The sequence below is a fragment of the Canis aureus genome, chromosome 14, assembly GCF_053574225.1.
Source record: "Canis aureus isolate CA01 chromosome 14, VMU_Caureus_v.1.0, whole genome shotgun sequence".
In the NCBI taxonomy this organism is placed as follows: domain Eukaryota; kingdom Metazoa; phylum Chordata; class Mammalia; order Carnivora; family Canidae; genus Canis; species Canis aureus.
In genome coordinates this window covers 4077293-5222775 of record NC_135624.1, presented here as the reverse complement: position 1 = coordinate 5222775, position 1145483 = coordinate 4077293, and the positions used below count along the sequence as shown (strand labels likewise).

The 1145483-nt window shown below is 36.6% G+C and overlaps 7 protein-coding genes, 8 long non-coding RNA genes, 1 other non-coding gene and 5 pseudogenes across 61 annotated transcripts; 11 read left to right on the top strand and 10 right to left on the bottom strand.

Moving 5' to 3' along the window:
* Window positions 1–8153: 8153 nt before the first annotated feature.
* RNF19A (ring finger protein 19A, RBR E3 ubiquitin protein ligase) lies at window positions 8154–60771 on the top strand. 2 transcript variants are annotated; one of them, XM_077846776.1, is made up of 11 exons: window positions 8154–8405; window positions 32462–32631; window positions 33039–33806; window positions 44085–44293; window positions 48777–48921; window positions 49878–50040; window positions 52668–52782; window positions 53269–53430; window positions 55878–56091; window positions 57320–57463; window positions 58588–60771. In XM_077846776.1, exons 3-11 carry the CDS (start codon window positions 33133–33135, stop codon window positions 59276–59278), a joined length of 2517 nt encoding a protein of 838 aa, XP_077702902.1. In that variant the 5' UTR covers window positions 8154–8405; window positions 32462–32631; window positions 33039–33132; the 3' UTR covers window positions 59279–60771. The 2 variants fall into 2 exon arrangements, with proteins under 2 accessions (XP_077702902.1, XP_077702901.1); XM_077846775.1 differs by lacking the exon at window positions 32462–32631.
* LOC144283098 (uncharacterized) lies at window positions 33084–42769 on the bottom strand. Its single transcript, XR_013351431.1, has 3 exons — window positions 42680–42769; window positions 39556–39609; window positions 33084–33845 (listed from the first exon to the last, which is right to left on the bottom strand). It is a non-coding gene; the product is annotated as an uncharacterized LOC144283098 (long non-coding RNA).
* LOC144283863 (U4 spliceosomal RNA) lies at window positions 57941–58071 on the bottom strand (annotated as a pseudogene).
* A 4048-nt stretch (window positions 60772–64819) lies between the features above and the next one.
* Window positions 64820–74023, bottom strand: LOC144283089 (small ribosomal subunit protein uS5 pseudogene; annotated as a pseudogene).
* Window positions 74024–75431: 1408 nt separating this feature from the next.
* SPAG1 (sperm associated antigen 1) lies at window positions 75432–137226 on the bottom strand. Of its 2 annotated transcripts, none has more exons than XM_077846772.1 (19): window positions 137143–137226; window positions 133972–134113; window positions 133013–133172; window positions 126815–126937; window positions 123700–123764; window positions 123068–123177; window positions 122401–122506; window positions 118755–118885; window positions 115395–115501; window positions 110260–110419; window positions 99086–99493; window positions 98767–98866; window positions 93532–93684; window positions 89283–89449; window positions 86597–86729; window positions 84596–84722; window positions 78345–78509; window positions 76659–77030; window positions 75432–76550 (listed from the first exon to the last, which is right to left on the bottom strand). In XM_077846772.1, the coding sequence occupies exons 2-19, from the start codon at window positions 134109–134111 to the stop codon at window positions 76419–76421; spliced, it is 2859 nt and encodes a 952-aa protein (XP_077702898.1). In that variant the 5' UTR covers window positions 134112–134113; window positions 137143–137226; the 3' UTR covers window positions 75432–76418. The 2 variants fall into 2 exon arrangements, with proteins under 2 accessions (XP_077702898.1, XP_077702899.1); XM_077846773.1 differs by lacking the exon at window positions 137143–137226 and adding an exon at window positions 137030–137116.
* Window positions 104217–119308, top strand: LOC144283097 (uncharacterized). Its single transcript, XR_013351430.1, has 3 exons — window positions 104217–104575; window positions 118770–118930; window positions 119147–119308. It is a non-coding gene; the product is annotated as an uncharacterized LOC144283097 (long non-coding RNA).
* A 701-nt stretch (window positions 137227–137927) lies between the features above and the next one.
* POLR2K (RNA polymerase II, I and III subunit K) lies at window positions 137928–145419 on the bottom strand. Of its 3 annotated transcripts, none has more exons than XM_077846789.1 (4): window positions 145267–145419; window positions 144592–144661; window positions 143767–143859; window positions 137928–143129 (listed from the first exon to the last, which is right to left on the bottom strand). In XM_077846789.1, the coding sequence occupies exons 2-4, from the start codon at window positions 144650–144652 to the stop codon at window positions 143107–143109; spliced, it is 177 nt and encodes a 58-aa protein (XP_077702915.1). In that variant the 5' UTR covers window positions 144653–144661; window positions 145267–145419; the 3' UTR covers window positions 137928–143106. The 3 variants fall into 3 exon arrangements, with proteins under 3 accessions (XP_077702915.1, XP_077702917.1, XP_077702918.1); XM_077846791.1 differs by lacking the exon at window positions 145267–145419 and adding an exon at window positions 144923–145164; XM_077846792.1 differs by lacking the exon at window positions 145267–145419 and adding an exon at window positions 144771–144897.
* A 79-nt stretch (window positions 145420–145498) lies between these two features.
* On the top strand, window positions 145499–165756 carry FBXO43 (F-box protein 43). 4 transcript variants are annotated; one of them, XM_077846778.1, is made up of 5 exons: window positions 145499–146026; window positions 153186–154639; window positions 159619–159721; window positions 164064–164267; window positions 164371–164839. In XM_077846778.1, exons 2-5 carry the CDS (start codon window positions 153195–153197, stop codon window positions 164617–164619), a joined length of 2001 nt encoding a protein of 666 aa, XP_077702904.1. In that variant the 5' UTR covers window positions 145499–146026; window positions 153186–153194; the 3' UTR covers window positions 164620–164839. The 4 variants fall into 4 exon arrangements, with proteins under 4 accessions (XP_077702904.1, XP_077702903.1, XP_077702905.1 ...); XM_077846777.1 differs by lacking the exon at window positions 145499–146026 and adding an exon at window positions 150023–150675 and having other exon boundaries at window positions 164371–164838; XM_077846779.1 differs by lacking the exon at window positions 145499–146026 and adding an exon at window positions 150023–150675 and having other exon boundaries at window positions 164351–164537.
* Window positions 165757–172693: 6937 nt separating this feature from the next.
* Window positions 172694–304604, top strand: RGS22 (regulator of G protein signaling 22). Of its 20 annotated transcripts, XM_077846763.1 has the most exons (28): window positions 176196–176246; window positions 176752–176780; window positions 191997–192059; window positions 192511–192600; window positions 204438–204659; window positions 211167–211252; window positions 212096–212264; window positions 215277–215406; window positions 217582–218194; window positions 219961–220122; window positions 227742–227916; window positions 230504–230637; window positions 234656–234770; window positions 236209–236331; window positions 237291–237392; window positions 266187–266381; window positions 269173–269265; window positions 271693–271865; window positions 272919–273081; window positions 275255–275413; window positions 278139–278207; window positions 280922–281083; window positions 284967–285146; window positions 289159–289317; window positions 292800–292898; window positions 294391–294484; window positions 294605–294685; window positions 303836–304588. In XM_077846763.1, exons 5-28 carry the CDS (start codon window positions 204609–204611, stop codon window positions 303895–303897), a joined length of 3549 nt encoding a protein of 1182 aa, XP_077702889.1. In that variant the 5' UTR covers window positions 176196–176246; window positions 176752–176780; window positions 191997–192059; window positions 192511–192600; window positions 204438–204608; the 3' UTR covers window positions 303898–304588. The 20 variants fall into 20 exon arrangements, with proteins under 20 accessions (XP_077702894.1, XP_077702896.1, XP_077702893.1 ...); XM_077846750.1 differs by lacking the exons at window positions 176196–176246; window positions 192511–192600 and adding an exon at window positions 172700–173189 and having other exon boundaries at window positions 303836–304594; XM_077846751.1 differs by lacking the exons at window positions 176196–176246; window positions 192511–192600; window positions 303836–304588 and adding exons at window positions 172701–173189; window positions 295836–295971.
* LOC144283088 (mRNA turnover protein 4 homolog pseudogene) lies at window positions 259568–260872 on the top strand (annotated as a pseudogene).
* A 41617-nt stretch (window positions 304605–346221) lies between the features above and the next one.
* Window positions 346222–347188, bottom strand: LOC144283074 (proline-rich protein 3-like; annotated as a pseudogene).
* Window positions 347189–350039: 2851 nt separating this feature from the next.
* COX6C (cytochrome c oxidase subunit 6C) lies at window positions 350040–366423 on the top strand. 3 transcript variants are annotated; one of them, XM_077846740.1, is made up of 4 exons: window positions 350040–350194; window positions 351161–351287; window positions 359657–359785; window positions 366307–366423. In XM_077846740.1, the coding sequence occupies exons 2-3, from the start codon at window positions 351174–351176 to the stop codon at window positions 359768–359770; spliced, it is 228 nt and encodes a 75-aa protein (XP_077702866.1). In that variant the 5' UTR covers window positions 350040–350194; window positions 351161–351173; the 3' UTR covers window positions 359771–359785; window positions 366307–366423. The 3 variants fall into 3 exon arrangements, with proteins under 3 accessions (XP_077702866.1, XP_077702864.1, XP_077702865.1); XM_077846738.1 differs by having other exon boundaries at window positions 350050–350206; XM_077846739.1 differs by lacking the exon at window positions 366307–366423 and adding an exon at window positions 363267–365863 and having other exon boundaries at window positions 350050–350206.
* Window positions 366424–367362: 939 nt separating this feature from the next.
* On the bottom strand, window positions 367363–1085763 carry VPS13B (vacuolar protein sorting 13 homolog B). Of its 18 annotated transcripts, none has more exons than XM_077846711.1 (63): window positions 1085360–1085750; window positions 1084815–1084990; window positions 1073243–1073386; window positions 1044225–1044345; window positions 1034627–1034794; window positions 1031347–1031528; window positions 1027297–1027471; window positions 1017382–1017650; window positions 1010191–1010286; window positions 1009597–1009719; window positions 1008988–1009125; window positions 1007864–1007951; window positions 1002427–1002618; window positions 997164–997333; window positions 993586–993780; window positions 985270–985394; window positions 954216–954397; window positions 874956–875090; window positions 874031–874204; window positions 784035–784144; window positions 777740–777887; window positions 751715–751873; window positions 741988–742115; window positions 734436–734670; window positions 721668–721888; window positions 708043–708246; window positions 693984–694155; window positions 693359–693473; window positions 690292–690433; window positions 688281–688689; window positions 678676–678787; window positions 638696–638899; window positions 628662–628788; window positions 624983–625126; window positions 565541–566228; window positions 546986–547123; window positions 525201–525596; window positions 507014–507216; window positions 503994–504201; window positions 503526–503710; window positions 464000–464196; window positions 459136–459317; window positions 457527–457876; window positions 452231–452392; window positions 428397–428552; window positions 419027–419290; window positions 418258–418341; window positions 417905–418080; window positions 417262–417432; window positions 416493–416694; window positions 415186–415374; window positions 412421–412567; window positions 410090–410373; window positions 407328–407455; window positions 406896–407095; window positions 392150–392268; window positions 388112–388920; window positions 384146–384322; window positions 381922–382092; window positions 375573–375749; window positions 373317–373419; window positions 372506–372755; window positions 367363–368778 (listed from the first exon to the last, which is right to left on the bottom strand). In XM_077846711.1, exons 2-63 carry the CDS (start codon window positions 1084959–1084961, stop codon window positions 368530–368532), a joined length of 12219 nt encoding a protein of 4072 aa, XP_077702837.1. In that variant the 5' UTR covers window positions 1084962–1084990; window positions 1085360–1085750; the 3' UTR covers window positions 367363–368529. The 18 variants fall into 18 exon arrangements, 16 of the variants coding, with proteins under 16 accessions (XP_077702837.1, XP_077702839.1, XP_077702838.1 ...); XM_077846713.1 differs by having other exon boundaries at window positions 525201–525593; window positions 1085435–1085750; XM_077846712.1 differs by having other exon boundaries at window positions 777740–777884; window positions 1085435–1085750.
* On the top strand, window positions 491260–505131 carry LOC144283079 (uncharacterized). Its single transcript, XR_013351410.1, has 2 exons — window positions 491260–491364; window positions 504672–505131. It is a non-coding gene; the product is annotated as an uncharacterized LOC144283079 (long non-coding RNA).
* LOC144283080 (uncharacterized) lies at window positions 661904–723730 on the top strand. Its single transcript, XR_013351411.1, has 6 exons — window positions 661904–662165; window positions 666122–666283; window positions 694002–694105; window positions 694476–694514; window positions 695404–695485; window positions 723616–723730. It is a non-coding gene; the product is annotated as an uncharacterized LOC144283080 (long non-coding RNA).
* LOC144283888 (U6 spliceosomal RNA) lies at window positions 782922–783027 on the top strand. The gene has a single exon (XR_013352393.1). It is a non-coding gene; the product is annotated as a U6 spliceosomal RNA (small nuclear RNA).
* Window positions 1085764–1085989: 226 nt separating the features above from the next.
* On the top strand, window positions 1085990–1107090 carry LOC144283076 (uncharacterized). Its single transcript, XR_013351408.1, has 3 exons — window positions 1085990–1086809; window positions 1103382–1103598; window positions 1106100–1107090. It is a non-coding gene; the product is annotated as an uncharacterized LOC144283076 (long non-coding RNA).
* LOC144283081 (uncharacterized) lies at window positions 1099590–1108701 on the bottom strand. The gene is made up of 3 exons (XR_013351412.1): window positions 1108568–1108701; window positions 1106847–1106938; window positions 1099590–1100273 (listed from the first exon to the last, which is right to left on the bottom strand). It is a non-coding gene; the product is annotated as an uncharacterized LOC144283081 (long non-coding RNA).
* Window positions 1108702–1109548: 847 nt separating this feature from the next.
* On the bottom strand, window positions 1109549–1121073 carry LOC144283077 (uncharacterized). Its single transcript, XR_013351409.1, has 4 exons — window positions 1119675–1121073; window positions 1118840–1118906; window positions 1112812–1112888; window positions 1109549–1110065 (listed from the first exon to the last, which is right to left on the bottom strand). It is a non-coding gene; the product is annotated as an uncharacterized LOC144283077 (long non-coding RNA).
* Window positions 1114393–1115672, bottom strand: LOC144282818 (spliceosome-associated protein CWC15 homolog pseudogene; annotated as a pseudogene).
* A 13525-nt stretch (window positions 1121074–1134598) lies between the features above and the next one.
* On the top strand, window positions 1134599–1141163 carry LOC144283075 (uncharacterized). The gene is made up of 3 exons (XR_013351407.1): window positions 1134599–1134756; window positions 1139775–1139860; window positions 1141046–1141163. It is a non-coding gene; the product is annotated as an uncharacterized LOC144283075 (long non-coding RNA).
* The last annotated feature ends 4320 nt before the right edge of the window (window positions 1141164–1145483 follow it).

The window sequence follows — 1145483 nt, the reverse complement described above, 5'->3', positions numbered from 1 at the left end:
CATCTCTTGTCCACCTTTTTACATCACACAGACTTCTATTTAGTCATTTTGGATTCTGACCACATTTGCCAGGAAATGACTGTTTAAATATGTCTTCTCACACATTTCTGATGGGATTCCCCTGGCAAAGGTAGATGAGATGTTTAAAATCAGAACCATACTATGAACAGATTTTGGTAATTGCTGATGAGTTTCCTGACTAGCATACATGGAGCTAAAGTGACAATACTATTGAACAGAATGGACAGCAAAAAAAGGGGAGGGAGTAGGATGGCACCTGCAAAAATAGGCTGTCCACTGCCAGCAGGGGTTAATTTGTGCCTACTTGCCTTTCCCACTGTTTTCTCCCTCCTTAAATGTTTTGTATCTTCTAACTTTTCAGTGAGAGGCTCTGCCAAAAATATTAAACACAACTTGACACACTTAAAGCCGCTGGATCCAATATCCACTCATCTTAAAATAACACTATTGATAATAGCTCATTTTACTGAGCTATTACTAAGTGCCAGGTGCTTATTTACTTTGTCTAAATCTCACAGAAACTCTAAGAAGGTGGCACTTTTATGACCCTCATTATGAAGATGAGGAGACAGGCATACAGGGACCTTGATTTATGGAAGTTCATCTCTTTCTATTAGTAATTTTAGATCTTTTACTGGAATAGCTCTAAGAATCCAAATACACATGTGTATTTTTTTTTCACCCACTGAATACTAACACCTACAGGTATAATTAAAGGACAGCCACAAGACAAGTTCCAGTATTTCTCAAGTTTTAAACAAGTATCATCAGCAATTCTGCTTCTAGGTGTTTACTCTAGAGAAACTCTCCCATGTGTGCAAAAAGAGATATATATAAGAAAGCTCATTTATATGGCAGTTAAAATGAATAAACTAGATTTCCATGTATCAACATGGGTAGATCTTGACAACAACGCTGAGTAAAAAAGGAGGTTGCAGTAGAATGATACATTGGTACAGTATCATTTATGTAAAAATGTTGTTTAGTAAAAACTATGTTTAGAACACGAAACAACAAAATATGTTATTTGCAAATATGTACTTATATCATAAAAGGCTAAATATATGAACCAGAAGAGTAAAACTTTCAGTATAACAGTTACCTCGGGAGGAGAGAAATGGGACTGGGGAGTGGGAGGTACAAAGGAGGTTTCAACTCTATAATGCTTCATTTCTTTTGCTTTTAAAAATAATACAAATATGAAAAAATTGTTAACATTTGTTCTTTCAGGAGCTACAAGGGTTTGTTCCCTTATTTTCTGAAAGTTTTGTGTTTTAAGAAAGATAGATGGGTATATTCATGGTGATAAGGGGCAGAAACTGTTCATTCAGCATGATCTCCGTAAATTTAGGGTGACATTTTTTTGAAGCAGATTTAACTAGATGCCCAATTTATCCATAAAATAACTCAGTATACTTTCCATAGAATATCTAGTTTTGAGTCTCATAAGTCTCAGTGCAACCCCACAAATAAACTAGTTGTACAATGTATTTCTCAGTAATTTCATTAAGGTGAATTTCTTCATGTGACTTTATGTTATCTGAAAACCACAGGGAGCTGGCCTTCCCCTCCCTTGACTCCTGCAATATCATTGAGGCCAACAGTAAGAATAATTGTCTGGAGACTGTTACAGGCCACATCTGGCCAAAGATGACTTCTCATGGGTCATCATTATTAACTAGACTGCACATTCTCAAATCTGATTCCCTGACCTGCCCCCTTCCTCTCCCTTTCATCATGTCCAACAGCATAGGATTTCATTACGAAGATAACGACCCCTGCATGCTATCTAATTAGGTTTCTGCAGTGAGTGTTCCTCATTCCATTATTTGGTATAAGGTTCTAGGTCATATTTAAAAATATTACAGCTTGAAAAATAATCTATGTTTGTTTGCTTGCTTTTGTTTGAATCTTTTCACTTTCTAGATAATGAGGTAGTTGAAGAATGCTAAATCCAGCATTACTTAAATGCTATTCATTTTGTTAGTACTATATTTTGAAGTGAGGAAATTATTCATTGTATACATTTTAAAATAATCCCTTTCAGTTACATAACTAGCAGTCAGTACCAGTTTGTTTGTGGGTATGTGTTCATACACATTTTTTTATACCTGCCTTGTTTCAAAAAGGTTAAGAGGCAAGTTACAGATAGATACACATAACATAGCACCAGAGAAATTAACTCTGAAGTTAGTGAAGAAATGGCAACAGTCACTCTTCACTTAAGTAGGTAAAGTGTATCCTGTTCAATCTTATATATAGGCCAGAAGGAGGCCACATATACAGCTCTAAACTTCCTCATAGCCAAGAGAAATACTGTCGGTTCCACAATTAGGTATCCAGAAGACAAAACAATTGAGGTTAATAAACAAGGGAAACAAGGAGAAAACAACTATACCAGGTGCTAAAACCAAAGAAAAACATTTTCCAGATACTGTCAGAGAGAGTAAATACAGCAACAATTTTCATGGTGCTTTCTTATAAAGCCCTTGATGTAAGTCCTAAGTATTACATCAAAATAAATTCATTAAGGAAATCTGAAAGGAAGGAGCTGTGGCATGGGATTGGAGACTGGGAGGGTAGGAAGGGGGTGGGCTGACACAGTCCAAGGGCTAAAGGGTTGAACTGTTGGTATTGATGTGAGGCTCATTACCAGGTTGATGATATACTGTGTCTAACCCAGGACCTTTTGAGAGTGAAAGGGGCGCTATTAATAAAGTCCCACAACACGTATAATCCAGGACTCCCCAAATTAGGACATATGGTCATTCTAAGTCCTTGCTTATCACCCACTGACATCCTGCTTCCAGTGCTACCCACAACTGTGGACCCTGTCAACCAAACCACCCTGTCCAATATGGAATGAGTCTAATCATCTCTAGTTTTAGGGGGCTTTGGGGATTTCTAGCCCAGGTAATCAACTCAGGGTAGGCTAACTCATGAATCAAATAGTGAAGGTAATTAAGAAAGACTAGAATAAGCAATGAGTAATGGTGATCTAAGATCCAGTCTCCATCAAGAGAAGGTTAAAGGAGATATCACTTCTGATAATGGGTGGGAGGGAGAATGAACAAGACTGTAGGTAATTGAATGGGTCTCATGAAGAGGAATGAGATGCCCTTCCTTCCTAAAGAGACTGATGAGAGATCCTGTGGAAGAAAACTGCTTAAAGTTGGGATATTATCATAATGGCTGAAGCACTTAAGCTGTAGGTCTCAAATGTGTGGTATGAATTACCTGGAGAGTTTGTTAAAAACTAGATTCCTGGACCCCAACCTCACAGATGATGATTCTGTAAGTCTGAGATGGAACCCAGGAATCTGTTTTAACAAGTGCTCCAGGTGATGCTGGCAATGATGGTTCCAGCCTACACTTTGAGAAATACCACCCTAAAGGCTGATTAATAGCTCTTTGAGGAGTCTAATCTTCCCACAAGAAAGAATACGTTGGGCTGGCTTTGGGGAGGATATGGTGCCATTTCACCCTGGTGGCAGGTGGTGAGTGAGAGAGCAGGAGAATAGGTGGATCAGAGCAACTCAGCTGTCAGCCACCTGAAGGATTTTTCTATTGAGGGGCCTAGGTTCTCAATTTGGAAGAGAAAAGTCTCCATATTCCTTATATGGTCCTAACAATGAAGAGAACCAGCAGGGACGTGGATGACCCCATTTTAAAAATCCTAGATGGATTAACTCACACTCTAGCCAGCTTCCCTTTACCTAGTAATAGCAGCTGATGTTTATTGATAGTTTACTATATGCCAAGCCTAAGAGCTGTATCTGCTTTTACTCATTTAGTCCTGAGAACAGCCCAGTGGAGTAGGTACTATTTCCCCCCCTATTTTATGAGGGGTTCTGTGGAGGAGAGCATATCAATGGGACACCGTGCATAGTGTGGTCTATGTCGGTGGCACCCCTTGTGGTAATGCAGGGCAAAACCCTCAAGCCTTGCACACTGGGCCCAACACTGGGTGTCGTGGGAGTTCCGTAATTTTCCTAAGGTCCCACAGCTAGAACCCAAGCTCTGAAACCTCATACATAAGATAAAGGAGAGACGTGTATAAGAAGAAATGTCTATGACCCTGCCAGGTAGGGAACTGAAGCAACTTGAGATCAATACACTTATCCACAGGTAGAAATACAGGTAAAAGTGAGAAGTCAGGAAGTAGCATATTCCAGTGAATCAATTGTGGCAACTGAGAATCTCCTAAGTCTTCCTGGATGAGGTCCCAAGATTGCCTCACCAAGCCATAGTAAATGATGGTGAAGAATATAGCCCCCAAGCTCCCATTTTTGCTTTCATTTTTTTTCCAGTGAAACAACATTTAGGTCAAGTTTCTTGCCTCCAATGTCCTATTTTATAACATGTTGTTTCTATGACACCTTTGGCCTTTGTATTAGAATGATTTTTTATGTGTCTGTTTCCCTGTTAAATTTACAAGCTTCTTGCTAAGACAATGCTTTACCACATTTGTGTCTCTTAACGCCCAGAGAAGACCGCCAATCCCCCTTGCTCTCTCCCTTATGTGTTAGGCATTAAGCTACCTGCCTTCAAAATTTAGGAGGGGAAGACCTACAAATAATAATGAAGGGCTTTACATAAAAAAATTTGGAGGTAAGCACAGAGAAGATAAATTTGACATAGCCTGCAAGGGTCAGCATGTACAAAGAAAAGTAAATTCTCATGCTGTCTACTCTGCCTAGAATGCCCTCTTCCTTTCTCTGCCTGGATCAATCTAGCAACCTTCACTGATTCTTGCAAGGGGAGGGGGGTAGAAAAAGGAGAGAAAGGGAGAAAGGAGAAAGGAGAAAGGATTTTCGGTATTGTAGTTTAATGTGGCTGAAAGTTTCACTTTGTGACACCAATGGAGGGGGCTATGTTTGGGGTGTAAAAAAGCTATGAGCTGTATGGCCAGACTACTTTGCCTGATGGTCCAAATCCCAGCTCTGCCATTTACCAGCTATGTAACTTTGGGCAAATTACCCTCTCAAGCCTCAGATCCTAATTTGTTAATGGGGTAAAAACAGTACCTATCTTTTGGGACTCTTATAATAATTAAACGGCTTAATATCTATAAAGCATTTAGAGCAGTGCCTGTCAGGTAACATGTATTCCGTAAAGAGTAGCTGTTCTTGTAACCCCATTGTTCTCTTTCTCTCATTCCCTGTTTTTACTCCATTCCAAGCAAGTCTTACCAATTCTTCCTCTAAAGCAAATACCAAAACCATCCTCCTCTGTCTTCACCATAATGCAAAGAACTGATTCCTTTCCTAACTGATCTCCCTGCTTCCACTCTTACTCTGCCACAATCTGATCCCCAGAGCAACCAGAGTGATCCTTTCCAGAAGTTGTGTCACTCCACTTAAAATACTATTGTGTCTAACCGTATATTATACCAACCATTTAGAATTCTCCTTTTCATGACCTCAAAATGTCTTAAATAATCTGGCTTCCTTCCATCTCTCTACTCTCATGTGGTACTCTTACTATGCTTCAGCCTCTAGCTATCTTGAACGTGGCACGTTTGTCTTGTGAGGACCTTTGCATCTGCTGTTCCCTCTGCCTTGCCCACCTCTTGTTCGCCTCCTTCTTGTCCTGTAGAAACCAGCTCAAATGTCAGAGGAGTAGACTTTAGTTTGAGATACCAAACTAAAGTCACAGCCTCCTGGTTTCTGTATGTTACACAGGTAAATTTATTTCCTTTATTTCTTCATTGTTTTTTCTGCTTCCCCCAACTGTGCCACTTCACCCCTTTACTTGCTGTAAGCTCTATGAGATCAGATATAAGGGCTGTCTTTTTCATTGTTGTAGTCGCAGTTTTTGGGAAACCCTCCCCCCCTACACACGCATACTAGCCCTCAATAAATTTTTATTGAATTAATTCTGAATGAATTAGAAGAGAATAGGGAAAGATGGGAGAATGCTGCCAAAAATCAAGGCACCTGGGGCCAATTATTATGCTTTTGCCGTAACCTGTGAGAAATGACGAGGCCCCAGTAGTGGTTTTCAACCATGGCTATGCATTGGAATCACCTGGAGAGTTCCTTTTTTTTTTTTTTTTTTTTATGATAGGCACACAGTGAGAGAGAGAGGCAGAGACACAGGCAGAGGGAGAAGCAGGCTCCATGCACCGGGAGCCCGAAGTGGGACTCGATCCCGGGTCTCCAGGATGGCGCTCTGGGCCAAAGGCAGGCGCTAAACCGCTGCACCACCCAGGGATCCCCCAGAGTTTCTTTTTTAAATCCTGATGCCAGAGTGCCATCCTCAGAGATTCTGACTTAATTGGTGGAGGCAGCCTGGACATCAGGATTTTTTTTTTAAAGCTCCTCAGGGAATTGTGATGCAAAGTGGAAATCACTGCCCCAAAGGCAGAAGGGGGATACAGAAGAGAATAAGGTTAATTATGAATTGGAAGTGACTGAACAAGGGGGTGGCTGGGAAGAATCCTACATATCTGGCTTGGGCCTGGGTGAATGAGAGACACAAGTTTTGAGGAAAAGAGAAGTTCAGTTTTGGAGAGGCTGAGTTGGAGGTACCCGTGGGGATCCAAGTGGAGCTGTTCAACAGATATTTGGCTTTTTTTTTTTTTTTTTTTTTTTTATAGATCAATATTGCCTTAGTGAAGAGTAGGAAATCCTTCCAGTTTTCAAGAAGACAAGCATCTCTGGAAAATATGACAATTATACAGAGTATAAGACCATTTCCACTTTGCAGAGCCTCTTTCCTCAAAACTTCTTTCCACACCAATACCCCATCTGTTCTGAAATGTTCAACATGTTGATATATTCTTAAGGATTATATTATGTATGAGTACTGTTCCATAAATCCATTTATACTATTCTTATACTACTTGTGCAAAGTATCCCATTGATTAAATTGTAGGCAGCCTTCAAATAGTACTTAAAGGAGTATATAACAGCTTTAAACTTCCAATAAATGAAAATGAACATACTCATCATTATTTCCTTTAAGATTTGTGGTAAAAAAAAACAAAAAACAAAAACAAACAAACAAAAAACCTTGGACCTAAACTGCTTAGCTTGTTTAGTTTTCTAATTGGTAAACATTTACTGGGTCACCAAAGATAGCAAGTACCGTCTGATAGGCCATGGCTCCTTGGTTTGTTTCTAATTTAAATTAGACACACTAAAACAAGGATTGATAGAGTGATATAGTCAAGTAACAGATGGTGAATGGACATTCTGTCCAGCGTCCACCACGTTGTTTCTCAATATTCCAAAGAATACTCTAAAGACTCTAAATTTTGAAATCAACTATGAGGGAAAGGACCAGGTCTGTAGTGAATGGTCTATTCAACTAAAAAGAACTGATACTAAGCCATATGCAGGTTTAAAAGAAAAAGAAAAATTCGAAGTGGGGTGTGTGCGCTGTGACTGGCATAAAGGCTAAGAGGAGATGGAACAGAAAAGGCCGGATGAAAATCATTCCGAATGTATCAGTAAGTACTGAAGTATGGATCCCGAATGGTCGAGTGACTGTGAAATTAAGAGATGTGGGAGCAGGCGAGGGGCGAGGGCAGGTGTCCTGGGCACCCGCACACGGGGTGTTTCGCGGTGGCTGTGGCCAAGCGCCGCCGCTCGCAGCCCCCGCGGAGGAGCCAAGGCGAGGGGGCGCCGCCCCGGCGGGGAGGACGTTTCCACGCGCAGGGCCGCAGAAACTCGCAGCAACGTCCCGGCCTTGCTCTCTGCTGGGGCTGCCCATCTAACAGGTGAACCGTGAGAGCACAGAGGAACGAATGCTGAGCTGCGTGCGGAACACCGGGGCCACGGTGCTCAAGCCCAGCATCCAGCAGCACGAGGGAACTCCAGCCACGCCATCCACCCCCAGAGGCGACGCCTGCGCCACAGCCCCGCCCGCTCGGGGCGAAGTGCCACGGCCGAGCGGCAGAGAGGGCGGCCGACCGGCCCTCGCCGGGGACTAGCGGGAAGGCCGCCCTCCCAGCCACCCGGCCGCAGGCGGAACGCGTTGAGCCGGGCCCGGGCGAAAGCGCGCGAGCGGACCGCTGGGTCCTAGCGCCGCCTGCGGCTGGCCGGGTGGGCGTGACGCCATGACGCACGGCACGCGGGCGGGCGGCGGGGCGGGGCGGGCCGGGGCCGGAGGAAGCAGTGGGAGGAGGAGGCGGGGACAGCGGGGGCTGAAGGAGGGGGAGAATGGCAGTTGGGGCGCTGGTTCCCGGGAACAGCCGTCAAGACAGAACTGCGGAGGAGGAGTTCGGGAAAGCGGCCGTCGGGACCCCTCTTCTGCGTTCCCCCCGCCCCAGCTGAGAGGCGCCTCCTCGGTGCCTCCTCCGGCCTCTGCCGCCGCCGCCGAGGGATGGGCCTGCTCACCCGCACTCCGGCGCCCGCCGCCGCCCCGAGGCGTTGAAGGTACTGGCGGCTCGGGAGGAGGTTGCGCCTGGGTGCGGGAGGGCCGGGGCGGCTCCCGTTTCCGACTCCAGGCGCTCCGGCACGACCGCTGCCCTCGCGCCCCTCCCCGGGACGGAAATGGATTCAGAAATCCCCCGGGAAGGCGCCCCCTCTCGGGCTCAGCCCCGGGAGTCGGGCCAGTCCTGGGGTCAGGCCGCGGGCTGGTTCCGCGTCCCCCGCGCGGCCGCGGCGCCGGCGCCCCCCTGGCGGCGCAGGCTGAGGCCGAGCGTGGGATCCGCCCCGCGCTCTGCGCGCCCGGCCCGGGCAGTCGGTCTGTGGAGTCGGCGCCGGACCGAGCCGTGCCGTGACGGGCGGAGGGCGCTCCCTGCGGTACCGCCCGGGCCGCCGCCGCCGCCGGGGCAGGCCGCGGGGGAGGCCGCGGGGGAGGAGCGCATTCCTGACGGGTGAAATCGGCTGTAACGGGACCGATTTCCGGGCCTCGCTGCGAAGTCAGAGCTGGGGCGAGAGCCCCCGACCCCTGCTGCAGGAGGCTCCAGGGAGGGGTGCTTGTACCGGGAAGGTTCACCCCGCCGAACTGCCAACCCTTCCAAAGGCAGAAATTAAACTTGTGGAAAAATGGTGTTTCCTTGGGGTTAAAGTATGTGTTAATAAGGGGTCTTCCGGGATTGTCGCCCGCTTACTAAACCTTCAGGGAGTACCCGGCGAGGGACGCCACTGTTTTTAATTTCTAGTTTTCTGTGTCATCTGGGTTTCCCTCTCGTTGCTCTTTCCCCCCATTTCCGTTAATGGGAAGAAGAAAAAGAAATTTAGGGTTCATTAACCCCGCGACAAGGGCAGTAAATAAAAGAGGAGAGAAAGGGGCTAAGGCTGTATATGGGAGAAAGAGAGGTCGTAAGTTTTCCCATTGGTCGTTAAAGGTGGAAATACGCGAACGATGCTTTATTCAGGTTAATATTTACTCAAAACGTTGCAGAATGTTCTGTCGGAAAGGACAGTGTTTCCGTGCTGCTGCGATTTTCAAACCCGGGTGTTGACTAGAAATGCTAGTTTTGAATGCTAGTAAATAAATAGTAGAGGCATAAAGCAGCCTTTCACCATGGTTGCCTTAGAATGTTTGCGATCTCTTCTTTCCGTTCCACCTTTTTTTTTTCTTTCTTTTTATAAGAACATGGCTGTCTTACTCATTTTTTTAAAAAAATATTTTAACCTAGATTCCTTGACTCTTGGCTATATGAAGGATGACGGTATGCTTTATTTTCATTTTCAGTTTGCCAATTAACCATCTTAACAGGCAGCTTTCCACTTCTGTTTATAATTCAAGCTATTACCGTATTTGCCTTTTTGTGCTTCTTTAACACCCAACTGACTGAAATGAATTAAAACGTAAACACTTCTCTCTCTGTGGAAAATGGTGAGGATCTATTGTTAATTCTTACTTTCAAATGTTCTTCCCTCACTACTTGGAATTCCATGATAAAGATTTGGAATTAAGGCTTGGGACTTCATCAAATTATGTAATAACAGCAACAAACCTTTTTTCTTTAATATTCTTTCTTATTATTGTATACAATATAACTGAAGTTTAAATTTCATGCCTCCATGGAAACTATTTTGATGTCATCACAAGGTGTCTTAGGGGGAAAAAATTACACTTGGCAACTAATGGTAAAGTGTTTTTTTCCAATATTGTTGACTTCCAGGAGGATTCCAGTAAGACTTTTAAAACTGCAGCATGTTTTAGGAGTTGAAACACAACCCAAGTCTCCAGACAGTAGCTACTTAAAATTTTGTTTCATTTGGGGAAGGCCTGGATTGATCATTAATTAGTTTATATAAAGAAGAGTCCCTTTTACATATCATCTAACCAGTGTTAAATTTTCTTTTTAAAATTTTCATGGTGATTTGTAGAATTTGGGGTGCCTCTTTACTTGACTAAAAGAAACCATATATATGGTTTTTTCTATGTAATGTACGAGACTAAGATTAGTATCTTTTTAAAGACACTTTAGCATCTTAGTGGAAAAGAAATGCATTTCATAAATTTGAAGTAGGAAAAGTAATATTTTTGCAGTTGTGAATGTAAGACACTGGGGCCATTCTCTTTAATGGGATCAGATTGAAAGATACTATTTGTTCTTCGTGGGGTTGGTAGATAGAATTAAATATAGGTGATTTGAAGCAAACTTTTTAAACATTTGAATCTCATGTATTTTGGCAGATTCCTATTTTATCTTAGACAATTTAGATTCATCACAGAAATTCTTTGGTTTGTAATCATCTCCCACCCTCCCAGCTTTGCATTGCTTTGCTTTTTTTATCTGAAGGGCACTGAGGATTGAAAAATGCAGCTCTCTGAGTTTATCAAGGGGGAGGAGGGAGAACAAATAATTGTGATAACGCGTTAAAGTTCCTAGTCTAGTGCTGGGCACAGAGTAAGCTGGGAATAAATTTTGTTATATTTACATCTGAATTGCCTCTTTATATTCTCTCTTTAGGTTATAAAGGAGATTTTAGGAAATTGTTTTCCTGATGCTACTAACAAGTGACGATTGTAAAATGCAGACTGACTTTGCACTAAGCATTATGCTCTTTAATTGCTTGAGGCCCATATGAAAAATAGGCCATTTTGGGTTGAAGACCAAAGAAAAGTTGAATTATAAACTTAATACTTGATTTCATTGTATTGGGCTTGTTAGCACTAGTAGTTTAATGATTGAAAGGACTCATGATCATATAAGGAGTACTTTAGCTTGAAGATTTTGGTTTGACTCCTTTTTAGCAAAATGCTGATCTGATTACTTACAGAGAATAGCTATATTTTTGTTAGGCAAAAATGTTTTTTCCAGTCAGGAGTAGTTATTTTTTTCTGCTTTTTTTTTTTTTTTTATAACAATTTTTTGTTTGCTGGTAGATGTATAACATTGAAACAACTATGTTTATAACCACACCTGCACAGTTAAAGACTGAGGAATAATATTACTTTGCTAAACACATCTGTATTTCAGATGGTGGTAGACTTCAAAAAAGGCAATGAAATCATTTTGGGTGTTTAAAACTTGGGTACTTCATTTGTTTCTCAATAGCTATCGTATGTCAGTAATACTTGCTCTATGGGGTGGGGGGAAATTACCACCTTTCGATAAAGTAGTTTTGTTGGTATCACTTTCTTTGTAGCTGTCCATAAAACCGGAACATTTAGTTTATTGGTAAGTTTTTTTTTTTTTTAAGATTTTATTTATTTATTCATAAGAGAGACAGAGAGTGAGGCAGAGACACAGGCAGAGGGAGAAGAAGCAGGCTCCATGCAGGGAGCCTGATGTGGGACTCTAACCCAGGACCCCAGGATCACGCCCTGGGCCGAAGGCAGGTGCCCAACTGCTGAGCCACCCAGGGATCCCCTATTGGTAAGTTTCTTGAAAGCAATCCCGTTAGCCTTAAAAACATATATTCTTGACCTATTGATGTTACCTAGTATTTTATTTTAAAAATCATTTGCTAAAGAAATACTACTAGTTAATTTGTTTTAGAAGTCCTATTTGGAATAGTTTTCTTATGTGAAAGCTTCAGTAGGACAAAACTGAGGCTTTTAGTTCTTAAGTTTGTACATTGAAGTATGAAGCAAAATCCTACAGAAATCACCAAGTTTAAGCCCAAAAGAAACTTCAAAACCTCAGTCTTGGGTCCAAAAATTGGAATTGGCTGCCTAATATTATATATACTTTACATTTTCAACCTCTTTCCTTCTTTGGAGACCCCTGAAAGTCTAAATAGCCATGTTGTAATGTGAATAGCAGGCAAGTTGCCAGTTGAAGAGACAGTGTGGGAGAGGTGAGCCATAAAGAGGGAGCAAACTGGGATGCCTGGGGTAGCTCAGCGGTTGAGCATCTGCCTTTGGCTTAGGGCGTGATCCCAAAGTCCTGGGATCAAGTCCTGCAGCCGGCTTCCTGCATGGAGCCTATTTCTCCCTCTGCCTATGTCTCTGCCTTTCTCTGTCTCTCATGAATAAATAAATGAAATCTTAAAAAAAAGGGGGGGGGGAGCAAACTAGTTAGAAGGAGGGAATCAAAAAACCAGGAAAAGCTATTGGGAATGTGATTAGGCTTCCAGATAAACACTATGTAGCATAATAATGTATCACAAAAATAGATACCAATTAATATTAGTTCTTTATATTTTATGATTTCTAAGTCAAGTATTGGCATTTGCTCCCCCAAACGATAAAGTATTCTAAAATTATCCTTATGCGTTACCATAAATGCGATAATATATGTGAAATGTGCATTAGAAGTGTAGGAGATAATTTAAATTACGACGATAGAGACCAATGTGTTCACTGTTAAGGTCTCAGCACTTAGTATAAAGCTTGACAGTAATAAGTCCTAACTGAATAAAGTATGTATACTGTAAGGTATCTATTTCATCACTTTCTCTACAACAATGCTGTCTGATAGAGTCTAATGTGAGTCATAAAAGTAGTTTGAGATTTTTTATTGGCTAAATTAAAGTGAAAAGAAACAGGTGAAACTAATTTCATAATACAACCCAGTGTATCCAAAATACTACCATTTTAACATGGGTTTTAATGAATGACTTTATATTCTTTTATTGATACTAAGTCTTTGATCCAGTGTGTGTTTACACTGGACAGTGTGACTCTAGGGGCATTTTGCATGAAATATATATTTCTTTAAACAGAAATTCTGTTAAATTAGATGCTTTAGATATTTAACTATAGATTCCTGGGAAACATCAACCTAAAGACCAGTTTGAAAAATCACTAATCAAGAGACAGATTGGGTCTCTTAAATTAATCACAGAGATAAAGAGTGAAATGACAAGGCTACAGATCTGGAACTGTTCGAGTCATGCTCAGGTACACCTGCTTGAATACCCATTTACTTTTCTCAGAATGTTGCAGTAACTTTATTTGGCTGTGGAACTTATCCTAGAGACACTAGTGTTCTAATTTAACCTCTGCATTTTATAAATGAGAAAACTATAGTCTGGAGCTACTCAGTCCAATGTATCATCACTAGCCATGTGAGGCTATTTAAGTTTAAATTAGTTAACATTTAAAAACATTCAAGTTTCAGTTCCTCAGTTGCACCAGTCACATTTCAGATGCTCTATAGCCATATGTGGCTACTGGCTACCGTACTGGACAGTGCAGGTCTAGAATATTTCCATCATTTCAGAAAGTGCTGTTGGATAGTGCTGGTCTAAAGACACAGCTAATGTGGTACAAAGTTTCAGACCACTTTCTCTTGTCTTCTCGGGCTGAAATTTCATTAATGACCTGGTTTCTGAATGATCATGTTATTCTTTTTGTTTACAAATCTCCATTTGCTTCCCACAGATAAATTTCAAATTTTCATGGCATTGAAAGCCTTCCACAATCTAACCTTTAGTGTCTCACCATTGTCCATACTAAGTCAGTTGATCTATTTAGTAAATACATTAAAAAAAACATCGATAGTTTTGCCCCCATGACTTTTCCTATGCCTTTGTCTCTGCCTGGAATACTCTTTTCCACTTTCTCTCCTTATCTAAGGTCCTCTATTCTTTCAAGACCTGACTCCTGTCTTATCTCCACAAATCATTCCAGGTTGGCGATTATAAATAAACTGCTAAAAATTTTTCTAAGTGAGATATTAACAAGTTCCAGACATTAGGATGGGAACGTATATTTTGAGGGCCACTATTCAACCTACAACATGATTCCAGAAAGTTTTGATAAGGACATTGGTAAAGTGTATTATGTTTATGTAAAAAGCCAAAGGATATTATTCATCCATAATAAGGTTCTTAAATTTTTTTTTTTTTTTTTAATTAAAGGGTGTTCCTTGCTATAGGGAGACGTCTTTTTGATTTGGCTATATTTGACTATGTTTAACCATTTATCAGGTAACCACTACCATGCTTGATTTGGATGAAAGAATTAGTCATTGTAGTATACATAATGTATCTTGTGATGATAGGCTTTTCTAAATGGTTGTTTTATTTTCTGCCTTTACACCCACTTATCAGTCCACAATTTTACAAATGCCTATTTAAGAAGTGTTGGTTGCTCATAAATTGAAGGGTAGATTAGTTCACACACTGTTTACGTAGGTCAGAGATTTAAAATCTGGTGCTGCAATGGAACTAGTCACTTTTCCAGACATTTTATATTACAAGAGCCTTTTGTATTGATTTCTTTTCATTGTAACTGATTCCAATGTGTGAGGTAACAGGACTTCCCTATGCAGTAGTCTCATGGGAAATTTTTTTTTTTTTTTTTTTTTATGATAGTCCCAGAGAGAGAGAGGCAGAGACATAGGCAGAGGCAGAAGCAGGCTCCATGCACCGGGAGCCCGATGTGGGATTCGATCCTGGGTGTCCAGGATCGCGCCCTGGGCCAAAGGCAGGCGCCAAACCGCTGCGCCACCCAGGGATCCCCAACTTTTGTTTTTATACTTAGACTTGCTATGACAAGTTACTAATAATGAAAAAAATTTCTTCTGTAACAATCTTGTCTGAGTTGTTCAGAGTGTTTCAAGACATACTTTAGTACTAATCCAATGAAACATTTATTTTATGGGCAGAGAAAAAGAGTGAAGCACAGTCATTCTGGGAGAATTGTAAAGCCAAGAGGTCTTATATCCTGACTTTCAGTTCAGCTTAGCAATTCCGGTTCAGTGACATATGTCTTCTGTATTTGGTCTCAAAAGACATGTCAATCAGTTAGGAGAAGACTATCCACTCATTCCACTGGATTTACTAAAACAAAAGAGTATACTAACATTTTAGAGAATTTGGAGCTATTTTTAAAACAAAAATTATTTATCTCAGAAAAATCTTAATTATCCACTTTTAACCCTAGAGTATGCTGTATATTAAAACTATGCAGTATATTTAAATTGTCGTCTTTTAGAACTAATGGACTTTTGACATTACCTGGTCCAGTCACTTCAACTTTCAGATGAGGAAATTGAAATTCAAAAAAGTAGGCAGACCTGGCTAAGATTTCAGACAAGGTTAGAATTTCCCTTCTATTACTCTGTAGCAATGAGTATTTTAACCAGTTCAAAAATCTTTTGACAACTAGATATCTTTTTTTTTTAATAACCTATTTTAAAACTTTTTTTTTTTTTTTTTTAACTTTTTAATGCCTCTAAGCATTCCATCATGCCTGGCATTTTTAGTGTTTCTGGGCACTTCGTCCGGCCCAGGATATCCTAACTATTTCCTATTGGTTTGCCCTTCTGAACAAAGAGGGTCTGAAATAAGCCAGCTAAAATGTTTTAATTTTTTTTTATTGGAAAAATAGAATGAATAGTACTTTTTCCTTGTGCAGCAGCTTGCTTTTTTTAATTGATTAATTAATATTATTTGTAATGAGTATTATTAAAACCACAAAGTACCTTTCCATTCTACCTCCTAAACAAGAATAGGCTTCAAAATAGGTAAATGTGGCAGGTGTATGTTTGTGAAGCTGTTTAAGAACTCTCTTTGGAGAGGCTTTGTGGAATGTGGGAACAGTTTACTCTGAACTTTCAGTTTCTTTTTCTGTGAAATTGTAGAAACTAATTAAAGGACAGAGCTTAGAGTAGCATAGTTGAGTCTTTCTAAAAAACTTGCTGAAAACTGAAACTTGCCTGTGCTAATAATCTGTTTGAATTACCCCCATTTATAAGTAGTTGAATCAAAATTATCTAATTTTTAATATTAGAACACTGAGGTAGGTTTTGTAGCTGTATAAACATGAGACTAAAAACATTATTTATATTTACCTTAAAGAAATTAATGTACTATAATGATGTATTCCAAACTTCCAAATGGCTAACTTTTCTGATTATATTAGATGAGTCCTTTCTGAGCCAGCAGTTTATTTTTAACCTTAAAGTGTGACATTACAAATTTTATTCTGTAGGTGGTTTAGTTACATTTGTGCCATCTAGATATTTATAATAGTTTGGCTAATATTTGTTAAGTGGTTAATATGTACCATAGCCTATGCTGCATTTTTTTGTATATGTTATTTCACTTAATCCTAATAATCTTGTGGACTGTAGATGTTATTACTCCTATTTTATAGTTGAAGAAACTGTCTTAGTAATTTAACCCAATTATCACACAGCTAGACAATAAGTGTTAGAGGCTGAACTTGAACTCGGACTGTGATTCCAAAGTCCATACTTTACTCTCTGGATAAAAAGTTGCTGTTATTACCCCACATTTGTGTAGTATTTAAAAATCCCTGCCACCTCCACCCCAGGTATTCTAAATTTTTATTTCATTTCCCCCCACTAAGGTAGCTTAAAATAGTTGTTTCTGAAACAACCCCAAAATCTCAAGAGCACAATAAAAGTTTATTGCCCACTCACACAAAGAACCATGTGGATGACTCAACTCCGGTATGCACATTTCTTCTGTCTTGTAACTCAGCTGCCCCTATGGCCTACTTGGAGTTACCACTAGGATTACTACATTCATTACGCCAGTGACGGATGATTTAGGGACCAGTTCTGGAAGGGGCATACATCATTGCATTGGTCAGGACAAGACACATGACTACTGTAACAGCAAGTGGAATGGAAAATGTGGTCCTCCTATGTGCTTGGGAGGAAAATGAAAATGAAACAGGTAAGTATATATTATCATCTCTGCTACAGTTATGTTTTTCCCTGTTTTACAGATGATACAAACGGGTTGTTACTGAACCAAAGCCACAAAACCACTTGGTAGCAATAAATAGAACCCAGATTTCCGTAGAGCTGCATATAATATGCTCATGTTTCTGAGGAGACATTCAAATAATTTAAAGGCATTTAGATTGTATTTCTAGCATCATTGCTGATTCTTTCTCAGTGGACATCAAATATTTTACCTCTTTGCCCATTACATTTTAAATAGAGATAGTCATTGACTTTTTGAAGAATGATAAAAACATTTTCCAGTGGTAATTGCCATTTTAGGTGAAGATGACATAATAGCATTAAAAATATCTTCAATATACATCTTTATAATCAGTTCTGTGCATATATAATATTGATTACCTTTATTTGTATTATTTTATTTTTTAAATGTGATTATTTTAGGCCATATACATACCTCATGTTTATTCTTGCATTATGAACCTGAGACATTTGTTTTAGGGATGAAAGTGATTTTTTAACCTTCCCCCCAACTTAACTCTTTGGGAAAGAACTGTAACTTCAGATCTTAATGGGGGATATAAGTGTGTTTTAACTGAGCTACCAATTAACACAGATACAAATAAAATACTAATATAAATTACTGAGGGCAGAAAATTTACAGAAACTGATGTTAACTTTTACTGGCAAATTATATTCCAATATCTCAGCAGTAGCTGTTAACCTTGTGTTATACTTTAGACTCCTTGGAGAATCTCTTGAAAGCTATGGTTTCTGTCCCTAGAACACTTATTCATGATTTAGGATACCATTTTAGAGATTTTTGTGGATTTCTGTGAAGTCTATCCATGTATTAGCTGTTATTTTTAAGCATTTTTATGCTACTCCAAAAATTTATTACTGTGGCTATTATATTTTTAACAGATTGTGTGGGGGATCCCTGGGTGGCTCAGCGGTTTGGCGCCTGCCTTTGGCCCAGGGCACAATCCTGGAGTTCTGGGATTGGGTCCCACGTTGGGCTCCTGGTATGGAGCCTGCTTCTCCCTACTCCTGTGTCTCTGCCTCTCTCTCTCTCTCTCTGTATGTGTCTATCACAAATAAATAAATAAATAAATAAATCTTTAAAAAAAAAATTTACTAGTTCAGAGTTTTTATGAGTCTGTCTTACTATCATTTGGACAGTAAGAATTATGCCCAGAGCTTGCACTGCTATGATGGCTAAATTTGGCAGCTATATTGGGGGATAGATTTATTGAAGAAAATATAGTAATTTCAGATTTGAGGTTGGCAAAATGAATTATATAACTTAAAAACTTTAAACATTTAAATAATCTTTTCAATAACACCAAACCTTATTATAATAAACTTCAGTGATTTATCTCTGTTTAGAGAAAGCCATATATGAAAATCCAAAAAAATTAAATGCCTCAGAGTTCTCTTAATGAGATAATTCATGTTTACAAAAGCTCTATTTACTTTAGGCCAAAATTAGCTTATGTATGGACACATCATTTTTACTACATCACTTCTAGTTGTGGCCTGATGAAAAGATGGTTTATGATAATTCTAGTTTTTAGTAGTCAGTTACTACATTAAATTGTATCTAGCCATACTTAAATTTGATAAGCTATTGTTTGCAACTCTCTATATAGGAGATAGTATGGAAAGATAGATATTTCTTTTCTCACTGCCTTGGGAACCTTTTTTTTTTTTTTTAAGATATTTATTTATTTGTTTATTTATTTATTTATCAGAGAGCGCACACACGCACAAGCAGGGAGAGGGAGAAGCAGGCTCCCTGCTGAGCAAGGAGCCTAACGTGGGGTTTGATCCCAGGACCCTGGGATCATGACCTGAGCGGAGGACAACGCTTAACCACTTGAGCCACCCACGTGTCCCGGAAACCTTTATTTAATATTGGAGGAAGTGCAGAGCTAAATTTACCCCATTGTTTATTTACCAGTATTGATTCCTAAAGTTATGCACAGTGACCCAAATGAATGTTCTCTATACGAGATTGTTTGGTCAGATAACCAGCGATTCCTTTTTGTATAACTTAAATTGTCAGCTATTCATGGTGTCAGAAAACCATTCTTACAATGAAAAACAGAGTTGCCATCAAGGGTATATATAGTCTTTTAAAAAGAAAGCTTTATTTTGGGGCAGCCCAGGTGGCTCAGTGGTTTAGCACCGCCTTCAGCCCCGGGCATGATCCTGGAGACCTGGATTGAGTCCCACATTGATAAAAATAAAGCTTTATTTTTTTTTAAGATTTTATTTTATTTATTCATGAGAGTCACAGAGAGAGAGGCAGAGACGTAGGCAGAGAGAGAAGCAGGCTCCATGCAGGGAGCCTGATGTGGGACTTGATCCTGGGACTCCAGGATCAAGCCCTGGGCCGGAGGCAGGCGCTAAACTCTGAGCCACCCAGGGATCCCCCTTTATTTTATTTTTAAAGATTTTATTTATTTATTCAAGAGACACAGAGAGAGGCAGAGACATAGGCAGAGAGAGAAGCAGGCTCAATGTAGGGAGCCTAATATGGGACTTGATCCTGGAACCCCAGGATCATGCCTGAGGCCAAAGGCAGGCACTCAGCCGCTGAGGCACCCAGGTGTGCCTAAAAAGAAAGCTTTAAAATGGATTTTGATTAGTATTCGTTTAGATTATGGAACTACCATATATACCCAAATATGAAATTAATTTTTCTTTAAAAATTATGCTTATGAAGAAAAGGGCATCACGTTATTATAATTTAGGTCCTTGCAAAGTCACCCATATCATTCTTTGGAAAGACATGGTCTAAAATGTCTTTGTTCAGTTTTTTAGATGTACTAGAATGAAGATTCCACAGAATAGGAGCCTTGCCTATTTCTTTTTTGGTACTATATATCTACCACCTAGTAGAATATCTGGCACCTGATACACAATGGTTATATTTATTGAAAGACTAAATGAATTAATACTTATACAAGTTACTTATAGTAAAAGACAAAATGTTTAGCATATTTAGTTATTCCTAGAAGCCATTACAGTTCCAAGTATTGGATAATGCAAGAATACCTTTTAAAGATCAGTTTTTAAAAGCAGTACAGTAGCTCTATTTTAGAGATAATGTATACTTTATGTTAGGCTAAGCTTTCCTATGACAACATCACATGCAGATTCAAGGATACTATATCTCAGAACTTAGTTGAAGATATCCTTTTGAAAACTGCCAGATGTTTAAAAAAATTTTTTTATACAGCTTTCCTCTTGAGGAAAAGTCGATGCAGCACAAGGCAACTGGAAAGCAAGCAGAAAACCAGGGTCTTAATGGTTTGAGTTGTCAAGGAGTAGAGTTTGGGAGTGAGAATGGCTGGAAATTGATAAATTCCAGAAAGGAGGGAGTTACAGGATGATAGCCTTAAAATCTATGAAAAAACTCCCCATCCTCTCCCAAAATACCTAGATGACCCTTGAATTGTTGATGGAAGATACCGTAATAGCTGTAAGACTGAAGATGCTAACTACAAATGTTACAGGTATCTTTAGCAGGGGAGACTGAATTTGGTTTTTGATTCCTGCCAAATTAAAGGGGCTTAGTAAACAATTGGTTCTTCAAGACTCATTCTAAAAAAGTGTAACCAGGCCTCCAGAAGTCCAACTTAATTAGCCATTGATTTAACTGCCTGATATAATGCAAATCCTCACTCTTCTGGAGATAAGAGACTCTGAAAGTCTCTACAACATATATATCATCCACGATATCCAGTTTATAATAAGCAGTTACTAGAATCAGGAAAATATGACCTACTGTCAACACCATCTCCCTCAAATGGTAGCAGGCCTTAATATTAGCAGAATTCACAGACTTTAAAGCAACTATAATATTTTCAATGACTTAAAGGAAGAAGCATGATAATGACTCAACAAATGGATAATCTGTGGAGAAGTGGAAACTATAAAAAGGGATAGACATTCTAGAACTAAAAAGTCCAATATCTGAAGTGAAAATTTCACTGACTGGATTTAACAGATTGGGGATGATAGAGGTAGAAGTTGGTGAACTTGAAGACCAGTAAAAATTTGTCAGTCTAAAGAATGGAGAAGAAGCTTTACAAAAAATGAACAGAGCCAATGGGAACAGTATTGAACTAACATATGAATGGAGAGATGAAACGGTAAAAATTATTTGACGGAGTAATTGCTAGAAAATTTACTTATATAATTTAAATAAATTTCAAATCCAAGAAGTTAAGTGAATCCCAAGCAGGATAAATATAAGGAAAACCACATCTAGGCACATCTTAAACTGCTGAACATCAAAGGTAGAAAGCAAAAATGGAATGCAGCCAAAGGGGAAAAAAAAGACTCACAATGCAGAGGAATTAAAATATCAATGAAGGATGACTTATCAGAAATGATGGAGGTTAGGAAACAATAGAATGACCTATTTAAAGTTCCAAAAGGATAAAGCTGTCAACCTGGAATTTTAAATTCAGAAATATCCATAAAACATGAAGGTAATAAAAATGTTTTATCTGAACATTTTTCAGATAAAAATTAGAGAATTCATTGCAAGGAGACCTGCATACCAAGAAATGCTGTAGGATACTCTTCAGACTGAAGAGACCTCAGGTGAAATTTGGATCCTGAATTAAGAAGGAATGAATACCAAAATGGTAGATGTATTGATAAATAGATTTCGTCCTCTGAAAAGATTTTGTAAGCATTAAGAGAAGAATTTACAGAAGGCTTGGTAGATGGGACTAAATACAAATTTTCACCCTCTTCAAAATATTACAAAATTAGAGGGCAAATGTTAGTAAATATTGAATGTTTAAAATCAAAGAGGAACATTAGTGTTCTAGTGTGAAAATGGACCGAAAATATGAACAGATAAATAATTGAAGAAATAAAGAACAGTGTGAACAAATGTTTGATTTATTTACTAATCAAATAAATGGAAATTGAACTACTTACTGTTTTTTGCCACTCTGAAAAAGCTATTGAAATAATGTAGAATGTTGGTAAAGAATTCAGGGAAATAAGCACCTTTCTGACTGGTGGGAGTACAAATTGAAACAAAACGGTTTGGTAGTTTATTTCAAGAGCTTATTTTAGAAGTCCATACCATCTAGATAGTAAGAATTCATACACCAAAATGTAGCTTATTTAAATAGAGATTGTGGGTGAAAAAGAGATCATGATTCAACAACTGGTGTTGAGGTAACTGACTAGCTATTTAGATAACATCAAATTTTGATCTCACCTATTCCTAACATTAAAATGAATTGAAATGGATGAAAGATTTAAGCAAAAAGATAAACTATAGAAGTAACAGAAAGAAACATAAGAGAATTTTTAAAATATACTCTTGGAGTAAGCAAGATTCTCCCAAGACAGGTATAGAGCCCAAGACTCATAAAGAGAAAGATAAGTGATTTTGAGCTCATTAAGAAAATTTGAAATACCTGTATTGGAAAATTGCCATACAATCAAGAACAATTTTTTAAAGTTTTGACACATAAAAGCAAGTGTTCTTTATATATAAGTAAGTTTACACATCAGTAAGGAAAATACCAACAGTGGGATATGAGCATGTGGTTAGGCCACAGAAAGTGAAATACAAATGACTTGTAAACATGTGAGAAATACTAAAAATATCATTGCCACCAAAGCAAATATCCCTCTTTGTCTCCTGGTCTCACATATAATACCAAATATATAGCTATTTAAATTAAAAAGCTTTTTATTCCTTATTTTCTCCCAACTTTACAACCTAAATATATATTGCTACGAAGCAGCTTAATAGCCTGTTATGCTTTTTAATACAGAATACAATATTTAAAATAGAAAGTTTTGTTTATCTTCTTTGTTGACTCTTTCCCTTGAATGTAAGATAGCGCAGGCTTCGCTAGCAACCAAAATTAGTGACCACTAGATGGGGCTCTGTTTATTTCCTCCTCACTTAAAAACAAACAAAAAATGACTTTGTATTTGACTGTTCTTTTCAACAATGCTAGTCATGTTGTTCCGTGCTACTTTTATTACATGCAAGTTTTTAGAGATGCTGAACATCTGGGTGTCAGACATTGAAAAGAAAAAAATTGAAATTAGAAGTTGTAGATACTTTTTGCTCTTATACTTAATCTTTAGACCATCAACACAAAATCGTTGGATTTTCTCTATATTTTAACCTTCTGAGAAGTAACAGAAGAAACCTAATTTTAGCTGAATAACAGAGGCAAAAACAGATCAAGAGTATAATGCAATTTTCTCTTGGGAAGTGATTGTCTGTAAACTTTTTTTGCCCAGCCTTCTGCATTTCCAGAATACTCTCTCATTCATTTTAAATCATTTAGCATGTGGGTGACAGTTGGGTGCTATCGAAGTGTTTGCGGTTAGGAGATGTTTACAATTGGGAGAAATCTTAAATCTATAGTTCTTGAGGTGACATGGTGTCAAGATACTTAACATGTTTTTTTTTTCTCCTATAGCACTCCTGGGATAAAGGTTCTTATCTTTTCACAGTGTAAAAAGCTGAATATAGTAAGATTGTATTCCTTAATAAGGATTGCACAGTGATAGCAAACCAAAAGTAAAAATATAAACAGAATCATCTCAGTTCCTCATTTCCACTTATGTGTGTTCTACATCATAATTTAACCAGAGTTTATTGGGAATCTGCTATAAATTACACATTGTTAGGCACCAGGATACAAAGTTTGTCTTATATTTCATCTCAGCTAACATTTAATATAGTGCTGTTTTGTTAGGTATTTAGCACATATCAGCTTCACTTTGTTCCCCTAATATCTGTCTGTATGGTATCATCCATATTTTGTAGTTAGAGATAAAGACTCAGTGATATTCTTTATACAGGGATTTTGTAACTTAATGTAGCTAAACCAGGTCTTGACTCCCAAATTCTCCTCTTTTTTTTTTTTTTTTTTTTTTTTTACATCCAGTATTGGATTTCTTTTTTTATTTGCCCCTCCAGATCCTCTCTTACCCCTTCTCTGCCTTGCTCTGAGCCCCAGAGGTAGTTGACTTGAACTGCCTCATTTGGTCTCCTTTGTTGGACTTAAGCAGTGTGAGGCATTGGCAGGGTATTGGAGAGCGACAGAGAGAAGCTGGATGTTATTCTTCCAGTTGCTATTGCACAACTTCTCTTCAGTAATTGCTCCCTCCTGCCCCTTCATTCCAAAGGGTGGCAGTGGGTTCCTGAGTACTTTGCCATCCCTGTTTGGTTCCTTTAACCCTGCCCACACTTTTTAAAATGTGCCCCTCAGTTACCTCTTTGAGAATACTTTGGTTTTTGCCAGGACCCTGACTGACACATACCACTTTTCTTAAACAATAGATATAGTACTATTTGTATGGATTTGAGCCTTCTGACTGTTCTTGTCTATCCTGTGTTTATAAATTGAGTGTTTAAAATCTGGTACATATTTTCATTTAAAACAGTATTGTAATTGTTGATCAGATGCTTCAACTAGAATGCTCAATTTCTGTAATTTTTACAAAGTATTAAAAATAGTGTGTCAAATTAGATGTATTTAATGAGTCAGCACAAAGTTACCAGCACTTTTACTAAATTTTTAGTCTACAAAGTTTTGACACATGTTAGTAGAAATACCTTTGTTTTTGGCCATTCCTATTTCATAATTCCTTAAATATTCTCAAGAGGTAGAAAAAAGTAGGGGCACCTCAGTTAAGCAAGCATCCAACTCTTGATCTCGGCTCATGTCATGATGTCAAGGTTGTGAGATTGAGCCCCGTGGCTGGTACTGCACTGGGTGTGAAGGCTGCTTTAAGATTCTCTTTCTCTCTCTCTTCCCCCCTTCCTCCCCCTCCTCCCCCCAAAAAAGGTAGAAAAAGGTAAGAACCAAGAGATCTTGATGTTAAGGGATATGAACACTGAACTGAAGGTTAACACTGAAGGTTAGATGAGCAGATGTGAGTCTGTCCTTCTCAATACTAGACTTAAGTGCTGTTCTTCAGTTGAAGTCCATTGAAGGTCAGGAATTGGGCTCCTTTGCCAGCAATAAAACTAATTTCCCTAACCATTTTCTTTAGGGGCATGAGTGTGTAGCAGCAATTTGCAGTCTTGGTTACTTGTTGGAGTTATGCTAGACTGAGAAAGAGGGAAAGGAGAGACCTTTCTCATAGCTTAATTAACAAGTGACTAGAATACGTTGTGACATTGGTGTGACAATGATTATGATTGTAGATACTTAGTTGAAAATACATACTTTAGGATCTACTTGTGTTTTATTCTTTTCTATTTCAGTAACTAAACTCTTCTAGTATCTCTAATTACATCCCTGCTTTTATTTTGGGCATTCCCACTAAACCAATGACCATAACATTATGGAGCCCAACTGTCTTTTCAACCCTCATTACTTTATATTATCAATGCATTACAGACTGACAAATCCTTGTGCTAGGACATCAGTTTATTTTTTATTTTTTTAATAATAAATTTATTTTTTTATTGGTGTTCAATTTGCCAACATACAGAATAACACCCAGCGCTCATCCCGTCAAGTGCCCCCCTCAGTGCCCATCACCCATTCACCCCCACCCCCTGCCCTCCTCCCCTTCCACCACCCCTAGTTCGTTTCCCAGAGTTAGGAGTCTTTATGTTCTGTCTCCCTTTCTGATATTTCCCACACATTTCTTCTCCCTTCCCTTCTATTCTTATATTCCCCAAATGAATGAGAACATATAATGTTTGTCCTTCTCCAATTGACTTACTTCACTCAGCATAATACCCTTCAGTTCCATCCACGTTGAAGCAAATGGTGGGTATTTGTCATTTCTAATGGCTGAGTAATATTCCATTGTATACATAAACCACATCTTCTTTATCCATTCATCTTTCGATGGACACCGAGGCTCCTTCCACAGTTTGGCTATTGTGGACATTGCTGCTCTAAACATCGGGGTGCAAGTGTCCCGGCGTTTCATTGCATCTGTATCTTTGGGGTAAATCCCCAACAGTGCAATTGCTGGGTCGTAGGGCAGGTCTATTTTTAACTGTTTGAGGAACCTCCACACAGTTTTCCAGAGTGGCTGCACCAGTTCACATTCCCACCAACAGTGTAAGAGGGTTCCCTTTTCTCCGCATCCTCTCCAACATTTGTGGTTTCCTGCCTTGTTAATTTTCCCCAATCTCACTGGTGTGAGGTGGTATCTCATTGTGGTTTTGATTTGTATTTCCCTGATGGCAAGTGATGCAGAGCATTTTCTCATGTGCGTGTTGGCCATGTCTATGTCTTCCTCTGTGAGATTTCTCTTCATGTCTTTTGCCCATTTCATGATTGGATTGTTTGTTTCTATGGTGTTGAGTTTAATAAGTTCTTTATAGATCTTGGAAACTAGCCCTTTATCTGATAGGTCATTTGCAAATATCTTCTCCCATTCTGTAGGTTGTCTTTTAGTTTTGTTGACTGTATCCTTTGCTGTGCAAAAGCTTCTTATCTTGATGAATTCCCAATAGTTAATTTTTGCTTTTGTTTCTTTTGCCTTCATGGATGTATCTTGCAAGAAGTTACTGTGGCCGAGTTCAAAAAGGGTGTTGCCTATGTTCTCCTCTAGGATTTTGATGGAATCTTGTAGGACATCAGTTTAAAGAGCTTCCAAGATTGGGGATTATTAGAAATTGGAGATAATTCAAATTATGTCACTAGTACATTTACTGCCTTTTATCATCTCTTCCTTCTCTGAAATGGTGTGTACTATTCTATCATATAAATATCTAAGCTTTTGTGTATAATATCTTAATACAGTGGACTGATACTTCTCTTTGTTAACCTATTATGAACTAATTGGGCCTTTAAAAAAATTGAAGGCAGCCCCGGTGGCGCAGCAGTTTGGTGGCGCAGCAGTTTGACGCCGCTTGCAGCCTGGGATGTGATCCTGGAGACCCGGGATCGAGTCCCACATCGGGCTCCCTGCATGGAGCCTGCTTCTCCCTCTGCCTGTGTCTCTGCCTCTCTCTGTGTCTATGAATAAATAAATAAAATCTTTAAAAAATAAAAAAATAAAATAAAAATTGAGTACATATGTTCCTAGGAGGTATGACAGTGGAATAACAAGACTGATACTTTCTTGTGGCTAAGGAATAGTATCACTTCAGTAACAGTGTGTCATTTTAAGAAATACTCATTTGGCGTTTGTTCATTATGTTTTATGTTCATGACACCATCTTGGCTCTATTGTATTAAATCACAAATATTCAAGTTCTACCTTAAAAACCTTATTTAAAAATTAAAGATAAATGGGAAAAAAGTGAACAAAATGAAGTTTCATCTGAGTTATAAAAGTTGAGTATAGTTTGGTTAGGAGGAGAGAAAAGGAGTGGCATTTCAGACAGGAGGAATGGCTGGAGTGAGATAATGGAGTTGAAGGATAGTTAAGACCAGCCCTAGATGATGTGCAAGATGTGATTGTCTTATTTTCTGAGATAATTTTTGAAATGTTGATAGTGACTAGAGAAGTTGTTTCATGAAGATAACTGTAGGCAGATGATGGTACTGAGGCTGAGGTATCAGAACACCTGAATTTGACTCCCATTTACTAACCTCGCAATATTTACTCTCTCTGAACTTCAGTTTTCCTATCAAATAAGATTAATAATACCTATTTTAGAGTAGTGAGGTTTGAATTAAGGCACAGATAAAAAGGACTTCTAAACTCTAATATATAGTGGTATTATTATATGCAATATATTTTCCATTCTTTTTCCAACCTGTAGCCCAGACATTTATTTATTTTTATTTTTTTTTTTTCAGACATTTGTTTTAAAACTCAAATAGTAGGGGCAGCCCAGGTGGCTCAGCAGTTTAGTGCAGCCTTCAGCCCAGGGCCTGATCCTGGAGACCGGGAATCGAGTCCCCACATCAGGCTCCCTGTATGGAGCCTGCTTCTTCCTCTGCCTGTGTCTCTGCCTCTCTCTCTCTGTGTCTCTCATGAATAAATAAATAAAATCTTAAAAAAAAAAAACCCTCAAATAATATTTTTATCTTAATGGTGTGAACATTTCTGAGGCAGAACATAATACAAATTCATATAGTTGATAATTGATAGTTTACTTCAAAAAAGTTGAGTTCAGAAAGAATAGTACTATATTAAATCATGCAAATAATAGATTTTTATTTTTCACTGGAGAATGAAGTCAACTTTTTCTAAAAATAAGTTCCTGAATCATTGAAAGTTTTTTTTTTTTAATTTCACACGTTTTGTCATCTGTTCAAATTGGCAGAATTTCTGTAGTACTTTTTTTTTAAGCAGTTTAGGATGTAGTCTTAGAAATCCTAAGTTAGCCAAAGTTCCCTTGATTGAGACATTCCTTTTTTTTTTTTTTTTTAATTTTTATTTATTTATGATAGTCACAGAGAGAGAGAGAGAGAGAGGCAGAGACACAGGCAGAGGGAGAAGCAGGCTCCATGCACCGGGAGCCTGACGTGGGATTCGATCCCGGGTCTCCAGGATCGCGCCCTGGGCCAAAGGCAGGCGCTAAACCACTGCGCCACCCAGGGATCCCTGATTGAGACATTCCTAATACTCTTCAGTTACATGCCTTATAGATAGTTCCATGGATTATTTCTGCAGAAGGATAGTCATTAAATTATGTGGATTTTTAAGTCTTTCATCAAACCTATGCCATAGGTTATGAGATACCTCACCGTAATCCTTTTAGGTTGACAATGACTAATAAGCTGAGTTGTTTTTGTTGGAACTTTTATTTTTTGTACCTAGAGTAATGAAAAACAAGGAGCCTTGTTTCAGAGGCAAAGCCCATGTAGTTTTTTTAAGTGAGAGTGTTTTAAGTCTCCTTAGTATTAGTGGTTCTTAATCAGAGTCTGCCACTAAATGACTGACCTAAATATAAAGCACACAAACTCTGGAACCCATCCTTATTTTGATTGGTTAGCTTTAGGGCAAAATATGTTTCTTGTTAATTGTGGGGTTCAATTAGTTTTTGTTTTTTTAACTCTAGTAGATGCTTATGATACAGTTTTAAACTCTGCAGAAGGCAGAAAGTCAATACTAGATTGTATTCCTCAAGGTAGCCATTGTCAATGATTTAACATTTTTCCTGAAATTGCATATGTATATGTAATCCTGAGTAGATATGTTTTTTTCCATAAATGCCTTCATACACACTATTTTGCAGTTATTTTCTCAGCATTATGTAGAGAGTGCTTTCCATATCATTACACATACATTGTGGTTGGTTTAATTATTTTTACCAGTCCCCTGTTAGACACTTAGTTATTTTTCAGGTTGTGTGTGGGTTTTTTGGTCTTGTTTGTTTCCATCAACTAAGCTGTAGTGAATTTCCTTGCACATTGTCTTTGCACACCTGTGTCCTTATATTTTCTGAAGGATAAGTTTTACACGTAGAATTGCTGGCTAAAGAATATTTCCATTTTGGGGTACCTGGGTGGCTCAGTGGTTGACTGTCTGCCTTGGGCTTAGGTCGTGATCCTGGGGTCCTGGGATTGAGTCCTACATCAGGCTCCCCTCATGGAGCCTGCTTTTCTCTTAGCCTATGTGTCTGCCTCTCAGTGTTTCTCATGAATGAATAAATAAAATCATTAAAAAAATTTCCATTTTATATTTAATAGATAATGCCAAATTGGTTTCCCCAAATAATGCTGATTTATACTCCCAACAGTATATAAGATGTATATTTCGGTACACTCTCACCAACCCTTCACAATCTTTGCAATCTAATGTGCACAAAGAGGGTGTATAATGTTTGAATTTTCATTTCTTTAGTTGTGATTGTTGTTAAAAACTGTATCCCTGTTAAAAACTGTATCCTATCTTTCTCATTTTTGTAATTCTTTTCTCCAAACATTGTCCTTGTATCTTATGTGTGAAAGCTGTTTGTATAGTAGGGAAATCTGTTCATTGTTATACATGTTTTTATAATTTATCATTGTCTTTCTGTGTTATAGGTTTGGTGGGTTTTTTTTTTTTTTTTTTTAAGATTTTATTTATTCATGAGAAACAGAGAGAGAGAGGCAGAGAGAGAAGCAGGCTTCTTGCAGGGATCCCGATGCAGGACTTGATCCCCTGAGATCATGTCCTGAACCAAAGGCAGACACTCAACCACTGATCCACCCAGGTGCCCCAGTGTGTTATTTTTTACAGTATAGAAATATTAAAGTTTTAGTTTTCAGATTTATCTTTACTTTGAGGCATATTTGTATATATGCACAATGTTTTAGGAGTATTTCCTAAATAGGATGTCACAGTTTGCCCATGTTATCCTACTTTAAGTATTAAGAGTACTTCTAGGGATCCCTGGGTGGCGCAGTGGTTTAGCGCCTGCCTTTGGCCCAGGGCACGATCCTGGAGACCCGGGATCAAATCCCATGTCGGGCTCCCGGTGCATGGAGCCTGCTTATGTCTCTGCCTCTCTCTCTCTCTCTCTCTGTGACTATCATAAATAAATAAAAATTAAAAAAAAAAAAAAAAAAAGAGTACTTCTAGAGGAGCCTGGGTGGCTCAGTTGGTGGAGCATCTGACTCTTGATTTTGGCTCAGGTCATGGGAATCAAGCCCCATGTCAGGCGCTGTGCTCAGCTGGGAGTCTGCTTGAGATTCTTTCTCCCTTTCCTTCTGCCCCTCACCCCCACCTCTGGGCATGTGTGCATGATCTCTCTCTCTCTCTTTAATCCTTTTTTTTTTTTTTTTTTTTTAACGTACTTCACTCTCACAGGGTTCTCCTTTGGAGGAAAAAAAAATATATGGCGATCTTAAAGTGTGTAGTTTGAAAAATTTCCCAGGTGATACTGTTAAAGTACCATTGGTTTACTACTTTAAGTGACAAATTCTTTTTTTTTTTTAAAGATTTTATTTATTTATTTATGAGAGACACAGAAAGAGGCAGAGACATAGGCAGAGGGAGGAGAAGCAGGCTCCATGCAGGAGCCCGATGTGGGACTCGATACTGAGACTCTGGATCACGGCCTGAGCTGAAGGCAGACGCTCAACTGCTGAGCCACCCAGGTGTCCCGACAAATTCTTATGATAAGTTCCCCAAAATAGATTCCCTCTGTAGTTCCCGTCTATGATAAATATATTGCACTGTGGAGTAAAGAAGCTATTTTAAGTTGCAAGATAAAATAAAAACATGGAAGAAAATATGCAGAAAATTTTAGTAAAACCTACTGTTACACCCTATATTTTCCTCAGACTTAACAGACTGTTGCAAATAATGGGAAAATATAAACTGATGTTTACCTGAGTGAAATGTTTTTCTAGATTTTGTTTGGGAAATCAATATGACTTTCTCAAGGATATGTGTAGATACCAGCTCAAGAAGCTTTTTGTGTGTGTGTGTGTGTGATATAACAATCATTCAGTGAAGTGTATTAAACATGAGTTTGTAGGTCAGCGATTTATCACAAAATGAACATACCTTTGTAACTACTACATATGTCCAAGTGCCCTTTGTGCATCCCCACAAAAGGTAGCTATACTTCTTACTTCTATCATCATAGATTAGTTCTGCCTGGTTTTAACTTTATTTAAATAGAGTTATACATACAGTGTGCCGTCTTCTGTGTGAGATTCATTCTTGTTTTGTGTGAAGCAGTATTTTGTTTATTTTCATTGATTTCTAGTATACTAGAATGTGAATTTATACAATTCTATTGTTGGAAGAGTGTGGGTTGCATCTAGTATTTTGGTTTGTTAGGCCTAATGCTGCTATTAATATTGTTATGTATCTCTTTTGGTGCATGTATGCATTCATTTCTCTTAGCAGTTACTTCTAGTAGTGTAATTGGGTGATGGAGTATCTATGTGTTCAAATTTGGTAAATACTGTTAAACAGTTTTCCAAAGTAGTCGTGTCATTTTATGCTCTGACCAGCAATCCATATCTTTGTTAATATCTAGAAATATCGGTCTGAATTTTAGGCATCCTGCTGGGTGTGTGTCTCAACAAGGCTTTGAGAGGGCTACCCCTCTGATGACAAATATTATTGAGCACTTTTTCATATCCTTTGTTAAGTGCCTGTTAAATCCTTTGCCCATTTTTCTTTTTGATTGTTTTGTCTTACTGATTTGTTAGTGTTCTTTCCGTATTCTGGGTACTTGGTCCTTTATTAGTTAGTAATATGTGGCAAATGTATTGTTCCACTCCCTTAATACTGTCTGGTGAGTTTATTATACTCCAATTTGTCAGTCTTTTCTTTTATGGTTAGTACTTTTGTATATTTAAGAAATCTTTCACAGAAATATTCTCTTCTTTTGACTTCTGGAAGCTTCATGATTTTATTTTTCATACATAAATCTGTGAACCAGTTGGAATTGATTTTTATGCATGAGGTGAGCTTTAGGTTAAGTTCCTTTTCTCAGATGGTAACCAGTTAAATAATATTATGTTGTTTGTTTTGTTTTTGAAAAAGCCATTCTTCATGCTCAGTAATATCACCTTTGACCTAACTCAAGTATCTGCATATATGTGGGACTTTTTTCTGGACTGTATCCTGCTCCACTGGTCTTTGTATCCAGCCTTGTGATATATCATTATGTTGTATGAATTCCTGTAACTTGACAAGTCATCACATCTGTCAAAGTAAGAGCTCACACACACTTTGCTCTTACGATTGTATAAGCTATACTTAATAATCCTTCATATTTGCATGTATATTTTATTGTCAGTTAAAAAGAACTCTTAAAAGCAGCAGGGAATCATTGAGATCTCAGTGAAAATGATCAAAATTTTTTATGAGATTTTAATAAGGTCAGCTCAAATCTAGAGTTTTTTTAAATTAAGATTAAGGAATATCCTTGTTTTAGTGCTCACTGTATATATACTCTTACATTCTCATATAGACTAAGTAAATTGGTCTTATTAAAAAAAAACCACCTAATTAAAGAACATACTGGTTTGAAGTTGCATAGTAAGGTTTAAGTTTATTTTAAAAACATGCAGACTAAGAATACAATAAAATGATCTTGGTGTTGTGTTTTGTTTTTCAGACCATCTATGATAATAGTCTTCTGTGAGTCAAGCTTTTTCAAGAATTCTCTGAAAGAACCAAGTAGGATTCTCTTACATCATGGCTTAATCTGAATGCAAGAGCAAGAAATAGGTTTTATCTCTAAATATAATGAAGGGCTGTGTATAAACACGGATCCTGACTCCATTCTAATGAGCATTTTAGACATGAGTTTACATCGGCAAATGGGTTCAGATCGTGATCTTCAGTCTTCTGCTTCATCTGTAAGCTTGCCTTCAGTGAAAAAGGCACCCAAAAAAAGAAGAATTTCAATAGGCTCTCTGTTTCGGAGGAAAAAGGATAACAAACGTAAATCCAGGGAGCTAAATGGCGGGGTGGATGGAATTGCAAGCATTGAAAGTATACATTCTGAAATGTGTACTGATAAGAACTCCATTTTCTCTACAAATACCTCTTCTGACAATGGATTAACTTCTATCAGCAAACAAATTGGAGACTTTATAGAGTGCCCTTTGTGCCTTTTGCGGCATTCTAAAGACAGATTTCCTGAGATAATGACTTGTCATCATAGATCTTGTGTGGATTGCTTACGACAATATCTAAGGATAGAAATTTCTGAAAGTAGAGTTAATATCAGTTGCCCAGAATGTACTGAACGGTTTAATCCCCATGATATTCGCTTGATATTAAGTGATGATGTCTTGATGGAAAAATATGAAGAATTTATGCTTAGACGGTGGCTTGTTGCAGATCCTGATTGTAGGTGGTGTCCAGCTCCAGACTGTGGGTAAGATTTTGTTTGGTTTTTCTTGAGTTAATATTTTTTCTGTGGATAGAAAAAGAACTAGCTATTAGAAGAAAAATCTTAACGTGTCAGGTGATTCAGTCATCATTCATTCGGTAGACAAACATACATTGAGTGCATACTACATGCCAGGCACAGTGTTAGATACTAATGGCAAGAATATTATCTTATTCATTTCTATATTGTGTCTCATCACATACTCACTTAAGGACATTTTCGCAAGAAAAAGTAAGATGGTAGAGAACAGGATCTAGTTGTGGGCAAAACTGATTTTCCCTATTCATTTGGAAAATTGTTATTTTGGTGTAGCAGATGAAATGATTAGGGGTTTGTTTGATTTTGGTTTTGAAGGGTTTTGGTTGTATAAACTCAGATGACCTTTTCAAAAGACCCCTTAATGTGTACCACACAGTATCATGTGTACATGTTGGTATGACCTAAGTATTGCTAAGTCTCCAGATTTAAAATAATTTTGCTTATGTATTTGATTATTATGTTAACAGCATCTTTTGTTTGTAGAGCATTTGCTGTGTAGGGTTGTCATAACTAGGAATAAACAGTCCTATGCTTTTCAAGAATAAGAAAAGCTGAATGTTATTTAGCATACTATTAGAGGCTATGTATAAATAAGACTTGGGGAAAACCCACAACTTCCAAGATTAACTGGATATAATCAGAAACAAGGATGGAATATGACGTTAATTTCTCAGATGAAGTTTCAGGATTCATTGTCTGAATCAAATCTATTATTAAAAGCTTGTTGAGTAGCAAATTTTCAGATTGTATCTGGTTTATGTTCTTTAATTTTATGTGAGAAAATTAACAATATGTTTCCAGCCCTTGCAAATCCCAGTTTTCCCAGGTATAACTAGCACTTACCTATCCACCAAAGATTTCAGTGTAAATAAAGCATTTAAAAATATTAACTGATTATTTAACATTTTTATGAATTCATTAGTTGTGTGAAGGACTCAGAAATACTATTCATTATCACGTTTGAACTGTGTTCTCAATGCATGGAGCTTGTACTAGAACATAAATAATAAAAAACTCTCAAGATGATGAGAAGAAAATGGGGATAATGAGCAATACCTTTAAATAACTTGAATAGGAGACAGTATTCTGTAAGAACAGCTTGGGTACAGTTGTATCACTCTTTGTCCCATGGACCCTTGTACATTTTCACTGGTGCAAGCGTACACACAGGAAATTTTATATTAACACTTCTTGCAAATCATTATAGCAAATATTCCTTTAGTGGGAATTCAGATAGTGAGGAATATGCCTATATATTGTGTTTTGTCTGGAGAAAGAGTGTGGTTTTTTATCTTTATGGAACCCCAGGATAAAAAGTGCTTCACAAGTTCCTTCAAGCATTTAATAGTTTTGAAAAAAAGTTTGAAAATGATGGAATGAATTAAAAGGCTTAAGTGTCGTAACCTATGGCCCTGAAAATAAATAATGAGAAAATAAATCCTGGGCACAAATATTCTGGTCACTAAATATTTTCTTGAACTGTGTTGATTGCTCATGTGGTCCTAATGGGTATCAACTGTATCAGCCTAATAGAACACAGTAGCTGACACGGACTCTTGTTTGTATAAGAACTTGATTTTAGGGGAAATCTAATAAGCCAACTGGGAAAGGATTGATTTTTCAATGTACAGAATTGTGAACAGTAGTTATTGGAAGGGAAAAAAATTAGGTTTTCCTTACGCATAACACACCAAAACAAAACAGATTATAAAGGAAAGTTTTATAAATGGAAAAAACTAAACGAAAATAGATGTGTAAGATTAGCTCACCTACTGCCATATTCTTAAAATTGAATACACACTGCCCTGTAACTTAGAAGATCCACTCCTTGTGAAATACCTTGAAGAAACAAACTCTTGTGTGCCAGGAGACATCTAGTTAGGAGACATGTTTAAGAATATTCATAATAGGGGCACCTAAGTGGCACATCCAACTCTTGGTTTCAGCTCATGTAGTGATCTCAGTGTCCTGAGATCAAGCCCTGGCTCTTCTCTGCTCTTAATGGGAAGTGTGCTTGAGATTGTCTCTCCCTCTCATGCTGCCCTTCCCGCTCATGCAGTCTCTCTCTCTAAAATAAATAAATGTTTTTTTTTTTAAAAAGTTCATAATAGCAAACAAGGAAAAAATATTCATTAATAGTAAGATGGATGAATATATTTAGTTTCATGGTTACTTATTGAAAGGAGGATGTGAACTTGAAGGAGCAATCAAGGGGCTTCTAAAGCCACTGATAAATGAGGTAAAACCATAGGTTCTGACTTGCTGGAGATAGTTTCAGTTTATGCTTATGGTGCTGCTGTAATTTTTAATAGCTTTACCCTTCTCACGTGTTCCAGTTTAGGTTGTTAATTATATGATCACCTTACTGATACTTTTCTTAGTTTGTGTGGTAGATACAGGGGTATTTGTTCATAAATCTTTTTTGTATATGTGACATTTTTCAGTAAAATTTAAAAATGTTTCAGAAAGTCATACTTTGGGTTATTTTTGCCTATTTTCTTCTTATTGAGACTTTATTGTTAAAAAGTAAAATGGTTTAGGGCACCTGGGTGGCTTGATGGGTTAAGCATCTGACTTGATTTCTGCTAAGGTCATAATCTGAGGATCATGGGATTGAGCCCTGCACTGGGCTCTGTACTTGTATGGAGTCTGCTTGTCCCTCTCCCTCTGCTCCTCCCCTGGCGCGCGTGCTCGCTCGCTCTCTCTCTCTCAAAAAATAAAATCTTTAAAAAGAAAAAAGTGAAATGGCTTAATACTCTAAATATTTTGGAGACTATAACTTAAAGGTTAACTCAAGTATAAAATGTTATAATAGAAACACCTACAGATCCTGTTATTATTGAAAATAACCACTTGATTGTTTAACAAAGAATTAGCCTTGATTAATTTGACTATAAATTAACTGTTGGTTTGGTTTGCGGTTGTCAGTAGTCTTACCCACAAAGGACAAAACATGTTAACATACTTTTATTTACGTATTTGATTTATATTGTCTCTCTAGATTAAGAGCATCTTTTATATACTTGATTACATTGTAGGCTTTATGGTTGGATTATGTAGAAACCGTCATCCAGTAACGTAATTTTTTTTTTTTTTTTAAGATTTTCTTTATTTATTTGACAGAGCGAGAGAGCTCTAGCACAAGCCTGGGGAGCGGCAGGCAGAGGGAGAGGGAGAAGCAGGATCCCCGCTGAGCAGAGAGCTTGACATGGGGCTAAATTCCAGGACCCTGGGATCATGACCTGAGCCAAAGGCAGTCGCTTAACCAATTGAGCCACCAGGCAACCCAGTAATATAAAATTTATATGTGTATATGTGTACTTTGAAAATATGGAATACTACATATGCCTTCATTAAAGGTTTAAATTTTACTTAGCATGAGCATATACAGACCTGATTTTGAAACTCTGTCCTATCATTGTTATAAGGATTGGGATAGATCTAGTAATTTTATTACTAGCATAATTCCTAGCACACAGCAAATTTTTTACAACTCTCATTTATCATTCCTTGTGTCCATTTCTTAAGTTTCAATCAAATATTTAATGCACCTGTATGCCAGGTACTGGAAATTTAATGAGGAACAGAAGACAAAACTCTCTGCCCTCTTGGAACTTATTAAAATCTTTGGATCCATAGAAAGACATTTTTCATTTAGAATTCATTTATTATTTAAATCTGACATAAGTAATATTGGTAAATATCTGATTGTTTGGCAGTGGGTAATAGAAATACTTAGCCAGTTAGAATCATTGGCATGTATGTAGTATTTAAGCCGTTTTGTTGTACAACACACTTGGAAGGCTTTTTTCTAGAAATGCTGTATGTGAAATGAATTTTTTCTTTTGTATTTGATACTTATCAATATGACCATTTTCTCTGTCTGACACTAATTTTACTTAAACATGTAGTTTAATACACTTTGAGAAATGTTGCTCTTAGCTTAGAGTAGAAAGAAAAGGATTTCTGACTTAATATTCTTTCCACTCTCTTGAGGGCCACGACAAATTAAGCTTTTTTAAAAGGCAGTATGTTGAAAAAAAAAAAAAAAAAGGCAGTATGTTGGAAAAGTCCTCTTGAGAAGGAGCCCAACCTGTGTGCTATGATTTAACCAGGGTGAAGTTAACTAGACTGCTTCTAAAACATGCAGTTTACACAGGTTCAGAGAAGAATCTGGCTGTGGCTAGGGAGAAGTGTTGGAGTGAGAGACACATAGGAAGGAAAGTATAGAACCTGTCTTGAGTAAAAATACCTGATTACCTTCTACCCAGGAAGCCCACTTTATACATTGTAGGCAGATAGCAAAAAAGTGGGCATTTAGTTTTTATCATCACTTGTTTCAATTGGCCAGGCCACCATTCTACCAGCACACATTATCCTTGTTATCTCATGTGAGTGTTTCTGACTTTGCTGGGGAGCTTTGAATATATAAAAACATTTATTATACAAGAATAATGTCTGTGAGCCTCTCAAGGGCAAAAAAGAAAAAAGTATTTGATTTTTCTTTGTAACTGCTGGTTAACCTCATGTTCAATAGAGTTGTTGAATGAATCAATCTGATTGTATGCCACTAACATAAGTCATATATCTTAGAAACTGTCAAGCCATTTTATTTTACTTTTTTTTCTCAGTACGCCATTTTAAAGTAATGTGATCTTTTTAAAGCAGTGTAATCAGGTTTGTATAGTGTCAAACTGGCTGACATTTAAGTGACTCTAATAATTTATTAAGGTGGAGGACACTATTCATAATGGATTTTTTAAAAAATGGGTCCATAGGCTTACAAACTAAATAATATATATTTTAAAAATATAGTTAATCTCTGTATAACTCTTATTTCCATCCTACAAAGAAGGGTTTTAGCCATAACTTGACCATCTATTGACATGCTGGAAATGTTTTGTGTAGGCTGACCTTTTAGAAATTTTATATAGAAAACAGATCCAACCTTTGGTTTTCTCCAGAGGAAACAAATACATGTGACTTAGAAAACAGCAGGTTTTGTGTATAGGGAGCCATAAAGAGTAAACTGTGGGGCAGCCCAGGTGGCTCAGCGGTTTAGCGCCGCCTTCAGCCCAGGGCCTGATCCTGGAGTCCCGGGATCAAGTCCCACATCAGGCTCCCCTGTGTGGAGCCTGCTTCTCCCTCTGTCTGTGTCTCTGTCTCTCTCTCTCTCTTCTCTCTCTCTCTGTCTCTCATGAATAAATAAAATCTTTAAAAATAAGTATTTTTTAAAAAAGAGTAAACTGTGTTTCAGGGAATTTGCAATTCGTAACTAGTGATAAATTGTATTTGTTAGATATTCCTAAAAGTATTCTGAGAGTTTGAGTTTAGGGTTTGAAGATAGCTTGAGCTGAGAGTTTGTTCTTTGTAGTTTATTCTTCCTAACCATAAAATTGATCTAGATATATTTTAATGCTGTGTAATTTAGTATATACTGCTGTTACACCAGGCATTGTTAATTGATACTAAAATTTTTGGTGGTTTTAAGGGAATCAATAAAAATAACATTCCCTAAAACCCTCATTCAGAACCAGGTTGATATGACAAGAGACATGTCCGCTTTCTCTTACTGATTAGTTTACTAAAGAATGTGGCTTTAGATATGCAGGCAGAATGGCTTGCTGACACTGTCCCTAAATGAGACTGACTTCTCCAAATAGTCTAGGCAATTCTCGATAACTGTAGGCCTCACCTGTAGCATGTAGTGGAAAGCACTGAAGAAGGCATCCTCTGTAGGAAGCAGCTCCTGAAAGAGGGAACAGGAGGTGAGCCTCACATATCTAGACCTCCCAAACATTTTAAGCGAGTGAATCCTTTTCCATCAAATAATAGTAACTTCTAGCAAGTAGAAACATAAGCCTATTGATTTTGATACAAAATTTGACTTTCCTCCGTAACTGGATCAAATAGTTTGGGTATTTGTGATTATATTTTCTTTGTTCTCTAAAAGTTGTGTTAAAGCTTTACTTTTTGGGGGGAAAAAAGTACCTTTGACTCCTGGGTAATCTTTCTTCATTCTTTTTTCTCATTTTTTAATTAAAATTTTTATTGGGGAGTGGTATGTCTTTCTTAGGATTGGATTTCATGTTAGATATAGTTTGACCTTTTTACTTGTTCCTTCATAAGGAATTTGCTGTAGACCCTAGCTGGTATCTCTCCTTCCTCTGTTACCAGTAGTGTAATTTGTAGAACTTTACTACTATGAAACTCTCCCAGGAAATAGACGTCATGGTGAAATGAATTCTGAAAATAATGCATACTATAAAATGATCATTGGTATGTTAAAAATTCTTTTAGAAAATCCTATAATTAAAAAAAAATGAAAAAGTACTTTAGTTTTGCTTAGCATTCTTGTAACTTGACCATTGAGTACTTTCTTAGTATAGACATCCTTTTGGCAATCCAGTGAACAGAAAATATTTCTGGAAGGACTGCCTATTTCAGTCCTTATGTCTTATAAATCTTAACCACTTTCTTCCTGTCCCTCCACTCCACTAAATAGGTAGGTTTAAACAGTTTTAAGTAGATAGAAATGGAAAAATAGAGATGGAAAGTAAGACTTGAGTTAAATAATGGATCTTAAAAGGACGTGGAGCCATCTCTTAAACCAAGATTTTGTTACTGTTCAAGCCAAAAATGTTAGGTTAGCTAGTATTACTCAGTTATCTCTGACCTGCTGAGTGTTCTTTTCCCATATAACACTTAATGCACCAGCACAGAGAGACTCCTGAAATTTTTCTTTAGAGGGAGCATTTTATATTTAATTTAGTTTTACCATTTGCTTTCTATTTGACAGCTGTTTTCCAATGGAAAATGTTTGGCCCACACACAATGAAAATCATCTTCAAAAGGCCTAACATTCTGTTTTCAAAATACATGAATGCAAGTTAGTTATATTATAGAATAGAATATGCCTAGCAAAGTTATTAGGATTGAATGTTTATGAACATAAACATTTACATAGCACTCAATAACTGTTAGCATAAGGAAAAACTGATAGACAAACCCTCTTTCCCCTGCCTTTTTCTCTCTCCACAACATACACACACAGTTTTATTTAAATATCACAACTCTTTTTGTTGTTATATCCTAATTTCTGTGATGCATCAAACCTACATTTATTTTCAACAAATGCTAAATGACCAGATGTTAAATTAATATTCCTCTGAGGCCAAAGTCAAATATCACTAATTAAGTTGTGAGGAACTTATAGGATACAAAAGTAATTGTAAAATATTATTCTAAGAAGTATTTTAAAAATAATTTAAAAAAAAATCAAATGTTAAATACTTGGTGTTGTCATGCAGGAATGCTAGTCTATATGTCAGCTTTTTAGTTTACTCCAAATAATTATACTGCATATTTTTAAAATTCCAAGTAAGTATTCCCTATTTATAAGTTATTCTCTACAAGCTTAAGTCCCTAGACTCAAAACTGTAAGGAATTTTTATCTTAAAGCAATAAGTGAAGCTCTTTTGAAGTTTGATTATTGAGAATAAAATATGTTTTGAGACCTCAGGTTTTTCTCCATACCCTTTCATCTTTTCATGGATATTGTACCAGGTTGTGGAAATTCTTTTGTCATGAGATTTTAAAATGGCAAAGTTGACATTTTGCTTTTCATTCTTGTCAAAATGTGAAGAATTTCCTAATAGGACTTTTTCTTAAAAGACTCACAGCTTAAAATCATTAATTAAAAATTAAGTCAATTCTAAGATGAAATCAGAGAGGGAGACAAACCATAAGAGACTTTTAATCATAGGAAACAACCCGAGGGTCGCTGGAAGGGCGGTGGATGGGGGTAACTGGGTGATGGCCTTAAGGAGGGCACGTGATGTAATGAGCACTGGTATTGTATAAGACTGATGAAGCACTGAGCTCTACCTCTGAAATTAATAATACATTATATGCTAATTGGCTGACTTTAAAAATTTTTTAAAAGGAAAAAATTAAGTCCTTTTTTAAGTTTTGTTTAGTGATATGGTAATATACTAAACAACCTTCTATAAAGGTTAGAATCATGACATAATGTAATTTTTAAGGTTATTTCTACCTTGTATATTTTTATTAAATATGTATTCAGAAAATCTGTATTATTCTTAAATTTAGTTATAGCTCTCTCAATGTTCATAGTAAGTGTAAATCTATGTCCCTGTTGAATGTTTTGAAAGTTTGTATCTAAATTTGGCTTTCACAGTTCTCACTAATAATTGCTGCATTTTATTCTTCCAACACAGTGCACATTTATACTTCAGTTTTCCAGTAAAGTTTCACCATATAAAGCAGTAAGATATTTATTCTGTATCTAGAATGCCTACCAATGTTTATTTATTTTTTTAAGATTTATTTCAGAGAGAGAGAGAGTGTGTCAAACAGACTCCACAGTGAGCCCAGAGCCCAGCAAACCCAATGCAGGGCTCTATCTCATGTCCCTGAAATGACCTGAGCCAAAACTGACAATCGGACACTTGACTGCTCCACTCAGGCACCCTTCATATGTTATTTATGTTGATATAGAAAGGATAGTAACTTTATGTCATATGGTCATATGACAGGTACAGGTACAGAGGTACTAGCACTGTTATTGAAATGATGAATTGCTTGTTTGGCATTCTAAAGATTAAGGCTAAAGCTGAAGCTGATTTTGGCTGAACACTAAGCCAAACTTTGTTGAATGCCTGTTTTATGTTTTGGGAAGACTTACTTGTAGGGAGATTATGCAATTTACATGAAACTATACAGAGAATAAGTGGTAGAAGTGGAATTTTGACCAGGTTGCCTAAACTTTTCTTCTGCCTTAATAAATTGTGACTGACCTTAAAAAATAGTTGATCTTAGCATCATTGTCCCCTGCACACAAACAGATTTCCCCTCTTCTTCCCTCCTTCCTTCCTTCAAGAAAAGCTAGGATAGAAAAGAGTTTTAGAAGATAGTATCATTTCCTTTTCAGTGAAATTACTATTTTAAAGACTGTTTAGGATTATAATTTGATAGAAAATGGAAATGTAGAGTTTTTGAGGACTTTTTTTTTTTTATTGATAACTGTAGTAAATAAGCCCTCAGGGAAAGTAAACGTTCCTAAATAACCCTTTGTTGATATATAATTTGCCTTTAATTTAATCATGCTTGAACATATTTGTGATAGCGGTGGTAATTGGAGAATTGGTCTATGAAAAATAAAATGGAATTAAAGATGTAAAATTTAAGTTTAAAAGATACTAAGGGAGCAACAGGGCTAAAAGTGGAGGAACTTCCTGACTTAAAATTTTATAATTTTACAGATTATCTTAAAATTTAATAAAAATATCAGTTTACAGTTACTATTTAAATTTTATTGCCAATAACAAGAGGAACCCTGAAAGCTCACCTAAATTTCCAGGCAAAAGGAAATGTTTGATACTTATAAAAGCTTCTTGTACATAGATAAGACTTATTTGTGTCTCTTTTAAAGAAGATCAGGGCAGCCTGGGTGGCTCAGTGGTTTAGTGCTGCCTTCAGCCCAGGGCATTATCCTGGGGATAACGTGGGGAGCCCCACGTCGGGTTTCCTGCATGGAGCCTGCTTCTCCCTCTTCCTATGCCTCTACCACCCCCCCCCCCCCGCATGAATAAATAAATAAAATATTTTTTTTAAAAAAGGATCATAGTCCCCTAGACCTTTATTAATTATAAGTTTTATTTATCACAAAATTTTATTAATTTATCACAAAAGTTATGAATTTTTTGCCGTTAACTAATAGGGGTAGTTGATTCACAGTGATATTTTTAAGTAGGTAATGTTTTAATCTTTGTGATTTTAAAAGTAATAGGTAATTATAAAAATCAGAAATGTATAAATATATAAAGAAGAGAATTAGAACTCTAGTACCAGCAAAAGTACTATTAAGATTTTTGGTGTAAATCCTTTCTAGTTTTTTCTGGCTGCACATAATACTAATTTAGTATATAAAATTGGGATTAGGTTATCTATACAGTTCGGCATCTTAGTTAAAAATTGAAAGTTAAAAGTTGAACATTGAACCTTGTTTAGCCATTTATGTGTCTTCATTTGTGAATTACTCATTTTTTCCCCATTTTTATATTGATGAGATAGTATTAGGGTTTATGACCATTTGCTCATGCATAAATAGAAAACTTTTTCAGGAATGCATTTAAGTTGGATAATTGTTTTACTTAATATCTTTTATGTACCATTTTAAATCATTTTTCTTATTCTTCGAAGATATGCTGTGATAGCATTTGGATGTGCTAGCTGTCCAAAATTAACTTGTGGGCGAGAAGGCTGTGGAACAGAGTTTTGCTACCATTGTAAACAGATTTGGCACCCCAATCAGACCTGTGATGCTGCTCGACAAGAGAGAGCCCAGAGTTTACGTCTGAGAACTATACGTTCTTCATCCATTAGTTATAGTCAGGAATCTGGAGCAGCAGGTATTTATGTCTAACTTTTTCTAATAAAATATTTGACATATACAGAGCACTATAGTTATCTTAATAAAAAAATGCAGTATTCACTTCCTGTTACTACCTTTTCTCCCTTTAGCTTTCAGAAGTGCTTAATGTGTTATTATTATTTCTGTCCCAAAAGTACTCGTCATTTACTATGGAAGAGAAAATGGTATTGAGGTTGGAAAGATTTTATTGTTTAAAAAAAAAAAAGAAAAGAAAAGGGAAGTGCCATGGTGATTTATATAATTGATAGCTGAGGATAGTCTGAACTATTGTTCATAAAGGTATGTTATGCAAAGCGTAGCAAAGATTTTTAATAAAATCATCTTTTATTTACAGATGTCTCATCTAATTCCAGGATCAAGGATTTACAATCATATCTTAGAGGGACACTAAGAATTTTGTGTCTTTGGCTAGGAATTTTTAAATTACCTGAGGATCTATATGTGAACAATATATGCATCTCCTAAATGTCAAAAATTAAAAAGTTCTGAATCTCTTAATATTCTTTGAATAAAAATTGAAAAATGTTTCCTATTTATAGAATTTCATTGTTTATTGGGATTTCAGTCATTTTTAGAAAAATGCTTTTCTCACTGATTATAAAATGGAAAAACTTGAAAAATACAGAAATTTGTCAAGAAAATAATTTACATTCCTACACAGTATATTGAAATAGTCATGTACTTTATGCTATTAAGGTCTTATTCAATAGAATCAAATTTAAAATTAAATAAACTTCAACATTTAATACTTTATACAATGTACACAGATTTTCTTGCTTATTTGCTCATTGACTTGTTTCTGTTGCTTTTTCTGAAGAGTTGAGGTGGAACTGAAAAGTATTAATAATAATTTGTAAGTATGGGTCCAGAAGCAATTCAGAGGAGACCTGATATACCTAAACCCTGTAGAGTCAACTGTAGCCATGGAGTGGTCCACTTGGAAATGATATCCCTCTTCTCTGTGTGGGCATGGATATTTATTACCAGACATACGTAATGAGTAGGAGCCTGGACTCTGGAATCAGTCTGTCTGGATTTGAATCCTAGCTTTTCCACTAATTCTGTGTGAGCGAGTTGTCTTATCTGTTAAATGAAGATACTAATATGTTTCTGTAAGATTGAAACTTTTCTTGACACATAGTAGGTGTTCTGACTATTTGAGGTAAAGAAACTAGAAAAAAGTCACCTGCTAGAGATTTGCATTTATTAATTTTAAAATAAGCATCATAATGTAGTCATCAAATGAATGTTGATCTTTCTCACAATATTCACTGTGGGAGATGTTATGTTTATTTCAGCACTGCTAACTTGGAATGCTTTATTGGTCATAACCTTTAGATCCCAATACAGCTGCTTAGATTATCTTAATGTCAATTTGATTTCTGGAAATGACCAAAAGTTCTTTTGGAGCTAAGTCTAACAGGTAGAATATCATACCAAGTTGAATCACTGGTTTAGGGTGGATCCAAAGTAAGATGTCACTATATGATCGAGAGTGATTTTTTTTTTTTTTTTATAATAAGTAGCTTTGAAAGCAGTTCTGAAAGAAGAACTTCTCAAATGATTTGAGCCAAATAGTAGAATTGTTGGAATAAATATAGCCTTCCAAGGTGATTATTTTAAAAACTTCATTTGGAATTTTTCCATGTTCAAAAATCTTTTAATTCTGAAAACTTAAAGTACATGCATTTTTACCTCCAATGCTCTAAAAATCAAAGCTCTCAGAACAAATGCTTGTATTAGAGTATTTTTTGATGTAATCTCTAAAAAACTTGAACTTGGCTACTCATTGACTTGTGGGGAAAAAAAAAAACAAAAGGGAACTACCATCTAAAATGATTTTGTTTATTCCCCTTGTTCCAGATATCTTGGTATTTTTTGTCTCCTGCTATCACGATACAGTGAAAAATTGGCTGCACTTGTAATAATTGCTTGGCATGATAATAATTAATTGGCTCTTTCTTTCTGGTCAATCAGCTGAAGATAAAGAAATATGCTTAATCATCTGGTACATTAAATAATTTGTATTATGATATAATTATCTTTAAACTGTGACAGTATTATATCTACATGAGACATTTTCTTATAGCTAGGAAGTTTATGCACTTGGAGTTAACATTTTAAATAAACTACATGTTTTTTATTTTTGTTACTATATTTTCCCCTTTATTAAAAATATGTGTAATTGGCTTTCCATCTTCATCTCTGACTCCTACTTCTAACAGCCCAAAAGATAACCAAACCACTGTTAACATTTTGTTATAAGTCCTTACAGGTAATATGGTTGGAGTGGGAAAGTTTTTAAACAGATTTTGAGAACTGTATGTTTTGTAATTTGTTGGGTTCCCCCCCCCCAACATGACAATAGCCCATACTTTAACAGTAAGTAAAAATATAATGATTTAAAAACAAAACAAAACAAAACAAAACCTTTGTCAAGCACACCCTAAATAGAAATGGGAAGCTTTTTCTTAATATGAGGTTGCTGTGGATTGATGCTCAGAGAAGGGGGCATCAATTGACCATGTAATCAGTAAAACAGCTCCTATTTTGGATTTTTGTATTTGAGAATATCTTGAGAGAAATATATAATTTCTAATTTGTTTTAAGAGGCAGACAAAACAGCCTTTTATAGATAAATAAGTACACAGTGGAAACATGCAGGTACGGATCTATAAAGAGACATCAAAAATACATTGCTTATGGTGTTCTTTATTTTTTTTTTTTAAAGATTTTATTTATTTATTCATGATAGTCACACAAAGAGAGAGAGGCAGAGACACAGGCAGAGGGAGAAGCAGGCTCCATGCAGGGAGCCTGACGTGGGATTCGATCCCGGGTCTCCAGGATCACGCCCTGGGCCAAAGGCAGGCGCCAAACCACTGCGCCACCCAGGGATCCCGGTGTTAGTTCTTTATATGTAATCTTAGCATATTAAAAGGCTGTTTTGTGGTTTAGAACCATAGAATGAATGGGGATGTTATCTTTCATTTTATTCTGAAGATTGCATGTATCAGAGCCAAAGTGGGGTCTCTTTACTCCCACCTCTAATTCAGATATTTACTACTTGAGGTATACTCTGGAATGAGGAAGTTTATTGATTAATATGCCACTTAAGCAGATAGTATTAGCATTTCTTAAATTTGAAGTACTAGACATTGTATCTGCTGTGAAAGCCAGCTTTTTTAAATTCATGCTTTAATTTATGCTGCGTTAAAAATGTTAAAAAATTTGTAATGCAGGGGATCCCTGGGTGGCTCAGCGGTTTAGTGCCTGCCTTCCGTCCAGGGCATGATCCTGGAGTCCTGGGATCGAGTCCCACCCACATCAGGCTCCTTGCATGGAGCCTGCTTCTCCCTCTGTGTCTCTGCCTCTCTCTCTCTCATGAATAAATAAATAAAATATTTTTTAAAAATTTTAATGCAGATTTTATGTTCTTTGGGTCATTTAAATCATGACTTATAAATATTTTTAATTTTTATATTCTAGTATTTATCATTTGTCTTGGTCTGGCTGCGTAGAGTTATCAGTTTGCTCAAAATTGTTTGAAATTGTTAAAATACTAATTGTGAGCTTTGACCAGTTCTTAAGTTAAAAAACAGCTTTGGCCCTAAAAGAAGCTCTAAAGAAACCCGAATTCACGGATAAAGCACAGGTGAAATTTGACTGTAAAACTTTTAGAAAGGAAAATATAGTTTAATGCTTATCATGTAAGAAAATGGAACAAATACTTGAATTCAGCAGCTAATTGGAAAATATAACTGGCTACCAATAATAGTAAAATAATTTACTGTTTGCTATTAAATAGATGGCAAGGTTCAAAATAGTTGTAGAATTTGAGATAACTCTTATTCTATGTCAGTGATTTTGAAACGTGCCATTTGATTTTAACGTGGCACCTGTGTGCATTGTAACCATATTATTATATACAAAAAGAGTACAGCAACAGCATTTGAATTAATTATTTTTTAAAAGACAAAGATAACTATTCTGCAGTATAAAGAATATCTAGATTTTAATAAAGTAGAGATGATTTGAAAAGTTGTAGAATACAAAGTGCCACTCAGAGAAGATAGCAATGGGATAGGAACAAAGAAACTTCACGTAGTTTGGAGTTCGCCTAGGGGCTGTCCTTGGTTCTCCTGTCTCTTTTTATTATTTTGTTACTGTTTGTTCTCATTGTTCCACTATTTTTGAAAATGTTTACAATTTGAAAATTTAATGTAAAACATGTTCCTTTTTCTGAGAAAAGAAGAAAAATACTTTTTTTAAAAAAAGTTATATAGATGTTCTTTGTAGCATTTCTTTTGGAAAAATATATGCTAAAAATAGTTGGCTTAAAGTTATCAGTTAACAAACTATGTAAAGATTTTTTGGCATTGCTACAATTGATTATCTACTAGACATTGTTATTTTTAGACCAGTTTTATGTAATAAACATCTCTTTATTTTCCTAATAGCTGATGATATAAAGCCATGTCCACGATGTGCGGCTTATATAATAAAGATGAACGATGGGAGCTGTAATCACATGACATGTGCTGTCTGTGGTTGTGAGTTTTGTTGGTTATGTATGAAAGAAATCTCAGATTTACATTATCTAAGGTAAGTATATAAAAGGAGCTATTTAGTCTGTGGTCATACCACCCTGAATGTGCCCTGTCTTGTCTGATACTGGAAGCTAAGCAGGGTTGGGCCTAGTTAGTACTTGGGGGGAAGGGAGAAAGAGCTCTTTATATCTAAATCTTTTATATATTTATTTTAGATAATTGGAAAGAATATTAAAGATTTTTAAACATGCTTATAAGATACTGAGAAGAATGTGTTTTATTCTAGTTACATAAATTTAAAAGGAACCAAATTATTGTGTTAGTCACTTGGGATTAATTAGTCAAAAATAGCAAACATAGATTTCTTCTTTTTTTGTTTGTTTTGTTAAACTTAGAAGCTAGTATTTTATACTCCTATGTAGCTTATACTAGGTCATAAATATTTCCATTTGATTGTCTTATATATAAATTCCCTCATTTAGTCCACAAAGAGAATTGTGTGCCTAAAAATAAGCATGTTTTGCATTAATTTATTCTTCAAAAGCTAACCTAACATTTTTAGGATAATAGAGGACTCAGGATAAATATTTAACTTGAATACTAGTTATCACTTTCTTTTTAAAATAACTGATGGCGGACAGCCTGGGTGTCTCAGCGGTTTAGCACTGCGCCTTCAGCCCAGGGCCTGATCCTGGAGACCTGGGATCAAGTCCCACATCAGGCTCCGTGCATAGAGCCTGCTTCTCCCTCTGCTTGTGTCTCTGCTTCTCTGTCTGTCTGTCATAAATAAATAAAAAATCTTTAAAAAATAAAATAACTGGTGGTAGTTCTTACATTGATATTGGGGGGGGGGGGTGTTGTGGAGGGCTTTAATGAATTCAGAATTCAAGGAAAGGAAAAAATAAAACCTCACTCCTGAGTATGAGAATTCTTCTTTAGAATCATTGCTTTAATGTAATATAGTCATCGGTTATGTTTTAGAGCAGTTACAGTTATAATTTTTTCAATTAGTCCATCAGGATGTACTTTTTGGGGGAAGAAACCCTGGAGCAGAAAGAAGAAGATACTGTGGCAGCTGGGAACACTTGTTGGTGCTCCCGTAGGAATTGCTTTAATAGCTGGCATTGCTATCCCTGCAATGATTATTGGCATTCCTGTATATGTGGGCCGTAAGGTAAAATGCTTATTAATTCTTTATTAGTTTAAAATCTTCAGGTTTAAGATTGATATTGATGATTTTTGTTTTTTGTTTTGAAAGATCATTTTTATGATCATTTTTATACTGAAATATCTTCAGTATAAAACTATTTTTTCATAAGGTAATAAATTGTCAGTGTTTGGCAAACTTGTATGTATCCATAAAAAGTAGACTTGCTTTAAAATTACCTGAATCTGAAAACTTTAGTACATTTCCTTTCTAACTTTAAGTATTGAAGGACACACCTGCTATTTTTCTCATGGGTATATCCTTGTAAAGTTAGGTCTATAAAATGTTAATAGCTAAGTTACATATGCCCTCAAGGCAAAGAATAATTAGCCAGTTACTGAATTATTTTGAACTTTAGTTCAAAGGTTTTATTTTCTTAGATTACTGCTATTAATATGCTGTTCTGTAGATTATAACAGTCTTGTGAAAGTCCAGATACCAATAATTGCCACTGGCCTATGAGTGATGAATTCTACTTCATTAGCTAAGCAATCTTTTTTGAAAGGTTAAAGGACCATTTATGAAGTGGCTAAGAATTCTGCTGTCTATGTTAATGGAATCTCAGAATTGAGAAGTAACTTTAGAAATTATCTGAGGGGATCCTGGATGGCTCAGTGGTTGAGCATTTGCCTTCAGCTCAGGTCGTGATCCTGGGGTCCTGGGATTGAGTCCCACATCAAGCTCCCTGCAAGGAGCCTGCTTCTCCCTCTGTCTGTGTCTCTGCCCCCCCCCCCCCCCCGTGAATAAATAAATAAAATCTTTTAAAAAACAAAACAAACTCCCTAAACTTATTTAAGGTCCCAAACATAGTAGCTGATTATAATAATCCTTCATGTAGTTACCCAAAACAAGGCTTTGCTAAAAGCAAGACTATTCAGATACTTGGAAATAGAAGTAGAAGGGAAGGAGAGACTGTTATACTGCACACATCTACAAATAATTCATAGAGGAGAGATCTCATTGTTCATGTCTTAGGTGCAGTTTTAAGTCCTCCTTTTTTCAAACGTATACTGAAAGGGCTGAAAGTTGTTGAATTAGTTTCCCATTGAAACAATGCTCTCTGTGCTATTTAGGGATATAAGTCAGCCCAGGAAAACTTGTTAGGTTGATAAAGTAGCTAAAAGCTTAGTCTTTATTTACAATAACAAATAGAAAATGTGGCACAAGAAAGTAAAACAAAAAATTAAGTTGAACCAGAGATAGAATAAAATATGATGACTGTGATTGAACATTGGTGCTTAAGGATGCAAAATTTTCTGGAAGATTCCTATCTACTCTGTCAGTTTTTAGCTTTGGCTTTTCTCTGCTTCATTGCTAAGTTTTTCAGGAATGGTAGTGGGGAGAGGAACAAGAATTAACTGCAGTACTGAAGGTTGATGAAAGATGCCTTGGGAGGGTCTGCCATTTCTGCGTGCATGGACTATTTAGGGAAGTATAGAGGCTCGTTTCCTAGGAACTTAGTTAATGCTGGCAGGATTCTCACTAGGAAATGTGAATGCTTCTCGTCTCATGCATGCTTCATCCACCTTCCTGCCCCAGCTTTCTCACTGTTTCCTATCTCCTACAAGGCTCATTGTACTTTATAGCCTTCAAGACAACCACGTAATAGATTATTTTATTAAATCTCACCTGTAACATTGTGCATAAGTCAAGTATTTTAGAGACTACCCATACATTTTTGGGGGCTATTTTGAATCTCTTGAAACAGAGGAGAAATATACTTTATTAGCTTTAGCCCTTGCAAACCATGAAACCAAAGAGACTGAGCTGTTCTTGAAGTTCAAATATCTTACAGACCACTTTCAATGTGATACTAAATTCTATTTATTAATTCTATTTAAAATTGTTTATTATCTCACAAGCCACTTTCAATGTGATATTAAATTCTATTTATTTTAATACAGTACCTATACTGTACAAAGATGCGAAGAGATCTAACTCCTGTCCTCTGGAAGCATTATTTATTCTTTTTTTCCTCTTTCTGCCTTTTACTTTGAACTATAAATGAGATCCCGGGATTCTGAGTCATTTGACATTTTTCTTTATAAAAAGGGATTCAAGAAAAAAATTGACTAATTTAGTGATATTTGCTTCTTAGTACTGCTTGTTAAGGTCCATTTAAAAAAAAGTGTGGCAGTCTCCCCTAGAAACCAACTTTTATCATTTAGGGATGCCTATTTAGAAAGAAACCCCATGGAATGCTAAATTTATTAGAAGTAATCTATTAGTCAAGCATCCAATTCATGACTATATTGAAGATAATATTCTTAATGCCTTTTTCTTTGCTCAAAACATGATTTTACCCTTCTTGAATAAGATTATACATTTACTCAAGACTGTTTAAAAGTAAACACAAAGTAAAATCTATTAAATCACTGTCTTATTTAAGCAAATTATTAATAAGGACTAAATTATACATAAGAATATGGTTTAAGAAAAATAGAACAATTTATCTTGAATTAAGACGCTTAAGTGAATGAAATTATGAAAGAAGTCACTTTAATTACTAGCAAATGTAGATCTATTTCATTTAAATTAAATATATAATGTGTTTTCTCTTTAAACCCCCACCCCATTTTTATTTTTAATTCAAGATTCACAATCGATATGAAGGCAAAGACGTTTCAAAGCACAAACGGAATTTGGCCATAACAGGTGGTGTAACATTGTCTGTAATAGTATCTCCAGTTGTAGCTGCAGTAACTGTAGGTAAGAAAATGCTTAAAAATACTGATTACCTCAAATTTTATAAAATTTAAGTTTTACAGAAGGATTTTTTCAAAGCAAAGCATTATATTGCAGAAGATTAAGAGAGTTTTTTTTTTATTAAGGACAATATAAGCTGAGCCTGCAGAAAGCCTCTCATTGAGTGTATTGGTTAAAAGTATTATAGACTCAGAAACCTAGAATTAGGATAATTGGCAAATTCTTATTGGCTCATACCCACCCTTACCACTTTCTCAAGCCTTGGCTCTGAAAAACAAAAAGGTTTACATCTTTTTTTCTCATGCGTGTCACCTAAGAGGTTAGAAGCTTTGAATTTGTCTCTTCACAGCTAGATAAATCCATTTTGGGCAAGGATTGGAAAACAGCAGCACTTTTCTCCTATACACTTTCTCTTGAAAAGGCTTTCTGAGAACTCATGTTTCTGTGATTATTTTTTAACTTACAATTACTAATTTAATTCCTCTCTAGGTATTGGTGTTCCTATTATGTTAGCCTATGTCTATGGTGTTGTTCCAATTTCTCTCTGTCGAAGTGGAGGTTGTGGAGTCTCTGCAGGCAATGGAAAAGGAGTCAGGATTGAATTTGATGATGAAAATGATATAAATGTTGGTGGAACTAACACAGCTGTAGGTAAGTCTTTTTAAGCAAAGGAAGAGGATGTACTTATTAATAGTTTTAGTTGGGAGAATAGGTAACATGCAAATTAGAATTTCCATTGCCCTCCTTTCACTAGGCCTAATAGCGTTCATCCTGAAGTACATCAGTGAAATGAACTGCCTGGGAAAGGTGAATGGATGAAAGAGGTTGGAAGAGTCCTGGGTACCTAACCTATACTAGAAATGTAATGTTGTAGACATTCTAGACTTTTAATCTTAAACTTTGCCTGAAATAATACAAATCGGTAAAACAGGATATGAAGAAAAAGGTAGTTCATAAAAGAAGTATAGATAGCTAGTGAAGAGAGAATATCTTTAACCCAATGTTATTCAAAGAAATATTAATTAGAACAATAACTGGAGAGTGAAAAGGCCCTCATAGACTGCTAGTAGGAGTAAATCTTAAGAAATGTGTGTGTTCTATCTTCTGGTAATTCTTATTATAGAAATTTGTCTTCAGGGAATAATCAGGCAGATGTGCAAAGATAATGTCCACTTTCTTACCTCCCATTCTCTATTGAACCCACTCCAATCAGATTTGGCCCCTACCACTCCATAGTTTTATCTCGACCACTCCACCAAAGCAGAGTCACGAATGACCTCTGTGTTACCAGATAAAATGGTCAACTCTTGGTTTTCATCTTAATATAACAATACACCTGACATGGTAGACCATGCCCTCCTTCTTGAAACATTTTCTTATCTTCAGAGAAACCATTTCTCATTTCATCATATCTCCTAATCATTCCTTCTTAGTCTTCATCTACACTCATTCCCTGAGTCATCTCACCTATGAAATAACATGTAGCCTGACCACTCATACATTTGTATCTAGGCTAGAACTCGCCTCTGAACTTCATGTTTGTATATCTAACTCTCCTCGTTAATCTAAATATCTAACAAGAATTTCAAGGTTAACTTGTCTGTAACCAAACTCTTCACTCTAAAACCTGTTCTCTCTAGTCATCATCCACTCCTCATTTGGTAGCCTCTCCATTCTTGCTGTTTGGACCAAAACCCCTCACTTAGAGTGATTCCTCCTGTTCCCTTCTTACCTTACATGTGATCTGACAGCAAAATCTGGTGCTCCCTTCAATATTTAGCCATAATCCAACCATTTCTCATCCTCTCCACTTTAGTCCAAGCTACTATCCTTTTTTTGGATTTTTCAGTCCAAGCTACCATCTCTATCCTTTTAATAGCCTATTATAATATAGCCTCTTTAGCTGATCCATCAGTTTCTCATCTTTCTGCTCACTATTTCACAGTGTGTCTTTCTTATGCTCAGAACTCTCCTAGTGCTTCCAACTGTCATGGAGAAAAAATCCCCAATCCTTATCTTGGACTATATGGCCCCACATGATCTGTCCTGGGTTGCATCTCTGAACTCCTCTCTTGTCACTCTTCTATTTAATACCACCCCTTCCTTGATGTTTTTGAGGATGCCAAGTACACCGCCACTTGCAGGCTTTTAAATTGGCCCTTCTCTCTGCCTGGTATAGTCTTACCCCAGATAATTTTATGGAATATAGTGGTATCAGGTCTTGTAATAGCTTGTATACAATTCAATCTGTAGAACATACCAAGAAATCAGCTTGTGGTGCACTTTATTGACCTGGAGAATAATAAGCTCTTTAAATGAAACCCTTATTGAAAACACATATTTTCCTCCAACAGTCAGCTAAATTTTTCAACAGATTTTTTATAGAATTCCTAAATCTTCTGGATTTTTTAAAAGAAGTGGTGAGCTTTTTTTTTTTTTTTTTTTTTAGGATTTCAAGCCAGTTTATTTTAGATTCAAGGTAAAAGTTTGATTCCTTAAAAGCACTTATTCACAGTCTGTAATAAGTTGTTTTTTGTTTACTTGGCTTCTTAGGGATGGGGGCTATACCTGTCTTCTTTGATATTGTATTTTTAGAACCTGGTGCTTGATTTCACCATCTTTATTTATTTCCATTATCATACAAAAATCCTAATATCTTTAATATTAACAAAAGGAGAAAGCCAGTTTTCTCCTCACATTTCTTCTCCATCCTCATTTCCTTTTTCTTCTTTCTTAATATGAGTGTAGTTGACACAAACGTTACATTAATTTCAAGTGTACAACATAACGATTTAACAAGTTTCTACATAATGCTGTGCTCGCCACAAGTGTAGCTACCACCTATCATCATAGAAAGCTATTACAGTAAAAAAAGTGGTAACCATGTAATACTGAGAGTCAGTCCCTAATCCAGTTTTACACTCTGAGATAGCTCCCTGTCCTTTTACCCCATAGTTATGTGTTCCTGACTCCAGATGTTTTTCCTATTCCTGTGCATGTTGTATAATGAAAGGTCCTTTCTGAAATCATGGAGGAATTTAAGAAGAGGGAAATGAATAATCACACTTACGTAATTTCTTTAAAATATTTACATTTAGACACAACTTCAGTAGCAGAAGCAAGACACAACCCTAGCATAGGGGAGGGAAGTGTTGGTGGTCTGACTGGCAGTTTGAGTGCAAGTGGAAGCCACATGGATCGAATAGGAGCCATTCGAGACAACCTGAGTGAAACAGCTAGTACCATGGCCCTAGCTGGAGCCAGTATAACAGGGAGTCTGTCAGGAAGTGCCATGGTGAACTGTTTCAACAGGTAAGAAAAATGTCCTTTTTTTGTTTTTTGCTTTTGTTTTTACTTCTGTTATCTCAGGTGTGAATTAGATGAGAATTTTGAATGATTATGTAATTATGTAATCATTATGATTATTTGTAATCCTATGTCAGGGCTGAAAACAGCAATATTAAGAATGAAATTTAGTGGTAAACAGTAAAATTTTTACTTGTTTGAATTTTCTGTCTATATACCCGTGCTGTGATAAAAACCAAGTCTAAGGCATTTGTCAGATTAACTTTTAACTTTTTAACTTTTTCCCTGCATTATTAACTTTTTCCCTGCATTTGTCAGATTTGATATGAATCTGTGTTGGATCTGCTTTGGTGGACACAATAAAGGCAGTGCATAAGCCTGGACCTTACCTCTGGTGGTGGCAGCAGCTAGATGTTAGAAAAGGAAACACTGGCTGAGGCCTGGGGGGAGCAGGTGGAGTCAGGATGTGTGAGAATGTGTCAGCTGAGGCCAGGGTAGTCTAGTCCCCCGGAATCATTTTGTGTGTTAGTGCTTATTTTGTTCTCATCAAGTCTTTTAAAACAGCCATACATATAAGTAGGAAAAATTAAAGCATTTTTATCTTCCTTTGTTTTTCTCTAAGTCACTATTCTTGACTTCTGTTTATTAGCTTTGTTGTTTTTCTCTTAATGTAGGATAGTATACATGAATTAAAAAATAAATGGTCATATTTATCTTATTTTTGGGTAGCTTTTATTTTTTTTAGGTAGCTTGCTTTTATACTTTTAAACACAAACTTAAAAGTTATAGTAGTGTTTATTATGACTTTTTTTTAAAAGAATTGGGTATTAAATTTATAGGATCGTTTTTAATATATAGATGCTCCAGATGTTTTGATCCACTAATCTGTCATGTAGACTAGTTTTTAATGTATTCAGATATTGTTTCACACTCAAACATGGCAAATAGAGATTTAATTAAAATCCTTTATGTCCTTTCTATGTCACTCTGTTACTACCTTACTTGGCAGACAGCTAATTTTTCCTATTTTATTTCAATGGCTGGTACTGTTTATTTGCTGCAGTAGAATTTGAATAATCAAATAAAAGGAAACTAATAAAAAGTGTTGATAGTTGTTTCAAAAATAGTTTTTGTTACTAGGGTTCTTATCTGAATGATTTGAAGATACGATACATATTATAGTAGTCTGATATTATATGTTATTTCAGTTTTTATCTTCTCCCTGCTCTTTAAGGTTGGAAGTACAAGCAGATGTCCAGAAGGAACGGTACAGTCTAAGTGGAGAATCTGGCACAGTCAGCTTGGGGACAGTTAGTGATAATGCCAGCACCAAAGCAATGGCAGGATCTATTCTGAATTCCTACATCCCATTGGACAAGTAAGGAAAGAACTATTAAAGAGTTAAAGTAGTTTTCAGATTGTTTTTTGTTTCTTTATTAAAGATTTTATTTATTTTAGAGAGAACACGAGTAGGGAGAGGGGTGGAGGGAAGAGGGAGAGATCCCAAGCTGACTCTGCACTGAGCACAGAGGACAACTCCAGGCTCGATCCCACGACCCTGAGACCAGAGTCCAAATCCAGAGTTGGACACTAAACTGACTGAGCCACCCAGCCACCCCTTAAAATTAATCTTAAAAGAATTATTCCTATCAGACAAGATTATCATAAATAATGGTTACCAGCTATTAGGTTCTCCAGGAAGAGAAAATGATGAGATGTCCAGAGTAGGCAAATCCAGAAAGTAGATTAGTGGTTACCAGAGGCTGGGGGCAGGGAGGCATGGCAGCAGACTGCTAGTGGATAGAGGGTTTCTTTTGGGAATGATGAAAATGTTCTGAAGTTAGTTGGTGGTGATAGTTGCACAACTATGAATATACTAAATAAAAACCATTGAATTGTGCACCTTTAAACAGGTGAACTTTCAATTAGCAATAATCATGCCTCGGATAAATTTCATTGGCTATGATACTGCCACTGCGCAAAGCTAGGTGAGTTTTGTGACATGTAAATTATATCTCAGTAAAATTCTGGAAAAAATTGGAGAAGGTAACATAGTACCTGGAATAGCATAAGCAGTAAATGTAGCTACTTCTATTTTTTTTTAAATTAAAATATTATTATAAATACAGTCCTTTGGGTACCTGGGTGGCTCAGTCAGTTAAGCATCTGCCTTCAGATCAGGTCATGATCCCAGAGTCCTGGGATCAAGCCCCACGTTGGGCTCCCTGCTCAGTGGGGAGTCTGCTGCTCCCTCTCCCTCTGCTCCCCCCACCCCCGCTTGTGCAATGTCAAATAAAATCTTAAATAAATCAATGAATAAATACAATTCTCTTATTTCAAGTAACGTTTTAATAGAACATATCCTGCATTAATTTGTTCTGATAGTTTTATGAAGTCTTTGAATTTTTCACACAGAAACCTCTCTCCCTTTGCTATTTATTACCTGAAGAAAAATAAAAGGAAATTAGAAATTTATTTACATGTGTTACTCTTATGTTCCAGAGAAGGCAACAGTATGGAGGTACAAGTAGATATTGAATCAAAGCCATCCAAATTCAGGCACAACAGTGGAAGCAGTAGTGTGGAGGATGGCAGTGCCACCCGAAGTCATCCTGGTGGTTCATCCAGTGGCTTTCCTGAAGGTAAAGTCGGTGCCACCAAGTGGTCCAAAGAAGCAACAGCAGGGAAGAAAGCAAAAAGTGGTAAATTGAGGAAAAAGAGTAACATGAAGATAAATGAGACCAGAGAGGACATGGATGCACAGTTGTTAGAACAACAAAGCACGAACTCAAGTGAATTTGAGGCTCCATCCCTCAGTGACAGTATGCCATCTGTAGCAGATTCTCACTCTAGTCATTTTTCTGAATTTAGTTGTTCTGACCTAGAAAGCATGAAAACTTCTTGCAGTCATGGTTCCAATGATTATCATGCCCGCTTTGCTACTGTTAACATTCTTCCTGAGGTAGAAAACGATCGTCTGGAAAATTCCCCACATCAGTGTAGCATTTCTGTGCTTACCAAAACCGCTTCATGTTCAGAAGTTCCACAATTGAATCATATCGCTGAAGAACATGGTAACAATGGAATAAAACCCAATGTTGATTTATATTTTGGTGATGTACTAAAAGAAACAAATAACAACCACTCACATCAGACAATGGAATTAAAAGTTGCAATTCAGACTGAAATTTAGGCCTGTGAATGCTGCAAATTAATTACCATTGAACAACCTTATTTGGAGCTGGTTGAACTACATGTGACTACTTTAAGTTTCAAGTTACTAGCAAATGCCGGGTTATATAATCTAATGCAGATACATTTTCTGTGTTCAGCAAAGCATTGTGTTTCATGTGGATCTTAATTACCAAACTTTGAAATGAAGGCTTTAAAAGTGCATTATTGTAAGGACAATAATTAAGTATGTTTTGTGTGTTTGCCACAAAACATTACTTGAAGCACATACTTGTGTATTTAGATAGAAATTTGGCTTAATTTATAATCAATATAAAATACTAATACAGTTAGAAACATTCTTACAAAGAAAACTTGAGGTTGGGAGATAAGTGGTTAGTGACATTTTATTGAAACCACTAAGGGATACTGTTTAAAGAACCTTGCAGGTTACTCTCAGTATATGATACTCTTTGTAACATTTCTATTCATAACTGGGCATAAATTTCTTTTTTTTTTCATATGCAATGTGGATATATAAAGCTTAATGCAGCCCATTTGCTACCATTTGGATACTTAGACACTTTGAGCAAGATTGTGGCAGTATTTCTTTGAAATAGAAATATCTGGTACTCTATATATTTTGTGTATTGTTGATGCCATCTTAGAAGTAAAATGTAAAGGTAGGTTATTATGTATACTGATAGCACCAAATAAGATGTATAAAACTACAAAATAAAATTCCATTAGTTTGTAAGTATTACAAAAAAAGTCACATGACCTTCTACCAAGAGGAAGTTTGCACCCCATTGATTCTTGGTGCCTTTGAAATAGGCTGGATCTTAAGGACCTAGTTGTTTGAGGAGTTTGCTCTGTTGTTTTCCATAATGCCCTCTCTAGACACCTTGGATTATGTACACAAATACAAGATAAATAAACATAAATATGATTAATAATAACAATGCTGAAAAAGTATTGGCCTACCAAAGACACACTCAGGCTTTAGTGAATACATAACCTCAGTTTTAAGACATGCGTATCTTCTCCAATCATGAAATCAAAGCACAGTGCAGAGTTTGTACCAAGTACTAAGGAGGGGTCTACGTATGGCTGGCTTTATTTTCTTTTGCTTTTGTTTATGGAAGGTGTTCAGCTGACATAAACAGAAGTTGGCCAAAATACTGCCTGTAATGTTAATTTCCTATATAATTTACTTAAATAAAACAGGTTAACCTCAATGATAGTAGTTGAAATGTTCCATCTTATGTGTTTCTGTTAAGTATTACCATTATGGTGCTACTGAGCGTTTTCTTTTATAAAAAGAAAAATGCCATGGGCTGCAGTCTTCTTCCACCATTTTTTCTCACAAGGTCCATTAATATGCTTATAACACTAGTGCCAGTTATTTTAGTTGATAATGCTTATTATGATATTTGTATATTTGTTTGCATTCCAATTTTGTTCAATAGTGAGTGTGTAAACTGCATATATTAAATAAATGTAAATACTAATGTATTGTTGCCTTATGGTTTGTGTGCAGGTATTTTTATAAGAATAAGAATAGTCATTTGGCACATGACAATTATAAATATTTCAAGCTATTGAGATGATTCTATATATTGATCTCAGCCCAAAAGGAAGCATTTACTGAACTTCTCAACAAAGTGTTGACACACAAGGAATCCTTTCTTCATGTCTAATACCTGTCTTTCTTCTAGAAATAAGCTGTTTTATTATCAGCATATTTCATTTTTTAAAGTGAATTGGTTGGAAAATAAATAGATCTATCCTTAAATTGTGAAGAGAAGTATTGTAAGTCAGAAAAATAAAAAATCTTAGAAGACTGTTCTAAGAAATTCTACTCTGGCAACATTAGATCATGAAACCAGAGCCATTTGAATTGAAGGTAGTAATTGTAATCAAATGCTTTCTATCCTCATGGCCTTTATATAATACATCAGTGATTTTTCTGATTTCCTGTTACATAGTTAATACTTAATGAAAATAATATGTATGAATTTGTTGATTACCTTGACATTTCTGTAAAAGGCTAAAGATTAAATGGAAAGCTAAACGACTCTTGGAGGAATACAACAAAAAGGGTGCCATATAGGAGGTCAGTTCCTCTTCTGTTTGTACCCTCAACCTGTACCACCCTGGTCTCACTTGAAAATAATTATATAAACCTTTCAGCTGGCTTCAGAAGTTCCTTCATCTCTCAGGAGTCATTCAAACTTGAATTTATTTAGTACCGAACCAAATTCCCCTGGAGCTCAACTCTAGGACTAGCCTAGATAGAACAAGAGAAGACTCCAGGGTTCAAGGCCTTATTAACTCACCAAAATCTTTGAAAGACCCTTTGTACATTGCTTTCTTTAAGGTCTGGGGGGTGGGGGGGACATCACATAGTAGTGGGAGATAATACAAAAATTATAATGGTATACCCTACTGTTAATTATATAGACTACATCTTAACTGGATTCTCTTAAATGTACAAATTCATAGCTTCAGAGCACTGAATTAGCTTTCTTTTTTTTTTTTTTTTTTTTTTTAATTTATGATAGTCACAGAGAGAGAGAGAGGCAGAGACACAGGCAGAGGGAGAAGCAGGCTCCATGCACCGGGAGCCCGACGTGGGATTCGATCCCGGGTCTCCAGGATCACGCCCTGGGCCCAAGGCAGGTGCTAAACCGCTGCGCCACCCAGGGATCCCTGAATTAGCTTTTATGTTAAATTCACACAATCCTCGGTCTTATTTTCGGCAAAAATTGGGTTAATTGTAAATATGTAATACTTTCTATAGCATATTATCTAGTTAAGTATAATTTTGATCACCAAAGGACTAAGTATATGTTAAAAACCATCATAGCTATTAATTCCTACATGAGCAAAATCCCTAAAATCCTGTTCCTCTGACCGTTTTGCCTTTCTAATCAGAGTCATCAGGATTTTAGGATTGTGTTTTATATGGTTCCTTTTTATGGGCTTATTTCATTTATTTACCTTAGAGTATGAGATATTGCTAAAAGCCAATGTTTACACACTGGTCAATATTTATTTGTTTATTTTTAAAGATTTTATTTATTTATTCATGAGAGACACAGAGAGAGAGAGGCAGAGACATAGGCAGAGAGAGAAGCTGGCTTCTTGCAAGGAGCCCGATGTAGAATTTGATCTTCGGACCTGGGATCACGCCTTGAGCTGAACACAGTTGCTCAACTGCTGAGCCACCCACACATCCCCCACACTGGTCAGGTTTTTTTTGTTTGTTTTTTTTTTTTTTCTCCACACTGGTCAGTTTTAAATGCTCAGAGTAGTATTCTAAATTTGAGAGAGTTACAGTGTTTTGGTAGCCAATACTTAATAGATGAATAGTGAAGAAGTTTGCAGTTTTTAAATTTAGTTCAGGGATCCCTGGGTGGCGCAGCGGTTTGGCGCCTGCCTTTGGCCCAGGGCACGATCCTGGAGACCCAGGATCGAGTCCCACGTCGGGCTCCCGGTGCATGGAGCCTGCTTCTCCCTCTGCCTGTGTCTCTGCCTCTCTCTCTCTCTCTCTGTGACTATCATAAATAAATAAAAATTAAAAAAAAATAAAAAATAAATTTAGTTCAAATTTAATCACTATACTTCATATGCCAGTTAGAATTTTTGTGATTTCTGCCAATTTATTCATTCAACAAGATAAACTATCTGGAGATAGAGCATTGTATCAAATAAACAGACACGGTGCCTTCAATTAGCTTATATTATACTTGGGAGAGAGTCATAAAAAATATATATATATACACATAGTCTGGTGATGGGTGCTTTAAAAAAATACAGAATGTGGAATAAAGTGATTAGAGTATTGGATAGTGCTGTTTTATATAGAGCAAACCAGAAAGATCTCTTTTTAGATAACATTAGTTCAAAGATCTAAAAGAAGTGGAGGAGAAACGGGTAGATACACCAAATGGATGAGCATTACAGAAAGAGATCTCTCAGGTGAGTTAACATACTTGGGAGTTTGATATCTATCTGCCTCCTTGTTTTTCTTGGAGAGTGTCTTGACTGTTCTTGACCCTTTACATTTCATAACCATTTCGGAATAACCTTATTGAATTTACCAGCTTTAGTTGGAATTTTTTATTGAGTCTATAATTATCCCTGTAGAGATCTTTTGTGTCTTTTGTTAATTTTATTCACAAGTACTTGATACTTTTTGGATGCCATTTTCTGTTTGTTACTAACAGTATATAGAAATATAACTGATTTTCATGTAATGATTTTGTATCTGGGAAATATTACTCTCAATTCCAGTAGTTTAGCTTCTTTGAAATTTCTATATGCACAATCATCTTGGAATAATGTATTTTTTATTTAACACTTGTACAGTCCTTTGACAAGTCAAACACTTTCTGTGTACTTCTAAAATATTTTCAGAACAACTCTGTGAAGGAGGTATTCATTATCCCCATTTTATAGATGAAGAAAGAGAGACACAGAGTTAAGTACTTTGTCCAGGTTGCATGGCTGGTAAGTGGCAAAGCCAGGATTCAAACTGTTTTGTTTCTTCCTCTTTGATCTTTTCATCATGTATTTCTTTTTCTAGCCCATTTGCACTGGTTGGGACTTCAGTGTAAAGTGCTAAATAGCAGTGGCTGTGGGGGCATTGTTTACTTCTTAATCTCAAAGGAAAACCTTTCAGTGATATTAAGGTTTCAGTTAAGGGAAACCTTAATATCTGATATTTGTGCAGATATATTTGTAGGTGCCCTTTATAAAATTTATTGTCTTCTGACTCTTAGTTTGCCAAGACTTTTTACCCTGGGGAATATGTTGAATTTCATTGGCTACTTTTGGTGAGGGACATCTGTCTTATAATTGTGATTTATCCCTTTAATGTAATTATGTGTGATATAAATGTGATTTATCCCTTTAACCAGGATTAATATGGTTATGGTTAATGGTTATGGTTAATATGGTTAAAATATGAATTTGACTTTTCAAATATTAAACCAACCTCCTGGGATAAACTTCAGTATCAGAGCTCATAAGGTTAGAATTATGTCTTATATGAATGCTTTGGTAGAAATTGATGTTAAGGCTGTGTGGGCTTTGTGAATTGTCTTTTAATATTATGGTAAGCCAGGTTTTCAGGATTGAGAAGCAATTCTTCTTCATTGACTTAATACGACCTTACTGGAATAGCAGCCCCTCGCCTTTGTAAGAGTTTACTAATCCCATAGAATGTGTCAAAATCCCTGGCTTTATGGTGACACCATACATAGTTTTGCTTTTATTGTTTTTCTGTCCAGCATTTTGCCTAGTTATTGGAACACCTATTTCTGCTACCTTTTATCCAGCATGGAGAAGGCAAAACTTAGATATTTCATACCATGTGCACCAGGTGCCTCCGAAATCTGTATTCTGGGAAATTCAGGGGGATACTGGGAAAACAAATCTTAAAAAGAAAGAAACTATAGGTTCTTAAGGGCAAGGACCTTGTCTTTTCTTTTTTCTACACGTACTAATAAGTATATATGAAGAAGAGATTGAGTTCACCCTTGCTATGATGGGACAGAGTAACTGAACAACAGGAATGGGAATGTTTGTGGACTTAGGCCTCAGAGTTGTGACCAGTCTCTTCATTGTACTATACACGAGAGCTGTTTGAAACAAGACAGTGCCTGAAAAAGCAGTAACTTTTAATAAGGTTTTATACCACGTGTGTTAGGTCATAAATATTGTAGGATGTGTGACAGCCACTGGAACATCATTTTTTCAGGGTTGATTTAGCCAAGGCATTTTAATTTTGGTTTTGGGAGGCTTTTTGTTGTATGTTCATTTTAAGGAATTGGATACTTTCAGCTAGTAAAGAAATCTGTTGCTTTAGAGAGGTAACGTGTTTTGGAGACAATTACTTTTGGGAGTTTATAAATAAAATAGAATATATACAGAAGAATTTACTTTTCCTTTCCCCCTTTTTTCCTTTCTTTCCCTTTTTTCTTTGCCCCACCTTTTCTCAGCCCCTCCTTCCAACATTACCTTCCCCCCAAACCAATGCAGATAAGCACATATGTATGTATGTATGTAAACATAGTTTTCTCCTTGTTATATAGTGAAGCACAGTACATATATACCTTGATCATTTCCTCAACATCTTAGAGAAATTAGTTCAAATCAAGTGGTATAGCTCCAACTTATTCTTAATTCCTGCATATGATGGGCATTCTCTTGGTGTCTCTTTTGTTTTTTTTTTTCTCCTACTACAACACTGCAGGAAATCTCATATGTAAGTCCTTATTTTCTAGTAGTGTTAATTATAGGAGATAGTTTCATGGTAACAGATGGCTAGGTTGCAAAGTATATGTAGTTTTAAATTTAATAAGGTTATCAGATTGCCTTTTTTAAAAATATATTTTATTTAAATTCACTTTGCCAACATATAGTATAACACCCAGTGTTTATCTCATCATGTGCCCTCCTTAATGTCCGTCACTCAGATCAGGTTTCCTTTTAAAAGGGCTGTCAAGAAGCACCTGGGTGGCTCAGTGATTGAGCGTCTGCCTTTGGCTCAGGTTGTGATCCTAGGGTCTTGGGCTTGAGTCCCGCATCAGGCTCCCCACAGGGAGCCTGCTTCTCCCTCTGCCTGTCTCTGCCTCTCTCTCTCTGTGTCTCTCATGAATAAATAAATCTTTAAAAAAATATTAAATACCTTAGAAATCACTTTAACACTCTGCTGTAACTCATGATTAATTAATCTCTTTGCATACAACATAGCATCAGCCCATAGTACTTCTTCCTGAGAAGTCCTCTGGTGAAGAGTACATCCTTTCTAACAGGTCACAAATTGGTCACATGAAGGGAGTTTTCAACAAAATGCATTTCAGAAGTGGAAATGAAAACTTTCTTGACAAACATCAAATTTTCAATATATCCATCATCATGTTGCAGTGTCAACTTACAGAGCCCTTTGCATTCTGAGACCTTGCAGGAGGTACTCTCTGAAATTGCCTAGATACATCATTGAACGTTCTGAGCAATTCAGAACTAAAACAGCCAGTTTAGGTCCAGTCTTGGAGCTGTCCTCAAGGTTTTGCTGCTTTACCTTTCTTTTTTTTTTTCTAGCTTTACCTTTCAAACTTCATTTCCTTTGCTCACAATCTCAGCAAATGGGCAAAACCAGTATAGTCACAGTTTATTGGCATTTCTTACTGGGCAGTATTCTATTGTGTTCTCATTTGGGCTTCAATATGAATAAAAGTAGTAGATTGAGTTAGATGATCTCTAAACAAATTTCTTCAGGCTACAGCATAACTCAATTCTATGACCAAGAAAAGGCTTCTGGCTTTGACCAAGGTTGTTGAGAGTAGTTTGAATACTGATAGGAACTAGAGGCCAAATTTCTTTTTCTTTTTTTTTTTTAAGATTTTATTTATTCATGAGAGACACAGAGAGGCAGAGACACAGGCAGAGGGAGAAGCAGGCTCCATGCAGGGAGCCCGATGCGGGATGTGGGATTCGATCCCAAGACTCCAGGATCACGCCCTGAGCCCAAGGCAGGCGCCAAACCACTGAGCCACCCAGGGATCCCTGAGGCCAAATTTCTTAAAAAGAGAATGAGAGGTGGGAAAAATAGAAAAAGTTATCTATTTTTGAAAATATGGTATAGGAAAAGATGGAAACTTGGAGATTGAAAGAGACTTTAAATGAGGAAGAGTTGAATGGGTTTGTAGGTGGAGAGGAAGGCGGTAATTGAAAGGGACATATGCAGAAGATGGTATTATCGTTGGAGGAAAACCCTTGAAGAGGGTACGGGATGAGGGATCAACACTGAAGAGGAGGAAGAGGAAGAAATTACTTTTTTTAAAGATTTTATTTATTCATGAGAGATACAAAGAGAGGCAGAGACACAGGCAGAGGGAGACGCAGGCTCCCTGCAGGGAGCCTGACATGGGACTCAATCCTGGGTCTCCAGGATCAGGCCCTAGGCTGAAGGTGGCACTAAACCACTGGGCCCACCAGGGTTGCCCGGAAATTACTTTCTAAAAGAGAAGAGGAGCAGGGAGAATGGTGATAAGTCAGAAGGAAGGGGGGGCTGTTTGGAGCAGTTGTTAGGAGATAGCCAGTTGTCTCAGTTAAGGTCAGGAGCTGAGGGTGATCGCAGCTAGTGGGCCGACCACGGTCGTGGACCACAGGACAACATGGTAACAGCTGCAGAGACTAGACATTAACTGATGGGCCAGAGTTAATGTTCTATACACAGGGAGTTTTCATATTGTCCCCCAAAGAATCAGACTGATGCTGTTGTAGTTCTGGAACTCACTAACTGGAACATGACTGCCTCTGCAGTCCCTGGAGCAAGGGAAAGGACCGTGGAGCACCTGCACTGGCTCTTGTACCCCAGGGCACAGAAGGGACACACCACTTCCACCTCTACCCTATCAGCAGGATTAGTCACATGACCCTAATCCATCACAGAAAGTTTGAAAGTTCCCATCTTGTGTATGACGAAGAGGGGAAGGAAACCAGGTGTTGGTTAAGAGTGGCAATGCCTGACTCACAAAGGAACTACTTGTATAGCTAAAATTCTGGTATTTTGCACCACACAGCTTTCTCTCTGATCCAACTATCATTCCTTGAGGCTTAGCACACAGAAGTTATGCTCCTCTAATACTAAGAGTACATGTAGTTCCTTAAACATTCCCAGTTACTTCACACTTTGATTCAGCAGGCACCTTCAGTATGCATCGTGCTGCCTGCCTCTGTGTCTCCCATTTCCTCTGCCTGGCACATCCTTTTCTCATCCAGATGACAAACTCAAACTGCAATGTTACCTCCTTAACACCTATCTTAACCTCATAGGCAGTACTGCGCATTTCTCTTGCTCTGCATAATCACTATTACACCTCTATTAGTGTAAAAAGATTGGAATTTACATATTCATTGCCTCTACTAAACTGTGATGCTCAAAGGCCGGGGACTTTACTGATTAATTCCATTATTTTTAATATTTTCCATTGCACAGCAGGTGTTCAAAGACAGATTGCCCAGGTTTGAATATTGGATCAACCACTTGGAATATTTGTAATCCTTGTTAATATACAAGAATTTAAGTTTTCTCTATACTTTTTCTGTGCCATGGTTTCCTCACCTATAACAGAATTGTTGTAAGGATTAGACAGTGTGATAAACTGCACAGCGCCTAGCACAAAGTGAAGCTCAGAACCACCCATAACTTTTTTTTTATTGGAACATATTTGACATATGTAAATTTAAGGTGTACATACTGGTTTTGTACATATATGGCAATATGATTGTTAATATCGTGTATCTTCATCACCTCACATAATTATTTTTTTTGTGGCAGGACTAATTAGGATCGATCTCTTAGCAAGTTTGATGTTTATAATACAATATTATCTATAATCATGCTGTGCATTAGAGCTCTAGGATGTAGCTTATTTACTAGTTGCTAGTTTTTACACTTAAACATCTCTCCTATTCTCCCAACCTCCAGCCCCCTGGTAACCATTTTACTATTTTTAGGAGTTTGGCTTTAAGATTCCACATATAATTGATAACTATATATAGTATTTGTCTCTAACTTATGTCACTTAGCTGCCCTCAAGGTCCATCCATGTTACAAATGGCAGATAGACTTCTTATGACTGAATATTGTATCGTGTGTGTGTATAATCTTTATCCATTCATCAGTTGATGGGAATACTTGTTTCCATGTCTTGGCTATTGTGAATAATGCTGCAATAAACATGGGATTGTATATATCTCTTTAATATCCTGTTTTCATTTCCTTTGGGGATATACCCGTAAGTGGAATTGCTGGATCATAGAGTAGTTCTCTTTTTATTTTGAGGAGCCTCCATACTGTTTTCCATAGTGGCTGTACCAATTTACACTCCCTCCTGTGTACAAGGGTTCCCTTTTCTCCACATCCTCACTAATGCTTATTTCTTGTCCTCTTGATGATAGTCATTCTAATAGGTGTGAGATGGTCTCATTGTGGGGGTTTTTGTTGTTTGCATTTCCCTGATGATTAGTGATGTTGAGCATCTTTTCATGTACCCATTGGCCATTTTGAGGTCTGCTTTGACAAAATGTCTAGTTCCTCTACCCATTTTTTAATTGGATTGGTTTTGTTGTTGAATAGTGTGAATTGGGTGTGGGGGGTGTGTGTATTCAATAGATTTTAATTCACTTTATTTTTCTTGTATAAAGCTATATACTGGCTGGGGCCTGGGTCCTCTGCATGGAGACTCTGATGTGAGTCTTTACAAGATAGTTGAATTCCTGATAGGCAGACTTGAACACAATCTCTTTCCAGAGGTCAGCACTAGGTCTTGGAAATGGCATCACAAGTGGCCTTGGCAAAGCTGCCTTGGGTGGCCGTGCAGCCCCTGGCTGAGGCCATCATCAGTAGCTTCTTGGGCATAGGGGCTGAGACAAAGCCAGTGATGCTGGGAGCAGTGATGAGGCACACCAGCACAGAGCCACAGCAGCCAGTCACCTTGCATGGCATGATGTGGGGCTTGCTGATTTTATTCTACAGTAGCCTCTCCACACAGGGATGGAAAGCTTGGCCAGGAGATGGCCCCATGGATGACTGTTGCTACCTTGGAGCACTTAACCCAGAACAATGTGTATGTTGTCATCTCTGATGGCAACAAATATCTCGAGCCTGGTCTGCTGGCCAGCATGGGTTTGTTTTTGAACAGGCATAATGTTCAAAACCTCATCCTTGACAGATACCTCCAGGAAAGTCGATCTGAGATTCAGTGATGGGCAGGGACAAGAGATACTTTTACTCCAGGGACTTGATTTTCATGTCTTAACCAGGCAGCTCAGCTTGATCACAAGGACCTAGTTAGTTCTTGGCCTTGGCCCCAGCCTCATCAGGGCTGCAACCCCAGTCCTGCATGCCACTGCCAAACCTAAAGAAGCCACCACTGCCTCCCATCCCAAGTCCCCCCAAGCCCTCCAGACCTTCCTGCTGCACAAGTGCCATCTGCCATTTGGTGTTTACTTGGAGAACTGTTTATATATTTTGGATATTAACTTCTTATCTAGTATTTGCTTTGCAAATATTTCCTCCCATTCTGTACATTACCTTTCCATTATGTTGTTGCTTTTGCATTTTTTTTATTTTTATTTTTTATTTATTCATGACAGACACAGAGAGAGAGAGAGAGAGAGAGAGAGAGAGAGAGAGAGAGAGAGGCAGAGACAGAGGGAGAGGCAGGCTCCATGCAGGGAGCCCGACGCGATCCCGGGCCTCCACTGAGCCACCGGGGCTGCCCAATGTGCAAAAGCTTTTTGCTTTGCTCTAGTCCCACTTGTTAATTTTTGCTTTTGTTGCTTTTGCTTTTGGTGTCATACCCGTAAAATGTCATTGCCAACACCACCACGAAGGAACTTCTTTCCTGTTTTTTTTCTAGGAGTTTTTTGGTGTCAAGGCTTATATTTAAGTCAATCTGCTTCAAGTTAATTTTTGTGAGTGGTATAGGATTAGGGGCCCAGTTTCACTTTTCTGTGTTTATCCAGCTTTCCCAGCACAATTTGTTGAAATACTATCTTTTCTCCACTGGGTGTTCTTGGCTGCCTTGTTGAATATTAGTTGACCATATATGTAGAGGTTTAATTTGGGGCTCTGTTCTGTTCTACTGGTCTGTGTGTCTTGTTTTTCTGCCAGTGCCATGTGGTTTTAATTACTAAAGCTTTATAGTTTAGTTTGAAATCAGGAAGTGTGATGCCTATAAGCTTTGTTCTTTGTTCTCATAACTGCTTTGGCTATATGGGATCTTTTCTGGTTCCATACAAATTTTAGGATTTTTTTTTTCTATGTGAAAAATGCCATTGGAACTTTGATAGGGATTGCAGTCAATCTATAGATGGCTTAGAGTAATAGGGACATTTTAACAATATTAACTCTTCCAATCCATAGGCATGGAACTCCTTTCCATTTGCCTAATTCATCTTTGGTTTCATTCAGTGAAGTCGTGTAGTTTTGGCTGTACAGATCTATTACTTCCTTGGTTAAATTTAGCTTGGGCATTTTGTTTTTGATGCTGCTATGAATGGGATAGTTTTTCAGATGTTTCATTGTTCTAGAAATGCAACTGATTTCTCTATCGATTTTATATACTGTGACTTTATTGATTTGATTAGTTCCAACAATTTTTTAATCAAATCTTTGGGATCTTCTCTATATAAAATATCAAATGCAAAAAAAATTTACTTCTTCGTATCTGATTTTTATGCCTTTTATTTATCTTGCCTATTTTAGATAGGCTCTCCAACACTTGTATTAGGAGTGGGCATCCTTGTCTTGTTCATAATCTTACAGGAAAAGCTTTTGTTTTTTCACTGTTGAGTATGTTCATTTTCACCAGAGATATGGGTATTTAGTTTTCTTGTAGGCTCTTGTCTGGCTTAATATCAGGGTTAATGTTGGCCTCATAGAATCATCCTAGAAGTGATCCCTCCTCAATTTTTTGGAAGAGTTTGAGGATTAACTCTTCTTCAAATGTTTGGTACAATCTGCTAGTGAAGCCATCTGGTCCTGGAGTTTTCTGTTTGGAGGTTTTTTGATTATGATTCAGTCTCTTACTGGTCTTCTCAGATTTTGTTTCTTCCTGATTCAGTCTTGTGAGTTCTGTGTTACTAAGCAATTCATCTATTCAAAGGAATCTAATTTGCTGGCGTGTAACTGTTCATGCCAAGCTCTTATGATCCTATGCATTTCTGTAATGTCTCCTCTTTCATTTCTGATTTTGAGTCTGTCTGGTGAAGCCTTGTCAATTTCATTTTTGAAAAAAGTTTAGTTTTGTTGATCTGTTGTTTGTTTCTGGTCTCTATTTCTGCTCTGATCCCTATTTCCTTCCGTTTTTTTTGTTTTGTTTTGTTTTTTTAAGATTTTATTTATTATTCCTGAGAGACACAGAGAGAGAAAGAGGCAGAGACACAGGCAGAGGGAGAAGCAGGCTCCATGCAGGGAGCCCGACGTGGGACTTGATCCCAGGACTCCAGGATCACACCCTGGGCCAAAGGCAGGTGCTAAACCGCTGAGCCACCTGGGGATCCCCCCTTCCTTCTGTTAACTTTATTTTCATTTGATAAATTTTATTTCCCCTATTGATTTCTTCTTTGACCCATTGGTTATTCAGAAGTGTGTTGTTGAATTTCCAGCTTTCCTCTTGTAGTTTCATACCATTGTGGTCAGAACATATGGTTGGTATTTCTGTCTTCTTAAATTTGCTAAGCTTGTCTTGTGTTCTATCATATAATCTATCCTCGAGAATGTTCCTTGTGTACTTGGGAATAATAGATTGTTGGTAATGGATGGAATGTTCTGTCAGTTGGGTCCATTTGGTCCAAAGTATGGTTCAAACCCAATATTTCCTTGTTGATTTTGTCTGGATGATTTATTCATTGCTATTAAGGGTTAAAGCCCTCGACTGTTATTCTATGGTCTACTTCTCCATTCAGGTTTGTTAGTATTTGCTTCATCTGTTTAGGTGCTCCAATGTTGCGTGCATACACATTGTTCTGACTTCTTGCCGTATTGACCCCCTTTATCATTATTTAATGACCTTGTCTTGTTACCATTTTTGGCTTAAAGCTTTGTTTTGTCTCATGTTAAGTACAGCTATCTTTGCTCTTCTGATTTTCATCTGCATATAATTTCTTTTTCCTTCCCTTTACATTGAGCCTGTGTTCTTAAAGCTGAAGTGAGTCTCTTGTACACAGCATAGAATTGGGTCTTATTTATTTTTTCTCCAGCCACTTGATTGGTGAATTCAATTCATATTGAGTAATTATTGATATATTGGGTTTTACAACTGCCATCTTACTGATTTCCATTGTTCCTTTTTCCCCAGTTTTTCCCCCCTGTTCCTTTTTCCTTCTTGTTTCACCTTTGTAAATTGGTGATTTTCCATGGTGGGTATACTGTACCACGCGTATGTTTCCCTTTTTAAATCTTTCGTGAATCTAGATTTTTTGCTTTGTGGTTAACATGAGGCTTACAGAAAACATTTCATTCATGTAACAGTCCATTTTATGCTGATAGCAACTGATCTTCATTTGCCTAGGAAGGCTCTACTCTCCTATTTTTATCACCTTTTAACTCTTTATATATCTCTAACAGCATTTCTTGTAAAGCAGATCTAATGGTGATAAATTCCCACAGTTTGTTGGGCAAGTCTTTATTTCTCCATTGCTGAAGGAAACTCTGGCTGGCAATGTTTATCTTTGGACACTTTCGATATGTCATCCTACTCTCCTGGCCTATCAGGGTTTTTTGCCTAGAAATCAGATAGTCTAATGAGGGTTCCTTTGTAAGTTACACTTTTTACCCTTGGCTGCCTTTAGGATTCTCTGGTTTTTGATAGTTTCCTTGTAATGTGTCCGGGAGAAGGTATTCCCATTGAGATAATAGGGTAAACTTGAACCTTGAATTTGGATGTTCAAGTCTCTCCGCAGGTTTAGGGGAGCTATCGATTTCTAAAAAAATAAACTTTCTGCCCTCTTCTCCCTCTTATCTTCTAGAGTGTGGATTATTTCAAAATTCCTATCCTCTAAGTCATTTATTCTTGCTTGCATCTGCTCTATTCTACTAGAGGCTGTTATAGTCTTCATCTCATTTACTAAATTCAACTCCAGAATTTGGTTTTTATGATTTTTATCTTTTTGATAAAGAGTTCTTTGTTCGATTGAGCATCTGACTCTTGGTTTTGACTCAAGCCATGATCTCAGGATCCTGCGATCAGTGGTTGGCTTCCCCTTGCCCTCTGCCCACACTCTCACTCATGCATGGTCTCTAAAATAATTATTTTAAAACGTTATTTTGTTCATATATTTTCCTTCCTAATATCATTGTATTGTTTTCTTACAACTAGTTGTGTTCTTCAAAACAGTTCTGAATTTATCAGCTAGATCACAATATTGTCTTTGAGCACAATTGTTGGAATTATCTTTTGGGGGTGAAATATTTTTTATTTTCATGTTTGTGTTTTTGCATTGCTGTTTTCACATTTGAAGTAGACTCATCCTGAGTCTTTACTGGCTGCCTTCCCATGGAGGGCAGATCACTGGTGTTGCTAGTTGTCAGTTTTCCTAGGCTTTTGAATGGGTCAAGCTGCTCCGCTCTTCTTGCTCCCTCTAGAGGCAGAATTCTTAAAATTTTCCCATCTTTTTTTTTTTTTTTAATGATAGAGAGAGAGAGAGAGAGAGACAGAGACACAGGCAGAGGGAGAAGCAGGCTCCATGCAGGGAGCCCGACGTGGGATTCGATCCCGGGTCTCCAGGATCGCGCCCTGGGCCAAAGGCAGGCGCCAAACCACTGCGCCACCCAGGGATCCCCAAATTTTCCCATCTTTTCTTGTAACTCGCTAGACTGGCTGCTGGAAACCTTGCTTTTGTTTTCCAGAAGGTGGGGCTATTAGCTCCACAGCTCCAGTTTGTGATTTCTCCCTTGCCCAGACATCATTTTTCTGAGACCACTCTTCACTGAATCTGTTCTCACTGCACAGGGATCTAGCCACATAGTGGGAGCTGATGTGAGTTCAGCACTTGGGGCTTTGAGGGTGCCACTGGACCCAGTGGGGGCAATCCAGTGGAAAGATTCTTGAGTGGGATACTCCCGAAGGTATGTGGGCAGGCATCCTGCTTAAGTTTTAAAGCAGTTACCAGGAACTCTATTCTTTTAATGGCCTTTGGTATTCATTCTTATTTGCCTCCTTCACCTCTCTTCATCCCCCTCAGTCATGGAGGTCCCACTAAAGTACCCTGGCTGCTGCTGGAGACAAACAGGTTTCAGCCATGACCCACACAACTGACATAGCTGGACACTCACTATATGTACAGCTTTCCCCTTCCTCTGAAGGAGAGGTCATTACTGCCAGATGGCTTAGCCCTCTTGCAGCTAGGTGCTGGGTATGTAACTGCCAACAAAAGAGAACGTTTCCTTTTTAAGTCTCTACTGTAAAGTTTACTGACATTCAGAAGGAGAAGACTGGTTTGCTTGAAGATTACAGAGCCATAGATTTCCACTAATGAACGAAGGAAAAGAGAACAGTTAAAAAGAGATCTTCTAAAGAATAAAAGAATGTGCCAGAAAAAGAGAACTGACTCTAACAACTACAGGAATAAATGACAGTACATTGATACAGAGATACAGACCTGAATGTTTTATTTTAAGAAATACCTTGACTCTGACACAGTTAACATAGGAGCCTTCATTATAAGATTTCTTCACTTTCTCATTTCCATTAAGGAAATAAATATAGTCACGGTTAAAGGAGGGGGGAAAGGGACATTTAAACATTGGGGACAATGTGGAGGTGAAAAAAAGTAGGCTTAGTTTTTTATATGGTGGTAGTTTTATCATTTACATAAGCAATATATATGGGATGGGAACTTTAAGATTTTATTTATTTATTCATGAGAGACACACGCAGAGAGAGGCAGAGGGAGAAGTAGGTTCCATGCAGGGAGCCCGATACGGGACTCCAGGCCAAAGGCAGATGCTCAACTGCTGAGCCACCCAGGCGTCCCAAGGATGGGAACTTTAAGTAATAGAAATTTTTGCCAATTTTTGTTCTTAATTGTTAAGCAACGTTTCCATGTAAGAAAAAGTAAGTTCCTCTTATGGCTCTTAAATTAATCACAATTTATTTAATAATCACTTCATGTTGTAAGACTTAAGTGTTGCATTTCACCCTAGCAGACTGTAATCTACAAGTATAAAATGGGATTTATAGCAGGAAATAAAGGTGATATAATAATCAGTTAATGATTTTTCACTTTTAAAGAACTACATTTCTATCAAACTTTAGAGGAATCTTTCATAGCCCAAAAAATGTAATTTAACTCAAATTTTTAACAAGTTATTAAAACATAAATTAAAATGTACTTTAAACAAGTTCCAAATATTAAATATAAAGATGTTAGCTCTTGGTATGTAAGAAAATATTTACAACTAATAAAAAGTATATTGTAGAATATAATGTTCTATGTATAAAAATAAGTAAAATATTTTATAGCCCAGACCACAGGATCTTTTCTAAACCAGGTTTTATCCATGCAACTCTATTACAATACCATCCCATTAGCATTACTGGAACATGTGCATGCACGGAAGAAATCTAACAAGTCTTGACTTAAAGCTCATACTTCCTTTTTAGGGCATGTACATCTTCCAAAGTAAAATGTTTATTTGGTGTGTCTGAGAGATCATCAAAGAGCTGTTCAATTTGTTCCTTTTGGCTCTTGCTAATTAGGGTCAACATCATCTGGAAGAAAGAGAAAAACTGTATTAGCTTAATTTTTTTTAAAAAATGAACATTTTAAAGTTACAGAAACTCTAGGAGAAAATCCATCTCTATTATTTTTCCACTTACCATGAACCTTTCTGCTTTACTCAGATATAAAAGATGCTGATACACCAGTGAGGGATCTTTTCCAATAAGATTATTTTTCAGAGACTGAATGAGGAGGAAGAACGTATCCCCTTCAAGTTTGTTACTCAACAACACTGGCAAATCTTTTGGTTCAGTGATGGCTAAAAGGTGTGCACAGGCTTCTTTATCATTCCTCATACTGATAGCATTTATAATCTGACCAAATTCATAGGCATTGTTAGGCTTGGTAATCGGTAGTTCTTCATCGCATTCTGGTGGCCCATTAGTTGTGTCCCCATTCTCAGAGGCCATGCAGTGAGTGAAGAGCTCCTCCGAGGTCCTTTCAGGTTCTTCTTCCTGGCCTTCACTCACCTTCATGAGGCAAAAAACGATACTGTGATGGAACTGCCATTGCACACATCCCAAGCTACATTTATTAAAAATGGGAAGGAACTAGAAAACACTAGTAGGCTACATTTTAGTCAAATTCTAAGGAAGAGTAACAAATAGTAAAATCTACTTTTTTTTAGGAAGAAATTTTAAATATCCATTCATGAAAATATTTTTAAATTTTTTTTATAGTTTTCCATGAAAGACCTACAGGGGCGCCTGGGTGGCTCAGCGGTTGAGCGTCTGCCTTCAGCTCAGGTTGTGAACTCGGGGTCCTAGGTTTGAGTCCCTCATCACACTCCCTGTAGGGAGCCTGCTCCCTCTGCCTTTGTATCTCTCTCTGTCTCTCATGAATAAATAAAATCCTAAAAAAACAAAACCTGTAACAACTTTCTCTTTTTCATGATAAATTTTACACTTATTTCCTTATATTTAACAGAGACATGGCCTTAAGACACTTATTTTCTTCCCTCAGAGGAAAGATACTCCTGGTTTCTCTCACTTTTTGGCTTTTTACTCTATAATGGAAGTATAAGGTGATAAATGGGATGACATTAGCATTCATGAATACAGAAGAATTCAGCTTTTTTTTTGAGTGTGAGCAAGTGCACGCGTGTGTGTGCGCGCGCGCGCGCTCACGCTCACGAGCAGGGACTGGAGGGGGAGGGGCACAGAGAATCCTAAGGAGCCTCCACACTCAGCAGAGAGCCTTGACAGGAGGCTTGATCTCATAACCCTGAGATCATGGCCTGGGCTGAAATCAAGTCAGATGCTTAACCCACTAAGTCACCCAGGCACCCTATGAGTTGACATTCTTCACTGGAGGCGAAGGAAGAGCTAGAGCACAAGACACTGAATTTGATTCTGGGGGTAGTCCAAGAACTCTATTAGGGCAGTCTTGCTTCAAAGTGGTAAAAAGGCCTTAATCAATCTAAAAAATCCCATGGAGCATGGCAGGGCCACTGAAACTTGAATAAGTCCTATCAGGATTCTCCAGGTCTACCCTGAAACAAAGTTCGATGGCCACAGGCCCTCAGAGCACTATGGGGTGGAAACAAAGCAAACTGTAGGCCAGACTGAGGGCGGAGGCAGAGAAAGGAAGATCCACAGTAATGCAGAATCCCAATGCCCTCCAAGGACCCAAGCTGGGGAATACAATGCCTAATTATGGCAAAGGAAAAGTTTTGTTGTTATAACTGGTTAAAAATCTTTGTAGAACTCCTAGGAATCTGACTTTAGAATCCAATATAAAATCCCCCAAAGAGTATTTTCAAAGATAATCAAATACAAATTTACCTCTTGAATCTCAATTTTCCTTCTCTCTTTTTCTTTGTTGAATGATGCTATATTATCCTTCATGTTAAGGAATCTGGTTACCTCTTCCAGTTCCACCTTTGCCTCAACAATACTTGAATCTAGTAGGAGAACTTTATTGAGATCGTTTAAACTTTTCTGATAATCCTGAAAGTAGAAAGGCAGAAAAAAATAATCTTCATAAGCAAAAGAAGGGGCACAGATTAGCCCAAGTGGAAGTGAGAATGACGAGCTGAGTAGCACAGAACGTGTGCAGGGGTCCCCTTTTAGTACCCTGATGATAAAGGCAGACCCATAAAGTAGTCTTTAAACATAAAACATCCGCCAGGGGAAAAAAAAAAAAGAGCACAGAATCTGGAGTTGGAAGACTCAAGTTCAATTCTGGATCACCACAACCTTCATAAGTCTAGTGTGGTAGGCATAGGTTGTCTGCTGAGTAGTAAGTGGAAGAAAGAACATCCTCATGTTGGCATCTGCTAATTAGGAAAGGAACAAAATATTAATCTTTGAGTTTTGGTTTTCTCATCTTTAAGGTTAACAAAAGCTTCTCTACTCTGGTTCTTACACGGCATACCAAGTATAAATGAATTAATAATACTTTTTTTTTTTAATTTTTATTTATTTATGGTAGTCACACAGAGAAAGAGAGAGAGAGAGAGAGGCAGAGACACAGGCAGAGGGAGAAGCAGGCTCCATGCACCGGGAGCCCGACGTGGGATTCGATCCCGGGTCTCCAGGATCGCGCCCTGGGCCAAAGGCAGGCGCCAAACCGCTGCGCCACCCAGGGATCCCTAATAATACTTTTTTAAAAAAGATTTTATTTATTCATGATAGACACAGAAATAGGCAGAGACACAGGCAGAGGGAGAAGCAGGCCTCCCACAAGGAGCCCGATACGGGACTTGATCCTGGATCCCGAAATCACGCTCCGAGCTGAAGGTAGATGCTCAACTGCTGAGCCACCCAGGCGTCCCGAAGAAATAATACTTTAACCTATATAAAGGGCTATCCAAATGTCAGCTGTCACAGATTATCCTGCACCATAAAACCCTTCAAAGTTGTATGCTGTTCAAATAGGCTAGCATCAGCATTTATTCTTCCACAGAGTCAAGATAATACATTGGGAGGGTTAGAGGGGAAAGAAAAGGAATCTGAGCTTAACAAAACAGCATAGAATGTGGTAGTAGAGTCAGATACCACAGAATCAGTCTGATGTGACAGGCCATTCTAGAACTACAGACCAGACCAATGTTTGGATTAAACAAAAATTCTGTGAGGAAGAAAAGAATTCCAATGATGTGTAACCTCCCTAAGTATTCACGACCTACCAATGACAGCATGCACTGAAGGCTGAGGCACAGGTAGACAGGCTAGTGGCTATGTGACGTTCCTGGGGGGCTAGCTGGGAAGCCATATCCCTTCCCCCTCCACCCAGGACAGTAGAGCAAAAGTGACTTGTTTAAACAGATAAATCTGCTCTAATTCATTAAAAGGTAAATTACTTACAATACACTATGTGTTAGTAACAAATCACATAGCACTGTGTCAGGACAGTGCAGCTGGAACCTGCTACAAAAACACAAGTGACACTATATTTCCATCCAAAGTGTTCATGCTGGGAACCATACTGAAAGGCAAGGAAGCAGGGGCAGCAGAGCAAGCTGAGGCAGTAATAACTGCTAACTCTTACCATTCTCAGCATTTTTAAAGCATTAGTTTACTCACAATAGCTTACTAAACTTCTTTCCCCATTTTAAAGATAAGAAAACAGGCACAGAGATATAATCTTTGGGATGATCAAGGCAGCAATGCCCACAAGACAGAAGAATACAGTTGTGGACTCCCAGGGAGAAGCCTGAAAACGGATCTGTGAGCTACAGCCTTGAAAATGGAAGAAGTCCCACACAAGAAACAATACGTTTTTGTTTTATTTGTTTTTAAGAAAAATATGTACTTAAAGAGCAATCTGTCTGCCTGGAGAAGACCTAAGAAAACATGGAATAACACTTTGATAAGAGAAAACAAGAAAGCAGGAAGAGTGGACACGTGGAGGAGGAGCCAGTCAGCCAGCTCCTGAGCCCTGGCCCTCATGGGAGCTTCTGGTTTAGGAAGGGAAACACTAAAAAAAGTAAGGGAAACACCTTTTAAAAACTAAATAAGTGAGTAAGTATAAAGTATCACTAAGCAATGAGGAAAACCAAGGCTTTCTATGGATACTAACGGGGGGAAGGAGTCTCCTTTTGATAAATTTGTCAGAGAATACAAGACCTGAAGAGAAACAGCCATGCAGTGAAGGGAAGAGCAGAGCCTACACAGAGAGAAGTGTGGCTCCTGAGGAGGGCATTAGAAGGTGCTAATTACTTCAATAAGCCTCAAAAAAAAAAAGTATAATCACATGTATTATGATAACCTATACTAATCGATGCACTTAACCTGTGAAAACAATTCTATTACTTTTTGAAATTTTTGGCTTTATAGCATACCCAATTAATTGGCTACAAATTCCTTAAGGCCATCACCATGTCTCTTCACCATGGCATTCCACAGTCTAGCATGTAAATGGCATTTAGTAAAAGAAATAAATTCTAACACAAATACATGATTTCACTCACATGTGAAACTCAAGAAACAAAACAAGTGAACGTAAGGGGGAAAAGAAGAGAGGCAAACCAAGAAACAGACTCTTGGGAGGGTCCAGGTGGCTCAGCGGTTTAGCGCCACCTTCAGCCCAGGGCGTGATCTTGGAGACCCGGGATCGAGTCCCACATTGGGCTCCCTGCATGGAGCCTGCTTCTCCCTCTGCCTGTGCGCCTCAATCTCTCTCTCTCTCTCTCATGAATAAATAAATAAATAAATAAAATCTTAAAAAAAAAAAAAAAAAGAAGCAGACTCTTAGAACTGATGGCAGGTGGGCGGTTAAACAGGTGATAGGGATTGAGGCGAGCACTTGTGATGAGCACAGGGTGTTGTACTGAAGCACTGAATCACTAAATTCTATACCCAAAACTAGTACTGCACTGTATGTTAACTGGAATTTAAATAAAAATGTGGGGGGGGGAATTCTAAATGAAAGCCCTGTAATTTTCAAAATGGCGAGCGTGCACACACACAAAATTAAAATCCACTAGAAAAGCAAAAGATCTAAGAAAGCAGAGGGCTCAACTGAGGAGTACAGGCAGGGCACCTGCTACCCCCCGAGTCGGTGCCAATGCCTTATCAGACACCTAACGAAGTGGGTCCCTGCCTAAGTTCTGGTGCATTTTATAAGAAGTGTCCCCTCTGAAGATCTGGAAATTAAATTCGCTTGGCACATGACTCAAACTACAGAATAAATAAATGTAGCTACAAGAACTCAAACTAGAAATACAAACCGCCAGCCTCGTGATCCAATGGGGTGGGATTACTCAAATTTCGAATTATCTTCCGGCATAATACAATTTCTAGAATTCATTCTAAAGACGTATAAAAAGTCATTATTTTTTTACTTTGTCAGGAAATCAAGTTTAAAGAATCAGGCAGCCAAGGATGCTTGGGTGGCTCAGTGGTTGAGCATCTCCCTTCAGCTCAGGAAGGAATGAAGGGAGGGAGGGAGGGAGGGGAGAAAGGGAAAAGAAAAGAAAAAAGAAAAGAAAAGAAAAAAGAAAGGAAAGAAAGAGAAAAAGAAAGAAAACGAACGAACACAGAATAGAGAGGCCAGAAATAAACCCATGCATCTATGGTCAACTCATTTATGACAAAAGAGCCAAGAGTTCTCCCTGGGGAAAGGACAGTCTCCAATAGTGTTGGGAAAACTGGAACACTATCTTATACTATACACAAATATCAACACAAAATGGATTAAATTTGAACATAAGGCTGGAAACCATAAAATTCCTAGAAGAAAACATAGGCAGTAAAGCTCCTTGACACTGGTCTTGGGTTTTGGATTTGACACCAAAAGCAAAGGTAACAAAAGCAACAACAAGTGGAACTACGGCAAACTAAAAAGTTTATGCACAGTAAAGGAAAACAACAAAATGAAGAATCACCAAGGAGGAGAAAATATTTGCAAAGCCTATACAGGTAAGTGGTTAATATCCAAAATATATAAACAACACATACAACTCAGTATCAAAAAACAAAATCTGATTAAAAAATGAGCAGAGGAGGGATGCCTGGATGGCTTAGGGGTTGAGCATCTGCCTTTGGCTCAGGGCATGACCCCAGGATCAAGTCCCGTATCGAACTCCCTATATGGAGCCTGCTTCTCCCTCTGCCTGTGTCTCTGCCTCTCTCTCTGGGTGTCTCTCATGAATAAATAAATAAAATCTTTAAAAAAAAATGAGCAGAGAACTGAACATTCTTCCAAAGAAGACATACCGATGGGCAACAGGTACATGAAAAAATGCTCAACATTACTCACCATCAGGAAAATACAAATCAAAGCTACAATGAGGTATCACCTCACACCAGTTAGAATGACAATCATCAAAAAGATGAGATTAAAAAAAAAAAGATGAGATAACAAGTGTTGGTGAAAATGTGAAGAAAGGGGAACCCTTGTTTACTAAAGGTGGGAATGTACATTGGTGCAGCTATTGCAGAAAACAGCATGGAGGTTCCTCAAAAAACTAAAAATACAACTACCGTATGATCCAGCAACTCCACCTCTGGAAGGAAATGAAAACACTAAATCTAAAAGACGTCTGAGCTCCCATGTTCACTGCAGCAATTTACCACAGCCAAGACAGGGAAACAACCTAAGTGTCTTTCAGTGACTAAAAGGATAAAGAAAATGTGGTATTTTTACCCAATGGAGTATTACTTAGTCAAGCCAAAGGAAATCCTGCCATTTACAACAACATGAATGGATCCTGAGGGCACAAGCTGAGGGAATTAAGACAGAGAAAGGCAATTACCAGAGGACTTCACTTGTACGTGAAATCTAGAACAAAACGGAATTTCACAGATTCAGAGACCAAACTGTTGGCTGTCAGAGGCAGGGGGTAGGGGGAGTGAAAGGGGCAAAAGGTACAAACCTCCAATTAAAAAATATAAATAAATAAAGTCCTGGGGGCATATATAATGTACAGCATGGTGACCACAGGTAGTAACACTATACTGTATATTTCAAAGGTGCTACAAGAGTACATTTTTAAAAGTTCTCATTATAAGAAAAAAACTGTAATGTATGCTGATGGGCTAACTAGACTTACTGTGGGGATCATTTGGCAAATCAAATCATTATGCTGTATACCCAAAACCAATAATGTTTTATATACATCAATTACACCTCAATTCAAAAAATCTCTAAAGAGAAAAAAGCCAATGACCTGTAGGCTTACAATGTGTGAATTTCATTGTATTAGACCCTAAAACAAATTGGTTTTTAAGAAATATAATTTCAAGAAATGCCATTGCCCAGAATGTTATAATTTGTCCTTGTGATGTTACTTTCTACAAACATGAGCATTCATTCAAGTATTTCTACGCAGAAGAATCAGCATAAAGGAAAGTGTAATTACACAAAACTTTTAATAGTGTGATTTTCTGGGGATCCCTGGGTGGCGCAGCTGTTTAGCGCCTGCCTTTGGCCCAGGGCACGATCCTGGAGACCCAGGATCGAGTCCCACATCGGGCTCTCGGTGCATGGAGCCTGCTTCTCCCTCTGCCTGTGTCTCTGCCTCTCTCTCTCTCTGTGTGTGTGTGACTATCATAAATAAATAAAAATTGAAAAAAAAAATAGTGTGATTTTCTAAGAGAAGAACACCACTCTACAGTTTCACACTGATGACCAGCCCATTTAAGGCCCAAATCACCATGAGCTTCCCAATCTGTGATGTCTCTACCAACTTCCTTTGGGTGACTCAATCTTCCATTCTGAAGCCTTCCTCCCACCCCAGACAACCCCAATCCTTTGGTGGAGGAATCCAGTGGCACCGCCGGTTGCCTTCAGTGATTCAATAAGAAACCTTCCTGGCCTTTAAGTGGGCCTACTGCAATTCATAAAATTCCTTAGAAAATCAGGAAATAAATCATTTTTGAGCTGGAAGGAATCTTACAAATTATCTAGCTCCATGTTCAAGGCAGTGGAAATCTGAGGCCTATTCCAAGTTTCGGGATTAGTTAGCACAGAACCAGGATCAAATCCCAGGATAATCTCACTCCTTTCCCATGATCCCAGGCTTTGTTTGTAAAAAAACCAGTTTGTTTTCAGAGCTGTAATTTACATATTAAAATGCAGATTTCCTCACCTTAAGTCCTTTGTGAGCAAGGGCTCGTCGATAGCATGCTTTCACATTCCCGTTGTCTATCTGAAGGGCCCGATCGCAGTCCTGCTTTGCCTCTTCAAACTGGCACAGCTTCAAGTAACAGAGAGCTCTGATGTAAGTAAGTAGGAAGGTAATTACGTATCATGAAAAGCAAAGACAACATATCTGTGATTTCAGACAACTAATGAAAATCACAACATAGCTTGTCTGTTTCTATAGCCGGGTATCTAACATTTTACTCCAATTACGGCATTTTCTTGCAATACATATAATTACAGCACTGATGATAGAACTGCACACAAAATACAGCCCAGGCCCCTCAAGGAGGCTATAATCTAGTAGAAAAGAGAGACAATTAAAATAAGCAAAAACAATAAACTCTGAACAGGATGCTCCGGGAACACCCTGCTGAGAAGTTCACTGATCTGGCGGGGCTGAGGCAAGGGCTGGAGTAGCCAGGGGAGGCTTCCCAGAAGTTACATTTAAGTTGAAGCCCAGAGTATGAGGTGAGAATTATCCAGTGCAAAGGCACTGGGACGCGGGCAGCCCCAGTGGCGCAGCGGTTTAGCGCCACCTGCAGCCCAGGGTGTGATCCTGGAGACCTGGGATCGAGTCCCACGTCAGGCTCCCTGCATGGAGCCTGCGTCTCCCTCTGCCTGTGTCTCTGCCTCTCTCTCTCTAGCTGTGTCTCTATGAATAACTAAATAAAATCTTAAAAAAAAAATTATATATAAAAAAAAAAAGGCACTGGGACAAGACTTAAGATGTAGGAGAGGAGAGTGGTGACCAGGGGCCCAGCCAACAACAGTCTCACGGTGACAGTGAGTGAGAGAGAGAAAGAGAGAGAGAGAGAGAGATCGCTCCGGAGAGAGCACGGTGCTCTTGGGGGTTAAGGAAAGGGCCACATGGCTGGGTGCAGGGACAAGGTAGACAGGAGGCCAGGCCAGGTGTTGCAGGGTTCTGTGAAGCATGGCAAGGAGGCTGAGCTTTCTCCCAGGTGCCCTGATGTCCATGATGGGTCTCTGACAGGCACTAACCTGTCTCCCGGGTCTGAGAGGGTGGCCCGAGCTGCAGTGTGCAGGGTGCCATGGAGGGTGCCCAAGCACCTAGGGGATGGTGGTGACCCAGGCCTGGGGTGCTGGCGAGGGCAGAGGGGAAGGCTCCCACCACCGAGAAGCCCAGCCCAGATGGTGGGTGTCAGGAATGCAGGAGAGTGGGGTGCTCGGGTGTGAGGCCTGAGGCGCACAACTGGAAGGCAGTGGGGGCCCCCCAAGGAGAGAAGATAGATCAGCTCAGTGATCTATTTGATCACTGAAGATAGGGAGCGTGCTCAGTGAAAACAGGGCAAGGGCCTCGAGCACTGAGAGCGGCAGGGGCAGGCAGCAGCTGTAGAGCCCTGTGGGCCTGCGGACAACAGATGCAGCGGGACAGTGGCCAGCTGAGGGAGACATGCACAAGAACACCGCAGTGAGAGGGGACAGTAAACAGAATTCATCTGAAATAGCTGGGGAAGCGGGTACAGAGCCCCTGCTCTGTAGGAACTGGACGCTCCCCTCCTCGCAGCGGTCTAGGACCACTGTGTGGTGAAGACCACCTCTCAGCAGCTTTCCAGAACAATCTGCCCATTCTTGCTACACACTGAAGGGTGCTGGTCCCTTCCTTTAGGATTCCAAGACAAAAAAGCCACTCAGGGAGTTCGAAAGGCAGCTGAGTCCTGCTCCTCCGGGGGGAGGGGGGGCGGGGGGGGGCAGTGTCGGGGCTGCCTGGGGGACTGACAACCCCCCTACACACATACACAGCATGCCCTTGATCTCTCTGCAATGCCTCTGGCTCCATCTCCTTGAAAAATACTCACTGAGGACAATATGCTATATAAATTTTCAAAACAACAGGGGGAAAAAAAACAACCTTGGCAATTAATTTATCTATAATTTTTAATAGTAAAATTAACATAAGAAACACGTAAAGTTACAAAGAACTTGCCTGTTTGTATAAATGGCACATTCCTTGTTGTTAATCGTTAAGCATTCACTGTATTTACTAAGGGCATCTTTATAGTTTTTGTCCTTTACACATTGATTTCCTTCTTCTTTAAGGTTTTTAAACATTTTTTCATCTATGGGACACCCCCCAAGGGGGGCAGGGAAAAAGAGGAAGGATTCATATAAGCACCTCTACAAAATCTTTAGTACATCTGTAAGCAGATACTCTATTGCAAATTAACCTGGCCACACACCACGCAGAGCTGAAGTCTAACTGAACAAAACTTTGGAAATGAATTAAAAGGACAAACTGGCTCTAAGTAAAAAGATACATCTACAGTGTTTGGTTTAATGACTATTTCACGTAAAATGCACAAGCAAACCTGTTCAAGCCTGAGGTGGACATCCATCTACCACCCACTTCCTTGGAACACGCCGCCTCCCCTGCTCCGTCCTGTGGTTTAGGTAAAACCAACCCCACCCTGGCCTGACCTCCCAGAGTCATCTTCGTTGTACCGTCAGCACACTGGACATCTTGGCCACAATAATCAAAGCAGTCTGGGATGGGACTAGGAGAGCCACTAAGCTACAGTAAGATTTTTGTGGCGGCTTCTGGTAATTCCTGCTCTTTCTCCTGGAACACGAGGAGGAAAAGAGAAGCTATTCTGCCATCCGGTGACAGAACGGGAGAGTCTGCAGGTCTCAGAACAGGGTGAAAGGAGCAAGAAAGAGGCCAGAGAGCTAAAGAATCTCTGAGCTCTGAATCCAGCCATCCCTGCAGCTACTCTACCTGGGGACTCTTCCAGGAGAGGAGCCAATAAACAACCTTTTTCACTTAAGCCGTAAAAGGCTGGGTTTTCTGTTACCTGCAATGAGAGAGTCCCAACTCTTAACCATTACCTGTGTTACCTTGCAGTGATCATGGCCAACTCTGCTTAGGACCCGTTTCCCCTTCCTAAAGGGGCTTGACATTCACTCAGCTATCACCCCCTCCTATTGAACCCAGGTGTTCAGGGGAAGCTGACCCCACTGGATCAGGCCTAAGCCACCTGGGCCGTGGCATTTCTTCATAACAGGGACTGGCTCTAGAATGAGCACATGACCCAAGAGAATAAGGACCACATGAGTCAAGAATGTGACAGGATAAAAAAGCTAGAGCTTTAGGTGTTAATATAGTTTCTCATTTTTTAATTAATGCCACCCAAAGCAATAGTGTCTCTCTCCCTTTGGACATTGGTATACATACCCATGAAGCCTTAAACCACCAGGCTTCTATTATTTTTAGTCAGGACCTGAGCCCTGATGAGCTGATGAGCTTACAGTTACATGACCCAAAATATTCCTTACAATTTAAGTCAGTAGATTTTCTGTTACTTACAACCAAAGTTTTCTACACATAAAGTATGAAAACCTGAAGTTTTAAATCTATGTAATAAATCTACCTCATGGAGTAACTAGATATAAAAACAATCCATAAATTAAAATTTAAAATATACCTTCCAATTTTGCAATCTAAAAATCATGATATGATAAACTTATAGTATAAACTTGGAATGTAAATAGTAATCTTATTTGTCCCCTGCACAATGGCATGAAAAAGTAACTTTCCACCTCTTATTTCAAATCACAGAATATTTCTAATGTTTCACATTTCAAAAGATCTCACACGATGGGGCCAAATGACATTCCCCATACATCCTGCCACATATGAGCCCTAAAACAGAGTATCACAGAGATTCCTCTCTGCCAATTTGCTGAAAAGCTTTCCTTAAGCTTTTCCTTCCCTGGTGTTTTTAAACCTTTGGTATCTATTCTAATAATCACATAAATATGAGCAGAAAGAGCCGATTATACTTGTACTTACAACTAGCTAACACAAATCTACAGTATAGTTAGTATGTGCTCTTTGTTAATAAACAGCTACCCTTTACTGAGCGAATGAATGCTTTGTGCAAGACTCCAATAGTAGCAAACTCTAGAAAACCAGATATTTCCAAGATTTTCCAAGGAATGCTAAATAATCTTAAAGCCTTAGCAGATGTTCCCTGCATCTTCTTTCTAGTCAGTGAGGAGCCTGACTCCGGAATCACAGGGTGTCTACAAGATGAGACTCAGCCAGAAACACACATGGAATTCCTAAGCAGGCAGGGGAAATGAGGCCTCAGCCTGCTTTTAGCAGAAAGCAAGAGTAAGTCCCATTTATTAAACACTCTGCACAAAGTAATGAGGTAGGTTCTATGGAGAAGCAGGTATGTTAACTATGATAGAAGGCAGAAAGAAATACCCGCTGGATACTTATGTTGTAGGGTTTTACTTTGTTCTATTATTTCAAACACACCAATCTTACTGCTTTAGCCCTGCCACATTACAGGTGTAGTACAGAACTACGCGCTACTTCTTTTTTTTATGAATGATAATGCTAACTACACCTCTATTATTTTGTTTGCATCTCTCCATTATCACTGAGAACAACTCCATGAGACAGTTAGTTATTCATCTTCCCCCTTTCATACATGCTAGGACACTGGGTGTGTGAAGCAACTTCTTAAAACTGGTTAGAAAGAGGGAAAACAGGGTCCTTAACTTAAACCCGGGCCTGATGCTTGAGTTCATGCCCTGCCTTCCTATGAAAATATACACACAGCTCAAGATAACCTTCAAAAGAAAACAGTGTAGGCTTCCCCCACCTGTGATGCCAGGCTGTGGACGGCTGCAGGAATCTCCCACTTGGTTGGGTGGCGGCTCTACTGCCAGCTGCCAAGCTCGCAAATGCGCAGAGGTGGGCACGGCAGGAATGGGTGATAGCTTCTCCCGCCAGCTTGGTCCATCGAGATTCATCAAAATCCTTGTTATTCTAAAAAGAAAATGAGTTTTCTCTGTTAATCATGCCATTTGTTTTTTGTATCACTGAAGCTCAAATTAAGAGTAAGATTTACAACACCACATTTGTGTACTTCCCTATAGAAACACCGTCTTGAGCTATCTGCTGGCCACATAAATGGTCTTTTTTTTTTTTTTTTTTTTTTACATAAATGGTCTTTAAAAGGACTTTTAAAAGTTGCTAATAACCATGTTAATTTTAGATCCATTTTGTATCAAAAGAGAAAAATGAAGGCATTTGTAATAGGTTTTTAAAAAATGTCTTTAATGTATATGCAATAAAAAGTGAAATATAAAGGTAAAATTCAGGAGGCCTAGAAGAAATGCATCACATAACATTTGATATAATTACTAAACTGATAATGCATTACTCTTGAGAAGAATCAAAAACATTGTAGAGTTTCTATGCTCAAACAATATGCGGAAGACAGGGGTACAAGACTGGCCACTCAAATAGATAAGGGCAAGCTGTTATGTGGAAAATGTTTCTCCTTAAAACATTTACATATGGCTAAGATACTCTTACCTTGAATTGGTTTTTTTGTCTTTAACATTGTCCACTTATTGTGTTTGCATAAGCATAAAGATGAAAGGACAGGATGCTGGAGTCTACTAGAAGGACCTTTGTACTACTGACATTTACTAATGGCCATCATAAAGTTCCAATTAATAGCTGATTACTACTCTGTCATCATTTTAAACATACAAAATATCGTATTTACATTTAATAACAAAACTGAAGTATGTCTTAGAAATGAAACTGGTTTTAAAAAGGGTGTCCCAAGACTGAGAAGGTTTACAAGAAATTAGTAGACTGCACTCAAGTCAGTTAACTCAGTAGTACTTTTTGTGTGAATAGTCTTTATATTTATATGGAGACAAATGCAATGCACATACTTTCCCCACAGTTTCTTAAACTGACATTTCAATAATGACCTTTGGTTATACTAACCAAACCTCATGTATTTTATTGTTAAAAAAAAGAAAGCTTTTTAAATTATGAAAACCACCCACAACTGCAGAAAAAAAATATTTAGAAAAGAGAATTTTCAAGCAAAACTTGTATTACCAGCAGAGAGGAAGGAAGAAGCAGCTGAAAAGAGATGATGTGTTGCCAGGGAGTTAATAAGTGTATGCAGGGAAATTTAACATATAAGATTCCTGGAGAGGAAGAGAGGAATATGGTTAATGGAAGACAGAAACAAAATAAACACAGATGTTTAAATTAAAAAAAAAAAAAAAAAAAAAAACAACTGCTGTTGCTCACATGGAAAAGCAAGTATAAATATGAGATTCATGAAAAGGAACAGTGAAATTTTTCAAATGGATATTTTATAAATATACATAGCCAAATCAGACAAAGCCTCATCTTCTTATAAAGTATCCGTAAGACACGTTCAATTAAAAAAATGAATGAATCTTAAAAGTCAATCTGTATAATAGACCTTTCATGAGTACATGTAAAAAGTGTAACACAATCCTCAAAAAGCTAAACACAGAATTCCCATATGACCCAGCAATTCCACTACTAGGTGTACTCCAAGAGGAACTGAGAACAGGTGTGCAAACAGAAACTTGTACACGAATGTTCACAGCAGAAAATTCCCAATAGCCCAAAGATGGAAACAACCCAAGTGTCCACCAACTGACGAATGGATAAACAAAATGTGTCGTGTCTATACGATGGAATGTGATTCAGCTTATAAAAAGAAACGAAGCACTCACATATCCTACAACATGGATGAAACCCTGAAAACCTCACGCTAGGTGAAAGAAGCCAAACACACAAGGTACATATTCTAGGATTCCATTTACAGGGACCATCCAGAACAGGTAAATCCACAGATGGAAAGCAGATGAGTGGCTGCTTAATGGGGACAGGGTTTCCTTTCGGGATGACGAATGTTTTGGAACCGGAGAGAGGTGGTGGTGGGCTGTACAAGTGCGGATGTACTAAAGGCCACTCACTCACACTTTAAAGTAATTTTATGTTCCGTGAATTTTACTTCAACTTTTAAAAAATATATAGTGCAGAAGGTTCAGAAATAGGAGTAATCACAGCTCCTCAGATAAATATTTCTCCCTTCAGACCTTCCAACCTACCACTATGAACTGGCCTTCCTAAAATACCTTCCAACAGGCTGCCCCTGTCAGCTACTTCAGCTGTCTTTCCACTTTGTTTCACTGTGAGAAGACCCTACTTTCCCAACTACCTTGGAGATGACCAGGCAGAGGAACACAGGAGTGAATTTTGCTTTCTGTTGGAGAATGAATTCGTTCAACATATTCTACCGAGGAGATCTGTACCAGGTACTTCAACTACACAGGGAGATAAAACACAATTCCTGACCTCAAAGAACTTCCAGTAGAATGAGAGAAAAATAATTTTACAAAAAAGAGAAGGATAGAGAATTTACAAATAATATGGAAGCTGCATAATAATAGAAGGCACAGTGTTCCAGGGGCACTGGAAGGGAGCCTCGAGTACATACATAGATGGTGTACCGTGGGGTAGAGGTGAGTGTTGTCAGGGAAAGTGGAAGCTGGTCCTCTCCTAAAAGACAGGATGGAATTAACCAAAGAAGGGGAGTGTGGCTTCAGGCACATATGAGGTAGCCCCAGATGACATTTCAGCAAGGCAGCCGTGCCACAGGGCAAATGGCTTAGAGACCTCCTAGGTGACTGATTTTACAAGCTCAAGATCAGGGAGGCAGTGAATGCTCAAGGTTCCATCTAGCCTCACTCCAGGTCCAATTACCAATAAATTCCCTTTCTTCCAGCCAGGCCAGGATCAGACAGGTCCCACATTACCACAGAGTGGGCGTTCCAGGAAATGGCTGTTGGCTCTACCTACAGATCTTTCCAGCAGCCTTCTCCTAAGTGTGGTGGGACCACGTGGGGAGGTAAGGCATGATTTTATAAAATGAATCCAAAACATGCCGTTCTCATTTTGTACACTTTTGCTCATGATCTCCTCCTGTCCAATCAGTGCTCTTCAAAGACCACCCCAAGTACTTGCTCTTCAGTAACTGAAGTCTACGCAACAAAGGAGGCCTAGCCTCTCCGTGACCCTCCCCACCCCCGCACCTTACTAACATATTTTCATAATCAGGGATAATCTGTCTTATGTTTCTTCCCCCCAGCTATATTCCAGTTTGCTTCAATACAGAGATTATGTTATTTTTCCCCTTTTTGCCTTTTTGCTGGGGGAGTGAGGCATGGTACACTAGACCAACAGAGGGCACAGTGTAACACACATAAGCAGTTATTCTCCGGACAAATGGGATAAAAAATAGTACACATAACCAGAAATATTATCCAACTAGTAATTTTTTAATTTCACCTGAAAGCAATTTATGAAGTCTGGAAATTCTTACCTTCCCATCCTCACTCAGGGGGTAAATGGGTCATAATACAAATTAGCTCCAAATTCTTTGCTATTTCACCATGATAAATTAATACTCATCCTAGATGAGTGTCTAATTTAAAGGGCATACAACACAAAAACTAGCAGGCTCATGAAGACATCCATTCTCCTGAGGAGAAAAAACAGCTATGTTTCCACTGACAGATGTGGTGCCAATGAACATGTGTAAACCCTGTAGGAGGAGAAGATTCAACATGACAGTTTTCACTACATTTTCAGATCTTGTCCTATAATTAGTACTCATTTACAATATCACTGAAAACACCTCCCTAGTTCCACAGATATTTACAAAGATTAAATTTAAATTCTGTGCATTTTGAACAGCAAAGGTCTAGGCCCTGCACTTAAAAAAAAAAAAAAAAAAGTTTTACTGAACAGAAATTAATGAACCAGGAAACAAATATAAAGGTGATAGAGGACAACTCAAAATGGATTACAGGACAGTTAGAAATTAAGTGTGAGAGAGAGAACTGTTTCATTCTGATGGGAGTAAAAGATGGTTATCATTCATGCAAAGTAAGTAATGGAGAACATGTCTATACTCTGATACTGTTCTTGAAGAGGAGGAGGAGAAATGTAATTCTGGCACAGAACAACTAGACATGAGCCACCACCTCGGTCTGGCTTACCTGTTAATACTGTCATTTGCCAGCTGGATTTTGCAGTCTATCTGCAACACTGTTTTGTAATCCACATAGGCCTTCTGATATTGCTCTAGAGTTTCATAGGCCATCGCTCGACGAAGAAGAGGTTTGACTGAGAATGGGTGAAGTTCTAGAGCCCTGAAAACAAAAACACTACATGTCATTTGTTTTGAAAATTACTTGTTTAACTTCAACTAACTGAATATACACTATAGTACTGGACTTTCAAATACAGACGTATCTGGTATTTCATACTGGGGACCTACGAGCACACTAGCAAGGCAAACTCAGAGTAGAAGAGCAATCAAACTTAGGGTTACTTCATTTTATTTGCGGTGGGGGGTGGTGGGGGGAGGATGGGGTGGTGGGCAGAGGGAGGAGATAAAGAATCTTAAGCAGACCCTACACCCAGCCTGCGGCTCAATCTCAGGCCCTCAGGTCATGACCTGACCCGAAATCAAGAGTCAGAACTTTAATAACTGACTGAGCCACCCAGGCACTCCTACTTCCTTTAACTGAAACCAGTAGCAAAGTGTGTTAGCATTTACTCTGTCCCTCACTGAGACTGAGCTCCCTGGCAGCAGACAATGTGCCCCACCCTCTCCAAAGCCCCTAGACTCCTCTTTGCCCTAACAGAGCCCACCATGGCATGAGGTACAAAAGTAGGCTTTCAACAGATTCTTGTTATTTACTGATGGACTAAGAGGAAAATTTTTATTTGTACCTAGGAGTTTAACTGTTTAAATCTACTTTACTATATAATGGACTTCATTATATTCTGAAATAAGGCATGCAACAAGAGATAGTATTTATGAATCAAGACTATCCTACTCTCAGTTTTAACAAACTTAATAAAACTGTCAATTAGTATGGTGAGCAGAAACCCTAGGAAGGGCCTACATTCTACATTTCCCAGCAGGGAGTATCTGCTGCCCCTGACCATCCACACTGGGGATGGTAGGTCTGCTCTTCTGGTTAATTCTTCTGCTACATGCAGTTTACAGAGCGGATGCTTAACGTGCTTCAGGGAATGCATAAATGAGGGCTGCTTTACTTTTTCTCCAACAGTCTTGGGGATCCACTGTCTCTTCCCGTCTACAGTGATCTGGCAAGAAGAAAGCTCTGACGGACATATGCCATGTGCCAGTCACCATAGACATTCTTACTGAACTGCACAAGCCTGCAAGATAAACAGTCATACGTTCATTCTGCAGGTGAGGAAATGGAGAGGAACTGAGCAATCTGCCCACAGGTCAGTTCTTTTGCATTTCAGCTTCAGGAAAGCAAAGGTACTGCCTGTCCTAAGTGCCACTATATTCCCAGTGCTGACATCAATACCTGGCCTGCGGGAGGCACTCAGCAAGCACCTCCTGAGTGAACCTACCCTCTGTGTACCACAAACATACAAGAACACTATAACTAAGGATCTTTGCTGGAGTCATTGCTATTGAGACTCCCCGACGATTCTCCACATTGTACAGATACTCAACTGCACATGCGGGTGTGCTCCAGGGCTCTGCACCATACAGGCTGTCATTAATGAGCTTCAGTTCTCTAAAAAAAAAATTACCAATTTTGTTCTCCTTTGTACTGTACTGTTTTTTTGTTTGTTTGTTTGTTTGTTTGTTTTTTATGATAGTCACACAGAGAGAGAGAGAGAGAGAGAGGCAGAGATACACAGGCAGAGGGAGACGCAGGCTCCCTACACCGGGAGCCCGACGTGGGATTCGATCCCGGGTCTCCAGGATCACGCCCTGGGCCAAAGGCAGGCGCCAAACCGCTGCGCCACCCAGGGAACCCATGTACTGGGCTTTAAACTTTTTTCTGTAACATGTATGTACTGCTTTTATAACCAATAAAAGTTATTTTAAAAATAAAACTAAGATCAAGTAAAAACTCTTAAATGATAGAAAACAGATTTCTGAGCACCAGGATCTATCACTCTGATCATGGCCTTAAATTCAGCTTAGTTTTATGCTGAGGAGTTATTAGCAACATGAACTGAGATTATAAACACGTATGATACTTACACAACTACCCCATTTCACCACCACTACCCCATTTCACCACTGACTTCCAACACCCAAGGTGCTACTCAGCCACTAAAGCTGGATCCCAGGTAGGCATTTAATCAACACTGAGTGAGATGATGCATCTAATATTTAGCACTCCCAACCCAATAAGTGCAAAGTTTTTTCTCTTTAACCACAATCCTGAAAATGAGTATGAGCATATAAATGGAAATTCCACTAAGAAAAAAAAAAAAAAAAGAAGGGCATTCATTCTAAAAACAGAGAGAACTTTTAAACCATTCTAAAAACAGAGAGAACTTTTAAACCAGAGCTCCCAAAGGCTTAACTATTCAAGTTAACATAGTTAAGACCCTAGAGTCTTCTGAAACCTGGCAGAGAGCAGCAAAGAGGAGCAAAAGCAGAGAATTATCAGGTAACCTTTAATTTTAGTGAGTGTCAAAATATCCTCAATGGAAAATCACCGAAAGATTTTTTGATGTAGTTTAAATAACCCAAAAGGTTCTCTGGCACATGGGAAAACAGAGGATTTTTTTTTTTTTTTTTTTTTTTTTAGCTGATAATTCTGAGAACATAAAGCAATTTCTAGGATAATGGTTTTAAACTTTGGCTTAGGCATCATAATAACCCTGTTTCATGGTTCACCTCAAAGCCTAACAGAAACATGGAGATAGGTAAGGCCCATAGCCCCTTGAGCTCCTCAACACCCTTTACAGCGACCCTCACAGCATACTTCTGGGACACACCTCAGGGGAAATGCTTCAGAGCCAGCCCCAGAAGTTCAGACAAGTAAAATCAAACACTTTTCCCAAATACTTCATAAAAAGTTATTTTCAAAGGTCAATCTATGAAAGCTATTTCATAGGTTCCCTTAAAGTTTCCCCCATGGAAAAAAAAAAGTTTCTTTAGTATTTGACTCCTGCTACCACTTACCCTTATAATAAAGGCTCACAAAACAATTCTCCAAAGACCAGAGACAATTAAGTGAAAAAATAAAACATAGGCTTCCATTAAAAAGGGATCCCTGGGTGGCGCAGCAGTTTAGCGCCTGCCTTTGGCCCAGGGCGCGATCCTGGAGACCCGGGATCGAATCCCACGTCGGGCTCCCGGTGCATGGAGCCTGCTTCTCCCCCTGCCTGTGTCTCTGCCTCTCTCTCTCAATCTGCATCTCTATGAATAAATAAATAAAATCTTTAAAAATAAATAAATAAATAAATGTATGTATGTATGTAGTTTTGAGATTCACTGTTTTGGAGTAAAACCACCCCATGCCCCTTATGTTGGGACTCATATGCCAAGTATCAAGAAAACACATAAGTAGGTCAGTCTCCAAAGAGGTCAGTACTGACCAGCAAAGCAGGATTCCCCGGCCTAGAACAAGCTCTTATCTGAGGACTCTTAACTAAACCACCGCCCACCTCCTACTTGGAAGGCCATTGAAAATCTCCTAGAATCTACATTCTAGCCTCCTTAGACACCCATGGCTGGAATCCCGTCTTTGACTTCCTCCCAGATCTACACTGGAACACAACAAATTTTAGCCAGAAAATATCTGCTATCTTAAACTATCTCACTTAAGGATAAAGTGAGTCTACTGTTTTGCAGTAGCCCCAACTGTAGGGTTCCCAAGTTTTAACTGATGTCCTCAACTCGCTCACTGGAGGAAGACCTCAGCTAAATCTGAAGGTTAACACAGACATTTGAGCTCTAAGGTTCTTGGCTGCAAATCACAATGTGCTTGATATTTCATAGATTCACATCGTCTTATTAGGTTAAGTACAGTGGTAAATGTTTAACAACTGGCCCCCCTGAGGAGAAAAACTCAGACTTGTGGTGTTTGCTAATTTTCACGGTGGTATTACTCCAACCAGGCAGATTTCAAACTACCAATATGACTTTAGGCAGCTCCTAAAAATGTAACAATTAGTGTGAGCTAGCACAACAGTGGATGGGGTCTACAGTCAGGCTCAAGTGAATATAAATAGTATTTATCTTAAATTTGAATATGTAAAATTGGCAAAAACAAAACAAGCCCCTCCACACCTTCTTTTTAAACTGTAGGCACAGGGATGCCTGGGTGGCTCAGGGGTTGGGTGCCTGCCTTTGGCTCATGTTGTGATCCTGGGATTGAGTCCCGCATCAGGCTTCCTGAGAGGAGCTTCCTTCTCCCTCTGCCTATGTCTCTCCCTCCCTCTCAGTCTGTGTCTCTCATGAATAAATAAATACTTAAAAATATACAAACTGCAGGCACAGATATTACCTGGTTTTTACCCATATCAATACACCGATACTACCACTGAAAAAAGAACTAAATTGTTCACCTTCTAATGAGGTTGTCCACAGAAGTTATTATTCAAACTAAGGCTGCTGAGTGAAAAAGGGTGATATAAATAATTTTACCAGACAAGAGGAGTAAACTAGGATTGTACCGGTCAAACCAGGACAGACAACTTATTTTTTAGATGCACTAAGAGTAGCTTCTTTCCAAAGGGCTTCTGAAGCAGGCTCACTACTTAGTGGTGGAAGAAAAAAGTACTTTTTATTCATGTAAATACATTCACCAATGTCAGTATGTAACTTGTTGAGTACCAGGCTGACTATAGTATTTGAGGGATGCAAACCTGTATAAAACCTGGTTCCTGACCTCACCCAGCTTAAAATCCAACGCAGTGGGTGACACAGGTACCCATGGGGGTGGGAGCGCCAGTTGCAAGGGTTAGAGCCATGCAGGAGGCAAAGAGGAGGGGCGAGCTGAGCAGGGATGTCGGAAGCAAAGATGTGCAGACAGCATTACAGGCGAGAGCAGAAAGCTTGTTTGGGGGCCAAGTGATAAAGCTTATAATGACTGGGACCACCACACTGAGCCACCGAATGCCCGTGTAAAACACGAAAGAAAAAGTTGCTTCAGGAAAAGTTGCTTTGATGCTACAGTGGAGGAGCTGAAGGGCTGACAAGAAAAGAGCATGAATGAGCTGGTGGCTGTGAAAGTGAACAAAGTCTGCGGTCTTCTATTAACCGTCTTCGTGTACGTGGAGAAGAATTTATGATTTTTATGCATGATTCAATTAACACGTCCTTAAAGCGTCTAAAGAATTAGATTCATGGAGAAAATGTAGTAAGAAATCAAATACTGCATTCACCACAGTGAAATGTAACAATCTCTTGACAAACCTGAAAACGCACAGTTTACCTGTTACAATCTTGAATGCAGCCGCCGCAGTTTCCTTCCTTCAGGTAACACGCGGCTCTATTTGCATATAAGACACTTAGATCGTCTGCACTTCCACTCCCTAAAATCACATTTAAGCGCACACGGTTAAAATCCCTTAGCGCGACCCCGGGCCCCACCGGCCGGCCCCGCCCCGCCCCGCCCCCCGCCGGCCGGCGACGAAGGTCGCGCGGACGCGAGCGCCCGTCACCCCGGCGGCGGCCCCGGGCCCGAGAGCCCCGAGAGCCCCGAGAGCCCCGAGAGCCCCGAGAGCCCCGAGAGCCCCGCTCGCCTCGCCCACCTGCAGGCTCCAGCCGCGCGATCGCCGCCGAGTACTCGAGGGCCGCCTCGGCGAACTGGCCGCTTTTGAACAGCTCGTTGCCCCGGCTCTTCAAGGCCGCGGGGCCGAGCGCGGCGGGGGCGGGGGCGGGGGCGGGGGGCGCGGCGGGGGCGGCGGGGGCGGGGGGCGCAGGGTCCCCGGCGCCCCGCCCGCCGCCCGGGTGCCGGTAGGCACTGCCCGCCGCCTCGGCCTCCGCCGCCCGCGCTCGGCCCCGCTTGTCCGCGCCGGCCCCCGGCCCCCGGCCCCGCCGCGGCGCGCCCCTCTCCGGCCGCTTGCCGCCGCCCTCGCCCTCGCCCGTCAGCTTCTTCTGGATGTTGCCCATGGCGCTTGGCGCGGCGGGGCTCCCGGCTGCAGCCGGCTCGGCGGCCTCTGTGGGAAGTGGATGCGGGAAGCGAGTGTTTGCATCACCGGGAGGAACTACCTACCGCGGCGGCCGGGGGCGGAGTAACTCGCTGAACGCCGAGCGGCTCGGGCCGCAGCACCGCTCCTCCAAGTCGCCGCGGGTCAAGGCGTCCGTGGCGAGGTGCCCCTCACAGAATACGTGCCCTCCTGGCACCGACCATTCACGAACGCACCGAGTTTCCAACCCTTGAATACAGTGATTGCACCCAAGGTACCCTGCTCTTACGTTCAAGAACCGGGAGAAAAAAGTTAATCTGAAGGTGAAATAGAACCCAACTAAGTCATTTTAAAATGAATTTAGCAAAGAAGTTACATAAAATACACGCTAGGTTTTTAAAGTGAGCCTTAATAAACAGTACATTTGCCATTACAATGCCTTGTTAAGCTTAAATTCCTTTCATCTTGATCGGAAGACTTCAGGCATTAATCATTGACTACTGAATCTATTTTTAACTATGAAAATGATGTATAAATATTTCTTTGATGGGTGTCTTATCAATATTTAGAGCTAAGCAATTAACTATTTCACGGCATTGTTTAAAAAAAAAAAAACAAACAAAAAAAAAAAACACCTACTTCCCAGGCTTCTGTTTTAACAAATTCTGGTTTGTTTGTTTTTTTTTAGGTAGGCCTCTATGCCCAACTAGGTAGGGCTTGAACTCAGAACCTGGAGATCAAGAGTCATGTACTGCACCACTGAACCGGCCTGAGCCAGCGAGGCACCCTTCCAATCTGATTTTTAATGGATATATTTTCATGAACAGTAAAGCCAGGATTTGAACCACATGGACAGGGAGAATTAGAAAACCACAAGTATTTAAATGAAAATCAGTGGATGGTCACCTTAAGGCAAGCAGAGTATAAAAACACACTAATTAGTAAATATGGGTTTCTATACAGTGTAATAACCAAAAGAAGCTTCATTATAAAAACAATAAAAAGATCTTGTTATAGCAAGATCCCCAGATTGGACCCAGTAAGATTATTAGAGCAAGACTACAGTTGTCTTCATCTGATAGCTGTTGCTCAAGTCCCCAAGCCACATAAAAACAGATGAAAGCACAGATCAGTGTCAGCAGAAACAACAGACAATTTAGTATTATTCTCTATTCTCTCATAGGTTATCCCTTCATGTCTGACCAATACTATTCCTAAACAGCTGCAGCTTATTTAAAACTTAATATGGGTCAAGCTCTTTACATATATCATTTTCCATTATCATTAATCCTCATACCTAGGATTATCATCTACACATTACAAACAAGGCAACAAAGACACAAGGAAAAGCTAGACTGTCCTAGAGCAAAGAGAGCTAGAAACCAGCATAACTGGTTTACGGAATTCAAATGAAATGAAACGAAATGAAATGAAATGAAAGCCATACCTCTCTCTCCTTAAGACTGCAATGTCCTTGAACAACTTTGATAGTCTCTACAAAGGTAAGCCTAGGCCTGATCCTGAAAGACCTGTGAGTCTTGGTGTGTACTGCACTACCTGTGGGACATTCCAGAGGAGTTATTTAGGAGGTGGCTCCAAATGTAGCTCAGAGGTGTGGCCTTATCTTGAGTCTTCAGATAAATCCCAATTGATTTGGATCATCGGAGTCTGGGTGTGAATGGCATTACTCAGATCTTCCAAAGGATCCCTAGGAAATACTAATACTTAAAGGATGATAGTAAGAAAAATCTCCAGTGGAGATGGAGGAGTATATAGGAATGATAGAAGACTCAGGAGGGAGTACAGCCTCTGAAACCAAGGAGAAATTTAAGGGAGAAAGGAGCAACAGTAACAAATAACAAAGGAAGGGATGGCCAGTAGCATCAGCTGCTAAGACCTACAGAGAACCATTAGATCTAATGCCATGAGGACTTACTTCAGCAGCCTTCAGTAGTGGGGGTAGTTGGTAGATGCAAAAATCCTCAACAAAATACTAACAAACCGAATTCAACAGTGTGATACAAGGATTATATACCATGACCAAGTGGGATTTATCTCAGAAAGTAGTTCAACAGTATAAGATTAATATACAATGTGACACATTAGTGAATAAGGAGGAAAAAAAAACGCATGATCACAACTAATACTGAATAGGCATCTGGTAAAAGCCAACACCCTTTCATGATAAAAAATAGAAAACTAGGAACAGAAGTGAAATTTCTCAACATGATAAAGTATACTTATGAAAAACTCAGTCAACATCATACTCAATAGTGAAACCCTGAAAACTTTCCCCTGAAGATCAGGAACAAGATAAGGATGCTGTCTTCACCACAGCTACTCAACACTGTACTGGAAGTTGTAGCCTGATCCATTAGGCAAGAAAAAAATAACAATAATAAGCATCCATATTGGAAAGGAAAAGTAAAACTATTTATTAACTGACATAATAATTTATATATTATGTATATATAATATATATATGTATATATTTGGAGGGTTTATACCTAAAGAATACATACACACACATTACTACTGCCAGGGCTAAAAAGCAAATTCAGCAGTTTCAGGGTGCAAGATACACTAGTAATGAACAATCTGAAAATTACAAAAACAATTCCATATAAGATAGCATCCAAGCAAGTAAAATATTTAGGAATACATTTAACCAAGGAGGTGAGAGACTCGTATACCAAAAACTACAAATCATTACTGGGAGAAAACCAAGGAAAGATCTCTTGATCATAGGTAGGAAGACTTAAAATACCCAAAGTGATCTACTGATCTGACATAATCGCTATCTGAATTCTACAGCCTGTTTTGCAGAAATGGAAAAGCCGATCCTCAAATCCATACGGAATTTCAAGGGGTCCAGGATAGTCAAAACAATCTCAGAAAAGAACAAAATCAAAGGACTTACACTTCTGATTTCAAGACTTACTAAAAGCTTTAGTAATCAAAACGGTGTGGTATGACAGAAGAGTAATTTAGGCCAATAGAATAGAACCAAGAGTCTATAAACCCATATATCCATGGCCAATTGATTCTTTACAAGGATGTCCAGTCAATTCAATGGGGAAAGAATAGTCTAACAAATAGGTGTTGGATTTTTACATGCTGAAAAAAAAAAAAAAAGCTATGAAATTGTGTAGCCACTTTGGAAAATAGTCTGGCAGTTCCTCAAGAAGTTAAACACACACACACACACACACACACACAGTTGAACACAGAGTTATCATATAATCCAGCATTCTTCTCCTAGTTATATACCCAATAAAGTTAAAAACATATGTACACACACAGAGCTTGTACATGAATTTCATAGCCACGCCATTCATAAGAGCCAAAAAAGTGGAAATAAGCCAAATGTCCATCAACAGATGGATAGAGAGTATGCGCGGTATGATCCATGCAATGGAATATTATTTGTCCATACAAAGGAATAAAGTGCTGATACGTGCTGCAACATGGATAAACCTTGAAAATATTACACTAAGTGAAAGGAGCCAGACACAAAAGGCCACATACTGTATGACTGCATTTATAGGAGATACTCAGCACAGGCAAATCTATAGACATAGAAAGCAGATTAACGGTTGCCACGAGAGGGAGATAGAAGTGACTTTTAATGGGCATGAGGTTTCTTTTTGTGATGATAGAAATGTTCCAGGATTAGACAGTGGTGATGGTTGTACAACCTTGTGAATATATTAAAATCCCCTGAATTTGAAAAGGATGAATTTTATGATATATGGATATCTCAAAAAAAATGCTTATTTCATTTTACCCTTGACAACAAAGAATACTTTTTTCCCCCTTTTTATCCACATCTTGGCCAATTTGATGGGAGAGAAAAAGAATCTATCTTTAATTTTCTTTTTTTGTTAGCCATACAAAATCTGTTGATCATCTGATTTCTTCATTAGTGATTTATTGTTCATATGGTACTGGGCTCTTTCAACATTTTCTTACTGTTTTGTAAAAGCTCTTCATATTAAGACGTTATCAACCCCTTGCCATTTTTCCTAGTTTGTCATTTACCTTTTAATTTTTTGATAGCATCTAACTGGTACAGGTTTTTCACTTTTACACAGTCAACATCATTCAGTCTTCTTTTCATGATTTTATCTATTGTTTTAACTCCTTGAAATCCCTACTGTTCCACCTTCCTGATCCCACCAATTCTAGGACAAGAGAAATAAGTGCATTTTATTCTTGTTTTGAGTTACTATTTAATTTTCTTACTTTTTTTTTTTTGAGATTTTATTTATTTATTCATGAGAGACACAGAGAGACTGAGAGTGAGAGGAAGAGACACAGGCAGAGGGAGAAGCAGGCTCCATGCAGGGAGCCCGAGGTAGGACTCTATCCTGGGACTGCAGGATCACGCACTGGGCTGAAGGCGGCGCTAAACCGCTGGGCCACGGGGGCTGCCCATTATATTTCATTTTTAAGTGGGGAATAAGCAACAGCACAAGTGAGGCTAGATACTTACTTTCCTCCGATTACTTCTTACAGACTCTGTAAGAAGATAAAATTAATACCAAAGTCTCTGACAGCTAGTTTTATGATGATGGTCACATCTAAATGCTCTCAGTGAAGAGAAGAAAAACAAATAGATGGGTGTTCCCAAGAAAGCTCAGGAACTCAAGTCCTCAGATCTAATCAGCCTGGCAAATAGGTATTTCTTCATACTAGTCCTTAGAAGGGCAACTGTCAATTGTCTTGTCTCAGTACCTGATATAGAATAGGTGATCAATAATTGTCAGCTACTAAATTAAATCCACTGGCTAATGTTATACCTCAGTCAGGATGAAGTGTGCCTGGCCAACCCGAATGGCACTTACTGGAGAGCAGCATTATCAGCTGAGGTTACACAACATTAAAAGCTGCATTTTCCCATAGTCTTCAGGGCTCCCTGCATCATACCCCATAATGACTAAGAATTCTTTCTTAGAATGTGGTGGGGTGGGGAAACACACGCAAGGATTCCATCCTGATAATCTTCCTCTGGACATTGTTATTTCCTAAAAGTAACTTGGATTTCTCCTGCCTTGCCAAGGCTCCAGGACCTCTTTTTTACATGTCCTCTAACAGTGGAACTTAGTAGAGGTGAGCATAAGATAGTCCTATTGACTTTATTTCATCTTAAAAGGACTACTTCTGGGCTTCAGGCCTTGATTCCACCTAATCTTGATTTGCTTTCCTGATAAAAGGGAATTAACTGGTCTTAAGATTTATATTCCTATCAAGACATTTTTGCTTTCTGAATCTCACATATTTTTATGTATTCCCTAATCTACAAAATAATTATCAAGGGGCACAAATGACAAGATCAGAAATGGTTCTCTTAGGGGCGCCTGGGTGGCTCAATTCTTTGAGCATCGACTCTTGATTTAGCTCAGGCCATGATCTCAGGGTTTGGAAATGGAGCCCTGTGTCAGGCTCTGCAATGGGGGTGGAGCTTGCTTAAAATTCTCTCTCTCTCTTCCTCTGCCCCTCCCCCATCCTACGCCCCCCCACACAAGCCCCACCCTCCATAAAAAAGAAATTAAGAAAAAAAAGAGAAATGGTTCTCTTAAAGCTCTGGCTGCTTGGCGATCTGAATCAGAATATTGTTTCTCCGTGGTTCTGATGTTAGGGATAGCTACCTAACTTGGAGAGAAACATCAATCTACTAAATGACATTATACAACAATCCTGACTCACATTTCTAGCCCTTTCCTGTTTATCTCTATGTGAGAGGAGGGCCTTTTTAGTATCTTTCCCCCTCCAGCTTTATTGAGATATAATTGACATATAGTATTCTGTACATTTAAAGTGTACAATATGATTTTATATATTGCAAAATGATTACCACAGTAAGATTAACACATCGATCACCTCGCTAACCTTTTTTTTATAACATTTAAGATCTTTTTTTTTAGCAACTTTCAAGTATTATCATATATTAACTGTAGCCACCATTATCATATATTATCATTATCATATATTAACTGTAGCTCCCACATTACCTCCCCAAAACTTATTCATAAGTGGAAGATTGTACTCTTTGACCAACTAATCCCCAAAACCTCTACTCTGGCAACCGCTGTTCTACTCTCTATTTCTACAGGTTAGGGTTTTTCCTAGATTCTACTCATAAGTGAGATCATACAGTATTTGTCTTTCTCTGACTCATTTCACTTAGGATAATGTCCTATAGGTCCACCTATGTTTTTGCAAATGGCAGATCTTCTTCTTCTTGTAGCCTAATGTTCTAGTGTATGCGAGTGTGTCTCACATTTTCTTTATCCATTTATCTGCTGAAGGACATTGTTACTGATGAAGGATAGGTGGAAGAAAGCCAGGTAGGGACAAGGGGCCCTGCCCTAAGAGGAAACCACCCTTAACAGGATTTTACACCACCCTGGAGGAGGCCCTCTACCCTTTCCTACCATGATAGATGACAAAAACCTAATTGGATGACAGACTTAGGGAGGGTTAATGATTAAAACAACAAGCCCATAAAAGCCTCTAGACTTAGAAACTCCTTCTCAGGTCCTCTTCTTCTTTGGGAACCTTTGTACTAGCACTCAATAAACCTTGCTTCACTGCCCACCACTGTCTGGTCTACCCTTCATTCTTTGAGTAGTATGACCATGGACACCAAAGGAAAAATCCTGTGACATTACCATGCCTTGGCTATTGAGAATGCTGCAATGAACATGGGGTGCCAATATCTCAAGATAGTGGTTTCATTTCTTTTGGACATACAAGAAATGGGATGACTGGACCATATGGTAGTTCTACTTTAATCTCTTGAGAAACCTCTATACTATTGTTTATAGTGACTGCATCAGTTTCCATTCCCACCAATTGTGCACAGGGTTCCCTTTTCTCTACATCTTCGCCAACACTTGTTAGCTCTTGTCTCTTTGGTGGCCATTCAAACACATTTGAGGCAATATCTTAGTGGTTTTTTTTGATTTGCATTTTCTTGATGATTAGTGATGTTGATTGAGCACCTTTTTCCTATGCCCAATGGCCATGTGAATGTGTTCAGAAGAATGTCTATTCAGTTCCTATGCTCTTTTTTAATAAAAAATTATCACATTAGTCTTTAACTCACTTGCTCCTCAACATATGTTCAGCTCCAGGTAAGAGTTGGTACAATATCCACGAGCACAAAGAAGATAAATACCAAATTATGTCTGTTTCTTTGACAATGTAGCCTAGGGATGATCAGTTTGGATTTTATAGAAACTGTACTTCCCTAGTTGGCATCCAGTAACCACTTTGATGAGACAGAATTTGGAGTCACACAGGTTTAGGGCCACATCCTAGCCATGTGATTTACAGCCCATACAAATATAACAACCTTTCTAGGCTTCCACTGCCTAATCTATAAAAGTGTGGGTTATAGTTTCCTTGAGGGTTAAATAATCTATGTAAAGCGATTTTCATAGTTCTTCGAATGTGCTAATCCTTCAAAAAATAGTACTGAGGAGGGCAGCTCTGTCAAGATGGAATAAACACATTCCACTCATCTCTCCCACTAAATATAACTAAAAACCTGAAACAGAATTGATGGAGCAGCCAAATGAGGACACCAAAAAGGAAATGGCAGTAGGCCAGCTGCAAAAAGGATCGAGAACCTGAAATACCACCAGACCAGCAGTGAGTTCCTCATTTTTCTTTCCTCTGTCATCTCTTAACCTGGTTCAAAGGCTGTCCAAAACCCAGAGCTGGTGTGCTGGGTATGGACAGAAACAGCTTCAGGAGAAGCCATCTATTATTTATCTAAAGCAACAAGACAGCAGATACCTATTGGAGAGAGATCCTGGTTTCTTTTTTGTTTTGTTTTTCCTTTCTGTCCAATGCCAGCCCCAAGCTATCCTACAACAGCTACAGTGGCGGCAGCAGCCAAGTAAGTACATAAAATTCAGAGGGAAAGGAATTCTTTTTCTCTCTCCTGAGAAACTGTGGAGTCCCCACAGTGTCCCCATTGCTGTTCTCTGTCCTCTTGCTGCTCAGTCCTGGAGGCACAGGATCATGGGAAGTGTGCAACAGAAAGGGGAAATTAAAAGCCTGGCTTTCTAGGTAGACGAATAGGAAGTAAAACCTTGGGGTGCTACAAAGAGTAGGGAAGAATCACAGAAAACAATTGTACATGAACTGGGCTAAGCTTCCAGGTGATCCATATCCATAAAGTGACCTTAAGCATCATACTTCAAGTTTTGAGAAGTGAATTACAGAGGAAGACCACTGCCCAGACCCTGGGTAGTAACAGAGTGGTATACAGGTAGGACAGATGCAAGTGGCATTGCAAAGGTTTTGAAACTGAACTGACTTTAGAACCATAGTGCACAGAAGTCATGTAGGAAAACTGCTACCCAAACCTAACCAAGTGATGAACTGCTGAAAAAATATTCTCCAGAAGATTTAAATAGGACTGAAAATCGCATACCATAATATTTGAAGTTGCTAGTATACAGTACAAAACAAGGAAGAAAGAAAACCTTAACATCTGGCAAGGGAAAAGATAATCAATACCAAACCTCAGGTAACACAGAGGTGAATTCTCAAAGACTTTAAGTGACTGTTATAACCATGCTCCAAGAAAGAAAGGCAAACACTACTGAAATGGATAGAAAGATTTAAAAACTTTGCATAGAAGTTGAAGATTTAAAAAAAACAAAAAGAAAAAAGAAAAAGAAAGGTACCAAATAGAAATTTTAAAATGGAAAAACAGTAGATTTGGCATCAGAGAATGAAAAAAATCAGTGAACTTGAATACAGATCAATAGAAATTTTTCAACCTTCTGTTATTTCAGAAAGAATGAGAAAAAAAGAAGAAAGCCTCAAGGACTTGTGGGACAATACTAAGTGATCTAACAATTGTCAACAATTCCTGTGGGAGAGGAAAAACTGCGTTGCCACCCCAAACCCCCAAAATTTGAAGAATTTGTGACAGACAAATGGTTACCAAGGTTTGAAGTGAGAGAATCATTTGGCCAAAAGAAGAGCAAGGAGTCTTTGGTGTAATGAAATTGCTCTGTATCCTGTCACATGATTTTACACATGCTTGATAGAACCGCATACCAAAAAAGTCCACTTTTACTATGTAAATTTTTAAATAATAATTTACAAACAGGATCAACTGATCTAGTTTATACCGTATTTTGTTCAGTTAAGATTTTCAATTATTTTTTTTTGAAGATTTTATTCATTTATTAATGAGAGATACAGAAAGCAAGAGACAGAGACACAGGCAGAGGGAAAAGCAGGCTCCATGCAGGGAGCCCGAGGTGGGACTTGATTCCGGGACTGCGGGACCACACACTGGGTTGAAGGCAGCGCTAAACCGCTGAGACACCCGGGCTGCGCCAATGATTTCCTTTAATTTTAAGACACTTGGCTTGATACCTTAAGATAAACATAAGCCCTTAGAATAACATTTGCTGCCAGAATTTATGTAAAATCTGGCTGAAAGGTGAGTCTCAATCCTTGAAAAACTAATCACTTTAACTTCTTTTTTGTTCTTTTGATGCCCTGTCTTCCTTTACCATCTCTTTAGTGCTCTTACTCTCTTTTTCTCTCTTCCTCCCTTCTTTTCTGTCCTTTTGTCTTTACCCCGATTTTACTGATATTTTGTCAAGATGTGGATTTTATGTTATATTTGGCACTAAAAAAAACCTTCATTTTTTTTAAGTTGAATGAACTGAACACTTTCTATTCTTCTCTCAAAATTAAACTATTCTGTTTTATTACTTACAAGTTGATTTTTGCCTATGAATGATTTTCAAAACTGTTACTTTCCCTTTGGTTGTTCAGGGGCTCTCAGGAAAGAGGTAAATTCATCCCTCCACTTCTTCAGGGAGTAGCGCATCTTTCCCCCTTAAAGGTGACGTAACTGTCATTGTCTTATAAAGATGAAGCTTTATCTAGTCTAGATTCTTTTAAAAAAATTATACCAGAAGTAAAATTATACCTATTTCTTTTGCATATTTAAAAATATTTTTTGAGGGGCTCATACAGCAATTTCCCAGTAATGCATTCATTCATTTTTGTACTGTACCCCCAGTGAAGGCAACATGTTTGGTTTACAACCAAGCAGATATATACAGAACAATCATCTAGGAGAGGGATTTAAGGTTAACTTGCAAATTATCAATTATGTCAATATACCACGATAATCAGGAATTGAACGTGAGAGAAAGGTGCCAAGTTAGAAAAGAAAAATGGGTTTGGAAGACTCTATTAAGAAAAACACGAAGTGGGATGCCTGGGTGGCTCAGCAGTTGGGCATCTGCCTTTGGCTCAGGGCGTGATCCCAGTCCCTGGATGGAGTCCCACATCAGGTTCCCTGCAAGGAGCCTGCTTCTCCCTCTGTTTGTGTCTCTGCCTCTCTCTCTCTGTGTGTGTCTCTCATGAATAAATAAATAAAATCTTAAAAAAAAAAAAAAAAAAAGAAAAGAAAAAACTCGGAGCACCTGGGTGGCTCAGTGGGTTAAGCATCTGACTCTTGATTCCAGCTGATCTCATGACCCTGAGGTCATAACCCCATGACCCAATGATATCAAGCCCCATGTAGGGCTCCAGGATGGTCCTGATTCTCCTTCCCTCTCCCTTTGCCCCTCCCCCTGCCTCTTCCCCTCTCTAAACAAACAAACAAAAACTTGCTTGTGACTTCATATGGTGAAGCTAGAAAAAGTTTGATAGACTAAGAATTCTGGTAGTACTAGAAAATTTGAGCCAGCTCATCATATAAAAAGGGATGTTTTTGAAGAACCAAAAGAGAAGAGATGATTTACTCTTAACTCCACTGCCGTCTTTGTGTGTTCTTCCACTGTCCTTTCCACCTTCATCCTCTGAATTTTCTACTTCCTGGATAACCATCCTCGTCCCTTTGGTTTGAGTCTTAGATGCAGGTTCAGAATTTTTCATATCTCTCTCAACCTCCAACAAGGTCTTCTGCAACATAAACACCATGTTAAAGAAAACGTTTTCCTTTAATTAAAAATATAACCATTCTATCAGGTAGGAGTATGAAGATATTAAAAAGTGAATAAAGATACATAGGACAACACTTTTTATGGTGACTTTTTTTTTGTTTTTTCAAACAACTTCATTGCTTTGTCTGATTATAATCATATATGTCTGTCATCAAAAACTGAAAGCATTAATGAGCATGAAAAAAAAATCATCTGAAATCCTGCCACTCTGATAATGACATTCTGACATTCTTAGATGTTTTTACACATATGTACAGATAGTTTTATACAAATAAAATCATGACACGTTTTTAATGTTGAAAATTCTATGTTTTATGCCAACCAGAATGAAAAAAAAAAAATATATATATATAGAAACATTTCCCTTTGCCCCATGCCCATTTTTAACAGCTTAGGAGGCATAGCTGACAAAAATCACATGCTTAAAATGCACATATTGATAGGTTTTGACATAATAGTCATCATTCCCAGAAGTTTCTTCCCATTTCTTTGTAATATCTCCCATTTGCCTCTCCCTGCAACTGCTGTTCTTTCCCTCATGATAGGTTAGTTTGCATTTTCTAGGATTTTATATAAATAGAATCATCCTATGTACTCTTGTTTTGTCTGTCTTATTTCTCAGCATAATTATTTTGAAATTTATCCACATTGTGCATTTCTATCAGTTTATTTCTTTTTACTGCTGAGCAGTATTGTATAGTATAGACATAATACAATTTGTTTATCCATTCACTTACTGAAGGACATTTTAGGTTGTTTTTAATTTTGGTGATAACAAAGCCATTATGAATATTTGTGAATAAATCTTTGTATTGATATATACTTGCATTTTTCTTGGGTAAATAAGTATGATTGGAATGGTTAGATCATATGGTAGGTGCATGATTTTATGTTTAACTTCTTAAGCAACTGCTAACCTGTTTTCCAAAGTGGTAGTATCGTTTTATATTCCTAATACTGTCAGATCCTCCATATCCCCACCAACACTTGCTTGGTATGGTCACTCTTTGTAATTTGGGTTATTTTAACAAGTTTGCAATGGTATCTCTTGTGATTTTAATTTACATTTCTCTAGTGACTAATGATCTTGAGCATCTCTTCATATGCTTATTTTCCATTCACATATCTCTTTTGGTGAAGAGTCTGGCAGTCAAATATTTTGCTTATCTTTTTATTTGCCTGTTTGTTTTCTTATTATTGAGTTTTGAGAATTCTTTGCAGTTCCTACAGATCTTCCTCAACTTACAATGGGGTTATGTGTTGATAACTCCATAACCCCGTTCTAAGTTGAAAATGCATTTACAAGACTCAAAATGGATGAAAGACCTCCTAAATATGAGACAGGAATCCATCAAAATCCTAGAGGAGAACACAGGCAGAAACCTCTCTGACCTCAGGCACAGCAACTTCTTGCTAGTCATGTCTCCAAAGGCAAGGAAAACAAAGGCAAGGATGAACTATTGGGACTTCATCAAGATAAAAAGCTTTTGCACAGCAAAGGAAACAGTCGACAAAAGCAAAAGGCAACCTACAGGAATGGGAGAAAATATTTGCAAATGATACATCAGATAAAGGGCTGGTATCCAAAATCTATAAAGAATTTATCAAACTGAACACCCAAAGAACACATAGTCCAATCAAGAAATGGGCAGAAGATATGAACAGACATTTCTCCAAAGAAGACATACAAATGGGCAATAGACACATGAAAAAATGCTCAACATTACTCGCCATCAGGGAAATACAAATCAAAACCACAATGAGATACTACCTCACACCAGTCAGAATGGCTAAAATTAACAAGACAGGAAACAACAAATGTTGGCAAGGATGTGGAGAAAGAGGAACTCTCTTACACTGTTGGTGGGAATGCGAACTGGTGCAGCCGCTCTGGAAGACAGTGTGGAGGTTCCTCAAAAAGTTGAAAATAGAGCTACTGTACAACCCACTGCACTACTGGTTATTTACCCTAAAGATACAAATGTAGTGATCTGAAGGGGCATCTGCACCCCAATGTTTATAACAGCAATGTCCATATTAGCCAAGTTATGGAAAGAGCCCAGATGTCCATCAACAGATGAATGAATAAAGAAAGAAGTGGTATATATGTACAATGGAACACTATTCAGCCATCCAAAAAAAAAGAAAGAAAGAAATCTTGCCATTTGCAATGATGTGGAAGGAACTACAGGATGTTATGCTATGTGAAATAATTCAGAGAAAGACAATTATCATATGATCTCACTCATATGTGGAATTTAAGAAACAAAACAGGATCATGGGGAAAAGAAAAAAATAAAACGTGACGAAATCAGAAAGGTAGACAAACTGTAAGAGACTCAATTATAGGAAACAAACTGAGGATGGCTGGAGGGGAGGTGGGTAGGGGATAGGGATAAGTAGGTGATGAACATTAAGGAGGGCATATGATGTACTGAGCACTGGGAATTAAATAAGACTGATGAATCACTGACCTCTACTGACCTCTACTTCTGAAACCAATATACATTATATGATAATTAATTGAATTTAAATAAAATTTAAAGTTCCTTAATACAAAAATATTAAAAATTTTTAAAAAAGAAAATCCATTTATAACACCTAACCTACCAAACATCATAGCTTAGCCTAGCCTACCTTAATTGTGCTCAGAACACTTATATTAGCCTATGGTTGGGCAAAATCTTCTAATACAAAGCCGATTTTATAATATAGTGTTAAGTATCTCATGTAATTTATTGAATACTATACTGAAAGTAAAAAACACAATGGTTGCATGGACACAGAATGGTTTTGAGTGTATTGGTTTCCTCCTGTGATTACATGGCTGACTGGGATCTGTGGCTTACTACCCCTGCCCAGCATATTGCTAGCCTGGAAAAAAATGAAAATTCAAAGTGCAGTTTCTACTGAATATGTACCACTTTTGCACCATCATAAAGTCAAAAAATCATAAGTAAAGCTATTATAAGTTGAATATATGTATATATTCATGATGTCACAGTTCTTTGTTGGATACACAATTTGCAAATATTTCTTTCCAGTCTGTCTTTTTTTCTTCTTATAGTGTCTTTCAAAGAGCAAAACTTTTAAATTTCGATGAAGTCCAATTTACCAACTTTTTCTTTTGTGGATTGTGCCATTATATCATATCATACCTAATGAATATTTGTCTAATCCAAGGCCTTAATATTTTATCTTATATTTTCTCTAGAACTTTTATAGTCCAGGTTTTACACTGAGATACTCATTTTGAGTTAATCTTTGCATGTGGTTAAGATATATATGGTTAAGTCCTGAAAGTTAATATGTAAACATGAAATCGCATTGGGTAGTGACATTGTTTTAAATATTTTTTAGAACATTGTCATGCTAACTTTTCAATAAATATACCACTACAAAATGAAAGTACTATGGGAAAAAGATGTGTTCTTCAGGGGGGCCCTAAACCTAATTCACTGAAATGCTAAATTGACAAATACACTAGGGACACCGGCTGCCACTGTGAGAGAGTGAGACAGATAACCTGACAGATGCATGTGGAAATAGTGACAACTTACTGCTGGACGATGGTTCTTCATGGGTTTCTCACATTTCTATGTTGTGAGCAGAGACAAAAATAACATTTGTTCTGGACTATCTCTTTCAGGATGTCTGTTACTGAGAAGTCTTGGAAAACAGAGTATTTCTCTTCAGAGAAGAGAGTACGTTTGTTTGCTCTCTAGTAAAATAAAGATGGTTCCCTCCTGAACAGAATTTTGGACAGGTTTACTTGTATCAAGTTATAAAAGACGGCACTTTCCTAAATTGTGATACAAACCCGATGAGTGTGCAGCTCTATGTGGGCTCTATGTGGGCCACTCTGCACCATCCCCATGGGACTTGGGGGCTCAGGGAGCTGACGCGAACTTGAAGTTCATAGTTTGCTGTTGTGTGAATAACAGAGTCCTCTGTGTCTGACCCAGGAGCCTCATCTCTTCTGCTAGGCCACCTCGTTAATCTGCAAGTAGGGTAAAACCTCAGACTCTTGACAGTTCTCAACATTTACCTCTATTCTTTAGGCCTCAAAACAGCCCCCAGAGTGCATATGTGAGCCAGTCTGCTCAGTCAGGCAGTGAACACTGTCAGTGGTGCTAATGCTTACAATGTACTCTTCTAAGGCCACGGAATGCCTTAATCCTACCTAGGAATGTGCTTAATCCTACCTAGGAAACTTCTATAACACTCTACATAATAAATTGAGATCGGCTCAGCGAAAAGCATTGCCTACAACACTACAGGAAAGAGAAAAATCAAACATCCTTGTTGTGTGATATATCACTTGTATGTGAAATCCAAAAAAGCCAAACTCATAAAAACAGAAGGAATGGTTATTACCAAGAGCTAGGGAGGTATGGGCACTGGGGAGATGTTGCTTAAAGGCACAAACTTGCAATTAGTAGATAAATAAGTCCTGGAGAGCTAAGGCACAGAGTAGAGATTATAGTCAGCAATACTGTATTCTAAACTTCAAAGTTGCTAAGAAACTAAATCTTAATTGCTCTTACCCATAGAAAAAGAAATAATTATGTGATGTGACTGACAGGTGTTAGATAAAGCTAAGGTGCTGATCATATTACAATATATAAATGTACTAGATCAACACATGGACACCTTATAAACAACGTTCTGTGTCTAAATAAAATGCCCTTCAGAAGTAGGCTTACAGTTTTATATAGTTTAAGAGCCTACTTTCTTCCACTTTGAATAGATATTAATAATTTAGGGCATGAGGATATACCTAGTTGTGTTTTTTTTTTCTTTTGTGATATATCTAGTTTTAAAGCTGGGAACTAATTCTCAATATCGATCATCCAGCAAGACCGAAGTCATTTTAACATAAATACAGAAATAATAACTAATAGAATCAGGTGAGGAATCCTTTCTGTACTTACTTTGGCCAATTCATTATCAGGTTCAACATTCAGTACTTTATTCAAATCTTCGAGAGCCTCCTGAAGCTTGTTTTGATGTTTATAGGTAGTGGCACGGCGAAGAAGAGCTGAAAATTCACCTCCAAAGGTTAATTTTTTAACATTTGGTTATCATGGTTAGAACTTATTTTTCAAGGGGAAGAATACAAATAGAATCATTTCGCCTGCAATCGTGCAAAGCTTACACCCATTTTCATATTGTTGTGCGTACATGTCCAGAAGATGGTGGTGGGATAAACAGAAGAGGCTGCCTTAGGCACCAGGCCCGGCGCAGCCCCAGGCCCTGCCCGCTCCAAGCGCTTGCCGACTCCAGACCTGCCGATGCCAGGCTGCACTGCAGTTCCGGGAAGCTTTTCATGGAATGTGAACACTTTCCTCCTAATAATCATCGTTAGCAGTACTTTGCCACTTGATAAAAATTGAGAAAATCCTTTCCTCAAATTTAGTATATTGCTGATCAGCAGATAGCTCAGAATACAAGCCGTTAATGAAGCCTTTATAGCAATCTCTAAAATGATTAGACGAAGGTATTTCACACAGGGAATGGACAGAACCCTGATGAGGAGGAGGTCAGCTCAGTTCGGAAACTGAGTACTTTGGTCATTTGCATCAGATCTGTATACTTCAAATAATTCGGCAGTTCTTTAATACTGATAATGAATGTCTTTAGAGTCCCATAATTTTCCATGTATAATGAGAGACCTTTGTATGGTAAGTCATTATTTTAAAAAGAATGAGGCTTGGAAATTGTGAAAAATGAGAAATTTATATCCAATATATTTTAATATGCTATTTTAAAACATACATTTGGCCAATTTGATTTTAGTGTTAGAGTGAGCCATGAAAATCTACAGGATAAATCATTTTGTCATAAACTTAATCAAAATCATTGCATTATACTTTAAATACATGGTTAGCTATTACCATTATTACTCAGAAGGGAACACCATAAAGAACATGATATGGCAGTTATAATTTTTTTTAACTTTTTAGTTTTGAAATAATTTTAGATATATGAGAAAGTTGCAAAGATAATAGTTTTCATATATCTCCTTCCAGATTTCCCTGATGCTAACATCTTACATAAAAATGGAATATTTGCCAAAACTAAGAAATTAACATTGGCCTAATACTATAAACTACAGGCTTTACTTGGATTTCATCAATTTTCCCATAATGCCTTTTCCTGTTGCAGGATGAATCAAAATACCACACTGCACTTAGAACACTTATATTTTGAGTAAAACATAAAGTTTTGGAAAGGAAGTTATTCACTTAAGTAAAAAATAAGACTTCTTAATGTTTTATAGCCCTACTCATACTAGATTTGGCTCTACCCATTTTTTTTAAAAGATTTTATTTATTTACTCATGAGAGAGACAGAGAGAGGAAGAGACACAGGCAGAGGGAGAAGCCCGCTCCCTAAGGGCAGCCTGATGCAAAACACGATCCCAGGACCCAGGGATCATGACCTGAGCCAAAAGCAGACACTCAACCACCAAGCCAGCAAGGTGCCCCTATCCAGTTCGTTTCTTAAATAGTGAAGATTCTAGTGCTTTTGAAATTACTCAAACAAGGAAAAATGGAAACGTAAAGTCACTCTGGTAGCAGAAGATGAACCTTATGGTTGAATGTGGGTTCTAGAGTCTGCTGCCCAGCGTTGAGTCCTGTCTCTGCCATTTGCTAGCTGTGTGACCATAGGTGAATTGCTTTATTTTTCCATGCCTCAGTTTCCACTTTCTGTAATGAGTGTACTAACAATAGCACCTGCACCTCTATCAGCTATTGTGAAATCAGTGAAGTTAATACACGTCAAGTAACTGGCCCAGGGCCTGGCACAGTTGGTATGGGCCCATCAGGAGATCACAAAACTTTTTGCCACCTCCTAAAACTGGGAGCCTTCCCATTCTCTGTGATAGAGACAAAATAAAGGCACAAGAGATTTTGCTGGTGAAAGAAGGGCAATCCGCGGCAATGACAGTAAGAGCTGATGCTCTAGGGTTTCCCCTCAGCATACCCACAGCTTCTGCACACACATTTTCACAGGCACACAAGGGTACATTCCAAGTAGAAAAAATGAAGTGTTTATATCCATGACATTTAAAAAAATAGAGTTTAATATAAATTATGCTGCTGCCTTGTGGAGTGATTCTTTCTCAATAACAGAAATGGAGAGTGGAGTCTAATGTGTATAGTCAGACTCAGACAACAGCAAGGCTATACAGCCACTGAGACAGGAAATCCAAACACAGAGTAGGTTTGGGTAAAAAAATTATAGTTAGTTCTAGGCACATTTCTAGGAGTCTAATGTGTATAGTCAGACTCAGACAACAGCAAGGCTATACAGCCACTGAGACAGGAAATCCAAACACAGAGTAGGTTTTGGTAAAAAACTATAGTTAGTTCTAGGCACATATCTATGGACATGTAGGCAGAAACGCCCACAAAGCCACTGGCAGAAGGTTCTAGAGCTTTGGCATGGGCTTATTATATTAACAAATGTCAGAAATTCTGTATTAAATTATACTCAGATTTTTTTTTTATAAAAAGGTAGCTCAATAAACCAGTAACAAAAAGATAAATACTATATAATTCCACTTAGAGGAGATTCCTAGAATAGTAAAATCATATAGACAGAAGGTAGAGTAGTGGTTGCCAGAGGCTGAGGGGAGGGGAAAGAAGAGAGTTACCGTTTAGGGACAAAGAGTTTCAGTTATGTAGGACAAAAAACGTTCTGGAAATAGAGGATAGTGATGACCACACAACAATATGAATATATTAATACTACTGAATTGTACACTGAAAAATGATGAAGATGGTTTTATGTTATGTGTATTTTACCACAATAAAAAATTAAAAAAAAAAAAAACACTATAGTACAAATGCAAGCTTGAGATATTTCTTTTAAAAGATACATATTTTATTCAATGTCCTGGGCTCATTAACCACTTCAATGCAAATAACCAGGAATTTCAATCCCAAGTTATGGGGCACCTGGGTGGCTCAGTGGTTGAGTGTCTGCCTTCAGCTCAGGTCATGATGTGGGGGTCCTGGGATCAAATCCCGTATCAGGCTCCCCATAGGGAGCCTGCTTCTCCCTCTGCCTATGTGTCTGCCCCTCTCTCTATGTCTCTCATGAATAAATAAATAAAATCTTAAAAAATAAATAAATTCCAAGTTGAAGTTAAAAAATAATTTTGGGACAGTGATAATAGAAATTAGAGCATATTTGAAATATTCTTAGTATAATTGCAGTGAATGTCTACAAATGGTCTAACAAAGTCTGATGTAAATTCAAAGCATTCTGTGAATATTTTTTACCTTTTATGTTTCCAGGTTCTAATTCCAAGACCTTTTCACAATCCCAAAAAGCACTGTTCCAGTTCTGTAGTTTGAGTTCTGCTTGAGCCCGATTGTTGTAGGCCACCACGGTGGGAAGCACTGATATACTCCTACAAAAGAGACATTTACTGGTTACACGTAGACCAGAGGAAAACGTAAGAAGATAGAGAAACTCAGCTAAAGTTATAAACAAAATAAGTATAGCCTGCGTTGTGGGCAGAATTGTGTCCCCCCCGTATTCACATGCTGAGGTCCTCACCTCCAGCAGCTCAGAATATAACTATATTTGGAGATAGTCTTTAAAGAAATGATTAGGTTAACATGAGGTCATGAGGCTGTACCCTCATCCAATATGACTGGTGTCCTTATAGGAAGAGGACATTAGGGCACAGACACATGCTGAGGAAAGACCACTTGCAGTCACAGAAGATGGCCACCTACAAGCCAAGAAGAGGGGCCTCAGAAGATGCCAGCCCTGTGGACACCTTGATCTCAGATTTGCAAACTCCACAATGGTGAGAAAATAAATTTCTGTTGTGTAAGCCCCTCAGCCTGTGTCACTTTGTTATGGCAGCTCCAGCAAACTAATATAGCCTGCATTGTCAAGAATAAAAAAATGCAGTTCTACAGACATACTGAGTCAGTATTTAGGCAGATACTGAAATATCCAGTTAAGCAGTTTGAAGTTGACTCTGGCTTTAGAAGTGACACAGTAACCTACATATCCACAGACCTCCTAAAAAAAAACAACAGTGTAGTTAACATCAAATATCAAATACATTTTTTTGACTCCTTGGGGACAATTTCCTAGTACCAAAAAAAAAAAAAAAAAAAAAAAAAAAATGAAGCAATCAACCACACCTAATATCCTTTATTAAGTTGTTATGGTGAGTTTACTTTATAATCTAAAAACAAGAGTTTTTTAAAAATAAAATAAAAACAAGAGTTTAGTTTGTAATCTAAAAGTAGATTTAACTCTAAGGAAATGATCATCATTTTTTTTTTCTTGGTGCAAAAAGGTGGTTTCATTAAAGCACAGGGACAGGACCTGTGAGCAGAATGAGCTCAATAATGATCATAATCAGAAAAAGCCAATTGAAGGAAACAGAACAGTAACAGTAACTGAGGAATACAGACTTTAAGAGAGCAAATTTTACTACATTAGGGATATGAAAGCAAAATAACTAGCTGAAAGAAGGACTTAAAACCTACCCAGTTTTTGCTTAATAAGTTGATTTGGAGTGCTGTGAAATAATATATTCCTAGGTGTAGGGAAGACAAGGGTATTGGTGCACTGAATTTTCTGAAGAATAGAAGATAAAAGGGAAAAGATACAAAAAGTGGCAATTTCCTAAGATCACTAAAGATGAATATAAAGAAATCACATGGTTGGGTAGAGACCAAACATAGACAATACATGTAAGAATAACTAATATAAGAACCTGACAACTGAGCACCTCTCACACAAACACCAGCTCATTTAATCCTCACTATGATCCTGGAGGGAGCATTACTGCTCTTCCCATCTTATAGATGAGAAAAACCAGATGTAACAGAAAGGCTAAGTAACATGCCAGAGGCCACCAGTTAGTAAATGAGTCAGGACTCAAACCCAGTCTGTTTAATTTAATCCTCAAGGCAGCTCTGAAGTAGGCACTCTAACAATCTCATCACATGGAGGAAACTGAGGCAAGAGAGGTGAAGAATCTGCCCAATGTCAGAAAGTGGCAGTCTGAGTTCCCTTAACCATTATGCTATGCTGCTTTAATTTTTCCAGCTCTGTGATTTCTTAAAAGAAGAAAAAAGTTTTTTTTCCCTGTAACATACAAAGAGATTCTCCACTGGTGGAAATCCCTAGGAAGATAGAGAACAACATCACAGCTGACTTCTACCTGCCTGAAAGGGGAAGACTATACTGAACGAGAGATAGATCAAGGGCCTCTTTACCTTGGATGTTCACTTAAACAGTGGAGACAAACTTCTCTAGAGACACAACACTGAAAAAACAAAAAACAAAAAAACAAACAAACAAAAAAAAACTTCCATCCAAAGATGGAAAAGGATTATAGAGAATTTATTTCTAAGAGGGAGTAAGGGATTCTATAAGCACAATTAGTTTATGACGCTATTTTAGGAAGTTAGTCTACTTTTGATCAACTACAAGAGCTTCAAAAGTTCATACAAGTATTTATTGAACATCTCCTATGAACCAGGTACTTTGTTGGGCATTGGGGATACGATGGTATAAAAAACTGACAAGGGCACTCTGCTCTGACAGAGCTGACAGTCTAGTTACTATCAAAACACACAAACTTAAATTGTACTCCAACAAGTACCATAAAGGAGAGGCAAGACTGCTATAAGACCCTATAAACTGGGGAGTCAGGGATGGGGAGGAGTGGAGTAGGGTGCAGATTTAACCCTGTATGGGAGGTAAAGGAAAACTTCCCTAAAGAGGTGATGCATGGGATGAAATTTGAAGGTAAGTCTGAATTAACTAGATAATGAGAAGAGGAAAGAATATTCTACACCGAGGACCCAGCATATACAAAGGCCCTGCGGTAGGAAGTAGCATCATAAATACTAGGATTAGATCCAGGCAGTCTGACTACAGAACCTGAATTCTTAACCTCTAAGCTATGCGGACTTCCTGTCAAGTTCCATTCAGATGGCTTAATTTTCTCTCTAAAATAGGAAAGTTAGGATCTCTGTCAAACTAGGGGTGAAGAGCTTAAGGGGCTGAGAAAAGTATTGAAAAACAAGGGAAACAAGTGAATTTATGATAAATCTTAAGTACAGTATCTTGAGTGATTCCAACATAAGCTTTTTAGCTTATCAATATCATTTCAACAATTAATTGTAAACATTATCCTTGTTTTTTTAAAAAGATTTTATTTATTTATTCATGAGAGAGACAGAGAGAGGCAGAGACATAGGCAGAAGGAGAAGCAAGCTTTTCACAGGGAGCCTGATGTGGGACTTGATCTCAGGACCTCGGGATCACAACCTAAGCCAAAAGACACTCAACCACTGAGCCACTCAGGCATCCCTATCATTTTTTTTTTAATTTTTAATTTATTTATGATAGGCACACAGCGAGAGAGAGAGGCAGAGACACAGGCAGAGGGAGAAGCAGGCTCCATGCACCGGGAGCCCGACGTGGGATTCGATCCTGGGTCTCCAGGATCGCGCCCTGGGCCAAAGGCAGGCGCCAAACTGCTGCACCACCCAGGGATCCCCATTTTTTTTTTTTTTTAATGGCAAGTTTAAACTACAACAAGGAGCACCTGGCTGGCACAGTTGGTAGAACATGCAACCTTTTTTTTTTTTTAAGATTTTATTTATTTGAGAGAGAACATAAGCAGTGGAGAGGGATAGAGGGAGAAGCAGACTCCCCACTGAAAGGAGAGCCCAATGTGGGACTCCAAGCCATGACCCTGGGATCATGACCTGGCTGAAGGCAGGCACTTAACAACTGAACCACCCAGGCACACCTGAGCATCTAAATCTTGATCTCAGGGTCATGAGTTCAGGTTCCGTGTTGGGCATGGATGGAGCCTACTTAAAAAAAAAAAAAAAAAGAAAAAAAAAAAGGCAACATAAACCACAACAAAAATCTGCTTACCTAGTATAATACATCACAGCCTCTTCATAGTCTCCTGAGTTGAAAGCTTCATTTCCTTTTTCCTTTTCACGAGTAGCAAGGCAAGTCTTTTCCTTCTCAGTTAGACCTAGAAATAAGTGTTATCTACTGTAAATAAAAATATAATTGAATACAATTTTTAATGCTTATTTTAACAGAAGCAGAACATTGTGAAGTAAATAAAAGAAAGTAAAGGATCGCCTATGTCTAGGAAATGTTTCTTTAAACGATTCACAATTTTTCAGGGTTTAGATTTAGTATTGATTTTCTTTCACTTTAAAGGTGCTATACACCAATGGACTTCAAGTAAAAACAAACTACTATATTTTCTGTTTTCAGAAAAAAACAAAAAAATTGAGGGATTGGAGAAAAAAGAGGATTTGAAAAAAGAATGGAAAACAAATTATAGAAAAATAGGTTTATATTTTTGAGTCTTACTAAATTTAAGTAGTATAACTATGACTCATATAAAATTAGGTAGTTAAGGGATGAAACTGAATTTGTTAGAGGTGGTCAAGTCTAGGAGAAAATCCATAAATTTTTCATGGAAATCTGTAGCACTTAAAGAGAAGGTCTTCTAGTTCGATAGCTTTTATTATAATTTTGAAAATGCAAAGATGACAAAATATCCTTATTTTTCCCCAATTACCTGCTGTGCCTATTCTTGTCTCAATTTTAGACAAATATGACTTGTTGTTTACTACAGTTTTTTCTTTGTAATCTTCATCAATTTTTGAACATTCCTTTTCCACGTCAAATCTTAAATGAAAGGAAAAAAACTGAAAAAAATGTATAATTCAGGCAAGAAAATAAAATTTATTATTGATATTCTTATACTTGTACCACTGTGCCTTTAGAGACAATTCCAAAAACATATAATAGGTTTATATTACAAGTCATCTGTATTTGCTCTTGGAGACCAGGCAATTCAAGTGAGGACTTACATATTAATCAGACCTAAACTGTTCAGAATTGTGTAATTAAAATTGTGACTAATTTATCTCAATTTAAAGCTTTTGTCCTTTTTTTATTTTTGACGGGTATAGGAATTACCTGAATTATTTTTGGTTTCTTTTATAAAAAAAGGATGCTATAGATATTTTTACTTAATGAAAAAATAAGATCAAAAGTGCTTAGACCATACTCTTAGTACTCTACTAAAGTCACTTGGTAGTTCTTGATATGTTCAGATTTATAATAATTAAGAAGTTATTATATTTTATGGTATTTTATGGAGAATTTTTCAGTGACAAATTTTGTATTATGAAATATAAAACATACTTATCCCATTCTGCATAATCCCTCGGAATTTTCTTTTTAGTTGGTCTACTATTAGAATATTTTTCCTGAAAGAATAAAATTGTATTTCATGAGACATATTTAATATAAGATTAGCAGGTTTTATGATAAATGTAACGTGAAGTATTGGATTAAGATATACTAATTGAATAGATAAGAAAAATAGGTATTCTTGAAGTTATAATTCAAGTATTGTAACTATTAATGTACAGCATGTTATAAAAGGATCTTATTTTATTTTATTTTTTTAAGATTTTATTTATTTATTCATGAGAGACACAGGGAGAGGGAGAAGCAGGCCCCACGCAAGGAGCCCGATGTGGGACTCGATGCGGGGACTTGATCCCAGACTCCAGGATCATGCCCTGAGCTAAAGGCAGACGCTCAACTGCTGAGTCACCCATGCCGTCTCAAAAAGGATTTTAAATTGGTAGTTAATTTTGGGAGCAATCTATAGGAATTTAAGTACATATCTAAGATTTTAAAACTTGCATACATGAAATGTGATTTTTAGCTATTATAATAATGACAGACAGATACCCAACTTGGACTAATCCTATTAAAATAAACTATTGGCTTAGGTAACCACAGTGATGAAAGGGCAGGGGTAATGCTAGATGAAGGATACATACACTCTTTCCCTCTTGCTCTCCTCCCAAGCCCCCAACTCCCATCCCTAGTCTCTGCTTCTTTCTGTCCACTGATTTCATTTTCCCCAGCTGGCTACTTGCTTTTTGTGTAGAAGACACAGTGGCCACAAGCAGTGTGGGATTATAACCTAACAGGCCTCCCAATCAGAAAGGAGAGGGTCTCTTCTCTCCACTTTTAGTTAAGAGAAATCCCAGGGAAGGACTCAGCATTTGCTAGCTTGGGTCATGAGCCCATTCCCCACCAAGCACTAGCTTGGGGCTATTCCTTGGCCCAACCTGGGTGGTACCCCACTACAAGCACTAGAAGGAATGGGAGGAAAGCAAACAATAGCCGCTTTGCTCGCCAACAGTTTCCTACATGGTTTCTTAAAATTTTGTCACAATCTGAAACCAGTTTGAATGGGTCATTTACCCATGTACAATTTTGTAACATTGGACATCAGTCACTTGAGGCTACACAGATCTTGCAAATATTCCTACATTTCATTAAACACTTTAAAAATCCTATCTGTTAATTATCTTTATTGAGCTCATCAGAAAAGTCTTTAAGTATCCCCTTAAGGGAATTTTCTTTTTTTTGTCACAAGCAGGTATTTAAGAGCCATGTAAGAATATGAAATACTCTCAACTGCTCAGATTTTATCACTTGCAAAGTTGTTTTCCTTAAAGTGACAGACCCACTTCATTCATTTTCAATGTCAAAAACTCAAGCCTAAATAACAATAACAATAATTTGTCTGTCAATCACTCTTTCAAGTAAAACGTGTTCCAGGACAGAGTAGTGATGTAAGCTGGCAATTCAATCATATTAGTCTCGAAATAACCACAAGTCCTTTTTGAATACTACTTTTTTTGTCACAGAATATTAAAAAGATGTGATCTCAAGATTTAAGACTTATAATAAATAAATGTTATTGTTTCATCTAAGACATTTTTAAGTCAAACTGGATTTTTTTTTTTTTTTTTTTTTTACTGTAAATGGGTAACTGTGGCAGAAACAGTGTGTACTAGCATAGTTTGGTGCCACTTATTCATTGCCTTGATTCATGCTACAGCACAGGCAGCTTTATTTTCAATACAAATGTCAACACAGTGAAAAAGACAAAGCAGTAGCATTATTTTTAAAAATAGCAATGACTCTCTGGACCCTCTGGAGGGATCTCTAGGAGAACCAGGGTCCATGGATAATACTTTGAGAATCACTGTACTACTTACTAGTCTATCTACCTCACAGAACTGTACCGTCCTGTTATATTTTCAGGGCACAGAGTTAGAAAAAAAAATGGGTGCTCAATAAATACAAATTTATTTATTACAGATAGTGGCATCCTTACCATATTACGATGTAGTTGAGTTACATAAGTAGTTCTTAATAGGGAGTAAAAAGATACAGGAAGGTAAATTATTAGAGAGTAGTGTGATGAAGAGCTATGGATGTTTTTTTTAAATAAAATTGAGCATTCAAGGAAGAAATGAGAATAAGAAGAATTAATTAACCCAGAATGAAGAGACAGGAGTAGCCAATCTTTCAGAAATGATAGGAATAAAAGAAAAGTGTATGGCAGAGGGAATGGAACGTGTGATCCGAGTGAAAGCCTAGAGACTCCGGATGCCCAGAAGACAATGGCTAGATTTTGTAGTATCTGGGTCAGGGGGATGCCCAGAGGCTCAGTTTTAACTTTGAAGTATAAATGGATCTGGAACTCCAATAGGCCCTTCTCTATGGAACCCATGAGTTAAAAAGATGTCTACATGACAAAATAGGGATCAACCACAGAGAAATCATTCTAAGGAGCTGTAAGAATAAGAAAAAAAAATACAGTAAACAAGAGCAATAACATCTATAACTGCTTGAAAGTTTCTATTTAATACTTTAAATCCAGAGTTAATCATGTAATAAACTATTTTCTCTGTCTCCACTCCACAGATAAAGTTGTTCCCTGAAATTCTCCCACACTGAATTGGATCTTCTGTGCTCATCAAAACTGGTCAGAGTAGGGGCAACCCCGGTGGCGGAGCGGTTTAGCGCCGCCTACAGCCCAGGGCGTGATGCTGGAGACCTGGGATTGAGTCCTGTGTCGGGCTCCTTGCATGGAGCCTGCTTCTCTCTCTGCCTGTTTCTCTCTCTCTCTCTGAATGAAAAAAATAAACCTTAAAAAAAAAAAGAAAAACCTGGTCAGAGTAAAGCAGACAGTACAACAAAAGAAAAAATGAGAAAAGGCAGTAAGCCCAAGAAGCAAACCTTCAAAGGGATATGCTATTTCATTTTGATCGCCAAGTGATGAAACAGCCTTCTCAAGAAGGCATGACATGTGGCCGGCTGAAAGATAATCCCCAACTCTCAGAGGCCATCACACTGCGGTTATTCTGATTAAATGCTGGCTCCCTTAATAAACAACAACAACCTTCTCCCCCCATCACCCACACCTCAAACCAAATCGGCCTACCTTACTAACATGAAGACGGCTGTTTGAACCACGAACTGGAGGCAAATTATCTTCCATTGCTGGAAATGTTTCAGTCTCATGGAAGTATACTTCATCTTCTTTTTTAATTTCTGATACCCAACTCTGAGAGGTGGGAGAAGAAAAGAAGATACACATACAGTTTGAAGTAATTAACCAGGTGTTAGAAAGGATTATATATCATCATAGTTTCTGCCGGGTCCATTTTTTGGGTGACTATTTGGTCATGCCATTCTATCTATAATGCCCTTCTACTATTCTTTTAAAACATGGTAAAATACAAAAAACTTATCATCTCAACCACTTTCGAGTGTACAGTCCGGTATTGTTATGCACATTCACATGGTGTTGCTATTCCTACTTTTCATATCTAACAAGCTTACTGACATCCATCCCTTCCATCAAGCTTTCCCTGAACTACCTAACTGGGCTAATGCTCCTTCCCCTGTTTTAACGCAGAGATTTAAAGTAATGCAGTTACTGCTCATCTCTCTCACCTTCTGTAAGTTCCTTGAGGGCAGAACCTGTCTTAAGTCTCATCTTTGTGATTCAGGAAACTAGCATGGCATCTGGCACATAATAGGTTCCTAATAATGTTTATTAAACTGAATTGTCACAGGTTCTAGGAAGAATTGAGTTAGATTATAGAATGAAAAATAGAATACAATTCTATTATTAATATTATTCAGCAGCTATATAGGGAGGATCTAGTATTTGTCAGACGCTATATTAAATTAGGCACCATGATACAGCAATAAACTATATCGTCTGTCCTAACCGTGTAGGAGGCAGGAAAATAAAAAGGAGGCAGAGAGGTGAAACAGGAGAAGAAACAAAAAGACCGTAAAGGGAGAAAGGTAAAAGGGGGAGGCATTACAGAGGAGGTCAAAGAGTAAGAGAGAATAGGGGGAGAGGGAAAAGTGGCAGGGAAAAGCATGAAAGAAAAGGAGATAAGACGAATCAAGAGGTGACTGAAAAAGAACACGCAATTGGAAAAAAAAAATAAGTTTTGCAACTAAAACTAAGCTGTTATTCCCCGGACAATAGAGCCAAAGAACTCTGGATGTAAGCTGCTATTTTATTTTATTATTTTTTTAATGCATTCTCTGATTGGTTTGCAGAAGCTTTCTTTTTTTTTTTTTTTAAAGATTTTATTTATTTATTCATGAGAATACACAGAGAGGAGAGAGAGAGAGAGACAGAGACACAGGCAGAAGGAGAAGCAGGCTCCATGCAGGGAGCCCGACATGGGACTCGATTCCGGGTCTCCAGGATCATGCCCCAGGCTGTAGGCAGCGCTAAACCGCTGAGCCACCGGGGCTGCCCTAAACTGCTATTTTAATGTGTAGATTAATTACCAGGTTTTTTATTTCAAGCCAATAAAATGACAAAATGAGAAACCTCAAAGTTTAAAAAACGTAGTATTCTGAGTTAGAGAATACATATTCCTTAAAATTGCCTTCCAGTGTATTATTCAACCCATAAAATATGCTGAAGAAAATCAAGTTTAAAAAAAAAAAAGTTTAAAAAAAAAAAAAAAAGGTTTCTCTGGAATCTGCTTTAAGAAGTTATTTCCTAAGCAAAATGAAACCACAAAGGAACTCTGAGAAAATGCAGGCATACATGATTCTGGTGGAGAGGAAGTTTGCTCAAGTATAAAATCAATTAAAGATCATAAGGAATAAAACTAAAAGAAGTGATTACATAAATTTTTTTAATGAATAAACATGAAAAACATCATATACAAATATAAAAGCTTAATGATAAATTGAAGGAAAATTCATTAGAATATGTATGACAGAACTCTTACAAATAAGAAAACATCATCAGAAAAATCAATAAAGTGTTATCTCCTTCTGGCCGATGGAGTAACAGGGACTGGATCTGCCCTCCTGCTTACACTCTAGAATACTGGATAAGATATATGAAGCAGCAGTTTTCAGACCACTGGACAACAGATAGCAGAGAACAATGATCCTTGGAAGAAAGGAGCAAATGAGGGAAGCTGTGCATTTTACCCTAATCTACTCTTAGTTTCCAAGCTATAGCATAGGGAAAGGAAACCCTAACAGCCCTGTGGTCTCAATGAATTCAGTAGAACACAGTTCAGGCTTCAGAGAGGTAAAGATGGCAAAGATCCAGGGGTACAAAATACCCAAGATGAGGGAGCTAGACAGAGAGAGAACTCTAAGGATAACCTGATAGCACTGTTTCTGTTAAAGAAATGTAATTCATAGTCAAAATTGTTCTTACAATGAAAACTTGAGACCTAGTAGGCATCAGTGGTGAATTCTGGAAAACATTAAAGGAAGAAATAATACCAATTACACACAAACCTTCCTAGAATATTCAGGAGAGAGAATACTTCCCAACTCATTCTATGAGGCCAGCATTACCCTGTTACCCAAACCAGACAACATTACAAGAAAACTACAGGCTAATATCTCTCATGACAGTAGGCCCAAAAATCCTTCATAAAATTTTAGCAAATTAAGTCCAGCAATATATAAAAAAGACACATCATGGGGATCCCTGGGTGGCTCAGCGGTTTGGTGCCTGCCTTCCGCCCAGGGTGTGATCCTGGAGTCTGGGGATCGAGTCCCACATTGGGCTCCTTGCATGGAGCCTGCTTCTCCCTCTGCCTGTGTCTCTGCCTCTCTCCCTCTGTGTGTGTGTCTCTCATGAATAAATAAAATCTTTAAAAAAATAGTGAATGGCTGAAGGATTTCCCCCTAGTATTAGGAACAAGACAAGGATATCTCCTCTTACCACTTCTATTCAACATTGTACCAGAGGTCCAAGCCTGTGCAATAAGGCAAGTAAGAAATGAAAGGCACCTATACTGGAAAAGAGGAAGTAAATCTTTCATTATTTGTGGGGATGACATGATCCTGCATATAAGAAAACCCAATGAATCTAAAAAAAAGCTACCAGAACTAATTTGTAAATTTAAGAAGACTGCAAGATACAAAGTCAATATAAAAAGATCAGTTAGATAACCATAAACTTGCAATGTACAAATAAAAATTGAAATTAAAATTCCACTAATATGAGGTATCAAGATTAGTCAAACTTATGAAACAGAAAATAGAATGGTGGTTGCCAGGAACTAAGGGAGGGGGAAATGGAGAACTGTTGTTTAATGGGTATAGAGTTTCAGTTCTATAAGACAAAATAGTTCTGGAGATTGGCTGCACAACAATATCAATATAACACTAATGAACTGCACACTTAAAAAATCTGTGAATATGAGACAGCCGGGTGGCTCAGTGGTTGAGTGCCTCCCTTAGGCCCAGGGCGTGATCCTGGAGTTCCAGGATTGAGTCCCACATTGGGCTCCCTGCATGGAGCCTGCTTCTCCCTCTGCCTGTGTCTCTGCCTCACTCTGTGTGTCTCTCATGAATAATAAAATCTTTAACAACAACAAAAAAAATCTCTGAACATAACAATGTAAATATAACACTAATGAACTGTATACTTAAAAATGGCTAAGATGGTCAATTTTGTGATATGTATTTTACCACACCAAAAATAAATACATACATAAAATTTCATACTAGGGTGACTTAGAATGAGCAAGATTGAGATTAAAAAATATTAACTTTTAAAATTGTAGAAAATAAATCTTAGGAATAAATTTAACAAAATATGCAAGAACTACACACTGAAAATTATAAGACTCTGGCACAAAAAATTAAAGATTTAAATGAACAGAAAACATATGATGCTCAAGATCAGAAATTTCACTATTGTCAATTATTACAAAATTGATCCATAAATTCAACATAATCCCAACCCAAAGACAAGCAAGTTATTTTGTAGCTAGCACCTGGCTAGCAAAGGACCTAGAATAGCCAAAACAACTATGAAAAAGGAGAACCAAGGGGAAGGACTTAGACTATCCGATTTTAAGACTTAATCATAATCAAGAGAATGAGATATTAAAGAGAGGAATTTTTTAAAAGATTTTATTTATTTATTCATGATAGACACAGAGAGAGAAAGGCAGAGACACAGACAGAGGGAGAAGCAGGCTCCCTGCAGGGAGCCCGATGGAGGACTCGATCCCAGAACCCCAAGGATCATGCCCTGAGCTGAAGGCAGACACTCAACTGCTGAGCCACCCAGGTGTCCCTAAAGAGAGACATTTAGATTAATGAAAGAGAATAGAGTCCAGAGATAGACCCACACATACATGATCAATTAACTTTTGATGGTACCAAGAAGTTCCATGGGGAAAGGGTAATCTTTCATTAAGCAGCGCTTAAAGGAACCCTGGGTGGCGCCTGCGGTTTAGCGCCTGCGGTTTAGCGCCTGCCTTTGGCCCAGGGTGCGATCCTGGAGACCCGGGATTGAGTCCCACGTCGGGCATGGAGCCTGCTTCTCCCTCTGCCTGTGTCTCTGCCTCTTTCTCTCTCTATCATAAATAAATTTTAAATTTTTTTTTAAAAATAAAAAAAAGCAGTGCTTAAAATCTTGGATATCTGTATTACGTGTGTGTATATTTATGATTTCTCCAAAATTAAAACAGATCTCAGACCTAAAATTAAAACTAGAAACTGGGACCCTGGGTGGCTCAGTAGTTGGGCAGCTGCCTTCGCTCAGGTTGTGATCCCAGGATCTGGGATGGAGTCCCGCATCCCGGTTCCCTGCAGGATATATAAACATATTTGCAGAAAATGTATCTGATGAAAGACGTGTATTTTACAACTCAATAAGAACACAAATAATCCAATTTTTTTTAATGGACAAAGTATTTAAAAGCTCTTCACAGAAGACACATGGATGTCAAATAAGCACAGGAAAAACCACTCAATAGGGCTAGTCATTAGAGAAACAAATTAAAACCACAGTGAGATATCACTGCATACCTAACAGAAAAGCTGAAATGGACAAAACTGGCAATACTAACTGCTAACCAGGATTCAGAGCAACAGGAGTTTTTATCCATCACCAGCAGGAATGTCACTTTGGAAAACATTTTGTTCATCAACTGATGAGTGGATAAACAAACTGTGAGATATCCACACAATACTATGCAGCAATTAAAACAAACTATGGACATGCAACAACATAGATGCATCTCAAAAGCATGATGCTAAGTGAATGAAGACACAAAAAAACACACACTGTATGATTATATTTAGAAAATACAAATTCAAAAAAATAAAAAAGACAAATCCATAATGATAGAAAGCAGTTCAGTGGTTAGCAGGGACCAGGATGCAGGGTCAGTACTGACTGCACGGGGGCACAAGGAAACTTTTCAAAGTAATAGAAATGTTTTATAGCATAGACAGGTGTCAGAACTCAGTGAAATACAGACAATTAAATTTTTATTTAAATGTAAGTTATACCTCAATAGAGCTGATTAAAAGAAATCACTAAAGATATAGGCCATTAACAAAAGGAGAAATTCAACTGATGGACAAAAAAATTTACTGTTGCTAGTAATCAAACAAATACACGAATCTTTCAATTCCTTTTTTTTTTTTTTTTAAAGATTTTATTTATTTATTCATGAGAGACACAGAGAGAGAGAGAGAGAGAGAGAGGCAGAGGCACAGGCAGGGGGAGAAGCAGGCTCCATAGGGAGCCCGATGTGGGACTGGATCCCAGGACCCCAGGATCACGCCTTGGGCTGAAGGTGGTGCTAAACCACTGAGCCACCAGGGCTACCCGAATTTTTCAATTCTTTAATTGATTAAAAATGATTATAGGGGCACCTGGGTGGTTCGGCTCTTAGGGTCCTGGGATCCAGACCCACAGCCCAGCATTGGCTCCCTGCTCAGCAGGGCGCTGGCTTCTCCCTCTCACTCTGCCACTTCCCCCTGCTCCTGTGCACTCAGTCTCCCAAATAAATAAAATCTTCACAAAACAAACCAAAAAACCCAAAAGATATTACAAGCCAACATGTTTGTACAGCACTATTTATAGAAGCTGGTGAATTGTTTCTTTGATAGGACAGAATATTAATCACATAAAACACATGGGTGGGTGTACGAACACAACATACACGTTCACAATATTCTCCTGGGTTTGAGAAGCAACCAATACTACCTAAGTGATTACCACTAAAAGCCCTTCACTGACAAAAAGAAAGAAACCTAGGATTTTAGAAAAGTGAAGTAGACACATATACAATGTGGCAATGTCACAAAAAACTTTATCACTGTATACCTTTATATCACTGTCAATATGTCTCCATTCTTCTGCTGTAAAACTGGATGCTGTTGCTGGAGGTTTATCTTTCCTCAAAGCTCTACTTTCAGGAGCCAAGCCTTTAAGGCGCTTTTCACAAAATTCCTTAAGTTCCGGATAATATCCTTCCTCACCAGACCTTTAAAAAAATTCAGAACTTTGGAGTTACCACTCTATTTAAGGATCATGTAGATTTGTAAACCAGGGTCCATGGAGCAGAGGGGTTCTGCGGAGAACTCCAGAGCCACCCCTGCACAGGGATGAAGGCTGGGCTGTGTGGGGGCTTCCCACTCACCTTACTCCATTTTTAGCTGTTAATCTGTGGAGTGATGCAGTGAAGGAAAAAAAAAAAAATGGAAGATATCAGCTTCCAAAACACAGTTTGCAAGTTAAATAAACAACGCTAATACATAAGGTAATTTTAACTTATAAATGGTAATTCAGTATTAAGAGACAAGTGGAAAGTGAGACTGGATTTCCTTCTCAAGGAGGAGTTTGTAACTCCTTTTTCCCCCTGCCAAAGAGGAAGAAAATGGCAGAGGAACAAGTTCAGAGTAACATGCCTCTAAATTCAAGCACTCAAGGAACAGAATTCATTCCCAGAGAGTGGTATGGAGAACTCTTGTTTTTGAAGGAAAACCAATCTTTTCCCCTTCTAAGTGATGGAAGAAAAATGTTCTCTTGAATGCTGATGAGGCTTATGTTCCTTGCTGGAAGTAGACCTAGCCAGAACCCTCTAAACTAACCACAAGATCAAAACAACTATTTTGGAACCTAAGGGACAGGGGCGGGGGGTGCTATCAACAATCTCAATATGTGAAAATTTCCTGCAACGTTTCTAAGAGTCTCAGCTTTCAGGCAACAATATAATTGGTATACTGAAACATAGAAGATTTTTTATTTTTATCTTTTTTATAAAAGAATTTTTAAATGCTTACCTGAGCACACAAAAAATTTTTTCCAAGTGTTTAACATCTGAACATTTTTCAATATACTTGAAATCCAAATGTTCAACAGGAATTTTAAACATTTTTGTTGTTCCAAAGCCCCAAAATGACGGATAATCTTTGGCAGTCATGGCTGAAATGTAGTATAGGAAAATAGTTATGAAGCAAATATATATAATAATACCATCTAGGTCTTTTTATAACATTTATTTTTCATTTCTATGGTAAAAGAAAGTGTTTTCTCTAAAGAGAAAGTAGACTTAAAATTCTCTCTGCTAACAGTCAACAGTCATGGAGCTAAATTAAATTCCTAAATACATGGATTATCTCAATCCTCACTTAAGATAAAACACAAAGCACGTTTTAGTGCTATGGAGAAGAAAAAATCTTTTCCTCTACTCATTTAGGCTCAGTGCCTGAGACTCCAAAACCGATAAAAGATACATTAGCAGGAGAAAAGGTTTATTTTATACACACAAGGGGCAGGGCAGTGGCAAGGGCAGGGGGGTATTCATAGAAAAATGAAAACCCAAAGAAGTTGTTAGGCCTGGGAGGCTACATATCATTTTAACAAAGGGTGATAAGTTGTGGAGAAATAATTAGACAAAGAGAAAAGGAAGTTGGCTTCTAGGAAAAGGTAAATACATGGGAGAAACTAAAGAAGGATAATGGCTTCCTTAATAAGGTTTGTTTATGCAGACTCATCCTGGTGCTGCCCATCTACTATGAGGTTTGTTCTCCTTTACAAAGAGAAATTAATGCCCCGCTATTAGGCAGAAAGGGGGAGGGTGAGAGTTCTTTCTGTCGTTTGTTAACTGTTTTCAGTTTAAAATAATCTTTATGCCTAAGTGGCTTATTTGAGGATGGCATATTCTGGTCCCCTTAGGTGCTCAAACTGCTTTATAAGATAGCTTTTAATGGTGATTTCAATGACGACTTCTACTTCAGCTGTTTGTTCACGTTCGAACCATGCTTTGTGATTCAACACAAACATAATATTCTTAACCTCACCTTCTTTCCCATTCTCTGCCTCCTTACATTCCCTGCTGCCCACTCCCGTCAACGACCAGCTCCCACATCTGTGTTCTGACAGCATGGTGCCCAAAGCTTTCTCATAGCATATATTCTAATTATGTATTTTTGTCTTCCCTCTTAGATTGTGAGATCTCACTTTATTCATCATCATATATTCAGGACTAACCTAAGTAGTACCTCTACCCTTAAGAAACACTTGAACGAAACTGGGAATAATGGGGCCTTGGATGGTTTCACTTTAACGATACTGCTAATGATGACGATAATTAACACCAACAAATACTTACACAGTTCTTAACATGTGCTGTGCATCATCCTGAGAATTTTACATGTATTACCTCATTTAATCTTTCAACTACTATTATCAGGTAGGTTTTATTTCAAGTAGACAGTAATAGTAACAGTTACGGCTATGGAGCTAAATTACTGTGTGCCATGGATTATTATCTAACATAATCTTCAAAACCACTTTCATGAAGGGTAGTAATAATTACTCCCATTTTACAGAAACGTTTGTGTTAAGTAACCGGCTCAAGATCATATATTAAGTAGCAACTGAGGATTTGAATCTCAGTAGGCAAATGCAGAACCCACATACCTAGCCTTCATACCCAGGCTTTTCAAATTGTAGGTGGCAACCCCTGAAATCAATTTAGTGAGCTGCAATTACCATTGTTTAATAAGATATTCAGAACAGCAACAAAAAAGTCTGGCTACTTGACATACATACCGCTAAAGTGGAACACTGATTCGTAAAGATTTTTATTTCATGTCTATACAAATGACAACTGTGTGAATATAAATGCATGTGTTGTAAAATATATTTCCCATTGTGAGTCACTGACAAAGTGTTTTAAAAACTGGTACTGTAAAACATACTGAGTTGTAAATTTTAAAACAAGAAGTAGCAATGGGTCTGATTAACCCAAAGTATTTCCCTGAGCATGGCTGCCCTCCAGGATTGTCATACATCAGAGCTCTGCAGAGAGAGAAGGCTCTGTCAGCTTCTGCTGGCTTTGACTGGAGCACAGAACACACATCACCACCTCTGGGGTGAGATCCTGCTGAGAAATGAGACCGTGATTTTCGCACTATGCCGGCAGAACCTGGGATGATGAATGTATCCCATCACAAGGATAGCCTTAAGAGTAGAAGTTACTGTAAAGTAACATGAAGAACTTTTAAATTATCAATGCTGCCCAGAACAAAATGGTTTGCATTAGGAGAATTTTTCTAAAGAGTCGACAGGTCTTTGATGGGAGAAACTTAAGCATCCAAAAGGATTAAAATCTTAAATTTGTCTTGCAACCCCTGAGATTTTAGGATTTGAATAGTGAAGAAAATTTTAAGTGACAGAGCCATCTCTTATCAAATCAATTTCATTCTGCACACTGTCTTAACAGTTCTCTGAAAATCCTTTTTGAAAACTTGTTTTTTTTTGGGGGGGGGGGATTCCCCCGCCCCAGGATGCACATCTCAAGACCACTCAAGTTCCAAAACACAAGTCATACAAAGCTGTATTTGCTCTCGTTAGAACCCTCGCACATCCGCTTGTAATTTCTGTCATTAGTAAAATCCTTAGTTCTAGTTGCATTTAACCTCTTCTCCGCCATCTGACCCACATCCGTTTCCCAGATTCCCGAATCAGCTGACAGGTGAGGAAGTAACACGCAACTCTTCCTCCCAGGCACGCTCTTTCCCGCGCCGACGGGGCCGAGCGCCCTCTGCAGGCGGAGGCCGGGAGGAAATGGCTTCCGTAGCCGTAGCAACGGCTTCTGTGTACGGCGCGGCCCGGGAGCCCGGAGCCGCGGGGGTCGGGCACGGCCCGGGAGCCCGGAGCCGCGGGGGTCGGGCACGGCCCGGGAGCCCGGAGCGCTACAGCCAACCCAACGGGCAGGGGCACTTCAGGCGCCTCTGAACCTGTTCTCCACTCCCCGGCTTTGGCCTCCAGGCCTGCCGCCGCCGGCCGACCCCGGCAACCCCGCCGTTGCGACTCTGCCCCCATATCCGCTACCGTCCGCCGCAGGAAACGAAGGCCCGTGTCTTCATCCCGTCACCCGCTCCCTCAGTAGAGTCCGCCTCTCCCACCAGCTCCCCGAGGGAACCGCGACGCCGAGACGCACTCACCTGGCTCCCAGACGCCGCGCCGCGAGGGCCCCGATGGGGGCGGGGCGCCCCGGGCCCAGGCCGAGGGCCGCCCCCCCCGCGCCGCACGCGCCGCCCCGCCCCGCCCCGCCCCGCCCCGCCCCGCCCCGCCCGCAGAGGCCCTCGCGGGGAGGAAGGAGTCCTAGCCCCAGAGCTCCCTGTATCGTTTGCGTTTGTTTTCCATGGAGTAAAAATGCCTTTTGGTTCTGGATTGTTATACTACCCTCCAGATAAATTGATGACCTTCCTACGGAAATATAATTAAATTCCTACAGAATATAAATATATAAATTGCTACAGAGAACTATTCCTACAGAAATATAATTAAACCAGAGGATCTACAACGTAACCCAGACTTAGATCCTTCCCTTTACACAAAAGAGTAAATGAAAGATAAAGATTCTCTCTTCCTCTGTATGCATTCAACATCTTCTGGGCGCTGCTAAGGAGACGCTGTAATGGGCACTGGAACGTAAAGACAAGTAAGACATAATACAATTCAAATGAATAAAATAGTAGAGATAGTTGGATTCAGGAAATGGATTTAGGAAATGAATTTACTTTTATAATTTAAGGTTAGTGTCTGGCACGTAATAGGAATTCAATAATGCATTTCTCTCTCCCCTTGGCACCCAAATTAGATCTACAGTACTGTATCAGGAAAGGATAGTGGCAAAAATTCTGCTGAAAATATGACTATTTTTATTATTTCCATTGCCAGTGCTAGATAATGTTGACTTTGCACATTGATAGACACAGATTCGAACTTCAGAGTAATCCTTAAGTTTGCTTTATTAAATTGTCATGGCAAACAGCATCACATACGCAGTCCAGGTAAAGGCACTTCACACCTCATGGAATGAGCAAGCAAACTTCACTCAGAACTAGGTCTTAGGTTTAAAACACAGACTACTAGGATGCCTGTTAGTTACTGTCTGCCTTCAGCTCAGGTCATGATCCCAGAGTCCTAAGATACAGCCCCACATCAGGCTCCCTGCTCAGTGGAGCGAGACCCTGCTTCTCCCCCTGCTTGTGCTCTCTCTGGCAAATAAAATCTAAAAAAAAAAAAAAAAAAAAAAAATACCGACTACTGTAACTTGACAACATTTTACTTTCAGAATAGGAGGAAATTCTTTAAGTATATGGGGAAATGGTTGCAATTCCACATGGTCTGTAATTTTTTCATTTGCACTTAATACTTTATTCTGGTTATAATTATGTATATACATATACTTTATGCTGACTTAAAAAGGATAAAAAGCAGTATGAAGGGAATAGACCATGTAGGCAAATGAAAATTATCACTATCATCTTCACAGAGGTTAAAACATTGTACCCTAGAAACAAGGATATTTTAGTTTTTCTTTGAATGTGCACATTCCAATATACATTCAAATATACAAAGAAAAATTAGCCTGTAGAAATTAAAATTACACCAGAAATGAAAATCCCAATAGATGGATTACAAAGTAAAATTAAAGGAATTTTTCAAAGAACAGGAAAAAAGGAAAGACAAGAAAGGTCAATAAACTCTAATATTTTATAAAAGATCTAAAGAAAAGAGAATATTGAGGGTAGGGAGTTATTAAACTGAAGAAGGGTCTCCTGCCTGGCTCAGTCGGTGAGTGTCCCCAACTCTTGGTTTCAGCACAGGTGGTGTCTCAAGGCTTGTGAGATCCTGCCCTGCATAGGGGCTCCATGCTCAGCCAGGAGTCTGCTTGAAGATTCTTTTTGCCCCTTCCCCCGAATGTGTACACGTGTACTCTTTCTCTCTCATATAAATAAATCTTAGAACAAAAAAACAATTCAAGAAAATTTCCCAGAACTGAAGAGCTTGACTTTCCAGACTGAAAATACCCACCAAGTGACCAAAATAGTGGAAAATAGCCTCATACCAAGGCACATACTTTACAATTTCAGTACAGTGGCAAAGAAAATTCTATGTTTCCAGGAAAAAAATGAAAAAGAATTAGGAATAAGAAGGATTCTGGACTTCTCAACAATAATACTGAGGGGCACCTGGGTGGCTCAGTCAGTTAAACATTTGCCTTTGGCTCAGGTCATTATCTCATGGTCCCTGCTCACCTGCACACTGGATGGAGTAGTCTGCTTCTCTCTCTCCCTCTGCCCTTCCCCCAACTCATGCACTCAAGTGCTCGCTCTCTCTCTCTCTCAAATAAATAAAATCTTAAAAGAAAATACTGGAAGCTAGAAAACTATACAACAATCCTTCCAAATTCCGGTGTTGGTTAAAAACAACACAAATGGTCATTTCAGGCAAAGAGAAAAGCATGAGAAAGGCACAGGTAAGAAAGAAATAAGGCATGTTACCTGCTTAAGGAACTGCAAACATCTTAGAATCAAGAGGGAGAGGTGGGTTGAAGTGAAGTGGTGACAGAGATAGAAAAGGAGTCAGAGGGATCCCTGGGTGGCGCAGTGGTTCCGCGCCTGCCTTTGGCCCAGGGCGCGATCCTGGAGACCCGGGATCGAGTCCCACGTTGGGCTCCCGGTGCATGGAGCTTCTCCCTCTGCCTGTGTCTCTGCCTCTCTCTCTCTCTCTCTCTCTCTGTGTGACTATCATAAATTTTAAAAAAATTAAATTAAATTAAAAAAAAGGAGTCAGAGACTCCTGGGTGGCTCAGCAGTTGAGCCCTTGGCTCAGGGCAGGATCTCGGAGTCCCGGGACTGAGTCTCGCATTGGGCCTCCTGCATGGAGTCTGCTTCTCCCTCTGCCTGTGTCTCTGCCGCTCTCTCTCTCTCTCTCATGAATAAATAAATAAATAATCTTTTTTAAAAAAATACAGTAATGGTGATAATAATAAATATCTATTAGGCTAAGAGTCTTTATGGATTCATTTTATTTTCCAACTAACCTGTGAGATAGGCACTATTATTTCATGCCTACCTTACAAATGAGGAAAGTGAACTCTGGTGAAATCACATTGCCTGTTAACAAAGGACACAGGATATTTGAACCCAAAGCCTTTCACCAAAGTCCACACTGTTTACTGAGCTCTTAAGTACTAACCAATTCACCAATAAGTCCTATTAGCTCAACTCCAAAATGCTATCTTACAACCAGCCACTTCTTAGTTCCCCCAACTGCTACCACTCTGGCCTAGCCATCATTGTTACCCTGAACTACTACAGGTGGCCCTTAACCAGCTTCCCCATCCATCACCCATCCCTACATTGTCTATTCTCACTGAACAGCCCAAGTTATCTTGTAAGTCTTAAATCATGTTACTGTTTACTCCCATCATGAGACCATAAACAAGCAGGCCTCTGCCTACCTCAAAGTTTGAGTCACATGGGCTTCATTCTAAAGTGGGAACAAGGCAAACTACTTTCCACCCCTAAGACATTACACTGGCTGTTTCCTCAATTTCAGGAATGCTCCTTCCCCTGTCTTACAATGTTAGGTTCTTTCTCATCCTTCAGCCCTCTGGCTCAAATAACCACTCTTTCTTGATAATTTTCTACACAGAACTTACTCTAGGAGGGGTGGAGATGTCCATGTATTTGTATTATGTGAGGAGGAAACTTGTTTTTACATCTTCTCAGTTTACACTTTCTCACCTTATATAATTCAGTCTTCCTTAAGACTGGCCAACTTTTTAAAAAAGATTTTTATGTAGTCTCTACACCCAATGTGCAGCTTGAACTCACAACACCAAGATCAAGAGTTGCATGCTCTATGGACTGAGTCAGCCAGACCCCTTTAAGATTGGCTTTTTCTTTTTGAAAGAGACAGGCAGACAGAAACAGCAGGAGGTGAAGTGTGTACAGGGAGAGGGAGGAAGGGGAAGAGAGAGAATCGTAATCTCACAACTCTGAGATCATGACCTGAGCCAAAATCAAGGATCTGGCACTTAACCAACTGAGCCACGCAGGAGCCCCAAGACTGGCTATTTCTGATTTCACCTACTTAAGTTTCCACAACTTTAATCTCTGCTCTGAACATATCTTCAGAGTCTCAAAGCACTGTACTGACCATCATAAATTCCTCCACTTTGAAAATGAAGCTGAGATTAAAAGAAATGAGCTAGTCACTGAGCAGCAGGGGCTGAATCTGAACCAATTTCCATGCTTTTCTCATGGATATGCATGTCGTAGTTATTGGCAAGCAGTTTAAGCAGAGGACATGTTATATGTTAACTTTAAGCTCAGATTTGCTGATATTTATAGAGCACTATTTGAAACTGTCTTTAAGATTTATTTTTTAGAGAGTGAGTGTATGGAGGGGAGGAAGGGGGCAGAGGGAGAGAGTGAAAGAGTCCCAAGCGGACTCGAGACTGGGTGCAGAGCCTGACTCGGCCTCAATCCCACCACCCTGAGAGTATGACCTGAGCTGAAACCAAGAGTCAGATGCTTAACCAACTGTGCCACCAAGGCACCCCCAAAGCAATCTTTTAAAGCAATTTATTTCTATTTTACCTTTTTTAAAAAAACTGTCCCAGTGGGCAAGAGGTAAAGTTACTTCCATTTTATAGATGAAAGGGACACAAAGAGGTAACTGTTTGAAATGCTGCTCTTGAGTTCCAGTGGTAATACTATTTCCATTAAACCATGGTCTAGTTAACCAAATAATATTCAATTAAACCAAAGATAAGTAAAAAAACCTATGATAAAATCAAAACAGTTAAAGAGCAACATTATCTGAAGTGTTAGGGTTTGTTTAGGGGACGTCATAGCATATTTATTGGGACTCTCCTGCCTAAAAAAGACAAGGTCAAGGAGGAATATAGCTGAATTACAAAATTATGAAAGGTACGGCTAAAGGAGAACCTGGACTTAGGAAGCACTCTTTAAAAATCTGAGCATGGTAGCATTTTGTATAGCACATAAAAAAAATATAGAATTTGGTATTCAAGGATGCAGTAGAAATTCAGGTGTTTTAAAAAATGGCACAATTTTTTGAATATTCAGAGACACACATAGCTATTAGTGAAGGTAGAATATATCTAATCTTCGAAATGAATGTCAGATGGCATCCCAGAATGATGGAATCCTGGAGCAAATGGGAGTATCTTAGTTTCCATATCCCTAAGATTAATGTGAAAGTTTTAAACATTTATCCACAGGTCAATGTAAACCAGTCCCAATTTTTTTTTAATATCCTGAAAGCAGAATTTTTTACCTTAATGATTACATCCCAGAAACTACACCTGCCTTAATAATCTGCTTCATGTACTTTACTTAGGGCTGATTTTGTTTTACAGATGCAACCATTAAAGTTTCTTTTCCGTCATCCAAAATTTACTTAAGATTTTATTTATTTATTCATGAGAGACACAAAAAGAGAGGCAAAGACATAGGCAGAGGGAGAAGCAGGTCCCATGCAGGGATCCTGATTTGGGACTCAATCCCAGGACTCCGGGATCACACCCTGAGCCAAAGACAGACGCTCACTTGGTGAGCCACCTGGGCGTCCCACCCTCAGCCAATATTTAAAAACATAGTCAAGCATTGTATACAAATACAGAAGGCCTATATCAAGGAAAAATGAAAAATTTAACTCAAAATAATGCATTCATGCTAAGTACATTAGTATACACAGAACAAAATGATGCTGGAGAGTTTACAGACTTGGTGATGTAAAACAGTAGTTTCCAAGGAACTTACTTAATCAGATCTTCAAAGAGCCCTAGAAAACTTCATTTTTAACAAGGCCCCCACAAGATTCTAAGCCTTGATTAAAAGTGTGGTTTAAGGAAGCACTTTTTCACCCTGTGTCAGATTATATATACAATAAAAGTAAATTATTATCAATTATTGAACAAAAAGCTTTTCTTTATAGAAACTATTGATACCTAAATACAAGATGGATTTTAAAATGAAATCATGTGTATTTGTATTCATAAAGATATATACACTAATCAAAGGCTATACAACATTAACAGCAAATCCAGGTACAAACGAAGATAATCCTCTGAACTCCATGTTTCATCGAGCATCAAAAACCACCACTGTATTAAAATGAAATTAAGGACAAAAAGCATATTTAAAAATTGTACGAAGGATTTAACACTTCCAAGTCACTTTCTCTTTGCAATAGCTATTTAATCTAAAATGCAAAAAAGAATGAACTATTTACTATGGCAGTTGGAAATGAACTTAAAAAAAATGTTTTTCAATTTTTACTAGTCCCCTTTCCATGATATGAAAGACCAATGCACCAAAAACCCCTAAAGTAATGTTAGCAAGATAACTTACTGGTTTAAAAAATATTGTAATTGTATATTAATAACCACATAACAATGTACTTTCAGTCTTTTAGCTAATTTGTAAGCCTCACTTTTTCCATTAGGTAGCATTCATTCACAATATTTGTATTTCTCCTTGTATAATTTAGTTTGTCCTTAAGCTCAAGAAGGAGTATAAGTAAAATAAGTTAAATACAGATCCTGAAAAATGGACTTATGAGAACTAGTATTTAGATACTTAGCAGATGCCTCTACACAGGATTAATTTTTATTATGAAAATAAAAATAAAAGGATTATGAAAAATCCTAATCATGCCCCCCTTTTTGGTAAGTAGTTCAAAGCACTGGAGCATTATTCTTCACTTCCACCCCCTTCATATGTAACAAGGTAAAAGGATACATCTTTTAGTCCTTTTCTTGTACATTATTCTATATCCACATTCTCTGCATCTGATTGGATCCCTGGATTTTATTTCGTTTTCTGTGTGACATTCTAAAAAAGAAAGCATGTTTATTCAATGTCTAAAGGGAAAATATGACAGACAAGCAAATTATCCTAACCATATTTTTTTTATTTAATTTTTTTTTCTAACCATATTTTCACCCAAAGCACTAAAATGTACTCAATCCCAAGAGTATGGTGCTATGACCACGTTAAGAAGAAAACCACAGGCTCCAAATGGCCTTACTTAGGTTAAGGTGCCACGTCGGTAGACCAAGACTTAACACATAACCTAACCGCAGTTTCAACCCTGCAGAAATGTAACCTCTGACCAGTTAACATGGTCCTTGTCCGCATTAGAAAATTTACTGCTTTTCCTTTCCTCTTAGAACAGCGACCTTACCTGAAACAACGAATCCTTTGCTAATAATTTTTTTTCCACTCCTCTCTACCTTTAATTTTCTGTAGCCCTTTGGAGCTCCCATCTACTTCCTAGACAGGATGCTGCCTGATTCATGAATCCATTAGTAAAGCCTATCACATCTTTAAAATTTACTCAGTTGAACTTTTATTATTTAACAACCAATATACTAAGGAGCAAAGGAAAAAAGTTGTGGGCAGTGCATTTTTTCTTGGAGAGAAAATGAACTCTTAGTGATAGAATTTTTTTTTTTTTACAGTCGCTAGTATTCTGCTTTATAACTTTAAAGATTACTCACTGAAGTCAAAGTTAAGCGTAATTATTTCAAAACTCTTCCTACTTTACGTTAGTTCTACTCTTACCTCCGCAGATATATATCATTGGCTGCTGCTTTGGGGGTTGAACGTCCTTCTGGGTGTCCATGGATAGTCCCTGAAATCAGACTCAAATACTGAATAACTCAAAGGGACTCCTCACAAATCCAACTTTCCCAAAATTCCCATTTTTCCGAGGGAAACCTAAAAAGGTCCCAATTCCTAACCTGTGCTTTTTCAAACCCAATGGGTAGAGCTAAAGGACGAAACAAAAACGCAACGTTTTGTGCACTTAGCCTCAAACTGGACACAGTAACAACGTTTCACACATATTGTTTCATTATCACCTTTACGACAATCCTAGAAGTACTGCCCTTACTTTACAGATGAAGAAACCCAGCCTTGTAGAAGTCAATCTGCGCAGGATTCTTCCGCTATGACGAGGCAGGGGGCACTGGAATCTGACGGCAAAGCTTGCGTCCCCATTGTAACACAAGTCCTACATTTCCAAAACTTAGCAGAAGGCCAATTACATCCCTCAACAAAGGGCTATGCGAACCGAAAATAAAGGGAGAAAAACTCTCAAAAGCCGAACAGCTCAACTGAACGAAACAGAACAAAGGATTAACACCACCGACTCGATCCCCAGCTCCTCCCAATTCTAACCTCATACTGAACCTTTCTAACCTTGAGGGTCTCACCAGTTTAAATCCAAATACCCACCTCCAAATCCTAACCAACCACTTCCCCGACCACGCAGCCCGGAGAAACCTCCTACTCTGAGCTTCGAAGCGGATTCCGGCTCGTCCCCGCGTCGCAGCCAACTTCCGGCGCCGGCAACTGTCGCGTGGAGTCCCCGCCCCTTCCGCCCCTCCCGCTCCTCCTTCCGCCTCCGGGCGTGGCCGAGGGCCCGGGTGGTGCTCAGGCGGCGAGCCGGGAGCGTTCGTTTTGTTAGGCCGCGTGGAGAAGTGTTCGAGTTTTGTCCCAACTTAGTTCACTTTTCAGAAAAGCAAAGCATTTCAGTAGTTCCTCAGATGGAAGGAAGTCCGATATTCTGGCTAATGAAGTCAGTAGAAAGTAACACTTCTCCGGGAGGGCTGAGGGTTAGAAGAGAAAGCGAAGCGGCCGGTGCTCCCGGAGTCCTAGGCCAACCGTCTCTCTGAGGAACACAGAAGCAGCGACTCCATCGCACTTTTCAGATGGTTTTTGCAGTTGTTTGATACCTGTGCTGGGCGGGCCACTGGAGCAGCCACCCCCTATCCTTCACATGACTTCAGTTTTGCTTTGCGAAACTTTGGTCGGCTCCTGTCGTCCCTCTGTCCCATGCTTTTTACTCGTTTTAAAGCAAAGGCCGTGTGAAGGCAGCTACATCAATTAATTCCACCTAACACGGAGGGATATTGGTAGGAGTAACTATGCACTGACCTTCCTGCCGTCGCACGTATTCCTCCCTGGATGAAACAAAACCATCTGCGCAGCGGAGGTGTGTTTTCTGAAACATCAAAATCAGTGAGACTAATAGCTATTGGGGTCACAATATGTACATTTGTTTGCTGCTTTCACAGCAGGCTTTTACTTAGGAGGAAGAAGTAAATGAAGTAATCAAAATTTAGAAAGTCATCAGTTGTTAATAGCGATTATAGTTCAGCAGAGAAACAGGTTTCCTTCTCCCCGGCATCGGCAACGTCTTTGATTTCTTATTAAGCAGAATATATTGTTTGCCAGTCTCCCGTCCAGCCACCTGAGAACTTTGAGCTTCTTTTACTTCCAGAAGGAGTTCCAACTGATCTCACCTCTACAGATGGGGCTGGGAGATTTAACTTGATCTTTGCTTTCCAGTCTTCCTGGCTGTCAGTTATTTAATTTCCAGGGAAACATAATGGATTTTCTAGCTTCTTTCACAGAATGATGTACAGCATAAAAATTTTGACCATTACCTCTCTTACAAAGTACCTCACCTCTCAACCAAAGGGGGTAAATGCAATAGAACAGTCAAAATAGGCTTTCCTACAAGAGTTATTAGATAAAACTATTGTTAACATAAGAGAAAGATGATGGAGTGATCCAGAAAGTAATCATTGCAAAATTTACCAGATTCTAACTCTCCAGTTGTGGTATCAAGATGATTCTGGTACATAATTAGATGTCTATGGGGATCAGATTGGATCAGCACATGTAGAATGTAAATGGGTCTTGGCACCCTATGGAAGGGTAGGGTAATTACAAGTGTTATCAAGGAGATCCAGAATTTCAACAAGAGCCCATGTTGATGCTAGTTCTCAATCCAGCACCCTCTTTTCCTATCAGGAGGAACCAACAGTCTTAGGATCACAATGAAGCATAGCCAATGTAAACTATTATCATTGCTAACAGCTTTTTAAAAAGATTTTATTTATTATACTCTGGCTTCTCTTCAGATTGAATAAATCTTGCACCTTTTACTAAAAAAAAAAAAAAAAAAAATTTATTTATTCATAAGAGACACACACAGAGAGGGAGAAACAACCAGAGGGAGAAGCAGGCTGCACGCAGGGAACCGGATGTGGGACTCCAGGATCATGCCCTGGGCATCCCTGACAGCTAGCTCTCTTGAGAACTTACCCTCTGCCAGATATCACTGCATTTCCCTCTCCTAATGAGGGCAGATGTCTTGTTATCTTGGATACTAGTGCTTTTAACTCCTTAAAATATGGTAATGAAGATGCAAGTTGCTATTTTCCTCTCTGAATCTCTGTTTTTCATTTTCCTTGATCTTATTCTGCATAGTCTGAATGTCATGGTGATTGGAAAAGTCTTTATGTTTTGCTGGATGGTCCCTGTAAGAAGAATTAGATCTTGTGGAAAACAGGTTTTAGAATTTTGAGGTTTAAGTAATGGGGTGACATCCAAACTAGAAAAGGAAGCAAAAAGGCCGAAGACCATGGTAGGTAAAGAATAGGAAAATATAGCTCAGTGACTTATATTTGGGGAATATGAGTAAAGCCAGGACAAGCTACATGTAACTAGGTTCCCTTTCGCCCTTTTAGTTGGGGGGGGGGGGCAGTAAAAAATTATTCTTTAAATGATAGGGAGTTATGATACACTTTTTTGTTCTTCAGTCATAATAAAATACCTAAAGAAAAATTAACTAGAGAAAGAGAAAAGAGCAATGTTTAAATGGTATTTGGGATTGTGTGGATTTTAAACCATAGACAAGGGCAGCCCCCGTGGCGCAGTGGTATAGCGCCGCCTGCAGCCCGGGGTTTGATCCTGGGGACCCTGGATCGAGTCCCATGTTGGGCTCCCTGCATGGAGCCTGCTTCTCCCTCTGCCTGTTCCTCTGCCTCTCTCTCTCTCTCTCTCTCTCTCTCTCTCTGTGTCTCTATGGATAAATAAATAAAATCTTTAAAAAAAAAAACCATAGGCAAAATTCCCTGCCCTATTTACATTATAGTGAGAGGGAGGATCAGACATTAAACAGGTAATACAACATTTTTAGGAGGTGATAAACTACACAGAGAAAATTCAGCAGAGAGGGAGGATTGCAAATGCTGTAGGGGAAAGGGCAAAATGGCCATAATAGAGATTTGTCTGAAGAGCTAGAGAGGGCATTACTCTACCTGGGTATGTGTGGGTGTCTTCAGAGAGGTGCTATCTTGAAGCATGTGTAATTCACCAATTCCTTACCTTAAGTCTTACAGGTGCCTGAAACTTAACGACCTCATACTAAGTTCATCTTATTTTCTTCCAAACCTGTCTTCTGTGCTTCCTCAATCCCTGCCCCATGCACCTGGTTCTGCTGAGTGTTGAGTCTAGCTTCTTCCCCACTGGCTTCCAGAGTCATGCAGTAGCTTCCTAAGTGGTCTCTTTGCAACCACCCTCAGCTCTTTTTCTTCTGTTCTCCATTCTGCCAGAGTGATCTTTCTAAAATTAAAATGCTCTACGATACCTAGAGGATCAACTTCAGACTCTTAGATGCATCCCAAATTCTTCATGATTCAGCTGCTTCCCCTTCTCAGAAATTTTCTTTGCCCTTTCCTCAAATCTGAGCTTCTAGCCATAACAAACTATTTAAAATCTGCCCAACTGTTTGAGGTTTCCTGCTCGTGCACATTTTGTTTTGAGATTGAAGTCACCTGTTGTCTGACTTTTACATTGCCATTTGTCCCTCGAAATCCACCACCTCAGGGCAGCCCGGGTGGCTCAGCGGTTTAGTGCCACCTTCAGCTCAGGGCGTGATCCTGGAGACCCCAAATCGAGTCTCATGTCAGGCTCCCTGCATGGAGCCTGCTATTCCCTCTGCCTGTGTCTCTGCATCTGTCATGAATTAATAAATAAAATCTTAAAAAAAAAAAAAATCCACCACCTCAAGTCATGGTCTTTATAAAGTTAGTTCCATCCGTCTTCTGTAGGGTTAGTTGATCCTCCTTCCTTTGTACTACTACTGTTCCTGTATTACAGCACTTATGAGCCCCTTGACATCATAACTGTGCTGTACTTATCTTTTATTCCCAGTACCTAGCCCAGTGATTGGCACATAGAGCAGAACTTCATAAGTGTTAGTGTGTTTGATTTTAGATATATTCCATTTTGGATGACCAAAGGGCATTCAGATGAGAAATAAATGTCCAGTTGGAGGAGACTGGTGGTAGCTGCTATTATTGGCTTAGAAGTAATGAGTGAAGTTCTGCACAAGAATTATGTAAATACATAAAGTTAAAAAAAATGCTGAGATGGGACGTCTCATTTAGGGAAAAGGCAGAGAAGAAAGTCAGAAAAAGGAGACTAGGAGGAAGCTGCCAAGAGCAGGAGGATGGAGCCTGGCATAGAATAACCTATCCAGTGAATAGCAGAAAATATCTCATCCAGCATAATCAAGCACAATCCCGTGTAGAGATACTGTAACCAAGTTAGTCGTTCCTTTCAGAATTCATCCTGTGTACATCTGTATTACTCAAAGGCATTATTCGGTTTGTAACCTGCTTTTTATACCTGGCAATCTCAGGAAACATTTTCAAGTGAATATTCACGGGCATTATTTTTAATAGTATCTCACTGTAGGACCAAGTGGCCCTTAAAATGCTCCCCAAGGTGAGAATGGGGAGAGGCAGAGCCCATGAAATTAGGAAGCCTGGCTGAGCCTTGAGCGGAAGGCTGGGAAAGGGCGGGCTGAGCTTTGGTGGGGTTGGGAAGGTGGGAAAGGAGGGCTGAGTTTGGGTAGGGGTGGAAGGGTAGGAAAGGCAGGACCAGACCTCCGGGAAGCCGGGCCGGGGCCTGCGCGTCGCAGGAGGGCCGGCGGGGGCGCGGCGGGGGCGCGGCGGGGGCGCGGCGGAGCCAGAGGAAGGGGCGGGGCGGGGCGGGGCGGGGCGGGGCGGCGCGTAGCGGTTACGCGAGGCGGGCGGTTCAAACGGAAGGAGGGAAACGCGGCGGCCCCACGCGAACCTGCGCGGGGGTTGCCACGGCGCGGCATCCCTGGGGGCGAGGCGGTGGCTCCTGCCTGGGGCACCCAGCGGCTGCCAGTGTGCCGCACCCCCCACCCCCGCCCGGCCGTGGCCCGGTGTCCAGGTGGGCCCGAGTGTGCGGGCCTTTGCTTTCCAGGTGCAGGGACAGAGGCGCCCCGAAGGCGGGCTCTCTTGCCGGCTCGCTCCTCTCCGGGGGACGCCCCCGCCCCCGCCCCCGCCCCCCGCCTCTCGGTGGCGTTCTGGGCCCTGGGCCTTGGGAAGGTCCGAGAGGGACGCACGGGGCCAAAAGACGCCCTGCTGAGACCGTTAACCACCTGCCGGCTGGGAGCACCTCCGGGAGTAAATGACAGCGCTCCGGCTTACGCTGCATTTTCAGAAACCCGAATTTGGGAAGGTTCCTCAGTTCCAAGACTAGCTGGAGGGAACAAGGATATTGAAATTACTATTATCTGGAAAGCAGAAGGAAATTCAGAATGATTTAGGCCTTGTCATATGTTAGGAATAATCCCTGGAGTGTGTATTTTATGTACCTTTCTAATCTTAGCAGCCATCATGCTGTCGCACGTTTCAATGGTCCAAACTAAAGTCTTAAATTGGTAATACTTTGGCATGAGTTTTAAAAGCAAAGTGAACGATTTTCTTGTTTGGAAGCTCACATAACTGACATCTAAGAGCTCAAGATTTACTGATGGTAAGATTTTCCCCTTAAATAAAAATTTGGTTTTAATATAGTTAAATAGTATTTCATTCTCTAAAAAGTGTTTTTTTAAATTGAAATATAATTGACATACAATATTATATTCGTTTCAAGTGTACAACATAGCATGCTATATTTTTATACATTTCGAAATGATCGAAAACTTGATAGACCTACCAAGGTCTGTTATCTGTTATTATCTGTCACTATAAAAAGTTACTACAATGTTATTCACTGTATTCCCTAAGATGTATATTACAAACTCATGACTTAGTTCTTTTATAACTGGAGGTTTGTACCTCTTAATCCCTTTCACTTATTTTGACCACCCTTTTCCCCCATCCCCTCTGAAAACTTCAGATTGTTCTCTGTATCTGAGTCTGTTTTGTTTGTTTCTAAGATACCACAGTAAGTGAAATCATAAGGTATTTGGTTTTGTCTGACTTATTTCACTGAACATAATACCTTATGAATCCATGCTTGTAGTCACAAATGGCAAGATTTCATTCTTTTTTATGGCAGAGTAATATTTCATTGCATATATGTACCACATTTTTATCAGTTGTCTATCAATGGACACTTAGGTTGCTTCCTATCTTGACTATTATGAATAATGCTTCAGTGAACATGGAGGTGCATATATCTTTTAAAATTAGTATTTTTATTTTCTTTGGATAAATACCCAGAAGTGGAATTGCTGTATCGTAGTTCTATTTTTAATTCTTTTTAATTTTATTTATTTATTCATGAGACAGAGACAGAGAGAGAGAGAGGCAGAGACACAGGCAGAGGGAGAAGGAGGCTCCATGCAGGGAGCCCGACGTCGCACTCAATCCTGGGTCTCCAGGATCATGCCCTGGGCTAAAGGCGGCGCTAAACCGCTGAGCCAACCTGGCTGCCCTCTATTTTTAATTTTTAAGGAATTTCCATACTGCTTTCCACAATTGCTGCACCAATTCGCATTCCCACCAATGGTCCGTGAAATTTCCCTTTTCTCCACATCCTTGCCAATTTTTTCTTTTTTGAGAGCACATAGAGATAAGTATTCTCAACACCCAGGAGTCTGGTTTTAAAAAATGAGTATCAAGGAGTTTGATTAATCAGTGAACTGTTGAATCGGTAAAATTTATAAGCCAATGGGCATTTCATAATTTTGCATTAGTCTTTTTTAAATGATTTGAAAATTAAGTTTTGAAAAACCATGTTTTGTTTGAGACCAACATCTTGGAATAGTAGAAAAATGGACATGATGACAGCAGAGAAAATACGTTGGAGGCAACTTCAGTTGTGTAGATGAACAGAAAATAAGTAGACAGGTTTTTGTTTATGTATTTATATCAAGTGGCCTATGGGTGGTAGGGGAAGAGGATGATACTGCATCCCCATTTTGGTTTAACAGTTTGCCTCTGTTTCCCAAATTCTAGTACAATGAGACACCTAGTGGTGAGGTAGAACAGTTACATTTGCTCTAAGATTATGGAAGGGTTTCTTGACCTAATTTTAATTTACGTTACAGAATGATTCTCAGAGAGGGGGAAATATTCATGGGTGTAGGGGTAATTTGAAAGCTCATTATATGTCATTAACTTAATATTTTGAAAACAAAATTATTTCTAATTATAATACAAATTATAGAAAACAAAGTTCGATTATCTTGCCTGGTAAGCATGTACAGAAGAACAACCGAGATCTTAATGTATGAGATTTACCAAAATTGAATATAGATTCAAAAGGTTGAAAAACACTTAGATACTTTTCCCAGTGGTAATATTCCCATGATCATTTTACTGTAAAGAAACTTGTTTTGTGGTTGGAGTAGCAATTTGTTGTTTTTAAAATTCATTCACTTAGGTGAATGAGCCAAGGGGTCTTTGCAAAGTTATGAGTCTAAGAACTCAGACCTTGAGAATGGTCATGGGGGCTGTGACAGGCCTACAAGTACGAATTACATTATCCTGGTGCTGCTTAGCCAAGTTGCAGTTGAATCTAGTGGCAGCACTCATTTGACACATTTCCAAAGACATGTTTAAAAATTGATATATAGTTTTTTAAGCAGCTTTACTAATATACCAGAACTTTGAAGGGAAATATCCAGCTGACTAGATATAGACCAGTACAAATAGGCTAGAATATTAATACTCTAATTATGTACTTTAGTGCTATTAAAATCTAAAGTAATAAAATCTAAAAAAGATGCTGCCAGATTTTTTTCCTCAGGTGTAGTTCAAGAAAATATTTGTGCATGGTGCTTAGACTATGCTTAGTCAAATAATCTGTAAATATGTATAACCCAAAAGTTTTGGGTTTTGTGATATTAAAAATTAGGTTAAGTAATATACACATAAGTATATATGAGTATATTTATTTTTTAAAGTAACTGTTTTTATTGCCATAACATTTTCTATTATTATCCATATTCATAGCAAGTAATGTGTTTTGGTGTAAGCTGCAAGGCTACTCATTTCAATGGAAGAATAAAATTTATTTTAATTTTGTGGAAACAGATTTTGAAGATGTCAGAGAGACATTCAAATCAAGCTTGCACTGGCGCAGAAAATGAGGTGGACTCTCCTACTGTCAATTTCAAATACTCCAGCTTCAGAGATTTTTGTTCCACATCTTCATTTCAAGATAGTGGCTATAATGAGTTGTTACAACCCTGCAACTTTGATAATACAGATAAAGAATTTTTTGGAAAGAAAGAAAAAGGCTTAACATTAACCCATGAACATCCTGAAACTCCAAATCTGGGTTTAACTCATCCTTTAGAATCACCAACTCAAAAAAAGAGACTTGTCTTTTCTAGGAAGGAACATGATAAAACCCCAGAACTCTGTGAAACCCCTAAAGTCAGTGGAAAAAAATTTTTGCTGCGCAGAAGGTTGGACATATCTTTCTCTCTTCTAAATGGGGACTTTGATTCACAAAACAGTTCTCTAGAAAGTAGTATAAACCAAGTTCTCAACTTAGAAAAAAATATTCCAAGTAGTGCTTCAAGTTTTCCAAGGCAAACGAGTTTTAGTCCTTTAGTTACTAGTACATTGAAAACAGAAGAAGCCACTTCCAGCAGTCAAATATTGAGACTAAATTTTTCTCAACAGAAGACTTCCACAGTTGATGATTCTAAAGATAATTGTAGCCTGTTTGAAGTCGAATGTTTATCTCCGATTCGGGGCAATAGTTTTACTGGAGACTCTATCACATGTGACCTTAGTGGTAGCAGTCTATTTATTAACAATGAGAATACATATCCCAAACTTCTGGGCTCCTCTGCTAGAGGCACACGTTGTGGAACAGATGAGAACATATGTGTGACTCCAGTAAGTAATCTTGTAGCAAACATTAAATTTAATGCAAGTCAAAGGCTCTCTCCTTCAACTGAAGTAAGGGGCAATATTTCAACACCTGAAGACAGTGGTTTTAACTCACTTTGTTTGGATAAATCAGAAGATTCCCTCTCTGACCAGGAAAGTTCTTTTCGAGAATTTCAGAAACATAGGGGAACTGTCAAAGTGGGGGACACCGTAAAAAAGTCGGGGCATCTTCGAAGGCTGAGAAGACTGTCCACCCTTCAAGAACAAAGCTCACAATCGGAGACAGAAAAGGACTCAGACTCTGAAGCAACACCAGAAGCTGCTTCAGATACCTTGGAGGATCAGCTGAGCAGTGACAATAAGATCTTAAGCTTTAAGAATTTATCAAAGACCCCAGCCTTGCAGCTAGTGCATGAGCTCTTCATGAGAAGCAAAAGAAAAAGATTCCAGCAAAATGTTGCACATGAATTCTTAGAAGACACGGATGGGGGCCAGATAGCTGTACTACAGTGTGTACTTGCAGGACTGATTGGCAAGAAAATGGGTATAGAAAAGGTGGACATCTTAACAGAATTAAAATACAGAAATTTAAAGCATATTCTTGCTATGGTTTTAGATTCATTGACTGCAGAAAGCCTATGCAGGTAAGAAATATATCGTCTTTTTTTTTTTTTTTTCTGAAATAAAACTTCCTTCCTAACACTTTTCTTTTTAACACTTTTTTTTTTAAGTTGGAAAGTTTTTCTGTGAGTTGAGTTGTCGTCCTGTTTTTTAATTTGTTTTGTTTTATTATCTCTATCTTTGATTGTTTTATACTTTATCAAAGGTGGTTTAGTGAACTTCCCAATAGAGCTTACTAATACAGTTCCTTCTGTTTAAAACCCTGTTTTAGGAGCGCCTGGGTGGCTCAGGTCGGTTGGGGGTCCAACTCTTGGTTTCTGCTGGGGTCCTGATCTCAGGGCTCATGGGGTCAAGTCCTGCCTCTGGCTAGGCTCCAGGCTCAGCCTGGAGTCTGCTTGGGAGTTCTCGCCCTGTGCCCCTTCCCCCTACTTGTGTGCATGTGCATTCTCGCAAATAAAAGAGACAGAGTAAGAGAGAGAGAGAGAGAGAGAGAGAGAACGTACAAGCTAGGGGAGAGGTACGAGAGGGGGAAGCAGGTTCCCTGCTGAGCAGGGAGCCCCACATGGGGCTTGGTCCAGGACCCTGCAATCATGACCTGAGCCGAAGGCAGATGCTTAACTGACTGAGCCACCCAGGTGCCCCCCAAAAAAAAATCTTAAAAAAAAAATCCTGTTTTAGAAGCATCAATATAGTCTTCTGGATAAAGTTCATGTTACTGCCATTTGAGAAGAGAGTTTCTAAATGTTGAACTTTAAATATTCAAGATAGCAAGCTATATTCCACAAGAGTTATTTAATGATTTAATAGTTCACATCCCACTGTCAGATTGCAAATTGTATTAAAGTTATGATACTTGGCCAGAAATAATGTAAAGTATTATGGTGACTAAGAAATGACAGCATACAAAGGATACCATTTAGTTATTTCATCTAAATTCTACAAAATGATGGTTAGCTTTCATTTTAGGGCTTAGTTTTTCCAGAGACCAAGGGAAGATGGATTAATTCATTTTTATTGCTAATAGGCAGTGGAATGTAATTACTTTTGGGAATTTCAAGAAAGTAGAAACTGAAGAATTTGTATTAATGGAGATTTCAGTGTATTGAATGCTGCTACATAATTAAAGAGAACCAGATATTTAGGAGTATTGACAGTGGGAGCTAGGGTTATAAATACTGTGTTCATACTAGCACTTTGGGGGAGTTGCAGAACTATCAGAAGACAAGACCCTTGGGAATGCCATACCAGGAAGGAGGGAACCCTTGTGAACAGGACTTCTGCAAGGTGACGGTTGGAGGAGGACATGCAGGAAAGTTTGTGAATTTGATTTTGATAGGGATATGTCAAGAGTTTGGTTCATAGAATCTTGCTGTTTTTATGGCTACTACTTCTGCTAAAGCCCTTCTTCACCTTTCTTCCACAAATTAATTGTAGGCTATTGTAGAGAATTGTAGGATTTCATAGCTGGAACTCTTTTGAGACATCTAGTCTAATCACATATTTTACAGATGAGAAAACTGTGCTCCAGAGAAGTTAAGTGAGCCAACAGCCTTTCAAAGAGATAGGAATATATCTAGGTCTATAATTGAGGCTCTGATGATGATGATAATGATGATGATGATGATGATTTTTGGAGAGGGAGAACTGGGGGGAGGGGCAGAGGGAGGGCAAGAATCTTAAGCAGTCTCCCATGGAGCCCAGTGCCAGGCTTGATTCCCACAACCCTGAGATCATGACCCGAGCTGAAATCAAGAGTCAGATGTTCAACTGACTGAGTCACCCAGGAGCCCTGAGCCCTCTGATTTCCAATCCAATGCTTTCCCACAAACTCATATTAAGATTTAAGGCCTTTCTAAATAAACGTGATTGGGAATGTACTTGGTGCAACCCATGTAGTATAATAAATAGTGTACCTGTATGTATGTGTCTTAAAAAAATGTTCAATGAGATAAATTGTTTTAAAAAAATCCTGGAGATATGGCTGAAATACAGAATTTTATTTTTATATGCTGTAGTGTTTGGATAGAGACCAAGTGAAAAACTTGGGTGATACTTTTGGATGCTCACTTGTGGGAGCAGGTGATATTCAGTCATATTTTTGTAATTACCTCTTCTCCGCAGCCCTCCAAATGTATAGTATTTGTACTGCAGGATGTAAGTATAATGTTAGCAGTGTTTATTTTTGGTAATGTGAGAGACTATGGTCGGTTGAAATAACTGTGGCAAATACCCAGTTACATAGTTCATTTCTTCCCGATTAATGGGTGACTTTCTGCCTTTTCCTCTCCATCACTGATATAAGACACATGTATTGGTTTAGGGAGAGGCAAGGCAACTGAAGTGGCCATGGTAACTGGAAGAACAGTAGTGTTAACAACTCAAGTATTATCTCCATAACAACAAGTGACCTTTTTTTAATTGTCTGACCTTTTATTCCCTTGGAGTGATTTAAGTAATAAAAAAGACCAGAGAGGGATCCCTGGATGGCTCAGTGGTTTAGTGCCTGCCTTTGGCCTGGGGCATGATCCTGGAGTCCCAGGATCAAGTCCCACATCAGGTACCCTGCATGGAGCCTGCTTCTCCCTCTGCCTGTGTCTCTGCCTCTCTCTCTCTCTCATGCTCTCTCTGTGTCTCTCATGAATAAATAAATAAATAATCTTTAAAAAATACCAGAGAGATTATCTATTTTTAATAATCAGTAAAGCCAAAGTTACTGATAAATAGGCAATCACTGGATATAAATTGTATTTTTTCCTTTTGTTTAATTGGAGATAAATAGTTTTATTTTCAAAAACAAAAGTATAGTGATTCCAGGTAAGAGTGACTATTCTTTGAAATTTTTATTTTTTTAATATATATATTTTTTTATTGAAGTTTGATTTGCCAACATATAGTATAACACCCAATGCTCATCTCGTCAAGTGCCCTCTTCAGTGCCTGTCACCCAGTCATTCCATCCCCCCACCTGCCTCCCCTCCCACTACCCCTTGTTCATTTCCCAGATTAGGAGTCTCTCATGTTTTGTCACCCTCTCTAATTTTTCCCACTCATTTTCCCTCCTTTCCCCTATAATCCCTTTCACTCTTTCTTGTATTCCCCCACATGAGTGAAACCATATAATGATTGTCTTTCTCCAATTGACTTACTTCACTCAGCATAGTATGCTCCAGTTCAATCCACATTGAAGCAAATTCGTCCTTTCTAATGGCTGAGTAGTATTCCATTTTATATATAGAGCACATCTTCTTTATCCATTCATCTGTTGATGGACATCGAGGCTCCTTCCACAGTTTTGCTATTGTGGACACTGCTGCTATGAACATTGGGGTGCAGATGTCCTGGCATTTCACAGCATCTGTATCTTTGGGGTAAATCCCCAGTAGTGCACTTGCTGGATTGTAGGGTAGCTCTATTTTTAACTCTTTGAGAAACCTCCACACAGTTTTCCAGAGTGGCTGTACCAGTTTGCATTCCTACCAACAGTGCAAGAAGGTTCCCCTTTCTCCACATCCTCTCCAACATTTGTTGTTTCCTGTCTTGTTAATTTTCACCATTCTCACCGGTGTTGAGGTGGTATCTCATTGTGGTTTTGATTTGTATTTCCCTGATGGCAAGTGATGTGAAGCATTTTCATGTGCTTGTTGGCCATGTGTATATCTTCTTTGGTGAAATTTCTGTTCTTGTCTTTTGCCCATTTCATGATTGGATTGTTTGTTTCTTGGGTGTTGAGTTTAATAAGTTCTTTTTGGATCTTGGATACTAGCCTTTTATCTGATAGTCATTTGCAAATATCTTCTCCCATTTTGTGGGTTGTCTTTTAGTTTTGTTGACTGTTTCTTTTGCTGTGCAGAAGCTTCCTATCTTGATTAAGTCCCAATAGTTCATTTTTGCTTTTGTTTCCCTTACCTTTATAGATGTATCTTGAAAGAAGTTATTGTGCCCAAGTTCAAAAAGAGTGTCGCCTGTGTTCTTCTCTAGGATTTTGATTGATTCTTATCTCACATTTAGATCTTTCATCCATTTTGAGTGTATTTTTGTGTATGGTGTAAGAGAATGGTCTAGGTTCATTCTTCTGCACGTGGCTGTCCAATTTTCCCAGAACCATTTATTGAAGAGAGCGTCCTTTTTCCCATGGATATTCTTTCCTGCTTTGTTGAATATTAGTTGACCATACAGTTGAGGGCCCATTTTTGGGTTCTCTATTCTGTTCCATTGATCATTGTGTCTGTTTTTGTGCCAGTACCACACTGTCTTGATGATTTTTTTAAAAAAATATTTTATTTATTCATGAGAGACACAGAGAGATAGAGAGGCAGAGACATAGGCAGAGGGAGAAGCAGACTCCATGCAGGGAGCGCAATGTGGGACTTGACCCTGGAACTCTAGGATCATGCCCTGAGCTGAAGGCAGACGTTTAACCACTGAGTCATTCAGGCGTCCCTAAATTGGACTCTTTTTCTTTAACTTCATTCTCATCAACTTTGGTTTATAAAATAGGAACTTTGTAGTGCTACCAATTAATGATTGTATTTAGCACTTAGTACATCCAATGAATTATTGATAGTTCTTATGTTTGTTTAATCAAAATGATAGACTTGTTAAGTACCTTAAATAGGAGGAATAGATAGAAACCTCTTGTGCTGTATAAATGATAATCGTTTTCTACATGTTGTGTTCCAGGTTTTTAATTTTAGTCTCACATTTGAAGTTAAAAATCCTCTTAGTCTCCCAGTGGACTCATATTACCTTAATAGGAAACTATGTTTTCCCCTTAATCATTTATAAGATAATCTATTGATATAATGCTGACATATATTTAGTATTTTAATGGGATAAAACAATATGAAATGATGTACATCAAGTCATACTTTTAATGTAAATTTTTAGGTTTAAATTTACTGTCCAAAATCTTTAAAGCAAGTTTTTCTTATTAATTGCCAAATGCAAAAAATGTTAATTTTGTGGAATGTATATAAAATGAAGACCAATCTTTTTATTATAGTGTTTGGAAAGTGAGCAGAAATTGGCGTGAAATTATTGTTCAAGATAAAAAAGCAAATCGGAGGAGGAAATTTTATATCTCACAACTGAAAACAGATTCTGAGGTAATGTATATAATACTTTCCTCAAATGGATTTATAAAAATAATAATCAAAAAAAATTTTTTAAAATAAAATAAAAATGATAAAAATAATAATCTAATATTGTTGGACAACCTAATATGGTTTTCCTGCTATCTTTTGGCCCTTTTCACTTAGCAAACATTCACTCATGAATGTTTTACTTTTCCCAAACTCCATTTCCTTCCAGTCCATAAATGTAGACTACCTAGCATCAAGAGCGTCTTGAGGGGTTTTGTTGTTTAGGTGTGTGTGTTGTTAGCAGGGTTTTAATACCAGTGCTATGCTGGATCCTATTCGTAAGTAGATATCCTCATAACACTTTGTATCCAGTCTTTTGAGTGGATATTATGTGCCACTTGCTCAGATTGCAATGGTGAGTCTTTCTGAAATGGTCCCTGTTCATGTCCTGGGGATGATATGAATAAACAGGTGATTACAATACAGATGTGTTGGGAAGCCCAGAGTTAGTTCTTTTGGAACATTTAAAAGGAGTATTTGATACTTGGGTATCAAGAGAAGGCTTTTCAGAAAAGTACAACTCAGCTGAGACTTGAAGGATGAGGGAGTGAGTGAGTGGCTAGCCAGGTGAAGACAGGGAGGAGTGTTTCAGCAGAGAGAATAGCATAGAGGAAGGCCTGGAAATGAGTGACTGTGGCAGATTAGTACTGGTAAAGCACCATTAGCTTGTATTTTCTTGAAGATTTGAGAACCAGATTTGAAGTTACAGGAAAAGTCCTGCAGAAGCTGATTAAGTCTTCCTAGGGATACTACTTTGTGTAATAGTCATCTGATGACTCTGGCATCCATATGTATGGTATATGCAATTTTTAGACCTTTCTTAGCGATCAATACCAAAAGAAATTCCATGAGAATTCTTGTTCTTGTTCTAGAGAAAAGCATTCAATAACAAGTAAATCTCTAATTTGACAATATAATAATTGAGATGAAACACGGTATAAATAAATATAAATACCTAGATAGATTGGTGGATTTCTCATTACAGTGAAATATTAGGGACTGTACTTAACTTAATGTTGACTTTCTGTTTTACTTTGAAGAAAAGTTTTACCTTCTCACCTATGATATTGCCTTACAACTTACTCACAGCTCCTGGCTACTTATTGCTGTTGCTTATAAGAGAGAAAATATTAATTGCCTTCTTAAGTTCTTATGTTTTTAGAGTGCTGCTCTATATGCTAAGGACTTACTTAAAAAACAATTTTTAAGTAAGTATCTATTAATATTAAACCGTTAGCTCCATGTACATTGTACATCCTACAAGGAAAGAAACGTGGTTGTGTTTGGCAACACTTCAGGTAATTCTAGATAAAATATTCTGTCTTTGTATCCTGGCCACTGCTTTTTTTTTTTTTTTCCAACTTTATTTCTTGAAGGACTATACATTCTCCCTTACTTGGATTTTTTTTCTTATTTTGGTTTCTTTTTTAGATTTTTTTTTTCAGAGTAAAACAAATACATGGTTTTAAAAAGTTGGCTGGGATCCCTGGGTGGCGCAGCGGTTTAGCGCCTGCCTTTGGCCCAGGGCGTGATCCTGGGGACCCAGGATCAAATCCCACGTCAGGCTCCCGGTGCATGGAGCCTGCTTCTCCCTCTGCCTCTCTCTCTCTCTCTCTCTCTGTGTGTGACTATCATAAATAAATTTAAAAAAATTTTTTTTTAAATAAATAAAAAGTCAAGTTGGACTATGAGGCGTATAACAAAACACATTCTCTTGCCTGTCCCTTTGTACTTTTGATTCTTGCTCCAAGTTAGTCACTTTCAACTCTTCAGTTCCTTCTGAGATTTACCTCCACATTTCTAACTAGCATGGCTTTACTGCTCTTTCTTGGCTTTTTTCTTTAGAGAGTTTGTTCTCTAAACTCTCACCACTACTACTTACTACCCCACCCTCCTGTCTCTCTGAACTCCTTTCTCCTTTTCTACTGCCTCACTGATGTAATCACACTACCATTTAGGCACAAATCAAAACTAGGAGCTGACATTATTAAGACCATATTGAGATTATGAGTTTTTGACAGCTGAAACATGCAGTTCTTTATGATTACACCTTTTTTCCTATATAACTTTTTTCCCCCCAGAGTTAATAATTGCCCAGTTTCTTTTGTTTTGCTTAGTGTTTCTCTGTACAGATCCCTGATTCATCTCCTATTATCCACCAGAACTGGAAATCTCCTCTGTGTAAGTGCAGACAAATCAGGTATTCTTCCTGTTTCTTCTTTTCCCCAGAGATACCCTTCCTGGTGCACTTTGCTGTCCCATTATGATATGGACTGGTTGCTTTCCACTTGAACTTTCCTAATGTCTATCATTAACTCAATGGAAACATCATAAGACAAAGTTGTTTGAGGGTTTTCCTCACACTTATGTAATTTCTCTGAAAACTCCTTACGTGTGAGAGTTAGAAGGCACACACCAGTTACATGTAATAGGATCTCAATTTTATCTGTTTGCTTTGCAGCCATGAGAAGCATTAGAATTGGGATATGCTTTTTCCATCAAATTTCTTAATTTACTGTATTCTTCGCTGTTCTTTTATAATCGTGGAAATGAACAATCACATGGCGACTCCACTCTCACATTTACATATTTTCTGGTAACACGATGTGACTATGTTTGAAAAATTTTGGCCTTCACAAACATGTGCCTTGGTTGACTGCTTTGTCTCCTATCGTTCAGAGATGATAGCACACATTTTAAAGTCTAGGAGGACTGGGATTAGACTGTTTTATTCACTTGGCACCTTTATGAGTTCTGTAAATATTTGTTAAATAAATGAATGTTTATTCTGTGGCTGAAATCTATTTCAACAATGTATCTCTATTCATTTTTTTGATTTATACACAATCACTGTGTTTACCAACTGCATTGAAATCCATCAAAATTTTGGTATGCTCTTGTGTCCTGTACTTGTGTCCTAGGCTGCAAATTATTTATACAGATGTACTATAAAGAAAATATTGAGTCCTTGAAAAAACTCAGTTGTATTCATTCTAATTTTGGAAAACCGATATCCATTACACATATGCATATGTTGTTAAACTGTTAATCATGGAATTTTTCATGACCAGCTAATCTTACTTCGTATACTCATCCTTCTACAATTTCTTATATTTTCTCTCTCCTCACTGTTAGGAGCCAATTGTGCCAAAGGGAGACTATCAAGGGAGAGGAAGCACAGTTTTAGTTAAACACATGAGAAAATTCACTCAGTAGATTTTATTTTGATAATTGATTAAGAACACCAATTTGTTAAAAAAAAAAACAAAAAAAAAAACAACTATTTTTTCCCGTTATCAACTCCAACAAAATAGAAGGCTTATTGAAAATATTCACGGGGATGCCTAGGTTGGCTCAGCTGTTGAGCGTCTGCCTTTGGCTCAGGGCATGATCCCAGAGTCCCGGTATTGAGTCTCGCATCAGGCTCCCTCCAGGGAGCCTACTTCTCCCTTTGCCTATGTCTCTGACTTCTCTCTACTTCTCCCTTTGCCTATGTCTCTCTGTGTTTCTCATGAATAAATAAGTAAAATCTTAAAAAAAAAAACGAAAAAAAATTTCTTGGCTAAATATTTAAGTAATATGGAAATCCAGTTCAGATAAGAGATACCTTTTTTTCTGCTTTTCAAACATCAAATCTTGTTTGTTAAAATGTAAGTGTAAAAATGATTCCAGTATTTGCGTGTATTGTAGAAACTAGCCAAACCAATTGGATTTCACGGTCTAGCCAGGCCCATTGTTCTTCTGACATGTGGCTAAGGTAAGAAACCTTCAAGGAATTCCATGATACCCCATAGCAAATTTTACAAAGATTCACTTCTTCTTAAACCTTGACTTAAAAAGGGGTTGGCAAACTCTAGCCTGTGGACCAAATCCTGTTCATTCCTTCTGTTTTGAAAGTAAGTCGTATTGGAACATAGTCTTGCTCTTTCATTTACATATCTCTACAGCTACTTTTGCTAAAATGGCATTTGAGTAGCTGTGACTATCTGGCCTGCAAAATGTAAAATATATGCTATCTGGCCATTTTCAGGAAAAGTTTGCTAACCCATGCCTTAAATGGAAAAAATAACAAATCATGCAAACTTAAAGCTAATATTTATTGTTTTAATTTTGTTCATTTATATTTCTTTGACATTTAAATGTTAGATGAGAGAAAAACATTTTTTTCTAAAAAGGAAAGCTTAGGGAGAAAATTCTAGTGAAATTCAGTGTGAAATCACTTTCAATATTTAAATACAAGTGTATCAGAAAACTGTTCCGGAACTTTTAATATTACAGTATTGACCCCTCTTATCTTTTACCGCAGGGGGCTATATTAAATGTTGAGGATGCTGCCACTCGGCTCCATCTTATAAATCGATCAGCTTTAAAATCTGTACAAGCTCAGGCTAGGATACCAGGTTTTCAGAAAGGAGAAGTTTCAACATTTTCTCCTTGGGGAGAAGTTTTGACACCTATAGCAAGCTCTTCTGTTACTCACTTAACTAGTAAACAGGAAGAATATGTTAAGGTAAGTATTTATCATAAGTTATTAGAATTAAATATTTAGAGTTTGAAATAAAATGATTCTCTGTATGAAACTGGAAGATTTAGTGTGTATGCTTTCACTGCAGGTTGCCAAAACACTATTTATTGATGAAGCATTAAAACCTTGCCCCAGGTGCCAATGCCCTGCTAAGTACCAGCCATTTAAGAAAAGGGGACTGTGTAGCCGCACAGCCTGTGGTTTTGACTTTTGTGTGTTATGTTTATGTGCTTATCATGGGTCTGAAGAATGTAATAGAGGAGCAGCAAAGCCAAGAAATAGAAAAGATGCTCTTCCAGGAAGTGCCCAGAGTAAGCAGAATTTAAGACGCCTTTAAAGAGACTTTGAATATAAAAGAAGCATTCCCCCTAAACAATATTTTGTCTGACTTAAAATTATGATTATTTTGAAAGCATGGAAAATTTCCCATTAATGACAGATGATGATTTATTTCCTATTTTGTATATATCATAATCTATGTCTGTATTCTTTAGTGATGAGTTTGAAAAAATTTTATTTTACTGTGTCACATTTTCCCATTTTAATAAGTGTTTTTAAATAAAGAATTTTTAATGTTACCATATATATGTATTTAAGTGTTTCATGTAACCTTTGAAAATTGTGCATTTCATCACTCTGTGTTGAAATGTCCTTCAAACACTTTTTAAAAATAGTTTTCCAAATAATATTACAAATTTTGAACTTGAGACAGATGGCCTTATAGCCTTAGAAGATGAATATTTGACTGAAATGAAATATAAATAAAATGTTTTCAGAAGTTCTATTGAATTTTCTTCTATAATTTCAATAGTTAAATATAGTGAGTGTCATATGTACACAAACTTCTGGTTAAATAAAATTTACTTAATATTGATTACTAAGAAGATATAGAAAGTAAATTATTAGACATATGTTGCTATTCACCATGAGAATCTTAGTTAATAAACCCTTATAAATCATGCATTTCATTTAAGCACTTTTTAAAATTCCAGAACCATAATCACAGATTCCATTTGTTTAATCTAGCCTGGGTATTAGTATTGTGACAAATTTGGACTAGTTAGAAAAGATTTTTTAAAAACAAGTAGTTTTAGACTTATTTTTAAATAAGAAAATGTACTAAATTGTTTATAATGTACCTCTTTCCAAAAATGGTTTAAGGTAGCATGGTCCATTTATAGAATAGCAGCAAGAAAGAGGTAAGTTATATTATTGAACAAATTGCTAAGACCAGGGGAACATTTGAAGATGGTTTCATGTTTTTTTTTTGTCTTTAGGTAACTGATGTGTGTATGTATCTATGTACATCATGACCTGAGCCAAAATCAAGAGTCAGGCACTTAACCAACTGAGCCACCTAAGTGCCCCTAGATAAAGATATATTTGGAAAAAGCTGCCCTAAATTTAAAATTGTTGTTTAACTCATTAAACATTTTAACTACTACATATTAAATTTTATCTATATCCATTCTAATTCCACGAAGAATTTTTGGAGGCTAAATATAAATATAAATAAAATTGTCAGTTGTTTTTAATAAGTTACACAGTCTATAAATTTTAAATCAAATTTTCTGATTTAGTTGATTCTAATCAAGTTTAGTTCTTAGTGTCTATTTAGTTTCCTGAGGTATCCTCTACATCAGGGTCAATATACTTAACATTGTTCCATTAACCTCTACCATTGATTTAATCTGACTACCTGTCCTTGACTTCTCTTTCTGTGGCTTAGATCAAATCATATCTTCTGTCATATGAACATTTTCACTATTTTATGTTCTTAGTTTCTGCCTGGCCTAAATGCCATTCCAGAAGTGACTTCATATATTGTAAAAATTGCAGATCCAGTTTCATGGTATGTTTTTGAAAAATGAAAGGCAAAATACTCTATTTTATAGAATTTAAAATCTTTATTTTCCAATATCCTATGGATTCTTATTATTCTATTACACAGAAAGTGAAAAAGGAAGAATAAGCATTTCTTTTGCTTCTTTATACTTGAAATTGTCAGCATTGCAATGTAAGAATCTGGAATCCTATTTCCTGTCCATTAGGAAGAACTTTGCAGCTGTCTTATGTGTTGCAATCACATTGCCCTCTCCCTGTGACCACCTTTGTGGTCTTGTGGCTACCCAGTCTATTAGAATGAGAGAAATTAAAAGAATTGGGGGATCCCTGGGTGGCACCGCGGTTTGGCTCCTGCCTTTGGCTCAGGACGCGATCCTGGAGACCCGGGATCGAATCCCACGTCGGGCTCCCGGTGCATGGAGCCTGCTTCTCCCTCTGCCCATGTCTCTGTCTCTGTCTCTCTCTCTCTCTCTCTCTCTCTGTGACTATCGTAAATAAAAAAAAAATAAACAAATAAAAAAATAAAAGAATTGATCACTGTTGAAACTCTGTTACACTAATCTGTACTGCTGCTCATTTGGCTAAATATGAATAGGATGAAACAAAATACCATTTGTGGGGATAATATATGATCTTAATGTCCTTAGCATTATGCTGAATGACACTATAAAGCCAACCTCCAATTTTCTTGTAAAAAGTGTCTGCTTGAAAAAAATTCAACCAATCATAAGTTGAATGTTTACTCTGTGTTGGCAGTGTTCTAAATCCCTTATATGTGTTAACTCATTTATTCCTCACATTAATTCTGTAAGGCAGTTATTACCCTATTCCTTTTATTTATCAGGAAGCCAAGAATCAGGTTAAATAATCTAAGACCACACAGATAGCAAGTGGGGGATCCAAGATTTCACCAGAGGTAGTCTGCCATTTGTACATGACAAAACTCTGCAGAATCTCCCTTGATAAATTCAATATGCATATAATTACCATGTCTTAAATGGAAGATTGTTTTACCATTAAAGAAAAATCTATTGGTATGCTAGGGAAAAAATTCTAACTTAAAACAGTTCTTCCCTAAAGTAGTTCCTTAGCTTGTAGTTCCTCACAAATTTATAATTTGAAAAATAGTGGATTGCATGAATATACTATTATCTGAGAACTCAGTTCCAGAGAAAGGCTCCTGCTTCAGTGCCAAGGTCTTTGTAACTTAAAGACACAAGGCATGAAAACAAGAATAAGTATTAACACATTCTAGTAATCACTACATTCTTACAGATTTTGATTATTGAGTGACATAAAAAATCCACCAGTTATTGATAGATCTCCATGTTCCCAAGAAGATTCCAATACAATAGGGATGATTAAATTTGACACTTTATTTTTATATTTTTTCCCATTGTTTAATAAAGACATAAGAGAAAAAAAATACATAAGAGAAAGAATGAGTGTTAAATACGGGGAAAACCAACAGTTTACCTTCTACTGATCTAGGATAAGAACCTTTCTATTTTTGATAGCCTTGCTAGTTAATGGATAGAAATATTCTTTCTTTTGACTTCTACTTGCCTCTAGGAAAGACAGGAATTTCTTATTTCTTATCCCCTAGTTTGGAAGATAAATGGTCAGAAATTTGTGATAAGTGATATAAAGAGAAACAATACTTTAAAAATTACCTGATCATTTTATACTAGCATTTTTCCAGACACAAATATAGACGTTTACAATTATTCCAGGTATTTAAATACTTAATGAAGTCTTAAGGATTTGTTAGCAATAATTTTAGGGTAGAAGTGCTATTGAGAAGATAGTTTTCATACTACTTAGCACTGTGTAAAGCTAAGTTTTTCCATTACCTTTGCTTAATTTATGATTCACGAAACAAAACTCATAAATTTATGACAAAAATTTGCCGAGGATTTTCAACATTTAGTCTCTGTTTCCTGTTTGAATTATTTATGTGGCCTTGTTTTAAATTATGTCTCTTAGAAGTAGTATAACATATACAAATAGTAGTTTAAACATCTTAAAAGATGGAAATAACCCATTACTGCTTCCGTGTGGAAGGTAAATATTTCAAAGCTCACACTAAACCTTCCACAAGGGGGCACTAAAGGCTCATTTATGGTGATTTTAGCTTTCCTTCAAAAAAGTTCTATTGTGCTGCAGAAGCGAGCACTCCTTCAAAAAAGTTAATTTAACTTTTATAAATTTGACATTGATGCACTGTGACATTGCCAGATAGGGGAAATGTTCCTTGACTTAATTTTAAAAATGCATACAGAATAAATTTAGGTAATAGTTATTACTAAGAGTTGCTAATTAAAGTATTTTAGCTGGCTTGCAAGATTGCTCTGTTTTCTGAGATGACTTTTAACTGAACACCTTGTTGGCGGCTGTCTGTGCCTTGGCCATCTGTATTTACTTGCCCAACAGCTCTGCCCTCCTGGCTCCCTCATCATGGACAGTGGAGCCAGAGTGGAAGGAGCAGTAGAACCATGGAGGTGAGTTCTGGTTTTGAACAGTGGTGGTGTGCTACCAATTATTTCCTTCTGGCATTCTCATTTCTGCAGAAAGGTGGTGCTTGCTTGGTTCAGGTCCTAATCACAGCTTGCCTAGATTCTGTAAATGCTTCCTAACAGGTCTCTTTGCTTTTACTTTCTCCCCATCTAAATCTGTCCTAAATAGCCACTGCCAGGTTATTTGTACTAAAATGTGGCTTCAATTATGTTGCTTCCTATTAAAAATGTAGCTGAATTTAGGATCTCCTAATGGTCTTAACTTTCTAGCAATCTCTCTCACCATTCCATGCTGTATACTTTGTTCCAGCCAAACTAGACTCCTGTTTCCTAAATTTCCCTTCTGCTTTTTCCCACTTCCCCTCTCTCTTTTGCTGTACTAAATCCCATCAAACCAAGCTAATCCTTAGTTTCTTTCCATGAATCGTTTTTGACTATCTCAGCAAAAGATGAAATTTTTACCTTCTTTGAATCTAGTGTTTATACTTTTCTTGTGCTGACTCTGGCATGTCTTATATTAAATTCTTGTAATCTTAAAAATAAATAAATAAATAAATTCTTGAAGTCTTTCACCATTAGCAAGTTCCTTAAGAGCAGAACTGTTTTACTTACCTCTCTAGCTCCTTTAGCAGAATGGCTTATCCATGACAGGTGATAGAGCAAATATTAATTGAATTGCTTAATTAATGACTGTCACATGATATGATAATGAACCATATGGTAATAATATGCTGAATGATAAGATATATAAGTATGTATATGTGTATATACACATTAGGTGTTTAGGGGCAGAGGATATTGGCCTTTAGACATGAAATATACATCACTTTAGAATTAAGTGGTAAAAAACTACATGCAGAAAGTAAACAAGATGACATTTAAATTTTTATGTGCAAGGACAGCAAAGATATTTTTGTGTTGGTATTCAAAAGAGGGAAATATATATTCAAGTCATTGCCCATATATTAAATTGAAGCCTTTTTTCCGGCTTGAGATATAATTGACAAAGAGCATTGTATACATTTAAGTTGTATACCATTGATTTGATACACTTCTATATTGCACAGTGATCATCACCACAGTATTAGCTAAAACCTCCACCCCATCACATAATTACCAGTTTTTCTGTGATTAGAACATTTAAGATTTACTTTCTTAGCAATTTTCAAATACAGTTGACCCTTTAACAATGGGTTTGAACTGGGTGGGTTCACTTATATGTGGATTTTTTTTTTGATGCAGTATTGTCAGTGTATTTCTTTATGATTTTTTCAATATTTTCTTTTCCCTAGCTTAGGTCATTGTAAGAATATAGTATGTAATGCATATAACCTACAAAATATGTGTCATTTGACTGTTAATATTATTGGTAACGTTCTGGTCAACAATAGGCTATTAGTAGTTAAGTTTTGGGGGAGTCAAAAGTTATCTGTGGATTTTCAACTGTGCAGGGGGTTGGTGCTCCAACCCCCATGTTGTTCAAGGGTCAATTGTATTCTCTGTTTGTAAAAACTGCAACATCCTAGAGCTAGCTATATCAGAGTTTTAAAACTTTAAGTAGGGAAGGGTTAAAAATTGAATTATCTCATCAGTTTGTGCAAGAAGAAAAGTAATGTAATGGAATATATTGACAATTATAATAAATCTAAACCAGCAGGTCCAGATGGTAGTTATCTTGGATAAATTAAGAAATTGCCTAATGAATGTATTAAACTAATTATATTCCTTCTTCAAAAAATCATGAACTGTTAAGAAATAGAAAAAAATGTTTTCTAGTTAAATGTGATATGAATGTGTGTAGTTGTTATCTGATTTAGATATATAATTTCATAAAAAGGAAAGATAATTATTATCAAAAAGAGAATGGAGGTAAACAACATATAAATTTTATAACTTGTGTTTCTTATCTCCTTGCCACAATGGCACTTACTGTAGGGACTGGAGTGGCAGTTGGTATACTACATTATTAGATGTTGAATTGCCATCCAGCTCCTAGGAAAAACATTGCACTGCATTGTTCTGTCATTCTGGTTCATTTGTGTGTAAAAATTAAAACTGCTTTAGCTATGTGGAAATAAAAGAACTCAAAGAGGAACAAGCAAAAGGTATTTATTCAGAGCTTGTTTAGCAAGGGAGTCAGCCACTATCATCTGCATTTGGTAGAGATTCAAAGGTAGGCAAGAGGGGAGGGGAGGCTGTATAGTGAATAAAGGAGAAGACTTCAGGTATGCTTCGATTGGAGGTTGTTGGTATGGGGGAGCAGGAAGCAGGCTAACTAGAATCTAGAGGGCATGCTATGTGATTGGTTTGGGAAGCATATTTGACTTTCTCTAGTTGGTCCTTAATTGGAAATAGGGGGAAAAAAATAAGAAAACTGGCAGTTACTGACCAATTCTTGACCATTCTGGGGCTATGGCTGCAGAGATGGTGGTTCTGTTTCCAAGATGGGTTGCTGCAGAGAATTGAGTCAGAATTCTGTTGGCACATATGGTCTGGCCATTGTCCACTTGTATATTCAGACTCATGGCCATATGAAAAGTCTCATTACCATTAAAAATTAAAATCACAATGATATAAATTTCAGCTTTTCGTGCTATTCCTACTCATATTCAGAAAAGTTTAGAACTAGGCTTACATGGGACCCTACCACACCAAACTCAAGTAACGACTAGTACTTTTAAATCATTAAACAGGTAGGATGCCTGACATTTGCTTTTGAATGTTGACACACACACACACACACACACACACACACACTCTCTAACACATCTCTCCAGCAATATTTGGGAGAATCATTGAATAAATTCTTGCAGCTTCACCTTCTGAACAGGCTACAGAGTAGCCCTAATACAAATTAATCTTTGTGGTTTAGGTCAGCCCTTGAAACATTTGGCTTAGGGTTCATATCTGAAACCTGATCATTTTTCTTTGTCCACAGCAGCTTAACATGATATCATTTCTATCCCATGGTTATGTTGGCTTCTCATTACAATTTTAGCTGTTTTGCAGGGAGCCTGAGATACTTTCCAGAGTTCCCCAAATTGAACCACAGTTATACTACAAAGTCTATTTTTAAGTAAGGTCATCTCAAACATATCTTTCAAATTTGCTAACAATATGTCCTGAACAGAGTAAACAAAGAAACTTAATTCCATTTATGCAGATATAACTCCCCTTATAAACTTTTGGTTCTGGACAGCATTAGTTTTCAACAATGATGCAGAGTAGTTGTAGAAAAAAAAGGCATTTCTGGAAAAACTAGCTAGTTTGGGGGTAAGAGACAGAATATTTTAAAAATAAATAAAATCTAGTCATCAGGGAAATGTGAATCAATCCCACCAGGAGATAATTATTTCATACCCAGTGGGATGGCTATAATAAAAAAGTTAGATAGTAACAAATGTTAGTAAGAATGTGGTGAAACCAGAACTCTTAACCCACTGCTGGTAGTAATGTAAAATGGTTCAGCCAATATAGAAAACACTGTGACAGTTCCTCAAAAAGCTACAGAGAGTTGCCAAATGAACATAGGATTACCTTTTGATCCAGCAATTCCACTCCTAGGTATATATTCAAGAGAAATGAAGACATATATCCACACAAAAACTTGTACATGGATGTTCATAGAAGCCTTATTCATAATAGCCAAAAAGTCAAACAACCCAATGATGAACAAACTGTGATATATCCACACAATGGAATATTATTCAGCAATAAGAAGGAATGCAGTACTGATTCATGCCACAATATGGATGAAACTTAGAAACGTTATGCTGAGTGAAGGAAACCAGTCATGAAAGCCCAATGTATGATTTCAGTTATGTGAAATGTCCAGAATAGGAAAATTCATAGAGGCAAAATGTAGGTTAGCAGGCAAGAGATGAATAGGGGAGAACAAAGGGTATGGGGTTTTCTGAGGTAATAAAAATGTTCTAAAATTGATTTTGGTGATAGTTGCACAACTTTGAATATATTAAAAATCATGGAAGTTATACTTTAGGTAGGTGATTCTTTTTTTTTTTTTTTTTTTTAAGAAAAGCACTTGTTAGCATTTAATGAACCTCACCCTATGTGGCTTCAAGCTACTAGAAGGCAGGCGCCCCCCACACCCTTTATCTTCTCCTTAGCTCTTTTACTGAAGAATTTGGCCTTCACGATGACAGGCTGTTTGGGGGGCTTTCCCTTTCCCAAAACTTTGTAGTAGCCTGATCGCACCACATCGATAATAGGAGCAGCTCCAGTCTTGTTTTTGGCAGCATTTACCCGTGTCTGCTCACTGACTAAGGTCCACAGTTTATCAAGGTTGACAGTTGGGCAGAAGCTCTGGTTCCTCTTTAAGTGGTAATGTCTCATACCGACTTTTCCAAAGTAACCTGGGTGATATTTGTCGAAGTTGATCCTGTGATGATGCATGCCACCAGCATTACCCCGGCCTCCTGGGTGCTTCCGGTGTTTGCCGATGCTGCTGTGGCCATGGCTCACGTGGCCCCGAAGTTTCCGGGTCTTCCTCAGTCTGGATGGCATGTTGGCGGCCCAGAGGAAAAAGGTAGGTATGATATATGAATTGCATTTCAATAAAGCTATTACAAAAAATAAAATTGCCAAAACATTTGAATAACTTATAACCTACAAATTTGGGTTCAAGTTACAGTCTTTGTGATTTTAGGGTTGTTTTTTAAATCTCATGAGATTATTTTTAGAGGGAAAGCTTACATAGCATGGTTGTTAAAGCACAAAAGGCTTTGGAATCAGACCTGGATCAACTTGTGGCTTCAACTCTTTGAAGCTGTTTGTCTTTGAGCAAATTATCTCACCTCTGGAAGTCTCAGTTTCCTAGATTGTTGGGAATAATAATAACAATCTCTTAGGGGTATTGTTAGAGGCCCATAGTTAAGTACTCAATAAGTGTTAGCCACACTTGATGACAAAACAATTGACCTCTTATTGATGTGGTTATCTGAAACAAGGATAAACGAATCTTTTCTGTGAACAGGGCACAGTGGGGAATGATTGCAATGCAGAGAAGATATTTAAAAAAACATGCAAACGAACTAGGGGTGGTAGAAGGGGAGGAGGGCGGAGGGCGGGGGCGGGGGGGGGGTGAATGGGTGACGGGCACTGGGGGTTATTCTGTATGTTGGTAAATTGAACACCAATAAAAAATAAATTTAAAAAAATAAAATAAAAAATATCTTTCGGAAAAAAAAATTCACTGAGTGGCATGCACTCAGTAGGGGGTAGGAGGTAAATAAGACGGATCTCTTTCAATCCCCAGGAATTTACTATCTGCTAGGTAGCATTGAAGGTAGTGGGCATACCTCTCTGTACAGGTTATTTTTAATATTAATATGGTTTTAAGATAAGAATTTTTACCAAGTATACAGGAACAATAGGAGAGGCCAGTGAAAGGAATTAATAGGAAGGTACACTAGAGAAGATGACACTCAAGCTGAGTATTGACGAATGAGAAAATTTTGCTTGAAAAAGGGCAGAAGGGCTTCCCTGGCAACAGAAACCATGCAAGCAAATGAATGCCTAAAAAGCCCATTTATATGTCAGCTCTCAAATTTACATTTCCTAAATTCCAGGATTCTATATCAATTGCAAATTCAGAATCTTCACTTATAAGGCTCATAAACTTCTTAAACTCTCCCCACAACGTGGTCCACTCACAGCTTTCCCCATCTCCAATGATGGCAACTCCATCCTTCTGGTTGCTCATGCTCAGCTACTTTTTGTTTCATTCCCACAACCAACTTATCAGGAAAATACACTTGGTCCTACCCTTAAAATATATGCAGAATCTGAGTTCTTCTCAAACCTGTTACTGCTACCACCCTGGTCTGAGCCACTATCAGCTCTTGTCGGCTTCTACTTGCGCCATCTACGTCCTGTAGATAGCACCCAGAGTGATCTTTTTCAAATAACAATATGATCATAATACTTCTCTGCTCAAAACGTCTATGGTTTGCATTTCACTCAAAATGAAAGCTGGGTCTTTGCAAGGGCCAACAAAATCCGTGATTTTTTGCCTCCCACCTCCCTTTCTTGCCTTTCTATTTGCTTCCACTACTCACCCTTGACTTCATTTGGCCCTCTGATTTTGTTTGGTCAAACAGTGGCTTACAGTTTCATTTTTGCTCTTTGCCTAGGTACTATTGAAAAGGCAATAGCTATAACTAGGCAGGTATTATGGTTCCTTGCTCTAGAAGCACCCATTGTCTGACTCCTTGCTTGCTTAAATTCACATACCTGCAGGACCCTGACAGGCCTCGGATGTCCCTCACAGTGTAGAAAGCAAATGTGGAGACACCAAAGGTTTTAAGGAGGTCATATTGGTATTTAGAGAGTTTTGCTTTCAGCATGGGACGTGTATTTAAGGGAAACTCCAGTGGAAGCAAAGAGTGGAAAAGGGAGAAGTCAGGAAACTTTTACAACATTCCACACGGGAGACAGTGCTAAGGCAATGGTATGGTAGTTCATGGGAGTGGGGAGAAGATTCCAGATTCCAGAAATACCTTCCTGTAGAATTGGCAAGAACTATTGCTTGTCTCAATACAGCCTTTTTGGCTTGAGTCACCTAATGGATGAAGGTACCACTTAACATGGGATTTATGTAGATAGATGAAATTTGGAGATAAGGAATGGGGAAAATGTAGATTTCCTTTTGGATATTTTTATTTGGAAGCATCCAAGGAAGAGCCACCAGAGTGTAGGTACAGCAAGCAATTGGATTTAGGGTTCTTAGACTCAGGGGGAGCCTGAGGTGGAAATGTGGTTGGGCTGGAGATTTGGGGTGACTATGACATTTCTAAAAATCACCTTCCCCCATCCCTTCCCCCTCCTAATTGGAAGTACCATTTTTCTTTTTCTTTTTTTTTCTAATTTCACTTTTTACTTCAATCCTAACTTTTCCTGGAACACACCCTATGGACATCCTCCATGTATTCATTCTCTTCGTCAACAGCCTCCTCCTCGGGTAATTTCTATGGCTTAGATAGACGTTGAAAACGCAGCGGTCGTAGCCGACCGAAGCAAAACCGTGGGGGCAGGTCTGGCTCCTAAGGCACGCGAATGTTTTAAGTTTTGATGCGGGCATTTCCTAGGGCCGAGGACGAGCTCCGGCTGCGGTCGGCATCGGCGAGACTCGCGAGGCCGGGGATTCCGTGCTCCCGCCCCGCCCGCCAGCCCGTCGGGCCCACTCCCCGCCCCCGCTCGCAGGCCGCGCTTTCCCGGTGCCCTGGACCGTGCGGCCCGGGTCTGGAGCGGCGGGAACAGGCCCGGAGCCGCGGGCAGCCGCGGGCACGAGGCCCCCTCGAGGCGAGGCGGGGCCTGTCTCCGGAGCGGCCCCAGCGCCGGGCGGGCGGGAGGGAGGGAGGGAGGAGCACCGGCGGCGGCGACCCAGCGCCCGCGCCCCGCCCCCGCCCCCGCCCCCGCCCCCCGCGCGGCAGCCCCGGGCCTCCGGCGCGCGCGGGGCCCGCATTGTCTCGGCTCCATAGCAACGCGGCGGCGGCGGGGGCCGCGGGGCTGCGAGCGCTCGGGCTCCGGCTCCCGGGCGAGGGCGGCGGCGGCGGCGGCATGGCCGGGAAGCTGCTGGCGGCGGGTAGGTGCGGCGGCGGGGCCCGCGAGGCCGCCCGGGACCCGACCTCCCCCCCGCCCCCGCCCCCGCCCTCCACGACCGGCCTCCCCTGCGCTTGCGCAGCTCTGTGCTGCGAATTTCACCGCCTCGGTCCCCGGCCCCCGCCCCGGCCCCCGCCCCGGCCCCGGCCCCCGCCCCCGACCCGCGTTTGCATTGCCTCGTTGGCACCGTCTTACTTTGTCTTGCTTAATTCTCCGTTTTGCAGCTGGAATAATGGAAGCCTACAAGGTTAACTCCAGGGTCACAGTGAATTAGTGACCAAGCTGGATTCCAGAGGCCTTTCCTCCCCACTTCCACCTTGAATTCCAACTTAAAATTCAATCCATGTGCAGAGAATGAACAGAGGGCCAAAATTTTAGCGAGCTTGCCCATGTGTAAAGCAGGGCTAGGTGCTGTCTCAAATTATTTCATTTACTTTAAAAGGAAATCAGATTTGAGTGAGATAATGTCATATTTTATCTTGTTTCAGAGCCACCAGATATTACAGAAGAAGGATTTGTAAGTACAATTTAGAGGGCTGTTTTTTAAAATCATAGATTGTAGAAAAAAGCTATCTATCTTGTTTTCTCCTTTTTGCCAAATGAATACGATGGGAGCTTTGGCTTGGTAACAGTGGTGTTGAGTACAAGGCATTTTTACAATCTTTAACAGGTCCAGTTTTAAGAAGAGGCCAATTGATTTTTATGGTGGATGCTATTTACTGTGAAAGCTCTTTTACATAAATGTCCTCATTTAATTTCTCTAAACTCTTTAATGACTCCATGTGAGAGGTAGGTTTTATCTCCCTGGTTTTACTGTGATATGGCTGTGCAGTTCCGGGGTGTGTATATACTGATGGCGTTGGTTGATAACCAGTGGTCAATTTATAGTTATAATTACTTTCAAAATGTCTTAAATGTTTTCAGGTCACACATCTGGTGGGTTGAGTAGTAATAAGTACTTTGCCAAATACAGTATGTACTTCATCATTTAGGTGAGTGCTATCTTTAGGATGGATTCTATTTTGATTCCTGTTGTATATTTAAGGAACTTGCTCAAAGTTAAACAGCCAGTTAGGAGGTAGCAGAGCCTATTTCCTACTAAGGTCGGAGTTTGATTCAAAGAGCTCTAACCATACTAGGGTCCAAGGGCAGGCTGCCCCATGATGGGCTCTTTGGCATAAAGATTATTTTGAGTTAAAAAGCAGTTGAAACCCAGCAGATTCAGGAACAGCTCTTCACCTCTCCCATGACTGCCTAAAAAGAATTTAGGGAGAGGCCCTGCTCCAGGTAGAGAGCCGTCACCACAGGGAACTACATCATATGAACTAGGTATGATAGACGGGGAGGGACCTGGCAAGACCTGTTTGATCACAATCCTCCATGTCCCATTGTTTCCAATAGTTTACCAAACATTGACTCTTTCTTTTTCATGTTCTTGTGAATTGCACTCTTTCCCTTTGAAGTCCTAGATCCCTACTCCTTCTCCTCAGTACAGAATGACATGTATTCCTCATTTTGCCTTTTTATGGAATTTCCATGTTCTTGTGAATTCCCCATATGTACACTATTAAATCTGATCTCCAGTTAATCTGCCCCATGCCAATGTAATTCTTAGTCTAGCTGGAAGACTTGGGGGCCAGAGAAGAGTTTTACCTTCCCTTTACCATGTCTTTATGTTATTTGCCTCTGTCTTCCAGCACTTATTTCTCTTGTTGGCCAATTATCCTATGTGCTTTTGGTTTTTTTAGTCAACAAACACGAGTGCCTCTCTATCCACAGGCAGTACGAGATGCGATGTAGAAGATAAGACTCAAAAAGTTTACAGTCTAGCAGGGAGGGGCTGTGATAGGAGAGGGCTAGAGGCTGCATCTGCAAGCACCTTCCATTTTCACCCTTTTAGACCTTTGGTCCACTCCTGAGAGAGAAGGAGACAGACAGATAAACATCAAGATAGAGGCATAAATAGCTTGTCAGAAACTCCACCCATCTTCCTGTTGCCTTGGTGTAACCCTGGGTAGTGGCAGATTTCTTTAAATTGCTTCTGGAACTGTTCTTCATTCCCGAGGGAGGTGAGCATTTTCTGTACTTCTGTACTTTCTGTTTATGCTGGAATTGTACAGGTGAGCCGACCTTTCCTGTACAATTCCAGCATAAACTCTCTGAGGAGCACTTGGCAGCATTGCACTTAGCCTTGTGAGTAGCCTGCTAACCCCTTCAGGTCTTTGTGACTGGGAACCTGTAACAGCTCCAAGACTGTTAGCCACTCCTCTTTCTCTTGGTGCCTCCGGTATCAGGATCTCCCGGTTCTCCCATCTCTCCTGTTTATGTCCCCATGTTCCAACTTCTCTTTACCTCGGATAGTGTTGACCTTCTTCAGGACTCTGATCCGCAGGCTCTCTCTGGGGGAGCTCATTCTTCCATAGTTTAAGCTATGCTTATTTTGTAGGGCTTCCGGATATATCTGTATGTCTCCAGTCCAGAACTCTGTATTCGTTGGGTTATCGGGCACCTTCATCATCTGGATGCCCCTGCATCACCTCCACAATCACATTCCACCCTCTGTTTTTTCAAGAGTGTGATCAGTGAGCATATCTCTCTGCTCCTCTCAGTCCTGTGCTGTTTTTCTACCTCTTCTTCTTGCTTTGGTGAATGGTGCCACTGGCTATTCAGGTATGCAAGCCAGAACGTTCCTTCCCCTTTCTTTAACTCCTGTCTGCAATCCTTTACCAAGTTCCTTTCATAGCTGGGTCGTTTTTTTCTCCATCCTCACAGCTGTTGTTTTATTTTAGGCCCTCATCCCTGGGCTTGGACATTGGCGGTAGTCTTAACCAATATTACTGCCTCCAGTATTACAACTCTGTCAACTCCAATTTTTCTTGGCTTAATGCTTCAAGTGCAAACTCCTGTGCATTGACTGCACTGGGTGATATTGCTTTGCTCTACTTTTAGAATTTCCTCCTCCTGTCACTCCTACCCGGGCTGTCAGATCGCTATGGAGTCTTTAAAAAAAACTTACCACATTACTTGATTGCTCAACTCTTCTAATCAATCCTGCTACTTATTGAATGCTGACTTCATGCTAGTATTTAATCTCCAAACAACTCCATTAGGTGGTTATTATCACCCATGGTTCACAGATGAGGAAGTTGAAGTCCACAGTGTTAACCAGCTTGGCCCGAGGCTACACATGGAAGAACTGGCAGCGCCAGAATGTCAGACTCCTCCCTTCGGCATTCAAAATCCTTTCTAGAACTTTTTTTTTTTTTTTTTTTTTTAGCATTTTTTAACCTTACCTCCCAATACTTTCCATGTGATAGACAATGTTCCTACTGTTTTGGGATTATAGAGTACTTCCACATGCCTTCTGCTCCAGCCAAACTGCTCCTCTTGCCTTCTTGCCTTTGCTCTGGAGTCTTGTCTCAGTTGCGTCCCTGGCCCCCAGCTGTGTCTCTTCCAAGTCTTGCACACCCTTCCAGGCCCAACTCCCCTCCTCAATGAGAGCTGATCAACCTCATGTCATCTGGGCTGCCTCTGGACTCTGTGCAGCTTGCAGTAGAGACCAGCTTGTGACCGGCTCCTCAAATTCCTGTGCTCACCATGGATTGATTATCAGTAGATGAAATAATTCATGCCTCACACATATATTTACCTCTGTTTGTCAAAAGTATGAAAATTACTCTTTTTCTCATTAAGATTCCCAGAAAAACAATGTGGCAGAGCTCTCTGGTTCCCTCAGATCAATTCTCCCGTTTTCTGTAATAGGTGCTAGACACATTGCTTTGCAGAGGATACTACATTTTCTAGCCTTCCTTGCAGCTAGATGTGGTCATGTAACCAAATTGTGGTCAATGGGATATAAGCAGAAGTGTCTTGTCTTCTGGAAAGCTGATGTTTACAGAGATTATTAAAAAAAAAAAAAGATTTTATTTTATTTATTCATGAGAGACACACAGAGGCAGAGACATCGGCAGAGGGAGAAGCAGGCTCCATGCAGGGAGCCCGATGTGGGACTCGATCCCAGGACTCGGGGATCATGCCCTGAGCTGAAGACAGAGGCTCAACCACTGAGCCACCCAGACATCCCTACAGAGATTAAATAACCGACCCACTCCTATGTACACAGCCAGTACGTGGTCCAGCCACAATAAGAACCTGGGTCTAACTGACTAACACACAAAGGGAGAGAAAATGCCGTTTTCTCCTTCCTGCTGGCTGGAATGAGGATGTGATGCTGGAGCTGAAGCAGTCAATGGGATCGTGAGGTAGAAGTGGCATCTGGAGGATGGCAGACTCACAGGGTCAAAGGGGCCTGAGCTCCTGATGTTTGGGAAGCCACAAGGCTAGTCCTGAACTGCTTTTGATTATATAAGGGAAATAAACTTCTCTTATAAATAGTGCTATTTTGGTTTCCCATTATTCCCAGCAGAGTCATATACTGCTATAAAGTGCTCCTATATTCACAGGAAGTTTTTAAGATTGTATTTTCTCTATCAGTGATCTAAAAAGTACAGTGCTAAAAATAAATAAATAAATAAATAAATAAATACAAATAAATAAATAATACATTGCGGTTGTGGATATCCGTAAAATATTTTAACTTTTACGTGAGATCATCTTCTTCAAAGGGGAGAATAAGTCTTTTAGAATAAATCATTTGTTTTCAGGGACACATGGCCTTGTATATATTTTAACTTTTTATGTGTAAAATTTGCAATTTCTTTACAAAATTGTGAATTCCTATAGGGATTACTGTGGATCCCCTATAGGGATACTGTGTCTCAATACATCTTAATATTTGCTGTCGTGTGTAGCACAACATCCAGAATGTGCTATTAGATGATTAATAAATTTTGGCTGATGGATATTGTCATATATAATAATTAGTGTGATTTGCTTCATTTGTCTTTTGTTTTATTTTTAACAAATTTAGAATTGACACACAATGTTACATTAATTTCAGGTATACAACATAGTGAATCAACTTCTCTATATGTTATGCTGTTTCACTTATCTTTTTTTGCAAAGTTTCATTTGATACATATTCTTTGTTTCTTAAGCACCTCTCTCCTGGCATTCTTCTTTAGTGTCTTCATTAACTTTGTATTTGACTGGTTTTTGATAATTCTCTCTGAGGAAAAATGTACACAAAAATGTGTATGCATTCAATTTTCTCATTAGTTCCTCTGGGGGTATATTTTTAATTATAAAAGCCATGTATGAGTATTCTTATAAATAATTCAAATAATATAAGTAATAAAGTGAATGCTTCTTTTCATCACTTCTTTCTATCGAAGCCCCTTTCATTTTTGTATTCCATAAAAACCAAAATACAAATCTGTCACAGCAAGAAAAGTAGAGTTTAGACTGCTTTATGTTACATTGGGATTTGATTATATATTAGGTACACACTGAGAAAAGTTTACAGTGAGAGTGATTGTTGAATTATTTTTAACTTTAAAATGGAAAATCATAATGAAGATTTAATTACTTGACTTTTAAATCTAAATCATATTTTTTTGTGTGCCTTAAAATTTTTTTCTAAGATTTTACTTATTTATTCATAAGAGACACACACACACACACACAGAGAGAGAGAGAGGCAGAGACACAACACAGGCAGAGGGAGAAGCAGGCTCCATGCAGGGAGCCCGACGTGGGACTCGAACCCGGGTGTCCAGGATCAGGCCCTGGGCTGAAGGTGGTGCTAAACCACTGAGCCACCTGGGCTGCCCTAAAATGTTTTTTAAAAGATTTATTTATTTATTTACTTTTGGGGGGGAGAGGGAGAGGAAGAGAATCTTTCAAGCAGACTGCCCACTGATCAAGGAGCCCAGTGTGAGACTCAGTACCACAAGCCATAAGATCATGACCTGAGCCAAAACCAAGAGTCAACATTTAACCAACTGAGTCACCCAGGTGCCCCTAAAAAATGTTTGAAACTATGCAGAAAGGTGTGTCAAGCCTCAGAAATAATCTTTGTAGAATAAAAATTTAGTAGTACAATTATTTCTTTTTTGGAAGATTGTCTGATATATGAAGACCTTGGGTTTATTAACTTTAAAAGTAGATGCCATCTAAAACAGAAAAAAGTAAAAAAACAAAAAACAAAAAACAACCAAAAAACCCAGATCCCTTTATTTTTACCATTAAAACAGAGACTGTAGCTTCATGCCATATTTACTGTATTTTACTTGTTAAAAATGATACTCATTTTTAGCTAATCCTTAGCTTGTTCCAATTCATACTCTGAATGGAAGTATAATAAACACAGAGGTAGCATTATATGGAAATGGTGGCGGGCAGGAGCCTGTAGTAGGCACCATTCCTTCTTTTCCCCCAATTCCCTTTCTTGGGAAGGTGTGCCAGAAGTGTTTCCAGCAAGTCATTTGGAAACTGCGACAGGTCCTAGAGGTCTTTTTTTTTTTTTTTTTTTTAAAGGATATTGTCTGATAATCAGTTACGGTTTTTCAAGTTCTTTTTTTTTTAATTTTTATTTATTTATGATAGAGAGAGAGAGAGAGAGGCAGAGACATAGGCAGAGGGAGAAGCAGGCTCCATGCACTGGGAGCCTGACGTGGGATTTGATCCTGGGTCTCCAGGATCGCGCCCCGGGCCAAAGGCAGGCGCCAAACCGCTGCGCCACCCAGGGATCCCAGGTCCTAGAGGTCTTTTGGAAAGTGTTAGGTGGTTCCATCTCTGTGGAGTCCATTTCTCCGGTTGGAATCAAATTCCCAGATGCTTTCTGGAACTGCAGAAACAGCATTAGAAGTTCCATCAATAAGTTAGTAAACAACTATATTGTTAAACAACTACTTGGATGTATCGCTTTATCAGGCACTATTGGGGACACACATTGTTGGTCACTGTTCGTCAAAGTGATATAGTTTCTGATTGGAGAGATGACCTTTCATGTGAAACAAGAAGAGGATATGCAGTTTATATTTAAAGTGTGGATTTTAGGGCAGCCCCGGTGGCTCAGTGGTTTAGCACCATCTTCAGCCCAGGGCCTGATCCTGGACACCCGGGATCGAGTCCCACGTCGGGCTCCCTGCGTCGAGCCTGCTTCTCCCTCTGCCTGTGTCTCTGCCTCTCTCTCTGTGTCCCTTATGAATAAATAAATAAAATCTTAAAAAAAAAAGTGTGGATTTTGAGATTTGAATCAAAAGTGCATTAGGATTTAGGGAAGCTGTTTACCTGTGTGCAGGGTATAAGATGGAAGAATAGGTGGTAAAGAGTGTGAGATACACTCTTTCTTTTAAATTAGAATATCAGGTTGTAAAGACCTTTGTTCAGGGAGAAAACCTTAGGGTATTTGGCCGAATGAACTGACTAAAGCCAAGTAGGTATGATTAGAGATAAAATTGAGTGAAAGGGAATTGAGAGTTTCCTTAACCTTCCCCAGGTCTTTGAGAATTTCTTCTAGTAGAAGGAGTGAGACTAGTAATCAAATAGAAGAGTATTGCTGAATAGGTGCTGATTGTAATTTGTGATGATAACTCTTGGGAATGAAAAGAGTCTATACTTCTGGTCTTCCTTGCATGAACGACCCTTCCTGTCTCCCTCGTTCATAGATGATGTTCATTAATACAGTACAATTTTGTGAACCACTATTCACTATGAGCTCTTAAAATTCCCCAAATCTTTTTTTTTTTTTCCCAAATCTTTTGATGTAATCAAGGCACACTTTCAACAAGCCACTTTGTTTCCTCTTGTGTTCTCCTATTCTGACCTTTTTCGTCTTTTAGCAGTATTTTTTATTTTATTAATATTGTTTTATTAGAGTCATTATTAGGTTGTCAGTCTTTTCAGCTTTCATGTCCTTGGTGTAATCATTCAAGCATTCATTCAACAAAAATGTTGTAATTATTTATTATCTAAAAGATAGATTTATTTATTTATTTTGAGACAGCGAGCAGAGAGAGGGGCAGAGTGAGAGAGAATCTCAAGAAGACTCCTTGTTGAGCATGGAGCCCAATGTGAGGCTCAATCCTAGGATTAGGGGCTCGATCCTAGAACCTCAAGACCATAACCAAAATTAAGAGTCAGCTGCTCAAAAAAAAAAAAAAAGAGTCAGCTGCTCAAGCAGCTGAGCCACCCACCATTTAGGTGTCCCTAAATGCATTGGGAATTTCTTTTTTATTTTTATTTGTTTTAAAGATTGTATTTATTTATTCATGAAAGACACACACACAGAGAGAGAGAGAGAGAGAGAGAGAGAGGCAGAGACACAGGCAGAGGGAAAAACAGGCTCCATGCAGGGAACCCGATGCAGGACTTGATCTCTGGCCTCCAGGATCATGCCCTGGGCCGAAGGCAGGTGCTAAACCGCTGTGCCACCCAGGAATTCCCTGCATTGGAAATTTAAAAAGTGAGTAAAAAAGTCTTTTTCTTCTAGAAGTTCACAATCCAGTGCTTGAGATGTGTAAACAGATAGTTTCAGTATAGAGTGTTAAAGATTGTGATGGGGGAACAGAGATGACTACTACTCTAGACTTTGGGGGGAAGAAAAAGGATAGGAGAATAAGGCAAGAAAAAAATCTTTCTAGGTAGAGTGACTAGCATGTGCAAAGGTGCAGAACTGTAAAAAAATTGCTGAGTTGGGGCTGGACAGCTGGGCAGTAGCCAAATTACATTCATCATAAACTCTTTTTGTGATAGAAAGGATTGGGGGACAGGCGGATCTCTTTGTATTAATTGAGATGTGGTTAGAAAGACTGATTCATAATGTTGTGTGGTTAAGGAGGGGAAGGGAAGATGAATTTTGGCATATTATGACCCAGGAGGGTGAAACAGAGGTGCTTAGTGGATGAGATCCCAAGGTAGTGGTCAGAAGATGATTAGCTGTCCAGAGGCTTATTCTAGAGGTGATAATAGTGATTTGGGTTCTGTCACTTAGTACACAGGAGACTAAGAAGGCTGTCCATAAGACTTGGATATTGTTTTCTTGTACATAAATCTACCCTCCATTATATGACGAAGAAATTTAAACATACAAGAAAGTGGAAAGAATTGTATAGTGAACACCTATATACCCACTGCCAAGATTTAACAATTATTAACATTATGCTGCATTTGTTTTTATGTGTTTCTATCTTGTCCACCATGCCATCTATCCATCAATCCACTTTTAAAATATGTTCCAAGATAGGTTGCAGGCATCCATAAGATACATCAACCCTAAACATTTCTCCCTTTCTCTCTCTCTCAGTGTCTTTTTTTTTTTTTTAGAGAGGGAGAGAGAGTGCGTGCACGTGCACACACAGGGGTGTGGTGGTGGGGTAAGGCAGAAGAGAAGGAGAGAGAATAATTTCAAGCAGGCTCCATGATGCAGGGCTCAGTCTCACAACCCTGAGATCATGACCTGAGCCGAAATCAAGAGTCAGACACTAGCCCCACTGAGCCACCAAGGTGCCCCTCTGTATTCATTAGACAATAACTTCCCATTACTCCACCCAGGCTTCTGGTTACCATTATTCTTCTTGCTGTCTTTATAGGTTGTTTGACTATTCCATGGTACCTCATATAAGTGGAATCCTATAATATTTGTCTTTTTGTGTCTGGCTTATTTTATTTAGCATAAAATTTTCGAGGATCATCCATGTTGTTGCACAAATCAGAATTACATTCCTTTTAAGGCTGAATAATATTCCATGTATGCATGTACTATATCTTGTTTATCCTTTCATATGTCAACGGATGTTTGAGTTGTTTCTACCTTTTGGCTGTTATGAATAACACTGCTATGAACATGGATGCATAAAATTTTGTTTGAGTCTCTGCTTTCATTCTTTTGGGCAAATACTCAGAACTGGAATTGCTGAGTCACATGGTAATTATATATTTAGTTTTTTGAGGAATGCCATTCTGTGTTCCACAGCAGCTACACTACCTCACATTCCCACCAGCAGTGTACAAGGGTTCCAATTTCTCCACATCCTCACCAATACTTATTTTCCTTTAAAAAAAAATTGTAAAAAAAGATTGTAGCCAATGTAGTAGGCGTGAAGTAATATCTCGTTTTGGTTTTGATTTTCATTTCTCTTATTGCACGTGATGTTGAGCATTTTTTCTTGGATTTGTTGACTATCTTTTTTGGAGAAATGTCTATTCAGGACCTTAGCCCATTTAAAAAATTTGGATTGTCTTTTTCTTGTTTATCAGATATATAATTTGCAAATTTTTCTCATATTCTGTAGGTTGTCTTTTCACTTTCTTAATAGAGGTCTTTGATGAACAAAATTTTAAAATTTTCATAAAATCAATTTATTTTTTCTTTTGTTGCTCATGCTTTGGTGTTATATCTAAGAATCCATTGGCGGGTAACAGGGTCATGAAGATTCATCTTATGTTTTTTTGTAAGTATTTTATAATTTTAGCTCTTATGTTTAGGTCTTTTATTCATTTTGAGTTCATTGTTGTGTATGGTATAAGGTAAGGGTCCAACTTCATTCTTTTGCATGTGGATATTAAGTTTTTATAGCACTGTTTGTTGAAAAGTAGTGTCCTTTCCTCATTGAATGGTCTTAGAAACCTTGTTGAAAATCATTTGACCATGTATGAAGGGGTTTACTTTTGGATTCTATTCCAGTGGTCTGTAGGTCTGTTTTTTATGCCATAGTATTTTGATTACTATAGTTTTGTAGTAAGTTTTGAAATCAGGATATGTGAGTCCTTTCAAGATGATTTTGGCTATATGGGGTTCCTTGAAATTCCAAATGAGTTTTACGATGAGTTTTTCCATTTCTGAAAAAATAATGTTATTGAGATTTTGGTGGAGATTATATTAAATCTGTAGATTGTTTTGGGTGGTGTTATCATCTTAACAATATTGTCTTCCAGTTCATAAACATGGTATGTCTTTCCATGTATGTATGTCTTCTCTAACTTTTTTTGCAGCAAATATCTTTGTAAATGGAATAATTTTCTTAATTTCCTTTTTGGATATAGGTAACTTTTTAATTTCAAGTTTTATGGTTGAAATGTCTGTATGCAGTTACTAATCAAGACTTTTTAATGATGATCTCTTAAAATTCTTGAATAGTCTCTGTTGGTAAGAACCCGTATCACCTAATAAGAGTTAAAAAAATTTTTAGACTATTTTTTGGTAACCATTCAAAATTGCAAGAGTTGATATTTAAAATTTAATTGTTCTTTTTCTCATGACAAATACAATGTCAAAATTTCTTAGGACAAACAAATTGATTTAGAAATCAATAAAATGTTTTATTTCAAATATTTCAAAATAATGCTGAAACTATGTTGCAGTATATGCATACAGTTTTTGAGTGATCATCTTGTATCTAGCTTGGGTAACACTACAGGCATACATGAATTACCAATAGAAAGAAATATCTGATATATGTGAAGGCAGAGATTTGGGGCCATCATCTGTAGCCTTCCAGGATCTCCCTTCCCCCCTTCCTCGAAGCTGTCAGCACTTTTGGCGGTGCACTGTTTTCTTGGACATCTCAAACAAACTCTTCTGGCAGTTTCATGGAACAGTGATATGCTCTGCAGATAGCTAATAAATCTATGTCCAGGGGCTTGAGCAACTCCTTGGCTATGCTCAGTGTCTTACAGAGGAGCAGTGGGTGTGGGATATAACTCATCAATCACCTTCTCCAGGGGAGGAAGATGGACATGAGTCCTAAACAAGTTGCTCACAACCAGAGGTCACGATCCTGGGTGCTCCAGCCATCCCTGGCTGCGCCTGGTTGCCTTAAAGGCTGAAGAGGTCCACTTTGACTTGACCCACTAAATTCCGTTGTCTGTATAGCACAGTGTCATCACATCCTACAGGGAAGCTATGGTCTAGTTACTGGCTTATTTAGAAAAGAGGAAAAAAAAAAAAAAAGACTATGTGTACTTTAGGAAGAAGCAGCAAAAAATAAGTGCATCCTGGTAGGTGTGATTTTGGAAATCTGGTCTATTTTATCCACCAATTGATAAGAGTATTCCTAATCTAAAGTGTATCAGTATAGGATTCCACATTGGAAATTAGATGAATGGCTTTGGTTTAATGTCTAAATGGCTTGCAAGGAAGTTTGAAACTTGGATTATTTTTCTACTTCTCCCATTAGCTAACCTTTACTATGTTTTGCTTTCCACCTTCCTTGCTCATGCATATTTCTCTGTACTCTGCATTATTGCCTCTCATATATGTATTTCTGATTATAGAATTTGACTTTATTTCAAATGCCATTTTCTCTCTTTTGATTCCTTCTACCAGATAATATGTCTCCTTCCTTTGAGAGGAAACATTTAATATTGTAATTTTCTTTTGGTATGTATCATGTTCTTTTGTGGACTGTGGTTTATGTCTGTGTTTATCTTATTTCATCCTCCTTGTTTATAAGGTCTTCTTTGTATATCTTCCTCTTTTAGAGGGGTGAACTAATTGTAGTTCTTCTGATTTGAGGGTGCAGCAAAATAAATTTTTAAGCAAAAAAAAGCTTTTTGCCCACCATAATTAGCTAGCATATATAAACTATTTTGCTTAACCCTCTTTCAGGAAGAAACTTGAGAAGTTTGGACTAAAAACGGAAAAGCTGACTTCACTTTCACAGATGGCACACCTGTAGTACATGAAAAAAACAGGTTTCAAGTGTGTATTCAGTTCTGAAAAAATGTTCCTGCCTTCCATTGCATCATTCTGCAGAGAATCTGTGTTGCTAATTTTGCAGTCAGGTTCATGGAATGATGTAATGGAGGAATTGATTGTAATTCAGTGTTCTTCTTGATTGTACCATTAATAACGGTTACCAGTTTATTGGTTATTCAGAACATATTAATCTCAAATATGGTGACTTTGTTCATTTTAATACAGCCATGTGACTAGATTGTGGAGGCTTTACTGAGAGTAACTAGGCTGCTGCTTCAGATCAAGGCCTTAAATTTTTTTTTAAATAAAGAGTTTTGAGAATAAAGGGTTTATTAAGATCCTTAATAAATAAGGATAAATAAGTAATAAGTGAAGCATTGAATAAAGATTCTCATTATGACAAAATATCTGAACTCATTGGACTAGAAACTTTAGTAGGAAGATGTGCTCATTTATTTAGAGAAATGCAGGTCTTCCTGTGAAAGTGCAACAACAGGAGGATGGAGCACATTGCACTCAGAGACCATGCTTGCCTCTCTTGTAGAACTCCCCCTAATAGTAGCACAAGTGCTGATATTTCATATGGGGAGAAAGTACGACTCAACTTCAGAAAAGAAATACAGATTTTGATGTTTTTGAACACTTTGAGTTTCTGTGCTTGTGAATGTAAACCAAGGAAATGCCCTACAGTGTGGCTGGGTTTCGGGGGGACCTGAGGTTGCTGAGAGCAAACCACTCAACCAAGGTGTTGAGGCAGTGCTCCTTAATATGAAGGTTTGGGGACCAGACCTCATATTAAGGAGCACTGCCCCAACACCCTCCTTGTTGAGATGAGTTCAGAAATGGAAAGAAAACATTCAGAAACTATATGATATGGTGACAGTATGTTTGTATCTATTGAATTTAATAATAAGCAATTGGTCTTTTGTCTTATGTATATATCTTTTGTTTCCTAGTTCATTTGTCTTGCATTTTATAAGTTATTCGTTTGAAACTTAAGGATTAGGGAAAAAAACAAAAGACTTACTTCATCACATAGTTTAGAAATCATTGAGTTAGAGTCTCTGAGAAGGGTGAGGCATCAGGAAATGAAAATATGAATCCAAGGATTATCTAGAAGTTTCTGGCTATGTGTGGCTGGCCATATTCTAGGCAATATTTAGGTTCACTTGATTCTGTGAAGTATACCTTGTGCTTTATAGGTGAAATTTAAAAGTACAATGCTATTTTAGAAAAATTAACAAGGGACTGTACTCCACTACTGTTATTAATTAAAAATACTCATGCTTCCCATCTGAGGATTTTTGATCATGAGCCCAGAAGTGCAGTTTGGCCACCCTTCTTGTAGCACAGTGCCTTCCATCTGGGAGATCCTAAAAATATTTATTAAGTTCAGTTGATTTCTTTTTTTTTTTTTTTTTTTTTAATTGTTTTTTAAATTTATTTATGATAGTCACAGAGAGAGAGAGGCACAGAGACACAGGCAGAGGGAGAAGCAGGCTCCATGCACCAGGAGCCCGATGTGGGATTCGATCCCGGGTCTCCAGGATCGCGCCCTGGGCCAAAGGCAGGCGTCAAACCGCTGCGCCACCCAGGGATCCCCCAGTTGATTTCTTTTAAGAGTTAGCAGAAAATAGGTAGTTCACCAAATAAAGTCCAGAAAAGTAAAGTAATTTTGAAAGGTAAAATTTGGAAGCCTTTTAGTTGTATACAGCCTCCACCAAATGTTATCTGCCTTGTTCTGCTTTACTGGATCTTTGTGAGTCAGAACTTTGAGAATATATTATTGAGGCACTGCTTTGAATGTAGAAGATTTATGAGATCCTAAGTTGTTTGTTGTTGTTTTAATCAGTTGAGATTTTTTTAGTAAACTGAATCCTTAATTTATTTTTTGAAAGCTCACAGATTTTTAGTAAATTCCTTGATATAAATCCTATGTGGGTGGCTATTTATTTATTTAGAAAGATTTTATTTATTTATTCATGAGAGAGGCAGAGACACAGGCAGAGAGAGAAGCAGGCTTCATGCAGGGAGCCTAATGTGGGACTCGATCCTGGAACTCGGGATCACACCCTGAGCCACAGACAGATACTCAGCCACTGAGCCACCCAGCTGCCCCCTATGTGGTTATTTATAGCTCTATTCCAGTTGTACTACAAATACTTAAATTACTCTGGGAAAAAAATCTATTTTCCAAGTTAATATGCTACAGTATTTTCCTTATACTGCAACATTCTACTTCAACAAATTTTTTAAATTGGCCATATAAGAAGAAAATAATCAGCCATATGGAAATAATAGCATTGTGACATATTGTCAACTTTCATGTTAGGTTTGCAAAGTGGAAGTATAATTATGAATAACAAAATAAACACATGTTCTATATAACAGTATGCCATGATGTTCTTTTGACACAATGGAAACAATTGCTAATAAAATAAGGTGTTTTATTTGGAAGAGAGAATTTGTTCCTGGCAGTGGCTTTCCAATTTTGCCAATTTTAAAAGCGACTATGTTGGTGGGTGAGATAGTTACAGAAAAAATATATACAATCTTTGTGCTTAGAATAAATACATTATCAAAGTTTCTTCATGCAAAAGTGAAGCAACTCAAATTCCTAAAGCTATCTCATTCTGGGAGGAAACAGTAGAATATTTTCTTTCCTCAGTTTATCACTTCCACTAGCAATTGAAGAAATTTACATTCTGAATTTCATTTTAACTTCAAACTTCTGTCTTTATTGATTCTGGCATTATTTTTATGAAATATATATAATATAAATGTGAATAATATATATACACAAATGTATAAAGATAAGTCTGTGGGAAATTTCCCTTGTGCAGTGTTTTGTGTACTTCATTCCATTTAAGTGTCGTGCTATATTTTCTCTGTGTTTTGTTTTCGGCATATTAGCAAAATCTTTTATGAGTATACTCCATTCTATTTTCTTATTTCTTCCTTCCAGAGAGTGTAGCACTGTATTCTGTTTATAGTGAGGATTTGCTGTTGATAGACTGAAAAAGATCTGAAAATCTACCTTATAATCTCTTGATATAAAGAATTAGAGAATAATATTGGCATGTTATAAAACATTTTAGTATAAGCATGATATCGTGTTTTATATTTTTGCAGGAAGATTCTTTGGCAACAGATGATTTCCTTGTGGACTACTTTAATGAATTCCTAAGCCTTCCAGTAAGTGTATTGTTATGTTCTATGGACTTTATTATCAAAGCAAAATGTTATAATCAGTGGGTTATCTTGTAGTACAAATATATCAGGAATAATATTTTTTAAAACTATGAATTAAAGCATTTAGGTAAAGTTTATGTCTTTTTATGGAGTTAATCATTTGGGTTTGCATCATATTTAGGAATTATTGAAGAAAACTGAGTCAGTTGTACCACAATAAAAATGAATGAGTGAATGAATGAAAGAGAAAGCTGGAATTTCTCTAACCATTAAAAGTCTTCTGTACAAAAATTAAATAAATAATAATAAAAAATGAATGTGGATAAACTAGGAAAAAAAGTGTTCCATACAAAATCTGATGCTGTTGTATTTGGCATCATTTCAGGCTTTGAACAGAGGTGATAAGGACAAAATATCAAAAGAAAAATTAAGAAACTGTATTTCTTGCTTCCAGGCAATTATTGGCGTCCCCTTGGAGAGATATTAATGTGGAATTTGTGTTTAAGTCAACTAGAATTTTATATCAACAGTAAAGAAGACATAGGTGGGTGCCAGATAATAGATTTTTAGTCTTAGAGAGTGGTGCCTGATAGACTAGTATTGGGGGATGGTGGGAAAAGTGAAATGGGAGTGCATAAAAACACACTGCTTAGTAAATCAAGTTAATCAGGAATGTCAGATAAAAGATAAGAAAAGGTTTTCAGGGATCCCTGGGTGGTGCAGCGGTTTGGCGCCTACCTTTGGCCCAGGGCGCGATCCTGGAGACCCAGGATCGAATCCCACGTCGGGCTCCCAGTGCATGGAACCTGCTTCTCCCTCTGCCTGTGTCTCTGCCTCTCTCTCTCTGTGTGACATTCATAAATAAATAAAAATTTAAAAAAAATTTTTTTAAAAGAAAAGGTTTTCATTATTGGTTATGAAAATGCAAAAAACTTTTTTTAAAATTTTATTTATTTATTCGAGAGAGAGTATATGGGGGTGGGCAGAGAGTGAGGGAGAAGACTCCCCACTGAGTGGGGAGCCTGACAGGGCTCAAACCCAGGACCCTGAGGTCATGACCTGAGCTGAAGATGCTTGACCAAGTGAGCCACTAGGCAACCCCCTCCACCCCCGCAAAAACACTTTTCGTTAACATATTTACCAGGGAAATTTTGGAATATAAATAAGTCACAAGTTATTTTGTTTTGTTTTGTTTTTATTTTTACTTTGTTTTTAAAGATTTATTCATTTATTTGAGAAAGAGAGAGAGCATGGGAGCAGGGGGAAGGGCAGAGAGAGAGAGAGAGAGAGAGAGAGACAAGTGTACTCCTGGCTGAGCAGAGAGCCTGGGCTTGATCCCAGGACCCAGAGACTATACCTGAGCTGAAATCAGGAGTTGGATGTTCAACCGACTAAGCCAGTTAGGCACCCTACAAGTAATTTTAAAGGGAGTGGGCCATGATAGCCTCTAAAGCCTAGCCACTCAAAATGTCTTTTGAAGGGAAAGTACTAGAGGCCTTTCCTTGCCTGGATTAGTTTTTGTATATATGTACGTATCTATGTACACGTGTTTGTTGTTTCATCTTATTTTCCTTTTTCTTTTCTTTTGTTTTTAAGATTTTTTTTATTTATTTATTCATGAGAGAGGCAGAGACACAGGCAGAGGGAGAAGCAGGCTCCATGCAGGGACCCTGATGTGGGACTTAATCCTGGGACTCCAGGATCACACCCTGAGCCAAAGGGAGGCTCTCAGCCACTGAGCCACCCGGGCGTCCCTTGTTTTCTTTTTTCCAAGAGAATTTGTTTTCTCTCTTCCTTTTGGCCCACCTAGGCCTCTGGAGCCATTATGGGGGTTAGGTTGAGACATGAAACACACCTCTTCTTTTCCAGCAACAGTCCTGGGTGATATTATAGGATACCTGATGGGTTCTTGTTTGTCTGATTTTTCAACTTTCACCATCCAGTTGTATATTGGGAAAACCCCGGCAGCATCATGAAACTGTCAGAATTTTGCTCTTCCAGATTGTGCAGTCTTTCCTCTCGGCTCTGCATTCTCCATTCTTCCTCCAATTTTTGTGACATTTTAAAGGGAAAAATCTTTGCATTGGATCTGATTTCAGCTTCTTAAGATTTATATTTCATTAACTCAAGATTTGTGATTACCCTTTTACTTGTTCCAAGACATAAATTCCCCTACCTAACTTTCTTTTTAAAAAAAATCTATTTTAAATTAGGGAAGTGACATAACAATACTAGATAAAATTTACCTTAAATGTAAGAAAAATTCAGCAACAGTCCAGCCATCCAGTGAGGATCAACATTATCGTTTTTGTGTGATTCCTTTCAGTGTTTAGGTGAAATGGCAGAGTGCCTCTGCAGTCATGTGTTCATCCCACCCAGCAGACCTCTGTAGTTTCACCCTTTCAGTATGTCCCATGCAGCCCACCTGGGTCGCTCTTGCCCTATTTTCTGTTTCTCCAAATCCTTCCACTTTTACATTTTCTCTCTCTCTCCTCATTCTCTCTCTTTCATTCCATTGCATCTGCATATGGTACCATGCAATCTACCTATTAATTACCCATGCTTCATGCCACAAGATAGGAGAAGGGGAAATATGGTTATAGGTTTCCAATAAAGAATTTGGGGACAGAGAGAAGAAAGAATGATGGATTCTCAAACCAAGTTCTGGGCAAGATTCTAGAACAGATTAGTAATGTTTGGTTTATGGGCACTTAACTAAGAAGTAGAAGTCAGCATGAGTTTGCTGAGAATAAGTGTGATCTCTCTTTTTTGGAGTGCTTTCGACAGGCATTTTAGGGGAATTGCATAAATTTAACATATTTTGGTTTCAGGAAAGCATAATGATAATAATAACAGCCACAATAATAATACAAATAAATGGAACCCTGTTACTTCCTATTCAAAACACTCAAAAGTGGCTTCTCACTACACTACAAATAAAGTAGTATATGTGATCTGGTTCTTGCCACCTCTTGGTCTTTATTTCCTATGCCTCTTCCCCTCATTAGTTCTTTCCCAGCCTAACTGTCCCTGTTCGTATTTCTCAACCATGAAATATGCCAAGCATACTCAGAGGCCCCTCCAGGCTGGGGTGTTCTTCCCTGAGATACTCGTTATCACCTTTTCCCTGATTTAAGTCACTTCTGTCCAGGAAATCTTCCCTCCCATCTCTAGCTAAAATAATACATGCTCCACTTAGGCTCATTTATTTGTCTCCAAACCCCTTATCGTTATCTGTGAAATGCGTTTTCAAATATTTGAACGGATTCTCTAACTATAGCCAGTAGGGGTTGACTCTTAATAGCCTAACGAATCAAATCCACATTCCTGGCATGGAGTTTAAGATTTTTGCAATTTGACCTCTATCTAACCTTCCTGGTTTTACCTGTAGCTCCATACTGCTTATGTCACCGTGTGGGATCTTTCCTGTCTTGGGCCACCCCTCCCCCCCCACACCTGTTCTTCCTGTGCTCATCCTGCAGTGTAATGGTTAGGAATGGGAGTGAGGCAGAACTGTTTGAGTCTAGCTTCTCAGCTTACTACCCATGTGATCTTAGACACATTATTTAATTACTTAATTCCTTGCTTTCCTTCCCTGTGAAAACAATGTGCCTATCTTATAAGGTTGTAGTGAAACAAGGTAATGTATATTAAGTGCCTGGCACAGAAGTAGTGTTCTTTCTCTTTCTTTTTTCCCTTGACTAGCTAGACCATCTCATCTTCCATTCCTGAAACATGAGAGGCATTCACTCCATAATGAGACTGATGGATCATCATCAGTCTAGAGAATAATCTTCTGCACCACACAAATTTGTCATTGGTGTTGACTTTTCAGATTATTTTTATCAGGGTCTTGGATGAAATGTTGCAAGTGAACTAGTGTTTTTCCAGCTTAAAGTCACTCAGCTAATAGATGACAGGGTCCACCCAGGTCCATATGGCTTAAAAACTTCTACTACATTGTACTGACTATAGAACTGACAGCAGTGGGATGAACTGAGAGTTTCAATAACAGAATCTGGTCTTGTTTTTCTTGTGGTAATCTGAAATGGTCTAAAACAAACCTAATGTGTCTTTAAGGTGCATTAACAGAAGTATAGTTAAAATCAAGAAAAATATTAGTCTGGAGCATAAAAGGCACCCAATAAATGTTTTTTTGAATCATATTGAGTTGTCAGACCACATTTGGAATATTGTGTTCCATTCTTGGTGCCATGGGTTAAGAGTTGCTCTGCCAAACCAGGCTTGGGGAGACTGAACCAATGAACACTCTTGAAACCACGTCAGATGAGGAAGGGTTGAAAGAAGTGTGGATGTTGAACCTGGGTTGGGGAATGGGTAGAAGTGTTGAAATGGATCAGCTTTTTCCAATTTTTTTTTCTTTTTCCAAATATTTCAAGGTCTGTTTGAGGAAGAGGAGTTAACTTGTTCCATGAAGCTAAAGGCAGAACCAGGGCCAGCGTTTATGAGGATATTTTTTCCTAGAAGAAAGATGGTTTGAAGTTTGCTTCCTAGCAGTAGAACAGAACAATAGGGCTAGCATTGGTCACAGGAGTCAACTTTCTGTCATTGAAGGTATTCAGATAGATTGTTTTATGGGGATATATGTATCAGGTAGGAAATTAGATTTTTCCAGTGAAAGAAAATTTGATTTGTAATCTCTATTTATTTTTATCTCAGGAGCTTCATTGTAAATTTCCTGGGGCCAAGGATAGGTCCCTTTCTCCTGTATCTCCCAAAGCTTCTTGAGGATGATTCTGTTTTTTATTTGCAAACCTTCAAAAAAAATCTTAAAGATTTTTTTTTGAAATAAATAAACCTTCTAATCTTCTGCCTCCCCTCCTCTACCATCTCCACCTCCATCCCAAAGCCCCAATAATATAGGCCTGAGATAGAAAGATGTCAATACAGATGATAATATTCTCAATCTAAAAGTCCTTCAGTTATCTAGATTTTTGAGACTTGTCCATCTTCTTACACATCTGTAGTGACATGGTGGCAGACCTGGATTGTGGCAGCAGTGGTTCTAGGAATCAGGCTTTCTGGCTCCCCCCACCTCCTTCTTTCCATTACCCCATTATACCCGTGGGTTACACTGTAAGATCCAGAAATTGATGGCTGGTAGCCAGCCTCCATGTTATTTTGATGAGGGGAATCCAGGACAGTTGCTGCTTTTATAAATGATTATGGCACTTTCCAAATCCTAGCTTTCATAACTTCATTCTGTTTATTCTGGTGCCAGGTTCATATTCAGATATTGTTTTCATTTGGTGTCTGAGAGAGTTTTTTTGTTTTGTTTTGTTTTGCTGTCAACTCTTTATGGGTGTTTGCTTATTAAGTTTTCTTCTGTGCTATAGTGTGAAACCTTTTTTTTTTTTTCCTTTTGGTTTTGTTTTGTGTGTTTTATGCTCAGTGACTGTTGTGGGATTGGGTAGATGAGCCCACATACAGATTTAGGTTGGTCCTCTGTGGGTGGTTTAGAATGTTTGTGACATTTATGGTTTGCAGAAGCTGAAGGGTGGCCTGTTCTATACCCTCCTTGCAAGGATAGGTATGTCATGTGTTTGCCAGACCATGCTTAGCTATGTGCTTTTGGAATTTTACCATAACTTCTTTTTTGGGACTGATTCTCCACACTTTTTTCTTTAATCTGTAAACTATTATAATTTCTTGCAGCTTTATGAAAGATTTATATGTTGGATGGATTGTTGGGTAAAGGGAAAGAGAGAGAAAGAAAGAGAGTAGAGATTTAGGGAATCTGTGGCATGAAGGGGGATGAAGGGCTTGGGGCTTCCACTGCCAAAATTTAAATACTCGGAGATTAATATTTAAGGGTGTTGATGGAGTCTAGGTAGTACTGCTTAGTACAGTGTTTATGCCTTTGGGTGTTTTTTTTTTTTTTTTAAGATTTTATTCATCCATTCAGGAGAGACAGAGAGAGAGAGAGAGAGAGACAGAGACACAGGCAGAGGGAGAAGCAGGCTCCATGCAGGGAGCCCAATGTGGGACTCAATCCCAGGTTTCCAGGATCACGCCCTGGGCCGAAGGCGGCACCAAACCGCTGAGCCACCGGGGCTGCCCTCCTTTGGATGTTTTGACAAGCCTTGTAGCTCTAACGTAAAGCACTCAGATTATCTAGTTAACTCATTTTATTAACTTAGGATATTTTCTATGCATTTTATGTAGCACACTATTCCTTTCATACCATTGGTAAATATGTCCAGTAAATAGTTTATAGTTAAACATCTAAAATGACAATAAAGGGTGGCCCAGGTGGCTCAGCGGTTTAGCGCCACCTTTGGTCCGGCGCCTGACCCTGGAGACCTGGGATCGAGTCCCACGTTGGGCTCCTTGCATGGATCCTGCTTCTTCCTTTGCCTATGTCTCTGCCTCTGTGTGTGTGTGTGTGTGTGTCTCTCATGAATAAATAAATAAAATCTTTAAAAAAAAATAAAATGACAATAAAGCTTAGATCGACAGAAGACATTGGTAACTGACTTGTTATAGTCAAGTAGTCACATGTTTTTCATTCGCCGACTAGGATGCATGTTTAAAATACAGCTTTGGAGCTCAATTAGTAGAGACAGAGTTGGAGCAGAGATGAACATGTATTAAATTAACCTAGTCATTAGTTTTTAATTTAAATAGTGTTCAGCTAAATAATTTGGCACCCGGTAAGTTTCAGTGGTGCTCTGCTGGCAGTTTAAGCACATCACTAATTATTCACAGGTTTTTTTTTCCCCCTCTTCTTCTCAGAGAAATGTGGAACCAGCAATTTATTGTGGTAAAAATACTTTCATGCACTTGCTTTTTCTGTGAAAATATTTTTCACACATGGATGACTGGTACTACATAGTTAGCTTTCATCACCTTCAGGTCAATTCATTTTAGAACATTGGGAAAATGATACCTTTGAAATAAGAAAATTAAGTAAGGGAAAGAGCAGTCTGCAACAGCTTGTGGAGAATTGGGTTTGAGGCTCAAACTGAAGATTTTTCCTGTCATATGATTTAAAAGCTGAGCATTCTCTAAATCAGCTGAGTCAGCTTTTTGGGGAGAACGACTGACTTTCTACATCATTCATTTCTGTCTCCCCCACCTTACATGTGTTTTATTGTCACATGCTAAACTAACTGTAGGAGTTTTGTGGATAGGCTGAGAAATAGTGAAAACAAAGAGCTTGTTGCATGAGAGAAAAAAAATTTTTAAGCAGACAACAGGACTTTGCATAATAAAGACCAGGGTTCGTTCTTCTGTGTACAGAACATAGATGGCCAGCCCCTCCACTTACATGAATACACAGGTAAGTCTACATGAAGTAGTGGACAGAGGTGGGCCTTGAAATTTGTCTTAACCTGGCTCCCCATCATCCTAAGGCAATGATTCTCAAACTTGAACATGCATTAGAATCACCTGAGGGTTAAAAAAAAAAAAATCACCTGAGGGCTTGTTAACACAGAATGCTGGGCCCCACTCTCAGAGTTTTTGATTAGATAGAGGGATGGGCCTGAGAATCTGCATTTCTAGCAGGGTCCCAGAGGATGCTGATGTTCCTGGTCCAGGCATCACACTCAGAGAACCAGAATTCAAGAGAATAAGTTGAGAGTTATGCATATAATAGAAAATCCTAGATGAACTCATCCTTTGCCTTTCTCTCCAGGCTTATATCCTATTATTCCCCTCTTAAATAGTAAGTTTTAGCAATGTCAGACCACTTGCAGTTGATCAATAATACGTGTGTTATTACTCAAAATGAATGATTTGTGTTCAGTAGAGAGAGTGATGGTGATTTCAAGAGTGAGGATGATTTTGTCTGTTGTACTAATCCATAAACACACATATACCAGTCCATGAGCATCCTGACAGGGTGTGAGGTGGGGATGAGGATCTGCTGTTCCTTCAGGGGTCTCTTCCTGCTGCCTCTCCCAGTGTAGTCAGCTGATCATGCTGAGGGAGATTACATGCATCTCTCTGTATAACATGAGCTTTAAATACAAGCCCTCCATTTCATATGATTCCTAACTGAAGAATCCATGACCAATTTCAATACCAGAGGAAAAACTCTGAACAGCTTCTTGAGAGGTAGGACAACATTGTAACTTATGGGTATTTTCAAGGATTTCAAGGGATAATTTTGACTAAACATGATTTCACTTTATGTGCCCACTGTGGAGCTCATTGCCTTGCAGGAGGAGTCTTTCTGTCTCTGTGTATTTACGTATCTTTCTTCTCTTGGATCAGCATGACCTGAGGACAGATCTGTGTCTTATTCATTTGGGGCTTTGTAGAGAATGCTCTGGATTGGCTCACTCAATGTAGCAGTATATCATCTATCATGATATCTCATTTAACAAGGATTCAATAAATACTTATGGAATAAATGAGTAGAATAACAAAGGAGTGGAATTGGATGATCTTATTCGAAAGCAGAAGATACTCATTTTTTTCCTGAGAGACCATCATAGTCCAATGGAGTATCAAATATGGAAGGCACCTTGGGATTGTTTAATTAAAATCCCTTTTATGATTAAAAAAATCTTAGAAAAACAAAGTAATTTTACTCAATATTGCTTCCATTTAATAATTCTACGTATCCTTTTCTGGATAGATTCTAGTTTAGCCAAATCCCTTTTAAAGTACAATAACTAAACTAGATAAAATACTCTAGTATTACTACCATAGTCTCTGTGGACAGATTTCCTCTTCAGCATTTGCATGTTATACAAATTCAAAGTATTTCATTTTTTGTTGAATCTCTTCATCATAGAGAAAAATGAATGACCATGTATTGTTCCTGCAAGGGCAGAAACAGTGTTTTATTCAACTTATATCCTCTTTGCTTGGGACACCAATTGGCACTAGGGCATTCAAATGTTTTGTTTTTGCTGAAATAAGTGAACTAGGGGAAACTTTGAATCAGTTATTTGCCCATTTTATAAACCTGGAATCACTGTGGTGTTAAGGACCTCTAGAGATCCACTGGAAATCATGGCTTTTGAAGAAGGAAAACACTTATTTCGCCATGGCAAAGGCTCTATCACATTTCAGTTCCACTGAGATAAATTCTTAAGTTTAAAATTGTAAATATTTTAGCTACATCTCTTTTTAAAAAAGTAAATAGGGTCATGTCATTTAATCATGAACACAATTAATTATAGCTTTCCTTCTGTTGTCTTTGTTTTGTTTTGTTAAAATACTTCTGTGCAATGTGGAAAGATCTTCACTTTCATCTGCTTATGCCCTGACTTTTCCTTCCTCAGGATGGACAGATCCTGCCTCTTTCCTTACTTGACTTGCTTCAGAATTCAAGTATTTCGTGCATAAGAGTAGCAGGATCTAAATCACATATGAAACCAGAACTGTAAAGGATCTGGGTGATATAGTTTTTAGTCGTCCAGATTCTGCATTTCAGGAAGTTGGAACAGATCCCAAGTGAGCTAATCCACAGCGTCTGCTGACACCTACTGAAATTCTGCATCAGCCCTGGGTTTAAAGCAGTTTGTAGTCATGAACCCAGAATTCTACAGTGAGCTCACTAGAGGACTTGCTGTAAATCCATGAAGAGATCCCCTAACCTTTTTCACCTTCAGTTTTGCTTTGTTAGTTGAAAATGAAAGTAATTGCTAACTACCTGTCTTAAAACCTGCCCCTAGCCCCTGTGAATGCTGGGGACAGTAACCCACCCAAGAGAGTTAATAATTACCACACCAAACCTGGCTATGATGGCAGTAGCACTGAGGTAATGGCCAGCCTCCCCCGAGCATGGTGATGGCTCTGCTTATGGATGTAAGCATACTACCTCACCAACCCAAGAGCCAGCAAAACTCCAGACTGCTACAGGGAGATTCTTCCTAAAGCCCAAATAAGATTATATTACTAATTTAGGATTTTCCTACTCCACCCTATTTCCCAAAGGATCAAGATAAGCCTATGCTTCTTTTTTTTTTTTTTTTTTTTTTTTTTTTTTTTTTTTTTTTTTTTTTTAAGCCTATGCTTCTTAAAATGGCATGCAAAGCCTTCCATGATCTGGTCTTATCCACCTCGTCTACCTCAAGTCTTTCCTCTGTTCCTTTAACTATTTCAACTATGACTATTCTAGTTATATTCTAACTGCATGGAACTGCTTAAAATTACCCACATGCACCATGCCGCTTCATGCCTCTGTGTCTTTACTGGTAAAACACCTTCGTTTGAATCCCGGTTCCACTAACTTTTGTGGGCTTATTGCTTAGCACAGTGCCTGACTTAGAGAAGGTGGTTAGTACATGCTAGTTTTATCATATGTGAGGCAAGATGATAGTAAAGAAGGGGAAATATGTTGTCTTTGGGACCAGATAGACTTGTTTCGATGGCCCTGATGCAGCACTTTACAGTTCTGAATCCATGGCCCATCATATAACCATCCTAAGTGTCCACTTACTATAAAAAGTGATCACAGGAATGTGGAAGGATTCAGATAGTGCATTTAAAGTGTCTGTCACACTCCTGGCACATGGTAGATGTCCAGTAAACAGTGGTTCTTGTTACTGTTATTATTTATACCAACTGTACAGTAACCATTTCCTACTGAGTAGGTAACATTGGCTACTGAGGGGCTCAGTGTCACATGTCCTATTTATTTATTTATTTACTTATTTTATTGGAGCCTTTTTTTTTTAAACTTGTGTAGCAGGAGCTATTTTATTTCTTCATAGAACTAACTAATTGGCATCCTTTGCTTTGGATTATCACAGTTTTGTGTTCCTCTGTCTACCAGGTGTGAGGGTAGGAGACAGAAAAAAGGAAAACAAATAAAGGCCAAACCTGCTCTATTGTTCCTTGGATCCTCAGTACTAGAAGAAATCTTTTCCAGATGGTCTTCTGCAATCTACGGCACCACTTCCCCCTCCCCATAAATACATAATAACATAAATTAATGTTTTATGTCTGTTCTCTCCCAAGTTTAATTCAGTTCCTTTCTCCTACCAGTTGAATCTTGTCTCTGATATCAGCAGACTCATTTATCTGTTTAATCTAGTGATAGTGTAATTCAGAGATAGTATTTGACATTCAGGTAAGTGATGCCTGTTTGAATCTCATGTTTGAAAGACAGATGCAATTAAGTGTATTTATTGAAGAAACCTTATACACAATTTATTGGTAATTGTTGTTATTTGTCCATTGAGCTATTATTTGTCATTTTTGAAGGGAAATCTTAGTCCTGAGGCCTGCAGGCCTGTAGACTGACATTCATATTGAACTCTATTGTTCGTGCACTTTAAATTCCTTAGGAGGGGAGACCATCAGACTTTAGAGATGTGATGTTATCTGACATTAGAAGAATATATATATATACATATATATATATATACACAGATATGAATATTTATACATATGCACATATATATTTCTAACTCCAATTTTATGACATCCTGCCATTATTAAATTTTAATTATAGTATGTCTAGTTATCTCTTAGTAAAATTTGAAAGAATTGATGCTCTCCCTAGGATGGTTATTGATCCAAGGGGAAGGGCTGGATATCTTCTACTACCTGGCTAAAAATATATAAACTAATCCACATGAATACATGGTTCACTAAAGGTATTCTAAAATAAGTTCATATTCTGAAAAAAGAAACCTGATTCTAGATTTGGAGGACAAAATGGGAAAAGACAGCCAATCCATTATTTATATGTTATGGAGATGGAGGCCCCAAACATGTTTAATGATTTACTCAGAGTCACAGAGCTACTTAATGGCAAGCTGTCATTCAAGCTCAAGACTCCTGACTATTGTATATTAACTGACTGACTTTAAATAAAAGTTGGCAGCATTTAGTAATTACTGAGAAAAGCTCAGAAATGTTATTGCCTTCAACTCTCTCTCTCTCTTTTTTTTTTTTTTCCACAGTGAAAGGAATGGTGTTGAAATGGTCTTAAATGAAGAACACATTGTATTTAATTTTATCCTTTTGAGCAGGGGAGACTTTAGCTTTCATGGCTCCTGGGGATGAAAGAGATAAGGGGAGTGTTATTTCTTCTTCCTTTACTCTTTCTTCCCTAGTAATCCACCCCCTCCTAAGAGTAACATTGCTTCATAGAGACCAGGTGTGTATTTCTTTCCAGTTCCAAAGAAACACAAGGGTAAGATGTTTATGCAAAGGGACTTTCTGCCATAATACATCCTTAGTTCTTGCCATAAGTACATTGGAAAGGAAGGATAAAATGGGTTCCCTTATCTGTAGTCAAGAGATTTCCAAGCTCCTAGAAGAGAAGAGCTAATGATTAAGTACACAAAAGTTTGTGTATGTATATATGCTTATATTAACTGTCAAGTTGTCTTGGAGACAGTGAGTTTCTGCTTTATAAAAATTTAAGATTTCCACAAATTTGTTTTGCAGACCTTTTCAGAGGCAGTTAGATTTAATGTGGATTATGGAGTTTTTGAAATAGTTAACAATGCTCCACAACTTCTAGAAAAGCAACTGAAAAAAATTCTTCGAAACCAGCAACCTCGAAATCCCATCTATGATGTTGTAAGGAAAGGAAAGAATGATATTAAACCTGTTCAGATGAATGCCCCCTATGAAGATGAGGCCATTAACGTCAACTACAATATTATGGTAAGAAAGTATATTTGAGTTTGTATCTTCCTAGGTAGATAAAGCATTAAATAAGACTAACATGAAGTCTCTTGGGCTTGGCCTTCTGAAATGTAACTATATTTATTAAGTTTTATTGTACTTTTACATCATCATATTTGTTAGTTACTGTATCATTCATGTCAAATGGCCAATTTAATCTAGCAGTTTGATTTTCAGTATGAGAAGATTCATATAATTTCCTTTGAATATTTAGGATATCAGGTTCATTTGGAGCAGTAGAAATTTGAGTATCCTTTATAGTTTGTATGCATTCTAGAAAATGTGGGTATACAGTGAATTTATCTGATTTGGATTCTATCCTGACAAAGCAGCTGGGAATTATGACTTCTGACCCTCAAGTTACACTATGTAACTCTGACCTCCCTGGCCTTATTTCTGCTCTCAGATTTTGGATTTTGTCTCCTTAGCATGAGATTAACAACAACAACCCTTGGTTCTAACCTTGGCACTTTAACTTATTAGCTGTGTTCTTGAACAAGTCATTTTGATGAACCTTATTTTCATCACCTGTCAAATGATGCCTTTGCTACCTACTACTTAGGTTTGTTATGTGGCTCAATTGAAAATAAAATGAATGTTTAATATTTTCCATGATTTGAAGTGTCTGATGGAACTAGGCTAAAATATATTCAAAAATTACAACATAGCTCTTTTCCAGCCTGAAAGTTCTTCAATGTGTCTTTTACTGAATTCCAGTTTATTTGTTTTTCTTGTTTACTTTCATCAAATTAAGTACATTAATGATAATAGTATTTAAGATACTTTTATAAATACTAAAAATAAAAAACTATGTTATAGCCTTGTTTTGAAGTTTAAACAAGAAAATATATTCTGGGGGCAGCCCCGGTGGCGCAGCGGTTTAGCGCCACCTGCAGATCCGGGATCGAGTCCCACATTGGGCTCCCTGCATGGAGCCTGCTTCTCCCTCTGCCTTTGTCTCTGCTTTTCTCTCTCTCTCTGAATAAATAAATAAATAAATAAATAATATTTTTTAAAAAAGAAAATATTCTGAACTATAAAGCACCATATAAATTGTTAACATTCATTCATGATAAAAACTTAACAAAGTAGTTTTAGAGGGAACATACCTCAACATAATAAAAACCATATGTGAAAAACCAACAGCTAACATCATCCCCAATGGGGAAAAATTGAGAGCTTTACCTCTAGGATTAGGAATAAGACAAGGATATCCCCTCTCACCACTTTTATTCAACATGGTACTGGAAGTCCTACCAAAGCAATCAGGCAAGACAAAGAAATAAAAGGCATCTAGATTGGTAAGGAAGAAGTATAACTTTGAATATCTGCAGATGACCCCACCAAAAGACTACTAGAACTGATGAATAAATTCAGTAAAGTTGTAGGATACAAAATTAGTAAACATAAATCTGTTGCATTTCACACAACTCACACCTAATAAAAACTCATTAAAAAATAAATTGCTTAAACTTGTTAAAGGCTATCCAAAACCAATAATAAACACTGTACATGGAAATACTATAACCATTTCCATTAGATCATAAGAAAAGAAAAAGTATATCTTTAAGCTAATTCAAAATTATTTTAGATTTCCTCGACAGAGTTTAAACACAATGAATGTAATTACTATCAATTTGCAAGAGTAAACTAAATTGTCTTTATTTGCGAATTAATAAATAACTTAAATGGTTTTTTAAACTGGAGTATTACAACAAAATCCAGGAAAATTTTAATGTAAACTTAGCATGTGAGTCACCCCCCCCCCCCCCCAATGAAGTTAAAGGACTCCAGAGTCCTCAAAATAATCAAAAAACAAACCTGGACACCAAAATTATTTCACATGTTAGAAAATGATACTAAGTTAAAAACCAATGATTTAGAAAAAAAGTTTTGCAAGTATGAGGAAAAGTATTTTACTTAATTTCTTACCAATCTTATCCAAGAAAAAGACAAGTAGTCCAATAAAATAATTGAAGTAATTCAACAAACTATTTATAAGAGTGGAATTAAAATAGAAAATGAGCAGATAAAAATATATTTAATCACACAAATTATCATAAATTGTAAATTTAACAAATTGCAAATTGTAAGTACAGCCAGATACCATTTTTTAAGATGTTAAACTGGCATATAATTTTTTAAAATTCAATTAGCCAACATATAACATCATTAGTTTCAGATGTAGAATTCAATAATTCATCAGTTGCATCTAACACGCAGTGCTCATCATATGTGAAATTAGCCTACAACTTTAAAAAATAATAACATCTAGTGTTGGTAGAATATTAATTGCTACAATCTTTGGGGATTAATCTGACAAAATTGATAAAACTTAAAAATACTGTGACTTATGCCTGGAAAGCCACTTTGGGATTTTTATTCCATACAAATAAATGTGTATATATAGGAGCTGATTGCAGCATTGACCAGTAGTATAAATATATTATATGTTTATCAATAGAAGAACTATGGAATATTATATGACTATTAGAAAGAATGTGTTTGAACTGTGTCTATTGTCCTGATGAGATAGATGCACATGTTGTATTGTTCAAAGGAAAAATCAAGTTGTAAATTAAAGTATATAATATGGTTCAGTTTTTATATAAAATAAATTCTACACAAGAGTTCCAAAAAATCTGTTGCATTTCTATACACTAAAAATGAAGTAGCAGAAGAAAACAATACCATTTACAATTGCACCAAAATAATAAAATACCTAGGAATAAACCTAAGCAAGGAGGTGAAAGACCTATACTCTGAAAACTATAAAACACTGATGAAAAAAATTGAAGAAGATACAAATGGCAAGATATTTTATGCTCATGAATTGGAAGAACCAATATTGTTAAAATGCCCGTATTATCCAAAGCAGGCTACAGATTTAATGCAGTCCCTCTCAGAATACCAACTATGTTTTTCACAGAACTAGAACAAATAATACAAAAATTTGTATGGAGCCACCAGAGACCCTGCATAGCCAAAGCAATCTCAAGAAAGAACAAACCTGGGCAGCCCCGGTGGCGCAGCGGTTTAGCGCCGCCTGCAGCCCAGGGCGTGTTCCTGGAGACCCTGGATCGAGTCCCACATCGGGCTCCCTGCATGGAGCCTGCTTCTCCCTCTGCCTGTATCTCTGCCTCTCTCTGTGTGTGTGTGTGTGTCTCTATGAATAAATAAATAAAATATATATATATATATATAAAAAAGAACAAACCTGGAGGTATCAAAATCCCATATTTCAAGATATATTACAAAGCTGTAGTAATCAAAACACTATTGGTAGTATGTGGAGGCGAGGAAAAATTAAGGCCATCCCACCTAAAGTTTAGCATTAGCACAAGTACAGCCATCTTAGGCCCCTGTGAATGAAAAAAAAACTGCAGAATGTCCTCAATGTCCTCGGCAGAGAATCCCATATCAGAAAGACAACAGAGCCTATGCCCGTGGTAGAAAATCCCATATTAGAGTGAGAACAGAGCTCAATGCCCTTGAAAGCCCCATATCAGAATGTAAACAGAACTTGAGAAATTCCTCCACCCCTTCTGAAAAATCCCCTAGACCAGCCTATAAAAAACCCAGCTGTAACCCACTTCGGGGTCCAAGTCCCTGCTCCGCTGTGTCGGGTGTACTTGGACCCAAGCTCGAGCTTGCTAATAAACCCTCGTGCGCTTGCATCGGTGTCAGCTCCTTGGTGGTTTCTCGCATTCGCAATCTTGGGCACAACATGGGAAGAATGTATCCCTTAAAATTATTATTTTTGTATCCTTTGGATAAATACCTAGTAGTACAATTGCTAGATCATAGGGTAGTTCTATTTCTTTCTTTTTTTTTTTTTTTTTTTTGGTAGTTCTATTTCTAAGTCTTTGAAGAACTTCCATACTATTTTCCAGAGTCCTCTGCCTATTTTTTTTTAAGAATTTTTTTTTTTTTTTTTTAATTCATGAAAGACACACGCAGAGAGGCAGAGACACAGGCAGAGGGAGAAGCAGGCTCCATGCAGGGAGCCTGAGGTGGGACTCAATCCCGGGACTCCAGGATCACACCCTGGCCCGAAGGCAGGCGCTAAACCGCTGAGCCACCCAGGGATTCCCTTTCTATTTTTTAATTGGATTGTTTATTTGATGTTGTTGTATAAATTCTTTATATATTCTGGATATTAAGCCCTCACTGGATATACTATTTGCAAGTATCTCCTCCCATTCAGTAGGTGCCTTTTTGTTTTATTGACGGTTTTCTTTGCTGTGCAAAAGCTTTTTATTTTGGTGTAATCTTAGTATTTTAATTTGCTTTTGTTTCCCTTGCCTGAGGCGGTATCCCTAGAAAAACGTTTCCATGGCCAATGTCAAAGAAATTACTACCTATGTTTTTCTTCTAGGAGTTTTATGGTTTCAGTTTTCACATTTAAATCCATTTTGAGTTTATTTTTGTGTCTGGTGTAAGAAAGTAGTCCAGTTTCATGCTTTTGCATGCTGCTGTCCAGCTTTCACAGCACCATTTATTGGAGAGACTGTCTTTTCTCCATTGTATATTCTTGCCTCATTTATCAAAGATTACCTGACCATACAAAGGAGAGTTTCTGAGCTATTATATAGTCCACTGATCTATGTGTCTATTTCTGTGCCACTTGTGCCCAAGATTACAAATGCGAGAAACCACCAAGGAGCTGACACCGATGCAAGCGCACGAGGGTTTATTAGCAAGCTCGAGCTTGGGTCCAAGTACACCCGACACAGCGGAGCAGGGACTTGGACCCCGAAGTGGGTTACAGCTGGGTTTTTTATAGGCTGGTCTAGGGGATTTTCAGAAGGGGTGGAGGAATTTCTCAAGTTCTGTTTACATTCTGATATGGGGCTTTCAAGGGCATTGAGCTCTGTTCTCACTCTAATATGGGATTTTCTACCACAGGCGTGGGCTCTGTTGTCTTTCTGATATGGGATTCTCTGCCGAGGACATTGAGGACATTCTGCAGTTTTTCCCATAAAGTTCAGCTCTTATTCACAGGGGCCTAAGATGGCTGTACTTGTGCTAATGCTAAACTTTAGGTGGGATGGCCTTAATTTTTCTCGTTTTCTGACTACGGGATCCAAGTGTCCTTCACATCTCACTCATAAGTAATAAGACCATCAACAAGATGCTACTGTTCAGGTGCTGCCTGCTTCCAAAGTTTCTTCTGTTTTTTGTTTGTTTTTCTCATTACCCGGAAGATAATCTTTGGGGAGAGCAAATAGGTATTTTGGGCTGAACAGAAGGAAACCATTGTTCCCTCAGTTTTCCATCCTTGGGGAGCCTAATGACTTCATGCCATCTGCAAGCAGTGTTGAGCACAGGTGCATGCTCAAGAACATCAGCTTGTCAGATGTTGGCAGCACTACTCTGTGGGCCTTTAATTTCCTCTCTGGAGTTCACAGTGGTCTGTGTTGACTGATGTTAATATCACAGCCCAACTGTTGCTTGAGCAGATAATCAATGGAAGTCACATAAATGCAGACACACTTGCCTCAGACTTGTGCTTCACTGGTTGTTTCACTTATCCAGTAGCATTTGTGGAGTGGGCAAAGTATGGACGTTCTTTAGAATTCTGGGGAAAAAGTGAATATAAGACAAAAGAGAATTGATAGTGAGGAAATATAGAATGAACAGCAGCTCAGGAACTCTTAAGCTGGCTCTCACAACTTCCACACAAAATCTAAACTCCTTAATGTCATCTAAAGGATAATTCATAATTAGGCCTGCCGGCTTCTCCAGCTTGCTTCCCTCCTTTCCTGAGATCTCACCCTGCGATCTAGTCATACTAAAATTATCTTTGCTTCCTCTCCTGATCTCCTCTTTACCAAGCTAATCATGTGTCACGTCAAAGATTGAGTGGCATGTTCTTTGAGAAACCTTTGCTAGGTTTAGTGCCTGAGGGCCCTTCCATAGAAGCCCGAACTTGCTGCACTCACTGCTCTCTACTACTATTGCTTATTGAATTACCTGTAAACTCATTAAAGGTGGGACCTTATCTTTCTTATTAACCTTAGTGTCCCCAGGAGAGTGACCCGGGATGTTAAACATTTAACAATTTTCTAAAATTGGAAGGGCAGGGGCCTGTAGAGAGTGACCATAGTGGCCTTACCAAGTGTCTGGTTAGCTCTTTTTTTGGTTTGTGATTACTTTTAACCCATTTTGTGACTGTGAAAAAACCGAGCATGACTTTTTTCCTCATACGTCTCCCTCAATAAGTTACTTGACTCCTCTGGATTCAGTTTGTTAATCTGTAAAATGGGGTTAATCATTGACGCAGGGCTGTTGAGAGAATAATGCCAGAAGGTAAGCAGTGGCTTCAAATGTGTGACTCAGAGGTTCTGCTTTCTCTCGTGCACACAGAAGATAGAGGCAGGGGCTCCTGGTAATAGCTAGAGGTCATTATTGCTCTAGTGCTCTTAATTGTTTGGAAAGGTGATTTTCTTTGACTCGTTTCCTTTTTCACCTGCTCTCTAATAGTGTCTCAGTCGTGAAGAAGGTATTGAGTGGATCAAAAAAGAAAGACTTCCAGCATTTCTGGAAAGTGATTGTTACTTTGAATACAGGTACTGTAGCCCCATCAGCAAGCCTATTTTTTAATTGCCTGGGTTTTTTTTTTTTTTTCACCAATAATCATTTTTCTGTACGTTCTTAATAAAACTGTATACTTTAAAACCCACTAGCATTGGGCAGCCCGGGTGGCTCAGCGGTTTAAGCGCCGCCTTCAGTCCAGGGTGTGATCCTGGAGACCCGGGATCGAGTCCCACGTCAGGCTCCCTACATGGAGCCTGCTTCTCCCTCTACCTGTGTTTCTGCCTCTCTCTCTCTCTCTCTCTCTGTGTCTCTCATGAATAAATAAATAAAATCTTTAAAAAAAAAAAAAAACCCACTAGCGTTTGTATCTCACCTGCTATGGTTTCTGAATGACAGAGCATTTGTAAAAATCACTTCACTTTTCCAAAGAGTTCTCACAGAAATAGTACCTAATAAATGTACCTCAGTTGTGCTTCTTGATCATTATGGTTTTAAAATTATCTACTTGTGATAATGGTATTTATGTGCAGGCTGTTAAAAAAACAAATATAAGTATGTCATGAAAAAATATTGTAAGTGGGCCAAGTTTTTCTTTTATGTTCCCTGACTTTTAATGTGTAAGTACCTAAATATTCTGAAATTTTACTAAAATTTGACATATACTTAGAACCACCATTTAAAAAAAACAGTAAAATAAATTAGAACAGAATAGTTATTAATTAATAGTTCTGTGAATAAGCCATTAATTTTAGCAGATCCTAAGAGAATCGTGCAGAGGGAGGAGATTGACTTGAAAAAAGAAAATTTTAGGTTTTCTTTTCTGAATTCTCTATATTTGAAACTTACTTCAAATTTGTATGATTTCTAAAATGCAGATTAGCCAAATTGGTCTCACAAGTAAGATGGAGTGGATCCGGCATGAACATCACAGTCAATACAGAATTTTCTCCCTGGGTCCTGAGAAAACCACCCAGTCCACCACCACCTGTTGTTGAAGAAGACAATGTTATAATTATGAAAAAGTTCTACATTTCTCTTGGCGAGGTAAAAGTATGAGTGTATCTTCATGACTTGGCACTTCAAAAGACTTCTCATTTTAGGGGGAGGAATTTCATTTGTACCACTTGAACAGGGGAAATGACTTCAAGTACTTTTAAGGCAGATTTAGCAAAACTTTTTGTGGGTTTATGCTGACTCCTTTGCTCTGTACTCTTTCACCTGAAATGTAATTGGTATTATATTCCTCATGTGTACAGAGGAACAAATGCAAGACTGAAGAACATGCTCGGTGTCACCTGGAAAGCAAGAAAGGATACCTTGAATTATATCCATGGTTTCATTGTTCACTTTTAAAATTTTCACTATTTGGAGTCTACAATTTTTTGTACCAAATGATGGCAAATTGGGTCTTCTCCTCCCTGTTGTCAAGATTATTCCTCAGTAGTAAAAATGCATTACTGTTTAACCATTATCAGATAAATTCTGATAATGGTTATCAGATAATCATTTCTGATAATGGTTATCTGATAATCATTTCTCCTCCATGGAGAAATGTTGGGTTGTCAGTGTGCATTTAAAGAGATCTAACCTAGAATCAAATGTCCTTTTGGATAGTCATGGTGTAATAAAAAACATTGTTTGATCTCTGAATTCTAATTGTCAGGTCTTCTTTCTGGGAACACATTTCCTATATACAATCTGTACAAAACCAGGAATTGCAAATATGTGGCCCATGTGTTGCTCTTCTCTTAGTTTCCATTCATGACAGACATTGCTAATCAATCATGGCAATTTTCCTGCTGAGCTAGGACTTGGTTCCAAATTCTTTTCAACACAGCCCTCTAGGCAAGCACTTCCAATTGATCAAAGATGTCGTACAAAAGGAAAACTATTTGCCATCTCTGTTGGAATAGATAGACTTAATCTATCTTACCTGAGCACTTTTTTTTCATGTATAGTTTCTGTTTAATTTTGTAGTTTGGCATTTCTATCTGTAATATTTGGGAAAAATGTTTGAAATTTTGCCACTTGCATTATTTCCAATGAGCTAATGCTAGGGATGTACTAAAAGCATGTTTTACTTCTCTCTTATACTTATTTTTAAGTATTTTTTTTTTTCTGTTAACCTATGTATTATAGAAATATCAAGAATGTCATAAAAATACGTACTGGTAGTACAGGTCAGTAAACATACAATGGGAAGAATCAATTTAGGGAAACAAGATCTGATTCCTTACATGTAAATTAAGTTGAATATAAGAGAGTAAAACTTAAACTAGTTTACTTTTGCTATTTTCTATGATGAAAAAACTCATTTCTGTCCACTTGAGTAATACGTTAACTATTTAATATCTTTTTTAAAAAGATTTATTTATTTGTTTATTTATTTATTTATTTTAAAGAGAGACAGTGAGTGAGGGGAAGGGGAGAGGAGGAGGGAGAGGAACAAGCATACTCCTAGCTGAGCATGGAACCTGACATGAGGCTTGATCTCACCACCCTGAGCCAAAATCAAGTGGTGGATGTTCAACCCACTGAGCCACCCAGTTGCCCCACTAATGTCTTCTTAATAGCTTTTGAATTTTGAGGATTCAAAATTCTTTGAGCCTTTCAATCATTTAAATCATGACTGTAGACAAAGATTAATTTTTGTGATGACAGTTGGTAATATTTCTGTGAGTCTTCATTATACCATCTAAACACAAGCAATTGATTCATCTCTTAAGCACATTAGGTGGACTAGTTACCTATGTTTATGTCTGATTACTTACTACTTCTAATTTTTAATCTGCAATCTTTTTCGTGCACTTGAAATAGCAAGGACTTTTGTTTATTGGCCTCTCTCAGTTCCCTGATAGTTCTTCATTATTTGGGTCTTCTCTCAGTGCTTAGGATACTGCTTGGAATAGAGTAGTCACTCAATAAATACATGTTGAATGAATCTGTAATTAATAATAAATGGCTTGGAAAAAATAAATAATAAATGACTTGGTTTTAAAGGAGGAAAAAAGGGACCAAAAGGAAATTAGAGTCTTTAAAAGTTTTTATCCACACAGGAAACCTTTCTTCTAAGAGGGGCAGTAACAATCTATATGTGACACTTTTCATTTCTCTCTCTTGCTTTTTGGTCTCATTGTGTGGCCTGACCTGCCCTGCTTAATTCTGTATCATAGTCAGAGAACAACATCTATTCCATTTGAGCCCTGCCTCTTTTGTGAGTCTTTCTGAGGCTAAGGGTCACCCAGCTGACTCAGTTGGAGAAAGGAGAAACGAGACACTCCTTTCTCTGCTTTTGTTGAACAGTTTGGATTATCTTAGAAAGATCATGAGGATGTTACTGAGAAAGGCAGGCAGAGCAATTTTCTCAGGAAAGCTGAGAAGAGGGCTTCTCAGGACTGGGGTTCTGAAAGCTGAGGGTCAGCTTGGGAATTGGGTCAGCTGGCTCAGAGGTACAGGAAAAATTGAAGGCTACATGCAGGGGCAGATGGAGTCAGGAATCAGTCTTCAGGAAGCATAGAATCCAAGCAAAGCTGTGAAAACTGAAATCTAAGGCAAAGGGGCAGTTGAGCGTGGGGAGGTCTTTAGTGCCCCTGAGAGTAAGTCTGTCATGTTAGGGAGGTGTTGTAAAAAACACAGAATCAGATTGGACAGAATTAGGGGGAGGAAATAATTTGAAAGTTGTAAATGGGAATAGTTTGCAGAAGAGGCAGCCAATGACGGATGAGCTATGGGACTGCCAAGATACAGTTAGATGTCTTGAACCTGTAACGGAATCATGAGGTAGGTGCATGCTTCTGGTGGAAGAGTGAAGGATTTGATGTGTATGGGCTCATTTTTACCTTCGTCATCTTATATCCAAATAATCTGAGTTGAAATTTCCTTCCCATTATTCTCAGTTAATGAATTTTTCTGTGTACAACATTCTTTTCTTTCATGGCATGATTTTCCCTTTCATAGTGTACTATGCAAATGTAATGTTATAATGATGTGTTGAGATTCCTGATTGGGAGAACACTGCTAATCTTACATTAAACAAAGGTGCTCCTTTCTTCCTAGGGCTCCTATACTCAAACAAAAGATTGGTTTGCATTAGGAAAACAGAGTTTGCAAACAGTACCAACATTTTCATTACCATCTTGTGTACTCCACAGCAGACCTGAACCACCAGTTGTTTCATCCATTTCTGGTAAGCAGAAAGGACAAGAATGATTTTAGAACTCCTCTTTAAATCTTTTGTAACTGGTGTTCTAATCTTACAGTACAATACGTTGTGGTTGGGGGGAAAAAATAATCTGCATCCCTACCCCACCCCCACTTCACTTTCTACTGTTTTTATTTTTAAAGATTTATTTATTTATTTGAGAGAGAGAGGGAGAGAGAAAGAGAAAGCAGAGGGAGGGGAGAGGGAGAGAGAGAATCTCAAGCAGACTCCCTGCTGAGTGTAGAGTGCAATATGGGGCTCCATCTCACAATCCTCACGTCATGACTTGAGCCAAAATCAAGAATCAGATGCTTAACTGACTGAGCCACTAAGGTGCCCCTCTACTGTTTTTTGAGAGGCAACTTGACATAGGAAAAAGAGTGTGGGTTTAGATGGGTTAATACTTGTTAGCTAGCTGTGTGACTTTTTAAAGTTATTTCACTTGATAGCCTTGCTTTTTTCATCTGTAAGATTAGAATAACGATACATACTAAATATACAGTAAAGGCCTGGCCCAGCACCTGGAGCCTCATGGGCAGTCAGTAAATGTTTGTCTTGTCTCTACTTCCTATGACAGTTTACAAATTATTATTCAGTATTTGAATTTAAGTGGGTGCAACTGTCCTCTCCTCTTAAAAGCATATTCATACAACTTGAGTTTTTCTTCTAAGTTAGACTGTTTTTCTCCTTAGAAAGCAGATATATTTCTACCATGGGGAACTTTTGTGGATGATATCAACTTTTCATAGATATATATAGAAGAAAACTTCCAGAAATGGGTGTCATTAACTTAGCAATGCACTAAGTTCTTACCTAATTCTTTTGAAAAGTGTAAGCAACCTCTGAGGACAATAAATCTGGATTCTCTAGAATCTAAATCTAGGAATAGAGAATAACAGTCTCCTTAATTGAAAATAGGTGAATTTATAGGTTTCTCGCTGTTTCCCCCAAATAGTAAAGTAGAAAATCAGAGAGCCAAGATAGTGAAGAGTGTAAACAGGAAAAGAACGGGTAGCAGGAAGGTGGTGAACAGAAATGTTAGCTTTTCTCTCTCCCTCCACTTCTGTGGGGTTGGCTGTATACCCAGTATCTTTTCGTAGGTTTACAGAAGTCTAGCCTTTTAATATAGGGGGAACTCCTTATCTTCATTTTCAATAAAAATTATAATAAAATATTTCCAGCTCATTGGGATTTGAAATCTATTACTGAGAAAATGGCTATTGAAGAGGGATACAGATAACAACTGTTTTCCTGCCCTATGGCATTTCAAGGGTTAGATTTGCCATGTGAGATAAAGCACATCAGATATTTTACTGATTTCTAAAGGAGAAAACAGGAGCTAAAGACTATGTCTTTAGAAAATTTAGAAAACAATCTGTTTGTATTTGTGAGCCTTCATGAGTACCTTATGCCATTTTGATGGTAGATTGTAAGTATGATAGTAATTGAATCTTTCTTATAAAGTAGTGAATTTTTTTAAATTACTGATATGACTCCAGTTCTGATCTGTTTACTGATTGTCTAACTTTATTTATTTATTTTTAAGATTTTTAAACGTTTATTTGAGAGAGAGAAAGCAAGTGTGAGAGGGAGCGTGAGAGAGAGCGTGAGAGACCACTCATGAGCACGGGGCAGGGGTAGAGGGAGCAGCAGACTCCCTGCTGAGCAGGGCACCCCCACATGGGACTCAGTCTCAGGATCGGATCAGGACCTGAGTGAAAGGTAGACACTTAGCTGACTGATCCGCCCAGGTGCCCTGTCTAATTTTATTTTATCTTACAGGTTGAAATATTAGAATACATACAATTGTTTAATGTGTATATTCTAATTATTTAATAGATTTGGCCTTTACATATTGACATTCTATGTCAGCCTAAATCATTACATTTTAGAAGTGTATGATGCCTTTTTGAAGATCCTCTGTATTAAGGATGTCAAATATTTAGTTTATCTGCCACTATTACCACCTTATCTGGCCAATCCTGCTGGCAGTTTTTTCTCTACTGGTACCACCTGTGGCTTCAGAACTCCTCCTTAAGCTACCTGAAGTCACTACCTGTGACAAATCCACTTACCATGCTGGCTCTGCAACATCTGGTTAATACTAAAAATAACTTTGTATTCATATCTGATCTAATAGCCTTTTATGATTTATTACAGAAAGCTTTATCTTCGATGATAGAATTCACCCAAGGACAAAAAGGGACTCATCTGAAACCATTAGATTAACTTCTCATTTTGAAGAAGAAGAAGATGGGTCTGTATCTGTACAAGACACTCCTTCTCAAGCCCTTCTAAGAATATACCTTGAGAGGCAACAGGATGCTGATGAAAGCCTTCCATTGCATTTCACAACATGTGAAGAATTTTTAACATCTTATATAGACTTTATTTTGAGAGTAGCAATTCATCAAATTTTTGAAGAGCCACTTACAGAAAGTCCAGATTATATAAATTTCAACAAAGTAGCAGAAGTGGTGCTCGAGGAGGGTTTTGAGCCTCTCCATGGCAGGAATGTTTTAAGTGAAACATTTCAAACCACAAATGAAAAGTCAAAAGAGATGTTAGAACGAGCAAATTCAAAGAGTGAGAGCATTGGACCAGAAAGCAGGGCTTATTGGTATATGTCTCACAAAGCTTATGATATTGGCAATAGAAAGGAGTTTGAAAGATTTAAGAAATTTATAAAAGGTACTTTAGGAGAGAGATATTGGTCATTATGGATGGATATTGAGAGGTTAAAAGTTCTTAAGGACCGCGGAAGACATCAAAGGTATGCCTAGTTTTTACTTTCAATAGTTTTTTTTTTTTTTTTAATTACGGAATATTAGTTTGGGTCATTTAAGCACAGGCAGAAAGCCTGAAATAAAAATGAAAATGTAACTTCTACTTTTAGAGGAATGAATAATAACATTTATTTTATTATAGTAATAGTGATTTCACTAGTTCTTTGATTTTATAATTTTCAGATACAAGTAGTGGCAATTGTTTGGGTTCCTAAAATGTTTCTTCCCATAGATTCTAAACCTGCTTTCAAATCAATCATTCTATTTTATTTTTATAACATTGTAGTGTTATATTTTTTTTATAGTGTTATATTTTTATATAATTTTTTTTTCAGTTATATAACCACACTGAATTCAGATATCTTATATAAAAGGTCTTATGCCATGGTAAGAGATCACTGTTCCTAGCAGCCTGCTCAGTTAACAAATCCCATGATCTTTGTTTGGATGCCACTTAGATATTCATATCTGAATAACATATCTCCTAGATATCTTATATCCTCTAGAGAGCCTCCTGGATGTCTCATGGGTCCAGGTCCTTGTTTGGCTACCCTATATGTTTTAGATTACTGTGTAAGTCTTAAGAACCTTAAGAGGGAGGATCCATGGATGGCTCAGCGGTTTAGTGCCTGCCTTCGGCCCAGGGTGTGGTCCTGGAGTCCCGGGATCGAATCCCAGGATCGAGTCCCACATTAGGCTCCCTACATGGAGCCTGCTTCTCCCTCTGCCTGTGTCTCTGCCTCTCTCTCTCTCTCTGTGTCTCTCATGAATGAATAAATAAAATCTTAGAAAAAAAGAACCTTAAGAGGACCCTGCTTTAGGAAAGTTTTTATCCTATGTTCTCCTTTCTGCTCTGAAGCAGACCAACTACAGTAGAATGCAATTCCCAGTAAGGGTTTGACTGAGTATAGACTAGTAACTGGGTTATTCCAATTATTTCCATGGCATTCAGATCATAGACCTCATTGTTGTACGTACTTATAGGATCAGGAGTTACCAGATGGCTGATTGTGAAGCTATGGCTTGATTGATCATGAAGTTGAAAGCCACTACCACTTTTCAAGATATATATAAGCAACCTATATAAGTTCTTCAGGATCAATACTGTATTAGTTTGTATTATTGCTGTAGTAGATTGCTACAAATGTAATGGTTTTTAAAGCAACACAAATTTATTCTGTTACATTTTGGAGATAGGAAGTCTAAAACAGGTGGGCAGGGCTACATTTTCTCTGGAGGCTCTAGGGGAGAATCCATTTCCTTGCTTTTTTCAGCTTCCAGAGGTCATCCATCTGCTTTCTTTGGTTTATGGCCTTTCCTCCATCTTCAAGCCAGCAATATAGCATCTTCTCTTTGACCTCTGCTTCTATCCTCACATCTTTTCTCAATGACTGACTCTCCTGACTCCCTCTTAGAAGGACTCTTGTAATTACAGTAGGGTCATCTAGATAATCTAGGATAATCTTCTTAAAATCATAATCACATCTCCAGAATGCCTTCGATCATGTAAGGTAACAAACATTCAGAGGTTCTGAGGATTAGGACATGGACATCTTTGGAAAGCCATTGTTCAACCTACCAAAAACACTTTTCCTGTTCCCATAATTGTAAGAAATATTTTTATCTCCACATTGGTACTTCTGTAACTCATTGTTGGTTTGAGATAGTCATTGCTTGTCTGAAACATTTTAGAAGTGAAAACATTTGACATGTTGAATGTTGTAGCAATGTGTGTGGATGTGTTTTGTTTTAGACATCTTGAGAAGATGAAAAAATTCTATCTAGTGAGCAATGGAGATTGCTATCTTTCTACAGAAATATTATCAAAATTTAAACTGCTAGATGCATCTCAGTGGAATGAAGAACACTTAAGAAATATTCAGACAGAGGTTGTAAAACCATTACTTCTATATTGGTAAGATAAACAATGTAGATCAAATATATTTGCTTTTACTTTTCCTAGATGAGTTACAAGTTATACTTTTTTGTCTTACTGATTTATAATTTGTGGAAATTTAAAATCACAAGATAACTATATCTTTCACCTTCCTTAAAGGATTTACCCTTTAGATAATTTGGAGATTTGGGGGACTTTAAATCTGTAATAAGGCTGGACAGTATATAAGTTCCATTTTAACTTATGAGCACATCCTTCTCCACCTGACCTTTTTACAGTCAGTATCTCAGTTGGTGTGTTTGTGTGTGTGTGTGTGTATGTGTGTGTTTACATCTTGATACAGTTATGGATTTTTCATCTCAATAAATATATTTTAAGTACTTATGATAGGCCACGTGCTTGTACTAAGGATAAATGGTAAACTATAGCTAATTCTAGTGTTTACAGTCTATAAGAGGAACACACTTGGGAAATGAATATAATAAAAGAAAGTGTGGTGAACACATACAATACAGAGGAGAGGCAATTTTTTACTTGGGACTTGAAGGACTCTAAGGAAAAGAGAGGGGACATAGTGGAGAAAATCTATGCCATTTGAGGATAATTGAGCTGCTTTGAGGCTGTGATGGAAGTGATTATGTCACTTTTCTGCTTGAAATCTTTTCCACAGCTTTCAGTGTAGCATTCAAATGCCTTAAGTTAGCAAGTAAGGTCATCATAATTTGCCCCTCACCCACTTCTTCGGCATCATCTCCCATCTAGGTATTCCAGATTACTTAGATGCTTTGCACTTTTCTATAGATAGATAGATAGATAGATAGATAGATAGATAGATAGATAGATAGAATGTTGTTTTTCTCTTTCTTTCTTTAAAAACTTAAATATGTCCACTTTCACCACTGATATTTAACCTAGCCTCAACTGGAAGGCCTGGCCTCAGTGATCAGACAACAAAAAGAAATGAAAGGCATCTAAATCAACAAAGAAGTAGTAAAACTTTCACTGTTGGCAGATTACATGATACTCTATATAGAAAACCTGAAAGACTCCACTAAAAATTTGCTAGAACTGATACACAAATTCGATAAAGTTACAGGATATAAGATCAATGTCCAGAAATCTGTTGCATTTCTATACACCAATAATGAAACAGCAGAAAGATAAATTAAAGAATCAGTCCCATTTACAATTGCACCCAAAACCATTAAATACCTAGGAATAAACCTAATCAAAGAGGAGAAAGACTTATACTCTGAAAACTATAAAATACTAATGAAAGAAATTGAAGAGGACATAAAGAAATGGAATAACATTCTATGCCCATGGATTGGAAGAAGAAATATTGTTAAAATGTCTATACTAGGGGCACCTGGATGGCGCAGTGGTTGAGCGTCTGCCTTCAGCCCAGGGCGTGATCCTGGAGTCCTGGGATTAAGTCCCACATCAGGCTCCCTGCATGGAGCCTGCTTCTCCCTCTGCCTGTGTCACTGCCTCTCTCTCTCTCTCTCTCTGTGTGTGTGTCTCTCATGAATAAATAAATGAAATCTTTAAAAAAAATGTCTATACTACCCAAAGCACTCTACACATTTAATGCAATCCCTATCAAAATACCATGAGCACTTTTTGCAAAGCTAGAACAAACAATCCTAAAATGTGTATGGAACCATGAAAGACCCCAAATAGCCAAAGCAAACTTGAAAAAGAAAAACAAAGGTGGAGGCATCACAATTCCAGACTTCAGGTTATATTACCTGTAGTGATCAAGACAGCATGATACTGGCATGAAAATAGACACATAGAATAGAAAACCCAGAAATGAACCCATAACTACATGGTCAATTCATCTTTGACAAATCAGGAAAGAATATCCAATGGAAAAAAGACAGTCTCTTCAACAAATGATGTTGGGAAAACTGGGCAGTAACATGCAGAAGAGTGAAACTGGACCACTTTCTTACACCAGACACGAAGATAAACTCAAAATGGACAAAAGATCTAAATGTGAGGGGCACCTGAGGGGCTGTGTCATTTAAACATTTGCCTTCAACTCAGGTTGCTGGGATCAAGCCCCATGTCAGGTTGCTGGGATCAAGCTGCTTTTTCCTCTCCCTCTATCCCTCTCCCTGCACTCATGTTCTCTCTTTCTCAAATGAATAAATAAAATCTTTTTTTAAAATGTAAAAAAATCAAATAAATGTGAGACAAGAAACCATCAAAATCCTAGAAGAGAACACAGGCAGCAACCTTTTTGACATCAGCCATGGCAACTTCCTTCTAGAAATGTCTCATGAGGCTAGGGAAACAAGAGCAAAAATAAACTGTTGGGACTTCATCAAAATAAAAAGCTTCTGCACAGCAAAGGAAACAATAAAATTAAAAGGCCACCTATGGAATGGGAAAAGATATTTGCAAATGACATATCTTAAAAAGGGTTCATACCCAAAATATATATAAATAACTTAAAAAAAACCCAATACCCTCAAAATGAATAATCCAATAAAAAAAATGGGCAGAAGACATGAATAGACAGTTTTCCTAAGAAAACATCAGATGGCCAACAGATACATGATAAGATGCTCAACATCTCTCATCGTCAGGGAAATGCAAATCAAAAATACAATGAGATATTCACCTCACACCTGTCAGAACGTGAATCCCTTGAGAATCCATCCAAGTTGATGTGCATATCAATACTTTTTTTTTTTTTTTGCATCGCTAAGTAGTACTCTGTTGTATGGATGTTACACATCCATTCACCCACTGAAGGACATTAGGGATGTTTCCACTCTTTCACTATTAGTAAGTAGCTATGAGCACTCACGGACAGGTTTCTGAATGAACATAAGTTTTCATTTCGCTGGGGTAAATGTCTAAGAGTGAGGTTAGTGGGTCACATAGTCCATTTTTAGTTTTAAAAGAAACTGCCAAACTATTTTCCAAAGTTGATGTACCATTTTACATTCCCACCAGCAATGCAAGAATGATCCAGTTTCTGTGCATCCTTGTCATTGTTTGGTGGTGTCACAATTTTCTATTTTTAGCCATTCTAATATGTGTGCAGTGATAGTCTTTTGCAGTTCTCCAGTGATTAATGATGCTGAACATCTTTTCAAGTGCTCATTTGCCATTTGTATATCCTCTTCGGTGAAATATCTGTTCAAGTCTTTTGTCTATTTTCTAATTGGATTGTTTTCTTTCTTATTACTGAGTTTTAAAGTTATTTTTGTGTTCTAGATACTAGTCATTAGCCAGACATGTAGTCTGCAAATATTTTCTCCCAGTCTTTAGCTTGCCTTTTTAAAGACAAGCTTTCCAAACACTTCTTAAAAGGGTCTTTCAGAACTTCCTGTTTGGTGAACATGTGGAGATTTGGGAAGAGTAGTGTGCTTACAGAGCACAGAAGCTTTGTGCTCCTTCCCGCATACTATATTCTATGCATCTTTTCCATCTGGCTGTTCTTGAGTTCTATATTCCTATTTTAAAAATCTAGATTAAGCAAAACAGTAAAAATAATGTAGATAATGGGAACCAGAATTGTCATTGATTTGGAAAAGAGTTATAAATAGGAGAGAACAGAGTGAATCCTCTGGTGATGGCCTGGAATTGGAGATGCAAATGGAAAATGCAATTTTCACAAACCAAGTTACCATACTCAGTTATGAAGACCACAAATAACTGAAAAAACGGGACAAACCAAGGAGGACAAGCAACAGATGATCATGAAGACAAGAAAGGAAATAACTTGAAAGAGAAATTCATCATCTGTCAGATTTCCTCTGGGAGGGTGGTGTATTGGGGGACTGTTTCTAAATGAAGGGTTCCAGGTAAGTTTCACTCCAAACATTTCATCAGGGTAGAGGCAAAAAGGTCTTGAGGCAAGTTTATTCAACTAACACGAATGTTCCTACAGAAAATGTTGCTGCCTGCACTAACTATTAAGAACAAATATAACTATCCAGGGGTGCCTGGGTGGCTCAGTCAGTTAAGCATCTGACTCTTGATTTTGGCTTGAGTTAGGATCTTGGGGTCCTGGGCTCAAGCCCTCCCTACCATCGGGCTCCATGCTCAGCATGGAGTCTGCTTGAGATTCTCTCCCTCGCTCTCCTCCTTCTCCCCCTGCTTTCTCTCTCTCATATACATAAATAAATAAATATTTTTCCAAAAAGAATAGATATAACTATCTGAAAGAATAAAAAGGCAGGGAATTTTTCACAGAACAATTTTTTAAAAAAAGATTTTATTTATTTGAGGATGAGAGCAAGAGAGAGAGAGCACGAGCAGGGCAGAGAGAGAAACAGACTCCCCACTCAGCTGGGAGCCTGATGTGGGGTTTAATCCCAGAACCCTGGAATCATGACCTAAGCCAAAAGCAGACACTTAACTGACTGCCACTCAGGGGGCTCCCCCAGAGCAAAATTTTACAGTTTTGATGAGGTCCAATTTTTCAACTCATCCCTCTGTGGATTATGCCTTTGGTTTCAAACCAAAGAACTCTTTGCCTAGTTCTAGATCCTAAAGATTTTCTTTTATTTTTGTAAAACCTTTGTAACTTTATGTTTTTCGATTAAGTCTGTGGTCCATTTGGAGTTAGTTTTTGTATAAGATTTTAGGTTTAGGACCAGGTTTAGTTGCTTTGTTTTCTTTTTTTGGTTTTTTTTTTTTTTTTTTCGGTTTTGCTATGGATATCCAATTGTTCGTCTTCACTTATTACAAAAGCTTTCCCTCCTATTTCCTTCTTTTCTATGTTTTACATTAACATCCAGGACATCGAATTGTAAAGATTCATATAACCACCATGACATTCAAGTCACAATCTGTCACCCCCAAAACTCTCACACTACCCTTTTGTTGTTACATTTTTTTCTCTACTCCTAACCCCTGGCAACCACTGATCTATTCCTTGTTACTAAACTTTTGTCTTTTTGAGAATGTCATGTAAATAAAGTCATACAGTATGTAACCTTTTGAGTCTGATCTCTGCTGGTCAGCGTAATGCCATCAAGACATAATCCATCCACGTTGTTGCATGCATCATAGTTCATATTTTTAAATGTAGTTTTCCAGTTAATTGTTGGTCCATAGAAATATGATTGAATTTTGTGTGTAGTCAACAGTCAGCTGTTGATCCCAAATGGACCTGCTCTGCTTTTCCTGCTGTTTTGGTGCTCTTCCCTTTTCAGGTCTGGCAGACACTTCCTTCCACCTACATATCAACACCATGCAGGTCTTGTGGCTGACAGTAGTCTGTCCCTGCTACTTGTATTTTGGTATTTGTGGGGATATCTTGTCTTATCAACAGTCTGTCCTAAATGTAATCCATGAGTTTTCAGTTTTGCTATCTAGTTATACTGTTTTTATGGAGGGATTCTGAGAGGTAGAAAAATCAATATTGGCCACATTGTCATTTTCCCAGAATCCTTGGATTTTTTTTTTAATCTAGCTAAAAATCCTGTGTATTCTTTAAATTTCAAACTAAAACAGTTTAATGAATATCGTGAAGCAAATACTTACGTAACCACCACGTGGGCTGGGAAAGAAAACATTGCCAAGACCCCTAAAGGTGCCTTGTTGATCCAACATCCTCATTCCCCCTTGGAGGTAACCACTATCCTGACTTTTATGATTATAATCCTCTTTTCTTTATAGTTTTACCAACCATGTATGCAAATAAATCCCTAAACATATACTTTTGTCTGCCTGTTCTACAACTTTATATAAATGGTGTCATGTTGTATGCATTCTTTTGTATCTTCTATCAGCATTACCTATAAGAATGGTCTATAACTGTGTTTAATAGTTCTACTGATTTTCGTTGATGTATATTGGTATTTCACTGCATGATTACCATAATTACTATTTTTTTGACATTTGGCTTATTTCCTACCTTTTACAATTAAAGGCAGTGCTGTTTTGTATATTCTTGTACACACAGCCACTTTTCTACAGCAGGTGTACCCATTTATGCACTCTCAACAGAATATGAGAGTACCCATCGCTGTAAATCCATGGTAGCACTTAATATTGTCAGACTTCTAAATTTTTGCCCATGTATTTAGTGTGTCATTGGTGTCCTGTGATTATAATCAGCATTTCCATGAGTACTAGTGAGGCTGATAATCTTTTCAATGGTTGATTGATCATTTGGTCATTTGGATTTCAGTTTTCATGAATTGCTTATTTATCTCATTTGCCTATTTTTCTATTGGGGTCTATATACACATAAGTACATACAAACATATACATATACACACACATACACACATCATACTGACACAGTTCCTTTGATAGTATTATGTGGCAGGTATCTTCTCCCACTCTCTAGAGTTTGAGAATTAAGATATTTGCAGTGTACATAAGAACTTATATGATGGAAGCATGAAAAATAATACAACACCAGTTTACGATTGTGAGATTTTTTCCACAATATTTGATGAATTTACATAGTGGCTAATGAAAAATTAATGCTATGAATGAAACTAATGTAAGTTTAAAATGGTAGGGACAGTAGAGACTTATGGGGTCCATATGAGTATAGCATAACGATGGAAATCAGAAAATTGAGACACCTAGATTTTCTGGTCAGCACATGTATGCTTTATTAGATAAGGATCTTATAGATTCCTACTTACTGGTTGCCATGAGAATAAGAGATCATTTTTGATATTTCCAAGTCTGCAAGTAAAGGTTCTGAAATATAGTTAGGATGACCACCCAGATCTCTATACAGTGTTCTTTCTGAATCTAAACTAATTATGAACTTTGGATTTTCTTTCACTCCCAACCTGTGTTCCCATTAGGGGAATATCTACTTTCTTCCTATTTTAAAGGGAGGTAATTTCTTTTACCAGGACCTGAAATATGGAGTGAGAATTTGTCTGTAGGCTGTGGCATTGGGTAGTGGTGGGGAGAAACCCGTCCAAGCAGCAATTAGCATCAGGCCTGACAGCTGGGGTTAACTCTGTAACCAATAGAGTTAGACCACAGACTAAACAAGGATATCCAGTCCAATTAAGCGTGGCCTTGACATTGTGCCAAACATTCTTTTTCCTGGGTTTCTGGACATAGTGTTGGTCTGTCATTTATATAAATTGTTGTAAAACTAATTCTTATCTTCAACAAATTTAAGGCTTGAAAATAAAGCATATGAATAATAACCTACTTTAGTAGTTAATTAAACATAATTAAAAATGTTTATACATTTTAAAATGTGAATTTCATCTACCACTTTTTATTTGGTATATTTTTTAGTATTTATTTAGATAAATACCAAACTGCTTTAAAATGAACACAGGTGCATTTTATGTTCTTATTATTAGAAACTGTAAGTTATTTTTTAAAATCCCTTCATCAACAGATATATAGATTTATTATCAAGCAGATCATAATTTGAATGTAAATTTATTATTTTTTTCCTAATGTATATTGCCTCTTATGTGAGTGAATGTAATTCCAGGTAGTTGATAAGTCATAGAAAAACTTTTTTTTTAAAAGGTTAGGCAGCAGAAAAAAGTGGGAATTTTTAGAAAAAATATTTGGTAAGACATAATGGTAAGCACTGGCATTCTAGATTTTGCAGGCTTTTGATTTTTGAGGCTTATTGTCCAGCCTAATCTTGAATTTGTTTTTCCTTTGACTAGGGCACCAAGATTCTGTGTTACTCATTCATCCTCAGCTAAACATGCTGGCGCTGAACTGAAATTCTGGCATCTCCGTCAAGAGAAACCAAGGAAGGACGTTGACCCTTTTCCACAAATGGCAACCCTCTTGCCATTAAGACCTAAATCTTGCATTCCACAGATATCTGATATGCAGGTAGGGTAGACATTTATACTTTGATTTCTTTATGAAGTTTATGGTAAAATATCCATGCTTGGGTTTTGTGCACCAATACTTAAGTTTTATCATAAGCTTTTTTTTGGGGGGGGGATTGTTGTTAATGTGCATGCTGCAACAATGGGAAATTAAGAAAACCTATGGTTTGCTCTCCACTAAGCAGCCAAAGTGAGCCTTTAAAAATATTTGATCGGGTCACTCTCCTGATCTTGTCACATTTTGGAACCTACATTTTAATAGGATTCCTTGGTGACTGGTATTCAAAGCACTGCCTGTTGGTTCTGAAACTTCAGCATACACACATAAGAGTCACCCAAAGAGCTTGTTAAAATAGATTCCTGGGCTTCACTTGGATATCTAAAGTCAGGAGATCTAGTGTGGGGCCCATGGGTTTACATTTCCAACAAGCTTCCTCCCAGGCGATGATGCTCTTGCTGCTGGTTTGAGGACCACACTTTGAATTAGTGTCACTTTTGTGCGCTAATGGTTTCTTATCCATTTTTTATCCTTTCCTGACCTCCTTTGCCTGCGTGGCTTTTTTTGTGTGTGACTTCACGGATAAATCTAATCTTCCACCATTCGCCCATGTGACTAGTTAATATGCATCTTACAGGTGTAGTGTAGAGAGCACGTATTCTGATAATATGTAAATATCTGTACAAATCACATTTGAGATGTACAACATTTGAGAGGTAAGTGGCAAGATAGAGTAAGTGGTGTGGTTCCTGAAAAGGAACTTGAAGGAGAGCAGTGCTGGACGAGTATGGAAAGATTGATCTCAGCTTAGGTCTTCATCCCAGGGTTGTGAGTCCAAGCACCAGGTTGGGCTCACATTGGTTGTGGAGCCTACTTAAAAAGTTAAGATGTGATTTGTATACAGTAAAGTTTACCCTTACTAGTGTATAGTCTTATGAATTTTGACAGACATGTTCATTGTGTAACTGCCATCACAGTCACAATATAGAACCTTTATCTACCTCCCTAACCCCCAATCTATAGGGTCCTTTTGTTAGTTTTTTTCTCCATTAGTGATTTTCTGGATACTCTTCTAGTTTTCATCCAAGCCAGAAAGGCCTAAAATTTTAACTTAGGCTTTTCTCTGTACAATACACTTAATTTTTTTTTTAAGAATACTTGCTTCATTGTGGTAAAAAAAAAAAAAAAAAAAAAAAAACATAAAATCTACCATCTTAACCATTTTCAATTGTACACTTCAGTAATAAGTATATTTGCATTATTGTGAAACATATCTCACGAAGTTTATCTTGGAGGTTTAAAACCATGTACCCATTAAACAGCTCCTCTCGCTGGCCCTGGTGACCACTATTCTACATTCTGTTTTTATGAATTTGACTACTTTGTATGATACTTTTAATAAGCTCAGCCCCCCTGCGGTACCACTCATTTAACTGAGTATGGCTTAATGTGATGCTGTGTTCTGAATGAATAAAACAGATGTGAGCCCTGATACTTAGGAAGTTATGCATACACCATACTTAAGTAATTAATTTTGTTTATGGAATTCTTAAAAGAAATATTAGTAGTTGTTAGGCACCTAGAGTGTATGTAAGATTTTATTATTTATTCTGGATAATAAAACATCACAATTATATTCCTTGCTCTCTGGCAACATATATTACATTCCAGTAGAAGTTGACATATAAGAAAAATTGACATTTGCTTTCAAATTATGGAAATAACTAACCTGTAAATTTGGAAACAATACAAATCACTTCTGTTCTCGCCTACTTGTAGACAACTAGTATTATTTTCTCTTAGTCTTGTGAATTTTTCATTTTAATGCACTTATACTTTTGTATTCTATTATTTCTTTTAACATCGTCATCACATTTTCCCATGTATATCATAACTTCATAATCCTTACTTTTAAGTGTTATATAATGTTACATTTATGTACATACCATTCTCAGATCATTGTTTCTTTCCCCTATATTTGGACATTTAACTGTTTGTGTTTTTTTGATTTGTGCATGTAGCTTTTACCAAATAGTTAACTTTTACCATAAATAACATTTAATAATGGAAATAATAGCCACAAAAATAAAATGTCCAAAAATAGAAGAATATATATTTGTTAAGATACAGGTTTTTATTATGGCCCAGTGATATCCTTGCTTCCGTTCTCTGCCCTGCCACCCCAGTTCCCCATTGCCTATCCCCCTAGTTCCATCCCCCAAATTTACTTAAACCTATCTGATTATAGAATAAAGAAAAGTTTTTGTGAAGTTCTCCCTCTAGGAAAGAGTCTTCTTACACAATGCTGTGAGTAAGGATATACAAGCCTTTGCCTTTCTTCTCTTACACTCTAAAGAGTTGTAGGGATATCAGCCATCTGGTTGTATAAGAGTGGGAGTTTGGGAAGCAGGACATTTTTATTCTACTGGGAAGCATTGGGAGGTGGTAGACTGAGAGAAGAAATCTTCTAGTGATCAAAACAAATTTAAGGTAGATGGGCAGAGCTTTCTATGCTTTATTCTCTGGCCTTTTGTTCCCCTTTAAATTGCTCATTTTTCACTTTTTAAAAATTATTTTACCACTTTTTTAGAAAGAAGAATCCAACTTATTACAATGTCCTAAATCTCCCAAGAAACCACCTAGAGTAAAAACAGCAGGTCAAAAACCTTGGAAGAGCAAGTCTTTGTATCTAATTTCTTCGAAGGATGATGCAATTGAGAAAGGGTAGGTGCACCTTTTATGTGCCAAGTGTTATTCTGCAGGGGTAAGGTTTTTGAAGAATTGAAAAATTAAATAGAAAATAGAAATTGAAAACTAAATATGTTGATTTTTTTGTATGAGTTTCTTATATTTCAGTGATAGGTATTAGAGTCATGCATACTCTGAATTAAGAGCAGAACTCCTGAGATTAGTAATCTGAAATAGATGATGCCTCTAACCTCCAGCCTCTGATGAGCTGTACAGTCAGAAGACTTCTGAGAAGACTGCACTCCAATTCTTACTAGGGCACTGATCAGTAGTTCAGTATTTCTCAAACTTGTGAATTTGTAAGACTCAAGAATTTTTTCGTTATTTAACATAGCATACATATTACCTTATTCATTTAGATTTGCCCACATATGTACTCTTCTCATTGTTCTTTATTTCAAATGGGATTATTTTCCTTCAACCTAAAAAAACCACACTTTGGTGTTAACTTTGGTGTAGGATTTGCTGGGGAATAATTTTTTTGTTTACTAGTTTATTACTTCACTTTAATTCTTTTTTTCCTTTGAGATAAAATTCGCATAACATGAAATTCACCATTTTAAATTGATTTTTGATGTTTTTATTATTGTAGATTGTGCCAAGCATCAGCCTGAGGTCAAATTTAGAGTCTTCTCAGGTCTTCTCTAGTATGTGCCTTTTCCTGGACATACATAGTCACATTCTAACTTTTCTCTGCATATGTATTTTGCTTTTGAGTGTCTTAATCTTTCATGTCTGGCTTCTCAAAGGAGGAAAAAAGAGAGAAATGAAAATTGGGGAAGAAAAGGGCAATGTCTCTTTAAATTTCCTGGAAGTCACTTCAGCTTGTATGATGTAAAAAAGTGGTCCAGTTTCATTCTTTTGCATGTAGCAGTCCAGTTTTCCCAACACCATTTATTGAAGAGAATGTCTTTTTCCTATTGCATATTCTTGCCTCTTTTGTCAAAGATAATTGACCATGTAATTGTGGGTTTATTTCTGTTGCCCCAAAATTCTTAACTACATTGTTAGCGCTCTGATTTCTTCTAGCAGACTAATTTTTGTATTTCTTTCAGTTTATCTAGTTTGTCTTCAAAGGGAGAGTTGGTCTAAATCACTCTGTCTGCCATTTCCAAAAATAGCAGTTAGTGAGCTTTGTTGTAGATACTTTGCTTGCATTATATCAGTTCTTACTGCCTCCCCATGAAGGAGGCATTATCTTGATTTTTCAAGTGATAAAACAAGTAAAAAGACATATAAGTATGAATTGAGAGAAAAGTTTAATTTTGAGAACTATGCATTGTTTTTATGTTTATGTTGTGGCTAGAGTATAGAGTATTACAGCAAAAGGCAAGATACAAGCTAATGCAATGAGGTTCAGATAGTGAAATTTTTTTATATCACATTAAGAAATCTGGAGATTGTTTTCTATTCAGTGGAAAACATCTAGAGAGTTCTTTTGTGTCATTTATTAAAATTACATTATTTATTTTCAATATTGGAAGTATATGCATAGTTCAAAAATGGCAGCATGCTATCCACTTATTCTATACCTTTGTTTTTACTGAATTTATTGGAGAAGGTATTTCATAGCAGTAAATACTATCCATTACTACAGTAATAGACTATAATCTATCTATTTTTTCCATTGTTTCTTGTTCTTGTAATCTTATCTCTCCTTATGTCTGATTATCTTTCATTTTATGTCAAATGTTGTATTTGTACTCTATTGAGGGACATGGACATTATTTCCAATATTTTTCATTACTAAAAACAATGTTACAATGGATGTTCTTGTACATTTGCTGTATTTCATGTATATACGTGTCTGCAGGATAAATTTCTAAAAGTAGAGTTTCGAAATCAAAGTTAATGTGATTTAAAGGTTTTTTTTTAGATGTTACCAAATTGTATTTCTTTTTTTTTTTTTTAATTTTTATTTATTTATGATAGTCACAGAGAGAGAGAGAGGCAGAGACATAGGCAGAGGGAGAAGCAGGCTCCATGCACCGAGAGCCCGACGTGGGATTCGATCCCGGGTCTCCAGGATCGCGCCCTGGGCCAAAGGCAGGCGCCAAACCACTGCGCCACCCAGGGATCCCCCAAATTGTATTTCATAAGAGTTGTAACAATATACTCCTTTTAGCATGTATGAGAGCATTCAAGCCACTCTGTGTCTTTTTTTAAGATTTTATTTATTCATGAGAGAGAGAGAGAGAGAGAGGCAGAGACATAGGCAGAGGGAGAAGCAGGCTTCATGCAGGGAGCCTGACATGGGACCCTGGTCTCCAGGATTACGCCCCAGGCTGAAGGTGGCGCTAAACCGCTAAGCCACCGGGGCAGCCCAACTCTGTGTCTTAATTGGAGAGTTAAGTCCATTTACATTAAAAATAATTATTGATAGGTATGGACTTATTGTCATTTTATTAATTGTTTTCTGGCTATCTTGTAATCCCTTTGTTACTTTTTTTTCTCTCCTTTTGTGATTCGATGATTTTCTGTAGTAGGAAGCAATATTTTTAAGGCAGTGGAGATTTGAGCCTCTTTATATGCCTAGAGTAGTAAGTATCTAGTGGAAAGGGAGAAGTTAAAGATCCACGAGAAAGAAGAAGGTCTATGTTTTCAAAGGAGAACAGAAGGAAAGATTCAAGGACAAAGTCCATGAGATTAACCTTGGACAGAAGATAGGAAACTTTTTCCTGAAAAGGATGGAAGGAAATAAAGATAGGTATAGGTGAATATATTTGTAATTTAAGAGTTTTCAGTCGTGAATAACAGAAAAGTTGGCTAACAATGGCTTAGACAAATTTATTTTTTCTCACAGAACAAGGAATCTGAGGGTAGGCAACTGCCAGTATTGATTCCTTGGATTGGAAGTGTTAGGGCTTGAATTTTTGTAATGTTCTTGGCCATTCTTTAATAATCATTGGTGTTACAGCTCCTGACATCAGGCTTTCAAATCATAAAGAAGAAAGGGCAGTTTTCATGAATCCTTTCCTTTTGTCAGGAAAGCAAGCTTCTTAGAAGCTCCCCAGCAGTCTTTGTTTTGTATCTCAGTAGTCATAACTGTGTCACATGACTGTTTCTGGAACTTGGTCTTAGAAACTTAGTATTTAGCTTTTTCAGTATCTCAGCGGTGCTACTTATGGAGGCATGTCACTGGCAATAAGTGTTGAGTTAGCCAGTCAGTCTGCTACATCAAGGGAGAGGAAATGGAAGCATGTTGTACCTACCTTTTTGTCTGAGAAGAACATGCAAAGCAATCTGCTGGTGGATTGGAGTGCAGCTATCTTGGTGAAGTGGATGGGTATGTTTTATGGAGCTGGAAAATAAGGTTTAGAATAATTGCAGTGAGGGAGAGAGAGCTAGATAAGAAAATATAAAAAGATAATACCTACAGTCATTGGTCTAGCTCCACAGTCTTTCATGATCTCACCCCACACTGCCACATATAAATCCTTAAGAATCACACCTGTTGTGAGGGTTAAATATGATAATGTGAATTGTATTTAGCACAGTGTTTAGTATGTGTTATGTAGTGTTTACTTAAGTGGTAGTGTCCTCTTACCCTAAACAAATTAATTAACTTACTGCCTTTTAAACAAGGCTTTCCCTACTTACTTTCACATATTGCTCACTATTCTCCCCTCTAAAGAACCCCTCTAAACACACACACGTACACGCACACACACAATACATCTCCTACCCATTTTTCAGGGAAAATCTTATTTTATTCATGAGGGACACACAGAGAGAAGCAGAGATATAGGCAGAGGGAGAAGCAGGCTCCCTGATTCCGGGACCCCAGGATCACAACCTGAGTCGAAGGCAGACACTCAACCACTGAGCCACCCAGGTTCCCCTCTTAACCACTTCTTAATGGCTGGACCTGAGACTTGTACTTTTCCCCCCTTATTCTCTCATAGTGCTCAGATGCACACCTAAGATTTGGTGTCGCATGTACCAAAGGTGCTCAATATATGTTAATCAATGAGTTCTTATCCTTATAATTTAGGTTGAGGCACAGGTCAGAAAGCAACAAAGTTATTCGCTTAACATCTTTTACTGACATTTCTGAATGTCTGAAGCCCCAGCTGGATAGAAGATACACTTACACAGAAGAACCTTCGGTAAGTATTTTGAGAACTGATTTATCTGATTCTTCATTTGACTGATGTCCCCTGATTTTAGGGAATTTTTATTGATCTACCATAGTATTTTTTCTTTACTAAACAACACATTTTATTTTTTCCTTCCAAAAATATTTTTATATAAAAATTTTCCTGTTTCTTTTTATAGGACCATGTTGCTATATACTCCATTGATTACTACTTTTAAAAACAGCTGTCTTCTGGTTTTGATGTGATAACACCTAAGATACAAAATAAGACTGTCTTTTAGTTTTATTAAATTGTTAACATTTGATAAAAAATAGTATTTGATGTTATGTTTTGGAAACTTAAGATTTTTATAAAGCAGGATATTTCCAGTGTATGGCTCCCTTAATCATGTGGATTTGCTACATCAGCTACATGACAATTTTATATTCCCTAGGGATTATACTTTAGGTAGAAACTTTTGTAGTTCCCATATTGTCTGAACAATTAGAATTTTGTATAACTTTTTATTTTATTCTAAGCAAACAATTCTCCTTTTCTTCCAACTAGGTTTTTTTTCTTGCCTACCAAAATAATGGTATTTTTGGTTTTTAGAAGGCCAACAGTTAAACATCATAACATTATATTCTCACTTGAGAATATGTTTAGTAGAGGGATAAAGAGAGAGGCAGAGAGATACTATAACAATGCCTTAAATTGTTCATGCCACAGTTATCTGAAGATTACAAAGAATTCTGAGTTCCATGCAGCAAATACCAGAGTTCCTATGAACAGTACATGCCTTTTCATATTCTAAAGTCACTCTTAAAAAAAATAAAAAATAAAAAAAATAGTCATTCTTAGGTTTGGGGACATAGCCAGCTCTCTGTGTTTCAAGAATGGTATTAGGGTTGCCAGCATTGTTGGCCTCCAAATAAGAGTGTTATATGTGAACTTACATTACCATTTACATTCTGAAGGCCATGACCTGTACAGGGTGAGACTGTCCAGGGAGGAATCCCCTGAGGACAGTTAATGAGCAGCACTGAGAGACCTTGAAGATGGTTCTTTTTATAACTTTCTTGTAGCCATTATAGCATCACCTCAAGGCTAAAATAACTGTAAATATGTAGGGATGAGGCCACCAATAGAGATTTGGAAGAATCCTAAAATGGTATTGCTGTGCCTGAAACATGAAAATAACAGAGGTTGAAAAGTCGCTCTAACATTAAGTTTGCAATCGGTTTGGTTTATAATAGAATAAAGTCTGCTGCTGTAGTTGGCTCCATAAATGACTCTTAAATGACAGTCAGATGCAAACATACTGCATTAATTACTTATATGGTACAAAAATTAAGTAAGTCCAGAGGGAAAATGACAGCCTGGCGGAATTTAGGAAACCCTGTTGTACAGTGTCATAAAAAATCACCATGTTTCTGGGTGGGTCATGGACTTCTGTTTTGTTATCTAGGTTAAAACCATGACAGATGGTGCCTTGGGAGGATTTGACATGGAAAATTTGTTGCAATCTTTGTATGTAGAAAATAGAGCTGGATTCTTCTTTACTAAATTCTGTGAGCATTCAGGAAACAAGGTAGACAATAATGATTTTAAATCTAATTTTATGCCTTTACCTCATTTTAAAGTAGGAGAAGTTGAAGTAATTCAGTGCTCAAATAATTACATTTGATGTTAAACTTCCCATTTTCTCTGGTAAGAAATATGCTAAATATTTAGTGAAAATGTAAACATCTTGATCATAATTCTCTTGGTTCACTATCCTACTAGAATTACAAAGAAAAGGAAAGGATTAACTTGCATTATTTTAAAAAAAGATTTACAGAGAGTGAGAGAAAGAGCACACAAGTGGGGGGAGGGGCAGAAGGAGAGGTGAAGCAGACTCCCTGCTGAGCATGGTGCCAGATACAGGGGTTGATCCCAGGACCCTGAGATCATGACCTGAGCTGCAATCTTAACTGATTGAACAGCCCAAGTGCCCCTTGACTTGGATTATTAACAATAATTTATTCTTCTGTAATTTTGTTTCAATATAATATAAAATTCAGAGTTGATTTCTATTCTCTAATTTTCATTTTTAATAACTCTAACAATTAGAAATTGCAATGGATAGTGGAAGATTCATTGCCAGTTTTGTTTTGTTTTATTTTGCTCAAATATAAAGTATTTTACTGGCTCAATTATTAAGGTAGTGTTTGGTTTTAGTATGATATACATTTGCCCATATTTATCAAAATACCTCAAGATTTTGATTTCATACCAAAATATGTGATTACTCTTTAATTGTTAACTAGCATGTGCCTTATTTTAATGGCCAATTATGTAAGAGGCATCCATGCAAAAATATAATATTTTAGTGACAATAGCAAATTAATATTTTGTATGTTGCTAATTTGTAATCAAAAATAAGACATCTTAAATTAAACCTGATTTATGGTAACACCAAGGAGCTAAACAATTATTTATATTTGTAATTAGAGCTTTGTAAAGCTTTAATAACTGGGTGATAATGATTTGTATTTTTTCCATTTACAGTTGTGGAAGAACAGTGTGTACTTTTGGTTTGACCTACAGGCTTATCATCAGCTTTTCTACCAAGAAACACTTCACCCTTTTAAAGTATGCAAACAAGCCCAAGTAAGTAATAAATAATGGTTCAATGTGCAGGTCTAAGTACACAAAGAAATGAAAAAGTTGTGTTCTGCCCCAAACAAGAGAAATCTGGGAGTACAGGCAAAAAGGCAACAGTTAAATTGTTGCCATGAGATTACTTCATTTAAATGTCAGTAGAATATTGTTTTATAATCTGATTTGTGGGTTTCCAGTTTTATCTATTTTATTTGGTTTGCTTTACTTTCTCTTTGCTGGCAATTATTTGTTCTTCCAATAAAGGACATCCCATATTTTTTGTAATTTATGCCTTTTTGGTTTGGTTGTGAGTGATTTAAGAGAACCCTGAAGAAAGGACTTGTCATTAATCATTGAAGTGATGGGGAGCAGAGGCATTGGCCAGAGCTGTTCTCTGAGCTTTCTGCAGAAATCAGCTGTTGGACATACTCAGGCTGGTGACCTTCTAGAGGGCAGGAAAGGATGTTGACTATGTAGTATAGGATCCATGTCATCACCTGTGCTTCTGTACTACTCACCATGTAAGACAAAGACTGAGAGGTGAAGAAAAGAATATCTCAAGACCACCCTGAAGCAAAATAGAGGAGGAAGAACAGAGGATTCTCTGCAAAGGGAAACAGAGAGTGGCCTCTTTTGAGGAGGGAGAAGGAAAGAGAATAGAATTATGACTGTAGCTGACTTAATCTTTTAATTTTTTTATTCCTAGGATCTTATGATCTTTTTTTCCCCCAAAGATTTTATTTATTTTAGAAAGAGAACATGAGCAGGGGTGTGAGCAGAGGGAGAGGTAGAAGCACACTTTCTGGAAGCTAGACACAGGGCCAGGACCCTGAGACCATGAACTAAGCCAAAGGCAGATGCTTAACCAACTGAGCCACCCAGATGCCCCAGGATCTTATGATCTTTTTGTAAAGAGAAGTCTTCAAGCCTAGGAAACTGCTAATCACTTCTGTATCTGTTGACCACCTAAGTGTCTCTTTTAGCTGGGATAACCGCATTCCAGAGAACCTCTCCCCAAATGATGCAGGGATTAGCTTTGTCTATTTATTACCTTGTACTCTTATTCAGGATGTCAGAGAGTATTGCTGCTGGATGTTTGTTGTTACTTCTACCACCTAGACTCTCGCATTAATAAGTATGCTTTGTAAATCAGCTGACAGAGCTTTGTACTTTTTACATGAGAACAAGGGCTTCAGCTGCTACCTAGCCTGGATCTGACTCAGTGCCATCATGAAATTGTATCTCTAATTTGCCAGTACCATTTTTTGAGACTACACAGTAGGCTCTTTTGCTTGTTCATCCTTTTGTAAAATTTTTTTTTTTAATTTATTTTTTTGGTTTTTTTTTTTTTTTTTTTTTTTTTTTTTTTTTGCTTGTTCATCCTTAACCTGTGAGTCTCTACTTTTCCTCCTCTCCCTGGCCTATTCTTCCTGCCTGCTACTGTTATTTATTATGTTTTCACTACTGAAAAGCCTGCTCCTCCAGAAATCTTAAGCTGCTCCATCAAGTGGGTTCTTTGTTGTATTAGTCACCATACTTCCATGCACTTGTAAAAGTGGAAATTCTATTTGTTTGGTAGACTTGCTAATTTTTAGTAATGATATTATTCTACCTGCTAAAGAAGTGTTGAGAAACCAGATACAGCCAAATTTTGGTTATTCTGAGATGGATTATTCTATTTGGGAATTATCAAGGTCTGTAAGCTTTTTATCCTTCTCTAGATTATCTTCTAAAACTTTTTTTAAAAAATAGAAGTAGAATTAGCATACAATGTTATATTCATTTCAAGTGTACAACAAAGTGATTCAGCAATTTAGTGCATTACTCAGCTCTCATCATTGTAAGTGTAGACACATCTACCACCAAACAAGGTTATTACAATATTATTGACTGTATTCCCCTATGCTTGCTTTTCATCTTCGTGACTTATTTTATAACTGGTAGTTTGTATCTCTTATTTGCCTTTGTCTATTTTATTCATCTCTGTACTCACCTCCCCTTTGGCAACCACCAATTTGTTTTTGTATTTAAGAATCTGGTTTTTGTTTTTGTTTTTGTTTTTTCATTTATTTTGCTTTTTAGATTCCACATATAAGGATGGACCTAGAGGGTATTATGCTAAGTGAAATAAGTCAGACAGAGAAAGATAAATACCATATGAATGAACTTATTTTTCTGTAGGTTACTTTTTGGGGAGTCACAGCAGGTGAGGGGAGGGAAACAATGGAGAAAATTGCCTTCAGGTGAATTGGGGGAAATTGAAGGAGCAAGTCATGTGATTTTTTTTTTTTTTTTTTTTGGCTTGTTTGCTTTTTACATCTACGGTTACTTTATTTTTTGGTTAATGGAGCAATTGTCTAGGTTGGTTTAGGTTTTAGTTATCCAAGATCTCTGTGCTTCCAGATATGAGAATTGCCTCTAATCCCATAATCCTATAGATTTGTTTCACAGTATGAAATAACACTCATTTCTTTATAATAGAAATGCTGTATGGCTTTCTTCAAGAGTATATCTACAATAGAGATAATTGGATCAATAATGCCAATGGCAGAATGCAATCAGCTGGCACTATGGTAAAGTCACTATGAACTTGATTTTATACTGTTTTTATAGATCTGACAAACTATATGATAGGAGACCAAGAGCTGGTTCCAAGAGACATACTTTTCTGTATGATAGTAAGCAAATTACATACCTTGAAGTTTTATTGCCTCATAAAATATTGCAGAAGTATCTGTAGGCAGACTAGATGAGGAATCAGTGACAGTAATTTAGCATGAGTAATTGTCCAAGAGTTTGAACTGCAGTCTTGGACACATCCTGAAGATTTTACTGCATGGCTTTAAGATAGTGTAATTAGAAGCCAGTTGAAATGATCTTGGCAAGGAGAAAAGGAACCACTTACTATAGTGCAGAGGTGAAGTCTTTGACTCTAGCAACAGCTTGCCAGGGGGCTGTCTATCACTGCTAAGATTAGGAGCCTAGATTGTTGCCACAGATAGTACTACTGCTTTTTTTGATACTAAATACTTCGATGATAGAGTACTGCAATAGAACGAAGCCGATCTGGGTACCACTGTCTTTTATAATGTCTTCCATCTTTGTAGAAATCTTTCAAAGTGCATTCCAGTAAAAACTATGCATTTAAAAATTACAACTCTCTACAGCATATACTTTGAGAATTTTTTTGAAATTAGCAAACAAGTATGATCATAAATATTATACATGTTTACACTAGAGTCTGACTTCTACAACATCCAATAATTCTATGGTTTGTAGTTCTTGAAAGAACTAATTTTGCTATTATTTTTGCCAACATGTTGGATTCCTTCTTGCATGTACTGTAATTTTGAATTATGAGCTCTTTACTGAGATTTTTACCTATGGTGCTTATGCTAGGCACATTTTTATTTATTTTTTAATTTTTTAAATTTTTATTTATTTATTTATTTTTGTTTTGTTTTGTTTTGCTAGGCACATTTTTAGTGCTGACTTCTCACCTTGGAGTTTCCTTATTTGCCAACTGTAATCTTGAAAATCAAACACATAAGATGGTAAATTCACAATTATGAATCCTTGGGAGATATTCTTCTTTTGTTTTGCATAGAGTCTAGGCCAGGGCAAGCAAGCTTCTGTTTTGTTTCCTAGATTTGGTCAATGTAGATATAGGTAGTGACAGAGATAGAGATAGAGATATATACATGCATACATTTCTTTTTCCCATTCTGCATTTCACATTGTGTATGCCCCTTCAAGAACCTTGGTGTATGTATGGCTCCCAACATAACTTTTCCACCTAGTGAGGGTCCAAGGCCTTGTCTTCGGTACTCAGTGGCTCTTATAATGCACACTCTTGCTTTGCCCCATGGTAGTCCCATTGTCGGCTCATGCTTATCACCCCGATCTTTAGTATATTCCTTAATTTGGGCTCCTGGTAGTTTTTCTTACTATCTCAGCCATATGTTTAAGAGAATGTTCGTTATACTTTATCCAGTATTTCTAGAGATTTTATAGAGAGGGGATTTTCAAGTAACCAGTCTATCAACATACTAGAAAAAGGAAGCAGCCTTATATTTTCTAATTTTATACCCACAGTAAGCATATGAGGTATTTTTATACTACTTTTTAATAGGTCAAAAGAAACTACATCTCTGAAATGTTAACCTTGCTGAAGTTGCATAGCTGGGAACAAAGTTGAGCTCAAACTTGAGATGTATAACCTATTTCAATGCTGTACTTTGCCTCCTTTACCCTATAAAAGTTCTTATATCTGCTTCACAGGACTTCTGTAAGGATTGCATAAGATAATGTAGGTGAGAATATGTTGTAGTAGAGACCTACCTTGGAGAAACTGTAGGTTTGGTCCAGACCCCTGCAATAACGCAAATATCACAATAAGGTGGGTTAAATGAGGTGGGTGGCTTAGTCGGGTAAGCGACTGTCTCTTGATTCTGGCTCAGGTCATGATATCAGGGTTGTGAGCTGAAGCCTCGCATCAGAGCTCTGTGCTAGGTGTGAAGACTGCTTAAGGTTCTATCTCTCTCCCTCTCCCTCTGCCCCTCCTCTCCCATTTGCACACTATTTTTCTCTTAAAAAATACAATACAATACAGTACAGTACAATAAACTGAGTCCAATGAATTTTTTTGGCTTCCCAGTACGTATAAAAGTTCTATTTACACTGTGGTCTATTAAGTGTGCAATAGTCTTATGTCTACAAAACAATGTATATTCCTTAATTAAAAAATATTTTACTGCTAACAAGTGCTAACCCTCATCTGAGATTTAAGTGAGTCATGATCTTTTTGCTGGTAGAGGGTCTTGCATCGACACTGATGGCTGCTCACCGGTCATAGAGTGGGGGTTGCTGAAGGTTGGGGCAACTGTGGCAATTTCTTAAAACAACAATGAAGTTTGCTGCATGGATTGACTCTTCCTTTTACTTAACACTCAGAGGCCATTGCAGAGTTAATTGACCTGATTTCAATTGTTGTGTCTCAGGGAATGGGGAAGCCCAGGAACAGAGAGAGAGAGATGGGAGTGGTTGGGTGGTGAAGCAGTCAGAACACACACATTTATCAATTAAGTTCATCATCTTATATGGTTTGTGTCATCCCCAAATAATTACAATAACATCAGAGGTCACTGGTAACAAATAAAATAATAATGAAAAAGCCTTTAAATATTGTGAGAATTACCAAAATGTGACACAGAGACACAAAATGAGCAAATGCTGTTGGAAAAAATAGTGCCAATAGACTTGCTCAGTGCAGGGTTGCAGTTTGTAAAAAAATACAGTATCTGCAAAGCACAGTAAAGTGAAGTACAATAAAATAAATTTAGCCTGTATAATGTAGAGCACTCTATGGAATAAGTAAACATTGTTATCATTATTAGAGTCAATACTTCAGCTTTTTCAACTACGGATATTGGGGAAGGAATAGAGGAGTTTGAAGATACTGAAGCAAATAAGATGGAAGAACAGCACCTCCTAAGTTTGCAGCTATTCATTCAAGCAATACTAGAATTTACTGAGTTTCACATTACAGCTTAAGTCAAAATATACTTCATAGAATCACAACCTTTAAAAAGTATCTTTTACAATATTGTTACTTATTAATTGACACTCACTGAGAGCTGCTATGTGCCAACCAATGTTCTGTGAATACAAAGATGATTAGGACAAAGTTCTTAGCCTAAAGAGCTCACCTTCTAGTGGAGGAGAGAGATAATGAAATAGTTCAATTATATTTAAAATAAAACCAAATTAGTACCTTCTTAACTGGAGATTAAGTTAGTTCTTTCTTCACTAGCAGGTTAATAGTTGGTCATTGTTTTTTTTCTCTTTTTTTTTTTTAATAATTGAGGTATAACTTACATTGCTATTTTTGTTTCGTGTACAACATAGAGATTTGACGATCCTATACATTACTCAGTACTCACCATGATAAGTATAGTCACCATATAAAGTTATTATATTATTGACTATATTCCCTATGCTGTACTTTCCATCTCTGTGAGTTACTTAATTTACAGCTGGAAGTTTGTAGTTGTGTTTTTTTCTTTTAAAGGTTTTATTTTTTTATTCATAAGAGACACAGAGAGAGAGGCAGAGACATAGGTAGAGGGAGAAGCAGGCTCCATGCAGGGAGCCCGATGTGGGACTTGATCCCGGGACCCCAGGATCATGCCCTGAGCGGAAGGCAGATGCTAAGCCACTGAACCAGCCAGGTGCCCCAATTTTGTAGTTGTTAACTTTTTTTTTTAATCTATTTCACCCATCCCCTCACCCATCTCCCCTCTGGCAACCATCAGTTCTCTGTATTTAAGAGTCTGTTTATTTATTGTTCGATCATTTGTTTTTTAAGATTCCACCTATAAGTGAAATCATATGGGAGTTGTCTTTATCTGACTTACTTTACTCAGCATAGTACCCCCCAGCTCCGTCCATGTTGTTGGAAAAGGGCAAGCTTTCATTCTTTTTATGGCTGAGTAATATTCCATTATACACACACACACACTCACGTACCACATCTTCTTTATCCATTCATATATCAATGGACATTTCGGTTGCTTCCATATCTTGGCTACTGTAAATAATGCTGCAGTAAATATAGGGGTGCATATGTCGAGGTGCCCTGGCCCGGCCGCGGCTTCAGGCAGGACCACCCGGACGGGGGCTCGGAATCAGGGAACTTCGCCGACGTTTCCAGGCGCTGGGTTCAGTTAAGGCCCCGGTGGCGACAGCAGAGAGGCCCCTCCTGGAGCGAGGCCTTAATCTCCTCCCGGGTTTCGGCAGCAAATGTAAAGTTGCTCCCGCCCGCGGTGGTAAGGAAGAGGCTACAAGGCAAGTGGATCCGAGAGATGAGCTTTCTTGCAAGCACCCTCGGGCGAGGTCCCACGACTCACGAGGGAGAAGAGAGCGAGAGAGTGTGTGAGTCGTGCAGGTCGCGCTGGGAGGGAGTCGGCAGGGTCCTTTTACCGGGTTGAGGCAGGACATAGGCTTGTGTCCGTATTAGGTAAGGTATGGAGGTCATGGGGTGGGAGAAGTCCGTGATGGACAGTTCCCAATTGGGAAGTTCCTGGGTGGAAAACTTCAGTTTCCTGGTGGTGACCTGGAGGCCGCAGTGAAAGTGGCGGGAAAGTCCGCCATCTTGGAGAGCGTCGGCGGGGTGATCCGCCATCTTGGAGCCCCGGCTTCCCCGCCGGCCCATCATTTGTGGTTATTATTTTTTTTATTTTTTTAAATAATCATCAGCTTCTTTTCAAATACCTGTAGGAAGAAGAGAACTGTTTCCTTTTTTTTTTTCCTCATTTTTGAGCCCAAAACTTTCATCCTTTGGTCTTACTATCACCCTGTGAAGCAGTATAAAATTAATCTCCCTCTTATAGGTGACAGCACTTCAAACAAAAAATTATAATGTCATGTTTTATTCAGAGTAACTTTAGACTAAATCTCAAATCTTTTCAGTATCTTTTATAATAGCTAGATGAAATCTTGACGTTTTGAAATCCCTCTGCTGACATCTCCTCTCAGGAATTTGATAGCTTGGAAATATTCTGGTCTAATGTTCTAGTGAGAGACTCTGTTGATTCTATGCATGCACCTTCCCACAAAGAAATCATTGATGGGTCCAATAGCAAATAAGACAGTCTAAGTGACTACTTCTATCTACTCAGACTCTGTAGCACTGTCACTGGTTTACTCTTGGGTTTGCAAAATTTCACGAGAGAAAACATAGAAGCTGAGTCAATAAATGTCATCAGACCTGTATAAGGCACTGGTATTTTTAGGGAAGCTGTGAGTTATGATGTGGTCATTGAAAAATGCAGAATTCATTAATATATTCATGCAACAATTTATTGCTATCCGTCTCATTCTCTCTCGGCCCAAATCACTGTAGTTTCCCCTTAGTTGATCTTACACATCACATTACAACATCTGGTGTATACTAGACTGACGGAACATTTTGGGGAACCAAGTACCCACAGGTGTTCCCACTCAAGTGCTATCAAGGCTCAAGAAGGTACTTTTCTTTTGCCTATTTTTCCAGAAAATCCTAGGAAGATTGAGAAAGAGACTACATAGCTTTTTCCCCATAAAATTTGCTTTGTCCTGACAGTTTCTCCATGTAGTTTGAGCTAATTTTGGGTAATGGAAACCTTGGGTGTTACCATAATTCCTTTGAAAAAACTTCTTTTAGCATAAGAGAGGCAGTGTGAAATTCTTTTCTGATCATCAGCTTAGTTTTGTTTTTGTTTTTGTTTTGTTTTGTTTTCTTTGCTTGCTGTCATCCATTACCTTAATTGTTTAGCTCTTCCCCTTACTTGGCATTTACAGGACTTAAATACTTCAGGGTGGTCCTGACATTTTCATTAAAGTGCTATGAGCTAAGTGCTCCCTTTCTAGGCTGATGGTGTATTTTCAGGTGCACTAACAGAGCTCATTATTTCTTTATACAGCAGCAGCAGCATTAAGAATCAAGCTGTGTTTCCTGAAAAATGAATGGGCATGGGTGAGGGGTGAGGTTGGGGTGGTGATTCCACATGGAAAATCATGTGCCTCTTCATAGCTTTATGGTAAGTTGCAGTTGTCTTTATAATTAGGCGACTTCTTGAGTGCTAAGCAATTACTATTGGGGCTTTATTACATTATTTGTTTTTGTTACCAGAGAGATGATGTCCCAAGTCGTAGTCAGGCTTGGAATCCTGAGCACTATGAATCACAGAGCACAGAATCAGTGGGGTTCTCATCTTGCATCTCATTTTACTGTGCTTGCTAGTGAAGTAAATTCAGGAAGAACACATAGCAGCCAGCTTTCTGACTTACAGTTATTCATTCATTTCTCCTATTCCTGAGTATTTTTTTTAAGATTTTATTTTTTGAGATAGAGAGAGAGAATGTGTGTGTGTGTGTGTGTGTGTGTGTGTGTGTGTGAGAGAGAGAGTACACGAACAGGGAGAGTGGCAGGCAGACAGAGGGAGAGGGGGAAGCCGACTCCCTGTGGAGCAGGGAGCCTGACCTGGGGCTCCATCCCAGGACTTAACCCACTGAGCCATCCAAGTGCCCCCTGATGTTTATACTAGCTATCTACATTCAATCTTAGGATTTTGAATATATAGGATTATGAACCAAAGAAGGATCTTCAAATATCCTCTTTTAATCCTCTTGTTTCCAAAAGAGTCAGCATATGGAGTTCTCTAAACCATAATTATCATTATACCTGACATTTATGTAATGTTTACTAACAGGTTCTTTGGTGGTCACTTTAAATGGGTCATTTAATTTAATTCTTCACGATTTTAAAAGGCAGATATTGATATTCTCATTTTACAGATTAGGAAACTGACATTTAGAGAAATAGAATAATTTCTTAAGGCCATCCATTCAGCAATTAGTGGGTGGCTTGGAATTAGACCCAATATGTGGACTCTAGACTTAACTTCTAAAGTCTTGGCTTTCTTATTGTCTCTAGAAAAAGGAGTATCTGTTTATCATCTTGTTTAATCTTTCACTGTAATATCTTAAAATATCTTTAGAGGCATCAAATACCAAAATACCAAATTTTACCCTTAACATTTTCCTCCACTGGACTATAAGCTCCATCAAGCCTGCTTTGTTTACCCTGTGTGTTTAAAACTGGAGCTGGCATATAAAAGATGCTCTAATAATATTTATTGAATGACTGAATAAACTCATTGGCATGTTTATATCCTTAGCAACATATTATAAACCTAATTATAGACAGTCATTACTTTTTTAAAGATTTTATTTATTTATTTATGAGAGACAGAGAGAGAGGCAGAGACAGAGGCAGAGGGAGAAGCAGGCTCCATGCAGGGAGCCCGATGTGGGGCTTGATCCCCGGTCCCCAGGATCACACCCTGGGCTGAAGGTGGCACTAAACTGCTGAGCCGCCCAGGCTGCCCAGTCAATGATTATTTATATATGACTGCCAGCCAGATGTTTTTATTTTAAAATATAAAAAAAAATAGTTTAACGAGCCAACATATACCATCCCCCAGCTTCTGCTGTGATCAGCATTCTTTCTAGGCATGCTGTGTGTATAGTCCAAGTTTGCTTTTTAAAAAGAGCTCTTGGGGCACCTCGTGGCTTAGTTGGTTAAGTGTCAGACTCTTGGTTTTGCCTCAGGTCATGATCTCATGGTTGTTTATAGGATCGAGCCTAACCTCAGGCTCCATGCTCAGTGCAGAGTCTGCTTTGGATTCTTTCTCCCTCCTCCAATGCCCCTCCTTGCACGCTCTCTCTCTCTCAAATAAATAAATAAAATCTTAAAAAAAAAAAAAAGAGAGAGAGAGAGCTCTTAAGGAATTTCATTGGAGCAACAGTGAAGTCTCCCTGTCCCTTTCCACCTTACCCAAAATACTTAAAAATAAGTTGCTTATTTTAAAAATATTTTTAAAAATTGCTTCCTGAATCTGAAACTGTGAAATCATTCTGTCAAACAATGTGTAAATATAACAGAGCAGTTGTGTAGAGAATGGTTTCACAAGCCTGCAAGACTTAAAATGAATTTAAAGAAAGAATGTTTCTGGTCAAAGGAAGGCATTAGTCAGTAGTGCATCCAGAAAGGGAATTGTTGGCAGTCCGGGTGGCTCAGTGGTTTAGCGCCGCCTTCAGCCCAGGGCGTGATCCTGGAGACCCAGGATCGAGTCCCACGTCAGGCCCTGCATGGAGCCTGCTTCTCCCTCTGCCTGTGCCTCTTTCTCTCTGTCTCTCTGTCTCTCTCTCTCATGAATAAATAAATAAATCTTAAAAAAAAAAAAAAAAAAGGGAATTGTTGCGGAGGCTGACCTTGACCTTGACACCCTAAGCTGACAGTCTACTCCTGTGAGTACCCGATTAGCCTAATAGATCCCATAGAGAGAACATTCACGGGGCTCATAGTTAACTTCCCTGATTTGACTGTAAGCAACCTTTACATGTAAGCTTGCTTTCTAAGGTGATGGACTAACATAAACATCCAACCTGTTTGATGGTTGATTTTCTCATTGTTAAGTAATCCCTCAGTGATCTCGTTTCATGGTCAGTTTCTCTTGCTTTGTTAGTGTGGATTTAGCTTCCTTGTGACACAGGTTTTGTTTTGTTTTGTTTTGTTTTTTTAAGCCAAAAGAGTTAATATACTTTATGCTTTCCTCATTGAATTATTCTTTGTTCACTGACTTTTAAGAAATTATTTTTATTGGAGGTTAAATGATTCCATTAGTTTAAATACATATTTTGTTTTTGTCAGTTAAAAGGTTTGTTTTTCAGTGAATCCAAAAATTACCAAAATAAAATACTTATTTATTTTATTATTACATAGAGGTAACTCTTTTTTGTATGTCATTGTTTATTTTATTCCATTCTGTATTAATCAGTTTTTGTTTAAAATACCTGAAGCAATGGCCCAAGTTATTCTTAAGTCTAATGTATTTTGTCCCTTGATTTGTGGTTTGTTTTTGGCTTTATTTAACTGTTCTGTTTTCCCTTCTGATTTTTCATTCTGTCTAAAATGATTCAAGTTTGTTTTATTCTTTTATCCTACCAGCATTTTTTTTTTTTAGGTTCTCTTTTGCACTGAGTTCTTCTTAATAGAGTCTGAGTAATTGCCAGAAATTTTCAGTTTGATTGTCATCACATTATCCTTTTTTGTGCAACTCCATTTTGTGTAGATCTCTGCAGTAATTTAACTCTCAGTATCAGGATGTTGCAATCTCTAGGAATCTTGAAGATTCCTAATTGAAAAACCCCAAGGTCCTTCACATGAAAACCCATTTGTGAAAAGCTCCATCTGCAATTTATTCCCTCTCGGCATAGCTCCTCAGTAATGTTTTTGAGTTCAGAGTGGGATATAAGAGGTCATTAAAAATCATCATTTTTTCCTCTTTTTGCAGAAAAAAACAACACTGGATTGCCTGAGCGTGCTCATTATTTTCTTTTTCTGCCTCACATGAACTCAGATAATGATGTTCTATGCCTGGTAGAGCTGTGAATGGTTATGAAAACAGACCTCACTTTTTGCTGAAGTAAATATTTTGTGATTTCTGAAAGAGTCCCGTATCAGAGCATTTATATTCCTTTTATAAAGCCCCTTGGGGACCCTCTGCCTCTAGCTCTTTGGAATAGTTTCATCTTATTGTTCCATATAAATTCGGAGGATAGACTTACTGAGCCCAGTTAAGAAGATCCCACATTGCTTATTGCTTGCTGTCCAGCACAGCAGTCTGTTCTGTTGTTGTTCCGGCACAGCTGACATCTGTTCTGTTCTTTTTGAGGTGATTTGGGTCTTTTTGGGGACCCAGACACTGTATCCAGATCCACTAATACTAGTTTTATTTCTCAACGATGCTTCACATTTTCTCCTCATAGCTGCTCCTTAGATTCTCTCAGGAGGACAAGTTAACAAGCTTTACCCCCCCTAAACATTTACCTCCTCTGATTTACTGATCAGACCGAAGTGAAATTGAACGTGGAGGCTCCACTCTGCCCTTTTATAAATAAGGACTATTCAGGATGTAAAGTTGCAAAGAAAAGCTTGTTTACTTTCTTCTTTATAGCTCAGCTTTACTCCAGTTGAACTATTAAAAAGAACTTTACCATATCCCTATTTTTAAAAAATGAGTGTCAGTTAAACACTATTTGAGTAAACTGTTACAAATTGTCATATTCTGGTATGTGACTTTGCCTCCAGGGAATATTTGAATTAATTGGTGTCATTTGCCTTTTTTCCAACTTTATTTCTCCTTCTTTCCTTTTTTAAAAAAGATTTATCTATTCTAGAAAGAGAGGGTGAGGGAGAGCCGGGGGGTGGGGTGGGGAGAGGGACAAGCAGGCTCCTTGCTGAGCACAGAGCCCCACTTGGGGCTTGATCCCACCACCCTGAAATCACGACCAGAGCCAAAATCAAGAGTCAGATGCTCAACTGACTGCTCCACCCACGTGCCTCAATTCCTCTTTCTTTAGTGATCATGATAGGAAAAGAGAAGTATATTTGCCTTATAAGCAGTGACATGACGGTAAATACTTAACAACCCTCTCTCCAGGGGGAAAGAGCCCTGATTTGTAGATCTGCACATCTCTGGGTGTAAATACTCTCACCATGGATGATTTCAAGCTCCCAACATGACATCACTGAATACAGAGTTGGGAAGAGATGTGTAGTAGGACATGCATATATTTCCACCATTCAGATACAATTAGAGGCGAATAATATCAAGAGTATGGATGATAGCAAAACAGTAAAATCATTAGGAAGTGATGAATTTTGAGTATTCATTATTTTTGTTTTCAGCATAATTTAATTGTAGGTTTATATAATTTAGTTTTTAATAATAACTACATTCAAAAACCTGCTCACATGATCCCTGAAAATTCATGAATTGTTGAGCTGGTATGAGGCAGTTCCCATGTACCATTCCTTAAGACAGAGGAAAAGAGATGACAAGAAAACTTTCACTTTGATCCTCTCCCTTTTAAGTTTCTCTAATATTACAGCTGCAGACAACTGACCCTCCACCTTTATTTTTCTCCCATCCTTTAGAGTCTGCTTATGAACTCTTTGCTTATACCTACCAAAAAAGGCACACATCACCTTTGCTTCAGAATCTCCAGGTCCTGGACAGTTTGTTTATTATGAACTGAAAGAAGGAGCTTACCAAAAGAAAAACAAAAACAAAAACAAAAACAAAAACAAAACCACCTTTCAGTATATTTCAGTAGTCAAAAATTATTTTCTTCTTTTGTGCTTAGGATGTTTGAAATAGTGTCATGGTTTTTATGGGGATATGTCTTCTTCCCAGGGAGCCAGCTAGGTCTTTGTTGATACCACCCTGTCAACCCATCTGGCACAACCCTAATGCTGCCTCCCAATAAGCAAAAGGCAATAGCAGCAGACAGCTTTATATTTCCTGTACTCTCAGTGGGTATCTTGGACACTTAACTAGAAGAATCTGAAAGATACACATCTTCCTACAGCCTTACTAGTTAAATGATTAGAATCCCTTCTTTCACCATTGCAGTAAGGGGTAGAGGGTCTTAAGAAAAATAGACTTGCTGATAACAAACACCAAATGCTGAAGCATAAACGTTTTCTCCTATTATCTAGCATATTTTAATAAGTTATATTGAAAATGCAGTTTTAAATGTCCCCAATTTTAGTTAACCTGTTGATATATGCTACTAGATGTCCTATAATTTAGTATTAGAATCTTACAGCGTATAGGTTCTGACATCTCATGTCCCTGTTGTACTGAGGGACTCATTTTTAAGTCGTTCAGTTCTGAACTTGAAGCTTTGCATTTATTTTCCTAATTCCAGTCCTGGCCTGGTGGTGACAGCAGAACATCATGCAATCCGTGTTACCAGGCAGTCACAGAAAGATACATACACATGATCATTAAAATAAATACATCAAAACCAAGTATGTGAAATTGTTCCATTAACATAACTAATAGCTGATATGTAACATAACAAATCAACACATGTGCTACAGCATTTAGTATTATTTCTTGACTTTGCCTTTTAAGGCTACACAGAAATTGTTCTTGTTTTCGTTGGAACGCAGATGAGTGTCAAACCAAAGCTCATTAAAGGACCCCTGCTATGAAAAGATGCTTTCCCAAAGACTATGCTCACCTTTGGCACAGCAAGAATACTTTGCTGGGTACTTCTGCAGCATAATAATTGGAATCCAACCCCATAGCTGTCATCATTTTGTCTTTGGTACAATGAGAAAGCCAAATAGCACAGACAGTTGTGGAAATTATTTTATTTTTTGCTTTTGACATTGTTAAAAAGTATAAATTCAATAAATTCACAGTTCTCCTTCCTCAGGTATGTTTTGCTAGGCTTTATGATGCAGTAAAAAAAAATCAATACATTCCAGGGTCTATGAGAATTAATAAATGTGGAGAAACTAAACCTGGAATGCATTAGGATATATTTTAAAGGAGATTGGGGTCCACTTCCATCCAAGAATACACTTATCATATAAACTTAACATAATAGTTTCTTTTTTAAGATTTTATTTTTTTTATTTATTAGAGAGAAAGAGAGAGAGAGAGAGGCAGGCAGAGGGAGAAGCAGGCTCTATGCAGGGAGCCCGACGTGGGACTTGATCCCGGGTCCCCAGGATCCCACCCTGGGCCAAAGGCTGCGCTAAACTACTGGGCCACCCGGGCTGCCCTAACATAATAGTTTTAAAATGATTTTGAAAACTATTAAGCGGCAGTGCTGGAATCTTACAGGCAACATTACCTTAACGTTGAAAAAATATATCGCAATGGGAAATGTGATTTATTTTAATTTGAGCTATCTCCTATGTAATGTGATACACCTGTCATATATAAGATATTGGCTCTAATTAATGAAGCATCATTTTTATGTTTTTTTCCTTGTAATGGCAACAAAATAATGTGTATTAAAAATAATTTAGATGAAATGTTGTTCATCATTTTGCCATCCTTTTAGAAAGCAAAACAAAATGTTTGTCGAAGTGTTGTTTCTTTCTCTCTTCTGTCTTCATTTCTCCCAGTCTGTTTCTCCATTCCACTATCCAGTTCAGTTCTTCCTCCTGTCTCCATGGTACCTATCCCACATCTTTTTCTCTTGATGGTCTTGTTAACTATCCTATGGTCATGGGAGTGCAGTTAAACAAGAAAATTAATTCCCAGAATTTCGAGACTGTAAGAGATTTCTTAAGGGGGAGGCATTGCTTTTTTTTTTCTCTCCCCTATGTGATACAGAGGCCAAGAAAGTGAGTCACAGGCACAGGTGTAGAGCTGCCTGGGCAAGCTGCCTATTGTGCATTTCCTGATTACATAACCTTTGAGTATCTCCAGGAGAGATGGGGTTTAGAGCTGTGCTGTGTGCAGTGCCAGGCAGTCTGATCACAGACAGGCAGTGCTTGTGTCCCTTCTCAAAAACTTTCCTGTTGGGTTGTTAAAGCATCATAGGTTAATGTTTAAATTGGAATCATGTTGGCCACAGCTGTGCGTGAGTGAATCTCTGCATTAATGTGAATCAGAGTAGCTGACTGGGGTATGAAGGGAACATTTTCTTCTCCAACATTAGCTACATTGTTATTTACTCAATGGTTAGAAAGGAATAACTTGGGTGGCCAATAAAAAAGCAAATGACCCAGGACACTTAAGCAATGTTTGTAAACCATAATTAGACTATATTATTTAGCTATCACATATCATAATCTTTATATTCCTTCTTAAAGTAAGTTCACATCAACTTAAAAATAATCTTCATCACCTTTATACAGATTTTACAGATGTCCTATAGCCTTTTAATTTTGTTTCCTATATCTGATTATATCCCTTGTTTTTGGTTTATGTAGTCAGTTGTCAGTCCTCTTCTACATCGTCCCTGGATTATTAGAAGCACATACTAGAAAGACACTGTCAGATTTTAAATGCATAATTCAGTTGAATGTATATAAATTTACAGAGTGGCCCAATAAAGAATTGACAATCAAATCCATTTTTTCCTTCTTATCTCCTTACCCACTTTTATCCCTACCACCCTAGGATACAGAGCCCAGAGCTGAGTCTCAAAAGACAGTAAATGTGCATAATGTGGTCTTGGACACTCTGGAAAGATGACCTTTCAAGCCCCTTTCTAATGTTTCCAGTTCTGTAATTTTGTAATAAGACTGGTAAAGAACAGAAAAGTAGGGGAAGTATGCCCTCTTAAGGATTATGCTGGTTATCATAGTGGGGGTTGATATTTGAACAAAGAGAAATTACTTAGGTGATAATGAGCAATGTTCAATAAACAGACAGTGAGGAAGCTCCCCCCCCCCCCCCCCAAAAAAAAGTGAGAAGACAGATATCTAAATTTAGGTGCAACAGAAAGAGGAAAGATTTTTACATTTCTGTTAAGATTTTCATTTAATGCATTCATCTTGAAAAAAATATTGGGGGGCTGCACCTGGGTGGCTGAGTGGTTGAGTGTCTGCCTTTGGCTTAGGTCATGATCCCGGGGTCCTGAGATTGAGTTCCACATCAGGCTCCCTTCTGGGAGCCAATGTCTGTGCCTCTCTGTGTCTCTCATGAATAAATAAAATCTTTAAAAAAAATTTTTTTAAGTAACCTCCACACCCAAAGTGAGGCTTAAACTCAAAACCCCAAGGACAAGAGTCACATGCTCTTCTGACTGAGTCAGTCAGGTATCCCTAATGCATTTAGTTGTAACAGAAGTCTGTGAAGTTGAATCCAAGTTCTAAGTAAAATATTTGGGATTTTGGCTTTGATAACAGCTATTAAATTCATATGACTGCAGTTAGACAAATGTGTGTTTCTTAGCAGGGAATATTTTTTTGCCTTCTTTTCCTTTATTTTCAGCTCTAAATATGTGTTGAGCACTTTTGGATTCTCGTTTTAGAGAAATTTTATAGTTTTATCTACCTGGTGTCAATTAAATATAGGAAGAACATATAATTTATTATCTAAATCGGGACTCTTTTTAAAGTGAAGGGGAAAGTGTTAATAATTATGCCAGGACAGTAGGCTTAAGCCAGAATGAGGTCACATAGCTGCCCTAATTATAGCTTCTTGAGACTTTGGGAATATGCAGTTAAATAATATGAAAACCCAAACTCACCAAAAAGAGATCAAATTTGTGGTTACTAAAGGTAGGGGTTGGGTGAAGGGGAAGTTTAAATGAAGGTGATCAGAAGGTACAAATTTCCAGTTATAAACAAGTACTGGGGATGTAACTAACATACAACATGATGACTGTAGTTAACATTGCTGTATGGTATATACAAAAGTTGTATACAAAAGTTGTTTAGAGCAGATACTCCTCTCTTCACAAGGAGAAAAACTTTTTCTTTTTTTTTTGTATTTATATAAAATGATGGATGATTAAACTTATAATTATTTCACAATATATGTAAGTCATATTATGCTGTATACTTTAAGCTTCTACAGTGCTGTATGCCAGTTATTTCTCAGTAAGATTGGACAAACATAGTTGAACAACAACAAACATATGCATGGACCTCTGTGGCTTCATAGAGGGAAGTCAAAGTGTGAGGTCAGGAAGGAAGGTGGTAGACAGTAGCCTGCAAAGAGTCTCACTGAGCTTGGCTAAATATCTGAATTTTATTTTGTCTTTTGTTGGAATGGAACTACTGCCTCTTATTTCCTCCCCATATTTTTATGCTTGTTCTGATCAGTTTTTCCTTGTTTCAGTGTAGAGAGTTAAATTCCTAGAACTTCCACTGAGGAAGAAAGTGAGGAAAGTGGTAAAGAGTCAAAGGTTATGCTGTGAATGATATGTTATTAATGAAAACTAGAAATACAGAGGGAAGGGAGAGGCTTGGAGGCTCTGAAACAATTTGTTATATTATTGAGTCAGTGAGTTTGGTCTGTAGGCTATCCATGTAGCAATAACAAGTTAGCAACTAGAAGCCACAGTTTTTTGTTTTTTTTTTTTTAAAGATTTTATTTATTTACTCATGAGAGACACAGAAAGAGAGGCAGAGACACGGGCAGAGGGAGAAGCAGGCTCCTTGCAGGGAGCCCGATGTGGGACTCAATCCCAGGTCTCCAGGGTCACGCCCTGGGCTGAGGCAGCGCTAAACCGCTGAGCCACCCAGGCTGCCCCACAATTTTAGTTCAGGAAAGAAATCAGGTCTAAAGTGGATATTGGGGTTTCTTCTACGTATAGTTAACTGTTAAATTTTGGGGAATGGACAAAGTCTTTCATTCATGTGTTCATTATTCCTAAATTTAGCATTATGCTAGATACTAGGGATATAGTATTTAGACCCAATCTGTCCTCATAGACCCTGTGGTCCAGTGGGAGAAACATACAAGTGCAGAGCCCCACAGGAGCATGGAAGAATGATACCGAAGGGGCACCTGGGTGTCTCAGTTGGTTAAGCATCTGCCTTCGGCTCAGGCCATGATCTCAGGGTCCTGGGATTGACCCCCGTGTCTGGTCTCCCTGCTCAACAGGGAATCTGCTCTCCCTCTCCCTTTGCCTTTCCCCCCATTCATGCTTCATTCTCTCTCTCTCTCAAATAAGTAAACAAAATCTTTTAAAAAATAATAATACTGAGGACAGAGTTCAGGGGTCAAGGAAGACTGACTCCTTTAGAATGAATAGAAACCCAGCAAAAGGCAGGAAGAGGATAAGACTGGAGTGCTTAGAAGACTAGAGTACATAGTGCAAAAGCCCTGTGAGAGGGTGCTTAGCATGTGTGAGAAACTGAAAGAATGTGAACTGAGAAGAAAATACAGTTGAACATAGAATTTTAATGAATACTTTCTTTTAAGGGGAGATAGAGGAAAAGGAATTATCAAAGGAGTCTAAGCATGGAAATAGGTAGAGAATTAGAAGACAGTGATGAAGGCACAGGAAAGAGTCAAGGAGAGGGTAATCAACAATGTTAAAGCTGTAAAAGGAGTCAAATACAGTGAAGATTAAGAAGAGAAGCTATTGAATTGGTGTTTGTATGGTTGTTAGTGATCTTAGATCAGTTTCATTGGCTTGAAAACCAGATTGCAGGGAAGCCTGGGTGGCTCAGTGGTTGAGCATCTATGCCTTTGGCTCAGGGCATGATCCTGGAGACCCAGGATCGAGTCCCATGTCAGGCTCCCTGCATGTAGACTGCTTCTCGCTTTGCCTGTGTCTCTGCCTCTCTTTCTCTGCGTCTCTCATGAATAAATAAATAAAATCTTAAAAAAAAAAAAAAAAAAAAAAGAAAACCAGATTGCAGTAGACTAAGGAGTGGGTGAACAGGGAATGTGAATATTTGTAGAGATGGGAAAAAGAGAAGAGTGATAGTTTGTGGACAAAACAGTCAAGAACTTATTTTACAATGGAGAGAGACACCTCGTTTGAACAGCTTGGTTGCATAAGGAAGAAGGTAGAATCAACAGCAAAGTAAATTAAGTACATTAGTGCTAAGGAAATAATCAATGTTGCAAGGTTCTGGGGGGAAATGGAGTCAAGACCACACATAAGTGGTTTAGTCTTGGAGAGGAGTCTTCCTTTGAAACATTAGAGGAAGAAAAATATTCAGAAGGGTCTTGAGAAGAAAGTTGAGGACATTCATGCCAGTTTTTTCCCCATTTAAGTGGGACATAAATCTTTTGAAAGTGAAGAAGCATAAGGAACAGTTGGGTTCTTTATGAGAATGGCAAAGTTTAGAAATGGGGAGATAAGATTTGATTAGAAATACCCAAAAACTTACCATGCTTTGTGATCACAACTGAGGCTCCCTTTTTTTTTTTTTTTTTTAAATCTATGTATAACGGAGCCAGGTGTCACAACTTTTTTTGGGAGCTTGAAGATAGAGTTGGAAAAACGAATGAATGATTCAGCTGACTTAGAATTGGGCAGAAGATCAAGGTGGTAGGAATTAAGGATGTTTTAGGAGTGTAGTTGAAATGATGGGCAATCTTTAGACCCATCTTACTAGGAAAGTAATAAAAACTAGGTGGTGCACCATTTATTTGGAGGACAGGAAGAAGCCACAGATTGTGCTGAAGGTAAAAAGCTTGGTGAGAGGTATAAAAGGATGAAAAATAATGATCAGAAAGAGTAAGTTGTGCTATTAATATAGTATTGGTAAAGTGAAGTGACGCTCATTCTGAAGAAAATCGTAAAGCAGAATTTCAGAAGGTAAAAGCCCAAGCCAAGTGGATATAGTCACATATAGTAACCTGGCTTTACAATAGCATCATGAAATGTCCACGAAGGTATAATGATAGACAATATAAATAGCATTGAGAGTCTTTCATCAGACTGAAGATAGCAGCAGATCTTAAAAGACGTACAGAGTGGAGGCAAGACTGGGAAAGAAAGGGAAAAGAAGAGATTTGAGCAGCCACCAGAAGCTGTCATTTGTATCACCGTTATTCTAGTACTTTACCCTCTTCGCTGTTAATTATGTTTTTAAATCAAAGAAATCATCCTGATTTCTACACAAAGAGTTTGATATGTGGCACGTCAAGTTCTTATTTATTTATTTACTTATTTATCGATCTTATTTATTCATGTGAGACAGAGAGAGAGGCAGAGACACAGGCAGAGGGAGAGGCAGGCTCCTCTCAAGGAGTCTAATCAGGACTTGATCCCAGGACACTGAGATTATGTCCTGAGTCCAACCACTGAGCCACCCAGGTGTCCTTCAAGTTTTTATTTAGACTATACTTTCAATGTAACTGACACAATGACTAAGTAGTTGTGTTTTTCCATTAGAAGTTTTTTAACCCCAAATAAAACCTGACCACTGATTTTTAACTGAAATTATTTGGGGAGTCAAATTTACTCTCCTGTGAGGTAAATTTGAAATTATTGAAGCCAATTCTAGAGACATTTTTAATGTTGTTAATTTGGTCATTTTATTTAGTCTTTAGTTTCTTAATTTATCTTTTTATGACATTCTTTTAATTCATGCACTTTTAAAACTTCCAACTTAGAAAATATTTAAGAATAGATTTCAATCTGACACAAACCTAAGGTATTAGACTAGTTAAATTTACAGGTCATTTTTCTACATTTTCTACAGCTTAGTGTCCATCAACTGATGAATGGATAAAGCAGTTGTGGTATATGTATATATGTACACGTACACACACACACACACACACACACACACAATGAAATAGTACTCAGCCATAAAAAAGAATGAAATCTTGCCATCTGCAAAAACATGAGTGGAGCTAGGGAGTATTATACTAACCAAAACAAGTCAGTCAGAGAAAGACAAATACCATATGATTTCACTCATATGTGAAATTTAAAAAACAAAACAAATAAGCAAAGGGGAAAAAAAAGAGAAAGAGAAGGGAAAACCAAGAAATAGACTCTTAACTATAGAGAACAAACTGATGGTCACTAGAGGGGAGGTGGGTGGGGAGATGGGTGAAATTGGTGATGGGGATTAAGGAGGGCACTTGTGATGAGCACCGAGTGTTGTATGGAAATGTTGAATCACTATACTGTATACCTAAAACTATTACACCATTTGTTAACTAACTAGAATTTAAATTAAAAGTTAAAAAAAATTAACTCCCAAGGTTAGAAAAAATTGTATGTGTATTTGAAGCAAATTTCATTTTATTTTCTTATTTTTTAAAGATTTATTTATTTATTCATGAGAGACACAGAGAGAGAGGCAGACACATAGGCAGAGGGAGAAGCAGGCTCCCCGCAGGGGGCCCAATGTGGGACTCGATCCTGGATCCTGGGATCACGCCCTGAGCTGAAGGCGGACGCTCAACCGCTGAGCCACCCAGGCATCCTGCAAATTTCATTTTAGATATTAAATAATCATTCGGGGCCGCACGTGCCTGCAGCGTGATGCCCAAATCCAAGCACGACAAGAAAGTTTCCTTAACCAAAACTGCCAAGAAAGGCTTAGAACTGAAACAGAACCTGATAGAAGAGCTTCGGAAATGTGTGGACACATACAAGTACCTTTTCATCTTCTCCGTGGCCAACATGAGGAACAGCGAGCTGAAGGACATCCAGAACCCCTGGAAGCACAGCCGGATGTTCTTTGGCAAAAACAAGGTGATGATGGTGGCCTTGGGTCGAAGCCCAGCTGACGAGTACAAAGACAACCTGCATCAGGTCAGCAAGAAGTTGAAGGGTGAGGTCGGCCTGCTTTTCACCAACCGCACCAAGGAGGAAGCCAATGAGTGGTTTACAAAATACACGGAAATGGACTTCGCTCCAGCAGGAAACAGAGCAACTTTCACCGTGACCCTGCACCCGGGGCCCCTGGAGCAGTTCCCCCACTCCACGGAGCCACAGCTGAGGCAGCTGGGCCTGCCCACTGCCCTCAAGAGAGGTGTGGTGACCCTGCCGTCTGACCACCAGGTGTGCAAGGTGATGTGCTGACCCCAGAGCAGAACCGCTGCTGAAGCTTTTCAGGTATGAGATGGCTGAATTCAAAGTTACCATCAGATACATGTGGGATGCACAGTCTGGAAGGTTCCAGCAGATGGGAGAGGACTTGCCCGAGAGTGCCTCAGAGTCCGCAGAGGAAGAATCAGAAGGGGAGGACGAGGCTGACAGGCCCTGGAGCAGGACTGAGGGGCGCCACCCACTGGGCAAACAGCAGGGAGGGCGAGGGACGGACTGTGTTTCTGTAAGGAATAAAGCTGTCTGCAGGGTGGCTCCCATGGACAGCAAATAGGACTTTCCCTAGAAAAAAATAAAAATATAAATAAATAAATAAATAAATAAATAAATAATCATTCGGCAAGAGTATGGTTCAATTTGTACTATTTTGCACAATGAACTATGTACCTTTGTTTTAGTGAAGGAAGTTTCCAGCCCATAGATTGCCTAATTAAATAGAACATCCAAAATATCTTTTAGGTATGCCCCTTTTCTCATGTTTCACAACGTTTAGGAATAGAGAGGTTCTCTGCTGCTGTTCAAGACTCAACTTTTAATACTTCAAAAATTTTAAGTAGCTCCATCTACTAATTTCCCCTATCCTAAGTCTCATTAATGCTGTCAAAAGACCTTTTAAGTTCTCTTTATATTTCTAGGAAGTTTCAATGCATGACTCATGAAATTTCTCTCTACTTTTTTTTTTTTATCATATGAAGCTTTTTCAACATCCACCTATATAACTCTTTTTTTAAAGATTTATTTATTTATGATAGACACACACACAGAGAGAGAGAGGCAGAGACACAGGCAGAGGGAGAAGCAGGCTCCATGCCAAGATCACGCCCTGGGCCAAAGGCAGGCGCCAAACTGCTGAGCCACCCAGGGATCCCCCCAGCTAAATAACTCAAAACATATATGCTATAGTATTTTTTAACTCACTCAATTCCAGTGTCTTTTATCTCCTTTTTCCCTACATTACTATGGGGATAGCCATATATTGGAATCCATCATAATTTAGAATTACTTCAGCTTTAAATTTTTGAACTCTGAAATTACCCCGTTCCGACCATCATTTCACTTTAGAATGCTAGTCTTCCATTCATCCATTTAACAAATATTTATCAAGTGCCTCATGATGTACTGAATTTTATACTACTCCCTTTTACCTGTTCTACATGTCCTTCTTCCTTATCTTCACTCTTTTTTTTTTTTTTTTTTCCCCCGGTAAGCACTATGCTCAACATGGGGCTTGAACTCATGACCCTGGAGGCAACACATAAGAGACTATTAACTACATAGAGAACAAACTGAGAGGTGCTGGAGGAGAAGTGGGTGGAGGATGAGCTGAATTGGTGATGGGTATTAAGGAGGGCACTTGTGGTGAGCACTGGGTGGTGTATGTAAGTGATGAACCACTAAATTCTACTCCTGAAACCAGTATTACACTATATGTCAACTAATTAGAATTTAAATAACTTGAAACAAAACAAAACAAAAAGAGTCGCATGCTCTACTGACTGAACCACCAGGTGCTCCATTCACTCTCATTCTTTGAAACTCCTCTCTACATATTGTATTATTACTATCCTGACTCTAACGTTATTTGCTTTCCTTCCTATAGTAGGGTTCGTGGTAGATCATTTCAATTGCACCTTAATCTGCCCCTTCAATCTCAACTTCTCTTTCTTAGGCTCTTTTACTATTTCCTCTGAAATTATTCATTATTAGTATGTTTTACAATCAGTATTTATCCATACTTCCTACATATTTATGCATTCTATTGTTCTCTATTTCATCCTGCTCTTTTTTGTTTGTTTTATGTACATAGTGCAGTCTGCTGGTGATGAATTGTTTACTTGTGTTTGTTGATTTATTACATCTTTGTTTTCTTTTCATTTTATAAGGGTATTTTTGCTGAGTACAGAAATACAGGTTAGCAATTATTTTGTTTTTGCACTTTAAAGATTCAAGGCTAAAGCCTATACCTGGTCCAGCTCTGCTGTTAGGGTGTTTTGAGACCCTAGAGTATTTACAGAGGCATCCCCCCCGACAGGTCCTGAACTATAACTCTTGTCCCCTCAGTATTGAGAAACTTCCAAAAATCCCAGTTATAGGTAGTCATAAGGACTTTGGCTGTTACTGTATGTGAGAGGAGAAGTCACTGAATAGTTGAGAAGCAGAGTGTTAACAAAAGGATTTCTCTGTTCGCTGTGGTAAGAAAAGACTGTCAGAAAGCAAAGAGGAAAAATAATATGGACCTTCCTCAAAAAGTTGGAAGTAGATCTATCCTTTAACCCAGCAATTGCACTACTAGAGATTTATCCCAAAGATACAAATGTAGTGATCCATAGGGGCACCTGCACCCCAATGTTTATAGCAGCAATGTCCACGATAGCCAAACTATGGAAAAAGTCCAGATGTCTGTCAATAGATGAATGGATAAAGAAAATATGGTATGTATTTATATTTGGTGTATATATATAATAGAATATTTTATATATGTATATATATGAAATGGAATATTACTGAGCCATCAAAAATTGAAATCTTGCCATTTGCAATGATGTGGATGGAACTAGAGGGTATTATGCAAAACAAAATAAGTCAATTAGGGAAAGACAAATACCATATGATCTCACTTATGTGGAATTTAAGAAACAAAACAGAAGAACATAGGGGAAGAGAGGAAAAATAAAACAAGACGAAATCACAAAGGGAGGCAAACCATAAGAGACTCTTAATCATAGGAAATGAATTGAGAATGCTGGAGGAGAGGGGGGGTAAGAGTGGGACAACTGGGTGATGGGCATTAAGGGGGGCATGTGATATAATGAGCACTGGGTGTTATATAAGACAGTTGAGTCACCTCTACCTCTGAAACCAATAATACATTGTATGTTAATTAATTGAATTTAAGTAAAAAATGAAAATAAAAAATGAATTAAGAAAATAGAGGAAAAAAAAAAAGAAAATAGAGGACTAAAAATAAAATAAAAAATAGAGGACTTAGAATGATGAGAAAGATATATTTGGGAAACTTGGGAGTTAGTGCTGGCAAGAACAGAGATGGAATAAATCAACCTGAATAGGAAGTATTTCCCTCAAATATAAGATATTCTGATATAAATGCCTTTAAAAATCTAAAGCACTGAGGGCACAGCTTTGATATTTATGCAGTTACTATGGAAAGCAATAAGAATTAGTCAAGATATTAAGTTGTAGTTTTACCCACTAGCTTTTAAAGGTGCAAGAATCTGCTCTAAATAAAAGCTTGCTTGGGACACCTGAGTGGTTCAGTGGTTCAGCGTCTGTCTGCCTTTGGCTCAGGTCATGATTCTGGGTTCCTGGATTCAAGTCCCACTTCGGGCTTCCTGCAGGGAGCCTGCTTCTCCCTCTGCCTGTGTCTCTGCCTTTCTGTCTCTGTGTATCGTGAATAAATAAAATCTTTAAAAAAAATAAAAGCTTGCTTAAAAATAATAAAAATAAAAATAATTTAAAAAAAAAGAAAGCAAAGAGGAACCTTAGAGGACCAGTTAAGAGGCTGTTGCAAAAACAGGCAAGAGGGGAAGGTGGCGTATAATTTCTTACCTAGCTATTGAAATAACTTCCAAACTACCTCAAATCTTGACCTACTCAAACTGTTTCTTTTCCCTGACAGTGATTTATTTTTAAGATTCATATCCAATGATGTCATTCCTCAGAGAGCTTATGTAACTTTAGGTAAAAAATTCAAATTCCTGACCAGTGGATAAAAGGTCATATTCATGTTCTTCTGGCTTCTGCCTCCCTTTATAACATCCTCTCTTATTGTATCTCTTTCCTTTAGCCAGTGTATCTATTTGGAGCCTAGAATCTCTCCATAGGTCATAAAACTTCCCTAAGCCTTTATGCCACACCCCATATTTTCCTTCTTCTTAAACCATCTTTCTCATCAACTCCCTTTTCTTGCCTCATTGACTCCAACTCATCTTTAAAGATTCAGCTGAAGGATTAAGGATAAGAGAAGCTTATCTTCTCTTGGAAAAGTTTCTGAATCTTTTCCTTTCCCATTCCAAGACATAAATGAGTCTTTTCTGTGGATTTTGTACAGTTCAATAAACATTTATGGCATCTACTCTCTGCCAAGAACAGTTTTAGGAACTGGAGAATGACAATAACTCGCAGTATTTGCCCTCAAGGACCTCATTCTAGAAGAGAAGATACGTAATACATAACTACATTATAGTGTGGTAGGTATAACAGTAGAAAACGACCTTGGGAGGAGGGTGTGAGTGAAGGCTTCCTGGAGAAGGAAAAATTGTGTTGGTTTTTATTTATTTTTTTTGTGTGTGTTGGTTTTTAAAGAATAAATTGGAGTTTATCAAGCAGACAAGGTACATGAGATAAGGTGAATATCCAAGATTGAAGGTATGGAATGGCAAAACAGCAAGGTTTAGGAAAACAACAGAAAAATTGGTATTTGAGTGTAAAATTTAAAAGATGATTAATGAGATGTGAGTTTAAAAATAACGGACGGGCAATCATTGATGATCTTATTTGCAATGCATACTTCTGTTTTAGTATTTATCATACTATATTGCAATGACTGACTTTCATCTCCATGTCACCATGAGTGGGTTCCTTCAGAATAAGTATTGGATCTTAATCATTAATCTTTGCATATATAGTACCTATCCAAGTGTTTATAAATACTCAATAAATGCTTATGTCATTAATGTGGACCCTTTAAAACTTTTAAAAGATTATTTCACATAAGACTATTATTTGGTATTAGGTACACATTTCTATCTATCTATCTATCTATCTATCTATCTATCTATCTATCTATCTATCTAATACCTACCTACCTACCTATCACCTGGGTTGAATCGACATTATCAGGTCCAAAACTAAGTAAAATATTTTAAAATTAAAATTAAATGTATTTAATTAGAGATTGTTAGTAAAACTACATTTAAGTCTGATACACAGGAGCACCTGGGTGGCTGGCTCAGTGGTTGAGTGTTGCCTTTGGCTCAGGTTGTGATCCCAGGGTCCTGGGATCGAGTCCTCACAGGGAGCCTGCTTCTCCCTCTGCCTCCGTCTCTGCCTCTCTCTCTCTCTGTCTCTTATGGATAAATAAATAAAACCTTTAAAAAATTTGATATATATATATATATATATATATATACACACACATACATATTGATACTGAGTATGTAATATTTTTAAAATAAATGCTATTAAATTACTTCTCAGATGTAAATAGCTGTTATTTTGAGAAAAGACAAATGAATAGAATGGAATAGACATTTATGCAGCTTTTTCTTGGAAGCTAGAAATTCCATGTGTATCTTTCCATTCATTCTTACTTCCTTCTCATACCTCTTCCACAGCATTGGACACCAGATGGAGATATTTTTACAGCAGAAAGGGATAATTAGTAACAGTCTTAAGAACTCTGCAACTCATTTGGGTAGGGCAAGTAATCTGTTGGGTCTCTATACTAGAAGACCAATAGCTCACTTTTCAGCCTTGCCTTTTGTTTCTAAAAGGGTATTTAAGACCATTTTGGAAAGTACCACTAATGTGTTAGAAATATCGTGAACATAAGGGGAAAAGGAAACCTATAACCTGGAATCCATTATAATTATACATAGAAGTAATCTGATAAAAACTTGAATATCCAAATGATAGACTCTTGTGTGTAAGACCCACTGGCAAGTTAACTAAGTACCGATGAAGAAATAGGAAAAGGAAAGAGAAGCCTTTTGAATAAACACACTGCTTTGACTTGAGTAGTTTTTATGCATCTTTTCAAGAAAAAAAAAATCACTTGAGCTTGTTTCCTTCTCTTAACCTTTTTAAAATGCCTTTACTGAGGAACCCACTAACAATTATGGTTTCTCCCAACATCCTCTCCTTTCTGTCTCCCCCCTTCTCTGTTAGTATCTTTTTGCCACATACATTGCTCCTTCGGCTACTCTTGACATCGGACTCCAACAGGAAAAGAAAAAAGAAATTTATATGAAAATACAGCCACCATTTGAAGACCTTTTTGACACAGCAGAAGAATATATCCTTCTCCTCCTCCTTGAGCCGTGGACAAAGATGGTAAAATTAGACCAAGTTGCTTTTGGAAAGGTATTGTGGCACTCAGAAATGGTGTGTGACCATTCAAGTTTACTACAAAACTGGTGATAAACAGCATTATTAACTCACAAGAGAAAAATTAAAGGTCTCCTAGGGGCCAGGGGCTCAGAGTTAAGATTTGGCAGGCTCAAAATTGGAGCAAGGAAAGTAGTTACTAACTTCATTTTTTGCCAGTTTCTCTATTGTTTGTTTCTCTAAAATCTTTGTCATTTTTCGTTCTCTGTACAAATATTTCTCTCGGCAGAGAGAAATCTGAGTTTTGGTTTCCTGTGAACCACCAAAATATGCCATGGTAATGTACTAGCTTTGTCCCTTCTTGCCATTTCTCAGCAGTGGCCTTAATTCTGATTAATGGAAAAAGCCCACTTGATTTAATACTAGATGTGTTATGGTAAATATTACACTTCTGGAAAATAGAAATGTTTCATATGTATTGTGGGAAACTTTTTCTCTGACTTCAGTGCTGCTATTTTAAGGCACCCCCAGATGTTCCTCAGGTCAGACTGCTTGATTGGATTAAAGTTTCAACACATCTTTTTTAATTCCAAAAGAGGTCATTTTAAGTCATTTTAAGTCTCCATTCTTGAATATTTTCACTGTTCTTATTAATTTGTGGAGGAGATTTCTTTAAATACTAATTCTGCATCACAGATTAGAACCATTCATGGGCATTTTGTATATAAAGTTAATACATATATCCTGTAATGAGGTCACTTCCAATGGAACTCTGCTGTTTTCATATTGCTATTCTTTGTTCTTATCTCCTCAACAACTTCTTAGTCATGCCTTCTACCAGAAAGAATATTTTGGGTAAATTAAGATATAATTCATACTACAACACCCCAGATAGAATTACCTTATTGGATTGTGACTCTTATAGCTCACTGAATTCAGTGATCAAAATTAAAAGTTTCCTTCCTGATTTCTCTTTATCCTGAAAAAGTAGCATTATATCTTTTCTACTACAAAAATACTTCTATTACACTAGAAAAGTTAGGCTATTGTATAAAATTAAAAAAAAACCTCCCCCAGTCATTATTTAAATTTAATTTTTTAATTGAAGTTTGATTTGCCAACATATAGTATAACACCCAGTGCTCATCCCATCAAGTGCCCTCCTCAGTGCCCATCTCCCATTTATTTACCCCATCTCCCCACCCACCTCCCCTTCCACTACCCTTTGTTCATTTCCCAGGGTTAAGAGTATCTCATGGTTTGTTTCCCTCTCTGATTTTTCCCACTCAGTTTCCCTCCTTTCCCTTATAATCCCTTTCACTATTTCTAATATTCTACATCTGAGTCAAACCATATGATGATGATTGTCCTCCTCCGATTGACTTACTTCACTCAGCATAATACCCTTCAGTTCTATCCACGTCAAAGCAAATGGTGGGTATTTGTCCTTTCTGATGGCTGAGTAATATTCCATTGTATACATAGACCACATCTTCTTTATCCATTCATCTGTTGATGGACACCGAGGCTCCTTCCACAGTTTGGCTTTGTGGACATTGCTGCTATGAACAGTGGGGTGCAGGTGTCCTGGCGTTTCACTGCATCTGTATCTTTGGGGTAAAACCCCAGTAGTGCACTTGCTGGATTACAGGGTAGCTCTATTTTTAACTCTTTGAGGAACCTCCACACTTTTCCAGAATGGCCGCACCAGTTTGCATTCCCACCAACAGTGCAAAAGGGTCCCAGTCATTATTTAAATGCAATGTATGGCAGAAGAGGAAAATGGACTTGAGATAGGATGTTTAAAAAAAGACTTAGAATTATAACTGACAAAAAGTTTTGGCATTGGTGATGATTCTTAAAAAAATGTATGGGAAAGTTATATACTCTTTTTAAAAATTTTTATTTATTTATTCATGAGAGGCAGAGAGAGAGAGAGAGAGAGAGAGAGGCAGAGACATAGGCAGAGGGAGAAACAGGCTCCATGCAGGGAGCCCAATTTGGGACTCGATCCCGGTACCCCAGGATCATGACCTCGGCCGAAGGCAGACAGTCAACGGCTGAGCCATCCAAGCATACCTACACTCTTTTTAAATAAGAAACTAGAAGCATCCTTAAATTCAGCCGAGACAACTTCTCTAAAAGTCCAGTTGACTGGGTTATATAGACTCTTTCCCAAAAAGAATAATGAAAGAAAGAGACTACCAAAGCTAGCCATTAAATGTAGAAAGTTGTCAGTCTGCCAAACTGATTTTCCATGGAATAAAGAAATGGAGAATGAACTTGTTCTCCTGACTGATTAATACAGTGCAATACCTACTCTGCAGGCTGAGACCAGCTGTGAGGTTAACCTGATGAATGACACTCTCCTCTCTTGCTACAGCAACAAAACCTTAGCCTACAGATTAATAACAATGGAGTGTGGTCATTTCTTCTTCTACTGTGGATTATTTTGTTCCTAAAGCTAGGAATGCCCGCCTTCATGACTATTATCCTGTTATAGAACATAGAAATAGAAATAGAAAATGCAAATGTGACCTGACATGGGTGCATTGTTAGTTCATGTGGGGTGTCCACAAAGGAGGGATGGTCTCTGGTGTCACTGTATCATTATGTAGAAATATTATATCGCATGCATGGGAAGTCTGAATTCGCTGTAGTTAATTTTTTTATGTTGGTCTTCCCACTTTTGCCTCCGAACCAATTTAACTTTATTGGCAAGTGCATTCATTTTTGAGCCCACTGTTATTGGCAAATTGTGCATTTTCCCCACTTTTTCATAATGCACATTCTATTGATGTTACGAGCTTTATTATTATTTTATTAGGTGGAGCTGGTGGAAGACACTCGACAGCTAGACTCCACATACTTCAGAAAGCTACAGGCTTTGCATAAAGAGACCTTTTCCAAGAAAGCTGAGGTAAGACAGCTCTCTACTTCTAAAAACAAACTTTTTATCCTGGAGGGGATTACCACTGTATATATTGGCAGGAAGCAGGGGCCAGGAGAGGGGATTTATATATTGAGGAGATCATGGACTGATAAAATAGGGGACAGACTGTTTCATTTTTCTGCTATTTTTTTTTTTTGCTTATTATGCTGCCTTTGACAGGTACCGCTTTCCACTGACACATCTAATGACAAAGCCAGAAGGAAGCAGATGAAATAGTGTAGGGAGCCCAGCTACGTGCATTCTTTAGTTAAAAGCCCTCAAGCTAAAGTATTCCTTTGAACATTTCTGGTTATTTTCTGTATGGCAGCAGCTCGATTTGTTGTCAGTTCACAAAAAGAGTTAAATTGAGTTTTCCAAACAGAAAAGAAACTGTTGTGTGACAGCAGTAGGCAAAACAATAAAGGGAAAAAATATGAATAGGATTTGGAGGAGTCAGTAAAAAGATCATAGGATTGACCAAGATATTAAAGTGTTATTTTGATTTATAAATCTGCAACTTTTGGATTAGCTACATAAAGCATGATAGATCCCAAAAGCCATAAAATTAAAAGTGTGTATGTACATAAAAGTGACAGTTCATATTCATATTTATCAACATGGAAAATGCCCAAGACATGTTAACATATAAAAAATGTAGGGAACAAAAAACACTGGGATCATATAATCCTATTTATGTAAAATTATATACATAATTCTACGTGTATATATACATGCAAAAAGAGATATCTGGAAAGATGTTCACCAAAATAAAGACAATCAGCTCCAAGTGGTAAGGTTTCAGGTGATACATATTTTTTTTTCAGGTGATCTTTTTACTTTCTCTTTTGTGCCTATCTGAAATTTTTGCTCTTTTATGATAAAATTTTACATAAACAGTAAAATTGTTTTTTAAGTGTAACCTTCATGATAGTTGCCTTTTTAACACAAATTCTGTATTTGAGAAATTACTGATTAAAATCTTGGAAAGGTTACATAAAAATCCAAAAAGGCATTTTGTTGTATTTTAAAACCTTAATGAATGAAAATGTTTACAACATTGTATTTTAAGTTTGTATTTTAAACCTTATGAACTGAAATGTGGCATTTTAGTTGTATTTTAAGTTGCATTTTAAACTTTATGAACAAAAATGTATAATACTTCCCATAATCCTTCTCCTTATTGGAAATTGATTTTTAAAATATTGGTAGTTTTCTCTTATGGTCTGGTGCTTTTCAAAAACAAATAGATGGATGAATTAATTATATAAGGAATTCCATAAAGAGAGGAAAGGTTTTTAAAAAATAAGCTCTGCCCTTATATAGAGCTTGTAAACTGCAAAACATAATGTCTTTAAAATGCCTAAAAATTAACTCTTATACAAAGAAGGTTACATTTTAAAAATGTATTATTAGAAAAGTATTTTGTTACTCTATAACTTTCAAAATTATTATAAATAAAAAACATTTTATGTTCATAATACATTAAGAAAAAGAACCAAGTTACAAAATCATACATAGTTGTACAGTCCTGTCTTAGTTTTTAATAAACTACGTGTGTGTGCAAAAAAGACTAAAATATTTGTATTTAAAAATGTTAGCTGTGGTATCTCTGAATGGGGTAGTAAGATGTATGCTTTTTGTTTTCTTATTATAAAAGATGTATTACTCCCATACTAACAAAAATAAAATATTTTATAAGCAAATATATAGTAAATGTTTATTGAATGTTCCTGAACAGAAGGGAATGGAACAGCAAGGAACAGAACAGAGTTTGATAGGAATTAGAGCCAGATTCTAGATTCTAAATTCTTTACTTACTTCTACCTAGCATTGTTAGATGATGTTGGCCTAATCATTTTTATTTGTTTCTCTTTTTAAATTTGGAAAATAATTTGCTGAATTTTTTCTTCTTTTTTTATTTTTTATTTTTTCTGGTAAAGATTTTATTTATTTATTCACAAGAGACACACAGAAAGAGGCAGAGACATACATAAGCAAAGTTCAGAGAAGCAGGCTCCTTGCAGGGAGCCTGATGTTGGACTCGATCCCAGGACCCCAGGATCATGCTCTGAGCGGAAGGCAGACACTCAACCACTGAGCCACTCAGGCGTCCCTGAATTTTTTTTCTTTAAATAGAATTGACACTTTCACTCTTGTATTTTTTTATTTTTATTTTTTTACAATTTTACTTATTTATTTGAGAAGGAGGGAGGGAAAGAGCAAGAGAGAACACAAATGGGGACAGTGGCAGAGGGAGAAGCAGAGTCCTTGATAAACAGGAAGCCCAACTCAGAGCTCGATTCCAGAACCCAAAGATCATGACCTCAACCAAAGGCAGACACCCAACTGACTGAGCCACCCAGGTACCCTTAATTTGCTTAAGAGATTTTTTTATCAAAAGTATTATTTCACTAGGACACTACTTGTGAAATTGGAACCGGTATTTCACGGCTTCCTGAGGTCTCTAAAAAAACAGAATACTGGAGTAATGTTCCTGAAGAATATAGGCACTTTAATTTTAATGACCTGCTTAACAACAAACTGGAGTTTGAACATTTCCGTCAGTTTCTTGAGGCTCATTCTTCAAGGTAGGGAACATAACCATTTTAAAATGTATTTCTAAAAAAAAAAAAATTAAAATTAAATGTATTTCTCTTAAAGCATCATTTTTCTAAGTTTTTTTTTTTTAAGCTACTTACTTTGTTTGAAGATAGTATGAAAGTGATTTGGTGCTAGATTTCACCCATGACAGTAAAAAGTAATGAGCATACCTATCTGAAATCTGTATGGGTAACTTTTCATTGGGGAGTGCATTTTGATAATAATAACTTCCCAAATGGTATTTTAAGTAGTCAAACAAGATTTGTTAATAGTTTTAGCATTGGTTAAATTAAAACATCAGCATGTTTTATTCTTTTGCTTTTCTGCTGTTTCTTTTGTTTTCATTTTTCTCCACATGTGCTTTAATTAGCACCTCTGAAAAGTATCTCCTTTATATTTTTCTAAGCTATTGAAATTATTACTATACTACTTTGTAATTTTTTTAATACTTTGTAATTTTTATTAGCTAATACATAAATGAAACATTGTAGCTTTACACAGAATCTTGGAACCTTATATTTATCTAACATAAACTGAAATATCGATCATATTTTTTCCGATAATTTTCTCCTAAGTTAACAGAAAAGTTTTAGACCTGGGAGCCAAATTTCACATATATAGTTTCCCTTATTATTGATGATAATTGTTCTAAATTTAGCATGTTGCCAAATAGACATGCAGTAGATGGAAATTTTCCCAGGTTTGATATCAACAATACGAGTCCATTATTAATGGAGGAACTCCTAGTTTTATTTATTTACTTTATTATTATTATTATTTAAAAAGATTTTTTTATTTAAATTCAGTTTGCCAACAGGAACTCTAAGACCCTACCAATAACAGTGATAGATTCTTGTCTGATCCCAGTACTCCTGAGTATATTCATATATTTAGCCAAGATGAGACATATTATTGAACTCATTAGTTTCATGATCTAATCAGTTCTGTTAACTAGTCAAGACAGCAACTTGTTTGGTGGTTAGTAGAATTGAGAGAAAAAAAGTAAGGAGGACTGTACTTAGTTTTTGTTTTCATTTTAGTTTGGACCTTATGTGCTGGACAGACATTGAACAGTTCCGAAGAATCATTTATGGAGACCGAAAGCAGAGGGAAGCAAAATCTATATATATTAAAAACAAATACCTTAATAAAAAATATTTCTTTGGCCCCCAAAGTCCAGCTTCTCAATATCAGCAGGACCAGGTATCAATATGTAAACATACTTTCTTTATTGAAATTTGAAAACCAGTTATTTATTTCTTTTTGCCAACAATTGAAATTCTTTTTTTTTTTTTGCTTTTGCTTTTATGGTTTATAATGTTAGACACTTTGGATATCTTTTTTAAAAAGTTTTAAAGTATCTACAAATTAAATGCCTTTAAAATTCATACCAACTGTACTATAAAAACAGTTATTTAAAAAAGTAATTTATACAATAAAAATAGCTTTTATTCATCTAATCATCCATTCACCCAGCAAATATAAGTGCCCGTGACATATAATGTCATTATTTACTATATTATTATTGTCATCATTATTACTATATGTCATTATTATACCATATGGTGTCATTATTTATGGCAAAAAGGTCAGTTTGGGATTCGGCAGTGGGACTGAGCATTCATGTAACACTCGGATCACATGAAATATTGCTCAGTTTTATGCTTTTGAAATAAAAGAATTAAGTGTTATAATTAACTTGAAGTTTGCTAGTACCACTTACTACCTGGAAATCAAATGTGTAATGTTTGATATCTTTATTTTAGTAGTTTAAAAGGATGCATATCCTAATGGTGTACATTTTTAAAGACAAATCTCAGATTAATACTAAATTCAGTAAATTAAAGAAAAATTCAGAAATGTTCATCAGTAGAGCATACCAAATTAAAAAGCTAGATCTTCCAGGAGTAAAATAAGCAAAAGGTTTTGGGAATAAGAAGGAGAAGGAATTCTGAAATTAAGCAATCTTGACAAAATGCCTTGCCATTTTGTTCCCTGAGATACAAATCTGGGATGTATTAGCAAAAGTGTTGGGTATCTCAATAAGCACAAGTATGAAATAAACTCATGGGAGGCATTTGTTTTTTGTTTGGCTTGGGCTACATTGTATGAGGTTTCATGGTATCTAATGCTACTGTGTGAACCCTCCATAGTGGAACATGCTGAGAATTTAAAAAAATTCTCAGTGGAAAAGTTATCCATTGCTGTCATAGCAAATGATTGTGTTTACTACAGAAGAGTTTCCCCAATGACCTTTCTTCCTCCTCTCTGGCTTTACTTTTATTTTTGTTTACGTTTTTATATTTAAGGATATCCATTATCACATTATGTTCTGTATTGATTTTGCTAGTTCTAAATTCAGTTGGGTGAACAGGCTTTTCTCTGCTTAGCCAAGCAGCCTCTTCTCTTTTTTCTTTTTTCTTCTTTTTTTTTATATAAAAAAATCAGCGTTATTAACAGATGGCTAAGAGGGCTTCTCTTTTGTTTTGACGTAAAACAATTATTTTATTAGTAGGATTTGATTGCTTTTATTAATCAAAGGGGAATTAAGAAGAAGGTAATTTCTCCAGTGAGAGGTCCAGAAGTTTCAAGTGGTGTATACGCAGAAACACGTAGAGAACAGAATGATTTAGAGGAGGAAATAGCCATTCATAGGTTGTTGAAGCCAATACTTACACAAAAGGAAGATCTGGGCCGCAGAGAAATTGTGTTTCGTAAAAGGTGCCACTTGTACAGATCAGAGACTGTTGTCTGTATAACCTGGTCATTCTCTACTTCCTGCTGCTTCTGTTTTCTTCTTTGAAGTTGTTGGGGCAGCCCTGCATTGCTAGCACCACCATCATCTCACCATCTCCCCCCACAGTGTATTTAAAATATGTGATTCAAGGTTGTCTCCTAATTTGTGCCCCATTTTCCTCATACACAAAAGAAAATGCTACCTTAAACTAGTCAATCTGACCAGAATCACAGATTTGTAGAATATTAGACCTGGAAGAGTGCTTAGAAAAATCACAGACTAGTAATCACCTTCATTCCATAGTTGAAGATGCTGAGGCCATGGAGAAAACATGGCATTGCTTGTGAACACACAAGATGAAAATCCCACTCCTGGGTTCTCTGAAATATATCACAAGCAAAATCATACATCTAAAACAACCATCACATAAACCACAATTGTCTGTTTGATGTTAGGGGAGTTCTGTATCTTTCCTATACACATATAGTCAGGAGATAGCTTTCAGAAAATGAAAATTGTGTTACCTCGAGCATGCTTGGCACATGGTTTGGGGGTGAATTGGATAAATTAATAATGACTGTTAGTGTTTCTTCACTAAAACAGAAGTTTTCAGTTTCTGTTTCATTTTTATTTTCTTAGATAATGAATTTAAGTGGTGGCTGGGGACAGATGCTCCATGAGCAGCTTGATGCACCTGTTCTAATTGAAGTTCAGAAGCATGTTCTCAATAAGCTAGAAAATGTGTGGTTGCCATTGTTTCTTGCAAGCGAACAGTTTGTAGCACGTCAAAAGATAAAGGTATATTAGTTATGTAATCTTTGAATAGCAATCGACAGTACCTCCTAAAACATCACATATGTGTACCCATTGACCTAGCCGTTGCACTTCTATGGCACAGTAGTTAAGAGCATGGAGTCAGCCTTCCCAAAGTTTTGCCTCAACCCTGCCACATGTTACTTGTACAACTTCAAGGTTTTTTTTTTTTTTTTTTTTTAGGTATATTTATTTATTTTAATTTTTTTTTTAACTTTAAGCAATCTCTGCACCCAGCATGGGGCTCTGATTCATGACCCCAAGATTAACAGTCACACACTCTTCTGACTGAGCCAGCTAGGCTCTGCTACAACTTCAAGTTTTATAACCTTTCCTCATTTGAAAAATAACTGGGGTTAATAAGAGTAATTGCTTCATAAGATAGTTGTAAAGATGAAATAATGTATGCTTAGTTTCTTAGCATGGCACCTGGCACATGGCCAATGTTCAAATATTGCTTATTAATGTAGTTGTTATTTTTTATATTGTTATTAAGTCCTCATAAACGGGCAAGGGTGTACAATGGAGAATAGTTAAATGATTTATAATTCTGTACTATGAAGATTTCCATATAAAATGGGGTTATAAAATGAGATTAAAATATAAAAATGAGATTTCCACATGTACTAATGTATGAAAGACAGTATTCCTTGAGTGAAACAAGTAGGATGCAGAACAATATACAGAAGAGGTAATCCCATTACATGTTCTTTTTTTAAAAATTTTTTTTAACTTTATTTATGATAGGCACACAGTGAGAGAGAGAGAGAGGCAGAGACACAGGCAGAGGGAGAAGCAGGCTCCATGCACCGGGAGCCTGACGTGGGATTCGATCCCGGATATCCAGGACCGCGCCCTGGGCCAAAGGCAGGCGCCAAACCGCTGTGCCACCCAGGGATCCCCATTACATGTTCTTAAATCTTTATATCTACTTATGTATTTCTTTTACCATCTATCTATATTTGTGTTTGTGAAAAAAGTCTAAAAGGTTCTGCCGCCTGGGGAGTAAGAAGGATTTTTACTTTTTACTTTGTGAAGTGGGATGTGTTCTTTTATTTTTGTTTGCTTGTTGCTTTGCTTGTTCTTTATAAAAAGCAGGTGTTACTTCAGTAACTCAAAATGTTATTATCACACCTAAAACAGGCAAACCTGATCAAATATTTCACCAGGGGCAGATGGTATAATTTTGGACTTTAGTATGCAAAGCACATGCTGTTAGTGTCAGTCAGGAAGAATCTAAACAACCTGCCCTCTGCATTCAGTTAATCAGACACTTGGAGTCTTACTTGTGTGGAAAGATCCCTAGTCTTCTGGGCACCTTACGTTATGGAAAACACAATAAAGCTGTGAAAATAGAATTTATGGTAGGAAGAAGAGCTGACTTGTTTTAGGCAAAAGTTCCTGGAAATAAGCTTTTGCAGCAACTCACATTTCCTCATTTCCTTTCTTCAGGCTTTGGCTTATTAATATTATTTACCACATTTTCTTGCTATGTTTACCACAACAACTTTATTGTGACTTATAGCCATTTCCTGACCTTAGGCTTCTTTGGGTGGCTGATGATGTAAATTGATTCTGGCAATCTTAAGCCAAATACAAAAGATAAAGGCGAGAATTTATGACCGAATGGTGCGGTAACATCTCACACACTGAGGGGAAGAGTTATCACCCAAGCTCTAGAAAGGCCAAGGGCTGGGACAGCCCTGAAACCCAGCGAAAAGTCCTGGATACTTTCTCAGTTGTGACTATCAAAAAGCAGCATCTGTGATCCAATACTGGTCCCTCTAGGTTAGTGCCCCGATCTACCTGCTGTAGACAGGGAGGTAGATTCACGTAGCACACATCTGGCAGGTATGGTTGCCTAGGGAAAATATTGTGAATAAGCAATAACCTCAAAAAATATCTACTGTATCTCCTCCCTGTGTTGAATAACTTTTGTACTCTTCTTAAATTACTTGTGGCTAGAAAGCGACACAGAAATCTGGGAAGTCCTAATTATCTCTCCAGCTTCAATTTTCATGTGACCCAATGTAAAACTATTATCCACATTTGGGACAATACACTTAGGTATTATTATCTTCACTTTGTAGATGGGAAAACTGTTCAGAGAATTTGAGTGACTTGCCCAGGCACTTAGGAAGGGCTTCCATTTCTAAGTTCTGATCCTTTTTCTCCTAAACTGTACTCTTATCCATGCTGACCTTTACCTCATTTTTATTTATTTATTTATTTATTTATTTATTTATTTATTTATTTATTTATAAAGATTTTGTTTATTTATTCATAGAGACACAGAGAGAGAGGCAGAGGGAGAAGCAGGCTCCACACAGGAAGCGTGACGTGGGACTCGATCCCGGGTCTCCAGGGTCACACCCCAGGCTGCACCAGGGCTGCCCTTTTACCTCATTTTTAAAAACTATGAAATTAGGGGCACCTGGCTGGTGCAATTGATTGAGCGACCAACTCTTGGTGTCAGCTCAGGTCATGATCTCAGGGTCGTGGAGTCGAGCCCCATGTCGGGCTCTGTGGTCTGCATAGAGTTTGCTTGGGATTCTCTCTCTCTCTCTTTGCCCCTCACCTGACTCATGCTCACTCTCTCTTTATAAAACAAATAAATCTTTTTGGAAAAAAAAAGCTATTAAGTTAGTAAATGATGTCAAAAATGTAGACATTCGAATAATTGGGATAAAGTTATTGGTTTTGCTTTTAGATACAGATGAGAGACATAGCTGAAGAGCTCTTATTACAGAAGCATGAGAGGAAAATCGGGGTTTGGAAGGCAAGTAGTGTTTGTTATATTCTTCCTCTTGCAACTTCCACTCTGTCAAAGTATTATTTTTCCTCCCCTACTTGTTCAAAGACTCTCATTGAGCACACTGCTTTCTAAGCTACCAGTTGACCACTGAGACTGTTTAATTGGCTGATGGAATCTGGGGAAGAGTATTATTCTACGAGAGCCACCTTCTTAACGCCTTCCTGACCTGCTAAGCCCGAGAAGTGTGCTTTAAATTTTGGACCTTATATATGTATTTTTGTTTATTTTGCTTGTGATGGATTTATTGAGACAAGCTGTTCATTTCAGCCTATGGTAGTTTATTACTGAGAGTGGATGACTTTACAAAAAGAATGAGAAATATGTAACAGAACCAGCAAGTTAAATTATCTTACATTATACTCTGTTGAGATTTACATTTTGGCTTGAAAAGAATTAAAACTATCATTTTGGTGATTACTGAAGTCACTATAATAGAATACCTTACTGGAAATGGCCTGTTTTGCTTCTTAACAATCACAATAAACACAGCCTTCTTGTTGAGCCTACATATTTATATGAATTCATCCTTCTACAGATCTTGGTGGAATGTCAGACTAGACCTGGGTGACCCTTTACAAACTAACAAACGTAAAATTTTATTTGACTATTAGAGGATTACATGTATCTGTTAGGATGCTCTTTTTCTGTGTTTTCCTCTTGAAAGGAAATAAACCATTCTTATGTTTGTCTTTTACTATTTTTTGTTGAAATTCTAAGTAGGATGGGCTTTTATTTCATATTATTGTGCATTACGTATTATGTTATTTTCTGTTTAATTAAATTACAGGTTTTAGTTAAATTACTAAGTTTTAGTATCTTAAGAAGTAGGTCTTAAAACATTATTTGCTAAGTGAGTTTAAAATAAACATCCCAGTCTAATGCGTAAGTGTTCCTATTTATAGGGTTGTAATTTTAATATGGAACATATGGTGGGGGTCTTAACTTTTTGACCAGAGTGCAAGACATGTACCTCACTAAAATGATGTTAGACATTCAGTCACTTCATCTGGGTGAAAACACTGCTATTCACCTAGACTGCCTGGTGTTGGCTTCATTTTTCAATTTCCAATTCATCCTCAAGGTCCTTCTGCAAAGCTTTTGCTCCTTCAGGCAGAATTAGTTAGTTACTCCTTTTGTGTTCCCATACTGCTTTTTTACATAACTCTCTTTGACGTTTACATGGATAATCACATAGGATTTGTTTCGAGAAACTCATTTTATGCATCATCAGTAATGGATATTTATCATGTCTTTTGGCTGATGTTACTACAATTCTTAAATTCTTTCAAACTTTGCCTTTGGAATGGTGCTTCTTTGCATGATTGTACACTAAACTCAAATTTGGGGAGCTTCGATAACATTTATCCAGTAAAAAAATTTCTATTCAGTAAATTCAATAAAATCTCTGTCTTACTTTTTTTCTCTTTTTAAGATTTTGTTTATTTATTTTATTTATTCATGAGAGACACAGAGAGGCAGAGACATAGGCAGAGGGAGAAACAGGCTCCATGCAGGGAGCCCGACGTGGGACTCAATCCCGGGTCTCCAGGATTACACCCTGGGCTGAAGGTGGCACTAAACCGCTGAGCCACCCCGGCTGCCCTGTCTTACATTTTTTAATATGAGAGGCTAACAAGGGATGCATATGTGATATAAAATGGTCAGAATTTTAAAAATAGACATCTTGTATTTCAAAATTGTGAAGACAGAAATTAAGCATTACTACAGTACCATGGGTCCTCCTAGCTTTTTTGGTATGTAAAGTAAATCCTCAGTCAGAAGAAGTTTATTATTAAAAATAACATATATATATATTTTAAATAACATATTAATGATTTTTCTTCTTGTTATAAATATTAATAACAATTTTTACTAAAATAACATAAAGATGTCTTGCCTAAAAACATGATTTTTTTCTAGTTAGAAGCTGCATAGAAAATTTACTGTTTAACAGGATTCATTGGTAAATTTTTTTAAGATTTTGAAAAAATATCTTAAATGTTCTAGTGCTCCTACTTTTTATTTTTTTATTTTTTTAAAAGATTTTATCTATTTATTCATGAGAGACACACAGAGGGAGGCAGAGAAACATGCAGAGGGAGAAGCAGGCTCCCTGCAGGGAGCCCATTACGGGACTCTATCCCAGGGCCCCGGGATCACGGCCTGAGCCAAAGGCAGACACTCAACCCCTGAGCCACCCAGGTGTCCCTAGTGCTCTTACTTTTGAAAAGGCAAGAGAGTTATATTTAATACATAACATGACACATATATAATATATATAGTTATACATATAATGTAACAATATACAATCACAACATATGATTATGTTTTTCTGTTTAAGCACAGAACTCATGCAATGCATAAAATGTAGTTTTTCACCAAAGTCCCAAACTGCTATGATTCTTAACATTCTTAAACAATGTAGTTGTATGTTCTGAATCATCCAGTCATTTCTTATTCTCTCTACCTCATAAAAAAAATGATGCCATAAAAATATAAAGGAGACAAAAGAGAGAAGAACAGAGAGGTAGAAGTTGCCAAATTCTGTTGTATCCATGCCATAAATTTCAACAGCCCAAAGTAAAGGATGTTGAAGTTGGTAATTTTTAGCCTAATAAATGACTTTATTGTTATTTTTTAGAACACAGCTAATTTTCTGTATTTTCTGCTTTGGACAGCCTGTGGAGAGTAAGTGGATATCTTCATCTTGTGAAATCATTGCTTTTCGTAAAGCATTATTGAATCCAGTTACCGTAAGACAATTTCAACGGTTTGTGGCTCTAAAAGGAGATTTATTGGAAAATGATGTACTCTTTTGGCAAGAAGTACAAAAATATAAGGTATTATATTGGAAGCTGGAGAAAACCACCTCTTTTTGTGGTGGAAATGCATTAACACATCAGATTCTTAACTGTAACTTTATAGACAAGATTTGTATGATAGCCCAATTTTGTCATCTTCATACCAATATGTAAATATTGAGGTATTTATTGTTTTGTGTTAGATATATTTCTTTTTATACAGTGAAGAGTAAGAGTGAGCCCTGAAATGATAGAATTAGCTTTTCAAGGTATTCACATATATTATGATTTAATAAGAACCTTACTGAAAAGAGTTTTAAATGCATTTTTTGCGTATCACTTCTCCATAAATGTACCATATGCACATTTTCCTGAAGATATCCATACTCTCAGTACTTTAACCAAGACTTCTTTACCAGAATTCCTCCCAACTGTATTGCCAGCATGGTCATCAAAGATAGAGGATTATAGGTAAGTTAACCAGCAGAGATGAGAGGAGCTTTTCTAATAGAAAGAATGGCCAAATTTTTAACGAAACAAATGAGTAAAAGAACAATTGGCAGTTTATTTTTACGTTTAAGTGTTTATTGAAATCATATTGAATCTTTGCATTGAGGAAAGGGAAGGACTTTCTATGTATTTTAAGCAAGCCTTGAATAAGGGAACATTGTCTAGAAATACCCAAGAGTAGGCATCCAGACTGCTTCAATGCTCCCACAGGAAGCAGATTCATTTCTGGGCAAGTAGCCTATTTTATTCCATTATAAATGGAATAAAAATAAAAATAAATTTTATTATTAAATAATTAATATTTAATTGCATAACTGCAATTAAATAATTGCATATTAATAATGGAATAAAAATAAAATTGGGATTTAAAAGGATGGTACTTTCAATTGGTCTGGAATCTAAGTATGAATTATGCAATGCTAATATTCTGCAGCATTTATATTCATACAGTTAGTAATTGCTCAATAAAATCTATTTCCAAACTTTCTCCAACTTTCTTTTTTTTTTTTCTCCAACTTTCCATGAAGATGTCTTCTACCTTTTTTTTTTTGTTATAAACAGAACTATTGTTCTATTTACACCTTAGAAATTTTCTCAGGAAAAAATGTTTTGAGATAATTTTTTTCAAAATCTGTCACAGGGTAAGCAATATTAAAATAATTTTTTTTAAGAATTAGAAAGGAGGTAAAGTCTGTTTTCTAAAATAGGCAGTTATTATGAATGGGCAGGATTATTTTTAAGCTAATATGAATATGAGTAGGCCCAGGCCCACTCTGACAGGAGGAATGCAATAAATACAAGAAAAGCATTTTAAAAAGCATACTCATACAAAGTCAACCCTTAGTTGTGTGACTGTTTTTCTTTCAAGACTGTTTTTCTTTCAAGTCTTCATTTAAATATATTTCCTGTGGTATAGAGTGGAGGACGTATAATTCTAGCATAATTTACATAATGATGCAGAGAAGGTTGTAGGTCAGGGAAGTCTCGGCAGAGATAATATTTGAATTGGACCTTGAGAAAGTTTGCTAGGTGGGAAGTATTCCACCTGGCATGGCAAAATCTTATTGAGCTCCTACTCTTATTAAATGTTCACTATCTGCCAGATATCGTCTTAATTCTTTTCATATAACAGCTAATTTATTCTTAACAAGAATCCTATTAGATCAATGCTGTTATTCTTGTTATTTTACAAGTATAGAAGCTAAGGCGCACACACACACACACACACACACACACACACACAAAGCTAAGGCACAGAAGAGCTAAGAAACTCCTAATATCATGTAGCTAATTAAGTGGCAGAACTGGAATTTGAACCAAGGCATTCTGTTGCTAAAGCTCATGCTCCTAATCACTAAGTTATGTCCCCTCCCCATCCAAGCAGTGGTTGTGGTAATATGCTAAGAAATTGAGATCTGGGCTCTTCCCATTGTTCTGAATTGTGAAAATTTGGGTAGAACCCAGCTGTTCAGGTACAGGACGTTAGTTACTTAATTATTTATACATCTATACAATAGACTACTCTGCAACCATTTAAAATCATGCTGTTGGAGAATAATCAATGATAAGCAAAGATATTCATAGGGGATCCCTGGGTGTCTCAGAGGTTTAGTACCTGCCTTTGGCCCAGGGCGTGATCCTGGGGTCCCGGTATCGAGACCCACATCAGGCTCCCTGCATGGAAACTGTTTCTCCCTCTGCCTCTGTCTCTGCTTCTCATAAATAAATAGATAAAATCTTTTTTAAAAAAGAAATATATTCATCTTATTGATTTTTTAAAAACCTAGCTACTACTGGAAAACAGTACAATTTAATCTGAAGTGTGTGTGTGTGTGTGTGTGTGTGTGTCCATAGAAAAAGAGACTGGAAGGACATATTCCTCCAGCAAATACTTTTTGAGCACCTACCAAGACCCATGCTAAATCCTGAGAACACAATGATGATCAGAATAGTCTTCCCTCTTAGAGCTTACAGTGTCATGGGAGGGACAGACAAGTGATAGACAAGACAGCTGTAGGACCGTGATTAGAGCATTGCTGATGGAAGCACGGGGCACAATGGAAGTATCTACAATGGGCATCTCCTCTGAACTGAGGGAGTCACCAAAAGCCTTTTAGAGGAAAGTCTGTTTAAACTGAGACTTTAATGATAAGTAATGCTTCATTAAGCTAGGTACAGTAGGGCAGAACAATTAGAAAAAAAATCAGTTCTGATTTTTGTCTCTTCACCCTCAAAATGAAAACTCCAAAAATTTTGTTTTTGTTTCACAAGCCTTACATTCCATAATTATAAATCAAGCTCACCAAATAATGATATATGATCATCTTACTAGTAATGGAAAAAATATACTTTTGGTAACATATGAAACATATGTGCTACAAATAGGCATTTTCTGAGGGGGATGGTAAATTGAGTTAAAAATGCTAACTTTTGTCTTAATGTAACATTCATATCAAGCTTTTTTCATATATAATTTATGCCAAATTTTCTGTAAGGTTTTATATGGCCAGTGCTCAAATTTTCCTTGCTTTAATAGTGTCTGTAACATAATATTTACAATGAGTACCATCATGCAGTGAGTACTTAGTAAGTGCTGGCTCATTTCTGGCCCAGAATTACAAGTTTCCAAATTTATTTGCTTCCTAGTGGTTTAGAGAATCAATGTTCTTGACAGAGAAGTGCCATAATTCAAACCAAGCTCCTTCTTTATTTTAGAAAAATGATAGCCCTACACCTGTAACATGAAACTGGGTCTTTTTAATGTATGATCACTAATTTGAAGAAGGATAATTTAATAGGCTAACTGTAAAAGTGTAAATACTAAGAGATACATAGTGACACACTTGTCACCGCCAGCATCCTGCTTTTGTTGCCTTTCTGAGCCTAAGTCACCTTGGTGTAGAAGCAGTTCTGGTCGGAAAAGCTTTTGCATCCACTTGTAAGTTGTGTTAGGTACCTGCTTTCAGTGCTCTCCTAGGGCCCTGTGTACACCTGTCCTGTAGCACTTACCAGCTATCTCAGATCGAAGTGATGTGTTCTCTTGTTTCTCCCCCAGTGAGACTGAGTCTTTAAAGAGCAGGAACTGTCATGGGGCTCAGCTGGTATATAGCAGGCACCCAATACAAACTCGTTAAATGAGTCAAAGTAGACATTGAAGCTGGTCTTTTGGTTAGGAGTAGAAGCACTTGAGATTAAATGAAGCATGTTTATTTAAGGTATATGCATCAAAGTGTGGGTTCCTCAAACCCGAGAGAAATGGAAGATATTTTTTAAGATGGCTTTCACATGTTCTAGTGCCCTCTTGATCTGAAGTTAAGAGGTATATATTACTGAAAGACATATTGGCACAATTCTTTCAAGTATTCTAGGAATACATTAATCATGTATTGCTCTATCTTTCCTCCTTCCTCAGGACTTGTGCCATTCTCATTGTGAAGAGTCCATCATCCATAAGAAGATCATGACTATCATCAACTGCTTTATTAATTCTAGTATTCCACCAGCTTTACAAATTGACATTCCAGTAGAGCAAGCCCAAAAAATTATTGAACACAGGAAGGAGTTAGGACCATATGTGTTTAGAGAGGCACAGGTAAGAGATCAGGGCATGGAGCTAAGGGTGTTTTATATTTTATGTTATTTTGCAGCTAAGCGTATTTTTAAATAGATGAACAATTAGATATTCTTTTAAGGCTTTTGCATTATTCATATTTGATAAGGTTCCAACCTTCCTAATACTGGGATTTATTCTATTTAATTAAAAACTTTTGCAGGGAAGCCTGGGTTACTCAGTTAAGCATCCAGCTCTGGATTTCAGCTCAGGTTATGATCTCAGGGTCCTGGGATTGAGCCTTGCATACAGCCCATTTCAGACTCTGTGCTCAGCAGAGAGTCTGCTTGAGATTCATTCTCTCTCTCTGCCCCTCTCCTCTGCTCACTCTCTCTCTTTCTCCCTCCAATGGATAAATAAATCTTTAAAAATTTTTGCATATTCCAATATAAGAAACTAGCAGTATACTATTTTATTGATAATATATAGCAAATACAATCATGTAAATAACTATCTTTGACTCTCCATGGTTATCATTTGTTTCTTACTTATAATACTCCAGCCAATTCCTCCTTTCTTTCCCACCATTTCTATTTCCTTTAGAAAATCTGCTACCACAAATATGTGGTAAAATACGTGTGTTCCAAGATCTGTATATTTTTAAAGATTGGAATATTCACATAGCTCATAAAGTAAGTGAGAGGAGATGTAAGTACCCAACCAACATAAAATACACAAGCTCATGAAAGGAAAATCATGCCTGTTAACCTGCTCAAGTTACTTCTTTTTAAGATAAATAATAGAAAACAGTGATTTGGTGAACATAATTTATTTGCATTTTTAAAAGCCTTTTAGTAACGTTCCTGAAAAATGATTAAGAAAAATAAATTATAATAGGGGTAATAGGGAAGGCCATGTCATGATTTAAGTGATATGAAACAGAGATTTTAGGATATGATTGCCCTTGAGCATGGAAAAAAGGCCATTATTCCTTTAACATTCATTTGTGAGCCAGCTGTGTTCTAAGTCTTCTAAGGAACTGAAAATGGACTCAGAATCCAAATTACACATTAAAATGGGTGAAAATATAGAGAAACGACTGAGGATGTGCTAGAGAGAAATAGAGAAAACATGGTGCCAGAATTACAGTATCTGTTAGTGAAAAGATCTTAGAGATCACTTAGCCTAGCCTAGGTCTCTGGATAACCAGGCCAGGGCTTGGCCACCTAGATCAAAGACCTCAAGTCTGCAAGTGCATGTCTGGAACTGCTTACATTGGTTAGTTCTGCCATACTGTCTAGAGATTGAAGCCAGTAAAAGCTATGGGAGTACTCTAGGTTATGCCTTCTACTTGGTTTCCTAAAATGGAATCCCAGACGTGTCTTAAATACAGAATTTGGAGTGTCAGAAAATAAGACAATTTTTAAATAGAGTCCTCACTCCACCTGATTATTCCTCCTGTGTTTCCTAAGGAAGCGTAGAGAATAGCATCACCTTCTATCCAGGTGTGCAAGCCAGAGGTCTGGTTGCCATCTTTATGTCTTTCCTTTCCTTCATTCTCTTACACTTGTATCTTCAGTCCCTAAAGTGTATCCATTGGTCTCCTTGTTATCTGTCATCCTGTCTACTTTTCTCTGACTCCATGCTATCACCTGAGTTCATATCTTATCAATACTTTACAGTAATTGCCAGATGTGCCTCTGGGTTCTCTCAAAACTATTTAACTCACTGTAGACAGAGCCATCTTTTTCAAAATGTTTATCTGGTCATGTCACTTCTCTGCTTTCAATTTCAGTTACTCCCCACTGTCCTCAGAATGAAGACTATACTCTTTTTTTTTTTTTTAAGATTTTATTTATTTATTCATGAGAGACACAGAAAGAGAGAGGCAGAGACGCAGGCAGAGAGAGAAGTAGACTCCCCGCCAGGAGCCAAATGCAGGACTTAATCCCAGATCCCGGGATCAAGACCTGAGCCAAAGGCAGATGCTCAACTGCTGGGCCACCCAGGCTTCTCGAAGACTGTACTCCTATACCTCACTAGGCATACCTCTTCCCACTCCCTGCTACCCACCTGCCAGTCTTCCTGAAATATCTGTTGTTCCACAAAGGAGCCTTACTCTCTTCACTCCTGAGTTTTTTGCATTATCATCTTCTCTTCCTTGTGGTTTTATGTCTCTTTATCACACAAAACTGAAAGTGCCTATTTTCATGCTGACTTTCCCACTAGATTATAAGGTGTTTGAGGGCCGGGAGTGTTTCTTATTTACCTTTGTGGCCCAAATGCCTGGCACAGAATAGGCATTCAATAACATTTTTTGAACACATAGATGACTGACAATGAGAAGTGATCTATTGTGACTCAAAGGAGTAAGATCAAATGGGAAATGAGAACAAAGTTGAGTGAAAGGGCTGCATAGGAGGTAAAAAAAAAAAAAAGCCTATTGCCTGTTCTAGCATTGTTATCAGTCTAGCCTCTGCCTTATGCCCCACCTGCACCCCTAATAGTTTTAAAGTTTTCTTCACTTAGCCAAATTTACACTGGCCCTTTTTACTCATACTGAAGCCATTGCCTATCTCTTGCCAGTGAGCAAAGTAGTTCTATAATTATTAAAACATTTTTCTTACCTACAGTTTGGTTTCTTTTAAGGTTCTGGAGGCACAGGGTAATTTTCATGACTAACACATATATCATTAACCTAAAATCTTAATTGCAGCTTTTAGGAATAGAGCAGTTTTAGGTCTCCCACTGAAAAACTTGTGTTTTATCCTGGTTACTTTTACTGGAAGAGTTTCCAGATGGAGATAAATGTATTTGAGAGCTAGGAATGACTCCAATTTGGGAGAGGTAATGAGAGGTAGAATAAATAGTTGGTAAATAGAGGAGGAAAAGGGGAGTATTTAAATTTAAGAAGTTCATATAAAAACCACCATGATCCCTTGACATTGGAGCAGGGGATTACTTAAATAAAGACATGGCAGGTAAATGTAAATGAATTTTTTTTTAAAAGCCTACATTTCATCAAATAAAATATCTCTAGTTATCATGTTCAAAATGCCAAGAGGCTGCAGAATTCAATGATAAAACTGTATTTTAAAAGGAATAAAAAAATAAATAAAAGGAATAAATAATTTTAGAATTACTAACAATATTCATGCACAGAAAAGAGGAGCAATCAAATATACGAACCATTGGAGGACTCTGTTGATCACAGCAGTGCTTGCTTTTTAAAAATTCCTCTTTTCCCTGAAGAGTTTGCTTGGAGCCTGATGGGATGGTTCATTTTTCTCCAAGGCATTAGGTAAAGGTCATTTCTAGCAATGAGATGTTGGACTTGACCTGATGTGGCAAGTCCTACCTTCTTGGAAGTAATGTATGCCTCTGGAACTAATGGAAATACTTGGCATGGGAATTTGAGCAACAATTCTTATCTCTATTAATATCACAATTAATCATTTAATGTAGAGTATCCTCTTAGAAAGCATTTGTCCAGGATTCCACCCTCCTTTTTAAATGTTACTTTTCTTGTGCTCAGATAAAAGAGATTATATCATTTAAAAGTTACTCAAGATTTATTCTTAGATCTGCAGCTTTAAGTGCTTTTCCAGAGGTATTTCCTTTCTCTAAAGGGAAGAAAAGGGGGGGCAGAGAGTTCCTCCTGATGGACTGAATATTTGGAATACTTGCATAAAACAGCAGTGTGTGTGGCAGATCAACTAGTGTATGTTTTAAAAGAAGATATAAATTTCTCATTTGAAAAGACCTAATGGATTCTTTATTAATATGATCAATTGGTTAAGGAAACATAAAGAAAAAGTAACTTTTACGTGTTTTTTTTTTTTTTTTTTTAAAGAAAGACTTCTCATTGGTAGTAAAAAACCTTGATCATAAGCATGTGCTGAACTAAACTATACCAATATGTCTGGAGACAATAACTTGGAGGAAACATGCTGTATATTAAAGATAGAATAGTTAATCCATTATTATGGTGAATTAGAGCTTAAATCAGTACATTTGTATGAAATTGTAACCAGAGGCATTGTTTTTTATACAGATGACAATTTTTGGGGTTCTGTTTAAATTTTGGCCTCAGTTTTGTGAGTTTAGGAAGAACTTAACTGATGAAAAAATTATGAGTGTTTTAGAGAGAAGACAAGAATATAATAAGCAGAAAAAAAAATTGGCAGTCATAGAAGACGAAAATTTTGCAAAGGTAAGACAAAACTCATTTTGAGTTGAATCATACTTTTAAAAGGTATGGGATGTGTGTGAATTTATAGAAGAATTTGGGCTGGGGAACAAATACAGAAACATTATAGAATACAGATTTTAGTAGCTGTTAAGACTTTAGTCAGAGGTTTCAGACTTCATTTCGAATTTCTCAGAATTCACCTCAAATGTCACCTCTTCCATGTGAAAACTTCCTTTACCCTACTAGGCAACACAATCAGCTCTCATCCACTGTGGTAACATTCCGACCTCTCTTGGAGAGTGCTTTATATTGTCTCATGAATAAATTTTTGCATCTGTCATCCTCACTGGACTAAGATTCCCAAGGATAGTATCTGTCTTGTGCATCTGTGCATCATAGCACATAGACCAGTGTCCGGCATGTGCTCAATTATTAATCAATGTTAACTGAGTAATGTTAACTGAGTAAATCAGGAATAAAAGAATGAATGAAAAGATGTTATGTACTCACAAGAAAGCATTTTCAGCCTTAACAATTACAGAATGATACACTGAATGTGAAATTTATAGATATGAATCATAAATTGCCCAGCCTGCCTGTTTGTTAGTCTGTCCACTTATTCATCCATCCATCCATCCATCTATCTCTATATCTATTTTCTTTGAATTGAAAAAAAGGTAACTGCTCCCAACTAATGTATTTTATTTATTTGTAAGCTTATGCTTATTCTATGTAAACATTGAAAGGTGCAAAAGTAATATAATGAACATTCATATGTACACAGGTCAAAATAAACACTGTTAACATTTTGCTGCATTTGTTTTTATCCCCTCCTTAAAATATTGCAGAAAGAGCAAACTCTCTTACTGCCAGCTCCGAGTTCTATTATCTTCCCTCTCCGCAAGAGCAACCACTAAGCTTGGGGTATATTCTTCAGCTGTTTTTAAAGATAGTGTTTTATGGAGCCTGGGTGGCTCAGTTGGTTAAGTGTCTGCCTTTAGCTTGGCCTTGATCTCAGGGTCCTGGGATTGGGCCCCACATGGGGCTCCCTGCTCAGTGGGGAGCCTACTTCTCCCTCTCTCTCTGCCCCTACCTGTTTGCTCTTTCTCTCCTTTATAAATAAATTTAAAAATGTTTTAAAAAGAAAGATAGTGTTTTATACATATATGTATATGATTTCATAGCCATGTAGAGAACAGATGGAGATTCTCAAAAACCTGCCAGACTTCTCCAAAGCTGCAGAACCAGCTTGCTCTGTTTTGGTGTTTGCATGATATATCTTTTTCTATTCATTTACTACCTGTATCATTATATTTCAATTAAGTTTCTTATAAACAGCATATAGTTGGGTCATGGTGGGGTTTTTTAAAATCTATTTTGCCAATCTCTCTTAATTAGTGTAGTCTCTTTATCTTTAGTGTATTTTATATTAAGTCTGCCATTTTATTTCTTGTTTTGAGTGTTCCCTCTGTTTTTCATTTTACTCTGCATCCTTTGTCTGTATTCCTGTGGATTACTTATATATTTCTTAGAATTTTATTTTGGTATATCTTTAGATATTACCTTATAGATGCATGACTTTTCCCAGTGTATTGGTGTTGATATTTTACCAGTTTGAGTAGAGCTAAAAATTACCTTCTCCCTTTAAGTCTTTTTCCCTCACCTGTTTATACTTATTTTAAATATTCCCTCAACATATACTGAGAACCACATCAAACCCCATCCCTATTATTGGTGGTTGAGGAAAATAGAAGACATTTCAAAAGGAGCAGAAAATGGCAGATGCTAACCATATAAAGCCATCATAAGAATAAAACAGGAAATGGAAACTAACTCCAACATTTTATAATTTTTGCTTCAACCCTCAAACATAAATTAGGAAATTCAAGGAGAGAAGAAAAGTCTATTAACCCATACTTTTGCTCTTTCAGTTTTTCTTCCTTCCTGATGTTCCAAGATTTATTTTTTTATTCTTTCTTTTCCCTATAGGCAAGGTATTGTTTCTCATTACTACTTTCAAGATTTTTTCTTTTTCTTTAGAGTTTTCAGAATTTGATTATGATACGTCGTGTGCGGATTTCTTTGGATTTATTCTGTCTGATTGCTCAGGTTCTTGAATCTGTAGGTTTATGTCTTTTGCTAAGTTTTTTGGGGGGATTTATATACATATTATATATGTGTGTGCATATATAAAGTTTTTGATCCAGATATATGATTTATGTTCATATTATGTATCATTTATATATGTATATGGATCAGAATGAAAGTGTATATACATAATATGTGTATAAATTCCCTATCTATTCAATCAAATTTCTCCTCTCTTGAGTACCTTGTAGCTTCATTTTTGAGAGATTTTTGTCTTTTTCTTCAGTCTTCTTTTAAATTGTCATTTTTACATTTCCTTTTTGTATTTTTGGTCTAATTCTGGCCTGAGTTTCTGTATTTGTGATTTGGAGTATTATTTAATATATGCAAATATTTATATAGGAATATTTAATTACTTTGTGTTATAGTTTTCCTCTGATTCATGACTGAATTTCTTGGACAGTACCGTCATCAACTAAAATATGTACACAGCATCATTTATAATAGTAAAATGTTTTTAATGATTTAAGTTTCTAATAATAGACATTGATTAAATTATCTGTGATGCATGCCTTTACTAGATTATTATTCACCTGTTGAAGTGATTATATAGTTTATTTTTTTATCATTCAGGATTTGAGTGCATAGGACAGTTCATCCATTGGAAATGATGCTGTATTCATTTCACCATCCAAAACTTCGGGTGTATGTTGTATGGAAGGCATATTGATGAATGATACAAAGACCTTCCCCTTTAAATTCCCATTCTATATTTATTTACATAGAAACATTTTCACGATACTTAACATGAAAAGAATATTTTAAAGAGCATATGTAGTGTGATTCCATTTGGTTGAGATTTATGTAATAAAATATAAATTTTAAAATTACAGATTATATCTGTGTCTTTCTCTGGTGAGAAGTTTGGGTAGATGTTTATGAAAATGTTTACAATGGTTTTTCTTACATGCCAGAATTTGAGAGTGATTTTTATGCTCTTTATAGTTTATCATTTACTTTAAAATATTTTTATAGGGATCCCTGGGTGGCTCAGCGGTTTGGCACCTGCCTTTGGCCCAGGGCGTGATCCTGGAGTCCCGGGATCGAGTTCCGTGTCGGGCTCCTGACATGGAGCCTGCTTCTCCCTCTGCCTGTGTCTCTGCCTCTCTCTCTCTCTCTCTCTCTCATAAATAAATAAATAAATCTTTAAAAAAACAAAAAAAATATTTTTATATTAGTATAAAAGAAAATTAAAGAGTTCACTAATTATATTGCATTAGTAATATTGACTTGATGAAATCGCAGGTGTGGTACTTGCCACAAAATATTTTTTCATCTAATTTATTACTTGTTTACTGTAAGTTTATGCTAATACAGTTTTATTCCTTTTTTGGAATAATTTAATATAATTACAGGATGGAATCAAACAATATCCAAGTTCTTCAGGATCTGCAATCAAAACAGCTGCTTTAGCCACTGACCCAGTTTTAGGCCTACAAGCATATGGCCGGCAGGTAAGCAGTAAAGGTGTCACTGATGCCACTTCTTCTTTAGATCTTTGGATAATAGAAATGCAGTTACTCAGTTATTTTACAATAGTAGAGGTGTGCTTGTTTGAAAATGAAGGTAAAATTAGAAGAGATTAGAAGTGAATTTCCCTGAGCCTTCAGAGAACATTAAAATTTCAGTTGATCTTGGACAATATAACCAATGAAAATACTTTTTGATACATTTGATGATTTAAGAGGTAGCAGTTGAAACGACTATCTTATTGGAAAAGAGAGTAAGGCAGATAGAGTATAAGAATACACTTGATTAATACATTCTTGGGTTAAAAAAGAAAGAAAAACTTCAAAGGCTTAGTCTCAATTTTTTAATTCTTTGAAGCAGTCATAAAATTGTCCAATACACGACCATCAACATTTACAGTTTTTATGTTTATATTTACATTTATAACTTGTACATTAAGATCACATCTATGAAATTTCATAAGTTTAGTTTATGTCCATTTTTAATATCTTGTATCAAAAGTGTTTCTGTCTTAGGATTACACTAGCTCAAGAAACAATCGTTTTGGCATTTAGGAATGTCAAATAAATTCAGCCACTCAGCTGAGGTAACTGATAGACTATAAAGTTGTTATTGAGAGAAGAGAAACGTCCAATTTTGTGATGCCATGTATTGAGAAAGGTAGTATCTAAAAGTATGTGATATGTAATAATGCCATTTGGGAGAAGATTCATTAGCAGATGAGTAGCATTAAATTTCAGAAACACAGTGTAAAAATAAAGAGGGGAATGTGGAATTAGAGATAGCAGGCTTCTAATTTTCACTGTCATTTGCAAGTCAGTATTACCTGGAAGCCTGAAAAAAAAATCACTAAATTTGCTTTGAGCCTGTTTCCCTGTCTGTTAAAAGGAGAAAGAGAGAGGAAAAGGAATGATGATGATGATGGTGATGATCTCTTGTAATACATGTCAAGGGTTTTGTAAGAAACTAAAAAGCTTTTGGGAGCCAAAGGCATTTCATAAATGAAAATTATTATTGTTGCGATTGAAGGAACACATATGAATTATTCCAGCAATTGGTAGAGTAATAATAACTGCACCATTTGGCAAGTGTGGATGTTCCATATGTGCGTTTGTTTCAGATATATTTCACACATTTCACAATTGGAATTAATCCAAATGCAAAATACACCCCCCCAAAAAACCTTGGATGTCTCTTAAGCATCTAAATTCATAATCAAATTAAATATATATAGGTGCCTGAATTGCTGTCAAGAAATCTATAAAGCCTTTGAGCATTGATTCACTGAGAAATAGTTATAGTACATATAGTTATAGCACATCATTGAATAGTTATATTCAGTGATCTGTTATTGAGGTTTGTTATATTTTAATAAAAAGTGTAAATGAACAGGTTTGAATAAGCCATCTTACTTACCTTCAGTTTATTTCCTGAGGCAAACATTTCCAAAATTAACTTTGAAAATGGTCTTTCTAGCCAACCTGGTGCTACTCCAAGTACATAGAAGCCTTAGAGCAAGAAAGGATTCTTCTTAAAATTCAAGAGGAGCTGGAAAAAAAGTTATTTACAGGTAATTCTTGCTTTTTTTGGCCTCCAGAATTGCTTTGTTACCTTCTACCATGGATTAATTCTAGAGGACTTTGATGATAATTACTTCACTGTTTTCCTTATTTCTCTTATTTTTGTGCAGCCACACCATCTTTTACAAACTTCAAGTCTACTGCTTCCACTATGTCTTTGAAAAAGACCGTATCTTCCCACAACATCCAGAGTAAGTTCTCAGTGATAGCCTATCTGCAGTTCTTTCTCCCTCAGCCTCTCAGGTGGCCAACAACAGAGAGCAGGCAGGAAGGGATGAAGATTGACTCCCTCCCACCTGCCTTAACCCACAAGTTAGGAGAATTTCTGTATACCTGTGTGTGTGTGTGTGTGTGTGTGTGTGTGTATGTGCATGTGTGTATGTGCATGTGTTCTGTCTCTCTGTTTTTTCTTCTCTGCTGAGAACCTAACACTCCATTCCATATTCTAAGTGACAGCACTCACATGGGTATATAACTTGCTGTTGCTAGATGCAAGGTAAGTTCCAAATTAACAGCTGTTCAGTACCATCCATGTCCCTCTAATGCACACACTGTTGCACATACACAGCTGCACGCATGCATACACACAAAACGTGCAGATAATATACACACACATACACACACACAAATTGATGGGTAGGAGTGAGCACTGTGCCTCTCTTCTAAGTGGCACAGTGCCCTGAAAAGGAAAGCTTCTGGGGAATGATTATTTATTGCTTCTATTTACTCCTTACCATTTTTTTTCTTCCACAAAGAACAACAAGAGTAGGCTCTAACTTAGTTTCCCAAGTTTTCCCAAGCAAAGGTTTTCCAAGCTCCCATTTCCCCAAGTTGGGAATGTAAAGAAGTAAAAATCAAGCCAGGTCCTTCTTTCCTGCAGACACTGATGGGATGATACAGTTTTGATTGGCTACTGATGTTAGACTTTAAGAAGCCTTTACAAAGTAGCATACATAGTAATATAACATCGTCTGTGTGTGACTCATGGACCTAGTACTTGAATAACCCAGTAAAAGACCTGTTTCTCTTATCTTCTCCCTTACTAATCAGCATTTTATGGATTTTGGTTTTCTGTTTCTTGGGAGGGTTTGATGAGCAGGCCTCTGTGTTCTGAGCCCAGGCATCTTTTTTCTCTTTTGGTTTATCCTAATGAATACACCCTTCTGCCACTTCCCTAGCCCCTTCCACTACCCTTACGGTACCTCAATGCATAGGATTTGCTGACATATCTATTCATTTCTTTTGGATCCTTATTATAACTCTTTGTAAGTTTTTTGTTTGTTTTAGATTTACATTTTCCATAGCTGCTTATGTTTTCAACCATTTATTTTTCTTTTGCAGGAATTTCTTAAACAATATTTAACTGATATGGAAGCCCAAGTGATTTTTTTTTTTTTGATGGCCTGCATTAGAGCAAGCCTATCATCTAAATAAAGTTTGGTAAATAAATAAATAAAGAAAGAAAGAAAGAAAGAAAGTTTGGCATGTTGTACTTTCATAGTTTTAAAATGATAGCTATTCTGTACTCATGACATATAAGGCCATAAAATTTTTAAAACTTAATTTAGAATGAAATGACTTCTATCTAGGTTAGAAGAATCAAAATGTTTTGCTAAGCATAGAACTTAATAGGGTGTTATGCTTCTCAGGTAATCTTTCAATAAATACTCAATATTTGAGCATTTACTATATTTCCTTAGCAGATATATTCAGCAGGTGGTTAGGGGCAAATTCTCCTAGCAGTATATTGACTCCAAACATAAGGAGAAATGACTTTTAACCTCATCCCTTTCCCCAGCTCTAAAGGAACTATATTTTAAAGCAGTGGTTCTCAAATGCAGACTTCCGTGTGTGTAAGAGTTCCTTGTGACATTTGCCAGCAGTGCAGATTCCTGGGCTCACTCTCTGGGAGTCTGATTCAGTAGCTCTTGGGCAAAACCCATGAATCTCCCTCTAACTATATGGGTAGGATATGATATAGTTATATCATCCTAGGTGATTCTGATATGGAAATTCCACATCACTCTTTTGCAACTGTTAGGGTAAATGAAAAGAACTTGAAAAGGTAAAACCCCCTTATTAACTGGAGCTAAAGAGAGAGAGACCAGACATACACCCTCTTCTCCTCTTTCCCAGAGAGAAAGGAGAAAGTGTCAGAAATGACCTGGGAGAGGATCCCTGGGTGGCGCAGCGGTTTGGCCCCTGCCTTTGGCCCAGGGCGCGATCCCGGAGACCCAGGATCGAATCCCACATCGGGCTCCCGGTGCATGGAGCCTGCTTCTCCCTCTGCCTGTGTCTCTGCCTCTCTCTCTCTCTCTCTCTCTCTCTCTCTGTGACTATCATAAATAAATTTAAAAAAATTTAAAAAAATTAAAAAAAAAAAAGAAATGACCTGGGAGAATGAAACTTCACCAGCTATAGACCTCGGGACACAGAAGCTCTAAAGACTATGACCTGGATAACTGGATTGGAAGCCACGGACTTCCACTCTCTCAGAATCCCAGAAAGTATTTTCAAAGTAGAACTTGCTATTTCTGATTCTCTGAAGAGTGACACATTTTAAAGGGGGAAAGCATCAGGAGGCACACTTCAGAGATTGTTTTTCTTCTACAGAAGTGATTTGGACACTCGTTACAGCTTTGGGACCATGGTTTCTTGCTGCTCCACATCCCACAATGGGCTGTGGAGTGCATAACAAGCATATGCTTTGCATATGCTTTGTTTCTTTCTTTTCTTTCCTTTTCTACTTTCTTTCTTCTTCTTTTTTTAAAATTTTATTCATTCATGAGAGACACAGAGAGGCAGAGATATCGGCAGAGGGAGAAGCAGGCTCCCTTGGGGAGCCCAATGTGGAACTCTGTTCCAGGACCCCTGCCCCCCATCATGCTTTGAGCTGAAGGCAGACGCTCAACCACTGAGCCACCCAGGCATCCCTCCTCCTCCTCCTTCTCCTCCTCCTCCTCCTCCTCTTCTTCTCTTTCTACTCTTTTTCTGCCTTCTTTTGGTTTTAATTGAGCATTTTATAAGATTCAGTTTTCTCTCCTCTCTTAGCATGTCGGTTATATGTCTTTCTTAACGAAGTTGCTCCAGAGTTTGCAATATACATTTGCAACTAATAAAAGCCTGCTTTCAAATAATACTGTCCCGCTTCATGGGTGGTGCAGGTGCCTTATAACACAGCATGTCTACTTCCTCCCTCCTGTCCCTCATCACTTTGCTGTCAGTTCATTTCACTTGTCCATAAGCTATATTATCACCGAATACATTCTTGCTATTGTTATTTTAAACTGTTTTCTGAAAAAAAATAAATAAATAAACTGTTTTCTGTTAGGTCAATTAAAAATAAGAAAAATAAAACATTCTCTTCTTTTATTCCTTCTCTAATGCTCTTCCCTTCTTTATGTAGATCCAGGTTTCTGACCTATTATTATTCTCATTCTCTCTGAAGAACTTCTTTTATCATTTCTTGTAAGGCAGGTCTACTGGAGATAAATTCCCTCCATTTTTGTATGCCTTACCAAGTCTTTATTTCCCCTTCACTTTTGAAGGATAACCTCACTGTATACAGAATTTTAGGTTAGTGGTTTTATTCTTTTATTCTTTTATTCTTTTTCATATATTTCACTCCATTCTCTTCTTGCTTGTATATTTCCAGAAAAGAAATAAAATGTAATTCTTATCTCATTTCCCAGGCTTCTTTCAAGATTCTCTTTGTGACTTTGTGCAATTCAAATATAGTATGTCTAGGTGTAGAGTGTATGGTACCTACCCTGCTTGTGTTCTCTGAGTTTTCTAGATCAGTGGTTTGGTGTCTGTCATTCATTTGGAAAATTCTCAGTCAGTATGACCAGATATTGCTTCTGTTCCTTTATCTTTCTTCTCCTCGTATTTCCATTACATATGTGTCGCACCTTTTGAAACTGTCCCACAGTTCTTGGATATTCTGTTCTTTTCCACTGTTTTCTTTTTCTCTTTGCATTTCAGTTGTAGAATTTTCTACTGACCTTTCTTCAGGCTCACAAATTCTTTCCTTAGCTGTGTCTAATCTTTTGGGAAACCCATCAGAGGCATTCTTCCTTTCTGTTAAAATGTTTTCATTTTCTAGCATTTCATTTAGGTTTTTTCTTAGAACTTCCATCTCTCTGCTTATATGACCCATCTAGTCTGACATGTTATCCACTTTTTAATTTATATCTCTTAGCATATTAACCATTTTACATTTCTGGTCTGATAATTCCTAAGTCTCTGCCATATCTGAGTCTGGATAGGACACTTGCTTTATCTTTTCAGACTGGCTTTTTTTTCCCTTTCCTTTTAGCATGCTTTGTAATGTTTTGTTGAAAGCAAGACGTGATAAAAGGAACTGAGATTACATGGGCCTTTAGTGTGAGGTTTTATGTTTATTTGGCTACGAATTAGACTGTATTTACTGTTTACTGTGGTTGTGGTGCTACAGGCTGAAATTTCCTGTTTGTCCTTGTTTTTGTCTCCTCTGTTGTTTTGGGTTTTCCTGGAGATTCTTTTTTAATTATTTTTTAAATTTTTATTTATTTATGATAGTCATAGAGAGAGAGAGAGGCGCAGAGACACAGGCAGAGGGAGAAGCAGGCTCCATGCACCGGGAGCCCGATGTGGGACTCGATCCCGGGTCTCCAGGATCGCGCCCTGGGCCAAAGGCAGGCGCCAAACCACTGCGCCACCCAGGGATCCCTCCTGGAGATTCTTTAATAGGATCTGAAGCTTACAGTTCTTTTAGCTGCAGTTATTACATCAGAACCCTGTTGATGTGGTAAAGTGTAGGAAGAGGGGAAGCCTTTTACATTCTGATGGTTATATGTCAGTATTTTAGAGAGACTGAGTGGGGTATTTCCCTTCCCCCAGGTCATTTAGACTTTAGTAAAACCCCAGTCCATTAGGCTCTGGTAAAATAGTTTCCCTTGAGGGCAGGCCTTGTTAGGAAGAAAAGAACTCTGGGTGTATTCCAAAATGTTTACCACTCCCCCTACCAGAAGCAGGAGGGGATTTTTCTCTGATTTTTTACAGTGAGAACCTGGTAGAGCTACTGGAAGTAAAACCTAAGAATGTGGACCCCACCCCCCAAGCAGGGCCCCCTTGCAGTTTTTAACTCTCAGGCTGGTCTGCCCTGAGCCCAGAGCAAGTCATCAATAACAACTTAAAGAATTTCTACTAAAATTAACTGCAGCTGCTGGCTCCTACTCCTGGGAAGCTGTGATTCTCTGTATCTGCCTGTCTTTCCAGTTTTAGGGGCAAAACTGCAGTTTTAGGCCCTGTTACCACAGTGCTTTGAAGAATCCAGGGAGAGTTGTTGATTTTCCATTTGTTTAGCCTTTATCTTGTTGAAGACAGTAGTGATGACCTTTAATATATTGAGTGGGATCCTCAAGTTTGACACCAGTATTTTATTTTATTTTATTTTATTTTATTTTATTTTATTTTATTTTATTTTTTAACACCAGTATTTTAAAGTATTCTGTAGTCAGTTTTATTTTTAAGATTAAATTAAGTTAAATTATTTGGTTTTATTGTATTTTATATCTACATCAAATTGATGGCAATTTTTATATTATAAATATTTACATGTTCACTTTGGCCTACTTTAGCATTCCCCAGCACGGACTAGTCTCAACTTCTTTGCTCTAGCGACAGTTTTCTTATATCAACATGCTCAGGAAGTATCTTCTTACTGTGGTTCTGCTGATTCTTCTTAACATCTCTTCATTCGGGATCCCTGAGTGGCGCAGCGGTTTAGCGCCTGCCTTTGGCCCAGGGCGCGATCCTGGAGACTCGGATCAAATCCCACGTCGGGCTCCCGGTGCATGGAGCCTGCTTCTCCCTCTGCCTGTGTCTCTGCCTCTCTCTCTCTCTCTCTGTGATGACTATCATAAATAAATAAAAATTAAAAACAACAACAAAAAAAAATCTCTTCATTCATCTCCTCCTTCTCCCAACCCCACTGGATGACTGCCTTGTTCCAGAGTCTTATCACCTTGAATCTGAGTCCTAATTATATCTCTCTCTTCTGCCTGGCCATTCTCCAGCTGTGCTCAGTGATTTCTATAAAATCATAACTTCTTATGATATTACCTTGCCTGAATCCTTTTCATTAAGATGATCATCAGGGCACCTGGGTGATTCAGTCAGTTAAGTGTCCCACTCTTGATTTTGGTTCAGATCATGATCTCAGGCTTTGTGCTTGGTGGGGAGTCTGCTTGAGATTCTCTCTCTCCCTTTCCCTATGTCTATCCCCCTGCTGTCTTTCTCTCTCTCAAATAAGTACATAAATAAAAATATTTTTTAAAAAGATGATTGGTAAGCCTGTTACTGATAAAAAGAAGTGTTTAGAAGTGTTTTTTTTTTTTTTTTGAAAGAGAAAGAGACAATGTGTGCATGAGCAGGGGAGAGGGGCAGAAGGAGAGGGAGAGAGGGAATCTGAAGCAGATCATGATCTGAGCCAAAATCAAGAGTCGGATGCTTAAGCAACTGAGCCACCCAGGTATCCCAAGAAATTCTTTATGTAGCATGACATGCATATAGGTCCCTCCTGTCTTCTGATATAAATATTCAGATCAAGCATTTGTTTTTCTGGGAAGCTGTCTTTAATATTCTTCTCTTACCCTAACCCCCCCCTCAACAACTACAGGAATCATCACTCCCTCTTCTGTCTTACCATACTGTGGCTTATTTATTCCTCTATAATAACCCTTGTCATATGAATTATAATTTTTGTTCACATGTCTGTTTCTCTAATGAAGCTGTTATTTGAACTTTCAGTCCAGCACCTTATATAGAATATCTAGAAATCGATGTTCATTAAATATTTCTTGAAAAAAATGAAGGAAATGTTTTCACTGTAAAAAATCCAAGAAAGGGATGCCTGGGTGGCTCAGTGGTTGAGCGTCTGCCTTTGGCTCAGGGTGTGATCCCAGGGTCCTGGGATCAAGTCTATATCAGGCGTCCCACAGGGAGCCTGCTTCTCCCTCTGCCTGTGTCTCTGCCTCTCTTTCTGTGTCTCTCCTGGATAAATAAATAAAATCTTTAAAAAAAAATCACAAGAAGATAAAAATCACTGTATGTGTAAGAAAGGTCAGTATAACTCCATTCACAAAAATTTGCCATTAGTATTTTTAGTTAAAATACACAGTAATGTCACAATTTCATGTAAAGTATATAATCTTTGTTGTATCTACATTTTTCATATTTATGAAGATACACCTATGTACCATCATGTCTTTCAGAGAAAAAATTAGTGCTCATTAAATCACATTAAATCACTTAAATTACTTCAGGCATGGGTTTCTCAACCTTGGCATTATTGATATTTTTAGCCAGCTAATTCTTTGTTGTAGAGGGCTGTCCTATACAGTGTTGGGTGTTTCACAATATCTCTGGCCTCTACCCACTGTCTGGCCAGTAGCATCTCCCTAGTTGTGACAACCTAAGATATTTCCAGACATTGCCAAATCATACCTAGTTGAGAACCACTGCTTTAAGACTTTGGAACATTTTTGTGTTTAACACAAAAAAATTTTGTATTTTGAGATCTTGACTTACAATGGAACATTTAAACTCTAGTTCCCCAGCATATCCTTTTAAAAAAGTATCAGAGTACCTGGCCCCATAACGCTACCAATAGTGCCTTCTAACTGGTGACTTACTTGTTTTAGTGAATATCTATATTACATCCATTTGAATAATTTCTCTGCTTTCACATCATCATTGGTAGTATAATGCCTAAAGGATATGCTCAGCTAATATTTGTTGAATTAATAAAACTTACAATAAATTCCTTATTTACTTTTAATGTAACATATATGTTAGTTAGGTAATCTTAAAAGTGCCCTTAAATCTGATTTGGGTTTGTACAAATAAATAAACTCTAAATGTGCGTTACATCTGATGTGTTTCTTGATTTTATGAGTTGAGTTGGTTTCTCATAAACAAAAGACAACTTACTTTTGGAAGAGACTTAGGTTTTAAAACATACAAATTACCATGTATACTTTGTCAAGTTATACCCTTCAAAACATGGGAAAATTGACCTCATACTTTGTTTACATTATTATCTGGGGTGGATAAATATGTTTTGAAATAATAATAGTGAAATAAAAGTAACTTGGCCAATTGGAGCAGATTTTAGCTTGCATATTATTTTCTGAGAAACAAATTAGTATTAAAAGTATAATCTAAAAATAATAATAAAAAAATAAAAGTATAATCTAATTCATGTTATATTTCTTAAAATGCGAGTCTTTATCATTTGTCATATAATTGAAAATTATAGTACATTAACCATGAATAATTATTTTTTTTTAATTGGCACACTGTTTTAAAAATTACAGTGAAATTTCTGCTTCAAAGAATTTCTCAGTTGGTATATATCCAATGAGACAGTAGAATTTGATTCTAATCTTGGATCTGTAACTGCCTTTTCTCATGTAGGGCCATTTGTTTTACCTCTTTGAGTCTTCATTTACTTATGTATATAGGGCAAAGTGTCCTTTTTTTTTAGGTTTAGCTCTAATATTACGTGATTTTATGAGTTTATAAAACTGGAGCTTTTTATTTTTTTAAAGATTTTTTATTTATTCATGAGAGACAGAGAGAGAGGCAGAGGCATAGTATAGGTAGAGGGAGAAGCAGACTCCCTAAGGGGAGCCCGATGGGGGACTTGATCCCAGGACCTCAGGATCATGACCTGAGCCAAAAAGCAGTTACTCAGCCACTGAACCACCCAGGTGCCCCCAATACAGCTTTTTAACGTGTAACTGTCTAAAGAATTTTGGTGTATTTCTCAATGAGCAATTGTCTCTATGTTTGTTTGGTTTTGTTTTGTTTTGTTTTGTTTTTTGTCTCTATGTTTGAAGTATGTTTGGATACAAAGATGAAAAAATTCTGCTCTGTACTGTTTCCTTTTCCAAAGTCAAATATTTAGGGTGTAGGTCTAGCCTGAAATAGTTACTATTTCAGAAACCTCTTCTTTTTTGCAATCATTATAAAATTAATACATGTACCTAGGAAAAAAGAAAAAATTCAATGGTACATGTTTATATTGAACCTCTTTCCCCCATTGTGACAGAGACTGTTTCCTAGCATCTGTCCAGCTCTTACTCCTTTTAGTAAAGGAATCCCCAAGTTTTAGCTGTGTCCATGAATACCTAACTGGAGTTAACTGTTCTTTCCCAGTCTACCCCGCAGGTAGATGTTACCATGTGGACAATGTCAGGTCAAGGGGATGTGAGCAGAAGTGTGAAATACCCATTCAAGTCTTTTCTTAAAATGAAAATATTTGCCAACCATTTTTCTTTTTCCTCTTCCTGTAGGCTGGATCACAGTTGTGGTGCTAGCTGATAATATCCCACCACAAAGATGGGACACCTCCTAAGGAATTATGTAGCCTGGGTCTCTGGATGACCTCAGGAAGGAGAGATGTCTCACTCTGAACTGTTACAAGAGAGAAAAATCCCTGTCTTGTTTGAGTCACTTAATTTTTTGTGCCTTTTTAAAATAGCAGCTTATTCTCGATGTTAAATAATATAAAAATTGCTACTAGTAGGGTACTGCCGTAACAAAAACCTAAAATGTGAAGTCCATTAAGCTATCAGTCATTGGGCACAAGGAAAGATAACTGAAGGTAAGACAGCCAGTGACTTTTGTAATATCATAGTGAAATATTTGGTGAGGCTGTAACTTTTTTTTTAACATTTTATTTATTTGAAAGACAGCACTCGTGAGCAGGTGAGCACACAAGCAGCAGGGAGGGGCAGAAGCAGTCCCCCCTCCCACCCCAGCTGAACAGGGAGCCCAGTGCTGGGATCAGTCCCAGGACAACCCAGCGAAAGGCAGGCACTCAGCTGAGCCACCCAGTGCCCCACCCCAAGCTGTTACTTCTGGTAACTTGGAAGGCAGATCATGTGCCTGCTGTGCCATAGATTTCTAAAATAAGTGGTCCAGAAAGGGAAAGGGGTGGGTAGGTAGGAAGAATTTCAGTGTGTTTATGCATTGTTGGTCCTTGTTGCTTTTAGCTAGGTACCATGAGAGATCTATCAGGCAAGAATTAACTTGTGTACAAATAGAAATGGAAGTTAAGGGCATTACATTATCTGACTGTGGCTTGCAATAAAAATTAAATATAAAATCTGATAATTTGGACCCTCAGAGTTGTGAAAGTTAACTGCAACTATGCCCCACCAAGCAGTGCTTTGGTCAGTGCCCTTTCAAAAGTTTCTCTTCAAGATGATTCATCTGGATAGTAATGGCCCTGTAACAAAGGTCAAAGTAGAGGAATTGCTTTCCTAATCTAGCCTATAGTTTTATATGATCTTACAATAGCCACCATTAAAATAACAGGGAAATGTGCTATGTATAGAAGTGAAAAAATAAAATAAGAGACTTGGCAGGCTTAAGAACTTAGACCAGAAGAGATTTTGACATGGAACCAACTGGTAGTAAATAGACTGAAAGCTTACTAAATTTTGATGGAATTGAATTCTCAACAAAACCACAAGCCTGGCCTGAAAATGCCTGTAAGTTTTCAATCTCTAAAACAACCACCAGGCCCCCAGACTTGCATCATCAGAAAGCAGGCTGTGAAGTTTGTACAACCTCCAAAGAGCCCACTTTCCAAAGCCAACTTCAGATGTGGCCTAGAGGATAATAGATAAGGAAAATTTATTTCAGAAGGCAAAGCCAGGACCCCAGAGGACTAGAGGAAAGGATTTTTCTCCCATGGAGTAGAATCAAGATCCAATAAAGTATCTTAGTTCAGGCTGCTATAACAGAATACCTTAGACTGGGTGGCTTATAAACAACAGAAATTTATTTCTCACAGTTCTGGAGGCTGGAAGTCCAAGATCAGGAAGCCCCAGCAGTTTTTAGTGTCTGGTGAGAACCCTCTTCTTGGTTCATAGATGGCTATTTTCTTGTTGTGTACTCACATGGCAGAAAGGAGAAGACAGCACTTTGCATTATCTTTCATAAGAACACTACTCTCCCTCATTAGGGCTCTATTCTCGTGGCCAAAGCCCTATCTCCTATACAACCACATCAACAGACGAATTTGGGAGAGGACTTAAAACTTCAGTCCATTACACAAGGTGTTTTCACAGTTGCTGCCAAGATGAATTATGACTTCTGTGTGTTGTCCATTCTTCCCTTTTCAAGTATCATAACTCTAGTGTCTGTTCTCAGTTTTGGTTTATCTCTCAACATGACCCCATCAGCTTTCTACTTGTCGGAATTTCTGGTCCACTGACAAGTGGAAATTCCTTTTCCATCCTCAATACTGTTAAACTTTCATTCTCTTTGGGCTCTTTATTATTATATACGTGGGATTTTTAGAAAGAGGTGTTATAAAGCATATACTTGGTTTTGACATATCAATTTTGGTGCCTTTAGCAACTTTAAAAAAACTACTGAATTGCTAAATATGGTGGGACTTCTAGAATGGCAAAGTGAGAAGTTCAGCAAATCATTTCACCAAAAAGAAGCAGTAAAGCGAAACATTTTCAAAACAACCATTTGGGAATTCTAGAAATTGAAAAAAAGATATACAATAAGTAGTATTTCCTCAAGAAAAACTACTCAACTTTAGTAGGAACAACTGGGATGCCCTAACTTTCAGAGCCTGGTTTAGGGTTGTTTTCATTCTCTCCATCCTGTTCCATGATATAGTAGTTCTACCAAGGTGTGGTAGACCAAAGGACCAGCAGCCTTGCTGCTAGAGGGAGCTGATTTGATTTTTGGAATATGGGAAAACTCATGCTGAAGAGTTTTTTCAAAACAGTAGGAAAGTCCAGGAACAATAGCAAACATCCAGGAAGGCCAGGCAGTGCTGCCCACTGGTTGGTGCAAGCAACATACTAACAGACCAGCTAGAAACATATGGCCATCTGGGATGCAGGAGGCATAGTGGTCCTTGGAAATCTCATACATATCCCTAGTGGTTTGGCAGCTAGTAGGCTTGCTTAAGGCTACACACATGTTCAAAAGAAATCAGAGAGAACCCTGTCTACTCATAGCTTGTTTAATTAATATGAGGCCTGTTTAATCAGAAGGTAAAAGTTGGGGCTCTCTTACAGACTGTATAAACTTCGAATGCAGTCCCTAAACTATATATCAAAACACCAGCTAAGAACAAAAAACTCCAAGTATTTAAGTGCAATTCCTGTCCAGTCACTGGCTGACCATTAAGTTGTATTAATCCACAGGTGATTCCCAGGAAGCTGGCTTAAAAGCTAAAACAAGAATATATTTTTTTAAAACAACAGAGACATAAGCAGCTGCATACTATAGAGGAATCTCCTCTATAAAATTTGTCCAGGCAAGTCACTAAACAAATAACAAACAAACGTAACAACACCCCCTGAGATGGGTAGTGAATCCAGAATAGAGAGGTGCTACGATATATTATCTAAAATGTCAATTTTTCTTTTTATTTTTTTTTTATTGGAGTTCAATTTGCCAACATATAGCATAACACCCAGTGCTCATCCCCTCAAGTGCCCGCCTCAGTGCCCATCACCCAGTCACCCCAACCTTCCTCCCACCTCCCTTTCCACCACCCCTTGTTCGTTTCCCAGAGTTAGGTGTGTCTCATGTTCTGTCACCCTCACTGATATTTTCACTCATTTTCTCTCCTTTCCCCTTTATTCCCTTTCACTATTTTTTATATTCGCCAAATGAATGAGACCATATAATGTTTGTCCTTCTCCAATTGACTTACTTCACTCAGCATAATACACTCCAGTTCCTAAAATGTCAAATTTTCAACAACAAAATAAAGACATGTAAAGAAATAGGGAAGTAGAGCCCATGCACAGGAAGAAAAGTGGTCCACAGAAACTGTGTGAGGGCCCACATGGTAGACCTTGCAGACAAAGACTTCAGATAATATAAACATGCTTAAATAAAAAGGAAACTTTAAATAAAGAATGCTTACAATAATTAAATAGAGACTATCCATTACAAAATTTTAAACAGGGATGCCTGGGTTGCTCAGCGGTTTAGCCCCTGCCTTCAGCTCAGGGCATGATCCTGGAGTCCTGGGATTGAGTCCCATCAGGTTTCCTGCATGGAGCCTGCTTCTCCCTCTGCCTCTCTCTCTCTCTCTCTCTCTGTCTCATGAATGAATAAATAAAATTTTTAAAAAATCTTTTTAAACAAATGGAAATTCTGGAGTTGAAAACTATAATAACTGAGATTTAAAAATTTACCAGCAAGTTTAACAGCAGCTCTGAGCTGGCAGAAGAAAGAATCAGTGAGCTAGGAGATAGATCAATGGATGTTAGCCAATCTAAAGAATAAAGGAAAAATGAAAATAAATGAGCCTTAGGGAATGGTGGAACACTATCAAGCTCACAAGATATGCATTAAAGAGCCACAGGAATAATGGAGAGCAAGGTACAGTAAAAAAATTAATAATTGGGGATCCCTGGGTGGCGCAGTGGTTTGGCACCTGCCTTTGGCCCAGGGCGCGATCCTGGAGACCCGGGATCGAATCCCACGTCGGGCTCCCGGTGCATGGAGCCTGCCTCTCCCTCTGCCTATGTCTCTGCCTCTCTCTCTCTCTCTCTGTGTGTGACTATCATAAATAAATTTTTAAAAAAATCTAAAAAAATATTAATAATTGCCAAAAACATCCCTAAACTAATAGAAAACACTAATCTACACATCGAAGGATTTCAAAAGCAAATTAGACATAAAGTTGGTTTAAAATCCAAAACTCATTTACTATAATACACTTTATTAAAAAAGGATAAAACCTCATGATCATTTCAATAGACAAGCACTTGACAAGACCCAACACCCACTTTAATAAAAACTCTTAACAAATTGGGAACAAAAAGGAAACCAATAGAGATCATCTACAAAAAACTTACAGGTAACATTTTATTTAATAGTGAAAGACTAAAAGTTTTTCCCCTAATATTGGAACCAAGGCAAGGACATCCATTCCTGTTACTTCTTTTTATCATTGTAGTTGAGAGTCTAGCCATTACAATCAGGCAAGAAAAAGAAAATGTATTTGGATTGGAAAAGAAAAAGTAAAACTGTATTTGCAGATGCCATGATTCTATGTGTAGAACATTCTAAGGAATCCATAAAAACTAGAAGCAATCCACAAGTTCATTATAGAATTCATGATCAATATACAAAATCAATTGTATTTTCTTGTACTAGCAACAAACAAACCAAAACAGGCAAACACATTTTATTTGTGGTAACAACATGATGAATTAAAGACTTACGAATAATATCAACAAAGGAAGTGTAAGACTCACACGTTGAAAACTGTACAACACTGCTGGGAGAAATTAAAGATCTAAGTAAATGGATATGTGGAGTTAAGATAGTGAAGTAGTAGGGGAACCCTATGCTTGCCTCATCTCTTAAACACAGCTAGGTAAATATCAAATTATTCTGAACACCCAAGAAATCTGAGGACTGAGAGAGCAAACTGCACAGGTAGAGGTAGACAAGAGGCCACGTTGTGGAAGGTAAGAGTTGCAGAGACATGATTTGGGGGAGTAATGAGTTGTGAGTGTTGCAGAGGGGAGGGAGCCCTGATCACAGAGAGGGAGGAGAAGAGAGGGGGAGAGAGTGTGAGCGGGTGAGGAATTGTACAAGAAAAACACTTCTCCAACATCGTTGACTGGGAGAATGCGAGGGGCTGATTATCATGAGTTTTTACAAGCCATGGAGCTCAAAGACAAGTTTTAGACATTTGCACCATGGTAGGTATGGAGCCTAATGGTTGTAGCTGTGCTCCTGTGGAGAAGGAGGGGAGAGGCTCAGGAGCAGATAGCATAGTCTGAGGATCCCCTGGGTTGCACTGGGAGAAATAGTTCCTCTTCTTGGAGTGCATTTGGGAGAGGTGGCATTGGCTTTTAGGGGACAAAAGAGCCAGTATTGTGCTGCCCTGTTGATTAGAATAGGGGCAGAAATACCTGCTGAGGGCAGCTAACCTGGATGCCGGCTTTTTGCTGTGTTTTACTACAAACTCCAAGCCTCTGCAAGTTCATGCGACTGCCCTTCCAGGACAAGCTGGTACCAGCCACAGTGTGGTATGACCCTCCCCCCAAGGATCAGTGCAGACCTGTGCCACATCAGGTCCCTAAAATGTGGAGTTTTGAAACTCAGCTGGTGCACCTGATATAAAACACAGGATAAAACATCTTTTGCCACTGGGCAGACAGCTCGGACACAGAATGAGGGAGCTGAGAGATGCCTGGACATATGAGGGGAGAGTGTTTGCTCTTCTCAGAGGGCTTCCTGGACAGTGATGGATGGGAACTCCCCTCTCCAGGAACAAGAGAGCCAGCTGATGCCATTTTTCCCTTGCCCATCAGCACAGACAGACTTCAGTGAGCAGCATGCCACCCACTTAACCCCAAGCCTCGCCCCCTTCCACTCTGCAGGTACTTTTTTACTAGGGTAAGTGTGCCTGAGAGCCAGAGCAGCAGTGGGCCCCTTTCCCAGAAGACCAGCACAAACCTCCCTGCATGCGCTAAGTCTACTAACCATAGAGTGTTGCAGTTTCAACTCTACTGGAAATAGGATCTGGTCTCTTTTAACTAGCAGACCAAAGCACATAGAGTGAAACTCACCAAACAGTGGAAAAAGTCCAAACACTACTCATTGCAGGCAAGGAGAAACTGCAGAGGACTGACCTGAGAGAAAGAACAGCCAAAACACAACAGAGTACACATTGCATATACCAGAAACATGTCCTGAAGCCTAGATCCTGGACAGTATATGACCTCTTCTTAATAAAATGAAATGTAAAGGCATTCCTAACACAGAGAAGAAGACAGAGACCTAGATAAAATGCCAAGACAGAGGAATTCATCTCAAAAGAACAAGAAAAGGTCACAGCCAGGGATCTAATCAAAACAGATATAATATGCCTGATCCAGAATTAAAAACAAACAGACAAACATAAGGATACTAGCTGGGCTTGAGAAAAGCATAGAAGACACCAGAAGGTCCCTTACCACAGAGATAAAAGACATAAAAACTAGTTAGGCCAAAATAAAAAATGCTATAACTGAGGTACAAGACTGGATGTAATGACCACAATGATGGAAGAAGCAGAGGAACAAATAAGTGTTATAGAAGATAAAATTATGGAAAATAATGAAGCTGAAAAGAGGGAAAGAAATATATTGGATCACAAAGGTAGGCCTAGGGAACTCAGTGACTCCATAAAGCATAACATTGGTATCATTGGAATCTCAGAAAGAGGAGGGGGGAAAAGGGACAGAAGGTTTATTGGAGCAAATTATAGCTGAAAACTTCCCTAATCTGTGTAAAGAAACAGACATCCAAATCCAGGATGCACAAAGAACTCCCATCATGATCAAAAAAAGCAGTTCAAAACCAAGACATAGCGTAGTAAAGTTTGCAAAATACAGAGATAAGGGAAAAATCCTAAAAGTAGCAAGAGAAAAGAAATCCCAAACTTAAAAGGAAAGACAAATAAGGTTAGCAGCAGATCTCTCCACAGAAATCTGGCAGGCCAGAAGAAAGTGGCATGAGAGGGAGGGGCAAGACGGCGGAAGAGTAGGGTCCCCAAGTCACCTGTCCCCACCAAATTACCTAGATAACCTTCAAATCATCCTGAACATCAACGAATTCGGCCTGAGATTTAAAGAGAGAACAGCTGGAACACTACAGTGAGAAGAGTTCGTGCTTCTATCAAGGTAGGAAGACGGGGAAAAAGAAAGAAACAAAAGGCCTCCAAGGGGGAGGGGCCCCGCGAGGAGCCGGGCTGAGGCCGGGGCAAGTGTCCCCAGGACAGGAGAGCCCCGTCCCGGAGGAGCAGGAGCTGCACCAACCTTCCTGGACAGAAAAGGGCTCGCAGGGAATTAGAGCAAGACCCCAGGAGGGCGAGGATGCCCTCGGGCTCCCTGGGACACTGACAGAGCAACTGCGCCCCAGGGAGAGTGCGCCGTACCCCACGGCCGAGCTCCCTAAAAGACTGCAGCGTGCACGGCTGGACCCTGGACCCGGAGCAGCTCGGAGGGGCTCGGGGGCGGCTCCACGGAGGGGGCTGCGGGGCAGGAGCACGAACCCAACAGCGCAGGCCCTGGAGTACAGGGCGCCGGGACACAGCCCAGGATCTGGCCTCCGCCCGGGACAGGCAGAGGCCGGGAGGGCCCAGGACAGCGAGGACGCTCCTGCCCCGAGCTGAGCAGATCAGCGGCCCCGCCCCGGAGCCTCCAGGCCCTGCAGACGGAGAGCTCCGTGGTGACTGCGGGAGCTGACTCCAGGGCTCCAGAGCTGCCTCCGCCACTGGGGCTGTTCCTCCTGGGGCCTCACGGGGTAAACAACCCCCACTGAGCCCTGCACCAGGCAGGGGGCAGAGTAGCTCCCCCAAGTGCTAAACCTGAAAATCAGCACAACAGGCCCCTCCCCCAGAAGACCAGCTAGATGGACAAGTTCCAGGGGAAGTCAAGGGACTTAAAGTACACAGAAGCAGAAGATACTCCCCGTGTGGTTTTTTTTTCTTTTTGATTTCTGTTTGCTTCTCCCACCCCTTTTCTCCCCTTTCTTTCTCTTTCTCTTTTTTTTCTTCCTTTTTTCTTTTTTCTTTTTTGGCCACTCTGCACTGAGCAAAATGACTAGAAGGAAAACCTCACCTCAAAAGAAAGAATCAGAAACAGTCCTTTCTCCCACAGAGTTACAAAATCTGGATTACAATTCAATGTCAGAAAGCCAATTCAGAAGCACTATTATACAGCTACTGGTGGCTCTAGAAAAAACCACAAGAGACTCAAGAGACGTCATGACTGCAGAATTTAGAGCTAATCAGGCAGAAATTAAAAATTAAAAAAAAAATTAAAAATCAATTGAATGAGATGCAATCCAAACTAGAAGTCCTAACTACGAGGATTAACGAGGTGGAAGAACGAGTGAGTGACAACTTGAAGACAAGTTGAAGGCAAAGAGGGAAACTGAGGAAAAAAGAGACAAACAATTAAAAGACCATGAAGATAGGTTAAGGGAAATAAACGACAGCCTGAGGAAGAAAAACCTACGTTTAATTGGGGTTCCCGAGGGCGCCGAAAGGGCCAGAGAGCCAGAATATGTAGAACAAATCAAAGCTGAAAACTTTCCTAATCTGGGAAGGGAACCAGGCATTCAGATCCAGGAAATAGAGAGATCCCTGCCTAAAATCAATAAAAACCATTCAACACCTCAACATTTTATAGTTAAGCTTGCAAATTCCAAAGATAAAGAGAAGATCCTTAAAGCAGCAAGAGACAAGAAATCCCTGACTTTTATGGGAAGGAGTATTAGGGTAGCAGCAGACCTCTCCACAGAGACCTGGCAGGCCAGAAAGGGCTGGCAGGATATATTCAGGGTCCTAAATGAGAAGAACATGCAACCAAGAATACTTCATCCAGCAAGGCTCTCATTCAAAATGGAAGGAGAGATAAAAAGCTTCCAGGACAGGCAGGAACTGAAAGAATATGTGACCTCCAAACCAGCTCTGCAAGAAATTTTAAGGGGGACTCTTAAAATTCCCCTTTAAGAAGAAGTTCAGCGGAACAATCCACAAAAACAAGGACTGAATAGATATCATGATGACACTAAACTCATATCTGTCGATAGTAACTCTGAATGTGAACGGGCTTAATGACCCCATCAAAAGGCGCAGGGTTTCAGACTGGATAAAAAAGCAGGACCCATCTATTTGCTGTCTACAAGAGACTCATTTTAGACTGAAGGACACCAACAGCCTGAAAATAAAAGGTTGGAGAACCATTTACCATTCAAATGGTCCTCAAAAGAAAGCAGGGGTAGCCATTCTCATATCAGATAAACTAAAATTTACCCCAAAGACTGTAGTGAGAGATGAAGAGGGACACTATATCATACTTAAAGGATCTATCCAACAAGAGGACTTAACAATCCTCAATAAATATGTCCCGAATGTGGGAGCTGCCAAATATATAAATCAATTCATAACCAAAGTGAAGAAATACTTAGATAATAATACACTTATACTTGGTGACTTCAATCTAGCTCTCTCTACCCTCGATAGGTCTTCTAAGCACAACATCTCCAAAGAAACGAGAGCTTTAAATGATACACTGGACCAGATGGATTTCACAGATATCTACAGAACTTTACATCCCAACTCAACTGAATACACATTCTTCTCAAGTGCACATGGAACTTTCTCCAGAATAGACCACATACTGGGTCACAAATTGTGTCTGAACCAATACTAAAAGATTGGGATCGTCCCCTGCATATTCTCAGACCATAATGCCTTGAAATTAGAACTAAATCACAACAAGAAGTTTGGAAGGACCTCAAACACATGGAGGTTAAGGACCATCCTGCTAAAAGATGAAAGGGTCAACCAGGAAATTAAGGAAGAAATAAAAACATTCATGGAAACTAATGAGAATGAAGATACAACCGTTCAAAATCTTTGGGATGCAGCAAAAGCAGTCCTAAGGGGGAAATACATCACAATACAAGCATCCATTCAAAAACTGGAAAGAACTCAAATACAAAAGCTAACCTTACACATAAAGGAGCTAGAGAAAAAAAAACAGCAAATAGATCCAACACCCAGCAGAAGAAGAGAGTTAATAAAGATTCGAGCAGAACTCAACAAAATCGGGATCAGAAGAACTGTGGAACAGATCAACAAAACCAGGAGTTGGTTCTTTGAAAGAATTAATAAGATAGATAAACCATTAGCCAGCCTTATTAAAAAGAAGAGAGAGGAGACTCAAATTAATAAAATCATGAATGAGAAAGGAGAGATCACTACCAACACCAAGGAAATACAAACGATTTTAAAAACATATTATGAACAGCTATACGCCAATAAATTAGGCAATCTAGAAGAAATGGACGCATTCCTGGAAAGCCACAAACTACCAAAACTGGAACAGGAAGAAATAGAAAACCTGAACAGGCCAATAACCAGGGAGGAAATTGAAGCAGTCATCAAAAACCTCCCAAGACACAAGAGTCCAGGGCCAGATGGCTTCCCAGGGGAATTCTATCAAATGTTTAAAGAAGAAACCATACTTATTCTACTAAAGCTGTTCGGAAAGATAGAAAGAGATGGAGTACTTCCAAAATTGTTCTATGAGGCCAGCATCACCTTAATTCCAAAACCAGACAAAGACCCCACCAAAAAGGAGAATTACAGACCAATATCCCTGATGAACATGGATGCAAAAATTCTCAACAAGATACTAGTCAATAGGATCCAACAATACATTAAGAAAATTATTCACCATGACCAAGTAGGATTTATCCCCGGGACACAAGGCTGGTTCAACACCCGTAAAACAATCAATGTGATTCATCATATCAGCAAGAGAAAAATCAAGAACCATATGATCCTCTCAGTAGATGCAGAGAAAGCATTTGACAAAATACAGCATCCATTCCTGATCAAAACTCTTCAGAGTGTAGGGATAGAAGGAACATTCCTCGACATCTTAAAACCATCTATGAAAAGCCCACAGCAAATATCATTCTCAATGGGGAAGCACTGGGAGCCTTTCCCCTAAGATCAGGAACAAGACAGGGATGTCCACTCTCACCACTGCTATTCAACATAGTACTGGAAGTCCTAGCCTCAGCAATCAGACAACAAAAAGACATTAAAGGCATTAAAATTGGCAAAGAAGAAGTCAAACTCTCCGTCTTTGCCGATGACATGATACTCTACATAGAAAACCCAAAAGCCTCCACCCCAAGATTGCTAGAACTCATACAGCAATTTGGTAGCGTGGCAGGATACAAAATCAATGCCCAGAAGTCCGTGGCATTTCTATACACTAACAATGAGACTGAAGAAAGAGAAATTAAGGAGTCAATCCCATTTACAATTGCACCCAAAAGCATAAGATACCTAGGAATAAGCCTAACAAAAGAGGTAAAGGATCTATACCCTCAAAACTATAGAACACTTCTGAAAGAAATTGAGGAAGACACAAAGAGATGGAAAAATATTCCATGCTCATGGATTGGCAGAATTAATATTGTGAAAATGTCAATGTGACCCAGGGCAATGTACACGTTTAATGCAATCCCTATCAAAATACCATGGACTTTCTTCAGAGAGTTAGAACAAATTATTTTAAGATTTGTGTGGAATCAGAAAAGACCCCGAATAGCCAGGGGAATTTTAAAAAAGAAAACCGTATCTGGGGGCATCACAATGCCAGATTTCAGGTTGTACTACAAAGCTATGGTTATCAAGACAGTGTGGTACTGGCACAAAAACAGACACATAGATCAATGGAACAGAATAGAGAACCCAGAAGTGGACCCTGAACTTTATGGTCAACTAATATTTGATAAAGGAGGAAAGACTATCCACTGGAAGAAAGATAGTCTCTTCAATAAATGGTGCTGGGAAAATTGGACATCCACATGCAGAAGAATGAAACTAGACCACTCTCTTTCACCATACACAAAGATAAACTCAAAATGGATGAAAGATCTAAATGTGAGACAAGAGTCCATCAAAATCCTAGAGGAGAACACAGGCAACCCCCTTTTTGAACTCGGCCACAGTAACTTCTTGCAAGATACATCCACGAAGGCAAAAGAAACAAAAGCAAAAATGAATTATTGGGACTTCATCAAGATAAGAAGCTTTTGCACAGCAAAGGATACAGTCAACAAAACTAAAAGACCACCTACAGAATGGGAGAAGATATTTGCAAATGACATATCAGATAAAGGGCTAGTTTCCAAGATCTATAAAGAACTTATTAAACTCAACAGCAAAGAAACAAACAACCCACAATCATGAAATGGGCAAAAGACATGAAGAGAAATCTCACAGAGGAAGACATAGATATGGCCAACACGCACATGAGAAAATGCTCTGCATCACTTGCCATCAGGGAAATACAAATCAAAACCACAATGAGATACCACCTCACACCAGTGAGAATGGTGAAAGTTAACAAGGCAGGAAACCACAAATGTTGGAGAGGATGCGGAGAAAAGGGAACCCTTTTACACTGTTGGTGGGAATGTGAACTGGTGCAGCCACTCTGGAAAACTGTGTGGAGTTTCCTCAAAGAGTTAAAAATAGACCTGCCCTACAACCCAGCAATTGCACTGTTGGGGATTTACCCCAAAGATACAGATGCAATGAAACGCCGGGACACTTGCACCCCGATGTTTAGAGCAGCAATGTCCACAATAGCCACACTGTGGAAGGAGCCTCGGTGTCCATCGAAAGATGAATGGATAAAGAAGATGTGGTTTATGTATACAATGGAATATTCCTCATCCATTAGAAACGACAAATACCCACCATTTGCTTCAAAGTGGATGGAACTGGAGGGTATTATGCTGAGTGAAGTAAGTCAGTCGGAGAAGGACAAACATTATATGTTCTCATTCATTTGGGGAATATAAATAATAGTGAAAGGGAATATAAGGGAAGGGAGAAGAAATGTGTGGGAATATCAGAAAGGGAGACAGAACATAAAGACTCCTAACTCTGGGAAACGAACTAGGGGTGGTGGAAGGGGAGGAGGGCGGGGGGTGGGGGTGAATGGGTGATGGGCACTGAAGGGGGCACTTGACGGGATGAGCACTGGGTGTTATTCTGTATGTTGGTAAATTGAATACCAATAAAAAATAAATTTATTATAAAAAAAATAAAGAAAGTGGCATGATATATTCAATGTGCTGAATGGGAAAAATATGCAGCCAAGAATACTTTATCCAGCAAGGCTATCATTCAGAATAGAAGGAAAGATAAAGAGTTTCCCAGGAAAACAAAAACTAAAGGAGTTCATGACCACTAAACTAGCCCTGCAAGAAATATTAAAGGGGACTTTTTGAGTGAGAAAGAAAAATCAAAAGCAATTTAGAAAGGAACAGAGAAAATCTCCAGAAATAATGACTTAACAAGTAATACAATAGGACTAAATTCATATCTATCAATAATTGCTCTGAATGTAAATGCACTAAATGCTCCAATCAAAAGACAGAAAATACAAAATGGATTAAAAAAAAAAAAAAACAGACCAAAAAAAAAAAAAAAAAACCAGACCTATCTATATGCTGCCTGTAAGAGACTCATTTTAGACCTAAAGCACCTGCAGGCTAAAAGTAAAGGAATGGAGAACCATCTATCATGCTAATGGACGTTAAAAAAAAATATATATATATATATATCAGAGTAGCCATACTTATATCAGAAAAACTAGATTTTAAACCAAAGACAGTAACAAGAGATGAACAATGTCACTATATAATAAAAGAGTCTATCCAACAAGAATATCTAAAAATTGTAAATATTTATGCCCTCAACTTGGGAGTAGCCAAATATATAAATCAATTAATGAAAAACATAAACTCATCAACAATAATACAACAATAGTAGGGCCCTTTAACGACTCACTCACAGCAATGGACAGATCATCTAAGCAAAAACCAACAGGAAAACAATGAGTTTGAATGACACACTGGACCAAATGGACTTAACATATTTAGGACATTTCATTCTAAAGCAGCAGAATACACATTCCTTTCAAGTGCACGTGAAACACTCTACAGAATAGATCACACACTAGATCACAAATCATGCCTCAACCAATATAAAAAGATTGAGATCATACCATGCATATTTTCAGACCACAATGCTATGAAACTTGAAGGTAACCACAAGAAAAAATTTGGAAAGATCATAAATACATGGAGGTTAAAAAGCATCCTACTAAAGAATGAGTGGGTTCACCTGGAAATTAAGAAGAAATAAAAATATTCATGGAGACAAATGAAAATGAAAACACAATAGTCCAAACCTTTGGGTTTCAGCAGAGGCAATACTAAGAGGGAAGTGTATTGTAATATGGGCCAACTTCAAAAAGCAAGAAAAATCTCCAGCAACCTAACCCTACACCTAAAGGCGCTAAAAGAAAGCCTAAAGAAACAAAAACCAGTAGAACAGATCAATAAAACTAGGAACTGGTTCTTTGAAAGAATAAAATTGATAACCCCCCAGCCAGACTTGTCAAAAAGAAAAGAGAAAGATCCAAATAAATAATCATGAATGAGAAAGGAGAGATCTCAACCAATACCACAGAAATACAAACAATAATAAGAGAATATTATGAAAACTATATGCCAACAAGTTGGGCAATCTAGAAAAAATGGACAAATTCCTAGAAACATATAGACTACCAAAACTGAAACAAGAAGAAATAGAAAATTTGAACAGACCCATAACCAGCAAAGAAACTGAATCAGTAATAAAAAATCTCCCAATAAACAAAAGTCTGGAGCCAGATGGCTTCCCAAGAGAACTCTACCAAACATTTTTTTTTTTCTACCAAACATTTAAAGAAGAGTTTATACCTATTCTTCTCATACTGCTTGTTCCAAAAAGTAGAAAAGGAAGGAAAACATCCAACTCATTATGTGAGGCCAACATTACCTTGATTCCAAAACCAAAGAGCCCACTAAAAAGGAGAATTACAGACCAATATCCCTGATGAACATGGATACAAAAATTTTCAACAAGATACTACCAAATCAAATCCAACAGTATATATTTTTTTTAATTTTTATTTATTTATGATAGTCACAGAGAGAGAGAGAGAGGCAGAGACACAGGCAGAGGGAGAAGCAGGCTCCATGCACCGGGAGCCCGATGTGGGATTCGATCCCGGGTCTCCAGGATCGCGCCCTGGGCCAAAGGCAGGCGCCAAACCGCTGCGCCACCCAGGGATCCCAAATCCAACAGTATATTAAAAGAATTATTCCCACAACCAAGTGGGATTTATTTCTTGACTGCAAAACTGGTTCAATATTCACAAATCAATCAACATGATATACCACATTAATAAAAGAAAGGATAAGAACCATATGATCTACTCAATAGATGCAGAAAAAACAATTGACAAAGTACAGCATCCATTCTTGATAAAAACCCTCAACAAAATAGGGCTAGAGGGGACACACCTCAACATCATAAAGGCCATATATGAAAGACCCACAGTAAATATTATTCTCAATGGGGAAAAACTTAGAGCTTTTCCTTTAAGGTCAGGAACAAGACAGGGATGTCCATTCTCACCACTGTCATTTAATATAGTACTGGAAGTCCTGGCCTCAGCAATCAGAAAACAAAAAGAAATAAAAGGCACCTATATCAACAAGGAAATGTCAAATGTTCAGTATTTGCAGATGTTATGGTACCCTTTGTAGGAAACTCAAAAGACTCCACCAAAATATTTCTAGAACTGTTATACAAATTCAACAAAGTCACAGGATACAAAATCAATGTACAGAAATCTGTTGCATTTCTATACACCAATAATGAAGTGGTAGAAAGAGAAATTAAGCAATTGATCTCATTTACAGTTGCACCAAAAACTATAAGATATCTAGGAATAAACCTAAACAAAGAGTTAAACAATCTGTATTCTGAAAACTATAGAACACTTATGAAAGAAACTGAAGATGACCCAAAGAAATGGAAAAACATTCTATGGTCATGGATTGGAAAAACAAATATGGTTGAAACATCTAAATACCCAAAGCAATCTACACATTTAATGCAATCCTTATCAAAATACCACCAGCATTTTTCACAGAGTTAGAACAAACAATCCTAAAATTTGTATGGAACCATGAAATAGCCAGAGTAATCTTGAAAAAGAAAAGGAAAGTTGAAGCATCACAATTCTGGACTTCAAGCTGTATTACAAAGCTGTAGTCATCAAGACAGTATACGGTACTGGCACAAAAACAGACATATAGATCAATGGAGCAGAATAGAAAACTTAGAAATGAGCCCACAACTCAATAGTCAAGAAATCTTTGACAAAGCAGGAAAGAATATCCAATTTAAAAAAGACAATCTCTTCAACAAATGGTGTTGGGAAAAACTGGACAACCACATGCAGAAGAATGAAAGTGGACATTTTCTTACACCATAGACACAAATTCAAAGTAGATGAAAGACCTAAATATGAGCCAGGAAACTATCAAAATCCTAGAGAAATAAACACATAGCAACCTTTTGGATGTCAGCCATAGCAACTTCTTACTAGACACATCTCTGGAGGCAAGAGAAACAAGGAAAAATGAACCATTGAGACTCCATCAGGATAAAAAGCTTGTGCATGGTAAAGGAATCAACAGAACTGAAAGGCAGCCTATGGAATGGGAGAAGATATTTGCAAGTGACATATCTGAAAAATAGTATGTAAAATACATAAAGAACTTATCAAACTGAGTACCCCAAAAACAAATAATCTAGTTAAGAAATGGCAGAAGACATGAATAGACATTTTTCCAAAGAAGATATACAAATGGCCAACAGACGCATGAAAAATGCTCACCATCACTCATCATCAGGGAAATACAAACCAAAACTATGATGAGATACCACCTCATTATCTACCAGAATGGTTAAAATTAACAACACAGGAAACAACAGATATGGGTGAGGATGTGGAGAAATGGGAAACTTCTTACCCTGTTGGTGGAAATGCAAACTGGTGCAGCTACTCTGGAAAGCAGTATGGAGGTTCCTCAAAAAGTTAAAAATAGAACAATGGTTAAAATTAACAACACAGGAAACAACCGATATTGGTGAGGATGTGGAGAACTTCTTACCCTGTTGGTGGAAATGCAAACTGGTGCAACTACTTTGGAAAGCAGCATGGAGGTTCCTCAAAAAGTTAAAAATAGAACTACTCTATGATCCAGCAATTGCCCTACTAGGTATTTATCCAAAGGAAACAAAAATACTGATTAGAAGGGGCACCTGCACTCTGATGTTTATAGCAGCATATCAACAGCAGCCAAATTATGGAAAGAGCTCAAATATCCATCAACTGATGAATGGGTAAAGAAGATGTGGTATATATATATATATATTACTCAGCCATCAAAAAGAATAAAATCGTGCCATTTGCAATGACATGAATGAAGTAGAATGTATTATGCAAAGCAAAATAAGCCAGTCAGAGAAAGACAAATATGATATTGTTTCACTCAGTGGAATTTAAGAAACAAAATGGATAAGCGTAAGGGAAGGAAGGAAAAAAAAAAAAAAGAGGGAGGCAACCCATAAAGCACTATTAACTATAGAGAACAGACTGAAGGTTGCTCAGAGGGGAGGTCGGTGAGGGATGGACCAAATGGATGATGGGTATTAAGGAGGGCACTTATTGTGATGAGCACTGGGTGTTATATATAAGTGATAAATCGCCAAATTCTATGCCTGAAACCAATCTTACACTATATGTTAATTAACCAGAAGTTAAATAAAAAATTGAAACAAACGGAATAAATAAATGAAGGTGCATTACACATTCATAGTATTGAAGATTTAATATTGTCAAGAGACTAATTCTCCTAGAATATACAAAGTTCAACATAATCCCTATCAAAATTCTTCAGGTGTTTTTATAGAAATTAACAAGCTGATCATAAAATTTATATGGAAATTCAAAATATCCATGCCAAAATAAATTTGATAAGAGCAAAGTTAGAGAACTCACAATTTCCAGCAAAATGTGCTGTACAGCTACAGTAATGAAGTTAGCATGGTATTGGCATCAATATAGACATAGAGATCAATGTGACAGAATTGAAAGTCCAGAAATAGATCCTTATATTTATCATCAGTTAATTTTCAATGAAGTTTCCAAGTGAGAAACTATCTCATATGCAAAATCTTTTTCAAAGTTGATGATAGATCTAAATGTAAGCAATAAAACTGAAACTTTTGGGATCCCTGGGTGGCGCAGCAGTTTGGCTCCTGCCTTTGGCCCAGGGCACGATCCTGGAGACCCGGGATCGAATCCCACGTCGGGCTCCCGGTGCATGGAGCCTGCTTCTCCCTCTGCCTGTGTCTCTGCCTCTCTCTCTCTCTCTCTCTCTCTCTCTGTGTGACTATCATAAATAAACTGAAACTTTTGAAAGAAAACAGGAAAAAATCTTCAAGACCTTGGGTTGGGCAAATAATTCCTCAATATAAAATCAACTACATAATAGATTCACAAATGAAAAAAATAAATAGCACTTCATAAAATTATAAAACTTTTGTACTTCAAAAGATCCCATTAGGATGGGCAGCCCAGGTGGCTCAGAGGTTTAGCGCCACCTGCAGCCCGGGGTGTGATCCTGGAGATCCAGGATCGAGTCCCCCGTCGGGTTCCCTGCATGGGGACTGCTTCTCCCTCTGCCTATGTCTCTCCTCTAGCTCTGTGTCTCTCATGAATAAATAAATAAAATCCTAAAAAAAAAAAAAAAAAAAAAAAAAGATAGGAAAATGAAAAAACAGACCAAGGAACCAAGGACTAGAAGGAAATGTTTGCAGATCATGTATCTGCCAAAGGACTGATGTCTAGAATATATAAATAATTCTTACAATTCAGTGAGAAGACCACCCTGTGACTCTAAAGAAATCTGTCAGTTCCTTAAAAAGTTGAATATATACTTACTATACCCCTTAGCAATTTGACTCCTAGGAATCTACCCAAGAGAAACAAAAACATTTCCACACAAAAATTTGCATGCTTAAAAAAATTTGCATGCTTCAATTCATAGCATTATTCATAATAGCCAGACTGTTAATAACTACACAAAAATCAGTCAACTAGTGAACAGATAGTGAAATGCTGCCCATGTATACAATGAAATACTACCCAGCAAAAAAAGAACAAACTACTGATACATGCTGCAACATACCTGAACCTCAAAAACATTATGCTAAGTGAAAGAAGACAGACCAATAGCACTTGTTATATTATTCCATTCATGAAAAATTTCCAGAAAAGGCAAATTTGTAGAGACAGAAATTAGATTAGTGGTTGCTTGGGGCTGAGGACGGAAACAGGGATTAACCGTGTATAAATGGGCATAAGTTATCTCTCTGGGGAGGCGGAAATGTTCTAAAAGTGGACTGTGGTGATGATTGCAATATTCAATAGAATTATTATGAAATCATTGTATCTTAAAATGAGTGAATATTATGGTATATAAATTATACCTTCATAAAGTGATGTACAAAAAATTACTGCATTACTCAATTGCACACATCAAAGAAATGAATGTATGCGTATTTTCATTTATATTTAAAGTGTTTGCTGGTATCATCAAAGGACTATTAAGATGATTCCCTTTCTTTTTTTTTAATATTTTATTTATTTATTCATGAGAGACACAGAGGAGGAAGCAGAGACATAGGCAGAGAGAGAAGCAGTCTTCCTGAGGGGATCCTGCTGCAGGACTCAATCCCAGGACCCTGGGATCATGACCTGAGCTGAAGGCAGACTCAACCACTGAGCCACCCAGGTGCCCAATGATTCCCTTTCCTATAGGAAAAAGACCATAGGCCTTAGCATCAAGTACAGGTCTCTCTATTATTTCCTTATCATGTCTATCGTCTCTCCTTGCATGCAGTAAAACCAGAGAATCTGCACATTTTTGGTCTCAAGTCCCTTTTATACTCCTAAAAATATTAAGGACCCCAGAGATCTTTTGATTATGTGGTCTGTGTCTTTTGATATTTACTGAATTATAAATTAAAACAGAACTTTCAAAAATTTATCAAACATCTTATTTAGATTTATTAAATCATAATAGCATCAATTACACATTTTTATTTTTAAAAACTGTACTTTTGAAACAATACAATTTAGAGGAAAGAATGGCATTGTTTTACATTTTGGCAAGTCTTTTCCATGTCTGGCTTAATAAATGAATGAATTCTTATAGCTGCTTCTCTTTTTATCTCTTGTATTATGTTGTTTTGGTCAAACTATATAAAGAAAATCTGGCCTGACACAAATATGTAGTTGGAAAAGGGAGGGGTATTTTAATAGTCCTCTCAAATAATTATGGGTATTCTTTTTTTTTTTTTAGGATTTTATTTATGTATTTATTTATTCATGAGAGACACACACACACACAGAAAGGCAGAGACACAGGCAGAGGGAGAGCAGACTTCATGCAGGGAGCCTGGCGTGGGACTCGATCCCGGGTCTCCAGGATCAGGCCCTGGGCTGAAGGTGGAGCTAAACTGCTGAGCCACCCAGGCTGACCCTATGGGTCTTCTTTATACCATAGCAACACTTGAGAAACTGGTAGTCTTAAAGGTTAGTTGCCATATAGAATCTGAAATCATATCAATACTTTCAGTATTTGGCTACATGAAAATCCATTGGTCTGTGTTGCTCTTTGAGTGGATCTTTATTCATGTATAATTTTGTAACCTCATGCACTTGTCTCTGGGAAAAAAAAAAAACGAGTTATACAGATGATCCAAATGTTGACATTTTGTTGTACAATATCAAAAATCACCCATCTCAGCAGAAAAATCTTTAAGCATCATAAAGCTGTCAAACAATGGTAGAATTTTTCAGGAATTCAAATTTCCATTTATAGGTTTGTAATTTATTATCAGAAAAAATATCGCCTGTTGTTTTTCCTGAAGTAACAGTTTTTCTTTGTACATTTTTTAGAGAATACCTGCCAAATGAATATAATTTGTTATGTTAGTTTTTTCAAATGAAAATGAGGTTCCAAGAAAAAGTGGCTAGGTCAGCTGGCAACTCAAACAACTGCACAAGTTCTTTTTCTGGAGATAACCTTTATATACTTTGGTATGCAGCAGGCATGCTTTTTGTTTACTTCCCTATTTCATCAATTAGAATATTTAAAAGATGTGTGCTGGAGGGTCAACATTTAGTGAAGTTAATACTTTTGGACATTTTTTTCCCAAGATTTTAAATTTTTTTTAAAGATTTTATTTATTTATTCATGAGACACACACACACACACACACACAGAGAGAGAGAGAGAGAGAGAGAGAGTGGCAGAGACACAGGCAGAGGGAGAAGCAGACTCCATGTGGGGAGCTGACGTGGAACTCAATCCTGGATCTCCAGGATCACGCCCTGGGCTGAAGGCGGTGCTAAACCACTGAGCCACCCTAGCTGCCCAAAATTTTTAAATTTATTTGAGAGAGAGAGAGCATGGAAGCAGGGGGAGGGGCAAAGGTGAGGGAGAGAATCTCAAGCAGACTCCCTGCTGAACACAGGGCTCAATCTCACCACCTTGAGGTCATGACCACCAAAATCAAGAGTTGGTTGCATAACTAACTGAATCACCCAGGTGCCCAATTTTGGACACTCCTAAGTAAAACTTATTTTTCCTTTAAATGTGAAAAATGTCATCATTTTGGTGCTACCTCCTTGATACATAGAAAAAGGTCAGCAGTCTCACCCACTATTGAATTAGCATCTTCAGTATAAATATTAACACAGTTTAAAAGGCACATAACATCTTAGTATTATTATGAAAATGTGTTTGACTTCATGGACCCCTTGAAAGAGGAGTCTACAGACACACTTTGAAAACCACTGAACATATTACTTAAAACTCACAAATAGGTCATGGCAGTTTCATACTTGTTCTGTCTGCCTGGGAATACCTTCCCTTTCCCACCTGCAAAACACTACTCATTTTAAAAAATTTTTAATTTAAATTAAATTTAGTTAACCTATAGTGCATTATTAGTTTCAGGGGGTAGAATTTAGTGATTTATCCATTGCAAATAACACCCAGTGCTCATCACATCAAGTGCCCTCCTTAATGCCCATCATCCACTTACCCCATCCCCTACTTACTTCCCCTCCAGCAACCCTCAGTTTGTTCTCTATGTTAAGAGTCTCTTATGATTTGCTTTCCTCTCTATTTTTATATTATTTTATTTTTCCTTCTCTTCCTCTATGTTTATTTGTATTGTTTCTTAAATTCTACATATGAGTGAAATCATATGGCATTTGTCTTTCTCTGGCTGACATATTTTGCATAAAACTCTAGTTCAATCCATGCCTTTGCAAATGGCAAGATTTCATTCTTTAGGATGGCTGAATAATTTTCCATTGATATACACCACTTCTTCTTTATCCATTCATCTGTTGATGGACATCTGGGCTCTTTCCATAGTTGTCTATCGTGGACATTGCTGCTGTAAACCTTGGGGTGCATGTGACCCTTTGAATCACTATTTATGTATCCTTTGGATAAATATCTAGTAGTGTAATTGAATAATTTACTAGTGTAAATATCTAGTAGTGTATCTAGTGAATCATGGGCCTACTCACTTTTCAAAGGCCCAATTCAAACATTAAAGCTTTCTCTGACCCTGTCCCTCCCCCACACACAACTCAACTGAGTTGATCTTTTTATTTTTTGTTTTGTGTATATTGTGCATATCTTTCTATGGTACTTATCAATTGTGTTGCACTTTTTGTTTTCATGTCATATGCATATTCTTAGAACTTACTAGGCAGTCATAACTGAGGCTGAAATTTTGTAATTGCCTACCAGAAATCAAGGTTATGGCTTTCTTTTTACTCTTGTGGGTTATTTTCTACTGTCTAAATACAATAGCACTGCCATCACGTTACTCTGCACTTGCATGTGTGGCACACCCTATTCTTATATAATTGTGGTTCTTGGTTAGGTGTCCTTATTTGTTAATTATTCACATACACATTCTGTAAATAAACATAAACCCACCAATTCAATTCCTATCACGAGTATTGCAAGCACATATATTTTTAATCAAATTTGTTATCTTCAATACCCTTTTTAAAAAAGATTTTATTTATTTGTTCATGAAAGACACAGAGAGAGAGGGGTAGAGACATAGGCAGAGGGAGAAGCGGGCTCCGTGCAAGGAGCCCGATGCGGAACTCAGGACTCGATCCTGGATCCTGGGATCACGCCCTGAGCCGAAGGCAGATGCTCAACCACTGAGCCACCTAGGCATCCCAATTACCCTTCTTTTTAAGTCAAATTAACATATAATGAATCAAACCTTTCCATTTATCATCAAAAGAAAATAGCTCAAATTTCTTTCAAAGAATAAAAAATAATAATTATGAAAAACTTTTCATAATATAGTGATAACTTATTCCATCTAAGAATTTTAAATTCTTATGTTACCATGTTACCAGATGTTACCAAAAACTCTGTGCATTTTTCAATTTGTGTGCTATTCATTTTAAAGGCTTGTCAGCAGACAAGAAGAATACACTTAATGGATTATGATTCTAATGGAAGAATTTTTTTGTCTATTAGGATTATTACAGGCATGGTCTTCTATGCCCTATGTGTTTGAAGTTCTTATCCTGCCAGAAATATTTTATGTTCAAATCAAGAGAATTATATCTTCTCAGAAAAATATTCTTGCACACAGAAGAGCAATCATCTCATTAACTAGAATGTGAAATGAGACAAATGACAGGACAAAGAAGGAACAAACACATTGTCATACAGGAAGAATGTGCTGGCGTGCAAGAGCTTATGCTGTTAAGACTAATATGTGATATATCAGCAAAATGTAACATACTGTGTAAAAGTTTTTATAAGTGTACATGTGGGGGGGGAGGTGAATGTGTTTGGAGGATGGCTATTCTTGTTCATAAGCATTCATTATATTTCAGCCTAAGGAGAGTGACGGTTTTAATTCAGATGTAATTCAGCAAAGACCACTGTGTAATCATTATAGCCATCAACAAACTGATTCATGTGCAGTTGGTCCAAAAGTTACAAAAGCTGTTTCTGAGTTCTTGTTTGTACCCACCATTTTAAGATTACATCAGAATTAAAGCATCCAAGACTTGAACTGACTTCAAAGACTAAACTAAGACTTCTAGCTAGTTTAGCTTTTCTCTTTTATTGATTCATGTTTTCCATTTGGCTTCCATATCCTGTTCTAGCTTGATGCCCCTTCTAGAATTTCATTTACAATCTTAACAGCCTTGGTTGGTGAAACACACTAATTAATGTTGTGGTGGAGGCTGAGGATTTTAGCAATCTCATGCCTCCTGCTTGGAAAAATATCTGCTCTTTTTCCACCCATGTCTAGTACCATATTGAACATAGCAAAATGCATCTTAAGTGGAACTCTAAATGTATTTAATCAAAATACATTTAAGGACTGTTTACTCTATTTGCTGCCAATACTATTAATCATGAAGCTCAAACTGTTCAATGCAACAGAAATATGAGATCTACTATTTTTGTAAATAGATCTTTTCTAGAAAAAAGCAAACTAAAAACAGGTCATTTTATGATATTTTTAAAAAGTCCTAAATAATGCTTAAGCCAACAACATTCCAGCTTCATAAAGTGGACAATTCCATGGCTTTGTAAATCCCCTATAAATGTATTAAGCAATACTAATTTTAGGGACAGATTCTAGTTCCACAGGTCTTTGGCCTACCTGTGAATCCTATACAGATAACCAAGCTCAAATATGCAGCTGTATGCTTGAAGAACTTGAACTGTGATCAATTTTTAAAGGTTTTGGTTAGTACTATTCATCATATTTTAATTGAATAAACCTAAAATTAGTTGTATTAATTTGCCTACCAAGATTTTAGCAGACGGGCGCCTGGGTGGATTAATTGATTAAGCAGCTGCCTCTTTTTTTATTTTTTTAAGATTTTATTTATTCATTGATGAGAGACACACACAGAGAGAGGCAGAGACATAGGCAAAGAGAGAGGCAGGCTCCATGCAGGGAGCCCGATGTGGGACTCGATTCCGGGACTCCAGGATCATGCCCCAGGCCGAAGGTAGGCGCCAAACCGCTGAGACACTCAGGGATCCCCATGCTGCTGCCTCTTAATTTTGGCTCAGGTTATGATCTCGCGTCCTGAACCAAGCCCTGTGCTGAGTTCCACACTAGACAGGGAGTCTGGTGAGGATTCTCTGTTTCTCCCTCTTTTTCTGTGCCTCCCTGTGCTCTCTCTCTCTCTCTCACTCTAAAATAACAAATCTTAAAAACAAAAAACAAAAAACAAAAAACAAAAAAGCAACGATGTTAGCAGATCCAGAAGGTATCATATATTTTTGGTTGGTTCTAAGGTGATGTTATCTACATGATGTCTTGTGGTGGTGCTGGAACATGTCAATTCAGTGTTGTGTGTTTTTGTTTTTTTTTGTTTGTTTGTTTGTTTTGTTTTTTGTTGTTATTGTTGTTTAGCAGCATGTAAAGTGAGCCTTTTGGTAGGTTTATTTTTTTTTAATTTTTTAAGACTTTTTTTTTTTAATTTATGATAGTCACAGAGAGAGAGAGAGAGAGAGAGAGAGAGAGAGAGGCAGAGACACAGGCAGAGGGAGAAGCAGGCTCCATGCACCGGGAGCCCGACGTGGGATTCGATCCCAGGTCTCCAGGATCGCGCCCTGGGCCAAAGGCAGGCGCTAAACCGCTGCGCCACCCAGGGATCCCCTTTTGGTAGGTTTAAAGCCTTTGAAGAAATAATTGGGTGGTTTTATAACCATTGTACTTTGTAGCTCCTGAGGTTACAGTTAAATTTTCAAATCTTGGATTTCTCTAATCCTAGGTAACTGATGACGAGGAAAAATAAGTTTGAAAGGCCAAACTCAGTGAGCCTGGAACATAACACCCTTATTTAGTGGGCTGACTTGGCCATGTAAATTGGCTGCCTGTAAACCAAGAGAGATGGAAAGGATACTTTGTGAATCTGTGCTGTAGATGTAGCAAGCTACACTGCCAAGTTCAAAGCTCTATTTGCCAGGTTACCTTATTCAAATCCTCACATATTTGAAAGCTTTATGTGTCCCTTGAGACCTTCTGATGACTGTGATTCCACATACTTCCAAGAACCTGGGTATCCAGGATTAACTAATGAAAAGATAATTTATAATGCGTTTACCTTGAGGTTGGTTGGCTATGTTTGTGTTAATATAACCCCTGTGTTTTATCTAATGTGTGTGGTGTGCAGACACAAAGGAATGACAGGTTGGTTCCAAAACAGTTTTAAAAGTATGAGAAAAAAACCTGTATGTGGCTTGCTTAAGGCTGATTTCCTCACAATTTAAAAGTATCTTTCCAAGATAGTATGCTCCGATTTTTCTAACATTTAATTGAAAGTTTATTTTGAAACCTAGAGAAACTTAGTTCAGAAATATATTCCTTGATTTCTACTTTTAAGACACCTATCACAATTCTCAGGTGTTTAACATGTATAACATGTTATACATGTATAACATTAACATCACTATACCATTTATAGTGATACTTGTGTTTAGATTACTAAAGGAGGAAGAAAGATCCAAAATGATATTGCTTACATTCCTTTTGTAAGGAATATGGCATTCTCATATGAGGTGGATGACAGAGTTGTGATCAGTACTCATAACATCTGAATTCCCTTACTGGAGTGATGATGATATTGGCCATGATGATGATTGCAACATTAAATTGTTATTATGTACCAGCTTCTTCTACATTCCTCACAAGAACTAGAACCATCAGCAAAAATCATTTTAATATAACTGGCATACAAAGAGGCTAAGTCATGCACAGTTACCTGCCAACAGCTTATATCATGAAATCATGAGGACTTCCAGCATGAGGACTTTTTTAGCCTATCTAAGACCAACTCAAATTTGCATCATTATAACATCTAGCCTCAGTGTCAAGGGAGAATCTGAATCCAAGCCTGATAGTAAAAAAATGAGTCTTCTCATTGTCCTTAATAACAGTGTTTATTTCCTAGAAATGGAATATACAATCAAGTAGTAAGTACAAATTTCATACCTCTGTGGCAGGTGGAGTAATCTCTTTAGAAGTATTTGATTTTTCTAAAGTTTGATGTTTGGCTTTGGTTTAGATTCCAATATTTGGCCTAAAGACACTAATTTTAAAGACAATAGTTTCTTTCTCTTCTGTTACAAAATACATTGATAATGTAGGGCCTGTGAGTATAACCCATATTTTTGGTTCATGTAAGACCTGATTAGCCATTTGAACTCCCAAAGTATGAAGTAAGAAAGTCAATCCTTTTTAAATATGGAAGTTATTTTTCAAATGATCTCTGAGATCTACTATAATGGCATGGCAACTTAAATATGTGTGTATATGTGCACATGTGTGTGAGTTTTCATCTAAATACTAATATACAGTATACACTTACGGTATTTTTCATGGGTGATGACCATATGCATGCCACCTAGCTCCTTTTTACTTGTTAAAATGATCCTATTACGTGCTTTCAGGATAGGCTAGGCTATACTATTGTAATAAAGCCTGAAATCTCAGTGGCTTAAAATCAGAAAATTTGTTGTTGTTGTTGTTGTTGTTATTGTTGTTGTTTGCTTGTTTACCAATCTCAGTCTCAGTGGGGCAGTCAGCCTTCCTTCAGAGCTCTCCTTCAAGTACTGACTCTGATTTCTAAGCTCCTTCCATCTTGCAATGTGGTCATCTTAAAAGTGTAACCTCCAAGGCAGCTGTGAAAGGGGAAGAGAGATTGAGGCTTTTACAGACATCATAGTTAAGCTGCTGAGAACCAATGGCAATGGGAAAACCTTAAAAGCACCCAGAGAAAAAAACATGATACATTTAGAAGTAAACAGTAGGGGATCTCTGGGTGGCTCAGCGGTTTAGCATCTGCCTTCAGGCCAGGGCATGATCCTGGAGACCTGGGATCAAGTCCCACATCGGGCTCCCTGCGTGGAGCCTGCTTCTCCCTCTGCCTGTGTCTCTGCCTCTCTCTCTCTCTCATGAATAAATAAATAAATAAATAAATAAATAAATAAATTAATTAATTAATTAATATTTAAAAAAAAAAGAAGTACAACAGTAAAAATGATGGCTGACTTTTTTAAAAATTAAATTCAATTTGCCAACATATAGTGCTCATGAACACCCAGTGCTCATCCCATCAAATAGATGGCTGACTTTTTCTCAGAAACAATGGAAGCCAGATGGAATGACATCTTTTAAAGTGATGAAGAATAAAATAATTTGTCATCCTGAAATTTTGAACACAGTGAAAATATCCTCCAAAATTCAAGGCCTTCATTTCACTTTTATCGCAGGCAAGAATTCAACTAGCATGTCAGTGAGGCCAGGGTCAAGGATCTAGCCAGCATGGTTGGTGAAAGCAGAGTTAGGAGATGGCCAATATGGTTGACAGATTGATTACATACAAGGAAACTGACAAATAATATAATGAGGATAATGATCATCATATTTTCAATGTTAATAAAGAAGTAACATACATGGTAACTATAAGATACTTATTTCTTATTTACTTTACAGTGGAGAAACATGGCATGTGCCATCTTTTTAATTGTAAAATCTACATAATATAAAATTTACATTTTAAGTGTACAGTTCAGTGGCATTAAGTATATTCACACTGTTGTGCGACTATAACTACTATCTATCTCTAGAGACTTTTCATCTTCCCAAAGTAAAACTATGCACCCATCAAAGAATAAAATCCCATTCCCTGCTTCCCACAGCCCCTAGCAACCACCATTCTACTTTCTATCTTTATGAATATGATGATTCTAGTTACTTCATATGAATGAAATCATACACTGGCTTATTTCTCTTAGCATAATGTCTTCAAGGTTCATTCCTGTAGTAGCCTGTATCAGAATTTCCTTTTTCTTCTTAAGGTTGAATAATATTCAATTATATATAGATGCCACATTTTGTTTATCCATTTATCCATCAATGGACACTTGGGTTGCTTCCATGTTTTATCTATTGTAACTAATTCTGTTATGAATATGTGTACAAATATCTTTTCAAGACCCTTCTTTCAGATCTTTTGGGTATGTACCCAGAAGTAGAATTGCTATATCATATGCTAATTCCATATTTAGTTTTTTGAGGAACTATCACACTCTATAGGGGCTGCACCATTGTATATTCCCACCAGCAGGACACAAGGATTCCAGTTTTTTTCACATCCTCTCCAACACTTGTTATTTTCTGATTTTTGGTTTTGATTTTTGTTTTTACTTTTTGATAATAGCCATCCTAATGGGTATAAAATGGTGTTTTATTGTGGTTTTGATTTGCATTTCCCATTGATTAGTGACACTGAGCATCTTTTCATGTGCCTGTTGGCCATCTGGATATCTTAGAGAAGTATCTATTCACATCCTTTGCCCATTTTTGAATTGGGCTTTTTGCTGTTGTTGCTGTTGTTGAGTTGTAGGAGTTCATTATATATTCTGGATATTAACCTCTTATGAAATAGAGGATTTGCATACTCCTTTATTCTGTTGGTTGCCTCTTTACCCTGTTAATTATATCTTTTAATACAAAATTTTTAAATTTTGATGTACTAATTTATCTAATTTTTGTTGTTGTTTCTTTTGGTGTCATAGCTATGATCCAATGTTATGAAGATTCTCTTATGTTCTCTTCTGAGAGATTTATAGTTTTAGCTCTTACCTTTGGATCTTTTATCCATTTTGAATTCATTTTGAGTATAATATAATGGAAGGATCCAACTTCTTTCTTTTCATGTAAATATCCAATTTCCCAAGAGCATTTGTTGAAAAGACTATCCTTTTCCCATTGAATATTCTTGATATCTTTGTGGAAAATCATTTGACTGTATATGTAAGGGTTTATTTGAGGGCTCTTCATTCTATTGCATTGGTCTACATGTCTGTCCTTATGCCAGTACCATACTGTTCTGATAGGGTAGCTTTGTAACTGAGAAGAGTGAGGCCTCTGACTTTTTCTTCCTTTTTTTTTTTTAAAAGATTTTATTTATTTATTCATGAGAGACACACACAGAGAGAAGCAGAGACACAGGCAGAGGGAGAAGCAGGCTCCACGCGGGGAGCCCAATGTGGAACTTGATCCCAGGACCCGGGATCCATGCCCTGAACTGAAGGCAGATGCTCAAGCGCTGGGCTACCCAGGCATCCCACTTTTTCTTTTTCTTTTTCAAGATTGTTTTGGCTATTTTGGAACACACACCATCATAACTAAGTAGTAAAACTTAACATTATCAGTAATGTGGACAACTGACATTGTGTGCCCTCTGATAGGGAAAGAAAGGCACAATATCTTTTCTGTTATTCCTACCAAACACACAAGAAAACCTCTCTTGAATAATGAAGATATACCAGACAATCCCCAACTGAATGATTTTCTGCAAAATAAGTGGCATAGATTCTTCAAAAATATCAAGGTCATGAAAAAAAAAACAGAAATAATCTTCCAGATTAAAGGAAATTAAAGAAACGTGATAATTAAATGCAGTATATGATCCTAGATGAGACTATAGATTTTTAAAGAATATTATCAGGACAATTAGCAAAATGTGAGTGGGATCTATGGATTAGGTGATGATATTTTTCCTGTATTAATTCCCTAAATTTGAGTTCTTACATCCACAACTTACTTTCTTTTTTTTTCACAACTAACTTTCAAATGGGTTAAAACGTTATGCTAGTATGCATATTATGCAAAATTATGTTATGTGTAATATCAAAAATTGTAATATATATAAAGCATATGCAGAAACAGAGACACATAAAATGATTAAGCAAATGTAGCAAAATGTTAACAATTAAATGTTAGCAGTTAAAAATAATTCTTGGGAGTTCTTTGTACTATTTTTGCAATTTTCTGTAAGCTTAAAATTAATTCAAAGTAAAAATATTTTTAAAATAGAAAAGTGATGGCCAAATCTAGGCATTTTCAGAAAAACAAAATCTGGGACAATTTGTTGGCACTAGACCTGCACTGCAGGAAATACTTAGGAAGTTCCCAGGGCTGAAAAGAAATGATCCCAGATGGGAGCCTGCATCAGCAGGAAGGAGAACAGTGGAAATGGCAAGATTTCTGAACTGCACTTGCAGACTTGTCATTCAATATGGTGGGTTAAGCATGTATTTAGCTCCTCTTCCTCCAACCCCTAAAGATTACTGTAAAAGATAAAGTTATGAACTCACAAAAATAAATAGAATGCATCTGTTGATCAGAGGTTACAAGGAATTTTTGGAGACCAAAGTGCTTAATAGAGTAAGTATTGATTGAGGCAGGGAGGAGGAACCCCCACTTAAAGGAATGCATGGTAGTTGTAGTAATTGAGGAGACTATACAGACACCCCTTAGAAGCTTGGAGGGCTTAGAACTCAGAAGTGTCAGGTCTGTAGAGATAGCAGAATATGGGGCTGAAAACAAAGGAGTTACTGGAAAGGCTGTAGGTAAGATATTCAACACGTACGCATCTCTGCAGAGAATGCCTTGCTCAGTCCAAGCAGTGAAAGAGAGACAGAGAAAGAAAGAGAGGAAGACATTGATGGGTTAATTCATTGATTCAGTTTCAAAAGAAATGGAAAGATACCCTCCCTTTTTTTTTTTTTTTTTTTTGCATGTGTTGGGAGAACACTTAAGGTCTAACCTCTTAGCAAATTTCAAGAATATAATACAATACTAATAACCATAGTCACCATACTGTACATTAAATCCCCAGAACTTAGTTATCTCATAACTGAAAGTTTGTACTCTTTAACCAACATCTCCCCATTTCTTCTCACTCACCCTGGCAACCACCATTCTTCTCTCTGTTTCTGTGAGTTTGACCTTTTTAGATACCACATGTAAGTGAGATCATACACTAGCTGTTTTTGTGTGTCTGGCTTATTTCACTTAACATAATGCTGTGTCCTTTCTTATGGCTGTATAATATTCCATTGTCTATAATTTCACAATGTACACATACATTAAATCAACACATTGTATATCCTTAAAAGACCAAAAAAAATCATTGAACAACCTAAATAAAGACAATTTTTATTTTTCATTAATACCTTAATAAAGTTGGGGGGGGACGATTTAAGCAAATTCATAAAACAAAACAAACAAAAGAACCAAAAAAGTAAAGAAATGGAAAAATTATCTCATGAGAGATTGGGCAGTGAGCATGTGAATTAGTGCCTCAGCACACAGCCCTTTCTTGTTCCATTTTATGAGGCCCAAAGCTGAATGGCTGCCCCGTATCTATTTACCTAAAATGATGTCTGCCAGTTGACAAGCCCTGCCACAGACACATAGCTAGCTGATGGTGAACTTTTATATTGCCCCACCCCATTGTTAAGTATGGAGGGGAAACCAAAGTCTTCAGAGACAGAACTATGTAATATTAAACAAAACAAAACAAAAACTAATCCCTAGGAGTTGACTTCATGGAAGAAATATTAAAAATTATAATTAGTGTCCTCATATATATTTTTGAGAGAAATCAAGAGAGGAGGAAAAGAGAGAGAAGGGAATGGAGGGGAGGGAAGGGGAAGGGAGGAGAGGGGAGGGGAGGAGAGGGGAGAGACAGGAGAAAGAGTTTTTAGAAAACAAAAGAAGTACAAGCAATGTCTCAAACTGGTATCTATACATTAATGTTCATAGCAGCATTGTTCAGCATTTTTTTATCAAAAAAAGATAAAGTTTTGGAAATTGCATAACAATATGAATATACTTAACACTTTTGAACTGTATATTTAAAATGGCTAAGATGGTCAGTTTTATGTTCGTGTATTTTACCATAATTTTAAAATTTTAAAAAATTTAAAAAATTTAAAAACCAATACTTTAAAAAAAACCCTTGAGAGCAGAATCAACCCCCACCCCAAAGTACAGATTATAGGACTCATTATAGGACTCAGATTATAGGTGGCTCAATGGTTGAGCATATGTCTTTTGCTCTGGTCGTGATCCTGGGATCCCAGGATCAAGTCCCATATTGGGGTCCCTGCACGGAGCCTGCTTCTCCCTCTTTCTATGTCTGGGCCTCTCTCTGTGTGTCTCATTAATAAATAAATAAAATTATTTAAAAATTAAATTAATTTTAAAACTTAAAAAACAACAACAACAAAGTACAGATTATAACATTTGGGAGACAGAAAATAAAACAAAGGTTTTTGAACCCTATTTGAAAAAAGCTATGGGGCACCTGGGTGACTCAGTGGTTGAGTGATTCTGGGGTCCCAGGATCAAGTCTCACATCAGGCTCGCTGCAAGAAGCCTGCTTCTCCCTCTGCCTGTGTCTCTGTCTCTGTCTCTCTCTCTATCTCTCATGAATAAATAAATAAAATCTTAAAAAAGGAAAAAGAAAAAAGCTTCAACACAGACATGGAATCATGTGTTACACCTTTCAAAAAACAGTGATGTCAATTCAAGAATTAACATAAAGGCCCAATTTCTTGAATAAGATGACCAACAATAACTGCAAACTTACAGGGATCAGGGTTACATTTCATAGGCCATGACCTTTATTTATTTATTTTTAAGATTTTATCCATTCACCCATAAGAGAGACACAGAGAGAGAGAGAGAGAGAGAGAGAGAGAGACAGGCAGAGGGAAGGGGAGAAGCAGGCTCCATGCAGGGAGCCCGACGTGGGACCTGATCCCGGGTCTCCAGGATCACACTAGGCAGCAGGCGGCGCTAAACCGCTGCGCCACCGGGGCTGCCCAGTGAACTTTAAAGTCCACAGTTCTTATTGTACTTTTTGTATCAATAATTTAAAGGGAGAGTTTTAGTAATGGAAACAATAGTATTATTTGTTTTCCACAGCTTCCTGCATTGAAGAAAGGAAGATGGGCCCTTTGGAGACTTTTGCCAGGTCACCACCAGGGAAGAGCTCACTGTATGAGGAGTGAGGTTTCTGCTTTTCTCCAGCATCTGGGGAAGAGGCAGGATACATTGACATTGAGCACTTGGGTCCCAGCAAGATCAGTGATAGCCCGATCTGCTTAATCAGGCTGTTGTTCCTGGTCATATAATGCCCTTATCTAGCATGACTGGGATGCCTTATCCTAAATAGTGTTAATATTTCCTCTTGGAAGAAGAAACTTTTTTATTTTATCTTTTAGATTTCTTTCACCAGCAATTTCAAGAGCAAACACTTGGAATATCCTTGGTTACCACTAATGGGTAAGAAGCTAAACTTGAGAAGCTAAAGTCATACAATATGGAGAAGGGGGCGGATAAGAGCATTTAACTCATGAGTTGAGACATGTATTTTTCATATCTATTAGTAACCAGTACTGGTAGCTGAAAAGGTGTTATCGGGAGATGCAGGGGAAGGGTAGTAAGTAGATATAAGTGAGCTCAATGCTCTTCTATTAAAGGAGGAATAGATAATAACTTATATCAGAATTTTGATAGCATGTTATTTATGCTTTCACATGATAGCATATGATTGCATGATGGCGTATTTTCATAAATGTGAAGATAATCAACTGAAGAGATGGGTAAAAGTAGTTGCTTCTGAAGACTGGGTTGACAGTGGGGGCATATCAAGAGAGGACTGCAGCTTTTCATCATAAACCCACCTGCAGTATTTTATTTCATAACCATGAGCATGGATTAGTTTCATTATAATTAAGTGGCTCTGGGCGAGAAACTGGAAAGCCAGACGAGCAGACTAGAACCTGCTCTTTCACTTCTAAGAGCTTGAGCTTGATCTGCAGGCTATGAGATGGCATTGGCAAACTTAATATGAGGACGAAGTGATCAGTTGTGTAGGAGTCAGTGATGAGGGCTCCCTCAGACAAGGAGGAGGACCCTATAACCCTGTAACTCTTCCTTCTCCCCATTTCTCCCTATCTTCCCTCCTTTCCCTTCCTTTCCTTCAATAATTATGAGTGCCTCCTCATAATTGCCAGAAACTTTAGTGCCTTACAATTATTGATCAGAGTCAGTATTCCCTGAGGTGTGGGGCAACTTCACTGCAAGATTATTTTAATGGGTATTTGGTCATTGTATTAGTAAACAGAACAAAAAGCATACCTTATCTTGTAGACATATATAAAATGAGATATTTGCAGATAAAATTATGTGATATAGGGAATTTTCTCCAGAGTAATCAATGAGGGGAGGGGATAGGGGATGAGATGAAACAAAGGGGTGTCCTGAGTTGACCACTGTTGAAGGTAGGTGATAGCATCTTTCATTGTACTATCCTGTCAACTTCATATATATTTGAAGTTTTCTTTTTTTTAAATTTCTTTATTTATTTATGATAGTCACAGAGAGAGAGAGAGAGAGAGAGAGAGGCAGAGACACAGGCAGAGGGAGAAGCAGGCTCCATGCACCGGGAGCCCGACATGGGATTCGATCCCAGGTCTCCAGGATCGCGCTCTGGGCCAAAGGCAGGCACCAAACCGCTGCGCCACCCAGGGATCCCCTATTTGAAGTTTTCTGCATTGAAAGTCTTAAAACATATTGAATCATACCATGGAGAAATCAATCCCTTTTCAATACTCCTTCAATTCATCTGATTAGTCAAAGAGAAAGTCTCTAATCCTTTGTACAGTCAGATTCAGAGCCTTCAATCAGACAACAATGAAATGATTTGGTTCTCAAGTTATCCTGGCTTATGTTCTGTGGTGATATTAAATTTATATAGAATTTACTTAAAAATCATAATATAAAAATATATATATAAAAAATCATAATATATAATTTATAATATAAAAATTTTAAATAAGCATCTCAGCAGGTATGAATTTTACACACAGTGCTCTCGTATGTGGAAGTTTCATTTTATCTCCCTATGATTGAAATCACATTAGCCTTGGGCTCTGTTTTTCCCTCAGCAACAGAAAGGATGTCAGTTAACCCCAATTTAAAACTCAATCTTTTTGGGGTCAGTACTCTTTTCCTTCTCCCTGGAGTGACTTCTATTCTGGCATCAGGGATGAACTGGGTGCCTGGTCTGCTCTGTTCACCAGGGTGCAATACTGTCTCATTAAGTCTTGGCACTGCCTGGCACCAGGTCCTGAGGCCTATTTTTTGTCCTTCTCACCCATCTTCTGGTTCCTTGGGGCCCAGAGCTCAATCTCAGAACAAATCCTCCCCTTGAGACCATAGGAACTGTTAGGATATTTTCTACAGCATTGTTAATTGGAATGTAGTCTGTGGGTCAGCAACATCCATATCATCTGAAAGTTTGCTGGAAATGCAATGGCCCCAGATCCACTGAATCCAACCCTGCCCGCACATTAAAGTTTAAGAAATGCTGCTTTATAGCACCTGCTAGAATTATCCTGAACCCCCTCTATGCCACTCATGAAGTATCAAGCTCCAGTTATGTCTTTCCTTATTCTCCTACTCTCATCTCATTTTATTTCCCTTTGAGAATCCTGCATATTTTGGACTTAATTGCTTAAAATCCACTCTCTTAATATCCTTCTTCCTATTGGACTTTGTTGTTGATTCTTTAAAATTTTCGTTTCCCCTAGAAAGCTCACACTAATCAAAAGCTGTGGCTTTTAGGACTAGCCTGGGAGGTTTAAAATAACCTCAGCTAGTTGATGGCCCTGAGGACAGTGTGGATAAAAAGGTCTTTCTTCCAGGTGAATGGAGGAGGTGTGGACAATGGGAAAGTCCAAGCTAGCATTTCCAAATATTAATGGCTGTATCTATTTTTAAAAAGGAGCCAATTTAAAAAACATTAAGTAATAGTGTTGGAGTGTGCAGATAGTCAAAACTTGGGAAGCTGTCTTAGGCTTCAGGCACATTAAAATCTTCTTTCTGGGGATCCCTGGGTGGTGCAGAGGTTTGGCGCCTGCCTTTGGCCCAGGGCGCGATCCTGGAGACCCGGGATCGAGTCCCACGTTGGGCTCCTGGTGCATGGAGCCTGCTTCTCCCTCTGCCTGTATCTCTGCCTCTCTCTCTCTCTCTCTCTCTCTGTGACTATCATAAATAAATAAAAATTTTTTAAAATACAATAAAATAAAATCTTCTTTCCTGGAGCTGCACCCATCTTTACTTCTCCTGAGTCAGTCTTTCCAGAGGGCAGAAGGAAAAGCACAGACAATTGATATACTGAACTTAAAGCTACTAATAATGAGAATAGCCATTCTCATTAAAGAGATAGAAAGCTTAGAGGACAGTGTTTTGGTGTTGAGGGTGGGAAATTCTGGGAGTTCCCCAAATTTGGGACCAAGTCAAATTTATCTTTGCTTCCACAGATACTGCCACAAAGTCTGGCCCATAGTAGCCTCAGTAAATATTTGTGGAATGAGCACCTTAGACTGAGAGAAGCAATTTTTATATTTTAAGGTTATTTAGATAAATGTGGGGTGTGGCCTGATTCCACTTAACATGGAAAGGCCTAACAGGAATGAGAGGACCAAAAAGTGAAAAATAAAAGAAAGCAAACATTTTAAAATAAAAAATATATGTAGGAATAATCTCAACATGGCAGAGAGTAGGGAGGCCAAAATGAAATCAGTTTGGTTGTTCAGAGGGCCCTCAGGTGAGTTTGGTGTTTCAAAGTCAATATACAAAAGGAGAAATGAAATGTATGTGATCCAAGTCACATGAAAGAGGAACACTCACCTGAAAGAATAGTGCTGAGAAGACTGATGAGTGTCTGAAGCTTTTGAATAATGCTATAAAGACATTAAGTTGTTTTAAATATCGTATTATAGAAAATATTAAACAATGCTAAAGTAAAAAAAAAAAAACAATGCTAAAGTAGACAGAGTAATATAATGGACTCCCATGTAACCATGATCCAGCTACAATAATAATCATTTCTACTAGGAGTTACCAAAGGCCAAGTCCAAACCTCTCCCGGTTTTTATAAAGTTGTATTGGAATACAGTTATATTCATTCTTTATATTTTGTCTGTGGCTGCTTTAACAATGACAGAATTGAGTAGTGGCAACAAAGACCTTGACCCACAGCCATGATCTGGCCCTTTATAGAAACAGTTTGCTGATTCCTGATTTATTTCCCTATCTATCAATACCCCCCACTCCCATCCACTTGTCTGCCAAGTCCACTTGTATAATTTTGAAACAAATACTAATCATCGTCTCATTTGATTGGGAAATATTTCAGTATGTATTTCTAAACCATAATGCCATTACCACTCTTAAAAAGATTCCACAATAATTCCTTAACATCATAAATAGCCTATTAATGTTCAAATTTCCAATTACCTCCAGGTCATAAATATTTTCATCTTTTCTCTTTACAGTTTGTTTGTGTCTGGATCCAAAAAGTTCCACACATTGTGATTGGTTGACATGTCCCTGAAGTCCCTTATACTCTACAGGTTTTCCCTGCATTTCTCACTGTGTACCTTTTTTTGCTCCTTGCAATTAATTTTTTTGAAGAAACCAGTTCTGTAGAGATTCCTACAGTCTGGATTCTGCCAATTACATCCTCATGGTAGTGTTTAACAAGTTCCTTTGTCCCTTGTGTTTCCAAAAATTGGTCATTCAATTTAGAGGATTTTTTTTTTTAGGTTATTTAGAGAAAACAAAGATTTTATTTGTTTATTCATGAGAGACACAGAGAGAGGCAGAGACACAAGCAGAGGGAGAAGCAGGCCCCCTGCATGGAGCCTGATGTGGGACTCGATCCCAGGACCCTGGGATCAGGACCTGAGCTGAAGGCAGATGCTCAATCACCGAGCCACCCAGGCATTCCTCAAAGGGGTTTTAAAGCTCTTCAATGAGGTAAGACCAGAGGTAAGCCACTGCTTACAGAAGGTAGTATGAAGACAGGATTATTCACTCTTATTTTGCTCTGTTTATCATCATTTTGAGAAGGGTTTTAAAAAGTACAAGCAATTAAAACCCAACATAGGGGCGCCTGGGTGGCTCAGTTGGTTAAGCATCTGCCTTTGGCTCAGGTCATGATCTCAGGGTCCTGGGATTGAGCCCCACGTCCAGCTCCCTGCTTCTTCCTCTCCCTCGACATCTCCCCCTGCTTGTGCTCTCTCTCTGTCAAATAAATAAATGAAATCTTTTAAAAAATAAAATAAAACCCAAAATAGTGGGAGCAAATGATAAGGGAGCAAATGATGTGAGCAAGTAGAGGTGTTATAAAAAGTGTTAACTGGAGTCCCCAAATGTAAGCCCTACAGACATGTAGGAAATGTAACTCTAATTCTCTGTACTTTTCTCTAATTAAACTAATTTTAAGTCCTTATGGCACCAGGCGGTAGAAATTTAACTAATCAGCTGGAACATTCTCCCTATCTGCATAGGCTGACAAGCAAATCCAATTTCAAATCTCAACTTTTGAGTGAAGTCCCCTGGGCCAGGTTAGACATCTCTTCTGTGCTTATTCAGCTCTGGTCCCATAAGCCTGTTTGTTGTTCTGGAACAAACCAACATCATGTCAAATCACTTGCTGTTCTCTTTACAGAGAACACTCTTCTCCCAGATCTTTATGGGGCTCACTTCCTCACATCAGTAGGGATTCTCCTCAAAGGTCACCTCCTCAGAGATGGTGTTCCTGGCCTCCCCCTACAAAGGCAGCACGCCAGCGCGCTGTTTTGTTCTCCACAGCACTTTCCACTGTCAGAGGTTATAGCACGTGTTTGTTTACTGGTGTGCTCTCCATGTCCCATGCAGCAACGTAAACTCCACGAGAGCAAGAATGTTGTTTTTTTTCATGTTGTATCTCTAGTATGTAGAACAGTGCTTGGCACAGAGTTCATGTTTGGTAAATATTTGTTGAATGAATGAATGGTCAGCTTCACACTGGTTTTCCCTCTTCCAAACTTTCTTCTGCATTAACTATTTCTATCTCGTTTTGGTCTGAACTTTATTCCCTTATATAGGGTTTCATTAATCTTCTCCTTAATGAAATTATCAGCTGCTAGAGTACAGAGGCTGGGTTTTACAGTTCCTTACCATCTTCCATAATGGCTGGCACAGGTTGGGGAACATAGTAAGTGCTACATAAATACTTTCTGAATTATAGTGGAAGGATTTAATTTAGTTTATCTTCAAAATGAAGCTTAAAATGTCACATATTGATTAGTTTATCCTTCATATGCAGTAATTTGAATTTTGGGTTTTAAATTCAGGCTTTTTCTAACCCAGAGAAGGTTTAAGGTAAATGTGAGGGGGTGGTGTGCAAATGGGGCCAGGTCTATCCATTTTTCAGGCAGTCATGGGTGAGATGGCCTTTCTGAAAGGTCTGCATGGGCCCCCTGATTTTAAATGTGGCCCAATGTCAGGATGACCATTCAATCCTCCCATGGCTGTGTGCTGTTAGCACAGAGTGACTATCTCCCCAGAGGAGCATCTGGTTGCTAGAGACATCTATGTTTATTGAATCTGATTAGTTCAACACATCCATAAATTAATATCAGCACAAGTTCAAAGTGGGATCCCAAAATAACTACTAAGATACGCTCTTTTTCAAATGAATTAAAATGTTTGGCTTTGCTGTGTTCTCTTAGAAGTTAAAATATGGTATTTCTACCTTCTCTTGATTTGTTTGTTTTTTCTTTCCTGTTCAGTAAACTTTGATTTTCTTTTGCCCTCTCTGTATTCTTTTTTTAAAGTTTATTTATTTAGTGTTAGGGGGTACAGGGGTAGAGGGAGAGAGAGTCAAGCAGACTCTACACAAAGCACAGTGCCAACACACAGGACTAGATCTCACAACCCTGAGATTACAACCTGAGCCCAAACCAAGAGTCCAATGCTTAAACGACTACACCACCCAGGTTCCCCATTCACTCTCTATAGTCTTAATGCAGTTGAGCTTCACATGACTCTTTCACTTAATAGCTTCATTTCATAGAGGGCTTGGTCAGGCCAGAATATCTCTGTGTACAGCATCTGTGATTGATGCCAGCTCAATTCTGGGAAAATTGTTTTTAGTTACTGTTAGCTCTGAAATGGCCAGAAAAGCATCAATACCTGGTACTTAGTTATTGCACAGACCTCATTACTATTAGTCTGAATTATTTTTTTGTTTCCACTGCATTTATTACTAATATAAAAAAATGTTAAAAAGAAAAAAGAAATTCATTCTCAGTTCTCTAACGGCTCTCATCCTTCCCTCTTGCCCACACAACTCCTTACCCATTTGCAAAACCAAACCTGTTCACTGCCATTTTCACAGAAAACGACCAGTGCCAGGGATGTAGGGAAGAAGGTTAGAGGAGGGCAATACTACTGTCCAGGCTCCACCCAAGGGTAGGCCAGGTGGAGATTCACAGAATTCAGACGAAGGGGCTGGTGGCCTCATAATGACGTACTCTAACTAAAGTGGGCTGGAGAGGAGATAGGATAGCCCAGAAGAGGCTTTAGAGGACATCTCATGGGCTTGTGTCAAACCCCGAAAAACTGACACCGGGAGAATGGGGAGATCAGGGAGGCAGTCTTGTGGAAAGTTTCACAATTCTCCCATGTTGGGAGGTGTGGAAAGTCTAGAGGGCATCAAGAGCCTCACTTATTTTGGCAGAAAAACTTACTCTAGTGTTGGGAAGTCACAATGATGCGACGGACACTGAGAAAGACTATGTACGAGGCGATGCACAGTTTCACAAAGCACAGTGATCACAGACCAGAGCGGTGGGGATCGTGCTACTGACACAGGATCTACAAAATCCAAAACCAGGGAGTAACTCTGCACCAGTCATCCGTACTTGACCCCAGGTCAACCTTGTGAGTTTCACAGAGCAACTGGCAACTTTGGGGATAGGGTTTGTCACATAAAAAGGACTGAAAGGGCAGCCCTGGTGGCTCGGTGGTTTAGCGCCGCCTTCGGCGCAGGGCCTGATCCTGGAGACCTGGGATTGAGTCCCACGTCAAGCTCCCTGCATGGAGCCTGCTTCTCCCTCTGCCTGTGTCTCTGCCTCTCTCTCTCTCTCTCACTCTGTCTCTCATGAATAAATAAAATCTTAAAAAAAAAAAGGACTTAAAACAAGCAGCTAGAAGAAGGGAATGGTAGGAAACTGCTCCAGGGCTCTTAGGAATTGAGGGCAGTACCAAGGGCTGGGTGGACAGATGCACAAGAAACAGCACCAAAGAGGCTTCCTGTTCAGCAGTCAACTGGCGAAGGGGAAGAGGATCCAGGAGGCAGTGGAAGAGAGCAAAGGTGGGGTCCTGAAGGCGAGTCTCTGGAGGCTGGAGAAGAAAGCCCACACGCCGGGCACCAGTGATGAAACACAACTCTGGACCTCAAATGGGGGAGGTGGCAGATGGGGGTGGGTGTCACTGACTGAAGGTGGTGGGTGGAACAGCCTCACAGTAGCCGTCACAGGGCCACAGGGAAGATATGGCCACTAGGTCAGAGGGCTCCTTCCAGCCTGAATAGGAAGGCACAGTGTCACAGAGGAGGTCCATTGACGCCTGGGTGGTAGAAGGCACAGAGGTCCTCATATCAACAGTGGCCCTTTTTGGCAAAGTGTTGGCAGACAGGGAGGTTGGATTTGTCTTCCATAACTTGGGGGCCATCCTTGGGCTGGCAGGTGTATATGATAAGAGACCAACTTTTGAGCCTTCAGGGTTTCTCTGTTCTTTGTGAAAGCCTCCTCTGGAAGGACCCTCATGGCCTGGTCCAGGAAAAAGAGGTTCAGTATTGGCCCCCCACCAGCCACAACCATATTGGCTGGCCGCACCTGGGGCCCAAGACTCCCCGAATTGGGCCTCTGCCCCTGGGAGGAGGTGGGAGGCTCAGCAGTGGTGGAATCATTGGTCCTCTTGATCCTGGAGGACCTCTGTGAAGAGAGTCTGCATTCTTTTCTGTCTGGCTCCTTTCACTCAACACCGTTTGTGAGATTCATCCAGGTTGCCTGTAGCAGGAGTTCGTTAATTTTCATTGCAGTGTAGTATCCCATTGCATGCACACACAACTTATTTATCCATTCTACTGATGGTGGACATGTGGGTGGATTCCAGTTTGGGGCTGACTTGGGGTCACCAGGCTTTCCATTGGCCAGGGGGGGAGGCCCAGAAAGCTGGATGATCCGATGGGACTCTTATCCTCTTCATCTCCCATCTCCTCCCGCTCTGGCAGTGGGGGCTGTTGTGGTGGCGGTGGCTGCTGCTGATTCTGCTTCTTTCGTTTGGGCATCGTGGCTGTGGCAATGGCTGCAGTGGGATTTGGAGGTCAGTGAGGAAGGGCCTATTAGTTTGAATTAATAGCTTCTTAGGTTTTCTCAGTGGGACCTAGGAGGCTGTATCTATTCAACTAACGAGAAATGAGTGGTTATGAAATAATCTGATTTGAGGAGTATCCTCTGTGGCTTCTTGGGACTATACTCTCAGCCATTAGGGATAGCAACACAGAGCACATAATAGGTGCTCAATAAATCATCACAGACTCATGAGTGGTGTCCACTGAGGTAGATTTGTTCTTCTGGAGGTACTCTTCACAACTCTGTTATGAGAGGAATCTCACTAGATTCTATTCTCAGTTCTGCTATTTTTCTACCGCTGAACCTTCAGTGTCTTTATCTAAAATACAAGAATACCTGCTCATCTTATGGGATTATTGAGAGGACAAAATGAAAACACAAAATTGAACATGTTTTGCAAACTATTGGGTGCTACATAGAGTTTATGACACAGTGAGGCAGCAACTTGGCCTTGAGGTGGCCCGAAAACATGTCCCTGATCCACATGCACACTTCAGGGAGTCCAGAGTCCCTTAGGATACAGTGTCTTATCAGCCTAAGAAGACTTGAGATGCTGATGCCTCAGGGGGAAAACCTTCTTGAGGGCTCCACATATCTAGAGTTCCCTTGGGCCAACAGCTGGAGAGCTCTTGAGCAACAGATGGGGTTTTATTGTAAAACTCAGGGTTTCTCTGGGAACCTCTGAAGAGCTCAGGGGTGGGCCCAGGGATGCCTCTAACATGGATAAACCATTTTGTTTTCAATTTAGGAGAAGGTGTGGTGATGCACATATCTTATTTACCATTAAGTGCCAGCTTAATGTCCCCCTTTCCTCTTCACACTCCATGGTCTCTATTACTTACCTGTCTCAGCATTTACATACCCACATCCCTAACTAAAACAGACACATTTCTTAACTTCTTCTACCAATCAGGAAAAGCAAAGTTCGTCTATCGGACCAAACAACCCCTGAATCTCAGTGGATCACAGCTACCATACCATGTATTTCTCACTCATTGAGTCTGGCTAGTGCAAGATAGTAGGAAGGCTCTGTTTATCTTGATCTCTCCCAGATCCAGCTGACATAGGTGCTATCTCACTCAATACTTCCCTTATAACAAAGGCAGGGCAAAGAGAACATGGCAAACCACATGCTGTATTGTAAAGCTTCTACCCTGAGGCTTCCACACATCACTTCTACACATCACTTCCAGTTATCTTGCATTGGACAAAGCAAGTCATATCCTAACTTTAAAGGCATCAGGGATGCATGGCCCTACCATATGCCTGAGAAAAGAATAGAAATATTTTTTAGGCATTACAAATCATGACCATGCCTTTTGTGGTGGTAGAATAATGACCCTTCCAAGCTATTCATGCCCATTCAGGTTCTATTCATGTGTCACCTTGAATTATTATGATTGGCCCTGTGCTTCTCTACCCATCCAGTGTTCTTAAACCACTGCTCAGCACTCCATGCTGGCTAAGCTCTGCTCCCTCAGTGTGTCTGTCTTTGCCACATTCTTCTGACCAATTTTGTCTCTTAGATTTCTCCACTTCTCCAGCTCTCTCTAATAGATTGAGGCTCAGCTCCATTTCCATCTCTTCCATGACTTCCCTGAAGCTTTCCCTAATTGTTCAATACACAACAACCCCTATGAATTCTAAAATTTACTGCTTGCTCTCCGGGCCAGTTTTGGGAGTGGGGATAAAAAGAAAATGGGAACACATTACCACCTGGGCAAATCCCATGTAAAGATTTTTAGCTGGGTAGATCATTGATAAAGAGTCTGGAAAGATTGTTACTGAGGTACAAACCCACTCTGACCCTCAATTAGCACCTTTTCTGTGTGGCCAAAAGGTTTCACAAAATGACAGTGTCCATTGGGAACTAAGACTCCCTGACAAGCATGTTACCTCCTTGAAGATTTGTCCTTCTATATAGCAGAACCTGGGTACTTAGTAAATGCTTGATCAATATATGATGAATTTATACCGTGTGTAGTTTATACCCTAATGTATCTTCCACAGTGCTTGCTGAATTGACTTAAACAACACTATAAATCCGGGTTATTTCAATAAAAACCAAGCCTGACACCCCTACAGCACAAGAGCCTTACCCTTACACACCACTTTTCATAAACTTCCAGTTGCCTTCCTTTAAGACACTTGTCTTTTACTAAAAACCCCAAACAAATACTTCTACCAGAACTTGTGCAGCTCTGCCAAGCAGGTAATTGCTCCTACTGTGGCTAGGTCATGTCTCTGCGAAGCGCCCATCACTTGGGATTATTAATCTGTTTATGTCAGTTTTATTGGCTAAGCTCTGAGCTCCTAGAACTTGGCTGTCTTATTCACCTTTACCCAAACCACATGATTATTCACATAGGGGCAGTTAATGAAAATGACGGATTGCACACGTTTCCGGCCCAGCATGGGCCCAGGACGATTTGTACTGTATTTGTGAGGTACGTTTAAAAATGTTACGTATTAGGGGCACCAGGCTGGGGCAGTGGTTCAGCGTCTGCCTTTGGCTCAGGTCGTGACCCTGGAGACCCGGGATCGAGTCCCACGTCGGGCTCCCTGCGAGGAGCCTGCTTCTCCCTCTGCCTGGGTCTCTGCCTCCCTCTCTCTTTGGTGAGTAAATAAAATCTGTAAAATCTCTCTCTCCCTATGAAATATCTTTGTATTCTCTAATAAGTCATATCAACTCTGTATATCAGTAAGATTAATAGCTCCAATTTACTAAAGAAACCGACTCAGAAGGTCAAGCTTTTAGTTCAAGATATTACAGGAAAAAGCTAACACACTCGTGAACTTCAGCCGTGAAAGCCGGAGGCGCGCCAGAGGCCTTTTGGACTCTTCAGGCCACCGTCGCTGGGTCCTCTCCGCCGCTGGGACTTCTGCGCCTGCGCACTGCTCGGGCGCCGTCCATTTCTGTTAGGAAGGACGTTAGGTTTGAGGTAGGTGTGAAGGTGAGTCGTGTTGCTCTCGTGTCCCACTTCGGGGTTCGTGTGGCTGCTGCGTCCTGCTGCCTGCTCTCGCTCTGTCCTGGAGTTGAGTTGTGCCCGCATCTGCGGCCGGGCAGCCTCGAACCTCTCCAGGGGTCGACCCCTGCACGCCCCCGCCGCGGCTTCCGGAGGCCGACGGCCCGGCGGGGCTGCGGGGGCGTGAGGGGCCGCGGGACTGGGGCGGCCGGCGGGGGCCTGGGCTCCGCTGTGTACTTGCCCCCATTCAGCGTGACCTTGGAGGGGTCATTTGACTCGTCCAGCCCCAGGGTTTTCACTTTTTCCCGCAGCCGGTCGGCATCCTAAGGGGCAACGTAGGGGAAGGAGCAGTGTCTGCGCGCGGTCCGTGCTGTGTGGAAGCTGGAAAAGGGTCCCTGTGCCTCGGGGGGCGTCTTGCGGCCTCCCAGCGCGCCACCCGGCCCAGGCGGCCGAGGGTCTGCGGGGCCGCGCCTCGGTCCGGTCCCTGGGTGGAGGCCCCTGCTGGGCTCCTGCCAGAGTTAAAATAGCTTCTCCCGTAACCTTGGAAAAATTACGCGTCATCTCCGTGTGCCCTAGTTTTCTCGTCAATGAAATGGGAATAATGAGCCGATAGTAGATTGGTAGAAGAGTAACAGGGCTGTAAATCCGCTTGCACTTGTCAGGCTAGAGCCACCGCTTATCTTAACTGTGGTTGGGAGATACTTGTTTCCTAATTTTTGCTCCCCGGCTACTATTACTTATTACAGTGACCTTGCTTATTTAGGGTAGTCATTCAGCCTGCTGGAGGGAAACAACCCAAAACCCTGAAGCAGGCTAAGCCTTTAAACACCTCAGGCTTTGTAGGAGGAGTCATGCCTGTGCCCCTCTGAAGTGCATTGTGTCTTAAGAGTTCTGCAGATATCTTACTGTGTTCTCAGTTGTTTTTATTATTTTACTATCAAGGAGAAGAACTACCATGACTTCAAGTGCTTTAACGAAACCTCAGATGCGAGGCCTTCTGGCCAAGCGTCTGCGATTTCATATCGTTGGAGCCTTCGCTGTATCCCTGGGGGTTGCAGCTTTTTATAAGGTAACGTATGTTTGATTTTTTACTTTGGTCCATTTTTGGTTCAAAAATGTGTGTTTTAAATATGAAAATGTATTTTCATAAGTAGCCCTGAGTCTTTGAAAGAAGCTCCCTCTTTAATGTGCTCCCTTCTCCTTCCTCCGCTCTCTCCGTGTCAGGAAAATACCTCCTATTCCCTAGATAGCTTGTCCTCCATTTCTAAAAGCAGCTGTATTAATTTGCTAGGTCTGCCAAAGTGGAACAAACTGGGTGGCTTAAACAACTTTTATTTATTGTTCTGGAGGCTAGAAATCCAAGATCAATGTGGCTGCAAGGTTGATTTCTCTTGAAGCCTCTCCTTGGCTTGTAGATGGGTTTCTCCCTTTGTCTTCACATTGGTCTCTGTGCTAACATGGTTTTTTTTTTTTTTTTTTTTTTTTTTTTTTTTTTTTTAATCTCCTGGTGTAAAGATGCTAAGCATATTGGATTAGAACTCACCGTACAAATTTCATTTTAATTTGCCTCTTTAAAGACCTATCTCCAAATAGTGTTAAATTCTGAGGTGCTAGGGGTTTAAGACTTTAGCACATGAATTTTGGAAAACAAATCAGTCCATAACAAAAGGGTATAATTTTACTAAAGCAGAGGGATGAGGAAGGCAGTGTTTGGCAGCTTGAAGCATTTGTTGCTACAGAACTGCATTTTAATGCTGTACCTTTTGTGGGTTCTAACACATGACTTTTGGTGTTTGTTGTTTTTAAGATTTTATTTATTTATTCATGAGAGACAGAGAGAGCGAGGCAGAGACACAGGCAGAGGGAGAAGCAGGCTCCATGCAGGGAGCCTGACATGGGACTCAATCCCGGGTCTCCAGGCGCTAAACCGCTGAGCCACCCGGCTGCCCACTTTGGTGGTTTGGTTTTTTTTTTTTTTTTTTGCTGGTTTTTTTAATAAATGTTTTGTATTATGGTAAAATACACATAAAATTTAGCCATTTTTAAGTGTACACTTCGGTGGTATTAAATACATTTATAATGTTGTGTGGCCATCACCATAGTCCATCTCCATAACTCTTTCATCTTGTAAAACCTGAAACTATATCCATTAAACAACAAACCCATCTCTTTTCTACTCCCAGTCCATAAAACTAATATTTCGGTATCTTACTTTGACTACTCTAGGTACCTCATATAAATGGAATCCTACATTATTTTGTCTTTTTGTAACTGGCTTATTTCGGTTAGCACAATGACCCCAGGGTTCATCCATGTAGTAGTGTATGTCAGAATTTCCTTCCTTTTTAAGACTGAATAACATTCCATTGTATGTCTGTACTACATTTTGCTTATTCACTCACCTTTGATGGACACTTAGGTTGCTTCCATGTTTTAGCTATTGTGAGTAATGCTCCTATGAACATGGGTTAATTTTTTCAGTATATATTCAGAGGTGGAATGATAGATCATATGGTAATTCTATGTTTAACTTTTCAAGCAACCACCATACTGTTTTCTGTAGTACTGTCATACATTTTATATCCATTTTGCTGAATTTATTTATTGATTCTAACAGGTTTTTTCTGTGTGGAATATTTAGGGTTTTCTCTACATACATCATCTATAAACAGATGATTTTGCTTCTTCCTTTCCCATTTAAATGCCTTTTATTTCTCTTTCTTGCAAAACTGCTCTGGCTAGAACTGTGTTGAATGGAAGTGACAAAAGTGGACATCCCATGGATTATGTTGAGATAGTTTCATTCTATTCTTAGAGTGTTTTTATCATGACAGGATATTGAATTTGTCAAGTGCTTTTTCTGCATTGAGATTATTGTGGTTTTTATTTTCACTTATTCTGTTAATGTATATTACATTGATGGATTTCTTTATGTTGAACCATTGTGTATTGAACCATCCATGCATTCCAGGAATATACCTCCCGTGGTAATGGTGTACAGTTCTTTTAATATGCTGCTGAATTCAATTTGCTAGTTTTTGTTAAAGATTTTTTGTGTGTGTCAGTGTTCATAGGGAATATTGGTCTGTAGTTTTCTTGTAGTGTTTGTCTAGCTTTGGTATCAGGGTAATGCTGGCCTCATAAAATGAGTTAGTGTTTCCACTTCAGTTGCTTGGAAAGATTTCAGAAGGATTGATAATTTTTTGTAGAATTGACCAGTGAAGTCATCAGATCCAGGGCTTTTCTTTATTAGGAATTATTTTGATTACTGGTTCAATGTCCTTACTAGTTATAGCTCAGATTTTCTCTTTCTTTGTGATTTAGTCTTAGTAGGTTTTGTGTTTGTGGGAATTTATCCATTTCCTCTAAGTTATCCAGTCTGTTGGTATATAGTTGTTATACTACCCTCTTAGAATCTGTAGTAATGTCTCCACTTTCATTCCTGATTTTAGTAATTTAAATCTTTTCCCCTTGCTTCTTAGCCCATCTTGCTAAAGGGCTGTCAATTATGTTGATGTTTTTGAAGAACCAGTTTTTGGCCTTGTTGATTTCTTTCATTTTCCCCCTAGTCTCTGTTTTGTTGATCTCTGCTCTATCTAATCTTTATTGTTTCCTTCCTTCTAGCTTTTGGTTTATTTTGTTCTTTTTCTGGTTTCTTAAGTTGTAATGTTAGGTTGTTGATTTGAGATCTCTCTCTTTTTTAAGATTTTAGTTATTAGAGAGAGAGGCAGAGGCATATGCAGAGGTGAAGCAGGCTTCCAGTTGGAGAGCCCAATGCAGGACTCTATTCCAGGACCCAGGATTAGGAACTGAGCCAAAGGCAGATGCTTAACCACTGAGCCACCTAGGTGCCCCTCTCTTGTTTTTTTGTTTTGTTTTAAAGATTTTTATTTCTTTATTCATGAGAGACACAGAGAGAGAGAGAGACAGAGACACAGGCAGAGGGGGAAGCAGGCTCCATGCAGGGAGCCTGATGTGGGACTTGATCCTGGATCTCCAGGATCACGCCCTGGGTGGAAGGCGGCGCTAAACCGCTAAACCACCCAGGCTGCCCCCCTCTCTCGTTTTTGTTTTTTTTTTTTTTTTTTTTTAAGATTTATTTATTTATTTATGATAGGCATAGAGAGAGAGAGGCAGAGACACAGGCAGAGGGAGAAGCAGGCTCCATGCAGAGAGCCTGACATGGGACTCGATCCCGGGACTCCAGGATTGCGCCCTGGGCCAAAGGCAGGCACTAAACTGCTGAGCCACCCAGGGATCCCCTCTCGTTTTTTAATGTATGTATTTATACTTAATTCCCCCCCTTAGCACTGCTTTCACTGAATCCTGTAAGTTTTGGTGTGTCCTGTTTTTTCATTTGTCTCTAAATATTTTCTAATTTCATTCCTAATTTCTCTTTGATTCATTGGTTGTTTAAAAGTTTGTTGCTTAATCTCCATAGTTTTGTGAATTTTGTAGTTTTCCTTTTGTTATTGATTTCTAATCTCATGCCATTATGATCAGAGAACATACTTTGTAAAAAAAAAAAAAAACATACTTTGTATGATATCTGCCTTTACATCTGTTGAGACTTAATTTATGGCCTAATATGTGGTCTGTCGTGGAAAATATCCCATGTGCAATTGAGAAGCATGTGTATTCTGGGGGCATCTGGGTGGTTCAGTTGGTTCAGCTTCTGCCTTCAGCTTAGGTCATGATCCCAGAGTTCTGGGATCTAGGCCTGCACGGGACTCTCTGCTCAGCAGGGGAGTCTGTTTCTCCTTCTCCCTCCTCCTGCTATGCATGTAAGTGCTCTCTCTTGTAAATAAATAAATCACTGTTTTAAAAAAAAAATGTGTATTCTGTTGTTGGGGTGGAATGCTCTTTGTATATGTGTTAGATCTGATTGGTTTAATGAGTTAAGTCCTCTGTTTCCTTACTTAGATCTGGTCTGGTTTTATCTGTTACTGAGATTGTAGTATTGAAGTCTTCAGCTGTAGAACTATTTTTCTCTTCAATTCTGTCAGTTTTTGATTTATATATTTTGCTGGTGTTACTGCTGAGTAAATTTTTCTAAGTGTTATAAGGTCGTATCCTATTGAAGCTTTTATGATTATATAAAATCCTTTGTCTCCTGTAATCGTTTTTTGATTTAAAGTCTGTTTTGTCTGCTATTAGTAAAGCTCTCTTGCTCCTTTGGTTACTGTTTGCATAGAACATCTTTTTTCCACTCTTTCCCTTTCAATCTGTTTTTGTCTTTGGATCTGGAATGAGTGTTGCAGACAGCAACAGTTGGGTCAGTTCTCAGTTGGGTCATTCTTTAGTCCATTCTATAATCTGTGGGGATTGTGTGTATAGATACCTTTGGCTCCCAAAAGGAGAAAAAAGGGAGGGGGAAAAAGATTCTCTATTCTTTTAAGTCCCCTGGAAGTAGCTCACCTGGTGAAAAAGAACAGTAGAAGGAGTGCCAAAAACAGTGGCCCCCAACCTGTTTGCGCCTCTGTGAACAAAAACAATCTACTATCAGAGTACAGATCCCTGGTATATGGAGGAGAGGGTCCTTCTTGCCCATCTTCATTCCAGAAAAGCTATGTGTAAGCTGCTCCAGGAACACATGCACAGCTGCCTGCCTTGGGCCTGGGGAAAATGGGTAGCTGTTAGGTTGCTAAAAGCTGAAAGTGAATGAAATTAACTTGACCACAATTTACAGTTTAAGCCTTCCTCTGGAAATTGCATTCTTTCAGGAGATCCAAAGTTTCACAGATTGTGCTAATACAGTTGTTGTGAAGGTGGGGAGAGATTCCTGGTGTTCCTATGCCACCTTTTTCCCAGAATACTCCTATGTGCTTTGTGTTTCTCAAAGTCTCCATGCTATATTTACAAGTTTTCTCTATAAAAATGTTTATGATCATACATGTTATTTATGTCATAATGGCCTATGAGGGAATTAGAGCCTTCCAGTGCTTTGTATTTAATTTTTTTGGTTTAGTTCTTATTTTTTTAGTAGACTGAGACTCATTAGGGCATGGTGCCTTTTTTGTTTGCAGGGGCACCCCATCGTCAGTTGCCTGACAAATAGATGCTTAAAAGTATCTGTTGAATAAAATGTAGTGTCTGAAATTGAGTACAGTGGTAGGTGCTATAGAGTCCGTGCTTTCGAGTATACTAAGTGTATATACATCTAAATTTGTGTCTTTAAGGAAGTTAGGGTCATATTAGGGGAGGTAAAAAATAATTATTGCAAGATAGAATATAAACGAAAGGACATTTCATTTCTCAGAGCTGTTTCTAGAACAGCTTATACACAGTTTGCAAGAATAGAGTTGGAGATGGGCAAGGAGGACTCTGTCCTCCATGTAATAGGTGAACTGTACAATCAGCAATAGTTGATTGCCGCTTTTGTGTGTTTCTTCCAGTGGGTGAGGGGTATTGTGAGTCATAGCTCTTTGATAGAGAAGGTAGAATTTGTGCCTTGGAAGTTAGAGTGAATTTGAAGTGCTAAGAGGAGGGAAAACAACTTGAGCAAAAGCACTAAGGGGTCTGTGCTGTAGGACCCTTTGAGGAGACAGGCATAAATAAACCCTTTACTTGCTCTTTGAGATCTTTGCTACGTGGCATGTAGTGGGTATGAAATAAATGTTTGTGGGAAAAGGATGGATGGATGAGTAAATGAAGTGGGAGTAAGAGAAATTTGGGGAACTCATTTCTTCACTCTGGTTGTCCTCATTGTCTCTGTCAAACATCAGATCAGGCCTTTGTAACCTGTGTACATTCTTGCCACATTCAGCTTCTAGAATAGATTTGTTTATGGTATGGAGTCCTGCATGCCCAGTGTGCAGTGGCTTTCAGACTTTTTACTTACAGTAAGAAATACATTAAAAAAAAAAAAAAAAGAAATACATTAACGACTGGTTGCAATCATCTGAATTGGTTTCATCAATTATTAAAGGGTCATGGGTGATTTGCTGAAACTTAGTTTTGATTTTAAGATACTTTCTCATTAGCCCCTTTTGCCTTTCTCTTTTTGCCTTTCCATTGTCTTCCCAGCAGTCCAATATACTCAGCCCTCCAGCCCTTCATAACTATTTGCTGTTACAAAATTCTGCTTTCTCCCATGGGTTTGTACACAGCAGGAATGTCTTTCATCTCCTTGTGTGGCAAGTTCCAGTTTATCCTCAAGGCTCACTCAAATGTTTCCTTTTTGGAGTTGCAGCCTATTCCTCCAGATGGGTTGGTTGTGCTTTGCTAGGTTCTTAATCACTTTGTACCAGACTGTACAGTATTGGGCACATTGTATTTTAAGTAATACTTGCTTCAGGGTGTGTCTCTTCTACTAAATTAAGAGCTAGGACCATGCCAGACCCATAGTCTGTTCTGAATGAAAAGGTTTAAAATTTGCTTGGTAGATTAGTCAGTGTTTGTGTATAGTTCATTAGTGTTTGAATCGAAGGAAGGTTCTGAGGAAAGCACTGAGGAATCCAGATTCTTCCTAAAGAATAAAGCAGGTGTAAACTTTTTTTTTTTTTAATAAAGGTTTTATTTATTTATTCATGAGAGACAGAGAGAGGCAGAGACACAGGCAGAGGGAGAAGTGGGCTTCATGCAGGGAGCTCGACATGGGACTGGATCCTGGGTATCCTGGGTCTCCTGGGTCTCCAGGGTCTCCAGGGTCTCCAGGGTCTCCAGGATCACTCCCCGGGCTGAAGGCGGCACTAAACCATTAAGCCATCGGGGCTGCCCTAAACTTGGTTCTCTTAGTAGATGCTCACTTCTTCATTTCCCCTATCCAGTTAGTATTGAGTGCTTTGAAAGATTTGGCCTTTATTTTGTTCTTAGTTTTGTTTGATTTTCACAATTTTCATCAGTTTCTGTGCTTTTTTTACATGAAGTTACCATCCATTAAATAATTTTTGATTAAGTGAATCTGCCACGCCTAAATTCATTAATATAGGTTAGATTTTGAGGCAATGACCAGTGATTATCCTGAATGGATTTTTCCCATATGTAGAGCAATTACTGTTATGCAAATTAGGCTTGTCCTAAATCTTCAGGTATTTGCTTATCCAGATAGGCCTTATATAGATTTTATGGGTTTCAACTAACTTATGGTGTAGTGGATCTAAATTGATAGCTTATATTCTTTTTGTTGCCCAAGTCCAGATTTTTCAGACTTAAAAAAGTCTATTTAAAATGTAACAGAAAACAATTTAGGTGGAGTTCTTTTTTTTTTTTTTTTAATTTTTATTTATTTATGATAGTCACACAGAAAGAGAGAGAGAGAGGCAGAGACTTAGGCAGAGAGAGAAGCAGGCTCCATGCACCGGGAGCCCGACGTGGGATTCGATCCTGGGTCAAAGGCAGGCGCCAAACCGCTGCGCCACCCAGGGATCCCCTTTAGGTGGGGTTCTAACATCCATTTGCTTTTATTTTTGGGTTCACTGAGTCTTTTACTTTATTTTTGCTACTTTATTAGTTTACCATATTATTGAAAGGGAAAAAAATATTTTTTTAACAAGAAATCCCCAGTTGCCTTCTGGGTAATGGGCTGGCCTCAATTCAGAGGATTACATTAGGACTCCTGCCTCTTGGTCTTACTGAAGAAGTTGAGAATTTAGATAGGAGGTGAGGTAGTAAAACTGGTCAAGTAAAGTCTCTTACTGTATAAATACCAGGTGTCATTCTTGTATTTTTGCATTAACCTAATGGAGGTAGATGGGCACATGAAGAATTTTTTACTGGTTTAATATGCAGGATGGAATTTGATTTTGGATTATAACCTGTACACTGAAATCTATCAGGTAGTGTTTTGTGGAAAATACAACCTTTGCCAAATGATAGACCTGGGTTTGAATCCTGGTTGAACCACCTACCACCTAGTGCTTCTTCCTAGACCTTAATCAGGTCAGTTAAATTCTGAGTCCCCTTTCCTGGTGTGCAAAACAGGTCAATGTGTATTCTAAGGGCTTAAATGATGTTGAGGTGTAAATCACCCAGAACTGTTCTTGCCAGATAGAAAACTCCCTGTGTCTTTCAGAGGCAGTTGGGTACTGAATTGATCTCACTCCTTTGAAGTTAATATACTTCAAATTGAGCCAGAATATTTTAATTTTAGCATGTCTCAGCTGTGGAATATTTAGGTTTTGCTGGAGGGAAGGCTGTCTGTCCTTTGCTAAAACCTTTTAGCTTTCTAGGTATCTTCCTTTGGCTTTTATCATTCTGCACACCCACACCCAGCAAAAGGAATAATCTGTCCCCAGGCAAGGAAGGCTCTTCTTGCTGAGTAGTTTCCAAGAGGCTGCTTTATCTTCCCTTGCATCTGTGTCAGTGCCTCCAACCTTTGTCTTAGGAAATACAGAGTTCCAAGTTAAAGGTGAACATAAATACTATGATTTATGTTGTTTTTGGATATTATTTCTAATGGTTAAAAAATAAGCTCTAATGGGATGTGTTATTTTTTAGTTTGCTGTGGCTGAACCAAGAAAGAAGGCATATGCAGATTTCTACAGAAATTATGATTCTATGAAAGATTTTGAGGAGATGAAGAAGGCTGGTATCTTTCAGAGTGCAAAGTGAATTTGGAATATAAAGGTAATGTGGCTGTTTAAAAAATTGTTTTTAATTGTAAAATACACAGATCGTTAAGTATATTCATGTTATTGTACAACCAATCTCCAGAACTCTTTTTATCTTCCAAAACTATCCATTGAATTATTCTCCATTCTCCTCCATGCCCTGGCAACCACCATTCTTAGTGTCTCTGAATTTGATTACTTGTAAGTACTTCATTTAAGTGAAATCATATAGTATTTGAATGGCTATAGTATTTGGCTAATTTTATTTAATATAATGTACTCAGAATTTACCCATTACAGTATGTGTCAGAATTTCCTTCTTCTTTAAGGCTAAGTAACATTTTGTGGTGTACGTATACCACATTTTGCTTATTCATTCACCTTTGGTGGACATTTGGATTGCTTCCACCTTTTGACTATTGTAAATAATGTTGCTATGTTAGGGGTGCCTGGATGGCTCAGTTGGTTAAGCATTTGACTCTTGATTTTGGCTTAGGTCATGATCTCAGGGTTGTGAGATTGAGCGGGGTATGAAGCCTGCCTCTGCCCCTCCCCACCAATGAAGTTGCTATGATATTTGCAAATATCTCTTTTAAAACCTCTTCTTTTAAAAAAAAATAAATAAATAAAAATAAAACCTCTTCTTTTAATACTTTTGAGTATGTACCCAGAAGTGGAATGGCTTGGATCATATAGTAATTCTATTATCAACGTTGAAAGGAAATACTATACTGTTTAACATAGTGGCTGCACCATTTTCCAGTTTTACTACTTGTTTGTCAATACTTAGTTTTTTTCATAGTACCCACCTAATAGGTGTGAGATGGTACTGGATTTTGATTTGTATTTCCTAATGGTTAAGGTTGTGGATCATCTTTCCTCATGCTTGCCGACCATTTATTATCCTCTTTGGAGAAATGTCTAATCAAATTCTTCACCCATTTTAATTGGATTGGGGTTTTTTCGTTATTGAGTTGTTCTTCAGACTTCTTATCAGATATGATTTACAAATATTTTCTCCCATTTTGTAGGTTACCTTTTCACTCTGTTAATTGTATCTTTTGCACAGACATTTAAAATTTTGATGGAGTCTAATTTATGTAATTTCTGTTGTTACCTGTGTTTTTGGTACCCTATCCAAGAAATCATTGCCAAATCCAATGTCATGAAGTTTCTCTTAAGTTTTCTTGTAAGTTTTTATAGTTTTAGCTCTCCCCTTTAGGTGTTTGATCCATTTGTGTTAATTTTTGGATATGAAGTAAGAAAAGGATACTTCTCCTTTTTTCGTGAATATCGAGTTTCCCAGCAGTATTTGTTGAAAACCTTGTCCTTTCTCCAGTGGATGGTCTTGGCACCTTTGTTGGTAATTTTTTGACTGGATATGTGAGTGTTTATTTGGACTGTTCTATTGCATTGGTTTATATTTCTGCTTTTATATCATACCACACTATTTTGATTACTGTGGCTTTATAGTAAGTTTTGGAATTAGGAAGTGTTAGTCCTTCAACTTTTTTTTTCAAGACTGTTTAGGCTATTCAGGGTCCCTTGATAGTTTATATGAATTTTAGGATGGATTTTTCTACCTCTGCAAAAATGCTTTTGGGATTTTGATAGGGATTGCATTGTATATATAGCTCACTTTGGGTGATATGGACATCTTAGCAATTACAAGTATTCCATGAACACGAGATTTCCATTTGTTTGTGTGTCTTTAATTTTTTTCAGCCGTGTTTTGTAGTTTCAATATATAGGTCTTTTGCATTCTTGGTTAAATATTCCTGTGTATTTTGTTCTTTTTGATGCTATCATACTTGGAACTGTTTTCTTATTTTTTTTTTCTGATTATTTATTGTTAGTGGATAGAAACACAACTGGTTTTTTGTGTTGATTTTGTATCTTGTAATTTTGCTCAGTTAGTTTATTCTAACAGGTTTTTTTGAGAAAGAGAGTGTGCACAAGCTGAGGGAAGGGAGGGAGGAGGAGAGAGAGAATCTTAAGCAGGCCCCATGCTCAGCACAGAGCCTGACCCAGGGCTCGATCTCACAACCCTGAGATTATGACCTGAGACCAAATCAAGGGTGAGACACTTAAGCAACTGAGCCACCCACGCACCCCTATCCTAACAATTTTTTGGTGGAATCTTTATTGTTTTTTACGTGTATGGTTTTTACATATAAGACCAGGTCACCTGCAAACAGAGATAGTCTTACCTTTTCTTTCCCAATTTGTATGTCTTATTTCTCTTGCTTAATTGTTCTGGCTTGGACTTCCAGTTCTTTATTGAATTGAAGTGGTAAGAGTGGACATCCTTATCTTTTTCTTGATCTTAGAGAAAAAGCTTCTAGGCTTTGACCAGTGAGTATGTTATTAACTGTGGACTTTTCATATATGGCTTATATTATGTTGCTACGTTTTGCATCTGGTTCTAATTTAATATTTTTTCTCCCTCTATTGTACTTTTCATTTCCATGACTTATTTTATAACTGGAAGTTTGTAACTCTTAAAACTTTTCACCTCTTTTACCCATCCTCCCCTCCTCTTCCCTTCTGCACCCAGTTCTCTGTATTTATGAGTCTGTTTCCTGACTTGCTTCACTTAGCATAATATCCTATAGATTTATCCATGTTTTGGCAAATGGCAAGATCTCATTCTTTTTTATGGCTGAGTAATATTTCAGTGTGTGCATGTGCGCATACGTATGTGTATCCAGTAGTGGAATTAATTGGGTTGTATGGTAATTTTATCTTTAACTTTGAGGAACCTCTGTACTGTTTTCCACAGTGGTTGCACCAGTTTACATTCCCACCAACAGTGCATCAGGGTTCTCTTTTCTCCATATCCTCACCAACACTTGTTATCTGTTGTCTTTTTTTTTCTTTTCCTATTTTTGATACTAGCATTCTGACTGGTTTGAGGTGATGTCTCATTCTGGTTTTGATTTGCATTTCCCTAATGATTAATGATACTGAACATCTTTTTATGTGTCTGTTGGCCATGTGTGTTGTTGAGTTCTTTACATTCTTTACATTTAAGATAGTTACTTGATAAGGAAAGATTTAATTTGCCATTTTGTTGCTGTGTATCCTTCATATCCTCTCTTAATACCTTTTAATTTTTTTATAGTGACATGTTTTGATCCCCTTTTCATTTCCTTTTGTGTGTATTCTGTGGATATTTTCTTTGTGGTTACCTTTGGTATTGCATAGGATATGGAAAAATTACAACAGTCTACTTCAGAATGTGATATTTTCAATCACAAAACTATCACTCTTTAATAGCTCTGCTCCCCTGCTTTATTGTCACAAATTATATGTAGTGTACCCATTAACATAGTTTTTAAAATTATTTTTGTGTTTTAAATCCTACAAAATTAAAAATGGAGTTATGAAACAATTCTAGTAATGCTGGTTTATATTTTTCCATATATTTGCCTTTACCAGGGAACTTTATATTTTCACATGGCTTTGAGTTAATGTTTGGTGTACTTTTGTTTCAGCTTGAAGAACTCCCATTGCAAGTCTAGTGGCGAGGAACTCCTGATCTTTAGCTTTTGTTTATCTTTCTTTGTCATTTTTGAAGGTCAGTTTTGCTAGATGCTGTATTTTTGGTTGTTATTTTGTGACCACTTTAGATATATCATCTGACAGCATTCCTACGTGCAAGGTTTCTGCTGAAAAATCCCCATATAGTCCTACGGAGGTGACGTAGGTGATCACATAAAGTTTCTCGCTGCTTTCAAGATCCATTGTCTTTGTTTTTTTGTTTGTTTTTTAAGATTTTACTTATTCATGAGCGAGACAGAGAGAGAGAGAGAGAGGCAGAGACCTAGGCAGAGGGAGATGCAGGCTCCCTCTGGGGAGCCTGATGTGTGGGACATGATCCCAGGATCCCCAGATCCCGCCCTGAGCTGAAGGCTGATGCTCAACCAAGGCATTCCTGTCTTTGGTTCTTGACAGAGTGGTTATATCTTGGTATGGGTTTCTTTGAGTTTATTCTACTTCCAAGTAACTTCTTGTATTTGCATTTGTATATTCACTTCTTTCCTCAAATTTAAGAACTTTTCAGCTATTATTTCTTCAAATAAGCCTTCTGCTCTTTGCTTTCCTGGGATTTCCATAAGTGTGTATGGGTCTTTTTGATGATGTCCCATAGGTCTCTTAAGTTCTATTGTTCATTCTTTTTTCTTTTTGCTTCTCAGACTCAATAATTCAAATGAACTGTTCCAAGTTTGCTGATTCTTTTGTGTGAGTCTGCTGTTGAACCCCTCTAGAGATTTATTTTTTCAGTTCAGTTACTTTATTTTTCTGCACCATAGTTTTGATTTTGATTTTTTTTTTAAGTTTTTGTGTATTTTCTTGATTTCATTTAGTTGTCTGTCCAAGTTCTCTTTTGGCTCATTGAGCAATATTTAAGGCTGTTGTTTTAAAGTCTTTGTTTAGTTAGAGGCTTGTGTCTCTTCAGTGTGAGTTTTTGGAAATTTTGTTGCTTTGAGTGGACCATATTTTCCTTTTTCTTTGTATGGCTTTTGCTGTAGTTAGGGCATTTGAGTAACAGCCACCCCTCCCCTTTGTGGATTACCTCCTTGCAGGGGAAGATCTTCACTAAAGGCTCAGGATTATCTGAAACTTCTTCTGGAGATACATCTTTTCCCTGTGTGCATTTGTTCCGGTTCTTGTGTATACTTTATTCCTTTTAAGTGTTAATTTCTGAGAGTCTCATCCCTGCTTCCTCTAGGAGCATTCACTGTTCCTTGCATTCCTCTGCCCACAGTCTTGTCCATAGGTGGTACCTGTGAGTCTGCAGGCCCTCTGTAGCTCTTGTGTCATGGGACCCCCACTGCTTTCAGCTGCTTGCACTCTGATATCTCAAGTATGCCATTCCAGAGATAGGCAAGATAGAAAATGGTCCTTTGGGAAGATCTCAAACAGGTCAGAATGTTGCAAGCAATTTTTATTTTTTACTTTCTATCCTGAGAGAGGAGCCAGGAATTGGTCAGTTTCCTCTGGACCACACTGTGCTGCACCAAGGAGGGGGGGTGAGGCAAGAGTGAGCAAGAATTCCATGAAATTTCTTGCCCTTTTGTGTTTTTGTTTTATTAGTGTTTGGTTGCTACAGCTCCTTAACTGGTTTCTAGAGTTCTCACAACTCTTGCTTTTTATATTCAGAATCATTTCAGATGTTCTGCTATTGCTTGCTAGATGGGCATTAGGAAACTCTTTTAGAAGTAAAGAGTTTTTTACTCCTTTTATAGTTTAGTTGGGTGTCCATAAGTGACTTGGTGGCCCTCCAGAGATCCTGACTTGGTTTATTATATCCACAAAGTCCTTATGCCTCATAGATAAGGTTCTGTTGACTATGAAGGAAGTGACTTGTGTGCTGATGAAAGGTCATCTACTAAATTTGAAAGCATGTGAAACTATACTTTGGAATTTCATCATTCATGTATTTAACTTTATTCAGGCTTAACGAGAAAAGCAATTAGAACAATTTAAGATTCTATCCACCACTCCTGAGTTTGATGTGACAAGGGGAATGTCAGTCTGCTTTTTAGGCAGAATGTACCAGAATAAGCATTCCAGCTGTAGTGTTCATGGTGTGTGTGTGTGTATGAATGATCTTTCCTGGGTGTATGAGACTTGCTGCAGTGGATTCTAGTTTTTTAAAAGACTCAAGGATAATTTTGAATATAAGTAACTTTTGCCTAACAGAAGATTAAAATCTATAATGTTCATTTCTGTAGTTGTTTATCTTAAAGGAAATAATCTGAAATGCACATAGATGCATGAACGAAGTATCTACTGCATTATTTAGAAAAAGTAGGAAGAACTTTGTTTCCAGTGGTTGGAAAATTAATACAGAATCATGACTGTTTCATACCACAGATTATTACATTATGTCCATTAGAAATGATATTCAAAGTAACATGAGATTATTATGTAAATAGAAAATGTGTATAAAGGGTGGTCTGTGTTTAATAAAAATTGCACAGAAAAAAAGATTGAAGGTAAAAAAAAAAAAATCAAAATATTAATGGCCTGTATGGAATCTTAACATTGCTGCTTTCTTGTAACTTTGACATTTTCACAATTTCCACAGTGGGTATGTGCATTTCATAATCAGATGTTAACAGGCTAATGTGTAATACTTGTTAGGTTACCTTTTTTTTTTTTTTAATGTGTTTAAAAATCAGTAAGAAAAACAGATTTGGAGACAGGAATAGACATACTATTTAGAACAGATGAGCTGCTGCTTTTAAGAACAGTATGGAGGTATGAGAAGGGAATGGAGGAGAATGGATTTGAGAGGGAAGAATAGGCAAAATTTGGTCTGAAAAACAATAAATCAGAGTAAGGTGTAATATGCCCAGAACTGGTCAGGATGGAACCTTGGCAGAGAATGGACCTGGAGCTCAGGTAGCCTGAAATGGTCTGACTAGGCTCCACTAGTAGGAGTAGACCTCATGTGATTTTAAGCATGGTGAGGTATTAAGAGAGAATGCTTGTTATTAACTTAAGCCACTGTGTTTTTTTCCACAGAATTTCTTTGGGTTGTGTTTCATTGAAGCTTGACTGTCCTGTGTTCCTGAGCTATGAAACACGAACACTGGGTTATGGAATAGTTTCTCTTAATAAACAACTAAAAAATGTTTTGGACTAAGTCTTTAATTATTCCCGATAATTCAGAGTTGGAGATTTTAACTGTATGTACGAACCTAGGAAGATAACTGGATTTTAAGATTTCTTAAAAGTTTCACTGTTAAAGGATATTTTTTATTGCTTTGGTGTTCATTTCACTGAAATACTTGTAGGTGTACCTTCTTGGTCATGGATTTAAGGGGGTCTCCATGAACCTCTACGACTACTATACTGTTTGCTCTTAGAAGGGACAGAATTATTTATTTTTATTTTCAATAAAATAATGTTCTTGGGGGGATCCCTGGGTGGCTCAGCGGTTTCGTGCCTGCCTTTGGCCCAGGGATCGAGTCCCGCGTCAAGCTCCCGGCATGGAGCCTGCTTCTCCCTCTGCCTGTGTCTCTGCCTCTCTTTCTCTCTCTCTCTCTCTCTCTCTCGGTCTATCATAAATAAATAAAAATAAATCTTAAAAAAAAAATAATGTTCTTGGGCTTCATCATCACGTCACTGTTTAGTAGTTGCTCTGCTGGATCAACCACCAGATATAATAGATAATTAAATAACAGTATTGCTTTATTGAAGAGCTAACAGTATGTGTACATAAGTTGGCATATATATCTAGTTAAGAAAAAGTTATTAGTGTCTGCTAATGATTGAGAGTGTGGGAACTTATTTTGGGGGAAGTCTTAGGATGACCTTTCTCCCCTATATTAATCCTTTTTGGTGATCAGAGTGATAGTACAGAGAGTTTTATTTTTTTTATTTTTTTGAGAGTTTTAAAAATTAAGTGTATTTAGCCTGAACTAAGTTTATCACTGATTGGCACTTTGTTTGGTAACAGAAACTGTTTCTTAGCCTTTTTAACTCCTACAAAATTCTTGGGTCCTAATAATGTGAGCTGTATTAAACCCAGGAATTGGTGAAAGCTTGCATTTGAAAAACACCTGGTAACAATACACATTTGTATGTGGTCAGTAATTCAAGGATTCCTTTTATTTTCAATTTATATAACAATTCTTAGAAGTAGTATGCAAAATGACAAAGCTACAATAATACATATATACATTCTTAAAAATAGTTACTTTAGAGGTTGACAAAGCAGTCACTTTCCTAAACGAGTGTGACACAACAGACTAATGGGAGAATCAGTTTTTCATGTTTAATCTGAATTCAGTCTTGCTTTCCAGAAACAATTATGCAGTGACTTCCATGCCTGATGACATGTGAGACTGAATGCAAAAATAGTATCAGACATTGGGAATATTTTCATGTTTGATCCATTCAAAATAAACTGGCTCATTGTTAAGGTTAACACTAGGGTTCTTGACCTTCCCTCCAGTACCCCAGGACAGTATGAATATTCTTCTGCTAAACCTCTAACATGAGAGTGTGTCACAGGGAATTCCTAATAGTGTGTTTTCTTTATGGAACTAGAGAAACTCACCTGAGCCCTTTGGGTCTGTTTTCATTGGTAGACACATAGGCTTGCTTGCTAAAACATAAATTGATGAAACTTTTTTTTTCTACAGTGTACTTGGACAGTCATGAGAAGGTCTTGTAAATTTCAGTAACCTGTAGCCTTTAAAGTGGAAATATACATAGCAGGTTTCGCTTAAAGAGGAGCATCACTTTAATAAATTTAACAACTTAAATAAAATCCTTTAAAGATTCCAAATGTTTGTAGAGGAGGATATTGGGCAAAAACAGTGTTTCAGCGTAGAAACAGATGCAGTTGGGGATGAAGTTTTAACCAGTCTCTCCATTCTAAGGCCTGACCACATTTTGTGTTAGAGCAGCGAGTTAACAGATCTTAATTATAGTAAACATTTTATCAAATACCATTAGCAAAAGGTAGAATACATGTGTAATGAAATGACAACACAGAGATTCTTTTAATCACCATCTCCAAATGGGAAAGGAACAAGGTTGTTTTTTTGTTTTGTTTTTTATCATTGCATTTTAATGATAGTTTTAGGGAGAAGAATCAATTAATTTTAGAATTTTTGGAAAATTACCTATAATTGTAAAAGTATTGGCCTGTGTCCATATTAGATGTTATTAGAGCTAGTTCAGTTTCTTTTTCAAGAATAAATTGCACATGCAGGGATCAACACCTCAAGAGAGGACTCAAGGGAACCCTTTCCTCAGGGCTTTATTTTTTACCATGGTAAATTTACTAATGAAGACTTGAGCAAAATGTGGATCAACCATATAGTGATATGTTTTCACAGTGGACGGGAGAGGTTCCACAGCCACCACTGGGCATGGGGTCTGCATAGAAGAGCAGCTGGGGGCCAGGTGACAAGATGTCTTTGTGATGTAGTCCACAAGTCTGTTGTACTGTTGTTCTGACAGTCTCTCTCGGGCTCCATCCACCTGGGATCCAAAAAAAGTTTTCAGTTGCCAAACCCTCATAATGGGACTTCCAAGACAAAATTATGCCTTTTGTTTTTGCCTTGATACATCTGAGTATTATGCCTTTAGGTCTTCTGATAAAGTCATTTTATGGAAAACCCGTGCTTTTTATTTTTTTTCTGAGCTGTGGCAATAACCACACTTTGAGGAGCACAACAGAAGCTCTGCATGAGACTGTTAAGAAGACCTTTGAATAAGCATCTGGTGTGTAAAATTCCCATGTTTGAAGTTGACGATTTGGTAACATTTTAACTCATTAAACATCTAGCACTGCTCTTTACCAACCAGCTCAGGAACAAGGAAGAAAAGTGTTTCTACTTAAATCAACATTAGACTCACACCCTGAAATAAAAGTTGTTTGCCTGTCTCCTTGAATCTCTTCAGTTTGACAGAAAAAAATTGTGGAGAAGAGCACCTCTTTTCAATCCAGTGGCTTTGGACAGAGCATTAAAAAAATAAATACCTTTTGAACTGTAACATTTTCTGTTTTTATAAACACTAGGATTTAAAGCCAGAGAAAATAGAAAAACTGGGCAGAGGAAGGAAATTTTTATGGAAAAAAGGGGAGGATGCAAAGTACATTTATGGTTCATAAAAGTCTGGCTCATCTTCAGTGGAACTCAAACAGGAGAACTTGAGATATACTACCTCAGTTCTTAAGTGCGATTTTCTAAGAAAGCACCCATCAAAGGCAGTTGGAGCTATAAATTCTTCCCACCCTGAAATTCTGTAGCTATCTAGTGTGTAGATCATGTGGATGGGGAAGTTTCCAGTGTAAGCCACTGATCCATGGGAATCAGGTAGCCACTGACCTTTCCAGTGGTCTATACCTACCAAATGTTGGCAGGACCACTCTGAAGAAGTAAAAATATTTTAACGAGGGCTTTTGGGCTCTCAAAGTAGTAATGTAAGAATTTATGTGTTTCTATGTAGGGTACGGAGATAGCCAAGGGTGTTTTAAAAGCTGCAGAAAGCCAGTGGGATGGTAGGGAGTAAAGGGGCTGCCCTAGAGAAAGGGAATCAGATCCCCTATTTTTAAGCTTGGGAAAGAAAAGAAAGGCCCCCAAAGTTTTGCTGACTGAAAGCTGTGTACCAGCAGGCAGAAGCCAGAGCTCTGATGATATCATTTGATGGGGTCAGAATTTAGCTGGAAAGCTTTGAATACACAGAAAGTCTTAATTGCTCCTCCTGAACAGCAGCACAGGAAAACCCGTGCTGTGAAAGGAACCTGGCCAAGGAATAAACTGACCTTCTGACTCATTCTGAGCCTCTCATAAGGGATTTCAATAATGTGCCAGGCATATTAAGCAATTATCCCCCTAAAAATGGCTGCATTTAACCAAGAAAAGCAAATGCTGATTTAAAAAATCTGAATCCTGCCACATTTCAGTATACCGAATGATGTCATCTACAAATTAATTCCTTCCAAAATTCAAAGGAGCTGTGTTCCCTAGTATCTAAAGCAAAAAACCAGAAGAGCCACTTTATACAAGATCTTAGAATACTCTTAGTTTTCCCTGGAAGACGGTGGGTAGGCTTCCTAGCCCAGCTTCCATCTGTGCGTTAGATTGGTATGTGACGCGTACTGACTGGACGCACGGCAGCTGAGGAAAATTCACTGTGCCCAGGGCACTGCTGAGTGAACTCCCCACCCCCGGTTTGCAAATACATTGGATTAGGGCCCTTGTAAGGAAGGGTGTACTGTCACGGGAAAGAAATGAGCATCTTGTTCTACCGTATGGTGAGTGGGGGAAGGGTCAGGGTTCGGACGCGGGATTTGGGAGGAGTTGAGGGGAGAGGGGGTAAAGATTCGGAGAAAGCAGAATCTGGGGGCTGAAGGCATACTGGATACCTACTTTTTCTGTCCTGTGCCAGGTGCTGCCTGGCAAACCCAGCAGCTGCCCTGCAGTATTCTTGCGCACAGGCCTCTTTTCCTGCCTCTCTGCTGGAGCCATCCCCGATGATGGGCCCTCCCACCTCACCCTCCCCCAACCCCCTTAGCCCTGAGTGCCAATGGAAGACCAGTGTTGAGCACCGTGTCCAGTGTGTCAGTGCTTCTGCTTCTAACTCCATGATTCCATGGTCTCAATTAACCTTGGCAACTTGTAGGAGTGGTGACTCCAGCTATCATCTCATTAAACCCCTAGAGAAGCAGGTCTGTTCCTTTCCAGCTATGCTAATTCCCCACAGACCCTCCTCCAGCAGAAAAGCCAGAGAGAAGGATCACAGTTGGTGATGGTAGAGACAGTTTAATAGCAAAGGCTGAATCTCCAGTCTCAGCTTAAGATATGAAATATTTCCCAAGCAGCTAAGAAATAACGATGGTCCTAGATATTCCTTAGGGCCTTGGAAGTTTCTCGTTAAGGACCAAGGACTTGAAGATAATGATACTATCCCCTGCCAAATCCTGTAGCCAGATCACTGCTGCTTTATTGTCAATTGGATCAGAAGATTTTGGCAGATCTAAAGTCAGCCTGGACATCTGACCTCTGTTTATTCCCAGAAAGTCATCAGCTCGAAGCAGCAATGTACATCTAGTGCCAAGCCCCAGCTTAAAGTCTGACTGATTAGGATCCAAGAAGCTAGAGAAATCTCAGAGTTGTTGTGGTTGGCCGCCTTCCATCTTCTCAGATGATTTTACCCAAACGGTGCAAGGGAGACAGGCTCCCATACCAGGAAGAGAATAAGGAGTTGGGCAGGACCTGCTAGAGGAAGGTTTGTTGTCCTTTCCTGGGGCCACTCAGGTCCTAGGTTAGGACCAACAGGCTCCAGCTTGCCACTGATTTAACTCTCGTCTTGCTTGTGGACAAAGATGTCTGTTTCTTAGGTCAGCTCAGGCAGTCAGCAGGGAGGCAGGAACAACAGTTTTCCAAACGGGTGTACCTGTTCACCTGACGCTGGACTGCAGGAAGCTGGTGCCATTCTTGTCAGGGTTCACCCTGACCCCCACTACACCCTGCTTGAGCATCTGCTCCATATCATCTTATGTGTAGCCAGGAGCCAGCACCCAGCACAGAAGCTATGTGGCCAGGGAGCTGCCCCAAGATCCTAAGGAGTGTCCCCAGGAGGTACCCCACAGTACATAGGAGATGGGAATCTCTTCTGTGGGGAAGGGAACACAGAATACAGAGCAGTACAAGCAAAGAGCTTTATGCACAAAATTTTGACCCCTGAAGTCCTGGGGTGGAAATGGGGAGGAAGTGAATTAGACTTCCTGGTCTGTGAGCTTGAGAAGGTCTGGCCTACTGGCTGCATCTTGTTTCATGGTATCCCCACTTCTGTGGCTGTCCTCCCCTGTCTCCAGACTGCTGCAGCACATCTGAGCCTGCTCCATGGAGTAGCAGCATGGGATTGCTGCCTTGACCCTAGCCATCTGGTAAGGACCTGCTGGGTCTGGAGCTCTGCTGTCCCGTCTACCCCAGCACCCCCACCTGCTGATAACCAAGCCCTGTTCAGTTCATACAGTGGCTTAACCCCAGGCCTCGAGTTCACCTGGCCTATTGCTGGGCTCCCCCATGACAGGCTCCAATACACACCTTCCCACTTGCTTCTGCACTGGCCCCTGGGCCCTCTATGCTGCTTCCTCTGACAGCCCTGCTGGTCTCCAGCAGCCACTCCAGAGGCTGCAGGCTCAGAAGTGCCTGCTTAACAGCAGTCAGCGACAATCACCCTGTTTTCTGAAACGTACCTCCACATCACAGGCCACTCTTGGCTGCCTCAGCTGCACAGTGAACAGGTTGCTTTGCTTGCTGTCCTGTGCACAGTCAATCTCCGTGATGGGGAAGGCCTGCTGCTGCGTGTCCTCGCTGACACTCACCACAAAGAGCACTTCTGATGTCAGCAGCAAGCACCCTTCGTGTTCCTGGCCTGAGCCCCTCACCATAACCACCTCCAGCGCCATGTGGACTTCTGGTCGGCCCAGAGACTGCAGCATTTTCCTGTTTCAAAGGAAAAAAGTGAGGCGAGAAGCCAGTTTGGAAAAGATGGTCGTGTATTTGCACTCACTTTACCAAGGGCTGGGGTGTTCTCACATAAGGTTCCCCAAAGGCAAAGGGCTCTCACCAATCTATTAATTTTAGCTTGAAATGTAATTGTCACTTCAATTCTCAGACTGACTCTGGTCACCATAATCTAGCTCCTCCCGGGGACAAAGATTTCCCTCGGCTCCTTTTCTTCCCAATAGAAAAGGTCACCTCTGTTAGAATGTGGGCTTTACAGGGAATCCCAGGTCCCCTCAGCAGTTCTGGGCTTCTTTGTCAATAGGCAGCCCCCCCACCCGCCCCCTGGGGTGTGTGTGTGTGTGAGAGGCAGGGAGTACTGCGGCCAGCCCCCCACATCTGGGGATAGCAGCCTCTCCGTGGCTCCAACATGCTCTTGTGCTGCCTTAGATGCTGCAAGCAGTCTTGGATTTCCCCTGAAAGCAGGGCCCATGAGCTTGAGAGCAGAGCAGGCCCTCTTAACATACATGTGCAGTTGAACAAGTGTCTAGATCATTTTACCAGACATATTTGACGTGGCTATTTGGAGCCTGGTCAGCATGTAGATCACTTGGCTGGTAGCGCTGTTTGGGAAGCTGAGAAAGTCCAGCTCCATGTAAAATACCTGTGGTAAGAGAAGTAAGAGAGTTTTACTAGTTGTTTTCTGGAAACCAGTTCCATGCTGTAGTGATGTCATCTGTTTACAGCCATCCATAAAATGCTACAGGATCCAAAATGATGTCAAATCTTTGGAAGCAAGTGTACAGATAATCATTAAACACTGCAATGCTCTTAACTCTGGTTAGCTACAAACTGAACAATGAATGAACCACAGTCCAAGCATCGACAGGACTGGCAATTAATGGAAGCATAGCATCCTGGGAGTAATCGTCCTGAGCAATAGCTCACACACCATTACAATTTATGTGATAAAAAAGTCACGATTGTTAGCGGACTTCCTTGCTTAATGTTATAATACTTCTGTATCTGTGGTGTGGCTGGGCAAATAAAACACCACACACACACACAGTTGCACACAAAAGCACACGGTTTGCCTAGATACAGCATTTAAGTGACTTAATCCAGCTGTTAAACATGAATCCATATACATTTATGAGCACTCTTAGGGCCTCTGGTTTATGACCCACTCGCCCTGGTGCCAGTACCAAATGAGGGCACCCAGCAGCAGCCATGCAGGCCTCTAAGGAGACTCTCCAGAACCAAAGATGGTACAGCATGTGTGCTTTCTGAGGGCTTGTAAATGTTTATAAATGAGGCAGTCATTAGACTAAGAGTTAGTGGTTTGTAAAACCTTCAGTGCAGTAATAAAAGTTTTACAAGAATGATGGAAAGCAACAAGGCCATGTGAAGCTCTGTTCGGAGATGCTCTTACATAAGGGAGAGCTCCTCAGCCCTGGCAAACTCACAGAGAGGAGCAATGGCATTTTCAACACCAAGGGCATTTACGAAGTAGGAGTTGACTGCACCTCGCTGGGGTCTACGGCCACAGGAGTACTGTTTTTATTAATGCGCAAGTATTCGAGAAGGTGGAATTTAACTGGGCCCGGTTAGAGGTGGCAGCAGTTCTGTTTGTCCGTTTTCCTGTGAGTGAAAACATCATTCACAGGAGAGAAAGACAGAAATGGTTGGGGGGGAGGCGGTGAGGGGAAGAGCGAAGAGGAACACATGTTTGCATCTGTGTGGTCTCTTAAAGGAACCCTCTAGATGGTTGCCTGAGTGTGGGCATTCGTCTCCCACTCGCTTCCTTCCAGACACTTTTTATGCCTGATCTGGCCGCCTCCTGTCAGATCTGCGGAGGTGCTGGACGCCTGTGGTGAAGTGTGCCCCTCAGACTGGCCGGCCAGATGCAGGGCCCTCTCCCAGCCTGTGACGGCAGCCAGACAGCCTGCTTCATGACCAAAGTGATGACACTGATCGTAGGTAAAAAGGTAACAACGATTCTAGTCACCAGTTTATTAAGTCACTTGAGTGTCCTTTACCAAGAATGTAGAGAGCAAGCACGGGAGGAGGTGTTTCTTTTCACACGCACCTGTTACTCCTGTGTGCACACACAAGCGTGGGAAAGGCCTGGCATGCCACCTCCAAGTGCCGGTGGTGCCCTAGGCCCACGATCTACTCAGCTGTCTGCTTGGGGGAAGGGTTTGGTTGTAGATTGTGTGCCTCTCCTGTCCATGGCCAGGAACTCGGCGCAGGGTCTGCAGCAGTTTGTAAACCAAGGCCCTGTGGGCATGGGCGTGCACACCCTCCTCTTTCTCCTTCTCCCGATGTACATCTGTCACAGATACCTTCCTGCCTTGTAACCTATTTTCCAGTTGGTCACCAGAAAACGCAGTGATTCTATATTCTCTGCTTCAATATTTTCAATATTTTCTCTCAATTGCCCTCAATCTCTTACTGGTTACTTCACATTAAAGTCTATTTTACACTTGATCTTAGCCAAAAAGCCGAGAAGTGGTCATTAAAGTCCATTTTATTAGATGTACTGTAAAAAGATTCTGTGAGACAGACCTAATGAAATTGCTAATTGATTTCTTGGGTCTATAATTATTATAATTTGTTATTTATAGTACAATTCTACTCTTTCCATAAATAAGCATAAGGAGGTGAGAAGGACAGCTGCTTATCTCTTTATAGATTTATGTTTTATTTTTCACTGTTTTGCCATGTGAAGGCCTAGACTTTCTCGGAGTTCTTGGAATAAGAATGCAAGTTAGTCAGTGAGGTCTGAGCTGGCCTGATAGGCACTTCATGACGTACCGTAGCCGGTCTGTGACACGAGCTCAGCAGCTCCTCCGATGGGCTTTGTGAACACCCCCATGATTCCTTTCCCCACGCCCGAGATGACGCCCTTGGCCTTGTGCCCTGCAGAAGCATGAGCCTCAGTTGTTCTCTGGAAGTTCTGCATAGGCTGATCGACTATGCCAGCAATTGCACCTGAAAAACAGCAAAAGTCCCTAGTGAGGACTAGGGCTTCAAATCCTGAGAAAGTGACAACCTTCCATCCAGAAAACGGTTTTATTTGGATTGAAAACGAAAACCCACCTTTGTTATAAAGTTCTTTATTATACATTTACTTATCAATTATGTAAGTTCACTGGTTACTAAGACACTTATGATCTTCATCAAAACATGGTGTTCAGACTGGGTTTGGTCCATCACAGTGAGGATCTGTGAAGTTCAGTTCAGAATTTAATAACGGGTCAGACTATTCCAAAGTGACACTCGTGAAACCAGGCAACACAGTGTAGGGAGGAGAGCTAGCAATCGCTCATGAGAGAGCAAGCCTGCTCAGCCTCATCACTTACACCGCATCAGGAGCGTGAAGAAAGTGGAGGAGGCCATCCCCTGTCCCTGTTCTCCCCAAAAGTAATGATAAGAGCAGTTCTTCAATAATATTCATATATGAACATGTAAGAGTAATGGTTGGTATTGCAGCTATTTCTGTAATAACTCCTCTGTGGTGAGTCTTCCTATGTGCTGGGGACTTTATCCTATGAGGTCATTAATCCTAGGGGGCCAACATGGCCTTTGTCCTTAGCTCCTAGGTAAGGCCGCAGCACACAGACAGGTTATGTATGGAGGTTTGTCCCCAGGTCACATAGCTGTCATGTGCTTGAACCGGGCTTCCAGCCTGGAGGGGCAGAGCCACAGCCCAGCCCTCAACCACCAGGTTCCTCCTTTTGCCAGTCTTAGAAACACTTCCTTCCTTTCCACTTCAGCTGAGGTCTGGCCACTTACTCTTTGCTTCAGAACAGCTGCAGAACAATGTTCTCACTGCCCTGCTCTGCTGGTTCTCCTGGAGGGCAGCCAGGTCAGGAACCGAGGTGGTAGGGGAGTCCCTCAGCCTCTTGTGGGTTCTTTGGCCCCCTTACTCTGAGGGGCCTGTGACGAGATCTAATAAAGGCCTTACCAGTACCCCCCCCACACACCTTTTCTTTCAGTGATGGAGTGGAAGGGTTCTCTAGCTCAGTAAGAGGTAAAAATTTCATTACAGTTCTTGACAGAATTTTCTGTTTTTAACTGAAACCTGCTAGGATTAATGGAAAATGCATAGTCCCCCTGGTAGAAATTTTAGTACATGTCAAACTCCATTATTCCAAATGCCACTAATTCAAAGTCTCTTGGGTAAATGGAGATTTCCAGGTCTCTGTTAATGACCTGCTAATTTCAAGTAATATTCTCCTGAACAAAATCCAGTAAAACAAAGGCCAGTCCCTTCAGGTCAGTTGTAAAGGGAATGTTCTTCATAGGTTCCATTCCTCTAAATTCGGACAGAGCCATTTAAATTTATGTATTGACAGACTAAGCATGACGTGAGGTGACAGGTCTGTTTCTCAGTGTTGGTCAGCCTGGACCAATGCTTCCTAAACCTTCTAAGGAACTGACTGGGGAGGTGGAGGAAGCCACTCACAGCTGGCCACCGCTGCCGTAGCTGCAGAGGGCTGAGGGGTCACCGGACAGGACCCTGGATACGCCCTGGCCTGGCACTTGGGCTGGGGGGCGCAGAGGCCTCCACTGCTCTGCTGTCCACCCACAAGTCAGGAGTCAGAGTGGCTGGGAAGTGTTACTGGGGGTGGTGGCTGCCGTCGGTGCACAGCAGAGGCAAGCACAGAAAAATCCTCTCACAGAAGACAGGTCAAAGTGAACAGCATCACATCAGGGAATGTGGCTTTCGTGACGTCACGATCTAATGTCTCTGAAAGGTCTCCATGCTTCAGTTAGTAGGAACACTGAGGTAAAAAATTCACCAACAGATTAAATTATCTAAGAAATGCCTTTTCCCAAGTGCAGATTTCCATACAGACTATTAAAATTGAGTGGGAGGGCAGGTGGTTACCTCCTGAGACTCCCCGACTTCCCTTGAATGGGCCAGGCCTACCCTGGGCAAGGAATGCGGAGCCTCGATGGCCATGAGACCGGCACTGAGCTCTGACTTCTAACTTCCCTCTAAGTGCAAACAGGTATCGCAGTGACACTCCCCTTTGATCCCCCACTTTCTCTAGACACTGGCCACACTGAAGGCTCAGTCACCGTGGCTTTGATAGATAAACTATTTGGGCGGCCCAGAGAGTGGAAAATCTGAGCCTCCTGACAAGGTGTTAGATTCTGAGAGGTAGAGAAGGAGCCATCAGATCACATGCCCTTGCCTGGCTCCAGACCCTGGACGGGGAGCCTGTCACACACACCAACACCTCACTGGTCACCAGGTGTGAGCCGGAGACGCGAGAGGCCGGGAGAGACCAGCAGCCACTTCATGGTGTCTGCAGCCGTGCCCTGAGAGAGGCAGCTCCTCGCAGGGTTTCAGAAGGCTCTGTTATTAAGTATGATCCAGCTAAGTCCCACAACTGGTAAATTATTTACTGTCATCTACTCCAACTCTGCTCTGAGGCTCTAAGTGGTGGAAAGTGATCCTCAAACTTGTTTGTTGGCATCAGGCCCACAGGGTGGGCGGCCACATGGAGACAGCTGTGATGTGATGAACGGAGATGAGGAAGGAAGCGCGCCTTGGGGCTTGGGGGTAGTTTCCGAGGACTCAGCCCGGTGTGCTGGGTGAGGCAGAGATGGGGAGGTGTTTCCTGTGCTCCCCTCAAGTTGGAGGAGGAAGGCTTCATTAGGCAAGGCCCCAAAGGGCCCTCCCTTACCTCTTCCATGGCTAGCTCCCCAGCCTTAGGCAGAAAACACTGGCTTACTGATCTTTTGGTGCTGCCCTCACCACATGGTGTGATTTTATTTTGGATACTTTTAAAAATACTCAGGACAGAAGAGGCACAGGCCTAAGCTGTGACACTATAGCTCAACACTGCAGACAGATGAGACCTACACACAGAGGATATTAAGTATTCCAGCTTGAGGTGGGCCTGCTGTAAACAGAACACATTAGTTCACTGAGGAGGAAGCACCTCTTTGTCCCTAAATTCCCCACTAGCTGCAGTCAGTTAGCTAATGGCTGATCGCGGCCGCAGAGGAACTGCTCAAAAATGCCGTGTGCTGGTGCACGGCTCACTTGCTCGCCCAATCTCTCCCCCCATCCAGGGAAACTGTCCTGATTCACCAATACAGGCCCACCATGTTGGGATCCCACATGGCACACCCCGAGTGGCTGTGGAGACAGAGGGTGTGGTGCTGGCAACCCCAGAGTGCTTCACACGTCAGGCAGCGGCCCAGGAGAAGGGGATCAGAGAGGCAAGCTCTGGCGTCCTGCCTTTGGTATTCATGAGAGAGAAGTCACGTCTGGGAGGAAACATGGCGTATGACGGGGACACAGAGCTCACATCTCTCAGCACAGACTCTACGCTGCAGTAGGAAAGGGGGTGTTTGGGGAACGGACCTGGTAAGTGTGGGAAAGCCTGATGAGGCTTTCAATTCCACAGGCTAAACAGAGTCTTCCCCAAGGCCACTGCTTTCTCCAAACCGTGGTAGAGCTCTTCCAAGAGCCTCAGCGGCACCTCAAGCTGACACTTCCTCACCAACCTGGGGTGATGAGGCTGGGCACGACAGCTAAAGGCTCCCTTTGATTTTTCAAGTACCTTGTAACACTCCACAGTGTCCCCACAAGGGCAAAACAGAGGCAAGAAGGCCCACCAAACCCATAAACGTTTGGGAAAATGTATTTTTCCTACCCTGGAACATTCAATTGTTCAGTCTTCCAACATCCTGAGTGTTTCCAGGGGTGGAACCCTCCAGGGTGGGTGACATGTGGAAAAGCCCAGGCTCTTGTCCTGGTAGAGGTGTGACCTGGGCAAGTCACTTCATACCTATGCCTAGGGTTTGTAGATAGACCAAATAAGATGACACACATGAAAATGCTTTGTCAACTCTGAAGTGGTCTTTAAAAACAGTTTTACTAACTGGGTTGTTAAGGTTTCTTCTAGAGGAAGAAACCGAGAAACTAATATTGTGACTTCACTAAGCTCGAGTTTCAAACAATATGATAATAGCTCTAACTTCAATCAGGAACTTAACTGCATTTAGCAGTTTTGAACATCATTTCTGGGGATAAATGAAATGGTGATAAATCTAGACTTTCCCAGGGGAGGGGACTTGATTGGTGCTATTCCTCCTCTCGTCTTCCTGTCACACATCAGGTGGTTCTAGGACTAGACGTTCTGAGATGACCCAGTAATTAACTGGGACACAGAGCATTCTTGAACTCTGAGAGGGAAGGAAACTGGCTTGAGCCAACTCTGAGATGCCCACCGGGAACTAAAATGTCTGAGGAGCGCAGACTTGGGCATGCTGCTCAGTGTGCTGAGGGAGGTCCAGGTCAGGCCAGTGGTTGCAGCGGCAGTCAGTGCACACCCAGGAGGGATTTAGGACATCCACAGAACTCCTGAGCTTTTGGAAATTACCAGAGATGCGGAAAGACAGCGAACCCACTGAGGTTTTATAGACAGACTAAATGATCCCCTTACATGGATGAAGATGTGTAAGACGTGACAATGGCAAAGACCCAAGTTTTAGGTTAACAATAGCCTGGTTAACAATGGGAGCCACATTAAAAAATGTGACACCACAAAGGGAGGACCATGGATCCTCATGTTACGGATTTCTACCACTAGGCACAATTTTATACAGTGGCAACTGGGTAGTGGGTGTGGGCATCTCTGTGTGGGAACGGAACAGACTAGTTGGAATGGACATAGCCACAGGCCAGCCAGCTCAGGTCTCCTCTGCTGAGCACTTATAAGCTCCAAAACGAGCTTGCATGGAGGAAAGGGAGCTCTCTGCCCACAGTAGATGGCATGGAAGCCCACAACTCTTAGCAAAAAGAGGTCTCACAGCCCCCAAACAATGACCTGAGGCGCTCCCCACCCCCATAACCCTCACCACTTCCTGTGGTTATAGCAACTGAATCTCTTGAGCTAAAACTAAAGCAAAAAATGTTCCTGCTGTTGCTCACTTGTCTCTCTTTGGTGGCTCATTCTTTGAAACGAGGCAACTATTATTGTTCCTTTGCAACCATAACATAACAATAAGCACGTGTGACGCTGTTTACCAAGCACAGGCCCTAGGCCTGGCCCATGATGGACCACTATTATTACCTCTAATAATGTTATTACCAGCCCCAACTTAGCAGTGAGCAGCCTGGGTTTAGAGAAGGTAAGAATGTGCCTGAGGTCACAAAGGAAGGACCTGGACATCCCAGCCCGGGTCTGCTCGCTCCTCTGGAGTGTGGAACTCCCGTGCCTTGCCCTGGCAATTCTAGAATACTCCTTTACCCAGCAGTTCCAGCTGGAGCTGGAACTGGAGTCCCAAGCTCCCAGTTTCCACACGTCATCACAGACTGTTAGGACTTCGACAATTTCTAGTAACTTAACCTGAGCTTGTAACATCTTCCTACTTCCTCCCTGAGCCTTGGCTGAGCCGGGAGTTGAGGGTGGTGGGTAGAGCCACATACTGGAGAGAGGACGGATCCTTTCCAGCTCATCTTTTCTGACCTCTGCTCTCCCGGCCTCAGGGCATTTTGATCTCTGAGAGATGCACACTTCTTCAGACCGCAGCAGGCAGGCTGCCAAGCAATACAGTTTTAAATTCCTTTGCAAACAAATAAACAAAAGATACCCTTGAAAATCCTGCTCTGTGAAATTTCAGCTCTGAAACTTCCTTTTTATAGAGTTTTCCAAAGCAACTTATTTTTCGAACACTTGTAGTATTTGGAAATATCCACAGCAATCTTTGCCTCTAACTGTACCATCTGGCTGCTTGACAAACTGGTAATTGCCGAGTCAGGCTGGGCCGCACACTTGAAAAAACAAAAGGAGACAGTGGGCTCCTCAATGAAGTTTACAGGACATCTCTGCACGTTGCTCGGGTGCTTCTCGAGCAAAGGCGGGCGGCTGCAGGGCCTGAGCCTCACGAGGCGCCCCCTGCTCACTGTGGAGCACGAACAGCCCCGGCTGCCGTCCTGGTACGGGGCGCCCCCAGGGAGTGGGGCTCCTGTGCCCCGGCTCCGGGTCAGGCTCCGGGTCGGGCAGGAGGCCCCGGAGGTCCCAGTGGCCTGGGCATGCGGGCAGGAAACAGAGTGGGTGCCTCCGCCTCCCCGGGCCTCAGCAACGGCTGCAGGAAGGAGGGGTTCACAAGCAGCCCTGGCCCCTCACCCCCTTACCGAGCAGGCTGATGCCCAGCCGGGACAGGCCCTGTCGGAGCCCCTCGCCCAGGCTCTCAGGGAGCTGCCGCCGCCACTCCTCCTGCCGGTTGTAGTGCTCCTCATCTAGCGAAAGGCGGTCCATGTTCCGGGCCAGGCTCGTGGCCAGGTTGGTGATGGAGGTGAGGGTACCTGAGGGTACAAGAGCACACGAGTTGGCCTTCTGGTCACAGGGAGAGGGGCGGAAACACACCTGGGCCCCTGACCTGCCCCGGGGGGTGAGTGACGGTGGCTTCCTTTGTGCAGCTTGAAGCAAGGGCCTTAAGACAATGAGGGGAGGGGGCAACCTGGTTAGCTTGGTCAGTGGTGCCAGTGGCTCTTGATCTTGGAGTTGTGAGTTTGAGCCCCATGTTGGGTGTAGAGGTAGCTTAGAAATAAAATATTTAAAAAAAACGAGGTGGAGATTAACGTTTGCTTATAAGGGTGATGACACACCTCAAAAGGGGTAGAATGAGAATCTCTGTTGCCAAAGAAACACAGAGTTTCCCGTGAAACTACCATCCACCATCTTGAGGTGGTCAAGGCTTGGATAACACGGTAGTTTGGAAGTCTTCCTGGAGGCCCAGTATTGAAGGTTAAACTCTGCTCTCATTTTAAAGGTTCAGGTTCCATGGCTGAATCTTACACAGACTGTAAAGAAACATTTTTACTCAGGAATGGAACTTATTCCCTCCTTAGACAAAGCAAAGGGAGACAGTAAACTATCATTTGATGTTCTGAGGAACATTATGAGGAATGTGCCAGAGACAACATGTGCAATTCTGATTCTCAGGATGTTGCCTGAAGAAAGCAGGACACTAAAGGGAGTAAGTCATGTGAAAGCCACGATTTTGTCCGGTTTTCCTAAGAAAGGGATCTCAGCATCTTGCTCAGAATACTACCCAGCCCTCTAGCCAGTGTGCAGAGATCTCAGTGAAGCAAGACTGAAAGACATCAATGGACAGATCCTGAAGCTGACCAGTGAATTCATCCCATGGTGGATGCCCAGTTCAAGAAAAAAATGGAAGATGTCATTTTTGCAGCTGCGTCTTTACCAACAACCTAAAAAGAAAACTTCCCTGTGCACACACAGACATCAAAAACCAAAAGAGATTTTGTTAAGGGGGGGGTGGGGAGGTGGAGAACAAGTGTAAAAAACATTCAATGAGTCAGTAGGCTAAAATTACCATTCAGCAGGTGTCGGGTGTCTTATTTGAAAATAAAAACAACAGAACCACAAAGATTCAAGTGTCGGGAGTGAGAAATCCACCAGTGACTCATCCGTGAGTCCCTCTGGCCCTCGGCTCACAGGCCTCCCGGACGGCTGGGGCCCAGGGGCATGGGCCTGTCCCCATCGACACGCCTCCATTTATTGCTCTTGCCATTCTCCTGCCAGCAGCCACCAGCCCCCCGGCCTCCGGATGATGGGTGCTCATGTTTCAAGCTCCTCTTCATCCGAGCCTTCCAGAGACTTCCATAACCTGCCCACTCATCACAGACTTGCAGCACTGTTGACATTAAAAAGTCTTTATGGGAGAGAAGCCCTCTGCCCTGTTTGCCCTGCCTCCTGCTGAGAAGAAAAGAGGACTCAGATGGCCCTTGTTAGTTCCCGAGTCGCTGCCAACCTGACCAAAATATCAAGCACATACGGGGAAAACGAAAACACGCCCCTTCACGTGGGCCCGGCGCAGTTTGGCCTCCGTGCCGGCCGAGCCGCGCGCCACCAGATGGCACTGTTGACGTGGCAGGCCGGCGGGAGGCTGGGACGGTTTCCGCGGCCAAATGTACGTCCAAGTGTGTCCATATCCTTCCCAAAGTTATGACAACTGTATCTACATGAAAAAAAATGATGAGGCAACACAGTGTAGGGTTTCTGATGTTTAGCAGAAGTCCTGAACACCTTTAATATTTCTTTATTTATCACATGGAATAACAGTTGAGCCAATCCTCATTTTCCCAGTGGGAGGTTTAAAATTCTGAAGTTCTGAAAACATTTTCACACAATGCAGGCAAGTAGTGATCTGTTTAAAACATAAGACATCCTCTGTGAGCTTTGTGACAAGTCCAACATTTCACTGCGACCTGACAGGCCAAACTAAGGTAGAGGCACGGTTCATGCACTGCAAACTTGAACGTGTTCTTTAAAAGCAAAACATAAGGCAAGGAATGAAAATGAGACATTAGGAAAAGAAACCAAAATAGCTACCTTTGGAAATGTGCTTTACAAAGGATGTTGTTCCTCTGGAAACTCCACTCACAAAGGCTCCGGGGCCCCTGGTCAGCCCCTCGTATGGAAGCCTGAAGAAGTCGGCGATCCCGTTCCCGATGCTTCGCACCAAACTCGCTGGGCTGCCGAGGATTTCCAGAGATCCAACCACCCAGCCTGTGAGGGACCGAAGGGAAGGGGTTACCAAAACCTTAAATACAGCACTTTCAAAATTTGGGAAAAGTGACCATTTTCCCTGCAATTCATTTTTCACACTGGAATTGAGAATGTAATAAGCTCCTCTGGAGCAAAATATGGGAAATAACTCATTCACTGTGAATTCATAAATGGCAAACTTTCATACTTTATAAATCAAAGTGATCCTTTTGGCAGCCTAGCAAATAGCTTTACTCTGACTTCCTTGCCCGAGCCTCCCATATTCCCGCTAAAAGGGACCTGCGGGCAAGGGGATACACACTCCCAGCCACCCGAGAAAGGGGCGGCCTCTTGGGGTGCAGGTGTTTGCAGTCTGCGGAGTTATCTTTAAAACCACCCCAGGGCAGCGGAGACATGGGGGTGGAGGTAGGAGGAGAGGCCTGGTGGGGGTGGGGGAGGAGGCCAGATGCTGAACGGGGTGTTGCAAAGGAGATGCAAAGTTCTGACAAGGACAGAGGAGTTATTTTTAATCTTTCCCAATCCTACCAAGCTGAGTGCTTCCCTTTGGAGCAGAGCTGGAGCCAGACACATGTCTCCCCCTCAACCCAGCTTCAGTTGTGTAAACATCGGTGACATGGACATACTGATTAGGTTAGCGAGAGGGGAGTGTTCCCTTCCCGTGTCCCGGGAGGGGAGCTTTGGATCTGGTTTCCTAGTGGAGCCGGGGGCTTGCCAGGGGCTGGCCTGCTGGCCTGGTTGTGGTGCAGGCCGCCTCGTGGGAATGTGGCTGTGGTGAGAACTCGGAGGGAGGGGCTTGGTCTCTACAACACCCCCCCCCAACCCCCCAGCACTGGAGGTACAGGCAAGGCCAAGGGCTAAGCACAGGCTCCTGGACAGACCCGTCCCCTAGCCTGGGGTTCACAGTGCTCTCCTGCGGGAGCCAGTCCTGCCTCACCAGCAGATTCTTGGAGGACAAGTCTGGGACAGACCCTCGGACAAGCTGCTGATCCCAGAGGGTCAGGAAAGTGTGGCTGCTGCAAGAAGCAAGCCAGAGCCTTGCCGGTTAATTTCTAGGCCAGCTTTATAGAGACAGCGACATTCTTAAATTTCTAGCCCACTCCTCTTCTCTGGAACATTAGGAGGAAAACATTAGGGTTTAGGTTAAAAGAAGGAATCATTTCAAGAGACAAAGACTATAAATGGGCTGGCCTAGGGGTACTGGACCTCAGCTTATGTACTGCTCACAGCAGTTGTGCAAGTGAAGTACTTTTAGCCCCTTTGCATAAATTCAGATGAGCTAATGACTGAGACTCTCCCTGGGGTCAGCGGGAGCAGGCATGGGGACAGAGGTGAATCTGAGATGGTGTTACCCTGTCTCTACCTCCACTTCTTCCAGGCAGGATGAGGAGGCAAGTGTGGCTCAACTGTTCACAGTCTCTGTAGGTAAAGAAACAGCGGATTCCCTTTAACCGGGAATAGTTATAAGGTTCCACCTGCAGGCAGCAAATTGGTCTGGAAACATATTAATTCTCCATAGACTTCACAACCCAGATAAAGAAAGGAGAGTAAGCTACTGCCAAGCAAAGACCATCTACAATGGGCCCATCTGAGCCAGTGCAGAAGGGCCCAGCGTGAAGGGGTGCCACCCAGGCTCACCGTCTGGCTCCCCCTGCGCCTGGCCCCACCACCAGAAGGCAGGGTGTGGTCTCCTGGATCAGAACCACTGCCTGACAGAAGCACTACGTGTGGACCAGAGCTACTTCTCGGTGGCATCTGAGCTAGCCAGAAAAGGGCAGTGAGTATCCGAGGGCACTCCTTTATTTTCCTCCAAAAGCAAATATATTTTTTGCTTATTTGTTTGGAAATTGTTGAAAAAGAATGTCCATCTGACTTTCCATCAAATCGAGACTTGGTTGTAGAGGGGCCCGAGGAAATTAGAAAGCCTACATGCTTTCCTTCAAATAGGGCCATTCATTTTTAATTACTGTTTATTTTTTAAAACCTCTTCAAGGTGAATCCACAAACTTCCCTAGAAATGAAGTCAGGGTATTTCGACCATCCTGGTCAAGAACCTTCTAGTCAAATTCATGGGTGGATCCCGCCCCACGGGCCATACAGATGCAACCTGTTCACCGCCAGGCCAACCTCCCTACCCCTTCCTCTACAAGAACGCTAACACATTCTCTGCGGAGTCTCCTACCTGGGTGCTGGTAACCTTCTAGCATCTTCCCATTCTGTCTGGGGCTCTAAGATCTTGGCCCTCTATATTAGAATTTCTTGTCCCACAGTATAAGGAGGTTGGGACAACAGCTTAGAGAATTTTTAGGTGGATTACAAAAAATCCAAACAGAATGTTCTTGTGAAACCTCATCAAGAACAAAAAACAAAACAAAGAGAGCATTTTTCGCACACGGGCCACTGGGACGTGGCTCCTTAGTGCCACAGCTGGGTCCCTCATTACCCACATGGGTGCCCCCCACACCTTGGCACTATGTGGTGGCCTGGCGGGAGGCTTTGTCCTGCTGGGCCCCAGAGCAGAGCCTGGTAACTTACAGGCCTGCTTCGCATGCTAAAAGCAAAAACTGCTTGAGAGGTTAAGTTTCTGGAATTGTTTATAAATATACCCATCTATTAAATTTGAAATGTTAACTGCTTATTTTTGAATGATTTCTTAGCAAGAGGGAAACATTCTCTTCATTGTTGTGCAAGCTATCAAAACAATGGTCCCAGCCGGGCCCTCCCCTAATCTTGTCATTTTCACTTAAGACGCGCGTGGGTAACCTTACTAACTCTGTGAATGTCACTGTGGGGATAATGCAATCTCACCAGTCTGGCCACAGCAGGGGCCATTTACTATCACATCAAACTTGTATGGGAATGCTTTCACCAAGTACAGGGTCATCGACCTTCTTTCCTCTGTTCCTCTCGGGAAGGAAGACTGCCATGTTCTTTGCTAAGAAAGGACCCACAAGACCAACTCCGGTTGGTGTTTGTTGCTTGAATTCATGGGAACATGAGGGGCTGGATAATCAAACTGAAATCATGTGGGAGAGTGAATTCGGTGAGGAACGTGTGTTTTGAGGCCAGCTACCACAGAGTATTCGGAGACCACTCTGTCCCCTGCACGGAACCTTCAGCGCATAGTACTTACCATATGACATTTTGTACGCACACTCAAGCCACCCCCGCCCTCTGCAGCAGACTTTTCCATCTCGGGGTGGGGGTGGTGGGCGCTGAAAGTGGTCGGACACACCAGCCACTTTCTTTTTGCTATCTGTCTAGATAGGCAGGGCCACACTCGATAGGTAGAAAGCTCTTTATGCATCTTACGAGCACACAAATCCTCTGAATTTTGCACCTACAGCTATTCATTCACTGTAATGTAGGAAGCTAACATCCTACAACTGGATTTCTTTTAGGCCCAGGGGCTGAGGCCTGGGGTTAGTTTTCCTAATTGCACAAATACACTAATCCAGAGCTTTGGACCTGCAGGGAGCTGCTAAAGTATCTGCTACATGGGATTAAAAGTCGAAGTTGCATTACAGTGTTTATTATGTGCCAAGGGCTTTTATTCTATCCTCTTGGAAACCTTAAAACCCATTTTATAGATGAGGAAACCGAGACTCAGGGAGATAATCTGCCCAAGGCCTTGCCTGTGGCAGAGCGTGGATTTCAACCTACTGCGGGCTAACTGCAAATCCCAGGCCCTCCCCTCCCACTGCCTCGCTTCCCTAGGTCTTGAGGGCGATAAGGCACCCCGGAAGCAGTTCCCTCTGGCCCGAGCTCTAGCTCATTGGCCTGTGACCTCACCTGCTCTGAAAAGGGCCCCCGAGGCATAGTGCATCGCCAGGGCATGGACGAGCTGCCTGGCCGTGGTGAAGACCGGGCCTCTTTCGAACACCGAGAAGGACAGTGGCGTGTGGTCGGAGGCGATGTACAGCTTGAGGGAAGCATGGATGCTGACGAGGAGACTCACTGGCTGTATCACCAGTTTCCGTAACTTCACAGGATTCACCAAGGCCCTGGCGTGCTGTCTGACCTGTGTGGGCAACACCTGCTCCCCGCCGGAGGGGCCCGCAGGGCAGCCGGCCAGGTCGCCGCTGGGCAGGTAGGTCTCGAAGAGTGTTCGAATGTAATACACGAACGTGTCTTCCACGTAGAACCGGGCGGGCTTCAGCTCAAAGCGCAACTCATTAATGTCATCCAAGCGGCAGCTCCTGCCCTCGCTCAGCGTGAGGCAAAGCTTGATGAAACAATCTTTCTTGTACTCTTCCAGGTCTCTGCCGGATGCCAGCAGGCTGTGCACTTTAGCCCGCTGCACGGGTCCTGCGTTTTCCCCCTGGCACACCAGGACAGCAAAGTGGAAGTTGGACTTGCTGTACAGCTGGTTGTCCAACTGCAGGTCCCCACAGTAGAGCTCCACGGCGTGGAGCCGCAGGGGCGCGGCGACGGCCTCTTCCCCGGGCAGGGGACCAGCCACGGGGGCCACTTGGAGAAAAACATGGTCCAGTGTGAGTCTCAGGAGCTCAGATGATGCTTTGTGGTGGCTGAGGTCATCAAACACCACCAGGCTCAACTGCGTGATGAACAGTTTAAGTGTCACCATCTTCTCCAGAGTTCTAAAGGAGAGACGGAAGAACATCAGTCTCACCCTTGCTCTTTTTCTTTTACTTCTCCCCTCCTTCCTCCCTCCCTGCTCCCCCTCAGTAGTGCCATATTACACACCTCCTGATAGTCCATCAGATTCTCATGAGGAACAAATATTCAACTTTCAGTTCATGGTGTCCAGACAGAGCCGGTCACACTCCCAACAGTACTGGGAAAAATGCTGTCTACGGGACTTTACAAGCTCTCACTGCGTTCTGTACGAGCTTGCTCATCAACATCAGATTTTTACCCTAAGATTCTTCTAGTCTTTGCACACCAAATCTCTATCAAGATCATCTCAAGGCAGAAAGGTAAAATCAAATAATCCAAACTCCTCACTGTGAAGTAAAGTGAACAGAAGAAAAGTCGCCAAGGGCCCAGGTCCCCGGCCCACCTTGCATGTCTCGGCCTCAGGCCAGCCCCTCTGTGGTGCACGAAAGCCTTCTGCTGCCACCTGCTCCAGGCATCACTCCAGCCACCCACCCCCTCCTATGTCCTCATTTTTTCCTTCATTACTAGCAGCCTCTAACCATGAGGTTATTTCCTGTCTTGATAATCACTCTTGTAACTCCACTTCCTCCTCTGGCTACTGCTCTGTTTTCTACTCTCCCTCACATATAAACGTCTCCACTGTCTGCTGCAGGCTTCCATCATCTCTTTGCAGTGCTCCAAGCAGGCTTCTGCCCCACAGTCTACCCAAACAACTCTTACCCAGTGACTTCTGTGCTACTGGGCCTTTTGGTCTGTGGCTCACCTGACCTGTAATTGCGTTTTACCTTGTCAATAAGTCCTTCTGTCTGGAAACACTCCCTTTATAGGTCTTCTCTTGGCTCTTCTACATCCTCACTCATCCTGTGACCCCCCTCTTCTCCCTGACCACTGAAAATTAAGGTGCCCGAGGTTTGGCCCTTGCCATCCCCTTGGAGATCATGGCTTGATACGCAGTCCCTGTGCAGATGACTCTTCTGTCACAACATCAGCTTAGAACTACCCGACTGCCAGTCTACAATATCTAACTGCCTCTCCACATAGATGCTTGTCTCAACTTGTCATGTCTGCAATCAAACTCTCAATCTTACCCTCCACCCCCAACCTATAAATGGTCTTTCCTATCTCAGTTAATGGCAACCACATCCTACCACTTGCTTAGAGCACACAAATTTGGGAGTTATCCTTGATACTTCTATTTTCAATCCTTACTTAGTGCATCAGGGAAATCTCATTGGTTTTTTTCTTAGAAAGCACGTCCAGAATCTGACCTTTTCTTCCCATTTCCACTGATCTCATCATAGTCTAAGCCATCGGCATCTCTAGTGTGAGTAACTGTAACAATCTCTTAACTAGTCTCCCTGCTTCCACCTTTACCTCTCTACAGTCTACTTCAATGAAGCAGCCAATGATTTTCTAAAAATTTAGGTCAGATCAGATCATGTCACTTCTTTACTCAAAATGCTCCAAGGATTGCCCCATTTCATTCAAAATCAAAGCTAGGCCCTACACAAGTCCCCCTGGTCCAGCTCTTACTTCTCTGACCTCAGATACTATTACTTTCACTTTCACCCACTCTATTGGGCCCACATTGGCTCCTCTCGCGCTCCTCCAATATACCAGATACACTACTTCAGACCTCTGAAACAGCTGTGCCCACTGTCTGGAAAGCTTTCCCACCAGATAGCCACATTATTATCTCCCTTGCAGCTTTTGAGTCTTTACTCAAATGTCAACTTCATGGTGAGGCTTACCTACACCGGTTTTTAAAAATTTTTCTCTCTCTGTTCCTATGCCCTGGCATTCCTGGTCTTTCTCACCCATCTATTTTTATCCCTGCAGAAAGCCAACCTTCTACTGTATCATAAAATTTCCTTTTTTATTATGTTTATTCTCTTCCATTCTATACCTATGAGTGTAGAAAAAGCAGCGATTTTGGTCTTTTTGGTCACTGCTGTGTTCCCATCTCTAGAATAGCACCTGGCATCCAGCAAGCCAAAAAATATTTGAATAAATGAATTAAGGCAATACTAGTAAATATTTGTGTTTTTTGAAAAATAGAAACTTCCTATTTCTACCACTAAACATATAATTTGTTGCTACTCTGATCAATTATGCACTATTAATGCCCTAGACAAATGTTTCTGAAATTGTTGTACAGGCTTGAAATTTTGTGTTATGTAATTTTATATTAAGCCTCCAATTTTGTTATGCTGCTCATTTTTTACAAGCAAAAACATTCTACCCAATGTTGTCTGAGATATTGTAAGTTCAAATTAATAACGAGTTGGCAGGTCCTAATTAATAAATTCTTAACTATATATGAAAAGCAAGGGACTTTTAAAAAAATGTATGGAAGTTGATATTATTATTTTACATTTTAAATAGAAATTTAATAATAAACTTCTGATGCTAAAATAAATTCTTCTTGTAGAAAATTAAATTGCAGAAAATTACTAGATAATCATTTATAAGCACTGTATCTATTGAAAATTTGGTTCCTTCTTTTGAATCTTAGTTCTAGAAATGTTTTCTGATGTTGCTCAAGTGCCTTCCAGGAAATGGCAACAGTTTACATTTCCACTTGAACTGTATATGATGACAAATCATTGTTACTTAGGTAAGTAATATCTTACTTAAATTTGCATTTTTTTGATTACTCACATTTCCTCTTTCTACAATTTCCTTTTTTTTTTTTGTTTTTTTCCTTCCTACAATTTCCTGGTCATGCATGTGCCTTTACTTTTAGGAGGAGCTAGCTTCATACCATTTCTATTGGATTATAGCAATTCTCTTAAATTGAGTATATTAACTCTTTGGTTCATGTTTGTAAAATCTGATGGCAACACTCTAAGAGGTGAATTTATTGTTGATGGAGCTCTAATTGCTAAGTCAGATTACTAATTACTAGGTGGTCAAGCGGATACAGAAGTATTAATGTACATTTCACGCTGATGCTAATATGTAATTCGAAGATGCATATTTTAGTTTGTAAATCATTTTGTTAAACTTACCAATGGAAGGGGTACCAAAGAAGATAAAGAACTGCTTTTTATAGGTACGACTTAATGCTAATGACCTTATGGATTACACAATAATTCACCAAAACCTTTAATGTATATATAGAGATGATCATGAATGGTAAGTAGCAGGCTTATGACTTTATAACAGGAAAGCTTACCATACTGCTAATGGGATAATAACTAATCCTACCTGTTGCTGGTGGTTAAAATAGGTTCCACTTTTCCTTCTGGGGCCACAGTGATGAAGACTGTGCCACACTGAAGGATGATGTCCACATATACATAGCCAAAGCCAGTCAGGAACACAACCTGCAAAAAGAATATTCAAAATCTGATTAAAAAGAAGTAAGAAACACTATCTGCATGGCTGCCTTCAAAGGTCTTAAGTTCTGGCTCAACAGCTAGTTCTATTTCTTTATATCGATGTGTACAGGCTATTCAGCTGAATTTATTGATTGCTTGATTGATTTTATTTATTTATTCATGAGAGACAGAGAGAGAGAGAGAGAGAGAGGCAGAGACACAGACAGAGGGAGAAGCAGGCTCCATGTAGGGAGCCCGATGTGGGACTTGATCCCGGGACTCCAGGATCACACCCTGGGCTGAAGGCGGTGTTAAACCGCTGAGCCACCCAGGCTGCCCTATTCAGCTGACTCAAAAAAAAAGAAAGAAAGAAAGATCAAATCCAGATTTTTCAATATCCAGTTGTAAGGTTCATAGCAAAAAACAATGATGGATGACAGGACATGAGTGTCTTCATTCTCTGCTTCTTTGCTTTTGGCAAATAGCTCTGTGTGGCCTAGAGCCCAGCTACAGGTCAGCTTTATGTGGGCATACAAATCTCTGGTGGGAAAAAAAAAAACCCCTGAAACTCAGGACTTGAAATGCAACATACAAACAACTTTTAAACTCTTGAGTGTTGAGTTACTACCACGAGGATGCCCTTCTATCCTTGGACATAGAAGCATACCAGAAAACTTACCAATGAGAAACGCCATAATACCCCAAGGTCCCTTGGTCCCTCACATAACTTGTAACACTACTGTTAAATAACTTCATTTGCTTGGAGTCAAAATTAATTTTTCTTCCATGGGAAGGTGGACTAAGACCCCAAAAAAGTTCTACCTCAGAAGCCAGGTACCAGGCTGAAGAACAGATGTCCTTTCAGCATCGAATACCAAGGTTGCTAAAATGGATAAATATTTGAAAACAGAACTACTTGAAGAACAACTCCAAGAACATCATGTTCACAGCCAGCATTACCTAAGAGTAGGAGCAAGAACCTCCTATGTTCGGGAACGCTAATTTTGATAATTTGCAGTATCAATTCAGTCCAAGTCTGGGCCCTTTATTACTGTTAGGACAGTAAATAAAAGGTTGAAAATTCCCGGATGAAGGAACAAAGCAAGGTGCCTGCCTGACATGTAATGAACAGACTCTAATGCTGACCATATGATGAGTACCGGAAAATATGTACACAGAACCACAGGAGAGAGTCACAGACTCAGACCACTGAAGTGACTTCAATGACACTGGGCTTCTTTCTTGCATAATGGCTCCTCCTTCAGAGATCCTGACCATATGCAGCACTCAGGGCACCTGGACAACCACCTCTCCCTCCTCTGCTCATCTCCTGCAGCATAGCGTTCATCAGATGCTCCAGTCCTGCTCATCCTCTACGAGTGCCTTCTCTTCCATCCTATGGCCACACTATAGCTTAGCCCCATAGCTTAGCCCTTGTCTGTCACTCAGCAGACCCTGTGCCCAGAAGACACCCTCCCCCACATTGGTCCTTTCCAAATCCTATGTATGGTCACAAATCCGTACTGTTTGCAGTACAGTCACTCAACTGCTAGACTGTCAGTTTCTTGAGGCAAGGAGAGGAGTCCATCTGTTCTTTATGGACATGTTTCCCAAACGGATTGTTTTGCAAAAATATGTGTTTCAAAAGACCTTGTATCCTGAATTTGCCTTATCTGTTCTAAGGTAAAAATTGAACTTGACTAGGACAAAATCTGGAATGCAGCCAACTTAAAAACTGGCTCAGCTCACGAATCTAAAACAAAACAGGTATTATTTCAGAAACATTGACATTTATTATTTTGTATGATATACAAAGTCACCTTTTTTTTAAAAAAAAAAGTTTACTTGAGACAGAGAATGCATGCATGTAAGGGGGGAGGGGCAGAGGAAGAGGGAGAGAAGCAGGCTCCTCATTGGGCGTGGAGCCCAACATAGGGCTTGACATGGAGCTTGATCCTGTGCCCCCCTAGATCATGACCTGCTCAGAAATCAAGAGCGGGATGCTCAACTGACTGAGCCACCCAGGTGACCCAAGTCAACTGCTTTTTTACTATGCTTATGATGTGAGAGAATTCATTTGGCACAAACCTTTCTAAGGCCCTGTGCCCCCACCTATATTTTTCTCTCAGTGACTGTAACTTCAGTGCATGTCTCAGGGTTTTAGGATAGAACTGTCAACACTCAAAAGAGGGAAGGAAAGGATAAAAAAGGGGAATATTTATTGTTCTGCTCATTTTCAAAGTCATCTGTAGGCACTGTGAAATGAGGATCCTGGTTCCTTCTAAGATAGTAAAGACAAGGCAAACTGATGGTTTTTGTTAACTGCCCAAGGGACTTTGTTTCAATTTTAGTATATGTGCTGCTGAAGCGAGCACTGCCCAAGGGACTTTGAAGCAAGTAAATGGACCTAATCCTTTAAGGTACCTCTCCTGGTCGAAAATCTGGACTTGAGAAAAATTTTGCTATGTTTTCCTTTCACCCACCACTAGAATGGAAGAGACATGGACTTTAGTTCATGTTGTTTTTCACAGGCAGAGAAACAGCTCACAATGTCAAGCATTTTGTCCAGTGGCAGCTCTACGGAGTAGGGAGGTAGGTATCTCACTGCTAGGGAAATTAGGCACCTGTACCTAGGTTCTCTCAGAAGTCTTTTTTTTTTTTTAAGGGGTGAGAGTGGGACACATTTTTTTTTAAAGATTTTATTTATTTATTCATGAAAGACACAGAAAGAGAGGCAGAGACACAGGCAGAGGGAGAAGCAAGCTCCATGCAGGGAGCTTGACGTGGGACTCTATCCCAGGTCTCCAGGATCGCAACCTGAGCTGAAGGGGGCGCTAAACTGCTGAGCTACCCAGGCTGCCCTCTCTCGGAAGTCTTAAAATAAATCCTTGTTTTGGTCTGATGGTCTGGTTGTTAATCATTCAGCCAATTATTTGATACTTAGAGTGCACCTACGAAGAGCATGGCACTATATTAGTGATGGAGAAGATTTCTTTTTTTGTTTTTTAAAGATTTATTTATTTTAGAGCAAGAGCGTGAGCACATAAGCCGGGGGTGGGGATGGGGGAGATGAAGAGGGATAGAGAAGCAGACTCCCCACTGACCAAGGAGCCTGATGTGGGGCTCCATCTCCCGACTCTGAGATCATGACCTGAGCCAAAATCAGGGACTGGATGCTTAACTGACTGAGCTACCCAGGCACCTAAGGAACCAAGAAGATCTAATCACACCCTCCAATTGCTCTCAGCTTAGCTAGTAAAAAAAGCCAAGGACACAAATGATGAGATAATAACTAATATTTCCAGGGCAGAGATGTATAGCATGCTTCTCCCTCTTAGTGTATTAATCATCATGATCTCTGTATAAGCTCATGAGGGCAATGGCTGTGTGTCCATTTTCTTCAGTATTTATAACCAGTACTTGGTATGCAATCAAGATCTGATTGGGCATCATGATATCATCTCAGTGTGGCTCCTGTGGTAGAGACTTCTAGTGTCCACCCATACCTAGCTCCTTCTAGGCACAGAATAGGATTATACTCCTCACTCCCTTGTGGTTAGGTATGGCCATGTGACTAAGTGCTGGTCAATGAGCTAAAATAAAGATAGAATTGATATTGTTACTTCTGAGTCAAAGCATAAAAGAGCCAGTCTTCTTCCCCTGCTACAGAGACTGAATAAAGGCTTTATGTTCTAGATCAGTGGTAGGATAAATCCAATCCATGGCCTGTTAAATGTAAATAAAATTTGGGGGGGGAGGGAATATAGCTATGCTCATTTATTTATATATATATATATATATAGTCTCTAATAGCAAAGTTGAAAAACTGAGAGATTATATGGCCTGCAAAGCCTAAAATATTTACTGAAGAAGAAGAAACTTTTTGAAGAAGCAGCTTGTTGACTCCTGGTTTAGCTGGTTGTGGCAGATTATTACACAGTCAAGGAGCTGCACATCCAGCTTCCAGGCCCTTCATTCAGTCCCTTTCTTTTCCTACTGACACAGAGCTCAGCTATGTGCCTGCCATCGACTGATGGGACATCAGCAAACATGAGACAAGAAGTCTGACAAAGCTTGCTTGCTGGGGTTTGCCCTCCTGCCAACCATGTAAGGAAGTCTGGTTTAGCCTCCCTAGACAGGAAAGACCACATGGTGAGAGAGATGCCCAGACTTTCCAGCTGAACTCATCCCTCTGCCAACCTCCAATAGAATGTGGCTGCATGAGTGATCCCAGGCTCATTCTGCAGAAAAATCATCCAGACAAACCTTCAGACTCATGAGACATTAGTCATTTTCAAGCCTCTAGGTTTTGGGGGTGGTTTGTTACATTGGGGCAGACAGAAGGTAATGGAATCTCCATCACCTGCATCTCTGAGTGACCATGTAGAACAGAGCTGCCTGGGCACAAAGCATGAGCAAGATGTAAATGCTAGGATTCTGATAGGCAGCAAAACCTAGCCTATACTAACTAATACAGTATAGTTATTGGTGATAGAAGTAAGGCTCCAGCAGAAATCTAAAATATGAGTCCTTGGCTTAGTGGTCAGGCAGCAGAAATTGATATTTGAAGATACTACAGTGGCAATTCATGTTATGAAGTAGCAAGACATTTCATAAGACTGTTGTCTGAGATTACCTGGGAAGCAGATTATAAACCTAATCCATTGGTACCTCCAAAAGATGAAGTTCAGAAACAAACATTAGTAGCATGTGTTGTTGCTATTGGCTGTCTCTGGCGATATATTCTGTAGAAGACATGAGCTCAGAAAAGAATTGGCCAGTTTGCAAATAAAAATGAAAGGGAATAGAGAGAGACAGCAGGAGATCAAAGTTCAGTCTTTGGATATGAAGGCAAATTAATACTGTGCCTTAACCTCTTAACTGTTTAAGTGACTCAGAAGACAGTTTACATTAAAAGTATAAGTTTGCCATAGAAGCTCTCTTAAATCTAGAGAGAGGTAAAGAAGACAGACATACCTTGGAAAGGACCATGGACGTGGTTATCAGTATTACAATCCTCTGAAATCAACTAATTTTTGAGAAATGACTACTGCCCAGTAAACCCATGAGCCTAGACTAAAGGAGGCTATGATTGCTTGAGAATTACCACAGCTTCAGATGTAATTGGGGAAGATCTCTGAGGGATGATTCAGGGACTAGAAGAAAAATACTGAGAGCAGTTCCAAGAGTAGAAACAGGGCTCAAAGACTAGCTCTTGCTCCAGGGTATAAACCCCACAATTATGAGCTCAGAAAATTTTTATAATTGTCACAGATGCGGGGCTGCCATTACAACTCATTCTTCCCCTTTCCATTTTTTTTTTAAAGATTTTACTTATTTATTCATGAGAGACACACAAAGAGAGAGAGAGAGAGAGGCAGAGACACAGGCAAAGGGAGAAGCAGGTTCCATGCAGGGAGCCCAATGTGGGACTCGATCCTGGGTCTCTAGGATCACGCCCTGAGGGGCTGAAGGTGGCACTAAACCCATGAGCCACCAGGGCTGCCTTTCCCCTTTCCATTTTAGAGGGGTTACCATGGTTATCCTAGCTTGTAAAATGGGGGGAAGGGCAGAAGGACAGGAACTCACAACTCCAAAAGAAGGCAGTCATGTCCAGACCTAAGCATCACTCAGAAGTACTGGATTTCCAGTGGGATGCTCTGACTGGACAGAACCCTGGGGAGGCTGTTTGTTTGTTCCACGTGTGGGAAAATGGACAATTAGATAACAGATGGCTGAGGGGATTCCTGTTGCTGAGCTATTCGTTACTGCAGCATAAGCCAGTCAGTCCTGATGGGCACCATCACTTTGGTGTTTTTTCTTTCTTCACCTCATACTGGTAGAGTGTGGGTGTGTGCATGTCTGGGGAGGCTAGTGGCAACATGTAGCAGGAGCTGTGCATCTCTAACCACTGCACACTTGGAGGACACTCTGTGTTTACCCTTTATGTGCTGGAGCACTTTGATCAGTGAGATTCTCTCCCATGAGTGTGGGTGTAAGAATGCCATCCCAGCCCCATGTCCTGCCCTCTACTTAGTACATTGTCTTTTACTATGATTACAAATAGGAAACACTTTATTTATTTATTTATTTATTTTTTATTTTTTATTTATTTATTATAGTCACACAGAGAGAGAGAGAGGCAGAGACATAGGCAGAGGGAGAAGCAGGCTCCATGCACCGGAAGCCTGGCGTGGGATTCGATCCCGGGTCTCCAGGATCGCGCCCTGGGCCAAAGGCAGGCGCTAAACCACTGCGCCACCCAGGGATCCCAGGAAACACTTTAATATAAACTTGTGCTTTTCTATATATCGTTATCTTTATTAAAATGATGGCTTATTAGATTCATGTCCAATGAACAATATTTTTAAAAATTATACTAATTTAATATTACTAAGTTAATAAGTTACAAGGGGACACAGGAAATAAAAGGATGAATTCTTGAAAGTCTCTCTTTCCGTGTCCCTCTCTCTTTTTCCCTGTTGGCTGCATGTGGCAGTCTAGGGATAATCAGGAGGGAGATATAAAACATCCCAGCACTGCAACTGAGGTAGACTTAAATCATAGGTAGAACTGTTAGTAAAACTCCTTCTGCACTCTCCTCACCTCCTCTTGTATTTTACTGATTTCTTTCTCAACTGGGCTACAACAGCCACGGGGTATACCTTGCTGGGCCTCCGTCCTTTACACCTCACTCATGCTGCTCCCGCCTCAGACTTTTACCTCCTTTTGTGATGAGTAATGAGTAAACCTGACTGGCCAAGTGAAGCATTATTTCTGGATGTGTCTGTGAGGATGTTTCTGGAAGGGATTAGCATCAGTAGACTCAGTGTACTGCTTTCCCCAGTGTGGGGTGGGTGGGTCTGTAGAGGGTCTGAAAAGAATAAAAGGTGGAGGAGGAATAATTTGCTCCCTCTCCCCTGCCTCACTGTTGAACTAAGATGTCTTATTTCATCTTCTGGTAAATTCATACCATCAGCTCCCTTGGTTCTCAGGTCTTTGGGCCCAGACTAAATTACACTATGGTTTTCCTGGTCTCCAGCTTACAGATGGCAGATACTCAATCTCCATAAATAGATCTGCAGGTAAGTCAGCCATTTTATTTGTTCTGACCTTTGCCTAAAATTCATTTTTCATAAAAACTTTTACTCCCTGTTTTGGAAAGGAATAGATTGAAAAGGTACTACTTCTATCTCCAGCTCAAGTGGCTTGTAAGAAAATATCTTAAGGAAAACCATGATATGCAAGAAGTCAAGACGTAGGCTTTGAAGGGAAGAAGAAATTTGCAGGTGTGCTATGGGACTGACCCTTAACCTGTAGAGGGAATAAAGGAGTAAGATGTCTCAGGTGGTGGTCTAAGTAGTCTAGTGGACTGGAAAGCCTCCTCTGGGCTGGACTCTGTATTTTACTAATCATTTGGGTGGTATCTGTGGATATAGAGTTGAAGGTGATGAGGCTGACAACAGAGACCTTCTGAGGGGCTACTGCCAAACTCTGGGAGAGGGATGATGGGAAAAAGCCTGAAGTAGACCATGGTCCCAGAGAGAAGGGGTGGATCCAGAGACATTTCTGAGGAATTTCTGCCAGAACCAGGTGACTTACTGGATGTGTGGGGGTAAAGAGGGAAAGGGAAGACACTGGGGTTCAGTAGGAAAACTATAGGCTTAGATGCTTGGCAGTCAGAGTCTGGATCCCAGGTTCACTTGCTTTGTGCAAGGTGACTTCTCGGGTTTCGGGTAGCATCTACCTTTATGGGATGTGGCAGGGACTAATGATAATATTTACAGAGTGCTTGACATAGAGCAATAAGTCAATACAAATTTACATACATAGTATTTAAGGTTTTTATACTGGGGAGTTGTGACTCTAAGAGAAGCTGGCCTGGGAAATGGCATATGATCACTCGGGTTTCAGGCATGCTGGGTTTGAGGTGCTCCTCAGTTTCAGGTGGAGATGTCTGGTGGGTGGCTAAGAACACAGACATGGAGCTTAGGAGAGATGCAGGGGCCAGGGATAGATCTGAGAGTGACCGGCTGGCTGATAGTTGTAGCTAAAGCAATGAGATGAGATATCCCAGAGAGGAAAATAAGGGAGATGAATTTCTAAAATGAGAAAAGGCTAGATAAGGATGAAAACAAAATAGTGATATTCTAGAATTAGAATTCTATTCTAATTCTTCCCTCTGTATAGTTGCTGAAAAAATATTTAGGGAAATCCCTACTCCCAAGTATCTTTAAAAGCAGGTGTGACTCAACCGGGACAAAGTATAAACATATAGAAGACTCTAGACTAGGGCACTTGGCAGATGTTCAGAAGTGGGTGCCAACTTGGTGATATCTGTGTGGCCCCGATACGGGGTGGAGGAGGAAGGTGAGTGACGTGAGCAAGAAGGCAAAATATCTCTATGGCACATTTTCTAAATCAGATCCTCATTTGATTTGATAGCTTTTTTTCTACGTAAACATTCTTGGATGGAGGCTAAAGGTGTCGGAATCTGACTACATGATCTTTAGCATTAGTGCTTGCGGGCCTTTTGGTCTGCTCTGCATCAAGTGCACTGATTACATGTCTGAGTGCCGGTTCATCAGCACAGAGCCTCATGATAATCTTGTAAACAAGATAAGACACATCTTAGGTAGTATGGTTTAAAAAATGCTTTGAGATGACTTTTCTTATTTAAAGAAATGTGGACTAGATGATCGTGCAGTTTGAGGTGTCAGTGGCTGACCGAAACCACGTGTTAGGGAGGTATCCAGTGACCCTCCATAGCCATGAAGACCTTGGATTTGTCCTGTTCGACGCATTTATTAATGACTTGGATGAACACGTAGAATGTGTGCTTACCACATCTATAGATGACATAAAGCTACTAAGGATACTTAATATGTTGGATGACAGCATCACGATTTTTTTAAAAGTGATTTCAACAAGCTGGACCAGGCCAATAGCAACAAGATTTAATTTATTGGGGATAAATGCAAAGTTCTGTCACTGGGTTCAAAAAGTCAACTGTACAGCAAGTCATATGATAAAGACCTGGGGGATGTGGTTGACCACAAGTTCAATAATAACAAACAGTCTGAACTTGTTAATAAAAAGCTAACTCAATCTTCTACTTTATTAATGGAAGCACAGGGAGGTAATAGCTGGTTAGACCACATTTGGAATACTATGTATAATTCTGACTGCCAGATTTTTAAAAGGGAACATAACACACTAGTGTATTCAGACAAGGGTAACTGTGGTGATCAGTCTGGAAATCACATTTACTGAAGGAATGATTCAAGGAACCAGAAATGTTTGGCCTGGATAAGGGAACACTTAGAGAAGATGTTGAAGCTGCCTTCAAATAATTGTAGTGTTGCTATATTAGAGGGGAAGCAAACAATCTGTGATGCCCCAGAGGTTAAAACAAGGATGAATGAGTGGGTGCCACAGAGGGAGAATTTTCAGCTTGATACAGGCAGAAACTTTCCTATAGTCACTGCTGGAATAAGCCACGGCTAGGACACTGAGGGGAGACGTCACGGGAGGGACCCTTGCCCTAGATAAAGCGAAAGTAGAAAACTTCTAATCCGTGCTCTCATGAACCTTCAGGTAGCAATATCTGTAGCTGGGGCTGGACTTCAAAGGTCAGACGGTGACCTCAGTTTGGTGCAGAAAAAGCAAGACTGGGCCACATGTGGGCAGATCCCAGTTCCAGCCTGATCCTGCTTAGTTATAAACCACCTAGCTGATTACTCTTTAAGCCTCAATCTTCTCATCAGGAAAATAAACAAAAATTATTGCCCTAACAATCTGAGAATTATTGCAGTGATCAAAGGCTCTGTCTTAGGACATACTCCACTTGACTGTATTTATTTACTTACGCTCAGGTCCTTCGAGCAGGAGTAATGCCTTATTCAGGGAAGAGGTTTGGCCCTGGATGGTTCCTCAATATAAGCTTGCTGAATAAATGAACAAAAGAATAGACACTACGGATGTGAAAGCACTTCGTGAATGGTGAGAGCTACAGAAACACGAAGGACTGTCATTCCCCATCTTCCACACAGATGGAGAAGAAAACCCCAGGGACACTGACTCCACTAAACACTTCCACTAAACATGAAAGATCATGAGAACTTACTGGATCTTTTTTGAAGAAAACTCATCTGCAAACCTTCTAGGGTTCAAACTGCTTCTCCTCCTTTGCTATTTCAATAGCTCAAGGATTGCTTTTCAGAAAAAAATTCAGACTTCCCATGGTTCTTAAGGTATAAACCCAATTCCTTGGTTGCAGATCCAGAATCCTGCCAGGTGTGACCCTGAATCGCCTCACCAGCCCCCTTCTGCCCCTTTTTCCTTCATCTGCCACTCTGGCCACACTGGCACATAGATCCCAGACCAGAAAGGACCAGGCTCCCTCCCTGAGCACCAAAGCTTCAAACGTGTTCTTTCTGCTGAGAAAAATCTCCCACTTTCCTATCTACTTAAAGCCTGTTCAACTCAAAGGCAGAGACACGAGGTCTCTTACCTGACGGACACTCCTTGGCCTCTCAACCTAGTCTGCTGTCCATCCCAACAGGACAGCTGACCTCCCCTTGCAGTTTTCCCAGAGTTCACACAACCCAACAGCCTCAGGGATCACTTGTTTGTTATTGGTTTCCTCCATGTGGCATCTCCTTGAGGGCAAGGGTAGTGTTCCCTCTTGTTCACTGTGTTTCACATGGTCCTAGTACCTGGTTAGAGCGTCTGGCACATTCTAGAAATTCAGCACATATTTGATGATCAGTGACTGAAGTGCACTTCTCAGTGTTGATGTTAGTAAAATGGTAGCTGCGTTTTCTTTGTACCTTTTTATCCAAAAAAAATATCACCTAACACTGATGAAAATGAGGTCTCTGATCCTCAGACACTACAACCCCATTACCTATTCTGGGTTCTAAACTGTTTTCCTGATAGGATCAAAACTGGCTTAAAATGGCCAATGTAAAGCTCATTTTTTATGTCTTCAACTTATTTATTAGGAAAATAACAAGGATTTCCTTGGAGTCAGGCCACCAACCACTGTAAAGTCATGGTTAAGAGCACCAGTTGTTGCTTCGGGGCCTCTGGTGAGAAGCCCTGAGATGTCTTCTAGCCAGGTGTGAGCCAGGAACACAAACCTGGAAAACCCACACCGAGTACAGTCAGAATTTTAGGGTCTACATGCTACCAGGTCTTCCCAATAACTCCTGATCCAAAGAATCCTTCTTTGTGTGATTATAAACTTATTTTCTGCATGTTCCCTGTCATATTCCATTTCAAAATTGTACAACCTGACACTGTCCTATTTCCAAAGTTGAGGTGAGGGGCCTGTCTCTGGTACAAGCTAGAGGAGTTGTCTTCCTTGGGGCAGATTGGGGGTTTTATGGTGTTTTAATCCTCATTTTAAGGTCAGCTTTGAAATTCGCATCATGGGCTTCAGACCAAGGGCTGAGGAAAGGCTCCTGGAAGACGAATTCACTCCTATAGAAGGGCTGCTTCCTTTCATCAGAGGACACAGCTCCCTTCGCTCCCCAGTGATTTATATGCCCTGGTGTATTACTGAGGGGATGTCGGTGAGGGTCTGAAACAAATCTTCCTGCAGAGTAGGAAGTGAACCACGGTCTGCAGGACATATGGCACACAGCTCCTCAAAGATTAATGGGAACGTGGGCCTTTGCTGGGTCCTCAGACCAGGGATGAGAAGGGTGTTGGAAAGAGCACCTCCTCCTAGTTTTGAAGTATCTGTGACTACAAAGGTTTGAGGAAATTTAGAGTGAATGGGAATCCTTGAAATAAGGTTTGGCAGGCAGAAAGTCTATTGTAAAGAACACCCTACACATAGAGAAGCAAGCAAGGTTTGAAGAATCTCCAAAGTGACGCAGAGTTCAGGAAGCCTTGGGAAGCCTGCAGTCTTTATTTTGTACCTTAATGAGACCAAGAATGTCTCCTGAGGCTGCACAGGTCTAGATTTTCCCTGTGCAGCCAATGAGCGCTGCTGATAGGAACCACCCCCTTGTGTGTGGGGCCAGTACAAACACAGGTCTGCAGGTAGTGTGGCCCCCGGGGCCACTTGGCTCTTTGAGCACCTGGCCTGGGCCCCATCCTTCCCCTGTTTCCACAGCAACCTCTTTCTCCAGGCCGCCAGCCCTTTCAGCAGATGATTTCCTCCATACCTCACAATAAACTCATCCTGGTGCCTCAGTTCACTCAGTTTTCTGGTCCCTCCCTCCAAATAGCTCTCCCTAACCTATGCCCCTCCCCACCTCTTTTCTGATGTCTTGTGGGCAAGTAGAATTCCACCCCTGGGCCTTGCACTGGGCTCTCCAGACAGGTCCTCACTGACTTTCCCCAGCTTCTCCTTGATTGACTCTGCCCCTACTGCATAGACACGGCTTCCTCCTCTCTGACCTCCTCTGCTTCGTGGTCTCCTGGTCTTTTCACGTATTCCTCTACTCTCCCCCTTCCACTTACAATTGTCATTTCCAATTGCTACCATGCTTCCCTCTCCCCACCATTTTGTAGCCTATAAATTTGTCCTTCCGGGGCCTTCCGTCTCTCCCCAGCCCAGTTCTCCTCCTGCCGCTCTGCTTGTTTCCTCTCAGTCTCTGTGGCTGCTCTGCACTGACACACTGGCCTTTCCCAAGGTCAGACCTGGGGCTCTCTTTCCTTCCTTTACACAATCTTTCTCACCTAATCTCATCTTCTCATTCATTCATTCATTCATTCATTCAGTTGTTCATTTACTGATTTGATATTTATTCTTACTATGTTGACAGGCACTCTGCCTCAGGCTAAGGATCAATATACCAGGTATCTGACTCCCAGAAATTCCAACTTGGTAGGAAACAAATTTAGAGAAATAAATGTAGGAGAGCCTCGGTGGCTCAGTCAGTTGGGGGTCTGCCTTCGGCTCAGGTCATGATCCTGGGGTCCTGGGATTGGCCCCCCCATGTTGGGTTCCCTGCTCAGTGGGGAGTCTCCTTCTCCATCTCCCTTTGCCCCTCCCCCTGCTCGGTTCTCTCTCTCTCTCTCAAGTAAACAGATACAATCTTAAAAAGAAGAGAAAGAGATGCAATTGTTATAAATGTTATATGAACACCGAGAGGGGCTGGTGGTGGGGAGGAGATTTTAGTTGGGGGGGAGGAGAGAGAATCTAGATAGATGAGAAAGAACATGCCGGCTGGGGAAGAGGGAAGCTCAGGAATGCCGGGCAGGGAAGTAGGGATCATGGCATAGCGGTATGGAGCAGTGCTGTGGAGTCAGGCAGGTCTGGATCAGATCCCAGGCCCTTCTCTTGTAACACATGGGAATTAGGTCATCTTACTCCTGGAGGGCTCAGTTTTCACTTCTGTCACATGCAGCCCATCGCCCTGTCTTGTACAGGTACTGTAAGGGTTAGAGAGGAATGAATGCCAAGTGCTTAGCACAATGCCTAGCATATAGTAGGCGATTATTAAATGATAATCATTATTATGGCAAATATATTTATAACTTTAATAGGTGTCTTGTGACCATTATAGTAGATGGGACCTACAAATGAATTCATAGGTGTAACAAAGTATACTGCGACATTACTCAGTCATAAAGTGGAATGAAGTGCTGACACACACAGGAACGAGCCTTGAAGATCCTATGCTAAGTGGACTGAGCCAGGCACAGCAGGACAAGTATGGTAAGATTCCACTTACATGAGGTGCCGTGAACTGGACACATTCAGAGATGCCAGGTACAGAAGTGGTTACCAGGGGCTAAGGGCTGAGTGGAGGGAGAGTGGGGAATCACTGCCTAAATGTACAGTGTCTGGGATGATGGAACAGAGTGGTGGTGGTTGTACCAGAGAGGGAGTGTTTTCAATTATACACCTAAAATGGTAAAATTAAAGTACAGCAGAAATGAACTGCTAGGTTCATATGCCATTTTCAACAAAAATAAAACACCATCCACCCCTGAGAGTAAGAGAGAGACCAATTGGGACATTTACCTGTTCAGAATTTGTAACTTGGTACTTATATTTGCTAAGTGTTATGTACATTTTAAAAATATGATTTTTTTTTTTTTTTTTATGATAGTCACAGAGAGAGAGAGAGAGAGGCAGAGACACAGGCAGAGGGAGAAGCAGGCTCCATGCACCAGGAGCCCGACGTGGGATTCAATCCCGGGTCCCCAGGATCGCGCCCTGGGCCAAAGGCAGGCGCCAAACCACTGCGCCACCCAGGGATCCCAAAAATATGTATATTTTTAAATTAAGTTTTAAAACTTAGAAAAAATGGGATGAATCTAGGGTTGGCATTATGATTTTCCTAAATTCTGGACAGGAGGGCTATCCTCTACGTAGAGAAGTCTAACAATTTTATTTTGTTTTTGACCTTGGATTAGACCCAATGGGGGCTGGCCTTTACCAAATACTCCTCTCTGGTAAATAGCTGGATAGTACGCTTTGGAGACACATACTTGTATTTGAGAATTTATAACTGAATGATGACATATAAAAATGGATTCACAGGTGTCCTCATACAGAGAACAAGAAGTTCAGCATTTGGAAAACTGTTTAAAAACAGACAAGCATGGAACCTTAGAAAAGGGAATCTGTCTTTGGGCCTTGGGAGGAACATGCATGGCTCACTGACCTGTGTCCCCTGATTGTTGATGTCGACGGCGTCGCTCCACTCGGCTGTTACATCCTCCAGAGATTCTGCTCTCAAGAAGAGGCTGGGAAGTAAGTCTTTGGTCTTGCAGTCTGGATAACTGGAAATCTGATGATACAGTTCATGATGAATTGAGCATTCAGAAGGAATTCTTCGGCAATAAACCTCAAACTCTGGAATATCTAAAAACAAACAAACAAAAAAACAAAAAAACACATGTGCAGACTTAGGCCTTGAGGACAAAGACCAAGGGATAGTAAACATAATGCGGCAGGAGAAACTTCTTGAAAAGGGAGGGATGAATGATACTCTTATTTAAACATTCTTCACAGCAATCATGGGTAGCTGCTAGATAAAAACCTCCAGAAAGAATATAGGTTTTATATTATTTAAATTCAATGCTATAAAACATACCTTTGATATTTTCCTTTATAAGGATTGTTACTGGACATCTGTTGTGGAAAATTATTCGAGGACTAGGGTCTTCTGAGAGGGTCAAGTAAATCACTCCAAGGTGTTCTTGGTATGTCAGTGCTACTGCCCTAGAATTGAAATCAAATCAAATGACAGAAGTGGTTTAGAAAAAAAATGAATGCTTGGTACCTGTTTATTTAGATTTGTAGTATTCACAACTCCAGAACACCTTCTCTTTGATCCCTCAGAGGAAATGTTTCCAGAGAAAGGAGACCATCCTCTCATCTACTGCCTGTCATACACTAATTATAGCTTCACTGATTTTTTCACAACATTGTTAACATGTGATTATCAGAAAATATTCAAAGATGTACAAAAATTATTTAAAAGAATAAATAACTTATACCACTTAGAATTATAGCTAACCTTGCACTAACCCTGACTTGACTCTACTTTCCCCTGGCCAAATGTGCCTTAAACCCTTCACACAGAGTGTCTTCTTTCTCAACGATGCTTAGGAAGTTTTGGCATAAGAGGAGCTGACGTGCTTTTAGAAGCACTGCTGGAGAATCTGGGTACTTGTTCTTTTTATATTCTAAAGGTAGGCTCGTAATGACAGCTGTCAATTTTCACAGTATTATCATACTTTACACGATCTTCACTTTGACTACCAAGAGCGAAGCTGTCTTCGTTGGCAGTGGAAAAACTGCTGTGTGGGCATAGGCTGCCCTCTGCAATGGGGAGACAGAAATTTTCCAGTGTATACCACAGACTACCTAACAATATTTCATATCAAAACAGGGAAAAAGGGCAGCCCCGGTGGCACAGCGGTTTAGCGCCGCCTGCAGCCAGGGCGTGATCCTGGAGACCCTGGATCGAGTCCCACATCAGGCTCTCTGTATGATGCCTGCTTCTCCCTCTGTCTGTGTCTCTGCCTCTCTCTGTCTCTATGAATAAATTAAAAAAAAAAAAAAACAGGGAAAAAAAACCCCTCTCTGAAGTTTAAATTGCATGGACTGACCAAATTAACCGAAGAAATCAGACATTTGCCAAACATCGCCCTCAGTTTACAGTGATAAAAAGGGGTTGATAATGCACTGAAGAATTTATTTGCCATTTATCCTGTTCACTAGTGTGAGTCCTTCCCAAAGACAGTATTTGTCTGAAATGCCAAAAACAAACTGTCCATTGGCATTCAGGGAATCACATTAGTAACACCATCAAATGTGCACCATAGGAGTGAGGCGAGTAGAAGGAGAGGAGGAGATGGGGCTGTAGGAAGTGAATTTACTTGCAGAGTACAGTCCTTGGATACATACCAAAGTTCTTTTCCCAGCCTAATTTTGAAAGATCTGGGGCAAGCCAACCTCAGAGAATTTCTTCTCGCTAGCCAAGAAAGCTGAGGGCCAGGACTAACATATGGTATTTTCAATCTAATATCTAGTTTAGTATTCATAGATAAGATTAAATTATATTAATAAAATCATGTCTTACAATTCTTAGAACTTTAAACAGCATTTCCAAGTGAAATTTTATTTAGGATTCTTTCAGTTTATTTATTTATTTTTTTTGAAAAGATTTTATTTATTTATTCATGAGAGAGACAGAAAGAGAAAGGCAGAGACACAGGCAGAGTGAGAAGCAGGCTTCCCACAGGGAGCTGGACATGGGACTCGATCCTGGGACTCCAAGATCATGCCCTAAACCGAAGGCAGATGTGCTTAACCGCTGAGCCATCCAGGCTCCAGGTCTTTCAGTTCTAAAAATAAATTTTGTTTTCTCGACATAGGTTCACATCACTTTCCAAAATACTTCCTTAAACTTGCCACGCTTAACTTCTCCAGATAGAACATAAATATAACCACTCCTCTCCAGGATCAGGGATGAAAAGTGTTTATAAAATCAGGGATGTTTCTGAATGTTGTGAAAGAAGAAGGGATGTGTGTAGGGAACAGGGCCTTACTGTCATGGGTAACACGAGTTAGGAAGTTATCTTTTAAAATACAACTGCTAGAAATCTCTGTAGACATCAAAAAGTTAGGAGAGCTGAAGTCTTAAAGTCTATAAATTCATGAGAATAAGGTACCTCTGGTAAGATCGCAGTAGGTTTTCTTTTGTACTTTTTAATGTATGCCATAAATAAGTCATTCCTGACAGCTCCAGAAAGGACGTATTGCATGCAAAACAACCGCAAAATAAAAGTCCAGTATGAACAAACCATTACATGTCTCCGGCTTGATTCTGTGGTTGTTATTTGCATAATTGGTAATTGGTAATTGGAGGAACTTGCGTGCAGGAACAACCACAGAACAGAGTCTTCTGTGACTTGTGTTTATCTAAGTTATCTCTCTTAATGACTTTTAAAGAAGAATTCCATTTTGAAGTAGACGTAAAATAAGGGAAAGGAAAAAAGTTTTCCAACTTGACTCCCTCATATTTTAACCCTTGACAGAGGCTAAGGAGTAATCGTGGAAGGCGATCTTTTTACTATGATGTATTGCTGCCATTCTATGGGACAAACACCACCATTTCCCCCCAGTATAAGCTGCATCAGTAGTAGGAAAACAAATCTCACCAGTAGTACACTGGGGCCACCCAGGTACGAGCACATTTGCGCACAATGCCTAGACACTGTTAAAAATAAAAGTCGAACCTGGTTTTACATATGGGGAGCACTGCAGCTACTCTTTTGTCTCTCCTGGCACCTGGATGAAGAGCTGTAGCAACAAGCAAAGAAGGGCATGCACATGTATGTAAAATACCTGGTGCAGAATCCATTTTCCCCACGGTTTCCAAAGGGCACTGCTACACTCTGTCTGGGAAACTCTGGTCTCACTATGGCCGGCAGGCTCCAGCACTGGGAGCTGCCGGCACCTGCGGCAGGAGAGAAGGCCAGCAGGATCTGTTTCTGAAGCAGGGATGTGTCCAGCGGTGACTGACTCATGTCAGGCATCAGGTCCCAGCAAGGAAGGGAGCTGGGCTTCACAGCAGCCTGCTCTCCCCCCGGGCAAATGCTGAAAGTTGCACTGTCTGGAATGTGAAAATACTAAAAAAAGAAAAGACAAGGCTAAGAGAGCACAGTGACTACACCGATGGGAGAGAAATTAAGCTTCTTAAAGTAGAGTTTCTAAGAAACCATAACCACGTATCCTCAGGAGGTAGCCAGGTGGGGGATGTGGGCATGTTAGGATCCCATTCCCATGAGAAAGCCCTAAGGAGACAATTAGAAGCCATGGGAGCGGGGTCTGCTTTTCTAGGCATAATGAAACACGGTAAGCCTGGGGTGATTTAGAAGGTGATGCAAAGTTCTTAATGTCTCCCATGTTCTGCAAAAATCCAGATGTCGTAAGGGGAGACAGGCCACATGCTGGAGAAGGGGTCCTCTTGGGCAGGGATGGAAGAACTGAAAGGGTGGGCCCTGAGGGGCCTTGGGTAGGAGAGAGCTGAATGAGATGCAGAACAGCGGACTGGGAGCTCAGAAGACAATTTTTGTTTAAGGTTTATCCTGAGGAGGGAGGAAGCTCTGATCCCAACCCTCACTTGAAATTCCACAGGGTTTCTGGCATAGTAGAGTCTCAGGATTTCAGACTTCAAAAGGACCATTAGAGATACTTTATTTAAAACTCCTGAAGAAGCTGCTTTCCAGAGAGGTGGTGATTTGTCCAGCATCACAGAGACGGTGAATGGCAGAGCCCAGCCGGGGCCAGGCTTCCTGCTTCCTATCTGCTGGTTTCCCCACTGTCCCACATGGTCTCCCTGAGGGGCTAGGGATTATCATGTCTTTAAAAAAAATTCCCACACCTGCCTGAAGCAGGTATGGGTGAAAAAGGGGACACTCTTCAGCTGTCTGGAAGAAAGTGGGCCTTCCCCTTGCCTCCAGGAAGCTGAGGCGAACCAGGAGTTTGCTGCAACACTGCTGTTGTGATAGCTGCTGGCTACTACTGTTTCCTGCGTGCCTCGCTTTTTTACTCATAATACCTCATTTAATTGCCACCAAAGACCTGCAAGGAATGTGACGTTACACCTGTTTTCAGATGAGGAAATGTCAGTGTGGGAAGCCCTGACCCGGTATCTCAGAAAGCCCTAGGGTGGGGAGGAACAGGAGAATTATCTGCACACATGCTGACTGTCTTTCCAGATCCTCACCTAGAATGAGAACATCCTCGCCCAGCTGAGTACTTCTGGTCACATAGTTATTCTACCAATGCTTCAATGAACCAAGATGAAATTCTATTATTCTGACATTTCTGAAATACTATAATGCACTCTAAGCTCAGAAGAGTAAGACTTTCATCCTATTTTACTGCTCTAATGTAATTTTTAGGAGCTGAAACGGATAAAAATAAATGCAGAGGTAAAGAAAGAAAATACATTCCTTTATGATAGTTTCAACAGCATAAAACAACAGCAGACCACTTAGTATATTATGTGTTTAAGTCCTTTTATTTTTATTTATTTTTTTGTTTTGTTTTTTTTTTTTTGTTTAAGTCCTTTTAAAAGGTCTCCTTACTCTCTCAAAATACAAGTGTTCATTTTAATTGTATGAAGAAGTGAATAAAAAATCCTTCTTGTATTTACTTTCTGCCAGTGAAATGTTCTATAAATAAGCTGGTACATTTTCACATTTACTCTCTTCATGGGCAGAGAACTCCCAAGTGCTCCCAAGTCTGTGGCTTTGTTGGGGTTGAGCCTTCTGCCCGCATGGCTCCTGTTGGCTCTGCAGCCTGGGAGGCAGATGTTTTTTTCCATGAGACCCAGGAGCTGGTCCTCAGGCCCACTTCCCTGCTGGTGGAGCTCCGGGTTGGTGAGCGAGCATGCTAGAAATGTGTACTGCAGCCTCTGAGCAGGTGGGGTGCAGGCGGCAGTGACCCTGGCACTGTGTCAGGACCTGCTGCCTTATCGGATTTCTGCTCATTAACTACCTTGGAAGTGCTGACCCTGACATCCATGGTTTTAGTTCAATAAAAAATAAATTGCTCTTTACCTAGATTCAGTGTTAAGTTTATTATTCTTTTCTAGGCTAAAAAATTAATCTTAATTATTGCTAATTTATCAAAACATCAGACAAATCAATCATGTTATGAACTGCTTACCTCTTTTCCAGAGTGGGGTTTGGAGACAGATAACTGTGGTTTATAGAATATTTGATATGGCATATTATTGATTATTATAGTCTTGTCTTCAATCTGAATAATTTGTATACCCTGCTGTACCATGGAGGAAATGCAGAATTGACATAACTGCAAGACAATTGAGGAAAGAATTTTTAAAATATCATAAGGCCAAAAAAATGTTATAAGGCATATAACACTTTCTTATTTTTATTATTTTTAAAGGTTTTATTTATTTATTCATGAGAGACACACAGAGAGAGGCAGAGACACAGGCAGAGGGAGAAGCAGGCTCCCTGAGGGGAACCTGATGCGGGACTCGATCTCAGGACTCTGGGATCATGCCCTGAGCCGAAGGCAGATGCTTAACCATTGAGCCACCCAGGCATCCCAACAATTCCTTATTTTTAAAAGCTCATTTCATCTGTTGGTTTGTCCAGGATAGTACCAATTTTAACTTGTGTTCCAGAGTATTTACTGGAGGCCCCTCTCAGCCTCAAAAATGTCCCAGGCCCTAAAAGGGGCTACTATTTACAACAGGGTATTCTAGAAAACCAGTTATTTATGGTGCTATAGCATAGTGAGAGAGACTTGTTTTCAAATTATTTAACCCATTCTCTCACAAAATATTTAATTATAAACTCTTTTATGTAAACAGATGCCGCTCATCTTTTCAACATAAAAAATTCAGTTAGGCATTCCTCCTCATCTTCCTCATGCTCATCACGGCAGCAACCTTGCCTAAGGTCTAGTAGGGACCACCAGGTGTTTTGAGAACTTTACCAGTGATGATGATAAAAAACAATGGTTGGCCCTCAGAAATTGGTTTCTTGTGCTCTGCTTGTCATAAGTATTTATGCATGTTAAGTCACAGAATCCTCACATAACCCACACGAAGCAGCTATTATTATCCCCATTTTATAGAAGAGGGAAATGAGGCTCAAACCAGTGAAGTTACTTGCCCACGGTCATAAGGACAGATGGGCTAGCTGGGATTAGAAACCATGCAGTCTGACTCTACAGTACTGCTCTTAACCTCCACAAGGTTCCCTTACCAAGCTTTATGAGGGTCAAGTGCTCAGAGGAGAATTAGTTGTCTAAAGATACCCACTTAGTAAGTGGGAATGTCAGGACAGCAGTTCTCCAAGTATGGCCTGGGACTCGTGTGTGTGTGTGTGTGTGTGTGTGTGTGTGTGTGTGTGTGTGTGTATGCGCACATGCATGGGGTTTGAGATCCTTTCAGGGGGTCCAAGGGTCAAAACTATTTTTATAATAATACGAAGATGCTATTGTCTTTTCCATTCTAATTGTCTCATGAATGTACAGTGGAGTTTTCCAGAGGTTATATGACCTATGATGTCACAACTGTCATGGCTAACATAATGTATGTGTGTTCTTGCATTCTAAAGTCTTTGTATTAATTTCTTGTTCGATGGATGTCAGTAGTTATAACCCACATACACAAAAGGATTTTGGAGGCCTATAAGGATTTTTAAGAGAGTAAGGGGGTCTTGTGATTAAAAAGAATCACTAGCAAAGAATAATGAGATATAAATATATATTATTATGTAATAAATAGTAAATATACTATTTCCAACAGTCCATTCATTCACATTTATTCAGCACTTGTTGTGGCCACTTTGTGAGGTGCTGGAGGTATTGGACTGTATATCATGACATTTTTTCCAGGTTTTGATGGTTGTTCTCAACTTACAACTATTCAGCTTTGGGTGATTCACGCTTACAGCTCTTTGCCATTTACACCCATGTTACAGTATTTTGGCTGGCAGCACATAAACATGTGTTGCCCAGACAACTCTGAGGAAATGGATAACAGCCCTGAATACTGAAGAGAAACCAACGTCTTTGTATCAGAGAAATTTTATTTTAAAAAGTCACCAATAACACTAACTTTTTGCAATAGGCTCTTCAAAATACCTGTCAAAATCTAACTTCTCCCCAGAGAAAGGTCATTCTGAATCATGCTACTCTGATGAGGTAGCCTTTCTTCTGATTTGGGGGTGTGTGTGCTAAAATTGCGAAGATATTATTCAGTACAGCATGAGACCGCAACATGGTATGCTATGATGTTGTGCTGCCATCCATTGAGGATAATGTGATTTGTTACTATATCATTCAACTTAATTGGTTTTCATAGACTTTAGAAAAGATTGATGCTGAAAATGACACACCGTTTGTATTTAGTTAAATAACTGATGAAATAGGTTTTCTGTATTCATATCATCACGAGTATCAGTTCTCTGTTTAGGAATAGAAGTCCCTCATAACATTAGGTTCTATGGGAAGATCAGAATCGATTCTGCTCAGGATGCCCTTTCCAGAAACTTAACATTTGCTATGGGAGGTTTGCCCTTTCACTCGGTGCTCAGAATGTTAGCAACTCTACTTCTTGCTCTAAGAAAAGGAGGCCAAGTATAATTTGTGGATACTTCGGAATAAGTTCATTTTTCCCCCACATACGATCAATCAAGTGACTGCTGAGTGTTCTGAAATAGAGCAGTTATTGGATAAATTATGTGACATGGCTTTTATCACTGGTAAAGGAAAAAAATAAAAAACAAACCCTGTGAAACTGAGAGGTCTAAGAAATCGCATGTCTCACTGTTATACATTGTCTAGAGCATGTAATACTAAAAAGGGACTAGAAAGAAAAGGGTAGACTCATCTTAAACAGCTTGAGGGGATGGCATGCTATTTCCCCGGAGCCACACAGACTTTGATCCTACCTTCTGATGTCCTGGGAAAGCACCAAGCCTTATTTCAGCATCAACAAACCCTTCTTCATCCAATGACACAACTTCACCATTACCTCCATCTTTCCACTTTGGAGATGTCAGATTATGGACCAGTTTAATTGCTACTGACTTGTGCACAGTGTTTGTATTTGCCCAGTATATTCCAATTTGAAAAGCCTCCTGGAAAAACAATGCCTCAATTATAAAGTATTTATCTTAACTTGGATTTTTTTTACCTCAATTCACAGGAATTTTTTATATTATATAATAGGTCTACTTAGGCAACCAAATCCCTTTATGAGTTTTGTTTTTGTTTTTGTAATGGCAACATACATTTTCTTTTAGTTCTCAATGTTTTCTTTGATTCACAATGGGATTCATATTTATGGAAGGGGGGAAAACCCCTTCACACAAAGACTTAAAAATGGAGGGTTTCATTTCATTTGAGTAAAGAATAATATGCAACCTTAGGTACATGTAGGTTAACATTCCAATTCCATAAGGTAATATCATCTGATTATTTAAAAGAAAAAAAAACACACAGGAAAAATGCAATTGAATAAAGATGTTCATGAACTACAGCTCAAAAAAGAAGACTCTCCAATTGTTCCCCACCAGGAAAACATTTTGTTTAGGAATTCCTTGTATTCTGTTTTCTTAAAGATATATGTGCTTTCTTGAAATGGGTTAGCCTTATCAAGAAAGTTCTCTTGTGATGGAATATAGTCTGGCTGTGAAATTCTGTTTTACATTAGGGTTCCACCCCCTCCCCACCCTGTGTTAGTAATGACTCCACATTGTTATTATCAACAACTGGGTGGACATCCATGATTATGGATATCCAGGTCCACTTATAAGGGAAAAGGGGCTCTGACAAAAACAGTTGCTCAGAAATCTTCAATTCTCTCCCATCTTGTAGATCTCTGAGAATTTTTGTAAGAACTGCAAGTTTATCTAGGCAGTGGGGTTAGCACAGAATATGGCTCTATATCCTTAACATACTCTGAGGAGGCCAACCCTAATGCTTGTCAAATATCCTGTACACAATGAAAATGAAAATGTAACTAGTACAAGTTATCAAATTTAATGATAATTCAAGCGTGAATACTGCTGATGGGGGAAAAAAAAGGCATCTGAAATGTCTTTGAATATCAAAGAACATTCCATACCCTTTACATATGCATCTAAGAAGACAGTTTTCTACAACTGATTCTGTTAAGAATATAAATGCAAGCTCAGAATAAAAGCTAGCTGTTGAAAGAAAAGAATTCATATTAGCTAAAAAAAAGTTACAGTACCTGAAAATTAGGAGGGATAATAATTTTGCCAGCAGGAACCTGTAGAACAATCTTCTCTCCTTCAAACAGCCAGAGGTCCCACTTGGATTGATTGATAAGCAGGGCCCAGGGTAGAAGCTCTATCAACAAGGTTTTAACATATGGCTTCCAGACTGACAGCTTCACTTGCATTGGGCTATCCCACTGACTCAGCTGTTCATTCCTGTTCCAAATACCACATCCAAGAGACTCAATGAAATATGATGACTTCAGTATTCATGAAATATGTTTAAGGATTCCAGACACACAATGCTCTTGTATGACACCTCTTCACACTAGAATCATCCAATGCTGAATTTGCATTCACAAGAAACTTTTCATGCAATTATGTTCTAAATTATGAGTAAAGCAGTCCATAAAATATATCTACCCAGATGATAAAAGGTCAGGATCTGATAGATGCATGCAAATATCTTCTTTTTAAGAACACCATTTGGGGTGCCTGGGTGGCTCAGTCAGGTGGCTGGCTCTTAATTTCAGCTCAGGTCATGATCTCAGGGTTCTAGAATCGAGCCCTGTGTCAGACACTACAGTCAGTGGGGAGTCTGCCTGAGATTCTCCCTCACCCTCTTCCTTTGCTTCTCCCCTCGCCCTCTGTCACTTTTTGTCTCTAAAATAAGTCAATCAATCTTTAAAAACACCTCTTATGGTATCTAACATTTTGGTGAATGGTCATTTATTTATTAATATTGAGAAATGTTTGTAGAAAAGGACTGCTAGAGAGCATTACCTGTCAGAATCCTTTTTATTATAGGGCCACATGGGTTGAAGGGACTTTTCTGGCCCATAGAATTCATCAAGGATCTGATTAACTGTGCCTCCAGGGTGTATCTTAGTGGCTATTTGCTTAATGAGGGATGTTGAGATGGGAACAGCACAGTGGGAAGGATCATCTTCTTCTCTAAGAAATGGAAAAGAAAAAAACAGGAGTAAAATATCAGGTTTCTAAAGTGGTCTATAATTTATTTAAAAAAATCAAACTATAGATGTATTATATAGACCAATACCTTTTGGGACATTGGGCTAATTTTTGTTGATTTAGGGACCGGTGACACTGTTTTTGGATGACCTGGGCCCTGCCCCTTCTCCCTGTCCCCGTCCCCCACATGCTTGGGTAAGAGTTCTATTCATCTCTTTTTCCATGAGAGAAATTATGTGTCAATTAAATTTTCCAATCCCTCTTGCTTTTAAATCTAAGTTTAATTACAGAAGCTTAATTTTATTCAAAACTATTGAAGAGGATAATAAAACACTAGGCAGGGCAATTTAAAATAACATTCTCATAAGACATCATACAAAAAAATATCCTCAACGGTACAAGGTTGCTTTTCTACTAAATCTCTGTTAAGAAAATGTGAGGACTTTTCCAGTACCTTGCTTGAAATGTTAGGTGATGCACAAGGTCAGGTTCTATGTTTTGCAGTGGTTTTTCTCGTCCTTTTCCTGGAATAATTTGTGTTTCACTCAATCCCAGACTCCTTTTCTCCAAGTGTATGATAATGGGGTCTGGAAGATGACTCCTCATGATAAAAAGAGGGCTGAACACAATCTATAAAAATAAAAGGACAGAATCACTTTCATATTTGCTTTGTTGCAGTATTCCAGCTGTTTGATGCTGAAACAAACTTGTAATAAATCTCTTCCCTGGGTCACTCTGACCTTAATTTATTTCAGAACAGGAAAGGTCAGAGTCATATACCATATTTTAGAATTGGGAAGCACTCACCATTCGTTGTTGCACTTGAGAGTTGGGTTCTAATGTCAAAACTGTGCACCAGACATAAAAGATGGAGCTGTTTGAAGATGGTACCTGTACATGAGGTAGAAAAGGCTTCTATGAAACACTAAACAGTTTCCTAACTAATTCAGAACAAGGAACAGATATAATGTCAGTTTGGAGGATTAAAAACATTTAAAGTTATAGAAAAAGAGCCATTAAAAACAGAGAATAAGCAAAACCAGGCTTCATTATGGCATATAGTGAATGTACAGTGAGTCAATGAGGCCAATGTTTTCTTAAAGACAAAGGGGTTTGTGTGAGGAGAGGTTGATAGAGACCAGGTGGGAGAATGGCGGGGAGGATCTGTCTGTCGTGGGAAGGAAAATGATGGTGGCAGAGCATGAGGAAGAGATGAAAAAGGAACAGACCATTGCAAAAATTCTCAAGAGGTAAGGACACCACTCTCTATCATGTCCCCTTGCACCTCCACCCCAAGCCCTGGCACATAAGGATCTTTCTCAAGATAGAACCTGCCTCCACCTGAGAGGGGTAGCATCTTGACTCTAAAAACTACTGGGACTGATACAACAGCCGTATTGTCGTGGGATGGGAGGAAACCACTCGAGAAGAAATATTAAAAGTCTTTTTATCTTATTTCAGATGTCCCCTTTTGTACAGGTCATTTTTTAAATACAGCACCATACTGAATAATGGGCATAATGAGAAATTTTTAATTTTAAAGCTGCTCAATTCCCAAATCTACTACTTCTCATACCTGAATGACAATGCTGTACTCAGGGGACTTAGATTCCAAGCACACGTCTCTTGACCAATCTTCATTTCCTTTGGCTTTCACACATAACTCCGTCAGTTCACTGTTTTCTAGTATGTATGAAGGCAATTTCTGTTTGGCTGTGAGGCAGTCAAAATGTTCTCGAATCACAGCTTGTCCATCTTGACTGATGTAATGCTGAACGACTTTGAGTTCTATGCTTTGAGACAAGTAACTACAAATGATCTGTCTTCCACAGATGATAATCTAAAAGATGATAAATAGATAAAGTTTCATCAATTCAGGTTTCATGAACTCAAAGGACAGGCACATGGTAGGGTCCAGCCAGCTGGAAATACTGGTTGTGTGCCTGAGGGGGAGGTGGGCTGGAGATTAAAGACCAATGGAATGAAAGCCTTGTAAATGTGCACAGAGTGAAAATAGTTGACCAGGAAAAGAAGTGGAGGCTTCAACCAGCAACTGACCAACAGTTTAGGGGCAGATTTAGGGGCACAGAAGCTGTGGAATGGGCAGAGAAGAAGAGGCAAAGGAGTATGGAGGTAAACCAGGGGAAGCTGAAGCCCCAAGAGAACAGACCCACCAGAAGGTGGCAGTCAGTGATGTCACAGGATGTGGCAAAAAGGATAGGGATTGAGAACAAGACTTCAGCTCTGGTGGTTGACAGGCCAATTGTGATTTATCCATTTCCAAGGCTGGTTTCCAGGAGTTTCTCACAGTCTTATGCAATAAGAGATCACTTTATAAACTGATAATACAGACAACTTTTAAGTTGGATACCTAATTATAGTTTATTTCATTCTGGTTTTCCCAAGAGAGTAGAAGCCCCTGTCTTTGTAAAACACACAGAATGATCTACTAAACCCATGGGTCACCCAATTTTTCATCCAGCTAAGAGTACAGTTCACAGTAGGCATTAAGAAATGTCTCTTAAATTGGTTGAAATTGAAAAGATAATGCACAATTTATTCCTATGCAGTGTATTTTTCTGTAATACAAATATTCACCATGACTGGAAAACAGAGGACTTTCACAGAGAGTGGGTTTTCTTATTTGTAATATTTTCCCCCAGATTATAAAAATAGTAATCACATACACACCTTGATATATATGTATTTTACTTACAGGTCTAAGCATGTGATGGTTAATTTTATGTGTCGACTTGAAAGGGCCACAGGCTGTACAGATCCTATGGTCAAGCATTTTTCTGGGTGTGTCTGTGAAGGTGCCTCTAGATGAAGCTAACATCTGAATTGGTAAACTGAGTAAAGCAGAGTGCCCTTCCTAATGTGAGTGGGCCTCATCCTGTCAGCTGAAGACTTGACAAGAACAATGAGCCTATTCAAGAAGGTTTCTTCCTCCCTGACTGAACTGAGATTTTGGTCTTTCCTGGCCTTTGGACATAGACTAAAAAACATCAGCTCCTCTTGGGTCTTTAGACTGCTAGCTTTCAGGCTGGAACCCACAGTAGCTTTTCTGGATTTCAGCTTCCACAATCATGTGAGGCAATTTAAAATAAATCTCTCCCTCTTTTTCTCTGCATACATATGTATGTACATGTACATGTAGGAGTATACACATACACATCCCAATACAAAGCACTTTTACAAATTAACTTTCATCCTCACAGCAACCATATAAAATAGGTGCTATTATGACTTGTCAACTTAACAAGGAAAAAACAGAGGCATGGAGATGTTTGATAACTTGCCTGATGTTACCCAGACTCTCTGGGCCAGAGTCTGTGTTGATAATCACTCTGAAGGTCTGTTTTTCATGAAATTATTATCTACTAATTAAGAAAATCTAGAAACTATAAAAAATAGAATAAAGACTGCCCATCATAATGTAAATGTAGTGGCAGATGCCACCGGTTCCATTCCAAAGAGGTGATTCCTCTTCCTCCTCAGTTATTAATAGGGAGATTTGTTTTAGGTCTCAAAAAGCAGCAAAGTATTCAGGAAAGGTGGCCATCTCTATGGTCTCCAGAGTCTGTGTCATAATTGGTACAAACCAATCCTTGTAATTCCATTCTCATTTTGCCAATGATCACTTTAGGGGTGAACATGGGGGTGCTTGCTCTTTGATATGAAAAGACTGCTAAACGGCTCTGAGAAAGATTTTACTTCTTGATAAGGGAGACAATTTGAGAAAAGAAAGTCCTGCTTCTTGTCTGTCATGGAAGATGTTATGAGAGAATATATATATATATATATAATAAATGTTATATAGTAACAATAAGAGTATCTGCCTCATTGACTTACTATGAAGATTAAAAAGCTTATTTTTTTACTTCAAACTGAAAACACCCATTAGGTGTTTTCCATTTATTCCATTAGGATAAGTTTTCCTATGTGATATTAAGAGTACTTTGTAAATATTATTGTAAGTAACCTATTATTTAAACAAATAAATATGATTATTTATGAACTATTTATCCCAAACAAACCCGCTAGATTGATAGACCAAAAATTGTTATTGTTGTTTCAACCCTTTCGTTGAACAGTGAAGTTTAGCACTTTTTTTTTTTAAAAAAGATTTTATTTATTTATTCATGATAGTCACACAGAGAGAGACAGAGAGGCAGAGACACAGGCAGAGGGAGAAGCAGGCTCCATGCACCGGGAGCCCGACGTGGGATTCGATCCCGGGTCTCCAGGATCACGCCCCGGGCCAAAGGCAGGCACCAAACCGCTGTGCCACCCAGGGATCCCACTTTTTTATTATTTTCCAACTATCTATTCCTTTGAATTTTCTTTAGAGAAGCACATCTGTAAAAACCAAGCTGTGGTTAACTGCTACCTTACTCCTAGGCACTCTGACCATTATAATCTTTTAAAACAATGTTTTCTCAATAACAAACACAGAAGACAACTGAACCATGAGTCCTAAGTTAGCAGGCAAGCTCTTCTTTAGCCTATGTTGGAGGTTACTAGGCCTCTTAAGAGGCCTTAGCATCGCCTAACTTTAAATGAACATGGGAAAGCTCTGAGGCAGTATTTAATTCTGTTCTTCCTCTTGATGTTCCCAGGCCTGGCAATGTGTGCACACTACTTTTGCTTCAGAACCTTTGGGCCCCATGAGATTTAGGAGAGAATTTTGCTGTCTCTCAGAGAAACCACAGAATCTCTGCAACCATCTGGGACTCACTTTGTCTAAAGACAAGGATTCTCTTGGTGGGTTTTTATAGTTTCATTTTCAACTATAAAGCCTGTTAAATAGGCTTTCAAATTTGATAAAAAAGAAAACCCTTAAAAGTGGCCAGGGAGGGAAGGCTACTTAGATGAAGGAAAATCCAAAATGGCTCCTCCTCGGAATGGTGCTCCCACGCAGGGTTCAGTGAGAGCCATGTCTGCTTTTCTTCAAAGTGGCAACACCTACAATGCTTTTATTTTGGAAATTACGGTTAGAACTTCAAGGTTAATTTATCAGTTGAAGACAGCTACTTAATTTTTTTTAATGTAGGGTTTCTCTTTAATACACATTTCCAGGTTTCACACTAATTCTCCTCTTTCCCCAAAGCCACAAAGATGTGTATTGAAGATTTCCACATATGATTTTACTTAGCAGGTTTCAGAACTCTTATTAGATCAGTGCCAAGAAGAATAGTGATATTAAAGAATAGCTCCAGAGCACCAGATGCACTGGAAAATGATATCTTAGCCCTGATTAAAAGTGTATGTATAAAGATACAGATATATATACATACATACATATGTACATTTAAGTTTTTAGAGTGGTAGAGCTTTCCTCAATGAGGGGATGGGAGATGTGGAAGTCAATGTGTGCACATGGGTAGCTGTGTAATGTACAAAGTTCTTGAAAAATTTTGTATGAAAATTCAGTGAGAAATTTTCACTGAATTGGGGAAACAACAGGGGTAGAGCAAAGGCAGGGCACCAGATAACCAAACCTCACTGTGCAGGAGCATATTAACCAGTTCTCCGTTACCCCAGGGTGTGTTAATGCAGTTAAGGTACCATAAGGGGGCTGCACACACTCACCTCCCCAAATGGGCCTTGGAAATTAGGCAGCTGTGGTTTATTGCAAATTTCCCAGCCCAGGTGGGGTAGAAGAAAAGGAGCCAAGATGTGAGAGAGGCAGGAATCCATGAAGCTCTTCTGAAACCGTGATTCCTATCTTCCATCCCAAACTGACTAATTGAGGAAATCCTGGGTCTCTGATGCACTTTAACTGGAGCTAATCTGAATTTGAGTTAATCTACCCTGACAATAAAAGAATTAAATCCAACTGAAAGACGAGAAAGGTTTTTCACAACTTTGATATATGCAGCAGTTGTTTTGAAGCTGGTGGTCTGCTGAACCTTTCAGTATTACCTGGGTTCAGTACAAACCATTTTCCATTTGCTTCCTTCTAGGTTAACATGAATTACCGTTTCTGTGTTCCACTTTTCACTATTCTGCTAAGTTTTTAAAATGGCTCTAATTTAGAGCCCAATCTCATTTGGCTATGACAATAAATGCTAAAACTCAAAGTATAAATATTGTGTGTATGTGTGTATGTGTCTTCCATGGCAATAGGAATGGAAAATGGATTTTGCTAGTTCTTGTGGGAGATGCCACTTCTTTCAAAAAAAGTAAATGCAATGGGAGGGTGGCTTATGTTTCCATTATTGCTTTCTGAAAAGTCCTTTCTTGTTTGGCTGCATTCTACTTTTTTTTTACAAGAACATTTATTATAATAGGATACAAGCAGAGACAAGTGTGAAAGGGAGTTCCCTATAGAAAAGAACTTTTCAACATTCAATGGTACAAATAACATTTGGAAATCCTGAAATGCAATTTGGTACCAGAGGCCTTAATATCTGTGTGTGTATTGTATATGTATGTGTATATATATGAATTTTAGATTTTATTTATTTATTCATGAGAGAGAGAGAGAGAGAGAGAGTCAGAGACATAGGCAGAGGGAGAAGCAGGCAATTCAGAAAGTCAGTAGATGATTCGGACAAAAATACATATTTAGTTATTTAAAGGATTAATGTAGCCGTAACAGGAATCTGGTGACACAAAACCATGAATTTTGGTAAAATAATTAACTACATCTTTTTAGTTTCAGGAGATATATCAAGCACCATAAAAAGATTCACATCTTTGCTCAGCTAATTGAATTTGTTTTTAAGATTTTATTTTTATTTATTCATGAGAGACACAGAGAGACACAGGCAGAGGGAGAAGCAGGATCCATGCAGGGAGCCTGATATGGGACTCGATCCCGGGTCTCCAGGATCACACGCTGGGCTGGAGGCAGCGCTAAACCGCTGTGCCACCAGGGCTGCCCAGGTAATTGAATTTTACAGCAAATTACTTTAGGACATATATAGACATTTGGATATACATATGTATTCACAAAGATATTTACTTAAAGATGTATTATGGCAACAAATTGGAAATTACCTAAAAGTGCAGCAAGAAGGGGATGTCTAAATGTGTTTCAGAATACCATATGGCAAATTATTATGCAACTATTAAAAAAGATAGTTCAGGAATTGTAGATAACATGAGAAGGTAATCATCATATAATGTTAAATGAAAAAAAGAAGTTGAAAAACTAATTATAACCAGATTTCACGTTGTTTAAAAAATATCTACACAGAAAAAAAAGAGTAGAAAAAATATACCAAAGTAGTAACAGTATTTATCTTTGGGTGGGAGAAATAGGGTGATTTTCTTTTCTACTTTAGACTTTCCTCTGTTCTCAGAAATATTTTAGAATAGTTAACATAAAAATAACAGTGAACTAATATTTACTGGGTGGTTTCTTTTGTAAAAGGAATATGAGGCACAGAAAGGTTAACAAATTTGCCGAAGATATTATTAGGTAATAAATCTTAGACCTGGGAAATCTCTTATAGTCAAGGGGAAAAAAAGGTTAGTAACATTCTGTGAGAATTTTTTTTTTCAAAGACTCTATTTATTCATGACAGACAGAGAGAGAGAGAGAGGCAGAGATACAGGCAGAGGGAGAAGCAGGCCCCATGCAGGGAGCCGGATGTGGGACTCCATCCCAGGTCTCCAGCCAGGATCACACCCTGGGCCGAAGGTGGCGCTAAACCACTAGGCCATCTGGGCTGCCCTCTGTGAGAATTTTTATTTTTATTTTTATTTATTTATTTTTTCTTATACATTTATTTATTTATTTTTTTTATAAATTTATTTTTTATTGGTGTTCAATTTGCCAACATATAGCATAACACCCAGTGCTCATCCCGTCAAGTGCCCACCTCAGTGCCTGTCACCCAGTCACCCCCACCCTCTGCCCACCTCCCCTTCCACCACCCCTAGTTCGTTTCCCAGAGTTAGGAGTCTTTCATGTTCTGTCTCCCTTTCTGATATTTCCCACTCATTTTTTCTCCTTTCCCCTTTATTCCCTTTCACTATTTTTTATATTCCCCAAATGAATGAGACCATATAATGTTTGTCCTTCTCCGATTGACTTATTTCACTCAGCATAATACCTCTGTGAGAATTTTTAATCAAGACATGAAAAGTGGCCAACTTTTCTGATGTATGGTATACTGTTGCAATGTGTAATATCTGCTTAGGAGCAAGGTATATACTGATTTATCCCTGAAATTCAATATTATTCCTTGAAGATACATAGTATCTATGCAAGAAGGAGGCACTATTTTTTTTTTTTTTTAAGATTTTATTTATTTAGTTGAGAGAAGGAGAGAGAGCATGGGCAAGTGCACTTGTTGGGGGAGGGGCAGAAGGAGAAGGGAAGGGAGGTAGACTCCCCTCTGAGCATGAAGCCAGAGGCAGGGCTGATCCCAGGACCTTGAGATCATGACCTGAGCCAAAGTCAGATGCTTAACTGACAGCCATGAGCCTCAGGAGGTACTACTGTAACAACAAAGTCCAACCAATGTTACGTAGCCCTGGGAATATTTCATTATTGTACTTATAGTTTATTGAGTTATGACAGTGGGCCCAGGCACTAGTGTTAAGCACTTCACATATACAAACTCATTTAAATCTCACACTAACTTTGTGACAAAGGCACTATTACTATCCCCATTTCACAGATCAGGAAATTGATTCACAAAGAGGTTGAATAACTTGAAGATCACACAGCTAGCAAGGAAATACGCAGCTGGATTGGCTATGATCTTAACCACCAAGGTATACCATGAAAATCCTTTATCCATAGAGTGATCTCCTGCCATTCTATTAATTGGTAACTATTCTAGCAACCATATGCAAAAGAGCTGAATGAATTGGGAAAGTTTAGACCAGAGACATGGTGGTCAAAGTGTGACCCCTGGACCAGTAGCATCAGTATCACCTTGAGAATTTGTAAGAAATACAAATTATCATGTCACACCCAAAATCTACTGAATCTGAAACTCTGAGGGTGGGTCCTAACAATCTGTTTTAACAAGCCTCTTCAGGTGATTCTCATGTACATGCAAATTTGAGAACCACTGGCCTAAGGAAAAGGAAGCTAAGGGGAAGCACCCTAGCTTCCCTTGTGTTTTTGAAGGGTTGTAATTACAGAGGAGAGATAACTTAGTTTCCACCACAAGGGAATGTGATGTATGTGTTGTTGCATACATCTCACAAGTTCTGATGAGTGGTAAAAACTGACTGAATGGTGAGAGATTTGTGTTCAAAATTAGGAAAGAGCTTCATTTATAGCTGGAAATGACTAATTATAGAAAAGGCTGTCATGTGAGGAAATAAGCCTCATCATCTGGAGTATTCAAACGGATGCTGAATGACCATTTCTTAGGAATGCTGGTAAGTGGGAAGGTGGATAAGGCATTGTTGAAAGACCATGAGTGTCAGAATCAGAAAACCAGAATGTATTAATTGGGCAGATATTTATTGAGAAGATACCCAGTTAAGACAGTTCTGCAGGGAGATTAAAGTCAGTGGCACGTCTTGTTCTTATGACTTTGTAGCTCAACACTCACACTAGCTAGGCTGCTCCCATCATGAGTCCCAGTAAGACCCATTTGTCCCATATTCCTATCTTTATATTACACTGCCTACCTGGAATGTACTCTCATAATTCAAATTCTACATGTTTTCCAAAGCCCAAATTGAGTCATATCTTCTTAGCAAAACCTCTAAATTCCTTTCACACTTGCTGTCAGTTGTATTTACTGCTGGGTTTATATAAATTTGCAATTTAAGAGCAAAGACTGTGTCACATAGTATCTTTCATTTTACTCTGTTCTACTGCAGGCACTCAATAAATACTTAAGGGTAGTCAGTTCATTGGGAAGACTCTTCTGCTATATTCTTTTTACCTCTGTTGCCCACAATAATGAGAACATGAAGTCCAGCTCCCTGATTAGGTGCAGACCAAGAACGTATATGGTACAGGTCCTACTGTTTACCTCATCAGTTGCTTCCTGTTCGCCCCTTGGCACACAGCAATGGACTAGCCCATGCTACTTGATAAGAAAAGCTCCCCTTTTCCTTTTCCAGGGACTGAGGGCTGTTTCTATCATGTCCTTAGTTCACATAAGCTCTGGGTAGACTGTTACAATCCAGATGCAGATGTATATGTTAAAACTCTTATGACAAAACCAGTTATTATGTGTACAGTGAAGCCAGTTTTCAGATTTTAATGCTTCCTTTTTTTCTTTCTACTCTTGTCATATGCGCCATGCTTGAAAAACATCTTTTAAAAACCACATTTTCACATCTTAAGAACACAAAAAAAGTGTCAGATACTTTTTTCCCCTTTTGCAGTCTTAGAACTTCAAAAACAGCCAAAAGGAAGTTTTATAAAATACGTAAAAATATGTGCTGAGAGCTGAGGTTTTATATGCCAAGAGTTAGACTGTAGTGAATTTTTACTGCAGTTAATATTAACTCCTAGGAAAAGAAAGCTTGCTGGAGACCCAGGCCCACTCTGTCATGGGAGGTATCACAACACTTTCTGGAAGATTATTCTTACATGTATGAGAACCAACTTATCCACTGTTGGGTTATCCAGAGTCCCCAACACCCTGTGCTTCTTTTCCTTCTTAATAAAGGCCTTTTGGCTATTTCACAGCTCATTAGCACCTCTACCAGAAGGTAGGTGGTGACAGGGAGGAGAGGTGAAACTAAAATCAGTAAATTTTACTGCTCGTTAGCAGCTGTTGTAAAAGATGTGGGACAAAGGGTTTGAAGCCATCATCATCCTCAGGATTATCAACAAGCACTTCTGAAGTGCTCCCGTGCAAGGTAGTAGTAAGCGTACATAGGCATATCACTGTTTTTCTAATTATTAAATCACATGGTTTTTCTAATTATTAATATTTCATTTCTCTAAGTTTTGCTTCATTATGTGAAATAATTAAAAGCTGTGTGGGGCATGAACACAAGGAACTCACCTGTTTTTGCACTCCACTGAGTTGCCGAACCTTGATGACGAGTGAAGCAGTCCGACCCTTGTACTGGATAGTCCTAATAAATGTCCCTGCATGGTCCACGCTGAAGGGCTCTGACCAGCGCCAATTGCCCCAACCTTCAATACAGATGTGTAACAGCTGGAGAGAAAAACAATAATCGTCATAATGCCAAAAGTGCCAACAAAAATCTAGTCCTAAAATGAAAGTCTCATTGCTGGAAAACCTTCCTATTTGTAATATTTAGCATCTGTTTTCTTTCTAACCTGCATTATTCATCCACTTCCAGCTTATTCAACCAAGCTAAGAATAGCAAATATGTCAAGAGAGTCAATGTGGTTTTCCAGATCACATTTTAAACCTTCTTAAAAATAATTGTCCTATCAAATGGTAAAAGGCCTGCTGAACATTTGAGAAAAGACCATTTCATTCATCTGGAGGACAAGAAGGTTGAAATGTGAGATCAAAGAACATTGGTCTTGGCTGATAGTTTAATCCTTCTTATGGTGAGTCAGTAATTAAAGCAAAATTTCATTTGTGGCATTATTTTTGACCCTAAATTGCCATTCCTTATTTTTTCTGTTGATAATGAACGAAATAGCCCTTTGAGGATGCAGTTCATTCAATATATTCTCTTTATGAGATCACATATATCATATATATATCATATATTAGATATATATTATCATATATCATATATTAGAACTACCTTCAACATTTTGAATGTATGAGAAAATGTCTTTGTTCTATCTTTTGCTAGCAGGAGCATGTATTTAACATTTACCAAATGAGCCTCCTGACTCCTGATTCACATTCATGTTTATTCACACAGTATTGCCACTTTTGGTAATATTCAGATTTCTTTCATGATCATCAAATGTTTTCTCTTTCTACTCCTACTTATGAAATGCAGCTAAGAAAATCAGTTTAACTGAACAAGTATTCCAAAACAACATAATAATTACTGCTTATTTAGGATAGATGTTTAAATGAAAATAAATAGTATTCTATACAATTAGTAAGAATAAGAAAATAAAACTGACATTTTAGGAAAAATATTTATATAATATACAAAATCACCATTTTCCTTGATATCATATATAATTTTTTAAAAGAATTAACCAAAGGCTAATCATATGAAACATTTTTCCCAATTAACAGAAACTATAAAAACACTGTACACAAGAGCTATCATAATAGGCCCTTAAAATAAATACATTAAGAATATACATGGGAATTATCATAATAAAAAAAGCCTTTTGATGGAAAGATCATTTTTCAGGTTTAGCATTAGAAAGAGCCTTTAGAAAGTGCCTAAATTAAAACATTTCACTAGTCATCACAATATGATTTTGATGGAAAGTTAAGGGGTTTTTTTGTTTTGTTTTAAAATACCTTATCAAAATTTTTTTTAAAACCTCCTTAAAAACAACAACAACAACAAAAAAAACAAACAAACCAAAAAACCTCCTAACTCATCTTCCTGCTTTTCATATGGCCCCATTCTAGTTCTTCCTCCATGCAATTGCCAGTGACCCTGTGAAATCAAAAAGCTACCATTCAGATGATTTCTAGAAAAGAAAGCTAATAGCTAAAAAAAAATAAAAAATAAAAAATAAATAAAAGGAAAAAAATTCTGGACAGCAAATACCTTTAGGGAAAATTTGGTATTATATATGCTCCACAACATAAAAGTACCAGAGTTATCTTTGATCTTTAAATATTAGTTACAGAGAAAAATAAAAAGAAAAGTAATAGTGGTGTTTGGAACCATTTCAGTTTTTTTGTAGCAGCAACTGGGAATAAAGCTCAGGGCACACACAAAACTAAAAGAAACAAGAAAATTGTTTTCTTTGGAGAGACTAGTAGCTGGAAATGACAAAAAAATAATGAGGCAAGGTACTTAAGGTCAAGCTTGGCTATACTTTTCCTGAAAGTTCCACAGCTTCTAAAGAAAGGTTTAATGTACACAATGTAATTTTAATTGAGGAGCGTTCACATTTGCATATGAGCTCAGTTTTAGGTAGCTGCTCACTCTGTGTACACAGCTTTAACTGACAATGTCACCAAAGAATATGCTGTCAGGTTTCACTTGGCAGCTATTTGTTCTCAAAGTGTTGGCATAGATATTTTCTTTGAATTATGAAAATCCAGATACATCTGGATTTAGTTCACACAGAAAAGTTGGGTGGGAGAAAAACATTACACTTCTTCCCCATATGCATCACCAGTAGAATATCTGTAATGTTCGGCTACTGTTCAAAGCATCTAAATAGCAATTTTTAAATATATATATATATATATGTATATATATATATACATACATATATATATAAATAAATGTATATATATACATATATGGGAAAAGTTTATTAGGAAAGGAATTGCATTCCTAAGAGAGAAAATCTACAGACTGGAACTGAGATGGCCCAGCACTGCTTCGCTCCTCCTTCCCACAGCATGACTGACTCAGGTACCAGACACTAGCGCTGACACTCATGGACCGCAACTGAGTATGAGAGTTCTATTCTGTTGAACCAAATGATAAAATTTCACTGCTACACGTACCAAACAGTCCCCATTTAAAAACAAATGCTCCTATATGTATTTTTATTTCTATACTGAAGGAACTATAAGATCAGGCATAACAATTTGAAATTCATGTCATACTACTTGATCCTCATGCAATTTCTTTCTGTTACTTATCCATATAATTTTTTTTCATCCATATAATTTTTCACTCAGTTACTATAAGGGAGCTGATATGCTAGCCACTATGGGGGAAGGGAGGAGGAAGAGCTGTGTTTTCTGTCTTGCAAGGAGCTTATTATCTTACAGGGATGCACCAATAAATAACAAGAGGGCTAGGAGGGGTGCAACATGGCACAGGAGTCTAGAGAAAGGAGGGCTAGCTAGGCTGCTATGATTGGGACAGCTTCATGAAAGCAGCTGGGGCTTAGAGGTACCGCAGGATTTCCTCTGGCAAAGAGGACGTTTCCTTTCTGGGCTTATGGGGACAATGGACAACGTGAGATGTGAAAGCCAGAAGGTATGCCGAAGGGCAAAGTTAATAGTCTTGAATGGCTGGAGAAAAGGGAACAGGACAAACCAGAGTGAGGGATAAAGTCAGACAGAGAGACCTAGACTGTGGCTGGCTCTGATTTACTAAGTGAGAAATTTGTGCTTGAAGAATCAGCAGGTGGCCACTGAAGCCCTCTGTATAGGACAGCAATGTGTGGAAAGGAGGGGAAGGGTGGAGTGTGGAGGTAGCAGGGCAACTGCAACAGTCTGGAGGAGACGCAAGGTGGGCCAGAAACTTGAGGACATAGGAGAGATGAAGCAATGGCCTCAGCCAAAAAATTGCTCTTCTGTGTTGCCTGGAGCCCATGGTATTTTTATGTTCTCTTATCAACTTGGAGATATTCTTGCCCCTTTTACCTATTAATTTCCCCTTACTGACTTACTTCCTCTATCATCTTTTCTATTCAGGCATTTCATTCTTTATGGCCTACTTTGTTAAGTGTCTAATACTTTCCACTGGGGGAAAGAGTCAAAATAGGAACCACTCGTGTTTGAACTTCTCAATGGGAACTGAAACTAAGCAATAAGGCAAGTTGCATAGCAGCCACACTTGTTGGAAGGTCCCAAGGGGCTACAGATTCTTTTTTTCCAGCAGCCCCACTAGTGCTATGCCGGCAGCCAGACTAAATTCACAGTTTTTCCACTGAAGATCTCAAATGGGAGCATATAAAGCTCTCATTTTTTTTTCAATACAAAATAAAAGTTAAAACTGAATTATGGATCAAGGGGCTGGGGTCAGCTCTCAGGACCACCCACAGTCACCTCCAAAGGGAGAATTCCTGAATCAGTTATGGAAGAAAGAAAAACAAGATGAAATCTAGGGAAACAGGGTACACCAAGGAAGAGAAAGAAAAGAGGATGGCCAAGTTTTTAAAATTGTATTTTAAATATGAATGAAGGTACCAGATACTTGTCTGTGAACTTTATTTTACTACTCATTTTAAAACTGTTATCAGGATGATTTCTAGCGGTAACTTGGACTTCTTGATGCAGGGTATTTTGGAAGAAAAAAGAGAAAGGGAAGGAAAGCTTTCCAAACCAATCACCCTGGAGGTGGTATAATAATAGAGGCCCCTCTGTCATCACACAAGTGCTGGGGGTAGTTTGCTCTTCCTCAAAATGGGTGTAGGAAGAGGTTTGTAGGTTTTCCCTCATGACTAAATTCAATGAAGGCCACAAATACTGTGCAATCAGCCTAAAACAATCCTTTATGAAAAAGGGAACCCTGGCACACTCACAAAACGTCTGTTAGAATGAAAATTGTAGCTGGAGGCTAGTCCTTGTCAAAAAGCTGTTTTAGACATTGACTCATCAATCCTACACAGGAATTTATCATAAGGCAATAATTATACATATGTGTAAGTTTTACCTAGATGTAAGCTTATTCCAGCATCATCATAATAATAAAAATTAGGCACTGCTAGGAAATTGATCTGATAAAATACTGTAAAAACAATAAAAGGTATCATTTGTTAGACACCTACTATGTGCTGAGCGCTAGTCTAAGTGCTTTTTATAGATTTTATCACTGATTCCTTAAAATGTTCTTAGGAAGTAAGTACTTTTGTTCCATTTTACAGATGAAAAAGCAAACTGAGTCACAGAGAGGCCAGGCGAGCTTCTCAGGGCCACAGTGATGGGAAGACAAGGGATAAGATTTGAACTTCAGTGTGCTTACAGAGAGTAAGTGGTGCTGACTCAGGTGTGCCTAACCATACTGACATTGTAGAATCCTCTCAAGCTATTGAAAAAAACAATCACAGCATGAAAAAACATTAAGAATATTACTTAGCAATAGATTAATGGCAAAAAAAAAGCACATTACCAAAAGATAACATGCAGTACACATTCCATTTTTGTAAAATGAAGAAAAAGTATATAGGGGAGAAAAATGGCTAGAAATATGCTAGAATGTTAAGAGTTTTTATCTTGGGGTGTTGGGGTTGTATGTTTTAAGTATTCCTTTGTGTATATGTTTTGTGTGCTTTTATGTAATTTCCAAATTTCATACCATAAATATGTATTATTTTGCAATCAGATAGACATTACTATTATTAAAAAGAAAAATATCTAATAGAAAGCATACAGAGTCTGCATTTTAAGGGAAAAGAAATGACACATTTCTATTTTAATAACTCAAATTCAGCTTCCTGAATGAAGCCTCCCTATCTTTCCTAGTCGGTATCACAGTTTTCCCATTTGCACCTGCTGGCACTTTGCTAAAAGGTGACATGATGGTCCATTCATTGCTGCAGCATCCAAGCTTCTCTCAGAGGGTCTGGTTTGCTCTGTTACTTATTCACATGATCCTTGGAGAAGTTTAATTTAATTATTTGAGCTTTTTTCCCTAGAGCAATACACTTTTTTTTCCAATTTAGCAAATATTTTTAGGATCTACAGCTATTAAATATTTACTATAAGCCAACAGCCTATGCTACACATGGTTGCTATAGAGATGAACAAGACACATGACTGGCACTGAAAATTCTCACAATAGAGTGGAAGAAACAGATATTTAACAAGAAAAATTATGCTCTAATATTTTATGAGAGGAAGGAAAAAAAATTGTTATAGGACCCCAGACGTATTCTGCTTGGGGAATTAAAAGACTGTCCAGAGAACATATTTAGAACCCAAAGAAATAACATGAAAAAAAAAAAACATGCTGAAATAAGAGTAAATAAAATATATATATTACTGTTGTTTCTGATAAACACAAGCAGGTGACAGCCTAACTTAGAGTGGTTCTTTCTGCACAAAATTAATGTCTACAAAGCACACTGACTGCATTACAAACAAGGACAAGTCCTAAAAGTAGCAAGCTATAGCTTCAAATAATTTGTGCAAACAACTTCTTGTCTTATTTCTTGTTAATGTGATTTGGAAAATAACTTCATAGTATGAACTCAGCAGCTTACATTCCTCTAATAGCTTTGATCCCAACCCAAATGGAGCCACTGAATTTTGATCCGTGAAAGGAAAGAGTCATAAAAATCATTGTTTTAGGAGGCCAGATCTCCCTCTTGCACAGTCAGAGACATGTGTAGGTTATTGGGGATGAGACATGAGGGCTGGGAAGAGGACTTGCCCACAAGAGAATGGTATGGAAAAGGATGCTAAAGAGGCAGTGAACTCTTAGCAGCTGCTACTTCCCCTTAGGGCATCAGTCATCAGTAAACACCCAGGACTGAAGCATTGCAGGCAGAGAGAGAAAGTAACTGAGCTTCATAGACTGTTTGACGTCCTGCTCTTCACTATCTCCCTGGTCTTTCTACATCTGTACAGAGAGAGTAACTCCCAGGGAAAAACCGAATGTGGCAGTACTCTGCTGTATTTTATCAGAGGTCATCACAAGACAAACATTACAGAGGAAGAGTCAGGAACAACAAAACCAGCTGTGAACAAGGGGAACTGCAGTTTTTCATAAATTGTGATAATTTAGGGTATCAGAGATGCGGGAAAAGATGGAGGAGAAGCTGTCCCCTCTGTACAGTTGAGAAAGATTAGGACATGGCAGCTAGAAAATGGAAAGTGAGCCAGGAATTGACTGTCATTCTGCCACAGGGCAGGATGAGAGCAACAGTCTAATCATTCCTCAAGTGGTAACAGTGGTAATCATTCCTCTAATCATTCCTTTAACCAAGGACAGTCCATATACTCTAATCACTAATAAACTAAAATAAGCCATGTGACCTCTGAAAAAATACTATAAAGCAAAGGGAAGAGAATATCATCTCAAAAAGTGAGGGGAAGAGACCAGTTCTCATGAATACTCTCTTGCAGAATTCAGGAAAAGAATAACAGGAAAGTTTTGGTTTTCTTTAAACTGAGCAAAAATACATGACTTCTGTAAAACTGTAGAAAACCATTGAGAAGAAAGAACAGTCTGGCATAAATAGAAAACAGCCTGAGGTTAAAATAAATACGTGATGTAAAAAGGTAATTAGATAAAACAATAAGTGCAGGAAAAACTAAAAAATGCATTTGCAGAATACTGATTTACACTGACGGAAGTAGCTCAAGTATGAATAACTGCTATAGAAAAAAATTGAAAGTCTTTAAAGTTAAAGACAAATATATAAAGAAATAGGACATGGGATGCCTGGGTGGCTCAGGGGTTAAGCGTCTGCCTTTGGCTCAGGGTGTGATCCTGGAGTCCTGGGATCGAGTCCCACATTGGGCTCCCTGCATGGAGCTTGTTTCTCCCTCTATGTTTCTGCCTCTTTCTCTGTGTCTCTCATAAGTAAATAGATAAAATCTTAAAAAGAAAAAAAAATAGGACAAAAAGTGTCACAGGTATGAGAGAAAAACAAGATATACACAATTAATATAAAAAATGATTCTATATATCTTCTATGTATAAGGCTCTACAGCTTAAAACAGTGCATTGTGTCCTTCCATCTATAGTCTTCAGTAAATTATTTGAATTTCCATGGGTAAATGTCACACATTTCTAGCAAACATTAAGGCTGAATCTGTTTCAACATATCTATAATCAAATCACAGAATCTTTCTAAAATTAGAAAAGATTTATATTTTATAAGTAATTAAACAGAAATCCAAATTCAAAAATTTATTTATGGTTTTTCCCTGTTTGGGCATCAATCTCTGTTTAAAAATTATATATGTAGAGAAAAAGAAGTTAAAAAAGAAGTGAGAGTAGAATGAATAATTGTGGTACTTCTGACTTATATACTGTCTACAAAACAATAAGATTCTTAATGTGTATTCTTTGCTAAAAAATTATCTAAATCTGGGACGCCTGGGTGACTCAGTAGTCAAGCGTCCACCTTCGGCTCAGGGTGTGATCCAGGTCTGGAAATCAAGCCCCATATCACCATTAGCTCTTTGAGGAGTCTGCTTCTCCCTCTGCCTGTGTATGTGCCTCTCTCTCTGTGTCTCACATGAATAAATAAAATCTTTTAAAAAATTATCTCAATCTAAATTATCTAAATTAGTGAAAAATAATACACTTCAAAAAATTTTTGCAAGAAGATATGAGCAAATTCCCTCATATTTTAAAAACATAATTTTATGCATAATTTTTGGGACATATTAATCATAAAATCAGATATAAAGGCACATAGTAAAAACAGTATAAAATGACATACAGATTTTGAAAAGATCATTTTAGCATTACACACATACATTGTTTTCATGTTTCTAAAGGGTGTAGACTTCCCTCTATTTAAATGATAGGTGACTGAGAAAACATGATACTGCCTTAAGTCCAGAATTGTGTGAGTCTTTGAGATGGTTCACCCTGATAACTGCCACAAAGGGTTAAAAAGTAAAAATTCAGAAAAATGTATATGTATATGTATGTGTGAGTACAGAAAAGTATGGTTTGTCCATAAAATATGAAATAATCCGTATTTTCTTTTAAGCTAATTAAATAAAATAATAATTTCAATTGCTTAATTGAGTTGCAGTCAGAGCCAGGAGATTTTGGTGCTGTGTAGACACATTATTTTGACAGAATGATAGCTGATGGTTGCCACATTCTTAGTTGGACCCAGCTCTTCAGTGGGAGAGAAAAGAGCATGTTGGATAGAAATAATAAAGACGAATTTAGGGGAGCTGAAAAATGGAAACCAATAAGATAAGACACTAGAGATACTGTTTAATAGTCACTCAGGTTTGGAAAAATATTTTGAGTTTGTGAGCCAAACTGTTTTGTTTGTTTGAAAATCAATTTTGACTAAGTACAAATATAAATAATAGAGAAACCCAACCTAAAAAAACTTTCTTTCAAATTGTTCTCAAATGTAACATTCACCACTCAGCAAAATTCACTTCTTAAAAAAATTTTTTTCTCAAAATTCACTTTAATGTAAAATAGAAGACATTCAAACACGTGTCCTAAGAGAGGATAAAACAGCTTTAAGCAATCTTTGTTTTTAGTCATCATGGCAATTTAGACAATTATAATTGTTATCTCTAATTTTTAATTAGAAAAAAAGAAGTCAACAGATGGATATAAAAGAAATCCAAAATTTTTATAGTTATTTATTTTCATTTAACTAAACTGCCTTGCCATACTAAGAAAACATTTTTGTAAAGGTTAAATAAAGTATTTCATGGCAACCGCTGCTTCTCAGTGCCTGTATAACAAGAAACATGAGCCAAAGTTGTGCAAGTTGGTTTTCTTTCCCAGTAAGGGAATGTGGTATCTAAGACCTTGTCCTAACTCATTTTATCCCCAAGTGTAAGTCAAGCAAGTCAAATATGAACTAATGCCTGAAGGGAAGTCCCTGACTCCAAAAGTATGGATTATTTCACATTTATCTTAAAATCTGCTCTCAGAGTTCTTAAAATTCACTAACTTGGCAAGTCAGGAATTATCATGAGAAATGAAATAATTTCATAACTATGAAGTCATCCAACATTCCATGCATCTGACACTCATTGGGCTTGGCCATGTCTTGGGCATTATTCTGACCTTTAGATAATAAGCTCTTCAATATCCTGTTCAGTATGGAAATAATTAAAAAGTGCCACAGTATAATAGGTATGCCATTGTCTTTAACAGAGTTAATGCTTTTGTTACAGATTCGTGCTAATAGATTATGATTAGAGACAATTACATTATGTATACTGAAATCTTTATAACATTCTTAATCAGTATTTCCCATTATTTAAAAATGGCAAAATACCACGCTTTAATGGTCCAGCTGCATTCCCTTTCTCCAAGTACTCTGTATGAAAACTCATATTTAAAACTAGTTTAGTAAAGGACCTTTATGTTTAGACATCAAGAATTCACATTTCCAGAGCATAGGATTGTGAAAAGCCTTAGAGTGTCTTGTAAAAAGCTTAAGGAATCTTCAGTACGTTTTTCTCCAAAGCTGTATTTCAATATCTAAAATTTATTGCTAGAGGAGGGACAGAGATACCATTAGCAGCACCAGCAGTCATTCCTCTGGGTGCTTCACAGCTGAAATAATCCTCAGTTGTTCTTTTTCATGCAGGCTTGTAGAAAGCTCCAGAAATCCACTCTGGGACTGAATAAAGTGCCCTATCATGGTCCCATCTTTGCCATTTCTGGTGAAAGACTTCTAGCAGCAATGGCCACTATAGCCAAACTGTGGAAGGAGCCTCGGTGTCCAACGAAAGATGAATGGATAAAGAAGATGTGGTTTATGTATACAATGGAATATTACTCAGCTATTAGAAATGACAAATACCCACCATTTGCTTCAACGTGGATGGAACTGGAGGGTATTATGCTGAGTGAAGTAAGTCAGTCGGAGAAGGACAAACATTATATGTTCTCATTCATTTGGGGAATATAAATAATAGTGAAAGGGAAAATAAGGGAAGGGAGAAGAAATGTGTGGGAAATATCAGAAAGGGAGACAGAACGTAAAGACTGCTAACTCTGGGAAACGAACTAGGGGTGGTAGAAGGGGAGGAGGGCGGGGGGTGGGAGTGAATGGGTGACGGGCACTGGGTATTATTCTGTATGTTAGTAAATTGAACACCAATAAAAAAAAAAAAAAGCAACTAGATAATAATTGGATTACAACTGGCAAAAAAAAAAAAAAAAAAAAAAAGTCTTAACTATATCATACTGGAAATCATTTTTAAAAAGAAACTTTGAAAAATACAGGAAAAAGAAAACTTAGCCCCAAACCTCTGCCTCTCATTTAGAATGAATGTATTTCCCCACAGAAAATGAAGAAATTCCAAATATGCTCTAGCTACTAGATACTTAATGACCAAAATTTGGGATTAAAATCCTTGCTAGATGGTCCCAAGAAGTGTTTACCTCACTGTTGATTTTAGCTTTCTTAATGTCAGCAATAGTAAAGAGAAGCTTGTTACTGCCACTGGGGAGCAAAAGCATACAATCCTTCCTCCCCACATGGAATTGCTGGTTGCAGACAGCTGTGCCCTTCACAACAAAGGTGATATTGGACTTTCATGGTTAGAGAAAGAAATACTGGGTGGCAAAGTTAACTTGAAATGATTTACTTTAAATCGGTAATATTTGGTAACTATACAATGTACTTTTAGTTTATGACAAACAAGAATTTTTCACAGTTAAATTGGGAAGAGTTGGGGTGCCTAGCTGGCTCAGTCGGTAAAGCATGCAACTCTTCATCTCAGGGTCATGAGTTCGAGCCCTATGTGTAGTGTAGAGCTTACTTAAACAAAAAATTAAAAAAGAATAAATTGGGTAGAGTTAGAAATGCATGTGGACCTGAAAGAAGCTCTCATTTGGAGAATACTGTGAATCCCCTCTGCAGTGATCTCCTAGTTTTGTCAAAGTTTTCATGAGAGGCCACTGGGAGGTTACAGCGGAGGGGTTGTAGGATACGGGGAGCTACTCTTAATTAAAAGCCCAACTTCACTGGCAGTATACAGAAGCACACATTTTGAGATTAGAGGACCTTTTTTTGTGTGTCTGTACACTACACACAAAATATCCAATTGGATGTAAAAAAGTTTATGATTTTCATATCGTTAAAATAACTAAGCTTTTAAGTCTATGTTCCTGAGAGATGTCAGAAGCGTTATGAGTAAGTAATGAAACATTTATTTCTTTAGTGAACATTTACCAAATGCCTAATATGAGCAGGCTACAGGATTAGATATTGTGGAAAATTCCTTTTTTGAAAAGCCTCCTGCTCTTTTTTCTTTCTTTTTACTTTCAGCAAATATCCACTACTACCTCATCTCCATTCATATTCATCCCCATTCTCTCTCTCCAATCTCAAAATCAGAGGAGGCTTTTGTGAGAAGTTGGAAATGGCCACAAGTTCTCTCAGCAAGAGGTAATACCTGGCCTAACCCTGTCACTTGCTCTGCCTAACAGAACGTGGCGGAAGATGCTGTGTGAGCTCTGAACTTGGGCTCAACAGGCTGTGCAATTTCTGCTTGCTTTCCTGTCTGGGCTTGTCTGCTGCGCCGGTCACATGAAGAGAAGCAAGAGTACCTTGGCTGACAGCCGGCCAAATACCACATGTGCAAGTGAGGCCATCTTGGACCACAAGTGAGCCACACAGACACTGGCAGAAGAACCTCCTGGGGTCATCTAGGTTTCTGACCAACAGATTCATGAGCTAATACACCTTTTTAAGCTCCTAAGTTTTGGGGTGCTCTGCTAAACAGCAATAGATATCTGACATAAGCCTCCTCCAGTCCAGGGTCAATCCTTCTACCTATGATCTGGAGTCCTTCCTCTTCCCATCTTCTAAGACTTTATGCCATTAATCATTTTTCTTCTCTTCTGCATATCAGCCTCTGCTATTTATTTCTTCCACACAGGACATGTCTAAGTTTCCTCCACTCAAAACCCTTTCTTGATCCTGCAGCTTTCTCTAGTTAACACATAGTCAAGATTAAAAAAAAAAATCATGCTGATTCCCTCACCTTCTGTTCATTTTCAACCTACTTCAATTTGGCTTCTATCCATATTTGAACCATTAATGACCTCTCAACTGCCTAGTACTCTCTTCAGTTCTTGTCTCAATCTCCCTGCTGCATCTGATAATTCTGTTCCACTAGAGACTCTTTTCTTGGTTTTTAGAACACTGTATGTCCTAATTTTTCTCATACCTTTTATCCCCTTTTCAATAGATCCCATTCCTCAGCCTAACCTCTAAATTCTACTATTATTCCTTATCACTGCCAAGATCGTTCCAGTGATCCTTGTTTTCTGCTATTTGTGCCTTTCTGTAGGCCTCTCCCACGCTGAATAGGGCTAGTCTGTGTAACCACTGGGATATATCACGGAAATGACAATGAATGACTTCTGAGCTTAGGTCATAAAAGACCCTACGGCTTCTGTCTTGTTCTATTTTGGGTCACTCGATCTGGGGGAAGCCAGTGGCTATGTCATGAGAATACTCCACCAACTCTATGGAGAGATCCTTGTAGCAAAGAGCCAAGGCCTTCAGCCAAGAGCCATGTGAGTGAGCCATTTTGGAAATGGATCCTCCAGCCCAGTCAAGCCTTTAGATGACTACAGTTCCAGTTGATGTCTTGACTGCGACCTTCTAGGAGATTCTGAACCACAACAACCCAGTTCAACCACTCCCAAAATTCTTGGCTAATGAAATGGAGATTTAAAAAAAAATTGTTTGTTGTTTTATCTGCTCAGGCTTTCGGGTGATTTATTAAGCAGCAATATGTAACTAATAAAGATTTTGTTATCTCTAAGTGGGGTGCTATTATAACAAAAGCCTAAAAATGCAAGGGGCTTTGGAGCAGGCAAGTGGGCAGAATCCAGAGGACTTGAGAAGAGTGTTGGGTACCTAAGGTGTTTCAAAGATATTTTTAATAGTTATTTGATGGCCTTAGAGGAGGCTGTCAGTTACGATGTGAGGAAAATGTTGCTCGCCGATGGAGGAAAGGGGATCCTTGCTATGTAGTGGCAGGATTTAGCAACACCACAAGCTAGAGTGATATGGAAAGTAGAAACGTGCCTAATTAACTCTGTGATCTAGCTAAGGAGATTTCCGGGCAGTGTTGAGGGACCTCCTGGCTTCTATCTGCTGCTTATATTAAAGTCTGAGAGGGGTTGGCAGAAACTTAAGGAAGAACTGTCAAAGAGGAGCCAGGATTTGCTAGTTTTGAACATTTCTAGCCTTCCAGATGGCAAATGATGCTAAAACCAAGAAATGGTTTCTAGGTAAAGATCAAATCCAGGACACAGCCAGGAAAGCTGGTTTAGGGATGAAGCTGGTTTAGGGATGTGGCTGTAAAATCCTTTGTTCGGATCTCAGAGAGATCTAAACTGGTGTCTTAGCAAACTGTGCAAACCACGGGGCTTCTAACACTCTCAGCAGTGTCAGCAAACCCCAATGCAGAGAAGGAATTATCCTGAAGAGATGAGTGATTTTGTCTATTGTAGCAAACCTCAGTAAGATTGACAAGAGCCCCACAAAGTTGTTTAAAGAATTATATCAGCAGAAACACTGCCAATTTAGACTGAAGGAGACGAAGACAGTACCAAGTGGTAAAGAGGCCTGTGATCCTTCACAATTCTACTGACAGAAAGCAGGCTGAGAAAACTATGAAGTGCAAACAAAGGACACTTTTCATGAAAAAGGATGGATGACTCAGAGGCTTGAGCCGAGAATCCAAAGCAAGGAGCCATGGACAATTATTCCTGAGCAGCAGTATGGATGATTACTAATAGAGAAACTTCTGACATTTATCTGGTTGGATATAAACTTTTCATGGACCAGTAACTCTGACAGGTCTCCCTTTCTCTCCTTTTATGAGTGGAGTGTCTATAGTAGTCATCCTCTGCTTATACCACTGCTGTACATTGTTCTACTGCAATAGGTAACCAAAAAAGTCCTCTTTTCTTTGGACTGCCTCTTTGGGCATTCTGATTTAGTCCCACTGCTCCCAAGGCACTGATGATAGACCCAATTTTTACCTCTTAGGCCAGACTATTTCTTTTGATATTCTGACACTTTCATTCAACTTGCCTACCATACATGGGCACTTAGATGTCTAGTTAAGAAAGGGAAAAGGGAAGGAAAGGAACCTTTGGTTACAGAGAGCCGAGTTCCTCACTAGCCTTTCATAAATGTTATCGCAGGGGACAGTCACAAAAATCTCTTGATTTAAAAAAAACAAAAAACAAACTTGATTTTGCAGAAGACAAAGCTGATGCTCCAAGGAATTAAAACACTTTTCCAATCTTACATAGCCAACAAACCTTAGGAGTGAAATCCAGGCATTTATGGCTTCAAATCTGTGTGTTTTTTCTAATATAACATTCTTTCTGTCCTCCCAAGGAACCCAAAACTCAATGTGCCCAAACCAGATTTTACAATCACCCTGTTGTGCTCTCATATCCTACTCCATCCTCTGTTCCCGAAACATTGTCTTTTTACCCGTTCCCTGTCTTGGACCAACAGCAGCACTGCCAACTCATCCCTGAGTCTGAAACCTCAGAGACAAACTAGGCCCTTCTCCTTCATGACCAGTAACCAAATCCTGGTGATTGTAACCCCCAGATAGCTTCTAGACAGATCACTTTCAGTGTAAACCTTCTCTTAGCACTTTAAAGATTTTGCTCCATTGACTTCTAGCTTCCCTGATATCCAAAGAGAAGTTCATAGTTATTCAAATGGTTTCCCCTACAGTTTTCCCTCCAGTTAATCCTGAAGATTTTCTCTTTCTCTTTGGTTTGAGTAGTTTCATCTTGAGGTGCCTGAGTGTGAGTTTCTTTGAGATGTCTGTTTGGAGTTTTCTGAGCTTCCTTCCTGGGTCTGTAAATTTCTATCTTTTTACAAAACTTGGGAAGTTTTTTTGAGCTTATTTAATGTTTTTGGCCCCATTTTCTCATTCTCTTCTCATTCTTGGATTGCAATTACTCATATATTAGACCTTTTGAAATTGTCCCACAGGTCCCTGCAGTTCAATTCATTTTATTGAGTCTTTTTTTTTCTCTCTCTCTCCTTCAGACTGGATGATTTCTATGATCTATCTTCAAGTTTACTGGCTTTTTTTCTTCTGTCATGTTGTATTATATTTCTATCATGGAATGACAAATTGCCACAAATTTAGCAGCTTAAAGGAGTACACGTTTACCATCACTCTGTCTGTGGGTCATGAGTCCAAACAGGGAAGAATCCACTTCCAAGCGCACTCAGTTTGTGGGCAGAATTTTTTCCCCTGTGACTATAGGATGAGGGCTCTCTCTGACTGACTAGTGACTGGGACTGGCAGCCACCTGCAGGTCCTGGAGGCTTCCCACAGCTCTCTGCCCCACGGTCTTCTTTGCAGGCAGTCACAATAAGATAGTTTGCTTCTTCACAGTCAGCAGGAGCATACGTATCTCTCTCCTCACAAAAGGGTCCAGTCCCTCTTTTAGGGCTTTAATCTGACTCAATTAGGTCCACAAAATATTCTCCCTTTTGATTAATTAAAAATCAACTAATTTGAGACCTTAATTACATCTGTAAAGTGCCTTTCCCTTTGTTATAGTTGCTTTAAAGGCTATGCCTGGTCATTCTAACCTCTAGGTCATTTTAGCATTGGCATCTGTTAATTATCTTTCTCTTGAAATTGAACTACTTTTTTTTTGAGATTCTTGAGATTTGTTGAATAATTTTGGTTTATATTATGGGCACTGTAAATGTTTTGCTGTGGAGACTCTGGATTTTCTTATAATTGCTCTGGAGTGTTAATGTTTTTGATTTAATAAGTAATCAATTTGTTTAGACTCAAACTGAAAACTCTCACACATCTGAGTGGCGGCTCAGATTAGTTCAGATCTTAAAGCCCTGGGTACAGGCTGCATCCGGTTTTCCCCACACACATATGGTTCTGTAGTCAGTAGACAGTTGGGCCAAATTATTTTCACATTTTCTGGTTTCCCCATGTCCAACGTTTTCTCCTCACTTTCTAGCAGCCTTGGTGACCAGAGCTCTTTCCCCTGGCACCTTAGGCCAGGAAAACAATGGGCTACCCCAGCACTGAAACAACTGCAATTACCATCAAGGCACAGCCACGAAAAATGGGGAATTCACTCTGCAGATCACTTGCTCAAAGTTCTGATTCTCCTCCAAAATCTGCCTGCCCTTTGTTCAGTCTCCAGAAGTAGTTCGTTTGTGTTTTGTTCAGAATTTATAGCTGTTATTCACAGAAGGATGAGTTTGCTAGGCATTTACACCAAGCGATGACTTCTCCTCTGTCTTGGCCCAGGGACTATCACCTCTGTCACTCCTGGGCTCTGCAGCACAGTCCACACTACTCCCTGTTTGCATTCTCGATCTCCCACAGACTGTCTTTTCAACTACACCACAGAGATCTTTCCAGGACGCAACTGTGATCCTGTGACCCCTCTACTTAAAGCCATTCCACAGGTAAAAGCATGCCCGTCACATACAGGTGTATCTCCCCAAATGGGCTGCCAGGCTCTATAGAACATACTTCCTCTTAATAGTGATGTGCTGGAGCTGGCTCATACTCATTCCTGAACATTCAGGAATTTTGTGAGCTGGTTGTTTGAGATCGCTGGTAGCTTGAGATCAGCCATGATGAGAGTATTCACACCATTGAAATTTGCCAGCCCGACATATCAGGGCTTCTTTGTCACCAGCAAAGAGCCAGTTTACCAACACACATCTTTTCAGCAGGACACACAATTTTTATGCCTGAGTTATTCTGAACAAAATCTGAATTCCCTTGAACATGACATGCTATATATATCTCCAAATCCCTGGTTCTGCCTCATGGGCTTCCTCCACTACTGTTCCCTGGACCAACCTCTATTCATCCTTCAAACCTAGCCTCTGTGGAAAGCCAGCTTTGACCTCTTCAAGTATGCAGTTTATCCTGCCTTTGTGTTACCAGTGGCTCAAGACAGCATTACAGCTGCTTCACACAGCACACAAGAGGTATCACTTACTTTCCCATCTTGGAGTTTCCCACATGTACTCTGTACTGCAGTCAAATGGGTCAAGTTGTCCTACCATGCCATGTTGTGTCATGCCTCTGCAGCTCTCATACATGTTGGTTCCTTTGTCTGGAACACCACCACCAGCAGCCTCACTTCACTGGTCTAACTCTTATTTAAATACTCATATGTAGAATATAAGAAATAGTGAAAGGGACTATAAGGAAAAGGAGGGAAACTGAGTGGGGAAAAATTGGAGGAAGACAAATCATGAGACACTCCTGATGCTGGGAAACAAAGGGTTATGGAAGGGGAAGAGAGCGGGGGGATGGGGTAACTGGGTGACCGGCATTGAGGAGGGCACTTGATGGGCACTGTTATACTATATGTTGGCAAACTGAATTTAAATAAAAAATAAGAAGAATGAAATACAATTCAATACAAATATCCCTTCTACCAGCAAGCCTTGGCAGATTCTCATTCTCATGCTAGATCTGGAAACATTTTCTTTGAGTGCCCATCAAGACCTCATCCACATCCAGAAGCAGCGGACTTCCTGATTTTCTCACTTTTCTTTCTTATGGTTAGTATTTTAATTCAGTTACCTGTCATTTCCCCCTGTATTGAATTACTGCAATAATGTCCTGATAGATACTGATCATGTCTATGAAAATCTGTTTACTTTTCTGACCCCCTTATTAGATAGTAAGTTCTTTACAAAAAATGAATATATTTAATTACACACAAGAGGTCACAATAAATTAACATTTATGGATTAAAACTGAATGGGAGGTTGGGAGACTAAATTGGCTAGAGGGAAATAATGGCAGACAGGTGGGCTTGTGAGTGACCTAGTCAGGCCTTGGGTGCCAGATGATTTGGATATTTAATAGATGATGGGGAGGCTATAAAGATTTTTGGACAGGAAATTGTAATAATTAAGACATTATTCAGGGAAGTTACTTGAGGTATAGTCTTCAAGATAGACTGGAGTGGGGCAAAGCTGAAACTAAGAGAATATTTAAGAGAAAACTTGCAATTGTCATGAGAAGATAACCATGTCAAGATAACCATTACTGATAAATCACTGCACTTGTCACTCTTCTGGTCAGTGTTTGAATTCCTTTTAGTCTGTGTATACATTTTTTCGGGGTTTTTACTTAATTTCTTTCTGCTTTAATAATCTATATGCCATATTTTAAAGAGTTGAGATCTATATAAAAACATAATGAAGTGGAAAAATATCACCTTAACCTACCACTCAAATGCAACCACTGGCAACATTCTGACATATCTCCTTCCAGCATTTTCTATGCATTTGTTCTTATATTGCTAAGGTCATATTATATATGTAGAATTTTATATTCTGTTTTCTGACCAATAGGATATGGTAGCACTTCCTCTTTCTATGTCAAAATGGAAGGTCTGATAATTGTTTATTATTCAGCTGTGTTAGATTTTACTCACCTATAGCTTTAAAAGTGAACATTTTGGTTTTTAATTTTTGATACTATAAATAAAATTGTGATAAATATTTTTAACATATACACTTTTGCTTTAACTTGGAATTCCTCCTGAGAGCTTACTAGTAGAGGATTTACTGAGTCAAAGGCTTTGACCATTTTAATAGCTTCTATGCTTCTTATGAAATTGTTTTCTAGAAAGGAAGTATTAATTCCATTTGCATCTTCTAAACAAACTTTAATATGCATGCCATGTGCCACATAATAGCAGAGGCAAACACCTGAAAAATTAATCACTTTAAACAGTTTTGCCAACATAGAATATTTCCTTGTCTTCCTAAGTCTTTTAAATTTTTAAAACTGTGTGACAATAAGGAATGTGTTCTTTATGATATGTATATATATTATATAAATGGATATAGAAAGAGTGAAGTGAATGAGAATTACAGTTTAGTTAATGAAATTAACTACTGGCTGGACTTACTATAAGATAGGTAGATACTCAAAACCTTTTATGTCCCTTTAGACAAGGGGAAGATGATCAGATCTCACTTTAAAATATTTCTATATACAGTGAAATGGGGAATTTTCTATCTATACAGGCCCAGAAAATGTAAAATAAATGTATTTTACTGTTACGTGGTGAGTACAGGTTGATTATATGTGATAGATTTAAACTATTAACCTGTCACTTCTTAATTTCTGAAACATTTTGCCAACTTTTCAAGTGACAAAAATACTACTTAGGTCACAGCAAAACAACTAAATATCAAGCCTTTAGTCTATTGAGTTTTGTCAACCCAGGGGCTTAAAACACGACACGGCAAACTATAGTTTGTGGGCCAAATGTGGTGCATGGCCTATTTTTGTACAGCCTGTGAGCTAAAAATAGTTTTTACATTTTAAAATGGTCAAAAAAAAATAGAAGAAAAGGATTTCGTGATGTGTGAAAATTACTGAAATTCAAATTCCATAGTCTATAAATAAAGTTTTATTGGAACACAGCCACACTTTCATAAGCTGCTTTTGTGCAGAGAGGAATAGCTAGGAGAGAGACAGAAAGGCCCTGAAAGCCTAAAATATTGACTATGTGGCACTACAAAGTTTGCCAACCTCTGCCTTGGAGTAATATATGATTTTCTATTTTCTTCACTAAATCTGACTACTTTAATAATGAGTATGTCCCAGATGCTCTGCTGCTCTTCAAAATTCTTACCTTGTTTCATTTTGCATTTTAAAATACTTGTCATTTTTCATGAGCTTATGAAACTTTCTATTATGTCTATTTTGGAGTAATATTTTATTATTTTCTATAGCTCTGTCCAGAGCCCATTTTCACCTTGCTAGATGGTTTGATTACTGAAGTTAAGTCACTGGTAGTTGGAATTCTGCAATTCTAAAAAATGTATAATCTATAAATTGTGCATGTTTTGAGCATAAAGGTGAATGTAATTCCTTACATACAAGGTAGAGACATTCCTATGTCAAGTTTCATTAGCCAACAGTATTCTGTATTAACCAGGAGACGAAGTCAACTTGATCAACCTCAACACAAATCCTACTAGTTGATGGAAGTGTCCTTATATTCAGTTTGGCTTCATTAAACAAAATCTTCCTTGACTCCACGCTGCACATACTGCCCGTATTCTGGGGAAAGATTCCATAAACTTACACTTACGGTCCTTAGATTCAACTTCATGCAATGAGAAGCATTTTTTGAAGACCAGTCTCTTGCTGGTTATTGTTCTTGCCCAATTTGATTTGAAGTCTACTGAACTGGGATATTTAACGGTCCTTGGTGGTGGCATATATGATTGTGAAGCTGAATATGTTAAACTATTCCCTAGGAATTCGTTTTGTTCTTCCTTTGTTTGTTTAGGCAAGCAAGTCTTGTGGGATATCCAGCATTTTAAGTGCTTCTGCCTCAGAGCATGTGTTAGGAACTATAAGGAGAGTTTACAACTTTTCAATTTTAAAATCAGCTTTGGATTTCTGGAATTGGTTGTATCCATGTTTCTTCCCATCCTGTTGGGACTTACTGTTGTTAGCAACCTCCTGTGTGTTCTAAGATATGCTGACCTCTTTGAAACCTTTCCAGCTGTCATTGCTACTTTCTTGATCTCTGCAATATAAGCTACATTGTTTAGTGGAGTTAAGTTCTATGAACTCTAGAAATCCTCCCTGAGACTATGAATTGAGTAACACCCAAGGTAGCATAAACATGCAGACACAAATGTTCCTAAAACCAAGCCTGCTGGGCAACCCAGGATATGAGTGGAGTCTGGAAAAAGCAACAGTTTGCTCACTTGCAAGTCTATGACTACCTCCAGGTGCAGTTTGAAGCTAAGTGGCTAGTTTTTCTGATCCTCGGATGTAAACCTTTCATTAGAACACAACAGAATTTGCCATTGTGGATGTAAAGATTCCATGAAGGCCCTCTGGGCCCATTAAGGCTTCTGGCTTCAGAGGGCCCTAAAACATACTTCCTTCAACCTATGGAGTTTTGTAAAGAGACATCAATTCCTTTTTTTTTTTTCTTTTTTTAAACAAAGTTGATCTAAGTTTTAGCCTGAAGATTATTATGACTACAGCTCATTAAAATTTGTATTCAGAGAATACAATTTTCCTCTTTAAGAGGAAAAGAAAGTTTTAATAGATATCTGTCTTGTGTCCAGTTTGTCATAAAAAGGTTCTTATTATTTTTGGTAATAACATTAAGACTTTGCAAGGGATTTACTTGGACTAAGAATCCCACATTGGTCTAGCTTTATTTTTTTATTTTTTTATTTTTTATTGGTCTAGCTTTAAATGTGGAGTGTTAGACTAGTGATTCTCAGCCTATGCCTTGCAATTTCACAGCTTGGTTATTCTAATTCTATATTTACTTTATAATACCCATGAATTATGTGGCTCAAACCTAGAAGAGCTGTAGAAATAACACTCTATCGAGAAGAAAAGATACAGGATTCGGTCTCAACTCTATGACCATCTCAGCTTAACATTTCCATTTGTCTCCTGATTTATAACATGCCTAACAAGTAACACAAACCACACATAGATAATGTGAAAACAAAACTAGTAACAAATACAAGATATTGAAAACATGCGAAAAATAAAATATGAAGGTGTAGTGCTGGCAGTGGTCAACTGTGGTTCTTTCCTGTTTCTTTCCTTCCCACCCAGACACCGCATGCCCGTAACATGAAGACTCTAGGTCCTCCCCAGCCCTGAACCAGCTGCTCTGTGATCACCCTTCTCTTCCTGGCTCCAGTGTCTGGGAATCTTGGGGGTGACCAAGGGCCATGTGGGTCTGTGCATCTTAGAGTGACTGGAAGGGGAGCTAAGCCTCTTGTATTTTGCTTTCTGTGGGGGAAGGCCTGAGCCTGTGCAGGTGTGGGTGTGGGGGCTGCAGGCGCAGGTCAGGGCGACCTGTGGCTGTGCCTTCAGAGAGGTTTCTCCTGTTAGTAGCAGCTCACTGCTGACCATGAAAACTTTTGAACACCGAAAAGGCTATACAACAATATTAACACGGGTTGTCTCTGAGTGGTGGCGATTATGGGAGTTCTGTTTTTAAAAATTTTTTGTCACATGTCTGTATGTTTTCACTTCTGCAATTAATAAGAAAACAAATCCTAAAGAGATTTTGAAAAAAACAAACTGGCCTTTAACTATGTTACGAGGGGCAAACAACTAAGCCACTTAAGAACGTGGAGATTTCTCGAGAGAGAGACATTAGAAAACAAGGGAATGTCATTCTCTCTAAAAAGATGAGTACAAAATTATTTCATCTGAGAAATTTTTCTAAAAAGTTTCATTAAGAAAGGATTTATGTGGTTTTAATGTCCTATCAGGTTAACTAGAATTAAATAAATATTCTTAAATAAGGATGTACTGTGTCTACCTTTTCAAATTTTATACTGGCAGCGTGGCAGTATGATGAAAAAGCAAGCCAGAACTCAGAATCTAGCCGGGGGGGTGGGGGGTGGGGTGGGGGGGTGGGTGGGGGCAGGGGAAGCAAGAGGGACCCTGAGGGCATAACATATTCTGAAGCTGGTCTATAGACCAGATGGGAAAACTTGCTCTCTAATCTAATGGCTTTCTTTTAATCACAAGCAGTAGTTTCCTTATTACTCGGAGTTTTAAAAATACATTATTCCTGAGATGACTTCCTAGGATTTCTTTTACTCATTTAAGACCACATCTTTGTATTTAATTCATCCTCATATTATCCCTACAGGGCACATCCCTCTAATTATTCCCATCTAAAGTGACAGGAAAATGGAATTATACTACTTGGAAAACAGACATCCTTTGGTATGCCTTTTCTCAGTGACTCCTTGGTCACGGATTGTGAGCTGTCCTTGGAGGGCAAGGACTGTGACTTCCCTGTCTTTGCATGTCAGGACCTAGGACATGCCAGGTGCACAGTATGTACACAATAAAAATCTGAACGAATGTATAAATAATAATAGCCAACACATAATGCTTATAGTACTTCGAGCACTATTCTAGTGCCATCATACATAGTAACTCAGTTAGAACCTATAAAATGGGTCCTATCATTATCCCTGTTTTACAGATGTGAGAACTGAAGCCAGAGAGCAAAGGAGGGTTATAGAGACAGGATCAAAGCCTATGAACCTTGGCTCTACAGTCCAGCCTCATAATCACCACACCGTGCTGCCTCCTCAGCACCTGTGCTAAACAGGAGACTGCTCCCTTCCAAGAGAGCATGATTGCCCTATGCTCCCATCTCTAAATGTTTCTGGGTTTCTGTCAGAGGCAGCTATGCTGTGTGGTTCCCTGGGAGACTTAAAAAGGGAAATTAGACACAGGCACACAAATGCAGAATAAATGAATCCCCAACCTTAACAATTGCTGTGTTTGTAAGGCTGTTTCTCAAATACCTGTGGGGATTTGTGAGAGCGCCAGCTGTACTGGTGACTATGGAGACTCGCCAGTAGAATATTTTCATCAGTGTCCACCTGGCCAAACCGCAGTGTCTCCTGTGTGTCATTACAGATCACAAAATGGCTGAAGACCAACTCCTCTACTTCAGGGCATTTGTTCTGAAAGAAAAAGAATACGAAAGCCAACGTGCATCAGATTAATTGCAAGATGTTTGGCAGCTGTCTGCCCAGTGGCGATTGTTACAACACAGAAACACTAAAAATCGGTTGTCATTAGCTCTGGTATACAAAGTATTCTATACTTCCAGGATAAGCACAAAAAATACCTTAAAGAGATCTTAAATGTTCCAAAAATATGTTTTGATTTATACTCCTGCAAAATAAATCATACACACAGAAGAGTGAAAAAACAATGAGATCCCTCAAACTTTTAACATTTTAAAACGAATTAACATGCTACAAAGAATGCTGTACTGAGTAGTGCACGTTTTTTGAGCAGAGTACTGGAGGCTAGAATTACCATGTTCCTGGCCTTCTAAACTCGACAATCAAGACCAATTACCAAAGCCACAGTTTGTACCCTACAGAAAGTAAGGATCATTTAGGTAATACATCCCCAGATCCCTTAAGGGGGAGGGTGGATATGTGTGTGTGTGTAAATCTGTTCAGGGAGAGATGTAAATAAAACCATAACTTTCCTCTATTGTTAAGAGGCCGAACACACAAAACAGACTAGCTCTGGAGTCCATGTAAGCTAAGTCGCAATTTTCAAGAGAGATAATGTTAGTTGAAAAACGGTTGTTAGTGTCTGTGTCAGCTAACAGTCATCAATCAGCTCGTGTCTTCTATTAATCTGCTGAGCTTCAACAAGGTAGTACATGTTCCTGTGTTGAGAGATCCCTTCTCAACTGTGTGGTGTCTCCTTTGGTTGCTGTTATATCAAACACTGGCAAAGTGATAGAGCATTTCTGTGCTTCCTCTTCCACCACTCTGCTTAGCTTACAGCTTAAAAAATAAACATACTTTAGGTAAATGAAAAGGAGAGTTAAATAGATGCTCAAGTTGAGAATACAAGAAAAAAAAATCTTAATTAGCCAATTGGTTTGCAGACATGGGAGGTAACAGCAACTCCGACTTCTCCAGGAGGCCTCCAGTTCCTGGTCAGGGAGCTAAATGTCACAATGCCACTCAGTCACTTGCCATTTTCCCAAGGGGAAGGAGAATAAAAGGGGACATGTTACTCACAAGCATAGTGATTTAATAAGAGGCCTGAAGCCAAGGAGTCTAGGGATGAAAGTCCCTGGAATCCAGGCCAGACCAAGACCCGACCTGGAATCTCATCCAGAACAGGTGTCTTCGGGGACAGAATCCATTGCCAGTCAGGCACAAAGTCCCTTAAGTGGGTGGGCAGTGCCTTCTGGCTGCAGTTGATGGAGAGGCCCCGAAACACCTCATTCTCCCAGATCCCCTTGGGGACTTCGCACTCTGTCACCCATCCATTCTCACCAACTTCCCTATTCTCATGGAGCGGAACCTTTCCTGACCGCCACACTAATCACGAGAAGAAAGAGTCTTGGGTTAAAGAGAGACCAAAGCGATTCTAACCAACAGTGATCTGTTGTCTACCGTACTCTATGCTGTGGCTTTTAATCATGAGCTATGATTTCAAATCTTGACTGCCAGTGGGGTGTAAGTGCCCTTGATCTGACCCCTGTGCAGCCTGTGAGCCACTGTCCTTTGCCTGCTACGCCCCAGCTCGGTGAGCTCTTGCCTGCTCCTCCAACACCACACGGGCCCCCTTTCAAGTCATTCAACACATCAAACTCCTTCCTGCCTCAGTGCCTTTTCCTGGCTTGGATCTCTTTTCCTTCACACTTGACTGATTAGCTTCTTCCTTCTTCTGTGTGGCCTTCTGGGAGCACCCCCCAGACCAAGTCGTGTCTCTCTGTTTTATGCTCACATCACACTCCACAATTTCACTTTCCCCACTGGGACTAAGGAATTATTTGTTTGATTCTGGGCTCACTCTTGTCTCCATCATTAGAGTCCCCCTGCTCAAGGGGGGACTGTGTTATTTACAGCTTTATCTCCAGTACTCAGCATAGTGCCTGACACAGAGGGACTTGATAAACACTTAGGAAACAAATATATGAGTAAATGTAAATTTTTAAAATTATAAATGAATACATGTTCAAAGTAGAAACATTAGGAAATATAGAAAGTATGGATTTCTTTTAAGTTTCTCATTTTATACTCAAATAACTGCTATTGATGTTTTGGTGGATTTTCTTCTAGCAACATTTCTCTTCAGAGTGTCCTGTCTGTTACATTTCCAGCTTATTCTATCTAATCCTATCTTATATGTCTTACATTTAAAGGGTTATAAACCTTTAATCAAACTGGAGTCCCAGTGTATAATTATTTTGATGAGATTTTTCCATTTAGCATTATATAATCAACATAAAACTACTCTTCTTAGAAACATTTTTCTCTCCTTTAGGTCCAAGAGTACAAACATGAAGAAAGGGATATGATTCTAAACTCCCACTTAGTTAGATGTCTTGGGATTGAAATTCAGTTTTCACAATGAACTGGGATCACTCTTCTGGTAACACAGAGGTTAAGTTACCAGATGAGGCTTGAGTAGGACAAGAAAATCATATTCCTTTCCTCATCTCAAAAAACTGACCTTTAATAAATGATGAGTGTTTTAGAAAAATATAAATGAAAGAACACAAGGGGGTTGTTTACATTCTTCTAAAGAATACTCAAAGTCCTCAGGGAACTGTTTCTCTATTGTTCCTTCATCTGCGTAGTTCATTATAACTGTAATAAGTATAAGCATTTCTTGGAGTATCTTAAATTCTGGTATATTATAAAACGCTTCATTCGCATCTTATACGACATCATATAGTCTAAGTCTCAGGATGCTTACTCAGATTTGAAATTAAAAGATGGCTTATTTGCATTTAAGATCTGTGCTGGAGTGTTGTACGTAAAGACAAACATCGTTCTGGTGTAAGATAAGACACATGAGCATAACCTTCATTTTTAAGTAAAAATCCACTTTAAATGTTACTTTGTTCAAATGTGGGAATATGGCATTGAAATATAAAGCAAATTGCAAGTGGCATTTTGGGTCCTTAATCTGGCTTCACAAAACATTAATCATTTGCAAAAGAGAAAAAAAATCTACAGCCAGAGAAATGAGACACTGATGAAGGCTTCTGTTAATCTTGAACTTGTGACCTAAAGGGGAAAGGCCAAATTGTTTCATGCTTCAACTGTCTGGTCCATCCACACTGGATACAAATGACTTGCCTTAGATATGAATCCAAAAAAAGTATGCTGAGAACGCGAATGACTTATCTTGCTTATTAAGTTCATATTTCTCACTGGCAATAATTAGACTGTATATGAGCACTGTATACATAATAGACTCCAAGCTCGGGAAACTAACCTTTCCCACTAAGGGAATAAACCACATTCAGAACATCTTAGAAACAATGAACTTAATAACCCTCTATAAACCCATTTCAATGTCAAATGTCCTGTAATTTCAAAGTAGTGCAATTTTGTATTTACTTTAGAATGCATAGGGTTAGATGCCTACCACATTAAAACTTGGTGGCAAGTACCCTTGACATGGGAGGAAACAAGAAAATTACAGCAACAATTACAGAAGTGTATCCTCTTGTGGCTCATGTTAACATTGCCAAATCCCTGTATAAATCAGAATCAACTATTCATAGAATGTACCTGTCAGCAATATGCTACGTGACATATGGCTCTACTTAATCAAATATACAATTCCATTTTTAAAAAAACTCAGAATATTCCTTCAAGGCACTGTGTTAGCCAGTCAGTCATTTGCACTCTGATGTGGTTTAAAACATTTAAATATTTATGCACCATACTTTATTTATATGTATAGCTGTGTCTAAGAGAATATTTTTACCCTGGGAGGAAACTTATTTCTGAAGGCCATTTTGCAGTAGTTGCTACACATGAGTCCTCTTATAATGGCCTCGATACCAAGACAAAAATATCCTGGGTTTAAATGCTCTATCAATGACTCTTTTATAAATTTTCTAGGTTTGTTTTTTATTAAATGCATTGTTCAAAATATGACAAAAAACAGAAATTGGAGCCATGGAGGTTTTTTTTCACATCACTATTTGAACCAGCTGCAAAGATTTAGATCACACTAGCTCTTATTTTACGCATGTCCTTTGCAACAAGAAAACCATGGAATGCCCTTAAAAAAGAATTTTAAAATACAAAACAGATGTGTTATCTTCTTTCCCTTTGCTATTGTAGTGCCATGTTAGGTAATTAATTCCTTAGTCTTATATAGGTCTTCATGCATATAAAGAAAAGAGTTTATTCCCATAAACATTCTTAAGTTTGAGGACTCACAGCTCCCCTTACCCCCCCTGCCCCGTCTTCACGTGAGGTCAGTGCAGGATGAAGGACCATTTCTCCTGGGAAGTCAGCTCCGCACAAACGCAAGTAGCATACACAGAATGTGGGGAAATATCCCAGCTTAAATAGCAACACAAACTTTACAGAGATACAATATTCTACTGAAAATCAGTAAGGAAGCAGAAGTGATCTGTTCTTGAATTGCTAAGCATGTTATTATCCAAACATTCTGTGAAATCATTTTCATGTTAGCGGCATGGACAGGTTCCTTGTTTTAAATATGCCTTTCAGCAGAGACTTATAATTCATCCCCTTTTTATGATATAGCTAATTCTGGCAAGAGATAAAAGTAAAAAAAATATTGATTTAACTGATTAAAAATGGCAGAATGATAATAGGAGAAAGACCAGAAGACTATTGGGGCTTGCATATTTCTTCTTACTGCTTTTTCCCTTTGAAAAGATAAAATGCTTATTATCAGTAAGGCTCACACAGGTCCTAGATTTCTGCAATGGATGCTTAGACAATTTGATACATAACTGAGTTGAAGCTTTGGCAAAGCCAAGCCATAATACTTGGAAAACATTTCTGGGAATATGTTACTTTCCACACAGATGTGGTACATTAGTCACAAAAATGTGGGCATGATCTCCTATGCATGTGTAGAGAACCCATTTCTCCAAAGCTTTTAAAAATAACATGCATCACTTTGCCAAACAGAGAAAACCCCAAATATTATGGTGCCCATCAAACTCTTCATTCTCTCATATTTTTGTTTATGCTTAACTTACTATTAGAAGTGATAATACAGAGTGCCTAGTAAAGATCACATGCAGACAAGCTGTAAACTGTTCTAGGATGCACATACCTGTTGCCAAGCTTGTACTGCAGTGTTTAGAGAGTGAACCACATGCTGCCCAAAGTTTACAAAGATAGAGTCCACTATGATGATGCAGTCAAGCAGCTTTTCTACTGCCTCACGGGAAATGGCAATCTGCCCGAAGATGCTGAAGGATTTCACCATGCTTTGCATCGTAACATTTCTGCATTCAAGAAGTTTACAGTCAGCTTGAGATGAGAATCGGATCTCCTGACAGACAGGACTATTGTTCCACTGTCGAAGATATAAGTGAGGTGCTTTGAAGGAAATAATCATGTATTCTAGTTCAGATGGTACATTTTTATCAGAAATAAATGGCTTTAAGTATTGCGGTGGAGCTGTTGGGAAAACAAATAGGAAAAGCAGCAATTGAGGTGAGCCAATATTTTATGGAAATAAAGACATGATGTTTATTTACCTTTCGGTTACTGAATTCACTTTCTGCCATTTAATAAATCCTAACACTCTCTTGAAGGCATTACGATATTTGAATTACCATTTGATATTTTCCAACGAAGCTGTTTTGTTCAACTGGCACATCTCAAACATATTTTGTCAAAGTTCACGTTCACTTTCACAGACAAAAGTTTGATCACAGAAGACAACAGATAAAATGAAGAGGGGGTGAATATCTGAGGAGAGTTTTATGAAATGCTCTGTTATCTACCAACCAAATCTCAAAAACAAAAATATGACTCGAAGAGTTAGAAAAAGCAGGTTGAATTCCTTTTTCTTTTCTTTTCTTTTTTTTGCTGAAAAAGCAAGATGCTTAACAGCAGCTGTGTTTAGTTTTAATCTGATTTTTTAAATCTGATTTTTTTTTCCATTACATGTTAGGTTGAAAACCCAAATCAAAATGTACTAACTAGGGACCGTCTGGTATAGACTTTTAGGAATAATTATTCATGTGCAATTGGCAAATTTTTAAAAGACCACTTTCAGTGTGTGGGAAAATTTAATCTTCCACCTTACCAACTTGTAAAAATGATGGTCCTTCAAATTTCTGCCTATCCTTTGTAGAATATATTCATGCTTTTGAAATCAGGTAATATTGGATACTTTTGGAATATATCCATCATTAATGTAGTGGCTCAGGACATAGAATAGAAACAGATGTATTTCTTTCAAAAAGATCCTAATCGGAATAACACTAAAACCTGAATTTTTGTAAATTCCTTGAAAATTCTTACTAGGAAGCATGAAAAATCATGTCAGTTTAATAATTACTACTGGTAATCTATATAATAGGTCCATATGATGGTTTAAAAGGGGTACATCTGTTATATGAAGTCAACTTCAGAATAATTTTGCCAGTGCTCATTGTTAGAGGAAATGAATGCCTCTTCTAAAAATTTCCACCACCACATCGGTGGTAGTCAGTAGGGAAGGAGCTTTGGGTGGTAGAACTGATCAACAATCACAGCACTTTGAAACATCAATACTGCAATATACAGAATGAAAATCCTTCCACATCTTTTTACTAGTTGAAAGTAAAATAAATTATCTGGGCAGAAACTGATGAATTGGGTTTTGAGAACACTCAAGAAAAACAGTAAGTATTAAGTGCGTGCTATTCTGATGCTAAAGTAAAGGGTACCTGTGCCTAGTTGATCAAGGTGATGACAAAGATGGAACTCCAGGTGAGCAAACTGGAAGGAAATGCTAAGAGATGGGACAAACCATGGGGTAAAACAGGAGTCGACTCTGGTACATGCAGCCAGGGCTGTTGGAGTTACAAGTTGGTCACAAGTGCTTTGAGAACCAGATTCACTTGCAGAGCTATGGGAAGTAAGTAATAAAAGAGTATCAGTAACCTAGATTTTCCAATACATATAAGTAAAATGTCTTTCTATATGGGGTTTTTAAGTTAGCAGCCATAATCCTATAATTAATCTCTTATCCTCAAATCTTCTGTATTTACTTGCATAAACTAGTTGTTTTTAAAAACTAAGTTCATGTTGATTATTGCCTATAGATTATTAGCAGAAAAATTTCACAGGATTCCTCAAATGCCAGGTCATATTGACCTACCTCCAACCCAATTTTTTCCATCCACATATCACACAACTTATGGACAACTTGTTCACCTATTAGTTCAAGGCCAACACAATTTTTTTAAAAAAGATTTTATTTATTTATTCATGAGAGACAGAGAGAGAGAGAGAGAGAGAGAGGCAGAGACATAGGCAGAGGGAGAAGCAGGTTCCCCGCTGGGAGTCCAATGCAGGACTCGATCCCAGGACCTGAGGATCACGCCCTAGACCAAAGGCAGACACTCAACCACTGAGCCACCCAGGCTTTCACATGTTCTAATGTTGTGAGAAATTACTATGTAAAATGCGCAACAAACCACAAAGAATTGGCAGAGGTAAACAGAGTTGAGCATAAGCAATTGGTAATAAAGTTAACTGGACAACTTTGATATATATATATCAAGGTCTGCACAGTTATTTGTGTTACCTGTAATTGTGAGACTGTAATTTGTGAGACTTTAACATAGTCACATACTTCTGTATTAGTCATTTGTATCATTTGGAGTGAGGGTATGAGGGGGAAACAAATTAGATAGTTGTTCCGGTCCATCAGAAGACACAGAATTGATTCCAAACCCAGGGAACATAGCAGAGTGACCCAAAACCTGAGAATGTGGCCCACTCCTCTTGTTTCCCTTATTTTTCTTCATAGGGTCAGTTACTGGGTAAGAAACTATAAATTCCAATTAGAGTGTGTAGTTGCTGGCTACCTTCTGTTTGCTCGCTAGATCCACACTTTCTACCCTTCCCCATCTTCTTCTCTGCCATTGGACTGTATTAACAAGCTGCTTTGTCCTCTGGTTCAGCTAGCAAGAGGTGCCTATGGGAGATCAGAAGGCAAGAGGAGAGTAGAGTAAGGGTATGTACTCCTCTGGCTTCTTCAGGCCTAAGAAGGGGATGGGTCCCCAGGATTCCTAGCCCTACCGTACATACCATCCCTTAAATCCTGTCCACACTTTTATAAGTAGTCCTTTCATTGAACTCTCCTCAATCTTTAAGTTTGAGTGCACCTTCTATTTCTTGTCAGGACCTGATAAAGGGGGTTTATTTAGGCTTAAGCAATGGGTATGTGCAAATACAGAACATGATTAGATTAAAGATAAATAGCTGAAATGGCTATCTTGATCAGGGCTTCAAGGTTGTATCTCTTGTCTCTGGTCCAGTACACAGCAAATAGAAGTCCCCTACAAGGTCAATACTATTGTGGAAACTAAGCTTGAAGTTACTCTACTTCAAACGCCATCTTCAAAAAAGTGTAATTGCTACCAATCGTTTAGTTTCATATGATTGAGGAAGAAACCATTGTTTAAAGATAGTGGAATGTACAAATATACAGGCATTGAATTAAAGATAATATACCTGTATGGGATAAACAGAGTAAAGTTTAAGAGATTGGCTCTTTTTTCTCCAGTCCTTTGTAATGACGACTACCTGCCCCCTTTGGGCCAGTTAGCTCCTATTCATTCCTTAAGGCCCCAGCTTAGAAATCAGTTTCTCAAAGTTGGGGATGGAGCCAGGACTTTAATCCAGGTCTTCTAACTTGGAATTCTTTATTAAATACTGCGCCTATATACATATATACAGTGATGCCATTAACACTGAGCAACCCTACACTGTTGCAACTTTATGCCAACTGTGGACAAGATGCTCTTTGCTTTTTAAGATTAAGCTTCATGGGATTTATTTTTATGAACTTTCTTCCTGGAACGTACAACAGTCTGATGCATATCCTTTTTCAACCACTGAGAATATTACTTATAAGATAATCTCTAATCATAAAAGCATCAGGTTTTTGTCTAGTTCTAAATGTCTTGTGACAGAATATACTGAAGCTAACTGTAGTTTTCTTTCTGCATGAAAGGCTGACGTATTATCAGAGCATTAATGTTTTCTTTCTAGAATTGGATAGAATTTATTTACTGTCCCTTTTGAAAAGTGTCTTAGTAGGGTCTTATGATGTTGACTTTTAAACCAACTCTTTAATTTCATTAATATCAAATTCTATCTGAAAATGGTTAATGTCAAACAAAGCAAGATCAATTGTGAAGTATTAGGTAACTTGAAAAATCCCAGGTGAGGACAAAAGATCTGTGATTATAATGTCAAAAGCCTGGTGAAAAATTGCCTGAATTTGATTGTCTGCATAAATTCCATTCTCTAAAGGTTCCACATTTCTGTAATGCTAAGCTTACCACAAAAGTAATTGTTATGAATGTTTCAGATGCAGAGGAATTAACCTTGTCTAAAATGCTTCTTTCAATGCTGAAAATGCATTCTTTCATAATTAGAATCAAGAAATGATTTCCAATTTGATACTTGTATTAATGAAACTCAGATTAAACAATTTTTTTGTTGGGCACCTGGGTGACTCAGTGAGTTAAGCATCTGCCTTCAGCTGAGGTCATGATCTCAGAGTCCTGGGATTGAGACCTTCAGTTTCCTGGCTCAACTGGGGGTCTGTTTCTCTCTCTGCCATTCTCCCCTGCTTGTGATCTCTCTCTCTCTCTCTCAACTCACTCTTAAATAAAATCTTTTTTAAAAAAGTTACTATTTTTTGGGATCCCTGGGTGGCGCAGCGGTTTGGCGCCTGCCTTTGGCCCAGGGCGCGATCCTGGAGACCCGGGATCGAATCCCACATCAGGCTCCCGGTGCATGTTGCCTGCTTCTCCCTCTGCCTATGTCTCTGCCTCTCTCTCTTTCTCTCTCTGTGACTATCATAAATAAATAAAAATTAAAAAAAAAAAAAAAAGTTACTATTTTTTTTTTGTTGTTGTTGTTACTTAGAGCTCTTTTTCTGAGACTTTCTGGTTTCTGACTAGGTAAACTGTACTTAGAATATGTAATCTTCTATGTATCTGCTGACTCCTCACAGGGTGGGTGTTTTACTCATTGCTGCATTACACATACAAGTGAAATTAAGATCCCACTCCTCTAACATATTTTTACTAGTTGTAATCAACTAAGTAATATAATAGGAAGGCAATTTTTCCCAAAGAGCCCAAATAACCTAGAAATAGAATATATAAAGTATAAAACATATTATTATTAAGCACAGAAGGTAATCACTGGAAAAGACTGTGAGGCTACTGTAAAAAGGTTAACAGAGGTTATCATTGTGATATGACCATGCCTGGTGGCATTCTCTTTATTTCCCAAATGCTCTTTAATGAACATATAATGTTATTAATTTCAAAAAAAGAGAAAGAACCCACAACTCATTATAATATAAAGTAGGAATCATAATACAAAATTATATGCTATATATGCTATAAATTATATGCTATAATTGTAACTATAAAGGCATATAGTCATGGACAAAAAAAAAGGTAAAAGAGAAAGAGAAAACAGGTGATTTGCAGGATGTTACAAATGATGGATGTTTTTTCTCATGTTAGTGCCAGAACGTTGCTTGGGGGAAAAAAGAAAGGGATTATACAGAAGGAGGAAGATAATGCTAAAGCCAGTTCTTCAGAAGGACCAGGAGGTAGGTCATGGAGAGTGATGGACAGTAAGGTGGGCCTGGGCCCATGGTACATGCATTCTCATATGATCCCTCCTGTTCCACTCACTGTGATTTAGTATCTTTTTCTTGTCTTTTGTGGGAGCGTCAACAGAAATGCTTACCTCATAGGGCCACATAAATGAGAAGATGTGGTAAAAATAGGTTATTGAAGCCAATCTTTTTTCTACTCTAAGTTAGCGGATTGTCAAGCAGGCGAATACTGAAAACAAGGACAGTCTTGGCTTGTTTTGCCACAAACCAGATATCCTATAGGAGACGTGTAACAGGAAGTTATAGGGACATGACACATAACACCTGAGGTCTACAGCTCTAGAGATTCATTATAGCCAAACAGAATCTAGAACTATTAAGAAATCCTTTGTATAGGAATCATTTTAGTTAGCCAAGTTTTTCTAATGTCTAGAGATCTTTTAAAGGTTTTTTTTTTTTTTTAAAACACATCTTAAGAAAGAAGTATTCCCAAAATGTATCTTTTTAGAAGTAGGCAATACAATTTATTTAACCTTTCTCTTAATGCCCCAGGGTTATCACTACACATACATACTGTTTACTGTGTCATTAAGAGTCTGCTGAGGAATTAATGGCTTTTTATATTTTTAGTTCAGAATGGTTCAGGTTTTTTTTTTTTTTTTTGGTAGTTTGTTTTTTGCCCTTTTTGTTTTTATATTAAGGAACAGGTTCTTATTGTGAGGGCTCACAGGGCTATACTATGAATACAATGCAGGATTTTTAGTACGCAAACTTTGCTATATCAACATCTGTCTTGTGTCCTAGTTCTCATCTGTAGATCACACGGATGCAGCTGCTAGCCAGCCAAGATACCGCTAAGTGAGGGGTCACTAGATACAATGATATGATGACTGTTTCCTAGTATAATGTCACTATTTCATTTTTCATTGAGTTACCTTTGGTCATCAGCACCATTTTGACTGCTGTTCAAGACAATTCTCCAAAGATCCGAGGATACTAGTTTCTTCTGGTCACTCACAAGATTGATATCCGGCAACTGTAGCTCACAGACTTTGCTTTCAGACAGACTAAATTCTTGAAATGCAACAAAAACCTTCTGGAGTTCATCCCAGTATTCCAAACTACAAGGAATCTATAATAAAATAAAGATTTTAGAAGTTGCAAATAGAAACTATGATACAGTTCTGTATTTGTTGAAATGCATATTAAACTATAAAAGTTATAACATGAATAAGACTTTTAAGAAGGTATAAGTCTGTAAAAGACAGTAGTTTCAAATTTCTTTTCATGGTTATACTCACTTTGTTTACCTACTTTGTCTTAAAGGACCCATTCAGGAATAATATATGAAAACAGCCAAGAAAGTTTTTAAATGAAAGAAAAAATGAAGAACAAATTCTATCAGGTGTTAAGTGTACTATCAGACTGTAACAGTTAAAAGATAAGGTTTGAGTAGTGACCTACAAATAGATTAGAAGAAATAGGAAAAACAGTATAAGATGTAAGTACAGATACATTTTACTATGTAAGGAAGATACCATTTTTTGGGGGGGTTAATTTACTTATTTTTAAATTTTTTAAATTTAAATTCAATTTGTCAACATATAGTATAACACCCAGTGCGCATCCCTTCAAGTGCCCTCCTTTTTTTTTTTTTTCAAGTGCCCTCCTTAAAGCCTGTCACCCAGTCGCCCCATCACCCTCCATCCACCTCCCCTTCTGCAGCCCTTTGTTTGTTTCCCAGAGTTAGGAGTCTCTTTTTGTCTCCCTCTCTAATTTTTCCCCACTCATTTCAAACAAGTAGGAGAAAGACAGGAAATGAAGTTGCAAGCACTATCTAGCCATTTGGTAAAATCAAAGAGGGTCCCTACAGCACTCTAACATAAAAGTAGATTCCAAAAGGATCAAAATGTTAAAGGCCAAAACTGAAAGCATAAGAGAAAAAAATCAGTTAATATTTTTATCATGATAGGGCAGCTTTTTATAGGTATGGCATGAAACCCATTGAAGAAAAAAAAAACCCCACAAAACCACAGGGTATATGATCAAATTAAAAAAAGCAAATAGGGTAAAATACATGATATTTAATGATAGATCTAGGAATGACTGTTGTGATAGCACAGAGTGCTTACAAATCAATGTGGAAGTGATAAATAAGCATATAGAAAAATAAAAAAGGGAAGATGTTGGAAAAGGCAATCAGCCATTGACCCTGAACTTCCCTGCATGTTATTGCTAGGTATGAATAGGATGCAAGGCCCTGAAAGCTATTAACTGGGGCTGGTTCTTAGGTTGTATTTACAGAGAACAACTTTGAGGGATGTGGTAAAGTCTCTCTCCAGGTCAAAGAGCAGACTCACTCTAAAGAGGGTGGATCTGTTGCGCTCATGTTCTTGGCTGTGCCATCTACCTACCACATGCATCCAACCCCTGAGGGCCCTTCTGCATTGCCCTTGTGGAACCCAGGGCAGGGTTGGGGGAGCAGGCAAGAGGAACCAATGCCTGTATGATACTCATGTTGCTTGTCGTGCCTGTAGCAATAATGTTCTTTGTTTCTGACCCATGAGTCTTATGTCTTCTGTCAGCAGCAATGGAACACTAACTGGCTGATTTATTAGCTTGCATATGGTAAAATCACAGACTCTGACAGTAATTAGTTCACAGAAAAAAAATAACTGGCCAGTAAACATGAAAAGATACTCAACTTCACTAATACTTACAGAAATTCAAATTCAAATTAATAACACAATATTCTTATTTATTATTCTGGCAGTTTAAAAAGACAGTTCCAATTTCTTTTTCTTTTTCTTTTCTTTTCTTTCTTTTTCCTTTCCTTTCCTTTCTTTCTTTTTCTTTCTTTTTTTTTTTTTTTTAAAGATTTATCTATTTATTCATGAAAGACACAGAGAGAGAGGCAGAGACATAGGCAGAGGGGGAAGCAGGCTCTTTGCAGGAGCCTGATGCAGAACTTGATCCCGGATCTCGGGAACACGACCTGAGCCTAAGGCAGCCGCTCAACCACTTAGCCACCCAGGTGTCCCTACAGTTCCAATTTCTGCACAGGTGTGGGAATTAGCATTTCCACTCTATTTCTGGAAGGTAATTTGGCAATATCTATTAAATGCTTCAAAGTATATGTCTAAGATTTTGTTTACAGAGATTCCAATGCAAGTGTGTATTTATTTCAGCACTGGGTGTATAGTAAGAAATTAGAAGCAAGTCAGATATCCATTAACAGGGGATTAGTTAAATATAACATGCAGATCTATAGAATGGATTACTACACGATCATTAAAATGAATATCTATATATACTAACACAAAAGACATCCAAGATATATCACAAAAATTTTTTTAAAGATTTTATTTATTTATTCATAGACACAGAGAGAGAGGCAGTGACACAGACAGAGGGAGAAGCAGGCTCCATGCAGGGAGCCCGATGTGGGACTTAATCCCGGGTCTCCAGGATCACACCCCAGGCTGCAAGCTGTGCCAAACCGCTGTGCCACCAGGGCTGCCCCTCTCACAAAATCTTTAAAAAATTTTAATATAGGACATGTTAGTTAATTCCATTTTTTAAAAAAAATTTAAATAAGGACTGCGCTCAGACATGTCTTTCTTTTGGAAGCATTCCCTAATTATCATTCTCAGAGCTGACTGCTGCCTCTCTGTGTCTCTCCTCTATCATAAAACTTACTACACTTCGCAATTCCCTTTTTAAAGTTTATCTCCTTTAGTTGACTGAGATCCTTGAGTAAAAAAATGACATGTTATTTAAAAAAATATTCTTAGCATCTAACAGTTTTTGGGATACAATAGGATCTTAACAAAAACTTTCTGAATGAATAGATTTTCCTTACCCTTTCTTTTCTAAATAAGTGATTCTTAATTTTTCAATGGGAATATATTTTACCTCCACCTATAACAGATTCTTTCCTTTAGAGAAGGACTTGAGTTTCTGTGTATGGAGAGGTGCTTAGTGGGAAACAAAAACAGATATGCATAAGTGGCTGACAGTGGAATACAAAGAGATGTATATGTTCTGTTTAGTGATGAGGACAAGTAATACATTCACAGTAATTCACTCTTACCCACCATTTCTTGAAATTCTCTCCCTTTTTGCTTTCCATGACATACTTTTTCTACTTTTCTCCTCTCTGGGTCTTTGTTCCAATATTCTATCTCAGCCTAAAAATACCTGTACACCTCTTCATTTCTCATTGTCTCATATTTAAATCCTTCCCATCTATCAAGGTCCAAATCAAATACCACCTTTCTTTGAGCCTTTTTACCTCCCCAGATGGAGAAATACTCTCCCTTTTCTAACTCCAATAGTTTTTTTTTTTTTTTTAAAGGGAATCTGTTTCTTAGCTCTTATCACTGTATACCTCACGTTATAGTTATTTCTATACGTGACATCTTCCTGGTAGGCACATTCCTTGAGGGAATGATTTCCGTTTGGCTAAGCTTTGGATTTTCATAGCACCTGGAAAAGTGTATATACAGTGAATGTTCAAAAAGAAAGTTGCTGAATGAATGAATGAATAATTCACGAATGAATGAATGAATATACACATACTGGGTGATTCAGTCCATCACTGGCACATAAATATTCTCCACAAATAAGTACAGAAGGTGAAAGCATGAACTTTGGAGTCAGTTTTCAATTCTTAGCTCCATTAGCTACGAGTGCTTGGGCAAATTAATTTCTTCAACATGGATTCTTATTTCTAAAAAGGAGATAGTAACAGAACTGTCTCAGGAATTTTGAGAGTCAAAAGAGACAAGGCATCTCATATAATGCCACATAGTAAAAGCTTCAAAAATGTTAGTTATGAATTATTTATCTTTCTCATACTCAAAGAACACTTCTGAAGCTTGAGTGTCATTACCAGAATTGGAGAGGTTGTGATTAAGAGTCTTACTTGCTAGATTTAACGATGGGTTGGGCTTGTGAAAAGAAAATAATAAACCTTGGACCTGGATATTCAGGAACACTGTAATCATAGTTTAATATAGTTTTCTGCTGCACATCTATTAAAACGTGGCCCTCCATGTTGACTATGAGAGATAAAGGAGTATCTCTTCTCTGGACTGCCAGTGACTGTGAAGGAGTTAGTTCTTTGGTTTAGGACAGTCATAACCAGAGGTGGATAAGATGTGGGAAGGCAGTAAGATGTGGAAGAGGGCAAATGAGCTTAGAAAGAGCATATTTAATATGCCTATTGTTTTTTGTAATGCAAATCATAGAATATAAATTCAAAATTACAAAATTTTGTGATTCAAAGTTCAAAATTATCTTCTTGGTAGAGAGGTTACACAGAAAATCAAGTGAAAAGAGACATGTTTCTGGTATTGTCTCCAGAAGTTCTCCATTAAAATTAATATATAATAGCTTATGAAAATTGGCTGTCACATTGGAAAGCAGAGTAGGGCTTTAAAGAAAAAAATCTAGTAAGTTTTGATGTGCAAGGCAAGGTTGGAATAAGGCCATAATATAAGGCAATCCAAGCTGGGAACCATTGCGGGAAGCATGAGGCAGTTAAGGGCAATGAAAGTGGACTCCACCAACACTGGCACTTAGAGGAGGAGGAGTTATGAAGAGTTCAAAAAGAGAGATTTGGAAGAAAGCCAAAGACAAACTTTATTTAGTTTACAACTTTGTGTGAGGCTGGCTCTGTGGTTACATACTTCAATTTGAACATTACAGACAACTCTGAAAATTCAGAAAACAATAGAAAACTACTATAGAAGCAAATCCCCAAATATGTCGGCTATGTTTGTCAGGATTTTCCTTTGTAGGCCTTCTATTCCTTGGTTAACAAAGGGGTATTAATACATTTACTCCAAATAAACTTCTGCTGAAAAAATTTTACATTGTAGTTCTGTAAGTACATTTGCAAAAGCACATTTAATCCCTTCCCTTATTATAAGAATGTATTTGTCTTCAAAACTTCTGATGAAAAGCTAATAGTGAGTACAACTAGTATTTTAAAGGTAATTTTAGTTAATTGTCCATTCAGATACACACTGTGCCATAAATTTATAAACCTCAGCATGATGCTCCCATAGGATAAAATCCTTAGGTCACTGCTCTACAACTTGAGCAACTTATCTAATGACTCTGAGCCTCAGTTCTCTCATTATAAAATGCAGGTAATAAAAACTATTGTTTTTAGGCCATGTTAAGGATTTTTTACTTTACCTTCATATCAATGGGGTATCTTTGAAGGGTTTTAAGCAAAGAAGTAATGTAGTCAAATGTATGTTTATTTTAAAAGCTCTGGATCCTGTGTAGGCAACAGATTAAAAAGTACAGCAGTCAATATCTAGAGTATGGTTGGTGGTAATAGAGTGATGTGTGGAAAATTCTTGGGACATAAAAATGTGTCGACTAATTAGATAGAAGGAGAGGGAGGTGTCAAGGATGACTCCCAGGTTTCTGGCCCAAGCAACTGTGTGGATGCTGAGGTCATTTACTGAGTTGGGTAAGACTGATCCATCCCACTTGGGTGTAGGTTTGTGGTATATGTAGGGTAGAGGAGGGGAGATCATGAGTTCATTTTAGGCAAGCTGAGTTAGAAGTGGCAATGAGCTATTCAAGTGGAAACCTGGAGTAAGGAGTTGGCTATTCTGAAGAGTGGAAGAGGGAGTAATGTGTTGATACACAGCTATAGGTTTGTCCAGCCTTAGCCTTTTGTTAGGAGAGTGTAATGAAAAGACAGATAAACAAATGAGGCTATTTATTTGCAGAGGGTGTTTTAAATGATGAATTAAGACTATGAACTAGTTAAAGGGGGATGAGAAAACAGAGTGAGCTGATGGACAGGGAGAAAGCAGGGGTAGGTTTATACATAGTTTATACAAGTTTATATATAGTTTTAACGAATGACTATAGTGGAGCTTGTTGAGTGAGCAGGCTGGAGAGACAGAATGCTAGTAAGATGAGATGGTGGATGAGTGCTTTAGGAGGCAGAACAGTTTGGAATGATGACAAGGTCCTGGGCTTATGTGTGACAGTGAGTAGTTAGGTGTTGTGAACGTCACTTGAGTGAGAAGATCAAGCTGGAGTTCTGGCTGGGTCATATGCAAGGATATTGATGGCAGTGAAGGGTGGGGGATGGGTTAAACGGATGATGGGTATTGAGTAGGACACTTCTAATGAGCATTGGATGTTCTATGTAAGTGATGAATCACTAAATTCCATTCCCGAAACTAATATTACACTACATGTTAACTAACAGAATTTGAATAAAAACTTGAAAAAAGAAAAAAAAAAAGCCATATGGGCCAGAGACAGAAGTTCTGAGAATTAGGGAAAGTGACCAAAGAGTGAGTAGATGACAACAATGGAGGGGTAGGGGAGGATAGATAATTAGATGGAATGAGTCTCAAAGGAGCAAGGAGATTTAACAGGAGGGTAGAAGTGAAAAGGCAAGTGGCATTGGTGAGCAAGAATATCTTATCTTCTGAGGAAGGAAAAAGATGTGAGAGAATGAACAGTCTCCACCTCAGTGGGTTACAATGGTGCACAGACTCCCAGGGGACAGCAAGATTTTTATCTAAGGTAAAGGGGCTGGGGAAATGCCTGAAAAGAGATTGAGGTTTAGGGGAGTTCACTTATCATAGATCAAGGGCTATGTGCAAAGGTTTGGGAAGTAGAAGAGAGGAGAAAAAAAGTGATGCAAACCAGTGTCTATATAAGAGAGTATAAATCCCTGGGGCCTGGGTGGCTCAGTCGGTTAAGAGTCTGACTTCTCTTCAGGTCATGATCTCGGGGTTCTGTGATCGCCCCCACATTAGGCTTTGCACTCAGCCTGGAGTCTGTATCTCCCCCTACTTGTGCTCTCTCTTACTTTGTCTCTGAAGAGGGGATAAATCTCCTACTGTGGATAATGACTAGGAGAGAGGGCAGAGAGGCATGTGTTGGAACTGAGTCCTGATTTAGGAGGGTTAGGGACAATGGCTGTGGTTTTAAAAGTTAGCCTACTGCTTCTTCCTGAGGGCTGGTTTGCATTATGTGTGTTCTCTGAGAAGGATTCTTTTTTTTTTTTTTTTAAGATTTTATTTATTCATTCATGAGAGACACACAGAGAGAGAGAGAAAGAGGGAGAGAGAGGCAGAGACACAGGCAGAGGGAGAAGCAGGCTCCATGCAGGGAGCCTGATGCAGGACCAGATCCCTGGACTCCAGGATCATGCCCCAGGCCAAAGGCTGCACTAAACTGCAAAGCCACGGGGGCTGCCCTCTGAGAAGGATTCTTAAAGAACTACAACTATTTCAAATTCATAGCACAAAGTCTGATAAATGGCATACACTTAATAAAATTTTTAAATTAATGAGTGAAGATAGGTGCTGTATAAAGTTAGCACTTTTACCTTCCTAAACAGTCTTCTATTCTACAAAGATCTTGTTTTATGTACTGAGCTCTTCCATTTTATTCTGCAATCACACCCACTTTTAACAAGCTTTTCATTAGCTCACTAATCTTCCTTGGTCTTTCAGTTAGGAATTGACATTGCTCACCTATTCTCTAGGTGAGTAGTAACACAATTAAACTAAAAATCAAATGCAATCATACTGTGCTTCATATGGTAGCAATTAATTATTCTCAAGGAGTAAATCTGGGCTCTGTTTGGTATGATCTATTTAAATAATTTTATTATGTGCTTTTAGGTTTGAAAGAGATGATGTGAATGATCTTTAGTTACATATCTATAACTGAGGATTTATTATTAATGCCTGCACTGAATAACTTCAACGAAAGAGGACTATTCCAAGGAAGTCTAGTTGCCAAAAAATAGTTCAGAAAGCTTGAATATCTAATACTGAGTCATGGGAAGTGGGAACAAGTAAATTGGTTTCACTGGAAAACATTCCACATGTAACACATGGTACATTTCAAATGACTGTCAAGATTATATATTTTTTATAACATTTTGTTTTCCTATCCATTATTTGAAAAAATCTAAAAAATTAGCCAGCCATACATAATAAACTGTACTCTAAGCATATGTGGTCTTTGCATATGAATATATTTTAGGTTGTATATCTGCCAGTTGGTAACAGCACATGTATTTTTGCATTTAAAATGTGATTCCATAATTTGTTTCCATTTGATGGCTAATTTGGGAAGATCTGCATATGTGTTGGCTATTTAAAAATGTTTCTGGTACAAAGAATATTTTGGCACTTAATTTGTTTTTATTATTTAATAGTACTGCCAAGACTATTAGCAAGGTTGCAAATGCCCATCTGTCCTCATAGATAAACAGCTCTGAATGCTGTGTGCAGGGGCTGCTGAAGCTGGGCCACTGCCCCTTGGCCTACTCAGTCACACTAAGCAACCTAGGAAAAGGATACAGAGAAAGGGTCTTCCCTGTATTTACGTGGATAATAAAGAGCTGGTGGAGAGGAGATCTAGCAAGTGATGTATTCTATCAGTTTTGCTTCAATTGATTGTCCTTTAGTTTGTATTAGGTGAAATAGAGGTAGAGTAGCTGTGTAAGGCTGGTTAGGGAACACAAAGCTGGAACCTCCATTCAGGACTAAGTTATTAAAGCCCGATTGCAGCAGAGGATGCTATCTTTATTACTCCTTCCCCCGCATTTCCAGATTTCTCAGGATGCCAAGTCAATAGGTGATTACAGTAGGAGGAAGAACAGCTACTTTTTTACCATCACCCATGTTTTTTGTTATAATAATACTGATGTGGTATTATTATTACAGCTGTGGCAGAAGAAACTGCCTTGTGAATAATCCTGTATAATTTACAAAGATTTTCCTTGTACACTGTCTTAGTGAGAAAAATATTATTCCCATTTTGCAGATAAGTTGACTACAGCTCAGAGAAGTTAGGTATTGTGTTCAAGAACACATGTTTAATAAGACAGACCTATTGGCTATAAATCCTATGCTCTTCAGCTCATTGCCTTTAAAGAAGAAAAACACACCTCATAATGTGTCATTTACAATTTCCATGTTCTCATTTTTTTAATGTGGATTCTTAAGAAGAAGAAATCTGAATGTGGAATCTATTTTGATCTTTATCAAATATCCCAGTCTTTTTAGTTACTTAATTTGGCAAATGTTTTCTCTTTAGTAGGTTTTTTCCTTTTAGCACTTTGAGTATGTTATTTCTCTGCCTCTGGACTGCATGGCTGCTGATGAGAAATCAGTTGTTAATCTTGTTGATTATCCCATATATTTATGATGAGTCAGTTTGACAGTTTGATTGGGTTTCGTGTGGAAATCTTTGGGTTTATTCTACTTGAAGTTCACTGAGCTCTTGGATGTGTACACTAAAGTTTTTCATCAAATTTGGGAAGTGTTCAGTCATTATTTCTTCAAATATTCTCTCTCTCTTTCCTTTCCTTCTAGAATTCCCATCATGCATATCTTGATACACTTAATGATATTCGACAGGTCTCTGAGGATCTGTTCATTTGTCTTTTTTCTTTCTGTTCTTCACTCAATAATCTCAATCTAAATCATATATTTAAACTTATTAATTCTTTCTTCCCTACTCAAATCTGTTGTCAAGCCCCCTAGTAAATTTTTCATTTCAGTTACTATGTTTTTTTTTTTTTTTTAATTCTGGGATTTTTAGTTGATTCTTTTTTCTTTATAATATCTATCTCTTTATTGCTATATTTGGTGTAAAGTCATTCTCATATTTCCCTTTAGTTCTTGAGATATGGCTTTCTTTAGATTCATAGAACATATTTAAAATAGGTGGCTAAAGTCTTTGTCTAGCAAAGTCAATATCTGGGTTTCTGAGGGACAGATTCTATTGATTGCTTTTCCCATATAGGGGCCATACTTTGTTGTTGTTGTTTTTTTTTTTTTTTGCATATCACATACTTTTTGTTGTTGTTGAAAATTAGACAACTTAAATGATATAAAATGTTATTATGTTAATGGATATTAATTCTTATTACTATTATATTGTTAATAAATAGTGGCAACTATTTATTGGAATCAGATTGTCTGATTTAGTGGAAATCAGATTGTCTCTCCTGCCCAAGGCTTATCATTACTATTTGTTGTAACTATTATTTGTGTACATTTATGAACCAATTCTAAAAAGTATGTATTCTTTGTTGTATCGACATTGAAGTCTCTACTTGATGAGCTGAAGGGTCAGTCAATGATTAGAGATGTCCTTAATAGTCTGGAATCAATAAGCCCCCATGTCTTTACTGAGGTGCTCTGTGCCTGTTGAGACATACTTTCAACTCTGCCTTAGCTTTCCCCTCCTGCTTGCACAGTCTTAAGGTTAACCAAAGGTAAAAGAGTGTAGGGCCTTCTTGGGTCAGCGTTGTGCATGTGCAGAGCCTGGGGCAGGTGTACAGCCCTAAGCATGTGTATGCTGTTTTGGTTTCCCAGGAATCTGTTGGGAGTTTTTCAAAGCCTCTGTAACATCTTATTCTGCAGCTTTTCCTTTTAAACTTTTTGGTTAGTTGAAAGGTTTATCTGTTAGCCACTGCCTTAAGCAGCCTTAAAATTAATCAATTGCCTTACATGCTTTCTGATATACACCCTTGCAGTGGGGTGGAGCAGAGACTTTTCATACTGGAATGTTCCTAGTTGATAACTTTTGAAAGAGTAATTGTGAAACTCTTATTTTGTGATAGACAGTTTTTTTTTACCTCACTAAACAAAAATATATACTGCATTTATAACAACATCCAAGTGGTATTAAAACCAAATATATTCCCCAGGGGGAATGCACTGGAAAGATTAGAGATAGATAGGTTATGGAGTTTTTAATTGATGACTGGAAGAGAGTAGGTGAGCGAAGAGTTAAAATATAGAAAGGTCTGATCATGAAATGTGGACTGAGGGGTGACTGGAAGAGAAAACATCTATGTAGAAATGGGGATAAATGAACAACAACATAATCATTAAAACCTGATAAGCTAAAAAAAAAAAACAAACCCAAAACCCACCATTGCCTTTATACAATACAGATGAGGTTTCTATTTATAATTACGACTTAACTGTCCTTCTAAATATGAAGAACATTTCTTATAATCAGCTATTTAGAATAACAACAGGAGAAACATTCATTACATAGACCAAATACAATTGAGTAGAGATACTTTTCAATAGTAATTTAAAACATGTATTCTGATAATGATATTTGCTGATTTTCTGGTTTCTACTTCAAAGTATATATCTACCATTTAATTATGACATATAATACAAATGTTTGTAATCTCAAAAGTGTTTAGTTTATAATATTTCTTTTTATATGTATTTGCTTTTTAGTTGATTTTGAAGAAGGAAAAGAAAAGCTTCTATACATCTTCAACTAATAGAAGTCATATAAAAAAAAAAACTTAAAATACTGGAACCAGTTGAGAAACCACAAGTATTCAAATGCAGGAAATCATGATTTTATAACATTTGAATGTGATCTACTCTTGGGAAACAAAGCTAACCAAACCCTATTTCTGTACAGGAAATATTCCAGCATATAGTTGTAATACATTGTGGTGAAGGGGTACAGCTGCAGAGTTTTCACCTGTAATGCCCCACTGGTATTGTGGCTTACTGCATTGCATCAAGGCTGCCTTCCTGTCTGGAAAACCCTCTAAGTACAAACAAGACTCTAAGTCCAGATTTTATTTTCCCTTGGTATCAAAATATGGTAATTTAAGAGCCCTGAGAAATACTTTTTAGCCTTTAAAAGGAAATATGTAACATTCTTTTATTAGGATCTATGTTTGGGTTGGTTTTTCAAAAAACTTAACATATGACCCAGTTATCTTATCAATTTATCAAGCTACCAAGTTTCAAGCAAATGCAGGTGTGTAATATGACATCTTTCAAGATAATATTTTTCCTTAAAGAGAAATAACAAAAATATATTAGGAATTTCTGAGTCAAAACTAATTTAAAGCAGGGGAAACTTTATTATTTTATGGTTTCTCTGAATAAGAATACAAGTCCTAAATTCAGTATTGTGTCCTAGTCTCATCTCTAACTGTTCAAGTATTTTACTCACTTGCATGAAACAATGAAATGTACATGGTATACTGTAAAGAACACTAATTGGGTATACTGTAAATAATACTAATTGACAATCTTAGTTGCTAACTGGTTTTGTCACCTTGAATTGAAGTCACGTAACTAATCTGAGCCTCCATTTTCTTATCTATAAAAAAATTAGGAGAATGGGAAAGATTATTCTAGCTCTTCCCAACTCTATAGTAATATATAAATGCATAAAGTAATATATAGAAATAGATATAATAATATATATAGACATATATAGTAATACATAAACATAAATGCACAAATACAGGATTTGCTTCTTAAAGTTTATATTTTAGGAATAGAGTTCCTATTTTAAGGTACACACTGTATACCAAAATTTACATGATTTTATTCTAATCCTAGTGGTAATTCTGTAAGTTAGTTAAGGGTATATCCATTTTATAGATGAGGGCAAGAAAGTTCCAAAGAGTTACACAACTTGCCACGGGTCTCAGTGATAATAAGTTATAGGGCCTGGAATGTTGGATTCTAGAATTCAGGAAGCTTATTCACTTCATTATACTGATTACCATATTTTAGGTACCTGATTGTATAGGATTTTAAAACTGCAACCTGATAAGGAAGCTCATAAACCAAATACTTATAATGCAATAGTTTGCTATGATTGTTCTTAAAATTAAAAAGTTAAAAATACAATAATCATTGATAATCACTCTTAAAAACGTTTTCTAATGAGAAAGAGAACTATAGTACAGATAGTACAACCCTTAATAATTAGTAAGAAGTCAATAGGGATTACAGAATAACTTTTAAAAATGTGAAAATATTTTAGAACAAAAAGCAAGCTTAGCATATTTTATAAAGGCTTGTCACAAATGTTTATCCTGGAATAGAGGTCAACAAACTTTTTCTGGGGAAGACTAGATATCAAAAACGTGAGGTATATACATATATAAAATATAAGGATATGTACATACACACATACAAATAATGTGCTGTTTCAACTATATGACCCTGCCTATTGTAGCATGTAGATAATACCTCAATGAGTATATACCTGTGTTCTAATGAAATTTTACTTATAAGAACAGATGATGGGCTATATTTGGCCTTCAGGCCATGCAGTTTCCTGATTCCTCAATCAGATAGAATAGTGTTGTCCTTACAGAGGTTCTTTAGAGTATATCTGTTCAGAAATAATTCCCCATGAATCTATCATGTTTCTTCCACACATCTGAGAGGTAAAGGCATTGTTTTTGTTCCAGGCTATTTTTTCAAGGATATATGTAGAGCAAATAGCTATGGAGACAGAGATAATGTCTCCTTACAAGGAAAAGGACAGGAATGCTTACTGCCCATTATAAAAGATTCAGATTCTCTACATTCAGGGTTCCTTTCCTGTACTATAACTCACTGTGTGTGCAAGTATCATCTGGCTCTTTTCATCTTGCCCTAAGGAAACGCGGTAGCACGTATGCACTCTGTTGTAGTTAATAAGGTGTCATTCATCTCTGATCCAGCACTTGTTTGCTATCAGTACCCATGGGAATGCGGCAAGCTAAACCGTTAGACTAGAAATGAGGTAAAACTCAGACTATTCACAATTTTTGACAGTATTTGTATTTAATATATATTTTATATGTATCATATATATCACACACATATCACATACATGTATGTATAAGAATGAGATTAATTAGCCTCTCAATTATACTTAATTTATTCACTGAATATTGTTTCTATGAATTCTTACCTTTAGCAAGCTGCTAATAAGCAGGCAAGAGTGACCTAAGATTGTGACTCTGCTGGAGGTATGATAAGAATTATTTGCAGGCAGGAAAAAGAAAAAATAATAAAAAATTAAAGATAACAGGCCTGCCTAATTAGCTCCCAAGTAAGATGTAGTTTTCTTTGTTTTTTAAGATTATTTATTTATTTATTTATTTAAGACAGAGCGAGGCAGAGTGTGCACGCATGTGCATATGCATGAATGGGAGGAGGAACAGATAGACAAGGACAAGCAGATTCCATGCTGAGCACAGAGCCTCATGCTAGGTTTGATCTCACAACCCTGAAATCATGACCTAAACTGAAATCAAGAGTCATATGCCTAACTGACTGAGCCACCCAGGTGGGCCTGTGTAGTTTTCAAAATAGTAACCTCTGATTTTCTGAATAAGTGTCCTAGAAGAGTAAATCTCAGTGTAGTAAAAATGATATTGTATGCAAATTCCATTAACATTCCTAAGGAATTATGCCCAAATTCTGGCCCCTCTCTATCTTCCTAGACTAACCTCCTACTTCTATACTACAAAGGCCTTTAGCTACTATCAATTTGTCTACATCAATGCTTCCTGAAATGTCATACATCTTTCAAAACTATTTTCTTCACCCCCTCCCAAGAAAAAACAAAACAAAAAAATACCCCTTTCTTATCATCCAAATTAGAGGTGATTTCTCTTCTGAACTCCCAAAACATACATAGCATTAAGTTTTCTTATGGCATTTAGTAATACTATTTTGTGTTGTAGTTATCTATGCATATTTATATATATGGAACTTCAGCTTGGATACTGTTGTAACTTCTTGCCTCTCCTCAATGGAACCCTGTGTAGAATAAGCACACAATCCTAGCTGCTACTCTTCTTTGTTCAAAACTTTTACCGGAAATATTGCAAAGGTCTACTTGTCCTCTGTCTGTTCATTCAGGAGGCTTCACAGATCTACTAGACAGATCATGACAATAGCATGTAAAGTCCAGACTATAACGAATACTCAGGCAGTAATTACCTTGGCAATTACTTTGAGGAGACAGTCTTAATGCATTAAACTAATCTTATTTTATTTTAGACTTTCTCAGTCACAGTCAATACACACTTAGTACTATGACAGGCATTGGAGATCAAAGATAAATATCATACAAACTGCCCTCAAGAAGCCCAAACTAAAGTTAAGAATCAGCAGTACAAATAGGCCCAGGGTAATATGGGTGTTCTAAAGAGGGGCAATGTTCCCAGCCTGCATGGAGAGAATATCAGGGAAGGCTTCCTCAAAGAAGAATCAAGGAATGGACATAGGAAAATAACAAATTCATACATGTACAAAATATGTCTTATCTTTTCAAGATGCAACTTAAGGCATTCCCTGCCTGGAAATATTATAAATGAATACAAAAATTCATACCATTAAATTAAATGTGAACTGTCGTATTTCAGATATACATAAATCCAGCTGATAAGAAATGACAATGTAATTGGCACAAACCGTTGGGGAGTATCTATTTAAAAAGTGGATAAAATGTACTTGATTATAAATTTCAAAATCAGGAAGCATTAATTTTTTGTTATTACATATATAATTAAATTTTGTTCACAACACATAAAACTACTTAGAATTTGAAAACATATGTTCAAATCTGATTAAGTAAACTTGAGTAGACTGTATAGTTTCCTAAAACAATCATATTCCCAAATGACCATCCCAACACTATAACCCCAAAGTGGAATGCAAAATAAAAGGAATCAGGCATATCTATAATATATACCCTTACAAGAAAACGTGAATGCCTTTGACACTGATTATGATTCTTTTCCTATATTTGTCATGTCAAATTTGCCCAAAATAATGACTTATAGTAGTTTAGTGCCAATCACTCTTAGCCTTATACTTCTCTGATTTACCATTAAGAACAGCCCCAGGGTGTTAGAAAATATGTGTATTTACATACCAACCAAACATATCAGACCACAGCTCTGTTCATTTGGTTTGTTTTCAGGCTTCAGGTGGCCAAGGGAACAAAGAAGGCTCTCATAGATACCTATAATTTTCTAAGTCTTGCAAAAGCATCTCTTAGAATATTTACAAAGAGGCAAATTTCCTGGGCTAGAATGACTGGCTCTTTCTTCATAAATTTGCAGATAGAATTTCTGGCTGTACTGACCACCATTATTTGGGGGTGACCTATGTCCTGTTAAGCAAATCATCATGTAGAAAGAATGTAATGTGGAAAAGATGAGTTTTGGGAATGCTTTTTAAGACAATTTGGTTAAATTCATAACACATCATAGACTAGAATAAAAGCCACAGACACCTAATCTGCTGTTAGGGGTACATCACAGGCTTTACGTGGCAAATTTTTCTCTAAGATTCATGGAGAGAGAAAAAAGCAACAGAAAACTAACAAATAGTATGACAGGAGTTAAAAAAAACCCAAAAAGATGCAACAAATAGTTGTGCCCATAGGTCAATTTTTATATTCACAGATAATGATCAGCACCTTCGTGGGTGTTCCTCATTATGATTTCTTCCCCTAACCCTGCTGCCCAAGGGAAAAAAAGTATTCTTGGAACATGTCACTCTTAAAAAAGTAAAAAAAAAAACCCACAAAAAACAAATTCTTTTATATTTCCTAATATAAGCAGTTCATAAAATTTTAGTAAACCATTAAAATAGACGGAATTAATTTTATAGAGTTTTCCATAAAAAAAAAGACAATGGCCGGCAGCCTGGGTGGCTCAGCGGTTTAACCCCGCCTTCAGCCCAGGATGTGATCCTGGGGACCCAGGATCGAGTCCCACATCAGGCTCCCTGCTTGGAGCCTGCTTCTCCCTCTGCCTGTGTCTCTGACTCTCTCTGTGTCTCTCATGAATAAATAAATAAAATCTAAAAAAAAAAAAAAGACAACAGCTTATTTTTAGGGTTAAAAAAAGTATAAAGTTTTTTTTTTTTTTTTTGCCATTTCTTACATGATTATACAATATTTAAAGGCTTTGGTTTTCATTTAGAATTCTTGATATGCAAAATCTGACCATTCCAAAGAGCATCAAGATGGTTCTGCCCCTGAAAGAAAAATATAGGATTACAGGTTCTCTAAAAGGTACAATCTGGCACAGGTCTGAGGAACTGAGGGTTGGTCTGAGTTTCCTTGAATATAATGAATTATGATTTTTTTTCAACTATATATCCTCAACCCCAGGGCTTTATTATATCTTAACTGAATATTATAGCTTAATAGTTTGATCTAAGTATTTAAAAAAATCCTTTGGCTAAAAGCCAAATTCAAAGCACTTTTTTTTCCCTTTGGGTACGAAAACATATCTATTTCTAACTTCTGGCCTGCTTCTCCCTTTGGACCTCATCCCCGACAGACATCTGTATTTTGTAACTTTTCCTACATTCTGGCTCTGAAGATACTCTGAGTTTTGGCCCAATAATCCTTTCCTGTTTGAATCCATCAGTATGAGAATTGCAGGATTGCAAAGGACTTTGGGAGGTCATATAGACATCAACTTGCTGCTCTGGACAGCCCAAAACCACGAAGACAAATGACATTTAAAGACATGTAGAAAAAATTTCAAGATTTCTCTCATCAACACTGGAGTGCCTCACTATTAGAAAATGCTTTACGATATAGTTTTCATTTTACAAAAATGTTATTTTGCAGACATCATTGCTTTCCATAAAATGAGCTACCATATAGCTTATATACTTAGTCCACTAAAGGGATATTTAAGACTGAGATAAATTATTTGCTGGGCTCCAATGGTACTGAACTGGGGCACGGGAAGTACTTAGCTTATATGACATTAACATCACTTTATTGATAGTAATGCAAATGCTGTAGATATTGTCATTCTCATTAAGTTTGGTCTTCAGCTTTAATTTTAATCTATTTGGGGATCCCTGGGTGGCGCAGCGGTTTGGCGCCTGCCTTTGGCTCAGGGCGCGATCCTGGAGACCCGGGATCGAATCCCACATCGGGCTCCCGGTGCATGGAGCCTGCTTCTCCCTCTGCCTATGTCTCTGCCCCTCTCTCTCTCTCTCTGTGACTATCATAAAATAAATAAAAATTAAAAAAAAATAATTTTAATCTATTTGATCTACTTTAACATATAAATGAGAATTACTATCTTCTAGGTTTATTTTTAATAAAAACAGCTAAAAGTAGCATAACTGGTTCACTTACTAGCTTGAGTAAATTCTATTTGTAGTTTCTTTACCTATTAAACTATAATGAAAATATGGAATACCTAAGATTTTGGGAAGAGTTAATAAAAGAATATAGGTAAACTGCCCAGCAAAATTTCTGGCACACAGAAATTGTCCAATAAATGCAAGCTGCCTCTTCCCTCTTAGTGAGTAATCAATCAGTGATTTAATTTCTATGAGCTGGAGAAACTATGCTGACAAACTATGGAACAATCAATGTATGAAATGTTGACAGAGGACTTGATAATGATGGATAAGATGGATACCATCTGATCAATTTTAACATCACCAGAAGAAATGAAATAAGCAGACACCATGCACCCTTGCTTGTGATGCAACAGAAGGAATATGGTGTCAACTGGGAGGTATTCTTTAAAAAAAAAAAAAAAAAATACAACTCAAGGCGCCTGGATGGCTCAGTTGGGTAAACATCTGACTCTTGACTTTGGCTCAGGTTGTGATCTCAAGGTCATGAGATCAAGCCCTTTGTTAGGCTCCACACTCAGTGCAGAGTCTGCTTGAGGTTCTCTCTCCCCCTTGCCCCTCTGCTGCTCCCCTTGCTCATGCTCTCTCTTATATAAATAAATAAATAAATAAATAAATAAATAAATAAATAAATAAATAAATCTTTGAAAAAAATACAACTGACATATAATCAAGCCACCATAACAACTATTTAGATTACAGAAAATACACAGAGAACAAGAAAATATTAAATAGTAGTATAAATTGTGAGTCAAAATCCAAAATTTAGAAAATTCTATAGGTCAAATAATCCAATTTCTTCAACAAATAAATGACATAGGGGACAAAAAACGAAGAGAAGGAACTGATGATATATATGTAAGAACCATATCAATTGAAGGTAATGTGTGGACCTCAGTGGGATTTTTTAAAAATTTATTTATTAATGAGAGACACAGAGAGAGAGGCAGAGACACAGGCAGAGGGAGAAGCAGGCTCCATGCAGGGAACCCGACGTGGGACTCAATCCTGGGTCTCTAGGATCGGCCCTGGGCTGGAGCAGCGCTAAACTGCTGAGCCACCCGGACTACCCAGGATCTTGATTTAAACCAACCAACTGTAAAAAATACTTTTGAAACAAGAGAGGAGAATTTAATGTAGGCAATTATATGATAACAAGGAATTACTATTAGTTTTGCTGGCTATGATAAAAAATAGTTAAGTTATATTTAAATATATTTACCTGTTACCAATTCTTACTGCAGTCTTTATGGGTGAATGATAAATGGTACTTTAAGAAAAATACTCCAGAGAACATTATCAACATCAACAAAAGACAATAGGATATTGACAATTCCTAAAGATGTGTGAAAGACCTACAGTTTATTACAGTATTTCCTCCACTTTGTATATTTGAAATTTTTCATAACAGAAACTCAGAATTTTTTTCAAAGGGCATCATTAGATTTTTTTCTCAACTAAAACTGATCGAATGATAGATTTCTTTTTTAGGAATAATATAACAAGCATATCAATTAAAAAACTTTTAGAAAATTTCTTGAAGCTTTCTTCATAATCAGTTTAATCATAATCAGAGTTCATATAACAGAAATAACTGATGAAACCATGCACATATCTTAGAAAAGGTCATATTTGTATTGAATCAAAAAACAAGAAGTAAAGGAAGAAGGAGAAAAAATGAGAGCTAAAAAAAAAAAAACTACAATCATGGGAGAAAATACTTGCAAATCAAATATCCAGTAAGGGGTTAAAATCTAAAATCTATAAAGAATTCATATAAAGTCACCAACAAAAAATGCCAAGCAATGCAATTAAAAAATGGGCAGAAGATCTGAATAGACATTTTCCCAAAGAAGACATACAGACGGGCAAAAGGGAGATGAAAAGATACTTGACATCACTCATCATCAGGGAAATGCAAATCAAAACCTCATACCTGTTAGAATGTCTATTATCAGAAACACAAGAAATTACAAGTGTTGAGGATGTGGAAGAAAGGGAACCCTTGTGCACTACTGGTGAGAATATAAATATATGCAGCCACTATGGAAAACAGCATGGAGGTTCCTCAAAGAATTAAAAATAGAATTACCATATGATCTAGTATTTCCAATACTGGGTATATATGAAGAAAATGAAAACACTAACTTGAAAAGATATATGCACCCCTATATTCACTGCAGCATTATTTACAATGGCCGAGATACGGAAACAACCTAAGTGTCCATCGATGGATGAACAAAGAAAATGTGATATACATACACGATGGAAAAATACTCAGCCATAGAAGAGAATGAAATCTTGAGCCACTTGCAACAACAAAGATGTACTTTGAGGGCATTATGCTAAGTCAAATAAGTCAGACAGAGAAAGACAAATGCTGTATGACTTTATTTATATATAGAATGTAAAAACAAAAAAACCATAAAACCAAGTTCACAGAATAGACTGGCGGTTGTCAGAGGCAAGGGTGGGGTGAAAGGGGTTAAAAGGTACCAATTTCCAGTTATAAAATCAGCATGTCATGGGGATGTAATGTGCAGCATGGTGACTAGAGTTAATACTGTGTTGCATATTCAAAAGTTGCCAAGACAGTAGATCTTAAAAGTTTTCATCACATACATTGAAAAAATTTTTGAATTATGTACATATGCTAACTAGATTTAATGGTCATTTAGCAATATACACAACTATCCAATCATTGTGTTATATGCCTGAAACTAATATAATGTGTTAGTTATACCTCAATTCAAAAAGTGCCATCAGAGATACTATCAGCTGATAACATTTTAATATACTCACAATAGTATTTGAATAATTGCTTGACAGACTGAGCTTCTTTACTACCACCAGATGAGAGCACTGGGATTTGGGATTTAGTTATTTTATTAGTCTGTGTTGACTATATTAATATGATTGTATTTATGCATGTCTATTTTATGGTCATGATAAAACAACTACTTAAGAGTTTCAAAACTGTGTATTAATTTTAAAGAGATCAATGTATTGCTTGGGAATAAATGTAGGGTTGTGTATCTAGAAGGAGTCTAATTTATAACAGGATAAGCTATTGGAGAGTTGATTCTTCAAGACCATTTTTTATTCTGAATATGCTAAACACACTACAACAATCACTAGCGGTAACTTACATCAAAGTTTAGCTTTGAATTTTCTTAATGTTCTTAATATAGTGTTTTAAAAAAAATCACTAATTTGAGTACTCATTTTTTTAAGATAAACTTTTAATGAAATAGGGAGCAATTCTGAAAGCTTGCTATTTCACACAGATATCCTGTGAATTAGCTAAAGAGAAAAAGCTACTGGTCAGTGTTTGGAATCGATCTCTCTTCACAGAGAAAAAAAAGATGTCATGATAAAGGGTAACATTAATGGAATTATTGTCTATTTTCAAAGAATGGTTCAAAGTTGGCTTATGTAGCAAATATTTTTCTAAAGCTAAATATTTTTCAATTGGCAAACATAAAATTGAATGCACATTATGTACATCACAAGATCACTGTGATCTATCTATCTATCACTATGAAGTTTGAAAGTTGTGTTAAAGAAGCTGGTTGTGGTGAAAACGAGTCCTTTGAGAATCCTGGTTCAGCTTATATATGTGATACCCACAAAAGCAAAGAATCACATCAGTTATCTCTCTTCACTGAAAATGCCCTTTGATGAGTATTATTTCCTTGAGATAGTTCAAAGAGGCTGTCTTCTATACTGCAGGTGGGCAAACCATTCCAGTCCAAAATACAAGAGAACTTTTAACAAGAAAACACACTTACCAAATTCCTTCTAATAGTAATCTAAAACCAACATATTATTTGGCTGCTTTTGGCAGCATTCTGAGCATCTCATTCAGTGATTCACCACTATGTGGCTGATAAAGCAGTGAAACGATGGTTGCCATCTGCAGTTACTTATTTACATAAGTCTAGGCTTTCAAAATGTTGTGACTGACACCAAGATAGTGAAACTGTCTTGACACCCTCTGGCTTAGGTCAGCTTTATAAAACACAAGAGGGTCTCTCCCATTAATGAATAGTGTAGGTAATGACATAGAGAGAATACTCTTTTATAATAGTAAAACTAATAAAAATGCATCACAGAGTTGAATATAGAATCTGAATGGAAAACAAGAGGTGTTTTTCAAAAAGTCTGTGTTTGGAAGAAGCTGCTGCTTTAGACCATTCCACAGATAGGCAACACTTAAGAAACACTGATCATATGTGTAAGTGTATTTTACGAAGGACATCTTCAAGAGGACCCCTTGAAGTACCTCCAAATCAATACAATGTAAGAAATATTTCTTACATCAATCTACAAGTATATCTTCATCCCTGTAGTTAAGAATGTAGATTCTAGAATCAAAAAGCCTGAGGTAAATTAAAAAAAAAAAAGGGGGGGGGGCAGCCCCGGTGGCGCAGTGGTTTAGCGCCGCCTGCAGTCCGGGGTGTGATCCTGGGGTCCTGGGATCGAGTCCCACATCGGCTCCCTTCAGGGAGCCTGCTTCTCCCTCTTCCTGTGTCTCTGCCTCTCTCTCTCTCTCTCTCTCTCTGAATAAAAAAAAAAAAAAAAAAGCCTGAGGAAGGACCCTACCTTTGCTATTCAGTAGTGGTAGGCCCTTGGAGAACTTTCTCATCTGTAAAATGGGAGTGATAACAGTTTTTTATAACATTGTGAGAGTTAAGTGAGATTATGATATGATGCTTTTAGCACTATGGATGACACTAAATAGGAACACAATGGGAGGAGTAAAAAACATTACCTCTTCTCATCCTGAAACCATAGGGTCTTTTTCCAACTTTATTTTTTTGTTGTTCTTGTTGTTCTTGGCATGCTAATGCTTATCAAAGTTTGTTGGCTGGTATATGACAGCATATGATGATACAGACCAAAATTTAGGCCTTGTCATTTGTTATCTCATGACCTTCCTTAAAGAATTGACCTCTTGTCTCTAATATCTTCTATTCTCTAAAGAATGAATCTTATCACTCAACTCTCTAATTAGAAGATCTACCAAAAACTTCCTCCATAGACTCAGGCATAAACTAAATTAATAACTTCTTTTCTAATTCCTTCTCTCTATCCTTCAATTCCTTCTCCACAAATACTGAGCATCTACTACCGCCCATTCTCTAGGTGACTGGGAAACAATGATGAATGAGGAATAGGGCCCTGTTCTCAGAGAGCTTACCGTGTAGTCAGAGTGTCAAATAGTTAAACCCAATGTGACTCCAGCAAAGAACCCAAGGAAATGGGCTATTGTAGGGAAATGGCTCTGCCACGGAGCCTTGACTAAAACTTCTAAGTCAACAGTGACCTCAAGCTGTGAAATTCACAGCTTTTTTCCCAGTCTACCATGTGCTCCGTTGGTACTCATGGTACTGCTGAGTCTCCCAGGCTTCTTAAACTTTACACTATGCCTAGATTTGCTGACATTGTGTTGTTTCTGTTGGGCTGGCGAGACTGGGGACCTCAAAACGGCCGGCCCCAGGCCAGCAACCTCCCAATAAGGCTGCCTTGCCGCCCTACCCTAACTTAGTTTACAAAGACCTGTAATCCTTGGCCTGGTCGGAATGCCGCCCCGCCCCCACCTTCCCGCTGAAAACTTTTTAAAAAAGATTTTATTTATTCAGAGAGAGAGAGAGAGAGAGAGAGAGAGAGAGAGAGAGGCAGAGGGAGAAGCAGGCTCCATGCCGGGAGCCCGACGTGGGACTCGATCCCGGGTCCCAGGATCACACCCCAGGCTGCAGGCGGCCCTAAACTGCTGCGCCACCGGGGCCGCCCTGAAAACTCTTTACAGACCACTCCCGCTCCGGTTTGCCCTGGGGGCTACTTCCCTGCCTCGAGCCCCTCCCTCCGAGTCACGGAACCCCGCCCCGGAGCGCTTCCCATTAAACATGCTCGAATTTACTGCCTGGCTTTTTAATTTCTCTGCCGTTCATTTGGGAAAAACCTAACAGTTTCCAAGGCCTTTCTCTCTGACCACTTCTTTGTTGATTCCTGTATGAGTTTCCTAAAGCTTCCACATCAAATTACCACAAACTTTCTGGTCTAAAACAACAGAGATTTGGGGCATCTGGGTGGTTCAGTCCATTAAGCTACCAACTCCTGAGTTTGGCTCAGGTCATGTTGGGTGGGTGGTGGTGGTGATGTTGTATCTCCACATGCTTCTCTCCCTCTGCCCCTCCCCTTGTTTGTGTGCTTTCTCTAAAACAAAAATAAATCTTTAAACAAACAAGCAAACTGGAATTTATTCTCACAGTTCTAGAGGCTAGAAGTCCAAAATCAAGGTGTCAGCAGGGCCCTGGTCCACTGAAGGCTCTAGGGAAGAACCCTTTATGCCTTTTCTCAGTTTCTGGTGGCCCCTGGAAATCCTTGGTATTCATTGGCATGTGGTTATATCACCTCAACCTCTGCCTGTGTCTTCACATGGCCTTTCCCCCTGTATTTGTCTCTTTCCAAACTTCCCTCTACTTATAAGGATACCAATCACTGGATTATGGCCCACCCTAATCTAGTATGACTTGCTGTAACTTAATTACAGTTGCAAAAACCCTATTTCCAAATAAAGTCACATTCTGAAGTTCTGGGTAGAAATGGGGGTGGGAGGGAAACACTATTCAAGCCACCACAATTCCTAACCTACTATTTATTTACTGGACACAGTGAGCTTTCTCATGGTTCTATTTTCAGTTCTCTTATCTGTAAGCTCTTCACCCAGAGTCTCAGTGTGACTTTTCCCTATTTCACTTTCATGGCTTCAATTTTTACTTTTATGGAGATGACTTGACAACTCATTTCTTAAATAACCCAACCCGTTCCTGAATTGGCTTCCTACACTCCCAAACTTGTGGTAAGCATTACATACCTAATTAGTCCTCTAAAACCTTAATTTATAAACACATTTTAAGTGTTGAATATAGAGCTTAGGATCTCTTCCACAATCTTAGACTAGCTCATTTCTTCTCTGACATTTGCAGTCCCAACTAATAGTATTCCATATACCCAGTCACTCAGACTAGAGTCATTTAATTTTCCCCTCCTATAATTGTTGCAAAGAGACATTGAAATCTATTTATTCTACCTCCAGATGTCTCTCTCTTACATGCATTTCCTCTTTCCCATTCCAACCATCATTTCATTATTGCTGAGTGATTATACTCTGAATAGGCCTCTAGGCAGCCCAACCTCTAATCTCTAATTCATCTTTCCTGCCATAATCAGCCATGGTTGTCACTCAGCTCCATACCCTTAATGATTACTCTCACAGAATAAATGGCTTATGGAATAAAGCCCAAATGTCTCAGCATAGCACTTAAAATGCTCCACTCTCTGGCTTGAAGCCTACTTTTCAAGCTCATCAACTATGTTAACCTCTTTCTCTGCACTTTCATTAACACTTACTATACAATGCTCAGTGATAGCTGCTGATGTATTTGTTTCATTAATTTTGGACTGTAAGCTCTTTGAAAGAATGCTTCTAAGAACACCTTGTAAATATTATTAGTCATCATCATCACCTTTGGTCCAAGTTTGTAGGACAAAACAGAGGCTAGATAAAACAGATAGGGATTCACAAAATGTTAACATTCAAATGTCCTCAACTGAAGCATAGTAAGATGTGGTATATCCATACAATGGAATATTATTTGACATCAAAAATGAATGCAATACTGATCATGATGCAACATGGGTGAGCTGCAAAAACATTATGCTAAATGACAGACCCCAATTACAAAAGACCACAAATTATATGATTCCATTCATATGAAATGTCCCGAATAGATAAATATGTAGATACAGAAAGTAAATTAGTTGTTGTTTAGGGCTGGACATTGGGTCACTGGAGGGTGATAGCTAAAGGGCATTAGGTTTCTTTTTGAGATGGTGAAAATGTTTTGAAATTGATTATGATGATGATTACACAAGTCTGTGAAGAGACTAAGACCCAGTGAATGATACCTTGTAAGTGGATGATCTGTCTGGTATGTGAATTGTATCTCAGTAAAGCTGCTAAGAAAAAGTGCTCACAGCATAAGAGAACCAAGATTCTTAATTTTGATGTGGTATTTAAAGACATTACTATAAAACATGTAAGGTTCTCAAGTTTAATTCCTTTTTTCCTAACTGGGAATTGAGTAAAAAAATGGAAGGCATGCATGGTTGAAAATGTATGACAAAAAATGAGTTTTCCAGGCCAATGCCTTTATGAAAAGGATGGGTATAGGGATAAAGAATTTATAGTTTGTAATAAAAATTCAATTTTTCTCCAACATTCAAAATCTAGGGCAGAACAAGAGGCAAATTGGCACCTGGAGTTGGTAAGTCCTTAGAGGAAAGTAATAACTGCTAACGTTTATAAAGCGCTATGTGTGAGATACTGTTCTAAGTGCTTTTTACACCTAGCAACATTTATTCATCCTAGCAACTCAAAGAGTATGAACCATTATCATGCCTAACTTATACAGAAGGAAGCTGAGGCACAGGAAAGTTAAGTATCTTGCCCAAAGTATTTGGATCTGGACCCAGATACTTTAGTTTCAGAATCTTTGTTCTTAACAAATGAGCTATGTTACCTCTCTGTACTTTCCTCCTTCTGTGTTTCACGTTTCTCTCCAACAATGTAGCTTTCAAGAAATAATTGACATTTGTGAATAATGAGTTTTACTGTGACTTCCACAGGGCAAAAAATACTTCTATTGAGGGAGAATAATTCATAAAAAGTTGATCACAGACCATCCCATCCATTCATACTTACTATCCTTTCTTTCTTTCTTTTTTTTTTTACATCCCAAACATTTTTTATGCTGAGCAGTAAACATCAAACACGTTGATTGCTAGGCACAAGTTTTTGTTGTCAGAATGAAATGTTTCCCTTCACTTTTAATGCAGCAGTATTTAATGGGAAAAGAGAAACAAATAAAATTTCTACTACCAAATAAAGTAACAGGACAAAAATGGCTTCACTATTCTTCTAGTTTGCAAATGTTTTTCATTTATTTTACAAGCCTGTCTCACTGACAGATTCCTTCCCTGTCATTTTTTGAAGGACAAGGAATCCTAGCATTTCAAACCATCTATCCATCCATCCATCCATCCATCCAAAATCTCATTTGCTTTTTCAGTTTTCTCTACAAATTCTGCTTCAGCAAAGAGTTCACTAGTGAATTAGAACTCTCACTGCCTCATAGACAGAACAATGACTTTCCCCAGCAGGCCAGGAACAGAAGTGGGCCCCAGAGCCAGCCAGTACAGCAGAGGGGACCCACAGGAGTCACCCTGCTGGTGATGCCAGCAGGGACTGCTTGGTGAGTCTCACTAGCTCTCCTTCCCTTCTTCCTCAGCAAAAGAGTCCCAATTTCTGGTGCTAGGAGTGGCCAGGTGACATAGTTCTGGACTTTGGGATGTTGGTAGTACAGTGTGGAGAGTGTGGGTTCCAAAAAATATCCTTAAAGGCAGAAGGCACGCTCTTTCTTGGTCCCTTCCTCTTCTTGTGGCTGGAATGGGGACAAGATGCTTAAAGCTTGTGCAGCCATGCTGGACCATGAAGGAAAAGCAAGTATATGGGGACAATGGGGACAGCAGGAGGCAAGAAGATGGCTGGATCCTCATGACTTTACTGTAGAGATTCAGACAGTCCTTGTCCTTCTACCTTCAGACTGTTTTCACATGTGACAGGAAAAGAAACATCAGTTTTCTTTCAGTTACTGTCATTTGGTATTTCCTGTCTCTCAAAGCTGAACCTAATCCTAACTGATGCAGATCTCAGTAGCTCTGACAGTTTGTCCTGTGTGGTTGGGATTCCTCCTCAAGGACTCATAAAAACTCTATGGGAATCTATAATCTATAAAGTATCCCGAAATTTTACGTTAAATCTAGTTCATTCACATACTTTTCAGGGAGAAGAGGTCCATGGCAACTCATTTAATTTTTCAGATTCTCAGCTTTCTTGCCTGTATAAGGGGAGAACAGGGTCTTCATTTCTAAAATTTTCTAAGTAGTCCCACATCACACTGCCTATTGATCTGAAATCTAGCAGTCATCTATGACTTCTCTTACTCCCTCTCATTAAACTACCCTATTAGTTGTCAAGAGCACGGATTCTTTCTCTACAGTGTCTCCTCCATTTGCTTCTTTTCCCTCACACCTCCGCCCCTCAACCCTGTTCCAGCTTATAGCCTCTGTTGTCTCCTCTCTGAAACCCCTGACAGGTCTTCTCACATTTGGTCTCTTCATGCTACATTCTACTCTTTACCAGACTTTTAAATCAATTTACATAAAGGCCTGCACTGCCAATGGCTCCCCAATGCCTATGGGATCAAATACAATTCCATTTAAGAGGAGTCAGGGTAGCACAACACAGAAAAAAAAAAAATCATATAAACCCAGCCTCGAGTCCTGGTTTTAGTTCCTTACTTGCTTTCGGAAAATTATATGACTTCTCAGAACCTGAGTCATGTTAGCTGTAAAGTAGAGATAATAGTACCTACTTAGGCAGCATCATCATGTAGGTCATAGGGATAGGACCTATAAAAGGACAAGTTTGGTGCCTGGCACATACTAGGTTCACAAAAAATTCGTTGCCTTCCTCTTTCCCTCAATGGAAAGGACGTGAACTAAAAAACTAAGTCTGCAGCCCACCACCCTTCCACTAATCCCTTATTTGTATAACCCATGCTGGCCAAACCAGATTATTTGCCACCTCCCAGATATAAGTTGTGCTCAGACTGATTTTTTTCCCCTTCATATCCCCTCTCCCTTCATTTTTTTAAAAATAGATTTTACTTATTTATTCATGAGAGACAGACACACACACACACACACACACACACACACACACACACAGAGAGGCAGAGACACAGGCAGAGGGAGAAGCAGGCTCCATGCAGGGAGTCTGATGGGTCTCGATCTTGGGTCCCCAGGATTAGGTCCTGGGCCAAAGAAAGGCAGGCAGTAAACCGCTGAGCCACCCAGGTGTCCCTCTCCCTTCATTTTACGTTGATATCCTACTCAGCCTTCAGGAAGTCCTTCAATTGCCATCTCCTTTATGAAGCCTTTTCCTGATGTTTAAAAAGGCACATTCTCTGTGGCACTTCATGGTTCTACTTTGCCTTATTTTGTGTACTTATCACTCTTCCTGAAAGCCTAGAGATGCCTTGGGTGCAGAACTAGAGCCCTGTCGACCTTTGTACCTCATGGCCCTAAGCCAGGTCCTTTTATCTGTATTTACTAAGTTAACCTCAAATTTTTCAAGCAGAGCTCTTTACAATATATTCCTAGATCCCTTTTTCCCCCTGTACTTTTACAATACCACAAAGACAGAATGATTAAAAGTGTATTTAGGGAATACTCTATTTTAGGTTCCTCCCTCATTGTCTAAAAAAGGAGGCAACGCTTCTGGATGTAAACCACTTAGCACTGTGACCCATCATTCAGAACCATTTAGTACTGTGTCCATTGGGTACACAAGACTTTTTCTTTTCCTTTATTTCCTAAGAGTCTGGCTCTGCCTCTTATTTCCTGAAAGCCCCCAAGACTTTTTTTTCCTTTCTGCATTTCAACAACAATGAATCTCATATCTGGGCTTTGAGCACCACTCCTAAAGATGATGGATAGGAGCAAAGCCTTCTGGGACACATTAGTACAGCTGCCAGTGGGCAGGAGGTGCTTATAAAATAAAAAGGCTCAGGATTCTGGGAACATATTTTCAGTTATAAGTGAACCACCCAACACAGCTGAAAAGAAACACCCAAGAGTACTTCCTTTTATTCTTTTTATGCTGTGCATGGAAGAGGCAAGGCACATCATATTAGATTGCAAGTAACTCTCGAAAGGATTCTTTTTATGTAGTGTCACCAGGTGCTAATATCATAACCTTTGCCTATCAGGTATATGTAATTTAGAATTACAGGAAGCTTGTAAAAGCAAGTTTAAAGCAGCAAAATTCTAGTTTTTAATTTATTGGATAATATTGAGTATCACTGTCTGACTTGAAACATTTTCCATATAATTATGAAAAAGAATAATACCCACACAACTATAAAGTTTAATGAAACTTTAGTTCCACCTGTGGATAAGTATGTAAGATAAAATATTATCAGAAAACTAAACACAATTAAATCATCACTAAGCTACGGACATAAAGTGTCACAATATAAACTCAAATTCAACCATAGAAATTGGTTTTATACGTAAAGCTCTCACACACATCATTAGAATTGGGACAGAAAAGAAATTGTGAAGCTGTTAATGTGCTACATAGTCACTGCATTTAAAGGAAGGACTAAGAAAGGTATGGATTTTAAGCATTTAGGGGATAAGAGACTATCTCCTATGTGTCAGTAAGACATAGGAGCTTGCCGAATCTATATTTTGGGAGGAAGCTAGGAGAGGACAATGAGAAGATTTAAGAAGTGATGTGAGGCTTTTCTCCAGATGCAGACAGCCTTTGACGAACAGAAAGAAACAGTTTTGTCAGATATTTGCAAAGGGAAAAAGCTGGAAAAGCCATAGCAAAAAGGAGTAAAGTTTTTTTTTTTAGCGAGGTAGTCTTTCTAGAGACCCTCAGCCAGCAGTGACTCTTCTATAAAACCACAGACCATATATAAAAGGTTTCCCTCTTAGAAGAGCAGGGAGAGTCAGCCAGACTGGAAAGAAGCAGCTGACAGTGTGAGGCCAGTACTGACCATGAGTTTGGTGAAAAATGAGAACCAGAAGAGAGATCCAACAAGAAACGGTCCCTTTTGGGGGTGTGTATCTGCCAAGCTCACAATGACCCCTAATTCATAGCCATGTTGGTGAATGTGACCCTATCTCATGGCCATGGATGAATGAAGTAAGAGCACTTGACGTGCCATTAGGTGGGTCAGGAACGTGGAACTGAACTGGAAGTTGGACTTGCAAATGTGATTCTGGGAATTGCGGGGAGACTATCAGGTGGCCTGAGAAGCAGGAGAAAAGGTAGTTTGTTGAAAAGGAAGAATGAAGCAAACATGGGGAAAGAAACAAAGAAAAGTGATGTTGTGTAAACAGTCCCTTGGGTTCCTATCTTCCATTCCTGGTCTTGTCGTCCTTGGCCTCTAGGGCTCCTCACTCTATCTTGACACTAGATCCCTCCATTTTTCTTTAAGCCAGCTTCAGTGGGATTTCTGCTACCTGCAGCCTGGAGAACTGTACCTGACATACCTCCTTGGAGGCCCTGATCATGGAGCTTTGGGAAGGTAGTGCCTCTTATTGCAACCAGTCTTAGCCAGTGAAAGTGTGCTATTAATCACAGGCACAGCCAGCATCCCTAACAAATGTTATGACATTAACAGGCTATACATACAAAAAAGTCTTTCTCAGAAAAAGGGCTTTCTTGGTCTAATGCAGTTGGGTCCAGCTTCTTTGATCAATTGATACAATGATGATGATGATGATGATGACAAAACTGGTAGCAGTTACCCTTTACCGTGTGTTGGCATGATTTACTAAGCCCTGAACTATGTAAGGCTAGGTGCTTTACAAACATCACACCTACTTCTCACAACTCTTAATTGTAGCGAGAGTAGAATTTTGTTTGGAAAGGTCTGTGACATAAGGCACAACAGAGATGTCATTTGGGAAGGACCAGCATGCTAGGAAGGCAGGTAGCCACAAGAGGGTACTTAGCAATGATGGATTTATCATGATTCAAGATCTGGCCATTGGCTTGCAGTCTCAGAAAATTTCCATGGTGTCCTAGCACTGACTAGACTTACGAATGCTGAGTCATGCAACAAAGTTCACTAGAGACTGATACATAAACCAGATGCCAAGTTATTAATTTACCATGCGATATATAACTGCCAAGCAGCCTGGATACTGATGCTGGCCTGAGTAACGTATGATACTCTCTCTGTAGACAGATTGTATTGGGGGCCAAAGTTTTAGAAAGTTGTTTGGGTGGTAGATGATTTGAATGTTAGACACAGAGATTTGACAGCTGCTATATTCATCTCCATAAAGGAGATTTAGCTACCAGGTGAACCAGACACTTGGGCACCATTTCTTTGGATGCTGCCAGGAGAGCTTCTGCCAACAAATGCTTCCAAGACCTTCCCAGGCTTCTAGAGCTGACCAGTTTTCCTTCTGAAGGAAATATTCTTTCTTTAGATATCTTTTTGTTTTGTTTTGTTTTTAAAGATTTTATTTATTTATTTATTCATGAGAGACAGAGAGAGGCAGAGAGGTAGGCAGAGGGAGAAGCAGGCTCTATGCCAGGAGCCCAACGTGGGACTCGATCCCGGGTCTCCAGGATCACACCCAGGATCACATCCCTCTTTCTTTAGATATCTTAATATCCAATCCATCTTGTGTGTCTGGGAGTCCTTTTATTTATTTAAAGTTATTTTGCATATTTTGGGTCAGATTCATGATTTCATGGTTTAATAGTCTGAAGTAAAAGAATAATTTTATTTCCCTTCTTTCCACATCTCAACAGAGTAGCTCTCTATCACCCAAATGTATCATTATGATTATTATTATTCCAAAGTTTTACAAATAGGGTAAAAAACATCGTTTTTAGAGTCAGAAAGACCTGGGATAAAATTCTGGCTCTCCCATTTTTAAGTTTTATAATTCAAGATGACTTAATTTCTCTTGGCCTTAGTTTCCTCACTGATAAAGTGGAGATAATGTGCACTTCACAGAATAAAATGAGATTTACTCAAGTTATTATGCAAAGCATCTAGCACAGTTCTGGGTATAAAACACAGAGATGATCATAACATATTGGAGCAAAAATAACCTAGATCTCAACCTTTTAGATTCTCCTTGGTTTCCAAGTATGCAATTTTTTCTTCATTATCCTTCCAATGTGGTTTCACTTTGATTTTTATAATCATATTGATGTTACTTTAAAAACTAATTTCCCTAACTTTTGAACTGAATAAACAAAAGCGAACTGGACATGACTGCACTGATTTTTTTGGCTTACTGTTCTCCTTCTCCACCAGAAATAAACAAATGACACAGCTTGCTTTTGTCTTTTTTCTTCCTGTTATCCTTGTGAAGATATCGTTTATGGACTCTAGTCATGTTTTTTTCATGTAAGAATTCTGCACTAAATTCTGAAGCTTGAAAATGCCTTTTTAACTGAGAAAGGGCTATGAAATCATACAACTTCTGTAATAAATTATTCTTTCTGTTCCCAATTCAATTTACTTTACAGATGTCAGAATTCTCCCAATTACATGATTCTTCTGTAAAAATGTGTGGGTCTATCTTTATATTTAGTTATTCTATCTTATGAGTTTGCATATGCAACTATGCCCTCTATTTTCAAGTAAATTATAAACCTCGTAAGAGTAGGGACAGATCAATCTCTTTATATCCTCACTGTCTATACATTGTACTATCCTACACTATACTGAGAAGATATCAAATAATTCTTTGTCAGAGAGAAATGCTATGAAGTGGAAATAAAAATGACAGAGATTTTTATCTCATTTGTTAGTTATATTCACATTTTCTGAAGGTATAGATCTGAATCTAAGTATCTATTTAATTCTTTTGGTGTAAACTTTTGTGAACCTGTGTTAATTTTCCTCAAGTTACTTAAATGTTTTCTTTCCTTCTCCTGTAACATTAACACTGAGAATTTTATGTACACCCTAGATGTTTCTTACATTTGGAGGAATTCCTGACTTTGGCTTTTACATCTTTCCCCTTAATCCACATTACATGTTATCAATGCCAAACTCATCTTCCAATTTACCTCTTTACTTTTACCTCTTATCTTTTTAAATTGCTTCAGTGACTCCAGTCCCTTCGTGTTTGTCTTGAATGCTCAAGCTTTATACTCTTAATATCCTTGAGGAAAAATGATATTTAGTTTGGCCTATTCCCATATACCAAATGATATCTAAAAATTCAGTACAACACATAAATGAAAATAAAAAGGAAACAAGAATAATACAGTATTGAGAGAATCAGAATAAGTAACATGACAGATCTGTGCAAGAATTAAAATATCCATTATTAACTTTACCCCAAAAATGGATTAAAATTTCACAATCTGGGTACATGTCTATTTCTAAAATTGAGTCCTGAGTAGGCAGCATACACAACAGGATGAGGAAATGAAAACTCAGAATGTGCCAGACACAGTGCCAGTAATTCTAATGTGTAAATTCATTTAAAATGATACAACATTCCTTCTAGGTTGACGACATTATTCTACCCTACAAGTAGTAATTTTATTGATACCTAAGTATACTGCTAATACTTAAAATTTAACATGATAAAATTATAAACTGACCTAAAATAAGCTCCTTTTGCTTTCTGTGAATATTAATTTCAGGGTCCTTATTCAGAACCTATGGTTAATTTAATATTCTAAACATGTTTTCCACATCTTTCATTACAATTGTCAAATAAATTCCATAAACTCATATGGGAAGCCTGTTTATAAATGCCATTATCAATCATGGAAAGGTATATATACAGACAAATCTGAGGGTTCTGTACATAAGTGACCTCTAAAAGGTTGGTTTTTTTTATGAACTAAATGGTCCTCAAGAAAAAAGTGAACCAAACTTAATTCTGTTTTTAGGACTAAAACCAGAGAGATTAACTTATCTTTGTATTTAAGAACTAGCCTCTGTCTAGGGGGCAGTGGGCTTGGCAGTACATTCAATGATCTCACCAAAAGTCTATGTAATGTAATGACATTAGACTGTGTGTTTATGGTAGATAATACCAGTGAAGCATAACACAATGCATCTTGACATAATTCAGTTTGCAAAACCGAAGCTCATTCAACAGCCTCATAAAATTATGACAAACAGCGTAATACTTTTGAATAATACAAAATAGAAACATGGACATTCATTCATACATTCATCCATCCATTTGATATATGGAGCATATCCGGTGCAGTGGTAATAGTAATACGGGACCATAATGACAGATTTGATACAATCATTGCCTTCCAAACTACAATCTAGGAGACAAGATATGAACACACACACAGTTGAAATGTGAAGAATGAGTAAGAAATAGCATAAAAGTGGTGCTATGGAGGACTACAGAAGAAGGAAGTACTATGTTTGGAGATAGCATCCAGGTAAGGCTTCATGGAGTAGAGGGCATATGGGCTGTTTGGAACTGTGGGTAGGATTTCAGCAGAGAAAGAAGAGATTCAAATGAAGAGGGAGTATGGAAGTGGGCTGTCATTGGCAGGTTTGGTAAATGCTGAATAGGCAGGTTTGACTATAAGGTAGATCATCTGTAATGGAGTGAGAAGTAAAGCTGGGTGAGGGGGTGGGGAGGTCAGTCAAGGTCCTTGAGAGAGGCCCTCAAGGTCAGTCTACCGGTCTGCCAGAATCATTGAAAACTTTTCTCAAGGAATTGATACAATCCAACTGTTCCTTTAAGAACTTAGGATAGTTTAAAGGAAGAGAGATGAAGGCTGGAATTTTACTTAGACGGTTCTTTTTTTTTTTTTTTTTTTTAAATTTATTTATGATAGTCACAGAGAGAGAGAGACAGGCGCAGAGACACAGGCAGAGGGAGAAGCAGGCTCCATGCACCGGGAGCCTGACGTGGGATTCGATCCCGGGTCTCCAGGATCGCGCCCTTGGCCAAAGGCAGGCGCCAAACCGCTGCGCCACCCAGGGATCCCTACTTAGACGGTTCTTTTAGTGGTCCAGACATTTGCTTGTTAAGGAGGAGTGGAGGGAAAGAAATGAACATTTATTGAAAGCTCACTATGTGTAAGGCATTTATTTGTTTTAGCCATAACGTTTCATTCAATTATTGTAACATCTCTGAGAGGTAAATAACATTAACTCCAGTGTTCAGTTGAGGGGCTGAATCCCCAGAAGCCCAAGATCTGGGGCTGCAAGTGCTCAAGGAAAAAGCTGTCATACTGAATCAAAGCTGTGATTCACACAACATGTTTTCTGTTCTCAACAGAAGCTCCAAGGAAACAAAATAGTTTGTATAGTTCTAAGATTGCAACCCAGAGAGTTATTTCTGCAAATGAGGCTTACCCCAACCCTTGGGTCAAACTCTGCTCTTAGTCAGAGGAACATAAGGATTAGCCGAGGAGCTCAGCAGCCTGGCAACCTCCTGCCAGTCCTGCTTTATTCTCCATTCCAGTTGTTGATTCTGGGTGTTCTTACCGCTGGGATCAAGCTCTCCCTTTCAACTTACAGGAGGCTAATTCCCTCTTGCTTCTTAGACCAGCATCCCTGTCCTTGAACTCTGCCCACATCTCAGTTCCTATCTCTCCAACAAGATGTGAAACCTTTCTAATACCAACTGTTTGCTGTTGCAACCTGTCAGGCTTCCTTCATCAGTGCTTTGCTTATGTGACAAATCCACTGTCTAGACCCTGGGACTGTCCCAGATGTCATGGGCTACACTGGCTGGTCTGGGAAATCAGCAGCCTCCATTCTCTCTCTCTCTCTCTCTCTCTCTCTCTCGTTTTTTTAAAGATTTTATTTATTTATTCATGAGAAACACAGAGAGGAGAGAGAGAGAGGCAGAGACACAGGCAGAGGGAGAAGCAGGCTCCATGCAGGGAGCCTGATGTGGGACTCGATCCCAGGTCTCCAGGATCACGCCCTGGGCTGAAGGTGGCACTAAACCGCTGAGCCACCCGGGCTGCCCAGCAGCTTCCATTCTCTCTGGTCTAGCCTATACTTCTATTTGATGAAAAGACTTTTGAAAATACAAAATAATACATGTCACCACAGTAGTACTCATACTTAAATAGTGCATGCTGTGTGCCAGGCATTGTTTGTATTTGTATTTGTCTTTCAAACATTAATTCCTATAATCATCACATTATTAATAGCCTCATTTTAGTGATAAAAAACAAAAGCAAAACAAAAACCTGAGACTGAGAGAATAAGATGTCTTATAGATGTCTTATAGATGTCTAAGGTAACATCTAGCACTCTGGCTAGTGTTTATCTTCTTAACCAGAATGTTCTTCTGCCTCTCCAATATCAGTGAAAAGATAAAGAACATGTCTACAGTGAATGTACTTACTATCTCAAATGCCTTATTTAATACCACTAATAGTTATCAGACTTCTATTAATAAATGTGTTAACATTTAGTTATAAATAAGAATCCACAAAAGCAGTTAGAAAGAAGCCCTTATACTTACATGATGCTGAAAATTTGAAATATAAGTATTGTCACTTTGGCTGAAAATACTAAAGATGTTCTGCATTTGGGCAAGTCTAGTAAGACCGCAGTCTTCAAAGATATTGTTATTTTACTTAGCAAAAATAATCTAAGAATGCTGGTAGAGAAGATAATTATGAATATAATCTTAATAGGAGGAGAAACAAATTTAAAGAATCAAAGTAAAATTGCTAAGAGAGTAGATCTTAAAAATTTTCATCACAAGAAAAAAATTAAATTAAGGACTACTGAGATCTTGGCAAATTATAGTTCTGCACATTCAAGTTCACTTGACAAAATGATGAGAAATTTTATTGCTATCAATTCAGAAGGTGAATATCTGACTAAATATAATCAGAAACCTAAACAAGAATAAAATAAGAATATATTAATGTTAATATGCTAATACATTACTATGAATCTTGGATTCCTCTGATTTAAGTACAGAGCACTCAATGGGGGCCCTGGGCAGTAGAGTTGGTTGGGCAACTGACTCTTGGATTCTGTTTGGGTTGTGATCTTGGGTCATGGGATTGGGCCTTGCATCTGGCTCCACACTCAGTGTAGAGTTTGCTTAAGACTCTCTTTCCCTCTGCCCCTCTCCCTCATGCTTTCTCTTTCTCTCTCTAAAATAAGAAAGTCTTTAAAAAGTAAGTACAGAGCACTCATTAAAAAAAGTTTGGGGGCATCTGGGTGGCTCAGTCGGTTAAGCAACTGACTCTTGATTTTGTTCAGGTCATGATCTCAGAGTTGTGAGATGAAGCCCCATATCAGGCTCCCCGCTGGGCATGGAATCTACTTAAAGAGAGAGGGCATGTGTTGGGGGAGGTACAGAGGGGGAGAGAGAGAGAGAATCCAAGCAGACTTCCCACTGAGCATGGAGCCTAATGAGGGGCTTGATCCCTGGACCCTGAGATCATGACCTGAGCTGGAATTAAGAGTTGGATACTTAAGTGACTGAGCCACCCAGGTGCCCTTAAGGAACTTATTTTCTAATCATAGAAAAAGACCATGAGCAGTTAAATAAATAAATGCATATAATAATTCTAAAAGGCAATTAACACCTATAAAGAAAGTAAAACAAGGTAATTTGGTTTAGAATAAAGAAGTAGGAAAAAAAAAAGAAGTGGTAGTGAACCAGCTGTGACAAGACATTTGAGCTGGTACCAAACTGACAAAGTTGGGGGGGGGGAACAGAGCAAGGGAAATGACTCTCAAGTAGTATGTTCAAAGGGAAAAAAGGCCAGTACATTTGGAGCATAGTAAGGAATGGAAAGAGGCATGAGACTAAGTCAGTGAGATAGGCAGGGCAAACCTCATAGGTCCTTATAGGCAATAGCAAGATGGTTGTTTTTTGTTCCAAGAAGTAGTAGAAGGCACCATCAGATTCTAAGAGGAGTGATGTGACTTGATCTACATTTTTAAAAGATCACATTAGCTGCTGTTTGGAACATGCGTTACAAGGAGTCAAGGATGGAATCATTTAGACCAATTAGGAAGCAGGGAATAGGAAGTGGCAGCCTGGACTCCAGTTGTACCAATAAAAAGAGAGAAGTAGATGGAATAGGGACATATTTTAGAGGCAGAAATGACAGGACTTGTTGATGAATTGGATGTGAGGGGTCAGGGAAAGACAGCAATCTCACTGTTCTGAGTAGATGGTTGTGTGATCTAGTGATACGTGGCAAACTAGAGGAAAAATTTTGTAGAAATTTAGGTCTACAGAATAAGTAGATAAGTAGAATGATAATGTGGTGATATCAGTAATACATTTACATAAAGTCAGGGAAATGACAAGCAATAAACTTTAATAAAATCATACAGAATATGATCACTGGTTAGCTAGTTTTCCTATTAGCTATCTTAAGCCTAAGACCATTCTCAGTGCTGGAAATGAACATGAAAACTGAGTCCTCCATTCTGGCCTTATGTGGACATATTTTATTTCATAGAACAGTTCTAGAAATGCTGAAGAGTGTCAGCACATGGTGGGTACTCGAAAAATGTGCAGTGAACTGAATAACAATTACAATTAGAGAATATGTAACATAACCTACCTACAAAAGGGCTAAGAGTAGAATTGAGAACTCTCAAAATCGTCATGTATCAGGAATCTGAATTACACTACTCCCTATTTTAAAATTTGTTTTGTGGGTATGTAAACTTATGTATACATACATATGTATACTTGTGTGTATTTCTCTCATACTATTTATGGGAAAAATGGGTATGATCTAATCTTTTTTCCTAGTATATAATCAGCACTTTTCCACAAAGCTTTTATTTAAAAACGAATAGTCATTACCTACCTGTAGCATATCACCAAGGTCTGCTGTGCTAATATCTGGATCCTCTGTGGTGTTGAAGGGCACAGGGGTTATCCGTACAAGGGTGAGCACTCTAGGTTCTGGATATCTCCATAACATCATCCCTGAGCTGTCTTCAGTTTCATTGTAAAACACGACTTCATAGACACCAGGCATTTTCAAAGGTTCTGTTAAATGAAAAAATAATTAATTGTATGCTTTTGAACGGGAGCATGTTGATTACAGAAAGAGAACATTATAAGCATGAAGGATAAGAATATAAAGAAGCTGGCTGGTCACTTTTATATAATTTGAGACAGGAATATATTAAGAATTTCCCCTTAAGAGAGACTGAAGGGTAATGTCCTATTTTTGTACTGCAGGTATTAATGTAGTTTAAGTGATTTTGATGTGTTATTTTGTGAATGTACGGTCAAAATTCTCTCTCATACTGAAGCTGTTGTTACTTACCAGCATCTCTTATGTACTGGAATAGGCCTGTCCGTAGGTCATCTGAACTTTGTTCGCTTTTAAAAATCTGGTTCATTTCTATAGGAGATGGCATTTGTGGCACTGCTTCAGGAACTTGCACTTCAAAATTTCCCTTCTCGTTAAGGTATCCACTGAGTAATTCATGTAGAAGAACTAAACAATTCAAATGCTCTTGACCCCAGAAAACCTTTAAGAATCATATGAAAAATTTTAGTGTCTTTTAAATACAAATGAATACTTCATAAGGATAATTAGCCACAATCACACTAGAATTAATGCAAGACCATAATTATGTTCAATTTAATTATTGACAACTATAATTTCTAAGTAATTGACCTATGGGATGAAATTCTATTACTTAAATAAACACATAAAAACAAGAAAATCAATTACATTATATATTGTGTGAATAACCATGAGTTTTCAATGCTGAATTGACAATGAAATTATGTGAATGTGAGGTTATGTTTATGAGTTAACTTAGCTAAGTGAGAAAACAACACCTATTACAGTCTGAGAGAAGGCAATGAAGATCCTCTAGGTCAAAATGTTAACAAAAGAATAATAATAACTTTGTGGAATAGCTTCCTACTTTTTGTCATGAGATTAAATACATCTTAATTATAAGGTTCCTTTCTTTGCACTTATATTTTTTAGAAAAGAAGAGAGGGAAGATGCTTAATGAACTTGAACTCAGATGGCTCCCAACTTCCATGTTCAGTGAGAATGTGCCAACATCCAGTATTCCACAGCCCCTGAGAATCAATCATACAGGGGATTCAGCAGAGTTTCAGAACAAAGGCCTTGGTATTTTCTCTGATAAAGAGGATTAGATTCTCTTTCTCTACATGTGAAATGTATTAGTCCAGAACAAAAGTATGACCAGTGGGCAATAATGATTAATGTCAGAGGATTCAAAATGTCAATAATTTACATTTTCTTGAATATATTGGATAAAGGCAATACAAACATTATTTCTAAGAGAACCAGATTAACACAGAAGAGAGAAAAAATATAAAGAAGTGAAAAAAAATAATCCTATACCTGTGGTTAAATTTTAAACCTAAGTTTGGGTCCCGTTCTCTGGAATTAAGGCAACAGAAATAAAGATAAGAAATATGATACTAAGTCTACTGTTCTCATCAGTCTTACTTTTATTGGATCCTGAAAAATAGAGATAGGTGAAAAGTCAAGCTAGGGAGTTGAATGCTATACTCTAGGCTTTATTTTTTATTTTTTATTTTATTTTATTATTATTTTTTAAATTTATGATAGTCACAGAGAGAGAGAGAGAGAGAGAGAGAGGCAGAGACATAGGCAGAGGGAGAAGCAGGCTCCATGCACCGGGAGCCCGACATGGGATTCAATCCAGGGTCTCCAGGATCGCGCCATGGGCCAAAGGCAGGCGCCAAACCGCTGCGCCACCCAGGGATCCCTACTCTAGGCTTTAAATTGTCAAGAGACAGCAACTTTATAACATAGAGATGACATACTATGTTTTTGTCTTAATATTGATTTTAATGAGGAGTTGCTTTGCTGTCTTGGGAAAATGGTAATACAGTTAATATTGTTGATAAAATAACATGAAATCACATGAAGGTTTCTGATAGATGGTGAACATCTCCTAAGCAATACAAAGCAGTTATGAATCCTTCCACATCTAGCTCCATGTCAGTAAGAAAACTGGTGAAAAGTCAAGACAAAACAATTTTTAGATAAAAACAAGAATTTCATATATACCTCCATTATTAACAAATTAGCCATTTCCATATTCTGTAATTGTGAATTTCTCAAGATTTTTGGATTTATGTCAAACTTGGAGGACATCAAATCACATAAAGAATATATTCAAGTTCATCCAAATAGGAAGTTACCTTATTTCTTGATAACTCAGTAAAGAAATAAGTTGCATATCCTCACATAGTCCATATATGGCTATAAATCAAATGCATTAAAAGGCTACAACTGATTATATGTCAAGCGTTAATCATCAATGGCAGGTGCCAATGGAACCTGCCATTGGCAAATGGTTTTTATATATTGCTGATGACACTGTGCTTGAGACAAGTTGACTACTTTGTAATTAGAGAAGTCCATAATTAGAAAAAAGCTTAATGACCCAGCAATTCTACTCCTAGTCACATATCCAAGAGAAATGAAGACATGTCTGCACAAAAGCTTGTATACAAATGTTCCTAGCAGCTCCAATCATAATAGACCAAAGTGGAAAGAACCTAAATGTCTAAATATTGATAAAAGGATAAATTTGGTATGGCCATACATTGGAATATTATTTGGCCCATAAAAAGGAACAAAGTTTTGGCACCTGGTACAACATGGATGAATCTTGAAAAAACTATGCTAGGTGAAAGAAGCCAGTCACAAAGACCACTGATTATATGATTCCATTTACATGAAATGTCTAGAACAAATATGTAGAGTGAGAAAATGGATTAGTAGTTGCCCAGCCCTAGAGAGAGGATTAGAGTATAATGGGGAATGAATGCTAATGGGTACAGGGTTTTGAGAGGTGTGTGTGTATGTGAAAATGTTCTAAAATGGATTGTAGTAATGAGGACACTTTATGAATATACTAAAAAACCCACTGAATTGTACACTTTATTTAGGTGAATTATATGATAGGTGGCCATATCTCAATAAAACTGTTAAGAAAAAGCTTAAGAAGGGACACCTGGGTGGCTCAGTGGTTAAGCATCTGCCTTTGGCTCAGGGCGTGATCCTGGAGTCCCTGGATCGAGTCCCACATTGGGCTCCCTATTGGGAGCCTGCTTCTCCCTCTGTCTGGGTCTCTGTCTCTGTCTCTCTCTCTCTGTGTGTCTCTCATGAATAAATAAATAAAATCTTAAAAAAAAAGGCTTAATAAAAGATCAATCTGATAATACTCTTTCTCACCATATCAAGATTTAGTGAAACAGTTCAAAAAAAGAACAAAGGCTAGTTGAAGACTTATGGTAAAAATGTGGCCAATCCCCACAGACCTGTAGCAGACCTCCTTGTAAATCAATGGATATTTTTGGTATGGACTGTTCTGGGCCTGGATTGCCACTGTGTTTACACCATTTAGCTTCCAGATTGGCATTAGCACAGCACGGTCCTATCAGAATCCGATTTCTTTCTTTGAGACTTGTTTTAAGTAGAAAATCATTAATGTTAAGTAGAAATGATGACCCAAGAATTACACCTGAAAAAAAAAAAACAAAAAAAAAAAAAACAAGGAGAGGGCATATATATTATAATTATTCCTTATCAAAAAAGTATGTTTGAGCAAGAATTATCTGTATTTCTTAAGAGCATTAATTCATCCTTTGTCAGAGTCTTTTTCAGTTGGCTTTCTCCCACAGTTGTATGCCACTTACAGAGAATTCTAGTTATAAAGCAGGTAGGCCTCATTCACATTTCTAACAAAGAAATATTTGCCAAAACATTATGACTTTTTCCATGTGTGAGCATTTTAAGTTTTATGAGTAGAGGCATTTTCATTAAATTGTGCAAGTTTTTCAAACAACTACATTAAGAGTAGGAACAGCTGCTTCATTTATCTATTGTCACATGATGGGAAAGGGTAATTTTCTGTGATTTCTTATAGTAACAGAGTATAGTGTATTACTCTCCTAGACACTCAAGTTTTTGACCGGCCCATGCTAAAATTCAAAACAATCAAAATATATAACATGTGTTTTCTAAAAATTGTAGTTTAATCCAAACTTCACACATCATAACCACTTGAAGTTTACAAAGCCTTAAAAACAGATAGTGGCAGGTTAGATTTACGAGAAAAACTATATGCTATAGTTCAAAGTAAATATACCCAGAAAAGGAATACACTTTAAAATGTAGGTTTTCTTTTGAACTTAAACTAGAAGTGTAGATCAAAACCTCTTCATAAAACTAACAGCACACTTGAAGATATTTGGATGCAAAGTTAAGAGTGGTGGGTTAACTTTCCCCCAAGGAGCTCATATTCTGAATTGTCATTGTGAATATTGAATTTCACTAGACCACGTTTGTAATGCCCATGGCTTATTTTTCTAATGATATTTGATCTTTAAAAGAGATGAAAGATTAAAAAACACCTTAGGCCCATAGTATACACGTTTCAAAGTATAGTACCCACACTGACTTTTCAATTCTGTGGAGACTTAAAAACTTCATACAGGTTGTATGCTCCTACTGCAGAAATAAGATACATAACTTCTAATCTTCCATGGAAGACACTGCACTCATGTAAGTTGGGGCTAAGACTTTTGTTAATAATTAGGACAGTAGGAACCAGTTTCATAAATTCTTTCAACCATATTATGGCACTAAGATTTCCATTTCATTTACACAACTTTCTTTATTCACAACTTTCTCACTTAAAGAAAAAAATAATACCACAGAAAGTTAAAAAAAAAAAAAAAAAAGAACCAGGCTCCCAAATACCCAAGAATCAGAAATCATCTTCATTAACGTAGTTTAGAACTCAAGTCATAACTTCCTGACTTAACTGCATTACATTGCCTGAAATATTTACTTTTTAACAGTAAATATCAGCTAAATGAAACATACCAATTTAGCATTCAGAAATTTCTTATAATGGGATTATATGAAAGTACAGGCTTGATTCAGTACAGCTATCCAGCAAATGAGTATTAAGGGAATGTTAGAATTACATTTCCCAATACATGCATTTTCACTCTGCCCTACTACCCAATTACCTGATAGTAATCTTAATGTGAATATTCTTTTGGTTCCTTGTACACAAAATATTTTATAGCAAAGGCCTTCTAGGTTGCTTATTTGATGTTTATCACTACCTCACCAGACACTCAGATTTAAAAAATCTCGGGGGCCCACTTTGGGGGCTCTTGTTCTCTTAGTCCAAGACTTAATTTCCAGATCATTCTATCCATCTCCATTATTATAAAACAATCATGGGAGACTTTGGTAAGCTAAATGACTGAAAGGGTAGAACACATAATTTTCAAGCTTTAGTAGACTGACCATCTTACTCAGTATAGTACTGAGCACAACAGTAGCTCTTCAGGATATATCCCACCAAACTGAATTGCCAGTGTAAAATCTGACCCTACTTTCATCTGTGTCAACATATTTCTTAACTGACAAACAAAAGATAAAAGTGCTTAAATCTTTGCCATTCTTCATTTTGCATCACTCTGTCATAGAATCATAAGGTTGGATGGAACAGACCTTAGAAACCATCCATTCCAAGTCCCCCTCCTCTAAAAGAAATCACACAAAATCCTTTCTATTTTGAAATGATGCTAGAATCACCTAAAAGTTGCAAAAATATACAGAGTTCCCATATACCTCTCTACCAGAAACACTGAAATCAACATTGATATCCTGCTATTAAGTGATCTACAGATCTTATGTAAATTTTGCCTCCCCCCCCCCCCCCCCCACTAATGTCCTTTTTATGGTCCAGGATCCAAACTAGGATCCCTACTGAACTTAGCTGTCAGGTCTCCTTAGTCTCCTTTAATCTGTGACAGATCCTCTAGCTTTGTGTTTAGTGACTTTGATGCTCTTGAACAGTCCAGGCCAATTATTTTGCAGGATGTCTCTCCATTTGAGTTTATCTGATGTTTTCTCATTAGAATGAAGTTATACATTTTTGGCAAGAATCCCAGAAAATTGATGCCCTTCTCAGTGTATCAATATTAGGGTCTGTGATATTGATGTTTTACAACTGGCAATATTAACTCTGATTACATGGCTAAAATGGTGTCTGCCAGGTTTTGCCACTGTAAAATTGCTATTTTTTCATATGAAAATAAAAATATCTTGTGGGGGGAGATATATGAAAATCATGCAAGTATCTATCCTTTTTTATACTAAACTTTTACCCACAAATGTTTCTGCATCCATCTATGGTTCTTGCCTGCAATTATTACTGTGGTATGTGACAATGTTTTTTCCCAGTGTTCTTACTCTCCTACACTTAACTAGCATTTTGTGGTAAAATGGACTGTCCTTTCTACCCCATCTATTAGTTCAATTATGTATTTGTATTACTATGGACTCACAGGTACTTATTTTATTTTATGGGTTATAATCTATCATTTACTTTGTTGCTTCAATTGAACCAACTCTGGGAACTGAGAATCCCTTCAAGTTGGGTCCTGTGTCCTTTTGATATACCACCATCATTTTTGGAGAACTTCTTTACTTTCTGGCCATCAAAGATGTTTTAGGCTTATCTTGTATTCTTCCCATCTCATCTATGGCATCAGCCATTTGTCCAAAGAGCCTGGGTTTCTTTTGCTAAAGAATGGTACCTCGAAAACAAAATCTGGGCAGTGGGTATGCTCATTGCTACTAGGGTGTCACTGCTTCTAGGCTGTCTCAGCAGAGAGGGCTAAGAAAGAAGTCTATGTATATATACTACCCATGTTTATACACACACATTTGTATTTCTGTACCTATCGATCAGACCATATATTAAAAATCATGAATTCACACTGATACTTCTGGTTCTATACAGTACCACAGAGTGGTTTCTAGCCTTCTGCTTTTCTTTATTTATACCTCTCCCTATGACAGTGAGAAACCTGCCGAATGCTCCCTCTAATGTGCTGATTTCTAATCATCCCTAAAATATCACTTTGAAGTGGTGAAAATTAAAGCAGAAGAACGAAGACAGACATAAAGGACAACTTCATGGGAGCAAAGGTAATTATCAAAGAAAAGAAAAGAAAGGGCTTATATTTATCTGCAGAAGTCTTGTTAAGAATGGGCTTGACAACATTTTGTCTGGAACATACAGATGAAGGCGATTACCTTTCTTACTCTATAACAGCTTTCATTTATACAAAGATGTTTGTAAGCATATGATAACATCTTTATAGTAGTAGCCTAATACATACAGAACTTGGATCTTACTAGATATTTCTACTATGTGGGAGCTACTCATAATACTGATACTGTACTAAGTTAGTTTCTGAGGTTTTACTTAAAAATTAGTACTAGAATGACAAAATTTACATACTTATATCTTACGTATATTCCTCAGAAAGTGCTTCTCTTTTCACAAAGTAGAACTTACGTAGGGTTGATGGAAAGCTTTTCTTAATTCTCCAAAGTTATACAATTAGTATTTACTGTCTGGGGTAAGGAAAGATATGAAAAAAATCTAAACTTGAATCATTACAAACAAATATAGGAATATTGATGGCTTTTGTGTTACTACATACATCTGTAAACACATGAACCACTTCACTGTTATCATACAAATCCTATTCTTTTTTGCTTGGGTAGAGAGAATGAGATACCTAGAATTCTTAGGCGAATAAAGATAAAGGTAGGGACTGTAACCTCAGGAAAATGGCCCATAAGCAGGAAGCCAATGATCAGGTCAACACTTGGGAGCCGGCAACAAGAATCAGAAAGCCAGCCAGACTCAGGTAAACTGTGAGGAGGACGGGAGAAGGCACACTCTACCTGAGATACAGAGATCTTACACCTGAAGCAGGCACTGTTACAGCCATAGCTTTATTTCAACACTAAGTGAATCTAAGGACTGCTTTGCCAGAAAGTAGGCTAGCAGGGCTGGAAACTTGCCAGACTTTTTGATTTTCATGTTTGATACTCTCCGGAGTTTGATTTGGCTTAGGGATGAGCATGAGAGTCAATGAAAACCAATCAAGTGCAGTAATACTTTTGGGAAAGTGACCTTTCTTGCTCTCTGCTTTGAAGTTAAGAAAATGAAGGCGCTGCAGTTGCTGGCAGCCACCATGTGGGGTGTGAGGCTGAAGCTGTGTAACACAGAAGGGAGATGTAATGGATTCCACCATGTCCAAGGACACCACTGGTTCCAAGCTTTTCACCTACATGAGACTGCTTAAATCAGCTTAGGTCCGATTTTCTGTCATGTATAAGCTAAAGCATCCCAACCGATATACAGTCTCCAAGTAAAGGGATTGCCAAGGGTAACCCACAGTTTCTATTCTTTTCCCTCATGTCCAATCTCTTATTCCAGTGAATTTCTCTACCTCATGGCTTTAAGGATAATTTATTATAACAGTATTCATAATCATGCTTCATTTCTTAACATGCTAAGTGCTACTCCCATGTTTCTATCTGAGAGGCTTCTGGATATCTGGGATCACCTCTACCTTGATATTTACACGTGAATGCATTTATTATTCAACCAATGTTTATTGGTCATCAGCTATATATATATACACTGGGTTACAAAGGCAAAATAAGTAATTTACAAGTTTCTCTCATGTCAGATTTTTCCTTGGCAGTTTATCAGCCTCATGTTCCGAGATCTCATGAAGTACTAGAGGGGAAAAAACAACCAACGTGTGTAATATGGAATCTGTTAAACAAGTGAACTCTTAAAAAACATGGACACTTCCCTAATATCAAACAAATCTGTTTTTTTTTTTTTTGCTTTGTATTCTCTTTTGTGCTGTTAATTTTTTCTAATAAGTATTTGTGTACGTATATGTACATTGTCTTCATTTTTTTTCTTTTTTCCCTAACAGTCTACTCCTCACTCTCTTCTTAAACCTTTGTAATCCTTTTACAGTTTGGACTTGCTTCTATTTCAGGTCGACCAGCACTGATCATGGACTTGTTTAAACACATAGAGAATTTAAGATGCTCATGTTGGCAGTAAGGACACAGAACAGGCACTGTCTAAAAGCATTAAGAAAACACATGACTGGGATGCCTGGGTAGCTCAGTGGTTGAGCAACTGCCTTTGGCTCAGGTTGTGATCCCAGAGTCCTGGGATCGAGTCCTGAATCGAGCTCCCCGCAGGGAGTCTGCTTCTCCCTCTGCCTACGTCTCTGCCTCTCTGTGTCTCTCATGAATGAATGAATGAATGAATAAATAAATGAAAAAGAAAAAAAAAACCTGTAGACATAAATGTGCCCTGTTTGGTCCCTTCTGTCCCCTTCTCTGTTCTTTTGTGCCATACACTTACAAGGAAGTGAGGTGTGGTTCACTTTTAAGGCTTATGCAACTGATTTAACTCATCCCCACATGCCCATTTGCTGCACTACTCTGACTACATACACCAGTTGACGGTGGCTTTGCTCCTAGATAAGAGGTTCAGGTCGTCTGTGCCACCAGGTTCACCTACAAATACCAGCTTTAAGTTTAAAATAGAGTCTGTTTCCTTTTGGACATTTCCTGCTACATTTTTAAAAAGCTACAACACAATAATAGAAAAACATGTTAGTTTAAGTGGTTTTAATCTTGGTGGGTGTAAATAACCAGTAATAAGGGATTATGATGATTGCTTAATAATAAAGAGTGGTGATGAATTTCACAAAGCGTCATTTAGAAATGGTAAACCAAACTTCACACTTTTACCACAAAATATGAAAATAATCCCTGGGACTCATGACAGGGCTATTAATTTTCTTTTTCCCTTTCTTTCACTCTGTGAGAAGCCAGCCTATGAGGACATCATCCCCCCCTTTTTTTTTGTTTGTTCTTTTTTTTTTTTTAAATCAGGAAACATGCTAAATACCTTCCTTGGGATAAAATGAATCTTATTTTATGTATCACCACACACATAATAAACCCAGGGCCACAGAGAATAATCACAGTTCATGTAAACTGGACACTTCTACATTTCAAATCTGGTATAAATGGCAACAGAAAGTGAATTAAGGAATGTGTGAGTCTCCTTCCTAGTGGACTATAAGCACTGTTGGATAAAATGACCAAATTTAAGAACTAGAAGGAGCTATCTTCTTAGCACTGGAAAAGGTTGAACAATTTCATGGTATTTTACCTCTGTGCACATACTGCAAATATGACAATATGTTTACATTTGTTCTAGCTGGTGAATGTATAGGTGTTTGATGTGCTATCCTTTACATTTTCTGAACTGTTAATTTCCCCCTTAAAATCCCAAAAAATAATATGGGAAGAAGAAAAAAAATAAAGGCATATGCCATGGAAGTGTAAGATTTTAAATGGTCACTTAAAGCATGAATATTACCAGAGTTACTCAAACACTTACCAGGTTGTTTTTTAAATCTTTTAACTTTGAAACAATTTTAGTCTTTTAGAGCAAAGTTGATATCCTTCAGTCAGCTTCCCTTAAAGTTAACAACTTATGTGAGCTATAGCATGATTCTCAAAAGCCAGTAAATCAACTGTAGTACTACTAACTAATTTATATACTTTATTTGAATTTCACATGGCTCCCCTTATGTCTCTTTCCTGTTCTAGGATCCAATCCAGGACCCCACACTGCATTTAGCAATTGTGTGATCAGGTCATTTTAACCGAGTACAGAACCTCTTCTACTCCCTTCCACTTAACAGAATGCTTTTTGCCTGATTTTTCCATTGGTGTCTTTCAAAAATATGTGTTTATATTTTTAATTTCAGCCCTAGCAAACTAATGGCAGATATTTAATTAAACTAAATGAGGTGTCACAATATTGAGAAGTAATTTCAGAAACAATTGGAATGATAAACAGAAATCACCTTGCTTGGTTTGCATACTGACATACTTTTCATTGAGTATAAAAATTTAGTTCAAGGAACAAGTAGTTCCATGACCTTTAAAATACTCCTTCAGGAGACTAATAAATGCAAACCACTTGTTTTAGAGAATGTTTACAAAATGCTGCCAGCTCAGTCTCCACTAGACACTTGGTAAGGCTCCTATTCTCTACATGCTGACTGTGCAAAATGCAGTCTGAATCAGTGCTTCTGTATGTCATGAGAAAGAGCACTCAGTGATGACATGTGCTAGCAAAACACATCCAGGTATTTTTTTATACAGCTGGAAATAATCTAAGGCTACTAGAAAATCATCAAGATTGGGTCAGATACATCTCCAGGTCAATTTGCATAACAGTGAAGCATCAGGGTGCCTCAAAAAGTGAGGAAGAAAAAAAATTTTTTTTAAGATTTTTTAAAGATTTTTTTTAAAGATTTATTTTAAAAATAACAAGTAACAGGAATAGGACTTTTTTTCTTTCACATAAAGGGAGAATTAATCATCAAATTTACTTTTTAAAGATTTTATTTATTTATTTGAGAGAGTGACAGAGCAAGCATGAACAAGGTGGTAGGGGGATGGGCAGAGGGAGAGGGAGAAGCAGACTCCCCTCTGAGCAGAGAGCTGATGCAGGGCTTGATCCCAGGACCCTGGGATCATGACCTGTGTCAAAGGCAGACGCTTAACCACCTTAGCCACCCAGGTGCCCAGAAAAAAATTTTTAATAAAGATCTATGAAGAGATGATCCATAAAAAGATGACCATAAATAACCAGATGACCAAAAAAAAAATTTATAAGTATAGTTCATAAAGAAATGATTAGAACTATTCTCATTTGTAGTTCCTCTAACTAATTATGTTAAAGTTCATTAAAAAATGGCATTTGAGTATTTTAACAATGGGAAAAACAAACCAACCTTTTTCCTCCCCTGATCTTGATCAGAATACGTAAGTTAATCAGATAGTATTGAATTACATTCCATTTTATAACATGCCTATATATTTGTACCTATTAGTATAGTACACTAAAATATAGTATAAGGTTAATATATGGAACAGAACACAAAAAAGCTGTCAGAGAACTACATGGATATTGATGTTTATGTTGAAAGGGATGCTGGTGCTTTTGAACAAATTTGCTTTTTAAAAAAAGTCTAGCTGTCAAAATGAGAGCCCAACTGGATGGTCCCCTTGCTAATTGTATCCCAACATGTATCTGATGATTTCTCATGGATGGGATTTCCAATCCCCATGTACTCTCACCTAGTTCTCACTAGTGAGTAAAAGCAATCCCCTCCCCCCACCTCCCAACCCACACCTCTTCTTCTGGCCATAATAAAATAACAAGTAACAGGAATAGGACTTTTTTTCTTTCACATAAAGGGAGAATTAATCATCAAAGATGAAAATGTCTACTGAGTTGGCTATTTTTACTTGGCCTCTGTCTGGGAGAGGTACTTTTTGAGAAATGTTTTAGAACTCTCAGATTCTAGAAAAACTAAACTAAAAATACCAAAGGGTAATGGAGGATAAGCTTTGCCTCTTTCTTCCTCTCCGACCTGTCACCATGCTGTTTTCACAGTTGTCAGTTTATTAGAAAAATAAAACTTGATTGGTCCATGTGGCGTTTTTTTTTTTTTTTTTAAGCAAACTGGCAGATCTGTCTGTGCGTATTGGAAAGTGTATAGCAATCTTCTTAGGGAGGAAAGAACAACAGTAAATACATACTGCAAAAATTTCTTAGAGGAATACAGTAGCTAGTTAATTACATGAGGAAACCACTGTGAATCAATTTTTAAAGAAAGTTACATGGATGGAAGAATTGGTATAAACTTAAAAAGTGTTGAAAGCAAAATGACTTGCTTAATAATTTACTACAATGGCTTAGAAATTGGTCTTGATCTGTATATTCCAGGTGTTTCGAGATGGTATAACAGACCAGGAGATGTGTTATAGTCCTCACTCCATCTCAGAATATCCCTGGGCAAATCGCTTTATCTTTCACCCTTAACTCAAGGGTAGGGTGTGCTGGGGAAGGTGGGGCGGGGGGCAGGGGGGGGGGGTTAGAATTAGCTCAGTGGGCCTCAACCCAGGGTTCTTTGACCTTGAAGGAATTCCACATAGTAATGGTGGTTCATGAGGTATTTTCAATATTTCAAAGAGCCCGAAAGAAATCATGAATCTATCTGAAACAGGCTTGGAGGCGCACTAAACTTTTCTTTTTGGTTATAGTCATATAGAGTTGGTGTAGTTATATCAGCTATCCCATCCTAAATGCCATGTGTTTGGATCATAAGATCTATGAGAGAAAAAGATTTTTAAAAAATTTTTAAATTTATTTATGATAGTCACAGAGAGAGAGAGAGAGAGAGAGAGAGGCAGAGACACAGAGGGAGAAACAGGCTCCATGCAACGGGAGCTCGATGTGGGATTCGATCCCGGGTCTCCAGGATCGCGCCCTGGGCCAAAGGCAGGCGCTAAACTGCTGCGCCACCCAGGGATCCCGAGAAAAAGATTTAAAAAAGGATTCTTGGTAAAGAAAAGGATGATCTTTACAATAACTTTGATTTCAACAACTTAATGATCAATGATTTGGGCAGTCCTGTGGTGTTGGGAGAGTGATGAGGAGGAAGATACAAAAAAGACCATTATTTATTGAGGAATTTAATAAATTTGTGCCAGAATGTGTAGGGTACCCTGAGTACATTATCTCACCTAATCCTTTCAACAGGCCTGTGAATTAGGTATTTTTGCCTTCATTTTGGAAATGAGCTGTGTTGTAACTTTTACCATCATCAAAGGCCAGTAAGTAGCAGGGCTAGGGCTCAGATTCTGTCTGCCTACTTCCAGCACCAGGTTGCTCTATAAAAACTATTGCTATTAGTTTGTTCTTAGTAATTTCATTTTTCCAACTGGCAACCGGGTTGTGGATAAATGCTTTTTCCTGTCTCCAGCTGTCTTGCATGGCCTCGGTATGTTATGCCAACATAGCCTACAGGTCCAGAGGCCCAGCCAGAGAGTAAAAGAACATCTCAGATGTGTCCTCAGTCACTCATCACTGACGAGGTTGCTTTGCCAGAAACTTTCCTAGCAAATAGCCTACTCATGACTTATGTGGATGAGAGGGCAATTTGCTGTGACCACAGACAAAACTAAATGCTGCCACAAATTTGGTAGAGTGGGGGAGAAAGATTTATTCCAGATCTTCTCTTTATCCACAGTCCCAGCACCGAAGGCTACAATAATTCTTGTCCATTGCATCTAATACTAACCTGTAAGGTGCTACAATTAAGATGCAGAGAAGCTATTAAGATCTCCACTACTTGGGATCCCTGGGTGGCGCAGCGGTTTGGCGCCTGCCTTTGGCCCAGGGCGTGATCCTGGAGACCCGGGATCGAATCCCACGTCAGGCTCCCGGTGCATGGAGCCTGCTTCTCCCTCTGCCTGTGTCTCTGCCTCATTCTCTCTCTCTCTCTGTGACTATCACAAATAAATAAAAATTAAAAAAAAAAAAAAAAAAAAAAAAAGATCTCCACTACTTAATTATCAGGGCTGGAAACTTTCTTCTCTTATGGCACTTTGCAGTAAGGTATCTTTATGTCAACTGATTGCATTTTTGTGGTCTCAAAGGCCCATTTTCCTCCCATCCATGGAACATTGTTTTAAATAGGTATATATATAGGAAATTTTTATCAGTTGCCCTTTCCCCTTCCCAAATGTATCTAAAACTAGAGAAATTATTCTTTATCATACCTTTGTTAAAAGTAGGAGAAGAAATAAAAAGCATTTCTTTTTCTATAGAACTTAAGATATACAAAATCCACTGCAACGGGACATGATTCTAAAATATCTAACCTAAGGCCAACAGTTTCTAGTAGTCTAGATTAAGTTCACAATTTGGTAACTAAAAACAATAGGAAGAAATAGACCAAGTTAGCTAGATACAAGATTGAAGGTGGATATACTTAGAAGACTATAATTGTACTGGATTTCTCATTAGCGGGGAGCAGAGTCCTATGAAGACTTCACATTCCCCAAGAGAACCGTATTTACACAATTAACAATTCTTTTGTTGGAAAAAAAAGCTTTCGTTATTGCATGTGGACACATGTGGGCTGTGTAAAAATATAAAAGATGTATAACACACGGTAAACAGAAAGTAATGATCTTAAACAGGCCAAATCCTTGAACTCGTCATTAATAAATGTCTCTCCTGCATTCAGCTACCCAGGCTGCTGGGAGCCTGTTTTCTTCAAGTACTTCAAACACTGAAATCCAGGAACATTTATTATTTTAATCCATTACAGGCAGTGCTTGATTTAACTTTATTGGTTGTGGTGGTGGTAGTGGTTATAAGTGGGGGTACAGCAATGTTCTTTTACACATCATTTCAAAAGGGCTTAATTATATTTTATAGTTTGGGCCAGGAATTCTGCTTGTTTTTTGTCTAACAAGGTTCAAATGGAGTTCAGGTCGATGATGAATCAGAAGAAAAAGTCAGAGATGGTTATCTCTCTGAGATGAGATCATCTCCCTCTACGAAAGGCTGGGCAGGTACATCATGTTCGCTACACCAGAGCACATGATAGTGCTCGACATCCGAAGTTAGCTGCTTATTAGGTGACTTTTAACACATTAGAAATTCAACCCAGGGGTTATCTTCTTAATTTCTAAAGTTAATATCCTATGTATTTTAAAAATTTCCCACTGGAATCCAAAGCAGCTATAGTAACATAATAGCACTAAAACAAAAAACATATATGAAGAACAATAATTGCCTAACAGACATTTAAAAAGATGCACACACCTTTTAAAACAAAAATTTAAGTATCCCAAATGAAAGATGTGGAAGACTGCATTAATATAATTTGGTTAAACAAGAGTAAGTAACTGTATAAACATGTCTGAACAGCATTTATCTCCCAGTGTTTCTTTTTTTTTTAAAGACATCAAACATTCTTAATTTGTTACCTCTCTTTCTAAGGGTGTGAAAAAAGATCTAAGATCATAGTATTGGTATTGCTTACTATTACCCAAAATTCCAGCTAATCTAATATTATTGTATGTAACAAATACAAAAAGGAGAATAAAATTTGTATGGTGGGATTTCTTTTCCACTGCATGTGATTTCTAAGAGGACAAGAGAATTACTCCCCAGAAAGCATCTTATACATTTATGGTTTTTATTTCCCACTGTATTAGAGAAATAATATGAAACATTATTTTGAAAAAAAAAATCACGGTAATTTTACTTTTTCTACTTATTTCCCATTTAATCTTTAGAACTTTCTATTCTACTTCTTTTGAATGTCTCAAAACAAGAGGTACATGCCAGTTCATCAGTAGCAACTTTGAACCTTGTTATAAAGTAATAAGAGGGAATCTGACCAGGATTAATAGTGGTACTCAGTTCTGAGGTGAGGGGTGTCATGTTTCACGGACTCTAGGCCATCTGTTCTGCCTGTCTACGTTTTACTTCTGTAAAACTATAAACGCACCTCTACCTCAGGGACCATAGAAAGGCATTAGAATTCTTCTGCTTTTCATTATCACAAGATTCAGTAACTCATTTCATTGTCAAGATAATCCCCTTTTACTCTTTCTTTTGCGCTTGCGGGGTATGCCAAAATGACAAATAAAATCCCAGATGTTACAGACCCAATGAGGTCTCCACCTTTCCTTGAGTGTTGGGTTTAAGCTACTTGGGACACAGTGTCAAAACTGACAGGACCCTGATGCCCACACCCAATATTCATTAAGGTGTGTCAGTGATTTGTATAGCTGTCTACACGCTTTACTCCCACTTCAATCCTCAATGGCGGCCTGAAAGTTAGGTCTGTCCTCTGGTTTTCACTGTCAAATAATTCATTTCCTATTGTTCAGACACTGGAAAGAGGAGCGGTTTCTTTCTAAAAGAAACAAAAGTCTTTGGGGTGTTGTAAATAGCTCACTATTGCAACATATTATTTTAGGTAGTCATATCTAATTTAATGTTTGATTTCCCCTTAGGCTTACTTGCATTTCTGCAGCATCCAACAACTATGACAACGCCTTAAGAGATTTTCCTCAGGAGATCCAGTTAACTCTGGTATGAGAAGCTGGAGCTCCACTTTGTATCAATTAATGACTGGGTTTCACTTTTCAGTACATGAAAAGGAACTTGAGGTTCTTAATGGTTTATTGGTCTCAAATTCCGTGAACATGAGAAGAGGCATTTGTATACGTGAAAAATAATGTGGTTACACTTTTTTTTCTCTCTACTTTTGTTTATAAGCAAACATAAGTGCATCTGGATGACAGAGGCTGGGGTAGTGAAAGTTATTTAAGTAGCAGCCCTTTGACCAGAAGGAGTTCAACTCATTGTTTTCTGCCTCAGATGGCAAGTCTCATAAGTGCCTGTGGATAAGGGATCCTTGCAACTTTTCCCCAATTCTGACAAAAACGCGAGCCAAGATGGCCTCACTTAGACTCTGCCCCCAACCTTCTGTGCGACTGAACTTGTTCATATCCTATTTCCCTTCTCCTTATCGTGGAGGTTGCTAATCTAAGTGTCCCTGAACAAAAGCAAGGCAGCCTAAAGTACAGCCATTTTGCAGCCTGAATCGTGTACCCTCATTTGCCAAAATCCAAGGAGTGACGCCCTAATAGAGCCATAATTTACTCTTGACAAGGGGAGCTAAAGTCTGCAGCTCACTCCCCACCCTGCCTGTGCAAAGTGCTACACTGTGTTCACAATTTACAGCTATATACTTATGGCTTCTCCAAAAGGACATACTTCAAATGGCAAAAAAAAGATTGTGTTATGTGTGTAGGTAGAGGGAAGGGGGTTGTTTTTAGAAAGAACATACTAGGGAATGGGATGGATTTAACAGATAGCAAAGAAACACTACCAGCCTTAAAATGTTTCAGAAAGTAAGATACAATCTCTAAATGAGATTCATTTGGGTTTTTTTTTCAATATTATATACCAACTGAAAAAAAATCTAAGCATTACATCTACCAAAGTCAGAACTTTAGAGCCATTTTACCAAAGACATATGGGAGAACATAAAGTATTCCAGCAGAAATACAAATTAGGTTATTATAAGTCACTGTTACACTAGCATCTGCAGAGTAGAACTAGGAAAAAATCAAGTCCTTTGAAACTCATAGTTTAGGGTCACAAGACAGTACAGAAAGCTAAGAAGAACTTGCGGCTTTCCTTTTTTTTTTTTTTTTAAATATTTTATTTATTTATGACAGATACAGAGAGAGAGAGGCAGAGACACAGGCAGAGGGAGAAGCAGGCTCCATGCACCGGGAGCCTGATGTGGGATTCGATCCCTGGTCTCCAGGATCACGCCCTGGGCCAAAGGCAGGCGCCAAACCGCTGCGCCACCCAGGGATCCCGCGGCTTTCCTTTTTTAAGTTAAAAATATTTAACCATTTCATTTTATTTCAAATTGAGAAAACATTTTGGTGAATACTTTGTATATGTTTTGTTGTAAAAAACCAGTAAATGAATATGAAAATGTCCTAGATTTAAATGTATCGTCAATGTCTCAGTGAGAAGATTAACTGTTCCCCTTCCTGCTTTTATTATTCTCTTTCCCATACTCTTCCCATAAGCTTATGACAGTTGAGATGATAAAAAAACACAATTATTAGACGAACTCAAATATTTTTTGTACCTTGCAGAAGTGAGGAAACATGCCTACAACACGTTCCCCCCTTGTGTTTCTCTAAATATTACTCAGAATGTAAGATTCTTCTGGCATTACAAATCTATTTCAGCTCCTAAATTAAAACTCATCTGGAAAGGACTGTTTTTACCCTGTTTATGTAACATTGTCACATAAAGAGTGTTAAAAAAAATTTTCACTAAAAATAGCTTGCGTAAGCTAGGGATTAGAGTAGTTTCTGCTGCTATAATTGTTCCTTTGTAGTTTTTTCCATGATATTTTTGACTGTGTTTATTAAAATCAGCACATCAAAAAGGATCAAAGAGAAAGTGAGTGAGAACTGAAGAAACCCCAAGTGTGTTGTCTCATTGGGGAGTTATGCAGATTCGCATAAACAAGTGCAAATTGTTGAGGTTTTAATGAAATTTTTCTACAATTATTTTATCTTAAGTCATTCTATACAATAACATCTGTACAACAGATGGCTATACTGTACGAAGGCAATGCTCCTTTTCCTTTCTCTGTTTAAGAGTACATCTGAGATGACTACTTTTGTCACTGTGCTCAATTTGGTTCAGCAAATAATTTGAAAAGTGCAGCTGCTGCAGATGGTCACAATAGTTATATAAACTGTAAAATCAAAGACACAGTTAAGTATTTCTGTATTAGGTTCAAACTGTAAAAATCTGACATTAACTCTGTTGAGCTCAAAGATATACCACAAAAAAGTTTAGTTTAATGCAGAGTGATGTCACTTGCAGAACACAAAAAGAAATATAACTACTGGTGGGAGGTTTTTTTTGGGGGGGGGGGCGGTGAGGTATACTTTTTACCACTCATCAAAAATGTACCTTGCATATATATTTGAGTATAATTCATTCAGGTTGCAAAGCATGACTTTTTAAGATAATCAACTATATAATGAAATTAATGTCCGAAGTTTAAAAATTATGTATACTTTTAAAAAGTTTTGCTTAGATAAAAGTCAGTTTTTGAAAAGTAGGTAATAATCTCTCAACTATAATTTCCCAGAAATCAGCCATCAGTAATAACTTGAATTTAACACAATCTCATTTTACTTAATTATAATTATTATTTTGCTAACTTTGTTATCTTCTTAAACTGTTTGAGCATGCCACCATATTAAGGAGAAATGTAGAGAAAACAGAGTTGGCATTATGTTCTCATAATAAAATTGTTCCTGTTAAATAGCTCATTTCAATTTGATTTAATTGACACAAGTAACTACTTGAGAACGTCTGTTGGACACTACATATTAGACTTGTATAAAGTATGTCTTTGTAGGAGCTATAGTTTCTATTTCTGTGTTTAACTAGATTGAAGGGCATAATTGTAAAAGGGATAGGGCATGTAGTTTTTCTAGTGTGAAGGGGGAAAAAAACGAATTACAAAAGCAGAATGCGTTCACTATCTTGTAGAGCTCAGCAAGAGGATTTTAATGACATTATAGAGATGTTTTTTTGAGGACAGACACCATTAAGAGTGGGTAAAATATGAGTAGCAAATGAATAAAACAAGACAGAAAAGGACCTAGAATTGAATAGAATCCATTTAAATTATTTTCCTCTGTTTGCATCCTAACCTTTCCCTGCTATGATTAAGGTACCACTGGAAAGGCATGGGAAAGGGCTAGTGCTGTGTGGGTTGCAATTTGTGGATAAATCAGACATTGTAGCCTCCAGTGTTTCATGGTCTTTCATGTCCCATGGAACTTACATTTTTCATTTCTAACTTTTAAGACAATAAAAAAAAAAGTGCTTTTAGCTGGCTTGGTCACAAATATTTCTGGTGAGAAAGAAATAAATCATTTACTTTTTGGCCTAAAATTCATACTTTTCAACCATAAAGCTTTTCCTTTATCTCTTAAACTACTGTGCCCAAACTGGCTATAAGGAACTAAGTTCCAGTGAGTCTCCAGCTGCTACTTAACTACTTCTTAGTAAGCAACGAAGTTGCATATAGTTTCAGGATTTACTTTATCCCCTGCACTGTCCCTCTAACCCCAATTCTTTCCTGCAAATTAAAGTGGAAAAAAATGTTTCCTTTTTGGTGTTTTTACTTTTCAAAGTAAAATTTCTGGCATTGTGCCCCGAACTACAACAGTAGCAGGTTCTGTGATTGAAAACTGCTACTTCCCACCTGTACCTTGTCTTTTTTTTCTCTTCCTCTCCTCCCATTCCTTCTGCTTACCCTGTTTGATTCAGTGTGAAAAAGCACTAACATTTTAGTCATGGTAACCAAAGAGAACAATGTAGACGTCATTGCCTGTTAATTTTTCACCTCTCCCCTCATCAGCGCCATCCAGTTTGCAGGGTCCACACCACTCTTTGCTAGGCTGGGTACTGAAGCACAGCCTTTCTCTGCCAGGTACTGTTGGCATGATCAATGGCATTGTCCTTGCAAAGTTGAGCGTTGGTTTCTACTACACTTTGTGTAAGCACACCTGCCACCAGAACAATTTCTTTCTTTTTAATAAATTGTTACCAGTGACTTAATATAGTGCATCAGAATCACCTATAGAGCTTTGGGAACACAGATTTCTGGGCCCCATGTCCAGAGCTTTTTAATTCAGTAGGTCAGGGGCAGGGTCTGAAATGTGGCATTTCTAATAAGTTCCTAGGCGATGCTAATGCTGTTCTAAGCAAGGTTCTGAGACCATGCTTTGAGATCCACTGCTCTAAGGATTCACAAAACTTGATACTTCACGGTTCCACTACAGTTATTTCAGGTAAAAAGGAATTTAGAAGTGGACAATTTTACAGACATTTGTAGGAACATGCCTGAAGAAATGGATACAAACACTTTAATTTACCGTGTTAAAATATTTAGGTTCAAAGGATTTGTTATAAAATTCTCTTCAAATAAGGTCACAAACCAGAAATGTCCCCATCTGTAATGGTCCTTAAAACTTTTAACCTCTACATATTATTAATCTTTAAAATTACACATTTTCAGATGTTAACAAATCATGTATCATCTCCCTCTCCCCCTTTCTGTGACTTACCAGGTACTTTTTGTGCTGTTTTGACATTAAGGCTTCCACTGAGGTTTGATAAAGATGCTAACAGGCATGGTTTATCAGGATGGGGAACAGTTTCCATGGAGACCACTATCTGAGTGGTATGGACAGAAATTTTTTGAAAGCAAGAAACAGTTCTCCACATGTTTTCTTGAAATGGAATCTTTTGTGCTCCATCACCATGAACTTTAGGTTTAGACAACTTTCCACAGAAACATTTTGAGGTTGGAAACTCATCCTTATTCAGCATGGTGTCCAATGGGGCTGAAGTCTCTTTGCTGTGTGTACTTCTTATCCTCTTTAATAAATTCTTTATCTGATCCAACTTGGTAAAGCTCAGGTTTGCTTTCAAAGGCTTTGATATATCCAAGTTGATGTCTGCTATAGGATTGAAAAAGAAAATTATTGAAGCTCTGTCATTGAATGTAAGCCCTTCCTTCCCTGTCAAGGAATTTGACAGGAATTTTTTCTAATTTAATTTTCCCTACAGTTGTACAGTGGACTCCTTAGGATGCCAGATGTTATAATCCATTTACTTATCACCTACCTATTCTTTCCACGCAGTTACTTGAAGGAACTATGTCCATGGACTACTTACATGCCTACCTTCCTGTGTCAATCCATGTGACTGTTCCTGATAGAGCAAAGGCCAAGCATGGACATCTATTTCTGCCCTCTCACTCTGAGGCAAAATTAAGCAGCTATTTTAGTTTGTTACTGGAGCTGGTATTCTTTCTTCCAAGGTAAAAGGACTTCCTCTAGGATCTAGCACAATGTTTGACAGAAATACTGGTGTTACTATCTGTCCAACGGACAAACTGAAGTAACCTTCCTTACCATTCTCTGATCAAGTATATGCAGAAAAAGTTTGTTTCCCCTTCATGCCCTGCTGAAAACCAGTAGTCCCTTACAATCTTTCCCTACATTCTACATTCTAAAAAATGTAAACACCCCATCCAATGCAACATGTGTAGACTGAGACTTTTTTTTTTTAAAGATTTATTTATCCATGGGAGAGAGAGAGAGAGAGAGAGGCAGAAGGAGAAGCAGGTTCCCTGCTGTGAGCCTGATGTGGAACTCGATCCCAGGACCCTAGGCTCACAACCTGAACTGAAGGCAGATGCTCAACCACTGAGCCACCTAGGCGTCCCTAGACTGTAATCTCTTAAAACCTATAGTCCATTTTATATGTACCATATACCAGATGTTGTCCTTTTTTGCTACTTAGTCATCTGACATGAAAACTAACTCACTTTAATTTTCTATTTTTGCCTTATTTCTGTTTTCATTATGGATAAGACATAAGACCATAAGAGCTGTGGAGGCAGAGCATGCCATACATCTTCATATCCAGTGCTTGGGACACTGTGTCTCGCCTATGTTTGAGCTTAACTGAACCTAAGGAGTCTTTTTCACTGAAGCCTGAGTATACAAAACATAATCCCAGACGAAGTTAATGGCAAGGTTATTAAGCAGATAAGGTTAATTTCTAGACCTTTGTTCATCAGGAGGACCTCTTCTCATCTTCTTCAGATGTCAGCACCTTACAGCTTTCTCCTGGTCACCCCTGTTCCCTCAGGGTGCTGTTCTTTTGAAGTGGGCCTTCCCAGGGGTTTCTTTAATCAGGCCCAGCAACACTGAGAGTCCTGCTTCTAGCTCATTGGTCACCAGAAAGTATCAGACATCTGAGTCACTCTTTGCAATACTAAAATGTTCCCTGCTCCCCATATTTTTTAAACAGAAAAAACACCCTAACTTAAAGGAATTATTATTTTTTTTTTTTTTTGCAAATTTTATAGTTTTACCTCTTACATTTAGGTCTGTGATTGTTCTTGAATTAACTTTTGAGTACTGTGTGAGGTAGGGGCCCAACTTCATTCTTTTTCGTGGGAGTATCCAGTTATTCCATTGTTGAAAGGCATTATTTTTGATTTTGAAGATTTTGGAGTACTGAAAGAAGCTGGTGGGCAAAATATTTTAGGAAAACTGGATGGTTCAAATGACCCATACATTTATTTTCATGTGGGCTTCGAAATTCCTCCTTACAGAAAATAATATTACCTTTACCACAATGAGAAAAAGGACAATCTTCACAGATGATGGGAACAACAAAGTTATAGCAAATGGAAGACTCAAATCTGCTTTTGTTTGGTTTCATCATATGCAGGCTTAAACTAAAGGTCTGAAGTGAAGTTGCCCAAATATCCACTTAAGCCAACTGCTAAACCTAAGGGATCCATTTCTGCTTAACTGTAGACTGTCAAAGCCCCTGTGGAATGGTTTATGTATCTAACTATCATATCTACCAAGGAGTGCTGACTATGACACCTTGATATGGAGCCTATCTCCAGGTATCTCTGTGGTCCCAGTGACACAGAAAAACACTGTTTATGCCTCTGGTTATTCGTCTAACTCATCCTTTCAGACTGAGTCCTTGAGTTGCTTCCCCCAGGAAATCTTTCTTGACCCCGTGGCCAAGGAAGATGCTGCTCATCTGTTGCATTCAAAATACCCTGTACAGTGTGCCTCCTCAGGCACATATTTATATTATTTTATAGTTATCTTATGTATCTGTCACATTCCAGTGAGCTGTGAGCTCCTGGGCAGTGAGAGCTGACCTAATCTTAATATTCTGAGTGCCCACACTACTGTCTGGTCCACAGTGACTGCTAAATAGGTATTTAATGATGTAATGAAGGAAAAAAAGTGAATGATTTTTTCCTTTCCTTTTCTATTACATATCAAATCATTTTATCTAAAATAATCCATTAGCTCTCTTGGACATGTTATATTCCCTGTCTTGGTCAGTGGGTCTATAATCCATCAAGTGGCTTAAATCAGAAATCTGGCTTTTTGACCCATTTCATGTCCTCTTTTCCTGGTTCAAATCCACAAAAAGATTAAGTTCTGTCAATTTTATTTCCAAAACATTGCTTGAATTCAATCTCCTCCTCTTCAGCATTCTAGTCATTCCCCATTTTTTCCCTCCATGGCTTTGATATTGTTCAGCCTCCCAAATGATTTCTCTGTCTAGACCAATTCCCACTAGTCTAGTCTCCAGAGTAATTTCCAAATTGATTTGTTTCAAATGTAATTTTGATTGGCTTACTCTTATTTAAAACTCTTCACTGGCTCTTCTTTACCTATGATATAAAAGACCAAGCTCCTTAGAATGGAGCCTTTCTGTATCTGCAACCATTGCCTGTCACACAATAAAGTTGCAAAAAATACCACAAAGTTTATAGAGCCCTCTTTCCCCAACTCCTGCTATGTCATACCACTAGGTCTTTGCTCATGTTGCCCTTTCTTTGCCTAATGCCTAATCTTCAGGATACTGCTCAGTGTTGTCTGTAAAAAGTTGATCCACAAAGCTGGCCTTGCACAAATATCTTTTTGTGAGATTATATTTACCAGTCTAGAAGTTCCTTGAATGCATATTTTTCATCATTAATATGCAGTACTGGGCCTCCAACTCAGTACAAAGTACATATTTTGGACACTTCATGTTGGACTAGCCCAAAACATTCTAATCTGCAGGATTCTAAAGATGACTCCCCTACCCAAGATTCCTCTTTCTTGGTTATTAAATCAAACCCACTACTTTAGATACTGCTGTGCTGTGAAGGGGTTTTATAGTTGTGATAAAAAGCCTAGGTCAGGGATGCCTGGGTGGCTCAGTGGTTGGGCTGAAGTCATCATCCTGGGGTCTTGTGATTAAGTCCTGCATCAGACTCCCTGCAAGGAGCCTGCTTCTCCCTCTGCCTAGATTTCTGCTTCTCTCTCTGTCTTTCATGAATAAATAAATAAAATCTTAAAAAAAAAAAAAAAAGCTTAATTAGGTCAGTTGAATTTAAGACACAGAAATTGGGGATCCCTGGTGGCTCAGCGGTTTAGCAACTGGCCTTTAGCCCAGGGTGCGATCCTGGAGTCCCGGGATTGAGTCCCATGTCGGGCTCCCAGCATGGAGCCTGCTTCTCCCTCCTCCTGTGTCTCTGCCTCTCTCTCTCTCTCTCTCTCTATGTCTATCATAAACAAACAAACAAACAAACAAACAAATAAATAAATCTTAAAAAAAAGACACAGAAATTATTTGGTAGGCCTAAATATATAAGCCTTTTAAAGGCAGATGAAGGAGGAAAGAAGGGAAGTCAGAGAGATTTGACCTATGAGGAGGGCTCCATTGTATGTCATTGCTGCTTTGAGGATGATTGGGATCATATGAGAAAGAATGAGTGGCCTTAGAACCGAGGGAAACTGGCCAACAGCTCACAAGGAATTAGGGACCTCAATCCTACAACCACAAGAAACTGTATTGTGCAAACAACTAGAATGAATTGTTTCTCTGGAGCCTCCAGATTAGAGCCCAGCCCAACTGACATCTTGATTTTGGCCTTGTGAGATTCTAAGTGGAGAATCCAGCTGAACCCACCTGGACTTCTGACCTACAGGATGGTGAGATAATAAATTTATGTTGCTGCACTACACTGTATTTGTGGTTAATTTGTTACGTATCAATAGAAAACTAACACAAATTCCAGAGGCATGTTTACTCACATGACATTCTAGGTTTCCAATGTGAATATAAATGAGTTTCCAGGTATAGGAATGTTTGTCTCAGTTTCTTTTACCTTTTCTCCTAAAACAAAAATATCTAACATACCTTGCTCTTCGTTAGTTGCCAGTTCCTTTTTAAAAAAAAAATATTTAAGGATTCCAGGGGTGCCTGGGTAGCTCAGTCATTTAAGTATCTGACTCTTGATTTCTACTCAGGTCATGCTCTCAGGATTATTAGATGGAGCCCTGTGTCAGTCTCTGCTCTGGGCATAGTGCGTCTTAGGATTCTCTCTCCCTCTCCTCCCATCCCTGGCTCATGCACACTAGCTTAAAAAAATTATTTAAGGATTCCAGGGAAGATAGAATCCTGTCCCTCCTACTCTAAGCAGATCCAAAAGCTGGAGAGAATGAAATTATAAAACATACACAGGGTAGCTATTTGAGGACGCTGAAAAGTAAATGGTGACAGAAGACTGGAGAAGATAACTAGACTGCAAAATACCACTAAAATGGAGGTGAGTTGTCATTTTTCCTCTTGTATCCCCTAGCATGTGCTAAAGGCAGTCCAAAACCTAAAAGCTGGTGTGAGGCGTGAAGAGAGGGGGTAGTAGGAGAAACTCTGTATTTCTGGCTTCAGGATGTGGGAAGTGAATTTCTAGTGCTCACAAAAGGGACTATGAAAATCTCTCTTTGCCTTCTTTTCTTCATTTTCTTGTGCCACAGAAAATAGGAGAGAATACTACTCAATTGATACCAAAACTAGACAAAGTAAAACTACAGACCTTAAGAGCAGAGACATAAAAATTCTTTAAAAAAAGTTAGAAATCAACTCAGAAACATATAAAACTAATAATATACCATGACCAATAGGGGTTTATGCTAGGAGTACAAGATTGACTCAATATTAGAAAATCAAAGTAATGATGTTAACAGTTTAAAAAACAAAAAGATCATACCAGTTGATGCAGAAAAAGTTTTGAAAAATTCAGTATCCATTTATGATAAAAACTCTTAAGAAACTATCAATAAAAGGGAACTTCCTTAATCTAATGAAGTTCATAGATGCAAACCTATAGCTAACAGCATACCTAATCATGAAGGATCAAATGCTTTCCCCCTAAGATCAGAAATAAGGCAAGGATATGCATTCTTACTACTCATACTCAGTATTAGACATCTTACCCAGACTTGTAGAATTGAAAGAATTCCAATCAAAATCCCAGTAGTATTTATTCAGATATGGAAAAGCTGATTTTAAGATTTATACAGGAATGTAAAGTAACTAGAATACCTAAAACATTTCTGAAAGAGAAGAGTAACACTGGAGGACTTACAAGATTTTAAAACTTAGCATGAAGCTACCATGATCAAGACAGTATAGTCTTGGAGAAGGGATATACACTTAAGTAGAACAAAACAGAGAGTACAGAAACACAGTTCAAAAGATTTTCAAATGATTTTTGGAAAAGGTGCAAAGGCAATTCAATGAAGAAAGGATGTTTACATGCAAAAAAAAAAAAGGTGCCTGAACCCAACTTTATACCTTTCATAAAATTACCTCAAAATGGATCATGGATCATGGATCTAATAAATACAAAATGTAAATTACAACATGTTTTTAGATAAAAACACAGGAAAAAATCTTCAAGTCTTAGAGTTAAGGTTCTTACATACAGTACTAAAAAGCCAAGATTCAATAAAAAAAATTTATAAATTGGACTTCATAACTGAAAACTTTGCTCTGTAAAAAGTAGTGTTAAGAGAATGAAAAGAACAAGCTCTGTACTGGGAGAAAATATTTGCAAATCGTATCTCTGACAAAAGATTTCTATCTAGAATCTTTCAACATTCAGTAATAAGGAACAAACAGCCTAATTTTACAATGGCCAAAAGACCTGAATAAACACTTCAACAAAGAAGATATATGCATGGAGGATAAGCACACACAGAGATGTCCAACATTGTTCATCATTAGAAAAGTGTAAATTAAAATGACAATGAGACATCTATTAGAATGACTAAAATAAAAAATACAATATTTTAGCAATTTCATATATGATTTATATGACCCACCAATCCCACATGTAGGCCTTTATCATAAAGAAATGAAAACTTAGGGGATCCCTGGGTGGCTTAGCGGTTTAGCGGTTTAGCGCCTGCCTTCGGCCCAAGGCATGATCCTGGAGACCTGGGATCGAGTCCTACATTGGGCTCCCTGCATGGAGCCTGCTTCTGCCTCTGCCTGCGTCCCTGCCTCTCTCTCTCTCTCTGTCTCTCATGAATAAATAAAATCTTAAAAAAAAAAAAAAAAAGAAAAAAGAAATGAAACCTTAGATTCACACAACTTACATACAAATGCTTGAGGTAGCTCCATTCATAAGCATCAAAATTGTTTCCAATTTAGATGCCCTTCAATGGGTGTACTGTTAAACTGTAGTACATCCACATAATGGAATACTACTCAGCAACAAAAAGGAATATATTACTGATACATACAACACCTTAGGTGAATCTCAAGGGCAGTATGTAAACAAAAGCAGCCAGTATGAAAAGGTTAAACGCTACAGGATTCCATTTGTATAACATTTTCAAAAAAGCAAAATAAACAAACAAAACCCCATAAGGTGATGGAGAGCAGTAATCACAGTTTAGGGTTTGGGGTGGGTGTGATTACAAAGAAATACTGTGAGAGTTGGTTTTTCTGGATGATGGAACTGTTCTATATCTTGACTGTGGTAGTAGTTACACAAATCTATATATGTATTAAAATTCACAGGACTGTACACCAAAAAAGGATAATTTTATAGCATATTTATTTAAAAAACAAAAAACAATGTATTTCAATGACTGTGATATGCATGATAGTTTTTTTTTCATGCCTTTTCATTAGTTTTTAGTCTACATGTGTCTCTCAAAAGGCCAAACAGCTTGAATGTGTCCATGGCTCTTATATGTAGGCGAAACCCACTTTAGGCCTCCTATGTGTTAATCAAATGTGTAGTAGGTTAGTTTTTGAGGTTTGCTTTCCACTCTCCATGGCCCCTCCAAGTTAGCAGAACACTGTTGGTGGCCTTCTACAACACTGTTGTAGAAGGTGAAAAAGATGGAATGCTACTCCTAAATGTTAGGGAAGCCACAGGACACATCATGATCTTACTGACATCAAATATAGCATATTAAAGTTAGGGGCTTTGACAACTATACTAGAGTCAGTTAAGCTGGTAAAAGTCAAAAGAATAGGTCAGTTTGGTACTATATAAATTAGTTTAATTCACAAGAGGATATATTCCATCATAGGACTTGGCTTGTATTATAAAATACATCTTAAAATAAAGTTTCTTTTTGTCAGTAGAGTTCAAATAATCCAGAAAAAGAAATGTGTACTAAAATCTAATTATATTGGTGAATTTCAACTATGACTCTGTTTGAGTCACTTTATTGACCTTATTTTATCAAATATAACTCTTTTTAATATTCTGAAATCAGAAAGATCCATTTCCCAAGCAACACTGAGGACAGCTCATAATATTTATTCAGTATAAGTCTAACAGCTTGAAATGGTGATGACAAGTACATAATTAATTATAGGTGCCTGTCCTGTCCGATCTTTAAGAGTCATGAATCTCTATTAGGTTGCTAGTTTATATATAACAATTGATCAGGACTTAAACAAATTTTAGGAAAAAGATCCTGAAGTAGTACCTTGAATTTCCCCCTCTCAGTTTGTCCCAAGAGTGTCAGTGTGATTTTAAACTTTAGTAACTCCAAAAGTATAAGTGCTATAGATTTTAAAAATATTTTGAAAGTTCAATTATTTATAATAGAAGAAACCATATTTTTCTTGGTTTCATGAATTTGCAATGCAAATTTTTAATGTTAATTTTTTTGTGGTGCTGGTTTCTAGACAACCTTTTCTCAGACCAGTGGATTGATCAAGGAGGGCTTCTTATTTGGAAACTTTGGTCACTTGATTTATATGCTTCCTAAGGGGGTTTTGTCACACTGTTATGTATATATCAAAACTTCATTTATTGGATTCTCTTAAACCTAGGAGTACAATCTCTCAGTCACTGAACAGCAGCTGATGAAAATTTTCATAAAGTTGAAAACTCAAGTAGAGCCATATATACATAGCACAAGACAACTGTTGTTAACTTTTTATAAAAAACAAATTGATATTTAAAAATTTTAAATAATTCACCTTCAAAAATTTTTTGTATGTTTGTTTGCATACAGTGCAGCATCTATGTATGGTTCCCTCCAGTGGAACAGAGTCCCTCATCCCTGACCCCCCCACAGCTCGTTCTATGTGCAAACAGAGAGGCTGGACATTCCCATTTGGTCAAGCTGGATACTGCTATAAAGCCAAGAGCCCCATAAAACAGAGCTGACATGAGGCTATTCTGTAATACCAAGTATTCCTTTCAAAAGTACCAGTTCCACCAAGAGACAGGAAGCATGTACCTAAATGAAAAGCAGTGCAAATGCAATAATGCCCATTACTGTTGCATAAAGTCCATCAGCATGCATGAACCTTTCAACTCTGATCATGAAGTCACCATCATATCTGAAAGTTTAACAAATCCGTATTGTTACATTTATTACCCTCCCAGTGCCTCTGAAGCTTTCACAACCTTGAGCAAGTAATCACTATTTTTGGTAAAAAAAATTAGGGCCTTTTTAGTAAGTATTTTTAGTATCATAATGACACGTTTTACAAATGGGAAAATTATGCAACAAAAATCTGGCATTTTTAAACATTAAAAATTGAATAATATGTTTTCTGCTATCTATGCTTAAAATTGATAAAAAACATTAATTTCATTATTTAGATTAAAACATTAATAAAAATGTACTAGAAAGGTTTTCTTTAACAGAGACACAGTAGGAGCTATACAGAATGATGTCATACAAGACCTGGAAATATACCTGGATAAAGAACTAGGCACAGATTGTCAATGTGGATTCTCTTCCAATTATTATCAGGTTGTTTTAAAAGGCTTAGAATTTTTTCATAATTCTCATCAAATTTTAATAAATGGATTATGTTCAAGGTTTTAAGAATAAACAGTAATAGAGAATCTCCCAGCTGAGTCACTTATTTTTTTGCCAGATATAATTTTTCAGCATCCCCAGAACACATTCTGTATCTTTAAGTTACCAAGTAAACCCATGCCTGTCAATTATCAGATTCTAATTACCCTTCAAAACTTTCTGAAAAGCTACCAGGAAACAGAATGATGAGATGACTAGTGAGTTAAAAGGAGATTAGACAAATAGAAATAAATTACACTAATTTTACGCTTCCATCACCCTAGGAGATGACTTAATAGTGAAAGGAAAAGAATTATATTGTAGTAATGAAATCAGAGAACGAATTCAAGCCCCAGAGGTGATTCCCCTAAGTTCATGTTAATACACACCTTGTGGGGGACCAAACATCAACTGGAAAAGTTTCCTGAAAACTGTTCCAGATATTTTCTCATTTAAAATGTTCCAACTTTACTTGACCCATTAGTCATCATATTACTTACATTTATGATGTATTTTGAAATCTATTACCAAAAACCCAATGGATTCAATATGGCTTGTTATACTCAAATCATAACATTCATGAAAGAAAACTTCTTTGTTAAGTGTTTCTTCCTTTGGAATTCTATTTGTAAAAGGCACTTTTTTTTTTTTTTTTAAAAAGACAAGCAAGGTTGCTAGGAAAACAGTCAGTGCATACGTGGTGGTGGCTATGTATAGGCACACGAATGATGGTGCCTCCTCCCCACCAGTCCCTACCTGGCCATGTTAGAGAGGTAAATGCAAAACACAGAAAAAAATCTGTAATTTTGTTCTGTAAATATGAAATTTAACTTCATAAAGTAAACAAACTTGACTTTATGAATTATAGCATCTCTAATAAAAATATTTTTTATTATTAGGTCACAGAACATTTTTTCTTATTCAGCAATTCAAATTCAGATTTTTGTGACAGTGTTCAAGTAAACATACTCCTTTTTTTTTTTTGTAAACATACTCTTGATGATAGTGGACAGTGAAGACTCAGTATTCACAGGTATGAGAACTAGAAAACCTGGAAAGTTGCCCATGCCAATGAGATCAATGTGTTCTTACTGAAGGTGTGAAGTGTAAAGAACTCAATGGTGGCAGGTTCGTGAGTGCTTCAATTAACAATGGTTTACCAAGTGGAATTGGGAATAAGCTGTTCCACGTCTGTTGAGGAGGCTCAGTGACATGGGCTGACACATCTCTTGCCAGGGTCAGCCAGCAGCAGTTCATGGTGCATACAACTGGGATGTGGGCATCATCACCACCAGCATTACTCTCATACACATACTTTTCTGACGAAGCACAGACTCTTGACTATAGTATACTCCTCCTCCCAAAATCACAACACAAATGCTCTGATTATAGGGTAATTGAACTGGTTTTCTAAAATGAGAGTAGTAAACTGAACTTATCTAAATGAATTTCTTTCTAAATAGTCATTAAAAGGAGCTAAAGCATATTCCATTGTTCCAATAATTTTGGCAGCTCTTTTGTCCTTTTCTTTTCTTTTACTTTTTTTTTTTTTTTTTTGCTTTTCTCAGTGATGGCATGTACTCATCCTTGGTTGGAGACAGTAGAGCTACTTTTTGGGAACAGTCACATTTTACTTTGAGATAAGGGAATAAGGATTCCACAGTGAGGGAAGATTAAAAATATGAAGAAGCCAATTTCTGGAGCTCCTACTTCCAAAGATGAGATAATTTGAGTAGCATTAAAAATAATGACGTAATGGGCAGCCCCAGTGGCTCAGCGGTTTAGCACTGCCTTCAGCCGGGGATGTGATCCTGGAGACCTGGGATTGACTCCCACGTCGGGCTCCCTGCATGGAGCCTGCTTCTCCCTCTGCCTGTGTCTCTGCCTCTCTCTCTCTCTCTGTATTTGTTATGAATAAATAAAATCTTAAAAAAAAATGACTTAAGAATAATACCAAGTAACAACTAGTTGGCCACTGTTGGAATATGCTAGGAAAATAATTCAATTTCCCCCAGCTTTATTAAGGTACAAATGACAAATGCAATTTAAAAATATTTAAAGTATACACTGTGATTTGATATATGCATACATTGTAAAAAAAATTCCTCTCACTTAGAAAATCAATTCATTTTTAAAAATGGGTAAGGAACAGAATTCAGCATTTATCCTACCTTCCTTAGATGTACAATATTACTGAGTAATCAAGTAGTAGATGAGGGAAGAAACCATACGGTCCATAGCCGAACAGGAGGTTCTATATGCTATTCAGTAAACTTTTGTATATATTTGAAAATTTCCATGATATAAAAGTTGAAAAAGGCATGAGATGAGAATGTGCATGAAATATGAAAAAGTCATGTTGGAAGATGATGTTAAACCATTTTGCTGCCAAATCATCAAACCCTTCTCCTCCCTCTTCAATGTCAGTAGGTGATCCTACTTCTAGCTTTTGGAGAAAGTTAAAGCCATTACATTTCTATCAATTTCTTGCTACCAAACTAAAAACCTACCTGCATACCTGCATAAGCCCCTTTCCTTCTTTTCCTTAGTTTGTTATGTAAAATAGGGAATCTGTTGCACCTCTAATTTAAAACTGGTTCTTTCAAATATGTATTCAATTCTTCTTCTTCCCTTTTTCTTAGGCACCCACCTTGATCTTTTCTCTTTTATATATTTAAGAGATAAACGGCGTGCCACATAGCAGGGGGAGCAGCAGAGGGCGAGGGAGAAGCAGGCTCCTTATTGAGCAGGGAGCCCCAGGTGAGACTCAATCCCAGGACCCTGGGATCATGACCTGAGTAAGCAGACGCTTACTGACTGAGCCACTCAGATACCCCTATTGTTAGGTTTGATAATAGTATTGTGGTCATGTTTTAAAAATTCTTCTATTGTAGCGATACATAATACTGAAATATTATACATGATATAATGCATGGGATTTGCTTCAAAATAATACAGAAGGTGAGGAAATAGCAGGGGTCTTTTGTTTCCCCAATTCTTTTCTCAACTGGATTCCTCTTGTGAATATTTAAATATGATAAAACCCAAGTTTCTTATGTCATAAAAAAAAACACAATAATATCTGCAAGATAGAAAGAGGGCTTCACCAGAAACCATTCATCATGGCCCCCTGATCTCAGCACTCCAGCATCTAAAACTGTGGGAAAATAAATTTCTGTTGTTTAAGCTACCAGGCTATGATATTTTGTTATGGCAGCCCAAGCTAAGACAGTAGTTAATCCTGATTACTGAGATGAAAACACTTAAAGAGAACCACACTGTTTTTGCTGTTGTTTTCATTTGTGAGAGCATGGAGAGATCATGAGTTTTGTCTTGGATATGTTTTATTTGTGACAATTATTCGTATAGGTCTGGAGCTCATGAGATCAAGACCAGTGATAAGGGATTGGTTGTTTTAGAGTCTTTGGGATATAGATTCTAATTCAAGCTATCGGCATGAATGAGAGATTACTCAAGGAAAGAAAGAGAGAAAGTAGAGGAGAGAGCCTAAGACTGCGTCTTGAAGAAGTCCAATCAGTATCCTACTGGCAGGAGGAAATTGTGGGCTAAGAGGAGAATTTGAAAAGTATAAAGTCAGAGAAGCCAAGTCAGTAGCACTTTGAGACATGGAAAGATGTGAAATTGAAAATATCTAGTAGATTTATAGACACTGTGACTACAAGTGTCTCTCCTCAGCATTGGGTTAGTTAACCTGGATAGAAACTAGTCTAGAATGCATTGAGGTAGACAGGAGGGGAAAAAAAAAAAAAAAAAAGAAGCAGAGAGTATAAATAACTCCTTCAAGAAGTTTGTAAAGAATAATAATAAAGGGTAGTGTATGAAGCAGTACCCAGGATCATGGTTTGGGGATTTTTTTTTTTTTCCAAACTGTGATAGGGGTACCTGGGGTGGCTTAGTTGGTTATGGGTTTGACCGTTGGTTTTGGCTAAGGTAATGATGATCTTGGGTCGTGAGATGGAGCCCTCCACCCCTACCCCACATGTGGAGCTGGGAGCCTGCTTGGGATTCTCTCTTTCTCCCTCTTCCCCATCCCTGCTTGTGCTTACTCTCTCTCTCAACTGAATAAATACAATCTTAAAAAAAAAAAAAGAACCAAACTGTGGTAAACTCTCCAAATAAAAGATCTGGTTTCTTCAACATATAAATTACCAGAGATAAAAAATGATACAGTAGAAAACTTAACTATCAAAAGAAACTAGAAAAACATATCAACCAGTACTGATATGTAGAATATATATGGCTTCTGGTTAAGATAAATCCAAGAAATATATGTGCAAATAAATACACATCCACACATTTTTCCCCCTCCTCCCTGTCCACATATATTATGAAATAAGTGGAAATTTGAACCCTAACTACATATTTGATAACACTAAAGAATGATTATTTTCAGGTTTTGTAAAAAAGATTTTCTTCCCAGTATCTATCAATTCTTTCACTTCTCCCTATTTCTATTGCCAATCCAACTTACAATTACCTCTCACTAGCACTACTGCCATATTCTCCTAATTGCTCCTTTCTATCTACTCTAGCCCGTTAGTGTTCTCCACCCTGAAACTAGAGGTATCTTTTCAAAATGCAGATATAACCATATCAACACACACACCTCCTCCCTCCCCCACTACATACATGTCCTGCTGACACCTCTTCAATGGTTCTTCACCACTTTTTTTTTTTAAGATTTTATTTATTACTCGAGATAGAGTGAGCACAGTAGCAGGGGGAGGGGCAGAGGGAAAAGGAGAAGCACTCTGCTGAGCAGGGAACCTGTTGTGGGGCTTGATCCCAAGACCCTGGGATCATGACCTGAAAGCCGAAGGCAGATGCTTAACCTATTGAGCCACCCAGGTGCCCCAGTTCCTTATCACTCTTTTTTTTTTTAAAAAGATTTTATTTATTTATTCATGACACACACACACACACACACACACACACACACACAGAGGCAGAGACACAGGCAGAGGGAGAAGCAGGCTCCATGCAGGGAGCCTGACAGGGGACTCGATCCTGGGTCTCTAGGATTAGGCCCTGGGCTGAAGGCTGCATTAAACCTCTGAGCCACCTGGGCTGCCCTCCTTATCACTCTTAAGAGAAAAATCTAAAATCCCTGATATGGCCAGCAAGGCCTGGTCTCTGATCCCTTTACAGCCTCACCCCATAGCACTGGTTCCCTCACTCTTCCCTGTTTTCACTTCCTGTAATCTGACATGATAACTCTCTCCATACTGTCTTTTGCACATACTCTCCCGGAAATCCCTTCTCCCCTCTGCAGTCCTTGGTCAACTCCCTTGTATCCTGTGCAAGTCTGCTGCAGTGTCAGTTACTCCAAGAAGCTTCCCCAAATCTCCACTCTTGTGAATCCATAGAACTTCATGACATGTGTATTAGCTTATTATTGTATATCACTTTGTGTGAAAATTTGGTCAACAAATTCTGCCTTTTCTGCCAGATTACGTGAATTTTTTGAGAGAAGGGACTATCTTTTGCTCACCATTGTATTTTCAATGCTTAGAACAACGCTTGGCATATTGCAATTGCTCATCATACCTGGTGTGAAAATAAATGAAGAGTTCCATTAGGGATTAAAGCCATCAATTTAAAACTTGCAGGAATCTTAAAACAGCCCTCTTATGTCATACAAGAAAATACTGAGGCTCAAAGAAGTAAAATAATCACCTGCTTAGTAGCAGCTAAGCCAGATGACAAACAGATTAGAGAGAGCCTTGAGGGCTGAGGAGAACTTTGACCAGATGAACTCAGGGAGTTGGGTAGTCAACATCATAGGAGTTTGGCAGGGGAGGCAATTTAGCAAGGGCACAGGAGATAACAGGATTAGTGAGTAAAAGGAGAACGTGAAGTGAAGGCTGCTGATAAACAGACTGAGGAAGTAATCAGGGCTAATCAGTAAACCTAAACTAGGGACGTAGGAGGCATAAGGGTGGACCATTTCCAAGGAAAATGAAAAGGACTTGGAGTAAAAAAAAAAAAAAAGGATGAATCAAAAGTGATAGTAAAATTGTGAGAAAACATGACTGGAATAACATTGCTATCACTAGCCCATGTAAAGAATTTGAAGACTATACTAAGGGCAGAAATGAAAAAAGAGAGGAGAAAAAAATGGTTTAATTTAAATGGAACATATAATTTTAAATAACTAAACATAACTAATAGGCAGATGGAGAAATAGTTCTGGAGTTGGATAAGTCAAAATCAGAGCAAGGCATTTAGGAGTTGTCAGCATAAAAGAGACAGCTGAGGTTACTGTCTATACAGAGAGATGGACAGAAGGCCCCACACTGTGTCTGTGAGAAGGCACCAGTCAGAGAGGCAGGGGAAGAAGACCTGCATGCAAGCACAGAGTTGGAAAGTTACAGGCAGAAGAAGCCAAATAATGTTCTTTTTCTCTCGCCTTAGTCTGCTTCATGATCCTAGAAAGATAACCCCTCATTACCCTCATTCTCTTCTGTAGAGGAAATCTGACAGAATTAGACCACATGAAGAAATAAAGAATCTAAATAATTGCCATACCACTGACTTCCCTGCAGGAGACCTTGCGCTGCTTCTTACCATCTCTCCACACCCACTAATAGCTTCTGTGACCTCTCTGGGTCCTATTGCTTAGCCAAGTGTAGTCCCCTGGAGGCACTACGGTCAGCCCGACTTTCAGAGAAGATTTAAAGTCCTTTTACTCTACAGTGTTGGTAAGAAATTAGTATGGCTTACTGAATCTACAGTGAAAAATCTGGTATTAAAATCAGGTTGTTATATGAATAGGAGAAAAAAGTTTATAAAAGCAGAAGTCACCAAGAAAAGTAAAAACATTTCAAAAATGCTCATCTGGAGATAAACAACTTAAAGTCTCTAATGTCTATTTACATAAACCTATGGTGTGCTACTATATCTGAGAAGTGCTTTAAAGTAATATTTTACATTATTTAATAAGTATATATTAAAAAAATAGGTATATATTTAAAAAAAACAAGTAAAAAAAACTTTCCAAAAAAGTTTATGGAAATAGGATTATACTAAAATGTTTAGAAATTTTTTAAAAGTAAAAATTAAGATCACTGCAATCTATAAAACATAAGTTAATCCATAAAATGTTCAAAATAGGATCACAACCAATTAAAAACTGAATGGGGGAAAAATTAGAGAGGAAGACAAACCATGAGAGACTCCTAATTCTGGGAAACACACAAAGGGTTGCAGAAGTGGAAGAGGGTGGGGGGATAGGGTAACTGGGTCATGGGCATCAAGGAGGGCACTTGATGAGATGAGCACTGGGTGTTACACTATATGTTGGCAAACTGAATTTAACTAAAAAAAATTTTTTTTAAAGTCAAAATTTTAAAACAGAAGTCAAAACCAGAGCTGAAACCAATTCAGAGTCAGAATGAAAAAAAAAAAAAACATGAAAACTATATAGGGAAATTAATGAACAGGTTAAACAGGGAGACACTAAAGAAGTGATTTTATTAAAGGAAAAAAATTTCAGTGGTTATGTGTTTCATCTAGAGACACCAGGTATACTGTATCCTAAAGTAAATGTGAAATTGCAGTCATAACTGTTTGATACAGCCATGTTACTTAATTATATGAAGACTGTAGTATGCTAATTTATAACAAAACATAAATAATGTGGTAATGTTCTCTCAATTTGGCACAAATATTTCTTTGTTGTCATTTAAATGTCATTTCATTAAATGTCATTACAGTGACAGTGTTCAAAAATGTCTGCAAAGGAACAACAAACAAAATACCAGGGAGCTCAAATGTTTTTACAAATGACCCTGAGTTAATTAGAAAAATATGCACCCTTCCCAGTTCTTCTTCTCACGTGTCAGCTCTCATTAAATTAAAAAAAAAAATTCTCATTTCAAAGTTAAGAATACTATGGCTAACAAAACTTTTAAACTGGGATCAAGTGGGCACATTCCTATGTTTCTGTATGATGTCATACCAAGCAGTTCACAGCTGAATTTGAATTTGCAAGAACTATGAATGATTTTTCAATATAAGAAGTATCTGATCTAATACTATTTTTTTTCTCTATAGGCTAACTGTGCTGGGAACAGGTGGCCCTGCTTTCAATTATGGAGGGCTAGCATGCCAGTGTGAGGCCTGGATTAGTTCACCTTCTCATGGGGAATTCTCCTCGGTTGAGAATGGATTTATTATGGCTTCACACATGGAATAGAGCTCACGTCAGCTGAGGGCAGTGACACATCATATGATTCAAATTAACCTGCTGTAGACTGTTCCGCAGGGCTTAGATTGTGTATTAAAATGACGACATTTTAAAAACAGCTTGAAAGAAACCAGGATTGCTGAACTGCAATGGTTCCAATTTGTTCCAACTAATCTATCACCTGCTGGAGATATCATTCTAGCTGGTTTCTGGTAGCTGCTGTTTTCCAGGTTTCTCCAAGCCACTGACCTTGCTAATGGGTACAACTGTTCCCTCTGAAGAAAGGAGATGGGGGTGAGAGAGCTTTGAAGGGCTCTTTGATGTAGAAGTTGGGACCTACTATTTGCTCTAAGGTACAATTAAGTGAACAGAGGAAATAATGGAAGACTCAAGAACTTTGAATTATTTTTCCAAAAACAAGAGTCCTAAAGAGCAGCATTTGTATCACATTGTTTAGATAAATAATCCCTGCAAAAGAAATCTGTAAGGCTGAATTCAAAAGCTGGCAAGTTTGCACCTTAAGAAGAAAACTTAAGGTTAGGTAGTTATAATCAGTATTTCCTGTATTCTTTGGCGTCATAACTTTTAGGGCCCCTGGAATGTTCATTCAGGAGCAAGAAAAGAATAAGTGGAAATATACCATTTTACAGCTATAGCGTAAAACTCTACTTAAATAGGATGTGCATCTAGATTAAAAAACGGTAGCAGAAGATTATTAATAATAACACCATATAGAAGTCAAAGTACTTTAAAAAAATTTTTTTTAAGGAAAGGAATGACCTTGGGGAGTACTACAAAGCTGAAGCTTCTTCCCATATTCTCAGCCTAAATAATATTCCTATTAGTATACTATTGTCTAAAATCTGGAAAAAAAGATAATTTTCTTGAGTTACCAAAAATCTATAAAATAATACATTTCTATGGTAAGAAGTACTTTATGTATCCTGTATTTCTATTGATCCCTAAATTAATATACAGAGGCAATTTGGTTGTGTAGTAAGAGAATATAATTAGCCTATGGACTAACATCTACTTCTATTCTTTACATGACAAATTATTTACAGTAAGGAAATTTTGGTCTAAGATAGTAAATTCTGGAGTAGTTCAGACAGGTTAGGTTACTATTTAGTGAAATCCCACACAATGGATATAGCATTCAAACTAATCTTCCCTCAAATAATTTACGAAGGGAAACTTCTCTCGGTAAAATGTTTTAGACTTTGAAGTAAGAACTTAAACCATTAATCAGACACTGTATTTGATTTTTCATAATAAAAGTACCATTCAAAAAACCACTCATCACTCTTTCCATCATTCCTCTCTCCTGTGCCCCCAAATATCTGCAGTTTAGCCCTCACTAGCCATTTGTGTGTTTATGTGTATATTCATCCATTCATCTATGATTCATATAAGAACTTGTTACTTTTCATTCCCACCTTCTAGAACTACTAAACCATTTGCATTTTAACAAGCTCACCAGAGATGCTTCGAATGTACACTCAAATCTAAGAAGCACTACTATAAAATAGTGCTTTCAATCCATTTGTTTACAAGTTTGAATATCCAGCTAGATTATCACTTACCTAATAAGCATAAAATAAAGAATGGCATATATATATAATTTTCAACTTAAAGAAGTGTATGAAACACAAAAGTAAAAACTATTTTAAAAACCACATTTCTACTATATAGTCACATTAAATGCTAGAATTATAAACATAATATTCATTCATTGATGTTTCTCTTGAAATTCAACTTGGTTGCTGTGAAAATATGGTACAGAACTATGGATTTGCAGATCCCATTCTTTTTTTTTATTTTTTTAAAGATTTTATTTATTTCATGAGAGAGAGAGAAAGAGAGAGAGAGAGGCAGAGACACAGGCAGAGGGAGAAGCAGGGAGCCCAACGTGGGACTCGATCCTGGGTCTCCAGGATCAGGCCCTGGGCTGAAGATGTCGCTAAACTGCTAAGCCACCCGGGCTGCCCAACAGATCCCATTCTTTAACAAGTCAACCAAATATAACCTAGAAGCGAATCTTCTAGCTAAAGTGAGTCAAAGACTAGATCTAAAAGAAAAAAAAAAATCTGAAACTAAAAAAGAGGATAGGGAAATCCAAGTTTCTTTCTCATTCTCCATGAACTAACCATATGTTTTTACCTAATTTCATTCATTCTAACATTTTAGTCTTTTACATGTGAACAATTCTGAAGTCAGGAAGTGCCTTGAAATGGATATAATAAGAAAGCATTGTATCATAGTTTAAATAGCAGATTTTTTTTTTCTTGGTACATAAAATGTTTTTTCCTATAATTGATGATGGCTTGGAATCAATGAAATATGGTATTTCACACTCACTAGCCAAGTACTAGGACTCCTATTACTCTCAATCTATCCATTACCTCACCCCATAGGCTTCTTCCAACTTTAATGACTCTCTTAGCCTTCATCATCAGCTTCTTGCTTTCCTTTGAGTCTTTAAAACCATGTCTAGATACTTATAATGATTAGAAACAGTTCTTCATACTTCTACACCTTTTAAATCTCAGCACTGAGGAAGAATTGGGCCCCAAAGGGCCAGTGTAGGTGGCTTTAAGCTCTCTTTACTCCAGACATGATGACAAGTGGCCTTCTTCAATCTATAGCCATGGATCATAAGTACATTGGTGTGCTGTGACACACACTGAACCAGGTCCACACAGGGATATTTTTCACTCAGCAAAATGCATGCCTTGCAGAGTATTGCTAGAGATCTTAAGACCGTTTAACGCCATTGTTTTAAATACTTAATGAAGAAACTGATATTCCTTTGATGACTAATATGTTTTGAAGCACTGTAAGTATAAAATAAGATGAAAATTGAAATGTGATTTTTGTTAAATATAGGTAAGATCTCACTGAAGTGAGGGAAGAATAATACAAAGAAGAGGAACATGAGATGAAGTAAGAAGAAAATAGAGCAGAAAAAGAAAGAGGAGAAGGAGAAGAGAGGAAAAATCTGTGGTTATGATAAAATTAGTGTAGGGTTGAAGTGATCTAAGTCTTTGGAGTCATAAAGACCTGGGTTTGAATGGCTCCTCTGCCATTAAGACCTTGGGCATTTTACTTCACTTTTCTAAGTCTTAACCTCCTAATTTATAAAACAGGGATAATATATAGGGCCTCCTCCTTGGGTCTTTCTGAGAACATAAAGCACTTAGTACCTGGGACTAATAAGGACTCAATATATTTTGATAACTATATCTATCTATCTATCTATCTATCTATCTATCTATCTATCTATCTATCTAAACTGAGTGTTAATGTCTCAAGTACTTTGCTAAGTATTTGAAATACATACACTTATCTAATTGAATATATCTATCTATACTATCTTATGTGTATCATTTATCCCATCCAATCCATCTCTCCATTTTATTCCTTTTTGTTACAGTAAGGAAACTGAGGCATAGAAGATTAGATCAACTGCCTAACATTACATAATTAGCAGAAAAGGTAGAAATAAAGTCTGGGGTTTTTGGCTTATAGTCAATTATTCTTTAACTGATAACTGCTTTTTTTGTCAGACCAAAGGTAATTTTTAAAAAAAGATTTTATTTATTAGAGAGAGTGAGAGGGAGAGAGAAAAAAAAATGAGTTGGGGGGAGGGGCAAAAGGAAAGGGAGAAGCAGGTTCCCTGCTAAGCAGGGAGCCTGATGCAGGACTTGATCCCAGGACCCTGAGATCATGACCTGAGCCAAAGGCAGACGCTTAACTGACTGAACCACCCAGGGGCCCCAGACCAAAGGTAATTTTGAATGCATATTAATATTTGCCTATTATTAATGTCTAGCTTGAGAAGAATACACTTCTGGAAAACAAATGAACTATTTATTTTTGGCAAGGAATGCCACAATCACTAACAGACCCTAAGTATATGTCAATATACTCACATGAAAATAATGTATACACATTTGAATTATGACTTTCTTACCTGGTCCATTAAGAAAGTCTTTAATTTGTAGCGTTACCAGGGAAGGTGGAATACCACTTTTGCTGTCTATTTCTCCAGGCACTGTCTGCAGCCAAACTGTGCAGTAATCAAGGGCTTCAGGCAGAGTCTTCCCAGGATCTGAAGTGACAAAATTGAAATTAAAAATGTCAATCAAAAAAAAAATGTCAATCACATCACAGAAGAAAAAATGGTTAAATTAACTTCTGTACCTCCACTGATTCATTTGGTTGTACAAATCCTTGCATGTTCTTGTATGTACTCATGTGGAGAAAGAGAAGCTCTCTGTATATTGGAATGATGAAACCATGTTTTCCAGAACCAAGCCAAAAAGGAAAGGACATTTCAAATCTTAACTCATATTATCTTTGAATGAAGGTAAAGTTTCTGTACTCTGAGCTACTGTTAATAGTTGTAGAGTTGGATTTCTTTTCTTCTTTTTTTTAAACAGGATGTTGGAAACAAAGGAAAAAAGGGTAAGCTTTTCTACTTAAAAAAACGCAAATATATGTTCAAAGATGCAGTGGATTATTACTACTTAGGGTCTATTTGATCTGTTTCAGAGTTTTACTGACATTACAATCACTTTTTACTGCTAGGCTTTTGAAGTTAACTTCAGTAGCTTTCCCATAACCTTTTTTAATGATAAAAATTGGTCAATCTTTTATTTAGTCCCAATTATGACTAAATTTTGACTTTTTTCTGTTTCGACTTTTGCTGTCACTGTGTATTTCTTACTTTTCCTGGTTTATATACTTTATTCTTTAAAAAGTGTTTTTTAGCTATTGGTGAATACAAACTGAATTTACTTTTTACTGCTTGGCAATCCAGTTTTTATTGAAATAGCTCTTTAAATAAAAACGACTGCTGTATCTTGGCATACAATGTAGTAGGCTTTAAAAAAAACCTATATAGTCACAGTTTTTCTTTAGTTCAAGATTGTTTTATTCTCTGTGTTTTAATAGCCTCTGCATGTCAATTTTATAGGGATGTTCTTGCCATAGAGTCCATCTATTCCATTTTCAGTCGATTTGAAATGTGTTATTAAAGTGTTATTTATTTTAAGTTTTATTGATTGGATTGCTTTCAAGAATAGCATTTACATACAGTGTATTATATTCAACATATGGTTATATCGTATTACTGTCATATGTGAATTGGGCATATAAATTTTGCCTTGGAATTTGTATTTCTTGACCTTATCATGTGATTATTATGAAATTTGGCACATATGAACCTTTATATGATTTCAAAGAAAATACTGAAACCAATTGATCATGACGTTAGATCTATGTGGTAAAGATCAAACACTAAGCTAGTACATTCTTCTCTTTTCATATGATCAGTGAATTTAAAGCAATGAGAATATACATAGTAGATCCATTACAATAGTAACATTATAGTATTCTCTCTTTCAAAGAGAATGGTCAAGTGTTGTGAAACAATAGCAAAAGTCTATTTCTGGTTGGATCGATTATCAATTTGTAGGAGCTATGTAACCTGACAGGACCCAAGTGTCTACTTCTATGGTCAGTAGAACCATACTATGGTCTACTTCTATGCTCTACTTCTATGGGACTTCTATGGTCCCAACTGTGTAGCCATCATCAAGAAGTTATTATCAAGTAAATGGTACTGTGCTAGACCTGTATGAAGAGGCTTAATTCTTTTTTTTTTTTTTAAAGATTTTTTATTTATTCATGAGAGAGAGAGAGAGAGGCAGAGACATAGGCAGAGGGAGAAGCAGGCTCCATGCGGGGAGCCTGACATGGGACTCGATCCCGGGACTCCAGGATCACGTCCTGGGCTGATGGCAGGCGCTAAACCACTGAGCCACCAGGCATCACAAGAGGCATAATTCTTCATTTCAAAGAGAATACAATCTAGACAGAGGATAATGATCTAACAGAGAAAATAGACATAAGTGATGTAACTAAATAGATAATGGACAGAAACGAATGTAGAAATATTAGTATGATGTGTAAAAGATTGGCAAGTAAAACAGGATAAATGAAACAAGTTATAGGAATCATATATTCAAACTCGTGATAGAAAAGGGTTATTATTAATCTACAAAAAGTTCATATAGTCAATATAGACATTATAGAGAAAAATAGGTAGAGGAAAGAATAAGCAATTATTAAATGAAGAAATTAATAAAGAGGCAAATAACAGATGATCCTGGAGACCTGGAATCGAGTCTCACGTCGGGCTTCCTGCACAGAGCCTGCTTCTCCCTCTGCCTGTGTCTCTGCCTCTCTCTCTCTCTCTCTCTCTGTCATGAATAAATAAATAAAATCTTTAAAAAATATAAAGATTATGAGATAATAAATCTTAGTAATAAAGAAAACATTTTTTAAATAAGTAGAATTTTTCACTAATCAGGCCAAGACCAAAAACTAATGCCTGTGTAGTTCACCTGCACGTACGTGCGTGCGCACGCACACACAGTGTAGAATTGCTAATCATAGCAAATAATAGAAAACAACCTACGTGTTCATCAACAGATTAATGCTTAAACAAACAATAGTAATTCATACAATTGTTTAGAAGAATCAAGAAGATCTATATGTGCTGACATAAGAGCTATTTATATTGTCAATAGTAAACAAAGTGGAATAAGCATCTTTTCATATGCTGGCCATTTGATTCCTTTTCTACAAAGTATTTTACACTCTTTTTTTATTAGTTAATGAGTGTTAATGCTTGTTTGTTATATATAGCAAATATTTCCTCTTGGTACAGTAGCTATCCTCAAAATAAATTCTGATATTTTTTGCGTGCATACTTTTTTATAGACGTGAATAAAAATCTATTAACTTTTATTTAGTGATTTATCCCTAGGTGATTATATATTTTTCTAAAGTTTCTTTTTTTTTTTTTTTAAAGATTTTATTTATTTATTCATGAGAGACACACAGAGAGAGAGGCAGAGACACAGGCAGAGGGAGAAACAGGTTTGTGGGACCCGATCCCGGGTCTCCAGGATCAGACCCTGGACTGAAGGTGGCGCTAAACAGCTGAGCCACCTGTGCTGCCCTTTTCTAAAGTTTCTTGAAGCATTTTTAACATTTTGGTTTTGCCTTTAGCTCTTTAATCCTTCTAGAGAGCACTGTTTTATGAAAAACAGGAAAACGCTCAGCCTGATAACCATACACTAGTTATTTTTTTTTCCATACACTAGTTAAAACAAGAAGTAGTTTTTTAATTCATCAGGTTAGCATAAATGAGAAAGACTGATAATATCTTGTGTGGAGGAGAAGGAGGAGAAATGGATCTTCCCATGCATGGCTGATAAGAGTGTAAATACAGAATATCCACATGAGTAGGGGAGAGGGTTGAAAATGAGTGTCTACCAAAATCCTAAATATCCATGCCCTTGTAATCAGAAAGACCACAAAAAGAACTCTATCTTAAAGAAATAAACCTACCTCCATGCATAGGTACATACGTACATACTGGAGAATGGTCATCTTTAGGATGATCCTAAGCCTATAACGATATCTGGATCTATATTCACAGCTGAAGCAAAAATAGGATGACACATCAAAGCATCTAAACAAACTGAAGTGAAGGGGAGCGAAGAAAGCACAGGATATTTTGACATTCTGTCTTTGTAACATTATAGACAGAGGGAAGCACCAAATTCTGGTATAATCTGAGTGAGGGTTTTCTAAGTAGGGGAGATAGGTTTTGTGCAGATTGCTTCTCTTTTCATAGAAGTTAGAGGGCCTCGCCATCTGGCACCCAGCCTTGGAGTCTGCACTGAGGCAATTACAGGGGGATACGACTTAACAGAGATGAAATAAACAAACTGGCAATAGTAGGAAACAGGATTGGGAATTAGGAATTTAAAAAAAAATGTAAAAGTCGAGGAAATGTATCTAAAGAAGCCAAACTTTCAATGACTATTTCCCCCTAAAACTACTGGTTTAATAGATATTATTGGTTTAATATGGCTACACAGCTGATGTGAAAGTACAGCTGTATTTATAGAGCTAACAGAACAGCATAACTGAAATTAGGAAAATCCAGGTTGCATGGTTGATGAATATTGAATGTACGGCAGTGGCTACTCTCCCAGTTTTAGCTGAAATCTCTACTTTGGATATGCCTCTAATCACAGTAGTTAGAAGCAGCAGTGGTAGTAGCAGAAGGGTCTGTCAGAAGCCCACAGACATAGCTCATTCAGGTCTGCAAGTCATGATTTTGTCCCTTACGCTCTAATGGCTAGATGATGAGGGGTATGATTTTTAGACTTCCTGTAATGTCTTCGATTTAACTTCTCCTTAATTCCATCATCAAGTCTAGAAAATAGGATTCATATTACACATTCCTCAGGGTCAATGTAGATAGGAAAGTACCAGATAAACTAAGATTAAAGGAGCTCGTGAATACAATATAAATAGAATGACAAAGAAGTATGACTACTTCATACTGGAAAGCTCCTTCAGACTTTGATAGTTTTCTTCTCCATACTTAACACCTACTTATTTGAGAACAGGAAGCTCTCAGAAAGAGTAAGCTCCTGCTGATGTAGGATTTATGCGGTTGTCCCTAAGCCTAAGAAACAGGAGACAGTAGTATCTTATTAGGAGTTGCAGAGTGGGGGGAATAGGTCAGAAGAAATGACAAATTGCTCATAGCCATAAATCTTGTTCAAAGTCAGTGAGAATTCACTTCAATAAGACATTGGTATTGACAAAGTTATACTATTTGTTTTTCTTCTGGGTTGACCTGGCCTCCAAAAGAAAATACTTCATCATATCATGTCACAAAGAACACCCAAAGAGAAGATTCAGGTGGTCTCCAGTCCATTCACAGATGGATCAAGATATTATTGGCTTTCACAGAGGCTTGTTTCATATTGTATTCTTTGTGTTTGTAGATTACTTTGCTCTTCTTCACAAACCTTCACTTAGCTGCTTGGGAGGTCCTCCTCTGAATCTGATAAAAGTGGTCTTTGCACTGCTGCTCATTATTAGTTTTTAACCCTTAGCAAATAGTCACACAGGTAAGTACGTTTTTGAGTAACATTTGAATTATATAAAATCTAACATGATTCAGTGTGACCAACTCTCATTTTCTTTGCAATCTTCTACTTAACAAAAAGTTTGTTTTCCAAGCTCCTATAGAACAGCTGAATGTTACAGATTTTGTAAACTTTATTCTTACACTTGATAACATTCTACTTTATTCTACTCTGCTTTGTTCTACTATATGGCAGGAAATTCTTTTCATAATTAAGCTGAAATTTTTTTTTAATTTTTATTTATTTATGATAGTCACATAGAGAGAGAGAGAGAGAGAGAGAGAGAGAGAGAGAGGCGCAGAGACATAGGCAGAGGGAGAAGCAGGCTCCATGCACCAGGAGCCCAATATGGGATTTGATCCCGGGTCTCCAGGATCGCGCCCTGGACCAAAGGCAGGCGCTAAACCGCTGCGCCACCCAGGGATCCCTTAAGCTGAATTTTTACTAAGGTCCAAATAAGACATTTCTCCACGTCAGTGATAATTTCCCCATTTTAAAGATTGACATAACACTGAATGAAGTCCAGCTACTCTAACACCAGATACTTCTAAGTGTTCGCCATTGTGGAGACAATGTTTTCATTTCTTTTGCCATGTGAATAATGAACTTTGATTTTTAAAAATCCCAGGGCCATCAGAACTTATTTGAAAGCTAAATATCTCTTATCTTTTTCCTCACTCTCCCCCCTTCCCTAACAGTTACTTTTTTCAACTTCAGATTTCCAAAACAGTTGATCATCTGTGCCTCTTTCTGCTTTCCCTTGGCCACTTTTGTGTTCAAGAACATCTCTGTAAGTAGGTTGATTAAGGAAGGCAGAATAGAAAGTAGTTAGCGCAATGGTGATTTCCCCTGGCAGTTCCAGGCCAAGATATTGTTGTGGAAAATGCAATTAACTACAGTCACAATAATGGTTTTGCCTCTTTGAATCAATTTCCTGATACCTTCGTCTTTTTTCAGTTTTGTGGAAAATTAGTGCTAAAGAAAATATGGAGCAATATCAAGGATACAAAATTTTCCTTTGGTGGAAAGTTCTTGTAAACTTGTATTCCTGGAAAAAATTTTATTAATTGAAATTTTGAATATATTTTTCAGTGAGTGCTGAAAAATATAAACTTTTAGTTGATTGGGTTTTGGTGTACCTCATTTTAACCATGTTTTGTCCAAAGCAAACACTTGTCATCTTACTCCTGGTACTGCTTCTTGTTGTATTAATCTGATCCTGCTACTGCTTGCAATCCTGAGTAACAAAATCCTGCTCAATACTATCAACAACATTTGAAATTACATCATGCTTTAATTTCTAATCATATTGATGCTTATGTTATCATCCCCAAATCATTATGATTAAAATTAATGTGTTCCCTAAACTACTACTGCAGATTTAAATTTCAGTAACTCTTTGCTCTGATGTCATATTGCACTGAGTTTTCTGACAGCAGTACACGATTAAAATATCACAAATTCCTCAGAAGTGTAAAATAAATGCTTCTTTGATGTAGCACAGCCAATAGCCTCAAGATTTACTTCCGTCTTCATTTTACTAGTTCCACAAAGTCCAGAAGGATCTACTGTTTGCTTTTTTAAATGAAAGAAGACTAGATTTTATTCACTTTTTGCAAAGTCTTCAATGACCTGTTATAGGGTACAAGCGTGCTGCAGTATGCCATGGTTAATGAGCCCTGGCCAAAGTGGCATCTCAGGGAAACTGGTTCTCTTTGGCCTGTATACAGAGGATTGTTACATTTATGAAATAACATTTAAGTGACTTTTGATGAGCTCGAGAGACAACTGGCAGGTGGTAGGATGCTGTCATATAGAAGTGGTTTATGAGGGGCAGCCCCGGTGGCGCAGCGGTTTGGCGCAGCCTTCAGCCCAGGGCATGATCCTAGAGACCCGGGATCGAGTCCCACGTCGGGCTCCCTGCATGGAGCCTGCTTCTCTCTCTGCCTCTCTCTCTCTCTCTGAATGAACAAATAAATCTTTTTTTTAAAAGTGGTTTATGAAATATGACTGCCATTGACCTAGAACTTCCTGAACACTGACAGCCCTACTGTCAAAGATCTTTTTCACATTTTGTTCTATAGGACAGTTTATGTCAGTTTATAACACAGTAGAAAATTCAGGATAATGAAAAGAATATGAACTTTGGAGGCAGAAAGATTTGGGTTTGGGGCACCTGGGTGGCTCAGCGGTTGAACGTCTGCCTTTAGCTCAGGTCGTGATCCTGGGCTCCTGGGATCGGGTCCCACGTCAGGCTCCCTGCATGGAGCCTGCTCCTCCCTCTGCCTGTGTCTCTGCCTCTCTATGTGTCTCCCACGAATAAATAAATAAAAATCTTTTTTTTTTTTTAAAGAAAGATTTTGGGTTTAAGTCCTGACTCCTTAAACTGAGTAAACTACTTAACTTCATGGAGTCCCAGTTTCTATAGTCTCCAAAATGGGGTAAGACACTAGATTGTGGATTGTTGAGAATATTGTATCAGCTACTATGTGTAACATGATTTGTGTAGGACATGTCATGGTAAAAGTTCAATGAACAGTCACTATTTTGTTTCTAAAACATAATCTTTAAAGAAAATAGGAGTATATGTGTACAGTGTGTTTCAAGTGTCTACTCCCAGTTTTTGTTTTTGCTTTGTAATTCTGAAAAATCTTTTTTATCACTGGTTGAAATAAGAGGAATTTAATAGGTAAAAAAGAAAACACTGTTTATTAGTGGTAATTATACTCAATTTTGATCTTAAAAAATAGAGTAAGCTTATTTATATTTAATTCTTAAAATAATAACTACTTAGGTTTAAAATACTAGTCAACATATTTTACTTCTCTATTAAATACTCCTGCCTGAGGAGAAATCATTGATCTGACAATTTTCCTGGACTTTGGTTCTGATAATTATCAAAATTATATTCTTACCTTCTTTTCCATCCCTTATAAGTATCTGGCCTATGTATGAATCAGGGAAGTAAATCATCTGTAAGCCAAAATAGACTCCTTTCCAATTTTTAAACTGGAAGTTCAAGACTACTTTTTATAAGGTCCCTGGGTGTATCAACTTTTATACAAAGAAAAGATTGAAATGACCCCTTAAAATAATTTTAAGTGTCCAATAACATGGTGAGTGCATCAGAATTTCAATTTCACAAAGCTTTCTTTTGTTAAAGAAGATCAAGCAGAGTTCACAGCTAGCCAGAGTAGAAGGAAAATACCTGAAAAAGAATCAGGGTAGTAGGGTATTTTCTGCAGACCTATTCATTAGAGAGATTCCCCTTTCTATCTTCTTCTCTCCCAGTTCACTGACAAGATGTTCCTAGATGGTTTGTTAGCTTAATCCTTTTGTGCCAAGAATACACGAAGGTGTTTCTTAATAGAAAAGTATCTTTGGAGGATCTAGATCTGTTTACCTCTACCTAGGAAATGTGTATTGTTAAAGCTCCAAAGAAGCCTCTTTCAGAAGCCATGGTTGTGCTTGGTTTGGCTGTACCCAATGGCTGGAACTGTTCACTGCCTGAAGGAGAGGTCACAATCAGAACAGTCACCTTTTTTTTTTTTTTTTTTAATATTTTATTTATTCATGAGAGACACAGAGAGAAAGAAAGGCAGAGGGAAAAGCAGGCTCTATGCAGGGAGCCTGATGTGGGACTCGATCCCAGGACCCCAGGATCACGCCCTGGGCTGAAGGCAGACGCTAAACCGCTGAGCCACCCAGGGATTCCCAACACAGTCACCTTTTGACCACCGTATATAAAACAAAGGCAAAGCTACAAACAGGCTTACTGGGTTTCTCATATTTTCTATATGTCTTCTATGGTCTTTAGCTTAAATTGCTATGTTTTTCTTTTCTTTTCTTTTCTTTTTTTTTTTTTTTTTAAATGTAGCCACAGAAGCAAATGTGGTCCAAAAAAACCTAAAATGCCTAAAAATTATATTGTGAAGGAACCTAGATCTTTAAAACACAGAAGCAATTCAATGTCAGAGCAGCAAAATCAACCAAGAAACCAATTCTAAATTGCTATGGATGCAAGGTAAGTGCCACCACCATCTTCCTGTTGATACCCAGGCATTCGGCTAACTCCATAAACCCTTTTTTCCCATGCATTGTATCTTGTATTCCATAAGATGTGATGGGAAGAGGAAGAGGAGGTTTCTTGGTTTGAAATCCCAAGCTTGCAGCCCAGAAGAAGAAGAAGAGGAAGGATTAAAATGGCTGCTGTGATGTGTGATTATCAGTGCCAATTGGCTCTTACTTTTAGAACCAAGTCTTCCATATCTTGCTAAAAGGAGATACATTGTTTATATTTGATGATACTAACCAGCAAATAATATCTGAAATATCATTCAATGAATTCCTGTTAACTTATTTTCTACGCTGCTTTGTGGTATTATTGACCCCTTTCCTATCTGGTTGTTTTCATGTTAAATTCTAATGTGGGTTTCAGATGTTTTACAGGACATTTAATTAAAATTCAGTGCAAGTAAAACCAGGGTGCTGTTCAGTTAAAAAAGTGTAGTCATACAAGGAAGATCAACTAATCCTAATTGTAAGCCTCTTGTCTATTCTGAGCAAAGTCCGAGTTATTTCACATTGAAAGTCAACTAACTCCTTGTCTTCAAATGATTCCTCCCATGTCCCATTCATTTTAAGTAAATGCTGATGATTGATATGGATGCCAAAAGGGCCAGGATACTAGTTTTTTTCTCATGTTCAGAAAGGAAGGTCCATTTAACTCTTCCTTCTACTGCTAATAACTACATAAGTCCCCACTTACAGTTGAGTATTTCACAGTTCCAAGACTTTTCATAAATATCTCATTAGAGCTGAGATTAAGCTATGAAACTACAAAGACCAGATGTTATTATACCCATTTTAGAGATAAGGAAATTATGGCACCAAGAAATTTAGTTATTTGCATCAAAGAATCTTGGTATTAGAGCCAAGACTACAAGTCAGAATTTCTGATTTCCATTCCAATATCCTTCCCCATATGTTAATTCCCCCTGCTGGCTGGATCAACTTATTTAACATTCTCCCCACAACTCTCCCTTAGTGATACACTAGAGTTCCTTTTATGAGACCTACTTACTTGCTGATTTCTGTCAAAGTAATAATTTCATTTCATATTACTGGCCGGCAAGAAATGTTCCCAGCAGCTAAATTTTCAGATAAATGTTCAAGTTGTGATCATTATGACACTAAAGTCACAGGTTAATTCTAAACCTTTCCAGAAACATTAGGAAAACCTTTAATTCTAAAAAGACATGTAATTCGATCCTTCTCTTAAAGTCACAATAACTAAATGAAATCAAGATATGATTTATGAGGTGTAAGAAGGCAGTTTATGATTTTCCAACCGTTGGTTTACTCAGATGTCTTTGGCACATTTTCTGCAGACCTATTCATGAAAGGGTAAAGAAGCCAATTACTGCAACTGAAAAATTTCAAACTACACAACAGCTATAAATTGCACTAAAATGATGTGAATTTTTTTGGCCAATTACAACCACTATTTTAAACTCAACTTAAAGATGTTAACAATGATGATAAAAGCAACAACAATATTAACATTTCTGGAGCCCCGTGCTACACACTTAGTTGAGAGTTCCATACACATCACTTAATTCTCACATCAGCTCTGGGAGGTTGCTACCAGTGTTCTCCACATATTCTAGATAAGGAACCGAGGCTTAGGAAGATGAAATAACTTGTCTGAGGTCACATGGTTGTTATGCAGCAGGGCTGGGATTAGAACTCAGGACTGGGTCCCACTCTCTCTATTCCATGTTTGCCTCTCAATTAGACCTGAAGTCATATAGGTAATATTTATAAAACTTTAAAATGTGGCAAGTATCCCATCCTACAGATAGCATGTTGTGGATATTTCTGTCACACATGTAAATGTGTTATTACCTGATCTTTCAGTATAAATTGTATTTGAGTTTAATTTCTATATTTTAGTCTAGCCAATGTTTGAAAAATTCCAGTAAGGTAAAGAAGCTACAGGATGGTGGAAGTAGCTGTCTTCCAACTGGTTAGTCCTGTCACACACTGAGTACTAAGCCACTGGACTACCTGACTGCTGAGGAACTAAGGGGGTTATTCGGATTCCCTCGGAATGGCTCATCTCTTTCCCAACTGACCAGATGGCACAGTCATTTCTTCAAAAACAAACAAAAAGCCCCAAACAAACAAGAAGAAAAATGACTTTTTAAGTCTGCCCTGGGCCGCATAGTCAAGATATGAGGCAATTTCAAATCTGGACTCCATTACCTTAAACAAAATAAATACCAAATTTTAAGTATTTATAAACACAACTAATAAGATTAGGTTAAAAACAACTATACACCACCTTTATTTAAATGAGAACCGCCATTATTACAGCTGCTACATATAAAGGTGCTGGCAGAAGATCTCATTTCTGTCAGAGGTTGCTCCAGGTAAGGGCACGGGAAAGCCACTGTCACATTATTGTAATATTTTAAGAAGAAACGTATTGGCTCACAGATATATTATCTACCTGGACCACATGGAAGATCATGTATAGGTTATTAATATTAACAGTCATAAGAATTCAAGTTGATAATTTAGGCTTTAGATAAACTGCCATTTTTTAAATTACGGAGGGTAAAACAAACCACCCTATATACTTACAGGTATAGCTGGTATAATTTAAGATCACTAAATTATGAGGATTAGGGATATTTTATTAACATTTCAAAATTTAAACAGTTGTCTTGGGCAGCCCAGGTAGCTCAGCGGTTTAGCGCCGCCTTCAGCTGAGGGTGTGGCCCTGGAGACCCAGGATCGAGTCCCATGTCGGGCTCCCTGCATGAAGCCTGCTTCTCCCTCTGCCTGTGTCTCTGCCCCTCTCTCTCTCTCTGTGTGTCTCTGATGAATAAATAAAAATCTTAAAAAAAAAAACAGTTGTCTTCACTTCTGTTTTATTTTAGGTTTCCAAAAAAAAAAAAAAAAAAAAAAGGATGTAGGTACAGGTACAAATATAGATTTCATTTATCATCTATTCTGGGTAGCCTCTAATAGAATTTAGGTTTTTTAAAATAGGTATGTGCATAAATGGCATATATAATATACACACATATGTATCAGTCACATGTGCTGAGAAGAAGGCCGATTGACGTGATGGACAATGAATTTCACAGCATTTCTAACTTCTAACTTGATTTAAAAATCTATGAAAGGATATCCCTCAGGAACTCAGAGAAAGAACAAAATTACCACCCTTTACATCTATGAGCACAGATCAGTTAATATACTATAATGAATGAGCTGCTCCTGGGGAGTTGTCAGCATTAACTTGATTCTGCCCATGTCACCATTAAGCAAAGATCATGTTCAGATACTCAAAGTATCACTTTTGGAGGAAATCCTGTGTTAAGTTTCTCAGAAGACCATGTCTTGGCTAATAGACTACAAAATAATTTTATTGTTTTAAAACTGCAGGACTTCTGGTGCCAGCCAAAATTGTAATAAGTTCAATGCAATCTAACTCTCATGCTGCTTACAATCAAAAACTTGAGAGAAAATACAAAACACAAATGCCTGAGGACTCTAAAAAGTAAACAAGAGCAAAGCAGATTGGGGAGGGGAGTCAGACTTGAGGATGTGACACCTACAATGGTGGGTTTCCCATTTTCTTTTCTTTTTTCTCTTTTCTCTTCCAATGTTGACTGAGAGGGAGTCTTAGGTTGTGGTCACAATGATGGCAAGAACAGCCAAAGTCCTTATGTCTGGGAAATAAGGCCCCTGATGTTTCAGAGGTACAGGAAACTCTGCTGCCTTTTATATTTCTTTTTTCTCCCCTGGTTTTGCCCCAAGAGTGGGCACAGTGTATGGGGATGGGGGCACAGAGTGCAATGGCTGTGCTATGGCAGCAGTGACACAGCATTTAAGACTGTAGCAGGTATTATAAATATGCTTCATGAGGTGAGGTAAACATGCTTGAAATGAGTGGAAATGTAGAAGTTCTCAGAAGAGAAATGGAAACTACAGAAAAGAACCAAACATTTTAGAACTGGAATATTCCATAGAAATTATCTAATATGAAGAATAGAGAAGAAGAAAGATAATAGGAAAAAAGAAAAAAATAGTCTCAGGGATCTCTGTAATAATTTTAAAAAGTTTAACATTGGTATCCCTCAAAAAGAGGAGAAGGATTAGTGCAGAAAAATACTTAAGGAATTTTAAGTAGAATTTTAAGCAGACACATTATAATCAACCTCTAGAAAACAAATATAGAGAAAAAAAGTCTTGAAAGCCACTAGAGAAAATCAACACATTACATATATGGAAATAATGATTGTGATTACCATGGATTTCATCAGAAACCACACAGGAAAGAAGACAGGGGAATAATATCTAAAGACTCCACTAAAATACTGTTAGAAGTAATAAATGAAGTCAGTAAAGTTGTAGGCTAAAAAAATTAATATATAAAAATATGTGTGTGTTATGTTTCTATACACTAATAATGAAAGTAACAGAAGGAGAAATCAAGGAAAAAATTCCATTTACAATTACATAAAAAAGAATAAATACCTAGGAATAAATTTAACTAAGGATGTAAAAGACCTGTAAACTGCAAACTTTAGACACTGATGAAAGAAACTGATGATGATGCAAATAAATAGAAAGATATTCCATGCTCATAGACTGAAAGAATTAATATTATTAAAATGTCTATGCCACCAAAGCAATCTCCAAATTCAATGCAATTCCTATCAAAATTCCAATAGCATCTTTCACACAACTAGAACAAATAATCCTAAAAGACCATGAATAGCCAAAGCAATCCTAAGAAAGAACAAAGCCAGAGATATCAAGCTCCCAGATTTTAAAGTATACTACAAAACTACACTAATCAAAACAGTATGCCATTGACATAACACACATAGATCAATGGGATAAAATAGGAAGCCCAAAAATAAACCCACACATATATATTCAATTAATGTTCAACAAAGAAAGCAAGAATATACAATTGGGAAAGGATGGTCTCTTCAGTAAATGGTGTTGGGAAAACTGGACAGCTATGTGCAAAAAGAATGAAAAACTAGACATTATCTTATACTATCTATAAAAATCACCTCAAAATGGATTAAAGACTTCAATGTAAGACCTCAGACCATAAAATTACTAGAAGAAAACATAGGCAGCAATTCCTTCATATCAGTCTTAGTGATATCTTTTTAGATCTGACTCCAGAACAAAGGAAACATAAGCAAAACTAATCAAAGGACTACAACAAACTAGAAAGTTTCTGCACAGTGAAGGAAACCACGGACAAACTGAAGACAGCCTACTAAATGGGAAGAGACATTTGTAAATGACATATCTAATAAGGGGTTAATATCCAAAATACATAAAAATTCATATAATTTAACTAAAAAGTGAACAATCTGAGTAAGATATGGGTAGAGGATCTGAATAGACATATTTCCTAAGAAGACATACAGATGGCCAACAGGTATCTGAAAAAATGCTCAATGTCACTAATCATCAGGGAAATGCAAATCAAAACCACAATGAGATATCACCTCACACCTGCAGGAATGGTTATTTCCAAAAAGGGAGGAAATAAAAAGTGTTGGTGAGGATGTAGAGAAAAGGAAATGCTTGAACACTGTTAGTGGGAATGTAAATTAGTGCAGCCACTATGGAAAATAGCATGAAGGTTCCTCAGAAAGTTAAAGCTACCATGTGTATACATCATACACACACACACACACACACACACACACACACACACACACACTGGAAAACTACTAAGCCATTAAAATAAATGAAATCTTGCTACTTTTGACAACATGGATGGACCTTGAGGGTATTATGCTAAGTGAAATAAGTCAAATAGAGAAAGACAAATACCATATAATTTTATTTAATATATGGGATCTAAACAAAACAAAACAAAACCCAGACTCACAGATACCCAAAACAGACTGGCAGTTGCCAAAGGGGAGGCCCTAAAGGGTGAAGGAAATTAAGATGTACAAACCTCCGGGTATAAAATATGTTAAGTCTTGGGGATAAAAATACAGCATGGGGGATACAGTCAACAACACTGTATTAACTTTATGAAGTGACAGATGTTAACTGGACTTACTGTGGTGACCATTTCACAACGTATACAAACGTTGAATCACTAGGTTGTATACCTGAAACTAATATAATACTGTATTATATCTCAATAAATAAATAATAAGAATATAAATACTGCAGAAAGATATAATATGTCACCTCTTTCATTATTAACTTATGAAGTTTTTCTGGACCTTTCTTACAAAGTTAGCTTCATGGTGATACCCCTCTTTATCCCTCCAATTAAGACACTGTAGTGACTGTTACACTTTAGAATCCAGAAATGAAACCAGCCACCTCTACTTTACTGCTTCTACTCCCCTTGAATATTAATATTATTGGCATTCATATTTTTCTGTTTTCTCGCCCACATGATCACAGGGCTTCAAAAGAACCCTGGACGTGTAACAGTCTTTCCTTCAGGATGGAAAAGTGCTATGTGAAATGTTTCTGATTAACTAAATTGGTAATGGGACTTGGATTGTTCACTAAAGTGGACCAATTTAAGACAGAAATTTCCCCAGATCAGTTTTTAAAAAATAACTTAACATTTAATAAAATTTATGTATTTAAAATATTGAATAAATGAGTTTGTGTTCCACTAGAATGTCAAAAGAAAATTTCCATATTTAAAACAAGTTAAAATAATTTTTATTCTGATAGGGTACTCACTTACAGATGTCAACTCCCTGAGGCTGAAGCAGTATAGTTAAAATATTTTTAGGAAGGTGAATATGGGGAGATGAATTCCAAGTTACAGAATACTGGAACTTTAGAACTGGAATGGACTTATAACTATCACATATAACAGATAAGGAAATAGAACCTCAAGAGAGTGAACTACCTGGTTGAGATCATCCTGTATTTCCTGGCAAGGCCAATATTAAATTCTAGGCTTTTGCTTCATAATTGTTCTGCTATATAATAATAATAATAGCTAAAGCAGTAACAGCAAACATTTATGAAGGCCTACTATTTTGCTTGACTGAATGCTAAGTATTTTCATGAATTACCTATTTTCAGTTTCATAACTGCCCCATGTGTTAGGAATGCATCTTGAAAATAACAGAGTTAGAGGTTAAACTCAGGTCTGTCATATTACCAAGAGAGACTGTACTGTGTAGTCATATCACAACACATTTAACATACAAAAATTCACCAGTTACAATGTTACAGACAGAACCATTTGCATGTTCTGGTGTGGACAACAAAGGCTCACAGAGAACTGCAGATTCACATTTCTTTTCCACTCCTGGGATGCATATGGGTCGAGAGACCAGACTCAGGAGTCCAACCAATTTTTTCTTTTTGGATCTGTGCAAATACTGAGTCCAAGAAATCTTGTTTTGAATTTTAGTTCTGTCTATTGCTAGGTTTGTAATGTTGGACAAGTACTTCTACAAACTTTAGTTTCCTCTTTTCTAAGATGGGATAATACATAACATTTCCCATAGAGTTGTTAAAAGGTTTAAATGAGATAACACATTTGAAGAAGTTAGTACAATGTTTGGCACAAAATAAGTAGTCAGTATGTGCTAGGTGCTTTTTCAATTAGCATTGTATTTTAACTACTGACTTTCTGATAAATGTTTCCAAATAATGAAATTAATTTTTAAGAAATATGATATTTATACTGATAACTTTTTTTTAAAGATTTTATTTATTCATGAGACACACACACACACACACACACACACACACACACACACACACAGGCAGAGACACAGGCAGAGAGAGAAGGAGGCTCCATGCAGGGAACCCGATGCAGGACTCGATTCTGGGTCTCCAGGATCACACCCTGGGCTGAAGGTGGCGCTAAACAGCTGAGCTGCCAGGGCTGCCCTTATACGGATAACTCTTTTTGGATAATGTAAATGTCCAAGAAGATACATTTTGTGTAAGAAAGGTAATTTTATTTTTAAGTAATCTTTATACCCAACATGGGGCTCAAACTCCCAACCCTGAGATCAAGAGTTGCATGCTCCCTGGCTGAGCCAGCCAGGTGCCCCCAAGGATTTTTTTTTTAAACAGAAAGCACTTTATATTTCAACCTAAGAACTAATTGTAATTCAAATGTACATCTTTGATATGCACCCTGTAATCTTTTAAGATTTTATTTATTTATTCATGAGACACACAGAGAGAGGCAGAGACATAGGCAGAGGGAGAAGCAGGCTCCATGCAGGGAGCCTGACCTGGGACTCGATCCTGGGACTCCAGGATCATGCTCTGGGCCAAAGGCAGGCACCAAACCGCCGAGCCACCCAGGCGCCCCAGGTTGCTCTTCCTTAGCAACTGGCTAGTTATCCTTTTCTAAAGTGGGGGACTTGTACTACACTTCAGCAAGAGCCAAGGGATCCTCCGACCTTGGGCTGAAATGAATCCTGATCCCCACACCAGCCATCTAATCTCCAGAAGCCTGCGGTGAAAAATGGTTCTCCTCAATGCCAAGAATGAATCAGCCTGACTTCCAGATTGGACAAATTCTCCAAATGCCTCAGTGCTGGCTTCCATCTGCTAGATGAGACCACCTGATAGCAATAAAATGCCTGATTTATACCTGAGCTTGCTAGGACCATCTTCTGATACCAAATCTTAGATGGCCAGGATACCCTTCCCTGTCCAGTTTTCCAGCCAATTCTCTAATTCTACATTAATTCAAGGAAAAGGTCTCTCTATACCCTGTTTGACCCTGTTTCCATTAGCCCTTACCATTTAATAGCCAATATGTTTTAAATCTGAACGCCTGATCACCTTCTTACTCTTAAAAGGTAACAAGCTTCAGAAGTTCAATATAATTATTATAATATAGGATTCTCTCTGGTTATAAGAAAGGTATGGATGGAGAAATAAAAGCCAGTTGGCCAATACTACTAATAAATGTGTTTGTTATACATGTATAAACATCTTCAAACCATCTTATAATAAACCTTTTCAAATACATTTAATATAATGCTGTTACAGCAAGATGATTAGATCAAAAAAATACCAAACAATAAACTTCATTTTCTAAAGTTTTTTTTTTCAACCTGAACAGCTACGTTAATATGAAAAGCATACCTATAGGCTATTACTATGAAAAAAAGCTTTACTTCCCAATCACTGGAAATTCTTAAGCATTTCTACAGGCCAGAGAGAACCCCTGTTTCATTCAGCTCTTGAAAAAAAAAAAAAAAAAAAGAATATTCAGAGGCACGGTAAGAACGCTGAGGCTAAACCTTGATACAGTTCAAACATTTACTTACACATGATTCAGCTGTGGGACATGAACTTTACATATTTACATATTCTACAGAGAAAAGTCTTGTCTGGTCTGCCAGCTGTTTTCTGTTTGATCGATCTTGATACAATGGGAATAAAACTTAGTGTGTAGTAGTTATTAGCATTCCAGTAAATTCGAAGGCTCTTACCTGTACATTTGTAATCAGAGGCTACCCCTTTAAGGACAGCATCAAAAATGGATATTTCCACTCGCTGCTTTCTGTGGTGACAGCTTAGAAGCAAAGAAGGCTGGGACACAATAAAGTATAAAAAAGGTTCCAGCTGCAAGTCACCAGTTCCTCTTCGTCCAGGCTGCCGAACAATAGTTATACCAAGTGCCTGTCTAGCAGATGACCTTGTGGATGCATGAAGACTTTCAAGAGAGATGACCCCTATTTTTTTCCCTGAAGGAAAAGATACTCTACTGCTCAAGAGATCCTCTGCTGTTACGGTAGAAATACATGCCTGGCTGGGCTTAGCAACATCTGAGTCAACTTCTGGGAGATTTAATGAACTCTTGCCTGTTTTTTCATTATCCTTATGTACTTGCGATTTTGATTTGGGTATGGCCGAGCAGGAATAAGTCATTAGTGAGATTCTACTCGCAGTAATAAATATGTCAAAGGGAATAAAATTGAGATTTTTTACAATTGATGACTGGCGTGAGGGACGGGCAATGCGATGCTGACTGGTACCGCTGTGCTGTTCTATTTGTACTATTCTGATTTTAACACTGTCACTGCCAATTCCACTATCCTGGGCACCACTGTACCGAGATGAGGTTTCAGCCATGCTTCCATCAAATGTATCCATTTTTTTTTGTTCTTGTTTAGAGATCTGTAAGGAAAAAGAAAATATTTTAAACTAGTTACATTCCAAGTGTTACTATATAAAGGATGTAATAAAGAGGTTAAAATGGTTCTAGCAGTGTAACTTGTATCAGAGTGATCATAGAAACAAAATGACCGTTCAAAAAACTATTCATATTAAAATGTCAAGGAAATACTTAAGAAAGCATCAAATGTGCATTTCTATTATTTAAATAGACATCTAACTCTTATTTTGAGTTAGACTTCCTTTCTTTGGACTAACAGTAGTATGCATTTTAAAATGTCTCTTTAAAGAATTATATTAGTATTCTTCAGATTGATTTTTCAAATAGTGCAATAAACTGATTTCCAAAGCATGATTACTATTGGTTGAAATTATATTTTAGGCAGACGTAGTTTATATTGTTTACTCTTGTCGTTACAGAATTAATTTGTAAGGTTTGGGTAGGAAGGAAGGAGAGAAAAGTCGGCAGTCTTAAAAATTATGAAGGACAAAGAAAAGTAAACTAAAATAGAATTATTTTATTCAAGATGAAGTTTATTTTTCTCTACAGTAGGGCTTGAAACAAGAGTAAACGTAAGTGATGAAGCAAAATGTAAGTAATTAAAGTCCTCAAAGGTGGATTTTTCCTTTGTGCCCTAAAGGCTATTCATTCTCAAAATTTTCCATCAACCACTCCCTACATGGTGAACAAAGAACAACTTGGTGGCAGCGCAGCACTGAGATCTCTGCTTTGCTTCTCTGGTTTCCCTTTCTTAAGTCTCTCCAAGCACCCAGTTTGTGATATGCTATTGGAGACACAGATGTTTCACTTGCTTTTTCATCTGAGTAACAGATTCATTGAAATCATGGACAATCTGAGAAAAAAACAAAATCCTCCGAACTGCCATCTTATCACCAAACATAACCAGTGGTAATATCTTGGTGCACTTCCTGTCAGTATTTTTTCCCCACCTGTGCAAAGGTGCCCCCTCCGGCCCCTATTTGGTTATGATCATACCAGAGTGCCAAACTGTACCCCAATCTGGCAAATGCTAATATACTCCTCATAGCTGTTTTAAAAAGCTGCATAATACTTCATTAGTGTTAGGAACATCTGTTTAACCATTTTCATATAATTGGATATTCCAGTTTTTAATCTTTGCCAACAAACCTCTGTGAAAAATATTTAATAATCTTTCTTTAGAACAGGCTCCTAGAGGTGGAATTACTAGGTAAATGGTACAAGAAAGTTTAAGGTTAGTTACTGATACTGTCAACACCCTTCCAAAAAAGGCTACATTAATTTATATTAGCACCAGCAATGGAAAAGCATTTCCCTGAGTATTGCTTATCATTTCTTAGGCTTTTCTTTAATTTGATTGATAAATATAGTATCATTTTTCCACATGGTACAAATTATTATGAGTTGCTTATGAAAATGTTAAAGGCTGTTAACTAATTCAAGACAATAATGTAACAATCATTAACATTTTAAAAATATTTCTTGACTATTGATTTTAAAGTGGTTGGAGATACATAGTTATACAAGTCCAACATGAAATACTTGAAGCAAAAGCAACTTAGTCCTGTTCTTTGAGGACTATGTCCTTTTAAACCATTCTTTCTGTATGGTGGTGCTACTTCCCTGCCTGGAGTGCCCTTCTGAGCTTTCTGTAGCTGGCAGATCTAATAAGGCTCAGAACAAGTGACACTTGTCGGAGAATTGTTCTCATTCTTTTCCTGTCTGGTGATCCTAGCACTTTACACATAGTTCACTTTTCTCCTACAGCGTTCTGTAGTGGCATTATTAGGTAGTGTTAAAACATTTATAGGCTTTAGAGGCAGATGGATGTGGGATCAAGTGCATTATTTTCTGACTATGATTTTAGACAAATTACAAACCTAAGGCTATGTAACCTCATCCGTAAAATAGGGATTTAAATTTGATCTCAAGAGTATAAGGATTAAATGAGCTAATTTGTCCAAAGAGGTCAGCATAGTGCCTGGTCTACTGTAAATACTGAATAATGGGCAGCTGCCATAGTCCTGTCTCTTTTACCAGCTGAAGGACTGTCAGAGATACTGGGCCATATCACTTGGCTTCTAAGGAGTACTGTAGAGCCTGGCACGCTGAAGAGAGGATCCATAAATGGATATGTTAGTTTCTGATAGAATATTAAATTAAAAAAATTGCTCTGCAGACATGATTGTTCATATATAAATACATGTGGACACAGACCTGCCCATATGCTGTCCTCGTTAAGGTCTTTCCAGATATATTCATGGGCCCTTTCCTGACCTGTACTCTCCATCTTGTGGGCTGACCACACTTCTGCTTGCTTATCCTCATAGTCCCTGCTGGGTTCTCAACCTCACACACACTGAGGACATTAACACTCAACCCACAAAGTTGCTTCAGCATTAAATGAGATAATATGTTGAACATACACAGTAGCATGCAATAAAGGGTAAGTTAAAAAAAAATCACCTTCTTTGTGAAGACTTCCTCAACCCTTCCAGATATGCTAGTCTTTCCAGCTTTTACACTTTCATAACAAACTAATAGCACTTTTCATTGCTGTTCTGTCTCAGAACAATTCAAATATAAGCAATTGAAGATTAAAAAAAATAGAATACCACTGAGTATGTTTGTTATTTGCCAAATGTTGTTAGCACATACCTACCTTTTCTATTTTAAGTGTTACAACCCTTTGAAGGGGGTAGTTTTAGCCCCATTTCACAGGTGAGGAAAGTGAGGCTTAGAGACGTTAATCAATAGGTCCAAAGTCAATCAGATATTAGGCTATGGGTAAAAGGGAACCCCTTTAGTGTTCCTAGCACACACCATACTCTCTGTAACATAGCAGAGCTTAATAACTATGTGCTGACTGAATAAACAAGTGAACATATTTAACTTAAAGATTCAGTAAAATAAAGAATAAGGCAATTATCAAAAAATTATTTTTTAAAGCTTTTAGTTATTCCTTTTATACAAATTTCAAATATACCTCAAAATCCATCACCCACTAGGAATTCTCAAATCATATGTGAAAAAAACTAGGATTTACTGTCCAGGTTATGAGGCATTACAAACTATCTGTATACAATGTAATAAAGAAATAATGAAGAATTTCTTTAGGTTGAATTCTGTGGCAAACTGAAATCCAGAACTCAACTATTTTTATTCTATCAGGAAAGGCGACCACTTTTAACTCTGTAAGACTACTTTCTATGCATAGAGAACTACATTTTCCTCCTGATAGCAATTTAAGTGTTCCTTAATGGTGTTAACATGACAAAACAAACCACCTGTAGGTGAAGATATGTAGTGTCTAGCCCTTACATATTGAGATTGCCACATTAAGCTCTAGTGAATGTCGAGTAGCCTGATCTTGAGATATAAATAACCAGCAAGGGCAGGATGGCAACTATCAGCTTGGGTCATGCAGGTTACTGAACAGAAGTCAGATGGTAACTAATTCTAGTCACTACTGAGCAGAATGGAATTTGAACCAGTGACCCAGAGATGGAAGCTCTGACTTTCATTGAAACAACAACAACAAAAAAGTACAACTTTCTCAGTACTGGGAAACTAAATTCTTAAAACTGGGTTAAAAGCCAAGATTTCCTTCATTTTTCTGTTTCCACACTATTTGTAGCACTGAAATAAATAAGCTGATGATTTTTGAGACATATTTAAAAATCCATTGGTTTGTCACCAGTTCACTGCAGATTTATCTATGATACTAAAGACTATCTGGCCTGCTCTTGAAAAAAGTTTTATAATTAATTATGTGTGCTAAGCCCTAAACTTGGGCATCAATTTACTACTCCTTTGTGGAAAAAGAAAAGTTCACAGTGTAGTAACTCTGAAAATAACTTTTGCTTTATTATTGTCTGAGGGGACTAATAATTCAAGTTGTCAAATAAGAGCAGTATCTGCTTGCTGTGAGTGAGGGCAGCAGGAACATGCATCTCTGGGCAGCGCTGTTACATCAGCTCTCCCACTCTTTACCTCACTCATTTAAAATGAACAATAAAAGTTTTCTTTAATTAGCTACTGGTGTGCATTAACATGATCATGATTAAACCATAAAAACCAACTGTACATTACTCTGGTCCCCTCTTCCATATGTTTTGAATTATTCTGTTTGAAAATGTACTTTGCGTCCCTTTTAAAAGTTCGACCTTCTGCTTTCAGAGAATTAAATGCATATTACTGCAGTGAAGAAGATAATGTTTCAGACCTCCAGGCATATATTAAACACACTGGCAGCACTTGAGACAAAATGCTTTACTTATTAGATACTTCCTATTCTAAACAGTGTCATCAAAGGCTAAAAACAAAATCCATATAAAAGCTGCACAATGCTTCCACACAGAACCCGTGCCAAAATCCCTGTACTTTCCAACTAATGAGGAAAGGATGTGTACTCTTAACATATGAATGTAAGATTTTCCAAGCATTCACTTTAGGAAACTGGGCTATTGATTCCATATGGGTTATGTTAAATGAAACTGTATTGGTAAAATAACCTTTAAGATATCTGGCATGATAACTATAATTAAACAATATTTAAAAGACTAAAACAAAAGGGAATTTGGTTCCACAATGGCTAATTAAAATAAAATGAAAAAACACAGCATGCCATCTATCAAGATAAATTGTTATTGCTTAAGAACTATTTAAATACTGTTAAAATATACTTTTAGATAAAATCTGAAAGAGCTGGAAAAATATTTGTGGCTTAAAAATGGATAGTTTGGTGAAGAAAAAAGTATAGGACTCTTGAAATTTTATGCGAAGATAACAGCTTTAAAGCCTTGAGCACAACCAGATGGTACTTAAAACAGAGGAATTCTGCAGTTTCACTATCAATGGGTTTCAATATGAGAAGATTTTTCAATAGCTAGGAAAACATGTCAAGCTGATAGTTTACTTCTTCGATCATTTCAGCGCATTTTCCCATCCTTTCACAGCTATACATGGCACAGATACTAGCCACCATGGAAGAGGTGCTGAAAGCTGTACTAGTAGCTGGGGAGCTGTAGCTAATTCCTCCTCTTAATATATGGAGATAGGTAAGTTTACCAGCTCGCTCTGGAGTCTGGCAAGAGCCATAGTATCTCAGGAATGGTGGCTAAAACCAAACTTAGGTATGTGATAATACCAAAGACTGCATTAAAATAATTTCAAATGAAATTAATTAGATGTTCTTCAGTGTCATTTGGGAGCACAGAATGAGAAGCTTGACTGACTGAAGCTTCTGGTTTGGCCATATCAACATTTTTAACGAGCACATTCAAAAGACAGCCTCATTAATAAAAATGCTGCAAATAAACGGATAATTTTTCAAAGAAAAATATGTAGAAACCAACCTCTTGAGAATTAACAAGTTCTAAAACAAATATAATTTTTCCTTGATGGAGGACAAAAAAGGGCAATTCAGCATCTATTCCAAAGTTTTAACTCACTTTACTTGCTTTAATTTATCATTTTAAGCAAACCTTAACTACACACTGAACATAGATATAACTACATATTTTTCCACCATCCTATTATAATTACGGTTCTATTAACAGCAACACTGAAGTAATATTTCGACCATGCAACAGTCATACTTTAACCATCATTAAAATATCTTTTGCCAATCACGGGATCATTTCTCATGTCTTATAAATTATGAAAAAATCAAGTGTGAAACCACAAAATCAAAGTGACAATCACATCTGTATATCACTGTGACACTCTAATTTTACTGCCCTTGCTAAAATGTAGTAGTGTTTTCAAAGAAGAAGAGATCTTACAAAATCAAATAAAAAAAAAGAAATCAGTTACAGTATTTTAATGGCATCACATACTGGAATCACAAAGAATTTTGACAGACTTGAAAAAATTATGTGTCTCATTGTTTAAACATTTGCAAACATACTCTTCTAGCTGTATCTTTTAGAAGTTTGCTTTTTGGGATGGGGTAGGGTGATGCTGGTGGGAGAGGTTCATTGTATATGACTTTAACACGGAGACAACCTACTCTGGAAGCTTTACACAAAGAGCAAATTGTCATAACACTCCGCAAGACTTAATTCAACTTGATGAATTAATTTAATCAAGTAAACAACAAAGCATAAGTCTCAAATTTTCATTGGTGTCAGCCATGCACTTGATGAATATGTGATTTTATACATGAATTACCATCACAGCTCAATGATATGCTAGGTAAAATGTGCCTAAGCCACATTAACTAAAAATTCATAAGGAATAAACTGCCTTCTACAGGAAACATGTTTATGTTATTTTCTACTTAAAAACCAAACTTGAACAAGTACTGTGTGCACTGGGGCTTTACAGATACAGAGGGCTTAGAAAAGAAGGGCTTTTTATATTTATTTCTCTAAGCCACATGTTCCACCAGATCCCACATGATATAATTGCTCCCAGTTGATGGCAAAAAAGGTTTTCACAATACTGCAGTAATTATGCAAAAGAGCAGAACTAATGATACCCATCACTGCTTAACAAACAGAATGGTAGAGTACTACAGTTTCAAGTTTTCCCTTTCATGAAGTTACTTTTCCGGCTCTTTGAAGTAACACTATGAGGCCACTACAGCTTGCTAAGTATCAGTTCAAATATTCACATTTCAAGACCAGAGCTAAATGCAATAAAAGCAGCATGGAGATAGTTCAGGCAAGGTTGTGCTTTACTATAGCCCATGTTTGGTCTATTGTTCTAATTAAGGTTGTAAATTACAAAAAGGGACCAGTTCTAGCGCTAAACAGACTATAATACCTTGACCATTATCAGGGTGTTTCAGCATAAGCCAAACAAACAAACAAAAAAGTATACATACCAAACTACCCACACAAGTTTACATCCTACTTGAGATTTTATCTGCAGTGCTGACCTTTAAACTTTTGTGTCTGTCTGTCCTTTTATACATATATGATTTCATAGGATAAGCTCATTTTCAGGAGCTTCTAAATTCATGGAAAAAAAATTAGTTCCAGGTGAAACTGCATGGAAGGTCTTAACTCAGAAAACAGTTTTCATCCTTTCTCCCTCTCTTTCTCTATGTCACACATAAAATTGGAATAGGTTGTTTTTTTTTTTTTTTTTCATTCAAGGAGACTAGATCTACTTGATTTATACTAACTTCTGAATTTAAGTTTGACTTGTTTGCTTTTTGTTATGAATTCAGTTTTTAAAAAATAAAATGACACATTCTGGGGACTTGGATCTTAATCAAAATAGATGCCTTTATATCAGAAACAACAACCTGCTTTGAAATGACTCCGGATGTTAATTCCTAAAAAGTGGCTACTGTGTGTACAAGGTAACTATTCTTCATACTGATGAAATCCAAGGTTCACTCCACTGATGTCAATGTGGAAACCATTTTGTCTCATGGCTGCTTAAAGATTTTCAATAGGATTAAATCAGCGGCAAGTCCTTATTATATCAGGGTTTACAATAGTGTCTGAGTTGGAGTCTGTTTCTCATAGAATTTTACTGAGAGACTGACTTAGATTGGCTCCTTAGAGCTAGTCTGATTTTACTAGAAACAACTGTATCACATCAGCCACTCTCATAAACTTGCCTTAAGATGGAATCAGCCCTGACCCTGAAGCAGTTGAAAGTTTACCGAGCCTATGCATTCTCCGTTAAGAGTCATAGAAAAGTTTGCATTTAGTTTTTGCAGCAGGGCAGAAGTAGAAAATGCTTATTAACCACTTTAGCCTTTGCCTTGCAACTATGAACCTGATTTTCTGATAAGAAAACTATAGTTGAACTTAGAGAACGTTCTACTGATAAAAATACATACAAACTCTTATTTGATTATTTTATCCTTCAAATCACACATACTCCTTTACGGAAACAATGTAGGGTTTATGGAAATGAAGCAAGAGCATGCTCCTACAACTCATTTCCCCCTAGTTTTCAGTACAAGTTAGAAATAACGAAAGTGGTTTAGGTATATTCATAATTAACTTTATCCAGTAGCTGGTTTGCACTGTCAAACAGAACATAGTTATTTAACATAAATACGAAGCTGATTTTCATTATTATTTATTCACTAAATTCAAACAAACCTGGTTCAGTTAACTGTAGATTCTCCTCAAAATAAACCTGAATCTCAGTATTCTCTACTATGTAGTTGATTTTAGTGAAGCCCATCAAGAAAGACATTGAATAGAGGGTCACATATAAACTTTTTTATTGGCTACCCTTTAGCTTCATGATAGCAGATCAAATCCAAACTGAACTAAAGCTACATATTGATTCTCTGTGTGTTCTCATATGTTATCAATACCTTAATGATGCATGCAATGGACTTGAAATGCAAAATAGCCAAGATGTTAGAGAAAAACATTTGCTTATACCTTGCAGTCAATTCTTTTCCATTAGAAGAACTTTGTTCTGTGCTGCTACTCCATAAAAACCATTACTAGGCCAAAATGATCTTCCGCACAAACTGCTTTGATCATAGACTCTCCCTTTAATCCTAAGAAATCTGAAGTATTCTCTAATCAGGTAAATATTCCTTTTTTTTTTTTTTTTTAATCAGGTAAATATTCCTAACAACAGTTGAGGTCAGCTAGCCCTACACCATCAGTTAATTTTCTTTTCTTTATATATATATATTTTTAAAAGATTCTATTTATTTATATGAGAAACAGAGAGACAGACAGACAGACAGACAGAGAGAGACAGAGAGGCAGAGGGAGAAGCAGGCTCCATGCAGGGAGCCTCATGTGTGACTCCATCCCCGGACTCCAGGATCACGCCCTGAGCCGAAGGCAGGTGCTAAACCGCTGAGCCACCTAGGCGATCCAATCAGTTAATTTTCATATGCTGATACGTCCTAAATAATTCCTGCTGTTCTGAGAAAACAACTTTCTATATATTAATGAAGGTAATACAACTTATATCTTAAGGATATTCTTGATTATGTAGAATTGCTTGAATAAAAGTTCAGAAGTTAAAAAGAAAATGTAGATTGACTCCCAAATATCAAGCATTATCTCTACAAACTTTAAAGCAGTAAGCCTGGAAATTTCCGAGAAAACTTTTTCAAAAAAATTTTAAATAAATTTTTAATATATTTTAACCATAGCTGTTACATGATTCTAGATGGTTTTATCAGAATGTCTCATTAACATTAAATTTCAGAAGATCATATTCACAACAGCTTACCAATTAGCATTATTAAAGAGGAGTGTTCTTAATATTTAAAGTTTACATCTCTCTAAGCTATTTAAAGAATAAAGGTTCTTTTCTTTAAATGATATTTTAAATGTAACATTATTCAGTCAAGTATGCTTAATATTTGGACTTTAGCTATAACAATTTTATCAATATTAAATACTTCCTAAACTTCTTGAAGATACAATGGCAAATTAATCAAAATGTGTAAAAAATATTTCATATTATTCATTCATTCAACAAATTCTTATTGAGCATATACTATGTTCCAGGAACATAGCTAAGGATACAACAGAAACAAAGATCTTGCCTTCATGGAATTTACAATATAGTTGGGAAGTCAGATCATAAAATTTCATGTCTTTCTCTCTCTCTTACACACACACACACACATCCCTGTATTTGCTGATGGATTAGACTGTTGGAATATTATGAGAGGAAGATAAGACAAAAATGATTTGAATTTTTTGCCTGAGCAATTAGAAGAATGGAGAAAGAAGGGCAGTCCAGGTGGCTCAGAGGTTTAGCACTGCCTTCAGCCCAGGGTATGGTCCTGGAGACCCAGGATCGAGTCCCATGTCGGGCTCCTTGCATGAAGCCTGCTTCTCCCTCTTCCCCCCACCCCATCTCTCATGAATAAATAAATAAAATCTTAAAAAAAAAAAAAAAAAGAGAAAGAGGACTTCCCAGGTTATGTAAGCAGCTTCTATGTGTTGTTATACCAATGCTTTAATAATCCACCTTTCAAACTTTGCCTATTTTCCTAAGAATCATAAATGACCGCAGTAGTCTTTGTGCAGGGAGATGATGACACATCACTATACCGAAATTCCCCAAGAATTCTCTAGTTTAATTATGAGGTCTTCCTACTTCTTCTAACAAACAAAACCCCCAATCAGCTAAGAACCATTCAAAGGAGAACTATAATTAGAAATGGTTTTCCGGGGTTGGGTCTAGACCTCATTCTGCACAAATACTTGGAGGACAGAATAGTGGGCCAAGACATGGAATCATGCCACATCACCAGAAAATCAAAATGAGATGTAGAGTATTTCCTGGGAGGATTTTGGCTCTGGAACAGTTAAGATTGACAGAATATTAGTGAGTTGAGTTGGAGAAAGGGAGGAGAGAGGCCTGAACTCTTACAAGACCTTACTATCTCTAATTGTCTTTGAACATTTCTACTAAGATGTCCCGTTATCAATATCATGTATCTAAAAGATCACCAGAGGTCCAAGTTGAAAATGGCAGTGACAGGTGGGTACTGGATTTCTGGGCTGCTAGCATGGTCCAGAGCACAGCTGGGACCTTCCAAGTCAACAGTGATACCCACAGCAAGGAGGTCTCAGCTCGCACATAGACAGCCTTCTCCTACTTCTTGGCATTCTCCAGTGCAGGAGTGAGCATGCTGAAAGTCTTTCTGAATTGGCATCACAGAAAGCATGATAGACCCAAGTTTGTCCCCCCATCTCCACATTAGGTCCAAGCTCTTTCCGTGGAGAGATCTTAATCATATTCTATACCATAATTCTCATGTGAATCCACTTCCAACTGGCCACAAAGATGAATAAAGAGAACCTGGACCACTACTCAAGGTGGACCACAGCACTGGTTTGGACCAGGACTCTTTATGTGGACATGGGACCTTAAGCTCACCTTTCTTACTTGTATCAAATGTTGACTAGTACACTGATCTTCCGTCTCCTGCTCAAGGCAGGAGAGGGCTTGAATAACTTACATTGGTCAAAAAATAAATTAAAGAAAAAAATCACGATAACATCTAAAATATCTTTTCCCAAAAATATCACCTTTACAACTTCTTATTTGTTTCCTTCCCCAGAGGCTCAAACATTAAATATGCCTTCCTGGTCCCTACCAAGTACTGCTGGTCATTACTTCACTGCTTTAGTTATTCTTGATGTTTCCTTTGTATTTATTATTCTCGTCAGCCCTTTTCATTCTCCACTGGGTAATTACAAATATTTCCTTTTTTTTTTTTTTTTTTACAAATATTTCTTAATTGGTGTCTCTGGTCTCTCCCTTTCCTAACCTATCCCATATAGCACTGCCAGGTTATTTTCCTCAAAACATTTAAAATATTTACTTACAAACATTTGTCTCACTAGAATGTAAGGTCCATGAAAACAGGATTTTTTGTGCTTATTTTTCTACTTTATCACCCGCACCCAGAACATGTGCTTGGTACACAGTAGGTACCCCGTAAATATTTAATGAAAGAATTAAGAAAAAACTGACATGAATCATTTCCAAGGTGCTTATTTAGGTCCCTGGGTGAAAAAGTAGACACAAGGATCCGTTAAACTTGAAGCCTACCGGGCAGCCCCCGTGGTGCAGCGGTTTAGCGCCTCCTGCAGCCCAGGGCGTGATCCTGGAGACCCTGGATCGAGTCCCACGTCAGGCTCCCTGCATGGAGCCTGCTTCTCCCTCTGCCTGTGTCTCTGCCTCTCTCTCTCTCTCTCTCTCTCTGTCTGTCTCTATGAATAAATAAATAAAATCTTAAAAAAAAAAAACTTGAAGCCTACCTTCTACGTTAGAGATACTTAAGATGCTTTCAGAACACGTGTTCCAAGATTGAAAGAAATAAGGATTTGGACTTGTTGCAGTAACAGTAAGAACACAGGCTGAAGGAATCACATAAATGAAGAGACAAAGACAGAAAAGAACATGAATGAATGTATGGCAAAAGCAATGCCCCATTTGGCTCAAACAAAAGAGGTATTAATACTGGAGGATGAGGCTGTGAACGCAGGATAAAGCAAGACTCTAGGTGGTAGGTTAAAAAAATGGCATTCTTTGGGTGTGTATACACACACCACATCTTCTTTATCCATTCATTTTTCGATGGACACCAAGGCTTCTTCCACAGTTTGGCTCTTGTGGACACTGCTGCTATAGACTAAGTCACAGAGAAGGACCAACATTATATGGTTTCACTCATATGGGGAATATAAAAAATAGTGAAATGAATTGTAGGGGAAAGGAGAGAAAATAAGTGGGAAAAATCAGAGAGGGAGACAAACCATGAGACTCCTAACTCTGGGAAATGAACAATCTGGGATGGGGTGACTGGGTGATGGTACTGAGAGGGCACTGGATGGGATGAGCACTGGGTGTTATACTATATGTTGGCAAATCGAACTCCAATAAAAAAAATACAAAAAAAAAAAAGAAAGAAAATAGAATTCTTAGCTTTTTTTGCCAGTCATCTTTAAAGTAGAGCCTTTTGACCATCTAAATCAAAATAATCTAAGGCACCTGTTAAAACAGAGATTCTCAGGCCACGCCAAAAGTATCTTACCTGAAGGTGACACCTGGTGACCTGCCTTATAACAAGCTCCCAGTAATTTATATGCACACTAATATTTGAAAACATTGCTATATATAATGGAATGCTAAAAGAACTTTCTAAGCAAATAAATGATAAATGGTGCTTGAGAAAAATTAGTGTGATCAAATGTGCAGTTGGGAGTCGGGAATGGGGGGCAGAGAGACTGCAGGTAGCACCACCAGTTAGAAAGCAATTGGCCAGATGACTAACATGGGAATGTGAAATTAAGTAATACATGGCATAGTGGGCATTTCCTCTATGAAGCCTTTCCTTTATGAGCCCACAATAACTCCTTTCTCTTCTACAGTCCTGGAGGACATACTATCTTCATCATTTATCTGATACTTAGCATATGCTACCTTCTATTGCTATTTTCTTTTAAGCCTTTTGCTCTATCTCTTAACTAGATTGTAGAACTCAAGTCCAGAAACATGCTATGCTCATTTTTGTCAATCCTGTGCACGAAGCATGTACAAGAGGTAAGATAAGTATTTTGGAGGACAGTGATGATGGTGATTAGGTTGGCAACACAGATTACCTAACGAGTTGATTCCCTGATATTCTCTAAAGCAATACCAAAGCACAGATAGCACTTATTGCATGCTTAGAATGTGCCTAATACTTTTCTGTGTGCACTTGGTAAATGTTAGGCACTATTCTGTATCAACTCATTTAATCCTCAGAACTCTCTAAAATGAGGACTAGTATTAAACCCATTTTAAGATAAAGAAACTAAGGCCCAGATAAGTAACTTGCTCAAAAATCACACAAATGATTGTTAAATGGTGTAGTTGGGATTTGAATATTGGGAATATGATTCCAGAGCTCATTTTAATATCATAATCTACAGTCTCTATTTCAGAACCTTATTTATTCCTATCATAGCCCTTATCACAGTTGAAATTTTTAAACCTTGTTGTTGTTTTTGTTACTGTCTCCCTACTAGATGGCAAGATCCATAATTGTAGGGATTAGTTAATTTCATTTACTATTACATATCTTGTGTTGGGCACATAGTAGATACTCCACAAATATATGCCTTATAAATAAATGAGTGAATAAGAAAGTAAAAAGAAGTAGGAGAAAAGAGTAGAGGAATGAAGCAACAGATATCATTTAAGTACCTAAGGGACTAGTAAGGCTTTTATTACTGCAGATTTCAGACAGATGGCTTCTCAGAGAAAGCCTTCATCAATACATGAATGTATTTTGAAATGCTGAAAGGAAAAATCCATTTGCAAGGTGCTGGGACCAGGTGTGTCTGTTTCAGCATATCACTGTATTCAAGAACAGGAAACAGAGCTTGGAGATAGAGCACTGCACTGGGGAACTGAAGACCTGGCTGAGTTCCACTGTTTCCACTAAGTCACACCTGTGTGCAGCTATGTGGGAAAAAACTGTCTTTGTTCACAGCTTTCCTTTTGTTGACATGGAATTAAAATAGAGTAATCTAGGCCAAATTCAAATTCTCAGTTCAATGCATCTGAATCATGCTTCTTAGAGCTGGAACAGGTTCTGGGGCTCATTGTTTCCAGAGATTTTCAAACTATTTTTTAGCCATAATACTCTCTCTTCAAAGAAAATCTTATGGGGTGATGGAGTAGTCGGTGAGGGACAGGTAGGCATTATGCACAATATGGAAAGCAGACAAAAGTAAAGTTGCTCCAGGATGGTTTTATTATAAATGTTATATGCATATGGATTTGAGGGCCACAAAACTCAAATCTGCTACTGGTCAACCACTCCTTGATATAATTTTTAAAAAGTCTTTTTAAATATCAGTTAACGTACAGTGTAATATTAGCTTCAGGTGTACAATATAGTGATCCAACGCTTCCATACAACACCCAGTAATCACCATACCGAGTGCACTCCTTAATCTCCATCACCTATTTTACCCATTTTCCTCTGCACTTGGTTCTGGTAACCATCAATGTGTTTGTTCTCGGTAGTTAAGAGTATGTTTCTTGGTTTGCTTCTTTCTTTTTCCCTTTGCTCATTTGTTTTGTTTCTTAAATTCCACATATGAATGAAATCATATGGTGCTTGTTTTTCTCTGACTCACTTATTTTGCTTAGCATAGTGTTCTCTAGCTCCATCCTTGTCATTGCAAATGGCAAGACTTCATTCCTTTTCCTAGCTAATATTCATTGTATATCTATGCCACATCTTCTTTATCCATTCAACAGTCAATGGACATTTGGACTGTTTCCATAATTTGGCTATTCTAAATAATGCCGCTATAAACATTGGTGTGCATGTATCCCTATGAATTAGTATTTCTGTATTCTTTGGGTAAATACCTAGTAGTGTAATTGCTGGATCATAGGGTAGTTCTATTTTTAACTTTTTGAGGAACTTCTATACTATTTTCCAGAGTGGCTGCACCAGTTTGAGTTCTCCATGGTGGCAGAGGCTTTTCCTATATCCTCATCAACACCGGTTGTTTCTTGTGTTGTTGATTTTAGCCATTCTCAGAGGTATGAGGTGATACCTCACCGTAGTTTGATTTGCATTTCCCTGATGATGAGGGATGCTGAGCATCTTTTCATGTGTCTGTTGGCCATCTGGATGTCTTCTTTGGAAAAATATCAATTCGTGTCTTTTGTTCACTTTTAAATTGGGTTATCCACTTTTTGGGTGTTGAGCTGTATAAGTTATATATTTTGGATACTACCCCTTTATCATGTATGCCATTTGCAAATATCTTCTCCTATTCTGTAGGCTGCCTTTTAGTTTTGTTGGTTGTTTCCTTGCTGTGCAGAAGCTTTTTATTTTGATGAATTCCCAATAGTTTATTTTGCTTCTGTTTTCCTTGCCTATAGAGACATATCTAGAAAGAAGCTGATAAAGGCTGATGTCAAAGAAGTTACTGCTTGTGTTCTCTTCGAGGATTTTTATGGTTTCCAGTCTCACATTTAGGTCTTTAATCCATTTGGAATTTATGTTTGTGTATGTTGTAAGGAAGGGGTCCAGTTTAATTTCTCTGCATGTTGCTGTCCAGTTTTCCCAACACTATTTGTTGAAGAGACTGTCTTTTTCACATTGGATACTCTTTTCTGCTTTGTCATAGATTAATTGACCATACAGTTGTGGGTTCATTTCTGGGTTTTCTATTCTATTCCACTTATCTATGTGTCTCTTTTTGTGCCAGTATCATACTGCTTTGATCACTACAACTTTGTAATATAGCTTGAAGTCCAGAATTGTGATGCCTACCCCTTTGCTTTGCTTTGCTTTTCCAAGGAGGTTTCTTTAGCTATTTGGGGTCTTTTGTGGTTCCATACAAATTCCACATTCAGCGGAATTTATTTCTGGGTTGCAAGGATGGTTCAATATTTGGAAATCAATCACTGTGATACACATTATTAAAAGAAAGGATAAGAATCATGTGATCCTCTATAAGATGCAGAAAAAGCATTTGACAAAGTAAAACGTTCATTCATGATAAAAACCCTCAACAAAATAGGTCTGGAGGGAACATACCTCAATGTAATAAACCCACTGCAAATATCCTAAATGGGGAAATACTGAGACCTTTTTCTCTATAGTCAGGGACAAGACAGGGATGTCCACTTTCACCACTGTTATTTAACACAGCACTGGAAGTTCTAACCACAGTTATCAGACAACAAAAAGAAATAAAGATATCTAAATTGGAAGAAGTAAAACTTTTACTATTTGCAGATAACACGATAATATATATAGAAAACCTGAATGACTCAACCAAAAAACTAGAACTTATAAACTAATTCAATAATGTCACAGGATACAAAATCAATGTACAGAAGTCTGTTGCATTTCTACACACCAATAATGAAGCAGCAAAAAGAGAAATGAAGGAATCAATCCCATTTACAATTGTACCAAAAACAAGACAATACCCAGGAATAACCTTAACTAAAGAGGTGAAAGACCTGTACTCCGAAAACTGTAAAACACTGATGAAAGAAATCAAAGAGAACAAAAAGAAGTGGAAAGACCTTCTATGCTCATGGATCAGAAGAACAAATATTGTTAAAATGTCCATACTACCCGAAGCAAACTACACATTCAACACAATTCCTATCAAGATATCAATAACATCTTTCACATAACTAGAATGAACAAATCCTAAAATTTGTATAGAACCACAAAAGATGCTTGATATAGTTTTAATGTTAAGCTTTATTGAGATAATTCACAAGCTACACAATGTAAAGTATACAAATCAATGTTTTTTTTTTCTTCCAAGTTTTTATTTAAATTCCAGTTAACATACAGTATAATATTAGTTTCAGGTATACAATATAGTAACTTAATACTTCCATACAACATCTGGTGCTCATTTCAAGTGCCTTCCTTAATCCCCATCATCTATTTATTATTTAAAAAAATTTTTTTTATTGGAGTTCAATTTGCCAACATTTAGCATAATACCCAGTGATCATCCCGCCAAGTGCCCCCCTCAGTGCCCATCACCCAGTCACCCCAACCCTCGCCCACCTCCCTTTCCACTACCCCTAGTTCATTTCCCAGAGTTGGGTGTCTCTCATGTTTTGTCACCCTCACTGATATTTTCATTCATTTTCTCTCCTTCCCTTTATTCCCTTTCACTAATTTTTATATTCCCCAAATGAATGAGACCATATAATATTTGTCCTTTTCTGATTGACTTATTTCACTCAGCATAATACCCTCCAGTTCCATCCACGTCAAAGCAAATGGTGGGTATTTGTCGTTTCTAATGGCTGAGGAATATTCCATTGTATACATAAACCACATCTTCTTTATCCATTCATCTTTTGATGGACACTGAGGCTCCTTCCACAGTTTGGCTATTGTTGACATTGCGCTATAAATATCAGGGTGCAGGTGTCCCGGCGTTTCACTGCATCTATTTAACCCATCCCTCTACCCATCTTTCCTCTGGTAACCATCAGTTTATCCTCTAGAATTAAGAGTCTGTATCTTGGTTTTCCTCTCTTCACCCTCTCCATGTTATTTGTTTTGTTTCTTAAATTCCATATATGAGTGAAATTGTATGGTATTTGTCTTTCTCTGACTGACCAATTTCACTTAGCAGAATAATCTCTAGCTCCATCCAGGTCATTGCAAATTCTGTTTTTTGTTTTATTTTGTTTTATGGCTGAATAATATTCCATTTTATGGACACACTACAGTTTATTTATTCATTCATTAGTTGATGGACACTTGGGTTACTTCCACTTTTTTATTATGAATAATGCTACTATAAATGTTCAGGTACAAGTGCTTGGGTGGACATATGTTTTCATTTCTCTTGGTTACATATGTAAGAGTGGAATCATTAGAAGATATAGTTATATAAACATATAAAAAAAAATATATATATATATAGTTTGAGGAACTGTCAGGCCATTTCCCAAAAGAGCTACAGCATTTTACATTTTCACCAAGTGTGCAAAGGTTCTAATTTTTCCACATCTTTACCAACACTTGCTATTATTTGTCTTTATGATTATAGCCATCCTAGTGGGTATAAGGCAGTATCTCGTAGTGGTGCTGATTTGCATTTCCCTGATGGCTGATGGTATTAATAATTTCTTCATGTATATATTGGCCATCTGTATATTTTCTTTGGAGAAATGTCTATTTCATAATTGGGTTATCTTTTTATTATTTACATGTAAGGATTCTTTATATATTCTGGATACTAATCTCTTACTAGGTAGATGATTTAAAAATATCTTCACCCTTCATGTGGGTTGTCTTTACATTTTCTTAACTTTGATGAAGTTCTATTAACTAATTAGGATGCTTGTGCTTTTTGTGTTACATATTTAAAAAATTATCACCTAAACCATAGGTCACAAAAATTTACTCTTCTGTTTTCTTCTAAGTTTCATAGTTTTAGCTTTTGCATACAGGTCTTGATCCATTTTGTGTTAACTTTGTACATGGTGCTTGTGTGTGTGTGTGTGTGTGTGTGTGTGTGTGTTTTAAGATTTTATTCATTTATTTGGGAGCGGGAGGGAGAGAGCACGAGCAGGGTGAGGAGCAGAGGGAGAAGCAGACTCCCCACTGAGCAGGGAGCCCGATGGAGGGCTCAATCCTAGGACTCCAGGGACCTGAGCTGAAGGCAGATACCTAACCAACTGAGCCACCCAGGTGCCCCAAGGTGCTTGTGTTTTTTATTTCCATGAAGCTGATATTAATATCCTCTTTTATTCCAGATCTTAGTAATCTGAGTCTTCTTTTTCTTGGTAGGTGTAGCTAAGAGTTTGTCGCTTTTGCTGATCTTAGAAAGAACTGATTTTTGATTCCGCTAATTTTCTCTATTGTTTTTCTATGCCCCCTTGACATTTTATAGAAGCCTTAGAGAAAGTAAAGAGTTTGGGTCTAAGGTAGTAGGAGTTTCCTACCCATCCTTTCGTTCAAATGACCACATCGTCTAGGATGGTCCACACCAGTCCTTTTTCATACCTGTTGTTTTATTAATAGAGTGCAGTATTATTTCTCAAATTTTCCTGTTCAGATGATAAATTATATGGTCACATACCAAGAGCCCTGGCTTCAAATGGGTCCTTCTGTAGGTGCTATCCAGCTTCTTCCCCGTCCCTTCTTTTTGAGTATTTTTTTATGGTTCTGGCCTTAGGTGTAAAGTAAAAAAGTGAAATAAGGATGATACAAACCTTGAAGAGATACACTTGCTGTGAGATTGGTGGAGAAAAAGTTTTTGAGAATGCCTACGAACTAACCAAAAAAGTAAAAGAATTAGTCTTCATTTGTGTGTCTCTCTCACTGTTCTTTTTATTCTTTTATAAACAAGTATAAACTGTGGTTGAAGCTGTAGACAAATATTCTCAAGAACTGCTGTGGATGAGGCAGCCTCTGTTTATGGGTTCCTGACTTTCCCATGGGGCAGGGTCCTATATTCTACTCTCTAACTATACCTGTGCACATATTCTTCTATCATGAAGACAGCATTCCTTAGTACAATGCCACCCTTTTGAAAGAGAAGACCTTACTCTTGAAAGAGAGGTTACAGGTCTAAGGGCTTAAGAAAAAACAGGGATTGCACTACTCCCTTTTGCCACTTGCTTCCCACACTTAATCAACATATCCAAATCTATGACTGCCAATAATTCACTTTCTATTCTATTTGTCTTTTTCACACTCTGCTCTAGACTCACTCTCCAAGGAGAAGATGGTTTTGTGATTCTATCTACTATAGCACTTCTAGTTTTCCTAACACAGCTGAAGGCACACGTGCAAACAAATGAACACACTTTTATCAATTACTGCAGTATATTTCAGTCACAATAGGAACTAGGAAATTATACAATCAGTATTGCTGGAAAAACTCTCCACTAATCAAGGAGCACTGAATATATATTAATGTACTTTATTTGAATCCTAAAATCTTTGATTTGTACCTTATTAGTCTAGAAATCTGATCTGTTGTGTTGGCTTGATTATTGCCAGGTACTCACAAGACTTCATTTTATTTTAACTGAATATGTTAATTTTTTTTCCTACTATATTGATCTTTAGACTTTATTTAAGATGGGGTATTTTAGGAACTGAAGTTTTAAAATATTTTACAAGAACTTGTTTGTTAACAAGAATTTGCTTGATGTCAAAGTTAAATCACAATGAAAAATCTGGGATGTTCAAGGTTTTCACTGGAAAATGCTCATGGAAAAATATTACTGCTATTTTTGGCAATAAAACACAATGATGAAACAAAGCTTCCTTAACAATGTAAAGACAGTCAGATTGTGATTCAAGGCACTGGCAGATATTTTATTTTGATACTTAATGTAGTTCACAGAATACCAGTTGACTTTATTCTTAGGAACACATTTAAAAAATGGCAGTGATGGATTTTCAGGCCTGGTTACACCTACCAGGAAAATGACGCAACCATTATTCACCTCTCCCAACCATGGTTTTTACTGGCATCTTCTATGCATTACACTTTGGCACTCTTCTAAACATCATCAGGCCACAAGCTCAGGCTAAATCAAATATTTTTACAAACTAAACAATCTAGTACTAAAAACTACCCAAGTTACAAAGACCTAATGCTGTTTCCATTCCAAAGAATGGGCTATTTTATAGGGGAAAAGTGCTTACTATATTAAAAGGGAAATGGTGCTTTAACTCCAAAAAACTAGGCTGTCAAGAGCATTAAAAAAAACAGGATCAAACCAGCACTGGCCACACCAAGTGACAGACATAATCTGCTAATGACCTTTTCTAATCTCTATATCTTATGAGCCCATATAATAAATTGTTCAGGCAAGTTAGTTCATCTAGTTAGTACTGGGTCAATTAAGTTAGATTCATACAAAAAAAATTCTGTTCATAGACATAGCCTACATTCCTAATTCTGGATAACACTCTTGCAAATATGAGCCACTATTCACATTATTATTGCAAAAGAACCAGTCCAAGTATATGTCCTTTTTTTTTTTTTTTTTTCAAGTATATGTCCTATTGATGATAGGTGAGTAACATTATCTCTGCATGTGCAGAGTAGCTGATTTTCAAAAGGCTGAGGGAATGCAGACAAGCAATGCTGGGAAGCCAAACTAACAAACCAGTGAAACTTCCATTTTTCTACATTAAATACAGACATACCAAAGCACATTCTTTGTAGTTATTGCAAGTATTAATTTGAACTTAGTTATACAGTGTCTCGTACATCTGAGGCATGTTGGAAAATACTTGAATGAATGAATGAATGAATGCAAAATATCTGGTTTCCATATAAATCTGGGAAAGCTGTATCATGTCAAGTGCTACATAAGTAATACTTCAGAAGCCATAGCAATTATATCATACATTCTCCTTTCCCTTGAAAAACAAAGACTATCAGTCTTTACCTGAGAAGTTTTGTAACTGGACTAACTTCAGCTTTACTGATCTGTCTCTCTCTTTTTATCTCTCTCACTCTATCATCTCTATTGATGTTTTATCACATAGGCATTGTACTGGTCAGCTGCTGTCAGAACCAGCATTGGAGTACCTCCTCAACAACTGTAAAATCTTTGCTTAGAGAGAGTGTCATTAAATACTTCTATCATTTATTGACTTAAGAAATTGGTACTGAGCTCCTGCTATGTGTGCCCAGTAATTTTAGATACAGGATGTTATCAGTGAACAAAAAAACAAATTGAAACAAACCCCCAAAACCTGTTCTTGTGGAGTCTATACTCTAAGAAACTAGAAGTAATAAATATAATCAGTAAATCATATAGTATATCTAGTAAATCATAGGTAGTGTGAGGAAAATAAGAGCAAGCTGGGGACACCAGGATTTCTAAGGAAGGAGAGCAGTTTTCAAAAGGGTGCTCATGGTAGGCCTCATTAAGAAGGAGAGACATTTGAGCAAGCAGCTGCTGGGAAAGGTCCCCACAGAGGCCTGGTGGTAAGAACTGTGCCAGATATGCTCCAGAAATAGCCAAGGGGCCACTGTGGCTGGAACAGAGTAAGCAAGCAATGAGGAACATAATAGGAGAGAAGGTCAGAGACTAATGGAGGGGGGCCATATCACACAGGGCCTGGAAAGCCATTATTGTAAAGGTTTTTAATTTTTCTCTGAAACAGGAGTGAGTAAAGAAAACTTTTGAGGGGACAACAGAATCATTTAGCTTAGGTTTTAAAAGGATCTCTGGCTGCTGTTTTAAGAATATGAGGGAGGGAGAAGAGAGTACAAAAAGGAGAGGAGTCATGAAGCTACCTACGGAGTAATCTAGGTGAGATATGATGGCTTGGCAAAACAGTGAAGGTGATGAGGAACTGAATTGTGGGTATATTTTAAAGGTAGAACCAACAGGATTTCCTGACACATTAGATAGGATGTATAATAGAAAAAGAGGTGAGTATGACTTCATGAGTTTTGGCTTTAGCAGCTGGAAAATGACTGATATGAAAAAAGACACTGGGTAGAGTAGGTCTAAAGGAAGAGAAAAATCAGGAGTTCCATTCTGAACATGTTAACCTCATACAGTAAAATGCCAGAATCCTCACATTACCACCCCAGTTCATTCTCATTATATTTATTTGTAGATTAAAAATAAATCTATGGCCTTTATATTTCTAGGCATTCTAACTAGAGTTGTACTGGTAAACTTACATATCTTTTCTTCATTAGAACCAACATCTCTTTCACTGCAGTAGCTGGAAATTCTAGTCTACCAATCAGAAATGAAAAGAAGTTCCTGCTTCCTTTTCACTCACCAAAAACAAATGTGTTTATAACTTGTCTCCTAGATTCAAGAACAACTTGGGCAAGATGAAATGGCTCTGAAATTAGAATCAGAGGGTCTATAAGTTAAACTCTGGTTCTTCCACTTACCTGTGATGGGACCTTAACATCTTTGGATCTCACTGATGACAACATAAAATAAATAAAACAACTACTTTATAAGGATGGTGTGAGATTAAATTCTGTAGGTGAAAAAATTCTATACATTGTAAAGAATTATATCAATGTTAGAAGCTATTAATATTACTGTCTGTATCTTGCTAAGGACTTTACATAAGACTTTTCCATTGTTTTTGCTCATTCATTCATGCATCCCACATGATGGAATAAATGCAGATGGAAGGAATAAATGCAGGAATAAAAGAAAGAATAAATGCAGATGGAAGGTCTCAGAATAATCTCTTAACAAACTAGTAAAAGATAGAAGTCTTTTGGGGGTTTTCTTCACCCTTTTCACCCTATGTCTTTCTAAGAGCTGCTTAGATAATAGTTACTTTAATGATTTATCATATGTAGGATTGATTGCTTTACAATGAATTCTGCAACCACACATCAACACTAAAATGAAAGGACAAAAAAGTCCTGGTAAAATAAGAACAAGCAGCCTGATAAAATAGAAACAGCAATGAACAGTGGGCCATTTCTACATTACTGGAAGAGTCACAGGACTAATTCCAAGGTGTTGGGGTTAGAACAAAGCTAACTCTTAAGACAGGATCTGTGAGAGATGAGGACGATGATATATGGCAGCAGAGGAAAGAGTGGGGTTAATGTCAAGGTCTTGGCCTTGATTCTTGTCAGTTTATTTTCTAAGAACTTTGGCCTGCCCTTGATGGCCTTTCATTCTTGTTTATGGAGAAAAGAGAGTATGCAAGTAATCTTACTCAACCATATGATTATAGGCAGAGAGACTGGGAATTCTGCTGACAAGAGAGGGTAGGTGCCCAGGTTGGGGAGCAGAAGGTTTCTCATGAATCTTAGTGAGTTAGCAACAGAACAGATTCTTGTGTTCTGAAACCAACAAAATTGTGGTAAATAATCTCAAGCTTTAACAGCTTTAATTGGTGAAGGAGTCTGTGATGAGGATCCTTTAGTAAATCTTTCTGTACTATATTCTCAGACACAATCTTATTATGGTATTTCTTTTTTTTTTATTATGGTATTTCTTATTTAGTTACTGATGGGGATATATTCTGACATAAGGTGTGAGAGTATGCAAGTAATCTTAATCAAATATGATCATAGGCAGAGAGATTTTCAAGGTTGGGAAGCTATTATAGTCATGCTTATAACCACAGAGCCCCTGGAACATATACAATAGAGTCGATTAAAGTCACTTTCCTCATTTTCCTTCTATTCTCCCATTCCATTATTTCTGAAAGGCTAACTCCAGAGCTCTTGTTGTGAGATCTCATATATACTTCATTATCCCTTTGTGTCATGGGCTGCTCACACAAAGTGGTTCATGAATGCCAACCAATTTCAAGCCAGAAAAGCGAGAATTTCAGACCCTACATTTCCTTATAAAGATATGAAATGCTTGGGATGCCTGGGTAGCTCAGTGGTTGAGCATCTGCCTCTGTTTGGCTCAGATCATGATCCCAGGATTCTGGGATCAAGTCCCACATTGGGCTCTCCACAGGGAGCTTGTTTCTCCCTCTGCCTTTGTCTCTGCCTATCTCTGTGTGTCTCTCATGAATAAATAAATAAAATCTTTAAAATAAAAAAAGAAATGAAATGCTTGACACAGAAGGGGACAGTCATTTCTGCAATTAACCTGTCATTTGGATTACACTTTGCTGTCTTGGGAAGAGGAATTTTGGTTTCATATTTCTGAGTCACCCTCTGTTTTTTTTTTTTGTTTGTTTTTATTTTTATTGCAACATTGTAATTCTTGTAAAATCATTATTCTCAACATGTCATCTCAACATATTCAAACAGGCAAAGAGATGAAATAATTTTATTTTTTTTGATGAAATAATTTTATAGTAAGCATCTGTATACTGACAACCTAGATTCTCTAAAGAACATTTTTTTGTTGTTTACTTGTTTTAATAACTATCTAGGAATGGAATGGGTCTCAGGAAAAAAAAAGGCACTTTCATAAACTGTTTATAATTTTAAGAATCAACAAAGATTTTAATAACTATATGCTTATTGAGTTATGTGTTAAGTCTTTAACCTGTATTATTTTTAATCCTTACAAAATTCCTACTGAGAAGCTGAGGCTTACAGAGTTAAGGATCCTGGCTAAGTGCCGTAACAGCTCTCTAAAAGCTAGACTTAAACCCAAACTCACACTCTTTAATATTCCATGCTGATCCTAAAAGCCGAAAGAGGAAAAAAAACAAACAAAACCAAACAATTGAAGCAGGCATTATTGGTTTTACCTGGCCATCATCCCATTTTAATTTCCCCTATTCTAAGAGAAATCTGTTTTCATCCCTGGACTCCCAACCCAATCCCGTGTCTCTGGGAAAATTAACTCCACCACTAGAATTCAGGGTGCAACAAGTCCCTTTCCTGTGATTGGTTTGAAAATACAGGCCTAAGCTCTTCAGATAGAGAACTCTCTAAATCACAGGGCTTTGTTCAGGAATGGGCATGTGACCCAGTTTGGTGTAATAATTCATGGGAAGAAGTTTCCTTAGGGCTTCTGGGAAAAAGCTTCCTCACCCCCATAGAGAGCTTTAGGAAACAAGCAGATTGCAGAAAGTACAGACACATAGCCAGGAGCAATTATAGCTACAGTGTAACTATGAGGACAATAGTCTAATGATGAAGCCAAGAGGAGTGTATCAGAGGAAATCAAGAGAAAGGAAACTGTATTAGACTGAGATAACTTTCAAATGTGCTCTAGGTCTGGAATCCAAGTTATGAAACCCAATAAATCTTCTTACTGTATAATATTTTTGGGTTTTCTGTTATTTGTAGCCATAGACATCATAGTTGATTGGGAAAACCAGTCAAAAGAATGATACTTTTAAAACAAAATTAATAACTAAAAAAATATTAAATAGCTAAAGAGAACACAGTTAAGGATTATATTAACAGGGCTGTATGAAGGGTCCGCTGACTTGAGGAGGCTGTGGTTAGTAGGTATTTTGTGGAACTTCATTCTGGGGTTGGAGTTGGCAACAGCAGCAGCAGTTCCTGAAGGCAGTTCATGCACAGAACTCCTAGGCCTTCATTAAAGAACAGTCCTTATATGTCTACAAAGATTATAAAGGAATGAATTCTAGTCAGGCTTTCAAAAGCCTGGATGAGTTCTTGCCAGTAGTCCCCCACATGCAGACTACCACTTTGTTACCTACTCCCAATACTTTCCCTTCTAGTCTCAAGAATTTAAATAAACTAGAAGTCAGCTGACCTAGGTTCTAGTATTAGCCCTATCCGATTGCTTTTGACATTTGCCTTTCTAGGATTCAATTTCCAAGCCTGAAATCCCTGAGATTGCTCTATGTAGTAAAGGACTGAATATTCATGAAATACTCATGTAAGAAATAATTAAGGGAAAAAAAAAAGAAATAATCAAGGAAATACAGTATGTTTGCAAATATAATTGGTATGAGTTTTTTTAAATTAGTCCCTATTAAATAATAAACAATGCCAAAATAATTGCCAAAATATCAGAGTGGATATAATATTAATATTAAAGCTAATATTTATTACGTTAGAAAGCAAAGTGAAGCTTACTGAGATGCCTCCTTTTTTGGAGAAACAAAGTATCAGAAAATAATAATGCAATAGCTCAGAAATCATGGATCAACTGCCAGGGCTGGATATAAAGTTGGTAGCCAAAAAAGTGGGAGAAGAGAGGAAATGGACAACACATTTCTTCTGCTTAACAATTTTGCCTGAGCGGGGGCTGGTACTATTTATTCACTTTGCCTTCTTAAAACAACAAAGTCTAGAAATGAGGGTAGAAAAGTTGTTTATAAATCTTTCAATGTGATGGATGTCTAAGTACAGACCTATGTTGTACTCTTGTTTCTTATAAGAGTTACACCCAACTCTATCCAAAGCAAGCTATGTATGAATAAAGAATTTAGGTTTTACTACTTCAAAGCATCATCATCCTTCATTTTTAATCTTACAGTAGATCAAACAAATATGTGAGGAATTATTTTTGAAATATGGGAGATAAAATTCTTAGCTCCAAATTATTTGCCCATTTGAGTTTTAAATCTGATGAATCTTTTTTTTCTTTAAGGTTTTATTTATTTATTCATGAGAGACACACAGAGAGGGAGACAGAGTCAGAGACCCAGGCAGAGGGAGAAGCAGGCTCCATGCAGGGAGCCCGACGTGGGACTCGATCCCGGGACTCCAGGATCATGCCCTGGGCTGAGGGCAGGCGCCAAACTGCTGAGCCACCCACGTATCCCCAAATCTTATGAACCTTCAATTGCTTTTTGTATCTGTTGAATTATTTTAAAAAATTAATTTATCATAAGTTATATTAAAGTAATATTATACCACTTTGCTCCTAGTCTGAGAACCTTACAAACCTACACTTTGATTTCTCCTCTGTCAGCTTTTGTACTTTGTACAAAATGTAACAATCAACTGTGTAATGTACTGTATAAAATGTAATGTATTATCACTTCCATATATGTTACAAACCCCCTATTACATTGTTATTATTTTAGCTTCAGTCAGTTGCCTTTGAAAATGACTTCTAAAGTGAGGGGAAAATAAAGGGAGGAATAGACAGCAATACAATAATAGTAGGGGACTTTGACACTGACTTCCATCAATGGATATATCATCCACTTAGAAAATCAATAAGGGAACAGTGGCTTTTTTGTTTGTTTTTGGTTTTGTTTTGTAACAGTGGTTTTGAACAACACATAGAGCAGACGAACCTAACAGATATATACAGAACATTCCATCAAAAACATTAGGATAGGGGCATCTGGGTGGCTCAGTAGGTTAAGTGTCTGACTTGATTTTTGGCTCAGGCCATGATATCAGGGTTGTGAGACTGAGCCTGGCATTGGGCTCTGTGCTGGAGGTGGAGCTTGCTTAAGATTCTCTCTCTCCCTCTCCCTCTGCCCTCACTACATGCTCTAAAAAACCAAACACCAAAAAACAAAAAAAACCCCGCTTAGGATATACACATTATTTTCCAATGCACATAGACCATTTCCAGGAGAGATCACATGTTAGGTCACAACATAAGTCTCAATAAATTTAAGAAGACAGAAATTATATCAAGCATCTTTTCTGACCACAATGGTATGCAACTAGAAATCAGTTACAAGAAAAAAAGTGAAAGAAACAAACAAGTGGAGGCTAAACAACATGCTACTAACCCACAAATAGGCCAAAGAAGAAATCAAAGACGAAATCTGAAAACAACCCAGAGACAAATGAAAATGAAATAGTTCAAAATCTTTGGGATGCAGCAAAAGTAGTTCTAAGAGGGAAGTTTACAGTCATCTGAAGAAACAAGAAAAATCTCAAATATACAATCTGACCTTACACCTAAAGAAGCCAAAAAAATAAGAACAAAGTTAGGAGAAGGAAGAGAATAATAAAGGTCAGAGCAGAAATAAATGATAGAGACCAAAAAGACAATAGAAAAGATCAGTGAAAGTAACAGCTGGTTCTTTGAAAAGATAAATAAAAATGGTAAAACTTTAGCCAGACTTATCAAGAAAAAAAGAGAGAAGACTCAAATAAAACCAGAATTGAAAAGTTACAACCAATCCCACAGAAATACAGAGGATTATAAGAGAACTACTACAGAAAATTACATGTCAACAATTGGACAATCTAGAAGAAATGGATAAATTCCTAGAAATATATAATCTTCCAAGATTGAATCAGGAAGAAATAGAAAATCTAAACTAATTGATTACTAGTAATGTCATAGAACTGGTAATAGAAAAACTCCAAACAAACAACAACAACAACAATAATAATAATAATAAAAAAGAAAAACTCCAAACAAACAAAAGTCCAGGACTAGAGGGCTTCACAGGTAAATCCTACCAAACATTTAAAGATCTAATCCCTAGCTTTTTCAAACCATTCCAAAAAACTGAAGACAAATGAATTTTTCCAAATTCATTGTGAGGTCAGCAGTGCCCTGATACCAAAGCCAGACTACAAACAAAAACAAAAACCCACAAAAAAAGAAAATTACAGACCAATATCCCTGATTTCTTCAAAAAAATATCAGCAAGCCAAATTCAACAATGTATTAAAAGGATCATCCACCAGGATCAAGTGGAATTTATTCCAGGGATGCAAGGATGGTTTAATATCTGAAAATCAATCAAGTGATATTAAGAAAATGAAGGATAAAAATCATATAATCATCTCAGCAGATGTAGAAAAAGCATTTGACAAAATCTAACATCTGTTCATGATAAAAACTTTCAACAATGTGAGTTTAGAAGGAACATATCTCATCATAATCAAGGCCACATATGAAAAATCCCACAGCTAAAAATATACTCAATGGTGAAAAGCTAAAAGGTCTTCCTTTAAGATCAAGAAGACAAAGATATCTACTCCTGTCACTTTTATTCAATACAGTACTGGAAGTTTAATTAGACCCCAAAAAAGGGAGTAACTGCCCTGGGTGTTATGTGTAACTAATGAATCACTAAATCCTACCCTTAAAACTAACATATGTTAACGACTTGAATTTAGATAAAATCTAAAAGTAAAACAGAATAAAATAATAGATACTGTAAGGTATCCAATGTGGAAGAAGTAAAACTGCCACTATTTGCAAATGATGTGATACTATATATTAAGAAAAAACCCTAAACACACACACACAAAAAAAACTGTTAGAACTAATAAATGAGTGCAGTAAAGTTGCAGGATACATATTTAATATACAGAAATTGGTTGCATTTCTATATACTAAAAACAAGGTAGCAGAAATGGAAATTAAGAAAAGAATGCCATTTACAATCGAATTAAAAAGAATAAAATACCTAAGGATAAACTTAACCAAGGAAGTGAAAGACTTGTACTCTGAAAATTATAGGAAATTAATGAAAGAAACTGAACACAATGCAAATAAATAGAAACACGTATTCATACCCAAGGACTGGAAAAATTACTATTATTAAAATGTCCATGCTACCTGAAACGATCTATAGAGATTCAATGCAATCCCTAACAAAGTATCAATGGCACTTTTTGCAGAACTGGAACAAATAATCCTAAAATTTGTGGAACCACAAAGCTCCTAAGTAGTCAAAGCAATCTTGAGAAAGAAAAAAACTGACAGTATTACAATCTCAGGTTTCAAACTATACTACAAGTCTACAGTAATCAAAACAATATGGAACAAGCACAAAATGAAACAAACAGATCAATGTAACAGAATAGAGCGCCCAAAAATAAACCCATACTTATGTGGCTAATTAATCTATGACAATGAAAGCAAGAATATACAATGGGGAGGAACATAGTCTCTTCATTCAATGAAGAAGGGTAGCTACATGCAGAAGAATGAAATGGGACCACTTTCTTATACCATACACAAAAATAAACTCAAAATGGATTAAATATAAGACCTGAAGCCATGAAACTCCTAAAAGAAAACACAGTCATATCTTGGACATTAGCCTTAGCAATATTTTTCTGAATCTGTCTCCTTTGACAAGAGAAACACAAGCAAAATAAGCAAATGGCACTACATCAAACAAAATAGTTTTTGCACAGTGAAGGAAACCGTCAATAAGCCAAAAAGGCAACTTACCAATTGGGAGATAATACTGCAAATCATACATCTGGTAAGGGGTTAATATCCCCCCCCCCCCCCAATAAACTCATTCAAGTCAACAGCAAAAATCCCATAAACAATCCAGTTAAGTAATGGGTCGAGGAAATGAATAAACATTTTTCCAAAGCATACAGATGACCAGGAGACACTTGAAAAGGTATTCAAAATCACTAATCATCAGGGAAATGCAAATCATAATCACAGTGAAATATCACCTCACAAAGTTAGAATGGCTAGTATCAAAAAAAGAAATAACAAGTGTTGGCAAGGATTTGGAGAAAACGGAACCTTTGTGCACTGTTGGTGGGAATGTAAATTGGTGCAGCCCCTGTGAACCAATTCACAGGTTCCCTGAAAAAGACAAATACCATGAGACCAGTAATTCCACTTCTCAGTATTTCCTGGATGAAAACAAAAACACTAATTTGAAGACATATATGCACTCCTATATTTACTGCAGCATTATTTACAATAGCCAAGACAGGAAAGCAAACTTAAGTGTCCATTGATAAATGAATAGATATAGAAAATGTGGTATATATAACATAATGAAATATTACTCAGCCACAGGAAGAATGAAATCTTACATTTGTGATAACATGGATGGATCTAAAGTGAAAGAAGTCAGACAGAAAAAGACAAATACCATATATTTCACTTACAGGTGGAATCTAAAGAACAAAACAAACGAACAAACATAACAGAAATAGACTAAAATACAGAGAACAAACTGGTCACTGCCAGAGGGGAGAAGGGTGTGGGGATGGGTGAAATAGGTGAAGGGGTTTAAGAGGTATAAAATTCCAGTTATAAAATAAGTCAAGGATTAAAAGTACATCATAAGATAGTCAAAAACACTGTAAAAAAACCTTGGTGAGACATTATAACTACACTTTCATGGTGAGCATTTTGCCATATGTGTAAGTGTCGAAACACTGAAAATAACATAATATTGTATGTCAGTCATACTTCAATTTTAATACAGTGAAAGGAAAAAGTCTTTTACATTTACTCACATAATTATCATTTCCAATGATTTCATTCTTTGGTGCAGAGGCAGATATCTGCCTGGAATCATTTTCCATTGTCTTAAAAGAAGTTCCCTGACATCCCTTGTGTAGGTCACCTGGTCATGAATTATTTCAGCTTTCGTATTTCTGAGAGAAATTATGATTTTGTCTCAGGTTTTTAAATGATATTTTAGCTGATACAGAATTCTAGGTTGACATGTTTTATTTTCCTGTACTTGAAAGATGCTATTCTTTGGTCTTTTGGTTTCCAATTCCAACAAGTCTGCTGGCATTATCATTTTTATGACTTTTTTCCTTCTTGATACTGCAAAGATTTTTTCTTTATCATGGTCGGGTTTTTTTCCCCCAAGTTTTTATTTACATTCTAGCTAGTTAACATGTAGTGTAATACTAGTTTTAAGTGTAGAATTTTGTGATTCATCATGTACATATACTACCCAGTACTCATCACAAGTGCCCTCCTTGATACTCATCAATCCGTTTATCCCATCCTCTGCCCACCTACCCTCCAGCAATCCTGTATGTTCTCTATAGTTAAGAGCCTCTTACGGTTTGCCTCTTTTTTTCCTCCCTTCCCCTATGTTGATCTGTTTTGTTTCTTAAATTCCACATAAGAGTGAGATCACATGGTATTCGTCTTTCTCTGACTTGTCATAGTAAAACGTAGGTTATTTATTTTTTAAAGATTTTATTTATTTATTCACGAGAGACACACAGAGAGAGGCAGAGACATAAGCAGAGGGAGAAGCAGGCTCCCTGCGGGGAACCTGAAGTTGGGCTCAATCCCAGGATTCCGGGATCATGCCTGGAGCCAAAGGCAGACACTCAACCACTGAGCCAATCAGGCATCCTACATAGTTTAAACATATGTTTAAAACATGGGTTTTAAACAATTTGATGATAATATAGTTTTCTTCATATTTCTGATGCTTAGGATTCATAAACTTTTTGGATCTTCCACGTTTATAGTTTTTATAAAATCTGGAAAATATTCAGCCATTATTTCGATAAATTTTTTTTCTTTCTCTGCCTCTGTCTCCTCTTTTTGGGTATCACCATTATCTATCAACTAGGCTGAAGTTTTTCACAGCTTGTTGATGTTCTATTGCTTTTTCTCCCGGTCTGTGTGTGTGTGTGTGTGTGTGTGTTTTATTTTGGATAGTTTGTATTGCTATGTCTTAAAGATCACTAGTATTTTACTGTGTAGTGTCTAATCAGCTGTAATTTCTATTCACTTTAGTTTATTTGTTTTTTTTTTTTTAAGATTTTATTTATTTGAGAGAGAGTGAGAGCACATGAGTAGGGGGAGGGGCAGAGTGAGAGGGAGAAGGAGACTCCCTGCTAAGTGGGGCGCCTGATACAGCGCTCAATCCCAGGATCCTACGATCATGACCTGAGCTGAAAGACACTTAACCAACTGAGCCAAAAAGGTGCCACACAGTTTAGTTTTTAATCTCAGATATTGTACTTTTCATCTCAAGAAGTTCAATTTTTAAAATATCTTTCATGATTTTCTTCAGTATGTTCATGCTTTCCTCTACCATCTTCTACAGATGGCCTAAGTTATAGTAACTGTTTTAAAGTCCTTGTCTAATTCTGTCATCTTTGTCATTTTGAGGTCTGTTTGTACTGATTGATTTTTCTCTTTTTTATGGGTTATATTTTCTTGCTTCTCATTTCATATTTTTTAATGGATATGGAACATTATGAATTTAACATCACAGCAAGGGATTTCTGTACTCTAAAGCTGTATTTCTTTAAACATTCCTTTAAATATTTGTTCTGAGATGCACCAAAATTACTTGGAAACACTTTGATTCTTTAGTTCTTGCTTTTAAGCATTGGTTTTTGAATGAGATTAGAGCCATGTTCAGTCTGTGGCTAAGTTTTCTCTACTACTGAGGGACACCCCTGATACTCCATATATTATGAGATTTTCAACTGTGTCTTCTCCTTTGTCATCACTCCTCAAACAACAACAAACAAATAATAAATACTGCTGTATGTGTCTCAAAAAAACTCCCCTTTATATGCGGGCAGAGTGAACTTTAGAAAACACACATTCCTCTTCATCCCTTCCATCACACTCTCCTCAGAATGAAGTCCAATCTATTTAGCATTATATTAATAGCCTCTTCTACTCTGTAGGCTACTTTTTTTCCAGCCTATCTCTCCTGTTCCATCTACCAGACTGCTCAAAGTTGTCCAACCGTATCTGGCATTCTTACACTTTCTTGTTCACATTGTTTTTTCTTGTAATACCCCTTCCCGTATTTTCTGCTGGGGAGATAACTACTTAGCTTTCAAAGTCCTCTACCCCTATAGGCAAAACTGATTACTTCCTTCTCTCCGCTCATCACTTTGTTTTTCTCCACACACCTATTACTTACTAACCTGACATTAAAAAAAAAAAAAAGAAATCCTTCAACTTGCTAATACATTTCTTTTTTATCTGGCACTGTAAAAGCCCCCAAAATTTGTTGAATAAAGTAAATGTCCACACAGACTGGTGGATCGCAGCATTCAAATGCAGCATATTGACTCTTTCTCTCGCCAAAAGAGAGCAGAAAATTCCAACTCAGGTTTTAGAATAAAATAAGGTAAAAGATCACAGCAGTTTAAACTTGGTTGCTAAGAATCACCTGTGACACTTATTAAACTACTAATTCCTGTAACCCTCTCAAAATGTACTGATTTAGAATTTCTAGAATTTCTTAAATGATTTTCATGAGTACCCTTGGTGACTATCATCATCATGTGTAAAAAACACCCATTTATACATATATGTATGTATATGTTACATATTATGTAACATGTTAACATCAATAAAAAACCTGAATAACAAACTGAAAAGTTGGACCTTTAGAATGAATCAGAATAATAGTATTCCAAAAATAATCACTGAATTATAGAACTGAAAGAGGCTTTAAGTTCATTTACTGCAACTCCCTTGCCCTCTCTCATTTTACACTGAAGGAAACTGAAGCCCACAATGCATAAATGACTTGACCGAGATCCTACCATTAGTGGCAAAGCAAGTTTTATAGCAATTTCTCCGATGCCTGGTTCAGATTTATTTCCATAGTATCGTAGGGTGTAAGTTCCAATTTAGTTTGGATTTTCAGAAAAATCCAAAAGCAATTTAGAAAATTATCAATTATAAATTGTTAAAAGACATTTAAGTATGCAGTTTATTAAAGGAATGAACTCTTTCAGAAAACTTGTAGATTAACCCATGATACCAAATTCTAGCAGTCATAACTAATACACCATCTGAGGGTTATCTATTAAGAGCTGAACCTAATTTTGTAATCACATGTCATCTAGGTTTCATAATATTAAGAATTAAACACTCCTATTCCAAATTTACAGATGAGGAAAGAGGCTCAGAGAAATAAAAAGTCAGCCTATCTTTCAAAGACATTAAAAGTGGTTGTGCTAGGATTTGAACCCAGCTTTTCTGACCAGTCTATGCTTTTTGTTCTATGCCATATCACTTCATTGAGAAGATGACTAACAATAAACAGTTACTAATATAATGATTAACTATTGGGTTGAGACAAAGTCAAATTTCAATAGATTTAAAAAATGTCCCAACAATGATCTTGGCAGTAAAATTTTACAATGAAACTTGGTAAAAGGCATCTGCCTTTTTCTCTAGATTATCACTTTAGTATGCTATAAAATAAAATAAATTCATATTTAATTCAAATAATGAAAACATAAAATTCTGTTTTATTTTTTTTTTAAATATTTTATTTATTTATTCATGAGAGAGAGAGGCAGAGACATAAGCAGAGGGAGAAGCAGGCTACATGCAGGGAGCCCAATAGGGACTCAATCCAGGGACCCCAGGATCACGCCCTGAGCCAAAGGCAGACAGACGCTTAACCACTGAGCCACCCAGGCATCCCTAAAATTCTGTTTTAAATAACCAAATAATGTAGAGTTATTTTTAAATTATTGGGATCAAGTCCAAATCCCCAAGTAACACTCAGGTTAAAATCATCATAGTCCATGAAGCTTCCTTCTCATACTGAAACACTTTGAAAAGGGTAGCAATTTAAAAGATTTTTCATGCAGGTATTTTTCTCTAGTGAAATCATATCAGTCTATGCAGATTTCAAGTAATCTCCTTAGTATAAATCTACCCCTAAACTTGTCAATTTTTTGTTGTTTATTTGACTGAGAAGGAGTAGAAATTAAGTAAGTACTAAGAAGTTCCCACTCCCATAAGGAAAAGCCAATACTTTTTTGGGGTATCTTTATCTAGGATTAAAAAATGGTTTGTACAGAGTATCTATACTTTTTCCTTTCCTTTTTTTTTTTTTTTTTTTTTTTTTACTTTTTTCCTATAGGATGCAAACATGTTAAAATAAACTGTATCTGTCCAACTTTACATTAATGTAACCTATTGTGCAGGTTCGGAGATGCTTTGACATCTATGATTCGTTACCACCGAATAGTATGAAGGCATGAAGATGTATACACTTTTTACTTATGCTCCAGGCTACCAACCAGTCCATATTAATAAGACATCTTAAGTACTTGGTACATAAAAAGAATTATGCTGTCTACTGCTTGGTATGTAGAGTGAAGTAAGGATGCTGCTTCTGATAGCATTTTCAGTCCTATTGAATGAAGCAGGTGATGAGTGAGTGGCTAGGTGAATAAGAATGTAAACAAGTAAACAAAAAATAAATACTGCTGTATGTGTCTCAAAAAACTTCCAGTCAAAGGACATCTGGGTGGCTCAGCATTTTAGCGCCACCTTCAACCTAGGGCTTGATCCTGGAGACCTGGGATCGAGTCCCGCGTCGGGCTCCCTGCATGAAGCCTGCTTCTCTCTCTGCCTGTGTCTCTGCCTCTCTCTCTCACTCTGTGTCTCTCATGAATAAATAAATAAAATCTTTAAAAAAAAAAAAGACAACTTCCAGTCTATTAAGATGAAAACATTGATTTAGAAAACATGAATTTATCACCTCTTATTGGCCTGGCACTATGTGAGGCACCAGCAATGCTGATGAGCTAAATGAGGTCATGTCTATTACCAAAAAATTTAAGATTCGGTCTCTATCCTTCAGAAATAAAGGCAAGGTGTAACACACAGTGCTGTACATTTTGGGACATTCAAAGATGAATCAGACTCTGAGTCTTCCTTCAAAAAAGATAGCAGGGGAGTAAATGCCTTCTTCACTAAAAATAATTACCAACAGGTATAAAGAGTAAAGATTTAAGAAGTAAACATTAAAAAAGTCTAAGAGTGGTTCAAGTAGAAACTGGAGGAATCTGGGAGTATAAGTCATATTTAAGCTTGGCCTTGAAGTCTAGATAAGATGGCAAAAGCCACGGGTTCAGGGGAATGGTAGAAAAATTCAAATAGCAGGACAAAGGAAAGATGACAGGAAAATCATGCATATGTTCAGGGAGCAGGAAGTACAACAAATGCAGACTGTGGATCCTCAGTAACCTTGACAACCTAAAGTCTTTCCAAACAACTGTATCCCCACCCAGATGAAAACTACGCAGATTTCTGTGTAGGAACGATAAAACAGGAGAGATAAGTTAGAGCCTTTAGTTTTAGACTGAGGTCTTACTTAATTCAACAGGCAAAGGGAAAGAACTGAAGGTTTTTGAAGAAAGGAGTGCTATGACCCTAGATAAACTTTCGGATAATTATTCCTGGCTGCTTTGCATATTGGACTGGCTAAAATGAGACAGAAGGAGTCAAGAGGATATTTAATAATATGGCACAGTGGTAAGGGATCATGTGGCAGTAAGAGACTTCATGGAGAAAGCAAAGTGCTCAGCAAAATTTTTTACACACAAAAGTGCTCAGTGAATGACAATGTCTATAGCAATAATAATAATGAAATAAAGTTTCTTACAATTATAGGCATTATCATTTACAGACCACTTCTGTGTGCAAAGAATTTTGCTGAGCACTTTGCTTTCTCATTTATCCTCAAAGCTCCCCAAAGACTCAAAACATTTTGTGACCCTCAAAAACTTATGAAAAGCTAAGAACTCCTACTCTTATTCCCATTTTATAGATGAGGAAATTGAAGATTGAAGAAGTTAAGAAACAGGCCCTAAAGTCAGCATCAGGAATTCAGATTGTTAGCCCAGTGGCAAAGGTAGCAAGTACTTTAGACATATAATTTGGGCTGGAATCCTGGCTTCATCACTCACCAATTATATAGTCTTGGGAAAATTAACTGAGATAATGCTCATACAGTACTTATCATACTTAGCTAATAATATACAAAAATGACTGTCATCATTATCACTATCTTTACCATTTTGAGTCTTCAGATATAGACTTCTACAATTCTTACACATCACATGTTATTTCTTCTCCATCCATATTTGTTTTTTGGAAAAATTAAATCATATCCATTCTATGAGAACATTATTTCTAGAAAAAAATTTTTTTTAGTTTATAGAAACTTTCCAGTTCATTTTACTAGTGTTAAAATAGAAACTAAAGTCAGATTATGCTAAAGAACAGATTTAAAAAATAAAAGGCAAAACATCTACCACAAAATAATTCCTGCTCTTAAAAAGAGTACTCCTTAAAAGTCCACTTAGAGTGAAAAAGCTGTTTTAAGGTAGTGAATTCACCCTGTGACAAGTAAATCTATGCCAGCAATTACCAAACCCAAAGCTGTGGAGTTTTTTGTTTATTTATACTTAGTACTATCTGTATCTAACCAACATAGCTATCTGAGAACTAAATGAGATAATGCATACTACCTAATTGCTCTCATCATCATCATCATCATCATCACCACTGCTGATAACATGTGAATTTTAGGACACATAAATCTGTACTTTGAAAGTCTTTCCAATAGTATCATTTCTGCCAAAAACTACATCACAAAAAAAGCACTGACAAAAATAATAAAAATAAAATAAAAATTATAAATTTTTATATAACTAATTAATTCAGCTTATTGCAAAAGTCATGTATATTTACAGCAATAAGAAGTTTTATAAGTAATGATATCTCATTTTTTAAAATTAAAAATTGTTTTTATTGAACTATAGTAGACATACAATGTTATTTACTTTCAGATGAACGACTTAGTGACTGAGCAACTTTTTATATTATGCTATTGCCACAAGTGTAACTACCATTTGTCACCATACAACACTATTAGAATTAAAACTGTCATTATTTGCAGATGACATGATACTATATATAGAAAACCCTAGAGACTCCACCAAAAATATTATTAGACCTAATAAATGAATTTGGTAAAGTTGCAGGGCACAAAATTAATATAAAGAAATCCATTGTGTTTCTACACACTAATGACAAAGTAGCAGAAAAAGAAATTAAGAAAACAATCCCATTGCAATTGCATCAAAAGAATAAAATACCTAGGAATAAACTTAACCAAGGAGCTAAAAGACCTGTACTCTGATGAAAGAAACTGAATACAACACAAACACACGGAAAGATATACCATGCTCATGGATCAGAAGAAGTTATATTATTAAAATGTTCACACTACCCAAAGCAACCTAGAGATTCAATGTAAAATTGAATCTATCAAAATACTATCAGTATTTTATTTAGAATAAATAAACCTAAAATTTGGAACCACAAAAGACCCCAAATAGCCAAAGCAATCTTGAAAAAAAAGAACAAAACTGGAAATATTACAATCCCATATTTCAAGCTACATAACAAAGCTACAGTAATCAAAACAGTATAGTATTGGCACAAAAACAGACACATAGATCAATGGAACAGAATAGAGAGCCCAGGAATAAATCCACACTTATATTTCATTCTTACATATTTCTTTAACCTGCTTAAATCAACTCATTTCCTATAGAACACTGCTTAGAGGAATTTAGCTTGAGAATGTTAGGATATCAGCATGATTCGTATCTAATTTCTAATCTAAGAATATTCTTCCAGCTTTCTTAAACTATAACTGACAGACAACAGTGTAAGTTTAAGGTGTACAATATGATGATTTGATACAAATATATATTGTGAAAAGATTACCACAATAAGGTTAGTTAGGAAATCTATCACCTCATACAGTCATCATTATTTTTGTGTATAGTGAGAACATTTAAGATCTACTCTCCTAGCAACTTTCAAGTATACAATATTGTTAACTATAGTTCATCATACTGTACATGAGATATCTAGAACTTATTCATCTGATAACTAAAAACTGGTACCCTTTGACCACCATCACCTATTTTCCCCAGTCCACTTCTAGGAGTATTAATATGATCACCTTTAAAGCCTGAAAGATGATTATATGAAGATTATTCAATAAGACAAATGAGGCCATTTAAGCCTATACTTCATGATGTTTTACATAGATCTTCTAGTAAAGTAGAAAAAAGCTAAAGCACTGGAGTTATGAATGAGAATGTCTGAGTTTCAACTTAAAACGTACAGCATGCTAACTGGCCAACCTTAGACAAATAAATAAAAAGTGATTTTCAATGTTATCTCATTTTAAAATGAGAGTGGAGATTATTTACTTTCTGAATTGTTTAGATTAGGGAACTGTTGAGTGTAGTTTTGATAGAAAAAGAAAAAGATAGCATATTCCAAAATATCAAAAATTTGTTTCTACTCAAAATGACATATGACTTTTCATTAATCTTAACATTTCTGGAAATTTTTTTTTGAGAATGAGAAACAGAGACAAAAAGTTCAATGTTTCAGCAGCAGTTCTCAAAGTGTGGTTTACAGACTCTTCGAGGTTCCTGAAACCCTATCAAAGAATCCATAAAGTCAAAACTAATTTTGTAATAACATTAAGACACAGTATCTTTTCTGCTATGTTGACATAGTACAAAAGCAATGGTGAGTGCCTTACCAAGAACAGAGGCAGCAGTAGCAAAATGAACTAGTTCTCCACTATACAATTATAGTACAAAATGAACTGAATAACAGTTTCATGTAAAAATGTTCTTGATTAAACAGCAAAAATTATTTATTAAGTTCTAACCAATGAATAGATTTGTTTTTAGTATTCACTGGGATGAAATGGGAAGTATGCATAACGTGCTGCTGCTACATACCAAAGGACAGCTGTCTTGAGGGAAAGCAGATGTGCAACTGAACGGCAAGCTCTATTAGCTGATTTATGAAAACACCTTTTTATTTGAAACTGATTGACAAAACTATAGTTTTTTTATCATTGCCAATAAATACTATCTATTGTATTCACTTTAGCGAAAATATTTGTGAAATATCAAATTCTGACTATTTAAACTATCAAGCAAAAATTAGTATTATGGAAAACTTGTATCTGCTAGCATGAACCTGAGTTTCCTGGTATTTAGACATTTCTAATGAGATAACTGGTAATATCAACAAATGTGAATTTTGAGGTCATGTAATAAACTGTGTTAACTTTTGGAAGATCTGCATAACTAACTAAACAAGTTTTTCCGAATGAATAATGTTACCCAATCATGCATGGAAGTCACTAGAAATCAATTACAAGTCCATTGTTATGGTTTCACATTTCATATGTAGCTAATCTTTTAAGAAACTGCCACAATTAAACAGAGTTACAATATGATCCAGCAATTCCACTTACAGGTATATTCTCAAGTCAAATGAAAATACATATATATATATATAAGATATGCTTGTGAATGTTTATAGCAGCAATATTAATAGCCAAAAAAGGAAATTTACCAAAGGTCTGTCGATTGAATAATGGACTAAAAAATGTGGTATACATCTATACAATGAAATATTATCTAGCAATAAAAAGAAATGAAGCATCTAATAAAAAGAAAACATTGATACCGACATTGTGTGAAATAAAAGGAGCTAGTCATAAAAAATCACATATAATATGATTCTATGTATATGAAATGTCCAAAATTGATAAATCCATGAGAAAGAAAGTAGATTAGTGGTTGCCTGGGCTGGAGAGGGTGAGAGAGTTGGATCATGGTTAAGGGATGCAGGGTTTCATTTTGGGGGTGACTAAAATGTTCTAAAATTGTGGTGATGGCAGCACAACTCTGAATATATTAAGAACCATAGAACTGCACACTTACAATGGGTTAATTGTATGGTATGTGGATTATATCTAAAAAAAAACTGTTAAAAAATAGAAAGTCAATAAAGTAGGTAAAAAGAGAGACTACCATATCTCAAGTTTTATTGTAATAACAATAAAGAAAAAAAAAGAAAAAAAGCAATAAAGAAGATACACAATGATCCTAAAGGTTACTAAAATACTCCCTGTCTGACTCCGTATCTGTGTGAGGCTGGATTTTTCTTCCTACATTTTAATCAAAATAACATAACAGATTGAATACAGAAACAGATAGAAGAATCTACCAGTCTTTCATTAAGGCAAACATTAAAGAGATTTCTAAAAAATCAAGACAATCATTTTTTTTGGACAATATAATTTCCTAAAAACTGTTATTTTAAGTCAGGGACAAATTGCTACAATAGCAAAACACTAACTTTCAAATTCAAATTGGATACACAGTAAACAATTTCTAACACTTTTCTCTGTATCATGTCATCTCCCAACAGATACATTTACGCTTTATGTTGTGTTGTCTGACTCTGGAGATGCCTAGATTTGTCTGAGTTTGGTAGCTCACTGCTGGCTTTTTGAGTCAGTAAGATTAAGTTGCTGGTCATTACTATCAAGTGAAAAGAAGACAGAAATCCTAACCTCATGTAGTATGTTATGCAGAAAACTATTCTCCTGAGGATGTCCACATATTAGTTCCCAGAACCTGTGAACATGTTAGCTTACGTGGCAAAAGGGACTTTGAGCCTGATCTAATCACAAGTCCTAAAAAGCTAAGAACGTGTTTGCTATGGTTAGAGAGAGATGCAAGACAAAAGGTCACAAAGATCCCATCTAAAAAGGACTTGACCTGCCATTGCCCTGAAGATGGAAGGAGAGCAAGAGCCATGGAATGCAAGAGACTTCTACACAGGCAGCAATAAAAAACTGGTACAGTGGTAATGTCAATTTTCACTCAAGACTGTGTGAGGGAGATTTACCATAGACTTAATATGAAATTTCAGCTTCAAGGCCTCTTGGCTTGCAAGGACATTTTACAAGACCCTGAGCCTTGGTTATTTTATATATATAGTTTGTATTTTTAAAAAGGACCAATTTCAGATCCCAGAAAACATATATCCACTCCTGGAAAATGCTAACAATATTAGAGGAATTTCCCCCATAGGGATACACCCCACTTCCAAAGATTCTCAAATATCTTCTGATACTATTGGGGGGGGAGATACCTCAGAATTTATATGAGTATGGTCCCATGAGGAGAGAAACCTCAGGAAAAAATGAGAAAAATGAGAAGTCAACATCAGAAAAAAATATATATTTTTAAAGATTTTATTTATTCATGAGAGATACAGAGAGAGAGAGAGACAGAGACAGAGACAGAGACACAGGCAGAGGTAGAAGCAGGCTCCATGCAGGGAGCCTGATGTGGGACTCGATCTGGGGACTCCAGGATCACGCCTTGGGCCAGAGGCAGGTGCTAAACCACTGAGCCACCCAGGGATCCCCTCAACATCAGAAAATATTTTTTTTTCAGAAAATATTTTAAGAGTACTAACAACATCTACTAAATTACTGGGAGTAAATCATCTAAGTATAAGAGACATTTATGGAATGATTATATCCAGAATTAGAGTTATGTATACAATGATGAGAGTTTTCATTTCTCCCCAAATGGTTCAAATTTCAGAACAGAAAAAAGATATTTTTGGTCATTTCTAGAAAGAAATTTCTCTAGTCATATTATCGAGAAATTGAAATTTGTCATTAACTATCAATAAATAAATAAATTAGAAACTGACTTGCTGTAAGGGTTACTTTTTCTTAACTACCTGGTTGTGTCAACTTATCTCAAGGCAACAAACAAGTATTTATTTCTTGGAGCAGCACAGATTACCACTGGAGGTCAGTCTTGGGCTTTCCCTCAGGTCATCAAACATACCAGTGAAAGGAAGGTGAAAGCCAACTAGCACAGTCCAAATCTTAACCTCTCATTGTGTAGATGAAGATACTAGAGCTCTGAGGGACTAAGGAAATGGCTGGCATATAAGGGATTAACTGTAATTGTAATTTATACTATTTATACTATTGTAAATAGTATACTATTCATACTATTAATTGATACTATTAATATCAATTAATACAACTATTATATGGGAAAGGCACATTTATTATATTTATAATACATATCCTATATTCTAAATGAAGAATAGAAAACTCTTGTATAGAACAATTCCAAGTGATTTATGTTGATACTACCCCTTCCCCAGGATCAGACAAATTCGAATTAAATGAAATTCTAAATATACCTGACCAGTACTCCTCAAAACTGTTAAGGTAATCAAAAGCAAGGAAAATATGAGAAAGTGTCATAGTCTAGAGGAGCCTATGAAGATATAACAATAAGTGTAACATGGTATCATTAATGGGATCCTCAAACAGAAAACGTTCATAAAATTTTCTTAGAAAACTGAGGAAATCTGAACAAAGCACAAACTTTAGTTAATAGTTATATCAACATTAGTTCGTTAGTTGTGACAAATGTACCATACATACAAATTTAAGATGTTAATAACAGGGAAAATGGATGCAGGGTATTTAAGAACTCTCCATACTATTTTTACAACTTCTCTGTAAATCTAAAACTATTCTAAAATAAGAAATGCATTTTATTTTGTTTTAAAGATTTTATTTACTTATTCATGAGAAACACAGAGAGAGGCAGAGACACACACAGAAGAAGAAGCAGGCTCCCCATAGGGAGCCCAATGTGGGACTTGATCCCTGGGCCCCTGGATCATGACCTGAGCCAAAGGCAGATGCTCAACCGCTGAGCCACCCAGGAGTCCCAAGAAATGTGTCTTAAAATGACGTATACATTCTAAAAATCAGAAACCTTTAAATAAATTTATTAGTATCTGAGTCTTCATTTTCTTTTGTCTGCCAGGAAGTCAACAGTCAAATCTGAGATTCAGGCCTTGTGGCCTGAAATTACGCTGTGTTGTTGTTCCTCTGGTCTTAATTTTTAGCAATCTTTAAATTTTACCAATATTTGTATGCATCTATATAGATTTCAATCTATATTTACTAGGTAAAAAAAAAATTAAATAAAATAAGCAGATTCCTGCCTTCCATCTCTAAGCCCCGTACCATTTCTTAATAGGTATCTTACATCTTATTTCTGGAGTAAAGAATAATCAAATAGGCACTGCTTCAACTTCCTACTACTAAACTGTTGAATTTATTTATATCTACTTACATCTGAGACCATGCTCTCTTTCTCTCCTTTTGTTCTATTAGAAGAAGTATACTTCTTCCTAACATCAACCCCTCTTGCTTTTATTTTTAGGAAATTATTTTCTCATTATTTTAGGAATGGTACACTGTTGCTTTCTCCTTCTCATCTCAATATATTTCAACCTCCCTTCCAACCGAATCCTGACCATTGACATTTAAACATCCTTGTCTTTTCTGTATTTAGAAATAAAACCAATAAACAACTAAATAATAACCATTTCTTGAGTCTTTAAAAGGAGACAATAGTTCACTGCAACTTTTTTTTTTGGAGGCATCAATGAAATACAGAGCTGGTCAAGAATTCAAGAAGGTATAAAGTGCAAGAGAATCCCCATCTGTGGCCTCTGAATTTAGGACTAACTGATACCTATAAGCAAACATGTAGCTGAAGAGTCATTGCCCTTTGTTATCTAACTGAGAACAGCTGGAGAAAGAATGACCTAGAGCACCATCTTTCCATTAACACATGTACTGAGATTAATCAGTTCATTTATTCTATTTTTACTCAGGGAAGATAATAGTGAATTACTTATGACCTTTCTTCCTAGGGCTTTCCTCCTTATATACACCTTTTCAAGCAAATGCAGAGAATGCCCATTCCTGTTTTTTTTCCCTCTTCTTCCCTAAATCAGTGCTCAATTCAGCCTCTCATCATCTGGATTACTACTATGGCTTCCAGTGATCTCCCTATCTAATCCATCTATCACTATTCCAAATGTGAACTTGATAATGTCATGCTGCTTTAGATCCTTCAATAGCTTACCATGCAATACAATAAAATGTAAATTTTATATAAGAACAGTTAAAGTCGTCTATAAACTAGACTTTGCTTAATTCTTTAAAAACACCCACATAAAAATCAGTTAAGACACTGAATGACCTCTAACAGCACCTCTAACCAATACATTCTCAGAGTAGGGAGTGGGGCAAATACCTGGGATTGGATACTTATTCAGCTATATAACCTTGGGCAAATGATGTGACTTTTGTTTTAATGTAAATTCAACTAATTAACATAAAATGTATTATTAGTTTCAGAGGTAGAGGTCAGTGATTCATCATCTTATATAATACCAAGTACTCATTACATCACATGCCCTCCTTAATGTCCATCATCCAGTTACCCCACTCTTCCACCTCCTCTCCCTCCAGCAACCCTTGGTTTGTTTCCTATGATTAAGAGTCTCTTATGGTTTATCTCCCTTTCTGATTTTGTCTCGTTTTATTTTTTCCTCTTTTCTTCTATGACCCTCTATTTTGTTTCTTAAATTTCACATATGAGTGAGATCATATGATAACTGTTTTCCTCTGATTGACCTATTTCACTAAACATAGTATCTTCTAGTTCCATCCACGTCATTGCAAATGGCAAGATTTCTTTCTTTTCTTTTTTTTTTCTTTTTATGTCTGAGTAGTATTCTGAGATGTGACTTCTTTGAGACTCAGTTTCCATATCTGTACAATCTGAGACAAAGCCCTCAATTCAGGGGGTTATTGTTAGGACTAAAGGAGTTAAGCTATATAAACCACTGAGACCATCTGGCACATAATCAGTATCTAATAAGTGTTAGCTGGTACTATGGATTCTGGGTAGCCACCTCAGTAACATTCTGACATTAATGGAAATCACTGTTAATAGTGGACTTTATGTTTTCCAAATGGGCGAAACTTTTTTTAAAAGCCAGGTTTAGGGATCCCTGGGTGGCGCAGCGGTTTAGCACCTGCCTTTGGCCCAAGGCGCGATCCTGGAGACCCGGGATCGAATCCCGCGTCGGGCTCCCGGTGCATGGAGCCTGCTTCTCCCTCTGCCTGTGTCTCTGCCTCTCTCTCTCTCTCTCTCTCTGTGACTATCATAAATAAATAAAAATTAAAAAAAAGAAAGCCAGGTTTACCAGAGTGTAATTTGTAAATAATAAAATTTACTCGTTAGAAACATATAGGGGGGATGGTCTTTAACTAATGCATACAGTTGTGTAACCACCACAATCAAAATATAGAATATTCCATGTCCTAAGTATCCTTTTGTGTCTTCCAAATGTGTATTACTGAATGGACCAATTTGTAGAAAGAAAGATGGGACATAGCACATTTGCTGAAGTCTAGGAATCTTAAAAAATATAGAAGAAAGATTATTGGGTTTGGGCTTTGGTGTTTATTTTATATACCTCTATACTCTGTGAGAGGATTTTTAGTCATTTGCTACAGAAAACCTTTGATGAAGAGCCAAAGTTTTAGAAATAAGCAATTTAAAAATGTATGAAATCTCAGATGAGAGTTATATACATTCCCATGGCTCTGATGTTAATATTTTTAAAAAGTTGGTTCTTTTATGTAATAGTAACTGAAATCCCAGAAGTTTGCTTATTAGAACTGTCATATAGAAAACCCAGAAAACCATGGACCTTCAGTTATTTTGAACAGCTAGCTCATTTATCATATTTTTGTTCAGAAAGGTAATAATGAATCAGTTACGAACTATTTTACTACAGTGTTTCTAGACTGTTCCTACTGATATACAAGTATTTTTGTAGGTCATGAGGAATAAGGCATTAAAAAAAAGCACTGGAAATTTTTTTAAAATCTGAGAAATGAGCAGTTATTAAAGAGATAAGATTCAAGGTCAAAGAAAAGACCTAGAACTTAGTACAGACAGGAAAAAACATGAACATAAAAGAATAGATGAGAAGGACTAGCATTCTAATTGAGGATGAAGATATAGCTCAGGGGGTTTTACCTGTTCTGATCAGCTTGACCGTAACACTATTTTTTTGTAATGTAATTTTATCATGCTTCATAGACAGATATGGTGCTTTATGTAGTTGTTTATTCTTTAGATAGTTGTAGACAAGCCAAGTACAATAAATAATAAAGAGTCTGGAGAAATAGAAACTTTACTTTAGTGGAAATATTTATTACTTTAGAAATATCGAAGACACACTAAGTTCTGTGTATTTTCAGATGGCTAAATTAAATTTCTTTTTGTAAATGAGATTTTCCTTGAAGAACATAATTTTTAGCTACCAAAGAGAGTGTCAGAGCAGGTACCAAGCATGCACAGGATGGATTACCAAGTAAGTCATTACCAGAGACTAAAAGGAAAGGAGATCTAAGGAAGTGGCTAAAACCAAGTGGTTAAGTGGAGGAGGAAGGAGAGAGGGCAAAGGAAGAAATGCTCAATTAGTGTTATAATTGTCTACATTATTCTTCAGGATATGGAGTGTATGGATCAAAGAACCCCACCTTCAGATCCCCAGTGATGTGGTTCTATTCTTTACCCCTAAAAATATGGTTTTTATTTTGTCATAAAAAATTTTATTTACTCTAAAACACTGATTTGAAAATGAGCATGTGTTACTCCTTATATATACTATTTCTGTAAGTAGGCTTAATAAGATGATTACTTGCTAGCCAGGAGTAACAGAGTAATTACTGCAGCCAAACCCAGGGCAATCTTAGCCTTCTCATCCTTCTGTTTTATCAGTTTTTAAAGTGTGCGCATTGTTTTCTTTTTTAAGAATAACTGTAGCTCCTGGAAACTATGGGTCCAATATATAACCCATATAATATATGTTACAGCTGTTTCAAATCCTAACCGAAATATAGATACTGATACTGTATTAGAATACATTATATTATAGTAGAATCCAGAAAGATGTAGCTATGGTTATGTATGTTTGAACTACCTATATGTGAGGAAAACCTGAGAGGTTCAGTCTAAAATGGATCTGAGCTTAGAAGCACATCTGTTTAAGTTATTATATACTTCAACTAACTTCAACTCCTCTCTATTGCTTACCTACTTAAAACATTTCAGTCTAGTATACGGAGCCTTCCACAATATGTATGTACCCAACCTGTCTCCATTAAGCATTCAGTGAATCACCAATATTTTCCAGTTCTTTTGATGTGTATATTGCATACATCTATCTTTTCTCTATGAACAGAAATAGGAATTCCTAGGAATTAAGGAATCCATTTGCCAACTCATTGCTAACATTTTTCAGCAAATTGTACTGTGTGCTCAGCACTTTGTCTGGGCTTTATTATCTCTATCTTAGAATTACTGAAACAGTGTATCAGTGAAGCTTTTGTTTGTCCTTATGTAATAAAAAAACAAATATTACTGGATTAATTTATGTTTATTTTCTTCACATTAAATCTTAAAGTCCAGTGCTGGTGGTAGTGGCTTCATGATGTCACATGCATCTCAGGATCATTTTCTATCTATTTTGCTATCCTTAGTATGTGGTTTTTGTCATCATGTTTGTCACCATGTTTTGCCTAATGGTCACAAGTAGCTGGTCACTTCCATTGTCGTTATTCCAAGAAGGTGAAAAGTAAGAAGCTAAAGACTTTCCCAGAAATCTCTTGGACACTTCTCTTTGTATCTCATTGGCTAAACTGTGTCAAAGGATGTCAGATGATGTCAAAGACTTTTTCTCTCCATCTTTCAGCTTCCCTGGTTTCTGTGAATTCAACTCCTTTCATTTTTAAAAACACAGGTTTTCTTCATGTGATAGTGGTGAAGGAGAATAGAGAAGCATGGTCAAACAAAGCTCCAATATACTTGATAACATCCGGACTTAATCCATAGGAAAGAGAGTTTATCCTTCTCAGTGTATTCACAGAAAACACTCTCCTGGTCTAAATAGTGTGTCCATATCTGGGCTAATGACTGACAGGGGGATGGAGTACAATGATTGACCAGGCCTGTGTCTCATATCTACTCTGGAATGAGAATCCCTATCAAAACCACATAGGAGAATGTTGTTTAGCCAAAAGAAAGGAAGTTCTACCATCAGGTAAAGAGCGTTAGAGAAGCTGGGCAAAGACAATACTTGTCACTATAGCAGCACTGAGCAATTAGTAAGCCAACATTGTTTTTGCCATTTTATGATAACTTTAGGCTTTAGTGGAGATTAAGTTCAAAGTATTGAAGAGAAAACTGCTTTCTGAGGAATATTCTAGCTCTGGCTACCAGGTAACCCTGAAATCTCCGTGGCCAAGGCTATCAGTTATATCCCAATATTCATCATCCCCTTCTTTCATAGTTAAATAATTTTAAGCATGGCACATGGTCATGTGGTAGAAGGATTACATTTCTCAGCCTCTCTTGCAGCTAAATGCAACCACATGACTAATTTTGGGCTGATGGAAAGTGAACGTATCTGACATATGCAACGAGCTAAGTGTGTATGTGTGTATATATATATAACCATATACCTTGATCTAGCTCTAATTATTTATCATTGCTTATCTTCCTCATGAAATATATAAGCACTAGAACACCAAAGCAGAAACTTTATATCTTTTGTTTAACGCTGTCACCGTAATATCCATTGTAGTGTTTGATATTTAGAAAAGATTCAATATTTATTGAATAAACAAATAGGTCATTCTTTTCTGCCTATTCAATTCCAACTTCTCTGTGAAGCTAGATCTCTGACCACCTGGCCTAATCTCCTGTTCTGAATCACTCCTATAATACTAATTTTCCATAGAGCACATTTAATACTTTTCATTGACTGCTTTGAGTTCTTAGTTATAAATTCATTTATCTATGTTTTGTTTCCCAACCAGATTATAAAATCCTACAGGGCAGGGATCACAGTGTACTTATTTTTCATACCTTTTTTCAGTCTGTAGCCAGTATATTTGGTATATGGTAAGCCCTCAATGAATACTGCTAAATATGACCAGGAAAGACAGTTTAAGAGAGCCTTAGGAAAACAATGCATTCATTGGATTTCTGGTCAAGAAATATGTATGAGATAAACATAAGCATGGTTAGAAAATTAAAAACATTATGGTTTTTCTTGATGTTTAGTATGTACCCTGAAGCAATGATGCATTTCTAAGCATAAGCTTGTTTATCAGGAGACAATGAGGATATTTTTAATATCTACAAGGCCTAAGTAAAATTGAGACAGGTGTGATAGTTCAATATACCTAAGAAGTCCTTCTCTTGGAGAGGATAGGTAATAAAATACTTAATAACTTTTCCAGGTCTAGATTTTAAGAAATTTAGAGTATTTCCTCCAAGGCTTTCTTGTCCATTTAAGGCTCTGCTTGAATCCATATTTTATTGGTACCTGTGTTTATTGCTTGGTTACAAGTAGTCGATCCAGGTGCCTCTGAAGGGAAACAAATACTCAGCATAGCAACACCAATGGGAAGTCACCACATGCACAACATTCAAAATTCCGATCTCCTTTTTTAATGCAGAAATATATGACCTCTGAGATGGGCTTTCCCACTCATGCCTACAGCAAGACAGAACACTAACATCTTCTCCCACACCAGTCTCAGTTTTCACTTTCAAAACCCAACTCCACTCACCTGTGTTCTCAGGGTATACTTTGCCTCTATTTCCCTCATCTTGCCTAATGTTCTACTCCAAAAAACCTGTCACTACACCACCACTTAAAGTCGCTTCTCCTTTTCTTTACTCTTAAGTTCCTAGTTCTAATTATTCCTAGCAATCCTCAAGTTGGTCAAGTATACCTTGCAAGAGTTTTTCACCATTGACTAAAAAAGCAAGAATTTTAATTCCTAAATGAAGAATGACTCCAAAGATTATTTCCACGCTCAAATAGTAATAATACCATAAAAAAAAACAACTTCCACCACTATTCCATAGGGCATTTAGTCAATCACAGTACGTAGCAAAAAAGTCCAACATTTTATATTGTCTTATAGCAAACTGTAAAAGCACACAAGCAAACTATGTTAGCCATATATCATATCCTATTATAATATTTTCTGTACTAATATGTTTCTATATATGAATTCAAATACTTAGTATTTTGGAAGAGTGGGATAAAAATATTGGCAATTTTACTAATTTATATTCATATAAAAATTAGTTACTTGATACTCTATAGTTTCTCTAAACTTTACATTAACTCAAAATCACAATCTTCTCTCATCTGACTCTTTTGCGTTAAGTGGCAGTAGGTTTAGAGAACTACTAGTCCAGAACGGAGAAGGAAGGAAGAACTTAGGAAAAATCATTCTGATGGGGTGAGGGGGTGACATTTTTTTGTAAGTTGCAAAGCATGAAAAATTAAATTGCTGGCACTCAGTAGAGTCACTGGTGGGAGCTGGGGTTCGGATGGAGAAAAGAGGCAGAGATTTTTTTAAAAACCTGAGCAAATAAAGAATGTGGCAATGATCAACTTTAGGAAAAACAATCACAGGAACTATGACAATAATGTACTACTTTGCTAAGCAATGAACAATATTTACATAGACTTTATAAGAAAAATAATTTGTATTGACTTTAAAAATATGCTGTTAGAATATTGAGAAGATGGAAGAGTGGAAAGAAGTTTAAGAGATGGAATCTTCATCTAAAAGAAAATAACAAGTGAATAGGTAAAACATGAATGAGTAAATCAAGAGATGGTAGTCTTTCATTATATACAGAAATATGGGGATAAATACCAGAAGAGTTAAAGTAGTTAAAAAGGTTGAGGTGGGGTTATTAAGAAACTCATACTATTTTGATATGTTTAGTTTAGCAACAGTTGTTCATGTATTACTTTGATAAAAATAAAACTGCATTATAAAAAATAAACCATTTCAAGTTAACAGGCTATTTTTAGTATCTTATCTATACTGCTTATGGTTTCACATATTTCAGATAGGCTACTCAGCTTTCATCTCAGTTTAAAGCAGTCTAACATAAAAGTTGATGCGAATTTTCTACATGCTGTATTTTTTGTGTGATAGCAACTGAAATAAAATGATATAAAGGTAGGGTTTCTTGTGTGTTTTGTTTTTTAACAACTTCTTATAATGTCCTATATACTAACAGCTTTAGGAAAACTTATGATTTAGTTTTCTTTTATCATATAAAAAAGGCCTGTATTATTCTTCCATAGATAGACTTGGATAAATTAAAATTTTTTAGTTTTCTGTTTATTCACATTCACTTTCAAAACTTTCCTGATATTTACTGGTTCGTGTTACTGAACTCTCTCTCTTGTTAATTCTTATTGCATGAAAGTTATGATTATATTACTAATAACCATTTTTATACAATTGGGCCTTTATGAGACTAAGATGGTCTTGCAAGAAAGCAAAGAGTTTTTAAAGGGTAAATCAATTGTGTAAATCACCAAAGCTCTACCAGAAATCAAGGATGAGTAGTGGAGCTTTATTTCCAGAGAAAAGTTAGAATTGCACATTTGGATTTGACTCTGAAATTGTCTAGGAGGTTGGCTCTGACCTCAAGTAAATGGCAGGGAACTAGGATGTAAGAAACCCCAAAATATTACTGACTGTTATTCTACTGTCATAGAATCAATTGTTGTCATAGAGATGAATTACAGAACAGAGTATGAAAGGACATGTAATTTGTAAATAGGAGATGCACTTTGGCTTTTTGAATATTAAATGTTTATTTCTCTTATGTTCTTTCTCAGACTGTCATAATATATATAGAGAAACAAGAACGGTTAGTTTAAAAAAGAAATATCCTGGGAGCCAGCAGTCATGAAAGGCATAGCACTCGAAGGGGAAAAATGAAAATCAAAGAATACAAAAATAGAGTGATTGATTCAGTGGCCCCACCTCTTCTAGAGTACATTTTTCAGAGCAAAAACATTAGAAAAGTTTTGATCAACATGAAAGACAATTTGCCTAAACTATCATGTGGTCATTTTATTGCCTGAAGTGCTTGCTTCTCTTTAGCTATGTACTCTTTAGTTTGTGTGTTAGCTGTCCAAACAATCAAGATTAATATTATATACTGGTTTTAGCAATAATCCTTAGATTATTCCACTGTTTCTCACTTCTATTTTCAAAGGTTTGTCCATCTTTGTTCCCCTTTGTTTAGAGAGTACATGTTTCCCCTACTAACAAAAATCATCCACCACATTCTTGAATAACTTTTAAAATTAATCTTTAAATTAAGCCTGTCAAAGATTGTCTGGAAATATTATCACTAATCAAAGCAAGAAGTAAAGAAATAATAAGAAATAGAGCAAAAATCAATAAAAGCCTCTAGTTAGGCTAACTAAAAAAAAGGGGAGGAAGGAATCAAATTACTAATATCAGTAATGAAAGAGGGGACATCACTATAGATCCTATGGAAATAAAAAGAATAATAAAGGAATATTATAAACAAGTCCATGCCCACACACATCTGATAACCATTTCAAGAAAATGGACCAATTTCTTGAAAAACAATCAGATAAAACTCACACAAGAAGAAACCGAGGATCTGAATAGGCCTATATCTATTAGAGAAACTGAAGCAACAATTAATTAATAACCTTTCAAAAAAGAAAGCATCAAAAAAAAAAAAAAAAGAAAAAAAGAAAGCATCAGGCCTAGATGGGCTTAATGATGATTTCTAGCAACCTTTAAGAAGAGATTATACCACTTCTCTACAATCTCTTTCAGAGGACACAAGCAGAAGAAATATTTCCTAACTCAATCTATGGGTTAGCATTGCCTAATAGCCAAACCAGAAAAAGACATAAGAAAAGGAAACTATAGACCAGTATCTCTCATGAACAAAGACACAAAAATCTTCAACAAAATACTAGCAAATATAATCCAACAATGTGTAAAAAGAATCCTATAGGGATCTTTGGGTGGCTCAGTGGTTTAGTGCCTGCCTTCGGCTCAGGGCATGATCCTGGAGTCCCAGGATCGGGTCCCACATCGGGCTCCCTGCAAGGAGCCTGCTTCTCCTCTGCCTATGTCTCTGCCTCTCTCTTTCTCTGTGGAAAGAAAAAAAAAAAGAAAAAGAAAAAGAAAAAGAGAAAAAAGGAAAGGAGAAAAGAAAGAAAGGAAAGAAAGAAAGAAAGAGAAAGAAAGAAAAAGAAAGAAAAAGAAAGAGAAAAAGAAAGAAGAAAGAAAGAAAGAAGAAAGAAAGAAAGAAAGAAAGAAAGAAAGAAAGAAAGAAAGAAAGAATGAATTATATACTACCCTAAGTAGGATTTATTCCAAGTATTGCAAGGCTTGTTTAACATTTAAAATTCAATTAGGGCACCTGGGTGGCTCAGTCATTAAGCATCTGCCTTTGGCTCAGTTCATGATCTCCGAGTCTTAGTATCAGCCCAATATCTGGCTCCCTGCTTAGTGGGGAGGCTGCTTCTCTCTCTTCTTCTGCTACTCTGCCCTACTGTGCTCTCTCTTTCTCACCCTCAAATAAATATGTAAAATCTTAAAGAAACCCTCAATTAATGTAATCCATATCACATCAACACACTTAAAATGAGAAATCATATGAATGGATATATAAAGAGCATTTGACAAAATCTAAACCCATTCATGATAAAAACTCTCAGTAAACTAGGAATAGACAGAAGTGACCTCAAGTTGATAAACATTATCTACAAAAAACTCGCAGTGAGAAACCTGAAATTTTCCCACTAAGATCAGACAGAAGGCAAGGATGTCCTTTCTCATCACTATTTTTCAAGACAGGAAGTCCTTGCTAGTACAAGGCAAGAAAAGGAAATAAAATTATTACAGTTTGGAACAGAAGATCTGTCCCTGTTTACAGATGGCAGGGCTGTCTATAATAGAAAATCTGAAAGAATCAACATAAAAACCCTTCAAATGAATAAGTGATAACACAAAAGTCAATTATATTACATTTCTATATATTAACAATGAACAAGTAGAATTTGAAATTAAAAACACAATAGCATTTATATTAACATACCAAAAAATGAAATTCTTAGATATAAATCTAACAAAATATATACAAGATCTATATAAGAAAAACTGTAAAACTCAGACGAACAGAATCAAGGAGCTAAGTAAGTGGAGAGATATTCCGTGTTCACAGATAAGAAAAATCAATATTGTCAAGATGTCATCTCTCAGCTTGATCTATAGATTCAATGTATCCCAATGAAAATTCCAGTAATTTGGGCAGCTTGGGTGGCTCAGCGGTTTAGCACCGCCTTCAGTCCAAGGTGTGGTCCTGGGGACCCGGGATCGAGTCCCACGTCAGGCTCCCTGCATGGAATGGAGCCTGCTTCTCCTTCTGCCTGTGTCTGTGCCTCTCTCTTTCTCTCTCTCTGTCTCATGAATAAATAAATAAAATCTTAAAAACACACACACACACACACACACACACACACACACACAGACATCCAGTAATTTATTTAATGGCTATTGGCAAACTGATTCTAAAGGTTTACAGAGGCAAAAGAGCCATAACAGCTTATATAATAATGAAGAGAAGAACAAAGTTGGTGGACTAACACTACCCTACCTTTAGACTTACTATGAAATTAAAGTAATCAAGACAGTGTGGTATTGGTGAAAGAATGGACAAATAGGTCAATAGAACACAATAAATAGCCCAGAAATAGACCCTCATGAATTCAGTCAAATGATCTTTGACAAAGAAGCAAAGGGAATACGTGGAGCAAAGGCAATCTCTTCAACAAATGGAGCTGGAATAACTAGACATTCCCATGCAAAATAATTAATTTACATACAGACCAAACCCCCTTCAGAAAAATGAACTCAAAATGGACATTAGACTTAAATGTAAAACACACACTATAAAACTTTTAGAAGAGAACATAAGAGAAAAACCTAGATGATCTTGGGTATGGTGATGCCTGTTAGATAAAACACCAAAGACATGATCCATGAAAGAAATAATTAAAATTAGAAACTTCTGTTCTGTGAAAGATAGCATCAAGTATTCAAGGATAGAAAACAATCCATAAACTAGGAGAAAATATTTGCAAAAGTCACATCTGATAAAGGACTGTTATCCAAAATATACAAAGAAACTCTTAAAACTCAGCAGTAAGAAAACAAACCAATTAAAAAATGAGCCAAAGACTTTTACAGACACCTCACCAAAGAAGATTTGCAGATGGAAGATAAGCATATGCATAGGAAAAGATGTTCCATTTCATATATGATCAGGGAGATGCATATTAAAACAATAAGAGATACCATTACACACCTAATAAAATGCCCAAAATCTAGACCACTGAAAACACCAAATGCTGCTAAGATCGTGCAGCAACAGGAACTGTCTCGTTCAGTGCTGGTGGGAGCGCAAAATGGTACAAACTACTTTGGAAGACAGTTTGGTGGTTTCTTACATAACTAAACATATTCTGACCATATGATCCAGGAATTACACTCCTTTGCATTTACCCAAAGGAACTGAAAACTTACATCCACACAAAAGTCTGCAAATGAATGTTTATAGAAGCTTTATTTATAATTGCCAAAAGTAGGTAAAGAGTTAACAAATTCGGTAAGTTGTATATATTCCTAAAACACATCAGAAACCTATGAATTAGATTTCACTGATGTAAGAGATTTATACACTTGGCACAAACAATATAGGAATGTAAAATATTGTTTCCAACCCAATTTGCTTTAAGGACTTCATCAAAAATGCCACAGGGAAATATTTTTTGCTTTATTTATTTTCAGGTCTTATAATTACCTCCTTATGGATCCAATAATGTGTATTAGAAAAAATTGATATTTTAGAAACTGCATAGCTCTACAGCCTTTTTAAAAAAAGATACAGCAAAGGGCACCTGGATGGCTCAGTTGGTTAAGCATCCAACTCTAGATTTCAGCTCAGGTCATGATCTCAGGGTTGTGAGATCAAACCCTGAGTAGGGCTCTGTGCTGGGTGTGGAGTCTGCTTAAAATTCTCTCTCTCCCCATCTTCCTCAGCCCCTCCCCCCACTCTCTCTTGCTTTCTCTCAATTAAAAAAACAAGAAAAAAGAGATACTGAGCAAATAGAGGTCATGAGTGGTAAAAGATGGTCTAGTATCTTCAGATATAAAAGGTAAAAGCTTTATCATTTTAAAATAATTTTTAAAAAATAAAGATGATTAAGAGACTAATATAATAGTTATAATCCACAAACTGTGGTAGAATGGAAAGAGCACTGACTTGAAAGACTTAAATTAAAATTTCAGTTCCACTGTTTTTAAGCTATGTATGAGTGACTTCAGGCAGGTCACTTACCATCTCTGAGCCCCAAGACCCTAAAACATAAAATGTTAAAAATGTCCATATCAACCTCACAAGGTGGTTGTGATAATATGCTGAGAGATACAATGAATGAACTTACATGAAAATGCGTGGCACATTGCCTAGCATCAAGTAGCTCTCAGCAAATACTGAGAACTATAAATAGAACTTAGTCTTCTGTATAACTCTTGACTAAAATAAAACCAATTTCCTTTTCACAGATAAACTGTTTCTTCACTTGAGTTTTTATAGGAGATATACTTTAAGTACAGATATGATTATAGAAGTATGGAAACAAAAAGCAAAGAAAACATATCTTGAGAAGCATCTAATAAGCAGCGTCCTTTGTTTCATGCTGACATGCTTTGTGGTTACAATGCTGGGTCCAATGAACACCGGATCAAAATTAAAATTCTAGGCAGGCATTCAACTTTTATGATTGTGTCTGTTCTTCACTGAGCATGGAAAATGAATACTTTAGAAGTTATTTACTGAAGATATTCCCATAGTGCTCTTGCATGTTCACTTCCAAAAGAGTCCTGAACCCTGTAATGTATGTAAGTGAAAGCTATACCATGTTTCTTGTGTTGTACTTTTAAAATTGCAGCAGGATACCAAAACCATATTTTTAATAGAGGCTTTTCTGAGGGTAGGCCACAGACATTTTGCAAAAGTATATGATACGAAAAGAGACCAAATTTCAAAAATAAAGAACACCAATTCAAAATAATATATGATCATATTTTGAATAAAATTAAATATAGAATAATTAGCAGAAAACATTTAATTCTAGTTTTCCTATTATGAATGTCAAGTTGGCACAAATGCAGTAAGACTAATCAAAATCAGGTAACAGTTACCTCTTTGGCCTTGCTTGATGGTTCTAGTCCAATCATATTTGCTACTATTAACTGATGTAAGAGTTGAACTTGAGCCACACTTAGGAAGAAGTCCAGGTCTGTGGTTATATTCACTTCCAAGGAATGGCCACACACTAAAATCTCCTGGAGGAGAAAAAAAAGTTGAATATACATAAAGATACATGATAGCCATTAGATGATAATTTGTCATTCTTACTTATTTGACCTTTACTATGTTGATGAATTCTCCTGGGACTCAAGTTCATATGTTAATGAGAATAGCAGAGATGGAGAGCACAACCATTCAACATAGTTTAATGGATTAATTTAATAAACATTTATGAGGTCCTGCTGTGCACTGGGCCATGCACTAGTTACAGGGAAACAAACAACACAAACATTAATTTTTTTTTTTTTACCATTTCATATACATCTGGCATTTTATACTTCAAACTACTAACATCATTTCCATATGTAAGTGATGATGTAATTCTTTAGCCAAATCCTGTTCATTCATTCACACTAACAAATATTTACTGAGCATCTCCTAAGTAACATGCAGTATACTCAGCTGCTAGGGATAGCAGAAAGAATAGGTTGGCTTTGAATGGAAACCTGCTCTTGGGGAGATCACAATTTAGTTGGGCAGACAGATGTAAACTGGCAATTGTAGGCAAGCAATTACAATCACAAGTGGTATGGTTTGAGTATTCTCCAAAGCATACACTCCAAATGATTTATAACAAAATAGTGCTGAAGCCAAAGACAGCTAGACTAATTAATTTCACTTCTTCAAGCTGCTAAAATCTTGGCTGCTTTAGGTAGATGTCCACTACTTAACTGGTGGGGTTCTGCATAACTTAAATCATTCCAACATTCATCATTAGAAAACCATTCAGAGAAGGAAAAAAGAAGAAAAAAAAAACCCCAAAGTTTCACTTACTAAAGCAGAAGTTCTGTCTCCTGTCATGAAGTGAATGTGGACAAAGTTCGAATGCTTGGAAATGCCCAATGAACCTTCTCCTTACTAGTGTCATTTAAAGGAATGGATTTAAGGAGACTTATGAGGGGCCCAAATGCAAAGTACATGGCTTAGAGTAGATTTTAATACAGCCATAAAGAATAGCATGTTAGAAATGAATATTCCTTTTCCTTTTGTGATTAAATAACCTTTTCCCCCACAAGTTCCCTGTATTTACTTATTAGAGTTAGAATTCATTTATTCCTCAAGTAATGATGAAAAGAAATATATTCATGTTACTAAATTGCTATAAGATAGTAAGTAGTACACCTATTTAATTTTTATACATCTTGGTGGATATAAGATACTATGCTTAACCTAATTTTTGCTATAGGGCAATTATAAACATTAAATAAATAAAATATACAAAACATTATTTTTAAAAGTGAATGAAGTTTAACCAGCTTAGAGTAATATTTAATCTTATTTTTTCTGAACTTTTCATAATAACTGCCTGTAACTGTGAATGACCAAAAAGTTTACAAAGTTTTTAGCATAATATAAATTTATTTTTCTTTGAAGATTTATTTGAGAGAGAGAGAGACAGAGAGTAAGAGACAGCACATGAGCAGGTAGGAGGAGCAGAGGGAGAGGAAGAGGCAGACTCCTCTGCTGAGCAGGGAGCCAGATGCATGGCTCGATCCCAGGACCTTGGGATCATGACCTGAGCCGAAGGCAGACGCTTAACTGCCTCAGCCACACAGATTCCCTAGCATAATATAAATTTCTAAGAAGAATACTTTTAAAATTATGATGGATCACATTATTATTACATTTCTATTCTAAGCATGGAGGCAGTACACCATAGTGATCAGTCTTGAAACCTGGATCCACCAGTAACTGGCTAGTAACATTGGTTGAGTTACCTAACCTCTTTAGATCTCAGTTTTCAGATCTATAAAACATGGATACTAATAGTATTGCTTTCTTATTTTTTTTAAAGGTTTATTTATTTATTTATGATAGACACAGAGAGAGAGAGAGAGGCAGAGACACAGGCAGAGGGAGAAGCAGGCTCCATGCCAGGAGCCGGACGTGGGACTCGATCCCGGGACTCCAGGATTGTGCCCTGGGCCAAAAGCAGGTGCCAAACCGCTGAGCCACCCAGGGATCCCCTAGTATTGCTTTCACAAGGATGTTGTGAGGACTAAGTCAGGTAATCCATGTAAAATTCTCTATATACTAAATAAAGTCATCCAGATCAGAAATGAGTTCTCTCTCAGTGTTGTTGCTTTCATTAGAAAGAGGTTAAGTAAGAGTGCAGGGTCTGGAGCCAGACCAGCCTGGGTTCAAACCATGCTTTGCCACTTACTACTTGTGAAAATATGGACAAGTTATTGAGTTAGCTTCTCTAAGCTTCAGTTTCTTCATCTATAAAAGGATAGTGGGGCACCTGGGTGGCTCAGTCAGTTGAGTGGCAGACTCTTCATTTTGGCTCAAGTTATGATCTCATGGCTCATGGGATGGAGCCCTGTGTCTGGCTCCATGGAGCTCAGCAGGCAGTCTGCTTGAAGAGTCTCTCCCACTGCCTGTCCCCCCATGCATTTGCATGCTCACTCTTTCCCTCTCTCCAAAATAAATAAATAAATCTTTTAAAAAAATACTGAATGACTCAAGGTATCTACTTTTAACTTTTTTTTATATGTTTTTTTATTCATTAGTAAATATCTCAGAAGGGCCAGCAATTGCACTATTGGTATTTACCTAAGGAATACAAACATATGACTTGAGAGGGGGACATGCACCCCAATGTTTATAGCAGCATTATAGCCAAATTATGGAAAGAGTCCAAAAGTTCATCAACTAATGAAAGGATAGACAAGATGTGGTATATATATACAGTGGAATATTACTCAGCCATGAAATAGAATGAAATCTTGCCATTTGCAATGATATGGATGGAGCTTGAGTATATTATACTAACTGAAATAAGTCAGTCAGAAAAAGACAAATACCTTATGACATGATTTTGTTCATAGGTGGAATTTAAGAAACAAACAGATGTTCATCTGTTTCACAGGGGATGTGAAAAAAAAAAAAGAGGAGAGAAAGAGGCAAACCATAAGAAACTCTTAACTTTAGAGAACAAATGGAGAGTGGTTGGAGGGGAGGAAAGTGGGTGATGAGCTAAATGGGTGATGGGTATTAAGGAGGGCACTTGTGATGAACACTAGATGTTGTATGTAAGTGATGAATCATTGAATTCTACTTCTGAAATCAATATTACACTGTATGTTAACTAACTAGAATGTAAATAAAAAATTGATACAAAAAATTTTAAAAATTATAGCAAAAATATATTTTAAAATAAAAGCAACAAAATTGAACATTTCACAGTAAAAAAAATAAAAATGAGGATAGAAGAAGTTAATAGGAGTGTTATAAGGATTAAATGAGTTACTACATAAAAAGCAATAACAAAAGAAAAAAATAACAAATATATTAATTTAAATGCAAAAAAATCTATATTTTAAAGAGTTTAAAAAAAGCAATAGCAAAACAGTGCTAGAAGGTATTAATTTTTAGTTACATACAATAATAACTTATTAATAATAAGCAATTTGACATTCTGTGCGCACTAAAACTAAGAACCCCTAATTTACAAAGAGAAGATACTCCATTACATAGCCTAAAATGAAACCTAAATTAAGTTCTCACCTCAGTGTGCATATTTTCTGGAGAAATTATTTTAGTAAAAATGATAGCAGGTGCTCCAGTTATTCGGACAGAAAAATCTGTTAAAATGGGAGTCAAAATTGCTCTTCTTTCTTGATGTCGCCGTATGCTAAAAGATAGAGTGAAAAATTATTAGCCATTTCATTTTTTTTTCATTAAATTTGTACAAGTTTTTGCACCACAAACATGTATGACAGTTATATTTGTACATTTTATAATCACAGTTTTACAACTTCAATTCTTAACCTCAGATCAATAAAAGAAAAAATTACTGAGAAATTCAGATGCAATTTATTTCATAGTCACATCTTTTCAACAAATTACTGTTTTTAATTCCTTTTGTTCTTATAAATAGTTTAGTACCTTTTTCTACCAATAATAATAACCTTCCTCTTGTGTGATCATTTTTTCCTATTCTTAACATTTTTGACCTTCTAGTTACAACTGCCATCTTTCCAACCTCATTAGGTTCACAAGTATATCCTCTTAATCTTGGACGACCTCCTTTTTTTAAGCTCTAAGAACCATCAGAGTTCACAGATTATTATTGCATATACGGTTCATGAAATAGCTTTTGTGACTTTGATACTGAATGCTTCTTCACAACAACCATGCATGTTAAGTGAAATCCATTACTAGCCCCATATTACCTACAAGGAAATAAAGATCAGGGGCAAGGGTAAGGCCACCTAGTAGGAACAAAGGTTCCACTGTTGGGCCTAATAGCAGAATAGTATTTGGACTCTATTTTAATTCTACTTTATACATTCTCATCTTTGATCGGTTATTCAGCACAGTATCTCTACTTTATATTCAAAATTACCAAATGCTAATAATTTCAAAGGAAGTACTGCATACATGGTAGATGATGAAACTGGAAAACATTACTGAGGAACTAACACTTGTGCTAGGAGAGTTCTTCTAGTCTACTATCCATATCCTAACTTTTCACTTAATGAAATAATATAGTTCTATGTTTTACTAGCAAGCTGTACCTCAATAGTTCCTTGGAACTATTAACTTAATATTCCTTATAAATATGTCTCTACTATTCACTTATAAAGTGATAAAAGTTGAAATGAGGGAACTGGCATAAATTATCTCATGAAAAAGCTCAGATAAAAACTCAAGTCTTTCTACATCCTTTTCTACCAGAGTAGTCTAGAAAATAGAAAGTACTAGTATATTTTGTTCAAATTTGCAATGGGCAGAGCTTTACATGGTGTCTGCCAAAAAAGCAAATTGGATCATCTGGTTCTGTGACACATAGGTATTGGATTTCATGAAAGTCAATTTTAAAGAATTAAGAGATCTGGTGAATGGAGGGTAACAGGAAGAAGTATTAAAATCTGTGAATACAGAGGAAAGGTTGTGATCCTGAGAGACACCGTAATTATAGCTGAATAGCTTGAGTTCCATAAAATGGAACATGTAACATCTGATGTGCTCTCACAGGGGAATGTTAAAATATATGATGTATTAAAAATACCTTAAAATGGAAAAGATGGCAGGAAACCAAATAAGAGCAAATAAATACTCTTTTCCTCCCAAATAAAGAATATTTATACATATCATATTTTTCTCTATTATGTGATGAATTAAATCAGTAACACAACATATGAAAGACTTATGGCTTTGGAAATTTAAAAAAATTTTAAGTCAATGGTCCTATAAAACTTTAACTTTTATGGTACATAATGTTAACTCTTCTTTTGTGTTATTTCTTGTAAGTCTTGGAGGTAATCGTATATAATTTTAAATCATTAAAAATTTTTATAGATTGAAATACTTCAAAAGAAATACTGAAAAAATCATGACAAGAATTAAATTCTGCCAATATTTTACTAGATAAGAGCATAGGATTCAAAATTAAAATTTTTTCGAGAAATGGAAAATAAATAAAATACATAACAGGTGGGTAAATAGCATTTTACATATAGCTCAAGAAAAAATCAATAAACTAGAATATACATTTGAGAAAATTCTCTAAACAAAGCAAAACAAGAAGAAATAAACAAAAATTACCCCAAACTAATGAACCAAAACTATGGTTATATACTTGTGATGGAGATCACAAGTATTATATTTAGTTCAGTCTCTAAAAGAAGTCTTATGAGCATAGCTATACTGAAATGTCAACTTAATTCAATTTTATGGAGATATTCAATTGTTAATAGCTCTGGTTATAGTTTTGAGTTGTTTATACCTATAGTCTGAAACTCCTGCATCTAATTCTACTTGATAGCTCTTTTTTCAAAGAAAAAGTTCAAAATAAAACTTTGTGGAGGAGGGAGAAGTCAGGGGACTGCTGAATGTTTCTCACAGAAAAGGACATTACAAATTGAGGGTATGAATGGGAATCTACCAAGGGAAAAATGGTCAGAGGATTTATGTTATTTTATTTTATATTTAAAGCTTTAATAACATGTATTGATATACCAAGTGCAGTGCTCACAGAATAATGCTGCATAATATATAAAAGTTATGTGTTGTACATATAGTTTTAAGCAAATGTTGATATAATCTTGTTTGGATCCTTCTCTTAAAAGCAAAATGCTGAAGGAGGGAAACCTGCCTATTAAGGGCTTTGGATCAATTAAGGCATTATTATCTATATTTATATGATGTTAGTGGCTGTAAGAACTACAAATTCATTGACACTACAGGAAGTTTTAAAATTTTATGATATACTATTGTGATTATATTCAATTTAAACAATTTCTGATTTAAGTATCAACGGAATGTAGATAAGTAAGTAACTTTGCTAAGAAACAAGACTGGCCAAGACAGATCTATCCTTTTATCTCTATGCTACCCTTTCAGCTGCCAAGGACACCCTTAGTTGATATGTAAGGAAGAAAATCCACTACCTACTCCCCCTCACACACCTCAAAGCACAAATTACCATGTAAAACTGCAACACTGACTAGATGTGTAACCTGCATATGGCAGACATCAGTACAGGTTATTTTAATTCTCAGTACTTCATTTCCTCAGGTTATAAAATAAACTAAGACATAGTAAAAATGGTTGCTAAGAGAAAAAGAAAAAAAAGTGATTAACTAACAATGAACTTTCACCTAAGTGTAAGGGGTCAGAACACGGAGTATAAGAAAAGTAGTTGAATGAGGGGAAGCAAATTATTAGCTCTACTTTTAAGTGACATTGCACAAGGTAAGGAACCTCTCCAAACTTAGTTTCTTATGGTGGTTTTGTTCTGTAACAACTTGCTAAGAATAAGAATGGTTCAGAGTTTAGAGAGAAAATTGCATGAGATTTGGAAGTATAAGGGAAATAAATACTTGCCAGTATTCTCTTGAAGTCATGCTTTGTAAAACAGTGAAATTCCACTCAGCAGTGCTAGCAGATTCCAACTTGTCTTCCCTCTTTTAGGTTCTGTGACCAGTTCTTTTTCCTGACCCGTTTGCAGGCTCACCCCCTCCAAAGAGGCAAAAGCCTTCCAGGGGCTGCTCTATCAGCCTCCGGTGGTCCTTCCAGTGGCTGGGCATGCCTGTGACCTGTCTCTGATTCACAGTCCCCTTTAGATCCTTAACTCACAGGTTCTGCCACAATTGAGCAAGGTCTTATTCCTAAAATAAATCCCTAATGCTATAATACAATGGTTCTGCTGACCTGACTGAATCCTAATGTATTTTCTCAACTGAAAAACTGAGGTTTTAGGAGAAGATCTACAAATCTTAAAATGTGGTAATTTTTATGCTTAACTTCCTTACTCCCTTCTCCCCAACATACACACAGAAACACATTTTGATTAAAGACAAAAGCTGAGTAATATATGTAGGAGGAATGAAGGAAAACCTTAAAAAGGCTATTATTTCAAATTAGTTAAGGGAGGAAACAAAGATATTCTTCACTGAATATTCTTTTTGTATCTTGAATTTTACCTATGCCAATTGAAAAACAAAAGTATAATCATATTAAGATTCTATTTATTTATATTTCTATCAAGATTGTCACTACTAAACTACATCAGATTTAAGATCTCTTATCTTCATTTGAATCAGTATCTCTTAGAAACATTCAGTCACTTGATCTACTAGTTCTACTTAATTGTTTAATCATTCAACCTTTCATCAATTCACTCAACTCTTTATTAAGTACCTATTATGTGCCAAGCTTAATATTCTGTACTGAGTATTCAGAAGTGTGTAAAACATGCCACATTTTCATACTTCTAGCCCTTGGATCTACTGCTTTCTTATAAGGTTCAAAGTGCCCCCTCATCTCTCCTGCCACTCATACTCTATGGAAACAAATTCAGAAGCTGTGTATTCCATGAGAGCTTCCCTGAAAACCCATCTATAGAGTTATTCATTAATTTCTTTCCTCAATATTTCTATTTTTTTACCTATGTCAATTTTAGATTTATTGTATTATGTTTCTGTCATATCTCTTAGATTGAGATGTCCCATGTACATGGAATACATTTATTCTGATTGTAATGTGGCTCTTCTGTAATCCTAAACATCCTATATTTATGTCTACCATAGTATTTTACTCCCTGCACTCTAACAGGTAATTAACTATTAATTCTTTGACTGGACACTGAGCTCTGTAAGGGACAGGAGCATACCAGAAATCATTTCATTTTGTTTCTCCAGTGTAAAAGACATCCTATGGCATTTAATTGATGTTCAAAAGTCTTAACTTTATAAAGCATGCCAAGGCCATTCAACAGGGGAAGGAATGGTCTCCTCAACAAACAGTATTGGGACAATCGTATATCCACATGCAAAAAAAGGAAGTTAGACTTTTACCTCATACCATATATAAAAAGAAACAAACAAAAACTCCTCAAAAATGGAGCAACAATCTATTTATAAGAGCTTAATCCATAATACTCTTAGAATAAAACATAGACCTTAGTCATCAAAAAGAATAAAATACCTGGGAATATAAACCTAAACAATGAGGTAAAAGATCTGTACTCTGAAAACTATAAAATATTTATTAAAGAAACTGAAGCTACAAACAAATGAAAATATAGTCCAGGTTCACGGATTATAAGGATTAATACTGTTAAAATATCCATACCACCCAAACCAATCTATGGATTCAATGCAATCCCTATCAAAGTATCAACAGCATTTTTCACAGAACTATAACAAATAATAATAATAAAATTTGTATGGAACCACAAAAGACCTGCACCACTCAAAGTAATCTTGAGAAAAAAAGAACAGCTGGAGGGATCACAATTCCAGATTTCAAGATAGACCACAAAGCTGTAGTAATCAAAACAGTAGGTGCTAGCACAAAAACAGACAATAGATCAATGGAACAGAAAAGACAGCCCAGAAAATAGACCCATGCTTACATGTTCAATTAATCTATGACAAAGAAGACAAGAAAATGGGGTAAAGGCAGTCTTTTCAATAAATGGTGCAAGGAAAACCGAACAACAAAAGAATGACACTGGACTACCTTCTTATACCATACACAAAAATAAACTCAGAATGGATTAAGGACCTAAATAAGAGACCTAAAATCATAAAAAATCCTAGAAGAGAATACAAGCAATAATATATTCAATATTGACCACAGAAACATTTTTTAGATATGTCTCCTAAGGCATGGGAAACAAAAGCAAAATTAAACTACTGGGACAACAGTTAAGCGTCCAACTCTTGATTTTGGCTCAGGTCATGACCTCAGGGTTGTAAGATTAAGTCTTGCACTGGAGCATGGAGTCTGCTTGAGATTCTCTCTCTCCCTTTGCCCCTCCCCCCAACTTGTGCTTGAATGTGAGCTTTCTCTCTCTCAAATAATAAATAAAAAATTTAAAAACAACAAACTATTAGGACTACAAAAAAATAAAATGCTTTTACACAATGAAAGACACCATCGACAAAACAAAAAGGCAACCTATTGAATGGGAGAAGATATCTGCAAATAAAACACCTAATAAGGAGTAAATACCCAAAATATATAAAGAACGTATATAACTCACCACCAAAAAAACAAAAATCAAAAAACCCAAACCCAAACAATCTAATTAATAAACAGGCAGAGTACTTGAAGACACGTCTCCAAAGAAGACATACAGATGGCCAACAGAAACTTGAAAAATGCTCAAAATCAGGAAACGGAAATCAAAACTATGAAATACCACCTCACACTTGTCAGAATGGTTAAAATAAAAAAACACAAGGAATAACAAGTACTGACAAGCATGCAGAGAAAAAGGAACCCTTGTACACTGTTGGTGGGAATGTAAATTAGCACAGCCACTGTGGAAAATAGTGTGGAGGTTCCTCAAAAAATTAAAAATAGGAATGTCATATGATCCAATACTTCCACTACATTGAATTTGACAATTGAGTCTTAGATTAATTATAAACACTTGTGCAAAGATTATTTTCAAGAAATGAAAAGATCATTTATAAATTATATATCAGGTAAGGGTATAGCACTTAGAATAAAGAAAGAACAACAACTCATCATCAACAACAACAACAACAAAAAACAATTTAAAAATGGGGAAAAGGCTTGAGTAAAAATTTTTCCAAAGAAATAAGATATTTTTGGCCATATGGAAATACAAATTGAAACAACACCCAATAGGATGGTTAAAGTTAAAAAAAGAAAATGGAAAAGAAGTGTTGCTATGAATGTGGGGAGATTAGAACCCTTGAGCATTGCTGGTGGGAATGTCAAATGGTTCAGTCACTGTGGAAAATAGTTTGGCAGCTCCTCAAAGCTAAATACAGAATTACCATTTGACTGTGAAATCCTACTCTTAGACATTCATTCTTAATACCTGAAAACAAGTACTGAAACAGGTATCTGTACAAGTACAGGTACTTGTACACTTGTACAAATGTCCACAAGTAATATCCACAGCAATATTATTCATAATAGCTAAAAGGTAAAAATATCTCAAATGTCCATCAATAGATAAATGCATAAACAAACTAGTATTTATTTATATACAGTGGAATATTATCCAACAATAACTAAGAATGAAGTACTGACACATGCTATAATGTTGTAAAATCTCCAAAACATTGTGTTAAGTGAAGAATCCAGCCACAAAAGGTCACATATGGTATGATTCCTTTTATATGAAATGTCTAGAATAGCTAAATCAACAGAAACAAAGCAGATGGCATTTGCCAGGGGCTCTGAGGAGGGAGAAGGATGTAGAAAAAAGTGCTTAATGGGTAAGTGATTTTACTTTGGGGTGTAGAAAATGTTTTAAAATGAGACAGAGGTGATGGTTATAGATAGAAGTGGTGGTTATACAATATTGTGAATGTTCAAAATGCCAGTGAATTGTTCACCTTAAACGGTTAATTTTGTGTAATGTCAATTTCAACTCAGTTAGTAAAACACACACACACAGATAAACTGTTTATTTAAATGAATTAAAATATAAATAAGAGAGATCTAGTTAAGGCTAGATGATCATAAAATTTCCTAGGAAATAAGGCCCACTTTCTTTGTTGATAGAATTTGTGGTTCTTTTTTTTTTTTTAAGATCTATTTATTTATTCATGAGAGACATGGAGAGAGTGGCAGAGACACAGGCAGAGGGAGAAGCAGGCTCCCCGTGGGGAACCCGATGTGGGACTGGATCCCAGACCCTGGGATCACGCCATGAGCCTAAGGCAGACGTTTAACTGCTGAGCCACCCAGGCATCCCTGAATTTGTTGTTCTTAAGATGAACTATAGATTATGTAAGCTAGAACTTCCTGAACGTGAAAACTGAGCGTGGAGGAAAGACAGAAGTTGACCCTGACTCATATATCATGTGATGTTTACAGATCAGGACTGGTATAGTGCATGTAAGGTGTGTACCAGAGTTGTCTGCATCCCTCTCCTGAAATGTACCTGGCCAAAAGTGGGAAAATTTTCACCCAAATTTGCATTCCTACTCAGGGGGCACATTCAATCACTTATCAATGAAAGGCTGTAACAACACTTTTTTTTTTTTTTTTTTGAGAGAGAGAGAGGGAGAAGAGGATGGGTAGAGAAAGAAGGAGAGAGAGAACCTCTTAAAGACTCCTTGCTGATCCCAGAGCCTGAAAAAGGTATCAATTCCATGACTCGGAGATCAGGACTGGACCTGGGCTGAAACCAAGAGTCAGATGCTTTAACGAACTAGGTTACCCAGGTGCCCTGTAATAATACTTTTATACTATGAAAGTGCTTTGTGCCAGGGATAAATCAATGGACTGGATGAAGTTCTATCCTTGGGACCCAGACAAAGTACATAGATAATTAGAATTAAATATTCCAAGTGATATGTTAAGAGCACACAGAAGGGGAACTCAACTCCTCTCCGAAAGGCTCAGGGGAAGACTTCCTGAGGCTTGATGAATGGATGGGAGTTAGGCCAGTGAATAGGGTGGGTTAAGATAGTTCCAGGCAGAGATCACATATCAAGGCCTAGCAGTATGTGACACACCATATTTTCAGGAGGCTGAAAGAAGCTCATTATGAATAGTTACAAGGAAATTAGAAAAGAGTACAGGTATCTAAAGAAGCAGCTTATATAGAGTATAGACTACCATCTGGGACTTGGTTTTAGGCACATTATTTAACCTGGTTATGCCTCAGTTTCCTCATATAGAATTAGGGAAAATAGTTCTTACCTCATAGCATTACTACAATAATTAATTTAAGGAAGTTAGGTAAAGCGATGTCTTTTATAATCTCTTATTAAAGTTGTTGCTATTATTAATGTCAAGACATAAATACAGTTTTGGGGGGCAAAAGGGCAGAACTCCAAAACAATCAGCACTGTAAAAGTCAGACAATAAAGTCTACATACACACAATGTTTTAAAGAGATTCAGTCAAATAAACTGCTATGGTGTGTTATAAGCAACAGAAGTTAGTAAATCTTACAAGCAAAAAAAAAAAAAAAAAAAAAGAAGAGGGCAGCCCTGGTGGTGCAGCGGTTTAGTGCTGCCTGCAACCCAGGGCATGATCCTGGAGACCCTGGATCGAGTCCCACGTCAGGCTCTCTACATGGTGCTTGCTTCTCCCTCTGCCTGTGTTTCTCCCTCTCTCTCTCTCTCTGTGTCTCTATGAATAAATAAATAAAAAATCTTAAAAAAAGAAGAAGAAGAAGAAGAAGAAGAAAGAAAGAAAAATGAAAAAAGCACTTTTTTAAAACCATAACGACTTCCAGGTTAACAATATCAAAAGTATTTTTAATGCCTAGTGTCTTTGTTCTAGGAAACAATTCTACCTAACTGATGAGAAACCACAAGTAGACTGGGTGAAATGGCAACGGCTCTCTACAAATCTTATAGGCTCACATTCAGGGCTAATTCCTTCAAAAATGTTCTCTGTGAACATAGGTGGACTAAAAAATTAAAGCAACCTACAGCTTTTGTTACTTTTCTCCTTTTATCATCATCAATAGAAAGGAGAGACTTAAAAAAAAAAAATCTGACCTTTCTTGAATACAATGGATTGCAAGAGAAAATGTGAATGTATCCTTAGCCTGAAGTAGAACCTTTCATCAAATAGCAAGCTTTATCTTTATATTTTTATTTTTATTTTTTTTAAATAGCAAGCTTTAAAAAAAGTGCTGACAGGTGGTGTCTGGGTGACTCAATTCGTTAAGTATCTGCCTTCTGCTCATGTCCTGATCCCAGAGCCCTGGGATCAAGTCCTGGGATCGAGCCTCATATCTGGCTCCCTCCTCAGTGGGGATCTGCTTTTCCCTCTCCTTCGGCCCCTCCCCTCATTCATGCTTGCACATGTTCTCTCTTGCTCACTCCTTGTCAAATAAATAAATGAAATATTTTTTTTTAAATGCTGACACAATCTTAAACTTGTAATAATTACAGTTTAACAATGCTAGCAGATTTCCAAGCAAAATCATTAACTATACTTACCAAAATATATTTTACATCAGTCCTGAAATGCAAAAGTGGTACCCAAACACTTAGGTTGGGTATGCTGAAGATTGTATCACCAACTGTTCTTCTGGCAATGAAATATTAGAAAGTGCAGAACATTTCCCACTAATTTCCTACCTGCTGGCCATATTCCATTCAAGGGCTGGATTTTGAGAATTTCTTTCACTCTCTGTTAGCACTCCTCCTGTGCCACTTTCCTTCTCTGGTTTTAGTTGATCCCACTGTGCAGTACCTATATTGATGGAATGCAGGTCTATTTGGTATTGTCTATCTTCAATTTCTGATCCAGGGTCTCGAAGAATTCCCAAGTTCAAAGCTCTCCTATAAAGGCAATGAAAAAATGTAAATAAATAAAATAATCTATTTATTTTATTCACTAACAGCATCATTACCATTTTATCCCCCTTTGGATTCCTGATGGATTCACTGTGCTGATCAAATTTCTGACGCAGGTATTAGGAAGTAACCACATTGGATGACTTGAAAACGTACCCCAAACTTATCATGTACAGTAATCTACCCTACAATGATTTTTTATAGTTTCCAGCATTGTACAGTTTTCCTAAGTACTTTCATATACATGATTCCAGTCCTTGATATGCTGGGAAGGCTCTATTTTTATCTCCATTTTTACTAAAGAGAAAATAATTCAGAGAGATTGAAAGACTCAGACAAAGGTAGTAAGGTAGTTTGTGGCAAAACCACAACTTAAACCCAGGTTTTCTGACTCAATACCCAGTCTTCTTTCCAATGCTAATCACCTACCTTCCTTAGGCCTTTCAAGTCCTGAGAGGAAAGGGGATAGAGCTTTGTCAATCTCTTGTACTTCCCCACCCCTAGCCCTCCATTCTTTTAATAACTGAGGTGTCATATAGACTGCACTGTTTGCTGATGGTGACACACAGTAAGGATTACTTGCCCATACACAGTTGAAACTTTGATCTTACTGGACCGAATGCTAAGCAAATGACTAAAAATATCAGTAGCATATAGCTAAATTAGAAGAAGTGAATTGTTAAATTTTTTGTGAGGGTTTTAGAATGAGAATAGCAAGGCAATATGGTAGGAAGAAAAGAACTGGGTTCAGGGTTCAGAGACCAGATAAACCTAAGTGTGTGTAAATTTGGGAACTTTTTAGTTTTGTTGGGTCACAGATGCTTTAAAGTGAGTCATCAAAAGGAAAATAACACTAGGCCTTTATAAAAGTTTCAAGGAACACAAAAATTTAAATAATATAGAGACTAAAAGTGATTTTATTAGTACAAATATTAAAAAAATCTACAACTGCAGCTATTAGAAAAAATACAATTACATCAACCGAACATGAATGAAATGAATTAGGGGAGTAGGGGTGGAGTGGGGAGGTGGCAGGTGAGGAGAAGGAAGCATAGGTCCTGGTGTGAAAACTATAGAAAAGTGGGTATGAGTCTGATAAAGACTAAGCCATGGCAAATGAGCACTGTGGGTGAGACTATGCCCAGAGGTTGGTCAAATACCGACAGAAGGTGGGTAACTGCTGCAACTCAAAATGGCAGGTATCTGGGCCAGTTGTTCAGGAATGGAGACAGCATCTACTGGGCCAGGCAAGGTGAGGCTGAGACTAATGAATTCAAGTGAAGAGAGGAGCACAGGAAGAACTGGAATTGAATGAGCAGGCCGTTCAGGTAGACAGGTATCAGAGGGAGTTACAATAAGGAACAGGGAAACAAATAGATACTGGTCTAGAAACCACAGCAGGAGCCAGAGGAAGATGAATGAATTCTCATTCTTAAGGTAAAGTTCAACCTATTGTTGTTTCTCCTTCCCTACTCTTTTCTAACTCAGAAGAAATGCATTCTAGGAATGGGCAGGCAAAGAAAAATAGCCTAAAATTTTACTTGAATGAAATAATTATATTAGAAATAGAGCCTATAAAAGGGAACATGAGCCTTTTCAATTTGTCCTAATGAGAGCAAAAAAAAAAAAAAAAAAAAAAAGAATTCATGATGGTGGAGATGGGAGCAAGTAACACTTAGATTATCCCCATTTTGGTAGAATGCTCTCCTTTCATTTGAATATTGGTATAATTCTGCTTAAAGGTCCATCTCAGACTTTACATTCTATGAAGACTTTCGTGAACAACCTTTCTCCAAACTCATCTCTCCCAAATATATGCTATCAGTAAATACTGTTTTAATCACGGACTTGAACGGACGCAAATGTGGACAAATACAAAATGATTCTCCATAGCAGTAAGAGCACAGTTTTTAAATAGCAAACTTTTGATTTGGATGCACATAAGTTTAGACATACAGCAAATCTCTTGGGCAGCTAGTGGCCTAGCCTGTTTCTTAGATTATAAAAGTTACATTTCTTTATATTTTAAACTAGCCAATACTTTTTACATTTTAAATAAATTCCCTAAATATATTTTTAAGGTGAACTAAAGTACTTTAAGAATCCTTGAAGAAAAAGTATGTCAGGAAGTACAATCAGTGCTATGTTAAAAGACAAAGTAACTCAGCCCAGCATTAACATCAGTCTATTTTCCCTGGCACATGGACACTGTGTAATCACAAGATTGCAACCACTAAACACTGGATTTCATCACAGTTTTTCATATAGGCTTGAAATTCCCCATATTTTTTCTTGGTTTTAGATTGAGCTTTAGGTCTCCCATCTATCTGTGGAAAACATGACTTCTCACAGGTTCTTCTTCCCTATGCAAATGGTTTTTATAATGAGCGATAGCCAGATAGGTCTGAACATGCTAAACTTTAAAATTCTAAACTTGTTAAGAATCAGGGTTGGAGATTTTATATTCTCTCCTTTTGTTTGAAATTAAATAATCTGTCATTTTAACCTGATTTGAAAGTTCAGTGAAATGTGTAATATTTGGGTATATTAAGTCCAACTTAAAAGTTAATTGCAAAGCATTTAAATCTGAGTTATAGAAAATAGGTTAAGTGAAAGATTCACATGAGATTTATCCTTAGACTTTCCAATGATCATGAGCATAGAGCAATTACTTAACTTCTCTGTGCTTAGTTATTTCAATAACTAAATACAGAGATAAATAAAATATATGACGAAGTTAAACTATAAAGAGGCCCATTATAAATTTTATGACCATTTCTGAATAGAATCCTAAATGATTCTGAAAGAATAGCATATCTAATCATCAACTAATCATAAATGCATAGGCACCAAGAATAAAACAAAGTCTACTCTTCTAATTATGAAAAACCATAATCAAAACTATAAAGATAAATGATCTTTAGTATTTCCAGGGTCACCTGTTTCTAAAATATGGCGTTATTAGAGACCCTGAATGAACCTTCAGACTCAAACAACTAGTATGCTTGAAAAAAATTTAAAGTATCTTTTTAAACACATCTCAGAGCTGGCACCAGCAAACAAAACCTTAAAGTCCCCCTTCCACTCCCCAACACCCACCACTCCCAACAAAACCAGGAAAACTAATAAATAAGCACCTGCCAAAGCCAGCTTTTGCTCTTAAGGTTTCTGCTGAATCCTGAAAACACTGATTTTCTGCTCTGCTAACTTCACAGGACATAAGCTCAAGGCCCACCAAAGATGATAAATCAACTTAATTACAAATCCTACATATAAAGCTGGGGTCACAAAGGGTTACATAAGCAGTGAAAGTGTGAATTAAAAATAGCCCTTCTAGGGAGCCTCTTGGTGAAAGAACAGTTTTGTATCTTGATTGCATTGGTGGTTACAAGAATCTACATGTGTAATAAAATTGCACAGAACTATGCATATATAAACGCAAAGGAGTACACCTAGAACTGCAGAATCTGAATACAGCTGTGGATTACAATGGTGTCAATTTCCTGGTTTTGAATTGAACTATAGTTATGCAGGAGTTATGAAGACTTGAAAACTACAAAACCCCTAGAAGAAAACAGAGGAGGTAAGCTCCTTGGCATCTGTCTTGGAAATGATTTCTTTGGTTTGACTCCAAAAGCAAAAGGCAACAAATGCAAAAATAAATAAGTGGGAGTACACCAAACTAAAAAGCTTCTGCTCAGCAAAGAAAAATATCAACAAAATGAAAAGACAACCACTGAAATAGGAGAAAATTTTGCAAATCATGTATCTGGCAAGGAGTTTTGTCAGTTTTGTCATGCATGGTACTCAAACAACTAAATAGCAAAAATAAAATAACCAATATAAAAATGGGCAAAGATCTGAAATAAACATTTTTCCTAAGACATATAAATGGCCAATAGGTAGATGAAAAGGTACTCAGTTTGGGGCAGTGAAAATACTCTGTATGATACTGTGATTGTGGATAACGTGTCTTGTATTATTCATCTGTCCAAAACTATAGAATGTATAACACCAAGAGTGAATCCTAAACATAAACCATGGACTTTGGGTGATTATGATGTGTCAGTGTAAGTTCATCAATTTTAACTATGTACAACTCTGGTGGGTGGGGGATGTTGGTAAGGCTCAAAATTAATGAGCTAAACTTAAAAAGACAGAATAAACTAAAAAAAAATAGAGGAAAGGAAATAAGAACAGAAATTAATGAAATAAAAAAGAGAAGGTTCAACAATGCCTAAAATATATAAAGCTCTAGAATTCAAGGAAAAAAGAAAGAGCTAAAGATAGAAAGCCTAATAAGTTTATATTTGTAATAAAAAAAAACTATGATGCTATAGAGATTAAAAAGATAAGGGGATATTAGAAAGGTTTCTAGGAACAAAGATTTTACAACTGATTATGGAAAAAAAATCTCTCCTCTAACTTATTGCTGTCCCTGAAGATATAAAGCTTGTGCCCTCTCATTCCTTCCACCAAACATAATGCTACTTCTCCTTTTGCAAGCTCTTTTTCTATGTAAAAATGACTACTTTAAAACTATATCTTGACAGTTAAAATTGCTGCTAATGTCGTAACTAGTGAAAAGCAACCAAGTTCTTCCTTATTCTGTGCCTTACTCAAGACTGTCAAAACTCTATCTTCCCGTCTAAATGACCAATAAGCAAACTTGCATTCATTCATTCAAAGAATATTTATTTAGTGAGCTGCATGCTAGTTTCCATGACAGGCCACAGAGAAACTGGCTTCCTCTGTGGACCCTGCCCTAATACAGCTTATAGTCTAGTTGGGAATCCACAGGCTATTGCAAAGACTTTAATGCTAGAAAAGGTGAGGTATAGAATGCAAATGGGACCCCTGACCCAAAACTAGGGGGCTCAGAAAAGAAGCAGCATTGTTTAAAGGAGTTCAGAAAAGCCCAATATTATTTCATATAATGAAAAAAGTTAAAAATTATTGCAGGCAGAGGAAACACAACAGGTTCAAAGGCTCACAGATATGAGAGAGCAGCAAATGCAGAAAACCTGAAGATGTTCTGAATGGTTGGAGAGAAGTATGGAAGGAAGGGAAGCCATAGGCTAGTGAGTCATAGACAGGCCCTTCCATCACAAAGTGTCTGAGAACTGCAGGAGGCCCAGCCTTTGTGGGTGATGGGGTGCAGTGCACAGGTCAGGATTGCCTAGCAAATTAGTATTTTCTCCTCCACCAAAAAGGTTACAGAAACTTTGTAGTAGCACAGTAGTCAAGAGTAGAGAAAGAGAGGCGCCTGGGTGGCTCAGTTGGTTAAGCATCTGCCTTTGGCCCAGGTCATGATCCCAGGGTCCTGGAATCGAACGCCATGCCCATGCCGGGCTCCTCACTCAGCGGGGAGCCTGCTTCTCTCTCTCCTTCTGCTTGTTCTCTGCTAAATAAATAAATAAAATCTTAAAAAAAAAGAGTAGAGAAAGATCTGAATTTGTCTTATAAAATTATAAGAATTAAGTGAGATAAGAAGCCTAGCACAGAACTTGCCACAACATAAAATCCTCAGTAACTGTTAGGAAAAAAAAAAAAACATTCTACTTTGATTCTAAGATTCTGTAGAAAATATTAAATAATAGTGAAATGATTAGAAAGTGAGAAGAAAAAGATTTACCTGGATAAAGCATACATTCAGATTATGAAAAAAACAAAAGCCCAAGCAAACAGCACCACTGACCTTCCATTTAATTAGTCAAACTGAGTGAATTCTACCCAAATTTTCTAATTTGATCGGTTTCATTAATCTAAAAACATTTTAGTAGCATGCCAGGTTAGTTTTAATAAACCCCCTACTTTCTAAGACAAGAAACAGTTTGTTGTAAGAGAATTTAGGCCAATTAAAAATACAGTTGCATCTTTGAGAAACACATTTTCTTCAATTTTTTAGCCTCTTGAGATAACAGATCCAGGAAACAACATATTCCTGTGTGTTTTCCCAAGTATATTTAAATTACTCTTAACAAAAACTATAGGTAGGCTATTTGGCTCATTAGGTTAATAGGTCAAATATACTTTAAAGAATTAGTTCATATTCACAAACTTTACAAGTTTGGTTTGGTTTTCCTCTGACAAAAATGAATACCAGGTAAGTTTTTTTTAGACTTAGATAATAAAATCTATTTTTTCTTTCAAATTACCTGATCCCTATGACTTATTTTCAATTCTTTAAAGTCCGAAAACATACAGTGGCACATTGATTTACTTCATTTTCTACAAAATACTTGATTTTATTTCTCAACTTGAAATATTCACTAATCTTTATTTTTTAAAGTATAAGATACCCATTTGTTTCATGGATACTTAAAGCCTATTCCAGTCATTATAGAACACTGAAAGTGCTTTATTTTTCAATATTAAATTTAAAAAAACAAAAAAATAAAAAATTAAAAAAATAAAAAAACATTCAAAATATTTTTTCTGTAATACCACATATTACCTCGTATTAGCACTGCGAGCAAGATGTCTTACAAAAGATGTATTTAACTAGGTCTTTTTTAAAGGTATAAATACATACAGCCAATTTGATAATTTATTTTCATTTTTTCAAATGCTGGAAGTAATTTTACAACTTTTAAAATGTGATTTTCCCTAAGTAAATGACTTTATAACTTAATAGCCTGTTAGAAGTAAAAAATAATTTGATTTCAAACCAAAAGTAAAAAATACATTTTAATTAAGAAAGCTTTGATTGAGCGCACTATATTTTCACAGCATAACAACTGCAAAATCTTTAGAGCAAAGAATTCTACTAAAATGATACTTTGCTACATAACTCATCATAGGAAAAGAACTTTGTGGCTTTAGTGAGGACCAGGATGCCTAATATTAATAATGTCTACCTTACAAAATATAATGAACAACCTAAGTAATCAATGGATGAATGGAAAAAGACGTGATATACATATACAAGCGGTGGAACACATTATTCAATCATAAACATACATACACATACACACACATACACACACAAAGAAATCATTTGTGACAACATGGATTGACCTTGAAGGCATTATGCTAAGTAAAATAAGTCAGAAAAATAAATATTGTCTGATTTCATTTATATGTACAATCAAAAATAACAAAGATGGAGAAAGAAATCACACTTAGTTATCAGGGGAAAGGCGCAGGGAAAAGTGGGAATTGGAGAAACATGGTTAAAGGGAACAAACTTCCAGGTCTAGCACATAACAGTGCTAGAGGATGTAATTAATGTATATGATGACTACAGTTAACATTGCTGTATGATCTATAGGAAAGTTGTAAGAGAATAAATCCTAAGAGTTCTCATCTCATTCCCCCTTTATTCTTTAGCTTTTTTCTTTTCTTTTTATTGCATCTATATGAAAAGATGGATATTAGCTGAACCTATTGTCTTACTCATTTCACACTATATGTAAAATCAAACCATCATACTGTACATCTTACTGGTATTTCTCAATAAAACTGGGAAAACCAAATACATACAAACTTATAGTTATAAGTAGTTTTGGGGATCTAGTATACAGCATAGTGATGATAGTTAACAGTATACAGATCTTAAGAATTCTCATAAAAAAGATAACTATAAAATGATGGATGTGTTAATTAGCTTGACTGTGGTAATAGTTTCAAAATATACACCTACATTAAATTATTACTTTGTAGACCTTAAACATATACAATTTTTATTTCTCAATTTATCTTAATAAAGCTGGGAGAAAATACATGAAAATATCTTAATAAGAAAAGCTTAAATTGTTTCACTTCCTAATTTTTTCCTAGAAATGTTTGATATCATAAATAGAATCAAATTTTCTTGTCTCAAACTCACATACCTCTAAAAGCTCTATGAACTTTACTCTTTCTCCTTATTACAGTCTTTAAGACCTTTTAGCAATTCAAATCAGGAAGGGTGTGGGTCAAGATGCCCATAACTTCCTTGCCTTTAACACAAAAAGCTGCTTTATTGGCTAAAATGTAGGAGTTATAATTGTAATTGCTTTGCCCTTCCGAAACTCATCTCCCATACCATTTGAACCATTCAGCAGGTGGTGTAGGAGGCTAAACTAAAGTCTGCAATAGTCAATAATATAATCATAAGGAACCAAAGAAGACTTTAAGTATATAACAGGAAACATAGCTTTAATGTTTTCCTTTTTAAATTGATTTAGTCTGGGTCAGGCCTTTTGTATGTTTACATAAGGAACAGCTCATGTTGAACCATTTAGACTGCTCACTGCTGAACAGGCATATCTTGGGAGTTCACTGTAAAGAAATAAAATTCATTACTTACAGCTCAGTTGAGATCTACAAAACATTAAACAAGCCAGAAAATAGGAATGTAAAAAGAAGTAAAATTTATATACGTTGATCAAATGTCTCCATTTTTATCACCAAGTATCTATAATGACAGTAATTTTGACAGTATACTGGGCAGGGGATGTAAAAGTTGACCATCAGGTCTGAGGACTACTGCTGATTTCCATGACCAATGACTTAGGGCCAGGGTTCTCATCCTTAGAGCGCAGAAGAATCACCTGGGAGCTTGTTAAAAATGTTCTCACCTACAGAAAATTCTGATTCAGCAGGTCTGGACTGAGGCTGAGGAATATGCCTTCTCCCTTGTTTGTTTGTTTTAATGTAAACTAGCATTTTTATTGATTTTAATACCAAATTCTAATACTGGGAGTCACTTCTTTGACCTGGAACATCATGTCTCTGGTATCTGAAGTGAAAGGAGCAAGAACCAGTAAATCCAAGGCTATTTTATAAAACAAAGAAATGAACACTTGTACTGCTTCTGTCACAGAATTGTATAGAGGAAGCACCTCTTCTCTTCAAGGCCAAGATCTTTGTTAATTTACTCCACCCTTGAAAGCTGGGTCAGTGTCTATTTTCTCACTTCCATGTATGTAGCCATAGGCCTTTACACATAGTAGACTTCTAATATATGAAGTTGAATATAAAAAATACTCTTCTTTGTTCCTTTCATTTCCCTCAGGGACTGTAAAGCAATCATTCTTTTTCTTTTTCTTCCCTGTATATTTTTCTTCTCTTCAGACAAAACTATGTTGAGTTAGTCTCCTTATGAGAGAGAGAGGCTCTCCCTAAGACCCTGCATCCTCTCTAGGTATCCCCTCTTTTCTCTCACATTCCCTTTTAGCCAGAAACTTATTTTTCTCTCAGTATTTCAATTTCCTCACAATTTATTTTCTCTTAACCATAAACAATCAAGTGTCACCACTCCTTCTCTAAAATTTTCCTGGAAAAGATGCCCAACTGATTTTCTAATTATCAGATTGAGTGGACGACTTTTAGCCATTAACTCACCTAACCTTTCTCGGTATTTGACAATTCAAAGTGGCAGTCTAGCATCCACAGACTTAGCCTGCCTGGATAGATAATTCTAGCTCTGCCACCTACCATTGGGTGTCTCTCAGCAAATTAAAGTGTCTGTGCTTCATTTTATTCAATTTTATTCATCTGAAAAGTGAATTCACTGAAGGAAGTCAAATGAATTACTCCATGCAAAGTAATACCTGACACAGAGTAAATGATTTATATTGGAAGCTCTTATTATAACAATTTTTCCTCATCATTAAAATGTTCTTCCATGACATGGTGTACTTCCACATTCCCTCAAATATTCTTCTTTAATCTCCTTTATTGGATTCTCTTCTATTTGCCCTTCCAATATTAGTGACTAAGGCTTCATCTTCAGATTTTATGTTTTATATACATTCAGTAGCAGGATTGATTCACATATGCCAGTATATGTACTTCTCTATTAAATCTCCAGTGAAAGAGATAGGTTTCCCAGGATCCTCTTACATTTTCTGGCCCAGCCCACTCTATGATGAATGGCATATGTTTAAAAGACAGTTGGCTACCATTATAGTTCTATGGTCAAAGAAAGTACAGTATAATTAAACTATATTAACATAAATTTTATTAAGATTTTATTTTTAAATAATCTCTACACCCATTGTAGGCTTCAAACTTACAACCCCCAAGAATCAAGAGTCACATGTTCTACTGATTAATATCAGCCAGGCACCACAAGAGCATGAATTTTAATGTCACAATTATATTCAAATTCTGGTTCTACCGTACAAGATAGATTTCCTTGGAGAAGTCAGCTAGCTTAGTCAATATCAGTTTCCTCTTTAAGGGGATAATGGTACCAGTTACATAAGATTACTTTAGTTGATTAAATCGGTAATTTTAATTAACATGTTTACTAACTATACATGACACTTGGTTATTGTTATTACTATAATGGATATGAAATAAGCTATTGGTCTGCTTTCAAACTGAATCCACTGCTCTCACTTACTCTGTATTATAAAATCCATAAGTACACTGAGGATACAGAGACTTCAGTTTGAACAAATATACCCTACAATAATTCCTTGAGTATAAACAGAACATTATGTAAGAAAATGATTCCTCTAGATTTCTAGTCCAAGTGATAAAATGCACACTAAAATATGAATCATGAATTTCACATTCTCAAAAGAAAGAGAGGTTTATGAAGATAAAGGAGCAAGAATAGATTTATCCAATAAATAAATTATTTTCTAAGAATTTCAGATCTTTCGGAAACTAAAATTCATTTTCAATTAGTACAAACCTTAATAAATAAGAAATTTTACATTAACAAGTGGTTTTATGATGGGGCAGTAACAAAACTCACCTTATTTCAGTTATACAAATATTAAATGATCATGTGCACAAATGCACAAAATAGGAGTATAATGTAATAATATGAAAGTAGTATTTACCAATTCTTTTTTTTTCCATGGCTAAATTATAGAGAATTTCATTGGTATATAGAATATTTCTTTCTGTTTAAAATTTCTCAGAGTATTCTCACTGGTTAAGACAGTAAGAGGCTAGATTTTTACATTCTATCTTAAGGAAAATGTGAACTTTGAAGTTTTTTTGTTTTTTTCTCCAGGAAACGGTCAGATTTGAGGTGGTAAGTCCTCTTTGGCTCACAAATGCTATACATGGGATATACGTTAGCAAAATGATTTAAGAAGATATAGGTATACGATGTATAGTCAATGTGAAAAGTATAACAAACTATCCCAAACAACTCTCATCACATTAGAAATACATTCTAAAGAAATGAATTAACTGAATATGCACTGCATTGAAAAATTTGTTGGAGGGATCCCTGGGTGGTGCAGCGGTTTGGTGCCTGCCTTTGGCCCAGGGCGCGATCCTGGAGACCCGGAATCGAATCCCACGTCGGGCTCCCGGTGCATGGAGCCTGCTTCTCCCTCTGCCTATGTCTCTGCCTCTCTCTCTCTCTCTCTCTGTGACTATCATAAATAAATAAAAATTAAAAAAAAAAAGGAAAAATTTGTTGGTGATCAAAGAATCCATATATGATCTCAGAGAAATTACTGAGAGACATACTAGAATATAGAGAAATATGAATGCTACTTCAATTTTGTAAACAAATTATGTTACTGATCTGTTTTTAAAGTTTTATTTGTTTTAGAGAAAGAGAGCAAGTGAGTACAGGGGGAAGAGCAGAGAGAGAAGGAGACAAACTGAAGCCGACTTCCCACTGAGCATGGAACCCAACACGGGGCTCAATTTCATGATTCTGAGATTATGACCTTAGCTGAAATCAAGAGTTGGATGCTTAACTGACTGAGCCACCCAGGCACCCCTATGTCACTGATCTTTAACAACACTGATTGTTCATTCGTCAGGTTTTTGAGCACTTAAGAATAGAAAGTGATACATATTAAGAGTCGTATGAATTAACTATTAAATCAAGCCAAACTGACTCCTTTTTTTGGTTATATTGTCATGATAACACTGAGAAAGCAACATCACTATTATAAAGCATAATGTTATAAAGCTGTGCAAATGACTAGGTTTAATACTTTTTAAGATACATTGGAGAAATGCAGAAATACAGACTTGACAAAAACATAGTAAAAATGGATTTAGAACTGGCTTAATACCAAATCCAAATAATAACTATTTGGAGTCAAGTTCCTAATAATATGACAGAGGATTTGGCTCAATTCAATAGTTGTTATCATTAATTTTAATGAATTCATATAAATCAGTCTTATCAAATTTTCAAGTGACAAAGTTATATATATGACATATATAATATCTCAAAATATTGGAATAGAGTCAAAACTAAGAAGATGAAATTTAAGAACAAATACAAAATTCCATACAGAGGTTCAAATAGCCAACTCTACAAGTACTGGATGTGAAAAAGATTGCTTGACAACACTTCATAAGAAAAAGACCAACAACAAAAGAAAGCCTAGAAAAGTTGGGCTGTCTTATGAGAAAGAAAAAAAATATCAAAACCATTGCCAAATGTCATTGTAGCCTTTTAATTTTTAAATAGCATACCACACACCACACACATACTGCAAAGTGTCACAGGATTAGTCAAGCTCTTCTATTACACTAGTAAAGTAGTGCAATTCTTAAATATTATTCTTTCGTTAACTTTTAAACATTTAATTTTAGAATGAATTTTATTTGCATAGTTTCAATTCAAATAATAATATGCCATAATTCCTTGACAACATGAGATCAAAGAGAATTTTTTTAGAATGTTATGATATTATATTATAGGTATGTTTACATAAAATCCGCACAGATTTCCAAAACATGCAAGTACCTGGTATAAAAGTTAACTTCATTTATATATTAGAATCCAGAATGGTCTTACTTAGCAGTATATTTTGCTATAATTCCCACATACATGACTTAGAAAAACAAATTGTAAATTTAGTAAAATCCTGCATTCTTTAGGTTTATTTAAATTTTGTTTCTCTATGCTTCTAAAGATGGTAATATAGATGAAATTTGTATCATGTCCTTGTTAAAGAGACAGACCTCCTACTTGCTTCTAATGTTTCTACAACATATCTCTGCAACATTTCTGATTTATGATTCTTCTATAAAATCTACCATGGCTTAAAAAAATAAAAATCTACCATGGCTGAAAATCAACTCCTATTACATAAATCATGAACCATCCAGACTTCAGTTCCAACTGTGTTAACATCCTTCTTTATTCAGATATTCTTCAAATCTTTATTTATTTATTTTTCATTCTGTTTACTCAAAAATAATTGGTCTTAGTAGTTAATGGGCTGGCTATTTTCAAATCCAATTTGAGTATTCTATTTGAAACTTTCTATAAAATTCGCCTACCATTTTAACATTGTCTTTTAAAAAAAATTCCATCATTATCCATTATCTCTTAAAATTATGTTTATAAAAAAACAATCATAATTCCTTCCTTTCAAAAATCACCATTCAAATCAGGATTCAGAATTGGCTCCCCTTTATTCAATATCTCCACTAAAGACTTTCAGCAATAACAACACTATTTGTTATTATTTATACCGGTAAATAATTAAAACTGAAGTTTGAAAAGACTGTTCCATGACACAGAGAAATAATCATAGTGCACTATTAAATAGGAAAGGCAAGTTCTTACTACCTTTATAAATATCCTCTATAATAAGAAAAAAATTTTTAGCCTTGTAAAAATATTTATAAAAAAAGCAAACTATAGCTGAATTAGTTGGACCACATGTAGCATAGTCCTCATATTAAGTTGCTTGGGAAATTTTTGATATGATTTCTAACAAAGCCATCTCATTTATCCCTTACTAAATTTATCTTTATTAGTATGCCTAATTCTAGCACTTAAACCTTTTTCTCTTTAATTACTTTATTCCACATCATTCTAGAGCCATATCTTTTGACTATAAACATAAATGCCATACCTTTTGACTATAAATTCGGGCTTTTATACACTTAACAATAGGAGAACTGGTTGTCAAAATAAAATGTAAGATTATACTTTATTATAAATATATAGATGGGTGAAAAACTGAGAGATTTCAGATTAAGTTAAATAAAGACAATATTAAAAAATAAAGACAACATTTCTAAGAATATAGACGAGAGCAGATTTACAATAAGACATTTGACAGGGGAGGGAGCCTTTAAGCTGGTATATAACAAATCAACTTTTGTTTTTTAAACATTGCCATATTATTTTATGCAGTTTATAACATGTTATGTGAGTTGCTTCAGACCAACAAATTTTTTTTTTTTTCAGACCAACAAATATTACAAAATTGGGGCTAAGAAGTCAAGATTCCCAAATTTACATAAAATAAACATTAAGCAACACTCTAGTTGTGAAGGAAAACAGTAGTTTTAAAAAATGCATCAATAGTTTGGGAAATCTCTTAATACGTAATCTTAAAAATATGAATATTTTAACATGTAAAATAATCAGAATAAAGATGGTTTAAGGAAAGGTACTAGTCAATAATCTTCCAGTCAGTAATCAGTACACAGTCTGACATTTTATTTAAAAGTCTGGTATATTCTCCCTATCGTATGGTAGAGTACTACCCTTCTGTCACCATGTATTAGAAGACACAAACCTACACGTCTAATCATAATGAGCATTACAGCATTGAAGTATTGCCTCTAGTTGCACGAGCCAGTATTTTTACCTAAGGGTCTTCCACTCACTTCTAGTCCTAAGACAATCTTTTTTGTAGTGCCTAATATAACAGTAGTAATAAAGACAAAACAAAAAAATCAGTATTAATGCTAAGTGTTGAACAAAATGTAGAGCAATGGCAACTCTCACATTGAGTTACTGGAAAGGTGAACCTGATACAATCACTTTGAAGAACAATTTGGTGATACTTAGCAGCACTGAGGTTATGCCAAACCTATGACTTAGCAATTCCACTGCTTGATCTATACCCTAGAGCCCCTGCTGTAACAATACAATTGCCACTCGCTGCATGTGTCTATTGAAAATTAAGTCAATTAAAATTCAACACAATTTTTAAAATTTAGTTCCTCAGTTGTAGCCATTACAGTGTAAGTGTTCAAGTCACATTCAGCTAATGGCTACTGTATAAGAGCAGATACAGAACATTCCCGTGATCACAAGAAGTTCTTTTGTAAAGCACCACTCTAGAGAGACTATTATATGTGTATTCAAGAAGAATACTGAAGAATATTCATCCCTCTATGTAATAGAGAAAAACTGAGAACTTAAATGCCTGTTATTAGAAGAAAAGAAAAACATCTGACATACTGATGCAACGGATAATTAAAAAGAAGTAAAAATCCATGAATGATGATAGGAATATCCGAGTGATGGTTACGGTAGGGTTGAAAAAAAAAAAATAAAAAGCAAGTTGCAGAACAGAGGTAGGTAGTGGGTATAAAATGTACTTTCTTATTTTGTATATTGTTTTGACACAGTTGCTTCAATGAACACTATTTTAATTATTACAGTTTTGCAGTATATCTTGAAATCTAAGATTATACCTCTGGCTCTGTTCTTAAGATTGCTTTGGCTATTAGGGACTTTTGTGGTTACATACAAATTTTAGGACTGTTTGTTCTAGTTCTGTGAAAATGCTTTGGTATTTTTTTGACAGGGATCGCATTAAATCTATAGGTTGCTTTGGGTGGATATTTTAACAATATTGGTTCTCCCAATCCATGAACATGGAATAGATTTCTGTTTTTGTTATCTTCCAATTTCTTTCATCAGTGTTTTATAGTTTTTGTCTTTCATCTCAAATTTATTTCTAGGTATTTTATTCTTTTGGTGCAATTACAAATGGGGCGGTTTTCTTAATTTTTCTTTTTTTTTTAAAGAATTTATTTATTTGAGAGAGAGAGAGCATGGTGTGGCAAGGTGCAGAAGGAGAAGCAAATTCCCCTCTGAGTAGGGAGCCCAACACAGTGCTTGATCCCACGACCCCGGAATCATGACCTGAGCCAAAGGCAGACACTTAACCGCTGAGCCACACAGGCGCCCCTTAATTTTCTTTCTGCTTGTTCGTTATGATATATACAAATGTAAGACACTTCTATGTAATAATTTTGTAACCTGCAACTTTACTAAATATATTTATCAGTTGTAGGCATTTTTTGGTGGAGTCTTTAGGGTTTTCTATATACAGTGTCAGGTCATCTGCAAATTGTGACAGTTATACTTCTTATCAATTTGGATGCCTTCTCTGCCTTCCTTATCTGACTGCTGTGGCTAGGACTTCCAATACGATGTTAGATAAAGTGGTGAGTGGCATCCTTTGTCTTGTTGCTGATCTTAGAGGAAAAAGTCTCAATTTTCCACCACTGGGTACAATGTTAGCTCTGGGTTTTCCATATATGGCCTTTATTATACTGAGGTATGTTTCCTTTAAACCTACTTTGTTGAGAGTTTTTCTCATGAATGGATGTTGTACTTTGTCAAATGTTTTGCATCTATTGAGATGATCATGTGTTTTTTATCCTTTCTCTTGTTAATGTGATTTATCATGTTGCCTGATTTGTAAATATTAAACCACTTCTGCATCTCTGTAACAAATCCTACCTGACTGTGGTTAATGATTGTGTGTGTGTGTGTGTGTGTGTGTGTATTGTTGGATTTGGTTTGCTAATTTTTTGTTGAGGATTTTTGCGTCTATGTTAATCTGAGATACTGGCCTGTAGTTTTCTCTTTTTTTTTTTTTTTTTAAGATTTTATTTATTTATTCATGAGAGACACAGAAAGAGAGAGAGGCAGAGACACAGGCAGAGGGAGAAGCAGGCTCCATGCAGGGAGCCTGACTTAGGACTTAATCCCAGGTCTCCAGGATCACGCCCCAGGCCAAAGGCAGGTGCTAAACCGCTGAGCCACCCAGGGATCCCCCAGTTTTCTTTTTTTGTAGTGTCTTTATCTGATTTTGGTATCAGGGCAATGCTGGTCTTGTAGAATGAATTCAGAAGCTTTTCTTTGTTTTCTATTTTTTGGAATAGTTTGAAGAGAATAGGTATTAACTCTTCTTTAAATGCTTAAATGTAAAAGCAAAATTAAATTGTGGGACTACATCAAAATAAAAAACTTTTATACAGCAAGATATATCATGAACAAAACAGAAAGGCAACCTACTGAATGAGGGAAGGTATTTACAAATGATATACATCTGATAAAAGGTTAATATCCAAAATATACAAAGAACTTATACAACTCAATACCCTAAAAAACAAATAAACAAATTTTAAAAATGGGCAGAGGATCTGCATAGACATATTTCCAAAAAAGACAGAGATGGCCAACAAACACATGAAAAGATGCTCAACATCACTATCAGGGAAATGCAAATCAAAACCACAATGACATATCACCTGATACCTGTCAGAATGATTAAAAGGAAAATACAAGAAGTAACAAGTGTTGGCAAGGGTGTGGAGAAAGGAGAACCTTCTTGCACTATTGGTAAGAATGCAAACTGGTGCAGTCACCGTGGAAAACAGTACAGAGGTTTCTCAAAAAATTAAGAATAGAATTACCATATGATCCAGTAATTCCCCTACTGGGTATTTACCACCCAAAGAATACAAAAATACTAATTTGAAAAGATATATGCATCCCTATTGCAGTATTATTTACATCAGCCAAGATAGTGAAGCAATTGAAATATCCACTGGTAGATGAAGGGGTAAAGAAGATGTGGTTTACATAAGCAAAAGAATATTCCCCAGTCATAAAAAAAAATGAAATCTTGCCATTTGCAGCAACATGGGTAGACCCAAAGGCTATACTGCTAAGTGAAGTCAGTCAGTCAGAGAAAGACAAATACCATATGATTTTACTTATCTGTGGAAATTAAGAAATAAAAAAAAAGAGAGAGAAATAAAAACCAGATACTTAAATATAGAGAACAAACTGGTATTTGCCAGAGGGGAGCTGGGTGAGGGGATGGGCAAAACAGGTGAATGGGATTAAGGAGTTCACTTACAGTGACGAGCGCTAAGTAATGTATAGAATGTGAATCATTATATTGTACAACTGAAACATAATACTGCGTTAATTAACCTTGAATAAAAAAAGGTGGGGGAGGGGCCAGCAGAATTACAATGTAGTGGTTAAGAGCTCAAGTTAGCTGTATGATCTTGGGCAACCATGAGTTTCGTTTTTTCTACTGTGAAATGTGAATAACAGTACCAAGGAATGCCTAGGGTTGAACAGAAAGTCAAAGGATATAAATGTGTAAAAGTACATTGTAAACTATAAAATACTATGAAATGTTAGGATTAAATATTTAGGGCCTAAACTACAAACTGGAAATTATCTGGGAGTTTTAAAGTAATACAAACCATTTGAGTACACTGAATAAGAGAGGACTTTTGTGTGTGTGTGGTACAAAACAAAATTTCCTAGTTTGTCAGTGATATTTTACTTACCTTTGCATAAGGACTAAAGGTGCAATCCTTTCCCCAATTTAACCAATATAGAACAGCCAGATTAAGTAATCATTTTAAAAATGTTCATTGTAATAATTACAACAGCTTATAAAAATAAGTACTCAGTAAATATTTCTGAATACTTACTATGTGCCAGATTCTGATGCTTTACATGTACTAATTTACTTAATCCTCATAACAATCCTGTGAAGTAGGTAGTATTATGTCTGCATTGCAGATTAGGAATTTTAGGCAGTTAAGCATCTTGCTTTGATCAAGGACATTCAACCAGTTGAGTGAAAACCTGAAACTTGAATCTGGGGAATCTGGTATCTGTATCTGCTCTCTTCAAACACCTATCACATGCTTAGCATTGTGTTTAATCCTCCAAAAATAGTGCAAACCTGGTCAGAAGTACCCAGTTAAAGAAGCACAAATTCCTTAACCAGGAATTCAATGCTTCTACAATCTGATCACCATCACTTTTCCTTACCCTTCTCTCATTACACCCCTATAACCAAGCCTCTGATTAACAAGACTGCTCATTCTCTAAATGGGTGTCAACTAGTTCTAAGTCTTCCATGGAGAATTCCTCTGCTTACCATGCCCAAAAGACTTCTCTGTAAAAAAAAAAACAAAAAACAAAAAACAAAAAAGCCCTATGTAACATCTATAATCAACATGTGACTAATTACATGGATATAAAATAGGACTCTCTGTGATTCTAAATGGCAATGTTGCAACAATGACATTCTAAGGATATTTCTGTCAATAATAAATGTACACAGTGTCAAGACATGTGCTACCTCTTTTCCAAGGCTTGGTAGTAGAATTTTCTTCTTTTGGAAGCTTTTCACTATAAAAACTTAATCTCGTGGGGATCCCTGGGTGGCTCAGCGGTTTAGTGCCTGCCTTCGGCCCAGCGCATGATCCTGGAGTCCCAGGATCAAGTCCCCCATTGGGCTCCCTGCATGGAGCCTGCTTCTCCCTCTGCCTGTGTCTCTGCCTCTCTCTCTCTCTCTCTCTCTCTGTATCTCTCATGAATAAATAAAATCTTAAAAAAAAAAAAAAAAGAAATTCAATCTCGTAAAATGAGATTCTAGAAAGATCTCAATTAAAACTAGAACTGAACACTATTCAGATTTCCAGAAATTAATAAGTTTAAATTATTATATATTACTATAGATAGGAATTCCAAATACAGTATTTTATCCATGAACTAGGAATTAATAAAGCTTAAAATAAATCACTACCTATTTTATTCAGGAAGTAAAACACTATCATGTCATTCTTAAAATGAAAGTATTTTTTCTTCTTTTGGAAAATAACATAAAAATCCTTTCCTCTATTTTATTCTCTCAAACATAAAGATATTTTTATTTACTTTGGGCATCAATGTTCTAACATGGCAAGAAATCTAAAAATATAGAGATAATAAATGTGATAGGCCTATTCCTAATAGTATACAAAGAGTTAAGTATGCCATAATAAGACAATGTTGACTTTAGTCAGCAAAATATGAACTATTTAACCAAAATATTTGTTATACTATTTATTCTGCTAATAAATTTTATATAAGCTTTAAATGATACCAGGGAACAGTAATCTTTTATAATCATAAAATCAGATAAGTAGTATTAATATACAGTATAGTTTCTAAGTACATTACCCCTGGACATTTTCCAAGCTATAATTAAAACAGAAAAGAAAAAGGGAGAGTTAGGCAACATATAAACAACCTAACAATGTAAATTTAGCAGTTTTTATAAACAATGACGACAAAAAATATTTAACCTTCAGTATTTGTGCTTCTATACTGTGACATTTTAAGAAAATAACCTTGAAATACACAATGTTGAACGACAGCATAGCTCAAGACAGAGACTTGAGACTAAACCAGAGAACAATTATGTAGTTTTTAGATATTGGTTACAAAATAAGTATCAAGACAAAAAAGTTTTTCTCTTTCAAACGGAGTAAAAAAGAAACTGATTTAGTGGAGATGACATGTTATTTTACCAAATAAGTCTTCAAATGCAAAAACTTATTTCTGAAAAAAGACATGGTCCAAAGTGATGGAAGAGATACAAAATATTTTACCAATAAAATTGAGACATAAAAGTGTGGAAAAAAGATTTTTTTTTTTCACACCTTAGCATGTGTGCTGAGGCAAAAGCATCCAAAATAAAATTTATGAACTGAGAAATAATGAGGTTGAACAGCTGTTAAAGAGATGCTACAGAGTGACTCCCAATTTAACTGGTAATGATTTTCAAATCTCTTCCTTCTGCGAATACCATAAAGTACTCCTTAAAAATATAACTGTTTATAGAAAGGAAGATGTGTTTTCTGCTTTAAGGTACCAAAAAAGAAGAAACAGAAGATTCCTTCACTAAGAGTGGCTGCTTCCACTGAGAGGGCAATATTAAAGTGGCTTATAAGCAACTTTCCTATCACCAGTTTCTCTAACAATTATGCACATTTACTCTTTATATCAGTTTTATTACTTTAAAATCAAGAATTTTCAAACAACATTAACATGCTTTTAAATTATATATGCTGTATATCTCTATCTTAACACATTTGGAAAGAATGTGCAGAAACTAATTGCACCTTTTTTATAAGGCCAATAATTGTTCACAAATTACTGAAAGGTCTTAGTTATTAAAAAAATTTTAAATAAAAATCTGTAAAATTGTTTTTTTACTTTGTACACTATTATGCTGACAAAATAAGCATGATTATTTTGATCCTAAATATTAACATCATAAGCCATAATCTGAAACTGATTTAAACTATGGTGCCAATAACTTTTATCTATAAAACTAGTGAATTATTTTCTTACAAGATGAAATGAATACAGATGCTACATTAATATACTTCATATGTAAAAATTCAATGAGTTCTTTTAAATTTTAAATGTACCACATATTTCTTTACCTAGAAAAATTGTTTAAAAAATCTATTAGTAGGGACGCCTGAGTAGCTCAGCGGTTGAGTGCCTGCCTTCGGCCCAGGGCGTGATCCTGGAGTCCTGGGATCGAGTCCTGCATCGGGTTCCCTGCATGGAGCCTGTTCCTTTCTCTACCTATGTCTCTGCCTCTCTCGCTGTGTCTCTCATGAATAAATAAATAAAATCTTAAAAAAATCAATTAGTATATTTTAAGCATAATTATAAAGATGACTAAATTATGTTCCACAAAAGTGAAGATTGTGACAATTTTTATTACATTTTTTAGATGCAATATACGTATTCCTACATCTAGCAAACAGCTGGTAAATGGTAAGCATTCACAAATATTTTTGAAGAAATGAGTAAATGATATAGTAAAACTGATTATGTAAGAAAGACAGCTTAGTATTTCAGTATTACAGAAAAAACTTGTTTGGCAGCTAGTACATGCCTATCATCTTAGTAAAACTAATGTAATCCTCAACACACACACACACACACACACACACGTGCGCATGCCTGGAATAGAATATGTATTTCCTTAGAACCACCACTGTTGAGTGCTGAATAACTAATGATGGGTGATCTAATGATATTATACTGAGTATAAAAAGATCCAAAAAAAAGCAAATATAAATGCCTCAAAAAATATAAATATGAAAGAATAAAGAACATATTTTCATATATTTTACACTAAGGAGACAAAAAATCCCCCAAATTTAAAACATTATCTGAACACCTGAAGATATAATAGATATAAAACATTTTTTTTCTACTTTTTAAAGCTACAATTAGAGGATTTGGTCTAAAAAAATATAGAAAATATACAAAAATAAAGACAAGGAAAACAACTTCTCATAGACTAATGATCATAGGTAACTATTTTTGACAACCTGGTGTGTAACAATCTAGGCTATTTACCATTAACTCACAAACATGTATGTAGGTAAGATCATACTATAAACATGCAGTTTTTAAAACCCTTATGTTCACTTACCATATACCTAAATTATGTTTCATGCTAGTAAATAGGCACACATACTGTCCTTTGTGATGATGGTTGTTTAGAATTTCATGCATGGATATATCATTTATATATATATATATTTTATTTTTTATATCATTAATATATTAACATATCCTCTACAGCTCAGCATTTAGATTGTTATCAAATCTTTGCCAAAGATATTATCAGCCACTGTTCCTCATTTATGAAAAAAAAAAAAAAAAGCCTAAAACTACAGTGGTTTAACACATCACTGCTTTAGAAAATATGATCCTAGAAGAGTAAAGAACACCTGTAATAGTCAATTTTGTTTCATTAAAGATATATAATATTGCTGATAGCAATTTTGTCAATACTTATTCTTACTGCCTGAAAGATACACACACCCACGAAAACTACATCCTAAAGCTAGTTTCCTTCTTGAACTTTACTGTGAGAAGAAAATGCTGATTTAAAAACCAGGTACAATGCAAAGTGAGGAATCATAGAGATGTATCCATAGTGATGTTAGTACTGGCAGTCTTCAATACTGACTCATCTCTTCCATGGGAATCAGTCCCTAGGAGGATTATCCAATTATGAAAAATAAATACTTTAATGAAAATGAGAGGTGGTTATTTAAAAGAAAACAGTATCCTTAATTATAATAATGCTGCTAGGTATAGTTAATGACCCTATACATTAAGGAATGTAGAACTTTAATGACCTGGACCACACCAGGGTCACAATTGGTAGCAGAACATTGATCAACATATAAAAGCCACTGAACACATGAAAGGAATTACAGTACATCACACATCAAACATTTTGGCCTGATGCTTCCTTCCTCTAATCCTACTGGCAGGAAATGCTCTACATATCCCTTTGAGGTGACCAGACACATTTAAAAGTAGTCCCTACTTAAAAAAGCTCTTTGGAGACTGCAGTTTTATCCAAAGAGGAGAGCACCTTCTGCTCAGCACTGCTGCGCTCCATTTGTCCTTGCAGCATGGCAAGGGAGCTCCACTGATGAGGTACTGTAACTGCATCATGCTATTTCTTCTTTGTGGGGTTAAAAAAGAAAACAAACCTAAAAAAATGTTTCCACATTTTTATGATGTAATCTCAGACAAATTCATTCATAAATATTACTGATTTAACTATTTTATTTTGAAAGATGTAAATAAAGTGAAATATTATGTAAGTAAACATGTTTTGACCTACATCATCTTGTACGTTAACTTTTCATTAGAATATATTTATGGTGCTAAGAATAAATTTAAAAATTTTCTTTTTAATATGCCCATATTTAACATGGAAACTGAACAAATCAATCTGGCATACTATGTAGAATGAAGGCTGCTAAATTTCTAAGGTGAACACTTTGCAATAAATTAAGTTGGAAAAATACAGTGACAGATCCAGATGAAAGGATAACTTGCCCCAAGAGATATCTGTTCTGGCATTAACTAAGATTTTTAAAAAAATACTTGACTTCATTGTTTTATTCTACAGTATAAATATGTTTTCAGGATAATTTGATACTGTTTAACAGAATGAATTAAGGAATTACTGTATATTTCATTACTATTACTTTGTCACCACACTGAAACAATGGCATTGCAATTCTTTAATTCTATGCATATTATTGTTTCCTAGTTATTGCATAATTCTTCAAGTTTTGTGGTACTATACCTCAGTTTTATCAGGTGTTCTTTAAAATCACCTGGAAATACTGAGGTTGTGTTTCACTGAACATGAGCTTCATGACTTCTATTCAGAACCTAAATGGCTGGGAATGTGTTTAATGCCAAAGACCTGCTGTCCACAGTGTGTTTGATAAGCTGACATGGGACAGGGATTCTTTTCACTGTTGTGTCAGTTTATCAAACCCATACCTGGATGACACTCAATTCAGCTAGAGGACAATGGAGTCCTGGAATACAAAGTGACATTTCCTTTTGAGAAGCTATAAACTCTATGATGTACAAAAGTCATATTATGTGTATGATAAGTTATACTAAATAACTGTAGCAATAAATAAAATCCATAGAAATTGTTCAAAAGCTTCCCTTTTAACCATAGCTATTAAAGTGTATCCTAGGAATCTACCTAATGAATAGAGATGTTTACTAATAAAAACTTTTAATCTTCATATATGGAGTTTTTATGTTTTCCTTACATTCATTAATGATTCATATGGAAACTATCAGAGTGAATGAATATGCAATTTGATATTAAGGATGACCAACTGAAATTAAAAGTTGTACTTTAATTCTAATCAAAGTCATTTTTTTTCAATTGCATGATTGATATTAGGTCAGAAACTATGTTGATTTACACATAAGCTCTGGAGAAAAAGAAGTTTTCACAACTTAAAATCCATTTTAACATTTAGTTATGTCAAAAATAATCTATGATTACAGAGGTCCAAATAATGATTATCTTTGGAGTGGAGGGGACTGGGTGGGATGGGAATGAGGAAAAGTTTCTGGAGTGTTGGGTGGTGTTACCATGGCTATATACATATGTAAAAGTTCATTAAGCTTATAGAAATAATTAATGCACTCCCCTGAATTTAAGTTATAACTCAAGATAAAATAAAGATATGAAAATATTACAAGACAGAATAAAATTAGCTATTTTCTAATTTGTGTCTATTTTGAGATCACATTTGCATTTTTTATTACCTTTATCAATGTGGAATAATTTGCAGGTATCTAGTTTTCACTCAAAGCTCAATGTTAAAAATGATGGGCAAGAAAAGTATTTCAGATTGAGAAAATATCTGTCTTCAGACAGAGGGCACAGTTCTTCAGAAGATAAGAATTTCTAGCACACAAAATGGGTACAATTGGACTGTTTACTTTGGGACAATGATCTCAGTGAATACAGACTAATATAAGAAATTAAGATAATTGTATTTAATAGCTGTTGTTTAACTTGGTACTTTAGGACATGAAAACTTACTTTCATGCAAAAAAAAAAACCACCAAGTATTTCTGGGGTAGTAGCATCTTATTTGGGGTTAGCAAGTCTTCTTACACAATGTGAAGAGGTAATTTATTATTAATCATACATACTAAAGTACTGCACAGATGCTTTCTAATTAGTTTCTATATAGAGAGGATAAAAAGGGGTTGGTTGAAAATAGACACACAGAAGTCAACACAGAGTAAAAGGGGGTCTTCCTCAAATTTTAATTACAAAACAAACACTATAGCTCACATTTACAAGTAGTTTCTTTAACTCAAAGCTAGTAAAGGGTTGTTTTTAAGCAAGCTTAAGGCACAACACGGGGCTCAAACTCATGGCACTGAGATAAAAAATCTGCATGTTCTACCAACTGAGCCAACCAGGCACCTCCAGATTTTTAAAAATCTATTTACTTATCCATCTATCTTCTAGCCTCTGTGTCTCCTCTTTAATCCTTTCAGGGTAATGAATAGGGTACATTCTATGGATAACTATGAGAATAAACATGAGGGTTACTTTTCAGTAATAATATTCAACCTTTGTTTTTAATACGAAAAAATGTAATTAATTCTTCCTTTACATCAGACACTTAGAGAATAGCAATTTTTACTATTCTTTAAAGAATGGTCTTGAAAGTCAAGGGTTCTGTTAAACAGTCATCATAATTCATAAATTCTGGAAATGTATCTTAAAGGTAAACTATGCTTTCCTCGCTTGTCTCTCAGCCCAGAAGTGTTGAGATAATAATTTCACATGATAACATTAGTGCCTCAATGAAAATACACAATCAGAAATGCATATATTACATATCCAGCACACTTTATATAACCAAAATGTATCTGAAAGAAATAGGAAATAGATTTTCCAAGTTTATAATAAAACACTCTTATGTGAAACTAAACATATTCTATTATTCTATAGCTCTTTTCCAACATGAATTTCTAGTGGAAAGCAACAAAAACATCAATAAAAAAGGGCTAAATACATTCCAAAGTCTATGACAGTAAAACTTAGAGTCATTTCAACACGGTTTTGAGGTAGCTTTTGGCAACAAAGAGAAATACATTGATGGAAACCTACATCCTGCTACAGGAAGCCACAGAAAACACAGTTACTTTAGTGAAGCCCAAATATAAATCCAAGGCCTTCACACTAGATCAGCTGAAGAACAGGACAGGGACTAAAGTCTGCCAATAGTAATTTTGAACAAAGCTTTTAGGCAAGTTACTCTAAATACCTACTATCCCAAATCTCTGTGATTTGCTAAAAGAGAGTTATCTAAAACCAACACTAAGCATTACAGGATTAGGGACATAATGTTACTAGATATGAAACATACCTTGCATGAAACCAAAACAATGGTTATTTTGAGAACATTCATATAGAAAGAAAATTAGAAATAAATTAAAGGCTGGGAGGGGAGGGGTACAGTTTTGTAAAGATTTGTAAAATTTAATCTTTACTATGTATTTGGAAAGTACAGCTCTGAGTTAATAAAGAAAGTAAGCTAGGTTTTAAGTGAAACCGTAAAAAGATATAGAGGAGAAACACCACAGCTTAAGCTGCATACTCATTAGGAATAAAGAAAGCTGTTAATATTTCCAGAAAAAGAAAATTTGTGCATAATTTTTAAAAGCATACATGTACAATTTTCCATGATGATAAGCTCATCCTTGAAAGGATGTTAATCTCATCTATGAATTTCTATTGATGATATGTTTCAATTAGCAATTACTTGGGCCTATATATATTGTTGAAATATACACATAAAACAAGAATAAAACATTGAGTTAATCTCAACCATGAATTTCATTGGTTACATCAAATTAATGCTATTTCATATTGGTAACGTTAACCTTTTGGGAAATCAGAATAACCATTAGAAGATTAAAAGAGTACAAAAAGACATTGCCAAGGTTTTAGAGTAGGTGAAATAATTCTGTTGCAGGCAAATGTCTACATCTTGGATTGCATCAAGGTCTATTTATTTAAAATCTTTTTTTTTTTTTTTAAGATTTCATTTATTTACTCATGAAAGACACAGAAAGAGAGAGGCAGAGACACAGGCAGAGAGAAAAGCAGGTTCCACACAAAGAGCCCGATGTGGGACTTGATCCTGGGACTCTAGGATCACGCCCTGGACCAAAGGCAGGTGCTCAACCACTGAGTCACTCAGGTATCCCTACTTATTTAAAATCTTAAATACTTGATTCTTGAATTTTAGTAAACTATGATTCAAAAAATATTTATGTGATTGTACACTAAAGTCAATAAAAAATTAAGACATTTTTACAGTAGTTAAAAAAAATTCTGCTTTAACAAGCTTCTGGTAAAGCTTCCATTTAGAAAATGCATTTCTTTGTGTGTGTTGAACATTTATGCTACCAAAATTTAGTCATAAAATGAATTTTTGTAATGAAAGTTAAGTTTTCTCATCAACTATATAAGAACAAAGCATGTTTTCACACTCTTAACTGTATTGGTAGTAGCGCATCAGGCTCACAGTGAAAAATGGACAGCAACCACTAATACAAAAGTTGTCCATAAGAAAGCAATAAACAGAAAATAATTTCTGTATATAAGGCTGGAGGAGTACTACTAATGCAAGTCTTCTAAGAGTGAAAATGAATCAGCTCCCCCAACTTTTATAATTCTTTAAAAGTAAAATTCCAAAAATGAAACTGCTACAGATAAGATAGACCTGTCAACAACCTCATTTATGAAAGATGTCTTTACAAAGTTAGCTGAAATTACCAGGAAGGTTTCATATACTGCTTGTAGACAATTTTTAAGAGAATTAAATTCTCTATGGAGAAAAACTGAAACCCAATACTAGATTCAAGTCTATTAAGTACTGAATGCACCAAAAAGGATTAACAAACGTCTGCAAAGAAGAAATGGGTGAAAAATTTACCAACCGACAAAGTTTTTAAAAAGCTATGGGATAAATTAGTCACAGATAAAATCCCAGAAGGGACATCAGAAGACCCACAAATATTTATGGCATGAACCAAAAGTTGTATGCAGAAGTTCACAAATGTAAAATTATAAGAATAATATAGTTCTCTTAAGTACAAGATGAACATTAAGAAAGTTTGTAATTAAAAATCTGTTTGAATAATTTAAAATACTTTTACCAAAATGTTTTGGAAAAAAGTATGAAGTAAATTCTATTGTTATAAAAATATACTTACTCAACTTGATATAATTTTGGCATATGAAAAATACATGTGAACAAATAGCACAGTTATTTTTTTATTTGTTTTGTACATAGTTATTTTATTTTTTTTGTACATAGTTATTTTAAAATAAGAAAAGCAATAGTTTCTTCTACACAATTCAGAGAAAAGTTATGACTTGTGTGAATATTCTGGAAGAAGAGAAATACAACAAAGAAAAACAAGTTTCAATTTTTTTCCATCTCTTTCATAATTCTGAGACAGAACTAGGGAAATAATTAGATTATACTAACATAAAGAGAATGATTTATGTTTTAGAATGATTTAAAATCTCTTATGAAATAAAAATTACATAAATAGAGCTTATTAATCAGCAAATCAACATTAATACTCAAAATATCTGGTCATGACTCATTTTGGAGCTAATAGATGTACTAGAAAGCTCGATAACAATCAAAATTATTAGATTGGCATGTTAAAGGGGAGTCATTTTCTGTAGATTCAATGTAGTATGAAGTAGATAGAGCCTAATGAAAATTATTTTAAAATAGATTAAATCATCTAACATAGATTGTATGTTCAGGTACTCCCAGAGACCAAAGAACTCAAACTCTAGTGTTATAGGAGTTTTCATTGTAAATTATAGTTCTAATGTCTGTAACATTTTTTTTCTAATACTTATAATATTAAGTGTATCCTAGAATGGAATATTTTAGGGAAGCTAAGGAAAATGCACTAAAACTGTTGCCTATTAGTTTATGCAATTTACTCGCTGTTAACAAGAATGTTGTCAGAAGGAAAAAACACCTAAAATATAAACAGTGACAAAATTTAATGAAATGTGAATGCAAAACTTCAAAAAAATTAAGATCAAACTTAGAGTCATACTCTGGTTAAGTTAAACTGTAATCAACTGTAAATTAAATTGAAGCTAGTGTCTTACAAAAAACTCAGTTATGCAGCAAAATGCAGTGGCAAAGAGCATGGGCAATGAGATCACGTTCTAACATTTTATGTGTGACCCAGGAGTGATTAATTACTTCATGGTGGGTCAGGCATGGATATAGAAGGCCAAAGAAAGAAGACATTCTAATAAAATGATTATGGAAGTTTTCAAAAAAGAGAAGGATTTAAGTGAGACATTAAAAGACAGAAAGGATTTGGGGGAATTTTTTTGTATTAACAGTGTTGAACACCAAATAAGATTTTTAAAGTATTGGTCACAGTATGTTCTACAAAAGCTATCACACAAAGCTTTCTGATAATGGAGAACATTTTGTTGGTTAGAGTCAAAAAGGTAGTCTTTTTTTTTTTTTAAGATTTATTTATTCATGAGAGGCACAGAGAGAGAGAGAGAGAGAGAGACTGAGAGAGAGAGAGACTGTCTCTACTTAAATAATAGCATCTGTGTAATGTCCTGCAGTTTGAATTTGTTTTAACTCAATAATATATTGTGGGTATCCTTCAGTGTCATCATATTTAGAAATGCTTGCCTGTTTTTGAACTGTTTTAGATGTAGATCAAAGTACTATTTAAAAACTACTTTTTGGCAGCCCGGGTGGCTCAGCGGTTTAGCACCGCCTTCAGCCCAGGGCGTGACCACGTTGGGCTCCCTCCATGGAGCCTGCTTCTCCCTCTGCCTGCGTCTCTGCCTCTCTCTCTCTCTCTCTCTCTCTCTCTTACACACAGAAATGGTCTAAAAAAGCGTCAGCTTAACTATTAACAGAATAAGGAAGTGGTCAGCAATCAGAATAAGCACCAGAACTCTCTTTTCTATGCACATAATTCAGTATTATTTAACTAAAAGAATGAACACTAGGGTACTTTTATTTTAAAAACCTTAAGATAGGTTTAAAGGTATCATTCTAATAATTTGTGTTATTTTTAAAAATCTTATTTTAACTTTTCATATTTTAATTTGATAACAAGATTACTGAATAATGATAAACTAAATTGCAAACAATTTTTAAAATTTGGAATATAAAAAGAAAATACACCATTAAAATGTCCTGAAAAAGTAATATATTTACTTAGACTCATGAATAACTGTTAATCTTTCTATCCTTACTTCTACTTTAAAAAAAAAAAAATCATTGAATGGAAATGAAGAACTTTTCTCTATTCCTTACTGTGAAAACTACAAATCTGGATGGAACTTCTGGAATTGTTCTTTCCTCATATAATAATTTTCAGAAGATGTAAGACATGATGCTGTAAGGACACTGACAGTAAAAATGAGACCATGAAAAAGTTTAGGGTACAAGTTCATAACTTCTGATTTTCCTTATTTCATTAATCAAGGCACTGTGGGAGGTGTTGTAGACAGTGTGAATTATTATGCTATTGAATCTATCAGAGCTTCATAATGTAGTTTCATTTACTCAAATGATGTGGTTGAGGTCTTGAGTTCAATGAAGAGAGGTACCATTAAGTTCTAGTCAAAAACATGTATCGTTGGTGTCAAGCACATTGTAGGCACTCAGATTTCTGAGTAACGGAGATAATCAATGAATATTTAATAAATGAACTAATGCATGCATGCATACATACATGCATTGTGACAGCAGGAGTGTCTCAACAATTGATACTGTTCTAATGACTGATATAGAGCTATTTATTTTTCTTATTTAAAAAAATTACTTAAAATTATTTAAAAACAATGAAAATCAAGTCAAATTACTTGTAGACTGAATTCGGATCACAATCAATGAAATTTTTAAAAAAGTCCTAGGAGGTAAAAAATAATGTAAATCCAATTTAATTTTACTATAACAATTATTCTATAGAATGGTGTAAGGTCTTGATTGATATGTATTTCATTTCCAATAGAAATAATCATAAACACTACAGTTAATAAGCTGCAGATGATATACTAGCATTTGAAGAACGTTGAGTTTCTAAAAATATATGTAACCATTTAGATAAGAAAAGCGTAAACAATTTTATTATTATTAGTAATGTGCTTTAGTTGCAAACACATTTAAAACATTTTACTTCATCATAATCCTTATTTCAGCCTATGAAGGAACACTTTTCAGCACAGGTAATTTCTTTAAAAATCTGCCCTTATAACCTTTTATCCTTAAGTGTTTCTGTGCTGCTCTTTTAGCAAAGTCAAGAACCTCGACATCTCTCAGGGAATGATATGAAAGAGAGAGGAAAATCTAACTGGCCAGACTGTACATACGGCAGGGAAAAAATAGTTGAACACATTATAGCAGAATCTCAGAATGAGGTGAAAGGAAACTGGAAGATGATCTTGTCCAGGAATTAGCAGCTGGAAGATATGAAGATCAGTAGGAAAGGAAGAAGTAGGTCAAGAGGGAAGAGGGTCAAAAGAGGAACTCATGACAAAATAGACCTGGGTATGAAACTGAGTAAGTAACAAGTATATATGTTCTATTGTCTTCTAGTGGATCAGATCTTTGAGAGTAATAAAGTGCAAATTCATATAAGGTATTAGTAATTACATACAAGTTTTATTTTACATTTTCTGAATCATAGATTCCAAAATTAACAACTACTATCAACTGCAATTCTGTAAAAATTTTGAACTTAAAAAAAAAAAAAAAAGACTCCACTGAGGGGGTTCTTGCTAGGGAGCAGGCAAGTGTGGAGATGGAGGATACTTACTTGCTGTCATAGAACTTTTCACAATATTTGATTTTTCGGCATTAAAAACTGTTAGCATTTATTAAAACATATTTTTAAAAAATCTTTGTTTGAAAGACTTGGAAACCATTAATCTAATCTGATAAACAAGGTATGGCCCTTGAAGCAGCACATCGGCATCACCCAGTATTAGTGTCCTACTTCATCACTTGGGAGCTTGGTGGAAATGTGGAATTTCAGGCCCTATTCCAGACCTCCCAAGTCAAAACCTGCATTTGAACACATCCCCAGGTGATTTGTATGCATATTAACCCCTCTAAGCCTTTTACACGGCTGATCAGCTTCCATGACATCAGTAGTGGGGAGGCTCAGTACCTGCTAAGATAATCAACATTTTAAAAACTAAATGCCTGATCTCCACCTGCCAAACCCCAAACTAAATCCTCCCGCAGTTTTCCTTCCCTCAGTTAATTTCATCCTTCCAGTTGCTCAGGCCATACAACTGAATTATCCTTAGCTCCTTCATCAAAAATCCTATGTGTAATCAACCTGCAGTTTCTCCTGGCTCTACCTCTAACCTATCTCCAGAATCTGACCAGTTCTCATCACCTCCATAGCCATTACCATCAGCCAAACCACCATCATTGCCTGCCAACATTAGTGCAACAGTCACAGACCCTTGCATTTCCCTGCCTGCAGTCTATTCTTCATATGTTGCCTTGGATTATCTGCTTAAATATAAGTTGGATCCTGCCACTCCTCCAGCTAACTCCCTGAGGGCTTCTTATCTGATGAAAAAATCAACCCTTCAAAAATCAGAAAGGTTTCATTCATATCCCATATTCAGTCAATACAAATAACAGAAATAATCTTTAACATGACTCCATTAGGGATCAATATCAAACTCCCAGTTGTTCTTTGGCACTGTGACTCTCTTTACTTTAAAGGCATATTTCACCTCTTTTCAAATGTACATTTTTAGTTCCTGCTGGTGATGCCTTCATTTCTTTTTGCAAGTAGATATCTGGTAAACAACAAAACCATTACTTAAAAATTTTATATGTGTGGATGACTTTCCCCCATAACCACATCACACTCAAAATCATAGCCAAACTCTTCACAATGGCCTAGAGGCTCCTCCAAGTCTCTTACTGTAGGCTACCACACTGCCTCAGGTAGATATTGCTTCAGCTGTCACTGGCTTTTTCACCCTCCTGCTATAGGATTATTGTGCTATCTCAGTGAGGTATCCTCTCTTAGGCTATGATGTCCATCTCTAACCCCCATTTCCTATCTTCTTCCCATGTTTTATAATATATGAAAACATTCATTCATTAATTTGTAACTGTTTCTCTCTCCCCCATTAAAATTCCATGAGAACAGGGATTTTCTTTGTCTTGACATGTACCCAATACCTAGAAAAGTGCCTAATGCACAGTAAGCTCATAAAAAAACATTAAATAATGAACAATGAACAAATAGCCCCACTTAGACTTTTATAACTAAAAGATCTTCATTCTATTGAGCTGCCATTAGTGTCACTGTGATATCCACTAATTTAATATTGATCTGTTCTCAGCTTCAGGATGAAGAAAACTATTCACTGTGACATATGATAGGCCAAGTATTTAAAGGAATGGTCCTGGGCAGGCCAGGTGGCTCAGTGGCTTAGCACCGCCTTCAGTCCAGGGTGTGATCCTGGAGACCCAGGATGGAGGCCCGCATCCGGCTCCCCGAATGGAGCCTGCTTCTCCCTCTGTCTTTGCCTCTGTCTCTGTCTCTCTGTGTGTCTCTCATGAGTAAATAAATAAAATATTAAAAAAAAATTAAGGAATGGTCCTACGTCCCTTAGTTTCTCATCTTTAAGTTTAGCAGCAGGGGCAGGGAGCAGAGGGAGAAGAATCCCAAGCAGGCTACGGACCCAGCATAGACCCTAATAACGGGCCTCGATCTCATGACCCTGAGATCATGACCTGAGCCAAAATCAAGAGTTAGGTGCCTAACTGAGTCACCCTGGTGCCTATATATATAAAATATTCAACCTTATTAAAGATAAAAGCATCTCCTCTCTCCCAAGTACTGTCTTAGGCCTTGAAAGCTGTATTGGGTGAGGTAGGTGTTGTATTCTCTCTCATTCTCCCTTAGCCTATCAAGGAGAGGAGTCTCTTTATCTTTGATTTTCAGGAATTTGACCATATTCTGCCTAGATGTAGTTTTCCTTACACTTGTTTTGCTTATATTGAGGATAGGGTACTGGGTTCCTAGGGTCTACTGGTTAATGACTACTCTTAATTTTAGAAAAGTCTCAAGAGTTATCCCTTTAAGTTATGCCTTTTGTTCCATTCTTTCTTCTACTTACACATACATTAGACCATTTGACAATGACCTACATGTTTTTCAGTTTGTTCTCTTTCTTCTTCCTTTCTTTTCTTTTCCTCTTTCCTCTTCTCTGTGTTTCAGTTTGGGTAGTTTCTATTTAGCTATGTCTAAGTTTACTAATCCTATCTTCTGCTTTGTCCATTTGCTGTTATAGCTATCCAGTGAGTCCTTAATTTTAGATATTAATAGTTTTAGAATGTTAAATAGATGTCATTTCTATGAAATCTCCATCTTTTCAACATTTTTCTTTAAAATACTAGTAACAGTTAATTCAGATTCCTGTCTACTAATTTCAACATCTCAGTCATATGCAGGTCTTTTACCACTTGATAAATCTTCTCCTGGTAATGGGTCTATTTTCTTTGCCTGTTTAATATCTTATAATTTTGGATTATATATTAGATATCATGTTTAAAAAGACTATAACAAGTTAATGCTATTTTCTCCCAGAGAAGGTACACTTTTTCCTGCCAGGAATAGTGGGTAAGCAGGGAATAATTTCAATTCAATCATTAACTTAGCTAGGCAGGGGTTGGTTTGCAATTTTAGCTAAACTCAATGCACCTCGTTTCAAAGGTCCTAAGGCAAGACTTGTCCTGTATTCGTTGTAGGCCTCTCCCAACAGAATTACACTATTTGATAAAAAATAATGCAAACCAAACTGTGAGTCCCTTATGTAAATAAAATTTTCCAGTAGCACATTGAAAAAAGTTTCAAAAAAAAAAAAACCTGGAAAATAGTTGTAATAATGTAAATAACTCTATATATCAAAAATATTATATAAAATAATATAAAGATTATTAGTGAGATATTTTATTTTCTTAATTCTTCAAAATCTTGTGTATATTTTATAGTTACAGAACATCTCAGTTTGGACTAACCACATTTCAGACGCAGAAGAGTTACACATAGCTAGTGACTACCTTATTGAATAGTGCACCTTTAATAGGACTTTATCTAAGGAATATGAAACTTTGAGAAACTCAATTTCTTCTTATCAGCTTCCTTTCCCCACCCAATACTCAAAAAAGGCACTGTGGATGCCTCTGAGTTTGGGGTTACTCCAGACTCTAACATGTCACTCTAGACCGTATGTCCAATTAAATGTCCCTTTCCCACAACAAAAATCCCTCTGCCACCATCAGATAAGGCAAATAATTTCAAAGGTAAAAAGAGCATCCAGTCTCTATGCACCTAGGAAAGGTATTTCTCTCCCAGGAATTTAATTCCTCTGGATCTCTTTATGATATCAATCTTTGATTTAGATAAATCAGCTTTATTGTGATATAATTTGCATTCCATAAAATAAATCTTTTTGAGGTGTATGATTCAGTTTTTTGCATATTCTCATTATACTAACTATACCTCATTCATTTTTTTTGAAGTTGAATTTTTCAAAACAAGTTTTGTTAGAAAAGTAAAGGAGCATACAAATATTTGAATTCATAAAAAAAAGTATAGTATTTGTCATACATAAAATCAAATATCAAAGCCCTGAGATCCGATAAATCTAGACATGGTCTGGTCGTTCTTTTCCTTCAACGGTTCTTACAAGTACTCACTGTACAAATCACTGCACATCACTACTATCTACTTCCAGACAATTATTATGATCCCAAAGAGAAATTCTATCCCATTAGCAGTCACTCTTCTCTCCTGTCTTAACAACCACTCTTCTATATGGTCTTGAGGGATTTGTCTATTCTGGTCATTTCGTATAAATAGGATCTATAATATGTGGTATAATATGTGGATTTTTTGTGTCTGGTTTCCTTCACTTTGCCTGTTTTCAAGATGGATCCGTGTTATAACATATACTTTATTTCTCTCTATGGCAGACTAATATTCTCTTGTATGGGTATACCACATTTTGTTTAGCCATTCATCAGCTGATGACCTCTGGGTGTTTTTTTACTTTTGGCTTTTAGGTCTCCAATCCAGATTGGGTAATTTTTGTGTAAGGTGTAAGGTAAACGTCGAAATCCATTTGATTATCGGGTAGTCTGAACACCATTTGTTCAAAAGACTATTCTTTACCATTGAATTATCTTGGCTTCTTTATTAAAAACCAATGGATAGTGAATGTGATGGTTTTATTTGTAGAATCTTAATTCTATTAATGGAATTATATATCTATCTTCATGCCAGTACTCCATCGTCTTGATTTCTATTGTTTTATCATAAGTTTTGAAGTTAGGATGTGTGAGCCCTCCAACTTTGTTTTTCTTTTCTAATACTGTGTTAGCTATTCTGGGTCCCTCAAATTCCCATATGAATAATTTCCATATGAATTTTAGGATCAGCCTGTCAATTTCTGCAAAGAAATTAGCTAAAATTTTGATGTGGATTGTGCTGAATGCAAATTATTTGCAGGAGTACTGCCGTCTAACACTAGTGAGTCTTCTGATCTATGGAAATGGGATATAATTTCATATAGTTAGATCTTTTAAAATTTCTCTGTACATGAGATATAATTTCATGTATTTTAGATCTTCTTTAATTTCTTTCAACCATGTTTTATAGTTTTCAGAGTATAAATTTTATACTTCTTTTGGTAAATTTATTCATAAGTATTTGATTCTTTTTGATGAGATTATAAATGGAATTATTTTCTTAATAATGATAACACTGCTTAGTGAAAGTATGAGCTGATTTTTATATATTTTGTATCCACAACCTTGCTGGACTAATTTGCCTAACAGTTTTTCAGTAGATTCCTTAGAATTTTCTATATACAAGATTAAGTTACCTGCAAAAAGAGTTTTATTTCTTCCTTAAAACCTGGATGACTTTTATTTCATTTTTCTTGCTTAACTGCCCTAGCTAGAACCTTTAGTTTAATGCTAAATAGATGCAGTGAGAGCAGATATTCTGATCTTAGGTGGGGAAGCATCCAGTTTTTCACCATCAACTTATGTTAGTTATGGTTTGTTTTTTTTTTTATAGATGATGTTTATCAGGTTGAAGAAGTTAAAATAACCAAGACAGAAAGAAAAACACACAGAGCAGATTAAAAGAAAGAGGAAGTAAATCATATGCGAAGAGAGCAGGAGAATGCAATGACCTAAATGTATACTCAGGGAGAGGACTAAGTGATAGAAATACACATTTAAAAATAACTCTGAAAGGAATTCATACAAAATTGATTCTGAAATGCTCAGCCATTAGTTAAGTATATGTTTTTTAGCAAAATGTGTAAAAATTCTGTGCATGTCGGTTTGCCAATTATAAAAAAAATTGGGGCATTTATTCTATGAAGTACCTTTACTGTACTTTGTATAATTGGTACATATTTTTATATATTTTGCCATGAGTCAGGATGTGAGGCACTGAGGGTCTAAAGAGGAAATATATATTTATTTATACACTTAGTTTACTTTTTCACATTATATTTCCATGTTCTACAAAAAAATTCAGTAGTGAAACAGAAAATGAGATAAGGAAAGAAAGCAGAAAGTAACAAAAAGAAATATAGAAAAGGAGGTGGTAAAGAATAAAGATACATAAAGAGAAGGAAAGAATGAGAAGAAAACACGTATGAAGAAAACATGACAAGTAAAGGAGAATGACTAAGAGAAACAGTTCAAGGACCATGGGAAGAGTGTAGTGACAAACAAACATAGGAAAGCCACATCTCCACAAAATGACTGCTGAGAAGCCAGCAAGTGGAGAGGGTAGAGGAAGAAAGTATCTTAGGGGTTCACTTTATTTATTTTTATTATTTTTTAAAGATTTTATTTACTTATTTGAGAGAGAGAGAGAGAGAGAGCACAGGCGTGGCGGGGGGGGGGGAATGGGGGGAACAGAGGGAGAGGGAGGAGAAGCAGACTCCTTGCTTAATTAGCAAGGAGCCCGATGTGGTGCTTGATCCCAGGAGCCCAGGATCATGAGCTGAGCTGAAGGCAGACGCTTAACTAACTGAGCCATCCAGGCGCCCCAGGGATTCCTCTTATTGATGGTGATAGGATGTTTTAAGATAAGTCATATTTCTTTCACCAAAAGTAAAGCAGGACCCTCTTTGAGGACCACTTACTTCTGAAGTGGTAGACAAATGAGGTAGAAAAGACAAATATATCTGAAATAATTTTCAAATGTTGGAAAATTAAATTATTTTCACCCAGAAAGAATTCTACTGTAATCTTTTCTCTAGATCCTAAAGAGAGTAAAAAGGTATGATTTGTGGTCTTGTCTCTATTCATTACTTGACTAGAGACAACTATTCTTCTGGATCCTCACTTTCCTAATATATAAAAGAAGGCAGTGGGATTAGAAAATTCCTAAGGCTTCCTTCAGTTCTCACATCCTGAGACTCTACATAAACTAGCAAAAAAAAAAAAAAAAAACCTTACTTAAAGGATGAATACTATTAACTACCAACAAAAATACAGGAAAGAGAACATGATATATGATTCAAAAGAAAAAATAATCAATTTTTCAAAAATAGAAAAATCAAATAATAGAAAAATTTGAGAAAATAAAATCCCTAGGACCTCTCTTAAAGTAATAATTCAATTCAAATAATAGAAAAATTTGAGAAAATAAAATCCCTAGGACCCCTCTTAAAATAAAAATAGCTGTCAACCTCTAGGTGGTAAGTACATTACAAAAATCAGAATCTTTCCTAACAGTAACATTTATCAGAGAACAGTAGGAATTTATTTTTCAAAGAATGACACTACCTCATCTGAGAAGCAGACCAGCAGGATGCATAAGACACCAGTACATCAGTATTTCTGTGATTTTTCTCTCTTGGTATTATTTGCAACTGTACTTTTATGTCTGGCAGCAGTGCCAACTTCAGTACGAATGATGTATTATTTTTATCATGTTGATTACATATGTTCACTAGTTTAGTTGTCCATATATGCTTGGTGTGGTTTGCAAATACTCAGTAACAAAATCCAGAGCATGGCATTTTCACAGAAAGTGTTTACTGTGAAATTTCTCCCTAGAAGTTTGCTTTTCTTTACAGCTTTGATCCATATGGACATCCACAGTCCTACATTTTAAATAATGGCTTATAGTTAAATTAAGAAATTTGATTCAACATGACTACAGCAGGATATGGTAGCTCAAGAGAGAACCTCATTTTCTTATGTGATTAGAGATTTGGTCAAATTTAAAGTCTGCTAAAATTTTCCAAACTGCGCTTCTTCAGTTTTATGGTCACTCGGTACTTACATTCTGTTATTCATCAACACTTCACAGAAATACTTGATTTGTCTGAATGAATTTAAAAACCCACAACTGAAGGAAATCAGAAAAACCTGGTTTTAAATATCAAAAGATCCCGAATGAAAAGTATTTCTACAGGCCACACTAAGCAAGTTTTATTGATCAGTGTACTTCTTTGCAGGATGAAATTGTTGCAAGATTGAATGTAAGAAAATAAACTTACTGGTAAATGTCTTTCCTGAGGACAGATCTGCCAAGAGGATTGTCCGCTTGGGGAGCCATAGCAACCGAGCCAATCTTCAAAACCATGGTGTCTTCTTTTACTGCCTGATTAACTGTGACAAAAGAAATAGACTCATGAAGTATATAGTGGGTCTGTGTGTAACTTACTGTATAAGGAGAAATCTTTGAATAATGGATAGATACTCATTAAAATGAAAACCAACACATGAGGACAAGGAAAAAATGTTAAAAATAAAAATATTTGATGTGTTTTAAAACTATTTCCTTTATATCCCATTAAACAGTTTTCTGTTACCCACAAATGGAAACTAGAAAAAAAACTCCACCCCAACATTAAAACACATGAATTAAATATATATAATGTTAAAGTAGTCATATTTATCAAATTTCATAATCTTAGACTACTATATTTTTCTCCCAAGTGACTGTCAGCTCTGGGATTTTTAATGCTGCATTGCTGTGTACAAATATATTACTGTTTACAGATATATTAAATATTACCACAAAGTCAGGAATAGATTCTCAAAGCCATTTAAATTTACATAATAGATAATAAATATAATATATACATACACATGCGCACACACAGTAACATCACTTTAAGCTATAACGTGTCAGAAGACCCAAAGGAAACATAATGGCTGTTTGTGAAGAAAGAAAAAGCCAAGGAATCATTTACTATACATGTACATTTCAACTTGCTTTCTAGGCATTTTTTAATTTTAGTAATTTCTACTGTGAAATTGCTTGAGAAATAATAATTTCACAGCTATGTAAAAGTTCTACCTCCTAATGGAATCTATCACTAAGGTAAGTAATCTCAAAAATAGTAAAAAGTTAAAATATATATATATATATATTTATGATATATATATAAATTCTGATCCTTTGTATGTACTGAGTAAAGGCCTATTTTAACATGTTCTTATCTTATAAAGTTCACCAATTTTTCTACAAATCACTGGCCAATTTAATGTCTCTTCTAAGAACTATTTGAAATGGATAGGGGTTCTTCATGGCCCCATTAATTTATACTGAATTCTACTTCCTCTTCTTCAACAGATGATCTCACTGTAGTAGCTGTTTAAAAACTGTTTAAAATTTTAAAAAAATGTTTAAGATTGCTAACAATACACAACTTTCTAGATTTTGAAGAAAACACATACTTTTATGAGAAAACTCATAATTTCTCTCAAGAAACTATCATCCACCACAAATGGAACAGAAAAGGACTGGATACAAGATCTTCGGAATATCCTGAAGAGAACATGCCTACAAAGGCATACAATCCATATTTCGCAAACTGTGGTGCCCAAAGAATGCAAAAGCTAAGAGATTATTTCCATCTGCTTCAGCAGTATACTCAATATGGTCTGATTTAGATTAGTCTAAAAAAGAAAGTCAAAATTAAGAAAATCAGAAAAAGTTAGAAGAAAGATACTGAGGAAACGAAGGAACCAGAATAAGATGTACATAAAGGGAGTGGCAAAACAGCTGGGATGTGGGGGGTCAGAAGGACAGAAGGAGGAGGAAAAAAGAGATGAGTTACCATAATAAATATTAGTAAGTGGATGCTACAATAAAGATAGTACTTTTAAATATCCACAGCAAAAAAAAAAGATCAAATAGAAATTACTTCTCATGCAGCTGTACTATTTTCACATGACTAGAGGTCTGGCTTGATTATAGGTCCTTATACTATGAACACTGTTTACATTTCACAGATCTTGCATTTTATGCCAAGCTTATCAAACAGTTCCATGTGGGTAAAACCTCTGATTAAGCAGCAGGCATCAATTAAATCAATAAATAGTAAGCCTGGAGAATGGACCATACCACAAAAGTGCAATTAGTGTACTTGCTAACTGTTCTTCCAGGCTACAGATACTACCCACCATATGAAAGTCTAAAATGTAATAGAAACACTGCAGTAAATGAGGTACATATGGAAGAAAAATGACGTACTTGGTGTTACATACAAAGCCTGATCCAAGAACAGAATTCTGTTTCTGTTAGAGCCAAAAGTGTTCTCACTAGATTATATTGACTATAAAGTTATAATAATAAAAAAGCACTTAATGCAGATAATTCACAAACTAACTAAAAATAACCAATTTTATTATAGAAAGTATTTAGCTTATCAAAATCTATCATTAAGATATAAGAAAAAATAATAAAAATATGTATATATACCAAAAAATGCCTTTATTCAATTTTTTACTTACCTTATAATTAGAAAAAAATGAGCTTCCCTTTTTTGGTTTATTTCACTTGCATTCAATAGTTGGACTATATGAGGAAATGTTCCCTCTAGATGCATTTTCAACATGAAAATGAATGCCTTCCTTCTTTGCTTAAAAATTTAGACAAATTTTTTTTGCCTCATGCAGAACTACTTACTCTAGAAGACTCATACTAGATCCAAAAAACGGTCCTCTATTCTGAAATAAATAGCTTAAACTGGAAGTCAGACACCTGTAGATTCAGGATCTTGATAATGATTACATACAATGCATACAATATTCAATTTGAAAACCAGACTTTCAAAATTATTTAAATACAATATTAGAATGTTAAATATATTTTTCTTATTAACTGATTTTACACATGAACTATTAAAAAAAGCTTTTACATTTAATGTAATGTGAAATGTAAATCCAAAAAATTTTATCTTTTCTTGGGGCAAGAGAGTGTTATTGAAAATGAAAATGTTATGAACAAATCTGAAATCATGAGCTTAAGTAAAAACCAAAAAGCTTAGAACCAAATTTTCCTGCAATTATCAGATAACATTAGATTGTTGCTTATAATTTTCTTAACTTCAACAAGAAATAAAATGACACAGTAAAACATCTAAAGTCTTAAGAGTATTTGAACTTGTCACTGTGCAATGTTATACTTTTAGAAAGTCATAACTGTAGTGACAACCTTACACAAAGCTATCAATAAAAGGTTTTAGCAGTTACTGCCATATTTGCAATTGAAGACAGAAAGAAGGTTAAAAAAAGTGTAACTTTGTGACTGTCCTGTTTATTAGTGGGAAATATACTTGCATCTATTTTGCTGATTAACTCTGATCTCCAGGAACATACTGCTTGGAGGTATCATTTATAACATAGCTTTGCTGAGAAGGATAGACTTAGGAGCATTAGCTATGCTATCACACTTATTAAAACATATTTATACACATACTTCAATCTGATACAAATATTATTCAAGTAACACCTTTCTGGAGTAAAATGAATATGCTCTTGACTGTTACTAGATTTTACTGGAGTCATGTTAAGTAATCATATTATTTCTAATGTAATTGCTGCTTCAATCATGTTTTCCTTAATCAGATTATATCTTTTATTTTTTTAAAGATTTTATTTATTAATTTGAGAGAGAGAGCACCAGCAGAGGGAGAGGGAGAAGCAGGCTCCCAGCTGAGCTAGGAGCCAAATGTGGGTCTCAATCCCAGGAGCCAGGATCATGACCTAAGCCGAAGGCTGACACTTAACCAGCTGAGCCACCCACGTGCCCCCACACTATATCTTTTAAAATGTATTAAATGAAAACATTCAATCTTCCAAATAAAATATACATTTAAAAGTTTGTCTATACTTAAAATGACTAAATGGTGAATTTTATGTTATGTGCATTTTACTGCATTGAAAATTTTTTCTTGGGTGAATTATGATCATTTGAATTAAGAGTAGGAACTCTGAAAGATAAAGTGTCAAAAAAATCTAATAGAATGTGCCAAAATCTTTGAACTTTTGGCATCCGTTTTTAAAACTGTATTTTACAGACAGGCACATGTTCTGGAAATTCATTACTTTTCCAGAGATAGCATAGATATATAAATAAGTACAGCTGACCCTTGCACAACATGCATTTGAACTGCTGGGTCCATTTATATGTAGATTTTTAAAAAGTAAATATACTGGAAAAAATTGGAGATTTGTAACAATTTGGAACAAACTGTACAACCTAGAAATACTGAAAAACAGTAAAGAGAAAGATATTACTCTAAGAATACTGCATATAATACATATACAAAATATGAGTTAACTCACTGTTTATGTTATTGGTAATTACTAAGCAATTAGTAGTTAAAAGTTTTTGGGAAGTCACACATTATACATGGATTTTCAACTGTGAGTGTGGGAGGGTTAGTGCCCCCAACCTCTACATTGTTCAAGGGTTAACTATAGAGGTACAAGTAAAGATATATACATGTAGATATAAATATAGATATACCTATAGACATAGATACAGAAACTGAGGGGAAAAAAAAGGAACAAAAGAAAAACAAAAAGAAAACGGATGTATGCAATGCAATGTAGGCCAGACAAAAGATAATACACAAAGAGCTCTTATTAAGTGATACAGAAAAGATGAGAAACTATTTAGAAAAAGAGTGTACTTTTCATTAATGAGCCTGACAAAAACCTGAAAACTCTGTTAGGATGAGACTAAGGAAACAGGAAACTAGTGCAGCTATTTAGAAGGGCAACTTGACATTTCACATCCCTTAACTAATTTTAAAGGTACATGCCTTTTGATCCTTTTGCTAGAAATTTATTTATATACATTCTCACCGGTCATGAAAAAATGCCACTAAAAAGGTGTTTATTGCAAAAAGTTTATATAAGCAGAGAATTAAAATTACCACAAGTTCACAGAGAAAAGTGGCTCTCTTTTCCAAAATGGCCATAACAACATGCACCCTCTTCTGTATGCTCTTATTCAAGGTTATTGCTTAGGAACTACTTAGTCATCTGAATTTTGAAATTATACCTTAAAAATCCCACCACAAGCACCACCAAAAAAAGAGAGAAATATAAAAATAAGCAGAAGTCTGGAAATATTTTTGCAATTACAATCAATTGGGGGATTTTTCTAGTTACGGCAGCTGAATGGCAAATTTCAAACTTTTAATTTAACACACGAAGCCAAAAAACACCACACAAGCAGGACAAAAGTGCAAAAGAAATAAAGAAATAAAGCTGTTTTCTCTCCCTTTTCTCAGATAGCCAGGTTTTTAGTCCTTCTGACATGTGCACAAATCAGTGAAGCAGAGAATCTGTTTCTATGAACCACTGCTGTGTATGACAGAAACATGAAGCTAGTGTTAACTACTGAGCTTCTGATCTCTGCCTCACTGCACAGGTGCTCAGGTACTCAGTGTTCACATGCTCCCATCCTTACTAAGAGTGAGCCCTCTTAGTGGCTCAGTTATGCCTGCACATTATTGTTCCAAAAATACCACAAACACTGCCTTAGTCAAAAAGGTGTCCAAATAGACTAGAGGTTTCTTAAAAACAAAGAATTCTAATACAGAATTACCATATGATCCAGCAATTCCATTCCTATGTACATATCTACAAGAAGTGAAAATGGGTTCCAACAAATACTTGTGTTCATGGCAGCATTACCCATTAATAGCCAACTCGAAGATGGAAACAACCCAGGCATGTGATAGATATAAATTAATAAAAAGTGGCACATCCATAAAATGTATATTATCCAGCTGTAAAGATGAAGTTTTGATACATTCAACAATATGGATAGACCTCAGAAACATCATGCTAAATGAAATAAGCCAAATATTTATGATTCCACTTACATGAAATACCCAGAACAGGCAAATTCATAGAGACAGAGAGTAAATCGGAGGTTACCAAGGGTTGGGACAGTTATTGCTCAATGGAAACAGAGTTTATTTGCGATGATGAAAACATTTTGGAAATAGTGGTTATGGTTGTAAAACACTGTCAATGTACCACAATAAAAAAGAAAAAAAAACCTTTCTAATTCAATGATCAAGATAATTTACATTTTACAGGTAACAGCTGTCTTAAGAAGAAACATTTGACACTATAAATAAAATCCTCCTAGTGATGACCACTTAAGGGCCGTGACACTGACATGGATGATGAAGTTTGTCATGTAAATTTCTCTCACATACATTGTTAACAAAATTTTTATTCAAAGGAGCTCTAGAATGTACATCTAACTGAAATAAAAGAACAATTCATTGTGAAAATGTTCCCTGTATTAACAAGTAGCAATCAAAGACATCCCAGATCATTCAGTACATCAAACAGATATTTTACCACGAATAATCAAAAGTTGAATGCAAATCAAATGTGCACATTGAGGAACAGCTATGTCGGATTCTGGAAGATTTACCATTATAAACACTATTGAACATCTATTTAAAAAGTCTTAGCCAACTGCCATATCTTGAGAAAGCAGCATACTGCTACTGCTTTTTATTCTAGGCCCAGTTTCAAAACTTAAATTGGAGATGAAACATATGCATTTTGTTTATTTTCTTTTTATCTGTGATCAATATTGATATTTTAGATTTGAAATTTAAGGTGTGGGGATCCCTGGGTGGCGCAGCGGTTTAGCGCCTGCCTTTGGCCCAGGGCGCGATCCTGGAGACCCAGGATCGAATCCCACGTCGGGCTCCCGGTGCATGGAGCCTGCTTCTCCCTCTGCCTGTGTCTCTGCCTCTCTCTCTCTCTCTCTCTCGAATAAATAAATAAAATATTAAAAAAAAAAAAAGAAATTTAAGGTGTGAAACCTTAAATTAAAATAACATTAGGGATATTAGAGGAAAAAGGATTCAACTTCGGATTAGTTAACATGCAGTTACTATTTGGAGAGCAGTTTGGTCCTATAATTGGAGAGTCATTTGTAATTTCTGAACACTTATACATCAGTACTAAAGCATCACAGTCACATAGGCTGCTCTGCTTCCTCATCTGTGCATGACCTTTCCCAATGTTTTTACATAAGCCCTCCTTCTGTATTTCTCTCCATCTCTTCCTAACTTTTCATTTCCTATAAAACTATTTTGCTTAGCTTTCAATAAAGTTTTGGTCTTACCAACTGTTTACATTCCAATGAAAATAATTAGAAAGTTATTGAATGGAAACATTAAATATACAATACAAAGAGCTTTCAGGACATCACAAAAGCTTACTAACATATCTTGTTTTAAGTGAAGTTACAGAAACTCACTCTGGCTAGGAAAATCAATGCTTTTTTTAAGATTTTATTTATTTATTCATGATAGACACAGAGAGAGAGAGAGAGAGAGAGGCAGAGACACAGGCAGAGGGAGAAGCAGGCTCCACAGAGAGAGAGAGAGAGAGAGAGAGAGAGAGAGAAAGAGGCAGAGATACAGGCAGAAGGAGAAGCAGGCTCCACACAGGGAGCCCGATGTGGGACTCGATCCCGGGTCTCCAGGATCACGCCCCGAGCCAAAGGCAGATACTCAACCACTGAGCCACCCAGGCGTCCCAATAAATGGTTTTATACTAACCAAAAGGATATCTGTAGAGAAAAGTCCTTAATTGTTTTTTTTAAAGTCCTTAATTGTTAAAAAAAATTTAGAACTTATTTTTATATTGATACAAATTTTCTGCCATTTTATTTTAATGGAATAAGTTATAGATACCGTAATATGATATTTTGGAGTTGTAATGGACTACCTTGAATTCTTCTACCAAAATAATCATGTTTCCTCTAATAATGAAGCCAAACTACTTCTGCTTCCATAGTGTTTTCCCCTACTCTCAGCTGAAAAGTCAAAAAGATGGTTTGAAAATCTCCATGACCTTTTATGTTTGTTCTCTTCTTGTACAGTTATGAGAAAATGTCATTATGACACTCAAACTAGTTCTCAGAGAGCTATATTGTTTAAAAACGCAGGTTTCATTTTGGAGCTCCTGGGTGGCTCAGTTGGTTAAGCATCGACTCTTGGTTTTGGCTCAGGTCAAGATCTTAGGGGTTGTGGGATGGAGCCCTGAGTCAGGCTCCACACTCAGCAGAGAGACTGCTTGAGATTCTGTCTCTCCCTCTGCCCCTCCACCCACAGGTATGTGCACTCTCCTGCTCTCTCAAATAAATAAGTAAATCTTTTTTAAAAATGTAGTTTTTTTTTAACCTATGTAACTTTAATATAAATTGTATTATCTAGGAATTCATTAGATACTCACATAATAAAGGAAATAATAAGGAAAAAAAGTATAGAGGTCAGTGTCTCTGTAATGAATATGCAGCTTTTCTGGTTAGCGGTTTCCTCTTAGATCACTTATAATTTAATTGCTCAGCGAAGACTAAGTCAAGACTTTATTCTTTACATTTCATGTGTTTCTACAAACTACCTGAACAAATGAAAACAACTCTATAGTGCTGTCAGAATGTAGTGATGCAGAGAGTACTAATTTATCTCAAAGCAATCAATTTTATGATAGTTCTTAGCAAAAATCAGAAGGAAAAAATAGGAACTAGTATATTAAAATCCATTAGGGTATAATACATTGATTTTATCTCTAGATGTCTTGGCAATTAAGAACTATAAAGCTCTACAGATACATTTTTTATCTATAGAAAAAAATTTTTTTAAAAGAACCATTACTTTGAATAAGACTTAATTATTTATAATGTTAGGCAGAGTAACTTCTCTAAGATTTGGGTTTAGGAAACAGAACAAGAGACAGACTAGACTCCAAGAAGAGAATGAAACTAGGTGCTTTTCTTTATTTACTATCACTGATCATTCAAGTTCTTCCTCCTTCTCATCATAACTAAAAGGAAAAAAATCTCTACTGTTTTCATGTGGCAGAGGCTATTACTTATCCCTCAAATACTATTCTCTCTTCTTTCTCAACATCACAAGGCCTTAATTTATGAGCAGAGCACCTACCACTCAGGGAAATACTGTTTCTCAGCCTCTCCCGCAATAGGGTATAGCCACATGACTACATTTTGGCAGTAGTGAAATGTGGGACTTCCAGGTATTCTACTTTGAAGGCAAGGGCATACCTTCTGATTCAACTCTCATGTACTGAGAGCTTGCTATGCAAGTGACACTATTTGTGGAGTCATTGTTGAAAAGTAAGCTATCAGTAAGGTCTACTATCAAGTTAACCACTATTAATATTTTATACATAGGAACTCAGATTAACTTGCTCAAGAGTTTGTACTTCATAAATAGTAAATCTAGGATTTGAACTCAGGTCTCTCTAACTCCAAGGTTCATACCATGTGAACCATTCTACTGTAATTTCACTCAAATTCCATAAAGTTCTATATATGTTTTATAGCATGGAGGAAACTAAAATTTTAAAAGTTCTTCTCATGGGTGGGAGCAGTGGAATTATAAATTCACTTTATTTTAAAACCTAAAATAATCTGCACTAAGAAGCCTAGAAGAAGCCACAGGAGGCTAGGGGTGTTGGCTATTTTTTTTTAAACTAATTGCTAGTTGTCTTAGGTATAGAACCTAACATCTGAGTTTAATAAAACAAATGACAGTAAGCATAAACTTTACTAGTAAAAGCCCTGACAAAAAAATCTATTTCTTATTCTAGTAATTGAGTCAGAAACATACCCAATATTCTGACTTATATCCTAAAGATTTAGTTGTAGAATGACTATAACATATTTACTTTTTTTGAAACACACCAAAGTGCAAACTACAACCACCAATCAACCAATCATATTAAAAAAATACAAAATTAAACTCCCTAAGGGGAAGTTATGTAAAATCAGTCCAAAAAAAAAATCTGAAGACAATACCTTCAATACTTGGCTGCATTTCTTCTGTTTTCGGAACAAAAATTCTAATTACACTTGTGTTGATATAAATCAAAGGTAAACTGCGTGAAGTCAATGTATGGCTTCTCATAGGTTGACCAGGAGATTTTCTTTTCTCTTTTTGGGTCCTTGGTAGTTTTGCTTGAAATATACTTGCAATGGCATTAAGCAAAGGAAAACAAAGGACAATATCAAAAGCTTGTGCTGAAAGAAGAATTTCATGAAGAAAATGAGGGGAACCATCCGTTAAACCTTCAGATAACTTATGCAAACTTCTTCGCTCATTTCTTGATGTTAACTTGTGGCGGACATTTTTTGTTACAGCTTTTGTATATGTCAAAGAAAGAAATCCATGCTGCTGATGAGAGCCATCTAGAAGTTTTGCTGTTGTCTGTTCCAGAAAAAGGAAATCACAATACATACTTCATTAAAAAAGAAAAAAAAATATTTGAAAGCAGCAAACAATCTCAGTTGGTATTATAACCTTTTATTATGTCTACATCCCTTGATGAGCACGTTACCGATCAATTCCACAGATGGGAAAAAACCATCTAAGACTTAGAATGACTAAACTGAAAATTAGGAATCCTGAATTCTAGTTCTAGATCTTGAGAGGCAATTACACTTTGTTGTGTTTGCGTCTATGATTTCTACTGGTACTTTCAGTGAAGAATTATCAAGAAGTACCAGTATGCTGTTATAACATGGGTCACAGAGAGGTTGTTTTTGCAGGTGAAACTGAAATAACTGTGTTACCTATTTCCATTTGTAATCAATAACCTGAAGAGAAAAGATAATTGACTTCCCTTAACCTAACATTTATGAGAACAGTTTTTCATTAATCTAGCTAATTTATATGATGACTGAGCCCATAAAAAGAGCCCCATTGATACCATGCTTTGAGAACTAAACCAATCATTTAATGCATGTTTAAGGGAACAGTAACATAACACAAAAATAAAACATGTATTTTAGAACCTGCTTATTTTCACTGGCTATTATATTTACAAAACCTCACTATCAATTCTCATAGAACTCAAATTCATATTCCTTGGATTTAATGCTATATTAATATAAGAGAACATTTGACAGTAAAAATTATAACATTAATATTTGACAAGACTTGTCCAATTTATATTCAAATTATACACTATAGAGAAATTATAGTAAAACAGCATACTTTTAAGAGGGAAGTAAAATGTATACTTTGTATTTGTCAAAAATGAAAAGGACAGCTCTTGAAAAAAGTTTTCCTGAACCAATTAATGTACATAAAATCCTATTTTACAAATTACTCAAAATAAAGTTAAAGTTGTTATACTCCACATTTTCAACCTCTCGTCCCACGTCCTGATAAAGTTTTTAAGTTATTAGGGTTCAATGTGTGATGTCAAGAGAGGAAGTAAACTGAGGAAGAAGAACAACAGTAAAAAAAGTGAGACTTAGTAAAGCAGCAATGTGCTCGGGCCCGTGTTATCTCAGCACTAGTGAAGCTGGTGTACAGTCTAGTATTCATCTTCTACTTGGTCAATGACAGGCATACAGCCTTGTCCAGTTTCAAGAGGTCGCCAAGTAAGGTACTTTGAATTAGTTGTGAGAAGGAAATGGCATAATAGAAAAGGGGAAGAAAAGCAATCTAAGTAAGAATCATAAAGGAAATGACAAGGCAATTTGGTCAACTCTTGATCATTCAAAACATGCACAATTTAAAAAACATTATATACTTAAAGTCCTACACTTTCCTTTTGCTGATGGTAAAATTAGGCTGTAATTATGAATCCAGAATGAAAACAGGATATGTAAGTAACCCAGAAACAAATTAGATTGTAGTGGAAAATAGCCTATGATTTAAAAGTACAGTAGAGTTCATTGACAAAGTAGATGATACAGAGGAAGATGAAAATCAAGAGTTGACACTATGGATAGTTCCAATTCCTTCTCTGGATTCCTGTTAGTGGGAGTTCTGTAGCATAATTTTAAAATGATTTCTTACAGAAGGAAAGAAGCCAGAGCAATTACTGAAAGGGTCCTGCTTGCTGATGGGTCGAACCAACAAGGTGCGTCTGTTCAGCTTGTCAGTACAGGAAAGGAAGACACCTCCACATTGCCCCAGAGACCAACACTCTTCCCCAAAGCTTGAGGTGATGGACAGGAGCAAAGAAGGTGAAAAGACAAAAAGCAATAAAAGCCATAAGCAAAAATATCTGGATAGTTTTAATTTTGCTCAAGTTTGCATAGGTTTAGGTTTGAGCCACTACTAGGTATGGCCTGTCTGGACCATCTTCTGCAAAAGCATTGTTAATGGAAGTGAATGAAAAATAATTGCTTTTAGTGTAAAGTTACTACTTTTAGTCTATGATAAAGGATAATCCAACATGAATTCATTTATGAATAAAAAGAACTTCTAAGAAGTCAACACAATAATACATTCATGATAAAATATTTTAATAAAAGCAATCCTACCTTTGCTGTTTGAAAAATTTGCTAATACCTATAATAGGAAAATGGTTATAAAACACAAGCAGCTTAAAGGAATAGTTTTATTTTATAATGTAATTTTGAAAGAACAAGTCAAAAAGAATTTACTCTGAGCTCTAATTCTTGTAAGCATTAGTCCTATTGCATGACAGAACAAAGATAAACAGTTTATGATATATTTTCAAAAAATCATAATTACTAAATGAGTCTCACCACAGGTTTTTCTTTGCACTGTAGAAATACTCCTTCAAAATGTCCTGACTGCCAACCTTCCCCTGGCCTGGAAAACATAAGTTCACCTTATCTGTTCTCTTCCATTTTTCTGAGTTAAAAAAATTGAGCATTTATAACTATTTCAAAAGGTTATTATGTAAACAACACTACACTGAACTATAATAAAACATGGATCTGACAATGTAATCAAACTATTTATATTAGCACCACATCCTGATAGTTCTGCACAGAAGCATTTGTCTTCATGGTAAACTGTATACTTATTGATTGGTTATTTATTTCTATTTTACCCATGAGACTAGCAGGCCCATAAGGGCATGATTTTTGTCTATTTTTCTCAAACACTATATCCTCAGTGCTTAGCATAGTATACATAATACACACTCAATAAATATTTTGACTTAAGTGAATGAACAAATATTTAAAACTGAGATAAATTTAGTAGTAAAGTCACTGATGATCTAGAACATACATAATATTCACATCATCAGGAAATGATTTCAACTATAACATAATAATCATGTATCACCCACAAAAATCACTTTCATAAAGAGACATGCTATTCAGGAGGACCTAAAGAGCTAAGCATTCCATTATCAAAGATCAATTAAAATAGGTCATGGTTATTACAACATAACAATTATCATATGCTCATATGCTTTGTAAAATACTACTATTGTAATAGGCTGTAACAAAAAGCTAGCAAAAATATTTTTTTAAGATTTTATTTATTTATTCATGAGAGACACAGAGAGAGAGAGAGAGAGAGAGAGAGAGAGAGGCAGAGACACAGGCAGAGGAGGAAGCAGGCTCCATGCAGGGAGCCTGACATGAGACTTGATCCTGGGTCTCCAGGATCAGGCCCTGGGCTGAAGGTGGCACTAAACTGCTGAGCCACCCGGGCTGCCTGCTAGCAAAATATTTTGAACTTCACAATTACGGCACAATTTTTTGGCTGGAGAGATTTGATAGTCATTGACATAACCAATACAATATATGTGATAAGCAATAAGATAAAGAATAAAAATTCAACTGTTTTCAATGTAAGTTAGAAACCTATTAAGTAAAAAAAATTGTTTTTAGGGTCTCTGATGTACCAATAAAGGTACAGGAACATGTGCTGCCTTTTTTTTTTTTTTTTTTTTTCCAAGTACACGAGGGTTTATTTACCAGCTTGGGCTTGGGGCCAAGTATACTCCACACAGCAGAAGAACATGTGCTTCTGCAGGCATTCAATAAATAACTGCTGAATGAATACTATAAATTCAGAAAAAAAAAAAAAAAAAGGCTGTAAGGCTGTTTCTATACCAATATGAGACTGAAAATATGCTGTGCAAAATATTTTTTAAATGTGTGAGTTTAAAAAAAAATAAATAAATGTGTGAGTGTTGGGGATCTCTGGGTGGCTCAGTGGTTTAGCGACAGGGCGAGATCCTGGAGTCCCAGGATCGAGTCCCACATTCGGCTCCCTGCATGGAGCCTGCTTCTCCCTTTGCCTGTGCCTCTGCCTCTCTTTCTCTCTGTGTCTCTCATGAATAAATAAGTAAAATCTATAAAATCAATAAATAAACAAATAAATAAATGTGTGAGTTTTATGGTATGTAAATTATATTTTAATAAAAAAAAAAAAACAACAAATTCCAGGGTAGTTAGTATTCTAGAGCGAAACAGAACAAAACAAAAACACAGAAAGCATTCATTATTTTTATTTGGGAAAAAGGACAAAATTGCTATGTATCTTTGTGAAGATATATAAAACTTTATTTTTTTTACTGCCATTACTTATTAAAGAATTAAAGTATATTTAACACAATCTATTTTGTTCATAAATTTAAATATAAATTATATTTGTTTATATCATACTTTTCATAAAAAATTACTAGGGAAAGAAAAATTGGTTCTAGGAATATCCACCACATGTATATTAATCAACTGTGAGATAAAATAAGTCTCCAAGTACCAAGGGCCATGAGATGTCACTCCATTTCAATCTGTGATTATACTAGTATGGAGAGTGGATAGGGAGTATACAGCAAAAACCAAAACCATCAATTATGTCTCCAGCGTCTTTGCAAACATACAAAATAACAAACTGTAAAAGCAGCCTATTACATTTAATACGGCAGTATGGGTATGTATGAGCAGATTTGCCATCTTATGAAACAAAGCTTTGTTATGTTCCATATATGAATGAATTTCAAGGAAAACTGATCAATTTATCTGTTAAGAATCTTCTCTGGGAACAAGTATAGTATTTAAAAAAAATCCAAATTAAAACATAAAAATTCTTATATAGACTGTGTTCAAAGAAAGTATAGCTCTTCCCATACTTATTATACATTAGTTACCTGCTTCTATAGTGATCAATATTGAAACTTTCTATTTTACATTTCACTTTGGTATATACATCTTGAACATCTATGGAAGCACTGAGATCTTCTAGTTCACTGACCATACAAAGCTCTGCAATAAGAAGCAAACATTAAAATCAGCACGGGCCTCACAATCAATATTAAAACCTTCTGTTTTCAATTTTATGTTCACATATATATCCTTGACATCTACAGAGAAAATGAGACTTTCTCTCATTAACCACACAAGATCCTACAATAATAAGGAAAAATAACATTAAGAGAGGCCTCACAATTAAGACAGGATACCTATTTCAAGACAGAAGAAATTCATTTATGTTTCAATTGCTGTATCTGATATTAGTCAAGAATCTTCGCAATACTTTTAATGACAATGATAAAATGCATCAATACAACCAATGAAAAAGTTACCTCATGGCTTTTAGAATGAATTTTAATATAAAAACACAAAATTTAGGTATTATAGTATTGCTAATAGAAATCAACTGAGTTAGATATAATGATGTTTAAATGACAGTGATAAATAAAACTAAGTCTACTATTTCTTCTAAAAATAGTATTTAATATTTTATCTTTCCAGTAGAGAAAAGTAACCCTGTACCTGTGCCTTTATTTTCAGGATCTGGAGCAAAGAGTTTTATAGTTATTTTGGGGAGCACCCACTGCATCCACAGACTAATACGTCCACTGGATCCACCAATGTTACTTGTAGTTTGTTCCAAGGTAACAGAATCTGAGAATGGTGAATCATCGCCTGCTTGTATAGAATCTCCCTGAGATGAAAAAAAACGACTGTGTAAAAATAAAAATAACTTAAAAAATTATTTAAAATTTGAAATTACTAGTGATACCTTTTCAATATCATAAATGCTAACGATAATCATATAATCATATAATCATATAAATGCTTATGCTAATAATATATACTATCATATAAATGCTTATGCTAATTATACTATCATATATATAAATGCTTATGCTAAATCATATAAATGCTTAGGCTAATAATATATACTATCATATAATCATATAATCATATAAATGCTTATGCTAATAATATATACTAATCACGTGTTTTGTTTTGTTTTTATAGTTACGATGTCCATATATGTCATTCCAGTCTCCTCTAAGAGTACGTAAGATCCAGAACAAGTTCGGGTTGTACCATAGGTTATTTCCTTAGAGAGTAGGGTCTGCAAGCAAAGCTATATATGGCCAAGGGCCAAATCTTTCTCTATTTTTGCAAATAAAGTTTTACTAGATTACAGCCAATTCATTCACTTACTTATTACCTATGGCTGCTCTTTAGCAGTTAAGTAGTTTCTATAGAGATGCTATAGTCCACAAAACCTAAAATATTTACAATCTAGCCATTTATAGAAACAGTTTGTCTACCGTTGCTATACAGTACTTATGTATGAATCTACAATATCCATAGCAAAGTGACTGGCATAATTAGCATGGCTTAAGAAACAGAACATTTATCATGCCACACATATTTTAACATAAGAAGATAATAAAAAGTTGGATTTGACAATAGATTAAAAGAAAAAAAAATTTTTAAATTTTTATTTATTTATGATAGTCACATAGAGAGAGAGAGAGAGAGGCAGAGACACAGGCAGAGGGAGAAGCAGGCTCCATGCACCGGGAGCCCGATGTGGGATTCGATCCCGGGTCTCCAGGATCGCGCCCTGGGCCAAAGGCAGGCGCTAAACCTCTGCGCCACCCAGGGATCCCAAGAAAAAAATTTTTTAAGTTATCTCTACACCTAACATGGGACTCAAATTCACAACCTGGAGATTAAGTCACATGCTCTATCAACTAAGCCAGCCAGGTGCCCCAACAATAGATTTTTAAAGATGATTATATGGCTAAATGGCTAGAATTAAAGAGCATGGGCTTATTCAATTCAACAAGTACATAATGAATTATGAATATGCAAGTTCCCACATTTGGTACTAACAAACTTTCTGTAAAAGGGTCATTTAGTCATCATTGTTTTTGTTAAATCTTTTCAGCAGCTGTTAAGTGGTTTGGAGAAAAAGAAATCCTGGTTTGGAGCTGAATAGCTTCCCCAAATGCAGGAAGACATGGTGACAGGTATAGTGATCACTCACTCATGTATTCTGTTCTTTTAGGATAAACTACCAAGTATTTGGGTTTTTAAAAGTCCAACTTTGCTGTCCATTTAAAACCTTCAAAAATATCCATTCTCTGAGAATTGATCTAATACCCTATAGCATGCTTATTTGTTTTAAAGATGTATATATATTTTTAAACATTAGTTATAGATACTTAAATTCAGTCTGGTAGGCAGCATCATACACTAGGGTTAAGGCCTTCTTCAGACCGTAACCACGTGATTTAACCTCTCAGGGTTTGTTTCCTTCTCCGTAAAATGGTTTTTTTGATATTTATCTCTTAGAGTTGTTAAGAAGAAATAGGAACATGAACATAAAGTGATTGCATATAAGCAATTTGTAAGTAGTAGGTCTAATTATCACCATCAAACTGAACCACTCTTTAGGAATTGTACACTCAACAGTCTTGCAAAATTTGGTATTCTATACTTTCCTGCCTTTCTAATTTTGTCATCTTTCTAATGTCAGCACATTTTCCTTTGCCATATGCCCTCAATTTCTAATAGTTCATTGTTGCTTTGAATGCCTCAAACAAAATGCCTCAAAATGCCTCACTTCCTATGCTAAGGAGTCATGACCAGTGGTCAACAGCTGGAACAAAACATCCCTTAAAATTCAATAGAAGGAACATAACATGGTCAGTATATGGTTTTCTATGGATAGTTTCTCAGAGCAGAAGCCACTAATCTGGCAAGTAAGAGCAAGGATGATGAGTAAAACCTCACACAAAACCAAACCAAAATTTCTCTCATTACCACAGATATGCCATCTACTCAGGTATATTCACCACCTACATGAAGTGTTTACCTTGACATAAATTTTACAATACCTCTCAGTCAGAAGGAGAACTTAATTTCCTTGAATACCCAGAAGGAGAGGCTAACGAGGATGATTTTCATAAAAGAATAGACAAGTACTTATAGTTGGAATACTTAGGCACCAGGCACAGCAAAGCAAAAGTGTCCTATGATTTACTGTGACAGAAAATTATAGACTTAAATCTGAAGATAATGTAGTCATTCCTTGTTCCAGTTATACCAAACAAACCAAACAGCCCATGTTTATGCTATTTTCATATGAATGCTTCTCCAAAATAAGTAGTCCTAACTTTGCTATAATTGAAATTCTTAAAATTTGAGAAGGCATACAAAAATTCAGTGTTTTGGTCCTGCCTAAAGTAAAACAACATCTAATGAAATGCACAAAGTAATCCCAGAAAAGGATGCATTTTATGAAGTTAAATTCAATAAAAGACAACATAATGTAGTCAATATGCCTTTCTTTATGGGTAGGTTCTTAGAGCAGAAGCATTCATAAATTAAATTATGCTTCAACAGTTAGAATACCATAGTCCCAAGAATGGAAACTGCAGAGAAAACAGCACCTATGTGCTGTGACCAAATCAATGTGACCTAGCTTTTTCATATTATTAAGTATATTCAGTAGGAATGCTAAGAAAATTGTGGCTTCAAATTTAATAAGTAAGCACTCCTGAAAAAGACTTTTGCTCTCCATCCTCACACAGTTTCAATTTTCATTTTGGATTTACAACATTTGGTGTGGCGTTGTTAAATATGTTTGTGCATTAATTTTCTGCTCTATTTCCAAATCTATAGCAAAAATTGAGCCAGAATTGGAGATGCTGAACTATTTTCCCACATCTCTTTATGCCAAGTTCTAAAATATACAGTTCAATTCTTTCACCATTTTGTTGCAAATTGACCAAAAGACTGAGTTTATTTTTATAGCTGAATTTATCTTTGTTCATCTGGAAGAGCAAACACTGCAGCCCTTCATCCCTGGCCTGCTTCAGAGCTCAGGGATGATCATAGTTTTGGCCACACTGCTATTCTCCCTTATCAAAATAACTCCAGCATTCTTGTTCAATCACAGAACTTCCCAAAGGGCTAAACACTTCCACCATGGTTTGTACTTAACTCAACACTAACAAGTGGCCTGCTGTGGTTTCCACTACCTTTGCTCTCACTATTTCAATGCAAGGGTGGGGAAAATGAACTGTTTTTAAGCTTTGTACTTACACCTCTTACTCCTATTTCCCCCTCTATGACCATCCAGATTGATATTCACTGAAAAATATGGTACTTCCTATCAACATGTCAACATAAAAAGAATTACTCATAGTTTAAAACATAAATCACCCAAGGATCATATAAACAAATACTTCTCTTCTACTTAATACAAACAGTTGTTAAGAGTGCGCTTTTTAAAACTAGATTCATTTATAGTGAATTCTTTATAGCCAAAATAATGGATATATTTGACCTGACTCAGCAAGAAAAACAATGCTTTAAGTAGTAAATGTTTTAAAATTTTTATGAACGTTTTTGAATGCAAAATCAATCAGAAATAAAAAAATTTCCCAGATACAGAATTGATATAAATAAGCACAACAAACATAAGGCGACCTCGTAGCAGTTTCTTTCTTGATGTTTCTCTTGAGGCAAGGGAAACAAAGTAAAAACAAACTACTAGGACTTGATCAAAATAAAAAGCTTTGGGGATCCCTGGGTGGCGCAGTGGTTTGGCGCCTGCCTTTGGCCCAGGGCGCGATCCTGGGGACCCGGGATCGAATCCCATGTCGGGCTCCCGGTGCATGGAGCCTGCTTCTCCCTCTGCCTATGTCTCTGCCTCTCTCTCTCTCTCTCTGTGTGACTATCATAAATAAATAAAAATTTAAAAAAAATCAAAATAAAATAAAAAGCTTTTGCACAGCGAAGAAAACAATAAAAAAACTAAAAGGTAATCTACAGACTGGGAGAAGATATTTGCAAATGACAATAAAGGGTTCAGTATCCAAAATCCATAAAGAAATTACAAAACTTGGGGTACCTGGATGGCTCCGTTGGTTAAGTGTATATAACTCTTGGTTTTGGCTCAGGTCATGATCTCAGGTTGGGGAATTAAGCCCTGCATCAGGCTCCACACTCAGCAGAGACAGCTTGAAATTCCCTTTCTCTCCCTCTGTCCTTCCCCAGCTCTCTCTTTCTCTCAAATAAATGAATCTTAAAAAAAATTATAAAACTTTACACTAAAAAAAAAAAAAACCAAATAATCCTCCTTAAAAATGGGCAGAAGACATGAACAGACAATTTTCCAAAGAAGGCATACAGGTGGCCAACAGACATGAAAAGATGCTCAACATCACTCATCATCAATAAGGGAAATACAAATCAAAACTATAATGATATATCATCTTGTACCTGTCAACAAGGCTAAAATCAACAACACAAGAAACAACAGGTATTGGTGAAGATGTAGAGAAGGGGAATGTTCTTGCTCTGTTGGTGGAAATGCAAAGTGGTGCAATCACTGTGGAAAACAGTACATGGGTTCTTCAGAAAGTGAAAAACAGAACTACCCTATGATCCAGCAATTACACTACTACGTATTTACCCAAATAACAAAAAAATTTAATTCAAAGGGGTCCATGCACCCCAGTGTTTATAGCAGCATTATCAGTAGCCAAATTATGGAAAGATCCCAGTGTCCATTGACTCACGAATGGATAAAGAAGATACGGTATAGATACACAATGAAATATTATTCAGCCATAGAAAAGAATGAAATCTTGCCATTTTCAAAAACATGGATGGAGTTAGAGCATTATGCTAAGAGACGTTAAGTCAGAAAAAGAAAAATACTATTGATTTTACTCAAATGTGGAATTTAGGAAACAAAGGAACATAAGGGGGTAAAGAGGGAGGCAAACCAAGGAACAGACCCTTGACTACAGAGAACAAATGATGGTTCCCAGAGGGGAGGAGGATGGGGGATGGGTAAAATAGGTGATGGGATTAAGGAGTATACTTATGATGTACTATGTTGTACATCTGAAACTAATATTACACTGTATGTTAATGGGAATTCAAATAAAAACTTTAAAAAATATAAGGTGATCTCAGACTGATAGGTTAATTTATATAACTATTTAAATTCATAAAATAAAGTCAATAATTGAGAAACCAGAGACATTCTTGATATGATTACTTTGAAATGGGAAAAGCATTACAAACAAAATGTTTTGTTGATATATGTAAAGGCTAAAATGGAAGCTTTACTTCTCTAAAATATTTTGAGACATTATCTTTGTCTTCCAACAGCTGTTCAATTGATCAGATGATAATAAATGCTAATATTCCCACATTTTTAAAGTACATTCCACGCCCAGTGTGGAGCCCAATGCAGTGCTTGAACTCATGATCCTGAGATCAAGAGCTGAGCTGGGAATGTGAGTCAGATGCTTAACAACTAGCCACCAAGGTGCCCCATGATTCTCTCATTGTGAATAAAAGCTTCTCCCTAAATGTTGAAGATAAAAGTATTTAAAGATAAATATTATATAAAACAGTTATTTATTAAATAAATAAAAGTCTACTTCCAAGGGGAAGTGTAAAATGATTATAATATATTCTTAAAATAACTGAGTATTCAAACAAAATTTATCTTTTTTAAAAACAAGACTTATTTATTTGAGAGAGAAAGAGAACATGTGTGTCAATAGGGGGAAGGAGTAGAGGGAAAGGAAGAGAGAATCCTCAAGCAGACTCCCTACTGAGCCTGGTCCTAGGCTCTATCCCATGACCCTCAGATCATGACCTAAAGCAAAATCAAGAGTTGGCCACCTAACCGACCAAGCCACCCACGAGTCCCAAACTAAATTTGCTTTCTAAAGAATTGTTTGGAATAATAATTTGAGGTGGATTACTGTTTAGGATTACTGCACTATAACAACCAAAAAACTGACAAAAGTTTTGCTATAGCAGGTGATGTCAAACAACTTCTCAGTCTAATATTCACTTCTGTTTTTCAATAACTATCTCAATAGATATAACTGACATATAACATTATAATAGTCTCAAGTGTAAAACATAATAATTAAATATTTGTATGTATTGTGAATGATCATAGTAAGTCTAGTTAAAATCCATCTCCAACACCATGAATACTTATTTTTCTCTTGTGATGAGAACTTTTAAAGCCTAGTCTCTTACCAACTTTGAAACATAGAATACAGTATTATTAACTATATAATCACCGTACTGTATATTATATCCTCAGGACTTACTTGTTTTATAATTGGTAGTTTTTGCCTTTTGGCCACATGTACCTATTTTGTCCCATATTTACTGTTTAAAAAGATTTTCTTTATTTATTCATGAGAGACATACAGAGAGAGGCAGAGATATAGGCAGAGGGAGTAGCAGGATCCCTGCATGATCCTAGGACCCTGGGATCATGACCTCAGCCAAAGGCAAAAACTCATCCACTGAGCTACCCAGGTGCCCCACCCCATATACACTTTAAATTTAACGGAAAATAAATGTGTTTTAAATAATTACTGGAGGCTAAGAAATGAACCACTTCATGCCAGAATTTTTTAAAGTTTTTTTTTTAATGTTTATTTATTTATTCATGAGAGACACACACAGAGAGAGAAGCAGAGACACAGGCAGAGGGAGAAGCAGGCTCCACGCAGGGAACCTGACGTGGGACTCAATCCCGGGTCTCCAGGATCATTCCCTGGGCTGAAGATGGTGCTAAATTGCTGAGCCACCCAGCTGCCCTTTTAAAAGTTTTTATTTAAATTCTAGTTAGTTACTATACAGTGTAATTTAAGTTTCAGGTGTGTAATACAGTGATTCAACAATTCCATACAACACTCAGTGCTTATCACAAGTGTACTCCTTAATCCTCATCTCCTATTTCACCCATCCCCTCATTCACCTCCTCTCTGATAAGCATCAATGTATTCTCTATAGCTAAGGGTCTGTTCCTTGGTTTGCTTCCCTTCCCCTCTCTTTGTTTTGTTTTCTGAATTCTACATATGAGTGAAATCATGTTATTTATCTTTCTCTGACTTATTTCACTTAGCATGATATTCTCTAGCTTTATTCATGTTGTGGCAAATGGCAAGATTTCATTTTCTATGGCTGAGTAATATTCCTCTGCATGTGTATCTCACTTCCTCTTTAAGCTACGCTACCTAAAGCAATTTTAATCCCTGAATCAATCAAGAATGTAAGTTAAATTTTGCCATAAACCAAAGCTTCAAACATTAGAAGTTAATCTGTCAGTTTTCACTTAACATACATTCAGCATTTTATTTTTTTTGCTATAAAAAAATAAAATTTTTGTTCCCCCTTCTATATAATACAGAATTATCTCTAGGAAGTAGACTCCATTATGGGCTAAATTTCCCAGTCTACCTATATATTATGTATATAAACATATCCATGTCTCAATTCAAATTCTATAAATTCCTCGTAAGGATAAAAGACTGTGTCTTAGACATTTAAATTTTTTTAAAAAGCTAACCACTATTAAGCTAAGTATCCAATTTAAGAAAGTAGAAAAACAGGGGTGCCTGGGTGGCTCAATCAATTAAGTGTCTAACTCTTAATTTCAGTTCAGGTCATGATCTCAGGTTGTGAAATCGAGCCCCACACTGGGCTCCATGCTGGGTGTGGAGCTTGCTTAAGATTCTCTCTCTCTCTTTCTCTAAAAGAAAGAAAAAGAAAGAAATAAAAATACTACAGAATAAACCAAGAAAAAAAAGCATTATTTTTTAAAAGATCTTATTATTTATTTTAGAGAGAAAGAGAGAGAAAACAAGTGATAAGAGGGACAATGGAAGAGGGAGGGAGAGAGATGAAAGGGAAGGAGGAAGGAATGGAGAAGGGGGACAAAGGGGGAGGGGAGGGAGAGAGAGAGAGAGAAAAAGAGAGAGAGAGAGAGAGAGGGAGAATCTCCAGCAAACTCCCTGCTGAGCACAGAACCTGATATGGAGCTTAGTCCCCTGACCCCTGAGATCATGACCGGAGTCAAAACCAAGAGTTGGAGGCCTAACCAAATGAGCCACCCAGGCACTCCAAGAATTATCTATCTTATCTTAGGTAAAGAAAAAAGTTATCATTGAGACTTTTTAAACCTAATCCTGGGTTATATATATAGAATTGAGGGCTTGATTTTATACTGCCAGAATGTTTCAATAAAAGTTCTAGTTAAGAAATAAACAGTAAAGGGGTTTCAGGCTAGTAATAGCCCCTGGAGTCCCCAAAGAAGCAAACACATAAAATCCCTTTGTGGGAATAGAGCCTCAATCACAATGTAAAAGTCTCATAGGAAAGCTCCAGTAATTAAAAACTCCCCCCACCCCCCCAAAAATTAAAAACTCCCAATATAAGGTTACATTAACAAACAAGGAAACAATCTATGATGAGTAAAAGTTAAGAACACAACAAACAAAAGGATTAGACTCTCAAAATATTTGGACATATATATTTTTATATAAAAATATAAAATAATTACATTTAAAACAAAAGAAATACTAAAAAATGCTCATTATATAGTTTTATGAATTTATATCAAAATATATTTACAGTCACTTAGTGAATATATACATGCTCTATACTATAATAAATCAGATTTGATTTAATCATGAGTTGATATTCCCAAATCATTTAACATCCACATACTCAAGAGCAATGTGTTTGAAACCCACTCTGCATTAAGCATTGTACTGGTTGCTTAAATTAGGGTTATCCTCTGATAGAAAGATAATAGGCAATGGATGGATAGTAGTGGAGCGGAGAGTTTTTATTTCACATCTAGGATAGCCTTGAAACAATATAATCATTATTTAACATCTTTACTTTTGACCCAATGGAAGCCTTTCAGACTAAATAATTTTACTTCTACCTTATAATGTCAGATAAAAAATAACAGAAAAAAACACAAATAATATGGAAATAGAAAAAGCAACAAAGGTACAATTTTTCACTATATTTGGTATTGTACAAAATTCATTAGAGCTAAAACATAGTAAGTTTGCTTCACACAAAATTACTATCAAAAGAAAAAAATAATGTTCTATCTGAAAATATTGCCTAATATTTAAAGAATTAAATGGAATATTCATTGAATATATTACTGGAAGTCCCAGTCAGAGCAATTAGTCAAGAATAAGAGGCATCCAAAGTGGAAAGAAGTAAAATTATCTTTGTTCACAGAACACATGACATTATATGTAGAAAGTCCTAAAGATTCCACACAAACCCACACAAGAAAATGTTAGAATAAATTCAGCAAAGTTGCAGAATATAAAACAACACTCAAAAACCAGTTGTGTTTCTTCTATACACAAACAGTGAATGATCAGAAAAAGAAATTGATAAAACAATCCCATTTAAACTGCATCAAAAATAATAAAATACTGAGACACTGGGGTGGCTCAGTTGGTTAAGGTGAGTGACTCTTATTTCCACTCAGATCATGCATGATCTTATTATGAGATCAAGCCCTGAGTCAGGCTCTGCCCTGGCCGTAGAGACTGCTGAAGATTCTGCCTCTCTCCCTCTCTCTCTCTCTCTGTCCCTCCTCCTTCCCTCACTCAAACAAACAAAAGAATAAAATGCTTAGGAATAAATTTAACCAAAGAGGTGAAACACTTGTATGCTGAAAAGTATAAAATATTGCTAAATGAAATAAAAAATATGTATATAAATGAAACAATGTCCCATGTTCATGGACTGGAAGGCTTAATGGTTAAGATGGGGAGTTACTGTTTGACAGGTACAGAATTTCAGTTGAGTAAGATAAAAAAGTCTTAGTGATAGATGATCATGATGGTTGCACAACAGTGCCAAAGAATGGTACATTTAAAATGGTTAAAGGTAATTTTATATTGTATTTTACAATTAAAAAAATGACATACATTTAACCGGGACATAAAATCATAATTAACACTATGTTAATAGTTAACAATAACAATAGTGAAATTGAGGAAATAACTTAAAGAGAGACTACAGACAATGTAGAAATATTTTCTCAAGTGATACTGAGGACTTCCCAGAAGTGAAAAAATACATACCACAAAACCTCAAGTGTTGCACACGATAAATAACATATCTACGCTTAGTGGCAACAATTTATTTAATAAAGAGAGATTATCAATGCATGTGTCCCACAATTCATATGGTAGTATACATTAGGGACTTGAGACTTTTGTAGTAGGATTCTTTCATTTACAGATCTTCTTCACACAGATCAGATTAAATCCATACCTAACATAAAACTAGGAGCATTTTCATTGTTTATGTTTACAACTCAATCAGAAAAAATCCTCAACATTCTAAATTTCAATTAATTGCAGTAATGTTAGGAATTTATTATTAAAGTCAGAATTTCTTTTTATGTGATTGAAAAAAATCTCCCCTTTGTTAATATCTCCCTTTATTAATTTCCCCATTTTGGCAAATGAAGAAATCATTCTTCTAGATTATATTATAATACACCTACTACAACAAAATTGCTACAAATATCATTTTCATTGTTTAAAATCTATCTCAATGTTACTTTCTCGAGAAATATCCACAGATTCCATAGAATAAAACTGTGAATCATACTCCTACAATTATAGGGCATGTTCATCTCTATTATATCTTGTATCGGGGCCACCATTTCCTTTTGTGTAGGCTGGACACTGTACAATAGAGAGCACAATTTATACAGTACTTTGTGTGAATGGCAGTCCCCAGATGGACAACCAACAGATGTAACCACTCCGTGAGAATGTTGTCTTCACTGGTCTTCAATGTTTTTTAAATGTTTCTTTCTAAAAAGCCACTCCCCAAAGCAGGTATTCCTATTTATTTGGACATCTCAATAAATAAAGTACTTAGTAAACAACTGTTTAAAAGGAACACTCTTGGGCAGCCCCAGTGGCTCAGCGGTTTAGCGCCACCTTCAGCCCGGGGTGTGACCTGGGGACCCGGGATCCGGTCCCACATGGGGCTCCCTGCATGGAGCCTGCTTTTCCCTCTGCCTGTGTCTCTGCCTCTCTCTCTCTGTCTCTCTCATGAATAAATAAAATCTTAAAAAAAAAAAACAAAAAAACTCTCCTTTGTCTCTATGACTTAAATTCATCTATCAATTTCACTTGTACTTGTAGCAATTTATCACCCCCAGCTTTGATTAGAAATAAAAGACTCTTTGGTTAACCAAGTTTGGACACTACCACATTCAATATAGTGTGGTTGTTGTTTTTTAAACTGGAGGAGTTTTTATATTCTAAGAACATTAGGAATCTCCAAGAACTCACTACTTTTACCCTAGAAGGGATATGTCCCACTTACCTTATAATGGCACATTTATAGATTCTTGACCTATGCCTCATTTGGGGGGAGGGGGGAGGGGTAGGAGAGGTAGGTCGGGTGGGGGCAGGTAATACCCATCATTCAGGTCACCATGTTTCACAGAATTTAGAATGAGCAGGGATAGAGAAGTTGCTTATGCAGTCTAATAAATCTATTCTAACATATGTTAGGACCTCAAAGCAAGTAAAAAATAATACCCATTTCATGGAGTTTGATTGCCTTTATTGATTTATTTGAAAAAAAAAATAACCCCTTTACTTCCTTCTTCTTCCCATTCTGTATTTTAGCAATAACTGTTTCCACAAGAAATATCTTGAAGCAAAAACAAAAATATAATTTTTACCTCTATCTTTTATACTAGTTTTCAGAAGTTCAGCCTTCTACAGTGTGTTATGGAAATGTATTAGGATGTTTTTGGTTGACTCTTTGACTGAGTGTCACTACTGGCATTTAAAGGTTAGGAGTAGGGGAATTAAGAGGTTCTATGATAAATAAGACAGTCTTAAAAAGCAAAAACTCACTCACAGAAACTTTTTTTAAGAGTTTATACCCTGAGCTCATGAAGACAGACACTTAACCAACTGAGCTACCCAGGCGCTCCCTGGCTCACAGAAATTTACACAGGTGAAAATCTTGTGTATAAGTATTTGGAAATAAGATTGAATTCCGTTTTTTTTTAAAGATTTTATTTATTTTTTCATGAGAGACAGAGAGAGAGAGACAGAGAGAGAGAGGCAGAGACACAGGCAGAGGGAGAAGCAGGCTCCCTGCAGGGTAGCCTGATGTGGGACTTGATCCCAGGACTCCAGGATCACACCCTGAACTGAAGGCAGATGCTTTAACCGCTGACCTACCCAGGTGTCCTTGAATTCAGTTTTGTAACTAAATACTATTTTTGGCATTTCTGCATGATTATATTATACACCAAGAGTCGTAGAAATGTAACTACTTAAATGAAATGAAATATTGCTTTGTTCAAAACTTTTTAAAAAAATATTTATTCATGAGACAGAGAGAGAGAGAGAAAAAGAAAGAAAGAAAGAAAGAAAAGAAAGAAAGGAAGGAAGGAAGGAAGGAAGGAAGGAAGGAAGGAAGGAAGGAAGGAAGAAAGAAAGAAAGAAAGAAAGAAAGAAAGAAAGAAAGAAAGAAAGAAAGAAAGAAAGAAAGAAAGAAAGAGGCAGAGACACAGGCAGAGGGAGAAGCAGGCTCCAAGCAGGGAGCCCAATGCGGGACTCGATCCTGAGTCTCCCTGGGCTGAAGGCGGCACTAAACCGCTGAGCCACCCAGGCTACCCTTGTTCAAACTTTAGCAAGTTTGCCACTATTTCAGAAAATGGATGTCACCAAAATGATGTCACAACACTACCACTTGTGGTATTGTATACAGACCTGCATGAGTCTATCTGTATCAGCCACATTCACAGTAATAATATGTACCTGACTACTTCATTATGTCTTCTTCTAACATAGTCATGCATGCCTGAACATTTAAATATATGTTGAAATAACTTATTATCTCTTGAATTATATTCCTTTAATCCTTCATATTTTGAGATATTGGGGTGTCTAGATGGCTCAGTCAGTTAAGTGTCTCATGATCCCAAGGTCCTGGGATTAAGTCCCACATCAGGCTCCCTGCTCAGCAGGAGTCTGCCTCTCCCTCTGCCCCTTCCCCATGCTTGTGCTTTCTCTCTCTCATGTTCTCTCTTGCAAATAAATAAATAAAAATCTTTTTAAAAAAGACATTAGATACTTTTGAAACTATATATGTGGATTATATTATTTTTTATTTTCACTTCAGGATAGTAAAGGGGTATTATAAAATATTTGTTATAAAATGGCACTGCCATATTGGGTGAATTTAGGGTGCTAAGAGTGAAAAGAAAGGCTTTTATGACTGAAGAGAGAAGGAAACGACTTTGGGTCTGACAGGATTGAAAACCACTAATTTAAAGATAATAATAAGACTGTGGTTTACAAAAAGAGCAGGGGCAGAGAAGGTAGGGCAAAGAAGCATAAGCCTCTTTTTCACTCAGCTTTTAAGCTTCCATACTTCTGAGGAAACATGCCTTTCCTGTGTCCTGTCTCAGGTTTTTTCCATTTCAGAGACCACCCCGCCCCACACACACTGTCCTGAACTATGCACCATCTACTGAAAGTGATTAAAATACTGGGACCTAAAAGAAACATTAATAAACAGCCACTGCCACCACAGCTCCCCATGAGCCTTCTGAACCTGCCAGCTTCCACACAGTGAGGTCATCTTCACTCTCAATCCTGATACAGAACTCTGTGGTATAGATCACCCTTCACTGGCAAAAGAATTTTTCAAAAACTCTTACCTCAGTAGTAGTTCCAAAATCAGCAGATGGGCTGCATGTGCTGGTATCTGGAGGAGCTGTGCCTACACTGCTTCTCACTGGAGAACCAGGGACTGGCCCTGCCATGGTTTCTGGATAGGCTGAAGAAGGACTGAGATTGCCTCTCCTCTGAATCTTATTCCAGACCTTATTCACATTATCAGTTAGCTCATATAAGAGCTGCACCTGAGCAGAAGGAAAAAAAAAAAAGGGAAAATAAGCCTTTCAACTTCGAATCACAATTAACTAAATTATGACATGTGAGAAAAATAAAACAAAGTCCAGGGAAACAAGAATATATGAAATAAGAATCTATTAATGTACCACTGATCATGATATTATATCATTATCTATAATCTATGATACATAATCATATATAGTTATACATATGATAATGAATATTTTGATAAAATGATGAGATATACAGAGAAAATTCATGTAACAGGTTTACAATTTTAAGTATTTTATCATGATTTGAATTTGAAGGAGATATAACGAATTTATACATGAAGTCTGCCACATATTCATACTGTGATATTTTATGAGCAACTTAGCATTTTTGTGGGAAAACCATGTTATAGTAATAATGTTAATAAAACAGCTTATTATGGGACAGTGGATTACTTTTAATATATGAACAATAGAACAAACACAAAGAAATGCCTCTTAAGCAGAGGTCAGTATCAGAATTAGATAACAAATATATACTAGTAAATACGATTATTTAATTACATAATTACCAGTCTTATTTCTAAATGATTTCCACATTTAAATTCTCCTTACTTTTCTGAGGAATAAACCTGAAACAAGATTTCCTGTCCAGCAAAATGAAGTGAAAAAGGATGACATAACATAGAATAGTAAAAGGAAAATGTTACATATGAGACTTTGCTATAGATAAAGAACATAAACTATCCAAACTACTATTCCCCTTGGATTTGTCATTCCAATATTTAGAGAAAAAACTGTTTAACTTGCACATTGTTTGACTGAGTTCTAAGATATTTACATAAGATTTCATAAATAAGCATTAATCACGGAATTTGTATGACAACATATTGTAATATACTGCATAAAACAAATCCAAGGAAAAAAATGCAAACAAAATATATAAGCAAATCCACAGCTGGATACCATATTCTGCTTGCCATTAAAAAAAAAAAAAAGTGAAATTCTCATATTTATAAGAAGTTTCAGCCCCAGGACACATCCAGATGATAAAGCTGGCTTCTTATGTGGGCAGAACAGATGCGTAAAAACACTGTTGTCAACCCTTATTTGATATAAAACAGTACTTGGGTTACAGTTTTCTCTTGTTTTATGTGTGATGAAGCCTCAAATCTCAGGTTATGGTTCTTCTTGTTTAAAAAAATAATCTAATGGCTAGAGATCTTACAAAAAAAAACCTCTCAGAAAAATTTGTGTTCAAATTCTTTTGTCCTTCATAATCAAGAAAAAGTTCTCGCTAAAAAGAAACAATTTTGTTGCAAACCATATTTTGAAAAGAGATTATTTCACTTTTTCTTAAACTATTAAAACTGACAAGGAAAGCATAAATGGAAGAAAACAAGTTCTAAATACTTCTAAGGGCATAAGGTTTATTTATTTACGAGAACTGATGCTTTTATTGTCACTATTTTTTATTTCCTTTAACTATTAAACTTAAATAATTGTGTATGAATGTCGCTAAGTACATTCTGTAGTTAATGTACCAAGTAAACATGGACATAAACTTTAAACATTTATAGTTTCAAAGGAGAAAGTTACTATCACAGAATTCAGACTTGTCAAATTCAGAGATTTTTTTAAAAAAAAGTAAAACAACTTCAAGATAAATGTTCAACTCTTATCTTTTAAGCTGTCCTAAAACTACACCAATTCAGGCCACAATGAGCAACTATTACCCACCTATTCAAATGATTAACATTAATAAGCCTAACCATACGAGTAATGACAAAGATGTGGAACAACTGAAACTCATTTACTACTGATGGGAAAGCAAAATTTAGACTACAGTTTGGTGGTTTCTGTAAAAGATAATATGTATGTCTTATTTACATACCTACCATAGGATTCAGCCATTTCACTCCTAAGTGTTTCCCCAAGAAAAGTAAGTCTATGTCCACACAAGGAACTGAACACAAATGTTTATAGCAGTTTTTCTGCAGTAATCTACAACTGGAAAAAAAATCTCAAATGTTCACCAATAAGTGGATAAACAAAATGAAATATATCCATACAACAGAGTGATATCTATCAATAAGAAATCAATATGAATTCATGAAAAACATGGCTTAATCTCAAAATATTTATGCTGAATGAAAGGTAGGGGGAAAAAGGAGAGCTAGAGACACAGACTACAACTGTATGATAATATGTATACAGTATCATAGCAAAATGACAATCCATAATGACAGAATCAGTAGTCGCCTGGAATGGGGGAAGAAGTGAAATGGAAGATAACAAAGTAGCATAAAGAAACTCTTGAGGATGATGGATGGATGCATTATTACAATTCTGAGAATGGATTCATGGGTTTACCTATGCAAATCTTATGGCATTAGACAATTTAAATATGTGCAGTTTTTTGTATGTAAGAATATTCCAGTAAAACTTTAAAAATCTCTAAGAAATGAGTACTATGTGAGGCAGCTTTATGTATATGTATGAAGGTTACTGAATATCAATAATACCTTGTATGTCAAATATTTACCAAATAACAAAAATGTAGTATTTTACTGTTTAAAAATTAATTTCACATATACGTTATAACCAACCATAAAGGAGACTTAACTGGACTGGAGAGGTTGAGAAAATTCTCAAGGAGATATATTTCTGAATATATTTCTGAATGGTGTCTACCAATTTAAGTGGATGCAAAAGGCCATTCGAATCATCAGACTAGCAAGAGCAATAGCCAAGTACAGGAAATGATACAGGGGCAAGGAAAATTCTATCCAGTTAGGCAGGAAGGACTTGTTGCAGAGTGTTAGGAGAGACAGTCAGACAGAAGAGGAACCATAAAAATAGAAGAATAAACCATGGATATACAATTTCAATGGAAATCAAGCAGGAATGGAATTTCAACAAATAATTACTAACCCATGGTGAACACCAAAGAGTTCTAAGTGAATACAAACTTAAAAAGGCTAGCTCATTTGGTATGCAGGTTATTATTAATCATTAGAACTGTTTCAAAAAAGAAAACCAAAAATCAAAAACCAAGAGTTTTTGCCAAAAATTTTTTTAAAAGCTTTTTCATATAAAGCAATAACCCTTACCCAGTCTGATTTTGCTTAAAGATAAAAATGAAAATCAGGGGCTCAGAAAAATTAAAAATTAGTGTTACTAGAATACAAATTCAGTTTTGTCTAAACTCAATGATATATGCCTAGACAGTGATGGCCAATTCTACTGCCTTTCTGACAACTGAACATAATTTATAGCAATAAAAACTATGAATAAATACAATAAAAAAGCAGCACAAACTCATTCTTTCTCCAGTTCTACATACTTACAACCCAAAAATGCAAAGATGGTTTTACATTCCTAGAAATGCCTTAAAAGAAGACAAAATCTATCAATTTATTGGCTAAGGGAAAATTGAAATTTTACATATTAAAAACATGATTCTCCAGGCTCTTTTAATTTTAGAATAAATACAATTTTTAAGGCCAAAGAGACTAGTGTCTAAAGACACGAAAGAGAACTGGCAACGTTGGTAAAACAGTAAAGTTAAAGGGAAGGATTAATGAAAATTACCCCTAGAAACAAAAACTCTGAATATTCCACTAGGTTAAATATTAATACTAAGGCCCTTGAATGGCAATGAGTTCTAGGAACTGCATAGTAGTTTAGTTCACCATAGTTGATACACAGATCTACAATAATATCTAAAATGAAAATGAATTTATTATAGGCATGCCCTATATACAGAGCTTACACTTCATTTTAAAATGTATAAACCACTTGAAGGTTTTGTATCTAAGCAATTATGAATCTAATTAATTGATATACCAGTATCAAAACTTCTGATATCATCCTAATAAACAAAAATAAATGATATATATGAAGGAATTTTTTCCTTAAAATGGAATCAAGATTTTTATATATTGGCTACAAATCAATAAAGCTTCTGATAACATATGCAAAATTTAATAGGTATATACACTGCTCATAGCTTTTATCAGATTCTCAAAGAAGTCCATGGCACAAAAAAGAACAAGAAGCACTCTCTTTTTTTTTTTAATTTTATTTATTTATTCATAGACACAGAGAGAGAGAGGCAGAGACACAGGCAGAGGGAGATGCAGGCTCCATGCAGGGAGCCCGACGTGGGACTAGATCCCGGGTCTCCAGGATCACACCCCAGGCCGCAGGCGGCGCTGAACCGCTGTGCCACTGGGGCTGCCCAAAAACAAAACAGATGGATTAGTGAGAAACTACTAAAAAAAAAAAAAAAAAAAAAGTGACTTTAAGTCATTATCTTAAAAATAAACAGTAAATTTTAGGATGCATGTGGATGTCTATATTTTAGGGGCCCACAAAACTACTAATAAGGTAGGATACCCAGAAAATAAAAATAGACCTATGGATATATTTCATCAAGAAAAATTAAACATTTTTGGTAAACAATGCCATCAAGGCAAATTAACTACATTAAAAACACAAGGTTTATATTTATAGAACCTAAGAGCTTCCTAAGGAAGCTCTTCAAATTATTAAAGAAATTTAATTTAAAAATTGGGTAAATGATATAAATTACCAACTCATAAAACAATTTCATTGGCCAATAAGCATTCAAAAATTGTTCCTTATTAATAATCAGGAAAATACAAATTAATGTAAATAATATGAATTGTCAATTCACAAAAGAGCAAATGCAGTGGCTAATAAACATTTAAAAAGATGCTGAAACATCTGGTTTCATTTCCTTTCAGCATGAGAGCCATCCTTTAAGATTTCCTGTAGTGCAGTTCTACTGGTGATAGATTGTCATATGTGAAAATGTCTTTATTTAGTCTTTATTCATAAACATGTATTTTTGTTTTTATATTTAGAATTTTGGGTTGAGAGGCTGTATTTTTTTTTTTTATTTTCATGATTTAAAGATATTGCTTTTCTGACCTTTACTTATACTCAGGAGAAGTAAGCTAACAATCAAATCCTAGTTCCCTTGTATGTAATATGTCATTATTCTCATGATACTTGCAAGATTTGCTCTTATCTGTGGCTTTCAACAGTTGCATTAAATCTGTGTAGGCATAGCTGCCTTCATGTTGTATGGGCCCTTGGCCACCCCAATGGGCCACTCTGACATGAAGATTATACTGAATTAAAAAGCAATCAAAAATAGCAGATTCAGGATAAGCTCTTTACCTTCCCCACAACTGCCTCAAAAAATTTAGGTAGAGGACTTGATCCAGGAAGAGAACTATCACCACAAAAAACTACATTATGATATGAATGAGGTATGGTAGACAGGGAGGAACCTAGAAACGCCTGTTTGATCAAATGTCTCTATGTCTCATGTCTATGTCTCATGTTTCTGAGTGGACCAGTAAACAAACATTAAATTACTAAACATTTATTTTTTTTCATCTTTCAATAAATTGCATTTTTGTTGTTTCAGGTTTTTATTTAAAATCTAGTTAGGTAACATATAGGGTAATATTGGTTTCAGGAACAGATTTTAGTGATGCATCACTTAAATATAACACCCAGTGCTCATTACAACAAATGCCCATCAACAAATTGGCCCATTCCCTACTTCCATCCCTCCATCAATCCTTAGTTTGTTCTCTATAATTAAGAATCTCTTATGGTTTGCCTCCCACTTTTCTTCCCCCTACCCTCATTTTCATTTGTTTTGTTTCTTTAACTCTACATATAAGTAAAATCATATGGTATCTGTCTTTCTCTGACTGACTTATTCACTTCGCATAATACACTCTAGCTCCCTCCAGGTCATCACAAGTAGCAAGATTTCATTCTTTTCGATGGCTGAGTAATATTCCAATGTGTGTGTAATGTTCCATTGTGTATGTATACACTCATACCACTTCTTCTTTATCCATTCATCAGATGATGGACAATTGGGTTCTTTCCATAATTTGGCTATTGTTGATACTGCTGCTATAAACATCGGGGTACATGTGTTCCTTCAAATCAGTATTTTTGAATCCTTTGGGTAGGTACCTAGTAGTACAATTGCTGGCTCATGGAGTAGCCCTATTTTTAGATTTTTAAGGAACCTCCATACTGTTTCCCACAGTGGCTGCACCAGTTTGCATTCCCACCAACAGTGCTAAAGTGATCCCCTTTCTCCACATCCTTGCCAACATCTATTGTTTTTTTGTTATTTTAGCCATTCTGACAGGTGCAAGATACTATCTCATTGTAGTCTTGATTTGTATATCCCTGATGATGAGTAATGTTGAGTATCTTTTCATGTGTCTGAATTATCCATCTGGATCTCTTCTTTGGAAGAATGTCTGTTCATGTCTTCTGCCCATTTCTTAAGTGGATATACAAGTTCTTTATAGATTTTAGATATTAATCATTTATCAGATATGTCATTTGCAAATATCGTCTCCCATTCTATAGGTTAGCTTTTAGTTTTGTTGATTGTTTCCTTCACTGTGCAGAAACTTTTTATCTTGAAGAAGTCCCAATAGTTCATTTTGCTCTTGTTTTGCTTACCTCCAGAGTCATGTCTAGCAGGAAGTCACTACAGCCAATGTCAAAGGCATTACTGCTGTTGTTTTCCTTTAGGATTTTGGTGGTTTCCTGTCTCACAGTATCCAGAGGGAGTCTGGAAACCTATACTAAAGTAACCACTCCTGAGAAAGAGGTTTACTTGGAGTCTTTCTTTTCTTTTTAAAGTAGGTTTCATGCTCAGCATGGAGCCCAACACAGGGGTTGAACTAACAACCATGAGATCAAGACCTGAGCCAAGATCAAGAGTCTGACACTCAACCAACTAGGCCACCCAGTTTTTTAATCTTTAAAATTTAGGTTAATCTGGCACACAAAGATATAAAAGAGTATTAAAGCTGGTAATAATTAAACAGAAGTTGGTTTATGAGGACTTATGAAGACAAAGTTGAATTAAATGAATATAGTAAGAATTATTACATTGTGAGTAAGGGATTCTTGAAAGATGAGGTTCATAGGGCCTCAGTTTAATTCTCAAAAATAAAAGGTCTTGGCTTTTGAGGAGTAACAGCAAGGAGGCCCTGGAATCCAGGTGATGGAGGTAAGGACAAAAAGAGGAAGTAGACATGAGAAGGAACTACCAGACCAAAACTAAGCTCTATTTAGGTGATGACTTTCCTTAGAACCAGTTTATATTTAAAAACAACAACAAACCCTGAGCTCCATTCCAAGTAAAGTGGTATCTAATAAAGATATTTGAGAGCTCTAGGTTTAAGCCACATACATCACATTTAATAAGAGTCCACAGAAATCACAATACTATTAAGTATCTCAAAGTAAAAGAAACTTTTTGAAAAAGATTAATAATGGTTTCCCAGGTTAAACAATAATAGTAATAAAATTCATTCTCAGCTAGGACAGCTACGGATATCCAGAATATGTAGAGTAGGACAATCCTCTCAAGGCTAAAATGATATTCATAAGTTTCTAAAATAGAAGGCCTCTAGCAGTTAACTCCATGTAGTAGCTGGCTATCATATAGGGATTAAGCTACTACAAATATAAATTACGAATACAAAAATTTTTTTCTATTTTCTCTAGAAGTTTCTTATCTCCTTTGGTAATTTGTTCTCAGGATCAGTCTCTCCTCCTTCTCTCCCTTCTCCAGACAACAAGGAACCTTTGTGTTACAATATAGAGGTCCGCATACTCTAACATTTTATATATATGTAATTTTTATATATAAAGATAAAAAATACATAAACATTTTATATATATGTAATTATACAATATGTACTCTTTTTGTCTGACTTTCTTCACTTGGCATGGTGATTACAATATTCATACATGATGCTGCATTTTATCAATAATTCAGTCCTTTTAATGGCTGAGTAGTATTACATTGTAGGATAGGCCATAATTTGTTTAATTATTCATCTATTGATAAACATTTGGGTTGTATTCCGTTTGGGGCTATACAAATAAAGCTGCCAAATACATATGTATGAAAGTCTCTGCAAGCACATATATTTTTGTTTGTTCTGAAGAAAAACTTAGGGAGGAACTACCAGGTCATAAGCTAAGTGCAAGTTATTCTTTTTCAGGAATTTCCAAGTTGTTTCCAAAGCTGTATAATTTTTACATTCCCAGCAGCAGAATACAAAAAGTTCTAGATGGTTCACAATGTTCATCATTTTTATTTTAGCCAATCTAATTGATGTATAGTGGTGGATTCTCTATTCATGCTTTAGTTTGTTTTTCCCTGACAAATAATGATGATGACCACTGCTTCATGCGCTTAATGACTAGTGACATCTTCTGTGGTGAATGTTGAAGTCATAGCCCTGGGGTTTGTCTCCATGTTTGTTTGTTTGTTTGTTTTTTAACTGTTCTTTGTTGTCACATTATCCAGCAGAAAGCATTCTTTAAATATCCTGGATAACAGTTTGACAAATATTTTATTTTTTAAAGATTTTATTTATTTGAGGGAGCACATGCACAAACATGCAGGGGGAGGGGAGAAAGAGAAGCCAGACTCCCTGCTGAGCAGGGATTCCCAAAGCAGGGCTCAAGCCCAGGACCTTGAGATCATGACCTGAGCCAAAGGCAGGCACTAAACTAACTTAGCCACTTAGGCAACCCTTGACAAATATTTTACAAACACTTTCTCCGAGGAATGCCTGGGTGGCTCAGTTAGTTAAATATTTGGCTCTTGAATTCAGCTCAGGTCATGATCTCCGAGTCATGGAATTTAGCCCTGCAATGAGCTCCCTGCTCAGCAGGGAGTCTGCTTGAGGTTCTCTCTATCCCTCTTCCTTTGCCCCTCCCCAAACTTGCGCAAACTTGTGCATGCGCTCTCAAATAAATAAACCTTTACCAAAAAAAATGTTCTCCTAATGTATAGCTTTCTGCTATCTTAATGTGTTTTTCAAAGAGAAAATGTTTTTAAACTTGATTATGCCCAATATCAAGATCAATTTGGAGAGCTCCCCTTTGGACAATATTGACTCATCCAATCTATGAACAGATGTATTTCTCAAGTTAGGTGTTCTTTAAATTCTCCTAGCAATGCTTTCTGGTTTTCAAGGTCAAGGACTTGGACATCTTTAGTTATATACATTTATGCTTCCAGGCACCAATATAAATGGAACATATTCATTTCATTTTCCAATTGTTTGCTGCTACTATATAAAAATATAACTGATTTTTATTCATGACTCTTGTCTCATCTCTACAACCTTGATAGTTTTATTAGTTCCAATAACAGGTTGTTAATTCTGATAGGATTTTCTAGAAAATATTTTATCATAAAAAATAGAAAAACCTTTACTTCTTTCCTTATGTCTTTTTATTTCCTTTGTTGGGTTTATTGGAATGGCTAGGGCATTCAGTATGATACAGAGCAAGTAGCAAAAAGAGGCTTTCGGGTTTTTTTCATATTTTAGTGGAAAACAATTCAATTCAGTATGATAATTGAGTAGGATATTTGATTTCCAACATATATCCTTTAACAGTTTGAAAAATTCTTTAATATTTGTAATTTGCTGAGGGTTTTTAATCACAAATGGGTGGTTAAATTTTGTCAAATGTTTACCTGTATCTATGGAAATTATCATAGGATTTTTCTCAACTCTCAAGAATAGTGAATTCTACCAAATGATTTCTGAATATTTTTTAAGAGAATTTTTCTGAATTGATTCTCCAATTTTTTAAAAATATTTTATTTATTTATTCATGAGAGACAGAGAGAGAGAAAGAGAGAGAGAGAGAGAGAGAGAGAGGCAGAGACACAGGCAGAGGGAGAAGCAGGCTCCATGCAGGGAGCCTGACGTGAGACTCGATCCCAGGTCCCCAGGATCAGGCCCTGGGCTGAAGGCAGTGCTGAACCGCTGAGCCACCCAGGCTGCCCTGATTTCTGATTAAACCAAACTTGAATTTCTGAGATGAATCCTACTTTATTATCATTTATTAACATTTTTAAACACTGCTATATTGATTTGCTACTATTTGGTTAAGAATTTTTACATCTATTTTCATGAGGGATATTGATTTCTAATTCCTTCTTTTGTAAAGACTTTTTCCAGATTTGGTAATAGGATTATACTGGCTTCCAAAAATAATTTGGGAAGGAATCCATTATATCTCTGGGGAAAAAAATTGTGAAAATTTCCTATTTTTTTCCTTGAATATTTGACAAAATTCAACCATTTGGGCTTTAAAAGTTCTCTTTATAACCTGTTTTGATATCACATTTCCTTTATAGATATATATGGATATTCAGATTTTCTATTCTTGTATCATTGTTTTTTTTTTTTTTTTAATTTATTTATGATAGTCACAGAGAGAGAGAGAGAGAGGCAGAGACACAGGCAGAGGGAGAAGCAGGCTCCATGCACTGGGAGCCTGATGTGGGATTCGATCCCGGGTCTCCAGGATCGCGCCCTGGGCCAAAGGCAGGCGCCAAACCGCTGCGCCACCCAGGGATCCCTGTATCATTGTTTATACAGCTATTTTTCAGTATAAAATTTCTATTTCATCTAAATTGTTAAATTGCTGGCATAAAGTTGTTCATATTCTATTATTCTTTTAAAGTCTGTAGGATCTGTGTGATAATGCTCCTCCTTCAGTCCCTATATTGGTAATCTGTATATTATCTTTCTCTCTCTCTCTCTTTCTCTCTTTTTTTACTGTACCAGTCATCGCTGCTTTTATCTTTATTATTTTCATCCTTCTACTTATTTTGGGTTTATCTTGTTCTTTTCTTAGCTTTCTAGAGTAGAACCTTAAATGAATGACTTAAGATCTTTCTTCCTTTATAATGTAAATATTTAAAATTATATTTTCAAAAAAATTTAAAAATAAAAAATAAAATTTTATTTTCCTCTGAAGACTATCTTACTATATTCACCTTTTTAAATTGTCATTCAACCAAGATATTTTCTTATGTCCAAGTGATTCTGCCTTTGATTCATAATTTTGAAGTGTATTTATTGTTCAGATATATACAGCTTTTCTATAGTTTATCACCGATTTCTAATATATTTTGACTATGATAATACATTTTGATCTCATTAACAAAATGAGACAATGTACACCTGAAATAAAATGTGCATTCCATATTTGTTAGATACGATGTTCTATAAATGTCAATTAGATCAGGGTGAGTTCTCCGTATTTTTCATTCTTCTGGATCTCCAATTATTTATTTTTATCTGGTTGCTTTATCAATTGCTGAGAAAGCCGTTATAAAACTTCCTACTATGCCTGTAGTACTTACTTTTTGTATTTTCTATATCTCCATACTTAACTTTTCATCTAGGTGTTTTATATTTGCTGAGACAGACTGTATAAAAGTTCCTACTATGTAGTACTGAATAGATTCATCTGTTTTTTTTTTCTTTAATTCTAACCATTTTTATTTCATTCATGTCATTATTTATTTCTGGTAAATAATGTTTTCCTTATGTTAATCTAACATGAAAATAAGCAGGACCAGCCGTCTTATGCTGTTCTCCAACAACTGTTATCTGTTTCTTAATATTTCAAGTGCTTCCCTTTTAAGCAATATATAACGGAGTCTTGCTCTATAAACCTTTGACTCTTAATAGGAATAGCTGGATGGGGGGTCAGCAAACCTTCTGTTAAAGGACAGATAGTAAATATTCTAGGTTTTGTGAGCCATACTGTTTTCTGGTGCTCCTACTTAATTCTGCATAACAGCAACCTCAGACAAAATGTAAAAAATGGGTTTTCGGCCTGCAGGCTTTAGATTGCTAACTCGTGGTCTAAACACTCCTACTTAAAATCATTAACACATAACATCAGTGGTAAGAATAGCTTACCTCCATTATTTAATTTATTTATATCACAAGTTTTTATTTAAATACTAGGTAGTTAACATACAGGGTAATAATTGGTTTCAGGAGTAGAATTCCTCACACAAGTACTCTTCTTAATACCCACAATCCATTCAGCTCATCCCATTTCCCCCCACCTCACTCCAACTCCCCTCCATTTATCCTCAGTTTGTTCTCTATAGGTAAGTATTTCTTATGGTTTGCCTCTCCCCCTTCCCCTATGTTCACCTGTTTTGTTTCTTAAATTCCACATACATGTGAAATCATATGGTATTTCCCTTTCTCTGACCTCTTTTGCTTAGCAAAATAGACTCTAGCTTCATCCATGTTGTTACAAATGGCAAGATTTCATTGCTGTTTCTATCTTGTTTTGAAACTCTGTTACCATTTTTTGACTTCTTTAGATAATTTGAATATTTTTTGGTATTCCATTTTAATACATCTGCTGGCTTTTTGGCCTTATCTCTTTGTATTTCTGCATTTTATTTTCAGTAGTTATTTTAGGAGATTATAATGTATATTGGGAAACAGTTCATAGTCTAGAGTTTACATTGTACCATTTCACATGATATTTGGAAATCTGGCAACCATTACGTCCCTTTAATCCTCCATTAACTAGGCAGGGGGAAGGGAGAAAGAACAATGGTATCAGTAAGGAGGCTCTATAAAATATGAAATAATATTGGAACCCACTTAAAAAAAACATACCCTAAGAACTGGCTTCATTAGTGGCTTATAACCACTGCTGCAGAGATAAACATATATTTATCAATGCTGACCTGTCGGATCCAATACCTATCTAAAACAATTTTTTTAAACATAATTCAAATAGTATTCAACACTGACAATCTATGTAGAAAGTATATCATAGTCTGCTTAAGGTTAAAGAAACAAGTTAACTTATATAATCAATAATTTGTATAAATCTGGAAGATTGGAATTCATATTAACTTAAAACACTATAGGGACACCTTGATGGCTCAGCAGTTGAGTGTCCGCCTTTGGCTCATGCATGATCCTGAAGTCCTGGAACGGAGTCCTGCATCGAGCAGGGAGCCTACTTCTCCCTCTGCCTATGTCTCTGCCTCTCTCTGTGTCCCTCATGAATAAATAAATAAAATCTTAAAAAAAAAATTGTAACACTACAAAATTCAACACATTTGGCCTATACCAACTGAAATGTTATGGGATTAGCAAACTATATTTCTTAAATAGTAAACAGTCCTTTTTTTTTTTAAATATGTGTTGAGCAAAAGAAGTCTGGTTGAAAATTATATTTGATCATGTTAATAAACTCTACCAGTCTGATAATAAAGTAGTCCTTCAGTGTTTAAACACTTTACATCTGCAACTGATTTCATTCTTTCAGCCAAAAGATGCATTTATGCTGCCACCATTACATTTTCAGAAGAATTTAAATTACAAAACTTGAGAGAGCTTCAAAGCAATACTTATCTAACCACGCTGATCTTGACGGCTCTGTTAAAAATAATTTAGGACACTAAACAGAAGAGAAACCCTTTACAAAATTGATAACAATTGTTCGTAAATCCTATTATTTTAAATTTCCTTTCATAAATCAAATATACTAACCTGAGGATTTGAGCATTTTATTTGAAGTGACTCTAGGTCAACATGGAGACAGACAACAAATGAATGCCTTGTATCAGGTCCTGTAGCAAGTAGTTTTTGAGATGTAACAGCTAGAGTAGAGGTACAACCCATAGGTTCCACCAGGCAAAATGTCACTTGTTTTCCAAAAAGAGTATACATGCTGAAATGATGCAAGCTGATAGTCCAAGGAAAAGCATTACCTGGTAATAAGAACAAAGAGAGTAGTGAAATAGTCCTATAAAAATACAGTTGTCTTTTATACTTTTTTCTTTTATTTATGTATCAAGTACTAATTAATTAATATAAAGTATGAGGTAAAACCATTTTTAATGCAGCTATAGATAAAGTACTTTGTGAAATCATTTTAAATTTAAGTTCAATTAGCCAACATATAGTGCATCATTAGTTTCAGAAGTAGTTTCAATAATTCACCAGTTGCATGTGAAATGATTTTTAAAAATATACTCAGTATTGAAATACTTATTAACATTTGTTCTTGAGATGCCAACTAATGCAAAATAGGTTCTTATGACAGTTTTGACTTTGCAATTCTACTAGAACTTGTAAGTATATCTATTGCAGACATCTTTTTAAGTAGCTAAATTATTTTTAAGCAAATTGAAAATACTTATTTTCTAATTAGAAAAGTACTAGTGCCTCACTGGAAATAAATTAGAAAGTATATAAAGGAAAATCAGAACCAGTCCTAAACAAACTAGTAAACATTATACAAGAAGAAAAATCAAAACTTGTCAAAATCCTGCCACTCCCAATAATAACTATTAACTAATATTACCTTCAAGTCTTTTTTTTCCTCCACTGTGTTGGATATGCCTATACAGTTAGAAGCAAGTATCACACTGTACTTTTACATTCAGGTTATTTTCCAATGACAGTAAAAATACAAAGTAAATTACAAGCGGCATCATAGTACACACACACGCACACGGAATATAAGCAATCATTTGAACTATGAATGGTGATATTAAGTAGATGCTACAAGGTAGACTCTTACAAGTTTGAATACTCAATATGTATGGACCAAATATAGTTCGTAAGATTAAAATTAGAATCTTGGAAATTGAGACCAAAATACTAGAATATATCTAGCTACATAGTAGGCCATAATTACTTGACTGGAAACAATGAAAATTGCATAATAGTATGTGGTCAGCACTGTGGTACTCTGCCTGTCTTAAGATTTAAAATATTTGCCCTCAAGAAAGAATGACAAACATTAAATCATCTGTAACTAATTCTAAAATTATTTTAAAAACTACACAAAGTTCCATGCTATTATACAAAATAAACTCTGCCAAATTTGTCTTAAAATATTCTGGAATGATTTCAGGTTATATATTTAAAACTCGAGCTACATATAATTTTTCAAATTTGATGTAATCCAAGAAATGCTAAAAGGTGGGTATGTTGGATGAAGAGCACCAAATTTAAATTTGTTAAATTAAGAATAAAATCCTGACATTAGTACTATCTCCAATGTGTCCCTGTTTCTCCTTTGGAATGAGACCAATAAAGTATAATTCATTTTATCATATTCTAAGACTTAAACAGAATCTTTTAAAGCAATACATTATATCCATTTATTTAGTCTGCAGATTGTCTTTTAAAAAGCACACTACCTAGAAGCTGAGATCTTAACATATAATGACAAAAATTCCCACAATTAATCATTGTGAAAAAAATGATCAAAAGATAGCAAATCATTAGCTGCATATGTATTCCTTTTACATACATGTTCACACAAAATAAAAATACCTTATCTATTTATAGCACTGGGAATATAATGTTCTAGGGACTCCCCAAAATATGTTTAGACATCCATAGCAGGCCAGAACCATAAACTATTCTGAGACCAGTATTTTATTTTAATTCTAAAGTTCTAATGCTGTAACATGTTTTATTTCAGATAAAACTATTGCTGGCAGAATTTAGAAATTTTCAAAGAATCTAAAGAACAAGAAAAAAATGAAAAACAAAACTTACAATATCATTTCTGTGTGAATTTGCGAAAACTCTCTTGGCAGAGAAAATGATACCAATAAAATAATGATCATGAAAATGACACACACTGATTTGATTCAGATTTAAAAATTTGAAAGAGCATGAATATGACTGAGCTATGGGAAAAAATAAATATATAAAGGAAACTCAGTAAGATTGTGGGCTTCATGTGTCAAAAATGAGGAAGAGGACACTGGAGTTCGTCAGGCAATATTAATTGACAACTGAGAGATATTTTTAAAAGTATACAATGTGATTTCCTTACATTGTATGACATGTTGCTGACTGCACAATACTTAGAAGGAGACGGTAAAAAACTTGTTTTAAAAAACAAAGAAAACAATATATATATTATATACACAATATAAATATTGGAGATACTCTCACTTTTTTTTTTTTTTTTTGCTTTCTTAACCTTAATTGTAACCGTCTTCAGAAATAAAAAAAAGTATTTTCTCTTCCTAATTTTTTCCATTATGTCCCACAGTCCAGTATGACTCAGGCACCTTCTTACTTCAAATATGAATTGGTATAACAGAAATATTTTACTATCTACTGTGAGATTAATATTTTGGAGACAGATACACTATATTCTGCAAATATAAACAAGCCCAAACCGCTAACATTGTTTTCCCAAACCACTTAGCACTTAATTGATTTAAGACAGTTAAGGTAAAGGGTTAATTCTAAGTCATGTTAATTTAAGTAATAGGTACTTTCAAGGAATGAGGCATTAAAAATAACATGAATATAACCAATTTTCTGGAAGAGAGAAGCCAAAATGCCTAGAAGAGAGGTAAATGAAAATGAGTAACCTACAGATTTATTTGCCCTGCAAGTGAAATTCTAGATTTGGAACTCCACACTAAAAAACCCAAATAATTGACAGTTAAAAAAAAGCAGAGATGGGATGACTGGGTGGTTCAGCAGTTAAGTGTCTGCCTTTGGCTCAGGGTGTGATCCTAGAGTTCTGGGATCAAGTCCCACATGGGGCTTCCTGCATGGAACCTGCTTCTCCCTCTGTGTCTCTGCCTCTCTCTCTCTGTGTCTCTCATGAATAAATAAATAAAATCTAAAAACAACAACAACGAGCAGAAGACCTGAACAGATAGTATTCCAAAGAAGACATACAAATGACCAACAGATACGTGAAAAAAATGCTCAATATCACTAATCGTCAGGGAAATGCAAATCAGAAGCACAAATAGATATCACTTCACACCAGTAAGAAAGGCCAGTATCTAAAAGACAAGAAATAGTTCATTGGTGGTGAGGATAGTAAAAGAGGTAAGGTAGTAAAAGAAGGTCAGGGAAACAAAGTAAAAATAAACAGACAACAAAAAGCAATGACCAATTTAAATATTTGTTTATTTATTTATTTATTTATTTATTTATTTATTTATTTTGATAGAGAAAGAGAGACAGAGGGACAAGCAGATGAAATGGTTCATAAAAATTAGAAAGATATATAGAAATTTCCAGAGAATCTACATTAAAAACAACTAGAACAGGTTCAGTAAAATCCCAGCATATAAGGGAAATATACAAAATTATACTTCTATATGAAAATAAGAATATGATTCTATTCACAGCAAGTTGAAATAAATTCATTTTAAAAATCCTCTTACTTTATTTTATTTTTTTAAATTTTTTTAATTAAATCCCAAAATCCTCTTACTTTTAGATGGGAATGGATTTAAAACATTTTAAGCCCATGTGAAATGTGCATGACAGTACAGTAAAAAAATAAAAACCCCAATGCTGATAAGTTTGTCAGGAATTATCTTAATTGTACATTGTGAATATAATCATTTTTATATGCATATTATATAAGTATATTGTTTGTACATAATCACACAAAATAGAAAGAATAAACAAACACTAGGAAGAAATACAAAACTAAACTGTTAATAGTGATTATAACCAAAGTGACTTTTTTTTCATCTGTATATTCTTACTTAAAAAAGTTCCTTTAATGAAGACATTATGCTAAGTATATAAGTATGTACTTAAGTACACAAGTCAGAGAGAGGAAGACAAATACTAGTTATCACTTGCATATGCAATCTAAATAAGCTGAACTCACAGAATATAGAGTAGAATGGTGGTTGCCAAGGGCTGGGTGGGGGGCGGTATTGGGGGAGATGATGTTAATTACAAACTTACAACGAGAAGTTCTGGAGGCCTAATGCACAACTTAATGATTATGGTCAATAATACTATATTATACGTTTCAAAGTTAAGAAACTAGGTATTAAACATTTTCACCACAAAAGAGGAACAATAATTAGGTGACCTACAGAAGTGTTAGCTGACACCTCAATGGTAATCATACTGCAATATGTAAATATAGCAAATCAACAATGTAGGTTAGCTATATAAATGGTTATATAGCTAAACCTAAACAATGCTACATGTAATTAATATCCCAATTTTTAAAAAGTCCTTTAATAAGAATATGTTACCTTGGTATCATTTAAAAAACACATTTTTATGCTCTTAAGTCAATATAAGTTATACACTTTATTTTAAAGGAAAAACAGGACACATTGGATCTGCCACATTAGTTTTGTTTTTAAAATAAGTTTGTGTGTGTGTATGTGTGTGTGTGTGTGTGTGTGTGTGTGTGTGGCCGGGGTGGGGGGTGTTGGAAAATACAAAACTGATTGACATGGAATAAATAAAGTTCATTCTCAAGCCTTTAAAGAGTCACAGAACCCATAGTTAAACAAATGATGTAGCAGGATGGATATGAGCCATTGAAAAGATAATAATGTATATAACAATTATGTTAACTACACTTAGGTATTTTAATAGTTTAACTTCATTTGTAATACATACACGATGATCTCTAAGGAATTTAGACATCAAGAACAAATTGTAAACTCTTTTCTGAGCCACTTCTTTTCCTCAAGGTATCTCATTTACATATGGATTAAGGACTAAAGTCACAGACACTGAGTAAAACTGGAAAAAAAAAACTATAGTACATCACCATCATTCAGAACAAGTAGAAATTAAACTTATCAAAGTAAGATATGAAAAATTAAAAGTGGAATAATAAATATAAACCAGTATGATGAAAAAAATTACATGGTAAAATAGCCTTTCTGTTTTTCATAGATGTCCAAGAATTTTAACATCAGTTTCTACGAAAATTCATTAAATCCAACAATAGCAAAGTTTTAATTTATAAATGATCTCAATATTCCATTTCTGTCAAAATATTTTATTAAAGTTGCAGGCAACTCTTTCAAAGAAGAAAAAACAAACCTCTGCTAGGCATACTGTAGAAACCCATCTGCTCAGAGGTGTGAGCTGGATGTAGTAAATTACATCTGCAAGCCTCACTGCAAATACTTGGTAATGAAACTCAAGATGTTGATTTTGACCCAAACACCCTCCACAGATTGGATCTGACTATATTAGAGATCATCTCTAATCTAATGCCCTTCCATGGCAATTGAAATCAGATGACACATTTCAACAAACAGTTCCTTATTTTGAACTTTAGAAGTCCAAATTCAGTACAGAATAAACCTGAAATCTATGAGAACTTTTCTTGTTCAACCTATTGATCATTTGTAAATTTTTTCACTTTTTAAGTCATAATGATGAAGAATTTTTCAATTATTTATGAACTTGAAGACAAGTCAAATGTTGACCTTTTCACTTTCAAAGTTTTTTTTTCTCCTTATAGTAACCAAAAACTATTTGCTGAATAGCATACTCTATAATTAGAGAGCCCTGTTTTGTGCCAGTCATCATGCTAGATGATAGGAATAACACGGTGAATGAGACAGATATGCTTCTTGTCCTTTTCCACCATAGTAGGGAAATCAGGTCTGAATGAAAATAATTAAAACTGGGATAGGACTATTAAGAGTGGAGTCAAAAGCAGTAAGAGCACAGAACACTAGGACCTGGCAAGTGAAGTACATGGAAGCCTGAAAAAAGAATGCGAGAGAAGAGATGAAGAAGGAAGTAGTCATATATGTAGCATCTGCTAATGCTCTGCAATAGGACAGAGATAAACTTGTTCAAAGAACACAGAAAAGGATACTGAGGCTGGGGCTGGGCAGTAGCTAGCAATGGGGAGAGTGGCCTATTTTTCTCTATGGAAGTACTGGGTTTGAATTTTCTTTCTAAATCATAGGGTTGTTATGTTTCACAACATATATACACAAACACTGCAACATATTAAAATATTTCCATCAAAATAAAAGCTCTTAAGCACAAAACCTTGGTTACATAGGAAACTGTTCTTTGTTGTTCATTTCATATTTTTTTAAAGATTTTTATTTATTAATGAGAGACACAGAGAGAGGCAGAGACACAGGCAGAGGGAGAAGCAGGCTCCATGCAGGGACCCTGATGTGGGACTCGATCCTGGGTCTCCAGGATCATCATGTCCTTGGCCAAAGGCAGGCGACAAACCACTGAGCCACCCAGGCTGCCCATTCCATCATAAATTTAATTTAGTTTTAATTGAGATCTGGAATTCACAATGATAACCAAGCAAAACCAAAGAGCAAGAAAAAATTTAACAGGTGTTGTGAGGACAAGAAAATAAAAATAAAGTTTTAATGGAAAACATGGTGTTCATAACCACTGGAGTCAAATGGTGAGATTAACCTCAAAATTTTAACTAAAACTCAGTCACTTTCTATAATAGACTAAAGGATAAGTCATTAAGTACCTTTTTTGTTTAAATTATCCTGACTTGATTTCTGTCCCTTGAAAACTAAAAACATCAAGGCATATATACATCTAATTACCACCCTCTCTCTTCTTTCTCAAATAACATAAAAAACACTGTAGATTTGTTATATCAATTCTTCATGAGTTCAAGATGGCAACATAGGAAGATCCTGAACTCATCTTTTTCCATGGACACAACTTAAAACTATATATGGCATTGTTTTCCTCTAAAAAGGACCTGAGAACTAGATGAGCAGCACCTTCTCACAAAAGACAAAGGAAAACATGTAGAAAGATGTAAGAGGCAGTCACAGCCTTGTCCCATAAACCACCCCAAATGAGGCACAAGTGGGAGGGATCCTACAAAAACAGAACATCCTATGGAAAAGTTAAGGGATTGTGTCTCACAGTAGAAATCTTGACCTTTTAGATGGAAAGGGGACAGGAACAGTAAAGACAAGGTCTAAATTGTCTAGTTTTTAAAATCAATAAAGATTAAGACCAGGTGAATCACAGTACATTAGGAAATAAAGATCTGTTCTTAAAGGGCTTGCCCACAAACCTATTTGCCCTATGATCTATCACATAAGCAAGAAATAAAAAGCACCTAGACCATATGAGAGGGAGACTCATTTACTAATATAAAAGTGGCTACCAGAGAGATAGAAATCTGCAAGGAAAATAAATAAATTAATTAATTAAAAAAATTTTTTAAATGGAACCTGCAAGGATTTAACAGTGGACAGAAGTGCTGTCAACAGCCATTTTTGCAATCTCATCCTATCTTGTTAGTGAAGGAGTCAACAAGTACCATTTTAGATGGATCCCTTCTAGGTTACTGGCACCCATAGGTGGGTGTGGTCTGCCTACCACTCACCATGAACAAGCTGGGTGAGCGTCCTGCCCTTCCCATTCCCATGTAGCACCCAAAGTGTAAAAAAAAGCCAGATGAACACCCCAAGCCACACCCAACCTACCAAGAGAACAAGCCACAACCAAGATGGGCAAGTGGCTGGAAGCCCACTCTCTACATGCAGTAGTTAAGATACAACAGGCCAAGTAAGTAACCAGCGCTCTACCTTTCACACATAGCAGCTGTAGCCCTATGAAAACCAGTGGATGAACAACCCACAGGAGGGATGGCCACAGCATGCCTAGCTCTCGTAGACACAGGAGATAGAGCTTCTGGGACACACAAAACAGCTCCTATACAAGACTACTGCTTCAAGGCTGAGGGAGGTAGCCTCTTCACCTAATACAGACAGAGAAGCAAAATGAGTAGACAGAGGAATGTATTCCAAACCAAAGAACAAGGCAAATATGCAGAAAAAATCTAAATGAATGGAGAGATGTAACCTACCAGATAGTGTTCAAAGTAATGGTCATATCTGAGTAATGGAGGAACACAACAAAAACTTCAACAAAGAGAAGATAAGAAAACATGAAACAGATATCAAAATTGAACTTATAAGTACACTAGAGGGGTCTAAAATCAGAATGGATGAAACAGAAGCATGATCAGTGAGCCAGAATACAAAGGAATGGAAAACACAAAGACAAAGCATAAAAATAAAACAAGAATGAAAGAAGTGAGGAGATCTTAAGGGACCTCTGGGACAACTTCAAGTGGAGTAACATTCTCATTATCCAGGCCCCAGTAAGAGATGAGAGAGAAAAATCAAGAAAAAGTCAAGAAAAGTCAAGAAAAATTATTTGAAGAAAGAATGGCTAAAAACATCCATAATCTGGGGAAGGAAGGAAACAGACATCCAGGTACAGTAAGATCAGAGAGGTCCAAAATAAGACAAACCCCAAGAGAAACACACCAAGCACATTTTAATTAAAATGGTAAAAGGTATGGGTGCCTGTGAGGCTCAGTCAGTTGGACATTTGACTCTACTCTTGATTTCAGCTGAGGTCATGATCTCAAGGTCAAGGGATTGAGCCCTGCATCTGGCTCCACTCTTGGCAGGGAGAATACTGGAAATGCTCTCTCTCCTTCTCCCTCTGTCCTTCCCCCTGCTCATACTCTCAAATAAATCTTTTTCTTAAAAAGTAATAAATGGTAAAAGATAAAGAGAAAATAGTAAAAGTAACAAGAAAAAACTAACACATTACATACAGAGAAAACCCCTTAGGCAGTTAGCAGATATTTTGGCAGAAACTTTATAGGCCAGAAAAAAGTGGCATGACTTATTTATTTATTTATTTATTTATTTAAAAAGATTTTATTTATTTATTCAAGAGACACACACAGAGAGAGAGGCAGAGACACAGGTAGAGAGAGAAGTAGGCTCCATGCAGGGAGCCTGATGTGAGACTCGATCCCGGGTCTCCAGGATCACGCCCTGGGCTGAAGGCAGCACTAAACCACTGAGCCACCCAGGCTGCCAGGCATGACACATTTAAATCACTAAAAGGAAAAACTGGCCAACCAAGAATTCTCTACCCAGACGTTATCATTCAGAGAGATTAAGAATTTTCCAAACAAGCAAAAGGGAGTTTACTCCTAAACAGCTTTATAAGAAATGTTAAAAAGACAAATCTAACCCTAAAAATAAAATGTGCTGTTTAATAAGAAAAAATAGTACACACGAAAGTAAAAATTTTCTAATAAAAGGCAAATACATACTAAAAGTAGTGGAGATACCAAGTGAAGAGTAAAAGACAAAAGTAGTAAAATTAAGTAAAAATATGATAATTAAGTTTAGGGTACATAAAATAAAGTGATATAAAATGTATACTCGAAAATATAAAACATAAGATGGAGGAAAGTAAAAATATAAAGCTTTGGAATGTATTCAAAATTAATCACTATCAACTTTAAAAAGACAATTACATAAATAAAAAAATACATATAAATCTCATGGTAACTGCAAAGAAAAAACTTACAGTAAATACACAAAAGAAAAAGGGTAGTAAATCCAAATTTAACACTAAAAGAAAACAGAAACATAAGAGAGAAAGAGAAGAAGAAAAGAATGGAGAGGAACTACAAAAGAAGTCAGGAAACAATAAACAAAATGGCAGTAAGTATATACCTATGAATAATTACTTTAAATGTAAATGAACTCAACTCCCCAATCAAAAGACACAGAATGGCTGAATGAATTAAAAAACAAAAACAAAAACATATAAGCTGCCTACAGGAGACTCACTTCAAATCTAAAGATACACACAAACTCAAAGTGAGAGAATGGAAAAGGATATGCCATGTAAACGGTAATGAAAAGAAACTGGGGAGAGCATTACATGATGATGAGTCAATCCAACAAGAGCATGAAACATTAAAAATATTTACACAGCCAATATAGAAGCACCTAAATACATAAAGCACCTAAATACATCTAACAGAAGTAAAGATAGAAATAGCAGTTTAAGAATAGTAGGAGACTTTAATACTCCACTTATACCAATGAAAAGATAACCCAGGCAGAAAATCAGCAAGGCAACACTGACGTTAAAGGATACATTAGATCAGATAGACTAACGACATATATAGAAAACATTCTACCCAAAAGCAGAAGCAGTACTCCCTTTCAACTACACATGGAACATTCTCTAGGACAGAATGCATTAGTCTATAAAGCAAGTCTTAATAAACTCAAAAAGACTAAAATTACATCAAGTATCTTTTCCAACCACAAAGGTATAAAACTAGAAATTGGTTACAAGGAAAAATATGGATATAGCACAAACACATGGAGACTAAACATGCTATGAGACAACCAATAAGTCAATGAAGAAATCAAAGAGAACGGCAAAATATACCTTAAGAATATGAACACAGTAACATGAATTTCTAAAATCTTTGGGCTGTAACAATTCTTCTTCTGTATTTATCTGAAGGAAATAAAAATGCTAATTCTAAAAGATCTATGTACCTCTTTGTTATTCACAGCATTAGTCAAAATAGCAAAGATATAAAAGCAACCTAAGTGCTTAATGATAGATGAATGGAAAAGAAAATGTGGTGTGTGTGTGTGTGTGTGTGTGTGTGTGTGTGTAATGGAATATTACTAGGATAAATTAAAAACAGGCATATCTTGCCATTGCAGCATCATATATGGACCTATAGGGTAGTATGCTAAATGAAATAAGTCAGTCCAAGAAAGACAAATATATGCTTTCACTTATATAGAGAATCTAAAAATGGAGAAAATAAAATAAAACAGAAGACTCAACACAGAAAAACAAACTAGTGATTACCAAAAGGAGAAGAGTAGGGAGAGGGGTGAAATAGTGAAGAGGATTAAGAGGTACAAAATTCCTCTTATAAATGAATTTCAAGTCATGGGGATGTAATATATAGTAAAGACAATAATATTATAATAACTTTGTATGGTGACTGATGGTAGTTAGACCAATCAGTGGTCTCTTTTAATGTATAAAAAATATCAAATCACTATCAAATAACTAAAACTAGTATTATATTGTATGTCAAATACATTTCAATAAAAAAATCATTTTATGTTTAGTCCTTAAGCCACCATAATCTGAACTGCATTAATACCAGTCCTCTGAAAATGTGTGATAAGAGAAACCAATCACCTAAATTGTCAAATCCCTTTCAAATCTTCTAGCCCTTATCTTACTGAGCAGCTCTGCCATATTTAAAATGATTTAATCATTTGTCTTCCATGATAGTACTACATCATGGTTTTTCCTCATCTTACCTTTTGAGATTCTCTCCTTCTCCCTCTGCTCCTCCCTCCCCTCTAAAAACAAAACAAACAAAAAGCCAAGAAGAAAAAATTAAAGAATAAACTATTTGAATCTTATAAAATCTTATAAAAATGATTTCAGAGTTAAAACAAAAAACAGGAAGCAATCCCAGGCTCATTTTATGAGGCTAGATATACGAGAGCTGTTGTGATAATAAAGAACTGCCAATAACCAAAAGCAAATATCAAATAATGGATATATCCAATATGCTGGAAAAAGAATCCTTGCATCAAGACAAACATTACATAAGAAAAGCTCTAAAGAAGTTCCTTCTAACAGAATTCTATGATTTTATGATAATGATATTCATATTATTAAATACCAACATTCATTTCTGGTAGTAAAATCATTCCTACTTCTGACAAACCTAAGAAAACTACATTTCAATAGAAATTTGAATACAGAGAAAGGGATAGAGAAATTAACATCAAGGTGAAGTCAAAACCTGCACAGACTGACTCTGCTTTTCAATAATAGTATGTGTAGAATCTGAATGATATCAGCATTCATGTACTTATATCCTAATAATATGAACAAGGTGTGGAACTGCTAAGCATTGTAACAAATTTGAACCCTGTTATTAAAATACAGATTCACATTATTTACTTTGTGACTAAAAACTTTTCCAGGTTCACATCTTGTTTGAGATAAATATGTTAAAGTTCAAAAGGGCATGAATTTGCAGCTGAAAACTCTGCAGTATCAGAAAGTATTTCTAAAGAGTCACGTCTTCAATCATCACACAATTATCTACTTTAACAAATGAGTAATCCAGGAATATATTGTGCTTGATGTAATAATATATGTCTCTTTTAACAAATCAAGTAGCTTAAACTAAGATCTATTTATCATTCTTAGTTCAGTCTAATGCAAACATCCAAAACCAACTTCTTCTCAATGTGTCTATGCTTGTCTTCTCAATGTGTCTATGCTTCACATTTTAGTGATTATTCTGTATTGCACGTGATCTTTTGTAGTCTCCATTTATACTTACATCAATATGATTAAAAGGTGTGGGTGTCAATAAAAAGACTGTATCAGTTCATACACGGTGTACACCTTTCCTTTTTAGGTTCTACTTTGTTGATCACTTAATTCATTTTCATGTGGATCTTTTGCTGAGAAGACTAATTTACATAAGCACTTTTTAGGTTCTACTTTGTTGATCACTTAATTCATTTTCATGTGTATCTTTTGCTGAGAAGACTAATTTACATAAGCACTGACATATTACAAAAACAAGAGTTAAAATATTATTATAAAATATAACAATCATAGGAAGAATTTTTTTAAATGTACCTTCTTCAAGGATGGGTCGTGGAATGACAAATGGAATCTCCTGCAGAGGTTCCATATACTTGTGGCCAGCACTAATAATCTTTATCTGTGGCAAACAGAGGACCAGCATTCCTGGCATGCTAGTTTGTCCATGGTACCAACTTCTTACTGTTCCAGGAATGTCACCAGATACAATTGTACTTGGGGAAGGCAGGCTATCATTTGGAACAAACACACAACAAGACTGTACTTCAAGCTACGAAAAAAAAAAAGAGTAAAATTAAAATACTGGGAACAGACTTTACGCCTAAACACGTAATATCTTAATGAATAAACAGGCAAGCCAAAAAAAGAAATGGGCCATATTCATGCCTTTATGAGTAACTTTTACCAAGGAACACAATAAACACTTAAAAAGATGTTTCTTGCTATAAATTTGATCAAAAAGGCACAGTGACATGAGATGAAAACATATCTGCCTTTCCACAGTTTTTTCCAAGAAACATGACTAAATTAGAAAATGTGTTGGCAAAAAAGGTGAGAAAATCCTCCTTCTTTTGCACTTCATTAGATTTTTGTTAACACCAGCTAAGGCCTTAGAGCTGACTAGCATTATACTGTACTCACTTAAAAGACACACATATACACAGAGCTATTTCTATATGAATTTAGCCTTTTTTTTTAACTTCACAGACTAAAATATAAGAAAAATGTTTAAAATATTCAGATTTTATCTCCAGACACACATTAAAATGTATCGCATACTCTTTTTAATACATGTATACCAAGATTCAAGTGTGTATGTGTATCACATTTTATATATAAATATACATGGTAAATGAAGAAAATTGAGAACACTTAAAAATCAGAACATTATTCCTTGTGTCTATCATATCTCAAGTTATTATTTAAATTTTGATTTCATGTGCAATTTTTATGGTCTCTTATCTCCAGCTGGTGACTCAGAGTTAAAATAAAATGAAGCAAGCCCAAATCAGAAATTAAATTTGGAATGAGTTCTTAATTCAAAAGCAATGTATGTTAGATTCTTTTAGTCATGGTTGGTTCTTACAAAGTAATATTCTGTACCTGGTTCACCAATTGCCCGAACAGTCTAGCATAAATTATTCTTAAGAAAATAAAAAATACCTGTTAATTTTTTAATAAAATATTTGGCATATAAAGATATTATCTGAAGGTATAACAAAAAGTAAAATTTGTTTCATAAATGCTTGGATAGTCTATCAATGAAAGATAAAAAAGGTAACTAAAGAATACAGTCATATACCTTCAGTGGGGTTAATATAGTCCTTAGTGAGGGGAATGTAGCAGGTCCTTAATATGATAAATAATTTGGCAGCCTTATAAATAAGTTAGCATACTCATCTTTGCTTTAACATTTCTGTGCATGGAACACACTAACGAATTCAGTGAAGAAAAATATAAGTCAAAGTTTGCAAAATAAATACACTGGTTCATGAAGTATGATCATTTCTTATGAGTTTCTTAGTTCCAGAATTTTATCTTGCAACTTAAGTGTGTATACGTTAAGTAGCCCATTGATTTAAGATTACATTTTAAAATTCTGAAATAGAAGTATATATTGTCGCAGATGTATTACATTTACCCTTTTAAAATTTAACATAATTACTTATCTTCAAGCAATATGGTTTACTAAGAACATATTCTCCCATATTTATTATGGTTACAGTGTAAAACTAAAAAGAGTCAGTATTTAACACTTCATGTAGCTATTGATGCTTTATTAAAAAATGTTTTTGGGGATCCCTGGGTGGCTCAGAGGCTTAGCTCCTGCCTTCGGCCCAGGGTGTGATCCTGGAGTCCCAGGATCGAGTCCCAGTTTGGGCTCCCTGCATGGAGCCTGCTTCTCCCCCTGCCTGTGCCTGTCTGTCTCTGTCTCTGTCTCTCTCTCTGTGTCTCTCATGAATAAATAAATAAAATCTTTAAAAAATAAAAAAATAAGAAATGTTTTCAATAACATGAGGTAATTAGTATAATATGCCACACTATACAAATATACACATGCATATCCTCTGAAATAAATTCAAGTTGTGCCCAAATTTCTAAAATCATAATATATTCCAAAATTCCACTAATTCAAAAATAAATTTCATCAAATTTAGCCTGAGATAAACAACAACTCTGAAAAATAAACTTCTTAAAATATGATGTGTTATGGAGATTCCTCTAATGATAAGAACCAAAACATACATATAATCGAAATTGCTCAAACTTATTATAATGTTACATCTATTATATATACTATAGCTATCACATAAATCTTTTTACACTTTTAAAATAACTGTTAAACTCTAGGTCTAAAATTGTGGTTTTAATGTAAAATGCTGAGTGATTTATGTAAGTGTATATAAATCTGCGGCAGTAAATTTTGCATTAATGTAAGGATCTGACAATCCAAGGGGAAGAAAATGAAGTAATCTGCCAGTAAGAAGTCCTCAAACCGGGGGTCAGATCATGTTCATGGAAACCATCTGGTTGGGACCCTCTGAGCCACACCAAACACAAATGATCTTTTAAAAAAATATCCTATTCATTAATGCATCACAGCTGCACTGAGTGTTACTTCATTTTTCCATGGCAACATCCTTTCTGTTTCAAGGATCTTATTTCAGTTTTGGTAGCAACGTGTTCTTTCGCCAATATTGAACACATTCATGTGTTAAAGTGAAGGGATTATTGCAAATTCTTAAAGTAAAACCACCTCTATTTTGATTCCTATTAGGTCAAGGGCTACAAATCTAAGTATATACACTGAGAATAAAAAAAATAAAGAAGAAATTATTTAGTATTCTTATTTTAATAAATGAAATGACTGTCATGCAGTTTTTGGAAGTTCCAAGTTTGTGCCATTTGAAAAGATGTAGGTCTTTGTGTACCCCCAACCTAGCTCCCATATGTAAGGTTTTGTAGACTTACATTTTTCTCATTTGTGTGCTATATAACTGTGATTACAACTCAATTAAAAAGAAAAGACTAACATAGGTTTCACTTATATATTAATCTGAACACTTTATTAGCCCACTATCATTTAGAACACATTATATATAAATGCTTTTAAATGTTATATTTTCTGTACTTTTAAATAATATTCCTATTTCCTACTCCCAAATAACATGTTTTCCTTTCTTTAAAACTGAAACTTTGGTTTATATTTTATAAAATTTCTAAAGAATGACATGTTCTCTGTATGAATTTTATTCTTCAGAAAACAGTTTCAAATAAAAACAAATATGAAGGAATGTTTCAGGTTACAATTGCATTCACTTTTTTTTATTCATGCATTCTTTAATACCTCATATGAACTGAACTGGAAGTCAGGAATACAAAGGACATAATCCTAGCACTTAAAAAAATTGAAACAAGAGGATATTAAAATACTAACAGCCTTACAGAATTTTCACTAGAACATAGAAGGTCTGTAATGTCAGATACTTTGCCTACTTTGTTTACAGTCTCAGTACATAGTTCAGTGTCTAGCATGTACTAGGTACTAAATAATTATTAAATAAGTAAACACAATTATTTTTATTTGCATCAGATACTGATATTAATTATAATAACTGTTTAGTGTATCATTTCATTGTACAGACAACCTAGTAAAGTAACTAATAAAACTGACTTGTTGGCCAGATGGGTTCAGCTCCAGCTTATGGAACCTTTGACAATTGTTTAATCTCTCTATGACTTCAGTTTCTTCATCTGTACTCTCGGGGCAGGGGTGGGGTGGTGGGGAGATCAGCTCTGATATAAAGATGCAATGTATTAACTCTTACCTGAAGGTCTGCTACATAAAATTAACTCAATGAACATACACTGATTTTCTCCTATATATCAGATCCACATATTAGTTCTCATGGGTTCACAGATGTTCAGTCTTTTTTTTTTTTAAAGATTTTATTTATTAATTTATGAGAGACAGAGAGAGAGAGAGGCAGAGACATAGGCAGAGGGAGAAGCAGGCTTGTCACAGGGAACCCAATGTGGGACTCGATCCTGGAACCCCAGGATTATGCCGTCAGCCAAAGATAGATGCGCAACCACTGAGCCATCTAGGCATCCCAGGGAGAAGGAGGCTCCCTACAGGGAGCCCGATGTGGGACTCGATTCCAGGACCCTGGGATCATGACCTGATCCAAAGGCAGGTACTCAACCAGTGAGCCACCCAGGTGCCCCTCACAGTATTTTTATTAAAAAACACCAGTGCTTATGATGTAACTAAAATAAGCAGTATTCCATTTGCACTACAACAAATGTATTAACTATGTCCAAAATCAATTTTCCTATTCTATACATTTTTAATACTCTATGAAGATATTTGGGTTATCATCATATATAGCAGAAATCTAATATACCCAAATTAGAGCATTCGGTTAAAAACCTCAAAAGTGAACCTCAGCTGTCTTCTTTTCCAGATTGTTACAAATCCACTTTCCCATATAAATGCTGCCAAGGGAAAACATGAAAAAATGCCTACATTTGAATTCCAGACTTCCTCCTCCTAACAAACTACCATGCAGTTATAGTCACTTTCTCAATGCCTATAAACAAAAACATGAACCTTTGCAAAATTTTAAGCATTAAATGTAAATAATTACTTTTATCATTAAGGTGTTTGGTAGTTGATCTGTCTAGCCTCAAATACCTACCCTTTTTTGATTATGCAGATAGGCCAGGAAGTTCACAAGATATGAGGACATCAAATGTATCATGCAATATGATTACTGCCATCACTGATCATATTCTATATATAACTTCTTGGGAGAAAGAATTCAATTGATCTAGCTTAATTAGCTTATGAGACTTGAGACACTGACATATCAAAATCAAGGAATGTGGGAAGTAGTTCTCTAAGGAATAACAGATTAGCAAAAGAAGGAGACCAAGAGGCTTGGTATAGAAAATAAAGAATCGGGATCCCTGGGTGGCGCAGCGGTTTAGCGCCTGCCTTTGGCCCGGGGCGTGATCCTGGAGACCCAGGATCGAATCCCACGTTGGGCTCCTAGTGCATGGAGCCTGCTTCTCCCTCTGCCTGTGTCTCTGCCTCTCTCTCTCTGTGACTATCATAAATAAATAAATAAAAATTAAAAAAAAAAAGAAAAGAAAGAATCTATTATACAGACTACTCAGAAAGCTTTAGAAAAAAAAAAAAAACCACCTAGAAAATGCCATATAAAAGAAACAGGATCTTCAATGTAAAAGAGAAGAAAAAGGAGTTCAGCAAAAACTAGGGCAATGTTCTCCGCTATTAGTGAATTCTAGGCCAAAATATTTCTATTTTGTCAACTGCATGCCATTGCCAATCATGTGCTTCTGGAATAAAATGTAGCTTTTAGAATAAAATCTTATCTATTATTTGAACTATAATAGATAAGATCTTTGCTGATTAGCCAATAGAGAAAACTCGCAAAGAACTGAGTTTATGCTAATCTTTTGAGAAAAAGGCCCCCAAACCAAGTTCACATTTTAAAAAGTTGTTCAAGACTACATAAAGTACTATCACATAATCCATTAAGATGAAATGTGGAAATTACTTTTCCCACTGATAAACAAATAGGTTACAGTGAATATTGTTTATGTCTAAATGCAAGATATGTCTATCATAAGTAGAAATGGAACATGGGCTTCCATTTCCATTAGCAAATATCAACTTTGGCTGCAAAATCAATTTTCCAGAAATTCTGATTCCAAACACATTCACTTGCTCAAACTTCCACTAAGAGGATAATCCTTTGATGGTTTCAAGTATGATGTTCTGTTTTGTCAGATGACAACTTCAGGGTTTTGTTTTATATTTGGTTCATAAAACATCTTGGAAAATGGACATTACTATTTTAAAAACTCAGAATTTTAAGGCCTAGATTTTAATCATTTAATCAGAATCAAGTTTTATCTTTAAAGCTTTCCAGAACACATTAAATCTGGAAACGTCTAAATATAAACCATGTATAATACAGGGCTGGGACTAGGAATGAGGCCAGTGAGTGCCTATTTCATATTCAAAATAACCTATACAAAGATATAATCATTAGTACTCTTGTAATTCTATGTTAATTTATACTCAATAAGTTTAGTCAAATGAAGAACATCAGTTTAAATTGCACTCGTAGGGGATTCCTGGATGGCTCAGCAGTTTAGTGCCTGCCTTTGGTCCAGGGCGAGGTCCTAGAGTCCTGGGATGGTGTCCCACATCGGGCTCCCTGCGTGGAGTCTGGTTCTCTCTCTGCCCATGTCTCTGCCTCTCTCCCTCTCTCTCTCTCTCTCTCTCTCTCTGTGTCTCTCATGAATAAATAAATAAAATCTTAAAAAAATAAAAATAAAAAATAAAAAAATTGTACCCGTAAAAATGATTAACATAGCAAATTTAATGTTAAGTGTATCTTACCACAATTAAAAACTTTTTAAAAGAAGAAAAAAATGAGGAACATCAGTATCTCTACTTATAAGTAATCCACAATGATGTCTAAGCTTAAATTTATTGTTGGTAACAAAGCTAATGAAGGCACTGTATCATTAGAAAATAAGCAAAAAAAAAAAAAAAACAAACCAAAAAACAACCCAAAAGAATCCCACTAGAATGTTAGAATTAAAAATAATCATAAATATTATTTAATCTAAGCATTTCATATTGCAGTCCATAGTTAAGATCCAGAATTTGTTACTGCTAAGTGCTGGTTACTTGAAATTCTCCACACCCCTTCACTTTCATGAACTGTCTGACTTTTCCTTCTACATCTCTGATCTCTCTTATAGGCTCCTTCAAGGACACTTTTACTGTCTATTTTAGATATGGTATTCCCTTGGTCCATTGTTCTTTCAACTTTACATATTTTTTGAATGATGAATTCTCCTGATTCTAACCATCTGTAGATGATTCTCAAAATTATATCTCTACTGTGAACTCTTCCTTAACCTCCAGATATGAATATCCTACTGTCTAACAGAAGCCTGGTTATCTCACAGGAATTTCAAATACATGCATAAATTAAACTCCCTGTTTACCACTGACCCTGAAAAGCTGTTTCTTTTACCATTTCATGGCATCACTATTCACCCAAATGCCAAAAGTGGCACCTGGAACACCACTTGGACTGGAACACCTTCTTCTCATTCCCTGAAACCAGTAGTCACCAAGCCATGATGAGTTCATCTTCAATCTTTCAGGGACCGCTGTCCAACTTGGCCTACTCTCTAGTGTTTTGTGGTTTGTATATTGAACATTTAAAATCTTTTAAAATAAAGAAACAGAATGACTTTTTTAACTCAAGAAAAATCTCAAAATTTGTGTATTTTTAGAACTTCATCAAAAGAACACATAATATGTATTTCATATAATTCTGTTAATATATAAAGTGCACCAAGAATTTTCACCTAAGTTATACAAATGAGATGGATACAAATGTTAAGAGATTATTTCTTTTTTACCAATATTAAATGTTAGTAGTGAGACTATTTTTTTACCAATACTTAAGGTGTTAAAAATTATAAAGGATTATAGAAATTAAAACCAGATTATATCTAACTTTTATTTTACCTGTAGTGTGAGACTCTTTACTGCATTCCATACTACTCCAACAAATTCTTTCATTCTTTCTTCAGGACTTCTACAGCCTTCAGATATATTCAGCATGGCTTTCACAGGAACTGACAATGGTCGGGATTCTAAGTATAAGAATAGTTATTTAACACACATGTACTTTACTATTTTACAAAAATATAAAAAAAATATTTCTATGATTATTTCTTTCCTTAATAGCTCCAAATGAGATTATAAAATATATTAGATCATTTTGTATTATAGAATTACTGATTTTTGCAACTATTCAAATATAAGCAAAACTCATCTGTTAAAAGTAAGGAATGTGTTGGTTACTCTTGTCAGGAATTGGTGATTGGAAGGTAACACTGTGGAACAATGTTAGAATCTAATATTCTATTTACTGAATACATGGATATATCCACTTCACAAAAATTTATTAAGTTGTAACCTAACAATTTGCCCATTTCTCACTTTTATAATGATAATACTGCAATGAAAGCTTTACTTGGAAAAAAAGGGGGGGGACCCCTGGGTGGCTCAGCAGTTTAGCGCCTGCCTTTGGCCCAGGGCATGATCCTGGAGTCCCGGGATCAAGTCCCGCATTGGGTTCCCTGCATAGAGCCTGCTTCTCCCTCTGCCTCTCTCTCTCTCTCTCTCTCTCTCTCTCTGTGCCTTTCATGAATAAATAAATAAAATCTTTAAAAAAAAAAAGGAAATTCAACAACAAACTATTTGATTCATCCACAATTGATAAGAAACAAATCTTCCTACATATGAATTCTCTTGTTAACAAAAGCTTATCCATACTCTCTCAACTTTAAAAACTGATTCTGAGAAAAAAAAAAACAAAACCTGATTTTGAAAGTAACCAAAAGAACTATGTGATCACATAAAAGACAGATCTATATATATTTAACAAAATGTGATTCCAATCTGTATAGCATGTTATTAAAAATTTTGTCTATGGATATTACAGAAATCAAAGAATCTCAATAATTTTAAAGTTAAATGTCAGAAATTGCTATTAATTTAATGGTAATTTATAACGTGTTATTTCCAAACAGATCCATATATTTTATGCATTATATGTTAATGCAAACATATAATTTGTATATACCATTTTAGGTACTTTTTAAGTAGCATAAAATAAATCAGATCTTGCTCTTAGGACTTTGATTAAATTAAGTTTTGATGGTCCTAAAATTCTATCCAAAGTAAATGCTACCAAATCACTACTACATGAACTGCAGTTGCAGTATCTCAACTCATTTTTTCCCTGTCTTCCCAACTTGGTTTATTAGCGTTTATATTAGATTAATAATACCTTAAGGGCATGGAACATAAACCTTTTTTCTTCATGCTCATAAACCCAAGTCTACCACATTACGCACGTTAGAAATTCAAAGAATGTTATTTATAAAAAGAATTTGGGAAAGATCCATGGAGATATTTGGGAGCAGAGCACTGTAGGCAAATAAAACAGTAATGCAAAAGTCCTCAGTTAGATGTGTACTTAGGATTTTTTTTTTTTAAGATTTATGTATTTATTTGAGAGAGAGAGAGCACAAGCAGGGGGAGAGGGGGGCGAGCAGAGGGAGAAGCAAACTCCTCATTGAATGTGGAGCCCAACACAAAGCTTGATTACAAGACCCTGAGATTCCGACCTGAGCTGAAGGCAGACACTTGACTTACTTAAGCCACTCAGGCACCTAGACGTATACTTAGGATTTCAAGAAACAGTATAGAAGCAATGATGGCTAAAGTAAAGTGAAGAGTGATAGAAGTAGGAAATGAAGTCAGAGCTACAAATAAGGACCAATAACAGAGCTATAGAGGCCATGGGAAGAAGGTTGGCTTTTGCTTTGAAGAAGCTAGGATAGGATTATGGATTCTAAATACAGTCATCAAGTATTGGACATATTTTAAGAGGCTACTGGCTACTCTGCAAAAAATAGGCTGCAAGTATTAAAATAGGAAGACAGTATGTGAGAGATGGTCGCTGCATTGAAGGTAGTAAGAAATGATGAGATTCTGTATCCACATAAAAGCTACAGCCAATAGGACTTACTGATGCACTACAAATACCCTGAGAAAGGTCAAGAAAGGATGACTCAAAGGTTTTAGGTCACAGCAGATGGAAGAATGAAGCTGTAAGAGAAAAGAGAATGGAGAGGGTGAAAAAACTTCATTTTTTAGACCTATCAAGCTTCATGAAATTCCCATTAGTTCAAATGAAGATATCAAGCAACAGATTAACAGCTATAAAAATATGGAAAAATATGAACAGATAATTCACAGAAAAATATAATTTGGACAAAAAACTAATATTTATTTTTCAAAAAACAAATATTAAGACAAAAATCAGGTTTCCTCTTTAGTGGTCACACTGGCAAACATTTTAAGGTATCCATTTTTATGTTTACAAAAATCTGCTGTTGTTGAAGCCTCTTGTGAAAATTTTTCATATATTGGGAATATAAATAAGTATGGTCTGTAGAGTAGAATTGTAAGAGATGATCATTTGTAGCTATCAAAATTTAAACACACATTATTCTTCAAAACAATCCTATTTCTAAAAATCTATGCTACAGAAACATTATAACAATGTAAGAGTGCATGCATTTAAACAACTTAAAAAGAATGGTCAATATCAGCAGTATTATTTGAAATAGTTAAAAAAGAAAGAGAAGGGTAAGAAGGGAGGGAGGAGGAAATGGAGAAGAAAAATGCTAAGCAACTTATCTGTCCATCAAAAATAAATAGTTAAATTAACTTAGAAATACCCACAACGAAGATGGTAATTCACTCATTTAAAATGAGAAACAGTTACAGGCATGACAGAAAGGGTATTTTTGATATCTTGTGAAATGAGAAACATACGTATGTATAGCACAATCCAAATATGTTTTTAAAACAATATGTCAGTTTGAGTGTGATTTGTCTATTCCTTATATAGAAAAGTTACAGAAGAGTAAAAAGCAAACCCACAGGTTACCTCTGAGGAGAGTAAAACAGAATTGATGAGGGGTAAGAGGGAAGGGGTACTTAACATTTTATTCCATATATTTCAGAATTAATTAAATGTTTTATAACAGCGAATTACCTATTATAATCTTCTTAATAAAACACATTAATTTGCTTTGTACTCATTTTAACTTCCTTTCTTTTATACATTAGTAGTTATAAGAACAAAATGGTTACCTAAACTTATGATAGAATTCTGCCAATTTAAATAACTCACTTAAATGCAGACCAACCACACAAAGCCTGCACACAGAAATTTATAGGACCTTTATTCCCAATTGCTAAAATTTGGAATCAACTAAGATGTCCTTCAGTAGGTGGATCAATAAAGTGTGTTATATACAAAAACTGGAATAGTATCTATCACCTAAATGAAATGAGTTATCAAGCCATAAAAGCATATGAAAGAAATTTAAATGCATATTAGTATGTGAAAGAAGCCAGTCTAAAAAGGCCATATACTAATTCAAACTTCATGACATTCTGAAAAAGGCAAAACTATGGAAACGGTAAATAGATTAGTGGTTACTAGGAGTTAAGCAGGAGAGAGCAAGAAACAGGCAGAGCACAGATTATAGCACAGTAAAACTACTCTGTATGGTACTACAATGGTGGATACAGGATAAAATAAATTTGTCCAAACTTACATAATGTGCAACACCATGAGTAAACTGTAACATAAACTATGGACGTTGGGTGATAATAAAGTTCATCAATGATAACAATAACACTTTAGTAGAGAGTGTTGATAATAGGGGGAGTCTATGCACATGTGGGGCAGGGGATACATGGGACATCTCTGTACCTACTTTAAAAAATAAACTCTAGGGGCACTTGGGTGGCTCAGTCAGTTAAGCATCCTACTCTTGGTTTCAGCTCAGATTATGATCTCATGGTTGTGAGATCAAGACAAGCATGGACTCTATGCTACGTGTGGAACCTGCTTAAGATTCACTCCCTTGTCTCCCTCCGCCCCTCCCAGCCCCTACACACTCATTCTCTCTAAATAAATAGATAAATATTCTATAAAAATACATTTTTAGGGGATCCCTGGGTGGCGCAGCGGTTTGGCGCCTGCCTTTGGCCCAGGGCACGATCCTGGAGACCCGGGATCGAATCCCACATCAGGCTCCCGGTGCATGGAGCCTGCTTCTCCCTCTGCCTATGTCTCTGCCTCCCTCTCTCTCTCTCTCTCTCTGTGACTATCATAAATAAATAAAAATTAAAAAAATTGTTATAAAATACATTTTTAGATGCAGCCAAAATTTTAAAATCTTTGAACAATGAATACCAAAGATTTCCAAAGAGATTTCTATGGTCAAATTTTGAAAATCTAATACAGAATATTAAGTTTCTTAAAAACATCATTATTACAACTTCTGCTTATTAGAGGTATAAAATCACATTATTTTGGATACACTAAACTTTCAATACACATTTCCTAAAAGCTAGAGGAAGACAGTTTTTAAAGAAAAGACAATTTTCTATAGTTATATATATTTTATAGGTGGGATATTAAAACTCCCTAAATTCTGCCAATCTCAATCTATATTTTATTTAGCCAAAACCTCTAGCACTTGCTACATGCCAGGTCTGTATTAAAAGTTTTACAAATATTACTTGGTTTATACCTCATAACATTCCCATGAGGAACACACTATTATTTAGACTCTTATTCTCACCATTTTTAGATAAGAAAACTGATCATACAGAGATTAAGTAATTCATTTAAGTCACCCAGCTGGTAAGTGGCAAAACATGGATGTAACTCCAGAAAGTCTGACTCCAAAGTCCATGCTTTTAACAGCACCTCTTCTGTTTTCCAAACCCTGTGCCATAACTTCTAGTTCTACCAAATGCATAGTAAATATATTATATTTTTACTCAAGATCATGGTACCACCAATTATTCAAAAATCATCAGCTTTGTTCAGTCTCACTGGAGCTATTAAAAAAATCCTACATTTAACATACGAGTCTGATACCTATTATATTTCCTGTTTGCAATAATAAATAATGTACTGTTAATAATAATAAGGTAGTTTTGAGGTTGAAAATTTACCAATTAAAATAACAACAATCAGTTATTGGGTATGTACTATCTAACTTGGTGCAATATTAATTCTTCATTTCTGTGCCATGGAAAATGTAGTAAACTGGACTTCTGGGAAAACGGTGGAGTAGGAGGACCCAAGCTTACCTTGAACCATGGATACAAGCATATAACATTCACATAAATGTAAATAACCCAGGAAACAATCCAAAGACTGGCAGTAAAAACTCTACAACTAAATATAGAGAAGAGGCTTCATCCAAAATGATTTGAAATGGGCAGACATACAGTCAGGAGCTAAATGGACCCTCAGGTCTGTCCACAGAAGTAAGGGACTCCATAGGCATAGAGAGGGGAGGGAAACAAACCCTTGCATAGGGGAGTCCATACAGGGAAAACAAATCCCCATAACATATGGCTTTGAAAACCAGAGGGCTAAATTTTGTAAGTTCTTAAGAAGCAGTGGGATTTCAAACCTGCACCTTTAAAAATCAGTTGGCTGGGATCTTAGACAGCTCAGAGGAGGAGAGGCAGTTGAGTCCCCCACCTTAAAGAGACAGCCCACAGAGATAAGCATAGGAATAGCAATTTCAAAAGCACCTGGGGCATACGAGAAGGAGAGTATTTTATAATTTCTGGGAGAGTCATCTGGGAATGAAGGAGCTGACAGGTGCGATTTCCCTTCCCCAGCATAAACACATGGCCACCTAGGGGAACCAGTATGGTGCCCACAGTCACTACTTAACTTGCTAACACCTCCTTTCCTTGCCTCCTTCTCCATAACTAACAGATCCTCCAATGTATATTCAGCCAGAACCCATCCCTGGGCAGTACCACACGCCTAGCAAGGTATAAGCAACCCCAACAGGGGACAGCACCAGGCAAGAATAACTATTCTCTGACAAACTGGTAAAGGTAACCACACACACCACTAATATGTGGCCTTAGCAGTGGGCTAAGGATATGTCTTTCAGGCCCTGACCACCAATGAAAGCTTCTTAGGGGACAACAAAGTGAAAGTGCCCTACAGTCAGTTGCTACTGCATCATGGGCAAATGCTTGATTTGACTCAATCAAGCCTATGCAGCTCCAGACTAGCCCACTAACACTACATGGACTGAACACTGCCCACAACAGGCAAAAAAAAAAAAAAAAAGCCACGGTAGATGACTGCATTGAAAGAAAAAGTGTCTCAGCCACAAAAGCAGAGTGTACACAATGCATTTAAGAGACAACCTTGAAGCTTCAGGTTCTGGTGAGCAGGAAACACTGCATTGCAGGGCGCTACAGGACCTATTCATCACAAGGCCATTATCTTCAAGAGCAAGAGACATACATGACTTTCCTAACACAAAGAAACAGACACAGACAAAAGGATAAGACAAAGGAATATATCCCAAATCAGAGAATAGGACAAATTCACAGCAAGACACCTAAGAAAAATGGAGGTAAGTAATATACCTGATAAAGAATTTAATTATCACATAAAGACACTCATGGGACTTGAGAAAAGAGTGGAGGACATCAGTGAGACCCTTAACACAGAGATTTAAAAAATAATTAGAGATGAAGAACAAAATAAATGAAATTAAAAATACATTAGATGTAATAAATAGTAGGCTAGAGGAAGAGAAGTCAGTGACCTGGAGGACAGAGTAATGGCAAGTAGTCAAGCTGATCAGGTGAGAGAGAAAAAAATTCTACAAAATGAGAACAGACTTTGGGAGTGAAGCAATACCATCAGTGAGTAACACTTGCATTATAGAAATCCCAAAAGGAGAAGAAAGAAAAAAGAGGAAAGAAAATGTATTTGAAAAAATAATAGCTAAAAACTTCCCAAACTTGGGGAAGGAAACAGAAAACCAGATCAAAGATGCACAGAGAGCCCTGAACAAAATAAAACACAAGGAGGTCGACACCAAGACATATGGTAATTCAGAGGGCAAAAACTAGTGATAGAGAATTTTAAAAGCAGCAAGAGAAAAGAAAACCGTTACATACACGGGAAATACCATAAGGTTATCAGCTAATTTTTCTTCAGAAACTCCAGGCCAGAAGGGAATGGAATGATATATTCAAAGCACTGAAATGAAAAAATCTGCAGACAAGAATAATCTATTTAGCAAGGCTATCATTCAGAACAGAAGGAAAAACAGAGTTTCCCAAACAAAACTTGAAAGAATTCCTTACCACTAAACCAGTCTTACCAGAAATGTTAAAGGAGACTCTGAGTGGAAAGGAAACACCATAAGTAAGATTAAGAAAAAAAGGAAGCACAAAAACAGTGAAAATGAATATACCTCTAAAAATTAGTCGAGGGACTCACATAATAAAAAATAAATGTAAAGTATAATTCCAAATACCTAAAATGTGTTGGGGAGAGAAGTAAAAACTGGGCTCAAACTTGAGCAACTATTAACTTAATAAGGCCCGCTATATGCCGAAGATCTTACATACAAATCTAATGGTAACTGCAAATCAAAAGTCAGTTATAGTTATGCAAAAAATAGACAAAAAGGAATTCATGTATATCAACAAAGAAATCCAAATAATCATGAGAGAAGAGAGCAAGGAAAGAAAGGGACAGAGAAGAACTACAAAAACAAGCATTAAATAAGTAACAAAATGATAATATATATCATTAATGACTTTGAATGTAAATGGTCTAACCACTCCAGTCAAGCCATAGTGTGATGGAATATACAAAAAACAAGACCCATCTATGTGCTGCCTACAAGAGATTCATTTCAAACCTAAAGACACATACCGAGTGAAAAGTGAAGGAAATGAAAAGCATTTTTCATGTAAATAGATGGGGGGAAAAAAGCCAGCATAGTAATACTTATATGGGACAAAACAGACTTTAAAACAAGACTGTAACAATAGACAAAGAGGGACACTATATAATCATAAATAGAGCCTATCAACAAAAAAATAACAATTTTAAATTTTTATGGACCCAGCATGTAAGCATCCAAATACATAAAGAATTTCATAACAAATACAAAGGAAATAATCAATAGCAATATATTAATAGTAGGGGGCTGACACCTCACTTACATCAATGGACAGATCATCCAAACAGAAAATCAACAAGAAAAAAGTGGCTCTGAGTGACACTGAATCAGATGGATTTAATAGATATATTTACAACATTCTATCCTAAAACAGCAGGATACACATTCTTCTGAAGTGATGGAACATTCTCCAGAATAGATTACTTATAAGGTCAGAAAACAAGTTTCATTGAACATGATCAAGTGGGATTTATTCCTGGGTTGTGAGGGTGGTATAGTATACACAAATCAATCGTAACACATCACATCAATAAGAGAGAGAATAATACCATATAATTATTTCAATAGATGCAGAAAAAGCATCTGACAAAGTACAATATCCACTTATGATAAAAACCCTCAACAAGTAGGCTTAAAAGGAACATACCTCAAAATAATAAAGGCTATCCTCCCCTTCGCTCTATATAGGGTGAGGACTATATAAGACGGGACTGACTCCCTATGAGATCATGTTTGGTCTTCTTCCACCTATTATCCCCAATTTAAAACCTGAGGGGCTTGCTGAATTTGATGATCACCAACTTCTTTTCTCCCTCCAAATGTTACAATGAACACATGAGCAGGTGTGGCCTAAGATGAGGGCCCTCTATGAGACGGGCCACCCCCAGACTCCCATCGATATATCGGCTGGGTGACTGGGTGTACGTGCGGAGATACCAACACCGGACACTTCAACCTCGCTGGAAGGGACTCTACATCGTGATCCTGACCACTCCCACCACTCTCAAGGTCGACGGGATTACTCCCTGGGTCCACTACACCCACGTTTGGCCAGCTGATCCACACGCCATTCTCAAGGACTTTGTTCCAGAATGGAAAAGCCAACAGACAAGGACAATCCCCTAAAGCTAAGACTGCACCGTACTCACTTATTTCCCACCTCAAAGACTCCCTAGTCTGAGGTTGTCCTTCAAAATAGGAAGGGATTAGTCTTCTTACAACAAAGGGGGGCATGGGTGGGGTTCTGTGCTGCTTTAAACGCAGGATGTTGCATCTTCCCTGGGATGTAAACGGGAGCAAGAACAGCAACAAGGTTGGTTCGAATCCTGGTTTAGTCATTCCCCCTGGCTCACTCTGAGAGCAACCTGGACCCATGATTGGGTCCGTCCTTAGGTTCCTCTGAGAGGGGGAAATGTGGAGGCCGAGAAAATTAAGGCCATTCTACTTTAAGTTCAGCTTTAGCACAAGTACAGCCATCCCAGACCCCTGTGAATAAGAGCTAAAATTTACAGCTTAATGCCCTAGAAAGCCCCAAATTAGAATGAGAACAGAGCCCAAACCAGTGGCAGGAAGTCCCATATTAGAATGAGAACAGAGCTCAATGCCCTTGAAAGCCCCATATCAGAATGTAAACAGAACTTAAGAAATTCCTCCACCCCTTATAGAGGTCCCCTAGATCAGCCCATAAAACTAAGCTGAAACCCACCTCAGGGTCCAAGTCCCTGCTCTGCTATGTCGGGTATACTTGGACCCAAGCTTGAGCTCGTAAATAAACCCTCATGTGTTTGTAATAATAATAATAATAATAATAATAATAATAATAATAATAATAATAATAAAGGCCATACCTGAACAACTACAGCTAAGAAGCACCTGGGTGGCTGAGTGGTTCAGCATCTGCCTTTGGCTCAGGTCATGATCCCAGGGTTCTAGGATCAAGTCCTGCATCAGGCTCCCCTCAGGGAACCTACTTCTCTGCCTCTCTCTCATGAATAAATAAATAAAATCTAAAAACAAACAAAAACAAAAAACAAAAACTATAGCTAACTTCAAACTCAATGAAAAACTTAGAGCATTTTCACAGTGGAGAAAAAGGGCAAGAATAAGACAAAGATGTCCATTCTTATCACATTTATTCAACATAGTACTGAAAGTCTTAGTCACAGCAATGAGACAACAAAAAGGAATAAAAGCCATTCAAATTGATAAAGGAAGAAGTAAAATTCCCACAAAAATACTAGAATTGATAAATTAAAATTATAGGATACAAAATTACCGTGCAGAAACCTGTTGCATTCCTATATACTAATAATGAAGCAGCAGAGAAAGACATCAAAAACACAATCCCATTTATAATTGTGCCAAAAATAATAGAATGCTTAGGAATAAACGTAACCAAGGAAGTGAAAGACCTGTACTCTGAAAACTATACAACAATGCTAAAAGAAATTGAAGAGGACACAAAAAATTGGAAAGATATTCTATGCTCATGCACTGGGAGAACACACATTGTTAAAAGGTACATACCACTCAAAGCAATCTACAGGTTTAATGCAATCCCTATCAAAATACCAACAGCATTTTCCACAGGACTAGAACAAATAATCTTAAAATTTACATGGAATCGAAGAAGCCCCTGAATAGCCAGAACAATTTTTTAAAAGAAAAACAAAGCTGAGATATAACATTTCCAGATTTCAAGTTATATTACAAAGCTGTAGTGATCAGAACAGTATACTACTGGCACAAAAATAGACACATAGAACAGAACTGAAAACCCACGAATTGAAAGAAAGAAAGAAAGAAAGAAAGAAAGAAAGAAAGAAAGAAAGAAAGAAAGAAAGAAAGAAAGAAAGAAAAGAAAGAAAAGAAAAGAAAAGAAAGAAAAGAAAAGAAAAGAAAGAAAAGAAAAGAAAGAAAAAAGAAAAGAAAAGAAAAGAAAGAAAAGAAAAGAGAAAAGAAAAGAAAAGAAAAGAAAGAAAAGAAAAGAAAAGAAAAGAAAAGAAAAGAAAAGAAAAGAAAAGAAAAGAAAAGAAAAGAAAAGAAAAAGAAAGAAACTAACTAACTAACTAACTCCAGGAATAAACCCACAATCATATGGTCAGTTAACTGTTGACAAAGCAGGAAAGAATATCCAATGGGAAAAAGTTCCTTTAACAAGTGGTGTTGGGAATACTAGATGGCAGCATACAAAAGAAGGCAACTGGACCACTTTCTTACACCATACACAAAAATAAATTCAAAACAGATTAAAGACCTACATGTGAGACCTAAAACCACAGAAATACTACAAGAGAGCACAGGCAGTAATTTCTCTGACATGGGCCATAACAGTATTTTTCTACATGTGTCCTGAGGCAAGGGAAACAAAAGCAAAAATAAACTATTGAGACTACATAAATATAAAAGGCTTCTGCACAGCAAAAGCAGCAATCAGCCAAACCAAAAGGCACACTACTGAATGGGAGAAGATATTTACAAATGACATATCTGATAAAGGGTTAGTATCCAAAATATATAAAGAAATTATAGAACTCAAAATCCAAAGAAATGAATAATCCAATTAAACTGGGCAGAAGACATGAACAGACATTTCTCCAAAGAAGAGGTTCAGATGGCTAACAGACATATGAAAAGATGCTCAAATCACTGATTATCAGGGAAATACAAATCAAAACTACAATAAAATATCACCTCACATCTGTCAGAATGGCTGTGATCAAAAACACAAGAAACAACAAGTGTTAGAAACAATGTGGAAAATAGCAACTCCTGCACACTGTTGATGGGAATGCAAACTAGTGCAGGTACTGTAAAAAACAGTATGGAGTTTCCTTTAAAAATTTAAAATGGAACCATCCTATAATCTGGTAATTGTACTACTATTTACCCAAAGAATATAAAAACACTAATTCAAAAGGATATATGCACTCCTGTGTTTATTGAAGCAATGTTTACAATAGCCAAATTATAAAAGCAGCCCAAGTGTCCCTCAATAAATGAATAAGGAAGATACGGTGTATATACACAATGGAATATTATTCAGCAATAATAAAGAATAAAATTTGCCATTTGCAAAAACATGGATGAAGCATACCATATGATGTCACTTATACGTGGAATTTAAGATAAGAAACAATACAAGCAAGCAAAGGGGGAAAAAAGAGAGACAAACCAAAAAACAGATTAACTATAGAAAACAAACAGATGGTTACCAGAGGGGAGGCAGGTAAGAGGATGTATAAACTAGGTAAAGGAGCTTAAGAATAACTTATCTTTAAAAAAACAGATTTTATTTATTTATTCATGAGAGACACAGAGAGAGAGGCAGAGACAGAGGCAGAGGGAGAAGCAGGTTCTCTGTGGGGAGCCTGATGCGGGACTCAATCTCAGGATCCCGAGATCATGACTTGAGCCAAAGGTAGATACTCAACCACTGAACCACCCAGGTGCCCCAACTCTATGGATCCTACAGTATACATAAACCAATGGCACCAAATATTGCATTTTATACCAAATGGCTTACTCTATTGAGTTCAAGACTCACAATCAAAAGGTTACTTCATGATATTAAAGAGTCAAAAAATATTTGTTCACCTACAACAAAATGTAATTCATTTCTCATAATAAGTGCTTCTCAGAATTAAGCTTTGATTTAGGTTTTTATTATCTGCTATGTAAAAGCCTTAGAGAAGTGCTATCACAAAGGTAGGTCAAGTTTAGTAACTGGTCAATAAAGGAGAATGACTTCTACTAGAAGAGTAGCAACAACAAAAAATTCCTATAGCATTGTTCCTTTACCCGAAGATATTTGACCATCAATTTATATGTTTATTCATCATAATGCTCATACTAAGACACTATTCATTTCACTGAAAGGACAATCCATAATTCCTCTATCTATTTCATGTAGCAGCCTGAAATAGTATAGTGGCTTACTCAATCAATCGAGATAATTTTAATTATAGTTTACATACAATGAGTTTCAAGTGTATAGCGATTCACCAATTATATACATGAAAGAAAAAAAACCCATGTGTACTTTCTTAAAATAATTCCCTAATAGCATATTATTTGACATTTCTGTAAAAAAAAAAAAAACAATAAAAAACACAACTTTGGGGGCACATGGATGGCTTAGTCAGTTAAGCATCTGACTCTCAGTTTTGGCTCAAGTCATGATCTCAGGGTCTTGAGATGAAGCCCCACACTCAGTGTGGAGTCTTCTTATCCTTCTCCTTCTACTCCTTCTACCCCTGCCCCTCTCTCTCTGCCTCTGGAATAAATAAAGAAAATCATTTTAAGAAATATAACTTTTTGTGAGGTATATAGTTACAATTTATGGCTTCATGTTTATTTCAAATTTTAAATAATCACTAAGAAGTAAAGTGTGCCAATCTTTATTTCTCCTATATGTTCACAGGAAATCAAGCTGTTCAGACACTTCTAGCCATGACATTATTATGCCAAGGAGTAACTGCCTTAAATAGAGTTGAATTACCTAAAAGGAAATTTAAGGTAAAAACAAACAAACAAAACAAAACAAAACAAAACAAAACAAAACCCTCCTGAGAGGTTATAGATCATCCTGGAGTGGCAGCATAAAGAATCATAGGCAAAAAAGAGAAGATGACTACAAAAAAGAACCCATAAGGGAAATCAAGGCTTCCTAAAAGATAAAGAGGGGAAAGTTGCAAGCTCAGAAAGGAAATACTTCAGTAGGACTTGAAGCAGGACTACAGAGTTGGTTTATCACAAGTTCAGAAAGCTAAAGATCAAATGAAGAATACCAGGCTAAGCAAAATGTCATATTTTTAGGCTTCTGTGCAGAGATTTGAAAGAGAAAGAAGGGTAAATGCCTCAGAAGAGAAACCAGACCTCGATACAATAAATGACATGTAGTATTACATTTCATTATCTTGTTCACAAAGACATCTAAAAGGCCAGGATAAAATCTGTTAGTGTTTCATAGGCTTAAGGTGTTCTCTTGCTGACAAATGAATGGTCTGTTTTTGGAGATACTTTATTACAGAACTAATATATGTTAATATTTGGTGAAATATCAGAAAGCACAGCTAACAGAGAAAGAAAAAGAAAGAGGGGGGTGGAGGGAAGGAGAAAAGAAAGAAAGGCAAACAGGCAATTAAAATATCTCATAATTTCAACATGCAATAAAATCATTCCACACGCTTAAGGAGCACCTGCTACATAAACGCAGTTTAGGGACTACATTCTAAACTGGAAATACCACAGTGAACAAAACAGACATGGTTTCAGTACTCAAGGAGCTCAAGCATAAACGTGGAAGGCTACAGGATTTAAAAAAGATTTTAAAAACTCTTCAAGTAGTGAAATTTCAGACACTAATAGGATAAATATATTTATGTAAAAGCTTCCTCAATGCATAAACTTGTAACCAGGAACCCGAGGTACCACCTTTTTTTCTACCAATTCAAGATATGTGATCTTAGAATCACTTCAACTTTTAGGTTTCAGGTTTCTCATTCATAACTCTTGAGAGAGATTTATTAAAGGCTGCCTCAATCTCAGAGGAAAACCATGGTGTGGGGCAGCCATTCTGCTACTTGTGAAGAATGAAGAGAGAAATAAAACAAGGGAAGGAAAGAAAAGGGAGAGAAGAGGAAGGGAAGAGTGAAAAAGAGAAAAGGAATCACTCAAGAACACAATCTCATCCTAAGTAGTAAAGCAAAGATGAATGGCTCTAGAATCTGCCCTTTCAAGTTATATACAGATTACCACACTGATCCACCAAGACTATTAACATTCTTTCGCTCTGGTCTTAATACCAAAATAAAACAAATTAACAGCCAAGAAGTTTGAACTTCCATAACACTTTTTTTTTTTTTTAAGATTTTATTTATTTGTTCATGAGAGACAGGCAGGCAGAGACACAATAGGCAGAGGGAGAAGCAGGATCCGTGCAGGGAGTCCGATATGGGACTCGATCCCGAGACTCCAGGATCACGTCTTGGGTCAAAGGCAGGTGCTAAACCGCTGCGCCATCCAGGGATCCCCCGAACTTCCATGACTCTTAATGTGCATGCACCCACAAAATAGCAAACACCAAAACCACCAGAAGAACCCAGAGTAGGAAATGAGCAAATAAAACATTCGCAGTTAATATTATGAGATCTTAGAAGAACATCAAGAATTTTTAAGTTGTAAGAGGCGGTCTCTTGCGTATAGTCACAGGTTTTGACAAGGCTAGTATTGTTTTTCACATATCTTACACTCAGAACTAAGTTTCAACTGATTGTTATTCAAAATGCACCTCTAAAATAATGAAGCTGGTTTCTCTGTAGTTCTGTAAAACTGGTGTTGTTACTTAGTGTTTGTCCTTCATAAATACCTTCACACCACTTCACCTTCTGAAGTAAAGTCTTAATGTGAACTTTGATCTGTACAGTTGTAAGAGTTCAGAAAGAAACTAAACAAACTAGCCAGGAGATTATAGAAAAATAAGTGAGAAAAATTTTCTCAGATCGCTACTAGAATTTGAATGTTTCGCATTTATGTTTTGGGAAGTCAAAGGAGAAAACAGGAAAGAAAGGAAGGAAAGGAAGGTAGAAAGGGATTTCATCATAAACTCAAAAATTTTATTTAGTGTCCATTTACTATATACCAGGGTACTGCAGTAAGGGTTGAAAAATATGACACAATCTTTGTCCTCCAGGAGCTTACACTCTAGAGAGGAAATATAAATCTAAGTACAACAATTGTCAAAGAACACGATGAATGCTACGCTCTAAAATATTCTGCAAATTACAGAGACTGACTAATCTAATCAAGTACTGGCAAAGTCTTCATAGGGAAGGTAACATAGATTTGGGCTCAGGAAGAACTCTTAAAGAAAGAAGGAGGTATAGGTAGAGAGAACATGAAGAAAGACACAGAGGCACAAAGTGTACAGTAGAGTTTAGTGTGAAGTACACAGAATGGCAAATCAAACTGATAAACTAGAGATAGGACTGGAAAGGTAAGTTTAAGGTCTAGTTGTGAAGGGTCTTAAATAGCATGCTGAGGAAAACAAAGTTTATCTTGATGGTACTAATAAGATGGTAAAAATCTCTACACAAGGAAATGTAATAAAATTTGGTTTTAGAAGTGAAAATTCTGATATTAACACAGAACATATATCATTGTAACATACGGATATATTATTGGGAGAGACAGTGAAAAGAGAAGACCATTAGGAGCTATTTTGCTTACCCTCAATATTGCTTATTTTATTTGATTGCTTATATAGAAGTTATAAATTGATTATCACTCTAGAATATCATCTGGATATTAACTTAAATTAATGAAATGTGTTTATTTGATCTGCATTTGATCATTTTGCTTTTAAGTGGATAGCAGGAAAAAAAAGTTATCTTTGGCTAATTTGAGGGTCCTGTACTCCAAAGTACAACTCCAGGCCTAAAAATTTCATTATTCTTTTGTCTAATGATTTAAATCAGCATATATAATTGCAACCATTTTAAGTATCCACTGAGCGTATAATTTTAAGTATTTGTTGAAAGTATCATTTAAGTTGCATTTCTTCAATTTTGTTTTAAATACTCAAAGACAAAGACAGAAAGATTAACTGAGGTTCCCGCTTCTAAAGATCCCTCCAAGCATTTCACCTTCCTTGCCTGAGAGAAAGGATGACGCCACAGAACCCAGAAAACAAGAGTCAAATTCTTTCCTCAGTATGATCCCCATAGAACTCTGACACAACTCTGGGTGACCCTGGACTGACTTTGTATTACTTACTTCTTTAGTCGAGTATAACTGAGGACCACAGCTAAGTTCTGTTTCTCTGCTACAGGAAAATAAAGTTATATTTTGCACACTTGATTACAGAACAGAGAACTATGCCTGATACATAAATTTATTACACAATTGGAATAATCAATAACCAACCAACCTGAGTGATCCTGAAAAGACTGCCAATTAACTCCATCCTACAGTCCCAGGGTTAATTCTTTCATGCCCTTTATCTCCATTAATCTCCATTTACATCGGCCAACAGAAAGCCCAAAACTCTAAAAACATTCCTTATGACCCAGACCCTCATCACCAAAGACTTTTTTTTTTTTAAGATTTTATTTATTCATTCATGACAGACAGAGAGAGAGAGGCAGAGACACAGGCAGAGGGAGAAGCAGGCTCCATGCAGGAAGCCCAACGTGGGACTCAATCCTGGGTCTTCAGGATCACACCCTGGGCCGAAGGCAGACACTGTACCGCTGAGTCACCCAGGGATTCTCCACACCAAAGACTTCTGTATAACCCCATCAGATGCCATCTCTCACTTTAAAACACTGAAATCTCTTCTGCTCTCCCCCCAGGAACTCACAATATATCATTAGCAAAATCTCCTATATGTTCCTAAAACTTCTCTGAACTTACTTTCCATCTTCTTTTCACAAAATCTAAGGACAGTGCTTTCTATGAAGTCCTCTTAATTAGCTGATGTTTTCTCTGTCATACCCAACATAGAATTGGGCCCAAGAGTGAGTTCAATTGTTTCCCTGATTCTCACTGCCACTTCCAGTCTATTTTTGTAATTCCTCCTTAAAAAAACCCTTGCTTTGGATTTCACATCATCCAACCATACACCTATCACCACTCCTTCTTATTGCAATAATCTGTATGATCCTGAGGTCAGCACCCTTGCTCCCTCATTCTTTGAAGATTTTAGCTCCAGGATCATTGTCATTCTTTGTGTCAGAGACAAAAGTCCTTATTAAACAGTCCACCTGTTCCCATGTATTACTTAGTCTGCAGCTAGGCAAGCCCATGTGAACGATTCTGACCAATAAATAACATACAACCCAAAGTTAGTGGTACCTCTCTAAGCTTTATAGGCAATGACGAGCAAGTGTGCTTTTCTCACGTCTCTCATCTGCTGGCTGAATGCAGAACATCCAGAAGATACAGTGTGGCTAAATGGCAGATGCCTGAGTCACCACTTGGAAAGGGCTAAGACACTTATGAACACAACAATGTACTTTCCTTGAATATGAAATCAATTCTATTGTGTCAAGACACTGAGATTTTTGTGGTTGTTTTTTAGAGCAAGTGGAAAACTCTGACTAATAGATCCTATTAGAAGAAACTGAAACATTTGATCATTGCCACCTTTGTGACACGTTTTCTTAATTCCCTCTCGACACCACTGTCTCTATGTTCTCTTCCTACCTCACCAGCAGTTTTCTTAGTTTTCCTGCAAGTTCTTCATTTTCCAGACCTCTAAATGTTGCAATGTCCTAGGATTCAGTCTTTGGACCATTACTCTTCTCTACAAAACATTCTCTTCTTAGAGGAACTCAATGTCATGGCTTTAAGTATCCTCTACATGGTGACAACTCCCAGGAAACAGTCTTGATCTAGCCTCTAAACTCCAGACTCTATCCAACTGTCCACTCAACATCTGTATTCAGATATTTCATAGACATTTCAAACTTAACATGTCCAAAGCAAAACTCTTGAGTCTCCCTCTGTCCCCACACCTTTGCTTTTACATCCCTTCAAGTCTCAGAAAATAGCAAATCCACCCTTCCAGTTGCTCAGGTGAGAACGACTGACCCTTTTCTCTCTCACACACACTATACATCCAGACAATTGGCATAATTTTACTGGCTCCATCACAAAATGTACCATGAATTTAAAAATTGACCTTACCTCCTCTAGTGATACCATCGCTACCCAAGTCACCATGATTACAGGCACACACTATGGCAACAAGCCACAGGTCATCAGGTCTACCTTTTTTTATACCTTCGACTCTATAGTTTATTCTCGACACAGCATCCAAAGTGATACTATTAAAATAGCCAAAAAAGAGTCATATCACTTCTCTAATGAACGCCCTTCTATGGCATCCTGTATTACTCACTTTTACTAGACTAAATCCTTATAACTTATAAGTCCCTACAGCACTTCTTCCCCATGGTCTTTTTTTACTTCCTCTGCCATCCCTCTTCCCAGCTCTCTGCTCCAGCCTGGTTGTCCTCCTTGTTTTTCCTTGAACATAAGAATACTGGCAAAAATACTGGGTTAAGGAACACAGCAGAAGAGGTGCAATGTTCCCACCACCTTTCTCTCAATCCCGCTTTCCTCAAGTCTATAGGAAATTTCCGAAGGATCTAGGGAATTTCAGCACAGCAAGAATAAAGGCAAACCGATACCAGTCTGTGAATCTTATTATAGAGCTATTCTTCCATTCTGTTAGTGTGGCTTGGAAAACACTTGAAAATGAGATAAAGGAAAATGCTGTCCTCTTCCTAAACTTACGAGCTATGGAAAAGTTAAGAGTTCAATTCAGTAAGCACAGTTGAGTACTTTATTTACACTGGGACATAAAGGAACAAAGATGTAAAAGACTGAAGTTGTGCTTCTGAAGAGCTTACTCCTGAAAAAGAGAAATGAATGGGTAACAGACTTATCAAATGGATTGATAGCACAGAGCTATTTGAGAAAATTTTATTATTGAGCTCACTTCAGCAGAATATATACTAGAAAATTTTATTAACATGTAGGAGGTGCAATAATTATAGTAGAGAATCATTATCTTATAATGATCTTAGACTGTTCTAAATCACCTATGTATAGCCCATGGAAAAGAAACTATTGCTCATTTATAATCTCAATAATGATTTTGGTGTCACTAGAAAGAAATACAATATATCTCTTGCAAAAGAAAAAAAAAGGCCAAATTTTCAGGTTCATAAATAACCTAAATCTGTACTTTTTTTGCCATTTCCATGGCTACCAACCTGCCAAAAATCTTCATCTTTATAAAGAAGGGTAACTCATTTCTGGAAAGGATGTCCCTCCTTCCATCCCATCCTAGACTACTCTGAAATCTAGGGTATTATTCAAGAATAAATAGTATCTTAGACAGAAAATCAAAGTTCCACATCTGGTTATCAAAGCTAGTCTTGCCTCTCTGAATCTATTTTCCACTACATTTGCTGAAGAATCTCCACTCCAATTGATGTCTTCCTCCTGTTGTTCCCAACCAAGTGAACTGCTCCCTCTAAATTATGCAAATCCAATCTATTTAAGACCCACCTCAAGTTGTATCTCCCTGATGAAAACTTTTACAATTCTTAATTATGGTTCTTTTCCCTAGTTTTATCTCAGTTTTATAAAGTCTACCACATTGCATATCATTGTTCTTCTTTCCTGTTAGAACCTGAGGTTTATGAGAGCAAGAGCCATGTCACCTACTAATTTCAATTTTCCAAAGTACTTAACACACAGTTAAGAACATGGTAGTAACTCAAATTATATTTACTGATTACCTGACTAAAAATAACATCTATTGTCAATATCCTAGATATACCTGGACTGCTGTTATCAGTATTCAGCATTTTAAAACATACCTCAATTTGTGATGTAGTGGGAAAATCCTGAAAGATTATGTGTACCAATTTAAAATGTACTACAAGCTGCTATTTCTCCTGAGTAATTGAAAAATATCCTTGGAAAATCTGGGAACAGACATGAAAAGTTATAGGGCACCAATATAAATTAATTAAAGAACTGAGGGCAAAAAAGTTTAAGGAATGTGATATTTAAGCCCCTAAATAAAAATTAAAAGAGAGAAAAAGGTGTTATTGATTTGTACAACAATTATTTACTAAATATTTGCTCAATGCCAGAAACAGATGTTAGGTTCTGGGAGGAAAGAAACAAATCTTGGGGGAAAAAGTTTCTTCAAAGAAGAGTGTCAGGAAAACTGGACACCACATGCAAAAGAATGACATTGGACCCCTGTCTTATACCATAGACAAAAACTAACTCAAATGGATTAAAGACTTAAACCTAAGACCTGAACCATAAAAGAAAGGCAATGAGCTCTGAGACACTGATCTTGGCAATGATTTTTTTGAAGCTGACACCAATGCAAAGGCAAAAAAAGCAAAAATAAATTACTTGGGGCTACATCACACTAAAATGCTTTTGTACAAAAGAAAACCAGTGACAAAATAAAAAGGCAAATTACTGAACAGGAGAAAATATCTGAAAATCATTATCTGATAAGGGGTTAATATCTAAAATATATAAAGAACTCGTATAACTCAATTGCAAAAAACAAACATTCTGATTAAAAAACAGAAGATCAAAATAGATATTTTCCAAAGAAGATATACAGATAGCCCACAGGTACATAAAAGATGCTCAAAATCAGTAATCATCAGGGAAATGCATATCAAAACAAAAATAACATTACCTCACACCTGTGCGAATGGCTATTATCAAAATGACAAGAGAAAACAAGTGCCAGCAAGGATGTGGAGAAAAGGTGGGATTGTAAATTGGTGCAGCCATTATGGAAAATAGTACACAGGTTCCTTTAAATACTAAAAACAGAACTACCATATCTACCAATTCTACTTTTGGGTATTTATCTAAAGAAAATGAAAATGCTAACTGGAACAGATATATGCACCTTTATGTTCACTGCAGTATTATTTACACTAGCCAAGATGTAAAAATAACCTTAAGTGTCTGCTTTTGGATGAATGGAAAAAGTAAATGAAGTTAACACACATATTATATTACTATATTATTATTAATATATAATTATTATATTAATATATAATACATGCATACCTATAATGGAATATTATTCAGCCATATAAAAAGAAGAAAATCTTGCCATTTGCGATAGCAGAGTTGGACCTCGAGAGCAGTATGCTAAATGAAATAAATCAGACAGAGAAAGACAAATACCATATGATCTCACTTTGATGTGAAATCTAAAAATAAAACAAAACAAAACCAAAACCAAGCTCATAGATACACAGAACAAGCTGGTAGTTGCCAGAGGAAAGGGGTGGGTGAAATGGGTGAAAGGAGTAAAGAGGCACAAACTTCCAGTATAAAATAGTAAGTCTTGGGGATGTAATGTACCAAATGGTGACGACTATAGTTAATACTACATTGCATATTTGATAGTCTCTTAAGTAAATCTTAAAAGTTCTGATCATAAGAAAAAAAGGTTTTGGTAACTAGGCATAGTGATGGATATTAACTAGCCCGATTGTGATCATCTCACAAGGTATAGGTATATTGAATTGTTATGCTATACACCTGAAATTAATGTAACATATGTCAATTATACCTGAATTCTTTTAAAGTGAGCAAGTCAGATACAGTCCTTGATATACATTCTAGACAAGAGGGAAAAAAAGAATGGAAAACTATAAAACTATAATGGGCATTATGAGGGCAGAAAACAGGAGGTAAGATAGGGAATCTTAGGGGAGTGGCACAGACTTATTTGAGAAAGACTGAAGAGGGAAGATTTCTTTACTAAAAGGGTAACATTTAAACTAACTTAGAGCATGAGAAGTACGTAACTATGAGAAGAGCCTTGGCCTTTTGCCTCACTGAATCTGAGAAAGCAAAGTGGGTCACACTGGAGCCATCTGAGGAACTGTGGCCAGGGTTCTCATCCTTGCGTCATCTGCTCAAACCGGCATGGTCGATGCAGAAATATGGCCTCCATTCTGCCATTTTTTCCATCAGTTTGCAAGCAGATATAGGCTTGAGTTCATTGGATTAAGTGAACATCCTTGAATGGGTCATCCAAGAGACAAGAGTTTCACTGAAGATATCCAAAATACCTACCTTAGTGCTAACTCACTGTACATAAAATAAAAACACTTCAATTATGAGTGATTTAATGTGAAAAAAAATGAAAACAGTACATGCAAAAGATCCCACACAAGAAAAAGCATGGAATGTTTGAAGAAATGAAAGATCAATGTAAATGACAAATGATGAATGGAAGAACCTAACAGAAACTCAATCAGGTCAAACTTTGTAGGCTATGGTAACAAGCTTAGGTTTTACCTTAAATGTAGTAAGAAGTTACTGAGGGGTCTTAAGCAGGAAATAAGATGATCCAATTTAGATTTTTAATAAGATGTTTCTTGCTGTCATCTGAACAATAGATTAGAGTAACTGAGAACAGATGATGAGATAATTTGGAAATAACACAAGTGAGATTATTTTGGAGATCCTTACATTATTCTGTACAAGAAATTATGTATCTCTGATTGGAGATGCAGCATATAAACAGAATGGACAGGAAAAAAGTCACTATGAATCCAAGGTTTCATCCTTTGAGTAACACAGTCAGTGGTGGGGTCGGGGGGAGGTACAGAGTTGGTACAGATTTGACACTTTACACTTGAGTGGCCTGAAAGCTATCTATTTTTTTAAGATTTATTTATTTATTTTAGAGACAGAGTGAGCAGGGGGAGGGACAGAGGGAGAAAGAGAATCTGAAGCAGACTCCCCGCTGAGTGTGACCCTAAGGCAGGGCTCAGTTTCAGGATTCTCAAATCATGACCTGAGTCTTGAAACCAAGAATCGATCCTTAATCAACTGAGCCACCCAAGGGCCCCTTAGGTAGCCTGTAAGATACTAAAACAGAGATGTAGACCACTGGTTATGAGGAAAGAAAGAAAGGAAGGAAGGAAAAAAGGGAAAGAGGGAGGATGGAAAAAGAGAGGGAAATAGAAAGAGGAAGGAAGGCAGGTAGGCAGGGTGAACTGGTGTAACAAAGCAACTTATTGAAAACAAATGTAAGATAAATCATCAGTGTGAAGCAAGTTTTATTATGTAAGCATGAATGGAAATACTGGGTTTTAAGGTAAACTATAAGATTATTAATATCAAACAGAAAAGAAAACTAAAATTACATTGCAAGGTCAAGAACTAATAGATAAAACAATAAGCTTCACCTTGCTTAGAGCATATACCTTTCCTTTCAAAATGCAAACATAAAAAAATGTGATACTTACTTTCTATCTGAATGTGTCTTATCACTTTAGAAAACTTCCACATATCTTACTTTAAGTCTTATAACAACACTTAAATCTGTGAGCTATTGTGGGTACACTTATTACCATATTATAAATGAAGAAAATGGAGGTGTATGAGGTTAGCTTGACATGGGAGTGGGGATAAGATCAAAAGGATTTTTTGGTCCCCAGTCTACTGGTTTTTCCACCATACCTTCCTACTGTGATCTGTATCTTACACTGATCATTGTTTTTGGCAACTTGGCAACATAAATGTAAGTAACTTGAAGAAAAAGGGACTTCTATATAGTAATACTATTTTTAAGTTTCTAAAGTTTAGATAGTATATAAAGCTTTAAGCAACTTGCCATAGAAACTGCAATAATGCTCGAGCCTTTTCATCAAAATACAAACTACATTCGATACTATCACTCTTGAAAGCCCCTTGGGAAATAATGGCTTTTTGGAATCTGCAAGTCAGCGTGACATGGCATGCGAAATTGCATCTCATGCTGAGCCAACCAGGAAAATATATGTCATCACTATGTGACATTCAGAATTTCATCTGGAAACTATAATCTTGTTCTGACTGCTAAAAGGGGGAGAAGAAGACTGCATACAAAATAATTTGGTTGAATTTTTGCTGAATTCTTGCCAGTTCATGTAAAAAAACTAAAATAACTTACTTATTTCCAAAGAAGAACTCTATATTCAAAACCTTTCAATGTACTTATTAACATCACAATGTTTTCTCAAAGAATTTTAAAATTTACTGACATATTTTTGGAATCTTGCAACTCAAATTAATGAATCACTAGAAAAACATCTATATAATGAAACAAAGTTGCAAAATTAATAAACTATGCAAAGCAGAACAATGAAAACAATTCATAATTCCTCTCCCCCAAATGAATGAGCTCTGGATCAAGAAACACACAAAAAAACATTGTAGGCTGCAATCTGTTTTATGTATCCTGTATCTTACCAGTCTAGACTCTCCTGGGCTCCTAATTCTTGTATGCAATACCTTCATAAACCAGTTACCTTATTCCTATTAAAACAGATACCTGTAAATGTGATTTAGTGGTACATAATCAACATTTTGTGTTTTAAATTTGTTGTAACTAACTGTAAAATAAAAAATTAGTAGATATAAGCTGGAATGGCTGACTAACTCACAAATTATTCCCAGGAGCCATGTTTCTGCTAGCCCTCCATTTCCTGGTATCACATCTCATGACAATAAACACAGAGGGGACTGTCACTAGTCTGATCATAGTACCTAACCTCCCTAGTCACAGTGATTGTCTAAGATTATGCACATGATCCAAGGGAGGCCAAAAAAATCCTTGTCAGGTATGTTTTCAACAGATACTAGACAAGATATTTCTCTTTGATGACAGAGAAGTACATGAGTCCAGAGGAACACAGCCATGTACACTGCTAAGTCAAGAAACCTATATTCAATAAAAGAAAGTTAAGCCAACAGGGGAAAAAAAAAAAACAAACAGTCCTGAAGGTATGAAGTCTTTGTTTCTAAGTCATTTCAAAGAAAAGAGTTATCTTTGCTTTGCTTTTTTTACCATTTCAAAGAAAAGAGTTATCTTTGCTTTTGCATTTCTTACCATATTTTCTAAACAAAATATCCCTGTTTTTTCAAATTTAAAATAATTTTGTTTCTGTCTTTTGCAATTAGAGAGCCCTTTCTAATTTAGAAATGTGTTTTCCCTAGTAAAGGACTCACTTATCAATTAGGAAAAACTGGCAATTTTTAAATTTTTAAAAATTTTAATTTAAAATTCAATTTAGTTAACATATAGTGTATTATTAGTTTCAGGGGTAGAATTCAATGATTCATCAGTTGCATGTAACACCCTGTGCTCATTACATCAAGTGCCCTCCTTAACGCCCATCACCCAGTTACCCCATCCCCCCAACCACCTCCCTTCCAGCCACCCTCAATTAGTTCCCTATAGTTAAAAGAGTCTCTTATGGTTTGCCCTCCTCTCTGTTTTTATCTTATTTTATTTTTCCTTCCTTTCCCCATGTGTACCTGCTCAGCCCTCCTAATATCATTACATAGCCCACATAAGCTCCAAAATGCCCAAGCATACCATGGAGTTTACTCCCCTATTTTCCAGGGTTACTTTCTCAAAAACTATTCAACCTCTACCTCCTTTGGCTCTCACTCCTTTCATTATCAGATTCACTGGTCTAACTCTCTATGACACTCTGCCTGAACTTACATATAGAGATGTATTTTTCACTCCTCTAATCTCTTCTCCACCTTTGGAAGATTTCTTCAACTATATTAGCAAGTACTTTTCTTAGGTTAACTGGGTTCCTTGGCATCCTCTCATCTGTCTGTGTCCTACTGGAGGGACTTCCTTCAGACAACGCTACACTTCCATATAGTAACAACCTAAGATTGCAGTGAACTCTAATAATGTAGTGTACCAAAGCATAGGACCATACACTGAGCTCTTAGAGACAAATACGAGAATATCTATTCATATTTACTTTTATCTAAAGATGAGAAAGACACACAGTTTGTTAATATTTAATAAAGTAGATTACCTTGAGGTCTTTCCCCATGTTCTAAGGCTACAGATAACACAATGCTAAGTATACTGAAGGAAGAGTGGATATTCAATAAAGAGAAATTGGCAGGGGCCCTTCACTCTTTATTTTCAATTGTGGCATATTATAATTTACATGCACATAGTTAATTAGATTTACAAATTTTATTCTCTACTTTAACTGAATTAATCCTCATAATTTGGATTTATTTATTTTTGATACACATTTTAAAAAGATTTTTGTGAAACACAAATATTCAAACATATGGATTAAAGATATCACTAATTTATTTAAAAGAAAAAGGCAGTATCTTTCCATTAATTTGGAAGAATATAGTATTGCTACAAAGAAGATGGAAATTTACTTGCCTGATGTCAGCAAAGCCCTTTGATAAAATGGATAAGACTGAAAAATAAGTGTCTTCAGTGCATCAATGATGCCCTTTCCCATCCTGGATATAATGTATCTCAGTGAGGTGACTCTTCAGTGTCAGCCACTAAAATCAATTACTCAATAAACTGAATTAAGAACTAAACCTTTAAGTTTCTATGACATAGTATTAAATTTTATTTTGAAAAAAACATAAATTTTAGTCTCACTGAAATATTATTGATATATTAAAACTATCAAAATAAAAACATTTAAATGTTAATAAAATTATCTTGCATGCTTTACAGCATATTGCTATAAAGTGATACATATATTTAATGCACAAATCAGTAAATAGTATCCTACAGATGCTCAAAGATTTTTACTGATAGGAATGCACCGACAAAAAAGGTGGAAGGCTTCTAAAGATGAATTATTTTCAATTAGCTTCTGTTCTCTGTACTTGTTTTAATTCATTATCTGTTTAGTAATGCTTTTAACAAAACATGAATGAGCCTGCTTCAGATGTGTTCAAGGAATTCAAAAACATTGGTTCTGTGGGGTTTCCTCTTTGTCTTGATCCAGGTTTGGAGTGGACATTTAAAAGAGGAAGGAGTGAGGTAGTGATGACAGTAGTTGAAATAAAATAATTCCAACAACAACAAAAAAATAATTCCAACAGAATGTAGAATTTAAAAGTAATTTCTCAGCATTAAAATAATTTACCTTCTAAAGCCATCTCCATTGACAAAATTCAGTAGTCTATATTCTACTTTTAAAGGAAAAATCAGAGTAAAACTTGAACATATTAAAAGAAACCATACCTAAATATAACTTCTGCTTTATAGTCCTAGAGAAATAAAAAGTGAGCCAAGGAAGTAGTAGAACAAAACTTTTTTTCACTTAAATATGAAATAATTATTTATCTAATTTTCAAGAATTAAAGTTCGAAGAGAAAAAGACATTATGTGCATGCAATACAAATTTTAATATATTTAAAAATAAAAATCAATAAACCTAGTTTGCTTAACAAACTAAACATGTTCTTGGAATTAATAAACAAACACTAATTAAAAGACATTCTGCCTTGGGACGCCTGGGTGGCTCAGCAGTTGAGTGTCTCCCTTCAGCTCAGGATTACATCCTTGGGTCCTGGGATCGAGTCCCACATCAGGCTCCAGCATGGAGCTTGCTTCTCCTCCCTCTGCCTATGTCTCTGCCTCTCACTGTGTCTATCATAAATAAATAAATAAAATCTTTAAAAAAAAAAAAAAAGACTATCTGCCAGACATACTACTACAAGACACCCTAAAGAAGTATAAATCACATTTCTTTATGAACTGATGATTTACTTGAGGGGTCCTCATGTGAAAACTAGCAATGCAAGAAATTCAGGTATGCAGTAGTACCAAATGAGTAGTGTAATTGCCAGGTAGGTCTATAAAAGAGTATCATCAAATGATGAGTGGATATTTTATGAAACATTAAAAAATTCAAAATGTTAAAAATACTTTAAAGCTCCAAACACCTAGACTACTATGGCTGATACAACAAATCATCATATGGCACCTGATGAAATTCTTTAGAAAGATAAGCTTAGAAAGTAATTTAGTCAAAATTTGAATCGTAAATATTTTTTTAATTTTTTTTTAAAATTTTTATTTATTTATGATAGTCACACAGAGAGAGAGAGAGAGAGAGGCAGAGACATAGGCAGAGGGAGAAGCAGGCTCCATGCACCGGGAGCCCGATGTGGGATTCGATCCCGGGTCTCCAGGATCGCGCCCTGGGCCAAAGGCAGGCGCTAAACCGCTGCGCCACCCAGGGATCCCCTTGAATTGTAAATATTATGTTAAGTTATACAGATGGTTAATATTTTTCCTCATAAATTCTAGGTTTAGAAATAAAAATAATTGTTCTTACGAAGCACAAAGGGAAGAAGCAATTTAGTAAATGTATGTTTCTTTATGTTCTCTGGTTACTTTCTGGATGGTATTTCCAAGTTTTTAAGATTTTTGATGTACTTCATTAGATATAACTTCATTTTATCTTAAACCTTTTTCTATTCCAAAAGGGGAGAATATACTTTAAGCCATATTTTATCCCTGAGAGAACAAAATCAACTGCATATTATACAATATTTTCCAATGCTTTAACATTTGCCAATGAAACTGGATATCTAATTAATCACAAAGGGATGGAATTTTATGCTAAACTACATGATTAAAGTAAGCAACTTCTAATATACACAAGTCCACAAAAAAAAATTATTTCTTGTACATTAATACTACTTCCGCCCTATAACTAGGAACATACCTACTCAATATTCTAGTTTAATCAAATTAAGGATGATTTAAACATTGTTAGATAAATAACTGCATTGGTGTGAACCATTTTACTTATAATGCACAGTTCTTAAAATTAGACTCCAAAATACATCAGCAGTGCCTTCAGGAGCAAATATTACTAGCAAAAATTGAAAATCTCACCACTTCAAAGCATCCTACAAGTTATACTGCCTGTGGAAAAAATGATTTTTTTTTTTTTTTGTAATTTCAAACTTGGAGTAATGTTATTAAATGGATATAAAAAAGAAAAGAAGGTAAAGTGTAATGTTTTGTTTTCTTAGAAGGAATACATTTCTTGTATGTGTACAAAGCAGGGTCTTACCTTGAAAAACTTCTACATTTCTCCTTCTTTTATATTCTCTGAAACAGGGCAAGGAAAATAATACTTATCCTATATATCCCTTGTTTGTGGAAAGAAAATTAACTAAATTGACCTATAGGTACTCTTATCTTACCTCTCTCAGAGGGAGAGGCAATTCGGTTAAGTCCTACATCTGTTGATAAGATCTTATATTTTGCTTCAAATTTATCTGTGATCTCACTGTATAAATTATGCCCAACTTTCCTGTATCTCCAATTCTTCCTTCTTTACTCGTTACCTCTCTATACACATACCCAAGTGTCTGTGTAGACGAATGTCTGGAAAGTGGTATACATAGTGGCTGTTCCAATTCCTGTCCACTTCCTAATAACTAAAGCTCCTCTGGCCAACTGAAGTATTTCTGACTCATTGTTCTTAATGAGTCTACAGCATACTAGGCAGTTACCCACCCTCATCTTAAAGTGCTTTTCAATTTTGTCATATATATGTCATATCTACACATGTATACATATGTATGTATACACCCATGTTCCCTAATTCTCAGAATGATGCTTCTCAATCTCTCCATTGGCTCATTCTCCTTACTCTTTAAAGAAAAAGTTGCTCAGAATTTAATTTTGGGCTTTCTTCTCATTTTGCTGCATGTGGTTTCCCAGGGAGATCATGCACTCTGTGGCTTTGACTGTGTAAGATCCCTATATGTTAATGATTCCTAAGCCTCTAGCTCTCCTTGTAAAAAACCTAAGCAACATCTCAAACATGAGAACATTTTTATCAGCTTTGTTTTCTGATAGTCTCACTTAACGGAAAATATTTTCTACATTTCTCCCCAAACTCCAGCTTATGACACTTCATCTTAAGTTACTGGGACAGAGTAAATAACCTGTAATAAGCTAAATAACTTGTACAATCTACTCTTTTTTTCTTAGGATTCAAACTTTCTGGTCACACACATGGGCCTTAAAAAATACAGACTATATTCCTGAACCTATACAGCCCTGGATATGATCACATATATCAAACATGACTAGTTTCTGGCCAAGAGTATATAAACAAAAGTGAATAATACAACTTATATATACTTTTCAAAGAGGTAAGGTGTTGTTCTCTTCTTGTTACTCATTCCTGCTCACCGAAATGCAGACATGATGAACTCTTGAAGCCTCCATTGTGGACCACTTATCAAGCCTGGTAACAGAGGCCACACATAGTAGAATAAGAAATTACCTGACTTTATAGAGAGTTATATGACCTTGGAGTGTTTATCATTAAGCTTTCACATGAGGACAAAATTCAATCTTACTTAAACTACTGTTATTAAGAGATTTCTGGTATTTTCAGCCAAGATTAACTCAACACTAATTATTACAACCACATTACTGAACTAATGCTTAATTTAAAAATACTGTATTTTGAAATGAGGTCAGAAAAAATGTAATTAGAGATATTTAACCTAATAACCTAACTTCATTGTCAAAAAAAAGAATCTTCAAAAAGAAATCTGAAAACGGTTATCTGTAGTATAAACAAAGTGTTTTTAAAATTTCATGATTTTTCATATTTAATTTGCTTTGAGAAAATAAGCTAGAATTTCCATATGCCTGACAAGAAATGTAAGCATCTGAAACATCATAAATTTTTTATTTTTTAAAATGCAGTTCTGATCCTGCGATATATTTAAACTTACACATTAGGGAAGAAAAAAATGTGTCAGAAGTAGTGTTTCATTCTGAGTGTCATCCAGGAATTTAACTGCAACACTTAGTGACACCCAAATAAGGGTGCCAAAACATTCCATGCTAATTACAGAGGTTTAGTTGTTTCCCAGTATATCTTTATTCGTAGCTCTGATGTAAAATTCTTCACTATTTTAGCCACATGGGGCAGGACTGAAAATTTAGAAACCTCCCTTGACAGAAAAGAATGCTCTGAAGTTGGCTGGTTATATATTGGATATTAGAGGGCAGACAGCAGATGACAGATTTTGCATAGACCTGACTTTTATGGCTGGTTATGCTATTAAGAAATGAAAGAAGGCAACTAATAACCACAGAATCACTACCATAACCTGGAACTTTATGTGTGTGTGTGTGTATGTGTGTGTGTGTGTGTGTGTGAGAGAGATAATCTCCCACAGGTGCATTAATACACTAAGGTCACCAAGGTGCTATTTAATTTTCAAGTGTTATTCTCCATAATTTCCTAAACAGCAAAGCACCTCACATAGCACCAGGAAAAAAATCTGTCATGTGGAATCTGAAGAACCGAAAAAAACAGTACTCAAATTGAGAAAGGTTTTTTAAAAAAGGATGAAATAATTTAACCTATTATTCTTTCTTGGTAAATCAAGGAACAATGTAAACATTTATATTGAGAGATTTGTTTTTATTTATAGCGATTCAACACTTCCATACAACACCCAGTACTCATCACAAGTGCCCTCCTTAATCCTCATTACCTATTCCATTGACTGATGAACAGGATATCATATACACATAAAATGGCACATTACTCAGCCATAAAAAATAACGAAATTTGCCATTTGTAACAACATGGATGGAGGTAGTATTATGCTAAGCAAAATAAATCAGTCAGAGAAAGACAAATGCCACATGATTTCACTCATGTGAAATTTAAGAAACAAAGCAAATGAGGAAAATAAAAAAAACTTTCCAAGAAACAAACTCTTAACTATAGAGAAGAAACCAACAGCTACCAGTGGGATGTGTGACATACATAATCTGGAACTTTAAAAAGAAGTCTCACAAAATTTGTTTTCACTACATATTTTTTAACTTTGGATAAGTTGCTTGACCTCTTTATGAATCAATCTCCATAATTATAAAATGAGGGGTTGGATTGGATAATTTATTCCAAGATACATATATAATCCCATATGATTTTTCTAAATGTATCTGTATGGCTCCCTCCTTTGCTGGCTTCAAGTATCTAGTCAAACTTTCCGTGATATCTACTCTGACTACCCAAATTAATTGCCATCCCACAGTCCACTAACATTCTATAGACTTTTTTTTTTCCTATTTATTCCCTTTGTGCTTCATTTTGGCAAGTTTCTATTGCTAGGTCTTCAAGGTCAATTTCTTCTTCTGCAATGTCTGGTCTAGTGCTAATTCTAACCAAGCACTTTCTCCCTTCATGTATATTTTTCAACTCTAGAGTTGGGTTTAGTTCTTTATTATATCTTCCATTTCCTTCCAAAATGTACTAATCTTTCCTTAAATATCTAATTCTATCATTTACACCATTTCTTAAATTTATTTCTATTGGCTTATTTTTCTCCTACTCAAAGATTCCTACTTCTTTGCATTTCTATTGGTTTTTGATTGAATGCTTGACATTGTGATTTTAAGTTGTTACATGTCTGGATCTTCTTATATTCTTAATAATGTTGGGCTTCATTTTGCCAGCATTTAACTTACTCATTGTTTTTTCCTGTTTTAGAGGCTTTTTAAAACTTGTTTAAGGTGAGTCTAAGGCAGCCTTTACATTTTTTATCATTAGCTCCACTATAGAGGCATGGCTTTTCTGAGATCTCTATTGAATGTTCTGAATAATCAACAGGATTGTATACTATGACAATAGGAACCTGAATGCCTTCCAGCCTTGTGTGAGCTCTGAGAACATTCAGATCAAAGTTGCTAGACCAACCTTTGCCAACCATTAGAGTCTCATCCTATGCATGCGTGTCTTACTATTTAACAAACTCTATGAGAACACTATTGCTGATTTCTGGAGCTCTTTGGCTATACAGCTTTCTCTTTCTAGAATTTTATGCCATGATTTGCAGTCATCTCCACCACCTACGACTTCAGTTACTCTATCTCCCTAAACTTCAATTCAGCAAGACACCTGAGCTCAGCTTAATATACTGCACCCATTCTGTGGTCTGGAATGTGCCTTTAGCCAGAAAGCCAGGCCAATCCTAGGGTCAACAGTTTTGTATCCTTTCTATGACGAATCACAGTCCTGTACTGCCTAGTGTCCAATGTCTAGAAACTTTGTTTTCTCCCATATATTTGGACAAGTTTCTTTGTTATTAATAGCAGGAATATAAGTCTAGACCCTATTACACCTTCATGGTCAGAGGCTAAAGTTCATTGTGGTTTTATCTACTAAAATTTACTATTACACCTTCATGGTCAGAGGCTAAAGTTCATTGTGGTTTTATCTACTAAAATTTACATCATTAATTATCACAACTTAATTTATTATTATCTTAGTATAATATTTAAGAAGATAAATTGAAAAGACTTCTATTATTTTAACCATGTACTTACAGTGCTTTGGACTAGGGAAGTAATGTATAAACATGTAAGATAAAAATAACTACTATTTTTTAAAGAGCTATCATTTATGGAGCATCTTGCTTTTAAAAGTTTTCATGTCCATTACAGACATTTCATCAAGAATTCCAAATTAATTTTCATAACATTTCCAAAACATAAGGTAAACAGCTGTCATAGCTTTTAGGAGCTTTCTTGTTTTCAAAAATAGACTCCCTAGGAGATTATTTAGAATTCTGGATAATATATTATCTTCATGTGAGACATGCTTTTATTCTGGCTTGGCCTACTCTATGTGCCTGAATCACTGAAATAGTGTTGTTCTGCTGTCAACACATTTCCAACCACCAAACATATGTTCTCCCTGTAGACAGTTATTTAACACTGGTTAATTGTGATTGGAGAGGAAGATGTCTGCTTCTTGTTGAATAATCACAAAGCAAAATCAAGTCCAGTGAGGTATCACCAAGCTTTGTCTTCATGTGCCAAAAATACTACCTAATTGTTGGGAATGAACTTAAGATTAAGACTGGCATTTAAGTTGAAAATATAAAAACTAATTTTAATAAGAATTTAGGCATAAATTAACACTGACACTTCTCCACTGTAAAATTCACTTGGAATATTTAAATGTGTATTTCATAATAATGTGAATATACTTAACACTAACTGAACTAGACAATTTAAAGGTTATAATGGTAATAGTAAAAAACAAACAAGATGTGTAAAGGCTACGAATGCACTACCGAATTTGTTACCACTTATGAGATGCAACATAAATAATGAGTAAAACAGTGATTAACTTCATTTAGAAGTAGATACAAAGGACTCATAAAACATTTTTTAAATTAAAATTGAAACAGGAACAGTACTCTACTTAAAAATAGAACAAAATTTTTTGAAATTTAATCCTAAGTAAAGAAAATGGTTAGTACAAAGGATTCGCAAGACAGCACTATCACCAAGGCTTCTAGAAAAGTAAAAATAGTGAACATTCAAAAAGATACACAAATCATAAAGAATAAATATCTATGGTCATAGTTTCTTTTTTTTTTTTTTAAGATTTTATTCATTTATTCATGAGAGACATACAGAGAGAGAGAGGCAAAGACACAGGCAGAGGGAGAAGCAGACTCCATGCAGGGAGCTGGACGTGGGACTCGATCCCTGGTCTCCAGGATCACACCCTGGGCCTCAGGTGTCGCTAAACCACTGCGCCACCAGGGCTGCCCTATGGTCATAGTTTCTATATAACCCTGTGTCATGTAATTTCATTTAAATCTTAAGCATTTTCCCTCACTTATATTTATCCTTTCTATCACCTATATTCATCCTTAACAATGACTTTAAATCAATTATCAAGTTTTAAAGAACAGGACTAAATAGTAAGTAGGAAGTCAGGTTATGTAGTTAATATGCCTACAAGATTAAATTTACTTTTATCACATGATTCTTTAGTAGATGGAAAAATATTTATGTTCAATATTTGCAGAGATAATCTAGCTGAGAAAGTGAGAGAAGGGAGAGGGAGAAAATTGAGATATTTTGTGTTTTCCAGGAATTCACTTTAAGAACAAACCCACTATTGTTAGAAAGTTCTCTATGGGTCTCTAGTGTTTTTGCAATTCTTAAAAGTAGAGGCAGTGAGTGCCTTTGTGCCCAGTTGTGTTTTCAAGGATATCTGTATAGCATATAGCCTCTAAAGACAGAGACATTGTCCTCCTTTTGAGCAAAGGGCAAGTTTGCTTACGGCCTTGCAAGTTGCAAATAGTGCCTCACTCCAGGGAAAATGGCAGGCATGCCTTCACCAATTACAAAAAGTTCAGGTTCCCTAAATTGAGGGTTCCTCTCCTCGTACATAATCCATTATTGTGTATAGGTATCATCTGATCTTCCTGATGCAACTCTGTGGGAATTAGGCTTAGGTCAGAGACACAAGAAAATGTTAATACTCTTGGTTACTGCTAATGCTGTAAGATATTAAAGTTCTTTCTCTCCATTCCAGGAGTCTCATGTCTCTTTAGCTGGCATTCATGAAACTGTAACCCGGATAACTTGATAACTTATTATCTTAGAGATAGGGTAAAATCACAGACCTGTTAGAATTCTTGACACATACCTGTTATTGTTTTTGTTTTTATAGGGCTGCTGGCATATTCAGAGGCCTGATATGATTGCTGTTTTGCCAGGGGTGCACTTCCAACAGACACCTCATCCTCTTTCTTTCTGCTAATTGGTGTAACAAGAGGAACAGCTATGACAGGCTGCTAGAGAGAGGCAAAAGAAAACACTGATTTACTTTTTTAAGCAGTGAAGGGTAAACATGGCAACACTGAGCAAAGTCCCTCATAAGTGGTGTTGAAGCTTTATTATTTTAAATCAATCAATCAATATGTAGCTCCCTTGGTCCTTCCCTGCATCTTCATCTGTCTCTCTTATACACACAGATTCACACAGGGACACTTGATAGTTTCAGTGTGAAATTACAATTCTGTGTGAAAACTAAGACAGCTTGAAAATATATGGAATTTAAAATTTCAGTAAGAAGCATCAAGATAATATGGTAAGGGCAAATCAAAACTACAGTTAAATTTGAAAATTGTAATTACTAGAAAATAAAAAGTTATCCTTCTAAAAAATATTATTTTTAAGGACATATTTCCATGAAGTGATTAATTACATGTTACAGTTCAACTTAATAAAGAATTGCTAAAATCTCTGTATTCTGTCTGACAAAGTGATACACACAGCATATTTAGAAAGCATAGAAAAGTATCCATAGTTAGAGAAAGCTGGAAAACATTATGATCCTATATTGAATGCATGAGTGCTGAACTGGACAATAAAGCAGCTGTTTCATCTTTATTCACTGAAATAAAGTCTGATCTTACTGTTGATGACGCCCAATACAATCTTGTCAGATTTTTGGCAAAAAAAGAAAAAAAAAGGTATTTTTTAAGTTTCCTGCAGGATCAAAGATCAATGTTGAACTGGGTGGAAAACAATCATCAAATGTTGGGTTTTAGCCACAAATTGAGAAGGAAATTGCAAGCTTGGGAAACAACAGATGATAACTATAATACAGCTGCATCAGATGGTAACTTTGGAGGGGCTGGTTGAGCTGCAATGCAGTCTATTGCTACTCTCAACAGCACAACAACCACACTTTTAAGGATCCAACTTTAAGCCTCACCCAACCTTTATTTTATTTAATATTACTTAGATTATAAATAAACATTTCAATCAGAACACAGGTACATTATCTAACTATGTAATATAATCAATCAAGTTATAAGATAGAGGGGAAAAAGGCAAATTATTTTACAAGTTGCTACTTAGGCTGAGTAAAAGAACAAGAAAGGTGATAATGAGGAAGTGGAAAGATTAAATATATTTGTGGGAAATATAATGCACAGTACCTGATTTTCATATTAAGAATTTAGTAAAAGTGATAATATTTATACAAACCTAAGTAGGAGATAGTATTTAAGACCTAAAAGAGAAATGTTCGACATATTGCTAAGTTTTGATGCATTTAAAATTCCTCAACTATAATTTATGGGAGTGGAGATGTCTGCTTAAAAACCCTTTCAGTTCTAGTATTTACTGATTCCATAATCCCTTGAATTTCTTGGCCATCACTTATAATTCTGAAATATGACAAAGTATTACAAAAAATTACAACCATGTTCAGATTCAAATTAATATATTAGAGAAAAATTATGTTCTATACAGTATAATATTTAATTCAAGAAAAACAGCTGAAAGATGAGATTCATAAAAGCCATAATACTAGTAATACCTAAAAACAAACAAAAATCCTTCGTTTTGGTGGCTGAAACTGGGGGCATTTTCACATAGGCAAGGATACATTACAAGCTCTAACAAAACTCTTCCTAACAATACAGCAGGCTCTGATAGTTCTCCAGAACTGTATTCCAAATACATACAATAGTGTCCAAAAGACTCTCCATAGATATTTGCTGAGTGATTGCTAATATAGGTACTACATGTCAGGCATGAAGAGATACTGAATACAGAGTAAGATGATTGGATTTCCTCCACATTTCTGGAAATACAGCTATCCCAGTCAAAAATATCAAGATAAACAATATTTATTTTTAGGAACATTCCATTGTTCTACTAATATTCTTCTACTTCTGGTACCAGATATTCCCTCAAATATCAGTTGTGTCCTAGCCTCAGATTTCTCCTATCCTTGATGCATCAATATCCCATGATTCCAAAATACCTAAAAGCTTTTACTGTTCTTCCTATAAAATTCTTCCTCTTTAATAAATGTAAAAATATATGAAATTATAAAGAATTAAAACAACATCCACATTCCCATTATATCTAATAATTACTGGCTGTTTACATTGTTATCATATTTCCTTTTTTTTTTTTTTTTAAGAGACCAGTGAAATGTTTCAGATGGGGATAAAATCCCTTCAACTGCTAGCCACCTGCCTACTCCTCCATGAATCACCACTATTATGATACTGATATAACCCTTGAAATTCATGTTTTACAACTATCTTCACTCATACAACTCATACATACCATTTATTTCACCATTTATTTATTTCTAATGGTAGTTTTGGAAAAATACACATACTCTCATATTGCATATATCCTTGGGAAATTGGTTTTTGTTTTAAGTACAACTTGAGACATTCATATTAAGACCTATCATATAGTTTCTACTAATAAATTATCATGTGAATATGTCATACTTTATCCACTTCCTTAGAGTCATTCCTTACAGGCATTCAAGTTGTCTCCAATTTTACATTCTTGCAATAAATACTGCAATAAGAGGTTTATAATGACTCTTTAGTGTTCTATGAGTGTATCTGTTAGGATATATATCAAAAAAGTGGGATTTGAGGGTTAAATATTATGTTCATTTTCAATTCTACTGGATACTGTCAACTTATCAACTTTCACTCATAACAGTAGTATATGAGTTTATCCATTTTCTAGGTTTTCACCACTACTGAATATTGGCATTTTTCAGCCACTAGAGTCTTAAAAGTGAAGAGGAGTAGTCATGAGTTGATTAATTATTAAAGCTAGGTGAAAAGATCATAGGGCTCAATTATACTATTTTCTCAATTACCCAATGTTAAAAAAATAAGAATAAAATAATAGGTTAAGAATATTTTATTTTTATTTTATTTTATTTTTTTTTAATTTTATTTATGATAGTCACAGAGAGAGAGAGAGAGAGAGAGAGAGAGGCAGAGACACAGGCAGAGGGAGAAGCAGGCTCCATGCACCGGGAGCCCGACGTGGGATTCGATCCCGGGTCTCCAGGATTGCGCCCTGGGCCAAAGGCAGGCGCTAAACCGCTGCGCCACCCAGGGATCCCGGTTAAGAATATTTTAAAAAGTGTATTTTTGAGATATGATAAACTGTAGTAAAATAGTAATACTGTGAAGTGCTGGTGAAATCGTAAACTCTTACCAATTCTGGAAGGTAAGCTATAATATAATAAAAGCCTCAAAATACGCTAAAATACATGCCCTTACCTATTTTTTAAAGATTTTATTTACTTGAAAGAGAGAGAGAGAGAGAGAAAAGAGGTAGGGGGAGAGACAGAAGAAAGGGAAAAGCAGACTCCCCACTGAGCAGGGAGCCCCTATGTGGCACTCAATCCCAGGAACCTGACATCATGACCTGAGTCAAAGGCAGATGCTTAATGAATTGAGCCACTCAAGTGCTCCAACACATGCCTCTAATTATTAATTACACTTTCAAAAATATATTCTAAGAGAACACTTAAAAATGCAAAGATTTAGCTATGAGGATATTTATCTCAATATTGTTTGTAACTGCACAAGTAGGATTATGAACATTTGTTAGTTTTATTTTTTTTAATTTTTCTTTTCTTAAAAGATTTTATTTACTCATGAGAGACAGACAGAGAGAGAGAGAGAGAGACACAGGCAGAGGGAGAAGCAGGCTCCACGCAGGGAGCCCAAAGCGGGACCCAATCCCAGGACTCCAGGATCATGCCCTGAGGCAAAGGCAGGCACTAAACCGCTGGGCCACCCAGGGATCCCCTGTTAGTTTTATTTTTAAATAAATCTATTATTTTTGAACTTAGAAAAATATTTTTAAATATATATTTATACTTAATTTTAAATAGTTATAAAACAGTATAATAAAAATAAAAGTAAGTATCAAAACCTTTAAAGATGTCTGGTATCAATCAAATGAATGTATAATCTATTTGAGCTGTTAGAACATGATTAGACCTTCAGGAATATCTCTAGTAATGGGGACATAATTGCATCATTTATAAAACAACCAATGAGGGATCCCTGGGTGGTGCAGCGGTTTAGCGCCTGCCTTTGGCCCAGGGCGCGATCCTGGAGACCCGGGATCGAATCCCACGTCCGGCTCCCGGTGCATGGAGCCTGCTTCTCCCTCTGCCTGTGTCTCTGCCTCTCTCTCTCTCTCTCTCTCTCTCTCTCTCTTTGTGTGTGTGTGACTATCATAAATAAATAAATAAATAAATAAATAAATAAATAAATAAATAAATAAATAAATAAATAAATAAAACCACCAATGAGAATTTACAAAACAATGGGATATTATTCAGCCATAAAAAAGAAGGAAGTCTTCTCATTTGTGACAACATGGATGGACCTAATAAGGCAATTAGGCTAATGAAATCAGTTAGAAAAAGAAAAATACCATAATTTCACTCGTATGTGGTATATTTAAAAAGAAAGGAAAAAAAAAAAAAAAAAAGAAGGATTCCTGGGTGGCTCAGTCACTTAGGCATCTGCCTTTGGCTGGCATCATAATCCCAGGACCCTGGGCTCTCTGCTCAGCTCCCGTTTGTGTGCTCTCTCTCTCAAATAAAATCTTAAAAAAAAAAAATAAATAAAGACAAACTCATGGGAGCAGTGGAGCAAATGGGATCAAAGGCATAAACCTCCACTTATAACAAATAATTTGGGATGGCTGGGTGGCTCAGCGGTTGAGGGTCTGCCTCTGGCTAAAGGTGTGATCCCGGGTTTGGGGATAGAGTCCCCTATTGAGCTCCCTGCAGGGAACCTGCTTCTCTCTCTGCCTGTGTCTCTGTCAATTTTTGTCTTATATAATTATAAAATTGTGTATTTTTTCTATCAACTAACTTTAAGTTACTTCAGAAAAAAGATGTAGTACTGCGATGTTATGAGCACTGAGTGTTAAGATTCATGAATCATTAACTGACCTCCACCTCTGAAACCAGTAATATATTATATGTTTATTAATTGAATTTAAATTTAAAAAATGAAGATGCAGTGCTCACACTGGCAGTCCATATACTAAAACTGGAACAATAAAGGGAAGATTAGCATGTCCCCTGTGCAGGATGACAGAGAAATTCATGAAATGTTCCATATTAAAAAAAAAAAAAAAGATGCAAAGTTATTTCAATTAGAATATAACAAAATTACAACTAAGTCAATGGGAAAATGCAATGCAAGATAGCATAAATTTAAAAAAAAAAAAAAAAGATAGCATAAATTTGGCCTGAGAATCATTTAGTTCTGCCATTTACTACATGTGACAATAAGGTAGGTTATGTTAAATGTCAATAAGCATCAGTTTCTTCATTTTTTATTTATTTATTTTTTTTTAAGATTTTATTTATTTCCTCCTGAGAGACACAGAAAGAGAGAGAACCAGAGACGCAGGCAGAGGGAGAAGCAGGCTCCACACAGGGAGCTGACATGGGACTCGATCCCAGGTCTCCAGGATCACACCCTTGGCTGAAGGTGGCGCCAAACCACTGAGCCACCGGGCTGCCCCAGTTTCTTCATTTTTAAAATGGGAATAATAAAACCCATCTGTAAGAATTCCATTTAAGCATTCCAGAAACTAAAATTAGCTACTTTTTACTTTGTGATTTATAACCTTCTATTTTTTTTTTTATTTGTACCCTTTTAAATAAGCATATATCCTAACTCTTTTACACCAACTATCCCAATCCAGGGGTTTGGCACTCAACGAATGCTTGTTGAGTAAACCCAAAGATGAAGAGGAAATACAGAGATAATAAAAACAATAGCTAACATTTACTATGCAATTCTCATGCATCAGACACTCAGAATACACATCTAGGCACCATGAGGAAAAAGAGGTCAGCAAAATAGGACTACTTAAACTAGTCTCTCCAGTGTTTCGCTTTACCAGCAATTGCTTAGAAATTCATCTCAATGGTCAATGAAACTCTCTATGAGCTATAATTTTCTGTCTAGAAATGAAGGAATACAATTATTTGAAACAGGTAGAGCAGAGGACAAAGGACTTGTGGTACATCCATTAAAAAAAAATCAATGCAGACTATGTATAACTCTAACAAATACTGAGAAAAAGATTTGTTCATTAAGAGAATTATAAAAATTTCTCACCTGCTGCATATGTCTACTGGTTCGTTTCTGAGGCTGATAAACAAGCCAGTTATATAAGACTGGGTCAATATTAACTGCTACTCCTTGTACGCTACAAAGAAGCACGGCACCTAAAAATCAAGATTTTAAAATAGTTTTAATTCCTCATTAAAAAAATAGCAAGCTTTATATCACTTCACTCCAAGTAGGACAGCTATAATAAAAAAGACAAATTAACAAGTGCTGACAAAGATGTGGAGGAATTTGAGCTCTCATATACTGCTGGTGGGAGCATAAAATGGTACAAATACTTTCAAAAACACTTTGGCATTTCTTCAAGAGGCAAAATATACAGACATAATATGGCCCAACAATTTTATTCCTAGGTATGTACCAAGAGAACTAAAATCACTCTACTCAAAACTCTGTACCCAACTTTTCAAGGCAGTATTCATAATAGCCCAAAGGTGGAAATGACACAGATGTCCAGGAATCGTTGAATGGATAAACAAAATATGATATAGCCATATAATGGAAAATTACTTGTTTATCTCAAGGAATCAAGTATTGATTCATGCTATACTACCTTGAATACATGCTAAGTGAAAGAAGCTAGTCACAGAAAACCACACATTGCATGATTCCACTTAAATGAAATCGTTAGAACAGGCAAAAACCATAGACACAAAAAGTGGATGCCAGTGTTTGAGGGGAGGAAAGAATGGAAAGTAACTGCTAATAGATATGCAGTTCTTTGGGGAGTGATTAAAATGTTCCAGAATTAGAAAATGGTGATTGTTGCACAACTTTGTAAATATACTAGAAAACCATTAAATTATGCACTTTAAAAATAGTGAATTTTATGGAAAAAGAATTATATCTCATCAAAAGTGAATTAGTCTACCACATGATTTCACTCATGTGGAATTTAAGAAACAAAACAGATGAACATAGGGCAAGATAAAGAAAAATAAAATAAGACAAAAGCAGAGAGGGAGGCAAACCATAAACTCTTAACTATTGGAAACAAACTGAGGATTGCTCGAAGGGAAAGTCTAAGGGAATGGGGTAACTGGGTAATGGGCATTTGATGCAATGAGCACTGGGTATTATATGCAACTGATGAATCACTAAATTCCACCCCTGAAACTAATAATACATTGTTAACTAAATTGCATTTAAATAATTTTTTTTTTTTTAGTGAATTTGGGAAACCTAGGTGGCTCAGTGGTTGAGCATCTGTCTTTGGCTCAAGTCGTGATTCCGGGGTTCCAGGATCGAGTCCCGCATCAGGTTCCCTGGAAGGAGCCGGCTTTTCCCTCTGCCTATGTCTCTGCCTCTCTCTGTGTGTCTCTCATGAATAAATAAATAAATAAATCTTTAAAAAATTTATTAAAAAAGTGAATTTGTCTTTAATAATATGCTTTATTCTTTAGGCAAAGAGCAATTTCCATATCAGTCATGAGAACAGAATATTATCTTCTTTTTCTGTTTATATTACAAACTTAATTCACGATGTTAAAGGAAGGATTATTACAACCACTCAATAAATCACTGCAAATTACAGCTTTAAGTGTTCAGAAGCCAGAGAGACATCTGCCTAGATGAAACACAGGCTAGCATTCTGACATAAAACACAAAGCTGAAGTTGAAATTTGATCCTAGGAAAGTATATTAGTCCCTCTCTGATAAAAAGCAATCACACAGGACTTAACTAAAGCGTAACATCCCACTCTTAATTTACATGCAGGTTATGTGCATTCATAAATACATTTCTGCATCTCTACATATACTTTCTGATAAAATATTATTAGCTCTACTGGGACATGGGATATCAAATAAGAGGTATTCATCAGTTTTGCTCTCAACTATATCTCCAGTTTCTAGAAAAGTAATGGCCACATGGTAGGGGTAGAGAGTCATAATAAAAGGTAGATAGGTTCTCAGGTTAGGTGCAAAAATCTGGTTCTATAACACTGCAGATTATCTAAACAATTACTGTTAGTACCAACTCCTTTGAAAAGTAAACTACCAGAGATAAGAGATAGGAAGATGTAGGGAAGTAAGCAAGAGAAATACCCCCATTTTAAATTTTTGCACATAATTTTCAAACAAGTAAAAATTGTCATGTGTATTCCTATTTCACCTTTTAGTTCTTCTTTTCCCAGGGACCCAGATTCAGTATAGATTTGGGGCAGCATTCTGCTGCAATCCTGCCCACTTCCATGTACCAATGGATGTGCTGCTGAGCAATGATTAAGTCAAATACATATCAAAAAGGATTGACTAGGAGAAACTAAACACAGGATAATTGAAAAAGGGGAGTCATAACTGAAGTCAATTAGAAAATACAACTTAACATATTTATTATTTCCTGTAATAGAAAGCATAAAAATTAAAATCTTAATTTTAAAGAAACTGTATACATTTAAATGAAGAGTTTTAAAATTTTAAATTCAAGAATAAATAATTCAATCTTAAAGTTCAGACTTTTCTAAATTACATATAAAGAAATGAAATTACAGTCAGATTTAAATTACTATGAAGTGTTTATCAGATAAGCTCACTGTAATATAATTTGTTTTATAATAAATATCACAATGAATATTAAAGATACCACAAATAACATATGTTTAACAATAAGAAATGTGTTCCACAAAAAGCAATTGCAAAACAAGATAGAAGAATGTGGGATCTAGGAGATGAAAGATCCAACACAGGAGGAGAGTGACAGGAATGCCCCAAATGAAAATACTGAATTAGTGACAAGTATGTGAAAAATATAATAATAATATTTAAAGTATATTTATTATTTACTTTGAGGGAGAGAACATAGGGAGGGGCAGAAGGAGAGGGAGAACCAGAATCCCAAGCAGGCTCCATGCTCAGCACAGAGCTGGATGCAGGGCTCGATCTGATGACCCTGAGATCATGACCTGAGCCAATATTAAGAGTCAAACCTTTAATTGACTGAACCACCCCAGTGCCCTCAGAACAGCGATAAAACAATTATTAAATACAGGAAAAACACATGCTATGACAGAAATGATAACTAATTATAAGATACAACATGATTGTACCATGAATATTTATAGACAGAGATATGTAAATTCTGAAAAAATACATTCATTGATTAATCAAACATGGTAATAACAATTTTGAGAGTAGGTATATGTAAGAGGAATGTATGATGTGAACAAGAGAGATTGAAAGTTAGCCAAATATCATTTTGCACAGTAAGACATCAATAAATTTTGCTCTAAAGTGAAAGATCAAGAAAAGTCATATTATTTAAAAATATGGGAATAAACATCAAAATAATTATTGAAAAGATGTGAGATATGTTACCTCTTAAAAAGGGAATATAAAAAAAAAAGTACAACTGCCATGATGGAGAATATAATTAGGAATCTCAAACTGTGGCCAAGAAAAAACAGAGGTAGATAAGCCTTAGATTTTCTTGTTGAGGTTTATCTCTCTGGCCACTAGCAGAATAAAATTTTCTGTTTGAAAAGTTTCCAATTCACTGTCATGTAACTATCAAAAATTATGAACTGTGAATGGTTCTCTTAACAAAAAATTAGCAAGCACTACAAAAGCAAGCCACTGTGAGAGACAGTCAGAAAAATCAACAAATACACCCACAAACCCTATATTCCTTTTTTTTTTTTAAGATTTATTTATTTATTTATTCATGATAGACGCACACAGAGAGAGAGAGAGGGGCAGAGACACAGACAGAGGGAGAAGCAGGCTCCATGCCTGGAGCCCGACACTGGACTCGATCCCAGGACTCCAGCACCGTGCCCTGGGCCAAAAGCAGGCACCAAACCGCTGAGCCACCCAGGGATCCCCAGTAGCATTCCTTTTTAATTGAAGTTTTAGAGACAGGAAAACGAAAACAAATGCACCAAAATACTGTGATTTGAAAACTAACCTTAAAACCCTATTTTATTCCTCACCAACAAATGTTCATAAAAGTTATTTGATTACATTATGTCAGAGATGACTGAATGACATAATAGCCAGCCTGCGAATGTTAAGCAGGTGATAAAAGAGAATTATCTATTAACTTAATATCAATTTAGTTGAAATTTAGAAATAAAGTTCTTTTAAATTTAAAGGGATATTTTCATATTATGCTCAATTTACAAGACCTCGCCTTTAAAAATAACACACATGTTCTGACATGCGTAGACAACTAGTCTAATCTTGAGTTTACTCAGAACAGATACCCCATAAATCACTAAAATTTGACAATATATTATTCTGTTTAATTTTAGCCTGGGAGACAACTAATGAGAAAAGTGTGCTTTATTTCTCTGCTCACTGCCAAAATGACTCACTTACGCACATTCCACTCAGGCTTCACAAATTAATTAAACTAAGGCACCAACTGTCATTTCAGTTACATCCTAAACTGAAGAATTAGAATGAAAAAAGAGTGACAGAACAAAAGTGCAAAGGATTATAATTAAACATACATGCTTGTTAGCTATAAAACTTTGTTGGCCAATAAGATGGTCTTGTAAAATATCAAGGTATAAAAGGGGACAAGCATCCTGTATCTTATGTTAAACCAATGAATGAGATAAAAAACATAAACATATTCATGTTCATCTAAGCTTCAGTGGCTAAAACTCACTATTTTTCTATTATGTAGCTATAGTAAAGTAAGGATATTTTAGATTTGTATATCTCTTAAGAAATTATTTGCTACTCTTTTTTTTTAAGAATAATTTCATGAATTTTGGTCAGTTTAAATAAATAAAAAAGAATCAAAACTATGGGTGGAGAATAAAGGCAAGATAGAGTAATCACAGGCAAGAAATGACAGGGCAGGGTTGAGCTGCCAACTACTGGTAACTTTATTCAAGGTAATTGTCAAGTTTAGTACAACTGAATCATAAGACTCTAAGGTATGTAAGTATGGTAGCTCATGTTACTTAATTAACAATTACCAAGCCTTCCCCTAGGATATAGAAAATCACAAGAGAACTCTATCCCATCATAACAAAATAAGCCATATAACCAACCTATTAAAGCTTTTCAACATTCATCAGATATAGCAGTGTTTGCAAAGAAATCTCATGAACAAAAATAAAAGTGAAAGGCCAGTCATAGGCAGGAAGGAATGAATAGTGGCTTTCATTCTTGGTGTAGCAGTAGGAGGAGAAACAAGTTGTTAAGAAAAAAAACAAGAGAAATTTTAACAAATGTTTAAAGACCAGTTTGGGGACTGGCATGACAATGTAGAATCTCTGAGAATAATAGACACAATAGGAATGTACCTACCCGGCATTTTTTCAACAAACCTCCACCAAATATTCATGAGAATGGCATAGCATACGACTGAAGAAATGAGGAAGACCCTACCTACAGCAGGTGCATGGAGTCTGATGACTTCTGAGAGCAAAGAAGGAGAACTAAGGGAAATCCCACCGTCATTCCGAACTTTCCAATGAGCACCAACCAGGGCTATCTGTGACTAGGAGAAGAAAAGTGGAACTAAGACAGATCCCCCTCTAAGAACAAGCGAACAAGGCATGTTAGGTCTGAGCACAGATAAGAAGTGAGAGAAAAATCACAAACCATACTGAAACAAAAATTGTGATCCTGCTCATAAAAAAATGTGAAACCTATGTCACACTCCATTGAAATAAAGAACTTGACCCAGCTCAACTACAGAATAAAAACAAAGAACATAAAGCATAGAGAATATAGTCAATATTATTTTAGTAATGCTATATGGTGACAGATAGCAACTACACTTAACATGGTAAGCAATGTACACAATTGAACCACTATGTTTTACGCCAGTAAATAAGTGTATGTCAATTCTACTTCAATAGTAAAAATTTATTTTTTTAATTTTAATAATAAATTTATTTTTTATTGGTGTTCAATTTGCCAACATCAGAATAACACCCAATATAATCAATAGTAAAAATTTAAAAATAAAGAAGGAGGAGAAGCAAAAACCAGGTACAACTACACTAATAACATGACAGAAGAGGCATGTTGTTTTATGGGCATAAAATAGGTACTATTATTCTTTTTTTTTTTTTAAGATTTTATTTATTTATCATGAGAGACACAGAGAGAAAGGCAGAGACACAGACAGAGGGAGAAGCAGGCTCCCTGCAGGGAGCCCGATGCAGGACTCAATCCCAGGACTACAGGATCACGCCCTGAGTCGAAGGCAGATGCTCAACCGCTGAGCCACCCAGGCGTCCCTATTATTCTTTTTATACACAACATTTGACATTCATTTAAAAAATTATAAAGGACAGTAAAAGAAAAGAAATAACCATCATCAAAAAGAAAACAATCAATAGCCCAAGTTCAAAAGGTAGCATAAATACTGGAATTATCAAAGATTTTAAAACAACTCTGAGGTAGTGTACATGAACTAAAGGGGAACTGCAATAGAGAAAAAGAAACTATTAAAAAGAGAGAAATGGAAATATTAGAATTTTAAAAATAATACTGGAGGTGAAAAATTCTTTGAAAATTTCTTTTCAAAACTGATAAATAATACCAACAGACAGATTAAAAAAAAAAAACCTAAGCAAACACCAAGAGGAATAATTAAAAAGAAAAACAGATCTAGACACATCACAGTCAAATTGCAGGAAAGCAAACAGAAAAAAATTCTGAAATTACTCGGGGGGGAAAAAAAAGACATTACATATAAAGAAACCATGATGAAAACAGAATAACTCCTCATCAGAAATAACAGCGATGCAAAGACAGTGGAATGGTCATCTTTAAAGTGCTGAAGTAAGAAAAGACAATCTAGAATTATGTCTGTTGAAAGTATGGTTTAAAAATGAAGACAAAACAACAAAAACAATTTGTCTCCTAAAAACTTGCACTACTAGAAATTAAGAGAAGTACTTTAGAATGAAAGGAAATATACCAGATAGAAATTCAATTCTAGAAAATGAGGAACACCAGAAACACTAAATATGTAAATAAGATTGCTTTAAAAATATGCTATTTTTATTTATATATACAATTACAGTTATATACAGACACACCTGCATATGTATGTGTGTGTGTGCATGTGTATCTTTAAATCTCCCTTAAAACTCTGAACTATTTGGAGTAGGAATAATAACAATACAGTGTGGGGTAAAATTACACAAAGAACTAAAATATATGTCCACAGAGCAGAAAGAAAAGGATGGTGGGAACTAGAAGTAAAATAGTGTAAAAACTGCATTTGTCTTATTTTTTAGTTTACTATAGATTCTGTCACTGTCCTCTAAACTTGCCAATTTTATTGTTAAGCCCAATTCATATCATACAAAAATATTTAGTAAGCACTTATTTATGTACATATATACTTTATTTTTTCCCATTTAACCAAATTTTGCACACTCTTTTTTAAAACAAAATATTTTATTTTTTTTATTCATGAGAGTCACACACAGAGAGAGGCAGAGACACAGGCAGAGGGAGAAGCAGGCTCCATGCAGGGAGCCTGACACAGACTCGATCCCGGGTCTCCCGGATCACGCCCTGCGCCAAAGGTGGCACCAAACCACTGAGCCACCCGGGCTGCCCTGCACATCCTTTGATTCTAATTAGCTTCTACCACTAAGACTTTGACCATCACTGACCTTTCCATTTTTTAGCCAAGTATAACACTGAGAATATAGAGCTCAATTAGAGCCACTGACTCACTTCAGCTTTCTCAGTTAAAAAAGAATGTCATCATTCAGAACAAGGATGGCAGGGGAGGTTATGAGTGCTTTAGGCAACAGCCTAAGTAATCTGAAACAATGACACACACGATCCCTTTACAACATTAAGGAGCTTTCTGTATTCCTTGGTTAGAAACTCAAAGTGAGTCAGCTATACTGTTGCATGTTTTTTTCAGTCCACTTCAGGTACAGAGAATATAGAAGAACTGGATTGCATCATGACTGTGTTTTTATTTTTCCTACTGGTCTCTTTCATTCTCTCCAGATCTGTTAATCAATTTTATCAGACATTAAGTTAATAACTGGTCTCCTTCTATCTGACTCATGCGTCTTATTTCTCAACTGGCAAAGACTGCACAAGTGAGATTTAATAGTAATCTCAAACTGTGTCAATTAATAATTTGTGATATTTCAAAGTTTTCTTCTCATCTTCACATTCAAGACATAAAACTCTAAAACTGTAAAGATAATTATAGACAGCTTTCACAATGAAAAGCTCAGAACTTCTGAGGCGCCTGGCAGAGCTCAGTCAATTTTGCATCTGACTATCTCAGGGCCTTGAGTTCAAGGCCTGCATTGGACTCCACACTGGGTGTGAAGCCTCAATCAATCAATCAATCAATAAGCAAGCTTAGAACTTCTGAACAATAAAAAACCATAACCAAAATTGAAAGCAAAAGTGAAACTAGAAGAAAATATTAGAAAAATAGGTAACACAGATAATATTCACAATATAGGAAACCTCCTAAAAGTTACTAAGAAAAAAGATACATAACAAACAGAAAAATCAGCAAAAAATATAAACAGACAAATCACAGAATAAATACAACCAGCCTTCACTAAAGCTCAACTTCATTAATGGCAAAGAAATCCAAGGTAAAACAAAAAGATAATTTTCCAATGGCAGATGAGTATTAAATGAATGAAATTCTAATACAGATAAGGCTACGAAAGATAAAACACTCTCATGGTTGCTAAAAGAAATGGAAATGGGTACAGGCATTTTGAAAGCCACTTTGGAACTACCCATCAAAATTTTCAATGTACATACTCACTGATCCAGCAATTTTAGTTCTTGGAATCCTACTGTAACATTTGTAAATGCTCTTAAATATATGCACAGAAAAATGGCACAAATCTGTTCATCTGTAGTATTATTTATAATAATAACTATGTAAATAATATCAACATCTACAGTCAAACTATGATAATTTCTTTAATGGAACATCAATCAGCTATTATATTATGAAGCGCACATATAACTAATGACACAAATATAATGCAGAACACTATAAAGTGAAAAAAAGCATATTCCAAAAAATAGAAAAGGAAAACTTCCAAACAAAGTAAGTTTAGAGGAAACATACCTCAATATAATATGGACTATATACGAAAAATACATAGCTAACATAATCCTCAATGGGGAAAAACTGAGAGCCTTTCCCCTAACCTTAGGAACAAAAAAGGATGTCTACTCCCACCTATTTTATTCAACATAGTACTGGAAGTGCTACCCACAGCAATCAGACAACAAAAAGAAATAAAAGGAATCATCAAGGAAGAAGTAAAATTTTCCTTACTTGCATGCAAGTGACTCAATACTATAGTAGAAAAACCACAGACCACCAAAAAATTACCAGAACTGATAAATGAATTCAGTAAAGTCACAGCATACAAAATCATTGCACAGAAATCTGTTGCATTCCTGTACACTAATAATGAAGCACCAGAAAATGAAATTAACAAAGCAATCCCATTTACAATTAGATCAAAAACAATAAAATATCTAGGAATAAACTTAACCAAAGAGGTGAAAGACCTGTACTCTGAAAACTATAGAACAATGATGAAAGAAATTGAAGATGACACAAAGAAATGCAAAGACATTCTATGCTCATGGATTAGAAGAAGAAACATTGTTGAAATGTCTCTACTGCTCAAAGCAACCTACACATTTCATGCCATCCCTATCAAAATACCAAGAGCATTTTTTACAGAATTAGAACAAATATTTAATCCTGAAATCTATGTGGAACCACAAAAGACTCTGTATAGCCAAAGCAATCTTGAAAAAAGTAGAGCAAAGCTGTAGGCATCACAATTTCAGATTTCAAGTTATATTACAAAGCTGCAGTAATCAAAATAGTATGGTACTGGCACAAAAATAGACACAAAGATTAATGGGACAGAATAGATAATCCAGAAGTAAACCACAATTATATGGTCAATTAATCCTTGACAAAGCATGAAAGAATACCCAATGGCAAAAGATGGTCTATTCAAAAAATGATGTTGGGAAAACCAGACATCAACATTCAAAAGAAGGAAACTGGACCATGTTCCTGTATCATACACAAAGATATATTCTAAATGGTTTAAAGACCTAAATGTGAGACAGAAATATAAAACTCTGAGATGAGACAAGAGCACAGACAATAATTTTTCTAGATATCTATCCTGAGGTAGGAGAAACAAAAGCAAAAATAAACTATTGGGACTGCAAAATAAAAAGATTCTGCACAGTGAAGGAAACAATCAACAAAACTAAAAGGCAGTCTACAGAATGGGAGAAGATATTTGCAAATGAAATATCTAATAAAGAGTTAGAATCCAAAGTATATAAAGAACTTAAAAAATCCAACACCAAAAGAACAAATAATCCAATTAAAAATGGGCAAAGGATCTGAACAGGTGTTTCTCCAAAGAAGGTATTTCTCCAAAGATCTCCATTCAGATGACCAACAGACACATGAAATGATGCTCATCATCATTTATCATCAGGGAAATGCAAATCAAATAATGAGATATCACCTCATACCTGTCAGAATGGCTAAAATCAACAACTCAAGAAATGATAAATGTTGGCGAGAATGTGGAGAAAAAAGAACCCTTGTACTGTTGGTGGGAATGCAAATTGGTGCAGCCACTACGGAAAACTGTGTGGAGGCTCCTCAAAAGATTAAAAATAGAGCTACTAAATATTTACCCAAAGAATACAAAAACAAATTCAAAGGGATACATGTACCCTTCTGTTTATAGTAGCATTTACAATAGCCAAGAATGCAAGCAGCCCAAGTGTCTATCAGTTGATGGATAAAGAAGATGTGGTACATATATACATACACAAAGGAATATTACTGAGTCATTAAACGAATGAAATCTAACCACGTACAATGACATAAGATGGAGCTAGAGAGTGTGTTAAGCGAAGTCAAAGATATATGATTTCACTCACATGCAGAATTTAGGAAATAAAGGGGAGTAAAGGGCAAAAGAGAGAGAGAGGCACACCAAGAAACAGACTGATAACTACAGAGAACAAACTGATGGTTACCAGAGGGGAGGTGGGTGGGTGAATGGGTTAAATAGGTGATGGGGATTAAGGAGTGCATTTGTCAAGATGAGTACTAGGTGATTAATGACTTAAAATAACGTGAAAAGAAGCAAAGTATAGATACAAGTATATTGCACAGAAATTTCAGGTATTACATATATGTGTATGTGATATATGTGTTTATTTGAACATAAAATAGTGCTATGTCTGAATGTATATATGGCAATATTCAAGTAATGTACTATAGAAAAAGATCTGCAACTCTATGAACCATGCTATATACAAACCAAGGTAGAACAAACACATCACTTCACGATTTACTAATAGATTATATTATTTATATTCTAAAACCAAGAAACTACACTAGCATTTTTCCTGGTCAATTCTGAATTTCAATAAAAACTTTGGTTCATAGAAGAGACAAAAACCAAACTTTGATTCACCACAAATAAAACCCTTTGGAAAATGATCAGATCTCATAAAAGTCTCTCTTTAATTTATCTGCAATTTGTCATTGTTCTTTATTCAGGATTTTCATCATGTAGAATTCCCATCACAGCGATCCTGCACGATATCAGAATGAACAAATCTACAATCCTATAAATTACATAGTAACATTTAAAACCAATTCCTCAATTTAAAATGAACTTAGGGATCCCTGGGTGGCGCAGCGGTTTAGCGCCTGCCTTTGGCCCAGGGCGCGATCCTGGAGACCCGGGATCGAATCCCACATCGGGCTCCCGGTGCATGGAGCCTGCTTCTCACTCTGCCTATGTCTCTGCCTCTCTCTCTCTCTCTCTCTGTGTGACTATCATAAATAAATAAAAATTCAAAAAAAAAAAAAGAAATTGGTTAAAAAGAATTTAAAAAATAAAATGAACTTAGAGGACAATATAATCAAACTATAGATTATAAATCAAGATATAATTATAAAATTTATCATCAATTTACTCATACACCTCAGTAAAATCTTTTCTATTGTCCAAATTATTAGTTTTATAATTTCAAGTATTTCTTCATCTCTTTCATAAACAGACCTAAAACTCCAACATATATCTTAATCATATTAGCATATAATAGCTTGAGCCTATGAACTTTATAAAGCCAATATAAAGAGACAACTACCCTCTGAATTAATGATATATAAAATATGAATTGACGTATAATAACTTGGAATAAAAGAGTATTAGTATGGTATAACTTAGAGCCAATACAGATTACCTCTGATCGTGTTTAACTCTAAATACTTCATAGGTATTATTACTGATTTGGCATTTTAATTTTGCTGATTATATGAAGTTATCCACATCTGGCTTAAATTTTAAGCAAACAGGGTGAAGGATTATATTGTTGTATTTCTATTTATAGATTCCAGCAAGAAGCTTAATAAATGCTTGTTATTGGGGTGCCTTGGTTAAGCATCTAACTCTTGGTTTTGGCTCACATTATGATTTCAGGTTCCTGAGATCAAGTCCCACACTAGGCTCCACGCTCAGCAGGGAGTCAGCTTCTCTCTCTCTCTCTGCCCCTCCCCCAGCTCACATGCTCTCCTGCTCTCACTCTCTCAAATAAATAAATAAATCCCTTTTAAATAATAGATGGATGGATGGATGGATGGATGGATGGATGGATGGATGCTTGTTAATAAAATGGTTCTTATATAACTGGAAGAATCTTCAGAGTCATCCCCACCAGATGATGTCTGTAATTTTTAAATTCCATGTACCAGTAGAGGTTGGAAAGGACTCTTGAAATCACAGTAGTACTCAAAAGACAAGACAGAGAGTACATTTTAATTATGAAATCCCTGAATACTAAAAATTTTTTATAAAAATAAATCTTAACTAAGAAGTTAAAAGCAATGCTTTTTTGATTAAGTCCAGATAAGCATGTATTTTCTGGGTACTTAACATCATTACTTCTCATCCAAAATATTATAAATTTCAAGTGTTTCTAAGTCCAAGATATGCCTCTCCATTCCAGCATTCTTTTTCAGAAAAGTTATTTTTTTCAATTTATCAGAAATTCAAGCTTTTTTAAAAAAAATTTTTTAAGATTTAATTTATTTATTCATGAGAGAGAAAGAGAGAGAGAGAAAGAGAGAGAGAGAGAGAGGCAGAGACACAGGCAGAGGGAGAAGCAGGCTCCATGCAGGAGCCCGATGTGGGATTCGATCTCAGGTCTCCAAGATCACCCCCTGGGCTGAAGGCGGCGCTAAACCGCTGAGCTGCTGAGCCACCCGGGCTGCCCTCAAGCTTCTTTTCTAACACAAGAACTCTAAGACCACCAAGTATCAACAATAAACAAAAACTTTTTGATAAACGTTTTCCTGTATGTATCAAAACCAACAAATTAAAACTCCCCGAGGGGAGGAACAAGACGGCGGAAGAGTAGGGTCCCCAAGTCACCTGTCTCCACCAAATTACCTAGAAAACCTTCAAATCATCCTGAAAATCTATCAATTCGGCCTGAGAATTAAAGAGAGACCAGCTGGAATGCTACAGTGAGAAGAGTTCGCGCTTCTATCAAGGTAGGAAGACGGGGAAAAAGAAATAAAGACACAAAAGGCCTCCAAGGGGGAGCGGCTGCGAGGAGCCGGGCTGAGGCCGGGCGAGTGTCCCCAGGACAGAAGAGCCCCGTCCCGGAGGAGCAGGAGCTGCACCGACCTTCCCGGGGGAAAGGGGCTCGCGGGGAGGTGGAGCAGGACCCAGGAGGGCGGGGAGGCCCTCGGGCTCCGGGGACCCTAACAGGCACCTGCGCCCCGGGAGAGTGCGCCGAGCTCCCCAAGGGCTGCAGCGCGCACGGCGGGACCCGGAGCAGCTCGGGGGGCTCGGGGGCGGCTCCGCGGAGGGGGCTGCGGGGTGGGAGCAGCTCGGGGGGCTCGGGGGCGGCTCCGCGGAGGGGGCTGCGGGGTGGGAGCAGCTCGGGGGGGCTCGGGGGCGGCTCCGCGGAGGGGGCTGCGGGGCGGGAGCAGCTCGGGGGGCTCGGGGGCGGCTCCGCGGAGGGGGCTGCGGGGGGGGGAGCAGCTCGGGGGGCTCGGGGGCGGCTCCGCGGAGGGGGCTGCGGGGCGGGAGCAGCTCGGGGGGCTCGGGGGCGGCTCCGCGGAGGGGGCTGCAGGGCGGGAGCAGCTGGGGGGGGCTCGGGGGCGGCTCCGCAGAGGGGGCTGCGGGGCGGGAGCGCGAATCCAACAGTGCAGGCCCCGCAGCACAGGGCGCCGGGACACAGCCCAGGATCCGGCCTCCCCCGGAACAGGCAGAGGCCGGGAGGGCCCAGGACCATGAGGACGCTCCTGCCCCGAGCTGAGCAGATCAGTGGCCCCGCCCCGGAGCCTCCAGGCCCTGCAGACGGAGAGCTCCGTGGTGACTGCGGGGGCTGACTCCAGGGCTCCAGAGCTGGCCCCGCCACTAGGGCTGTTGCTCCTGGGGCCTCACGGGGTAAACAACCCCCACTGAGCCCTGCACCAGGCAGGGGCAGAGCAGCTCCCCCAACTGCTAACACCTGAAAATCAGCACAGCAGGCCCCTCCCCCAGAAGACCAGCTAGACGGACAAGTTCCAGGAGAAGTCAAGGAACTTAAAGTACACAGAATCAGATGATACTCCCCCGTGGTTCCTTTTTTTTTTTTTTTTTTTTTTTTGCTTTTTGATTTGTTTCCTTCCCCCACCCCCCTTTTTTCTCCTTTCTTTCTTTTTCTTTCTCCTTTTCTTCTTTTTTTTTCGTTTTTTTTCCTTTTTTTTCTCTTTCTCTTTTCTTTCCTTCTTTCTCTCCTCTCTTTTTCTCCTTTTCCCAATACAACTTGCTTTTGGCCACTCTGCACTGAGCAAAATGACTAGAAGGAAAACCTCACCTCAAAAGAAAGAATCAGAAACAATCCTCTCTCCCACAGAGTTACAAAATCTGGATTACAATTCAATGTCAGAAAGCCAATTCAGAAGCACTATTATACAACTACTGGTGGCTCTAGAAAAAAGTATAAAGGACTCAAGAGACTTCATGACTGTAGAATTTAGAGCTAATCAGGCAGAAATTAAAAATCAATTGAATGAGATGCAATCCAAACTAGAAGTCCTAACGACGAGGGTTAACGAGGTGGAAGAACGAGTGAGTGACATAGAAGACAAGTTGATAGCAAAGAGGGAAACTGAGGAAAAAAGAGACAAACAATTAAAAGACCATGAAGATAGATTAAGGGAAATAAACGACAGCCTGAGAAAGAAAAACCTACGTTTAATTGGGGTTCCCGAGGGCGCCGAAAGGGCCAGAGGGCCAGAATATGTATTTGAACAAATTCTAGCTGAAAACTTTCCTAATCTGGGAAGGGAAACAGGCATTCAGATCCAGGAAATAGAGAGATCACCCCCTAAAATCAATAAAAACCGTTCAACACCTCGACATTTAATAGTGAAGCTTGCAAATTCCAAAGATAAAGAGAAGATCCTTAAAGCAGCAAGAGACAAGAAATCCCTGACTTTTATGGGGAGGAGTATTAGGGTAACAGCAGACCTTTCCACAGAGACCTGGCAGGCCAGAAAGGGCTGGCAGGATATATTCAGGGTCCTAAATGAGAAGAACATGCAACCAAGAATACTTTATCCAGCAAGGCTCTCATTCAAAATGGAAGGAGAGATAAAGAGCTTCCAAGACAGGCAGCAACTAAAAGAATATGTGACCTCCAAACCAGCTCTGCAAGAAATTTTAAGGGGGACTCTTAAAATTCCCCTTTAAGAAGAAGTTCAGTGGAACAGTCCACAAAAACAAGGACTGAATAGATATCATGATGACACTAAACTCATATCTCTCAATAGTAACTCTGAATGTGAACGGGCTTAATGACCCCATCAAAAGGCGCAGGGTTTCAGACTGGATAAAAAAGAAGGACCCATCTATTTGCTGTCTACAAGAGACTCATTTTAGACAGAAGGACACCTACAGCCTGAAAATAAAAGGTTGGAGAACCATTTACCATTCGAATGGTCCTCAAAAGAAAGCAGGGGTAGCCATCCTTATATCAGATAAACTAAAATTTATCCCAAAGACTGTAGAGAGAGATGAAGAGGGACACTATATCATACTTAAAGGATCTATTCAACAAGAGGACTTAACAATCCTCAATATATATGCCCCGAATGTGGGAGCTGCCAAATATATAAATCAATTATTAACCAAAGTGAAGAAATATTTAGATAATAATACACTTATACATGGTGACTTCAATCTAGCTTTTTCTATACTCGATAGGTCTTCTAAGCACAACATCTCCAAAGAAACGAGAGCTTTAAATGATACACTGGACCAGATGGATTTCACAGATATCTACAGAACTTTACATCCAAACTCAACTGAATACACATTCTTCTCAAGCGCACATGGAACTTTCTCCAGAATAGACCACATACTGGTCACAAATCGGGTCTGAACCGATACCAAAAGATTGGGATTGTCCCCTGCATATTCTCAGACCATAATGCCTTGAAATTAGAACTAAATCACAACAAGAAGTTTGGAAGGACCTCAAACACGTGGAGGTGAAGGACCATCCTGCTAAAAGATGAAAGGGTCAACCAGGAAATTAAGGAAGAATTAAAAAGATTCATGGAAACTAATGAGAATGAAGATAAAACCGTTCAAAATCTTTGGGATGCAGCAAAAGCAGTCCTAAGGGGGAAATACATTGCAATACAAGCATCCATTCAAAAACTGGAAAGAACTCAAATACAAAAGCTAACCTTACACATAAAGGAGCTAGAGAAAAAACAGCAAATAGATCCTACACCCAAGAGAAGAAGGGAGTTAATAAAGATTCGAGCAGAACTCAACGAAATCGAGACCAGAAGAACTGTGGAACAGATCAACAGAACCAGGAGTTGGTTCTTTGAAAGAATTAATAAGATAGATAAACCATTAGCCAGCCTTACTAAAAAGAAGAGAGAAAAGACTCAAATTAATAAAATCATGAATGAGAAAGGAGAGATAACTACCAACACCATGGAAATACAAACGATTTAAAAAACATATTATGAACAGCTATACGCCAATAAATTAGGCAATCTAGAAGAAATGGACGCATTCCTGGAAAGCCACAAACTACCAAAACTGGAACAGGAAGAAATAGAAAACCTGAACAGGCCAATAACCAGGGAGGAAATTGAAGCAGTCATCAAAAACCTCCCAAGACACAAGAGTCCAGGGCCAGATGGCTTCCCAGGGGAACTCTATCAAACGTTTAAAGAAGAAACCATACCTATTCTTCTAAAGCTGTTTGGAAAGATAGAAAGAGATGGAGTACTTCCAAATTCGTTTTATGAGGCCAGCATCACCTTAATTCCAAAACCAGACAAAGACCCCACCAAAAAGGAGAATTACAGACCAATATCCCTGATGAACATGGATGCAAAAATTCTCAACAAGATACTGGCCAATAGGATCCAACAGTACATTAAGAAAATTATTCACCATGACCAAGTAGGATTTATCCCTGGGACACAAGGCTGGTTCAACACCCGTAAAACAATCAATGTGAAAAAAAAAAAAAAAAAAAAAAAAAACAATCAATGTGATTCATCATATCAGCAAGAGAAAAACCAAGAACCATATGATCCTCTCACTGGATGCAGAGAAAACATTTGACAAAATACAGCATCCGTTACTGACCAGAACTCTTCAGAGTGTAGGGATAGAGGGAACATTCCTCGACATCTTAAAAGCCATCTATGAAAAGCCCACAGCAAATATCATTCTCAATGGGGAAGCACTGGGAGCCTTTCCCCTAAGATCAGGAACAAGACAGGGATGTCCACTCTCACCACTGCTATTCAACATAGTACTGGAAGTCCTAGCCTCAGCAATCAGACAACAAAAAGACATTAAAGGCATTCAAATTGGCAAAGAAGAAGTCAAACTCTCCCTCTTCGCCGATGACATGATACTCTACATAGAAAACCCAAAAGTCTCCACCCCAAGATTGCTAGAACTCATACAGCAATTCGGTAGCGTGGCAGGATACAAAATCAATGCCCAGAAGTCAGTGGCATTTCTATACACTAACAATGAGACTGAAGAAAGAGAAATTAAGGAGTCAATCCCATTTACAATTGCACCCAAAAGCATAAGATACCTAGGAATAAACCTAACCAAAGATGTAAAGGATCTATACCCTCAAAACTATAGAACACTTCTGAAAGAAATTGAGGAAGACACAAAGAGATGGAAAAATATTCCATGCTCATGGATTGGCAGAATTAATATTGTGAAAATGTCAATGTTACCCAGGGCAATGTACACGTTTAATGCAATCCCTATCAAAATACCATGGACTTTCTTCAGAGAGTTAGAACAAATTATTTTAAGATTTGTGTGGAATCAGAAAAGACCCCGAATAGCCAGGGGAATTTTAAAAAAGAAAACCATATCTGGGGGCATCACAATGCCAGATTTCAGGTTGTACTACAAAGCTGTGGTCATCAAGACAGTGTGGTACTGGCACAAAAACAGACACATAGATCAGTGGAATAGAGAATCCAGAAGTGGACCCTGAACTTTATGGGCAACTAATATTCGATAAAGGAGGAAAGACTATCCATTGGAAGAAAGACAGTCTCTTCAATAAATGGTGCTGGGAAAATTGGACATCCACATGCAGAAGAATGAAACTAGACCACTCTCTTTCACCATACACAAAGATAAACTCAAAATGGATGAAAGATCTAAATGTGAGACAAGATTCCATCAAAATCCTAGAGAAGAACACAGGCAACACCCTTTTTGAACTCGGCCATAGTAACTTCTTGCAAGATACATCCACGAAGGCAAAAGAAACAAAAGCAAAAATGAACTATTGGGACTTCATCAAGACAAGAAGCTTTTGCACAGCAAAGGATACAGTCAACAAAACTCAAAGACAACCTACAGAATGGGAGAAGATATTTGCAAGTGACCTATTAGATAAAGGGCTAGTTTCCAAGATCTATAAAGAACTTATTAAACTCAACACCAAAGAAACAAACAATCCAATCATGAAATGGGCAAAAGACATGAACAGAAATCTCACAGAGGAAGACATAGACATGGCCAACATGCACATGAGAAAATGCTCTGCATCACTTGCCATCAGGGAAATACAAATCAAAACCACAATGAGATACCACCTCACACCGGTGAGAATGGGGAAAATTAACAAGGCAGGAAACCACAAATGTTGGAGAGGATGCGGAGAAAAGGGAACCCTCATACACTGTTGGTGGGAATGTGAACTGGTGCAGCCACTCTGGAAAACTGTGTGGAGGTTCCTCAAACAGTTAAAAATATACCTGCCCTACGACCCAGCAATTGCACTGTTGGGGATTTACCCCAAAGATACAAATGCAATGAAACGCCGGGACACCTGCACCCCGATGTTTATAGCAGCAATGGCCACGATAGCCAAACTGTGGAAGGAGCCTCGGTGTCCAACGAAAGATGAATGGATAAAGAAGATGTGGTCTATGTATACAATGGAATATTACTCAGCTATTAGAAATGACAAATACCCACCATTTGCTTCAACGTGGATGGAACTGGAGGGTATTATGCTGAGTGATGTAAGTCAGTCGGAGAAGGACAAACATTATATGGTCTCATTCATTTGGGGAATATAAATAATAGTGAAAGGGAATATAAGGGAAGGGAGAAGAAATGTGTGGGCAATATCAGAAATGGAGACAGAACGTAAAGACTGCTAACTCTGGGAAACGAACTAGGGGTGGTAGAAGGGGAGGAGGGCGGGGGGTGGGAGTGAATGGGTGACGGGCACTGGGGGTTATTCTGTATGTTAGTAAATTGAACACCAATAAAAAAATAAATTAAAAAAAAATAAAAAAAATAAAACTCCCCAATATTTGTTTTCACAAAGTAACCTGAAACTAAAATTACTTTCCCCCATAATTGGGCTGGTCTTGGGGAGGGTAGTGGGGAGGGTAGTGGGCTGAGGCAAAAAATAAATCTGCATGTTTAATTTAGCCTATTTATTACTCTCCAAATACACTTATAGAGCATTTAATGGTTATTTAGAATCTTATTCTATTTACACCGTGCAGAACATCATAAAGAACAGCAGGTCTCTAAAACATGCCAATGGTTCCAGTTTTTATATCTGTAATATAGCCATAAAACACTTGAAGACACATGTAAATTTGTCCTAGAGGAAAAACACAGTCGGCAACTTCAGCCACAGCAACTTCTTGCTAGACACATCTCCAAAAGCAAGGGAAACAAAAGCAATGTTGGGACTTCATCAAGATAAAAAGCTCTGGCACAGCAATGGAAGCCGTCAAAAAAACCTAAAAGGCAACCTACAGAATGGGAGAAGATATTTGCAAATGACTTATCACGTAAGGTCTAGTATCCAAAATCTATAAAGAACTTATCAAACTCAACACCCAAAAAACAAAAAATCCAATCAAGAAATAGGCAGAAGACATGAACAGACATTTCTCCAAAGAAGACATACAAATGGCCAATAGACATGAAAAACTGCTCAACATGACTCAGCATCAGGGAAATACAAATCAAAACCACAAGATATCACCTCATTTGGGTCAAAATGGATAAAATAACAACTCAGGCAAGGATGTGGAGAAAGGGGAACCCTCTGACACTATTGGTGGGAATGCAAACTCCTGTAGCTACTGGAAAACAGTATGGAGGTTCCTCAAAAGGTTAAAAAATAGAACCATCCTACAACCCTGCAATTGCACTACTATTTATCCAAAGGATACAAACATAGTGATTTCAAAGGGGCACATACACCCCAAAGTTTACAGCAGCAATGTCCACAATAGCCAAATTATGAAAAGAGCCCAGATGTCCATCAACAGATAATGGATAAAGAAGATGTGGGGTACTCACTTACTCAGCCATCAGAAAGAATGAAAACTTGCCATTTATAATGACGTGGATGGAATTAGAGGGTATTATGTTAAGGGAAATAAGTTGGAGAAACACCAATACCATATGATTTCACTCACTTGTGGAATTTATTAAACAAAACATATGAGCACAGGGGAAGGTAAGGAAAAATAAAGTAAAATGAAAACAGGGGAGTCAAATCGTAAGAAACTCTTAACCCTAGAAAACAAACAGGGTTCCTGGAGGGGAGATGGGTGGGAGGATGGGGTAAGTGGGTGATAGGCATTAAGGAAGGCACTTGATGTAATGAGTACTGGGTGTTATATGAAACTGATGAATCACACAATTCTAACCCTGAAACTAATAATAAGAAAAAAAGCACATATAAATTTGAAGTAAAGGCAACAGAAGCCTTATATAGAGTTTTTAAGGTTATCTGGTTGTGAGGATTAGTAACAAAATTAGAGCTCTAGTTTCTGAACAACATTCCAGTATTAAATGAAATCTATCCTTACAACCATTAAGGGAGTATTTTAGAAATCATTATCATTTAGGTAGTCTAAATTGGATTAGAGTTTTCTGGAAAATCAAAGATTAATATGAACAAATATAAAAAATATAGAATACAAGGAAAATTAATTATTGCTATAGCTATTGAAACCAATCACAATTATAAAGCATATTAATTTCAAACTACCTTATTACTTTAAAACACAAAAACAGAGCTCTGAATGACATATGATTTAAAAGTATTATAAAGTTTGCAAAATTTATTTAATTTTATAACTCCTAGACATAGAATAAAAGGTTAAATTCAAATATTGGTAAGGATTTGGTACAACTGATAGTTTAGGTTTCAGTCCACAGATTTTGAGATATTTTTGTAAAATTTTTAAAGTATTTTGGAACACAGCCATATCAATTAGATATTGTCTATGGTTGCTTTTGCACTAAAATAGGAGAACTAGGGCAGCCCAGGTGGCTCAGCAGTTTAGTGCCGCCTTCAGCCCAAGGCCTGATCCTGGAGACCTGGGATCCAGTTCTACGTTGGGCCCCCTGCATGGGGCCTACTTCTCCCTCTGCCTGTGTCTCTGCCTCCCTCTCCCTCTCCCTCTCCCTCTCTCTCTCTCTCTCTCTCTATCTCTCTGTCTCTCCTGAATAAATAAAATCTTAAAAAAAAAAAAATAGGAAAACTAAGTAGTTGCTAGAGACATTATTTGGCCCCAAGCCTAAAATATGCACTATTTGCGCTCTTAAGAAAAAGTTTCCCAAACTCTGGTAGCACATTGTAGGTAGCAGTTTAAATTACAGTTTTGTATGTGAATTTAGTAATAAAATCTTAGTACATTTTAACTAGTTAATTCTATTTTTAGACATCTATGCTAAGGAAATAAAGGAAGTGATTTATATCAAGAATTTCATATACAGTTATTTATAATGACAATATTTGAAACAATCTGTATCTCCAAAGATGAGGAATGATTAAGCAAACTCTGATGCATTCAATTGTCAAAACAGTACATAGTATAATCTTTAAAACCTTGGTTATGAAGACTATCTGATAATGAAAACATGCTTATGACAAATTTTAATTGCAATTTAATAACTGGTAAAATAAATTGGGGTAAAACTAGAAGAATACACATAAAAATTTTTAATGGTTTGTAATTGGGTGATGAGTTAATTTTCTACTTTCTAGATTTTTTTTAACTTCCCATGGTGAAGACTTAATTACTTTTACAATAACAATTTAAAATACTGTATCTATACATTTCACTTTATGTTTTAGATGATAAAGCGGATTTTGTTATTTCTCTGCTCAAACACTGTCTTCCAACCCCCTTTGCATTAAATTGAAACAACATAACCTACAAGCCATGCCCAATCTCATCTCTGGCACTCTCCCGATAGTGAGTACACCCCAGCTATCCTTAAACATACTGAATTCTTCACTGTCTGTCAACTGTATGGAGGCCCGTCTTTGAACAACCTATCAAATTAGGTATTTTTCATCACAGTATCATTGTTTCTTATTATTTAATGTTTATAATCACATAAGTTTTTGATTACTCATTATCTACCTCCTCAGATGGAGTGGTCTCATGACATCAGAGACCATCTCTCTTCACATATATCCAATGCCAAGGACAGTGTTTGGGACATAGAAAATACTGAATTTAATGAATCAACTTATGATAAATTATTGCATTTATCTTTACTCTTTCAGGCACTTATTATAAAATGTAATTTCATTTCATCCAGAAGCAATTATTTGAAAATATGCTTCAAATCAAAGTATATTCCAAATACTACTTAAGACATAATTTATTACTGATAACAAAAAGAAGTATTCTTGGCCTGGTTTCCAATATTCCAGTGTGACAGCATTTTTGGGTTAAGCCTTTTATTAGATTACATAAATAATATAATATAGGATAATTGGAGATATCTTACAGTCAACAAAAAAGTAGAAAAAAATACTTTTAATCAGTATTAACAGTTTGGTGTAGATGAAACACCTAATATTTGAGGATTTAAACTCCAGCTGTTTCAACATGTCTATACTGTCACTACATGAAGCAGGTATCCTAATGTATTTTCTAAAATAATAACTGGCATCACATTCTATAGATGTTTCTTAATGTTTTATGGTAAGTCTTTTCCTGTGTCCATTTTAATAGATAGCTTTTTTTTTTTTTTTATTCTCCAGCCTTCCTTTCACTTTAGATACCCATTATTCTCCACTTGAACCTAAACTGTCTCTTACTCCAGCAGTTGCAGCAGGGACCAAACCTACATGGGCTCCTACCAACTCCATACAAGGTAATCTGACAAAGCCTACATTGATGCCCATCTAATACACCCCTTATTCTGGACTTATGGCCCCTCCCTCCCAGCTGACTCCTAAGATATGGAACAGTGCAGTACCTCATTCAGTGCCCACAATACATAAACCAGCTGGAAGAATAGCAAAAGATAGCACTCTGAGGAGTGGAACCTTTATCAATGGAATAGGGTAGCCTGTAAAAAAAAAAAGTCTTTTCCAGAAAGAACAGTATGGGAAGTAGGGTAGACAACTAGATACTCCCTCCCCAGATGGCTCTCCTTCCATTCCTTATATATAAACTTAATCCTGAGACTATAATCCCTAATAACAGAAGCGCATGAGCCCTGCTTTTTGAGGAACCCAAGACTCTCTTCTTTGTTGCTTCTAGCAAAAGCATTCTAGTTCTTTCTAGAGAATTATCCCACCCTCTCCCCTGAAATCACATATACTTTAGTGATCAATCAAACGTTCTGTATTTCCCTGCCTAAAGAACAAGCATGTGAACAAAACCAGGTATCTTAAACTGATCTTAACTTGCCTATTTAAATCAATGTCTATTTCATTTTACTTCATGTATATAATTTAACAAAACCCCTCTCTCCCTTACTCCTCTCTTTTCCTCCATTTTTTAGCTACCATTTACAGAGCTAATATATACAAGAGATCATGTTAGGTTCTCAAAGTACAAACAGAATAAACAGCATTCTCAAGATGTACAGGAATCTTGAAATGGAATGGAAAGGAGGAGAATAAACAATTATAAAAAGGGGGGAAATCAGTTTCAGAACTATGTAAGAATACATACTTCAAAACAAGAAGGAAAGCTACACAGCACAAGTGATTTCTGAGTAAATTTATGAATGATTCTGCCAACTAGAAGAGAAGCAAAAAAGGAGATTCTGGGAATAGAGATGAGCTTATTAAAAACATGGATAAGAGAGAATATGGTAATATTTAGCAACACCCAAGTAGCTTAAAATGGCTACAGTTAAGGAAATGTAGAGCCTGTGAGCAGGTCATGAATGTCCATTTAAGGAGTTAATATTTTATTCTGAGAGTATTAAATACTACTGACAACTTTCAAAGCTGCAGGAAATGAAATCTCAAGTGTGCATTTCAGAAACATCAAAACGAATGGAGCATAGACTATGAACTGAGGGTTAGAGGCAAAATGGATAAACAATGTTATTTGCAAACTACTTTTATGATTAATCAGAAATTCAGGGCATAATCTACAAAGGCATAACCTGAGACAGTAAAAGCCAGATAGAAATATTATTTGACAGGTAAAAATAATATTTTACAACTAAATATATGTAACTACACACAAGAATTACTTGAGCTACTCAGAGAATACAGTGGCACAATTATTGATGAAATGGACTAAAATAAGAAATGGGTTTGAAGGAAAGGATAAAGATAGCAATTTGGGAAATGGGAAATATGGGATGTCTATGGGACACCAAGGTAAAGATATTTATTAGTAATCAAAATATACAGCTAATTTTTTTTTGTGGGATTCCTGGGGCTAGGACTATAATTGAATTATAGGAAAGGAAGGAATTATATTAATCAAATTACAATCATAACATAATAGAAATGAATTTAAATATGAAACAATAAACAATGAAGGTACTATGTATATATGTAAATATAGCTAAGAGTATGGCCTGGGAAAAAAATAACCTAGAGACTATTCTTCAAGGAAATGAGATGGTAAATGCCCATCAAAAGAAAGGAGACATCTGAAATGGATATTAAAGAATGGTCAAAAGGATAGAACCAGGATACAAAAACATCAAGATCTACTTCTTTTTCTTAAGTATTTTCAAGAAAATTGTCCAAAGCACCAGATGCTGATCAAATCAAGCTTTTAAAAATCATTTTATTTTATGTATGTAGCAGTGGTATTTTCACTGAGGTTTTTTTTTCTGTTGGTTCTCTTTCTTCTAAATTGGTTTCTCTGTTCTCATGAACTCTTGTAAATAGTAGCAAATGGCCAAAGGAAGGTTCAAGAGTATAACCTACTCACTTGAAAACAGTAAAAAAAAAAAAAAAAAAAGGAAACACAACAGTAGTTTCTCTTTCCGAGTAACTTCAATACAAGTCTTATAAATAAATCTCCTTGGACTGGGTTGGTTCATAGGATCACAGCCATACCAATCACATCAAATAAAAAACAAGAGTTCGAGCCACAGTCACGTGTTCAGTCTTAAGCACTATCCTGTGAAATCAATCCCCCCCTTCAGTCTATAGCTTAGAGCTATTATCAGATAAGAGAAAAATGGATGCTGAATAGGCAAAAACAAAAGAAATGTCATACTTCACACCTATGAGTTGTAACTGCTTGTGTTATTATGAGTTTCTTTTTTTTTAAGATTTTATTTATTTATTCATGATAGACATAGAGAGAGAGAGACAGAGACAGAGACAGAGACACAGGCAGAGGGAGAAGCAGGCTCCAGGCCGGGAGCCAGACGCGGGGCTCAATCCCGGAACTCCAGGATCAGGCCCTGGGCCAAAGGCAGGCGCTAAACCACTGAGCCACCCAAGGATCCTATTATGAGTTTCTAAATGCAAAATTTTAGTTTTATTAATAAATTCTCAACTTCAATGTTGCAAAAATAGTACAAAAAACTCCAAAATATCCTTTAAACAAATCCACTAACTATATGAATTTGAACCCAATTCCTTTACACATATAGATACATCTGTGTGTACACACACACGTGTGTAGAATCTTTTACTGATCCATTTGAGAATACACTGAATATACGTTGTCCATTTACCTCTGAATATGTCAGTGTGCATCACTAAGAACAAGGACACCCTCTTACATAAATGTGTTTTTGAACAAATGTGAATTTTTAAGTCTTTCCTAATATTCAAAGCTCCTTAATTAAAAAAAAAAAAAAAAGAAAAGTCTGTCTCACAAAGTCTCTTAATATTCCTGGAAAGAAAAGATATTTCCATTACAAATAAAGAGAAAATGCAACATCACTAAAACGAAGTAAGTATTCCTTGGCTCATTTCTTTTAAAACATGTGATTTTCATTACTGAGAAGTTTTCAGTGCTTGCCAGTAGTCATAGAAGAGATTCAAATTTCATTTAGAAAGTTCTCCACTCCCAGGTGAATCATAATCAATGTCCACAACCCCTGATATAGTAAACCAATTGATTATACATCTACCCTCCCAACCCCCAGAGTCTGCCAAGTCCAGCCAGTGGAATGCCAAAGCACAAATGTTTAACATCCAGATGGTGATGGTACATGGAAAGATGACATGAATTCTTCATAGGAATCTCAACAGAGTTCATCTGAATTTGGCACACTCTGAGCCTCATTTTCTCCAGTTTAAAGAGTTTCCTGTCAGGCCAAGATAGAGTAACAAGTCCAGATTTACCATCCTGTGTGAAACAACCCAAAATACTAGAAAATATGTATGAAACAAAGGTATGCAAAACACTGGAAATCACATACAAAGGACTATGACCCTGACAAATGAAAAACAAGAGAGGGGAGCCCTACAACTATCCTTGAGACAAATTTCAGGATATGGTGCAGAAAGAGGAACCAAAGCCCAGCACTCTCCCCAGTTAGAGACAGAGCTGAAAATATAAGAAAATCAGTGGTTTGATTTCTCAAGAAAGAGTACCACAGGGGAGACAGTTGCACAGAGAACCCCATAGGCCTTCAGAGGAACTCCTTCAGTATTAAGCAGACAGAAGAAAGAAAAACAGACACACAAATGGCCAATAAACACACATACAGCTGTTCAACTTTATTAATCATAGGAAATGCAAATCAAAACCACAAAGACATACCACTTCACACCCACTAGGATGGCCATAACGAGGAAAAAAAATAGAAAATAACAAAGGATGTAGAAAAACAAAACTCAATAGATTGCTGGTATAAATACAAAATGGTTCAGCTGCTAGGTAAACAACTTGGAGACTCCTCAAAAAGTTAAACATAGACCCAGCAATTCCATTCCTATGTTTATTCCTCCAAAATTGAAAACAAGTGCTCCAATTTATGTATATACATATTGTGTATGTATATAGAGTATATGCACACACATGTTCATAACAGCACTATTCACAATTGCCAGAAAGCGGAAACAATTCAAATGTCCATAATGAATGAATGGATAAACAAACATGGCATTTAAAACAATGGAACATTATTTGGCCACCAAAAAAAATGAAGTACTAATATATGCTACAATGTGGATGAACCTTGAAACAATATGCTAAATGGAGCTAGAGCAAAAAGACCATACATTTTGAGAGGGAAATGAAGGGGAACCAGACAATATGACTGAGAAACACTCAGAGAAATAGAAGAGCAACTGGGGTGCCTGGATGGCTCAGTTGATTAAGCATCTACCTTCAGCTCAGGTCATGATTCCAGGGTCCTGGGATTGAGCCCCTACATAAGGTTCCCTGCTCAGTGGGGAATCTGCTTCTCTCTCTGCCCCTCCCCCCACTAGTGTTTTCTCTCTCTCTCTCTCTCTCTCTCTCTCTCTCTCTGTTTTAAATAAATAAATAAATAATCTATCTTAAAAAAGAAAAAAGAAATAGAAGAGCAACCAAGAGAAGAAGAGAATGGAAGAGAGTATTTCTAGAAGAGAGTGATCAACTTTGTTAAATATTGCTTCCAAGTTAGGTAAAATGAGGACTGTGAACTGCCAAGTGAATATAACGATGTTTCAGTCACTAGTAACTTGGACAAGAGCAGTGTTAATGGAGTGGGGAAAGCAAAAGACTGAATGGAGTAAATTCCGAAATAGGAGAAGAGGGGGCGCCTGGGTGGCTCAGTTGGTTAAGCATCTACCTTCCTTTGTAATTTCAGAATCCCAGAATTAAGCCCCTCTGTTCAAGGGGGCAGTCTGCTTCTCCCTCTCCCTCTGCCCTCCACCTGGCTCATGATGGCTGTCTGTTTCTCTCCCTAATAAATAAAATCTTAAAAAAAAAAAAAAAAAGCAAGCAATAGAGACAGTGGGTATAGACAATTCTTTTGAGAAGTTTTCCTGCTAAGAGGGCAAAGAAATGCAGTGGCAGCTGGTGAAAGATGAGATTCAGAGAAAGTTTTTTTTTTTTTTTTTTGAGATGGGAGAGAAAACACGAGTGTGTTTCTACACTGGAGGGAATGCTCTAGCAAACAGGGAAAACTGAATGATACAACTGAATGATTACAGATTTACTGGAGTGACATTCTTGGGTAGGAAAAAGTGGTGGGATAGTGAAAAAACTTTATATGGGAGCCCAGATATTTCATTTACAGTAACTGGAAGGCAGAATACTAATTATAGATGCTAAAAGGTAAGTAAAGGGGTTGTATGAGTGGATGAGAGTCTCTTCTCTTAGCTACACTCTTTTCAGAAAAGTTGGAAGTGAAGTCATCATCCATGAAATGGGTTCAAAGGAGGAGAGTTAGGGATGCAAGAGGGTTTGAAGAGAGGATAACGTGAAAAAACAATGGTTTAAGGAAAGTGTTTCTCACACCTTAGTGTACATAAGAATCACCTAGGGAATTTCATTAAAATGCAGATTATGATTCTATAATTCTAGTGTATACCCTGAAGTTGATTCTCTGAGATGATGCTAATGCTCTGCTACAGAGTAACCATACTTCCAATATTAAAATATAAGTGTGTGGAGGATAAATGGAGTTGGGGTGGTGGAGATTGCCAAGAAGCAGTAAGAACCTTCCTTTAGGAGTTCATAGAATTATAATGATATTAGGAAAATACACAGTCATGTTGACTAATCTCAAAGAGTTTCCTGGCACAATAACAATCTAAACAGCTGTTGCTATCATTTTATCTGAATACAAAAAGGGGTAATCAATGGTTCATATGATCTTTCCGGATGCAAAATAAAAATAATACCAATTTTGAGGTGCTAGGCACTACTCTAAACACTTAGGCTTTGTATCATTAATTTCAACAACAACTGAAGAAAGTAGGTTACACATTAAACTCATTTTATAAATGTTGAGAGTAAGCCCTAGAAAAGTGAAGCTACATAACCATAAAAGGAAAAAAGCTCAGCAGGGAAGATTCAAAACCAGGTCTGTTTGACTGCAAAGCTCTGCATTTATGACTTTTTCTTCTGTAGTATCTCTCAAATAAGTTCTCTCTCCTCTAGTATCCACTTCTGGCTTCTAGTATCCACTAATGATTTTTACAAAATAAGTAATTCAAGTAAATATACGTTCTTCCTATACCCTTTAGTTCTAAGTCTTACTATTTCCTCCATGTGCAATTAAATTTTACTAAAAGCTCTTTTAGTTCCTGTCTTTTTAAACTTTATCTCTAAACCCATCATTTTCCATGCTCTAATGCTATGCAGTAGGCCATGATTAGATGTTTATTAGTTATAATGTAGTCAGGAAAAAAACACTGCTAAAACTTTTCCTATTCTAAACTCAGAAAAAAAGTATAAGTCAATATCTACTTATTTTAACCTAAAACCTAAATGGTCTTTTACACTACAAGTTATGTTTCTTTAAATCAGTATTAGTTCAATTGTGATTGGTAAGCAGGGCAATGATATCAGTCAATATATATAATCAAAAGGTTGTGTTGATTCAGATGTGTTTTTTTCTTAGCACATTTTGAAGCTTTCAGCTTTAATTAAAGAGAAGGTTTTGACAATATATGATGATCTTAAGGAAAAGAATGATAATCCCACAGAAACAGAGTACTTTCCTTCCATGCAAGTAGTGACTACTTAAGCGGCTTCATGAATCACTACATCTTCCATATGCTGAGCTATCTGAAGAAGATGGATATATGTCTTATCATGTACCCTATGTTTAAAAAAAATTGATGAGAAAATCTATATACTGGTATATACTTTTTCATTTTGATGAAACTGATCACTCCTGAAAGCAAATTTCCTCAAAGATCTACTTCTCAAACAAACCATGAGCCCCAGGATTTAAGGCTATCCTAACAAGGATGCTCTCTACAACTGCGAAAGGCTTAACTGTGCCAGTATTTTTACTAAAACTGTTACTGTTTTTCTTAGCACTCTGGTTATATATATAGGTCCATATGTCTTGAGTGGTAATTGCTGCTGCTCCTTTTTTTTTTTGAGTGGTAATTGCTTCTAACCCTATTTTCCCTATAAGTCCTGTTAATTTTATGTGCCAAATGCAAGGATTTTTCAGGAATATATGTAGTGTTATGTAAGAAATGCACATACTACAGAATGCCTTTAAATCACACATACACACACACCTTTGTGTGTGATATACAAAAGATCTAATGAAGCTTCAGTGAATTTCACATTTTAATAATCACAATCTATTAACTTTGAATTATTTGCGATCTTAAATATACATACATGTATACATATATGTGTACATATATATACTTAATACAATCTATTAACTTTCAATTATTTGCAATCTTAAATATACATACATGTATACTTATATGTGTGTACATCTATAGACCTAAATGCAGAGACAAAAAGAAGACAAAAACACTCATATGTACCCAGGTACTACCCATTATTCTAGGCCTGATGATGACTTACCTACCTCAAAATGGTATGATTAAGAAAAGTCAGTAAAACAATAACCTTAGATACTTAATAATTTGACAAAAGAGACAGTCTCCAAAGAGAACAGTCATATATGATGCCCCTAGAACCCATGAATGAGCTATAGGAAAGACCCACTTTAAAGTAGGTGCCCTTCTTTACTCATACTATACTACCTATGGGAGAATAAGACCATTGTTCCTTTATTTCACCATTATATTGAATCTGTCCTCAGTTACTCATTAATTAAATCGCATTCATTAGGCACCAACTAGAATAGGAATATAAGGTACAAAGATAAAGTAAAATAGAACCACTGCTCTTATCAATTTTTCTTTAGTAGAGACACTGAAATAAATAAACAAGCAATACTCTAAACATGTACAAAGTTGAATGGAAACACAGAAAGGCAAAAAAGACTAAACATCCAATGGGTTAGGGTATACCATGCTAGGATAGGTACATTCAACAAAAAATCTAGTAGGGTCAAAATGGCACACAATAGTGACGTACCTACCAAATATGCCTTTGCAACAATTTCTTGAGGATAGCGTCATAGATAGATAATAATCTAATCAAAACCATACCAAATAGTACACCTTCTTCTCCATTTGTATATGTCTTTATGATAGCTGATGGAGAACTACTCTGTCCCTAACTGCTAGTATCTAAGTAGGATAATTCTGCATATTAGGCACCTAGTGACAAAAAAACTAATGTATCTAATAACCTAAGGAAGCAAGACTAACAATCCTGGATATTATTCTCCAAAAACTATCTTAATTAATATCAGAGTGCTTTACAGAGGTACCAGAAATACAACCCTGATATCCCTTATTTATGGGAGATACTGTCTCTGATGCTCTGCTATGGAGATTGTCTTCCATCCTGCTCTCACATGTTTAAACTTTAAGAAAGGGATCAGTAAACTACAGCCTGCAAGCCAAAATCAAAATACTATCTGTGTTTGTACAGATCACAAGCCAAGAAAGATTTTTACATTTTAAAACAGTTGAAAAAGATCAAAAGAATAATATTGTATGCATGATGTCAAGATTATATTAAAATCAAACTTCAGTGTCTATAAATTGTTTTGTTGGAATACAACCATATTCATTCATTTACATATGGTCTATTGTTGCTTTCCTGTTGCAACAAGAGTTAAGTGAAACAGACACCTATGGTTGGCAAAATCTAAAATATTATCTGGCCATTTGTCAAAAGTTTGCTAACCCTTGATAAAAGACTACAAAGGCTCTCCAGCCTTAATATTCAGAGGCACCAAATACCTATCAGTTCCTTAAGACTATAATTGATTATCTGATGGATTATCCTGTAACACTGTTTGATAAGATCACTCTAAAGTTCTCTTCTGAAAAAAAAAAAAAAAAAAAAAGTTCTCTTCTGGTGATAATACCAGATAAATAGCCATTGTTTGCTAAGCACTTATTACTATATGCCAGCTGTAAATCATCTTCATTTTACAGATAAGGAAACTGAGGATCAGGGAGAAGTGATATCTTATTCAAATTTACTATAGCTAGTAAGTCAATACCAGTATTGTCTCCCCCAAAGAAAGCCTTTGGGCATAAACAATAGTGTCTGAAACTAGAATATAGAAAATATAAGAATTGGAAGCAAGGATCTCCCTCAAAAAAGGGAATTTTCCACAGTGACATGAATACTGATGAAATAATCAACAGTCTACAGAAACTAAAACCAACGTCCCTGAAAGAAAGGGATAATCTATCCAAGAAAACCTTTTGCAAGTGACTAAAAACTAAGTGTACATGCCAAAATTGACTCTCACTGTTCCCTTGCTTCTGTCAGTGCTACCACAAATTCTTTTAATTTTCCAAGTTATATAATAGACTAGCTACATCACCTTTTGCTTTTGTAGTAGAACACAACCAACTAGGTATAAATTCATGAAAAAAGTATAACTAGAAAATACTATATATCTTTATTCTGAAATTAAGCCCCTATTTTTAAATATTAACATGTCCTTTGTTTTATGAAATGAAGATGATTATAAATAAATTTTTAAAAATTTCCTTGATAAAAAAGTCGGTAATAAAAAAAAGGAGTAAAATTACATTAAGGAGTTAGCATTGTCTTAGATACACTATCTTCAAGTTTATGACAATGTTTTGGGGGAAAAAAACAGTAGCTTTCCTTTGTAATTAAGTAATACTAATGCATGGGTTTGGTTGTACACAGATTCATAATCTACAGGTCATAGATTTTTATTAGAATGAGCACATTCTTTACTGTATAACTGCTATGTAGTTAATATATATATATTGAATTACACAAATTCTATTTTAAGTCTATACTTAAACTGTTCTTTATTACAAATATTCAAGGATGGGGCATCTGGATGGCTCAGTTGGGTAAGCATCTGCCTTCAGCTTAGGTCATGAATCCCAGAATCCTGGGATCAAGCCCCATGTCAAGCTCCCTGCTCAGCGAGGAATCTGCTTGTCCCTCTTCCTCTGCCTCTCTCACCCTCCACCTGTGGTCTCTCTCACTCTCTCTCAAATCAAATGACATCTTTTAAAAATATTAAGGGACACCTAGGTGGCTCAGTGGTTGAGCTTCTTCTGCCTTTGGCTCAGGTTGTGATCCTGGGGTCCTGGGATCAAGCCCTGCACTGGACTCCCCACAGGGAGCCTGCTTCTCCCTCTGCCTATGTCTCTGCCTCTCTCTGTGTGTCTCTCATGAATAAATAAACCTTAAAAAAAATTCAAGGCTGAACAACATAGTCAATTTGGGGAACTTACTTTTTAAAAATAAGTGTACATTTTTTAATTACATGAAGCACTCAGCATATACTTTCCTTTACTATCTAAAATACAAAATGTCATTATCATGCCCATGTTACTATACTTCCTATCTTTATATATATTGCCCATCATCAATATTGATTTATTTTCTAGAAATTACATAGGACCCACAATCCTGAATTTAACTGATACAACTAAGTTTGCTTTCCAGCCAAATTAGAAAAACCTAAAAAATATTCTTATGGAGGATAACATTAAGGAACCAACTGTTCAACACAAATCTTTAAAATACACCTTTTGAAGAAAATTAATATTCTGACTTTTATGAAAATGTTGCCTTTAAAGGTCCCACAGTTATTTTATGACTATAAAATTCTGTTCAAGAAATACTAAATATGGGAATGCCTGGGTGGCTCAGCGGTTAGGCATGCCTGCTTCTTCCTCTGCCTCTTTCTGTGTGTCTCTCATGAGTAGATAAATAAAATCTTTAAAAAAAAATACTAAATATGTATTTTAAGGTTATTTGAAAAGAACTAGGTATTTTTAAAGATATATATTATGAACTACATAGTTTTAGAGCAGCTTATACATATACAACAGCAATCAAGATAGAATTCACCAAATACATCATACATAAAAGATTTTGAAACATTTAAATCAATTATTATGACAACAGGCAAAATTTGAAACTAAAAATCTTATGGAAATGTTAAGAATTTAATAGTAAAAAATGTCTGATGATCAAAATGTGAACATGCTTTGGAAAGATAATTGCCAAATAGAAGTCTTCCTTAACTTTTTGCCTTTCGTGGTCATCAAAGTCAGGGTGATGAAGGCACTAAAAGTAAATGGCAGGGAACACCAGGCACCACAAGATGGTGCTAATTATCCCCTTACAACTGGCTGGATAGACCACTGCCACTACTCTTCAGATGTGGCCTAAGGTGAAACTCTCAGACCCACAGGGTGGATACCCACCTATAACATCCTCGGGTCTAAGAGGAAAAGCAAAACTTTAACAATTTGGGGAGGTTTTCACTGTTGCTAGTAGAAAAAGGTATGAATTTAAATTTGTCTAGAATTAATATTTGGTATTCATCAAGATTCTTTTCATATAGTCATAGTATTTTACATGAAAAAGTAAAGACTGTCTTTATGCTACTGTCAAATAATACTAATATATATTCAATGAATAAACCACCATCATACACAAATCAAGAGCTATTTATAAACAGTGTTCTTATGTGGGACACTGGTACAAATGATAACAGTCCCTATCATGAAATCCATATTCATACTTACAAAATCTGTTTCCCAGATTAATATTTTTACTTATTTCTGTATATTACTCATCTTCTGAATGTAATGGACTCTTAGAAAAATATGTTAGGGGGCAGCCCCGGTGGTGCAGCGGTTTGGCGCCGCCTGCAGCCTGGGGTGTGATCCTGGAGACCCGGGATCGAGTCCCACATCAGGCTCCCTGCATGGAGCCTGCTTCTCCCTCTGTCTGTGTCTCTGCCCCTCTCTCTCTGTGCCTATGAATAAATAAATAAAATCTTTAAAAAAAAAAAAAAAAAAAGAAAAGAAAAATATGTTAGGCTTTCTCTCAGTTCAGATTCTAAAGGCACTATACCAACTGCTGGAGTCATCCTTCCTTGAGTTGCTTTAAGTCCCTGTTAGACACATGGATGGATGGATGGATGGATGGATGGATGGAAGGAAGGAAGGAAGGAAGGAAGGAAGGAAGGAAGGAAGGAAGGAAGGAAGAGAGAGAGAAGAAAAGCAGTGCTCGGTTTCCAGAAATAAAATAGCAATTTGGAATAAAAAGTTGCTAAAGATAGTTATCCTATTAATTTGTACAGGTACTCAATACTTATATATTTATGATATATTTACGCTTATATATAAAATAACATTTAATCCTCAAAATAAATAATGCCCATTTTACCAATACTTAAACTGGATTTTAGAGTGGTTAAAAAAAAAAAAAGAAAGTTGCCCAAGGTCACACACTCAGCAAGGCCTAACTGACTACAAGGTCTCTTTCCATTATGCCATAAAATGACCATGCTAATATTGGTGAAGGTAGTATATACTGAGTGGTAACTATGTCCCAAGTAATGTATCAAGCATTTTACATCTATTTTCTCAGTTAATCTACACAACAACCCTGAAATATATTATTGTTTTCATTAAAGAGGAGAAAATTGAGGAACCAAGAGGCGGAGTGATTTTGTCAAGGTCCCACAACTAGTAAGCAGTAAGGTGGGATTCAAATCTAACCAATATGTCTACAATAGCTCTGCCACTTAAACATTTCACAGTACTGTCACTCATAAATACATAACTGTTTCCTTTGGGAGTAAAATAAATGGCTGTTTAATGAGAAATAAAACAAAAATGAAGAACCTTTTATTAAGTACATAAAATGGATAAAAATGATAAAGCAGACACTACGGGAAGAGACCTCAAAGAGCTTGAAATCTAAGAAGACACACACAGTTCCTTAATTTAAAAAATACAACAGTAAAAACCACAAAATAAAATAGTTGGAAAAATAAAATGATTAATTACCAATGACTTAAAAAACCAAGATATTAGAAAGGGTAAAATATGATGAACTACACACAAGATTTGACACAAATTTTTAAAAATAAGCAATCACTTTAAATATAGCAGGTTGGGAACATCACTAGAGAAAAGGTAAATATTAACTGAATCATTATGGAGAGATATATTTCAATAGTTGAAAAGGGGGAAGAAAAGGCATTCTGGGCAGTTTAATAATATATGATTGAAAGTATGGATGCAGAAAAGTATAAAGTACATTCATGCATTGATCAATGTGATTAAACAGGCTGTTTTTACAATGAAAAAAATTACAGAAAGGCTGAATGGACTTGATTCATCCATAGCCTTCAAAGCCTAGAGATGAATAAATATGTACACATTTCTACCTAATTACCTACATTGTCTATAATAAATATTTTATCAAGCAAAAAGAAACTAGATTCAAATTACATAAAGAACCAATCAAAAAGAAATTAGCTGATTATGATGGAAAGTAAAGGAAATATAGAAACAAAAAAAACAAATGCAGAAAAGTTGAAGAAATTATTAAATAAATTAGTTTGCAATTTATAAAATATTCAACAAGCAATGCTCAAGATTCTCTATAGTATTTAGTTTTAACTTAACATCTTTATATAGTATATGTAGTAAAATTATAATACAAAACTAAAGCTCACCTTTTAAAATTGCTTAAAAATATGTAAAAATATTTGATTTGTTTTGTGGGGAACAAGAGAAAACTAAAAGTAATCTATACAGTGCTTCATGAAAAACTCCAAAATAAACTATTTCATTTAAAACCTCAGAACAACCCTATGAGAAGTTACTTTACAGAAGAATAAACATAGTCACAGAAGTACATGTTATACCTGAAAGTGTAAAATTCAAACTTAGTTTTTCTGATTTCAACCTGAAAATTCTTTTACATTATTACCATTAGGTCTCATTTTCATTACAGTAAAACTTACAGTGCAAACAAAGAAAGTTTCTGAAAATTACGTATAGTATTCCTTGGACCAGACACACTGATTCTATGTACATAGCACACCTAGCCCTAGAGCAGAGGTTCATACATTCATTCATCAAGCAAATATTTATTAGGTACCAACTATATTCTGGTCAATACACATACAGTAATTAATAAAGAAATAAACAAAAAAAACAAGCACACAAGAAAACATCATATAGTGATAAGGATAATTCAAAGACTTACAGTACTATAGTAGCCAAGAGCATGACTGAATGACTTCTTAATACTGGGTGGTCATGAAGACCGCTCTAGAAAATAGATATATAAGCTGACCCAGAGCTGGCCAAATACAAAATGGTAAAACTACCATTCCAAAAAGGCACAATTAAAACAACAGACCTAAGCAGAAACATAAAGACAATGTAACAAGAACATAGTGGGAAAGGTGGAGAATCATACATTAGATCAGAGAAGTAGGCAGGGGATTTTTAAATTAGGAAAGGCAGTTGGAATTTTCTGTACTCAGTGTGAAAAAAAGAGGGTAGAGAATAACATAAGCTTATTTATAGTAAAGGCAAAAAAAAATCACTCTGTGTGTGATATAAAGAATATAGCAAAGCAAGTCTGAAAGCTTGAAAGCAGAGACACCAATTATAGCTAAAACAGCCTAACCTTTTCCCCACCCAAAATATCAGAGGGAAATTACACTTTCCCACAAGTAACACCAGTAGAGAAGAAGTTCTGACTCCTTGCCCTCTTTCAGAGGTACTCTATTCTTCCACCACTCACTTTCCAACTTCCCTTCTCCCAAGACTAGATAGTATTTTATTTCTTTGTTCTATACTTTTTCCTTTTCCTCTGCCTCAACTAAAGTTCACTCTGGATGCTACTAATCAGAACTGGATTTCTGTCTCAAAAGACTATTGACATTGTCTGCATTAAATATTATTGATACTTATAAGGTTTTGATTCTAGATAAAGGCAACTTAAAAGCTCCATAAACAAAGAGATTTCTGCACAGTATGTTTGCCCTATATAAGAAGATTCTAAAGATAATCTAGACTGTAACAGGCAATTTACAATTAAAAATCCAACTCTGACATGCTTTCTAAATGCAGGCAATTTTTATGTAGTTTTGAGAATAAATATGTAAAGATATTTGAATTCCTAGCATGTGAACACACTAAAAACATCTATGGAAAATTAAAACCACTCTCAGGAATCTGATGAAATATCTAATTTTAGTTTAAGTTGTATTTCTTTGTATCCTAGGATATTTTTTCTCTTTTGTCTAGAAAACAGACTTTGAAATACAAAAGGAAAAAAGGCCTGGAGTAGCAAGCCCATAAAAAATGATTTCCCCCTCAAATGTATGTTTTTAATATTAAGAGTGAAAATTAAAACTCATTTCTCAACTTAACTAAATGTTTTCTTTAAGGCTTAAAAAGCAATCTAGTGATGCTATTCCTATAAAAAAGAATTCTTCACAGTTATTGGGTAAGTCAAATCTCATTTTCTCACAGAAGCAAGGTTATTTCCTTAATCATCAGTCTGATCATTTTGGATATCAATATTATCATATTTAATCAATTTTAGGTAATGCACCTAATTTTACTCTGAAATAACGACTTTTAGAATGGGAAAAAAATCACATAAAATCACAAAATACCATACAACAACAGAATGTAGTCTTCAAAGTTCTTATCTTTTTTTGCTATTTTTTAAAGTGCTACAAATCATGAAGGAGACTTCCTCAAGAATATGGAACCCAGGAGTTACTTGGAAATATAAATATGTTCAATCACTTTTTTTTTTTTTTTTAAAGACCTTGGAGGACATTTAGGTTATATAAATGTGGGCAGCCCAGGTGGCTCAGCGGTTTAGCGCTGCCTTCAGCCCAGGGCGTAATCCTGGAGACAAGGGATCTAGTCCCACATTGGGCTCCCTGCATGGGGTCTGCTTCTTCCTCTGCCTGTGTCTCTGCCTCTCTTTCTCTCTGTGTCTCTCATGAATAAAAAATAAAAAATAATAAATAAATTAAATAAATAAATAAATAAATAAATAGATAAATAAATAAAATGTAATGACAAGAAACAGATCCAGCACTGCCTCTACTGATATCTTTTCCCAATCAGTAATAACAGTAGCCAACAAGTGCTATGCACTGGTTTTTAAAAGAGGCTTCCTATATTAAAGACATATCTTCCCCAAGGGGCACTTAACTTCCCTCAGAGGTATATCTTATGTCTACCTTTAAAATTCAGTGAGCTTTTATTTGTCCTGAAATTAATCACCCTCTAACCCCTCACTACACCACTTTACAGCAGTAAAGGACCTAGAATCCTAGAATACTGAGATTATTTCTTTTAACTTCACATGATTAAATGTTTTCCTATATAAGCTTCTGTCATGCAATTTTCCTTAGAACAGTCGATGGAACTGCTTTTCCTTTTTATCAGATTTTTTCCTCCAGGACTGATATATGGGTGTTAATCAGGAACAGAAGTTATTGCCTATTTTTCTGCTTTTAAGTAAATTTGTTAGAACTTAGAATTTGGAAGAAACCATTTAATCAAACTGTGCTCTTATTACATACATTTAAAATTTTTTTTTGTTTGGAATTTCTTAAAAGAAAAATCCTTCCTCAATCACATAAAAAGCTATTCTCTTTTATTTGTTGGCCAAAGATCACATTTTTTTTGGTTGTATAGAAGTTTTTCTTTTAATCTTTTTAGATTTAGCTTCTTTTGATTACTCTCCATTTCTAAGAATAAACTCTGTGGAGATATTTATGAACCAAGAGATCCTTGTGCTCAGCAGAAGGCTGCAGAAACAAAGTGAGGCTAGAAATAAGGTGATGGAATTCTTCTGAAAGACACTGAATGAGGTTGTTTCATTTATGCAAAGTCTGCCTACTACCAGTAGCAGGAATAATAATAGCATGATATATAACCTGTCAGGGTCTTTAGTTTGAAATTGTTGGAAACAAAATTACTTAAAAAGAAAACTGCCTAAAACCTACTGGTATTACTTTAAAATCAAAATTTGTAAACTATGGAGTTGAACCCATTTTACTAGTCTGTATTCTATTTCCTCTATCAATGTTTGGGAATGCTAAGATTCCACAAGAAGAGGGAAGAAGAAAGTAATCCAACTGATATAACACAAACGAATCTTATAATAAAAGAGATTAAGATCAATTGAGCTCCTCTGTAAAGATCAACTATTCCCAAGTCAGAGCTGACAATTCCCTCTTCCACACTCTCAAGATTTTTTATCTCTTCTAACACTGCCACATATTAGATTTGCCATTACTTAAAGATTTATTTATTTGAGAGAGAGAGAGAGCATGAACAGGCAGAGGGGCAAAGGGAGAAAAAGTAGGCTCCCCACAGAGCAGGGTACCTTGATCCCAGGACCCTAGAGATCATGACCCAAGCTGAAGGTAGATGCTTAACCATCTGAGCCATCCAGGTGCCCCTTTGCCATTGTTTTTAATTGCATCTACTGTGCAAGTCAGAAACCCAGATGTTACCTTTAATATATCTCTCTTGATGACTGTCACACATCATCACTAAATACTGACAATATTACCTCCTAAACAACCCTCAAATTTTTTTACATCTATCTCCAGGCTCCCTACCTAGATCAAACTAGCTATCTCATATAGGAACTACTATCATATCCTCTCTACTAGTCCACCAACATTCACTCTCATGCCAAACATACTGACCATGCCATTTCTTCACATCACAGTTAAAACGACCTTTTCAAACCTCAAATCTAATCCTGTCAACACCACCTTTCAATGGCTTCATATCACTCTACTAGATGAAAAGAGGACTCCTTATAGGGAACACAAGTCTCGGCAGGGTGGCCCCGACCTTCTCTTCAGTTTCACCTTGCACTTTTCTCCCTCTTGCTCTCTCCCCCTACTCACTATATTATGCTCTCACACATTATTGTCAGAAAAGTGATCCTCAAAAAAGAAAAACGAAAGGAAAAGAAAAAAAGAAAACAAAATACGTGATCCTCTTCACCTATACCAATTCCTTAATATCTAAATGGATTTCTTTACTTCAAGAAAGCTTACCCCAATTTTCCAAATAAAGTTGTCTTCCTATTGTATAATCTCTTCTATTATGATTCTTTCCTCTTTGATACTATTACTATTTCAATTTAACATTTATGTGTGTCATTACTTGTCCTTCCAACTTATAAGGCTACAAGGGCAAGTATCAGATATTTATGTGACCGACTGTATCTTTACCACTTCAACGAAAATATGTCAAACATATACAGTATAAAAAAAACCTGCATACTATCATACTTTAAAACAATATAAAGAACATAAGAAAGAATTCAAAATCTGCTCCCTTCCCCCTCTAGTCACCAGAAACAATTGTTAATAGTCTGTTGACTATTCTTGGGAGACATTCTGCATTCTATCACAACTCTGATTGCATAATACATATTGTTCTGGATTTGATTTTCTCCAATATGGATTCTAGATTTTGTGTAAAATATATTCACAAGAGCTACTGAGCTGTACTTCCAATAAGGAATCATCGGTCTTCATAGTAAGAGGAAGAAAAAGCGTGCTATTTTTAAATATGAAGTGTTCCACATTCCTTAATAATAAACTATTCTCCTTTTCACAAGGCAGAAAATAATCTATTTTCAGTATGAAAAATTGGCAACCATCTGAGAGTTGCAAATTTTCTCAAAACAACATTTAAAGATGGCATTTGGCAGAATGTTTTCATGTTATGAAAAAAGTCCCCTAGTTTAACATCGTGCATTTCAAGATGTTTAAACTATACATTAATGTGTTATCATTAAAATTATGGAAGGAATACAAATAATTTATATTTAAGAACAAAATATCCTATGAAAATCCAAAAAATAAAGGCCTTTTTTAATAGCTTCCTCACTCTAAGTCATAGCTCATGATTATTGTACTTTATTATTCCATGAAGATAAATAATATATGGCAATTCTTACATCATTTAAAGCAAATTTTAAAATGTTAATGCCAAGCCTAGTTCTCTGATCAAAATCACCTTATTTGACTTTTAGAATAGATGGTTGTTTTATATGGTTCCACAGGGAAATAGCATCATCTAATTTTTGTTCATGGTATTTAGCATTGCAGAGGCAAAACAAATAACCTCTGAATGTCATCTGAAAAAGTTTATTTTCATCATCCTTTTATTTAACAATATTGATTTCATCTATAATCAGAAATGTGGTGTGTTAAACATGAGCTAAAAACAGTTTATTTTGTTACCAACTTAAAAACATAAGGCTGGGCAGCCCGGGTGGCTTGGCGGTTTAGTGCTGCCTTCAGCCCAGGCGTGATCCTGGAGACCCAGGATCGAGTCCCACGTCGGGCTCCATGTGTGGAGCCTGCTTCTCCCTCTGCCTGTGTCTCTGCCTCTCTCTCTCTGTTTCTCATGAATAAATAAATAAAATCTTAAAAACAAAACAAAACAAACATAAGGCTGTTTGTTCACTATACCTCAATAAAGTTGGGAAAAAAAACCCACATAAGGTCATAAAATTAATCCTAGTAACAACACAAAAAAGTCTTATGATATGCACTTCAGTAGTATTAGGGTTCATGTTTTACCCTAGACAAGCAGATTATAACAATAAAATGATAACTGCCTGATATAGGTAATAGTACCAGTTCAGTAAATCCAAACTTGCTGAAATGAAAAGGGGCAGGTTATATCATGATCTGAACAATATTTCCTAACTTAGTTTCTTTTAAAACTTAGATCTCAAGCTTAAAATATATTGAAATAGCACATGTGCAAAAATGATAGGATTATTTATAATTTTTTAAGGACTTATTTTTTTAGAGAGAGAAGGACAGAGTGTACACACGCAAGCAGGGGGAGGAGGAGATGGAAAGAGAGAATTTCAAACAGACTCCTCACTAAGCATGGAGCCTGATGCAAGGCTCAATCCCATAACCCTGAGATCATTACCTGAGGAAAAAAAAAAAAACAAGGATCAGATGCTCAACCAACTTAGGCACCCAGGTGCCCCGAGGATTATTTGTAATTTTTTAAAATGTTAAATAATTACTAAGAAAAAATAAAAATAGCATGATACATTCAGATGATGTAACAATATAAAGAAAGAAAATGAATGAACCACAGTTACATTGCTAAGATGTACATATTATAACTTGAGTAAGAAAATGAAGGTGTAGGGACACCTGGGTGGCTCAGTGGTTAAGCATCTGCCTTCAGCTCAGGGTGTGATCCCAAGGTCTGGGATCGAGTCCTGAATTAATCTCCCTGCAAGGAGCCTGCTTCTCCCTCTGACTATGTCTGACCCCCACCTCTCTCTCTCTCCCTGTCTCTCATGAATAAATAAATAAAACCTTAAAAAAATAAAAAGAAAATGAAGGTGGGAAAGAATCCAGATATCATGACACCTTTAACAGCTAATTTTTTAAAGATTTATTTATGGGGGGGGGGTGGCATGTATGAGTCATGATAGGAGGAGAGGGAGAGAATCTTGAAGCAGACTCCTCACTGAGTATGGAGCAAACACGAGGCTCGATCCCATGACCCGTGAAATCATAACCTGAGCCAAAACCAAAGTCGGACACTTAACCAAAGAGCCACCCAGGAACCCCACTAACAGCTAATTTTTGCTATGTAACACACCACTCCCAAATTCAGAGGCTTAAAACAACTATCATTTACTTAAGCTTGTTATTCTGCAGGTCACCTTTTTCAGTAGACCCACCTGGAAAGTCTTGATCTCAGCTGAGGCTGACTCTGATATCTGTAGTCAGTTGCCAGATATGCTAGACAATGACTGCTTATAGGTTAGGGCACCTTAGCTCTCATCACCATGGTTTCTCCTATTTAGCTCAAAATTGTTCACATGTCGATCTCAGAATTCCAAATTAAATAAAAGCAAGCTCCAGAATGTAATTCCTTTCTAAACTTCTGCTTTGTCATGTTTGCTAATGTCCTTTTGGCTGTAGCAAGTCACATGCCCAATCCAAATTAGAAGGATGAAGAAACAAACTATATATAATGTGACACTGCAAAAGTCAGAGAAATTTATATCAATTTTTATAATCTACTATAATATCACTTCAAATGAAGCAAAAGAACACTGTATGCATTGCTGAATGTAACATACATACACAAAACATACTAAAAGTATAAAAATATGCATAATAATGATAAGTGCCAGGTTCAAGGTAGTGACCAACTACTGGTTTGCAGAAGGAAAATGAGTAAAGGGAAAAATATAGGGGGAGATTTAACTAATTCTGCAGTTTTCCATTTTACTAGCTGGAAAAAGGATTTATGGATGTTCTTGTAAAATAAATTGCTACACCTTTCAGCATGTCTAATTTCATTTTAAAAACAATTAAAAGAAAATTCCTGTAAAATAAGGATATTAAAAAGGGCCTCCTACATATTACTAAACTATGAAATTTTATAAAATATGACATAGCTTTTTAAAGCCCAGTGAATTAAAAGATCAATTTTACATTATTTGCATAATCAGAAAAGAATAAATACAATAAAAAGGAATAAGTAAAATCTGACACCAGGTAGAAAAGAAATAAAACAAAAACTGTTTAACATATCCATGTTCAATATAGGCTCAGTAGATAATGTACTGTCAAACATGAATAATTCACACTTGTAAAAATATGAGGAAATAAGCCATCATGATCTATGATCAAAAGAATATAAGAGCAGAAACAGAACTTCCAAAACTTTGAAAAACAGCACTATTAAATGTAGATTACAATATACTGTTTGAATTAATTAAATAAAAGATGGAATGGAAAACTTCAAAAAGAAATATAATAAAAAAAGAAGAGAGTGCTGAAAGAGATTTAAAATGAATTTTTAAAAATATCCAATGCAATTATAAACACAGTGGATAGGTTAAATAACAGATTATACAAGAATTAATGCATCTAAAGAAATCACCCAAAATGTAATACACAAAGAAATGTTAAAAATATAAAAGACTGATACAGATACAAGAATGATGGCATGATTGTATACAAAATGTTTTATCAAAGGTTCAGAAGGAGAGAAGAGTGGGGAACAATATTTGAGGAATTATTGGCTGAAAATTTTCCAGAATTGGTGAAAGACACAACTTCTCAGATGCAGAGAGCAAAATGATTCCTAAGTGAGATAAATAAAATGAAAACAGCAACTGAGTAAATTAGGATTAGACTACATAAAATAACGGTAAACAAAAAAATAAAATCAAGTACAGAAAATAGACATATTACTTAAAAAGAAATCACAGACTAACAGTAGACTTCTTAAAAAAAAAAAGGAAAAAAAAACTATCAACCAGAGTTTTATACCTAGAAAAACTATTATTCAAGTTTGAAATAATTAAGGCAAACTTTCTAGACAGTATCCTAGAAAAATTAAATTTATCAAAACTAACTCAACAGGAAATAGAAAATATGAATATCCTATACCTATCAGAGGAACTGAAACAGTTTAAAAATATTAAAAAGAGGAGGAGGTGGTGGTGGAGGGGAGAGGGAATAAGGGAGACAGGAAGATGAGGCTGCAGTGGTGGAAAAAAAAAACAAAGAAAACAAAAGACTTTTTTAAAAAAGAGGTAGAGAAAGGAAGGAAGGTGGCAAGAAATATGGAGGAAGAAGCAACACCAAATAGTTCTATGAAAAAATGCTATAAAACTGATAAAGAGTATTCCAATCTTTAACAAACTCTCCCAGAGAAATTTTTTTTTTAATTTTTATTTATTTATGATAGTCACACACACAGAGAGAGAGAGGCAGAGACACAGGCAGAGGGAGAAGCAGGCTCCATGCACCGGGAGCCCGACGTAGGATTCGATCCCAGGTCTCCAGGATCGCACCCTGGGCCAAAGGCAGGCACCGAACCGCTGCGCCCCCCAGGGATCCCTCCCAGAGAATTTTTTTAAGACAAGTTTTACCAATTTATTTTATAAGTGTAGCAAACTTTCATATCAAATCAAGAATGAAAAACAGTAAGTTCACTAAAGAAAATACAAGCAAAAATATATATACATATGTGCATTCTTCATGATTTATATATTTGGGAGTATACATTAACTTTCGAGCACTGCTTTAGCCACCTCTCAAAAATGTTGACATGTACTATTCCAATATCATTCAGTAATATAAAAATAAATCACGACTAAGATGGGTTTGCTGAAGGATTATAAGTATAATTTAATAATGAAAACTCCTCAATGTATTAAGATATCTACCAGATATATATTTATCATCACATCATACTTTTTCTTTTTTTAAAGATCATATCTATTTACTTGAGACAGAGGGAGAGGGAAAGCAAGAGTACAGAGGGAGAAGAAGACACAGACTCCTTGCTGAGCAGAGAGCCCATCTTAGGGCTTGATTTCAAGACTGCCCAAGATCATGGCCTGATCTGAGGGCAGCCACTTAACTGAGCCATTCAGGCACCCCCACTGCATCATGCTTAATGTAATAAAATATCACAGTTAATGTGGAAACATTAGGATTTTTTAAAATCAGGAAACAGAAGGAGTTGACACTCACCACTTCCAGGGCTGAAAGTCCTAGCCAGTGAATTAAAACACAAGAAATTAAAATATTAAAATTATATGTCTAGGGTATGATAAAAGAGACACCCAAACACACACTAACATATATACAAGATAGAACACAGATTAAGTTCAATCAAGTATCAATTAAAATACAAATACAGGAGCACCTTGCTGGCTCAGTCAGTAGAGCATCCAACTCTTGATCTTAGGGTCCTGAGTTTGAGCCCCTTATTGGGTATAGAAATTACTTAATAAAGTAATAAAAATCAAATATAGATTTTCATGGAACTTGGAAACTTCATTTTTTAAAAAAAGTATTTGTAAGATGCAAACTAATCTTTTGTCAGTCCATAAAATGATGCCTTACAGCCTATTAGTGACTCAGCTGCAGAAAGCCTTGAATATGCAGCAATACCATATAGCAGCAGTCCTGTGCAAATGGGCCAAGATAAGACAATCTGAACCCAATGAGTAACATATCCACACTGACCTGCCAGAGCAGAACATTAACATTGTTCACAAATTATCAGATCCACTTCTGATCCTCTCAAAAATATTGTGTATGATCAACCTGGATGAACTTGGTCAATCAGGAGATGGGAGTGGGCCAAGATATTTCTGTAGCTGCTTGCAGCCCAATTACAAAGCCATGCAGGATATCACAGGGCAGTTCATCAGCAGTAGATGCCCAAAATGGCTGTGCTATCTACCATCCCCTATGACCACTTGATCAAGAAGCATCACAGGGACAAGAAAGATCTATACCAAGCCAAAGGCATAGACCAGGAAACATATAAATTTCTGGTAACTACAGTCTCCAAGAATAGCATGAGCTTCAGGAGGCCTGGATCTGGAATCATTCCACCAGATCATTTTGGAAAACTGCATACCCTGGAATCTTCTGATTGTCATTTACTCCCACACTCCCAACAGTGGTCGCCTGTGAAGCATCTATATTGACACTGGGGATGCTGAAACTGTGGACGGAAGTTTGGGACTTCCTGGAAGCTGACAGTCCCCAAGTGACTGGTGTGAAGCTTATCATCATCACCCACAGATATGATCCTAAAAATGGCAGGCATCCTTGTGGCAAAAGGTGGCATGAGTAATTATGATGGAATAGCATAGGTCTGGTGTAGACTCCATCTCTTCTACTGACTGATAACAATCCCCAACTGATAACAATCGGCACAAATTGGGGTTCTCAGCGTTCTCTTATAAGCATAAAATGAAGAAATACCTGAGTTAAGCAGGGCACGGTGGCATGGCCAATCTTGCATACAAAATCAAGTACACTTGGTGCCTGACTTGGTTGTCATTATAACCAACTGAATGAAATTAATCTCAACAAGCTGATGTAATACATTAGTGAGCCCTTTATAGTGTTATGGCTCACTCTGTGGCAGAAGGAGGCACTTTGGCAAAGAAGGAAGAAAGTCCTCTGCACATCCTGTGGGCCTGATTGGCAGTTGCACCAACTCAGGCTATGAGAACATGGGGGCATTCAGCAGATGTGACCACGCCAGTGCTGACTCATACACACAAGAGCAAATCCCAATTCACCACTGCACTGAGATTCCAACAGACCTACACCACAACTGAATGGAATGGCTATACATAATGTATAGGATGTGGGTGGTATTGTCCTAGCCAACATCTGTGGACACTGTAATGACTAGTAGAACAGGAAGGACATCAAGAAGAGAAAAACTGCAGACATAACCTATAACAGGAACACTTCACTGGCCAAAATAATAAGAACCCTAAGATCCATACCTTCATCACATCCCCCAAACTTACCACAACTCTGGCCAATCTTGGCATCCTTGGGTACAACTCAGAGACTGACTTCCTGACAGGTAAGCATGGCAGGAAGTTTGAGCTGGAGACTCCAGATACAGATGAGCTTTACTAAGTAGAGATCAACCCCCAGGCAAGACACATACCAGCTCCTGTCCCCAGGAATAGCTGTGGGCAGAGGGTAGATGAGAGCCACATCGGGAAGCACTCAGCTCCCAAAGCCTTTTCACAAGTGGAATGGCAAAGACCTAAATGACCTACAGATCCTTATAAAAGTTAAAGAAGAGGAGTTCCTGGCTGGCTCAGTCAATAGAACATGAGACTCTTGATCTCAGGGTTACGAATTTGAGCCCCTGCGTGTAGAGATTACTTGGCTGTAGAGATAACTTAAAAGTTAATTAAGAAAAAAAAAGTCAAAGGAGAGTATACCACTAACTATAACCTAACTGCTGGCACCTGGCTCAAGTTCTGGGGATACCTGGACAGTATCTCTAACAATCTGCTTATTGTTGCTATCCAACAAAAAGAGCAAACCTAACTAACTCTGTGCATTGCTGTCACCCAGGAGTTTTGTCCTATCCCTGACAATGCCCACTAGTATAAGAAACATGGCATCAGATAGGTTGTGATTAGATAGGAGAACCATGGTCCCATGGTGAGAGAGTAAACTACGGCATGTTCATAGGAAAGATTACTACATAAATGACTGAAAAAGAGTTCTAGGAATAAAAACTTAATATTGAACCAAAAAACAATTTTCCAAAGAATACAAATAATAAAGAAATCAAGATATGCAAAATATGAAACTCCAATATTTTTCAATTATAATATATATCCTATAATATATGTATATTATATATATAATATATATCCATAATATATATACTATATTCTGAAAGTATAAAGGCATACATGAGCACAGGAATAATGACTGCTAACTTCAAAACAGTGGCCAATTCTAATATGGTAAAAAGAGAGAAGAATAGGACTAGGGAAGAAAAAAGAGAGATTTAAAATATATTTGTAATGAAATATTCATTACATTCTTCTCCATTTTTATGTCTATTTCAGAATACAAAAAGGCACCTGGCTGGCTCAGTCAGAAGAGCATGCAACTCTTGATTCCAGGGTTGTAAAAAACAAGTTGGCTATAAATATTACTTAAAAATATAATCTTAAAAAAATAAAAGTGGAAAAAAAAAGAAGAACCAGCAATCCATCACAGAGTAGAATAAAATGCCTTCCTATCTTGGGTCTCATTATTAATCACAGGTATTGAAATGTCATGGTAACAATCTCCATCAATTATTACAGTGTTGTAATGCCTGAGCTTCTTAAGTAACAGAATCCTACAACATACAGTTTTCAAAACCGCTACCATGAGACACTGGGTTTCAAAATAATGTTTCTATGGGGGATCCCTGGGTGGCGCAGCGGTTTGGCGCCTGCCTTTGGCCCAGGGCGCGATCCTGGAGACCTGGGGTCAAATCCCACGTCGGGCTCCTGGTGCATGGAGCCTGCTTCTCCCTCTGCCTGTCTCTCTCTCTCTCTCTCTCTCTCCCTGTGTGACTATCATAAATAAATAAAAAATAAAAAATTAAAAAAAAATAATAATGTTTCTATGGGATACTATAAACATCATAATGTAAAAATAATTCAGTATGTTACTATTTTCATTAAATAGCTCTAAAAGTGACATCATTCTTATATTCTAAGCAAAATCAAACTCTTGAATATAAAGTGCATAAGATGTATTCCTTAATACATAATCGAGTTTCTTCAAAACTACTGATTATTATAACTAAAATTTTTTCTAATTATATTAATTAAAGACATAAATGTATCCTAGCAGAAAAACATTCTGCAGGTACTGTAACAGATTACCAGATAAATGATTAGAAAAGGAAGAAAATACAATGCAATAGGCAAGAAATAAGTAAAAAATTTATTGAGAAAAACTAAAGCAAGCCTAAATAAATGGATTCATTTGCTATGTTCAGGATTTGAAAGACTCAATATGGTCAACGTGTCAGTTTCTTCCCAAGTTCAAACACTAATTCAATGAAATTCCAATCAAAATCATTAATAGGACTATAAATAGAAATTGGTAGGTTGACTCTAAAAAAATTTACCTGACAAACAAAGAAGTTAAAATAACCTAAACAATCTTTTAGGGCAGCCCGGGTGGCTCAGCAGTGTAGCGCCACCTTCAGCCCAGGATGTGATCCTGGAGAACCAGGATCCAGTCCCATGTCAGGCACCCTGCATGGAGCCTGCTTCTCCCTCTGCCTGTTGTCTCTGCCTCATTCATTCTCTCTCTCTCTCTCTCTCTCTCTCTCTCTCTCTCCCTCCCTCTCTCTCTCATATGAATAAAAAAAAAAATAACAAGGAAAAAAAACAATCTTTTAAAAATATAAAGTTAGAGGACTCACACTACCTAATGTAAAGATTCAGGATACAGCTACAACAAAGAAGACCAGGGATACTGGCAAAAACATAAACAGATTAATGAAACAGGACAGACATCCCCGAAATAGACCTACAAATATATTGTCAATTGATTTTTAACAAAGATGTCAATGCAATTCAATGAAGGAGGAAAAAGCTCTTCAATACTGTTTTAACAACTGAATAAACAAATGGGGAGAAGTAATACTGAAAACCTTAATCCCAACCAAATACTATTCACAAAAACCAATTTAATATGTATCACAGACTTAAAACTAAAGCTAAACTATAAAGTTTGTAGAAAAAAATTTTACAAGACTTTGATTTCTTAGAAAAATCTAAAACACAAAAAGCATTAATTATAGAAAAATTGATAAATTTGCATCAAAAATTTTAAATTTTGTTCCTTACTGGACTACCAAACTAGAAAAAAAATCCTCCACACATATAAGAATATTTAAGGAACCCTAACAACACTGTGAGAAAAACTACCAATATAAAACAACCAAAATAACTTGGATAATTCACCAAAGAAGGTATCAAGTACCAAAATGAAAAGATTAATCTTTTCATTTAGGTCATCATATAAAAACAAATTAATATCAGCATGGAATACTTTTTCATGCTTAGTAAAAAAGATAAAACTAAAATGGTTACATCAAATACTGACAAGGACATGTATAGAATGACTGTAACTCACATACTGTTGGTGGGGTTGTTAAATCATACAACCCCTTGGGTAGAAGTGTTAGCGTTTGGTTACAAACATACACCTAGCCTGTATTAGCAACTCCATTCCTAAATATGCATCCAACACAAATGGAAAATGTATTACCACAAAAAAGTTGTACAAGAATGTTACAGCATCTTTAATCACAATAATCCCAAGCTGTAAACAACCCAAATGTCCAAAAACAGAATGGAAAAACTGTATCATTACCTGTATACTGGTATCATACTTGACAATAAAAAATAATAAACTACTGACATACAAATCATACATAATTTCAGAAACATGTTGAGCAAGAGTCTAAACAAGTAGATGTATATTTATATATATATATTTACATATTTACATATATATATCTACAGAGAATTATGATGAATGAAAATAAGCCATTCCCATAAAAGTTATATACTATATACAGGCCTCCATTTATATAACATTCTTTAACAAAATTTTTTTATAAAAATGGAGAGTGGATTAGTGGTTGTCATTGATAAGATGTGGGGATGGAGTGGGCTGGAAGGAGAAAGCAGAAGCAAAGTGGATATGGTTATAAAATACCATAAAAAGAAGGTAAAAAGTAAAAGAAGGGATCCTGGTAATGGAACTTCTCTGTACTTTGTGACAGTACATACATAAATCTAATAAATCTAAACATGTGATACAATTATATAGAATGCACCTCCTCCACCTCCACCCCCCCCCCCCCACCACCACCACACACACACACAGGAGCGCAAATAAAAAGAGAGAAATCTGATTAAGATTAGTGAATTGCCCAGAGAAGGACAAACATTATATGGTCTCGTTCATTTGGGGAATATAAAAAATAGTGAAAGGGAATAAAGGGGAAAGGAGAAAAAAATGAGTGGGAAATATCAGAAAGGGAGACAGAACATGAGAGACTCCTAACTCTGGGAAATGAACAAGGGGTGGTAGAAAGGGAGGTGGGTGGGGAGTGGGGGGTGACTGGGTGACGGGCACTGAGGGAGGCACTTGATGGGATGAGCACTGGGTGTTATGCTATATGTTGGCAAATTGTACTCCAATAAAAAATAAATAATAATAAAAAAAGATTAGTGAATTGCCAATATCCTAATTGGGATAGTGTATTATAGTTTTGAAAGATGTAATCATTGAGAGAAAAGGGGTAAAGGGTGGTATAAATGATCTCTCTCTAGTATTTCTCAGAATAGCATGTGAATCTACAATCATCTCTAAATAAAGGGCTTAATTTAAAAAACTTAAAAAACATATATATGCCCTTTATTTTCCTTGCACATCTTTCTCCAAGAAACAGATTCTCTATGCATTTTTATGAACATCATATTAAAATATTTAAACTCTATAGCCCTCCAAACTCATTACTCAGTAGCCACTAAAGTGGTACTACTTAAAGAGACAAGGCAGTATTATTTAAAGAAATTTTGATACATGTATATCTAAACAATTATGATTCCTTCAAGTATGCATCAAACAATAAACAGTAGCAACTGGAGGCCTAAATTCTTCACTACCTAAGCTGGGGAATCACTTTACTGCTTCTTATTAAGGAAATTAAACAATATTGTTATACTTGGCTACCCTGGGATAGAAAACATGTGACTCAATTTTTTCTTTCCTTTCCTATCAAAATGAAATTAATACCAGTACAATCTCAAGTCAAATAAATGGACAAAAAAGTGAGAGTTATTGAAGCCTAATATTTAAAAGTTTATAATTCACATAGGAAAATTTTTCTTGTATTTTTCCACATAGGAAATTTAAGGAATTTTATTATGGGGAATATGAAAATGAATGGATAAAATCTTTTAATCTAAATCTTTTATCTTGACTCTCATTCTGCATATTTAAGAATTTTTTGAAGGATAACCTAAGTCAATGTACATAAAGCACTCAAGTTAAGTAAGGATTTGGATAAGCCTAACATTCACTTTGTACTTGTAAACATCCTTTCCACGATGAGCCTCTAGGGACATTTAAGGAATTTACTGAATAAATTCCTCAGTACATATCAAAGAATATTTAATTTGACCTAAAACACTTGGACTGCTTAGGAAAAAAAAGCAACCTGATCCCTTACTTGCATAAAACGGCCATTTAATGAAAAGACTTACGTGGTAACTGTAAATCTTAGCCTTACTGATTCCTGATTTTCCTATTTCCTTGCAAATATTTAAGACCTATTAAAAATAATGTTTTAATCCAATCATCTTGAGTTTAAAATTCAGCCATTTCCTCTGTGAACCGAAAAACAAAGAACTGAAAATGGGGGCAGCCTGGGTGGCTCAGTGTTTAGCGCCGCCTTCAGGCCAGGGCCTGATCCTGGAGACCCGGATCGAGTCCCACATCAGGCTCCCTGCATGGAGCCTGCTTCTCCCTCTTCCTGTGTCTCTCTGCCTCTTTCTCTCTCTCTCTCATGAATAAATAAATAATAATTTTAAAAAAAGAGATATTGGTAGTTTCAATTCTCTGTAGACATGACTATATAAATTAACATAGTCCCTCCTACCATTATGATTTCCATTTTCCCAGAATACCTGAAAATTTTTAAAAATGGAGCTACACGAAAGGGAATATTCAGGAGATACAACTAATTCAGACTGAGAGTGTGGGAAAGCGAAGCAAGTAGACCACAAAAGGAATAATGCTGGGGACTGAGTCCAGGGGCAAGAACCAAGTATCTTAAATGATATTCAGAAGAGCAATCCTGTTCTTTCACTCTGTTTATGGTACTTGATTAAATTCCCAAATTCTCCTCTTTTCTAAAGTCCGACCCATAAATAAGAAAGTTGATTAAGCACACACACAAAAGAAACCCCATCACTGACCCCTGACTAGGACTTTATATTTTTTATGAATGGCAATAATAATATAACAATGAGGGAAACACTATTATTTAATATCACATATGTGACCAAAAAGTTTTGATAAGAAGTATTTTAACTTTTATAGTACAATTCTAAGTACAATGAATTCTGAAATAACAGCCCCAAGATAACTACTCCAAATATGCCCATATTTTATGCTCTTTTCTAAAATCCTAGGCAAACACTTCTATTTTAGGCATCTATGTTGGTAAAAAAAAAAAAAAAAAAAAAAAAAATTAGAGAATAAAAATGCATACTAAAGAAGTGGTTCCCAAATAGTGGCAGTTTTCTTGGCACATTTTTGGTTGTAGCAACTTGGAAGGTCTACTGGTATCTGGAGATTAAAGATGCTGCAAAATCATCCTAAAACGCACCATACAGTCCCCAACACAAAGAATGATCTGGTCCACAATGTTAACAGAGCCACTATCAAAACATTTTTCTGCCCTAAAAGAATACTGAAGTAATTGGAAGTCACCAGTAAATTAGTTACTGTTATAATTTCTGTGTTGTAGTCTATTTTTAGAATCTGTCAAGATGATAAGAAAGATACTATTTAGTGAAATTCCAAACAGAATATTGTCATGGCACAGAAAAGGAAGGTAAAGATGACTGGGAATGTTCAGTGGTTACATTTAATGTAATCTACTACAGCTGATGGCTCAAAAGAAATAAGCTGTTTCAAAACTGAAATTGGCAGGAATGCTGCAAAAAGGTAAATTTTATTTATAATTTAGAACTAACCGAGATTTTCCTCCTTGATGTAGATAGATTTCCTTGAACTACTATCAAGACCACACTGACATCAGGGCAAAAAATGTAGATGGAAAATTTTGATCACCATTCCTTATGGTGATTTTGTCAAACAAGAATACCGATCACTCTCTCCTTCCAGAATATCTTCAAAATGTATCTTTTCAAAATTATTCATTTGCTTGGAAATAGTGTAGATTCTAATCACAACAGCTGCTCACCTGGTAAGCTAATACTTCATAAGTTGAAAAGTCCTACAGTCTAAGAAATGCCAAACTAAATGGAACCTTAGAAACCATCCTGAGCAGGACTTCGCAATGGAGGGTACTTCTACTCCTAGGCATAAACAGTGTAAGCCAAGGAGTACAAAAAGTGACAAAATAAGCACAGTAAGTCTTAGCTAAGGAGCAACTTAACCTATTCACTAAATGAAAGAGCAATGGTATTAAATTCTTTGCAGTAACCTACCACCTACCAAGTACCATTCCTCTAAGGCTGTTTACTTTGGACTTTTCCATCCTTCAAAAGTTCTGCATAACTTAAAAAATTAGTACCTGGTTTCCCTGGTGGACTGTTATTAGCAACTCATCCTCATTGCATGCCCCCCTTTTGTTTGCAACTTATATCTGGTTAAAAGCAAAACACTGCTATTAAACTTTATGAGGCTTGGGCAGCCCAGGTGGCTCAGTGGTTTAGCACCGCCTTCAGCCCAGGGCCTGATCCTGGAGACCCGGGATTGAGTCCCACATCAGGCTCCCTGCATGAGCCTGCTTCTCCCCCTGCCTGTGTCTCTGCCTCTCTCTCTCTTTCTCTCTCTCTCTCTCAATCTCATTAATAAATAAATAAATAAAATCTTTAAAAAAAACAACAAAACTTTATAAGGCTGAACTCTTTTATCTATACTTACTAGCTGTACCTCGACCTCATGTAAGTTAATTAGCCTTTATGTACCATGGTTTCCTCACATGTTTAAAAAAGAGAGAGAAGAGTAAATATACCTCACAGGATCATTGTGACATTTAAGTAATGCAATGAATGCACAGAGCATGGGATGTGTCTAACACATAGTAAGTGCTCAATAATAACTTGTAGTTACTCATAAAGGAATTGAATCAATTTAGAAAACTTTAATTCAAATAGAACATATAGTAGATCTAAATATGCCAACCTGACTAAAATCTAGAAGTACATTTCTTAAAATGCTCTTCCATAGATAGCTCAAAGTTAGCATGGTACAAAGATGTTTTCAGGGGCACTGGGGTGGCTCAATAGGTTAATTGTCTGCCTTCTGCTCATGTCATGATCCCAGGGTCCTGGGATGGAGCCCCATATTGGGGGGGCTCAGTGAAGTGAAGAATCTGCTTCTGCTTCTCCCTTTCTCTCTGCTCCTCCCCTCTTCTCCTCTCCCGCTCATACTCACTCTCTCTCAAATAAATCAATGAAATCTTTTTTAAAAATATGTTTTCAGCAAGACTTGAAAGGTAGAAATGAAGTAGCAGCCATATTTCATAATCAAAATGCCAGCATGGCAAGAGGTGGTACTACTGCACATGCATGTCTCTGCTGACCTGCTGGTCACCCAGTTGACACAGGTTGCAACCAGCCCCATGGCAACTCCAGCTTTTGCCAAATCTCCTTCAACTTATGTGACTCCAGAACTAGAAGCAATGTTCACTGTTAGCTATGTGATAAAGGATACCATATTCTCTCACAAGATACCTGTATCATCAAAGTTGGAAATATTAAGAGACCAAGTTCCACCAATGCTCACAGTTCAGAGGTTCCCATTTGTCTTTGCTTCCCCTTAATTCATGTCTGGCTTCCCTTCTTGATTTTCTGCCTTACCGATTTCAGGTAACAGCCCCAAACAGAAAAGAAACAACTTCTTCCACAGTTTAAACAGTACCCACAATTGAGTATGGAGAAATCTTTTTTTTTTTTTTTTTAATTTATGATAGTCACACAGAGAGAGAGAGAGAGGCAGAGACACAGGCAGAGGGAGAAGCAGGCTCCATGCACCGGGAGCCCGACATGGGATTCAATCCCGGGTCTCCAGGATCGTGCCCTGGGCCAAAGGCAGGTGCTAAACCGCTGCGCCACCCAGGGATCCCCTGGAGAAATCTTTTAAATAAATCCTTTATACATGTATCTGCTAGTGGTCTACTTCTCTGATTAAACCTTGACTGAGGGCAGCCCGGGTGGCTCAGTGGTTTAGTGCCACCTTCAGACCAGGGCATGATCCTGGATCCTCTGTCTCTCCTGAATAAATAGAATCTTAAAAAAAAAAAAAAAAACCTTGACTGAAGCGCAATTTCTACAAGGTACACATTATTTATTGGTTCAGATTATTCAATTATGCTATAAATTTAAAAAAACAGAGGGATAAAATTCCTAAGAAATTTAGGACAATAAATTTTAGACAATAAATTAATATCTTATGAAATATAGGTAAATTTCACAAAATGTGTAAGCAAGCAGCTTATGAAATACAGGTAGAATTCACAAGACATGTTAAATATCGATAGTAAACTAGTAGTCTATACGGGTCAAAGGAGAGAAAACAAACACTGCATGCCACAGGATGTTGGTAGTGTGGTCTGTCCTGTTAGCATCCTATCCTAAAATGTGCTGACCTCCCTCTCTCTATCCTCTAGCTTCTCACGTGTGTTCTGATCTTGATTGTTCTCTGATGCAAACTTTTACATATATTTGACTTGTAATCTGCTTTATAAAGTTAGTGATTTATTATTTTGGAAGCAAGTCCATGACAGGCAGTTATTTTCAGCTGAAGTTGCTGTGTGAGGATTTTGTTAATCTGACACTGTGAAAAACTTAAGTATACACTGTAATTTACAGTGTAAAATATATAATGTGATCAAAAAGTTTTGATAAGAGGTACTTTAACATTTATAAAACAATCTAGTACAGTGCATTTTGAAATAACAGCCTCACAATAACTACTCCAAAATGCCCACTAAAAAGTGCCTAAAATCTGCACATTTAACATTAAATTTTGTATCTTACAGATTGAGATACCCAAGTAAAATAGGAATACTGAAAAACTGAATGGAATAAAAAGGCTAGTATTTGGAGGAAATAAGTACTCAATAATTACTTACTTCAATAGCTTGAGAAAGTGAAAATTATCATGAGACTGCACTTACTTAACTTTAATTACTTTCCCGTGTTCATACCATTGCTTGGCTTCTAAGTTTCAGAAAAAGAGTCTGATCAACTGCAGAGTTAAAAAGATCTCCTACTGCTTTTATCTTTTAGAAAAGCTACTGTCTACAAAGACCTCCCCCAAGAAGCATGGAGTATAGTATGAACTATAGGACTGTTCATGTCTGGTTGCTTGTATCCCAGCCTGCATTCATTACTTCACCCCATTAACATTCCACGCTGAGAGTCCTTTGCCAGTTTTATGAGGCGAAACCACAAAATGTCAGGTTAACAAAATCCTCACCCAGCAATTTCACCTTAAAATACTGGCTGTCAAGAACTTGCTTCCAAGATATTCAATAAATCACTAACTCTCTAAGGCAGGTTGCAAGTCAAATAAAGGCAAAAATTTGCATCATAGCAAATCTACATTAATCATTAGAACACAAGCTGATTATTTAGAACTACAACTTTATGGAAGAGAGTACAGCAGTATAATTTCAAATGTACCTGGTAGCCTATCCTAGTTTTTAATTGTGCTTACAGTTATACATTTGCACTTCTATAATTTATACATTTTTAACTCTCTATTACAACCATTTCCAATCATTCAGACACTTGATTTGAGTCAACATGATATATACTAGAGAGGAGCTTGGAGACCTCAACTTACTGGTTCAATTCCTGGTTCTGCCACTTATGAACTATGTGTCTTTGAGATGGTTAATAATTTCCCTAAATAAGAAATCTCATCTTTGCATGTATAGTCAGAGTTAAGAAAGTCAGAGTGAGTATAAAAGGGAAAAAGGAAGTGCAAGGAACAGTTTGTAGCATAAGTGAAAATATGCCTATTAAATGCATCCACCTGCACTTTTTCCTTTGTTCAACAGGAATGACAGAATATGAATTGGCCAACTGGCCAGGCCTAGGTACTGTATGATCATCCTCAAGTTAATGATCTCACTTGCATTGCTAATATCCGGCTTTCATGACAATTATTAAACCATGTTGGATAACTATCCTGTAAGCAAGTATCTTTAAGTGGAATAGCCCATGCTTGAATATATATCTTCACACTCCTTTGTTGATCATGCTGCAAATCTCTGAAGAAGCTTCACAGTGGACTTTAACCACTCTTAGACTACCCAAATGGACAGAAATTTATTCCAAAGAAACATGAAACCTATGTTATTCTCTGGGCTGGAGTTAGTTACCTAAGAGCTCCCTCATTAAATATTTATTGGACAACTATTAAGTACCAGGCATTACAGCTTTCTCAGATTTCTCATCAGGACCTGGAGAGGATCATCACTTTTTCAGGCCTTAACTGTCTACCAAAACAATGGGTAGCAAAGGTGAGGGCTCCAAACTAAATAATGTGTATGGCCTATGGTACTGACATGAGAGCAGGTCACACTGTCCCATGCCAGTTTCCCAAAGGAAAGTAAATCATACTTTGAGTCTATTTAATACTTTTCTGACAAAAATGTAGTTTGTATAGGTCATGCTAAGGACCTGCATGATTTAGTACAGAGTGCAGAGGAGAATATACATGAGAGCAAACTATCAAAGACTGAAGATAACAATGTTTAAAAACCACTGCTGGAAGTTTTCCATGTGTCCTTGTTTCCATACTAATAATTACTATTGCTCTTCTTTTAATACATTGCAATTTTCCAAATTCCTTTGTAAATACAGATAAAATAGAATAGGAAAAGAAACCAGCATGCAACTCTTCCAACAGCAAAGGCTTTTATATATTTATGCTTCCCACCTCTAATAAAAAAACATACAAGTCTTTGATACAGACATGTGGACTGTATTCATATTAAATTCCCAATTCAATGATCATTCATGCTCTCAATCTCATAAATTGAGAAAGTTGAAAAGAAAATATTGGGCAGCCCGGGTGGCTCAGCGGTTTAGCACTGCCTTCAGCCCAGGGCCTGATCCTGGAGACCCAGGATCGAGTCCCACATTGAGCTCCCTGCATGGAGCCTGCTTCTCCCTCTGTGTGTGTGTGTGTGTGTGTGTGTGTGTGTCTCCCTCTCTCTCTCTCTCTGTGTTTCTCATGAATAAATAAATAAAATCTTTAAAGTTTTTTTTTTAAGATTTTTTATTCATTTATTCATAGAGACAGAGAGAGAGAGAGAGAGAAAGAGAGAGAGAGAGACAGAGACACAAGCAGAGGGAGAAGCAGGCTCCATGCAGGGAGCCTGACGTGGGACTCAATCCCGGGTCTCCAAGATCACAACCCAGGCTGCAGGCGGCGCTAAACGCTGCGCCACGGGGGCTGCCCTAAATAAAATCTTTAAAAAGAAAGAAAAGAAAATATTAAAAACTCAATTAAAACCCTGTAATCATTGTTCACATTAGACTATTAGGACCAAAAATCATGCATGTTCCTCACATTAAAAATTTACTTTTATCTTTCTATTATGTTCTCCTAATATTTGGAGACTACTTTTATTCACAAAATTACACTTATACACCCAGAGCAACATAAAGATCAGCAACATACTCTTGGTCTCCCCAAAACCTCAGAAAACAGAATCTATACTCGAGAATAAACTGTCATTGGCAATTAAGTGAAAATATTAGTGATCTCTTAGCACCCTAAATCTAATTATTAAATCTGGCCTTACTAAATGAATATATTTTAGTAGAGCACCTATACATTTTAGTAAGGTAGGAGATCTTAAGTACCTGCTGAAAAATTTAACCATTTAGCCATATACTACTATTAATAAAGAGCAGTCAATAACAAATGACTGACTCTAAGAATGAAGTTATGTAAATAAAGACAAAGCAAGCAAACCAACAATTGGGATTCTCATCAGAATGATAGAACTAAAGTAGCACACCGACTTTGGACACAGGCAAACAGGCCCTGATTTTAATGTGTTCTCTAACACTTAAAAGCAGCCAGTTTGGCTTTCTCCAATAAATTATGACACAGAAGGCAAAAAGAGACTTCCTAGGAATTTACGCTTTGATAGGCAACTCAAAGGATACAAAATTCTACCTTCTCTCCTGCATACACATAAAAGAAATCTAAGAAGTCTAGAAATCCCTTGTTACAAACAGATAGAAATTAGGTTGAATACAATTAGTTATGCTATGTTATATTATATATTATATATATTAGTTATATTATGGTTATAGTTATATTATGGCTAGGTCTTAATCCTCCTGATGCCCCATATTATATTTCTTGTATGGTAGGAGTTAAATAAATGCTCCATAAGCTTACTAAGCAAAACAATAAAATGTCATTTGGAAGTTAAGTGAAATTCTAAATGTTATTCAAATGCAAATTTAAAACAGTCTCAGCACTGGAAGTGAATAAAATTTTATCTATGTGCAAAAACTAAGTATAGATTATTAAGGATTTATTTGAGAGAGAGAGAGAGAGAGAGAGAAGCAGTCTCCCTGCTAGAGTGTGTAGCCCAACACAGGGCTTGATCCCAGGAGCATGAGACCATGACCTGAGCTAAAATCAAGAGTTGGACACAACCAAATGAGCCACCCAGGCACCCCAAAACTGAGAATAGATTAAAACAAATTTTAACTTTTTATAAGGAAAATGACACACAGTCATTATCTAAAATCCTCAAGATCTTTTTAAGTTGACTCATAAAATTCTATATGAAAGAATCTTTGGGTTTTAAAACAACGTAAAACCATTTGAACCAATATGAATTCTAATCAGATTTTCGGTAATTTTATGGAATGCTTCAGGATCAGACTTTGGTAACAGAATCTCAGCTGATAATAGCTCCTTTTCTTGTAGAAGTGACCAAATGTTTAAGAATAATCAGTTAAATCATATGAATGCTAAACATTTGTTTAGCTTTAAAGATCATAGCAATCACAGGTCCAAAATCAAACTTAAACTCTTAGTAACTAAAGGGCAAGGGCAAGCAGATTTGCAAAAGCAGCAATGCCTGACTTGAAGGTGACCTGGAAGAAAAAAAGGAAGAGAAAACAGAAAATGTTAGCTTTTGCACAATGCAAATATCAAAGCAAAGTGATTGCTTTAAAAACTTTTGTTCATGATAATCATCATATATTTATGTGGGTTAAAATTTTAATAAACATTTGAGGAAAACCATAATACTTATAAGGCTCATCATTCTATAAAATGCAGAGCAGCATTTACAGATTAAATGCTTCCTCTTTTAAGAATAAATGGGATGGCAATTTAAAAAGAAGACTAGGAGTTCCTTCCAACATTTTCAAAGTAATTAGTCTCATTAAAATTGCCAGAGGTGGGGATCCCTGGGTGGCTCAGCGGTTTGGCGCCTGCCTTTGGCCCAGGGCACAATCTGGAGTCCCAGGATCAAGTCCCGCGTTGGGCTCCCTGCGTGGAGCCTGCTACTCCCTCTGCCTGTGTCTCTGCCTCTCTCTCTCTCTATCATGAATGAATAAAAAAAAATAAAAATTAAAAAAAATTGCCAGAGGTACTATTCCATCTTAATCTGTTAGTAAGTAGTTTGAATTAAATAGGAAAAAAGTAGTTGAAAAAATAGGACAAAGATAGCAAATATTTACGGAGGAAGCACAATACAGAAACTTTAGTTGGCCGAAATAACAGGAAGATGAAAAAGAGCTAAAATGGAGGAAGAAATTATTGGTGCATTATTTTAAAAATCTACATAACAAATAACAAAGATCAGGATTAGCAAAGGAGGGAAGATTCTGAACCTTTTATCATATATGGCCTCCACCATCACCCTGACATTAGCAAAACAACAAATAAGAAAAACATTAGGATACTGGGAAATTTGTGCTTAGAGGTAGACCCTTATCCCACAGGTTCAAATTGAAAGCAAACCATCATATTTTGAATTTAATGCTCTCTGGGAAACTGGAGGCCACAATCCCAAAGAGACAACATCCTAATTTAAGATTCACAAATTCCACAACACAAGAAGACACAGATGATAGGTCTGGAGCCTGTTACAAGCAATCACTTCCTCACATACTTTCAATACTGGAACACAGTGTGACACATAGGAGTTAAATAATAACAGTAAGCAAGTATTTATTAAGTGCCTACTAGTATTGAAAAATAGCAAAAGAGATACAGTCCTATTCACATGAACCACATGTCAGGTACCTAAAATATAACATATTATCTATTTGATTTTGTAAGACATTATCTTCCCAGTTTTCCAGAAAGAAAACCAAGGCCAAGAGAAGTTACCTATCTTGTCCAATATTACAAAGTCAGTAGGAAGTCAGTAAGTGGAAGAATCTAAATTCAAATCCAATACTATGACTCTTGCCTGCATCCTGTACCATTAGTTCTACAGTCAGTATATTCTATGTGAGGATTGTACCACCCTCTAGGGGCATTTTTGGAAATCAGTGTTTCTGGTTGTCATAATGATTAGGAGACACTACAGATATTAGGTATCAATGAAGAATGTTAAAAGCTGTTCAATGCTTAATACAACAAAGAACAGTCCTGTTCCCTCCACAATTTTCAAATATCTGCCAGGCATTTGTGTAAATGAAAAATGTGTTTATAATCACTTGAACCTAGAATTTAACTCCATTTTATATCAAAACACAGAGTGGTTTTTAACTCACTTTTTAAAAACTCCAAGAGTTCCAGAAATTTAACTATCACTATACAGGAGAAAAAATATGAATCAATGAGATTTTGACCAAGAGGTGTTTACCATTTCAGAAAGTCACCTCATTCATGACTATTCTATTTGAGTGTTGGCACTGCCAATTTATTAAACATGTAGTTAGGCAAAACTTATAAATGTCCCAATATAACACATGTGGTAGGCAAAATGTCTTATCATGTCTTCTAGTTACATTCTAAATATTAAAATATATATATATATATTATTTTCCTCTTATTCCTCCCTTAATAATGATTATGGTATTATATTGATTTCTCTATAAGTTATCAGCTTAAAAACATACATTAACTATGAATTTTACATCAAGATAAAAAAAGAACCTTAGAAAATACTGGTCAGAGAAAGCAGAGTTAGATCTTATAGGGTTGAGAACCACCACACTATATCATTGTGCCCCTAATTAAGACACAACTACACTGTATCCTTGGCCTCACTATAACACAATTGGAATCATCCCAATTAAAAGAATCAACTCTACTTATGAAAATCTTTCATAGGTTACCGTCAATGGCAAGATAGTTCCTTAAACTGAACTCAAGTTCCTTACTCTAGAATTCAAGTTTGTTTATTTTGTCTCAAGATGAAATCTGTGCAGGACAGCAATAGCCAAACTAAAGGTACTATATAAAGTCTGTATTTTATCACTGGAATGGGTTAGTATCTCTTTTACTTACTGTATTTCTTGATTAAGTGTTCAGTGAATGTTCACAAAATGGTAACTGATTCCACAGCATTCTTATTTACAACTATTTTATAAATGTTTTCTCACAATTTTTTGATTCAGTACATAGACCCTAATATTACTCCTTTTCAATATGAAAATTCACAAAAAGAAGGCTTAATTTGCAGGGGTAGTAAATTAGAGCAGGCATACAATGGCAATAACTTAATATCTGAGTTTGAAAAATAAAGTCACGGCTTAAAAAGGTTGTTTTTTTTTTTGTTTTTTGTTTTTTGTTTTGTTTTGTTTTGTTTTTACAGCTTAAAATGTTAATTGTGAATTAAAAGTTTTCCAAGGGTCCTCTAATTTCCTAACACAAAATACAGTAGTTTAGAAATATATATATAGGAAACAAGTATCCTCTACTAGCTCATGGATTTTACAGAACCTTGGTACATAAGCCAGATTATGACAAAACTTTTTAAATTTTTATTTCTTTAGAAAGAGAGAGGGGGGGGAAAGGAGCAGAGAAAGAGGGAGAGAGAGAATCTTAAGTAGGCTCCATGCCCAGCATGGAGCCCGATGCAGGGCTTGATCTAATAACCCCAAGATCATAATCTGAGATGAAATCGAGAGTTAGATGCTTAACCTACTGAGCCACCCAGGTGCCCCAAAACTTTTTTTAAAAGAATGAGGTGAATAATTCTTGCCCCATTGCAAATCTTTGTTTTACAGAAGCCTTCTAATACTTCTTACCTCACAGATAAGACTAAAATGCCACTGGTTATATAATGACTTAGTGGTTCAGCTTTGCTTTAGATCTTTTTCTAAAGTTCAGGTCAAAGGCTTCTCACTAAATGACTGTGCAAGATACACTCTGTTTATCACCAGATCTGGAATCACAATCAAAAGGTCTTCCTTCTAAATATGGCAAGCAATACCACAGATGCAGCCATTGCCACTTTTAGCCATAAAAGCTGACCTTCAAACTACATTCTACACCACCAATAAAGTAGCTCCAAAACCATATACCATTTCTTGCTGCCTCCATGCAGTTGCTTTTTAGTTACATCACTGTCCCTACATATCATACTGAAGATATTATTAATTCTATGACTAAGCATGATAGAAAAGTCTTGCATAAAGTTGACAAATCAAAGCTGCCAGTGTAACAGGAAATAAAAAATAAAGCCACCAAGCAGAAAGGTAGTTTCACTTAAGCTGTACATTGGGCAGAGACACAAAAATCTTTGGGAATTTAAACCATAAACTAATATTCATTTAGACCTACAGTCTGAATCCACTACCAGCAAAGTCCAAAAAATTCTCAAGCAGACAACTTAACTTACGGTCATCTCAAGTTGTAGTGCCACCAGATTAGTGGCAGAAGCAAACAGATACTTCCTTCTAGCAGAACTTGAACTCAATTAAAGCCATTAGCAATTGTTAAATATCACAGATTAAATAGTTTTTTCAAAATTTTATTTATTTATTCATGAGAGACAGAGAGAGAGAGAGAGAGAGAGAGAGAGAGGCAGAGACTCAGGCAGAGGGAGAAGCAGGCTCCATGCAGGGAGCCTGATGTGGGACTCAATCCTGGGTTTCCAGGGTCATGCCCTGGGCCAAAGGCAGGCGCCATACCGCTGAGCCACCCAGGGATCCAAAAATCACAGATTATACAAAGACTCTTCTAAATTTCAGAGATGTTAAAATACAGAAAATTATAAAACTAATAACCAATAAAATAGTATATAAATGCTTTCAGAATTAACAAAAACAAATGAAAGCATAGTTAGGAAACAGACAAAAAGAGACTCAGTATCTCAACATTCAGGGCTATCAAAGGAGAAAAATAAAAAACCAAAGTTCTAGCTAGGGAATTACACTTTCTTGCTCACAAACCGGAAGCAACCTCCATCTTAAGGAGTGAAATAAGACGGTTAAGTTTCAAAACTTTTCTTTGTCTTTATATGTGTTATTTCCTGTAAAATAACTGTGTAAGCTGTAAAGTCCAAAAATAGTAATTTCTAACAATTTTTAAAATTCAAACTGAAAAATTAATATTTTAGAATATAATTAAAAAGGAAATTAAAGCTTAATCCCATTATCTCTGAAGTCAAATAAATAAGCAAACCTATACATATATGAAAAAATACAGAATACATATATGAAATAAATTATTTTTGCTCTTTATCAAAAGACTAAAGATGACAGGTGTATTTTTGTGTGCTCTTTAATGTTAACCAGATTCAGATTCACGATTTTATCAGTACTGAACCCATTATTAACTCTTTGACAGATCCATGAGTGTTCTTTTACTCATGTACTAATACTTGTTTAATTGAGTTAATTAATCACAGCCTAACCAAAATATCTCAAACAGACCTCACACAGCATTCAAAGTGTAGCCTGAAATCTAACCCTCCCTCCCTTTTCTTTAAACTGGCCTGGGGGATGAAGTCAATAAATTGTCAATTAATAACATACTTGCTTTGATGATTCTGCAGTAATTTATTGTCATCCCACTTCATAAATTTTTAAGTAAAAGTTCTGGGATTTCAAGTAAGATACCTCTTTCATGGGAAAACTCAGTTTTAAGAGTTTTCTTCTGCCAATAAACCAATAAGACAAACTAACTGATAATCCTCCCCCACTATACCATATAGGAATAAGCACTCAACCAGTGAAAGTAATTTGTTCCGCCAATGGCACAGAAAACTACTCAAATTAATTCACTAAATAGATCTGAATGTTAGTCTCTTACTTTTGGTTAAGGCCTGGGTTGAACTAGCTTATTCATAGACAAAACAGTCTTGAACACAGTAGTGTCAGTACAATACATGTAACTATCCCATCCACTACCAGAACAAAGGTGCTCTACTGTTTATATGCTCTATAACCACTAATGAGAATTCACTGCTACCCAAGACCAGCCTCCCCTAAACAACATCCTCTTCCCACTGAAGTCTGATATCCCTAAACAATAATGAAGACATATAATCCCTACCACATTAGCCTTGCTTGCACTCTAGATATCACTTTTACCTCCTGTTCACAAAGCCCTGACCTCTGTACTCAGATTCTTGGCCTTTTATTTACTCCCAGGGCACACTCCCAAACTAACATATTTATCCTACCCATCCAGCCTCTTGTCCTGTAAATGACAGACTCCTGACTTCATGTCCTCCAAGGACTAATCTTCTAACCAATTTGCCAGGTGCTCTTAAAATCAACACAATGAACCCTCTTCAGATTCATTACAATGAATATGCAACATAGAGAGGGAAACTTTTATATTTCTAGTCATCCGATAAAATAAAATCAGTATGCATTACTAAAATAAAAAATTAAGAATTAAACAGAGTGATGCTCTAAGTAGGCTAAGTGAGAAACATTTTAAGTAGGCTCTATGCCCATTATAGGACTCAAACCCATGACCCTGAGATTGAGCCACATGTTCTACTGACAGGGTCAGTCAGATGCCCTGAGAGACATTTCTGACAGTGACTAGTACTCATGAGAACAGACAAAAACAAATTGTGATTGTCAAAGTGGTAAATAAGTAATGGGAAGAAATGCATGAATGACTAATGTCAAATGGGCAAAAGCTTGGGTTTCAGTCCATTTCCTTATTTTTGTGTCTTGAGAACAACTATTAGCAGTTAATTCTCATTATCTCCCGTTAAAAACAAATTTTCCATGTGACCATTACCAAAGATATTAATCTCATTTAAAACCATTTTGTAACTGGATAAACTTTTATTGAACATTAACCATATGCCTAAACCTAAATATTAAACATTAAGAGATAAATAAGGGGCGGGGGGGACCTGACTGGCTCAGTCTGCATGTAACTCTTAAGTTTAAGAGTTGGGATCTTGAGTTTAAGCCCCAGGTTGGGAGTAGAGACTACTTTAACAACAACAACAACAACAACAACAACAAAATAGTAAGAGTCACTGCATTTGGGCTCCTCATAATTTAGTAGAAAACCCTGACAAAAATAAGTCATAATTTTTGATAAGTGTTTTAATAAAGTATTCAGAATAGGTTACAGAATGTAAAGAAGCAAACATGAAGGGACCTAACTTGCTTTAGGAAAGAAGTATGCAAATGTATTTTCAATGGAAGTAGAGCTTCAATTGAACAAAACAGGGAAGAGAAAAGCAGGGAGAGCTTCCTATGCACTGAAATTATATACACAAATGAAAATGGAACGGAGAACAGCATTTTTTAAGACTGAAAATGACCTGATGGGATGAGCACTTGGGTGATATACTATATGTTGGCAAATCGAACTTCAAGAAAAACAAATTTAAAAAATCTATAAAACTGAAAATGGTTCCACATAGTGGGAGAATACTGTATATGTGAAAACACTATACAATATTAGAGTTGTAAATAGTGCTTAGAAGTCTGAACTTTATCCAGAAAGCAGTGAGGGAGTCATTAAAAAGTATTTTAAGGGATCCCTGGGTGGCGCAGCGGTTTGGCGCCTGCCTTTGGCCCAGGGCGCGATCCTGGAGACCCGGGATCGAATCCCACATCGGGCTTCCGGTGCATGGAGCCTGCTTCTCCCTCTGCCTGTGTCTCTGCCTCTCTCTCTTTCTCTCTCTGTGACTATCATAAATAAAAAAAAAAAAAAAAAAAAAAAGTATTTTAAAAGGAAGGGGCAGCCCGGGTGGCTCAGCGGTTTAGCGCCACCTTTAGCCTGGGGCCTGATCCTGGAGACCCAGGATGGAGTCCCATTTCAGGCTCCCTGCATAGAGCCTGCTTCTCCCTCTGCCTGTGTCTCTGCCTCTCTCTCTTTCTGTGTCTCTCATGAATAAATAAATAAAATCTTAAAAAAAAAAAAGATTTAAAAAAGTATTTTAAAAGGAAGTGAAAGGATCAGATTTGTCTTTATAGAGAAGCCTTAGGATTTGGTGACTGCATAAATAGGAAAGATGTGAAATGAAGGAAGGGAAAAGTTTAGAGCAATCGCTAGGTTTCTGATTGGACTAATAATACAACCACTCATCAATACAGAAGAATGCAGGTCGAAGTACAAGCTTAAAGTAAAATGGGAGAAAAGAAGTTGGAAGTGCTGAGTCTAAGGTGCCTGTGAATTATCTAAAAGAAATTTCTCACAGATAACCAAAAATTTATCTGCTGCTCAAGGAAAATGCTGTCACTATGAATATTAAGGGATAATACAAATTTAACATTTTATCTTTATAGAAATGATTGGAACAATCCAATGTTAGACAATAGTGTCACCTCCTTTTAGCCACTGGAATCAATTCTTTATTCAATGGGGGAAAAAAATTTTCTTTTAAAGCAATCACATTTGCCAGCGGAAATGAACTTCATTAAAATTTTCCTTCTTTTCTTCTACCTGAATATCCTCTCATAGCAAAGTGATTTCAGATAAACCAGGAAATGAAGACTACTTTTTTGGGTTTTTCCCATCACATACTTTTGTCATTACAATAAAAACTACTAACATTTGTATGTACCAAATCTTACTCTAAATGCTTTACCTACGAGTTCACTTGATCTTCATGACAACCCTATGATGTATTATTATTCTTATTTTACCAGTGAGAAAGTTGCCATAAAGTCCAGAAACTTGCCAGTGATTGTAGAGATAGGACATAGGAGCCAGGAATCAGTGTGATTTCAAAACCCATGCTTTTAACCACTATACTATGCCATCTGTCATAAATCATATTACTCTAATAAATTAGGAATATGCAAATAACAAAATTTACTCAGAAGCTATGGAGAACTACAGATAGAAACAAATAAGTAGATATGAGCATTAATGGAAAAACAGATCCCCCTAGTAAGAAATCTTGACTATATCTTTACTTAATGAGAATCTTTCAGGCACTGAGCCACACACAGTACTAAATAATCACACACAAAAAACAAACACTCTCAAGCTGCATTGTGTCGGAGACTATGCACAGGATTTCTGTAGCTGCCTCAGAATCTTATTACTACTAGAATTTCACTTTTGGAGTCACTGATCCTAGAATGCAAGAAGCTTCAAAATATTTAAAACATTCTTCATTCTTAATGACACCTCAATTCCTTCAATAGTGGTATCACTATAGAGAAAATACACGGAGCTAAAGTGCAGTATGAATTACATGGAAACCTGAACCATAAGAGAAATGTGTGCCCATTGTCTCTAGCATCAATTTCATAAAATAATCATGCTTTCTCTATCTCTTCTCTTTCTCAACTGCTTTTAAACAACAAATTTAGACCTTTTCATAATGTTATTCATAAGGCATAATTTTTACTTGGCATTCAGCATCAAAATACTGAAATGCTAATGTGAAGCGCTAGGAATTACTAAAAGTCATTAGGGTTTGTCCTAGTATGGAGCGATGACCAGGTAAAGTAAACTAATGGCAGAAAATTCACTATCTTCAAACCCCTGGATGATGTCTTGAGAGCAGTTTTGGTGCATTAGAAAATATGAATGGCCCTGCCTTCTTAGACGGAGTGTCTTTAGAGACAGCTGAAGTAAGGAGCTACATGGAGACAGAACTACAGTAGTAGTCCTCTTACTTGATACTATAATGAGTAATTTAGTTGATGGCAAAATATAATCAGTTAAATTAAGAAGTCATTAAGAAAGAATATATCTATATCTTAAATATTTTATTTAAACATAAAACAAAAATGTACATTTTTACTGATCTTTAGATGTAGATAAAGTCAAGAACTTCAAATTCAAGTTTTACCTCATCTTATATAAACACCTTTAATAGATCACATAACAATTACTACTTTCAACTTTCTTAAAAAAAAATAAACTTCCTGTTCCATAATGGAACTACTATAATAAAATGAGATAGCACCCTTAATATGGTGCCTGACACTAATAAGCACCCAAAAAGTGTTTAATATTTTAATTATACACACAGAAATTCATTTATATAAAATGACATCTATCTTAATATATCTGATCCTATCAATAATCCTATGAAGTTGGGTAGTATTTATTATAATTTCCATTTCCCAGTTAAGAATATTGAGGTACACAGCTCATAGCAATAACACCCAATAAATGATAGAGCTGAGGTTTGAATCCAGTGTTAGAGGAATGCAGGCAATTGCCCTTGAACAGGTAAGTGAAGGAAAAGGAGAACTAGTAAGAGAATACAGAAAAAGCCATCATTATCTTCAAGTCAACCCCTTTCATAACTAACACCTAGGCTGGAAAGAATAAAGCATTTAGGATCTGGAAACCGTACTCTTATTCAAACAGCTATTAGAGTTGGTCACAAACTGATTTGTGAGTACAGCAACCACTTTAAGTCACTACTCATTGTGTTGAGAAAATTCTAAGCAGATTTTCAAGAACCATTTGTTTGGGATACAGAAGATACCCAACATAACAATGTTACTATGTTGCAGTTGCAAACTGTTACAGTATAAATATTCTAAAACCAGCACTCTACTCAGATTTTAACTGACATAATTATTTTTCAAAAGATGACATAAACTTAGTAAGAATGAATGATCTGTTTACCAAGGAGCAAATTAATGGCTCATGTGATATTCACTGAGGTATAACCAGAGACAAAGAAGCTCAGGCAATATTCTGGAATGGAGTTAAGAGAGGGATTACCAAACAAGACCACATGAACTGATAGAATCCTGCCTAACTGTGTTCACCCTTGGCTTTACACACATGCACACGCACGCACACACACATACACTTTGCTTAAAGAGATCTAAAATAAGACAAGTACAGGAAAGGATATCAAAGGATAGGACTCAAAAGGAGGAAATTTAAGGATTTATAAACATACAGATCTGATCTTATAAATAAAACTTTTCTTTGCTAGCACATGCTCTTTCTAGATCAGTAGGTTATAGTTACATATTCATGTCAAAACAGCAAAGCAAACTACTTAGCTCATGTTAATTGCAAATTTTTTAATGTAAGGATAGACTAAGAATCTTCAAATTCAGCAGAATTAAGAACTAAAACCTAAATTCACGTTAAATATGGAATCATTCTGTTGATGAAAATTAAAAAAAAAACCACTAGTAATAAAAAACCTGCCAAAACTGCATTAAATACTTTACATACATAAGTTTTTGTAAGGTTTAAGTAAAATTAAGTAGTAGGTGCTAGCTCTTTATATTCACTATCTTTAATCTTCAAAACAAACTCTACAAAGGAGTGAATTTGCTTTCCAAATTTTACAGGTGGGAAAATGGAACTCAGGGAGATTTAAGTATGTTTTCCAAGTGATAACAATAAAAGCAAATACATATTTGAAAACAAGTTTGACTGATTCTAAAGTCTAATTTCTTTCTCTTAAATGATGCTGCAAACAAAACTGAAGAAATGATTTGTAAAATAATTCTGAGTAGATATAACCATTAAAACCTTCTAGAAAAAAATAAATTTACATATCAATGACTGAGCTATTTGACCTTTCAGAAATCTCAAAAAGAGAACCTTACTGTTAATAATTAAGACAAGACTCATTTGAATTCTCTGCAGAGTTAACCATTTCCACTTAAAATTTGTAGTACAAAATTAGAAAAATCCAAATACGCACCAATCATACTATCTACCAAGAAGAAATCAATTATATATGTAGACATAGAACACTACAATGTCAAGAAAAATTAGGATGAAAAGCTGTTTACTAAAATAGAAAGATGGCTCTAAAACACAGGAAAGTGATAAAGTAGGTACAGAAGAGAATATATGGTATGAAAATTATTTTTCCAGGATTGTGTATTTATACATGTAACCATATAAAGTGTCTGAAAGGATATATGTCAAAATATCAGCCCTAGTTAGTTACTTTTTAGGTCATAGTATTTAAGATAATTGTTAATACTTCTATTTATTTTTCTTTTGTGTTTGAATTTTTGCACTATTTATCGTAAAAAAGTATTTTCATTTTGAGAAAAAGAATGAGCACATGATTTTACATATTATTCAACATGAACATGAGGAGTAATGATACCTGTTAAATAAATCCTAATAAACCTAATCAATCCATACAATGTTTTCAAAAAAAGCCAATGTTTTCAAAAAAAGCCATGTTAGTTTTTTATAACAAAAATAGCTAGACACGTTTCCAAATTTTACCCCCCAGAAAAGTTACAAACACAATGACAAGTTTATTAAAAATTTATGGGTACTAGAACAACATATGCTCTTCCTAGTTTTGACCAGGTCTGGGACAGAAAAGTTATATACACATGCAATACTGAAAACATAATTAAAAGAATCACAAAGAAGTCAAGTGAATCAATTCTAAACTCATCTTTTGTGTTAACATTTACAGTATATACATATATCCATATTTTGTTGCTCTTGACATGATTTATGACCAGTCAGATTCAATCTTTCAAATTCAGATCAGGTCCCTTCTGATCATAAAAAACTAATATTTAACCTTTTTTTTTTTAATTTATTTATTTATTTATGATAGTCACACAGAGAGAGAGAGGCAGAGACACAGGCAGAGGGAGAAGCAGGCTCCAGGCACCGGGAGCCCGACGTGGGATTCGATCCCGGGTCTCCAGGATCGCACCCTGGGCCAAAGGCAGGCGCCAAACCGCTGCGCCACCCAGGGATCCCTATTTAACCTTTTTTTAATAACACATTTCAAAATATACTTCTCTCATTACCTCTTTTCCAACTATGTTGTTCAGAAGCATAGTTAACCTGCACATAAAGTTACTATATAAATAAATGTCACATGTATTAACAATCTATTACTTTCTGATATTATCTCTCTCTTTTGTACTGCTTAGTTATTTCTGCAAAACCTTCTCAATATGGTACCAGCATAATACCTCTAAATATATGAACGTCAATTGTTTGTCAATGAGGATATCTTACACTTTTTAATCATGACAAATATTTTAAACACATCAACTTAAAAATACAAACTAGTCAAACATGGTATCTTCAAATACTGTGTCTATAGCCATCAACTCAGCCACAATGCGCTTTTCTCTATTCTACATCTATCTGTTGGATACTGTCATAACTCAACAACTTTGTTAGAATGATTTTACTGTCCTCTACCTAAAAAACACCATAATAAATAACAATAATAAGCAAATTCCCTTGTTTTATAACATGAACGGTGATCTCTTTAAAGGAATATCTTTAAACACAAAGATATTCAGTGCCTGGTATTGCAATCATTTAATAGATTAAGAAACATTAAAACATGAGATCAAGTTATTTATATAAAGACTGGGTTCCACAGTTAGAATTAGAATTCACCAGTAACAGCCTCAAAGTTGTGGATACATTTCTTCATATAACATGAATTTCCCTGAGCTATGCTATATCACTTCAGGATATTTTCTAAAAATCCTCTTTGAACTTGACATGAAAAGAGTAGTGAAAAGAAGATAAACAAGGAGCACAGATAATTATTAACAGTTTTGTTTATAAATAATTGTGACTCAAAACAACCCACAGACTGTATTTTAGAAAAAAGGTAAAAATTTTGCACACAAATGGATATAATATATAAAATTTACCCCAGAATAGCAAATTTGCAGAGCATATTTTGTTACTGTTAAACACAAACACATTTTAGACTTCATTTAAAGTAAATAAATTAACCTCTATTAATATATTTAAATTATTTTATATTTTTAGAGATCTGAGTATATGTGACAAACATATAAGCAAAGTATAATCACCTCGTTTAGTTTTTATAAATTTTAAATGTACAATAGCTAAGTATGATCGTTTAAGCTACAAACTTCAGAGGCTTTACTTCAGAGGCTATAGTCATTAAAAGTAATGGATAAAGCTGGTCAGTAATTAAATTGATCACATCTCCCTGAAGGCCAAAAACCTAATGGATGACAACAGAGCTCAACATTTTCCAGCTGCTGAGAAGTAAAGGCTTTCAACATTTGGATGTAGGTAGGCATCTTATTTTCCCAGGATTTCAAAGTCCACATGCAGGCTGCTGTTCAGCTATAATAAATGAGTAATTCAAGTAGGGCATGACTGCTTCTTGTATTAACTTGATAAAGATGTTTCACTCCAAATGCATCAACAGTTGTGTTAAGTCATCCCTTTCACAGGCTGACTGAGACTTACTTATGCTATGCTTTGTTAACAACGAATCCAATAAAAAAGAGGAGGGGGAATTTATTAACTTCTGCATTTGTTTTTCTAAGGCTAAAAATCAAGTTTTACTTAATAATTAACTCCAAGCTAAACCACATGAAAACTAAATATAATGGTCCCAATACTTATTTTAACTTTAAAAATTGGTCTTAGAAAACAAAAACAGTAATAAGTATCCCAAATATTTTATACTTTACAATAACATTGTAAAATTAAAAAATCTTAATACATTTTTTATTATAATTATCTGAATATACTGAAATACTCTAGAAAGAAAACTACTTCACCATAAAGACGTACTAAACACTTTTTAACAATTACACTTTTCACACTTTCACAAAAATATGGACTTCAACTAATAATTACAGTAACAGTATAGGACAATTAAAAGTAGTTGTAATGTTTAAACAATAAATTTTCATCTCATATGCAGTCTTCTATCGTTCCAGACTTAAATATCAATCCTCTTTGAGAAATCTTTGCTAGTATCATTAAATCCTCCCTTCTTGATTCAAGTTTATCTCTCTTCTCTATTTCTAGATAGTACTTTTCTCCCAGCCAGTTGCAGCATTTGTCAAGCTTGTTCTTAGAATTAGCTATATGTATATACAACTTAATAGGGCTCTATACTGAATATCTTTTTTATCAGCCAGTAGCAGTGTCATACATGCACCTAGTAATTCATAAATAGAACTCAATAAACTGAATAATCAATGATTTAGGGTTTGAATTTTCTCTATAGTCTTTGCTCTCTGGTGTAATGAATTCTAAAGTCAAACTGCTTGGGCTCTACTGAAAATGCTTGAAATAATACCTGGCACATAGGAAGAATTAGAAAAAATAGCAGTATTATACCAACTGCCTCTATCACCCTAAATAAAACTTGCTTCTGGTCCCTTTGTTCCTCATCTTAGTCAAAGGGGCCCTACTATGTACCTAGTTCTCCAAACTAGAACACTAGATGTTTACCTACTGTACCCTCTCCCTCAGATATCATCTTCAATTAACCATCAGCTCCTACTGATTCTGACACATTGCAATCCCACAAATGTGTGTAACTCTCTTGACATTATCCTTTTCTTCACTGCAACATTCTCCTACCTGATTTCGCCTGCCTCCTTACCCTCATCCACCCCACTCCCTAAATTGGTTTCTAAAGCATAAATATGATAAAAAACTTTCCAAATCCTCCCTTAGCAGAGAGTCCAAACCTTTAAAATGACTTTCAAGGCCTTTCATAGCCAGAAGAGATTACTGATCTCATCAGGCATTAACTCTTATCATGCTCCTGTTCCATTCTAAACTGCGATTCCAGGGATCTTAGTTGCAGGTTCCTGAAACCTGACCCATTGTTTCTCCTCTAACTCATAATTAAGCACTTTCCTTGGACATGGCTGATTCCAGCAAACTTTTCCCAAGTCCCAAGTCTGAGTAAAAGCTTCCTTCAATGTGAATTCACACTACCTTGTTTTATAACAATGTTTTAACTACCTTTAAGCTACATGCTTTACCTATTTATCCTCTCTATGAACCATAAGCTCATTAATAAGTTAAAAAGGGTCTTTTTTTATCTTTATATCCTCAGGTTCTAGGACAAAGTAAAATAAAGGAAGATAACAAATAAAGGAAGATAACAACCTGGTTACCTGAAAGGGTCCTTTAAATGAATATACAGTATAAAAAGAACATCTGACAAGTCAGATCTCTTCAACTCACTATCTGCTTGACTCTGAAGACATCTGACCATCTGAAAAATGCCTGCTTTATTCTTTACTTCTAGACTAGAAGTGATCCTGAAAGTTTCTCTCCTTTAACATTTACATGTTCTACCCAAGATTAATAGTTTTAACAAAATATTATTTTAAGGATAACTGGTAATTAATTATTTTACAATATCAAATTGATTTAAGAAAAAAACCCTCTTACCCAGTAACTGCTAGTTAAATGTTGCCTATTTTTCCTTCCCTCTCCATTCCGTGGCTGCCCATCACTTCCTTTCCTCTCCCAAAGATTATTCACTAAGCTGTGCCTGCCTTTCATCAACTATAACTCATTAATTGAGAAAATTTCATGCTCACCTATAGGAATATCTTTAAATTCTTGACTTTTCTTTTTCCTGTTTCTCTGTCACTTCCTTTCCAATCATTCCAAAAGAATGTTCTATTTCTCTACTGGAGTCCAGAATTAACCCTGATCATAGCTAACAATCTTATGAGTGAAGGGGAGAAAAACACTACAGTTAGCACCATAACAACACAGGTTTGAAGTATGCAAGTCCACTTACATGTAAATTTTTTTCAATAAATACAATACAGTCTATAAATATATTTTCTCTTCCTTATGATCTTCTTAGTAATATCTTCTTTTCTCTAACCTACTTTATGAACACAATATATAATGTAAAGGTCACTTCTGAGCAACAGGCTTAAGCAAAGGAATATATAGAAAGCAAGGCAAAAGGTACCACGGTGATCCCAAGCCCCTGACTGAATACAGAAGGCCCATCAGGTGACTCACCTCAAAACAGCCATAGGCCCTAACTAACCAATGGGCCACTTAAAACCAGGCACAGTTACCAAGAAAAAGGAATATTCCATACACATCCATATGTCCTCACTTTCTTCTCTTTAAATACAGCCACACCTATGGCCTCCTTCCTGCCCACCACTCCCTCTGCCTCAGGTGAGTTCTGATTTCACTTGCAGCACTGCTGGCTTCTGCCCAATCAGGTGGCCCCATATTTGGGGCTTCCATCCCATCAGGAGAGATATCACATTATAATACATAAAACATACAAAATAGATATTAGTCAACTCTTTATCAGTAAGGCTTCTTAGTGAACAGACGGCTATTAGCAGTAGGTTTTGGGGGAGCCAAAAGTTATACATGGATTTTTTACTATGTGGGGAATCCGTGCCTCCCATCCCTGTGTTGTTCAAGGTTAGCTACACTTAGAAATGAGGGCAAAAACAACAAAAAAGGAGCACTGTTACTGACCTCTGATGTCCCTGAAATGCCAATAAATATCTTTCAAAATTTCTCTAAAAGTATGTTTTTACTATTCCATTCTCCTGTCTACTTTTACTTTAAAAGTAACTGGTAAGTCGTAGGTATTGACAAAGCACTTGGCTGAAGAGAATATTACAAGGTTTCAAAAGTTAATTCAAGTTACAGTCTACAGAATTAGCCTACAATTATTCAATTATCAATACCTCCTTTGAACATGAGGACACTGAACTTCATCACTGCCCTCTGCCGGTGGCATTATTTCCCTTTAATTTTCCCTCCATGTACTGAATCTTTTGCCTCACAGAATTACTTCTGACCTGCCTCTATATTTAAACCATCCACAGCTAAAAATAGCCTAGCCATCTGGAATTTAGTAAGGTTTGTAGGAAAAAAATTGTGCTTCAATGAAAAGCTCTGCATTGTTTTGAATACACTGCTCCAGGTTATCAGAGTCTGAGTCCACGGAAACTCTGCACCTTTCACTGCCTTTAAGTTTGAGTTTTCTTAGAAATCTGTACACTGTAGATAGCTGAGAGCAATGAAAAACAATTCTGGACTACAGATGTAAAGAAACTGTCATGAAGAAGTTCAACTGACTGTCCTTCCCCACTATGGAAGAAGATAGTTTTGTGTCCCTTTCCAAATTTATTACAGCATTACTGATCTATAAATGTGTCCTTCGTTGTTGTTCTCCTTGATCCTAGTTGTAACATGTGCCTGATTCTTTCATTGACAATGATGCTAATAATCTTTAACATATGTCCATTTTATATCTACACAAGATTCATGATGGTATTTTTTTTAATTACTCTTTAACACACTGAGGCCAAACTATTTCCCCCCATAGACCAATTCAAAAATAAAATGATGTGGGCCTGTAGACAAGCCTAGACCCAAATGGTAAAATTTCATTTCCTTTTGGCCACCCTGTATGTACAAAATACTTATCACATACTTGTCATGATCCCTGCCCTTAGGAACTCTCGGTTTCTCAAGAGGAAGGAATCTGACAATATTGTCTGTCAGTGATATGCTCATAGCAGGGTGATGCTGCTGAGAAGGGAGTTAGTGACTGGGAAGGGAGAAGCCAGAGGAGAAGAGTAAGGACTAAAGTCAGAGAAAGGTGAAAATAAACAAGACTCCCAAAGAAGTGCTTAACTCTCCCAGATTAATGGATAGCTGACTCTATCTCTCATTCACAAAACAAAACAGCATAAGGATGATTCCTATATATACTGTATCTACTACAAGAAGTGCAAAAGCAATAAAATCAAGTTTCTTCTAAAGGGATGAGACAAACAGGGAAGTGTCAAGTAGCAAAGACTAGTAACACTTCTATGTGTTTCATAAAACAATTCCTGCTGGTGCACTACGGCTGCTACTTTCCTTCTGGCCAACATGACAGCTCCTATACAGCCAACTTCAAATCTGGTTAGGAAATGCAAAACCAAAAACTTGCTTTGAAAACATCACTTTCTAAAATAAATTTAAGTAATGGTATCTTTTTGGTCTTTATAAAAATACACAAAACATTACACATTTTCTGGGAACATTCACTTGAAGTCCATTACAACCTGAAACACTCCTTATCATTTATTATTTACAAATAAAGCTACTACTTATTTACTTTGAATGCCAGTTTTTTATTATAGAGGCAGTAAAAAATGCAAAATTTTGACCTTGTGCTATAAATGAAGGAAACCACTGGTCACCCACAAGTCCCAAGGGATATCACCCTTTGGCTTCCCTCCAGAATCTGGGACCTTTCAAAGAAGCAAAGTAATTTCCTGTTGCTATTGAGCCTGTTCCTGAATTCAAGCATCATGGCATCCAGGAGATATTTCAATCAGGAAAGTTAGATTCTGGGACAAGGTAAAGGATTCACTACTAGCTTCAGAACTGCATACACACAGGTTTACAGAACTTGAAGAAAAGTTTTAAGTGACTAGGTATCAGTTGGCTGTAGAGAACAAGGCAGGAAATGAGAAGACGCAAGAGAAAAACCTTAAGTTTTAAAGGAAAACATGATTAATATAGGGTACTTTCTAGACAGAGAATTAATACTATTAAATACACATCAGCTTTAATACATGTATGTTTTAAATATATCTGTAAATTCCCTTGATTACTATCTGAGACAGAAATTTACATTTTTTTACTTGAAAACATTGTGTTATTACAAGATATTACTTGAACTTTTCCAAAAATAGTCAAAATGCATTTGGCAAATATTTTACCAAATCTTTCATTGTGTGTGTGCATGTATGTTTAAACAGGAAAAAAAAAACTTAATTAGTAGGATTAAAAAAATTCTCTATGCTAAAAAGGCAACATTCTCAAAAGGCTATGTCCTGGTAACTATCATAATCCTTTAAAAATTGTTTATATTATGATTAAAAATCACTTTGCTCCTATATTCCCACAACTAGTTCATATGGTAAAGAGATCAGTAAACTTACTTTTATGCGTAACATCTTTAACATTTGCTCCCCTTTCTGTGCTTGTGATTAAATGTAACATTTTGAAATCCCAAAGTTCTGAGAAAAACATAAATCCTTGTCTCACAGCTGCTGTTTGACTCTGGAAACACATGCATTTTCTTTTCAAGCATCTACCATCAAAACTCCCAAAGGGCTTGGACTGGAGAACACCTGCATCTCTTCATTTAGTTCCAATAACAGAGCCTAAACTCCAAAATTACAAAAATAGACGTTCTGTTCAGCTGTAGTTACATTTTGCCCCTAATTCCCGTGAACAAAAATGCTAGGAGCATGAAATCATTCAGGCAAGCTCTGTCATCAAGAGGATAAGATTTTTTGCACCAGAAGCCCAGTGGGAACATGATAGAAAACTGGCAACAATTACAGATAAAGTACATAGTAAAGTCCTTGGGGAGGAGAGAGGAAATGTAATAAGATAGATGGGTATAATTTTTACACATTTATGCCCAAACCACAAATGTGAATAGTCTTTAATTGCTACAATATATAGCATTCTTACTCATGTATCCTGTCAAAATACTAAAAACATAACTTCAAGGTAATTCACTTAATTCTACATATAAGGAGAACTTTTTGGAACAAAAAACAATCCCCATAAATTAAAACTTACAATCTAAAGAACTGCCTCCATTTTAGAAACTACTTAGCAATTCACATTCTAACCAACCAACTTGAATGGTGAAAGAAGATTGTGTATATTTGCTGGTACATTTTAATCAAGAAAGAGAACTACCTCCCAACTTAACTGAATATCCAGAGATGAGAATTGTAATTGTGACTTTCCTTTCCAATAACAGTGATCAAAAGTTGGCTATATTTGATGGGTAAAATATAAAATAACTTTTAATGTATGACAACCTAGCAAAGTTAAAAACTTTCTCAAACTGATTACATTGGGGACTAGGAAGATTGGCTTAAACTATTATATTTAAATGACACTTTAACAGGAACACTTGCTTTTCATTATCTTAAAATAACATCATAATCACATAATTTTCTGATCTTAGAAATATTTTGCATTTCATATAAAAAAGCAAAAGTAGCAAGTTCAACCTACTTGTACAAATAACTACAGTCAAACAGATAGTTTCAAAGATATCTTCTTTATTAATGGTGGGCCAAAATCAATTAGATGAAATTTCATAGAATTAAGTGTGAAGTTCTTCATGTAAATTTATAAACTAATATAGATATATAAAATATGGGAAAATGTCTTAAGAGTATTTATTATGTGAAGAATAATCCTTGTTTCCAGTGGCACATAAGCTCAAAACAAACAGTAACTAAGTAGAAGTTCACTACACAAATCTGGAAAATATGCTCTTTACTTTGTGCTATGTGGAAGATTGTGTTAAATTTTAAGAGACACGGTTTCTAACAAGTAGTGGAAGTAATCAGTACAGCAATGAATCTGAACACATCATATGGGAAACGACTAAAATAAATTTATTATGTTTAGCCTGGACTATTAAGTTTAAAAAAAAAAAAAAGCTTTTATGGAACATCTACCATATGCAAGGGAAAAAGAAAGAACAATTGAACTAGTGCTGAAATTTACAACATTAAGAAGGAAGTAGTGCCATTAATTGAAATTTTGAATAATGGAGTATGAATTGGGGTGGGAAGATTACACCAAGTTTAGTTTTAAATGTGTTAGGCACCATTAAAATATCCACAGGATGGGCAGCCTGGGTGGTTCAGTGGTTTAGCACCACCTTCAGCCCAGGGTGTGGTCCTGGAGCCCTGGGATCGAGTCTGCATCAGGCTCCCCGCATGGAATGGAGCCTGCTTCTCCCTCTGCCTGTGTCTGTGCCTTTCTCTCTCTCTCTCTCTCATGAATAAATAAATAAAATCTTTTAAAAAATGTAAAAAATTAAAAAATATAAAATATCCACAGGACAATGGTCAAGAGGTGGCTGAAATTTGGAGTCTGGATTTCAAAAGAAAATAAATGGAGAGACATAAACATATGGTTGGTTGCTAAAAACAGTAGTGTTGATTACATCATTTGAGTAGAAAGAAGACCAGGAATAGAATCTCAAGAATGATCTATATTTAAGGTAAAAACAAAACAAAACAAAACACCATAGTCCTACCTTATCTGCAAGTTCACTTTCCATGGTTTCAGTCACCCATGGTCACCACAATCCAGAAGTAGATGATCCTCTCCTGAAATATCCTTAGAATGTCAACAGTAACTTGATAGTATAATGCTGACATGATTCCCCTCACTTTGACTTATCACATGGGAATTTAATCATCTCATCATCACAAGAAAAAGGATGAGTACATTACAATAAGCTATTTTGAGAGAGACCATAATCATAAAATTTTTATATTAGATAGCTGTTCTATTTTATTATTAGTTATTGCTATTAATCTCTTCCTATGTCTAATTTAGGACTTAAACTTTATTATATATGTATGTATAGGTAAACATAGTATATACAGGATTTAATACTACCTGCAGTTTCAACATCCACTGGGGGATCTCAGAACGTATCCCCTACAGATAAGGAGGGAGTACCATGGTTGAGGAGAGACATGAAGATGGTTCAGCAAGGAGAACCAAGAAACTACACCGTTCTGGTGTCAAGAATTGTGAGCCTAAGATTTTACCCTACCAAAGCTATGAATGATATAGAAGACAGGAGATTCCTGAGTCAAAGACAAAGGACTTTATTACTCATGGGATAGGAAATGCACAACTATCAACATATTTGCATCAGTTCCCCTTGCCCCCAAGTTTCACAGAGGTGATGACAAAGATGTATCCAGATGGATGTCTGCACATGCAGAGCGATGCAGGATAAGAGAAGAATCTTGAGTTGAAGAATCAAATATTTTATAACGGGCAGTTAACAATACCATCCACTGGCTCTTCAAGGATACTAAATCTATCTTTCAAGGCTCTTGACCATACAAAAATCCCTGAATAGTCCAGAACAAAGGGCAATCAGTGCCACCATTTATAAGGTATGCAAAAACTCAGACCTACAAAAGAGACTCTTCTTTTCACACCTGGTGGCCAAGAAAGACTAAGATTCCAACAGAAAAGATATGATCATAGGGTAAATTCCAAAGACTAAAGACGATGAATAATGAGAGAGGAAAATAAAGAAAAATAAGATAGTAAGTTTTGTCAGGTATATTTAGGGCTCATATGTTATTTCATGTCATTTATAAAACTACAACCAGACCAAGAAATGGAAGTTACAGTTCAATAAAGGATCTAATAGTAATGAGAGCTGTCTAACAAAGAAAGATACTGTTAGATATTCTCTCCAGTGACAGATATGTATATTCAAAGAAGAAAGAGAGAGAAATATAAGGACAGAAAGGGGAAGGCTATTAACATTTATTAACAACTTACTATTTATCAAATATGTTCATACCCTTGACCATCTGCCATAAATGTCTATTTCTTCATTCATTCAACAAATGATTTCTCAAAACATTCCCTATATGTTAGACAATGTTAAGTCCTGGAGATAAAGTAAGTAACCAGTAACTAACTCTGCCCTCACACAACTCACTGTCAAGCAAGAAGGACACACGGCATTCAAATCACCCAACTATGTAAATGCACACTGTCATTAAGTACTATCAAAGAAAAGTACAGTGAACCATAAAAATGAATGTAACAAAGCTACTTAATCAAATTGGGTGATGGGGAGTAGGGGAAAGGGGTATCAAGGCTTCCCTGAAGAGGTAGTAGTTGAGCTATGATCTTAAGACTGAGCTGGAATTAAACAGATATAAAGTGAAAAGGTAAGGGTAATTGTGAGAATCCCACACAGGAAAAATAGTATGTGCAAGAGCATAATCACCAGTGAGAAACTGAAAGAAGGCCAAGAGATCTAGAGAAGGAGAAGAGAGAAGGAGACACGTTTTAAAAAGTCCTAACGTAAAAAATAAATAAATAAATAAAAAGTCCTAACGTTGGCTTAGAAACTAAAATGGGAGACCTCTAAATTCCTTTGATTCTAGGTTTACACAGTACTTTGTAATCATTTTATATTCTTTTTTTTTAAAGATTTATTTATTTATTTATGATAGAGAGAGAAACAGAGAGAGAGAGGCAGAGACACAGGAGGAGGGAGAAACAGGCTCCAAGCCGGGAGCCCGACGTGGGACTCGATCCCAGGACTTCAGGATCGCGCCCTGGGCCAAAGCCAGGCGCTAATCCGCTGAGGCACCCAGGGATCCCCATCATTTTATATTCTTAAATATCAGACACCTCAAAATTTATCTAGACATTAATACCAAGATTAACAAGGATTCAGAACTTTTTAACAAGCAGAATCTGCCTATAAACTATAGGTAAAATATAGCATATGAAGAAGAACCAACCTATAATTAAAAAGGAAAAAATAGTAAGAACCCATCTTAAAATATTTTACATACAATAATTATAGTCACCAAGCACGTCTACCACTGAAGGAGCCAAAGAAGCATCTTATTTCTCTATTTGATTCCTAATATCTGTATGAATGTAAAAAAATAGAAGCATCATGGGGTGCCTGGATGGCTCAGTCTGTTACATAACCAACTCTTATTTTCAGCTCAGGTCATGGTCTCAGGTCACGGGATCATGCCCCATGTGGGGCCCTGTGCTCCATAGTGAGTCTGCTTGAAATTCTCTGTCTCCTTTTGCCCCTCTGCCCCACCCCCAACGCTCACAAGCACTGTCTAAAATAAATAAATCTTTTAAAAAAAGAAAAGAAATAGAAGCATCATTAATTGGTTCCTGAACATGTATTTGTGAAACAGACAGCAAAGACTACTTATGCTTCTCTTTAATTGTTCAGCTAGAAGGATTTAACTACCCAGAATCTTTTTTTTTTTTTTTTTAAAGAAACATTTGGAAAGACTTCTGGTTCTGTGTCATTTCCGTTAGGTGCTCCAATCTCAAAAACCAAATAAAAGTAAATGTAATCATTACTTACTTATTCATTCCTTAAATATTTGTTGATAGCCAAGTGTATATAGGATACTGTTCTAGACACTAGGAATAGAGTAGTAATCAAAACAGACAAAAATTCCTGCTTAAATGAAGATTAAATTCTAAAAGCAGGACAAAAAAATCAACAAGATAAATCAGCAACAGATACATTACAGTAAAACTGTAATAAGTACTAAGAGTAGAAAAATAAGAAGTATGTGTCAATGTGTGTGTGCATGTGTGTACATGCACTTGTTTTTAAGGGAGAAAATAATTTTTGTATGCAATTGCCATGAAAGTCCTTGCTGAAAAGGTGATATTTCAGTAAAATCTTAAAGGATTGTTAATAAATTATTTTTTCACTTAAACTTTATTTACTTATTATTTGTCTACTCCTGAGTTACACACACACAAACAAACATACACATCTCCAATTTAAATCTTGTTACAAGAACATAAGGATTAATCAATATTATTTCAAAACTAGTTTTATCATAAATACCTAAACCATGAATGTGAGTGGCAGTTCTAAGGTGGATAGAAAATTTAAATTTAAAAATGCCCTAAATTAAGTATATGAATGTAGTTTAAGTAAAAACAACCTTTCATTTTAGGATTAAAACATACCCAAAGGAATAATTTCAAAGCATCAAATACATAACCACATTAAAATTTTACACACAAATCCAAAAATATATCACTAAATGTAACAGTAATGTTGAAGATTAGGGAAATTTTCTTATTGCAAGAAAAATGTAAAACTTTACCCTTTTTTACATAATAGTTTACTTTTAGGCATATTTAAAAGGTTAGAAATGCAAATACATTTTTGTGACCCTAGAAATGCATTTAAATCACAAAAATAATATAAAATATTGTTATGAGAAAGATCAGATTATAAGCTTGACTCATTAACTCTGTGTATATGGCAAAACAAAAAATGAGGAGGCCCTGTCCAACTTTAATATGCGGTTGTAGATTCAAATAAGCTTAGTCTCTTCTTAGGTATCAAAATACTAAATGGATGGTTGGGTCATTTTAATAATATTTTAATAACATTTTAATGACGTGATGACTTGAAAACAAAACCTATCAAAAGATACTATATGGATGGGTGCCTGGGTGGCTTAATCCATTAAGCATCAGACTCTTGAATTCAGCTCAGGTCATGATCTCAGGGTTATTAGATCAAGCCCTGTACTGGGCTTTGCCCTCACTGAGGGGTTTACTTGAAACTCTCTCTCTCCCTCTCTTTTTCTCCTCTCCCTCCACCATGCTCACTCTCTCAAATTCTTAAAAAAAAAAAAAAAAAAAAAAAAAACAAGCTACTAAATGGATAATTATATATATATATAGAAGTTTACTAAACAACCTAATTATGGAATGGGATTAAATAGGCATTTTAAACAGCATGATGATGCTTATCCACCCCAATCCCTTATCCCTAAAAACATAAGTAAATGACATAGACTAAATCTGGCTCACTCTTTTGTTTCTGTAAATAAAGTTTTATTGAAATACAATCTTATCCATTTGTTCGCATTTTATCTACAGCTATTTCTTTGCTATAATAGCAGAACTTGATAGCTAACACAGAGAAAACATGGTCCACAAAGCCTAAAATATTAGTTATATGGCTCTCTATTAAAATGTTTACCAGTCCCTGCCTTAAAAGGTAAGTAAAATCCTCTAATCATATGCACGGTCTTAGTTTGGGTTTGGCCTCATCTTCACATTTTTACTTTGGGCTCTATACCAATTCTCACCAGGCTGAAACTTCTTTTCAAGAAGTATTGTCTTTATTAGAAGCATGCTAACAGAGGATCCTCAAGTTCACATTTCAAATACTAATTTCTAGTTTTTAATGTGCATGTATTTACAGGCTGCAAATGCTACTGTAACAAAAATTAATCTTTCAAATATTTTTTCATGTCCTTGTACACTGCTTCAAATATTCACTTCCATATACTATCTGGTCAATTATTACAAACCTTTTTATGGTTTCCTCCTTTGAAATTAGTGCAGTGATGCTTAGCATTTTAAGTCACAATACTTGTTAAATATTAGAGAGCTCTACTCTTAGGCAGCTATTTGAAACCAACTCTTCACTAGCCATTTAATTCTTTATATTTTTTTTTTATTTTATTTATTTATTTATTAGAAACAGAGAGAGAGAGAGAGGCAGAGACACAGGCAGAGGGAGAAGCAGACTCCATGCAGGGAGCCTGACGTGGGACTCGATCCCGGGCCTCCAGGATCACACCCTGGGCCGAAGGTGGCACTAAACTGCTAGGCCATCGGGGCCATCCCTTTAATTCTTTAAAAGAAATTGGTACCCTTACTCTTTTAAAAAATATGTATATAGCAATCTTATTTCTAGACTCTTTGACCACTTTGCCTTTACTAACCACTACTGACTAACTGAACTCATGGCTGATAATAGTCTCTACTTACCATATATATATGTATATATATGTATATATATGATGTGTGTGTATATATATTTTTTAATCTCAGTCTTTGTGGATCCTTCTGTTATCTCCTCTATCAACACAAGAGGTGTACCTTTGCTATTATGGTGTTGAATAAAATGAAAAAGATTCTAGGCAAAATGCTACTAGAAAAATAACTCTAAGAAAGAGGATCTTGACCTCAGAGATTTTTTTTTTTTCTTGGTTCCATTATCAACATTTCTTCCTTTCTGCAAAATTGCAGAAGGCTCAAATACCTGATTTTCATTTGGCAAATGATGGGTCACAAAGTGCCACTATCCCAAGGAAAAGTAGTTTCTCTTTCCAATGTTTTCAATTTCTTTTACTCTTTTCTACCTATTACATGATATGGTAGGTTTTAAAACTCAGTTGGATTTAGTAGATATGAATCTAAGATTGTTATACCAAAAACTGAACTCTCATATAAAATCATTATTGTTTATAAACTTATCATTTATCAAAAATGATACAAAAACACTACACTTGAAGTTTCATAGAGCACAACTGTAGGGAGTATCCCAATGGACACAAATTGGTTTTTTAAAAATCCTTTTAAAAGCCTTACTGGAAAAGAAAATGCAAAATAAGTGAATAATGATAAATTTGTCCTCACCAGAATTATGGCAGTAGTCCATATACTGTGGAACTTGGACTGTGAAGGCTGTCAAATCTGGAGCTAAGAGGGATTCTGGCTTTCTACTCTCATTGAGCCACTTGCTACTATGAAGGTCTTTAGTGTCAGAAGGACCCTGAAGCAATGGAATCAACTTCTCTTTTCCACTGTCACCTGAAGAGAAACATTAATGAAACAATTCTTATAAAAAAAAATATAGGAGTAGCTTGAGGATGCTTGCTCTTAAAATATATTATCATAATATAACACTTCAGTTATATTTGGTCATTGTAGCTGTACATTTATATTCTAAAAAGTATGAGTGATAAACTTAAAAGCACTTTTGATTCTTAACAAAGTAAGTTTTAATATTTAGCTAATGAATATACAACATGTTCAATGAGATTATAAAAGGAAACAACTTGAACATACTATATTCTAAATATTCAACAAAATCTGTACCTCCTTAAACTTACCAAGAAATTTGGGTTGTACTGAAAAAACTTAAATCACAAGTGTTTATGGAAAATGGTATGAAGTAAAGAATTGGCAGGAAAGTGAAGTCAAATACAAAAATTAAAAAACAGTTGTTATCTGTTTATTATATTAACAACATTTTAATTTTTAAGTGTCATATATATCTATACTTCCTATTCCCTCCAAAAGTATAAGAGTAAATTTTTAATTTTTCTCCCTCATAACCACTCTAATAACCATGCATTTTTTCCTTAAGTAAAAATTAATTTATTAAAGTAAAGAAGTATCATTTTGGCACAATTAAAAAATTTTAAAGTAAAAAAAAAATTAAAACCTCTGATTCATAGGAACAATGAGCAAATTCTTGTTTCAGTAACGCTCCTTGTAAAATGCAAGGCCAATTCTCCTATACAGGCAATAAACTTTTACACGGTCCAGCTGCACATACCTGGGGCTTTGGCACAAATTTTTATTGATCCCACGGTCCCAGAGGCACATTTGACCAATGATGTGCTGCAGTACTTCAATTCAACATTCTGGATTGAGCCCTCAAGAGTTGGCAGGGGATTCTTAGATTTCACACCTAATAAAAGAAAACTGCAAATGTACTAGCCGATTGAATTTAAATAATTTTTATACTCCTTCACCAAGGCATTTAAACTTAATTATACTTTAATTATCTGCCTCAGATGTTCTTACAGTATTTATGTTAGGTTTCATAGTTTAGCATTTAGGAGGTGAAAGGATGCAATTTTAAAATAAATAGTCTGTATTCTCATAACTATACTTACGTAGTCAGCTTTTGATTAGTCAAGCTCAAGAAATACTAATAAATGTTTTAAAACAAGTATTTGTTTAAAAAAACAAGAAAACTTTAAAAAATCATATTTAGTTTTAAAATACAGAGTAAGATATTTATTTTTGAAACTAATTTATAAATTGAGGTTCATTTAGACAGAGACATTTAATTTAAATAGGAAACTTTCTGCATAAACAGAACCACAAAATATCTTCTGTCAGGAAGAATAAGGAAAGATAAACAAGACAGCTTGGAACAGCTCCTAAGTTAAAATATAATAGCTGATAAGCAAAATTAAACTACCATGTGCAGATTTAAAAAATCAATGGTATTCTATATCAATTAACAAAAAAGTGGATATTAACATCTGTACTATATGCTACTCGCTGAAAGACACTGAAGCACAGATTATTATAATAATTACCATAAAATAAATGATAGGGAAAACTTAATTCAAAAGGAAGAAACTCATCTTGGCCCTTAACAGTAGGTGAGAATTCAACAGGCAGAGGAACCTTGAGAACTGACAATATTATAAACCACTTAATTATAATGATGAGGAACTCTAATCAACTAACATTTCCTCAGGACTTATTCTGTGTTATACATGTTATCTCCTTCAATCCTCTTAACAAGCCTATAATAAAAATGTTCATCATCCTCATTTTCAGATTAAGATACATTGGACTCCAGGACTTTAGTTAAATTTTGCTCCACGTCCTACAGGAGTAAAAGACCTAGGGAGTTTAATACAATTTGATCCCATCAGAGAAGACATACCATTCATTTTCCCTATATTCACTAACATCGACCAATATAATTTCCCTTCTTTTCCACATTCCACATTTTGGTCAAATATATACTATCCCTCACATTTGAAACTCTAAGTAGAACATGTATAAGTAATTAAGAAAACCATAAACTTTCTATGACAGACACATTAAACCTCACTTTGCAACCTTTCATTTCAACTTTAGTATGTTCAAGAAGCCCCATAATCTTCCAAGTGTCTTTCTCAGATATGGCCCAGGAATCTGCAGTTTAACCAACACACTACGTGATTTGCAAATGATTATAAAGCATCATCTTAAGAAACACCCTCTCATATACTAGCAATCATTTTGGAAGGGCCTGTTTATTTACTAATTTCCATATGGTCGTTACATAAAAGTATACTGATTGGTTGCTATTTTCCAATATTCACCACCTCTGTTGTTTCCATTTAAAATGGTACCTATTATCCCCAGAACAGAAGTCTGAAATGTTGTGTATTTATATAGTTTTCTATGGTGGTATTAGATTTTAATCAGATCCTCAAAATCCAGGACTCAAAAATCTAAAGTAGTATCTCTGAAAATTAAATGATGACAATATTTATATAAATATGTATTTATAGAAACATAGTCATAGTAGTAACAGTTTTAACAGTAGTACTAGTTATCATAGCACCTAATATGCATTGAGCACTTACTGCCAGTCCCTAGTGCTAGTTTGTTATTTTATTTATTTATCTCCAAAACAAAACAAACCCCCCCAAGGTGACCATTACCATTCCATTTTACATAGGGGAAAACCAAGACTTAGAGAAATAGGTTTTTGCCAAGTGTCCAAGCAGAAAGTGGTAAGACCTGATCACATTTCTCCTTATAGGAAAGGAAGCTGAGGTACCCTACATATTTAATATTTACTGCAGTTATGGGAAATTATAATCATTGGATGATTTACATTGCTTTAATCATGTTAGATGATGAGAGGGTTATAAAATGGAATGACACTTTCGTCCCTAACCCTCAAGCCACCACAAGAGACTTCCGTTCTCTACCAATTTTCAAAACATATATAAAACCACCATATATATAGTGGTCAGCAGTCAAGAGCTACTCAAAGATTCTTTCAAGGGTTGCTGATGGTGTTCAGAATGGAAAGAGTTGTATTAGTTTCTGATAGGTGTAAAAGAAAAAGAATATGAATAGGCCAAAATGGCTTTGTTTTTAAATTATTTTATAATGCTGCTTCTTGTACAGTTTATAACATTTAGGACTCTATCTTGAATCACAAATGGTAGGTCTTTTTTTTTTTTATCTTTATTTATGTAAGTAATCCCTTCATCCTACATGGGGCTCAAACTCACCCTAGATCAAGAGTTTCATGCTCTTCTGGCTAAGTGAGCAAAGTGCCATGACAAATGACAAGTCTTTGTTAATACTTAACACATACTATATGTAATACTATTATCAGAAGAAGTTGCCTAGAACTTCTTCTGGTAAGAATCTCATATACATATAAAGCATCTTGTTTTAGACTACAAACTTAGTTTACATTTTTATGAATATATTTCTCAAATATTTTAAAACGTCTTTTAGTAACTAAAGCATCATTATGCATAATTTCTCAATATAGGCTCTTTTTTTTTTAATTTTTATTTATTTATGATAGTCACACAGAGAAAGAGAGAGAGAGAGAGACAGAGGCAGAGACATAGGCAGAGGGAGAAGCAGGCTCCATGCACCGGGAGCCCGACGTGGGTTTCGATCCTGGGTCTCCAGGATCATGCCCCGGGCCAAAGGCAGGTGCTAAACTGCTGCGCCACCCAGGGATCCCTAAAGGCTCTTTTATAAAGAAATTTGTTTTAAAGGCTATAAGGTGAGATTTTAAAAAAATAAATTATAGATCACTCTTGATGGACTTCAACAATGGAGAAACACTGCTAGTAAAAAAGATATATATATATATTGTCAATTAAAACTACAGACTTTGGGTGATTATGCTATGTGAGTGTTACAGTTCATCCACTGTAACAAAAGTACCACTCTGGTGGGAGATGCCGATATTGGTGGAGGCTGTGCATGTGTGCATCAGGGCATATATGGGAAACTAACCTCCCCTCATTTTGACTGTGAAACTGAAAGTGTTCTTTAAAAAGGGGTGAGGGATCTTTTTTTTAAGTTTATTTATTTATTTACATAATCTCTACACCCAATGTGGAGCATGAACTCATGACCCTGAGATCAAGAGTCGCATGCTCTACAGACTGAGCAAGCCAGGCCTCCCTTAAAAAGAATGCCTTAATAAAAAATAAACTTGTGTTCCCCTTCTACTCCACCTTCAAACCAAAATCTGCATAATGCCCAGACATCAGCACTAGGAAAGTAAAAAGGAGTACAGTGTTGGCATTAAGCAATTCAGAGCACCATCCATACTGTGTCCTATTGAATGAGGCTTCCTGAAAGTGGAAAAGGAAACCTCCTGCAACATGATGAAACTAAAAGAGCAAAAGCTCTTAACTCAAAAAGCATGACTTTGGGTAGAGGCAGCATTAACTATGTAGCTGAGTGATTAGGTAGCTTAAGGCATTATTATTATTGTTACGTTACTGTTCAAGATACTTAAATCAGAAAACAGCTCAATTTTACACAGAACTTAATCTGGAGAAGAGGCACAATATTTGGTAAGATGCAGTCAGCTGACATGAGTTAACAGGACAGTCACAAAGATAATGACAGTATCTAACATTTGAAATACTCCCTTTCCAGGCACTCTCACAGACATTTACTCAAATGCTGCAGTGACAGCCCACTAGAAGACAAGAGAGAATTTCTGAGACACTGCAACTGAAATTTAATTTCAATAAAAAAAACCTGAAAATAATACTAAAGTTTTGTAATAGAATTTAATATGAAATACTTCACTATTATTTCTTTGTAGTACTTTTCTGGAAAATATCAACTTCTATCACATATTCCTAGTCCTGTGGTATACCATTAACTCCAATTCTTTTCCACCAATTTTCTTGCCTGTCACAATTCTTCTATCCCCTTGAGACCTTAACCCTCAGTTGTCAACTCTCCAGTGTTCAAAAATCACCTTATGATCACTCTTGTAATTATTAAAAGATAAACTGATAAGAATTGCCTACATATCTGCGTGTATATCTAAGTAAAAGATTAAGGAGTCAAACTCCATGTAAATTTACCTATGTGCCCTCTCTTCACTACCACTAAAAGACTATCAAAAAAATTTTAGGGCCTTAAACCCAAGAAATGAAAATGAAAAGATAATAGCTGAATAAGCAATTCTCAAGGAGGCAGAAGCTATCATCAAAAGTTTTAAAGAGGAATATTTGATAAACAGGTAGCAATGAGATGACTTGGTTCAATTTCCCACAGGCACTCTTCTCTATTCTACTAGAAACAAGTTGACTTTCAGTAAGCCTTGAAAAATTAAAAATTACAGAAGCCAGGAAGTTCAGAGTGCAGGAATGCAGATGAGGCTAAAAAATGAGAGACTAAAAGTCTATCTAATAACCACAGATCCCTTCCCTTAATCCATACAGTCATGCAAATCCCCCACACTCATCCAGGCAAAAGATTAAGGGTACACTCTGGAGAAGTTAAACCAAAAGGATTTTGAACTATGGGATAAAACCAAAGAAAAGGGTACATGCTAAAAACAGGAGATTGTCTAAAAATCTATATGGGGTTTATGTGCTGGATGAAGAGATCTTCTTTTATTTACTAAGAACTCTGAATGATAGGCTTATAACCTTCAGAAAGGAAATAGAAGGATTTCTCTCAGTAGAAACTGGCCAGTCCAAGAAGAAGGAATCAGAGATACTGATAAATGACTATCCTCCAACAAAAAGTAAGTAATGTCCAATTCCCTACAATGACACCAGCAATTCAACAAGCTCCAACTTTAAACACAGATTTAGTATTTTATTCTAAATATGAAGGATCATCAGATATCATATGACAATCACTTCAAGATATAGAGAATTAAAAACCCAGAAAAGAAATGAGGTAACCAAATAATATCAAAAAAAAAATCTTAGTAATAATTACAATTACTATCCTAGGAGACAGTACAGAAGATACTATAACATAAACTAGATGTTTAGTTAAAATTTTCAAAGAACGGGCACCTAGGTGGCTCAGTCAGTTGAGCTTCTGCCTTCACCTCAGGTCATGATCTCATGGGTTCTGGGATCAAGCTTTGCATTCTGTTCCCTGTTCAGCAGGGGAGTCTGCTTCTTCCACTCCCTCAGCCCCTCTCTCCTATTCATGCTCTCTCTCACTCAGTCTCTCACTCTCAAATAAGTAAAATCATAAAAAAAAATTTTTTCAAAGAAAATAATAGTCCTTAGAAATTAAAAACATGATGTTAATTCTCTTCAAATAGGAAAATAAGAAAATAGAGTTGAGGAAATTTACCATATATTAAAACATAAAATCCTAAGAGATTAAAAATGTAAGAGTAATTACAATAAAATCAAAGGATCAGTATAAACAACCAAATATCTAAAACCCAAAGTTCCAAAAAGACTATTAACAAAATGGAGAAAATAATTAAAGAGATAATTCAAGATTTTCCCAAACTGTGGAACAAAAGTTTCTAATTAAAAAGGTACACCATAAATCCACCACAACAAATGAAAAAACATATACATAGCAGAAGCCCAACATCTGAAAGAGAAGCTCCTATGAGATAAATAAACAAACATGCATAAAAACAGAAAGACATAACATGGAAATATACAACATACAATTAGAAGGGCGTCAAACTTCTCAACAGCAACACTAAAAACAAGGAAACAATAAGACAATGTTTTTAAAATTCTGTAGAAAAATTATTCCCAACCTACAAATCTATAATAGCCAAACTATCAATCACATATGAAGGTAGAAGAAAGATTCATCAGACATGCCAGATCTGAGCAGCCCGGGTGGCTCAGCGGTTTAGCACCTGCCTTCACCCCAGGGTGTGATCCTGGAGACTCTGTATCTAGTCCCACGTCAGGCTCCCTGCATGGAGCCTGCTTCTCCCTCTGCCTGTGTCTCTGCCTCTCTCTCTCTGTCTTTCATGAATAAATAAATTTAAAAAAAAAAAAGATATGCCAGATCTGAGAAAAAATTTACTTCTCCTGGAAAGATAACCACAAAATTGTGCTCCACCAAAAATAGGGAGTAAATCAAGAAAGAACCACATATGTGATCTAAGAAACACGTGATCCAACATAACAGGAAAGAGAATTCCGAGAATAATGATAAAATAAAACTTCAAGATAGCTCTTTGGTAGGATTAGAAACAAATAGAAATTGAAAGAGGAAAAAAGTGCATTAAAAGAATAATGACTACAAATTTAAACTATCTCATGTACTGGAACTACTGAGAGAAGACATGTTTCTTTTTTTTTTTTTTTTGAAGATTTTATTTATTCATGAGAGACACAGAGAGAGAGGGAGGGACAGACAGAGGGAGAAGCAAGCTCCATGCAGGGAGCCCGACGTGGGACTCGATACTGGGGCTCCCGGATCACACCCTGGGCTGAAGGCAGACAGACGCTCAACCGCTGAGCCACCCAGGCGTTCCGAGAAGACATGTTACTATGAAAGTTCTGGGCAATTAATAATAAGTACATAGAACACTACTCAAATTTTAATAGGGCAGTTATTAACTCCTAGAATAAAAGTTGCACAGGGAAAAATTATTTAATTTTTAGTATAATTCAGTATACTATAATTCATCCATATATGGTCATAATATATTATTACTAAATATAAATTTAAGCAAAACTTGTGATATAATTAGATAATTTCAGAGAAAAAAAGACTAAGGATGGAGACAGTCAATGAGTGTCAGCCCTAAAAGCTTAAACCTCTTTGGAAGGCACAATAAGGCTACCCACCTCCCCCTACCAAAAATGTCCACATCCTAATCTAAGACTTGTGAGTATATTACCTTACATGGCAATGGAGAATTAAGGTTGCAGATGAAGTTAAGCTTGCTAATCAGCTGATCTGAAATAGGGAAATTACTCTGCATTATCCTGGTGGACCCAATATAATCACCAAGGTTCTTAAAAATGAAAGGAGGGGGCAGAAGAGAAGAGTCAGAGAAAGACACATAATGACACAAACACTACCACAGTGATGTTGCTAGCTTTGAAGATGGGGGATAAAGGTCACAGGCCAATGAATGCACATGGCATTTAAAGGTGGAAAAAGCAAAGAAACAGATTCTGAGAAGCTTCCAAAAGGAAGCTGATACCCTGATTTTAGTATGAGATTCATTTCAGACTCTAAGGTACAGAACTGTAAGAAGATAAATTCATGTTGTTTTATGGCAAGAAGTTTGTGGTAGTAGAATGTATGTAGATACTATCTAAACATGAAAGATGAGAAAATTGTTACAAGCACTTTATTTAAAAATGTAGAGGTAAATATCTAAGAATTAGCTGAAAATGATTGCCTCTAAAAAAGAAGTGAAGATGAAAGGGGCCCAGAGGACTGTGCTTTTTGTTACAAGTCTTATAAATTCTAAATTAATAAAATAAAATAAAATAAAATGTCACTCAGGACACTCAAGCAGTCAAGATTCATGCTAGATACACAAAAATAATAAAATAACAGGATAATAAGCCAATAATAAAAGTTTCTGAAGAAGGGAAAAATTATTTGAAGATACAGACTGACAGGATAGCCATTTTAGCAGAACTATTAAAAAACCTGACACAAAACAAAGTAGGAAAGACCTTCCAAATAGTTGATATTAAAAGTTAAGTATTTATCCTTTTAAGGCAGGAATAAAGGGATAAAGTGAAATTAGAGAAAGACTCATTACCTGAGAAGAAAGTAATAGTCTGAACAGGAGTAGCTGGGGAGGCAAGAATCTTGCTCTTGAGAGACAACCAGCTTTCTGGGTACACTTGAGAGACTCGTCTCCCTTGGATAAAATAAGCAAATGGGAGGCAGTAACCTTTAAAAGATAGTGGTCATTTTTTTTTATTATTATTGATCATTTTGTTATTTTTAACATGGAAAAGCAAATGAAGTGACGCTCTAGGACTGAGTTAAGCCAGAATATCTTCTCCATACTAAAAGAATGATGAAAAGAAATGCCTTAATTTAAAACAACACACTCTATCAAGTTTATAATTCTTAATATAGGAATAAATCCTTATAAATCATAAGGAAACATGAAAAATTTTATATATCATAAGTTTATGATATGTAAACTATATCATAAGGAGTTATTCCTTATATTAAGAATTAAATTAAATTAATAAAATTTAAATTAAAATTTGCTGCTAACTCTAAAACTCTGAATCAGAGTCTCCCTCCTACATATCTTTGTCATACTAAATGCATACTTTCTTGGAAAACTAATCTGCATTATTTAGAATTAACCTGCTTCTCAAGTTTACATATTTAACATATAAAATAATTACATGATTGCCCTACTGTGTTATGACTACAGGTGTGGGAATTTGGACATTTCTGAGTGTAAGGAAGTAGAAAAAGAAATCTTTTCAATTGGAAGGGGGCGCAGAGCCTGGTTAAAGTAGTGAAGAACTTACAACTTCTGGATATAGTCTGACAAGAAGATTCACTAATTCATTTTGGTTAGAAAGGGGAGGATCACTAGATTGTATGAGCCTACTCAAAGAGAATTTCATAGCTGAGTACAATGCCTCAAGTATAATAGGTATTCAAAAACAAGTAATTTGCTTTATCCCTGACATCTTCATTACCAAGTATGGGAAACTAAAAAATTAACATTAATGTTGGCAGAGCATGCCATTAATTTCTTCTCCTTTTGAGTTGCTTTTAAATATTTATATTTGTCTTTAGCAGAGTAGGGTTTCACAACAATGTATCCACCTAAAGGTTTATTTTGCTTGTTTGGGATTTATGATTCTTAAATCTGAAGATTCACATCTTTTACCAATTTTGTGGAGTAAAAAAAAAGTCTCTAAATATCGCCTCTCTCCTAGTTTCTCCTCCCGGGAATCTTACTACATATATAGAATTATCTCATCCTACTGTCCAGATTTATTTACCTACTGTATCTCACATTTTCATCTCAATTTTCAGGGATACATTCTGGATAATTTCTTTATTTCCACTTCAAGTTCACTAATACTGTCTTTGGCTGTATCTATTTAATCCATTCAGTGGCTTTCGACCTACAAAGACTATATATATTTTTAAATTATCTAGCTTTTATTTTTTTAAGATTTTATTTATTCATGAGAGAGAGAGAGAGAGAGGCAGAGACACAGGCAGAAAGAGAAGCAGGCTTCATGCAGGGGGCCTGACGTGGGTCTCGATCCCAGAACTCCAGGATCACGCCCTGAGCCAAAGGCAGGCACTAAACCACTGAGCCACTCAGGGATCCCTACCTAGCTTTTATTGACTATATCTGTGCCTCTTTCATATTTTCAATTCCATCTTTTGCTACTTTAATACTTTTAAACATAGCCATTTTATACTATTTCCAATAATTACTTTATCTGAAATTCTAGGAATCTAAGTTGGTCATTGAAGGTCTCTGCAAACTCTGCTCTTGGTGGATTATTTTCAAGTTCTTTGATAATTCCGGATTCTGAGTTTACGTTTCACAGGCTTTCTTCTTCAAATACATTGCCATAGTTGAAGATATATGCCACAACAAATGTCTGTGTTTACTACTAGATACCCAGAGATTAAACACCACAACCAGGATCATATTTTAAGTTAACTTATTGTCTTGATGGTTCGTAGACCACACTAGAAACTAAAATCTGGGTGATGACAGAACTGTGGTCACAAATTCTCAAGGAAAACAGCCTCTCCAAAGAAGAAGTTAAACTCTCCCTCTTCGTAGATGACATGATACTATACATAGAAAACCCAAAAGACTCCACCCCAAGATTGCTAGAATTCATACAGCAATTTGGCAGTGTGGCAGTATACAAAATCAATGCCCAGAAGTCAGTGGCATTTCTATACACTAACAATGAGACTGAAGAAAGAGAAATTAAGGAGTCAATCCCATTTACAATTGCACCCAAAAGCATAAGATACCTAGGAATAAACCTAACCAAAGAGGTAAAGGATCTATACCCTCAAAACTATAGAACACTTCTGAAAGAAATTGAGGAAGACACAAAGAGATGGAAAAATACTCCAAGCTCATGGATTGGACGAATTAATATTGTGAAAATGTCAATGCTACCCAGGGCAATTTACACGTTTAATGCAATCCCTATCAAAATACCATGGACTTTCTTCAGAGAGTTGAAACAAATCATCTTAAGATTTGTGTGGAATCAGAAAGACCCTGAATAGCCAGGGGAATATTAAAAAAGAAAACCATAGTGGGGGCATCACAATGCCAGATTTCTGGTTGTACTACAAAGCTGTGGTCATCAAGACAGTGTGGTACTGGCACAAAAACAGACACATAGATCAATGGAATAGAATAGAGAACCCAGAAGTGGACCCTCAACTTTATGGTCAACTAATATTCAACAAAGCAGGAAAGACTATCCACTGGAAAAAAGACAGTCTCTTCAATAAATGGTGCTGGGAAAATTGGACAGCCACATGCAGAAGAATGAAACTGGACTATTCTCTTACACCAGACACAAAGATAAACTCAAAATGGAGGAAAGATCTAAATGTGAGACAAGATTCCATCAAAATCCTAGAGGAGAACACAGGCAACACCCTTTTGGAACTCAGCCACAGTAACTTCTTGCAAGATACATCCACGAAGGCAAGAGAAACAAAAGCAAAAATGAACTATTGGGACTTCATCAAGATAAGCAGCTTCTGCACAGCAAAAGAAACAGTCAACAAAACTAAAAGACAACCTACAGAATGGGAGAAGATATTTGCAAATGACCTATCAGATAAAGGACTAGTATCCAAGATCTATAAAGAACTTATTAAACTCAACACCAAAGAAACAAACAATCCAATCATGAAATGGGCAAAAGACATGAACAGAAATCTCACAGAGGAAGACATAGACATGGCCAACAAGCACATGAGAAAATGCTCCTCATCACTTGCCATCAGGGAAATACAAATCAAAACCACAATGAGATACCACCTCACACCAGTGAGAATGGGGAAAATTAACAAGGCAGGAAACAACAATGTTGGAGAGGATGTGGAGAAAGGGGAACCGTCTTGCACTGTTGGTGGGAATGCGAACTGGTGCAGCCACTCTGGAAAACTATGTGGAGGTTCCTCAAAGAGTTAAAAATAGACCTGCCCTACGACCAAGCAATTGCACTGATGGGGATTTACCCCAAAGATACAGATGCAGTGAAACGCCGGGACACCTGCACCCCGATGTTTCTAGCAGCAATGTCCACAATAGCCAAACTGTGGAAGGAGCCTCGGTGTCCATCAAAAGATGAATGGATAAAGATGATGTGGCATATGTATACAATGGAATATTATTCAGCCATTAGAAACGACAAATACCCACCATTTGCTTCGACGTGGTTGGAACTGGAGGGTATTATGCTGAGTGAAATAAGTCAACCGGAGAAGGACAAACAGTATATGGTCTCATTCATTTGGGGAATATAAAAAATAGTGAAAGGGAATAAAGGGGAAAGGAGAAAAAATGAGTGGGAAATATCAGAAAGGGAGACAGAACATGAGAGACTCCTAACTCTGGGAAATGAACAAGGGGTGGTGGAAAGGGAGGTTGGCAGGGGGTGGAGGTGACTGGGTGATGAGCACTGAGGGGGGCACTTGATGGGATGAGCACTGGGTGTTATGCTATATGTTAGCAAATTGAACTCCAATTAAAAAAATATGTAAAAAAAATTTAAAAAATAAATAAATTAGGAAGTGGGGCGGGGGGGGAGAAAAACAGCCTCTCCCTTCTCCATCAAGGCCAAAACTAAGAAGTCTTTGTTAAATCAAGAGTTGGGCATATTTTTGAAACACTCCACCTTTCTACTCAGAAGTTATAAGCTTAGGGAAATGGACATTACTTCCAAATTCCTCTCTTCTTGTCTCACCCCCTCTGGTGATTAAAAACCAAGCCCACTGATAACAGCTTGCCATAGCCCACTTGGACAAAGCCTACCTCCAAATCTAGTTTGCAGTTTCCTCCTTTGGGGGGGGGCGGGGGTACAACAGGCTCAGTAATTCACTTAGAATTTTAAGTATAATATATTATCCAATATATTATATATTAATCCATCTTTGCTGAGGAAAGGTTTTCAAGTTAATAATATGCCATGCTGGAAAGTACAGAAGTAATGTCATGATATCCTCTATGTGGCTTATAAATGAATTTTCTCCACAAGATTTCATCCATGATAAATGAGGAAGCAATAAATATTTTTTTAGGCTGAACAATACGGGGTATGCAGAAATACTAAACACATTATGAACCCTAAAATCAACTGAACTATATTGTTTCAGTATCCTTACCTATAAAGTGGGTACAAAGCTACCTTACAGAATAATTATGAGCACTGATGTGATAAATGGACAGTGCTCAACAAAGCACTTGGCATGTAAACCTTCAATAAATGTCAGGTAACATATTTTCAGAATTGTTACAAACAATAGGGAAGTTCAGTTTACACATATTAGGGAAAAACAAGGGAGTTTAGTAAAAGATACACTAACCACTAGACCTTTATTGTAGTATAACTTCTGCCATGAAATAGCTGTGTAATTTTGGATTTAAAACCTCTGTGGCTCAGTTTCTTCAATGGAAAAAAGTGAGTGATTAGATTTGATTCTATGATTTTTTTTTTTTTTTAGCTCTAAAAGCCAATGATTAGTTATAGTAGCAGAAGATTAACTATTACATAATGGGATATATAAAAGTGTTCTTTGAAGATAGCATAGTTTCATATATTTTTTTAAAAAGTAAAGAAAACTTAAACTAATTGAAGCAGTTACCATGTTTTTAATACCAGGTAAAGAAAGATAATTATTTCTTTGTGATACAAATAACAAAGTGATACAATATTAGACTGGTTTTTCTACATATAAAAGTTCTTGGCTGAAATAATAAATAATGCCCAATTACTACCTATGATCACTTACTATTATTCATATACATGAACTTTAAAAAATAACACTTCGGGTAGAATATGAAAATAAAATGCTTAGAAAACAAAGTGCCTGCTTCTAAGATTAGGTAATTTTATGACACATATGGTAAGGAGCTATAAGAAATTAAATTCTCAGTAATAACCACTGGTGGAAATATCCAAAGCAAGACTACTATGCAAAAGCCATATTATATTAAATTCCGTATTTTGACAGTCAATGTGGGAAGAGGGAGAAGAAGCCATCACTCTTAGTCACTAAGTTAAGAAAAAAACAAAGCAACTATGCAGGCATTAAACAAAAATGCAATGAGATCATTTAAAACTACCACACAGGAAGCCCAGAGTCTTTTTTTTTTTTTTTTAAGAAGATGTATTTATTTATTCATGAGACACACAGAGAGAACCAGAGACACACAGGCAGAGGGAGAAGCAGGCTCCTCGCAGGGAGCCCAATGCTGGATCCTGGATCCCAGGATCACGCCCTGAGCCAAAGGCAGACACTTAACACCACTGAGCCACCCAGGCGTCCCACCTGAGTCTATTTTAAATCACTTTATTATAAACACAAGAGGGAAACTGTGGCAAAGATTTTTTTAAAAAAATTTTAACCTGCAAATATGTTAAAAGACTAGCTGGCAAAGTAAAAATGGTCATAGTCTTAGAACAAAACTATCTTTTAAATTAAGGAAATACCATGTGTGCGTGCATGCACATATTTGTGTTTCACTGTGTATGTTTAAAGGAAAATAGTAAAGGGTACACCAGAATAAAATTAAATACAACATTCATTCACTCTATGAAGGACAAGGTCATTCTTCTTCCCTTAATTCATATTCTGCCATGAGGCACTCTCAATTATACCACAAGGTAAAATTGCCAAGCTACTTACCTCACCATTATGAAACTGATCCTGACAAACTATTCTTTTACCATAAGAACTATGACTTCATGCAACCAAGATTCAGTCTTGCTACTTCAATCACTCATCTCCAATCCACAATAAAATCAAAGGTCCTCTGTATATAACCCCGACTGTCTCACTGTGGAAAGCGATCATCCTGGCTTAAGAATGCAAGTTTTGTCTGCTCCTAAGCATGATCACCTACTTATGGTCCCTCATGCACCTACTAATTTTGACTCATGTGCCTCATTCACTCACTTAATTAAGTTGTTACTATATACTACTATATTCCAAGCACAGTCTGGAGTAACAGGGGTAGACGAGACCATTTTACAAACTTCTCTCATGGGGATCCCTGGGTGGCTCAGTGGTTTAGCACCTGCCTTAGGCTCAGGGCGTAATACTGTGGTCCTGGGATCGAGTCCCGCATTAGGCTCCCCATGTGGGGCCTGCTTCTCCCTCTGCCTGTGTCTCTGTTTCTCTCTCTCTCTCAATCATATATAAATAAAATCTTTAAAAAAAATCTTCTTTCATAAATTCCAAAATCATTAAGCCAATAGCTACACAAATATGTACCTACTTAATATTGTGCAAAATGCCAAAAATGGGAAGTTTCAGTACTATGAAAACATAAGAAAGGAAGGAATTGAATCAATCTAAGCAGTCTTAAGAAAATACTACCTATGCTATGACAAAGTAGCCATCCAAAAGGAGAAACTGGGAATAATGTTTCACACTTCTGGAATACTGTCTCTGCCTAGACATGATGTCATAATAAGGATAGTAAATAGATGGTCAGTGTGGACACCACTTATTCAAAGGGCCACACACCTCAAGTAACTTTTTCATAAAGGTAATAACAATAGTAAAAGGTAATATTATTGACTATATAACTATAGATATACCTTGTTTTATTCCATTCTGTGCTTCACAGATTGTGTTTTTTTACAAATTGAAGATTTGTGGCAACCCTGCTTCAAGCAAGTTTATCAATGTCATTTTTCCAACAGCATTTACCCACTTTGTGTCTCTGTGTCACATTTTGGCAATTCTCAAAGTATTTTAAAACTTTTTCATTATTATTATATTTGTTATAGTGATCTGTGATCAGTGATCTTTGATATTACCATTGTAATTGTTGTGGGGCACCAAGAACCACACCCATTATAAGACAGTTAATAAATGTTGTATGCATTCCAATTATTCCACCAATGAGCCATTCTCCATCTCTCCTCTCTCTTTAGCCTCCCTATTCCCTGAAACACAACAATATTAAAATTAGACCAACTAATAACCTACAACAGCCTCTAGGTGTTCAAGGGAAAGAAACAGTTACATGTCTCTTCTCACTTTAAATCGAAAGCTAGAAATGATTAGGCTTAGCAAGGAAGGCCAAAAAAGCCAGGACAAACCAAAAGCTAGTCCTCTTTTGTGCCAAACAGCCAATCTGTGAATCCAAAGGAAAAGTTCTTGAAGGAAATTAAAAGTGCTACCCCAGTGAACACACAAATGATACAGTTATTGCTGATAAGGATAAAGATTTTTAATGGTCTGCACAGAAGACCAAGCCAGCCACAGCATTCCCTAAACCAAAGCTTAATCCAGAGCAAGGCCCTTAACTGTCTTCAATTCTTTGGAGGCAAGAGAAGTGTATCACAAATGATACAGTTATTGCTGATAAGGATAAAGATTTTTAATGGTCTGCACAGAAGACCAAGCCAGCCACAGCATTCCCTAAGCCAAAGCTTAATCCAGAGCAAGGCCCTTAACTGTCTTCAATTCTTTGGAGGCAAGACAAGTGAGGAAGCTGCAAAAGAAAAACCTGAAGCTAGCAGAGATTGGTTCATGACATTTAAGGCAAGAAGCCATGTTCATAAAGAAGTGCTGATATAGAAACTGTATCAAGTTATCCAGAAGATCCAACTAAATAATGAATGAAGGTGGCTACACTAAACAACAGATTTTCAATGTAAACAGAAGAGTGTCTATTGGAATGAAGATGCCATGTAGGGTCTCATAGCTACAAAGGAGAAGTGAATTGCCTGGCTTTAAAGCTTCAAAGGTCAAGCTGACTCTTTTGTTAGTGCCTAATGCTGCTGGAGACCTTAAGTTAAAGACAATGTTTACTTACTATTCTAAAAATTCTAAGGCAACAAAGCCTAGATGAAGCATATCTGTTTATAACATGGTTTACTAAATGTTGAGACCTACTGCTCAGGAAAAAAATGCTTTTAAAAATATTATTGCTCACTGACAATGTGCCTGGTCACCCAAGGGCTCTACTGGGGATATACAACACTGTTATTTTCAAGCCAGCGAACACACCACCAATTCTGCAGCCCATGGATCAATGAATAATTTCAACTTTTCAAGTCTTATTATTTAAGAAAAATATTTCAAAAGGCTACAGCTGCCATGGATAGTGATTCATCTGATGGATCTGTTAAAAGAGAAATAAATAGAAAACCTCCTGGGAAAAAAAAAAAGAAAAGAAAAGAAAACCTCCTGGAAAGATTCACCATTCTTTCTAGATGCCATTAAGAATCCCATCATGATTCATGGAAGGAGTCAAAATACCAACTTTAACAGGAATTTGAAAGAAGCTGATTGTAGCCCTCATGTGAAGAGTTCAAGACTTCAGTAGAGGCAGTAATGATAGGTATGGTTGAAATAGGAAGAGGAACTAGAATGAGAAATGGAGCCTAAAAGTGGAACTGAATTGATGCAATCTCATGATATAGCTTTAATGAATGAAGAGTTGCTTCTTATGGATGAGCCAAAAAAAGTGGTTTCCTAAAATAGAAGATAGTCCTGGTGAAAATGTAAAGATTATTGAAATGACAAGAAAGGATTCATAAACTTAGTTAATAAAATAGCAGCACAGTTTGAAAAGACTGACTTCAATTTTGAAAGAAGTTCTGCGGTAAAATGCTATCAAACAGCATCATATGCTACAGAGAAATCACTCATGAAAGGAAGAGTCAATCGATGGGGCAAACTTCTTTGCTGTTTAAGTCATTGCCAAAGCCACTCCAACCTTCCTAACCAACACCCTGATCAGTTAGCAGCCATTAACATCAAGGAAAGACCCTCCATCAGCAAAAAGATAACAAATTTGCTGAAAGTTCAGATGGTGATCACCTTTTTTCAGCAATAAAGTATCTTTAAAGTGTGTGTATATGTAAATATATATATATCTATATATATTTTAGACATAAGGCTACTGCACACTAACAGACTGAATTATAAACATAACTTTCACATGAACTGGGGAATCAAAAAATTCATTTGCCTAGCTTTGTTGTCATGGCCTGGACCAAACCCAAAATTTTCCTGAGGTGTGTCTATATACGAAACCTGTGGGAAAATTTACTGTTATAAATAAAAGTCAATATGGCCCTCTTTGACAGTTTAACATGTTTTATTTTGATTGTACAAATATTCACAGGGAGAAGCCAAAGAATTTACATAAACTTTCAAAAGTTTTTTGACAAATACACTAAAAGCTTAATCACTTAAAAAAGTACTTAGATAACTGAATGAATGAATCAGTATATGCTAAAGAATACAAAAGCAAATTCACCTAAGAGGAAATACAAATAATAAAAAGATACAAGACAAAAGATCAATTTTGCTGTAACTAAAGAAAAGTGAATTAAAGGAAAAGTAAAGCACCATTTGTATATGTAGTCTATAATATTTAATGTTGTTAAGGCTTTATTAAAATAATCATAATCCTTCATTATCAGTTACATTATATATTCATGAAATTATTTGGGAAAGCAATACATACTGTATGTTATTTTTTTTAAGTTTATAATCCATCACCAAATTAATCCTTGGAATTTATTGCAAAAAAATAACTAAAAACAGAAAAAATGGTTTTAGCAATATTTAATTATATCAGCAAAAACCAGAAAACACTTAGATACAATAAAGAGAACTGGTATGTGGATTATGAAATATCCCTATCTATTATTATTAAAAACCTATGTTAGCTTATATTTAAGTATATAAAATATACTTACTAAGTACTATTAGACAATAGAACATAAAATGATACGTGCAGTATGGTTACAACTGCATGAAAAAATATTCAAAATTACACAGAAATTACCATTAATGTAGAAAAATCAAATTTTGCAAAACTTCAAATATAATCTAAAAATTGACTTACTAAGTTTAGAAACTTAAGTAAGATTTTACATTTAAATACCAAAGACAAATAATCCTCTGTAATCAATGTAGGTAAAATCAGGCAATAACAAGAACACACTACTAATCTGGTATGCAAACTTATAAATGTTATCAAAGAGATAGACTAAAATGTATAAATTTACATATATCACTAAGACTTTTCAATTATTAGTACAAATATACAAATAAAATCATAGAAGATGTCAGGAGTCTAAAAAAAGTCTTAAAAGATATGTGCAAGGAAAGGAAGAACAGAAATAATGCAATCTACACATGAACTGAGTTTGAAATTATTCATGAATCAGTGCCAGTCACATCCCTAAAGAACAAATGTTTTTACTAGAACCAAATTCAGAGTGAAATATCATGTTACACAACTTGGGTATGGTTAAGCTTAAAAAAAAAAAGAAGAAAGAAAAAAAATTGGAGCATCAACAAACAGAAGACTTCTCAAGGTCACGTTTACTCTTACTCTAATAAAAAAGTAACAAATAAATATCTTTTAAAATAAGTATCTAGAAATAAACAGTTCCACTTCCAGAAAGAGAGGGTAAACTTTTCTCTACTTCTCATGATAACTAAGTACAACTAAAAAACCAATAGTATACAGAAAAAAAAAAAAAGAAGAAGAAGACGACTCTGAAAGAAAGAAAGAAAATGGCAGACCAGTTAGGGACATCTCAGAACCCAAAGAAAGAAATAATGGTGAGGTGCATAGGTTATGTTTTTGCCTAATTCATCCCAGACTTGGCTCAGTCAGTTAAGCATCTGCCTTCAGCTCAGGTCATGACCTCAGGGTCCTGGGATCGAGCCCAGAGTTGGGCTCCCTGATTAGCAGGGAGTTTGCTTCTCCCTTCTCCCTCTGCCCCTCTGCTGTCACCACTCATGTACTTTCTTCTTAAATAAATAAATAAATAAATAAATAAACAAACAAACAAACAAACCAAACTTGAAGATGAAGAACCCAGTAATGCAGAAATGCCAATAGATAAAGAATTAAAAACCTCTCCAGAAACCCAGTTTTCCTTAGCCAAAGGACCAGAAAGGAAGATCCCAGCAAGAGAGAAAATTTTTAGATAACAACTGTTCCACTCCAGCCAAATACCACAGCAAAAAAACTGTCCCACACCCACCAACACCAAGAGAGGTCAATGTTTAAAAAACATCCAGAGTCTCAGAAAACAATACCCAAAATATCCAGGTTTCAATTAAAACTGACTTATGCTAAAAACCAAGATCTCGGGACCCCTGGGTAGCTCAGCAGTTGAGCGTCTGTCTTTGGCTCAGGGCATGATCCTGGGATCCTGGGATCAAGTCCCACATTGAGCTCCCCTGTAGGAAGTCTGCTTCTCCCTCTGCCTACATCTTTCCCTCTCTGTGTCTCTCGTGAGTAAATAAATAAAATATTAAAAAAAAAAAAAAAAGATCTCAAACTGAACAACTGAACGAAGAAAGACAATAGAAGCCACAGAGATGATAGGGACATTAGAACTAATCTGACAAAAGCCTTTAAACATCCATCATCTGGACACTGAGGTTGCTCAGCAGTTGAGCATCTGCCTTCGGCTCAGGGAGTGATCTTGGAGATCCAGGATCTAGTCCCACATTGGGCTCCCTGCAAGGAGCCTATTTCTCCCTCTGCCTATGCCCCTGCCTCTCTCTCTCTGTGTCTCTCATGAATAAATAAATAAAATCTTTTTTTAAAAATCCATCCTAACAATATGTCAATAAGCAATTTTAAATATACATGAAAATAGATCTAGGGGCACCTGAGTAACTTAGCTGGTTGAGCATCTGACTCTTGGTTTCAGCTCAGTGATGGTATCAGGGTCATGAGACTGAGCCTCATACTGGGCTCCGTGCTCAGTAAAGATTCTGCTTAAAATTCTCTTCTTCTCGCTCTGCCCCTCCCCCACTGCTTAGGCTCATTCACTCTCTCTCAAAATAAATAAATAAATAAATAAATAAATAAATAAATAAATAAATAAATCTTTTTAAAAATAAAAATATCTAACAGAGAAATAGAAATTTATAGTAAGAGGAGTAGAGAAGGAAAATGGCATAAAAAAGGAATCAAATAGATATTTTAGAATCAGAAAAGGCAGTAACAGAAATAAGAAACTCAGTGGATAGGTTTAATACCAGAATGGAGGAGACAAAGGAAAGAGTCACTAAACTGGAAGACAAAACAATAAAAATTACCTCATCTGAATTATAGAGAAAATAGAAAAAAATAAATGAATAGAATCACAGGGACCTATGGAATCATAACACAAAATCTAACATGCATGTCATCAGAGTCCCAGAGGAGGAAGGTAGAGCTGAAAGTACTTGAAGAAATAATGGCTTAAAACTGACCGAATTTGGGGCACGTGGTTGGCTCAGTTGGTTAGGATCTGCCTTTGGCTCAGGATCCCAGGGTTCTGGGATTGAGTCCCTAGTCGAGTTCCCTGTTAAGCAGGAGTATACTTCTCCCTCTGCCCCTCGCCCCGCTCATGCTCTGTCTCCCACACTCATGCTAAAATTGCTTTATTTAAAAAGTCTTTAAAAAAAATTTTTAACTGTCCAAATTTGGCAAAAGACATAAACCTGAAATCAAAAAGCTGAGCTTACAGAGTACCCAAATAAATAAACACACATTATAGAGAAACTTTTGAAAATTAAGACAATGGAAAAAAAATCTTTGAGCAAAAGAGAAATGATGCTTTATTCATAAGTGGTACATTTTTCAATGTTGAAAATATCCTTCAGGACTGAAGTGGAAAACCAGGCATTTTCAAATGAAGGAAAACTAAGAAATTTTGTGATATATTATTATTAATTTAGTAGAACTTCTAAGTTTAGAACTTTTAGTCAGAAAGCAATAGTATTTTAGTAGCAGATCTACCGTAAAGGAACACTACCATAAATCCTCCAAAAAGAAAGAATAAGATAAAGAACTTTGGAATATTAGGAAAAAAGAAAAACACAATAAGCAAAAACGGAGCAAATATAAGACTTTCCTTCTTGAGTTTTCTAAATTGTGTTTTATGTTAAATCAAAAATAAAAATATTAATTGTGGTTCTCAATATACATAGAGGAAATATTTAAGATAATTACATTATAAACAGGGGAGAGTAAAAAACATAAAGGTAAGTACTAATATCACTAGACTGTAATAAATTAGATATATGAAATGTACACCAACAAAAGCTTCACAACAAGATATACTAAAAATAACTACACATAAATGAAAATGGAATTCTAAATAATGTTTAAATAGTCAACAAGAAGGTGAAAAAAGAAAAGCAAAAACCAACAACTAAAATGTCAGATTTAAGGCCTAACCTACCAATAGTCACATGGTCGTAATCTAGCAATTAAAAGACAGGATTGGCAGACTGAATTAAAAATATAATTCAACTATATGCTGTCTAAAAGAAACTTACTTCAAGTACAATCATGTGAGCAAGCTGAAAGTGAAAGTGCAGAATAAGGTAGATAGCACAAATATTACTCAAAAGAAAGTAGAACACAGTAAGATGCCACTTCATATCAACTAGTATGACTATTAAAAGAAAGAAAGAGACAATAACAAGTACGGCCAAAGATGTAGAAAAACTGAAACTTTCAAACATTGCTGCTGGGAATGTAAAATAGTACAGCTGCTGTGGAAAACAATCTGGCAATCATCAAAAAGTTAAACAGAGAGATACCATATCACCCAGCAATTCCATTCTTAGGTAAAACACAAGAAAATTGAAAAACATATGTCCACACAAAAGTTTGCTCCTAACAGCATTGTTGTTAATAGTTAAAAAGTGGAGGGACGCCTAGATGGCTCAGTGGTTGAGCATCTGCCTTCGGCTCAGGGCATGATCCTGTGGTATTGGGATCAAGTTCCACATCAGGTTCCCACAGTGAGCCTGCTTCTCCCTCTGCCTATGTCTCCACCTCTCTTTGTGCGTCTCTCATGAATAAATAAAATCTTTTTTAAAAAATTAGCTAAAAAGTGGAAACTCACATGTCTACCAATGAATGGGTACACAAAATGTAGAGTACTAGTGTTATGAAATATTATTCAGCTATAAAAACAAATGAAATGCCAATACATGCTCCAAGATGGATGATCCTTGAAAATATGCTAACTGAAGTAAGTCAGAAAAGGTCACATATTAAATGATTTCACTTACAGGAAATATTGAAAATAGTTAAATCCAGAGACACAGTAAATTAGAAGTTACCAAGGGCAAGGGTAAGAAGGAAGGGAAGTACTATCAATGGATATGGCGTGGGTTTTTTTTTTTTTTTTTTTGAGTGATAAAATATATTCTAAAATTAGACACTGGTAATGGTTGCACATTACAAATATAATAAAAACCCCTGAACTGCACACTTTAAAGTGACTAAATGTTATATGTTATGTGAATTCAATCTCATTTTTTAAAAAAAGGAATGGTTTTATTAAGGTCAGATAAAGGACACTTAAGAAAACAAAAGCAAACAAAAAATACTAGAGTAGATACTCCTAAAAGACATAGCATTCCTAAATGTGTATGAAACCAACAACACAGCTGCAAAAACTATAGCTCATAGGTGATAAAAAGATAAATTCACAATTCTATTTGGAGACTTCAACACCTCTTTGAAACTTTTCAACAGATAGAAAAACTGGACAAAATATCAACAAATATATAGAAGATGTCAAAAACACTATCAAACAATAAGTTTTTGATATTTTAGAACAACAGAATATACATTCTTTCTAACACCCTAAAGAACGTACAACAAAATAGATACTATTCTGAGACATAAATGAACTTCAATAAATTTGTAAGAATTGAAGTTAACAGTTTTTTCATTCACCACAATAGATTCAAGTTAGAAATCAGTAAGAAAAAGATAATAGGAAAATCTCCAAATACTTGGAAATTGACAGATCCAGATATCCCACAAGTCAAAAAGGAATACTCAGGGAAATAAAAAACATACACTGAATTGAATGAAAATACAACATAACAAAATTTGTGGAACACAACTAAAGCAGTACAGAGAGGGAATATTATAGCACTAAATGGACACATTAGAAAAGTCTCCAGTCAATATCCTAAGCTCTCACCTCAAAAATGTAGAAAAAGAAGAACAAAATATACCCAAAACAATTAGAGGTAGAATAAAGATAGTAGAAATTGATGAATTTTATTTAAACTAGCTTTAGAAAAAAAAATCAATAGAAGTAACAAACCTCTACCAAGATTAACAAACAAAAACAGAGAAGTCATAAATAGCCAATATCAGGAATGAAATGGGATACCACTACCAACTCTGCAGACATCCAAAAATTAATAAGAAAATACCATAAACAATACTTTGACAACTTTGATGATGTACATCAATAAATCAAAAAACAAACAAAAATACTATCAAAAAGTAAAACTCCAGGGACAGATAGAGAATTATACCAAATCTTTAAAGGGGAATTAATATCCCTTCCACACAACCTCTTTCAGGACACAGAAGAAGAAACACTTCCCATTTCATTTTATGAAGTTAGAATTATCTTGATTCCAAAACAAAGAAATCACAAAAAAAGGAAAACTACATATAAATATTCTTTATCAATATACATGTGAAAATATTTAATAAAATGTTAGAAAATAAAATACAGTAATGAGTTTGCATGAGTATAAATATAAGTAATATATAATGATCACATAGGGTTTTTTCCAGGAATAGTTACTTAGTTCAATATTGGAAAATAAATGGAATCTACAATATTAACAAACTAAAGGAGAAAAATCATGGTATCTATTGATGGAGAAAACACATCTGACAAAATTCAACACCCATTCCTGATAAAAAAACTTTCCAGGAAATAGGAAAGGTGAGGAACTTCCTTAACATGAGAAAGAACAACTACAAAAATACCTAAAACTACTTACTGGTGAAAGACTGAATGCCTTTGCACTGAGATTGGAAGAAAGCCAAGGATGTTAGCTCTCAGTGCTGTTATTCAACAAACTGCTGGAAGTTCTAGCCAGTGCAACAAGAAAAGAGCGAAATAAGAGGTATATAAATGGAAAAGGGGGGAAAAAAACCCTATCTTGTCCAGTTGATATAACCAAGTATAAAAAGCCCAATGAATATTTTTTAAAATTCCAAAGTAAGTTTAAGATTGTAGGGTATTAAACAAAAATAGAAAAATCAGTGCATTTAGATATACTAACAATGAATGCATGTGCATGCTAAAATTAAAAATACAATAACATTTAAAATCACTGAAAAAATGAAATACATTGGAATAAAATTAAAGTATTTGGATTTATATGCTGAAAATTATAAATTGCTGATGTAAGAAACCAATGATCTACATAAATGAAGAGACAGAGTGAGCGTTCATAGACTCAAAGACTCAACAATATATATGGAAAGGCAAATGAACTAAAATAGTTGAAAACAATTCCCAAAAAAAGAAAATGGGAAGAATCAGTCTACTTATTTCAAGATTTATTATATAGCTACAATAATTAAGACTATGCAGTATTTGTGTAAGAATAAACAGACAGATCAGTAAAAATGAATGGAGAATCCAGAAACACACACATATGCCAAACACTTTTGACAAAGCTGCAAATGAAATTCAACGAAGGAAAGATAGCCTTTCAACAGCACTGGAATAGGTGGACATCCAAAGGCAAAATAAATATACCTCAACCTAGATCTAGTACCGTATAAAAAGAATATGTCAAAATGAATCATGGACTTAAGTGTAAATGTAAAACTCTAGACATGCAGGAAAAAAGAAAAAAACAGAAGAAAATATTTGCAATCTAGTGAGAGGCAAAGAGTTTCTTGACTTAACAACAAAAACATCATCCATAAAGGAAAAATTGAGGTTTCATTAAAACTAGAAATTTTGCTTTGTATAACACCCTTTTAAGAAAAAGAAAGCTACAGACTGAGAAAAGACACTTGTAAACTACATATCTGAAAAAGGACTAGTATTTAGAATACATAAAGAATTCTCAAAACTCAACAGTAAAAACATAAACAACCCAGTTAGAAAATGGGCAAAAACATAAACAGCCATTTCACTAAAGGGATATATAGATAGCAAATAAACATCTAGAAAGATATTCAACATCATTTGTATTGCCATCAAGGAAACAGAAATTATGACCACAATGAGGTTATCACTCACTACCCACCTACCCAACCAACTAAAATTAAATACTGACAAAATCAAATCCTGATGTGTATGTGGAAAAAATGGACCATGTATACATTGATGGTGAGGATGTAAAATGGTTAAGCCATTCTTGAAAACAGTTTGGCAGCTTCTTTCAAAACTAAACATGCAACTTCCATATAGCCCACATCACATTCCTGAGTATTTATCTCAGATAAATGAAAACTATGTTCACACAAAAACAAGTACACAAAATGTTTACAGCAGCTTTATAAGTAATAGCCAAAAACTGGAAACAACCCATACATCCTTCAAAGGCTATACAGCTAAACAAATTGTGATGTATCTATAGCATGGATGCTATAGCATGTGATGCAGCAATGAAAATTAACTACTGATATACACAACAATTTAATCTCCTGAGTATTCTGCCGAGAAAAAAAAAGTGAACACCAAAACATATTACATGATTCCTTTTATATGGTATGTTCAGAATAGGTAAAATACAGAAACAGAAAGCAATTACAAGTTACCAGGATATGAGGCAGAGGAGGGAATGAAAAGTGACTATTTAAAGGGTATGGGTGTTTTTATACAGTGATGAAAAAGATTTTTAAACCAGACAGAGTTGCCATTTATATAACATTGCAAATACACTACATATTGTTGTACACTTCAAAACTTTTTACTGTATATAATGTAAATTTTACCTCTGTCTTAACAGAGAGAAAGAGAGGAGAGAGAAATCAATCAATCAATCTAGGACAGTTAAAAAAGAAACTGGTTCACATACTTAAAACCTCAAATAAATATGAACAACACCTATTTATTACCCTTCATTCTCCCTTTTAGTTTATGTTTATGAATATTCATTTGTGGAAGAATGTTCAGTGTTTCAATTACAAGCAGGTGCCTGTTATAAGAGCTTAAGGAGGGACGCCTGGGTGGCTCAGCAGCTGAGCATCTGCCTTTGGTTCAGGGAGTGATCCTGGGGTCCAGGATTAAGTTCTGCATCAGCTCCCTGCAGGGAGCCTGCTTCTCCCTCTGCCTATGTCTCTGCCTCTCTCTGTGTCTCTCTCATGAATAAATTTTAAAAATCTTAAAAAAAAAAAAAAGTTGAAGAAAAGAGAAATATAGGTACTTGTATGGGTGGGCCCACTATAAATCTTTATGGACTAATTAAAATACTTTTTCATTCTTCATGATACTCATCAACTAACTGCACAGCTACCTAAAAGAAGTATTTTATATCATATTCCAAAAGTTCACCCAATTATGCTTTAAAAAACAATCTAAAGTTCTTGAAGAATACTAAAAACTACAAAGAAATATTAAGTAGTTCTTCAAAAACATTTTTAAATACACATATCTTGGGAAGAAATTTGGTAAGTGGCATTTCTTTATTATTACTAAAGAAAAACTTGAACATTATTCCCATCTCTGAAAAATAATTCTTCATAACCAAGTCAGAGACAAATTTTGTATACTATATATATAATGTATATATACTATATATATAATGTATATATATACTGATGGGTTATTACACCAAGAGAACATTAACCTTCAATCCCTGAATCATTCAAGAAATGTTTTCAGGAATACTTTTAGCCTCTATCTGGTCAAAGCACTAGAAGCTAAGTGGTGTCTGTACAAACCAATCATTTCACCAGCAGTTCTATATTTCTTTAAAGCCTCATATAAAAAGCACCTGCCTAAAGTGAGTAATGGAGTTTTATATTCATTGCACTTAGGAACAGCGTATGTAACCTATTCCGTTTTCCTCCCTTGTGGAATATATTTCAGCTTATATTGCACAACACATTACCGATGCATATAAAGACTCTCTGATCAGTCATTTGGACTGCAGTCAGCAACCTGCCTGAGTGCCTTGTATTTTTCCCTGCCCTAAATAACATACTCATAAAATGAGTATTCAACAACTCAAATGCAAAAATCTTTTAAAGATGGTGATCTTACTTCCTTAATAAATATATAACATATGTATGTGTACTAACTATAATTGGGAAACAAATGCTAAGACAATACTTGACAAACTTTGTGCAGTAATAGTTGAAAACTAGTTGAATACATAATTCCAGGGGAATAAAACAGAAGCATAGATGGGTTGCCTTCATGTCTGTTTTCTCTCTTAAGCCACCTACAATTAAAAAATTATTTTAACCACACTAGTAACAAAAGCAAAGCTAACTTTGACCAATTCAAAGCCTGGAAGTAGGGCCAAACTAAAGTTGGATCGATCTCCTACTTGCCAGACCCCAAAATATTTCCAAGACATAAATATCCCAGTCATTACTAAAAGTTCCTGAAGAGGAATGAAGACAAATATTTTAAATAGTGATGATGAAAACATAGCATGCTATTTTGTAGCTGGGACAGATCAGAAACTTAAGTGCAAATGATAAAAGGAATAATTTAGATTCAAGAGAATTAAAGAAATTTTTAAAAATTAGGATATTTGCCATAATTATAAAATTATGGTTTGTAATGGTGTAAAATACTGTAACATTTATTTTAATATATTGTAATATTACAGATGAAGGAGTAAATAATAAATAACTGACTGTGCAAGGCAAAAGCTCCATGCTGCCCCTTGCTGGTACCCTCATGTAATGACCGAAGGCCCATAGCTAGCATCAATTAATGAACATGTACTTAGACACAACTATGCAAAATTAAGTACATGAAGTGTTGAGGTATTCAAAGAGCTATAAAATATAGTGCCTGTCCTCCAGTATCTCACAATCCATTAGGAAAAAATAAAAGTATAACCAAAAATCTAGCTAATTCACCAATTACATCAAGACTGACATTAAAGCTAGGAAATTGGCAAAGCTATGTTAGTCAGAACTTAAAACTAAAGCAGGAGGTGGCAAACGTTTCCTGTAGAGGGCCAGATAGCAAATATTTTAGGCTTTATGACCCACAAGGTCGCTGTTGCACTTATTCAACTCATATTACTGTAGCACAATAGACCACAGGCAATAATTCAACAAATAACCAAATAACCATGCTATGTACTGGTGAAAAACAAGCAGTGGGCTAGATTTGGCCCAGGGGCCATTCTTTGCCAATCTCTGTTCTAGAGCAGTTGTTCTCAAGCCTGGACCATGTTATATTGACATGGAGTTTTTTGTTTTAAAATGGCCAATCCCTACCCTCAGGGATTTCAAAATAAGAGGTCTGGTGGGAACCTGCACATCAGTGTATTTTAGAAGCTCTAACTACTGCTCTCGAGGCAAAGAGGTTTTGATATGAGAAACCTACAAGACTGAAAGTTAGTATTTGTATGCTTATACCCTCAATTTTTGACCTAAAAATGGAGAGGAACAGGAACAATGGTAGGTCACTATGGAGACCAAAAGGCTTATACTCATAAAATAATCTGGCATTACAAATCAATGATATTTGAATCTGTATTAACATGTTCCTCACACCATTATTTACAATAGTCATGATATGGAAACAACAAAAGTGTCCATCAATGGGTAAGTGGATATAGATGATGTGGTGTATATGTATTATATATAGGAATATTATTCAGCCACAAGAAAGAAAGAAGTCCTGTTTATAATGACATGGATAGAACTTGGAAGCATTATGCTAAGTGAAATAAGCCAGAGAAAAAAAGAGGAATACTGCAAAGTATCACTTAAATATGGAATCTTTAAAAAAAAAAAAAAAAGTTAAACTCAAAGAAACAGTAAAAAAGTGGTTGCTGGGTGGTAGACACAGGGAGAAATTGCAAATAGACACAAACTTTCAGCTAAAGGATGAATAAAGTCTAGGGATCCAATGTACATAACATGGTAGTAACAAGAATTGAGAATAATTGAGAATTATTATAGAATTCAAATTTGCCAACAGTAGAATTTAAATGTCTCTCCAGATAAAAATAAGTGTGATAGATGTGTTAATTAATCCTTTCATAATGTATTTATCAAATCATTGTGATTTTCAGAAATACAATATAGCAAAGGCGCTTGGGTGGCACAGCCAGTTAAACATCTGCCGTTGGCTCTGTCATGATCCCAACGTCCTAGGGTCAAGCCCTGAATTGGGCTCCCCAGTCCGTAGGAGTCTGCTTCTCCCTCTGCTCCTCCCTCTACTTGTGCACTCTCTCTCAAATAAATAAAATATTTTAAAAATACAATGTATCAAATATTACAACTTTGTCAATTACATTTCAATGATGCTGAAAGAAAATCAATGACATATGAAAAAGAACTATAGTTCAGAATAATTTCTTAGTGTTGGTTAAACTGAATAAGAAAAAATTAAAATACTCATATCCCTTCATTTTCTCTATACTCAAAAAAATATATCATAATTGTTCTAATCTCTAAAGTCAAAGTATTTGGCAAAGAAAGACTATTACCACTACAAAAAAGTCAGCAAAATGGACTCTGAAATTTATAGAACTAATTATAAATTCATTCTGACTCGTACATTCTTTTTTTTTAAAGATTTTATTTATTTATGCATGATAGTCACGGGGGGCAGAGACATAGGCAGAGGGAGAAGCAGGCTCCATGCAGGGAGCTCGACGTGGGATTCGATCCCGAGTCTCCAGGATCGTGCCCTGGGCCAAAGGCAGGCGCTAAACCGCTGCGCCACCCAGGGATCCCGACTCGTTACATTCTTACAGTTCAATGCATGATGATGAATGCTTAGGCAGCAGCGAGGCACAAGACAAACACATTCCCTCTCCACAGGATGTTTAAAATTCTAGCAGAAAATAGCAAAGGTATACTGGACTTTCAAATATAATGCAGGGTATCATGCACGATGGTCTATATTACTTTTCCTGAAATATCATAAAAACAGTATGAGTTACATAAATGGCACTATCATCAGTGAAAAACAAAACTGGAGAGATTCAATACCCTGTCCATGGTCACACACAAAATGACTGAACTGGGACTTGAATCCAGTTTGACACTGAAGGCTATGTACTTAAACACTACATAACAATGATTCATTAACCACTAAAAACAATTACGACAACACTAAAATGATTATGAAACATGAATGAAAGCACAAGAGACCCAGAGAATGAGAGAATAAATCAGTCATATTCATTTAGAGTTGCTCTCTGGATCAGAGACATGAGCTCAGGTAGATAGTAACAGAGGTCTTTCATGATGAAGTACTCATAAAGCTAAATGTAATATAGTGCTTCCTGTTTATTTTAGTAAGCACTTATACGGACAAATACTAATGAGTAATAAATACACTGACGATTTAGGTATCATAACACAGTTTATCAATTTTAAGACACATGGACAAAAATGAATATTCTTAATGCAATTGTGGAACATTCTAAAATGCAACTATCTTACAAATAGATGAAGATATCTTTCAGAGCTATGTGCCAATAACCACAGGAAAATAAAATGTGGGAAACTTATTTAATTCATAAATTCTCAAGAATTTTTGTTCTGTAACCATGATATATCCTTACATGCTGAAAAGTTTGATAGTATCTCTCAATGCTTCTTTTGATCTTTACATTAATAAACTATCTGGGAAACACTAAGTAATATTTGCAAAAAGCCAACTGTAACAATCACAAAGTAACAACTCTAGAAATCAAAATATTTATAAAAACTCTACTGGCTCAGGCTTCATTATTTTTAATATCAGCAATTCTTAATGCAACTTGCTTCATTTATAACCTTGTAAATTTCAAAGAATTATTTTATAACTTGGCTTAATTTGTGAGAAAATAATTTATATGAATGCCAGTTGTACTTCTTTGGAAAGACAAATGTAAACCTATTTAGTGATCTGATTTTCTCTTTCATCTTGTCTCCAGTTTCTGTGTAGATTTATAATGTTCATTGTTTCCAATTTTAACAAATCACCTAATGGCAGAAAGGAAAATATGTTAACCTTGGAATTATTTGCAGTTGGAGAAATCCCTTTTGTCTGGCCCATACAGGGCCTGCAATCTGTTTTAAACACAGATTGTCTGTCTTTCGTCTGACAGCCACCAAGCTGCACAAATTACTTTCTGCCTGTTCACCTGTTTGCAGCTGCGTCTGTAAGCTAAAGATTCTGCAGTTTGACTTGAGCAACCACTTCAGGATTGATGACATGTGCTGCTGATAAAGTGAGCAATTTGAAGAAATTACTGGCTATAGTTATTGAAAGACATCTGGGCATGAGCTGAGAACTAGAAGCCTTCAATCATGTGCTTGCAACCTGCAGCGGCGGCCCCAGTGTTTGAAGTGATACCCTACTAAAAGAAGTTGGCCCTAGCACTAAATAACCAAACAATGTATGGAACATAATCTCTCAAATGAGTAATAAAAGTTCTTATAGCTGTAAAAATTCAAGGTTTGGTTTTTAAAATATTCTTTTATTTATAATTAATCTTTTATTTATTAACAATATTTCCTGTTTCTATTCTTTTCTGAGTTAATTTTACATATATCTTTTATTTCCTACATAATTAATTTCAAATTCCTACCACTACTGCCATAAAAAAAAAAAAAAAGTCAACATTTATTCTACAAGCTCCACATCCTAACCTTAGGAAGTTTTATGTCTATCACCTTATTAATACATCAACTTTATTAAAATAGAATTACTACTATTCCCTTTTCCTTGTGGAAAAACTCAACTATGATTCTAGGAAACTAACCTAATGTCACAATTGTGAGCAATGAGGCTATAGTTTGTCTCCTTAACAAGAGTTCATACAACTATACTACACTACCTTTCTGCTCTTTTTTTGGAATTTCCTAGTCTCTTGATGTACTTCTGCTGTGTGATTAATTGTACACTGTGCCAGACCATTCTATCACTCAGGTTTAGCCATCAGGAGATACGGTTTGGTTTCTATTGCATCTTTCTGTCTCATTATATAACTTACTCCAGATGAAGCAGTCTTCATGAATTAAGAAGCCTGACTCAATCAAAATTCATACTTTTTTAAAAAAAGATGTATTCATTTATTTATTTGAGTGGGGAGAGGGAGAGAATCTCCAACAGACTCCCCACTGAGTGCAAGCCCAACACACAGGACACAATTCGAGGACCTGAGATCATGACCTGAGCTGAAATCAAGAGTCGGATATTTAACCGACTGAACCACCCAGGTGCCCCTAAAATTCATACTTTTAAGACTAAAGGACAATTCTAAAAGCTAAGACCCTTCTCACATTTGTTGAAATCAGATGATAGAGTTTAAGTAAAGTCATGCCAGAAATAAAAGCAAAGCATATCCTTTCATGACAAAGTAATACCTACTACTCAAGAAAGAGGAATCATACCTACAAGTGTGCTACTTAATAAAAATAAAGACATTAATAAAAATACTTACAAGTTTAGTATTATCAATAACAATGAATAATTAGTAAGGTATAGAAAACATCAGCACAAATATAATCAAATAAGGAACTATCACAAGGCAGTTCTACAAATATAAAGTCAAAACAAACATGTCAATGCCAGAAGAATCAATTAATATATTTAGACGTACATATGTGAGGCACACATTCAGCATGTTTCAAATGCAAAATTGGTTAGAATAAGCCAACATATTTTTATATTAAATTTTTATAATTAAAATTAAGAATTTTAGATAAGCACTTGAATTCCTTTTTCTCTCCTTACAATTATTTATAAATCAAACAGATCAAATAGATGGAGAAAAACCGTTAGAAATTATAAGTAAAGCAAAAGCAAAATAAAACCATTCAGATAACCAGTTTTCAGTGTACAATGTCTTAAAAACCATCTTAATTTGTACACATATTTCAAACATAGTAAAAGTCAGTACTTTTAAAAAGTAAATTGAAACATGCCATGCCCATTAATACTAGAAATACAAAAAATTCATTAGCTGGTAAGTTCTTCAAGGAAATGACTATATCCTTTCTTTGAGGAAATGACTATATCAAACACTAGTCAGAAAAAAGAATTCCAACTCTAAAATAAATCTGCAGTTAAGTAACAGACATGAGAAGTCTAATTTGCAAATATTAATCTGAAGATCAATTTTCCAAACTATCAAATTATTATTGTTTAGAATTGACACATTAAATAAAACACATATTCATTTAGTTAGAGGTAACATATTAAAAGAAACCAAAACCCTGATTCCTTTAAAACTTCTTCAGAATGGCTTTTCTACTGTTTTCATGCTGTTTAAATTTCCCTAAACTTAAAAAACATTATCCCCTTAAATATCAATATTTCTTCAGAACAAACTTAAATGCAATGGCAAAAATTTCACCCAAAACTATCATTTCAGCTTGCTAAAAGTAAGTATACTGATACTAGAGAAAGGAAAAAACCTTCAGGTTAAGTAAATATATAAATGTAGCTTTCACATTTCAGTATTCATAGATTGGATTAAATACAGCCCTAACTCCAGCCACAAAAAAAGGATATATATCATTACTGATTATAATCAATCAATCCTTTATTTATATAATGATATGGCAATAATAACATTCTTCCACACAAAGATAATAGTTAAGAAATAACATCTATGTATGTCACTACCCTCTTTCCTAGTCGTGTGAAGAGTTCATATTTTTAATAGCACCTTTTATTTTAAAAGACCTAAGTCGTGAGAACATTCTTATGTACCACTTCATAACTTTGACACAAAGTACATATAAAAAGATTAGACTTTATTTGGTATAAAATCAGTTGGCAGTTTTACATCTGTGCATGCAACATAAATACACCAGCTGGCATCTCAAGCACACACACATATGGACTTCAAAACAGAAACTTCCTTATGTGCAGCACTGCCAGGGTAATTTTGTATCCTCTGCATACTACAGCTATTTGTCAGGCCCTGCAGGTGTGCACTGCACATAAACACACAGCTGTAGTCCAGCAAGCCAAGTGTTCCATCAAACACATAAAGGGAAACTTCAGCAGTTGGATTAGTCATCCTTACAACAGGTCCAGAGAGAACAATATGGGTTAGTATTTTTGGAAAAAGCATGGATGGGAAATTTATGATTATGCTAGTCTTACCAAATAACTGGTGAATTGTGTCATTTTTAAAGCAATGCCCTCTAATTAAGTTTTTGTTAGAATCACCAAAATGTAATTTGTTTTTTTAGCTTTCAATATAAGCCATAATCTATAAATTGGCTTATTAAGTGAAAAATATGAAAAGGCTTTCAAATTTGTCTTTGATTTTTGGAAGCTACTGCCAATGCACACCTTGGCTATAATATTTACAAATCCTAATCAGTATATTTTAAAACATTTACCACTTCTTTAATACATTTTATAATACCTATAATTTACTTTTCAATTCATATGCATTCAAGATTAATGTGCAATGTTTGTTATTTCAGACCAAAATTGCGTAGGACATTTAACTATAAAAAGTTACATGCTATATTAACGTTAGACTATAAACAAATATTTAGTTCTCAAATATGATATGAGAGTACATTAGCCTACAAATGGCTAGGGAAATAAATGAAAATATAAGACACGAACATTTTGCACATGTGAAATCTCCCAAATTAAATGTGACCTTATTAATATTCTTTAAAATACCAGATAAGCACTTCAGGCAGTTGATAATTACGACTACTTTAACCAGATTTCCACCAAAATGCTCAAAAGTCCACCTGGCAGTTGATAAAACATGAAAGATATCTTAGAAAATGAGCTTGAATGCATTATGCCTAATATACTAAACTTGAGTGAACTTGAGGTCAAAGAGTTAGTAATCAAGAAACACCAGCAGTCTCTGACATCAGGCGATTCATGTTTTCTTCTATCTGGAAGGTACAAAGGAACTTAAAAATCATCTTTGCTACAAATCTCACCTTTCCACTAGAAGCCTAACTTTATTAAGTACTACTCTAGGCCACAAAAATACAATCTAAAGTAGGAAAAGATAAAATAAATGAAGAGGAAGGAATGAAAGGCTTATAATTATTAAAATTCTCTTAAAGTAAATTCTCTCATCTTATGTTGTTCTTTTATGTAACTATAAATAGGAAATACTTGAAATTCAACCTGGATCCCCATAATACTGATGGGTCCCTGAGGTGTGATTCATTGCTCTTTAAAGCTTCCTAGTAGCCTTAAATGCTCCAGGTTGGATCAGGCTGAGTTTGGGTTCTCAACCTTGGAACAACTCTTTATCTACAATCTGTGTCAAACATCTACATCAGTATCCTTTGGTCCAAAATACTGTCATCAAGAAAAATGTCAAACAGTAAGCATGAGCAAGGTATCTTGGCATTCAATCTCCATATTAAAATAATTTAAAGCAAATTGTAGTTGATAATAACTGTTCCAGTTGTTTATTGCAGTAGAACTACTCCAAAACAACAATCTATTTTTACCTCTTATAATTTCATATCTGGACTCATCTGGGTAGTTCTTGCCTGAGTCTCATGTAGCTACTGTCAAATGGCTGGGGCTAGAACCATCTGAAGTCTCATGTGAGCTAGAGATTCAAGATGGTTTCATCACTCATGTCAGATCCATCAGCCAAGATGACTGGAACATGAAGGTGAACTGATAAGCATCTCTGTCTCTCTCTCTCTCTCTCTCTCTCTCTCCCCCTCTCATTCCTTACATGATCCTCTTTGTGTATCTAGCTTCAGCTTCCTTACAACATGAAAATCTAAAGGACACTGGACTTCTTAAATGGTAGCTAACTTCACCCAAAGCAAATATTCCAAGTGACTCAAGCAAAAGCTGCCAGGCCGCTTACAAACTACCCTCGGAAGTAATACAGTAACACCTTCTGCACAAATAGTCAAATCAAGTCATCAGAGGGCTAGCCCAAACTCTAGGGGATGGGTCTACAAAAGAATATAAATAATGAGAAGCATAACTCATGGCTATCTTTGGAGAATAGCTACATCATTATAGTCATAATATTTTTTAAATGCTGGGGTTTTTTGATGGTAATATGTTAATGATTTAATATTTTTATACTTATTTTGTTCTTTACTAATGATATTAGTATGCATGGATTTGATTATGAATTACAGTAACTAACAAATAACAAGGTATGATACACTTAAATACACTTTCATTTTTTTCAAGTTGATTTCATGGACTCCTTAGAAGTTTACAAGTTAAATCTATATCTAAGACCAATTCTAATTATTTGCATCAGTCATCAAAAATGAGACATCCTTAGGAGTTTAAAACAGTCACTACAAATACTGAAAAGCTAGTCACTTGCCTAAATAAATCATATCTCACTTGCTTAAAAGTTCTATACTTAGTAAACAATTACTAGGACTTTTAAAAGACCTCTTAAAGAAAATAGATTGGGAGTCAGGGGAGCAGGGTTGATTAAAACAGCCAGCTATCTACACACACACACACACACACACACACGTACAGACAACATCCATGAAAAACCATAATGAGCAGAATATGCTTGTGTGTGAGAAGTGGGGAGCAATTGTATAATGGTGAGAACTAAATTAAAGGATGCATTTCTCCATGCAATTAGAAAAAATCTTCAAGACATAATAGAATGATATTAAGAATGGGGGGGGGAAGCAATACTTAAATTTTTTAAATTAATTATTTTAATTTTTATTATTGACTTTTTTAAAAAGGCAATATTTGGCAGAAGAATGTTCCACCATCTACCCATTTAAAAAATACTGAAAAACAAACATTAAAAAACATAAGGCAAAATACCCATAATTACATGGCTTTTTTAAAGTTTATAAAATTGGGCCTTCCACATTCTATTTTCCACCTCATCGATACCCTATCTTTTCACAAAAGGCAACAACTGGTACTTGTTTTGTATGTACCATAAAACTTTTTCCACACCAAACTATCAATCTAACTACCTATCTGACCTATTTACCCATCTATCATTAACATACACAAATATATGCACATACATACATGAATACAACAATCATTCTCTTTTTTTTTTAATTTTTTAAGTTTTTTTTTTTTTTTTAATGATAGTCACACAGAGAGAGAGAGAGAGAGAGAGGCAGAGACACAGGCAGAGGGAGAAGCAGGCTCCATGCACCGGGAGCCTGATGTGGGATTCGATCCCGGGTCTCCAGGATCGCGCCCTGGGCCAAAGGCAGGCGCCAAACCGCTGCGCCACCCAGGGATCCCCAATCATTATCTTAAAAATAAAACTGGCATGGTGCTATACAAACTTTTCTGCAACTCACTTTTTACTTAGAACCTAACAACCTATCCTATTTAATAAATGATGGATACTAAACAGAATAGCATAATTATACATAGCATGGATATATGGTATATTCATACATCAATGAATTACATAAACATTCTATTGAAGGAAACAGGATACAAAACAATATATGCTATATGATTCCATTTACATTAATTTCAAAAATAAGCAAAACTAACCTACAATAACAGAAATCAGAACAAGAATTGGCTATAGGGGATCCCTGGGTGGCTCAGCAGTTTAGCACCTGCCTTTGGCCCAGGGCGTGATCCTGGAGTCCCAGGATCGAGTCTCGCATCAGGTCCCTGCATGGACCTGCTTCTCCCTCTGCCTGTGTCTCTGCCTCTCTTTCTCTCTGTGTCTCTCATGAATAAATAAAATCTTAAAAAAAAAGAAAGAAAAGAAAAGAATTGGCTATAGGAGTGATCAGGACTGACTCACAAGGGTGTATGAAGAACTCCTGACACTGAGTCTGGAAAACTTTTAAACCATTTCTGATCTAAGACACAGAAGACCATGTATCAACAGACCATTATTAATATCTTTGCTTCAGGGGCACCTGGGTGGCTCAGCAGTCGAGCGTCTACCTTCAGCTCAGGGCATGATACTGGAGTCCCAGGATCGAATCCCACCTCGGGCTCCCTGCATGGAGCCTGCTTCTCCCTCTGCCTGTGTCTCTGCCTCTCTCATGAATAAATAAATAAAATCTTTAAAAAATTAATCTTTGCTTCTTTTTCTTCAATTGCAAATAAATAACTCTCAAAATACTAAGTCACTGTTTTCCACATATGGAAACATTAGAGGAAGCTGAGGTTCTGAGATGTCAAGTAACTTAATGAAACTCCCTGAAGTAATCAGGAAGAAGCCACATCAACAACCCCAACTTTCTCAGTACTGATTTACAGCTATTTCTCCTTTCTCTTTCAATAATGTACTTTCTAGACTATATGAGAAGTTTTATTGGAAGTTTTCATCTGTTCTAACCAAAAGTAGTAGGAAAAATAAAGACAAATCTACATTTAAACATAAGGGTCTTGAAAGTACTCTGCCAAATCTTCTTCCTAAGGTAAATATAAACCTTAGTTGATTAAATACAATTGATGTAATGAATTGGAAAAAGTAGATATTGAAAAAAAACCTGTAAAGTTATACTGCAATATATCATATTGGTTTTTTTTTGCTGGTAGATTTACAGATGATTTTTATTTCATCTACATGTTTTTTAATAATTCCCATATTCTATAATGTATTTTTATTTTTAAAAAAGGAATATAAAATGTTATATATCTAATAAAAGGAATTCATTAAGTGGAAATACACATTCTTTTTGACTTATAGTCCTGTAGTTTAGATCCACCTTACAGAAAGAATATGAAAATATATATGGATATTAATATGCAAAATTATGTTATACCATTATGAGGAGTGGTAGAAATAAGGAAATTCCTAAAAGTTCATCAAGAAAGGAATGCCTGAATAAATAATAGCACTCAGATACTATTAAAGTAATATGCAGCTATTAAGTAGAACATGTTACATTTCTACTATTATTCTAAAATAATAACCATGACAATGGTATTAACTGAAAAGGCAGGTTTCTAAAATACTAAAATATGCAAACATATTTAAATACAACATACATATTCAACACAAACTTACAAATGTGTGTGTACAAGCATAGAGAAAGTGAGGTGGAAAAACAAGGAGTGGAAAGGAAATTAACTCTTCAAAAAATATTTCTTTATATATCCATATTGCTTCACATGTTAAAATAAACATATATTACTTTAGCTTAATAAAAAATTTAAAGATATAAAACAAATGCCCAAGTTCTGTATGTTTTATAAGCAATATATAATCAAAAAATAACCAAGAAAAAACAAAGTTATTTTCTTATAAAGTCAATTAGGGAAATATATACTATATTACACCTTTTTTATTTAATTGACTATGTTTCAAAAGCCAAATTGACGGTTCACTGCAGAGATTATTAAGACATACTCTCAGAATATGGCACTGGTGGAATGCCAGAAAAACCAAAGTGAATTTTACAGTATAAAGATCAATGTTGGGGGATCCCTGGGTGGCGCAGTGGTTTGGCGCCTGCCTTTGGCCCAGGGCATGATCCTGGAGACCCGGGATCGAATTCCACGTCGGGCTCCCGGTGCATGGAGCCTCCTTCTCCCTCTGCCTGTGCCTCTGCCTGTGCCTCTCTCTCTCTCTCTCTCTCTCTCTCTCTCTATCATAAATAAATAAAAATTGTTTTAAAAAAAAGATAAATGTTGGGATCCCTGGGTGGCTCAGAGGTTTGGTGCCTGCCTTTGGCCCAGGGCGTGATCCTGGAGTCCCGGGATCGAGTCCCACGCCAGGCTCCCTGCATGGAGCCTGCTTCTGTCTGCCTGTGTCTCTACCTCTGCCTGTGTCTCTACCCCAATCTCTCTTTCTCTCTATGTCTATCATGAATAAATAAATAAAATCTTTAAAAAAATAAAGATAAATGTTACCATTATTCATACTACTGAACATTTCAGACATCTTACAGCAATATTAATCATTTTTATTTTCCATGGACTACAATCAACAAAACCGCTTATAATTTATTCCGCAAAGTTTAGTACCCATAGGATGAGTACATTTGAGTGATTTTATCAATCCATACATGAAGCCTCATGCTTTCAAATAAATAACATCCCTTGAATGTACTTGAGTATTCAAAGTTCATGACAATATGAATATAATTGTACAAAAGAATTTCAGATTTATACAGAATGTAGAAGTCCTGCCACTAAATGGTCAAGAGAGTAAGTGTCCATCACTAGTATCAAAACCACCTGGATGCTTATTAAAAGTCAGAGAGAAAGGACAAACCTACAAAATAGAATGGGCCTGAGAACCTGTATTTTAGCAGCATCTCCAAAGTGATTCTTAGGCCATGAAGGTTTGAGATATTTTGGCATGTTGTTTGACTGAGTCAAATAAACACCTTTCTCTCTGAGTTGAATTTTTTGAGTGGGAGAGAGATATTTTGTAAAATCCTAAAAATAAGCTTTACCATAGGACAAATATATCTAAAGCATACTACTATTCATTAGACTGCATTATAGAACAGCAAAATGCCATAAGGCATACTGTGCTTTGTATATAATGCTAGTTATTCTTCAATACCCAGTTAATCTCCTAGTGCTTAAAATTGTTTTAATTATTTTGACTATGAAGTGAAATAAGAAACTGGCCAATAACTGTCAGTATAAAAATGAAGCATCTGCAAATTTCAGATTTATTTAAATTTTTCATATATTAATTTCTCATGAAATTTTTATCTTTTCCAACATAAGTTTTATTATAGCCTAACATCCTTTGACTTTTTGTTCTACTGATATTGTGCCAGAAAACACAGGAGAAAAAATTCTTGCCAAAATTTAATCTATACTTAACAGCTACCAGGTCCAGCTTCACTCATCCTTCAAAAACTCCGTACAAATATCATTTTTTACCTAACCTTGCTTCACGGTCACTTGTTCTCTCCCCCTTCTCCATCCTCACATGCTGGACTAAGAGGTAACATTTAAGTATTTATACCTCCTAAATTTAAAAACTGGTAAATACTAGAATCAAAATCCATTCATCCAAAACATTTTTATTTTGTGTTTGACTAACTATAAACATTATCTTTTTCCACAAAAACTATTTTAAATTTATATAAAGAAGTGAATAATTGAATAAGAAATTACAATGAAATGTAGTAAGTAATAGGATAGGAGATGCATAGGATGCTTTTAGATTATATAGAAAGGGGACCCTAGCTTGATCTAGAGAAATGGTATTAAATGATAAAGAGAAGCCAGAAAAGAAGTGAGGGGAGTGAATTGGAATACTCCAGGCAATTAAAAAAAAAAAAAAAAAACGAGTCACGAGCCTAAGGGAAGAGCAAAGACTATGTCCAGGAGCCAGGAGCTATTACAGAAGCTCAGTGGGAGCGGAACCTATTGGGTAATAGGAGTGAGAGTAATAGGACATGAAGCTGGAGAAATGGGGATCATGAATAGTTTTGTAATGGATGTGGGCCATTCCTAAGTTAGAAAACAACCACTTAATGCACATATTGTAGTCAAGTAACTATAGTATATAGCTCACTGTCCAAAAAAATCTTTTATACTTTTTCTGTTTCAATCAGGACTTGTTATTAAATATTTATTTATTCACTTCTCTTTGCTCACTTGCAATACATTTTCATGACCTGTTGTCCTGTTTTCTAATCTATTATCCTGATCACTTGACCCCACCAATTTCACAAACAGCCTCAATTGTTACCTTTGCATTGGCAACACATTAAAATATAATGATAATAGAATATTATAGTTATAATCCTCAATTTTCATAGCAATTTTTGAAGTTCTTATCAAATAATCTAAAAAGGATTTGTAAAAGCAAACACTATACATTTGTGGAGAGAAAAATACCATCAGTATCTCATTTACTCCAAAAGTTTAAAATATGGTTATAGAACTAGTTTTTTTATAACTGCTCTAATGTCCACAGCATTATGAAATAGCAAGTTTCCAGAAATCTCTACAGATAGGAAATACCATCCATTTTTTCCTTCATTCTCCACTTGCCTTCATTAGCAGTTTTACTGGGTGAATGTAATAGGTCATTGTTGACTATACCTAGAAACAAATCCTTCTAATTTATCTGCTCTCTGCTTCAGCAAAAATAGTAAAAATCATTACTGTTTCATACTTAAGTCATTATGAACAGATTTTTAAAATTCCAATGAATTGATATCAACAAATGAACTATATATTAGAGTCACCATTAAAGAAAAATCCTGAGAACTGTTTACCATACCTTTGATAATGCCTCTATGACACATTTGGTCAATTAAAGTACATGAAAAACAGTAGTGTGTTTTGAAGCATCACCCAGTAAATGCTACTGTGGTTTACCATGAGTGGTATGCACACCATATTATACCACAGTTAATTAAAGTAGTTCTTGTATTGTTAAAATGTGTTCCGTATTATTTATTTGGATACTACGCAATTGCTTTTAAACTTTTAAGATGTCTACCTCCCACTCACAGTAAACACTATTCTTTGTCATCCATTAGTAATAGAATCAATAAGTGATATGCATAGTGTTCTAGTGTAGCAAAAATGAAAAAGCAAAATTTTGTTTTATTTATATATCACCCTCTATTTCACAGTAGTTTTAATAATTATCTTACCAAGTAACTGAGAGTAAATATTATATGCACTGACCTAAAGGGAAAATGAAATAACACACAGAACATGTTTTATGATAGTATTCTTTGTGTATAAATTGTATTAAAAGGTATTTTAATGTTTTTTTTCTAATGTGGATTTAATGTAATGCATTATTTAGTTGAGAAGGAAAGGATTTGGCAATGGTTCTGATTGCACAGATCAAATTTTGATTGAAACTTCTAAGAAATCCTTCAAATGTATATATAGCATGCAATCTATTAATTGTTAATTAAAATAGAAACTAGTCTGAAGAAAATTATAATGAAATGCAATATTTTGATTTTAAAAGCTCCTTCTTCTAAAATTACCCAACATCCTGTATATTACAGCAATTGAATATGTTAGCCATAAGAAGGAAAAAGAAAAACACAGCATACTATTTAGCTGTGACCAAAGCCAAGTAGTATCATAAGAAAATACATTTCTGGAACATAAGAGTAAATATAAATTCTAATAAAAAAAGTAACTATTGTTATAAATTTTTATTGAGCATTTTAAGAGCTGACATAATTTGGCAGTAAAATACACATTCTCTCACCTTCTGTCAGCTGTTATTTCTGTAGTCTCTACACACTTGCAATACTCAATATAGGTTCAATTTCAAATGAAGTAGATACTTACTGATCAGTAAATGATTACTGATCATTTGATTTATCTCTCCTCAATCATTCTGATTTCTGACTTTAATTCAACTTTATAAGACATATGGAATTCCTAAATAGGAATTCATAACTTATCTTTAGAGATTGATTGCTTAATTAATTAGAAAATGAATGAAAATCAATACAACTATCAATATCTTTACCTTATTACTGAACTTTTAAAATACTACTTTTCTGCATAAAATTAAGTTTTCACAAGTATTGGTCCTTTTAGTATTTTACTCTTGTAATAATATTTATACAAGTCACTGACAGAATTTCAACATATAAAATCTAAGAGAAAATGCTCATTCTTAGTTACATAGAGAATGCTCACCTATAATTGAGAGTGAAAATTGTGACAATAATACATCTAAGTGACATGCCTCATTTATTTTACTGATGTTGTTAGGCTATTACATACAATGGTAAGTATTTTCTCACACAAATTCAAGAATGCCATAAATGACACTGAAGTAGCTATTCTGCTGCTCAATCTTTTAAAGACTGAAATCAGAGCTAAAGCCAACGAGCAGATTTTAGATGAATACCCAAGCTGAATCTGTACTTGCATATATCCCTAACAAAGCAATAATCACATTTTAAGGTAACGGTAAAAATAGCAACAATTTTCATTTCTAGAACAGTCATGTTATGCCAGACATTCTATATTATTTCACTTACTTCTTACTATAAGCTTATAAAGCAGTACCACTGGTCTTTCTCAGTTTACAGAGAAAGAAACTGAGTTTTAAAGAGATAAAGAGATTTGCCTAAGTCACATGATTAATAAATGGTTATCTATTCCTAAACAAGATTCAAACTAGCACTGACAAGACACTTGGCAAAACTAGAGCTTTATTTCCAATAAACAATGTAAGTCTTAAATAAGAGTTACAGATACCTAAAATCATTCTCAATTAGGCAAGTTAATGTAAGGGTGGAGATGGGAGTCCTAAAAATTCTTAGGGGAGAAAAGCAAACTTCTGATCCCAAGAAAAATAAGAACAGCTCTGGAAGCCAGCAATGTGCAGGTTTCTGCTATATGCAAGAAACCTGGGATCTTTAAATTTTGTCCTATACAACACCAGAGAGTTGTATGGATCCAGTGAGGGACTAGTTAAACTATAAAAATTAGCAACACATTCTCATGAAGAGTTTCAAATGCCTAAATAAAATTTCTACAAAGAAGTTTACTTGCCTTTTTCAGAACTAAGGCCAAAAATAAACAAGTTCTATATATTCAACTAAAAAATAAAATATGAAAAAAATAAAAAAATAAAAAAAAATAAAATATGGCTCTTGGGGATCCCTGGGTGGCTCAGTGGTTCAGCTCCTGCCTTTGGCCCGGGGCGTGATCCTGGAGTCCCGGGATCGAGTCACGTGTCGGGCTCCCTGCATGGAGCCTGCTTCTCCCTATGCCTGTGTCTCTGCCTCTCTCTCTCTCTCTCTATCATGAATAAATAATATAAAAATAAATTAATTAATTAATTAAATATGGCTCTTGTAATTGATTAACAGTTACTTAAAAACAAAAGAAATTAATGAGTTACTACAGAAATATGCAAAATGGGTAAAAGAAATAGATACACTACTCTGTAGATATACTATTGCCAACAATACAGAATTCTCCAAGTGACTACATAGTGTAAGTCAGAAGTCAAGACATATTTGCATTATGACTACTGAATGTGGGATTTGATAAGTAGGAGTAACCTTTCAAACCATAAGTCAAATTGTCTCACTCCTTTAGTTAAAATCCTCCAGTAACCTCTCATTGCAATAGAATAAACTCTGAAATCCTTACTGTGGTTTTTTGCAAGGCTCTGGTGGCTCTGACCAAATTCTCTAGCCTCATCTCCCTCCTTTCCTTTTCTCCATAGTGGCCTTTCTTTCTCTCCATTTTGCCAAGCTGTTGCCCATAACAGAGTTCTTAGGCTGGATGTCCTTGTTTGGACTATCCTACCACCAGATCTTGGCCCTACATAAGAATAGGGACATTATCTGCATTACTTTATATCATCCACGTTCAGCACTACTCCTAGCACAGAGGAAGTATCTGATATTTACTGACTGACCAAATGAATGAATGATTGTCATCATCCCAAGGTCCATCCTATCCAGGTTTCTTGTGACAACAAAGATGTGCCCCCATGGATCAGATTTCAACAAAGGACACACTGCCTAGCTGCAAGGAGTGTGATAGCTGACAGCCTCCAGGTGTTAGCTTCATTAGCTTTTGCCTCACCTTTCCAGTCAGACATATTTCTCTCCGGGAAGTCCATAGCCATCATCTGAGAAATGGTGGTAAAAGGGTCTAGTCATTTCCACGCAATGCAGGAGTCCTCCAACCTTGTTACAAAGGTCTCTGTTGGGTTGGAGGGGACTTGATCAAGTCAGCATCACAATGTGACAACTGCTTCTGACCAATCCTGATACCACTCTTTTCTTTCCACAGGTATTCTTCCCCAGTAAACTCTCACCAATCCTAACTCCATCTCAGTGTCTACTTCCTGGAGAACCTGACCAGCACTGTTTCCATTTCAAAACTCACTCCGTATGCCTATAAATTAAAATGGCATGTTTAACAATGCACAGAGCTTTCATATCAAGTATCTGATGAAATACTTAATCACCACCTCCACTCTCTACTGCATTCACACACCCTCCCTCTCTCAAACTCCTAACAGAAGCACAGGGCACTTAGATGATTACTTTATTTATATATAATTCTTAATTCAAATGTTACCTCCTCTAGGAAGCCTTCAAATATCATCAACTGCTCTTTTTCTGTGGCTCCCTTTTGAACATCTAGCAGTACCTATCAAACTATTCTGATGTGCTTCTATGTCTGTTTCTCTATTAAGGATGGAGTTCCTTCGATATATGCCTGCCTCATACTAATAACCCCTGCACCTTACAAGGCAGGTAGTTCAAGTGGGATGTTCTATAAATTTCTTGATGACAAAAGAAAATGAACTAAAATTTTTTGGAAACCTTTAAAAGCATGTGATTTTACATAGTTTTATTTGTAAGGTTAAATAACTAGTCAGAACATTCAAGCCCCAAACATTTGTACACTGTAATCTAAAAATAAAATAACTTTATTCTTCTTAGTGAATAAACTTTGTCAAAATTTAAAGTTACTATTCAGTTTAGAGGCCTAGTTATTTTGAACTTTTTAGAACATTTCCTTAAAAATAATATATTAGTTACCAAGGAAAAATGAAGCACTGCTTTTTACAACTCATTAAATTTCTTTTCAACTTCATATAACCTGTCAGTTCTCAATTATACCCTCCTGGGACAACATCAGGCCAAATATTCCTAGCATATAAGGATAAAATTAAACTATGAAAAATGTACATACACAAAAATAAAGTATCTAGCAAAAAAGCATTTTATGAATTAGAAATTTTAATTTTGAGAATTGTTTTGCAGCAATAGTTAAGCTTCAGTAATTTTTTTTAATTCAGTGAGTTAAAATGAGCAAACAGCGTTATTCCTACACATAGTAACCACAGAATAGGTGAACAGTTTTTAAATCCTAGTATTTTAAAGGAAGGCTAAGCCTCCCATAGGAAATAAAAGTGGAAATGAGTCCAACAGAGAAAATGGCTTGGTTCCACACCCTTAAAATTCCCTACAGCAATGCATCAAAAAATAAAATAAAATAAAATAAAATAAAATAAAATAAAATAAAATAAAATAAGCCCCCAGAGTCTGGGTCAGCAGCATAGTGTTACAACTTAAGCATTGGGTCATCAGTGGCAATGGTAGGTTGATTAAGGGTTTAGGTAATATATTTACTTACTGTAGTAAGGAGCTGTGTAACAGTACTGCCAACAGTACAAAGAGTTCTTGTGTGGATATCATGTACAAAGAAATACTATAGCCATCTGCTTATATTTTAATATTGAAATATGAAACATCAGAATACTTTAATAAACAGATAAACTATATTGTAAATACTAATAATTCAACTTGTTAAAAAATTAAATTGAGCTTCTCCAGCAATCTATTAATTATATTTTCCAAGAAAAAACATTTAATTTTTATTACTCATTAAAATCTGATCCAAATTGAAATAATCTTCTAATATAGGGAATAAAAGCAAAAATACAATGGTAACATGGAAAAAGGCAATTTTTCACTTAATAAAGTTACTCTCAAATATAAACAAAGTTTATTAAACTTATGGCATGAATACATTAAGTTTAACACTGATTTGTCTGCATATTTTATAGGCCAACTCCAATTAGTGGAATAACTGTTATAAATTACATTATAAATATATTTCCATTCTCCTGGTAAACCTATTTTGCATTTAACCAAGAAAAGAATCAGAGCACAAAGAGTGGCATACTATGTTTGTGACATATATATGTTTACTTAATGCAAAAATTAATGACGGTCAGTTTAAGGATCTATTTCCTTAAAAAGTAGAAGTGTTATAACAATACCAATAATTTTGATTTCTGAAAGTTGCTATAAGTAACCTATAACATGTATTTTGAGCAAGATTAATACTAAGAATCAAAGGATGATAACCAAGAATCATAAAAAGTGTCCCAGGGGCGCCTGGATAGCTCAGCGGTTTAGTGCCTGCCTTCAGCCCAAGGTGTGATCCTAGGGTCCCAGGATCGAGTGGTCCCACATCAGGCTCCCTGCAAGGAGCCTGCTTCTCCCTCTGCCTGTGTCTCTGTCTCTCTTTCTCTATGTCTCCCATGAATAAATTTTAAAAATCTTTAAAAAAAAAAATTTTAATTTAAAAAAAATAAAAAGTGTCCCTATCATGATTCAGTATTTTTCTTAGGATTATTTTTGCAGGAAAATAACTTTTAAAAATACTAATATGCATGGAGATGCAAAATACTTTACCTAAAAAGCAACTATCAATTATCTAAAATCCAGGTGCTAATGTATCCCCAAAATATTAACTTGGTAGTATACTATTTAATAGCCCAATTAAAAAGAATATTTTTGAAACATATACTATATTTGGCATTGTGGTAGACAGCATACACAGGAATATGAAAGAAGTACACCTAACTCAAACTAAGGTATATGAAGCTTCAGTTAAGTCTTAAAGAAAAAGCAGTTAAGCAGACAAAAGGAAGAAATGATTATGAGGGTAGGAAAACTGTTCCAGGCAGATGCAACACCATGGGCAACAATAAAGGATAGGAGGTTATGTGTGCTTGGACAGACAATATTTCAAAATAGCAAAAGAAAAGGGCTTCAAGAACATGTCCAGAGAAGAGTCCAAGAGATCATGAAAGGATCTTGTACTGACTTGCAACGAAGTTCCAATTTTATGGTGAACACAAATGGGAAACCACTTAAGGACATAATCAGAATTCTATTTTATAACAATCAAAAACTGCAATGGAGAGAAAGAACTGGAAAAGAACAAGAAAGGACTGAGAGATCACTTGGTAAGATCCCAGTTGGAAATAAGACATGGTAACACAAAGTAGATAATTTTTACTACTAAAAACTAAATTTCCAGGCAGCCCAGGTGGCTCAGTGGTTTAGCGCCACCTTCAGCCCAGGGGCTCATCCTGGAGACCCAGGATCCAGTCCTGCATCAGGCTCCCTGCATGGAGCCTGCTTCTCCCTCTGCCTATGTCTCTGCCTCTCTCTCTCTGTGTCTCTCATGAATAAATAAAATCTTTAAAAAAAAAAGTATCCAACATATTACTTAAAATCATCTCTAATAACAAAAGTGGTATAGCCCCGATAATGAATATTTAATAGTCAGACTTTTGTAAAGAAAGCATTTTTTTATTTTATTCTTTTTTTAATTTAAATTCAATTTAGTTAACATATAATGTATTATTAGTTTCAGGGTTAGAATTTAGTGATTCATCAGTGACATATAACACTAGGCACTCATTCCATCAAGAGCCCTCCTTAATGCCCATCATCAACATACCCTATCCCTCTACCTACTTCCCCTCCAGCAACCCTCAGTTTGTTTCCTAGAGTTAAGAATCTCTTATGATCTGCCTCCCTCTGTTTTTGTCTTTTTCCTTCCCTCCCCCTATGTTCATCTGTTTTGTTTCTTAAATTACATGTATAAGTGAAATCATATGGTATTTATCTTTCTCTGACCATTTCCCTTAGCATAATATCCTCTAATTCCATCCATGCCATTGCAAATGGCAAGATTTCCTTCTTTTTAATGGCCAAGTAATATTCCATCGTATATATGTGCCATATCTTCTTTATCCATTCATCTGTCAATAGATATCTGGGCTCTTTCCATAGTTTGGCTAATGTGGATACTGCTGTTACAAACATTGGGACGAGGGGCCCCTTCAAATCATTATGTTTGTATCCCTTGGATAAACAGAGGTCAGATTTAAGAGACAGAACTGACAGAACATAATGATTCCTAAGTTTTCTACATAAGACAACAGGTAAATGGTGATACCATTAGTTATGTGAGAAAGGAAAAATTAAATTTCAACTTAAATATAGTGAGTTTTAGATACCTTAGCACATGCAAATGAATTTCTCAGTTTTAGGAAAAACAACTGGTCCAGAGAATTCAATGAAGCAGTTGTCAGTGTATAAGTGGTAGCTGAAGCCACACAGGAGGAAGAGTTTATTCCAAGTACTTCATCAAAGTCAAATATAAAAGACAAAGGAGAGGAGCCCACAAATCAAGAAGAGAGTTCTGTGTCAAATATGGAGTTAAGGAAGATAAAAACTACAAAATATACACTGGATTCAGCATCAAAGCTAAGTGGAAAAGCAACCTGTACATCATTCTAAGTTATTTCTCTGTGAAGGAAAAGAGGAAGATGGGATCCCTGGGTGGTGCAGCGGTTTAGTGCCTGCCTTTGGCCCAGGGCGCGATCCTGGAGACCTGGGATCGAGTCCCACGTCGGGCTCCCAGTGCATGGAGCATCCTTCTCCCTCTGCCTGTGTCTCTGCCTCTCTCTCTCTCTCTCTCTGTGTGACTATCATAAATAAATAAAAAATATTAATAAAAAAAAAAAAGAAAAGAGGAAGATAAATGAGAAGCTGAAGGGAACTTAGAATCTAAGGAAATTCTCTTTGTACACTTTTCACAATGGGAGAGAGCAAAGTATGTGACCACCAAAAAGAAAAAAGTTTTAATGTAATGTAATAAAAGAAAAACAACATAAAATGGTATATTCATAATACAGAATGATGTGAAACTTTATGTATAAGGACATGGGTTAGAAGGGAACATGGAAAATTAAAAACTCATGTTATTTTTGTGGTATTTTTTTCCTTTTATGATTTTCTTTAATGTTGCCCTATGCTTTCACAATATAAAAATAAGTAAAAAGAAAATAACTACTATATGTCTCTTCACCAAATTCCATAATATTAAAATATTTAGTGATGGATTGCCTTATGATTAATAATCTAATGAAAAATAGATTAATGATCCAATCCTAATTTTCTAATAATCATCTAAACCTAATCCTAAAATGTGCCTTCCTTAAAGCGATCAGGTTGTTTCAAAACATCCCAGCTCTATAAGACTTCCATGTCTCACTAAACTTGGAAAATATGAGGCAAATGACATATTAACTTGAACAATCATAAAAATGCTTAGAAAGTAAAAGGCTCATTTAATGAAAAAAAAACTTAGAAATGTTTCCATATGTTTCTATGAAGTATTCTCTCCCCACTAAATGAACACATTCAAGATTTTGTTTCTGGCTTTGTTTCAGAAAAAAACCCATCTGCATAGTACAGCACTTACAAGTACATCTCAGTCATGCAATAGTAATGTCACAGCTCATATATCAAATAAAAATCACATTCAGGCCCACACAACCTCACAGACCCAAAATCTTCCTTTCTAATAAGAGTACTCCTGAGAGAGCTTTCACTGCACCTCACTGCTGCTGCTGTCACATGACTTTGTTAGAACTTAAATCCTGAAACTAAAATATCAAACAGTTTGGAGTACACTTGTAAAGGACGTGAAAAACCAACTTTCTCTAGGTATAAATTATGAATATTTCCTTCTTCTACAAAAACAGGTACCAAAGTGGTGGAAAAAAAACCCAAAACATTAACCATTAACGATGGTATGCTTCACCATACTTTCTTAAATTAAGCATATTTCATTATATCAAAGACATGATAAAATAATAATGCTTCGTGTAATACTTAAAATACTTTGACACAGTTTGAAGCCATGTCTATTTAATCCTATATATATGTACATGAAAATATATTCATCATATATTAGAAATATTCACTTATCTAGAGCAGTGTTCGCAAATTTTATAGAGTTGTGTAACTAACATTATTGCTACACTATCCATGTATCGTTCATGCTCTTATTTATCTAATAAAGATTCAGTGGTATTTCACAGGGACTAAGAGCTTGGACACTGTCAAAACACATGTCGTGATATTACAGCTCTGCCACTTACTAGATCTATACCCAAGAACAAGACCGTTTATCTCTCTGTGCTTGGGTTTCTCATCTGTATAATGAGGAGAATAATAGTACCTTCTTCTCAAAACCATTGTGAGGACTAAAAGACCCAATAGATACCAAGTACTTAGAAGAGTGTCTGGCAAATGGCAGGCCAGTAATTATCTAATACAATTTATTCTTTAAATTTATCTACAATTTTTTACTTGTATTCATGATAAATTTATTTCATGAGCAAACTCTTACTCCATTATCTTAAGCAATAGTATCTGAAACCAAAGTATAATATGTGGGATATATTTTTTTCCCAACAGAGTAGAATAATTTTTACAATTAAAAACAAAGTTTCTAACATACTACTTAAAATCATCTCCAGTAACAAAAGTGGTATGGCATCAATTATGAATACTTAATAATTACATTAGAGCTACCTTTTGAAGTACACATTTAAAAACTATGTGTCTCAAAATAAATTTTTTAATCCATTCAAGAGGAAATAGAAACATTTAAGTAACTAACATCCTATGATAAATACATTGCTGGATGTCACAAGAACAGTAAACAGTGTTTTCTGTAGGGAAAGGGCATTAGAAAACAAAAAATTCAATGTCATTCAATGAGTAACTGTCACCCTGGTCGATTCCAGTTTTAGGGCTTAAAAATCCCACTGGTTCTGGAGCACCTGAGTGGCTCACTTGGTTAAGCATGAGACTTAATTTCAGCTTAGGTCGTGATCTCAGAGTAGTGAGATAGAGCCCCATTCTCAATGGAGAGTCAGCTGGAGATTCTCTCCTTCTTTCTCTTCCTCTGCCCCTCCCCCTGCTCATGTGTGTGTGTGTGCTCATTCTCTTTCTCTCTAAAATAAGTCTTTAAAAAAAAATCCCATTGGTTCTTCTATCAAACAAAATTCCTCTTAGTTTTAGTTCCTTTCCTTTACTGAATTAGAAAATCCCATTACCCTTCATAAAATCGGGAAATAATCCAGCATATATTTTACTGTTTGTGTCAATAACATTAATAATACTAGCCTCCAGTTATTAAGCCAGGCACTGTGATGAATGCAATTTATCACTACAAACCATTAAAAATGTATTATTATCCATATTTTACAATAAAGAAACTGAAACTTGAAGAATCTAAGTAACATGCCTAAGGATCCCACAATTACTAAATGGCAATGTGGAGGAAGGGGCAACCTGGGAGAAAAACTTTAATTATAAGGTCCTGACTATATCAGACAGCCAAGAATTGTCCTTCAAAGTGATCATAAGCTAACTACATCGCTGCTTCATTAATCAAAACATTTTTGGTACTTCTCACGGCTATATTTATGGTCTACATGTCATTCTTTCCAATTGTCCCAGTGATGACAAATCTTGGCCATTTTAGAGGTGAATCTGAATATTTGAAAGAAAGAAATACTATTTAGAATAAGGTAAGTGACAGTGGATCTCAACAAATCTTTATATTCTAACAGCATGATTTTAGACATATACGTAAAATTACATTTTGTTTCTTTGACACTCAATCTTAAAAGAAAAAGAAATGTGTATTTAAAACTAAGGTACTAATTTCCTATCTGCTAAATTGGCTGCAGAAACTATTTAAAGAAGTTTTTTAAATCTGTGAACATAGCAATGTCTAGATTGGAAAGTACTGGCCAAAAGAATTACTTAGAAAAGCAAGAATTACTAGGATTCATAAGTTTTAATTTCAGTATAAAAGGATAAGCTTCAAAGACATGTCTTTTAGAGGATAGCCATTAAAGATTCTCCCTGGCTTTAAAAAGCTAATATTTTTATCATTTTAGAATTTTCTTCATTTTTGTCTTCATATATAGCTTATATAAAACCTGTTCATTATTTTTAAGAGTATTTTCTGGGATCCCTGGGTGGCGCAGCAGTTTGGCGCCTGCCTTTGGCCCAGGGCGTGATCCTGGAGACCCGGGATCGAATCCCACGTCGGGCTCCCGGTGCATGGAGCCTGCTTCTCCCTCTGCCTGTGTCTCTGCGTCTCTCTCTCTCTTTCTCTCTCTCTTTGTGACTACCATAAATAAAAATTTATATATAAAAAAAGAGTATTTTCTAATGTGTGATCAGCAATACTGCTCAAAACTCTGACTAGTAAAGAGTAAAATTAGGAAGAGTTTCTCAGTTCTTCTGGTGAATCTTTTGATTTGGAATAAATCCAACATCATGTTACCTCTTTCACCAATGTACTGACTCATGTTCAAGCTACAGATTCATATACCATAGGTGTCCAATATAACCTATAACTTTTCTGTCCCAATCAAATCTTACTAATTTTATTAGTTTAATCCAAAGTGTATTTTAATCTTTTATGCTTCTTCTTAGACTTAGAGATTCACATTTACAGGAATAACAACTCCAACCAACTGAGAAGTAATACCTAGTTTAATGTGCATGTATTTTTCATTCTTTCCATCATGACAACAATATAAATAAATAGAAATGAGTCTAGGTGAAATACCAATTAATATATCTCTGGTAAAGATTCCAAACCATCAGTTATTATACTTTGTATAATACAATTATATGTATTTCTTAGGACTCATACTGACCAGAAACAGAAATCCAACTAGCTTAAACAAAACACTGGGATTAATTCGTTTACAGAATACAAAGAAGGATTGAAAACCCAGTGATGACAAGGAAAAGACCAGACCTCAAAACCACCAGTACCAGAGTCTCAAATGACTTCAGAACTGTTTCCTTATCGCTTTATTTTTTTTTAAAGATTTTATTTATTTATTTGAGAGAGAAAGAAAGCATGCAAGAGCAGGTCCGGAGGGATACAGAGAGTGTATTCATTTTTTCCAGTCTGGAAAAGCAGACTCCCCGCTGAGCAGGGAGCCCAATGTGGGGGCTTGATTCCAGGACTCTGGGATCATGACCTGAACCAAAGGCAGTAGCTTGACTGACTGAGCCACCCAGGCGCCTCTCCTTATCACTACATCACTTTCTCTGCAGACTTCACTTCTCACTATAGTAAGAAACAAACAATGGTAATTCCTAATCTCTACATTTTATGTCTTCTGCCAAAGGAAAAAACTAACCTCATTTTTTCTGGTTCCAAGTTCAAAAACCCCAGGGAAGAATTCTGACTGGCCCAATTTGGGACTTGTGGACTTTTAACTTAAGGTAGGCACCATTACTGCCTCAGCTTGGATAAGGTACTTAACTCTAGTCAAATAGATAAAGCAAACTAAAGAACATACCAGGTGTGGCCACAACATTTTGAATTTATGTGAAAAAGCAGCAGCTTCCCCCAAGGGGAACCTTAACCTCTACTCTACCTCTTGAAGCAAAGCCATAGGCTTAATGAGGCATGTGATACATAGAGGTTCCCCAAAATGCCAGATTCAGTAAGGACTCAACTAAACAAACATAATGGTGTCCACTGTGCTACTATAGCTATTCAACTCTATATTCAACTATAGCTATTCAGCTCTTTCAAGGTGTAAACCAGATCAATGAGCAGAATTCAAGGCCATTCACATAATTTTGCCCAATGGTACCTTGAAAAATCTTGTTTTAATTTACTGACCCTTGTTGTCATTGGCCGACCTGTTTGGTCAGCCCCCAGAAAACTACAAACTGGCAGATTAAAGTCTAAAGATTAGGTGTCACAAAATACAAAAGAAAGAGAGTTGAGGGGCACCTGAGTGGCTTAGTCTGTCAGGTCCTGGGATTCAGCCCTGGATAGGGCTCCCTTGCTCAGCAGGGAGTCTGCGTCTTCCTTTCCCTTCTCCATTCATGCTTGTTTCTCTTTCTCAAATAAATAAAGGCTTAAGAAAAAAAAAAGTATAGAGAAAGAAACTACCGGAGGAACAAAAACTATAGGAAAAAAATCACAGCTGATCAAATCATCTGTGAATCTTTTCATGCCCACAGCAAGGGCCCTTTCTCGGAGACCAACCTGATTCAACCAGCACCACCGAGACTGCCCACATCTATCACTGCAGCAGATATGGCAAAACTTTCACCATCACATATTGCACATAAAGTAAAGAATTCTGTTTCCAATGCAGAGGTTACCACAGTATGGTCAACTCATGATTACCGGAAGTCACCCAATTTATAATGTGGTGGTTAAGGTCACATTGTACCATGCACTGTCACCCCATTTGTGTCCAGTGCATTTCTCCCAAACTCACTACTTCAGACCTTTAACATCTCACTCCCACTCACTCTGATCAGCTATCTCTGGCCACACCAGTTTGGTGTTCAAAACTAAGCTGCTTGCTACATATTTTTTGGCTTTTAGGACCATTTACCATCTAACAGTGGTATGCCTTCTCTTACAAAGAACAAGTCAAAAGTTGAATATTTGATGGACATTCTGTGCTCCCTACCTAATCCACAGGCATCTAAGATTGTCAAGCACTGGTATGGCCTCTTAATAAATCAACTCAAGAAGATTTCTGACTATTTTCCTCACCTTCTTTTGGTCCACATAATTCAGTAAAGTAGTATGGTCACCAAATGCAGCTATTCTAACAAAGGATACATCTCCTCCTGACTACCTCCCAAGGCAATGATCAGGAAAAAAGCAATTGGGATTATAAAAACCAAGAGTCCGCAAACATTACCTGGAAAGATCCAGAAAGTATTTTAGGCTTTGTGGGCTACATATGATCTCCGTCACATTCTTCTCCTCCTAGCCCAACTCTCTAAAATTACTTTTAAAAAACTGTTATTTTGTGGTATATACAAGGACAGGCCATAGACCAGCTGTGGCCTAGGAACCTTGTTTACAAACGTCTACTATACATCTATTTTGAAACCTCAGGATTTTATCCTGACCACTCCTGGGCAAGATGCATCCTACTTTCACCAAGAGCAGTCCTGAACAAGCCTAACTGGTATACCTTCCAGGTACCCATCAAGCCAAAGGAAACATAGCATTCAAGCTTAATTGTAGTCCTGTCACCTTGATTCTCTTATTGACCTGAAATGGTCCCAAATGAGGCAAAAATTTTGTAAAAAGGACTAGACAGTTAAAGTTTTTGTGAGTCAGATAATCTCATCTGAATACAAATTCAGCATGGCAGTACAAAAGCAGCCATAGACAATAAGTGAACAAAAGGACACAACCAGATTTTGCCCAAAACAAGCCTAGCTACTAGCAAGACTAGATTTCTTTCCTGGTTTGGGGGTTGGTTCTTTTTTGTGGGGGAGGGCACTAATAATAGTAATAGCTCTATTTTTTATCCCACAAGGATTTTCATAGAAAAGAAGCCAATTCATATACATTTTGTAATAGTAAGGTTCCTAAGCTTCATATTTGTGTTCTTTTCTATTCGGAGATTCAAATTAAGTTGCTAAGAATAAAGAACATAAAAATACCACATATGCTATATCTGAAAAGTATAAACTAAAAACTATATACACAATTTAATTCAAATAAAAAATGCATTATTAGGGGCACTGGCTGGCTCAATCAGAACATATGACTCTTGATCTCAGGGTTGTAAGTCCAAACCCCTGTTTGTAGAGATTACTTAAAAAAAAAAAAATTATTAAAGCCTAGCATGTGATAAATCACATGGCCAGAGATATGAAAGTATAGTACTTCATTTAATCCACCAAATCACCCTCAAAGGTACCATCTGATATGGAAATCAGATTCAAACATGCTTTGTCCTTGAGTATGTGGACAAAAGTTAATAATAATCATATACCTAAGAAAAAAGCTACTCTAAGGAATAAATGAATACACAGAAACCACTAAAAAAGCAATAAATGAATACACATAAACCAATATAAAAGTAATCACAGAGTAATCACTTATGTGTTAACTATTATTATTATTAAACAGGTATACATAGGTTACATTTTTATAAACCTGCCAAGTGATCCCTTATAACTGTTTTGAACATTTACTTAAATGATAAAAAACTAAATAGAAAATTCTGTGTCAATTTTGCTCCTAAACTAGTTCTAGTACAATATATTTTTTAAACAGTCAATCTGGGGCAGCCCAGGTGGCTCAGCAGTTTAGCACCGCTTTAGCCCAGGGCCTGATCCTGGAGATCTGGGATCAAGTCCCACGGTCAGGCTCCCTGCATTGAGCCTGCTTCTCCCTTTGCTTGTGTCTCTGCCTCTCTGTCTCTCTCTCTCTCTCTCTCTCTGTGTCTCTCATGAATAAATAAATAAAATCTTTAAAAAATAAAAAATAAAAATAAAAAGCCAATCTGCTATTTTTCAGTTACTTTTTCTTGACTACATTCAAAAATTTAAACTCTTAGGACCTCAAACTAAAGTAAAATATCAATGTCTCACTTTCTGAGCAAGTGCTAATAGAAATATAACATAAGCCATATACACAACTGAAAATTTTGTAGTAATAAGGTTAAAAAATTTAAAATAAGTGACATTAATTTCAATAAAACTTTATTTAACCAAATCTAAAATGTTATCATTTAATATTTAATCAATGCAAAAAAAAACTTTATGTTCTTTGATTTTACAGAAAATATTTTAATATAGTCTGTATGTTATAGCCATTTCAATTCAGATTACCCATGTGTCAAGACTCAGTAACCACATGTGGCTAGCAGCTACCATATTGCTGAGTTATTAAATACATAATTCTCAAATACGTTAAATTTTCATCATTTTATCCTTCCTCCTTCAGCATTCCCTTTTCCTCCTCAACCCCAATACTTAATTCATTTATTCATGTAATCTGTTAAGATGAGAATACATTCCTTTGGAAAAGGAGGGAGACGAGAAAATAATACATTTGGAAAGTAATCTGGGAACAGCTACCCTAAGAGATTTGGGGGCAGAGGGTAGTGAGGTACAGATAGATGAACTCTACATTGAAATACGAAGTATAAACAGGGATAAGGGATAAGCCAAGCCAAAAAACAGAGGGACACAACAGGCAAAGAGTACAACATGGTAGAAGCTCTGAATAGAAGACAGTGTGTATATTTCAAGAACAAAAGAGAATGAAGATCAATGTGGTAAAGCACAGTGAACAAGTCGCATGTGGTTTGCTACAACAGGCATTCAAATTTTCCCTCAGAGAGACATGAAAAAAATCTTAGAATAAAGGGATTAGTAACTGGCTATCTAAAACTCATTCTCCTTTCTTAGTTACTAACAGAACCCCAGTTTTGTTCAGGGAGGAACAAATCTAGCTAAAAATGCCTCCATAACTACAATACAAAGCAGATATTGTAAAGTGAAATATTGTTTTAAGAACAATACAGAAGAGATCTAATAATAGTAAGACTAAGGCTGCTATCCTTACAAAGGCCCACTTGGAAACTTGGCCGTTCACTGGTAGCATGTAGGAACTTGCCTTGCCTCCATTCTCTAAATTGATGAGTGGCCTACTGTGCTTAGTCTTTTGTACAGAAAATATGGCTTAAACTGAACACCTGCTTTGGAGTATGCTCAAGCATACCCCTCACAGGAAATAGCACATGTATCGATCTCTCCAAACTACTTCTTTTTCCCTTGTGATCTGACATGAGCCCTTACTACCTTGCTATATAATAAATCTTAATCATGAGTATAACTATATAGTGAGTCCTTTGAGTTCTTCTGGAGAATCCCCAAATGTAGGGTTTTGGAAACACCAGACAAAAATCCACATAGCAATTCTATTTTAACAATTTTTCACAAGTAACTTAAATTATACTCTTTTCTTACAATTATCTCCCATAATTTAATTATATCCTTTATTTTAAGTGGTTGACTTTGCTTACTCACTAATAAGGACATTTTCCTAGCTCCTAACCACTAACTATACTACAGATGGTGTCAAAGGTGAGGGAAAGAGAGGGAGTAATCTTAGAAATTGGTAGAATTTGTGAACTATTTCCATTCTGAATACTCATCAAAAAGAGCAGACATATAAACACTTATCTGTAGACATTCTCAAAGTAAATACTAGTTGCTGAGGATATAACAGGGGAGTAAATAAGATGTGGTGCCTATGCTCATGGAAACTGCCCTTTAAATTTTCTATTTAAAGAAAGATCCTCTCAAGAACTGACATTTGAGCAGAACTCTGAAGGATAAGCTAATATATATTAAGTAAGTGAAATAGAGGGAAAAGAACATTGCAGCAAGTTGGAATACCTTGAGAAAAGCCCTAAGAAAAAAGAAGCACAGCTCTTTTGAGAAGCTGAAAGGTTAATAGAGTACAGGGCCAGATTTGAATCTTTATCCTACAATAAACAGAAAGTCAAAAAGGAGTGATAAGATCACATCTGAAGTTTTCAAATTTCATTCCAATACATATTAGACAATGGATCAGGAGAAAAAGAAATTATAAAGTTGACCTCAAGTGTCAGAAATAAAGGTGAAAAGTGAATGTACCGTAAAAGTACTTAGAAAATAAATCTGGTATTTGGTGACTGAGGCACTATGGGTATGATTACACATAAGTAGTGAGCCATATCTGCCAAGTTCTGATCTAGACGATGGAGAAAAATGTACAAATTGAGATGAGTGATCAGAGGAGATACCTGTCCAATAAGAAACAATGAAATAAGTATCCTAGCAAGCAAATGTAATATAATCAGGTATTACCTTAATAAAAAAGCAGGGGACTGCCAGCAGATAGATGCCTTCAAATAGGTCTCGTAACAGAGGGGAGTACCACATCCAGAGGGCTAAAAGTAAAGAAAAGCCTCCAGAATCTATTGCAGTCTGGAAAGGTAAATTCATGAACTTTTTGGAGGGGGGGGGGGGGGTTGTTGTTGTTGCTAAAGATTCTGAGAGAGAGAGAGAGAGAGAGAGAGAGAGAGAACCAGAGTGGAGAGGAGGAGCAGAGGGAGAGGGACGAGCAGACTCTACACTGAATGCAGAGCCCAACACAGGGCTCGATCTCACAACCCTGAGATCATGACCTGGGCTGAATCAAGAGTCAGACACTCAACTGACTGAGCCACCCAGGTACCCATATCCAGAGTCTTTGATGGGACAGAAAATGTAGCTCAGGAGAACAAATAAGCATCCAGCAACTCAAATGGCAGTTTAACATGGCAACTTGGCCAACTCAAGTAGAAGTTCAAGCAGTAAGAGTTAAAGCACATAGTCAAAGCAGAATTAACAGCAAAGGTGAGCAGATACTCACCTGATTGTGTATTCTTTAAATCACTCTCAGATTAATGATAGTATCAAACTCAAGGCTGAAAAAAATGGAGAGATCAAGTGGTTCTAGCCATAAAGAGTAAGGTGGGTCTGGAATATCAAGTAGGCTCTAAGAATTACTAAAAAGTGACTACTACTTATGGGAAAAGATGTACAAAAGTAGGTCATTCAGGTAAGGAAGAAATGGTGAGTTCCACTTTCCAATTTACAACTAATATTAACCTAACACCACATGAAATTTTCAAGTGTTGTCTCTCATAGTCCATACAATTCTAATAAAACAGAGTAAAGCTATTTCTAATTACTTACTAAAAACTTTCTGTCAGAAGACTGTTATTTACTTTTGATATTAAAATCTGGAATAAATGTTATTATATTTGATAATTAAAACCATTGACTTATTATATTTCTTTTAACTGAATAGTTGCAATAAATTTTGAATCCAGTTATTATGACTGAGTAGTAACTGAAAGATACTTCATGTATCTAAATGTGATCTATTATAGCACACTAGATTTTGTCATTAACATTCAGTACAGAAGTAACAACATAAAATGTGTGTAATCAAACACTAAATACTGTATTTCCCAGGTAGACTGGAAGACCTCTGAAAAGAGGGTCCAAAACTAGTACTTACTAGGTACTATATGTCTGTTGAACTGAGCTGATATATTAATCACAAGGATACCACAGAGGAGAAAGTAACTCTGCTTGCATGAATCAAAAAAAGTATTTGCAGGGAAAATACTAATGCTAATACTAAATACTAAAACTAATGCTACATTTCAAATAGAAAAGAAGTAATCAATCAATATTTTTGTTTTGTTTAGCAAAGGCAAAAAGAAAATGTGAAAAGTGAGGTATGTGAGATTTGACTCAGTCAGAGGTGAGGAATGAAGCTGGGGAGGGCCCAGGTCTGAAAGGGCCATACCAATAAGTGTTTTAAGTTTATCCTGAGGGCAATAAGAAGCCACTGTCAGTTCTTGAATAAAAGAGTGATAGAGTCACTTGTGCCTTCTGGGTGCATAATTTAAAAAGGGTGAGCCCACAGGTGCTTGAATAGCCACAGTAAGGGAAGGGTAGCTAAGTCCTGTCTTGGCAGGAACATCATCTAAGAGATGAAGGGCTTCAGAGGAAGGCAAGTAAAAGAGCATGAAACCACCTCCTCAAGAGTCTTCCAACTGCAAAGCACTGGTTCCGCCCCAATCCCACCATCAGGATTTGCCATGGTCTTGTCCAGAAGCTCCACAGGACACAATGACAGCTACTCAATCTGCTCAGTATCTTATTGGACAAAGGCCCTAATACATGATTCATCAGGGCCTTCAAGCACAATCATTCCCATATCCTGAGATTCAGAATCCAGAGAAGGATCTGATTTTGCTGCTTCTATGCCATTCCTTCTTGAGTATGCCCAAACATTAGAATTTAACTATTTTTTCCACACAGGCAGACACACACACACTCCTGCCTCAGGCTATCATACTCACTGAAATGCCTCCCCTTAGCAATCTGTGTGCATGTGTATGTTTAAGGCTTTGTGCATCCACAGCTACTCCATCTGTCCATCATCCAACCACCCTCAACAAGACAGTTAAGTTCTGATCAGTCATGACCCATGATTCACAGCAAGGTTCTCAAACGCATTCAAAAAACTGAAGAGGAGGGAAAACATTACCAAATTCATTTACAAAGCCAGCATTACACCCTAATAAGCCAGATAAGGACACCACAAGGAAACTATGGTCAATATCCCAAATGAAAATAAATGCAAATATTCTCAAATATTCTCAATTATGAAGTAGCATATCAAAGTCCACAGTACATTAAAAAAAAAAATCATTCACCATGATCAAGTGAGCTGTACCCCAGGAATGCAAGGATGATTCAAAATATGCAATTCAATAAATATGACACATCACATTAATGCAATAAAAGAAAAACTCTTTTGATACATGAAAACCATTCTAACAAGTGTGAGATGATACTTTTGCTGTTTTGATTTGCATTTCCCTAATGATTAGTGAATTTGGCACCATTTCAATGTACTTGTTGGCCATTTGAATGTGTCTGTTTTGGAAAAATGGTTATTCAAGTCTTTTGCCCTTTTTTAAATTGGATTATTCATTTATCTCCTATTAAGTTGTAAGAGTTGTTCCTTATATATTTTTATTAACATTTGATGATGAGATAAACCAGACAAGCGATTTGCAATATTTCTTCCCATTCTATAGGTTACCTTTTCATTTTGTTGATCATTTCCTTTGCTGTGAAGAAGATTGATATAGTTCTACTTGTTTATTTTTGATTTTGTTGCTTGTGTCCTATCCAAAAAATTGTTGCCAAGACTTATGTCAAGGAGCTTTTTATCTTGTATGTTTTCTTCTAGGAGTTTTATGGTTTCAGGTCTTAAATTTAAGTCTTTAATCTATTTTGATTTAATTTTGTAAGTGGCATAAGATAGGGTCAAGTTTCATTCTTTTACCTGTGAATATCCAATTTTCCTAGCATCATTTATTGAAAAGACTATCTTTTTTCCATTGAGTGTTTATGGTTTCCTTATCAAATACTAGTTGACTGTATATGCATAGGTTTATTTCTCGGCTCAATTCTGTTCCATTGGTCGCTGTAGCTGTTTCTATGGCAATACGATACTGTTTTATATACTATAGCTTTATAATATAGCTTGAAATTAGGAAGTGTGATACTTCTGTCCTTATTCTTTTCTCAGGATTGTTTTGACTATTCGTGGTCTTTTGTGGTTCCATATAAATTTTAGGATTGCTTTTCTATTTCTGTTAAAAAAAAAAAAAAGTCATGAGAATTTTCATAGGGATTGCATTGGAGCCACAGAAGGCTTCAAATAGTATAGATATTTTAATAATAATATTAATTTTTCCAGTCCATATCATGGTATATCTTTCCTTTTTATTTATTTATTTTTTGTCTTCTATTTCCTTTGTCACTGTCTTACAGAAGCCACTCTCACCACTCCCATTCAAAATAGTACTAGAAGGTACAGCCTGAGCAATTAGGTAAAAGAAAGAAACAAAAGGCATCAGAACTGAACAGGAAGAAGTAAAACTATTTGCAGATGACATGATATTACATATGTTAGGTAAAGCTAGATATGAGCCCTGGAAGTCCAAGTCCTTGTGAGGAGAGAGATAAAGTGGGCAGTTAGTTAGACAAGAGCTAGAGGCAAGAATGGTGATAAATAGCTTACACATTAAAAGCCCAAGGGCACAATATCCTGACCTTGAGCTTAAAAGATCCCAGAGCTAAAAAACCAAGAGTTACAGGTGCAGAGCGTGTGCTCTTCTCTTCCACCTCTGCTCCAAGGTAACCCCCAGACTCATTATAATGTGTTTGCATTGGCATTATAAGCCCCTATCAATGGGGAAAGAGAGGCTGCCATGACAGTCTGGTACAAACCCTGTAGGGTCAAAAAGTCCCTCCATCAACCTGTCGGAAGGGACCCTCAAATGACTGAAAGCAGCATCCATTAGAAACCATTCTGTCCATGATGCAAGACCCCTGCTCACATAAAATGAGAGAACCCCTAGAGAACTCAGGGCAGTTGCCAACTCTTGTCCCACTGGCTCTCTCACTTAAAGAGTGTACTGTTGCTCTAATAAAGCTGCTTTCTACTTTCCCTCTGGTCATCAATCTCTATTTTTTGTGCAGTGCCAAGGGCTGAGACACAACACTTTTCTCTGACATATACAGAAAATCCTACAGACACCACCCCAAAAACTGTTAGATTTAATCAATGAATTCAGTAGAGTTGCAGGAAGTAAAATTTACATACAAAAATAAATAGTGTGACTATACTTCAATGACAAATTACCTTAAAAAAATCCTGTTTACAATAGCAACAAAAACAATAAAATACAAATTAATTTTACCAAGGGAGAGAAAGATCTGTACAATGAAAACTGTAAGACAGTGACAAAGGAAATAGAAGACAAAAAATAAATAAATAAAAAGGAAAGATATACCATGATATGGACTGGAAAAATTAATATTATTATTAAAATATCTATACTATTTGAAGCCTTCTGTGGCTCCAATGCAATCCCTATGAAAATTCTCATGACTTTTTTTTTTTTTTAACAGAAATAGAAAAGCAATCCTAAAATTTATATGGAACCACAAAAGACCACGAATAGTCAAAACAATCCTGAGAAAAGAATAAGGACAGAAGTATCACACTTCCTAATTTCAAGCTATATTATAAAGCTATAGTATATAAAACAGTATCGTATTGCCATAGAAACAGCTACAGCGACCAATGGAACAGAATTGAGCCGAGAAATAAACCTATGCATATACAGTCAACTAGTATTTGATAAGGAAACCATAAACACTCAATGGAAAAAAGATAGTCTTTTCAATAAATGATGCTAGGAAAATTGGATATTCACAGGTAAAAGAATGAAACTTGACCCTATCTTATGCCACTTACAAAATTAAATCAAAATAGATTAAAGACTTAAATTTAAGACCTGAAACCATAAAACTCCTAGAAGAAAACATACAAGATAAAAAGCTCCTTGACATAAGTCTTGGCAACAATTTTTTGGATAGGACACAAGCAACAAAATCAAAAATAAACAAGTAGAACTATATCAATCTTCTTCACAGCAAAGGAAATGATCAACAAAATGAAAAGGTAACCTATAGAATGGGAAGAAATATTGCAAATCGCTTGTCTGGTTTATCTCATCATCAAATGTTAATAAAAATATATAAGGAACAACTCTTACAACTTAATAGGAGATAAATGAATAATCCAATTTAAAAAAGGGCAAAAGACTTGAATAACCATTTTTCCAAAACAGACACATTCAAATGGCCAACAAGTACATTGAAATGGTGCCAAATTCACTAATCATTAGGGAAATGCAAATCAAAACAGCAAAAGTATCATCTCACACTTGTTAGAATGGCTTTCATGTATCAAAAGAGTTGATAAATGCTGGCAAGGATGTGGAGAAAAGGGAACCCTTGTCACCTCTGGTGGGATTATAAATTAGTGCAGCCACTATGGAAAGCAGTAATTATAGATTCCTCCAAAAAAATTAAAAATAGAACTACCATATGATCTAGAGATTCTGAGTATATATTCAAAGGAAAAGAAATCACCATGTCAAAGAGATATCTGTACTCCCATGTTCACTCAGCATTATTAACAATAGCCAAGACATGAGAACAACCTAAATGTATTCAACAACAGATCAAGTATAAAGAAAATGTTGTGTGTGTACACATTTTTTACTGAGTCATAAAAAAGGGAAATCCTGACATTTACAACATGGATGAACCCTGAGGTCATTATCCTAAATGAAAGAAGTCAGAAAAAGACAAATACTGTTTCATATCATTTATATGTGGTATCTGAAAAATTTATAGAAAAAGAAAACAGATCTGTGGTTATCAGAGGTAGAGGATTGGATGCAGGGTAACCAGTAGTACAGTCAAAAGGTACAAACTTCCAGTTGTAACATACAACATGATGACTATAAGTAATGCTGTATGGTACATTTTAAAGTTGCTGAGAGTAGATCCTAAAAGCACTTATCACAAGGGAAAAAAAAATGTGTATGTCTCTATATGAGGTGACAGATGCTAGCTAAACTTAATGAGGTAATCATTTCACAGTACAAGTTAAGTCATTATGCTGTACACATTAAATTTATATAGTGCTATAAATCCACTATATCTCAATGAAACTGAAACTAAATAAGGAGGAAATATCACTATACTTGCTTATTAAGAGAAAAGTACCATGGTTTCATACAACCTTTTTTTTTCAGGTTTTAGTTAAATTCAGTTTAGTTCACATGTGTGTAATATTAGTTTCAAGGGTAGAATTTGGTGATTAATTGCAATATAACACCCAGTGCTCATTACATGAAGTGCTCTCCTTAATACTCATCACTTGATTATCCCTTCCTGCATCCATCTTCCCTCTAACAATCCTCAATTTGTCCCTATAGTAGAGCTTCTTATGGTTTGCCTCCTTGTTTTTATTTTTCCTTCTCTTCTCCTATGTTCATTTGTTTTGTTTCTTAACTTCCATATATGAGTGGTATCATATGGTATTTGTCTTTCTTGACTTATTTCCCTTAGCATAATACTCTCTAGTTCCTTCCACATCATTGCAAATGGCAAGATTTCATCCTTGTTGATGACTGAGTAATATTCCATTGTATATATACACCACATCTTCTCTATCCATTCATCAGTTGATGGACATTTGAATTCTATGTTTTGATTATTGTGGATAATGCTGCTATAAACACTGGAATGTATATGCCCCTTCAAATCACTATTTTGTGTATCCTTTGGATAAATACTAAGTAGTGAACTCTTGCCCATTATATAAGGATATCTCTAAAATTAACTTTACATGCAAAGTCAAGTCCTTTTTGCATCTGCTTACTAAAGATGGTCATCTAATTCCCTCTGTAGCAGTGACTGCCCCACCTTACAACCAAAACAACAAGGCTGAGAGTAAAATAATCAATGAGCTTGTAGAAAATAAAAAATGTCTGGCTGGTAGGCTCCTACAACCAAGTACCATCTCCTATTCCTTAGTCACTGGTCATCTGAGATAGTTCTCACATATACCCTTAATTTTGTAGTCCAAAGAATACCAAAGCAATAAGGCAAGCAAGTATTTTTATTTTTTTAAGTTCTTATAACATGGAAGTTTATCATTCAATTTCCAGGCATTCAGCTTTCTAACACTATTTCAGGAATACTCTTGACATAAGGTCACTAAAGTAAATGTATAATGTGTGTACACACAAACCCTGCAAAAACATTTTGAGTTCTGATCCAGTGAAATCCAGTGGTGGCCAACATTAAGAATAATGTACAGTGCTATACCCCAATAGAACATAGCTCAATGAAAGGGGAATCTCAGAATACTAGGGTCAATAAAAGATTTCTATGATAGGATTAGACATGAGGCACAGAAAACTTATAGTGTAAAAGGAGCTACTCTGTTCTGGAAAATTAGTCATAAGATAGGGAATGCTGATTCCCAGAACATATACATACAAGTGAGGCTAAGTAAATAGGATTCTGGAAGAACATTCATCTGCTCTCCTCTCTATTCACTTAAACACAAAACTAGCCCATCTCATTTAATACTCAGGATTGTGCTCATATGCAGAAAATATTAGTACATTCTTAATTTTAAAGTGTACTCACAGAAAAATGAATAATTATGTGGTTCTTCATTTCTTAATAATTATCACATACACTGTAACTTTTAATACCTGACCATGAGTTCTAGTGAAATGAAATCTTTAAATTCAACATTCATGTTAACACAAAATTCATATACAGGCACTTTAAAACCCTTAAAATTCACAACTGTGAAGTCTTTTTACCCCAACTTAAATATCAAAAAGCCTTACTGGTATCTCTTAATGCAAATCTAATTCAAGACATTTTTATTTTTAAGACAAAGATAAATTTGTAGTCATTACCTTATTGGAAAGAACATTTTTGTGACAGCTCAAAAGTATTTCTGAACATGTTGGAGGTGTTTTGTAGATGTGGGAAAATAAGCAGTTTGCAAGCAGAGGAACAGAAAAAGTACATCACTATACCACAGTCTTTTTCCTAAATGGTTAAAGAATTATTCAACAACTCCAAAACCCTTTTTATATGCACACCTGGGAAGAATACCATATCCATAACTTTCCTCGGAGTTATACTGAACTGATGTGGTTTTAGACCAGATGTTTAAATGTTACAGTATGTACATTTTCTTCCCCTCTTCTAAGGCAGAAGTAAAGTAAGAGGAATATTTGACTTCACTCCACAAGAGACCTATTTAATAGTTTGGCGGTTATGTAAGTAAAGGTAGCTTGGCTAAGTCAATGTTGACGACATACAGAACGACATGATCCTAATGAGTTGGAAAATATTGGCTCTCATGAGAATAGACCAGATGCTACTGAGCTGAGAAAGCTACTGTATTATTGAATTTCATTTTTATGAGGTAAAATTTATTATTCAACCATTAAGGTATCCCACATGAAATCTTGCATAAAATACTTTTACAGTTACATTCTGGAAAGTAGATTTTTATTTCAACATTAAGACATCACTTGAATGAGGGATTCAAATGTCCATTTGATCACTTTCAGCACAGATTTTAAAGTCTGAAAGCAATTTTCCTATAAATACCAAATTAATGGAACTACATTGTGAACAAAACAATGAACTACCTAAATAAGGAGAAAGTGGTAGCAAGTCCTTGTCTTCCTGAACAAAAAATGGCCATGTTGGCCTACTTTATCTTCTGGAGAATGACAAAGGTTAGAATTTCAATGATTTGAGTACCATCAGAAACATGAACAAAAATATGTAATTCAATCATCCCAATTAATATATATTTAGTTCAAACATGATCAGCTCTGTTTTATTATTAATGATTTATTACCTTAGTTAGACTTCTAATATTTGCTATTTTTTTATTACATAATTGCTGATGTAGTAGCAAACTAATTATCTTACCATCTTTCTGGTCTCATTTACTAGAGATAGAGTTTGATATAGCAGAAATTATAGTAACAGAAAGGTCTTAAGCTTACCCAAATTAATTAGTGATTATCTGTAGGATGATATTTAAGAAAAACACTACATTGTCCTAAGCATAAATTTTCACATGTGTAACACAGGACATATAATGTGCCAACATCAATATTACTGGTAAGAAGCCAGGGAAATTAATGCATAAGAGATATCAACCTAAAAAAGGTAAGCAAATTCAGACAATTCAAGTAAGTGTTATGGTATCCAGTCCCAATGGCATGCAGCTCACTAGGGGAAAAATTATTAGTAGACAGCTATAAAGCAAGAAGAAGTAGAAAAAAGGATAAGGTTTCAAATTTCTATTATCCCACCATGTTGCAACACCTATTTATAAATTTATTATTCTACTCCCTTTTGGAGTCCCTAGAAGAGAGAATATATGGCTCATCATAGGTTTCTCTGAACTAGGTGTGGCCTCTTGTAAATTGCTATTTAAAGGGGCACAATGCACAGTTTCTTAGTAAGTCCAAACAAAGACATCTAACCGATACCTTGAATTTTATTTTTCAGTCATCAAGTTCACTGTTCATTAACCTACCTTACTCTTTTGCCTTACTCTTTGAATTTACCTTTGCCATTTATCTTCTAAGCTAAAACACTGGATCAATCCCAATTCTGACAATGTTTATCACAGTCTCCAAGAACCTGATACCCTAGAACAACGTCCATAGGTAGTATCCCCATATGTATGATTTTAGCAGGATTCTATATCCAGGAAAAGAAAAACAAATCAACTCCACAAACAGTATTTTGTACTCACAAGAATCTAGGAGTAGATAAGATATTATCATCATTTTATAGATGAGAAAGTTAAGCAAAACTCAATGAAACAACGGACTTTCCTTCAGACATATACTTAGTTACTGACAGGATTTCCACACTACAATTTAGTGCTCTCTCCTAAATTTCAACTAAACAAAAAAAATATTCTTATCATCTGACATACAGTAAGACTTAAACTACACCAATATCTATATATAATATACAGATTACTAATATTAGATGCGTAAAATTGTTTTTAAGAAGCATGAGCACAGAGCTTTGTATTACTTATTTTAATATCTTCTAATTTTATTCTAATTTTTGAAAGAGATGAGAAAAAGTTATTGTAGCTTTATAGAACATGTCTTTTTATTCAATATTCACATATTCTCTTAACAACTCTTAAATCCATCACAAAACAGAAATAACTGATTCAACAAACTAAAATCATCCCATTGCTGTGGCATACTATAATACTGAGTTTGTTAAAGAAAACATATTTTCTACCGAAAGGCATTTTGTAGATTTGATGCTTGAAATTAAATTTGATATTGCATATTTCTGAAGCATCATTATTATCCAACATTTAGAATGAGATAACTAAGGCACAAAGTTGTGGCATATTCTGTTTTAAGAGCAATGAAATTCAACACAACATTATTTGATTTTATACACACAAACCTATTTAACAGCTTCAGTTATTAAAAGGAAAAATATGGTATTAAATAGGTATTTTTATAAAATTAATCAAGTTAATAAAATGTGAAATAATTCGGTACTTGTAAAGCAAGAATAACATTATGTTTCTGTCCTTAGTATTCTATTTAAAAAGGCAGCATAAATAGGAACATATAAAAATTAACTACCAAATTAATTTATTTCCTTTGAGTGATAAATTATTTTGCTACTTTTCATTGGCCACTCTTCACTAAGAGCTTTATGTTATTATAATTAGGGAATCAATAACCATACTATCTTAGCTATCATGATTTCAAAATAAACATTATTCATCTTTAAAATTTTCCAGAAATGTCCTACACTCCATTAGGTACATTATGCCAGTAACACAGTGCCATCCCCTAGCACATTTTCCAAAAAGACATAAATATCAATACTGCATCTTCTAGGCAAGGAATTCTGGAATTTGAAAAGCATGTCATTAATTATTATCAAATTCTTTGAACTCTCTCTCTTTGGAAAAATACTAAATTTTCTTTTTGTTATTCAAGCATTTCTCAGGTCCTCAGTTTCCCAAACTCAAAATTTCAAGAGGCAATTGAACAGAAATTGAACAGAAATTTAATTCCTATTCTCACCAATGAAAAGGTAGGTAGGGCACTAACAATGTACATCTTTCATGTTTATAAATATAGTAAGCATAATACTTTTACTATGGTATATGCATTCTATTTGATTATATTCTTATCAACTCTTAGTAGTAACCAACAGTTAATTTCAAATCTAACTAATAAGTCACAATCTGCATTTAAATGAAATGGTAAAGTAGAATCTCAATTACAGATAAATCTTTCTAAAAATGACAAAAATCAGTAACAGTTCAGTTCAGATATGACAATGTTGTTTTGTTTTCTAAGATTTTATTTATTTATTCATGAGACACAGAGAGAGAGAGGCAGAGACACAGGCAGAGGGAGAAGCAGGCTCCATTCAGGGAGCCCAATGTGGGACTCGATATCCAGATCTGCCTTCAGCTCTGGGATCACGCTCTGAGCTGAAGGCAGACGCTTAACTGCTGAGCCACCCAGGCATCCTAACAATGTTGTTTTGATGATAGTAGAGATAACACACAGAAATTTCTTACTTGTAAGAAGAATATGTTGCAGAATAGACATGGAGAAAACAAAATGAGAAAGGAAAAATTTAATCTAGAAAGTCAGCATCACTGACTTGGTCTTAGAATCAAGCAGAATAATAATAGCAGGAAGGATTCTGTGATGTAGCAAAGTTTGAAATAATTAAAACAACAAAAAGTAAAAGAAAATGGACCTGTAACAAAGAAACAAGGCATTCTAAATGATAACAAAATCCAATGTAAAGATTATACCTAAAGCTACAATAAAGGGAAAATTAGACAAGTCACCCTCAGAAAAGTGGAAAGACAACCCATAGAATTGCAGAAAACATTTCCAAACCATAGAACTGATAAGGGGCTTGTATCTAAAATACATAGATTCTCATGGCTTAAAACAAAAAGATAAACAGGACAAATAAAAAATAAACAAAGGACTTAAATAGACATTCTCCATGGAGAATACATAAATAGCCAATACATGAAAAGATGCTCATCATCATTAGCCATAATAAAGATGCATATCAAAATCACAATGAGGCAGTACTACTTCATATGCTCTAAGATAACTAGAACCAAAATGATAGGTAATAACAGTATAAGGAGAATGTGGAAAACTGGAACATTCATATACTGCAGGTGGGAATATACAATGGTGCAGCTGCTTTGGAAAATAGTCTAGTAGTTCCTCAAAAGGTTAACTACAGACTTACCCTATGAGCCAACAATTCTACAAGAGAAATGAAAGCCTATGTCTACACAAAAACTCATACATGACTGCTCATGGCATTATTCAGAACAGTCAAAAGTAGAAACCACTCAAAGGTCAACCAACTGATGAATGGATAAACAAAAGATGGTATACAGATACAAAGGAATATTACTCAACAATGAATAGAAATGATATACATGCTACAATATGAGTAAACTTCAAAAACAACATGCTAAGTGAAAGAATTCAATCACAAAGTACTATATTTCATATGGTAATTTATATGAAATGTCCAGAACTGACACATCCATACAGACCAAAAGCAGATTAGTGATTGTTAGATGGACTTTTGGCTTGGAGAGTGACAGCTAAACAATCTGGAACTTCTTTTGGGGGTAATGAAATTATTCTAAAATTAGTATCAGTAATGGAAACAGAACTCTGAATCATACTACAAGGTAAGTACTATGTACCTGAAAAGAGTGAATTAACAACATGGTATGTGAGTTATAACTCAATAAAACTCTTTTTAAGAAGATTTGGGGTGCCTGGGTGGCTAAGTGGTTGGGCATCTGCCTTCAGCTCAGGTCATGGTCTCAGGGTCCTAGGATCAGGCCTCATGTCAGGCTCTCTGCTCAGCAAAGAGTGCTTCTCTCTCTCTCCCTTCCCCACTGCCAACTCATACTCTCTCTCTCAAATAAATTTTTTAAAAAATAAATCTTTAAGAAGCTTTGACAGAAGGAATGAAAATGAGGTGGGAAACCAAGGTAAACACCAAAAAAAAAAGAACTACAAAGAAAAAAAAAACTATAGGCCAATATCCCTCATGAATATAGATTTTAAAAACTCAACAAAATATTAGAAAATCAAATCCAACAATACATTTTAAAAAATCATATACCATGACCAAGCAGAATGTATTCCCAGGATACAAGAGTGATTCCATATTTGCGAAACAATCAACATGATACTTCAAATCAGTATGAGAAAAAATAAAAACCATTATCATCAGGACACCCAGGTGGCTCAGTCAGTTAAATGTCTACCTTAGGCTCAGGTCATGATTTCAAAGTCCTGGGATCCAGCCCCACATCAGGCTCCCTGCTCAGCAGGGAGTATGCTTCTTTCTTTCCTTCTGTCCATCCTCACCCCTGGTCTCCCTCCCCCCGTTACTGCACATTCTCTCTCAAATAAATAAAATCTTAAAAAAAGAAGACCATTTCGATAGAGAAAAGGCATTTGACAAACTCCCACATCCATTCATGTTAAAAAACCCTCAACAAAAGAAATCTAAAGGGAAGATACCACAACATAATAAAGATCTTATATATATTAAAAAAAAAAAAAAAAGCCACAGTCAACATCATACTCAATTGGGAAAAACCTGAGAGGTTTTCTCCTAAGGTCAGGAATAAAACCTTTTTTTTTTTTTTACACACTTTTAAAACTTTATTTATATAAAAAACTCATTTGTTTTTAAAAGCATTAACAAGAGAGAAAGAAAAAACAGGAAAGGTATGGAGCAGAAGACATGCCCCTTAGTAGTATTCAGTGGGGAGGTGGGATTTTTGGTTCTCTGGAATTGAATGTTTAGTGTTTTTATAAACAAAAAAGAAAAAAAAATAGTTAAAGGTCCCCAAAAGCCCATGGCTGTTCTATTACCCACACCCCACCAAGAAAAAGAGCACCAGGAAAAGAGCAGAAGAGGACAAGAAAAACCAAGAGTAGAGCCAGGTCCAGATGGGGACAATTTCCCCTGTGCAGTATGTTCTTAGAGTCAAAGAGGGGAAAAGGCTCCTTTTTGCCAGAAAAGGAGTGGGAAGAAATGGGGAGAGGGTAAATAAGGGATTTTAATGCATAGGGGAAGGGAAGGAGATGGTGGGTTGTGCACTTTTCTCCTACCCCGTAGCCTCAATATATCAGGAGAGGGGGAGAGAGAAGGATAAAGATTTCCAGTTGCATTGAACAGAGCTTTTAGATTAAGAGGAGGAGTAAAAGGCAAATAAGGAAAAGGGTTTAAAAAAAAAAAAAAAAAGTCAACCAGCACAGCAGCTGATTCCTCTAGCCCAACCCACTAATAAACACTAAACTGAAAGGAGGAGGTACTGGGGGGCAGGGGCAAGGGCATTCTCATCACTTTTATTCAACTAGACACAGCAATTAGACAACATAAAGAAATTAAAGGCATCTAAATTGGTAAGGATGAAGTAAAATTCTATTTGCAGGTGACATTAATACAATACATAGAAAACCCTAAGGACTCCACCAGAAAAAAAAATAAAATTCATAAATGAATTCAGTAAAGTCTCAGGATACATAATCATTGTACAGAAATCTATTGCATTCCTATATACTAATAATAAAGCAGCAGAAAGGTAAGGAAATAATACCATTTATAATTGCACCAAAAACAATAAAATATCTAGGAATAAACTTCAAGACGTGAAAGATCTAGACTCTGAAAACTGGAAAACACTAATAAAAAAATTGAAGACGACACAAAGAATGGAAAGACATTCCATGTTCATGGGTTGGAAGAACAAATATTGTTAAAATATTTAACAATTGTTAAATATTGTTAAAATGTCTATACTAACTGAAGCAATCTACAAATTTAATGTAATCCCTATCAAAAATTTTGAAATCTAAAATTTTGATAGGGATTACAGTATTTTTCACAGAACTAGAACCATACTAAGATTTGTACAGAACCACCAAAGACCTTAATAGCCAAAGCAATTTTGCAAAAGAAAAACAAAAGAGAAGTATTGTAATTTCAGACATCAAGTTATATTACAAAGCTGTAGTAATCAATACAGAATAGCCATATACATCAATGGAACAGAACAGGAAACCTAGAAATGAACCCACAACTATACAGTCAATTAATCTTCAAAAGGACAGGAAAAAATATCCAATGGAATAAAGACAGTATCTTCAACAAATGATGTTGGGAAAACTGTGCAGGAACATGCAGAAGAATGAAACTGGACCACTTTCTTACACCATAACACAAAGATAAATTCAAAATGGATGAAAGACCTGTGAGATCTGAAACCACAAAAATCCAAGAAGAGAACACGGGCAGTAATCTCTCTGACATCAGCCAGAGCAACTTCTTTCTAGATATATCTCCTGAAGCAAGGGAAACAAAAGCAAAGATAATTTTTTGGGACTTCATCAAAATAAAAATCTTCAGCACAGTGAAGGAAACAATCAACAAAACTAAAAGGCAACCTACATAATGAGAGAATATATTTGCAAATGACCTATCTGATAAAGGGTTAGTATTCAAAGTAAAGAACGTATACAAATCAACACTCAAAAAAATAACCCAACTAAAAAATGGGCAGAAAATATGAATAGACATTTTTCCAAAAAAGACATCCTGATGGTCAACAGACTCATGAAAAGATGCTCAACATCACTTATCATCAGGGAAATTAAAATTATGAGAGGTAGCACCTCACACTTGTCAGGATGACTAAAATCAACAACTCATGAAACAAAAGGTGTTCATGAGAATGTGGGCAAAAGGAAACCCTCTTGCATTGACTGTAAACTGGTGCACTATGGAAAATAATATGGAGGTTACTCAAAAAGTTAAAAATAGAACTACCCTTCAATCTTGCGATCCCACTGATACGTATTTACCCAAAGAGTACAAAAAACACTAATTCAAATGGATACATGCATCCCTATGTTTACTGCAGATTATTTACAATAGCCAAACTATGGAGGCAGACCAAATGTCCACCAATAGATGAATGGATAAAGATGATGTGGTGTGTATATGGATAGCTAGCTAGACAGATAGAAAGAAGTATTAGCCTTAAAAAAGAATGAAATCTTGCTATTTGCAACAACATGGATAGCAGTAGAGAGCATAATGCTAAGTGAAATAAGTCAGAGAAAAACAAATACCATATGATTTCACTCATATGTGGAATTTAAGAGCAAGACACAGCAGTAAAGGAAAAAAAGAGAGAGAGAAGAGAGAGAGAGAGAGAGAAACCAAGAAACAAACTCTTAACTACAGAGAACAAACTGATGGTTACCAGAGGGGAGATGATGGGAATGCGTGAAATAGATGACCGGGATTAAGGAGTACACTTATGATGAGCACCGAATAATGCATAAAACCGCTGAATCACCATATGGTACATCTAAAACCAAAATGACACTGTATGTTAGCAACACTGGAATTAAAATAAAAATAGAAACAAAAGTGAACTGTATAATAAAAATAAATTAATATTTAAAAGAAAAAAAGACAGGTATGTTTCTGGCATGGGGGAATGAAGTAAACACGGGCAAAGGCATGAATGTGGAAAAGAATTAGAGCCCTCAACCACTGAGCCACCCAGGCGCGCTCTTTCTGCCCTGAGCATGGAGGCCAGCAAAATGCAGATCAATCTCACAACCCCAAGATCATGACCTCAGCCAAAACCAAGAGTCACACACTTAACTGAGTGAGCCACCCAGGCATCCCTTGACATTTAACTTTTTAAAAATAATGACTACCAAGTTTTTCCCAAACAGCCGTTATCCTTTAAGCTAATTTAGTAGCAACATACAAATACCAAACAAGCAGAAAAGAAAAAACATCGATTTTTTTTTACAAAGCATAGTTTAAAAAGTACAGAAAGAAACAAACAGTAAAATGATAGAAACAAAGTCACAAAACAATTACATCAACCTCAATGGATTAAATTTGCTAGCTAAAATACAGACTATAAAATTTCATTTAAAATATCTAGCTATATGCCCTAAACATATACCTAAACCATAAAAACAGACAAGTTTTAAGTAAAAGAATGCAAGAGGAAGCACAGACAAATGCCAAACAAAAGGAAGTTGGTTGTAATTATGTTAATATAAAAAAAAATAGATTTAAGTCAAATGACTGCCTGAGGGATAGATTCACTACATTTAATTAAAAAATCAATTTAAAAAGAGATTATAATATGTATATATGTGTGGAAGGAGGGTTATGTGTTCATATACACACACCAAAATTTGCATTCTATTATGGAAGACTCAAAGAATTTAAAGGCCTTTCATAAGCTCCAAGTTAACAACTTCTAGGCTAATGAAACATTTGCTTTGTCATTCTTTATAAAATCCTAGAACCTGACAATGGAGAACTATATAAAATTTTACAAAAAAAGAAAGAAAGAAAGAAAGAAAGAAAGAAAGAAAGAAAGAAAGAAAGAAAGAAAGAAAGAAAGAAAGAAAGAAAGAAAGAAAGAAATTTTACCTTAGTCATTAGGTATGTCATAAAAGGGCTCTAATTAAAATGCTTTTTTTTTTTTAGAATGTATAATATATTCTCCCATAGTAAGGTCTTAAAGTCTTCAAAAGCACCATATAAGAACAACAGAAAAGCCAGTGTCTTATTTTCATAGGGAAATGAAGTAGAAATTCATAGGCTATTATTTATAAGAATGATTTTATTTAATAAAAATATATCCTCTTTAAAAGCTCTTTTGTACTACCGACAGAAGTCAGATGATTATTTTAAACTGAGGCAACTAAAAAAAAGTAAGCCTTCTTTAAGTTTTTCTTGTTCACCTGCAAAGTAAGTGACAGGATAAAGATAACATCTCCTATATTGGCATCAAAGACTTTTTACTTTTAGTAGTTAACTCATTTATTCAAAATACATGTAATACTAATTTTTTTCACACAAAAAGGATAATTTGCTTACCAAGTATTAAAATATTATGATGAATAATTTTATTCTAATTTTCCAGCATACTCAAACATACTGTACTTATACCTGATGTGGCTATCATTTCAAGCATACATATTACATTTATACCCTCAGAAGTTATCCATGTAAGGTCAAAGGGTTAATTGTGCAAGAAGTTGGTAAAATAAATAAATAAATAAATAAATAAATAAATAAATAAATAAATAAGACAGAGAGAGGGAGAGAGGGAGGGAGGGAGAGGAAACTTCCTGAAACTATAAAATACATCCAGAAATTGAGAATTTCTGAGAATAAACCTTAATGGCTTACCTCGCATATCCTGAATTTTACACAGGAGTTGTAAATATCCATTTGTACAGATATATAGTATACAATTTAAGTTCAGCAGGCTATACTTAAGAATTTAAATAATAAAATATTAGTAACCTCTAATAAGAATTTTCCATATTTTTGCCAGTAAGATTGTTCTCTTACCTGTAGTTTGGAAAATTTCATTCATCAAAGCTTCATTCACTGATAAAGAGTTAAGATTTCCGATATGACACCAACTTTGATATATTGCTTGAAGTAGAAGTGTCTGTGCCCTTGTAGCTTGAATTGTAAGATTTGGAAGTTCAAATATACCTTCAGTTATAGCAATCTGAGATCTTTCAGTCCTGCATAAGAAAAAAGAAAGAATAACAATATAGTAGACATTCAAAATATTTAAATTAAATCAAATGCATATGCAATTCCACATTAAATTTCACAATTGAAGAAACCTTACAATACAAAAATACAAAATAAAAAAAAATACAAAATAAAATAATGTCCATACATTGATTTTATATATATATATACACACACACACACACACACTCTGTTCAATCATAGTCTTTCAATCTAGACAATCTTCAGAAAGAATAATCAAAACAATACTAGTTAACAAGAAAATTTACTGCCAATTCTGCATTGTTCTAAATGTCTTGTTATCTATTAACTCACTGAATCAAATATCATAGAACTATTATGTAAAAATATAAAAATTTAAATCCAGGGATTCTAATCCAGAGCCCTCTATCCTATACTTCCTCACCAACTATTTATGAAATATTTACATTATATCCAGGTTCCTACTTGCCAGTAACAGAAAATTTTTTTTTAATTTCTGCCCTGGAATATCAAATTCACTGATTCCTTATTTGTCTGTTTCTTTTTTTGAATGAAGTACCTTATATAATTAAATTTTCCAAATAGCAAAGCTTCAAAATAAGAAAATAATATGTCTGTGAACAAGATGATAGTTAATGAAATATGCAAGATAAAGTGGAAAAAAGAAAAACTAAGAGAAAGAAAAAACCTGGAATACTACTATAGACTGTCATCCTACTCTCTTCACAACCCTATAAACCTCTACCCTTTATCATTCTGCCAACAATATCCACAGAGTATTGAGCATCTCTTATATAAAACCTCAGAACCCAATCAATCCTCTTATTCCAGCCACTGCTATGAAGACCAATTATTACAGATTTTCACAGGTATTGCTTAAGACAATTGGATGGTAAGAGACTCCAATTGGCATTATTTTGTATTCATGTATGGAGAGCCTGAAAATGTAGGAATAAATGCTTTCTCCCCTCTTATTTCCCTGACAATTTTGAAATGCATTTCATAGTTCTCTTCAGAAGGTTCCAGGAGATTGAGGATCAAAGAAGAAAAAGGACTCAAACAATTGCAAAGACCTTTAATGAGCTTTGGGACAATGTCAGGAAACCTCAAACAGGTATAATTGGGAGTCCCAAAGTAGAGGAGATAATTGAGAGAAGTGAAACAGAAAAATATTTAAGGCAATAATGGTCAATATTTTCTGAATTTAAACAATAAACCAAAAAATCTTAGTAATTCAACCAACCCCAAGCATGAAAGACTTAAAACTCATAGCAGACACATTATAATCAAATTGCTGAAAACCAATGTTAAAGAGAAAACAATCTTTTTTTAAAGATTGATTGATTGATTTCAGAGAAAGAGAGTGAGCAAGCCAGCACAAGCAGGGGAAGGAATAGAGGAAGAGGAAGAGAGAAAATCTTCATTCTCCACAGAGTGCAGAGCCTGAGGCATGGCTCAATCCCAGGACTCCAAGATCATGACCAAGAGTCAGCCACTTAACAGGTTAACTCTAGATTCACCCAGGTGCCCTTAGAGAGAAAACAATCTTAAAGGCAGGCAGGGAGTACAAAAACAGGTCAAAACAAAGAAACAAATTGAAACTCATTTTACAACCAGCATTATTACCCAGATACCAAAACCAAAGACACTACAAAAAAGAAAACTTTCTTATCAATAGACCTAATAACCATGATGCAGAAGTCTTCAAAAGAATATAAGCAAACCAAATTCAACGATACATTAAAAGGATCATATACCATGACCAAATAGGATTCTCTCCAGGGATGCCAAGATGGTTGAAAACCAACAAATCAACCAACATGATACACCATATTAATAAAGTTAAGGATAAAAATCACATGATCAACTCAATATATGCAGAAAAAGGTAACAAAATTCAACATCCATTTATGGTAAAAACACTGAAAAAAGTGGATATATAGGAAACACTTTTACATAACAAAGCCCACATATATGACAATCCCACAGCTAACTTCACCACAATGGTGAGAAGTTAACAGCTTTTCTTCTAAGATCAGAACAAGACAAGGGTACAAATTTTTTTGGTATGTTAGAAGTAAAACTGTCACTATTTGCAGATGATATGATACTATAATATAGAAAATCCTGACAAATGCATCACAAAAATTTTTTAAATAAATGAATTGAGGGCAGCCCCAGTGGCACAGCGGTTTAGCGCCGCCTGCAGCCCGGGTTGTGATCCTAGAGACCCGGGATCAAGTCCCATGTCAGGCTCCTTGCGTGGAGCCTGCTTCTCCCTCTGCCTGTGTCTCTGCCTTCCTCATTCTCTCTCTCTCTCTCTCTCTGTCTCTATGAATAAATAAATTTTAAAAATCTTTAAAATAATAAATAAAATAAAATAAAATAAAATAAAATAAAATAAAATAAAATAAATTGACTAAAGCTGCAGGATACAAAATTAATACACTGGAAATCTGTTGCATTTCTGTAAACTAATAATGAACAGAAAGAGAAACTGCATCAAAAATAATACCTAAGAATAAATTTAACCAAAGAAGTAAAAACTATACTCTAAAAACCCTAAGATACTGATGAAAGAAATAAAAAATGACAGAAATTAATAGAAATATATGTGCCATGCCAATGGAAGAATTTTGTTAATATACACTGTTAGCATACATAAATTACATACCGTTGTACCTTTGAAGGATTAATATTGTTAAAAAATCCATACTAGGACCCCTAAGTGACTCAGCAGTTGAGCGCCTGATCAGCCTAGGGTGTGATTCTAGAGTCCCACGATAGAGTGCCACATCCGGCTCCCTGCATGGAGCCTGCTTCTCTCTCTGCCTATGTCTCTGCCTCTCTCTTTCTGTGTCTCTCATGAATAAATAAATAAAATCTTAAAAAAAAAGTCTATACCACCCAAAGCAGTCTACATATTCAGTGCAATTCCTATTAAAATACCAATGGTATTTTTCACAGACTTAAAATTAATAATCCTAAAATTTATATGGAACCACTAAAAACCAAACGACAAGCATTGTTGAGAAAAAAAGAACAAAGGTATAGATAGTACATTCCCTGACTTTATACTACAAAGTTACAGTAATCAAAACAGTATAGTACTAACACAAAAATAGACACACAGATCAATGGAACAGAGTAGAAAACCCAGAAATGAAACCACAACTAATGGTCAATCTTCAATAAAGCAGGAAAGAAAATCCAATGGAAAAAAGGTGGTCTTTTCAATAAATGTTGTTGGCAAAATTGGACAGCTACATGAAAAAGAGTAAGACTGAACCACCTGGTTACACCATACCAAAAAAAAATTCAAAATGGGTTAAAGATCTAAATGTGAGACCTGAAACCATAAAAACCAAACAGGAAAATATATGTAAGGGGTGCCTGAGTGGCTCAGTTGGTTAGCACTGATGCTTAATTTCAGCTCAGGCCATAAGATCAAGCCCTATGTGGAGCTGGGCATAGAGCCTGCTTAGGTTCTCTCTCTATCCTCTCCCTCTGCCCTTCCCACCACTCCCACCTTGGATCATGGGTGAACACAGGCTCTCTTGCTTTCTCTAAGGAAAAAAAAAAAAAGAGAGAGACAACACAGATGTAACTTCTTTGACACTGGCCATAGAAACATTTTCCTAGATACGTATCCTCTGGCCAGGAAACAAAAGCAAAAATAAACTATTAGGACTAAATTAACATAAAAGGCTTTTGCACAGCAAAAGAAACCATCAACCAATGAATGAGAGAAAATATTTGCAAAGGACAGATCCATAAAAGGGTCAGAATCCAAAATATATAAAGAACGCACACAACCCAGTACCAAAAAAATAAATGATACAATTAAAAAATCAGCAGAGGACATAAATAAACATTTTTCCAAAGAGACATACAGATGGCCAACACACATATTAAAAGGACACTCATCATCAATCATCAGGGAAATGCAAAGCAAAATCACAATGATATACCTTATACCTACTATTAAAATAAATAAATTTTATACATATATATAATAAGTGAACAAGTGTTAGCAAGGATATGGAAGGAAAAAAAAAAAAGAACTCTCCTCTACTGTTGATGGAATGTTAAGTGGTACAACCACTATGGAAAACACTATGGAGTTTCTTCAAAAAATTAAAAACAGAACTACAATAAGATCCAGCAATTCCATTCCTGGGTATCTATCCAAAGAATACAACAACACGAATTAGAAAAAATATATGCACCCTCGTGTTCATTCTACCATTATTTACAATAGCCAAAATATGCAACCGAAGTGATCATCAATCGATGAATAAAGATATGATTTTATATGTGTGTGTGTGTGTGTGTGTGTGTGTGTGTGTGTGTGTGTATATATATATATATATATAACACACAGTGGATTACTACTTGGCCATTTAAAAAAAGTAATCTTGCCATTTGTGACAACATGAATGGCACTTCAAGGTGTAATGCCAAGTGAAGTCAGACAGAGATAAATACCATGTAATTTCACAAAAAATGTGGAATCTAAAAACAAAAAACCAAACAAAATAATCCAATTTATATATGAGCAAAGAACTTGAATATATATTTCCCCAAAGTAGATATACAAATTATCAATAAGCAGTTGATAAGATGCTTAACATCACTAAACAAAAGTGCAGAAGTAGATTCCCAAATACAGAGAACAAACTGTTGGTTCCTAGAGTGGGGGCAGGAGCAGGGAAAGAAGGGCTAAATACTTAGGAAGTATCTTAGCCATTTTAAGATAACATTAAACAAAACTTGGGCACCTGGGTGGCTCAGTCAGTTAGCATCTGCCTTCAGCTCAGGTCATGATCCCGGGGTCCTGGGATCAGGTCCCACATCAGGCTCCCTGCATGGAGCCTGCTTCTCCCTCTGCCTATGTCTCTGCCTCTCTTTCTGTGTCTCTCGTGAATAAATAAAATCTTTTTAAAAAAGTGTGTAGATTTTATTAAAAAAAAAAATCTAATTCCAAGCAAAAGTTGAGCTGACCTAGAGGTGAGAGACAGGTAGGTGAGTATTTCTAGGAAGTTATTCAAGCAAATAAACAGTCTATGAAAAGTTCATGAGGCAGAACTGGGCGGGCAAGTCCAGGCAATGGCAAAGAGGCCAATGTTGGTATTGCAGTTTGATAATAACCTAATTCACTAATTCATTGGTTTTCCACCAATCCTACACATAAGAAATATCTGAATAGGCTTTATATAGCCATTGATCTTAAGATTTCATCTAAGCCTGATTCCATAGTTTTCAATGTCCTGAATTTATTTTTATTTTTAAATCTCTAATTTTTCACTCTACTTTCAAAAGTTTTCACATAAGGTACTGGATGAAGGATATGAAATTTTTTTTAAAGATTTTATTTATTTATTCATGAGCAACAGAGAGAGAGAGAGAGGCAGAGACACAGGCAGAGACAGAAGCAGGCTCCCCACAGGGAGCCTGATGTGGGACTTGATCCCAGATCCCGGGATCACACCTTGAGCCGAAGGCAGACACTCAACCACTGAGCCACCTAGGCATCCCCAGGACATGAAATTTTAAAAATCTATGGTTCAATTGTGGATAAATCACTTAATTATGCTTTTAGAAAAAAGAATTACATTAACTTTACTAAGGTTTACTTTCATCCTTAAAAAAACAAGTATAAACAACAACAAACCAAGTATAATAATCCCTTTCTAATCTACTCTGTAAATCAATAACATTTAAGTTTTAATAGACACAAGATTCCTTGCTAAAATCTGAAGAGACTGAAACTGTCAATACATCCAAAGAATTCAGAGTCCACTTGTAGGACAATTAAACCAATAACTACAATTTAACATAATAAATGCTAAAACAATGCTATGCAGACATTCCTATGGGATACACCTAGGAGAAGGCTAAAGGAAAATGTAGGTGTTTAAGCTGAATCCTGAAGTATATGAATCATTCCATTAGAAAAAAAAGTTTTATTGACTCTTTAAAGAAAAAGAAGAAATCCCAATTCAAAAATGGTCCAAAAACATTAACAGGAATCTTACAGAATATAAAAACAGACATGACCAAATAAACATGAAAAAATTCTAAGCTTCACCAGCAAAAAGAGGAAATTCAAATTAAAAACATAGGACTCGGGATCCCTGGGTGGCACAGCGGTTTGGCGCCTGCCTTTGGCCCGGGGCGCGATCCTGGAGACCCGGGATCGAATCCCACGTAGGGTTCCCGGTGCATGGAGCCTGCTTCTCCCTCTGCCTGTGTCTCTGCCTCTCTGTCTCTCTCTGTGTGACTATCATGAATAAATAAATAAAATCTTTAAAAAAAAAAAATAGGACTCTTTTAACCTGTTAGATAACCAAAATCTCTCTCAGCTTCTAAACTCATCCTCTAGGACTCTATCTGAAAGGAATTTTCATGAATCTGCAATAATACTTACACTATGTGTAATAAACTTTTAACATATTTGCCATAATGTTTTAAAATAGCCTAAACCTGAGACAATCTCATTGTTGAAAAGATATCATGAAATATGGGTAGGTAAAAAGATATATAATTGCATTATAATATGGTCCCATGTAATGGCATCAGGCTCCCTGCATGGAGCCTGCTTCTCCCTCTGCCTGTCTCTCTCTCTCTCTCTCTCAAATAAATAAAAATAAATCTTAAAAAAAAAAAAAAGCTCCCTAAAGAGGAATGGCATTAGCAAAAATAGCAGAGTATGGTACACTAGTCTATCTCTCCATAAAAGCCATAAAAATCTGGCAAAAACTCTTAAGAGCTAACTTTTTTCAGAACTCTGGAAATGAACCAAAAGTCTGCAGCAAACAGAGAACACTTCTTAAAAAAAAAAACAACTGAAGTTCAATCTCAGTAAGATCAGTGAGTTTTGTGGTTTTTACTTACCCATGCTGAATCCCCTACCCCTCAGTCTAGCAGTGGCATTTATTTAAGAAGCCCAAATTCCCAGTATAAGCAAGTGATAAAGAAGAAAAAACAGACCTTATTCACAAGGAATTGTGGTTTTTGCTTTGAACTGTCTGGTGGCTACCTAAAGAATCAATTCAATAAGCTTACTTTATCTCTTTTCATTCAGAACTCTCCCAATACTAAAAAACAAAAACAAAAACAAAACTACCCAGGAGCATATGTAGAAAACACAAGCAAATGACTGCATTAATCTTTGCTTCTTGGGACAATGGATAAGGGGCAAAAAAATAAATCTATTGTCTTTCTGGGAATACAGAAGGCCATACACACAGAACAAAGACCAGAGAAAGGCCTTGAGCTCTCCTCTCCCAATGACTTTCAGAGTCTGCGCAAGAAAAGAAGGCAGAATTGTCAACTGCCTGGTTGACATTTGAAGACATTCCCAATCAGAAATCACAGAGGTCACATGGCAGAGTATGAGACACTCACAGTACAAAAAGAACTGTCAATCAATTGTAATTCCAGCAAAACTATCCTTGAAAAATTAAGAAGTCTCAAGAAAATAAATTCCAGGGCCAGAAGGCTTTACTGATGAATTCTACCAAACTTTTAAAGAACAAAGTAGTAGTACTTTTCAAACTCATGAAAAAACAGCAGAGGAGGGAACCTTCCCAATTTCTTCTGTAAGGCCAGTATTACCCTGATAACAAAGGTAGACATAAGACAAGAAAATAATACACCAATATCCCTTGTGAGCACAAACAGAAAAATCCTCAGTAAATACTAACATATCAGAAGAAATTAAAACATTATGCAATGTGACAACTAGTATTTTTTCCAGAAATGAAAAAGTTGCTCAACATAAAAACAAAATCAATCAATGCAATACACCATATTTGCAAAAGGAGGAAAAAACATACATCTCAACTGACACAGAAAAAGCATTTGACAAATATCCAATAGTCTTGCATGATTTAAACACTCAACAGACTAAGAATGAAGACAAACTCCTCAATATGATACAGGACATCTATGAAAAACATACAATTAACATCTTACGTAAGTAATGAAATACTGAAAGCTTTCAAAGATCAGGAAACAAGAAACAATCTGTTTTTGCCATTTTATTCAATACTGTAGTATAGGTTCCAGCCAAGATATCAGGCAAGAAAAATAAGTAAAAAGGCATTCAAAGTATAAAGGTTTGCCAGGGTGGCTCAGTCGGTTAAGCATCTGCCTTCAGCTCAGATCATGATCCTGGGGTCCTGGGATGCAGCCCCACATCAGGCCCCCTACTCAGGGGGGAGTCTCCTTCTCCCTTTCCCTCTGCTCTTCCCTCCCCACTTGTACGCTCTCTCACACTCTCTCCCTCTCAAATAAATACATAAAATCTAAAACAAAGAAAAGTGTAAGGAAGAAGTAAAACTACAACTTACTGATGACATCTTTTTTGGAAATCACAAAGAAACCATACACATACACACACATACACACATACATACACACATATACACACACCTGGTTAAAGCTAATAAATTCAACTAAGTTCTAAGATATGAGGTAATTACACAAAAATTATTTACACTTACAATGACAACCTGAAAAAGAAATATAGAAAACAATTCCATTTATAATAGCAACAAAAAAAATAAAATACTTAGGAATAACTTAACAAAGAAGTACAAGACCTTTGCACTGAAAACAACAAAGCAGAAATTAAAGAAGGGATCTAAATAAATGGTAAGATATCCCATGTTTATGGATCAAAAAATTTAATATTACTAAAATAGCAACAGTACTCCCAAACTGATGTATAGATTCAATTCAATCCCTATCAAAATTCCAGAGTTCTATTTTGGTTTGTTTTTGTTTTGTTTTGTTTTGTTTGGGGGGGAGGGTTGTTCTGTTTTGTTTTGTTTTTTTAAGATTTTATTTATTTATTCATGAGAGACACAGAGAGAGAGGCAGAGACATAGGCAGAGGGAGAAGCAGGCTCCATGCAGGGAACCTGATACGGAACTCGATCCTGGGACTCCAGGATCACGACCTGAGCCAAAAGCAGGTGCTAAACCGCTAAGCCACCCAGGCGTCCCAGGTGTCTATTTTGAATAAATGGATAAACTAATCCTAAAATTCATATTGACTCTCAAAGAACACTGAATAGTCCAAACAATCTTGAAAAAGAGCAAAGGTGACCTACACTTCCCAATTTAAAAACTTAGTACAAAACAGTGTCATACTGGCAATAAGGATAGACCTATAAATCAGTGACCTAGAACTTACAGTCCAGAAATAAAACCCCTTATCTATGTCTAACATATCTGTGATAAGGGTGTCAAGACAAATAAGAGCAGAATGAATACTCTTTTAAGTTTAGTTGATATACAATTTACATTAGTTTCAGGTGTATAACAAACATCATGATTTGATAATTCTACACATTACTCAATGCTCATTTCAGTAATTATAATCATCATCTGTCACTAGGGAATGAATAATCTCTTGAAACAACTGGATATTCAAATATGAAGTTGGACGGACCCCTGCCTTACACTATACATTAAAATTAACTCAAAATTGATCAAAAAACTAAAACTACAAACTCTTAATAAGAAACATAGCTATAAAAAAAAAAGAAACATAGCTATATATCTTCATGATCTTAGATTAAAAAATTTCATTAATATTGTACCAAAAGGATAAGATAAATTGGATTTCATAAAAATTTTAAAAATTTTGTGTATCACAGGCTATTATCCATAAAGTGAAAAGATAATAAACTAGAAGAAAATATTTGTAAATCACATATGTAAAAGAGTCTAATGTCCAGAATATATAAAGAACTCCCACAATTCAGGGCACCTGGGTGGCTCATTTGGTTAAATGTCTGCCTTCAGCTCAGGTCATGATCCTAGAAATTGAGACTGGGATTGAGCCCTGTGTCAGAATCCCTGCTCAGTGGGGAGTCTGCTTCTCTTCTTTCTCTTCCTCTCCCTCTGCTCCTCCCTTCACTCATGTTCTCTCCATATTAAATAAAATCTTAAAAAAAAAAAGGGGGGGTGGTGATTGGGGGAATTCTCACAACTCAACATAAAGATAGCTCAATTCAAAAATGAACTAGAACACGAACAGGCATTTCTCCAAAGAAGATACACAAATAGCCAATATGCACATTAAAAGACATTCAGCATCATTTGGGAAACAATTATCAAAGCTGCCACTTCACACCCACTAGGATGGCTATAATAAAAGGAAAAAAAAAAAAAGAAAAGAGAAAATAACAAGTGTTGGCAAGAATGGAGAAGAATTATAACCAAAACACAATGGACATAGGAATGTACAACACAAAAACCACTGTGCAAAACAATCTGGCAGTTCATCAACAAAGTAAATATAGAGTTACTATATGACCCAGAAATTCTATTGCTACATATATACCCAAGAGAATTGAAATCATGTTCATATAAAAACTCATACATGCATGTTCATAGCAGCATTATTCTCAAAAGCTCAAATGTGGAACAACCCAATCCAACAATCAAACTGAGACACAGATAAACAAAATCTGATATATACCCATACAAAAAATTATTATTTGGCCAATATAAGGAATGGCGTAGCAATAAATACAACATGGATGAACCCTGAAAGCATGCTAAATGAGAAAAGTCAGGCAGAAAATACCACATATGATTCTGTTCATATGAAATGCCCAAAATCATGGAGACAGGGTCTCTTTTTTATGTAATTCTGAAAAGTTCTGGAATCAGATAGTGACAATGACTGTAAAATGGTGTGAAAATACTAAAAACCAAAGAACTGTATAATTTAAAATGGTGAATGTCATTATCACGTGGGTTTTATCTCATTAAAACAAAAAAATCTCCCTCAAGTAATCAGAACTCTGTTTCTAGGAACAGTAGTCTAAGTAAATATTGCTTTCTCTCACTCAAAAATATCAAGACAACAAAATGCAAACCATCCAAGTTTCTTAATTAGCATGTTAGGCAATATAAACATATAGTTGCACATTAAAAAGACACATATCACCTTGTCCATACAATTTTCAAAATGTAATAGCAATGTATGGCTCTACCTAGATTTACCCTTCAATTCATAATCCTGGTCACATTCTGCCAGAAAGCCAAAGGACTGAAATGAACAGACCAAGAAACAAATATGCACTGAATAAAAGAGTCTATAAACCAAACAGGTAAAATAGTAGACATTAAAAGAGATAGAAGGAAAAACAAAAAGGACCCAATTTACAAATTTATATCACTGTTGTTCCTTTTGCTTTCCTAGCATTGCAATCATTTTGTTATTTATTGAAATAAAAATAATCACTTAAAAATGGAGAGGTACTTCTCTCTATACTATGTTCTCAAAATTCCTAACCAAAAAAATTTACTAGTAATGAGAGTAAGAAAAAAACATATCAAATACCTACAATATAAAAATGTACATTTTTTATTGGAGTTCAATTTGCCAACATATAGCATAACACCCAGTGCTCATCCCATCAAGTGCCCCCATCAGTGCCCGTCACCCAGTCACCCCCACCCCCCTGCAAATGTACACTTAAACTACCTACTCCAGGGATCCTGGGTGGCTTAGTGGTTGAGCGTCTGCCTTTGGCTCAGGTGGTGATCCTAGGGTCTGGGGATTGAGTCCTGAATCGGGCTCCGTGCAAGGAGCCTGCTTCTCCCTCTGTCCATGTCTCTGCCTCTCTCTCTCTCATGAATAAATAAATAAAATCTTAAAAACAAACAAACTAGCTACTGCAGGGGTATTTGGTGGCTCCGTCGGTTAAGCATCTGCCTTTAGCTCATGTCATAATCTTAGAGTCCTGGGACCCTAAGGTCCTTTTTTGGGCTCCCTGCTTGGCAGGGAATGTGTTTCTCCCTCTCCCTCTGCTCACATTCCCCCCGCTCTCTCTCAGATAAGTAAGAACTTTAAATAAATAAACAAACTAGCTACTCTATCTTCAGTTAGACACTTACAGAAAGTCCTATGGTGTATGTAGCAAAAACCGTGTTCTTATAACTATAGCAATAATTATTTATAAGGCAAAATTAAAGGTGGTTTTTTTAATTTTTTTAATTTTTATTTATTTATGATAGTCACAGAGAGAGAGAGAGAGAGAGGCAGAGACACAGGCAGAGGGAGAAGCAGGCTCCATGCACCAGGAGCCCGATGTGGGATTTGATCCCAGGTCTCCAGGATCACGCCCTGGGCCAAAGGCAGGCGCCAAACCGCTGCGCCACCCAGGGATCCCGGTGGTATTTTTTTTTTTTTTACAAGTGAGCCTTTACTGTTTCATAACAAATTAAGCTACTGTATATGGTACTCTAACTTTCAAGCCATCATATGTTACATAAAATGGTTCCCAAATCGGTAACATAGACTTGAATAAAAAAACTTAAACATATGCAAATTCAAAAAGATTAATTGATTCTACATTTAATAATGCCCAAGAGTAGGGGGCAATTCTCTCCTTCAGAGTCAATTTAATTTAATATCAGAGAAAATAAATTTCTTTCTACAAAAGCCAGAATTAAAAAACAAACAAATCATATCATACACATAGACAAGTTTTTGTGGTTTTACTTTCCGGCTATAGCAGACCACAAATAAAAGTATATTTTATTATGCTTCTGTTAGTACTCCAATAGCATTTGAACTAAAATAAAATATTTAAAAATAATTTGGCAAAAGATGGTACGCTATACAATGTATCTGTTAGCATAATAGTATCAAAGAAGAGGTTTCATTCACTTTTGTTTTGATCAATTTTGAACTATTTCTAATAGGTTAGCAAATATAAAAAAATAAATACCCATGCAACCATTCATTACACCCAATTCATCTAACCATAATATACCTTATTTGCTTCAAAAATTTCTTAACAATAGTTTTTATAACTTAATTTATGCTATTTTGGAGTCTCATTAAAATATAGTCAATTTGTATAATAAAATAAAATTTTCCTTGCAGTTTATGCCACCATATTTAATTTCTTTAAAAAATAAACAATTCAATCAAGTTTATATGAAAAATAACAATTTCTGGAATTTTTTTTTTTGAAGAAATCACTAAACCCACTTTTTAACACTTAAGTTGGTGAAAATAAAATTATTTAACAAATGCCTACTTCACATATTGGAGAAGTCCTAGTCTGAACATATATGTTCACTTTACAAAATAGGTTTAGAAACTATCAATTCAAACATTACTCTCCAGGGAAAAATAAATCCAAATATAACTAGTGGAATAAACAACTCATTAAAACTCAACTTGGACAAACTCCAGGATAAATTTAAGGAAACAGAAACACGTAGGTCTTGATTCTGTAGTAGCAAAAACTGAAAATGAATATACTCTAATTAATGAATACTTTTTAAAAGACTGCCTATACCATCTACTGACAAATTAGAATACAGAGCTGATGAAATTTCTGGATCAGCCTGGCATTTCTTTAAAGAAATTTCTTCCTTTAAAATTTTAAATAAAGAATGTGGAAATAGTTTTCACTATTCAATGCAAAGGAATTAACTTAAACAATCCGTTCTCATGTGCATAGGCAAAATTTTTGCCATACATACACTTGAGGAACAGCCATCCATTCTCTTAAAAATCAACACACCTCAAAGCAATTGAAAGAATATCCTCAGCAACAGTTGGATCTGAAGATTTATATAGAGTCCCCAAATGCAAAGTTTGAACTTACAAACTGGTTCCAAAAATGTATTTTTGTTATTATTCATATCCTGTACAGTAAAATAAGATTAGATCATTTTTTCCAAAACAAAATGAGTACAAAGCTTCACTAACTCAACTTAGAAATAAAGCAGTTTAAAAAGCTAAGAAATTTGTATTTAGTTCTGTATACAATGACTATTTACCTTACACATCAATACTCTATGAAAAGAAAAAAATGGTTTTAATTAAATAAATAATCCTACTCCACCTGATTCATAACTATTTATTATAAGTTAGCATACACAACTATAGACCTCTACTGCTTTTATGCATTCATATACACTTAAAATTTAAATGGATGTGTTTGTGCATGTGTATGGGTCGATAGCCTGCATTTTAGAACTAAACATTCTCAGAGATCAGGCTTTTCCTACATTAGTACACACACTTCTACAGTGATATTTTTAATGTACACCTCATAATAGTTTGAATCCAGTTTCACATTCATCAGCAGTGTATCAGAATACCCCTTTCACAACATCCTCATCAGCGTTATATTTTTTAATCACAACTGTAGTATTTGCAAATAACTATAAAATGCAAATTAGATCTTGTTATATTTAGATATGAAAAGTTCACCATTTTTCAAATTTCTGAAATATTATTTCAATTTAAATATTAGATAAGAGAAAAAGTAAAATTGTCATTAAAATATAATCAATTTCTGATTATTATAATATACAATGTCCAAAATTGTACAATTATGGATGGTAGCAAACAAAATACAAAAGGTGCAAAATGTTATCCCTTCATATTCTTATCATCTCCTACACAAGTTATTGAATATAAATAATTCATCTACTTAAGTAAAAATGTCTAACTACTCAGGAAAAAAGAGAGTAGTATGGTCAGAGAATATATTTTACATATGTAATAACATTCAAATACAAGTGGGAATTCTGATTGAGAATTCTGATTAGACAAATCACTAAAATTTTAGTTCACATTCAGTAATTCAAGTCACTGGTTTTTCCCTTTGGCTAAGAGTACATTTTACATGTATTATGTCAGTAAACAGGAGACAGAGTTGGTTGTGAAAAACACATACAATCTAAAATCTCATCAATCAACCAAAAAATAATGAAATCACTGAAGAAATTACCAGCTGCATGTCAATGATATTTCTGCCTACAACAGATTCAAGGTTTTAAAGATAAATGTCCTCCATAAAAAAATATAGTCCTTATGGAGTTTAAGTAAAAAGAAAGGAACGCTATTAAATAATCACACAAACCAGTGTAAAATCACTTCCATGAGAAGTGCAATGAAAAACAGAAACAATATGCCATGAAGGAATATATTAAGGGGCATGTGATCTAGTGAGATAAAGTGTCAATACGGGGTCAGTTAAAGTTGTTTAGGCTATTGACTAGTGAAACAATATGGTGAAAGATCTGGCTGAAAAAAGAAACTGAAAAAGTCAAAAGGTGGGAGAGGGCTAAGAAGGAAAATATTCAGAGGAACACAGACAGCCAAGAAAGAGCCAGATCATGGAGGGCATCGCTGAATGTTTTAAAGATTTTAATCTTTACTGTAAAAGCTATGAGAAGCAAAGTATTTTAGGCTGGAGAAGCACATTATTAGAATTATCTTCCAAAAACAAGGCAATCGAACAAACCTGGCAATAGATATAAGCGTTAGCTAGTGATTAAGACACATGAAAAGATGCTTAGCATCACCTGGTATCAGGGAAATACAAATAAAAACTACAATGAGATACCACCTCACACCTGTCAGAATGGCTAAAATTAACAAGACAGGAAACAGATGTTGGCCAAGATATGGAGATAGGGGAACCCTCTTACACTGCTAGTGAAAATGCAAACTGGTACGGCCACTCTGGAAAACAGTATGGAGCTTCCTCAAAAAATTTACCCAAAGGATACAAACATAGTGATTTGAAGGGGCACATGCACTCCAATGTTTATAGCAACAATATCCACAATAGCTAAACTATGGAAAGAGCCCAAATATCCATCGACTGATGAATGGATAAAGATTGGGGGTGTACATATATACATAAATTAATAATTATATAATATTCCATTGTGAATGTGTATGTGTATATATATGTATATATATACACACACACATATGTGTATATATAGTAATATAGAATATTACTATATTGGAATATAGTAATATTCCAACTCACACGTTGGAATATTACTCAGCCATCAACAAGAATGAAATCTTGCCATTTGCAACAAAGTGGATGCAGCTACAGAGTATTATGCTAAGTGAAATAGTCAGAAAAAGACAAATGCCATATGATTTCACTAATATGTGGAATTTAAGAAACAAAACAGATGGATACAGGGAAAGGAAAAAAGAGAGAGAGGGAAGCAAACAATAAAAGATACTCAACCATAGAGAACAAACTCTGGGTTACTAGAGGGAAGTTGGGTGAGGGAATGGGCTAAATGGGTGATGGGTGTCATATGTAAGTGATTGAGTCACTAAATTCTAGTCCTGAAACCAGTATTACCCTATATATTAACAAGAAGTTTTTTTAAAAAAACTTGAAACATACAAAAAACAAAAAACGAAAAACAAAACAAAACAAACAAACAAAAAAAAAACGAAAAACAAAAAACACCTCTCGAAATATTTAATCAAAAAAGAAAAAGCCAAGACTTCATCTTATTCATCATGGGACTCCAGGGCCTACAGCACAAGTTTTCACATGATAGGTGCCAAAATATTATTTTCAGAATAAATAAATGAGTCATTAATTAGATGAAACTTGAAAAAAGCTAAGTATTAACAGATTCATCTAGGAAACTGGCAATATCATAATAAAGAATATAAAGTTATTGCCAAGAACTTGCTAATAGTTGGTAACTACTGATGGCTCCATCACTAACTAATTAAAAGAGATCTAGAACCAGTGAGTTATTTCTCTAAATCCACCAGCTCACCTTCCTAATCCTTCATTTCCACAACCATAAAATAAAAAACAAGTGACTTGCTTATGGTGAGATTCAAATAAATCCCTGTATACAGTGGAATTAGTGAAGTACAAATGCTTTATAAAGAGCACTGTGATGCTGTTCTTAGAGATTACCTTCTGCCACTAATTATGCACTATAAGGACCTCCAATTTTTATTTGTTCCTAAATTTCAAATTAATGTTAAAAAAGAGATTTACTCAAATACAGTTAAGAAATTTAGAGGCAAATCTGAAGCTAAATTGAGCAATTTCTAACCCAAACACTTCCCTTTTAATATACTAATAACATAGAATTCTTTTGAATATACTCTTAAGTTTCAGTTCCCAAAAATAATGAAATACAGACATATTTCAAAGATACTGTCACTAGAATAAAATGCTGTCAACAAGATAATATTCTCCTGCTGTTGTACATAGACAAAACCAAATACTAGGGAAAAGCTAGCATAATTCTTCTTATAAAAAGAAATGTACATCTTATAATAATAACCTCTAATATCCAAAAATCAAATTTAAAGTCAATAATCTAAGAATGAAGTTTAAATGTTCATTTCTGTACCACTAAACAAACTATTTTACTAAGTTTAAAACTTTTAACAACAGAAAGAGATGACCATATTTGCCTATACAACTTCACACCCAACTGATCACAAAATTGCATGTGGAAAGTATCAAGTTTTCCAAGAGGAAAATTAAAAATAATAATGAATGAATGAATGAATAAATAAATAAATAAATAAACCTTCTGTTCTCATTGGACCAACACTCTGGTTGTTAACATGTGTTGCATGCTCTTCATGCACTTATTTAAAAAAAAAAAATCACAGAAGAAACTGATATAAAGAAAGATGTTAAAAAAATTTTTTTAATAAATAAAAAAAGAAAGATGTTATTTACCTATAGTAGTGTTTCTCATGTCTTTTTAATTTCATATTCACACACTCTCTAAAAGCAGGTATTTCTCAATTGGTCATTTATTTAAACACATTAGAAAATCAGAACCAAAACATGACAAAAAAATAAAGATTGGAGGAGTTAACATATAAAAATTGTTCTTTCAAGGGAATTTTTTCAAACAACGCATTAACATTCTAAGTAAGTAAATGTACTTTATTAGCAAAATATAAAATCATTAGTAATACAGTGAAAAGATTCATAATTTCATAATTGAACATTGTAGCTAAAATGTTACAAAGTGTTGAAATTAACCAAACTAAATCCCAAAACAGCACAGGCAGAGACTTAAAAGTTAGTACTAAGAAAGAGGCAAACAACATCTGATTAAAACATGTTCAGAACAAATCACGTTATTTATTAAATTTCAGATTCTGGATTATTACTCATATAAAGATTACCTAAGAGGTTTTTTTATCTTAAAATGTATTATTTAAAAAATCATTCAATCAAGACAAATTCACAGAATAATCAATGGCACATCTGAGGAAAAAAATTCATAATCATAAGTCTAGATTCATTTCTATTCCCTATTTCCCAACACCCCAAAACAAACAAATATATATGGATTTATATAATAAAACTACTCTTTCTGATATGAACAAACTGGTAGTTGAGACTGCAAATGCAATTTAGATCAAATTTTCATCTCGATACAAATTAATCGAGATGTGAACAAATTGATCAAAATAAAGAAAATACAGAGAATAGAAAAATAATCTGTGTTTGCCAGCTAACAAGATAATCAGTCATCTGCCCAAAGGAGACAGCATTACCCCTTATTATGAGCCAAACACCCTCAACAAAGAGTTGATGCACTCTAGAGAGAGAAAGGGACTAACTGCAAGGGGACAAGAAAGAAATTTGGTAGCTACCTGATTGTATGTATCTGTCAAAAATCATTGGACTATATACATAAAATTGTTGAATTTTGCTATATTTAAAAGTATACTCTAGTTTTAAAACGAGAACTATATCAATGAAAACATGGGTACAATTCATATAATATTCCATTACAGAGAACTTTACAAACAACCTTCTACACAACTCTAAAGTACTAGGAAAGCCTGCTATAAGTTATATAGTATGTTTCAGGTGTAGCCAGACCTCTAACTAAATACTTCTCTAAATTTTTTTCATTACTCACAGGGATTCTATAAAAATAAGAATATTTTGAAAATACATTAAGTATGAAAAATTAAGTATTCACCTTCAAATATTATTCATCCACAAAAAAAGATCATGAGACTAAACACTAATATCTAGGGTGCCTGGGTTGCTCAGTCGGCTGAACATCTACCTTTGGCTCAGGTCATGCTCCCAGGATCCTGGGATGCAGTGCCAATCACACTCCCTGCTCAGCAGGGAATCTGCTTCTAATCTCTCCCCCTGTCCCTTTCCACCTCGCCTCGCCTCTCCCCACCCCACCCCTGCCTCAGACTCTCTCTTTTGCAAATAAATAAAATTAAAAAAAAAAAAACTTTAGAAGTAGAAACTCTAAGAGCACTCATATCTGAATATTTGCATTTATTAGGGTAAATTAAAATTGATGATATTCAATAATGGCACCTTTAGCTTTTCTTTTCAGACATTAGAATCTAATTTCTAAAATGTTCTAAAACTGATTTATATTAACAGTTGCATAACTCAGTTAAGGTGCTAGAAATCAATGATTACATACCTGAAATGGGTGAATTTTATGCTATGTAAAGTATATCTCAGTAAAGCAGTTTATTAAATTAAATTATATATTTAATAAATTATTTATTTATTTATTATTTATTTATTAATTTAATAAAATAAATTTAATATTTTATACATATATATATAACATACATATATATATATGTATGTTAGCAGGACGCTTGGGTGGCTCAGTGGTTGAGCTGAGCCTTTGGCTCAGGGTGTGATCCCGGGATCCCAGGATCGAGTCCGGCACTGAGCTCCCTGCATGGAGCCTGCTTCTCCCTCTGCCTGTGTCTCTGTCTGTCTCTCTGTGTGCCTCTAATGAAAAAACAAATAAAATCTTTTAAAAATATATATATGTTAGCAAAGCTATTCCTATGGAAAGATGCTTTAGGATGCAAACTTAGTGCGAATTCGCCATACAATCCTTCATCAATGGTAGTAGGGACTGCTAATCTTGGGGCTTGACTCAGATCTAAAAGTGAATTCCAACTTCACTATTTACTGTATGTATAAGCATTTGTAAGTTAAGACAAAGATATGCATAAATTAGTAAATTAGTAACTCATAATGGTGTTATAAATATTAAAATAATGCTATAAGACTCTTAGCATTAATACTGGCACATATATGCTATTATTATTAATACTAATTTGGTATTAACAATTCCCCATAAATTTCACACATACTACTTGCTTACATAAGTTGAAAAACAATTTTAAGTTTTTAATATATAAATTATATGCAAATTAGATATAACTATTTCTCAATTAACATAAAAATTATCAGAATGAGACGATATTACAAAGTAATGATACATTCTGAGTATTGCCCTTCAAAATTAATCTCAGTAATTTATAATCAAAGAGGATCTATTTTCCAACAACTGTACATATTAAAAACCTGGGGATCCCTGGGTGGCTCAGCGGTTTGGTGCCTGCCTTCGGCCCAGGGTGTGATCCTGGAGTCCGGGGATCGAATCCCACTTTGGGCTCCCTGCATGGAGCCTACTTCTCCCTCTGCCTGTGTCTCTGCCTCTCTCTCTCTGTCTCTCATAAATAAATAAATAAATAAATAAATAAATAAATAAATAGTGAATAAATAAAACCTTATAATAAAAAACTTAATTACAAAGAATTTACATACTTCACATTACGTATTTTATTCACATTATATATTGTAATGTATAAAAATGGATATTAGTATAATGCAAGGATACAAATTTAAAATATGTGTATTTATAAATAGATTTCAAAGGCTCTAATATATGTTAACTTAACATCCATAAATACCAGAGATTGTAATACATGTGAAGATTACTAAAAAAAAAAAAAAAAAAAAAAAAAAAAACATATTTTTAGGAAAGCTGAAGCTTTTATCAAGTACACAGTACAAAATCATCAAAACAACTGCAGAACGTTTGCAAAAAGCTGGAAAATAAAAATGATACATTAATTTATCCAATGAATTTTCATTTATCTGGAGTAACTTGTATTTCAGCTATTACTGGTTCTCCACCACTAAGTGGTTTTCAGTTCAAATATGAATCATTGACAAAATTAAATATAAAAATATAGACTAATTCAAAAGTATTATGCAATCAAAAACTATGTATATGCCTGAAACTAATATAACACTGTATGTTAAATACACTGAAATAAGATTTAAAAAAAAATCTATGTAATTACCTCCTTCCAAGGCTGAAGATAGCAAAAAGGACAATTTTATATAATTAGATTGTAAAAGACAATCTATACTGTCTTTTTTAAAAGATTTATTTATTTATTTATTCATGAGAGACAGAGAGAGAGAGAGAGAGAGAGAGGCAGAGACACAGGCAGAGGGAGAAGCAGGCTCCCCGCAAAGAGCTCAATGCAGGACTCGATCTTGGAACCCAGGATCATGCCCTGAGCCAAAGGCCGATGCTCAACCACTGAACTACCCAGGCGTCCACTATACTGCCTCTTAAACCAGTTTTTCTCATCTTAAAATTCCCTTAACTAACTCCATCAGGGCAAGTATCTTGCCTATTTTGTTTACTGGCACATCTCTAGCCACAGCCATTCAGAGTATCTGGCACATAGTGGGCATTCATCACATATCTCTGAAATTGATCTGAATGTATGAACAAAGAACAATATCAAATGTGCAGAAAGGCAGACAAACAGTGGAAAAACTCAGTAGAGTTTCAAAAACAAAAATTGAAACTGGAGAATGTTGTTCACAAAACTGAAGAAAATATGTACCCTGTCTATTCTGGTCATCCTTCCCCGTTTTAATCATCCAGATAAGGATACAAAAGAAGCATTAATCACAAAAAAGTTAGTAAAAGACGAAAACAGAAAGTATGAGCAAAACATTCTAAGAAACATGCAATGAAATGCTTAGTAGTGGAAAGATGGTTAACAAGACCATGCAAGAGTATGCCAAGTGACACAACACAGAATCCTGTAAGATAGTAGACTAAGTTATATCATGCACAGAGCCATCTAGTAATGTGGTCTACATTACTGTATGCCTGACCTGAGACTACAACTCAAATAAAACTTTTACACTTTAGTGGATAGAACTAGTAAGACCTAACCACTTGCTTTCAGAAATTTGACAGGGATCCCTGGGAGGCGCAGTGGTTTGGCGCCTGCCTTTGGCCCAGGGCGCGATCCTGGAGACCCGGGATCGAGTCCCACGTCGGGCTCCCGGTGCATGGAGCCTGCTTCTCCCTCTGCCTGTGTCTCTGCCTCTCTCTCTCTCTCTCTCTCTCTGTGTGACTGTCATAAATAAATAAATTAAAAAAAAAAAAAAAAGAAAAAATTTGACAGAAACTGAGCTAATCTGCTACATAGGAGTTTATTGCAATACAAAGGCAGGGGATGGGGGGAAAGAGGCTATTTCAACAAGTTATCCAAATCAAAAGAGAAACCTGGTATGAGAACAGTTTGCACTATGTACTTCCCAAATAAAATTTACCATATGATATAATGGAAAAATTTACCAGGATAGGGCATTTTCACTGTGATCATGCTTACCCATCTCTCTGCAGACTAATAAGATAAAAATAAACAATGTGTATTTTGTTTCTTTTAAGGCAGTAAAATTTGGACTTAACATCCTACCCTTAGGATCTCAAAAGATAATAGATTCTTAAGTGTCCAATGTAAAACTTTAAAACAACAAAATAGAGCATTTTTATCTTTTTTTTTTAAAGATGTATTTACTTATTTATTTATGATAGACACAGAGAGAGAGAAAGAGAGGCAGAGACACAGGCAGAGGGAGAAGCAGGCTCCATGCCGGGAGCCCGATGCGGGACTCGATCCCGTGACTCCAGGATCACGCCCTGGGCCAAAGGCAGGCGCCAAACCGCTGAGCCACCCAGGGATCCCTGCAAAATAGAGCATTTTTAAAAGAAATTCAACTTTAGGTGTGAAATAGATATAAGAATTGAGCCAAAGACAAATGAAGATTGTTGTATTTCTCATTCTCAACTCCCCTGAGCATCTTTAAAAGATATATATATCCTTAAAAACTGTAGAACCATTGTGTAGAGACACAATTTCAGCAGTCAATCACATATTTTGATGAGTTTCGATTTTACTTTGATGAATGAATCAAACTCTGATTCATCTGCATTTAAAGCAGAAACCTGCACCAGCAACATATGTCCCTTTCAAGAGGATCTGACAAAGATAAAAACCAAACAATGCTGGATTCATATAAATCTCAGTCTACTCTGAAATGTCTAACTATGTGACCATACACAGAACCGTATTTTATCAGCTTGGATTTGTTAAAATACATTCTCTTTCACCAGGCTGTTAAAATTAATGTTAACATCTATCATTAGGGAAATAATCTCATAATCAAAACATTAAGTGCTTTAGCTGAATTAATTTACCATTTAGTAATACCTCAAAGAGCTGTATTTCAGCATACTCTTAAATTTCAAACCAAGTAACAGTGAACACTACGCTGTGATAGTATCTTTTTAATGAATAATGCTCACAAAAATTTTGGATTCCCTTAAATAACTTAAAAAAAAAAACTCTTGTTTTTCAACAATTAACAGGCACTACTGTTAATAAAAAAGGTGATGAAGCCAGTATGCATGTGAATTTGAAAAAATACACACATACGTACATACATATACACACAGAACATATATACACACACACATACTCATAAATGTCAGCCCAGATGTATGAGAACAATGAGGTATTTACAAAAAAAATTTTAAATAGGTATGAAGATCTCAATTTTCCTCCTGGTTCTAAGGCCTACATCCTCCTAAAGCCTACCTGGAATAAATAAAATAACCAAATGAAAACTGATTTAATTTAACCTTTAATCTTTATTTACTTTAATTTTCATTGTATTTAGTATTATTAAATTTTTCTGTAACGTACAGACTGTCAAGCACTGTATCTAAGTTTTTAAGAACAGTTAAGTATCTTTCAAACATGTTTTTTTAAGAGAAGATAATCAAGAAAAGATCTCCCTTTACTGTCAAAAGTTATAAAATCTTCCTGTAGAAAACAATTTAAGTTAGCTATCCCTATAAATGTTAAGAGCAAAAGCTACTTGAATATAAATTTGAAAAATACTCCAAGAATTCTAACAAATTTATCACTTTTCTCTTCCTCCTCAAAGTAAGTACAACTATTCCAAATATGCACTTAATCACTTTTTACTTGCTCAAGCTGTACCAATTTTTAGGAAAAACTGTCAAATGTAAATAATACATTTTAAAATAAAAAGCAAAAGATATGTAAACTAAGCTTCTGTTTTGGGAGTTAGATTAAAACAGAATTTCCACATTAAAAAACAATGTTTTCCAACAGAATTGGAGGGGGAAGACTGGCAAACCATACATATAATAAAATTTTAGTATGCAGATTTCATAAGGAACACTTATAACTCAACAACAAAAACAATCCAATTTAAATATGAGCAAGGAACTTGAATATATATTTCCCTAAAGAAGATATATAAATTATCAATAAGCAATTGATACAAGATGCTTAACATCACTTGTCAGAGAAATGCAAATCAAAACTTCCATGAAATAACATTTCATATTCTTTAGGATGACTATTATCAAAAAAACCTAAAATAACAAGCATTGATAAAGATGCAGAGAAATTGGAATCCTTGTGCATTGTTGGTGGGAATGTAAAATGGTACAGCCACTGTGAAAAACAGAATGACAGTTTCTCATAAAATTAAACACAGAATCACTATATGATCGAGCAATTCAGCCTCTAGGTATATACCCAAAAGAACTGAAAACAGGTACTCAAATATTTGTACACCCGTGTTCAAAGCACTATTTTCAATAGCTAAAAAAGGTGGAAACAATCCAAATGTCCACTGATGGTTGAACAAATAAACAAAGCACATACATAACAATGGAATTTTTCAACCTTCAAATGGAATGAATTTAGAAGGAAATAAAGGGAGAGGAGGAGAGAAGGAGGGATGTAAGGAAGGACCAAGTGAGGGAAGAAAAAATTCTGACACATGCTACGGCATGGATAAATCTTAAAAACTTTATATTTAAAAAAAAAAACTTTATATTAAGTGAAATAAGCCAGTCACAAAAGGATAAATATTGAATGGCTTACCTTATATGAGGAACCCAGAATAGTCACATTTATACAGACAATTATCAGAGGCTGAAAGTAAGGAGTAATGGGTAGTTACTGTTTTAATGGGTACAGAATATAAAATCTATGGAGATGAACAATGGTGATAGTAGCACAAAAATTTGAACATACTTAATGCCACTGAATTATATGCTCAAAAATGGTTAAAATGATGTTTTACATCTTTTACCATGAAAAATTTAAACAATTTTTAAGCAATATGGTACAGCTGAAAGAGCCTTGAATCAAAAAAACGAAGAAAAAAAAGAAAATGATGATCAAATTGAGGCACTGATATTAACAGTGTACTCTTAGGTTAAGTAATCTGAACTCTCTGGGACTCAGCTTTTTCATCTTTGAAATGAGAAAATAATATATGATGAAAGCGTTTCTTTTCAGTTCAAAACATTCCATGAAAGCACATTGCAAATGCACAAACCAAAGCTGACAATCAGCCTGCTGCCACTCAAGTGGAGAATTAGCCTCCCAGTCAAGTCTTACCAGTTTTAAGACATTCTGTTAAAGAAAATGTTTATCACAAAAGCAGACACATGAAAATAATCATAGTTCTGGAAAAAAGGAAAATAAAAAGCTCTATCTACAGGGTCATTAAAAATACCCAACTCTATGTTCTCAAACTGAGATATTATAAAAGATGGGGCAGTTAAAGACACATCATTTTGAGAGTCCTGTGGGGTAGGTTATTTATTCTCTATGTTTGCTGATAAATATTATTGGCATTTTGTTTTTAGGCTTGAAGAGCCTAGTTTCCATTAAAGTTAAAAGTGTTTACTCTAGTGTTATCCTGAGCTAGCACAAGAGAATGGGTGCTTCAGTTTCCATTTCAGGGAGGCAAAAGAATCAGTATCTGCTCACTTCTTCTTTAGACACCATGTCAATTATCATGAGCCCACTATCACCAAATCCTCTTTCCTTATTAACACTAAATTCAAACACGGATTCCACAAACATCTTCCTCAAACAAATGAACTGCTCAATAACTTCATTAATCGAAACCAACTCGTCTGCTACCGTACTAAATAAGGAATGGGTACTTAGAGGGATCCCTCAATCTTATAAATAAATGTGTTTTCCCACATTCCTATGACTATAAAAATGACTCATGACATATATAAGCAATAATTAAGGAAGAGAAAAAACATGAAAGCAGACTTTCTTTTCAATAAAAGAAAGAACTCTAGAGCTGCCCAACAAGGAATCTGGCTACCTGACAAAGTAGTGAAGTCCCTCTGAATAAAATATTCAACCCATGGATAGACAACTATAAATCAAAGCTATGTCATAGACTTAGTAAGTGAGAAAATGCCTATGATTCCACCCAACCCTGTTATCTACAATTCTATGAGATCATCACAGTATCCATATTCTGTTGAATGTATACTAGGAGAGTTCAAATTTATTAGCTGTACTATCTCAACTACCCTCTAAATACATGGAAATCCACTTTTACTACAAGGCAAAAAGCACACTGAGCCTTTGAAGATGATTAACAGAAGATAATGTACATCTTCAGTCCTTCAGGTAAGAAAGGGATTGAAGACTTTGGAATCAGATAACCTTCTATGAAAATCCTTGCCCATCCACTGTGTGACTTTGGATAATTTAAATAACCCGCCTGAGTTTTATAGTTTTATAAGAGAATATCATCTTAGCTCATAGGATTATTATGAAAAGTTTGTTAAGCTTATGTACCTAATACCGCATTAAAGAGTATTTTCCTTCAAATCCTATGCATTCTTTAATAACCTGCTTACAAGTTACCATGTTCATGTTCTTCATGACTTTCTGAGCCAAAGTAATTTTTCTCTGAATTTCCAAAGTATGCTGCATTTCTCTCCATATAAATGAGATTACATTTTTGAACCTTCAGTTATGGAAGAAACTGAATTTGAGACTATAATTGCAGTTTTACAAGCCTGATGAGGAAGAAACTGGGTTAATAAACATTTGATTAACTGGTTTAACTTTTTTTTAAGTGTTCATATTAAAAAGCTCAGACATCCTTAATCATATACAAGTCTAGGCTCAAAAGTAGCCTTCCAAATTCCTCTCCCACAGTATCCATTCACAGATCCAAGAGAGCAACCTTGACTTTGTTGAGACAATATTACCCCCTAAAAGCTTTCACACCCCAACCAACCTGCTCATGTCTGGATATCTACCCAATTCAAGCAGTAAAACCCACTTGTACTGTCACTTCTCAGAAGCCAACCATGATGTTCAAGGGAAATTTTCTACCTTCTATAAACTATTAGGACATTTTATTTAAGCCTCAATTTTGCCATTTAAAGACAATTGTTTTCTTATATGCCTATGTCCTCTCCCACTAGATTAAGTTTTCATGCTCAGGGGATATCTCTTACCCTCACTGCATTCTACTGTATTCTTTCCCCAATACCAATATGTAGCACATTGCCTGTCAAAACACAGGAAATCAAAAATATTTATGAATGATATCTACTCTCCGCTAATAGAATTGAAGCTTCTTAAGGAAAAGCGGCAAAGAAATAAAAAATAAATTAACACATACTTTAGGTACTTATTTTTCAATTAAAATTGCAGATCAAGGATGTACAAATGGTCAGTTTATGTAATATAATACATAAACTTGTATGATTTGAGGTATAGTGACAAAAGCAAACAATCTAAAAACTACATTCTACCTTATGAATGAATGTCACAAACATTATTTTGAGTGACAGAAGTCAGCCAAAAAGGAGAATATGTTGGATGACTCTATTTAAGTCCAAGGACAGACAAAAGTAATCATTATTAATAGAAATGAGGATAATAATTAACCTTGCAGGAGGGTAAGTAAGACAGGCTTCTGAGATGCTAATATGATTCTGTTTCTTAATCTTTCTGCAGGTTGCCAAAGGGCCAATACACTTATGAAATACCATAATACATACATTTTTCTATAAAACAGTAATATTTCAATTAAAAAGTTTAGAAATAGAGTGGGCATATTTATTACAGTTTCTCTATCCTGAAAAAAAAAAATGTTAACTCCAAAAATGTATCTAAAAGCCTAAAAGCACTACCACTGTAGAAATTTTAAAAATATCTACAGAAAACCAAGGTTTATTTCTATTAGTGATAACAAAGTTATACTTTATTGCCCTTTAACCAACACTTCATTGCCCATTTTTAAATATCCCCTTACTAAAAAGAGAGGAAAATTAAAATTTGAATTACTCAAGATCTATGTCATTAAAAATTATTGTCATTGTGTCTTTCCCACTATAAACTACATATTTCAGTCCTGTTCCAAGAGACTAAAAGAATTAAGTTAATCTGATGTAAAGCAATGAAGAAAAAATTTATTGAAATGTTTATATTTTTTGTTTGGAAAGTATGTAATACTGATTGAAAAATAAAATATGACCAAAATATTTTGAAAAAAATAAATCCCAAGAAACTGGAGTTTAGCGTTAGCTTGCTCACTGAAGCTAAAATAGATTAACATGAACATTCAAATGTGAGAAAAATAAATTTTTTTCAATGTTACTTAAGCCATGTATTTTTTAAATTAGCAAACCTGATTAAAATGTTTGAAATTTCATATATATAGTTAGTATCAATTTAGACATTTTTAAACAAGTATTAAATATTTTATTATTTTACATAAAATATAGATTTCCATTGCTAACTCAAATATACCAACTAAAAGGTTTTTCAATGTGGTATATGTTTCAAAAGCTACAATCTATAGTAAATATGTTCTTCTCATTATTGAAAAAATACAGATATAGATATAAATAGCATCATACATGTGCTTTAAGAAACTGGAATTTGATTTTTAAAAATCCAAATGAAACAGCTTGTATGATTTGAGGAAGGGATATACCATACTGGGAACAGAGCTGACATTTAGTTACACAATTAGGGTGCCTTACTAAAATAATCTTCGCTCACTACATGAATTAAATAAAATTCTCAGTTCTCATATGATTTTGTTTGAATAAGCCCTTTATGATGAATTTTATCTGGTATCTTATTCATTTCATTTAACTAAGATACATCTCAATTTAGTAAGTCTTATATGTATTACTTTCAATTTAGAGTTGCTAAGAACAAATTATAGTTTACAGTCTATTAAGGAAAATAATGTAAAGAAACTATTAAAAAGCAATATACTCACATAAAGCATAGAAAAATATCACTCAAATAATACAGAAGTGATCTTAAATACAAAAAGGCAAGTCACATCCGAATACAAGCTTTGTATGATCTCATGTTTTTAGTATTTAAAGGGAATATTTACTTTCATATGTTAGCAGACTTATTTTTTTTTTAAGATTTTATTCATTTATTCATGAGACAGAGAGAGAGGCAGAGACACAGGCAGAGGGAGAACCAGGCTCCATGCAGGGAGCCTGATGTGGAACTGGATCCCGGGCCTCCAGGATCATGCCCTGGGGTGAAGGTGGCGCTGAGTCACCCGGGCTGCCCATAAAGTTAAATCGCACTTGGCAATATGTAGAGTTAGCCCTATACATCCTTAAACTAAGCCTTGACTATTTAAATATTCAATTTTTTTCATATAAAAGCTATAATTCATTTTGAAAATTTTGGCTTCTTATTTTTTTAAAAAGCTAAGTATTTGCTATAGTAAATTGCACTGTTTTTCTAAAAATCTCAATGTTATGAATGATAAATAAATCAGCACATAACTGAGATAACAGTGCTCACAAACATTCATTAAAGTTGATACTGATATACCACTGGGACATATCCCATAGCATTTCTTAACAGATCAGAATATAAAACTTGGCTCAAATGCAACATGCTGTGTATATACAAATAAAAAGTTAAAAAGTGAATCTCTATAAAACATAATAAATGACATGTGTGGAATATGGATAACTAAGGACAAAATCAAACTTACCAAGAGAAATTAACAATGATTTTTTAATAATGGTTTCATTTTATACAAGAACTGATTTCAAGACTTACTTAACTACAACTTTTATATTTTTTTTAATTTTCTGGATCAAAAGACAAATTTTTTGAAGATGTGAGCATTTAATTTACAAATTTCATTTTAAGAGTTATATACTGTTATAGAAATATATTTTTAACAAATGAAGTACTTTAAAGAATATTTTCTAGAACTTCTGTTGCTTTTCATAAATAACTAACAGAAAATACATCCTGTAAAAATAAGCTTATTAAATCAGGTTGGGAAAGCAAACACATATTCTAAAATAGTAAAAATGACCTAATTTTAAAATGTAGAAATATCTCACTAGAATATAATTTCATGTGTTTAAACTTTATTTCACATCTTCAGTTTTGTTTTTAACATTAAAAAATGCTTTCAACTACAAAGAAAAAAACAATGAAAAGTTATGACTGGTAAACTATTGGCTTTCTTTCTATAAGCCTCTTTCAATCTAAAGAAATAGGATCTCTAAATAAAGTAACCCAAACCAAATGAAAAGAAGGAGGCTAAAATCAGTTTCTTCCAAATGCAGCAACTACAGACATTATCAAATACTCTAAATCTATGTCATGGGTATGCTTTTCTTAGTGGCTAGGAATACACATGAAATTGTTATTTGGGTGATAAATACTTAGGCCTTGATATTAATTTGCAACTTTTTAAAATCTTTGCATCCTGTCTCTCAAAAAGGAAAAAATATTTGCCTTTGCAGTTCCTAGTATAGTATGAAGCAGCACCAATTTACTGTAGTTCCAACATGGATTAATAGTTAATACCCACCAACACTTAACACTACCACAAAAGATACTAGGACCTAGTATCAAGCATTAAAGAAAGGTTAGTGTCCCAGTAAAAGTCAGTACATCTTCAGATATTCTTCTAAGGTTCTGTATAAAAGTGACACACGTGCATAAGACAGACACAATTGAGATTTTTCCCCTACATGATAAATGAAAATTACCATAAACCACATTTTAACATAATCCTTACCAGCATGTGGGTAGTTTCAGAAGTTTACCATAAAGAGCAGTGCTGAAAGAGGGAATAATCGGTACAGGTAAGCAGTAAAATCCCCTACAATCCAAAGATGTTAATCCTGCCTGGAAACCAAATATCTGAAACAAAAAGAAAAGATCCAAATGTTCACAAAGTTTTAATAAGCACAGGATGAAATACGTCAGTTTCAATTTGCTCTACAACAGCTGCACACTAAATATGTTCCAATGTCTTTTTCCACTTCCCAAATATTGTTTTCTTTTATTCAACTTAACATTAAGCCCAAATTAAAAGATTTAAATATATAGTAATTCTTTCACATCCCTGAAAAATCATTGCTTACTAACTTTAAGTTTCACATTATGTGTTTTATTGTCTGCTAATATGCACACACTTGCTATTAATATAAACCGCCTGAATTGTGCACATTGTAAAAATTAACTTTAATAAATTACCATTAATATAATGTTATGGCTAAAAGAGCATTAATTACAACAAAAACAATCATAAAATGTATTTTGCCTTCAACTTACACTATGCACACACAAAAAGAATATCCAAACGTGTCCTAAAATATTACATCTTTTCCCTTTCTTCTGTGAAAATTGTAGGGCTGAGGTTTTTAATCCCCAGAAACGTGGTACATGACATAAATTACTCTTCATATGTTTGTACTTAAAACGAGCAGATCACACTAAAGAAATTTTATAAGCATTCCCTGAAATTCCAGAAGAGTATATTTGCTTTAATAGGAAGAATCAATATAACATCAAACTTTATATAAAACACTAAACTTATTATTTCTGCTCCAATTATTTCCAATAAGGTAAAAGATAAACATCTAAAACAGGAAACAGTAAAACACAGGGATGCAAAATAGAGTTACTGTTTTCCAACAACATACAGAAGTAGATTAAGCCTAATACTTACTTTTATTATTTTTTATTCCTTTGGTTCATAAAGCACTGACTTTCCTATCTCTAGGATTTATATTAACTGATAAGTTCTACAGTGAAAGATGTTTAAGATTTTTCAGTAACTAATTTCCAAAACAAATACTTTCATCTAATGAACTTATAAACTAATGACTCATTTCTTTAAAAAGTATTAAACCGTTCCAAATGGTATCAAAAACGTATTATGTCCCTATAAACTGACAATGTCAAAGAATTTGCTCTAAAGTCAGTTCCAAGTGAACAAAATAATTATTTTGGAAACGAGATATTAGTTAGAATTACATATTTTTAAAGAAAACTGCATTTCAAAGGGCCTACCTACCGAATTACTATCAAAGAAAATGAAAAATGAAAATGATACACCTACTATCCAATAAGTACTGTTTCAACCTGGTGGTAAGAAATTATAGAATTGAGATGGAAAAAAATTATTCTAGTATTTAAATGATCAATCTTAAAAATTAAGTTATTCACATACATTCTCTTTGAAGACTTTTTCTGAGCAACACCATATACCAAGAATTTCCAGACACTGTGCAATTTCAGAATTTCCTATTTCCTCTAAAAGATCCATTGAAAGGATTCCAACACTTACAATTAATATCACTTAATATAAAACATTTTTAAAGCAATGCCCAACCTCCAAATATTTCTAGAGTATGAATAAGGATAACATTTTATCCTATTAGATTATCTGTTTCAACTAAAAATTCTCTCAAGCCACTTTCTAATACTCTATGAAGTGCCCCAACAGTATAATCACAGATACTATTATTCAGTGCACTCAGATGGAAACTGGGTGTAGAGGAGATCCCTGCTGGATGTTTGCAGAACTGCAAAGAACTCTGGGGAAACTTTTTTCTATGTTTTTTAAACTTACTAAATTTACACGCTGTCCAGAGATGCTTCTATGGGAACACTCAGACAAATATAAATTATAATGAAAAGTGTACCTATCTACCACATCAAAAATAATTATTTCAAAATAATCAATTCCAACTCTCCTTTAAATTACAGTAATGAGATACATAGATTTAAAATACTTATATAACCTACTAATTTATCAACAGCCCTTGACCAAGATTACAAATACTTTATCTAGAAAAAGGAAAACCAACACAGTATGAGTTGAGGTTGCTTTCACCAAGGATATTACATATATTCAGAAACAGAATAAAATATGTAAAAAACTGGCATAACTCTATACCCAAAAAATTAAAAACCCAATTTAAAAATGGGAAGAAGACATGAATACATATTTTTCCAAAAATAAAACATACAGATGACCGACACATGGAAAGATGCTCAACATCGCTCATCAGGGAAATACAAATCAAAACTACAATGAGGTATCACCTCACACCTATCAGAATGGCTAAAATCAAGAACACAAGAAACAACAGGTGCTGGCAAGGATGCAGAAAAAGTGGAACCCTTGTGCACTGTTGGTGCAAATGGAACCTGGTGTAGCCACTGTGGAAAACAGTATAGAGATTTCTCAAAAAGTTAAAAATAGAACTACCCTAAAATCCAGCAATTGCACTACTAGATATTTACCCCAAAAGTACAAAAATGCTAATTCAAAGGGATATATGCACCCTGATGTTTATACAGCAGCATTTCCTACAATGCCAAATTATGGAACATCCAATCCACTGATGAATGGATAAAGATGTGGTTGTGTATACACACACACACACACAGGAATATTACTCAGCCATTAAAAATGAACTCTTGCCATCTGCAACAACATGGATGGACCTAGAGGGTATTTGCTAAGCAAAACAAGTTGGTCAGAGAAAGACAAATACCATATGATTTCATTCCTATGTGGAAGAAATAAATGAGTAAAGGGAAAAAGAGAGGCAAACCAAGAAAAAGACTCTTAACTATAAAGAACACACTGATGGTTATCAGAGGAGAGATGGATGGGGGAATAGGTGATGATTAAGGAGTGCACCCGCTGTGATGAGTATTGGGTACTGAATCACTATAGTGTACACCTGAAACTATTATTACACTGTATGGGAACTGAAAAAAAAAAAGTTTTTTTTAATTTAAAAAAATTAAAATATACTACAGCTTCTGTGCAAAAGTATATGCTGTGTCTGAAAAAATAAACATAAAATTACATTATTCAACATTCCATTTCAAGCTATATATAGAAAATAAATCAGCGAAGTTAATAGGTATTCACACACCACGTTTATACCATACATATTAGCTGAAATGTGGAAACAACTCAAGTGTTCATCAATGAAAGAATGGATTAATAAAATGTTGGGATGCCTGGGTGGCTCAGTTGTTGAGCAACTCCTTCGGCTCAGGACATAATCCTGGTGTCCCGGGATGAAGCTTGGCATTGGGCTCCCTGCAGGGAGCTTGCTTCTCCTTCTGTCTGTGTCTCTGCCTCTCTCTGTGTGTCTCTCATGAATAAATAAAATTTTTTTAAAATGTGGCATATACATATGATATAGTATTATTCAGACTCAAACTATAAGCCAGCTTTAAAATATGCTATGACATGGATAAATCTTAGAAACAGTATCTTAATGAGATACAACAGCTAAATGGAATATACTATGTGATTCCACTAATCTGAGGTACTTAAAGTAGTCAAATTCACAGAGACAGAGTGAAGAATGTATCCAGGAACAGAGGAAAGAGGATTTGGAATTATTGTTTAACAATTTCAGTTTGGGTTGATGAGAAGATTCTGGAGTTGGATATTAATGACAGTCCCACAATTATGAGTGTAGTTACTCTCCCTAAACTGTACACCGAAAAATTATTTTTCGGGACTGAAAAATGCCAAGTTTATTTTATAAAAACAAAGTAAAAACAATTTTTTAAAAAGTAATCTATAGACAGTAATACATCAGAATATGCAAAAACTAAAGAAAGAATAATTATAATGAGAATTCTGCAGAATAATGAACATTTTGGGAAAGAAAAGACTTGAGGACAAAAAAGACAGAATCAGATCTAGGGGATTAAAAATTAGAAGCTTCAGAGCTAAAACTGCTTAGAGAAAATAAATCATTTCATTTCATACGGGAAAAATGAAGTCCAAAAAGGATAAAGGACTTCTTCAAATTTCATATTGCTAAAACAGCAATATGATGCTTCATTTGACTTAGCTCATCTATTAGCTCACAATTTCACTCTGCCTTGCTTCCTCCCACCATTTTCTTCTTCCCCTCTCCAAAAAAGCATGCTTGATTCTCCACTTATTCTTAAAGAAAAAGCAAATTTTCTCACCACCATCTCACTTCTAACCATCAGCAAAACTCCATTTCTCACCTTTAATCAGCAAGTATCTTGAAAGAAGCCTGGAGAATGCTACATTTTTTTTTTCACTGCCTACTCATTCTTTAACTCTCTAAATCTAGTTTTGATTCATGTATCCACAGAAACAAAAAGAAACTAGAGAGTGAAACTGATAATATGTACCTTTCTTATGGAGAGAAATCAAATATTTTCTCTGGACTTTTTCCACAAACAATTGAGAAAATAATTTTTTATTGTTGCCCAGAATTTTAAAAATATGAATATTGTCATTCTGTCACCTACACTTTTAAAGAAATAAAATCCTTCAGAATACCTCAGGAATGCTTACAATTCAACAATAGAAGGACACATAATTCAAAAATGGGCAAAAGATCTGAATAGGTATTTCTCCAAAGATACATACAAATGGCAAATAAGCACATGAAAAAAAGATTCCATATCATTAGTCATTATGGAAATATGTATCAAAATCAGAATAAGATATCCCTTTACAACCATTGAGATGACTAAAATCAAAAAGACAGACAATAACAAATATTAGTGAAGATGTGAAGAAATAAAAAATTCAATGGTAGTAGAACAGGAAACAATTTAATAATCCCTTTGGGGGAAAAGTTTGGTAATTCCTAAAAATGTTAAATATTGAGTTAGGGGGATCCCTGGGTGGCTCAGTGGTTTAGCGCCTGCCTTCAGCCCAGGGCGTAACCCTGGGGTCCCGGGATCGAGTCCCACATCAGGCTCCCTGCATGGAGCCTGTTTCTCCCTCTGCCTGTGTCTCTGCCTCTCTCTCTGTGTTTCTCATGAATGAATAAATAAATAAAAATCTTAAAAATAAATAAATATAGAGAGTTACCATTTGACCAGACAACTCCACACCTAGGTATACACCCAAAGGAAATGAAAACCTGTGATCACACAAAAATCTATACATGAAAGTTCATAGCTACATTATTAACAGCCAAAAATGCCCATTTTTAAAAAAAGATTTATGTATTTAAGAGAGCGAGAGCAAGCACACATGCATGCTAGCAGGGGGGAGAGGAAGAGGGAGAGACAGAAACCCAAGCAGACTCCCTGCTGAGCACAGAGATCAGGGTGGGGCTTGATCCTACGACCCTGAGACTATCATCTGATCCCAAACCAAGAGTCAGAAGCTCAACCGAGCCACCCACGTGCCCCAAAAATGCCCATTTTGAAACACAAATGCCCATCAACAGATAAATGGATAAACAAAATACAGTTTATTCATATAATAGATTATTCAGCCATAAAAAGGAATAAAATCCTGATACATGCTACAATTTGAATGAACCTTAAAAACATTAGGCAAAGTGAAAGAAGCCAGTCACAAAAGATCCTATGTTATATGATTTCATTTATATGAAGTTTCCAGAATAAGGAAATACATAGAAAAAGAAAATAGGTTGGTAGTTACAAGGGGTAGGAGGTGGGGAGTCAATGGGGAATGAATGCTAATAGGGATTCATGAAAATGTTCTGAAATTTGATAGTGGTGACATGTGCATTAATTCTGAAAACCCTAAAAATCTCAATTTCTATTCTTTTAAAAAGGTGAATTTATGTCACATAAGTCGTATCAATAGTCATTATTTAAAAAATTTAAAAACCTTAAAGCATACTTAAAGTCTACTTTAAAACCATGACACTCCTGGGCAGCCCGGGTGGCTCAGTGGTTTAGCACTACCTTCAGCCCAGATCGTGATGCTGGAGGCCCGGGAATGAGTCCCACGTCAGGCTCCCTGCATGGAGCCTGCTTCTCCCTCTGCCTGTGTCTCTGCCTCTCTCTGTCTGCATCTCTGTGTCTCTCATGAATAAATAAATAAAATCTTTAAAAAAAAAAAAAAAAACATGACACTCCTACTAGTCCTACAGGCGCCCCACACCACCCTTAAACTACTTACACCTACTTTCAAGAATTTGGGATATATTATACGCATTCTTATACCTTCACAGACCCTTTCAAATGTGTGAACAATCTTCAGCATTATTTTGATTTTTTTATTTACATAAATATCACATATATATATACACATCATACACACACACACACACACACACACACACACACACCATTGTGCATCTTGGTATTCCTACCAAAAATTACATTTTAGAAAGTTATCCATGTGAGCATATAGAGATCTCCAGTTGTGTATACCTCCATATGCAAAAATTTCTCTGGGGCAGGGGTCAGCAAACCACAAGTCAAATTTCACCCAATGCCTGATTTGTATTGCCTACAGTTAAGAATAACTTTTACATATAAACATTTATAATCCATTTGGTGATAGGGAATACTAAGCAGGAACTCCAATTAAGTAAAATGTTATCCCAAGAAAAATAATTCCATTCTTCTCATTAGTCAAACTGTATTACAAAAAAAAAGATCAGTCTATTACATTTTTAATTTCATCAACTTAAAAATCTGTGGAAATGTATTCTCTTATTCCTATGACTGTATCACTCTTTCATCAAGGGAGTAGATTTCCTCCATCCTCTTAAAAATGGGCTTTGCTTGGACTTCTACTAAGAAAACATGTTCTGGGTAGCCTGGGTGGCTAAGCAGTTTAGCGGCGCTTTTGATCCAAGGCATGATCCTGGGGACCTGGAATCGGGTCCCGCGTCAGGCTCCTTGCGTGGAGCCTGCTTCTCCCTTTGCCTGTGTCTCTGCCTCTCTCTCTCTCTCTCTCGGTCTCTCATGAGCAAATAAATAAAATCTTTAAAAAAATTTAAAAAAGGAAAACATGTTCTACTTTACATGGTTTGAAAACAAATTTTACCATCTTAAACTAGAGGCGATCTAAAACTGTTATATTTACATTGGTTTCCTTTTATTCTACTAATATGCAAGTATTTATTAACTTTAAAACATGGAACGATGAAGTGTGAACCAATAAAATCAGGAGTCCTCTTTTGGAGTCCTCTACATGAAATTTAGTGCATTTTTAATTCTTATTCTTGAATATAAGTTTGTGTAGTTTTCTTTAGTCCAAAGAGAATCTGATTAGATAAATACTATTCCTACTTAGACTATACATCTGTTTGCTTTGCAGAAACACTTAGTACTCAACATCTAGTTTATCTTTATGTACCTACAATGGGATGCTTTGTTGCTGTTTTTTGAGAGAGAGAGTGAGACATGTGCATGCCTAAGTGGAGGGGGCAAGGAATGGGGCAGGGAGGGCCAGAGATAAAGAGAGAGGAAGAGAGAGTCTTTCTCCATGTGCTATGCATGAAACCCAATGCAAGGCTGGATCTCACAACCCCAAGACATGACCTCAGCTGAAACTGAGAGTCCAATATTTAACCAAGTGAGACATATTATTTACCAAAAAAAATGAAAGAGCTAAAGTAAAGCCTCCAATAATTAACTTTATATAACTTGATTTAAAACATTAAGAGTTCTCTCTTTGTATCAAGAAATTAACATGAATTCAGGAAGAGGAAAGTAACCAAAAAACAAATGTGTTAAACCTTCTTTATGAGGCATTATCTCAAATAAATGTTCCCCTCAAAGAAATCATAAGTCTTTTAAAACACCCTTATAAATTAAGTGCTCTTCAAACTACTTAAAATTATTATCAACAACACACAAAATCTTCAAAAACCAAGGCACCTGTGTGGTTCAGTCAACTGAGCAACCAGCTTTTGATTTCAGCTCAGGTTTTGAGCTCATGGGTCATGAGACTGAGCCTGCATTGGGCGCCATGCTCAGTGGGGAGTCAGTTAGAAGATTCTTTCCTCTCCACCCCTTCTACCCACCTCTAAAACAAATAAATAAATCCTTTAAAAAAAATCTTCAAAAATCTTAATTAACATTATCTTATAAAACATTAAGCTAGTAACGTCAAGAAACTGAATAACTTTCAGATAGGTATACTTTTATCTAATTATGTTCAATAATGAATATATATATTACATATCATTTAAATCTCATCTTATGGGGGTACTACTAATCCTATGAAGTTACAAGTCCAAGAAAAAAGATATTTAATTCTCCCAAAACCAAACAGATACTCATAAACAAGAAAATTCACTTTTCCTACCTTAAGATAGCAGTGTGCATAGCAATAATGAAGCAGATTATCAGAAGGCTGAGTAAGGCTGCTGACCACATGTACCAATTGTTCAGCATACATTGGCACGGAATGTTCCAGATTAATTTTATCCACCAATATCTGAATGGATGGCAAAGGACGCAGAGACTGGAAGTTTGTAGTATTCAGGAAGTTACTTGAGTTCTAGAAAATAATAGAGTTTCCTTTATGTTTCAGGAAAACAGTGATTGACATGCAATGCTCCCTATACAAGCCTCAGACTGGCACATTTTGCAATGTCATCAAATCAATCTAGAAATGACTTTTTAAGGGACTCTCTTACCATAACCAAATGCCTTCTATATACTTTAAGTATGTCCTACATTTCAAAATTATTACTGCCCATTTAGCTAAACTTTTTATTTTTCAGTCAACTGGAATTGTTCACTGTGTACTCCTCAGTACTTTTTTTATATTATTTTATTTATTTATTTGACAGAGAGAGAGAAAGTACAAGCAGGGGGAGCAAGAGAAACAGGCACCCCACTGAGTAGGGAGCCCACCATGAGGCTCAATCCCAGGAAGCTGGGATCATGACTGAAGCCAAAGGCAGACACTTAACTGACTGAACCACCCAGGCAACCCTTCTCAGTACGTTTAATGGTATTTTTTTAACCTCAATCATTTCCAAATATTGACCTAGCTATCCCAGAGCCAGCCACCATTTGTCTTCCTGCCCTTTATTCACATTTAGATGACAAAGGGACTAAGAAGACTACTCCAAAGTCTCACACAAGAAGCAAAATTTGCAAGGAGGAAAAACTTCTGATCCATATCATATCTATTAATAACATACACGTTAAAAGCTCATAAAATCCTAAGAATCTCAGGTTGGGCTTGGTGCATTCAGTGTTATAGAACCTTTCTAAGGTTCCAAATAAATTCAAGTAGGTTTCAAGATGTCCAGACTATGAACCCTGATTAGCAAGCAACCCCCTCTAATCCTCGAACTAACTTATTACCTTAAAATGCCATATATACTATCATTCTCAATGAGAAACCATATGTTCATACACATATATAAAAATCCATGGAAGACGATTTCACTGTTTGTCCTTCATTCTCATAATAACTAGAGAGTAGTACTAGCATTTCACAGAGATTGGCTAAAGATAGTAAATGCTACATAATACTCTTCCCAGTCCAAAAAGCCAACAGTGCCATTATTGAGAAATATTGCCTAAAATTGACTAAGTTGAACATACTTGCTTGAGTATGCTTTTTAAACTTTTTATTGATAATTTTTAAACTACCACTTATTAAGCAATTACTTTACTTTTTTAAACAACTTTATTTTGGAATATAAAGGTATCACATATGGTAAAGCACACAAATCCTAAGTGGAGAGCTCAACAAAATTTTACATCTCTAACCACCATGCATTTCAAGCACTCTACAATATAATCCCTTCTCAGGTAATTTATCAGATCACTGCCAGAGGTAGCCAATATTCTAACTGCAATCGCCAAAGACTAGTTTTGCTTATTCTTTAACTTTATGGAATCATACAGACACAAACTCATGACTGTCTGCTTTCATTCAACATGCCATCTGTAAGAATTATCTATGTTGTTCCATTCATGGAGTTAACACTTATTATTACAAAACAGCTATTTCTAATAACATTTCTTGCCTTAAACTCACATCTTCTGGTATTAAAATAGCCAACACTGTATTTCTTGTGATTTGCATTTGAATGACATATCTTTTTCCATCCTTTTATTTTTTTTTTAATTTTTTTAAATTTATTTATGATAGTCCCAGAGAGAAAGAGAGAGAGGCAGAGACATAGGCAGAGGGAGAAGCAGGCTCCATGCAGGGAGCCTGATGTGGGACTCGATCCTGGGATTCCAGGATCACGCCCTGGGCCAAAGGCAGGCGCTAAACCACTGAGCCACCCAGGCGCCCCCATCCTTTTATTTCTTTTTTTTTTTTCCATCCTTTTATTTCTAACTTGTGTTACAGTTTTCAGTTCCAGAATGTAATTTGGTTCTTCTTTATATAGACTGAAGTCTCTTCTAAAACCATCCACCTTTTTGTCTCTTTCTTGAACTCATTATTCATAGTTGCTTCGAAGTTAATGTCTAATACTGACATACTTTTTCTCTGCTGAAATTTTCCCCAGATGATCTCTTTACTTAGCAACATAACAATTTTAAGTGGGTAACAGAGAGCAAATACACAAAATTAAACTATTCTATTACAGTCAACTCCCTGTCTTAGCTCTTTTTAAAGTGAGAACAGTTTTTACTTCTATAATCATCAGTATGTAGATATCAAAAGAAATATAACCAAAAAAATCTAAAGATAACAAATAATACCTTCTTATGTATATGGTAAACTTAGAAAGCAATACATTATATATGGCTTAAATCAAGTATTAAGCACCTAATAAATCCTCATTAACAATAAGCTAGTAATTACTGTGTTTCTAATATTTGCAAAATGGTTTATGAGCATTTTCTCATCTAGTATTAAAAATGATTTTAAGAGGTAGGTAGTACTGTAAGGGAACCCAGCACCCTGACAATCTTAAACAAATCCATATAGACCACAAAAGCAAGATGCAATCATAGCAGACCTAAGCCTTGGGAGAACATCCTGTGACTCTCTTAGAACATGAAAAGATAGGGAGGGAATCTTGCAAAGAGTTTCTAGAATTCTCACCTTCTATTGATTGCTAGGAGACATTTTCTCATCAGCATCCCTCATTCAAGTAAGATATGGAGTTTCCACTTACTCCTTTCAATGTACAGCTGTAATCTATGTAACTGTTTAGACGAAGTGTGGAACTGAATCCTTGACAACAAGGCACCTTACTTAATAGCATGCTGTGTATGTATGCTGCATGTCATTTTGACCCTCTGGTTTCAAGGTTGCCCTGAAAGCTGACACCATTAATGATTTGCTTTTGCTATCTATATGTAATAAACTATCTGAATCCATCTAGGCTTACTGCTTCTTTACCAGCTGAATCTGTCAGCTCATTTGAAAAATAGTTTTGTTTTTCAGAAACAAGTTTAGAGATACAAAGCAATGTGTCATAGTTTCTTTATGGACTGACTTCTAGGTCCATGCTCTCATCAATATTTCTCTATACAGGGGGATCCCTGGGTGGCTCGGCGGTTTGGCGCCTGCCTTTGGCCCAGGGCGCGATCCTGGAGTCCCGGGATCGAGTCCCGCGTCGGGCTCCTGGCACGGAGCCTGCTTCTCCCTCCTCCTGTGTCGCTGCATCTCTCTCTCTCTCTCACTCTCTCTCTACGTCTATCATAGATAAATGAATAAATCTTTAAAAAAATATATTTCTTTATACAGCCTTAGATTGAAGTTAGTTATATATATAATGTATATATGTACACACACACACCTTTCTAAGAATTAACAATCACAGTTACATTGCTTTAACACACCACGGATAACTATATTAGCACATATTCTTTTACTCAATCACCTTCCTCTTACAAGATCATAGGACTTGCAAATATGCACATATGAGAAAAAAAAAAGTAGTGAACTGCAAAAGATACCTTTTCTCCCATAATGACAGGTAACAAATGATCCAACAAGTTGAATTCAGCCATGACAATAGTACAGGTACATTTTAGAAGAGTAATACTTGTATGTCGAGTAGGAATATATTCCTCCAAAGATGCCACTTCCTCAGGATTCAGTACTGTTTCATTTTCATCCTTAATATCTAAGGTGAAATAATGAAAATGTAATAAAAAATTATTTTTAAATAACTGAGTTGGTTCCCAAATTTCAAGGTCAAATTATACTTTTCTTTTGAACAATAAGACAATTGTAAAATGTGTTACCCTTAACAAATATAAGTTATACTACTATAGAATGTAAATATATCTTTGCTGTATAAAAATTTACATATTTTAAAATATGTTTTAAATATTTCAAAGAAATTCTTCATCTTTTTTGTTAAAAATATAGCTTCTGCTCATAAAGACACCATGAAGATGATGCAATAGCAAGCTACAAACTGGCAGAAAGTATTTGCCTTAGATACAGATGGATATAGATATCTATACAAAGGACTCCCCATGTTAAAAAAAATTAATATAAAACCTTTTAAAACTCAATAATAAACAACTGAATAGGAAAATGGGCAACAAAGCATTAAATAAGCAAAAGATAATATTTCCAAATGGCCAAAAATTCTATGGAAAACTAGATAACATCATTAAGCATCAAGTAAATGCAAATAAAGTCACATGACAACATTACAGACCCACTAAAATGGCTAAAATGAAAAAGGCTAATACTAAGTGTTGGTAAGCATGCAAGCCAAACATCAGCAAACCTTTTACATAAAGACTATTTAAAAAATATTTTAGCCTTTGCCAGCTAGTCTGTCACAACTACTCAACTCTGCCACTGTAGCACAAAAAAGGCCACAGACAATACCTAACTGTATGAGCATGATTGTATCCCAATAAAACTCTACCTGTGGAAACTGAAAATTGAATTTCATATGGTTCTCACAGGTCATAAAAGATGATTCTTTTATTTTTTTCTAACTATTTAAAACACAAAACCTATTATAAGCTCATGTCCTGCACGAAAGAAGAAATCATAGTTTGCCAGCCCCAGCAATTAAAACTCTCCAAACTAAAAACAAAACAAAATGAAACAAAAAAAAAAAAAAAAAACTCTCGAAACTACTAATAAGAGTGTAAAGCGGTCCAACCACTTGGGAAAACAGTTTAGAAATATCTACTAAAAGTAAACATAATGTAATCCTTTTACCTAAGTGATTCTACTCACACATGCCCAGCAGAAAGGAGGGCATTTTACCAAAAGGCATGTAGTAGAATGTTTGTGGCATCACTAACATAGTAACCAAAAACTAGATATTAAATACTCATCAACAGTAAAGTTATGGTATATTCACACAATGAATATAACAGTATATAAAAATGAAATAAATCTTATAAACAAGCTAAAGCTAAAGTAAGAGACAGAAGATACATACTGTGTGATTCCACTTACATGAATTATAAACTAAGCAAAAACTTAACCCATGATGTTAGAAGTTAAAGAGACCCTTCTTGGGGTCAAAGGAATAATGAGGAGAGCACAGGGGACTTAGCACTGCTAAGGTTCCATTTCTTGAACAGTTAGTTACCTAGATATAGTTAAATTTGCAAAATTCACAGAACTAAATCCCTAGGTTTTATACTTTCCAATATGTATACTACACCTCAATAAACAGCTTTAAAAGAGTGGAGAACTAAAAACTTAAGATTTAATACATATGTACTCATTTACATGCACTTATGTATATATAGAAGCAGCTCTCACTGTGCACAGTTCTGATATACATCAATTTCAGTTATCTTGTTTTAGTTAAAAAAATGCCAGTTGAAAAAAAAAAAGCCAGTTGCCAAAAATCAGTTCAAATCTCAGTTACCACAATATAGTAAGTGCATAAAGTACAAACCTTACTGCAAGTTCTTCAATCCACAAATCATAACATAAATAGAAGATATGCATCATCATCAGTGACCAATTACATTACTTCTTTCAAAGTTGGTCAGATTTGGCTACTGGCTACTGGGATCTCATGTGTGTTATTTAACTTCTACATAGATGGCAAAAAATATAGTTGTGCTGACTCCTTGCTTACTAGTGATAAACCCCTGTGACATTTTACAAAAGTGGATAATTGAAACAGAATTGGCAATCAAAGATGAAAGTGCAGCAAAGAAACAAAAACTGAGAACATACAAGGAGTTACAGAAGAAACAGCCTACTGTGGGAATATCAACACTGTACTTTTGGATAGACTCTTTAATGTGCAGCTAGGGGAAGTAGTGAAGACAGACTTATCAACGCCAATGTAGAAAGTAGCTGTGATAATAAAAATGGTGATAACAAGAATGAAGATGTCTATTTTTAACTCTTTGAGGAACCTCCACAGTTTTCCACAGTGCCTGTACCAGGGGTAGTGGAAGGGGAGGTGGACAGGGGGATGAGATGACTGGGTGATGGGCAATGAGGGGGGCACTTGATGGATGAGCACTGGGTGTTATACTACATGTTGGCAAATCAAACCCCAATTAAAAAAAAAATACAAAAAAAAAAAAATAAGAATGACGATGTCCCACAAGAAGTGATGCAAACAAAATTCTTCCCATGAAAGGAACCCTCAGAGGTTTTCACAATGTTGAAAGTGTATAGGAATCTGATCCCAACTTAGAAATATGACAATTTGCCAAAGCATAGGAAAGGCAGTCACTATATTACAAGTTACTGGAAGAGGAGACAAGCATCATTTAAACTACTCTTAAAACTACCATTAAAAAAAAAAGAAAAACTACCATTAAAACTACTCTTTTAACAACAACAAAAAAAAAAAAAACTTATTTTACTATTTCTATTTCTATGTACATTCATACCAACAGTAAGAGAGCTCTTAGTGTTTTGACAAAAATATCCAAAAGTGTGAAAAAATTTCAATTTGTAACATTATGATCACTTTCCATGATTTCAGCTGGCACATTTTTATGGTTCCTAATTACCATGCCAGGTGAGAATTGTCTGTATATATAAACTAAAGTGAGCTAACAGCAGTCTATATACATATACATATATTGTATAACATGTAGATTTATACATATATGTATATAATCACATTCTTGAGATGATAAACTGCTTCAGATAAAAATTCATGTTATATATATGTATGTGCATATGTGGGTGGGGAGCATAATTCCACTGTTGAAGAGACTGCTAATTATAATCTTTCTTTTAGCAATAAAACTCTCTGAACTTAATTCTAGTACTGGGACTCTCAGACACTATGCTTTCCGGTCTCCCTGCTACTAGGTATATGGACAGGTTACTAAATTTTGGTCAGTGGGATGACAGAGCCATGCTATTAAATGAAACTACATACCTACCATTTTCTCTTGCTCCCACTTTCCTGTTGATTCAAATTACATACTGTAATGGTGGGCCAACATGAACCATGTAGATGAGGTATATCTCAAAGAATGGTAGAAGAACAAGACACAAGGAATTCTGGGTCTAAGATAATCTCATGGAACAGTTACTCTAATACGCTACAATACCTACCAGCTTGGACTTTTACATGAGAAAAACAAATTAGGTACTGATTTTTGTGTGAACCTAAGTTTTCATTTCTCTGGGATAAATGCCCAAAAGTATAGTTGCTAGGCTAATATGGTAGTTACATGTTTAGTTTTTAAAGAAACAAACTGTTTTCAGAAGTACATTTTACATTCCTATCAGCAATGATGAGCGATCCAGTTTCTTCCCACTCTCCCCAACATTTGGTACCATCACCATTTTTTATGTTAGCCATTCTATACATACTATTCTAGCACTTTTAAGAGTGTCTGGGATGGAGCTGGCATTCAAGCAAGGTACAAGAAACGAATGCATAAACCTGTCAAGGACTTAATATATACTAGGCATTGTGTTATATACTATTACATGCACTGATGTTGGAAGTTGGTCCTACTAGGATAACATTTAGGTAACAGTAAATTTGCTATGGCAAAAGTCAAATAAAGTTTGGACAACAGCCTAAGGTTTATTTCATATAACAATTTGAGTCTAAAGGATCCAGATTTGACATAGTGCTACCAAGCTACCAAAGACCTAGGTTCTTGCTATCTTTTTCCTGTTATCATCAGCATGCAATTTTCATCTCAGGATCAAAGATGGCAGCTCCAGCTCTTGCCATTATAATTTTTTCTAGCCAGAAGGAAGAGGTAAAGAAAAAAGGAAGATATGCACTTTTACTTTTAGAGTCACAGCCTCAAAATTCATGTAATTAAAGTTCTGCTCTTATCCAGGTAGCCAGAACCTTGAGTCCTGTAACTATACTTGGAATGTGTATCTTTATTTTTATCATAAGAATTTCTATCATGAAATCTCTTTTACTATAACATAAGAAGATAAGGGATATTGGGGAAACAATTTAACCATCTCCGTCACAATAATTAAACTCATTACTGAGACAGAAAAATGAAAAATCAGTGATGTTTACTTAAATTTCCTAAGGTTAAAAGCGGGGGTCAGAATTCAAGCCGTAGTCTGACCGCATAGTGGTCCCTTTACATGCTAATAATGTCCTAGAGTCCTTTATTGCAAAAAAAAAAAAAAAAAAAAAAATGAATTTGTATTTTTGAAACTGTGATACCTTCATGCCATGTAGAAAAAATTAGGTGTACAACAAATTCTTTACCAGTAAGTCGTAAGTGTCCTTGAATGCTAAATTTGTATGTTTAGAGTCCATCTCCATCTCCATGCTCTTTAGAATCCACTAAGGTGGGAAAATGATTTCAAGAATATACACTGGAAAAAGTATCAAAAAGGTATGGCAATAAAATGCTGACAAATACTAGCAAATAAAGTACTTACATAAATAATTTCCAAATCTTGACGTCTCCCAAAACTTCTACACACAAGTGTATTCTTTAAACAACTAAATACATGAAAAGCAGGCAAACTATATAAAAAAAGTGTAATTTGGCAAAATACAACAAATCAGATTATATAATCATTCAAATCAACTAGCAAGGGCAGCCCGGGTGGCTCAGTGGTTTAGCGCCGCCTTCGGCCCAGGGTGTGGTCCTAGAGACCAGGAATGGAGTCCCACATCAGGCTCCCTACGTGGAGGGAGTCTGCGTTGTGTCTCTGACTCTCTCTCTGTCTCTCATGAATAAATAAATAAAATATTTAAACACACACACACACACAAACAAATCAACTAGCAAGAGACTCAAAATTAGGCCAAAAACAAACCTTGTTTTAGCCCACTATATGGTTCATATTCATGTTCCAAGGCACAAACAATCATTTTCAAAATTCTATGTACTGCACTGCTATCCAAACGAAAATCAAGAGGACCTATAACAAGGCTTTTGGTAGATTTCTCCTGAACTGTTCCCATATCTTCACTTTTTCCTGGAGAAAAGTCTTGTTGATTTGCAGACCCTACAAGAAACCACATCTTACATTAATATTTTAAACAATCAGATATACCAATCGTAATATTACTCATCTTTTTAGCTTACAGCTTAATGCCTTCAAACCAATTCTCCATTGGCTGAATACACAGAACACTGCCAATCTATATTTTTCTCTACACAGATGAGATGGTATTACTAACAACAACAACAACAAAAATACTAATTTAAATAACAATTAATCCCATAATCTATTTAATGTTACAAGAAGTGCTTTAAAATTGAAATGTTCATTCTTAGAAAATTATTCTCTAAAATCTCAATGCCTAATATCCAATAATTCTATACACAATACTACAATGTTGACTAGGAATGGTAAGTAGAGGAAGTTGCATTTTAACGCTTTATCTTATAAAGTTTCACTGAAAAAAATGTCCACAGGGTGCTGTAAGAGTTGTCTATAGTGACTGTGGAAGTGGAACAATAGGTTTTACCTGCTTAAAACTTTTTCCAGAATAAAATCATATGGCCATGCTTCATGCTGCTGAACCCAAGTTCTTCAATCCTTTATCTGCCCATATATTAAAGAAGAAACCATGGGCTATCTTCTAAGAAAAATATTGGCTCTATCTACAAGTATTTCTCCTTATCTAATACATATACTCCATATATCAGAGATTTGTTTTTAATACATAAATCTACTGTTATAAGCGAAAACATATGGTAATTTCTAATTCTTAAGCCATTTGCTTTTTCAAACAAAAATAGGAAAGTAACACTTCCCAGCACTTAGTACCTTTAGAATCTAGGAAGGCCTAATTAAACACAAAGGTTCTGTATCCATACTTCCTAACTTTTTAAAAAACACATTTCTGTAATTTCAAATAAACGAGTTCAATCTTTAGTCTCAGTACCATGTACAAAAACTGAATATTCAAAAATCAGATGACAGCCACAGACTTAAATGTCACAAATAAAACAAAGTTAATATTATACATAATATGCATAAATAATACTGAGTCACATTAGAAATTAGGTATAAGCAACATGCTATTCACATAAAAAAAATCACTGCTTTTCATAGCTAAGCCATGTAAATCTGTTGTGGAGCTAACTTGAAAACAACAAAAGAACTTTGGTTGCAAACAATATGCAAAAACAAGGAAAATGCCCTGCTTTGAGACCCATAAGGGCTATTAGGCCTCCTAAATAAATGTCATTTTATAAAAAGATCCTTTTTTCAGACCTCAAATTGTCTCTAAAGTAATAGAAGTCTATAAGCTTCAAGATTTGTTGCTGTTTTTGTTGGTCGTTAGTTGTTTTATTTTTTTGCAGATAATGCAACTTGATTATAAAGTAGTTATTTTTTTTAAGATTTTATTTATTCATGATAGACACAGAGAGAGAGACAGAGACATAGGCAGAAAGAGAAGCAGGCTACCTGTGGGGAGCCTGGTGCAGGACTCAATCCCAGGACCCCAGGATCACAGCCTGAGCCAAAGGCAGATGCTCAACCACTAAGCCATTCAGGCGTCCCTATGAGGTAGTTTAAATTTAGATGCCAGTGGTCTGTCTGAAATGTAAATTTAGGACTGGCTTTTAGCTGTATCTTTTCAGCAAGATATTTACCGTATCCATTCTCAATATGTTTCGGTCATCCCAGCTCCCTCAACCTTTGGCTACTCTTAAGAGTCAACACAATATCAAGGCAGCCCAATGAAAAGACAAGACTTCCCAGTCTCTCTGGGATAGCCAGAAGCACCAGCATCTTTATCTACTGACCCTAACTTCCCATACTTTTATACTCACTGATAGAAAATTATTCCCCTTCCATTCTGCAAGCTATCAAAACAACTCTACCAACCATCTGCGCTGTCAATGTGCAGGTGAAAACTACATATCCCCAGTTATCCTCTTTCATTATAGATTCATCTGCTTTTTCACCCATGACTTCTCATTAAAGTTTGCTTGTATATAACATACCTTAGAAGTCTATGTATAAAACTGGTAACTTTAAAGACAAAAGAGTCTGTTTTTGCTTTAGAAAATTAATCCTTAAGTAGAATGTAGGAATCAAAAAATCCTTCTATTTTAGCATTCCCTTACCCCCAGCACTGTCCCAAGACATCTAGATTCAAACAGGCAATGAACCACGATACTTCTCTCTCGTTCTTTTACCAATCCAGTAACTGCACTGTTTCAACTGTAACTCTTTATAGTTCTCTAAGAATTTTCCTGTTGTAGATTACATTTTCAGCTATCTATTATTTTAGGTCCATAACAACATGTGTAATAACTTCCTAAAAATAGACGAGAAAGGCAGTAGTCATAGTAACAAATACCCAGTTATATTAATAAGAAATATTTCAATTTAGGGACACCTGGGTGGCTCAGTGGTTGAGCATCTGCCCTGGGCTTAGGGCGTGATCCCGGAGTCCTGGGATCAAGTCTCACATCAGACTCCCTGCATGGAACCTGCTTCTCCCTCTGCCTGTGTCTCTGCCTCTCTCTCTCTGTCTCTCATGAATAAATAAATAAAAGCTTTTAAAAAAAATATTTCAATTGAGTTTGTAAAACAATGCTTTCAGGCAGCATAACAAAAACAAAATAGTTGTCAGAAGATGCTTATCAATGTCAAGCAGTAGCACAGGAAACTTACTAAACGAATTTTTGTTTATATGCCATTTCACAATGTGGTTAAAGTACTACTACATCATTAATCACAACAAAATATAAGGTGTTTTTTTTTTTTACTGCATTTACTAGGTTTCCTAAATTAGAATACTATCATGAACTTACTTTAAACATGCCAATCAAATCAACTTTCAAAATTTCAGACTTTACTATAAACTTTGTGAAATTATCAATATGCATTTATGTACTTAAATTTATGGCACTTTCTGATAATATGGACTATATAAACAAAAAAATGTCCAGTGACATCAAACCAAGAATTTTATTTTTTTTTAAGCTTTTATTTATTTATTCATGAGAAAGAGAGAGGCAGAGACATATGCAGAGAGAGAAGCAGGCTCCCTGCAGGGAACCTGATGTGAGACTTGATCCCAGGATCCTGGGATCACGATCTGAGCCAAAGGCTGAGGCTTAACCAGTGAGCCATCCAGGTGCCCCCAAACCAAGAATTTTAGTTGAAATATTTCTTTAAAGTATCTGAAATTAACCTGTGAGAATTCAAAATACTTTTCTTAGGTTCATTCTACAATTTCTTTGTTTCAAGTAATCAAAAAAGGAAGAAAAGCTGAACCCAGTAATTATGACTGCAGGCTATAGAATCAGATTAGCACACTAGCAAATATAAACTGCTTCTTTCTTTTAGAAACTGTAGAAGCAGCATATGTACAAAGACAATTTTCAGTGCCTGGTTTCCTTCATTTGAAGGAAAACTACTTGATACTCCAATGTCCTCAGAAGACAGGGAATCCATAACACATTTAAAAGGTTTCATATCCAACCAGAAGACCTACCATCTTACATTTGGTAACTACAATACTGTAACAATTTGTGAAGTTCTTAGTTGCCCTTTCCTATATATAATTGGCTACTGAATATATCTACCTCAATGTCCATATCAAAATATATCTTTTCCTCCAAAATTCTTTCTTGAGATTTCAAGACCAAAATATGATACACAATTTAATTTTTAAATAAAGCAATGCAAAGGCAGTGAGTGAGGGTTTTAAGCACGGAATTAAATCAACCAACCTAAAGGGTAGGCAGCAGAAAGCCAGTAAAAAAAGCTATTAAAATGTAGAGAGGACAGTAGATTAGATGAAAGTGGGAAGAGTGGAGTTTACGAGAAGTGAATGAATTTAAAACAGATTTTGTAGATGAAAAGTGAGTCATGATGATTCCTAGGTATCTGGCTTGAACAGCCCCAAGACAGAAGAACAATTTTCCAAGACAAGAATATTGAAATTAAGAGGAAAGCAGTAGACAGTAATAAGGATTTTAATAATTCCATTTGAACATATTCAGTTTTGAAATATTTGTGAGACATGTAAAGAAGTAAAAACGCCATGTACACACTAGATATTTAATTCTATACTTAAAGAAGTTTGGACTAAAATTATAAATATGTACATCAACAATATAGCGAAGGTACTAAATCCATGGAAAAGAATGAGAGAATTTCAGGAAACAGTATAGGGAAAAGAGTAAACCCAAGGTTTGATCAATGAGAACAGCAACATTTAGAAATCCATTACAAAAAAAAGGAAGCAGAAAATCACTGCTCTTTCCTTCTGTTTTCAACTAACAACACTTGTTATCTTGTTATCATCTTTTAAGATCAACTCCTCTGTGAAGACTCTAACTCTACACATAAAAGTAGTCACTTTCTGGACAGCCCAAGTGGCTCCATAGTTTAGCGCCGCCTTCAGCCCATGGCATGACCCTGGAGACAGGGGACTGAATCCGACATCAGGCTCCCTGCAAGGAGCCTGCTTCTCCTTGCTGCCTGTGTCTCTGCCTCTCTTTCTCTCTGTGTCTCTCATGAGTAAATAAATAAAATCTTTAAAAAAAATAATAAAGTAGTCACTTTCTGACCTAGACCTCTCTTAGCTATCCATTTATACTACTGTTTTTAATGTGCTATATTATAATAATTTATTTAAGTGTACAAACCCTACCTATTAGTTTGAGAAATGCTGTGGTCTTCTTGGCATTCACTATATCTAACTCATCACCTAACACACAGAAATCATTACTATATGAAAAATTAACAAAAAAAAGATAAACCTGTTTCAATATGAAAAAAGATGAGAATAAGTACAATATAGTATATTGAAGAGCACATAAAGTATCAGTTAAATTCTTAAAAGCATCATTTGATTGCTTATAAACACATAAGACTATATATCCACAGTCTCCAGAAGAATTTATTTCCACTCTTCTGCTTGAAACAGTTTTTTAATAAAAGATCTATATAACCTTCAAAATGCTTTTAACACAGAAAAGGAAATGTTTATGCTTTTTGACAACTCAATGCAACATAAAATTTGATGTATCAAAATTTTAATATTTGGTGCATGATAGAACGAAATCTGGTTGGCTATAAAAAATGTCTTCTTAGCTACACAAAGATAAAAATAAGTATCTAAGAAAATTCTAACATAATATAAAACTTATTCCCCTAAGTAACAGAAGGTAAATCTGATGTAACCAATTACAACCAGTCAAGAACCAACTGATTCTGATGAGGCTTTTGTTTCTGTTATCCAAGAAAAAGCAAACACAAAGGAAAGAAACAGTACCTTTGCCAATGATATTCTCCACTGTATACAGGTAATCCATATAAAAAGCCCCAAATCTTTGCATTCCAGCTACCTCAGTGTAGGTCTCCTGCCAACAAAGAAAAGCAAACAGAACACAAATTGTACAGAAGAGACTTCTAAGTTTAAAACCTGATAGGTACTGAGGGGGCACTTGACGGGACGCGCACTGGGTGTTATTCTGTATGTTGGTAAATTGAACACCAATAAAAAATAAATTTATTTTTAAAAAAACCTGATAGGTAAAGAATCAAATATACTCCTTACATAGAATGTGTATCAACTCGAAAAATTACCAAAAAAAAAAAAAAAAAAAAAGGAGAACAGAGGCTATCCAAAAAATTCACTTCTAAGACAGGTAATGTTAACTCTACTACAAACCACACCAAAGGACATCCGTAATTCTACTAGACATTTTGACCACTTTATCAATAATGTCTGGTTAATAACTATATGGAATAGGATAGTATACCCTTGATCTTTATCACCATCGCAAAACTGTCCAATATATATTCTCAAATATAATTAATCCTTATATATTGTTAAATATTCCAGTACTTATATAAAACAACTCAAAAACTAAAGATATACTAAAATATTCAAAATATATGCAAATATGCAGATTAAAATGGAATTCTTTATAAAAGTAAATGTAGTAAAAAGGATTAAGATTTACATTATTTATTCTATTATACTTTTTGATTTTTTATATTTACTCTATAAAACTACATTATTTTACATGAAAAATTCAAACACTAAGACACTTACCTAGTAAAATGTAAAATTCTTCATCTCTTCCCATTTACCCTATATCCAAAAGTAAATGCTAATTAAATGATAATTCTATAAGTTTCCTCCATGACTATTTTAACAGTAGGGAATGGATAAACAAACTAATTGGCTACTTAGTATATATAAGTAGAGACCTTTGTGTACTCTTCAAACTTCTCTAGATGTAGAACCTGGACTAAAATATTCTAAAGGTTTCAATAAACAACCAGCATTCAGAATGTATTACTTAAAATGAAAAATGGCAATCACAAGTATTCACACAAAGTGTCCATCCAGACACAGCTAGAAATTGGCTCAAATATATATTCTCTGACCTTATGATGAGCTGCATCCAAGATAAATTCTGCACGAGTACCATTATTTTCTGGGCTTCGGTAATCAAACAATGAATTTGTAAGGTATGTCAAACCTTTCATATTCAAATTTTCACCACAAATGAAGAAACAGGCTTCCTAAAAATAAATGCAAAATTTTTGAACAGGAGGAAAAATCATTAAACTGTTAAAGAAAATAAAACCTTGGTTTTATAATACCCATTCAGTAGTTAATAGAAATCACTACAACTTTAAGTCCTATAAAAAGACAAGGAATGCTGTCTCCATTTTCACTGCCTATCTTGGCAAAGAACATTTTACAAACCAAAAAGGAACTCCAAGTAGCTGCCATAAACAAGAAAGAAGAAACATTTATGAATTGGAAAGTATTTGGAACTACTGTCCAGGTGTTAAGTGCTACCAACTTTCTAAATTCCCCTGAGCCCTATAATTTCTTACAGGGAAAACAGTGAAGTTCCTCTCTTAAGCCAAAGATATATGTAGTCTAACAGATTTTTTGGTATGGTTAAACACTTCAATAAGCACTTCATTATCCCTGTATTCTATCCATAAAGAGGGGGGCAGAGGTAGGGAGAGAATCTGACTTACAGTTTCACTTCTATTCATATTCTCTTCAAAATCTTTAACACCCATAATTCCTTTAAGGCACAAGGCTCTGCAACCTACAAAACCAATCTGGCAATTGAAGAAAGGTTCTCCCATCATAAGGGCCTATAAGAGGGAAGGAAACATTAGAACTAAAAATTTGAATTTCATAAAAATGTTACAGACTTAAAAACATGTTATAGGCTCCCCTTGTAGAATTTCTGAATTAATAGAAACCTCTTTAGGATTATGGCCTTTCCAAATTTAAAATAAGAAACATCATATTTCTCTCTGTATCCTCAAATCTTTGTATCCTCAATGACTGCCATCTTATGAACATTAATCCACATATACATACAAGCTCATACCAGTTAAATGAAAGACTGAAAGAATTAATGTTTCATATTATAGTAGAATCTATGTTAAAGTCATATTTATTTCAATCAATACTACTGATGACTAAAATAAAAATAAAAAACCATGAATATATTTTAAACATGACACTATGATAAAAGCCTCCATTTATTACATATTAACATATTAACTTTAAGGAACATTCAAAAAGTTTTAAATATATGTTCAATGTTGAATGATTACCTCAACGGTAGTTCCTTCTTGTTCCCAACACAATACTTCTTTGGATTTTACTTTCTGAGGGCTATAATAACTACTCTCAGCTTGCATTTCAGTGAGCTAAGAAACAATATAAGAATATTTAGTAAGTAAAATTAGTAATAGATAGCAATAACCTGTCATTATTATGATGAATTGATGTAAACAGGGTCAACTTTAAGATTCAGGAAATTTAATTATTAAGCAGGAGAACAGGTGCAACAAAAACAGCCGTAACAGATTATCCATGCTATAACGGTTGAAAATGTTAGTCTAAGCTCAAAGAGAGAACTGAAATACCATCTTATTTTTATTTAACTTGTCTTAGCAATATTGCCTAAAAAGGGTAAAAAAAAAAACCTATGTAACTAGAACAGTCTCATATAATGGTTCATATATTCTGCCAAAAATTTACATGTATTTTAACCTCAATTCATTTTATACTCCCTACACATTCAACCAGGGTTAGTTCAATCATTTCCAAAGTTTCTCCCAAATTTTTCATCAAAAAGAAACCTATGAAAAAACACAAATTCAACAAAACTTCATCTAGCTCTATGAGGAAAGTAGGTTCATGGGGATTTACTTTCAAAATATATGTCTCAGACTCATTCAATCATGTAAATACTTAACGAGTGACAGCTAGATAACAAGTACTAATCTAGATGCTGCCAAAACGCCCACCACCCCTACAACATTCGCACGCCTGAAGCTTATAAAACATTACTTGTATGTATCTAGACAAACCTAGATAAATCATATTTAAGAGGTAAATTTTCTAAATGCAATGTGGTATCCTGGTTTGGATCATGTTACAGATAACAACATTATGAAACTCAGTTAAAGTCTGGAATTTAACAGTAATGCATCCATGTTGGCTTCCTACTTTTGACAAATGTACTATGATAGCATAAGATGTTAACAGAGGAACTCAGTAAGTAGTCTATGTGAACTTTCTGTACTTTGCAAGCTTTCTATAAACCTAAAACTATTCCAAAATAAAGTCTTTATTTTCTCAAAGGTATTCTGCCATGTTTACTAATGAGACCCGTCCACACTCTTGTGAAATGGATACATTATTCAAACATTAAGGCAAAATCAAAGATCACATTAAAAAAAAAAAAACAATAACTTCAGTCAAACAGAACTTACTGAACAAAAACGTTATCATTTAAACATAACTTCTTTATACTTAAAATCAACTGATTATTCTCATTTTTTGTAACAAAAATATTGTATATATAAGCCCTCATTTCTTAGATGCTTCTAGAACTGGTATACACACTGTTGTACAATTCTAAAATGCTCAAGTAAAATTCAGCATTTTAGACTTTTTTTTCAGCATTTTAAACTTGATCACCCTTCAGCTGTCTACAATTATTGTAAAGAAAAAGCAATTAATTGATTAAAAGGACTCAAATATTACAAGAAAAATCTTCAACATGATTTTTTTTAATGCTACATTTAATTTGGCATGATTTTTGTTGGATTGATATCAACTGTTCAGAATGCTAATGTAGAAACATGACCTTATTTTCTGACCAAAATATGAACCACAAATTAATTCCATACATTCTTTAAATCCAAGCTGAACAATGAATTCTAATGTTTTCCTCCTAAATTTCAACATATGTCTCTTAGAGAAACCTTAGAAACATAAATGTTCTAAATTTTTTAAAAAGATGTATAATGAGTACTGCCCTAAAAGTCTATAAAAGTTTTGTATATAAACACAAACTACTCTGATTCAATTTAATACAATTCTTCTCATCAATGAAGAGGAATATACCAAAATAATTTCAAATTCAACATAAATATGCAAAAATCACCAGAAAAGATAGAATTTTACTAGCAATCTTTAAATTCCCTCACAAACTTAGATTAAAAACAACTTCTTCTGGATCATCTAAAACAGGCAATATACCATATGATTTAACTCATATGTAGGATCTAAAAAACAAACCAACAAAAAGAAGAATCAGACCGATAAATACAGAGAACAAACTGATGGTTTTAAGGGGGAATGGGCAAAACAGATCAAGAAGAATGGGATATATGTAGGCTTCCATTACAGGAAAATTAATCATGGGAATATAAAAGGCACACCATAGGGAATATAGTCAATGACACTGTAGTAGCATTGTATGTTGACAGATGGTAGTTATACTTGTGGTTAGCTATGTTATAGCTATGTTATAGCTATATACTATGTTGTACACCTGAAATAATGTAACACTGTAGGTCAACTATACTCAAAATTACACCAAGTCATAAGTGTAAGTTCTCAAAGTAAGTAGTTAATTCATGCTGCTGTTACTAAGATAATGTTTATCTTTTATCATTTAAGTCTGAATATACTTACAATTAATAGAATTACAATTATTATTGCCAAAAACATCTGTTAAATGCAGAGATGATCATATCATGAAAAAAATTTTTAATAAATTTAAAACACAAAACTGATATTATATGGAATATATATCTCGACTGTTGGCAACAGTCAAGAGAGAGTGTGTGAGCATGAGCAGAAGGGGCAGAGGGAAAGGGAGAGAAAGAATTTCAAGCAAACTCTACACTGAGCATGGTACCTGATTGGTGTCCATTCCAGGACCCTGAATTTATGACATGAGCCAAAACTAAGAGACGCTCAACCAGCTGCACCACCCAGATGCAGTTTATTATGTTTTAAAGATTTTATTGTTGTTTTGTTTTTTATTTTACAGACTGATACATATTCCTTTCATCCAAGGTGGATCAGGGAATTTCAATTATGAAATTTATAATAAAAATAATTTGTTTCATAGGCAAATTAGAAATAAGTGTAAAATATATGTATTTTTACCATTTTGCCCCAGTCTTTATTATCAAAAAAAATTTTTAATCAATCAAGTTTAACTTTTGCTAAAAACTCATTTCCTACATCTTTTAGGGTTTGTCATTATTAGAAAATACTTAATGATTTTAAATTAGAAAAGTCTTTAAAGACTATTTACTTTAAAATACTTTTAATCCACTATCTGGGGTAGTTATAAATTGTCTCCCTTTATTACTGATTGAAAAAAATTTATTTCAAGTAAACAATCCACGCCAAATTAAAAACACCATGAGAGCAAAAACTTGTTATTTTCTGTGCTACATTTCCAGTATCTAACAAGTTAACTAAATACTACGTCACAGGTTGGACCCATGAGTTTATCTCCTGCAGAAAAATGCCTCCATAATAAACCAACAAGACAAATAAAACTGAAGAATTTATTCAATAAAAGAGGATCTCAAAATTTTGGAAGATGGAAGGCAGAAGAGGAGACAGGCAGAGGATGGATGATTTATTTGATCAACGTATACCAGCAATTTCCAAGAGCTGGAGATACAAGTAGCTGTTTTATTTTTTTTTTTAATGGGATACGCTTTTATTTTTTTTTTAATTTTTTATTTATTTATGATAGTCACAGAGAGAGAAAGAGAGAGAGGCAGAGACACAGGCAGAGGGAGAAGCAGGCTCCATGCACCGGGAGCCCGACGTGGGATTCGATCCCGGGTCTCCAGGACCGCGCCCTGGGCCAAAGGCAGGCGCAAAACCGCTGCGCCACCCAGGGATCCCGTCTGTTTTAAAAATTACTTACTGAAAAAAAAAAAAAAAAAATTACTTACTGAGTTTGGTGTACTACCAAAAAAAAACAAAAAACAAACAAAAAAAACTACCCACCATTTTCTGAAAAGGTTTTCTTTCATCTACTAACGGACATTTGGTTTGTTTCAACTTTTTTAAGGGTTTTGTTTGTTTTTTTAAGTAATCTCTACACTAAATGTGGGGCTCTAACCTACTCCAAGCTGAAGAGTCGCATGCTCTACACCAACTGAGATCCTGACTCCAGGATCGCGCCCTGGGCCAAAGGCAGGCACCAAACCACTGAGCCACCCAGGGATCCCCATATACATCTATTTAAGTACAGTTTAATTCCTCTGAGTATGCACCTATAGTGGAAATGCTAAGTCACTTGATCGTAAGTTTAACATTTCAAGGAACCACCAAACTTTTTTCCACAGTGACTGTGCCACTTTACTTTCCCACCAGTGTTCCCATTTGCTTTTAATCAACTCCAACTAAGATCCCACTACTGTCAAATTACTGCTCTAGTCAAGATCACCAACAATTCCCACAATGCCAAATCTAATAATCCATTCTCACAAATGACCTACTTTGTCAACTTTAAAACGTTTATGGCACTCAGCTTCCAAATAGACACTCTTGGTTTTCTGCCTAACTTATTTTCAGTTTCCCACACTATTTCTGCCTTTTCTTTCCAAATCATTAACATCACAGTACCCCAGAGCTTGGCCCTAGAACCTCTTCTTTCTTTGTATCTATACTGATTCCAATCTTAATAAAATCTTGACTCTCAAATCTTATGCCCAGACCAAACTTCTAATCTGAATTCTAAATTCATTAATCCAACCCAACAGCTCTACTTGAATATATAGTGGGCATCTTAAATTTGTCCAAAACCAAACTCCCGATTCTATCTCAAACCTAATCCTCTTACAGTCTTCCTCATGCCAAAAAATCAGAACTCAATTATTCTAGTTGCTCAAGCACCATCTCTGGATCCTCTTCACTTACATCTCACAATAAAATCAAGAAACACTGTCCTCTTGACCTTCAAAACACATCCAAAATACAGTTACATTTCACCACCTCCCCTGCCTATCATCCTAGTCCAAGCTATCATTATCTTCTGCTTGAAAATTTTTATCCTGTCTGATCTTATTTCTGCTTTCGCCCCCTATAATCTATTCTCAACACAGCAACCAGAGTGATGCCGTTTAAAATATAACTCAGATCATCCTGTAACCACTATGCTATAAATTGTCCAAAAACTTCCCAACCTCTTCAGGACTAATGACAAAGTCCCCAACCTAAAATGACCTAGACAGTTTTACAATTTATGGATCTCTCCCCAACCCCATCACCTCTCTGACCTGATTTTATACTACTTCGATTTTAGCCCACTTTGCTGTGGCTGCACTGGCTTCCTTACTATTCCTTGAACTTTTAGAGTCTTTTGCTATTCTTCGAATATTCTTTCCTACTAATTCACAAAGCTTCCTCTTTCATGAGTCTTTGCTTAAAGATCTCCTTCCCATTAAAGCTTTCCCTGATCACCCAATAGTAAATTGCATAATCCCTTCCTATCTATGGACACCTTCACTATTCCTCTTCTGTATTTGTTCTACATAACCCTTGTTATAAATGGGTATACTATACAGCCTATTCGCTTATAGTGACAATTTATACTTTTTTTTGACAATTTATACTTTAAGAGGCAGGGATATATATGTCATCTGTTCAATGGGTAACCTTAAAGACAAAACAGTGCCTGGCACATAGGAGGCATTAGTATCTACTTGTTGAATGAATTAGATACTGTTTAAGGGCATTACATGTGTGATAACACTATTATAAAAAGCCAAGAGGGGTGCTTGGGTGGCTTAATCAGTTAGGAGTCTGCCTTAGGCTCAAGGAATGATGCCAAGGTCTTGAGACTGAGTCCCACCTCGGACTCTGCTCATCAGGGAGCCTTCTCTATCCCCATGCCACTCCCCCTGCTTATATTCTCTTTCTTTCTGTCAAATAAATAAAATCTTTAAAAATAATAAAAAGTAAAAATAAAAGCTATGAAATAAACACTCAAAATTAACTTTAAGCTATATCTGTCAAATAAGACAATATATGCTCAAAGAACACACACGGGATGCCAAAATAATAAGAATTTTCTATTTCTTAAAATAAAGGGTATTCCTAATTCAAAGGGATACATGCATCCCTATGCTGATTGCACAATTTTACAATAGTCAAATTATGGAAGCAGTTTAAGTGTTCATTGACTGATGAATAGATAAAGAAGATATGGGGTGTGTGTGTGTGTGTGTGTGTGTATACACAACTGAGTATTCAGCCATAAAAAAGAATGAAATCTTGCCGTTTGTAATGACATGAATAAAGCTAGAGGGTATAATGCTAAGTGAAATAAGCCAGTCAGAGATTTCACTCATGTGGATTTTAAGCCACATATAGTGAACAAACAACAAAGGTGAGGGAAGACAGAGAGACAAACCAAAAAAACCAGACTCTTAACTATAGAGAAAAACTGATGGTTTGGGAGGGTGGGGGGATGGGTTAAATAGGTGATAAGGATTAAAGAGTACACTTGTCATGAGCACCAGATGTTGTATGGAAGTGTTCAATCACTATATTGTATACCCGAAACTAATATAACACTGTATGTTATATTGGTTTGTTTTAACTGGAATTAAAAACTTACCATAAAAATATTAAAGTGTTCATTCTACTGTTCTTTAAAAGGAAAATACCTATTATATAATCTCTTTCGACTATATACTTTACATGTTTGTCAAATAAGAAAGGAGTCAAAGCCTGTGAAACACTGCTGAAAAAAACAAGTTAAATGAGGATCTAGAAAAGAAATAGGACTATCTTGTAGAGTGAAAGAGGTGAGGAAAGAGTGAAATTTTATATAAACAGTCCTTTAAAGAAATTTTGTAATGAAAGAAAGCCAGAGATGAAACAGTAACTGGAGGTATATACGAATTCATGGGAGAGATTTTTTAATAGAAATATAAAGAGATCTCTAAATGCCAATTTAAAGATTCAGTGGGAGGAGAAACTGATTTCCAAGAAACTGATTTAAAAAAAAGAGAAGGCTTTAAGAAGATAGAAAAAGATCAAAATTCAGAGTCAGATGAGGGAACATAATTTTATGAAATAAAGACTGCAGGGATCCCTGGGTGGCTCAGCAGTTTAGCGCCTGCCTCTGGCCCAGGGCGTGATCCTGGAGTCCCGGGATCGAGTCCCGAATCAGGCTCCCTGCATGGAGCCTACTTCTCCCTCTGCCTGTGTCTCTGCCTCTCTCTCTCTCTCTCTCTCTCTCTGTGTCTCTCATAAATAAATAAATAAAATCTTAAAAAAAAAAAAGAAAGACCTCTCTCTCTCTGTGTGTCTCTCATAAATAAATAAATAAAATCTAGAAAGAAAGAAAGATAGATTGCTAGACTATCTTACATCTACCAAGTATAAAACAAACTTCAAATCAGATCCTTCCTAGAAATCAAAATTTATACATTAAAGGTAAAATAGACAAGAAAGAGGAAACCTACTTTGAAAGTCACCGTTGCCTTTGTACAATAAAATCCTATAGACACAATAGGATCCCTCAAAGTCTGTGCTTTTTGCTGATGCATGGCTGATGTAGGATCATTCCCAAGGAAGTCTTCCTCGCTATCATCGTAACTCACAATTGCAGGCACGAATGACCAGGCCCACGATACCCATCCCTGTGGCTGTTCATCTTCTTGCTGTGAATATAGCTCTTGGCCTTTGTACTGAGCAGTATACTGCATATCTATTCTTGTTTCATCTTCAGAACCTATCAAAATAAAGTCATTTTAAATAAATCAAGACAATTTAAAATTAAGAATGTAAATTCTGTAACACATCCTTCTTTCCACATATAAATCATACACAAATTATACGATGGCTATTATTATTTGAAACCAATAATTTAGCATTACTACTTTCAAGTTTGTTGGTTTAAGATATTTCATTTATTTGACAGAGAGAGAAAGCACGAGAGCATTCACTCAAGAGAACACATGCAGGGGAAAGTGACAGAGAGGGAGAAGCAGGCTCCCTGCTGAGCAAGGAGCTCCATCTCAGGACCCCAGGATCGTAACCTGAGCCTAAGGCAGACATGAACTCACTGAGCCACCCAGACACCCCACTACTTTCAAGTTTCTACATGTTGTACTATGCTAATCCCCATTCATAGTTCATAATTCATATTATATATGGCATAATTAATCATATAATTTTAAATGTATTAGCTAAATATAAATAATAAATTCATTCTTTAGCATTCCACTAATTAAAAACTTCCTCCTCAAAATAAGGCAAAGTAGTGAAAAACTGACTTTTCTCAGAAACATAGTATTAAACTCTGGTAAACAAACTAGGGGTGGTGGAAGGGGAGGTGGGCGGGGGGGTGGGGGTCACTGGGTGACAGGCACTGAGGTGGGCACTTGACGGGATGAGCACTGGGTATTATTCTATATGTTGGCAAATTGAACACCAATAAAAAATAAATTTATAAAAAAAAGAAAAAAGAAAAAAAAAGAAAAAAGAAACACAGTATCAGAAATATCCAAGAAAAGTTCTTTATTTCCTGATATACCCAATAAAAACATCAAGCACTCCTAGGCAAAATGCACCCCCGCCCCCGCAAAAAAAGAACTATTCCTAAAGGCAGAAGTAAATATTATAATAGAATCATACATACATAAAGCTAAACAAAATAGTATTGTTGGTGACTTATTACTACAAATGTAAATTAGTACCCTTCCTACTCTACATATGAAAAAATTATAGCAAAGAACTTTCACTAAGTTAGAAATTGGCATAGGATCTAGATTTCAACCATTCCAACTCATTCCATTTTTATTTATTTATTTTAAAGATTTTTTTTATTTTTTATGATAGAGGGAGAGAGAGAGAGAGGCAGAGACACAGGCAGAGGGAGAAGCAGGCTCCATGCACCGGGAGCCCAACGTGGGATTCGATCCCGGGTCTCCAGGACTGCGCCCTGGGCCAAAGGCAGGCGCCAAACCGCTGCGCCACCCAGGGATCCCCGGCTCATTCCATTTTTATAAGACAAACTGCATCAAAGCCCTTTAACATTATCCTAACAACACCAACAAAAAACAAGTACCATGGAATGTAGAAAAAAAATTACTTTTTAGGAAATTCATGGTATAAGCAGTCTCCAGCAGATTTCAGCATATCTACTTTTCAGTGATAAAACTATAATATATATACTCCAGTAAGTATCATCTTCATTCAGATCTACTTATAGGATTTCTGCCTAGAACAACTTCGTAACTTTTAAAAACCTTATGACAGGAGACTCTTGGAATATCCTATATGTATAGTTCATGACCATTTACCTTAGTTCATCTGGGAAAGAAATACTAGTATAACCTAGTATCAAGTATCAAGAAACTTTAGCCATTTTACTTCAAAATAAATTATAAAAGTTAAAATCTAGAAAACATTTTATATAATCTTTTTATCTTGCTGTTTAACCATAAACATTTTATCAGTTTCTATTGGGGAATGAATAAAACCTGTTACCAATGCCCCAGGTAAGACTTCAAACTGAACATCAATGAATATCATCTTGGTCATAAAACAAGTCAGGCCACCTCTATCCAGGAAGAAGTGACCAGGCTGACTCTAGAGAGCTGGACTCTTGACATCTGTTGTCTAAATCATTAAAATAGAGGCACCTGGGGGGCTCAGAGATTGAGCATCTGCCTTTGGCTCAGGTTGTGATACCAGGGTCCTGGTATTAAGTCCCACATGGGGCTCCCTGCAGGGAGCCTGCTTCTCCCTCTGCCTATGTCTCTGCCTCTCTCTCTCTATCTCTCTCTCTCTCTCATAAATAAAAATAAACCAGTGAAACAGAAGTACTCACTGCTTGATCTTGTGAAGAAAACAAAAAAATCACTAGCAACCAGCCACTATAATTCATACTTAATTAAAAATTAAGAGGGATTTTGATGAAAGACGCTTCTGAAGTTTCAAATCTCTTGCTCACCTCCCTTGCAGAAAGAAAAATTAGAGCCTTGAAAAGAAAAAAAGCATCTCCCTAATCTGTGGTTAGAACTTCCTAAAATATTCTTTTCCTTCAGAACAGTGCATCTTAACCTGGGACCCTTTGATAGAATTCAGGAACTTCATGAATTTCAATGGAAAAAATAAAGTGTTTAAATGTAGCACTTTTAATTATGAATGTAGCTAACAAACTGCAGTTGCATAGCTTAATTATAAATATAAGTAACAAATCACAGTTGTATCACCATCAACTGTAACGCCTACAAAAATCAGAAAGGCAGTTGTAAAGCTATCTCAAAATACCATTTACACACATTACTACTTTGAAATTATGATAGCTATTAGACTTCTTGCTAATTATCATTATTTAATGTATTGACATAGAAGCACATATTAAAAAAAATACAGGAAATAATGGTTTTCAGACACTAGGTATCAGGCAGTTAAACCAGTGAGTCCTGAGAGATGGGAAACAAAAAAAAAAAAAAAAAAGGTGTATGCTTGCCCCATCTTACGGCCTGGAAGGATTTCTAAGCCAGGGTCAAGAAGGAGAGAATCCAAGCACAGTACTCTCCTAAGAAGAAAGAATAATGAGTCCAGGGGCTACAGTTTGCTGCAAAAGTACCAAACAAGAAAAACCTGTTCAGAGAGAGAGCTCTCCTAGCTGCAGAGGGTCCCTCCCACTCCAGGTCTCAGGTAAGTAATACTCAATTTCATGCAAGGAAACTATTGAGGCCACTAAAAGAACCACCAGAAAAAAAGCCAAGAAAACAACCCTCAAGACTTACACAAAATTGGGACTAGTTTGTGATCTCACCAGAAAGAAAGAAAAAACCTTTCATTCATTAGGCATCAAGAAAGTACTCAAAAGGCTGTGTCACTGGTGAGACAAAACTGGCCTTAAGCTAATGGTGGCTCTTATCCCAACTAAAAAAACATTTAAAGTAAGACAAGTGAATTAAATTATTTCCAAGTAACTTAACTTTTTGCTATATACAAATATATCTGGCACCCAACAAGATAAAACCCACATGTATGGCATCAAATTAAAAATTATCACACATGCTCCCTATCAAAATACCATGGACTTTCTTCAGAGAGTTAGAACAAATTATTTTAAGATTTGTGTGGAATCAGAAAAGACCCCGAATAGCCAGGGGAATTTTAAAAAAGAAAACCATATCTGGGGGCATCACAATGCCAGATTTCAGGTTGTACTACAAAGCTGTGGTCATCAAGACAGGGTGGTACTGGCACAAAAACAGACACATAGATCAGTGGAACAGAATAGAGAACCCAGAAGTGGACCCTGAACTTTATGGTCAACTAATATTCGATAAAGGAGGAAAGACTATCCATTGGAAGAAAGACAGTCTCTTCAATAAATGGTGCTGGGAAAATTGGACATCCACATGCAGAAGAATGAAACTAGACCACTCTCTTTCACCATACACAAAGATAAACTCAAAATGGATGAAAGATCTAAATGTGAGACAAGATTCCATCAAAATCCTAGAAAAGAACACAGGCAACACCCTTTTTGAACTCGGCCACAGTAACTTCTTGCAAGATACATCCACGAAGGCAAAAGAAACAAAAGCAAAAATGAACTATTGGGACTTCATCAAGATAAGAAGCTTTTGCACAGCAAAGGATACAGTCAACAAAACTCAAAGACAACCTGCAGAATGGGAGAAGATATTTGCAAATGACATATCAGATAAAGGGCTAGTTTCCAAGATCTATAAAGAACTTATTAAACTCAACACCAAAGAAACAAACAATCCAATCATGAAATGGGCAAAAGACATGAAGAGAAATCTCACAGAGGAAGACATAGACATGGCCAACATGCATATGAGAAAATGCTCTGCATCACTTGCCATCAGGGAAATACAAATCAAAACCACAATGAGATACCACCTCACACCGGTGAGAATGGGGCAAATTAACAAGGCAGAAAACAACAAATGTTGGAGGGGATGCGGAGAAAAGGGAACCCTCTTACACTGTTGCTGGGAATGTGAACTGGTGCAGCCACTCTGGAAAACTGTGTGGAGGTTCCTCAAAGAGTTAAAAATAGACCTGCCCTACGACCCAGCAATTGCACTATTGGGGATTTACCCCAAAGATACAGATGCAGTGAAACTCCGGGACACCTGCACCCCGATGTTTATAGCAGCAATGGCCACGATAGCCAAACTGTGGAAGGAGCCTCGGTGTCCAACGGAAGATGTGGTTTATGTATACAATGGAATATTACTCAGCTATTAGAAATGACAAATACCCACGATTTGCTTCAACGTGGATGGAACTGGAGGGTATTATGCTGAGTGAAGTAAGTCAGTCGGAGAAGGACAAACATTATATGTTCTCATTCATTTGGGGAATATAAATAATAGTGAAAGGGAATATAAGGGAAGGGAGAAGAAATGTGTGGGCAATATCAGAAAGGGAGACAGAACGTAAAGACTGCTAACTCTGGGAAATGAACTAGGGGTGGTAGAAGGGGAGGAGGGCGGGGGGTGGGAGTGAATGGGTGACGGGCACTGGGGGTTATTCTGTATGTTAGTAAATTGAACACCAATAAAAAATTAAAAAAAAAAAGAAAATTAAAAAAAAAACAAAAAAAAATTATCACACATGCAAAAAAGAAAATATATAAAACACAGATTAGAAAAAAAGTCATACAGAAAGATGACACAGCTTAGTATTTCTAAACACAGACATTGAGACAGCTATATAAATACTTAAAGTATTTAAGAAAGCATAAATGAGAAGAAATATGAAAGATAAATTTTTTAACAATACAAATTCTAAAGATGAAAAACACAGTATCTGAGCTGAAATATAAACTGTGATTAACAGCAGATTAGATACAGAAGATTAGTGAGCCAGAGCAGAAACAGAAATGCTCAATAATCAACAAAATAAAAAGAAAAATAAGAATGAACAGAGTAGCAGAGAGCTCTGGTGAACTTCACACAGCCTAATATTCATGTAATTAGAGTCTCCATAGGAGAGAGAACTGAAAAAGATAATTTAAGAAATAATGCCCATAAATTTTCTAAGTACGCAGGAAAACTACAAACCCACGGACATAAAAACCTTAATGTATTCCAAACACAACATGAAGAAAGGATACCATGGCATACTGAAACCAAGATGCTTAAAACCTTTTGAGAAGAGGTTCATAGACTGTACCAGAGTGGCAAAGGAATCCACAGTACTCACAATAAAAGGATCTATGCTTTAGATAGATGAGAAAACTAATTCTGACTATTCTGCAAGCAAATAGAGTTGTTTTCTTCCTTTTATTTATTTTTTTAAAGATTTTATTTATTTATTCATGATAAGCCTAGAGAGAGAGAGAGAGAGAGAAGTAGAGACACAGGCAGAGGGAGAAGCAAGCTCCATGCCAGGAGCCTGACGCAGGACTCGATCCCAGGACTCCAGGACCGTGCGCTGGGCCAAAGGCAGGCGCTAAACCGCTAAGCCACCAGGGATCCCCCTTTTTCTTCCTTTTATAACATAGAAGAAAAACCTAGTCATTCTTAGACGACAGAATGAAACAATTATAAAACAAAAATTTGAAATCTACATTTAGTCAAAATTTAACACTCTAGACATTAAGGAGGGCACATGATGCAATGAGCACTGGATACTACATAAAACTGATGAATCACTGACCTCTACCTATGAAACCAATAACAAATGTTAATTAACTGAATTTAAATAAAATTAAAAACTAAAATTCTGCTCCAGAAATCTACTCAAAAATGAGTTAGTCAAGTCACAAGCCACAAAAAATATTCCTAAAACAGGTACGTAACAAAGGACTTGAATCAATTACATATTACAAAAATTACAAATCAGTAATGAAAACCAACAAAGGTTTAAAAATAACCAATGTTTAACGCACTCTTCACAACGGTAAATATATATTAATGGCCAATAACCACATGAAAAACTTCAAAATAACTGCCCATCTATGAAATGCAAATTAAAACCACAATGAAATATAACATATCCACCAAAATGGCAAAAAGTTAAAAAAAAAAAAAGATAACACCAAATGCTGGCAAAGATGTGGAACAAGTGGAACTCTCATACAATGTTGTGGGAATGTCAATGGCACACCTGGCACTACCTCAACATACAATTCCACTGTTAGGTATCTACCGAAGAGAAAGCATACCACATGTCTACAAGAGATTTGTAGAAGAATGTCCCAGACACCTTTACTTATAATAGCCAAAACTGGAAACAGCCCAAATACCCATCAACATGAGAATGGCTAAAATAAACTATGGCATATTCATACCATGTATCTAGCAATAATATATGCAACAACACAGATGAATCTCCAAAATATTATACCTTCAGGGCAGTGAAAATACTCTGTATGAAACTCTAATTATGGACATATATCATTACACATTTGCCAAAACCCAGAGAACGTAAAATAGCAAGAGTGAACCATAACGTAAACTATGGACCCTGGGTAACAATGATGTATCAAAGTAGTTGCACAAATTGTAGTACATGTGTTATGTACTACATCCCATGTAGGATGTTGATAACAGGAGGAGGCTATGCATGTTTGATGGTGGGGAGTATATGGGAAACCTCTGTACATACCCTTTGATTTGGCGGTGAACCTTAAAACTGCTCAAAAAAAAAGTCTTAATAATTAAAAGTAAAAAAGAATATTATGCTTAATGAAAGAATCCTTTCACAAGAGTTTATACTGTATGATCTGATTTATATGAAATCCTAGAATCAACAGAACTTTTTCAAATTCAGTCTTTTCCTGAGGGGAAATGGAATGGGGTGTTGAATGATTAGAAAGGGGCAAAAGAGAACTTTTTGGAGATACTGATAACCTGTATCTTGAGGAATGTTCTACATCACACAGGTGTACACACTTCTCAAAGCTCAAATAGTATATTTAAGATTCATGCAGTTCACTTTGCAAATTACACCCTCGAAAAAATAAAAACCATTAATTAACACTAGTTAACAATACGCTTTCGAAGTCAGAAATATTGTTGAACTGAAGAAAGAAGTTAAATGAACAGCTATGTGCTAAAGCAAATTAACAAACATTAAGTGCAGAATCTAGATGATGAGTATATGGGCGTCTACCATATAATACTCTGTTTTTCTATATATTTGAAGTTTGTCATAATAGCATGTTAGAAAAAAAAAAACAGCACCTTCTGGTGCTAGGCTTTCTTCTAGGTGTTAGATACTATTCCTGTTTCAGGAGTTGTCTAACAGGAATTCACTCTCCAGTGTGAAATAAAGGTATATCACACATAGATTTATTAATGTTATTTCCCTAAGCTTTTAAGGTGATAATAGTTTTTAATAAGCTATAATTTAAATATAAAATTTCACCTTTGGAAGTGTACAATTCAGTGTTTTTAGTATAATCACAAAGTTGTACAACCATCATTACCATCCAATTTTAGAACATTTTCATCATTCTAAAAATAACACCTTTACCCATAAGCAATCACTCCCCATTTTCTTTGTCCCCACAGGCCTGGTTACTAATCTACTTTATGCTTCCATGGAATTGGCTAATATGGAATATAAATAGAATCATACAATGTGTCCATTTCGGACTGGCTGCTTTCACTTAAGGTATTTTGAAAGTTTATCATGTTGCAGCATGTATTAGTTTTTCATTCTTTTGTATGACTGAATAATATTCTAGTGTGTATGTGTGTGTGTGATTGTGAGAGATATGGATATCTCTCACAATCATTTATCCATTCATCAGTGGATGGACATTTGAGTTGTTTTACTTTTTGATTTTCATAAATAATGCTGCCATTAACATCCAAATGTGAGTTTTTATATAAACATAGGTTACAAATTTTTTTTAAGACTTTATTTATTTATTCATGAGAGACACAGAGAAAGGCAGAGATCACAGGCAGAGGGAGAAGCAGGCTCCACACGGGGAGCCCGATGTGGGACTCCATCCTGGGACTCCAGGATCACACCCTGGTTTAGCAGGCGCTAAACCACTGAGCCACCCAGGGATCCCCTAGGTTATCAATTCTTTTGCATATATATCTAGAAGTGGAATTGCTGGGTCATAGGTAACTCTTTGTTCAACTTTTTAAGAAACTAGATTGTTTTCCAAAGCAGCTATTCCATTTTACATTCCCACTATCAACACAAGGGTTACAACTTCTCTACAATCTTGCCAACACTTGTGATTATGTGTCTTTTTATTATAGTCCTGCCAGTAGCCTTGAAATGTCTCACTGTGGTTTTGATTTGCATTCCCTATCATGACTAAAGATGTCAAGCACCTTTTCATCTGCCTGTTGGGCATTTGCATACCTTTTTTGCACAAATGTCTGTTCTGGCCTTTTCCTCATTTTTTTTTTTTTAAAGTTGGGCTACTTGTTCCTAAGTTTTAGTATTTTTTTTTCAAGACTTTATTGATTTGAGAGAGAGAAAAAAAAAAAAAAAAAAAAACACAAGCAGAGGGAGGAGAAGCAGGCTTCCTGTTGAGCAAGGAGCTTGATCCCAGGACCCCAGGATCATGACCTGAGCCAAAGGCAAAAGCTTAGCTTCTGAGCCACTCAGGCACCCTTTAGCATTTTCCTTTCTAAAGGCTCTAACTATGGAAATTCATTATTCCTCCAAATTTTTCCTATGTCTCAAAGCCAAGTCAAAGTCAATCATTCTTTTCATCATCTTCCTTCTTCAGATCATTTAAACCTCTATTTAATCAAACATTCTATCCTTCTACCACACCATAGTAAACTATCACAGGTCTATCTGTTCTACTGTACCTTAAGATTTTAAGGGAAAAGAACACATCTTTTTATCTGTGTTTTCCCACATTACCAATATTCAGTACATTCAGGAGACTTTAGTAAAAGTATAATGAACTCAATAACTGAAGTCAACTCACCAGTATCCTTCAATGAAATATATACTACATTAATAATGTTCCCATTAATTAACTAGGTATCTTCCAATGAAGCATATAGTCAATTAAACATAACTATAGTTGTTAAATACATATAATTAATATATCTAACTCCATTGTAACTCTTGGTAAGCCTTCACCAAAAAATACCAATCCACAATTTATTAGGAAATGTTGATGTTGTACTACCTTAACTTTTATATATAACATACATTCTAAACATTTATACCTATTAGAAATATTAGTTACTTTGAGCATGTAAAAAGAAAATCAAGTAATATCTAGCATATTTAAAAAAATCAAAGTAGTGTCAAACAACCAAAATAAAATCATCCCATCATATTAGAACACTGCAAAATTCAATCTAATGTTTTATTTAAGTTTCACAATGTGAAAACACTATACAAGCAATAATTTAAAATAAAGTTTTTGTTATATTTACCTGTAATGTTTCCTAACATATCTTTATCGTGGCAGGTAGGATCTTCTGTTTCTCCATCTTTAAAATTGCCTATTTCCCCATAGTAAAGAGCAATTCCAAGTTGCATTATACGGATAAACATAGGCAATTGTTGATCTGTGATAGAAAGTTTCAAGCTCTCTACTAAAGTATGAATCTGTATGTGAAAAAAAAAAAAACATCAACAAAAACATGTTCGAAGGAAGTACCTTTTAACATAAATATTAAAAGTCCTAAAATAGAATACCATAAGAGAAAAGTAATATCCCAAACATTTCCAATATAAGCCAAAACAGTTCACTCTAATATCAGGAATCTTGCTACAATGGCCAATAAATTTTAGATAGAAACTGTACTAAACCAAATTATTTAAGTCCAAATAGAAATGATGATGAAAAGATAGTCACACTAGACTTCTAGATAACTTTTTATTTCTAGATAACTTTTCCAGAAATAAAGTTATGGAACCAAAATATCAACTCCATACTATGAAGAGAATGATAGCATTCCCCTCAAATTCAGAAAAACTTCTGTCACACCAAGAATAAAATTTAATGATGTCATTTTAGTAAAACCTTAATCACCCTTTATAGCTTTATTAACCAAAAAGAATACATACACATCCTAAAAGCCTAAGTGGAAAAATTACTAACATTACAACTACAGAAGTATGAACATAATAAAATTTTGTCAAATATGAAAAACCAAGTGACATTATGTTCAGAAAAGTTTACCAAACAAATTTTAAGAGATTTAAATAAATAGGACATAAAATTTATAACATGAATCAGCTATTAACAAAGAAACAAGATTAATTACTAACAAATAAGATATATAGCAATCAAATTTATCCTTTAGAAAGAAAGACATTAATGGAATATAAACATAGTCTTAGTGTAATGGTTCCTTGCTGTTACATAAACATGGAATAAAACCAATTAAGTCATAAAGTCAAGTCTCTTGAAAGGTTTATTTTGACTTCCAAGTCTCTTGGAAGGTATCTGAGAGTCTATGAAACATGAAAAGGTTACAGTAATCATATTTTTAGGGTTAAAGGCAGAAAAATTTGTATTTGAAGGGAAAGAAAGTTGCAAAATACTCATTTAAATGAGTACAGATTTCTTAAAACTTATTTAAAAATCATACAATGAGGGATCCCTGGGTGGTGCAGCGGTTTAGCGCCTGCCTTTGGCCCAGGGCGCGATCCTGGAGACCCGGGATCGAATCCCACATCGGGCTCCCGGTGCATGGAGCCTGCTTCTCCCTCTGCCTGTGTCTCTGCCTCTCTCTCTCTCTCTCTCTCTCTGTGACTATCATAAATAAATAAAAATTTAAAAAATAAATAAATAAATAAATAAATCATACAATGAGCAGATCAAGAAAGGGTAAGTAAAAGGTTGGTAGCAGGAGGGCAGAGCGTGCAGTGCAGGCCTGCCAAGCTCGTCTTAATCTGCTATCTCTCTACCACATCCTTTTAAAATATTGTATGGCACCAATATTACTAGTGAAAGGCCACCTTAGCTGAACCAGTAACAAAGAATAAATCCTTTATAAACATATTTTATACATACATATAATATAAACATATGCATGTAAAATATATAAAATACCTTATGTATTTCATATATGGCAGACAGATCAAAGTATCCCTAAAATCAGTAAGATTAATCCCTAATTGAAAAATGGACAAAGAACCTTAATGTGTTTTTCAAAGAACAAATGGCCAGTTAACATAATTTTTAAAAATCTAACTTCACTAACAAATGTTAATTAAAATATATTTTAACAAGCTGTCAATTTAACATGATCATATTTAAGGATAGGAACCCTCCTTAAGGTTCATGAACATATACACTTGGTTAAATTTTTTCTGGAAATAATTTTCCAATACAGAACACAGGCATTAAAATTTAAGCCCATTAATAAGATATTTGCAACTACCTGAAATCATTCTGAAGGGATTAATCAGAAAATTGGTCAAAGATTTAGGTCAGACTTTCATTGCTCTAAAAATTTTTTCAAAAAGTAAATTTTCAAAAATAGGGGAAATGTTAAATAAGTCATATACCCATATAATCTATATCTCAGATGACACAAACCCTAAGACATATTTGTCTCAACAGACAGAAAATTATAAAAAGCCTAACCAAAACATAAGTAAATTCAAAAACCACTTAAACATATGAAAGAAGCTTAAATGAATAATTAGGGTATCTGGAATATTCTGGGAAATCCTCTCTCTTTGAGATGACCAATGAGGTTAACCATGTGCTTTTAATATACACTTCCTAGGACGAGGAGTTAGAAGAATGATAGGTCTAAGTCAAAATGGCAAACCTTACATCACAATGGTATTAATAAAAAACTCAATTTTCTTTCAGTTGAGCATAATTGATACTGAATTTCTTTCAGTATCTCAAATTTGGTGATTACCAGAGTCAAGAATCCCACGTCAACAAACTTATTTATATTAAGATGCTTTTTAAGATGATTTGTTGTGGCTAATCAATTTTGAGAACACAAACTTACATGCTAACACTAAATTTTCCTCAAGTTCATTTATTTTTACTTTCTTCTAATTTAACCACATTCTAGAATGTATAATTACATTTGTACTAATGATGAATAAGCTTATTTTATGCTGTAAGACATAAATATATCCGTTACTTGCTTTCAAAATGTATCTTGAGGGCAGCCCGGGTGGCTCAGCGGTTTAGCGCCACCTTCAGCCCAGGGCATGACCCTGGAGACCCAGGATCGAGTCCCATATTGGGCTCCCTGCATGGAGCCTGCTTCTCCCTCTGCCTGTGTCTCTGCCCCTCTCTCTCTCTCTCTCTCTCTCTCTCTCTCTCTCTCTGTCTCTCATGAATAAATAAGTAAAATATTTTTTTAAATGTATCTTGAATTTAACCTTAACATTCCCCAACATACTAGCAGGTTCAAGGTAAAAGAAGGAAACTAAGCCCATTATCCCAAGACAGAGGCATTGATACCACTGAATTCATACTTTTCCATGCTTCTCTTTGGCAAAGAAGCTAATTCAAAAATAGAAGGAAAAAATAACAGAATTTCAATAAATTGATGTGCATTGTACACAATAGTGAAGAAAGTAAGCACTGATGACTAAAGCACTACCTAAGAAAAACAGGTGGATTTCATGAATATATAGTAAAGCTACTTCAAAAATAAAGTATTATTTTTAATACTGTCTTTTCAAAAACCATAACTTATATAGCCATATACAATCAAGCAGAGTAGTCAATAACCATGCTCAGACTCAGGGGCATCTTTTCCATTATAGCACTTTAGTATTCAAAGGCATGAAACTCAACAATAAAAATTAATTCCACATTAAAACTTAGTTATTAAAAAGACCACAAACTACTCTGAATTCTTTTTCAAAAACTGATATATGGATAGAGATTTAGAAAACTGTTATGTAATGAAAGAACACAAGATTTATACTAAGAAATTAACAATACATGTTGAAAATATATTCCAGTATCTTGGGATAACAAACTTTCTTCACATTACCTAAGAAATTCCTACTAAGATTTTAATTACATTCTGAAACCATAGATCAAAAGCTAAAATTTCCTGAACCAATAAATTAAGATATTAGGTTAACTACTAAGCCTTTTAAAGTTATCTAAGAAAGAGGGACAATAACTACAGTTATCAGATCATGTTATATAAATTATAAGGATTGAAATATACATTGGTATTTAATCCATGATGGGTATAATTACACTTCTAAATAGAGAAGATCCTATAAAGAGAAAAACACTTATAAACATCTGGACAAACTTAAAAGGAAGCTATAGTCACAGGGAGAAAAAAAAGAATCTCTGTAGTACAACACACAATACAGAAAGTTATAATATATAACAATATAACCTAAAATTATAAATAGAAATAAAACTCTTACAAAAACTATTTTTATGAGGTTAATTTTTTCTTTAATAGCACACACAAGAACCAAAAAACAAAATGGAGACATGCAACTCAACTACTAGAAAAAGAAACACCTACTTTAATAACAGATGGCATCTTGGAATTTAGGTTATCATATGTGAAATGCAGACGAGTTCTGAAGGAACATTTATACAATAAAGGATCCTGGTAAAATTCTATTTTACCACTAGCATTTCGTTTATCAAGACAAACCGTACAATCCGAAAAATTGATAACCTTTCTCAGCACCAGATCAGTTGCTAAAAGAAAAAAAAAAAAAAAAAAACATTTTAAGTAAAAAGGAAAGCTGGACGAAAAAAAGGCAGCCATTTTTATTAGTACAAATAGTAATAAGATTAATAGAGTATTTAATACATGAGGCCAGAACCTATGCAACGAATCTCTCATTTATTATTTAAACCCTCCAATAACCTTATGAAATCGGCACCAAAATCCCCACTGCAAGTATGAAGAATCAAATAAAGGACAAAGAAATGAAGTAGCTTGTTCCCAAATTGCTTGGTATCTAAACAAATTTAAAACAAAATTTATGAAAGATTTTGCTACATTTCGCTATCTGCAATGGAGGTACGAAATAAATATAATTCTTGAGAAACCACATTAAGAAATACATTCTGAGTAATAATCATTCATTTAATATCTTACACTGAAAAACTCACAGCTTCTCTAAACTTGCACTCCAGATCTATAACTACATGCAACAATATGGGAAAACATTAAAAGCATAACATTAATTGAAAACAGGAAACCTTTGAAGTTTTACTCAAACCTCAAATTCCTACAAAGAGCATACTATTTTTACATAGCTCAAAAATACACATAATATATTATTTAGGTCTATATCCACATCTGACACTTTTTGAGGCAAAATTCATAACATAAAATTAACAATTTAAAGGATACAACAGAGTAGCATTTAGTATATTGACAATATCATGCATCCACCACCACAATCAATTTCAAAATTTTTTCATCTTATCAGAAAAGAAACTCTGTCTCCTTCAGCCCTTCAATTCCCTCACTGTCCTCTCCCTGCCCCCAATCCTGAAGTAATCACCAATCTACTTTCTATCTATACAGATTTGGCTATTCTGTGTGATTAATACAAATGGAATCATACAATATACACCTTATATGGGTTCTCTCACTTAGAATGTTTTTAAGATTTGTCCATGTTTATGTATCAGTACTTCATTCCTTTTTATAACACAAGTCTCTTTAAGTAATTAAATGATAAAATTTAATACAACGGTTAACTATAGGAGGAAAGGTATGGGACAGGGAAAAGTACACTGGTGGGGGTAAACTACTATCACTGTTCTAGATAGAGGAATGTGCTCATTATACTGTTTTATAACAAAATATGTGACCTAAATCTTTGTAAATACTAAATGCTGTATTAAAAATTAATAAAAGGGGAAAGAATAGTGATTACCTCAGAAAGTAAAGGATTAAAAGAGGATATGTAAAGAGCATAGCACCAGGCCTAGCAGTTAACAAGAACTCAACAAGTAAAAGATACTATTTTTGCTGTTTTTATCACAACCCTTTTCGTGAACTTTCATGTGATATGATACTGATTTTCTTAAATATATTAGCACATTGATAGAAATAATAATTCACATTTTACAAATGACTCACCCAAGGTTATACTACATTAGTGATGGGAGGAAGACTGAAACCAAGATGTCCTAACTCCCAATCCAAGACTCTAATTCACTATGATTTCAGAGAGTAATATTTGCATTACTCATATATTAAACTATAAATGAAATTTCTTCCCATAAAATGTCAACACATTCATTCAATCCTGCATTATCCAGTTCTGCTTGTTTTCCATTTTCCTTAAATGTTTCCTTGTGGGCTTGTATGGAGTATTTTTTCCACAGAGGATGAGAGGAAGGCATTTACAATGTCTCAGAAATAATGCTTGGGACTTTGCATATGCACTGATTTATGCTTCACAACAAAGCTGCGAGATCAAGATTCCTCATTTTAAAACAAACTGACTAAGGGGCACATGAGCAGGCTGTCAGTAAAGCATACAACTCTAGATCTCAGGGTAGTGAATTCAAGTCTCATGTCAGGTGTGGAGCTTACTTTAAAAAAAAAATGTAAAGAGTAAAGCTTGCAGAACACACAAAAATGAGACTGTATCAAATTCTGCTAGTTCCTAGCTGTATGCCTAAACTAGGCAAGTGAAGTAACCTTGAGACTAAATTTCCTTTTGCCTCCCTTTAAGTAGGACTTAAGACAGATACATGAATATATAAGTACATGAATGAGAAAGGATATCACTTCACAGGGTTATGAGAATTTGAGAAAAGAAATGTAAATAATTTTAAAAGATCATTTTCTGAGCACTATGTACAAGACACTTTTACAAGTGCTTTCAGTGCATTAATGTATTTAATAAAATAACTCTATAAGGAAACTCCTATTTTACCCCCATTTAACAAACAAACAAAGAAATGATCAAGTAACTCACCCAACAACTAATAGCTATACTAAGTGGGACATCTAGGATCCAAACTCAGGTCATTTAACTTTAGTGCCAGCACTATTAACAAATATATACCCTGGCAAGTCACAGATAAAAGGTGCTAAAAATAGTCTTCTCACTATATTTTCAAAAAATGCCCAATCCTTACCCTATCAGAACATATACTAACAAATATTATGATTTATTAATATCTCTTCCGAAAAAAGCAGTGTCTCTTTGACACCTGTATTTTTCAATTCTTAGCACAGTGCCTACCACGTAAAACATAATCAAATAGTAATAAATAAATGGTAGTTACGAAAGTTATATTACTTAATAGTTCTTTTAATGCAAGCATAAGGAGATTATGGCATATAATAGAGGCTTTAGGATACTCCTAAAGGAAATGTAGGATTTCCAGTTCCAAATATGCTCTGGAATATACAAGCCTAAACTATAAGCCAGTCAGATACATTGTTTTGCCATTAGTGAGCAATACAAAAGCAACATTTTCCTCTTCCTCCTTCAAATACATCAAAAATTTTAACTATTTCTATTACAAACCTACAGCACTGCAAAATACTATATACTACACTTGAAACAGGCATGTGGTAGGTAAGAAAGAATAAAAATTAAAAATATTAAAAAGAGTCTAGGATTTTATAACTAAAAGCAGAGTTGTAGTAATCCCCTCTAATTGTATACTAAATTTTACATATGTTTATTTTTCTAAGGCTAAAGACATAAAACTCTCATTAGATATATTGAACAGCCTTTTGGCCCAGAAAAGGTTTAGAAACCAAGACAACTATTTCAATAATGGAAAAATCTATACTTTTCTTGATATTTACTCACCAGAAATATCCATGAATGCACGATCCCATAATTCACCTACTGTATAGCACTCTGCAGAAGTGATATTGACTGAAAGAACAATATCATCTTCAACATATTTTAGTATGAGATTATTTATAACAATATTTACATTATTTACAACTCGTCTAATCAGACTCTGCACATAACCTATAAAATAGAAGGAAAAAAGGACTCAATTAGCCATTAAGTCTGTCAATAAAGAATAATTCTTAAAATATTATTGAACTTAATGTATACGATAGGTGGGTATCATTTAACATATTTTGCAAAGAGGAAACTAACAGTCAGGTAGACAGGCTTACAAAAACTGGCACAGCTAAGTAATAGATCCACCCCCAAAAACCATTACCAAGAAATTCTATATAAAGAAGTGTTCCTGTACTAAGAAAAATCGAGACTATACCTTTTTAATAACATAATACTAGATCCCAGTCAGTGATAATCCTATGTCCAGTACTTTGGTTTCTGTCTATTTTAGAAACATTTTCCCATATGAACCAATGCTACTATATGCCCATTTTACAACATATTAGAAGAAGAATCACTTCTTTAAGCTTCTTTTGAGCCATCTTCTCATCCTACTCTAAAGAGCCATATAAATATTCAAAAGTTAGGCTGGGAGGAAGAAAGAAAGGAGAAACATGCCCATCATAATGGATTCAAGTATTTCCACTTACTACTAAATAATACTGAAGCAAGGTAGAGGAGAGAATATGAACAAGGAAAAAATGTAGATAGAATTTAAAGAGGGAAAAAGAAAACAATGAAAAGAAAAAAGTATGAAAGAATCAAGAAAAGCATAATGCGAACACAGAGAAATAAAGAACAAGAAACAAATAGCAGTTTAAAAAAACAGCAGAAGTAACTGGTGGACATTCTTTTTGGCTATAGCTTGCCTAAAATCTTCAAACTGTTCTTTTAATTTTATGCTCCGATGGGATACTCCACATTCTCAGAAGCTTCTCACACAATAAATGTGTATACAGATACATTAGTAAGGAATTAAATTGGAAATATAAATAAAACTCAATAGTATTTTAAGAAAACACAGAAGAAAAAGATTAAAAACTTCACTTGATTCAAATGTATCTCCCACTATAAAACTTATTTAAAAGCTGATTAAAATTTTAGCTATTTCATGAACCATCCTACTTGTATTCAGAACTTAACTGGGCAAAACAGAATCAACTTCTGTCGTCAGCAACTGACACTGTTAACACCTCCACTAAAGCCTCCTGAAAGAAAGTATTTAAATCCATTCAACAGGGTAGCCTGGGTGGCTCAGCGGTTTAGCACCGCCTTCAGCCCAGAGTGTGATCCTGGAGACCTGGGATTGAGTCCCACGTCAGGCTCCCTGCATGGAGCCTGCTTCTTCCTCTGCCTGTGTCTCTGCCCCTCTTTCTCTCTCTCTCTCTCTTTCTCTGTGTCCTTTATGAATAAATAAATAAAATCTTTTAAAAAAGTGAATCCATTCAACCATAACACCTATGCAAAACCAACTCCTTCATTCATCCCCAGTGGATACAAATAGGAAAGAAATGTAATACAACAAAGTTTTTCTCATATGTGGAAACTATTAGCAGCTTTTAGAGTGCCAATTATCATATGCTACAAAATTAACGTACAAAATATCAATAAATTTAAGGTAATAAATACTCTTTTGAGAGCAGATACTAAAATAATGCTTAACAAATTAAGCTTCCAGAAGAAATTTTTAAAAATCAGAAGTTTCAATCCTAGAATGTATATTCCTCCATGCTTTTACTACTCAACACAGATGTTAAAAATAAAAATAAACATCCTGTTTCTAAGAAGTCAAGAAGCATGACTAATATTGGTTTTCCTATTTCGGAAAACGTGTCATCAATAAGGAATTCATAAAAACCTCTTAAGAGTTCATGAGTTTTTATTACCTTCAAAAGATAAATTCTCAAAAGATAGAACTGGAGAAAATATTTAATGCAAATTAATAGAAACATAATACTGTAAATGTATATTAACCAACAGAACCCTACTAATGGATTGTTTTTTATATTTTTCCTCAGTTTCTCATTATAAAATTAACATACAAGTTGAGATGATTAAGCCAATTCAACATTAAAGAATAAAATATCTAAGAACTATTCCCATAGTCTATGTTTCCTTATTAAAAATACAATACCAAAGAAACAGTAACTAACCACTGGAAGAAATGATACACTATCTCCCCAATCCTCCATAACTTAGTTCTAAGCTACAGAAGAGTCTCAAACAGCAGATCTTCTAGCTCTGATCACTAAATATTTAGATAGTCCCTGAAAGTATATCTATTCAGATAACATAACAGTAATCCAGGTCTATTCCACAAGCACCTGAAAATGCAAGGTAACTCTGGGATAAAAACCTACCAGGTGTCCTACTAGATGGCTCTAAAACAACACCCTGTTACTAATCAACCTTTCCAGAAATTCCTATCACTATCTAACTCTTCCCCACCCCACAACCCCACTCCTCCAGAATCCTTCAGGCACACACATCTATGCCCACAGGGCCAGGTAAAACACTATGAACTCTCTCTCCTCTACATGCTCTTCTCCAATGTCCCCTAACCGACACAACATTAAGAAGACTGTCTCTACCACTTTCCTTGGGCTTATGTTACTACTGTCATTTGTGTATGTCTGTATATAATTATTTTCTCTGTTAAACAATGAAATCCTAGAGGGCAAAGACTAGGTCTTATTTATCTCCCTCATATTCTTAAATGAAATAGCATGCACCAATTTTGGTTACAAAGAGACAACATCTACAATCTATTTATCCTAATGTCACAGGGAAGACAAGTTCTCAAAATCAAATTCCATGGTTGAATGATTTGGTTACCATATCTAAAAACATTTTAGTGTAGTTTTGGTGTAAACTTGAGGGTTACGCAACATCATATAGGCAACTTATGCTCAAATAGTTAAAGGTAAAGTTCTTTGTAACACTCTTGTCTTTTTTGAAAGATTGAAACTATTTCAAAATAAAACTTTTTTAAAAGGTTAAGAACAAGGATTCTTTTTTTTTTTAATTTTTTTTTTTTTTTATGATAGTCACAGAGAGAGAGAGAGAGGCAGAGACACAGGCAGAGGGAGAAGCAGGCTCCATGCACCGGGAGCCCGACGTGGGACTCAATCCCGGGTCTCCAGGATCGCGCCCTGGGCCAAAGGCAGGCGCTAAACCGCTGCACCACCCAGGGATCCCCAACAAGGATTCTTTTATCCATATAGTAGGGAGGTTCAATAAAACATGAATTAAAAAAGGTTTGGTAACTAGACAATAACTCAGGGCAGTTACTGTGGGAGCTAAGAAAACTCACAGTGAGTGGACATTACAATTAGTGTTATGAAAAGAGAATAAAATGGTAAAAATTGACTGTCACGGCAGGGAGAGAAAGAGGCAAACCAAGAAACAGACTCTTAACTACAGAGCACAAACATGGTTACCAGAGGGGAGGTGGATGGATGGGTGCAATAGGTTATGGAAATTAAGGAGTACACTTGTGATGAGTACTGGGTGTTGTATGCAAGTGTTCAACCCCTGAACTGTACATATGAAACTAATATTACACTGTATGTGAACTGAAACTTAAATAAAAACTTGAAAAAAATTTGTAACCCCAATTAATAAAATCTATGATTGCATTTTGTTTTCTTGATCACATTTCATGGCCAAGTTGTTAGACACATACAAAGTCATATATTTGGGGGGAAACTGTACCGGTTATATTTGGGGGGAAACTGTACCTGTTATAATTTAGTATCTATTACATATATCTGTTAATGCTTTTGCCTTAAGGTTCATTTTGCATAGTTTTTAAGCTATAAAAACAGACTTTTTTTTTTTAAAGATTTTATTTATTCATAGAGACAGAGAGAGAGAGAGAGAGGCAGAGACACAGGCAGAGGGAGAAGCAGGCTCCATACAGGGAACCCAATGTGGGACTCGATCCCGGGACTCCAGGACCGCACCCTGGGCCAAAGGCAGGCACCAAACCGCTGCGCCACCCAGGGATCCCCTAAAAACAGACTTTTTGATAGTATTTGTCTGTTATGCTATTTCCCATCCTTTCATTTTCAATCTTTCCTGGCTGTCTGTGATACTTGTGTGTTTTGGAAGCCACACACACCTGAACATAACCACTCTTTCCTTTTAGTATCCAAAAAACATTACTTGTGCTTCCTTAGAGCTCCTCTTGGCTTTGGCTTTGCAATGTAGTTAGTAGTTTACAAAGTCTCCCAGATTAAGCAGTTAATTCTTAAAGGGAATATAGCCTTCAATGAGCCACTCTAGCATACTCTCATTCACACAGAAATAAAGATTTAGGGAACTAAACAGCCTGCCACTAAGCACTATTTTGAAATACAATCTATTAGAATGAAATAAAAGCTCTCCAATCATCACCTTTTCTGTAATAAACAATATATAAACCTTAGATATCTTGAAGATTACCATAACAGTTTTAAGCATAGCCTACTTTTAAAAGGAACAATATATCAGTATATTAAAAAAAACACCTGGATATCAGAAATGACTAGCTAGCTATCCATGAGTATCTTGTGCTTCCCCTTCCAGAATGGAGAATTGTTGCTGAGATAAGGACTTCTAAGCCATACATAATGTCCATGCAAACAGTTTCCCTCAGTGAAATTTGAGCAGAATGTGTATCACTTCCAGCATAGGAGGATTAAGAAATAGAAAAATCTTCTCCAGTCTGTCCTCTGGAGAAGACTGAAAGCAGTAGAACTCAAAGTCTGGCCTAGGGCACAGCACAGCCTCGCACCCAGGTGGCTCAGTCAGTTAAGTGTCTTACTCTTAATATCAGCTCAGTCTTGATCTCAGGGTCATGAGTTTGAGCCCTGTGTTGGGATCCATGCTGAGCATGGAGCCTACTTAAAAAAAGAAGCCTGGGCTTCTGGTAGAACACAGTCTTTGTGCTGATACATAAAGAAAACGACACTTTTGTTAGGTTAATGCTAACTGGTGAGGATTTACCCAGTTGATTAACACAATTTACACAATGTGTCATTGTTATTAGAGGATAAAAAAGTTTTTCCTAAAAATGTTAATGGAAGATATTAAAACAATAAAGGCATTAAAAAATAGAAGATGTGAAATCCATTTCTTTTTCATTTGCTTCACAAGATCTTCTCTTAGATGTTCCAGAAGGAAATAATGATTAGATAGATTTAAACTCTTGTGCTCTTCCACAAGCAGACAGAAAATAATTATGCTATCTTCTATAACAAGACATTGACATTCTTGGCTCAGGTTCTTGAACAGATGACATTATTACAAATATTCCTAAATTATCTCATATACTCCCCAATTATTATTGAACTTCCTTTCAAGAGATTTTTCAGAAAATTAAGCCTCAGCAGTCTAATGCATACACACAAATAACACACAAACTATTATCTTCCATTTCATATTCAATATTTTCTGCAGAAAAAAATTTTGACTACTAAATTACCATCAGTTCTCCTTATGTATATCAAAATATTTGAGTTTCCATTTTCTTTTTTTCTTAAGATTTTATTTATTTGACAGAGAGAGAGAACACAAGCAGGGGGAGTGGCAGAGGGAGAGGGAAAGGCAGGGCTTCCACTGTGCGGGGAGCCCAACGTAAGGCTCGATCCCAGGACCCTGGGATCATGACCTGAGCTGAAGGCAGATGCTTAACTGACTGAGCCACCCAGATGCCCCATGAGTTTCCATTTTCTTATCTACAAAATGTGGACTAGATCAGAGGTGCTTAGCTGAAGCCTAGAGATGGACTTCAGCAGGTATGTGAATATCCTAAAGTTATGTGCTATTTCATATGTGCATATTATAGGTGAAGAACTTTTACAACAGGTTTTCAAGGGTCCATATCCCCAAAAAATAGATTGCTAGACCAGAAAATCTTGAAGCAGCTTCTTATTTCACATTCCAATGACCCTAGGACACTGATTATTGAAGTCTGAAGAAAACATTGTATAATTTTATGCAGTTCAATTTTTTTGCAGTGCAGTAAACATATAAGGGCCTATTATGAACCAGACATTGTTTAGATGAGGAAGACCTCAAAAATGAGGTCTTTGCCATCTATTTTTATAAATAATGTTTTATTAGAACATAGGCACAATATATTAGTTTTTCTAATATGGCTGAGTTCATGCTACATCAGAAGAATGGAATAGCTGCAACAGAAAATATATGGCTAAAAATCCTAAAATACTTATTAACTGGCCCTTCAAAGAACTGCTGTCCTCTTTGCTAGATGACGATCAAAAATGACTAAGTCATAACTTCAGACCCAGTAGGCAACATGGTTTTTAAAGTTTATCCATATCCTAAATATTTCTATTAAGCTGTGTGTATACACACACACACACACACACACACACACACACACACACACATTTTCTGGGTAAAAAAGGTAAGAAGAAAAGGAAAGACAAACCAAGAAAGAGGAAGCCATGCAATGGAAGACAAAGTTTATCTGAGCTTCCTAACAAACAAGTAGAATTCTATTTTAAATGAGTAACTATTGGGGCACCTGGGTGGTTCAGTGGTTGAGCATCTCCCTTTGGTTCAGGTCGTGATCCCGGGGTCCTGGGATGGAGTCCCGCATCAGACTCCCTACAGGGAGCCTGCTTCTCCCTCTGCATATGTTTCTGCCTCTCTCTCTGTTCCTCTCATGAATCAATAAATAAAATCTTAAAAAATAAACTATTAAATAAGAAAAAAATTTAACTAAAAGACCTTGAGTAAATTAAAGGACAACATCCTTTTTTTGAAAGACAACATCTTCTTAAAGCCATTTTAGATAAAATGACCTTCAATAAAAGCCGAAGGCTATATACTTCAGAGAGCACAGAACCACATAATCCAGCTATCTAGTTTAGAAGTTGTCTCACTTTACATAGAGATAAAATGCAGAGAATACTGATAAAAGCATGAATGAATAAATAAATAAAACATCCTTAAACCTTCTCTCTAAATTGGAATTATCAGTATATTTTACAGGATATGCTAAGCTCACAATTCAAAACTGTTCTTAGCAGCAATTGAAAGTCCTGTGCCCATAGATCAGTGACTGAAAGAGAACGTGCATACTTCAAATCAGTTATTCAAATTCTTTTGACCCTTCTACCAGAAGAAAATATTACATTATAACCCAGCACAAGCCTACACATATGCACAAATTTCTTTACTAATAACTTTACTATATGCCTTTATGCTCTGAGGTTTTCTATTATTTTCCATATATTCTAAATGCTTGCTATGACCCATTAAATTGCTCTTCTACTGCACTAATTGGTCAGGATCCATAATCTGACAAAAGACTATTCGAAATACCAAGAAAAGAGATTGCAAACAGAATATTAGATGTCAACTTATGTTCTTCCCCTATTCAAAAGTGACCCATCCCTAAAGAGTGTAAAACAAAGGACCATTGGCAACATGAACATCAAAAAGCATCTCTGAGTCTATGTAAATGCTCAAACTCCAAAATTGTAAACACAGCCATAACTTTGCCCTAGAAATTTTGAGACTAAAAATTAATTTCTACCATGGAAGAACCTTAATATGGTTCACAGGCAGGACAAGGTTGCCAGAAAGGATTCCTCAAATAACCATATGAGTCAACCTTTAAATAAAATGATTTACCATTATCCAGCTGGATTCTCAAATTATCCCTTTTTTCCCCCTTTGGCAAGATTAACTTTACTCTGCCTCCCAGTAATTGCCCAACATGTTCAGTTACTCCCTAAATCAACTCCTTCACTGTGATTTATGTCAGCATAAAAGAGGATACCAGTCCTCCTATTAGGCAAGGCAGCAAAGCACATGTTAATCAAAATGCTACCTCAAGTAGTTAAGAATACAGTTCTATTTCATGCCTCTAAAAATAGGATTATTTCAGTTATGTTTATGTTTTTATGTTTTATTTTTAATGCTCCCAAAAAATAGACCAATTTTCTCTATTCTGAGTATCAGTGTAAATTCTATTAAAGGCTCTAAAGAATTTTTAAAAGTCTGGGACCTGTTTTGGGTACATGCAGGTTAGCCTATAGATTTTTATCTGTGAAATCAACAACTGAAAAAAAGCTTTTAGTTTATCTTAAACAAGTTCTTAAAAGAAAAAGAAGTGTTACAAGACTCAACAGTTAAACTTAAAAATGATTATTCTCGCCAGAATTTATTAATGGAGAGGATTCGATACAATGAGCTGATATAGGAAGTTTGGAAGGGATATGTAGTCAGAAATTTGGGGAGGTAAAAGGGTTGCCCATTTAATAAATAAGAACAAGCTACAGTTTAATTTATAATTTAATTCACCAAGGATTTTTCCCAAGAAGTTAATTAGCAAGAAAAAATTTAGAAAGTTCTGGAACAATCACACCACTCTAAGAATTTTTTTTTAAGATTTTATTTATTTATTCATAGAGACGGGGGGGGGGGGGGGGGGGCGGCAGAGACATAGGCAGAGGGAGAAGCAGGCTCCATGCAGGGAGCCTGACATGGAACTCGATCCAGGGTCTCCAGGATCACGCCCTGGGCTGCAGGCGGCGCTAAACCGCTGCGCCACGGGGGCTGCCCCACACCAATCTAAGAATTAGAAACATTCAGAAGTAAAATATCTTCCTCTGCCACCTTCTCCAGCTATAGCAATTAATCTATTTAAAGCTATAGCAATTAATCTATTTAAAGCCAGGGAGATTACCAAAACTTGTTAAGTAAAGTTCAGAAGAATATAAAGCATCAGCATTAATATTACTATAACAGTAGTTTAAAATGTTCAACTATAACGTAACAGAACATATTTGAGGGAGAAGGGCTATATAATGCTGTATCTAACTCTAGTCTCTTAGTAGATGGTGCCAGAAGGCTGTCAAAAATTAACTAGGTTAAAACCAACAGAAAACCTACAAACTTTTGGCACAGAAAACAAATATATAGCAATGTCAACTATATCTCTGAGAAAAAGAAATGACTGATGAATAAAATCAAAAGAGAAGTGACTGATAAAAACAATCCCTAACTGTAAAAAGGCAGCAATGCACTATGGCCACAGAGCTGACATGTCATGATCATGTTATTCTTCTTCATTAAATAGTTACTAAGGAACTGGTATTGATTTGTAAGCCACTACTGTTCCAAGTAAATAAAAACTTCAGGAAATGAAAGAGATGGTTATAAAATTCTATGATCCTGTTGGTGAACTCTACAGTTTCCTGAAAGTCAGAACAATCTAGTGACTTTCTTGGTTATCAAGAAGCAAAGGAACAAAGAGACTATGAGTAACAAAGCAGAGGCATGTCTTTGCTTGGACAGGATGTAAGAAAGAAATGTAAGTTAAAATCCTGCTGAAGAGCATCAAAATTTGAATGAAAGATATTTTTGAGGGCTCTGGGCTTGATCTGTTCTTATTTCATGAAGCAAATGTACACACAAATATAGTCTAAGTATTTTATGACACTAAATACTGAAAGTGTACATTCTACAACAGGCTACAACAATTAATAACAAGTGAAATTTTAGTTTTATCAAGTTCATTAGAAGTTACCTGGTGGTAAATCAGGATCTGTGGGAGCAGCCTGCTGAATTCTTCGAGGTTTTACTGACGGTTTCGTGTTCTCAGTAGTACTACGGTTCGTAGAATGAGAACCACAGCTTTCATGGTCATCCTATTTTTATTTTAAAGAAAAGTATCAACCAGCATTCAAGAGTTAGGAAAGGTTTTTTTGGTTGAATATACACAGCTTATGGTTATTAAATTTGATCAGCTTATTTTTTACCTCTAAAAATCTATATAAACAAACAATTCTTATGATTTGCATTCTCAAACAGCGTTTAAAAATAACAATTACTGTACACCACAAATTCTTCATTTCTTGAGTTGGGATCTAAACAAACCACTTGATAACACCAAAGAATTCTTGGGCAGCCCAGGTGGCTCAGCAGTTTAGTGCCCCCTTCAGTCCAGGGCCTGCTCCTGGAGACCCTGGATCAAGTCCCACATCAGACTCCCTGCATGGAGCCTGCTTCTCCCTCTGCCTGTGTCTCTGCCTCTGTGTGTGTGTGTGTGTGTGTGTGTGTGTGTGTGTGTGTCTCGTGAATAAATAAATAAAATCTTTTTTAAAAAAATTCTTATATATGGCTTTTGCAAAAGAAGACTATTTAACAGAAGTGTTTAAGGACTTTCCATCTGAATACAAAATAAATGGAAAGGGTCTTAATTTCCCCCTTGCTGTTTATCTGTTAAGGCCTTCAGTATTTTGTGTGTTAAATTAAATTTGAATCCAAGTTGTCTTCTTAGTCACTTTAATGATTAATCTCAATCATCCTTAGACTCCTTTGCAGTCTAATTATGTTTACTGAATTATTATCCACATTAGATACAAGTTTTCATTGGGTTTTAATATGGAGAACAAAAACTTCAACAAAACACATTTTTGAAATGTATTCCCTTATTTATAAATGCAGACAGTACTCTTTTCCTGCCTTTATTCAACTGTAAGTTTATATAATGCTCTTATATGCTAATTGTTGGACATACAAAGATAAGTCAGGCTTAATACCTGTCCTCAAGGATTTAAGAATCCATTGAAAACATATAACTAGGTTTTTTGGTTTTTATGTTAGGAACAAAAAGAGAGAACTTCTATTTGGAAGAACTAGAGAGGTCAGGCTCATAAAAGTGAGTATAGGAATGTTTTAGGTTAAGATTGGAGGCTAAATAGAGGGAAATCATAAGCAAAACAGTATATATGCATGTAGCATGTACAGAAATAATGATTAGTCAAATAAAGCCAAGGTATACAATGTTTAAGAAGAGAGAACCATACCAGAAGCTAAAGACATGAATCAGTTCAATAAAAATAACATAACATTAAGAACTATAAAGATGTTCATTCTAGTTGCCATGTTTCGAGATTTGGTAATTAGGATGCCAATAACGTATAAGAAAAGAGATTTCATACTTCTAGTAGAGACACAGGAGGGCAGTAAATGAATAGTTTAAAGAGTGAATGAGGGGATCCCTGGGTGGCGCAGCAGTTTAGCGCCTGCCTTTGGCCCAGGGTGCGATCCTGGAGACCGGGATCGAATCCCACGTCGGGCTCCCGGTGCATGGACCCTGCTTCTCCCTCTGCCTATGTCTCTGCCTCTCTCTCTCTCTCTCTCTATCATAAATAAATTTAAAAAAAAAATTTAAAAAAAAAAAAGAGTGAGTGAGAAATCAAAAGTGGAAACAATACACATAGATTGCTATTTCAAGAAGACCGGCAATACAGGGAGAAAATAGATGGGGCTTAGTAATAAAGTAAAAGCATCTGGCATCTTCTTTTTTTTTTTAAGGTTTTATTTATTTAATCAGGAGAGACACAGAGAGAGAGGCAGAGACATAGGCAGAGGGAGAAGCAGACTCCCTGCAGGGAGCCCAATGTGGGACTTGATCCAGGGACCGCAGGATCACGTCCTGAGCCAAAGGCAGATGCTCAACTGCTGAGCCACCCAGTCATCCTTCATCTGGCATCTTCTTATTCCTATTTTTTGGGATAAAAGAGCACATTTTGCCTAAAGGAAAGGTACATATGAGGAGAATTCAAAGGTCGAGATATAGGGGCACCTGGGTGGCTCAGTCAGTTAAATGTCTGACCCTTGATTTCGGCTCAGGTCATGATCTCAGGGTTGTGAGATTAGAGCACCACATTAGGCTCCATGCTGGGGGTGGAGCCTGCTTAAGATTCTCTTTCCCCTCTCTCTTCGCCCCCTCTACCCCTCTTTAAAAAAAAAGGTATCAATACAAAAGATAGCCAATGGTGTACCGTGCCTCATCAATTCATTAATCACTAATAAAACTATTTTAAAACACAAGAAGAGTAAGGAAATAGGTTTTTCTATTTTACATATTTGAAGAGAAAATTTAAAGATAAAAAAAGGAAAACCAAAAAAAAAAAAAAAAAGAAAAACCATTAAATTTACCAACAGGATACTAGAATAAGAATAGTAAGACCTTTAGACCACAAAAATTCTTATTCAATACCACACCAAGAGAATAAAACAATTAAAGAAGATAAATCTTTTACAAAATAACATGGCTTCAACGCTAGGGATATAGTAATAAAGAAAAAAAATTGTTTGAAACTTCAATACAAGCAGAAAGTAAAAGTTCTGTTACCATAAAGAAAAATTTTCACATTAACTTATGTTCATTTTAAATTAATGCAAAACAAACTTCACTATGTTTCATTCCACAGAACAACTTCACTATTCAATCTTTATAATGACATCTTCTGTTTTTTGGGGGGGAGTGTTATCATCTCTAAATACTAAAAGACCACTACTGTGAATAAAAACTTACTGTAATCACTTTTAGTTCAGCTTACATCCTTAAAAATGTTTGTAGTCATACACTTCTGCACAGCGTTAACATTAAAAGCACACTATTAATTTTTGAAACATATGGTTGTCTCAAAAGCCCAGAAGTAAAACATAGTCATTAAAGAAATGTGGAAAAGTTCCAAGTGAACTGCCAAAACTAGCGTAATTATAAAAATATTTAACACTGAAACCATCTGAAATCACATACTGTATATAGATTACAGTGATGTCATAATAAACATTCCAGCCAAAATGCACTAAAACTACTGCAGTCCAATAAATCTGGCACATATGAGATGACAAACATTTTTAAGCAAAAGAAAGAACAAGTTATTTTTATTTTTTAAAAGTTATTAGCAGCAAAAAAAAGGGTAAAGTGCATAGACTAAATATAAGATTTCAAAGAGTTAAAAAAAACACACTGCATAAAGCTTCCCTATGAACTACCCATTATTATTCAAAAAACTAAATAATTTGATTGACCAAATTTATAATAAACATGAAATCTGAGTGAGCTTTAAAAATGACCATTAATCATGGTACTCACAGGAATTTATATTATAAAACAAACATTACCAAATATACAAATACAAATACTTTTTTTTTTTAAGATTTTATTTATTTATTCATGAGAGAGAGAGAGGCAGAGAGAGAAGCAGGCTCCATGCAGGGAACCTGACGTGGGACTCGATCCCAGGACTCCAGGATCATGCCCTGCCCCGAAGGCAGGCGCTAAACCACTGAGCCACCCAGGGATCCCCCAAATACAAATACTTAATTATGGTTAGGAAATAAAGTTGTATATATAATTAGAAAGTAATCCTTTTGATAACCTGAACTTGTTTTCATTTCAATTACATTTTAATTGTATTAATTATAAGTCACCTTCCATTCAAATCCTATCCCGTTAAATAAAAATAAAGCAAAACAAGAATTATAATATTTACCATTAAAACTGGAATTCCTTCCATCATTTTGAGTTCACCATCTGCTTCTAACCAGTATGCATCACTTTGGACACATTTCGCTTCATCGAAAGTCTCTAATTTCTACTAAAAGAAACCCTGTTCTCAAAAATAACTAGCTAAAATGTTTTGAGATAATTTTTAACCCCAAACACATTACAGTTACATCTTTCTTATTTAGGCTGCAATTTTTCACAAAATGTCTGGTAAGTATATTTCATGGCAAAAGAATGTTTTCTCTTGGGGACCACATAGCTATTTCTGAAAATACTGCCCTTTGCTCCTCATGAAACAAGCAAGAATGTCATTTCCTTACAAAAGTTCCTAACAGAAAATGTGGTGAACACTGTATGTAAATAGATCCATTACTTACATACTGACAGATCATAGGATCAGGTTGCATACTTTTCACCTCAGCCCTCATCAGGGGGAGTCAATTAAAACTTGAAACCCGTCAACTCCCAGATTCACAATGATACGAATAAGACTGAGGACATGACTTAAAACAGGTGGCTGAATCATTCTAATTCCTTATTTAAAAATAGACAAAGAGGCTAAAGATCAAAAAAACTGAAGGAAAAAAAGTTAAAAAGTAGAACTAAGAAGTGAGGGGATCCCTCGGTGGCTCAGCGGTTTGGCGCCTGCCTTTGGCCCAGGGCGCGATCCTGGGGTCCCGGGATCGAGTTCCGCATCGAGCTCCCTGCATGGAGCCTGCTTCTCCCTCTGCCTGTGTCTCTGCCCCCACCCCCCCCCCTCTCTCTCTCTGTCTCTCATGAATAAATAAATAAAATCTTTAAAAAAAAAAAAAGTGATGTGCTTTATGCCCTTCAGCCTTGTGGCATGCAGATAAGCAGAAAAGGACTAGCTTATCTGGAAGCTATGGTCACCAAAAACTACTGAAATAGAATGAGGGCCTTGCAAATGAACTATTACAGAACTCGTAGGGACAAGCATCTTTATCCTCTCCAGTAGCAAATATACTGGCAATTGTCAAATGCAATAAAGAATCTCTCAGAAAAAAAAAAAAATCTCTCAGAGAGGACGCCTGGGTGGCTCAATGATTGAGCATCTGCTTTTGGCTCAGAGTGTGATCCCAGGGTCCTGGGATAGAGTCCCACATTTGACTCCCTGCAGGAAGCCTGCTTCTCCCTCTGCTTATGTCTCTGCCTCACTCTCTGTGTCACTCATGACTAAATAAAATCTTTAAGAAAAAAAAAATCTCTCAGAGTAACCCTGAACTTCAGAGAGTTGGCCAAATAATCACCAAAGCTGAGGTATACTGGAGAACACAAGAAAGAGCCAGGAAAAACACGTTCACTAGCTTCCGTGGTAAAAATGGGAATCTCTGTTCACCTCTACTCTGACAGCAATATTAGTCAACTTAATCATTAAAAAAAGATTACCTAGCACATTTAAGAAGGTATGTAGGCACAATCTCTTCACACATCAACTTCAGCCCACACAAGAGACTGCTTCCATCTTCTCTCCCAAGGGCGAGAAGAAGAGAGTTATGCCCCCTTACATTCCTTTGCTTGATCCTCCCAAAAGGAGAAATAGCTAATATGATAGGCTAAAGCTGAACATTCATTAGGTCACATTTTAATAATGAAAGGCATCACTTCTAACTGTAAATACACTGTGTGGTGGGGCCTGTCTTCTATCTTTGAGATCCATGCTACTCAAGTAACAGGACCAAAGCCATTTATCCCAGATTAACATCTTTCTCCTGCCTTCTTTTCACACATACACAGCCACCTGACCCAGATACTACCCAGCCAGAAAACTGTGGTTGACTGCAATACATTCAAGGAAAATCTGCCCTATATTCTTGCCTAGGACATTTCCTTCCATTGTATCACTAAGCGTGTATCATATTGCCAACCTCTCCTCCTCTCTTTTCAGGCGCTGGATTGAATTTGTTAGACCCACTCATATTTGGAAGGTGAAAGAGGCAGAAATTAATAGAGGAAAGAACAAAAGCATATAAAGAAGCATTCCGGCAAAAGACATTTTACTATTTAATTTTTACCAGAATTCACAAAGGCAGACAGAGGATTGGGTGCTTGAGTAGATTAATAAAACTATAGTTTTCTTAGGCATAACTTCTTTCGGCAAGAAAGACCTGATCAATGTGTATGCAGGTGTTGACAGAGAGAAAGTAAGTAACAAAAACAGACGATACCCTTATCTGGCGGGTATTTTACTTACCTACTTGAGGAACAATCTTTATATGTATAAAAAGGTGAAGAGCAATAGAAGTTAGTCAGCAAGCATGTATGTCACAAAATAAACAGTAATGACCTTTACTGAATACTTATACACACCAGACCAGGCCTCAAGTATTTTAAGGATGAGGGAATGAGAGGTTAAGAGGTCCAAAGGTCAAAAAAGACAGGAAGTGACTAAGCTGGGATAAACACCCAGATGTGTCTGCTGAAAAGCCCTTCCTATAAGCCCTTTCCTGAACTTGAAAAAGACCAAAAAGCGGGAGAAAGAGAAAGAAGGAAGGCAGATGGGGAGGAAAAGAGACAAACAGAAATTTTTTTTTTTTAATTTATGGCACTTCTAATGTGTCACCTACTGCTAATGACATTATATTTATCTCTCTTAATCCTCTTACCAACCCTATGAATTAGACACTGTTCCCCATGCAAAAGTATCTCCATTTAAAGATGAGGATACTAAGGCATAAAGAGATTAAATTGTTCAAAATCCCACTGGTATTAAATCGCATAATCCTAACTAGAGTTGCTCTACTTCCTCCCTATGAGAAAAGACCAAATAATGCCACTGTACTGAGGATCATATATTTGGAGGAGGGATGGATCACAGTGAGCTTTAGTCAGAAAAATACCACAAAGGACATGAGGTTAAAAAAGACTGTGCCCTACAGGACAAAAAAAGTAAATGACTGAACCAAAAAAGGTAGGAAGGAAGAAAGCACGTGTCTTATTGAAAAGAATAAGTAGTCCAATTTAGGGAGAGAACAAAAAAGCATAAAGCTATAAAAAAAAAAAGCTAACGTAAATTATCTCCACCATGAATATCTTCCTTATAGAAATTTAAGCTCAAAAAAAAAAAAAAAAGAAAGAAATTTAAGCTCGATTTTACATTCTGGTGAGTCAGCAAAACTTAGGAGTGGAAGATTAACAAAATGAAGTACATCATTCAGGAAGAAGAATCTTCTGATTATGTGACAAAGCAAAAGCAGAGACACCAACAATTTACAGATTGTAAAAAGCCAGAAATTAGATGATGTGAGAAATAGCAATAAGAATGTTTTTAAATGCTCAAAAGTTAACACATATATATAAAAAAAAAAAAAAAAAAACCTCTGCAAATGGCTGTTCCCTTTCCCTTACCCCCATTTCCAAAAATAAAAAAAAATCCTCTGTCCTTTACATCCTAATTTAGTCAACAAAACTACCATCTTCTCAGTCTAAAAAGTGAAACATGAACTTTTATAACTACTCTAACTTTGCAAAATGATGCTAATGAGCTTTGGAAATTTCAGGGCATAGTGATGCTTGACCATGAACTATACAGGATGACACTGCTCTCTAAGCTCCTGACTACACAGAAGTAACCACCTGATTTGATAAATCTAATTTTATAATAAATAGTATGCTCATTTCGGAATATGTGGCATTTCTGGTGAATGCACATCAACACCAAGGGTATTGTATGTCCACAAGAGAATTGAATATGTACACGTCAAGATCAAAACAGCAATTGGAAATAAAGATGTAGGGCTCATCCCAAATAGAAACAGTATTTAAAGCTACTAGATTTCCAATTTAAAAAAAGATAAGGATTAACGCTCCTAAAAATATGGCAGACTGGATAAGTGGAAACATTTAGGGCTGAGGGATGCTAACAATAGTTAAAGAAAAAAATTTAGCCAGGTTCAAAGCAGTCAGTCAGACTGAAAAAGAGATCCAGTTATGCTCAAGGTATAAGAGTGGACCTGAGCCAGGTGAGGAAAAAAGAGGATTCAAAATGGTCCAAGTATGGCAAGAGACCATTACCAGGCTTAACACTTGAAACCAATAATGTAGTAAAACAACCAATTCTTGAAAAGAGGCCAAAAAGAGCTACTGCCAACTGTTGCCTAGAACTTAACATGAAGCCGCATGGCAAGGGAGTCAGAGAAAACAAACGTCACAAATAAGAATTGACACAAGTAACTCTGTATCACCCAATATCAACACCCAGGAGCCCAAAACTGCCAAAATAAGACTTGGCTCCAGAGGACAGCCAGAACAGGTTAACTTCTACTAGACAAGAAGGGATGAGCAAAAGGGCTTGAGAGAGAAAAGGTGGTAAAACAGATAGTGACCCTATTCAAAACAACCTTACAACCACTATTCTAAAAAGCACAAAGCAATCTAATGCCAAGACAGCTGAAGAAATCCATGACATTCAGTCACAGTATTATTAATCTTCTAGAACAGACTTAGGTTTTAAAATAAATGTATTAAAATCCTCACAGAGGGATATGAACAATATCTATATGTATATACAGACACACACACACACACACATACACACACTCACTCTCTCTCCACAGAGAAGCAGAGACATGGCCCCGCCTTCAGCCATGGCCCCCCCTTCAGCAGTATGATTAGAGAACTATATTAAATTTAAATAAATAGAAGAGAGCCCAGAAACATATCAAGATAGATATGAGTAACAAAATGTCCTATGAATAGGACAGAGTTGGTATTATAAATCAATGGGGAAGAAAGACTATTCAAATAGTACAAAAAGCAGTTAGCCATATTCCTGCCTCGTACTACAATGAAAACACACACACACACACACACACACACACACACACATACATATTCTAATAACTTAATTTCTAACCATTCAGTGTTAACTTGTTTTCTTCCTGTCTCCAAATAAAGAAAATATACTTTAAGAGCTCAAATTACTTGAGTATTACTTAACCAAGGTATCTGACAATTTAACACTAAATAGTGCTTTACCTTTCCAAATTATCTATTTCTACATAAATATAAATATACACAACAACTATACTGTTCACACTGACAATGTCAACTCAGCATAAATGTCTGCAGGCTCTCTAAATTTTGAGTACTCACAAACATGCAAATTCCTATCAATTAGAAAAGGCAATATATAGTATTTATGCTTTAAATGGAATTAAATGTCAATATTTGGATGATCACATACTATAAAACAAGGGTAGGCAGACTTCTTTTATAAAGGTCCAGACAATAAAAATTTAGGTTTACAATCTATATAGTCTGTTCCAACTATTCAATTCTGCCATTGCCCATTGAAACATGAAAACAGTCATAGACAATATATAAACAAGTAAGATGGGCTGTGTTTCAAAAAACCTCTATTTACCAAAACAGGTAGTAGGACAATGGACCACCATATAATGACCCCAGCTTTAAAACATCTGTCTTGGGATCCCTGGGTGGCGCAGCGGTTTGGCGCCTGCCTTTGGCCCAGAGGGCGATCCTGGAGACCCGGGATCGAATCCCACATCGGGCTCCCTGCATGGAGCCTGCTTCTCCCTCTGCCTGTGTCTCTGCCTCTCTCTCTCTCTCTCTCTCTCTGTGTGACTATCATGAATAAATAAATTTAAAAAACAATAATCAATAAATAAAACATCTGTCTTTCCGCTCAGGGCGTGATCCTGGAGACCCGAGATCGAGTCCCAAGTCAGGCTCCCTGCATAGAGCCTGCTTCTCCCTCTTCCTGTGTCTCTGCCTCTCTCTGTGTATCTCTCATGAATAAATAAATAAAATCTTAAAAAAAAAAAAATTTAAAGGTTTTAAAGGAATGACAGAAATGTTAAAAAGTGTTTAATTATGTACCATAACAACATTACCAAGTATAAAACTCACAAATTCTTAAGTTTTATTATATGTATAATATATTATTGTTATATTATGACGACTCTTTTTGCTTAGGTATGAAAGGGACTTTCACTCCTAAAGAAGTGATGTAATATGCTGCTTTCAAAGAAAAGGGGGGAGGGGGTAGAGAACAAAGGAAAAAATCAACAGCTATGTTTACCATATTTCTGTTTCAATAAGAAACACTTGTTTACTTTATATCTGAAACCCCATAACATCTATGCTATACTTAAGTTTCCATTTATACTCATACAGTTTTTCTTTAGGGGGGGTTGTAGATTTTATTTATTTATTCATGACAGACACAGAAAGAGAGGCAGACATAGGCAGAAGGAGAAGCAGGCTCCATTCAGGGAACCCGATGTAGGACTCGATCCTGGAACTCCAGGAACACACCTGAGCCAAAGGCAGACACTCAACCGCTGAGCCACCCAGGAGTCCCATATACTCATACTTTAAATAATAGTTAGGATGTAAATGCTTTAACTGTTATAAGAAAACAATGTATTTCTTTCTATTAAAAAATTATAATTTATATTTTAATAAACTTGTTTTTCACAGCCTACACTCTAATTTGAAAAAGAAAAATAATTATAATTTATTTCATAAAGGTGTATACAATCTTTCATTGGCGTTTCTCTGGTATATGAAAATTTTCTTTTAACATAAACTACTTAAATACAGAAAATCCTAAATAATATTTTCCCCATCACACTGCTGTTGACATTAAAGATATTACAATAATTTTATTTATACTCAATCATATTTCCTATTTTCCCTATAAAACAAAAGCAATTCAGAGGCAATAATGGTGTTACTAAATATGATACAAAAATCCAGAAAGATCTAATTTGCAGGGATGTCTGCATTTAGACAAGTTGAGGCAAACAATAAAACCTATCAGGAAAGCTGAAGATTGCACTGTTAAATAGGCATAAGCCTAAACTTCAGGAAGAACTCAACAACTGAATATTGATCAACAGCACCTCTGTGCATGCAAATACACAAAATAACCATCAACACCAAACAAGAGTCTCTCCTTAAAATTACTCCATATTTGGACAACATGGGTAAATTTAATTCTCCACCAAAAAGATATCAAATCTGAATATTACAGTATTTATAATCATCTCAAATTAGACCAAAGTTAACTTAATAGTAATATTTACAGATCATTACTGAAGTTTGAAAGAGTAGTTCTATCAGAGTAGTAAAGGAAGAAGCCAGATTATAGTACGTTAAAGAGTAAGTGTTGTTGAGCAAACTGAGACAGGAAGAGACTCCATTCAGTGTAGACATAAAAAAAGATCCTGAAGATAGTAAAATAGAATGGAGAAGATACAGGATCACATTCAGGATACTCTGTACAATGGTATCAACTGCCATCTCCTGCATAAGTGAGAAAGGAAAGAGTTCTTGACTTCAGAACATTATTTATAAAGGAATTTTTTTAAAGCAAACAGATAATACTTAGGATATTATTTTACAGTATAACATTTATGAATAAAAACAATGCAAGAAGCTTTAATTCATTGTTCATAATCATCACAAACATCTTATGAGATACTGTGTTTTAACAAATGAGGAAATTAAAGTTCTTAAGGACAAACAGCTTATCAAAAGTGAAAATTTTGGGCAGCCCCAATGGCGCAGCGGTTTAGCGCCGCCTGCAGCCTAGGGCGTGACCCTAGAGACCCTGGATGGAGTCCCATGTCGGGCTCCCTACATGGTGCTTGCTTCTCCCTCTGCCTGTGTCTCTGCCTCTCTCTCTCTCTCTCTCTCTCTCAGTGTGTCTCAATAAATAAATAAATAAATAAATAAATAAATAAATAAATAAATAAGCTTTTTTAAAAAATGAAAATTTTTGAAAGAGTTTGTTAAAGTCTTGAAAGAGTTCAAAAAAGGAATTACTTTAAGCTCTTTCTATTACTCTCACCAAAATCCTTTCATCTTATAGTTAACCATCTTTCTCTCATTCCAACTCTTGCTGTCTCTTTAAATTAGAAATGATAGGGTTTCTATTAGAAAAGCTGTAGGCATAAGCAGATAAACAGGAGTTAACCCAATGGTTATATCTAGCAATCAGAATTATTAAGCAAAGAAAGCAGCAAAGACTTTCTCAAACAAACAAAAACGGAAAGAATCTGTGGCAAGATGAAATGGACTACAAAAATTATTCAAGGAAGTTCATCAAGTATAAAATGCTGCTAGATGAAAACTTTGATATAAAAAAATCAAGAGGGATCCCTGGGTGGCGCAGCGGTTTGGTGCCTGCCTTTGGCCCAGGGCGTGATCCTGGAGACCGGGGATCGAATCCCACATCGGGCTCCCAGTGCATGGAGCCTGCTTCTCCCTCTGCCTGTGTCTCTGCCTCTCTCTCTCTCTGACTATCATAAATAAATTAAAAAAAAAAAAAAATTTTTTTTAAATCAAGAATGCCAAAGTATATGGGTAAATAGAACACTTTTTCCTTATTTTTTATTTCTTAAAACAAAAACTGTTCAAAGCAATTATAACATATTGCAAATATGCAACATATTGCAAATTTATAACATATATAGAAGAGTTAAAACAACATTAGCACAAATTATGGCAGGGGATAAAGAGAAGCATACCGTTGTAAGCATACTAACGAATAATATTTATATTACCCATGAAGTGGTATATTACTTGAAAGTAGGTGATATAAGTTAAACATGCATATTATTAACCCCAAAGCAATGACTAAAAAATGGAGAGATAGCAAATAAACCAGTAACAAAGATAAAATGGATTGCTCAAATATACTCAGCAAATGCAAAAAAGGCAGGAAAAGAATTCGATGAGACAAGCCGAAAACAAAGAGACATTCAACTTAAGACCAACCTTACTAAAAAAAAAAAAAAGACCAACCTTACTAAAATCCACATAAAATATACACTCTACCTAAAACACTCCAATTAATAAGCAGACTGTCAAACTAGTAAAATCCAACTCTGCCTACAGAAAACTCAGTTCAAATACAGACTTAGGACTAAGTACTAGATATCTCAAGTTTAAAAAAAAAATCATGACATAATGAATAAGTTCAAGTAAAAAAGAAAATTATCAGTATCTAATCATCAGAAGGAAAATCAGGGAACCACTGCATTTTATGCATTGAAAGGGAACCTATAGACTAGCCTTTGAACCAAACAGAAGTAAAAACTAAGAAGCTGCAGTCTTTGTTCTTCATTATTGTTAATGCCAGACAACACACTGAGATGCCTTAAGGCTAAAAAAGGAAAGAGAACATGCAACCAACCACCAGCAAGCTGCAAAGTATCAAACCAGCATTGTTTTCTGTCTGCAGCATTTAAACATATAAATTATAGTGTCCACAACACTGAACACTATAATTGAGGTTGTACTGGCACTTCTATTACAACCCCATATTTTCATTCATTCATAACATTCTTAGAAAGTCCTTCATAAAAATAAAAACTTCATTACTTGTTTAAATCCAAATGTGACTTTTCTTCCTAAGATAGAAGAGCTATGAGAGAATGAAAATACCATTTTCAGCTCAAAAGGGAAAAACTTCCCAAGGATAAAAGGGAAAAACTTCCCAAGGATAAAACAAATACAACAGGACCCCTCTAAAACATCCAACATGGTAAACAGTAATTAAAACTTCCTCAGTAAGTTTAATTATTTTTTTATTTAACCAAAAATCTAGTTTATGTCAAGTTCGGTTTTCATATGGTATAAATTTTAAGTTTATACATGCCACAATAAAAGATTCTAGGTTTAAATATATATATATGTATATATATACATATATATATACATATATATATATTTTTTTTTTTTTTTTTTTTTTTTAAAGCAAGAACAAAGCAGTTTAGGGATCCCTCGGTGGCTCAGCAGTTTCGCGCCTGCCTTAGGCCCAGGGCGTGATCCCGGAGTACCGGGATCAAGTCCTGCATTGGGCTCCCTGCATGGAGCCTGCTTCTCCCTCTGCCTCTGCCTCTCTCTCTCTGTCTGGGTGTCTCATAAATAAATAAATAAAATCTTTAAAAATAAAAAATAAAAAAAGAACAAAGCAGTTTATTAAAGTAAAAGTAGGGGTGCCTCAGTGGCTCAGCTGGTTAGGGTCAACTCGGTTTTGGTTCATGTCATGATCTCAAAGTCATGAGATCAAGTCCCCAATGGGCTCCATGGAGATCTCAGTGCAGAATCTGCTGGAGATTCTGTCTCTCGCTCTTCCTCTGTCCAATGCAGCCCCATCTCCTCATTCACACATGAACACACACTCTTTCTCTCAAATAAAATCTTACAAACGTCAAACTATACATAAACTTATCTTGGGGCAGCCCAGGTGGCTCAGAGGTTTAGCACCGCCTTTGGCCCTGGGTGTGACCCTGGAAACCTGGGATCGAGTCCCACAGCAGGGTTCCCAAGGGGAGCCTGCTTCTCCCTCTGCCTGTGTCTCTGCCTCTCTCTGTGTCTCTCATGAATAAATGAATAAAATCTTTAAAAAATAATACTCAGATAAATTATTATCATCTATTATCCCTATCCATAAATGAACTTATTTTATATGTTACATTTCTTTAGGTACGATGGTAATCAATACAGTGTCAGTGTGATGTACTATAAAATGATTCAGAGAAACAAGTATAAGAGAAGAGAAAGTGATCCAGGAAGCTGGGCTAAAAAGATTGAGAACTACAGAAGCAACAGGAGGATAGCCATAAATAAATTTTAGGCAAAGAGTTAAGCCATCAGGTCTACAGTTTAGGAATCTCATTCATTCCTGAAGGCAGTGTGAAAAATGGTTTGGAGAGAAGTACTAGTGATGACTGAAATATCTATATTCAAGACATAGTATATCAGTGGAATCCAGAGACTGATGAATAATGGAATAAAAGCAATGTAGAAAGTTAAGGATGACTTCAGAGTTTCTAGTTTGGATTGAAAGTAAATAATGGAATTGATCACTGAAATAGATAATATAAAAGGAGGAAAGTATTTCAGTTTAAGATTAATGTGGAACATTCCATGGGTTATACAAGCCAAGAAAGATCCTTTGCTCTTGATGTTGAAGCTCAGAAAATGAGACTGGACTTCAAGGTAGGATTTTATGAATTAACAACACATAATAATTAAATCCATAGGAAATAAAATTATCCAAAGACAGGATTAAAATACTGAAAGCCCAGGAAACTAATATAAATTTTGGGATGGGTGGCAGAAAAGGTCACAAGAGAGGCCAGAGAAAGGGTGCCAGAAATATAGGGAAACAATCAGAGAAGCCACAGAAAGTGAAGTTTTCAGAGATTAAAAGTATCAACTATCACAGTTGGGTAAGGATTAAAAAGTGAAAAGTGTCCACTGGATTTTGCAACACTGATGTACTACCGACCTTTGCAGAAGTATGTACAGTGGCGCCAGGGAGGCATATTCAATATGCATATTCAGCATATTCATATTCAGTAAATATTAACTTGTAAATTTTTAAAATGGTGGAAAAGGCATAAAAACAGATAAAAAGTGAATAAAACCTTCTCTACTTGTAGAAATCTACCAAAAACAAAAATAATTCCTAGAGTAAATAACTGAAGCAAAGTCACAGGACATAGGATTAACATACAAAAATCAACTTTATAATATAAAGATGAATAACTAGAAACCAAAATCAAGAACACAGTGACATTTACCAACAGTCCAAAGAAAATATTTAGGTATAAATCTAACCAAACACATACAGGATCTATATGCTGAAAAAACAAATGCTTCAAGAAATATCTAAATGACTGTTGACACATACTCTGTTCACCAACTAGAAGACAACATAGAAAAGATGCCAATTCCTCCCAAACTGATCTATATATTTAAGGCAATTCCTGCCAAATCCCAACCAGTTTTTCCTAGGCATTGAAAAGCTCATTCTAGAATTTATTTGAAAAGAAATGTTCAATTCTAAATAGCCAGGACAATTTTGAAAAAGAAGAATAAAAAAAAAAAGAATAAAAAAAAAAAAAAAGAAAAAGAAGAATAAAGTGGGAGGATACACAATTCCCAATGTTAAAGGTTACTATGTAACTATAGTACTCAAGTCAGTGTGATACTAATCAATGGAAAAGAAAAGAGAACCCACAAATAAACCCATATAAATATACCAAATTGATTTTTTATAAAAGTGCTAAAGTAATTCAATGGAGGAGGCCAACCTTTCCAACAACTGATGCTGGAAAAGCGAGGATCATCCATAGGCCAAAAAAAAAAAAAAAGAGAGAGAGAGAGAGAGAGAGAGAGCGAGCTTCAAACTAATCTATTTTGAGGTGATTTTAATCTAAGGTGTTAAGTTTATAGACTTAAATATGTACAACTACAAAACTCTTAGGATAAAAATATACAAGAAAATCTTTGCTATCTCGGGCTAGGCAAACAGTTATTTGACATCAATAGCACATATGCATAAAAGGAAGAACTGATCAATTAGACCCAATCAAACTTGAAACCTTTTGTTCTACAAAAGGCATTGATGATGATCAAAGAACAAATTACAAACTGGCAGAAAGCATTTGTAAACCACATACCTGACACAGAACTTGCTTTAAAATGAACAAAAGAAAATAAATAAATACATAAATACATAAATAAAATGTACAAAAGAACTCTCAAAACTCAACATTGAGAAAAATAAAAAATAAAAAAAAAACTCAACATTGAGAAAACATTCAAATTAGAAAGTGAACAAAAAACATGAATACATATTTTACTAGCACATATGGCAAATAAGTATATGAAAAATGTTCAACATAATTACCCTCAGGAAAATGAGATTTGAGAATTAACACACAATGAGATATCTGCATACTTATCAGAATGGCTATATAAAAATAGTGTTGATAACAAATGCTAGTAAGGACAGAGAAACTGGATAACTCCTATACTACTCATGGGAATGGACACTAGTACAACCACTCTCTAGAAATCAATTTAGCAATTTCTTTTAAAATATAAATGGGATACAACAATAGTGACCTTGGGCATCTATCCCAGAACTTAGAGAAGCATAGATATTTGCACCTGGGTGGCCCAGTGGTTGAGCCTCTACCTTTGGCTCTGGTGGTGATCCTGGAGTCCCAGGATCAAGTCCTACATCAGGCTCCCCACAAAGAGCCTGCTTCTCCCTCTGCCTAGGCCTCTCCCTATCTCTGTGTCTCTCGTGAATAAATAAATAAAATCGTTATTTAAAAAAAAAAGAAATTTGTATACAAATATTTAGAGCAGATTTGTAATATCAAAAACGGGAAGCTACCAAAAATCAGTTGAAAGGATGAATGGTTGAACAATCTGTGATACAGCAGAGATGTATGTCAGAATACTACTCAATGATACATACAACAAACCAATAACTTGGATGAATCTCAAGGGATTTATGCTAAGCAAAAAAAAACTAACCTCAAAAACTTATATACTGTATTTCATTTGTATGCATTATTCTTGAAATAAAATTACAGAGAATGAGAAAAGATAAATGATTGCCAGAGATTAGGGGTCAGAGGGCAAGGACACTCATGGTACAGTTTATAAGGGAGTATCACAAGGAGGCCTTGCAGTGGTGGTACAGTTTTGTAACTTGACTGTGGTGGTAGTTTCACAAAGCTACAGGTAGAATAAAACATGCAGAGCTACGCACATACACACACACACACACACACACACACACGGTGAATCTGAATAAACTGAATTAATAATAGTGTCAATGTAAGTTCCTTTTTATATTATACTATAGTTATGCAAGATGTTAACATTAAGGAAGGCTGCGTTAAGGGATGTAAGAGCTCTCTGTATTTTTCTTTGCTACTTCTTGCAAATCTATAATTATTTTTAAGATAAATAATTTTTAATCTTTTTTTAATGAAAGGAAGAGAGGAGCCTGGCTCAGTCGGTAGAACCTGTGACTGTTTTAGGAGTCTACGTCCTGGGCAGCCCCGGTAGTGCAGTGGTTTAGCGCCACCTGCAGCCCAGGGCGTGATCCTGGAGACCTGGGATCGAGTCCCACGTCCCACGTCGGGCTCTCTGCATGGTGCCTGCTTCTCCCTCTGCCTGTGTCTCTGCCTCTCTCTCTAGCTGTGTCCCTATGAATAAATAAATAAAATCTTTTCTTTTTTAAAGGAGTTTACCTCCATGCTAGGTGTAGGGATTACTTAAAGTATCTATTTAAAATAAAATGGAGGGATCCCTGGGTGGCGCAGCAGTTTGGCACCTGCTTTTGGCCCAGGGCGTGATCCTGGAGACCTGGGATGGAATCCCACATCGGGCTCCCGGTGCATGGAGCCTGCTTCTCCCTCTGCCTATGTCTCTGCCTCTCTCTCTCTCTCTGTGACTATCATTAATAAAAAATTTTAAAAAATTAAAAAAATTTTAAAATAAAATGGAAGGAAGAAAAGAATATAAACAGCTTTCAAGTACCCAAGGAACATTCTCCATGATAGGATGATTATCTGCCATAGTTAAATAAATTTCAGAAGTTCAAAATTGTATGAAGTATCTACTCTGACTACAATGGAACAAAACTATAAATCAGTAACAGAAGGGAAATTATAAACTATGTAAACATACAATGGCGGAAAAAAAATCACAAAGAAACTACAAAATAAGATGAATGAAAAAAAAACATATCAAACAAATGGATGCACTAAAGCAATACCTAGAAATTTATAGCTATAAAAAATGTATTATAAAAGAATGATCTCAATCAACAACCTAAATTTACACTCTATGGAGCTATTAAAAAAAAATAAAAGTAAATGAATGAATGAATGAATGAATGAATGAATGAAACCAGGAATGAATAAAGATTAGAGAAGACATAAAGAATAGGAAGTCCTAGCCTCAGCAATCAGACAACAAAAAGATATAAAAGGCATCCAAATCAACAAGGAAGATGTCAAACTTTGACTACTCACACGATACTCCATGTAGAAAGTGTGAAAGACTCCACTAAAATATTGCTAGAACTGATACATGAATTCAGCAAAGTCACAGGACATAAAAAAAAATCAATGTACAGAAATATGTTGCATTTCTACACACCAAAAATGAAAGAGCAGAAAGAGGAAACAAGGAATTGATCCCATTTATGACTGCAAAAAACCATTAAGATATCTAGGAATAAACCTAAACAAAGAGGTAAATGATCTGTACTCTGGAGACTATAGAACAATTATGAAAGATATTGAGGAAGATGTAAAGAAATGGAAAAACATTCCATGTTTGTGGGTTGGAAAAACAAGTATTGTTAAAATGTTTATACTACCCAAAATAATCCACACCTTTAATGGAATCCCTATCAAAATACTACATGCATTTTTCACAGACCTAGAACAAACAATCCTAAAATTTGTACGGAACCACAGAAGACCCTGAATAGCCAAAGCAATCCTGAAAAAGAAAAGCAGAGCTGGAGGCATCACAATTCTAGATTTCAAGCTGTATTACAAAGCTGTAGGGATCAAGACAGTGTGGTACTGGCACAAAATGATACACACAGATCAATGGAACAGAACAGAGAACCCAGAAATGAACCCATAATTCTGGTCAACTAATCTTCAACAAAGCAAGAAAGAATGCCCAATGGGGGAAAAAAAAAAAGTCTTCAACAAATGGTGCTGGGAAAACTGGACAGCCACTTGCAAAAGAATGAAATTGGACCACTTTCTTACACCATACACAAAAATAAATTCAAAACAGATTAAAGACCTAAACATAAGACAGGAAACCAAACAGTCCTTGAAGAAAGCACAGGCTGTAATTTCTCGGACATGAATCGTGCAACTTTTTTCAAGGTAGATCTTCTGAGGCAAGGGAAACAAAAGCAAAAATAAACCATTGATGGATCCCTGGGTGGCTCAGCGGTTTGGCGCCTGCCTTTGGCCCAGGGCGCGATCCTGGGACCTGGGATTGAGTCCCACGTCAGGCTCCCGGCATGGAGCCTGCTTCTCCCTCTGCCTGTGTCTCTGCCTTTCTCTCTCTCTCTCTCTCTCTATCATAAATAAATAAATAAATCTTTTAAATAAATAAATAAATAAACCATTGAAACTACATCAAAATAAAAAGCTCTACACAGCGAAGGAAACAATCAACAAAACTAAAAAGCAAGCACAGAATGGGAGAACATATTTGCAAATGACATATCTGATAAAGGGATAGTATCCAAAATCTATAAAGAACTTATCAAAGTCAACAATCTACAAAACAACCCACTTAAAAATGAGAAGACATGAATACACACTTTTCTAAAGAAAACATCCAGATGGCCAATAGACACATGAAAAGATGTTCTACATCACTCATCAGGAAAATGCAAATCAAAATTATAGTGGGATATCACCTGACATCTATCAGAATGGCTAAAATCAACAGCACAAGAAACAGATGATGTCAAGGATGTGGAGAAAGGGGAATCCTCTTGCACTGTTGATGGGAATGCAAACCAGAGCAGCCACTGTGAAAGACAGTATGGAGATTCCTCAAAAGTTAAAAATAGGGACAGCCCGGGTGGCTCAGAAGTTTAGCACCACCTTCAGGCCAGGGCCTGATCCTGGAGACCTGGAATCGAGTCCCACATCAGGCTCCCTGCATGGAGCCTGCTTCTCCCTCTGCCTATGTCTCTGCCTCTCTTTCTGTGTCTGTCATGAATAAAGAAATAAAATCTTTTTTAAAAAAATAAAAAGTTAAAAATAGAACTACTCTATAATCTAGCAAATGCACTACTACTAGGTATTTACCTAAAGAATACAAAAACACTAATTCAAAAGGATACATGCAGCACCCTGGTGTTTATAGCAGCATTATCTACAATACCCAAATTATTAAACAGTTTAAGTCCACTGACTGATGAATGGATAAATAAGATGTGGTATATACATATAAAATTGGATATTATTCAGCCACAAAAAAGAATGAAATCTTGCCATTTGCAACAATATGGATGGAGCTAGAGTATAATGCTAAGTGAAATAAGGCAGTAAGAGAAAGACAAATACATATGATTTCACTCATATGAGTGAATTTAAGAAACAAAACAAACAAGTAAAGGGTGGGAGATGGAACAATAAACCAAGAAACAGACTCTTAACTATAGAGAACTGACGATTAAAAGAGGGGAGGTTGGTGGGGGATTAATGAGTGTACTTGTCATGATGAGCACCAGGTAATTAAAAACTTAAACTCCCAAGAAAGAACAGCCCAAGAAAGATACTTCACTGGTGAATTATACCAAATATATATAGAAGAACTCATGTTAATCCTTCTCACACTCCAAAAAATGTAATAGGATGGAATACTTCCAAACTCATTTTATGAGTCCAGCATTACTCTGATACCAAACTCAGACAAAGACACTATAGGATAATTACTGGCTAATATCTCTCATGAATATATATGTAAAAATTCTCAACAAGATATTAGCAAGCTGAATTCAGCATATTTAAAAACTCACAGAGGGATTTACCCCTGGGATACCAGGATGGTTCAACATACACAGGTAAATATAATAATATATCACATTAACAAATGAAGGATAAAAATCATCTTATTAGATGCAGAAAAAGCATCTGACAACATTCCTTTCATGATAAACACTCTCAACAATTAGATATAAAAGTAATGTACTTCAACATAAAAGCCATATAGGACACCATGACAGCTAATATACTCAGTGATGAAAAGCCAAAAGCTTTTCCTCTAAGAATAGAACAACACAAAGATGCCCAATCCCATCACTTTTACTCAACATAATTCTGGAAATCCTAGTCAGAACAACTAGGAAATAAAAAGAAATAAAAGGCATCCAAACGAGAAAGGGAGCATTAAAATGTTTGCAGATAACATTATGTTACACATAAAAAACTCTAAAGAATCCTACAAAAAACTAGTAGGAATAATTCAGTAAAGTTACAGGATACAAAGTAAATATACAAAAATCAGTGTTTCTATATGCTTTTAATGAGTTTTCAGAGAGAAATTTAAAAAGCATTCTCAAAAAAAAAAAGCATTCTCATTTACAATAGCATCAAAAACAATAAATACTGTATCTAAAATGATCTATAGGGACACCTGGGTGGCTCAGCGGTTGGGCAGCTGCCTTTGGCTCAGGTCGTGATCTTGGGATCCAGGATCAACAAGTCCCATATCCAGCTCTTATGAAGACCCTGAATCTCCCTCTGCCTCTGTCTCTGTGTCTCTCATGAATAAATAAATATTTTAAAAAATAAAAAATAAATAAAATGATCTATAGATTCAATGCTATCCCTATCAAAATTCCAATGGCATTTTTTTACATATATCAGAAAAACAATTCCAGAATTCATATGGCACCATAGAAAAGATCTCAAATAACCAAAGCAATCTTGAGAAAGAACTAAATTGGAAGCATCACACTTCTTGATTTCCAATATATTTCAAAGCTACAGTAATCAAAACAGTATGGTACATAAAAACAGACACATATCAATGAAACAGCATTGAGAGCCCAGAAATAAACTCATGCATATACAGTCAACTAATCCTTGGCAAAGGAACCAAGAACACACAATACAGAAAGGACAGTTTCTTCAATAAGTCATGCTGGAAAAAGTATCCAGCTACAAAGCAAAAAAAGAAAGTGGACTCAACCTTCCACCAAGCACACAAATTAACTCAGAATGGATTAAAAACTTAAATATAAGACCTGAAACTGTGTAACTACTACAAGAAAAATTAAGGGAAAAGGTTCCTTGACATCAGTCATAGCAATTATTTTTGGATACACCAAAGGCACAGGCAACAAAACCAAAAAAAAAAAAAAAAAAAAGGTGGGACTACATCATATTAAAAAGCTACTGCACAGTCAAGGAAACTATCAACAAAATGAAGTCAACCTGTTTACAGGAGAATATATGTGCAAACTATACATCTCATAAAGGGTTAATACTTAAAATATAAAAAATGAACTATAATATCAAAAAACAATCCAATTAAAAAGAAGCAAAGGAACTAAATAAGCATTTTTCTAAAGAAGTTAGACAAATGACCAACAGCTCAAAAGGTGCTAGACATCAATAACCATCATAAAAATGCAAATGAAAACCACAACGAAATATCACTCCAAACTATTAGGATGACTATTATCAAACAGACAAGAAATAATGAATATTGAAAAAAGGGAACCTTTGTACAATGTTGATAGTAATGTAAATTGGTATTGTCATTATGGAAAATGGTATAGAGGTTCTTTAAAAATTCAAATATAGAGTTACCACATTATCTAGCAATCCCACTTCTGGATATATATGAAAAGAAAACAATATAACTATTTCAAAGAGATATCTGTACTCTCATGTTCACTGTAGCATTACTGACAATAGCCATGATATGGAAATAACCTAAGTGGCCATCCATGGGAGTGCCTACATACACACACGTGTGCACATACACACCTGCACATACATGCACAAATATTATTGAGCTGTGAAAAATAAATCCTGCATTTGTAACCACATAGATGAACCTGAAGGGCATTGTGATAAATGAGATAAGCCGAAGACAAATACTATGTGGAATCTTAAAAAAAAAAAAAAAAAAAAAAAAACGGTGTCAGGTGTCAAACTCATAGCAGCAGTAGAATTATAATGTTTGACAGGTCCTGGGTCAAATGGGCAATATTAGTCAAAGGGTACAAATTCTCAGTTATAAGCTGAACAAGACCTAAGATTCTAGTGTACAGGGGATCCCTGGGTGGCGCAGCAGTTTGGCGCCTGCCTTTGGCCCAGGGCGTGATCCTGGAGACCCAGGATCGAATCGGGCTCCCGTTGCATGGAGCCTGCTTCTCCCTCTGCCTGTGTCTCTGCCTCTCTCTCTCTCTCTCTGTGTGACTATCATAAATAAATAAAAATTTAAAAAAAAAAGATTCTAGTGTACAGCTTGGTGACTACAGTTAATAATACTATAGCATATACTTGAAATTCGCTATGAATATATACAAATACATAAAGAAAGAATTCCACCCAGAGTGAAACTCAAAAGTATCTATTTCTCTAGTACATCTCAAAACAGATTTAGAATATAATCTCAGGTATTAAGTTAATTTTAGAAGATTCAAGATATACAGAAGAGAATGGAAACCACCCTAATGCTTGCTGCACCTAACTAAACGGAATACCTCACTTACTCAAAAAATTTGGTATACCTCTACTAAGTGCAAGTAAATTCAGAATCAGATTCACGTATTTAAAATTTCTTCAGCAAAACACATGATTTTATGTGTATCTTACACAAAGGGTGATTTGGCTTATTCTTCTCTCAGCTGAGGATGTGAATGACATTTACTACTATCTCTCCTCTACATATTATTTGGTAATTATAATTATACAACTTCTCCACTCTTTCATGTGGCCTATCTATCACTAGGGCAGATTACTTAGGAATCACTGTCAAGGACTCTTGGATTCTCCTCTGCTGATTCCTCCATTTGCCTTCTTTATATAAAACATCAATGCCCCCACTTCCCAGTCTTAGTTCACCATTCCAGCTACAACACCAGAAACAAGAATTCAAACCAAGCCCTGAAGTTTGTAGGCAGCAAATATAGCCAAACACTGGAAATTATTTAACTACATACTCCATCTACAAAATTCTTCCACTAGATCAAAAATGATATAAAATTATAATTAATTTTATTAATAATTATGTAGCTTTTCTGAACTGTTACACAGGAAGATGTACCAGAGTATTCATCTCCTTTACAATATAAAAGGGGTTCCCTGTGAGAGTAAAGACACGACCCATAAGTTATAGGGAACTCTTTCTCACTTTTTATATAAGGAAACTACAGAATGAATCTAGACTACATTATTCATTATCATCACTACCATCATTAACTTATAACAGTGCAAGTGAGGAAATCAATAATAGTACAATAAAGTACACAGCCCAAGTCAGCATTTCTGAACCCTGTTAAATTTCTGAAAAAGTAAGTTGTCTTAGTCCATTTGGGCTGCTATACAAAATATCACAGACTGAGTAGCTTATAACAGCAACAGAAATTTATTTCTCACAGTTCTACAGAACTGGCTGGGAAGTCCAAGATCAAAGTGCCAACGTGGTCTGGTTTGAGGGCCCTCTTCCCGGTTCACAGCTGGTACCTTTTCACTGTGTCCTCACATGGCAAAAGAGGTAGGCATCTCTCTGGAGCCTCTTTTATAAGGCACTAATCCCACTCATGAGGGCTCATGACTTAAGCATCTCCCAAAGACCCTACCTCCTGATACCATCATCTTTGGGGATAATTTCAATATATGAATTTTGGCGGGGGGTGGTGACAATGACACACAACACATTCAAATGACTACTATAGTAGTAGTCATTCAAATTAATCCCACCTTATTTAAGAGAATTAAAGTGTTTTTTTAAAAGGCCAATATATATATTAATAGCTTTACCAATACTTCCTCCAGCATAGTGCTCAAGCTTCAAGGACAAGATAGGATACTTTCCTATGCTCTTTAAGACTACCAAAATGAATAGTGGATTTTGAGAGCACCAAAACATGCAAGAGAACAAGACTGTCCTGTAACTCCAAGCACTGACCAGGATTAAAAAGCACATACACATATTAACAAAGAGCTTGAGGGGGTTTAATCTGTTTTTACATTTTAAAGCCTTGGTTGAGGTACAAAAGATTTTAGGTTTGTGGGGTTTTTTTGTTTGTTTTCTTTTTGTTGTTGTTGTTGTTGTTTTTTAATGAACAGCAAGTATTCAATAAATAGCTTTGCAAATGGTCACTTTTATCAGGTCAAAAGACTTTATAGGTTTTGGGGGGTGGGGGCTTCTTGTTGTTTTATTGTTTCTTAAACTTTCTAGGTGACACAAAGGCCAGAATAAATAGTTCTTTAAAAACAAATTTACTACTACTCTAGGTTAAAGAAGTTTTTTTGCAAGATTTATTAATACAATGAGCTAAAAGATCATATACAACCAACCACAGGGTTAAGAACTATGTATCAAGTCTTGCCCTATTTTCCAGATGAGGCCCAAAGAGGCCGAAAAGCAAGATAAACAAAAGGAGGAGAGCACATAGTTAAATGTAAGTTACTCAGTTATGTGCTAGATCCACATGTATTTATTAGAGGGAACGAGTTAAATAAGTCAGACTGGGACCACTGATGATGTGTCATGAATCAAATTCTGTATCTGAAGTCAGGGAAAAAAAAAAAAAAACGCTCACAAGTAAAATCTGAAGGATCCAAAGGCGGTTTGATGACCGATATGTCTCTCAGAGTAAACAGCTAACAGTTAAATATATTCTGAGTGAAATATTAATTCACCAAAAATAGTTCAATGTGAACATCAAGGTGGCATTTGATCTAACACAACAACTTGGGTCACCTTCTCATCCAAAAAAATCTCTATTAAACTAATTACAGGGGTGCCTGGGTGGCTTGGTCAGTTGAGCATCCAACTCTTGATTTCAACTCAGGGCATGATCTGAGGGTGGAAAGATAGAGCTCTGCACTCAGCAGGGAATCTGCTTGAGATTCTCTCCCTACCTCCCTCTCCCACCTTCTGGCTCACACCCATGAACTCTCTAAATCTTAAACAAAACAAAACAAAAAGCTAATTACAGAGATATGCTAAGGTAAAGGCAATATATTATAATTATTATCTCTAGAGTCACCCACAATCATCATAAATCTCTTTCTCTAGGTCTCTTTAGAAGATTATATAAATATCTTGGCAATGTTTTTACAGTGCACTGAAGAGCAGCAAACTAAATGTTGGTAGAATTAAACTGAACTTTACAAATGAGACATGCCTTCTTATCAAGGCATTTAGCAATATTATATTTTTGTAATGATCTGTTCTGAATTAGACCTCAGATTTCTAACTTTAAGTTGTATTTATTACATTGTCAAATATCAATAGTAGTATTAACAGATTCGTATCTATAAATCTAAAGGATCCCTTCATTTAACCAAACATTCCACACTAAATTTATGAAATAAGTATTTACTTCATTGTGATTCTACAATGTAGTAATTTGAAATAATTTAAATTAAATATAGGCTTATTCAGTTTTACTAGTACATATGTAACTTTTAACTTAATTTTCTACTATACTAATCAGAACTTAACATAGGAAAATAAACTGTTTAAAAACGTGTTTCATCTATAATGTCTTACTGAAAAATTAATTCCAATCACTAACCTAAGTATTACTCTCCAGGGATGGACAACGCTGAATAATTTGTCCAAATGTCAACTGCAATTTTCAAAAATCTTTTCTACCTCAAAATTTTAAACATCTGCAAAAAATACTTGTTTTGAGAGTAGTTTACATTCATGACACTTGACCTTTTGCTGTACACACCACAAAATTCAAGTCTCAAATACCATGCAGCAAGAAACCTGATCATTCCTGCAGTAGCCATCTGCATGGTCCAATATCAAATATTAGTTCTAGGCTGCACTAAGTCATGTGTTACAAATCTTTTTCTACAGGCTCTATAATTAGTTGTAATTTGCCTCTTTTAAAATGTGTTTCTTATGGGACATCTGGCCTTGAAACTTCCACCTTCCCATTGAAAAAATACTTAGTGTATGGATTTTTTTTTTCTCTTTTAATATGGAACACTCCATGGGTGGTATAACTAAGTCCAGACTTTTAAAAAAAATTAAATTCCAGGAACAGACGATGATTAAGACCATTTAAGTATTACCTAAAATAAATGTAAAGTAAAACTCTGTTGTAATATAACTCCATCACAGACTTCTATATCAATCTCCCATGTATTTTATATTTACAAAATAAATTCTCATGATAATACAGCATTGGTCTACTTAGTTCCAGAAACTGTATCAGTTAAACTGGTTAATAAAGGTTTAGAATGAAAGATTTCAAAAAAGGAGAAAAAAAGAGTCCAGTGGGTTAATATGACAAAGTATCTTTTTAAAATAGGAAATTAAAAAAATAAAATTAAATTTAAAAAAATAAAAAAATAGGAAATTATTTTAACATCATAATCATAATTTCAGACTAAAGTTATATTTAGGATTACACTAAAATTGCCTTAACATTTAATAAACTATTAATTTGCAAAATTTAAATTATTAATATTCATCAACTCATTTGGTTCTAGAAAGCATTTTTTAAACTTGCAAGTTAAATATGGGCTAAGGAAAAGGTAATAAAATGAAAGAGACACTACTTTTCTCTAAGATGAAAATGGAAAAATTTATGATATACTGCAATCAGGCCTATCTGCTTTCTAGATTAAATAATTTTTGCTAGAAACTCCTTAAAAATCAGTATTACATCTTTATAAAAAGCGAAAACCAAAACACTAAGAAGAAATGTAAGATGGGTCAGAGAAAAGCTAGGTCAGGAAAAAAAAATCAGCTTCTGATGCCAAAACGTCAATGTAATTTGATAGGTTTCTTAAATTCCACATAATCATATGGTATTTGTCTTTCTCTGACTTATTTGGCTTATCAAAACACTCTCTAGCTCTATAGATGTCATTGCAAATAGCAAGATTTTCATTCTTTTTATGGCTGAGTAATATTCCATTGTGTGTGTGTGTATATATATGTATATATATACACCATATATATGATATATGTGTGTGTGTGTGTGTGTATTATATCATAGCTTATTTACCCATTCAAACCAGCAAAGGGGAAAAAAGGAAGCAAACCAAGAAACGAACTCCTAACTATACAGAACTGATAGTCGTTACCAGAGGAGAGATGTGTGTGAGAATGGGTTAAAAAGGTGATGGGGATTAAGGAGTACACTTGTGATGAGCACCAGGTGTTATATTTAAATGTTAAATTACTATAACCTACAGCTGAAATTACTATAATACTGTAGGTTAACTGGAATTAAAATAAAAACTTAAAATTTGATATGAAGGTAAATTCACTATATTTTCATCTCAAAAAATGACAAATTTCCATCTCATTTAGAAATGTCATGTAAATATAAGAAAATCATATAGCTCTTTTGCAAAAACTCAAAAACCTTCACCTGAAAATTGGACACAATCAGGTCCTACTTCTAGTAGATACAGATAATAAGCCATCTATATGATCCCTATGATGTTTAATTAGATTAAGTAAAATTAGTATGAAAATAACCATAGAATAATTTATCCAATATAAGAATACCCTTTTGCAATTAATTATGCTACATTAATAGGCATGTGAGAAACAGTAAGTGTACATAAACTTTTTGTAAAAGGTGACATATCCCAAACATTAAAAATTAACACCAATAACTATTAAAACTGGCTAACAAACAACTAGGTTCAAAAACTTCTTACCTGTATTCCATCTTTAAGTTTCAAAATGCATTCCATTGTATTGATGGTAATTACCACTGGTTCTGAACCCAGTTTTGTCCATGGTACATGGATCCTCAACTCATGAATATGTCCACTTAAAAAAGTAAATGGCAATTTCAATTCCTTAAAACATAAAACATTAAGTTAGTAAGCGCTTAATTTTTTCACTCTAATACTCAAATTACTTTCTAAAAAGAGAAATGAAATTTCTAAAAATATTTTTAAAAACTCTATTCATCAAAAGGTAACAAATAACTTGTTCAATTATAGCTAACGATACACCACAAAAACTTATTGTACAAGTTACTCTTATTAAGCTAGTTAACCTGCCTAGGACCCCGTTTCTTTTTCTGATGAGTCAATATAAAACACAATACATGGTACATAACAAAGGTTCACACATGGTAGTGGTTGTAATAATCATCGTAAACAGCAGGGTTGAGATAACTGAATGGGATATTTAAAATCTCTATTAAAAACATGTATTTTTTAAAACTAATAGAGCAGGATTGTAAAGCAAGTTCAAAGGAAGGGCGTGGGAGCAGAGTTAAGAGACAGGAGAGCGGCCCAACAAAATAAAAACTGACCAACCTTGAAAACTAAAAATAGTATTGAGCTTTACCCAATTAAAGATTGTACCTGGAAACTATCTGGTCATAAAATGTAAATGTTTGCTGACTGATTTCCATTACTATTAGAAAGAAGTGGGGAATACCTGGGTGGCTCAGCAGTTTGGCGCCTGCCTTTGGCCGAGAATGTGATCCTGGAGTCCAGGGATCGAGTCCTACATCCGGCTCCCTGCATGGAGCCTGCTTCTCCCCCTGCCTGTGTCTCTGCCCTCTCTCTCTCTCTCTCTGTCTCTGTCTCTCATAAGTAAATAAATAAAAATCTTAAAAAAAAAAAAAACTGTAAAGCAGCAGAAAAAAATTTACTTTAAAAAAACAAATTTATATAAAGTGCTTAGAATATTATCCTCCTCTAAGAACAATCATTATAAAAATGCTAACTATGCTTACAATATGTGGGTCTCATATATGTCTTCACAAGTTTTTTTTCTGCAAGGGCAGAATACTTAAAATCTATTTCTACTGTATTCTAATGGAATGTCACAATTTAAGTATTTGCCATTATTAAGCTGAAAGATTAATTTCTTTCTTTCTTTTTTAAGATTTTATTTATTTATTCACAAGAGACACAACACAGAGAGAGGCAGAGACACAGGCAGAGAGAGAAGCTGACACCATCCATGCAGGGAGCCTGATGTGGGACTAGATCCTGGGTCTCCAGGATCACGCAGCGGGCTGAAGGTGGCGCTAAACCGCTGGGCCACCAGGGCTGCCCTGAAAGATTAATTTCAAGTGTAAATCAACTGGCACAGATTATATATTTTCAACAGCATCTATAACAAAAACAATGTTTACTGAGCACTTACTATGTACCAGGTACTTTACCTGAATACATTCTTTAATCCTTATTAGAGCCCAAAAAGGTAAATACTATTAATCTACCCATTTTACAGATGAAGAATCTGAGGTATAGAAAGGTCAAGTAACTTCCCAAAATGACATATCTTGGAAAACCAGGACTCAAAACTGGAAAATATGATGCCAGAACCTTGCTCCTCACAATTATACTGCAACAATACATCCATTATGAGCACTTAACCTTTCCATTGGTTATGCATCTATTTGAACAATGAGCCCATGATATTGCCATCTCTACCACTTCCTGACTTGTGAAACAATAAGACATTTGTGAAATGCCCAAAGTTGCAATTTATGGGCACAAATCAGATTCTCACAAAAGAAGTTAAAAGCATGTGAATCAAACTCAAGACCTAGGTATTATTAAAATGTTGTTAATCAACTTTCTACTACCTAAACACTAACACATGAGGCAGAATTCTATATTTAAACATAGAATTTTGAACTATATCACCCATACTGAAATCTGCTTTAAGGTCAACACTTATCGGGCAGCCCCGGTGGCACAGCGGTTTGGCACAGCGGTTTAGCACCGCCTGCAGCCCAGGGTGTGATCCTGGAGACCCCAATCGAGTCCCGCGTCGGGCTTCCTGCCTGTCTCTCTCTCTCTCTCTCTCTCTCTCTCTCTCTCTCTGAATGAATGAATGAATGAATAAATGAATAAATAAATAAATAAATAAATAAAATCTTTAAAAAAAAAAAAGGTCAACACTTATTAATCATCTAACTATAAGCAAGATGGCTTCCATTTCCTCAGAATTGTGATATATGAGAATACATTATGCCTTGCTAAAGATAAAACACAAATGTTGATATAATCGATCATCCTAATGTAATTATAAGACAATTTTCATTCCTTTTACTTCATATACTGTACAACTTCAAAATTTTATTCACTTATAACTATTCAGAAATACATTGTAAAAAAAAATGCATTCCTAAAATCAGAATATCTATGACTGCACAAAGAATGTTAGTGACAAAGAATTTAAGAAGGGTGTTAAATAGTTTTTAGAAACCTAATTCTAGGTAGGCTATAACAAAATAATCTTACAGACAACAGGCATACTTTAAATTTAACAAGTAAAAGCAAACAGACAAAACTAAAAACCTTCAAGCAGCAAAGAAAACATTCAAGAGAGTGAAAAGGCAAGCTATGTAATGGGAAAAAATATTTGCAAACCATTATCTGATAAGGAATTAATATCTAAAATAACAGAAAGTAATCCAATTTAATAATGGATGAATGACTGAAGAGACATTTCTCAAAAGAATACATACAAATCGCCAGCAAGTTTATGAAAAGATGTTCAATGTCACTAAGCAGGGAAATGCACATCAAAACCACAATAACCTACCATCTCATACCTGTTAGAATGGCCACTACCAAAAAACAAAAATAAGAATGGCCACTATCAAAAAACAAAAAGTAACAATTGCTGGTAAATATGTGGACAAATATTTCTGTTAGTAAAAATGTAAAATGATGCAGCCTCTAAAGAAAGCATTATAGATGCTCCTCAAAAAATTAATAGAATCACCATGATAAATCAGTTCTGAGTATACACCAAAAAACTGAAAACAGGATCTCAAAAAGATTTGCATAACCATGTTCACTGCAACATTATTCACAACAGTCAATAGATGGAAGCAGCCTAAATGTCCACTGAAAAATAAATGGATAAAGAAGATATGCTATATACAATCAAATATATCCAGTCTTTTAAAAAGAGGAAATTGTCTTGTGCTATAAAATGAATAAACATGTTGAAGACATTCTGCTAAGTGAAATAAACCAGTCACAAAAAGACAAACACTGTAGGATTCTACTTATACAAGATTCCAAAGGTAGTCAAATTCTTTCAAAATAAAATGATGGTTGCCAGGGGCTGGGGGAAAGAAGGAAAAAGGAAGTTGTTAAATGAGTATACAGTTATAATTTTTGAAAGATGAAAAAGGTCTACAGATCTATTCAATAACAATGTGCATACAGTTATAATTAGTGTATACTTCAAGATGGTTAAGATGGTAAGTTTTACACATTTTTTACTACAAAATAAAAATGAATACAGGACAGGACTTCAAGAATTCTCAATTAGGAATTTGGCAAGTCCTCTTTCCAAAAAGCAACAAAACTAGACAAAGTTGTCAAAAATGATAGAAAAAAATCAGAAGTATAACCTCAGGAAACAGTATTTGTTGGTACAAGCTACAAAACAGCAGATCGGCCAGAAAATTAGCAGAAAGATCAAGAGAATAAAACAGCCAAAGATGACCTTGCTACGATTTCACATATCCCTGATAGTCTGGATAGCTATATGCATTTGCCAGGCTGTGCTTACTTAGAGGAGAGGGAACTAACAAGCTATTCATTCATGATTAACCAAGAGGCCTTGTAAGACTCAGTAAGTTAAGAAAGGAAAGAAAGATTAAAAAAAAAAATCCGATTTACAAACTCTCTGAATTGAAAACATTATGATATATATATATATATCTCACATGCCAAAGAGTGGAGCCTTATTAGTTCAATGGTTTAAATAGCTTCTAGCCAACCACTGGCTGATGACTAAATTATACTGACCCAGGGTAATCCCTAGAAAGCCAGAACCAAACACACAAAAAATTGGGGAAATGGGCAAGGAGGAAAAGCACCAACATTAGAGGCCACACACTATAGGGGAAATACCACAAATGTGGTTCAGGCAAGTCACTAAAGAAATAAACCAACAACAACAACAACCATCCCCTGGATAGAGGAAATCAGAGTTCAGAGTTGCTTCAACTTACTATCTAAAATGTCCAGTGTTCAACCAAAAAATATATGAAACATGGAAAGTAGACAAAGTAAATAAAAACTATCTCTAAGGGTGCTCAACTGTACAACTTAGTTCACAAAGACTTCAAAATACCTTTTATAACTATGTTCAAATAATAAAGGAAACCATATTTACATAATTCAGGGAAAATAGGACAATTCATCAAATAGAAAATATCAACGAAACAAATTACCAAGAAGAATTAAATGGAGACTATGCAATTGAGAAGCACAGTAAATTAAGTGAAAAATCCACTAGAAGAGCTCAGTATCAACTGGCAAAAGAATCAGTAAATCCACCCCCTAACACATCTCCATAAAAATGTAGAAAGCCGGAGACAAAAAGAAAATCTTAAAATCAGAAACAAAACGGCTAACTTCTCATTACAAACAATAATGGCAAGAATGTAATGAGACGACATTTAAAAATAATAACTGTCAACCAAAAATTCTATATCCAGCAGATATCCTTTAAAAATGAAGGCAAGGGGATTCCTGGGTGGCTCAGCGGTTTGGCGCCTGCCTTTGGCCCAGGGCGCGATCCTGGAGTCCCGGGATCGAGTCCCGCGTCGGGCTCCCGGCATGGAGCCTGCTTCTCCCTCTGCCTGTGTCTCTGCCTCTCTCTCTCTTTCTCTATCATAAATAAATAAATAAAATATTTAAAAAAAAAAAAATGAAGGCAAAATAAAGGAATACCCAAAGACTCAGATAATTCAGTTAATCCTAAAAGTACATCTATCTAATTGAAAGGAACACCAGACAGTAACTCAAATTCACACAAAAAGCATCAATAAATGTAATTTTATCATTTTTTTCTGATTTAAAAGGCCATTATCTAAAATAGAATAATCAAATTGTACTACCATTGGACTTATAAAGATGTAACACTAGCACAAATAGTAGACATTTAAACGAAATAATGGAGCTACAACAGAGAAAGTTTCTGTATTTTAATGTAACAAATTTAGCATTAATCTGAAATAGAAACTGGATGCATATTGTAATCCTTTGAGCAACCACTAAGAACAAAAATGTGAAAATTAAAGAAAATGAAACATTAAAAATATCTACTTAATATAAAAAAAGTAGTAAAGCATTATGAGGGAAAAAAGACACAAAAAACATTGAAAATAGAAAATGGTAGATGTAAATCCAACCATACAATTAAAAACATTATATGTGGACAGATTAAATACTCCAATCAAAAGGCAAAGATTGTAAGACTGGACTTTTTTTTTTTTTTTTTTTTTTTTTTTTTAAGAGTGGGGGTAATGGAAAAGATAGAAAATCTTAAGCTGGCTCCACACCTAGCACAAGCCTGATGTAGGACTCAATTGCACAACACTGAGATCATGACCTGTGCCAAAAATCAAAGTAGAACGCTTAACTGACTGAGCCACCTAGCACCCCAAGGCTGGATTTTAAAAGATCCAAATATATGTTCTCTTCAAAGACAAACTTTAAATTCAAAAGCAAATAGGCTGAAAATAAATCTTAAAAAACATATGAAAAAATAATTTTTTTCTACAGATACAAAGAACAGATTGATGGTTGCCAGGGGTATGGGGTGGGCAAAATGAGTGAAAGGAGTCAAAAGGTACAAACTTCCAGCTGTAAAATAATTCAGGGGGATGTAATGTACAGGAGGACTTTAATGATACTAAACTATATATCTGAACATTGCTAAGAGAATAAATCCTCTAAGCTCTTATTACAAAAATAAATTCATTAATTATGCAGGGTGACAGATATTAACAAAATAAATATTAAATTTATTTTGATAACTGATCCTTTTGCAATATATAAAATATCAAATTATGTAGTACACCTGATTTTGCACTCTTATGTCAAGTATACATCAATTAAAAAGCAGTAAATGAGACTCCAAGGAAATCATGTGACCCAGTTTCTTGCCTGGAATACCTGAAATACATTTTCTTGCTATTTAGAGAAACAGTATAGATTCTCTTTTAAGCATATAGTAAACTTTCATTTCTATGATACTATTTCTACCAGTGTTTCTGTCCTCCTGTTTTGTTTGTTTATTTTTGAGAGGGAAGCAGGGGGAGGGAGTGAGGGAGAGAGAAAATCTTAAGCAGGCTCCACACCCCGTGTGGAGCCCAACACAGGGCTCAATCTCAGGATCCTGAGATCATGACCTGAGCCAAAATCAAGTCAGACATTTAACCAACTGAGCCACCAAGGTGCCCTATTTCTGTTTTTCATATGACTGTTTTCCAAAGTGAATAATTTATCGCAGTCTTGGGATGAAATAAAAATGAACGAGATGAAATTTGAAAAGAGGTAGTTAAAGCTAAATAACACGCCAGTAAAACTTTCAAAAAGATGATACTAGGCATGAAGAAAAACAACACAGAGGTTGAAGACAATTAAAAAACAGTGTACTGAGAAAAATATATATGTATAATGCAAACAGCAACCACAGAACAGCTGGAGTACTTACACTATTAACAAAATAGACTTTAAAGAAAACAAATGTTAAAGATAACATGAGACACTTTATAATGATAGAAAGGTTAATTCAAGAAAATATAAAAACATACATGAGCATAGCAACAAAACCCCAAAATACATAAAGCAAAAACTAACAAAAGTAAAAAAAAAAAAAAAAAAAATAGCTAAACAGTCACAGACTTTAATATTCACAATAACCGGGCAGCCAAGGTGGCTTAGAGGTTTAGCAACGCCTTCAGCCCAGGGCCTGATCTGGAGACCCGGGATGGAGTCCCATGTCAGGCTCCCTGAGTGGAGCCTGCTTCTCCCTCTGCCTGCGTCTCTGCCCCTCTCTCCCTCTCTCTCTCTCTCTCTCTCTCTCTGTCTCTCATGAATAAATAAAGTATTTTTTAAAAATAAATAAATATTCAAAATAACGTATAGATAGAAAAATCAACCATATGGGAGACTCGAACAACACTATCAAGAAATTAAACCTGAAATGTATAAACCACTCCATCCAGCAAATACAAAAATACACATTCATCAAGGAAAACCAGAAAGCATTTGAACTGAATGAAAATGAAAATACAACGTAACAAAATTTATGGGATGCAGCTAAAGACATTTGTAGCTGTTTAAATGCCTATAATAGAAGAAATATTCCAAATCAATAACCTAAACTTCTACCTGAAAAGGTAGAAAAACAAGCCAAATCCAGCTAACCAAACTGAACAGGCAAAAATGACCACAATACTAACAAAATGCAGGGAAGTGGGAGGGCATATACAGTCAAACTGTTAAGACTGTTCAGGAAATGGTAAAAGTACTAAGTTAGACTCTAATAAGTTAAATATGCATTTTGTAACCTTTAGGGTAAGCAACTGAAGCAATTTTTAAAATAGCATTATTAAGAAGACTTTAAAGCAAGAAGAATTACTAGAGTGAAAGACATTTCAGGACAATTTTTAAGCATTCTGAACAATAAGATAACACTTAAATTTGTGTACACCTAATAGCAATTTCTAAATATGTAAAGTGAAAGTTGACAAAATTAAAAAGTAGAATAATAACTGTAGATATTAATATACCTTAATCATTGACAGAACAAGCAGATACAAAAATCCACATGGATTTACAAGATCTTAGAAACTCTATTAGTCAATTTGAAGTAAATTAATTTATAGAATACAGCAACAACTGCAAAATACACTTTTTATCAAGTGCACACAGAATGTTTACAAAAATAGACCATATACTGATTCATAACTGTAATGGATTAAAATGATACAGAGACTATGCTGACCATAGTGAAATTAAATTAGATATCAATAAAAGGGGGGCACCTGGATGGCTCAATGGTTCAGCATCTTCCTTTGACTCAGGTCCTCATCCCAGGCCCAATCCCACATGGGGCTCCTTGCAGGAAGCCTGCTTCTCCCTCTGCCTGTGACTCTGCCTCTCTCTCTCTCTCATGAATAAATAAAATATTTTTAAAAAATAAATAAAATAAACTGGACCAAAAAAAAAAAAAAAACTTATTGCTTTACGTATGACAATTCAGAGCAGGGGAAGGAAAACTTTTGCAGTAAGGCCCAGATAGTACATATTTAAGGCTTTTGCAAGCCATGCACTCTCTGTCCCAGCTACTCAACTCTTACCTTTTTAGTTTGCAAAAGCTGTTAGACAATATGTAAACAAATTAAAATAGCTGTGCTCCAATAAAATTTTACTTACAAAAGCAGGCCCAAGCCATTGTTTGCTGATCCCTAGTTTTGACAAAAATGGAGAAATTCATTGATAAACATGACCAAAAAAAAAAAAAAAAATACTAAAAAAGAAAAAAGGAAAAATATAACTAACCAAAACTAACAGAAAGATATAAAAATCTAAACAGTCCTTTATCTACTAAAGAAATTAAACCAGAGGGGTGCCTGGGTGGCCCAGTCAGTTAAGTACTGACTCAGTTTCACCTCTGGTCATGATCTCAGGGTCCTGAGATGGAGCCCCAAGTTGGCTCCAGGCTCAAGGTGGAGTCCACTTGGTCCTCTCCCTCCCCCACGCCCCATTCCTCCTCCCCCACTAAAGTAAATAATAAAATCTTTTTTTTTTATTAATTCAAGAATTTAAAAATTTCCAACTAAGAAAACTCCTGACCCACATGACTCCAGCATTCATTTTTCCTAACATTTAAAAAATTAATAAAAGAACAAAGTTGGAGATTACATACTTCTTGATTTCAAAACTTACTACAAAGTTCTGGTAATCAAAACAAAGTAAAACTGACAACAACAGACCTACAAACCACCAAGGAAACTGTACTGAGACCCTAGAAATAAACCCTCACATCCCTCCCAGGTGATTTTCAAGAAGGTTGCCATGACCATTCAAAAAACAATGAAATCTTGCCATTTGCAGCAACATGGATGGAACTAAAGTGTATAATGCTAAGTGAAATAAGTCAGAGAAGAACAAATATTGTAGGATTTCACTGATATGTGGAATTTTTAAAAATGAGTAAAAGGTGGAAAAAAAAAGAGGAAAGTAAACTAATTAACAGACTCTAAACCATACAGTATAAACCAATGGTTACCAGAGGAGGGGGTGGGGGGATGGGTTAAATAAGTGACATATATTGAGAGCAGTTGTCATGATGAGCACAGGGTGATTAAAATCAAAACAAAACAAGAGCATCTTCATGTTCCTGGAATAAGTGAGTATTTCTTAAACAAAATAATGGAAAAGACTGACAACTTGGACCTTACTGAAATTATGAACTTCTATTCATCAAAAGATAATTTTAAGAAAGTAAAAAGCCAACCCACAGACTGGGAGAAGATATTGCAAAATATATCTGACAAAAAAAAAAAAAAAAATATACATATATATATATATATATATATATATATATATATATCTGACAAAGGACTCATTTCCAAAATATGTAAAGAACCCCTACACACCAATTTAAAAAATACCCAATTTTATTAAAAAGGCAAAAGAATTAGAGACTTTCAAAAGAGGGTATTCAAATAGCCAGTAAGCAGCACGTGAAAATATGTTCAACATCAGTCATTAAGAAAAAGCAAATTTAATGAGACACCATTACACGCCCAGCAGAACGGCTAAAATTAAAATAACAAACATGCCAAGTAATAGCAAATTTCTGAAGTAACTGGACCTCTCAAACACCATTGATAAGAATGTAAATGGATACAACCACTTTGGAAAACTATGGCAGTATCCATCAAAGCTAAACAAATACATACCTCCTAAGTATACATCTAAGGAAAATTTACATCTATGTCCACCAAAATACACATACAAGAATGTTTACAAGAACCTTCTTCATAAGAGCCCAAAGCAGAAACCACCCAAATGTACATCAGTGGGAAAATAAATTGTGAATCTTTGGCCAATGGAATACCACAAGACAATATAAAGAACTACAGCTCCTGCTGCAACATGGGTTAATCTTAGCCATTAAATTAAACAGCCAGACTAGTGATTCCAATTTATTAAGGTTCAAGAACAGGTAAAACTTTATGTTGACAAAAGTCAGAATAATGGTCACCTGTTTTAGGGGTTGGGGATACTGATTTGCAAAGGGGAGCCATTCAAAGGCAGGAAATATTCTATTTCATCTTCACAGTGGTTACACACCTGTACACATGCATAAAAACGGAGCTGTATACTTAGGGCTTGTGGTCATTTTTTAAAAATGAAAATACTGGGGGATCCCTGGATGGCTCAGTGGCTTAGTGCCTTGCCTTCCACCTAGGGCGAGATCCTGGAGTCCTAGGATTGAGTACCACATCAGGCTCCATGCGTGGAGCCTGCTTCTCTCTCTGCGTATGTCTCTGTGTCTCTCGTGAATAAATAAAATCTTAAAAAAATATAAAATAAAATAAAATAAAATAAAATAAAATAAAATAAAATAAAATAAAATAAAATAAAATAAAATAAGAAAATATTAAGATAATTAACCCTGGATTCTCTGAGATGCCTGGGTGGCTCAGAGGTTGAGCATCTATCTGCCTTTGGCTCAGAACTTGATTCCTGGGACCGAGTCCCGCATCGGGCTCCTTGCTTCTCCTCCCTCTGCCTGTGTCTCTAAAAAGCAGCTGGTCTGGCCCTTCTGAGTTTCCACAGATAATTTTTGTAACCTCAAGGCCTAACAGAGTTGCCTGGCACATGTTAGTAATAAATGTACCCAGTGGATTAATAAAAATATAAACTTTAAAATTACAGTTCAGCTACATCAGACCATTTCTCAAGTTAAAAAAAAAAAAAAAACCTAAAAAGTGAAGATGAAAAAAGTTTTCCATTTTGCTGGCATTCTCAATCTGTGTCTGCTCGATTCTCTGAGGATGCCATGGGTAAAGTCATCTTTCCTATGAAGAAATAGAAATTTCTTGCTTTCAGGCCCTTCCATTTCCCAAAAAGAAGGATGGGAATATACTATTTTCTAGCTTCATGCAGAACTCTTAGCAATGTAAATTAGCAGCTCGGTAATGCTTCCTAATTGAGTCAGCAGACTGAACAATTCTGACAAGAACAATAAAACTGATTTCCTATCTGTTGAGGCACCTTTCGGGAATCCAATTCTAACAAACCATCACTAGTAACGAAGCATGAAGAAAACTTCTGTAAAGGAGGGTGTGTAGTTTCAGAGTAGTCCAAAATATTTCAAGAGAAAATTCAAGTTTTTAAAGCATATAGCCTAAGTACAGGAAACAACGGATTATTACTATACTAGCTGAAAACGTTTCCAGTTAATGACAGCGCCACAGCTTACCTGTTCCAGCACGTCCAATTTTAACTCGAGCTTGCTGAGGACCACGTCTCCACCCCATAGTGAAAGCTGTAGATCTGACGGCTTTAAATTCTTGATGTAGCGATTCACATAGCTCATTAAAATTGGAGTCACATAGGATTCCAGCATCTTTTAAGGTGCAGAGTCAAAGTCAGAAGCTGAAGGGGGTAAAGACAAACATGAGAAGTAACTGAGTCGGTAGGGCAGCGAAGGTGGAAAAAAAAAAAAAGCTTTTCTCAGGAGGGGTTGGAGAGGCCTAAAAGCAACAGTCCCCACCGAAAAGGCCGCTCCCCCGCTCCCAGAAGCCGAAAGCACAAGGGGGCTGCGTCTACTCCAGCTGCAACTGCTGACTAGTACAACTGCCCTCAACTCGCCTGGTGAAGAGTGGGAGGCATAAGCTGACGAACTGAAGAGAGCAGACCCCCCGGAACGGGAGAAAGAAGGGAGCGGGATCCCCTCTGGCCGCCGCAGCGCTTCACGGGTCCAGTTTCCCCCAGGAGGCCCTCCCTCCCGGAACCCAGCCGGACCCTCCACCGTAGGGCCAGGGCTAGAACCAGGCCGGCTCCCGCCCCTGGCGCACCGCACCCTCGGCTGACACTTACGCCATAGAGGACCGTGGCGTCCTCTCCACCTCCCGGTAGCCGGCACCCGCCAGCGGCCGCGGCGCAGCCTCCGGACGGCGCCACTTCCGGTGTACCCGCTTCCGTGCTCCAAACAAACTGTCCCTCCACCGCTGCCCACCGACTTCGCCGCGACGCGGGAGTCCCCGGGCTGGAGCAGCCTCTCGGGGCGTCTTCTAGGAGACCTCCCTCCTGTGCTGGGCGAGCCTGCGTCCCCGATCCGACCCCGCCAGTGTTTAAAGACAAAGCCCTCGGAAATGCGCGGGGGAGGTGGGCGGACTGGGAAAGTGGAGACACCGGCGATCCGGAAGTGGCGCTCGGGCGGGGGCTGAAAGGCGGCTGTGGGCGGTGGAGCTCCTGTCCGGGGGGGAGCGCGGAGGGGCCTCGAGTCCGACGAAGGGGGCAGAAAGCGGGTGCTGGCGTTTAAAGCCCTGAAAAACAAGTGGCTTTTGTTTATCTTGGGAAATGGAAGGCCTGGGGAGCGGAACTTGGGTTCAGTGGGCAGGGCAACGGCAATAAGGCCGCGGGTAGGAGCTGGGAAGGGGTGGGGGGTGGGAATGCAGATTCAAATTTAGATCCGAGGTTCGTTGGATGGAGGAAAGGTGCGATAGTGGAGAAATGGAAGGAATTAGAATGTGTAATTTAGGGGGAATGCCTTTGCACCAAACGTGCAGACAAGCTCTCGCGTTTATTGGCAAAAGGAGTGGTTAAGTATCCCTAAATTCGCTGATGACGGGGGTGAAGGAATTCATAAAGAATATGGAATATATTCGTGAGGTCTGGAGACGTCTTCGGTTCAAAACGGTGGTTTTATTGAAGGCCGGGGACAGGACCTGTGGGCGGGAGGAGCCGCCGCCCCGGGCCGGTGCAGGGCGGGAAGGGCGGCTCGTTGCCCACCCGGGAGTCGCGAGGGGGCTGGCGGTAGCGTAGGCTCTCGGGCATTTTGGAAGCAAGGTTTCCAGGACCTCGAGGGGGCTGGCTGCGGTGCTGGGGAAAGGTCACCTGTTACCGACCAGTAAAACCGGAGTCGTGAGACCCTCCGGATGTGTATCGGTGGGCCATGTGCCTGGGGGATGGTCGCCAACACGTATCTTGGGGGTTTAGAGAGAAAGGGAAATTTCTAAAGGAATTTTTATATGTTAAAGTAGACTCACAGGCTCCCAAGGGTCAGACTAGGATTGCCAAAAGGCAAAAGCCTTTAGCAAAGTATCAACATCAAGGCAGTTGAGTCCATAGAGGAAGGTCCCTCTGCCTGTTTCAAGGGCTTGTCCCAGGCCTGTGCCTTGACCTCAGCCCTGTGTTCCCCCATCAGAATGACCAGAGAATATTGTGAAGAACTGTTAGACTGCAGTCTAAGGTGAGACTTCAAAAAAGCGCTGGGAATATCAGAAGGAAGGATATAAGACTCCCAGAGATAAAATGAAAAGAAATAGCTGATAAGGAATGAATTCGAGTTTTAAGAGGCATTTTATTAGGCTGAAATGTTTAGCATAAGACATGCTCCCTGATTTTTTAAACAGTAACATGTGAAGAGAACAACTACATTGAATTTTAAAAGTAGACTTTCGTTACAAAATGATTAAAATGCCCTCCCAACAAAAAAAAAAAAAAAAAAAAGTCTTTAATTTCAAAACGGGAGCGCCAGTCTGGCTCAGCCCACTCATGCCACTCTTAATCTCAGGGTTGTGAGTTTCAGCCCCACGTTGAGTGTGGGAATTAATAAATAAAATAACCCACCCATCTTGTTGCATTTAATTGAAAATGGTTAATAAGTATTCCTAAATTTCTAAAGCTCTTAATTGGAATTCAGGTTATGATTTCTTGGAAGAGTGTTAGAAAATGCAATAGAAAAGAGACATAAATGAGGATGCCAAGGTATTTACATTTATTATGTTTATGAAAAGTTTCAAAAGAAAAAAAGCAGCTAATTGTTAATTCAGAGCAACTTTCGCCTCACAAAAGAGCCTTCAAGAACTCAAGTATGTAGGTCTTATTAAAACCCACTGAATTAGGGGATCCCTGGGTAGCTCAGTGGTGTGAGCCACTGGCCAGAGGTGTGATCCTGGAGTCTCTGGATCAAGCCCGGCGTGGGGCTCCCGCATGGAGCCTGCTTCTTCATCTGCCTGTGTCTCTGCCTCTCTCTCTCTCTCTCTCTCTGTCTCTCATGAATAAATAAATAAAATCTTAAAAAAAAAAAAAAAAGCCCTCTGAATTAGCCAAGTAAATTAAGAAATCACTTAGTTACCTATTTCACTTGGAAAGCAGATTGAAGCCATGACTCAGAAACCTTAATATAAAAAATGATTCCACTAATTGTATGAAAGCTCTACTATTCTAGAACTACAAGTCTTGTTATATTCTTCTAGAGAAAAAGGGCCTACTCCCACATTGTCAACAATGTCTGTTGTTTCTTGTGATGTTGATTTTAGCCATTCTGAAAGGTGTCAATTTAATATATAAGAGCAGGGATCCCTGGGTGGTGCAGTGGTTTAGCGCTCTGCCTTTGGCCTAGGGCGCGATCCTAGAGACCCAGGATCAAATCCCATGTCAGGCTCCAGGTGCATGGAGCCTGCTTCTCCCTCTGTCTTTGTGTCTCTCTCTCTCTCTCTCTCTCTCTCTCTCCCTGTGTGACTATCATAAATAAATTAAAGAAAATAATAATATATAAGAGCAGCTCACTAGTATTAACTTAGATTTGTTTTACTATGCCATATAAATAAAATAATCATGATTTTTGTTCTAGTATGCCATTTTTCTCTTGGGGCCAACAACAACAACAAAAATTGCCAATTCCTGCCTTGGGAAAATTACTTAGTCATTGATTTGTTTGGTTTTAAGAATCAAAAGTAGTGGTTTTCAGCCTTTGTTCTATTGCACTCTGTTCTGTAAGCAATCAAAAAAAATTGTTTTTCTATGAATTTTTATTTAAATTCCAGTTAGCACAGTGTAATGTTAGTTTCAGGTATAGAATTTAATGATTTATCACTTACAGCACCCAGTGCTGATCACAACTGGTGCACTCCTTAATACTCATCATCTATTTAACCCATCCTTCCCTACATCCCCTCCAATAACTCTGTTCTGTATATTTAAGAATCTGTTTCTTGGGCAGCCCAGGTGGCTCAGCGGTTTAGCACCGCCTTCGGCCCAGGGCCTGATCCTGGAGTCTCGATCAAGTTCTACATTGGGCTCCCTGCATGGAGCCTGCTTCTCCCTCTGCCTGCATCTCTGCCGCTCTCTGTATGTCTCTCATAAATAAATCTTTTTAAAAATTTAAAAATCTGTTTCTTGATTTGCCTCTCTTTTTACCCCCATGTTCATTTGTTTTCTTAAATTCCACATATGAGTAAAATCCTGGTATTTGTCTCTCTGACTGACTTATTTCCTTTAACATAATACTATCTTCATCCATGTCATCGCAAATGGCAAGATTTCATTCTTTTTATGGCTGAGTAATATTCCATTTTATATATAAAATATATTTATAAAAATATATACTGTATATAAAAATATATACTGTTTTTGTGCCAGTACCATACTGTCTTAATGATCACAGCCTTGTAATACAGCTTGAAATCCAGAATTGTGATGCCTCTAGCTTTGCTTTTCTTTTTCAAGATTGCTTTAGCTATTTGGGGTCTTCTGTGTTTCCATACAAATTTTAGGATTCTTTGTTCTAGGTCTGTGAAAAATGCTGGTGGCATTTTGATAAGGAATGCATTAAATGTGGGTTGCCTTGGGTAGTATAGACATTTAACAATATTTGTCCTTCCAATCCACTAGCATGGAGTGTCTCCATTTCTCTGTGTTCTCTTCAATTTCTTTCATAAGTGTTCTGTAGTCTTCAGTGTACAGATCATTTACCTCTTTGTTTGGGTTTATTCCTCAGTATCTTATGGATTTTGGTGTGATTGTAAGTGGGATTGATTCCTTTATTTCTCTTTCTGCCAATTCATTATTGTTGTATTGAATTGCAACAATTTCTATACATTGATTTTGTATCCTGTAACTTTACTGAATTCATGTATCAGTGCTAGCAATTTTTTGGTGGAGTTTTTCGGGTTTTCTATATAATGTCATATGCAAATAATAAGAGTTTGAGGGCAGCCCTGGTGGCACAGCGGTTTAGTGCTGCCTGCAGCCTGGGGTGTGATCCTGGAGACCTGGGATCGAGTGCCATGTGGGGCTCCCTGCATGGAGCCTGCTTCTCCCTCTGCCTCTCTCTCTCTCTCTCTCTGTGTGTGTGTGTGTCTCTCATGAATAAATAAATAAAATATTTTTAAAAATTTAAAAAAAAATAAGAGTTTGACTTCTTTGCCAATTTGGATGCCTTTTACTTCTTACTATTGTCTGATTGCTGAGACTAGGAGTTCTAGCACTATGTTAAACAACAGCAGTAGAGTGGGTGACCCTGTCTTGTCCTGACCTTATAGGAAAAGCACTTGGTTTTTCCCCATTGAGGATGATACTTGCTGTGGGTTTTTCATATATGGCCTTTATTCACTGAGGTTTGTTCCCTCTCTTCCCTACTTTGTTGAGGGTTTTATCATGAATGGATATTGTACTCTGTCAAATGCTTTTCTGCATCTATTGAAAGGATCATACAGTTCTTATCCTTTACTTTTATTAATGTGGTGTATCATGTTGATTGATTTGTGACTATTGAACAACCCTTGCAGCCCAGGAATAAAGACCACTTAATTGTAGTGAATGATTATTTTAATGACTCTCCGGCCAGTCATCTGCAGAGGCTCTCCTTGCCTACTATTGGATTTGATTTGCTACTCTTTTGCTGAGAAATTTTGTATCCATGTTCATCAAGGAGATTGGCCCATAGTTCTCTTTTTTGGTAGAGTCTTTGGTTGTAGAATCATGGTAATGCTGGACTCAGAATGAATTTGAAAGTTTTCCTTCCATTTCTATTTTTTGGAATGGTTTGAGAAGAATAAGTATTAACTCTTCTTTAATGTTTAGTAGAATCCCCTTGAGAAGCCATCTGGCCCTGGACTTTTGTTTGTTGAGAGATTTTTGGTTACTGATTCAATGTCTATGCTGTGTAATGTTACTGTAACATAACACAGGTTATCAGTCTGTTCAAATGTTCTATTTCTTCCTGTTTCAGTTTTGATATTTTATATGTTTCTAGGAATTTATTCATTTCTTCCAGGTTGTCCAATTTGTTGGCATATACTTTTTCATAATATTCTCTTTTTTTTTTTCATAATATTCTCTTATAATTACTTCTATTTCTGTGGTGTTGTTATTCTCCTCTCTCACTTGTAATTTTATTTATTTGGGTCCTTTCTCTTTTCTTTTTAATAAGTCTAGGTAAGAGTTTATTAGTTTTATTAATTTTTTCAAAGCACCAGCTCCTGGTCTCATTGATCTATTCTTCTGGGGTATTTTTTAGTTTCTATATCATTTATTTCTTCTGCTGCTGGCTTTAGGCTTCATTTGTTCTTTTCCTAGCTCCTTTAGGTATAAGTTTAGGTTATTTATTTGAGATTTTTCTTGCTTCTTGAGGTAGGCCAGTATCGGTATTATTTCCCTCTTATGACCATTTTTGCTGCAGCCTAAAGGTTTTGGATCATCGTGTTTTCTTTTCCGTTTGTATTTTTTAACTTCTATGATTTCCTGGTTGACCCATTTGTTGTTTAGTAGCATGCTGTTTAACCTCCATATATTTGTGGTCTTTCCAAATATTTTCTTGAGGTTAACTTCAAGTTTTATAGCATTGTGGTCAGAAAATATGCAGGGTATGATCTCAGTCTTTTAGTACCTGTTGAGGCCTGATTTGTGACCTAATTTGTGATCTATTCTGGAGAATGTCCCATGTGCACTTGAAAAGAATGTGTTTTCTGCTGCTTTAGGATGAAATGTCCTGAATATATCTGTTAAGTCCATTTGGTCCAATGTGTCATTCAAAGGCACTGTTTCCTTGTTGATTTTATGTTTGAATAATCTGTCCATTGATGTAAGTGGAGTCTTAAAGTCCCCTACTATTATTGTATTATTATGGTAAGTTTCTTTATGTTTGTTATTAATTATTTTATATATTTGGCTGCTCCCATGTTGGGGGCAATATTTATAATCATTAGATCTTTTTGCTGGATAGGCCCCTTTATTATGATGTGGTACCTTTCTTTATCTAATCTTTGGTTTAAAATCTAGTTTGTCAAATGTACATATGGCTCCTCCACCTTTCTTTTGACTTTCATCTGCATGATAAATGTTTCTCTATCCCCTCACTTTCAATCTGCAGGTGTCTTTAGGTTTAAAATGAGTCTCTGTAGACAGCATATAGATGTGTCTTCATTTTTTTATCCATTCTGATACCCTATGTCTTTTGATAGGAGCATTTAGTCCATTTACATTCAGAGTAATTATTGATAGATATGTATTTAGTGCCATTTTATTACTGGTTTTGACATTGTTTCTGGAGTTGTTGTTTTTTTTTTTTCTGTTCCTTTCTAGTTTTTGTTACTTTTGGTCTTTTCCACTCAAAGAGTCCTCTTTAATATTTTTTTGTAGGGCTGGTTTAGTGGTCACAAACTCTAGTTTTTGTTTTCCTGGGAAACTCTTTATCTCTGCTTCTATTCTGAATGATAGCCTTCCTGAATAGCATATTCTTTTTTAAATATTTTTATTTATTTATTCATAGAGACACAGCTAGAGAGAGAGAGGCAGAGACACAGGCAGAGGGAGAAGCAGGCACCATGCAGGGAGCCCAATGTGGGACTCAATCCCGGGTCTTCAGGATCACACCCTGGGCTGCAGGAGGCGCTAAACTGCTGCGCCACCGGGGCTGCCCCTGAATAGCATATTCTTTTTTTTTTTTTTTTTAATTTTTATTTATTTATGATAGTCCCACACAGAGAGAGCGAGAGAGGCAGAGACATAGGCAGAGGGAGAAGCAGGCTCCATACACTGGGAGCCTGACGTGGGATTCGATCCCGGGTCTCCAGGATCGCGCCCTGGGCCAAAGGCAGGCACTAAACCGCTGCGCCACCCAGGGATCCCTGAATAGCATATTCTTGACTGTAGATTTTTCCCACTCAATATATTGAATATATCATACCACTTTCTTCTGGCCTGATATATTTCTGTGGAGAGATCTGAGTTAGTTTTATGGGTCTTACCTTGTAAATTAGGGAAATTGTTTTGTCTTGTAAATTGTTTGGTCTTGCTGCTTTTAGGATTTTTTCTTTATCACTATATTTTGCAGATTTAACTACAACATGTCTTGGTGTTGGTCTGCTTTTGTTGATTTTCATGTGAATTCTCTGTGCCTCCTGGATTTGGATGTCTGTTTCCTTCTCCAAATTAGGCAAGTTTTCAGCTATAATTTCCTCAAATAAACCGTCTGCCCCTTTTTCTCTCTCTTCTGGGACTCCTATAATATGAACGTTTTTACATTTGATGGAATCAGAGTCTATTCTCATGATCCATAATTCTTTCTCTCTTTTATTCAGCTTCATTATTTTCCATGATTCTATTTTCTTTTTTTTTTTAAGATTTTATTTATTCATGAGAGACACAGAGAGAGAGAAAGGCAGAGACACAGGTAGATGAAGAAGCAGGCTCCATGCAGGGAGCCCAATGTGGGACTCGATCCTGGAACTCCAGGATCACACCTTGGGCCGAAGGCAGGAGCCAAACCCACTGAGCAACCCAGGGATCCCCATCATGATTCTATTTTCTATATCACATATTCGTTCCTCTGCTTCTTCCATTCTTGTGGTCATTACATTCAGTCGTTTCAAATCTCAGTTCTTGCATTTTTTTATTTCTGCCTGGTTTTTAACTCTTTTAGCTCCATGGTAAGGGTATCTCTGATGTCTTTCATGCTTTTCTAAAGCCCAGTAAGTATCCTTTTGTTTGTTGCATTAAATTCTCCATCAGGCATATTACTTATATGTGTTTCAATTAGATCTCTGACCATGACCTTTTCTTATTCTTTCTTTGGGATGAATTCCTTTGTCTTAGCATTCTGTCTAAGTCTCTTGTCTTCTTCGATGTGTTTGAAAAGCCAGCTGTGTTTCCTGCTCCTGAGAGTAATGGCTCTATGAAGAAGAGGTTATATAGTGTCCAAGGTCTGGCACTTCAGGGAGTGTCTGTGGTGTGTGCTGCATATACTCTGCTCCTGTGTGTGGGCTGCTCTGTCCCTCAGGCCAGTCATCTGCAGAGGCTCTCCTTGCCTGCAGTGAGCAGTTTTTGGACCTTGGCCCAAATGTGGCAAGTTTTAACTAGGTGTTCTCTGGTCTGCTTATTAAATGAGACCTGATGCTACTTCCACTAGAACTGAAGCCTTGCAGAACTCTGGTCAGGAGACATGGTATGTGCAGGGGTTTCTGCTGATCTTCTAAGGAAGGAGCCCACTGTGCTGGGCCTTAGGCACCCTTGCCCGAGAAAAACAATATCAGCAGAGTGCAAGTGGGCAAGACTTGGTATAAGCAGGTTGAAATAATAAAACCTGCAACAGCAGTTGTTGGCACTGTGCTGTTTACTGAAGTTGGTTATGCTGAGGGGTGGTGGAGGCAAATGGCACCAGCCAGCTTCTTTTCCCAAGAGAGGGGTTTCCTTGCTTGCAGCTCTCAGGTAAGCACTCTCAGACAGTGAATAATCTCTCTTCTTGCATCCCAGGCATTTTTCAAATCACCGTTTTCACATAGTCTGCCTGTGTCTTTGCCATAACCAAGGTCACCTGGGTTTCTTCCTATGATCTTCTAGGGGTTTTATTATTTCATGTTTTACATTTAGGTTTGAATGCAATTTGTTTTAATTTTTGTGAATGGTATGAGACCTATGTTTAGATTTATTTTTTTGCATGTGGATGTCCAGTTGCTTCAGCATGATTTGTTGAAAAGATTATCTTTGCTCCGTAGTGTTGCCTAGGCTCCTTTTTCAAAGACCAGTTGGCTATGTTTAGGTGCATCTGTTTCTCTTTACAGTTCTATTAGGTGTTGCCTCACATAGTTTGATACTCTGTTTTTAGGTGTATACACATTAAGATTTGTTATCTTCTTGGAGAACTGATTCCTTTATCATTATGTAATGCCCCTTTTCATCCCTGATTACTTTCTTGGCTTTTAAGTCTTCTCTGAAATTAATAAAGCTATTCCTGCTTTCTTTTGATCAGTGTTAGTTAGCATGGCATATTTTTCTCTATCCATGTACTTTTAATCTGTATCTGTCTTTGTATTTAAAATGGGTTTCTTGTAGACAACATATAGTTGTTTTTTGATCCACTCTAGAGGGGTCTGGAGTTGGATATTCTGTTCCCCTACAGGAAAGGCTAAAGGAAGCTGGAGTTATATATTTCCCATCACCTGTTGGCTCTGATAAAACACCAACAGTTTAGGCTCTGGTATAAAGGAAACTATAGTAGTTTCTCCTGATGGAAGGCCTTGTTAAAAAGAAAAAATGCTCTGGTATATTTCAAAATGGCTTTTTGTTGTTGTTCTCCCTCTGCCAGAAGCACAGGGGAATTTTTCTCTGATCTTCACTCAGAACCTGGAAGAGCTCCTTGAGATAAATCTCACAAAAATGTGGCGACCTCCCTATGACTGGGTCCCCTTGAGGTATTTAACTCTCAGACTTGTCCACACTGAGCCTTCAGCAATTTGTCAATAACAATTTAGGTTTTCCTTGCTGACACTGATTCCCTAGCAGGTTTCCGCTCATAGATTTCGGTTGCAATAAGTTGTGATTCTTTGTATTCATCCATCTCTCCAGTTTTGGGAGCCATGGTTTCCCTGTGGCCTTACTTCCCTGATGGATCTAAGGAAAGTTAGTGATATTTCAGTTTGTTCAGCTTTTTACTTGTTAAGATGGAGCAGCAACTTCTAAGCTATTTCTGGTTGTGCCAGAAACCAAAAGTATCAGGCAAAGTTTTTAAATGCTTGGGTGGTGGTTAAAAGACTGAAAAGTTAGAGAAAGGCTTTATTACTTATTTATGTTTATTGTATTTATTATTTATTTTTTCTTTCTTTTTTTTTTTTTTAGGCTTTATTTGAGAGAGAGAGCCCACGCATGAGCGGGGGGGAGGGGCAGAGGGAGAACTAAACTCCCTGCAGAGCAAGGAGCCCAGCAGTGGGGCTCCATCCATGACCCCTTGACTGAGCCACCCAGGCACCCCTGTTTTATTATTTTTCTATTGTGTATAGCATATTATGTGATCTTCAAGTACAAGGATTTGTAATCCTAGCACTTTGCATATTCTGTGGTATTTAATAGGCTGTGGCAGTAATTGACTTTAACAATTATTCAATAAATCTATTTTCCTTTGTTTCCTGTGCACATGACTAGATTATTATTCAGACTCTCTTGCAGTCAAGTGTTGTGAAATAATTGAGTTCTAATCATCTGACTGTGGATAGAAGTGATGAAGGTATAGGCCTGGCTCATAAAATCCTTCCATGCAACAGCCTTACTCTTTGCCCCATCCCAAGCTAGACAAATAGAATGAAACAGAGGACTCCCAATGTCCACAGAGATGCCAAGGACAAAAAAAATAGCAAGTCTGTGAATCATTGCCTAGAGAAACACAAAGTGCTGATTAGTAGCATCCATTAAAGTTTTGCACGATTGAGAAATAAACTACTATTTATATCACTAAGATTTGGGGGTTTATCTGTTATAGCAGTAAGTGTTAAGTAACACAAAGGTAAATAAATAATAGACTTGAGATTAACTTAATCTATTCAACTTTGTTACTTCAGGAACATTAAGATTGTAATTTGATTTACTCATTAAATAATTATTTGATTAAATTTTAAAATATACTTATCTAGACAATTACTGACTTACTAAATAATCTTTACGTGTTGTATCTTATTATTTTTAGAACGAAATTATGGCAAGATGAGGAAGCTCAGACACAGAAAGCTTAAGTGAACTACGTATCGTCATAGCCAATCAACCCAACTCTTAAAACTTTAAGTCTCCATTTCTTCCCTTTTGAGAAGGAAAGAAACAAACGGAAAAAAAAATTAATTTCTATAATAATAGTAACAACAAAAGAAGTTTTCTGGGTAGAGAATACTACATATGAAGTAGCTGCACAAAATACAACTGACTAGCTTCCTAAACAGTTATATCACATAAAGATTTTTTAATGTAGCCTCAGAGTTAACTGTAAACAAGTATCTGTCCAAGTCATGAAGATGTTATCTCACTTGAAAGCTGGGCACAGAATAGTTCATAAAAAGTCCAACTGATAGGAAATCAACAATAATGGTTGCTTCAAATTGTTTAAACATATTAGTCTGGCATTCTGAATGTACTCAGAACTCAAAGACATTTTTTGAATGCCTACTATGTGGCTTACACCCTGCTAGGCACTAAGGTGTGCCTACATGGAAGAAGCTCATTTTCATTGGAATTACGAAGATAAGTGACTAACCTACTATATGACTAAGTGAAATATGTACAAAGTGCTGTGGAATGTGGAAAAATCATTTAGAACTCTATGAGAAAATCAGTCAAGGCTTAAGGAGGAGTTATCAACTACAGATGACTTTTTCATGTTACTTTCTATTAGAAAAGTAGTATGATTCCCATCATACTAATGGTCAGAAACTAGGAGAACTAGGCAGAGTTCAAGGTCTACCCAATCTCAGAACACTGTACTGTTTCCACTGACATAAGCCTGACTTCCTGTTCGTAATTTTCATTGAAATAAAAGGATGCTACCACAAATGGACTAGCCTAATTTAAAACCCTATCTGAGGACAGAAACAGTCCTACTAACTGCTACTAGATCCAAGTAAACTGGAGGATGGTCAAGTATACCAACAGGACTGAATAAAAGAGGCCAGAAATAAAGCTCCCCATTTATGGAATCTTGATGTATGACAGAAGTAGCATTACAAATCAATGGCAAAGTGTTTGCAAATATCAATAATTGGTACTGGAGCAATTATTATCCATAGGGAAAAAATTTAAAATTAGACTCCTACCTCTGCCCGAGGACAAAGTCCAAGTTTTATAGAGTCTGAAACTTATAATTTGGGGATCCCTACTTAGGAAAAAAAATAGCAAAATATTTCACTTCTGCAAATTTTGTAAAAATATACAACCCCTAATGAACACATTACTTGGGCTTCTTTCCAGGCCCTTAGAAAGGACTTGTGCAAGTAACAGTCCCTGAAGCTTAAGTTTCACTCATTTCATGGTGAATCTACCTTGCTTACGACAAACACAAAAATAAATTCCAGGGGCACCTGGGTGGCACAGTCAGTTAAGCATCCAACTGTTGGTTTCAGCTCAAGGGACTCTTGGTTTCAGCTCAGGCCCTCATGACATTGAGCCCCACCTCCACTCAGCATTCAGCAAAGTCTGCTTAAGTTTCCCTCTCCCTCTGTTCCTGCCCCCTGCATTCTCTCTCTCTTTTTCTTTCTCCTTCAAATAAATAATCTTTTTAAAAAAAATTTTAAAAGTTCCAGAAAAATTTAAAAAGGAAATGTGAAAATGAATTTTTTTTATTTATAAAAATTACATAGGAGAAAAATTATTATTCCTCAGAGAGGAAGGATTTTTAAAAATAAGACAAAAATACATAAAGAGGACAAACTGTTTTAAAAAGCTTAATAGGGATCCCCGGGTGGCGCAGCGGTTTGGCACCTGCCTTTGGCCCAGGGCGCGATCCTGGAGACCCAGGATCGAATCCCACGTCGGGCTCCCGGTGCATGGAGCCTGCTTCTCCCTCTGCCTATGTCTCTGCCTCTCTCTCTCTCTCTGTATGACTATCATAAGTAAATAAAATTTAAAAAAAATTAAAAAGCTTAATAGGGATGCCTGGGTGGCTCAGCAGTTGAGCGTCTGCCTTTGGCTCAGGGCGTGATCCTAGGGTCCTGGGAACGAGTCCCACATCAGGGTCCCCATGGGGAGCCTGCTTCTCTCTCTGCCTATGTCTCTGCCTCTCTCTGTGTGTCTCTCATGAAAAAATAAATAAAATCTTTAAAAAACAGTTTTACATATCAAAAGTAAGTTTATCAAATTATATGTTAAAGTAAAATACAAGCCATAGGCTGGATGAAGAATACTGCAATTTATATTAATTAACAAAAGATTTGTTAACACAAATCAAAACACAGTTTTTATAACAAACTACAAATTAATGAGTTAAAAACAATCCAAGAGAAAAATGGGCAATCCATAACAGAAGAAACCCAAATATCTAATAATCACAAGAAAACATACTCGACTTCATTAATATTTAGAGAACCACAATTTAAAACAATGACCTGCTATGTCATACCCATCAGATTAATGTTTTCAATGTCTGATATCAATGATACAGAATGACTGGAATAAGTATACTGCTAGTGAAAACTCCACAATGGAGAGGAATTTAGCCAAATCCAGCAGAACTGAAGATGCATGTACTCTAGCAATTCCATTTGTAAGTATAGAGAAACTCTTGCACATGTGCACAAGGAGACATTATTAACAGTATTTTGAAGCGTGGTTTGTAGTAATAAAACAATGGAAACAATTGAAATATCAACAGGAAAAAAATTTAAAAAAGAAATATCAACAGGAAAAATGATTAACTAAACTGTGGTATCCTGATACAAAGAAACATAGTAGTGAAAATGAATGAGTTAGGGCTAGAACTTTCAAATATTTTACCTATAGTTGGAAATATAGTTTACAAATGACTCAGTACACATATATATGCAATGAGAATTCTCACAAAACTATACTGAAACTGAGTACATGTGATGTATTCTCTTTTCTCTGTTCTATTTTTCTTTTCCAACTTAGTTCAGGACTTATGAAATGGATACTGTGAGCTGCAAATAGTTTGCAACAGTCTGAAAAAACACAGAACAAAGTCACACACTTATCAACATTAATAAATCTGAAAAATATAACCTTGAGAAAAAATAAGTAACAAGGTATAACATATCACATACATAGTATATATTTGCTATATATTTAATTGCACATATATACATATATATGGCATTCATGCTATATATTGCTATATATTGTGATAGCTACGTATATATTTAGAAATAGTGTTAGATACTTCCCTGACAAAAATACCAAATTCAAGACAATTTAAAAGGGGAAAAGAATACAAAGTACTTCAAATGTATCTGTAATGTTTCGGTTTTTCTAAACTAAGTCAAATTATTAATATTTGACAAAGTTAAGTAGTAATATTTCTCAACTTTACATCACACCTTGAAAGAATCACAAATCCTACTTTTTCCAAGAAAATCATTTATATATTTACAAACATTTGATTATAGTACACATTTATAGTAAGTTTTAGAGAAAAGTTTTGGTCATATCTTAGGAGCTATTTTAAGGATCTCCTATTTTGCTATAAGGATCTCCTATAAGGATAATTAATAGTGACTAGGTGTAATGGGCTGAATGGTGACCCTGCAAAATGATATGACCATATTCTAATCCTAAGAACCTATGAATATTACCTTATATGGTGAAAGATTGAAAATTACCTTCTATGGCAAAGTACATGATTAAGAATTTTGAGAAGAGTTTCTCCTAGATTTTCCAAGTAGGCTTAAGTGTCTTTATAAGAGTGACACAAAAAGTTAAAAATAGAACTACCACATAATGTAGTAATTCCTCTTGGGGGTACTGAACCACAGAAAATTAAAACACTGGGGTTCCCTGGGTGGCTCAGCAGTTTAGCGCCTGCCTTCAGTGCAAGGGCATGATCCTGGAGTCCCAGGATCCAGTCCTGCATCGGGCTCCCTGTATGGAGCCTGCTTCTCCTTCTGCCTATGTCTCTGCTTTTCTCTCTGTGTCTCTCATGGATAGATGGATGAAATCTTTAAATCTTTAAAAAAAGAAAAAAAGAAAATTAAAACACCAATTGAAGAGATATATGCACCCCTCTGCTCACTGCAGCATTATTTACAATAACCAAGATATGGAAGCAACCTAAGTGTCTATTAATAGGTGTCTATTAATAGGTGAATGGATAAAGAAGATATGGTACATATATACAATGGATATTATTCAGTCATAGAAAGAATGAATTATTGCCATTTGCAACAACGTGGATGAGCCTAAAGCATGTTGTGATAAGTAAAATATGTCAGACATAGACAAATACCATATGATTTCACTTGTATGTGGAATCTAAGAAAACAAAACAAGTGGACAAACAAACAGAAACAGATTCATAAATACAGGAAACAAACTGATGGCTACCTGCAGGCGGGAGTGTGTGTGAAATAGGTGAAGAGCATTAAGGGGAACAAACTTCCAATCATAAAATAAGTAAGTCATGGGGATGTAATGTACAACATAGAGAATATAGTCAATAATATTACAAGTTTGTATGGTGACAAGTGGCAACCAGACTTATCATGGAGATCATCTCCTAATGTATCAAAATACTGAATTTTTGGGATCCCTGGGTGGCGCAGTGGTTTGGCACCTGCCTTTGGCTCAGGGCGCGATCCTGGAGACCCGGGATCGAATCCCACATCGGGCTCTCGGTGCATGGGGCCTGCTTCTCTGCCTGTGTCTCTGCCTCTCTCTCTCCCTCTGTTACTATCATAAATAAATAAATTAAAAAAAATACTGAATTTTTGAATCGTCATGATGTGTATCTGAAACTAACAGGATATTGTATGTCAATTATAAAAAATTTAAAATTCTGCTCTTCCTCTTCCCCTAAGCAACCTGAGGTGAACTCTGAAAATGGTTTGCTATTCACTTGACCCAGAAAACCCTACAAAATCATGCAAATCAAGAGGTTCAAATCTTTGTGTTCACTTTAAGAACACACATGAAACTGCCTAAGCCATCAAGAGTATCCATATCCAAAAAGCCACCAAGTATCTGAAAGATATCACTTTGCAGAAATAGTGTGTGCCATTCTGTCACTACAGTGGTGAAATTGGTAGATATGTCCAAGCCAAACAGTGATGCTGGACACAGGGTTGGTGACCCAAGAAGAGTGCTGAATTTTTACTGTACATGCTTAAAAACGCAGAGAGTAATGCTGAACTTAAGGGTTTAGATGGAGATTGGTCATTGAACACATCCAGGTGAACAAAGCCTCCAAGATGTTGCATAGAATTTACAGGGCTCATGGTCATTTTAATGCTTACATGAATTCTCCCTACCACATCGAGATTATCCTTACTGAAAAAGAGCAGATTGTTCCTAAACCGGAAGAGGAGGTTGCACAGAAGAAAAAAATATCCCAGAAGAAACTGAAAAAACAAAAACTTATAGTTTGGGAGTAAATTCTGCATAGAATAAATGCAAATTTAAAATTTTTTAAATTCAATTTTTTAAAAGAGGCTAATGAAAAAATAGTAAAAAATAAAATAAAATAAAATAAGATGCGGTGTTGACTACATGTAGACAATAATACCTAAAAGTTGCATAGTTTTCACTATGCAAAATCTTTATCTGCATTGCCTTATGTAGATACCTGGTTGAATTGAATTTTCTATAAATGGCTCCTAATAATCAAATATGATCAATTGACTAAAAAGTAAAATTTGTAATGGGCCCACATTACCTATTCATGCATTGTAAGCATTAAAGTCTTTAAAAATAGTTGTTAGGCCTTGATAATTTCAGAGCCCTTGGTGGAAACTTGGATGAGACTGGTGACAACCTTGGATGAAACTCTGCACATTTATAATTTAAATTCTGATACTTTGAAGATGAAGTTTATTTTCATTAAAAAAATGAGATGAAGGAAAATAACACAGATAAGGAAGCAATGTGACCATGGAGGCAAACTCTAGAGTGATGCAGCTATCTATCAAGGAATGTTAAGAGTCACCAGAAGCTGGAAGAAGCAGAAATAGATCGTACCCCTACAACCCCCCTAGAGGAAGTGCAACCTTGCTGACACCTTAATTTCAGACTCCTGGCCTCCAGAACTGCAAGAGAATAAATTTTGTTGTTTTAACTCACCCAATTTGTAGCAATATGTTACAGCAGCCACAGTAAATTAACACACTAAGTCAGCTTGGCCAGGGGGATATTCTTTGTATGACATGAAGATTAACCCTGAGCTTCCAGAAGAATATGAGTTAAGATTCTTACCTTGAGGGATCCCTGGGTGGCGCAGTGGTTTGGCGCCTGCCTTTGGCCCAGGGCATGATCCTGGAGACCCAGGATCGAATCCCACATCAGGCTCCCGGTGCATGGAGCCTGCTTCTCCCTCTGCCTCTCTCTCTCTCTCTCTCTGTGTGTGACTATCATAAATAAATAAAAATTAAAAAAAAAAAAAAGATTCTTACCTTGAATGGCCAAGAGACTTTAGCGAGAAACCCAATGGGGACTCCTTTACAGTGAAAGTCGGGATACTTCTCCATGAGATCAGGATTTTATGATGATTAAATAATTGAAACGTGTATTTACCTGGGGTGGACCCAATATTTTAGGAAGAAAACTGAGGCAAAATAGATTTGTTGGGGTGATTTTATGTAGGAAATCTGTATCCAGAAACCTAGTTAGGGAGACTCATGCTAAACACTTTTCTTTCCTCAGTCCACAATACCAGAAATATCCTTAAAATCTTTTTCTGCACAAATTTCCTCATTGGTTGCAGGGGTTTTAAAATATGTGCACATATCCTTTAATAGCACCTCTTTTATTTTTATTTTTTAATAATAAATTTATTTTTTATTGGTATTCAAATTGCCAACATACAGAATAACACCCAGTGCTCATCCCGTCAAGTGCCCCCCTCAGTGCCCATCACCCATTCACCCCCACCCCCCGCCCTCCTCCCCTTCCACCACCCCTAGTTCACCTCTTTTAAAAAGCAGAAACTAATCGCCCTCCCTTTGAATATGGGTTGTATTTAGTTATTCACTTTTGAGAGATACAGGAGGCCAAAGCGACAACATGATTTCCAAAATAAGGACATAAAAAAGCATCATAGTTTCTTCCTTGCTCTTTCATTTAGATGACTTGCTCTGGGAGAAGCCAGCTGCCATAAAGGCAGCTGCAATAATGAGAACAGTCAAGCTGCATGAGGGAAAAGTCCACTAGCAAGAAACTGAGCCCTCCTGCCAAGAGGAAAGAGGAAACTGAGGTTTCCCGACAGCAGGCAGCTTAAAATGACTGCAGCCCTGGCTTCTTAACTGCAGCCTCATAAAAGACCCTGAGCCAGAACCACCCAGGTGAGCTGCTCCTGAATTCTTAACCCACAGCAGAAATTATGAGAGAATAAATATTGATTATTTTAATCTGCTAGATTTGGGGCAATTTCTTACACAGTAAGTAATACATTGATGTACCTTACAAATGAAGTGCCATCTTTGTTCAGGATGCTCTAATGTAATGAATGCCCGAATTATCCATTGATGTATTAGAAGATATTTTTTTAAAGATTTTATTTATTCATGAGAGACTCAGAGAGGCAGAGACATAGGCAGAAGAAGAAGCAGGCTTTTCGCAGGAAGCCTGATGCAGGACTCAATCCCAGGACCCCAGGATCATGACCTGAGCCAAAGGCAGACACTCAACCACTGAATCACCCAGGTGCCCCGATTTACTAGAAGTTATTATCAAATAACAACATAATAAATGATTCAGAACATCACTACTGCCACATAGTGAGTTTAGGAATAATATTATTTGTTGAGTATTTAATGTGTACTGTGAATTTTAACAGAGAGAAAACTTAGCCTTTAAGAACAATGCCTAGGGCAGCCTGGGTGGCTCAGTGGTTTAGCGCCGCCTTCAGCCCAGGGCATGAACCTGGGGACCCCGGATCGAGTCCCACATCAGGCTCCCTGCATGGAGCCTGCTTCTTCCTCTGCCTATGTCTCTGCCTCTCTCTCTGTATGTCTATCATGAATAAATTAATAAAATCTTAAAAAAAAAAAGAAAAGAAAACAATCCCATTTACAACTGCACCAAAAATAATAACATTTCTAGGAATAAACTTAACCAAAGAGATGAAAGATCTGTACTCTGAAAACGATGAAACACTGATGAAAGAAATTGAAGATGACACAAAGAAATGGAAAGACATTCCATGTTCATGAGTTGGAAGAACATATTGTTAAGATGTCTATACTACACAAATTAATCTACACATTTAAACAATCCCTATCAAAATAACCAAAGCATTTTTCACAGAACTAGAACAAACAACCCTAAAATTTGTATGGAACCACCAAAGACCCCAAATAGCCAAAGCAGTCTTGCAAAAGAAAAACAAAATCAGAGGTATTACAATTCCAGATTTCAAGTTATACCACAAAGCAGTAGTAATTAAAACAGTATACTGCTGGCATAAAAATAGACACATAGGGCAGCCCTGGTGGCTCAGTGGTTTAGCACTGCCTTCGGCTCAGGGTGTGATCCTGGAGACCCAGGATTAAGTCCCACGTCGGGCTCCCTACATGGAGCCTGCTTCTCCCTCTGCCTGTGTCTCTGTCTCTCTGTGTGTGCGTCTCTCATGAATAAATGAGTGAAATCTTAAAAAAAAAAAAAAAAAGACACATAGACCAACAGAATAGAAAACCCATAAATAAACCCACAACTATATGGTCAATTATCCTTTGAGTAGTACAGGTTTCTGTTGCTATCCAAAAACAGTGTTTCCATGAAACCTTTTGTAAGCCAAAATGGTGTAAACTGAAGAAGTTAATACCTTTAATTTATGTGGAAAAAAATCTTTGAGAATTCTCAGACCCCAAAAATAGCCTCTCTTCAGCTTCTCTGATATCTTAGGGCACATCTTGCTAACAAGTGCATGAAATAAATTGAGATAAAGCACAGAAGCTCACAGACACAGGTCGAAGCTGTGATGCCTTGATGCTGAGATACTGAGCATGCATAGTTCCTGGGAAGGAGCTTGGCAGTGTTACTCTCACTGTTCAGGGTGTGTGCCGCCTCTATAAGGGCTCACTGCAAAAGAAATTCTGAGTGCTATTTTAGCTTTTCGCCTTTTCTTATAAAGTGAAAACCTCTTCGAATTTGTTTCAGTTTACAGAAAAATGTACTAATGTAGGCCTTTTGTAAAAATGAAGTAGTGCAATGTGAACTTTCAAAAAGTGAGCGATACTTACATTGGATTATAACTCAGAACATAAAATAAATATTCTTGAGTCTATATCAAATTTAAGAAATTTTTTTAAAAGATTGTATTTATTTATTCATGAGAGACACACAGAGAGAGAGAGAGAGAGAGAGAGAGGAGAGACACAGGCAGAGGCAGAAGCAGGCTCCTCACAGGGAGCCAGACATGGGACTCGATTCCGGGTCTCCAGGATCACACCCTGGGCTAAAGGCAGAGGTTCAACCGCTGAGCTACCCAGGCATCCCCCAAATTTAAGAAATTGAATAAATGAATAAGTTAATGAGAAGAGACAAATCTCCTTCACAGAAGGATTCCAAATAAGTTATGCATGTATGCCACCCTCAAGGAGCAGGAGCATAACTCCTCACTCCCTAAGTGTGAGCTGCGCATAGGGAATTCTTCCAGACTGTATAATACAAAAAAGGTGGAAGAGGGCAGGAGAGAGTAGCTTTACAGTGGAAAAACTTGACAGACACTACCATCCAATTAAGGTCAACACCAAAAGTGATAAGTCATATTGATAGGCTATATCCTTGATATGATAGATAATAATGGCACTTCATCTCTGTGGTCTTTCTCCTAAAAACTTAGAACAATGAGGAGAAAACATCAAGCAAATATGAACATCAAGCAAATATCAAATAAGGGACAAACTACAAGATACTTGACAATACTTCTCAAAACTGTCAAGGTCATTGAAAACAAGAAAAGAGAAGTCTGAGAAACTTTCACAACCAAAAGGAGCATAAGGAGACACGACAACCAAATGTAACGTGGGACCCAGGATGGGCTCTTAGAACAGAAGAAAAACATTAGGTAAAAAATAAGGAAATCTGAAAATGTTTGGGTTCATTGATGGTAACCAATAAACCATCTTAATGTATAATGTTAACAATAAGGGAGACTGAGTATGGGGTATCTGTCTTCAGAATATTCCTATAAGCCTAAAACTGTTCTAAAAAATGAAATATATTGTTATTAAGGAAATATTTAACACTGATGGAGAGAACACTGGATTTACAGATCTGAGTCCGAAACCTGACTCCACCCATGATTTGGTTCATGATTTCAGTAAGCCCCTTTATTTTTATTAATTTTTTTTTTCAGTAAGCCCCTTTAAATCTCAGACATTGGGGCAGCCCCGGTGGCCGCAGCGGTTTGGCGCCGCCTGCAGCCCAGGGCATGATCCTGGAGACGGGGGATCGAGTCCCACGGCCGGTTCCCTGCATGGAGCCTGCTTCTCCCTCCGCCTGTGTCTCTGCCTCTCTCTGTGTTGCTCATGAATAAATAAATAAAATCTTAAAAAAAAAAATAAATCTCAGACATTGGTTTACTCACCTTATAGTTCACAGACTGAGAATCCTGAAGTCTCTTTAACATCTGAAGTTCCATAAATCCATGGTTCTATTCCTTCATTAAGACAGTTATAGCTGAAAAGAGCACATGGAAAAATGGAGAAGCGTTCAAATTAATTCTTAATGCTTAATCAAACTTAAGTTCAGTAGAATGAGGATAATTTTTTTAATTTCAATAATTTTAACATTTCTTTATAACAATTCAAATGTTATCACATAGAACTTATGAGGATGCAGAAAGTGCAAGCAGAACTCAGTAACTAAAGGTAGTGAACAATTCTTATAAATTATCTCTGACACAGAACTGACTTTATTTAAGCTTGTATCATTCCCTATTGATGTATCACTTTGTACATGGAAAGTGTACAAAATTTTGGGGACACCTGGATGGCTCCCTCGGTTGAACATTCAACTCTTGATTTTGGCTCAGGTCGGGATCTCAGGGTCCTGGGATCAAGCCCCAGGGTTGGGCCCCCTGCTGGGCTGGGAGTAGGCTTCTCCTTCTCCTTCTGCCGGCCCTCCCCCGCCCAACCCTCCCGTTCCCTCATGCACGCTTGCGGTCTCTCTCAAATAAATTTTTAAAATCTTTAAAAAAACAAAAAATGAAAGTATACAATTTTTTCATAGTATTTGGAAGACTTAATATGTAGTGTCAGGATGTAGAATTAATTGAGTACCCTTTAATATCAGCATTCATTAATTGGCCCTAATTTTTCTAAAACAAAACCTACCTTTTTTAGCTTAGCATTTCACCAAAAAACATTTTATACATTAACTTTGTAAGTGTAAACCTTATGTGAGAGCAATAATCAAATTCGGGGTAAGGGTATCCTCCATAATTATTACATACTTAAAAACATCAGGGAAGTTTAAGGGCTAAGTTTTAGCATGTCTAATATATCCATGCTAGATTAAATTTTAAAAAAATTTAACAGAAACCAAATAATTTATAAAAATTCATTCTCTGGTCAGTTATCTGTGATAAGTCTGACCTTATGAGATGCCCATATGGTGTAAATTAGATTAAAATGTTTAATTTCTTATTTACTCTGACAATGGTTTAATCTAAGAGGAGACTCAGAGGCTTACGTTGGCCTGAAAGGTTAAGGATATGATAACACTATAGTGTGAAAAGTACAATAATATTTAGCAGAGTTTTTTTTTTTTTACTTTTTACGTGAAAAGGAGGCACAAAATGTCCCTCTCATATTTTAAATTACCATATCAAATAAATAAAAATAATAAAATAACCAGTAGCCAACTGTAGCTATATATATAATCACAATAATCCCTTCTACTACTAAATATTTTAGCATAGAAAAAGCATCATAAATAAAACTATAGCAAATACTCCTGGTGTAAAAGGAAACATTATCATGTTCTATTATTTAGCATGTGACCAAAAAAATTACCTTTCTTTGACTTTCAATAAAACGACATCTAAACCTTGAAGTAGAGGATCCCTGGGTGGCTCAGCAGTTTAGTGCCTGCCTCGGGCCCACAGGGTAATCCTGGAGTCCTGGGATCAAGTCCTACGTTGGGCTCCCTGCATGGAGCCTGATTCTCCCTCTCCCTCTGCCTGTGTCTCTGCCTCTCTCTCTCTCAGTCTGTGTCTCTCATGAATAAATAAATAAATCTTTAAAAAATAAAATAAAATCTTTATAAATAAAGAAAGAAAGAAACAAACCTTGAAGTAACACTCACCTATCTGAATAGAAGTTTTAGGGATCCCTGGGTGGCGTAGCGGTTTGGCGCCTGCCTTTGGCCCAGGGCATGATCCTGGAGACCCGGAATTGAATCCCACATCAGGCTCCCGGTGCATGGGGCCTGCTTCTCCTTCTGCCTGTGTCTCTACCTCTCTCTCTCTCTCTGTGACTATTTAATAATAATAAATAAATAAATAAATATTTTAAAAAAAGAAGTTTTAGAGCTATCGTCATATTTTCTTAGACTAAAGGAGGTAAGAACTGTGTTGTGTTTTTTCCATATGTTTCTGCACATTCTACCTTTAAAATACTATTTTCGTTAGTGTTTTCCTTGACATACAAATTTTGTTTAGTATCTTCCAAAGTGTAAACACTTCTATTTTGTTTTATTAATATTCTCATGGCAACATCAAGACTTAAGAAAATCTTTTAACCATCAAAAAGGCATTCTGGTAATACTTTTTTTGTTAGGTTTACAAATATTTCTTCGTATTATTTGCTTTTATCTCTCCTACCTACTGTTTCCTTCAGTTTTAGTGTATTTTAAATTTCTTCAAAATGATGGAATAAAAGAAGGAAATGTGTATATATGTATTAAATTTTTAAGTATTCATCTCCCTAATCTACTAAAATAAAACTCTTGCCAAGTCATTTTATCTTACTAGTATTTTACATAGAAAAAATTGTCAGAGAACAGTAATATCTGACACCCTGCGAACGTATTTTGAACTATGTTGGTTTCATGTCAGTTATAGACTACTAGGAGAACCCTGCTTATATCAGTAACCTTGGCCAAAACTATATAATACCTTTACATCAAAAACACTTCACAGGAATTACTCATCTTTGTTGATAGAAAGGAGGATTGCACAGAGAGATGATGTCTTCAATAGAGGGTTGTGTTTGGTGAAAAGAAAATAAAAATTCTAAATGTAACTAAGTAGTAAATCCAAAAGCCATTCCTTTCGAGACAAAATTCAAATTATGTTTCTACTTTCAGAATCCTTTTATCATTACAAGAGTTATTCTTCTCTGGTTCAAATCTTGCTTACCTCCTTTTTAAAGTTATTCCTGAAAACATTAGCCCAGATGACCTAATTTCAGATGGCTTATTTACCTGTTCATAGATTTATATGCCACCTGCTTTTGCTTTTTCTACAGATGCAAAGTCAACCTCTGGCGTAAAATTCTACTTTTCTCTTTCTGCCACACAAGTAGTAAATAACATTACCCAATAAATTTTAGCATTTCCCCAAATGTGTAGGATACAAAAAATGTATTCATTCATGTGAGATATAAAAATGTACACTCACACTTCTGAAATCAACAACCAGCCATTTCACACTTGGGCCAAAGGCAAACAAACATAATTCTCACTGGCAGCTGGACAACATTCCAAGCTGCCACCACATTAATTAACTCACCTCAATCAGATTCCACTTCGACTTGCACAGCTTGCTGCCAAGACGCCCAGCAATAAATTTTTAGGCTAAATACTGAACAAGGTAAGGAAATATCATATGGTATGTTGTTATAGAGGGTGAGATATTCTTGTTTAACACTGGTAGCAGGATTTTCTGTTTACATTTTGTTGTTCTCATGCGATTTAAGAAACATGAATATATATTCTTATTTGTCTTATTGCTTGTCTTATTGTGGTGGGGAATGGGACACTAACAAGATAACAAAATTCCTTTGTCTATAAGCTTCTATAGTTGATATTCCCTAAATTTCAGGGCAACAGCTTACTCACCAAGTACTGGGAACCTATTAATGGTAAATTATTAGTATTAAATTTGAGGAGAATATCAGAGAACAAAGAACTCAAATTTCTTTTTCATTGAGATCTATTGGGAATTTACAAATAAATAAAAACTACTTATAGTTGAAAGAAATTCAAATTTGGGAGTTTAAAAATTTGAGTCCGGTTTCTGCCTCTAACTGGTTGTGTCACTTTGGCCTAATCACTTGACTTCTCTGATATTATTTCCTCATCTGCAATATGAAGCAATGTGATGAAATGAGTGGTTCCTAATCCTTAATGCACATATCAATTTAAGGAATTGGTTAACAATGCAGATTCCTGGATGCCACTCCTAGGGACTGAAATTGATTAGGTTTGATGTGTAGCCCAAGAGTCCTCATTTGTAATGAGGCAAGAAATTCTTTTGCAGATAGAGAACCCATACTTTGAGAAATACTAGACTCTATAATATCTAAGATCCCTTTATTTTTAACAGTGTATTATTTAATCTACCAGTCATGTTATTGCTTTCACAACTCATGGTGTGATTTTGGGAAGAGGTCTAATTGGGAGTGATGATTCAAGACTTAATTTGCATTAGGAAGTTCAAATGCCTAGTTTAAAAGACTGGAAACACAAGAATACCACTAGCCAAAGTCACATAAGATTTTTCTGGGGTTGTGGGATGAGTGAGAGGATTAATAGCTGACTGGCTGCTCCCCCTAAAAACCCTGCCTGTAAAAAAAAAAAAAAAAAAAAAAAAAAAAAAAAAAAAAACCCTGCCTGTACATATAAGAACTCTCCAAATCTAGACAAAGAAAAACATTGAAAGCCATCTGCAAATCAGCTTTATTCATAGTCTTTATTACTCACCCAGCAGAAGTACTTCTGTGGTTATTTTCAAGATTTTATTTATTCATGAGAGACACAGATAGAGAGAGGGGGAGGGAGGGAGGGAGGGAGGGAGGAAGGGAGGGAGGGAGGGAGAAGCAGGTTCCATGCAGGCAGCCCAACACAGGACTCAATCCGGAGACTCCAGGACCAAGCCCCAGGCCAAAGGCAGGTTGCTAAACCACTGAGCCACCCAGGGATCCCTGTCTTTCTGCATTCTAAGGATGTTACTACAAATAACAAATGTTTTTATAAATGAAAATAATTTCATTTATTTTGCTTTTTGTGTACCTAGTACATTCTCCTATTTTAAATGCTAGAAATCAGAAAAATATTTCATACTTGTTTGCAACTCTATAAAAGTCTAGGAACTTTTGGAAATCTCTTTCTTCCTAGCTCCTAGGACATGATTCAATAAGGAAAGTAAAAGGCTCTTACTAGATCGAATATGCTTCGAGTTAATTTCAGATAGGTGCATATGGATTTAAGTTGTTTTTTTTTAATTTTTATTTATTTATAATAGTCACAGAGAGAGAGAGAGAGAGAGAGAGAGAGAGGCAGAGACACAGGCAGAGGGAGAAGCAGGCTCCATGCACCGGGAGCCCGACGTGGGATTCGATCCCGGGTCTCCAGGATCAGGCCCTGGGCCAAAGGCAGGCGCCAAACCGCTGCGCCACCCAGGGATCCCCGCATATGGATTTATACTAAGCTATGTATCTTCTTCCATCCAAACCCTTTTATAGCCAGCAGAGAGCTATCCCATAAGACATCTGTTTGAGGTAGCCTAAAATTAGGAAAAACACAACCTTAACTGGCCCACATAGATTATTAGTATGCAGCACAGGCCTTTCTCATCATATTACAAACTCAACAGACTCGAAGTCTCAAAAGCAGATTTCATTACTTCACTACTTAAAACTGAAATCAGGGGTACTTGGCTGGCTCAGTGGTTGAGCATCTGCCTTTGGCTCAGGTCGTGATCCCAGGGTCCTGGAGTCCTGCATCTGGCTCCCCACAGGGGGTCTGTGTATCTCATGAATAAATAAATAAAAAACCTTTTTTAAAAACCACGAAATCAATGGGAGGCGTTCAAGGCAAACTTACTTCTGAGAGTTGAGCAGACAGGTCTGGTTGTTGTGAACGATTCATATGGGGGAAGGTGGGAGAGATATGGCTAGAAATGTAGGTTTTGGGGAATCATATTATGTCAATTAAAACATACCAACTTCCTTATTTTCTATCAATGGAAGATGTAAAAAGGCAATGTAACTTGCTTTTTTATTTATCTGCACAAAAGAAATCTGATTCTTTTAGATTTAATCAGTTTCTTCTTAGCTACTCTAATCACTACAAAAATCTCCAAATTCTAATAAGGTTCCTTACGGGATGGGTGCATGGTCTCTTATTGATCATTGTGTTCTCCTCAGTTACTAAAATCACTCTCTTAGTAGATGCTCAGTAAAGAATGTTGGACTAAAGATACATTGGCAGAGAAGTATTGAATTCTGCTGCAGACTTCTTCATCCCCTGCAGGTGGTGCTGGGAGACAGGTTCTTTGTTTATTTACTTATTCATAACGCTCTGAGCTGTAAAGGTGTTCTCCGTACCTGGTTTAAAGCTGTAGTAATGACATTTCGTCCTTCCCTTCACTCTAGTTACTGAGTCACAGAAGAGAGCCAAAACACTGAAAAAGATGATGAAAGGGAAAAGAGACGCTAAAGTGGTATCGCCTGCCCTTGAAAAGATTCTGTAGGACTTTCAGGGAAAGAGACTTTGTACATTTCTACTTTCCAAAAGAGAACATATATTCAGGAAATTATTCTGTAGTATTGAACATTACCCCAGATCTACTGTATTAGCTCTGATACTGTAATTGTCAACCCTATACTTCCAGTATTTCTCACCATGGTTTGATAGGACTGGTTGCTGGTATTTGGGACTTCAACCTTTAAGACTTCCTATCCACCCCACAACCTATCCACCATGCCTCCCAGTCACAGCTGCTCTCTGCTCTATAATCCTCCAGTTTCAGAAATGTATCGCTACCTCCTAATACCTGAATCTCCCACTTAATTGAGAGCTGCTATAGGGTAGGGATTATGTCATTATCATCTTTGTATCACTAGTTCTTACTTGATGCTTGGAATGTAGTGGATACTTTGGCAAAGTAGTAGACACCAAATGAATTGAATGAATGAAGCAATTAACAAATCAGTAACTGCCTGGAACTAAGCACGCATTTCTCTTCTATCATTCTTGTCCTGGAAATTTCTGAAGCCAAAAGTAGAGATCTGTGACTATAGCCATAAATAAGGAAGCTGGTATGTTTTAAATGACATAATATGATTCCCCAAAACCTACATTTCTAGCCATATCTCTCCCACCTTCCCCCATATAAATCTTTCACAACAACCAGACCAGTTTGCTCACTTTCTCTGATATGCCTTATGCTTTCCCAGCACTGAAATAATGCCATCTCTCTATTTTTCTCCCAGTCTATTTTCAGCAATAATTCTCTAAGTAGTTCTCAGGGAGCTCACAACATCAACACTTTGTTCGTAAAAACAGTAACATGCTGTTTGCCTTCTCACTCTCATTCTTTTGCAAATGAACAGTGGAATTTTCCAGAGGCTGTATAATGTGTAATATCACAACAGAAGCAGGTATGAGAATCCTGCTGTCTTCTATTAAGCCATATATTAAAATGCAAAATGTAAAACAATAAGCATTTTTTTCACTAACTGGTTTTGTTTTAGAAAAATATAGTTATTTTTCATAAGAATATATTATTTATGTTAACATGTATTTTTTTTAAAATAAATTAATAGATACTTATTGGGATGCCTGGGTGGCTCAGTGGTTGGGCATCTGCCTTCTGCTTGGAGCTTGACCCCGGGGTCCTGGGATCAAGTTCCATATCGGGGTCCCCGCAGAGAGCCTGCTTCTCCCTCTGCCTATGTCTCTGCCTCTGTCTGTGTGTCTCTCATGAATAAGTAAATAAAATCTCTTTTTTTAGGTATTTCAAGTTTTGAAAATATTTATTACAAGAAGATTCCCTTTCCCATATTAAAAGGAAAGCATATTACTGGAAATATTCAGAGGATGGAAACTAGGTTAAACCAATTCCCAAGTCTTCATCAAATAAGGTTATAAAAAGGTAGTTTGGAACTTAAAATTAGGGAAGCCTATACACAATTTAGAGGGGAAAGAGAAAAACAGAACAAAGTGAGAATGATCGTTTACACCTTACAGTCTTTAATTAAGCACATAAAACTGTACTATTTAATATATTTCACCACGAACTTTTTGTGAAATTCAGATCGCAGTGTATCATTTACAAATCTTATGTCTTTCTTCTGATCATCTACACCTTTTGCACAGTTCTTGAAAACAACATCGTCGTCCCACCTTCTTTTAACTTTGAAGTTGGCTGAGGCTGGGATGGACCAATGAGATTGAGGGTTTCCACTCAAAATATTTTCCATACGTATTCTTTCTTCTTCAGCTTTCTGTTCTTGTTCCTCCCTGGCCTGCTCTTCAGCTCTTTCTTTTTAAAAATTTTCTAGTTCTGCAAGAAGAGCTGCAGTGTCATTATCATCACTCTCCTCTTCAAAATCTTCATCCTCGTCTTCCTCATCTGTTAGAGGATCATCTGCATCAAGGTTGGCAGCAGGAATCTGGTCTAACAGAGGCTTCTTTGACACCGACGAGGAGGTTGTATGTTTTCTTGTTGGACGGTCTCTATTTTTTTCTCTTGCAGCAGCTTGCTCTCTCTCTTCCAGCTCCTTCCTGAAGTCATGGTTGTGACCCTCTTCAGGGACATCCTGAGTCGTTTGTCTATATTTTATCTTTGTATGAGAAGGTAGGTCTCTACTTGAATACTTCTTTGAGAGTTGGCTCAAATCACCTTCTCCTTTTCCTCTCCCACCTCTCGCAGGTTCAAAAGTTGGCCTAGCTGCTGTTATCATCTTTTATGCTTTAAAGAAAAACTCCCAGAAGCCTCTGCCAAATAAATAAAATCTTTTAAAAAAAGATATTTATTGATTTTCTTGATTTTAATTTAATATGATAAATACAAAGAGATAGAACCCATGTAAGCAAAAACTCTTTTGGGTCCTCGGTAATTTTGAAGAGCATTTTAAGAGTCCCAAGGCCAAAGAGTTTGTCAATGCTGATCTAAATCTTCTGTATCCTTTAAAGTCCAAATCAAAGCCTTCCTCTTTGATAAGCTATTTGCCATTGCAACTAGAAAGAATCTCCTCTGTCTAATCTGAACACTCAGGACACGTACACACTTAGGGTTCTTTTGCACTATTCACTTAATACAGAGCTTTACCAAAAAGGATAATATTGTTATGTTGATTAAGAATGATTATTAAAGACCTTTTTGTTTGATGGTGAATCATAAACAATCCTTTTCCAGTCTCTGATGATAATCTTCCCAGCCTTCAAGGAAAATAAAGGATTTTCTTGACTTTTCAATCTCCCTTTTTCACTGAAGATATTGATAAAGTTACATGTATATATAAAGCATTTGTTATGTATTTTTTAAAAGATTTTATTTATTTATTCATAGAGACAGAGAGAGAGAGAGAGGCAGAGACACAGGCAGAGGGAGAAGCAGGCATCATACAGAGAGCCTGACGTGGGACTTGATCCAGGGTCTCCAGGATCACGTTCTGGGCTGCAGGAGGCGCTAAACTGCTGTGCCACGGGGGCTGCCCCTGTTATGTATTTTTATTACAAACCTAAAAATGTTCATTGCAAAGGAATGAAACATAAATTAGAAATTTAAAATTTATATTCACCCGCAATGCCATCAACCTGAGGTAAAAACTGCTAACATCTTAGTGTATAAATCTCCCATCTTCTACTCTACATTTGTCTTTTCACTGAATTAAGTTATACTGAAAATACTTCCATCATTTTTATGATATTCTAAGATGTTTTTTTGTTTCTTGCACTTACCATCATACGATGTCATATAGGGATATTTAAAGAAACTGGTAGTGTTCATTTTTCTTTTGATAATGTTCATTTTAGTAAGTGGGTGATAGACACACAGGTATTCATTTTTCTTTAAATTAAATAGGTAGTTTAATTTCCTTTTATGTGAAGAATAACTATCATAAATGAGTTTTCATAACAAATGAATTTTTAAATAATATATGAAGAACACTCTTCTATGTCAGTAAGCATTTGTTACCTTAAATCTGTAATAGTCAATTATATAATATAACTTATAGGATTTATTTAACCTATGTTTAACTCCACTGTTAAGCACTTAAACTATTCTAATTTTCAAAGCTACAAATAATGCTTGGATTGTCTTGGCAAACCAAGAAACACCCTTAACTATAGAGAACAAACTGATGGTTACCAGAGAGGAGATAAGGGGTATAGGTTAAATAGGTGTTGGAGCTTAAGGGGTGCACTTGTGATGACTACCAGGTGATATTTGGAAGTGTTGAATCACTATGTTGTATGCTTGAAATATAAACTGTATGGTAACTAACTGGATTTGAAATAAAAACTTTAAAAAGGAGTTTTTCAAGCCATGAAGACATTTTGACACAAAAATTTGCATTAGGAAACTATGAGGAAGACATGTAATCAGCATTGGAGAGAATGGATCATCTGATTATGGGTGATACTTTCCTTGTACCCAAGTATTTTATTAAAAAACAACTTTACTGGGGCACCTAGGTGGCTCTGTCAGTTAAGTGTCTACCTTTGGCTCAGGTTGTGATCCCAGGGTCCTAAAATCGAGCCCCATGTCAGCCTCCCTGCTCCATGAGGAGGAGCTTACTTATTCTTCTCCCTCTGCCTGCTGCTCCCCCTGCTTGTGCTCTCTGTTAAATAAATAAATAACATCCAAAATAAATTAAAAAATAAAAATAAATTTAAAAACTTTACTGCTGGCATTGTATACCCTAGATCTGCACTGTCCAACATGGTAGCCACTAGCCACATATGTCTATTTAAATTTAATTAAAATTAATTTAATTAATTATATTTAGCTAAAATTAAATAAAATTGTAAATTCAGTTCCTCACTCACACTAGCTACGTTTTAAATGCCCAATAGCTCCACATAGCTATTAGCTACCCTATTGGACCACACAGAACATTTACATCATAGCAGAAAGTTTTATTGGACAACATTGATGTACAAAAATTACATATAGCATCAAATAGTAATCAGTATTATTAGCCAACCCTAAATAAATTTTAACTATATCTAAAAAGGTGATTATTTCTCTGTCATAACATAGGATAATTTCATATGCTCCTAATTAATTGGTTAAAAAATAGTATTAATTGAGCAATGTAGCAAACATGCACTGGAGAACTGTTTCAGTGAACTCACATGAACTATAGAACATTTCTTACTTTCATCCATCCTGTTAAAAATAAATGACAAGAGCATATGTACCCTTCAAAATGTATACGAGCCTCATTTTAGTTTTTTTTAAGTTATTATTTAAAATCTAGTTAGTTAACATATGTGGTAAAATTGGTTTCAGGTGTAGAATTTAGTGACTCATCACTTACATATAACACCCCAGGCTCATCACAGCAAGCTTCATAAGTTTTAAAATGCTTACTTCCTATGAATACTAGAGAAATTCTTCTCCCAAAAATAGCTGGGGAATAAGTTAAGTTGTATGAGAATGAGTGGAAGCAGAGACTAATATTAATGTACTTTCTTGGACATGCTTAAAGTTCTGTTGTCTTTTAAACATTCTTTGAGAGGTTAAACTTTTTGAACTTAGAAATGAAGAACACTTGCCTGATGAAAGCAACTTTTTTCCCATTGCCATCTTTCCAAGAACATGGACAGTCAGAGCATTCCAATATATCTCCTGCCAAAGGCTTTTGGAGAATGACTAGAGACTGAGGTTGTTCTGGAACTGGAATCAGCTATATTTTTCTTTCTGTTGTCAGCATACACTGGGAAGTACACCTGCTGCACAGAGCTCATCGTTTCTAAAATAATCTGAGAGTTTATTACTCATGCCAAAACTGTCCAAGTCAGGCAGTTCCAGAGAAACTGGAATTGCAAACAGAGAAACTGCTTTGATCCAGAATTTTCAGGGTGTAATGCTGTGGCTCACTCCCTCATTATGAATGGATTCAGAATAGGAAAAAGTTAGAAGTCTAGCCTATTGGATCAGTTGCTTGTGATAATAAAGCTATCAGAAGCCTGTGATGTGCTTTTGTCTGGTATAGTTTTTTTATTAACTCTTTCAACTCTTTTTTTACACAGAATTGAAAAAAGTTTGGTTCAACAGATACTTTTTAAAAAATATTTAATTTATTTATTCATGAAAGACACACAGAGAGAAATAGAGGCAGAGACACAGGCAGAGGGAGAAGCAGGCTCCATGCAGGGAGCCCAACGTGGGACTCGATCCCGGGACCCCAGGATCAGGCCCCGGGCTGAAGGCAGCGCTAAACCACTGAGCCACCAGGCTGCCCCTCAACAGATACTTTTAACAATACTTTCTGTCACAAAACCAACTACAAATTTGGCCCCACAAGATGCTCATTCTTTAGTGAATGATAGCAACAGATAAATAAGAGCTAGGAGAGTTAAGGAAAGACTGCAAGGAAACGGGGTCACATGACTCACCAGTAAGATTTCCTGGAAGTAATGATAACCAAGGAGAGTCTTGAAAGATAAATGCCTTCTTTCCTAGCTAGGCAAAGAAAGGGTAAGAAAAAGTTTTAGGTAAAGAAAAACATGAGCCAAAGTACAGAGGTGAGAAAACAGCATAGTAAATTCTGGGGATTACGTGAAATCTCATATTACCAAAATAAGTGTCAGGAAGGTAGACCGAGGCTAGAACATTGTATTCCGCACTAAGATTAATTTTCTACTGCAGGTGTTGGAGAATTATTATATGGTTTCTTAGGACAAGTGATCTGCTCATATTTGTGTTTTAGATGAACTACTTTGTTAGACGCTGGAAACTGTACGGATACAGAAGCTGCAGATTTGAGAAGTATTAGGAATAGAGTATGACCTGATGAAATTAAAAGAGATGCCAAATAATTTTCAAAAGTAGTAATAATTAAGGAATGAAATAAAAGGGAAACTAAATATGAGAGAGTCAAAGTATTCAGGAAGCAGGAAGGACTTTTCATTTGTTTTGTTTGGTTGGTTGCTCGGTTTTTATTAGAACCTCTATGAAAGAAAAGTAGAGAACAGAAATGGGAAAATACAATACAAAAATTTTAGGAAAGGGCAACCCTGTCAAGCCCCCTCTAACTTTTGAGAGATTTCTCTGTATCTCTGCTTAATACACTTCTCTTTGCTCAAAAAAAAAAAAAAAACAAAAAACAAAAAACAAAAAAAAAAAATAGGAAAGAAATTACCACATGGAAAACAAAGAAAGGAAGCACTGATAGTACAGTCAGAAAAGTCCTGATAATGACTCTGAGCAAACTAAAAGTCAAGTACTAACCTGTACTAAGGAAATCCAACAGACAAAGATCTTCATTAGTGATACAGAACTGAGGAGCAGGCAGCAATTCTCCTGGTTATGGAGATGATGTAATTACACTGAAAAAGAAGAAATAAAACAGATAAAAATTAACATGTTTAAGAAGATAGCAAGTAAGTAGGTGAAAAAATAAATAAACTCCAAATTAAGCTCTAGATCTCTATGTCTCCAAGAGCTGTAGTATTCAAACCTCAATCTACCAAAAGAATTGTGTGTTCTTTTCTTTTTCTTTTTTTTTCTATAAATGGATGCCATAAAAGTTGTCTTGCCAGTCAGGTACTTTAAAGAGCAGGGAAAATTTTTATTTGACTTAAAAATAAATAGAATCTCTTAAAATAGGACTGTATGGTTTCCTGCCTCCAAAACATTCATGACACCATCTGCATCTTGAGGATTTGGACAAGTATTTTTATTGCTTTTGTAGATGCTCCAACAAAATATCTCATACACAGAAAACTTTTCAAAACTGTTTTAATTACTTATTCTTCCAAAATGAACAGATTAATAACCAAAAGAATAAAAGTAAAGTGGTGCTGAATAGGAAATCCAACGAGTAAAAAATAATGTGCAGGAACTGGAAGCAAAATCTTTTCTTGCTCTTGAGAAAACACAGCCAAAAATCTTAAGATGATGTTGGATTATTGCGCACAGTTCCTGACTAGTTCACCAAGTGAAACAAAAGTTGCAAATGTTTTTCTATGCTTCTTCTAACATTTTGGGAAAGGTTTCTGAAAGGAAAGAAAGCAATCTTAATTTAAGTAAATCACACACACAAACTTGGCAAGCCTGCGAACACACAAACACACACACAGAGGAACACACTTTTTTTCCTCTATAGGAAGAGGTAATAAACTACTTGAATAACTTCCATTTAAATAATTTTAAATTGAAAAAGTATGAAGTATCTCTAATGTTTACAGAAGGAGGGCTCCAGTCACTTTAATAGGATCATTTTTTAATAGGGAAAACAATAAAACATAATTTGAAAAAAAAAAAAAGGAAGGGATCTATAGCAAATTATAAATGGGTAAAAAATAACTATCTGTATGAGATCTAATATGTTGGGTTTATTTTTTTTTCTTAGATTTTATGTATTTATTCATGAGAGACACAGAGAGAGGCAGAGACATAGGAAGAGGGAGGAGAAGCAGTTTCCATGCAGGGAGCCCTATGTGGGAACTCTAGGATCACGCCCTGAGCCAAAGGCAAACGCTCAACCACTGAGCCACCCAGGTGTCCCCTCAATTGTTAAGTTTCAATTGCTTTTGAATTTTTTATCTTCAACTGGGTAAAATTGCTCTTTGTGGGTAAAATATCTGTTATATAAAAAAATAATGCAATATAAATTTTGCTTATCTGATATAGGACAAAATATAATTTATTGAAATTATATAATTCAAAGCAACTGCCATTACTCAAATAACCAAATGTCTTATTACATGGTTATATATGGAATAATTCAAATTTTTATAATTCAAAATATTCGATTGCATATAATTAATTAACTAATTATAATATTTTAAACAATCCAATTATAAATTTTAACTATTTATGTGTAAAAATGTATAAATGGTAAATGCATACTTTAAAAGACAAAAAAAATTCCAATTAAGAAAACCACATAAAATGAAAAGCATGAGAAACAAATTTACAAAAATTTAGTATAATTAGACCCTATCCATTTTAAAATGTGAAATATAAAGTAACTGAAATTTTAAGCACGTATGCAAGTTAAATAATAATAACAGCAGCCACCATTAAGTGCTTACTCTGTGTTAAGCACCGTGCTGATTATTTTATGAACATTTTCTTATGTAATCACAATCATGTATCAGGGGCCTCACAAAACATCTATACATGTAGAATGCTTTTAAATTTTCAAAAAACATTTTTTCCTGCCAAAAAAACCCAAAACATTCATATAACTCTCATGATCTTCAACATTATGCTCTGAGACAAAAGGCAACTGCAATTATTAGCCCTATGTAAATTATAGATTAAAAAGTAAAAGGATATAGGGGCAGCCCCAGTGGTGCAGCAGTTTTGCGCCGCCTGCAGCCCAGGGCCTGATCCTGGAGACCCTGGATCGAGTTCCACGTAAGGCTCCCTGCACAGAGCCTGCTTCTCCTTCTGCCGGTGTCTGTGCCTCTCTCTCTCTGCATCTCTATGAATAAAGAAATAAAATCTTTTAAAAAAAAGGATATAGAGAATAAATCACTCCATTAATAAAAAAGACATAATTACATACTTAGTTCTCTAACTTCTAACCCCAATTCACTATCCACTAGTTAACATTAATATCAGAGAGCCCCAGTGATCCTAAATGTTTTAGGGAATAACTTAAAATTAATCAGCAAGCATTCAGTGAGTTTCTATATTGTATAAAGCACAGAAGTATTTGTGTGATACAAAAAGAAGTAGGAAAAAAGGGAACAATTGCAAAAAGAAAAGAATGTAAAATTCCATTGAAGAATTTGGTATCTGAGAAGAGAACATTAATTTTTAGAATAATTATAAAATACCACTAAGTGTAAAATAGCAGTAGTGAAAACTCCCTGATCAATTAACCCAACGCCACTCAAATCTGCTGGTAATAAATTATGTATCTTCTATTATTTGGACTAATAATATTCCAGAAAACTTCATTGAACTAGCCTAATTCTTTGTTAAACAGAAACTCTAATATATAAAATATTGCTACAAAGGGAATGGCCAGCAGCTAGAAAGAAAATACCAGGCAATCTTTTAGAAATTTCTGTTCTAATATATTTGTTATAAGCAGAATTTTATTTGAGTTGAACTTATAAGGAACCAAAATATTTGTCAAAACCTCCCCCCAAAAGTTATTAATGAGTATAAATGGAAAAGTTTAAGTTACTAATGACCATACTTAAAATAAAAATTAAGCAGACATTACTATGGGGGAAAAAACTTTACATGATTATAAGACAAAAAAGAAAAAATATGTGATTTATTCTCAAATAGTATTTGGCTAGGAATATTGTTTAAGGAATGGTAATAAAGTTAAAGTTCACAAAATGTAGAGCTTACTTTAGAAAAAATAACACTGGGGATCCCTGGGTGGCTGAGCGGTTTAGGGCCTGCCTTCGGGGCAGGGTGTGATCCTGGAGTCCCGGGATGGAGTCCCACGTCAGGCTCCCTGCGTGGAGCCTGCTTCTCTCTCTGCCTCTGTCTCTCTCATGAATAAATAAATAAAATCTTTTAAAAGAAAAAAGAACACCAAATCAAACATAAGCTTCACACACACACACACACACACACAAGCAGCAGTTAGGAGAAACGTGATAGTTTTAAGATAAAATTATTAGAAAAATGAATACTGAGTTTAAAATAGTGGCATCTGAAAAAAATGCAAGTCAGCAGTTGATTCTACAACTTCTTAGAGAACCAATATGTTGTTATTATGGTTTTTAAGTGTTTGGTGACTTTTGCCTCTTCTCATATATATTTTAGTTTCATCCTTAATTACAAATCATTTTTTCCTAATCTCATTCAACAGCTTCATGCAACTACTAGATAAGTGTCACTGATACTTTAATAATTCTGAAACTAGATCAAGAACAAATCACTCAAGAAACATTATCTAAGTACCATCTATGTGCTGGGCACAGATCTAGGCACTGTGGAATTAAAATTAAATAAAAAGGGCAGCCCGGTGGCTCAGCGGTTTAGTGCCTGCCTTTCAGCGCAGGGTGTGATCCTGGAGACCCGGGATCGAGTCCTGCGTCGGGCTGCCTGCATGGAGCCTGCTTCTCCCTCTGCCTGTCTCTGCCTCTCTCTCTGTGTATCTCATGAATAAATAAATAAAATCTTAAAAAAAAAAAAAATAAATAGGAAATAGTAACTGCCCTCAAAAAAGGATTTAGCTAAAGCTTTTCAAACTGTAGGTTATGACCTTTTAGAGTTAGGAATCAATCTAGTGCATTTCGACCAACTATCTCAAAATAATAAAATAAAGTAGAACACAACAACAACAAAAAACTCATTGTGTATCACACATAGTAAGGTAAGTATCATTTCCTGAAAGTTTGTTTTAGTTACCTATGTAAGTATGTGGGTACCAGGTCACAATGTCACATTTATTTTATACTGTGGATAACAGTTAAAAGTTTGAAAAAAAAAACCTTGTTTAGGAAAATACCCATAAGAAATTTTCACGAAATGGTTTATTCTATAAAGATGGCCATAGGCTGGAAACTTTAAATGTTCTAATCTAAATTAACTGCCAAGACTGAATAAATGTCTTATAGAACAGGTAGTCAAGCACCAGCAATGTCCTTCTTTTGAAAACGTTATTTTTCAATAACGTTTCAATAACCTGGGTGGCTCAGCGCGGTTTAGCGCCGCCTTCAGCCCAGAGCCTGATCCTGGAGACGTGGGATCAAGTCCCACGTCAGGCTCCCTGAATGGAGACTGCTTCTCCCTGTGCGTCTCTCTCTCTCTCTCTCTCTCTGTCTCTCATGAGTAAATAAATTAAAAAAAAAAAAAAAAGAGTCTGGTGGGTTTTTTTTTAAAGAAAAATGTTATCTTTATTTATATTTCCTCTATTAAAATGTTCACCAATCACAATGCTATGTAGTTCCAACCAAATAGTTTTGCCATTAGTTAATACAACATAAAGTGAAATGAATATGATACTTCTCTAACATGTTTGGGACTCAGAAAAAGTGCTTTGGGAATATTATCCTAGTCCTATTATCCTAGATGATATTCAATTAGAAACATTATACTCTGAGTTGATTTGTAAGGGTTACAATTTTCTTCAAAGATGATAAGCCACTTTCATGTTAATCAAGGAGTGCACAGTATCAAAATATTTATATTATGAAATGCTAAATAATTTAAGCAGTCCCAGTGAAAGGTTGAATAGCCAGTCATACCACACTCTTAGACGCTGATTCATTCCAGCTAAACATATCAAAGCTCCATAGAACTTGTTTTCTTTACTTACTTAGATTTTTAACTATGTAAAGCAAATTTTTCCCCCAATCCTAAACAACTTGAAGTCAGAGGACACATATTATTCAGGACTTTGGATGTCAAATGATTATTGTTGAAAGTATTGTTAATATTAACTTATTTTGTATTTTAATTTTACCAAAATATCTTACTCAATATTCCAGATGTACTCAGAGATCTCTATAGAGAGAAAATCTAAGCCCATATGACCTATGCTTTTGTAATACCTAAACAATTAAAACCAGTAAGTATTAATGGTAATTATGTTCTTCCAAATATAGACATAGAGCTAAAATACAGAAGAAAAGAGTTTAAAAGTCACTTGACCCTACCCTTTTTAAAGATGGAAAGTGGATCTCAGAGAGTTCAGTAATTTGCACAGGTTATCCAGATAATTTGGGTAGGGCTAGAATGGAACTTGGGTCTTATAAATCCCAGTGGTATTCTTTCTACTATAATGCACACTTATTTTTGGTCTGCTTCCACTTCCACCCTTCTTTTCTCATTCTAAACTTTGTGCAAAACACTTCCTAGGTACTTTAGGGATTTAAAAAGTTAAGACAATCTTTGACACCAAGGTATTTAAACAAGCAAAAAAATATATATAAAAATATAGTCAGAGATTTATGGAGATTTAAGTGTTGTCAAACTATGATAATAATTCAATTCATATAACTCAATTCAAGTTTTGGCAAACTGCTATAATCCAATTCAAACTTCTGAAAAGTTGTTCATGACTACTCCAGACTGAAGTACCATTTCCCTGTGGTAGAAAAGCACTAGATAGGCAACATAAAAGCTGGATTTGTGTTGTGGCTCAACCACTAACTAGATATTTGAAAAATCATTATTAAATTTCCAATTACTGGGCAGCCCTGGTGGCTCAGCGCCACCTTCAGCCCAGGGTGTGATCCTGGAGATGTGGGATGGAGACCCGGAATGGAGACCTGGAATCGAGTTCCAAGTCAGGCTCCTTACATGGAGCCTGCTTCTCCCTCTGCCTGCGCCTTTGCCTCTCTCTCTCTCTCTTTGTCCCTCCTGAATAAATAAATAAAATAAATAAAATCTTTTTAAAAATAAAATAAATAAAAAAATAAATAATAAATAAAATGAATTATAATAAATAAATAAAATATTTTTAAAAAATAAATTCTAGATTACTCATTTTTAAATAAGGAAAGGGCACAGGCATAAATTATTGTATTAAGGGTCCCTTTCAGAGCCAAGCAATACTATCTATACCAGCCCATTCCAACTCTATACTTTACACCAAAGCCATCCACTTATGCAGCATGGGGTTACAGATCTATCAACCATGGTTGTGGCGACTGCCCAGGGCTCTCACCTTATGCTTAATTCCTCCTTCTATTTCAGTGCCTCTCTGGCTCCTTTTTCAGGCCATCTTTTACTCCTGGATGACTGAATTTGGTTTCCCTGGTTTTGATCCTCCGTGCTCTCTAAAGGACTTTGTACATATGCTCTGACTCTTCTTATGCCTGGACATGTCAGGAAAATACTCCCATGTCATCTGCCTCTGGTCCCTGGGATCCAAGACTGAGTACATGCCCATTTGCAGGAACACCCAACAGAGACACAATGACCCTTTAGGCAACTTACTAAGATAGGCTTGGGATATTTCTATCATTATTATATTGGTTATTTGACTATTTTATCATTTAACTTTCTGTATGTCATACAGATCTACAATTCCCAAAACTCTTGAGGTTGGATGTATTTCAGAAGTTAGACTTTTTCAGATTTCAAAAGGTAATATAATACATATACCATGTAAAATAATACCACCGTAATTAAAGGATCAATTATTTCTGAAGTGAAACATTAGAATATTCTTCTTGGGGATCCCTGGGTGGCTCAGCGGTTTAGCGTCTGCCTTCCGCCCAGGGCATGATCCTGGAGTCCCTGGATTGAGTCCCACTTCGGGCTCCCTCCATGGAGCCTGCTTCTCCCTCTGCCTGTGTCTCTGCCTCTCTCTCTCTCTCTCTGTGTGTGTGTGTGTATCTCTCATGAATAAATAAATAAAATCTTAAAAAAAAAGAATATTCTTCTTAAGTAGAATAAATGAATACTATAAATAGCTTCACATCACTTCAAGTCACATTTTCCTGCCAAATGAATTAATCTTCAGTTCGATTTTGCTGCCATATATTAGAAAAACATAACAATATACGTTTTCTGGGATTTTTCGACTTCATAATTATACATAAAGGATTATAGATGTAATAAATTACGTGGAACTTAGTATGAGGACATATATCACAGGACAGAGATCATGTATTTTAATTCTTCATATTTCTAAAGAAGTGCTGTACACTGAATAAAAATAGTTCATGTTTGTTTGAGGAATTCTTCACTGAGTACATACCATATGCCAAAACTTTACTCAGGAGTTGTGAGGCATTAAAAAAATCTTGCAACACATAGAATCTACCCTCAAGGGCATTACAGTCTCAAGAGGAACAAAGCATAAAACAAATGTTAAAATACAGGTCTATGTTTAAGTGCCAAAATTATTGATTCAGGCAAGAAGGTGTCAGAAATGGGAGTAGCAAGTTGATATGAGAAAATTGTAATTTACTTTAACAAGATCTGCCAATATCTTGCAACTCTCAAGGCTGACATAACGATTTATAATCTGGAGAGGAAGTAATGTGTAATTTGGTAAGATAATTCTGTTAGTCACGAAAGGTTATACAGAAAATCACTATAATTTTTGCTTTAGACACATGGATTTTCAGGCAATTTCATTTGCCCTGATTCCAGAAATGGATACTCATAGGGATGAGACTTAAAAATGAAAGAGTGTAAAAATGTGGAGAATCAGCACCATACTACGACACAGAAGTAGTATGAGACAAACAAATTCTGTCCAAAAAGGAAATTATTTTTGACAAAATTAAGTTTTACTTCCACTGTCTGTCAATTGGGCCTAATTTGAAAGGAGAGGTAGATTCTTGTCTTCTTTTTTTTTTTTTTAATTTTTTATTTATTTATGATAGTCACACAGAGAGAGAGAGAGAGAGAGAGAGAGAGGCAGAGACACAGGCAGAGGGAGAAGCAGGCTCCATGCACCGGGAGCCCGACGTGGGATTCGATCCCTGGTCTCCAGGATCGCACCCTGGGCCAAAGGCAGGCGCCAAACCGCTGCGCCACCCAGGGATCCCGATTCTTGTCTTCTTGAGCCAAGAACAAATCAGAAAGCAATAAGAGGGATCCCTGGGTGGCTCAGCCGTTTAGTGCCTGCCTTTGGCCCAGGGCGTGATCCTGGAGTCCCAGGATCGATTCCCGCATCGGCTCCCTGCCTTGAGCCTGCTTCTCCTCCCTCTGCCTGTGCCTCTGCCTGTCTCTCTGTGTCTCTCATGAATGAATAAATAAAATCTTTGAAGAAAAAAAAAAAAGAAAGCAATAAGACACATTCACTCAGATCACACATTATTTAAAAATCACTAACAAATTTTAAAGATACGAGAGATCTAATAACTTGTTGTAGCATATTAAATGTATTATTGTATTGGAACTTGTCTGGCCTCTCTTAAACCAAAATGTTAAATATTCCTTAAAGGTGATAAATAGGAGTATACCTATTTTACAGGTGAAACCTTGAACCTGGTGATATTAAATGGCTAAAGATCAATTACATAATCAGTACATTATAATAAGTTTTAAATACAGGAATCTTAACTCCAACTTCACTAAAATAGCTACTAGCTAACAGTATCCAAACCCAGACAAATCAATGTGAAAATCCATTGCTTTCTCGCCTATATATATAAATAACTGACAGGTAGTTAAGGAAGTAAAAATAATGAGATTGATTTGTTCATAAAAACACTTCCTAAGCCTTACTTGTCCATTCGTTCAACCTCTGGAACCTAAAAAAGAACTAGGAATAAGTTATCAGACAAGAGGTAAAGTCCATTCTGTTCTTTTTTGTCCCACCCCCTACATAATCTTAAAGGAGTAACATTCCAATATGAAACTTATGAGCCAAATGATGATCAGTTGTTTTAGGTAAGACAATTGATTATAACAAAGAAAAATTATCTTTGCATTATGATCCTCTAAAGGAAGCTGAATTCATGATCTGATATCTAGTGAACTGTGAAGTATTTTTAGACTTTTCTCCCTATCAATTGAATAAAGGAAAGGAAACAACGTAGTTGTCTAAATGGGAAGAACAACCTGACAAAGATCATTACTGGCAAAAATGAAAGGAAGCCTATAAGTGATATCAGATGACATCTCCTATGGGGTTATTTTAGTGGTGATATCATCTGACATCTTCTATAGGCTTATTTGGGTGAGTGTGACATTTTCTTAATGAGAAGATTAGGAAGTTGCCCTAAAAGAGCCTTATATAACGTATAAGGCCAAGGAACATATGGATAAAGTGTTGCTGGAGAAGTGTAAATATGACTCTTAAAGTAGTAAATGAAGGTTAAACATTAACAGCTGGTCCAGGGGAAATGAAGAGGAGAAAAAAAAGTAAGCTGTCTGTTTCAGACTGGTATTTCACTAACCAGTAAGTCATCTTTATCTGTTTTCTATTTCAAGTCACCTGGCTGAAATGTATTACATTTCAAAGTTTAAGGAAATAACTGTTAGAAGTTGCTTTCTTTTGTTAAATTATCAAAAAAAAAAAAAAAACATTTTGGGATTGTGACTTTAAATTTTAGCTGCATGGATTTTTTTTTTAATTTAAGAAAGAAGTATTATTTTAACTGTAAACCTATCACACTACTGTTTTTTTAAGGACTCACAATTTATACTTTTATATATTAAATCTTAGAGTAGAAATGCCATCTACCCCCCACACACACACACACCACATACACTCATTTCAAAACTATATCACAACTTTGGTTCTGCATTGTCTAGCTCAAAATCCATTTGTTTGGTTCAGGAACACCAAATTTTCCATGCAATTTGAAAATCAAGATAGTAGTGGTTGTTGGTTACTCCAGTTGCATAGCAGAGTTAATTGAATTAAATGTAAGAAGCAAATGTCCCCGAAAAACTGTCTGTATAATACAATTCCAAAGAACCAGCTTGTAATGCTTGTTTTGCAAAGCTATGGAAGCAAAGATATATCTATATCTATCTATATCTATATCTATCATCTATCTATCTATCTATCTATCTATCTATCTATCTATCTATCTATAGATACACCTCCCTGGTACAGTTCTGGTAGTAATGAAGATGTAAAATTACTGCTGTGAAAAGTAAGAATTTTCCACTGAGACCAAATCATGTCTTCCCATTGAGACCCCATCATTCCCAACTTTGGAAGAATAAACAAAGCTAAGAATATTCTTTTACCTCAAATTTTGTTCTGGGGTAAAAAAAAATAGTTGCTTATGACTCAGATTTTTAAAAAATTTTTTTTGTCATTAAACCGCTTCATTTTTTCCTAGAGTAAAAAATAAAACAACACTACTATAATAATACAAAATGCTAATCAGTCCTCTACCTCTGAAAAAATATACAATGGTATTGTTTACATCTCTTTTTATTTCTGGTCTGGAGAAAAAGTGGTATGTTTTTTGGTAAATGAATTCTATTAGTTATAAAAGGTTATACTAAAAATTCCTACATATTTTGCTCTAGATATATGGCTTACATTAAAAGTTGCAGTAAATATAATGCTAAATGCTGATTTGATATTATGAAGTAAAAAATTGTAGACTATCCCTAATCAAAATTATTATGACCAATATTGAGCATGCAACTTATTTTGCTAGGGCAAATTTATATCTTATTTATAACATAATCAAGTTATATAAATTCATATTAGATAGTACATGTAGACAGTTTTGCTTTATTCACTTAGCTAATGTTAATGGAATACTATGCTAGGTACGGTGTCCCTACCCACAAGAAGTTTACGGTCTAGGAGGCAAAATAAAAACAAGGTTTTTATTAGGTGAAAAGCTAGGTAAGGTGTCCGTACCCACAAAAAGTTTATAGTCTAGGAGGCAAAATAAAACGTACATAAATAAGAAGCAACTGAAATAGATGAATGCTGAAAATAAGAGATGCACAAAGCGCCACATACAGGTGGGAGAAATCAGAGGACTTCACAGAGGATACAGCATTTGAGTCAGCCTTTGAAGTGTGGGTAGAATTTCCAAAGAGATGAGGTGGAGGAGACTTTGAGCATTATTTATTTTCATGTACTTATTATACCTACTAAATTCCAAACATGTAAGGTATATAATACACTTATTAACAAGATGAATAAACATTTTCTGCACTCATGGAACCTATACTCCAGTGGGATAAGTATTCCAAATAATAAACAAAATAATATTTTAACTTATTTAAAATCAACAAAACACAAAAGTAGTGGGAGAGGTATTGGAAAATTATGCCTATTTAATATATAGGGTACTTCTGTGTTGATTAATCCAAATGTTTGAATCTGAAATTTTGCTACATTTCAATGACTCACACCCTTATTTTAACTTTACTGAAGTAAAATATATCATCCAATAATATAGACTGAGTAATTTGAGAGAAACTTTGATTAGGAATTTAAAAACACATGTTTTGGGAGGCCTAGGTGGCTCAGTGGTTGAGCATCAACCTTTGGCTCATGGTGTGATCCCTTGGTTCCAGGATCAAGTCCCCTACCCGGCTCCCTGCATGGAGCCTACTTCTCCCTCTGTCTGTGTCTCTGACTCTCTCTCTTTGTGTTTCTCATGGATAAATAAATAAAATCTTTTTTTTTAAATAAATAAAATCTTTTTAAAAATTAGTCTAATATGTGGAAGAATTAATTTCCAAACAATGCTTCCATTTAAAAAAAGCTATCATCTTATGGTAGTGTGATTTGGAAGTGATGCTATTCTAACAGGTAACTATTTTGGGACCTCAGGATATTAAAGTTAAATAAAACTCCCGAGCAGCCCGGGTGGCCCAGTGGTTTAGCGCCAATTTCTACTCGGGGTGTAATCCCGGGATCGAGTCCCAACGTCAGGCTCCCTACATGGAGCCTGCTTCTCCCTCTGCCTCTCTCTAATAAATAAATAAATAAATAAATAAATAAATAAATAAATAAATAAAATCTTAAAAACAAAAAAAAAAACTGGCATGAATTTTTGGTAAGAAGAATTTATGGTGTAAGCCGGTGCTAATTGTAGCTGGCTAGACAGTCCTTCACAGTGTTGCTCAAATACAGTGCTTCAATATCATGTGCAATTTCTGATTCTAACTCTTTGAACAGGTTAACCCAAAATAGATATAAAACCTATTTATTAGATATTTAACCAGGGTTTATTTTATTAAACCCTGGTTAAATAAAATAGAATTTAGGGGTAGGGGGTTGGTAAAGATTATGTTAGGTAGTAAAATTACGTAGGAAATTAGATATGCAATAATCACATGCCTTACACTTACGTAGCATTTTGTAACTTATACCATATTTATTAACTTATGCATTATGTAACTTTAAGCTATATTTATCTCATTTAATTCTCACAATAAACTTTCTGATGTAGATACCATTTTGTTGGTTTTATAATTGGGGAAACAGGTTCACAGTGGTGGCCTCAAGTTCATGTAGCTAGATTGTAGCAGAGTTAGGACTCAAACCCTAGATACTGGTAGGCATTTCTTTTTAAATATATTTACCTTTTAAATGGCACATTTTAAACATCTGTTTTTATTTTGTAATTTTTATTATTTTTAAAAGATTTATTTATTCATGAGAGACACACACAGAGAGAGGCAGAGACACAGGCAGTGGGAGAAGCAGGCTCCATGCAGGGAACTAGAGGTGGGACTCGATCCTGGAACCAAGGGATCACGGCCTGAGCCAAAGGCAGAAGCGTAACTGCTGAGCCACCCAAGCGTCCTCGTATTAGACTAATTACCAACAGGATAAAATGCCTCTTTATATGCCATGCATTTTAGTAATTTGTACTTATAACCACTCCTGAATGATTTCCAAAATGACAAATCAATTTGCAAAACCAAAGTCCAGGAGTGACAGCTTATACTAGGAGGCCTATCTCTCCAAAGTAGACCTCCTAGAGGCTGAGAATACATATAAAATGGAGGCAGCACCATTTGATCCTTTCATAGATCCACCATTTATACAGAACTCAAGAGTACATCATTGGCCATATATACCATGGGTTCAAGCATTACCCCCGCCCCCCCCCCCCCCCGTTATTTCTAATCAGTTTTCATAAGATTACTCACTGGTATGAGTTAGTCCTACACTTAAGCAGGACAATACATTAAATAATACATTTCATTTTTTGCATAACTGCTCCAGTTGCAGTAGATTCACTAATGATTCACAGAGCACTAAATACAAATACAGGATTTTTATAGTTTGATAAAGGCATCACAAACACAATTTTTAAAGATTTTATTTATTGATTCATGAGAGGTGTAGAGAGAGGCAGAGACACAGGCAGAGGGAGAAGCAGGCTCCCTGCAGGGAACCTGATGCGAGATTCGAATTCAGAACTCTGGGATCAAGCCCTGAGCCGAAGGCAGATGCTCAACCCCTGAGCCACCCAGGTGCCCCACAAACAAAATTTTGTTATAATTATACTGTAATTTCAATTATATCTTGGAATTGCCTCTTGTTCCTGTTACTGATGTGATCTTTCAGAGAGCAACAAGCAGAAAGAGTCTTATATAAACCTTCATTTCAGTAAAGGGATTTGAACCCAACCCTTTAAATACTGTAGGATCTTTAACAAATGGCAGTGATAGGCGAGTCCTTTACGGTCAAGAATTAGAATATTTGCCTTACATTCCCCTCCCCCCCTTTTTTTGGCTGGGTGCAATATAGTTTATTGATGGTACATGACAAGGTAGGGCTCCCCAAGCCCCTTACATCTTCCTTTTAAAACGGTCATGGAACCTGAAAATTTAAGACTTCACACTTTTCAATCCCTTTCGCTGACATTTCCTCCTTCTGGCTAACCTCTGTCTCTCATATTAAAAAGAGGAAGGAGGTGGAGAAGGAGGTCTGAATCGGTCGCTGAACCAAGGGGCCCGGTCCTAGGACGCGAAGGCGCCGGTCCTAAAACCTGTGCCCCGTTTTAATTCGTCCGCACAGCGCCTCCTGCCGGGCCGGAGAAGGCGGCGCGCGGCGGGTGTGCTCGGCGCGGGGCAGGGCGGCCGCGGGCACCGGGCCGCTCCCTCCCGCTGCCCTCCTCCCGCGGCGGGACGGGACGCGAGGCGGGACGACGCCAGCCGCCTGGGACGCCCGGGGCGGCGAGCCCGCGCCCGACGAAGGGACGACGGCCGCCTCCTCACCAGACCGGGAGCAGCGCCCCGCCGCCCCGCGCGCCCGCCCGGCCGCCTCCCTGCGCCCCCGGCTCCCGCGCGGTCGCGGAGGCCCCAGCCCCGGGGTGGGTCGCAGCCTGCCTCCGCGTGCGCCGCCGTCGACGTCCGGGGCCGGCTTGCGTCTGCTTTCCCGCCGGCGCGGCCGGTCCCGGCCCTTCGGAGCCCCGCCCCTCGTGCGCCCGACGGCTGCGGCGCCAGAAGCGGCGCGAGCGAGCCCAGCCCGGGGCGCGACGGCTCCCGGCTCCGGGCGCCGTCCAGGCAGGGCCGCCCGCGGGGCGCAGCCCCTTCCCGAGGCCCACGGCGTCCGGAGCCAGGGCGCGGGGGGGGCCGGGCCGCAGGGGGGGGGCGCGAGGCCGCCGGGTCTCCGGGCCGAGGGGCCGGGAGGCCGCCGGGGCCGCGTTGGGGGCTGCGGGACGCCACTAGGCCCCGGCCGCGCCCGCCCCCGCGCCCGCCCCCGCCCCCGCGCCCGCGCCCGCGCAGTCTCCCCGCTCGGACCCACGGCTCCGCCGCCCTCCTCCGTCTCGCGCCCCGGCCCCGGCCCCGGCCCCGGCCCCGGCCCCGGCCCCGGCCCCGGCCCCTGCTTGAGCCCATCCGGCGGCTCGGCACCGCAGAACCTCGCGGCTTCCTGGCCCCTGTGGAAATAAGCTGCCTCTAGGTAGGAGGCTAATTTCATCTGTAAAAAAAAAAGAACCTACGGCACCTACTACGGTTGCTGGTAGACAAAGGGCGCCGCGTGAGTATCGACGTCGCAGGAGGGAAGGGGACGGTTCCCCCGCCAGGGCCCGGCCGGCAGCTGCGCCCTCGCGGCCCGGGCACCGCCTGCTTCCCGAGACCCCGCGGCCGGGCTGCGGCTCCTGCGTGGCGACGGGCCGGGCCGGGCCGGGGCAGGCCGCAGGGGCCGAGGCCCAAGACGCCGCAGCCACGACAGCGGCCCCGAGCTGTGGCCCGAGGCGGGAGAGGCCGGGCGGGCGGGAGCGGGGCGCGCCCCGGTGACTGAGCCGGCCGGGGCCCCGCGGACGCGGCCCGGCCTCCCCCCGCCGCAGCCCCCCGGAGGGGAGACCCGAGCGGGGCGGCGGCCGTGTCCGACCCGAGGCCTGAGGGCCCGAGGGCCTCGGCGACCTTTCTCAGCCCCGGGGGCGAGCGTCGCCGGGCGGCTTCTCGGCGCGCTGTCGGGTGCTGACCTCGGGTGAAAACCGTCCGCGGTACACGTGCAGCACACACAGTAACATACGTGACACGTGACCTCTCACCCATGACCGGAGATTGCACAAGCAGAAACGGGTTAGCCGTGGGCGCCAGCGGAGAGCGTCTGCAGGAAGGAGACCCCGAGACTGACCGAGGGAGCCCAGGACGGCCAAGGCCACGCGACTGGCCCGGGCTCTGGCGAGGTCAGACTCCCGCCTCCCCTCCCTCGTGCCAACGTTTACTACATCAAGTTGTGGAGTCAGCTGTAGGATACGGGTGGGGTTTTTCAACCTAGAGAATCTCCCCCCACAAAGAGGCTTTTAAAAAAATCTGATTAGCTTTTCAGTCCGTTGGTTTTGCTTTTCTTCTTTTTAACCCTTTTTACCCCTATTACATTCAGAGAAGGAAAGTTGGGGAACAGCTTAAATTTAAAAAGGAGAAAACATTCAGAGAAGTCTGGAAAAAAATGGAGAAAGAGAAAGATCAATTACTGTAATTTTTTAAAAAGTACCCAATTTCCCCAATGAAAATAAAACTAAACAGATCCTTTTGGAGCTCAGCCTCTGGTTCAGGTTTACAAAGGAACACTGAAGCTCAGGTTTGTAGAGGGCAGGGTGTATACTGGCTTCACAGGTCATATATTGGCTTTACAGGTCTCTCACCTCCTTAGGCTGCTAAATGGGATATTCTACATCTTAACTGCTTGTTTCATCAGGTACATCTAAAAGCTATTGTGTCTTACTCTTCCAAGTATGAGTGGTGGAACCTGGTCAAAAGTAAAATGGAGAAGAAAAAGAAAGAAAAGAGGAAAAAAGGCAGAAAGAAAGGAAAGAAAGGAGAAAGAAACAAAGAAGAAAGAAAAAGAAAAAATGTAAAATGAGTGCAGAACAGTGAAATGTAGTTTAAGGCATATCCAATTACATGCCACCTTAACTTAAAGCCTTGCGTTTGGGTTCTTAGGTTTACACACAGCACATCCAAGGGTTAAAAAACTCTCTTCTTGAATTTACTCCTTCCTTAATAAACAGTCTGTATCTGTTATGAGCCAGGCACTAAGGGTTGGGTGCTAAGGATGCTGTATTGAACAAACTTTGGGGGCCAGTTTACAGGCTAGTGAGAAAAATGGGTAATATGAAACGTACTGTTACATATTGATACATGGGTATCAGGCGAGTATTAAGAAAAAACATCAGGGGCAGCCTGGGTGGCTCAGCCGTTTGGGGCCGTTTGGGGCCACCTTCAGCCCAGGGTGTGATCCTGGAGACCTGGGATGCTCCCATGTCAGGCTCCCTGCATGGGGCCTGCTTCTCTCTCTGCCTATGTCTCTGCCTCTCTCTCTCTCTCTCTCTCTCTCTCTCTCTCTCTCTCTCTCTCGTGTGTGTGTGTGTGTGTGTGTGTGTGTGTGTGTCTCATGAATAAATAAATAAAATCTTTAAAAAAACAAAACAAAACCACCAGAGTCAAGATCAAGGACATGCTCTCCAGAGGAGTGCCCCTTAAACTGAACTTTAGGGAAGGAGTGGAAAGGGGCAGTCAGGCAAGGGGGTGGGGTAGAGGCAAAGGGTAAACATTCAGAGGACATGCCTGAAGGCAGGAGGCTAGGAATAGCTTCCCTTAGAGAAGTTCAAGTAGTCTTTTAAAAGAAACCAAATGGCAAAAATGAAAAATAAGGAATATTGGGAAATATAGCCAAAGAAGCAGGCAGAGGCTGTATCTTGAAAAACTTTATGGGCTGAACTTGCACTTTATCCTGAAAGCGAGGAGGCTCTTAAAATATTTTAAGTGGGAAATAAATGATAAAATTTGCATTATAGAAAGATTTTTTTTTTTTTTTAACCAGAATGTTGAGGATACAGAGGAAGGTTGGGTAAATTGTAGGGAAACCTGTTAGGAGACTATTGCAGGAATGCCTGATAGAAGTGATGAGAGTCTGAATTTAGACAATGATAGTTGCTGTAAAATGAAATAGAGGGAGCATGAGGGAGAGGGAGGGAGCGTTATAAGAGATAATAAAAAGGGTACTTGAAAGAGCCTGATGACTAATTGAGTGAGAGGGATGAGTGCGAAATGAGGAGTAGAGAAAGATTCCCAGGCTTCTAGCTTAGGTGTCTAGAGACTTGATGATGCCACCTACTGAGAGAGAAGCCAGGATTGGAACAGAAAGATGGTGTGATCAGTTTTGGATATGTTGATTTTGTTACGTGTGTGAGATGTCCAGGGAGAGATGTCAGATGAATGGATATCTGGGTCTGGAGTTACATACTGATCCGTGCTGAGGGTAGAGATTTAGAAGTCATCAGCATAAAAATAGTAGCTGAAACCCCGGGTGGGGGAAGTTACTCAAGAGAAATGCTTAGTTAAAAAACAAATTTAGGAAACACCAATTTAGCAGGCCATCAGAAGAAGAGAAAACCTTGAAGGATACTAAGAAGGAATGGCCAGAAAGACAGAAGGAAGACATAACAATAAGCATCATTTGGGGGATACCTATCATCTTCTAATCAATGGCCTGGGATCTTTGTATACGTCATTTCATTGAATCCTTACAACAACCCTAGAAGGCAGATGTTTTCAAACAGGAAAACTCAATTTCTGAGAAGTAATTTGACTGGAGTATGTTTAGCTTCTGGAGTGCAATGAAATGTAGATTGAAATCCCACCTCTCAATAGCTATGGGATGTGTGCAAATACATAATCTCTCAGACTCTTGATGTCTTCATCTACAAAATAGAACTAAAATGGAACCTTCCTCTGAGGATTATTGTGAAGATCAGATGAGATAGCATATGAAAAATGCCTGGCACAAAGTGAGTGCTCAATACCTGATTGTTATTATCCTTATAAATAACTATCACCACATATTGCTATATTGAATAGCTACTGTCTCTTCTTTAGTTCTTTGGCCCACACACGGACTCCAAATTCTCACCTAATGTCTGTAGTACACAATGGGGACCTGACCCAGGTTAATGTATTATGAGACGCCCTTCTAAAGATTTGGGCATAGCCAGATGGGCATGAACACAGCAAGAAAAAGCTAGATAAACTAAATCACTTCATTTTAGGATCTCCTACAGAGAGGTAGTCCCTTCCTATCTAACCCCTTGGGGAAACCATCTTTCCCAAACCACCAGGGAGCATTGTCAAACAATCAATATACTACAAAGTTCAGAAAGAGTGTGATCCCACAGGGAGTCAAGAGTTCTCACTGACGTCCAAGACCCAAATTCCAAGAGACCCTGTTACCTGTCTGAGGAACTGCCCCTTCCAGATGATTGGTATGGGGGATGCACTTTCTTTAGAGTGAGAGTATGACCTTACACTATGGCCTCGACACTGTGGCCTTACTAGTACACAACAAAAGAAGCCCAACGTTCATATAAAAGTTACACGTTTTTCATAATTCTTAGAAAAGGTGAGACTTTTTATATGAATTCCTCTTAATCTTTCATGACACTTAGGCCATCTTCTACTCAAAAGTCACTCTGAGAAGTGAGTTTGGATAAAGCCAGAAATTTACTGTAGTCCAAATTCAACAAAAAGACATATAGCAAAAGGGACCTACCAGACTGAAAGTAAGAGAAAGCTTTTGTCAGTACAATTGAGAAAGAATCACAAATTTATGTTTTCAAAATTAAAAGATGTAAGTAGATACAGAAATGAATAAATTATTGGTTAGTGTTCACTCATGTGTTTTTAATCCTGTAATATGATTAGGTATTTCAAAGTATAGAAACTTTTGATCATGGCTTTAGTACAATTCATAATGGCAGTTCTTTTATTTGTTTCTTCACACTTGTTTCAAGGAATGTAGAGACATATTCTGCCCTAGGGCTCTAGTTGGTTTACCTCTAAGGTGAGGATCCTATGCAGATTTTTCAAGGGCTAGGGAAAGAGCTTTAGTAAGCAAGAGACTCCAAGTTGTGGCCCTATTTGCCCATTCTAAAAGCCATAGCCAATAACCACTTTTATGATAATAGTTACCTGCAAAACTTAGAAAAGCTAAAATGTATTTTATTGACCCACAGTATTCATTTTTCATGGGAAATTATCCTCTTTAGGTTAAGAATTTTAACATCTGTCAGGACAACCGTATATCTCCCCCTAAAAACAACAAAAAGAGTGTGGTCAGGGCCACATGGGAAATGCCAGGTTATACTTTCTTAATCAGGTCTCTTTACTCCTGGGTTTATCAGAGATGTTAACTGTTAACATGCTTTGTGAAGTTTCAGATGTATTTGACTACAAAATCCTTTTGGTCTCAGAGGGTCTAAAGAGACTTTTGTGTCACAGATCACAGATTATGCTTTGAAGAAAACTATTATTTGCCACTTCCATCTGACCATTACTGGGATAGCATACTTCCATTGGAGAAGGTCATTTGAATGTTCTCTCCTCATTGAAATCACATTCACCTCCACCAGGGAGTCTTCCTTATCTCCTCCCTCCCCCCCTCACTGACAAGGGAATCTTCTATGTACTGCTACAGAAGTCAACACATATCTGGATCATAACATATTTATTTCTTTTTTAATGTTTTTTTTTCCTTATTTGTCTCTTATATAGTTTAATACAGTGCCTAACTCAAGAAGATAACCAAATATTTGTTGGATGGCAATTCAATGAGTGAGAAGTGTTGGGGAAAAAAAAAGGTAAATTCAATCAGAGTAATTTCTTTGTTGCAGATATGCCTTAGGCTTCCTCATAGGACCTCAGGTTGTAGAAAGATAAAAAGGACTCCCCACCCCCACCCCACCATTGACACACCCACTAGGCAAACACCTATTCCATATTCTTTTGTCCAGGCAACCTTAATCATTACCAAGAGCTCCTGTGAGTGGAACCATAGCTATATAATTCTATTGGATTGTTTCCATAAGGTTTTAGCTCAAGAAAGAAAACATGACTAGGGAAAGGAATCCTTAATTATGTCTTAAAATATGATCAAAAGCAACATTTAAGAAAAGTGTTTCCAGGGAAGAGCTGAGGATGACACCGGTTTATAGTAATTCATTTGCCCAAACCTCAGAGCATGTGATCAAAGCTGATATACATTATCTCAGGCTAGGAACCAGAGTGACTCATTTTTTTTTTCTTACTTTTTTTTTTTTAAGTTTTTTTTTTTTAACTTAAGTTTTATTTTTTATTTTTTTTAAAGATTTTATTTATTTATGATAGACACACACAGAGAGAGAGGCAGAGACACAGGAGGAGGGAGAAGCAGGCTCCATGCCAGGAGCCCGATGCGGGACTCGATCTCGGGACTCCAGGATCACGCCCTGGGCCAAAGGCAGGCGTCAAACCGCTGAGCCACCCAGGGATCCCCTTTTTTAAGTTTTTATTCAGATGAATAAATATATGAGGAAGAGCCAAACCTGAGCCAGCCAGGTGCAGACTCTGAGAGTCCTGCTGCTTGATCTGTAATAATATCCCCCCCTCCCCCCCCCCACACACACTTTTTTAATGAAGAAGCTGTGGCCTTTGGCACCTTGAAATACTATCATGAAATTCAGGTCCTTTTGAATCAACATAGGTATATAGCATGTTAAAACTTGCATGAGAGGACAATGAAACCTCCTCATTAAATGTGGAGGAGGTTGCAAACAGAGTAGTCATTAGGCAAATCAGTGTGATACAAGTACTCCTGACAACCTGTGTGCTCAGTGCTGGGATCATTCAGTTAATCTGGACCAGGGATAGAGAAGCTTCAGCTCTAACCAGTTAATCCTCCTTCCTACCATACCACCAGAGGAGGAAATAAAACTATAAAGTTTATAATTCCTTTTCCCTTCTCCCATAAGGTGTGCTAACATTGATTCATTGATAATTGTTGGCAGGTCTCCCAGGAAGACTGAAAATCTGCTAAATTTACTGGCATATTTGGATGAAAGAGATGAAAACTTCCTAGTGTAGAATCTGGATAAAGAAATAATAAATAGTGTTTTTTTCTGAGGACCTGTTGGTGTGGTGACACTATTCCCTAACAATTCTAAACATTTTACAAAGTTCAATTCAAACATCTCATCTGTTTATATAAGAACTCTTCTCTCCTTCCCCCAAGTTTGCAGCTTAGAAAAAGCAGATGGCAGATCTAGGATTCATCATTGGAAGGTGCAGCTAGGTGGTTTTTTTTTTTTTAAGACTTTTATTTATTTATTCATGAGAGACACATAGAGAGGCAGAGACACAGGCAGAGGGAGAAGCAGGCTCCATGCAGGGATGCCAATGTGGGACTCGATCCCAGGACCCCAGGATCATGCCCTGAGCCAAAGACAGATGCTCAACCACTGAGCCCCCAGGTGTCCCTAGGTGGGTTTTTGATTGCGCATAAGACTTTTCTAACATTCAGAGTTATGTAACAACACAAACTGTAGCTTCCCAAAATAGTGAATGTGCCTCCAGTTAATACTATATGAAAGATGAACAAAGATTCATTTCTAAAGTTCCTTCCAATCCAAAGACATTACTATTCTTAAAGCATTATGAACAGACCACAATTTTGAAAATAGGCTAGCTGTCCTGACTAGCAAACCAGTGTCCCATGAACTCTGATTCTTACCTTCTTTGGTAAGTAATATTTCCTTCTTCATTGGTTCTTAGAACCTGAGACGGAGGTGGGGTTGAAATGTAGAAAAAACATTATACCTCCTGAGTAACTAAAACATCTTGAACTCATACATACTCACTGTTGGATATTTAACAGAAAATTTTAAAGTTGCTCTCTATTTCCAAAAGGAGGAACCATGTTGAAATAAATATTCTTTGGTCTCCAGACCTGTGAGAATCTCCATGATGAGAAGAAAGCTCATTGGGAATTACCATATTACTCCACAAAACGAATTTTCAGTCTTATTAAATCTTTTCATAACAGTCTTCTAAGAAAGGCCTAAGAAATTAATTTCAATCAGATGCTTCCCAGCCCTGCTACTCTTGTCACAACATATATCATTAATAGTATCAAAGAATAAGATTCCTTTTTTAAAAAATATTTTATTTATTTATTCATAAGAGACAGAGACACAGGCAGAGGGAGAAGCAGGCTCCACACAGGGAGCCGGACGTGGGACTGGACGTGGGACTGGACGTGGGACTGGATCCCAGGTCTCCAGGATCACACCAGGTGGTGCTAAACCGCTGGGCCACCGGGGCTGCCTCAAAGAATAAGATTCTTTATAATGTTAAGTTCACTCCTATTTTAGGTATAGGTTAAATTCTTCAAGTTTTTAAACCCTATACGAATATATATGACTTTATCAATTGTACTATAACTCTTTTTGTTTTTTAACATTTATGAGATACCTATTTTATGCCAGCCACTGTGCTAGGCTAATTTACATAATCTATATTTGGGTAAATAGTTCTAGGACAATGAGCTAGCAAAAGAATTTAAATTATCAATTTATAGGAAGGCTTCAGAGAATTTGTAAAGCTAAATAATGTATGTAATAGTTATTATAATCATGATAAATATCTAGGGTCCATATTGCAGTTTATATCTTTCAAAACACTTTCTTTTAAAAAAAAGAATTTTATTTATTTGAGAGAGAGAAGAGAGAGAGCAAGCTAAGATACCTCATTAATCAAAGATTTATGCTATATTTCTGCTTTCTGTGTTTTTTTTTTAAGATTTTATTTGTGTATTCATGAGAGATACAGAGAGACAGGCAGTGACACAGGCAGAGGGAGAAGCAGGCTCCATGCAGGGAACCTGACATGAGACTCAATCCCAAGACTCCAGGATCACACCCTGAGCTGAAGGCGGCCCTAAACCGCTGAGCCACCGGGGCTGCCATGCTTGCTTTGTTTTGATTCCAATCTGAAGTGAATGATTCACCAGAAAAACCACATTGAAAAAAAGTTGCTCATTGAACATATACTAAATAACCTATTTTTAAAGATTTAGGAATCCCTGGGTGGCGCAGCGGTTTGGCGCTTGCCTTTGGCCCGGGGCGTGATCCTGGAGACCCGGGATCGAATCCCACGTCGGGCTCCCGGTGCATGGAGCCTGCTTCTCCCTCTGCCTATGTCTCTGCCTCTCTCTCTCTGTGTGTGTGTGTGTGACTATCATAAATAAAAAAAAAAAATAAAAAAATAAAGATTTATAAGCATTTAAAGATTTATAGGGGTGTCTGGGTGGCTCAGTTGGTTAGGCATCTGCTTTCTACTCAGGTCATGATCTCAGGATCCTGGGATTAGCCCCATTTAGGGCTCTCTGCTCAGCAGGGAGTCTACTTCTCCCTCTCCCTTTGCCCCTCCCCCTGCTTATGCGCACTCTCAAATAAATCTTTAAAAAAAATAAAAACAGGGGATCCCTGGGTGGCTCAGCGGTTTCGCGCCTGCCTTTGGCCCAGGGCGCGATCCTGGAGTCCCGGGATGGAGTCCCATATTGGGCTCTTTGCAAGGAACCTGCTTCTCCCTCTGCCTGTGTCTCTGCCTCTCTCTCTCTCTCTCTCTTTCTCTCATGAATAAATAAATAAAATCTCTAAAAAAAAAAAAGGAAAACTTAAAAATCCTCAGTGGATTTTTCACATCAGAGCCTATTTCACTTATTGTTCTTTACAAAATGAAACAGTTGTTTTTACTCGAAGTGGATTTAAGTCACGATATAAATTAATTCATATTTTACTATAATTAGAGCATAATTACTTAACCAAACAACAACTACTATACTACTATTATTATTAAATGTAGTGGAAAATTTTCAAGCTTCTTTGTTTTTTACCACTGTGTACTGTCAATAAAACATATTTTCAGTTTTCAATCAGATTACTCTTTTTATATTATTTATTCCAAATAATCAGCCAGTTACATTTGTTAAAACTGATTGGATCAGAGTGTGTATATGGGCAATTTAGTCATAATTGAGATTTCACAAATTACTAAAATTCTGTTCATTTGTTAATATTTAAAATTATCTTATTAGCATTTATGTTATGTACATTTATGTATACTATGTACTCTTAGTGAAAAGAGAAATTAAAAGTTCTGCTTATTCAGCTATTTTTAACATACCTAAATATATACAAAAATAAGCCAACATTTCTTAACATTTTTTGAACCACAAATGTCTCTGAAAATCTGATGATAGCTACAGCTTCCTCATCCCAGAAAAAACAACAATGTGAATATCCACATGAAATTTTGTCTACAATTTCACAACTGTAGACTCTCTGAGGTCTGCCTATAGGCCCAATAGAAGTCCATGAATCTTGGGTTAAGAACCTCTGCAGTAAACCTACACTTTGCTTTGGCAAGATGGAAAACTTACCATTAGAAAGTATGACTGTTTAAGCGTTCATTCTTTAGGAGCATATATCTGAAAGGAATGGTAAAAAAAAAAAAAAAAAAAAAAAAACTCTCTAAAAAACTTTGGCTCAGTTATCCCTCCTGTTTAGCCTTAAACTGAGGACCAATTTCCTTTGGGTCAAACCCCAAACTCTAAGTGTCTTGACTTTCTAAATGCTTGACAACTATAGACACTTTAATGAAATCCAAATGGGTGAAATTCAACACTTCATTCTGATGCTCTTTACAGATGTTCTTAATAAGGACACTGAAGAAGTCTTTAGAAGCCTAGCTTCACACATCAGCTAAGGGAAGAAAGAATTCATTGGAAAATTAAGATAATAAGTAATTCTGGAGTGTTCCTGTACTAATCAATATCAAGCACTTACAACATAAACCTATAATCAGCTTTGTAGGGAAGCATGTAGTGCACAGGGGTAAAGACTGCTGATGTATTCCTGGGTAGGAATGGTGTTAGACCATATTACCTTCTGACGTTGAATATTTAAATCCTGCTCAGGATAATTTTCCCATAAGGACTTCATTTCTACAAGTGATGAATGAATAATTCATTATTCAAAAAAAAATGAAATACTGGAAGAAGCTGAAACAATCATTTTTATAATATTTTCATAATATTAAAACAATTATTTTAATAGAAACGAAGACAATTACTTTAATAGAAATTTTACAAATGCTAAGATTTTATAAGTAGAATGGATGTCATAACACCATCTAGGAAGATTAGGTCACCATAATCATTCTGTTCTGCTCCCTTTGTTTGCCAACAGTGGATAAAACTCACCTGAAATTTGTCTTCAAAGCTCTGAATAGAATAGTTGCAGTCTGGGAAATTATTTCCCTGAACATTCTTTGAGACATCTGGAGAGAAGGGTTTGCACATTCAGATGGATGCAAAAGCTTATGTTAAACATTTTTATCAATGAATTTGCAAATTTGAGGTGAAAAAATACTCAATTTGTCTGACAA

Bases quoted from the DNA above. Each gene is read 5' to 3' on its own strand.
- SPAG1 (XM_077846772.1), bottom strand. From the start codon at position 134,111: ATGACTGCCAAAGATTATCCGTCATTTTGGGGCTTTGGAACAACAAAA. The intron at 126,938-133,012 runs GTATACAGTGAT...CCCACCTCTCAG, and splicing joins ATATTGACAGTGATATAAAG to AGTTGGGTATCAGAAATTAA. The intron at 78,510-84,595 runs GTGAGGAAATCT...TTCTACTTTCAG, and splicing joins TTGCTCACAAAGGACTTAAG to GATTATCAGAAAAGTTTAAA.
- RNF19A (XM_077846775.1), top strand. From the start codon at position 33,133: ATGCAAGAGCAAGAAATAGGTTTTATCTCTAAATATAATGAAGGGCTG. The intron at 50,041-52,667 runs GTAAAATGCTTA...TTTTAATTCAAG, and splicing joins CTGTATATGTGGGCCGTAAG to ATTCACAATCGATATGAAGG. The intron at 57,464-58,587 runs GTAAGGAAAGAA...CTTATGTTCCAG, and splicing joins TCCTACATCCCATTGGACAA to AGAAGGCAACAGTATGGAGG.
- VPS13B (XM_077846711.1), bottom strand. From the start codon at position 1,084,961: ATGCTGGAATCCTATGTGACTCCAATTTTAATGAGCTATGTGAATCGC. The intron at 993,781-997,163 runs GTATCTTTTGCA...ATTATTTTCTAG, and splicing joins CTGTCATTATGGGAGAAAAG to AACTCAAGTAACTTCCTGAA. The intron at 721,889-734,435 runs GTACATTTAAAA...TCTTATTACCAG, and splicing joins ACGACCCATCCTTGAAGAAG to GTAATGCTTTTCCTTGGACT.
- RGS22 (XM_077846750.1), top strand. From the start codon at position 172,988: ATGTCTCATACCGACTTTTCCAAAGTAACCTGGGTGATATTTGTCGAA. The intron at 266,382-269,172 runs GTATTGTGGCAC...TTATTTTATTAG, and splicing joins ACCAAGTTGCTTTTGGAAAG to GTGGAGCTGGTGGAAGACAC. The intron at 275,414-278,138 runs GTATATTAGTTA...TTTTGCTTTTAG, and splicing joins TAGCACGTCAAAAGATAAAG to ATACAGATGAGAGACATAGC.
- COX6C (XM_077846740.1), top strand. From the start codon at position 351,174: ATGACTTCAAGTGCTTTAACGAAACCTCAGATGCGAGGCCTTCTGGCC. The intron at 351,288-359,656 runs GTAACGTATGTT...GTTATTTTTTAG, and splicing joins GGGTTGCAGCTTTTTATAAG to TTTGCTGTGGCTGAACCAAG.
- FBXO43 (XM_077846777.1), top strand. The intron at 154,640-159,618 runs GTAAGAAATATA...TTTTTATTATAG, and splicing joins ACTGCAGAAAGCCTATGCAG to TGTTTGGAAAGTGAGCAGAA. The intron at 164,268-164,370 runs GTAAGTATTTAT...CTTTCACTGCAG, and splicing joins AACAGGAAGAATATGTTAAG to GTTGCCAAAACACTATTTAT.
- POLR2K (XM_077846789.1), bottom strand. From the start codon at position 144,652: ATGGACACCCAGAAGGACGTTCAACCCCCAAAGCAGCAGCCAATGATA. The intron at 143,860-144,591 runs GTAAGAGTAGAA...TTTCTTTTTTAG, and splicing joins AATGATATATATCTGCGGAG to AATGTCACACAGAAAACGAA. The intron at 143,130-143,766 runs GTATCCTTTTAC...ATTTTAATACAG, and splicing joins CAAGAAAAGGACTAAAAGAT to TGGTGGTTTTTGATGCTCGA.